Genomic DNA, 1,153,433 nt, shown 5'->3' on the forward strand with positions numbered 1-1,153,433 from the left:
TTAAATTTCAAATAAAAAAATTATGGCGCTGCTGGGCCTGGGTCCTGGAGTTTCAAATTTTCTCATGGGTAGCACCCTCTATCCAAAATCTTTTTCAAAAAATTCAAAAATTGTGGTGTTTTTTGGGGGGGATTGTGAAGCCCTGGTGTGAACTCGTGCATCAGCCAACTCCAGGCTGTGTCATTCAGGCAATATATTGGTTACTGATGCCGCTGTGGGGCCTGGGTCTGGGAATTTCAAATTTTCTAATAGGTAGCACCCGCTATCCAAAATCTTTTTCAAAAATTTCAAAAATTGTGGTGTTTTTTTTGGGGGGATTGTGAAGCCCTGGTGTGTATTCGTGCATCAGCCAACCCCAGGCTGTGTCATTCAGGCAATATATGTGTTACTGATGCCGCTGTGGGGCCTGGGTCTGGTAATTTCAAATTTTCTCATAGGTAGCACCCACTATCCAAAATCTTTTTCAAAAATTTCTAAAATTGTGGTGTTTTTGGGGGGGATTGTGAAGCCCTGGTGTGTACTCGTGCATCAGCCACCTCCAGGCTGCGTCATTCAGGCAATATATGGGTTACTGATGCCGCTGTGGGGCCTGGGTCTGGGAATTTAAAATTTTCTCATAGGTAGCACCCACTATCCAAAATCTTTTTCAAAAATTTCTTAAATTGTGTTTTTTTTTTTTTTTTTGGGGGGGGGGGGGGGGATTGTGAAGCCCTGCTGTGTACTAGTGCATCAGCCAACTCCAGGCTGTGTCATTCAGGCAATACTGTTACGCCGAGCGCTCCGGGTCCCTGCTCCTCCCCGGGGCGCTTGCAGCGTTCCTCTCTCTGCAGCGCCCCGGTTAGACCCGCTGACCGGGAGCGCTGCACTGACACTGCCGGCGGGGATGCGGTTCGCATAGCGGGACGCGCCCGCTCGCGAATCGCATCCCAAGTCCCGGTCCCTGTCCCGGTCCCCGGCTGTCATGTTCTGGCACGCGCGGCTCCGCTCTCTAGGGCGCATGCGCGCCAGCTCTCTAAGATTTAAAGGGCCAGTGCACCAGTGATTGGTGCCTGGCCCAATCAGTCTAATTAGCTTCCACCTGCTCCCTGTCCATATACCTCACTTCCCCTTCCCTTCCTGGCCGGATCTTGTTGCCATTGTGCCAGTGAAAGCGTTCCTTGTGTATCCCAATCCAGTGTTCCAGACTTCTTGCCGTTGCCCCTGACTACGATCCTTGCTGCCTGCCCTGACCTTCTGCTACGTCCGACCTTGCTCTTGCCTAATCCCTTGTACCGAGCCTATCTCAGCAGTCAGAGAGGTTGAGCCGTTGCCGGTGGATACGACCTGGTTGCTACCACTGCTGCAAGACCATCCCGCTTTGCGGCGGGATCTGGTGAAAACCAGTAGCAACTTAGAACCGGTCCGCCGGCACGGTCCACGCCAATCCCTCTCTGACACAGAGGATCCACCTCCAGCCTGCCGAATCCTGACAAATACAAGGATTACTGATGCCGCTGTTGGACCTGGGTCTGGGAATTTCAAATTTTCTCAAAGGTAGCACCCGCTATCCATAATCTTCGGTTTAAATTTCTTAATTCATCTTTTAATCTTAGGGATTGTGAAGGCCTAGTGCCTACTCATGCTGCTGGAAAGTCCGGGCTGTGCCATTCAGCCACTATATGGTCTCCTGATGCTGACAACACCTCCATGCTGTGTCATTCAGCCACTATATGGTGTCCTCATACTGCCAACACCTGCACGCTGTGCCATTCAGCCACTATATGGTCTCCTCATGCTGCCAACACCTCCACGCTGTGTCATTAAGCCACTATATGGTGTCCTCATGCTGCCAACACCTCCATGCTGTGCCATTCAGCCACTATATGGTCTCCTCATGCTGCCAACACTTCCAAGCTGTGTCATTCAGTCACTATATGGTCTCCTGACACTGATGCCACCACCAGGCTCTGTAATTGTGCTGCTGTGCGGCAGTGATTCTAAAAGCGATGCCAGTAATCTGCATGTCATTCTGAATAACAGTATTATTTCACTAACCCAGCACACTCCATATGCATTTTAGAACACAGCAAAGCCTTTTTTAATAGAGATTTGCCGCGAAAAAATTCAGAACAAAACAAACTTTTTAACTTTACATTTATCCACATGCATAACTTTACATTTATCCACATTGAACCTCATTTGCCAAGTGGATGCCCAGACACCTAGTCTATCCAAGTCATCTTGTAACCTATACACATCCTCTATAGACTGTACCGTGCTACAAAGCTTGGTGTCATCTGCAAAGATAGAAACAGAGCTGTTAATGCCATCCTCTATATCATTGATAAATAAATTAAACGACAGCGGTCCCAGTACAGAACCTTGGGGTACACCACTAATTACCAGGGACCAATCAGAGTATGAATCATTGACCACCACTCTCTGGGTACGATCCATGAGCCAGTGTTCAATCCAGTTACAAACTAAAATTTCCAAACCCAAAGACCTTAACTTTCCTGTCAGACGTCTATGAGGGACAGTATCAAACGCTTTAGCAAAATCAAGAAACACTATATCCACAGCCATTCCTCTGTCAAGGCTTCTACTCACCTCTTCATAAAAGCAAATTAGATTGGTTTGACAACTTCTATCCTTAGTAAACCCATGCTGGCTATCACTTATAATACTATTATCCCCTATGTATTCCTGTATGTAATCCTGTATAAATCCTTCAAACAATTTACCCACAATGCACGTTAAACTTACCGGTCTATAGTTTCCTGGGGAAGACCTAGAGCCCTTTTTGAAGATTGGCCCCACATTTGCCTTGCGCCAGTCCCTTGGCACAATACCAGACACCAGTGAATCTCTAAATATCATGAACAGGGGTACAGATATTACTGAACTTACCTCTCTAAGAACTCTTGGGTGCAATCCATCTGGCCCTGGAGATTTGCTTACATTTAAATTACTTAACTTACCTTGTACCATCTCTGCATTAAGCCAGTTCAGTACATTACATGATGTGTTACCAGCACTGACCTGTCCAGTGTCAGCTCCTCCTTCTTCCCTAGAACCCATTCAGTAGCTCCGCTTTCTCTTTATCGCCTGTGATAACCTCCCCATTATCATTATTAAGGGGTCCTACATGCTCTGTCCTTGTTTTTTTTCGCAATTATATATCTAAAAAAATATTTAGGAATAGTTTTGCTTTCTTTGGCCACCTGTCTCTCATTTAGAATTTTTGCTGTTTTTATAACATTTTTACAGATTTTATAAAGCTCTTTGTACTGTTTAAATGTTATAGCTGACCCATCAGATTTGTATTTTTTGAAGGCTTTTTTTGTTGTTTATTGCTCTTTTAACATAATTTGTCAGCCATGTAGGATTTAGTTTTAATCGTTTATATTTGTTCCCCTTTGGTATATATTTAGCTGTATAGTTATTTAGAGTTGATTTAAAGATGTCCCATTTACCTTCTGTATCAGTATTTGACACCTCCCTCCAGTCTATGTCCTGTAGTGCAGCTCTCAGCCCAGGAAAGTTTGCCTTTTTAAAGTTATATGTTTTTGCCTTCCCTGCATGTCTTTGTTTTCTACATTTTAAGCCAAAAGTAACTATATTTTGGTCGCTATTTCCAAGGTTTTCCCTCACAGTTACATTACCAACCAGCTCTGCATTGTTGGAAATGATCAGATCCGACAAGGCATCACTTCTTGTTGGGTCCTCCACAAACTGGCCCATAAAATTATCCTGCAATAAATTTAGGAATTGTCGCCCCTTTGTAGTTTTAGCCAACCCCCGACCCCAATCTATATCTGGATAGTTAAAATCTCCCATTATTACCACTGTACCTGCCCGGGTGGCCCTCTCTATTTGTTTATGCAGCCGACCTTCTATCTCTTCAGTGATAATAGGGGGTCTGTAGATTACACCAAATACAATTTTTTCAGTATTTCCCTCCTTTTGTAATTCTACCCACAGTGATTCCACCTCCTCAGAATCATCACACACTATGGCATCGTTCACACTGACTTTCATACCACTTCTTACATACAGACAGACTCAACCACCTTTTCTGTTCATTCTATCTTTGCGAAACAATGTAAACCCCTGCAGATTGACAGCCCAGTCATGCGAGGAGTCCAGCCATGTCTCAGTGACCCACACTATATCAATATGTTCCTCCAGTGTCAAGGCCTCAAGCTCCCATATTTTATTTGCTAGGCTTCTGGCATTTGTGAACATACACTTTACATTTCCATCCTTTATGTTATTGGGGTTAATGGGATTCAAGGGTGCAAGTTTTATTTTCCTATGAAGCCTATTCCTATTAACTATTCTAACCCCTCCCTCCGCTCCACCCCCAGGTACATTTATAATTCCCACCTCTCTATCTACACTATCTTCCCCCTCTTTGCTGTAGGTTCCCTCCCCCCAAGTCCCTAGTTTAAACACTCCTCCACCCTTCTAGCCATCTTCTCCCCAAGCAAAGCTGCACCCTCCCCATTGAGGTGCAGCCCGTCTCTACGGTAGAGCCGGTCACCGACAGCGAAGTCAGCCCAGTTCTCCATGAACCCAAACCCCTCCTTCCTACACCAGCTTCTGAGCCACTTGTTTACCTCCCTGATCTCCCTCTGCCTCTCTGGTGCGGCTCGTGGTACTGGTAGTATTTCAGAAAATACTACCTTGGAGGTCCTTGCCTTAAGCTTGCGGCCTAAGTCCCTGAAATCATTTTTAAGTACACTCCACCTATCTCTTACTTTGTCATTGGTGCCAAAATGTACCATGACTGCTGGGTCCTCTCCAGCCCCGCCCAGCAACCCGTCAACCCGATCCGCGATGTGCCGAACTCGTGCGCCAGACAGACAACACACTGTTCGGCGATCCCGGTCTTTGTGACAGATCGCCCTTTCTGTCCCCCTAATAATTGAGTCCCCCACCACTAGTACCTGTCTGGCCTGCCCTGTACTCCTCCCTCCCTCCTTACTGGAGCAGACATCCCCCTGGCGGTCCGAGGCAGTATCCTGCTGCAGTTCTGCTAGCTCTGTAATGGCATCCCCCTCATCTGCCAAGCGGGCAAACTTGTTGGGGTGTGCCAGTTCAGGACTAACCTCCCTGACACTTTTCCCCTACCCTGCTTTCTAACTGTAACCCAGCTAACTGCCTGACTGTCCTGCAATTCCGTCCCACTGTCCTCCCCCACCTCTACTCCCGAGAGTGCCTGCTCAGTGAGCAGGAGACTCCTCTCCATGTTGTTAATGCTTCTCATTGTTGCCAGTCGCTCCTCTAGATGCAGGATCTGGGCTTCCAAACGAACAACTAGCACACATCTCGCACAACAATATGCACCCTCAAACTGCTGTTCAAGGATTGCATACATGGAACAGAATGTACATTGGACTGCATTTTCCAACATGGAGGCCATCTAGTTATGGGGATTTCACAAATGTATATACAAAAACAGACAGTCAAAATTACACTTAAAATTTTTGTAGACCGTGTGGGTTCAGAAATTAACACTCACAGCGATCTCATCCTCCTGCTTTCAAACTCCTGTTTTTGAAACTCCTCTTTCATGCACACTCTTACACAGCAACACTCAGAAGAGCAAGCTCTCAATATGAGTCCCAAGCTAAGATTTATACACCTGTGCCCAATCTACATCTCCTCCCCCCAAAATATGAATGTGGACTATAGGCAGTCGCACCCACTCCACAGATTCACTCCGCACAACAGATAATCACAGTTTTTGAAACTCCTCTTTCACACCCCCTTTTACACAGCAACACTCACAAGAGCAAGCATTAATACATACAAGCATTAATACAATAGTACATGCTCTATGTATAGAAAACTAGCATGAATCTACCCGAGTGATATAAAAATATTTAGTGTAGAAATGATACAATCAATATACTTATCAATCCCAGGCTAAGGAGCATAAGATGCTCCCCTCTCGAATGACCACAAGCAAAAAGAGACAGAGGGCCATATGATTTCCTGTGAAATCCCCTAATGCCCCACCCCTTTGGCCTACTCTCCTCACATAACCAGGAAAAACAGGTTCTTTAGCCCCACCCACTGTGGCTGTGGTGAAACTAAGCTAAGACCGTGGGGGCAGGGAAATGTATAATACATGGGAAATAATGGATGTAAAAACACATAATTTCAGTGTCCATAACATCTCCTCTTTCTCTAACTGCAGTTATGCTTCTTTCTCATAATCCACTTTACTCCAAACCACTACTGAACCTCCTTTATCAGCCTCAGAGGTGACAATGTCATCTCTTTTAGCCAGCCAATCTAACGCCTTATATGCCTCTGCAGTTAAATTTGGTGGCTCAGAAGGATAAATTAGATCCCTTACATCTCGCAGAACAGCCTTGTAAAATAGATCTATGGAGCTGCCAGGCTGAATAGGGGGGTTATACACAGAGGGATTCCCTCCCTTAAAAAATGGAGAGGTAACTACATCAGGAATCTGACCCTCAGTAATGCCCCCTGCCAGCTTCACCAAATACCTTAAACAAGTGTCCTCCTGTTCAGGAAAACTTTCTACCACTTTAAATCCCAGGTGACCGATCTTGCATGGAGTCTCCCCTTCTTTTTCACTCTGAGAACACAGATTTTTATTTTCTTTTTTGTCATGCTGCATAATAGAAAAACTTTTTTTTAAAGTTGTTTCCTTATAGATTAAAACATTTATTATACTAGGATTACTATTTCCTAGGTATCCTTCTACCTGCACATTAGTAACTCTGTATGGTCTGCTGGTTATTATTAAGTCCAGTAGGACGCCCCCTCTGGTCGGGCCCTGTACCATTTGGGACAGATAATTGTCTTTAGCTATAGTCAGAAACCTGTTTCCTTTATGAGATTCACAGGTCTCAGTCTCCCAGTGTATATCAGGATAGTTAAAGTCCCCCATTATTATCACATCGTTCTGATTTGCTGCCTTGTTTATTTGCCTCAGTAATTGATCTTCTGGCTCCTCCATTATGTTTGGTGGCTTATAGCAAACCCCTATCAGAATTTTTTTTATTTTTATCGCCATATATTTCTACCCATAATGACTCCACATCATCATTTCCCCCCCCGCAGTGCGGCCTCCAGACTTGAATTTACATATAGACAAACTCCTCCTCCTTTCCGTTTTGTCCGATCCCTCCTGAATTGAATATAACCGTGTATGTTGACCGCCCATTCATAGATATCATCCAACCTCCAAGTCTCTGTTATACCCACTATGTCATAATTCTCCTTAGACATTATCAACTCCAGTTCATCAGTTTTATTGGTCAGACTTCTGGCATTAGTCAACATGCAATTCAATGATTTTTTTTTTTCCTATGAAGCCGATCCCTATTAACTATTCCAACCCCTCCCTATGCCCCCCCCCCGGTACATTAATAAGTCCCCCCTCTCTATCTACACTATCCTCCCCCACTGTTGTAGGTTCCCTCCCCCCAGTCCCTAATTTAACATTTCCCCACCCTTCTAGCCATCTTCTCCACAAGCACGGTTGCACCCTCCCCATTGAAGTGCAGTCCATCCTTACAGTAGAGCCGGTATCCGACAGAGAAGTCGGACCAGTTCTCCATGAACCCAAACCCCTCCTTCCTCGACCAGCTTCTGAGCAACTTGTTTAACTCCCTAATCTCCTGCTGCCTCTCTGGTGTGGCTCTTGGTACAGGTAATATTAAGCTTGTGGCCTAAGTCCCTGAAATCATTTTTAAGGACTCTCCACCTACCTCTTACTGTTGACCTGAAACACGTGTGATTCATAAGGGGTTTTCCTGCCTTTTGAATGGACTTTTAATAATGCTTCAATAAATGGATTGCTTTTACTCAAGTGCTGGCTCCACTTTCCCCTCAGTGGTTTCTGCATTGAATCAGAGGCTGGCCGTGCGGGTGAAAACAGGTGAGCTGAAAACCCTTGTTTATTCTCATGCTTAAATCTGTCAATAGTCGAAAGTTGAACCATATTGTGATATTTTTTAACAGTTGTAAAATAAAAAACATAAACTTTTTTTTTTTTTTATTCATAGGCTTCCAAACTCTTTAAATATTATATATTGAATATGTTTCAGAGGAAAGAGACTGATAACAATTGAAGAAATGAGTTTCATATCACCCTATACCTTATTGAACAGGAAGAACAGATGGAAAACATTCTCTGAGGAACTTACCTTGCCATACTCTTATGCCATGTCAAGTCCTGGCTCCTCTATCATAAATTCTGAGAGGTGTTGTCAGGGGAACATGCACAGCATAGAGTGATGCAGCCCATCCCTTCGATGAGCAGGGAATGCTGGCCAAACAATAGGCTGAGACGCCAGGTCAATAAGAACCGGGCTGGATTCATATGCTTCCCAATAGTGAAGGCTATTCAGGGTGCGTTCACACGCTCTTTGTTTTTGCGGGTTTTCCGCTGCGTATTTGAAAGGGTGCAGGTTCTTCTCGGCTATTCTCAGCAGATTTTCCACGGAGGAATTTACACTGCGAAAAATCCGCTGCAAGCCCTATTGAAGTCAGTAGGGACTGCAGTGGATTTTCCGCAGTGTAAATTCCGCTGCGGAAAATCTGCTATAGACAGCAGAGAAGAGCCCACCTCTTTCAAATACGCAGCGGAAAACCCTCAAAAACAAAGAGCGTGTGAACGCACCCTCAAACAGGCATCTGCTGGCCACATGTGCCCATGATTGGTCACATGCATTGCCATTCTCTAGCGTCTGTAAGAAGCACAATAATGGGTTAACAATGCACCCTGTGAGGACATCCCTTGGTATATAGAAGCCCTCTTCCCCACAGGTCAGTGAAAAATTTTAATCCTGTGAGCAGGAATAGGTTAACCTCCTATTACATCAAATACTTTACAGTGCTGGTAATTCCAAAGGAATTATTTCTTTTTTCTTCCTCCTGCGGCAGCGCGAGTATAGTCTGAATGATATCTGTGTCACGATATATGCACAGCTCTGTGATGTGCTGCAGCCTGCAGAGTACTGACTCTGGGAACGCACGCACCGTCCATCTCCACAACTTACATGCATATCACCCTGATGTCACAGGAAGTATGTCTGTGTTGACTTCTGGCTGGACCTGCGATACATCCTTTGGTAAAGTATACAGCTCAAATCTTTGCTAAGCACTGTTGGTAAGCAGCAGAAGCAGTTCGGTCATCTCAAGTAAAATCAAGACTATAGGCCTAAGTATTCTTAATCCCCAAACCGTCAGGGAAGTTTTGTTGAATAAACAAACTTGAGATACCTAAACCATTATATTGTAGAAAAGTCTTATTACATAGAAATGATCCGATCATTCAGTTATATGGCTTCTCTGGATTTGAAGAGTGTGTACTTTCACATTCAGATCCTTCCAGATCACAGAGAGTTTCTACGGATTGCAGTAAGTATCCAGGGAACATTATGTCACTTTCTTTTCAATGTTACATAGTTCATAAGGTTGAAAAAAGACCAGAGTCCATCAAGTTCAACCTGCAACCATAATGAGTCCCTGCTGAGTTGATCCAGAGGAAGGCAAAAAACCCTCATACTAGAGGTAAAAATTCCTTTCCGACTCCAATATGGCAGTCAGAATAAATCCCTGGATCAACCTTCTGTCCCTATAAATCTAGAATCCATAACCAGCATGGTTATTACTCTACAAAAATGCATCCAGACCCCTTTTGAACTCTTCTACAGAGTTCACCATGACCACCTCCTCTGGCAGAGATTTCCATAGTCTCACTGCTCTTACAGTAAAGAACCCCCGTCTGTGCTAATGTAGAAGCCTTCTATCCTCTAGATGTAGAGGATGCCTCCTTGTTATAGATACAGTCCTGGGTATAAATAGATCATGGGAGAGATCTCTGTACGGTGCCCTGATATATTTACACATAGCTATTAGGTCACCCCTAAGCCTTCTTTTTTCTAAACCAAATAATTCTGATAATCTTTCTGGGTACTGCAGTCCACCCATTCACCTTATTACTCTAGTTGCCTGTCTTTGAACCCTCTCCAGCTCCACTATATCTTTCTTGTACACTGACGCCCAGAAGCTGGTGTAGGAAGGAGGGGTTTGGGTTCATGGAGAACTGGGCCGGCTCTACTGTAAGGATGGGCTGCACCTCAATGTGGAGGGTGCAGCTGTGCTTGGGGAGAAGATGGCTTGAAGAGTGGAGGAGTGTTTAAACTAGGGACTGGGGGAAGGGAACCTACAACGTAGAGGGGGGAAGATAGGATTGGTAGAGAGGAGGGATTTATTTATGTGCCTGGGGTGGAGCGGAGGGAGGGGTTAGAATAGTTAATAGGTGTTACGCCGAGCGCTCTGGGTCCCCGCTCCTCCCCGGAGCGCTCGCTACACTCTCGCTACACTCTCGCTACTGCAGCGCCCCGGTCAGATCCACTGACCCGGTGCGCTGCGATACCGCCTCCAGCCGGGATGCGATTCGCGATGCGGGTGGCGCCCGCTCGCGATGCGCATCCCGGCTCCCGTACCTGACTCGCTCTCCGTCGGTCCTGTCCCGGCGCGCGCGGCCCCGCTCCCTAGGGCGCGCGCGCGCCGGGTCTCTGCGATTTAAAGGGCCACTGCGCCGCTGATTGGCGCAGTGGTTCTAATCAGTGTGTTCACCTGTGCACTCCCTATGTATACCTCACTTCCCCTGCACTCCCTCGCCGGATCTTGTTGCCATTGTGCCAGTGAAAGCGTTTCCTTGTGTGTTCCTAGCCTGTGTTCCAGACCTCCTGCCGTTGCCCCTGACTACGATCCTTGCTGCCTGCCCCGACCTTCTGCTACGTCCGACCTTGCTTCTGTCTACTCCCTTGTACCGCGCCTATCTTCAGCAGTCAGAGAGGTTGAGCCGTTGCTAGTGGATACGACCTGGTCACTACCGCCGCAGCAAGACCATCCCGCTTTGCGGCGGGCTCTGGTGAACACCAGTAGTGACTTAGAACCGGTCCACTAGCACGGTCCACGCCAATCCCTCTCTGGCACAGAGGATTCACCTCCTGCCAGCCGGCATCGTGACAGTAGATCCGGCCATGGATCCCGCTGAAGTTCCTCTGCCAGTTGTCGCCGACCTCACCACGGTGGTCGCCCAGCAGTCACAACAGATAGCGCAACAAGGCCACCAGCTGTCTCAACTGACCGTGATGCTACAGCAGCTACTTCCACAGCTTCAGCAATCATCTCCTCCGCCAGCTCCTGCACCTCCTCCGCAGCGAGTGGCCGCTTCAGGCATACGACTATCCTTGCCGGATAAATTTGATGGGGACTCTAAATTTTGCCGTGGCTTTCTTTCACAATGTTCCCTGCACTTGGAGATGATGTCGGACCAGTTTCCTACTGAAAGGTCTAAGGTGGCTTTCGTAGTCAGCCTTCTGTCTGGAAAAGCTCTGTCATGGGCCACACCGCTCTGGGACCGCAATGACCCCGTCACTGCCTCTGTACACTCCTTCTTCTCGGAAATTCGAAGTGTCTTTGAGGAACCTGCCCGAGCCTCTTCTGCTGAGACTGCCCTGCTGAACCTGGTCCAGGGTAATTCTTCCGTTGGCGAGTACGCCGTACAATTCCGTACTCTTGCTTCAGAACTATCCTGGAATAATGAGGCCCTCTGCGCGACCTTTAAAAAAGGCCTATCCAGCAACATTAAAGATGTTCTGGCCGCACGAGAAATCCCTGCTAACCTACATGAACTCATTCATCTAGCCACTCGCATTGACATGCGTTTTTCCGAAAGGTGTCAGGAGCTCCGCCAGGATATGGACTTTGTTCGCACGAGGCGTTTTTTCTCCTCGGCTCCTCTCTCCTCTGGTCCCCTGCAATCCGTTCCTGTGCCTCCCGCCGTGGAGGCTATGCAAGTTGACCGTTGTCGCCTGACACCTCAAGAGAGGACACGACGCCGCATGGAGAATCTCTGCCTGTACTGTGCCGGTACCGAACACTTCCTGAAGGATTGTCCTATCCGTCCTCCCCGCCTGGAAAGACGTACGCTGACTCCGCACCAAGATGAGACAGTCCTTGATGTCAACTCTGCTTCTCCACGTCTTACTGTGCCTGTGCGGATATCTGCCTCTACCTTCTCCTTCTCTACTATGGCCTTCTTGGATTCCGGATCTGCAGGAAATTTTATTTTGGCCTCTCTCATCAACAGGTTCAACATCCCGGTGACCAGTCTCGCCAGACCCCTCTACATCAATTGTGTTAACAATGAAAGATTGGACTGTACCATACGTCTCCGCACGGAGCCCCTCCTAATGTGCATCGGACCTCATCACGAAAAAATTGAGTTTTTGGTCCTCCCCAATTGCACTTCTGAAATTCTCCTTGGATTACCCTGGCTTCAACACCATTCCCCAACCCTGGATTGGTCCACAGGGGAGATCAAGAGCTGGGGTACCTCTTGTTTCAAGGACTGCCTTAAACCGGTTCCCAGTACTCCCTGCCGTGACCCTGCGGTTCCCCCTGTAACCGGTCTCCCTAAGGCCTATATGGACTTTGCTGATGTGTTTTGCAAAAAACAAGCTGAGACTCTTCCTCCTCACAGGCCTTATGACTGTCCTATTGACCTCCTCCCGGGCACTACTCCACCCCGGGGCAGAATTTATCCTCTGTCCGCCCCAGAGACTCTTGCTATGTCTGAGTACATCCAGGAAAATTTAAAAAAGGGCTTTATCCGCAAATCCTCCTCTCCTGCCGGAGCTGGATTTTTCTTTGTGTCCAAAAAAGATGGCTCCCTACGTCCTTGCATTGACTACCGCGGTCTTAATAAAATCACGGTAAAGAACCGCTACCCTCTACCTCTTATCTCTGAACTCTTTGATCGCCTCCAAGGTGCCCACATCTTTACCAAACTGGACTTAAGAGGTGCTTATAATCTCATCCGCATCAGGGAGGGGGATGAATGGAAAACGGCATTTAACACTAGAGATGGACACTTTGAGTATCTGGTCATGCCCTTTGGCCTGTGCAACGCCCCTGCCGTCTTCCAAGACTTTGTTAATGAAATTTTTCGTGATCTCTTATATTCCTGTGTTGTTGTGTATCTGGACGATATTCTGATTTTTTCTGCCAACCTAGAAGAACACCGCCAGCATGTCCGCATGGTTCTTCAGAGACTTCGTGACAATCAACTATATGCCAAAATGGAGAAATGTCTGTTTGAATGTCAATCTCTTCCTTTCCTAGGATACTTGGTCTCTGGCCAGGGACTACAAATGGATCCAGACAAACTCTCTGCCGTCTTAGATTGGCCACGCCCCTCCGGACTCCGTGCTATCCAACGTTTTTTGGGGTTCGCCAATTATTACAGACAATTTATTCCACATTTTTCCACCATTGTGGCTCCTATCGTGGCTTTAACCAAAAAGAATGCCAATCCTAAGTCTTGGCCTCCTCAAGCGGAAGACGCCTTTAAACGGCTCAAGTCTGCCTTTTCTTCTGCTCCCGTGCTCTCCAGACCTGATCCATCTAAACCCTTCCTATTGGAGGTTGATGCCTCCTCAGTAGGAGCTGGAGCGGTTCTTCTACAAAAAAATTCTTCCGGGCATGCTATTACCTGTGGTTTTTTTTCTAGGACCTTCTCTCCGGCGGAGAGGAACTACTCCATCGGGGATCGAGAGCTACTGGCCATTAAATTAGCACTTGAGGAATGGAGGCATCTGCTGGAGGGATCAAAATTTCCAGTTATCATTTACACCGATCACAAGAATCTCTCCTATCTCCAGTCTGCCCAACGGCTGAATCCTCGCCAGGCCAGGTGGTCTCTGTTCTTTGCCCGGTTTAATTTTGAAATTCACTTTCGCCCTGCCGATAAGAACATTAGGGCCGATGCTCTCTCTCGTTCCTCGGATGCCTCGGAAGTAGAGCTCTCTCCGCAACACATCATTCCTCCTGACTGCCTGATCTCCACTTCTCCAGCCTCCATCAGGCAAACTCCTCCAGGGAAGACCTTCGTCTCTCCACGCCAACGCCTCGGAATCCTCAAATGGGGTCACTCCTCCCATCTCGCAGGCCATGCGGGCATCAAGAAATCCGTGCAACTCATCTCTCGTTTCTATTGGTGGCCGACTCTGGAGACGGATGTTGTTGATTTTGTGCGGGCCTGCACTGTCTGTGCCCGGGATAAGACTCCTCGCCAGAAGCCCGCTGGTCTTCTTCATCCTCTGCCTGTTCCCGAACAGCCTTGGTCTCTGATTGGTATGGACTTTATTACAGACTTACCCCCATCCCGTGGCAACACTGTTGTTTGGGTGGTCGTTGATCGATTTTCCAAGATGGCACATTTTATTCCTCTTCCGGGTCTTCCTTCAGCGCCTCAGTTGGCAAAACAATTTTTTGTACACATTTTTCGTCTTCACGGGTTGCCCACGCAGATCGTCTCGGATAGAGGCGTCCAATTCGTGTCAAAATTCTGGAGGGCTCTCTGTAAACAACTCAAGATTAAATTAAACTTTTCTTCTGCTTATCATCCTCAATCCAATGGGCAAGTAGAAAGAATTAACCAGGTCCTGGGTGATTATTTACGGCATTTTGTTTCCTCCCGCCAGGATGACTGGGCAGATCTTCTACCATGGGCCGAATTCTCGTATAACTTCAGAGTCTCTGAATCTTCTTCCAAATCCCCATTTTTCGTGGTGTACGGCCGTCACCCTCTTCTCCCCCTCCCTACTCCCTTGCCCTCTGGTTTGCCCGCTGTGGATGAAATAACTCGTGATCTTTCCACCATATGGAAAGAGACCCAAAATTCTCTCTTACAGGCTTCATCACGCATGAAGAAGTTTGCTGATAAGAAAAGAAGAGCTCCCCCCATTTTTTCTCCCGGAGACAAGGTATGGCTCTCTGCTAAATATGTCCGCTTCCGTGTTCCCAGCTACAAATTGGGACCACGCTATCTTGGTCCTTTCAAAATTTTGTGCCAGATTAATCCTGTCTCTTACAAACTTCTTCTTCCTCCTTCTCTTTGTATTCCTAATGCCTTTCACGTTTCTCTTCTTAAACCACTCATCATCAACCGTTTCTCTCCCAAACTTGTTTCTCCCACTCCTGTTTCCGGCTCTTCGGACATCTTCTCCGTAAAGGAGATACTGGCCTCCAAGAAGGTCAGAGGGAAAACTTTTTTTTTGGTCGATTGGGAAGGCTGTGGTCCTGAAGAGAGATCCTGGGAACCTGAGGACAATATCCTAGACAAAAGTCTGGTCCTCAGGTTCTCAGGCTCCAAGAAGAGGGGGAGACCCAAGGGGGGGGGTACTGTTACGCCGAGCGCTCCGGGTCCCCGCTCCTCCCCGTAGCGCTCGCTACACTCTCGCTACTGCAGCGCCCCGGTCAGATCCACTGACCCGGTGCGCTGCGATACCGCCTCCAGCCGGGATGCGATTCGCGATGCGGGTGGCGCCCGCTCGCGATGCGCATCCCGGCTCCCGTACCTGACTCGCTCTCCGTCGGTCCTGCTCCCTAGGGCGCGTGCGCGCCGGGTCTCTGCGATTTAAAGGGCCACTGCGCCGCTGATTGGCGCAGTGGTTCTAATCAGTGTGTTCACCTGTGCACTCCCTATGTATACCTCACTTCCCCTGCACTCCCTCGCCGGATCTTGTTGCCATTGTGCCAGTGAAAGCGTTTCCTTGTGTGTTCCTAGCCTGTGTTCCAGACCTCCTGCCGTTGCCCCTGACTACGATCCTTGCTGCCTGCCCCGACCTTCTGCTACGTCCGACCTTGCTTCTGTCTACTCCCTTGTACCGCGCCTATCTTCAGCAGTCAGAGAGGTTGAGCCGTTGCTAGTGGATACGACCTGGTCAGTACCGCCGCAGCAAGACCATCCCGCTTTGCGGCGGGCTCTGGTGAACACCAGTAGTGACTTAGAACCGGTCCACTAGCACGGTCCACGCCAATCCCTCTCTGGCACAGAGGATCCACCTCCTGCCAGCCGGCATCGTGACAATAGGGTTAGGCTTCATAGTAAAAAAAAAAAGACATACACAATTGAATTGCATGTTTACTAATGCCAGAAGTCTATCCAATAAAACTGACAAACTGGAGATAATAATGTCTGAGGAGAATTATGACATAATGGGTATAACAGAGACTTGATTGGACGATAGCTGTGACTGGGCGCTCAACATACAGGGTTATAGTCTATTCAGGAAGGATCAGACAAAACAGAAAGGGGAGAAGTTTTTCTTTATGTAAAGTCCAGTCTGAAGGCTGCACTGCGGGGGGATATACGGGAGGGAAACGATAATGTGAAGTCATTATGGGTAGAAATATATTGAGATAAAATTAATTCTGATAGGGGTTTGCTATAAGCCACCAAACATAATGGAAGAGGCAGAAGATCAATTACTGAGGCAAATAAACAAGGTAGCAAATCAAAATGATGTAGTAATAATGGGGGACTTTAACTATCCTGATATAAACTGGGAGACTGAGTCCTGTGAATCTCATAAAGGAAACAGGTTTCTGACTATAACTAAAGACAATTCTCTGTCCCAAATGGTGCAGGGCCCGACCAGAGTGGGCACCCTACTAAACTTAATATTAACCAACAGACCTGACAGAGTAACTAATGTACAAGTAGAAGGACACCTAGGAAATATTTATCATAACATAATACATTATAACTTGTTCTTCAATAAGGGAATCCCTCGAGGGGCAAAAAAAATTACTTTAGGAAGGCAAAGTTTGATCAACTCAGAGAAGCACTTAACAATATAAAATGGGATAATGTCCTCAAAACATGAATACTGACATGGGACACTTTTTAGAATATTTTAAATTCCCACTGTAATTTATATACCTTCTGGGAATAAAAGAGTCAGAAATAAAAGAAAACCAATATGGATGAATAAAAATTTTAAGGGGGCCATAATTGACAAACATAAAGCATTTTAACTACTAAAACAGGATGGCAATGAAGAAGCATTAAAAAGCTATAGAGAAAAATGTAAAATATGTAAAAAATAAAAAAACAGATATACTAATTGCCAAAGAGAATAAAGCTAACCCCAAAATGTTCTTTAACTATATAAATAGCAAAAAGGTCAAAAATGAAAGTGTAGGCCCTTTAAAAAATGATGAGAAAGAAATACAGGGGAAATACAGCGAGATAAGGTAAACTCCCCAGTACAGGCCACTGTCTAACCCAGGAAGAAGTACAGTGCCACCTAAAAAAAATCTAAATAGACAAATCACCAGGTCCAGATGGCATTCACCCCCGTGTTCTAAAGGAATTAAGTAATGTAATAGACAGACCCCTATTTCTTATTTTCAGGGACTCTATAGTGACAGGGACTGTTCCCCAGGACTGGCGCATGGCAAATGTGGTGTCAATATTTAAAAAGGGGTCAAAAGATGACTCCGGGAATTATATACATGTTAGTTTAACCTCCGTTGTGTTAATTGTTTGAGGGTTTTCTAAGAGATGCTATTTTGGAGTATCTTGATAAAAATAAATGTATGACTCCATATCAGCATGGCTTTATGAGGGATCGATCCTGTCAAACTAACCTAATCAGCTTTTATGAGGAGGTGAGCTCCAGACTGGACCAGGGGGAATCTCTGGACATTATCTATCTGGATTTTTCCAAAGCATTTGATACGGTTCCACATAAAAGGTTGGTGCATAAAATGAAAAGGATTGGGCTGGGGGAGAATGTGTGTAAGTGGGTAACTGGCTCAGTGATAGGAAACAGAGGGTGCTTATTAATGGCACTTATTCTGATTGGGTGACTGTTACTAGTGGGGTACCACAGGGGTCCTATTCTATTTAATATATTCATTAATGACATTGAAGAGGGGTTGAATAGTAATGTAGCAATCTTTGCAGATGGTACTAAACTCTGTAAAGAGGTAAACATTGTAGAGGACAGTGCACTGTTACAAATGGATCTGGATAGGTTGGAGGTTTGGGCTGGGAAGTGGCAGATGAGGTTCAACACTGATAAATGTATGGTAATGCACATGGAGAAGAAAAATCCGGGCTGGCATTATGTATTACATGGGAGAACACTTGGGACGACTAACGTAGAAAAAGACTTAGGAGTCTTAGTTAACAGTAAATTTAGCTATAGTGACCAGTGTTGGGCAGCTGCTGCCAAGGCAAATAAAATCATGGGGTGCATCAATAGGGGCATAGATGACCATGACAAGGAAATAATTCTACAACTGTACAAATCACTTGTCAGACCACACATAGAATACTGTGTACAGTGCAGGGCACCAGTGTACAAGAAAGATATAGTGGAGCTGGAGAGGGTTCAATGATGGGCAACCAGGGTAATACTGGGAATGGGAGGACTACAGTGCCCAGAAAGATTATCAGAATTTGTGTTAGTTTAGGAAAAAGAAGGCTTAGGGGAGACCTAATAGCTATGTATAAATATATCAGGGGGCAGTACATAGATCTCTTCCATGATCTATTTATACTCAGGACTGTATCTATAACAAGGGAGCATCCTCTACGTCTTGAGGAAAGAAGGTTTCTACACCAGCACAGATGGGGGTTCTTTACTGTAAGAGCAGTGAGACTGTGGAATTCTCTGCCTGAAGAGGTGGTCATGGTGAACTCTGTAAAAATGTTCAAAGGGGGCCTGGATGCATTTTTGGAGAATTATAACATCGCTGGTTGTGTATACTAAATTCATAGGGACAGAAGGTTGATCCAGGGATTTTTTCTGACTGCCATATTTGGAGTCGGGAAAGAATTTTTACCTCTAGTATGAGGGTTTTTTGCCTTCCTCTGGATCAACTCAGTAGGGACTCATTATGGTTGTAGGTTGAACTTGATGGACTCTGGTCTGTTTTCAACTTTATGAACTATGTAACATTTCCCCCCCCCCAGCCCAATCCTTCTCATTTTATGCACCAATCTTTTATGGCACAGTTTCAAATGCTTTGAAAAATCCATATATACGACATCCAGCGATTCCCCCTGGTCCAGTCTGGAGCTCACCTCCTCATGAAAGCTGATCTGGTTCGTTTGATAGGACCGATTCCTCATAAATCCATGCTGATATGGGGTCATACATTTATTTTTATCAAGATACTCCAAAATAGCATCTTTTAGAAAACCCTCAAACAATTTACATACAACGGAGGTTAAACTAACAGGCCTGTAATTCCCAGGGTAACCTTTTTACCCCCTTTTAAATATTGGCACCACATTTGCTATGCGCCAGTCCTTGGGAACCGTGTTTGTTGGAATTAGTTTTCCAGCAATTTAATAAAGTTACTATTGTTCTATTGAAATTCCAATCTGCGCATGTGTCAACTCCAAAAACGGATTAGAAAAACCGTGTGCAACCGTATTCTGAAATTCTGTGTACGGTTCTCATAGACGACAATGTTAAAAGAACCGCATACGGTTCGCATACGGTTTTCCAACCGGAGACAAAAACGTGGTCGACAGCGTTTTTGCCTACGGTTGAAAAATCGGCAAAACCGTATCCGAGGCAAAACGGATGCAACCGTACACAACATTTGGAATACAGTTTACAATCCATTCTCTATGCATATGGTTTCGGATACGGTCGTATACGTTTTTTTGCGGAAAACCGTATACGGTTACCGTATATGAAAAACGTGGTGTGAACCCAACCTTAGACAGGTGACCTGTACTGGGGAGTTTACCTTATCGTGCTGTATTTCCCCTGGCATTTTATTATCTTTGGTGAATACAGTGTTATTCCCTTTGGAATAACATTTGCTCTATTTGTTTTCACCAAGGTAATATCATTGGTGGTAGCCATCCTAAGATTGCAAGGGATAAGAGTAATCCCATATATTAACGACTGGCTAATTATAGCCAGTACCTCCCTTTTGTTTAAGGAGTAAATGTCAATAACTCTTTCTCTCTTGGAAGAGTAAGACTTGATAGTCAATCTAGACAAGTGTTTAAGAGAACCTACATAGGAAGTCCTCACAACACTCTCCTGGATCAGGTTGGGATGCTCATTTCATCTCTAAGTAGAAAGACAGAAAGACACTTCTCTTCAAACATCAGAGAGCTAAGGGCACTTTTTTTTACTGTCTAAGACATCTGAAGCTATTCCTTTTTTTTTTTAATGCAGGTTGGATAAAGACAGACAACATGGCTGCAGTCTTTTATATAAACAAACAGTGTCGAACAAGATCTCCAGTCCTGCTTCTAGAAGGCAAGATCCTGTATTTGACAGAGTCTAGGGTAACAAGGTTATCAGCTGTCCAAAGGACTGATGGCCACCAAACTGAATGCAAAGGTACAAACATTTTACAATAACAACAGTTTTCCCGCTGACCGAGAGAGGCACATAGGCTACCCAGCATGTAGTACATATCAACACTGGGAGCTGTAAGTGGACCTGAGGAAGGCATCAGTGGATGCCGAAACGCGTTGTCCCCAATACATCAATAAAGTTTTTACTGTCCTGTTCTACTCGAGTCCCCTTTTATCGACCGTACACTGAGCAGCGCCTCCCAAAACCATTTTTTCCCTATCTTTATTCCCATTTCAATATCAAGATTGATCTCTGACTGCATTAGAATGTCTTACGTATTGCAAGACTTGGATCCACTTGAGATACCAGAGCTCACTCTACCAGAGCCACATCTTGGGCTGAGAGATACTCTTTAGAACATATTTTCCAGAGTGCTTAGTGATTTTCAGGCATTATACATTCAAATCTTTGTTTTTTTGAGAAAATATTTTTTGTTAAATCCGTATTAGATTATATAATCTACATACCCACCCAAGGAAGATACTATTTAAATCTCATTATTGTGCTGCTGACATTTGCTATGGAAGATTAGATTAGTCTTGTCGGCAGTACAAGCTTTCCTCCTGTAATGAATTTTTTGTGTGTTTCTTACTTTTTAATATACTTACTGACCTTTTGGGAGGAGGGCCCTTATTTACCAAGGGGTGTGTGTTTGGTCATTAAAAATTCCAAGCTCACAGGGGGGAATGTTAACCCATTATAGTGCTGCTGACCAGACTGAGGGAAAACATATTAGCTACTTAAATCTCATCTTACCTGATATTCTATCTGCCTGTTCCCTGACGGTGACTTGTCCTGCCGTTTGATCTGGCATTACCCTCCTTGTTTCACATTTGGCAGTTGTTTTTTTATGCCTCCGGTTCTGCTCTGCATAGCTATATTGGTTGTGAGCCTTTAGCTTTAATTAGTAGGTGAGTGACAAATTACCCAATAAACAAAAAAATCACCTCTAAATCTTTTTGAATTGAAAAATGATTAGATGAGTATGGGATAAAAAAAAGAGCACCCCTGTCATTGTCGTGGTCGTATTAGCCTCCAAAAAAATACAACCCCTGGATGAAATAGAATCTGGCTGCTGCATCTGTAGGCTTGGAAAAAAAAAATTCCAGAGGAAGGGCACTGTCAGGTGGTGGTGTTCCAGTCTGGAATTCTGCCATGGTTTTCTACGTTACCAGATGCCAGAAAAATGTGGCACAATGCATTCACTGCAAACAGGTAGTAAACAATGGAAAGGTTCCAAGTATAGGAATTACCTCTATATGTTAGCCCATGGAATGTCATTACAAGGCCACGTGGGACAATCAAGATGCTTCACAATGTAAAGAAAACCTTTCCTCTTCTGCTGCTCCTTCAAACCCCTCTCATCTGTGTAGCAGCCAGGCCTCATCCACAGGCAGTGGAGTCTCTGTCTTGTCCTCATCACTTTCATGTTCTCAGTGGAGTCTCTGTCTTGTCCTCATCACTTTCATGTTCTCAGTGGAGTATCTGTCTTGTCCTCATCACTTTCATGTTCTCCTCCTTTATGCCATTAGTTAACTATTGGGGGAATCTGTGTTATAAAGATATTAGTATTCATCCAATCATCCTATTGTAATGCAGCAATGTTTTACTTTTATGTTTTTATTTGTTTCTCCTTGTCTTCTAATAGCCACATCTCTTTAATTTTTTTCCACCTAGAGACCCATATGAGGGTTTTATTTTGCACCCACCACCAATTTTACATTTTAATGACATCACTCATTTTACTACCAAATCTACATCAAAACAAAAAAGACATTGAAAAGTACACTTTTTGGTTAAATGTTGTGTTATCTTTATTCTGTAAGTCTATGGGGGGGAAGTTGCTGCTCTGTATGCAGCAGGATGTTCCACACTGGATTTCTGCTTTCTACACATCCAGCTTGCCAAGACTTTATAGCAGAAAACACCTGCCAAACAGGGTACACTCTTCACTCCTTCTGCCAGCATTACCTCTGCAAAAGGCAGGAGCAGCAGCAGCATCTTCACGTTGGAGGGCATGATGATGACAAAGTTTTTATATGAGTATTCTAACCTAAAATAAATTACTCTGAAAGGGATATACAACACCACCTGAACTAAGCTGTGCTCTTTCTCTGACAGACACCATAAGCCTAGACTCCATGGACTTCTGGGTCATCAAATTAGACCATTATGAGAACATGCCCAGTATGCCTTGGGTCTTCTGTCTTGTTCTACCTCCGGTTTAGCACCAGATAGAGTGTTCAGCGCGGCAGGAGGCATCACCCCTAAACGAAAAAGATTGTATGCCATGTAACATGAAAAACATTTGTGCTTGATGCCACTGATTAGACAGTACTACCAACTACCACTAGTCAAAAACCACCACCTGCTGTCCACTGGCTGCAACTACCATTAGTCCACCACTGCCTGCTGTCCACTGGCTGCTAAAACTCTCACTAATCCCCCACTGCCTACTGCTTGCTGGCTTCAACTATTACTAGTCCACCACTGTCTGCTGTCCGCATGCTACCACTAACATTAGTCCATTACTGCATGATGTCTGCTAACTATAACAACTATCACTAATCTACCACTGTCTTCTGTCCACTGGTAACAACTACCACTAGTTTACCACCCTTACTTCCACCACTACTATCCAGGCCTACACCTATGCAACCCATTTTTGGGGGATTTTTAATGCAAAATCTATTTCTTCTTCATCTTTTTGGGACACCAATCCTGTTGCAACTAATAAAAGGGAGAATTGTTGGAATGTTTCAAATAAGCCTTCACTTTTCATACCAAAGGACAATAGCAACAAATGAGTAGTGTTGAGCGGCATAGGCCATATTCGAATTCGCGAATATTCGCGAATATATGGACGAATATTCGTCATATATTCGCGAATATTCGCATATTCGTTATAATCGCGGTTTATTTTCGCATATGCGAATATTCGCGTATGCGAAAATTAACATATGTGAATATTAGCATACACAAAATTCACATATGCGAAAATTAGCATATACTAATGTTCGCATATGCGAATTTTTGCGCGCCAGTCTCACACAGTAGTATTACAGCCTTCTTTACACCACACAAGCTGGAAGCAGAGAGGGGTGATCACTGTGATGTGTACTGTGAAAAAAAAAAAAAAAAAAAAAAAAACGAATATTCGTAATTACGAATATATAGCGCTATATTCGCGAAATTCGCGAATTCGCGAATATGCGATATTCGCGAATAATATTCGAATTGTGAATATTCGCGAGCAACACTACAAATGAGTAGCCATATGGAAAATTATTAAAACTTAAAAAAATGGTCTGGCCCAGCAGGCACAAACGAGAAATGTATAAATGCCAGAACAAGACATAGAACGAGAGAGCAGACAAAAAAAAAACAGAACAGGCATTTATATACAGATAAGACTTAAACTGTAACAGCGAAGGAGCAGGAAGGTAAACATATACCGTATTTATCTGCATTTTCACAGGGAAATTTGAGGGGGAAAAATAAATGTAAAATAAATCACTTGGAAGCTCTGAACCTCATCATTTGATTGCCCCTGCTCCTCAGTTTGCCCCCCCCCCCCAGTGCCACATCACTCCTCTCCTTTTATCAGCCCCTGTGCCACATTTAACCCCCCCCCGATCCTGTGTGCCTTCTTTCCCCTGTGATTCCCCTGCCTCATCATTCCCCCCTGCTGATCATTCCCCCTGGACATTATCCCCCCTTGCTCATCATTCCCCCCTGCTCATTACCCCCCCCCCGCTCATTATCAACCCCCCCTTGCTCATCATTCCCCCCCTTGCTCATTATACCCCCCCTGCTGATTATCTCCCCACCTTGCTCATTATTCTCCCACCCTGCTCATTATTCCCCCCACCCCCCTGCATTTTATGTTTTTTATATTCCCTTAACTGGCCGCGCTTCGGCAGGTTCAGGTCAGACGGCAGGTCTTGTGGACTGTGTGGCCAGTAAAGAATCACGAGTGACGTCCCTGCCGGCTCCTCTGCGAGGCATCAGGCACGTCACTTGTCACTCCCTTCAGCCACTGCTGGTCAGTGTGGATGCAGCCCCAGCTCCTTGTTAAAGTTCAGCAGCCCGGCCGTGGTCACTTTAGACCAGTCACTAGCGGTGGCTGCAGGGAATGAAAAGTGACCGTGCAGAGGAGCCGGCAGGGATGTCACTGATTCTTTACTGGCCGCACCGTCCACAAGACCTGCCACCTGACCTCCATCTATATACATAAGTGTAACCTTGCATCTTGTTTCTGTCTTGTTTTATTCTTCTCCTGCTTTAGCCTCTGTCTATGTTCTTATCTTTTTCTCTGGTTTGTTGCATCTTGACTGCCCTCCTGCTGATGACTCTTTGCTTTATTTGACTACGCTTCTACTGCATCTGCTCTGCTGCTGCCAATCCACTTTTTTGGGGTTCACAATTTGGGGATATTTTTGCAATAAATAAAACCCAAAAAAGGATCCCTAGAGGGTCCTAGGGCAAAGCCAATAACAACAAGCCCAAAAGGCTCCAAGGGGACGGATTCCCAAAATACTTAGGGACCCCTCTTATACAAAATACTCTTTATTATTTGCAATTGAAATATCATAATCCGCAAGTGCTCAAATAAATGTGTATTAAAATCAAAAGGTGTGCAATGCATGGATCTCCAACTATTTACAAACTATACTGGTGGATCACTAAGTAAGAGTCTATCAGCGCTTGCCACTAATCAGAAATGTAGTGCTGCAGCACTTATTCGTTATGCTTGATCTCCCATAAAGGCTCATACAATATCGTTGGCCCCACATCTAAGGGGCCATATTCGAATTTGTGATATTTTGCAAATGTATGGACGAATATTCGTCCTATGTTTGCAAAATTCACAATTATTTGCTATGTTCGTTCGCTTTTTTTTCCATGCAAAAATGTGTAATGAAATTTGCATAGTGCGCATGCACAATTATATATTTCACCTAAAAGAAGGGAGGGATCAGTGTCCTCTGACTGGAAGTGCCGATATTTGTGAACATTTTTATATTCACGAACATTGTATTTGCATATATTTGCATATTTGTATATATTTGCATATTCACAAAAAAAAACGAATATTCGTCATTACGAATTCATAGCACTATATTCTAAATATTCGCGAAATCGCAAAGTGCCAATATTCGTGGTAAAAATTAGCATTTTGAATATTCATGTTCAACACTACTAGGGATATGTGACACTGTAACCCAAATGCCATCATGACACTAACTATGTAGCATCAAGCATAAATCCATTCTAATCTGTAAGAAGGCAAACTTGTTATAAACCACCATATACAGTGGGACAAAAAGTATTTAGTCAGCCACCAATTGCGCAAGTTTTCCCACTTAAAAAGAAGAGAGAGGCCTGTAATTTTCATCATTGATATACCTCAACTATGAGAGATATGAGAAAAAAAAAATCCATTAAATTACATTGTCTGATTTTTTAAGAATTTATTTGCAAGTTATGGTGGAACATACAAGCAAGATTTCTGTCTCTCACAGACCTCTAACTTCTTCTTTAAGAGTCTCCTCTGTCCTCCACTCATTACCTGTATTAATGTCACCTGTTTGAACTTGTTATCAGTAAAAAAGACACCTGTCCACAACCTCAAACAGTCAAACTCCAAACTCCGCTATGGCCAAGTTTACAGAGCTGTCGAAGGACACCAGAAACAAAATTATATACATGCACCAACTGTGGGAGCAATTATTAGAAAATGGAAAACATACAAGACCACTGATAATCTCCCTCGATCTGGGGCTCCGAGCAAGATCTCACACCATGGTGTCAAAATGATCACAGGAACAGGGAGCAAAAATCCAAGAACCAAACGGGGGGACCTAATGAACGACCTGCGGAGAGCTGGAACCAAAGTAACAAAGGCTACCATCAGTAACACACTATGCCGCCAGGGACTCAAATTATGCAGTGCCAGACGTGTCCCCCTGCTTAAGCCAGTACATGTCTAGGCCTATCTGAAGTTTGAGATCATTTGGAGGATCCAGAAGAGGGTTAGGAGAATGTCATATGGTCAGAGGAAATCAAAGTAGAACTTTTTGGTAAAAACTCAACTCATCATGTTTGGAAAAGAAAGAATGCTGAGTTGCATCCAAAGAACACCATACCTAGTGTGAAGCATGGGGGTGGAAACATCATGGCTTGGGGCTGTTTTTCTGCTAAGGGACCAGGCTGACTGATCCGTGTAAAGGAAAGAATGAATGGGGCCATGTATTGTGAGATTTTGAGTGAAAACCTTCTTCCATCAGCAAGGGCATTGAAGATGAAACGTGGCTGGGTCTTTCAGCATGACAATGATACCAAACACACTGCCCAGGCAACGAAGGAGTGGCTGAACGGAAGAAATAGTGCATGCACTATTTCTCACGTTACTATCTCCCGTCATAAAATAATGTCCATTATAACAGGCGATAAGGGGTTAAAACGGCTATTAAAAAAATCCTATAGACTATTATGGAATTTTCTAACGTATGTTAGGAATTTTCTAATGGCGGTTTAATCCCGCAATCGCTCGCTATTTTATAACGGGTTTTATATAACGGGTACTTTTCATAGTGTGAAAGCAGCCATACAGAAAATGTTTTGACCTCTGTCATTGCCAACAAAGGGTATGTAACAAAGTATTGAAATGAACTTTTGTTCTTGATCAAATACTTATTTTCCACCATAATTTGAAAATAAATTCTTTAACCTCTTCAGGACCCATGACGTATGCATACGTCATCACACCCTGGGTCTTAAGAACCCATGACGTATGCATACATCATGTCTTTTCCTGGTCTCCGCCGCTCACCCGGCGGAGATCTGAAGCGGATCCCTGCTGAAATCCTTCAGCAGGGATCCAGGGCCAACGCCGAGGGGGGCCTTGTAGGTCTTGCGATCTGCGGCGATACCGGGCTGACTGGGACCCGACCGCCCGGTAATTTCGCATGATCCCGGCTGTCACAGACAGCCAGGACCATGCTAAAGCATAGGAGCGAGGTGGCAAGCCGGCCACCTCCTCCGATCCCCTGTGATTCTTCGGTTAGTTGACCGACCAATCACAGGGAGGGGGGGGCGGTTACTTCCTCCCGTCCTGCCCGGCCCCTGGAAGTCCGGAGAGGACGGGAGGAAGACCGGAGGACGCGGTGGGGGACGGGGGAGTGCTGGGGACCGCCCCCGGTACTTAGCTCGTCCCTGAAGACCCGGATCCCGGCGATGAAGATGGCGGCGGCGACAGGTGAGTAGATCTTCAGCCGCGGTCGGACCCTTTACAGCAATGCACGTCGCCGTAAAGCGACATGCATTGCTGTATTGGGACCCTATATACTACAACTCCCAGCATGCCCAGACAGTCCTTGGCATCTGGGCATGCTGGGAGTTGCAGTTTTGCAACATCTGGAGGTCCACAGTTTGGAGACCACTATGCCCTTCCAGATGTTGCAAAACTACACATTCTCAGCATGCCCTTACTGTCCAGGCATGCTGGGAGTTGTAGTGCTGTAACATCTGGCCCTTCAGATGTTGCAGAACTACAACTCCCAGCATGCCTGGACAGTTTTGGCATACTGGGAGTTGTAGTTTTGCAACATCTGGAAGGGCACAGATTGGGAACCACTGTATTAGTGGTCTGCAAACTGTAGTCCTCCAGATGTTGCAAACTACAACTCCAAGCATGCTGGGAGTTGTAGTTCGGCAACATCTGGCTCTAAAGATGTTGCCGAACTACTACTCCCAGCATGCCTGAGAATGTTTGGGAGTTGTGGTTTTGCAACAACAGGAGGCACACTGTTTCCTAACTCAGTGTTTCCCAACCCATGTGCCTCCAGCTGTTGCAAAACTATAACTACCAGCATGCACTGATAGACTGTGCATGCTGGGAGTTGTAGTTTTGCAACAGCTGGAGGTCCCCCCCTTGTGAATGTACAGGGTACATTCACATGGGCAGGGGGCTTACAGTGAGTATCAGGCTGCAAGTTTGCGATGCAGCAAATTTTGCGCGGCAGCTCAAACTCGTAGCGGGAAAATCGCTGTAACCTCCCCTGCCCGTGCGACTGTACCCTAAAAACACTACACTAAACTAACACAAAATAAAATAAAAAGTAAAAAACACTACATATACACATACCACTACACAGCCCCCCTCCCCTCCCCAATAAAAATGAAAAAAGTCTGGTACGCCACTGTTTTCAAAATGGAGCCTCCAGCTGTTGCAAAACAACAACTCCCAGTATTGCCGGACAGCCGTTGACTGTCCAAGCATGCTGGGAGTTTTGCAACAGCTGGAGGCACCCTGTTTGGGAATCACTGGCGTAGAATACCCCTATGTCCACCCCTATACAAATCCCTAATTCAGGCCTCAAATGTGCATGGCGCTCTCACTTCGGAGCCCTGTCGTATTTCAAGGCAACAGTTTAGGGTCACATATGGGGTATCACCGTACTCGGGAGAAATTGCCTTACAAATTTTGGGGGGCTTTTTCTCCTTTCACCCCTTATGAAAAGGTGAAGTTGGGGTCTACACCAGCATGTTAGTGTAAAAAAAATTAATTTTTTACACTAACATGCTGGTGTTGCCCTATACTTTTCATTTTGACAAGAGGTAAAAGGGAAAAAAGCCCCCCAAAATTTGTAATGCAACTTCTCCCGACTACGGAGATACCCCATATGTGGGCGCAAAGTGCTCTGGGGGCGCACAACAAGGCCCAGAAGGGAGAGTGCACCATGTACATTTGAGGTGATTTGCACAGGGGTGGCTGATTGTTACAGCGGTTTTGACAAACGTAAATGCTCACTGTACCCCTTGTTACGTTCCTCAAGGGGTCTAGTTTACAAAATGGTATGCCATCTGGGGGTTATTTTGCTGTTCTGGCACTATTGGGGCTTCCTAAATGCGACAAACCCGCCGAGCAAAATTTGCTCTCAAAAAGCCAAATATGACTCCTTCTCTTCTGAGCATTGTAGTTCTCCCGTAGTGCACTTCAGGTCAACTTATGGGGTACCTCCATACTCGAAAGGAATGGGGTTACAAATTTTGGGGGGTATTTTCTGCTATTAACCCTTGCAAAAATGTGAAATTTGGGGGGGGAACACATTTTAGTGAAAAACATTTTTTTTTTTTTTACATATGCAAAAGTTGTGAAACCCCTGTGGGGTATTAAGGCTTACTTTATTCCTTGTTACCTTCCTCAAGGGGTCTAGTTTCCAAAATGGTATGGCATGTGGGTATTTTTTGCTGTTCTTGCACCATAGGGGCTTCCTAAATGCGACATGCCCCCGAGCAAAATTTGCTCTCAAAAAGCCAAATATGACTCCTTCTCTTCTAAGCATTGTAGTTCGCCCATAGTGCACTTCATGTCAACTTATGGGGTACCTCCATACTCAGAAGAGATGGGGTTACAAATTTTGGGGGGTATTTTCTGCTACTAACCCTTGCAAAAATGTGAAATTTGGGGGGAAACACACATTTTATTGACATTTTTTTTTAAAATTTTTTACATATGCAAAAGTCGTGAAACACCTGTGGGGTATTAAGGCTCACTTTATTCCTTGTTATGTTCCTCAAGGGGTATAGTTTCCAAAATGGTATGCCATGTGTTTTTTTTTCCTGTTCTGGCACCATAGGGGCTTCCTAAATGTGACATGCCCCCCAAAAACCATTTCAGAAAAACGTACTCTCCAAAATCCCCTTGTCGCTCCTTCGCTTCTGAGCCCTCTACTGTGCTCGCCGAACACTTTACATAGACATATGAGGTATGTGCTTACTCGAGAGAAATTGGTATACAAATATAAGTATACATTTTCTCCTTTTACCCCTTGTAAAAATTCAAAAATTGGGTCTACAAGAACATGCGAGTGAAAAAAATGAAGATTGTGAATTTTCTCCTTCACTTTGCTGCTATTCCTGTGAAACACCTAAAGGGTTAAAATGCTGACTGAATGTCATTTTGAATACTTTGGGGGTGCAGTTTTTATAATGGGTTCATTTGTGGGGTATTTCTAAGATGAAGACCCTTCAAATCCACTTCAAACCTGAACTGGTCCCTGAAAAATTCTGCTGAACTTTGAAGCCCTCTGATGTCTTCCAAAAGTAAAAACTCATAAATTTTATGATGCAAATATAAAGTAGACATATTGTATATGTGAATAAAATAAAATAATATTTGGAATATCCATTTTCATTACAAGCAGAGAGCTTCAAAGTTAGACAAATGCAAAATTTTCCAATTTTTCATAAAATTTTGGGATTTTTCACCAAAATTTTTTACCACTAAGTTAAATTAGAATATGTCACGAAAAAACTATCTCGGAATCAGAATGATAACTAAAAGCATTCCAGAGTTATTAATGTTTAAAGTGACAGTGGTCAGATGTGCAAAAAATGGCCGGGTCCTAAGGTGTAAAATGGCTGGGTCCTTAAGGGGTTAAAAATCAGACAATGTGATTTTAATGGATTTTTTTCACATTATGTCTCTCATAGTCCAGGTATACATATGATGAAAATTACAGGCCTCTCTCATTTTTTTTAAGTGGGAGAACTTGTACAATTTGTGGCTGACTAAATACTTATTTTTCCCTCTGTATGTAAGGAGAACATCTATGAGATCCAGACAAGATCCATATAGCTTGCAGCCTCTTCAGATGAGGAGCATTTTATAAGTTATTATTTATTTGCAAAATTATTTCTCTGTGGTCATTTTATGAAGTTTATTTTCTTGTGTATTTGCACCATACAGGTGGTTTTGGCTGTATTACAGTTATATAACAAGCAAGCAGTTTGGGCACACAGCTTTTCCAGACAAGCAAAAGGGAGGAAGTAGAAAAAGAGCAAATTCCCACTGCTCTAGAAGAAACACCCCCAGGTGTTGGAGCAATCTAAAGGTATTTTACATGTAAAATCATGCATATCATTATGCTTATAGGTCTTAGGGCATATAAGTACATTGACTTGAGCATTTTGGTAAATCTATTGCCAAATGATAGTAACGCTTTAAGGATGACTTCAACCCAAGACTTTATACCCAACTAAGCATAAATGTCACTTAGAGAATCCACATATGAGATCCCTTCTGCTCTGTCTCTTTTTTATTTTGGAAGGTACTCATAATGATATCCTAACATGGTGTTCTGGATAGGAAGTTAGATGTCCATGTACCAAAAAGAAATCTCTTTGTTGTATAAAGCATGTGCCAGGAAATGTGGGCATTGGACTGCATAACATTTCATAACAAAGACAGTGGCCCTGATTTATCAATCAGCCTGGAACCCTAATTGTCTGTTTTTTCCCACAGCAACCAATCACAGCTCAGCTTTCATATCTTAACAAGCTCTGGTAAAGTGAAAGAAGAGCTGTAAATCGTTGCTATGGGTTAGGCTGATTGATAAATATAGGTTAGTGTTTTGGATCACAGTTGTAGTCATTAATAGCGTTGAACACGAATATTCGTAATGCTTATTTTTATCGCGAATATCAGCACGTTGCGATATCGTGAATATTTAGAACATAGTGCTATGTATTCATAATGACGAATATTCATGTTTTGGGGGGATTTTTTTTTACATGCAAATTTTTATGCAGATTTTCCATGCGAATAATGGTCTATCACATGGGTCTATCACGTGGGTCTGTTTTTTTCTTCACATGCAAATTTTTATGTGAATGCAAAAAAAGTTAATAAACTAGTGAAGATTCGAATGTCGTGAACATAGGACGAATAATGGTCAATATATTCGCGAACTATCGCAAATTCGAATATGGCCTCTGCTGCTCATCACTAGTCATTAATAATGTATATGCAAAATGTAACTGGTGACTAGGATATCTCTTTAAGAAGGATGCATTGAAAGCACCTGTTTAGAATGTTTTATGTGCTATGAATATCTGTGCAGCAATTCAGACCTGCTGTCTTCTGTGAATGATACGTTCAAGTTGAGTTAACTTGCTTGCTATTTTCTGTTGACTTGGAAAGAAAACATCTGGAATATGCAAGGGAAATACCCTACCAATCTGTCATAGTGACAGAATGCATCAAAGACATAAAAAATCGGATGAATTTGAATGGAAAAAGCACAAAGCATGGCACAACTGTACCACAAATGCATTACATGTGGATGTGTTGTGAATAATACCATTTATATATTTAATCATGAACGTGTATCTGAAGTCTGTTTTCCATGGTACACGTGTAAATAAAACCGATACTTTTATGACATACTTTATTTATCAATATTTCTCAATCCATTGCATGGAGTAAGCATGAAGGAATAGTGAACCCTTGTTCAGGTGGAGCAGAACTCAATGTTTCAGAGTTGAGATTTATCATTTTTCTGCTTTGATTTCAGATTAACCCTTTCTCTGCTGATTTGGCATTGTTGTATGTTCCTGGCATTTGACCCTTTGGTGTATACTGAATACCCACTGCCTGTTAATTCTGCTGATACGTGAACTTCTGGCTTTTGACCTTTGGACCATGCCTGGTAATCCTGTGTTTGCTGATTCTGATACTACATGACCTCCAGGTACTGACTCAGCTCATCGATTTTGTTAATCCCCTTTTCACAGCATAAGAAGGACTTTGTAGTTAAGGCATCCTTTACTGGGGCACGTGCTTCATGAGACAGGGACAGGGGTTCCAAGACAGACTTAGGCTTGCATTCCCTCTTTCTGTCATTATAATATGATTCCGACTCTGTTGGAAGCCCCCCTTGGCTTATACTCGAGTGAACAAAAAAAATGCTTCTGGCTTAGCTGTTAGAGGATGGGCCAGACCATCCATCTTCGGCCATCTATGCTTCAGGGACCATCCGGCGTGGAGGGTTAGTCATTCCGGGCTGTCCATCTTCACCGGGAGGCCCTCTTTTACGCTCCGGGCAGGCCCCGAACTAGTGACGTTGCATTGACACCACTGCACAGGGACGTTCATGCGCAGGGACGTCACGGACGAGTGTATACTGTATCTTTATATATCTTTTTCTTTATTTTACTACTTAAAAAAAATACAAATTCTGACCCCTATAGCTCTCATAGTTTTCCACATATAGGTCTGTCTAAGTGCTAATTTTTTTTGTTTGATTATTTTTTGTTTATATTACTTTATTAGAAAATAGGGAAAGGGGGGCATTCCATAACTAAAGGCTTCAGAAGCTCCCTGCAGTAATGATGATGAGGGTGATAATGACGAGGGTGATAATGACAGGGTAATGATGACGGGGTGATAATGACGAGGGTGATAATGACAGGGTGATGACGATGAGGGTGTTCATGACGGTGGTCTTGATGATGACAGGGGGGATGATGACATGGGAGGATGATGTATTTCCCACCCTAGGCTTATAGTCGAGTCAATAAACTTTCCTAGGTTTTTGGGGTGAAATTAGGGGCCTCGGCTTATATTTGGAACGGCTAATACTTAAGTATATACGGTAATGTGTTATTTTTACCGAAACCCCCAAATTTTTAAAACAGTGTTTTGGATTTTTTTCTGACCCACTATATATATATATATATATATATATATATATATATATATATATATATATGTATATATATATATATATATATATATATATATATATATATAAACCAAAGACAGGCGCAGCACTCCAAAAAACAATGTGATTTAATATCTCATGTCAGCATTACAATGTTTCAACTCCTCCTGGAGCCATTTTCAAGCCTGCTTGAAAATGGCTCCAGGAGGAGTTGAAACGTTGTAATGCTGACATGAGATATTAAATCACATTGTTTTTTGGAGTGCTGCGCCTGTCTTTGGTTTCTGTCTATGGAGGACTTTGATTGAGTCTTTTTTTGGACGCAGGTACCACCATTGTTTCTGGACTAGATAAGTAGTGCTGCATTATTTTGGGACTATATATATATATATATATATATATATATATATATATATATATATATATATATATATATATATATATATTTATATATATATATATATATATATATATATATATATATATATTATTATTATTATTTTTTTTTTTTTTTTTTTGTGAAAAATTAGTGATGTTTTTACAAAGTACATATGGTAAAAAAAAGAGTTTAAAAGAAAATAATTTGGGTCTATAGGTGGAAAATTTAGAGCATTATGGCTATTAGAAGGTGATGAGGAAAAAAAAAGGGTAAACATATCCAGAATGAGGCCCAACTCTCCCCGATGCATAGAGCGATAGACAGAATGCACTAAACACAAGTTTTTTTTAGGGGGTGGGGGGCTGAATGACCTCTTTAACACCATAGTCGCTTTTATGATCACTGCAGTTTTATGTCTCCCATGCTTTAAATAAACATTTTTGATATTTTGGACTACGTGGAGCTGTTTTTTTTTCTTTCTGGTGTGCTCTGGCCATCCATGCTCTGAGTCGGAATTAAATACAACCAATTGCATGCACGGGGAGCTGGGAAATGTACCTTCTGGACAAAGGACGTAATGGTTCACCCTGAAATGGCCCCTATTCTATGACCCGCACTTAGGGCTTAGCGTGCGTCATAGCAGGATGATCCCAGTTGCTATCAGCCCGTGGCTAATGCTGGACATCACTGGACATTCTTTAGATGCCACAATCAAAGTTGATTGCAGCGTGTAAAATGTAAAAAAACAAATCCAAGCTCAGTCAGGTGGTGCCCAGATCAACCGAGAGAACAGTGAGAGGGCCCTTAGCTGCCTCCTCGCCATCCGATCCGCAGGCTTAATCAATAGAGCACAGATAACAATGATCAATGCTGTTCTGTGGAGCAGTTTTGAGAAGTTTATGCAATCTGACGTTTGCATGTAATTGTCCCTTTAGTCCCTGGGGACTAAAAAATTGTAAAAAAAAAATGTAAAACAAATGTTAATAAATGTGAATTAACCATTAATTTCAATGGGATTCTGGTAAACTCACACAATGTAATTTATGTGGTGGAAGCCTCTGCTGAGGAAATCCAGATTCCTGCATGTAAATTCTTTCTATAAAATCCGGTTGGAAATGTATTTACATCTGTGGATTTTCAAGCGGTCTTAGCATGTTCTGCTGGCGCAGGCTGTCTCTAGAATTTCTCCGAACATTCCGCCATATGAACATACCCTAAATAGGACAATGCTTTAGTACATTGTAACATTGCAACAAATTGCATTGTTTGCACTATGAATGGACTTGCAGTTGAGGTAAACATTAAAGTGTACCTGTCGTCAACAAGATTTTTTGTATATAATGTAGATAATACCATTAGATGTATATTTGTAATATACATTGGTTTAAAAATGTGTATTTTTTTCCCCTGCAGCTATTGCATGTGTGTCTCTATGAGGAGTCCAAATACAGGAAGTGAGGGTGGACAAGCGGGGCTCTTTGCAGTGAGGACAAGCAGGAAAGTGTGCACTGAGGCTTTATAACATGCTCCTGGCTCATACATCAGGATGAGCCAGGAGCACCGGGTTGATCTGCACCGGGCCCTGCTTGTCCTACCCTCACTTCCTGTATTTGGACTCCTCATAGAGACACATAGACAATAGCTGCAGGGACGGCATTTTTTCACCTAAAAATATAGACTATTTTTAACCAATTTAAATTACAAATATACATATAATGGTATTATCTACATTATATAAAACGTTTTTGTTGACGACAGGTACACTTTAAGAAGTGGTGCAGCCTATTCAGATAGCTGAACAGTGAGGGTTCCAGGAATTGATCCCCACTGAGTTAATGTTGATAGCCTATGATAAGAATATTCAATCAATTTTAAAAGCATAGATATGCCATTTAAATTCTTGGCACTGACACAACTGTGGTCCTGACAGGCCACAAAACTAAGCTAACTAGTATACTGTATGGTATAGAAAGCCTGCCCAATAGAGCTCCCTGCCTTCCAGAATCAATCATTTGCTGCTGATAGTAGAAATGAGAAAATCGAATCTGACAAATCCGAATTCGTTACAAATTTCAGAAAAAATTTGATCTGCAACGAATGCGAATATCACGCAAATCGTTTAATTAAGCTTCATTTAGTGTGGTCCAGGCTCTAGGGCATCTAAAATGGCGGATCCACAAGTGAGGACATGGGGCAAGGAATCCTGGGAAAGTGGGAACAAGGGTAGGCGGGATGACCCTGAATCACATGCAGCATGCAGCCAGTCACCCCTGTGATGTCATAGCCCTATATAATCGGCAGCCATATTGCAGCCAGTCACTAAAGCCTTTCACTGCAGAGAGATAGATAGGGACAGACAGCGCTGTGTGCTTCACAGAAAAGCCTAGTCAAGTCAGCGTTCTGTTGCAGAGAGAGGGGGACAGAGAGCAGTGTGTGTTTCACAGAAAAGCATTCTTACTGCAGTGATTCACCTCCCAGTCAATGTCTACAGCGTTCTATTACAGAGAGGGAAAGAGAGCAGTGTGTTGCACATTGTGTTGCACAGAACAGTTGCGATTCAACTCAAGCACAAATCCTGCCTAGAAGCACTGATAGGGAAGGGAGTGAGATTGAGAGAGAAAGTACAATTTTGGGTGTAGTACACAGCAACTGTGTGCTGCAGCACTGGTGTTTAACCCCTTAAGGACCCAGGGCATATGGGTACACCCTGGATTCCTGGTAGTTAAGGGCTGAGGGCATACCTGGGAATTCCGGTCCCCACCGCGCACCGTGCAGGGACCGGGGTGACTGCTGATATCTATCAGCAGGCACCCTGCGCAAATGCCCAGGGGGGGTCATCAGACCCCTCCATGTCGGCAATCATCGCAAATCACCAGTGAATTCACACCGGCGATTTGCTATGGTGACCCGGTGACCCAGAAAATAAGGGGGATCAGGGTTGTCCAAGACATGCATGATCCCCCTGAAGGGATAGGAGTGAGGTGGCAGTGGTGCCAACCCTCCTATCCCTGCTATTGGTCGTATAGACGCGACGATCAATAACAGATAGGGGGGGGGGGTTAACTTTCAGTTTCCCCATTCTGCCCACCCACAATGGGCGGGGCAGAACGGGGAAACCGACAGGGACCAACGCCTAAGTCCACTTACCCATTAGCAGAGGCTGCGGGCGGCAATCGGCATTGGCGATCGGCGGGCGGCAATGTCGTGCGGCTGGCTCCCTGGATCCTACGGAAGCCGGTGAGTTGCCTAGCAACATCTGGAGGGCTACAGTTTGAGACCACTATACAGTGGTCTCTAAACTGTAGCCCTCCAGATGTTGCAAAACTACAACTCCCAGCATGCCCAGACAGCTGTTTGGGCATGCTGGGATTTGCAGTTTTGTCACAGCTGGAGGGTTACAGTTTGGAGATCACTGTGCAGTGATCTCTAAACTGTGGCCCTCTAGATCTTGCAAAACTACAGCTCCTAGCATGCCCACACAGGAGTTTGCTGTCTGGGCATGCTGGGATTTGTAGTTTTGTGCAGTGGACTCTAAACTGTAGCACTGAGTCCCGGACGAAGGCTTGAACATGCCGAAACGCGCATTGGGGTGACGCTGCCTTGGACCCTGTGAGCTGTCTGCTGTCCATATTTTGCACTTGCACACTGCACTTTTTTTTGGGTTTGTATTCTTTTTATGTTTACACCAGCACTTCTTGCATTTATTTTGCACACCACTTCCAGTCCACCTTACAGTGCGACATATGTATATCTTGCCATCTAATTACAGGGGTTAGTGCAACATTAACTATAGTTACCTTCCCTAGTGCAATAATTTCATCACATTTTGCCTTTACTTTAATTCATGTGACAGCACAGGTTCCAGGGCAGTGTTTTGCTTTTTCCCATGTGTTGTTATGTTCCTCCTTTGCACATTATGTGCCTGTTTTTATAAATTTTTGCAATAAAGTTTATAATTAATTTTATATGACTCCAATTTTCTTTTTGGGTGTATAGTTTCAGTGGGAGTCTTAGTACATGCTGCTACACTTTGGGGGTCATTACAGTAATTAAATAGATAGTGTATGAGGGTTTATATGTCACCCCGCTGTTTCTTTCCCCCTATCTATTAAGTGTTTGTTGGTTTATTTAGCCATCACGGAACGTAACAAGGGGTATAGTGAGCCTTAACACCCCACAGGTGTTTAATGAAAATTATTCAAAGTTGGATGGAAAAATGAAAAAAAAAAAAAAAAACATTTTTCACTAAAATGCTGGTGTTACCCAAAATTTTTCATTTTCACAAGGGAAAATAGGAAAAAAAAAGTCCCTCAAATTGGTAACTCCATTTCTTCTGAGTAAGACCATACCCCATATGTGGATGTAAAGTGCTCTCCTGGCAAACTACAATGCTCAGAAGAGAAGGCGGGCCATTGGGCTTTTGAAGAGAAAATTTGTCCAGAATTGAAGTCCACATGTGATCACAAAACCCCATAGTGCCAGAACAATGGACCCCTCCCACATGTTACCCCATTTTTGAAACTACAACCCTCACATAATGTAATAAGGGGTACAGTGAGCATTTATGCCCCACAGGTGTCTGACAGATTTTTGGAACAGTGGTCTGTGAAAATGAAAAATTTAATTTTTCATTTGCACAGCCCACTGTTCCAAAGATCTGTCAAATGCCAGTGGAGTTTAAATACTCACTGCACCCCTTATTAAATTCTGTGAGGGGTGTAGTTTCCAAAATGGGGTCACATGTGGGGGGGGGGGTCCACTGTTCTGGCACCACGGGGGGCTTTGTAAACGCACATGGCCCCTGACATCCATTCCAAACAAATTGTCTTTCCAAAAGTTTAATGCGCTCCTCCTCTTCTGAGCATTGTAGTGTGCCAGCAGAGCACTTGACGTCCACACATGGGGTATTTCCATACTCAGAAGAAATGGGGTCACAAATTTTGGGGGTAATTTTTTCCTATTACCCCTTGTAAAAATGGAAAATTTGTGGAAAAGCAGCATTTTAGTGAATTTTTTTTTTTTCATTTACACATCCAACTTTAACAAAAAGTCGGTGAGGTATTCAGGCTCACTGTGCCCCTTGTTACGTTCCTAGAGGCGTGTAGTTTCCAAAATAGTATGCCATGTGTTTTTGTTTTGCTGTTCTTGCAGCATATGGGCTTCCTAAATGCGACATGTCCCCCAAAAACCATTTCAGCAAAATTTGCTTTCCAAAAGCCAAATGTGACTCCTCCTCTTCTGAGCATTGTAGTGCACCAGCACAGCACTTGACGTCCACACATGGGGTATTTCCATACTCAGAAGAGATGGGGTTACAAATTTTGGGCGGCATTTTCTCCTATTACCCCTAGCATTAAAACTAGCATTTTAGTGAAAAAAAATGTGCACATCCAAATTTAATGAAAAGTCGTCAAATACCTGTGGGGTGTTATGGCTCACTGTACCCCTTCTTACGTTCCTTGAGGGGTGTATTTTCCAAAATAGTATGCTATTTGGTTTTTTATGCTGATCTTGACCATAGGGGCTTCTTAAATGGGATATGCCCCCCAAAAAAACATTTCAGAAAAACTCACTCTCCAAAATCCCATTGTCGCTCCTTCCCTTCTGAGCACTCTAGTGCACATATGAGGTGTTTCCTTACTTGAGAGAAATTGGGTTACACATTTTTTGAAGATTTCTCTCCTTTTACCCCTTGTAAAAATTTAAAAATTGGGTCTACAAGAACATGCCAGTGTAAAAAATGAAGATTTTGAATTTTCTCCTTCAATTTGCTGCTATTCCTGTGAAACACCTAAAGGGTTAACAAACCTTTTCAATGTCACTTTTAATACATTGAGGGGGTGCAGTTTTTATAATGGGGTCATTTATGGGGTATTTCTAATATGAAGGCCCTTCAAATCCACTTCAAAACTGAACTGGTCCCTGAAAAATATAAATGTCAATTATCATTAAACATTCATTCACTGTAAAAAAAAACCTTCTCCTTAGTATTGATCCCATGACTGTCCATTCAAGTCTCCCATACGGTTCCTTACCACACCCAAGCCTGCATAGTTTTACCCTTATGCTTCAGCACATTTCCATAAGCTTTTCCAGGTCAATGCTTCTTAAAGTGCAAACATTTGTATACTTTTACCTCTTGCATACTTTACCTCTTACAATTTCCTCTGCCCGAGGGCCCACAGGCACCCCTGTGCTACATAAATATCAACATATCTCTCTGTTTTTTTAGTTATGTCTTCCTGAGCCCACATGGACAGTCTCCCTCAGTTCTTTGCCCTTTCTCTGGTGACCCTGCTTCGGCTGTATATCTTATATCTGCCTCTGTTAGCACTAGTATCCGAAGCACTAAATGCAGTGAGTGACTTCTTGTTTCTTACTTCTTACTAGATAGAGGTAAGCTTGTTACCTTAAAGGTGTTATCCACCATAACATGATTTTAGTACATACCTGGCAGACAGTAATGGACAAGCTTTAAAAGGATTTGCGCTTGTCTAGGGGCTAAATGGCTATGTTGTGAGATGACCATAATTCTGTGGATAGCTTTTTGTGAATTGCTTTTTCCTGTTTGAGTTTTCTTTTTTTGACTACAAATTGCATAATTCCATTTTCCTCCCTCCCACACATCAGCCACCCCACTCATTGAGATGCATCCATTCAAAAGACCTGTGGTTTTCAATCAGGGTGCCTACAGCTGTTGCATTAGTTGCAGATTGATCTCTCTCCCACCAAGCGATCACTCCACCCATTGAAGCAGACAGGCTCCCTGTCATCAGTTGAGTAGTGAGTCAGGTCTCGGCCACATTGCAATCTGGGAAAAATCTGAGACAGCAGTCATTTTGTATGCTGTTAAAAATAAATATTGAGGATAAATTCACTGAAGAATTGTGGGAAACACACATAGGTATAGACACTATAATATGAACTACACTAACTTTACAGCCACTATAGCATAGTCAAACAAAAAAAAAATCCTGGAATACCCCTTTAAGTATATGGCTTGCAACTCGCTATTTTATTTCAAAAGCTTTCATCCAGAGCACTCGCTATTTTATTTCAAAAGCTTTCATCCAGAGCATGTCAAAACTGCCATACCATCACTTAGGTGGATTAATAGCCAAGAAACAGATTTCATGACTCAACCCATGGGGACACCCCGCAATCTCCGTGCAGCACCCGCACCCGAGATCGAGCAATAACAGGTGTGTTATGGCCTCAGATGTCCTGGGCCGCACTAGCGCTCCACTGAACGGATTAGCGTCTCTCTATCTTTCAAGGACAGGTTCGTGTTGCTGCTATTCCTGTGAAACACCTAAAGGGTTAACAAACCTTTTCAATGTCACTTTTAATACTTTGAGGGGGTGCAGTTTTTATAATGGGGTCATTTATGGGGTATTTCTAATATGAAGGTCCTTTAAATCCACTTCAAAACTCAACTGGTCCCTGAAAAATTTCGATTTTGAAAATTTTGTGAAAAATTGGAAAATTGCTGCTATACTTTGAAGCCCTCTGATGTCTTCCAAAAGTAAAACATGGCAACTTTATCATGCAAACATAAATTAGATAGATTGTATATGTGAATCAATATATAATTTATTTGAAATATTCATTTTCCTTATGAGCAGAGAGATTCAAAGTAAAAAAAATGCAAAATTTTCAATGTTTTCATCAAATTTTGGAATTTTTCTCCAAGAAATTATGCAAGTACCGACAAAATTTTACAACTAGCATAAAGTAGAATATATTAAAAGTAAATGGGGCTCAAAGGTCAAAGATATCTGGTATCTTTAGAATAATTTGTATTTATTAATATAGAATATAAAATGAATTAAATAGGGAATGCACAGGGCCCTTGTACTCCCCTAATTAATTTAATATACAGTAAAATATATATATATATTAATCCCAATATAAAAATAGCAGCTAAAAACTAAAATTCAATACAAACTAAAAATAACTGTAAAAATTATTCTGCGATTTGAGCCTGTGTGATCAATATAGCGATCGGCTAATCCTGTAGAGAAGCACAGTACAAATGTTCATTCCTGTTCACAGATACAATGTAGCAGCTGCAGATAACAATAAGTCAATTAGTATTGTATCTGTCCAGCCAGTGGCAACTAGATTCCACCAATATAATGATACAATGTAGCGCTTTGTGGATAGTCGCTTGAGATCGATCTTTAAGTGTCTCTGTATATACCGCAAATTATCACATCAACCAGTTGGCAATATAATCCAGAAAATGCTCACCGCTCCCGGGATACCATGGATCTCCCTTCGGTGTACTCCTGTGGACCGGCTGTATGGTGTATTTCGCCCGGTGACTGGCCTCAGTCAGGGATCGTGCTGCTGGAGTCTCGGCTTTAAACTTGTAATTAAAGTAGCGGCTGGATGCGGTATACAGAGTGGGTGACCCGGCGGCGTTCCTCGTGCACAGGTCGCGCGCTCGGGAGATAGCACACTGTAACAAATGTCTTGGATCTGTCGGATGATCGCTAGTGCTGTTAGGCAGATGTTCTATATTAGCAGGCTCAATATCGCATATTTAGAATCGCTGGACGCGTTTCAAAACCATCCTCGGTTTTTTCTTCAGCAGCGGAACGTTGACGTTCCGCTGCTGAAGAAAAAAACGAGGATGGTTTTGAAACGCGTCCAGCGATTCTAAATATGCGATATTGAGCCTGCTAATATAGAACATCTGCCTAACAGCACTAGCGATCATCCGACAGATCCAAGACATTTGTTACAGTGTGCTATCTCCCGAGCGCGCGACCTGTGCACGAGGAACGCCGCCGGGTCACCCACTCTGTATACCGCATCCAGCCGCTACTTTAATTACAAGTTTAAAGCCAACCGGGCTATCTACAACAAGGATTCGATGTTTGCTGACCGCCTTTTTTCCCAGTTGGTTTGATCAAGGGACTCCGCTTGACAGCGCTGCAGTCCCCCCAAACGGTGCCCACCACCAAGTGCTGCGTCCTTAGGAGTCGGCCGAGACTCCAGCAGCACGATCCCTGACTGAGGCCAGTCACTGGGCGAAATACACCATACAGCCGGTCCACAGGACTACACCGAAGGGAGATCCATGGTATCCCGGGAGCGGTGAGCATTTTCTGGATTATATTGCCAACTGGTTGATGTGATAATTTGCGGTATATACAGAGACACTTAAAGATCGATCTCAAGCGACTATCCACAAAGCGCTACATTGTATCATTATATTGGTGGAATCTAGTTGCCACTGGCTGGACAGATACAATACTAATTGACTTATTGTTATCTGCAGCTGCTACATTGTATCTGTGAACAGGAATGAACATTTGTACTGTGCTTCTCTACAGGATTAGCCGATCGCTATATTGATCACACAGGCTCAAATCGCAGAATAATTTTTACAGTTATTTTTAGTTTGTATTGAATTTTAGTTTTTAGCTGCTATTTTTATATTGGGATTAATATATATATTTTACTGTATATTAAATTAATTAGGGGAGTACAAGGGCCCTGTGCATTCCCTATTTAATTCATTTTATATTCTATATTAATAAATACAAATTATTCTAAACCAGATATCTTTGACCTTTGAGCCCCATTTACTTTTAATACATTGTCCCTATTTTTTACACCGTGGGTATAGGTGTTTGTTGGGTCGCTCGGGTCTTTAGTGACGGTCAGATAGACAGGAGCCTCTCCATTGTGTTTATATTATAAAGTAGAATATGTCATGAAAAAACATTCTGAAAATTGTCTGGGTTCTTAAGAGGTTATGCGTACTGTAGCACATTTCTCTCCCCTCATAAGTGCATATCACATACGTACATCTAAGTGGTGTACTATTTTGAATCTGTTAAAGTCTATAGAGCCTAGATACGGTGAAAGGCCAGGCAAAAGTACTCACCAATTGATATTGTACACAAATACTTTTTTAAACGTACTGTAGCACACTTTTCTCCCCTCATAAGTACATACCACATACGTACATCTAAGTGGTGTACTATTTTGTACCTTTTAAAGTTTCAAGAGCCTAGACACTGTAAAAGGCCAGGCAAAAGTACTCACCGGATGGTGTTGTACACAAAAACTTTTTTAAGCATACTGTAGCGTATTGTACTCCTCTCATATACGCACTAAGTATGTCAGGCAGAGAAGTGCCAGGACATGCACAGAGCAGTGGCAGAGGCCTAATTCATCAGGCAGAGGTCGCAGAAGACTAGGGACGAGTGGCCGCAGGAGTCGCAACGAGAGGCCTGAGCTCCCGATATCAGCTAGGAGTCGTGTCTAGACCAGCAACCCATCTGCCATCATCGATTGGTTAACACGGTCATCCACTTCATCACAAGTGACATCTGACACCCCCAGTCAACAGTTGTTGGGCTCCTCAGACACAACTGTGAGTTGGCATGGCCTGCGTGGAGTCCCTGTCCTCCCATTGCCTCTGTCCTCTGGTGTTCCCTTTCCCACAGAAGTATCTTATGCTGTGGGTTCAGCTCCACTATTGTGTGAGGACGATCTAATAGAGGAAAGTCAGCAGCTATTGCCCCGCCAAAAAGTGGAGGAGACATCCTCCACTAGACAGGCAAGTAGTGATGAGGGGTGTGGAATGGGAGGTGGTGTTGCGAACATTCAGGCTCCTGAAGCAGACACTGTTGAGGAACCTTAAGAGGACATCAGTGACGTGCAGATACAACTCAACGATTATGATGAAGCCGATCGCACTTGGGAGCTGGGTGCAGAAAGGCCTTCATCATAATCAGGAGAAGAGGGTGGCAGGTTGCCTGTGAGGCAGCAGCTGTGCCAGCAAGGTGGTAGCATGGTTGGCAGTCATTATGGTAGCAGAAGTGGAAAATGTCAGTCAGTGCCGATGCAAGCTCCACTCTGTTCCCCTTTGTGAGAGGAAGGATCTTCGGCCGGAGGAGGAGGCCTGAATATGGGCTGAAAATTTCCAGCTATAAGAAGAGTGTCTAGTGTGTCCAAGAAGGTGCACCTTGGGTGATATATTTTCCTGTACTAAAATTTTTTATACTATGAAAATGGAATTGTGGATTTTAATTATTCTTAATTATTCACTAAAGCAAATTAAGAAAAAGAAGTTGATTATGTGTTGCGTTAATTTCTTTATACATATGTTTATTTGGTGAGTGAAGAGCCCTCACAGAAAACGCTAAACACAGACCAAGGTGTGAATAGGTGCTTTATCTTCATTTTATACTGTTGACTCTGAACCTTTCAGAGAACTCATGGCTTGTGCCGAGCCGATTTGGAGAGTGCCAAGCCGTCATTTCTTAGTGAAGAAGGCAGTACCAGCCCTGCACAATTTTGTGGAACAGAAGGTGGGTTAGTCCTTGAAAATGTTGGTGTGTACTGAAGTACACAGCAGCGTCGACGTGTGGAGCTGTAACTAGCCCACTCCGTGAATGTGGTTCCTGCACAGCAACAACAGCAACTTGGACAGGTCACGCCGCTTCTGCCTCCCACTCTCAGGCCGTTGGTCTTGTGACAGTTTGCGACTCCGCCTCCTCATTCTCCACTGTGTCCTCAGCATCCACTGCACGGACAAGCCTCAGTGCCCCTCCAGCATACCCATGCCATGTGTGCAGGGCACGGCATTGTCCTGCTGTTCTTCACATGGTTTTCCTTGGCGAATGGAGTCAAACAGGGGAGGAACTGCTAAAAGTCATTCATCAAGAAATCGAATCATGGCTTACTCCACGAAAACTGGAAATGGGAACCATGGTGCCCGACAACGGGAAGAACATCTTGTCTGCGCTGCAACAAGAAAGCCTGAGACATGCGCTCTGCATGGCATACGTGTTCAGTCTGGTTGTCAAGTGGTTCCGGAAGTCTTCCCCCCCCCCCCATCTGCAAGACATCCTAACAATGGGAAGGAAACTTTACATGCACTTCAGCCACTCGTACACCGCAAAGACCAACCTCGTTGCGCTGCCGGGTCAGAACGCAACATAGTCTGATTTGAGACGTTTCTACACATTGGAATTCCACCCTCCATATGTTGGACCAACTATATGAACAGATGGAAGCCATCACTGATTTCTTGATGATCCAAACAGATAGGGGGACATTATTTGTCAGTCGCCAGGATTACGGCATAAACAACGTCATTCTACTGCTTCATCTACCACAACACGTGTTGGAAACGATGGCTGGTCAGGGCATTGGAAAGTTGGCGCCTACATCTTATGGCCACATGAGCCCTGTGGGGGCGGAACTGGAGGAGAAGGAGGAGGGGGAGGGGCACAGTGGAGCACAGTTTAGGTTTCGTGAGATGGGCAGTTTTTCTAGTCATTTGACTGGAGAGGAGGAGCAGGAGCAGCTAAAGGAGATAGAGGGTTATGAGGAAGGGGACACACAGGACCCAGACACACTGTGGCAGTATGCAGTGGAGATGGAGGTAGGGAGTCCCTGGGAGGCACAAATGGCATGATGCAGGCTCATTTACTTGCGTAGTGACAGCTGAATTGTCATCATTCTGAAGCGGGATGACTTCTGGTTCTCCACCTTATTGGACCCTCGCTACCGGCACAAAATGGGGGGCCTTTCTCAGTTGGCCGATGCCTATCTGTGCCGTCATCCATCCTCTCGCACGTCTGACTCGGGGTAACTTCTGCGCTCACCTTCCACGGCCATGGCTGTTGGGGAGGGGTGGGGTGGCAGGAGCAGTACCAGCTCCATCAGCAGAAGCTTGAGTCTACATTCATTGATGAGTAGCTTTCTTCACCCGCATAGTGAAGCAACTCATCAGCAGCAGGTAGACCTGGAGCAGGACCTGAACCAGCAGGGGGTGGCATACTTTGATATGACCATGCCAACACACCTTGAAGATCCAATGTACTTCTTGGCAGCCAAACTTGATTTGTGGCCGCAACTAGAGCCTGCCCTGGAAAAGCAGTCCTGCCCGGCCAGTAGTGTGCCATCAAAGCGGGTGTTTAGTGCGGCAGAGAACTCGTCCACGAAAAATGTGGAGAGACTGACCTTTGTGAAGATGAATTAGGCATGGATCAGCCAGGATTTACACCCACCAATGCCTGATGCATCAGAATAGATTGACCATGGTACCACACCAATACTTTACAAATATGGACAGTGCAAAACATGTTTAAGGTGCTGCTCCCCAGTTACAAACTTTTCTCGTCATCATATTGAGGATATGCATTAGCTAAAACTTAACTTTTCTTAGGATAAAATATACGTACATCAAACAAAAGGAAAGGTGTGCAAAAACACCATGTACCACCTATACCACCAAGTATTGATGTGATGCAAAGACCTCTAAAATGTGGAAGGGAACAACGTTTGGTTCATTGTAACCGGTGGGAGTAAAAACTTCCCTTGTAAGGTCCTACTCTCGCATTATTCATTCCCTTCTTTGCAAGTGTTACTCACCCTAAAAAGGGCGGCCCCACACAGAAACCTCTCCCTATTTCTCCCCTACAAACACTGCCATTTCCCATGGTTGTAATAGGAAATAGAGAAAGTTTCCTGTGTGGGGCTGTCCTTTTTTAGGGTAACACTTGCCAAGAAGGGAATTAATAGAGCGAGAGCAGGGCCATACAGGGGAAGTGTTTACCAACACCGGTTACAATGGACCATACGTTGTTCCCTTCCACCTTTTAGAGATCTTTGCATCGCATCAATACTTGGTGGTGTAGATGGCACATGGTGTTTTTTGCACACCTTTCCTTTGGTTTAATTTAAAAGAAAATTTTGGGGCCATATATTTTATTCTAAACATATTATTAAAAGTCATGTTTTACATAATGCATAACCTCAATACTTACTTGTGCACACTAACACTTTTACGAAGAGACCATTTTCTTCTGCCTACCTGCCTCAGCTACTATTCTGATCCTGCCACCCGCCTGATGCCACACATCTGATGGCAAGTTCTCTTTTTTTTCACCCACCATCGTCACTGGGTACTGGTATTGCCACCCACTGCGCTACTCTGTCACCTGGTCACTTCCAGGACTCCTGATGCTGCTTCTGCCAGCTACAAGCTGTCTCATACTGTCACCATATGTTCTCCTCATGCTGCCACCACCTCGAGGCTGTGTTATTCAGCCACTATATGGTCTCCTCATGCTGCCGCCACCTCCACACTGTGTCATTCAGCCACTATATTTCTCCTCACGCTTCTGCCACCTCCAGGCTGTGTCATTGAGCCACTATATGTTCTCCTCATGCTGCCGCCACCTCCAGGCAGTGTCATTCAGCCACTATATGTTTTCCTCATGCTGCCGCCACCTCCACGCTGTGTCATTCAGCCATTAAATGGTCTCCTCATGCTGCCGCAAGCTCCAGGCTTTGTCATTCAGCCACTATATGCTGCCACCAACTCCAGGCTTTGTCATTCAGCCACTATATGTTCTCTTCATGCTGCCGCCACCTCCCTGTTGTGTCATTCAGCCACTATATGGTCTCATCATGCTGCCGCTATTTCCACGCTGTGTCATTCAGCCATTATATGAGGTAAATGAGTGAATGAGGTAAAAATGAAGTAAAAATATAGAAAATTTTAAATTACTGCATGAATTTTTTTGCATAAAAAGCTGGGAACCGCATTCTACACTATTCAATAGTCTGCTAAAATGATAGCATTCATGATACATATATTGAGTAAAAACGCAAACAATGGTAGAAAAACTGCTAGGCTAGTTCACACACGGCATACACTATCACAATAATACTACAGTTTTTCTGGCGTATAAGACGACTTTTTAACCCCGTAAAATGTTCTCAAAAGTCAGGGGTCGTCTTATACCCTGGGAGCTCCAGTCGGCCAGGATGCCCGGGGTATGGATTATCCATACCCCTGGCGTCCTGGCTGAGATTAACTCCCCCCATCACCTTCGGGACATCCTTGTGTCCAGACTTGGGACACAAGGACACAAGGATGTCCAGGTTACCTTTCTACGCCCTGCGTTAACATTAAAAATGCAGGGGCCGACGGTAGGTAGCGCATGCAGGGTTGTCACTGACGTCATGTGCGTGCACCCATAGCAACAGCAGAGCGGAGCAGCAAGGACGCGCAGATTTGGTAAGTTACCAGCACGTCATCTTTGTTGCAACGACCACTTCTCCTCCTGTCCCGAGACCTACTGCTATGGCCTATAGGCCATAGCAGTAGATCATGTCCCCGGATCAGAGGTCAGAGCACTGAAGTGGGACAGTACACAGACATACAGTCTCCAGCCATGCACTGCATATGGTCTAAAGGGGAGAGAAGGGAGAGCGCTTCTTAGTTTGATAAAAGAGAGATAATCAGTAAATTTATCGGAAAAATTACTAATCATGCAGCATTATTAGCAATTTTTCAGATAAATTTACCTCTCATCATACCAAAAATGTTTTTCTCTATTAACCAATAAAATTGCGACACACACAGTTTGCTATCTATCCGTTATCCTGCAGTTGTGGGGCACACTATTCAAACCGTGCCCTCCCGAATGTCTAAACACAGATCTAACATTAAAAACAACTTTATATTACATAGTGTCTCTCAGCACTTTTCCATTATCCATAAAAATGACATATCTTCTTTACGCTTGACTATTCTTGAAACGATACCTGACAATAGACCTAATTGGTTTCAATGTTTAATTAATCGTGAATCTTTTTGGATATTCAAATTATCCACATTAGTACCGCATGGTCTGAATTTGCAGGCCGTTCATATTGATACCGTATAGTCTACATGGTTTGCACAATAGGAATAATTTTACTTTAAAAATAATTTTGATTACATTACCATGCACAATAGGAATAATTTTTGTTAAATTTTACAGATGCATTTACAGTTTCAATATGACCACTGCAATTTATCAATTATTGCTGACATTATCTTTACTTTTCACTTTTGCTAAACTCTACTCCCTACAATCAGATACATTGGATCAAAAATGTACGTATTACTTCTACATTTACACCCTTTATTATCTAATTAATTTTCTTTTATTCTCCTCTCTTTTATTCTTTTTTTCCATTATTTCCACTATTATCTGTTTGGTCTACATATTTTTCTATTTTAATACCTGCTTAATCAGCATGGGGTGTATGTACAATTTGCTTCTTTTCTATTTATGTGTGTAATCTTTATGTATTTTATTCATCCCATTGTATTTAATTTTTCCCACGCTATGGATGCACTTCTTGTGTATGTTATAGTGACTATGGGGGTAATTTATCAAAACCTGTCTACAGGAAAAGTTGCCCAGTTGCCCATAGCAACCAATCAGCTTCCTTCTTTCATTTTTAACAAGGCCTCTGCAAAATGAAAGAAGCGATCTGATTGGTTGCTATGGGCAACTGGGCAAATTTTCCTATACACAGGTTTTGATAAATCTCCCCCTATATCGTTAGAGATTTGCATGCATTTTGCATGCATTTTATTTCTGCACGTGTGCATGCATGTATACATTTCACACTGAGTAAATACAATTCATAACTTTTTGTATTTTTAATACAATTATAATTTTTTTATATTTGTCCATATATGGTTTTGATACATGGTTTTGATATGTTTCTACTGTAATTGTTATATCACATTACTTATTCCAAATGTTCCCTCTCCCTTATTTGTACCGACGTAAAAAAAAAAAAAAAAAAAACTACCACTCCTATAAAATACCCATTCCCTGTCATGCCCGATGAAACTGCTTTCCTGCAGTGAATCGTGTTGCATCTTGGGAAATAAATCACCTTGATTTTTTTCTGATCTCCATTCCTTTTGTATCCTGCGCCACATGGAGTCAGCATTCTCCTTGAAGCCAGACCGATTGAATACACTGTATATGGCTGAAGGCTGTATGTCTGTGGGGTCTATTGCCTACCTTATGTGGGGGGAACTATGCTGCCTACCTATTGTGGGGGAACAATGGTAAAGTACCGTATTGCGGTAGAGGGGCAGACTTATACGACAAGTATATCCCAAACTCTATATTTTAACTGTAAAAGTTGGGGGTTGTCTTATACGCCGGAAAATACAGTAATAGAGTTTAAAGAGAAAACACAATAAACAAACCAGACCAAATATACTGAAAATGAAACAAAATACGAATAACCGATGTATGTGTAAATATTAGTCTCATCAAATTGAAATGCTTTCAATAAAAATACATAACATCAGAGCGTTAATTCATGCTCTGGGGCATTCTGGGGTCTATTTTGAGGATCCAGAGTACTTACAAGTACATTTGCCTATGTCCACAGTGTTCAACATTATCAAGAAGTTTGCAACCCATGGCACTGTAGCTAATCTCCCTGGACGTGAATGGAAGAGAAAAATGTATTAAGGGTGTCAACACAGGATAATCCGGATGGTCACAGGATAGACTGGATGGTGTATAAGTAGCCTCAAACAATTTCCAAATATATTCAAGCTGTAATGCAAGGAGAGCTGAAGGAAAGGGTAGATGAGCACCACCTATCTCACCTTTACAGTTCCTTAAACCACAGATCCAGCACACAAGCACCTGGGCAGCTCCTCTATATAGATCCGATCTGGGGTACCAGCAAAGCACAGAGAGCAATCCAATATATATAAACAGTGGATAGATAAAGCAGCACTCACGGATACTTGCAGGAGGTCTTTAAAGCGAGGAGTAGTGACAGAAGGGCAACGTGAAGCTGGAGCGTTAAAAAGACCAGAGTGACGCAGTGTTTCACCGGCGGCTTCTTCCGGCTCTAAATTCAAGCTGTCCTGCAGGCTCAGGGAGCATCAGTGTCAGTGCGAACTATCCGTCGGCATTTAAATAAAATCGGAGACAGAGACATAAAAAAAGCAAGACAAAATTTTTCCAAAATGAACTTGAGGAAGCCAAAATCCTTCTGGGAAAATGTCTTGTGGACAGATGAGACCAAGATAGAGCTTTTTGGTAAAGCACATCATTCTACTGTTTATCAAAAAACAGAATGAGGCCTACAAAGAAAAGAACACAGTACCTACAGTGAAATATGGTGGAGGTTCAATGATGTTTTGGGGTTGTTTTGCTGCCTCTGGCACTGGGTGCCTTGAATGTGTGCAAGGCATCATGAAATCTGAAGATTACAAATTCTGGATCGCACTGTATAGCCCAGTGTCAGAAAGCTGGGTTTGTGTCCGAGATCTTAAGTCTTCCACCAGGACAATGACCCCAAACATACGTCAAAAAGCACCCAGAAATAGATGGCAACAAAGTGCTGGAGAGTTCTGAAGTGGCCAGCAATGAGTCCAGATCTAAATCCCATTGAACACTTGTGGTGAGATCATAAAATTGCTGTTGGGAAAAGGCACCCTTCCAATAAGAGAGACCTCAAGCAGTTTGCAAAGGAAGAGTGGTCCAACATGCCGGCTGAGAGGTGTAAGAAGCTTATTGATGGTTGTAGGAAGCAACTGATTTCAGTAATTTTTTCCAAAGGGTGTGCAACCAAATATTAAGTTAAAGGTGCCAATAATTTTGCCCTGCCCATTTTTTGGAGTTTGGTGTGTCATTATGTCCAATTTGAATCAAAGAAAATTAGGACGAGATACGGCGCCTTCTTGGAATGGATAGGTGGAAATAAAAGATAAAAACTAGCCCAGGTATATAACAAAAAGGCCACTTTTATTAAAGGTGCAAACATAGATGGTGCCAAATTAAAATATTCCTTCCAGACGACTGCTACCGGGTCAAAGGGTCACGGTCAGCTGGAGATTGCAACTTAAAATTTGCATACAACAATTTAAAACTGGCATAAAATTACAATAATTTGGTAATAAGGAAAAAAGAGCAAAACATTTAAACAGCTAGGAGTATTAAGTTTTGAATGTTTTATGTGCAGTTTTTTGAAGACTACTATTTTTGGATCTCGGGTTCCCTGTGTGATGCTGTTGGGTCGGGTAGGTATCGCAAGCAGTTCCAGGTGTGTATATTTAGAACGTATATTTAGAACGCCGGGTGATCCTACACATTATGCATTTTTATTTTTCACTATATTTATTTAATAAATGTTTATTTTTATTAATTTTTTTACACTTTTTTACATTTTTTTACACTTTTTTTATGCTTTGGAATACTTAGTATTCCAAAGCATTGCATATATATGCTGCCTGCTAGTTTTACATTCATGACGTGCCTCTGACAATAATCGGGGCAGACCTAGGGGTCCTTGTAAAGACATGCAGCACCCTGCGATCATTGTGGGTGGTACAGGAGAGAGACAGAGAGAGACCCCTCCCTCTGTCAAAACTCCTTACAGCTCCCAGTTGCTTCCGACCGCAGCTGTAAAGATTAAACTGCCGGGGCCTGAAGTTTTCTTCGGTCATGGCAGTACAGCAGCCACCCCCCTCTCCCCCGCGCCGGGGATCACACACAGCACCCCGCGATCACGCTACGGAGTTCTGCAGGAGCTCCCTCCTCCCTCTGTCAAAACAGTTACAGACCATGGTCACTTCCGACCACGGCTGTAATGGTTAACTACTGGGACTAAAGTTTACTTCGGTGCTGGCAGTGTGGCAGGGTCCCTGCCGCAATCTCGTTGGTGCACTGGCCAGCACCTACGAGAACCATGGACGTGTATCCTGCCTGGACGTGTATACATGTCCATGGCCGTTAAGGTGTTAAAATCCTCTCATATTTCATGCACTGCTACACATGTAGGAAATTGGATTAAAAAACATCATGCCCGGGAAGTATTCTGGTTCCTCAAAATGGACACCAGAATGCCCCGGGGCAAGAATTACTGCTCTGATGTTATGTATTTTTATTAAAAACTTTACAATTTGGTGAGACTAATATTTACACATACATCGGTTATTCATATTTTGTTTCATTTTCAGTATATTTGGTCTGAGTTGTTTATTGTGTTTTCTCTTTAAAATCTATTAGTATTATTGTGATAGTGTATGCCGTGTGTGAACTAGCCTAGCGGTTTTTCCAACATTGTTTGCTCTTTTCCTCAATATATGTATCATGAATGCTATCATTTTAGTAGACCCTTGAATAGTGTATAATGTGGTTCCCACCTTTGTATGCATAAGAAATAACGTGGTAATCTAAACTTTTCTATATTTTTACTTGTTATAATCATGGTTTCCTTGGAACATCAAGACTCTATGTTATGATATTTTGGTTATTTACTAAAGATATATAAATATATATATATATATATATATATATATATATATATATATATATTTCTATCTTTAACCTGTTTTAGGTGTGTAATTTATTCACGCTCCCGTACACACACAAGCGGTGTTTTCTCTTTGTGTGCAGCATTTGCCTTCTTATGAGGTTTCATGTTACATGTTGGCACGCACAGGGTTAACTTCCATGAATGAGGCAGTATATACAAGTGTTTGCTCCTTCTCATTTGTATTAGGTGGCAGTGCTATTACAGACTAGTGCTATTAATTCATCACCTAAGGTTTACTTACTTCATACCTTGATAAAGGTTATACGAAATGTGTCGGTTGGTTTTATCTGCACTTCCTTTGTGATTTTACCTCTATGGATTAAATTAAGACGTTTATTTAATTTCACACTCCGGAGTGCTGGACTGTTCGTTGGGATCCTCCCTTTTCTCCTCAGCTTACGTCCTCACTACTATTGGTCAAGTGACAGAAAGCCCGCTGGATACTTATAACGGAGATGTGGTGAGCTGTATCTATCTTTATTTTATCTTCTTATCAGCAGGTGCCCTTGCCTCCATGAGACAACCTTTTAATGAATTAAAATGTAGAAACCATAAACTGTAAGGCTATGTTTACACCGCAGAATTTCTGCATGGATTTTGGTTGGTTTAAAGCCTATTGAGTTCAATGGGATCCTGCAGTCCCGTTTACACAGCAGAATTTCCACTGTGCACGCTCAAAAGCTAAAGGTCAGCTCTCCTACAAATATAAAAAAAAAACAACTTAGTACACCACTTGCGGTGAAAAAGGTAGTTTTTATACAATAATTAAAGTGACGTTTCGGTCAATTAAGACCTTTCTCAGAACAGATTGCTGAGGAGGAACTGTGAGTTAAGGAAAGGATGACGGTCAGGTACCGTGGTATGTGGTAGGTGACCGCAGTCGCAAGAGGGGCCTCTTGCGACTGTGGTCGCCTACCACTTACCATGGTACCTGACCGTCATCCTTTCCTTAACTCACAGTTCCTCTGCAGCAATCCAGTCTAAGGAAGGTCTTATATTTTTGCAGACTTCGGCTGTGGAAGCCCAGTGAAGTCAATGTGACTTTTTTTTCCCTCCGCTTCATGTGGATGTGGCATGAATTTTGTGCATAACTGGTGCGAAATGTAACTTGTGTAATGAATACAGGCACTTTTTTTCATACCTGTACTGTATATTCATGCGGAATTCAGGGGAAAAATCCATATGAATTCCACAGAAATTCTGCATATGATTGAAAGATTCAGAAATCCCAGGCGAATTAGTGCAGCCGCTGAATTCATACATCTATACAGAATTTCCACCGTTTGCTCATAGCCTAACCCTTACTTACAATCAGTCATTAGAGTTGCAACAATATCCTAATGTGGCCGGCTGGTCTCACATATATCAGTTGTCTGGCACAGTTTCCCTCCAGCGTGCACAGCAGGGAAACTGATGCTAGAACTGATGCCATTCATTTCAATGGGACAGTTCACAATCATCCAGCATTTCCATTTTGATGCCGGATGGTTGGACACACCGGAGCTTGTTATGTTTCCCTGTCCACTGTACAGAAACAATGAACGCCGGATGCCATACAACTTGTCATCAGTTGTGGCATCAGTTGCGACCAGATCTAGGCTGAGTTTACCTATGTTGGATGCAGGACATATGTATATCCAGCCTAAGTGATCACCTCTTTATGACCACATATTGTTCGTGCAGGCATCCTTAACAGATATAGGCAAATCATTTTTCATATACTTCACTAAGGATACAGAAATATTGTTTTTATTCCAATAACATATCTGAAATTTGATCTCCAATTATTGTGATTATAAAGGGAAAAAGACTGTACAAACAAACTAAGACAGGTGATATATGGAAAAGTACCCAGGAGATTGATTTGTCACAGGAACATTGTTCCATGGAGCTCTTATGATTTCCTTCCGATTGATAATCAAAGTAAAGAACACTGGAAAGAGAAATTACAGCGCTTCATGTGATGTTTATACTGACAATTTACTTTCACATAATAACACAACAAATTGCCACACGATGGTTTGTTGGGCCTCAAGACCACTGTAAAGATTAACCCCTTGATGACCTAGGCAATGTTAATTTTTGGGTTTTCATTTCTTCCTCCTTTCCTTCTAAAAGCCACAATGCATTTATTTTTTGCATCTACAGAGGGATTGTTATTGCAGGACAATCATTGAGCAGTAACATGTACATGTTATCTGTATTATTAAGGTTGGTATGACTATAATTTGTATAGTTTTCCCAATAAATATGTAGATATGGAGAGGCTCTGGTCAGGTTAATCGCCAATGAAGACCCGAGCTACTTAACTGACACCTGTGCACACAGTGTCTAAAAAATGGCTAAATTACAATATAAAATATGGGGCTCAAGGTCACGGATATTTAACCAATGATTTATTTATTGTATAAAACAAATGTTAACATGCATAAATTGATATAAAAATAATATAAACACAGAATGTGACTTTTGACACACAGGGCCCTTGTGGGTCGTCAGGGTCACCACTATAACAGTATATAAAAACATAATAACATAGTAACATAGTTCATAAGGTTGAAAAAAAAACAGAGTCCATCAAGTTCAACCTATAACCCTAATGAGTCCCTACTGAGTTGATGCAGAGGAAGGCAAAAAACCCTCATACTAGAGGTAGAAATTCCTTCCCAACTCCAGATATGGCAGTCAGAATAAATCCCTGAATCAACATTCTGTCCCAACCTATCCAGATCCATTTGTAACAGTGCACTGTCCTCTATTGTGTTTACCGCTTTACAGAGTTTAGTATCATCTGCAAAGATTGCTACTTTACTATTCAACGCCTCTTCAAGGTCATTAATGTATATATTCAATAGGACAGGACCAAAGACGGACCCCTGTGGTACACCATTAGTAACAGTCACCCAATCAGAATAAGTACCATTAATAACCACCCTCTGTTTCCTATCACTGTGCCAGTTACTTACCCACTTACATACATTCTCCCCCAGCCCAATCCTTCTCATTTTATGCACCAACCTTTTATGTGGAACCGTATCAAATGCTTTGGAAAAATCCAGATATACAACATCCAGCGATTCCCCCTGGTCCAGTCTGGAGCTCACCTCCTCATAAAAGCTGATCCGGTTAGTTTAACAGGACTCCAAAATACCATCCCTTAGAAAACCCTTAGAAAACAGGGTGGGCCATTTATATGGATACACCTTAATAAAATGGGAATGGTTGGTGATATTTACTTCCTGTTTGTGGCACATTAGCCGACTATAACATTGCTTACTGTCACGATTCGGCTGGCAGGAGGTGGATCCTCTGTGCCAGAGAGGGATTGGCGTGGACCGGGCTGGTGGACCGGTTCTAAGTTGCTACTGGTATTCACCAGAGCCCGCCGCAAAGCGGGATGGTCTTGCAGCGGCGGTAGCAACCAGGTCGTATCCACCAGCAACGGCTCAACCTCTCTGACTGCTGAAGATAGGCGCGGTACAAGGGAATAGACAAGAGCAAGGTCGGACGTAGCAGAAGGTCAGGGCAGGCAGCAAGGATCGTAGTCAGGGGCAACGGCAGGAGGTCTGGAACACAGGCTAGGAACACACAAGGGAACGCTTTCACTGGCACAATGGCAACAAGATCCGGCGAGGGAGTGCAGGGGAAGTGAGGTATATGTAGGGAGTGCACAGGTGAGAATACTGATTAGGCCTGCTGCGCCAATCAGTGGCGCAGCGGCCCTTTAAATGGCAGAGACCCGGCGCGCGCGCGCCCTAAGGAGCGGGGCCGCGCGAGCCGGGACAACACAGACGGGGAACGGGTCAGGTACGGGAGCCGAGATGCGCATCGGGAGCGGGCGAGTCCCGCATCGCGAATCGCATCCCGGCTGGGAGTAATATCGCAGCGCACCCGGTAAGCAGGAATAACCGGGGCGCTGCGAATGAGAGAATGCTGCGAGCGCTCCGGGGAGGAGCGGGGACCCGGAGCGCTCGGCGTAACACTTACACTGATTTCTTACACTGATCACTGATGTGCAATCGCATAGCATTGATCAGTGTTATTGCCGCTCGACTGCTTTTGCCTGGATCTCAGGCATGGACCAGTCATTTGGCGATCGGACAGCAAGGAGTCCGGTAGGGACCCTCCTCGTGTCCGTACAGCTGATCAGGACAGCGCAGTTTCGTGCTGTTTTGCGCTGCTGGGTTGGCCACACCCCCTTATGACATCACAGCCATGACATCATCACATGATGTCTGTCACGCCCCCTCCCATACCGGTGGAAAACAATTTTTTTTTTAAACAAATGGTGCCAGAAAATTAAGCAGATTTGTAAATTACTTCTATTAAAAAAAATCTTTAGCCTTCCAGTACTTATCAGTTGTTGTATGCTCCAGAGGAAGTTGTGTAGTTCTTTCCTTTTTTTATTTTTATTAAAAGTATTTTATATTTTAAGGTAATTCAAAAATAGTGCAACAGTGTACATTAGTGTGCATTCGTAAACCATACAATAGAAACAATGTTACATAAGCAGATGAGCATAGAACAAAATAGCCCATTTACGGGCACACAAACAATAGAAGTAACAGAAGTCAAAGGAGAAAATAATATAAATGTAAGACATCAGTATTATGGATAAGATAAACTATTATTGTTTGCTATGCCTTTTATCAACAAAGAAGGTGGTTGGTAAAAGGCATAGGTCTCAGTGTAGCAGAAAATTTGAATGAGCTCAGAGACTTCCTTCAGTGGATTAGGTATGTCCGACATGTGGGCAGTGCAGACTAGAGAGCCATACTCCCCAGCATTTCAGTAATTTTTTTGTACTGAGAGTGGACAAAGGCATATTACCTCTCATAACTACAGGAAAGATTCACCAAATTTATGAATTAATAAGGCTATGAGGTTGGGGATATCTAGCGACCTTCATCACCTAGTAATAAGCAATACGAGTGACTGGTGATCAAACATTTACGGCAATTTGTCAAGATTTAAAAGAAGAAGTGCCAAGCTGGGGTGTAGGACAAAATCACTACCCAGGAACCCTCTCAACAGTAATTGAACCCTATTCCACAGTGAATACTATTTTGGACATTCCCAGAGTGTGTGTAAAAGTGTTCCTTCTTGTCCACAATTTTATTTTTCACTTTTTACAGGTTATACTATGAATATATTTGTACTGTAGCACAGTATGACCTGATGAGCTGCACACATTACAGCCTCTGGCTGGATCTCACAGGGTTTCATAGCTGACAGACAGGAGGCCATCAGCTGGCCTCCTGCTGCCATAGCAACCCGCGATCAAATCACGCACTATCGTTGGAGAACAGGGGGAGCACCCTCTCCCTGTCAACACCATAAATGCCATGATCAGGATTGAGATGAGTGATCAGGGTGAGAATGGACACCCCTGACTCGTTCTCTTCGACAGAGGGAACTGGTCAGATAAAGATCCATTGACAAAAAACATTCCTGAAGGGTTGGAATAAAGTGCCTTAATTGCCTCCAGGATAGTGATGAGTGTCATTGGCCATATTCAAATTTGCGATATTTCGTGAATATATAGACAAATATTCGTCCTATATTCACACATTTCGCATATTAGTAATATTCACATATGTGAATATTCGCATATTCGCATATTCGAGGAAGAAAACAGTGAGAGGGTGGGCAACTTTACTATTGGTTGCTAGGGATGTTGTTGATAACCTCTGACAAGTGTAATTGCATCATTCTAATTGGCCCACAAGTGAAAAGAAGGAATATGTGAATATAATAATAATGATTTTATTTATATAGCACCTACAGATTCCGCAGCGCTTACAATTATGGGGTACAAACAAAAACAAGTATCAGACATAAAATAACACAATAACTATTCAAACAAGAGGTGTGGGGATATGTTGAGGATATGTTGAGGCCAATTAAAGAATGTTATAGGCCTGTCTGAAGAGATTTGTTTTCAGGCCATGTTTGAAACTATGGATGTTGTTGTTGAGTCTGAGGGATTGAGGTATAGCATTCCAGAGAACCGGTGCAGCACGAGTGAAGTCTTGGAGACGGGAGTGAGAAGTTCGGATTATAGAAGATGTTAGTGTGAGATCATTAGCAGATCGGAGAGAACGTGTAGGATGGTAGACGGAGATGAGAGAGGAGATGTAGGGAGGTGCAGCATTGTGGAGAGCTTTGTGTGTGAGACTGAGGATTTTGTACTGTATTCTGGACTGAATTGATAACCAGTGTAGTGACTGGCACAGAGAGGAGGCGTCGGTGTAGCGGCTGGAGAGGAAGATGAGTCTGGCTGTGGCATTAAGGATGGACTGAAGAGGAGAGAGTTTGGAGAAAGGAAGGCCTATTAGTAAAGAGTTACAGTAGTTGAGGCAGGAGTGAATCAAAGCAATAATGAGAGTTTTAGCAGTTTCAGTAGTGAGAAACGGGCGGATTCTGGAAATGTTTTTGAGATGCAGGTGACAAGAACGTGAAAGGGACTGAATATGGGGAGTGAAAGACAGATCAGAGTCAAGTATAACTCCAAGACAGCGAGCCTGCTGCCTGGGAGTTATGGTAGTACCACATACCGAGATGGAAATGTCAGGGTTAGGTACAGTATCAGTTGATGGAGAAAAAACAAGAAGTTCTGTTTTCGAAAGATTTAGTTTCAGATATAAAGAGGACATGATGTCTGAGACAGCAGAGATACAGTCACTGGTATTCTGTAGGAGTGCAGGTGTGATGTTGGAGGAAGAGTTATAGAGTTGGGTGTCATCAGCATAGAGGTGGTACTGGAAACCAAATCTACTGATTGTTTTTCCAATGGGGGATGTGTAGAGTAAAAAGAGTAGAGGACCCAGGACCGATCCCTGGGGAACCCCGACAGCAAGGGGAAGAGGAGAAGAAGTAGAGCCAGAAAACAAGACGCTAAAGGAGCGGCCAGAGAGATAGGAGGAAAACCAGGCGAGAGCAGAGTCCTTGAGACCGATGGAGCGGAGACTACTGATGAGGAGTTTGTGATCCACAGTGTCAATAGCCGCAGACAGGTCCAAGAGAATCAGTAAAGAGAAATTGCCATTTGATTTGGCCGTCAGAAGATCGTTAGGGACTTTGGTTAGGGCCGTTTCTGTGGAGTGAAGGGAGCGGAAACTAGACTGTAAGGGGTCAAGGAGAGAGTTCTCGGAGAGATAGCGGATAAGGCGGGAGTAGACCAAGCGTTCCAGGAGTTTGGAGATAAAGGGGAGATTTGACACGGGTCGATAGTTGGCTGCACAGGATGGGTCCAGAGATGGTTTTTTCAATAGTGGGGTTATGATAGAGTGTTTGAAAGAGGAATATTCGCATATGCGAATATGCGCATATGTGGAAAAAAGTGAATATTTGTAATTTCGAATATATAGTGAATATATATGCAATATTCGTGAATTTGCAATATTCGCGATAAAAATTTTAAATGCCAATATTCACGCCCAACACTACTCCAGGATAGCTCCAGAGAAACCAAATGCTTTTATCATTGAAAATGCATACTGCCAGTTCACTCTAACAAAGGCCTTTTTGGCATTAAGTGTTAGGAAGGCTGGAGAGGTATGGAATCGTTCACAATGTTGGAGATGGGAGATAACACGTCTGGTATTATTCGGAGCCTCTCATCCCAGAGTAAATTCTACCTGGTCAGCTCCAATAAGTTGGGGGAGCAACAGCATCAATCTGGATGACAAGATTTTGGCATACATCTTAAAGGGGTATTCCAGGCAAAAACTTTTTTTTTATATATCAACTGGCTCTGGAAAGTTAAACAGATTTGTAAATGACTTCTTTTAAAAAATCTTAATCCTTCCAATAGTTACATAGTTACATAGTTAGTATGGTTGAAAAAAGACATACGTCCATCAAGTCCAACCAGGGGATTGAAGGGAAGGATGTAAGGGGATAAGGGAAAGGGATGTAGTTTTATAATTCTGCATAAGCATTAATGTTATTTTGTTCCAGGAATGTATCTAACCCTGCTTTAAAGCTGTTAATTGTTCCTGCTGTGACCAGTTCCTGAGGTAGACCGTTCCATAAATTCACAGTCCTCACGGTAAAGAAGGCGTGCCGCCCCTTTAGACTAAACCTTTTCTTCTCCAGACGGAGGGAGTGCCCCCTCGTCCTTTGGGGGGGTTTAACCTGGAACAGTTTTTCTCCATATTTTTTGTATGGGCCATTTATATACTTATATACGTTTATCATATCCCCCCTTAAACGTCTCTTCTCAAGACTAAACAGTTGTAACTCCTTTAATCGCTCCTCATAGCTAAGATGTTCCATGCCCCATATTAGTTTAGTCGCGCGTCTCTGCACCCTTTCCAACTCCGTAGTGTCCCTTTTATGAACAGGCGACCAAAACTGAACAGCATATTCCAGGTGAGGCCGTACCAATGCTTTATAAAGGGGGGGTATTATGTCCCTGCCCCTCGAGTCCATGCCTCTTTTTATACATGACAATATCCTGCCGGCTTTGGAAGCAGCAGCCTGACATTGCATGCTATTTTGTAGTCTGTGATCTACAAGTACACCCAGATCCTTCTCTACCAGTGACTCTGCCAGTTTAATCCCCCCTAAGACATACGACGCATGCAGGTTATTAGTACCCAGATGCATAACTTTACATTTATCCACATTGAACCTCATTTGCCAAGTGGATGCCCAGACACTTAGTCTATCCAAGTCATCTTGTAACTTATGCACATCCTCTATAGACTGTACCGTGCTACAAAGCTTGGTGTCATCTGCAAAGATAGAAACAGAGCTGTTAATACCATCCTCTATATCATTGATAAATAAATTAAACAGCAGCGGGCCCAGTACTGAACCTTGGGGTACACCACTAATAACCGGGGACCAATCAGAGTATGAATCATTTACCACCACTCTCTGGGTACGATCCATGAGCCAGTGTTCAATCCAGTTACAAACTAAAGTTTCCAAGCCCAAGGACCTTAACTTACCTGTCAGATGTCTGTGAGGGACAGTATCAAACGCTTTGGCAAAATCCAGAAACACTATATCCACAGCCATTCCTCTGTCAAGGCTTCTACTCACCTCTTCATAAAAGCAAATTAGATTGGTTTGACAACTTCTATCCTTAGTAAACCCATGCTGGCTATCACTTATAATACTATTATCCCCTATGTATTCCTGTATGTAATCCCTTATAAGTCCTTCAAACAATTTACCCACAATGCACGTTAGACTTACCGGTCTATAATTGCCTGACGAAGACCTAGAGCCCTTCTTGAAGATTGGTACCACATTAGCCTTGCGCCAGTCCCTTGGCACAATACCAGACACCAGAGAATCTCTAAATATCATGAACAAGGGTACAGATATTACTGAACTTACCTCTCTAAGAACTCTTGGGTGTAGTCCATCCGGCCCTGGAGATTTGCTTACATTTACTTTACTTAACTTACCTTGTACCATCTCTACATTAAGCCAGTTCAATACATTATATGATGTGTTACCAGCACTGACCTGACCATGTCAGCTCCTTCTTCCATAGTATATACAGAACTAAAGAACCCATTCAGTAGCTCCGCCTTCTCTTGATCGCCCGTGACAACCTCCCCATTATCATTGTTAAGGGGTCCTACATGCTCTGTCCTTGGTTTTTTTGTATTTATATATCTAAAAAAATATTTAGGATTAGTTTTGCTTTCTTCGGCCACCTGTCTCTCATTTAGAATTTTTGCTGTTTTTATTACATTTTTACAGATTTTATTAAGCTCTTTGTACTGTTTAAATGTTATAGCTGACCCATCAGATTTGTATTTTTTGAAGGCTATTTTTTTGTTGTTTATTGCTCTTTTAACCTCATTTGTCAGCCATGTAGGATTTAGTTTTAATCGTTTATATTTGTTCCCCTTTGGTATATATTTAGCTGTATAGTTATTTAGAGTTGATTTAAAGATGTCCCATTTACCTTCTGCATCAGCATTTGAGAACACCTCCCCCCAGTCTATGTCCTGTAGTGCAGCCCTCAACCCAGGGAAATTTGCCTTTTTAAAGTTATATGTTTTTGCTTTCCCCGTCTGTCTTTGTTTTCTACATTTTAAGTCAAAAGTAACTATATTGTGGTCGCTATTACCAAGGTTTTCCCGCACAGTTACATTCCCAACCAGCTCTGCGTTGTTGGAAATGATCAGATCCAACAAGGCATCACTTCTTGTTGGGTCCTCCACAAACTGGCCCATAAAATTATCCTGCAATAAATTTAGGAATTTTCTCCCCTTTGTAGTTTTAGCCAACCCCCGGCCCCAATCTATATCTGGATAGTTAAAATCTCCCATTATTACCACTGTACCTGCCCGGGCGGCCCTCTCTATTTGTTTATACAGCCGACCTTCTATCTCTTCAGTGATATTAGGGGGTCTGTAGATTACACCAAATATTATTTTTTCAGTATTTCCCTCCTTTTGTAATTCTACCCACAGTGATTCCACCTCCTCAGAATCATCACACACTATGGCATTGTTCACATTGACTTTCATACCACTTCTTACATACAGACAGACTCCACCACCTTTTCTGTTCATTCTATCCTTGCGAAACAATGTAAACCCCTGCAGAATAACAGCCCAGTCATGCGAGGAGTCCAGCCATGTCTCAGTGACCCCAACTATATCAATATGTTCCTCCAGTATCAAGGCCTCAAGCTCCCCCATTTTATTTGCTAGGCTTCTGGCATTTGTGAACATACACTTTACATTTCCATTAAGTTTTACACATATAGTCTCACTAATGGGATTTTCAGAGTTATTGGGGTTAATGTCATTTTTTGAGTTATAAGGGCTAATTGTACTATTTAAGTTATTGGGGCTAATGGGATTTTTTGAGTTATTGGGTCTAACGTTATTATTTAAGTTATTGGGGCTAATGGGATTTTTTGCGTTATTGCGTCTAACGTTGTTATTTAAGTTATTGGGGCTAACGGTATTTTTTGAGTTAATGGGGCTTATTGTAGTTATTGAGTTATTGGGGCTAATGGAATTTTTTGAATTATTGGGATTACAATTTTTCGGGCTACATTTATTTTTACAGCTGGTTTGTAACGCAGGAATCTCCTTATCCACTGTTCTTAACCTCCCCCCACAGGACTCCTCTCCACCCGCCATTATGTCCTGACCCCTCTCTAACCTATCCATCCCACTGTCTGCTTTCTTTGCTTTATTATCCTCCCCCCACTCACCTAGTTTAAATACTCAGCCACCCCTTCCAGGATTCTCTCCCCCAGCACAGCAGTTATTAGCTTAGTTTTCTGTCTAACTGCTCAAAGATGATGTCACGTCCCGGGAACTGTGCATGATGGGAAAATATCCCCATAGGAGCTGGACAGCTCCCAGGACGTGAGTCATCAGAAAGCTGTTAGACAGAAAACAGCAACTCAACTTCAGAAGCTAATAACTATTGGAAGGATTAAGATTTTTTAATAGAAGTAATTTACAAATCTGTTTAACTTTCCGGAGCCAGTTGATATATATATAAAAAAGTTTTTGCCTGGAATACCCCTTTAATGTCTCCGTTAAACAAGGAGATTGGTCTGCAGTTAGTAGTTTGGTCAGGAGATTTACCCAGTTTATGTATAGTGGTGATAAGTACAGTAAGCATCTCTCGTTGGAGGGTGCCAGAGGACATTGCTATATTAAATACATTAGGGAAGTGAGGCGCTAAAATGTCCCTGTATCTCTAATAATATTTGTTGGGAAGGCCATCAGGCCCGAGTGCTTTGTGTGCTGGTAGTGTTGCTATTGCAGACAATACTTCCTGTGGAGAGATGGGAGAGTTAAGAGAAAGGAGTGAGGGTTCAGGAAGGCAGGGGAGATAAAGAGAGTGCATGTAATGCTAATTTATTTGTTTTTTCATTTTTCATTTTTAGGCCCTGTTCAGACCTTGTTTTTCATTCATTATCTGTTTCTGTGCTTTTCTTCCAGGCGTGGAACAGTTAAGCCTTTCACCCATGTGCTATGTGGGTGTGTCTATACATCTCCAGCTCAGTCTAGGTTCTGGGCTGATGATTGACATGCTGCTATGAAGTTGTTAGTGCAATATACTGTCTGTTTGTGCTACAATGCTACTATTTCTGCTTGAACATTTACCTTGAATTTATCTTGTAATTGTATTAGTTTTTTTTAGCCATGGTTATATAGCATGCTCCTTGTATTTAATCAGTGTTACATTGGTCGGTTTTAGGATTATGTTTATTTGTTCTGCTTTGTCTGTGTTCACACTGAGTTAGTCTTGCTAGTTTTGTCCGTGCTCTGTATTTTATATTTCCTGTTTGGTGTCCTGGAGTCTATTAAAACTCATCCAGTTCTAGTCTTGTATCTTGAGAAATATCCTGTCTACTTTCCTGACCAGTGTTCCTCTACGTTCTAGAGTTTGGTGTTCTTGCATCCGTTTTTATGAAGTTCTGAGTTTTACATTTCTGTTTCCTACTCAGCATCCTGACCACACGGAAAAGTGTGCCTTCTGGCCAGTAGTCCATTTGGCTTTATTATTAATAGCTACTCCTTTTGTGGAGTGGGGTGTCCAGTTTGTTTGTTCTGTGTCCCAGTATGAATAGTGTCCTATGTTCTTGATCAGTTTGCCTGTTTTTATTCTGCCCTGTTAGTAATTGTATCCCATCTGGTTTATCTGGTTGTCTGGTAGTCTTTCTGTTTATGTATTGGTCATGGAAACGACTATGTATTTATTTGTTTTTACGCCAATGCACTGTAGCGCAGTGAGGGACCGGCTCAAAGTTGTCGATCCATAGTTTAGGATGGATGGGCAAGTAGGCAGGGAGAGTCTTTTTAGGGTCAGTTTAGGGCTCACTCTTGGTCATGACAGTGTCTCTCACTGTCACGGTCATGACAATACAGGAAGGAGTCAATGGATGCCTGTGTTGGCTGAGTCATCTGCGGATCATCCCACAGATTGTATAGGCTATGGTAATAGGTTTGAAATGCATTAACAATTTCCCTAGGGGAAAGAACCACTTTTTGGGTAGAAGGATGTTTCATCGCACCTATGCGACTTTTAGCAAGATATGTTTTCAGTCGTTTTGCCAGTAGGGCACTTGGTTTATTGTCCTGAGTGTAAAAACGAAACCTAGATTTCTGGAGATCTTTTTCATGTTGATAAAGTCAAAGTTGCCTCAAATGCCACGAGTAGCTGAGAGGTAAGATCAGTGGTCGGAGCAGTTTTATGTAAAGCTTCCCACGCAGCAACTCTTCAATGGCCTCCTTTACCTCCATTGTATGTGTTTTCTTAAGGGTGGAGGCCAGACATATGAAATCTCCTCTGACTACAGCCTTATGGGCTAGCCATAACGTAATTAACGCCATGTCAGGATAATTATTTAATTGGATGTACTCCATAAGGGAGCTCTCAATAGATTTGCTATACTCCAAATGAGCAATGAGATGTGTATTGGCATCCAGACAAAGTCACTGAGTTTGGATCCAGATTCAGAAATTGACAATGGGGTGGGTGTGTGATCTGTCCACATTAATTTGTCAATTCCTGTATTCTCAACCCTCTCTAACAAGCCCCTTGATATGAGTATGAAATCAATTGAGTAATATGTGTGGAATCTGGGTGAGAAATAGGTAAAGTCACATTGCGAAGCATGATAGAGATGCCAAGAGTCAAAAAGATCATAAGAAGTGATCAACGCTCTCATATTGAAGGAGCATCGTCTAGCAGCTCCAGAGAGGTCCAGAGAGCGGTCGAGGATTGAATTGAAGTCTCCACAAGTGATAGTTTCCCCTTGTTGCACATTGCTACCAATTTAAACAGTTTCTTCAGAAAGCAACTTTGCCATCTGTTCAGGGCATACAGGTTGACAATGGTGAAAGAGACATTGTTAATGGTACAGACTAAGATATTTACAATTTGATGAGAGATAGAAATCGCTAAATCGTCCCTAAAAGCTATTAATACACCTCTTTTCTTTTTTTTTTCAAAAGAGGAACACACAATCTTGGAGAATCTCCTGTTGTGGATACCAGGTGGATTGGAGGAGGATATATGTGTTTCTTGCAGGCACACTAGCCTCAGAAAACTTCTCTTTTGAGGGTTATTAAGGCTGTTAACATTCAATGAAAGGATATAAAGACCCATGGTAGATACAAGAAATTGCTGGCAAATTAAAAGGTCTAAAGGAGGGGTTAAAAACTCGACTGGACACTTAGTGACTCAGACGAGGATGTCACAGAAGGGGCGCGGGGTAAGGCAGCCTTAGAACTAGTAGGCGTAAAAGAGATGTAGAATTAAAAACTCGACTGGAAATAAAAAGTCGTTGACAAGGATGTCACACTGGGGTCTCTGTCTCTACGTTTGCAAACAAAGTACACTGGGCTGACACTGCAGGAATTAAAAACCTGACTTGGTTCTAAGAACCACAGATGGGGATGTCACATTAACCCCTTAAGGACTAAGCCCATTTTAACATTAAGGACCAGCCCAATTTTATTTTAGCGTTTTGTTTTTTTCCTCCTTGCCTTCTAAAATCCATAACTCTTTTATATTTCCATCTACAGACCCAAATAAGGGCATGTTTTTTGCATGACCAATTGTACTTTGCAATGAAACCTTTCATTTTAAAATGTATGGCGAACCCAAAAAATTATTTTTTTAGGGAGGAAATTTAAATGAAAACCACAATTTTGCAAATTTTGGATTTTTTTTTTCGCACTGAACAATTTATGGTAAAAATGACATGTGTTCTTTATTTCTGGGTCAATACGATTAAAATTATATCCAATGGTTAGATACTTTTATATTTTTGTACCGCTTAAAAAAAAATCTAAAACTTTTTGTACAAAATCAGCAATCTAAAATTGGCCTATTTTGACCACTATAACTTTTTAACTTTTCAGTATATAGGGAGGTATGAGGGCTCATTTTTTGCGCCGTCATCTGTACTTTTTATAGATACCACATTTGCATATATAAAACTTTAGATCATTTTTTATTATTTTTTTTTGTGAATAAGATGTGACTAAAAAGCAGCATTTATGGACTTTTTTTTATTTTACGTTTACGCCGTTCACCATACGGGATCAGTAACATTATATTTTTAAAGTTCAGACATTTACAGGTGAGGGGACCTCCGACCGCCATTACAGATGATCGGATCCCTGCGGCAGCTCTGCGGGGGATCCGATCATCTTTTTTAACATGCGCACTGCCGCAGATGCCGTTATCTGTACTGATCATGGCATCTGAGCGGTTAATGGGCGGACATTCGCGCAATCGCGGATGTCGGCCATTACCTGAGGAACCTGCCGTGTATTATGCAAGCACTGCTCCGATGCTCGCAGTCATACACCGGACGTAAATGTACGTCCTGGTGCGCTAAGCACTGCCACACCAGGACGTACATTTACGTCCGTGGTTGTTGAGGGGTTAAAGCAATCACACAGATAAAAGTATAAACAATATGCCCAGGCTGTAGGAAGAAGTACCTGCTAAAACAAAGAATTACACAAAATAGGAGAAGAACAAGATAAAGCAACAATTAACTAATATTGGTGCAGGTGCACAAAAATTACTGGTGTGAAGATCAAGTTGTTAACACCGAGTCAAAGGGTGTGGGTGAATAAAGTCTCGAACAGGTCAAGGATTTCTCTGAAAGCTTCTACACCGGGGAAAAACAATACAGGATGGAGTGACATCAATCCCGATCTCTTCTATGCGGTGAGCCAGACGTGAAGAAGTGGAACCATCTCCTTCAGGGATCATTCCCCAGTCTCGCAGTACGGACCAACCCTCCTGTGCTGTAAGTAGTGTGTGAATTCTGCCTTGTCTATTAACCAGGTTGCGGAGAGTCTCTGTCAGTGGGCCAAAGCTACGTCTCGCTTGCAATGTAGCTGCTGAAAGGTCCGCATACATTTTAACTTCTTCATACGGCTCAGATAAAACAGAGTGTTTGCTGGAATATTGTAGGAGTAGGTATTTTGCTTGAAAAAACATAAACCTGGCCAGAACATCATGAGGTAGTTCCTCAGGGAGAGAACATACACTGTATTCATATTCCTCAATGTTAGGAAGTAGTGTTTGGTGAGTTGTTTCACATACTGGACTAATTGGGATCCAGAGAAATCCTCCGGGATACCCCAAAACTTCACATTGTTCCGCCTGTTGTGGTCCTCAGAGTTCACCATCTTAGCATGCAGATAATCCACTTTAACCTCTCAAGCATTATGGGCATTTTGCAATTCATTATGTGCCTTGGCGAAGGAAACAAAATTCGTCTCAGTATGGGACAATTTTTGTTCAAGTAAAGACGTAGAGGAGTGTAGGGGCTTTAGCAATCTGATGAAATCTGTCTGCAGGGAAGTACGCAGCATAATCAGCATATATTTAACCCCTTAAGGACTGAGCCCTTTTTCACCTTAAGGACGCAGCCCTTTTTTGCAATTCGGACCACTATCATTTTATGCATTAATAACTCTGGTATTCTTTTACCGATTATTCTGATTCAAGACATATTCTAATTTAACACAGTGGTAAATTTTCGTTGTTGCTTGCATCCTTTCTTGGTGAAAAATCCCAAAATTGCATGAAAATTTAAAAAATTTAGCATTTTTCTAACTTTGAAACTCTCTGCTTGTAAGGAAAATGGGTATTCCAAATAAATTATATATTGATTCACAAACACAATATGTCTACTTTATATTTGCATCATAAAGTTGACATGTTTTTACTTTTGGAAGACTTCAGAGGGCTTCAAAGTTCAGCAGCAATTTTAAAATTTTTCCCAAAATTTTCAAAATCAGATTTTTTCAGGGACCAGTTCAGTTTTGAAGTGGATTTGAGGGGTCTTCATATTAGAAATACCTCATAAATGACCCCATTATAAAAAACTGCACCCCAAAATTATTCAAAATGACATTCAGAAAGTCTCACTATACCCCTTGTTACGTTCCATGAGGAGTGTAGTTTCCAAAATGGGGTCACATCTGGGTATTTACTGTTTTGCATTTATGTCATAACCGCTGCAAAATCAGTCACCCCTGTGCAAATCACCAATTTAGACCTCAAATGTACAAGGCACACTCCTGAGCCCTGTTGTGCATCCAAAGAACATTTTACGCCCACATATGGGGTATTTCCGTATTCAGGAGAAATTGCGTTACAAATTTTGGGGGTCTTTTTTCCTTTTATCGCTTGTGAAAATTAAAAGTATGAGGCAACACCAGAATGTTAGTGTAATTTTTTTTTATTTTTTTTACACTAACAGGCTGGAGTAGCCCCCAACTTTACCTTTCATAAGGGGTAAAAGGAGAAAAAGCCCCCCAAAATTTGTAACACAATTTCTCCCGAGTACGGAGATACCCATATGTTGATACCCATATAGTGAGTTTGAGCTGGGAGTTTGAGCTGCAGACGAAAATTTGCCGCCTCTCAAACTTGCAGCAGAAAACTTGCTGTAAACCCAACCGTGTGAATGTACCCTGTACATTCACATGGGGCATGGGGGGGGGGGGGGGCAAACCTCCAGCTGTTGCAAAACTACAACTCCCAGTTGCACTGACAGACCATACATGCTGGGTGTTGTAGTTATGCAACAGCTGGAGGCACATTGGTTGCGAAACACAGCGTTTGTTACTTAACTCAGTGTTTCGCAACCAGTGTGCCTACAGCTGTTGCAAAACTAAAACTCCCAGCATGTACAGTCTCTCAGTGCATGCTGGGAGTTGTATTTTTGCAACAGCTGGAGGCACACTAGTTGCGAAACACTGAGTTAGGTAACAAACTCAGTTTCACAACCTATGTGTCTCCAGCTGTTGCAAAACTGCAACAATTAGCATGCATTAAAAGTTGAAGGGCATGCTGAGAGTTGTAGTTTTGCAACAGCTGGAGGGACACTGCTATAACTCCCAGCATGCCCTTTGGTAGTCTGTGCATGCTGGGAGTTGTAGTTATGCAACAGATGAATGCACACTTTTTCATTGAAAAAAATGTGCATCCAGCTGTTGCATAACTACAACCCCCAGCATGGACAGACTACCAAAGGGCATGCTGGGAGTTGTAGTTGGAACTCCAGCTGTTGCAAAACTACAAATCCCAGCATGCCCTTTGGCTGTGCATTCTGCGTGTTGTTGCTAAGCAACAGTAGGAGGTGAACAGATTTCACCTCCTGCTGTATCCTGCCACCGCACTGTATCCTGCTGCCCGGAGCGACCATGCTGCTCCTGTCGCCACCACCGCACATGATGGGACCCCCGTCGGACCAGGGCACGGTAGAAAACCTTTGCCGGCGCCGATCTCCGCTCCGATCGCCATCCCCAGCAGGTCCGTGATTGGCCGATCGATCAATCACGTGATCATGAGGCGGCACCGGTGCCACCTCACTCCTGCTGGGTAAGGGTGAATGGGGCTGTATCAGCCCCATTCACCCTTTTTTCCGAGTCACCTGAGACCCGATTGACCCGTAATAGCGGCAAATCGTCCGTCTGAATTAACTGGCGATTTGCCGCGATCGTCGACATGGGGGGGGGGTCTCAGGACCCCCCTGGGCGATATGGCGGGATGGCTGGTGATAGATATCAGCAGTCATCCTTTTCCGATCATCAAGGAAAGCAGCGCTGTAAATGTACGGCGCTGTGCGCTAAGATTTACGGCGCTTGTCCTTAAGGAGTTAAGCATAGTGTCAGACACTGTTTTATCTGTAGTCTGGTATGCAGTGAACAGATCAGTCTCAGAGTAAGTCACTGAGTCAACAGGTTCATCAGCCTCCTTGCCTGGGGCAGCCTAATGGGGCTTCTATTTAAGTAAACTTACCTGAGGTGAGTCTTATGCCATGTCCGCTGTCACATTCTTCGCACTGCAGCACTCTGGTCTCTGTTGCTGCACCATCTCCCACCGCTGTGATGTGACCAGGCTCATCAGTATGCATCAGCGGTGTAGAGGAGCTCCAGTGTGGCAGTACATCAAAGGAGAGAGGCTGGTGCACTCGGGTGGAAGAAAGATTCTGAAAAGGGCTCACCCTGGTATCTGTGTGGTTCTCCTCTCTAGACTGCTTATTCCTATTGCGGACCGTAGGAGTCTGGTTTGCACACGCTGCCATCTTGGAAGGACTTGGGGGCCAAGTCCACAGAATGAAAAAAGTATGTTAGCTGCTGAGAACCACTGTTTTTACAGTTTCTTTTTCTGCCAGAAGTCGCAATGAGGGTTGGTACAGCTCAGGGTTGAGCTTGGAGTAGCTGGCAGATGTTTAGATGCTCTTTTCCCGGCTTTAAAGCAGGAGCTCTTCTTTTTTGCGGCCATTCAGCATGGCGACCAAACCACGCCCCCCATGTAGTTCTTTACTGTCTGACCACAGTGCTCTTTACTGACAACTCTGTCCATGTCAGGAACTGTCCGGAGCAGGAGAGGTTTGAGAGATTTGCTCCTACTCTGGACAGGTCCTGACAGATTTGTCAGCAGAGATTACAGCGGTCAGACAGAAAAGTACTACATACCTTCCTCTGCAGTATACAGTAGCTGATAAGTACTGAAAGGATTAAGATTTTGTAATAGAAGTAATTTACAAATCTATTTAACTTTCTGGAGCCAGTTGATGTGATTTTTTTTTCCCACTGGAGCACCACTTTAATTTCACTTCACATTTTTTTTTATTTAGTTTTTGTACTAAACATTGTTTTTTCTGAACAAAAATTGGTACCACAAAAAAAACAAGCCCTCATATGGGTGTGTATATAAAAAATAAGAGTTATGGCTATTAACCCTTTAAGGACAAGGCCCATTTTGAGGACACATAAAATTTTTATTTTTGCATACTCGTTTTTTTCCTCCTTGTTGTCTAAGAGACAAAACTCTTTTATTTTTTCACCCACAGACCCATATGAGGGCTTGTTATATTGTCTCTTGCCTTGACAGGCTGTATTTTTATTGTCTATGGCATTTGTAGTTGTCAGATTGATACCTTTTGCATATCTGGATGTTAGTAAACACAGATCAATTTTTTGTTAAAGAATACAGACAAACAACGGGGACAGCAATGGGGACACGTTTTGCCCCATATTTCGCCAACCTATATATGGGGGCGTACGAGGAGGAATATATCTACAACACGCATGAATGGAAGGACAACATCATCCTATACAAAAGATATATAGATGATTTGCTATTTATCTGGGAGAGGACTGCAGAATCATTCACCGTCTTTCACCGAATACTTAAATATGAACCCCTGGAATCTGACACTATCAGGAAAGTGCAACGCTGAATCCAATGAATACCTGGATTTGGAACTTACATCCGAAGGGTCCAAGATTATCACCAAGACTTTTTTCAAAAGTGTGGACTGTAATAGTCTATTAGAATATAACAGCTGCCATTTTCATAAATGGAAGAAGAACATTCCGTTTGGCCAGTTCTACAGACTACGCAGGAATTGCACTAAAATAACAGATTTTGGAACACAAAGCAAAATCGTGAAAAAGAGACTCAGGGAAAAAGGATACCCGGAGAAAATAATCCAAGATGCCTACCAGAGAGCATTTACATCAAACAGTGATAATAAAGTAGAAAGAACAGAAAATAAAACTAAGACATCCAACAGAAAAGATAAAGAATGTGAAGAATTCAGGTTTAACTTTATTACAGACTATGCTGACAGATACAAAATTAACAAAATAATGGAAAAACACTGGAAAGTTCTGTTACAGGATCCAATCTTCAAAGAAAATCTACCTAAAAAACAAACTTTACCTACAGAAGAGCAAAGACAATTAAAAAGCTGTTAGCCCCAAACCGCCTAAAAAAAGAAAAACAACCGGGAGCAGAGAAGGGGAACACAAAGAATAAAAATGAAAATGGCTGCTTGTTCGGAGAGAACTTCAAGATTAAGAACAAATTAGACTGCAACTCTTCATTTGTAATATATTTAATCGAATGCGGATGCCACCTGCAATATATAGGACGTACCTCCCAGACCGGCCAGGTTCACACCGGCAGCTGATTTTGGCGCCTACCTTTTACCTATATATAATGCTTTGTAAGGCATGTATGTACAATTGCTGTAGTCATTGATAAAGAGGTAACAAACCTCGAAACGTGTCTGGCAAAGCAAAATAAAGGATTATTTGAACATTTACAAGTCTACTTTGAAGTTTCTCTGACAGTTGGCGCCGATCATATGGAATCATTTTTACAGCTTTTTTTCTCCTAATAATTTACCAATCGAGTGGGGAGGAATTCCCCCTCGAAAATCCGGATGGCTGCACCGCTACCCTAGCATGCCAAAAAGCTACAAAGGTTGTTGTATGCCCAATACAACCCTATAAGGTGAGTGGCATTTGTATACTTTTCACCCCAAACACTCATATGATCAAAACATACCGCGCAATGGAAGCTCTGTCTCTGGCTTTTTCCTGTCTATAGTATTATTTTTTTAAATTACGGCATTCACCACATGGGATCATACACATGATGTTTTAACTCCATAAAGGGGTAGTCCATGTTTTTTATTTGAGTATGCTACAGTGACTGTAAAGTTAGTGTAGTTCATAATCTAGTGTCTGTACCTGTGTGTGACGGTGGTCTTGGAATTCTTCAGTGATTTTCACCCCAATATTTATTTTTAACAGCATACAAAATTACTTCCTTGAGGATGGATGGTTTTTCAGTTTTTGCACTTTCATTTTTTCCTCCTTACCTTTTAAAAATCATAACCCTTTCAATTTTGCACCTAAGAATCCATATGATGGCTTATTTTTTGTGCCACCAATTCAACTTTGTAATGACATCAGTCATTTTACCCAAAAATCTATGGCAAAACAGAAAAAAAATCATTGTGCGACAAAATTGAAGAAAAAACACCCTTTTGTAAATTTTGGGGGCTTCCATTTCTAGAAAGTAAATTTTTCGGTAAAAATTACACCTTATCTTTATTCTGTAGCTCCATACGATTAAAGTGATACTCTACTTATATATGTTTGATTTTGTGGTACTTCTGGAGAAAATCATAACTAAATGCATGAAAATGTATATGCTTAAAATTGTCACATTCTGACCCCTATTACTTTTTTATTTATCTACTTACAGGGTGGTGTGATCGCTAATTTTTTGCACCGTGATCTGAAGTTTTTAGGGTACCATTTTTGTATTGATAGGACTTTTTGATCGCTTTTTATAAATTTTTTCATTATATAAAAAGTGACCAAAAATTCGCTATTTTGGACTTTGGAATTTTTTTGCACGTACGTCATTAACTGTGTGGTTTATTTAATGATATATTTTTATCATTCGGACATTTCCACATGCGGCAATATTAAACTTTTATTAGGGAAGGGGTTAAATGATCTTTATTCACTTTTTTTTTTTTTTGCAGTGTTATAGCTCCCATATAGCTGCACACACTGATCTTTTACCTTGATCAATGGTTTCTCAAAGGAAACCATTGATCAAGGATTCTGTCGCTTTATAAAAAGGGAGTGGGCAGAGGGTGTACAGTTACGCCCTCAGTCCCCAACAGGTTACTCAGGTCATCAAGTACAGTGCATCAAGACATGACATCACTAGTCAGGTGATGACAGAGAGCCTGTCTGCTCAATGGATGGAGCCACCGCTGGGTGGGAGAGAGATAATTTTATAACAGCTGGAGGAACCCTGGTTAGAAAACACTGGTCTTTGGAATGGATGCAACTCATTTGTGTTTCAATAGGTGGGGTGGCTGATGTGTGGGAGGGAGGAAATTGACCCCAAACTTACGAGCAGCATAGTTTGAGAATGAATTCCAACAGGAAATACCCAGTTCACAAAAGGATAGGCAAAGCTTTATGGTAATCTCACAATTTATCCATTTAGCCCTAAGACAAGCACATATCCTTCCTAAGCATGTCCATTACTGTCTGGCAGGTGAGTACTAAAATCACCTTATGGCGGATAACCCCTTTAAGGACATAGCTTATTTTGGCCAATTTTAATTTTTGCGTTATTGTTCTTTCCTCCTTGCCTTCCCATAGGGGCTTTTATATGCAATCATTAGATTGCATCCACTATATAATGCTATGCCTATACCTCATACAGCCTGGCTAAACAAAAGTCCAATAAGCCCACAAAATTCAAAGCCAATCCAGAAGCATGAGGGAATGACTACTCAAACTTTATTTTAAAAGATAGCTCTAATGTTGCAGGATATGTCCGAAAATATCAGAGCCGCTTCTGATCCTATGGATTGCTTGCAGATCTAGAGATGGCTATATCGGAAGTCCCATAAAAGCCTATGCAACTCTTTTACCAGATCTCTATAGTATGCAACCAAGTTGCTGCATCAGAAGTGTCTCCAAAGTTTTTAGACATATCCTGCCACTAGGGGCACCATTAGAGGTACCTCTTCAGTGAGTAGAGTATTATAAAGGAAAAGGGGGAAGTGCCTAAAACTAATTTTTATTGGTATACGTTAAAACAACACCAAAATAGAAATTGTGTCCCAGAGAGAGACAGTAGGTGCACAATAAAAATATTGCATAGAGTCATGTGAATCTATATATACTGTACGGCCAGATGCTATCACAAATAATCATGCAGATTAATCTCATATCATCACATGCCACTGCACATGTTTATCTTGTGCTACAGAACCATATTCTATATATACCCTATGAGGCAAGGTGATATTCACCCAAAGAAATAATTCTATTAGTCCCACCGTACATTTCTGTCCTCCTGTGCTATTATTACCACAGGGGATCACTGTGGTATAAAACCAACCCAAAGGGTATATGCAAAAGGGTATATGCAAAGGTGCTATATACTAACACATAACTTGTCTGAAAAAGAGGCATATATATGTGAATATATATATATATATATATATATATATATATATAGTAGCACAGTCAATACAGATATATAGTAGCACACATAGTAGCACAATCACTACAGATAATTTGGCACATTCCTAAAAGCATTTTCGCATTAGAAAAAATTATGCATGTAATTAGCAAGAAAACCTCCCCATTTCATACTGTTAGCAGCACAGCATAGGAGCGACTCCAACATATATGGGGTGCTCACCAGTGCTCAGTATGTGGGAGGGTTGACGTGTTGCCAGGATCGCAGTGGCAGGTCTCCGAGTTTGTTCACACGTGTGTCAGCCCAGTCTAGCCTCTGAGCTGGTGATTAAGATCATTACATATGGACTTTCTGAGATCCTGACATGCTGCAATGGAGCTCTCGGTGAAACACTCTTTATTTGAGCTTTTAATCTACTATCTCTGTCTTAGCATGCACCTTGTATGGTCTGGTTTTAGCCATGGTTATGTGGCATGCTCTTAGTAGATTTTGAGCTGTGTTTGTTTACTCGCTTTTAGGATTTGTATGTCCTTTCTGTTATATGTCTGTCCACACTGTGTTTGTTTTCTCTTGTATCCATTTTCTTTGTTATTGCTCCCTGCGGACATTCCTGTGTATACTGGATGCTCTGATTTAGATATCCCTGTTACCTGTCCATGAGGACTCTGTGTCTACTGGAGATTTTCTTAGGGATTGTTAATCCTTTCTTGTGTTCAGTGTGAACAGTGTTCTATAATTATATCCTATCTATATACGCCTATGCATCTAGGCATCCCTGTTACCTGTCCATGGGGACTCAGAGGGTTTTGTTATTCCTGTATCTACTGGAGGTGTTCTGAAGGGATTGTGATTATTCCTTTCTTGTATTCAGTGTTAACTGTGTTCTATAATTATATTCTGTTGTATAAGTTTTCTGAGTTGTAACTAGATATCCCTGTTACCTGTCCATGGGGACTCCGTGTCTACTGGAGGTTTTATGAGGGATTGTGGTTATTCCTGTTTAGCAATAGATCCCTGTTACATGGGGACTTTGTATCTACTGGATGTTATGGGGGATTATGCTATATTCCTGTCTTTTCCTGGAGTCTGTTTAGACTCATCCGTTTTCCTGTCTGGTGTTTTGAACTCTATTGGTTTATTAGTTCTTTATTCAGATCTTGTGACTGACTATTTATTAGTATGTGTTTCTAGGCCCCTGCACTTTAACTCAGGGAGGGAACAGTGCCCAGTTTTCGATCCACCGTTTAAGGTGGATGGGCAAGTAGGCAGGGAGAGATGTTTTAGGGTCAGTTTAGGGCTCCCTCTCCCTGTCCCTTGGTCGGTCCATGACAATTAGGTAGTTTCCCTGGGGCACAAGGTTAGGAGTTCCTGATTCTCAACAGTAAGCAGAGATGCTCTATGCATTGTTGTTTTCTGTTCTTGGTTCAAAGAAGTGTAAGCAGCACTTTTATCCACATTCTTGTTCTGTTGATGCAGGGGTCCTGAAAGATGGATGCCAAATAATCATACATTTATTTGAAAATGACAATTTCAAAATGAAATCACAGGAAACCCCAAGTGGTTGCTTAGAAGCCTGCTGACCCCCTAAAGTATGGAAACAATGCTGCTACAACCATTTTTGCTACGCAACAAATTGTTGGGAACACATGGCTCATTGATATTAGCATATACTTTTATTTCTCTGTGATTAAGGTCCAGATGTCTATGTTATTCTCTGAGCTGAAATATACGTTCCTTGTTTATTAATGAATTTCTGAAAACTATGAATTTTTGTTATGTTACAGAATCAAACAATTTAATAAATTAATTTGTAATAACACATTGTGAAGGTTGGATCAAGGCAGGAATTTGGAAACTGTCACTTTTGAAGTGCTTTATAACAAAATGTTCGCACTAAGGGCATTATATGACATCAGCCGAGGTAGTGATTTAATTCTCAGAATGTACTGAAAACAAACCGACAGATAATCCATTTGTTCCCCTTAATAGTCATATGATTATTTTGTGTCGATCATCCAGGTGGCTTTTGTGTGGTTTAATTATTACTTTGCTGTGGATCAAATTTACAATTGACTGTTCTGACCACGACAGGCTGAATGAATAGTGCCGCTACTATTCAATGAATAATTCGAGAACACAGAAGCTGAACTCTGACACATGTCTACAGAAAAGAGTTACAATTTTTAAGACACCGCATACACATAAGGGTGCATTCCCACCTGGCGTATTTTGCTGCGTATTTGCTGCGTATTTGCTGCTGCTTATTTTCCTACCCATTGACTTCAATGGGAAAATAAAATACGCAGCAGCAAATATGCAGCAAATACGCCAGGTGGGAACGTACATTAAAAGTGAAAAAGGCATAAGGCGGATTCATGGAAATAAAGTTTGTGGCGAAGGTTGTCTTCCACATAGATTATTTATATTATATAAGCCAAATGCCATTGTCTCCAGGTTTTATAAAATGAAAAGCTTGAGAATATGTTAAAATTACTGTTAGTATAAGAGATCTGGCTGGATTTAAGTCTGTACAGCTTTATAAGAGGCGACCTAGAAAAAAATGTCATGCTACATAGAGCCCTAAACCGGAAAGAGTTAACACGGTTTCTCTGCAGTAATGATGTGTGGTTATTCAACAGAGACAGAATGACAAATGGACTGGAGCTGTACACGGCGGTGGTACTAAGTCTGGAGGCCTGCTTTAATAGTCTGCTGGGATCAAATGACATCTGTTTACCAAGCTTTTTAATATCAACAGTATAACCTTTTACAACCTCTATATAGTTTAGCATGCAGGGTGGGTATTCAGTTTAAATATCATCGGTGTGTTCCTCCTCATTGATATTAACACAGTATCATGCCCCCATACAGTGACCAAATATGGTGTCTTAATAATAGTTCCATAATATATTCAACCCATTCCTAATGAAATACAGTGAAACTTCTTCTAAAGACCACCTCTTTGAAAAACACCAACTATTATACAGATCAAAATGGTGGATTTTTTTTTTTTTGTCCACCATACACTATGTATAGTGCTATTTTTTTATGTTATTTTTATTTTTTAAAGACCAGAACCAAGAAGACCATTTTTGAGCAGTCTGCAATGTGCACACAACTGTATTTTACACATCCCAGATATCAGTGCCATGCATTGCTCAAATATTACAGTTCATGCCCTTGTTTGATGGGTGGCTGTGGTTTGTGGCTGAGGAGTTATGGCTTTACATGAAGGGGGCATGGTCAGCTCATGTACCAAGCTCAGGCTAGCAGACCAAAATTGGATTGGAAATTGGAAATATACCTGGATTTATAAAAAGGCAGGAATTCCAGCGAACTTCTTTACTAGCAGGGATTTATTTAGATCGATGTGTAAGATGCCAATATTGATAATACTTCCAAAGTGCCTACCAGCAGTACCAATATTATTGAACCAGTCGCAGTCGCAGTGTCACATAATAGTATTTATACCTTCCACTAAAATATATTAGATATGGTGCCAATGAACAGTATTATCCATATAATAATTAGTGATGAGCAGCATAGGCCATATTCGAATTCGCAATATTTTGCAAATATATGGACGAATATTCGTCATATATTCGCGAGATTCGCATATTCGTAATATTCAGGTTTTTTCGCATATGTGAAAATATATTCGCATATTCGCGAATATTGAGCCCTCCCTTCTTTAATGGTATAGGGAATTGTGACTAGTGCATTAACTCTGTAATTTTTTGCCCTTTGAAACCAATAGGCCCATTGTGGTCTATGGGGATCTCATGGCATTTAAAACAGTAAGCTAAGCACAGTGGATGGGAGACCACCACGGGTTTGAGTTTTACAGTGTTGTGGTTTAACTTTACTTTACTGGAAAAGTTGCCCATAGCAACCAATCAGATCGCTTCTTTCATTTTTCACAAAGCCTCTGCAAAATGAAGGAAGCGATCTGATTGGTTGCTATGGGCAACTCAGAAACTTTTCCTTTGGACAGGTTTTGATTAATCTCCCTCTATGGGGGAGATTCATCAAAACCAGTGTAGAGGAAGAGTTGTGCAGTTGTCCATAGTAACCAATCAACTTGCTTCTTTCATTTTTGAAAAGGCCTCTGAAAAATGAAGGAAGCAATCTGGTTGCTATGGGCAACTCAGAAACTTCCAGGAAAAGCTGCTGAATTGCCCATAGCAACCAATCAGATTGCTTCTTTCATTTTGCAGAGGCCTTGTGAAAAATGAAAGAAGCGATCTGATTGGTTGCTAGGGGCAACTCAGCAGCTATTCCAGGAAAGTTAAACCACAACACTGTAAAACTCTGTCCCACCCTGGGACTCGAACCCGTGGTGGTCTCCCATCCACTGTGCTGCTGAGATGGTCCTGCTTAGCTTACAGTTTTACATGCCATGAGATCCCCATAGACCACAATGGGCCTTTTTGTTTCAGTGAGCAAAAAATCACAGAGTTAATGCACTAGTCACAGTTCCCTATACCATTAAATAAGAGAGGACTCAATATTAGCGAATATGCGCATATATGTTCGCATATGCAAACAAAAATAGGAATATTCGTAATTACGAATATATAGTGCTATATTCACAATATTTGCGAATTCGCGAATATGCGATATTCGCAAATAAAATTCGAATTGCGAATATTCGCGAGCAACACTAATAATAATGCCTACAATTTTGCCAATATAAGATTATTTACTGAAATGCCCATAAAATGGGGCCTCAAGCTTCCCTTGTTGGTGCCTAAACAGAATTACAGTGTCATCTTGTAAAATATAGTTAAAGGGGTATTCCCATCTCAAGTTGTTATCTTCTATCTATAGGATAGGGGAGAACAAACTTATCAGTGGAGGTCAAACCACTAGAATCCCCATTGAGGATGGGAACAAAATTTTCCCGGCAATGAATGGTGTACCTTACACCTGTATGGGAAATGTTCTATTTATTCTCTATGAGGCAAAGAACATTTCCACATTCAGCGCATGTTAATGTTTGTTGGGGGTTCTGGCAGTAAGACTCCATCTTGAGATGAGAGTGTCTCTTTAATAGGAAGTATTTATGCTTATTGACTTCCTTTTACTGTTTTCTTTTTTCATTACAGCAAGAGAAATGGAAATCTGACAGTTAATGCTAACAAACTGTCATGCATATTGGAAAATGTATCCTCAGGGCAGGGTCACACGGGGCACATCTGCAGCGTAACTCACGCTGCAGCTGCGCCGACGGCAGTCATAGAGGGACTGCAGAATTAGCTCCCAGATATGGCCGGGTAGCTCTGTGTGTCCGCTTATAATGGCGAATTTCTAAAGCGGGACATTTTCCTCCACGAGTGTACACACACAGCTATTTTGCTGCAGTCGGGAGCTCACACTGCAGTCCCTCTATGACTGTCGTTGGCGCATCTGCATCGTAAAATACACTGCGGATGCGCCCCATGTGATCCTGCCTTTAAGCAGCAGCTAATAACATTTGCAATGCATTCTCTTTGCCCAACACACTGGTATTACTATAACTTGGCAGCATACTCAACTCTCAGTCTTGCTTTGGCATTATACCACTATTCATAACTAACTAGACAAGCCATACTCCAGTTTTCTTTTGTTCAGTGGTAATTATTAATGATTAATGTCCCATTCACTTGAGAAAGAAAATTACACTAAAGAAAATATTGGGCTCCTACCTAAGCATTGGATGATGTGGAGAAGCCATGCAAAATTTCTCAGTACAACATTTATATCTCATTGTCAGAAAACTCTATAAAGATTAAGACACCAATTAAGCTATACTCTTACATTTCATAGTTCAGCTATTTTAATGAAAATCTCTTTAATTTGACTAGAGATGAGCAAATTTTTTGAAAAATTAGATTCAGACAATTTGCCGAATTTCCCCCAAAAATGTGATAGATTTCCGAATTTATTTGCGGAGAATTGCTATTAAAATGGCTATTTCTGGACTACATAGAGCCTCAATAGGGGTGTAGAACAATTTGCCTTGCCGTAACATGCATAGGGAGTGTGCTGGGTCAGTGAAATAATACTGTTATTCAGTATGACATGCATATTACAGGTGTTGCTATTAGAATCACTGATGCAGAGCGTCTTAATGTGGCGGCAGGGTTGGGAGACCATATTAACGAGATTTCTTAATTTTACTTTATTTTATTAAAAAAGATTAAATCCTTTTTGAGGACCCATTCTGGTGGGCATAGAACTGGTGGTCTGCCATGAGGCGAGCTACCACATGTTTCAGCCCCTACCTCTCAGAACCTCGAACCCCCCCGACTGTGAAACTGCAAATGTTTCATTTAATCAGTTATGGTTCATTGTTATCGCTCCAACCTATTTCATTGGATTCTTGTGGTAATTCCAGAGGTAATATATGACGAAGACTAGAGAGGAGTGAATTATTTTTAAATTGGATTTGTCCAATTCGATTCACCCAGCTCTATTGAGGACCCATTGGAGGGCAAGTCTGGTGCCAGCAGTCGCGGTAATTCCAGCTCCAACTGCTATAGAGAGGTTGTGTGTTACTAGAGCTCCAGACTTCCAGGAACTAGACCAAAGCCAGCAGTGTTTCCAACAAGCCTCTTCCCTGGAGTGTGGCAGCCTCCTGGGAAGGGCCTCCTGTATTTTTTCCATGGGAGTGACAGAGATGATGGGTGGAGGGAAATGAGACTGTAAGGCCGCTAGTAGGTTTATAAAAAAAAACTAGAGTCATCATGATTCTGTGAGTCATCTAGTAGAGTCTGATTTGTAGGTGCAGATGGGGTGTAAAAAGTATGATCCGGTGAATGACCAATGATGTCAATGGGGAAATTGCTGGTTTCATGAATGGTGAAAAGAGAATCTTCAGATGGGAGTTCAGTAATGGAGTCAAAACGTCCAGAGGGAAGTGTGGTAGTATTTAGGGATGAGCGAATCAAATCTGACTAATCGGAATTTGTTACAAATTTCAGGAAAAATTTCATTCGCAACAAATGTGAACATCACCGGGATTTGATTGCGCAAATCGCTTCATTAAACTCCATTTAGTGCGGTCCAGGCTCCAGGGCATCTAAAATGGCAGATCCCCATGTGAGGACATGAATTCTGGGAAGGCGGGAAGGTGGGTAGGCAGGATGACCCTTAATCACATGCAGCATGCAGCCTATCAGCAGCCAGCCACCCCTGTGATGTCACAGCCCTATATAATCGGCAGCCATCTTGCAGCCAATCACTTAAAGGGGTATTCCAGGAAAAACTTTTTCTTTTTATATCAACTGGCTCCAGAAAGTTAAACAGATTTGTAAATTGCTTCTATTAAAAAAATCATAATCCTTTCAATAATTATCAGCTGCTGAAGTTGAGTTGTTGTTTTCTGTCTGGCCACAGTGCTCTCTGCTGACATCTTTGCTTGTCTCTGCACAGAGTAAAAGAAGTTTGCTATGGGGATTTGCATCTAAACTGGGCGGTTCCCGAGACACGTGTCATCAGAGAGCACTTAGACAGAAAAGAACAACTCAAATTCAGCAGCTCATAAATACTGAAAGGATTAAGATTTTTTAATAGAAGTAATTTACAAATCTGTTTAACTTTCTGCTTTTATGAGAGGGAGAGAGAGAGAGAGAGAGAGAGAGAGAGAGAGAGAGAGAGAGAGAGACAGAGAGAGAGAGGGACAGAGAGCAGTGTGTTCCACAGAAAAGGTTTTTTACAGCAATGATTCACCTTAAGCCCAAATCCCGCTATAGAAGCACTGATAGGGAAGGGAGTGAGATTGAGAGAGAAAGTGCAATTTTGGATGTAGTACACAGCGACTGTGTGCTGCAGCACTGGTGTGTACAGCAATGAGTGTGTGTAATGAGCAGAGCACTAAAAGCATATTGTCCTCTATTACAGGAAAACTGTCACAAGTTTGCTCCTGCACTAACCACAGGTACTGATGGATAGTGCGGGAGACGCTGATTCCTATGATCCCTACCTTGGCCGGATCTGTCCGGCCATTCACCAGCAATCTTAGTTTTATTATATCTGGAAATGTGGCTGTGACTGGCACGGGTGGGGTTTCTATAGCTTAACTGGCACTGACGTCAGGGCTGCCCATCCGCAGCGCTGCCCGCTTATGACTATTCATCCCCTCTCCCTCCAGCTTTCCCTCTCTTTGCCGCTCCCAACTGGTATTCACTGCACATGTACCGCTTCCTGACATGCGCAGTGAAGTCCAGTTAGGAGCGGTGAAGAGAGGGAGAGCTGGAGAGAGGGGGAAAGAATATTCATAAGAGGGCAGCGCTGCGGATGGGCAGCACTGACGTCTGTGTCAGTTAAGCTACAGAAACCCTGCCCATGCCAGTTACAGCCACATTTCCAGATATAATAAAAATAAGATTGCGGGCGAATGGCCGGATGGATTCGGCCAAGGTAGGGTTCATAGGAATCAGCGTCTACCGCACTATCCATCAGTACCTGTGGTTAGTGCGGGAGCAAACATGTGACAGTTTTCCTTTAAGTGTAACCTGTGTGTTCATCTAAGTGGTGTGCCATTTTGCTCCTGTTAAAGTCTTAAGGGCCTAGATATTGTGAAATGCCAGGCAATAGTACACACCTGCTGGTGTAGTAGACAAATACTGTTTTAGGCGTACTGGAACGCATTGTCCTCCCCTCATAAGTGCATACCACATACCTACATCTCAGTGGTATAACATTTTGTTCCTGTTAAAGTCTTAAGGGCCTAGATACTGTGAAAGGCCAGCCAAAAGTACACACCTGCTGGTGTTGTAGACAAATACTGTTTTAACCGTAGTGGAGAATATTATACTCCCCTCATATACGCACTGAGTATGTCAGGCAGAAAAGTGTCAGGATGTGCACAAAGGAGTGGCAGAGGCATAAATTCATCAGGTAGAGGTCGCAGCAGACTAGGGGCGAGTGGCAGCAGGAGTCGCAGTGAGAGGCCTGTGCTTCCGGTATCAACTAGCGGTCGTGTGTCGACCAGCAACCCATCTGCAGTCATCGATTGGTTAACATGGTCATCCACTTCATCACAAGTGACATTTGACACCCCCAGTCAACAGTTGGTGGGTTCCTCAAACACAACCCTCAGTTGGCATGGCCCGGGAGCAGTCCCTGTCCTCCCATTGCCTCTTTCCTATGCTGTTCCCTCCCCCACAGAATTATCTTATGTTGTGGGTTCAGCTCCACTATTTAGTGTGGGCGATCTACTAGAAGACAGTCAGCAGCTACTGCCCAGCCAAGAAGTGGAGGAGACATCCGCCGCTTCCTCCGCTAGGCGGGCAAGTCATGATGAGGAGAGTAGAGTGGGAGGTGGTGTTGTGCGCACACAGGCTCCTGAAGCAGACCCTTTTGAGGAACCTGAGAAGGACATCAGTGACGTGCAGACAAAACTTGATGATAATGATGATGAAGCCGATCGCACTTGGGAGCCGGGTGCAGAAGGGGCTTCATCATTATAAGGAGAAGACGGTTGCAGGTTGCCCGTGAGGCAGCAGCTGAGCCAGCAAGGCGGTAGCATGGTTGGCAGTCAGCATGGTGGCAGAAGTGGAAAGTCTGGAGCCAAACGTGCCCGGGGTAGACCACCTGCTTTGGGGCAGCCTACCTTCCCAGGAGGTAGTGGAACAGGAGTTCCTGGAGTTGGCGGCAGTATCAGTCGATCAGTGCGGACTGTTGGTGGGAAAATCAGGTAATCGGCGGTGTGGCAGTTTTTCATCAAGTATCCGGAGGATGTTAACATGGCCACATGCAAGATGTATCAACAGAAGGTGAAGCGTGGCCAGGGTCCAATTGTAGGCACCACGGCCCTGCGTCAAAATATACAATGTCACCATAAAGTGGCCTGGGGGAACAGTGGCTCCAATGTGGTGGTCCAGCTTGCTGCATCAACCAGTGGCACGCCGCTCCCTGTTTCAGCCAGCCAAGGCTCCACCTCCTCAGCCGAAGGGAGCTGTGTGTCATACCCATCTTCTGTCGCACCAGATGCTCCTGCTCCTCCTACTTCGAGTCAGTCATTGGAGACACCAGTATGCACCCACTCATCCAACGGCGCAGAATCTGAATGTGCTCCTGTCCAAGTTGCTGGTGCTGCAGTCCCTCCCTTTTCATGTGGTGGACTCTGCACCTTTCAGAGAACTGATGGCTTGTGGCGAGCCAAGGTGGATAGTCCAAAACCATCTTTTCTTTGTGAAGAAGACATTACCAGCCATGCACAATTTTGTGAAACACAAGGTGGGCCAGTCCTTGAGTCTGTCGGTGTGTCCCAAATGTGGGTAAATGTGGTTCCTGCACAGCCACAACAGCAACTTGGACAGGTCACGCCGCATCCGCCTCCACGCTCTCAGGCAGTTGGTCCTGCAACAGTGTGCGACTCCACCTGCTCATCCTCCACCGTGTCCTCAGCCTCCACTGCACGGACAAGTCTCAGCGCCCTTCCAGCATACCATGTGTGCAGGGCCCGGCAGTGTCACTCTGTTCTTCACATGGTTCACCTTGGCATACAGAGTCACACAGTGGAAAAACTGCTAAAAGTCATTCATAAAGAAATCGAATCATGGCTTACTCCATGAAAACTGAAATGGGAACCATGGTGACCGACAACAGCAAAAACATCTTGTCTGTTCTGCAGGTTCCTGAAGTGTTCCCCCCATCTACAAGACATCCTAACAATGGGAAATAAACTTTGCATGCACTTCAGCCACTTGTGCACCGCAAAGGACACCCTCCTTGAGCAGCAGCATCAGAAAGGCATCCCTAACATAGTCTGATTTGCAACGTTTCCACACCTTTGAATTCCACCCTCCATATGTGTGACTGACTATGTCGAACAGTGAAAAACCATCAACGATTTCTTGATGATCCAAGCGGATGGGGGACTCTCCTGTGTAACTTAAATGTCAACCAGTGGCATCTCAAATGTGACACCTGTCAGTCATCAGGATTATGGGCTGAGCAACTTCATTCCACTGATTCATCTACTACAACACATGTTGGAAACAGTGGCTTGTCAGGGCACTGGAGACATGGCACCTACATCTCACGGCCACATGAACCCTGTGGGGGCTGATCTGGAGGAGGAGGAGGAAAGGGAGGGGCACAGTGGAGCACAGTCTATGTTTCGCGAGATGGGCGGTTTTTCTAGTCATCTGATAGGAGAGGAGGAGCAGCTAGAGGAGCGAGAGGATGATGAGGAAGGCGAGACAGAGGACCCAGACACACCATGGCAGTATGCCATGGAGATGGAGGCAGAGAGTCCCTCCGAGTCAATTGCACAAATGGCACTATGCATGCTCACTTGCTTGCATAGTGACCGAAACAACGTTGTTTCGCAACAAGCTTCCTCAGGGAATGACATTCCCTGAGGAAGCTTGTTGCGAAACAACGTTGTTGGGGTGGCGTTCTGCATTAGGGTAAGATGTCCGCTGTATGCTCCTGTGATGTGAGATGGGTGATTGACATTTGAGTCACATTTTCCAGGACCTTGGTGATTGCTGAACATTTGTGTATGGTTCAATCCCGGTTCCTGGGACTCTTTACTCCTTCACCCATTTACCACTCTCATAATTGCATACTTTATCTTGTTTTGTTTTGCGGTCATTCTTTTTCTCTCTGGGCATTGTGCAATACGGGATTAACATCTATATATTTGTCCTGAGTGTATATGTTTACATATGTTGGTATTTAATTGCTAGTATGTTTATGTATAGCCTATACCTTTTTACTTGTATATATACCCGGATGGGGGTCACTTCAGTATCTCCCATTTCTTATTGATGTTCTGTAGCCCAGTTTTGCTTCAGTCCCTCATCCAGACGCCTTAATAGTCTGTCCACTGTCGTTCCTTTTAAAATTCTGTTTTTAAATCCAGTCACTAATAATAAAGACTATATATACTTTTTCACTATTTTATGTCTCTGTGTAATTTTCTTGGTTATTACATTTTTTTTTAATCAATCAAAAGGATAGGTGTGTAAAAAACACCATGTGCCACCTACACCACCAGGTATTGATGTGATGCAAAGACCCCTAAAAGGTGGAAGGGAACAATGTATGGTCCTTTGTAACCGGTGGGGCTAAAAACTTCCCCTGTAAGGCCCTAGTCTCGCATTATTAATTCCCTTCTTAGCAAGTATTACTCGCCCTACAAAGGGTGGACCCACACAGGAACCTCTCCCTATTTCTCCCTACAAACACTGCCATTTCCCAGGGTTTTTATGTGGAAATAGAGAGTTTCTTGTGTGGGGCTTCCCTTTTTAGGGTGAGTAACAATTGGCAAGAAGGTAATTAATACGGCAAGAGCAGGGCCTTACAGGGGAAGTTTTTATCCCCACCTGCTACAATGGACAATACGTTGTTCCCTTCCACCTTTTTCGAGAAAAGTGTTACTCATCTTAAAAAGGACGGCCCCACACAGGAACCAATCCCTATTTCCACCTGAAAACCCTGGGAAATGGCAGTGTTTCTAAGTGGAAAAAAGTAGAGGTTCCTGTGTTGGGCCGCCAATTTTAGGGCGAGTAACATTTGTAAAGCGAGAGTAGGGCCTTACAGGAGAAGTTTTTACCCCCACCGGTTACAATGGACCATACGTTGTTCCCTTCCATCTTCTAGAGGTCTTTGCATCACATCAATACTTGATGTAGGTGGCACATGGTGTTTGTTGCACACCTTTTCTTTTGCTTGATTTAAAAAAAAATTTTGGGTCCATTTATTTTATCCTAAGCATATTATTAAAAGTTAAGTTTTAAGTCATGCATATCATCAATACTTACTTGTGCACACTAACACTTTTTCAAAAGAGACCGTTTTCTTCTGCCTACCTGCCACAGCTACTATTCTTGATGCCAAGTTCTCCTTTTTTCACCCACCTTCGTCACTGGGTACTGGTATTGCCACCTACTGCACCACTCTGTCACCGGGTCACTTTCAGGACTCCTGATGCTGCTGCCACATCTAGGCTGTCTAATTCTGCCACCATATGTTCTCCTCATGCTGATGCCAGCTCCAGGCTGTCTCATTCTGCCACTATATGTTCTTCTCATGCTGCCACCAACTCCAGGCTGCGTCATTCAGCCACTATATGTTCTCCTCATGCTGCTGCCAACTCCAGGCTGTGTCATTAAACCACTATACTGTCTCCTCATGCTGCCACCAACTCCAGGCTGTGTCATTCAGCCACTATATGGTCTCCTCATGCTGCCGTCAACTCCAGGCTGCGTCATTCAGCCACTATATGTTCCTCTCATGCTGCCGCCAACTCCAGGTTGTGTCATTCAACCACTATACGTTCTCCTTATGCTGCTGCCACTCCAGGCTGTGTCATTCAGCCACTATATGGTCTTCTCATGCTTCCGCCACCTCCACGCTGTTTCATTCAGTCACTATATGTTCTCTTCATGCTGCCGCCACCTCCACGCTGTGTCATTCAGCCACTATATGGTCTCCTAATGCTGCCGCCACCTCCAAGATGTGTCATTCAGCCACTATATGTTCTCCTCATGCTGCTGCCAACTCCAGGCTGTGTCATTCAGCCACTTTATGGTCTCCTCATGCTGCCGCCAACTCCATGCTGTGTCATTCAGCCACTATATGAATCCGCCACCTCCATGCTGTGTCATTCAGCCACTATATGGTCTCCTGATGCTTTTGCCACGTCCAGGATTTGTCATTCAGCCACTATATGGTCTCCCCATGCTGCTGCCAACTCCAGGCTGTGTCAATCAGCCACTATAGACTGATGCCACCTCCAGGCTCTTTCATTGTCCCACTCGGTGGCAGTGATTCTAATAGCAACGCCTCTGATCTGCATGTCATCCTGAATATCAGTATTATTTCACTAACCCAGTACATACCCTATGCATGTTACAGCAAAATTTGGCGAATTGGCAGAATCAAATTTTTCAAAAAAATTTGCTCATCTCTAGTTAAATCATACACTCTATTATTTGCCTTGTATTTAAGTATATGCCAGGGTTTCTCCCTTTATTGGGGCATTCACATTTTATTCCTTTCCGTTGTATTTCATCTTGGTTCCCCTTACCCCTGTTTGCTTACTGTACCCCAAATTTAACTGGTTGAATAAAATTTGGAATATGGATTTAAAAAAAAGAAAACATGATATACAGTGGGGATCAAAAGTTTGGGCACCCCAGGTAAACATTTGTATTAATGTGCATAAAGAAGCCAAGGAAAGATGGAAAAATCTCCAAAAGCCATCAAATTACAGATTAGACATTCTTATAATATGTCAACAAAGTTAGATTTTATTTCCATCATTTACACTTTCAAAACAGAAAAAAAAATGGTGTCTGCAAAAGTTTGGCACCCTGCCGAATTTATAGAATGCACTGCCCCCTTGGCAAAGCTGAGACCTGCCAGTGTCATGGATTGTTCTCTATCATCATCTGGGAAGACCAGGTGATGTCAATCTCAAAGGTTTTAAATACCCAGACTCATCTGACCTTGCCCCAACATTCAGCACCATGGGTTCTTCTAAGCAGTTTGTTTAGAAATCTGAAACTGAAAATAGTTGATGTTCACAAAGCTGGAGAAGGCTATAAGAAGATAGCAAAATGTTTTCAGATGTCAATATCCTTTTTTCGGAATGTAATTAAGAAATGGCAGTCATCAGGAACATTGGACGTTAAAGCAAGATCTGGAAGAGCAAGAAAAATATCAGACAGAACAGCTTGCAGGATTGAGAGAAATACAATTCAAAACCCACGTTTGACTGCACAATCCCTCCAGAAAGATCTGGCAGACACTGGAGTTGTGGTACACTATTCCACTATAAAGAGATAATTGTACAAATATGGTCTTCATGGAAGAGTCATCAGAAGAAAACCTCTTCTATGTCCTCACCACAAAAATCAGCGTTTGAACTTTGCAAATGAACCTATAGACAAGCCTGATGCATTTTGGAAACAAGTTCTGTGGATCGATGAGGTTAAAATTGAACTTTTTGGTCGGAATGAGCAAAGGTATGTTTGGAGAAGAAGGGGAACATAATTTAATGAAAATAACCTCTGTCAACTGTTAAGCATGGGGGTGGATCAATCATGCTTTGGGGTTGTATTGCAGCCAGTGGCACAGGGAACATCTCACGAGTAGAAGGAAAAATGGATTCAATAAAATTTCAGCATATTTTGGATGCTATCTTGATGCCATCTGTGAAAAAGCTGAAGTTAAAGAGAGGATGGCTTCTACACATGGATAATGATCCTAAACACACCTCAAAATCCACGGGGGATAATATCAAGAGGCTTAAACTGAAGGTTTTGCCGTGGCCTTCACAATCTCCTGACCTCAACATAATTGAAAATCTATGGATAAACCTTAAAAGATCAGTGCTTGACAGACAGCCCAGAAAACTCAAAGAACTGGAAGACTTTTGTAAGGAAGAATGGGCAAAGATACCTCAAACAAGAATTGAAAGACATTTACAATCTGTGATACTTGCCAAAGGGGGGCAGTACAAGATATTGACTCTGCAGGGTGCCCAAACTTTTGCAGATGCCATTTTTTTTGTTTTCTGCTATTTTGAAAGTGTAAATGATGGAAATAAAATCTAACTTTTGTTGACATATTATAAGAATGTCTAATCTGTCGATTTTTGGAGATTTTGGAGATTATTCCATCTTTCCTTGGCTTCTTTATGCACATTAATACACATTTTTTTACCTGGGGTGCCCAAACTTTTGATCCCCACTGTGAATATATAATCTAGCTAGTAAGTGAGACAATGGCTTGGAGAGTTACGAAATAGGTTCGGGTGCAGCTTCCTTTTTTTTTTTTTATTGGTTTTTGCAAACTCATACAAAAAGAGGAATACATGAAATTTAAAAAAATATATAGCGCTTATATAGCGCTCAACTATTATAATATATAGTACACATCAAATATGCAAAAAGATAAAAATAGAAAGGAAAAGAAGAAAGAAATAACTATAAAAAGAATAGTGATTACTAAGTAATAGCTGTACACGTCCGTCTATTTAGCCATTAAAAAAAAAAAGAATATACAAAAGAAAGAGAAACATGGAGGTACCAGAATATAAATTTTTATCCTAATATGTCCATTTCTGCCATGCATTCTTGAATCCATTGCTTTTACCTTCCCATTTTGCTATTAGACTTTCCATAGTGTAAGAATGGTGTGTTTTAGCAATAATAGTAGAAATAGCCAGAGTGTCCTTAGACCTCCATAATGTTGCTATCTCAATGCGAGCATTGGTTAATACATGGAACGTGATAACCCACCCAAAAACTGGAAATTTAATCAAATCCAAACATAGTAATGTCAAGCCTGGCTACCATAAAAAGTGCTAAGAAAAAGTTGTCTGGAAAAAATCACAGACTCACAGACTTCCATCCAAATTATTTAATAAGGGGACATTCCCACCAAATATGTAGGAGGGTCCCTCTTATAACTCCATATTTAGAACATAATGGCGAGGCATGAGGATCCATAGATGAAATTCGGTGAGGGGTTTGATATCACCTGTACATTCATTTGCGGGAGAATTCCCAATGATTAGCACACCGAGATAGCTGAAACGGTAAAATGTATAGTGATGTCCACTGATCATCTGATATTTTTATTCCTAAGTCGCTCTCCCAGTGCATCTTGAAAGAGCTCTGAGGTTGAGTTCCTAGCTCCATAAGGTGAAAATACAGTATGTTTTTGATACCCCTTTGTTTATCCCTTTGTGTTGATCAAAGTATTGTGTGTATTCTGGGGAAGGGGGTAGAGAGGGCCAATCAAGAGATGTCAAAAGGTGCCTCAATTGTAGGTATTTAAAAAAATCACATGAAAGGGTTGAATGATTATTCCTAATCTCTTTGAAAGATAGGAGCGAATTACCATCGCTTATATCATGTAAACAAATTGCACCCAGCTTTGTCCAAGTTGAAAAAGCAGCTGATGGTATTAGGAATTTTAAAGGGGTACTCCGGTGCTTAGACATCTTATCCCCTATCCAAAGGATAGGGGATAAGATGCTTGATTGCGGGAGTCCAGCCACTGAGGACCCCCGTGATTTTGCACGCGGCACCCTGTTTATAATCAGTTCCAGGAGCGTGTTCACTCCGGGTCTGATTACCAGCGACCACAGGGCCGACGGCGTGTGACACCACGCCTCCACCCCTGTGTGATGCCACGCCTCCGTCCCGTGTGGCCTCACGCTCCGCCCCTCAATGCAAGCAAGCTATCACGCCTCCTCCCATAGGCTTGCATTGAGGGGCGGAGCGTGACGTCACACAGGTGCGGAGGTGTGACGTCACACTCCATCGGCCCTGTGCTCGCCGGTAATCAGACCCGGAGCGAAAACGCTCCGGGAACTGATTATAAATGGGGTGCCGCGTGCAAGATCATGGGGGTCCCCAGCGGCGGGACTCCTGCGATCAGGCATCTTATCCCCTATCCTTTGGATAGAGGATAAGATGACTAAGCACCGGAGTACCCCTTTAAGCTAAGCAAAGGAGTAGATGAATATGAAGCATGATTTAAGAAACCAGATGATAAAGCATGTAACCAGATAGATAAACTAGCTTGAATAGTTGGACAGTAAGTAACTAAAGAACTAAAGAGAATTTAGTCAAAGCCACCACCAGAAGTGCATGAGGTAAGGATGTTACCTTCAATACAGATTTTTCCAATCAAATCCATTGTGGTTCTGAATCTTGAGACCACCACTGTTTCAACTGAACCAAATGTGTAGCCCTATAATATGCCTGATGGTCAGGAAACCCCATTTCCCCTAATTTAACAAGTAGGTATAAGATTTTTGAGGCCACTCTGGGGCATTTTCCTTGCCAAACATATTTCAAGAGTATTGATTGTAGTGAATTAACTGTTGTACGAAACCTAATAGGCAAATTCCTGAATATGTATAGAATCTTAGGTGGGTTAAAATGATTAACCAACTGCCATTCTTCCCAGCCATGATGCTGAGAAGTGAGAAAATTGTTTAATGTTGTTAACAATGTTAGAAATTAAGAGAGGAGTGTTAGATGAAAGTATTTGATTCCATCAGGGGACCAGAAAAAAAAGGATATAATGATACTTAAAGAGAGCATGTACTGTCATCTAATGCAATAGAAACAATTAGAATTTTGACGAGTTTAATTTACAGTAGTTTACTGAAATCTCAGGCCATATCCCTCCCCGTTTTGCTATTTGATTAAACAAAGCTGTAAGGTGTGGGGTCAAGATATGTTGATGGAGTTTATAAAATGTGTTCACCAGTCCATATGGACCTGGGGATTTAGATCCCTTCAAAGATCACACCCATCCCCTAATTTTCAGAAAAAGGAACCATAAGTAAAGAAAGCTGTTCTGGGGTGAGAGTAGGAAGTGATGCAGAGGGTGAAAAAAAAAATCAGAGATCATAATAGGGGTAGGCTCTTTCTCTTCACCTCTGCTTAGCTTATAAAGATTAGAATAATATTGCGTAAAGGTTTCCGCAATGGATCTAGGATCAAACACCTTGGTCCTATCTTTTAGTACAAGATAATCTACACGACTGTAGATTATCTAACTCTTACTTGTTTAGATGTTGTTCTACCAGCTTTGTTTCCATGCCAATATGAGTTTAGTCACAAGCATCTCAATGCCAAGTCATATTGGTGATTTATTTAATGTAGTTCCGAAGTAACCTTCGTGATCTCGGCCAGGGTTTCTGTTGAAAAGGAAATTTTATTTTGCCTGTGTAAATCTGCCAATAAAGTTTGTAGAAAGAGATGTTGAGATGTTTGTGATATAATTATACCTCTAATTGGAGCTTTAAATGCACACCATAATGCAGCCTCGTCGGAGGTCGATCCATTATTACTTATGAAAAAGTCTGAAACCTCCTCTGTTAATTTTGACTTATAATTGGGGTGTTTCAAAACATATGGATTGGCTTTCCAGGTAAAGCATGATGGAGCGTCATGTAGCTCTTGAATTTTCATAGAAATTGGAGCATGGTCTGACCATGTAATTGTATGTATTTTAGTTTGAACTACCATATCTATGAGTATTTTATAAACTAAGAAATAATTGATTCTTGTTTATGTTTGACGTGGGTGTGAAAAAAAAATAATAATCCCTCTCCCCAAGATGGTGGATCCTTAATATATCACAGAGGCCTTTTTGCGTCGCCAGCTTAAACATAGGGTTTGGCTCAGCATTTTTAGATTCTGAAGTAGAATCCATTGAGAGCCATATCGTAGAGTTAAAATCCCCCACCACAATCAACCTACTATATCGTTCCAGACTCTCCACCTTGCTTAACACCTTTCGAATAAACATAGTTTGCTTCTTATTTGGAGCATATATCACAACAATAATATGAGGTTTTGTGTTTAGCTGGCAATGAACAATGAGAGATCTACCCTCTTTATCTGTCTGTACCACCACATCTGTTATGCTCATTGTTTCTCGAACAGCCACTGCCACACCTCCTGAGGATGTGGAAAAAAAAATATGGGGGCCTAATAGAGTCTGCCTCCAAAATATGAGGGTGCAGCTTCCTTTCAAGAGTGCTTGTCAAATAAATGCTTTTTTCTTACATAAAAAGTACAAAATGGTACAACAATTCTATAATTAAAATACTAGATCTAAAAAATGTAATTAATATAGTAATTCTTGTAGTCATGGGATGAGAGATCTGTTGCCATAGCTAAAATAGTAAGTTACTCTTTCCTGTAGGTCTATTTGAAAGTTACCAAATGTTCTCATATTAATGCTTACCTCTTTACTGTTGATGATTGTGTTTCGACATCTGCTATTATAAGATGTGCTTGCAAACAAATTTTTCGGATTATTATTGTGATCCGTGGCATTCTAGACACATTTATAAAATACAAAGTCAGAAGGCATGTATTCTCCTAGGTTTTCCATTGGACAAGTTTAAGGATCTTACCATATGTTCTTAATCATAATCCCTGATGTTGACACAGGAAGTCCAGGTGCAGCATAATGATTTGGACACATGCTGTGATCAAAACTCAAAAGCAAAGCGCCTCACTATGAATGCCAACATCCCTTAAAACATGCCAATGGAGAAGATGAGGGCAGAATAGCATGAAATAATTTGTTTTGTTCAGTTTTGCTTATCATTTTTTCAGGTCCCTGCCAGCCTCTTCATGGGTCAGCCTTCCATGACTTAGAAAAATTGTCTCTGATTGTCTTGAAAAGTTTGATTTGAAGATGTGTTCCCTTTTACTCAGGCAGAAAATGTGTCCATTTCATCCAACACTAAATGCTTTCGAATCATTGCAATAGGGAAAAATACAAAATATATAGGGGAAATAAAAATACAGCACTGGGTTGTTTCATTATTCATTGTATTCTATGTAGCAGATGGGCCTTACAATTACATAGTGTGCACTGAATTACAATTGAATGGTATGTGTTGTGACAGAATCCTACTTGAGGCAACAGTATTCTCGTGGTTCTAGGTTGCCAGAATTATGGCAATTAAGGAAATCTAGTGAACAGATACATTAAAATATTTTTTTTATAGCTCATAAATTATATTGTGCGAAAGAATACTGCATAACACAACATATCTATCCAGTAAATGTATCTCCACAGGTTTACAGATATTGGAAAAGAGTTGGATGATATTTCTATAGAACCTAGAAAATGTTAACCCCTTCCAGCATTTATGTCCACTGCGGGCTCCCGCTGTATGACACATGCTCAACAGCTGAGCGCGCATTATATCCCGTGGGTCCTGGTTGCAACCAGGACCCACGGCTAATGCCGGACATCACCGATCAGGCTGATGTCCGGCATTTACCCTTTAGATGCAGCAATCAAAGTTGATCCTGTTCCCGGCTAGCTCAGTGGGCTATTCGGGACTGCCGTGGCATCCTGATCAGTAGAAAGGGCAGTGAAAGGTCTCTTATCTTCCTCCATGCCGTCTGATTGGTGGTCTAAAGCTCCTGTCAGCCTTGGCAGGCTGAAGCAATAGAGCACCAATAACACTGATCATTGTTCTCCTATTAAGAAGCATTGATCAGTGTATGCAGTCTAAAGATTGCATGTTATAGTCCCCTATGGAAACTTAAACAAGTGTAATAATAATAATATATATATATATATATATATATATATATATATATATATATGTATTAACCCCTTCTCTAATAAAAGTTTAACCTCTTAAGGACCCATGACGTACCGGTAAGTCATGAGTCCGCTCCCGATCTATAACGTGGGGCCACGGCGTCGGGTCCGGCCTCTAACAACGTCCGGGACCCATGGCTAATAGCACGTGGCTTTGATCGTGGTGCAGCACGCTATTAACCCTTTAGACGTGGCGTTCAAAGTTGAACGCCGCATCTAAAGTGAAAGTAAAACCATGCCGGTTAGCTCAGGGGGCTGATCGGGATCGCCACGGCAAAATCGCGGCATCCCGAACAGCTTACATGACAGCCGGAGGATCCCTACCTGCCTCCATACTGTCCGATCGTCGAATGACTGCTCAGTGCATGAGATCCAGGCATGAGCAGTCAAGCGGCAGAATCATCTATCAGTGGTTTCTTATGAGAAACCTCTGATCAATGTAAAAGATCAGTGTGTACAGTGTTATAGCTCCCTATGGGAGCTATAACATTGCAAAAAAAAAAGTGAAAAAAAAAAAGTGAATAAAGATCATTTAACACCTCCCCTAATAAAAGTTTGAATTACATAAACATATGTGGTATCGCCTCGTGTGGAAAGGTCCAAATTATAAAAATATATCATTAATTAATCCCTTAACGACAAAGGACGTATATTTGCGTCCTTGGCCGGCTCCCGCGATATAATGTGGGGTCATGCGGTGACCCCTTGTCATATCGGGTCGATCCTGGCATGTATCTGAAGCCAGGGCGAATAGCGCGTGGCAGCGATCGTGGTGCCGCGTGCTATTAACCCTTTAGACGCGGCGTTCAAAGTTGAACACCGCGTCTAAAACGAAAGTGAAAGCTGCCCGGCTGCTCAGTGGGGCTGATTGGGATCACCGCAGTGAAAATGCGGTGTCCCGATCAGCTGGGACACGAGCGGAGGTCCTCTTACCTGCCTCCGGCGTGTCCCTTCGGCGATTGCTCCAAGCCTGAGATGCAGGATTGAGCAATCGACCGCCGATAACCCTGATCACAGCAAAGCTATGGCTTTGCAGTGAACAGTGCTGGCAATCAGTGTGTGCAGGTCCCTATGGGAGCTATAACACTGCAAAAAAAATGTAAAAAAAAGTTAATAAATGTGATTTAACCCTTTCTTTAACCTCTTCAGGACGCAGGGCGTATGGATACGCCCTGCATTCCGAGTCCATAAGGACGCAGGGCGTATCCATACGCCCGTGATAATTCCGTTCCCCACTACTAGCCGGTTGGGGACCGGAGCCAGATGCCTGCTGAAATCGTTCAGCAGGCATCCCGGCATATCGCCCAGGGGGGTCATTATGCCCCCCCATGTCGGCGATGGCCGCAGATCGCTGGACAATTCAGTCCAGCGATCTGCTGCGATTCCGGGTCAATCGGGTCTCCAGTGACCCGGTAACCCGGAATTACTGGCTGATCGGGCCGTCTCTGACGGCCCCGAAAAGCCAGAGCCTGCAGGGCTGAGGTGGCACTGGTGCCATCTCACGATCGCCCAGATTTGTCGGCCGGTTTACCGGCCGACCAATCAGGACGCCTGCTGCGGGTGTCACTCCGTTAACCTGCTCCGCCCCTCTTCCGGAGGACGTGAGCGGGTGCGGGAAGAAGACCCCGGGTGCTGGGGACCCCGATCCCCGGCATCCCTGTTGGGATCGGGGCCCCAGGAGCGATGGCGAGGGACTGACCTGCAGCAGAGCAGCAGCAGGAGGTGAGTGATAGCCTCCTGCTGTTGCTTAGCAACAGCTCCCAGCATGCAAAAAGGGCATGCTGGGAGCTGTAGTTATGCAACAGCAGGAGGCAGACCACCACAACTCCCAGCATTCCCTTATGGGCATGCTGGGACTTATAGTTTTGCAACAGCTGGAGGCACATTTTTTTAATGGAAAAGTGTACCTTCAGCTGTTGTATAACTACAACTCCCAGCTTGCACAAACAGCTAAAGTGCATGCTGGGAGTTGTAGTGGTGCATCTGCTGGTTGCAAAACTACAACTCCCAGCATGCCCATTGGCTGTCGGTGACTGCTGAGAGTTGTAGTTTTGCAACAGCTGAAGGCACACTGGTTGTGAAACTCAGAGTTTTTTTTTACCTAACTCAGTGTTTCACGACCGGTGTGCCTCCAGCTGTTGCAAACTACAACTCCCAGCATGCACCGTATATGCTGGGAGTTGTAGTTTTGCAACAGCTGGAGGCACACTGGTTGTGAAACACTGAGTAAGGTCACAAACTCAGTGATACATAACCAGTGTGCCTACAGCTGTTGCAAAACTAAAACTCTCAGCATGTACAGTCTGTCAGCGCAGGCTGGGAGTTGTAGTTTTGCAACAGCTGGATGTTCCCCCCCCTCAATGGGAATGTACAGGGTACACTCACATGGGCGGAGGTTTATAGTAAGTATCCGGCTGCAAGTTTGAGCTGCGGCAAATTTTCTGCAGCAGCTCAAACTGCCAGCGAGAAACTACTGTGAACCCCCGCCCGTGTGACTGTACCCTAAAAACACTACACTACACTACACTACCACAAAATAAAATTAAAAGTAAAAAACACTACATATACACATACCCCTACACAGCCCCCCTCCCCTACCCAATAAAAATGACAAACAACTGGTATGCCACTGTTTCCAAAATGGAGCCTCCAGCTGTTGCAAAACAACTACTCCCAGTATTGCCGGACAGCCGTTGACTGTTCAAGCATGCTGGGAGTTTTACAACAGCTGGAGGCACCCTGTTTGGGAATCACTGGCGTAGAATACCCCTATGTCCACCCCTATGCAATCCCTAATTTAGGCCTCAAATGCACATGGCGCTCTCACTTTGGAGCCCTGTCGTATTTCAAGGCAACAGTTTAGGGTCACATATGGGGTATCGCCGTACTCGGGAGAAATTGTGTTACAAATTATGGGGGGTATTTTCTGCTTTTACCCTTTTTAAAAATGTAAAATTTTGGGGAAAACACATTTTAGGTAAAAAAAATATATTTTTTTTACATATGCAAAAGTCGTGAAACACCTGTGGGGTATAAAGGTTCACTTAACCCCACATGGTATGCCAATATGTTTTTTTTTTTTTTGCTGTACTGGCACCATAGGGGCTTCCTAAATGCGACATGCTCCCCAAGCAAAATTTGGTCTCAAAAAACCAAATATGACTCCTTCTCTTCTGAGCAATGTAGTTCGCCCGTAGTGCACTTCAGGCCAACTTATGGGGTACCTCCATACTCAGAAGAGATGGGGTTACAAATTTTGGGGGGTATTTTCTGCTATTAACCCTTGCAAAAATTAGCCCTCATACCGCCCCATACGCAGAAAAATAAAAAAAGTTATAGGGGTCAGAAGATAACAATTTTAAACGCATAAATTTTCCTGCATGTAGTTATGATTTTTTCCAGAAGTATGACAAAATCAAACCTACATAAATAGGGTATCATTTTTATTGTATGGATATGTACTGTGTAGAAACGGAAGCCCCTGAAAAGTTACAAAATGATGGGGTTTTTTTGAATTTTGTCTCACAATGATTTTTTTTCCATTTCGTTGTAGATTTTTGGGCAAAATAACTGATGTCATTACAAAGTAGAAATGGTGGCTTAAAAAATAAGCCATAATATGGATTTTTAGGTGCAAAATTGAAAGAGTTATTGTTACGCTGAGCGCTCCGGGTCCCTGCTCCTCCCCGAAGCGCTCGCGGCGTTTCTCTCCCTGCAGCGCCCCGGTCAGACCCGCTGACCGGGAGCGCTGCACTGACATTGCCGGCGGGGATGCGATTCGCATAGCGGGACGCGCCCGCTCGCGAATCGCATACCAAGTCACTTACCTGTCCCGGTCCCCGGCTGTCATGCTCTGGCGCGCACGACTCCGCTCTCTAGGGCGCGCGCGCGCCAGCTCTCTGAGATTTAAAGGGCCAGTGCACCAATGATGGTGCCTGGCCCAATCTTCCTGATTAGTTTCCACCTGTGCACTCCCTACTTATACCTCACTTCCCCTGCACTCCCTTGCCGGATCTTGTTGCCTTGTGCCTTGAGAAAGCTACTCTGTGTTACCTCTACTGTGTTGACCATCTGCTATCACCATTGACTACGAACCTAGCCGCCTGCCCGACCTTCTGCTACGTCTGACCTTGCTCTTGTCTACTCCCTTGTACCGCGCTTATCTCAGCAGTCAGAGAGGTTGAGCCGTTGCCAGTGGATACGACCTGGTTGCTACCGCCGCTGCAAGACCATCCCGCTTTGCGGCGGGCTCTGGTGAATACCAGTAACAACTTAGAACCGGTCCACTGACACGGTCCACGCCAATCCCTCTCTGGCACAGAGGATCCACCTCCAGCCTGCCGAATCGTGACAGTTATCATTTTTTTAAAGGTAAGGAGGAAAAAACGAAAATGCAAAAATGGAAAAACCCCGGGTCCTTAAGGGGTTAAATCACCCTCATTTTCCAATTTTTTTAAATAAAAAAAATGTAAAAGGAAAAACAAAACATAAAGGTGTAGTATGGCCGCGTGCGCAAATGTCCATACTAATAAAATATAATGGTAATTAAACTGCATGGTCAAAGGCACAACGTACAAAAATAAATTCAAAGTCCAGAAATGCGTATTTTTGGTCACTTCATATACTACAAAAAAATTTATAAATCACAATCAAAAGGTTCCATAAAAAAAAAAAATATTAGAGATGAGCACATTTTTTGAAAAATTAGATTCGGCTGATTTGCTGAATTTTCCAAAAAAATGTGGGTTGGTCCGAATTTATTAGCGGCGGATGCCTATTGAAAACTGTGATTTCTGGCCTACAGAGAGCCTCAATAGGGGTGTAGAACTCTTTGCTTTGTCCTAACACGCATAGGGAGTGTGCTTTGTTAGTGACATACTACTGTTATTTAGTATGACATGCAGATTACAGGCATCATTATTAGAATCACTGCCGCAGAGCGTCTGGATGTGGCAGATTTTGTATGTAATCTTTATTTTATTTTATTTGAATGTATTAAAAATTTTTGATTACCCATTCTGGTGAGCATCATGCTGGCGGTGCGCTGCAAGGCGAGCTACCACTTGTTCCATCCCCTGCCTCTCAGCACACCCCCATTCTCTTAGTATCCTCTTGAAAATGGAGGGACTGCAGTACCAGCAACTTGGACAGGAGCACATTAAGCTTCTGTGCCATTGGATAAGTGGGCGCATAAAGCTAGAAGTGGCTGCAGTGAAAAAGCTTGTACCTGTATCTTAAAATCGATCTGGCATTCCATCACCAGGCAAGAAACCACCTGTTCCAGCCCCTGCCTCTCAGCATCCCCATGGTTGTGAAAGTGCAAATGTTTAATTTCATCACTTATGGTTCATTATCGCTCCAAGCTGTTGTATTGGGCTCTTGTCATAATTCCACAGGTAATATGATTGCGACAACCATAGGGCCTCAGTCTTGAAAAGATTACATCGATTTAAAAAAAATTTAAATTTAAGATTTATATTAGATTTCCAAGTTTAATGTCCTGGTGTTCACTTTGAACTAATACTGTATGACCACAAAACCCAAACTAACAAGAAATCACATGGCACCACAATTACAGAGCCCAGAGGTGGCAGCAGCATGAGGAGACCATAATTTGGCAGAATGACACAGCCTGGAATTGGTGGCAGCAAGAAAAGACCATATAGTGGCTGAATGACACAGGCTTCAGCTCGCGGCAGCATGAGGACAACATTTGGGCCTCACAAACCCTAAGATTTAAAGATGAATTTTAAAATTTAAATTGAAGATTTATGGTAGCTAGTGCTACCATAATTTTTTTAGGTAATGTCCCTTGCCCAGCAGCATCAGTAAACCATATAGTGGCTGAATAGCACAGCTTGGAGTTGGCGGCAGCATGAGTAGAACTTATAGTGGCAGAATGGCACAGCTTGGATTTGGTGGCAGCTTGAGTGGAACATATAGTGGCTGAATGGCACAGCCTGGAGTTGGCGGTAGCATACGTAGAGCATATAGTGGATGAATGGCACAGTCTGGAATTGGGGGCAGATGAGGAGACCATATAGTGACCGAATGACAAAGCCTGGAGTTGGCGGCAGCATAAGTAGAACATATAGTGGCTGCATGCACAGCCTGGAGTTGGCGGCAGCAAGAGTCGAACATATAGTGGCTGAATGGCACAGCCTGGATTTGGCGGCAGATGAGACATTATAGTGGCTGAATGGCATAGCCTGGGGTTGGCGGCAGCATGAGTAGAACATATAGTGGCTGAATGACAAAGCCTGGAGTTGGCAGCAGCATGAGGAGATTATATAGTGGCTGAATGGCTCAGCCTTTAGTTGGTGGCAGCATGAGTAGAACATATAGTGGCTGAATGGGACAGCCTGGAGTTGGCGGCAGTATGAGTAGAACATATAGTCGCTGAATGGCACAGGCTGGAGTTGACGGCAGCATGAGTAGAACATATAGTGGCTGAATGGCACAGCCTGGAGTTGGTGGCAGCATGAGTAGAACATATAGGCGCCGAATGGCACAGCCTGGAGTTGACTCATGCTACCGCCAACTCGAGGCTGTGCCATTCACCACTTATATGTTCTACTTATGCTGCCGCCAAATCCAGGCATGAGGAGACCATATAGTGGCTGAATGGCACAGCCTGGAGTCAGCGGCAGCATGAGTAGAACATATAGTGGCTGAGTGACACAAGCTGTAGTTGGTGGCATATGAGGAGACCACATGGTGGCAGAATGAGACAGCCTGGAGGTGGCAGCAGCAGCAAGAGTCCTGTAAGTAACCCGGTGACAGAGTGGTGCGATGGGTGGCAATGCCAGTTCCCGATGCGGAGGAATATTGGTAACTGGGACGCAGCGCCTTAAATCTGTTTGGCACTATACATATTTGTGAAGTGTTGGTGTGGTACCATGGTCAATGTACTCTGATGCATCCGTCATTGGTGGGTTGAAATCCTGGATGATCCATGCCTGACTCATCTTCACAAAATTTCAGTATCTCCGTATTTTTTCGTAGACAGACGAGTTCTCGTTGTGATGTCTATGGCCCCCGCTGCACTTAAAACCTGCTCTGATGGCACACTACTGGCTGGGCAGGACAGTTTTTCCAGGGCAAACTCTGCTAGTTGCGGCCACAAATCAAGTTTTATAGAGAAAGGTAAGGGGGGTCTCAACCAAACATAAAAATTAATGGGGTACTACTAACAGCGACACTGGAAGTACAATATGGAAAAAGAGAAAGAACTCACTGCATAAAAAGTGCACACCCACTAGAAAAATATCACAATATAAATATCTTTATTGTACAAAATAGAAACCAATACATATACATGGAATTACATGAGACTACAAGGACATTTAAAACCAATTAAAAGCTCACAAAGTGAGCAAACCACAACTGTGAATCCCCTGATGAAGTCACTATGGAGTGACGGAACGCGTGGGGTCCTGGCTGTCCTGTCCCACACCATTATACTTCTATTATTTTGTTTACCTTTTTAACCAGGGTACATTATGTTGTGTTAGTATATATTTCTTGTATTCATTTGTGGGTATCCCTTCAGGAGCTATTATTATTTTGTACTATTGTGCGGGACAGGTGGGGATAGGGAATTCATGGCCCCTTCCCCGGTTGTGGTTTGTTCACTTTGTGAGCTTTTAATTGGTTTTAAATGTCCTTGTAGTCTCATGTAATTCCATGTATATGTATTGGTTTCTATTTTGTACAATAAAGATATTTATATTGTGATATTTTTCTAGTGGGTGTGCACTTTTTATGCAGTGATTTCTTTCTCTTTTTCCGTATTGCACAAATCAAGTTTGGCTGCACAGAAGTCCAGCGGATCTTCAAGGTGTGTTGGCATGGGCATTTCAAGGTATGCCACCCCCTGCTGGTTCAGGTCTACCTGCTGCTGATGAGTTGCGTCACTGCGGGTGAAGAAAGCTACTCATCAGCGACTGTAGACTCAGGCTGCTGCTGATGGAGCTGGTCATGCTCCTGCCACCCCACCCCTCCCCAGCAGCCATGGCAGTGAAAGGTAAGCGCAGAGGGCCCCCCGAGTCAGAAATGTGAGAGGATGGACGATGGCACCGATAAGCATTGGCCAACTGCCTACGTAGGATGTCTCTGTAGTAGGTCAGTTTGTCCTCCCTCTCAGTGGGTGTAAAAAAGGCCCCCATTTTGTGATGGTAGCGAGGGTCCAATAAGGTCGCGAGCCAGAAGCCATCCCGCTGCCGAATGGTGACAATTCTTCGGTCACTGCGCAAGCAAGTGAACATGCATTGTGCCATCTGTGCAAGTGACTCGGAGGGACTCCCTACCTCCATCTCCACTGCATACTGCCACGGTGTGTCTGGGTCCTCTGTCTTACCTTCCTCATAACCCTCTAGCTCCTATGGCTGATCCTGCTTCTCCTCTCCTGTCAGATGACTAGAAAAACTGCCCATTTTGCAAAACGTAAACTGTACTCCACTGTGCACCTCCCCCTCGTCCTCCTCCAGTTCAGCCCCCACAGGGCTCATGTGCCGTGAGATGTAAGCTCCACATCTCCATTGCCCTGACCAGCCATCGTTCTCAACACATGTTATAAGAAATGAAGCAGTGGAATTACGTCGTTCATCCCATAATCTTGGCGACAGGCTGATAATAAGGCTTCCTCAAAGGGCCTGAGCAAACAGCAGGTGTCACGTATGAGCGTCCACTGGTTGACATTGAAGTTACACAGGGGAGTCCCCCTTTCCGCTTGGATCATCAAGAAATCGTTATGGCTTTTCTCTGTTCATATAGTCAGTCCAACATATGGAGGGTGTCATTCTAACGTGTGTCATGTTCACAAATATGACTATGGTGGGGAATACCATTCTGACGCTGCAGCTCAAGGAGGGTGTGCTTTGTGGTGTACGAGTGGCTTAATTGCATGCAAAGTTTTCTTCCCATTGTTAGGATGTCTTGCAAATGGGGGGAAAACTTCAGGAAACGCTTGACAACCAGATTGAACATGTGTGCCATGCAGGGCGCATTCAGCTTCAGCGCTGTTGGATGAGTGGGCACATACTGTTGTCTCTTGGACATGGGTTCGCCGATGGATTGTTGGCCGAATGTCTGACTAACAGTAGAAGGAGCAGAAGCATCTGGAGCGACAGAAGGAGGGTATGGCCCACAGTTTCCTTCGGCTGAGGTGGGGAGCCTTGGCTGGCTGAAAGAGGGAGTGAAGTGCCACTGGGTGATGCAGCAAGCTGGACCACTACATCGGAGCCACGGTCCTCCCAACTGCTTTATGGTGGCACAGCATATGTTGACGCTGGGCCATGGTGCCAACATTGAGACCCTGGCCACACTTCACCTTCTGCCGAAACATCTTGCATGTGGCTATGTGAACCTCCTCCGGATGCTTGACGAAAAACTGCCACACTGCCGAGTAGCTGATTTTCCCACCAACAGTTCGCACTGATTGACAGCTACTGCCGCCGTCTCCAGGAACCTCTGTTCCACTACCTACCGGGAAGGTAGGCTGCCACGAAGCAGGGGGTCTCCCCGGGGCATGTTGGGCTCCATAATTTCAACTTCTGCCACCACGCTGACTGCCAACAATGCTACCACCTTGCTGGCTCAGCTGCTGCCTCATGGGCAACCTGCAACCCTCTTCTCCTGATGATGATGAAGTCCCTTCTGTACCCAGTTCCCAATTGTGATCGGCTTCATCATCATCAACAAGTGTCTGCACGTCACTAATGTCTTCCCCAGATTTCTCGACAGTGTCTGCATCAGGACCCTGAACGCTCTCAACACCGCCTCCCACATCGCTCTCCTAATCACTACTTGCCCGCCTAGCGGAGGAAGCCACGGATGTCTCCTCCACTTCTCCGCTTGGCAGTAGCTGCTGACTGTCCTCTATTAGATTGTCCTCACTAAATAGTGGAGCTGAACCCACAGCATAAGATACTTCTTTAGGGGAAGGAACAGCAGAGGACAGAGACAATGGGAGGTACAGCAGGTACAAAATAGAATGCTACAGTATGCTTAAAAATCATATTTTTAACACCAGCAGTACACAACAGTGCTGCACCACACTGTCGCTGTGTACTAAACCCAAAATGTCATTCTCTCAAAGACTATTAGGAATGGACTGCTGGGTATTATACCATCTTCAGACTAGTACTGTTTTGGAATAAAGACACAGAGTTGCGCAGAAAAATTATTTCTCCATCCTCTGCTGTTTCTCAAGCTGAGCCAGCTTGTTGAAATGTATAAGGCAACACACAGCTCTCTGCCCCTCTCTGTAATACAATGCTGTAGAAAGTGACTGGAAGGTTAATGGCTGCAGTAAAAAATTATTTTCTGTGAAAAATGCACTGCTCTCTGTCCACCAGAACGCTGGTGTGACAATATGGTGAAACACTGCTGTAACACACAGCAATGTCCTATCTCTCTGCAGTGAAAGGATGAAGAGACGAGCCAGAATATAGCTGCCGATTATATAGGGCTATGACATCACAGGGGTGACTGGCTGCTGATAGGCTGCATCCTGCATGTGATTCAGGGTCATCCTGCCTACTCATGTTCCCGCCTTCCCAGGATTCCTTGCCCCATGTCCTCACATGTGGATCTGCCATTTAAGATGCCCTGGAGCCTGGACCGCACTAAATGGAGTTTAATGAAGTGATTTTTCATGAAATTCGAGCCGATTCGCTCATCTCTAGTCCCGATAAAAACTACACATCATCTACATCTAAACTACAGATCATACATCCCTATATGCAGAAAAATAAAAAAGTTATAGGGGTCAGAAGTGGACAATTTTAAGCATACTTATTTTCGTACAAAAAGTTAGAATTTTTTTAAAGTAGTAAAATAAAACAAAACCAAACCTATATAAATTGGGTATCATTTTAACCCCTTAAGGACGCAGGACGTAAATGTACGTCCTGGTGCGATGGTACTTAACGCACCAGGACGTACATTTACGTCCTAAGCATAACCTCGGGCATTGGAGCGATGCCCGTGTCATGCGCGGCTGATCCCGGCTGCTGATCGCAGCCAGGGACCCGCCGGCAATGGCCGACGCCCGCAATCTCGCGGGCGTCCGCCATTAACCCCTCAGGTGCCGGGATCAATACAGATCCCGGCATCTGCGGCAGTGCGCGATTTGAATGAATGATCGGATCGCCCGCAGCGCTGCTGTGGGGATCCGATCATTCATAACGCCGCATGGAGGTCCCCTCTCCTTCCTCCGTGCGGCTCCCGGCGTCTCCTGCTCTGGTCTGTGATCGAGCAGACCAGAGCAGGAGATGAACGATAATACTGATCTGTTCTATGTCCTATACATAGAACAGATCAGTATTAGCAATCATGGTATTGCTATGAATAGTCCCCTATGGGGACTGTTCAAGTGTAAAAAAAAAAAAGTAAAAAAATGTAAAAGTAAAAGTAAAAAAAAAGTGAAAAATCCCCTCCCACAATAAAAAAGTAAAACGTCCATTTTTTCCTATTTTACCCCCAAAAAGCGCAAAATGTTTTTTTATAGACACATTTATTATTGCCACGTGCGTAAATGTCCAAACTATTAAAATAAAATGTTAATGATCCCGTAAAGTTAACGGCGTGAACGAAAAAAAAAAAAGTCCAAAATTCCTACTTTTTTAATACATTTTATTAAAAAAAAATTATAAAAAATGTATTAAAATTTTTTTATATGCAAATGTGGTATTAAAAAAATTACAGATCATGGCGCAAAAAATGAGCCCCCATACCGCCGCTTATACGGAAAAATAAAAAAGTTATAGGTCATCAAAATAAAGGGATTATAAACGTACTAATTTGGTTAAAAAGTTTGTGATTTTTTTTAAGCGCAACAATAATATAAAAGTATGTAATAATGGGTATCATTTTAATAGTATTGACCCTCAGAATAAAGAACACACGTCATTTTTACCATAAATTGTACGGCGTGAAAACGAAACCTTCCAAAATTAGCAAAATTGCGTTTTTCGTTTTAATTTCCCCACAAAAATAGTGTTTTTTGGTTGTGCCATACATTTTATGATATAATGAGTTATGTCATTACAAAGGACAACTGGTCGCGCAAAAAACAAGCCCTCATACTAGTCTGTGGATGAAAATATAAAAGAGTTATGATTTTTAGAAGGCGAGGAGGAAAAAATGAAAACGTAAATATTAAATTGTCTGAGTCCTTAAGGCCAAAATGGGCTGAGTCCTTAAGGGGTTAATCATATGGACCTACAAAGTAATGATAATGGCCCTTATTTACTAGGAGTGGAGTATAGGTTTCTTTGTGGGTTTTAATTCCCTACAATTTTTTTCCACAGAAATTTACTAAGCTTTCCCTACATTTTCCACTTTCCCTAAACTTTTTTTTTTTTTTTTTTTTTTTTCACATGCTCTGATCTGTAGAGTTTTCCTCGACTCAAATCCACCACATTTTCTGTGGAAACATTAGTAAATATGTTGGGTTTTTGTGGAAATATAGGGAACATGTCCCTTTTTCAGAGACCACGTCCCCTTTCCCCCGGAACCACACCGCTTTTTCGGTTTTTCTTAGCAAAATGGAGAGTTAATCAGGGTTTTTTCAATTCTGGTGCAAAATCTGGCGCAGACAGAATTTCTGGCGCAATGCGACAGAATCTGACGCACAACCCAACAAAATATGTTGGGTTTGCAATAGTAAATGAGGGCCATTGTGTTATTTTTAACGAAACGGGCACTAGGTAGAAACGGAAGCCGCCAAAAGTTGCAAAATTGTGTTTTTTTTTTTTTTTCTTGCCCTACAAATAATTTTTTTATTTGTTTCACTGCACATTTGGAGGTAAAATGACTGATTTCATTGCAAAGAACAAATGGTGGCTTTAAAAACAAGCCCTCATACTGGTCTTTAGATGAAAAAATAAAAGAGTTATGTCTATCAGAAGACAAGGAGGAAAAAACTAAATCTCAAAAAAAATAAAGTGTCCCAGTCCTAAAAGGGTTATATTCTAAGGCTATGTTCACATAGCATTTTTTCCTGGCATGTTTTGGCATAAAAAAAAAATCCTGACTTCATGTAAAATTTATTTAGATTTTTTATGACTATTTTTTCCCCTATTCAGCACACAATCTTCTCCTCCGCTCTCCCCATTCCATCTCCCTGCCCCCACATTTACTATTTTCCACACAGTTGGTCCAGCAGCAGGATGTTAATGGTATATTCACAGGTACAGTATTCTGCGCAGATTTGATGCACAGGATTTTCTGCTTCAGATTTCAATGTAAACTGAATGACTGAACACAGCTTGAAATCCTGTGCATCAAATCTGCGCAGAATACTGTACGTGAATAAACCCTAAAAACTCCCTAGCAATCTCCGCAGCCCGAGAGTAACTTGATCAGGAGATGTACTGGAACGTCAACATCATCTTTTTTGACCGATTTCCGGAGTATTTTCGAGCTGCAGAAATTGTAATATTGGGGATTTTCAGGGCATCACATTCCAAAACTTTTCATATGTAGTATATCTTGGCAAAACATTAACCTTTCTAATGTACTTTATAAAAAAATTTCCTTTTTATAAAAATCATGGCTTATAAAATCATGGCTTTGTCCAAGCTGAAACATAGGCATGGACAAAGTCCAATAAGTGAGGATGGGCTAGTACTCCTCTATGCTCACTCCTGTCTGATAGGACAGGAGAGAGCACAGAGGAGTACAATCAGACAGGAGAGAGAACAGATGAGTACTATTATACAGGAGAGGGCACAGAGGAGTGCCATCAGACAGGAGAGAGCACAGAGGAGTACTATCAGTACTATCAGACAGGAGAGAGCACAGAGGAGTCCTATCAAACAAGAGAGAGCAAAGAGGAGTACTATCAGATAGGAGAGAGCACAAGAGCACAGAGGAGTATTATCAGACAGGAGAGGGCACAGAGGAGTCCTATCAGACAGGAGAGAGCACAGATGAGTACTATCAAACAGGAGAGAGCACAGAGGAGTCCTATCAGACAAGAGAGAGAACAGAGAAGTACTATCAGACAAGAGAGAGCACAGAGGAGTCCTATCAGACAGGAGAGGGCACAGAGGAGTACTATGAGACAAGAGAGAACACAGAGGAGTACTATGAGACAGGAGAGAGCACAGATGAGTCCTATCAGACAAGAGAGAGAACAGATGAATGCTATCTGACAGAAGAGGGCACAGAGGAGTATTCTGAGATAGGAGAGAGCACAGAGGAGTACTATAAGGCAGAAGAGAGAAAAGAGGAGTACTATCAGACAGGAGAGAGCACAGAGGAGTAATATTAGACAGGAGAGAGCACAGAGGAGTCCTATCAGACAGGAGAGAGCACAGAGGATTCCTATCAGACAGGAGAGAGAACAGAAGAGTTTTATTGGACAGGAGAGGGCACAGAGGAGTACTATCAGACAGGAGAGAACACAGAGGAGTACTATCAGACAGGAGAGAACACAGAGGAATACTATCAGACAGGAGAGAGAACAGAGGAGTACTGTCAGACAGGAGAGAGAACAGAGGAGTACTGTCAGATAGGAGAAAGCACAGAGGAGTACTATCAGACAGGAGAAAGCACAGATGAGTGCTATCAGACAGGAGAGAGCACAGAGGAGTACTATCAGACAGGAGAGAACACAGAGGAATACTATCAGACAGGAGAGAGAACAGAAGAGTACTATCGGACAGGAGAGGGCACAGAGGAGTACTATCAGACAGGAGGGAACACAGAGAAATACTATCAGACAGGAAAGAGAACAGAGGAGTACTGTCAGATAGGAGAAAGAACAGAGGAGTACTGTCAGATAGGAGAAAGCACAGAGGAGTACTATCAGACAGGAGAAAGCACAGAGGAGTGCTATCAGACAGGATAGAGCACAGAGGAGTGATATCAGACAGGAGAGAGCACAGAGGAGTACTATCAGACAGGAGAGAGCACAGAGGAGTACTATCAGACAGGAGAGAGCACAGAGGAGTATTATGAGACAGGAGAGAGCACATAGGAGTACTATCAGACAGGAGAGAGAACAGAGGAGTATAATCAGACAGGAGAAAGCACAGAAGAGTACTATCAGACAGGAGAGAGCACAGAGGAGTATAATCAGACAGGAGAAAGCACAGAAGAGTACTATCAGACAGGAGAAAGCATAGAGGAGTACTGGCAGACAGGAAAAAAATAGAGGAGTACTAGCAGACAGGAGAGAGCACAGATGAGTGCTATCAGACAGGAGAGAACACAGAGGAGTGCTATCAGACAGGAGAGAGCATAGAGGAGTACTATCAGACAGAAGAGAGCACAGAGGAGTCCTAATCCACCATCACTTACTGGACTTTGTCCATGCCTGTGCTTCAGCTTGGTCAAAGCCATGTTTTTATAAGCCATGCTTTCTATAAAAAGGAAATACATTTTTCTTAAGAAGTATATATGAAGGGCTAATGTTTTGCCAAGATGTACAACATATAAAATGTTTTTGCATCTGACTGTTCCCAACTCTTCTATATTTTTATTTGACATATAAGAAGCATGTGTACCAAGTTTATTATAAATATCTCTAGCTGTTCACAAGTTTTGCTGGAACATACATATACATGTTTATTTATACACATAAATTTAGTGTTATAGTTCTGGACAATTTTTTATTCAATTTTTTTCAGGGGGGTAGAAAACTTTTATGCCGGTGTACCCCTTTAAGGGGTTAAGGGGTGGGCGGGGGGGGGGGGGGGTACAGAGTTTTCTATCCCCCTGGAAAACATTGAAAAAAATTGTCCAGAACTGGCACATAAACAGATTTGTAAATTACTTATATTCAGAAAATCTTACTCCTTCCTGTACTTGTTAGCTGCTAAATACTACAGGGGAAATTATTTTCTTTTTGGAACACAGTGCTCTCTGCTGACATCTCTGTCCATTTTTGGAACTGTCTAGAGCAGCATATGCTCTTAAAACGGACAGAGGTGTCACGTGTCAGCAGAGAGCACTGTGGTCATGATGTCAGCAGAGAGCTCTGTGTTTAAAAAAGAAAAATATCCTCTGTAGTATTCAGCAGCTAATAAGCACTGAAAGGATTAAGATTTTTTAATAGAAGTAATTTACAAATCTTTTAGCTTTCTGGCACCAATTGAAAAAAAAAAAAAAAAAAAAAGTACCGAAGTACCCCTTTAACCCCTCAACCCCTTAAGGACCAGGGATTTTTCCGTTTTTGCACTTTCCCTTTTTCCTCCTTACCTTAAAAAAATCATAACTCTTTCAATGTTGCACCTAACCATCCATATGATGGCTTATTTTTTGCGCCACCAATTCTACTTTGTAATGACATCAGTCATTTTACCCAAGAATCTACGGGGAAATGGGAAAAAATCATTGTGAGACAAAATTGAAAAAAAAAAAAAAAACGCCATTTTGTAACTTTTGGGGGCTTCTGTTTATACGCAGTACTTTTTTCGGTAAAATTGACACATTCTCTTTATTCTGTAAAAATAAATAAATAAAACTTTTATAGGTTTGATTTTGTCGTACTTTTGAAAAAAATCATAACTACATGCAGGAAACTTTATATGTTTAAAATTTTCATCTTCTGACCCCTATAACTTTTTTATTTCTCCGCATATGGGGCGGTATGAGGGCTCATTTTTTGCGCCGTGATCTGAAGTTTTTAACGGTACCATTTTTGTATTGATCGGACTTTTTATTCATTTTTACATGATATAAAAACTGACCTTGTGTCTAACAGCTGTTCGGGATGCCGAGATTTCGTCATGGACATCCCGTACAGCCCCCTGAGCTAACCGGCAGTGATTTACTTTCACTTTAGCCGCGGCGTTCAACTTTAAACGCCACTTCTAAAGGGTTAATAGCGCGCTGCACCGCGATCATTGCTGCGCGCTAATAGCCACGGGTCCCGCCCGTTGTTAGAGGCAGGGCCCCCACATTATAGAACGGGAAAGGACTCAGGACGTACCTGTACGTCCTTGGTCCTTAAGGGGTTAAGGACCCGTACGTCATGAAACCGCTCCCGTTCAATAACGCGGGGCCATGGCGTGGCCCCGCATCATAGCAGGTCGTGCCCAGCCTTTAACAACGGCTGGGACACATGGCTAACAGCGCGCAGAACTGATCGCGGTGCCGCGCGCTATTAACTCTTTAGACGCAGCGTTTAAAGTTGAACGCTGCGTCTAAAGTGAAAGTAAAACCATGCCGGTTAGCTCAGGGAGCTGTTCATAATCGCTGTGGTGAAATTGCGGCATCCCAAACAGCTTACAAGATTGCCGAAGGATCCCTACCTGCCTCCATGCTGTCCGATCGCTGAATGACTGTTCAGTGCCTGAGATCCAGGCATGAGCAGTCAAGCGGCAGAATCATCGATCAGTGGTTTCTTATGAGAAACCAATGATCAATGGAAAAGATCATTGTGTGCAGTGTTATAGGTCCCTATGAGAACTATAACACTGCAAAAAAAGTGAAAAAAAAGTGAATAAAGATCATTTAACCCCTCCCCTAATAAAAGTTTGAATCACCCCCCTTTTCCCATAAAAAAAAACTGTGTAAATAAAAATAAACATATGTGGTATCAACACGTGCGGAAATGTCCAAATTATAAATATATATCCTTAATTAAACCACACAGTCAATGGCGTACGCGCAAAAGAATTCCAAAGTCCAAAATATTGCATTTTTGGTCACTTTTTATATCATGAAAAAATTATCAATAAGTCCTATCAAGGCAAAAATGGTACCGCTAAAAACATCAGATCACGGCGCAAAAAATGAGGCAACATACCGCCCCATGTGTGGAAAAAGAAAAAAGCTATAGGGGTCAGAAGATTTTAAACATATAAATTTTCCTGCATGTAGTTATGATTTTTTCCAGAGGTATGACAAAATCAAACCTACATAAGTAGGGTATCATTTTAATCGTATGGACCTACAGAGTAAAGAGAAGGTGTCATTTTTACCGAAAAAATTACTGTGTAGAAACGGAAGCCCCCAAAAGTTACAAAATGGCGTTTTGTTTTTTTTTCAATTTTGTCTCACAATGACTTTTTTTTTATATTTCTTTTATGGTGATCACTGTGTGGTAAAAGTGATGTTATATTTATTCTGTGGGTTGGTACGATTATGATAACAGTGTATTTTTGGTCACTTTTTATATCATGAAAAAAAGAATAAAAAGCGATCAAAAAGTCCAATCAATACAAAAATGATACAGATAAAAACTTCAGAACACAGCGCAAAAAATTAGCTCTTGTAGTTATGATTTTTTTCGGAAGTACGACAAAATCCAACCTATAAAATTAGGGTATCATTTTAACCGTATGGACCTACAGAATAAAGATAAGGTGTTATTTTTACGAAAAATGCACTTTGTAGAAACGGAAGCCCCCAAAAGTTACAAAATGACATTTTTTCTTCAATTTTGTCGCACAAGTAATTTTTTTTCCGCTTTGCCGTGGATTTTTGGGTAAAATGACTAATGTCACTGCAAATTAGAATTGGTGGCGCTAAAAATAAGCCATCATATGGAATTTTATGTGCAAAATTGAAAGGGTTATGATTTTTAGAAGGTGGTGAGGAAAAAATGAACATGCAAAAACGGAAAAACGATGCGTCCTTAAGGGGTTAAAAATCACCGCCTGCACGCTCGCGGCGCCGTGATCGGGAATGGACGTATGTATACGTCCATTTTCGTTAAGCCACATGACAAATGGACGCATATATATGTCCAATTGCGGCAAGGGGTTAATGTTTTAATCATAGTAATATACCTAGATAACATTTATTTTTCAGCCTAGCTGTAATCCCTTTGTTTTCTCTTAAAATTAGTGGAGATGAATCGGTTTGTTGTATTATCCAATTAATTAATAACATCTAGTTTTTTTTTTTTTCTTTAAACAACTTAATTACATTTCTCCTCCAAGGTCTATTTAATAGCTTTTTGTGGATAATAACAATCTTAGTTATTTACAGTTTCATAATAAAACACCCTTTTTTTTCTCTTTAATGTTTTGTTTATATAACATTAAAAACACCTCCTGCCAAATATTGTGCAGGTCCCCCTCATACTTCCAGAACTACTTTGAACTGTTGAAGCATTGTGTATAGAGATGAGCGAATCGAAGTTGACGAACCCGAATTTGTTGCGAATTTCATGAAAAATTCGATTTGCAACGAATATGAATATTGCCACGATTCTATTGCGCGAATCGCTTCATTAAACTCCATTTTTCAGCGTTCCAGGCTATTGGAGACCTAAGATGGCGGATCCACATGTAAGTACATGGGGCAGGGGATTATGGGAGCGCGGGAAACAGCGGCGGGAATGAAGGTAGGCGGGCTGACACTGAATCACATGTGAGATACAGCCTATCAGTGTTCACTGATCCCTGTGATGTAACAGCCCTATATAATCGGTGGCAATCTTCCCTCTGGTCATTTCTCCTATGCACGAGATAGGAAAAGGAAGTGACTGCACGTCTGTGTGCTGATCGCATACAACGGCGTTATACAGCATGCGACCACTACGAGTAGCGGTGACATCAGCATTAGGGAAAGACACAGGGCACAGTGTTTCTGCTGTTCTGACCAAGACCGATTCTAGCAAAACCTGGTATTCTCCTTACTCAATATAGCAGGCATAGAGGTGCTGCATAGCAGTCACCTGCGTCACAGATCTCACAGCTGTTTTACCTGTATGGAGCATCTAATCTCCTCGTTTTTCAGCCCAATTAAATTTTTTCTGTTGCTCCACAAATCTGATTCTCACAATTGTGTGACAGAGTGCAATTTAGGGTTTAATCCCTGTAAAAAAAAATCTGTGGTGCTGCCCAGTTGGGTCCTGCTGCTGTTCAGAAATAAGTCATATTAATGTGGACTTTAGTGCTTTTTTACCATTTTTCACCTGTTACTCTGTCTCTGAGCTAAATTCAGTGTTATACCACACGTTATACACCTGCCGGTGTATGAAAGAAAAAAAAAGTATTTCCTGCGTACAAATACGCTTAACAGTGCCCTTATCATTGCAAAGGGCCTACATACAAGCAAATAGCGTACCATATACCACCTTTTTTTCTGTCTTTGTGCTAAATTAAGTGTTATACCACACGTTATACGCCTGCCGATTTATTAAAGAAAAAAAAGTTTTTCCTGCGTACAAATACGCTTAACAGTGCCCTTATCATTGCAAAGGGCCTACATACAAGCAAATAGCGTACCATATACCACCTTTTTTTCTGTCTCTGTGCTAAATTCAGTGTTATACCACACGTTATACACCTGCCGGTGTATTAAAGAAAAAAAAAAAAAAGGTTTTCCTGCGTACAAATACGCTTAACAGTGGCCTTATCATTGGCCTCCACTGCACGTCCAAATATCGGTGGCCCTTCATCGTACCACGTGTGTAGGGCACAGCGGTGTCAAGCCGTCCTTCACATGGTTTGCCTTGGCGAACGGAGTCACACAGGGGAGGGACTGCTAAAGTTCATTAAGGAAGAAATCCGAGTGTGGCTTACTCCACGAAATCTGGAAATGGGAACCATGGTGGCCGACAATGGGAAGAACATTGTGGCCGCGCTGTGACAAGGAAGTGTGAACCATTCGCCCTGCTTGGCACACGTGTTGAATCTGGTTGTCAAGAAGTTCATCAAGTCTTCACCACATTTTCAAGACATCCTGACAATGGCAAGGAAACTGTGCATGCACTTCAGCCACTCGTATACCGTCAAGCACACTTTGCTTGAGCTGCAGCGTCAGAACGGTATCCCACAACATAGTCTCATTTGTGACGTTGCCACACGTTAGAATTCCACCCTCCATATGTTGGACAGACTATACGAACAAAGAAAAGCCATCACCGATTTTTTGATGATCCAAACAGATAGGAGTACTCCCCTGTGGAACTTCAATGTGAACGAGTCGCAGCTCATATGTTGACACCTGCCGTTTGCTGAGGCCCTATGAGGAAGCCACATTTTTTGTTCGTCGCTCGAATTACGCCATGAACGACGTAATTCCACTCCTACATTTACTCCCAAAAATTATTGAAAACATGGCTGGTCACGGCAATGGAGGCGTTGCGCCTACATCAGAAGTCTACATGAGTCCTGTGGGGGATGAACTGGAGGAGGATGATGAGGGGCAGAGCGGAGCACAGTTTACGGTGGATGTGATGGCCAGTGTTTCTGGTCATTGGACAGGAGAGGAGGAGCAGGAGCAGCCAGAGGAGCTGAAGGGTTATTACGAGGGAGGCGAGACAGAGGACCCAGACACACCGTGGCAGTATGCAGTGGAGATGGAGGCAGGTAGTCACTGTCACAAATGGCACGATGCATGCTGAGTTGCTTGCGTAGTGACCTCTGAATTGTCAAAATTCGTCAGCGCGATGACTTCTGGATCTCCACCTTATTATACCCTTGCTACCGGCTCAGAATAGTGGCCTTTTTTACACCCACTGAGAGGACAAACTGACCTACTTCAGGGAGCTTCTACGTAGTCGATTGGCCGATGCCTATCGGCCACATGGTCCATCCACTCGCAGGTCTGACTCGGGGGGCCCTCTGCGCTCACCTTCCACTGCCACGGCAGCTGGAGAGGGGAGGGGTGGCAGGAGCAGTACCGGCTCGATCAGCAGCAGCCTGAGTCTACAGTCGCTGATGAGTAGCTTCCTTCATAGTGAAGCTACTCATCAGCAGCAGGTGGACATGGAGCAGGACCTGAACCAGCAGGTGGTGGCTTACCTCGACATGACCCTGCCAACAACCGTTGAAGATCTGCTGGACTTCTGGGCAGCCAAACTCGATTAATGGCCGCAACTAGCGGAGTTTGCCCTGGAAAAGCCGTCCTGCCCGGCCAGTAGTGTGCCCTCAGAGCGGGTGTTTAGTGCGGCTGGGGCCATAGTCACCCCAAGGCGAACGCGTGTGTCCAATAAAAATGTGGAGAGACTGACGTTTGTCAAGATGAATCAGGGATGGATCGTCCTGGATTTCAAGCCACCAATGACAGATGGGTCTGAGTAGATTGACCATGCTCCTACAACAAAATTTTCTCTATTATGGTTGGTTATGAAACCCTCTGGGGCAGACCTGGGCATTGTACGGCCCACTTGCCACATACGGCCCTTTGATTGGCTCTGACCGGCCCGCGCTCATTGGGGGACAACTATGCTGCCTAATCTGGGGGACAACTATGCTCTTAATCTGGGGGACAACTATGCTCCTAATCTGGGGGACATCTATGCTGCCTAATCTGGGTGACATCTATGCTGCCTAATCTGGGTGACATCTATGCTGCCTAATCTGGGTGACATCTATGCTGCCTAATCTGGGGGACATCTATGCTGCCTAATCTGGGGGACAACTAAGATCCTAATCTGGGGGACATCTATGCTGCCTAATCAGGGGGACATCTATGCTACCTAATCTGGGGGACAACTATGCTCCTAATCTGGGGGACAACTAAACTCCTGATCTGGGGGACATGTATGCTGCCTAATCTAGGTGACATCTATGCAGCCTAATCTGGGGAACAACTATGCTCATTATCTGGGGGACAACTATGCTCCTAACCTGGGGGACATCTATGCTGCCTAATCTGGGGGACAACTATGCTCCTAATCTGGGGGACATCTATGCTGCCTATTTTGGGTGACATCTATGCTGCCTAATCTGGAGGACAACTAAACTCCTAATCTGGGGGACATCTATGCTGCCTAATCTGGGGGACATCTATGCTGCCTAATCTGGGGGACAACTAAGCTCCTAATCTGGGGGACATCTATGTTGCCTAATCTGGGGGACATATATGCTGCCTAATCTGGGGGACAACTATGCTCCTAATCTGGGGAACAACTAAGCTTCTAATCTGGGGGACATGTATGCTGCCTAATCTGGGTGACATCTATGCTGCCTAATCTGGGGGACAACTATGCTCCTAATCTGGGGGACATCTATGCTGCCTAATCTGCGTGACATGTATGCTGCCTAATCTGGGGGACAACTATGCTCCTAATATGGGGAAAACTGTTGCTTCTGGCCTTGGGCCTTTAATTTTTTTAAGTTTAGCAGTAGCTAAATACATGCTTAATGCAAATGTCAACATTAAGGACCGTTTTTTTTTTTCCGTTTTTGCATTTTCGTTTTTTGCTCCTTGCCTTTAAAAAATCATAACTCTTTCAATTTTGCACCTAAAAATCCATATGATTGCTTATTTTTTGCACCACCAATTTTACTTTGTAACAACGTCAGTCATTTTGCACAAAAATCTACGGTGAAACGGAAAAAAAAATCATTGTGCGACAAAATTGAAAAAAAAAAACCCCGTTTTGTAACTTTTGGGGGCTTCCGTTTCTATGTAGTACATTTTTCGGTAAAAATGACACCTTATCTTCATTCTGTAGGTCCATACGATTAAAATGATACCCTACTTATATAGGTTTGATTTTGTCGTACTTCTGGAAAAAATTATAACTACATGCAGGAAAATTTATACGTTTAAAATTGTCATCTTCTGACCCCTATAACTTTTTTATTTTTCGTGTATGGGGAAGTATGAGGGCTCATTTTTTGCACCGTGATCTGAAGTTTTTAACGGTACCATTTTTGCATTGATATGACTTATTGATTGCTTTTTATTCATTTTTAAATGATATAAAAAGTGACCAAAAATGCACTATTTTGGACTTTGGAATTTTTTTGCTGTCATTCGGCGATCGGACTGCGAGGAGGCAGGTAGGGGCCCTCCCGCTGTCCTGTAAGCTGTTCGGGATGCCGCGATTTCGCCGCGGCTATCCCGAGCAGCCCACTGAGTTAACCGGCATGGTTTCACTTCCGCTTTCCTTGGTCCTTAAGGGGTTAAATGTAAGGGGTTATGAAACCCTCTTGGGTACTGTGAATGACTGCTCCAGACTCATTCTGTGTCTTTCAGGGTCAACTTACCTCCCTGGAGCCTCAGGCCTTGGGCCTATAATTTTTTGAAGTTTAGCAGTAGCTAAATACATGCTTAATGCAAATGTCAACATTGATCTTTAAATGTAAGGGGTTATGAAACCCTCTTGGGTACTGCGAATGACTGCTCCTTTCTCATTCTGTGTCTTTCAGGGTATACTTGCCTCCCTGATGCCTCAGGCCTTGGGCCTTCATTTTTTGGATGTTTAGCAGTCGCTAAATACATGCCTATTGCTAATTTTAAAAATGATTGTTACATTCTCGGTGCTCTGCAAGGGCCTTCTCCTACCCCTCCGTTGCCGATCCGAGGACCTCACTAAACCGTCCAATCGGTAGTAGCGACGGGCGGTGTGAACGGTGTGACCCGCACTTACTGGGAATTAATCGTTGATGGCAAATAATTGCAATCCAAGATCCCTAAAACTAATTGGTTTCAGTGAGTTACACGCTGTCCTTGAAAAATAGAGACACGCCAATGCGTTCAGTGGAGCGCTAGTGCGGCCAGGACATCTGAGGGCGTAACACTGCTTCAGCATCATTTTTGGTGAAAATTATGTTTTTCTGTTTATTTTATCAAAACTTTTTTTTTTTTAAATGTATATTAAAAATAAATTTAACAATAAAAAAAATCAAAGTACATTCAATAATACACAGAGTCATTACATATTAAAAAGACCAGGTTACAATATGATAACATAGATCCATAGATCCATAGACAGGTCGGCTTTGGGAGTATGCAGGGAAGACCAGCATTATAGAGTCTTGACAAATTTTCGATATGCACTTGTTACACAAGGGCACAAATTCTTTTTTAGCAATTTTGATAAAATTGTTGTTTTCTGGGGGTGATTGTGAAGCCCTGGTGTGTAATCGTGTATCAACCTACTCCAGGCTATGGCTTTCAGGCAATCTATGGGTTACTGATGCAGCAGAGGTGGGGCCTGGGTCTTGTAATTTCAATTTTTTAACAAATTTTCAAACATAGAGTCTTTGGAAATTTTGTTTATTTGTTTGTTCTTACACAAAGGTATTTTGTTAGCCAATTTCAGAAGATTTTGTGGTTTTCTGGGGGGGGGGACTGTGAAGCCCTGGTGTGTACCCGTGCATCAGCCAGGGTGTGTCCCTCAGGCAATATATGGGTTACTGATGCTGCAGAGGTGGGGCCTGGGTCAGGGAATTTCAAATTTTCTCAAAGGTAGCACCCGCTATACAAAATGTTTTTCATACCCCTGACCGCCCATTTCTGGTTTTGTTACCTTTGTTTAAGAACAAATGCATATCGAAAATTCTCGAAAACTCTGTCATTTTTTCAAAATTTCAAATCAAAAAAGCAATAGAATCAGGAGCGACAGAAGGTGGGTTTGACACACAGCTCCATTTGGCTGATATGGTGGAGCCTTGCCTGGATGAAGGAGGGAGCGGATGGCCACTGGGTGATGCAGCAGGCTGGACCACTACATAGGAGCCACGGTTCTCCCAGGCCGCTTTATGGTGGCGAAGCACGTGTAACACAGGGTCGTGGTGCCCACATTGGGACCCTGGACACGCTTCACCTTCTGCCGACATATCTTTCATGTGGCTACGTTTAAGGACAAATGCTGCGTTTTACACTTATCCCCTATCCACAGGATAGGGGATAAGTGTTTGATCGCGGGGGGCCCCAGCGGTAGGCAGCCCCGGAAAGGTAGGCTGCCACGAAGCAGGTGGTCTCCCCCGGGCACGTTTGGCTCCTGAATTTCCCACACCTGTAAGTGAAAGATATACACACGCAAAATGTCTCATATTGTGTTGTTTTTTGGAGTGGATTGTGAAGCCCGGGTGTGTACTCGTGCATCAGTCAACTCCAGTCTGTGTCCATTAGGCAATATATGGGTTACTGATGCAGCTGAGGTGGGACCTGGGTCTAGGAATTTCAATAAAAAAAATTTTGTTGATTTTGGGGCGGATAGTGAAGCCCTGTGTGTACTGGTGCATCAGCCAACTCCAGGCTGTGTCCTTCAGACAATAAATGGGTTACTGATGCCGCTGTGGTGGGGCTGGGTCTGTGAATTTAAATTTTTTTTGTATAGTGGGTGCTACCTATGAGAAATCTTTGTCAAAAACTTCTCATATTGTGTTGTTTTTTTTGGGGAGGGGGGGGATTGTGAAGCCCTGGTGTGTAGTGTACTAGTGCATCAGCCAACTCCACGCTGTGTCATTCAGCCACTAAATGGTCACCTCTTGCTGCCAACATGTCCACGCTGTGTCATTCAGCCACTATATGGTGTCCTCATGCTGCCAACACCTCCACGCTGTGCCATTCAGCCACTATATGGTGTCCTCATGCTGCCAACACCTCCACGCTGTGCCATTCAGCCACAATATGGTGTCCTCATGCTGCCAACACCTCCACGCTGTGCCATTCAGCCACTATATGGTGTCCTCATGCTGCCAACACCTCCACGCTGTGTCATTCATCCTCTATATGGTGTCCTCATGCTGCCAACACCTCCACACTATGTCATTCAGTCACTATATGGTCTCCTGACACTGATGCCACCACCAAGCTCTGTCATTGTGCTGCTGTGCGGCAGTGATTCTAAGAGCGATGCCGTAATCTGCATGCTATTCTGAATAACAGTATTATTTCACTACCCCAGCACACTCCATATGCAATTTAAGACACAGCAAAGTGTTCTATACCCCTATAGTGGCTGTATGTAGGCTAGAAATAGCCTTTTTTTTATATCGATTCACCACGAACAAATTCGGATCGAAACAAACTTTTCGGGAAAATTCGGCGAATCGGCCAAATCGAATTTTTGAAAAGTTCGCTCATGTCTAATTGTGTACTCCAGTAAACAAAAACTTTTTTTTTTCAAATCCACTGATGCCAGAAAGGTAAACAGATTTGTAAATTACTTCTGTTAAAAAGTCTTAATCCTTCCAGTACTTATCAGCTGTTGTATACTACAGTGGCTGTTGTATGGTTCTTTTCTGTCTGATCACAGTGCTCTCTGCTTACACTCTTTTTTATTATAAAAGTACAAAACTTATACAAGAACACAAAACAAGCTCAACCAGCTATAACATAAATAAGAAATACACTAGTACAAAAGCACAAAAACAGAACTCTGCCTAACCGGCAGGCCCAGCTTTACAAAAACCTAAAATATACCAACCCACCTAACCGAACCAAACAACACACTCACACGCATACCAAAAATGAACATAAAAATAGCACATCTTGGCTTATCAAAATATAAAAATAAAATTTAGCACTACCTTGCTACACCTCAAAACCATCCATACTCGGAAAACACAAGAAAACAAAACAGAAAATATAACAAGCACACCAATGAAAAAGCACAACTTGGCTTAGCAAAATATAAACATAAACATAAAATTTAACTTACCTGGCTACAAAAAAAAAAAAAAAAAAAAACACACTAGACCGAATAAACTGAAATAAACCAAATAAACCACATATCAACACAATAACTGGTCTGACTGCCATAACTACTGAAATGCTATATAATATAAAAAACAAAATAAAGATAATATACATACAAAATCACATGAACATAATATATAAATAAAATATAGTATTTAACTAAAAATAGATATATACACTATAGAAAACACCTACAAAATCAATAGAAAACCCTACTAAAATCCCTACACTAAAACTGTCCCCTCACCCACACCACCCCTCCTGCACATGGGTCAGAGTCCATACCGTTCGTACAGTTCACAAAGTCCAGTCCTTCACTGACCCATGTCAGGTCCCCCAAAGATGAAAAACACCACCACCCACAAACACACCCTCCACACCTAGCACTCCTCCCAACCAACTTATACACAAACTTATACACAAACTCATACACACTTAACCACAACGCACTTTAGGCCCAAGTTCGGTCGCCTGTAAGCCCTTCATACCATATCAGCTTAAAAACAAAACAAAAAGCTAGCGTGCACATACATTAGCCCACCACCAGGAAGAAGGATGGCAGACTCGATACATTGGAAATAATTTTACACTCTTTCCCTAACTCCCTCTACAATTCGCCCTAATTCTATCCCTCCATTAAAACTTAACCTGTTCTCATCCTTCCTCTATCCCTATAACACTGTCCCTTTCCAAAATAAATGCACTCTACCCAAAAGGTCTAGTACCTAGGGCACATCAAAAGAAAAGCCTCTCCATAGGAGAGAAGCCCTACTGGTACCTAACCTGCCATACTCAGAAGACCTGATCTTCCCGAGGTCACCGGTGATATTCCTACAGACCGCCACCTCGGAGAGGATTTTTTGTTGGGTCGACACTAAACACCATGCGTTCCACGTGTAGTACCTAACCACTAAGCTAACTAAGAATAAAGTGCCCCGATCTCGGCCACCCAAGTTCCTAAATAAGCCCACTCCGGGTAGATAAGGCCGGCAAGTTGACTCCAGCCAATGGAAGCACCAACCCGGTTGTAAACCCCTATATTAAAGGGACAATGAAGCAGGAAGTGGTCCATGCTTTCCAGCGTGTCCCCGCACTCTTCTCTGGGACATCCCCGGTCATCAGAGTTCCTGTACATCAGGTTGTCCCTTACATATAGCTTCCCCTGAAAGCAGCGCCAGGCATAGTCCCAAAACTTCTGGGGGATCCGTTTCATGTTCAAAAGATACAACCCCACCCTCAGATCCCGAACTGGTCAGTCCCTGAGCGCCAGAGGCTTCTGGAAGTGGGTCAACTCAACCCGTTTGTCAAGGAACTGCCTTGACTAGGTCCTGATCTCCCACACTCCCAGACCCCACCGACTTATCGCCTTCAGAGTCGGGGTAGCGTAAACCGGAAGATATCCATGGGGCGTACGGAGGTCATTCACTTGTCCTCCTGTCTCTCATTCCTGGAAGAAAGGCCAAAACCATTCCCTGCAGGAGAGTACACACGGAGGTGCCCTCTCTGACCAGAGGTTTGAGATGTTGGCTTTCAAGAAGGTGTTCGTTAAGAACACCACCGGGTTTACCATAGATAAAGCCCCTAGTCTCCTCGTGTGGTACGTAACCTCCCTCTTGACTAGGTTCATCCTGTTCCCCCATAACATCTGGAAAAACAGGCTGTAGATCCTAGTGTAGTAAGCCTCTGGCAAGATACATACACTGCCCAGATAGATAAACAAGGGGAGCAGGTACAATTTGATAAGGTGTACCCTTTCCCTGAGGGTCAAAGACCAACCCTTCCACTGGTCCACCCTCTGAGCGGCATCCTGGAGCTTACCATCCCAGTTTTTGGTGGGATAATCATCCTGGCCGAATGTGATGCCTAAGACTTTTGCTGATTCTTGGGGTCCTGGAAGGGTGTCCGGGAGATCAAACGTGGGATCCCCCCTCCCAGCCAGAGACTCTCACACTTATCCCGGTTGATCTTAGAGCCAGATGCCTCCGAGTAGCGGTCCACCTCTGACATCACCACATCGACCTCCTCTCTCGAGGAGATGAAAATAGTGACATCGTCAGCATACGCCACCACTCTCTGGGTGACAGCCGGCTCCCCACGACTCATCCCGACTCCCGCCAATGGTCCGCAACTCACCCTCCTAAGGAAGGGATCGATCTCGAACACATATAGGAGCGGGCTCAAAGGACAACCCTGACGGACTCCGGACCACACCTCAAAAGAGCGGCCAGACCACCCATTTACCAACGGGAAACTCTCTGCCCCTGCATACAAGATCTTAAGCCAATTAACAAAAGTACTCGGTAAGCCATATCTCAGGAGGACAGACCAGAGGTACTTGTGGTTCACCCGATCAAATGCTTCGGCCTGATCCAAGGACAGCAAGTACCCCTTCCAGAGACCTGCATTACTCAGCTCCACTGCCTCCCTGACACAAAGGATAGCACTTGAGGTGCTTTGGCCTGGAACAGTGCAGTGCTGGGCTTCCGAAAGGAGCTAGGGTGCAAACTTCACCAACCGATTAAACAGTATCTTAGCCAGAAGCTTCCTCACCGTATTGAGAAGATCTATGGGCCTCCAATTCTCAATCTGGGATCTTTACCCTTTGAGAGAAAAATCAGGGCTGACCTCCTCATTGACTTCGGCAGAGTGCCCAAGGAGAGACACTCATTGAATACCTCAGTCAAGAGGGGAGCTAAAGACTCTTTAAAGGTCCTGTACCACTTGGATGTTAAGCCATCCGGACCTGGCGACTTCTTAGGGGCAAGCCCCTCAATCACCAGTCTCACTTCCTCTTCCCTGATTTCTTCTGCCAAAACATCAAGAGAGGGGTCTACCCCTGGCTCAGCAAATGCTTTTAGCCAGGAAAGCCGACATCTTGTCTCGATCTAGATCCTTCCTCCCCCTCCCTGACGACCTCCAAGATCCCTGATCTGGACCGATTCAGAGATCCTGTACTATCAATCAGTCCTGAAATGATTTTACTACTCACTGACATCTTACAGTTTCTTTAAGGGTCGGGCGAGCGGTACTTCCCAAAATCCCTCTCAAAAAACAAATATGCGTGCCTATCGTACTGACACCTCATCAGCAAGGATTTCACTCTGGAGATATCCTCTCGGTTACCTCCAGTCGAAACCAGAAGCTTGAGTTTCCTCCTCAGACCCTGATACAAGCGGTAGCTATTCAGGGACCTGAGGCTCGAGAGCTGGCGGAAGAACCCCGCAACCTGCTTCTTGAATATCTCCCACTACTCCAGCTTATTGCTACAAAGATCCAGTAAAGGTACCTGACTCTGAAGAAAATCCTCAAAGGACTGTCTTATCTCCGCTTCCTCCAGAAGGGACAAATTCAGCTTCCAATAACCTTTTCCCATCCGGGGGGTCTCTGAAACATTCAGGGAAAACAAAATCATACAGTGATCGGAGGACTCCACCTCAACCACGGACATTGCGAAGAGACGGCTTCCTCCTTTAATTAAAGCCTTCCTATCCTAGACCTGCGACTACCTTGATGATAGGTGAAACCCGTGTGGCCCGAGGGGCTCCGGATGTGGGCGTCCTCTAGGCGAGCTTCTTAGCTATGCTAGTCAGTGCCACACTATCGCAAGTCAGCAGACCATTGGAGCTTCTCCTATCTTGGGACCTCGTGACATTATTGAAGTCCCCTCCAAAGATCACCTGCTGACTCATAAAAAGAAAGGGCTTAATCCTCATAAAGAGATCTTTACGGCCCCGCTTAGTTTGCGGGGTGTAGATGTTAATGAGCCGGAGCTCTTGTCCCTTCATGAAGACATCTAAGATCCGGCACCTCCCCATTTCTAATTCAATTACCCGTCGGCATTCAACAGGAGCGGTAAAAAGGACCGCCATCCCACTCAGCTGCAAGAGACCAGTGGGAGGGACCGCGCCTCCACTCTCTTCTGGCTTTTTCCAGAGAGGCTAAATCTGACAACCTGGTCTCCTGTAAAAAGAAAATGTCGGCTTCAACGCGGCCGAGAAAATCAAAGGCTGCAAATCTAGCCATATCAGACTTTATGCTGGCACAATTAATAGATGCCAGCGTCAATGGGGTGAGTGCCACCATACAAGGTTATTAAATTAGACGGCCACACCGTTAACCTTTGTTTCCCTTTCTTTTTGGCCCCCTCATCCCCCGAAGAAGATGAGAGGGCAGGACCACACTTAGATCTTTTTTTTGACTCGGACAGATCAATTTTGTCCCCTTCTCCTTCCGGCCCCAGTCTAGCCCTGCCCTCTGATGAAGGTGCCTCAACAGGACAGGGCCCAGTTCCCCCCAGAGGCTCTTTCTCCCTAGGCACCTCGCCCTCACCTTCCCCCTCCAAGGAGGGGGAGGAGATGGTATTGAGGACGAGGTACCGGTTTGACAGGTCAATCAGAGGAGGGGCAGCCAGGCTTCCGCTTTGGACCTGGCCCGTAGTACAAGGAACTTCAGTGGGCTCTGACCTCTTCCTTCTCGCTTTCCTTTTGCCCTTATCTTTCTTTTTGGGCCTCACCCCACTCTCCTCATCCACACTTTCATAATGTGAGGAATCGGAAGGGTCGGCCTTATTGCCATCCTCTCTGTGAAGTCTTCTGATCTCCTCATCCAGCACAAGCTACCTCCGCCACCTGGGCACTCTCCAGCTCCCTACTCCTTCTACGATTTTCCTCCCGCCTTAGTTTGGAAGGGCCCTTTACGGCGAAATCCCGCCAGCCGGGCTTGTTCTTCGCCACTTCGTAGTTTACCAGAAGAGTTCAAGACCCTCTGGCCGAACGAAACAGACATCAAACTCAGACAAACCGTAGGGGTGAATCAGGGCAAAGATGTAACTCGCCCTGAATTCCATCTGAAGTAGGAGCTCAACCACTTTAGCGCGAGGTGGGCACGCATCCTCGCCCCTCCAAATCAGATGGACCACATTCCTACGGTTATTGTAGTGCCCGTGTCGGGAGGGACCAGACCACCTCCCCATTCCGCTCTCGAAAAGCCCCCAAACCGTGCCTCTCTATCCAGAAAGACAAGTCGACCTCACCCCTTCCCTCTACCTGGATCGACCTGTCACCCCTGTGCACCCCTGGAGGCCCCCAGGGCCGGACAGAGACCGGGACCCCCCTGAACCCCCGGCAGTGACATAAGCATAGCTCCTCGGAGCAGTCACTACCGGGGGGGGGGGGCAGCCAGACCAGACCCAGAACCAGACCCAGAACCACTAATAACACCATTCACACCACTGCTCTCATCATCTTTCTTCCCATCCATACCAGACCTCCCATTCATACCACAACTACACCCCCCATCATTCACTCCACTGAAACTCCCACATACACTCCTCTCATCCCCAACACTTCCACACTCGGCATTCTCACATCCTGCACTCTTATCCTGACTAACAGATTCTGGGCTGGCTGGGACTTGTAGTGTTGCAGGTTTTATTGTGCTTTTCTTTGCTGGCTTAGCTGCCGGGGTCGATGCTGATAGTTTCTTCTCCATGGCTGAAGTCACTTCCGGAGTCTGAGGCTGCATCTCTGGGCACACCCCAGCTCCTTCCACAGTGCCAGCACCTGCTTTGCCCGCCCACACGGGCTCTGTGGATGATCCCAGCGCCCGGACACTACCCCCCCTCACAGAGGAGTGCCCCGCAGCACCTACAGAATACACAGTATTTGAAGGACCGCCCTCCCAGCACACAGACCTACCACTCTCCTCCACCGGCACCCGGACACTCCCCCCCCCTCACAAGGGAGTGCCCCCCAGCACCGGTAATGCCCACTTGTGCCCAATACCCACCATGAGCCCATCCTGCCCCTCCCTACCGGCAGGATGGGTGGGCTTCATATCTATTGCGTCCGCAGCCTTTCCTGATGCCATGCTGTATCCCTCATGCTGGCTCAGTTCCACCACAGAAACGGGGTCTGGCAGTCTGGGGGACCCAACAGCCTGAACAAGCTTTGCAGCCTGAACAAGCTTTGCAGCAAATAAAATGGGGGAGCTTGAGGCCTTGATACTGGAGGAACATATTGATATAGTTGGGGTCACTGAGACATGGCTGGACTCCTCGCATGACTGGGCTGTCAATCTGCAGGGGTTTACATTGTTTCGCAAGGATAGAATGAACAGAAAAGGTGGTGGAGTCTGTCTGTATGTAAGAAGTGGTATGAAAGTCAGTGTGAACGATGCCATAGTGTGTGATGATTCTGAGGATGTGGAATCATTGTGGGTAGAATTACAAAAGGAGGGAAATACTGAAAAAATAGTATTTGGTGTAATCTACAGACCCCCTAATATCACTGAAGAGATAGAAGTTCAGCTTCATAAACAAATAGAGAGGGCCGCCCGGGCAGGTACAGTGGTAATAATGGGAGATTTTAACTATCCAGATATAGATTGGGGTCCGGGGTTGGCTAAAACTACAAAGGGGCGACAATTCCTAAATTTATTGCAGGATAATTTTATGGGCCAGTTTGTGGAGGACCCAACAAGAAGTGATGCCTTGTTGGATCTGATCATTTCCAACAACGCAGAGCTGGTTGGTAATGTAACTGTGCGGGAAAACCTTGGGAATAGCGACCACAATATAGTTACTTTTGACTTAAAATGTAGAAAACAAAGACAGGCGGGGAAGGCAAAAACATATAACTTTAAAAAGGCAAATTTCCCTGGGCTGAGATCTGCACTACAGGACATAGACTGGGGGGAGGTGTTGTCAAATACTGATACAGAAGGTAAATGGGACATCTTTAAATCAACTCTAAATAACTATACAGCTAAATATATACCAAAGGGGAACAAATATAAACGATTAAAACTAAATCCTACATGGCTGACACATGATGTTAAAAGAGCAATAAACAACAAAAAAATAGCCTTCAAAAATTACAAATCTGATGGGTCAGCTATAACATTTAAACAGTACAAGGAGCTTAATAAAATCTGTAAAAATGTAATAAAAATAGCAAAAATTCAAAATGAGAGACAGGTGGCCAAAGAAAGCAAAACTAATCCTAAATATTTTTTTAGACATATAAATGCAAAAAAAACAAGGACAGAGCATGTAGGACCCCTTAATAGTGATAATGGGGAGGTTGTCACAGGCGATCAAGAGAAGGCGGAGCTACTGAATGGGTTCTTTAGTTCTGTATACACTATGGAAGAAGGAGTTGACATTGGCCAGGTCAGTGCTGGTAACACATCATGTAATGTACTGAACTGGCTTAATGTAGAGATGGTACAAGGTAAGTTAAGTGATATAAATGTAAGCAAATCCCCAGGACCGGATGGACTACACCCAAGAGTTCTTAGAGAGGTAAGTTCAGTAATATCTGTACCCCTGTTCATGATATTTAGAGATTCTCTGGTGTCTGGTATTGTGCCAAGGGACTGGCGCAAGGCGAATGTGGTGCCAATCTTCAAAAAGGGCTCTAGGTCATCGCCAGGCAATTATAGACCGGTAAGTCTAACGTGCATTGTGGGTAAATTGTTTGAAGGACTTATAAGGGATTACATACAGGAATACATAGGGGATAATTGTATTATAAGTGATAGCCAGCATGGGTTTACTAAGGATAGAAGTTGTCAAACCAATCTAATTTGCTTTTATGAAGAGGTGAGTAGAAGCCTTGACAGAGGAATGGCTGTGGATATAGTGTTTCTGGATTTTGCTAAAGCATTTGATACTGTCCCTCATAGACGTCTGACAGGTAAGTTAAGGTCTTTGGGTTTGGAAATTTTAGTTTGTAACTGGATTGAACACTGGCTCATGGATCGTACCCAGAGAGTGGTGGTCAATGATTCGTACTCTGATTGGTCCCCGGTTATTAGTGGTGTACCCCAAGGTTCTGTACTGGGCCCGCTGTTGTTTAATTTATTTATTAATGATATAGAGGATGGTATTAACAGCTCTGTTTCTATCTTTGCAGATGACACCAAGCTTTGTAGCACAGTACAGTCTATAGAGGATGTGCATAAGTTACAAGATGACTTGGATAGACTAAGTGTCTGGGCATCCACTTGGCAAATGAGGTTCAATGTGGATAAATGTAAAGTTATGCATCTGGGTACTAATAACCTGCATGCATCGTATGTCTTAGGGGGGATTAAACTGGCAGAGTCACTGGTAGAGAAGGATCTGGGTGTACTTGTAGATCACAGACTACAGAATAACATGCAATGTCAGGCTGCTGCTTCCAAAGCCGGCAGGATATTGTCATGTATCAAAAGAGGCATGGACTCAAGGGACAGGGACATAATACTCCCCCTTTATAAATCATTGGTACGGCCTTACCTGGAATATGCTGTTCAGTTTTGGGCACCTGTCCATAAAAGGGACACTGCGGAGTTGGAAAGGGTGCAGAGACGCGCGACTAAACTAATATGGGGAATGGAACATCTTAGCTATGAGGAGCGATTAAAGGAGTTACAATTGTTTAGTCTTGAGAAGAGACGTTTAAGGGGGGATATGATAAACGTATATAAGTATATTAATGGCCCATACAAAAAATATGGAGAAAAACTGTTCCAGGTTAAACCCCCCCAAAGGACGAGGGGGCACTCCCTCCGTCTGGAGAAGAAAAAGTTTAGTCTCAAGGGGCGACACGCCTTCTTTACCATGAGAACTGTGAACTTATGGAACAGTCTACCTCAGGAACTGGTCACAGCAGGAACAATTAACAGCTTTAAAACAGGATTAGATACATTCCTGGAACAAAATAAGATTAATGCTTATGAAGAAATATAAAATCTCATCCCTTCCTCAATATCGCGCCGCACCCCTACCCCTTAATTCCCTGGTTGAACTTGATGGACATATGTCTTTTTTCGACCGTACTAACTATGTAACTATGTAACGTACTGCACTGTTTCCTGGGTCTTTTCTTTCTTTGCTTTACGTTTCACCACCACATCCTCACACTGGTCGTCTCCAAAGGTGAAATTCTGGAAGCGGGCTGTTGACTCGTGCATAACAAGAGCCTCACTCTCCACATCATCCTCCTCACTATCGCTTGATGGTAGTGCCACCTGTGCTATATCTCGATGTAGCTGTCCTGGTTGTCACAGGGAGTAGCTACAGGCACAGCATCCATCTCTACCACTTGTGCATTTTCTTCCACCTTCTCCTCCTCCTCCTTTACACCTTCACCACCATCCTCACTTTCTTCACCGCCACTACTCTCCCCATCATCCACCTCCATCTTACCTTGGGATTTCATGGCGGAAAACCGGCCTCCATTCACCAGCTTCTCCTTAAAGAGACCGCTCCCATTAAGTATCTTTGCTCTCCTCCAGCTTTGCAATCTCACTCTTCAGAGCCGTAATCCTCTTTTTTAGCTCTGGCCTATTCTTTTTGGACGCTGTGTTCGCCAGGTTCTGAGCAACACGAAGATCCTCTCTGGCCATCCTCATCTTCTTGCCGCACTGGTCATATTCCGCAAACCGTGCAGCCATGCGGGAGCAGTATATTGTGCTCGATTCCTTGGGCCCTCTCTCAGCCCACTTTTCCACGCTTTTCCTCTGCTCCTTCCTTCCCCCAGATTTCTGGCTGACACCCGTTGCCGGGGGAGCAGAGCCTGCATTACTGCAGACTCTGCCAGATCTTCTCCACTGGGCCGGAATGGCTGTTGCTGTTTGCTCTCCACCCCCCACCAGCCTTGAAGAACAGGAGGTGGAGGCCAGGGACACCATGCAGGGAGGCTCTTCCAAGGAGGCTGCCACACTCCTGGGGAGGCTGATGAATCACCTGCTCTGGTCTGCTGGAAGTCTCTGAAGCACACAAAGAGACACACCCGAATGAGCTGAATGGGTATGGGGATTTGCTCCGACTCTGGACAGTTCCTGATACAGACAGAGGTGTGAGCAGAGAGCACTGTGGTCAGACTGAAAAGAACTATACAACTTCTTCTGGAACATACAGCAGCTGATAAGTACTAGAAGGATTAAGATTTTTTAATAGAAGTAATTTACAAATCTGTTTAACTTTCTGGAGTACCCATTTAATGAGACCTCTTGAGGGGTCCCATAATATTTGTCACTAAGACATGAATAGAAGTCATGTCACTATGAGGCGCAGCCACCGTGCATCTGAATTTTTATTGATTTACATGCACCTGAGTGATCACATGATGTAAAGAAAATGTGATTCCTCAGATAATGCCACCTTCTGCCATTGCACTGCCATTGGTCTAGTTCTGATGCATATATGCAAACTATAGATGAGTGGTATCAAACTGTGGCCCTCCAGCTGTTGCAAAACTTCAGCTCCCACCCCCTTTTAATTTAAGACTCCAATTTCAAATACTGTATATATTTGAGTATAAGCCGACCCAAATATAACCCGAGGCCCCTAATTTCACCCCAAAATCCCAGGAAAAGTTATTGACTCGAGTATAAGCCTAGGGTGGGAAATACATCATCCCCCTGTCATCATCCAGACCCCCGTCATTAACACCCTCATCATCATCACCCTGTCATCATCCCCCCTTCATCATCACCGCCTGTCATCATCCCCCCCTTCATCATCACCGCCTGTCATCATCCCCTTGTCATCATCCCCACCCCCTTCATCATCCCCTTGTCATCATCCCACCCCCCCTTCATCATCCCCTTGTCATCATCCCACACCCCCCCTTCATCATCATCCCACACACCCCCTTCATCATCCCCTTGTCATCATCCCCACCCCCTTCATCATCCCCTTGTCATCATCCCACACCCCCCCTTCATCATCCCCTTGTCATCATCCCCACCCCCTTCATCATCCCCTTGTCATCATCCCACCCCCCCTTCATCATCCCCCTGTCATCATCCCATACCCCCCTTCGTCATCCCCTTGTCATCATCCCACACCCCCCTTCATCATCCCCTTGTCATCATCACCACATGTCATCAGCCCCCCCCCCCTACATCATGCCGCTTGTCAATGTCTGATACAGTGGTCTTCAACCTGCGGACCTCCAGATGTTTAAAAACTACAACTCCCAGTAAGCCCGGGAAGCCATCGGCTGTCCGGGCTTGCTGGGAGTTGTAGTTTTGAAACCTCTGGAGGTCCGCAGGTTGAAGACCACTGCAGCCTTCACATGCGCCGAAACATTATGTATCTGTAAAAGGAAAGCAAGATATACAGAAACACGTTTGCAACAGTAATATAAGAGTAATATAACCATCAATGAAGAAATAGAAAGAGAAAATGAGATCAATGGTAGTGCTCTGGAATGAAGGAGGAAAAGCAAGCCCCCCCCCGCCTCTCACCCCCTTTAGTTTTGTACTCACCTCCGCTCGGCATGGCGTTAGGGTGCGTTGGTCCGGTGCTGCAGGACTGTCCGGTGGGGAGGTCGTCCGGTGGGATAGGTCGTCCGGAACGGGCTGCCATCTTCACCGCCTCTTCGGGCCCGGAATAGGCGTTGCCTTGACGACGACGCAGAGGGATGTTGGTAATGAACTTCCCTCTGCGTCGTCGGCAAGGCAACGTGACTATTCCGGGGCTGGGCCCAAAGCACGAAGAAGAGGCCCCCCGGTGAAGATGGCAGCCCGGAACCACTATCCCACCGGACGACCTCCCCACCGGACAGTCCTGCAGCACCGGACCAGCGCACCCTAACATCCCGCTGAGCGGAGGTGAGTACAGAACTAAAGGGGGTGAGAGGGGTGAGTAGTCAGGTCACGTGACTGCATGACGTAACGCCGTCAGCTCCGGGTCTCCGGACCGGCCCTTCTCCCGCCGAATGCTGCAAGGGCAAAAAAAAAAACCCCTGCTACCCTGCCCTGGTTCCCCCCCTCACCTTGGTGAAGAGGTGCCGCGGATCGAGCTCCCATGTCGGAGGATGGGACCTGGACTTGCTCGGGCGATGCTGAGCTCGGGCGCGGCTGAGCCAGCCCAGGCCCCTGGAGAGGGGCCTGACAGCTTCGCGATGAGTGGCTGGATGGGATCACGTGATCCAGCAGACATGTGACTCGGCGTTCCCGGAAGACACCGAGGCAGGACGAGAGACACAGGAGCCTGCACCAAGTGCTGGAGGAGTGTGTGGAGATAGACTGAGCCAGCGAAAGACTGTAAGTGGAGCTAAGTTACTCTATATGCTGCTGCACTGATGGTGGGGTTCCGATGCGCTATGTGAATGCTAGCTCTCCTCGGGATGCTTGAGCTCTCTGGCTATATTGTGGTTGGTGGCTCGGCCAGTACTATGGAAAATGCTATGGAAAATGTTTGCCAGGAGAATACCGGGGTATGTCCGTCTTGCTACTATGGGAGGTGTCATGGAAGGACGCACGGAAAAATAATGAGGCATCCCTGGTATCCTTCATGGGGACGCTGGACCTTGTTGTTCTGACAGCCTCGGCACGACCCAAACTAGAGGGGGCTGAATGTGATGACATACCTACCTCACTTGAAGCTCTCATGATCTCTACTAGTACATTTGCTTATTCGCCTATCTTTATTTCTTTTCCCCCAGCAAAGTGAGAGGTGGTGGATTGTACGCATTTCTGGTCTGGGAACTGAATATACTGCAGAACTGTGAGTCTCGTTTGTTTTTTCCTCTTTTTTTTTTCTTTCTTTCTGCTCCACCTCAGGCTATTGGAAGAGGAGCATGGTAAGAGTTAAGAATTTTCTCTGGACACATCTTTTGTTAAAACATCTTCCCGTATTGTGTTTAATTATAGACTTTCGGCTCCAGGTGTTGCCATGCCTCCCAAAGTTAATGTCAGAAAATCTATCGGGGGGGGGGGGAGCGATGCCCCACATAATACAAGAATGGATACATTCCTGAAGTCCCCACTCGATAATATAAAAACCAGGAACCAAAAACAAGTGGGACAAGAACAAGAACATTATAATACTATGAGTGGATCAAGATTTACTATATTACAGTCAGGAGATGACTTGCCAGAGGTGGAACGGGGGAGTCTAGACTCACAGGTTCTGAAATCTATTATGAACGGGGTTGAAAAATGTAATAAGTCATTGGTGGACCTAACATCACAAATGGGCGCATTAAGTGCGGAGGTCTCCTTTATAAGAGAAGACACCAACAAGATTAAAGATAGAGTTAAGCAGATAGAAAAAGCAGTTCCACGTATGGAAAAAGAGCTGGGCGAGATGCAAAAGGAGCGGGAAGTTTTGAAAGAGGATAACAAATATTTTAGAGAAAAACTGGCAGATTTAGAGGACAGATCAAGATGTTATAATGTACGAATTGTGGGGATTCTGGAGGGTGAAGAAGGGGAAAACCCAACATCCTACATTGAAAAATGGTTGAAGGAGGTTGCTGGGGAATCCCTACTCACAAATTTATTTCATGTCGAGAGGGCCCACAGGATCCCCATGAAAAAGCCTGCTCCGGGTCTTGCGCTAAGAACGCTCTTGGTTAAACTACTATGCTCTCAGGATAGAGACTGCCTTCTGAAATTGTCAAGAGAAAAGGGAGCAAGCCCAGTCGGCAACTCTAGGGTGTTCATGTACCCAGATTTCTCAAGGGATACCCAGCGTAGAAGAATGGCCTTTAATCCTGTTAAAAAGAGACTGCATGCGGCCGGCATTAAATTCTCTCTTTTGTTCCACGCCAGACTGAGGATAACATTTGAGGAAAGGGTGTATTTCTTCATTAGTGACGATGAGACCAGTAAATGGTTGGAGGAGAGGGGATTGTAGGAGTGGTAGGGGAAGCAGAAATTATGCAGAAGGTGGTGGAGGGGGGGTCTGGAGGGATGGGGCATAGTGCAGTTTAGAGATTTGTGGGTATCACGAGTCAACAGAGGGGGAGTTGGGGGGGGATGGGAGGTTGGGGGGAGGGTTGGGGAAGAGGGTCGAGGAGGGTTGAGGCACTACCAGCTGGGATGAACCCCATAGTGAGAAATGGAGCCTGTCGGTTCCGGAAAAAAAAAAAGAACAGAAAAATGCTTATGTCTATGAATAACAGTAATAAAATATTAATATGGGACGTGAGAGGGTTAAAAAACAGGAGTAAACGGGTAGCAATATTCGATGGAATAAACAAGCATCTCCCAGCAATTGTATGTCTCCTGGAGACCCATCTGACTAAGGATTCGCTGAATATTTTAAGTAAGGGTTGGGCAAGGGAAGCTTTCCACTCTACTTTTTCAGAATATTCCTCAGGGGTCTCAGTCTTAATCCATAAGGCTGTAAACATGCAAGTGTTAAATTATTTAATCGATCATAGAGGTAGATTTGTATTTATCTATGTTAAATGGGAAGGTAGGTTATCTATCCTAGCGTTTACATACATTCCTCCCTTTTCAACAGAAGTATTTCAAGTCTTAATGGATTTTCAAATGTATAAAGAGTTTACTGACCTTTGGGTAATGGGTGATATGAATGGCATCATGAATAAGGAACTTGACTGGCAGGGCAGAAATTTGGGAAATAATAATACCCTTCTTTATAGCTGGTGTCAGGAGGTGGGATGGGAGGATGCTGGGCGAAAGTTATACCCGTACAAGAAGAAATTTTCTTGCTATAATGTCACTCACAAAACAGCCTCCAGAATTGACCATGTTCTTGTTAATAATGCAGGTCTAATTTTGACTCACAAAATAGTGTATGAGCCCGGGTGTGTGTCAGATCATGCAATGTTAGTTTGTTATATTAAAAAGGAGATGAAGACAAAAGAAGTCTCTAGGAGTATGTATATAAATCCCCATTGGTTAAAAATTGAGGACGTAACAAAGGGGGTAAGCTCCGAAATTAGAGAATTCTGGGAAATAAACAAAAGCACAGCTGATACTCTGATAGTATGGGATACATTAAAAGCTTTCTTGATGGGGGCTTCTCATTAGGAATATCGCTAGGTTTAAAAGGAAATGTAAGGAGAAGGAAAACGCGATAATGGGGAAAATAGTGGTAGTCGAAAGCATATATGGTATTAATCCTAATTTAGAGAATTGGGATCATCTTAAAAAGCTGCAAGACCTGTATAGTAAAATTGCCCTAGAGAAGGCTCAACATGCCATTTTTTTCAGGAAACAGAGACAATATGTTGAAACAGGTAAACCAAACAAAACACTTATGGGAATTATTAACCAGAAAGGGAAAAAAAACAATCATTGGGATAAAAAATAAAGAGGGTAGGGAATGTACTAAACAGGAGGAAATAACAAGTGTGGCAACTCAATTTTACCAGGATTTATATTCGAGGGAAAGCTTTGTGTCAGATGATGAAATTGACATTTTTGTGAAGAAAATAGGGCTCTCTAGTATCAGCGAGGAAGAAAAGGTGAAAATGGGGGAAGGGATTAGTATAGGAGAATTGGAAGCTGCCCTAAAGTCCTTTGTACACAACTCCGCCCCGGGCTCGGATGGTCTGGTCTGAAACTAGGTATTAGGGGTATAGCACCTTGGAGTTAATTGAAGGGGGAAGATGTATGCACAGGGGAAAAATCCCCACTTGTAATATGTTTAATAAAGTATGGAGATTCACGAGACGTTTATTAGGGATTAAGGGTAGTATGCACTACACACTAATGTGGGGTAATGGAAATTTTCCAGAAATGCTGAAACTAAAGGAATATGTTAAATGGGAAAGAAATGGGGTGATTAGAGTTAAAGATTTTATGATAGAAAGCACGTTAAAAGAGTGGAAAACATTTAATAGGGAATTTAGTATTAGTCAGAGCGACTATTTTTCATATTTACAAATTAAGAGCGCTTTTGAGAAGGAGAAGAACAATCCTAGATGGGCAATAAATAGACATGAGTTAATTGACTATATGTTTGGGCTTCGGTCCTCCTCGACAAAGGTATTAGGTAACTTATATAAGGGCCTAGTTAGATTTTCTGTTGAAAAATTTCCTCCAAAGAGTAGGGATAAATGGAAGCAAGTGGTGGGTCAGATCGACGGGGAAGAATGGAGGGAAGTGTTTATAAATATCTCCCAATCATCTCTCAACATGAACCATAAAACTTCTATGATAAAGCTGATACACAGGATCCCATATACACCGGGGTTCTTGCATAAGATAGGAAAAAGACTTGACTCTAAATGTCCAAAATGTAATATGGAAGGTGCGGACTTGTCACACATGGTGTGGAGCGTCCCAAAACTGCTTTCTTTTTGGACAGGGGTATATAAGATGGTAGAAACGAAATTGAGTACTAAGATAAGCTTTGATATTAAAACTGCCATTCTAGGGATAGGACTTAGGGTGCAGTGTAAGAACAGTGTTCTGATAAAGGCTTTCGGATTAGCTAGAATAATTATTCTTTGGAGATGGTTTGCTCCCCAGGGCCCATGTTGGGTTGAGTGGCAAGTTCAACAAATGAGAAGATTTGAAGCTATTTACTATCAGGGAAAAAAGATAGGTCAAAAAGTTGAAAACGAGTGGAAGAAATGGGATGAGGCACCCTAGCTGGTAGTGGGGTGGGGGGGACAGGGGTGTGGGTGGGATTGTTTATATTGTGTAAAGCGACTTTTGAAATGCATTATTGTAATTTTGTAATTTGAAATAAAAAAAAAAAAGCAAAAAAAAAATATTTTAAAAAAAGGGGGTGAGAGGGGGGGGGGGGCGCTGGATGATGTTGAAGGCCGCAGTGGTCTTCAACCTGCGGACCTCCAGAGGTTTCAAAACTACAATCCCCAGCAAGCCCGGACTGCCGATGGCTGCCCGGGCTTGATGGGAGTTGTAGTATTGAAACATATGGAGGTCCGCAGGTTGAAGACCACTGAGGGCGGAGAGTTAACTCGAGTATAAGCCGAGGGGGGTGTTTTCAGCACGAAGAATCGTGCTGAAAAACTCGGCTTATACTCGAGTATATACGGTATATTATTCTAGGAACAACCTTGAGGGGCTGCAATTCACAGAACCATTGAGTGGTCACATATAGACACACCTATTGTACAACCAATTCTAGACTGAGTATGAAAAAATCATTTTATTTATTTATTTTGTTTTTTAAATCTAATTTTTATACATTTTTTTAAATTTATGAAACAAACATATTTGCCGAGTAATTGAATCATACAGTCCAAGATATACAACGTGTGTAAGCGTAAAATTACACAAGGCAGCATGCAGGTCACGGACAAATAGGACAAATATATATATATATATATATATATATATATATATATATCAACAGAAGAATACAGCAGCACACTGCTAGCACAAAGATATAGATAAAACATGAGTATATAGATACAACAGGAAAAGCTACCGTATATACTCGAGTATAAGCCGACCCGAGTATAAGCCGAGACCCCTAATTTCAACCCAAAATCCCAGGAAAAGTTATTGACTCGAGTATAAGCCTAGGGTGGGAAATACATCATCCCCCCCTGTCATCATCCAGACCCCCGTCATTAACATCCTCATCATCATCACAGCCTGTCATCATCCAGACCCTCATCATCATCCTCACCTGTCATCATCCCCTTGTCATTATCCCACACATCCCCCCTTCATCATCCCCTTGTCATCATCCCCACCCCCCTTCATCATCCCCTTGTCATCATCCCCACCCCCCTTCATCATCCCCTTGTAATCATCCCACACCCCCCCCCCTCTTCATCATCCCCTTGTCATCATCCCCACCCCCCTTCATCATCCCACCCCCCCCTTCATCATCCTCTTGTCATCATCCCACCCCCCCCCCCTTCATCATCCTCTTTTCATCATCCGCCCTCAGTGGTCTTTAACCTGCGGACCTCCAGAGGTTTCAAAACTACAACTCCAAGCAAGCCCGGGCAGCCATCGGCTGTCCGGGCTTGCTGGGAGTTGTAGTTTTGAAGCCTCCGGAGGTCCGCAGGTTGAAGACCACTGCGGCCTTCGACATCATCCAGCCCCCCTCTCACCCCCCTTTAGTTCTGTACAGTACTCACCTCCGCTCGGCGCTGGTCCGGTGCTGCAGGACTGTCCGGAGAGGAGGTGGTCCGGTGGGATAGTGGTTCCGGGCTGCTATCTTCACTGGGGGCGCCTCTTCTCCGCGCTTCCGGCCCGGAATAGAGGCGTTGCCTTGACAATGACGCAGAAGTACGTTGGCAATGAACGTACCTCTGCGTCGTTGTCAAGGCAAAGTGACTATTCTGGGGCCGGGCCCGAAGCGCTTAGAAGAGGCCTCCCCGGTGAAGATAGCAGCCCGGAACCACTATCCCACCGGACGACCTCCTCACCGGACAGTCCTGCAGCACCGGAACAGCGCCGAGCGGAGGTGAGTGCTGTACAGAACTAAAGGTGGTGAGAGGGGGCTGGATGATGTCGAAGGCCGCAGTGGTCTTCAACCTGCGGACCTCCGGAGGTTTCAAAACTACAACTCCCAGCAAGCCCGGACAGCCGATGGCTGCCCGGGCTTGCTGGGAGTTGTAGTTTTGAAACCTCTAGAGGTCCGCAGGTTGAAGACCACTGCGGGTGGAGAGTTCACTCGAGTATAAGCCGAGGGGGGTGTTTTCAGCACAAAAAATTGTGCTGAAAAACTCGGCTTATACTCGAGTATATACGGTATACAGCTATGGTGTAATAAATGGAAATATAATTATGAAGTTATGAAATAGTGAGGTACTTAGCTTGCAATTTGGCGGCTAAATAGCTTGGACCGTCCCACCGCGATAAGGTGACCTCATGGGACGGACCCTACACTATGAATATGCCTCTGTGTGATCAGTTCAGCAGGCATTGCAGGATCTGAAACATCCCAGACACCTTATATACACCTGATAGAGGTGGGTGGGGTGCAAGAGCCAACATGGAGGTAGCCACTCCCCCGTATGTACAATACAGACAAAAGGATACGTCAGCCAGCACTATTGATTCCAAACTATTATATGGACCTGGCTTACAGGTGCAAGCTGCTGGGCTAAATATACAGCAACAGAAGAATACAGCAGCACACTGCTAGCACAAAGATATAGATAAAACATGAGTATATAGATACAACATGAAAAGCTATACAGCTATGGTGTAATAAATGGAAATATAATTATGAAGTTATGAAATAGTGAGGTACTTATGAGGTCAATTTATCGCAGTGGGACGGTCCAAGCTATTTGGCCTCCAAATTGCAAGCTAAGTACCTCACTATTTCATAACTTCATAATTATATTTCCATTTATTACACCATAGCTGTATAGCTTTTCATGTTGTATCTATATACTCATGTTTTATCTATATCTTTGTGCTAGCAGTGTGCTGCTGTATTCTTCTGTTGCTGTATATTTAGCCCAGCAGCTTGCACCTGTAAGCCAGGTCCATATAATAGTTTGGAATCAATAGTGCTGGCTGACGTATCCTTTTGTCTATGTATATATATGTATATATATATATATATATATATATATATATATACAGTGACCCCTCGACCTACGATGGCCCCGACATACGATCATTTCAACATACGATGGCCTCTCAGAGGCCATCGCATGTTGAAGGCAGCATCAACATACGATGCTTTTGTATGTCGGGGCCATCGCATAAACGGCTATCCGGCAGCGCAGACTGCTTCAGCGGCCACTGGATAGCCGTTTACAGTGCTCAGTGTGGTCCGCTGACGATCACTTACCTGTCCTCGGGGCTCCGGCGCGTCCTCTTCGGGATCCCCTGCATTGTCGGCGCTCTCCATCGTCATCATCACGTCGCTGCGCACGCCGTCCCATCATCCAATAGGAGCGGCGTGCGTAGTGACGTGATGGCGGCGACGGAGAGCGAGGATGCCGGGGAAGCAGAGGCCTTGCCGGAGCGTCGGGGACACCTCGGGGACGTGGCGACAGCAATGGATGGCGACATCCCGGGCAGCTGAGACGAGCGGTGACGGTCCGGAGCGGCAGGGACAGGTGAGTACAACTTCCTCTAACAGTGGTCTACAACCTGCGGACCTCCAGATGTTGCAAAACTACAACACCCAGCATGCCCGGACAGCCAACGGCTGTCCGGGCATGCTGGGTGTTGTAGTTTGGCAACATCTGAAGGTCCGCAGGTTGTAGACCACTGTCCTATACTTTACAGTGCGCGGATCCTCAACATACGATGGTTTCAACAAACGATGGTCTATTTGGAACGGATTACCATCGTATGTTGAGGGACCACTCTATATGTAGAAGAAATAAAGCAGCACAACCAAAAGAAGGAGCAATGATGGGTGCCAGCAGATCATTGTCCCAGGTTATGGGTCAAGTCCAATAGCCAAACCACGAAAAAATTCTGCAGCACTCCAGATAATGTGCAAAAGTGATGGAATTTATTAGCCTGATGGCATGGCATGCTATATATGCATGTAATTTTTTGTTTTGCATGTATTTTTTTTAATCACTAGTGTAATGTCCGTTTTTGTGTTTTTGTATTTTTCTGTTTTAGTGTCCGTTCAAACACTAGGTTGTGTCTGAGCAGTTTTCTGTGCTCATTGGCTAGAGAACAGTTAATGCTTTTAGCCTATGGGAACTCGTGTGGTGTTATGTAAACCCAAACTCTGTTGGTACTCTCAGCTGGTGATTAGTGCTTCAATCTGACTATGACTTTTTATGATTCACCTTTTCTATGCCTGTCTGTTAATATCTGTGTTTTAACCATAGTTATTCATGTTATGATATAGATTTTAGTCTGCTTGGTTTTAGGACATCTGTCGGTTTTTAGTATTATGTATGTCTGTTCTGCTTTAACCTTCTTAGTCTGTGTTCACACTGTTAGTCTTGTGCTTGTACCCGTGATCAGTATTTAGTATTCCTGTTTAGAGTCCAGACCCCTATTCCTCCATGTTATGGAGTTTGGTTTTGTAACATTCTTGTTTGTTTCCTGTTCTTAGTCCAGTGTGTACAGTGTTCTATATTTCCTGTCCCGTTTAGTGTTCAGTTCAACTGTTCATCCCCTGCATCTCTTTGTTTTGTCTGCTGTATACTTATCCCCATATCTAGTTCATATATTCATATCCACTGTTAATCTTGATTCCGGTTTCTGATCTGTATGTTAGTATGCTATATTCTGCCCTGTTAGTATTTATATCCTGTCTGGTTTATCTGTTTGTTAGTTGTTGTATTCCCATTTTGTTCCTTACCTGTCCTCGACTATTTACAGTATTGTTTGTTTTTGTTGACCTTGACGCCATTGTACTTTAGCGCATGAAGGGAGCGGCGCCCAGTTGTCAATCCATCATTTAGGATGGATGGGCAAGTAGGCAGGAAGAGTGTTTCTAGGGACAGTTTAGGGCTGCACTCTCTTCCTGCCCCACATTCATGACAACTAGACCACAAAATATACAAACAGATTTTATTGCCAGTCTGGTCCTTGGCTCTGATAGAAGCATTCAATGTCTAAAGATATGTCAGTTGTAGGATAGACTTCCCTGTGAAGCAAAATTAGGCCTCAGAAGTCTTGGTGAAAGAAAACAAACAGAGCCACTGACTGTGTCAATAGATGGTAAAAATTATCGAAACAATATAACCAAAATAGAAGAAAAAGGAAAAAAAAAGAAAAGACAGCCACTGCATAAGAACCTAGGATCAGAGTATACTCAGATCCTAGGTTACTCCTAATGGTCAAGGATAATGTTTAACTCCTTCAGGACTAAGCCAATTTTGGCCTTAACGGGGTATTCCAGTAAAAAACATTTTTTTTTTCATATCAACTGGCTCCGGAAAGTTAAACAGATATGTAAATTATTTCTATTAAAAAATCTTAATCCTTCCAGTACTTATCAGCTACTGAAGTTGAGTTGTTCTTTTCAGTCTGACCACAGTGCTCTCTGTCTGTCTCAGGAACTGTCCAGAGCAGGAGAAGTTTGCTATGGGGATTTGCTCCTACACTGGACAGTTCCTGACATGAACAGAGGTGTCAGCAGAGACCACTGTGGTCAGACTGAAATTTAATAATTTACAAATCTGTTTAAAAAAATAGCATTTTTCCGAATTCCATATTCTCTACTTTTAAGAAAATAGAGAATTAGTTATTAATTCACATACACTAGTTATTCATTTGCATTTACAATATGACTACTTTATGTTGGCATCATTTGTTAAATGTTTTTTTTAAACCTTTTTAGGACATTATGTGGCTTAGACGTTTGGCAGCAATTTTCAAAATTAGAGAGAAAATTTAAAAATCAGATCTTTTTAGGGACCAGTACAGTTCTGAAGTAGATTTGAGGGGCCTGTATGTAAGAATTCCCTATAAATCACCCCATAATAAAAACTGCACCCCTTGACATAATCAAAATGACATTTATCAAGTTTACTAACCCTTTAGGTGTTTCACAGAAAGTAAAGCAAAATGGAAGTGGAATTCAAAAATTATATACTTTTTTCTTGTTGCATATATGCCAATTTGCTAAATTTTTTCTGCAACTCTGTGGATGCTGACAGGGATATACAACTCAATATTTATTCCCCCAATTCTGGCATATTTAGAAATATCCCATATGTGGCCCTAGATCACTACATGAATCACACACAGGCCTCAGACATGATGGAGCACCGTGTCGATTTTGTTTAGGATATTTAGGATATTTTGTAAACATCTTATCAAGATGCAGGAGCCTTTGGGTTCCAAAATATTTTTGCGAGACAAATTTATGTTTTCATCGGTACCATTTTGGGGTACATGTGACACTCTAATCACTTTTTATTCCGTTTTTTTTTTTTTTTTTCAAAGTAAAATTTTTTATTTTCAAAAATAGCATACAAGACACTAAAACAACAAGAGCATCTTACAGGAAGAAAGAATGGTATGAGTGACTCTCTTCGATGCATTCGTGGGACGGCCAGTTCAATATCATAGAGGAGTTTCTCACATCATGACAATGGTCATATTCAATATAACAGTGCAATTTAGAGAGAACATGAGAAAAAAAAAAAAACAACAATAACTGGAATTTAAATCTCAATAAGGGCGTAGGCCAGGTGTAGGGAAGGGCCGTCAAGTTATGGAGGGTATAAGCACAGTCACACAGGTCAAGAGAGAAGAGAGGGAAGGGAAAGGGCAGATGGACAAAAGAAGAACAAGAACAAGAAGGTAAGACGAATGTTAGAAGGAGAAGAGGGAATAGGGAAGCAGGCGAGCTAGAGAAGGACGTACCTCATGAGTCTGGCAGGACCGGCCACCTCCAGATCCGCGGCCACCAGGGTAGTACTGAAGAGACTGGCAGCTGAGCACAGGTGTATCACATTACGCCTCCAAGTGAAAGGACTCAAATTCCCCAGATGACATAAAGGCAAGCCAAGGACCCCAGATATGCTGGTATTTGTCAATCTGCTGTTCCGAGACCGCCATCAGTTCCTCCATTCTACAAATATGTGATATTTCTTGGAGCAAGGATGAGAGGGTTGGAGGTCTGGGAGATCTCCATAGCCTGGGGATCACCGATCTGGCAGCCATCAACACGTAGTGTAGAAGGCGGGTCGAATATTTAGGAAGCTTTATTCCGTATTTTATGAAGTGGTACAAAAAAAAAAAAAAAAGGGTTCTGCCATTGTTTTTTATTAAATATTTTACTGTCATTTTTCATGCAGTGTAAATTATATGTTATTTTTAGTCTGCCGTTTGGTACAATTATAGCGATACCTAATTCATATACCATAGTTTTTTTTATGGTTTATCTTTAAAGGGGTATTCCAGGAAAAAACTGGCTCCAGAAAGTTAAACAGATTTTTAAATACTTCTATAAAAAAAAAATCTTAATCCTTTCAATAATTATCAGCTGCTGAAGTTGAGTTGTTGATTTGTCTCTGGCAACAGTGCTCTCTGCTGACATCTCAGCTTGTCTCAGGAACTGCACAGAGTAGAAGAGGTTTTCTATGGGGATTTGATTCTAAACTGGGCGGTTCCCAAGACGTGTCATCAGAGAGCACTTAGACAGAAAAGAACAGCTCAACTTCAGAAGCTCATGAGTACTGAAAGGATTAAGATTTTTAATAGAAGTAATATACAAATCTCAACAAAAAACGTGGTCTCAAATGGCTGGAGGTGCTCTACCCCAAATGCAGTTGTGCATATATACTGGGGGAGCAGATCCTGCCCTTGTAGTCCGTTGCTAGGGGCGATCCCCAGCATAAAAGTGCATACAATGGAGGATGCCTGCAGTGGACTACAAGTGCCACAATAGAATCCTACACCAGATAAACGGTGTGGATGTGTAACAATTAGAATACAATACAGAAATGTAGGTGCACTACTGTGGTAGATGTATACAATGACATTGGCTATCCCTCAACACTGATGTTAAAATTGAGACATTCGCCAGTGTATCCTTATATTAACCCCTTAAGGACCCAGCCATTTTACACCTTAGGACCCGGCCATTTTTTGCACATCTGACCACTGTCACTTTAAACATTAATAACTCTGGAATGCTTTTAGTTATCATTCTGATTCCGAGATTGTTTTTCGTGACATATTCTACTTTAACTTAGTGGTAAAATTTTTTGGTAACTTGCATCCTTTCTTGGTGAAAAATCCCAAAATTTGATGAAAAATTTGAAAATTTTGCATTTTTCTAACTTTGAAGGTCTCTGCTTGTAATGAAAATGGATATTCCAAATATTATTTTATTTTATTCACATATACAATATGTCTACTTTATGTTTGCATCATAAAATTGATGAGTTTTTACTTTTGGAAGACATCAGAGGGCTTCAAAGTTCAGCAGCAATTTTCCAATTTTTCACAAAATTTCCAAAATCACAATTTTTCAGGGACCAGTTCAGGTTTGAAGTGGATATGAAGGGTCTTCATCTTAGAAATACCCCACAAATGACCCCATTATAAAAACTGCACCCCCCAAAATATTCAAAATGACATTCAGTCAGCATTTTAACCCTTTAGGTGTTTCACAGGAATAGCAGCAAAGTGAAGGAGAAAATTCACAATTTCCATTTTTTACACTCACATGTTCTTGTAGACCCAATTTTTGAATTTTTACAATTTGTAGCCCAATTTCTCTCGACTAAGCACATACCTCATATGTCTATGTAAAGTGTTCGGCGGGCGCAGTAGAGGGCTCAGAAGGGAAGGAGCAACAAGGGGATTTTGGAGCGTACATTTTTCTGAAATGGTTTTTGGGGGGCATGTCCCATATAGGAAGCCCCTATGGTGCCAGGACAGCAAAAAATACCCACATGGCATACCATTTTGGAAACTAGACCCCTTGAGGAACGTAACAAGGAATAAAGTGAGCCTTAATACCCCACAGGTGTTTCACGACTTTTGCATATGTAAAAAAAAATGTAAAAAATTTCAATAAAATGTGTGCTTCCCCCCAAATTTCACATTTTTGCAAGGGTTAATAGCAGAAAATAGCCCCCAACATTTGTAACCCCATCTCTTCTGAGTATGGAGGTACCCCATAAGTTGACATGAAGTGCACTATGGGCGAACTACAATGCTCAGAAGAGAAGGAGTCATATTTGGCTTTTTGAGAGCAAATTTTGTTCGTGGGCATGTCGCATTTAGGAAGCCCCTATGGTGCCAGGACAACAAAAAATACCCACATGCCATACCATTTTGGAAACTAGACCCCTTGAGGAACGTAACAAGGGGTACAGTGAGCATTTACCCCCCTAAGGTGTCTGTCAGATCTTTGGAACAGTGGGCTGTACAAAATTTTTAATTTGCGCAGCCCACTGTTCCAAAGATCTGTCAGACACCAGTGGGGTGTAAATTCTCACTGCACCCCTCATTACATTCCGTGAGGGGTGTAGTTTCCGAAATGGGGTCACATGTGTTTTTTTTTTTTTTTGCGTTTGTCAAAACCGCTGTAACAATCAGCCACCCCTGTGCAAATCACCTCAAATGTACATGGTGCACTCTCCCTTCGGAGCCTTGTTGTGCGCCCCCAGAGCACTTTGCGCCCACATATGGGGTATCTCCGTAGTTGGGAGAAGTTGCATTATAAATTGTGGGGGGCTTTTTTCCATTTTACCTCTTGTCAAAATGAAAAGTATAGGGCAACACCAGCATGTTAGTGTAAAAATGTTTTTTTTTTTAGACTAACATGCTGGTGTAGACCCCAATTTCACCTTTTCATAAGGGGTGAAAGGAGAAAAAGCCCCCCAAAATTTGTAAGGCAATTTCTCCCGAGTACGGCGATACCCCGTATGTGACCCTAAACTATTGCCTTGAAATACGACAGGGCTCCGAAGTGAGAGCGCCATGTGCATTTGAGGCCTGAATTAGGGATTTGCATTGGGGTGGACATAGGGGTATTCTACGCCAGTGATTCCCAAACAGGGTGCCTCCAGCTGTTGCAAAACTCCCAGCATGCTTGGACAGTCAACGGCTGTCCGGTAATACTGGGAGTTGTTGTTTTGCAACAGCTGGAGGCTCCATTTTGAAAACAGTGGCGTACCAGACGTTTTTCATTTTTATTGGGGAAGGAGGGGGGCTGTGTAGGGGTATGTGTATATGTAGTGTTTTTTACTTTTTATTTTATTTTGTGTTAGTGTAGTGTAGTGTTTTTAGGGTACAGTCACACGGGCAGGGGGGGTTACAGCGATTTTCCTGCTGCGAGTTTGAGCTGCCGTGCAAAATTTGCTGCATCGCAAACTTGCAGCCTGATACTCACTGTAAGCCCCCTGCCCATGTGAATGTACCCTGTACATTCACAAGGGGGGGACCTCCAGCTGTTGCAAAACTACAACTCCCAGCATGCACAGTCTATCAGTGCATGCTGGTAGTTATAGTTTTGCAACAGCTGGAGGCACACGGGTTGGGAAATACTGAGTTAGGAAACAGACAATGTTTCCTAACCAGTGTGCCTCCTGTTGTTGCAAAACCACAACTCCCAAACATTCTTAGGCATGCTGGGAGTAGTGGTTCGGCAACATCTTTAGAGCCAGATGTTGCCGAACTACAACTCCCAGCATGCTTGGAGTTGTAGTTTGCAACATCTGGAGGACTACAGTTTGCAGACCACTACTACAGTGGTTCCCAATCTGTGCCCTTCCAGATGTTGCAAAACTACAACTCCCAGTATGCCAAAATTGTCCAGGCATGCTGGGAGTTGTAGTTCTGCAACATCTGAAGGGCCAGATGTTACAGAACTACAACTCCCAGCATGCCTGGACAGTAAGGGCATGCTGAGAATGTGTAGTTTTGCAACATCTGGAAGGGCACAGTGGTCTCCAAACTGTAGACCTCCAGATGTTGCAAAACTGCAACTCCCAGCATGCCCAGATGCCAAGGGCTGTCTGGGCATGCTGGGAGTTGTAATATATAGGGTCCCAATACAGCAATGCATGTCGCTTTACGGCGACGTGCATTGCTGTAAAGGGCCCGACCACGGCTGAAGATCTACTCACCTGTCACCGCCGCCGCCATCTTCCCCGCCGGGATCCGGGTCTTCAGGGACGAGCTAAGTACCGGGGCCGGTCCCCAGCACTCCCCCGTCCCCCGCCGCATCCTCCGGTCTTCATCCCGTCCTCTCCGGACTTCAAGGGGCCGGGCAGGACGGGAGGAAGTAACCCCCCCCTCCCCTGCGATTGGTCGGTTAGCTAACCGACAGATCGCAGGGAATAGGAGGAGGTGGCCGGCTTGCCACCTCACTCCTATGCTTTAGCATGGTCCTGGCTGTCTGTGACAGCCGGGATCATGCAAAATTACCGGGTGGTCGGGTCCCAGAGACCCGATCAGCCCGGTATCGCCACAGATCGCAAGGGCGATTTCGGCATACATGGCCCCCCTCGGCGTTTGCCATGGATCCCTGCTGAAGGATTTCAGCAGGGATCCGCTTCCGATCTCCGCCGGGTGAGCGGCGGAGACCAGGAAAAGACATGACGTATGCATACGTCATGGGTCCTTAAGACCCAGGGTGTGATGGTGTATGCATACGCCATGGGTCCTGAAGAGGTTAAGAACACACCAGAGCCCGCACACCAACGCCAAGGTTTCTCAGATGGCACGGGACCTAACGCTAACCAACCTGTGCGTAATGAGCAAAAACCAGGGGCCAGTGGGCAATTACAGCAGCACTAGGTCGACATGTAGCCTGCTCCTAGTTCCCTCCAGCGTGACTAAGCACACATACAATGGAAGGGGGGAGAGAGGCTACAAGCCCCACCCAAGTTGGCTGATATAGGTGCATGGCCTCACAGGTGCAAACCTAATGCTGCCTGGAAAATGTTCAAGGCGCATTAACATATGGAGTTTACACACCTCCACGTATAAATTTACAAACAACAACAAAAAACGTGGTCTCAAATGGCTGGAGGTGCTCTACCCCAAATGCAGTTGTGCATATATACTGGGGGAGCAGATCCTATACCAGCACCTATATCAGCCAACTTGGGTGGGGCTTGTAGCCTCTCTCCCCCCTTCCATTATATATGTGCTTAGTCACACTTGAGGGAACTGGGAGCAGGCTACATGTCGACCTAGTGCTGCTGTAATTGCCCACTGGCCCCTGGTTTTTGCTTATTACGCACAGGTAGGTTAGCGTTAGGTCCCGTGCCATCTGAGAAACCTTGGCGTTGGTGTGCGGGCTCTGGTGTGTCCTTAATATAAGGATACACTGGCGAATGTCTCAATTTTAACATCAGTGTTGAGGGATTAGCCAATGTCATTGTATACATCTACCACAGTAGTGCACCTACATTTCTGTATTGTATTCTAATTGTTACACATCCACACCGTTTATCTGGTGTAGGATTCTATTGTGGCACTTGTAGTCCACTGCAGGCATCCTCCATTGTATGCACTTTTATGCTGGGGATCGCCCCTAGCAACGGACTACAAGGGCAGTATCTGCTCCCCCAGTATATATGCACAACTGCATTTGGGGTAGAGCACCTCCAGCCATTTGAGACCACGTTTTTTGTTGTTGTTTGTAAATTTATACGTGGAGGTGTGTAAACTCCATATGTTAATGCGCCTTGAACATTTTCCAGGCAGCATTAGGTTTGCACCTGTGAGGCCATGCACCTAATATAAGGATACACTGGCGAATGTCTCAATTTTAACATCAGTGTTGAGGGATTAGCCAATGTCATTGTATACATCTACCACAGTAGTGCACCTACATTTCTGTATTGTAATATACAAATCTGTTTAACTTTCTGGAGCCAGTTGATATATAAAATAACGTTTTTTTCCTAGATAACCCCTTTAAAAAAAAAATCTGAGTGTCATCATATTCTGAGAGCTGTAACTTTTTAATTTTTTTTTACCAATGGAACTGTGTGAGGGTCTTTTTTTTTTGCGGGATGAGTAGCGGTTTCTAATAGTACTATTTCGGGGTATGTCTGACATTTTGATCACTTTTTTATAAAAAAAATTTAGTGAGGCAGGATAACCAAAAAGCAGTAATTTTGGCAAGATTATTATTATTTTACGGTGTTCACCATTCAATATCAATGACATAGTAATTTTATTCTGCAGGTCGGTACGATTATGGCGATACCTCATTTATGTACGTTATTTGATGGATTATTACTTTTACACTATAAAAACAATTTTTGATTTAAAAAAAATCTTGTTAGTGCATCACTATTTTCTGAGAGCTGTATTTTTTTTTTAGACCAACAATGTTTTTATTTTAGTTTTACAGAGGCGACATTGATATAAAGCCATAAATTTGGCAAGGTTTTTATAATGTTTTTTATGGTGTTCATCGTACAGGTTGACTAATGTGATAGTTTTATTGCTTTTGTTGTTACAGACGTGGTGATACAAAGTATGTGTATATAATTTTTGGGGGGAGGGAAAGGGAGATTGTGTATGTTTTTTAATTTTTTTTATTAATTTATTTATTATTGATATTTATTGTTTATTTTTATTAATTATTTATTTACTGTTTTTCTTTTTTTTTTTTCTTTTTCTTTTTACTGTCCTTTATTTTTACTGTCACAGATCTGTACTGCAAAGTATTATGCCTATCATTGTAACACTGACAGCTGTTAGTGTTTCATAGTGACTGTTCGGAGGTCTCTGGTTACAATGACTACCAATGAGACCCCGTAATTGCATGCAGGGTCTCACTGGAGAACAGAGAAGGGTCCCTCCCTCTGTCACCGGCAATTGGTGCTGCGGTCACACTGATCGCAGCACTGAAGGGGTTAACTATCAGGATCAGAGCTCCGGTGACCTGGTGACCCAGAAAATAGGGAGGATCACCTGGGATGGATAGGAGTGAGGTGGCAGGTCGGGGGTGGTGAAGTTAAAGTTTGGTTCCCCCGCTCTGCCCACCCACGGTAGTCCAGCTGAGCAGGGGAGCCCTGATGTGAGCGGCGGCAGCGGAGGTCCCTTATCGGGCGGCGGGCAGCTATCCTTCAGCTTGCACGGTGATCCTGCTGACTACGGAAGCTGGTGAGTTGTTGCCTAGCAACATCTGCAGGGCAACAGTGTAGTGGTCTCTAAACTGTAGCCCTCCAGATGTTGCAAAACTACAAATCCCATCATGCCCAGACAGCTGTTTGGGTATGCTGGGATTTGTAGTTTTGCAAGATTTCGAGGGATACAGTTTGGAGATCACTGTGCAGTGGTCTAAAAATTGTGGCCCTCTAGATTATGCAAAAACTACAACTCCCAGCATGCCCACACAGCAGTTTGCTGTCTGGGCATGCTGGGATTTGTAGTTTTGCAACATCTGGAGGGCCACAGTTTGGAGATCACTGTGCGGTGGTCTCTAAACCATGGCCCTCTAAATCTTGCAAAACTACAACTCCCAGCATGCACGAACAGTAAACGGCCGTCTCGGCATGCTGGGAGTTGAAATTGTGTGCCTCCAGCTGTTGCATAACTACAACTCCCAGAATGCCCTTAGGCAATCAGTACGTGCTCGCAGTTGCAGTTTTGCAACAGTTGGAGGCACACTGGTTGGAAAATGCTGAGTTAGGTAACAGAACCTAACTCAAGGTTTACCAACCCGTGTGCCTCCAGCTGTTGCAAAAATACAATTCCCAGCATGCACAGTCATACACAGTGCATGCTGGGAGTTGTAGTTTTGCAACAGCTGGAGGTTTGCCCCCCATGTGAATGTACAGGGTTCATTCACATGGGCAGGTTTACTGTGAGTTTCCTGCTTCAGGTTTGAGCTGCAGCAAATTTTCCGCCACAGCCCAAAATCCTAGCGGGAAACTCACCATAAACCCCCGCCAGTGTGAATGTACCTTAAAAACACTACATTACACTACACTAACATATAATAAAGGGTTAAACACTACATATACACCCCATACACTGTAACCCCCTCCCCCCCCCCCCCACCGATAAAAATGAAAAACTTATTGTACGGCAGTGTTCCCAAAATAGAGCCTCCAGCTGTTGCAAAACAACAACTCCCAGCATTTTCACACAGCCATTGACTGTCCAGGCATGCTGGGAGTTTAGAAACAGCTGTGGGAACTCTGTTTTGCAATCACCGGTGTAGAATACCCCTATGTCCACCACTATGCAATCCCTAATTCAGTCCTCAAATGCGCATGGTGCTCTCTCACTTCGGAGCCCTCTCGTATTTCAAGGAAACAGTTTAGGGCCACATATGGGGTGTTTCCGTACTCGGAAGCAATTGCGTTACAAATTTTTGGGGGCTTTTTCTCTTTTTACCCCTTATGAAAAGGAAAAGTTGGGGTCCACACCAGCCTGTTAGTGTAAAAAAAAAAAAAAAAATTACACTAACATTTTGGTGTTGTCCCATACTTTTCATTTTCACAAGAGGTAAAAAAAAAAAAAAGACCCCCAAAATTTGTAACGCAATTTCTCGTGAGTATGGAAATACCCCATATGTGGACATAAAATGCTCTGCGGATGCACAACAAGGCTCAGGAGTGAGAGCGCACTATTTACATTTGAAGCCTAAATTGGTGATTTGCACAGGGGTGGCTGATTTTTCAGCCGTTCTGACATAAACACAAAAAAATAAATACCCACTTGTGACCCCATTTAGGAAACTATACCCCTCACGGAATGCAACAAGCAGTATAGTGAGCCTTAACACCTCACAGGTGTGTGACAAATTTTAGTTAACCCCTTAACTAAGTTAACCCCTTAACAGGGTTTTTCCGTTTTTGCATTTTCGTTCTTTCCTCCTCACATTTAAAAAAATCATAACTCTTTCAATTTTGCACCTAAACATCCGTATTATGGCTTATTTTTTGTGCCACCATTTATTTTCATTTTGTGCCACTTTGTAATGACATGTTATTTTACCCAAAAATCAACAGCGAAACGGAAAAAGAAATCATTGTGAGACAAAATTGAAAAAAATAAAAACGCCATTTTGTAAATTTGGGGGCTTCCGTTTCTACACAGTACATTTTTCGGTAAAAATGACATCTTCTCTTTATACTGCAGGTTCATGAGATTAAAATGATGCCCTACTTATGTAGGTTTGATTGTGTGATACTACTTCTGGAAAAAATCATAACTATATGCAGGAAAAGTTATACGTTTAAAATTGTCATCTTCTGACCCCTATAACTTCTTTATTTTATTTGTGTATGGGGCCGTAAGAGGGCTAATTTTTTGCATCGTGATCTGAAGTTTTTAGCGGTACCATTTTTGTATTGATGGGACTTATTGATCGCTTTTTCATTAATTTTTTCATGATGGAAAGTGACCAAAAATACACTATTTTGGACTTAATTATATAGTTTTTTTTATAATTTGGACATTTCTGCACGCAGCGATGACACATATGTTTATTTTTATTTACACAGTTTTTTTTATGGGAAAAGGGGGGTTATTCAACCTTTTATTAGGGAAGGGGTTAAATGATCTTTATTCACTTTTTTTCCTCTTTTTTTTGCAATGTTATAGTTCCCATAGGGAGCTATAACAATGCACATACTGATCTTTTACATTGATAAATGGTTTCTTATAGGAAACCATTGATCAATGATTCTGCCGCTTGACTGCTCATGCCTGGATCATTCGGTGATCGGACACCAGGAGACAAGGTAAGGGACCCTCCTGCTGTTCCACAACTTTTTGGGATGCCGCAATTTCGCCGCGGACATCACGAACAGCCCCCTGAGCTAACCGGCAATGATTTACTTTCACTCTGGATGCGGCGTTCAACTTTGAACGCCGCGTCTAAAGTGTTAATAGCGTGCGGCACCACGATCAGGGTTAAAGTTGGATGGGAAAATGAAAAAAAAAAATTTCACAAAAATGCTGGTGTTACCCAAAATGTTTCATCTTCACAAGGGAAAATAGGGTGAAAAAAGCCCCCCAAAATTTGTAGCCCCATTTCATCTGAGTAAGAACATACCCCATATGTGTATGTATGTATGTATGTGGATGTATGTGGAAGTGTTCTGCGGGCGAGCTACAATGCTCAGAAGAAAAAGAGCGCCATTGGGCTTTTGGCGAGAAAATTTGTCCGGAATTGAAGGCCAATGGACCCTCCCCCCATTGACCCCATTTTGGAAACTACACCCCTCACATAATGTAATAAAGGGTACAGTGAGCATTTATGCCCCACAGGTGTCTGTAATTTTTCATTTGCACTGCCCACTGTTCCAAAGATCTGTTAAACACCAGTGGGGTGTAAATGCTCACTGCACCCCTTACTAAATTCTGTGAGGGGTGTAGTTTTCAAAATTGGGTCACATGTGGGGGGGGTCCACTGTTCTGGCACCATGGGGGATTTGTAAATACACATGGCCCCTACTTATATTCCAAACAAATTCTCCCTCCAAAAGCCCAATGGCGCTCTTTCTCCTCTGATCATTGTAGTGTGCCAGCAGAGCACTTGACGTCCACACATGGGGTATTTCCATACTCATAAGAAATGGGGTTACAAATTTTGGGGGGCATTTTCTCCTATTACCCCTTGTAAAATTGTAAAATTTGGGGATTTTTTTTTATTTGCACATCCGACTTTAACATAAAGTCATCAAACAACTGTGGGGTATTAAGGCTCACTGTACCCCTTGTTACGTACCTTGAGGGGTTTAGTTTCCAAAATAGTGTGCCATGTGTTTTTTTTTTTTGTAATCTTTTCTGGCACCATAGGGGCTTCCTTAATGCAACATGGCCCCCAAACATCATTTCAGCAAAATTTGCTTTCCAAAAGCCAAATGTGGCACTTGATTTCCACACATGTGGTATTTCCATACTCAGAAGAAATGGGTTTACAAATTTTGGGGGGCATTTTCTCCTATTACACTTTGTAAAAATGTGAATTTTTGGGAAAAACCATCATTTTAGTGGAAAAATAATTTTTTTCATTTACATCCGACTTTAACGAAAAGTCGACAAACCCCTGTGCGGTGTTAAGGCTCACTATTCCCCTTGTTACGTTCCTTGAGGGGTGTAGTTTCCAAAATAGTATGCCATGTGTTTATTTATTTATTTATTTTTTTTTTTGCTTTCCTGGCACCATAGGGACTTTTTAAATGTGACATGCCCCCCAAAAACCATTTCAGCAAAATTCACTCTCCAAAATCCCAAAATTTTCTGCTATTTCTGTGAAACACCTAAAGGGTTAACAAACTTTCTGAATGTCATTTTGAATACTTTGAGGGTGCAGTTTTTATAATGGGGTAATTTATGGGGTATTTCTAACATGAAAGCCAGTCAAATCCACTTTAAACTGAACTGGTCCCTGAAAAATTCAGATTTTGAAATTTTCGTGAAAAATTGCTGCTGAACATTGAAGCCCTCTGATGTCTTCAAAAAGTTGATGCCAACATAAAGTAGACATATTGTACATGTGAGTCAATATATATAATTTATTTGGAATATCCATTTTCCTTACAAGCAGAGAGTTTCAAAGTTAGAAAAATGCAAAAATTTAAAATTTGAGGTTTTTCCACCAAGAAAGCATACAAGTAACGATGAAAATTTACCACTATGTTAAAGTAGAATGTCACCAAAAAACAATCTCAGTGTACACAATTGAATACAACGTTTTATTTGAAAAAAAAGAATAAGTCAAATAAAATATCTCAGAATTATAATGAAAGGTAAAAGCATCCCAGAGTTATTTATATATAAAGTAAAAGTGGTCAGATTTGCAAAAAAGGGCTGCGTCCTTAAGGTGAAAATAAGCTGCATCCTTAAGTTTAAGGTTAAAGGGGTATTCCGATGGAATTTATATATTTTTTTTATCAACTGGTGCCAGAAAGATAAACAGATCTGTAAATAAATGCAATTTAAAATTCTTAATCCTTCCAGTACATATTAGCGGTTGTATACTACAAAGAAAATTCTTTTCTTTTGGGATTAATTTTCTGTCACGACCACAGTGCTCTCATCTGACACCTCTATGGGGATTTTCTCCTGCTCTGGACAGTTTCTGATATGGACAGAGGTGTCAGCAGAGAGCACTGTGGTCATGACAGAAAAGAAATCCAAAAAAGAAAATAATTTCCTCTGTAGTATACATCCGCTAATAAGTACTGGAAGGATTAAGATTTTTTTTAATAGAAGCAATTTACAAATCTGTTTAACTTTCTGGCATCAGTTGATAAAAAAAAAAAAAGTTTTCCACCATAGTACCTTTAACCCCTTAACGACGCAGGACATATATTTACGTCCTGCGCCGGCTCCCGCGATATGAAGCGGGATCGCACCGCGATCCCGCATCACATCATATTGTCGGTCCCGGCGCTCATCAACGGCCGGGACCCGCGGCTAATACCACACATCGCCGATCGCGGCGATGTGTGGTATTAACCCTTTAGAAGCGGCGGTCAAAGCTGACCGCCGCTTCTAAAGCGAAAGTGAAAGTGACCCGGTGAAATTGCGGCATCCCGAACAGCTGACCGGACACCGGAAGGGCCCTTACCTGCCTCCTCGGTGTCCGATCGGCGAATGACTGCTCCGTGCCTGAGATCCAGGCAGGAGCAGTAAAGCGCCGATAACACTGATCACAGGCGTGTTAATACACGCCTGTGATCTGTGTAAAAGATCAGTGTGTGCAGTGTTATAGGTCCCTATGGGACCTATAACACTGCAAGAAAAATGTAAAAAAAAAAGTGTTAATAAAGGTCATTTAACCCCTTCCCTAATAAAAGTTTGAATCACCCCCCTTTTCCCATAAAAAAAATAAAACAGTGTAAAAAAAAAAATAAATAAATAAACGTATGTGGTATCGCCGCATGCGTAAATGTCCGAACTATAAAAATATATTATTAATTAAACCAGACGGTCAATGGCGTGCGCGCAAAAAATTCCAAAGTCCAAAAAAGCGTATTTTGGTCACTTTTTATACCATTAAAAAATGAATAAAAAGTGATCAAACAGTCCGATCAAAACAAAAATCATACTGATAAAAACTTCAGATCACGGCGCAAAAAATGAGTCCTCATACCGCCCTTTACGTGGAAAAATAAAAAAAGTTATAGGGGTCAGAAGATGACATTTTTAAACGTATAAATTTTCCTGCATGTAGTTGTGATTTTTTCCAGAAGTGCGACAAAATCAAACCTATATAAGTAGGGTATCATTTTAACCGTATGGACCTACAGAATAATGATAAGGTGTAATTTTTACCGAAATATGCACTGCGTAGAAACGGAAGCCCCCAAAAGTTACAAAATGGCGTTTTTTCTTCGATTTTGTCGCACAATGATTTTTTTTTCTGTTTTGCCGTACATTTTTGGGTAAAATGACTAATGTCACTGCAAAGTAGAATTGGCAACGCAAAAAATAAGCCATAATATGGATTTTTAGGTGGAAAATTGAAAGGGTTATGATTTTTAAAAGATAAGGAGGAAAAAACGAAAGTGCAAAAACGGAAAAACCCTGAGTCCTTAAGGGGTTAAGGTCAAAATGGGCTGAGTCCTTAAGGGGTTAAAAGCACCTAAAGAGCAAGAAAGCTCTGCAAGGCCGTACCATTGTGTTCATGCTAATGGAGGGGGAAATTTATCAAAAACTGTCCAGAGGAAACATTGCTGAGTTGCCCATTGCAACCACTCAGATCACTTCTTTCATTTTGCAGAGGCCTTGTTAAAAATGAAAGAAGCGATCTGATTGGTTGCTATGGGCAACTGGGCAAATTGATCAATCTCCCCCATAGGCCCTGATTTACTAAGAGTGGAGTGTAAGTTTCTTTGTGGGTTTTAATGCCCTACAATCTTTTTTCTACGGTATTTACAAAGGTTTCCCAAAATGTTGCAATTCTCTCTACAGTTTGCTTTTTTTACACATGCTCTGATCTGTTGGGTTTTCCTCAACTTAAATCCACTAAATTTTCTGTGGAAACCTTAGTAAATATGTTGGGTTTTGTGAAAATGTTGGTACACGCCCCATTTATGTGGCCACGCCCTCTTTCAGGTTTTCTCAGTAAAATGTAGAGTTAGTCTGGTTTTTCTAAATTCTGGCGCAAATCCTGGAACAGACAGAATTTCTGGTGCACAACCCGACAAAACATGTCGGATTTGCAAAAGTAAATGAGGGCCATTATTGTCGTCAGCTCAATAGGGTCATAGTTATGGGTGAGAAGCAGTTTCCACTTTATGTTGCCATGCGGTCTTTATTGACTAGGACCTCTTTCCTGTCTAGAGTAAATTGTTTTTTTTTTTTTGTTTTTTTTCTCCCTCGCTCTCGCTCTCTCTCTCTCTCTCTCTCTCTCGTTTTTCTCTTCTTTGCTATATTTAAATGGAGGCAGCAATATCAATAGTAAGCTGGAACACTAGAGGAATTCTGGATAATACAAAGCAAGATGCTGTTTTTCAATATTTCGCAAAATCACAAGCTTCTATACTTTGTCTACAGGAAACCCACCTCACCCCAGGTCGTCTGCATACTATACGGATGCCTTCGATACAAGTAGCGTTCCATGCAACCTTTACCAACATGTCAAGGGGGGTGAGCATAATGATACACCAGAGGGTATCTTTTTAGTTGATTAAGAAATATGCAGATGACCAGGGGAGATATGTGGGGATAGTATGTTGGATTGGTTCTATGAAATTATTTATAGTTAATGTTTACATTCCTCCCCCATACTCACCTGGCGTTTTGAAAAAAATCCTGGCTATAACTCTTCTGTATCCAGAGATTCCTCTAGTGTTGGTGGGAGATTTTAATAATGTAATAAATTTGTGTATGGATAGATGCTCTCTGGAGAAAGAGGAGTTAAATTCCAGACTCACCCCATTTGGAGTACTGATTGATGAAATAGGGTGGATAGATCTGGAGATACAGATACCCTGACCAAAGAAAATACTCATGTTGTTCCTCTACATATTCTTCATTGTCAAGGATAGATATGGCTTTAGGGAATGATTTATTTCTTCCTTATGTGGAGGAGATTTTCTATGATGTTAGAACGATTTCAGATCATTCACCATTGCGCCTTAAATTAAAGGCACCGAGAAGAAGTGGAAGGGGAACATTCTGGAAACTAAATCCATTTTGGTTAACTAAAATAGAAAACATACAGGATATTAGAGGGATGCTAAAAGAATATTTTATATTAAATAATAATACGGCATATATGCAGAATATCTGGGAGGCTGGGAAGGCATATATTAGAGGAATTTTTTTGAAGGCTATTGTTAGGGAAAAACGTAGAATGGCGGAGCATAATGACGTATTACATGAGGCAGTTCGGCTGGCAGAAAATAGATTAATTGAGAATCCTTCACTTGGGTTACATCAGGGTTTGGTTAGAGTACAAGCGGAACTAAAACAACATTTATTGGAGGCAGCCAATAATAGGCGTATGATGCAAAATCAAGTGTTATATGCAGAAGGAGAGGTGGCAGGATATATGTTAGCAAAAATAGTTAGAGCGCAAGAGCCACCGACTAATATAATATCTCTACTGGATGAAAACGGGAGTGAGGTTAATAATAATGACGGTATAGTAGAGGTTATGTTAAAATATTACTCAAAGTTATATACGTCTACATTTCAGAAGGGATCTGAGCATATAAAGGCCTTCCTACAGGGTATAAATCTCACTAAATTATCGGTAGAGGATAGGAACATGCTGGAAGCAGAACTTACTCTAGAGGAACTTGAGGCAGTAGTAAAATTGACTCCTAATAACAGGTCTCCTGGAGTGGATGGAATTCCAATAGAGGTATATAAAAAATATGCGGATGTAGTACTACCTGAATTGTTAGACCTGTTTAATCAAGCGTTGGCTGGTCGATCTCTCCCCCTATCAATGCGACAGGCAATTATTGTTGTCATATTGAAGAAGGGGAAAGATCCTCGATTACCTGCATCATATAGACCAATTTCATTGCTGTGCAATGATGTTAAATTACTAGCAAAAATCTTAGCAACCCGTTTGAACAAGGTAATAACTACATTGATATATAAGGATCAAACAGGCTTCATCCCGGGAAGAGCGGCGTCAGAAAATATTAGACGCCTTTTTCTCAGTATACAAATTCCTCCGGACTCTCCCAGAGATAGGGCCATATTCTCACTGGATGCAGAAAAAGCATTTGATTCAGTGGAATGGCCCTGTCTCTGGGTGACTCTGGAGGAAATGGGCTTCGGCCCTAAATTTATATCATGGATTCAACTTTTATATAGTAGCCCAATGGCATGTATTAGAGTAAATGGACAGGTGTCGGAAAATTTTCCTCTGTTTCAGGGAACGAGACAGGGATGTCCCCTGTCTCCATTGCTGTTTGCTATTATAATGGAACCTCTGGCTGAATATATTCGTTTAGCTCCGATGATAGAGGGGTTTCAGTATGGGGCCCATGAAAATAAGATAGCTCTTTATGCAGATGATGCGTTATTGTTTTTGAATGACATGGGCCCCTCACTGAAAAATGCAATAGAGGGAATTTCTCGTTACGGTGAACTCTCGGGGATTGTAATAAATTGGGAAAAATCGTTTCTAATGCCGTTAGATCGAGTAGTTACAAATATCCAAATAAATCAAAGTATAAATATTCTATGTGTAAAACAAATTAAGTATTTGGGAATAGAAATATCGCCAAATATCCAGCAGTATCAGAATAGAAATATATTACCTCTGTTAAGCCAGTTTAAACGTAAAAGTGCAGCATGGCGAAAGTTGAAATTATCCCCTGTAGGGAGGATTAACCTCATTAAAATGATTTTAATGCCCCAATTATTATACTTGTTACATAATGCACCGGTTTGGTTACCATTTAGCCTTTTCCAGAGGATTAATATACAATTTAGGGAATTAAAGCTAGAGTATTTGCAGCGTCCTAAATTGGAGGGAGGGTTAGCTTTATCTAACCCCTGGTGGTATTTTTTGGCAGCTCAGGCCCAATATTTTAGGAACTGGTATAAAGGGGATGAAGGAAATATTGTGGATGGAATGATAAAGAGTATAGGGAGAGGAGAAAATAATTTACTACTCTCTTTAGAAAAAGGCGAATTTAGGAAAAAGAAAATTCAACAACTTCCTATGTTTGATCTAATGCATAGGGTATGGAATACCAAAAAGAAGATTAGAGGAGTGGATCAGGTTAATGAGTACACCCCAATATGGGGGAATGATACACTTAAGGAGCTAAGTAAATTGGAAGGTTTTGCAAAATGGGAGAAAGCAGGAGTCAGGATATTGAAAGACATATATAGAGGGGGAAATATACGCTCCTTTTTGGAGCTACAGGAGGAATTTCATCTACCTCGGTATGCCTTCTTTCAATATTTACAGTTGAGGCATGCGTTCTCTGCCCAACAAAAATATACGGATATTAAACTAAGTAAAGATACCGCATTAGAATTTATAATAAAGGATGATAGGAAGAAAGGATTTATTTCAAAACTATACCAACTTATAGCTATGAAGGCCTGGGAAAAGCAAAACATACCAGCTTTTTATAAATGGAGAGAAGAGCAACAGCTGCCATTGGATCAATTTAATAATATTGTGAGTAGTGTACCCAATCAGGCAATGGGCGAGGGTGCGAGACTATCCCAGCTGTATATATTATATCGGGTGTATCAGACTCCAGCATTCCTGGCTAAAATAGGTTATCTACAAGTGGCAAAATGTCCTCGGTGTATATGCTCTAGTGCTGACCTACTCCATATGTTATGGGAATGCCCGGTTATTAAAAAATATTGGGAAGAAATTAAAGAATATATTGTAGCAATATATGATGTTGATATTGATAGGAAAGTTAAAACATGTATACTGAGTTATGTGGAGGAATTACTGATAGAAGATAACATGAAGCTAGCGGTGGGCAGATTATTATATAATGCACGTAAATTGATAGCCCAGCGCTGGAAAAACCCAAATCCACCAGACAGATTGCACTTTCTTCAAAAGATGGAAAAAATAGTGGCTTGGGAAAAAGCCATATATACTAAAAGAGGGAATGAAAATAAATTTTGGTTGATATGGCGGAGATGGATTGAGAGAGATGGGATGGGGCGAGGAGGGAGGGAGAGAGAACTATAAAAATATTTTTAAGGAGAGAGGAAAACGGGAAAGGGAAGAAAGAAAAAGGAAAAAAAATATTTAATTTGTTCCTTTTTTTTTTTGGGTGTTTTTGTCTGTTTAGGTTTATTTTGTTTTTGTTCCCCCTCACGGAATCCTTCTTCCATTTGGGAAATTAGAAAATGTGGGGAGAATATTGCTGTTTAAATTTTCAAGAAATGTAATATGCCTTTGTAGAATTAATGTTTAAATAAAAAATTTAAATAAAAATGAAAGTATTAAAAAAAAATAAAAAAATAGGGGTTCAAGTGTTTCAATAAATGTGCTATAGTAGGAGACGTTGGAGGCATGTGTGGCAGTGTTCTTGCCTGTGTGGATTACCATTTGAAGGAGACAGGGCAAATGCATATATGAATTAATTTGAGTTGTATCTCCCTCCATTTTTCATTGCGGATAAGTTTATGGAAATCTGATAGACCCATCAATATATGGCTCTGAGCGTCCTCATCTTGTAGCACTTTAGCCCATCACCTACCAACACAGTGTGAGGCTAACAGAATAAACCATTTTGATAGTCTACCACATAGAAAGGCAATAAACCTATCATCTAGGGACGAGCAAATCGAATCTGACGAATCCAAATTCGTTACAAATTTCATTAAAAATTCAATTCGTAACTAATCCGAATATCACAGCGATTCGATAAAACAAATTGTTTCATTAAACTCCATTTAGTACGCTCCAGGCTCCAGGGCATCTAAAATGGCACTCCACATGTGAGGACATGGGACAAGGAACTCAGGAAAGCGGGAAGAAGGGTAGGGGGGATCACCATGAATCACATGCAGCATGCAGCCTATCAGCAGCCAGCTAGCCCTTTGATGTCACAGCCCTATATAATCGGCAGCCATCGCTGCAGCCAACCATCACAGCGTTTCATTGCAGAGAGAGAGTTTTATTGCAGAGAGAGAACAGTGTGTGTGTTGCACAGAAAAACAGCTTAAAAGCAGCGATTCACCACAAGCCCAAATCACTGCAGTAACTTGGAGTACAACAGTGCCCACAAAAAACAATGGCTAAATAATGTACCGTATGGGCAGTACAAAAGGATCAAGAAAAATTGCACAGACAATGAGACATATGAAGCACAGGCAAAGATCCTATACAATAGATTCAAAGAGAAAAAGTACCCCAGATCAATTATCCGGGACGCTTACAATAAAGTAAAGGATCAAACACAATCCGATTGCCTGAAACCCAAGCAAAATAAAGAGACCGGAGAAGTACAAAAACTCAACTTCATCACCACCTTTTGTGATTCTGCTAATAACATCAGAAAAACTCTGGACAGACACTGGCATATTCTGCAGAATGATTCTATTCTGAATAATATCCTTCCAAACAAACCATTGGTTACATACCGCAGGGCTCCCACCCTAAAAAACATTCTCGCACCCAGCGTGATAAAACAACATAAACCAACATCGAAGAAATCTCCTTTACCCGCATGATCGTATAGGTGTAACAGCAAGAGGTGTTTGTGCTGCAGGGAGATCCAGAATAAACGGACAACATTCTCCTCAAATGTCACTGGGGAAGAATTTATAATAAAACACAGATTAACATGTAGTTCCTCCTATGTCATATATTTGCTGGAATGCAGATGTAACCTGCAGTATGTAGGTGGGACTATCCAACCCCTCCGCAACCGGTTCAATAAACACAGGCAAAATGTCAAGAATAAATTCCTTCTCCATTGGGTTTCCAGACATTGTGCCATGGTTCACCCAGGTGAACAGGATACTTATACAGTAACTCCTATTGACCATATTTCAGCCGATACTGCCAATCGTTTTGATACGCTAAAGAAGAAAGAGATCTATTGGATGTACAAGTTGTTAACAATTGCACCAAAGGGGCTTAATGAAACGGTGGAAACGGCACTATGAGCCCACAAGTACACTGCTGTTCCGTATTTATCATTTATCCCCTTTTATAATCTATCACCATTTTTTTAATATATTTCTATAGGGACCTTACATATTTTTGTAATAGGCCTCCTTTGGTTTTTTTCTGAGATCCAATACCCCTTTCAGGAATGACATGTAATTATAACAACACTGCTTTACTGTTCCCTTAAGGACAGGTCCCCAATGTGGGACAATGGTGTGGTCTCTTCTGGATTAGTCCATGTAAGTTGAGTCTGCAACTTTTATGTAGTCAATCTTTCATATTAATGAGAAAAATGTATTATTATTTTTTCCACATTAAGCATGCTCCTTTTTACTATTACTATTATTATATTATAATTTTTAATTGTGTTCCTTGCCTCATGATAATTATGCTGCTTGCCCAGGTCCAATTATGTTGCTGGCCCTGTATCACGGAGCCGCAACACCAAAGCCCCTCATGTATTGTAGTTACACATAATTAAATTCAATTATATTATGTAAGCCAAGAAAATTTCTGTTTTATTGCACCTTATCTTATAGCTCATGACTATATGTTTTAATGAGAATGTTTGTATGTTTCATTATCTTTATTGTTTTTTCTTTATGTTCTTTATTTTATGACATTTTAAATTGGGTTATGCATGACCTTTCACCTGGATGTAGATTTGAACCGGGCTTTTTAACCTTGAACATGTGCAGTGTATTTTATATGCCTGAGGAAGAGCCTGGCATAAGGCTCGAAACTAAGTGTTGCAATAAATTCCTTATATACCTAAGAATCTTCCTGCCTGGACTTACCATTCACTAACCGGAGGAGAAGCGCTTTGGAATCAAATCCCCATTTTCTGTGTCCCGGATTATGGATCACACATTTTGAATCTTAAATCACTGCAGTAAGGCACTGATGGAAGGGAGAGAGAGAGAAAGTACACTTTTGGGTGTTCTACACAGCGACTCTGTACTGCTGCACTGATTTATTTTTTTTTTGCAAAAATGCCGTAAAAAAAACACCAATTTTCCCGCACAGCGTTTTTTCAGCAATAAAATGCTGTGTCCAGATGTTAGCTGCAAGTCAATAGTAAACTGCAAAATGTCAGATTCACTTGGAGTTTTTCAGTTTGGCGTTTTTTTTATACTTTTGGCGCTTTTCAGCAATTTCGGGCTCAGAGGCTGGATTTTCAAAATGCCCGACAAAACCTAGTTTGGCGTTTTTTGCCCTGAAATTGTGGCGTTTTCCACCCATAGAAGTCTATGGGAGAGCAAAAATGCCAAGAAAAACACCATGTTGGTTTAAAATTTTGCGTTTTTGCAGGCGGTTTTTATTCTTTTTTGGACTTTAGCAATCTAAAAAAGTGATGGAGATACCTTTTTTTTAATTAAAATTCCGTAGGGTACCATAAAAAAAAATAATAACAAAAAAGAAACAGTAGTGATGGAAAAAATTGTATCTAACCAAATGTATCTTTTTTATTATAAAATGTTTATAAAATTTTTAAACAGAGATCAATTTATGTGGGCGGGTAAAGCACTAAAAATGTAGCCGACAATAATAAAAATGTAGTTTGTGTGTGTATTTTTCAATAATTTTTAAACATTTCAAACGTTGATGAGCGCCGGGACCGACGCGATATGATGCGGGATCGCGGCGCGATTGGGACAGGTTGGGACAGGCAGTAGCAGGCCTCTCGGCGGACCGCCAGCTTAATTTTAAGATACAAGTACGAGTTTTTTTTACTGCTGCAACTTATAGCAGTATGCACCCACTCATTCAACAGCACAGAAGCAGAATGTGCTCTTGTCCAAGTTACTAGTACTGCAGTCCCTCCCTTTTCAAGTGGATACTCAGTCATGAGCATGGGGAAGTGCTGAGAGGCAGGTGCTGGGACAGGCGGTAGCTGGCCTCGTGGTTAACCACCAGCTTGATTTTAAGATATAGCTAGCTTTTCCATTGTTTACACTTCAGCAATTATACACTATTGGAGCTGGAATTACAGTGGCTGCTGGCACTAAATTTGCCTTTCAATGGGTCCTCAAAAAAGGATTTAAAGTTTGCTCATTCCAATTACCAGGCACTGTCGTTGTGCCGCTGGGCGGCAATGATTCTAATAGCAACACCTGTAATCTTCATGTCATATTGAATAACAGTATTATTTCACTAACACAGCACACTCCTTATGCGTGTTACGACAAGGCAAAGTGTTCTACACCCTATTTTTAATGGCAATTTACCCCGAATCAAATTTTCCAAAAATTCACTCATCTCTACTATCCCCCATCAAGGGAGATTTATCAAGACCAGTGGAGAGGAAAATTTGACCAGTTGCCCATAGCAACCAACCAAATAGCTTCTTACAATTTTCCAGAGGCTTTGTTAAAAATGAAAGAAGCGATCTGATTGGTTGCTATGGGTAACTGGTCAACTTTTCCTCTCCACAGATTTTGATGAATCTCCCCCATAAAGGTTAAAAGTTAGTCAAACTCAGAAGGAGTTATTTCTTAATAAAGATAAATAGTTTGGAAGTACAATAGAATCTGAGTTGGCCATATTGTAGAAAGTGAGATAAGGGGAGGACATATTTGGCTTCCAGGTCAGAAATGGGGCACCAACATTTATCAGTTACATTCATAAAGTCGCCCAGAGTGTTGACTCCCTTTCACCTCCACAATCAAAACAAGTCACTTTAGGTACCCGCTTGAAAATTAGGTACATGTCTGGACGATGGGTGCTTAGAACATGTATATGCTTCCTTTCAGGGCCTTCCAGGTGGCTATTGTATCTTTAAACAGAAGAGATAATTTGATGACTAAAGGCAAAGAAGAAAGGGGCTGAAAACTATGACTCTAGCACTGTTACATAGTTACATAGTTAGTACGGTTGAAAAAAGACATATGTCCATCAAGTTCAACCAGGGAATTGATGGGTAGGCGTGTGGCGCGATATTGGGGAAGGGATGGGATTTTATATTTCTTCATAAGCATTAATGTTATTTTGTTCCAGGAATGTATCTAACCATGTTTTAAAGTTGTTCATTTTTCCTGCTGTGACCAGTTCCTGAGGTAGACTGTTCCATAAGTTCACAGTTCTTATGGTAAAGAAGGCGTGTCACCCCTTGAGACTACACCTTTTCTTCTCCAGATGGAGGGAGTGCCCACTCATCCTTTGGGGGGGTTTGACCTGGAACAGTTTTTCTCCATATTTTTTGTATGGGCCATTAATATTCTTATTTACATTTATCATATCCCCCATTAAATGTCTCTTCTCAAGACTAAACAATTGTAACTCCTTTAATTGCTCTTCATAGCTAAGATGTTCCATGCCCCATATTAGTTTAGTCGCGCGTCTCTGCACCCTTTCCAGCTCCACAGTGCCCAAAACTGAACAGCATATTCCAGGTGAGGCTGTACCAATGCTTTATAAAGGGGGAGTATTATGTCCCTGTCCCTCTAGTCCATGCTTCTTTTTATACATGACAATATCCTGCCGGCCTTGGAAGCAGCAGCCTAACATTGCATGCTATTCTGAAGTCTGTGATCTACAAGTACACCCAGATCCTTCTCTACCAGTGACTCTGCCAGTTTAATCCCCCCTAAGACATACGACGCATGCATGTTATTAGTACCCAGATGCATAACTTTACATTTATCCACATTGAACCTCATTTGCCAAGTGGATGCCCAGACACTTAGTCTATCCAAGTCATCTTGTAACTTATGCACATCCTCTATAGACTACAAAGCTTGGTGTCATCTGCAAAGATAGAAACACAGCTGTTAATGCCATCCTCTATATCATTGATAAATAAATTAAACAGCAGCGGGCCCAGTACTGAACCTTGGGGTACACCACTAATAACCGGGGACCAATCAGAGTACGAATCATTGACCACCACTATCTGGGTACGATCCATGAGCCAGTGTTCAATCCAGTTACAAACTAAAGTTTCCAAACCCAAGGACCTTAACTTACCTGTAAGACGTCTATGAGGGACAGTATCAAACGCTTTAGCAAAATCCAGAAACACTATATCCACAGCCATTCCTCTGTCAAGGCTTCTACTCACCTCTTCATAAAAGCAAATTAGATTGGTTTGACAACTTATATCCTTAGTAAACCCATGCTGGCTATCAATTATAATACAATTATCCCCTATGTATTCCTGTATGTAATCCCTTATAAGTCCTTCAAACAATTTACCCACAATGCACGTTAGACTTACCGGTCTATAGTTTCTTGGGGAAGACCTAGAGCCCTTTTTGAAGATTGGCACCACATTCGCCTTGCGCCAGTCCCTTGGCACAATACCAGACACCAGTGAATCTCCAAATATCATGAACAGGGGTACAGATATTACTGAAATTAGTTCTCTAAGAACTCTTGGGTGCAATCCATCTGGCCCTGGAGATTTGCTTACATTTATATTACTTCACTTACCTTGTACCATTTCTACATTAAGCCAGTTCAGTACATTACATGATGTGTTACCAGCACTGACCTGTCCAATGTCAGCTCCTCCTTCTTCCATAGTATATACAGAACTAATGAACCCATTCAGTAGCTCTGCTTTCTCTATATCGCCTGTGACAATCTCCCCATTATCATTATTAAGGGGTCTTACATGCTCTGTCCTTGTTTTTTTTGCATTTATATATTTAAAAAAAAAAATTAGGATTAGTTTTGCTATCTTTGGCCACCTGTCTCTCATTTAGAATTTTTGCTGTTTTTATTACATTTTTACAGATTTTATTAAGCTCCTTGTACTGTTTAAATGTTATAGCTGACCCATCAGATTTGTATTTTTTGAAGGCTATTTTTTTGTTGTTTATTGCTCTTTTAATATCATTTGCCAGCCATGTAGGATTTAGTTTTAATAATTTATATTTGTTCCCCTTTGGTATATATTTAGCTGTATAGTCATTTAGAGTTGATTTAAAGATGTCCCATTTACCTTCTGTATCCGTATTTGACAACACCTCCCCCCCAGTCTATGTCCTGTAGTGCAGCTCTCAGCCCAGGGAAGTTTGCCTTTTTAAAGTTATATGTTTTTGCCTTCCCCGCCTGTCTTTGTTTTCTACATTTTAAGTCAAAATTAACTATATTGTGGTTGCTATTACCAAGGTTTTCCCGCACAGTTACATTACCAACCAGCTCTGCGTTGTTGGAAATGATCAGATCCAACAAGGCATCACTTCTTGTTGGATCCTCCACAAACTGGCCCATAAAATGATCCTGCAATCAATTTAGGAATTGTCGCCCCTTTGTAGTTTTAGCCAACCCCCAACCCCAATCTATATCTGGATAGTTAAAATCTCCCATTATTACCACTGTACCTGCCCGGGCGGCCCTCTCTATTTGTTTATGCAGCCGACCTTCTATCTCTTCAGTGATATTAGGGGGTTTGTAGATTACACCAAATATTATTTTTTCAGTATTTCCCTCCTTTTGTAATTCTACCCACAGTGATTCCACATCCTCAGAATCATCACACACTATGGCATCGTTCACATTGACTTTCATACCACTTCTTACATACAGACAGACTCCACCACCTTTTCTGTTCATTCTATCTTTGCGAAACAATGTCAACCCTGCAGATTGACAGCCCAGTCATGCGAGGAGTCCAGCCATGTCTCAGTGACCCCAACTATATGAATATGTTCCTCCAGTATTAGAGTACTGTATTAGAGTACTTTTTTTTTTTTAACCAGTCCAAAATGTGACAGGTAAGGAAGGCTATATTATATACTCCAATGTCTGAAAAGCTAGGCCCTTCATCTCTAGTGGGTAAGCAGGGCAATAAACCAATGAAAATATAGTTACAAATATGGACATTTATATAAGATTAAACAGAGCCACTCAGTGTTTCTCTTAAGTAGCATTGCTTCTAAAAAATAAAAATAAAATTCACATTGTCTGTAAGTGTGAAACAGTTTTCTAAGCATTTAACAGAACTTCAGTAGATCCATTGGACAATCGATCCAAGAGCTCAACACAGAAGACTCTTAGAATTCCTTTCCCTTTATCTGACATATATGTCAATTAAAAGACCAAAGATGTCCCAGACCTGGAGGCACCAGAAAAAAAAGTTTTATATAGGTAACCTCGGTTGCAACTGTTCAAAGAAATGTAAAACTTTTTTTTGTTAATCCTTTCTATTAAAGATTGTTAAGGTAAGCTTGTTTTATTTTTAGAGATTTGTAGAATGTGAAAATCTAATGCATCAAGTGACAATGATACTGACAGGTGAGTCAAACTCTAGTCATTCTTACTTAATTTCAAATAAAATATTTGGCCGCTGCTTTTAGTTTTCATTTATTTTTATTTTTTCCAAAAAGAAATAAATGTAAGAGGAAAGCAAACATTTTACATATCAAATAAACTTTTGTTCTTCAAAATTGCAATTGAGAACCTTTTGTTTATACTGATGCATATTATTGAACAGCTTTCATAGTCATTTGACAGGTATGTCATTATTGCTCATCTCAGCTCATTCTTCTCTTTTTATTTTGATACTTTATACTTGAAGTCAAATGATTTGTAAGTGAGGCTTTATGTGACATTAAAAATAAATCAAATGAGTCACATGCCCTATGTTATGGCTGGGTGTGTGTAATAAAAAAATGTTTAACTTCATAAAGTACAACCTCATAAACAAAAAGTGAACTTTATGAAGGTGACCTTAATTTATCTTTATCCTCACATTTAACAGAGAGCGGTCTTGCTGACTCTAGTAACACATTTAAAGTAGGGCCCAATGCCAAAATTCAAGTTATAAAGACTAGGCTACTGTATGTCCCTATTCTGTAACTGTATATATACACACCATATAAAAAAGCATATATATGATGTTTTATCAAATGTTATATTACAGAGACCTTTTTCCCCTTGAATAATGTAATATCCCTAATCAATAGTGCTTCTTTCCATCTATTTATCTAACTGTCATCTATCTATCCATCTGTCTATATCATATCGCATCAGTCTATTTACTTCTGTGTTTCCCAACTGGCTCCTTAATTTAAAATAGCAATCGATTCTTTGACCCTTTGTCATGTTTAAAGGTCAATAGTGAATTAAGGTCAATTCTGAATTCTGCAAGTCCAGCTCAACACTAGCTTGATGCCTGCGCCCGGATCCTGCACCCAGCCAGTGTCGAACTTCTAACAAAGAAAAGAGGACGATCCAGTACTAAATGAAAATGTTAGCTTTATTGTAGTATTGTAGTAAATTTACATTGCCTGTAAGTGTGAAACAGTTTTCTAAGCATGTAACAGAAATTCAGTAGATCCATTGAACAATAGATCCAAGAGCTCAACACAAAATTCTCTTAGAATTCCTTTCCCCATATCTGACATATATGACAATTAAAAGACCAAAGATGTCCCAGACCTGGAGGCAACAGAAATTTGTTTTTATATAGGTAACCTCCATTGCAACTGTTCAGTAAAACTCTTTTTTTCTTGAAATCCTTCCTATTAAAATTTTTTAAATGGGCACTGTCATGAACTTTTTTTTTTCTTTTTGATATGTTGTAGTACTTATGTACTACAACATATTTCTAATATACTTCAATAATTTTTTTGGTGGTTAAAATATTGTATTTTGCTTTTGAAATCCGGCCACTAGGGGTCTCCCTTCTAGTGGCCAGCTGCGCCTGCTGTGATGTCACAGCAGAATTCAGACCGGTCCCGGCCGGTCTGAATTTAGTCAGCCTGCGCTCACTCCCTGCCTGTCAATCAGGCAGGCGGGAGTGAGCACTGCCTCGCATGCCGCCCCTGCCTCCTGGCATATACGCGTGGCAATGCGCACTGAATCTCAGTGCCTGAGGACTTGGGTATGTCTTATCTGCGCTGCTGTGGCTGCCTCAGGTCTTGAGTATGTCTGATCTGCGCTGCTGCCTCATAACTTGAGTATGTCCGATCTTATAGGGAGTTGTTTCGGGGGGCAGGGAGCTGGTTGCGCCGCGGGTTGAGCCGCGGCCGTGGCCGTAACAAAGATAGATTGTTTTCAACACGGGGTGCCTCCAGTTGTTTCACCACTACAACTTCCATCATGCCCTGACAGTCAATAGATGTCAGGGCAAGCTGGGAGTTGTAGCCGTGAAACAGCTGGAGGTAAACTGTTTAGGAATACAATCATGGCCTGTATAGATGAGCTAAGAGTGGAAGTCAGTCCCCAGCAGGCGCAACGTCACTGATGCCTGCTGGGGACCGACTTCTGCCCTTAGCTCATCTTTATAGGCCATGATTGTATTCCTAAACAGTGTACCTCAAGTCTGCCTTGTAAGTGAGCACACTGCCAGGTAGACAAAAAGCCATTTCTAAGATAGTAAAAAAAAATTAAAGGCAGGGAGGGGTTAGGGATAGATGGGCAAATCCAATGCATCGAGTGACAATGATACTGACAGGTGAGTCAAACTCTAGTCATTGTTACTTAATTTCAAATAAAATATTTGGCCACTGCTTTTAGTTTTCATATTTATTAATTCATTTAACAAAAATAAAGAAATGTAAGAGGAAAGCAAACATAAAAAAAATTACAAAACTTTTGTTCTTCAAAATTGCAATTGAGAAGCTTTAACCTTTTTTTTTACACTAATGAATATTATTGAACAGCTTTCATAGTCATTTGACAGGTATCTCATTATTGCTCATCTCAGCTCATTCTTCTCTTTTTATTTTGATACTTGATTTGTAAGTGAGGCTTTATGTGACTTTAAAAATAAATCAAATGAGTTATGTCTAAAGGTCAATAGGGAATTAAGGTCAATAGACGGGCAGATAAGACACACGTCTTAGCACACCTGGGAGACCATCAGACGTTTTTCTAGCACACGCGCTATAAACGCATCTGATGGTCTTCTAGGTGTTCCAACATCTGTGTGTTTTATCTGCCCGTCTAGTACAATAAAGCTGAACTTTACCTTTAGTACTGGATCATTTCTCCTTTCTTTGTTGGAAGTGCTGAACTTATGCCTTTGTAATATAACATCTGATGCCAAACTTATTGGTATCCACCTTGCTGTGATTTTGCCAATGTATTACTGTTCTAAAAATGTCTTATCTGTATTTTACACTACAAGCAGTAGAGTCATCTTTCCAGTTCCAAGGCGCAGTCCAGCATCTTTGGGAGACTGTCTGCCGAATTAGTGAGGTCTAGATGGATTTGCTCATGTCTTGGATTTGTTTCCATTTAACACTACAGCCATGACAACTATAATAAATACCGTACATTATATAACAGATCCAGGGTTCCAGTTATTAACAGTGGGTCTGCCTCCATATTTCTACAGCAAAGAATAGGAATTTGGATTAGATTGTTCTGGCTGTCAGTAAGTTCTATCTACACATTTAAATAATAATTGTTTCCAGTTGGGCTTTTAACTAAGGACATCTTGTTTACGGCAGGCATGCTAAAAATGTAATTAGTTTTCCTTAAAGGGGTTATTCACAATAAGGTGATTTTAGTACGTACTTACCAGGCAGTAATGTACATGAAGGATCTCTGTTTGTCTTGGGGCTAAATGGATTTTTGTTAGATTACAATAAAACTGTGGCAATCTTTTTGTGAACTGAGTATTTTGTGTTGGAGTTTGTTCTCTCAACTACAAATCCCATAGTTTCTTGTTTGTAAGTGTGAGGTCACTTTTCTCCCTCCCACACATCAGCCACCCCAGCCACTAAAACACAAAAGAGCTGCATTCCATTCAAAAGACCCGTGTTTTCTAACCAGGAAGCTTCCAGCTGTTGCAAAAAACAATTAGTTGCAGAATGATCTTTCTTCCATGCAGTGGTTGCTCCACCCATTGGAGCAGGACAGGCTTCCTTTGCACACATGATTAGTGATGTCCTGTCTTGGTCCTACTGCAACCTGGGAAAACATGAGACCTGAGTAATCTTGTATGCTGGTAAAAATAAATATTTGGGCAAAAATCAAAGAATTATTCACATTAAAATCAAAGAATAATTGCGAGACCACCATCACACACAGGTACAGACACTATGTTATGAACTACACTAACTTTACAGCCCCATAAGCACAGTCAAATAAAAAAAAATTCCTGGAATACCCCTTTCAATATGAGACAACTTAAAGCTGATAGACTGATCCGTGGTCTTTCATGGATTCATAATCTGTATTTGTAATATAACTGTTCAATTTCCCGGCCATTAATTTGCTTACTAGGTGAAGATCACTGAAGCCTGGAAGATACATTTTCTTGACAGATCATATGATCAGAGAATTCATACATCAAAGGTGTATTACAGGTCCACAACAACATTAACTGACACCATTACTGCCCATTAATGGGTGCCGTAACCTCAGCTCAGATAGCCAGATTGATGTGGAAGGATTATTTGTCATGTAGAAAAAAAAAATAATAAACTATTACAGTGTATTATAACACTGTTATTTTAGAAATCATTTTCTTTTGGAAGGTTATAAGAACCCCTATGAAATTATATATGTAATACATAAATATATATTTACCACAAAATTAATGTAGCAATAAATTTACAAATCAGAAAAAAGAATATCAAAGACGTAATAGACCACTGAAGCATTACTGTTGGACTTTTGGGTTGCTCCTATTTGCAGATGCTTTGACAACAGGGGTCACCATGCATTCTTTTCTTTTATACCGTAAAAAAGGGAAATGGCAAGTGGGCTCACACTGTTTGATCAAACTGTATACTAAGAACCTTATGACTTACATCCGTAACAGTACAATATGAAGAAAACACAAACAAAAGTACATTGCCACGAATACAAACAAAATAACCATTTTTTATCTCACAATTAGTAGGCTACACATAAAAGCAACTGAAAGCAGAAATGATCAGTGAACCATAGCAATAATAAAGGTCCCACTGGGGTACAAAACCTTTGATGCAGCAAAAGTCGAGGGAAAGAAATAAGTGTATCCACCAAAATACATCAAATAAATAACAGTGAGTGCAGCTAATAGACTGGAAACATGATTATATTGTCAGGAAATCAAATAAAGCATGATTAATTTGGGTAACAAGTGCCAGTTCTATCAATGAATTGCTAGGTAACCGCTCTAATATATAACTAACATTAATTAATCATATGACATTTACAAAAAGTAACAAAACACCAAATGGAAACAAAATCTATACCCAGTGAAACAAAAATGTGAAGAGCAAATAAAGCCAACAAAGATGTGAAGGGGAAATGCAAATATTTTAATCCTCTCTCCACTACTAAAAGGAACTGCCTCCCCATGTGAAATAGAGACATAAGCTCAACCCACATTTGTATCCATAAAGTGCATTATTAAGCAAAACATGAGAGTAATTACCCAGTTATGGTTGTGTGTTTCCTGAGGTGAGCCATATTGTGTCTTTGATGTATTTCTCTGGTTTTAATAACTTTTATGTGTATCCTATTGCATGTGTAATAAAGATTATTTTACTCATGTGGTCTGAGATAGTGTTGAGCGGCATAGGCCATATTCGAATTCGCGAATATTCGCGAATATATGAACGAATATTCGTCATATATTCGCGAATATTCGCATATTCGTTATATTCTCGTTTTATTTTCGCATATGCGAATATTAGCGTATGCGAAAATTAGCATATGTGAATATTAGCAAATACAAAATTAGCATACGCGCAAATTCGTATATGCGAAAATTAGCATATGCTAATTTTCGCATATGCGAATTTTCGCACGCTAGTCTCACAAAGTAGTATTACAGCCTTCTTTACACCACACAAGCTGGAAGCAGAGAGGGGTGATCACTGTGATGTGTACTGTGAAGAAAAAAAAAAAAGAAAAAAAAAAAAAAAACGAATATTCGTAATTACGAATATATAGCGCTATGTTCGCGAAATTCGCGAATTCGCGAATATGCGATATTCGCGAATAATATTCGAATTGCGAATATTCGCGAGCAACACTGGTCTGAGAGTCCAGTTATTTGTATCATGCTAAAAAAAAAAAAATTGTGCTCCTTTCTTTATGCTCAGAACAAAAAAAAAATCACTGTAAGAAAACGGATGTGAAGTCAATGTCATTTTCTACACTTGCAAAATAATCAGATATTCTACCCCTATTATTTTTTGGTGTTTATTTTGCCTTGGTACCACAATCCCACCTATTTGCCCCAGGTGTTTTATTTAGGAGAAGAATATAGATAGAGTATCTACCTATTTGCTCTTATAGTAGAGCCAGTCAGTCAGCAGTAGGGCCACGGGGGACATGAATGGAGGGGGCACTGAGATCGTGGGGGTCAAAGCGGCAGGACCCCTGTGATCAGACCTCATATTCCCTATCCTTTGGATAGGGAATAAGATGTATATGGTCATAATACCCCTTTAATAAAACTAAATATAAAAATTTCTGATAATGCACACGTTGGTCCAAATCGATCAAACTGCCTGAACACAAAACTGTCCGGTTTTGCCCATAACAACCGATCACAGCTCAGGTTTCATATCTTACTAAGCTCTGGTACAATGAAACTTGAGGTGTGTTTGGTTGATATGGATGAAACCAGACAGCTTTAGTTTCAAGCAGATTGATAAATCTGTACCATTATATTATTTAGCAGTCATTATTTTAGAAAAATATGCTTGTTTTTTTAAGCAAAATATCCACATGTGTAACTGGCTATAGAGAGATAAACTCATTTTACATATTTTATAACTATGTATAAAGTGGGGGTACACTTTCCTCAAGTCTGGGCTTGATTATCACCAATAAATGGGTGTTTATAAAATATATGTAAAAAATTATGTAGATCCAGTGAATTAATTTAAAACAATTTATTATTACAATGATGGTGCTTGTGGTGTTCTTTGTACGGCCCTTACATCGAACTCACCACGATAAGCAAGGTAGTGAATGTTTAAAATATTCATACAAGGAAATAAAATATAGACATATAATATTCAGGGTAAAAAGTGCTGGTATCCCCATGTGGCAAATAGTCTGTATCGCTTATAGATGTATGCACAGAGATCGTGCCCTGTATGGTTCATTACAAATAGTCTGAGTAGTGATGTTCTGTATAGTTCGTATCTGGTCAGGATACTGCATGTGGTAGCGTATTGGTAAGGGGTTAAAATCAATTCGCTCTGCAGTGCTGGGGTTTCCTTGTGTCCATCCCACAATACCCTGGTGGCACAGGGATAGAGATTGGTGAGTGGGATATAGATAGTCTCTTAATTGTAATCCTTTGGGTGCATTAGGCTGCGTTCTGCAGCACTGGAGGTCCCTCAAATGTGGACCACTCTACCCCGGCGGCACAGGGAAAGTTTTGAGTGGATTTGGGGATTTGGCACACTGTGCCTCTTACCAGCAATATCCTGGAGCTTGGTTGCCGAAAAAAGGTTTTCGCCAGGAAGATGTCCGCTGGCAGGCAGGATGCGTACAACCCTGGAAGCATTCTCCGGTAAATTTCTTGCAATCTGGGGAATGATGGTAAAGATCGTCGGGTTTGCCAATACTGGAGATCGTCGGGTTTGCCAATACTGAAGGCTGGTTGCCGAAAAAAGGTTTTCGCCAGGGAGATAGATAGAGGCTATCACCTTTACCCCATATTGGCAAACCCGACGATCTTTACCATCATTCACCGGATCCCAAGAAATTTACCGGAGAGCGCTTCCAGTGTTGTACGCATCTCGCATGCCAGCGGACGTCTCCCCAGCGAAAACCTTTTTCCAGCAACCAGGCTCAAGGACATTGCTGGTAAGAGGCACAGTGTCCCAGATCCCCAAATCCACTCAGAACTTTCCCTGTACTGCCGGGGTAGAGTGGTTCACATTTGAGGGGCCTCCAGCGCTGTAGAACGCAGCCTACTGCACCCAAAGGATTACAATTAAGGGACTATCTATATCCCACTCACCAATCTCTATCCCTGTGCCGCCAGGGTAGAGTGGGACACACACAAGGAAACCCCAGCTCCGCAGAGCGCATTGATTTTAACCCCTTACAAACTATACGGAGACATCGCTACTCAGACTATTTGCAATCAACCATACAAGCAAGGCACAATCTCCGTGAATACATCTATAAGCGATACAGACTATTTGCCACACTGGGATACCAGCACTTTTTACCCTGAATATTATATGTCTATTTTATTTTATTTCCTTGTATGAATATTTTAAACATTCACTACCTTGCTTATCGTGGTGAGTCCAATGTAAGGGGCCCTACAAAGAACACCACAAGCACTATCATTGTAATAATAAATTGTTTTAAATTAATTCACTGGATCTACATCATTTTTTACATATATTTTATATACACCTATTTATTGGTGATAATCAAGCCCAGACTTGAGGAAAGTGTACCCCCACTTTATACATTGTTCGCAGGTTGTATGAGATACAAAACCTTTTCCACATTAGTACTCGTCTGGCAGTAATACTAGTGTCCCTATTGTCGGGGTGCAGCTACCTATACACGTTTTTGGCTAAATTTTTTGACTAATCTTCATTATTATCATATGGTAAAACATATGCAAGTTACAGCAGATTGTATGGACTGATGGCTGGGTAAGAAGGCATGCTTGAAAAGTGGACAGGTATAGTTATTAATAATGGTATGTTTTTGGTTTTATTCTATTTTATACTTTTTATTTTGGGTTTTTATACTATTTCTGTAATCATTTTGGTTTTTCTCAATATATATGACTTTCATTTAAATGTTATTAAGGTCACATTTTCTATTTTACGTGCAGACCAAAGCTATTTACTGTAGCAAATGATTGTAGAATAAAAATAAACTCTATCCCGATTATTTGATGGGCAATCATCTTGGAGAAAATTGATTTTTCTGTGCTTAAAATTCCTGAATGTAAATTGATAAATTAGCATACAATTAAAGGAAAACACAATTTTGATATATTTAATTTAGATTATTTAAAGATTATTTGTAAATATTAAAGGACAGAAGGAAGATGAGGAAAGTGGAGGTGTTGCTCATATTTCTGCAGAACCTAAAATGATTACGGCTGGGTTCACACCATGTTTTTGCAATACAGATCCTGTATCAGGTTTTTGATAAAAAACAGATTCCTCCAAACCTGACTAAACTGTATCAAAACATGTGTACACATTTTAATCCATATACAGTTTAAAAACTGATGTCCTGTTGCAACCGTTTTTTAAGAAAAAACGTATACATTTTTTTACTTTTCATTCCATTATGAATAAAGTTTCACTTTGAATGAAATTCCAAGTAAAAACTGTACAAAGTAAAAAACTGTGTGGTGAAAACCGGATGGAACTGTACGCACATACGGTTCTGTAGGGTTCCCATTGACTCCCATTGTTAAAAAAAAAAAATGTATATTGTTTCAATACAGTTTTTCACCCGAACCAAAAACCATGGTAGGCTACAGTTTTGGGTACGGGAAAAAAAAAAACTGGCAAATCTGTACAGGATGCAAAACGGACACAACCTGATGCATCTTTTGGCATACGGTTTTCAATGGAGAGTCAATGCATACAGTTTTCAATACGGTTCCGTACGGTTTTCAAATTGAAAATGTATACAGGAACTGTATTGCAAAAACGTGGTGTGAACCCAGCCTAATAGAATAAAACATTATCATATGAAACATAAGATTATTTTTTTATTATATCTTCCTTCATCAAAATTACTTCTTATATCCAGAACCTAGAAAATAATACTAAAATAGCTATGCTATTCTGGGAAGGAGATAAATGCTTGGTGCTTACATGTATTGATAATTAAAATACCCAAATTGTTTCATAAAGATACAACATTTTTCAAATAGTTATATGCTGTTTTACAATGATTCCCATATGTGAAGTACCCCTTACTGGTCATTATCATAAATATACCATTGCAAAAATAATTGTGTATCTGTGTTGCACTGCTCAAAAAAATAAAGGGAACACAACACAATATAATTCCAATTCGATCACACTTCTGTGAAATCACACTGTCCACTCAGGAAGCAACACTGATTGACAATCAATTTCACATGCTGACGTGCAAATTGAACAGACAACAGGTGGAAATTATAGACAATTAGCAAGACACCCCCCAATAAAGGAGTGGTTCTGCAGGTGGTGACCACAGACCACTTCTCATTTCCTATGCTTCCTGGCTGATGTTTTGGTCACTTTTGAATGCTGGCGGTGCTTTCACTCAAGTGGCATCATTAGACGGAGTCTAGTGGCTCAGGTAGTGCAGCTCATCCAGGATCAATGCGAGCTTTGCCAAGAAGGTTTGCGGTGTCTGTCAGCGTAGTGTCCAGAGCAGGGAGGCGCTACCAGGAGACAGACCAGTACTTCAGGAAATGTGGAGGATGTCGTAGGAGGGCAATAACCCAGCAGCAGGACCGCTACCTCCGCCTTTGTGCAAGGAGGAGCACTGCCAGAGCCCTGCAAAATGACCTCCAGCAGGCAACAAATGTGCATGCGTCCACTCGAACAGTCAGAAACAGACTCCATGAGGGTGGTAAGAGGGCTCGACATCCACAGATGGGGGTTGTGGTTACAGCCCAACAATGTGGAGGACATTTGGCATTTGCCAGAAAACACCAAGATTGGCAAATTTGCCACTGGCACCCTGTGCTCTTCACAGATGAAAACAGGTTCACACTGAGCACATGTGACAGACGGGACAGAGTCTGAAGATGCCGTGGCAAACATTCTGCTGCCTGCAACATCCTCCAGCATGACCGTTTTGGCGGTGGGTCAGTAATGGTGTGGGTTGGCATTTCTTCAGGGGCCACACAGCCCTCCATGTTCTTGCCAGAGGTAACCTGACTGCCATTAGATACAGAGGTGAGATCCTCAGAACCCTTTCGAGACCATATGCTTGTGCAGTTGGCCCTGGGTTCCTCCTAATGCAAGACAATGCTAGACCTCAGGTGGCTGGAGTGTGTCAGCAGTTCCTGCAAGAGGAAGGCATTGATGCTATGGACTGGCCCGCCCATTCCCCAGACCTGAATCAGATAGAGAGCATCTGGGACATCATGTATCGCTCCATTCACGCACGCCACATAGCACCACAGACTGTCCAGGAGTTGGCGGATGCTTTTGTCCAGGTCTAGGAGGACATCCCTCAGGAGACCACCTCATCAGGAGTATGCCCAGGTGTTGTAGGGAGGTCATATGGGCACGTGGGGGCCACACACACTACTGAGCCTCAGTTTGACTTGTTTTAAGAATATTTCATCAAACTTGGATCAGCCTGTAGTGTGGTTTTCCATTTTGATTTTAAGTGTGACTCCATATTCAGACCACCATGGGTAGATAAATTAGATTTTCATTGACAATTTTTGTGCAATTTTGTTGTTAGCCAATTCAACTATGTAAAGATGAAAGTATTTCATACGGTTAGTTCATTAATTCAGGTCTAGGATGTGTTATCTTAGTCCTCCCTTCATTTTTTTGAGCAGTGTATGTCTTTGTGTTTGGAATAAAGTCCAGGACTTCTGGTTCCGGCATGCGGATGTAGGCAGCTTCAGAACAGAGCTCCGTGCATACAGCTCCTAACAGCCTCCCCCGCTCACTTTATCAGACAAGCTACAGGTTTAACCCTGTGTACTCACGTTCCTGACAGTCCCAGGACTTGGATGGAGCGATTTTTGACCCGGGGCGGTGAGGCAGCACTGACACTCTCTTCAACTCCCCCTTTACCTCAGCGTGACAGGAACGGAGATAAGATGGCGGTGGTTCGCGCCACTCAGGAGGAACAGCTACAGGAGACCTCCTCTCCCGTTTTCACAAGAGATATTCTAACTACAAATCTCCCCTGATGAACCACTGATACCGGGATTGCCATTCTCCTGCATAACCCTAGCAGTGGAGGTGGCAAAACTTATACTGCCTGACCTACGGCTCTTACTAGGAGTACAACTAACAGCCTCCCTCACACAGGCGCAGAAAGAGGTGTCACAGCATACTTTACAACTTGCTGACCTAGAGGGCAGACTCAGCGCTGCTGAAGATGAGATAATGAGCAACAGACAGCAGATCCAGAAGTTCAATGGAATCACTAAAGCTCTCCAAGATAAAAATGATAACCTGGAAAACAGATCAAGGAGAAGCAACCTCCGCTTTATTGGACTGCCTGAAAGCATTCCTGCAAGACACTTGTTAACCATTTGTGGAGAGGATATTCCAAAAGCTCTAGGCCTCCCTAACTGCTGTGTAGTGGAAAGAGCTCACAGACTGGGACCACCCAAGACAGGTCCTACTCCGGGTGCCACACAATCCTCCCTGCGTCCAAGGCAGGTAATTGCTAAGTACCTGAACTATGCAGAGAAAGCTGCCATTCTAACAGCATATAACAAGCTAACTATGCCATTAATGATACGCGGCCAAAAGATTTTACTTTTCCAAGACTTTTCCTCAGAAGTGACCAAAAAACGCAAAGCTTTTGCTTCAATCTCTTTTCAACTGTTTGCTATGCAGAAAAAGTTTATGCTTCAATACCCGGCAACCCTGCTAGTTTACCATGCTGATGGAACAGTGGAACTTTTTCGCACATCAGAAGAGGCTGCAGCATCGCTGAACTTGAGGGCTACGGTCCAGGCCAACACTACGGCTGATCAACACAAACGGACAAGACATGTCAGCCCACAGAGTCTTTCTGCCTCCTCATCTACCGCCATGGACTGACTTTCCCTCTGTGTGGGTTGTCTTCTGGAACCTGGATAAATTCCCTGACTCTTCATGAACATTATTACACATACACATGGTCATTATTACATCTGTATCATCCAGTACTATACTTACAATACATGCAGCCATATTCAAATATCCATGATTTTTGTTCTAAATGGGATTAAAAATTGTTTCATGGAATATTAAGGGTCTGAGATCGCCCTCAAAATGATCGTTAGTTCTCAGGCACCTACAGAAACTAAAAGTGGATATTGCACTACTGCAAGAGACGCATGTACAAGTACAAGACTTATTTAGATTGAAGAAGATGTGGGTAGGCGAGGTGTTCTGTTCCCCAGCGCAAGGTAGGAAGGGTGGGGTGATTATTCTAGTTCATAAGAAATGAGTCTCTTTCATTGTAACATCTTGGGACTCAGGCAATGGCATGCTACAGCGAGTGACGTTAACAATAGGTGAACACAAACTTAATATACTTAATGTGTATGGACCACAGACTGGTAAACAGAACTTTTTTGACAGCTTATTGACACCTATTCATAATGACCCAGAACCCTACATTTTAGTAGGGGGAGATATGAACACAGTCCTACAACCACTAGAGGATAGAAAACGAAGTGTTTGTGTCTCAGACCCACCGTCAGAACCCTACTTATCTGATTTTCTCTTGCACACAGGCTTAGTTGATGCTTGGGGATACAAACACCCCCCTGAGAAAACTTACACTTACTACTCCCATGCACATGCCTCTTGGTCAAGGCTAGACTACCTGTTAGTGTCCCCTTCTTTGTTACCTCGCATAGGTGCAGAACAGATACATGCTATTGTAATCTCAAATCATGCACCTGTCAGCTGCAAATTGACCCCAACCCACCCTCCAGGCTCAGATGGGGTTTGGAGATATCCAACTTATCTAGCTAATGACAAACAGTTTACTCAGTTGCTTCAGAGCTGGTGGATGGAGTACTCTACACTTAATGAGGCTCACACGGACAATCCCTTTTTATTTTAGGAAGCTGGTAAAGCTGTCCTTAGAGGAAAAAAGAAAAAAGCAAGAAACAGCTATAATACACTTACCAATGCAGTACGGTTGGCTTATACTAACTACTTGGGCTTCCCCTCCCCTGAAAACAAGGCACAATGGTCTAAGACACAAAGAGACTTTGAGATAGCTAAATCTACTTTAGATAAGTATCACAGAGATAGGTTTCAGGCAGAATTTTACAAACAAGGCAACAAAACTGGGAGAATGTTAGCAAATTTAGCAAGGGGACAAAGACCCATTGAGCCCATTAGACCTGTTAGAGATGTATCGGGTGTACTGCACTCAAACCCCAGATCAGTTACGGCTGCTTTTCAACAGTTTTTTCAAACCCTATATTCGAGGAGCGAGGTGGACACTTCGAAAGCAGCTGAATTTTTAAATTTGATCCCCTTACCCAGAATGTCGGCAGAAGATCTGTCTGCTCTTAATGCACCTATTGAACTGGAGGAGGTGGTATCAGCTATCAAGGCCTTGAAGAATCACAAAGCACCAGGACCTGATGGCTATTCTGGCGAATTCTTTAGGGCCTTGGTAGAACAAGTGAGTCCCGCGTTGCGGTCGGTATTTTCTGAAATTGTCTCATAGGGACGCTTACCGCAGTCTGGGAATCTAGCTCATATTAAGCTGATACATAAGCAGGGCAAAGATCCACCCTAGTTCCTACAGGCCGATCTCATTAATTAATGTGGACCTTAAGCTAATCTCCAAGATCCTTGCAGATAGATTGGCCTTACTCCTACCAAACTTGATAGGTCTGCATCGGGTGGGGTTCATGAGGGGTAGAGCAGCAGTGACTAATATCCGTACAGTTCTGGCAGTCCAGGAGGCAGTTGCGAAAGGCAGGTTTGCCAACCAGATTCCAGCTCTTCTAGCGTTGGATGCCGAAAAGGCCTTTGATAATGTGGAGTGGGCCTGGTTGGACCTAGTGCTGTCAAAGTTAGGCATAGGGGGACAATTCTGCACGTTCCTTGCAGAACTCCACAATAACCCGACATCTAAAATCCACCTTCCTGGTTACCTTTCCAACCAAATCTTTATCCAAAAAGGGACCAGACAAGGCTGCCCACTGTCCCCATTGCTGTTTACTATAGCACTGGAGCGCCTGGCTAGATACCTAATTTCCTCGGCAGTATATGAAGGTGTCAAAGTGGGTACCCAGGAACTGAAACTAAACTGTTTTGCCGATGATACTCTTGTTTATGGGAAATCCAATAGAACACTTACCGCGGGTCCTAGATACACTTAAACGCTTGGGCACCTATTCAGGTTATAAAATTAATATTGACAAGTGCCAATTGCTTTTCATGGGTCCCAAACCCCCATTGCTGGATCATCAGTTACCAGTACAGATTGCAAACAAACTCATTACATATCTTGGGATAAAAATTGGACGTACACCTTCTTCCTTATATGACCTTAACTACCCCCCTCTAATACATAAAATAGAAAGAGAACTCACTAGATGGAATGCACTCCCGTTATCCTTAACGGGGCGTGTTCATTTAAAATGATGTCCTTCCCTAAACTTTTATACCCACTCCAAACTATTCCTTTACTAATTAAACATACAGATGTTAAAAACTACACTCCAATTTTTCTAAGTTTATTTGGGCCTCCAAATGTGCTAGAGTGGCCTATGACATCTTATGCCTAGATAAAACTAATGGAGGTATGAAACTACCTCATGTACGGTATTATAATCTCGCAGCTCTCTTTAGACATGTCAGGGACTGGATATGGGGTACCTCTTGTTTTTCAAATACCAATCTTGAATCGACGTTCAATCCACTGGGCCCACTTAGTACAATCCTCCATCTACCATATAAAGACATCCCAACACCGTTATGTCATCATAGTTTAGTCTCCGACACAATAGCTACGTGGAAAGTATTCAAACTTCCCTGGTCACTCTCAAAATACTTTCCACTTTGGTCGTCACAGTCCTTTGCACACTGTGCCACCCATCCACTCTGCTCTCACTGGGTAGAGAAATCTATTACCACGTTTGGCAGATTTTTAAGTGATACAGGGTCTATGCTCACGTGGGATGCTTTCAAAACAAATATGATCTCTCGCCCTCTCACCAATGGCTGTATCTACAATTCTTTTCTTTTTTTAAAAGTGTAGTTAAAGTCTATGCCAAGGGTGAACCCTCTTCTTCTTTTGACGGCTTAATAGGTGTCACTAATACTCCACACTACCTTTCGCACATCTACGCAACCATCAAGGATGAGGCGTTAAAGGGAGTTGTGTCGAGGTCTCTCACGAGATGGAAAACTAGATTGGGTGACCAAGACTTAGAGGACTGCATTAGAGAAGGTCTAAAATCAGTATTACATTCTACCCCCAGTGAACAACTAAGGGAAACCTATTGGTGAATAGTACAAAAAGCCACGTATGCCTTTCATTGGAGGGGAACCACTCCGCCAGAGCCGTATTTGGATAGCTGCCCTTCTTGCAAATTGTATGGGGCTGATTTGTGGCATTGTTTGTGGGAGTGTCCACCAGTAGCTAGTTTGTGGAATGAAATAAAACTTCTCATTGACACAATTTGGCATGTTTCTACGACCCCATCGCCTGAGCTCTATATCTTTCATTACCAACCTTTACGAGAATCAGACCCCCCTGATAGGGATAAAATACCAAATGTAATTCATCAGTTTCTTTTAATAGTTAAAAAATGCCTTCTCAGACACTGGCTGCTTCCTACAACACCCACTACTACAGAAGTGTTATCTGACTTTCATGGGACGCTACTGAAGGAACTCATCATTACACTTAGAAATACTGACATGTTCACCAAGTCGTTTTAAAAAAAATGGAAGCGATATATCCATTACTTACCAAATGCACTAGAACGTCAACGTATAATGAAACACTTCCGCAATTCCTCCTGGTATTGTATGGAATCTCTCAAGGGTACATTAGGCATTCTAAAACTAGATGACACATAATTCGCACATAGATACTGCAATGTGTGTACTAGATATTGGATATTTATAGACCAATAGTGCTACCATGTCCATTTTTATTCTCGCTCTCTTCTTTTTGCCTATGATCGACTTTTCACAGGTTTCTACATTGTTTATTTAGGTTGGTCAGTTTCTGACCCTTTGGTTCTTATATAATATGTATCTAAAATTGTAACCATACAGGACATCTCAATGGCAATTATATGTGACCATGAAGAATGTTTATGTATATTATGCATTTCATGCCTAAGTACTGTTTCTGTAACATTGTTCATAATGTTATTTCTTCCTGTGAATAAAATGTATTTACAAAAAAAAAAGTCCAAAGATTTAAAGCAACTATTTGCCAAGCTGGATCCTCTGTTTTTCATATTTATTGGTGGCATCGTATATCTTTTCAATCTATTGCTCTCCCATGGTGAGTGAGCTGGAACACTGTCTCCATGTACTATTATTGCAAAAAAAAAGCCACTGATCTTTTAGAATGACCTGGAATACTAATAAAATATGGTCTGGATTTTCCCTAAGTCACAATCTACAGTAAGAAAAGCAATAGCAAACAGTTATGCTGTTCATGTCTTTTCTTGACCACACTGAGTCAACATCCACAGTGCAGGGTGAAAGGGTAAGGAAACAAAGAAAACAAAACTGAATAAATGCACATAAAACCGGGTTACTGACATGTCTATGTGAACAACGCTTAAAGAGTACCTGTCATGATCGTGTTACATTTTATAATCCTTCCAGTTCACTGCACCTATCATGATAAACCACCCCTTTCCTTTATTTTTATTATTTTTTAGTTTTCTATCTTGATATTCTTCTGTATTTTCTGCCCAGTCAGATTCACATACTGGGAAGGGGCGTTCTTCAGCAGGAGTGACATCATCTGAAGCCATGCAGGGGAAAACTCCATCACTCTACTACACATAGCCCAGAGCAGTTCTGTGTGCAGTTTGTGCGGGTTGGTCTCCTTGTGTTCTCAGGACTTTCAGACAGAGAAGCAGGTGTTCCATCAGCCTTTCCCAGAGGGTGGCAGCCTCCTAAGAAGGGCCTTCCTGCACGGAGCCCCAGGAGTCCCAGGCCTCAACCTCCCATTCTTCCAGGCTGGCAGGGGATGGAGAGCAAACAGCAGCAGCCATTATTCCAGCCGAAGGGAGAAGTTCAAGCAGATTCTGCAGCAATGCAGGCTCTGCTTCTCAGGCAACGGTTCCAAGCAAGAGATCCAGCAGTGGAAGAAAGGCGAGGAGAAAAAGCGTGGAGATATGGACTGAAAGAGGGCCCAAAGAGTCCAGCTCCACCTACTCTTCCTGCATGCCCGCATGGTTTGCAGAATACGACCAGTGCGGCAATGAGCTGAGGATGGCCAGGGAGGATCTACGTGTGGGTCAGAATCTGGTGAACACGGGGTCCAAAAAGAACAGGCCAGAGCTAAGAAAGAGGATCATGGTGCTGATAAGTGAGATCGTGAAGCTGGAGCAGAGGAGAGCAGAGATACTGGATGGGAGCGGTCTCTTAAAGGAGAAGCTGGAGAATGATGACCGGTTTGACGCCATGAAATCCCCAGGTAAGGTGAAAGTGGAGGTGGATGATGGGGAGAGTAGTGGCGGTGAAGAAAGTGAGGATGGTGGTGATTGTGTAAAGGAGGAGGAGGAGGAGAAGTTGGAGTCAAAGGTTGGGGAAGATGATGCATTGCATGTCCCTAATCCCTATGACACCTGGACCCAGGACAGTTACATCGAGCAGGCACAGGTGGCGCTACCACTTAGTGAAAGGGAAGAGGAGGATGTGGAGAGTGAGGCTGGGGGATTGCTGAGGGCTATAGTGATGCAGGAGTCCCCAGCCCACCTCCAGCATTTTACTTTTGGAGATGACCTGTGTGAGGATGTGACAGTAAAGTGCAGGTCAAAGAGGCAGAAGATCCAGGAATCTGTACTATATGTGTTTTGTCCTTTCCAGCAGTCTAGGCCAGCTGTGAATCTGGCTCAGGCTGCTGGGCCCCCCAGACTGCCAGACCCCGTTTCTGAGGTGGAACGGAGCCAGCATGGGGGGTACAGCATGGCGTCAGAAATGGCTGCAGACGCAATAAATGTAAAGCCCACCCGTCCTGCTGGTAGGGATGGGCAGGATGGGCTCATGGTGGACAGCCTTTGCAGTACAGGACTGCCCCAGGGTGGCTGGGGGTGTGTCATTACGACCCTATCAGCACTGATCAAAGTATCAGCTGTGTAGAGCATTTAGGGTAAGCAATCGCAAATGAGGGGTTCTGTCACAGAATCCAGCTATTTTCAATTGGTCATGTGTTTTACTCATGTATGTTGCAGGTTAATTGTCATGGTTTTCCTCAGCATTCCATACCTTTCTGGTAGCAGAGGATATCAATACGTCCTGATATATCAAAGTTCATCAGCGTTGTCACACATCTCAGGGTAAGCATGTTGGAGGTTTAGCACTGACATTTCACTCCCCGTCTCGTCTACGGGGCTTATCGAATTACACAATTTAAGACATATCTGTCTCTCATGTTTATCATTTTAGGTTGCAGATTAAGCAGCAGGTTGATTCTGAGCTTTTGTTTTGTGCATCTTCTTAGGACTCATCAGTACGTACTCGTGCTTAAACACTCACCTTTTCGGCACCAGCGGTAAGCATGTAGGTGGGAGTGGGCCAGAATGTGGTACCTGCTGCTGTTGCCAGGCCAAAAGCTGCTGCATCATGGCTGAAAGTTGAGAAAATTGCTGCGCCTGTCGGGCCAACTGCTGCGACTGACATACAACAACGGAGGGAAGATCCACGACTTCAGGCAGGGGTACCTCAGCGGGATCCATGGCCGGATTTCACTGTAACACTCACGTTTCTGAAGACAGGAACTCCAGTGGATGTGAATCCGCTGGACCTGTGTGACAGATGACTCGGACTGTATCAGCGTTGTCACACATATTAGGGTAAGTATGTTGGGGGTTTAGCACTGACATTTCACTCCCCGTCTCGTCTATGGGGCTCATCGTATTAACCAATTTAACACATATCTGGCTCTCATGTTTATCATTTTAGGTTGCAGATTAAGCAGCAGGTTGATTCTGAGCTTTTCTTTTGAACATCTTCTTAGGACTCATCAGTACGTACTCGTGCTTAAACACTCACCTTTTCAGCACCAGCGGTAAGCATGCATATTGGGATCATGTCTCTCATTAGTCCTGTCACGCCTATGGAACTCGATAATTTTCTTTATGATTCAAGTTTGGTTGTGCATGTTAATTGTATTACAGTTCAGTTGCAGCTTGTCCATGTTCACCTCCATACTACATTGAAAGTTATCAGTTACCCATCTGACACTTCTAGTAGGCAGTCGTGATACGAATTTGTCACAGTGGTTCTGTCTCATTTGCAGGTCTTCACAAGGGCTCTGCGCATGATACGCCATATCTCGGGCAGGCTATCTGGTAGATTAGGTCACAAGGGTTGTCTTCAGTGTTACGGTGTAAGCTGGGGATCTACTTATATTTAGTTGTGCACTTCCTTCCATGGTGGAATTCTATCCTTTACTTCTGTAGTTGCAGCCTCATCGTTGTTGCGTTATCGTTTTTCTCAGACTTCATTATGTCTCATGCAACAGACATTGAAGAATCGGCCTCATTAGTTGAAAATATCACTTGTCCGACCATGGGAGCATACCATCCCTTCGAAATTGGACTATCCCCAAATTGACCTCTGAACTCTTGAGGAAAGGCATACCATTCCCGGCTACTGCCAGGAAGGCTGAGCTCTTCAGACTACTGGTGTCTGAAACTGCTGGTACTAGTCAAGATGACATACCTAATCGAACTATACAGATCTCACTCACGCAGCTGCATTTCATTCTAAACAATTTGACTACCTCCATCTCTGACATCCAGGCTAGACTAGAATTGGTAGAACCCAGGAATATTGCTACCAAGTCCCTACAGTTCCAGCTGCTTCACACGATAGCCCCTAAGGTATCACCTCCATCACTCCCAACATCAGCCATGCACACTTCATACCAGCACATGTCAAAAAAGATACACTGAAGGAAAGGACATCAATTTGGCTTCTCTGCTGATAACAACACAGGATATCACCGAGAGCAAAGTGGTAGCCTGTGGAGAATTTTTGGTTGTGTTGCGCAGTCGAGATGTCAGATTGAATAGAAAACTTTATGTTACCGAATTCATGCTTGCATTTAGTCTCTACAGAGACATAGACACAGAGATCTTCTGTCGGCACTTTGCTGGCCTAAAAGCTCCAACTTGTTCCCTCTGCCAGTCAATATCCCATACATCAGAGAGGTGTAATAGTGTCAACACTCCCTCTGAGGCTGGTCCATCCAGACAACTCACACCTTCCACATCCGGTACCAGTAGATTTCAGGGTCCTTAGACAAGCTATGCAGACCAATTAAATACTTAGGTAAGTCACAAATATACAATAATTTTAACTACTCCACACTATGATCAGTGTCACCTACTCCATGTCTGTGTGAATTGTTTCAGCACACCTGAAAATAGCATGTCCCAAAAAATTGGCCAAGTTCGTATGACTAAGCGTGATCAACACTGATTATTTTGCCTTATGCCTACAGCCTCAACCAGCTACCCAGTTTCTTGTCAGGGGCTTCATACAGGGCTTCCATACAGGCCTAGTCACCTTGCCAGATTAGACATTTGAGTGCAGTAACTTGATGTCTACTCAGAATGATCTCAGCATGGTAGATTCCTTAGTTCAAGCATAATTGGACAGGGGGTTTCTGGTCCATTCAGGCTACCTCCGTTTGAATCTTGAAGAATTAGCCCTATCATGGTTGTGTCAGGCGACTTTAGACATACTTACCAAAGGTAGATCCAAGTCTAGTCATGTAACGTCTTTGTTACAACCTCCGCTCCGGCCAGTTCCCCTGGCCGTGAGCGCACTGTCCCCCTCTCCCCTGCTGCCAGCGGGGCTGGGATTCGCAACGCAGAACGCGCCCGCATGCGAATCCCATCTTGTCACTTACCACGCTCCTCTGCTGTTTCTTCCTCTGCCTTTCAGCTCCAGCACATCGTCTCCTAGGGCACGCGCATGACGGAGCTCTGAAATTTAAAGTGCCAGTAAGTCCATAATTATGTGAAACACCTGACACTATTCTATAAGTCCCTGTACCTCCCACTCTTCATTGCCGGATCTTCAGTGCCATTTGCCTGAGATTAAGCATTCCATACTGTCTGTTTGCCTTGCCCGTGTTCTGACCATTCTGCTACGTTATTTAACTACTTACCTTTACACCTAATGAGGGGGGGGGGGGGAGCTATACTGCCCTAATGTGGGGGAATTGTACTGCACCCAATATGGGGAACTATACTGCACCTAATGTGAGGGACCTATACTGCACCTAATGTGAGGGAACTATACTGCACCTAATGTGGGGAACTATACTGCATCTAATGTGGGGGAACAGTACTGCAACTAATGTGGGGAACTATACTGCACCTAATGTGGGGGAACTATACTGCACCTTATATGGGGAACTATACTGCACCTAATGTGGGGCAACTGTACTGCACCTAATGTAGGGGAACTGTACTGCAGCTAATGTGGAGGAACTGTACTGCACCTAATGGGGGAGATATACTGCACCTAATGTGTGGGAACTATACAGCACCTAATATGGGGAACTATTATGTACCTAATGTGAGGGAACTATACTGCACCTAATGTGAGGGAACTATACTGCACTTAATGTGGGGGAACTATACTGCAGCTAATGTGAGGGAACTATACTGCACCTAATGTGGGTAACTATACTGCACCTAATGTGGGTAACTATACTGCACCTAATGTGGGGAACTATTCTGCACCTGATGTGGGGGAACAATACTGCACCTTATATGGGGAACTATACTGCACCTTATATGGGGAACTATACTGCACCTAATGTGGGGAGCTATACTGCACCTAATGTGGGGGAACTGTATTGCACCTAATGTGGGAAACTATACTGCACCTAAGGTGGGGGACCTATACTGCACCCAATGTGGGGAACTGTACTGCACCTAATGTGGGGGAACTATACTGCACCTAATGTGGGGGAGCTATACTGCACCTAATATGGGTAACTATACTGTACCTAATGTGGGGAACTATATTGCACCTAATGTGGGGAGCTATACTGCACCTAATGTGGGGGAACTATACTGCACCTAATGTGGGGCAACTGTACTGCACCTAATGTGGGGGAACTGTACTGCACCTAATGGGGGAGCTATACTGCACCTAATGTGGGGGAACTATACTGCAAATAATATGGGGAACTATACTGCACCTAATGTGAGGGAACTATACTGAACCTAATGTGAGGGAACTATACTGCATCTAATGTGAGGGAACTATACTGCACCTAATGTGGGTAACTATACTGCACCTAATGTGGGTAACTATACTGCACCTAAGGTGGGGGAACAGTACTGCACCTAATGTTGGGAACTATTCTGCACCTAATATGGGTAACTATACTGCACCTAATGTGGGGAACTATACTGCACCTAATGTGGGGGATCTATACTGCACCTTATATGGGGAACTATACTGCACCTAATGTGGGGGAACTATACTGCACCTAATGTGGGGGAACTATACTGCACCTAATGTGGGGCAACTGTACTGCACCTAATGTGGGGGAACTATACTGCACCTATTGTGAGGGAACTGTACTGCACCTAATGTGGGGGAACTGTACTGCACCTAATGTGGGGGAACTATACTGCACCTAATGTGGGGGAACTGTACTGCACCTAATGTGGGGGAACTATACTGCACCTAATGTGGGGATCTATAATGCACCTAATGTGGGGAACTATACTGGACCTAATGTGGGGAACTATACTGCACCTAATGTGGTGAACTATACTGCACCTAATGTGGGGGAACTATACTGCACCTAATGGGGGGCAACTGTACTGCACCTAATGTGGGGGAACTGTACTGCACCTAATGTGGGGGGACTATACTGCACCTAATGTGGGGGAACTGTACTGTACCTAATGTGGGGGAACTGTACTGCACCTAATGTGGGGGAACTATACTGCACCTAATGTGGGGATCTATACTGCACTTAATGTGGGGAACTATACTGGACCTAATGTGGGGAACTATACTGCACCTAATGTGGGGAACTATACTGCACCTAATGTGAGGGAACTAAACTGAACCTAATGTGAGGGAACTATACTGAACCTAATGTGAGGGAACTATACTGCACCTAATGTGATTAACTATACTGCGCCTAATGTGGGTAACTATACTGCAACTAATGTGGGTAACTATACTGCACCTAAGGTGGGGGAACAGTACTGCACCTAATGTGGGGAACTATACTGCACCTAATGTTGGGAACTATTCTGCACCTAATATGGGTAACTATACTGCACCTAATGTGGAGAACTATACTGCACCTAATGTGGGGGATCTGTACTGCACCTTATATGGGGAACTATACTGCACCTTATATGGGGAACTATACTGCACCTAATGTGGGGAGCTATACTGAACCTAATGTGAGGGTACTATGCTGCACCTAATGTGAGGGAACTATACTGCACCTAATGTGGTTAACTATTCTGCACCTAATGTGGTTAACTATTCTGCACCTAATGTGGGTAACTATACTGCACCTAATGTGAGGGAACTATGCTGCACCTATTGTGAGGGAACTGTACTGCACCTAATGTGGGGGAACTGTACTGCACCTAATGTGGAGGAACTATACTGCACCTAATGTGGGGGAACTATACTGCACCTAATGTGGGTGAACTGTACTGCACCTAATGTGGAGGAACTATACTGCACCTAATGTGGGGATCTATACTGCACCTAATATGGGGAACTATACTGCACCTAATGTGGGGATCTATACTGCACTTAATGTGGGGAATTATACTGGACCTAATGTGGGGAACTATACTGCACCTAATGTGAGGGAACTATACTGAATCTAATGTGAGGGAACTATACTGAATCTAATGTGAGGGAACTATACTGCACCTAATGTGATTAACTATACTGCACCTAATGTGGGTAACTATACTGCACCTAATGTGGGTAACTAAACTGCACCTAAGGTGGAGGAACAGTACTGCACCTAATGTGGGGAACTATACTGCACCTAATGTTGGGAACTATTCTGCACCTAATATGGGTAACTATATTGCACCTAATGGGGGGAACTATACTGCACCTAATGTGGGGGATTTATACTGCACCTTATAGGGGGAACTATACTGCACCTTATATGGGGAACAATACTGCACCTAATGTGGGGAGCTATACTGCACCTAATGTGGGGGAACTATACTGCACCTAATGTGTGGGAACTATACTGCACCTAATGGGGGGCAACTGTACTGCATCTAATGTGGGGCAACTGTACTGCACCTAATGTGGGGGAACTATACTGCACCTATTGTGAGGGAACTGTACTGCACCTAATGTGGGGGAACTATACTGTACCTAATGTGGGGATCTATACTGCACCTAATGTGGGGAACTATACTGGACCTAATGTGGGGAACTATACTGCACCTAATGTGGGGAACTATACTGCACCTAATGTGGGGAACTATACTGCACCTAATGTGGGGGAACTATACTGCACCTAATGTGGGGGAACTATACTGCACCTAATGTGGGGGAACTGCACTGCACCTAATGTGGGGGAAGCATTTAATGTGGGGAACTGTACTGCACCTAATGTGGGGGAACTGTACTGCACCTAATGTGGGGAATTGTACTGCACCTAATGTGGGGAACTATACTGCACCTAATGTGGGGAATTGTACCAACATAATGAAGTTCTCCATCTTCCAGGCAGACTTAATCTGGCCCTGGTTATAATAGATTGACTATTATAAACATACAGGCCTATAAGAAGATTACTTGTGCAGAGGAAGAGTGGTGCAGTTGCCCATAGCAACCAATCAGATAGCTTCTTTCATTTCTCAAAAGGCAAGAAGCGATCTGATTGGTTGTTATTGGCAACTGCACAACTATTCCTCTACAGTCTTGCACTGGGCCCACCAATGTAACGGTTCTGATAGGTATTATAGCTAGCTAGCTACCTACCTGCCTATCTACGTACCTGGCTAGCTACCTACATGGTTATCTAGCTAGCTACTTAACCAACTACTTACCACGCAAGCTTAGAACCGACCCAGCTATCCAATCAAGCCAGCCAACAACCCAATTAAATACCTACCTACGTCACACTCTGTGTATCATGCTGTTTGCACATAATGTAAGTAAATGGCATTGCACTAAAACCCACAAATAGCCGCAACACAGCTGTTGTGTTGTGGCAACTTTAGGCCCACCAAAATCTTCAGCACCAGTCTCTTAATCCGGCCCTGACCGCAACCTTCTACATTGACTCCAGCAGTGGAGGCTATGCAGGTGGATTGGTTTCGCCTGACTCTGCAGCAAGTAACTCGTCGATGAGCTGAAAATCTATGTCTCCACTGCGTCAGTGCAGATCATTTCCTCAAAGATTGTCCTGTACGTCCACAGTCACAGGGAAATGCTCACAACCAGGGTTTGTGGGAGAGGCCTCCCTAGGTGTGAACACCACCTCTCCACGCTTGAATTTGTCGGTCCAGCTTTCTCTACCATCCAAAGAGATTAATTCTGTTCTTGCCTTACTGGATTCTGGTTCTGCAGGAAATTTTATTAATGCCTCCATAGTACATAGGCATCATCTGCCGGTGTCTCACCTTTTAAAGCCCTTGTACATTTCTATGGTTAACTGAGAGAATCTGGACTGTACCGTGCTATACCACACAGAACCGAAATCAATGCAGGTCAGAGTCTTGCATAAGGAGAACTTGTGCTTCTATGTACTTCCTTCCTGTACCTCTCATCTCCTGCTTGGCCTTCCTTGGTTGCAACTCCATGCCCTGCAGCTGTATTGGAAAACTGGAGAAGTTCTCCATTGGGGACCTTATTGCAACAGTCACTGCATTCAAACTTGTCCGTCCATGGGTGCCTTCTTCTACTCCTCTGCCTGGTTTTCCTTTGTTTCTTCAGGACTATATTGACGTCTTCAGTGAGAAACAAGCTGAAGTATTGCCACCTCATCGTCCCTATGATTGTTCTATAGACTTATTGCCCGGGACCACTCCTCTCCGGGGAATAATTTACCCTCTGTCTTTTTCTGAAACTCCAGCCATGTCTAAATATATACAAGAAAATCTTCAAAAAGGCTTTATCAGGAAGTCATTTTCCCCTGCCTGAGCCAGATTCTTCTTTGTAGACTATCGTGGACTGAATCAAATCACTGTCAAGAATCGCTACACTCTTCCCTTGATCTCAGAGTTATTTGACCGTCTCCGTGGGGCGAGGATCTTCTCCAAACTAGACCTTCGAGGTGCCTATAACCTGATTCGAAGAGAAGGTGACGAATGGAAGACTGCATTTAATACTCGGGATGGACATTTTGAGAATCTGGTGATGCCATTCGGACTAAAGTATATAATGCTCCAGCAGTCTTCCAGGAGTTCATTAATGATATCTTGTTTGACCTTTTATATGTGTCATGGTCTATTTGTGTCGTAGTCTCGTCTACTCGCCAAATCTTCATCATTCCCACATCCGCCAGGTCTTACAACGTCTTTGAGACAACCATCTTTACGCTAATATACTACACAAAGTACCAAGTTGACTACAATTTGGTTATAAAAAGTAACTTTTATTAAATACCATTTAAAAACATCAGTATCTCATTCAGCTAGTACTGTTAGCCAGATTACAGACATAAAACATACCAGGAATAACACCAGCTACCATAATGTACACCAATGATATAAGAGTCTCATACCAAACGATAACCAAAATAATGAATATTGCACATTGGCTGTGTATAGTAGAAAACACCATGTGGCACAATCCTATTCCCCAATAGGGGTTACTAATAGTGTTGAGCGGCATAGGCCATATTCGAATTTGCGATATTTCGCGAATATATGGACGAATATTCGTCATATATTCGCTAAATTCGCATATTCGTAATATTCGTGTTTTATTTTCGCATATGCGAAAATTTGCGTATGCGAAAATTTGCATATGTGTAAATTAGCATAGACATAAATTAGCATAAGCGAAAATTTGCATATGCAAAAATTAGCATATGCTAATTTTCGCATGTGTGAAAATTTGCACGCCAGTCTAACACAGTAGTATTAGAGCCTTCTTTACATCACACAAGCTGGAAGCAGAGAGGGATGATCACTGTGATGTGTACTGTGAAAAAAATAAATAAAGAAAACGATGTCATTGCGCTGCGCCGTGCAGCTCATTACAACGACGCAGGGGACGCACACGGAAGGCCTGAAGCAGCGCGGACCCCACCCCGGCAACAGGTAATTATGCAACCAGGGATGGGGGGAGGCGCCGGCGCCGGCAATGGGTGCCGCTGCCCCTTCTCTCGCCCTGTCTGTCGGTGCCGCTGCCCCATTGCCGGCGCCTCTTCTCTCCCCCTGGCTATCGGCGCCGGCACCGATAGTCAGGGGGAGAGAACGGGCCGGCAGCAGGGCTCTAAACCCCAGGGCAGGCAGGGGCAGAGAAGCTGGCAGCGCTGGCTGTCTCTGCACCTGCAAAGCCGCTGCAGTTCATTGATTTAAAGCGCCCGCTTTAAATCATTGAACTGCAGCGGCTTATCCGCGTATAACACGCAGGTAGACTTTAGGCTAAAAATTTTTGCCTAAAAAGTGCGTGTTATACGCCGATAAATACAGTACATTTGTAGTGGAGAAAATACAAATAAGTCATCTGTCCCCATCCTTGAGACTACATAAACACACATCTTTTGGGAGTTCTATCTGTTTAAGAGAATTAATCATTGCTGCATTTCTTTAGTGCAGTAAGATAATAAAATATGTGTTACAAGCAGTATCACAAGAGATTTATCAGTTTACGTTGCCTTGTGACCTTGTACAGTTTGCAATCAAATTTCTCAAGCACAGGTACCAGTCCCCTAAAAAACAATTTCTCAAGAAGTCAGCTTTCATATGGCTTTTGGACTGTGAATAGTAACCAAGGCCTTTGGGATGAAGCACCATGCACATGTGAAGAATGAGCAAGTAATGTGCTGATCAGGAAATCAACAAAATGGTTGGAGCTCAACAGAATAGCAATACTTGTTCAATGCTTTCCTAAAGATTGCATGTTTCAGAAAAAAAAAATTACAAATCTAATTTCTAATTTCTAATTAACTCTAAGGCTACCTATGGGTTTTATTTATTGTCTTGGGGCTATAGTGCACCATAACGCTGCTGCTATCTTTTGTGAAATGGCTACTTCCTGTTGCAGTTCCCTCCAAATAAAAGTCTTAGGATCCCTTGTTTGTAGATATGAGGTCACTTTTTTACCTCCCACACATCAGCCCCCCACCCATTGCAGCCCACCTGAGCTGCCTTACATGCTGTACTGTGCTTTAAACTACAATTCCCTTTGGAAAATGATCTCACTCTCACCAAGCGGTTGCTTCCCCTACTGAAACTAAGACAGGCTTCCTCTCATACCTAACTAGTGTTGTAATGTCTAGGACCACACAGCAACTTGGAAAAAGCTGAGACAACATTCATTTTGTATGCTGCTAAAAATGAACATCTGGGCAAAGATCACATACCTGCCATCAAACAGACCTGCCATCAAACACAGGTACAGACAATATATTATGAACTACACTAACTTTAAAGGAGGGGTCTCAAAAGGATCTGAGGGCCACTGGAGGTATGAGCTGGGTGAGGCTCGGCCGCATGTGCCCCTCACATATTATGATCCCATCATGCGCCCCTCACATATAATGCCCCCATCATGCGCCCCTCACATCCACCAGCAACATCCCCCCAGCAATAGCACCCCCATCATCCACCAGCAACACCCCCCCCCAGCAGTAGCACCCCCATCATCTACCAGCAACAACCCCTCATTCACCCTACCCCCCTGTGTTAATAGCATGAGCGGAAGGATGATGGGGGTGCTACTGCTGGGGGGGAGACTCATTAGGTAGGCAGCAGTTTCCCCAAATTAGGAAGGTAGCAGTTTCCCCACATTAGATAGAATAGTTTCCCCACATTAGGTAGCCGTAGCACACTTTCCCCACATTAGGTAGCCATAGCACAGATTCCCATATTAGGTAGCCTTGGCACAGATTCCCCACCTTAGGAAGCCTTAGCATAGATTCCGCACATTAGGTAGCCGTAGCACAGTTTCCCCATATTAGGTAGTGCAGCACAGTTTTCCTACATTAGGTAGCCTTAGCACAGTTTCCCCACATCAGGTAGCCTTAGCACAGGTTCCCCACATTAGGTAGCCATAGCACAGATTCCCCACCTGGACAGCGCTATTTACATCTGCCTGTGATGACTTCCTGGCGGAGATGAGTGCTATAGGTGATGTCATCGCACACACTGTGCAGGATGTTGGCGTCCCTGCGCGGAACTTGCGATGACGTCACTCATCGTGGTCACCTCCACCAGGAAGTCCCCGCAGGCAGATGTAAGTAGAAGCTTAGTAACTGGTTGCCCCGTCATATGTGCACCGGGTCCATGTAGCAGTGTTTGCCGAAGTGTGTGAAGTCTTCAGGCATTTAGCCCTGCTTGCCCGAACCAGGGCTAAATGCCTGAAGAAATCACCTGCCAGGCATCCGGAACGGCATGTCCCGGGCGTTGGGTGATACAAATTCCAGATCCCTGGGGAGGGCGGCCAGCGGGCTGGGAGTTTGAGACCCTGGCTTTATAGCATCTGTAGCATAGTCAAATAAAAAAAATCCTGGCCTATGCCTTCAAAATGAGAGTGGTCAGAGGCAATAGCCTGATTCTGGTGATTTTGTCTTCAAATATGAGTCATGTTTTAGATAATAAAACTCTAAGATCCCATTCACATCTAATTTTTGCCATCCATCTCCAGGACAGTTAGAATTATGGTAAAAAGGTAAGTCAACCTATACCATAGTATTGTTATGGCGGACCCATTGAATTGAGTTAACCAAATGTACTGAATGAACACTTTTTGAGGTACTCAAAGTCATGGTCTATTGCCCTTAATGGGCTTCCTGGAGTACATTACAGTACACATTGGATTACCTTTGTAAACCAGAAAAGGACAGCAAAAATTTTATATGAATGTATATACTCAGAAACTGAAATTAACATCCAGACAATTGGACTGCTCCTTTTAACTGTTACCAATATTTATTATACCTTATTTTGCCAACAATCCAACATCATAATTCCACAAAAGGCCATTTGAACCAATTCATAAAGTCTTAAACAAAATGTTTTATATGAAAACATGCATATTGGCATACATTTTTCGTCTTATACCTCTGCCAGGCATCCAGCTATATATTAAGTAGAGCTGAGCGAACCGAAACTACAGAACCCAGTATTGCCCAGAACTTTGTATCAAATGATATTCGGCAAACATTAGAACTTTGCTATTTTCAGAGGTATAGAGACTAGGGATGAGACAATCGAATATGACGAATCCGAATTTGTTACGAATTTCAGAAAAAATTCTATCCGTAAAGAATGCGAATATCGGCGTGATTCGATTACTTCATAAACAGTCACCACTATGATGTCACAGCCCTATATAATCGGTAGCCATATTGCTGCCAGTCACTTCAGCCTTTCATTGCAGAAAGATAGATAAGGACAGACAGTGCTGTGTGTTGCCCAGAAAAGCTTTTTTCAAGCAGCGATTCACCTCCTAGTCACATCAGCGTTCTGTTCCACAGAGGAACAGAGAGCAGTGTGTGTTGCACAGAAAAGCATTCTTACTGCAGTGATTCACCTCTCAGTCACTACACCGTTCTATTACAGAGAGGGACAGAGAGCAGTGTGTTGCACAGAACAGAAGCGAATCAGCTAAAGCACAAATCCAGCCTAGAAGCACTGATAGGGAAGGGAGTGAGATTGAGAGGGAATTTTGGGTGTAGTACACAGCGACTGTGTGCTGAAGCACTGGTGTGTACTGCTGGTGTTGTACAGAAATACTTTTTTGAGCGTACGGTAGCACATTGTCCTCCACTCATAAGTGCATGGCACATATATACATCTAGAGGTGTACTTTTTTGTTCCTGTTAAAGTCTCAAGGGTCTAGATACTGTGAAAGGCCAAACAAAAGTACTCACCGGCTGGTGTTGTACACAAATACTTTTTTAAGAATACTGTAGTGCATTGTCCTCCCCTCATAAGTGCATATCACATGTGTAAATCTAAGTGGTGTACTATTTTGTTCATATTAAAGTCTCAAGGGCATAGATACTGTATAAGGCCAGGCAAAAGTACTCACCGGCTGGTGTTGTACACAAATACTTTTTTAAGAGTACTGTAGTGCATTGTCCTCCCCTCATAAGTGCATATCACATGCGTAAATCTAAGTGGTGAACTATTTTGTTCCTGTTAAAGTCTCAAGGGCCTAGATACTATGAAAGGCCAGGAAAATTACTCACCGGCTGGTGTTGTACACAAATACTTTTTTAAGCGTACTGGAGCGCATTGTCCTTCCCTCATAAGTACTGCATACCACATACGTGCATCTAAGTGCTGTACTATTTTGTTCCTGTTAAATTCTCAATGGCCTAGATACTGTGAAAGACCAGGCAAAATTACTCACCGGCTGGTGTTGTACACAAACATTTTTTTAAGCGTACTGTAGCACATTGTCCTCCCCTCATAAGTGCATACCACGTACATCTAAGTGGTGTACTATTTTGTTCCTGTTAAAGTCTCAAGGGCCTAGATACTGAGAAAAGGCCAGGCAAAAGTATACACTCGCTGGTGTTGCAGACAAATACTGTTTTAAGCGTATTGAAGCGTATTGTACTCCCCTCATATACGCACTAAGTATGTCAGGCAGAGAAGTGCCAGGATGTGCACAGAGGAGTGGCAGAGGCCTAAATTCATCAGGCAGAGGTTGCAGCAGACTAGGGGCGAGTGGCAGCAGGAGTCGCAGCAAGAGGCTTCAGCTCCCGGTATCAGCTAGTGGTCGTGTCTCGACCAGCAACCCATCTACCGTCATCAATTGGTTAACATGGTCATCCACTTCATCACAAGTGACATCTGACACCCCAGTCAACAGTCAGTGGGTTCCTCAGACACAACCCTCAGTTGGCATGGCTCGAGAGCAGTCCCTGTCTTCCCATTGCCTCTGTCCTATGATGTTCCCTCCCCCACAGAAGTATCTTATTAGTGTTGGGATCGAATATTCGCATTTCAAATTTTTATTGCAAATTCGCAAATATTGCAAATATATTCGCAATATATTTTAAATTAAGAATATTCACTTTTTTCTCATATGCGCATATTCGCATTTGCGAATATTCGCATTTGCGCATATTCGCATATATGATTATTCGCATATTCCTTCTTTTCACTTGTGGGCCAATTAGAATGATGCAAATACACTTGTCAGAGGTTATCAACAACATCCCTAGCAACCAATAGTAAAGTTGCCCACCCCCTCACTGTATTCTTCCTCGAATATGTGAATATTGGAATATGCGAATATAGCGAATATGCGAAATTAGCAAATATAAGATGAATATTCATCTATATATTCGCAAAATATTGTGAATTCGAATATGGGCAATGTCGCTCATCACTATATCTTATGCTATTGGTTCAGTTCCACTATTCAGTGAGGACGATCTAGAGGACAGTCAGCAGCTACTGCCCAGCCAAGAAGTGGAGGAGATATCCGCCACTTCCTCCAATAGGCAGGCAAGTAGTGATGAGGAGAGAGGCATGGGAGGTGGTGTTGCGAGCGTTCAGGCTCCTGAAGCAGAAACTGTTGAGGAACCTGAGGAGGACATCAGTGACGTGCAGACACAACTCGATGACGATTAAGCCGATCGCACTTGGGAGCCAGGTGCAGAAGAGGCTTCATCATCATCAGGAGAAAGGGGTTGCAGGTTGCCCGTGAGGCAGCATCTGAGCAAGCAAGGTGGTAGCATGGTATGCAGTCAGCGTGGTGGCAGAAGTGAAAAGTCTGGAGCCAAACGTGCAGAAGAACAGGAAAAAAGTGCGGTGGCGCTCCCAAGGAAGTAACCCAAAGTCGTGGGTATAGGTAATTAATGTATTTTTTACAGCATAAAGAAATCAAAGAAAATAAAAAACTTAATGCAAGACCCGTTTCAGGAGTAACAGCTCCCTTTCTCAATTGCAGGTGGCGGCTGTATGGCAAGGTAACATGTAGGGGGGTTTAAGTATTTTCGAAAATGGCGCCAAAACCAGGTGAACTGGTGATGTCATGTGGGATGGATGTCGGGGCCAGTTGTGGACGGGGCAATAAAGACATACATTTTCAATAAAGGAGCATGAAAACCATATAGAACATTACATAAATATAGGTAACATAGTCTTTTAGGGGTATTTAAGTGGTTTAAATGAACCGCGTGAAGTGTCCATAGTGGTGACCAATCAGAAGGCTGCCGGTGTCCGTGGGACCAATCAGGAGGCAGAGGAAGGAGGCTGTCATCGCTGTGCAGGGTTGCCGCGGTGGGTATGAATGGAGATGGGCCTCTTGAAGCTGATTGGTAGCTCACTGCTGGATAGTATGGGGGCGACCAATCAGGAACGTGCTGTACATAGCTGTGTACAGTTACGCTGTCAACAGAAAAAGTCAGTGAGGGGATGTCATCCAAACATGGGCATGGGGATGGTAGGCTTAATTCTGATTGGCTGTTCCGGATGTTGAGGGAGCCAATCAGAGAGGGGACGTATGAGTTAGGGTTGCAAGTCTTTGCTGCTGGTGGCGGCAGAATATCGTTCAAAACTGTCAACCAATCGCTGCTGGGCAGGTTCGGGCGGTGACCAATCAGGGTTGAGACGTATATTTCCTCTTTGGGGAATTCCTAGAGGCATTGGCGGCAAATCTTTTTTGAAGAATTCGACCAATCGCTGCTGGGCAGGTCCGGGCGATGACCAATCAGGGTAGAGACGTATGTTTCCTCTTTGTAGAGTTCCCAGAAGCATCGGCGGAAATTCTTTTTTGAAGAATCCGACCAATCGTGTTCCGTCAGGGTGGGGTGGCGACCAATCAGGAAAGAGGAGGTCTGTACGGCTGTCAGGGTGCCGGTATCCGACTTTATCATCATCCGGTCATCATCCGTCATGTCATCCGATCTGGTGGTCATCGGGGTCGGTTATCACGGTCTGGATCACACCTGGAAATAAAACAAGCAATATAAGTGACCATTTTCATAGAGGCGCTATGAATACCTGTAAGGGAAGGAAGAGGTAGAGGGGAGGGAAGAGGCAGGTGGCTTCTGTGGTGGCTCGGGGTGTCATCTTGTCCCGCAGTGAGGAGGCATCTGGTGCGGCTGTCACGATGTCATCGGGACCTCTTAACTTGTCTTTGGCTGGCATCGGTGAGGCAGACGGAGTCATCGGGTAGTGCCGGCGGTGGCGTCGGGCCGGTAGCGGGGTCATCGGGTGGTGCCGGCGGTATCATCGGGGATGTCATCGGGGTGGCAGTAGGCGGCATCGGGATGGCATCTCGTGGAGGCATCAGGGTGGGCAAACTGGCATCAGTGGGTGGACTGGCATTAGGACAGCAGTGGGTGGGGATATGAATTAAGTGACATTTTTGATATAGTCATTCAAACCTGATGGTGTCAAAGTCTTAAGGGAGAAAATCCAGAAGTTTTCCCATTTTCTCAGCATTGCGAAGCGGTGGGCAGTGTCAGTGGAGATGTGTTCAATAGGTGTGATGGTGTGGCACCTGAAGTCGCTGCTGTGCTTTTCCGCTGCATGCCTGGAGACACTGTGGAGTTGGTACCCCTTGGTGACATTGGATCTGTGCTTGTTAATACGCTGATTCAGTGGTTGTATGGTACGCCCGACGTACTGGAGACCACAGGGGCACTCGAGGAGGTAGATCACGTAGGAGGTGCTGCAGTTGATGAAGCTCTTAATGGGGTAGGTGATGTTGGTGACCCTGCAGGTGAATTTGGTGCACTTGTTTGCAATGTTGTTGCAGCATTTGCAAAGGGGTTTGTTGCATCTGTAGGAGCCGGTGACAGGTGGGGTGTACAGCAGGGTGGTCATTTTCTTTGGTGCTTTTAGCTTGCTGGGTGCCAGCATATTTTTGAGGGACCTGTTCTTTCTGAAAGTGATGTAAGGTCTGGGTGGCATAATGTCTTTGAGAAAGGGGTCCAGCAGGAGAGTCTTCCAATGGTCAGTGATGATCTTTTTGATGATTTTGTGGTCATCATTGTAGGTAGTGATGAAATTGAAGGAGTGGGTCTGCTCAGGTGGAGCCAAACGTGGCCGGAGTAGACCACCTGCTTCATGGCAGCCTACCTTCCCGGGAGGTAGTGGAACAGCGGTTCCTGGAATCGGCGGCAGTAGCAGTAAATCAGTGCGGACTGTTGGTGGGAAAATCAGCTACTTGGTGGTGTGGCAGTTTTTCATCAAGCATCTGGAGGAGGTTAACATGGCCACATGCAAGATGTGTCGGCAGAAGGTTAAGGATGGCCACGGTCCCAATGTTGGCACCACGGCCCTGAGTTAACATATGCAGCTTCACCATAAAGTGGCCTGGGAGAACCGTGGCTCCGATGCGATGATCCAGCCTGCTGCATCACCCAGTGGCAAACCGTTCCATGTTTCAGCCAGCCAAGGCTCTTCCACCTCAGCCGAAGGGAGCTGTGTGTCATAACCATTGTCAGATGCTCCAGATTCTCCTGCTCATCCTACTTCGAGTCAGTCATTCCACCAACAATACATCCGCAAAGCCTTGTCCAAGAGACAACAGTATGTACCCATTCATTTAATGGCACAGAAGCTGAATGTGCTCCTGTCCAAGTTGCTGATGCTGCAGTCCCTCCCTTCTCAAGTGGTGGACTCTGTACCTTTCAGAAAACTGATGGCTTGTGCCGAGTCGAGGGGAAAGTCCCAAGCCGTCCTTTCTTTGCGAAGAAGGCAGTACCATCCCTGCACAATTTTGTGGAACAGAAGGTGGGCCAGTCTTTGAGCCTGTCGGTGTGTACCAAAGTGCACGGAAGCACCGACGTGTGGAGCTGTAACTACGGTCAGGGAAAATACATGTCCTCTACGGCCCATTGAGTGAATGTGGTTCCTGCACTGCCACAACAGCAGCTTGGACACTTCCGCCTCCATGCTCTCAGACTGTTGGTCCTGTGACAATGTGCGACTCCGACTCCTTATCCTCCACCATGTCCTCAGACTCCACTGCACAGGCAAGTCTTAGTGCCCCTCCAGCATACCATGCGTGCAGGGCACAGAGGTGTCACGCTGTTCTTCACATGGTTTGTCTTGGCTAATGGAGTCACACAGGGGAGGAACTGCTAAAAGTCATCCATCAAGAAATCGAATCATGGCTTACTCCACGAAAACTAGTGTGGTATCTCGGTACCGGATTGTATCCGTTACCTTGTGGTGAGGTCCCCAAAGTCAGAGTCCCTAGTTACCGATGGGGTCCTCATCTATAGTTAGCCCCTTGTCACCCCTTAAATAGTCAAAATTAGTCAAATTCTAAGTTTATATATGTATATAATGTATACTTACCTTGTTGTAGCGTCGCAGGACCTGCGGTTCACGTGATGCGTTCCAAAATTCTATGGTTTTATGGTTCAAGGACCTGAAGTGATCGCCCACCAGGCATTGTAACGGTGAGTCACAGCTGACTCGGACCAATCCAAAACGGCCCTGCCCATATGAGGGAGTGGCGGCCATTAAGCGTTTTCTCTTTCCTCATGGGCTGCTGATAGAGGAGGATCTGCGCAGCTGTCGTCAGCAGTGACTAGGCCCAAGCCTTGCGGCAACGGCCATCTTACAAAACTGTGAGTTATCTCAATCCCTCTTAAGTCTGCAAGATCACCGGACCTAAACAGACCCCTAAATCAGGACGGATCTCTGCATCACTAATAATTCTAATAACCTCTTGGATAAAGTTTATACAAGTTCAAGTTCATCCCTATTGTGGACCTTCATTCATTTAAGCACGCACCTATCGTTTCTGGGAAGAGTGGCGATAGGCCGAAGATTTACCTCAGCGTATTAACCCTCACCCTGGTGTCATGAGTGACAGGGGTTAAATTAACCCCTCATATACTGAAGCAACACCCCAACTACACTACACACCCAAGGCCCTACCACACTAGAAATGGGAACCATGGTTACCTACAACGGGAAGAAAATCTTGTCTACGCTGCAACAAGGAAGCCTGAGCCATGCGCCCTGCATGGCATACGTGTTCAATCTGGTTGTCAAGCGATTCCTGAAGTGTTCCCCCCATTTGCTAAACATCCTAACAATGGGAAGGAAACTTTACATGCACTTCAGCCACTCATACACTGTAAAGCACACCTTCCTTTAGCTGCAGCATCATAATGACATCCCCCAACATAGTCTGTTTGCAACGTTTTCACTCGTTGGAATTCCACCCTCCATATGTTGTACCGACTATACGAACAGAGAAAAGCCATTACCAATTTTTTTTGATGATCCAAGGACTCCCTTGTGTATGTTCACTTGCTTGCGTAGTGACTGCCAATTGGTCACTATTCGGCAGCGAGATGACTTCTGGATCTCCACCATATTGGCTACGGGCACAAAATGGGGGCCTTTTCTTCACCCGCATAGTGAAGCAACTCATCAGCAGAGGTAGACCTGGAGCAGGACAGGAACCAGCAGGTGATGGGATACCCTCACATGACCATGCCAACACACCATGAAGGTCCGCTTGACTTCTGGGCATCCAAACTTGATATGTGGCCACAACTAGCAGAGTTTGCCCTGGAAAAGCTGTCCTCCCCGGCCAGTAGTGTGCCATCAGAGCGGGTGTATAGTGCAGCGGGGGCCATAGTAACCCAAAGGAGAACTTGCCTGTCCACACAAAATGTGGAGAGACTGACCTTTGTGAAGATGAATCAGGCATGGATCAGCCAGGATTTCCATCCACCAATGCCTGATGCATCAGAGTAGATTGACCATGGTGCCACACCAACCCTTCACAAATATGGAGAGTGCAAATCATGTTTAAAGGGGTACTCCGGTGGTCAATGTGTTTTTCCGTTTTTGACTTACCCTATTTGTTTTGTTTCATTTCTATTCTTGTTGTTTAAGCTACTCTATTTCCGTTCTTTGTTGTCTTTTTATCCCCCACTTTGTTTTCCTATTTTTGCTTCTATTTCCTGTTTCTTGCTGTGCTGAAAACTACAAATCCCAGCATGCCACATGCCTTGCTGGTTTGGGGCAGCTCCTTTTTTTTGTTTGTTCCGCCCTTTACACACCCTACCATTTTCCCGGGTCGGCCCCCTTATACACAGCACACTAATATAATCAGCTCTGGTTGGGATACACTGGCATACACACACAAAAGAGACTTCAACTCCCAGCATGTGTTATTCAGGAGTCTTCAGTCTGTGGTATAACACCAGCATGCTGCCTCTGTAGTCTCCTGGGGGTTGTAGTTCACCACACCTCTGTAGGGCATACACCAGTGTGTTGCAAAATTACAACTCCCAGCATGCCCTGACAGCCTTTGGGCATGCTAGGAGTTGTAGTTTTGCAACAGCTGGAGGCACACTGGTTGGGAAACACTGGTGTAACATCATGTGTATGCTGAATAGGCTAGAACAGTGTTTCCCAACCAGTGTGCCTCCAGCTGTTGCAAATCTACAACTCCCAGCATGCCTAAAGTCTGTCAGGGCATGCTGGGAGTTGTAGTTTTGCAACAGCTGGAGGCACACTGGTTTGTAAACACTAGCATACACCCACTCACACACACAACAGGGACTACAACTCCCAGCATGTGTCATTCAGGAGTCCCTCCCTCCCCCTTCACATATAGAGATCATTCCCAGAATGAGATTTATTCCCCTTCATCCTCCCCTTCAGATAGCACTTATCTTCTCTGGGTTCCTTCTCCTGTGCAGATCTGTGTCCTTAGAATACAGAGCAGGGGGGAGGGGAGTTGAGGTGAAGAGCTGTGTACTCAGCTGGATGAGATGAGGGGGTGTGGCTTATTTCTCTCTGGCAGACAGAGAGAAAAAAAAAAAAGCTGTGACATCTTGCCCACAACAGACTCAGAACTGTGGACAACAGTAAAAGAAAACCCTCTGAACTACAGAACTTCCTGCCCAACAAACAGGTAAGAAAAACACACACATGCTGCCAAAACATATAACACATATAACACATGTATATTGCAAAAAAACAAAACTTACAAAGAAGATGCCATATAGTCATGAAAGTTAACCACCGGAGTACCCCTTTAAGGTGCTGCTGCCCAGTTACAGACATTCCTCACCATCAGACCAAAATTAAGTGTTAAGGATATATAGTAGCAAAAATTTAACTTTTCTTAGGATAAAATATATGTACTCCAAATTTTTTTGTAATAAAAAAAAGCAAAGGTGTGCAAAAAACACCATGTGCCACCTACAGCACCAAGTATGGATGTGATACAAAGGCCTCTAAAAGGTGAAAGTGAACAACCTATGGTCCATTGTAACAGGTGGGGAGAAAAACTTCCCTTGTAAGGCCCTACTCTCGCATTATTAATTCCCTTCTTGGCAAGTGTAACTCACCATAAAAAGGGTGGCCCCACACTGGAGCATCCCCCTATTTCCTCCTACAAACACTGCCATTTCCCAGGGTTTTTTAGGTGGAAATAGAGAGAGTTTCCTGTGTGGGGACGTCCTTTTTAGGGTCAATAACACTTTCCAAGAAGGGAATCTATAGGGTGAGAGTAGGACCTTACAGGGGAAGTTTTTACCTTCACCAGATACAATGCACAATAAGTTTTTCCCTTGCAACTTTTAGAGGTCTTTGCATCACATCAATACTTGGTGGTGTAGGTGGCACATGGTGTTTTTTTGCAAACCTTTCCTTTTGCTTTATTTAAAAAAAAATTTGGGTCCATATATTTTATCCTAATCATATTATTAAAAGTTAAGCTTTTTGTAATGCACATCCTCAATACATACTTGTGCACACTAACACTTTTACAAAAGAGACATTTTCTTCTGCCTCAGCTACTATTCTGATCTTGCCACCCACCTGATGCAACACCCACCTTCATCACCGTGCACTGGTATTGCCACCCACTGCACCACTCTGTCACCGGGTCAATTTCAGGACTCCTGATGCTGCTGCTTCCACCTTCAGGCTGTCTCATTCTGCCACCATATGTCCTCCTCATGCTGATGCCAGCTCCAGGCGGTCTCATTCTGCCACCGTATGTTCTTCTTATGCTACCGCCACCTCCAGGCTGTGTCATTAAGCCACTATATGTTCTCCTCATGCTGCCGCAAACTCCATGCTGTATCATTCAGGCACTATATGGTCTCCTCATGCTGCTGCTACCTCCATGCTGTGTCATTCAGGCACTATATGGTCTCCTCATTCTGCCGTCAACTCCAGGCTGTGTCATTCAGCCACTATATGTTCTCCTCATGCTGCTGCCGACTCGAGTATGTGTCATTCAACAACTATATGGTCTCCTCATGCTTCTGCCACTTCCAGGCTGTGTCATTCAGCTACTATATGTTCTAATCATGCTGCTGTCAACTCTAAGCTGTGTTATTCAGCCACTATATGCTGCCGCCAACTCCACGCTGTGTCATTCAGGCACTATATGGTCTCCTCATGCTGCTACTTCCTCCACGTTGTGTCATTCAGACACTATATGTTCTCCCTTATGCTGCTGGGACATTACCTAAAAAGTTTTATGGTAGCACTAGCTACCATAAATCTTCAATTAAAGTTTGAAAATCTATCCTCTCATCTTTGGAATTGTGAGGCCCTATGGTCTCCTCATGCTGCTGCCACCTCCAGGCTGTGTCATTGTGCAACCATATTGTTTCCTTATGCTGTTGGCACCTTAGAACAAACTTTAAAAAATTTCATGTATCTAAAATCTTCAATATAAATGTAACAAAATATCTTTAATCTTTTCTATTGTGAGGCCCTATGGCAGAGGCCCTATGGGAAGGGTCAGGGTGCTTTTGAGTGGCACGCGGGGCTCACTCCGCTAATGGGGATCTAGGACACTTCAGATGATTGAGCGCCGCTTTAAGCTGTGTGCGCACATGCACACACAGCTTAAAGGAGTAGTCCGGCACGCACTTTTCCCATTTCATCCCGTCCGGGCTGCAAAATAAAAGAAAACAAACTTTCTCTTACCTGCCTACGAGCCCCGGAGCTCCGGTACACTCCGGTACAGGTGTTTGGTACCCGGGCTGTATTCTTCTTACTTCCTGTTAGCCCGGCACGTCACAACGAGCTTCAGCCTATCACCGGCCGCAGCAATGTCTTGCCTTGGCTGGTGATAGGCTGAAGCTCCATGTGACATGCCGGGCTAACAGGAAGTAAGAAGAATACAGCCCGGGGACCAAACACCTGTACCGGAGTGTACCGGAGCTCCGGGTGCTCATTGGCAGGTGAGAGAAAGTTTGTTTTCTTTTATTTTGCAGCCCGGACGGGATAAAATGTTAAAAATGCGTGCCGGACTACTCCTTTAAGCCTCCTCTCAGTGTGAGCCGCATGTCACCCATCGGCGCAAGCACTGTAGCGGGAGAACACAGCCAGCCTGTGCTGCCCAGGAGATCCCTGCGTGGGAAATAGGTGAGTAAAAGTTTGCTTTTTTTTTTAATCATCCTGGCATTAGCAGATCAGGGGAGGCGGGAGGGGGGAATGAAAAGGTTTGTAAAGTAATGATGATGATGATGAGGGGACAGGGGGGGGGTGCAAAGTGATGATGATGAGGGGAGGGGGGTGCAAAGTGATGTTGATTAGGGTGGGTTCAAAGTGATGATGATGAGGGGGGTAAAAAGTGATGATGATGAGGGGAGGGGGTGCACAGTGATGAAGATGAGGGGAGGGGGGTGCAAAGTGAAGATGTTGAGGGGGGTGCAAAGTGATGATGATGGGGGTGCAAAGTGATGGTGAGGGGGGGCAAAAAGATGATGGGGGGTGCAAAGTGATGATGGGGGTGCAAAGTGATGATGACGGGGGGGGGTAAAGTGATGAAGATGAGGGGGGGTTGCAAAGTGATGAAGATGAGGGGGGGTTGCAAAGTGATGAAGATGAGGGGGGTGCAAAGTGATGAAGATGGGGGGGGGTGCCAAGTGATGATGATGAGGGTGGTTGCAAAGTGATGATGAGGGGGGTGCAAGTGATGATGGGTGGTGGAAGTGATGATGGGGGTGCAAGTGAAGGGGGTGGTGCAAATGATGGTGCAAGTGACGGGGAAAGGGGGTGCAGGTGACGGGGAAGGGTTGGATGCAGGTGACGGGAAAGGGGGGTGCAATTGACCGGGAGGGGGACGATGATTGGGACTTGAAGGAGCACTAGCTACTTCCCTAATTCAGTGCAGTTTATTCAATGTTAAACAGTGGGGTCTGTATTATGGTGGGTGGTGATTCTGGGGTCTGTATTATGGTGGGTGGTGATTCTTGGGTCTGTATTATGGTGGAGTCTAATTCTGGGGTCTGTATTATGGTGGGTGGTGATTATGGCGTCTATATTGTGGTGGGGACTAATTCTGGAGTCTGTATTATGGTGGGTGGTGGTTCTGTGGTCTGTATTATGGTGGGTGGTGATTCTGGGGTCTGTATTTTGGTGGGAACTGATTCTGGGGTCTGCATTATAGTGCAGACTGATTCTGGGGTCTGTATTTTGGTGGGGTCTGATTTTGGGGTCTGTATTGTAGTGGAGTCTGATTCTGGGGTCTGTATTATAGTTCCAACTGATTCTGGGGTCTGTATTATGGTGGGGTCTGACCCTGAGGTTTGTATTATAATGGAGTCTGATTCTGAGGTCTGTAGTATGGTGGGTGGTGATTCTGGGGATTGTATTATACAGGTCTGAGTTAAAATGGCTGTTCTCACTCTAAGGACCTTGCAACGAGAATAATATATAGGGACAATTCTGAAAAAAATTCCCACAAACCCCACCCACAGCAAGCCACACCCACAATAAGCCACACCCATATTGCCAAAACACTAAGGCTAGGTTCAGACTACGGAATCTCCGGGCAGAAAATTTCCGCCCGGAGATTCCGAGTTCCGCCTGCGCCGTCTGAATTAGTCGGCGCTAGGACCGCGCGGATTTCCGCCTGAAGAAAGAGCAAACCCTTTCTTCAGGCGGAAATTTTCTAGCAGGTTTTTCATCCGGATTTTCCGCTTAACAAATTCCAAAGTGTGAATTTGTGAACAGAAAACCATTCACTACACTATGCATTATAGTAAGCGGAATGTCTGCCGGAAATTTCAAAGCGAACATTCTGGTGGAAATTCCGTAGTCTGAACCAAGCCTAAGTGACTTAGAAAAAAAGTTGAGTACAGCACTACCAAAAGGTTGAATATCCCTGCCCTATGGTTTCGTCGGGCTGCTGCCACCTCTAGGCTCTGTCATTGTGCGTCATGTGACTCCTTGTTAGATTGGGTTTTGTGGTCATACAGTATTTGTTCAAAGTAAACGACGGGACATTAAACTTGGGAATCTAATATAAATCTTAAAGGGTCACTCTCATTAAAACTCATTTTTGCTATTGCACTCCTTATGGTAAATGAAAAATATTTCTAATATATTTTGTTTAAAAAAAATGAAGTTTTCTATGTTTTATTTGTGCTTAACCCCTTAGCGACGCAGGACGTATATTACTCACCCTTAGCGACGCAGGACGCGCCGCGATCCCGCATCATATCGCATCGGTCCCGGCGCTCATCAACGGCCGGGACCCGCGGCTAATACCACACATCGCCGATTGTGGCGATGTGCGGTATTAACCCTTTAGAAGCGGCGGTCAAAGCTGACCGCCGCTTCTAAAGCGAAAGTGACCCGGCTGCTCAGTCGAGCTGTTCGGGACCACCGCGGTGAAATCGCGGCGTTCCGAACAGCTGACCGGACACCGGGAGGGCCCTTACCTGCCTCCTCGGTGTCCGATCGGCGAATGACTGCTCCGTGCCTGAGATACAGGCAGGAGCAGTCAAGCGCCGATAACACTGATCACAGGCGTGTTAATACACGCCTGTGATCTGTGTAAAAGATCAGTGTGTGCAGTGTTATAGGTCCCTATGGGACCTATAACACTGCAAAAAAAAGTTAAAAAAAGTGTTAATAAAGGTCATTTAACCCCTTCCCTAATAAAAGTTTGAATCACCCCCCTTTTCCCATAAAAAAAAATATAACAGTGTAAAAAAAAAATAAAATAAACATATGTGGTATTGCCGCGTGTGTAAATGTCCGAACTATAAAAATATATCATTAATTAAACCGCACGGTCAATGGCGTACGCGCAAAAAAATTCCAAAGTCCAAAAAAGCGTATTTTGGTCACTTTTTATACCATTAAAAAATGAATAAAAAGTGATCAAAAAGTCAAATCAAAACAAAAATCATACCGATAAAAACTTCAGATCATGGCGCAAAAAATGAGTCCTCATACCGCCCTGTACATGGAATAAATAAAAAAGTTATAGGGGTCAGAAGATGACATTTTTAAACGTATACATTTTCCTGCATGTAGTTATGATTTTTTCCAGAAGTGCGACAAAATCAAACCTATATAAGTAGGGTATCATTTTAACCGTATGGACCTACAGAATAATGATAAGGCGTAATTTTTCCGAAATATGCACTGAGTAGAAACGGAAGCCCCCAAAAGTTACAAAATGGCGTTTTTTCTTCGATTTTGTCGCACAATGATTTTTTTTTCCGTTTCGCTGTGCATTTTTGGGTAAAATTACTAAAGTCACTGCAAAGTAGAAGTGGCGACGCAAAAAATAAGCCATAATATGGATTTTTAGGTGGAAAATTGAAAGGGTCATGCTTTTTAAAAGGTAAGGAGGAAAAAACGAAAGTGCAAAAACGGAAAAGCCCTGAGTCCTTAAGGGGTTAAAAAAGCTCAAGAGCACATTTCCCCCCAACTCATACACAGACTTTGGACCAAAGTCCGAACACAGGAAGTGCCGCCTGGAGTGCGGAGGCGGGGGGGGGGGGTGTCCAGCCTCATCCAATCATAGCTTCTCTAATACATAACTGCCATATGCTGTTGGCTGGATACCCCCCCCCCTCAGCACTCCAGGCTGCACTTCCTGTGTTTGGGCTTCGGTCCTAAGTCTGTGTATAAGATGGGGGGAAATGTGCACTTGAGCTTTTTTGCTTTTTGAAAGCACAAATAAAACATATAAAACTTCTTTTTTTTTAAACAAAGTATATTAGAAATATTTTTCATTCACCATAAGGAGTGCAATAGCAAAAATTAGTTTTAATGAGAGTGCCCATTTAAATTAAAATAAAAAAAAAATCTATGTATTCTTTTCAAGACTGAGGCCTTTAGTCGTCAGTGTCATATATTACCTGTGGAATTACCACAAGAATCCAATGAAACAGCTTAAAGCGATAACAATGAACCATAACTGATTAAATGAAACATTTACATTTTCACAGTCGGGGGGCACTGAGAGGCACGGGCTGGAACAGGTGGTATCTTGCCTGGCGGAGGACTGCAAGCTAGATGCTCGCCAGAATGGGTACTCAAAATTTTTTAAATTAATTTCAATAAAATAAAATAAAAATTACATGAAAAATCTCTTTATTCTTTTCAATTTTGATGCCATATGGTCTCCCTGCTGCCACATCCGGACGCTCTGCAGCAGTGATTCTAATAGCGATGCCTATAATCTGCATGTAATATTGAATAACAGTATTATTTCACTGACACAGCACACTCCCTATGCATGTTAGCCCAAGTCAAAGTGTGTCATTCAGCCACTATATGTTCTCCTCAAGCTGCTGAAAATTCCAGGCTGTGTCATTCAGCCACTATTTGCTGCCGCCAACTCAAGGCTGTGTCATTCAGCCACTATGTGCCGCCCACATGCTGAGGCCCTATGGTCGTCAACGTCATATATTAGACATGTGCAATTCGGTTCGGCAGGAACGTCTAATTGACCGAATGTTACCGTTTTTGGGCATTCGGATCGATCCGAATGCACGAAAACATATTTTGAACATTCCCGAATAGCCACGATAATACGAATAGTAAAATAACGAATGCATTCGTTATTTACCGAATGCAAGCGGTAAATAACGAACGCATTCGTTATCCGTAAACAAACGTACAGAATTCATTCTAATAACAATAAAATAATAAAAAAGATACAGTAGTGATGGAAAGAATTGTATCTATTGAAATGTATATTTTTTTTATTATGAAATGTTTATTCATTTTTAAACAGGGATCAATTTATGTGAGCGGGTAAAGCACTAAAAATGTAGCCGACAATAATAAAAATGTAGTGTGTGCGTGTTTTTCACTTTTTTTTAAAACATTTTTAGGTAGTACTACTACTCCCAGCATGGAACACACTGTAGTTATCTGTATTATTTGACAGATCGCCGTGGTCCATTGCGATCCTCTTGTATAATGTATAGATGGTCCCCTGCACTCACGTATATATACACATATTCATATTTCCCGCAGAACTGTAATTGGCCAGATGGTTCCAGCCTATCACAGCCGTGCAGGGGACCATAGGAGAGCGGCCGCTGCATCCATACATTATACAGGAGCATCACTGTGGGTGTCAAGAGTGAGACATGCGCAGTGATCTTTCCTTTACTACAAGTACTACCTACTACTCCCAACATGGAGTACACTCTGCTCCATGCTGGGGGCTGTAGTACCTGCATTAATAGACAGATTGCAGCGGGTGTCAAAAGTTACACTTGCTGCGATCTGTCTATTAATGCAGGTACTACAGCTCCCAGTATGGATCAGAGTGTGCTCTATGTTGGGAGTATTAGTACCTGCAGTAAGGGACAGATCCCAGAGGATGCCACTCCTCCTGACACCCCCTGCGATCGTCCTTATGTGAATGTCGGGATCAGCTGTTCTCAGGGCTACAGAGACGGGAGAACAGCTGACGCTGAGCCGTAGGTATATATCGTATATCTACTGCCCAGCAAGAACTTACCGTGAGCCGGCAATGTGTATACAGTATACACATTGCTGGCTCACTTAACCCCTTGCTGAGCTGTGCGCTATGCGCAAGCCCAGCAAGGAAAGAGTTAACTTACACTGCTGGACTGTATAGGTTAACCCTTTGGGCGGTATACACTATATACAGCTATCTATAGATAGCTGTATATAGTGTATACAGAAGACGAAGTCCGCTTACTTCCCTCGAGTACTGGGGAGGTCCGTGTAGCTCCACCCCCTAGTGATGACGTCATTAGGGGTGGAGCTACAGAAGGGAACTAGGCTAGTTAATCTGAAGCTCTGTTCACACTGACCGTTTTGTATAATGTGAACAGACCCTTCTGGCATTGTCTACCCAGACAGGGAGACTCCAGCTGTTGCTAAACTACAACTCCCAGCATGCCCAGACAGCCAAAGGCTGTCTGGGCATGCTGGGAGTTGTAGTTTTGCACCAATTGGTGGCTCCCTGTTTGGGTAGACATTGCATCATGGGTGCTCTCCCCAGCGGACAGCGCCAAAAATGTCATAACCAATTTTTTTGTGTTTTTTTCTTCTCGTTTCAGATCCGTGTATGCAGAGGATTACTGCGGATTCGATGGATTACGGCGGATTTTTATTTCTTTTAATAAAATGGTTAAAGAGGGCTGTGGGGGAGTGTTGTTTTTTTTATTGAATTTTCAGGCTTAGTAGTGGAACCCTATATGTTTTTTTATTTAATTTAATTTAAATAAAAAAAAAAACACATAGGGTTCCCCGTATTTTCATTCTCAGCACAATACCAACCAAACAGCAGCAGCCTGACGTTACCAGGGTGGGCAAGGACCATTGTTACTGGCTCTCCCGAGCCTAAATAACACCAGCCTGTTACCGCCTATGCCCAGGAGCGCCAGTTTTGATGCTACGGGCCTGTTGGTACCGGCTCTTCCCGGCACCCCTGTGGCGGTGGGTACCGGGATAATAATTGGGGGTTAGCGCTAGCTGTTTTTGGGGCTAACGCTAACCCCTGGCTTAGTAATGGATTCGGTCAATAAGACCAGCTTCCACTACTAAGCCTGAAAATTCAATAAATAAAAAAAACACAACACATTGGAAAAATTATTTTATTTAAAAAAAACACTCCCCTCGCTAACAGGCCTTGCTAACCATTTTATTAAAAGAAAAAAAATGAATCCGTCGTAATCCATCGAATCCGCAGTAATCCTCTGCATACACAAAAAATTGGTTATGACATTTTTGGCGCTGTCCACTGGGGAGAGCACCCATGATGCAATGTTTACATAAACAGGGAGCCACCAATTGGTGCAAAAGTACAACTCCCAGCATGCCCAGACAGCCTTTGGCTGTCTGGGCATGCTGGGAGTTGTAGTTTAGCAACAGCTGGAGTCTCGCTGTCTGGGTAGACACTGCCAGAAGGGTCTGTTCACATTATACAAAACGGACAATGTGAACAGAACTTCAGATTAACTAGCCTAGTTCCCTTCTGTAACTCTGCCCCCTAATGCGTCATCACTAGGGGTGGAGCTACACGGACCTGCCCAGTACTCGAGGGAAGTAAGCGGACTTGGTCTTCTCTATACACTATATACAGCTATCTATAGATAGCTGTATATAGTGTATACCGCCCAAAGGGTTAACCTACACTGTCCAGCAGTGTAAGTTAACTCTTTCCTTGCTGGGCTTGCGTATAGCGCACAGCTCAGCAAGGGGTTAAGTGAGTCAGCACTGTGTATACTGTATACACATTGCCGGCTCACTGTAAGTTCTTGCTGGGCAGTAGATATACGATATATACCTACTGCTCAGCGTCAGCTGTTCTCCCGCCTCTGTAGCCTTGAGAACAGCTGATCCCGACATTCACATAAGGACGATTGCAGCGGGTGTCAGGAGGAGTGACATCCGCTGGGATCTGTCCCTTATTGCAGGTACTAATACTCCCAACATGGAGCACACTCTGCTCCATGCTGGGAGTTGTACTACCTGCATTAACCCCTTAAGGACGCAGCCCTTTTTCACCTTAAGGACTGAGCCCTTTTTCGCAATTCTGACCACCGTCACTTTACAAATTAATAACGCGAAAACGCTTTTACCGAATATTCTGATTCTGAGATAGTTTTTTCGTGACATATTCTACTTTATTTTGGTGGTAAATTTTCGGCGTTACTTGCATCCTTTTTTGGTGAAAAATCCCAAAATTTCATGAAAATTTTGAAAATTTTGCATTTTTCTAACTTTGTTGCTCTCTAATTGTAAGGAAAATGGATATTCCAAATAAATTTTATTTTTCTTCACAAACACAATATGTCCACTTTATGTTGGCATCATAAAATGGATATACTTTTGCTTTTTGAAAAAATTAGAGGGCTTCAAAGTAGAGCAGCAATTTTCAAAAATGTCATGAAAATTGCTAAATCTGAAGGGACAGATGTTACAGAACTACAACTCCCAGCATGCCTGGGCAGTCGAGGCATGCTGAGAGTTGTAGTTTGGCAACATCTGGAGGGCTACTGTTTGGGCACCACTGTAACAGTGGTCTCCAAACTGTGACCCTCCAGATGTTGCAAAACTACAACTCCCAGCATGCCCAGACAGCCTTTGGCTCTCTGGGCATGCTGGGAGTTGCAGTTTGGCCCCCCTAGTGGTTGCCACAGTAAAGATCGATTTACTTTCACTTTCAATTCCCCCCCCCCCCCCACTGTCGATTCCCTACCTGATCAGGATCCTGCAGGCTCCAGCGAAGATCCCAGGTCCCCAGGCATCTTCTCCTGCAGGTACGGCCTCCATCTTCTTCCCAGAGCCCCTCGACATCCAGGGGCGGGCAGAACGGGGGGTTGCCATGGCAACCCCCTGTCCTGCGCTACCATTGGTCAGAACTCCGTTCTGAGTAATGGCAGGGGATAGGAGTAGATCGCAGCTTTGCGATCTCACTCCAATCCTTTAGGCTGATCGGGGTTGTTGCTGACAACTCCGATCAGCCCTATTTTCCGGGTGATCGGGTCACCAGAGACCCGATCAGCCCGGAATTGGAGAAAATTGCATGTCTGAATTGACATGCAATTTTCTCCGATCGCCGACATGGGGGGGGGTCTCAGGATCCCCCTGGGCGATGTGCCAGGGTGCCTGCAGAATGATTTCAGCAGGCATCCGGCTCCGGTACCCAACCGGCTAGCGGTGGGGACCGGAATTCCCACGGGCGTATGGATATGCCCTGTGTCCTTAAGGACTCGGAATGCAGGGCGTATCCATACGCCCTGCGTCCTTAAGAGGTTAATAGACAGATCGCAGCGAGTGTAACTTCTGACACCCGCTGTGATCTGTCTATTAATGCAGGTACTACAGCTCCCAGCATGGAGCAGAGTGTACTCCATGTTGGGAGTAGTAGTACTTGTAGTAAAGGAAAGATCACTGCGCTTATCACTCCTGACACCTGCTGTGATCCTCCGGTATAATGTATGGATGCAGCCGCCGCTCTCCCATGGTCCCCTGCACGGCCGTATATATACACATATTCCTATTTCTCACAGAGAGCTGTGATAGGCTGGAACCATCTGGCCAATCACAGCTCTGTGGGAAATATGAATATGTGTATATATACGTGAGTGCAGGGGACCATAGAAGAGCGGCCGCCGCATCTATACAATATATAAGAGGATCGCAAGAGACCACGGCGATCTGTCAATTAGTACAGGTAACTACTACTCCCATCATGGAACAGTGTGTTCCATGCTGGAGTAGTAGTACTACCTAAAAATGTAACAAAATAAGTGAAAAACACGCACACAATACATTTTTATTATTGTCGGCTACATTTTTAGTGCTTTACCCGCTCACATAAATTGATCCCTGTTTAAAAATTAATAAACATTTCATAATAAAAAGATACCTTCCGTTAGATACAATTTTTTCCATCACTACTGTATCTTTTTTATTATTATTTTTTTATGGTACCCAACGAAATTTTAATAAAAAATGTATATCCATAATTTCTTAGGATCGCTAAAGTCTAAAAAAGAATAAAAAGATTTACCGAATGTACCCGAATACCGAATGTATCCGAAAAAAAATCGAACCGAACACCCGAATACCGAATGTATCCGAAAAATCAAATCGGAAAATATTGCCGAACCAAAATTTTTTTCCAAAACGAAAAAATGAAACGGAACGTTAATTTTTCTATTGCACGAGTCTATAATATATTACCTGTGGAATTAACACAAAAATCCAGTGAAACAGCTTGGAGCGATAACAAAGAACCTTAACTGATTAAATAAATCATTCACACTTTCACAATCAGGGGGTTGCTGAGAGGCACGGGCTGGAAGAGGTGGTATCTCGCCTAGTGGAGGACTGCCAGCTTGATGCTCGCCAGAATGGGTACTCCAAAAATTTTTATAAATTCAAATAAAATAAAATAAAAATTACATTAAAAAATCTCTTTATTTTCTTCAATGTTGACGCCATATTGTCTCCCTGCTGCCACATCCAGATGTTCTGTGGCAGTGATTCTAATAGCGATGCCTGAAATCTGCATGTCATATTGAATAACAGTATTATTTCACTAACACTGCACACTCCCTATGCGTGTTAGCACAAGGCAAAGTGTTCTACAACCCTATTGAGGCTAAATGGTCTTTTCATGCTTCCGCTACCTCCAGGCTGTGTCATTCAGCTCAGCCACTATATGGTCTCCTCATGCTGCCGCCAACTCCAGGCTGTGTCATTCAGTCACTATGCATTCTCCTCATGCTGTTTCCCTCATGCTGAGGCCATATGGTCGTCAACGTCATATATTACCTGTGGAATCATCACAAGAATCCAATGAAACAGCTTAAAGCGATAACAATGAACCATAACGGATTAAATGAAACATTTGTACTTTCACTGTCAGGGGGTCGCTGAGAGGCATGGGTAGAAACGGGGGGCATCTCGCCTGGCGGAGGACCGTCAGCTTAATGCTCGCCAGAATGGGTACTCTACAAATAAAATAAAATAAAAATGACATAAAAAATCTATTTTCTAAAATGTTGACGCGATATGGTCTACCTGCTGCAACATACAGACATTCTGCGGCAGTGAGTCTAATAATTAGAGATGAGCGAATCGAAGTTGATGAAACCGAATTCATTACGAATTTCATGAAGAATTCGATTCGCAATGAATACGAATATCGCTGCGATTCTATCGCATGAATCGCTTCATTAAATTCCATTTTACAGCGTTCCAGGCTATTGGGGACCTAAGATGGCGGATCCACATGTGAGTACATGGGGCAGGGGATAAAGGGAGGGCGGGAAACAACGGCGGGAATGAAGGTAGGCGGGCTCACCCTGAATCACATGTGAGATGAAGCCTATCAGTGTTCACTGACCCCTGTGATGTCACAGCCCCTATATAATCGGCGGCCATCTTGCCTCTCTTCATTTTATCTATGTACTCAGATGGAGAGGACGGGACTGCGTGTGTGTGAATAGCTCATACCACAGCGTTACACTGCAACTGCTACTCACATCAGCATTAGGGAAAGGCAGGAGTGCAGAGTGCTTTGCTGTTACTCTGAGAAGGATCATTGATAGCTAAACCTCCTATTCACGTTATTGAGCATTGCAGCAGAGAGGGGCAGATAGCTGTCAGCTGCCTCATACAGATCACCAAGCTGCCTGAACTTTCTGAATCATCTTATCTCCTCATTGTTCAGCCCAATTGAGTTTGTTTTTATTTGCTCCACAAATCTTCTGCTGCTCAGAATTGTGTGACAGAGTGCAATTTAGGGTTTAGTTCCTGGATTTTTTTTTGTGGTGCTGCACTGTTGGGTCCTGCTGCTGTTCAGAAATACGTGATTGTTCAGTGGACTGTAGTGCATTTGCACCATTTTGTACCTGTTAATCTGTCAAGGGGCTGGCTACATACTGTGCAAGTCCAAAAAATACTATTCACCGGCTGTTTTTTTTTTTTAAACAGTTTTTTCTGCGTATAGTTACTCATATATAACTGCCCTCATCAGTGCATACCGCATAGGTACATGCAAGTATTGTACCATTTAGTACCTGTTAAGCTGTCAAGGTGCTCCATACAGTCAAAGTCCAAACAATAGTATCCACCGGCTGGTGTTTTACAAAAATACAGAATTTTTTCTGCTAATAGTTAGGCATATTACTGCCCTCATCAGTGCATACTGCATAGGTACATCCAAGTATTGTACCATTTAGTAGCTGTCAAGGTGCTCCAAACTGTCAAAGTCCAAACAATAGTATCCACAAGCTGGTGTATTACAAAAATACAGAATTTCTTCTGCTAATAGGCCCTCATCAGTGCAGACCGCATAGGTTCATCCAAGTATTGTACCATTTAGTACCTGTTAAGCTGTCAAGGTGCTCCATACAGTCAAAGTCCAAACAATAGTATCCACCGGCTGGTGTTTTACAAAAATACAGAATTTTTTCTGCTAATAGTTAGGCATATTACTGCCCTCATCAGTGCATACTGCATAGGTACATCCAAGTATTGTACCATTTAGTAGCTGTCAAGGTGCTCCAAACTGTCAAAGTCCAAACAATAGTATCCACCGGCTGGTGTTTTACAAAAATACAGAATTTTTTCTGCTAATAGTTAGGCATATTACTGCCCTCATCAGTGCATACTGCATAGGTACATCCAAGTATTGTACCATTTAGTAGCTGTCAAGGTGCTCCAAACTGTCAAAGTCCAAACAATAGTATCCACAAGCTGGTGTATTACAAAAATACAGAATTTCTTCTGCTAATAGGCCCTCATCAGTGCATACCGCATAGGTACATCCAAGTATTGTACCATTTAGTACCTGTTAAGCTGTCAAGGTGCTCCATACAGTCAAAGTCCAAACAATAGTATCCACCGGCTGGTGTTTTACAAAAATACAGAATTTTTTCTGCTAATAGTTAGGCATATTACTGCCCTCATCAGTGCATACTGCATAGGTACATCCAAGTATTGTACCATTTAGTAGCTGTCAAGGTGCTCCAAACTGTCAAAGTCAAAACAATAGTATCCACCGGCTGGTGTTTTACAAAAATACAGAGTTTTTTCTGCTAATAGCTAGGCATATTACTGTCCTCATCAGTGCATAGCGCATACGTACATCCAAGTATTGTACCATTTAGTACCTGTTAATCTGTCAAGGTGCTCCAAACTATAAAAGTCCAAACAATAGTATCCACCGGCTGGTGTATTACAAAATACAGAGTTTTTTCTGCTAATAGTTAGGCCCTTAATTCCCTGGTTGAACTTGATGGACATATGTCTTTTTTCGACCGTACTAAATATGTAACTATGTAACTATGTAACTATTACTGCCCTCATGAGTGCATACCGCATAGGTACATCCAAGTATTGTAACATTTAGTACCTGTTAAGCTGTCAAGGTGCTCCAAATCGTCAAAGTCCAAACAATAGTATCCACCGGCTGGTGTTTTACAAAAATACAGAGTTTTTCTGCTAATAAGCATATTACTGCCCTCATCAGTGCATACCTCATACGTACATCGAAGTATTGTACCATCTAGTATCTTTTAATCTGTCAAGGGCCTACATACTGTTCAAGGACAGCCATAAGTAATCACCTGCTGCTGTTCTAGACAAATACTGTTTAAAGAGTAGTGTAGCGTATTGTAATACCCTCATAAACGCACTAAGTATGTCAGGCAGAGAAGTGCCAGGATGTGCACAGAGGAGTGGCAGAGGCCTAAATACTTCAGGCAGAGTTGGCAGCAGACTTAGGGCGAGTGACAGCAGGAGACGCAGCGAGAGGCCTGAGCTCCCGTTATCAGCCAGCAGTCGTGTTTCCACCAGCAACCCATCTGCCATCGTGGATTGGTTAACACGCTCATCCACATCAGCACAAGTGACATCTGACACCCCCAGTCAACAGTCGATGGGTTCCTCAGACACAACCCTCAGTTGGCATGGCCTGGGAGCAGTCCGTGTCCTCCCATTGCCTTTGTCCTATGCTGTTCCCACTCCTAAAGAAGTATTTTATGCTGTGAGTTCAGCTCCACTATTTACTGAGGACGATCCAATAGAGGACAGTCAGCAGCTACGGGACAGCCAAGAAGGGGAGGAGACATGCGCTGCTTGCTCCGCTAGGCGGCCAAGTAATGATGCGGAGAGTGACATGGGAGGCGGTGTTGCAAGTGTTCAGGGTCCTGAAGCAGACACTGTTGGGGAACCTGAGGAGGACAGCAGTGACGTGCACACAACTGTTGATGATGATGAAGCCGATCGCAATTGGGAGCCGGGTGCAGAAGGGGATTCATCATCATCAGGAGAAGAAAGTTTCAGGTTGCCCTTGAGGCAGCAAGGCGGTAGCACGTTTGACAGTCACCGTGGTGGCAATAGTGGAAATTCAGGAGCCAAACGTGCCCGGGGGAGACCACCTGCTTCGCGGCAGCCTACCTTTCCGGGAGGTAGTGGAACAGGGGTTCCTGGAGACGGCTCCAGTAGCAGTCAATTAGTGGGTACGGGTGGGAAAATCAGCTACTCGGCGGTGTGGAAGTTTTTCATAAGGCATCCGGAGGAGGTTCACGTAGCCACATGCAATATATGTCGTCAGAAGATGAAGCGTGGCCAGGGTCCCAATGTCGGCACCACGGCCCTGCGTCAACACATGCATCGCCACCATAAAGTGGCCTGGGAGAACCGTGGCTCCGATGTAGTGGTCCAGCCGGCTGCATCACCCAGTGGCCATCCGCTCCCTCCTTCATCCAGCCAAGGCTCCACCACCTCAGCCGAAGGGATCTGTGTGTCAAACCCTCCTTCTGTCGCTCCTGCTTCTTTTTAGTCAGCCATTCCGCCAACAATCCATCGGCGAAGCCATGTCCAAGAGACAACAGTATGCGCCCACTCATCCAACGGCGCAGAAGTTGAATGTGCTCCTGTCCAAGTTGCTGGTGTTGCAGTCCCTCCCTTTTCAAGTGGTGGACTCTGCACCTTTCAGAGAATTGATGGCTTGTGCCGAGCCGAGGTGGAGAATCCCAAGCCGTTATTTCTTTGCGAAGAAGGCAGTACCAGCCCTGCATAAGTTTGTACAAGAGAAGGTGGGCCAGTCCTTGAGCCTGTTGGTGTGTTCAAAAGTGCACGGCAGCGCCGACGTGTGGAGCTGTAACTACGGGCAGGGACAATACATGTCTTTTACGGCTCACTGGGTAAATGTGGTTCCTGCACAGCCAAAACAGCAACTTGAACAGGTCACACCGCTTCCTCCTCCACGCTTTCGCTCCCAACCAGTTGGTCCTGTTACAGTGTGCGACGCCGCCTCCTCATGCTCCACCGTGTCCTCGGCCTCAACTGCACGTCCAAATCTCGGTGGCCATTCATCATACCATGTGTGTAGGGCACGGCGATGTCAAGCTGTTCTTCCCATGGTTTGCCTTGACGAACGGAGTCACATAGGGGAGGAACTGCTAAAGTTCATTCGTAAAGAAATCCGAGTATGGCTTACTCCACGAAATCTGGAAATAGGAACCATGGTGACAGACAACGGGAAGAACATTGTGTCCGCGCTGCGACAAGGAAGTGTGAAACATGCGCCCTGCATGGCACACGTGTTGAATCTGGTTGTCAAGCACTTCCTCAAGTCTTCACACCATTTGCAAAACATCCTGAAAATGGCAAGGAAACTGTGCATGCACTTCAGCCACTCGTACACCGCCAAGCACACCTTCCTTGAGCTGCAGTGTTAGAACGGTATCCCACAACATAGTCTTATTTGTGACATTGCCACACGTTGGAATTCCACCCTCCATATGTTGGACAGACTATACGAACAAAGAAAAGCCATCACCAATTTCTTGATGATCCAAGCAGATAGGAGAACTCCCCTGTATAACCTCAATGTGAACCAGTGGCAGCTCATACGTGACACCTGCCGTTTGCTGAAGCCCTTTGAGGAAGCCACATTATTTGTGAGTCGCCTGGATTACGCCTTGAATGACGTAATTCCACTCCTACATTTCCTACAACAAATGATTGAAACCATGGCTGGTCACGGCAATGGAGACGTTGCGCCTACTTCTCAAGGCTACATGAGCCCTGTGGGGGCTGAACTGGAGGAGGAGGATGATGAGGGGCAGAGCGGAGCACAGTTTAGGTTTGATGAGATGGCCGGTGTTTCTAGTCTTCGGACAGGAGAGGAGGAGCAGGAGCAGCCAGATGAGTTGGAGGGTTATGAGGAAGTTGAGAGGGAGGACCCAGACACACCGTGGCAGTATGCAGTGGAGATGGAGGAAGGTAGTCCCTCCCAGTCAATGGTGCAAATGGCACGATGCATGCTCAGTTGCTTGCGTAGTGACCCCCGAATTGTCAAAATTCATCAGCGGGATGACTTCTGGATCTCCACCTTATTAGACCCTCGCCACCGTCCCAAAATGTGGGCCGTTTTTACACCCACTGAGAGGGAGGACAAACTGACCTACTACAGAGAGATTCCACGTAGTAATCGGCCACATGGTCCATCCACTCGCAGGTCTGACTCGGGGGGCCCTCTGCGCTCACCTTCCACTGCCATGCCTGCTGGGGAGGGGAGGGGTGGGAGGAGCAGTACCAGCTCAATCAGCAGCAGCCTGAGTCTACAGTTGCTGATGAGTAGCTTTCTTCACCCGCATAGTAAAGCAACTCATCAGCAGCAGGTAGACATGGAGCAGGACCTGAATCAGCAGGTGGTGGCATACCTTGACATGGCCATGCCAACAACCATTGAAGATCCGCTGGACTTCTGGGCAGCCAAACTTGATTCATGGCCACAACTAGCAGAGTTTGCCCTGGAAAAGCTGTCCTGCCCGGCCAGTAGTGTGCCATCAGAGCGGATGTTTAGTGCGGCCAGGGCCATAGTCACCCCAAGGCGAACTAGTCTGTCAACAAAAAATGGGAAGAGACTGACGTTTGTCAAGATGAATCAGGGATGGATCAGCCAGGATTTCCAGCCACCAATGCCAGATGCCTCAGAGTAGATTGACCAAGCTGCTACGCTAACATTTCCCAATTATGGTTGTTTATGAAACCCTCTTGGGTTATCAATTAGGGTTATGGAACCTTCTTTGGTACTGCGATTGCCTGCTCCTGGCTCATCCTGTGTCTTTCAGGAACTACTTGATGCTGATGCTTCTGGCCTTGGGCCTTTAATTTTTGGATGTTTAGCAGTAGCTAAATACATGCTTAATGCAAATTTCAATATTCATCTTTAAATGTAAGGGGTTATGAAACCCTCTTGGGTACTGCGAATGCCTGCTCCATACTCATTCTGTGTCTTTCAGGAACTATTTACCTACCTGCCCTCAGGCCTTGGGCCTTCAATTTTTGGATGTTTAGCCGTAGCTAAATACATGCTTAATGCAAATTTCAACATTGACTTTTAAATGTAAGGGGATGGTTATGAAACCCTCTTGGGTACTGCGAATGACTGCTCCTGACTCATTCTGTGTCTTTTGGGAACTGTCACGATTCGGCTTACGGGTTGTGGATCCGCTGTGTCAGGGATTGGCGTGGACCGTGCTAGTGGACCGGTTCTAAGAGGCTACTGGTTTTCACCAGAGCCCGCCGCAAAGCGGGATGGTCTTGCTGCGGCAGTAGCAACCAGGTCGTATCCACTAGCAACGGCTCAACCTCACTGACTGCTGAGAAGGCGTGGGACAGAAGGACTAGGCAGAGGCAAGGTCAGACGTAGCAGAAGGTCGGGGGCAGGCGGCAAGGTTCGTAGTCAGGATGGATAGCAGAAGTTCAGGTACACAGGCTTTGGACACACTAAACGCTTTCACTGGCACAAGGCAACAAGATCCGGCAAGGGAGTGCAAGGGAGGAGATCAGATATAGTCAGGGAGCAGGTGGAAGCCAATTAAGCTAATTGGACCAGGCACCAATCATTGGTGCACTGGCCCTTTAAGTCTCAGAGAGCTGGCGCGCGCGCGCCCTAGAGAGCGGAGCCGCGCGCACCAGCACATGACAGCAGGGGACCGGGACGGGTAAGTGACCTGGGATGCGATTCGCGAGCGGGCGCGTCCCGCTGTGCGAATCGCATCCCCGACGGCCATGACAGTGCAGCGCTCCCGGTCAGCGGGACTGACCGGGGCGCTGCAGGGAGAAAGACGCCGTGAGCGCTCCGGGGAGGAGCGGGGACCCGGAGCGCTAGGCGTAACAGTACCCCCCCCCCTTAGGTCTCCCCTTTTTTTTGTCCGGTGACTGCCTCCCCTGGGATGAGGACACCGGGAAAGAATGGAGGGTTTCCTCAACGGCAGGCAGTACAGCAGGAGTTGGAATGGGGAGGGAGGGCAGAGGGTGAAGCTTGGCACGGGGCAGGGAGACACAAGGACGGGAGCCATGAGGAGGCACAGAGGCTTGCCTGACGGGACTGGGAGGGGGGGAGAGGCACTTCCTGTGGCAGGCAGAGTCCCAGTTCCTGATCTCCCCGGTGGTCCAATCAAGGGTGGGGGAATGAAGCCGGAGCCATGGCAGACCGAGGAGGACCTCAGAGGTACAGCCGGGGAGAACGAAGAGCTCAATCCTCTCGAGGTGGGGTCCAATAGACATCAGGAGGGGTTCTGTGCGGTAACGCACGGTGCAGTCCAATCTGGCTCCGTTGACCGCGGAAATGTAGAGCGGCTTGACGAGACGGGTCACCGGGATGCTGAATTTATTCACAAAGGACTCCAATATAAAATTTCCAGAGGCACCAGAGTCCAAGCAGGCCACGGCTGAGAGGGAGGAGTTGGCTGTAGGAGAAATCCGCACGGGCACCGTGAGACGTGGAGAAGAAGACTTAGAACCAAGAGATGCCACACCCACGTGAGCTGGGTGCGTGCGTGCGTTTCCCAGACATGGAGGACGGATAGGGCAATCCACCAAGAAATGCTCGGTACTGGCACAGTACAGACAGAGATTTTCTTCTCTACGGCGATTCCTCTCTTCCTGGGTCAGGCGAGACCGATCCACTTGCATGGCCTCCTCGGCGGGAGGCCCAGGCGTAGACTGCAAAGGATGCTGTGGGAGAGGTGCCCAGAGATCTAAGTCTTTTTCCTGGCGGAGCTCTTGGTGTCGCTCAGAAAAACGCATGTCAATGCGGGTAGCCAAATGGATGAGTTCTTGGAGGTTGGCAGGAATCTCTCGTGCGGCCAGCACATCCTTGATGCGACTGGATAGGCCTTTTTTAAAGGTCGCGCAGAGAGCCTCGTTATTCCATGATAACTCGGAAGCAAGAGTATGAAATTGGATGGCGTACTCGCCCACAGAAGAATTACCCTGGACCAGGTTCAACAGGGCAGTCTCGGCAGAAGAAGCTCGGGCTGGCTCCTCGAAGACACTCCGGACTTCAGCGAAGAAGGACTGGACTGTGGCTGTGGCAGGATCATTGCGGTCCCAGAGCGGTGTGGCCCAAGACAAGGCCTTTCCTGAAAGAAGGCTTACTACGAACGCCACCTTAGACCGTTCTGTAGGAAACAAGTCAGACAACATCTCCATATGCAGGGAACACTGAGACAAAAATCCACGGCAGAGTTTAGAGTCCCCATCAAATTTGTCCGGCAGGGACAAGCGTAGGTTAGGAGCGGCCACTCGCTGCGGAGGAGGTGCAGGAGCTGGCGGAGGAGATGGTTGCTGCTGTAGCAGAGGCAGAAGTTGCTGTAACATGGCGGTCAACTGCGACAGCTGCTGTCCTTGTTGGGCAATCTGCTGCGATTGCTGAGCGACCACCGTGGGAAGATCAGCGAGACTTGGCAGCGGCACCTCAGCGGGATCCATAGCCGGATCTACTGTCACGATTCGGCTTACGGGTTGTGGATCCGCTGTGTCAGCGAGGGATTGGCGTGGACCGTGCTAGTGGACCGGTTCTAAGAGGCTACTGGTTTTCACCAGAGCCAGCCGCAAAGCGGGATGGTCTTGCTGCGGCAGTAGCAACCAGGTCGTATCCACTAGCAACGGCTCAACCTCACTGACTGCTGAGAAGGCGTGGGACAGAAGGACTAGGCAGAGGCAAGGTCAGACGTAGCAGAAGGTCGGGGGCAGGCGGCAAGGTTCGTAGTCAGGATGGATAGCAGAAGTTCAGGTACACAGGCTTTGGACACACTAAACGCTTTCACTGGCACAAGGCAACAAAATCCGGCAAGGGAGTGCAAGGGAGGAGATCAGATATAGCCAGGGAGCAGGTGGAAGCCAATTAAGCTAATTAGACCAGGCACCAATCATTGGTGCACTGGCCCTTTAAGTCTCAGAGAGCTGGCGCGCGCGCGCCCTAGAGAGCGGAGCCGCGCGCGCCAGCACATGACAGCAGGGGACCGGGACGGGTAAGTGACCTGGGATGCGATTCGCGAGCGGGCGCGTCCCGCTGTGCGAATCGCATCCCTGACGGCCATGACAGTGCAGCGCTCCCGGTCAGCGGGACTGACCGGGGCGCTGCAGGGAGAAAGACGCCGTGAGCGCTCCGGGGAGGAGCGGGGACCCGGAGCGCTAGGCGTAACAGGAACTACTTGCCTCCCTGATGCCTCAGGCCTTGGGCCTTCAATTTTTGGATGTTTTGTAGTAGCTAAATACATGCTTAATGCAAATTTCAACATTGATCTTTAAATGTAAGGGGTTGGTTATGAATCCCTCTTGGGTACTGCGAATGACTGCTTCTGGCTCATTCTGTGTCTTTCAGGAAATAATTGCCTTCCTGATTCCTCAGGCCTTGGCCTTAAATTTTTGGAAGTTTAGCAGTAGCTAATGCATGCTTAATGCTAATTTCAACAATGATCTTTAAATTCTCGGCGCTCTGCTAGGGCCTTCTCCTACCCCGCCAGGGCCGATCCGAGGACCTCACTAAACCATCCAATCGGTAGTAGAGACAAGTGGTGTGTACAAAGGGCAGGGACTTAATGAACCCGAGCTTATGTCCGGCGCTTAGTTGTGATTCTTCTTTCCTGGCAAATAATTGCAATCCCTGATCCCTAAAGCGAAGGGGGTTCAGCGGGTTAGCCGCACCTGTCGGTGAAAGATTGACACACGCTGGTCCGTTCAGTGTAGCGCGCATGCAGCGCCGGACATCTGAGGGCATAACACACCTGTTATTGCTCGATCTCGCGAGTGATCGTGCAATGTAAGGGGTTATTAACCCCTTAAGGACCAGGCCATTTTACACCTTAGGACCAGAGCGTTTTTTGCACACCTGACCACTGTCACTTTAAACATTAATAACTCTGTAATGCTTTTAGTTATCATTCTGATTCTGAGATTGTTTTTTCGTGACAGATTCTTCTTTAACATAGTGGTAAAATTATGTGGTAACTTGCATCCTTTCTTGGTGAAAAATCCCCATATTTGATGAAAAATTTGAAAATTTAGCATTTTTCTAACTTTGAAGCTTTCTGCTTGTAAGGAAAATGGATATTCCAAATAATTTTTTTTTATTCACATTTCCAATATGTCTACTTTATGTTTGCATCATAAAATTGATGTGTTTTTACTTTTGGAAGGCACCAGAGGGCTTCAAAGTTCAGCAGCTATTTTCCAATTTGTCACAAAATTTTGAAACTCGCTTTTTTTCAGGGACCAGTTCAGGTTTGAAGTGGATTTGAAGGGTCTTCATATTAGAAATACCCCACAAATGACCCCATTATAAAAACTACACCCTGCAAAGTATTCAAAATGACAATCAGTAAGTGTTTTAACCCTTTAGGTGTTTCACAGGAATAGCAGCAAAGGGAAGGAGAAAATTCACAATCTTCATTTTTTACACTCGCATGTTCTTGTAAACTGAATTTTTGAATTTTTATAATGGGTAAAAGAAGAAAATGTATACTTTTATTTGTAGCCCAATTTCTCTCGAGTAAGGACATACCTCATATGTCTATGTAAATTGTTCGGCGGGCGCAGTAGAGGGCTCAGAAGCGAAGGAGCGACAAGGGGATTTTGGAGAGTACGTTTTTCAGAAATGGTTTTTGGGGGCATGTTGCATTTAGGAAGCCCCTATGGTGCTAGAACAGCAAAAAAAAAAAAAAAACACATGGCATCCCATTTTGGAAACTAGACCCCTTGGGGAACGTAACAAGGAATAAAGTGAGCCTTAATACCCCACAGGTGTTTCACGACTTTTGCATATTTAAAAACATTTAGTTTTTCACTAAAATGTGTGTTTCCCCACAAATTTCATATTTTTGCAAGGGTTAATAGCAGAAAATACCCCCCAAAATGTGTAACCCCATCTCTTCTGAGTATGGAGGTACCCCATAAGTTGGCCTGAAGTGCACTACGGGCGAACTACAATGCTCAGAAGAGAAGGAGTGATATTTGTCTTTTTGAGAGCAAATTTTGCTTGGGGGGCATGTCGCATTTAGGAAGCCCCTATGGTGCCAGAACAGCAAAAAAACAAAACATAGCATACCATTTTGGAAACTAGACCCCTTGAGGAACGTAACAAGGAATAAAGTGAGCCTTAATACCCCACAGGGGTTTCACGACTTTTGCATATGTAAAAAAATATATTTTTTTTTCACTAAAATGTGTGTTTCCCCCCAAATTTCACATTTTTTGCAAGTGTTAATAGCAGAAAATACCCCCCAAAATTTGTAACCCCATCTCTTCTGAGTATGGAGGTACCCCATATGTTGACCTGAAGTGCACTACGGGCGAACTACAATGCTCAGAAGAGGAGGAGCACCATTGAGCTTTTGGAAAGAGAATTTGTTTGGAATGGTAGTCAGGGGCCATGTGCATTTACAAAGCCCTCCGTGGTGCCAGAACAGTGGAATCCCCCACATTTGACCCTATTTTGGAAACTACACCCCTCACAGATTTTAATAAGTGGTGCAGTGAGCATTTATACCCCACTGGCGTCTGACAGATCTTTGGAACAGTGGGCTGTGCAAATGGAAAATTAAATTTTTCATTTTCACGGATCACTGTTCCAAAAATCTGTGAGACACCTGTGGGGCGTAAATGCTCACTGTACCCCTTATTACATTACATGAGGGGTTTAGTTTCCAAAATGGGGTCACATATGGGGGGGGTCCATTGTTCTGGTACCATGGGGGTTTTGTAAACACAAGTGGCCTTCAATTCCGGACAATGGCGCTCCTTCTCTTCTGAGCATTGTAGTGCACCCATAGAGCATTTTACATCCACATATGGGGTATGTTCTCACTCAGAAGAAATGGGGTTACAAATTTTGGGGGGCTTTTTTTTATTTTCCCTTGTGAAAATGAAAAATTTAGGGTGACACCAGCATTTTAGTGAAAAGCATTTTTTTTTCATTTTCCTATCCAACTTTAATGAAAATTTGTGGGGTGTTCAGGCTCACTATACCCCTTGTTACGTTCCGTGAGGGGTGTCGTTTCCAAAATGGGGTCACATGTGGGTATTTATTTTTTGGGGTTTATGTCAGAACCGCTGTAAAATCAGCCACCCCTGTGCAAATCACCAATTTAGGCCTCAAATGTACATGGTGCGCTCTCACTCCTGAGCCTTGTTGTGCGTCCGCAGAGCATTTTACGCCCACATATGGGGTATTTCCGTACTCAGGAGAAATTGTGTTACAAATTTTGGGGGTCTTTTTTTTCCCTTTTACCTCCCGTGAAAATAAAAAGTAAAGGACAACACCAGCATGTTAGTGTAAAAGAAATTTTTTTTTTACACTAACAGGCTGGTGTAGACCCCAACTTTTCTTTTTCATAAGGGGTAAAAGGAAAAAAAGCCCCCAAAATTAGTAGTGCAATTTCTCCCGAGTACGGAGATACCCCATATGTGGCACTATACTGTTTCCTTGAAATACGACAGGGCTCTGAAGTGAGAAAGTGCCATGCGCATTTGAGGACGAAATTAGGGATTGCACAGGGGTGGACATAGGGGTATTCTACGCCAGTGATTCCCAAACATGGTGCAGCCAGCTGTTGCTAAACTCCCAGCATGCCTGGACAGTCAGTGGCTCTCCGGAAATGCTGTGATTTGTTGTTGCAACAGCTGGAGGCTCTGTTTTGGAAACACTGCCGTACAATACGTGTTTTTTTTTTATTGGGGGGACAGTGTAAAGGGGTGTATATGTAGTGTTTTGCCCTTTATTATGTGTTAGTGTAGTGTAGTGTAATGTTTTTAGGGTACATTCACACTGGCGGAGGTTTACAGTGAATTTACCCCTAGGAGTTTGCAATGCGGTGAAAAATTTGCCGCAGCTCATACTTGAAGCAGATAACTTACTGTAAACCCGCCAGTGTGAATGTACCCTGTACGTTCACATGGGGGGGCAAACCTCCAGCCATTTCAAAACTACAACTCCCAGCATGTACTGACAGACCGTGCATGCTGGGAGTTGTACTTTTACAACAGCTGGAGGCACACTGGTTGGAAAACCTTCAGTTAGATTCTGTTACCTAAATCAGTATTTTCCAACCAGTGTGCCTCCAGCTGTTGCAAAACTTAAACTCCCAGCATGTACTGATCGCCGAAAGGCATGCTGGGAGATGTAGTTATGCAACAGCTGGAGGTACACAACTACAACTCCCAGCATGCAGAGACAGCTGTTTGCTGTTTAGGCATGCTGGGAGTTGCAGTTTTGCAACATCTGGAGAGCTATAGTTTAGAGAACACTGCACAGTGGTCTCCAAACTGTGGACCTCCAGATGTTGCAAAACTACAACTCCCAGCATGCCCAGACAGCAAACTGCTGTGTGGGCATGCTAGGAGTTGTAGTTTTGCAAGATCTGGAGGTGCACAGTATAGAGATCACTGTGCAGTGGTCTCAAACTGTAGACCTCCAGCTGTTGCAAAACTGCAACTCCCAGCAACTCCCTAAACAGCTCTCTGGGCATGCTGGGAGTTGTAGTTTTGCAACATCTGGAGGGTTACAGTTTAGAGACCACTATAGTGGTCTCAGACTGTAGCCCTCCCGATGTTGCTAAGTAACTCACCGGCTTCCGTCAGATCCAGGGAGCTGCGTCGCGGTCCTCTTCTTCCGCCGATCGTCGCACGCTGCAGCCGCTGATTGTCGCCCGCTGCCATCGCCGATGGGTAAGTGGATCTTCGGTGCCAGTCCCTGTCGGTTTCCCCGTCCTGCCCCACCTATTGTGGGTGGGCAGAACGGGGAAACTGAAAGTAAACCCCTCCGCCCCCAATCTGCTATTGGTGGCCGCATCTAGACCACCAATAGCAGAGATAGGAGGGGTGGCACCTCTGCCACCTCACTTCTATTGCTACAGGGGGATCGTGGGTGTCTAGGACATCCGCGATCCCCTTTATTTTCCGGGTCATCGGGTCACTATAGACCCGTATGACCCAGAATAGCCGCAAATCGCAAGTGTGAATTCACTTGCGATTTGCGGCGATCACCGACATGGGGTGGGGGGGGTCTGATGACCCCCCTGGGCATTTGCGCGGGGTGCCTGCTGATGGATATCAGCAGTCGGCCCGGTCCCTGACCGGCGCGCGGCGGGGACCGAAATTCCCACGGGCGTACAGGTACGCCCTTGGTCCTTAAGTGCCAGGGAGCAAAGGCATACCTGTACGCCCTTGGTCCTTAAGGGGTTAAAGCTTCTTGGGTACTGCTGATGCCTACTCCTGACTGCTCCTGTGTCTTTCAGGAAGTACTTGACTTCCTGATGCTTCTGGGCTTGGGCCTTTAATTTTAGGATTTTTGAAATACATACATACATGCTTAATTAAAATTTCAACATTTATGGTGCAATGTATGGGGTTATTAAACACTCTTGGGTAGTGTTTTTTTTTCAAATTTTCTGATAATTATCACAGCAATAAACTTGAATTTTCCACAATAATAACCATTACTCCATTGAACGTGTAATTTTCAAGTAAAATTTTTTAAAAAAAATACGCAGAGGGATGAACTCTGCTTCTTTATTTCATAAAAAATTATTTTTTAGAAGAATATCTTTTGGTGGTCCACCGTCCTGCATTATAGAGTCTTCTGGATATGCTCTTATTCTTAAACAAAGGTACAAAAACCAAAAATGGCCGGTCAGGGCTATGGAGACGTTGCGCCTACATCATACGGCCATATGAGCCCTGTGGGTGCTTGTGAGATTAGGTCCTTTGTACCCACACGGCGGGGTCCGGGACACAAATTTTGATTTCAATTTCAAATAAAAAAATCACACATTTCAATGGTCTCCTCATGCTGCAGCCAACTCCAGGCTGCGTCATTCTGGTAATATATAGAGGGCACTCGCTGTCCTAATTTTTTGTTAAAATTTTCCTTAAAAAATGTTTGTCTTTTTTATTAGGGATTGTGAAGCTTTGGTGCGTACTCATGCATCAGCCAACTCCCGCCTGTGTCATTCAGGCAATATATGGTTTACTGATGGCACTGCTGGGCCTGGGTCTGGGAATTTCAAATTTTCTCATAGGTAGCACCCGCTATCCATAAGTCTTCTTCATAAATTTCTACAATTGTTGTGTTATTTTTTTTGAGGGATTGTGAAGCCCTAGTGTGTACTCATGCATCAGCCAACTCCAGGGTGTGTCATTCATGCAACATATAGGTAGCATCCGCTGTCCTAAATATTTTTAAAATTATTTTTAAAATGGTTGTTTTTTCTTTGCGATTCTGAAGCCCTGGTGCGTACTCAATGCTGCTTCCTGCTACACTCTGTCAGCCCGTTGGTCCTGCGACAGTGTGCTACTCCTCCTCTGTGTCTTAAGCCTCCACTGCCCAGACAAGTCTCAGTGGCCATTCCATGTGTGCAGGTCACGGCGGTGTCACACTGTTCTTCACATGGTTTGCCTTGGCGAGAAGTCTTGGAAACAATGGCCGGTCAGGGCAATGGAGACGTTTCTCCTAAATCTCACGGCCACATGAGCCCTGTGGGGGCTTGTTGGATTTGGTCCTTCGTATCCACACGCTGGGGTCTGGGACACGCAAAGGTTGTTTTAAATTTCAAATAAAAAATATGATGGCGCTGCTGGGCCTGGGTCTGTTCATTTCAAATTTTCTCATGGGTAGCACCCGCTATACAAAATATTTTTCAAAAATTTCTAAAATTGTGGTGTTTTTTGGGGGGGATTGTGAAGCCCTTGTGTGAACTCGTGCATCAGCCAACTCCAGGCTGTGTCATTCAGGCAATATATGGGTTGCTGATGCCACTGTGGGGCCTGGGTCTGGTAATTTCAAATTTTCTCATAGGTAGCACCCGCTATCCAAAATCTTTTTCAAAAATTTCTAAAATTGTGGTGTTTTTTTGGAGGAATTGTGAAGCCCTGGTGTGTACTCGTGCATCATCCAACTCCAGGCTGTGTAATTCAGGCAATATATGGGTTACTGATGCCGCTGTTGGGCCTGGGTCTGGGAATTTCAAATTTTCTCATAGGTAGCACCCGCTATCCAAAATCTTTGGTTTAAATTTCTTAATTCATCTTATAATCTTAGGGATTGTGAAGGCCTAGTGCCTACTCATGCTGCTGGCAACTCCGGGCTGTGCCAATCATCCACTATATGGTCTCACCATGCTGCCAACACCTTCATGCTGTGTCATTCAGCCACTATATGGTCTCCTCATGCTGCCAACACCTTCATGCTGTGTCATTCAGCCACTATATGGTGTTCTCATGCTTCAGCCTCATACAAGCTGTGTCATTCAGCCACTATATGGTGTCCTCATGCTGACAACATGTCCATGCTGTGTCATTAAGCCACTATATGGTCTCCTCATGCTGACAACACCTCCATGCTGTGTCATTCAGCCACTATATGGTGTCCTCATGCTTCAGCTTCGTCCAAGCTGTGTCATTAAGCCACTATATGGTGTCGTCATGCTGCCAACACCTCCACACTGTGCCATTCAGCCCCTATATGGTGTCCTCATGCTGCCAACACCTCCACACTGTGCCAATCATCCACTATGTGGTCTCCTCATGCTGCCAACACCTCCATGCTGTGTCATTCAGCCACTATATGGTGTTCTCATGCTTCAGCCTCATATAAGCTGTGTCATTCAGCCACTATATGGTGTCCTCATGCTGCCAACATGTCCATGCTGTGTCATTAAGCCACTATATGGTCTCCTCATGCTGCCAACACCTCCATGCTGTGTCATTCAGCCACTATATGGTGTCCTCATGCTTCAGCTTCATCCAAGCTGTGTCATTCAGCCACTATATGGTATCCTCATGCTGCCAACACCTCCACACTGTGCCAATCAGCCACTATATGGTGTCCTTATGCTGCCAACACCTCCATTCTGTGTCATTCAGCCACTATATGGTCTCCTCATGCTTCAGCCTCATCCAAGCTGTGTCATTCAGCCACTATATGTTGTCCTCATGCTGCCAACACCTCCACACTTTGCCATTCAGCCACTATAGGGTGTCCTCATGCTGCCAACACCTCCATTCTGTGTCATTGAGCCCCTATATGGTGTCCTCATGCTTCAGCCTCATCCAAGCTGTGTCATTCATCCACTATATGGTCTCCTCATGCTTCAGCCTCATCCAAGCTGTGTCATTCAGCCACTATATGTTGTCCTCATGCTGCCAACACCTCCACACTGTGCCATTCAGCCACTATAGGGTGTCCTCATGCTGCCAACACCTCCATTCTGTGTCATTGAGCCCCTATATGGTGTCCTCATGCTTCAGCCTCATCCAAGCTGTGTCATTCAGCCACTATATGGTGTCCTCATGCTGCCAACACCTCAACGCTGTGCCATTAAGCCACTAAATGGTCTCCTCATGCTGCAAACACCTCCACGCTGTTATTCAGTCACTATATGGTCTCCTGACACTTATGACCCCACCAGGCTCTGTCATTGTGCTGCTGTGCGGCAGTGATTCTAAAAGCGATGCCGGTAATCTGCATGTTATTCTGAATAACAGTATTATTTCACTAACCCAGCACACTCCATATGCGTTTTAGAACTCAGCAAAGTGTTCTATACCCCTATAGAGGCTGTATAGGCTAGAAATAGACTTTTTTAATATAGATTTGCCGCAAAAAAATTCGAATCGAATCAAACTTTTCCGGAAAGTTCGGTGAATCGGCCAAATCAAATTTTTGAAAAGTTTGCTCATCCCTACTAATAATGATGCCTGTAATCTGCTAGTTATACTGAATAACTATTATTTCACTAACACAGCACACTCCCTATGCGTGTTAGTACAAGGCAAAGTGTTCTACAACCCTATTTAGGATATACGGTCTCCTCATGCTTCCGACAACTCTAGGCTGTGTCATTCAGCCACTATATGGTCTCCTCATGCTGCCGCCAATTCCAGGCTGTGTCATTCAGCCACTATGTGGTCTCCTCATGCTGCTGCCACCCCCTCCACACTGTGTAATTCAGCCACTATATGGTCTTCTCATGTCTCCGCCACCTCCAGGCTGTGTCATTCAGCCACTATGTGGTCTCCTCATGCTGCCACCACTTCCACACTGTAATTCAGCCACTATATGTTCTCCTCATGCTGCCGCCATCTCTACGCTGTGTCATTCAGCCACTACATGTTCTCCTCATGCTGCTGCAAACTCCAGGCTGTGTCAGAATGGGATCTAATTTTTTTTTATGTATTCAAATTAAATTAAATAAAAATTACATAAAAAATCTCTTTAATTTCTTCAATTTTTACGCCATATGGTCTCCCTGTTGCCACATTCAAACGCTCTGCGGCAGTGATTCTAATAGCAATGCCTGTAATATGCATGTCATACTGAATAACAGTATTATTTCACTAACACAGCACACTACCTATGCCTGTTAAGACATAGCAAAGTGTTCTACACCCCTATTGAGGCTATATGGTCTCCTCATGCTTCCGCCACCTCCAGGCTGTGTCATTCAGCTACTGTATGGTCTCCTCATGCTGGCGCAAACTCCAGGCTGTGTCATTCAGGCACTATATGCTACCACCAACTCCATGCTGTGTCATTCAGCCACCATATGGTCTCCTCATGCTGCCGCCACCTCCAAACTGTGTCATTCAGCCACTATGTGTTCTCCTCATGCTGCCTCCACCTCCACGCTGTGTCATTCATCCGCAGTATGTTCTCCTCATGCTGCTGTAAACTCCAGGCTGTGACATTCAGCCACTATATGTTCTCCCAATGCTGCCGCCACCTCCAGGCTGTATCATTCAGCCACACTATGTTCTCCTCATTCTACCTTCACCTTCACGCTGTGTCATTCAGCCACTATATGTTCTCCTCATGCTGCCGCCACCTACACGCTGTGTTATTCAGCCACTATATGTTCTCCTCATGCTGCCGCCACCTCCACTCTGTGTCATTCAGCCACTATATGTTCTCCTCATAATGATTCCACCTCCAGGTTCTGTCATTGTACCTAATGTGATTCTTTTAGCAACACCTCTGATCTGCATGTCATACTGAATAACAGTATTATTTCAATAACCCAGCACAGACCCTATGTGTGCTACATCAAGGCAAAGCGTTCTACACCCCTAATGAGGCTCTCTGTAGGCCAGAAATAGCCATTTTTAATAGAAATTATCCACAAATAAATTTTTTCGGAACATTCGGCGAATCAGCCGAATCAAATTTTTCTAAAATTCGCTCATCTCTAATGAAAACATTAAAATGAAGAAAGGAATAAACAAGAGATTGTTAATGTGCAGTACACTTAGAGGAGATATTGTGAGTATAAAAGGCAGGTGCTTAGACAAACTAATTTTACAAAGAACAGTATTGAAAGGAGAAGTGGAAGAAAGCATGAATCTGAGATAACAAATAAATGACTTTTAGGGATTGAAATGAATCTCCAGAGAAAACAACACCGATTGTGCAAACTTTGTGATACGTTTTTTTTATTGGTTTTTTGAATTAAAACTGTAAGTCTGTAATCTGAAAATAAGAACAGAGGGGAACAAATTAATTCAATAGGAATCAGACTTGTTCCAAATGTGGAATGCAAATTTGATCTAGTTTAAATTCAATTGCGAAATGGACAGGCATATGTTGTATGGCCACTCAGCCCCAAACCTGTGCAGTATAAAAATACTTACCCTCTTCCTATTCCTGTCTGTGTCTGTAGCACTCAAGTGAACACTGATCATGCAGAGAAAGACCTAATACTGGCCTGACCACAGAAAGGAAAAGGGAGCAAGTGAGTATGTATGCACGACTTTGTGAATTGTGAGTGCTGGAGGAAAAAACACGCATATGAAGCTGGCTCAGGCCAGATCACATTTCATAGTTCCAGATCAACTAATTCACATTAGTACATGAGAGAGTGTACAAAAAAAAAACCTGCTGTAAAACCCCCACCATTGCAGATATGATGGTGCCAATCCCATATGCTCAGCACTTCCTGTTCTCGATCCTGACAATCAATGGCTGAGGAGGATCACTACTGTGGCCAGTGATTGGATGATAGGAAATTTTCTATGAGCAGGGACCTGACTTTTGAAATGGCACAGGCAGGTGAATACACATGTTTTTATTTTGACTTTTAGCCTGAACAATTTTAAACACAAAGGGGGAGATTTATCAAAACCTGTCCAGAGGAAAAGTTGCTGAGTTGCCCATAGCAACCAATCAGATTGCTTCTTTGATTTTGCAGAGACCTTTAGTAAAAAGCAAAGAAGAAATCTGATTGGTTACTATGGGCAACTTTTCCTCTGGACAGGTTTTGATAAATCTCTCCCAGAAATATGTCTACAGGCAACCCTTTGAACCCTCTCATAAAAGAAAAAAAAAAATCTTCATAAAAACACAGGGTTCTCAGACCCCAATAGTTAGAATGAGCCACAAGAAGTAACCAGCTAGTTGCTTCACTCTCTGGCTTTTTCATCTCACTGCACAATGCTGATAAATGTATGGAGCTTGTCTTGTGCAGCACACTAGGGAGTGAAGTGCTTTGCTGTGTGTTCTTACTGGCATCTTCTAACAATCGTTGGGGATCTGAACACTCAGTCCCTGAGCAATCAAAAATATTGACACATCTCTGCGACATATCAAAAGTTTTTCCTAATTACAGGGACACTTTAACCCCTTAAGGACCGGGGGTTTTTCCATTTTTGCATTTTCGTTTTTTGCTCCTTGCCTTTAAAAAATCATAACTCTTTCAATTTTGCACCTAAAAATCCATATGATTGCTTATTTTTTGCACCACCAATTCTACTTTGTAATGACGTCATTCATTTTCCCCCAAAAATCTACTGTGAAATGGAAAAAAAATCATTGTGCGACAAAATTGAAAAAAAAAACGCAGTTTTGTAAATTTGGGGGCTTCCGTTTCTACGTAGTACATTTTTTGGTAAAAATGACACCTTATCTTCATTCTGTAGGTCCATATGATTAAAATGATACCCTACTTATATAGGTTTGATTTTGTCGTACTTCTGGAAAAAATCATAACTATATGCAGGAAAATTAATACGTTTAAAATTGTCATCTTCTGACCCCTATAACTTTTTTATTTTTCCGTGTATGGGGCGGTATGAGGGCTCATTTTTTGCGCTGTGATCTGAAGTTTTTAACGGTACCATTTTTGCATTGATAGGTCTTATTGATCTGGAATTTTTTTTGCGCGCACGCCATTGACCGAGCGGTTTAATTAATGATATATTTTTATAATTCGGACATTTCCGCACGCGGTGATACCATATATGTTTATTTTTATTTACACTGTGTTTTTTTCATGGGAAAAGAGGGGTGATTCAAACTTTTAATAGGGGAGGGGTTAAATGATATTCATTCATTTTTTTTTCCACTTTCTTTTGCAATGTTATAGCTCCCATAGGGACCTATAACACTGCACACACTGATCTTTATCATTGATCACTGGTTTCTCATAGAAAACCAGTGATCGATGATTCTGCCGCATGAGTGCTCATGCTGGATCTCAGGCACTGAGCAGTCATTCAGAGATCGGACAGCGAGGAGGCAGGTAGGGACCCTCCAGCTGTCCTGTAAGCTGTTCGGGATGCCGCGATTCCGCCGCGGCTATCCCGAACAGCCCACTGAGTTAACCGGCATGGTTTCACTTTCGCTTTTAGCCACGCGGCTCAGCTCTGAGCGCGCGGCTAAAGGGTTAATAGCGCGCGGCGCCGCGATCGGCGCTGAGCGCTATTAGCGGTGGGTCCTGGCTTCACTATGACGCCGGGCCCGCCGTGATATGATGCGGGGTTACGGTGTTACCCCACGTTATATCACAGGAGCAGGACCAAGGACGTACCGGTACGTCCTTGGTTCTTATGGGGTTAAAGGAGTTGTCTGTGTATATTTTATCTATCTGCTAAGGTAGGGGATGATTAAAAAAATAAAGAATGCGCACTTACCTTCCACACTCTCATGTTGCTGCTGGTATCACAAAACTCTGGACCCTGACTTGGAGGAAGCCTGTATTGTATTTTTTTTAGTCAACGCTCCCTGAACAGATATATATAAGATACATGCTGCCCCAACAATCTCTTTTAATATATATTGTTAACAGTGAACTAGTAATAGCGTGTGAATGCACCTTAAGGCTTCTTTTGATAAATTCTCAATATAAGCATTATTTTGAGTTGTTAAAGGGGTATTCCAGGAAAAAAAAACTTTTTTTCATATATATATATATATATATATATATATATATATATATATATATATATATATATATATCAACTGGCTCCAGAAAGTTAAACAGATTTGTAAATTACTTCTATTAAAAAATCTTACTCCTTTCAATAATTATCAGCTGCTTAAGGTTAGTTATTTTCTGTCTGGCAACAGTGCTCTCTGCTGACCTCTCTGCTTGTCTCAGAACTGCACAGAGTAGAAGAGGTTTGCTATGGGGATTTGCTTCTACTCTGGACAGTTCCAGAGACAGGTGTCGTCAGAGAGCACTTGGACAGAAAAGAACAACTCAACTTCAACAGATCATAAGTACTGAAAGGATCAAGATTTTTTAATAGAAGTTATTTACAAATCTGTTTAACTCTCTGGAGCCAGTTATAACCCTTTAAGAGTTTTTTCTCCTCTATATTATACCTATGTGTTTGGTGATCTCTTTATTATTTCTGTAGAATAAGCCGATCATTCAGTGCACAGCCACTTATAAAGATGGAACAATGCAATAGAAATGGAGTAGCTTTAGTCATCTTTAACCAAATTAGGTCCCCCCCCCCCTTGTTTTACACATTTTTTCTCCTTTTCACAGTAATGCAATAATTAGCAGAATCACTGTTCTTTCTGATATATCGTGTTTATTTATATCTCGGTGAATGATGTCTTGATTTAGAACATTAAGTAACAATGTTGTTTATTAACAACAGAAGGTACTTGCCTAAGTACCCATTTTGTCTGCATTTTATTTCAGTGCATTTTTTTGTTTCCAAGTCTCTTAACGAATCATTTTGAGTCTTGATAATGACACAATGGCCACTGTGTTCTGAGAATCATAACTTTTTAATATTTCTAAGCTCCTTCTAGTGGCAGCATGTATTCTGCAGGTTGCTTTGGGATTGGAGCCTATGCCCTGTCCGCTAGGCCTGACCTGATCAGATCCCTACAGACAGCCCCTTCGCCCATCTCTTACTGCACGACAAGTTGAGAAAGCCACCTGAACAAAAGGGGGGAATGGAGAGGATGATCCTCATATTACGGCTCACGTGTACTACTGCACATGGTACCATACAACAAATAATGGTAAATCATCTACTGTTGAGTCCTGAAAAAAGCTGGGTGACATCTGCTCCCACAGCTCACTGCTCCCTTATAGCCGTGATCCATAAACTTTAAACCTCCCAACCTGTGGACTCTCAGCCTGCCTGGACAGCTGTTGGCTGTCTGGGCATGCTAGGAGTTGTAGTTTTGCGACAGCTGGTGGTCCACAATGTGGAGGCCACTGTATAGTATTGCATAACTAAATACATTTACCAGTCAAGAGTCTGGAAAAGCTGGGTCTTAACTCAGTCATGTCCTCCTTATCTCATCAACTTTCCTAGATTCCTGCTTGATAATTCCCTGAATTATTCTACACATGAACAGTATAGGGGATAACAAACAGATTGGTGGGAGTCTGACCACTGGGACCCCTGCCATTCACAAAAAATGTGGATAAGAATGCCCAGAATTGAATAGTGTGGGCTGCACTTATGCAACTACCACTCTTTTCTTTCTCTATGGGGCCCATTAATAGTGGTCCTTGGAAATATGTGGCAGCCATTTGGAGAATTAATGGAGCCTTGGCCACACACATGCTGCATGCCCTAAGTTAGAATATTTGATTATTAAAGTGCAAGTAATTTTCTGGGACATCCTACATCACGGGTGTCAGTCGCTTCAAGTAGGGAACCTGTTGTTAAAAATGTTAATCCTATCCCTGATACATAGGAAGATTGTGTAATTGCTGGCCAGAAAAGTCTAGTTCTAGTTCTGTAATTGCTGGCCAGAAAAGTCTAGTTCTAATGCATGTTGCGTATACTATACTATGCGTATACTATGTAATGTGTGTAGGAAAATGATGTAAACCTTAATCAAGCTCACTGTAGAATGGGGAAAAAAATTATTTGCAGGGGGGCAGAGTTGACACTATTTTCAACCACCCTGCATGACACCAACCCTAGGTACAACACAGCCACACGGATCAAAATTTCCTTATACCGTGACCATATAGTGATAACTTGGGCTCTACACCGGTTCTGCAGACCATATAAGAGGTTACAGTGAAGTTACAACCGCTGACTCACAGGGGATGTCTTCTTGGAGTCATTCCCTTTCCTTTTCTTATCTGTTTTGCTTGGATTGCCATGAAGACTTTTTCCAACCATAACTCTTCACAGCAGAATCTACCAGAAAAACATTCTTTAGGCTCCACATTTTCCCATTAGGTAGAAGCCATTATTAGGTAGGTAAGTAATTACCCCCCAACTAGGTAGATTCCATTAGCTAATAGGTAATTAGGTAGAGAAACCCCTATTAGGTAGGTACTCTCCCCAGTTAGATGCCCCAAGTAGGTAGTTAGGTGACACCCCCTCCCCCTTTTAATTAGATTTTCACAGTAGGTAGGTAAACATGAAGGAAATTACCACAGTAGGTAGGTAATCCCCCCTGTAGTTATTTAGGTAGGTAGTCCCCTAGTAGATATGCAGATAGGAAGTAATACCTGTGTAGATATATAGAAAGGTAGGTAGGTAGTCCACCTGCTGGTATGTAGATAGGTAATTATCCTGTAGGTATTTAGATACACAGGTAGGAAGATAATCTCCCTTGTAGGCATGTAGATAGGTAATCATCCTGTAGGTATATAGATACACAGGTAGATAGGTAATCCCCCTGTAGGTATGTAGAAAGTATCCCTCCGTATGTAATCCTCCATGTATGTATATATATATATATATATATATATATATATATATATACACACATATACTGTATATAGGTACATGCCCCCAATAAGAGCCATCAAGAAGAAAAAAATTCTACTCACCACCTCTCCGCCGCTATGCTGAGGCCTCTGCATCCTCTTCTTCTTCTGGTCTGCTCTTCAGTGCAGGACTTAGATCAGACATAACCGATTAAATGATAGGAAAAATGAATAAAACATTAGGTTAGAAGCCTCAATAATAAAATGGAGAAACTGGAGCTTTTAATGTTGCAAGAAGACCATTATCTAGTGGAGATAAGAGAGGCGTGGCTGGATGCAAGCTATGACTGGACAGTTAATATACAGGGGTACAGTCTGTTCAGAAATTACTGTACAAGTAAGAAATGGGTAGGGGTTTGCCTATATGTAAAACGTCTTAGGTCTATTCTAAAATGTCTTAGGCCCATTCTGCATCAGTACAAAGGTGAGGAAAATGATCATGTGAAGTCTCTAAGAGTGGGAAAAAATGGGCGGGAGGGGAGGGGGGTTGGGGTTTAAGACTGGGAGCTGTATCCTGCAGAACCAGGTAAAACTGTACTTTTTATTCAATAATAAAGGACACGTACCTTTCTCCCAGCAATTATATAGCAATGCACATCACCAAATAATGCAACATTACACATTTTATTGACTAAACCGAAAAACATATACAGTGGGGCAAAAGAATATTTAGTCAGCCACCAATTGTGCAAGTTCTCCAACTTAAAAAGATGAGAGACCTGTAATTTTCATCATAGGTATACCTCAACTATGAGAGGCATAATGAGAAAAAAATCCATGAAATCGAATTGTCTGATTTTTAAAGAATTTATTTGCTAATTATGGTGTAAAATAAGTATTTGGTCAATAACAAAAGTTAATCTCAATACTTTGTTGCATACCCTTTGTTGGCAATGACAGAGGTCAAACGTTTTCTGTAAGTCTTCACAAGGTTTTCACACACTGTTGCTGGTATTTTGGCCCATTCCTGCATGCAGATCTCCTCTAGAGCAGTGATGTTTCAACTTCCTCCAAAGGTTTTCTATGGGGCAGAGATCTTGAGACTGGCTAGGCCACTCCAGGACCTTGAAATAGTTCTTAGAAAGCCACTCCTTCATTGTCCGGGTGGTATGTTTGAGGTCATTGTCATGCTGGAAGAGGTTTTCGCTCAAAATATCACGATTCATTCTTTTCTTTACATGGATCAGTCATCCTGGTCCCTTAGCAGAAAAACATCCCCAAAGCATGATGTTTCCTCCACCCCCATGCTTCACAGTAGGTATGGTGCTCTTTGGATGCAACTCAGCATCCTTTCTCCTCCAAACACGACGAGTTGAGTTTTTTTTCCAAAAGTTCTACTTTGGTTTCATCTGACCATATGACATCCTCCCAATACTCTTCTGGAGCAGCCAAATGCTCTCTAGCAAACTTCAGATGGGCCCAGAATGTACTGGCTTAAGCAGGGGACAAGTCTGGCACTGCATGATTTGAGTCCCAGCTCTCTGCAGGTAATTCACTACCCCCCCCCCCATGTGGTTCTGGGATTCTTGCTCACCATTCTTGTTTTCATTTTGACACCACAGTGTGAGATCTTGCTTGGAGCCCCAGATCGAGGGAGATTATCTTGTGATCTTGTGTGTTTTCCATTTTCTAATAATTGCTCCCACAGTGGATTTCTTCACACCAAGCTGCTGGCCTATTGCAGATTCAGTCTTTCCAGCCCGCTGCAGGTCTACAATTTTGTTTCTGGTGTCCTTCAGAAGCTCTTTGGTCTTGGCCATAGTGGAGTTTGGAATATGACTGTTTGAGGTTGTGGACAGGTGTATTTTATACTAATAACAAGTTCAAACAGGTGCCTTTAAACCCTTAAGGACCCAGCCCAAATATACCTTAAGGACCCGGCAATTTTTTTTAACATCTGACCACTGTCACTTCAAGCATTAATAACTCTGGGATGCTTTTACCTTTCATTCTGATTCCGTAATTGTTTTTTCGTGACATATTCTACTTTATGTTAGCAGTAAAAAAAAATCGATACTTGTATCATTTCTTGGTGAAAAATTCCAAAATTTGATGAAAAAATTGAAAATGTTGCATTTTTTTAACTTTGAAGCTCTCTGCTTATAAGGAAAATCTATATTCCAAATAAATTATATATTGATTCACATATACAATATGTCTACTTTATGTTTGCATCATAAAGTTGACAAGTTTTTACTTTTGAAAGACATCAGAGGGCTTCAAAGTTCAGCAACAATTTTCCAATTTTTCACAAAATTTTCAAAATTTTATTTTTTCAGGGACCAGTTCTGTTTAGAAGTGGATTTGAGGGGCCTTCTTATTAGAAATACCCCATAAATGACACCATTATAAAAACTGCACCCCTCAAAGTATTCAAAATGACATTGAAAAGGTTTGTTAACCCTTTTGGTGTTTCACAGGAATAGCCGCAAGTTGAAGGAGAAAATTCAAAATCTTCATTTTTTACACTCGCATGTTCTTGTAAACCCAGTTTTTGCATTTTTACAAGGGGTAAAAATAGAGAAATTTTCTTAAAATGTGTAACCCAATTTCTCTCGAGTAAGGAAATACCTCATATGTGTATGTCAAGTGTTCGGCGGGTGCAGTAGAGGGCTCATAAGGGAAGGAGCGACAGTGGCATTTTGGAGAGTGAGTTTTTCTGAAATGGTTTTTGGGGGGCATGTCACATTTAGGAAGCCCCTATGGTGCCAGAACAGTAAAAAAAAACACATGGCATACCATTTTGGAAACTAGACCCCTTGAGGAATGTAATAAGGAATAAAGTGAGCCTTAATACCCCACAGGGGTTTCACGACTTTTGCATATGTAAAAAAAATATATATTTTTTTCACTAAAATGTGTGTTTCCCCCCAAATTTCAAATTTTTTCAAGGGTTAACAGCAGAAAATACCCCCTAAAATTTGTAACCCCATCTCTTATGAGTATAGAGGTACCCCATAAGTTGACCTGAAGTGCACTAAGGGCGAACTACAATGCTCAGAAGAGAAGGAGTCATATTTGGCTTTTTGAGAGAAAATTTTGCTCGGGGAGCATGTCACATTTAGGAACCCTTATGGTGCCAGAACAGCAAAAAAAAAAACACATGGCATACCATTTTGGAAACTAGACCTCTTGTGGAACGTAACAAGGAATAAAGTGAGCCTTAATACCCCACAGGGGTTTCACGACTTTTGCATATGTAAAAAAAATATATATTTTTTCACAAAAATGTGTGTTTCCCCCCAAATTTCACATTTTTGCAAGAGTTAATAGCAGAAAACACCCCCCAAAATTTGCAACCCCATCTCTTATGAGTATGGAAGTACCCCTTAAGTGGACGTCAAATGCACTGCAGGAGCGCTACAATGCTCAGAAGAGAAGGAGTCACATTTGCTAATTTAGCTGAAATGGGGGGGGGGGGGGGACATGTAGCATTTACTGCCAGAAAAGCAAAAAAAATAATTAAATTTGTAAATACATTTCTTTGGAAAAAGGACATACCTCATATCGGGGCGTAAAACGGATCTCCGGGTGCACACTGGTCACGGAGGAACAGGAGGGCAGTCAGGGGCCTTGAGCTTCTGCCTATGGAGCCAGAACAGTGGGACCCCCCCTCAAGGGGCATTATATGGGGTACACTAATAACTAACAAGGGGTACAGTGGGACATAAAAGGATAAAACAGGTTATGTTCCCAGAATGATGACCCAGAGCATAGTCAAAACTTAAAAATATGCCCACCCCAAACCCTATGCTCTGAATCATCATTCTGGGAATATGATGTGTGTGGCCTCAAATGCGCACCCCGCTCAGGTGGAGAGAGAGCGCTGCGCATTTGAGGCAACATAAAAAAGTCCCCGATGATAGTGACTCAGTGACCCATGACCCAGAGAAAAAAATACCCCCAGAGGTCTTATCAGTTTTTTTTTTATGAGAGTTTTTTGGGCAATTTAGTGGTTTTATGGGGTTAAAACTTGGAATGTACTCTGGACTCTGTACATTGGGGTCAAATTATGGAAAATTAAAATGAAAAGGGAAAATGTAGTACTGCATGGAAGTGTGATACTCCCTGAAGCAGTTTTTAATGCAGAGGCCCGGATGATCAGGGCAAGTGTCACATTGATAGGTGGTGTCCTTCTGAATCTCCCTCCTGTTACACACTCTGCATTTTTTCTGGGATCGTCCCTTCTTTCCAATGTGGGGGACCTCACCTGGAAAGTGTTGGCCTGGGACGATTCTGGCACCTATAACTTCAGTTCCTTGGGAAGTCCGGCCTGCTCTTTCCCGGTCAGCAAAGATCAGGACCTTTAGGACTTCTTCTTGGAACTGAAGGTATGTCCCTGTGTTGCCAGCGTTCTGGTACAGTACAAAAGAGTTGCACATGGAAACCTGTACCAAGTAGACCGCAACTTTCTTGTACCATACACGTGTTTTCCGCATGGCGTAATATGGCTTCAGGATTTGATCAGGAAGATCAACTCCCCCCATATACCGATTGTAGTCCAGAATACAATCAGGCTTGAGGACCGTTGTTGTGGTACCTCGCACAGGGACAGGTGAGCTGCCGTTACCATGAATAGTGGTCAGCATAAGGACATCACCCTCACCCTTGGGCATAGGTGTCTGAACAAAATTTAGAGGGAGGCCGCTCTGATTCTTCTGCACGGTCCCACAAGTGGACGTCGATCTGGCGGCAAGGGATGTGAAGAGAGGGATGCTGGTATAAAAGTTGTCCACGTACACGTGGTAACCCTTATCCAGCAATGGGTACATAAGGTCCCAAACGATTTTCCCGCTAACACCCAGAGTGGGGGAACAATCTGGGGGTTCAATACGGGAATCTCGTCCCTCATACACCCTAAAGTTGAGAGTGTACCCGGAGGTACTCTCACAAAGTTTATATAGCTTCACACCATATCGCGCCCGCTTCGAGGGAATATACTGGCGGAAGATGAGTCTCCCCTTAAAACTGATGAGAGACTCATCTACAAATTTGGCCCCAAAGTGATCGATGACCGGCCTCACTTTGTAAAGCCGGTCATAGGTGGGATCACTTCAGGGTGGACATGCCGCATTATCTGCATAATGCAGGCATTTCCGAATGGCCTCGAACCACTTCAATGCCATGGCCATACTGTACAGCGGGGTCTGGTATAGGACGTCCCCGCTCCAGTACTGCCTGACACTTGGCTTTTTGACCAGGCCCATGTGCAGCACGAGGCCCCAAAATGTCCTCATTTCGGCTGCACTGACGGCGTACCATTCATTGGACCTGGCCAAAAAAGAATCAGGGTGGTGGACGATGAACTGCCTGGCGTACAGATTCGTCTGCTCCACCATGTGATTGACCAGGCTGTCACTGAAAAAATAACTGAAAAAGTCAAGTTCAGTGAACCCAGCCGTGTCAATCCGGATTCCGGAGTCGCCAACAAACTCCGGAATCCGTGGCTGATAACCCTCTGGGGGTCTCCAGACAGGTTCACCAGAAGGCAGCTCTGGTAAAATTGCCTGGGGGGTCGGACTCCTAGTACGAGCGGCATCACCACTCGCACTAGTGCCAGCCACTGGGGCACTTTCATGGGGGGTGCGTGGCCTCGCCTGGCGGCATCTCCGCCGCCGTGCAGGGGGCTCATCATCAGTACTAGATGATGAGGAGGACGATGAAGAACACAGGAATGTTGGATATTCATCGTCCTCACTGACAGATTCGGAGTCGGAGGCAAGAAAAGCGTATGCCTCCACTACCGAAAATGCCCGGCGAGCCATCACCTTTTTCTACGGTGGCGGGGGGTGGTGGCGGGGGGGGGAGGGGGTGTGTGTGGGGGGTGGTGGGGATGTATGTAGTGTGTGTGCTTGGTGTATACTATATATAACGGTGTGTGATTAGAAATCACACACCGTTATATGAACAAAAATAAAAAGCTGCGGCCCAAAAAAAATGGGGGGCCAAATGCAGCACCCAGAACCCCTAATAGGGCCCGGGTCAAGCTAAAAAAAATCTCAGGCAGACCCTTGGGGACCTATTAGGGGGTCAGGGGGGGGATTTTTTTTTTAACTTTTATTTTACTGTTTTACACTATTTTTTCCTACCTTTCCCTGGGGGGTTTTCTGTCCCTGCTCTATGGGGGATTGTCGGTCCTGAGGGGGCTCCAATCCTCACAGGGGGGGGGGGGGTCCCTGGCACCTTCGAGCAGCTTTCCCTGCTGACTGAACTCAGCTAACGGGCAGAGCTGCAAGAAGATGCAGTTAACCCCTCCCCCGCCGGCTGCTATTGGCAGCGCTCCTGGGGTGGTGACGAAATCGCCACCTCCCCATAGATACAGTGGGTGATAGGGGGTGTATTGTACACTCCCGATCACCTTGTATCTTCGGGTCAGCGGGTCACACGTGACCCGTATGACCCGAATCGCTGCAGATCGTTAGTGTGAATTCACCAACGATCTGCTGCGATCGCCGACATGTGGGGGTCTAATGACCCCCCCTGGGCATGCCTGCTGAACGATATCAGTATGGATACGCCCTGGGTCCTTAAGTACCAGGACGTCAAGGCGTATCCATACGCCCTAGGTCCTTAAGTGGTTAATACAGGTAACGAGTAGAGGACAATTGAGACTCTTAAGAAGAAGTTACAGGTCTGTGAGAGCAAGAAATCTTGCTTGTTTGTAGGTGACCAAACACTTATTTCCCACCATAATTTGCAAATAAATTCTTTAAAAATCAGACAATGTGATTTCATGGATTTTTTTTTCTCATTATGTCTCTCATAGTTGAGGTATACCTATGATAAAAATTACAGGTCTCTCTCATCTTTTTGCTGACTGAATACTTGTTTGCCCCACTGTATTTAAAATCATTTTAAAGACATACAAGTCCTGGAGGATGCAAGGTAACTTCACATGAAGGCAGGAAAAGTGCAATACTGAATGATGACATATCTCATAATGAACAATAATTATACAAACTAATATATAGCACAAATGAACACAAATGAAAATGAACACTAAGTCAAGGTAAAGTAGGCCATAGTATCCACCATGCAAAACTCCTAGTGAACCACCTTCATAAAAGGAGGTAAAGAGAAAGTAACCAGAAGATATGGGAATCAGGACGCCATCTAACGCTATGTTCACACTTGGGAATGTCTGCACGTAAAATCTCTGTGCGGACATTCTGAAAACTGTGGGTGCCGGGGTTAAGACCGCACAAAAATGTGTCATCTCATAGACGGCTATGTATTTCATGTGGAGTCCGCAGAAAGAATGCTCCGGTTCATTCTTTCTGTGGACACTGCAATCAGAATTTTCGTGTCATGGGAAAAATCTTTGATGGTTTTCTGAGAGATGCTATTCTATAATATCTTAATGAAAAAAACTTCTAACAGAGCACCAACATGGGTTTATGCGGGATCGGTCCTGTCAGACTTCTGCTTCAGCTGATCAGCTTCTATGAGGAGCTCAGTTATACAGTAGATTGGACCGGGGTGAAGTTGTGGATGTTTTATATCTGGATTTTTCTAAGTCATTTGATTCCATGCATCACAAGAGGTTAATACATAAAAGGAGGATGCTGGGACTAGGACAGGATATTGTGTAAATGGGTTAGTAAATGGTGATAGGAAGCAGAAGGAATCAATGGAACTTACTCGGGTTGGGAGATACTATACAGGGTAAAGTGAAACCACTGAAGAGGAAAACATAATATTACAGAGGGATCTGGGGAAGCTGGAGGATTGGGTACAGACATGGCAAATTAAGTTTGATGTGGATAAATGTAAGGTTATACACTTTGGCTGTAAAACCAACATGTACAATGATGTGCTAAATAAAACATTAGGTAAAATTACTACCTTAAAGTGTAGCTCCTATCATCCTTTTTTTTCTGTCCATGCCTATTGCCCATCTATCCCTAACCCCTTTTCTGCCTTTAAAATGTTTTTCTTATTATCTTAGAAATGCCATTTTGTCTGCCTTGTAGTGTGCTCACTACCAGGCAGACTTCCCCAGCAGGGACGACGTCACTGATGCCTGCTGGGGCCAACACTTCTGCCCTTAGTTCACCCATACAGGGTGCCTCCAGCTGTTTCACCACTGCAACTCCCAGCTTGCCCTGACATCTATTGGCTGTCAGGGCATGCTGGGAGTTGTAGTGGTGAAACAGCTGGAGGCACCCTGTGGTGAAAACAGTATCTGAGTTATGGCCGCATAACCCACTCCCCCCGAACCCCACTCCCCCGAACCCCACAACCCGCTCCCCCAAACCCCGCAACCCGCTCCCCACTGCAGTCCACCTACCCCAAAAAGTACAGTAGAGTGCAGGACTTCAGCGGTGGCGCATGTATGCAGGGAGGCGATGCGAGCCAATGCACTCCTCTGTATTCTCAGTGCTCGCTCCCGCCTGTCTGATTGACAGGCAGGGAGCGAGTGCAGCCTGAATGAATTTGGACCGATTGCCCGGCCGGCATCGGTCCAAATTCAGGCGTGACGTCACGCCAGGCTGCAGCCGGCAACTAGGAGGGAGACCCCTAGTGGCCAGTTTTTAACATGCAAAATAAACAATTTTAATAAAAAAATAATAATTAAACTATATTAGAGATATGTTGTAGTACATAAGTACTACAACATATAAAAAAAAAAAGTTTGTGACAGTGCCCATTTAAAGAACTTGGGGGTAATGGGGGACAGTAAGCTCAACTTTAGTGATCAGTGCCAGGCAGTGGCTGCCAAGGATAATAAAGTCATACAATTTATCAAGAGAGGCATAGTGGCTTGTGACAGGAACATAGGGGGAGGTTTATCAAAATCTGTCCAGAAGAAAAGTTGCCCATAGCAACCAATAATTTTTAACAAGGCCTCTGCAAAACGAAGGAGGCAAGCTGATTGATTGCTATGGGCAACTGGGCAACTTTTTCTTTGCGCAGCTTTTGATAAATCTCCCCCATAGTTTTGCCTATGTATAATTCATTAGTCAGACCACAAAGGTGATGACACAAAGATATGTAACAGGGTTGATGTTCCTGGAGGGATACGCCAAATGGAAAAGACTTTAGGAAAACTAGAAGAATGTTCAGAACTCTGGCAACTCAAATTCAATGTGGACAAGTGCAAGATAATGCACCTGGGGTGTAAAAACTCTCAGGAAGAATATGGAATATGAATCCAGAAAGATACAAAGGCGTTCTGCACTCACCGCTTCAATGCTGGCTATACGGCTTCCATCTCGGGCTGTTAATCAGGCACGGTTCCCAGGTCAGCGTGGGGCGCTCAGAGGCGACTGCCGGTGGTTTCACGCATAGGAATGCCATATTGGAGTCAGGAATAATTGTTCCTCTGTTATGGCACAATTTGCCTTCCAATAGATCAACATGCTAGGGTTATGGGTTGAACTTGATGGACCTTTGTGCTTTTTTAACCTTACAAACTAAATAACTATGTACAATAATAGGGACTGTTTGACATCTGCCTAGGTGCACTCAGTCCTGCAATTGTTAATTGAGCAGCAAGGCAGGGAGTTTATGCTTTGCCAATAAGTAAGTGTTTAGAAAGTTCATACAAGAGCAGGAACTGTCATAAAATGGCATGAGTTCCTGCTGTCATACACTCACTGTGATTTAAAAGCTTACACTGTATTCCTCCCTGCTCAATAAACACATGTGGAGCTGGGTGCATCTATGCAGTCTGTTTTTGCATTTTAGTTCCAGAGCCATAACTTTCTTCTTCTTTTTTTCCCATCAATGGAGCCATGAGTTGACTCATTTATTGTGTGTAACCATTTGTAATGGCAGCCTGAGGCTGTTTAAATCCTGTGGTTGTGCTGAATTTCAGCATTTAAAGTGTTAAATCAATGACATAAGCGTAATCTGCCATGTTGTTCATTACTAGTGGTTATCAGCGGCAGATAGCATGAGCAGGCTCGGAGCAGTGGGCCTGTTCTGGTTCAAAGACAGGGTCCATCCTCTACCATGATGTCCACATGGAAATTTTATTGGCAGTGCATTCTAGAGCAGTGTTGCAGTTTGAAAGAATACTTGAACAGAACTATATGTTCACATTCATCTGTTTAACAGTTTCTTTTTTCCTATAAACAGCATCACTTATTCTTTGTCTTAGACCTTTTTGATGGCTACAGCTCCAACAGAAAACATCTTATGCATATATAATGTATCTTTTTTGTGAGGCATAATGTATCTTTTGCCCTGTGAGGCATAAAGCTAATCCTGTTTGTTCACCCATTTGCCATGCATCTTTCATTATACAAATACATAGCTGCCTCCGAAAATCTGTTGGTTGTCCATTCCAATAGTCTATAATTTATATGCAACTCACCATGAAATAGCTCATCTCTCGCTAGCTGTTCGCTATCTTCTACCTGGAAATCCTAAAAATGTGGCTTTGGTTGTAAATGGCAGATTATGGATATTATATAGAAGAGGTAAAGTAAAGGGCTTTCAGAGTAACTCAACATTTTATCAAATTTCTCTTTAAATATAAAGAGACAAGAAGGGAGAAAAACAAGGGTCAAATACAAGCGCTGCTGCTGAATTTGCACAATAAGTTTCCTGTCACCACAGTAGTACAGGACATAAAGGTTTATTCTTTCTTTCTTTCTTCTCTCTCTGTAAATATATGAAACTTATGGATGTTAACAGGTTTAATATCAGTGTTTTTATTTATTTGGGGGGGGGGGGGGTCTTCTTCTAAATATAACTTCCTGAAAACAGGAGGCCATTTTGGAGGCACAGACATTAAAATATGAAACTCAGTAGCACCGGCATAACATCCAAAAATGCAATCCTTAGAATACATAATGTTAATGTAGCTGCTCAATGCATCTCAGACTTTTCCAGAGTACTGCCACACAGGTGCATAAAAAGCAGGGAAAGAGGGAGTTTCCCATATATTTGGATTTAACAGCTCTCTCCCTCACTCACCAGACACCCGAGCACGGACATGGCGGCAGCGCCTCCAACCCGGAAAGTATATAGTGCAAAGAAGAAAATATTCCAGCTTCTTGGGGGCAGTATAAAATGAACTTTTAGGCTAGGTTTCCACTTGTTTTTTTTTGTACACCTAAAAAAACGCCAGCAAAAACGCCAGAAAAACTGCCACAAGTTTTGGCAGTTTTTCTGGCGTTTTTTCTGGCGTTTTCCCTGGTGTGTGGAAACAGCCAAATTTGTCCCCTGTTGCAGTTTTCTTACTGCCTTCAGGGTACCACTCTGTGGGTCGGATGCTGACCGCCCGGTCCACAGAGTGTAAGGAGATGAGGAGTGATGTACAGCATCACTACTCACCTCCCCGGCCGTATAGTATACAGGGGGGCAGAGTGTACCAGTGTATACTATATAGGAGCCGGGAATCCTGTCACCAGACTGACAGGACTCCCTGCTCCTATAGCCCCTTTGGGCGGTATACAGAATATACAGCTATCTATAGATAGCTGTATATAGTGTATACAGAACAGGAGGTCCACTTACCTGCCTCGTTTCTGTCACTGCCACTCCATGTAGCTCCGCCCCCTAGTTATTATGTCATTAGGGGGCGGAGCTACAGACATTCAGGCTAGTCTGAAGCTCTGTTCACATTGTCCGTTTTGGATAATGTGAACAGACCTTTCTGCCAGTGTCTACCCAGACAGGGAGACTCCAGCTGTTGCTAAACTACAACTCCCAGCATGCCCAGACAGCCAAAGGCTGTCTGGGCATGCTAGGAGTTGTAGTTTTGCACCAATTGGAGGCTCACTGTTTAGGTAGACATTGCATTATGGGCACTCTCCCCTGCAGAGAGTGCAAAAAATGTCCTAACCTATTTTTTTTGTGGGTTTTTTTTCTTCTCGTTTCAGATCCGTGTATGCAGAGGATTACAACGGATTCGATGGATTACGACGGATGAACTTTATTTTTTTCATTTTAATAAAATGGTTAACGAGGGCTGTGGGGGAGTGTTTTTTTAAATAAAATATTTTTCCAATGTGTTGTGTCTTTTTTTAATTGAATATTCAGGCTTAGTTATGGAGGCTGTCTAATAGACGGAATCCATGACTAAGCCGGGGCTTAGTGTTAGCCCCAAAAACAGCTGGCGCTAACCCCCAATTATTACCCTGGTACCCACCGCCACAGGCCAACAGGCCCGGAGCGTCAAAAGTGGCGCTCCTGGGCCTAGGCGGTAACAGGCTGGCATTATTTAGGCTGGGGAGGGCCAGTAACAATGGTGCTCGCCCACCCTGGTAACGCCAGGCTGTTGCTGCTTTGTTGGTATCGTGCTGATACTGAATATGCAGGGAACCCTATGCATTTTTTTTTCCCAAAAAAAAAAAAACGCATAGGGTTCCCCCTATTTTTAGTATCAGCCAGATACCAACCAAGCAGCAACAGCCTGACGTTACCAGGGTGGGCGTGCACCATTGTTACTGGCCCTCCCCAGCCTAAATAATGCCAGCCTGTTACCGCCTAGGCCCAGGGGCGCCATTTTTGACGCTCCGGGCCTGTTGGTACCGGCTCTTCCCGGCACCCCTGTAGCGGTGGGTACCGAGGTAATAATTGGGGGTTAGCGCTAGCTGTTTTTGGGGCTAGCGCTAACCCCTGACTTAGTAATGGCTTCTGTCTATTAGACAGCCTCCATAACTAAGCCTGAATATTCAATAAAAAAAGAAAACACAACACATTGGAAAAATTATTTTATTTTAAAAAACACTCCCCCACAGCCCTCGTTAACCATTTTATTAAAATATAAAAAAAATCCTGTTCATCCATCGTAATCCATCGAATCCGTCGTAATCCTCTGCATACACGGATCTGAAACGAGAAGAAAGAAAAAAACACAAAAAAAATAGGTTAGGACATTTTTTGTGCTCTCTGCAGGTGAGAGCGCCCATAATGCAATGTCTACCTAAACAGTGAGCCTCCAATTGGTGCAAAACTACAACTCCCAGGATGCCCAGACAGCCTTTGGCTGTCTGGGCATGCTGGGAGTTGTAGTTTAGCAACAGCTGGAGTCTCCCTGTCTCGGTAGACACTGGCAGAAGGGTCTGTTCCCATTATCCAATACGGACAATGTTAACAGAGCCTTATACCCTTGCCAGCCTGGATCGTGTCATCACTAGGGGGTGGAGCTACGCGGACCCGCGGGGACTGGACGGAGGTAAGGGGACTTCATCTTCTGTACACACTATATACAGCTATCTATAGATAGCTGTATATAGTGTATACCGCCCAAAGGGTTAACTGGGCTGGTGCATAGCGTGCATAGCGCACAGCTCAGCAAGGGGTTAAGTGAGCCAGCAATATGTATACTGTATACACATTGCAGGCTCACTGTAAGTTCTTGCTGGGCAGTAGATATACGATGTATATCTACTGCTGAGGATCAGCTGATCTCCCGGCTCTGTAGCCCTGAGAACAGCTAATCCCGACATTCACATAAGGACGATCGCAGCGGGTGTGAGGAGGAGTGACATCCGCTGTGATCTGTCCCTTACTGCAGGTACCAATACTCCCAACATGGAGCACACTCTGCTCCATGTTGGGAGTTGTAGTACCTGTATTATTAGACAGATCGCAGCGAGTGTCACTCCTCCTGACACCTGTTGCGATCCTCCAGTATAATGTATAGATGCGGCAGCTGCTCTTCTATGGTCCCCTGCACTGACGTATATATACACATATTCCTATTTCCCACAGAGTTGTGATTGGCTGGAACCATCTGACCAATCACAGCTCTCTGCAGGAAATATGAATATGTGTATATATACGTGAGTGCAGGGGACAATAGAAGAGCGGCCACCGCATCTATACATTATACAAGAGGATCGCAAGGGACCCCAGCGATCTTTCAATTAGTACAGATAACTACTATTCCTATCATGGAACAGTGTGTTCCATGCTGGGAATAGTAGTACTACCTAAAAAATGTAAAAAAAAAGTGAAACATACACACACACACTACATTTTTATTATTGTCGACTACATTTTTAGTGCCCTACCCGCGCACATAAATTGATTCCTGTATAAAAATTAATAAAAATGTTGTTATAAAAAAGATATATTTCGTTAAATACAATTTTTTCCATCACTACTGTATCTTTTATATTATTATTTTTTAATGGTAACCTACTAAATTTTAATAAAAAAGGTATCTCCAAAACTTTTTTGGATCGCTTAAGTCCAAAAGAGAATAAAAACAGCCTGAAAAAACGCCAAATTTAAAACCCACATATCGTTTTTCTTGGCGTTTTTTCACTCCCATAGACTTCTATGGGAGAAAAACGCCAATATTTTCCCGAAAAAACGCCAAAGTCTCGACAAGAGGTCGTTTTTTAAAAACTGCCAAGGAGCCCAAAAACACCAAAAGGATTAAAAAAACGCCAAACTGAAAAACGCCAAGTGGATTTGGCATTTTGCAGTTTACTATTGACTTGCAGCTAACATTTTTTTCACACAAAAAACGCCATGCGGCAGAATGGGCGTTTTTATTGGCGTTTTTGTAAAAAAAAAAACAAGTGGAAACCTAGCCTAATTGTTTCATCCAACATGTGATCAAAGGTATAGGAGAAGTAATGCCGACATGTTGCGGGTCTACTGTACTCATAGTCTTTTTCTTACAGTATGGTGCAATATATAGTAATAGAGAATATAGCAATGAACTCTGAAGCAACAGTAAAGTTCTAAGTACAATTCATTTATTTATTCCGCCAAGAACAGGTCAAGGTTCAAAGGGTGTTACCACACGCAGCCATATGACAGAATACACATACAAACAAAATTAAAATAAAAACAAGTCACATAATAAAACTTAATAGGTTGCATAGGTAAAATACATAGCAATAAAAGAACATATTGAGAGTAGAGATGAGCGAATCGAACTTGACGAACCCAAATTCATTACGAATTTCATGAAAAATTCGATTCGCAATGAATATGAATATCGCCGCGATTCTATCGCACGAATCGCTTCATTAAACTCCATTTTACAGCGTTCCAGGCTATTGGTGAGCTAAGATGGCGGATCCACATGTGAGTACATGGGGCAGGGGATTATGGGAGGGCGGGAAACAGTGGCGGGAATGAAGGTAGGCAGGCTGACCCTGAATCACATGTGAGATGCAGCCTATCAGTGTTCACTGACCCCTGTGATGTCACAGCCCCTATATAATCAGCGGCCATCTTGCCTCTCTTCATTTCATCTATGCACTCAGATGGAGAGGACGGGACTGTGTGTGTGTGAATAGCTCATACCACAGCGTTACACTGCAACTGCTAGTCACATCAGCATTGGGGAAAGACAGGAGTGCAGAGTGCTGTGCTGTTACACTGAGAAGGATCATTGATAGCTAAACCTCCTATTCACATTATTGAGCATTGCAGCAGAGAGGGGCAGATAGCTGTCAGCTGCCTCATACAGATCTCCAAGCTGCCTGAACTTTATCAAGCATCTTATCTCCTCAATTTTCAGCTCTATTGAGTTTATTTTCTCCACAAATCTTCTGCTGCTCAGAATTGTGTGACAGAGTGCAATTTAGGGTTTAATCCCTGGATTTTTTTTTTTTTTTTTTTTTGTGGTGCTGCACTGTTGGGTCCTGCTGCTGAAATAAGTCATATTAGTGTGGACTTTAGTGCCTTTTTACCATTTTTCACCTGTTACTCTGTCTCTGTGCTAAATTCAGTGTTATACCACATGTTATACACCTGTCGGTGTATTAAAGATTTTTTTTTTCTGAGTACAAATACGCTTAACAGTGGCCTTATCATTGCAAATCTCCTACATACAAGCAAATAGCGTACCATATACCACCTTTTTTTCTGTCTCTGTGTTAAATTAAGTGTTATACCACACGTTATACACCTGCCGGTGTATTAAAGGAGTACTCCAGTGCACACTTTTTTCATGTTATCCCGTCCGGGCTGCAAAATAAAAGAAAATGCACTTTATCTTACCTGCCAACGAGCCCCCGGAGCTCCGGTAGAGGTGTTCGGTCCCCGGGCTGTATTCTTCTTACTTCCGGTTAGCCCGGCACGTCACACGGAGCTTCAGCCTATCACTGGCCAAGGCGGGACATCGCTTCGGCCAGTGATAGGCTGAAGCTCCGTGTGACGTGCCGGGCTAACCAGAAGTAAGAAGAATACAGCCCGGGGACCGAACACCTGTACCGGAGCTCCGGGGGCTCGTTGGCAGGTAAGATAAAGTGCGTTTTCTTTTATTTTGCAGCCCAGACGGGATAACATGAAAAAAGTGTGCACCGGAGTACTCCTTTAAAGAAAAAAAGTTTTTCCTGAGTACAAATAGGCTTTTTCAGTGGCTTTATCATTGCAAAGGGCCTACATACAAGCAAATAGCGTACCATATACCACCTTTTTTTTCTGTATCTGTGCTAAATTCAGTGTTATACCACATGTTATACACCTGCCGGTGTATTAAAGAAATTTTTTTTTTCCTGAGTAAAAATACGCTTAACAGTGGCCTTATCATTGCAAAGGTCATAAATACAAGCAAATAGCGTACTATATACTACCTTTTTTTCTGTCTCTGTGCTAAATTAAGTGTTATACCACATGTTATATACCTGCCGGTGTATTAAAGAAAAAAAAGGTTTTCCTGTGTAAAAATACGCTTAACAGTGGCCTTATCATTGCAAAGGGCCTACATACAAGCAAATAGCGTACTATTTAGTACCTGTATTTCTGTTTTATACCACACGTTATACACCTGCCGGTGTATTAAAGAAAAAAAAAGGTTTTCCTCTGTAAAAATACGCTTTTTCAGTGGCCTTATCATTGCAAAGGGCCTAAATTCAAGCAAATAGTGTACCATATACCACCTTTTTTTCTGTCTCTGTGCTAAATTAAGTGTTATACCACACGTTATATACCTGCCGGTGTATTAAAGAAAAAAAAAGTTTTTCCTGCGTACAAATACGCTTAACAGTGCGCTCATCATTGCAAAGGGCCTACATACAGCCAAGTAGTGTACTATTTAGAACCTGTATTTCTGTCTCGGTGCTAAATTCAGTGCTATTCCACACATTAGTATACACTGGCTGGTGTATACAACAAAAAAAGAGTTTTTTTTCTGCGTATAAATATGCTTAACAGTGGGCTCATCATTGCAAAGGGCATACATACAACAAAGGAGTGTACTATTTAGTAACTGTTATTCTCTCTAGGGCCTATATACTTTGAAAGGACAGCCGAAAGTAATTGCTTGCTGCTGTTCTATACCCTCATAAACGCACTAAGTATGTCAGGCAGGGAAGTGCACAGAGAAGGGGAAGGGACCTACATACATCAGGCAGAGTTGGCAGCAGACTTGGGGCGAGTGGCAGCAGGAGTTGCAGCAATAGGCCTGAGCTCCCGTTAACACCCAGCGGTCGTGTCGCCGACCCATCTCTCCTCGTTAATTAGTTTGCACACTCATCCCCATCATCACAAGCGACATCTGACAACCCCAGTCAAGAGTCGGTGGGTTCCTCAGACACAACCCTCAGTTGGCATGGCCCGGGAGCAGTCCCTGTAATCCCATTGCCTTTGTCCTATGCTGTTCCCTCTCCCAAAGAAGTATCTCATGCTTTGGGTTCAGCTCCACTATTTAGCGAGGACGATGTAATAGAGGACAGTCAGCATCTAATGGGCAGCCAAGAATGTGAGGAGACATGCGTCCCTTGCTCCGCAAGGCGGCCAAGTAGTGATGCGGAGAGTGACGTGGGAGGCGGTGTTTCAATTGTTCAGGGTCCTGAGGCAGACACTGTTGTGGAACACGAGGAGGACATCGGTGACGTGTACACATCTTTTGATGATGATGAAGCCGATCGCAATTGGGAGCCGGGTGTAGAAGCCGGGGCTTCATCATCATCAGGAGAAGAGATTTGCTCTTTGTCTATGAGGCAGCGAGGCGGTAGCACGGTTGGCAATCAGCGTGGTGGTGGCAGTAGTGGAAATTCAGGAGCCAAACGTGCCCGGGGGAGACCACCTGCTTCGCGGCAGCTTACCTTTCCGGGAGTTAGCGGGTTACCAGCACCGGTCGATTAAAGATAGAGACACGCTAATCCGTTCAGAGGAGCGCGTATGCGGCCCCGGAAATCAGAGGGCATAACACACCTGGTATTGCTTGATCTCGCAATTGATCGTGCAAAGGTAGGGGGTTATTAAAGCCTCTTGGGTACTGCTGAGGCCTACTCTTGACTGCTCCTGGTGCAATGTATGGGGTAATTAAACACTCTTGGGTAGTGTTTTTTTTTTTTTTATTTATTGATAATTTTATCAGTAATAAAATTTAATTTTCCAGAATGCTAATCGTTACACAACGGAACGCATGTTGTGTGTGATTTTTTTAATGAAAATAAAAATAAAAATACGGACAGGGATTAACTCTGCTGCATCATTTTGGGCGAAAAAAGTCCTTTGGTGATCTGATCTTTTGGAGACAGATGCGCTTTCACACATATTGAATTAGTTTTTGTAAAAAAATTTCAAACATTGTATGGTTTATTATTTTTGAGAAGAATGTCTCTGGGTGGTCCACCGTCCTGCTTTATAGAGTCTTGTGAACTGTTGGATATGTGTTTGTTCTTAAACAAAGGTATTTCTTTAAAACATTTCTAAAATGTTGTTGTTTTTTGGAGGGGATTGTGAAGCCCGGGTGTGTACTGGTGCATCAGCCAACTCCAGGCTGTGTCCTTCAGGCAATAAATGGGTTCCTGATGCCGCAGAGATGGGGCCTGGGTCTTGAAATTTCAAATTTTTGGATAGCGGGTGCTACCAATGAGAAATCTTTGACAAAAATTTCTCATTGTGTTGATTTTGGAGGGGGGATTGTGAAGCCCTGGTGTGTACTGGTGCATCAGCCAACTCCAGGCTGTGTCCTACAGGCAATATATGGGTTCCTGATGCCGCAGAGGTGGGGCCTGGGTCTTGAAATTTCAAATTTTTGGATAGCGGGTGCTACCAATGAGAAATCTTTGACAAAAATTTTGTATATTGTGTTGGTTTTTGGGGGGGGATTGTGAAGCCCTGGTGTGTACTCTTGCATCAGCCAACTCCAGGCTGTGTCATGCAGGCAATATATGGGTTACTGATGATGCAGGGGTGGGGCCTGGTTCTGGAAATTTCAAAATTTTGGGATAGCGTGTGCTACCAATGAGAAAACTTTGACCAAAATTTCATATATTGTGTTGTTTTTTTTTTGTTTTTTTTTGGGGGGGAGGGGGGGGATTGTGAAGCCCTGGTGTGTGCTCTTGCATCAGCCAACTCCAGGCTGTGTCATGCAGGCAATATATGGGTTACTGATGCCACAGGGGTGGGGCCTGGTTCTGGAAATTTCAAATTTTTGGATAGCGGGTGCTACCAATGAGAAATCTTTGACAAAAATTTCTCATTGTGTTGATTTTGCAGGGGGGATTGTGAAGCCCTGGTGTGTACTGGTGCATCAGCCAATTCCAGTCTGTGTCCTACAGGCAATATATGGGTTACTGATGCCGCAGAGGTGGGGCCTGGGTTTGGAAATTTCTAACTTTTGGATAGCGGGTGCTACCAATGAGAAATCTTTGTCAAAAATTTCATATATTGTGTTGTTTTTTGGGGGGGGGATTGTGAAGCCCTGGTGTGTAGTGTACTAGTGCATCAGCCAACTCCACGCTGTGCCATTCAGCCACTAAATGGTCTCCTCTTGCCACGCTATGTCCACGCTATGTCATTCAGTCACTATATGGTCTCCTGACACTGATGCCACGACCAGGCTCTGTCATTGTGCTGCTGTGCGGCAGTGATTCTAAGAGCGATGCCGGTAATCTGCATGCTATTCTGAATAACAGCATTATTTCACTACCCCAGCACACTCCATATGCGTTTTACGACACATCAAAGTGTTCTATACCCCTATAGAGGCTGTATGTAGGCTAGAAATAGCCTTTTTTAACATCGATTCGCCGCAAATAAATTCGGATCGAAACTATCTTTTCGGGAAAATTCGGCGAATCGGCCGAATCGAATTTTTGAATAGTTCGCTCATCTCTAATTGAGAGCAACTAAGATACACCTGTTGTAGGTACGTTCTATTGTCGATCAAAAGCAAGGTAAACAGAAATCATACAAGGATAAACTGTGAGAGATCATGATGAAGCAACTAAAGCATAATGGATGCAAAAGATATACTGTGAAAAACATTGCTTTAATAGAACAATAATAACAACATTTATAAATAACATATTTAAACCAGTCAAAATAAGTGCAGACACCAAAATGGGACAAAAGTGAACACATGAGGTCCAGTGAGATAAGCAGAGAATGAGAGAACGAAACATATAAAGTAGCAGTGAGCAATGTAACAGATGATGTTAATAGAAGAGAACTACGCATACAATATTTAAAATTAATTATATTAAACAGTGACCCTGTAACATATCTACAATTCCCTAAGAAGTCAAATATTTTATAAACTATGGGAATATTATTATTATTTTGTTATTGTTAACCTTTTCAGTGTTTTTCCATTTTTGCACTTTCGTTTTTTCCTCCTCACCTTCTAAAAATCATAACGCTTTCAGTTTTCCACGTACAGACCTATATGATGGCTTGTTTTATGCACTACCAATTTCACTTTGTAATGACATTGTTACGCCTAGCGCTCCGGGTCCCCGCTCCTCCCCGGAGCGCTCACGGCGTCTTTCTCCCTGCAGCGCCCCGGTCAGTCCCGCTGACCGGGAGCGCTGCACTGTTCTGGCCGTTGGGGATGCGATTCGCACAGCGGGACGCGCCCGCTCGCGAATCGCATCCCAGGTCACTTACCCGTCCCGGTCCCCTGCTGTCATGTGCTGGCGCGCGCGGCTCCGCTCTCTAGGGCGCGCGCGCGCCAGCTCTCTGAGACTTAAAGGGCCAGTGCACCAATGATTGGTGCCTGGCCCAATTAGCTTAATTGGCTCCCACCTGCTCCCTGCCTTTATCTAGTCTCCTCCCTTGCACTCCCTTGCCGGATCTTGTTGCCTTGTGCCAGTGAAAGCGTTTAGTGTGTCCTAAGCCTGTGTACCTGAACTTCTGCTACCCATCCTGACTACGAACCTTGCCGCCTGCCCCCGACCTTCTGCTACGTCTGACCTTGCTTCTGCCTACTCCCTTGTACCGTGCCTTTCTTCAGCAGCCAGAGAGGTGAGCCGTTGCTAGTGGATACGACCTGGTCACTACCGCCGCAGCAAGACCATCCCGCTTTGCGGCGGGCTCTGGTGAAAACCAGTAGTGGCTTAGAACCGGTCCACTAGCACGGTCCACGCCAATCCCTCTCTGGCACAGAGGATCCACTACCTGGAAGCCGAATCGTGACAGTAGATCCGGCCATGGATCCCGCTGAGGTGCCGCTGCCAAGTCTCGCTGATCTTCCCACGGTGGTCGCTCAGCAATCGCAGCAGATTGCCCAACAAGGACAGCAGCTGTCGCAGTTGACCGCCATGTTACAGCAAATTCTGCCTCTGCTACAGCAGCAACCATCTCCTCCGCCAGCTCCTGCACCTCCTCCGCAGCGAGTGGCCGCTCCTAACCTCCGCTTGTCCCTGCCGGACAAATTTGATGGGGACTCCAGACTCTGCCGTGGATTTTTGTCTCAGTGTTCCCTGCATATGGAGATGTTGTCAGACTTGTTTCCTACAGAACGGTCTAAGGTGGCGTTCGTAGTAAGCCTTCTTTCAGGAAAGGCCTTGTCTTGGGCCACACCGCTCTGGGACCGCAATGATCCTGCCACAGCCACAGTCCAGTCCTTCTTTGCTGAAGTCCGAAGTGTCTTTGAGGAACCTGCCCGAGCCTCTTCTGCTGAGACTGCCTTGCTGAACCTGGTCCAGGGTAATTCTTCCGTTGGCGAGTACGCCATACAATTCCGTACTTTTGCTTCTGAACTATCCTGGAATAATGAGGCTCTCTGCGCGACCTTTAAAAAAGGCCTATCCAGTCGCATCAAGGATGTGCTGGCCGCACGAGAGATTCCTGCCAACCTCCAAGAACTCATCCATTTGGCTACCCGCATTGACATGCGTTTTTCTGAGCGACACCAAGAGCTCCGCCAGGAAAAAGACTTAGATCTCTGGGCACCTCTCCCACAGCATCCTTTGCAGTCTTCGCCTGGGCCTCCCGCCGAGGAGGCCATGCAAGTGGATCGGTCTCGCCTGACCCAGGAAGAGAGGAATCGCCGTAGAGAAGAAAATCTCTGTCTGTACTGTGCCAGTACTGAGCATTTCTTGGTGGATTGCCCTATCCGTCCTCCACGCCTGGGAAACGCACGCACGCACCCAGCTCACGTGGGTGTGGCATCTTTTGCTTCTAAGTCTTCTTCTCCACGTCTCACGGTGCCCGTGCGGATTTCCCCTACAGCCAACTCCTCCATCTCAGCCGTGGCCTGCTTGGACTCTGGTGCCTCCGGGAATTTTATGTTGGAGTCCTTTGTTAATAGATTCAGCATCCCGGTGACCCGTCTCGTCAAACCGCTCTACATTTCCGCGGTCAACGGAGCCAGATTGGACTGCACCGTGCGTTACCGCACAGAACCCCTCCTGATGTCTATCGGACCCCACCACGAAAGGATTGAGTTCTTCATTCTCCCCAACTGTACCTCTGAGGTCCTCCTCGGTCTGCCTTGGCTCCGGCTTCATTCCCCCACCATTGATTGGACCACCGGGGAGATCAGGAACTGGGACTCTGCCTGCCACAGGAAGTGCCTCTCCCCCCCTCCCAGTCCCATCAGGCAAGCCTCTGTGCCTCCCCATGGCCCCCGTCCTGGTGTCACACTGCCCCGTGCCAGGCCTCGCCCTCTGCCCTCCCTCCCCATTCCCACTCCTGCTGTACTGCCTGCCGTTGAGGAAACCCTCCATTCTTTCCCGGTGTCCTCATCCCAGGGGAGGCAGTTACCGGACAAAGAGAAGGGGAGACCTAAGGGGGGGGGTACTGTTACGCCTAGCGCTCCGGGTCCCCGCTCCTCCCCGGAGCGCTCACGGCGTCTTTCTCCCTGCAGCGCCCCGGTCAGTCCCGCTGACCGGGAGCGCTGCACTGTTCTGGCCGTTGGGGATGCGATTCGCACAGCGGGACGCGCCCGCTCGCGAATCGCATCCCAGGTCACTTACCCGTCCCGGTCCCCTGCTGTCATGTGCTGGCGCGCGCGGCTCCGCTCTCTAGGGCGCGCGCGCGCCAGCTCTCTGAGACTTAAAGGGCCAGTGCACCAATGATTGGTGCCTGGCCCAATTAGCTTAATTGGCTCCCACCTGCTCCCTGCCTTTATCTAGTCTCCTCCCTTGCACTCCCTTGCCGGATCTTGTTGCCTTGTGCCAGTGAAAGCGTTTAGTGTGTCCTAAGCCTGTGTACCTGAACTTCTGCTACCCATCCTGACTACGAACCTTGCCGCCTGCCCCCGACCTTCTGCTACGTCTGACCTTGCTTCTGCCTACTCCCTTGTACCGTGCCTTTCTTCAGCAGCCAGAGAGGTGAGCCGTTGCTAGTGGATACGACCTGGTCACTACCGCCGCAGCAAGACCATCCCGCTTTGCGGCGGGCTCTGGTGAAAACCAGTAGTGGCTTAGAACCGGTCCACTAGCACGGTCCACGCCAATCCCTCTCTGGCACAGAGGATCCACTACCTGGAAGCCGAATCGTGACAGACATCAGTCAATTCACCACAAACTCTATGGCGAAACCAAGAAAAAATGATCTGTGGGCCAAAATTTAAAAATACCTGCCATTTTGCAAGATTTTTAGTGTCTTCCATTTCTACGTAGTGCACTTTTCGGTAAAATTGACACCTTATATTTATTCTGTAGCTCCATATGATTACAAGGACACCCAATTTATGTAGGTTTTATTTTATTATACTACTTAAAAAATATATATAACTACATACACCAAAATTAGTATGTTAAACCCCTTAACAACAATGGAAGTAAATGTACGTCATGGTGACGTGGTACTTAGCGCACCATGACGTACATTTACGCGCTACCATGATCGCGAGCACCGGATCGATGCTCGCGTCATGCCCGGCAGGTCCCGGCTGCTATAAGCAGCCAGGGACCCACAGTAATGGCGGACATCCGCGATCGCGCGGATGTCCGCCATTAACCCCTCAGATGCGGCAGTGCCATACTTTGAATGGATGATCGGATCGCCCGCAGCGCTGCCGGGGGGATACAATCATCCAGCATGGCAGCCGGAGGTCCCCTCACCTGGGGCCATCTCCCAGGGTCTTCTGCTCTGGTCTGAGATTGAGCAGACCAGACCAGAAGATTACTGATAATACTGATCAGTGCTGTGTGCTATACATAGCACTGAACAGTATTAGCAATCAACTGATTGCTATGAATAGTCCCCTATGGGGACATAAAAAGTGTAAAAAAAATAAATAAAAGTAAAAAAATTTAAAACTACAGATATTGGCGCAAAAAATTAGCCCTCATATCGCATTTTTGTTACGTATACGCCATTGACCGTGCAGTTTAATTAACATTATATTTTCAAGTTCGGACATTTATGCAAGTGGCGATACGACATGTTTATATTTATTTTTGTTCACATTTTTTATTTATTTATTTTTAATGGGAAAAGGGGGTGATTCAAACTTTTATTAGGGAAGGGGTTAAATCACATTTATTATTATTTTTTTACTTTTTTACCACTATTTTTTAATCCCCTTAGGGGACTACAGTGGTCCCTCAACATACGATGGTAATCCGTTCCAAATTAATCATCGTTTGTTGAAACCATCGTATGTTGAGGGATCCGTGTAATGTAAAGAATAGGAAGTTGTACTCACCTATCCCGTCACTACGCACGCGGCTCCTATTGATGACGACGATGGAGAGTGCCGGCGATGGAGGGGATCCTGAAGAGGACGCCCATCACCAGAGCACACAGGGCACCGTAAACGGCTATCCGGCAGCAGCTGAAGCAGTCACCGCTGCCGGATAGCCATTTATGCAATGGCCCCCACATACAAAAGCATTGTATGTTGATGCTGCCTTCAACATGCCATTGCATGATAATTTATCGTATGTTGGGGCCATCGTAGGTCGGGGGGGCCACTGTATTTCATGCAATCTTCTGATTGCATACACTGTTCAATGCTATGCCATAGAACAGCACTGATCAGTGTTATCAGTGCTCTAATGCTCCAGCCTGAGCAGGCATGGGGCAGCAGATCACCAATCGGACTGAGAGGAGGCAGGTAGGGACCCTCCCCCATCTTCTCAGTTGTTCGGGATGTTGTGATTTCACCGGGGCAGTCCAGAACAGCCCAACTGAGCTGTTCTGGACAATTGGTGATGTCTGGCATTAGACACGGGTCTTGGCGACTGATAGACACCAAGACCACCCGCTATGACGCAGGTTCAGCCTGTCAATTTTACATACTAATTGTTAAAACAAGAGCAGTGAGGGCCCTGCTTGTCAGAGCTTAAAAGCTATGAGGGAACCATAATTTTCTTTTTTTGTTTTTTATTCCAATTAACAACATTGCTCTAGTAAGCATTGTTCAATTGTTTTAATTTTTGTCAAGCAACTTGTTCTGTGACAGCCAGAATTTTTTCTTCTCTATAGATTGCAGTCATTATATCATTTTATATACAGTAGCAAATGTTGACCCCTTTAGGACCAAGCCCATTTTAACCTTAAGGACCAGGCCAATTTTGTTTTTGCGTTTTCGTTTTTTCCTCATTGCCTCCTCTCCTTTTCCCATAACTTATATTTCCATCTACAGACACATATAAGGGCTTGTTTTTTGCATAACCAATTTTACTTTGTAATGAAACCTCTGATTCTACTATAAAATGTACAGCAAACCCCAAAAATATTTTTTTAGGGAGGAAATTTAAATGAAAACAACAATTTTGCACATTTTCGAGGGTTCTATTTTCACACTGTACACTTTACGATAAAAATGACATGTGTTTTTTATTCACTGGGTCAATACGATTAAAATGATCCCCATGGCTAGATACTTTAATATTTTTGTACTGCTTAAAAAAAAAAAAAAAAAAATAGAATACCTTTCGTACAAAATCAGTAATTTAAAATTGCCCTATTTTGACCACCTATAACTTTTTTAGATTTTTCCGTATATAGGGCGGTATGAGGGCTCATTTTTTTGCGCTGTCATATGTACTTTTTATCTATACCACATTTGCACATATAAAACTTTTAGATCCTTTTTTACAAATAATTTTTGGAATGAAATGTGACAAAAAAGCTGAATTTTTTACTTCTTAAATGTGTTACGTTTACGCCGTTCACTGTACAGGATCATTAACATAATATTCTGATAGGTCAGACATTTATGCATGCAGCGATACCAAATATGTTTATTAAAAAAAAATTTACGCTTTTTGGGGGTAAAATGGGAAAAACTGACATTTTAATTTTTCAACTTTTTTTTTGCACTTTTTATGTCCCCATAGGGGACTATCTATAGCAAATATTTGATTGCTTATACTGTTCAGTGCTATGCATTGGGCTGTCGGCCATTACCGCTAGCGGTACTGGAACCTGGATGAACCGGAACCTGCCGTGTATGACGTGAGCACCGCTCCGATGCTTGCAGTCATACACAGGACCTAAATGTATGTCCTGGTGGTTAAGGGATTAAAGTTCAAATTCTTTAATTGCAAACATGGCAAATATTGAATAGTTTGTACTTATGAACATTGCAATCCCTTCTGGGTTATTTTCTCCCAGTTCATACCCAATTCATATCCATTTCATATCCTGATATACTTTTGATCATCTATGTTAAAGGGAATCTGTCACCACCATCACCTACACTAAATTACTGGTACAGTGTAATTGTGTGGGTGACATTGGTGACAGACTCCTTTTAAAGGGGTACTCCAGTGAAAAAAATGTAGTTTTCAAATAAACTGGTGCCAGAAATTGTAAATTACTTCTATTTTAAAAATCTTAATCTGCCAGTGTTTATCAGCTGCTGTATGCTACAGAGGAAGTTCTGTAGTTCTTTCTAGTCTCACCACGGTGCTCTTTGCTGCCATCTCTGCCCGTGTCAAGAACTGTCCAGGGTAGAAGAGGTTTGCTATGGGGATTTGCTCCTAATCTGGACAGTTCCTGACATGGACAGAGGTGTCAGCAGAGAGCACTGTTTTCAGACAGAAAAGAAATACAAAAAGAACTTCCTCTGTAGCATACAGCAGTTCATAAGTACTGGAAGGATCAAGATTTTTAAATAGAAGTAAATTACAAATCTGGAATATAAGACAGAAAGGGGAGGGCACACTGGACGACAACCTAGGCAATCTATATAAATGCCTCCTGCGGGGTGCATATACTAAAGATGAAGTATCAAATATGGCATAGAAAGGGTGTGTACTCACCGCTCAATAAAGGTCATAACGTTCTAGGGTCCATTTACAAATCTGTTTAACTTTCTGCCACCAGTTGAGTTTTAAAAAATAGTTTTCCACTGAAGTACCCCTTTAAAACAATCGGCTTTTGGTTAAATAAACTGTCACAAACTTATTTATTCATATGTTTGTACTTACATACAATAGCTACTGAGAGGCTATTGGGTGCTACTGTAAGTACTGTGAGATACTGGCTATCAGCTGTAATAAACTAGACAAAGAACCATACATAGGTGGAAATATTGTATAGTGTGCCAAGATAAAATATAGAATTGTATCATCCAGCCTACCAAATACTGTTTCAATTTCTTTTTTAGGGCAGGGTCTCATGTGCTGCATTTTGCTGGGTATTTACTGCTGCATATTTTCCTACCTATTGAAGTCAATGAGTTACAAAACACGCAGCTGAATACGCTCACATGTGACCCACAATCCTCAATGCTGATGTGTACAATGTGCATGACAACATTCATTTTACTTTTTTTTAAAGGCCATGAAGCTGCTAAACTCACCTAATCAAAGAACACGGAGCGTTCCCTGTGTGGAATCAATGATGGAACCGCAGTGATAGTGATCTTGTAGGAAACTCGCTCACCTGGTTCTGTTGTGCTGGAGAGGCACAACGCTCAGAAAAGTGTATAGAATCCGATAGACTGCAGCGGCTTCCCACGTCGGACAACGAACTTGAAGACAATGGGAATGAGATGAGGCAGGAGAAGTGGAAGCTGGAACCGCGCTGTCAAGGAAGGAGGTAAGATGGATCCAGGATTGTAGTATCAAATACTTTTATTCTTGTAACATGTGCACCCATAGCATTTCAAAACCAATCAGTTTTTTTCATGATGAAAAAAATGTATTGGTTTTTAAATGTGTTGCGTGCACATGTTACAAGAATAAAAGTATTTGATACTACAATCCTGGATCCATCTTACCTCCTTTCTTGACAGCACATTTCCAGCTTCCACTTCTCCTGCCTCATCTCGTCCCCAAATGGTAGAGAAGACTCTGGGCTCCCGGGGGGTTAAAAGTGAATATTTACCATTCATTCCTCTGACCCCTCCACATCCTTCAACCTCTCCGCATCTTCTAGCACAATTAGAGCGCATGTCCCCACTGCCTTTACTCCAAGCGCAATCAGAGCGCACAGCGGGGACATGTCAGTCCATTCCCCGCAGCTCATCCCATACCCAACGAAGATGAGCTGCAGGAAATAGACTGACATGTCCCCGCTGTGCGCTCTGATTGCGCTAGAAGATGAGGAGCTTGCAGCAGGGATATGTCATGTATCGGCAGCGGGAAATGAACACAATTACAGCGCACAGCAGGGACATGTCAGTCCACTCCCCGACGCTCATCCCTGTCGGGTACGGAGATGAGCAGCTGGGAATGGACTGACATGTCCCCACTGTGTGCTCTAATTGCACTAGAAGATGCGGAGGGGTCGGGGGAATAAATTGTGAATATCCACTGTACAAGTTTAAAAACCCCACTGGGAGCTAGGAAAAATCCCCTTGGTGCCGGCCATTCAGGGCTCCCGGTGGGGTATTTGAAAATGAAAGTAAAACACACTATATACATTGCAGGGGAGCGGAGCATGTCGCCCACTCCCCTGGTTAATAACTTCTGATTGCATTGGGTCTTAGAAGTGAGACCTGATGTGATCAATCCATGAGCCCCTGTACTACTACCCCTAACATGGAACAGACTCTGTTCCATGATAGGAGTAGTAGTAGTACAAGCACTGATGTAACCTCCCGAGCCGCCAGTAGACTCCCGCAGCCGGGGAACTACTACTCCCATTATGTAAACAAGTATGTTCCTAGATGGGAGTAGTAGGAGTCCCGCAGCACTGCAGGAGTCCACTGCTTTCACCTCTTCTGAACATGCTCATTAATAACGGTTCATAAACAAATATAAAAAACTGGGTTCAAACAGATGACATTAAAGGTTCACCTGTTTGCCATAGACTTCAATTTTAAATGTTTCTATTTCATTATTTTTGACGGGAAAAAAAAACTGCAAGCAACTTTTTGCCATCAAAACTAACAGATTAGGAACCAAACAGGTGCAAATGGCTTGCAAAGGACTGTAAAAAAAATCCCATTGACATCAATGGGATTCACATACAGCCGTTTGCAAATGGCAAGAATTGATTTGACAAAGGAAAGCGTAGGCACTTTTTTGGTCAATTTAAGCTTCTGTTGTGATGTCACACAAGCCCAGGACTTTGCTGCTTTTTCCATCTTCATCATATTCTGAACGCAGAGAGTTGAGACACCGCCGGCCGGGCTGTTCTCCTCTCAGTTACAAGTTCATCTTGCTCTGCTGTCTAACAGGAACATACTGACTCTACATAGGATCTCCACTAATACGACATTACTTAATTACAGGTACCACTGCAAATTACAGCATAAGAACTGTTATATACAACATACAGGAGCCTTTTTGGAGGGTTACCCATACCGTGTATTGCTGCTGTTTCTAATATATGAGTACACATTTACTACTTATGGGCCACTAAACATATATGTGGGAGTGATTATTGTAACATTTAACATTTCGGATTTTGAGCGCCATTGTATACATTTACTTTTCACAAAAAAAATGTTGCCATATAATTCAATGTTAAATTTCTAATATCCTTTTCTATTCCGTTTTTGACGGGAAAAAATACTGCATGCAACTTTTTGCCGTCAAAAATAATGGATTAGGAACCAAACGTGTGCATATGGCTTGGAAAGAATTGTAAAAAAAATATCATTGACATCAATGGGATTCATTTACAGCCATTTGCAAATGGCAACAACGGATTTGAGAACAGGCATGAATTAACGGGGATAGACATTAAGGTGAACGAACCCTTACTTGGTGATGTGTGCAGCAGAGCAGGACTCACTTCCTGGCTGTCAATCAAACCCTACTGACTTACACAGACTATAATAGAGTGAATATCCCTTCTGAACACTTTAATAAGTTATAACTCATGATTGCAGGGGACTCAGGACTGAGACCATGTGAGAGTTAAACTTCTGACATGTCTGGACCACTTGTCAAAAGTTTTAAGGGAAAAAAAAAAGAACAATACTAGGGACACCATAAGAAGTTTAAGCCGTTAAAAATACCAATTAAAAATAGCTCTTTCATACAGAGCAAATTAGTATTTATTTACAGGAGAGCCCCATTTAAGTTTCATTGGAATGCTGTTCTTTCAAAGATTGTAGACCAAGGGACCAAGTATCAATAAATGCAAAATGATAGCATTGTACACATTTATTTAGGCTCTTTCTTTACATTATCTGCCCTTGGTTAGACACTGTGTTCGAACATTAGATCAGGCACTAGGGAAAAAGATACTAATGGAAGTATCATATCTTTGCTATTTGTTACTCTAAGGACTTGGAACACTGCCTATTCATGTTATCATTTACTTTCATCATAGATATTTCAGTGGAAAAAGGCGGAAATTGAATCTCACTTTGATAAAGGAAAACAAAAATGTGTTATTGTAACAGAGGGGAAAAAAGAAGTTTGCTAAAGAACGAGGAGAAGGCTAATGGAAATATCAAATTTATTCAGGGAGTTTCAAAGAAATTAAATATCCAGGTCACAAGGAAAAAGTAAGTTACCAAACTGGATTTCATAGTTTAATAATGGGACATCCACATAGTTGTTATCTCTACAAAGTGAACTGTAAAAATATGTATGTAAATGTTTTTTACAGAAAAGGGAAGGAAGGGAGGGAGGGCCTTCTGCTTGAATTTAGTCAAATATGTTTTCTGATCATATTGGCTTTAGTACTCTTTGGGGTATATGATTTATCTTTATACAGTGAAACATACAGTACTGTATCCATGGCCACTCACCTCACAGCCACTGGCCTGCTGTGCTTCAAAGTCACTGCTGGCAAACAAGGTTTTACTCAGAACTTTGGGATAACAGATGCTTGCTCCAGCCTGGCAATGGCGGTAATAATAGCAGAAGACATGTGCTTGGAACACTAATATGACGTTAGGGTAGCCAAGCATACCTTGCAGCTATCAGCAAGATCACATGACCCCAGGTTATTCAATCATTGCTTGCATTATGTGACATACATGGGTTTAAGAAACTGATAAACCCCTATAAACTGCATTACAATATTTTATTGTAACTTTTATTTGTGTCCACTAATTTGTAAATAGCTTGTTGTAGAGCCTGATCTTAGATAACATTCTGTAGTTCTTTCATTGAAATTTTAAACACAACAGTAAATGATAACAGAAACAAACATATCATATCTAACCAGAACATAACAAAATAATGAATAATAATATAAGGTCAATCCGAAAACCCCTGACACCATAGCATGAAATTAAAATACTGGTCCATTCCCATACTCATTCTTCCACACAGACAAAACTATACACAATATTTACAGCATTTTTCTCCTATAATAACCATACCATATTGATAAACTACATGTATATGCAATAATAGTATTTGTAAACTCTCAGGTCCAGTTGCAATATCCACAAAATAAAAGAATCAATTGTGCACAAACCTAATAACAGATTGACTAATACAAAAGCCAAGACAAGTGAAATAACACAATAATTGGCCTTGAGCTGGTCCCACAACTCATGCCTCCAGTACATGTTAACAGATGTCCAGGATTCTCTGTATATTTCAAAGTCCCATAGAACCCCCCCCCCCCCCCTTTTCACTCACAATCCAACCTAACTCTAATCCCCAACCCAAGGTGTCAATCAAACAACACATACAATCTGACCTTGAACTGGTCCCGCATCCAATGCCCATAAAACATGATGACAGACATCTATGAACCTGCCCAGGATTTTCATGATAACACCACAAAAAAACTTTATTCAGCATGTGCAAGCCCTATTTTTCCAGATATTTACAGAACAAAAAAAAAAAGACCAGCAGGATCAGCATCAGCCCGCCACAAGGAAAGAAGGCAACAGGCTAAGGCACATTAAAGGAAAAGCCCCTCCACAGACAAGATGCTCTGTCAGCACCCAACCTCTCATACATCAATGAGCACACCTTTACCAGATCACCGAGTATGCTCCAAACCACTTAATCTACAGGGAGGGTTTTATGCTGGGTCGATGCTAAACATTTTATGTATAGCACCTGACCACTAAAATAACGTGCTCCAGTCTCAACTTCAAAGGGTTCCGATTGCTCTATAGGTCCATTGTGCAGAGAGACTGGCCAGCCTAGGCATATTAATAGAAGTGCCCACCCTGTATTAAAGGGACATTGAAGCAAGAAATGCTCCATGCTTTCCAGCATGCCTCCACACTCCTCTGGTGACATCCCCAGTCCTCAGAGTTCTTGCACTTTAGATTGTCCCTCATACATAGTTTCCCATGGAAGCAGCGCCAAGTCAAGTCCCAAAACTTCAAGGAGATCCTGATAGTATTCAAAAGCCCTAAACCAACCTCCAGATGCCGATTTGGGCAATCCTTGAGTGCCATAGTCCTCTGAAAATGAGTCAACAGAGCCCTGATATGTCCTTGACAGAGTCCTGATCTCTCACATTCTTAAAACACTGCAGCGAAGTTCCTTCATAACCAGGGTAGCATGAGGCAGAAGATGCTCATGTGGTGTGTGAAGATCCTTCACTTGCCCTCCTGTCTTCCATTACTAGAAGAAAGGGATGAAACCATCCCATACAGGAGGATACCCACAAAGGAGCCCTTAAGAATGGTATTCACTAAGAATACCACAGGATTGACCATAAACAACCCCCCTTGTCTCCTTACACAGTAAAAAGACTTCCACTTAAATATATTTTAATCAGGTTTACCCTTTCCCAGAGGGCAAATTACCAACCCTTCCACTGATCAACCTTCTGAGCGGCAACTGTAACCTGTTTTATTCATAGCAAACCCCAAAATATGTAATAGATGACTTAGGGCACTAACAATAAGCACATCTTTTTTATGTCTGTACCTGCTGTAGAAACAGCAAAAAGCAAGTTTATTTATTGTGACCGTACAGTTGGATGGGCAGTGCCAAGGCTTGCAAAGCTACTGCCTGGCACACCTCATCTCTCTCCATCTCCGCTCTATACTGCCTTTACTGGCAGTCAGGGCTCAGCCCCAGAGCACAAGAAGGGGAGGGAGTAGAGGTGTACCAGCCAGCAGAATTTCAACCCTTGGAACTGCTCATCCGACTGTTCGGCCACAATGAATAAACCTGATTATTGCCAGGGTAATAGCTAAATAATACCACCAGATTGTCACTGAATACGGTAAATTACTTTTTCTAAAACCAATGCTACTACCAGATGATTTATGTGGTAGATATCAGCTCTACAAAGCTGCATTGCAGACTGTATAAATATAGTATAGTTACATTCAATGGCTGCAGATGATGTCTTTTCTGACTGAATTTATTAACTTTTTCCTTTGTTCGCCATCCTATCTGGACAATGAAGATTTTTGTGAGACACAAAGATTTGCTTCGCAATTTTTTTTTAAATCAACTGGTGCCAGAAAGATAAACAGATTTGTAAATTACTTCTATTTATAATTCCTTCCAGTTCTTATCAGCTGCTGTATGCTCCACAGGAAGCTCTTTGGTTTTTGAATTTCTTTTCTGTCTGACCACAGTGCTCTCTGCTGACACCTCTGTCCATGTCAGCAACTGTCCAGAGCAGAGCAAATTCCCATAGCAAACCTCTCCTGCTTTGGACAGTTTCTAACATGGACAGAGGCATCAGCAGAAAGCACTGTGGTCAGACACAAACGAAATTCAAAAAGAAAAGTACTTCCTCTGTAGCATACAACAGCTAATAAGTACTGGAAGGATTACAATATTTTAATACAAGTAATTTACAAATCTGTTTATCTTTCTGGCACAGTTGATTTAAAAAAAAAAGTGTTTTCCACCAGAGTACCCCTTTAAACCGTAATAGTGTCCCGTTATGTACCCCACACAGTAATAATGTGTACCAATGGCAGTAGGCAACTTTTTGTGCACTGTCACTCCCAGCACTCACCATGACCAGATCTCTGTCCATCCTACAATTTCTACCTCTGGCCGCAGCCATGCTGCTTCATCCTCCAAGTGGGCAAGCACCTGCTGTATCTGTTTTTTATACTGAGTGTGTGTACCCCAAAAACCTGTCTTTCATGGGTCCTAGCCCAGCATCTCCTATTTAAGGCTGCTCTATCAACTCCCTAATGCCTGGGCATCTTAGTAGTTTATCAATTGCAGGAGTGCTGTGTATTCTGAATTCTGCAATTCCTGAATGATCTTTGCATGCCTTTCCTGACTCTATTCCTGTCTAAAACATTGATACAATACCATCTGTCCTGTTGCCAACCTGGAATTTTGACCTTAACCTGTGCTGCCTGTCCTGATCACTTGCCTGAATTTGGACTATTCCTCTGTCTCATTTCTGTGTACTGTTTAGATTCTCCAGCGTATCACCCGGCTTACTGACTGCATTTACCTGCCTGACCACTCAGTGTCAGACAGTGATTCCATCTGGCTCCCCTGGAACAACAGCTACATGACTGGGATAACTCTTTCACAGCGACCTGGCACCTTATGGCATCTAAGATCAACTTCCACTTCCAGGCGTGGGAATCTTATGCTTAGATGCTTAGATGCCACTTCAAAGTGTGGCCAAAAGCTAAACTGCACAGCCGGTCCCCACACACTAACAATGTCTCCTCTGTGCCCCCACACAGTAAATTCACCCACAGTAATTGTGCTCCACACACTAATAGTTCACCCTTTTGTGCTTTTTACACAGAACCTATGCTCCCCTCTTCCACTGGCTCTTTACCCCACTATAGCATTTCACTGCATGCACGTCTACAATTGGAAAATATGTTTGTCTATGGATCAAGTACGTTTGCTCTAAATTTCTGGTGCTAATGGCATCCAGCAGTGTTGCACCTCTCCCTGCCTACCCTGTCTTGGGTGTAGCATGAAGCCTTGGCCCTTATTTATTCTGTACTGGTTTGGATGCAAAGAGTAACACTTTGGTATAGAGGTTTAGATCTTCACTTTCCAGCCAAAGTTGATAGAGATTAACTTGGCATAATACTAAATATAATAGTGTCCTATTTTCAGATTTATTTTTTATTTCTTATAGAAAAATGCTATGGTTAAGTGCGATCAAAACTTGATTTTAGCAGAATAGTTACAATATGTTATAGTTCTAGGTCCTGGAAAATATTAATATTGTACTATTGTACAAATAAATCAGAGTTTTGACACATGAAGACAGATGTCAAAATATTTGGATCCTTCACTTTCCTACATAATTGGCGTACCTGTCTGTTTTTGAAAATCTGTAGACAAGTAGCAGTGACTTGACAATTACTATTATCTAACATATACCCTGCAATGTTCCAAAGTGTTATACATCATGTCATCTGCCGTTAGATCATTATTGCTGTTTGTGACAAGTGAGGTTTAAAAACAGCATATGCCCTTTTCAGGATTGGGTACTTGCTGTTATTGTTTGGGTATTTTTTATTTTTTTTTGCTTTAAAAAATAAATAAATAAAGAAAAGGGCATGGCTTTAATATGGCACTGTGAGGATGATTACCGTGAGAGCCCCCGGTCTGCACGATATCTTTCAGCACCCTAGGGCGCAGCCACATGGGGAGAACCTCCAAAAACACTAAAAAGAAGCCTTCCTCAGGTCCCACATCTATTAAGAGGGACCTTTAACAGAGAAGCAAGTCTGGACCTCAGGGCAATATGGTGGCCATCATTCTTGCCAAGTCTGCTCCTCCTGTGGTGACTGGCTCGGACCCTCAACTCCCGCCCCTGGCACCTGCAACGGTGGCTTTGGTCACCCTGCTTACCTCTGTTAAGCCCCTGCAAAACACAGGTGTCTCCAGCTGTTCCGAGGCTTCTGCAGAAGGCCCCACTGCTCTGGAGGCCCGGCTTGGTGGTTCACAAGTTGGCGGCTGACTCCTGCAGGATCCCTCTGAGTGTGCGGTTCCGGTCTCCTCTGCTGTACCTCCGTTGCTGCCAGTGCCTCCTCCTCCTGACAGCACAAATATTTAGCCTGCCTCTTCCTCTCCCGGACAGATGGTACACATGCCTGCTCCCCATGCTGGGGCTGAGGTAAGCCTGCAAAGCCACAGGCCCTTATGAGCCTCCTTCTAGAAGGGGATCCCCACTGCTCCATGGCCCACATGCTATCTTCTGGACAGCTAACTCTGGGCCCTGCTCCCATGGGGACCTCACATTATCCCATCTCCCATGGATGGACTTCTGCTCCCCAACAGGGAAAGCCGGCCATTAATATGCCATTCTACACCATTCCTCTGTCCCACCAGGGGGCCCCCTAAATTAATCTCCACAATGGTCCTCTGGTTCCTCCTGGGTGCCTTCACCCCCAGTACCCCAATCACCTCCCCCCCACACCATGGGGGTCTTCTTGATGACTGAGCAGCAACCAGTACTGGGCCTACAGCACCTTCCCCTCTTCTCTCCTCCTCCGGATATACCTACCAGCTTGGCGGAAACCCTGGCGGTTTTCCGGATGCAGTCTCCTGTCATGGTCCCTCTAGCTACTGTCTCCACCCAGTTGCTCCAGCCATCCTCACCCTCCCATGATGAGGCAGCCTCCTCATCATCGCATGAGTGCCATATAGTGACTCTGGCAGATCTGCATGCCCCGGTTATGTCTCTGTCTACCATGGAGGACTTTTCATCTTTAGCTAAGCAAGTAGTTGCCGAAGGCAGACAGGAGTTTGATTCACTTCACACTGATCTCTCAACCCTGTCCATCAGAGTGGATATGATGGAATCTGCACAGGAATCATCCTCCATATCACTCCAAGCACTGCAGAAGGTAGTGCAGCAATGTTCTGACCAGCTCTTTACTCCACATCAGCATCTGGATGACGGGGAGAATCACAACAAGGGAAACAATATCTGCTCCCGCTCTGTTAGCTATCATCAACGATCTTCTGGGCTGCTCTCTGGGTGCTCACATTGAACTGGATAGGGCTCACAGCGCTCTGTGCTCTCCTTTTTCGGATGACCAGGGCCCACATTATGTTATTAGCAGATTTAATTTCTACACTACAAAGGAGGATATCCTGCAGAAGGCACGAGCCCGTCATCAGATCTTGTCCCGGTCCAGCTGTTCCCTGACCTGTCTAGACACACCCTTACTCAAAGAGCCGATCTCAAACCAATTCTGGAGATCCTGCAGGAACATTACGGGACATTCCATATCGCAGGGACTTCCCCTTTACCCTAATGGTGCTGAGGGATGGACATACCATTACCATTTGTTCGTCTGATGACATGCCCGGATTCTTGCAGGATTTGGACATGCCCTCTTTCACTCTTCCGGACTGGCCTTCCCTGTCGTCAGCTGCTCCGAAATGGCCACTCCAGCGATCACCCCAGCAACCCTCCAAAGCAGCCCGTTCAGGTCTCCCTCCGCCGAGTACCCGGTGTCAGAGGCTTGTGATATGCTAGGAGTCGGTGCCTTCTACTCCTGCTGGCTCATACTCTAACATCTGATTTGTTTGCTGTTATCTTTTGCCATATGTTTAATTGTGGAGTGCTGATGTTTATATCATCTAAGCCGGTGCTGACCTAGTCCACCTTGTAGGTCCCTTCCCACCACCCCTATGCCTTAGTGGCGACCCCAGCCTGGCCCTTCCTGAGTTTAATTTTATTCTAAGCTCCTGAGACTGAGGTTTAAGACTCCTCCTTCCCTCCCTCTAGATAATTTGGTATTCTCTCGCTTTCCTTGATTTCTCCCTTACCTCTGCTGATTGCCCCTCTTATGCTCCTTGACCCCAGCCCTTTGATTCTTTCCCCAAGTCATCACGTTGTGCTTCCCAGGAGCTCGTTCCCCAGTTGCCTGTCTCCCACTCACCCCCATAGTTAGGAGCCATCATTAGGGCTCTGTATTGGTGTGCACTTCCTTGTTAGACTTCCATCTCCTTTAGTATCTGCTGTGGCAGTTTTTCTGCTGCTTACTCATTTTTTTTTTGTCCTTGTGTTTTCTGAGTGTTTCTCTTCTTGTTTTGTTGCTTGTCTATCTTTGTTTTTGATTTTGCATTCTTCCCTTTTTGTTTTTCTTCTTTATCTTACTGACCAGGCAGGTCTTTGAGTTCTTCCCGTCTGATTATGGTGACTGCAGTCCCATCATATTCCAACGACCCAATGGCAGATTTTAACATCACTTCATTCAAAGAGGGCTGAATATCCAGTCTAAGTGAGCCAAGACCCTTCACCACACATTGCATGTTTTCAAGAGACGCATTTTAAGGAAGGACACACGCCCGCCCTCAAGAACAAATTCTATCCTGTCTGGTTCTGTGTGAATAATCTTGACTCTCGGTCTAAGGGGGGTGGCTGTGGCTATTCCCAGGTTCCTGGCGCACCAGGTTCTGACCATCACAGTTGATCCGGCTGCTTGGTACCTGGTCCTCTCTATCTCATTAGGTGGGAGGAGATCCATGGTCATCAACTCTTATGCCCCTAATCAGGGTCAGACAGACTTTCTGGTTGAGCTAGTCGACACCCGTCCTCCCTTCGGGCAACTGTGTTGTTTTGTGAGGATTTGAACCTTATTCTTGATCCCACCTTGGACAACTCTTCTGGCCACTTGAGTTTGTCCTATTCTGCTTTTAAGCGGGTGAAACTTTCTCTAGCCCTGCTCCAGTTGTGCGACTCCTGGCACCTTTTACACCCCTCGGACAGAGATTATAGCTTAGTGTTACTCCAGCATGACTCCTATAGTCGGATTAACTATGTCCTAGTCCAGCATAGCTCCGTGCCCTGGCTTTCAGAATTGTCAATTGGGAACATTCTATGGTCCGATCATACTCCGGTATTTTGCTCTTTCACAGTTCCCTCCTTGTCTTGCTTTGCGTGATCTTGGAGGTTGAACGAATCTCTACTTCTGGATACTGTTTGTGTTGCTGAATTTTCCCAGGCTGTTTCAAATTTTTTTAGCGATCATGCTGCAGATACTTCCTTTCTTTCAATCTGCTGGGAGACTCTCAAATATGTCCTTTAGGGGGTGCTGGTAAAGCATGGCTCCCAACACAAACAGCAAAAGGCCCACACTTTGCGATCCACCATTTCAAAAGTCTTTTCCCTTGAACTTGCCCACAGACCACAGATCTCTCTCACTCAGTTGGTTCTTAAAGACCTAGAACTAGTCAGACTGGTGGTGAAACACCTCCTGAAAGCCTCCTGGGGTCGCCTCTTGTAGGTAGGATGTAGCAGATTTTATGAATATGGTAATAAGAGTGGTCGTATGTTGGTCAGGGTGTTGCTATCCAGACTCACCCAATCCCATTCCCATTGTATCAGCCCCCCCCCCCCCCTCAGGCCCGCCAGTTCATACCACCGCTGACATTCTTTCTATTTTTTTGTACTTTATTTTCTGACCTTTATAACCTCCCTCCCACCCCGCTGCACCCTCTTCTCTTTCTTCATTTCCTTATTGCCCTTTCTCGTCCCTCTCTTCAGATACTGTGGAGCTACTGGAGGTTCCTTTCTTAGCCGAGGAACTAGCCCCAGTGATTCAGAATCTTCCAGGGGGCAAGAGCCCAGGTCCAGACAACTATACTGCTAAGTTCTACAAAATCTTGGAGTCTTCTTTACCCCCTCTCTTGCTGTCTGCTTTCAACTCTATTACTCTCTCAACTCCTTTTACGCCTGCCTTTACCCTTGCACATGTTGTAGTCATTCATAAGCCCATATAAGCCCATATGCCTACTAAACGTGGACCTGAAGATTTATTCTAAGTTGTTTGCCAACTGCCTAAATTCCATCCTTCTTTCCCTCCATCCTCTCCTTGTTAGGCCGTTTAGCTTCCTACACAGGTCCTGTTTTATGTCTTTATTGTACCCTACACTTATTTTGGTAGGGGGCCTTTATCTGTACCCAATATAATTTATTAAAGGGGTACTCCACTGAAAAAATTTTTTTTTAAATCAACTGGTGCCAGAAAGTTAAACATATTTGTAAATGATATGAATTTGAGTAGAATACAGACATGGCGCACATCTACAATCTTTTATAATGATCTGATTGCTTCTCAGCACAATATCAAAAACGAACAGGTTGTTAGTATACATTTTTGATCAAAAAGTACAAGCCCACTCGCCACGTCAAGGCCACCTATTCAGAGTGGGTCCCTAACGTCCCTAGCATAAAATGGCGTGGCACCGGGCGGCGACCACCACTGCCGCGACACAGGTGCCCACGGGGGGGGGGGGGAGCGACCCACTGGCAGAGCAGCCCCAATGCCTCTCAAACCAGTCTATGGGCCACACCCGCCCGCAGACACAGCACCACGGCAGCAACGGACGCCGCCCCGCACCACACCAGTGTGAACAAGGTGTAATGGCTTACTTACCTTGCTCTCCCAGTCAGACTGGGAGGCTGCTAGGAGTGAAATGGCCCTAGTGTGGCTAATTACCACCTATATAGGTTTGGACTGAGGGGGTGGGGAAGAGTGCAGCACATGTTAAAAAAAAAAAAAAAAGGGAAGGATAGAAATCACGATATGAATTCGAGTAGAATACAGACATGGCGCACATCTAATTTCTATCTTCCTTTTTTTTTTTTTTTTAACATGTGCTGCACTCTTCCCCACCCCCTCAGCCCAAACCTATATAGGAGGTAATTAGCCACACTAGGGCCATTTCACTCCTAGCAGCCTCCCAGTCTGACTGGGAGAGCAAGGTAAGTGAGCCTTTACAACTTGTTCACACTGGTGTGGTGCGGTGCGGCGTCCGTTGCAGCCGTGGCGCTGTGTCTGCGGGCGGGTGCGGCCCATAGACTGGTTTGAGAGGCATTGGGGCCGCTCTGCCAGTGGGTCGCTCCCCCCCCCACCCCCCCCCCCACCCCCCCCGTGGGCACCTGTGTCGCGGCGGTGGTGGTCGCCGCCCGGTGCTACGCCATTTTAGGCTGGGGATGTTAGGGACCCACTCTGAATAGGTGGCCTTGACGTGGCGAGAGGGCTTGTACTTTTTGATCAAAAATGTATACCAACAACCTGTTAGTTTTTGATATTGTGCTGAGAAGCAATCAGATCATTATACAAGATTGTAGATGTGCGCTATGTCTGTATTCTACTCGAATTCATATTTGTAAATGACTTCTTTTAAAAAATCTTAATCCTTCCAGTACTTATCAGCTGCTATATGCTCCACAGGAAGTTTTTTCGAATTCCCTTTCTATCACAAAGTGCAAGAATATATTTAAGATAAATGCTTAATTGCATTTAATGATGATCGTGTCACACATGTGCAATTAAAAAGCAAGGGTTAAAATAGGTGGAGAAAGCTTACACTCACCGGATGACAGGTGTATACATGTTATTACGCCAGTACAGTATAAGGCTTGTGGAAGTGGGAACTGCGCATGCGCGCATGGTTCAGAGGGGAATACGTGCGGACATGGGATCATGGCCATTGACAGTTCGGCATCCCAGTTCCCATGGCTGCGCGCATAGCATCACCACCGGTGCATGCGCACAGAGCCACGGATCCGGAAGTGCCATCTTTAAAGACGGAATAGAAACGAATCAAAAAGAAAATAAATAGTAAACTGTATATTAATCGGGTCCACAGTTATGGGCCGACCCACGCAGAAGGGTCCCAGTCCCACACTCGGAAACAGGCATTTTGTTCTATTACTAGGGTGTGTGGAGCCTGCGTAACCCCGTCCCTGTAAACCAGAGCCGAGTACCGCATAATGTGCACGCAGGCATGTCCACAGCACAAAAAATGCTTCCACCCCCAAAAAGACCCTCTCTGTTTATATGTCAGCCAGAACCATTCACTCAGGGACATAAAGGGACCCCCCTGTGAAAAGATTTTATAAAATTACAGAAGATATAAAATTACAAAAACATAAGAAAAATAAAAGTAAAAAAAATATATAATAAAAAATAATAGTTAAAAAATAAATAAATGTAAATTAAAATAAAATAAAAATAACCCCATAAGTCATGATCCAGATGTACCTCACATAATTCCTCTGAACACTAATAGAATAAATTTAAAACCAGTTTTTATTCACATAAGTTATAACAACAATAGTAATATAATCATCAGGTGAGTGTTCATTGCTCTCCAAATTCCACCTAAAAGACAAAAGAAAGACAGTTTAAGTAAGCAAGTCTCTTTTAGTGGTAACACTGAAGGTATGAACTCACTGAGTACCAATAGATCCAGTATACATCATATAAGAGGATTATTGTGTGACCACTCTATGTGGAGTTTTGAATTCCACATTCAAGCCATCTGGCTTTAAAGTTCTCAATGTAAAAATCCATTTTAAATCTAATTTCTTCAGCATTGCCTGTCTGTCTCCATTGCGCTTATGCAGAGGCACATGGTCAATGATGAAGAACTTTAAGTCCCTTTCATTGTGAATTAAATTCAGGAATGTTATAGCAATATTGCACTATGTGCCAATGTTTGTTTATTATCCTACCCACTGCATGCAAATCCTCACTTTAGGTAGTGACAAAAGGAACACGTTTATCATCTCTTTTCCCCCTCTCTGATATTCTCTCAATTTCTTTAAACTGTAGTCTGTGTTTATGCACTAATTCTCTAGGGTATCCCCTCTTGACAAAGTTGTTAACCATTTTGTCCAAACCACATCTAATTTCTCGTCTGTGTCTGTTATTCTCCTTGCCCTCAGCATCTGGTTTTAGGGCAAGGAGTTAACCATGGGCCTCGGGTGACAACTCTTGAATTTAAGTAGCATATTGCAATCGATAGGTTTGATGTACAGGTCAGTCGTCAAACCTCCATCTGTCACACTGACCAGGACATCCAAAAAGCTAATGGACTCAAATGAATGCGTAAGTGTGAATTTAATGCTGGAAACGACACTATTAAGAAAATCCTGAAAAGAGAGTAAATCTGACACTCCCCCACTCCAGATGAGGAAGATGTTGTCTATGTACCACCACCACCCCAGGACATTCCTGAAGTGGGGCGATACATAGACGAACATCTCCTCAAATATGACATGTAAATATTAGCGTAGGTAGGCGCTACGTTATTTCCCATCGTGGTCCCTCTTTTTTGTACAAAAAACTGATCAGTAAAGAGGAAATAATTGTTTTAGAGTACCAATCACAGAAGGGAAATAAGAAAATCTATATTCTGTGGAGAAAAAGAGGCAGTTGACAAACAGTCGGTCACTGCCTCTACACCCCCATCATGTTGGATGGAGGTGTAGAGGCTGATCACATCAAAAGAGGCGATGATAGTATCAGTTGGTATCCTGATTTCCCTGATCTTACACAAGAAATCCGTAGTATCCCTAAAATATGATCTCGTATTTACCGCAAAAGTGCGTAACACTTTGTCAAGAAATACCGATATATGTGATGTAATTGAATTAGTCCCTGAGACGATCAGTCTTCCCGGGGGATCCACTAAACTCTTGTGGATCTTCGGTAAAAGATACAATAAGGGGGTTACTGGAAAAAGAACAGTCAGGAATTTATTGCCCGCCTCAAGTGCATTTTTCAAAATAATCTGTATTTTCTTTTCAATATCAAACCTGAGGTCATGTGTCAGTTTCTCATATACCAAAGTGTCACTCAACTGCCTATCAGCTTCTCTAATGTATCGGGTCCTGTCCATGACCACGATCGCACTCCCTTTATCAGCAGGTTTGATGATGCGATCGTGGTCATGGACAAGCTCCAACAAAGAGTCCATTTCACTACGTGTGATGTTTGGATGTCTCAGTCAAGTATTCTTTTGTCTCAAAGCAACAAAATCTTTTTTAACACACTGTTCAAAGGTATTAATAGCATGTGATTCTAGTGAAGGATTAAAGTCACTTACGTTACGCAGGCCCAATGGTTGTAGTTTCAGACACTCTGTGGCACTGGAAATAGAATCAGAATTAGATTGTACATTAGAGGGATCAACATTAGATACATTTTCACTTCTAGTAGAGAACCAGACCCTCAACTTAAGTCGACGCAAAAATAGACTAAAGTCCAGTTCCAATTCAAACCAATCGGTTAATACACTCGGACAAAAGTTTAAACCCTTGTCAAGTAATTTAAGTTGGTCCATGGAGAGTTTTTTTGAGGAGATGTTAATTACAGTCTTCAATTCTTCCTGCGCAACATAAGTGACTTTAATCCTCCACTAGAATCACATGCTATTAATACCTTTGAACAGTGTGTTAAAAAAGATTTTGTTGCTTTGAGACATAAGAGTACTCGACTGAGACATTCAAACATCACACGTAATGAAATTGACTCTTTGTTGGAGTTTGTCCATGACCACGATCGCATAATCAAACTTGCTGATAAAGGGGGTGCAAGAGGACCCAGTACATTAGAGAAGCTGATAGGCTGTTGAGTGACACTTTGGTATATGAGAAACTGACCCCAGGTTTGATATTGAAAAGAAAATACAGATTATTGATGGTGGGCATTATTGATGGTGAGACGAATAAATTCCTGACTGTCCTTTTTCCAGTAACCCCCTTATTGTATCTTTTACCGAAGATCCACAAGAGTTTAGTGTATCCCCCGGGACGACCGATCGTCTCAGGGACTAATTCAATTACATCACATATATCGGTATTTCTTGACAAAGTGTTTCGCACTTTTGCGGTAAATAAAAGAACATATGTTAGGGATACTATGGATTTCTTGTGTAAGATCAGGGATATCAGGATACCAACTGATACTATCATCGCCTCTTTTGATGTGGTCAGCCTCTACACCTCTATCCAACATGATGGGGGTGTAGAGGCAGTGACCGACTGTTTGTCAACTGCCTCTTTTTCTCCACAGAATATTGATTTTATTTCCCTTCTGCGATTGGTACTCGAAAACAATTATTTCCTCTTTAATGATTGCGATGAGGGACCGCGATGGGAAGTAACGTAGCGCCTACATACGCTAATATTTACATGTCATATTTTGAGGAGATGTTCGTCTATGTATCGCTCCACTTCAGGAATGTCCTGGGGTGGTGGCGGTACATAGACAACATCTTCCTCATCTGGAGTGGGGGAGTGTCAAATTTACTCTCTTTTCAGGATTATCTTAATAGTGTCGTTCCCAGCATTAAATTTACACTTACGCATTCATTTGAGTCCATTAGCTTTTTGGATGTCCTGGTCAGTGTGAAAGATGGAGGTTTGACGACTGACCTGTACATCAAACCTACCGATTGCAATATGCTATTTAAATTCGAGAGTTTTTACCCGAGGCCCATGGTTAACTCCTTGACTATAGCAAGATGCTGAGGGCAAGAAGCATAACAGACACAGATGAGAAATTAGATGTGGCTTTGGACAAAATGGTTAACAACTTTGTCAAGAGGGGATACCCTAGAGAATTAGTGCATAAACACAGACTACAGGTTAAAGAAATTGAGAGAATACCAGAGAGGGGGAAAAGAGATGATAAACGTGTTCCTTTTGTCACTACCTATAGTGAGGATTTGCATGCTGTGGGTAGGATAATAAAGAAACACTGGCAATATTGCTATAACATTCCTGAATTTAATTCTTTCCCCCTTATGTCCTACAGAAGCCAACCTCAAGGACAAACTTGTCAAAGCGGATATTTCACAGAATCAGAGAGGCTCTCAGAGATATTTAACCATTGCCAATAAAGGTAGTTATCCTTGCAGACAATGCATTAATTGTAATCTACTGTAAAGGAAAGGGTTTTGTCCATTCCAAAAATTGTGAAGTGTATCCTGCCAAATATTATTTGACATGTAACAGCTCCTATGTAGTGTACGTGCTTTGATGCCCATGTGGTCTCCTATATGTCGGGGAGACCACATGGGACCTGAAGACGCGTATTAACCAACATTGATATACAATACGTAAGAAAAAATTAGATTTACAAGTTTCCAGTCATTTTGTGACTACACACAGAAAGGGACTTAAAGTTCTTCATCATTGACCATGTGCCTCTGCCTAAGCGCGGTGGAGACAGACAGGCAATGCTGAAGAAATTAGAATTAAAATGGATTTTTACATTGGGAACTTTAAAGCCGGATGGCTTGAATGTGGAATTCAAAACTCCACATAGAGTGGTCACACAATAATCCTCTTATATGATGTATACTGGATCTATTGGTACTCAGTGAGTTCATACCTTCAATGTTACCACTAAAAGAGACTTGCTTACTTAAACTGTCTTTCTTTTGTCTTTTAGGTGGAAATTGGAGAACAATGAGCACTCACCTGATGATTTTATTACTATTGTTGTAAGAACTTATGTGAATAAAAACTGGTTTTAAATGTATTCTATTTGTGTTCAGAGGAATTGTGTGAGGTACATCTGGATCATGGCTTATGGGGTTATTTTTATTTTAATTTACATTTATTATTTTTTTTTACTATAATTTTTTATAATATTTTTTACTTTTATTTTTCTTATGTTTTTGTCATTTTATATCTTCTGTAATTTTATAAAAATTTTTCACAGGGGGGGTCCCTTTATGTCCCTAAGTGAATGGTTCTGGCTGATATATAGACAGAGAGGGTCTTTTTGGGGGGGGGGGTGGAAGCATTTTTTGTGCTGTGGACATGCCTTCCCACTATGTGGGGTGGCATGTCCACGTGCACATTATGCGGTACTCGGCTCCGGTTTACCAGGACGGGGTGATGCGGGCTCCACACACCCTAGTAATAGAACGGAATGCCTGTTTCCGAGTGTGGGACTGGGACCCTTCTGTATGGGTCGGCCCATAACTGGGGACCCGATTAATAAACAGTTTACTATTTATTTTCTTTTTGATTAGTTTCTATTCCCTCTTTAAAGATGGCGCTTCCAGATCCATGGCTCTGTGCGCATGCGCGAGTGGTGACGCTATGCGCGCAGCCGTGGGAACCAGAATGCTGAACTGTCATTGGCCATGATCATATGTCTGCACGTATTCCCCTCTGAACTATGCGCACATGCGCAGTTCCCACTTCCGCAAGCCTTATACTGTAATGGCGTAATAACATGTATACACCTGTCATCCGTTGAGTGTAAGCTTTCTCCACCTATTTAACCCTTGCTTTTTAATTGCACATGTGTGACACAATCATCATTAAATGCAATTAAGCATTTATCTTAAATATATTCTTGCACTTTGTGATAGATGTTTTTTATAGTTACATAGTTAGTATGGTTGAGAAAAGACATACGTCCATCAAGTCCAACCAGGGAATTGAAGTGAAGGGTGTAAGGGGATAAGGGGAAGGGATGTAGTTTTATAATTCTGCATAAGCATTAATGTTATTTTGTTCCAGGAATGTATCTAATCCTGTTTTAAAGCTGTTAATTGTTCCTGCTGTTACCAGTTCCTGAGGTAGACCGTTCCATAAATTCACAGTCCTCACGGTAAAGAAGGCGTGTCGCCCCTTTAGACTAAACCTTTTCTTCTCCAGACGGAGGGAGTGCCCCCTCATCCTTTTGGGGGGGTTTAACTTGGAACAGTTTTTCTCCATATTTTTTGTATGGGCCATTTATATATTTATATATGTTTATCATATCCCCCCTTAAACGTCTCTTCTCAAGACTAAACAATTGTAACTCCTTTAATCGCTCCTCATAGCTAAGATGTTCCATGCCCCATATTAGTTTAGTCGCGCGACTCTGCACCCTTTCCAACTCCACAGTGTCCCTTTTATAAACAGGCGACCAAAACTGAACAGCGTATTCCAGGTGAGGCCGTACCAATGCTTTATAAAGGGGGAGTATTATGTCCCTGTCCCTTGAATCCATGCCTCTTTTTATACATGACAATATCCTGCTGGCTTTGGAAGCAGCAGCCTGACATTGCATGCTATTCTGTAGTCTGTGATCTACAAGTACACCCAAATCCTTCTCTACCAGTGACTCTGCCTGTTTAATCCCCCCTAAGACATACGATGCATGCAGGTTATTAGTACCCAGATGCATAACTTTACATTTATCCACATTGAACCTCATTTGCCAAGTGGATGCCCAGACACTTAGTCTATCCAAGTCATCTTGTAACTTATCCACATCCTCTATAGACTGTACTGTGCTACAAAGCTTGGTGTCATCTGCAATATTTATGTAATATTTTTATGATTGTCTTGATTTGCACTTTTGATATGTTGTGATATTACTTTTTTTGTATTATTGGAATGCACTATTTATCACTGATTTGTAATTTATTAGTTTGGTATCTATGTAATTGGTACCCTTATAAAATGTGTGGATAACACTGTTGGTATGCTTCTTGAGAAAGGTCAGGATTGAGCTGACTGAAACGTTGCTGCTGTAATGTCACCCTTTATGGAATAAACTTGCACTTTTTGCACATTTTGTGGTGCTGTGCACAAGATCTTTTTTTTTGCTGCTTATGTGATGACTCTCTAACCAAGGGTCCAGGAGCTGTGTGCACCCCTTCTACATTTGTACGGATTTGGTTGTGCTGTTCTTCTACTTCTACTATATATTTATTATTTTGATTCTTATTTTTATTTATTTTCATTATTTTATTTTATTTTCATACTTATTTTATTTTTATTTTCATACTTATTTTCAATCCCTTTCCATATCTATCTTTGTTATTTTTTTCATTTTACTATTTTTTTTTTACAAATTTTTATCAATTTAATTCTATTGATTGTGACTATTCACAGATAGAATTTTACCAGGTTTTACATTTCACCTAAATCCATTCCACATTTTGTGACATACAGGACATGATCATGTAATAGATGTTTCTATGGTTTACTTCCATGTAAAAAAATGATTGATTTAGGAGGCCCCATCCCCATCTGCCCCTCCCCTCTCTGCTCACTACATCGCTCCCACCATCCCGGCCCCCGCCATCGTGTGAAGACTGAACAAAAGAGACTTGTGAAACAGTTACAGGAAGTTGAGAGACACGAGGACAAGGCACATCTCCCATGATATTTGCTCACTCCCAATATGCTAGAACATCCCCTAGCAGGGGGTGGGAACTTATGTTAATGACAAAGGTGATATAAGCTTGAACGATTTGAAATAAAGCTCAGTGACAGCACACAGAACGCTAAAGCACAATGGCTCTGTCTGATTTATTTCTCTATGCTTCGGTATATGCATTCTGAACAAGAACGATGAATTAATCCAGAATAATCACAGGTGTTAGATTTCAAGACCATATATAACTATCAGGATGTTCACTATTCCATCATACTATCTACCACTGAGGAAGGGGTCAGAACGGCTTATGTTTGGTTATATAGCCCAAAACGCGTTTGTGTGTTTCATTGACTTTGTTTACACTATTAGACCAATAGCATTGTGGTCTAATGACTTTTAAGCTTTGGGGAGACTTACATTCATCCCAAATCCTTTTGGGAATAAAATCTAACCCACAGGAATATTGCTGCCTTTTTAAACCACTGCAGCATTGGCTATACCAGACTATCGGACCCACTAGCCTATCAGGAGCTGCCGGATTACATGGATCTACCTCTGCGGAGGATATTTCATTCACACAAGCACTGAGGCATCTACAATCATTGTAACATCATGGAGCCGGCTGCATCCATCTGACCAGCTGATTGCCAGACACGTGACCATCCACCCGCTACGTCACATGCCGGGAGCTCGCGTTGGCGGCTGCACTTGCTGGTGCTCCTGCCGTTCTTAGCTGGAGCAAGAAACCAATGATATCGGGACCAGCGTGGAGTGGATGAGTGGCACATTAGTGCCTGTGTCTTTTCTTTATAGGAACTTCTACATTGGCACAGCAGGTCCTCACAGCCGGGCTCCCATTACTCCTCCGCACAAAACTTTTTGTTATACATCTGCTATGATCCTGTTTATATGATAGGACTTGTACCACACTGGCACTGATATAACTAAGAGCAATATTCAAGAAGGATATTCCTTGCTACTTTTTTTATTTACAGGTTTAAAAACTACAAGTTCATATTCAGTTACATTGTTACATTATATTTAGTCATATTGTTGCATTATATTCATTCACATTGCTCTATATGACTCCTCAAGGCTTATTTATTGGTGATAGATATTTATGAAAATTGACACATTATTTACTGCACAGCCGTAGGGTTTTTTAGCTTTTTATTTATTACATTTTATATTGTTACTATATTGGTCTGGAAGTCTACTATTTTTCCATCTGAACCATTCACCCATCATACATTCTTTTTGAGTGATATAGCTGAAGACTGAGTAATCCATTATATTTTTTCTCTTTCTAGTAATTCTCTCTGGGGTGTGGGAATATCTCAGTTAACCTCACATATTTTTTCTGTGAGCTACACATATCCATATTTTAATAATTTACAAATCTGTTTAACTTTCTGGCACCAGTTGATTAAAAAAAATGTTTTCCAGTGGGGTACCCCTTTAAATAAGCTCCCTCCTACCACAGGCACCAGCACAGTTGCATTCCCAGCCTCTATATCAAGTATGTAAGTATAACATAAAACATATTTGGGAAACAAACTGTAATTCTTGAATAATATAAGTATTTAATAAATAATGTGCCCTCTAAAACTATTTCTTCAAATTTCTATATGGTATGCTGCAAATCATTTTATTTCCAGCAAAAGAACATTCACTTCAATTCCTCTGCAGTTACCTACTTCAAATTCTCTTTGTCATTAAATTCAAAGATAATCACACTACCCACACAAGCTACTCAAAAGAACCATTAAATCCATTCACAGGGACAATTCAGATGTCACAAGAATGGAACAATCCTGTAACCTAAAATAATCTCAGAATTGCTATTGATGTAGAGCAGAGACTGAGAACGGTAAATGCTCAAAGAAGCAGATATAGATTTTGATTAATGATCCACCTTTTTCTGGTAAAACTTTGAATTCATCTTCCAAACGCTCAATGACGGTGACCTCACAATATCACATCATACAATGTGCCTGAAATATTCTTCAAAATCCATGTTGTAGTGCAGAAGTTATTTCAGATGCTGTTGGAAAATCTGTGTGGTAAAAAAAACAAAAAAACATACGTGAACTGTCACTTATTAGCGTGCTGCCATATGGAAACCGCATCAGGTTGCCAGGATACAGATTAGCCCCAGTGTATGAGGCTAATAGCAACCAATATCAAAGAAAATCCATTGCATTCAGAAGTAATATCCACTTAAGAAATCGAAGGGCATCTGACACAGATAAGGGGTGGCCTCTTTAGTGGGAGAATCAATTATCTGCACAAAGCCTAACTGTTGTTTAGTAATTGTTACTTATTCAATGTACTTTTGTATGCTTTTTTGATCATATAAATGTATTGATTTCATAGACTGTTTACTGATGGGTCATTTCTTACCATTCCTTATAACTCAACATATCCCAAAATGGCTAGCTTAGAAAACAATAAGTCCCCATTATTACTGGTCTTGGAGAGAGCAGAGCACCGTTGGTATTATTAGGCTAGTAACTGCAAAAATAAATGGCTCTTGCCACCCTGGTAATGTCAGACTGCTCCTTGGTTTTTAACCTAGCATTTTTAATTAATTATTTATTTAGCCAGGTAGAAACCAAGCAGTGGCAGTCTGGTACCATAAGGGTGGCAATGGCCATTTATTTTGGCCTTCCTCAGCCTAATACTTCCAGCCTTCTGCAGCCCCAGTCTTGAACTGACATTTTTGTTGGTCAAAGCCTGCTAATACCTGGCTCATTTCAGTATCCCTGCTGCTGGTGTGTACTAAGGTGTTGCGGTTCTAATCCTAATCGATGATAATCCTGTCTGAAGCTCCACTTATTGTGGAAAATCCTACATACTACACCAATTGTGATTTTAGAATTAGAGTAAAACAAATATTCCCCTCCCCCGACCATGTGCTTTCTTTGTTGGAGTCAAAATGGCCATCAACTATATGAAAATGGAAGCAGGAAGTTCAGCCTAAAACTATAGGTCCTAAATATGTTTCTAAAAAGCACCCGGAAACACTGATTAAGTTTTGTAAAACTATGAAATAATTGTACAAGGTATTTTGGCAGAAATGTCTTGTACCAGCAGTGTATATCCACCAAATAACAATCACTTGTAACCAGCAAAGCTGATAACATTTAATAAAAACATTAATTAGCTAAACCAAATAAGACATACATACAAGCATTAATTCAATAGTACATACTCTGTGTTAAGAAAACTAGCAGGAATCTACCCAAGTGATACATGAAATATTTAGTGTAGAAATGATACAATCAATATACTTATCCATCCCAGGCTAAGGAGCATAAGATGCTCCCCTCTCGAAGGACGATCCAAAAGGAAAGAGACAGAGGGCCATCTGATTTCCAGTGAAATCCCCTAATGCCCCACCCATTTGGCCTAGTGTCCGTCTGCTCTCCTCACATAACCTGGAAAAACAGGTTCTTTAGCCCCACCTAGGTGTAACTAAACTTTAGACCATGGGGGCAGGGACATTTATACTACATATATATAATGGATATAATGGATGTGAAAACACATAAGTTCAATATCCATAACATAAGGTAAAAAGGGGGGTTATCATTAACTGTTCTATGGGCTAACACTAAGTCCTGGCTTAGTAACACAAGTTGTCTATCAGGCGGCTTTTGCTGCTAAGACAAAACTAAGTATAACAAAACACACATGTTTAAAAAAATAGCAAAATAAAAACACTCCCCATTAGCCTTTTACTAAGTGAAATGTGTATTTTTATTTTTATTAGTTTTTGTGTCCTGAAGGAGTCCTGGTCTTCTACCTGTAAAATGAAGTAAAATAAAAAATACATAACTAAAATAAAGAGCACCCATGTTTACCTCACCAGCATCTTTTGCAGACAGAAGAAGAAAGCTTTTGGGTGCATAGCCAGAAGAAAAAAAATAGTACTTTCTGCTTCTGGCTGGGAAGCCCCGTAGCTGACAGCAATTGCCAGCAAGCCAAATCTGTGAATAGCAGTGTTGCCTGGATGTGTAAGGCTGGGTTCACACTACGTTTTCCCCCATACGGGAGCGCATACGGCAGGGGGGAGCTAAAAGCTCGCTCTCCCGTATGTCACCGTATGCACTCCCGTATGTCATTCATTTCAATGAGCCGACCGGAGTGAAACGTTCGGTCCGGTCGGCTCATTTTTGCGCCGTATGCGCATTTACAACCGGACCTAAAACTGTGGTCAACCACGGTTTTAGGTCCGGTTGTAAAAGCGCATACGGCGCAAAAATGAGCCGACCGGACCGAACGTTTAACTCCGGTCGGCTCATTGAAATGAATGACATACAGGAGCGCATACGGTGACATACGGGAGCACGAGCTTTTAGCTCCCCCCTGCCGTATGCGCTCCCGTATGGGGGAAAACATAGTGTGAACCCAGCCTTAGTCTGGGAAAAGACTCCATGGGTTGAATGAACTGCCTGGCCTGGGGAATCTAAGAAAAAGTAACTGTATAAGTAGTTGATTTTTTTCACAAGTTCACTAATCTCAAAAACACAGTCACTGTCACACAGAATCACTCAATAAAATGGGCTTGAATTTGGGATTCATAAGCATACCATCAAGTTTCTGACCTATAGACAGTAAGTGAAATGAATACATTTATACATGAACAAAAATCATGCAGAAATACATTGAAATGGTCCTACATTTTGCTAAAATTACAAGTACATGACTTTTGAACATATCTTATTGGGGGAAAATTAGTTATCAGTAAACATGTATTCTAAAGAATTACTAAAAGTCAGTCTTAACCCTTAAGGACGCACGGTTTTTCAGTTTTTGCATTTTTGTTTTTTCCTCCTTACCTTTTAAAATTCATAACCCTTTCAATTTTCCACCTAAAAATCCATATACTGGCTTATTTTTTGCGTCACCAATTCTACTTTGCAGTGACATTAGTAATTTTACCCAAAAATCCACGGCGAAACGGAAAAAAAAAATCATTGTGTGACAAAATCAAATGTTGTATATTTTGGGGGCTTCCATTTCTACGCAGTGCATATTTCGGTAAAAATGACACCTTATCATTATTCTGTAGGTCCATACGGTTAAAATGGGGCCCTACTTATATTGGTTTCATTTTGTCCTACTTCTGGAAAAAATCATAACTACATGCAGGAAAATGTATACGTTTAAAAATGTCCTCTTCCGATCCCTATAACTTTTTTATTTTTCCACCTACAGGGTAGTATGAGGGCTCATTTTTTGCACCGTGATCTGAAGTTTGTATCGGTACCATTTTTGGACTTTGTACAGGTACGTCCTGCATCCTTAAGGGGTTAAAGAGGTCATCAAACAGGAGGATTTTTTTCCTCACTATTGTTAGAAAAACATTTGCTTACCTCCAGTGCTCCTGCAGTGTCACACCTTGGCTGGTTACAAAAATAAGACTTTTGTCGGATAACCTCTTTTAGCATTGAAACAGGAGACCATGGCTGTTGCTTCTCTAAAGGGGTTCTCCAGCCCTAAGACATCTTATCCCCTATACAAAGGATAGAAGATAAGATGTTAGATCATAGGTGTCCCGCCGCTGGGGATCCCCACAATCTCTCATGCAGCACCCACCTGTCTCACGATCCCTCCCATAGACTTGCATCAAGGGGTCGAGACATGATGTCACAAGGGGGCGGAGTCATGATGTCACAACACTCCAGCCCCGTAGTCGTGAGTCTTCAGACACGGAGCTATCGTCGCTCCGTGCAGCTAAGACAGGTTGGTGCTGTGTGAGAGATTGCGGGGTTCCCATGTGGCAGGACCCCCGTGATCAGATATCTTATCTATAAGATGGTACAAAGTAAGTTAAGTAAAGTAAATGTAAGCAAATCTCCAGGGCCGGATGGACTACACCCAAGAGTTCTTAGAGAGGTAAGTTCAGTAATATCTGTACCCTTGTTCATGATATTTAGAGATTCTCTGGTGTCTGGTATTGTGCCAAGGGACTGGCGCAAGGCGAATGTGGTACCAATCTTCAAGAAGGGCTCTAGGTCTTCGCCAGGCAATTATAGACCGGTAAGTCTAACGTGCATTGTGGGTAAATTGTTTGAAGGACTTATAAGGGATTACATACAGGAATACATAGGGGATAATAGTATTATAAGTGATAGCCAGCATGGGTTTACTAAGGATAGAAGTTGTCAAACTAATCTAATTTGCTTTTATGAAGAGGTGAGTAGAAGCCTTGACAGAGGAATGGCTGTGGATATAGTGTTTCTGGATTTTGCCAAAGCGTTTGATACTGTCCCTCACAGACATCTGACAGGTAAGTTAAGGTCCTTGGGCTTGGAAACTTTAGTTTGTAACTGGATTGAACACTGGCTCATGGATCGTACCCAGAGAGTGGTGGTCAATGATTCGTACTCTGATTGGTCCCCGGTTATTAGTGGTGTACCCCATGGTTCAGTACTGGGCCCGCTGCTGTTTAATTTATTTTTCAATGATATAGAGGATGGTATTAACAGCTCTGTTTCTATCTTTGCAGATGACACCAAGCTTTGTAGCACGGTACAGTCTATAGAGGATGTGTATAAGTTACAAGATGACTTGGATAGACTAAGTGTCTGGGCATCCACTTGGCAAATGAGGTTCAATGTGGATAAATGTAAAGTTATGCATCTGGGTACTAGTAACCTGCATGCGTCGTATGTCTTAGGGGGGATTAAACTGGCAGAGTCACTGGTAGAGAAGGATATGGGTGTACTTGTGGATCACAGACTACAGAATAGCATGCAATGTCAGGCTGCTGCTTCCAAAGCCGGCATGATATTGTCATGTATCAAAAGAGGCATGGGCTCAAGGGACAGGGACATAATACTCCCCCTTTAAAAAGCATTGGTACGGCCTCACCTGGAATATACTGTTCAGTTTTGGTCGCCTGTTCATAAAAGGGACACTGCGGAGTTGGAAAGGGTGCAGAGACGCGCAACTAAACTAATATGGGGCATGGAACATCTTAGCTATAAGGAGCAACTAAAGGAGTTACAATTGTTTAGGGGGGATATGATAAACGTATATAAGTATATAAATGGCCCATACAAAAAATATGGAGAAAAACTGTTCCAGGTTAAACCCCCCCAAAGGACGAGGGGGCACTCCCTCCGTCTGGAGAAGAAAAGGTTTAGTCTAAAGGGGCGACACGCCTTCTTTACAGTGAGGACTGTGAATTTATGGAACGGTCTACCTCAGGAACTGGTCACAGCAGGGACAATTAACAGCTTTAAAAAAGGGTTAGATACATTCCTGGAACAAAATAACATTAATGCTTATGCAGAATTATAAAACTACATCCCTTTCCCTTATCCCCTTACACCCTTCCCTTCAATTCCCTGGTTGGACTTGATGGACGTATGTCTTTTTTCAGCCATACTAACTATGTAACTATGTAACTATAGATGAGCGAATCGAATTTCACGAACCCGAATTCATCACGAATTTCATGAAAAATATGAATATGAATATCGCCGCGATTCTATCGCACAAATCGCTTCATTAAACTCCATTTTACAGCGTTCCAGGCTATTGGAGACCTAAGATGGCGGATCCACATGTGAGTACATGGGGCAGGGGATTATGGGGAGGGCGGGAAACAGTGGCGGGAATGAAGGTAGGCAGGCTGACCCTGAACCACATGTGAGATGCAGCCTATCAGTGTTCACTGACCCCTGTGATGTCACAGCCCCTATATAATTGGCGGCCATTTTGCCTCCCTTCATTTCATCTATGCACTCAGATGGAGAGGACGGGACTGTGTGTGTGTGAATAGCTCATACCACAGCGTTACACTGCAACTGCTAGTCACATCAGCATTAGGGAAAGACAGGAGTGCAGAGTGCTTTGCTGTTACACTGAGAAGGATCATTGATAGCTAAACCTCCTATTCACGTTATTGAGCATTGCAGCAGAGAGGGGCAGATAGCTGTCAGCTGCCTCATACAGATCTCCAAGCTGCCTGAACTTTCTGAAGCATCTTATCTCCTCATTTTTCAGCCCAATTGAGTTTTTTTTTTTTGCTCCACAAATCTTCTGCTGCTCAGAATTGTGTGACAGAGTGCAATTTAGGGTTTAATCCCTGGATTTTTTTTTTTTTGTGGGGCTGCACTGTTGGGTCCTGCTGTTGTTCAGAAATAAGTCATATTAGTGTGGACTTTAGTGCCTTTTTACCATTTTTCCCCTGTTACTCTGTCTCTGTGCTAAATTAAGTGTTATACCACATGTTATACACCTGCCGGTGTATTAAAGAAAAAATACGTTTTTCCTGAGTACAAATACCCTTTTTCAGTGGCCTTATCATTGCAAAGGGCTTACATACAAGCAAATAGCGTACCATATACCACCTTTTTTTCTGTCTCTGTGCTAAATTCAGTGTTATACCACACGTTATACAACTGCCGGTGTATTAAAGAAAAAAACGTTTTTCCAGCATACAAATACGTTTAACAGTGGCCTTATCATTGCAAAGGGCTTACATACAAGCAAATAGCGTACCATATACTACCTTTTTTTCTGTCTCTGTGCTAAATTCAGTGTTATACCACACGTTATACACCTGCCGGTGTATTAAAGAAAAAAAAAAAAAGTTTTTCCTGCGTACAAATAGCCTTAACAGTGCGCTCATCATTGCAGTTTTTTTCTGCGTATAAATACGCTTAACAGTGCGCTCATCATTGCAAAGGGCATACATAGAACCAAGTAGTGTACTATTTACTACATGTTATTCTGTCTCTGTGCTAAATTCAGTGCTATTCCACACATTAGTATACAACTGCTGGTGTATTTAAAAAAAAAAAGTTTTTTTTCTGCGTAGAAATACGCATACCAGTGCGCTCATCATTGCAAAGGGCATACATACAACAAAGGAGTGTACTATTTAGTAACTGTTATTCTGTCTATGGCCTATATACTTTGAAAGGACAGCCGTAAGTAATCACCTGCTGCTGTTCTATACCCTCATAAACGCACTAAGTATGTCAGGCAGGGAAGTGCCAGGACGTGCACAGAGAAGGGGCAGAGGCCTACATACATCAGGCAGAGTTGACAGCAGACTTGGGGTGAGTGGCAGCAGGAGTCGTAGCAATAGGCCTGAGCTCCCGTTAACACCCAGAGGTCGTGTCGTAGACCCATCTCTCCTCGTCAATTGGTTTGCACACTCATCCCCATCATCATAAGCGATATCTCACAACCCCAGTCAAGAGTCGGTGGGTTCCTCAGACACAACCCTCAGTTGGCATAGCCCGGGAGCAGTCCCCGTAATCCCATTGCCTTTGTCCTATGCTGTTCCCTCTCCCAAAGAAGTATCTCATGCTTTGGGTTCAGCTCGACTATTTACTGAGGACGATCCAATAGAGGACAGTCAGCAGCTAATGGGCAGCCAAGAATGTGTGGAGACATGCGACGCTTGCTCCGCAAGGCGGGCAAGTAGTGATGCGAAGAGTGACGAGGGAGGCAGTGTTTCAATTGTTCAGGGTCCTGAGGCAGACACTGTTGTGGAACACGAGGAGGACATCATTGACGTGTACACATCTTTTGATGATGATGAAGCCGATCGCAATTGGGAGCCGGGCGCAGAAGCCGGGGCTTCATCATCATCAGGAGAAGAGATTTGCTCTTTGTCTATGAGGCAGCAAGGAGGTAGCACGGTTGGCAATCAGCGTGGTGTTTGCAGTAGTGGAAATTCCGTGAGCCAAACGTGCCAGGGGGAGACCACTAGCTTTGCGGCAAGCTACCATTCAGGGAGGTAGTGGAACAGAGGTTCCTAGAGACGGCACCAATAGCACTGAAATAGTGCGGACTCTGGGTGGGAAAATCAGCTACTCTGCGGTGTGGTTGTTCTTCATAAAGAATCCGGAGGACCTTAGCGTAGTCACATGCAAAATCTGTCGGCAGAAAGTGAAGCGTGGTCAGGGTCCCAATTTCGCCACCACGGCCCTGCATCAACACATGTTTCGCCACCATAAAGCGGCCTGGTGTAACCTTGGCTTCGAGGTAGTGGTCAAGCCTGCCGCATCACCCAGTGACCATCCAATCCCTCCGTTATCCAGCCATGGCTCCACCACCTCAGCCGAAGGGAGCATTGTGTCAAACCCTACTTCTTGCGCTTCTGCTTCTTCCGCTCGTAGTCAGCCATTCCGCCAACAATCGATCGGCGAAGCCATGTCCAAGAGACAACAGTATGCGCCCACTCATCCAACGGCACAGAAGTTGAATGTGCTCCTGTCCAAGTTGCTGGTGTTGCAGTCCCTCCCTTTCCAACTGGTGGACTCTGCAGCTTTCAGGGAATTGATGGCTTGTGCCGAGCCGAGGTGGAGAGTCCCAAGCCGTCATTTCTTTGCGAAGAAGGCAGTACCAGCCCTGCATAAGTTTGTACAAGAGAAGGTGGGCCAGTCCTTGAGCCTGTTGGTGTGTTCGAAAGTGCATGGCAGCGCCGACGTGTGGAGCTGCAACTACGGGCAGGGACAATACATGTCTTTTACGGCCCACTGGGTGAATGTTGTTCCTGCACAGCCACAACAGCAACTTGGACAGGTCACACCGCTTCCTCCTCCACGCTCTGGCTCCCAGGCAGTTGGTCCTTTTACAGTGTGCCCCTCCTGTCCTCGGCCTCCACTGCACGTCCAAATCTCGGTGGCCATTCATTGTACGACGTGTGTAGGGCACATCGGTGTCAAGCCGTCCTTCACATGGTTTGCCTTGGCGAACGGAGTCACACAGGGGAGGAATTGCTAAAGTTCATTAGGGAAGAAATCCGAGTATGGCTTACTCCACGAAATCTGGAAATGGGAACCATGGTAACCGACAATGGGAAGAACATTGGGCTGCGCTGCGACAAGGAAGTGTGAACCATTCGCCCTGCATGGCACACGTGTTGAATCTGGTTGTCAAGAAGTTCATCAAGTCTTCACCCCATTTGCAAGACGTCCTGGCAAAGGCAAGGAAACTGTGCATGCATTTCAGCCACTATTACACCGCAAAGCACACTTTGCTTGAGCTGTAGTGTCAGAACGGTATCCCACAACATAGTCTCATTTGTGACGTTGCCACATGTTGAAATTCCACCCTCCATATGTTGGACAGACTATACGAACAAAGAAAAGCCATCACAGATTTTTTGATGATACAAGCAGATAGGAGTATGCCCCTGTGTAACTTTAATGTGAACGAGTGGCAGCTCATACGTGACACCTGCCGTTTGCTGAGGCCCTTTGAGGAAGCCACATTTTTTGTTAGTCGCTCGAATTACGCCATGAACGACGTAATTCCACTCCTACATTTACTCCCAAAAATGACTGAAAACATGGCTGGTCACGGCAATGGAGATGTTGCGCCTACATCAGAAGGCTTCATGAGTCCTGTGGGGGATGAACTGGAGGAGGATGATGAGGGGCAGAGCGGAGCACAGTTTACGGTGGACGAGATGGCCGGTGTTTCTGGTCATTGGACAGGAGAGGAGGAGCAGGAGCAGCCAGAAGAGCTGGAGGGTTATTACAAGGGAGGCGAGACAGAGGACCCAGACACACCGTGGCAGTATGCAGTGGAGATGGAGGCAGGTAGTCCCAGCGAGTCCCTGTCACAAATGGCACGATGCATGCTGAGTTGCTTGCGTAGTGACCCCCGAATTGTCAAAATTCATCAGTGCGATGACTTCTGGATCTCCACCTTATTAGAACCTCGTTACCGGCCCAGAATTGGGGCCTTTTTTACACCCACTGAGAGGGAGGACAAACTGACCTACTTCAGGGAGCGTCTACGTAGTCGGTTGGACGATGCCTATCGACCACATGGTCCATCCACTCGCAGGTCTGACTCGGGGGGCCCTCTGCGCTCACCTTCCACTGCCACGGCTGCTGGGGAGGGGAGGGGTGGCAGAAGCAGTACCGGCTCAATCAGCAGCAGCCTGAGTCTACAGTCACTTATGAGTAGCTTCCTTCAGACGCATAGTGAAGCTACTCATCAGCAGCAGGTGGACATGGAGCAGGACCTGAACCAGCAGGTGGTGGCTTACCTCGACATGACCCTGCCAACAACCGTTGAAGATCCGCTGGACTTCTGGGCAGCCAAACTCGATTAATGGCCGCAACTAGCGGAGTTTGCCCTGGAAAAGCTGTCCTGCCCGGCCAGTAGTGTGCCATCAGAGCGGGGCCAGGGCCATAGTCACCCCAAGGCGAACTCGTCTGTCCACTAAAAATGTGGAGAGACTGATGTTTGTCAAGATGAATCAGGGATGGATCAGCCAGAATTTCCAGCCACCAATGACAGTTGGGTCTGAGTAGATTGACCATGCTCCTACAACAAAATTTTCTCTATTGTGGTTGGTTATGAAACCCTCTGGGGCAGACCTGGGGATTGTACGGCCCGCTTGACACATACAGCCCTTTGATTGGCTCTGACCAGCCCGCGCTGATTGGGGGACAACTATGCTGCCTAATCTGGGGGACAAGTATGCTCCTAATCTGGGGGACATCTATGCTGCCTACTCTGGGGGACAAGTATGCTCATAATCTGGGGGACATCTATGCTGCCTAATCTGGGTGACATCTATGCTGCCTAATCTGCGGGACAACTATGATCCTAATCTGGGGGACATCTATGCTCCTAATCTGGGGGACATCTATGCTGCCTAATCTGGGTGACAACTATGCTCCTAATCTGGGGGACATCTATGCTGCCTAATCTGGGTGACATCTATGCTGCCTAATCTGGGGGACAACTATGCTCCTAACCTGGGTGACATCTATGCTGCCTAATCTGGGGGACAACTATGGTCCTAATCTGGGGGACATCAATGCTGCCTAATCTGGGGGACAACTATGCTCCTAATATGGGGAAAACTGAAGCTTCTGGCCTTGGGCCTAAAATTTTTTGAAGTTTAGCAGTAGCTAAATACATGCTTAATGCAAATGTCAACATTGATCTTTAAATGTAAGGGGTTATGAAACCCTCTTGGGTACTGCGAATGACTGCTCCAGACTCATTCTGTGTCTTTCACAAACTACATGCCTCCCTGGTGCCTCAGGCCTCGGGCCTATAATTTTTTGAAGTTTAGCAGTAGCTAACTACATGCTTAACCCCTTAAGGACACAGGCCGTATCCATACGCCCCCGTTTCCAAGACCTTAAGGACACAGGGCGTATGGATACGCCTTGCGCACTTCTGGCCCCTGAAATCGTTCAGCAGGCATCACGGCATATCGCCCAGGGGGGTCATTATGTCCCCCCATGTCGGCGATGGCCGCAGATCGCTGGACAATTCAGTCCAGCGATCTTCGGCGGATTCCGGGTCAATCGGGTCTCCAGTGACCCAGTGACCTGGAATTACTGGCTGATCGGGGCCGTCTCTGATGGCCCCGAACAGCCATAGCCAGCAGGGGTGAGGTGGCACTGGTGCCACCTCACGATCGCCCTGATTCGTCGTCCGGCCGACCAATCAGGGTGCCTGCTGCGGGTGTAACTCCCGCAACCCGCTCCGCCCCTCTTCCGGTGGACGTGAGCGGGTGGGGGAAGAAGACCCCGGGAGCTGGGGACCCCGATCCCCGGCGTCCCTGTTGGGATCAGGGCACCTGGAGCGACGGCGGCGGCGATGGACTGACCTGCGCGGCGGCGATCTGCAGTTGGAGGTGAGTGACAGCCTCCTGCTGTTGCTTAGCAACAGCTCCCAGCATGCAAAAAGGGCATGCTGGGAGCTGTAGTTATGCAACAGCAGGAGGCAGACCACCACAACTCCCAGCATTCCCTTATGGGCATGCTGGGACTTATAGTTTTGCAACAGCTGGAGGCACATTTTTTCTATGGAAAAGTGTACCTTCAACTGTTGTATAACTACAACTCCCAGCTTGCACAATCAGCTAAAGTGCATGCTGGGAGTTGTAGTGGTGCATCTGCTGGTTGCATAACAACATGCCCGTTGGCTGTCGGTGACTGCTGAGAGTTGTAGTTTTGCAACAGCTGGAGGTATTTCACCCCCCCCCCCCCCCAATGTGAATGTACAGGATACACTCACATGGGCGGAGGTTTACAGTAAGTATCCGGCTGCAAGTTTGAGCTGCGGCAAATTTTCTGCCGCAGCTCAAATGGCCAGCGAGAAACTACTGTGAACCCCCGCCCGTGTGACTGTACCCTAAAAACATTACACTACACTAACACAAAATATAATAAAAAGTAAAAAACACTACATATACACATACCCCTACACAGCCCCCCTCCCCAATAAAAATGAAAAACGTATGGTACGCCACTGTTTCCAAAACGGAGCCTCCAGCTGTTGCAAAACAGCTACTCCCAGTATTGCCAGATAGCCACTGATTGTCCAGACATGCTGGGAGTTTTGGAACAGCTGGAGGCACCCTGTTTGGGAATCACTGGCGTAGAATACCCCTATGTCCACCCCTATGCAAATCCCTAATTTAGGCCTCAAATGCACATGGCGCTCTCACTTTGGAGCCCTGTCGTATTTCAAGGCAACAGTTTAGGGTCACATATGGGGTATCACCGTACTCGGGAGAAATTGTGTTACAAATTTTGGGGAGTATTTTCTGCTATTACCCTTTTTAAAAATGTTACATTTTTGGGAAACCAAGCATTTTAGGTAAAACATTTTTTTTTTTTTACATATGCAAAAGTCGTGAACCACCTGTGGGGTATTAAGGTTCACGTTACCCCTTGTTACCTTCCCCGAGGGGTCTAGTTTCCAAAATGGTATGCCATGTGGTTTTTGTTTCTGCTGTTCTGGCACCATAAGGGCTTCCTAAATGCGGCATGCCCCAGAGCAAAATTTGCTTTAAAAAAAAAAAAAAAATGTGACTCCTTCTCTTCTGAGACCTGTAGTGCGCCAGCAGAGCACTTTTCACCCCCATATGGGGTGTTTTCTGAATCGGGATAAATTGGGCTTCAAATTTTGGGGGGTATTTTCTGCTTTAACCCTTTGTAAAAATGTAAATTTTTTGGGAAACCAAGCCTTTTAGGTAAATATATATATATATTTTTTACATATGCAGAAGTTGTGAAACCCCTGTGGGGTATTAAGGTTCACTTTACCCCTTGTTACGTTCCCCAAGGGGTCTAGTTTCCAAAATAGTATGCCATGTTTTTTTTTTTTTTTTTTGCTGTCCTGGCACCATAGGGGCTTCCTAAATGCGGCATGCCCCCAGAGCAAAATTTCCTTAAAAAAATGCCAAATTTGACTCCTTCTCTCCTGAGACCTGTAGTGCGCCAGCAGAGCACTTTTCACCCCCAACTATTTCAGAAAATGTTCTCTCCAAAATCCCCTTGTCGCTCCTTCCCTTCTGAGCCCTCTACTGCGCCCGCCGAACACTTTACATAGACATATGAGGTATGTGCTTACTCGAGAGAAATTGGGTTACAAATACAAGTAAAATTTTCTCCTTTTACCCCTTGCAAAAATTTAAAAATTGGGTCTACAAGAACATGCGAGTGTACAAAATGAAGATTTGGAATTTTCTCCTTCACTTTGCTGCTATTCCTATGAAACACCTAAACACTGACTGAATGTCATTTTGAATACTTTGAGGGGTGCAGTTTTTATAATGGGGTCATTTATGGGTATTTCTAATATGAAGACCCTTCAAATCCACTTCAAAACTGAACTGGTCCCTGAAAAATATCGAATTTGAAAATTTTGTGAAAAATTGGAAAATTGCTGCTGAAATTTGAAGCCCTCTGGTGTCTTCCAAAAGTAAAAACACGTCAATTTTTTGATGCAAACATAAAGTAGACATATTGTATATGTGAACCAAAAAGAAATTTAATTTGAATATCCATTTTCCTTTCAAGCAGAGAGCTCCAAAATTAGAAAAATGCGAAATTTTCCATTTTTTCATCAAATTTTGGGATTTTTCACCAAGAAAGGATGCAAGTTGCCACAAAATTTTACCACTATGTTAAAGTAGAATATGTCACGAAAAAACTATCTCGGAATCAGAATGATAAGTAAAAGCATTCCAGAGTTATTCATATTTAAAGTGACAGTGGTCAGATGTTCAAAAAATGCTCTGGTCCTTAAGGTGAAAAAGGGCTCGGTCCTTAAGGGGTTAATGCAAATGTAACCATTGATCTTTAAATGTAAGGGGTTATGAAAACCTCTTGGGTACTGCAAATGCATGCTCCAGATTCATTCTGTGTCTTTCAGGAACCACTAGCCTCCCTGGTGCCTCTGGCCTTGGGCCTTAAATTTTTGGATATTTAGCAGTAGCTAAATACATGCTTAATGCAAATTTCAACATTGATCGTTAAATTCTCGGCGCTCTGCCAGGGCCTTCTCCTACCCCGCCAGGGCTGATCTGAGGACCTCACTAACCAACTCACTAACTAATCCAATCGCTTATAGCGACGGGCGGTGTGTACAAAGGACAGGGACTTAATAAACGCCAGCTTATGACCCTCACTTACTGGTAATTCCTCGTTTTAAGATTAAATAATTGCAATCACAGATCCCTATCACCAACTAGTTTCAGCGGGCAACACGCACCTGTCCTTGAAAGATAGAGAGACGCTAATCCGTTCAGTGGAGCGCTAGTGCGGCCCAGGACATCTGAGACCATAACACACCTGTTATTGCTCGATCTCACAATTGATCGGCAAGGTAAGGGGGTGTTAAAGCCTCTTGGGTACTGCTGAGGCCTACTCCTGACTGAAGCATAAGGGTAAAACTATGCAGGCTTGGGTGTGGTAAGTAAGCGTATGGGAGACTTGAATGGACAGTCATGGGATCAATACTAAGGAGAAGGTTTTTTTTTTACAGTGAATGAATGTTTAATGATAATTGACATTTATATGATAATGAATAATTAATGGGATGTAAGAATAAGTATGTTGATTGGCATTTGTAAGTTTGTTAATCTATATATATATAAAACTCAACGTGTGTGTTTGTATGTATGTGTGTATGTTCCAGCATCACGTCCAATCGGCTAAAGATATTGACATGAAACTTGGCACACGTTACTTATATGTCAACAACAAACATAAGATAGGTGATTTAACCCTTACTCACCCCCATTTGCCAGGAGCAGGGTTTATGTTTAAAGTCCCATATAAGTCTATGGGGAAATATATGTTACTGCATAACTTCCAAATGGCTGGAGATATTTCGATAATACTTGGTCACATGTTACTTATATATCCACTTAAAATATAGGATAGTTAATTTAACCCTTAACTACCCCCATTTGTGAGGGTCAGGGTTTTTGTTTAAAGTCCCATGCAAATCAATGGGAAATGCATGTTCCCACATAACTTCCGTACGGCTGGAGATATTTCAATAACTGGTACACATATTACGGGTCGGGATATGAGGACGGGATGGGAGGACAGGATAGGAGGATCGGGATAGGAGGTCGGGATAGGAGGACTGGATAGGAGGACTGGATAGGAGGTCTGGATAGGAGGTCGAGATAGGAGGTCGAGATAGGAGGTCGGGATAGGAGGTCAGGATAGGAGGACGGGATAGGAGGTCGGGATAGGAGGTCGGGATAGGAGGTCGGGATAGGAGGAAGGGATAGGAGGGCGGGATAGGAGGACGGGATAGGAGGACGGGATAGGAGGACGGGAAAGGAGGACGGGATGGAAGGACGGGATGGGAGGATGGGTCGGGAGGACGGGATAGGAGGTCGGGATAGGAGGAAGGGATAGGAGGGCGGGATAGGAGGACGGGATAGGAGGACGGGAAAGGAGGACGGGATGGAAGGACGGGATGGGAGGATGGGATGGGAGGACGGGATAGGAGGACGGGATAGGAGGACGGGATAGGAGGACGGGAAAGGAGGACAGAAAAGGAGGACGGAAAAGGAGGACGGGAAAGGAGGTCGAGATAGGAGGACGGGAAAGGAGGACGAGAAAGGAGGTCGAGATATGAGGACAGGAAAGAAGGTCTGGATAGGAGGTCGGGATAAGAGGTCGGGATATGATGACGGGATAGGAGGTCGGGAAAGGAGGACGGGAAAGGAGGACAGGAAAGGAGGACAGGATAGGATGACGGGATGGGAGGACAGGATGGGAGGATGGGATGGGAGGACGGGATAAGAGGACGGGATAGGAGGACGGGAAAGGAGGTCAAGATATGAGGACAGGAAAGGAGGTCTGGATAGGAGGTCGGGATAAGAGGTCGGGATAGGAGGTCGGGATATGATGACCGGATAGGAGGTAGGGAAAGGAGGATGGGAAAGGAGGACAGGAAAGGAGGACAGGATAGGATGACGGGATGGGAGGACGGGATGGGAGGATGGGATGGGAGGATGGGAGGATGGGATAGGAGGACGGGAAAGGAGGACAGAAAAGGAGGACAGAAAAGGAGGACGGGAAAGGAGGTCGAGATGGGAGGACGGGAAAGGGGGACGGGAAAGGAGGTCGAGATATGAGGACAGGAAAGGAGGTCTGGAAAGGAGGTCAGGATAGGAGGTATGGATATGATGACGGGATAGGAGGTCGGGATATGACAACAATATATGAGGACTGGATATGAAGTCAAAAGCTTCCTCCTTTGTTTATTTTCCTCCCCAACAAGGATTAGGAAGGAAAAACCGGGCAACGCCGGGTACTCAGCTAGTTGATAGATAAATAGAACATCAATTAAAACTTAAGAATTAAGAAATGAATAGAGCTACTATGTCCTCTCTCATATGGGAGACTTACACCATACAAGAGAGGACCGCAATCGTGCTGTACCTGCACCTGCACTGCTACCTGAACTGAAGGCTAGGCTAATGTTAGAAACATCCTTTTAGATCCACAACTTTGGATTCACTTTGGAAAAATATATCTTAATAATGTGTTTTATTTTTAAACGTATTCCTGTTTTTGTTTAATGATATCCTTGGCACCGTGTAAACTGTATACTGCATATGTGTATTGTGTCTTGTACCCGGTAACTGCGTTTAAGTTTCGCGGGCTTGTTTGGCATAAATTAGTGGCTTCTCACATCTTCCACAGCATTGAATCTGACGAAGAGGGGGTCCCACCCCTCGAAACGCGTTATCTGTGATCTTCCTAAATAAAATCCAGCTATTATTCTTAATCCTGACCGTGTCTGGCTACTTCAATACCGCCACGATCTCAGCGAAGTTAACCCACAGGAGTGAGCGATATAACACATCACTTTAACTACGTGAACCGGAGCCCCGGTGATCTTCACCACTTGCATCTTTCAGACGTCCAGGAATCCCAGGACGCCGCGGTGTGGGCTGCACCCCCTGATCCAACGACTCCCATTGAAATGGGATACAAGTGCTATATGGTGTTGTGCTCAATGCACAACACCAGAAGATGAGCAAGTTTCTTCACCTCTGTTCTATTTTTCATTTGAACTACATTAACAGCACATTGTTGCGCTTTCCTTTTGTGTTTCTATTTTTTTCACATATCGAGTATCCTGATTAAGATTAGGGGTATACACATTTAGAATTGTGAACTTGTGGCCACAATAGATAAGAACAGGATTATGTAGTGGGTCTCTTAATCATAGGTGATGGATAAAACTTGATGAGTGAGAGACATGTTAGATACACCTCAAAACCTACAGTGTGGGCTATTGTCAGAAAACCAGGTAGTGTAGTGATTATGTTTAAGATTGGACTCTTGGTCTACATTAAAATGGGTCACTTGGAAGCAGACCAAATATATTTTTTACTTGAGAAAATGACAATGCACCTGAGCATGCCATTTTAAGGTCTTTGACATTGAAGGTAGCTATCATGAATGTCAGCAATGAAGGAAGAATGAGAAATTGTTGCTGAAAAAGGAAAAGTTTATAAGTAGTGTTAAAAGGGACCCAGTGGTGCAGAGGAGGGTGGGGGAGTAGAAAGACATACAGGAACACACAAAGAAAACACAGAGACAAAGAACACACAATGAAAATGTAAACAAAGCTAAGTAATGGAACAAAATAAGGAAATCTAACTAGGGACCTGGAAAGAATTAATTCCCTCAAAGTTTTCTACGTACTTAGGGGGTAGAGTAAGCTAGGTGGTAACATCAAGAGTGCTCCTGAAACTGTCAGGAAGCCGAATAAATGGACAAAGGGCAAACTGGTGCATTAAACTAGTCCAATATATGGACATGTGGTGTCCCGGTACCGGATTGCAACCGTTACCTTGTGGTGAGGTCCCCAAAGTCAGAGTCCCTAGGTACCGGTGTGGTCCTCATCAATAGTTAGCCCCTTGTCACCCCTTTAATAGTTAAAATTATTCAAATTCAATGTGTAAATATGTAAATAAAGTGTACTTACCTTGCTGTAGTGTCGCAGGACCTGCGGGTCACGTGATGCGTTCCAAAAGTCTATGGTTTTCTGGTTCAAGGACCTTTGGAGGAAGTCAGGTGATCGCCCACCATGCATTGTAACTGTGAGTGACAGCTGACATGGACCAATCCAAAATGGCCCTGTCCATATAAGGGAGCGGCGGCCATTACTCGCTCTCTTTCCTCGTGGGCTGCTGATAGAGGAGGATCTGTGCAGCTGTCATCAGCAATGACTAGGCCCAAGCCTTGCGGCAATGGCCATCTTTCTAAAACTGTGAGTTATCTCAATCCCTGTTAACTCAGCAAGATCACCGGACCTAAATAGACCCCTAAATCTGGACGGATCTCTGCACCAATCCTAATTCTAATAATCTTTGGATAAGTCAATGGTCCTCGGCATCTGTCAATCACTGCTATATAGAGACTGTATTGCTAAGACTGTTGCTGTTAGTTGGATGTACCGCAAGTACTTTAGTAAAGTTTATGCAAGTTCAAGTTCATCTCTATTGTGGACCTTCATTCATTTAAGCACTCACCTATCGTTTCTGGGAAGGGTGGCGATAGGCCGAAGATTTACCTCAGCATATTGACCCTCACCCTGGCGTCATGAGTGACAAGGGTTAAATTAACCCCTCATATACCGAAGCAACACCCCAACTACACTACACCCCAAGGCAGTTACCACAGACATATGAAGAACAACAAGTCTTTTAAGGTAATAAGGAGGAGAGAGAACATGAAGAAAGGAACTGCAGAAGAAGAAGAAAGAAGAAAAAGAAGAGAAGAAATAAAACCTCTATAAACCCATATATTGTCTGTCTAGACAGAGGAGGCAAGACATCTAAATCACACAGGAAAAGCATTCAGGTGGTTGGTAACCAGGTCCCAGGCACATCTTTAGCCAGAAGTGTCAATGTCTTGTCTTTGGCTACAGTTCGACAGGGGCCTCAGTGGAAAGGGCTTCTATGCTTCAAGATAGAGATGAGCGAACGTCTGAAAAATTCGATTTGGTCGATTCGACAAATTTTCCATAAAAATGTGGTTCAGTTCAAAGTTATTTGAGGCAAATCACTATTAAAAATGGGTATTTCTGGCCTACAGAGAGGCTCAATGGCCCACATTTATCATTGTCTTTAGACTGTTTTTTGTGTCTAAAAAAGGGGCAAAAAACGCGCAAGCAGGGTTTTTTGCGCCTTTTTTTGCCACTTTTTGTTTACACATTTCTGCTGATTTTGAGTTGCAATCCACTGATTTTGAGTTGCACTCCACTGATTTTGGCAATAGACATGATATGTAAGAGATTTATCATTGCACCTTTTTGTAAAAAGGTCAGATACCACCTGTTCCAGCCCCTGCCTCTTAGCGCCCCACTGACTGTGAAAGTGCGCATGTTTCATGTAATCAGTTATGGTACATTATTATCGTTCCAAGCTTTTTCATTGGATTCTTGTGATAAGTCCACAGGTAATATGATGTCGACGACTATAGGGCCTCAGTCTTGAAAAGATTACAAGATTTTTTTAATTTACATTTAAGAATTATATTAGATTTCCAAGTTTAATGTCTTGGCGTTTACTTTAAACTAATACTGTATGACCACAAAACCCAATCTAACAAGGAGTCACATGGCGGCACAATGACAGAGCCTAGAGGTGGCAGCAGCATGGGGAGACCATTATCTGGCAGAATGACACAGCCTGGAATTGTCGTCAGCAAGAGAAGACCATATAGTGGCTGATTGACAAAGCCTGGAGTTGGCGGCATCATGAGGAGACCATAGGGCCTCACAAACCCTAAGATTAAAAGATGAATTTTCAAATTTAAATTGAAGATTTATGGTAGCTAGTGCTACCATAATTTTTTTTTTAGGTAATGTCCCATTCCAAGATGCATGAGTAAACCATATAGTGGCTGAATGACACAGACTGGAGGTGGTGGAAGCATGAGGAGACCATATAGTGGCTGAATGGCATAGCCTGGAGTTTGCAGCAGCAAGAGGAGACCATACAGTGGCTGAATGAAACAACCTGGAGGTGGCGGAAGCATGAAGAGACCATATAGTGGCTGAATGACACAGCCTGGAGTTTGTGGCAGCATGAGGAGACCATATAGTGGCTGAATGACACTGCGTGCAGGTGGTGGCAGCATGAGGAGACATCATGGCTTGACAATCGCTAAGATTAAAAGATTAATTTTCAAATTTATATTGAGCTAGTGCTACCATAAAATGTAGGTAATGTCTCAGGTCAAGCAGCATGAGTAAACCATATAATGGCTGAATGATACAGACTGGAGGTTGCGGAAGCATGAGGAGACAGTATAGTGGTTGAATGACACAGGGTGGAGGTGGTGGCAGCAAGAGGAGACCATATAATGGCTGAATGAAACAGCGTGGAAGTGGCAGAAGGAAAAGGAGCTCATATAGTGGCTTAATGGCACAGCCTGGAGATGGCAGAAGCATGAGGAGAGCATATAGTGGCTTAATGACACAGCCTGGAGTTTGCGGCAGCATGAGGAGACCATAGAGTGGCTGAATGACAGCCTAAAGGTGGCGGTAGCATAAGGAGACCATATAGTAGCTGAATGGCACAGCATGGAGTTGGTAGCAGCATAAGTAGAATATATAGTGGCTGAATGACACAGTGTGGAGGTGGTGGCAGCATGAGGAGACCATGTAGTGGCTGAATGGCACAGACTGGAGGTGGCAGAAGCATGAGGAGACCAAATAATGGCTGAATAGCACAGCCTGGAGTTGGCGGCAGAATGAAGAGAACATACAGTGGCTCAATGGCAAAGCCTGGAGTTGGCGGCAGCAGGAGGACAACATATAGTGGCTGACAGACACAGCGTGGAGGTGGTGGCAGCATGAGGAGACTATATAGTGGCTAAATAACACATCCTGGAGGTGGAGGCAGTATTAGGAGAACATATGGTGGCAGAATGAGAAAGCCTGGATGTGGCAGCAGCAGCATCAGTCCTGAAAATGACCCGGTGACAGAGTGGTGCAGTGGGTGGCAATACCAGTACTCGGTGAAGAAGGTGGATTACAAAAGGTCTGATGTGGAGGAATATCTGCAACTGGGGAGCAGCACCTTAAATCTTTTTGTCACTATCCATATTTGTGAAGTGTTGGTGTGGCACCATGGTAAATCTGCTCTGATGCATCAGGCATTGGTGGGTGGAAATCCTGGCTTATCAATGCCTGATTCATCTTCACAAAGGTCAGTCTCTCCAAATTTTTTGAGGACAGACGAGTTCTCCTTGAGGAGACTATGCCCCTGCAGCACTAAACACCTGCTCCCATGGCACACTACTGGCAAGGAAGGACAGCTTTTCCAGGACAAACTCTGCTGGTTGTGGTCACAAATCAAATTTAGCTGCCCAGAAGTCCAGCGGATCTTCAAGTGTGTTGGTATGGGCATGTCAAGGTATGCCACCACCTGCTGGTTCAGATATTGTTCCAGGTCTACCTGCTGCTGATGAGTTGCTTCACTACGATGGTGAAGAAAGGTACTCATCAATGACTGTAGATTCAGGCTGCTGCTGATGGAGCCGGTACTGCTCCTGCCACCCCACCCCTCCCCAGCATCCATGGCAGTGGAAGGTAAACACAGAGGGCCCCCGAGTCAGACCTGGGAGAGGATGGACGATGTCAACTGACTACGTAGGATGTCTCTGTAGTAGGTCAGTTTGTCCTCCCTCTCAGGCCCCCATTTTGTGGAAGTAAGGGTCCAATAAGGTGGAGAGCCAGAAGTCATCCCACTGCCGAATGGTGACAATTCAGCAGTCACTACACAAGCAAGTGAGCATGCATCGTGCAATGTGTGCAAGTGACTCGGAGGGACTCCCTGCCTCCTTCTCCATTCCATACTGCCATGGTGTGTCTGGGTCCTCTGTCTCGCCTTCCTAAAAACCCTCTAGCTCCTCTGGCTGTTCCTGCTCCTCCTCTCCTGACAGAAAACACCCATTTTGCGAAACCTATACTGTGGTCCTCTGTGCCTCTACCCCTCCTCCTCCACCTCCTCCAGTTCAGCCCCCACAGGGCTCATGTGACCATGAGATGTAGGCGCAACATCTCCATTGCCCTGACCAGCCATCTTTTCCAACACGTATTGTAAGGAATGAAGCAGTGGAATAATGTTGGCTTCCTTAAAGGGCCTGAGCTAACGCCAGGTGTCACGTATGAGCTGCCACTGGTTGACATTGAAGTTACACAGGGGAGCACCCCTATCCACTTGAATCATCAAGAAATCGGTGATGGCTTTTCCCTGTTTGTATAGTCGGTCCAACATATGGAAGGTGGAATTCCAACATGTGGCAACATCGCAAATCAGACTATGTTGTGGGATACCATTCTGAAGTAGCAGCTCAAGGAGGGTGTGCTTTGTGGTGTACGAGTGTCGGAACTGCATGCAAAGTTTCCTTCCCATTGTTAGGATGTCTTGCAAATGGGGGGAACACTTCAGGAACCACTTGAAAACCAGATTAAACACGTGTGCCATGCAGGGCACATGGCTCAGCCTTCCTTGACACAGCGCAGACAAGATGTTCTTCCCACTGTCAGTCACCATGGTTACCATTTCCAGTTTTTGTGGAGTAAGCCATGCTCCGATTCATTTATGAATGACTTTTAGTAGTTTCTCCCCTGTGTGACTCCGTTCGCCAAGGCAAACCATGTGAAGAACAGCTTGACACCGCCGTGTCCAAAACACATGGTTTGCTGAAGGGGCACTGAGAATTGTCTGTGCAGTGGAGGCTGAGGGCATGGTGGAGGATGAGGATACAGAGTCGCACACTGTCACAGGACCTGAGAGCATGGAGGAGCAAGCATTGTGACCTGTCCAAGTTGGTGTTATGGCTGTGCAGGTACCACATTCACCCAGTGGGCCGTACAGGAAATGTGTTGTCCATGACTATAGTTACAGCTCCAGACGTCGGTGCTGCTACACACCAACAGGTTCAAGGACTAGTCTACCTTCTGCTCCACAAAATTGTGCAGGGCTGGTACTGCCTTCTTTGCAAAGAAATGAGGTCTTTGGACTCTCCACCTTGGCTCAGCACAAGCCATCAGTTCTCTGAAAGGTGCGGAGTCCACCACTTAAAAAGGGAGGGACTGAAGTACCAGCAACTTGGACAGGAGTACGTTCAGATTATGTGCCGTGGGATGAGTGGGTGCATACTGTTGCCTCTTGGACATGGCTTCGTCAATGGATTGATGGCAGAATGGCTGACTACAAGTAGGAGGAGCATGAGCATCTGGACCGACAAAAAGAGGGTATGACACACAGCTCCCTTCGGCTGAGGTGGTGGAGCCTTGGCTGGCTGAAAGAGGGAGCAGTTTGCCACTGTGTGATGCAGCAGGCTTGACTACCACATATGGTGGAGCAGCATATGTTGATACAGGGCCGTGGTGCCAACATTGGGACCCTGGCCACGTTTCATCTCCTGCCAACACATCTTACATGTGTAGCTGATTTTCCCAACAGTTCGCACTAATTGACTGCTACTGCCACCGTCTCCTGGAACCCCTGTTCAACTACCTCCCGGGAAGGTAGGCTGACGAAAAGCGGGTGGTCTCCCCGGGCACGTTTGGGTCCAAAATTTCCACTTCTGCCACTAAGCTAACTGCAAGCCATGCTAACACCTTGCTGCCTCACGGGCAACCTGCCACCCTCTTCTCCTGATGATGATGAAGCCCCTTCTGCACCAGACTCCCAAGTGCAATCAACTTCATCATTATCAACACGTGTCTGCATGTCACTGATGTCCTCCTCAGGTTCCCCAACAGTGTCTGCTTCAGGACCCTGAACGCTGGCAACACCACCTGCCACGTCACTCTCCTCATCACTACTTGGCCGCCTAGCGGAGGAAGCGGCGGAAGTCTCCTCCACTTCTTGGCTGAGCGGTAGCTGCTGACTGTCCTCTATTAGATCATCCTCACTGAATAGCGGAACTGTACCCACAGCATAATATACTTCTGTAGGGGAGGGAACAGCATAAGACAGAGGCAATGGGAGGACAGGGACTGTTCCCATGCCATGCCAACTGAGTGTTGTGTCTGAGGAACCCACTGACTGTTGACTGGAGGTATCAGATGTCATTTGTGATGAAGTGGATGACCGTGTTAACCTATCGATGAAGGCAGATGGGTTGCTGGTTGAGACACGACCACTAGCTGATACCGGGAGATTAGGACTCTCGCTGTGACTCCTGCTGCCACTCGCCCCTAGTCTGCTGCGACCTCTGCCTGCGCCTGATGAATTTAGACCTCTGCCAATCCTCTGTGCATGTCCTGGCACTTCTCAGCCTGACATACTTAATGCATATATGAGGGGAGTACAATAAGCTTCACTACTCTTAAAACAGTATTTGTCTAGAACAGCAGCAGGTGTGTACTTTTGGCTGGCCTTTCACAGTATCTAGACCCTTAAGACTTTAGCAGTAGAGATGTTGCAAATTGTTCGCCGGCGAACAGTTCCTGCCGAACTTAGCATGTTTGCGTTCGCATCGCCGGGTGAACATATGTGACGTTCGATTCACCCCCTATACTTTAACATTGCGGTAAACTTTGACCCTGTGAGTCAGCAGAAACATTACAGCCAATCAGCAGCAGTCCCTCCCTTCCAGACCCTCCTACCTCCTGCAAGGACGCCATTTTACCTTCATTCGGCATGCTGCAGGCTTAGAAAGTGGAGGGACAGAGAAGCTGCTCCTGCTGTAATAGGGAAAGCAATAGCTAGGTTGCTGCTAGTCAGTGTAATTCAGGGTCCACTTTACTCCTAAAACACTATTCTAACATCTGCTTTAAGGACAGCACCCAAAAAAGCCCTTTTTAGGGCTCAACTATCAGTGTGTGTGTCTTGCAACAGCTGGAGGCACCCTAGTTGGGAGGGAACTGCTGGTTAAAAGGTGTACTCCAGTGCAAAACTTAAGTTCCTTCAAGCAACTAACTACAGTATTAAAAGGGCTATAAGTTCAGTCCGTGTGTCTTGCAACAGCTGGAGGCAATCCAACACATAATCAACATCAATTAGAATAAAAAATAGCTTTTAATTGAGATGTACTAAAATTAATATATAAACACAGTACGCATATAGAGCACAAAACATAAAGAGGGTAGAGGTAACAGGTGAAACCCTAATAAATTCCCTACCTAAATAAATTCCTAACAACTAAGTGAAGGACAAGGGTTAGGGAAATAATTACAATATGTACAATTGGTACAAAAATATATAAAAATATATCAACCTCTCTGACCAACGCGTTTCTCTCCCAGGTTGAGGGGAGTTCATCAGGGATGAGAGGATAATATTCACAATTCACTTAGTGCACAACAAATGCAAAATCATATACAAAAGATGCAAAAACCAATAATGACAATAAGTAAATGATAATACATAGGTCCGGGTCCGTCAGTAATAAGTACCGGTCATATATGTGAGTCTGTTAGTGTCTGGTCAAATATATACACATACATTATCATAGCAGTATTACTATGCAATGTTAGTAAAATAATAATAAATTGACTCCAGTGAGAGAGGATGATGTTCTGTTCAAGATACATGCAGATACACTGTGAACAGAAAAAAGTGGTAACAAGTCTGTCAGTATTGGAGTGGCGCTACATTAAAGGGGTCTTTTATTTATAGAGTATGATACCAACAAAAGACTTACCCCCCATGTAGGATGATGGTATTCAATTAAGACCACCAACAGCACACTCTGTTCCTGATATTAAAGCAGATCTCAATTTAACAGACTCCTATGAAATAAATATAATATAATTATATCATATCATTTATATAATTTACAACTCTATTGTATACTTTATGTATACTTATGCCACCTCTGTTTGATTATCCATTCAGGTCTGGGCTATCTATTATCTATTTCGTCTTTTGAACCTTTTGGACTACCTCTATCTAGTGGTTATCCATCCATACCTGCCCTATGGGGTTTTTGGTCCCAATTGTGACTATTAGTACTTGACCTACCCTGTGGAAGTACATCAGTGCCTGACCACACTAATACCATTACATCCTATACCTAACTGGCATTACCTTTAGGTGAGCGAATTGACAATAACCTTTTTTTCTTTTTTTGATATAACTTTTTACCATATATTTGGTTCTCTTTGAATACCAGAGGGGTTTAGTGAATTATATTATATTTATTTCATAGGAGTCTGTTAAATTGAGATCTGCTTTAATATCAGGAACAGAGTGTGCTGTTGGTGGTCTTAATTGAATACCATCATCCTACATGGGGGGTAAGTCTTTTGTTGGTATCATACTCTATAAATAAAAGACCCCTTTAATGTAGCGCCACTCCAATACTGACAGACTTGTTACCACTTTTTTCTGTTCACAGTGTATCTGCATGTATCTTGAACAGAACATCATCCTCTCTCACTGGAGTCAATTTATTATTATTTTACTAACATTGCATAGTAATACTGCTATGATAATGTATGTGTATATATTTGACCAGACACTAACAGACTCACATATATGACCGGTACTTATTACTGACGGACCCGGACCTATGTATTATCATTTACTTATTGTCATTATTGGTTTTTGCATCTTTTGTATATGATTTTGCATTTGTTGTGCACTAAGTGAATTGTGAATATTATCCTCTCATCCCTGATGAACTCCCCTCAACCTGGGAGAGAAACGCGTTGGTCAGAGAGGTTGATATATTTTTATATATTTTTGTACCAATTGTACATATTGTAATTATTTCCCTAACCCTTGTCCTTCACTTAGTTGTTAGGAATTTATTTAGGTAGGGAATTTATTAGGGTTTCACCTGTTACCTCTACCCTCTTTATGTTTTGTGCTCTATATGCGTACTGTGTTTATATATTAATTTTAGTACATCTCAATTAAAAGCTATTTTTTATTCTAATTGATGTTGATTATGTGTTGGATTCTGAAATTGTGACATCAAGGATTATAAAATTATTTACTATGGTGTACTGGATCACCAGAAATATCTTTCCATTCCAGAAGTAGTGATAAGTTATAAATTTTGTATAGGTCAGAGATACCTTGCACATAATATTTACCAACATATTATTGTTTGATCCAAGTGACATGGCGAGTAATTTTCTAGTATCCTTGAATACTGACAGTTGGTTACAAGAGGCGAGAGATGTTTTTTCAGAAAAGGAGCTGGTGCAAGTGAATAAGGCTATTCCAACAATTAATACTGTGTTTAAGGATCTATATTTTACCTACAAGGAACAAGTAAAATCATTCTGGGAGGTACAGTCCCTTGAAAATTATATTTCAAATAATATCGTACCCAAGGGTTTACGTATCACACTTATACCAGCTGCAAGAACGAGAAACCCGCAACTAATGAGTAGGTGGGAAAAGGAGGCAACCAACTCATCTATCCGGTTCATGAAACTACTTCTAGAGGAGGAAAAAGTTACGTTAGAGAACACTACAAAAAAACTTCAAGAACTAATTAGGGTAGCAAATACACTTAGAAGCGAAACGGAGTTCAACAAAAAAGAAAGTGAATTACAAAACAACATAGAGAAACTGAAATATTTCATTAAAGAACGCAAACATAAGCAATTTAAAAAAGATCTGTTTGAATTCAAGGAGAACAAAGCATATACATTCATTGATCAACAAAATAGTAGAGTGTCGGAAACAGATCTTTCGTCCTCTGAAGCAGAACAATCTGACTCTAGTCACACCAGGAACCAGTGGAACAGGTCCCCATATAAAACTAGGCACGCTGGAAAATGGGTGAACAAATATCGAGAAAAAGGAAAAAATCAGAATCCCAAAAGGAACTGGATAAAAAATATACCGACCCAGACAAATCCGGGAGTCGGCTCAAATACTGGACCAATTTCAAATGGAGTTTCTCAATCTCAATCAGCCTCATCCTCCTCTACTCATTTTTTGGAGAAAGGAATACAGGACCAAGTCCAACGATCCTAAATCCTGATAAACAAATTATTAATCTGTCAACCTACAGCTTAACTAATGATGAAATTACAGTTTTGAAAAAGGGGCTATCTTTCGTTCCAACATGCAAACCCATTGCATTTGATTGGATAAAAGATATACATCTGTTTGGCCGTAAACTAAAATGGAGAAAATTCTTCAAAATAAAGGATTCACGTACTTGCGCAAATCTCGGAATCGATATCTCAGATCTTGAAGGGACACTTGCGCTAAACTCACTGTTAGAAGACAATGAACGAGACCCAAGCGAAGGACCTTTTTCGAACTGCAAGTTAAAAAGCACTAGATTCCCCCCTATAGGTGAGAAAGACTCCATCGATACCTTTATTGAGGTAGTGTGTTCGGAAATTGAAAAAACATTATCGAATTTCCATATCCCTAAGTATAATTTAACATATCATGAATATCAAGCTCTAAAAAACCTTTGTCAAAACAACACAATAGTAATAAAACCTTCTGACAAAGGAGGTAATCTAGTTCTTTTGGATCATGAAAAATATGTCGATATGTGCCTCCAAATCTTACAGGATGTAACCACCTATAGAATTTTGGATTCAAATCCATCACAGAAATATTGGAAAGAGTTGCAAATTATTCTGAACGAAGCCAAAACCAATAAATTAATTGATGAAAAGGAGTTTTTCTTTCTGTTACCACAACAACCTCGATTAGCTACCTTCTATGGACTACCCAAAGTCCACAAAGGCATTTCGCCTCTTAAATGTAGGCCCATTGTGTCAGGTATTGGGAATTTAACCCAAAACATAAGCACCTATTTGGATGAAATTTTACGCCCTTTTGTCTTGGCATTACCATCGTACCTGCGTGACACCACAGACCTCCTACTAAAGTTAGAAGACGTCTGTATTGAAGAAAGTTTTTGGTTGTGTTCAATTGATGTAGAAGCGCTCTACAGCTCGATATTACATACGGCTGGTATTCAAGCAATAAAGTACTATCTTAGCAGTAGGAGCATACAACTGAACCCCCATAACAACTTTATCATTACTTTACTGCAATTTATTCTTACACATAATGTCTTCACTTTCAAGTCCAAAATATACCACCAGCTCAGGGGCACAGCAATGGGGAGCCCTGTGGCCCCCACATATGCTAATTTGCTCCTGGGCTGGTGGGAGGAGACTATTGTGTTCAATGACCATCTCCATCCCCAGTATTTAGACTACATCATCTATTGGGGACGCTATATAGATGACATTGCAATCATCTGGTCAGGTCCCCGTAATTCTTTTGAGGAATTTATAAGGTCACTGAACATCAACAATCTAGGTCTGAAATTTACATATGAAATTAATAAAGAATCTTTAACATTCCTAGATGTAGTATTGGAACGAGGTACTTTAGGGAAAATCGATACCAAGATTTATAGAAAACCAACTGCGGGTAACAATCTTTTACGTTGGGAGAGCCATCATCCCTATGCCCTGAAGAAAGGCATTCCCAAGGGCCAGTACCTTAGGGCTAAAAGAAATTGCTCTACGGATGAAACCTTTAAAACAGAAGCAAAAGATATGCGAGGTAGATTCAAAGAAAGAGGTTACCCTGACAAAATTCAGCGAGAAGCCTACAATTACGCCAAGGAAAAAAACAGAAGACATCTTCTAAAACCAAGGGACCCTGAGAACTTGGAACAAGACTGTCCTCGCATCATTGCTACCTATGATGCAGCAGCAAAAGATCTATCAGACATCATTTCGAATTTTTGGCCAATACTTAAATCTGACCCCATAATTGGATCAATAATAGAAGAAAAGGCGGTTATTACATACAGGAGAGCCAAGAATATAGGCGATATGCTCGTACACAGTCACTATGTACCACCAAAACAACCAGGGACCTGGTTAGACACTAAACTAGTTGGCACATATAAATGTGGTACTTGTAAGGCCTGCAAGTTCATAAATGTCTCAAAAAAATTCAAGAGATATGTGGACAATTATGAATTCACAAATAGAGATTATGCTAATTGCAAGACATGTAATGTCATCTATTTGGCCACATGTCCATGCTTAAAAGGATATGTTGGCAAAACTTTCAGAGAATTGAGAAGACGCATTTTGGAACATGTGGGAGATATAAAAAATAAAAGGGACAAAACACTCGCAAACCACATGCTCCGTTATCATGCAGATTCACCACTGAACATCTCTTTCCAAATGATTGAGGTCCATAAACCAGATTTGAGAGGTGGTGCTTTGGACAAACTTCTATTACAGAAGGAAGCTAGATGGACTTATAGACTTTGCACCACTGCTCCTACAGGTTTAAATGAATCTCTATCTTTTGCTTCTTTTATATAAGTTTATGGTACCAAACTTGAATTAAGCTGTCAACATTACTGTTCGTATATTATGGCCATGTCACTTTAATTATGTTATTACCATTTAAATTTATAGGTCTGGCAAGTCAGTTTTTCTAAGTACCAAGTACTTTTGTATTTTAAAAAAATGTACAATAGTTTTTCTTCTATCATGAATTTATGTCCACTATTATTCAATAGCCACCTAAATTAGTACCACATCTTTTGGTACACTAGGGTGGGATATTGACCCATGTACCATCAGAGTTCACCTATGCCCCTTCCTCTTTCCCTTTTTGAATGGCATTTGCTATCTGTGCCCGCAGGTGGAACGCATGTATGCGCTCCACTTGAATTTTCGCTTGCGCCTATCAGCGAGTGGAGCGCATATTGCGTTCCACTTGTATATCCACTTCCGGCATTTCGTAGGGGTTTTTACTACCTCCCCTGCCGGAAGTTAGGTATCGGAGGTGACACGCGAGTGGAGCGCTTATCGCGTTCCACCCTTATTCACCTATAAAGTTCCCAACCGGAAGCGTTTACCCGGGTGGAACGCATTTTGCGTTCCAATTACCGGAAGTAATCGCATATCCAATATCCGGTGCGGGTAGTATAAAACACCGATGTCTGTCATTATGCAGACACCGGCGTCCAACGTGGTCCAGGCTTTTCATCCACAAATACCAGGTTAGTACTACTCAGGGACCGTCCCTCACTTACAACTCTATTGTATACTTTATGTATACTTATGCCACCTCTGTTTGATTATCCATTCAGGTCTGGGCTATCTATTATCTATTTCGTCTTTTGAACCTTTTGGACTACCTCTATCTAGTGGTTATCCATCCATACCTGCCCTATGGGGTTTTTGGTCCCAATTGTGACTATTAGTACTTGACCTACCCTGTGGAAGTACATCAGTGCCTGACCACACTAATACCATTACATCCTATACCTAACTGGCATTACCTTTAGGTGAGCGAATTGACAATAACCTTTTTTTCTTTTTTTGATATAACTTTTTACCATATATTTGGTTCTCTTTGAATACCAGAGGGGTTTAGTGAATTATATTATATTTATTTCATAGGAGTCTGTTAAATTGAGATCTGCTTTAATATCAGGAACAGAGTGTGCTGTTGGTGGTCTTAATTGAATACCATCATCCTACATGGGGGTAAGTCTTTTGTTGGTATCATACTCTATAAATAAAAGACCCCTTTAATGTAGCGCCACTCCAATACTGACAGACTTGTTACCACTTTTTTCTGTTCACAGTGTATCTGCATGTATCTTGAACAGAACATCATCCTCTCTCACTGGAGTCAATTTATTATTATTTTACTAACATTGCATAGTAATACTGCTATGATAATGTATGTGTATATATTTGACCAGACACTAACAGACTCACATATATGACCGGTACTTATTACTGACGGACCCGGACCTATGTATTATCATTTACTTATTGTCATCATTGGTTTTTGCATCTTTTGTATATGATTTTGCATTTGTTGTGCACTAAGTGAATTGTGAATATTATCCTCTTATCCCTGATGAACTCCCCTCAACCTGGGAGAGAAACGCGTTGGTCAGAGAGGTTGATATATTTTTATATATTTTTGTACCAATTGTACATATTGTAATTATTTCCCTAACCCTTGTCCTTCACTTAGTTGTTAGGAATTTATTTAGGTAGGGAATTTATTAGGGTTTCACCTGTTACCTCTACCCTCTTTATGTTTTGTGCTCTATATGCGTACTGTGTTTATATATTAATTTTAGTACATCTCAATTAAAAGCTATTTTTTATTCTAATTGATGTTGATTATGTGCTGGATTCTGAAATTGTGACATCAAGGATTATAAAATTATTTACTATGGTGTACTGGATCACCAGAAATATCTTTCCATTCCAGAAGTAGTGATAAACAGCTGGAGGCACCCTGGTTGGGAGGGAACCACTGGTTAAAAGGGGTACTCTGGTGTAAAACTTAATTTCCTTCAAGCAACTAACTACAGTATTAAAAGGGCTATAAGTTCAGCCTGTGTGTCTTGCAACTGCTGGAGGCACCCTGGTTGGGGACCTCTGCTTAAAAGGGGAACTCCACTGGCAACCTTTTTTGCTCATTGTCACACTAGTGCAAGTCACATTTGGTGTGTCAATTGTTCAAATAAAATAAAAAAATAAATTTTTTGGCTGTGAAATAAAACCAGTGCTGCCTAAAGGGGGGCTCTAACTATGTGCTGCCTAATATGGGGGAATCTATGTGCTGCCTAATATGGGGGAATCTATGTGCTGCCTAAAGGGGGGCTCTATGTGCTACCTAAAGGGGGGCTCTAACTATGTGCTGCCTAACATGGGGGAATCTATGTGCTATCTAAAGGGGGGATCCAACTATGTGATGTCTAAAGGGGGGATCTAACTATGTGCTGCCTAAAGGGGGCTCTATGTGCTGCCTAAAGGGAGGCTCTACCTATGTGCTGCCTAAAGGGGGGCTCTAACTATGTGCTGCCTAATATGGGGGAATCTATGTGCTGCCTAAAGGGGGGATCTAACTATGTGATGTCTAAAGGGGGGCTCTATGTGCTGCCTAAAGGGGGCTAAAGCACGTTATTCCAAAGAATTTAGGAATAATAGGTGATTTATGCCCTTTATGGATTAAAACCAGACTCTGCATCAACTATGTAATTTTTCATGGGGGTTTTGCATGGATCCCCCTCCAGCACGCCACAGTCCAGGTATTAGTCCCCTTGAACCAACTTTTAAATCACTATTGTGGCCAGAAAGAGTCCCTGTGGGTTTTAAAATTCGCCTGCCCATTGAAGTAAATGGCAGTTCACCCGGTTCGACATCACTATTTATCAGGAACAAAATGGTTCAACACTTAGATGTACGTATGTGGTATGCACTTGTGAGGGCAGAAAAATGCAATACAGTACACTTAAAACTGCTCTTTGTCCTACAGAACGCTGACTTGACCAGGATGTAAATCACTGCCGGAAAAAGCTTTTCTGGGTAACACACAGCGCTGTCTATTCCTATCTATCTCTCTGTAGTGTAAGGATGAAGTGACTGGCCGCAATATGGCTGCCGATTATATAGGGCTGTGACATCACAGGGGTGACTGGCTGCTGATAGGCGGCATCCTGCATGTGATTCAGGGTCATCCCGCGTACCCTTGTTCTGCCCTTCCCAGGATTCCTTGCCCTATGTCCTCTTATGCGGATCTGCCATTTTAGATGCCCTGGAGCCTGGACCGCACTAAATGGAGTTTAATGAAGCAATTTGCGCGATAGAATCATGGCAATATTATTTTTAATTAAGAATGGAATTTTTTATGGAATTTTTAACAAATTCAGATTCTTCATATTCGATTTGCTCATCTCTACTTCTATACCTTGGCAGATCTTTGAGACTGGCATCATGGGGGTAGGAAGAGATGACAGAGTCAGCCAATCAGAAAGGGAAACATCTTAAAAATTTCAGATCATGGGGGAAGATAAGGAGGTCATCTGGTGAACTTAAGGTGTATGTCCGACCATCCTTTTGTACTAAAAGGCAGAAGGGAAATAATGAATATGCTTTTCTCAAAAGAATGTAAGTAAAGGATTGACGGCTTCTTGGTGAGCAAAAGAATATTCAGAGAGGCCAGACTGAGAACCATAGGTTAACTTCTAACAACATCTTGCATTCCTAAGAATATCTTCTTTAAGCAAATAGAAATAGATATGACAGATGTCATTATGAAGGTGGGCATAATGCCCTGTAAGCTCTGTCCATTTCAATATGTGCAACAGGAGGGTGGTCTAAGAGGTCATTAAATATAGCAGGAAAAACCTCTCACAGTTCATAGTTTCCAGGTACAACAGATTCTCTGATACACACAGAGGAGAAAGCTATATAGAACCTCTGTCTCCACAGTCCCAGCATCCAGAGGAAGCAGGGGACCAAAAGAGATGACTGGCAGCCTGTAGGGCACCACAAGAGCCCTGAGCTGCAGTTCAGAAGCCGGAGCAGACAATTCTAATAAGAAGGAGGAGACGGGCCATAATAATAGCAGGCGAGCATGTTGCTCTGTTATGGCACCGTCCTCCATAGCAGGCAGCATGGCCTCAGTCCTGGGGTGCTGAGACTGCATAAAATAAGGCTTTTAGTCCATAAAAAGAGAGAAGGATCTCATATGGGACTTTCCTTCCAATTTCTTAGAAATCTTCCCCATATGGTAGCACCAGGAGGAATGAAAAAGATGGCAGCAGGCAGTAGCTCTGGAGTAGTGTATTCACACCACTATGGCACGACACACCCCTTCGGGTAACTGTATTTTAGCACTTGTAGATGCTTTGATATAGTTATATTCATCTTCGATGTGGATTCAGAAATACCTGCTGTTGATATACATTTTCCCTGTAAGATTTAACAGCTACTGACTGCTCACAGTGGTCACTTGTTACTATCACAGCATTATTATGCTAAATGCATTCTTCTACATACAATAGATTTTATACTATCATGGATTATCCACAATACACCCTCTGTACTGTATGGAACTGTATTCAACCATTTATATATAGCTTTTATATCCATAACTCGTAAAACTTAGAAAAAAAGGTAAAATAAATATTGTATCATTTGTTAATTGTAGCAAACACAAATGTAACCCAGCACATCTCATTTCTTCTGAGCAGGCAATAATTCCCTGCTGGGTTTTACATTGAGCAGGGCTGTTTCTGCCTTGAATTTAACCAGTTTTCTTTGTTTACCGTAGCCTCAAGAGTAATCTGGTCTCCTCTTGTGATTGTATATACAATTGGACATCCCCCTTTACTGATTTTATCCACGGGGCTATACTGTACAGCTACTGAAGGCTGAGAGAGGGCATTGGCTTATAACCTGTGATCTGCTGCTGATGAAGCACAGCAGCAGCAGCAGCAGAGGCAGTAGCTATCTACAGTTTAGTATCACTAAGACTATTACATTTACAGGTTGCTCCTTCAGCATATCATATTTATAAACAAGAACAGGAAGTTTACAACCAACGGAAAATGAAAATTAGAAGTGCAAAAGCATCAGCTCAAAGATACACATGGGGATTGTTGTAATGCAAATGTAAGGAATATAATGGACAAATACTGTTTGCAAAGGTAGGAGTGGATATGCTAAGGAAGGGAAAGCTCAGTTGTATGCATTCATTATTTTAAGCAATTAATTGCATGTTTTTATCCAAATATATTATCAAGAGAACATTAAGAGTAACTAAATGGTAAGTAGAACGATGTGATTAGAAAGGAATGGAAAGGGTGGACAGCAAAAAATACAGGAATGATGTAAAAGGAGGGACTACACAAGGAAATGAATGAGATAAGTGGGGTTTCTAGGATGGGAGATGAACTCCTCCTCCACACCTGAGAGCTCAAGGGAGCTGTCCAGACCTTAGTGCTGAATTTCTATTTCTCTTCTTGTAGCATAAGAGATCCCACCTTATCCAGTGCTGAGTGCTCAGAGGAGCTGTCCACGTCTCAGTGCTGAATGTCTTTTTCCTTGCTGGTAGCATAAGCTATCCCATCTCAACGAATCACTGAAGTGCTTCTTCTCTTCTGATCACTGCGTTTCCTATGCTGCTTCTTTGGAAAATATAAGGCTCTACCTTCAATGTGAAGAAAACATGCCCTTAAGAAATCTCTAAGAGTGATAGATGATTTCTTCAAAACTGTTGGATATCCGTGAGTAAAACCCCTGGTTGATTCTGGGGATCTGTTGACTTAAGGTCTAGATTGACAAAGTCATAACTCCTAGCTTCTGAAATAAAACATTTGAAGGTTTCTGAAAGTTTCTTCGCCCTAATATATTAGGAGAGGCAGTAAGTGTTAGCTCTTGGTGTCCAAGTCCAAATCTGAGGAATCATCCTTCTGAATCGGTGACAAAGTTTCAAGGTTCAGAGCTGACTTAATATTAATATCCCTGTATCCTGACCATTCACAGCTATAAGGACTAACTTAATGGCCCTCCTCATAGACTCTTTATAGACCTCTCTTCTGCGTGTGTTTCATCTCATTGATGATGGAAACTCCCTAGAACTACAAGAACCAGAAAGTGTGGATCTAGCAGTCACTACTTTGTGATGCATCATTCTTGAGTCTTATGGCTTGAAGGTAAGATAATGTTTGTTATAATAATGACTTCGATAGGCAGATATGCATGGAACCTTTTCTAGTAAATAGCACTTAGACTATAATAGCTCATTCTTGCCGGGGCTTTTTAATGCATATAACATCTTTCCTGGGTTCAGAGAATGTACACATTATGAAAGAACATGTTGGAATCTGATGGTGTATACATTATTTACACATACCATGTGGTCAATACATGATTTTGGTGTGTTTGATTGACCCGTAAATATTTGCAGTGTCGATAACCTACCTTAATGCCTTGCCTAATCTTTTTAAAGGCAACTACCAGTCTAATCCTTTAACTATGTTTACACCAGGCTGAGTGGGAAATGTGCGTTCTTTCTTTATTGACAAGGCTTATTAAGCATTGCAATTATTCTTAATGCTTCTTGGACAAAGGTCTTTAACACATGTCCACGTCAATAAATTAATGAATCGGAGCACGCGCCTTATCCCCAGTGGGAACAGTATGCTGCAGGCATGAAGGAGTTAAATAGCAGACCATAAAAAATGCATTCTGCAAGGTTGTGTCGGGGATAGTTTAGCTTCCCCCCCATGCACCATGCAGACCTTTAATAAGAAGCAATAGTTAACTCTTCAGCTCCTAGAAGGCTCTAATAAAAGCAATGCGCTCATGTTACCAACACAAGAGGCTACTGTGATAAAGTCATGTTGTTGTTGTTGTTGTTGTCCTGTTACTAGGTAATTGGTCTATTAGAATTAAATAGGGAATGACATTGATGGATGGTTGTGGGAAATAAAAGGCTACCTTATGTAGGTCAATGGTGTTATTACCTGACAGGAGGGGGGTCAGAGGCTGCCAGTAGGAGAGCTTTGAAATATAAAAGTATACAGGAACAATTGCAATAATATCAAGTGTGGTATATTCATGGCAATTCATAGCTATTACTTGTCCCTGAATTGGTGGCTACTAGGCTTCTTGGAAGTAGTCACTACCACTGGGCAGTTATCCTTAATACTATAATAGTATCCTATAATACTCATTTTACTGTGAGAGCGCATGAACTGCCTGGCATTGAAAAGTTACAGTGAAATGGAAAGCTGTTTACTGCATGGACTTACTGTATAATCTAGTGTTTCCGAATCAGTGTGCCTCCAGCTGTTGCAAAACTACAACTGCCAACATGCTTTCGGCTCTCCGGGCATGCTGGAAGTTGTAGTTTTGCAACAGCTGGAGGCACACTGATTGGAAAACACTGGTCTTATCATACAATGCAAGTTCTATTACATTACAAACATTGAGTCTTTGCTGTAAAAAATGTTTTTTTCTTTTTTTATGTGTATGGTTATTTATTATTTTTTACAACACTGAGCGCCAATGATCAGTGTTCCAAAACTACAAACCCTAGCATGCCTGGACAGCCTTTGGTCTTTGTCAGTCCAGGCATGCTGGATGTTGTTGTTTTGCAACAGCTGGAGGCACGCTGTTTGGAAAAACTGTTTTCAACTCTAGAAATATGAGAATTTCTGTAAAGAAGTCAGTGTTTGTTTAGATGGGTTGTCATTTTGCACAATTGTTGTCGGAAGGAAATCCCAGATGTTCTGCTTCCCTGCTGTTCTGCTTTTAGAACTCTCAATGAGATGCAAGTGCTTCACTTTTCTACAAGACCACCAAATAACTGATGAAGTATTACACTTTCTGAGTTACCCAGACAGCCCCTTAAACATTGTGTGATACCAGACAAAAAAATTTCTTCTTTTGTTATTAGTATATAATAATAATAATAATAATAAATGATAATAAATAAAAGTTGTACATATTTTCATTGTATTAAAGGAGTACTCAAGTGCAGTAACATTTATCCTCTATCTAAAGGGTAGGGAATAAGTTTGAGATGGGGTGGATCCTAAGCTGGGACACAGCCAGCCCCCACCTCCTGCACCACACCCTGGAAGTCCCCAGGAAGGGGGCATGTCGACCGATGTTCGGGTATCTCTGCCTTTCCCATAGAGATAAATGGAGAGGGCATGTCCCCTTTCTGGGGACTTCCAGAATGCTGTTCCCGGGATTGGGGGGGGTCCCAGTGGTCGGACCATCCGCAATCTGAAACTCATCCCCATCCTTTGGATAGGGGATAAGTTTTACTTCCCTGGAGTACTCCTTTAACCTTTTTTTTTCATCAATAGAGATCTACTGTCATGACAGATGTGATTCAACCCCCTGGAGAACTTAAAATTTCATCAGAAATCAGGACCTCCTTGATGTTTTATGAAAATACTCTCCTTGTGATAAGACTTGTTATTATAAGAATACATTAGGAGTTCATTATCATTAGGAGATCAGCATGGGGCTGAGTGATTAGAATCCCTGCCTTGCAGCTTTGGGGTCCTAAGTTTGGCAGTCTTTATTCAGAGCTGGTAATATGTTTACACTATGAACAGCAGACAGCAGAAAATACAATTATGCAAAGCCCTGATAATATTTTAGTGTAGGTTCACTAAGAAAACAACAACACTTTTGTGTTGCATTACACTATACTCATATGATAAAGAAACCTTATCTATCTGCCTTACAAAATACATTCCCAATACAAATACTTTAAAGGAGTACTCTGGGTTAGGTGGGTTGTGTCTGAAGGGGGGTTCCAACTGTTAGGACCACCGGCAATGTCTTGTACAGCACCCCAGCTTTCTGCATGGAAAAAGCCATGTTGACCACAGTACACAGCCAATGTCCCCCCACAATGCATTTCTAGGGGAAAGCCGGAGCGCTGTACTCGGGTATCTCAGGCTATCCCATAGAGATGCATCGCTTTGTGTGGTGGTCGACACGCCTCCATTCATTCAGTGTTGAATATGAGATTTCAGGGGATCCCAGTGATCGGACCTCCCATAATCAGACCCTTATCCCCTATCCTTAGAATAGGCATAAATGTACCCAACCCGGAGTACTCCTTTAATTGTTTAGTTTTCCTGCTTGTAAATATTGCTCCTCACTAACAATACAAGTGAGAACATATACCTCATATTAACAATTATGTTTTATTGTTTCTTTCACACTGAATAGTATTAGAAAATATTTAAGAAAGTCTCTTTGAAAATATAATTGGAAATCACAATGTCACTACAATGATATGTTTGTTTCTGTCACTTTGTACAAAGAGTGACAAACTGATATATGTCTCATCATTGCTGATCACTATATTGCCATGGAGGAAAAAAATCATACACTTTTAATTCAATATTTGAATGTATTATTATTATTTTTTTTATTATTATTATTATTATTATTAATTTTTTTTTGTTATATTATTGCCAATTATTATTATTTCCTCTATAGAAGTTTCTTTTCAAAAGGTATTTTTCATACACATGTATATATTTTGGTATGCTTTAACTAGTGAGTAAAAGGTATATAAGGTTGATGCTTCTACTACCCACCTACCCAAGGCAGGCTAAGCTTTAACTTGGGACAGTTTGCTACCCTAGGTTAATTTTAGTTACTATAGCAGAGGCAAAGTGGCTTGTTGGTGATGCCATTGTTCCGCTATTGTCCCTTTGTAGTTACCTTTATGCCTTTAAAGGGGTGCTCTGGTGGATAAAAAAGTGTTTTAAATCAACTGGTAACAAAAAGTTAAACAGATTTGTAAGTTACTTTTATTTAAAAATCTTAATTCTTCCAGTATTTATTAGCTGCTGTATACTACAGAGTAAGTTCTTTTCTTTTTTAATTTATTTTCTGTCTGACCACAGTGCTCTCTGCTGACACCTCTGTCCATGTCAGGAACTGTCCAGAGCAGGAGAAAATCCCCATAGAAAACATCTGCAGCTCTGGACAGTTCCTGACATGGACAGAGGTGTCAGCAGAGAGCACTGTGGTCAGACAGAAAATAAACTAAAAAAGAAAAGAACTTCCTGTGGAGCATACAGCAGCTGATAAGTACTGGAAGGATTAAGATTTTTAAATAGAAGTAATTTACAAATCTGTTTAACTTTCTGGCACCAGTTGAATAAAAAAAATATTTTCCACTGGAGTACCCCTTGAGTAACCTCTTGAGGATGAAGGGCGTACCTGTACGCCCTGTACCCGCTCCCTTTCTATAACGTGGGACCACAATGTTACCCCTTTAAGTGCCCCTGAATGATAAAGCCAGACTTGTCCATTACACTGCCAGATAGAGAAATGTGATTTGTCCCTCTACAGAACACGTTTCCACTGCTCCAGAATCCAGAGGTGGCATGCTTTACAAGCTCCACCCAACATTTGGCATTTTGCTTGATGGTGTAGAGCTGTCATTGAGTCAGCAGGACATTGGTGGCTTTTATGCACTATGCTTCTCAGCACTTGGCGATCTGCTGTAAAATGTTACATGATCTTCACTTTGTTGTTTAGAGTTTATTGTAGAAGATTAAGCAGGGAAGAACTTCATGATCTGGCTTCTTGTAGTAGTGGTGTCCTATTACATGAATTCGGTGAGCTCTTTAGAATAACCCATTCTTTTACAAATATTTGCAAAGGCAGACTGTTGGTAGGTGCTGGATTTTGATGTATACACTTGTGGCAATGGGACTGAATGAAACACCTGAATGCAATGATTAAAGGGGTACTCCGGTGGAAAACTTTTTTTTTTTTTTTAAATCAACTGGTGCAAGAAAGTTAAACAAATTTTTAAATCCCTTCTTTTAAAAAATCTTAATCCTTCCAGTACTTAATTTCCTCTGCAGTATTCAGCAGCTAATATTTTCTTTTCTTAACACAGAGCTCTCTGCTGAATCACGAGCACAGTGCTCTGCGCTGACATCTCTGTTCATTTTAAGAACTGTCCAGAGTAGGAGAAAATCCCCATAGCAAACATATGCTGCTCTGGACAGTTCCTAGAATGGACAGAGAATTCAGCAGAGAGCACTGTGCTCGTGGTGTCAGCAGAGAGCACTGGGTTCCAAAAAGAAAATAATTTTGTCTGTAGTATTCAGCAGCTAATAAGTACTGGAAGGATTAAGATTTTTTAATAGAAGACATTTACAAATCTGTTTACCTTTCTGGCACCAGTTGATAAAAAAAAAAAAAAAAAAAGTACTCTACCGGAGTACCCCTTTAAGAGCTGGGACAAATAATGGTTTATGCCAGTTCACATGTGTAAGGGTTTCCTCTTCATAAATCTTATTAAACTGTGTATTTTGGAACTGGTGTTATCTGCTTGTATTTTACTGATCATTGACAATCATTGTTTTGATGCATTCTATTTCCTGCATGTCTTTTGTTTTCTAACACAATAGAAATTGTTATATTTACCTTATGTCTAATCCCAGAAGCCGCTTTAAAGGGTTATTCCAGCCTTAGGCATCTTATCCCCTAGACACATACTATAGAGAGTGGTAATAACAGATATTAATAACTGTACACACTGTCAATATTGTTATTGTTTTTTTTTATTTTTTGGCAATGCATGTCTGTAGGAATAGGGCTTTACGAGATATACTGGGCCCACAGCGCTGTATCTGTTTACAATGGCAAAAGCAAATTGACTTATATGTGTTCTGCTCCTTGACCTGCCAGCTTCACTTTAGCTACCTACACTGCACTACCTTCTAATGACAGGTAGTTACGCTACCCAAATAAATATATACACTTGTCTATATACAACCCTTCTGGTATGTATTATATGCAAGACCCAAGATACCTTATCTATCTAAGCAAAAATAGTAACTTTTACATTAATCTCAGGACTGTGGACCTGGCCCTGCTAACTACTGTGTACACCTGGCTTTATTTGTCTAACTATCTATCAATTATCCATTATTTATCTAATAGAAGAATCACTGCAGCACTCACGAATAGTAAAGAACTAGTGTGCAGTTTTATTCTGTAGCTGGGGGCGGCAGAAACATTGCTGGCATGTGATGGAATCTCATATCTATCTATCCCATAAAGAGCAGCCAGTCCAAAAGAAATCTCTCAATAGAGGTCCAAAATCTATCTATTTATCTACAAATCCTCCATCTATCTATTCTCTTTCTACCTGTCTATGAATTTTACATCTATTTATCTATCTATAAACAGGAGAATACAGCAGCACACTGTTAGCACATAGATACAGATAAAACATGAAATGCTATACAGCTATAGTGCAAAAATTGAAAAAGTGAGGTACTTAGCTCACATTTTGGCGGCCAAATAGTTTGGACCATCCCACCTTTGGTGGGATGGTCCAAACTATTTGGCCGCAAAATTGTGAGCTAAGTACCTCACTTTTTCATTTTTTCATTTTTTGCACTATAGCTGTATAGCATTTCATGTTTTATCTGTATCTTTGTGCTAACAGTGTGCTGCTGTATTCCCCTGTTTATGTATATTCAGCCTAGCAGCGTGCACCTGTATGCCAGGTCCATGCAGTAGTTCTGGTATCAGTAGTGATGGCCAACTTATTCCTGTTTATATATCTATCTATCTATCTATCTATCTACCTGTCATATGAGCGGTCATGCAGCTCATGTTTTATTAAAGACTTTTGCAGTGGAAATATACTTGTGAAAGATCTTGAATTTGACACCCTAATGTGTATATGCAAAGGATTTACCAATCATGTTCTAAAATAAGATGTATTGTAGAAGGTATAAACATCTAGGCATTGTATACTGTGAAAGCTTCTATGTTACATTATGCAGTAAATGTTCTAAATGTGTCAACTTTCTGCTTAAATAGATTTGTTATATCAAATACTCTTTAGATTAATTATTACCTGGACCGTGATTTGATATTTTTGTATCTATATTTATTTATTTTTTAAATATTTGCACTAAAATCAGTTTTTTTTCACAGCCATAAACTTCCAATCAATTCTAGAAATCCCTTGTAATTGAGGTCAACTCTGAATACCCAAGGATATGATAGAAACAGAATACTGAGGGGCTATCAATAACAAACAGAAAATTACATAGAAACCAGTAGGTGGCATCTTTGCCCTGTGTAGGAAACATGACTTATACAGTGTTTTAGATTTTACCAGACTATGTTTGACACGTCAAATATTTATCAGTGACCATTTTACTTATCTAGCTTAATTATTTTTTTTAAATAATGCAGGCAATATCTATTTTATAAATGTTTCTATTTTTAAAGCTGTTCATAAAGCCTATAATTCCACTAGTGCTGTAGGAGACAAGAGCAAAGACTAGAACATCCACCAGAACATGACAATTACACCAGGAAATAGTAATTTCAGTTACAATTGTAATTAAAGGGGTATTCCAGGATTCTTTTTTTATTTGTCTATGCTACATGGGCTGTAAAGTTAGTGTAGTTCATATTATAGTGTCTGTACTTGTGTTTGATGGTGGTCTCACAATTCTTATGTGATCTTTGCCACAACATTTATTTTTAGCAGCATAAAAAATGAGTGTCATCTCAGGTTTTTGAAGGTAGCAGTGCTGCCTGAGACATTACATCACTAGTCAGGTGATGACAGGGAGCCTGTCCTGCTTCACTGGGTGGAGTGACCGCTGGGTGGGAATGAGATCATCCTGCAATGAATTTTAGTTTTTTCAACAGCTGGAGGCACCCTGGTTAGAAAACACTTGTCTATTATTTATAGCACAACATGGAAGGCAGCTCACCTGTGCTTCAATGGCTGATGTGTGGGAGGGAGTAAAGTAACCTCACACTCACAAGCAAGGTATTATGGGACTATGACGTAGTTTGACAGAGGGATTTCCAACAGGAAATAGTCATTTCAAAAAAAAGATAGCCCTAATGTTATGGTAGATTCAGAACATAGCCATTTAAGACAAACACAGATCCTTTCTAAGCATGTCCACTGTCTGGCAGGTACATACTAAAATCACCTTATAGAAACATAGAATGTGTCCGCAGATAAAAACCATTCGGCCCATCTAGTCTGCCCAATAATCTGAATCCTATGAATAGTCCCTGGCCCTATCTTATATGAAGGAAAGCCTTATGCTTATCCCATGCATGTTTAAACTCCTTCACTGTATTTGCAGCGACCACTTCTGCAGGAAGGCTATTCCATGCATCCACTACTCTCTCAGTAAAGTAATACTTCCTGATATTACTTTTAAACCTTTGCTTCCTGATATTACTTTTAAACCTTATGATGGATAACCCCTTTCAGAGTCACCAGTGAAGTGTAATACGTTTTCTTGGCATAAACTTCAAAAAGTGGGGATAAAAATCTCTCATCAAATACTTCTAGAATTCTAAACCCTTTAATCATAAGGAACCCCTAAATAAACAATGTTTTTTGGAGACCCCTACTATAGTGCCTATTCAACTCTACATTTTTGTACTTGTGATAAGGAAATGACAGTCCATAGTCTGTGGAGGGGTGTAACTTTAATTGTTTTTTCGTGACATATTCTACTTTAACTTAGTGGTAAAATTTTATGGTAACTTGCATCCTTTCTTGGTGAAAAATCCCCAAATTTGATGAAAAAAATGAAAATTTTGCATTTTTCTAACTTTGAAGCTCTCAAAGTTTTTTTGGGTTAACATATACAATATGTCTACTTTATGTTTGCATCATAAAATTTATGAGTTTTTACTTTTGGAAGACACCAGAGAGCTTCAAAGTTCAGCAGCAATTTTGAAATTTTTCACAAAATTTTCAAACTCACTATTTTTCAAGGGCCAGTTCAGTTTTGAAGTGGATTTGAAGGGTCTTCATATTAGAAATACCCCATAAAAGACCCCATTATAAAAACTACACCCCCCAAAGTATTCAAAATGACATTCAGTAAGTGTATTAACCCTTTAGGTGTTTCACAGGAATAGCAGCAATGTGAAGGAGAAAATTCAAAATCTTCATTTTTTACACTCACATGTTCTTGTAGACCCAATTTTTAAATTTTTTCAAGGGGTAAAAAGGAGAAAATTTTTACTTGTATTTGAAACCAAATTTCTCTTGCGTAAGGACATACCTCATATGTCTATGTTAATTGTTCGGCGGGTGCAGTAGAGGGCTCAGAAGGGAAGGAGCGACAAATGGTTTTTGGGGGGCATGTCACCTTTAGGAAGCCCCTATGGTGCCAGGACAGCAAAAAAAAAAACACATGGCATGCCATTTTGGAAACTAGACCCCTCGGGGAATGTAACAAGGGGTAAAGTGAACCTTAATACCCCACAGGTGATTCACAACTTTTGCATATGTAAAAAAAAGAAAACATTTTTTTTACCTAAATTGCTTGGTTTCCCAAAAATTTTTAAATTTTTAAAAAGGGTAATAACATAAAATACCCCCCAAAATTTGAAGTCCAATTTCTCCCGATTCAGAAAACACCCCATATGGGGGTGAAAAGTGCTCTGCTGGCGCACTACAAGTCTCAGAAGAGAAGGAGTCACATTTGGCTTTTTGAAAGCAAATTTTGCTCTGGGGGCATGCCACATTTAGGAAGCCCCTATGGTGCCAGAACAGCAAAAAAAAAAAAACACATGGCATACCATTTTGGAAACTAGACCCCTCAGGGAACGTAACAAGGTGTAAAGTGAACCTTAATACCCCACAGGTGTTTCACGACTTTTGTATATGTAAAAAAAATATATATTTTTTTTACCTAAAATGCTTGTTTTCCCAAAAATTTGACATTTTTAAAAAGGTTAATAGCAGAAAATACCCCCCAAAATTTGTAACACAATTTCTCCCGAGTACGACGATACCCCATATGTGGCCCTAAACTGTTGCCTTGAAATACGACAGGGCTCCAAAGTGAGAGTGCCATGTGCATTTGAGGCCTAAATTAGGGATTGCATAGGGGTGGGCATAGGGGTATTCTATGCCAGTGATTCCCAAACAGGGTGCCTCCAGCTGTTGTAAAACTCCCAGCATGCCTGGACAGTCAGTGGCTATCTGGCAATACTGGTAGTAGTTGTTTTGCAACAGCTGGAGGCTCCGTTTTGGAAACAGTGGCACACTATTAAGGAGGGGGGCTGTCTAGGGGTATGTGTATGTGTAGTGTTTTTTACTTTTTATTTTATTTTTTGTTAGTGTAGTGTTTTTAGGGTACAGTCACACGGGCGGGGGTTCACAGTAGTTTCTCGCTGGCAGTTTGAGCTGCAGCAGAAAATTTGCCGCAGCTCAAACTTGCAGCCGGATACTTACTGTAAGCCTCTGCCCATGTGAGTGTACCCTGTACGTTCACATTGGGGGGGGGGGGACATCCAGCTGTTGCAAAACTACAACTCCAAGCATGTACGGTCTATCAGTGCATGCTGGGAGTTGTAGTTGTGCAACAGCTGGAGGCACACTGGTTGTGAAACACAGAGTTTGGTAACAAACTCAGTGTTTTGCAACCAGTGGGCCTTCAGCTGTTGCAAAAGCTACAACCCCCAGCATGTACGGACAGCGGAAGGGCATGCTGGGTCTCGTAGTTATGCAACAGCCGGAGGCATACTACTTTGGCTGGGGATGCTGGGGATTGTAGTTATGCAACAGCTGGAGACACACTGGTTTGCTACTTTACTCAGTGTGCCTTCAGCTGTTGCAAAACTACAACTCTCAGAAGTCACCGACAGCCAACGGGCATGCTGGGAGTTGTAGTTATGCAACCACCAGATGAACCACTACAACTCCCAGCATGCACTTTAGCTGATTGTGCAAGCTGGGAGTTGTAGTTATACAACAGCTGAAGGTACACTTTTCCATAGAAAAAATGTGCCTCCAGCTGTTGCAAAACTACAAGTCCCAGCATGCCCATAAAGGAATGCTGGGAGTTGTGGTGGTCTGTCTCCTGCTGTTGCATAACTACAGCTCCCAGCATGCCCTTTTTGCATGCTGGGAGCTGTTGCTAAGCAACAGCAGGAGGCTGTCACTCACCTCCTGCTGCTGCTCCACGCTGCTGCCGCCGTGCAGGTCAGTCCCGCCGCCGTCGCTCCAGGGGCCCCAATCCCAACAGGGACGCCGGGGATCGGGGTCCCCAGCACCCGGGGTCTTCTTCCCGCTCACGTCCTCCGGAAGAGGGGCGGAGCGGGTGCGGGAGTGACACCCGCACCAAGCGCCCTGATTCGTCGGCCGGGAAACCTGCCACCTCACCCCTGCTGGTCTCTGACGGCCCCGATCAGCCAGTAATTCCGGGTCACCGGGTTACTGGAGACACGATTGACCTGGAATCCGCCGCAGATCGCTGGACTGAATTGTCCAGCGATCTGCGGCCATCGCCGACATGGGGGGTCCTCATTTCAGCAGGCATCGGGCACCGGCTCCGCTCCAGATGGCTGCGGGGGGCCGGTAAAACACATGATATTCTCATACGTCATGTGTCCTTAAGGACATGGAGACGTATGAGAAATGAAGACGTATGAGAACGTCATGTGTCCTTAAGGGGTTAAAGCATTAGTGTAATTTGTAAAAACTCCTGAGACCCCTGTGACCATGAGTTTTACTACGCTGCTGTGACCGTGAGGCAGTGTACAACGCTGCTTAGCTGGCCACACCATCCAACTTATTTACTCTACTATAGTCTATGGAGTCCAGGCAGCGAGGCACACACTACCACTCAATTCACTGGGTTATAACTTGTGATCACAGTGGGTCTCAGGACTGAGTTGGGGAGTGAAGCATATGCTACCACTCAATTCACCGGGTTATAACTTGTGATCACAGTGGGTCTCAGGACTGAGTTGGGGAGTGAAGCATATGCTATCCTCATATGCTAGGATAGGTTTGTTATGGGGATTTTCTCCTACTCTGGACTGTTGCTAAAATGGACAGAGGTGTCAACAGAGAGCACTGTGGTCAGACAGAAAGGAAATTCAAAAAGGAACTTCCTGTGGAGCATACAGCATCTGATAAGTACTGGAGAAATTAAGATTTTTAAGTAGAAGTCATTTATAAACCTGTTTAACTTTCTAGCACCAGTTGATTAAAAAAATAAATAAATAAATAAATGTTTTCCAGTGGAGGACCTCTTTTACGTCCTACGCCGACTCCGCGATATGAATCAGGGTCGCGCTGCAACCCCGCATCACATCGCGTCGATCCCGGCGCTCATCAACGGCCGGGACCCGCGGCTAATACCACACATCGCCGATCGCGGCAATGTGCGGTATTAACCCTTTAGAAGCGGCGGTCAAAGCAGACCACCGCTTCTAAAGTGAAAGTGAAATTATCCCGGCTAGTCAGTCGGGCTGTTCGGGACCGCCGCCGCGGTGCCTCCTCCATGTCCGATCGATGAATGACTGCTCCGTGCCTGAGATCCAGGCAGGAGCAGTCAAGCGCCGATAACACTGATCACAGGCGTGTTAATACATGCCAGTGATCAGCATGAGAGATCAGTGTGTGCAGTGTTATAGGTCCCTATGGGACCTATAACATTGCAAAAAAAAAAAAAAAAGTAAAAAAAAAGTGTTAATAAAGGTCATTTAACCCCTTCCCCAATAAAAGTTTGAATCACCCCCCTTTTCCCATAAAAAAAATAAAACAGTGTAAATAAAAAAAAATAAACATATGTGGTATCACCGCATGCGTAAATGTCCAAACTATAAAAATATATCATTAATTAAACCGCACCGTCAATGGCGTACGCGCAAAAAAATTCAAAAGTCCAAAAAAAGCGTATTTTTGGTCCCTTTTTATACCATTAAAAAAAAAAAAGTGATCAAAAAGTCCGATCAAAACAAAAATCATACCGATAAAAACTTCAGATCACAGCGCAAAAAATTAGTCCTAATACCGTCCTGTACTGGGAAAAATAAAAAGTTATAGGGGTCAGAAGATGACATTTTTAAACGTATACATTTTCCTGCATGTAGTTACGATTTTTTCCAGAAGTACGACAAAATCAAACCTATATAAGTAGGGTATCATTTTAACCGTATGGACCTACAGAATAATGATAAGGTGGAATTTTTACCGAAATAGGCACTGCGTAGAAATGGAAGCCCCCAAAAGTTACAAAATGGCGTTTTTTCTTCGATTTTGTCGCACAATGATTTTTATTTCCATTTCGCCGTGAATTTTTGGGTAAAATGACTAATGTCACTGCAAAGTAGAATTGGTGATGCAAAAAATAAGCCATAATATGAATTTTTAGGTGTAAAATTGAAAGGGTTATGATTTTTAAAAGGTAAGGAGGAAAAAACAAAAGTGCAAAAACTGAAAAACCCTGAGTCCTTAAGGGGTTAAAGGGGTTTCCCATAAGGCAATATTAGTGCAATCAGGTGCATTCCAAATACATGTGTACAGGAGTACAAAGGTGCTGTTTTTTTTTTTGTTTTTTTTTTAAGGAATAGAAAAAAAATTATTCTGATCACTTCCTGGTTTTCTCTCTGAACTGTGACCCTGCAGTTGACATGCAACAGAGGACACACTTGTTTGCACATTGACTAATGAACAGTATGAGTTGAACTAAGCATGCTTTACTGTTTAAGTGTATGTCTTAAGACAGTCATGACCAAGGGCAACAGGGAAAAACACAGAAGGCACACGGGGGAGTACGAAGTACATATCTTTCAAACAGTACATCCGTATGTATTGAAAATATGTTTATTTTAACATAATGAATCGGTTTAGACATCTTTGTGGGGAAACCCCTTTAAAAGTCTATGCACACTTACAGTATCCTGCACATATTTGATGCACAGAATTTTAATCTGCAGATTTGAAGCTGCGTTCAGTCATTTTGTTTATAATGAACGCTGCAGCATAAAATCTTCAACTTCAAGTCTTGTGCATCAAATATGTGCAGGTATGGATAGAACATAATAGTAAAAAAATTGAGGATAATGAATGCAAAGCTATTTTAATCCTTAAAAAAGCTAATGTCAAATAAGTTTACACAGGCGTGTGCAGCCTATTGCATTAGGGTGTGCACCCTAAAGCACAAACTCATGCCATGCGTGTGTGTGTGTATATATACATATATATATATATATATATATATATATATATACACACACATGTACACACACACACACACACACACACACACAAATACACTCTTGTTAGCATGCACACATACTTAAACAGACCTGCACAATTTGCTCATGATCTCTATGTGAATTGCACTCAGTAAACCAGCCCAGGTCAGGTGCTCTGTGTGAACAATATGTAGTAACATGCAAGTTTAAAACAATAAATCAGAACAATCTGTGTTTGAATCTAAACTATCAGTAGGTAGCCAATTGCCCTTTTAACCCCTTAAGGACCAGGCCAATTTTCACTGTAGGACCAGAGCGTCTTTTGCACATCTGAACACTTTCACTTTAAGCATTAATAACTCTGGGATACTTTTACCTTTCATTCTGATTCCGAGATTGTTTTTTCGTGACATATTCTACTTTTTATTAGTGGTAACATTTTGTCAATACTTGCATCATTTCTTGGTGAAAAATTCAAAAATTTGAAGAAAAAATTGAAAATGTTGCATTTTTTTTACTTTGAAACTCTCTGCTTATAAGGAAAAGGGATATTCCAAATACATTATATATTGATTCACATATACAATATGTCTAATTTATGTTTGCATCATAAAGTTGACATGTTTTTACTTTTGGAAGACATCAGAGGGCTTCAAAGTTCAGCAGCAATTTTCCAATTTTTCACAAAATTTTCAAAATCAAAATTTTTCAGGTACCAGTTCTGTTTTGAAGTGGATTTGAAGGGCCTTCATATTAGAAATAACCCATAAATTACCACATTATAAAAACTGCACCCCTCAAAGTATTCAAAATGACATTCAAAAGGTTTGTTAACCCTTTAGGTGTTTCACAGGAATAGCAGCAAATTGAAGGAGAAAATTCTAAATCTTCATTTTTTACACAGGCATGTTCTTGTAGATCCAGTTTTTGAATTTTTACAAAGGGGTAAAAACAAAGAAATCTTTCCAAAATGTGTAACCCAATTTCTCTCGAGTAAGGAAATACCTCATATGTGTATGTCAAGTGCTCTGTGGGTGCACTAGAGGGCTCAGAAGGGAAGGAGCGACAGTGGGATTTTGGAGAGTGAGTTTTTCTGAAATGGTTTTTGGGGGGCATGTCGCACTTAAGAAGCCCCTATGGTGCCAGAACAGCAAAAAAAAAAAACACATGGCATACTATTTTGGAAACCAGACCCCTCAAGGAACATAACAAGGGGTACAGTGAGCCTTAACACCCCACAGGTGTTTGACGACTTTTCGTTAAAATTTGGTACATTTAAAAAAAAAAAAAAATATTTCACTAAAATGCTAGTTTTCCCCCAAATTGAAAATGTTTGCAAGTGGTAATAGAAGAAAATGCCCCCCCAAAATTTGTAACCCCATCTCTTCTGAGTATGGAAACACCCCATATGTGGACGTCAAGTGCACTGTGGGCGCACTACAATGCTCAGAAGAGAAGGAGTCACATTTGGCTTTTGCAAAGCAAATTTTGCTGAAATGGTTTTATGGGGTATTCGTATTTAGGAAGCCCCTATGGTGCCAGGACAGCAAATAAAAACCCCACATGGCATACTATTTTGGAAACTACACCCCTCAAGGAACGTAACAAGTGGTATAGTGAGCCTTAACACCTCACAGGTGTTTCACGACTTTTTGTTAAAGTTGGATGTGTAAATGAAAAAAAAAAAAGTTTCACTAAAATGCAGTTTTTTCACCAAATTTTACATTTTTACAAGGGTTAATAGGAGAAAATTACCCCCAAATTTGTAACCCCATTTCTTCTGAGTATGGACATACCCCATGTGTGGATGTCAAGTGCTCTGCTGGCGAAATACAAGGCTTAGAAGAGGAGGAGCGCCATTGGGCTTTTGAAGAGTGAATTAGTTTGGAATGAGAATCAGGGGCCATGTGCGTTTACAAAGCCCCCGTGGTGCCAGGACAGTGGACTCCCCCACATGTGAACCCATTTTGGAAACTAAACCCCTCACAGAATTTAATAAGGGGTGCAGAGAGCATTTACACCCCACTGGCATTTGACAGATCTTTGGAACAGTGGGCTGTGCAAATGAAAAATAAAATTTTTCATTTTCACGGATCACTATTCCAAAAATCTGTCAGACACCTGTGGGGTGTAAATGCTCACCGTACCCCTTATTACACTACATGAGGTTGTAGTTTCCAAAATGGGGTCACATGTGTTCATTGTTCTGGCACTATGGGGGCTTTGTAAACACACGTGGCCTTCAATTCCGGACAAATTTTCTCTTCAAAATCCAAATGGCGCTCCTTCTCTTCTGAGCATTGTAGTGCGCCAGCAGAGCACTTTACATCCATGTGAGGTATGTTCTTACTCAGAAAAAATAGGGTTACAAATTTTGGGGGGATTTTTTCCAATTTTCCCTTGTGAAAATGAAAAATTTAGGGTAACACCAGCATTTAAGTGAAAATTTTTTTTTTTTTCATTTTCCCATCCAAATTTAATGAAAATTCTTCAAACACCTGTGGGGTGTTAAGGCTTGTTAAGTTCCATGAGGGGTGTATGTTCCAAAATGGGGTCACATGTGGGTATTTATTTTTTGTGTTTATGGCAGAACCGCTGTAAAATCACCCACCTCTGTGCAAATCACCAATTTAGGCCTCAAATGTACACAGTGCCCTCTCACTTCTGAGCCTTGTTGTGCGCCCGCAGATCACTTTATGCCCACATATGGGGTATTTCCGTACTCAGGAGAAATTGCATTACAAATTTTGCAGGTCTTTTTTTTCCTTTTACCGCTTGTGAAAATAAAAAGTATGGGGCAACACGCATTCCCAAACAGGATGCCTCCAGCTGTTGCCAAACTCCCAGCATGCCTGGACAGTCATTGGCTGTCCAGAAATGCTGGGAGTTGTTGTTTTGCAACAGCTGGAGGCTCCGTTTTGGAAAGACTGCCGTACAATATGTTTTTCATTTTTTTTGGGTGGGACAGTGTAAGGGGGTGTGTATGTGGTGTTTTACCCTTTATTATGTGTTAGTGTTGTGTATTGTAGTGTTTTTAGGGTACATTCGCACTGGCGGGTTACGGTGAGTTTCCCGGTGGAATCTGTGCTGTGGCGAAACATTTGCCGCAGCTCAAACTTCAAGAAACTTACTGTAAACCTGCCCGTGTGAATGTACCCTGTACATTCATATGGGGGGGGGGGGGGGGCAAACTTCCAGATGTTTCAAAACTACAACTCCCAGAATGTACTGACAGACCGTGCATGCTGGGAGTTGTACTTTTTTCAACAGCTGGAGGCACCCTGGTTGGAAAAGCTTCAGTAAGGTTCTGTTACCTAACTCAGTATTTTCCAACCAGTGTGCCTCCAGCTGTTGCAAAACTACAACTCCCAGCATGTATTGATCGCCGAAGGGCATGATAGGAGATGTAGTTATGCAACAGCTGGAGATACGCAACTAAAACTCCCAGCATGCCAAGACAGCTGTTTGCTGTTTGGGCATACTGGAATTTGCAGTTTTGCAATATATCTGGAGGGCCACAGTTTAGAGACCACTGCACAGTGATCTCCAAACTCTGGACCTCCAGATGTTGCAAAACTACAAATACCAGCATGCAAACAGCTGTGTGGGCATGCTAGGAGTTGTAGTTTTGCAAGATCTGGAGGTCCACAGTTTGGAGATCACTGTGCATAGTGGTCTCAAACTGTAGCCCTCCAGCTGTTGCAAAACTACAAATCCCAGCATGCCCTAACAGTTGTATGAGCAGGCTGGGAGTTGTAGTTTTGCAACATCTGGAGGGCTACAGTGTAGAGACCACTCTATAGTGGTCTCAGACTGTAGCCCTCCAGATGTTGCTAGGCAACTCACCGGCTTCCTTAGGATTCCAGGAGCCGCATCACGTTCCTCTTCTGTCGCTGACTTCCGTCCCCGATCGTCGCTCCGTTGCCTCCGGACGGGTAAGTGAATCTTCGGTGCCCGGTCCCCTTCAGTTTTCCCGTTCTGTCCCGCCTATTGAGGGTGGGCAGGACGGGGAAACCGGAATTGCCCATGACGTAACTATATGTCATGGGTCCTTAAGACCCAGGGTGTTGTGACGTAGCGTTACGTCATGGGTCCTATAGGGGTTAATATGTGACACAGATGGGTCTGACTGAGGCTGAACGAATGAGTAAATGAAATAAAAATGCAACATGAAGGAAGAAGAAATAAACTCTTAGCGTACAAGGAAAAAACTATAAAATCTGAAAAATATATTTAAAATAAATAAACAATAGCTGTTATCATTAAAGCTGTTAAACTAAAACATTAGGGTGACTAACTAACTAGAGAATCCATAGAAAGATGGTAGTGCTAGTGTACACTATCATAATAATTATATAACCAAATTACACAATTTATTACAAATTGATGATTTAAAAATGAAAAAAATCACCTCTAGCAGATATTGGCTGTCGTAAGCCGTTCTGGGAGAGTGGGATACCGAGAGTAATGCCGCTGGTATTGCGCAGTAACCACCTGGCCGTGCCACCCTCACCTTTGCGTTGCCGTGACTCCGCCTCCGCGTGACATCATGGAACGAGCGCAGATGCTACAGGGAGCAGGAGGAGGAGTATGTCGGTCCTAAACTGCTCACATCAGGGCCAGTTTTAGGCTTAGCGTGGCCCTGGGCAAAATCAAAAGTGGGGCACCAAAAGTTGTAATAGTGCACTAATAGTGCACTAACCAGGCACATTTTTGGTCACTTCAAATACCATACAAAAATATGTAAAAAGCAATTGAAAAGTCCCATCAAAACAAAAATGGTACCGATAAAAACTACAAATCACAGTGCAAAAAATGACCCTCATACATCCCCATATACAGAAAAATAAAAGAGTTATAGGGATCAGAACAGTAAAATGTTATATTTTGTATAGTTCCCCCACATTAGGTTGGCAGCAAAGTTCCCCCACATTAGGATGGCAGCATAGTTCCCCCACATTAGGTTGTAGTTCCCCCACATTAGGTTTGCAGTATAGATCCCCCACATTAAGTGCAGTATAGTTCCCCCACATTAGGTAGGCAGTATAGTTCCCCCACATTAGGTGCAGTATAGTTTCCCTCACATTAGGTGCAGTATAGTTCCCCCACATTAGGTGCAGTATAGTTTCCCCCACATTAGGTGCAGTATAGTTTCCCCACATTAGGTGCAGTATAGTTCCCCTACATTAGGTGCAGTATAGTTCCCCCACATTAGGTTGGCAGTATAGTTCCCCCCACATTAGGTGCAGAATAGTTCCCCACATTAGGCGCAGTATAGTTCCCCCACATTAGGTTGGCAGTATAAATCCCCCACATTAGGTGCAGTATAGTTCCCCCACATTAGGTGCAGTATAGTTCCCCCACATTAGGTGCAGTATAGCTCCCCCACAGACATACAACCTTTAGCAATATACAGTGTATGGCTAAAGGCTGTATGCCTGTGTACTTCCCCACTTAAGTGCTCCGACCACTGCTCCTCTGGTCAGGGGTCACAAACTACTGGTAGGTCTCGGGATCGGAGGAGCAGTGGTCGGAGCACTGAAGATTACATGCAGGTAACTTACCATGCACGCACGTCTTCCTCCTCGATGCTCCGGTCCTTCGTTCCAATGGGCGCACGCAAGGGACGTCAGTGACGTGCCTGCTTGCGCTACCTCCTGGCGGCCCCTGGGTTTTTAAAGTTAATGCGGGACCGCAGAAAGGTAAACGGGACATCCTTGTGTCCCGAAAAGATCTTTCGGAACACAGGGATGTCCTGAATGTCCTGCTCAGTGGTGGACCCCCCTGGATCCGCCACTGAGCAGCCTGCAGTGGGCCCCCTGGGGGATGGGGCATGGAGGTGATAGAGCCTCAAGTTTGGGGCTTGATTAGGGTGTGCCCAGGAACACCAGGCACACTCTGTGCACACGCCTATGTAAGTTTAGATTTTCAGTCCATAATAACCCAAGAAGTAAGTTCTATGATTTAGGTTGGTTGAGGAAGGGTACAGTGTTGACAAGTCACTTCTGTAGAAACATAAGCTACTTATTCTTTTAGAGATGCTCAACCGGGATTTCTTTCTGGGATAAAGAGTTATTGAGAGGTCAACTTCCTGCCAAAGTATGACAGAATGGTGCATGAAGATGACAAAGATACATCTCATTATCTCATTTTAGATTGGGGGGCTGCTGCCAGCATTGTTATGGGTACAATGTACAGTAGATGGCATTGTGGCACAGGGGCTTGCAGTGTATTGATTATTCTAAGTACTGGCTAGACTTGGTTACAAATTTTATGGGCTCATTGTGGCTGGAAATATTCTGGGGTCACTTGGGCTTATGCATTTATACAGGAGCTAAAACTGATTTTGTTATGAAGGTCATTGTAGCTAGTTACAGTTTATTAAAGAGACTGTTGCCAGTTCTGTTATAGAGGTCACTATGGCTGAAACATGTATAAGGGCATTGTCCTTGGTCTTTAATAAAGGCACTTTGACTGGCTACTGTATGTGATAGAATTACTGTTGCTGGCTCCGGAATAGTGGTCATATGGGCTTGAACTTGTATAAGGGCACTGTGGCCTGATCTGTGATTGGTGCAGCCCCCCCACACACACACACTCAAAGCAGACATGAAGGCCGCAGCATTAGTTACTAGCAACCTGACTGCAGTATAACAGTATGGCAGGATCAAATCTGACACAGTGGTGACAAAAAATTTGTTTACTGAGAATAGATTGTATGTAGAAGTGTATACAGATGAAAAAGTGGAAAGAAGGCACAGACTAGTGTAGAAAGCTAATCGGACGCACACTTTCCCGGTATTCTTTGGCGGTGCAGCGGCCGAGGCTGTCTATTTATTATACAGACTCTATGGGTGATCCTTATGGTACATGCTATAGAGGCTGGATAAATACAATGCAAACATAGAAAAAGGGAACTAACCTTGGTTGATGTCTTCTGTTAATTAATTCCAAACTTCAGAGTTATGGTATGGCGAGGATAAACGCAGTCAGGGCACTCTGAGTGGCTTGACTTCATCTGTCCTCACCATCCCGCGACTCTGTTTGGAATGAACAAACAGAAGACATCTACTGTGATTAAATACCCTTTTTTCTATGTTTGCATTGTATAGATCCACAAGCCTCTTGTCGTCATTTGTTTTTGTACATTACATACGCCCCTGTTAGAGGCAGATTGCTTGACATTCCACGAGCCTCATGTTGTTTGCGTTCTGTGTTACATACAATTCTGTCCGAGGCAGATTGCACTGTCAGTTCATGTTGTTGCCATCTCTATCTTCCTCTTTTGTTTGTTACTATTTGTCTGATTGTGGTCTTAGTTGTACACGTCTTATTGTTAATTTATTTGATGTGGATATAGCTTCTGGGACTCTTGTTGTATGTTCATGTCTTGTCATGTGTGTACCTGTTGGGAAATTTGCCCTTATCAGTCTTTGTAACCTGCTGTTCCTGTATATTTCCTTTTGCAATAAGCCTCAGGGCGCAGCAGTAATACTCTTCTTTACGCCTGAAATTAATCTTCTTTACACCTTAAACCTCAGGTTAAGTATGTTATATCGTTTTTAGAGATGAGTGAATCAAAGCTCCAGGGAATCTAAAATGGCGGCACATGTCAGTACATGGGGCAAGGAACTCTGGGAAGGCAGGAAGGCAAGGCGGGAAGGGAAGTAGGCGGGATGACCCTGAATCACATGCAGGATGCAGCCTATCATCAGCCAGTCACCCCTGTGATGTCACAGCCCTATATATTTGTCAGCCATTTTACGGCTCCTCATATCATTCATTACACTGCATACAGATAGGACGGATATCGCTGTGTGTGTGTGTTACATAGAACAGCTCATTCCAGCAGCGTTTCACATCCTAGTCACATCAGCGTTCTGGTTGACAGAGAGCAGTGTTTTTTTTCACTTGAAAAGATTTTTACTGTAGCCATTACCCTCCCAATTATTTTCTTCAGCGTTGTATTACCGAGAGGGGCAGAGACCTGTGTGTTGCCTCACACATTTCAACAAACTGTCTCAACTTCATAAACCTTGGCAGAGGAGGCAGGAATAATTTTTCAGTACAATTCTGTATCTTTGTTCCATAACAAATCATATGCTGGCTATACTAGTCTGTAGATGGTATAATACCCAGCAGTATAATACCCTAATAGTCTTTGACAGAGTGAAATTTTGGGTTTCGTACACAGCTTTTTTGTGCAGCAGCACTGTTGTGTTCTGCTGGTATTGTGCAAAAATATATTCTTTTTAAGCATACTGTACCGCATTTTACTCCAATATACGTTTATTAAGCATACAGTAGCACATTTTTTTGCCCTCATAAGTGCATGCCACATACCTACATCTAAGTAGTGCACTATTTTGTACCTGTTAATATGTGTTAATATGTCAAGGGCCTAGATACTGTGAAAATCCAGGCCAAAGTAATCACCCACTGGTGTTCTACTAAAATACGTTTTTAAGCGTACTGTACCTGTTAATCTGTCAAGGGTATATATACTGTAAAGGACAGCCAATAGTACACAACTGCTGCTGTTCTAGACAAATACTGTTTTAAGCGAAGTGAAGTGTATTGTTCTTCCCTCATATACATAATAAGTATGTCAGGCAGAGTAGTGAAATTCCAATTTCAAAATGCTTAATTTCAATTTAAAAATCTTAAATGTCAATTTAAAAATCATAAATTTCAATGGTCTCCTCATGCTTCTGCCAACTCCAGGCTGTGCCATTCAGACACTATATGGCCTCCTCATGCTTCAGCCAACTCCAGGCTGTGTCATTCAGGCAATATATAGTTTAGTGATGCTGCTGGGCCTGGGTCTGTGAATAACATTTTTTGTTATGGTAGCACTGGCTACTCAAAATCTTCAGTTTAAATTTCAGAATTCATCTTTTATTTTTAGGGATTGTGAAGCCCTAGTGTCTACTCATGCTGCCAACACCTCCATGCTGTGTAAGTCAGCCACTTTATGGTCTCCTCATACTGATGCCACCTCCAGGCTCTTTCATTGTGCCGCTTTGCGGCAGTGATTCTAAAAGCGATGCCTGTATTCTGCATGTCATGCTGGATAACAGTATTATTTCACCACCCCAGCACACTCCATATGAGTGTTAGCACACAGAAAAGTGTTTCAAGTGTAGGCCAGAAATAGCCTTTTTTAATATAGATTCACCGCAGATAAATTCAGATCGAACCACTTTTTTTCAAAAAATTTGGCGAATCGGCTGAATCGAATTTTTAAAAAGTTCACTCATCTCTAATCCTCTTATGTTTGGTTGGTTTCTGCGCATCTTTCCATTGTCACTTTATGTATGGCATGGTTCAATATGATTACTTATATGTGTAGCACAGCACCCTTTGCTTATTTTAAACATCTATTCCTTTCTTCTGGCACTACTACATCTAAATACCTACTGACGTCTGTGTTTTGGCCACTTCTCAATCTAACCGACTCATTGTACCTTTTGTCTATCTAGCATTTCTCCAATATTTTCTATCTCGGTCACTTGGGTTACCTTTATCCATGTGCACTTTGGTACTACCATTCTGGTAGGTACTATGGGTTTAGTAGTGCCAAGTGGTACATCCAGAATTCCATCTTGGCTTCGGCTCCCTAACTGTTGAGCCAGCTTCTGGGTAGAGGCTTCTCTTTGTCAGTTATCACTTATATGTTAAGTAAGTTAGGGCACTGTTATCTCGTTGTTCCATTGTCACTTTCCAAACTACAGCTGTTAACTGGAGCATTTTGTCTGTTATCTTGGGTTCATATGACATATCTTATGCTTAACCATTAATTAATTCATTACCTAACTAATGTATTTTAGTCCCTTTCATTAGCATACCCTTCATGGCCGGCCAGGCACACCCCAGGCCTAATAATTCATGCAAGTGGTACACTCTACTCACGGTACATGTAACCCGACCACAAGTATTGGTTAACTTAATTAAGTTAACCTAATTTGTGGGAGGAGTCTGGTCTTTATATACCCATGTGATCCACACAGGTGCTGTCGGCAGCATGCAAGACATCCCCACCCTCCCTTCCCTTTTTTTCTACAGTCACTCTCAGGGTATCCCCCTTTCTTTAGGATACCCTTCATGGCCGACCAACCACACCCCAGTCCTAATTATTCATGCAAGTGGTACACTCTACTCACGGTACAAGTAACCCGACCACAAAAGATTTTATATTGTAAATCTTGCCATTTACAGGCGAAAACAATAGTTTAGTATGTATCATGAACTTGCAAAGGTTACATCTTGGTCGTGCACGTCTGTAATTGCCCAACGTTCTCAACCAACATTCATTACGGTTATCACTTCTGAAATCACTATTTGACAGCCTTCCTTGTAGGGATCTTCCTTTTTTAGCTACAAATCTGACGTCGTCATTTAAAACCTTACAGATGTCATCATTATCATCCAATACAGGTAAATGCTTTAGTATAATATCAAATAGTGATTTCTGAAGTGATAACTGTAATGAATGTTGGGCAATTACAGATGTGCATGACCGAGATGTAACCTTTGCAATGTCATGGTACACACTAAACAACTCTTTTTCACCTGCAAATGGCAAGATTTACAAAATTAAATATTTTATCAACTGTGAGACCACACATGTGGTCTATTCAGCAGTGTGTACGATGTGCAATGTACAACATATTGGCTGCACCTCTGGAAAAAAAAAACGGTTTTATGAACATTTTCATGTACAAGTAGGAAAGAGCACAGGCTCTTGCACTCTTTCAGGTTTAAGTAGGAGATCAACAATATATTCAGGTTACGGGGATAGAACATGTCCCTTGTCTGCAAAGGGGAGGTGATTGGCCCTGTGCGGTATTTAAAAGGGAAGCCTTCTGGATATTAAGATTAGATTTGCATCATCCACAAGGTTTGAACTTCTGTAACGACCTGTCATATTTTTATTAAATCACTGTCAACAACAATAATTGGAAGTCATACTTCTGTATTATATTATTGGATTTATTTATTTTCTTGCTAAAGTTGTTTATTTTAGTTTTGTCTAATCTAGTATGAGATGAAGAGGCATACTATGTTTCTTGGAATTAATAGGTCAACCTACCTGGCCATAGTGGTCCCTCCCAGGAAGTGAGGACAGACTCCGATGTACTGGAGCAAGGATGACACTTGTTGTCTATATCTTGACACCACTGGACATTGCCACATACAATGGTACTGGTCAGCTCTAGGAGCCTGGCATTTCGGACAGCTATCTTTTCTATCTGGATGTTGTGGAGTTCGGGGAAGCGTGAAAGCATAGATTAACAGTATTTTTTTAAACTATTTTTTAAACTAAGATTATAACGCACAGTAAGTTTCAAAACTCTTTCTTGGTTGTAAAGAACTGAAAATTGTCATTTGTTGTGTTTGCAGCATGTTTACTGAAATCAAAAGCTATTTCAATCAAACTTTTAACAACATTTAAATTTTTAAACATTTCAACGTGTCACATTACATTTTAACATTGGACCCTTTATTTGATAGCAGCTTCACAAGTCTTACATTCATTCAACTTATTGGTTTTTGGACAGTTTCTGCTTGAATTTGTTTGCAAGATGTCTGAATAGCCTCCCAGAGCTGCTGTTTGGATGTAAACTGCCTCCCACCCTCATAGATCTTTTGCTTGAGGATGCTCCAAAGGTTCTCAATAAGATTGAGGTGAGGTGAGGGGGGGGGGTGTAGGCCACACCATGACTTTCTCTCCTTTTATCCCCATAGCAGCCATTGATGCAGAGGAATTATTTGCAGCATGAGATGTTGTATTGTCATGCATGAAGATTATTTTATTATGGAAAGCATAGTTCTTCCTTCTGTACCAGGGAAGAAAGTGGTCAGTCAGAAGCTCCACATACTTTGCAGAGGTCATCTTTACACCTTCGGTGACCCTAAAGGGGCCGATCATCTCCCTTCCTATGTTTCTGGCCCAAAACATGACTCCACCACCACTTTGCTGACATTGTAGCTGTTACGCCGAGCGCTCCGGGTCCCTGCTCCTCCCCGGAGCGCTCACGGCGTTCCCCTCTCTGCAGCGCCCCGGTCAGACCCGCTGACCGGGAGCGCTGCATTGACACTGCCGGCGGGGATGCGATTCGCATAGCGGGACGCGCCCGCTCGCGAATCGCATCCCAAGTTACTCACCTGTCCCTATCCCCGGCTGTCACGTCCTGGCGCGCGCGGCTCCGCTCCTTAGGGTGCGCGCATGCCAGCTCTCTAAGATTTAAAGGGCCAGTGCACCAATGATTGGTGCCTGGCCCAATCAGTCTAATTAGCTTCCACCTGCTCCACGTCCATATAACCTCACTTCCCCTTCCCTGCTTTGCCAGATCTTGTTGCCCTTGTGCATAGAGAAAGCGTTTACTGTGTTTGCCTTACCAGTGTTCCAGACCTCTTGCTATCTCCATTGACTACGAACCTTGCCGCCTGCCCTGACCTTCGGCTACGTCTGACCTTGCCTCTGTCTAGTCCTTCTGTCCCACGCCTTCTCAGCAGTCAGCGAGGTGTAGCCGTTGCCGGTGGATACGACCTGGTTGCTACAGCCGCAGCAAGACCATTCCGCTTTGCGGCGGGCTCTGGTGAATACCAGTAGCAACCTAGAATCGGTCCACCGACACGGTCCATGCCAATCCCTCGCTGACACAGAGGATCCACATCCTAACAGTAGCCTTGTTGGAACAGGGTGGTCGTCCACAAGCCATCCACTACTCCATCCATCTGAACCATTGAGGGTTGCACGGCACTCATCAGTGAACAGGACTGTTTGAAAATTAGTCTTCATGTATTCTTCTGCGCAATGCAGCCATTTCTGCTTGTTAACATTGGTTAGTGGTGGTCAAATAGAAGGTTTATGCACAGTTTCAAGACTCTGGAGTACTCTACACCTAGATGTCCATGGGACACCTGAGGCACCAGCAGCTTCAAATATATGTTTGCTGCTATGTATTGGTATTTTAGCAGCTGCTCTCTTGATCCAATGCATGGATTTTGCAGAAATCTTCCTCAATTTGCCTTTGCCTTTATCAGCATGAACCCGTCTGTGCTCTGAATCAGACACAAATCTCTTAATAGTGCAATGATCACACTTACGTTTTTGTGAATTATCTAATGTTTTCATACCTTGCCCAAGGCATTGAACTATTTTACTCTTTTCTGCAGCAGAGAGATCCTTTTTCTTCCCCATATTGCTGGAAAATGTGGAACACCCACATTCAGTAATTTTTCCTTAAGTTGGACTCGTCTGGCAACCTAATTATCACAGTTGTTCAAGATTGTTTTCAGTGATCAAAAGTGCCCTGAGACACAATGCCATCCATGATTTAAACTAAAAAACAAAATGTTTAATCTTTGTGACACTTAAATAGAATTTGCATAATAATTTGGAACAGGGTATTAAAGTATTTTCCAAAACTTATTTTCCCTAGAGTCTTATTACATGGGCTGAACGGGCTGATTTTTGGATTATCAGGTAATTTTGCCCCCCCCCCCCCCCCCCCAGGGGATAAGATGTCTAGAGTGCCCCTTTAATTAATTTTAGCCTGCATATTTTATACTGAATATATGAGTGTTTGTTTACCCAAGATATGCAAGTACAAAGTGTTTAATGAATTGAATATAACAGAAAATATTTTGGTTAATGCTTATTTGTTATTAATGCGCATATTGTACAGTTTTTCCAAGTTCCAGTTATGAATTACTTTCAATATGACAATTAAATACAGTATGTTGTCTCTGAATTCTTGCAAATCCTACTAGGTTTTATCTTTTAATTCCTGTTCTGGATTTTGGCTGCTTAAGCCGAGTGTTTGTTTCTAGCTTCATTAGACACCGACTGCAGCCAAGCCAGCTTAAATAAGTGCGAAACTAGGGAATCCATTCAAAGCAACAATTTCATTCATGGATTTGAGCTTGACTGCTTGCTCTGTAATAAATGCATCATTGTCAGTTTGTGGGAAGAAAATATTTGGAACATTTCAAAGCATAGACCTTTATTCAAGTTGAGTATTCTAGATATTTGACGCTTGTTGTGCTAACTTTAAAGGCAATACACTTTAGATATAGTGTGAATTTGGCCAACCATGCAATTCAGTGCATTTAGACATGTAAGGTGTTAGAGGCTTTTTTTTTTTTAATTGTAACCCTGCGTATGCCGCTCTAATGCTCTTATGCCATAATGCCTTAAGTTTAAAGGGGTACTCATGTGGAAAACTTTTTTTTTTTTTAATCAACTGGTGCCAGAAAGTTGAACAGATTTGTAAATGACTTCTATTAAAATGTTTTAATCCTTCCAGTACTTATTAGCTGCTGAATACTACAGAGGAAATTATTTTATTTTTGGAACACAGAGCTCTCTGCTGACATCACGAGCACAGTGCTCTCTGCTGACATCAATGTCCATTTTTGGAACTGTCCAGAGCAGCATATGTTTGCTATGAAGATTTTCTCCTACCTTATACAGTTCTTAAAATGGACAGAGATGTCAGCAGAGAGCACTGTGCTCGTGATTCTATAGTATTCAGCAGCTAATAAGTACTGGGAGGATTATGATTTTTTAATGGAAGTAATTTACAAATCTGTTTAACTTTCTGGCACCAGTTGATTTAAAAAAAAAGTTTTCCACCAAATAACCCCTTTAAAACTGTAGGGCTGCAGGAAATGCAGGGAGGTCTATTAGATGTCAATGTCAAATCCTCACCTGCTAAACCCCTGTAGAAATAAAACTTTTGCATTCAAGAGTTGGCAATTTAACCACCCTTCCCCCCATGCAGTGTCTTGTAAAGTCAGTTTTAATTTTGTGGAGGAGAGTTAGCATTTTAAGTAACTGGTGCTAAAACTACCATAATGGGTGAGATGGGTGAGGGGAGATTACTACCATAATGGGTATCACAATAAATCTGGATCAAGACTGAAAAATTTTTGCATATGGTAATTGAACACATTTTTTTATCATATTAAAAGTTTATTAAAGTTTTCAATAAAACAGTACATAAGTGTGAAAAAGAAGAAGCCCAGCAATATCATAGCGGTCTCGTCAGCATAAGTAAGTCATCACTATAGGGGATTCCCTTATCTGGGTCCAAATGGAAAGGTGGACACATCTCTACTGTAAGCAACACTAGTAATGTATAACACATCTCGACACCCAGTAAAGGGAATTCCATCTTCCATGGTGGTAAGGGGAGTCATATTATGTTGGTATTATTGACATGTACTGGTTCTGAGCAATGGTATGTGACAACCAACATAAGGGCAGACAATGGGAGAAGTACATCAGTTGGGAGAGAAAGAGAGGAAAAAGAGAAAGAAGTAAAGAAAAGAAGGGGTGGAGGAGGTTAAGGAGAGGATACAGGAGTAGAAGTAGAGAAAGAGGTGCTTACCTTGCGTGTTGGAGCAGCCGCGGACCTCCACAACCCCCGGGCGTGACAAATCAGTAAAATCTAATAAGCCACAACAGGTTCTATGAGGTGTGTGTATGAACAGGGTGAAAAGGTAAGTTGCTGGAGAAAGTAAGAGCAGTCAATTCATAAGGTGTAGACTAAGGTATTCTGGAGAGGAAATGAAAGAGTTCCATGGAGATCATGTCGTGGTATACTTTGTGAGTTGATGGGTAGTGTCAGCGGTTAGTTACATAGTTACATAGTTAGTATGGTTGAAAAAAGACATACGTCCATCAAGTCCAACCATGTAATTGAAGTGAAGGGTGTAAGGGGATAAGGGGAAGGGATGTAGTTTTATAATTCTGCATAAGCATTAATGTTATTTTGTTCCAGGAATGTATCTAACCCTGTTTTAAAGATGTTAATTGTTCCTGCTGTGACCAGTTCCTGAGGTAGACCGTTCCATAAATTCACTGTCCTCACAATAAAAAAGGCATGTCTCCCCTTTAGACTAAACCTTTTTTTCTCCAGACGGAAGGAGTGCCCCCTCGTCCTTTGGGGGGTTTAACCTGGAACAGTTTTTCTCCATATTTTTAGTATGGGCCATTTATATACTTATATACGTTTATCATATCCCCCCCCCCCTTAAACAATTGTAACTCCTTTAATCGCTCCTCATAGCTAAGATGTTCCATGCCCCCTTTCAAACTCCGCAGTGTCCCTTTTATGAACAGGCGACCAAAACTGAACAGCATATTCCAGGTGGGGCCATACCAATGCTTTATAAAGGGGGAGTATTATGTCCCTGTCCCTTGAGTCCATGCCTCTTTTTATACATGACAATATCCTGCTGGCTTTGGAAGCAGCAGCCTGACATTGCATGCTATTCTGTAGTCTGTGATCTATAAGTACACCCAGATCCTTCTCTACCAGTGACTCTGCCAGTTTAATCCCCCCCTAAGACATACGACGCATGCAGGTTATTAGTACCCAGATGCATAACTTTACATTTATCCACATTGAACCTCATTTGCCAAGTGGATGCCCAGACACTTAGTCTATTCAAGTCATCTTGTAACTTATGCACATCCTCTACAGACTATACTGTGCTACAAAGCTTGGTGTCATCTTCAAAGATAAAAACAGAGCTGTTAATGCCATCCTCTATATCATTGATAAATAAATTAAACAACAGTGGGCCCAGTACTGAACCTTGGGGTACACCACTAATAACCGGGGACCAATCAGAGTACGAATCATTGACCACCACTCTCTGGGTACGATCCATGAGCCAGTGTTCAATCCAGTTACAAACTAAAGTTTCCAAGCCCAAAGACCTTAACTTACCTGTCAGACGTCTGTGAGGGACAGTATCAAACGCTTTAGCAAAATCCAGAAACACTATATCTACAGCCATTCCTCTGTCAAGGCTTCTACTCACCTCTTCATAAAAGCAAATTAGATTGGTTTGACAACTTCTATCCTTAGTAAACCCATGCTGGCTATCACTTATAATACTATTATCCCCTGTGTATTCCTGTATGTAATCCTTTATAAGTCCTTCAAACTATTTACCCACAATGCACGTTAGACTTATCGGTCTGGCGAAGACCTAAAGCCCTTCTTGAACATTGGTACCACATTCGCCTTGCGCCAGTCCCTTGGCACAATACCAGACACCAGTGAATCTCTAAATATCATGAACAAGGGTACAGATATTACTGAACTTACCTCTCTAAGAACTCTTGGGTGTAGTCCATCCGGCCCTGGAGATTTGCTTACATTTACTTTACTTAACTTACCTTGTACCATCTCTACATTAAGCCAGTTCAGTACATTACATGATGTGTTACCAGCACTGACCTGGCCAATGTCAGCTCCTTTTTCCATAGTGTATACAGAATTAAAGAACCCATTCAGTAGCTCCGCCTTCTCTTGATCGCCCGTGACAACCTCCCCATTATCATTATTAAGGGGTCTTAAATGCTCTGTCCTTGTTTTTTTTGTATTTATATATCTTAATAAATATTTAGGATTAGTTTTGCTTTCTTTGGCCACCTGTCTCTCATTTAGAATTTTTGCTGTTTTTATAACATTTTTACAGATTTTATTAAGCTCTTTGTACTGTTTAAATGTTATAGCTGACCCATCAGATTTGAATTTTTTGAAGGCTATTTTTTGGTTGTTTATTGCTCTTTTAACATCATTTTTCAGCCATGTAGGATTTAGTTTTAATTGTTTATATTTGTTCCCCTTTGGGATATATTTAGCTGTATAGTTATTTAGAGTTGATTTAAAGATGTCCCATTTATCTTCTGTATCAGTTTTTGAGAACACCTCCCCCCAGTCTATGTCCTGTAGTGCAGCTCTCAGCCCAGGGAAATTTTCCTTTTTAAAGTTATATGTTTTTGCATTCCCCGTCTGTCTTTGTTTTCTACATTCTAAGTCAAAAGTAACTATATAGTGGTCACTATTACCAAGGTTTTCCCGCACAGTTACATTACCAACCAGCTCTGCATTGTTGGAAATTATCAGATCCAACAAGGCATCACTTCTTGTTGGGTCCTCCACAAACTGGCCCATAAAATTATCCTGCAATAAATTTAGAAATTTTCTCCCCTTTGTAGTTTTAGCCAGCCCCCGGCCCCAATCTATATCTGGATAGTTAAAATCTCCCATTATTACCACTGTACCTGCCTGGGCGGCCCTCTCTATTTGTTTATACAGCTGACCTTCTATCTCTTCAGTGATATTAGGGGGTCTGTAGATTACACCAAATACAATTTTTTCAGTATTTCCCTCCTTTTGTAATTCTACCCACAGTGATTCCACATCCTCAGAATCATCACACACTATGGCGTCGTTCACACTGACTTTCATACCACTTCTTACATACAGACAGACTCCACCACCTTTTCTGTTCATTCTATCCTTGCGAAACAATGTAAACCCCTGCAGATTAACGGCCCAGTCATGCGAGGAGTCCAGCCATGTCTCAGTGACCCCAACTATATCAATATGTTCCTCCAGTATCAAGACCTCAAGCTCCCCCATTTTATTTGCTAGGCTTCTGGCATTTGTGAACATACACTTTACATTTCCATTAAGTTTTACACATATAGTCTCGCTAATGGGATTTTCAGAGTTATTGGGGTTAATGTTATTTTTTGAGTTATAAGGGCTAATTGTACTATTTAAGTTATTGGGGCTAATGGGATTTTTTGAGTTATTGGGGCTAATGGGATTTTTTGCATTATTGGGTCTAACGTTGTTATTTAAGTTATTGGGGCTAATGGTATTTTTTGAGTTAATTGAGTTACCATCCTGTGTATTTACGATGCTTCCCTGAGCCAAGCAGAAATAATCAGCTGTGTAGTAGATTTCCAAAGACTGGGGATCACAATCCTAGCCCCCAACAGTAAAAAGGAGATCAAGCGTTAGGTGCCACTAGGTATGGTATTCTGTAATAAGGAAAAGAACGCTATTTCCGGGGAAGGAGAAATATGTATGGAAGTGATGTGGCTATTTGGTGTGGTATCAAAGACATTTTCCCAGAAGTCAGTGAGAGAGGGGCAGGAGAACCAAGTATGTAGCATGGTGCCTTTGTCAGAGTTGCATCGCCAGCATGTATCTGGAACCCCAGGATAACAGGAAGGTGGTAGGTGAGGACGGTTCAACACGTGGTAGGAGGGGGAAAGAGTGGGTTGTCAAACAGAGGCATTAAAGGCCTGTCATGGGGAAAGAGATCTGGTCGGGACATATAGTAGCATTGTGATTGGTGTATAGAGTGTAAAACAGGGGGCAATGATTGGGTGCGAGAAAGGGAGGGAGAGGATTGAGGACACCATAAAAAGGCCATCGGGTTGCTCTCTATCAGGAGGCCTTCCAAAGACTGTTTGTCATTTCAGTGATGGCAGCAGTCTAGCACTCTCGTCAATATAGCAGCTAGATAGTAAGATTTTTAATCTGCAAGGGCTAAGCCGCCATCTGACTTCCTTCTAATTCAGACATGTCTGGCTAGTCTAGAGCGCCCATGATCCCAGGCAGGAGCGGACTGGAGCGTGGTAAGTTCCCTGAAATAAATTCATTTTTAAGTTATTCACTCTTCCCAGCCAAGAGAAATCTTTACGCTCCCATCTGGACAAGTCTGAAGTGAACACATTTTATTGAGTAATGCAGATAACAGATCTTGGTGAAATCCCTAACAGTGTAACACTGAGATTTACTGGGCCCACAAGAGGAAATGTTTCTGAAGGCTTCACAATACTTAATTTAAGTTCACTTTAAAGTAATCATCCATTGTTTAATAAGAAACCTTGTAATTGGTAAGCTCCAAATGAGGTTATCTTCTGGTAGACCTTTGGAGCCCCATATTATTGTTGAAAAGCTTAAGCCCACCAGTTTATGGTCTGAATCTCTTGTGGGTGTCCGGGTAGTCTTCAAGGGGACTTCAATGCAATGTCATAAAGTTTCTAATTAATATACATGAGCTCGGAGAAATGACTTTGACACAGACACCAGCAGGGTTCATAATCAGTTCTATTGAGGGGGAGAAAGACCCCTCCTTATATATCCGTACAAGCAGAAAAACGTAGGGTGATGTTGTGCATATGGTACAATACTTAATTCATACAAGATGTCTTTCCACACGCGATGAGGCCCTCTTCCTGTGGGGCCCCTTGCATTCCTTCCAGAAAAATCTTATCTCAGGTTGCTAACAAATGTATTCAATTATGGCTGAAAATGAACATCATGGCGTCTTAAACCAACTTTTTTCTCTCACATGAGCCAGTCTCACATGGACTTTAATGATGCAGGCATGCATCCTGTCAATGGTATCCGTATAGAAAATAGTGATGTGACATCAAATTTGAACCTTTAGATACATTTTTATGTGCAGAATTTTTGGAGTCAAAGCCAAAGGGGATCCAGCAAGAAGAATCACCATGGAGACCTCTCCAAGCATGTACTCCAAAAAAGTTTTAAAAAATATATAATTTTCATCCTGTAAAATATTCAGATATATTTGGTTACATCAATCTAACAATAAAAAGATTATGGATCAATATTTTTTCTTGAAATGTGTTATATTTGTTCAAAAGTAGCAAGGCAAAACATTGGTGTTTCATTTGGATCAAATGAGAAACACTTTTTGTCCAGGAGAACATCATAAAGACTTATGGAGACTTATTAATGCTCCACTGGGAATTCTGCAATGGCCCAGACTGCCCTATAAAAGAATTAAAACCTGAATAAAATAGATTGACATAGATTACCAGAGATACAATTTTAGTGCAGTGCAAAATCCCATTTATTGTACAAGTCATGCCTTTCGAGTGTTTCCACACCCATTAGTCATAGGGTAAAGATGGCAACACCCAAAACGTGGGACTTGTTCACACTACCTGTGTCATTCAACATTACTTTTAAAGCACATTAATGGGATTTTGCACTGCACTACATGCATTGACCTGTGCCTTCCCAGCCATGGCCGTGAACCACCAGAGATGAGCTGATAGAAAGTATGAAGCACTGGAAACCATCCACGATGAATGTGATCTCCCAAACCACCAGTCCAGATTCAAATACAAAATATATCCAAGATCACAGCACACAAGGAGGCACGGGATAGTATTCAAATAAAAAACACAGCTTGAATACAATCCTAAACCTTTTTGCATGCTGCAATCTTAGATATATTTTCTTGTGGTATGTTATGGGTTGCTTACATAATATAAATCCTTATGGCACCCCTTGAAGTTGGAAGTCATTCTATTATGATATATAATAGTGCTTTATGTCTATTGGGATCTATTTAATTTAGGAACCAACTTAATGCCTTGATACCAGTTCTGTATAATACAACAATTACATTAGCCTTAAACATGATATCATTAAAATGTATGACTTACTAAAGAAGCAATATAAAGTAAAAGCTACATCTTGTATGACAATAATATCTTTGCTTTTGTGCAATTACCTCCCAATGATCGTTCAATTAAAGCTTATTTGGAATGTAACAACTCTATTAAACTACACAATACAGAGTTGCACAAATGAAATTGGGTAATAAGAGCCTCTCAGTATTGAGATAAAAAAAAGTTCCAAGTGCATAAAGTATGAAATATACAGCAATAAAACAAGAATCCTACCCCATGTGCTGTTATTGTGATTTCTATTGAATCCTTTGCTTAACTACTAATTAAAGTAAGACAAAGATATAGGATAATTGGTAGGCAGTGAGAATTTTTGGTTTAGTTCAATGTGTATACTATAACCAAATTTACTGAAAATGTATAAACTTAGATTTGGCTATTATTCTATTCTGCTAGGAGTCCAGGAGGATGGGATATGGGGAGGTCTTTGTAAGGTCTACCAAGTAAAAGAACAGTTTTGTCTGTCTTGGTCCGATGATTATTTCACTTTGTAAAAAAAAAAGAAAAAAGCTTTAGCTCTGGGATTAAAAGTGCTAATCCTAACAGGACAACCTCTTCAGTAATAAAAATTGTGCTAGCAATCAACAGATCACTATAGGTCTGGGTGTTCAAAGCCACGGTAACTGAGATTTCTGGGGAAATTGGCATATAGCGCATGGTTCCGCACTCTGACAGTGTACAAGGCAGAGGCTGTCCATGTAGAAAATAACAAGGGGTATAAGTGCTTTACAAACCACTGAACTGCCTTGAACAATTTATGTTATAGCCAAAGAAACATAAAAATATTATACTATGAAAGGAGTATTCCCACTAAGTTATCCCCTAATCACAGGATAGGGTATGCCAAGCTGATCAGTGGAGGTCTAAGAGGTCGGACAACCACCAATAAGTTCCTTATCTCCTATCCTGTCAACAAGGGTAACTTTGCAATTTGACTACAATCCTTGACTACGGATATATGAATCCATTTGGAACAAATAAAATTTAGGTTTGTTTGTAACCAATTTTTTTGTAATTTACTTCAGACAAATCTACACTGTATGCCTAGCTGCTCAGCCCTAAACCATGTAGTGTAAAAATATTTAACACCTCTCAACTCTTGTCTTTGGCCAGGCCCAGACCAAAGTTTTTATCTACAGCATTGGCGTGACCTCATTGGTGCCTACTGATGCAATCAATAGATGCAAATATTAGCACTGCAGAGGAAAAACCATAGTTTCTGTAAGGCCTTGGTGTAGGGCTCCATTAATACTGTGTAGAGGAACAATGACTCCTGTCACTCTGACAGGAGTCCCTGCTCCTCTAGAGTAAGCATAAATACCCGCACAGCAAATGTAGGCCTGAATTTAAATAGCAACATCATGTCTTAAATTAATTAGGCAAAACTGATTTGAGCAAAACCTTCTACAATGAATCTTTGGAGATTTGCTCATCTTTATCCATGACTAGAAGAACAATTTGCTTTTTTTCTTCCAGGAACAACACAATCATTGTCTATGTTCATTTGGAGTAGGATAAACTCTTGGCAAAAGTCAATTTCGTAGAGAAACGTTCATTTTACAGAGCTGCAACAAGACTATATGGATCCATAATTAAAAAGCAAATTTTTCAATGTTCCTACTTTGTAAAAGAGTTTAATTTATCATAAAACTAAATCAAACCAAGTGACATATCTTCCAGAAAAATATGTGGTAGTTTCTGATGTGGGTTAGAAATCCGTCACTCTAAACACTTTGGGATGTTTATTGTCATAGGACCCCTTTAACAAATAGGGATTGTAGGGAATCTCATCCTTCTACTTTTTATGCACCAATTTTACCTTCTTATTTATCCTTCTAAATTATTTATTTTGTGCATGTAAGTACCATTAAAAGGATATGGTTGAATTTCAGTCACTTTGAACTATTTGTCACTTTAATCTATTTGATATTTGTAATATTAATCTATGCAACATTTGTGAGTATGAATGTATAAGTAGTTTGCGCTCCATAGCATACCTCATAGATCAGACAGCGGATTGCGTGTTCTGTTTACATAATTATAAACTACATTTAGCCTTTCATTTCCCACAGTGAGCAGTAAACATGTCTCACATTTTCTTTTATACTGTATATCTATTAGAAATTAATGTGCTGCTGGCATTTTTCCAGTATTTCCTTCTGGCTTTTAATGGATCTCACATCACTTCCCTATTACTACCCATAAAGGTATGTAAAGTGCTTCTCATGCATTTACATATATGGGCTATTAATTACCCTTTAAATAATATTATGAGAATGCACATTTTCATCTACTTATAGATGATTTACTAAGAGTGAAGTGTAGTTTTCTTTGTGGGTTTTAATTTTTTCCCCATGGTATTTACTAAGGTTTCACTACATTTTGCACTTTCCCTACATTTTGCTTTTTTTCACACATGCTCTGATCTGTCTGGTTTTCCTCAGCTCAAATCCCCCACATTTTCTGTGAAAACCTTATTAAATATGTTGGGTTTTTGTGAAAATCAACATGCCCCCTTTTTCTCCATAAAATGGAGAGCTAGTCAGGCTTTTTTTTTCAATCTGGCGTACAAAGCTACAAAACATGTTTTGACAAAAATGACACTTCAGTGTCAAGTAGCTATCCTAACCCAAAAAAACTATTCACAAAGAATAGCTGGAAAATTCACTTTATTATAAACCGCATGAAAACCATATTACATCAATGTCCAAAAATATAAAAACTACAGGTGATTATATCCTACTGAGTAAACATTGTTTTCCTGATATAGACACCCATTAAGTCCCAACAAGTTTCCCCGTGTATCTGATACAATACATTGGTTCATCAGGGGATCACAGAATAACAGACAGGTGCAGGAAATCCACATACAGTAAGGCATACATGTAATCAATACATAAAAAAGCAGAGATAGGGGGTAGACATAAATTGGATGTACAATTAGCACTTCACAAAAATGCAAATTGAAATGTTGAACAGAATGCTTGTAGTTCCTTAATCCTGTAACAAATAAAGGACAGACAACACATATCACAGAGAAACAAATATCAATAACATGAATATGACAATGCAACTCACTTAAGTAACAGAAAATATTAATAACAAAACATAGCACAATAAGAAACAACAAAACATGTACATGCACTAACATAAGAAAAAAGTACTGGGTGAAGAGGAGAGACAGCACCGGTCCAATCAGCATGTGCAGGTGATCATCCGGGAATGCCAACCCGGAAAGGCATACAGAAATTCAGGGTGGATACAACACCAAATAGCTGAGGACTCAGGCTGGTAGATGGAACAAGACTTTATTTGCCATCCATGTGCAACGTTTCGGCAATAAACTGCCTTTTTCAAGCATATCAAACAAAGTGACAATGTGCCGATATGCGCATATGATATGCGCTGGCCGATTCAATGATGTGTGGTGACCCATGTAGACGCACTACGCATGCGCAGGCAGTTGGCGCTTGCACGTATCATATTGTTTTGATCCCGGGCATCTATGACGCTCCTGTATCAGCTGACCTATAGTGGTCAGCTGATCGGAACTACACGGTGTGGAGCCACGCAGTCGCAGTTTGATTATTTACAAGCGAAGCTGTCACACACAGACGCAAGATTTTTCATGCGATCTATATGATGAAGATGCAATCGGAGACATGGATCAATGTAAGTGAAGTCCCAGTGAACACATCTGAAGCTTATATATGTTTTAGATGGCTGTTTTCTCATATTTTTTAGATTTATATGTTTTGTGTATTTGAATCACTATGACAACACAGTTTAGCCAATAGGATGTGGCCATTGATTGTAATGATATGTATAACACCTGTTATGTAACCAATCACAACATGTTGTGATTCCTATATATATGCACATTGTCACTTTGTTTGATATGCTTGAAAAAGGCAGTTTATTGCCGAAACGTTGCACATGGATGGCAAATAAAGTCTTGTTCCATCTACCAGCCTGAGTCCTCAGCTATTTGGTGCTGTATCCACCCTGAATTTCTATAAGAAAAAAGTACAGTAGACAAATATACATGTGTACATAAGTCACCAGACAGGTATACAAAATACCAGATGAGAGGAATATATATTTATATGGATACCATTATCACCATTATACAGGATAACAAAAATAGTGAAGGATTACCTCATAAGAGCAATAGGATGAATTAAGATATTTAAAGATTATGATAGAGGAGAGACCCCTACAGGTCCCTTACAAATATGAGGTAGTCAGATAATCCTTATTGTATTCTTATTCTGCAATTCAAATCACATGTAGAATACTCAGAGCATTATAGAGATTTCAATACTCCTCAGTTATATATTCCATGCATTAACGAGTGGACCATAGTACCTCTAGAGTAGGTATTATCATTCCACATCAGATAGAGAACACAGTTTGCTTTCACTAATCCGTAAGAAACAGATTCTTCCAGGTTTTTAAATATCACCTAAGAACAACAACATTTGGTGACTGCTAGATTCAAGCATACTTGTGCAAAGAAGCCACCACCATCACAGACGAAGTGCCTTACCTACAACACAGTAACTCCACATGTAGTCAGTCCAAATTCTGCTCATAACAGGTCTTATAGAAACCCCCTTAGCTCCAGTAGTTCCATAGTATAAGTCTAGATAAAAAGTAAATGCTGACAATATACCTCTACCAAACTTATTCAAACACTTGCAAGTTCAAAAGCCTAAACAAAGGATCTTACCCTCAATCTTGAGTATGGATATCGCACACTGCAGCTGCCGATCCAGGCTGCATGTGCCCAATGCTCCTCATTCCCTCTCTTAAATATCCCCTGAATGCTCCGTGATTGCGCTCAGCCTGGATGCCAAATGCGTCACTTCCGGCCAAGACGCATCACATGATCATTATGAAATCATGTGATCACTACTTACTCAGCACTCCACCAGGACGCCAATCGTGTAACCAAGGAAAAGAGCACATCACGTGAGCGCTATAATCTCACGCGATCTCTGAACATTCTCTAACCAAATAACCTTTGCACCCATTTAGGCTAGTTATGTAATCATATACCTGTGCCCATAAAGGATGCAAACCAGGACGTTTCCAATGCAGAGAAAGTTTACACATAGCTAATTATCATAACTCCCAATTTTTTGTGAAAAAAACAGGACAGGGAAAAAAAAAAAGGAAAGAAACTATAAAAGATCACAAGGAAAATATTAAGAAAGTAACTAGTAAGCTTGCCAATCAGGAAAACAAACTATACATCATTTAAATATACAAAAATTCCCAAAAAGAAAAATATAACATGAAGAGAAAATCAATACAAAACAATATAACCAAAAATACATATCTGTTAATATGACATCATAGTTGTCAGGATCCGGACTGGTGTGCTGGGAGGACACAGGAGTGGATCCTCTGTGTCAGTGAGGCGATGGCGTGGGCCGTACCAGGGGAACGGAATCTAAGGGGTTACTGGTTTTCACCAGAGCCCGCCGCAAAGCAGGATGGACTTGCTGCGGCAGGTAACCCCCAGGTCGTTCCACCCGATAGCGACTCAACCTCACTGACAGCTGAGAGAGGCGCGGTACACAAGGACTAGGCAAGGTGAGGTCAGACGTAGCAGAAGGTCCAGGCAGGCGGCAAGGTTGATAGTCAGGGTCAACGGCAAGGGGTCTGGATACACAGGCTTGGGAACACAGAAAGCTTTCTCAGGGCACAAGGCAACAAGATCCGGCGGGGACAGGAAGGGGAAGTGGTATTAAATAGTCTTTGGTGGAATTACATTGATTGGGCAAGGCACCAATTAGTGGTGCACTAGCCCTTTAAATTTCATAGAGCCGGCGCGCGTGCGCCCTAGAGAGCGGGACCGCGCGCACCTGGACAGAGCTGAAGGAGGACGGGGCCGGTAAGTGGATCGGGATGCGACCCGCAGGCGGGCACGTCCCGCCACGCGAATCGAATCCCCACCAGGGACATTAGAGCAGCGCTCCCGGACAGCGGGACTGCCCAGGGCGCTGCAGGCAGAAGGAGGCCACGAGCACCCCGGGGAGGAACGGAGACCCGGAGCGCTCGGCGTTACAATAGTAGTCAAATAACATATATGCATTGCTCATTAGAGACAATATTTGTAAGGTTTTCTCGCCTGTTTTAATAAACATAAGCGTCAAAACTAAATAAAACCACCGACTCCATGATTCAACATATCATAGTGAATGTGGGCTAGCTTGAAATATAAAACATTTTGAATCAGAACAGTAGGAGGCATAATGGAAGGGATGACTATTCAAAAAAGCCATATGTCAAACATTAATTTAAACCTAGTTTAATATCCTTTTGTAGGATATGTCTATCCCACGCACCTCCTCTTGAGGATCTCCAAATAACTTCTATTACACAAAAAGAGATAGATTTGCTGTCTCCTCCATGCATTTCTCATATGTGCTGTGATACAGGGGTGTCTCTTCTGTTCTGTATATCACATATATGTTCGCGGACCCTTTTCTTGAGGGCCCTCTTTGTCTTCCCTACATATTGTAGAGGACAGCTACATGTGCCAACATAGATTACACCTTCTGTATCACAGTTCACAAAATCACGGATCCTATATTCTCTCCGTTACCACACTGCAAAAAGTCTTGGTTTGTTGGATATTATTACATGCCCTACACCTACCGCAGTGAAAACTGTCAACAGGTTTCCTCTCCAGACATATTCCCTCTTTTTTCGGTCCCTGGAAGTGACTGTGCACCAGTCTGTCTCTAATGGATCTACCCCTTCTAAAAGTAATTGCTGGTGCTGGGGGAATAATATCAGTAAGATCCTGGGGTCCCCAAGTAAAATGGCCCAATGTCTTCTCAGAACACTCCTAACCCTCTTAACCTGGTTATCGTAGGTACCAATCAGTCTAATTGTCCCCTCTTCTGTAGATGTTTTTTTAGGGGTTAACAGAGTTCTTTGTTCTGATGAGAGGGCTCTCTTATATGAGGCAGTAAGGGTCTCCAGAGGATATCCCCTTTCAGTAAACCTATGTCTTAGGTCTAAGGCTTGTCTATTAAAGCCCTCAAGCGATGAAAAGTTGCGACTGAAAAATTGACCCGTCGGTATACCCTTTTTAAGGGGATGGGGATGAAAGCTATCCCTTCTTAGTAAACTGTTCATCACTGTGGGCTTTCTGAAAGTGGTGGTTTCCAAAAAACCTACATCCCCTCTTCTGATGAGCACATCCAAAAATGGCAGTTCATGACTGTCAATCTCGAATGTAAATTTCAGACCCAATGGGTTGTTATTAAGGCCATCTACAAATTACTTAAATAGGCCTTCACTTACGGACCACACAACAAACACATTGGGGTTTATTTACTAATGTGGTCCCGACACTTTTTGGTCGAGATTTGCGCCCAAATTGTGTCACACGTCCCTTGCGACAGAAAAAAAAACTCCATTTTACAAGAAAAACAAAAAAAGGGGCGTGACATGTGATATAGTGGGCGTGGTCAAGACAAAAGGGGCGTGGTCCCGGCAATTTTGAAAAATCCCAACATATTTACTATTGCTTCCACAGAAAATGTGGTGGATTTGAGCTGAGGAAAACCCGACAGATCAGAAGAGTTGTAAAAAAAAGCAATACGTAGGGAAAAGTGCAAAATGTAGGGAAACCTTACTAAATACCTTGGAAAAATACCAGTCGGAAATCAAAACCCACAAAGAAACCTACACTCCACTCTTAGTAAATAAACCCCATTGTCTAGATATCTGCCCCCAAAAATAATATGTATGATGCTTACCTGCCTGATGAAGGGGATCCCAAGCCCCGAAACGCGTTGCACCCTGGCTTAATACATATTTATAATTTATTCATTATTATCATTCGATTGAATCTGTGGATTGCGCCGTGCAACCGGGTATTTCTTTCCATATCTACATCCCAAAAATAATATGAGAATTCCAGCTGCTATCCTCCTCCCCCAAAACAATAGTACGCTCCCACCAGCCCAGGGTTAAATTTGCATATAAGGGAGCCAGTGGGCTCCCCATGGCAGTTCCCCTGAGCTGTTGGTAGTACCGGGTGTCAAAAATAAATTAATTATGGGTCTATAAAAAATCAAGCAACTGTACAACGTATTTGGTGTGTCCAGAAGTGAATTCCCCTTGTTTTGAGAAAATATGAAACAGCCCTTAGACCGTCCTCATGTCTAATCAAGTTGTATAAAGCTTCAACATCAATTGATGCTAAAAGCATATCACCCTCCAATTGAATACCATATATCTTTTGTAACAGGTCACTTGTGTCCCGAATATAAGATAGTAAAGAAGACACATATCCGCTCAATACTTGGTATAGATATATGCCAACATTTTGTGTTATAGAGTCAACCCCCGACACAATGGGGAGTCCCTTCAAAGGGGACACCCCTTTGTGAATGTTTGGGAGTGAATAAAAGTTGGTAATCTAAGAATGAACTGGACACAAGAATTTATATTCTTCATGTGAAATTAACCTCTGATCTAGACCCCCCCCCCATTAAAAGTTGTTCTAATTCTTCTTTGAATTGACCAGTGGGGTCCCTGGGGCTAACTTTGTAGGATTCCCGATCTCTAAGTAAAGATAATGTCATCTCCTTGTATTTACATGTGTCCATAATCACCAGATTCCCACTTTTATCAGATGGCTTGATGGTTATTGTGGAGTTTGATTCCAATGTTTTCAATGCTTTCAATTCTACATCTGTCAAGTTGGCTGATATATAATGATTCCAGGGGGAATTCTCTTTAATTCAGTGTTGCAGACCTCTCTACTATTGTGGCACGACAGTCTGCACAGATTGAACAACAAGCGCAGCAGATGTCTCAGCTTTCAGAACTGGTACAGCAACTAGCTACACAACAGCCTCAACCTCTGCCAGCAGAACCCTCCTCAACTCCTGCTCCTGTTGCATCTACTGGTTCCAGGATTCGTCTCTCTCTGCCTACTAAATATGATGAAGATCCAAAGTTGTGCAGGGGCATTATAGTGTTCCATGCACCTTGAACTTTTAACAGACCAGTTTCCTACTGAGTGAGCCAAAGTGGCATTTGTCATCAGCCTCCTTTCAGGGAAAGCCTAGGCCTGGGCTACCCCGCTGTGGGGCCGCAATGACCTGTTGTCCTCTGATCTCTGGACTTTCCAAGCTGAATTCAGCAATGTGTTTGAGGAATCATCTCAGGCTTCTTCAGCGGAGATTACTTTACTGAATCTCTCTCAGGGAAATTATTTGGTGGGAGAGTATGAATTCTGCACTTTGGCCTCTGAACTAGCCTAGAACAATGAGGCTTTGTGCGCTACTTTTGAAAAAGGGTCTCTCAAGTAGGATGAACGACGCATTGACGGCTCAAGATCTTCCTTCCTCCCTGACTGATCTCATCAATTTCGCTACTCATATTGATGTGCAGTTCTCGGAGAGACAAGAGGAGCTTCGCCGAGAAAGGGAGCCACTCCGGTCAATCCGTTATCCCCGTTGGGCTCCCGTATTTCAGCATCCGCAATCTTCTACAACTTCGCCTGCAAAAGAACCCATGCAGGTGGATCACATTAGACTTTCTTTTCAAGAAAAAACCTGTCAATGCAATGAGAACCTATGCCTTTATTTTGCCAGCCCTAAACACTTCCTTAAAGAGTGTACTCTTCGTCCTCAGCGTTCAGGAAATGCTTGCACCTAGGGAACATAGGAGAGGCATCCCTGGGTGTGAATAGTACCTCTCCACGTTTGACCATACCTGTTCAACTTCATACTCCTACAAACTCTTCTTTCGTTGCCTCTGCCTTCCTGGACTCTGGCTCCGCGGGAAACTTTATTGATGCCTCCCTGGTCCAAAAACATTGTTTACCTGTGTCTTGGCTGGAAAAAGCTGTTGTATATTTTTTCTGTTAACGGAGAGCACCTGAGAAGTAAGGTCCTTTTTCGCACTGAACCACTCATCATGCAAATAGGAGTGTTGCACAAGGAGAAGATACAGTTCTTTGTACTTCCACACTGTTCTTCAGAACATCTACTAGGACTTCCTTGGCTACAGCATCATTCCCCTCAATTTGATTGGAATGTTGGAGAAGTTTCTTGTTGGGGAATTTCTTGTCAAGATCACTGTCTGGAGTCCTTTGAGCATAAGACTGTTACTTCGCCTCTTATTAAGTCGAGCATACCTTCTTTTTATCATGACTTTGCTGATGTGTTTTGCGAAAAACAAGCACAGACTCTTCTTCCACATCGTTCCTATGATTGTCCCATTGATCTTCTACCAGGCACTCCTCCTCCTCGGGGAAGAATTTATCTGCTGTCAGTACCTGTGACACAAGCTATAGAAAAATATATTCAAGAAAACCTTCAAAAGGGTTTTATATGGAAATCCACCTCTCCAGCTGGGGCAGGATTTCTCTTTGTAGGGAAAAAGGAGGGTTCTCTTCGTCCATGCATTAACTATCGGGGACATAATAAAGTCACAATTAACCTGTTAAGGACATAGGACGTTCTCTAACGTCCCCACTACCTGGGCTTTAATGCCCAATGACGTTAGAGAACGTCCTGTTGTATTTCCGATCTCTGTCGCTCGCCGGGCAGAGATTGGAACTGGATGCCTGCTGAAATCCTTCAGCAGGCATCCAGGGCAAATGCCGAGGGGGGCCATGTAGGCCCCCCATGTCGGCGATCGCCGCAAATCGCAAGGGAAATCGCCCTTGCGATCTGCGGCGATACCGGGCTGATCGGGTCTCTGGGACCCGACAGCCCGGTAATTTCGCATGATCCCGGCTGTCACAGACAGCCAGGACCATGCTGAAGTATCGGAACGAGGTGGCAAGCCTGCCACCTCCTCCGATCCCCTGCGATCCGTCGGTTAACTAACCGACCAATCGCAGGGGGGGGGGGGGGCGGTTACTTCCTCCCGTCCTGCCCGGCCCCTTGAAGTCCGGAGAGGACGGGAGGAAGACCGAAGGACGCGGCGGGGGACGGGGGAGTGCTGGGGACCAGCCCCGGTACTTACCTCGTCCCTGAAGACCCGGATCCCGGCGAGGAAGATGGCGGCGGCGACAGGTGAGTAGATCTTCAGCCGCGGTCAGGCTCTTTACAGCAATGCACGTCGCCGTAAAGCGGCATGCATTGCTGTAATGGGACCCTGTAAACTACAACTCCCAGCATGCCCAGACAGCCCTTGGCGTCTGGGCATGCTGGGAGTTGCAGTTTTGCAACATCTGGAGGTCCACATTTTGGAGACCACAGTTGCAAAACTACACATTCTCAGCATGCCCTTACTGTCCAGGCATGCTGGGAGTTGTAGTTCTGTAACATCTGGCCCTTCAGATGTTGCAGAACTACAACTCCCAGCATGCCTGGACAGTTTTGGCATACTGGGAGTTGTAGTTTTGCAACATCTGGAAGGGCACAGATTGGGAACCACTGTATTAGTGGTCTGCAAACTGTAGTCCTCCAGATGTTGCAAAACTACAACTCCCAGCATGCTGGGAGTTGTAGTTCGGCAACATCTGGCTCTAAAGATGTTGCCGAACTACTACTCCCAGCATGCCTGAGAATGCTGGGAGTTGTGGTTTTGCAACAACAGGAGGCACACTGGTTGGGAAACATTGTCTGTTTCCTAACTCAGTGTTTCCCAACCGTGTGCCTCCAGCTGTTGCAAAACTATAACTACCAGCATGCACTGATAAACTGTGCATGCTGGGAGTTGTAGTTTTGTAACAGCTGGAGGTCCCCCCCTGTGAATGTACAGGGTACATTCACATGGGCAGGGGGCTTACAGTGAGTATCAGGCTGCAAGTTTGCGATGCAGCAAATTTTGTGCGGCAGCGCAAACTCGCAGCGGTAAACTCGCTGTAATCCCCCGCCCGTGTGACTGTACCCTAAAAACACTACACTAACACAAAATAAAATAAAAAGTAAAAAACACTACATATACACATACCCCTACACAGCCCCCCTCCCAATGAAAATGAAAAACGTCCGGTACGCCACTGTTTCCAAAATGGAGCCTCCAGCTGTTGCAAAACAACAACTCCCAGTATTGCCGGACAGCCGTTGACTGTCCAAGCATGCTGGGAGTTTTGCAACAGCTGGAGGCACCCTGTTTGGGAATCACTGGCGTAGAATACCCCTATGTCCACCCCTATGCAAATCCCTAATACAGGCCTCAAATGCGCATGGCGCTCTTACTTTGGAGCCCTGTCGTATTTCAAGGCAACAGTTTAGGGTCACATATGGGGTATCGCCGTACTCGGGAGAAATTGTGTTACAAATTTTGGGGGGCTTTTTCTCCTTTAACCCCTTATGAAAAGGTGAAGTTGGGGTCTACAACAGCATGTTAGTGTAAAAAAATAAATTTTTTACACTAACACGCTGGTGTTGCCCAATACTTTTCATTTTGACAAGAGGTAAAAGGGAAAAACGCCCCCCAAAATTTGTAATGCAATTTCTCCCGACTACGGAGATACCCCATATGTGGGCGCAAAGTGCTCTGGGGGCGCACAACAAGGCCCAGAAGGGAGAGTGCACCATGTACATTTGAGGTGATTTGCACAGGGGTGGCTGATTGTTACAGCGGTTTTGACAAACGCAAAAAAAAAAAAACACATGTGACCCCATTTCGGAAACTACACCCCTCACGGAATGTAATGAGGGGTGCAGTGAGAATTTACACCCCACTGACGTCTGACAGATCTTTGGAACAGTGGGCTGTTCAAATTAAAAATTTTGTACAGCCCACTGTTCCAAAGTTCTGACAGACACCAGTGGGGGGTAAATGCTCACTGTACCCCTTGTTACGTTCCTCAAGGGGTCTAGTTTCCAAAATGGTATGCCATGTGGGGGTTATTTTGCTGTCCTGGCACCATAGGGGCTTCCTAAATGCGACATGCCCCCCGAGCAAAATTTGCTCTCCAAAAGCCAAATATGACTCCTTCTCTTCTGAGCATTGTAGTTCGCCCATAGTGCGCTTCAGGTCAACTTATGGGGTACCTCCATACTCAGAAGAGATGGGGTTACAAATTTTGGGGGGTATTTTCTGCTATTAACCCTTGCAAAAATGTGAAATTTGGGGGGAAACACACATTTTAGTGAAAATATATATATTTTTTTTTTACATACGCAAAAGTCGTGAAACCCCTGTGGGGTATTAAGGCTCACTTTATTCCTTGTTACGTTCCTCAAGGGGTCTAGTTTCCAAAATGGTATGCCATGTGAGGGTTTTTTGCTGTTGTGGCACCATAGTGGCTTCCTAAATGCAACATGCCCCCCGACCAAAATTTGCTCTCCAAAAGCCAAATATGACTCCTTCTCTTCTGAGCATTGTAGTTCGCCAGTAGTGCACTTCAGGTCCACTTATGGGGTACCTTCATACTCAGAAGAGATGGGGTTTCAAATTTTGGGGGGTATTATCTGCTATTAACCCTTGCAAAAATTTGAAATTTGGGGGGAAACACACATTTTAGTGAAAAAAAATATTTTTTTTTTACATATGCAAAAGTCGTGAAACACCTGTGGGGTATTAAGGTTCACTTTATCCCTTGTTACGTTCCCCAAGGGGTCTAGTTTCCAAAATGGTATGCCATGTGGGGATTTTTTGCTGTTCTGGTACCATAGGGGCTTCCTAAATGCAACATGCCCCCCAAAAACCATTTCAGAAAAACGTACTCTCCAAAATCCCCTTGTCGCTCCTTCCCTTCTGAGCCCTCTACTGCGCCCGCCGAACACTTTTCATGGACATGTGAGGTATGTTCTTACTCGAGAGAAATTGGGCTACAAATATAAGTATACATTTTCTCCTTTTACCCCTTGTAAAAATGCAAAAATTGGGTCTACAAGAACATGCGAGTGTAAAAAATGAAGATGGTGAATTTTCTCCTTCACTTTGCTGCTATTCCTGTGAAACACCTAAAGGGTTAAAACGCTGACTGAATGTCATTTTGAATACTTTGGGGGGTGCAGTTTTTATAATGGGGTCATTTGTGGGGTATTTCTAATATGAAGACCCTTCAAATCCACTTCAAACCTGAACTGGTCCCTGAAAAATAGTGAGTTTGAAAATTTTTTGAAAAATTGGAAAATTGCTGCTGAACTTTGAAGCCCTCTGGTGTCTTCCAAAAGTAAAAACACGTCAATTTTATGATGCAAACATAAAGTAGACATATTGTATATGTGAATATTTTTTTTTTAATTTGTAATATACATTTTCCTTACAAGCAGAGAGCTTCAAAGTTAGAAAAATGCAAAATTTTCAATTTTTTCAGCAAATTTTGGAATTTTTCACTAAGAAACGATGCAAGTATCGACAAAATTTTACCAATAACATAAAGTAGAATATGTCACGAAAAAACAATCTCGGAATTAGAATGATAGGTAAAAGTATTCCAGAGTTATTAATGTTTAAAGTGACAGTGGTCAGATGTTCAAAAAACGCTCCGGTCCTAAGGTGTAAAATGGCCTGGTCCTCAAGGGGTTAACAACCGCTACCCTTTGCCCTTGATCTCAGAACTCTTTGATTGTCCATGTGAAGCCAGAATCTTCACTAAATCGGATCTGTGAGGAGCATAAAACTTAATTTGCATCCGAAAAGTCAATGAATGGAAAAAGGCATTAAACACCCGTGAGGCCATTTTGAGTATCTAGTTATGCCAGTTGGTCTTTGTAATGCTCCTGCAGTGTTTCAAGAATTTGTAAATGACATCTTCCATGACCTCTTGTTTGCCTGCGTGGTAGTTTATCTGGACGATATCCTAATTTTATCACCCAATTTGACACTACATCATATCCATGTCAGCCAAGTCCTGCAGTGTCTCCAGGAGAATAGTCTATTTGCCAACCTGGAGAAATGTCTCTTTGAGAGAGATAGTCTTCCTTTTCTGGGATACATAGTTACCCATCAAGGTCTACAGATGGATCCTGCTAAGCTTTCTGCCGCTTTGGAGTGGCCACGTCTTTCTGTTCTACGGGCTATTCAACAATTTTTGGGTTCTGCCAACTACTGTTGACAATTCATCCCTCATTTTTATTCCCTAGTTGCCCCAATTATAGCATTTACCAAATAATATTAACAGCAAAGCCAAAGAGGCTTTCTTTCTATTAATCGCCTGCGCTTCTGCACCTCTTCCCTCTAGATCTGATCCAGGAAAACCGTTCTTTTTGGAGGTGGACACATCTTCTGTAGGAGCTGGCGCAGTTCTGACTCAAAAGTCCCCTAAAGGCAAAAACATTACTTTTGTTTTTTTTTCTCCAAGACCTTTTCTCCTGCAGAGAGAAACTATTCTATTGGTGATCGGGAACTCCTTGCCATTAAACTTGCCTTAGAAGAATGGCGCCATCTTTTGGAGGGCTCTACACATCCAGTCAGCATTTTTACTGACCACAAGAACCTTCTATATCTTCAATCTGCATAACGCCTGAATCCCCATCAAGCAAGATGGTCAATCTTGTTCTCCAGATTCAACTTTGTCATGCATTTTCGTCCTGCAGAGAAAAATGTTAGAGCAGATGCTCTTTCTCAAACCTCAGATGTTGTTGGTCAGGATATTACTCCTCGCCATATCATTCCTCCTTAATGCCTTATTACTGTGGCTCTAGCTTCATATCCCACCTGGAAAAACATTCGTACCTCCTCATCTCACACGTCATGTCCTCAGTTGGGGACACTCCTCGCTGTTAGCTGCTCACTTTGGAATCAAGAAGTCTTTACTGTTAATATCTCGACACTATTGGTGGCCTCATCTTAAACAGGATGTCGCAGACTTCGTCAGCTCCTGTACCACCTGTGGACCCTTGGACTCATAGTGAATGGATTTCATGACCAATTTTATTGATAATGCCGTCATCTGGGTGGTCATTGATCAGTTTTCCAACATGGCGCACTTTATTCTTTAACTCGGACTTGCCTCGGCTCCTCAATTGGCTAAACATTTCCTCCAACAAATTTTTCATCTACTTGGTCTTCCTTCCCACATTGTCCCAGATTGTGGGGTGCAAATTGTCTCCAAATTCTGGCATGCCCTATGTTCTCGTTTAAAAAATTAATCTGGACTTTTTGTCCGCCTACTAGTGTTGCTCGCGAATATTCGCAATTCGAATATTATTCGCGAATATCGCATATTCGCGAATTCGCGAATTTCGCGAATATAGCGCTATATATTCGTAATTACGAATATTCGTTTTTTTTTTTTTTTTTTTTTTTCACAGTACACATCACAGTGATCACCCCTCTCTGCTTCCAGCTTGTGTGGTGTAAAGAAGGCTGTAATACTACTGTGTGAGACTGGCGTGCTAAAATTCGCACATGCGAAAATTCGCATATGCTAATGTTCGCATATGCGAATTTTCGCGTATGTTAATCGTGCATATGCTAATATTCACATATGTTAATTTTCGCATACGTGAATATTCGCATATGCGAAAATAAAACGAGAAAATAACGAATATGCGAATATTCGCGAATATAAGACGAATATTCGTCCATATATTCGCGAATATTCGCGAATTCGAATATGGCCTATGCCGCTCAACACTACCGCCTACCACCCTCAATCCAATGGACAAGTGGAGAGAATTAATCAGGTCCTGGAAGGCTACTTGCGACATTTTGTTTCTGCTCAGCAAGACAATTGGGTTGATCTTCTGCCTTGGGCTGAGTTTTCTTATAATCATAGAATCTACAAGGTCTTCTCCCTTTTTTGTAGTCTACGGTCTTCATCCTCATCCACCTCTTCCCCTTCCAGTTTCCTCTGGAGTGCCGGCCGTAGATACCCTAGTCAAAAATTTTGAGTCCATCTGGCAGGAGACTCTGCGTTCATTGCTGTCTGTTTCCTCCCAAATAAAGTCTCAAGCGGACAAGAGAAGAAGACCCCCTCCATCTTTTTCTCCTGGTGACTGGGTCTAGCTCTCCTCCAAGTATATACGCTTTAAAATTCTGTTACAAGTTGGATTCTCAATACCTAGGTCCTTTTGTGGTTCTTCAAAAAATCAGTCCTGTTTCTTACAAATTACATCTCCCCTCCTCCCTTCACATTCCTAATTCTTTTCATGTCTCTTTGCTCAAGCCCCTGGTTAATAATCACTTTTCTCAAAAAAAATCATTGCTCCTGCCCCTGTCTCCAGTTCTTTTAGATGCTTTCGAGGTGAAAGAGATTCTCGTAAGGAAATCTGTGAGAGGAAAGCATTATTTTCTTGTTGACTGGAAGGGCTTTGTTCCTGAATAAAGGTCTTGGGAACCAGAGGAGAATATTGTTGATCGCAGCCTGGTTCAAGATTTTCTGAGACCCAAACAGAAGGGGAGACCTGGGGGGTGGGGGGGTACTGTTACAGGCAGCACTCCGGCGGGAATGAATGGCCATAAGCACCCCCTCTCTCCTGTCTCCTTTGGCCCCGGGACTTGCGATGCGGGATGCGCCTGCATGCGTGTCCCAGGTGTTGTCACAGGTAACGCTCTGGCCATTCTGTCTGGCCGTGAGCGTACCCCTGCTGCCTGTGTCAGTGGCTCCGGGACTCACTATGCAAGCCTCGGGCCCTGCACGTCTTCTGCTCTGCTTTGCTGGCGCGCAAGTCCCCTTTCCTTAGGGCGCGCACGCCCTGGTGTTACTAAATTTAAAGGGCCAGTATGCCCATAATTGGTTCCTTGCTGAACAGACCCTATATTAGTCCGGCACCTCCCAATTATGGTGCCGGATCTTTGTGCTTAGTGCCTTTGAGAAAGCATCTTATGGTGTTCCTGACCTCCCGCTTGTGATCTGACCTTGCTACTTTGTTGCTTTCCTCCTGACCTTGTGCCTGTGACCTGACTACGCTACCTTGCCGCCTGCCTCCTGACTACGCTACTTTGCTGGCTGCCTTCTTACCCGTGCTTTGTCTGACTATGCCTATCTTCTGTGCCAAGCAACATCTGGGCAACCTGTGTCGACGGATCGAGCCAGAGGTAGCGACCTGGGTGCTGCCTGCCGCTGCAAGTCCATCCTGCTTTGTGGCGGGCTCTGGTGAAAACCAGCTGCACTTTAGACTCCGCTCCCTGGTACGGTTCAGTCATTGTCCACACAGGACTGCGGAACCACCTTCCAGCCATTGGTAAGACCGTTACACTGGGATAATAGAACAAGACAGCCCTGTTATGGTAATCTGTTATGGTAGTCTGTAGTTACTTTATATCACACAAAGAAAGTTTGAAAACAAGGTGCAAGAAAAAAGGCTAAAGCTGTATTCCCATACAGGCCATAATGTCTCCCATATGCAATAAAACAACACTTACATACATGTTGTCTGAGTTTAACTTCATTTGCTGCATTATGATCCAAAACAAATGGGCGCTATCAAAGAGTCTATAGAACACTGGTGTGTCACTCTTAAACATAAATCTCCAAAAATACACCAGAACAATCAAATATAGTGAAATTCATAATACTTTATTGAGCACAGAATATATAAAAACATTTAAAAAGAGACAGCAACAAGCAGAAAAATACTGACCGCTAAACATGGAGTATGTAAACATAGAAAGAGGGAGTGCAAATATACATAAAGTGACTAATGCTTTCCATAAAGCTGCCAAGGTGCAGCATACATAGATATGAGCAATGTAAATACTTAGGTAATTAAGGCAATCGCCAAATTATATTGCATATATTCCCAAACATAAAGACAATGATATAGGCAATTGTTCCACTCAGCCAAGTAGAAGGACCTACTCATGTGGAGGCGAGGAGACCTCACCATTCACATGTAGATCTGCTAGGGAGCAATACAAAGTACTTACCACAGCATAAGAGAGGAACAATTGCCTAGTTAGTACCACATACCACATACCCATACCATACACAGACCCCAACGCCGTTTCACCATGTGGTACTAACTAGGCAATTGGTTTCTGACCACTTATAAAATGTGTTCAATGTGCTGCCCATTGTGTTGGATTGTCAATGCCACCCTCCTCTCCCACTCTTCACACACTGATAGCAGCACTGCAGGAGAAATGCTAGCACAGGCTTTCAGTATCCGTAGTTTCAGGTGCTGCACATCTCGTATCTTCACAGCATAGACAATTGCCTTCAGATGACCCCAAAGATAAAAGTCTAAGGGGGACAGATCGGGAGACCTTGGATGCCATTCAACTGGCCCATGACGACTAATCCACTTTCCAGGAAACTGTTCATCTAGGAATGCTCGGACCTGACACCCATAATGTAGTGGTGCACCATCTTGTTGGAAAAACTCAGGGAACGTGCCAGCTTCAGTGCATAAAGAGGGAAACACATCATGTAGCAATTTTGCATATCCAGTTGCCTTGAGGTTTTCATTGATGAACAATGGCCCCACTATCTTTGTACCCCATATACCACACCATACCATCAATTTTTGTGTTCCAACAGTCTTGGAGGGATCTATCCAATGTGGGTTAGTGTCAGACCAATAGCGGTGGTTTTGTTTGTTAACTTCACGATTCACATAAAAGTTTGCCTCATCACTGAACAAAATCTCGTGCGTAAACTAAGGGTGCTGTTCCAATTTTAGTTTTGCCCATTCTGCAGCACTTGAAACTATGGATACTGGAAGCCTGTGCTAGCATTTCTCCTGCAGTGTTGCTATCAGTGTGTGAAAAGTGGGAGAAGAGGGTTGCATTGACAATCCAACACAATCGGCAGCACATTGAACACATTTTATAAGTGGTCAGAAACGTGTAAATAACTCATGAAAGAATAAAATTATGTTAAAACCAAGCACATCCTTGTTTTTCTTGTGAAATTCCCAATAAGTTTGATGCGTCACATGATCCTCTTCCTATTGAAAACCCAAAAGTTGGATTTAAAATGGCAGACTTCAAAATGGCCACCATGGTCACCAACCATCTTGAAAAGTTTCTCCCCTCACATAGAAACAGGGAGTTAATATCACCAACCATTCCCATTTTATTAAGGTGTATCCATATAAATGGCCCACCCTGTGCTTCTCGCATATATTGAATGAACTGGGGAGCACCTATGCCTGTTTTTATAGAATAGAGGTGTTCCTGTATTCTAATTCTTAATGGTCTGATGATTTTACCAATGTAAAATTGCAGACAACTGCACTTTAAAAAATAAACAACATAAGTAGTGCGACAAGTGATCAGATCATAAATGGAACAAAACGAATGTCCCAGTTTTATATGGTCAGTGTTAATGTTGTATTTTATTGTGGACAGTTGCCACATTTTTATTACCCTTTGGACTGAATTTCAATGACCAGTTTTCTTTTGTCTTGTCAGTGGATCTGGTACAGTGATTAATCAATTGACCTAAAGTTTTGTTTCTTTGAAAAAAATAGTATTCTTTAACCCCTTAACGACGCAGGACGTATATTTACGTCCTGCGCCGGCTCCCGCGATATGAAGCGGGATCACGCCGCGATCCCGCATCACATCGCGTCGGTCCCGGCGCTCATCAACGGTCGGGACCCGCGGCTAATACCACACATCGCCGATCGCGGCGATGTGCGGTATTAACCCTTTAGAAGCAGCGGTCAAAGCTGACCGCCACTTCTAAAGTGAAAGTGAAAGTGACCCGGCTGCTCAGTCGGGCTGTTCGGGACCGCCGCGGTGAAATTGCGGCCCGAACAGCTGACCGGACACCGGGAGGGCCCTTACCTGCCTCTTCGGTGTCCGATCGGCAAATGACTGCTCCGTGCCTGAGATCCAGGCAGGAGCAGTCAAGCGCCGATAACACTGATCACAGGCGTGTTAATACATAAAAAATGTTTTAAAAAAAGTGTTAATAAAGGTCATTTAACCCCTTCCCTAATAAAAGTTTGAATCACCCCCCTTTTCCCATAAAAAAATAAAACAGTGTAAAAAAAAAAACAATAAACATATGTCGTATCGCCGTGTGCGTAAATGTCCGAACTATAAAAATATATAATTAATTAAACCGTACGGTCAATGGCGTACGCGCAAAAAAATTCAAAAGTCCAAAAAAGCGTATTTTGGTCACTTTTTATACCATTAAAAAATTTATAAAAAGTGATCAAAAAGTCCGATCAAAACAAAAATCATACCGATAAAAACTTCAGATCACGGCGCAAAAAATGAGGCCTCATACCGCCCTGTACGTGGAAAAAAAAAAGTTATAGGGGTCAGAAGATGACATTTTTAAACGTATAAATTTTCCTGCATGTAGTTATGATTTTTTCCAGAAGTGCGACAACATCAAACCTATATAAGTATGGTATCATTTTAACCATATGGACCTACAGAATAATGATAAGGTGTAATGTTTACCGAAATATGCACTGCGTAGAAACGGAAGCCCCCAAAAGTTACAAAATGTCGCTTTTTTTTCCGATTTTGTCGCACAATGATTTTTTTTTCCATTTTGCCGTGCATTTTTGGGTAAAATGACTAATGTCACTGCAAAGTAGAATTGGCGACCCAAAAAATAAGCCTTAATATGGATTTTTAGGTGGAAAATTGAAAGGGTTATGATTTTTAAAAGGTAAGGAGGAAAAAACGAAAGTGCAAAAACGGAAAAACCCTGAGTCCTTAAGGGGTTAAAATCGGTTTCTGATACCCTTTTGTATACAGATCATCCTCTTCGGCATACACCATTAGATCGAAAAACTCTACTTGATGTCCCCCAAATGTACTAGTAAACCACCTATTCATTTTATTGACTTTGTTAAGATGAACAATGAAGGATTCAAAGGTCTCTTTGTCACCCTCCCAGACGATCAGGACATCGTCCACATATCGTAAGAAGGCTTTTATATTTTTCAAAAGGGGTTAGAAGGACTATAAATATATTCCTTCTCAAAATGTGATAAAAAGAGATTAGCATAGGAACAGGAGGTGGGGCTCCCAATTGCTGTCCCTGATAGCTGTTTGAACCAATTTGAATTATATACTAAGGTATTATGATTCAAAATGAAATATAATGCATTACATAAAAAATCAATGTATGTTGTGCTTTTATTAGTGTTATGTAGAATGGACAGAATAGCCTGTCCACCTGCAACGTGTGGGATGCGGGTGTACAGGCTCTTGACGTCCACCATAACCAAGGCGTGGGTGCTGTGCCATTGAAAAGATTATGTAAACTGAATGATGTAATTTGAATCTTTGACATAGGAGGGCATAGAACTGAGAATTGGTCTTAAAGCTCAATCCACGTATTTAGACAGGAATTCAGTAACAGAACCTCTTCCAGCTAGAATGGGGCAACCAGGAGGGGTAGTGATCCCTTTACGTACTTTGGGAAGTAAATACCATCTGGGTTTAGATGGGTGTGAAGGCAAAAGGCATTCAGACGTTTTTGCATCTAGTATATCCCTACTAACATATTATCTTAAAAATGACCTAAGCTGGTCTAGGATCTTGTTTGTGGGGTTACTCTTTAATTCAATATAGACCTGTGCGTCTTTGAGTTGGCGCAGAGCTTCTTCTTCGTATTGATGAGAGGACCATACAACCACTCTGCCCAAGATATTTTTAGATCAGGACGAGTAGACAACCATTTCAAAGCATCACGTTCCTTATGTGGTTAGTTATCCTGCATGGCTGGATAAACCAAAGCTTTAACATCATTGATTACAGCTTGTTGAAAAATCTCAATAGAACTGCCTGCAATGAGCGGGGGATTAAAGGTAGAAGGGTTCCGACTTGAAACTTGGAATGGTTAGTTCCTTGTTCCTCAACTTCAGTTACATCTGCAGCTAGCATAGCTAAGTTCCCAATCCTTTCTTCTTCTGTACTCGACAGATCTTTTGATAGGACAAAAACCCAAAGGGATAATAATGCAGGGAGATCAACTTTCATGTTCTGTATCACTAATTGTAGGGGGAATAGAATTTTTTTTTTCATATTAATCTTTCTAATCCCTTTAAAAACATCAACCTCAAATGACGGGGAATCAAACTGTTCTACTATCCCATAGTTAAGCCCTTTCGATAACAATTGTGTGACATTGTAGGGGAGGGTGACATTGGTAATATTGATAATGACTTCATCTTCAGAGGTTAATCTCTCCACGAGACCCCTTTGCGTTTCTGTGCATATCTGTTTCTTGACATTTCTTTTCCTCTTTCCGCGCCTAATGCGTTTCCTAAAAGGGGTAATTGATCAGACGTATTGCCTCTTCTAGGGGTCGCCTCATTGGATGCACTTGTATCTGTTTCTGTTGTCCAGAAATCCTGACTTGTACGTTTCCTAAATGGTCTTCTTCTGTTAGTTTTATTATTCAGTTGTCTATATCGATTACTAGCATTTTTTTACACTTATCACGTAAAAATTTATCATGTTTTACTTCTTTTATCTCTGCTTACAGAACAGCCATTTTTTTCTCTAGATTTTTTGAAAACGCATTAAACTGTGTTTCAGACATTCTTGTATGTAATTCAGATTTTGCCCGACAAAAATCTTCTGTTATTTTGGTATAATCAAGTTGACTTTGTTGTAACACCAGACCCACTAAAACTAATGCATGAGCTTTGTGAGCTTCAGACCATAGTTGCATGAATTCAGTGTTGTCTGCGAATTGTGATGGTACTTTGAAAATTCCAAGACCTTGTGGTGCTCTCCCACTGTCATGATATGCTTGCAAACAGTTAATTGTCCAGAACAATATATATATATATATATATATATATATATATATATATATATATATATATATATATATATATGTATATTTATGTATATGTTAAATTGCATAATACAATATTATCATAGTTAAATTGATGTGTGTATCTGAAAGAAGTCTGTAAAGGGAAGTAATATCTCAGCTATTAGACAATGTATAAATCAGAAAATATTGTTATTGTAAATATTTACCAGTTTTCACTTGCTTATTACATCCATTACTTTATTGCCAGACCATACGACTCCTGCTCCCTCACCTCCTTAGCAACTATTTAACATGATGACAGCTAACAGCAACATATTACTATAATGTATTATATTTAAGAGCTCATTTCAGTAGCCAAGAATCATGCCTTATGTATATAACTGACGGCAAAGGACATGCTATAGCTCAACTACATATTCCCCAGCACCATTAGTAAAAAGTAGAACAAAAAATTTTACTTGGACTGTTAAAATTTCAGTTGATGCATGTTGTATCCTATTTATTTCAACTGTTTTACTATGAGTTATAGAAATCACTTATATGCGCTTGGCAAGCTAAAATCTCAAGGTATATAGCAATTATATCTATGCCATAAATACAAATACAAGGAAAAGTAGAAGCAAACTGCATGTGCTTAAAAACATCAATCTGAAGCAAAAGTTAAAATAACATTGTAATGGACTAGAAAAACATGGCTTCTTTCTTCCCCAAAAGGTAGCACTTTCTTAAAGGAAAACTGTCAGCATGTTCACCCACACTAAACCCAATACACTGGGTTATAGTGTGGGCGAATAGGAGTATAACAAGGGGACACTTACTTAAATATGTCCAGTAGGTCCTGAGATATGTCCCCCAGAAGATCCTCTGCTAAATTCAGTGAATTGTGCAAAGGGGGTTGGACTCCGCCCACTCAATTTACATATTCATTGTTTGTGACTCCACTTCACTAGGATATAGAGGGAGGGGCTCTGCCCACTCAATTTACATATTCATTCTCTGTGACTCCACTTCACTAGGATGTGGAGTCACAAACAGTGAATATGTAAATTGAGTGGGCGAAGCTCCACCCCTTGTGCGCGATTCACTGAATTCACCAGAGCTTCAGGTACTGAACCCCCTCCCTTCTGTTACCCCTCTACACCCCTTGTCACCCCCTGTACATCCCTCTGTCCCCCCTGTACACCTCTCTACACCCCTTTGTTATCCCTGTCATACCTTTACACCCCTGTTACCCCGATACGCCCCTCTTTCACCCATGTAGACCCTTCTACACATCTGTCATCCATGTACACCCCTCTATCACATGTCTACACCCCTTTGACACCCATGTGCACCCCATCTGTTTCCCCTCTGTCTCCCAAGTACATGCCTCTGTCACCCATAAACACCCCTTTGTCACTCCTGTTCACCTCACTGTCAACCATGTACACCCCTCTGGGACTTCTCTACACCTATTCACCCCTGTACTCCTCTACAGATGTAAAAGGGGTGAAACCAGGGCCAAGCTACCTACCTTACAAGTAGCCAACATATAAAAAAAAATTCGGTAAGGGTGTCCCACTAATTTAATATTTTTTCCATGGGGTGCCCCAAGCCAAAAGTGTGTGTGTGTGTGTGTGGGGGGGGGTGCAATTTTCTGTTCTCGCCTCAGGAGCAAAAAGAGAGCTAGCTACAGCTCTGTTGAGAACATAGCCGATTTCAATGATAATCTTTTTGCTTTTTCATCCCTTGCTTTTAGCGGGCATGTAAACCAATTGGACTTCGACAAATGTGGTGTGGGGTGACGATGGCGTAGTGGGACAGTTATTGTGGCTCTTAAATGTTGTGATCACTATTGCTTACTGTACTTTTAGGGTTAATGATGAGCATTTGCAGGAATGCTGTCACTCATTGCTCCTGTCCTCCCTTCATAGACGGTGCCGGTCAGGACATAAATGTACTTTCTGGTGCATTAGGATCCAGGGCACCAGGATGTATATTTATGTCCAATGTCCTTAAGGGATTAAATGGGCACTCTCAGATACAAAAACTTTTGATATGTTGTAAAGCATGCAAAACCAATAGGTTTTGCAATTGCTTTTATTAGAAATTTTTCAGTATTTCATACTGAAAAAGTCAGTCAAACAACTGCCCCCCCCCCCCTACCTTCTTGGACACATACTAGTCCTGCTGTGTCCATGCTTCATCACCTATGTCATGGACACAGGTCCTTCATTGACAGCTGTGAGCGCAGGGCTCACAGCTGGAGGAAAAATCCTCCCACTGTCATCTTGTGTCCCGCTACTGTCAGTGAGGACAAGCTGGGAGTTGTAGTTTTGCTAATGGTGGGGGAGATGTGAGCAGACAGCATACTGAGGGAGGGGGCGGAGACCTGCACAGTGAGGTCACACCCCCTCCCTTTAAGAAGAATTTAGACTAGTGAGCTAAAATAAAAGTGTAATAAAAAAATAAATAAAGTTGCTAGACACATACAAATTAGATGTACATGGTCAGGATTAGGTACTGAGTGATAGATTATTATTATTTTTTATTTTTTGTTGTTGGATCTGACAGGTACACTTTAAATTACAGGGACACTTGTCACTTATTGTTCCTGTGCTCCCTTCATAGATGCTGCCAATCAGGATGTAAATATACGTCCTGGTGCGTTAGGATCCAGGCACCAGGATGTACATTTATGTCCAATGTCCTTACAGGGTTAATTTACAGGGGCACGTTAACTTACTTCACAATGTAAAACCATGTTGTAATAATTCATTAGGGCATATGCACAGTGTCCTCACTCAGGTCCCTCTCCTTGAGCCAGAATGAATAGCTGCTCTATACATCACCCCTGCTCCGTGACAGTGGTACCCGGCTCTTTTCTTCATTAAATGGTTGGCCATTTAACTGAATAACCAGAGGACTTTGCAATTGTGGGCTTACAATCTCCAATCTATTAGTTTAATTTGTGTTCTTTTGTGTTGTATTTGTATTTTCTTTATGCAAGTTTTATCCTTTTGTTTTACTTAACATTGTAAGCAATCTTTTTTGAATTGTTACATATGTTTTAAATTAAAGCTTACATCTTTAGACACGCCGGTGTTTCACACTGTTTAAACTTCCGGTAGGATTACATTGTTTACATGTGCAAACACCATCTGGTGCTAAAGAAAAAAAAAATGTAATAAAATAAAATAAAAATTAGGAATTTTTACATTACATGGCTCAGGCAGAATAATAGGTCCCCTTTTAATGTCTCTTTCTATTATCATGCCTATCACCTATTCCTATGTGTAGTCACGAGAACATTTTTGTGCATATCTCAAATGTTTTTTTCAAGGACAAACACTAGTTCCAGACATGAATAATACAGTCATTTGTCTGTGTCTATATTATACCTATAAGTCCTTAGCTGACCGCTGGTATAATGACCTAACCTAAAAGCATGATGTTTTTTGCTTTGGTCATTAGACCCCAGATGGGTCAAAACATGTGGTCATAATACAGATTCAGAATTACTCTTAGATTCATACCTTCAGACATTATATTGTGATCAAATATGTTATGTTTGATACCTCTTGGTTGATCAGTTTGTAATAAATGTTTAGAAACGCTGCTTGTCAGTATTACAAGTTAATGTTTATAAACTGTTGGTCAGGTAGCTTTTGCCCATTCCACTGATAAAAACTCAGAATACTCCAACGTGCTTTGAAGAACAGCGATCTTCTTCATCAAGGATAGTTCTGTACAATACACGTTGGCCTTAAAAACTGATGGAGATGCATCTCTTCAAATTCCCAATAGAGAGAGGCCTTTTCACAGCAATTTAAAGACAAAAAGTATAGTACGGGAGCATCCCTGAGGAAGAAGATTGCTATTTCCTCAACCATCTTGGTGGAATTCTGATTCTTACAAGCTCTTGCACTGACATCACTTTCTGACTTGGAAGAAAAAATATGTAAAGCAGCTCTCACGCCAACTTTTCAGGTAGCTTTCCCTTAAAGTTAATGTTTCACTCCAACGAAGAGCCTTAGAACAGACTGGAAACATAGGCCAAGCAAGAAATCTCTCCAAAAGCTTAGAATTCCTATCTGTAGAGAGCTGTTTTAGTGTTCTTGCTTTATACATCCTTTCTTTCCAGAATTTCCAGAAGACCTATAAGCCTCCACAGATCCATATGACACTCTTCTCATCTGAATCCTTCAGATGTTTATTGGCACACTTCAGATGGGCCAGTGCATGTGTTTCCTTGAGCAGGGGGATCTTCCCAGATATTCACTGTGTAGTGTGTTACCAATTGTTTTCTTAATGACTATTGCTCACCATCCTCATGATTACTGAAACTACACAAGATGAGATATTACATGGAAGGAGATTAACAGTTATTTTGTGTTTATTTTATGTTTATGATTAAGTGCACCGACTGTTGTAAACTTCTCACCAAGCTGCTTTGCATTAGTCTTGCAGCCCATCCCAACCTTGTGTAGTTCTTCAATCCTGTCCCTGATTTCCTTGGACGGCTTTTTGGTATTGGCCATGGTGGAGAATTTGGAATCTCATTGATTGATTGCTTCTGTGGACAGATGTATATTATACAGTTACGAAACTGAGATTAGGAGCACTCTCTTTAAGAGACACCTGGAAGACAGAAATCTTACTGATTGATAGGATATCACATACTTATTTCACTGAGTAAAATGTAAATTAATTCATAACTTTTTGTAATATGTTTTTCTGGATTTTCACTGTCTCTCACTGTTCAAAATAAACACTGATCATTTCATTGTAATGGGAGAAAGGTAGAAAATCAGCAAGGAATTTGGTTATTAGTACGAAACCGTCTGAACTGAGCATTTCAGAAACTGCTCATCTATTGGAATTTTCATGCACAACCATCTCTATGAGTTAGAGTATTTTCCAAAAAAGTGAAAATATCAAGGGACAACAATGCTTTATTGATGTCAGAGAAGAATGGGCAGACTGGTTTAAGATGCAGATAGGTAACAATAACTCAAATAAATAGGATAAGAAGAAGGAAATGCAGACTGCAACTTACCTATCTGGCGTGATGTTTTCTTTATTCCGTGGCTTAGATACAGCACCTCATAAAACACACTTGAAATGGACTGAACAGGAGAAGCTGGGAGGGGGAAGGTGACAGCAGGGAGAGCTCACATAGACAACAGCCTGTTTTGCTTCAAAAGAAGCTTCATCTGGTCTCAAATCAAATAATCATTCCTTAAAACTAAGATATGCAGAATACCATCTTTGTATGTGCAACACATAGAACCTTGAAGTAGATGGGTTACAGCAGCAGAAAAACAAACAAGGTTTCACTGCTTTTAGCCGAGAACTTGAAACTGAAACAACAATTTTCGTTGTTCAGATGACAAATCAAAAAGGTGAAAAAACACCTAATATTGTATATATTTGTTTATCCTTATTTATTTTTCCATTATTCATTGCTATTTAAAGAAAAACGGCTAACTTATAAGATAGAAGCTGTTGTAGCAAAGGTGTAGGTACCTGAGGCACTGGGGTCATCCTTTTAGGGTGAGTGCTAAGCTACATGCCAACATCCAGGGTGAGATCCATGGCCACGGAAAGTGCAATGTTTATTACAATAGGGTGATAATAGGCAGAGCAGGTACAATAAGGCACCACTGCAAGTTATCCCAAGCTTATTTTTTCCATTTAACCCCTTAACGACCACGGACATAAATGTATGTCCTGGTTTGGCAGTACTTCGCTCACCAGGACGTACATTTACGTCCTGTGTATGACCACGAGCATCGGAACGGTGCTCGCATCATACACGGCAGGTTCTGGCTGCTTGCAGCAGCCGGGGACCCGTTGGTAATGGCCAAATCCGCAATCGCGCAGCTGTCCGCCATTACATTTTCAGATGCCGTGATCAATACAGATCACGGCATCTGCGGCAGTGCGGTACTTTAAATGGATGATCGGGTCGCCCGCAGCGCTGCCGCGGCAATCCGATCATCCAGCATGGTGGCCGGAGGTCCTCTCACCGGGCTTCAGCCATCTCCCGGGGTCTTCTGCTCTGGTCTGAGATTGAGCAGACCAGAGCAGAATATCACCGATAATACTGATCAGTGCTATGTCCTAAACATAGCACTGAACAGTATTAGCAATCAAATGATTGCTATAGATAGTCCCCTATGGGGACATAAAAAGTGTAAAAAAAAAGTTGAAAATGTAAAAATAAAAAGTAAAAAAAAGTGAAAAATCACCTCCCCCCAATAAAAATGAAAATTGTCAGTTTTTCCCATTTTACCCCCCTCACCACGTGCGTAAATGTCCAAACTATCAAAATATAATGTTAATGATCCCGTACAGTGAATGGCGTAAATGTAGAAAAAAAAAGTCCAAAAATGCCGCCCTATATATGGAAAAATTTAAAAGTTATAGGTGGTCAAAATAGGGCGTTTTTAGATTACTGATTTTGTTTAAAAAGTTTTAGATTTTTTTAAGCGGTACAAAAATATAAAAGTATCTAGCCATGGGTATAATTTTAATACCATGTATTGACCCACAGAATAAAGAACACATGTCATTTTTACCGTAAAGTGTACAGTGTGAAAACAAAACCCTCCAAAATGTGCAAAATTGTGGTTTTTCATTTAAATTTCCTCCCTAAAAAAAATAATGTTTTTGTTTTTGCCGTACATTTTATGTTAAAATGAGAGGTTTCATTGCAAAGTACAATTGGTCACGCAAAAATCAAGCCCTTACATGGGTCTGTAGATGGAAATATAAAAGAGTTATGGATTTTAGAAGGCAAGGAGGAAAAAACGAAAACAAAAAAATAAAATTGGCCTGGTCCTTAAGGGGTAAATATACACTTTATCAGTAAATATAGGATATTTGGATATAGTGAATCTAAGTGCAATTTGGTTGAGCATTTGCTAATCTGTATCTAGGAAAGAGTCTCCTAGGACTGTATCCACCTTTTCCAGCCCACAGGAGCACCTGAAAGCTGAACTAATTTATGCAGGATAAGTCATCAACTGCCGAGCCGAGAAGTTTGTGACAAATCGAATTTACTGTAAATTCGCTCATCTCTAGTGGGGATTTTGTGGTTGAAAGATGATATTTTGTTTTCCATATTATTTGATCTGACCTCATCATTTTAGTTCCAAAAGTCTGTAAAAAATAATAAGCCTCTCCAGGGATGGGTTTTGTAGCTAAAATTCAATCAGCTATATAAATGCTATAAAGAGATATTAAAATTAATACTCATTTTGTAAGTATAGTTGCAAGAAAAAGTAAGAGGAACATTTATCTGAAATTCTACATAGATTACTAATAAAATAATAAGACATTATTAGAAGTATGGGTTTCATTGGTGCTGATAGCATTAGGTGCAGAAATAAAGGCACAAAAAAGTTACAGTCTCATTACTGGGCCTCCTGTGTATCTATCTTGAGTGAAAAAATGTGGCTCTGGGAGGAGACCAAACACAGGAAGTATGGGCAGGACAAGCAGGGCTCTGTGCTCTCTCTTGGTTTGTCAAACATCCTGCTGTGTGAGCTGGGAGTGTGTCTTAGAGTTTCACTGCACAGAGCCCTGCTTGTCCTCAGTGTACAGAGTCCTGCTTGTCCTCAGTGTACAGAGTCCTGCTTGTCCTCAGTGTACAGAACCCTGCTTGTCCTCAGTGCACAGATCCCTGCTTGTCCTCACTGCACAGGGCCCTGCTTGTCCACCCATGCATCCTGTATTTGGTCTCTTATAGAGGCAATAGCTGCAAGTACAAAAATATACACATCCTTTAACCAATGCATATTACAGATATACATATAATGTTATTTTCTACATTATAGAAAGAGTTTTTGCTAATGACAGGTTCATTTTAATTAAAATGTATTATTATTATTATTATTAATGTTGTTATTTTTATTTATATTTTATTATCATTATTATGATCATTATTAATATTATCTCATTAAATTGAATGGATTTCAACATAAATCCATAGTCATATGTTGTGACATATTTCAAGCTGATACAGTGATGTTCTGTGTCAACTTTTAGGATGCTAACACTGCTGCTACATTCCATTACGTAACTGTGACACTAACTTTCACTTAAAAACAGCTCAACAGTACTTACTGTAGATATGCTCCTAGGTGACCAAACAGTATTATACAGAGCTTTTACGGCTCTTGATCAGTGTTATACATATGTTTTAGGGCTATTTGTAAAGTTTGTGTTTGAATGAAACATTTTGCTGTAGCTGGGTGAACCTACTGATACAAATTGTTGAACTGGTTGCTCATCTCTTTTTATGATACATGCATAATACTTGACATATAACGAAATAGGAAAATGTTGCATTTACAACACTTCTGCAGCAGGTTTGTTTGAGTGTGAACCATGGCTTGATACAAACAACTTGACTCCAGGGCCAAAGTTACAACTATGAATTCTCTGAAATGGCACAAACATTTAGAGAGAATCCTTTATCATTATGAAAAAGAAGCCTGTCAATGTGTCATGTTTTCCATGGTTCAAGCAGCATGAAACTAATGACAGGTTCCCTTTATTGAACGAATACAGGGGGCGTAGAACTACTTTCATGTGTTCACACATATTGAGTTAACAAGCATGCTTCTACAATAGAACACATTCTACACATTGTATAAATAATTACATTTGTAATGTTTTCAATGTGATGCAAAACTTTACCATATTTGGTGATTTTAGTTGGCTACATTAGGAAGAGCAGATTTTCTTTACTCATTATGGAACATGATTATATATAACCCAAGATTATATAGTCATAGTTTATAGAAAAAAATACGGGTTAAAAAGATCTCAGATATGCTATCCTTAACACCACAGCACCGTATTTTATTGCCTCTAATTACAGAACCTACAGTAGAACGAGTCATAATACGCTACAAATGGCTAATTATTGTGACCCTATGTTACTCTCTATTTATGACCTTTATTCGTACAGGATCTAATTAACTCACTTATAGCGATAGTTTGTTAATCAGAAACATTAAAGAGGGTCAACGTCAACACATCGTCACATGTTGCTGTGGAAACAAGACCTCTGACCTTTGTTATCCGTAAGCAAGGAAGTATTGCTTCATTCAGATTAATTTTCTACACATAGGAAACTATAAATAAGCATAATAATCACTGAGAAGAAATACAGATTTTAACATACGAATATTGCCAAGTGTGCCCCTGTAATTGTCATTGAATCCTTAGATGTAACAGTCCTCAGTGATGATTATCTTTTTTATCACAAAAAAAGAACATTAAATAAATCAATTATCTATTTGTTATTTTTTTAAATTAGAATTGTCTCCTCATAGATCCATGTGGTTCAATGAAGCTTTAGATTCTGTGGGATAGGTCTAAAACACTACTTAGCCCAGTATTCCTGGCTCTTTAATGAAATTCCATTAAAGTTGTTGGGAAAGAAAACTAATATGTTTGTCTTCCATTAAGTTCCTAGAGGGGCTGCCTTAACCCCTTAACGACGCAGGACGTAAATGTACGTCCTGGTGATGTGGTACTTAACGCACCATGACGTACATTTACGTCCTTAGCATGACCGCGGGCATCGGAGCGATGCCGGTAGCATGCGCGGCAGGTCCCGGCTGTGGATCGCAGCCAGGGAACCGCTGGTAATGGCGGACACCCGCGATCCAGCAGATGTCCGCCATTAACCCCTCAGATGCCATGATCAATACAGATCACGGCATCTGCAGCATCGCGGTAACTTAACAGGATGATCGGATGCAGAAGATGACCAATAATGCTGCATTGCTGTGTCCTATACATAGCACTGAACAGCATTAGCAATCGAATGATTGCTATAAATAGTCCCCTATGGGGACTATAAGAGTGTAAAAATAAAAGTAAAAAAAGTAAAAAAATAAAGTAAAAAAAAGTGAAAAACCCCCTCCCCCAATAAAAACATAAATTGTCCCATTTTCCCTATTTAACCCCCAGAAAGTGTAAAAAAAAATATTTTATATACATATTTGGTATCGCCGCGTGCGTAAATATCCAAACTATTAAAATAAAATGTAAATGATCCGGTACGGTGAACGGCGTGAACGTAAAAAAAAAAAGTCCAAAATAGCTGCTTTTTTTTATCACATTTTATTCCACAAAAAATTATAAAAAATGTACTAAAAGTTTTCTATAAGCAAATATGGTATTAATAAAAAAGTAAAGATCATGGTGCAAAAAATCAGCCCTCATACGACCGCTTATATGGAAAAATGAAAAAGTTATAGGTCTTCAAAATAGGGGGATTTTAAGCGTACTAATTTGGTTAAAAAGTTTGAGGTTTTTTTTAAGCGCAACAGTAATAGAAAGGTGTATAAGCATGGTAATTATTTTAATTCTATTGACGCAGAGAATAAAAAACAAATGTCATTTTTACCATAAATTGTACGTCGTGAAAACAAAACCTTCCAAAATTTGCAAAATTGTGGTTTTCTTTTTAATTTCCCCATACAAATAGTATTTTTTTGGTTGCGCCATACATTTTATGGTAAAGTGAGTGATGGCATTACAACGGACAACTGGTCGCACAAAAAACAAGCCCTCATACTAGTCTGTGGATGAAAATATAAAAGAGTTATGATTTTTTGAAGGGGAGGAGGAAAAAACGAAAACGTAAAAATAAAATTGTCTTTGTCCTTAAGGTCCAAATGGACTGAGTCCTTAAGGGTTTAAAGGGGTTATCTGAGATTAGAAAAAGAGGGCTAATTTCTTTAAAGAAAATCCTGAAGAACCTCTTTATAGGGGCTCTCCACGTTCTATTGTCAGTCAGAGCTGCAGTTACCTGACACGGCTAGAACACAGTAAATTGAGCTGTCTGCTTCCAGCTCCATTGACTATGTAAGTCTGGTTGAGGCAGCTCCACAGTACAGATGGTCCGTGGGGGTGCTGGGTTTCGGCATCCTGCTTATCAGATAATGGTAATACAGTGCGTATTCTCATTCAAAACACAATTATGAGTATTACATATTTTTCACACAAATACTGATGGGGTTTACATGTTAGAATAAGGGTGAAAAATACACTGTGTAAACTCCACTGTGAACCTATCCAGTGTAAATTTTAAAGAGGGTGTCCAGTGGAAAATGTTAATTTACTATTGTCCTCAGGCTGCCTACTAAAATATTATCTAGAAAGTAATAAAGGAAATAGAAACAGTAGCACCTCGTGTTTTACCCCCGGTAATATGGGTCACAATGGTATGTGGGAAACCGACAACTCTTATAGATGACTGCTCACCCCAGTAAAGTGAAAAATGTGCATATCAACCCGGGAGGGGTACTCACTGATGTCCAAACAGCTGCTGTGCCAGAGGTTGCAGGAAACAAGTGTCAATCTGTCCTTGTAAGAATCACAATCACAATCTGATCTGAGGAAGAGGGGGTCCCCCCTCAAAATGCGTCATCTGTCTGTAAACTGTTGAATTTCTTTGGCCTTATTCAATCATCTGACGACCAAGAGCAGCGCCTGGACTATACAGGTCTTTTTTTTATCCTACATATTGGGCCTCATTTACTAAGCTGAAACCGACCAGTTTTTGTCTGGTTATTTTGCCGGAGACATGTCTGAGACATGTCTGCGCCAGTATGCGCCAGTGTGCGATAGTGTGCTCCTGAAATATCCGACAAACCAGAAAAAGGGGCGTGGTCTGTCACAAAAAGGGGAGTGGTCGGTCAAAGGGGGCGTGGTTTCACAACCCGACTGATTTACTATGGAATTCACAGAAAATCCTGTGGGTAAATGGCTGGAAATATCGACCTAGAAAAAGCTGGTCAGAAAATGTTCCCGACTTTTCCCAATAGTAAATAGAGAGGAATCCTGCATGTCTGAAACAACTTTTCCCACTAGTAAAAACCCGACAATCTTAGTAAATGAGGCCCATTGTGTACTAAAATAGGAAACACTTTAACTTACCTTCCATTACTTCTTCTTAGCTCTGGTATTGGGGCATCCCAGTCCATAGCCAGTAACACAGCTTTTCCCTGAACTGTAGAGCATAAGGTCAACAGCCAAAGAAACTGACAATGCCATGCACCAATCACTGTCCAAGGCAGGATACTGCTGTGGCCAGTGATTGGCGGAGGAGCACTGTGACATCACGTCTAAGCTCTGTCTGGCTCTGCTGAAGCAATCTGTCAGCAAAGTCCAACCGGAGATAGGGGCATCCCGATACCAAAGCTACAAGGGAGCAACGATAGTTGAGTTAAAGTGTTCATTATTTTTGTAGGTAGCCTGGGGACAGTTGTAAATTAACATTTTCCACTGGACAACCTCTCCCCTGTCCACCACTGGACATCTTATTCACTATCCAAAGGATAGGGGATAAGATGTCTGATCACTGGACCCCTCTGTGATCTCCGGACCAGCACCCCGGCATTCTGAACATTCATGTTCCCAGCGGCTGGACACGTTCCATGTGACACAATTTGGGCACAAAACCCAAGAAAAATGTGTTGGGATCATGTTAGTAAATAAACCCCTATATTGTTAACAATTTTAATAATGTTGTTTGAAAAGTGCATGTATTGTTAAATTCCTTAGTATATCCATTACACTACTCCAGAGCTTGATTTAGTAATAGACGAAAAGCAATGAATAGGTTCTTAACAATGTAAATATGATGATTATGATGGATCAGTTGAGGGTTTTGGGTCTCTTGAAAGCCTATATATTTAATTTTGTATCATAAAATAAATCATATTATTAAAATCCAAGGTTCATTTTTCTTATAGATAAATATGCTAGAGACCAGTTTCCTGTAGTGTTTCATATACTCAGATCTATAGTACAGTCATAAATCATATCACTCGGCTTTTTTTGTGAATTATTATTCTAAATCACATGGACTATATGTGTCAAACATTTAACAAAAAGCCACAGCGGCAGATATTCACCGTGCTGTTCTTTTGTTTTATTTATTTAAGTTTTTTTTTCTGAATATTAAATAGTAAAATATATTATCAATTTTTAAGGAAATATTTTACAGGATATGCTAATACTGAAAAGAATAAATTCACACAAAGTTTTTAAATTGTAAAAAATAGCTGAAAAAAAGGACAGAATAATGGACCAAAAAACAGAAATTGGAAAAAGAACAAACCAAAAGGCTTTTGGTCAAATTTTTTTCTTCTAGTTTTTAGTTGTTTTTATGGACTTTTTTATGGCTGGAAGAACTACTTAAATAATGTGAGAACATAGAAGCACAGAAAAGAAACTTAGAATGTGTCGGCAGATAAGAAAAATGTTTCCATGTAGTCTGCCCAATATTCTGAATACTATGAATAGCCTCTGACCCTATCTTATATGCTTAAACTTCTTTACTATATTTACAGTTACCACTTCTGGAAGAAGGCTATTCATGCATCCACTACTCTTTTGGTAAAGTAATGCTTTTCTGAACTCTCTCCAAAGTAGCCTTCACATCATTTAACGTGATGAAATGAAAGTTCCGAAACATGTCTGCCTAGGGTATAATTCTAAGGGCCAACAATAGAAAACAAAGAAGTGGGAGCTCAATCCATCATTATATAGTAAACTGGGTGCTACTCAGTGATCAAGGACAACCAACACTCATACATAGAAAGCAACACTGAAATATAGTAGCACACCTAAATATAATCAGTTTATATAATCTTTATTGCGCAATAATCCTATGTACAAACAATAAACATGTGAATAGAGGACATACTAAAAACTATTAAACCAGTGGCCTACAAGAGCCAAAGCACAACTCAGGAGAGGGGCCATGGACCCCCTCCCCTAGAGAATGGCACCTGCTCTAAGAACAAAATTAATATATATATATATATATATATATATATATATATATATATATATATATATATATATATATATATATACATATATAGATAGATATATATATATATACGTGTGTATCTTAAGACTCCAGTCGGTGTGGTAACTAAGTCAAGGGATGTATATAGCAGGTATGAGTATGCAATTCAATCCACAGTTGGGGTAAAATAACAAGTGCTGTCCATATCACAATAACTGCACAAATCCCTGTATGGTAGTAAACATATATAAAAAAAAAAAAAAAAAAAAAAAAAATATATATATATATATATATATATATATATATATATATATATATATGACAATAAAGTCCCCCAATGCATATTACAATAAAAAAAAAAAACACTCAGCCCACAGTAATATTTGCAAATGCTAGATCCTAAACAGATGCAAGCGTCCCAGACTGGAGAGGAGTAAAAAGATGGTTAAGAGACTAAGAACAGGGCCATAGAGGACCCCATGTGTTACATCGCTGACTTGGCAACTTGTAAAAGACCCTCCAAAACATATATACACACATGATCCAGTGACACGCATCACCTGATCAATGATGCGCTCACTTTATTATCCAACCCAATTCTGTTCCTATCATGCGCATGTGCAACTGCCCTTGAGCGTAGCGCACAGACATGCCTAAGGGATTCTTTCAGCCAACACAAGTAAGTATATACTGCGCACGCGTTAGTACTTTGATTCTGGGTAACACGAATGGCGATCGCCCCATATAAACAGCAATGTTCCACTGGAATATGTGCATCCATAAGTAGGATTGGCAGCTATAACAGGCTATACCAAATAGGCTAAAGGCTTAATCAATCAATAATGATCCTCTAATATATCCATAAATAAATTCTTCAAATATGCCCCTCAAAAAATATATAGGTAAAAAATGAGACATGTTACTCAAAAATCAGCAGTGGTCGGCAAATATTGGGGCAGAGTTCAGCATCATCGGTAAATATTGTGGCATATAGACAAAAAATAAAGAATAAAGGCTTACATATACCACATCATACACATGCATGCTGTAAATGCATCTTGGTGTCAGCACATTGGACATTCCAAGCCAACAAACACAGCTCTATGTTATCATATAGAAGTAAACCCAAGGTTAAACCCAAGGTTAATTATACAAAATGTTTGCGTATATATATATATATATATATATATATATATATATATATATATATAGTATTCATGTATATGCATATGTTACTCACAATATCCAAAGTGCTCCACCGTAAACCATCATGACAAATTCTACAATATCACCCACTGTGTAAAATAAATATCACCCACATCTCTCACAGTTCTCTCACAGTTTACAACATAGCGCCCATACACATGTTATTCCGCCATATAAGCTTTACATTTCATAAATCTAAAAAAAAGAGGTAACTGCCTATATTATAGCACTGACCCGCATACCATTCAATTAGGTCCCAAATACAAAGTTGTTCAATATACCTTCCCGTCTGCAAGATTGTCATTCATAAAACACTCATGTATACAGGATGTGCATTACAAAAGTGTATTCGTCATTATGTCACTAAATAAAGCATGAAATACCTCTGAATATATAGATACAACAATACAAAATATAAAGAGGGAGCACTTGTATATCAAAAATATGTATACAGTAAATACATTTTTATATCCTATTCGGGATAGTCCTAGTCAACTATATCAAAGAAATCCAGAGAGGGGGCAAGTAGTTCTCCAATACGAATGCATTTGAGAGAAATATATAAAGGTTTGTTTTCACACTTATGCTGGTCCATCTTCTGCCTATTTATAGAAGACATGTCCCAATAAGGGCTCCAACTCAGGAGTCGAAATTTTGGATAAAAGACAAGTCCATAGGGTACGTACTGGTGCAGAACTCCCATTTTCTCATTTTCTTTTCCTTATGATATCCACAGTAATCTTCATATCAGTCGTGTTGTCACAAAGAAGACGGGAAGATCCAGCTGCTGTTAAGGGAAGGCCCAAGCCAGTGATCCATCAAGAAGAAAACCCATATATTAGAAAACATCATCATTAGTATATGTGCCTATACAAGAGGGAGGATACAAATATCATTATTATGAGTTGTTATATATATATATATATATATATATATATATATATATATATACCTAAATGATCCCCTCCCAAGGATGACCAGACCTGCATCATCACCAGTCACATGTGAATCCACTACCGCATACAAGTCCAAAACACCCCACTGTGTGTGAATATATAAGCTAATGTATACATGATATCCTCTAAGTGACATATAGTAAATATATGTGAGATAAACTGTGTAATAATCTATATGTGTACATATGTGTTGTAATATAATGTGTATAAAGTATGGTGAGAAGTATGATGTGATATGTCTAAATGTGCGTGATAAAGATAATTATACTAAAACCTATGTGTAACCATAACTACGTGTGGATATATGTGATAAATACATGTACTAAAAACCTATGTGTAACCCTAACTATGTGTGACTATATGTAATGGTGTGTGTAGGGACATAATCGTGTATTAACCAAGTGACTATACTTACCGAAGTGCAATTCTCTCCAGTCCTCACTTCTTGGGAACCATATTCGACACATATCCATAGATGGAATAGTTATTCAACCATATTCTCTTGCTAAAGAAATGGGAAAATATGAAGAACAATATCCCCCCATCACATACCACATATCCCTTGTCCTCTTACCACAACACTTATTCACCTAAAAATCCTATGAACAGTAAGTCCTCATTAAGGCCGTAAGGTGAAACAGTTCCTAATTCATAAATCCATGTGGATTCTATTTGTAGAAGATGATTTGTGAAAGGTCCTCCTCTAATTTTGTTATTGACCCGTTCCAGACCCATGACCATCAACCCATTAGAGCGTCCTTGATGATGATTCAAAAAATGTTCAGCAACCGAGGTGAGTGCTTTCCCATAGTTCCTGTCCCATCTGGCCAGTGCAATAGTAGAAACATGCTTTTGTATTTGTTTATGTAGTTTTTGTCCCATCTGGCCCACGTACATCTTTTTGCATGGACAAATAATTGCATAGATCACTTGCACAGTCCAACAGTTTATGTATCTTTTTATCTTGAATTCCTTATGGTCTTTTGGATTCACACATTTCCGAGTAGGAGACATAAATTGAAGTACCCTACAGTTTCCACAAGGGAATGATCCTGCATGATTGAAGCCTGTCCCCTAATGTCTCAAAGGTTTATTAAAGTGACTATTAGTCAATAAATCTCCTAAATTGGTGGCCCGTCATGAGACCAGCGCCAGTCTTTCTGGGACCACCCCTTGTATGCTTGAATCCAATAATATTTCTCACTCAACATATTTCTCACCCAATTACATTGGTTATTGTATGTCGAAACAAAACTGATAGTATCATCCTTTCTTCTCAGGGTAGGTTCCAATAAAGTTTTTTCTGACCGACATCAGGGCTCTCTGAAAGGCCTTGGAAATAGTTATTTTAACATAACCTTGTTCTCTGAATTTTGTTGCCAGTTTTTTTGATTGTTGTCTAAAATCATAATCACTACTGCAGTTCCGTTTTACTCTGAGAAATTGTCCGGTTGGTGTACTTTGTAGCCTATGAAGAGGATGAAAAGAGGACAAATGGAGGAGACTGTTGGTTGCAGTTGTTTTACGATATAACTTAGATTCCAAACGTCCATTATTCACAGGTCCAGGAACTCCACTGTAACATGAGAAATATTAGTTGTCAGGAATATGTTAAGATTGTTGTTATTCAAAAAGGCAATAAGTTCCAAACAATCCTCCCTATAGGCTTGCCACAATTTTTTTTTTTGCCAGAAATCTGAACCAGTGTAAAACCTGTTTAAAATATGTCGATGGATACACGTGCTCCCATCAACCTAAAAACAATTGTGACTAAGAAAAAAAGTCCAAAAGTTTGATCAAAAAAGAGTCAAAGCTCACATCTCTACTCACTTGTTTGAAGTGAGTCACCGCTTGAATTCCATCTTTATAGGCAATGTTTGAGTACAGTAACTCGACGTCACACGTAACAAGTAAGACATCTTCTGGAAATGTCATTTCCTGTTTTGTTTGTATTAGGTGCATTGAATCCCAAATATGTGACTGCAATCAAGTCACCAAGTGCCGCAATGAGAAATCAATGCTTTCTCGCACATACTATCTAGTCCCGAAATAATGGGCCATCCTGGTGGTTCAATTAAACTCTTATGGACCTTTGGTAGCATATAAAAAGCTGCTGTGCGAGGTTCTCTTACCTTCAAGTACTCTTCTTTCTTGCTGATGATTCCAAATTCCTGTGCTGCATCCAAGATGTGAAAATATTTCCTCTGGAAATAGTCTATGGGATTAGAAGGTAACTTTTGATAGTATTTGCAGTTGTTCAATTGCCTCTTGGCTTCTTTCATATATAACTCAGTTGGCCAAAGAATCACATTGCCTCCCTTATATGCCTCTTTTATCAGAAATTCTTCATTTTTCTGTAGGTTGTAAATAGCTCGAGAGTTTAATCTCGGGTAAGATTCTTCCCTGAAATATAATCAGAGGGAAGTCTCTGGATTGCCTCTTTCATGGTATTAAGAAATACCTGGATAGCAGGAAATAATGAAAGTGGAGGTGTAGTTTTGGAGGGTACTCTACAAGGGCAAAGATTGTTCACAGGCATACCTGATTCGTTCTCTTCAAACAAGTCCATGAGGTCCCGAACAACACTTTGGTCCCCTTGGCCTAGGCTTGTCAGCAATGCAGGTTGAGTATGCAGGAGTTTGAGGACTAGTTTCCTACAAAATAAATAGGTATCTTTGGTTAGTTCAAATTTATCCAACCTATTCATCGGGGAGAATGATAAACCTCTTCTAAGTACTAACATCTCCATGTCTGTTGGAATGTAAGTAGATGCAAATCATAAAATGTTGCAGTATCTTGTAATACCTTTTTTATTGGACTAACAGCATTTTGTAGAGACAAGCTTTCGGGGATTCCTCCCTTTATCAAGTCCAAAGCAAATGTAAGTAGAAAGATTTATGATTTGCAGTGGTTTTGTCTGACAATTGGGGAGAGTGTGGGGCAATGCAGAGCGATATGTAGGGGTAGGACCCCGATGTCTGGGTCCTCTTTTTTTTGGGATTTGCGCTTTCCCAGTCTTGTCCTCCATCTGTGTTGCTTGCCTCTGTAGATAAAAAATCACTACTGCTAACATTTGAGCTTGCTTGCTTCATATTAGAATTAGAATTAGGTTTGGGATAATTGTTTCTCCCATATCTGCAGTTGCCATTGTGTCTCTATCTATACACAGTGGCCCTCATTTACAAAGACTGGAGTGTCGGTTAGGTTTTTTTTTTCAGTGTACTCGTCTTTTTTTTCCTTGTGATTTACTAATCTGTCGCATGTGTCGGGTTTTTTGTGTCGCACGATATAAAATTCTGTCGCACGGGAATAAAAAGTGTTGCACTGGAAAAATAACAATTAAACCAAATAAATTAAGTAAAGTTACTCTGCACAGGGATGTAACTTTACATTCCTGATTGTTAATGGGTTAACAACCCAAAAGTTTTTAAAAATATTTATATAAAAAAAAAAAAAAAATATATATATATATATATATATATATATATATATATGTATATATATATAAATGTAAAAAATCTATTACATAATTTAATCATAAAAGCGTTGAAGGGTTAAAAATGCTTTTAAAGTATAAAACAAGTAATTTAATCATGAACCACAATGGTCAGCTGTCCTTTCCTCAAAAACACTAAATTTTTCCATTTTTACTCGACCCCTGGGCTGTCGGTTTTTCAGAGTTGAGAAATCACCCTTTTTTCAGAGTGACTTCACAATTACTCTGAGTGATTTTTCCATATTGTCGGGTTAACGCCCATTTTTGATTAAACCACGCCCATTTTGTGGGTTAAATTAAACTCTCCGAGTGTTTTTGAAAATGTAGGTTGTGCGCCTAAATTTTTGGTGCAGATTTGGTCGCACGCGGGATGCGACCACATTTTGGGCACAATAACCGAGAAAAAACGTTGGTTCTCCTTTAGTAAATGAGGGCCATTGTGTCGCTCATAGTCTGCCCCATAGTCAGTCCCCCATGGCCCCGTCCTTAGTCTCTTAACCAGAGAGAGAGAGAGAGAGAGAGAGAGAGAATACAAAAAAGAAGGTTGCGGCAGCGCTCTTTGTCAAAAAAATTTTGATTCTTAGCGCACTTTTTGATCAAAATGTGTCCCCCATCCACCACGTGGAGGTGGACTCATTTCGGATGGGACCCTAACACTCGTTGCACTCACCTCTGCTGGGCATATGGCCTCTGACTGGGTGACATGCTGGATCCACTATCAATTTAAAAAGACTCCTGTGAAAAAGGGGAGGGGTGCACAGTTAGAGAGGGTGCCACTCCCCCTAAATTACATATATATATATATATATATATATATATATATAGACAAAGAATAAGTCAGCCAGCACTTTAGTTAATACCAAACTATTATATGGACCTGGCCTACAGGTGCACGCTACTAGGCTAGATATACAGCAACAGAAGAATGCAGCAGCACACTGCCAGCACAAGGATATAGGTGCAACATGAATATGCAGTTAAAACATGGAGAGCTATACAGCTATGGTGTAATAGATGCAAATGTGAAACTATGAAATAATGAGGCACTTAGCTCGCAAATTTGTCTCCGCCGGCGGTCAAATAGCTTGGACCGTCCCACCGCGTCCCACCTACCTTATCGCGGTGGGACGGTCCAAGCTATTTGACCGCCGGCGGAGACAAATTTGCGAGCTAAGTGCCTCATTATTTCATAGTTTCACATTTGCATCTATTACACCATAGCTGTATAGCTCTCCATGTTTTAACTGCATATTCATGTTGCACCTATATCCTTGTGCTGGCAGTGTGCTGCTGCATTCTTCTGTTGCTGTATATATATATATATATATATATATATATATATATATATATATATATATATATCTTTTTATATTTAATATCATACAGGGATTTATGCAATTATTGTGACATGGACAGCACTTGTTATTTTACCCCAACTGTGGATTGAATTGCATACTCATACCTACTATTATATACATCCCTTGATTTAGTTACCCTGCCGTCTGAAGTCTTAAGATACACATATATAGATTGTTCTAAGAGCGGGTGCCATTCTCTAGGGGAGGGGGTTCATGGCCCCTCTCCTGAGTTGTGCTTTGGTTCTTGTGGGCCACTCTTTTAATAGTTTTCATTATGTCCTCTATTCACATGTTTATTGTTTGTATATAGGATTATGGTGCAATAAAGATTATATAAACTGATTATATTTTGGTGTGCTACTATATTTCAGTGTTGCTTTCTGTCTATGAGTGTTGGTTGTCCTTGATCACTGAGTAGCACCCAGTTTACTATATTATTTTGGATTGAGCCCCCCACTTCTTTGTTCTCTATTGTTAGCTTCATACACGAGGGTGTCCACTTAATGGACACATTCATCCTGGGCTATCTTGGGGTGGAGCTCTCTGTGTTTGTATTCTTTGTTTAATTTTGGATACATGAATAGGAGCAACTGTGAGGGGTAATTATTTGGAGTGTTTTGAACCATGGAGGCCAGGGAGGCTATGTGGAATAACCAGGTTGGGTCAGTGTTCAATTCTGATGGCAGTATGGTAATGGCTAAGATGTTTTAACAACTCAGTAGAGAAATCATTGCCACGCAAAAACAAATTGCACGCATTTGATGGAACATTAAGAATGAAAAGTATGCTCGAATTGGCCTCTTTCCTAGAGGATTGAGGATTCAAATTTTACCTTCATGGGAAGTGACAACCGAATTTAAAGAGGTTTGGGAGACTGGATTGGCAAAATGTTCTGTGATCTTGATCAAGATGTTAATTACTCATGATAGGGATTTGCTTGTGAGTACAAAAGAAAAATTATACGAGATGGAGACACAATTGCATACTTTCGATAAGGAGAAGTTGGTTTTACCATTCCAGGAGAAACTGAAGGAGATGATGGACAAATATGAGAAAGAGGTTATGAGGGCAAAAAGAACAAGTTCAATAGAGATCAGGGTGACTATGAGAGACACAATGTGTATAGATGGAGACACAATGGCAACCGCAGATATTGGAGAAACAATTATCCCAAACCTAATTCGAATATGGAGCAAGCAAGCTCAAATGTTAGCAGTAGTGATTTTTTATCTACAGAGGCAAGCGACACAGACGGGGGAAGCACAGATTGCAAAAAAAGAGGAACCAGGCATCGGGGTCCTATCCCTACATATCGCAAGAAGCACTAATAATTATGGAAGGGAGTGAAAAGGGGGGTGTTAATTCTGTATTGCCCCCCAGTGCCCTCCCTACTCTCCCCAATTTTTAGACAAATCACTGCAAATCATAAATGTTTCTACTTACATTCCAACGGACATGGAAATGTCAGTACTTAGAAGAGGCTTTTCATTATCCTCGATGAATAGGTTGGATAAATTTGAACTAATCAAAGACACCTATTTATTTTGCATTGCTGACGACCCTGGACAAAGGGGATCAACGTGTTGTTCGGGACCTTATGGACTTGTTGGAAGAGAACAAATCAGGTATGCCTGTGAATAATTGTTGCCCTTGTGGAGTACCCTCCAAAACTGCACCTCCACTTTCATTATTTCCTGCTATCCAGTTTTTTTTTTAATACCATGAAAGAGGCAATCCAGAGACTTTCCTCTGATTATATTTCAGGGAAGAATCTTACCCGAGATGAAACTTGAGCTATTTACAACCTACAGAAAAATGAGGAATTTCGAAGTGCCGATATAAGGGAGGCAATATGATTCTTTGACCAACTGAGTTATATATGAAAGAAGCCAAGAGGCAATTAAACAACTGCAAATACTATCAAAACTTATCTTCTAATCCCACAGACTATTTCCAGAGGAAATATTTTCACATCTTGGATGCAGCACAGGAATTTGGAAACATCAACAAAACAGAACAACAATTCTTTAAGGTAAGAGAACCTCACACAGCAACTTTTTATATGCTACCAAAGGTCCATAAGAGTTTAACTGAACCACATGGATGGCCCATTATTTTGGGAATAGGTAGTATGTGCGAGAAAGCCAGTACATTCATTGATTTCTCATTGCAGCCCTTGGTGACTTCCTTGCCGTCACATATTCTGGATTCAATGCTCCTAATACAAACAACATGGGAAATTATATTACTAGTGATGAGTGTCAGGGGCCATATTTAAATTCACAATATTTTGTGAATATATGGACGAATATTCGCATAAATATTTGCATAAATTTGCATGTTAAAAAATACATATTTGTTATTACAAATATATATCACTATATTCTAAATATATGTGAAATTGCGAAGTGCCGATATTTGCGGTTAAAATTAGCATTTTGAATAATCATGCTCAACACAAGACATTACCAGAATATGTCTTACTTGTTATGTGTGACGTCGAGTCACTGTACTCGAACATTGACCATAAGATGGAATTCAAGCGGTGACTCACTTCCATGATAAACAAATGAGTAGAGATGTGAGCTTTGACTCCTTTTTGAACAAACTTTTGGATTTTGTTCTTAGCCACAATTGACGGACAATATTTTTGACGGACAATATTATTTGCAGATCTCCAGCCATGGGTGCATGTTGCGCCCCCTCTTATGCCAATCTGTTTATGTGTTGGTGGAAGGGGGAGCACGTGTTTCCATTACCATATTTGGAACATGTTTTACGCTGGTTCAAATTTTTTGACAAAATTATTTTTTTTTTTGTGGCAAGGCTCTAGGGAGGATTGTTTGGAATGTATTGCCTTTTTGAAAAACAACAATCTTAAAATTTTTCTGACAACTAATATTTCTCATGTTATAGTGGAGTTCCTGGACCTGCAGCTAAGGGTGAATAATGGACGTTTGGAATCTAAGTTATATCAGAAAACAACTGCAACCAACAGTCTCCTCCATTTCTCCTCTTTTCATCCTCTTCATACGCTACAAGGTATATCATCCAGACAATTTCTCTGAGTAAGACAGAACTGCAGTAGTAATGAGGCCTTTAGACAACAAACAAAAGAACTGACAACAAGATTCAGAGAACAAGGTTATCCTAAAAGAACTATTGGAATTTTTTATTGAAACCTACCCTGAGAAGAAAGGATGATACTATCAGTTTTGTTTCGACATACAATAACCAATGGAATGGGTGAGAAATATGATGGAGCAGAACTGGAGTATCTTATTATTGGATTCACGCATGAGAGCGGTGGTCCCAGAAAGACTGGTCTCAGGATGAGCCCCAAATTTACGAGATTTATTGACTAATAGTCACTTTAAGAAACCTTTGAGACATTTGGGGAAGGGCTTCAATCATGCAGGATCCTTTCCTTGTGGAAACTGTACGGTACGTCAATTTATGTCTCTGCTAGGAAATTTGTGAATCCAAAAGACCATAAGGAATTCAAGATAAAAAGATACATAAACTGTAGGACTGTGCAAGTGATCTATGCAATTATTTGTCCCTGCAAAAATGTGTAGGTGGGCCAGACGGGACAACAACTACATAAACAAATACAAAAGCATGTTTCTACTATTGCACTGGCCAGATGGGACAGGAACTGTGGGAAAGCACTCACCTCAGTTGCTGAACATTTTTTGAATCATCATCAAGGACACTCTAATGGGTTGATGGTCATGGGTATGGAACGGGTCAATAACAACATAAGAGGAGGACCTATCACAAATTGTCTTCTACAAATAGAATCCAGATGTATTTATGAATTAGGAACTGTTTCACCGTATGGCCTTAATGAGGACTTACTGTTCATATGATTTTTAGGTTAATTAATGTTGTGGAAAGAGGACAAGGGATATGTGTTATGTGATGTGGGGATATTTTTCTTCATATTTTCCCCTTTCTTTAAAAAGAGAATACGGTTGGATAACTATTCCATCTATGGATAATCGTCGAAAATGTGCCCAAAAAGTGAGAACTGGAGAGAATTGCACTTCGGTAAGTATAGTCACTTGGTTAATACACGATTATGTCGCTACACACACCATCACATATAGTCACACATAGTTAGGGTTACACATAGGTTTTTAGTGCATGAATTTATCACATATAGCCACACGTAGTTATGGTGACACATAGGTTATAGTATAATTATGTTTATCACACACATTTAGAAATATCGCATCATACTTCTCACCATACTTTATAAACATTATATTACAACACTTATATACATATATAGATTATTACACAGTTTATCTCACATATATCACTATATCTCACATAGAGGATAACATAATGTACACACTACATTAGTTTATATATGCACACACAGTGGGGTGTTTTGGATTTGAATTCAGTAGTGGATTCACATGTGAGTGGTGATGACACAGGTCTGGTCATCCTGTGGATCATTTAGGTATATATATATATAACAACTCATAATGATCTTTGTATCCTCCCTCTTGTATAGGCACACAAACTAATGATGATGTTTTCCAATAAATGGGATTTCTTCTTGATTGATCACTGGCTTGGGTCTTCGCTTAACAGCATCTGGATCTTCCCATCTTCTATGTGACAACACGACTAATATGAAGATTACTGTGGATATCATGAGGAAAAGAAAATGAGAACATTTGATTTCTGGACCAGTACGTACCCTATGGACTTGTCTTTTATCCCAAATTTGGACTTCACAGTTGGAGCCCTTATTGGCACACGTCTTCTATAAATATGCAGGAGATGGACCAGCATAAGTGTGGAGACAAACCCTTGTGCTGACACTGACATGCATTTACAGTATGCATGTATATTATGTGGTATATGTATGCCTTTATATATTCTTTATTTCATGTTTTATCTAGTGACATGATGACAAATACACTTTTGTAATGCACATCCAGTATTCATGAGTGTTGTATGAGCAACAATCTTGCAGACCGGAAGGTATATTGTACAACTTTGTATTTGAGACCTAATTGAATAGTATGCAAGTTAGTGCTATAATATAGGCAGTTACCTCTTTTTATTAGATTTATGAAATGTAAAGCATATACGGCGGAATAACACAGTCTCACATGTGTATGGTTGCTGCATGCCTAATGCAACCAGGCAAAGTGAGTGGTTATTGCATATACCGCTCACTCTAAATATTTACATCTGATCAAACGTACTGCCCTATGAGAGCTCTGTCTTTTTTTTTTTATTCTTATACAGTACAAAATGTTGTAAACTGTGAGAGAACTATGCGCTGCACGGCGCGGCGCATGACGTCCTCCTGCCTTTCCTGGGAGTGTATCGGCGTATAACACACACATAGACTTTAGGCTAAAAATTTTAGCCTAAAAAGTGCGTGTTATACGCCGATAAATACGGTGCATAACCAAAATAAGAAAACACAAATTTTTCAGCAGAGGCCCTTCCAGCCTATGTATGGGAGTCTAGAGGGATAGTAGTTGATAAATACATAGTAGGGGTTGACACTTCACTGTCTCTCCCTCTCCCGTATCACCCTGTCGGCACTACAAGATTGCTACCCTAACAAGAGCACTTCCTTTAAAGGGAATCTGTCAGCAGTATCATGCAAAATAACCTGTTTATACATGGAAATAGTGTGGATGATGCTGGATCTAATGCAGATTACCTTTTTAACCCCTTAAGGACCCGAGCATTTTTTGAACATCTGACCACTGTCACTTTAAGCATTAATAACTCTGGAATGTTTTTACTTTTAATTCTGATTCCGAGAATGTTTTTCATGACATATTCTACTTTATGTTAGTGATAAATTTCCGTCCATGCTTGCATCATTTCTTGGTGAAAAATGCCAAAATTTGAAAAACATTTAAAATGCTTGCATTTTTTTAACTATGAAGCTCTCTGCTTATAAGGAAAATTGACACCCCAAATAAATTATATATTGATTCGCATGTACAATATGTCCACTTTATGTTTGCATCTGCATGTCAAGTGTCTGCATGTGCACTAAAAGGCTCAGAAGGGAAGGAGCGAAAATTTAGGAAGCCTTTATGGTGCCAGAACAGAAAATACCCCAAAAATACCCACATGGCACACTATTTTGGAAACTACACCCCTCAAGGAACGTAACAAGCGGTTCAGTGAGCCTTAACATGCCACAGGTGTTTGACGACTTTTTGTTAAAGACGGATGTGTAAATAATTTTTTCCCAAATTTTACATTTTTCCAAGGGGTAATAAGAGAAAATGCCCATCAAAATTTGTAACCTTATCTCTTCTGAGTATGGAAATACCCCATATGTGGATGTCAAGTTCAAGTTCAATACAAATTTTGGGGGGTCTTTTTTTTCCTTTTATCTCTTGTGAAAATGAAAAGTATGGGAAAACACCAGCATGTTAGTGTAAATTGTTTATTTTTTTTTTTTTTACAAAAACATGCTGGAGTAGACCCCAATATTTGTTAGGCAATTTCTCCGGAGTACTTAAATACCCCATATGTGGCCCTAAACTGTTGCTTTGAAATACGTCAGGGCTCTGAAGTGAGAGAGCGCAATACACATATGAGGCGTAATTTAGGGACTTGCATAGGGATGGACTGGAATGCAAGAATAAGACTTGCCTCCGATACCAAAATTTCCCTACGGCAGTGTTTTCTAAACAGGGTGCCTCCAGCTGTTGCAAAACTCACAGCTTGCATGGACAGTCAATGGCTTTCTGACAATACTGAGAGTGTTTTTTTTTTTTTTTTTTGGAAACAGTGCCGTATCATACGTTTTTCATTTTTATTGGGGTGGGAGGAGGGGGGTTAACTGTGTAGGGGTATATGTATATGTAGTGCTTTACCCTTTATTTTGTGTAGGAGTAGCGTAGTGTTTTTAGGGTACATTCACATGGGCGGGGGTTTACAACGAGTTTCCCGCTGGTAGTTTAAGCTGCAGTAGAAAATTTGCTGCATCTCAAACTTGCAGCGAGAAACTAACTGTAAACCCTGATCATGTGAATGTACCCTGTAAATTCACATGGGGGTGGGGGGCAAACCTCCAGCTGTTGCAAAACTACAACTTCTAGCATGCTCTTTGGCTGTCCGTGCATACTGGGGGTTGTAGTTATGTAACAGCTGGATGCACACTGGTTGCAAAACACTGAGAGTTTGTTACTTAACTAAGTGTTTTGCATCCAGTGTGTCTCCAGCTGTTGCAAGACTACAACTTCCAGCATGTACAGTCTGTCAGTGGATGCCGGGAGTTGTAGTTTGAAACTGCTGTAAGTAGACTGGTTGCGAAACACTAAGTTAAAGTAACAACTCAGTGTTTTGCAACCAGTGTGCCTTCAGCTGTTGCAAAAGCTACAACCCCCAGCATGCACGGACAGCCGAAGGGCATGCTGGGACTTGTAATTATGCAACAGATAGAGGCATACTACTAACACTCCCAGAATACCCTTTGGCTGCCCATGCATGCTGGGGATTGTAGTTATGCAACAGCTGGCGACACACTGGTTGCAAAACACTGAGAGGTCTATCAGTGCATGCTGGGAGTTGTAGTTTGCAACAACTGGAGGCACATCGGTTGCGAAACACTGAGTTAAGTAACAAAGCTGTGTTTGTTACTTAACTCAGTGTTTCGCAACCAGTGTGCCTCCAGCTGTTGCAAAACTACAACTCCCAGCATGTACGGTCCATTAGGGCATGCTAGGACATGTAGTTATGCAACAGCTGGAGGCACACTATTGCAACTTCCAGCATGCCCTTTGGTAGTTTGTGCATGCTGGGGGTTGTAGTTATGCAATTGCTACAGGCACACTTTTCCATAGAAAAAATGTGCCTACAGCTGTTGCATAACTACAACCCCTGGCATGCACAAACTACCAAAGGGCATGCTGGGAGCTGTAGTTGTGCCTTCTTCTGTTTCATAACAACAACTCCCAGCATGCCCTTTTGTGCATGCTGGGAGTTGTTGCTAAGCAACAGCAGGACGCCAGCCTTACCTCCTGTTGCTGCACACGCCGGATCCTGCCTGCCGCCGCTGTCTATCCCTATCCTGCCCTATCCTGCCCTATCCCGCCGCCGATTATGGGGATTGGGGGCCCCCACTTCAGGTACATACTCTCACTCTCCGGAGTAGGGGCGAAGCAGGTGCCATTAGGGACACCCTCACAGCAGACGTCCTGATTCGTCGGCCAGTGTCGCCTCACTCCTGCTGCTGACGGTGACCCGGAAAAAATGAGTGATAGGTGCCGTCCAACACAGCACCTATCTCCCTTTTTTTTCCAGGTCACTGGGTCACCGGGGACCCAATTGACCCATAATCACTGCGAATTGCTGATCTGAATTGATCGTCGATTCGCGGTCTCAGGACCCCCAGGAGTTTGCACGGGTGCTTGCTGAATGATTTCAACAGGCATCCCAGTCCAGTCCCCACCTGGCGTGCAGTGGGGACCGGAATTCCCACGGGCCAAAAGGTACGCCTTGGGTCCTTAAATTCCAGGATGTCAGGACGTACCGGTACACCCTGGGTCCTTAATGGGTTAATTCTGTTGTGCCATTCTCATATAAAATAGATAAATCCAAGTATGTAATTGATGATCTTAGTGCACTGGGGGAATTTACAGCTCCTTGGTGCACCTTTTGACTGCCGACCCTGCAATCCAGCCCCTTCATAAATATTCATCTTCTACTCTTCAGGACAAGGGGGGTAGTGGTGAATGCACACTCATTGTCCGGGAAGCTGTGCTGGAGAGTAAAATATGAATATTTTTAAAAGAGGCTAATTTGAAAATCCAAAAGTATTTTACATAAATCAAATGTTGTTATTGATTCGGGACATTTTCTGGGATCCTTTCCAGTATTATTAAACAAAGAGAGTCCATATTATTTTTATGGACTATAGTAAAATGTCCCGAGATATTCTCTTTGTTTAGTAATACATGAAAGGATCGCTGAAAATGTCTCAAATCAATATCAATATTTACTCAGCAACATTAACTCCACAAGTTTAAATGAAACTAAAGAAAATATATTCTTATTTGTTTTTTGTAAATATTTTCTTGATATATATATATATATCACAAGTGTTTTGTATTGTCAGGATTCGGCAGGCTGGTGGTGGATCCTCTGTGTCAGTGAGGGATTGGCGTGGACCGTACTGGTGGACCGGTTCTAAGTTGCTACTGGTATTCGCAAGAGCCCGCCACAAAGCGGGATGGTCTTGCTGCGGCGGTAGCAACCAGGTCGTGTCCACCGTTAGCGGCTCAACCTCACTGACTGCTGAGACTGGCGTGGTACAGAAGGACAGGGCAAGAGCAAGGTCGGACGTAGCAGAAGGTCAGGGCAGGCAGCAAGGGTTGTAGTCAGGGGCAACAGCAGAAGGTCTGGAACACAGGCTAGGAACATACACAAAAACGCTTTCACTGGCACAAGGCAACAAGATCCGGCCAGGACAGGAAGGGGAAGTGGATTTAAATAAGCCTGGACACAGGTACAGATACTGATTGGGCCAGGTGCCAATCAATGATGCACTGGCCCTTTTAATCTCAGAGAGCCGGCGCACGCGCCCTAGGGAGCGGGGCCGCGCGTGCCGGGACTGAGCGGACGGGGCAGGTGAGGAGACTGGGATGCGAGCCGCGGGTCGCATCCCCGCCGGAGACAGTAGTGCAGCGCTCCCGGTCGGCGGGTCTGACCGGGGCACTGCACGGAGGTGAACGCCGCGAGCGCTCCGGGTCCCTGCTCCTCGACGTAACATGTATTTTTGCATTTGTATTTATGTCCTCCTTTTTGTTAGGATTAAAATATAGGTTTTATGCTAAATGTGTACTTACCTTGGATCTGCTAAGTTTGTATTGATATGGAAGGAGTTAATTTCTTGCAATTTAATGGATATCCCTATCACACCTGTCATGCCTGAGGAAGCTGTGCACGCGTAGTGAAATATGTTGCATGTTTGTGAATAAACCCTTCATATGTTTCTTGCCATGGTGGTCCTTTCTGCTCCATGATTCAGCAGCAGGAGCGCTGCAAAGAGGACCATATCCTGTCCTGATACACTCATTCCATTGTTGTGTATGAGGTTACACAACCACCTGAGGTGAGCGGCACTTGTCCCTATCCGCCTCACTATTTTCCTGGTGTGTTTACACTATGGAGTGCTTGACTTCTCCTTTTTAGGTTTTAGTGATGAGACAGTAATATCAAACCATGTAGGGAGGTTTACAGCACATTTATCACTAACACATAGAAAAGCAAAAAATAGCAAATAAAAAAGTAAAAATCAAGATCACAAAACACAAATAAACAAATAAATAAATGAACTAATCATTAATAGAATTAATCATTTAAAGGTATATGTATTCCATAACCTATAAATCTTAAAATAAAGATTTTGACCATAAAAGTGAACCTTTATTCTAAAGTCCAGAGAGAAGACAACTCATGTAGGGAGCGGTTCATGGCTCAAACTCCAAGCAACAAAGTAGAAAAATGCTTTGTCAGCCAGCACTCCATAAAACCTCATGTTTACTTTTCAGCATCTTAAAGGGGTACTCGGGTGAAATACTTTTTATTTTTAAATTTTTTTTTTTAAATCAACTGGTGCCAGAAAGTTAAACAGATTTGTAAATTACTTCTATTAAAAAATCTTAATCCTCCCTGTACTTATTAGCTGCTGAATACTACAGCGGAAATTATTTTCTTTTTGAAACACAGAGCTGTCTGCAGACATCATGAGCACAGTGCTCTCTGCTGACATCTCTGTCCATTTTAGGAACTGTCCAGAACAGCATATATTTGCTATGGGGATTTCCTTTTACTCTGGACAGTTCCTAAAATGGGCAGAGATGTCAGCAGACAGCTCTGTGTTTCAAACTGAAAATAATTTTCACTGTAGTATTCAGCAGCTAATAAGTACAGGAAGAATTAAGATTTTTTTAATAGAAGAAATTTACAAATCTGTTTAACTTTCTAGCACCAGTTGATTTAAAAAAAAAAAAAAAAGTTTTTCACCGGAGTAACCCTTTAAAATAGTCATAGTCAGCTTACACAGATAAAAATGGAATTGGTGCAGGAAACCTATTGTGGGAGATATATGAAGACCTGCCCAGAGGAAAGGTGGTGCAGGTGCCCAGATAGCTTCTTTCATTTTTAAAGAGTCCTGTGAAAAATTAAAGAAGAAATCTGATTGGTTGCTATGGGCAACTGGTCGGTCATCTTTTACTCTGCACAGGTTTTGAGAAATCTCCCTCATGGATCTTATATGTTTAGGATCACACCATTGCTTATTATCAATCTTTGCTTCTCAGACTGAACAAAATCCTTGTTCTGTTTAACCTGTTATTTCTTAGCAGACTCTATGGCTTCACAGGCAATATAAGTTCATCTCTTGAGAATCAGTGAAAGGTGAATATCTTATTACTTAAAAAAATAATGGACATATAGTCTTAATATAACTGTGGCTTCTCACTTTGAGCATCTTCCATATTTTAGTATGACATTTTAGATATTGAGAAAGTCAGGCCTGAACGAGCCACATACAGTGTAAATCCTATACATTCTTATTTAATAAGATATGTCTGTAAAGGTCTGTCTCAAAAGCAGAATGTTGTGTAGAAATGCTCCAATTTTTTCTCCAGATAGTCTTTACTTATATTTTCTCGGATGTAATTCAGAGTACAATAGAATAGTTGGGTTTTTATTCACCCACAGCAAAGATTTAGCTTTTTTCCCTAGCCCTTTAACTCAAAAACACATTCAAAACAGTTCCCTAGCAAATGTCCCACCGGCTCCTTAAAGGGGTACTCCACTGCTCAGCGTTTGGAACAAACTGTTCTAAATGCTGAATCCGGCGCCGGGAGCTTGCGACGTCATAGCAGCGGGGCTATGACATCACAAGCTCCCGGCGCCAACTCCAGCGTTTAGAACACTTTGTTCAAAACACTGAGCAGCGGAGTACCCCTTTAACTATAGCCTTGGATTGCTTATGTTTTTTTAAGTCATTTACACATACTAGAAGACCTTCATAATTGGGGTTGAAAGAAATAACCAGTTTTCCATAAACACTAGAAGAAATGTATGGGTAAAACCTATTTTCCTTTTTTAAAGAAATGAATAGCTCCCAGACCACTCACAGCCTTCAGATAAGTTGGCTCAGTGTGAGCTGTACCAACTGCTGTACTGAACTTAGTCTTGTGGCTGAAGTATTATATGACTTTCCAGATGGTAAAATGTGTGGTTTTAGGTGCAAAAGGCCTATATAACTGTGTTTTCTATACTACATGTGAGTTTCCTATATTATCCCATCAGAATATGCATCCACTGCATCTTACAGCATGGAGAGGGTTAAAGTTCTTGCATTACATTTGCAAATAGCAAAGAGAGCAGAATCTAGTCACATGTAAGACTCCTAGCCAATATCTGCAGAGCATGTCCCAACCTCTGATCCCAATAAAAAAAAATATATATATATATATATATTTGGTTAAACTGCTCATGAGATTTGACATGAGATCATGACTGGCTATCAGAATATGGAAAATGCTTTATTTATATAACAAGTGTTGGGTTTCCACATATAGATAAATGAAGCAGAGAGACATCTTGTGTCAGAAAATCATGGGATGAAAGCTGGTAATCTCACACCATACATCTCAGAACATGTTGATTCTGCTGATAAAAAAGGACACATCTGTCCATGGAATATTACTATATTGTACTTTATAAAAAATAAATTGATTGCTTGAGAATTAATTACTTGAAGCAGAGCCACATACATTTCCATAACTAACTATCTTTGCTTAAGGGAATTGTGAGCCATAACAAATGTCGTCTGTCCACTATTTTTCCTCATCTTCTGTCCCAGCCAGTTGTGCCATATGGCAAAGTCAGTCGGTGCTGTAGAGACAATATACACTGAGCATCCATAACAGCAAAATCTCTAAAAAGGTCAAGTGAAAAACATTGGTTATGTTGTGACAATTTAACTATCAAGAGGTAGGATACATCAAACAGCAAATATAATATCAGTTATTAATTCATTGGACAAAGTAAAAGTATCTAAATGGCTTAGATTATGGCCACATTCTGATGGATAGGCAAAGATGGATATGGAGATATATAGGCCCAGATTTATTAAAGAATGTCTACAGTAGAGCTATTTTCCCACATTTATTTGTGTGGTGGGTTTGACTAGAGTGCATCTTATTTATCAAGAAGGTGCAGCAGGATGATGAATTTTGTGCAGCACTGTTGTGGTGGGAAAAGCTCTACCACACACACTTTTCCTAGACGCTTGTGAGGGAGGGAAGTAGACACTTTCCCGGGTCCTGAATTTGGAAGGTTAGGTTTTTAACTTTAACCCTCTCCATGCTGTAAGATGCAATGGATGCATATTCTGATGGGATAATATAGGGAACACACATGCAGTATAGAAAACACAGCTATATAGGCCTTTTGCACATAAAACCACACATTTTACTGTCCGGAAAGTCATATAATACTTCAGCCACAAGACTAACCTATTACTTACTTTCACAGAGATGCTGGGACATTTTTAATTGCATTTTAGATGCTACAATCAAATTTGATTGGGATGTCTAAGGGGTTAAAGCCAGGCATCACCATGATCGGTGATTTCAGGCATTAGAGATGGGTCCTGGTGGCAGACAGCCGCCAGGACCACCCAGCTATGACCTGCACTTGGCTCCTGAGCGCGTCATAGAAGGGGAGTGGGACGCTGTCGTCCACAAGAGGTTAAAGGTTGAATTGTGGAAGGTAGAAATTATTCTCACGCCTACTGGCAGGTGGTGTAGCTTTGCACCTAAAAAAGTACCTTTGCACACAAAATAGTGACTTTTGACAAAAGTCGCAAATGATAAATACGTGACCACTGCATGGTCAAAAAAAATAATTCTACGGATAGGCAAAAAGAGTAAAACTGTCTATATCAAAAGACCCATAAAAGTCTCTAAATATGCTGTTTGTGCATGAACTGCGCCAAAACATAGACAAAAAAATGCTCTAAAAGCAATGATAAATCTCCCCCATAATGCATAGAATCTCCAAGAGTTCAATTGTGATGCCCATAAAATCGAGCGAGAAGTGCATGTGCTGCGCAAAGGCTACACGATGATGGCAAAAATTAAAGGGGATAGGGGACAACTTTAGGGGGATAGGAAAGAGAAGGGACAGAAAACTAAGGGTAAACATCCATGCGGATAGGCCTGTCTATTGAGGCATAAAAACCATTGCAGCAAAGGGAGAAAAGCCAAATTTATCTAAAACAGCATCTAGTTAACCCGAATGAACCCAATTGAATGCCTTTTTCTTATCCAGAGAGAGGAGAAGAAAAGGGGTTCAACTCCTCCCATCGATTAACTGGCATTCCTCTCACAAGACCTACCTGGCCTTTATATAATATATTCTTAAAAATATCAAACAATTTAGTAGCCAGGATTTTTGCCTGTATCATGAGATCTGGTTTGTATAGTGATATTCCATAAAAAATTGCAGGCACATTAGGGGTGTTCTTGAGCCTCCGGAGAGTGACAACTATAGCTTTTAGCATTTTTAGGGAAAATATCCTGAGAAATGGTCAGCATGAGTGCAGTTTAACCCCTTAAGCTGATAGGGACATCGCAATTTTGCCGCTGAGCTGCCGGGATAGTTTCAACTTCATTTTAGACGCCACAATCAACTTTGAATGTGCCGTCTAAAGGGTTAATTCCAGGCATTAGCCGTGAGTCCTGGCTGCCCGTAGAAACCAGGACTTCCAGGTTTAACCCATTCTCCGCTGGTGAGAATAGTTTAAACCCCATTAACTGGACAAGGGTGTAAATGTATGTCCTTGGTCCTTAAGTACCAGGGCTCAATAGGTTTGCCCTCGGTCCTGGACAGGTTAAACCCCCATGCAGTGTATGCACACACTTGTATACCTTGAATCTCCAGAGTGTGGGGAGAAGCCACTGGTTAGGCATTCTGCAGGATACATTCATTGAATAAGCATTGAATACTGCACTGATTTGAACTTGAAATCAACTTTAATGAATATCCATTAAGACATGGTTCACGTAGGATAAAAGACATTGACCCATTTTGTACATCATGTCCTTGGTCACAACATAAAAACATACTGTCTTCAATCCTGTGTGTGAACCACATTTTAACATGATGTCTTCATAGATCTTTAATAAAGTTGAATTAAAGTCTACAAGGAGGTGCAGGATTATTTACTTACCCTGGGACATATCACTTTGAAAAAATGATAGGAAGGTTTTGGATAGCGCAAAAAAATGTTGAAGAGATCATGCACATTCAAAAGCCAGCCAATCATTGGGGTGTGTTTAAACAAAAACATTTTCTTTACACAAATAAGAAATGTAATACACCAACCAGCACATCTGCAAACCATGTCCTCTTCAAGATGCTTACTGAAATATTATCACAGTTATCTCTATGGAAACCACAAAGGTCAGCTGATCAATAGAAAGGTCAATTGAATAGGAGGACTCCATGCCAATCTTAATTGGGCTAGAACTTACAAAATACACAAGGTTAATTGATCACTGAACTTGACAATTGGGAACAGTGAGGCTACGTTCACACAAAGTAAGCCTTAGTGGCATATTAAATTATATGTTCACAATGTTGGCTGTTGTTGGTGTAATTGGCAGAAAATAAAATGCACCTCTAAGTTTTACACAGTTTGAACACAGTCTAATACTCAATGGAAGATAATGAATAAGGAATTTTTCCCCAGGAAAAAAAAAAAATATTGTTTCAAGTTTTTATCCCGTTTATCTCCAATTTATTTTATACATTTACATGGTTCTTATTGTTTAACATATCAATCCCATATATCGCTCTGTAATTTCATCCATACCTTCAGGTTGGAGGCTATTCAGCTAGTACAGTGGTCCCTCAGCATACGATGGTAATTTGTTCCAAACGAGCCATCGTTTGTTGAATCCATCGTATGTTGAGGGATTCATGCAATGTAAAAAAGTAAAGTCATACTCACCTGTCCCCGCTGCTCCTGACCGCGTCCCGCCACTCCCGATGGTGTCCCCGCCGCTCCTGATGTTGTCCCCGGGCCTCCGCTGGGCTCTCCTGGTCTTCTCTGGTCCTCTGCTGGGCTCTCCTGGTCTTCTCCGGTCCTCTACTGTCTTCTCCGGTCCTCCGCTGTCTTCCGCAAGGCCTTACTGGGCCTACGTAGCGACGTCATTACAAGAAGACACCGGAGGACCAGCGCTGGACCCGAAGGGCACAAAGGAGCATCGTGGAGGGGTAAGTAATACTCACCGCACCACATGGGGAACATTAAGCTGCTATCCAGCAGCAGCCTAAGCATTTTGCACTGCCGGATAGCACTTAATGCGATGGCCCCGACATAAAAAAGCATCGTATGTCGATGCTGACATCAACATGAGATGGCCTCTGAGAGGCCATCGTATGTTAATTTGATCATATGTCGGGGCCATCGTATGTCGGGGGGTCACTGTATATTAAAAAAAATAATTCTAGGTCAGAGCTGTGAATCTGTCAATTGGATTTATGAAGATTGATTTGTTGCTTTTTATATAAGAATGAAAGCAATGTTTAAATAACCCATATTGTATGAACCATTTTACATATATTTGCCCCAATGACCACTAAGTCTTAAATTAAAGGGCTGGAATGTGTGGCCCACATATTGTAATCCATACAAACATTCTATTACATATAGTATATGATAAAACATAACTAGCAGGTGGGTGCTGCTTGAGGGATTGCATGGGTCCCCAGCGGCGAGACACCTGAGATCAGACATCTTATCCCCTATCCTTTGGATAGAGGATAAGATGTCTTAGGGCCGGAGTACTCCTTTAAGTAATTTTTCCCCCTTATTTAACATATTTTGTTGTAAACACTCATCTCATGTTAGCTTACTTGTTCTTTTGTGTGTGTTACAGATACATTTTTAGGGGAATCCTTTTACTTAAATAAATTTTTTCACGCATCCATTCTTGCTTGTTTTTTAAGGTTGAATTCTTGATAATGTTTTTTCTTATCTGCTGATATTAGCCATACAGAAGGTTAATCATCTATTTTTTTTCTAATGTCCACTCCGGAAGGAGAGATAAGGACAGTTTACAAACCTTATTATGTTACTACTAGATCAGTTGAAGATATCAATTTGTTCAACTGAATATTTGGGTAATAAGAATATTCCTCAGCCGTTGCTATTGATGGATGTTACGCTGTCTGAGATGGCTCCTTCCCATAAAAAGAATGAATTGTTAATATATTTTTCATATAGTTTTACATATTTTCTGTACAGTGGATAATGGGGAATTAAATAAGACTCAAAACATCCTGTGAAAATATTAGAGTATGATTACACAACCCATGTTCCCATTGTTGTCCCCACAATTTGATAAAGGGTGGCACTTTTATTGAAAAAAAATTATATTTGTTAAGATCAGTTCCAAGCTATCCATCAGATATTGTTTCTGTGTTGATAAGCGATACTGGAGGAAAAGGGACCTTGGAGAGGCGCTGCTGGTTCAGAGGAAGAATGTAATAAACCGAAGCCAGATATGTATGTGTGCTAAACACTGGAGTATTTTTTTAGAGTAAATAAAACAAATAACATGGATATTATGCGTTTCGGGGAAGCCATCCCCTTCTTCAGATCAGTATGCATACAGTAGTTACAGACAGGGTTTAAATAGGTACAGAAAAGGCGCCAAGCCCATTGTGGGAGGGGCCAGCCAAGCACACATGGTAACATGGTACAAAGTAGGAGAAGTTTAGAAATAACACTAAAATTAGACATCCGTATTAGGAATCTAAACAATTGTCATTGGAATGAAATAAATGCATTCATTACGTAATAAAAGTCCAATAAACTAATGAAAACATGATCAATATACTGTGTGACAGTGGTGGGAACATCCAGATTAGAGATAAAAACATCCGGATTGCAGATGTGAGTCAGAAGCGGCAGCTTGTAAGCGAGGTCCCGAGCGCAGAGAGTGGTTGCCACGGACATGTCGCTGGGAAGCCGCCGTCACGTGACTTCTAATATCCAATTAGCTGACAGGAATTACGGGCAGGAATTTTGAATGCTGTCAGCAATGACAACGCTGGCTAATAATGTCAGGAACGGCATCTGCGAGGTAAAAAGGCCGTAGCAAAAAATATGTCCATTAAATGTTATGCATTCACAACATGCACACTAACACACACACACACACACATATATATATATATATATATATATATATATATATATACACAGTGACCCCCCCGACCTACCATGGCCCCGACATATGATGAAATCGACATACGATGGCCTCCCAGAGGCCATCGCATGTCAATGTCAGCATCGACATACAATGCTTTTTTTATGTCGGGGCCATCGCATTAAGTGCTATCCGGCAGCACCAAATGCTTAAGCTGCTGCCGGATAGCAGCTTAATGTTCCCCGTGTGGTGCGGTAAGTATTACTTACCCCTCCACGATGCTCCGGGGTGCCCTCCGGGTCCAGCGCTGGTCTTCCGGTGTCTTCTCGGCCCTCTCCGATGACGTCAATACGCTGCTGCGCACGCCATCCAATAGGAATGGCGTGCGCAGCGGCGTAATGACGTCGCTACGCAGGCCCATTAAGGCCTTGCGGAAGACAGAAGAGGATCGGAGAAGACAGAAGAGGACCGGAGAAGACAGAAGAGGACCGGAGAAGACAGCGGAGAGCCCAGCGGAGGCCCGGGATCACCATCGGGAGCGGGGGGACACCATCTCAAGCGGCGGGGACAGGTGAGTACAGCTTCCTATACTTTACATTGCACGGATCCCTCAACATACGATGGATTCGACAAACGATGGCTCGTTTGGAACGAATTACCATCGTATGTTGAGGGACCACTGTATATATATATATATATATATATATATATATATATATATATATATGTACCGTATATACCGAAGGAGGACCGAAGCCGGCCATGGTGTTCTTAGTATGAAATGCAAGGTTAAGTATAACAAGTATAAAAAGCAAACATATATTAATCATTTCCTAATATTTTGGTCTTTCTGGGTGAAGACAACACCAGTAACCTTGGGTGTACATATATTTTTTCTATTCAAGTGAGCTGCACACCTATTCTATACTTTGTGAAGTTAGTTTGCAGATAAGTTAAGTTGCAGACTGGAACAGCTGGCACTCTTTCAAAGTGCAGTGCTGCGACTGATAAGCAGATTAGTAGAAAGTAAGTATATCTGTGGAAGGAGTTGTCCAGCGCTTATTGCTTTATGCAGCATTGTTTATTCACACATCAAATAGTAGCTGTGTTTAGGACACAAAGTGGCTCCTATCTGGAGCCTTTCTTAATTCCAGGTAAGGACCTCTATCTATACTATTTTAAACTTGACATGATGTATTTTGTGTTTATGAACCTGAGAAAGAGAGAGAATGCTTCCCTTGAAATGCAGTGTCAGTTACAAAATATCCTTCCCGCTAGTATTGAGATTAAAGGGGTACTCCCGTGGAAAACTTTTTTTTTTTTTTTTAAATCAACTGGTTCCAGAAAGTTAAACAGATTTGTAAATCACTTCTATTAAAAAATCTTAATCCTTACAGTACTTTTTAGGGGCTGTATGCTAAAGAGAAATCAAAAAAAGAAATGCATTTCCACTGATGTCATGACCACAGTGCTCTCTGCTGACCTCTGCGGTCCATTTTAGGAACTGTCCAGAGCAGGATAAAATCCCCATTGCAAACTTATGCTACTCTGGACAGTTCCTAAAATTGACAGAGAGGTCAGCAGAGAGCACTGTGGTCATGACATGAGAGGAAATTCATATCTTTTTTGGATTTCTCTTTAGTATACAGCCCCTAAAAAGTACTGGAAGGATTAAGATTTTTTAATAGAAGTGATTTACAAATCTGTTTAACTTTCTGGCACCAGTTGATTAAAAAAAAAAAAAAGTTTTCCACGGTAGTACCCCTTTAATACTCTTCTCGGTTCTAGAGTAACTACATTTACACATATCTGGCTGGGGGGCATGAAGAAGAGATTGAATCTCCAAACTTTAACTAAAAATTTTACCTTTATTACAAAATATCAAAAAATCCTATCACATACAAATCTAATAAATACAGTACAAGAATCGATAAGTACAGTTATAGGAATTTCACAAACAGAGATCCTTTAATAGGTCAATCCCAAACATTCCCAACGCATTTCCCCATAATTCAGCTAATGTTACGGTTCATCAGGGGATTTGGCAGTGTATAAGTGGAGATTTTAGGTGTATCAACACATAAGATTATTCCATCTCACAGATATATATTACATAAAGAGGCAACAGACAAGCACAGATTGCTAATAAGCGTCAAATAATTGCTATACAGCATTGTACAGATATTTTCCAGGGGTGTAAAATTCCATCAGTCTTCACAAATAAATGTGGTCACGAAATGTCCGCAGATGCTTCTTAATGATCACCAACACATGAGATGACCAGATATCTTCTCCCGATACATACTCCCCTGTAGGTGAGAAAGCACAAAATATAGCAACTGCATACAGGGCAGACATCTCCGGACTTCACTCCACAATTTTTCAGGACAGATTCCAACAAAGTTAGATAAAAAACTGATTAAGATATCCTTCCGGGACGCAAGTTTCAGATTAATAGCCAGAGCATGTCACCATAACCAAGATGTTACCACTCCACTGTTGTTGAACACTGTCAACAACCACTACATACTCCGATTCGGGTTAGCGGCCGCATGAAGAAGAGATTTGCAAAAAAAGAAAATAAATTAACTTAGCATATGTTTGTGTGGTATGCCAGTATCGCATTCTATACGGTACTTGTTTATTTATGGGTCCCCATAGCCAGAGTCCCTAGGACTTAGGGATCCCTCTTAGCCAGCCAACCAGCCAAGGCAGCCATTTTAGTTCTCTTTGTTCCTGGGTTGCCAAGCGAGCAACATCTCTCTATAGAACCTGCGCTGCTAAAAAACGTGAGTTAGGCCCAAGCCTCGCAGCAACGGCCGATCCTTAGTAAATATAGAGTGTATCAATCCCCAAACACTCTGCGGGACCACCGGACCTAATCTACCCCTAAATCCGGACGGATCCACGCACCAATTACCTTGATTCTATTAACCTGCAAAAGACGCAAGGTCCGCAGCAAATGTCAGTCATTGAAGTCTATAGAAGTGTACTGCAGAGACTGTAACTGTATTCTGAATGTACCGCAAGTTCAAGAGTAAAGTTTACTTCAGTTCAAGTTTAACTCCAGTGTGGACCTTCAGTCATTACCTGCATACGCCTGTCGTTTCTGGGAAGGGCAGCGATAGGCTGAAGCTATACCTCAGTAATACCAGCCCTCACCCTGGTGTCACAAGTGACAGGGTTAATAATAACCCCTTATATACCAATACCATACTACCACTACCATACACCCCCCAAGGGCTACCACATTTGTGTGGAAAAAAAAAATAAGGTGCTAATTATGGAGGTTCAACCGCTGAGATACCCATTAATCATGAGAATGGAGGTGAAGTGTTCCCCCATAATAAACAAAGTGCTCTGCACATGCATGGTCTGCACTCGATTCATTCTCCACAAGCTTTAGAGTCTTGCCAAGTGCTGAGCACTGTATATCCCCAGAGACATTTTACCACCATTCTCATGTTCAATAGGGGTCCCAGCCGTCAAACCTTCAATGATCAGCTAGTTATCTCCTATCCTGTGGATAGAGGATAGCTTTTGTTTGTAAGACAATCCCTTTAATGAAGGTTTGTGTTCTTTAACCCCTTAAGGACTTAGCCCTTTTTCACCTTAAGGACTCGGCCATTTTTTGCAATTCCGACCACTGTCACTTTATACATTAATAACTCTGGAATGCTTTTACTTATCATTCTGATTTTGAGATTGTTTTTTCGTGACATATTCTACTTTAACATAGTGGTAAATTTTTGTGGTAACTTGCATCCTTTCTTGGTGAAAAATCCCAAACTTTGATGAAAAAATTGAAAATATTGGATTTTTCTAACTTTGAAGCTGTTACGCCGAGCACTCCGGGTCCCTGCTCCTCCCCGGAGCGCTCGCGGCGTTCTTCTCTCTACAGCACCCTGGTCAGACCCGCTGACCGGGAGTGCTGCACTGTTACTGCTGGCGGGGATGCGATCTGCGTAGCGGGACGCACCCGCCCACAGGTCGCATCCCAATTGTCCCGTTCCCCGGCTGTGATGTCCCGGCGCGCGTGGCCCCGCTCTCTAGGGCGCACGCGCGCCGACTCTCATAAATTTAAAGGGCCAGTGTACCACTAATTGGTGCCTAGCCCAATCAGTTGTATCCCTCCCATTCCTTATAAAAACCCACTTCCCCTTCCTGTCCTTGTTGGATCTTGTTGCCCTAGTGCCCTGAGAAAGTGTTTTGTGTATCCCAAGCCTGTGTATCCAGACCCTTGCCGTTGCCCCTGACTACGAATCATTGCTGCCTGCCCTGACCTTCTGCTACGTCCGACCTTGCTCTTGCCTTGTCCCTGTGTACCGCGCCTGTCTCAGCTGTCAGTGGGGTTGAGTCGCTATCGGGTGGAACGACCTGGGGGTTACCTGCCGCTGCAAGTCCATCCCGCTTTGCGGCGGCCTCTGGTGAAAACCAGTAACCCCTTAGATTCCGTTCCCCTGGTATGGCCCACGCCATCACCTCACTGACACAGAGGATCCACCTCCAGTGTCCTCTCTGCATACCAGTCCGGATCCTGACAGAAGCTCTCTGCTTGTAAGGAAAATGGATTTTCAAAACAATTTTTCTTTTTGGTTCACATAAACAATATGTCCACTTTATGTTTGCATCATAAAATTGACGTGTTTTTACTTTTGGAAAAATTAAATTTTTACAAAGGGTTAAAGCAGAAAATACCCCCCAAAATTTGAGGCCCAATTTCTCCCGATTCAGAAAACACCCCACATGGGGGTGAAAAGTGCTCTGCTGGCACACTACAGGTCTCAGAAGAGAAGGAATCACATTTTGGCTTTTTGGAAGCAAATTTTGCTCTGGGGGCATGTTGCATTTAGGAAGCCCCTATGGTGCCAGGACAGCAAAAAAAAAAACCCACATGGCAACACATTTTGGAAACTAGACCCCTTGGGGAACATAACAAGGGGTAAAGTGAACTTTAATACCCCACAGGGGTTTCACAACTTTGGCATATGTAAAAAAAAAAAATGAGAGACTCATCCTCCGGACCTCCTCCGGCACACTGCCGGGATGTCTGCTGATTGAAATCAGCAGACATACGGCTCCAATCCCCGCCCGGTCTGAATTGACGAGCGGTGCGCTGCGATCACCGACATGGGGGGGGGTCATCATGACCCCCCTGGTGATATGCCGCGATGCCTGCTGATCAATATCATCAGGTAACCGGCACCGGCTCACCTACGGCTAGCGGCGGGGGGCCGGGAATGGACAGGACGTACTAATACGTCCTTAAGGACTCGGAAACGGGGGCATATGAGTACGTCCTAAGTCCTTAAGGGGTTAAATTTATGAATATGAAGATAGGTAGACCCTTTGCTGTATAGTTCTTGATGAGTCAAATTCAGCAAGCTCTTCAGTGTTAAAGATATTAGTCCTATTTTCAGGCACCTGATCCACATGGTTACCTAACTTGTCATGAAAAAGACTAAGAAGGATGGAATCAATCATATATCATTGTAGATTTCAAACTCCTCTTTCCCAATACGGAAGGGACATATGAAAATCAGTCAAAATTCATTTTTTTCCCCTTTTTTTGTTTTTGTTATCAGACAATTCTATTTGTATCCGAGCCTGCTTTTTCCCCTTTTGGCATTCTCTGTCTTGTTTTTTGCTTTGACTAAAAAACTGACCCTACTATTACTAAGTGAAGCTGATATAGCATGCTGTGTCACAAGTTTTCATTCCTGACTGTCATCTTTATCACTTGATGTGAAATCACTAGGCTCATGATCAAATGAGGAGGAATGGCACCGTAAGGAATGACTGCCCTTTCTAGGTCTTTTCTTATATCTATTTTTATTAGACATCTTTTTTTAAATAGAAGAATTGATTTTGTTTAAACCTTAAATGTGTTTCAGAAAGTTCATGTTTAAAGTGAACCTAAACTTTTAACACATTTCCGACATTTTAGGAGTTGTGATCCCATAAAACAAGCATGGAGAACACCATTCAAGGATGGGTTGAGTTCAGATACTCACTAATATGTTTCATCACAAAATGTGACATGTTTAAACCATAACTAAAAACCAGAAGTGTAAGAGAGAGCTTTAAAGAAACAATATCCAAAAAAATAAGAAACCACATAAGTATACAACAGAACAACACATATACTAAATATTTTAACCATTTCATCAATAATTGGTACTAAAAAGGAAAAAAATGCAGTGGTGTTCCATCTGAGGTAGGATAAAAAAAAAGGGAGAACGTGAAAAGAATGCATGTGAACTTAAGATACTAAGAAGGGATTATGCTGTTACAAAACAGTAAACTTTTTTTTAGCAAATGCTTAAGGAAACAGCAGAAGCAATACGACATTTTCTAAAAGAAAAAAAAAACACCTAAAAAATACACTTGGGCATGTCAATGGTGGATGTCACATAATACATGTACCTTATACTTTGCTCCTATTTCTGCACTCAGTGGATGGTAATTGTTTTTATTTAGGGTCTTAAAAAATTTAACTGTGACCTTGGGATTAGGAGTTAAAATATCTTTTGCATTGCGATGTAAGGTATAATGATGATAACCAGGACCCAAAAAGTTTCCCAACTTAAAGGGAATGTATTATCAGAAAATCAGAAAATCATTCAAGTATTTAGAGATGACACCATTGGATAACTATATATTTCCTAAAGCTGTTAGTGGCCACCAAACTTCCAATCAGTTGGAAATAAGTGGTGGCAGCTACTCAGGTGTCACAGCCTAGTACATCTACTTGCTGGTCTCCTTATCCAAGCCTTTCATTGACTTATGTACAGGGCTATGTATAACAATCAAAGTCGGACTGGTGGGTGAGGGGTTGTGAGGAAGTATGCCAGGCTTGGCCTCACCTCCTTGACACTCGGCTGAGAAATGAAAACACAATTTTATAAGTATGCCAACTCTTAGCTTCAGGGGAAGTACAGTTTTCTTTTTACAGCTATCCAACAGTGTGTAGCTCCTAGTAGAAAAACATCTTTCAGCTTCCCTTTAAACTATGCTTTCATGTTAAAAAATTTAGAAGTTTAAAAAATATTTTGGTGATATTTTTTTTATTATTATTTTCATTATCATTATCTATTTATAAAAATCATTATGAAATCTTGCACTTTTTTACACTGACCTGTACACTGTGCCTCAAAATAATTTTCCAACAGTTGTTTCATTTGTATTACCATTGTTGTGGAATCTGCGCCCATTTTGGCCTTTCATTTTGGCCCATTTTGGCCTTTAATGTTTGTGTTTTAATTTTTTCCTCCTTACCTTTCAAAATCAATAACTTTTATGTTTTTTTCACTTACAGACCCATTTGAGGGCTTGTTTTTTGTGTGATTACGTGTACTTTGCAATGAGATCTTTCATTTTACCATAAAATGTACTGCAAAACCATAAAATATTATTTGCTGGCAGAAATGTATTAGACAACTGCACTATTGCAACTTATGGGGGGGGGTGGATTTTATGTAGTGCCTTTTATGGTAATAAAATTGTAATAATATAACATATTATAATATATATTATTTATAATAATACATTATCTTTATTGCGTAGATCAATGCAATTAAAACAATGCTCAATTTTTATTGTTTTTCATTATTGTACTATTTTAAAAAATGCTAACTTTTTTTTAAACAAAATTGCTATGCATAAAATTGTCCTTTTCTGACCCATATAACTTTTTTTTATTTTTCTGTATGCAGGGATGTATGATGGATCACTTTTTGTGCCATGATCTGTAGTTTGAGTGCCATTTTTGTTTTCATGGGACTTTTTGATCACTTCTCATAAATTTTGGTCTGATATATAATATGATTAAGAATCAGTATTTTTGGTGTATGGTATTTTTTTTTTACGTTAAAACCGTTTACCGTGCATGATCATAAACATAATATTTTAATAGTTTGGACATTTACACACACGACAATACGAAATACATATTTTTTTCCATTTTTTCACTTTTTTTTGTAGAATGAGAAAATCTCAGGTGGTCACTAGTGTTGAGCGGCATAGGCCATATTCGAATTTGCGATATTTCGCGAATATATGGACGAATATTTATCATATATTCGCAAAATTTGTCTATCCGTAATATTCACGTTTTATTTTCGCATATGACACACACACAATAAAATCATTGTCAGTCTAGCCTAGGTTGGTACCAGGAAATAGCGGAGTACAGGAATGCAGAGCAAGAGAAGAGTCAAGGGATAAGCCAAAAATCAATAAACAAGCAGGTATCCAGTAAGCAGGAGGTATCAACTAAGGTATAACCTTTCACAGACAATGAACTGATCCCTACTCCTAGCTTATATGGGCAGGTGATCAGGGATACACCTTCCTGATAGGTAGCAGAGCTGAGAACCATGCCCAGATGTCACAGGTGAGCTCCAAGCAGCTCCAGCCCAACTAGAGTCATTTTACTCAGAGCCAGACAATACAGTGTACAATACATATTTTTTTTTTTTGTGGGTGGGTGGTAATACGTTTAGTTTTTTTCTGAATGAAGGTAGTGACCTATGAAAAGAATAAATGTCCATGTGTATTGCTTTAAAAATAAATAAAATAATAAAGATTAATGGAAAAAATAGAATGCAACACTGGGCACCAATGGAATACATCAAAACTAAAATCTTGCCGTCAATCTGCACTGGTTATTACACACAGGAAAAACCTTTAATCTGCTTTCATAAATTTGCTGCTTTCGTATATAACACAAAAATCCATTTCAGCCTAGCAAAAAGAGCCTAAACTCTTATCTCATTACAGCACAACAACCCTTGCAGACATTAGATGAATAATTTGCTTCTTCGGAGTGCTTCTTTATTATATAGGAAACATAATAAAATCTTATCATATCTTTGAAACTTTATGTTATACTTGCACATTATACTTTCAGCTCATAATCAGTAAGACAAATAGAAATGATAATTCCAAAGACTATGTTATTGATCTTTACTTGTACATTACTTTTTTCCTCTCAATCTTGTCCAAATAGAGTAAATCTCATATGAGTTACAGCGACAGACTCACCCCGGCTCTGTCTTTTTTTTTTCTATCTCATGTGGCTGTACGCAGACTTTGACATGGCAGATCTTTACAGTTACCATGTCTCGTCTAGCCTGGCCGAGCTCTGAACAGCGTCGCCTAATATTGATCCAAATAGTCTTACAACGACAAATTAAAAGTTAAAGGGAAACAAGGTTGAAAGCATGGTTAAGTGGAAAATAGAACAATTGCTACTGCATTTATTACCGCCTTGGTGTATGACTAAAACAGGCCTAGATGTGTATTATCTTTGAAGGAAGATTGGAAATCTTTTATTTTCAAGCAAGAATAGCGGTATTGACAAATTGAGGCAGTCAGGATTAGAGAAAGGATCAAAGGGGTAATGTTTCTTCTTTAGGAGAGTGCCATATAGACATGTGGAGACTTATAGGCCATTCATGCTCCACTGGGAATTCTGGGAAAAAGGATTTACAAAGCAGCTGTCTGATGCCATCTTTTGGAAGTATCTTGCTCGTCAAGTTAGTGTCTGACTTCTTTACAAAGCTATAGAATATGGCCAAGCCGGAAACTCCCTGGAAGGGGAAGTTACCCAACTGTAGACAGCTGTTTTGGGGTTGTTGCCCATCATCAATACAGAGCAGTTTGCTGTTTTTTAAGAGAAGACATAACATGAGGGATTATTGAGCTACTACTTCGAGGATCTGGATAATCCTTCTCCTTCTGTCTTCATGCATTCCCTGAGAATATGGCTCATCAGTTTTTTATCAGGATTTTGTTCTATGGTGGTTATTCTATGTTTTTTTTCTACAAAGAAGTCTATTTTTGTGGAATACTAAGGGGTAATGTTTCTCTTTGGGAGAGCACCATAAAGATGTTTGGCTTGGACTAATAAAGCCCTAGACATATTCTAAGTTTTCTTAAATAGATCAGACACTGACTTGAAGGGAAAGTTATCTTAAGGAGAACCAGTGCAAAATCTGTAACCTATCATATGAGATGTTTAGTACTGTTGTCTTTTTATGTAGTAGATGTGTCTTAAGTACCCATAGTCACTAGTATCTGGAGCAACTGCTATCTCTTTACCCCCTAAGGCTAGGTTTCCACTTTTTTTTACACCTGAAAAAACGCCAGCAAAAACGCCAGAAAAACTGCCACAGGTTTTTCCTGCGTTTTGGCAGTTTTTTCTGGTGTTTTTTTTTCTGCCATTTTGACTTGTGTTTGGAAACAGCAAGTTTTGTCCCCTGTGGCAGTTTTTTCACTGTCTTCAGATACCACTCTGTGGGTCGGATGCTGAGTCCACGTAGTGTAAGGAGATGAGGAGTGATGTACAGCCGTATAGTATACAGGGGTGCATAGTGTACCTGTGTATACTATACAGGAGTGGGAATCTTGTCACCAGACTGACAGGACTTCCTGCTCCTATAGCCACTTTGGGCGGTATACAGTATATACAGCTACCTATAGATAGCTGTTCATAGTGTATGGAGAACACAAGGTCCATTTACCTCCCTCGTTCCTGTCCCTGCCGGGTCCGGTTGCAGCACTCAGTAAAGTGAAAAAAATTGTGGTAGCTTTAATCCATTAAAAACACAATGCAACATTTCAGCTGCCAATGCAGCCTTTCTCAAGCATACAGAGTGACTAAACAAGCTAGTATATATATGGTATTCAATTACAATCAGTATTATACAGTGTTAAAAGCCAATTAATACATAAACAATACATTCAAAACATTTCAAAAGTGCAAGTGCTGTGAGGTGCAATACATAGGGACAATACATAAATTGTCAAAATAATGCAGTGACTAATATTGCAGTGTTATTAAAAGCAATGGTAAAAACCAGAGAAATAGCTTGATTACAAATATAGTAATATTCATAGCACCTGGAAGGCAAGACGTAGCATAGGGTTCCCTGTATATTCAGTATCAGCCAGATACCAACAAAGCAGCAACAGCCTAACGTTACCAGGGTGGCCGAGGACCATTGCTACTGGCCCTCCCCAGCCTAAATAATGCCAGCCTTTTACCACCTAGGCCCAAAAAAGGTATCTCCATCACTTTCTTGGATCGCTAAAGTCCAAAAAAGAATAAAAATTGCCTGCAAAAACGCCAAAGTTAAAACCCACATGGTGTTTTTCTTGGCGCTTTTTCCCTCCCATAGACTTCTATGGGAGGAAAACAATAAGATTTTGCTGAAAAAACGCCAAAGTCTCAACAAGAGGTTGTTTTTGAAAAACTGCCAAGGAGCCCAAAAACCCAAAAAGATTTTAAAAAAATGCCAAACTGAAAAACGCTAGGTGGATATGGCATTTTGCAGTTAACTTCGGACTTGCAGCTAACATCTGGCCGCAGCGTTTTTTCACAAAAAAAAACGCCATGCGGCAGAATGGGCATTTTTATTGGCGTTTTTGCAAAAAAAAAAAAAAACAAGTGGAAACCTAGCCTAAAGCAATCACACTGCTAGGAAGTACTGTATAAAAAGAGCCCTGCTTCCTTTAGTCCATTACCATGAACCTCCATAGGTTTAGGGAAAACTCAATAATAACAGGGAAACAGGAAAAGATAATAACAGGGCTATTCAGTTATTTGGATTTGAATCTTTGGATTATGCAACACCCTGCATTTCTAACCTTATTATTAAAGGGGTATTCCAGGCAAAACCTTATATATCAACTGGCTCCGGAAAGTTAAACAGATTTGTAAATTGCTTCTATTAAAAAATCTTAATCCTTCCAATAGTTATTAGCTTCTGAAGTTTTCTGTCTAACTGCTCAATGATGATGTCACGTCCCGGGAGCTGGAAAATATCCCCATAGGAACTGCACAGCTCCCGGGACGTGATTCATCAGAGAACAGTTAGACAGAAAACAACAACTCAACTTCAGAAGCTAATAATTATTGGAAGGATTAAGATTTTTTTAATAGAAGTAATTTACAAATCTGTTTAACTTTCCCGAGCCAGTTGACATATAAAAAAAAGTTTTGGCCTGGAATACCCCTTTAAGCTGAAAAAATGTATGCACTCATGAGAAGCTCTAATCTTCATAACCACTACAAAAAAACATTTGGAACTTATATTAAAGGGGATAGCCTAATAATACAACTTATCCACAGGTAGGTGAAAACTACAGCAGTTCATTAGCTATCAAATAAAGGTACAGCAGCACACATGCTTGGTTGCTGCTCCATTCAGACTACAAGGAATCCCTGTTTGCCATGATTCTGTGACTAGGTGATGCATTAGAATCTTGGCATAATCCCTTTAAGATTCTGATTTGCTATATGCATCTCTGAGCAAGTTTAATATATCAGTTTGCTATCCCTGTTATAAAAGTGACATGTCTTGCTGCTGTCTCCTATGGAACGACTAACCAGGCTCTAGGGAACCCTGCTTAAGAACACTGTCCGAACGAAGTGTTTGCATTGCTAATATAAAATATGATACTGTATTTAGCTACTGGTCCCGTATACTGTAGCAAGGACAGGCTAGATAGGAGACAAGGTAGGCAGGAAATAAATTCCCTGCTGAGGGTTTCTTTATTAACATGGTTGGCTGTTGTTTGTTGTTTTTTTTTTTTTTGCATGATCATTAATTGCATACCATATTTTTCGCCCTATAGGACACACCGGCATATAAGACGCACCCAATTTTAAAGGCGCAAAATCTAGAAAAAAAGATTCTGCACCCACAGTGATCCCCAACCTGCGGACCTCCAGGTGTTGCAAAACTACAACTCCCAGCATGCCCGGACAGCCGTTGGCTGTCCGGGCATGCTGGGAGTTGTAGTTTTGCAACACCTGGAGGTCCGCAGGTTGAAGACCACTGGTATAGGAGGTAAGACTCACATGTCCCCGCCGCTCCGGACCCGTCACCACTCGTCACCGCTGCCCTGGATGTCGCTCCATCGCTGTCGCCGCATCCCCGGGGTGTCCCCGACGCTACGGACGTTTTCTTCCCCGGGATCCACACTCTCCGTCGCCGTCATCACGTCGCCGTCATCACGTCGCTACGCACGCCGCTCCTATTGGATGACGGGGGGGGGCGTGCGCTATGACGTGATGATGTCGAAGGAGAGCGCTGGCCATGCAGGGGATCCCGGCCCGGAGCAGACACCGAGGAGGCAGGTAAGTTCCCTCCCGGTGTCCTGTAAGCTGTTCGGGACGCCGCGATATCACCGTGGCGGTACCGAACAGCCCGACTGAGCAGCCGGGTTAGTGTCACTTTGGCTTCAGATGCAGTGGTCAGTTTTGATTGCCGTGTCTGAAGGGTTAATACAGGGCATCACCGCGATCGGTGATGTCCTGTATTAGCCGCGGGTCCTGGACGTTGATGGCCGCAGGGACCGACCCGATAGGTATGTATTTGCCATATAAGATGCACCAACTCTTCCCCCCCAGTTTTGGGGAAGAAAAAGTGCGCCTTATACGGTGAAAAATTCGGTATTTACTTCATTATAATAACCAAGTCCTACCATTTCATACACTATGGACAATAGAATTGTTGGGTACAAAAGCCTCAATTTGTATGCAAGCTTCATTTTGCACAAGCAGATGTATTTTTAAATTTTTTGACATTTACACCACTTTTTCAAAAAAGTATGTGAATCTTAGTGGGAGAGGCCAGACTTCCCCCAACCTAAGAGCTGTACTGTTATTTATGACTAGAATTGATGTAAATAGGTCTGAATTCGACATGTTAAATGTTCTGTTCCCCAATTGCTGAAGAACCTAATAATAAAACTCATGGCACTTAAAAAAAACACTAACAAAATATGATTTTGAAGAAAGTCAAAAGCTTTAATCTGTAGAAGTTATTTCAGAAGTATGGATCCCGGCTCCGAACCTTGAAGCTGAAAGTGATCTGTACGTTACTATTATCTGGTATATGGTACCTCAGTACTGCTTCATTTTACAGAGTTCTATTTCTCTAGAAACATTTGTTACTGGAGAATACCTCCATAATACAAGATGTGATGGAGCTTGTCATCTATGTTTTCTGTTGAATTCATGTGAAGTTCAATATCTATAGCACTTAGTGAAAGTAAAATAAAGGAACAGTAGGGCTATGGCATCATATATCCCTGCAGGCACTCTATTATACATTTGCTCACCTCTCTGTGATACAGCTGTAAGCCCTTATGCAGTTCAGTACATCAAAGGACATGATGAAGTGTACAGTAGCCCAGGACTTGGTGCATTAGTACAAAAGGCTGGCTATCACAAAAGAGAAAAAAAACATCTATTTCAATTTTTTTTTTTTTTACTTAGAGAGGGCCTGTTTACAACCTAATTTTACTGTCATTAAAAAGCTTAGGGTCACTTGATCACACACCTTTTTAGAGTTTCTTGATATGCCCTCCTATTCCTGAGATGTGAGGGTTTATAGTTTGTCTGATAATTCAAGGAATCAGTTAGATGGGCGTAAACTTAATTTTAATAATAGGAGTAAATATCAGGTGATAAGTAAATTTTACAGTCAAGGGGGTGTGAATGTTTTACATTGAGGGGCATTAATGTCTAATACACTCCCACTGACTATATAATCCCACTCATCACCTGATATACACTCCATTATTAAAATTAAGTTTACACCTGACTGATTCCCTAAATATAAACAAACTATTATACAACTGTAAAACGGTCAGTGATCAGGATACCCTAAACTATTTAAGGTGTTATCCTAGATAAGATAAACAGACCATTAAAAAATAAAAAATAAACAGTATCACCCCTGGCCTCAGGTTGTATGTGGTATTACAACTTCACTTCAATACCACACACAACCAGAAAACAATCGGGTGTGGTGCTAAGTTGATCGCTGCGTCTAAAGTGAAACCGAAACCTTTCCGATAGCTCAGTGGTGCTGTTTGGGACCGCCACAGGGAAATTGCGGCATCCCGAACAGCTTGCAGGACACAAGGAGGATCCCTACCTTCCTCCTGCACATCCGATTGCCGAATGACTGCTCAGTGCCTGAGATCCAGGCAGGAGCAGTCAAGCCGCGATAACACTGATCAATGCCATGCTATTGCATGGCAGTGATCAGTGTAGGAAATCAGTGTGTGCAATGTTATAGTCTCCTATGGGGGCAATAACACCTAAAAAAAATGAAAATAAAGTGTTAATAAATGTGATTTAACCCCTTCCCTAATAAAAGTCAGAATCACCCCCCTTTTCCTAAAAAAAATAAAATGAATAAAAACTATGTAAATAAAAATAAATATAAACATATGTGGTATTGCCGTATGCGTAAATGTCCGAACTATAAAAATATATTGTTAATTAAATCACACGGTCAATGGCATACACGTAAAAAAAATTCCAAAGTCCAAAATAGCGTATTTTTGGTCACTTTTTATACCATAAAAAATAAATAAAAAGCAATCAAAAAGTCCAATCAAAGCATAAATGATACTGATAAAAACTTCAGATCATGGCGCAAAAAATTAGCCCTCATGTATCCCCGTATGCATAAAAATAAAAAGTTATAGGGTCAGAAGATGACAATTTTAAACTTATAAATTGTCCTGCATGTAGTTATGATTATGATCAAACCTATATAAGTAGGGTATCATTTTAATTGTATGGACCTAAAGAATAAAGATAATGTGTCATTTTTACCGAAAAATTTACTGCATAGAAACTGAAGCCCCCAAAAGTTACAAAATTGCGTTTTTTTTTTTTTTTTTTCAATTTCATCGCACAATGATTTTATTTTTGGTTTCACGTTGATTTTTGGTTAAAATGGCTGATGTTATTACAAAGTAGAATTGTTGGCACAAAAAATAAGCCATCATATGGATTTTTTGGTTGAAAATTGAAAGGGTTAAGATTTTTAAAAACGTTATTAAGTCCTTAAGGGGTTAATAAAACAGTCTTTGAGTGCCATCCATCAGTAATGTATAATGGGCCAAGCTTGACTTCATCATAGAGATGTTACAGCTGGATCTCAGCAAGGCGCTAACAGAATATCATTAGAATAGTATAAAGCAATAATTAGAACTATTGATTATTCTACTTGCCACACTTGCTTAAGTTTAATACTGCCTTTGTATTTTACTTGCTTTTGTATTCCTTCAGGAACATCCCCATCTGATCAAGTTTAATAAATCCTAATGAGACTCTTTTCACTTTAAACCATTTTACATCTTTTTACATTTCTAAAAGAAAAAGAAAAGTATAGTTAAGAGTATAATACATCACATGATAGATTGAAATAATTACTTAGCGCTAGTATTCTTATTCTATGAAGTCATACAGGCTCACTTTTTCTCGATCTATACCCAAGTGTAGCAATTCTTGGTAACAATGAAATCCTATACTTTGCCTAGAGGTTGAAATGATTGGTGCTTTTATTTGCCTGGAACAGAAAACTAAGGACATTGTTAACATTTTACAAGTTACCACAGTTGGTTTCCTTTATGTACTTTATTTCCCTGCAAACACAGGGGAGCATGCTGACAATGATGAATGCCACTGTATCAAAGGTCTGGAAAACAAAAATATATTTCTACTTTTGCTTCTTTTTTTCATCTTATATCTTAAAATGAAAAAGGATGCAATGTTACAAACAGCATTGACTAAAAATACCTGATCATTTTGCATATACAGACTAATCTATATTGACATTTTAGCCCATATTTATAAATTGGCCTGAAACACTAAGGCTATGTTCACATATTGGAATATCTGCATGGAGAATCTCCATGTGGACATTCTACAAACTGCGGGGAGCAAGAATAATATGCCGGCAGTAGGACGGTACAGGAATGAGCCGTCTCAGAGACGGTTATGCATTAAAAAAATAAGAATACATATTTTTTTTTTGTTTTTTTTTTTAGAAAAGCTTCTATAATAAACCATTTGAGGAGATGTTCAGTATGGGATTCCTCTACATGTGTATTTGCTTCTGTGCATGAATGAAGAATTCTTAAGTTCTGCTGATTCTAATGCCCAAGTAATGTTGATACTATGAAAGACTCCTTTAGACCAAGTTTAAACATGAATAATGGTCACTATGCTCATGAGGTTAACATTAGCCGAACTTTTACATTTCCTTGTGGGCTACCATCTATAGAGGTATGAGGGAATCCTGACTTTTCACAGGTGGAAGTTATCAGGAAAAAAGGGTCAAGTGTGTTGGATTTCAATATGCCTGATCCACTTTTCATAAGAAAAGCTACTACCAGAGATGTTTCACCGCCACTTATTTCCTTTTCCTTACAGAAAAGACATGCATGCTTAGCCAAGCCAAGTATGTGTATGGGAAGAGTTGGGGGGAAATAACTTGACCAATACATATGTACTTTTAGTGTAATAAATAAAAAAAAGTTATTCCTAATAGGATTTTTTCACAATCTTTTGTACTACCAGGAAATAAGATGCTGGCATAAGTGTCTGGTAGTGGTTTGTAAAACTATCTGTTCCCACCCGCCCCATTAATGTGTATATTGCATGTAACATATGTACCTTATCTTCTTTTTAGATAGTTCCATAGTTATTATTAGTGATGAGCGAATCGAATTTGATGAATCCGAATTTGTTATGAATTTTGCTTAATTAAACTCCATTTAGTGTGGTCCAGGTTCCAGGGCATCTAAAATGGTGGATCCACATGTGAGGACATGGGGCAAGGAATTCTGGGAAGGCGGGAACAAGGGTAGGCGGGATAACCCTGAATAACATGCAGCATGTAGCCTATCAGCAGCCAGTCAACCCTGTGATGTCACAGCCCTATATAATCGGCAGCCATCTTGCGGCCAGTCACTTCCACCTTTTATTGCAGAGATAGAGAGAGGGACAGACAGTGCTGTGTGTTGCACAAAAAGCATTTTAACAGCAGCGATTCACCTCCCAGACACATCAGTATTCTATTACAGAGAGGGACAGAGAGCAGTGTGTTGCACAGAAAAGCTTTTTTACAGCAATGATTCACCTATAGCCCAAATCAAGCCTAGATGCACTGAGAGGGAAGGGAGTGAGATTGAGAGAGAAAGTGCAATTTTGGGTGTAGTACACAGCGACTTTGAGCTGCAGCACTGGTGTGTACTGCTGGTGTTGTACACAAATACTGTTTTAAGCGTAGTAGAGCGCATTGACCTCCCCTCATAAGGGCATACCACATACGTACATCTAAGTAGTGTACTAATTTGTTCCTGTTAAAGTCTTAACCTCTTAAGGATGCAGGGCATACCTGTATGCCCTGCGCCCGGTCCCGGTATTTAACGCGGGGCACTCTGTGTCACGCGGGGTCATATCCGGTCGGTCCCAGCGGATAATGACAGCCAGGACCCTGGGCTAATAGCGTGCTATTAACTTTTTTTGGTGGGAAAATAAAAAAAGACCCCTGAGGAAGTTGCCACCCTAGAATTTGGGTGACCTCGTCCTCCTCTATCACCTTCTACACCAGCCCTATCCCTGTCTGGGACGCTCGCTTCTGGTCATGACCTATTTCTGATAAGTACCAGGTTACACCCACTAGCTAGAATTGCTTGCTATTGTGATTTACTTTTTACCTTACCTGTTGCACTTTATTTGGTATCTCTCTACTGCTACTTTGCATTATTTTGCACAGGAATTGGTCACTTATTTTATTATTGTATTACCATCTTATATTTCTATAGGTGGTTATTCCTAATAGCACATCATACCCAGACAGTTGTTTGACACTAGGGCTATAAGTGTCAGTATAGGAGAGGGGTTCATGGCCCCTCCCCTAAGTTGTGCGCTGGCATATGGAAGCCAGAATTTTAAGTGCTTTTAACTTGTTTGTGTCATGTCCTAACTGGCCATTTTTTGTGTCTATATTGGTCTTCTTTTGTGTACTTTTCTGAATAAAATTTGCATTAAATTAACCTCGGTGTGCTTCTCTATCAGCGAATTCTTTTTCTTTGTCCATTTATAGTTATGGTTCTTTTGCTAAGTAGCACCCTTTATGATATTGGTTTGAGCCCCCCTAGCTTCTTCTCTACAATACAATACAAAACCTTACTTAAACACCAAAATATATGGAATACTAATCTTAATCATGCAGTACCATTGCAGTGAATTGTAAATTCCTGACTTCAGACTCTTGAAGACACTCGAGGATGTTCAACTGCATAGGTATAATGAAAATGAACGTGATAAATATTTGGTGGAAATCATAGCACATACAATCCAACAATAACTTATGTAAAAGTAGAGAAAATAAACAACAATAAAACATAATGTTTTAGTAGAATTCAAATCATCATCCTTCTAATTAAGTTTGTCTGTTATGTAGTGAATAAATTGTTTACATAAATTGTGTTTTCCTGTGAATATTATATTTTTTTATACAGCCACAAGCTGGTTTTACAATTGTCTTGTTATTCCTTTATTACCATAAATGAATAACGGCTTGGGGTGGCTTGTAAACAACTTGTGGATGTAATTTTGATTAGCGGTCTCCCTTTAGTTTATTGTCAGAGGATGCATATATTTTGCTGACATATGGTAAGAGTCCATGAAACAAAATAACAAGCAGGATCCAGACTACAATTAGCTTCTGAGCATTTTTCTTCCAAGCAATCTTTCTGCATAACTGACCACTGAGTCTAAAGACTAATTATCATTAATTACATTTTGGTCAGTTGCCTAGACATAGGTGTTTATGAATATTCTTGGCATGGCTCACTGTCTAAGACACTTTGGGAAATGGCATAACACATCAAATCTCCATATTACCCAATGACTGTTAAGATTCCACCTCACAGTGTACATTGATATCAATTATATGTGGGATGTAATTATGTATTCTCCATCAAGCTTTAACATTACAAAAGATGAACTATAGGAAGATGTTAAATGCCTCAACTCTGATTTATGAATTGTTCATATTATTCCTTGTGGTTAGTTCCAGTTATTAGACTTATTAAGAAATTGTCTTTAAAGCATAACATGCTTTAAAGTAAGATGTCAAACTAATAAGAATAAAGCTTAGCAAAAAAAAAAAAAGGGTAATTTGCATGAATGCGGTAATCTGAAAATAATGTGTCATGCATACTACTAGTTCACATTATTCTAGTCCAGAAAACTCTTATCACTTCCTCTAAGTATTAGTTAATTTCAATCATTGGTATGAATGGGTCCAAAGAGTCTGTGTCGATGAATTTATTATTGTTCTTTATACTGTTGAATTAATATTTTTTTGATACAGGGCTCCAAATCTGCAGCACATGGGAAAAAACTATTGTGCTCTACAGTGTTGTAGAGTGCTTGTCCCCAGTGGGACTCTCAATCTTGATTCCAACTTAGCCAACATCTGTAGTGTGTTTTTGGAGTGTATGGAAGAAACTCCTGCAAACATTGGGAGAAAATACAAATGCCCTGATGATCTTTTCTTGGTTCAGATTTTTAACCCAGAGCACCAGCAAAAAACAAACCGGTTTATGAATGTTTATTAGTTAAATAGTAGCACCAATAATTTATATATTTTTTTATTATCATCCCCATTCTGTTGTAATATCCAAAATTATCCCCATTCTTACTTTCCTAATCCCACAGTGTCTACTGTGTGGACCAAAAATCATACTTTCCTTTTTCTATGAGAATCCACTAAAGGGATCATTCCAGGGCGAAACACATTGTTCTATAATAAACTTTTGCCTCCATTAAGACATCAGGATGCAGCACTTCCTTCAAATCCAAAATTATTATTATTTTAAATAGTTACCTCTGGTCCACATAGTAGACACTCTGGGATTCAGACAAAGGGGGCTTATGTGCTCTAACAGATGGACCTTGCCAAGGATCATAATTCAAAACCTAATGCTGATAAAAAAAATTGTGTGTGCTACTATTTAAATGGGTGCTGTAATTAGCAAATACATTTTATATAGTGTAGATAATAACAATATGTGTTTATTTGTAATATACTTTGGTTAAAAAAGTTTTTTTGTTGAGTAAAAAAACTGTTCCATACTACTTCCCTCTAGAGGCCCCTGCAGCTGGCAGCTGTGCAGAAACAAAATACAGGAAAAAAGAGTGGCAAGCAGGGTTCTGTGCAGGCTCCTGGCTTTTCAATCATCCTTCTCTATGAGCAAGGAATGGGCCACGGAGCCTCAGTGCACAGAGCAGACAGCTGTAATCTCTGAGGAGTGTGGGAGAAAGTTCCCACATAAGATGTGAAGGCAAGTGTCATGCTGCCCAAGGGAATACCCCTCCTTCTCAGTGAACTGCAAGCTGTGTTAATTAGATGCCATAAGAGGATGAAAGCCATGACTTAAGCACACAGACAGGATCAACACCAGTTAAAGAGTAAACCTGGAACATTCTTTTGACAGGTACATTTTCTTTTATATAGTCTTTAAATTATAGAATTTTGGCTGTCTGATACCAATTGGTTGATCCTAGAGGCCTAATGCTTATTATTGAGTTGAATATAAAACAGTAAGGGCCTTATAACACTGAGTGAAGGGCTATACCAACAATTCTGTGATCGTTCATGAGACATCTCAAACTGTGGTCAAGCCTTGTAATAGGCTCTTTAAACAAGATTGTATCTACTCATCTATAGCAAGCACCAGACCATATTATAGGGCCCTAAGTACATAAATTCCCCTTCTCTCGGAGGTGGCTTAAGACAGCCAAAGCTTGTCATTCACCTGAGCCTGTGTACAGGGAATGTGACATTTAGTATTAGAAAACTGGAATGTTAATTGCAATAAAGATGTATTGAAAACTAATCAGCTGAACTTTTTAGACTCAAAAATGTCATAGTGTTAAATAGTTGACACTGAAAAAATTCATCTTCAGGCAGGCCAATAACACCAGCTAGAGGTCAGACAAAGGTCTTCAGAAATATCTTAAAGATGTCGGCTTCATTAACAAGGAAGAGTGCTGGGACTAGTCAGGTTTGGAGTGTTACGACATTCTGACATGTCTGATTGACATGTGAGAAGATGCTGTTTTTAATGATTAAATTTTCTTTCTAAAAACCTTACATTTTCCATGTTGGTGTTGCGATGAAGCCTCAGGCTAGGTTCCCACTGCCGCTATGCTCCGTCCCGATAAGGGTCCATTGGGCTCTTTTTTTTGTACTTAACAGACCCTGAACGGGTTGAAGCACAGCAGGCTCCAACAGGTCCAATTGACTTTGCATTGGGTGTCCGTTATTGTGGAGAATTTTACCCTATAAAAATACCGGACATACAGTAATTTTTCTTCCGCTAAACTCCCGTCATTTCACAATGGAACTACCGCTGATGGTGTTCAGCGGAAGGGTAATAGAGAATAATGGACACCCGAATGACGCCATGCAAAGTCAATGCCCCTTAGTGCCCGCTGTGCTTCAACCCGTTCAGGGTCCGTTAAGCACAAAAAAAAGCCTAATGGAACCTTAACAAGATGAATCATAATGGCAGTGTAAACCTAGCCTAAGAGAAATATAGAGATTCCTGTGAACAGAAGCACTTGACTCAGCATCTTTCTGTACAGTTTTTCCTCTTCTAGTATATAGGGATGTAAATATGGGAAGACATCTAACTTCATTTTGATATTTGCAAGATCTCATTCCACACATGACCTGCTGTGTGGATTCCATATCTTTAAATGGAGGATCGTTCATTGACATACATTCCAGATTGTCTGCTTACATTGCTTAGAATTGTAGTCCAGACCAGGGCAAGCAGTTAAAAAGATTGTGAAACAAATTTTTAAGAACATTCAATAAAAAAAACTAAAATACCCCTACCCCACAGTTTGGTTACATAATCCCTGTGTACTTTTCCAGTAGAAAAACAAGTGTCCTGGTGCTTGGATAAATATGTTATCTCTTTCTTTTAGTTTGGGTCCAGCAGCTTATATTACATCAACATGCACCGCCATCACAGCTTCACCACTTACTACATTAGCCACCTAATACAATTTACAACAATGTAACCAAGAAAGCCTCATGGGAATCGAACGGGTTCACAATTTACACAGGAATTGTGACTTCTGCAATAGTGATTGATTTTGGTATCTTGTAAGACGGAGCAAGCTGTCTCAAAGCATTTGTTATTTCAAATTACATTCACCATAGCAACATAAGATCTCCATTTTTGTACATAGCTTTATTTAATCTCCTTGCATTGATGTGTGTTTTAGTGTTAAAGTTGAAGCTGTATTAGAATCATGTGAAGTCTATAAGTCATTGCTGACACTGGCATTACAGGCGCGAGACAATAAAAATGAGTCAGAATCACCTTTTCAGTGCAGCAGAAATATTAATTTTCAATGCTTGTTTGACCTTTACATGAAGTCGGCATCGTGTAATGCTTTTCTGCTTTCACTGTGCTTTTATTTATCAACACGATATTAAAATGAAAATTCAGTATTTATGAAAAACATAATTTGTCAATTATATGACAGCAGTATGCACAACTTCGATTTAAGCTGTATCTATTGCCTGAATGCAATAATATGTTTTTAACCATTGTAATGAAACCTTCTGCTTATCTGTTTCATAATTGATTGTATTGTTTGCAAGATTTACGAAAGGATAAAGCAGACCTGTGTCCTGTGTCTCAATATTCTGAGAATTGTACACTAATGTGTACATTTCTATGTTATCTATTCACTCCCAGTTTTCGAGTAAAGGACTGTCAAGGACAGACTAGGAGAAATTTGCAAAAAGAGCTATATGTTGTGAAAAAATTTACAATGTATTAAAGGTTGTAGCTAGGGATGGGGCGAATCGAATCTGATGAATCCGAATTTGTTAGGAAGTTCAGGAAAAATTTGATGTGCAACGAATGTGAATATTGCTGCAATTCGATTGTGCAAATCGCTTCATTAAACTCCATTAAGTGCGGTCCAAGCTTCAGGGCATTTTAAAATGGCGGATCCACATGTGAGGACATGGGGCAAGGAATCCTGGGAAGGCGGGAACAAGGGTAGGCGGGATGACACTGAATCGCATGCAGCCTATCAGCAGCCAGTCATCCCTGTGATGTCACAGCACTATATAATCGTCAGCCATCCGCCAGAACCTACAGGGTTAATAGGTTCTGACAGGTTCTTTGTTTATTTTGTTGCCGGGGTACACCTTGCTGTCTGGCTGGTCAGCTGACTGACTGATTGAGCACCTGTGGCTTACCTATATAACCGAGCAGTTGACTCTCAGTCAGCGCCTGTGAAAGAGTGTATTCAGCTCCAGTAACTAGCTTGTTCCCTGTATCTCCTGTGTACCCAGCATATTTTGACCTCTGGCTTTGTTCTCAACATCTCTCTAATATTAGCCATTTGGTACTTCTGTCTTCTCCGGGTTTTGACGCGGTTAGTTGACACTTGACTTTTGTGTGTGTGTTTAGTTATATTTTGTTAGTCTACTTGTCTCCCACTGTTCCCGGACATTGTCAGTTACTTTGTATTTTATTGTTTTGCCATTTACTCCCCTCACGTATTTAGGAAGGGATTGTCTTCGAGTTTTCAGTCCTGTCGTTTAGGGCAGGGACGTAAGTAGGCCGGAATAGGGGAGCAGGCGAGATTAGAGTGCACTCCTTCCCTGCACACACAGCGGCATCATTTGGCGGCCAGTCACTTCAGTTTTTTATTGCAGAGAGATAGAGAGGGATAGACAGTGCTGTGTGTTGCACAGAAAAGCATTTTTCCAGCAGCGATTCACCTCCCAGTCACATCACCTTTCTGTTGCACAGAGAGAGGGACAGAGAGGAGTGTGCATTGCACACAAAATAATTTTTACAGCAGCTATTCACCTCCCAGTCACTACAGCGTTCTATTACAGAGAGGGACAGTGAGAAGTGGGTTGCACAGTGTGTTGCACAGAGCAGCAGTGATTCACCTCAAGCCTAAATCCGGCCTAGAAGCACTGATAGGAAATTTAGTGAGATTTAGAGAGTGCAATTGTTGATGTAGTACACAGTGACTGTGTGCTGCAGCACTGGTGTGTACTTCTGGTGTTGTACACAAATACTTTTTTTAAGCGTACTGGAGCGCATTGTCCTCCCCTCATGATTGCATACCACATATGTACATATAAGTGGTGTACTATTTTGTTCCTGTTAAAGTCTTAAGGGCCTAGATATTGTAAAAGGCCAACCAAAAGTACAAACCAGCTGGTGTTGTACACAAATATTGTTTTAAGCGTAGTGGAGCGTATTGTACTCCCCTCATATACGCACTAAGTATTTCAGGCAGAGAAGTGCCAGGACATGCACAGAAGATCGGCAGAGGCCTAAATCCTTCAGGCAGAGGTCGCAGTAGACTAGGGGTGAGTAGCAGCAGGAGTCACATCGAGAGGCCTGAGCTCCCCGGTATCAGCTAGTGGTCGTGTCTCGACCAGTAACCGATCTGCCGTCATCGATTGGTTAACACGGTAATCCACTTCACCAAAAGTGACATCTAACACCCCCAGTCTATAGTCAGTGGGTTCCTCAGACACAACCCCCAGTTGGCATGGCCCACGAGCAGTCCCTGTCCTCCTATTGCCTCTGTCCCATGCTGTTCCCTCAATCACAGAAGTATCTTATGCTGTGGTTTCAGCTCCACTATTTAGTGAGGACAATCTGGAGGACAGTCAGCAGCCACTGCCCATTCATGAATTGGAGGAGACATCCGCTGCTTCCTATGCTAGACGGGAGAGTAGTAATGAGGAGAGTGGTGTGGGAGGATGTGTTGCGAGCATTCAGGCCCCTTGAAGCATACACTGTTGAGGAACCTGGGGAGGACATCAGTGACGTGAAGACACATCTCGATGATGATGATGAAGCTGATCGCACTTGGGAGCCGGGTGCAGAAGGGGCTTCATCATCAGGAGAAGAAGGTTGTAAGTTGCCCGTGAGGCAGCAGCTGAGCCAGCAAGGTGGTAGCATGGTTGGCAGTCAGCATGGTGGCAGAGATGGGGAAAGTCTCGAGCCAAACCTGCCCGGGGTAGACCACCTGCTTCGCGGCAGCCTACCTTTCCGGGATGAAACAGGGGTTCCTGAATTAGGCGTCAGTAGCAGTCAATCAGTGCGGACTGTTGGTGGGAAAATAGGCTACTCTGCGGTGTAGCAGTTTTTCATCAAGCATCCGAGGAGATTAATATGTTTACATGAAAGATTTGTCAGCAGTAGGTGAAGCGTGGTCCCATATGCAGCGTCACCATGAAGCGGCCTAGGAGAACCATGGCTCCGATGTGGTGATCCAGGCTGCTGAATTATCCAGCGGCATGCCACTCCCTGTTTCAGCCAGCCAAGGCTCCACCACCTCACCCGAAGGGAGCTGTGTGTTATACCCATCTTCTGTAGCTCAAGATGCTCCTGCTCCTCCTACTTCAAGTCCTACCGCCAGCAATCCAGCGAAGTCATGTCCAAGAGACAACAGTGTGCGCCCACTCAACTAACGGCGCAGAAGCTGAATTTTCTCCCATCCAAGTTGCTGGTGCTGCAGTCCCTCCCTTTTCAAGTGGTGGACTTTGCACCTTTCAGACAACAGAAGGCTTGTTTCAAGCCGAGGAGGAGAGTCCCAAGCCGTCATTTCGTTGTGAAGAATGCAGTACCAGCCCTGCACAATTTTGGTTGGGCCAGTCCTTGAGCCTGTCGGTGTGTACCAAAGTGCACGGCAGAAGAACTCCCCTGTGTAACTTTAATACCAACCAGTTGCAGCTCATAAGTGACACCTGCCGTTTGCTCAGGCCCTTTGAGAAAACCACATTATTAGTCAGTCACCAGGATTAAGGGATTAACAACATCATTCCACTGCTTCATCTACTACAACACGTGTTGGAAAAGATGGCAGGTCGGGGCACTGGAGACGTGGCAACTACATCTCACAGTCACATGAGCCTTGTGGGGGCTGAACTGGAGGAGGAGGGGAGGGGCACAGTGGAGAACAATTTAGGTTCCGTGAGATGGGCATTGTTTTCTAGTCATCTGACAGAAGAGAAGGAGCAGGAGCAGCCAGAGGAGCTAGAGGGTTATGAGCAAGGTGAGACAGAGGACCCAGACACACAGTGGCAGTATGCAGTGGAGATTGCACAATTGGCACGATTCATGCTCACTTGCTTGCGTAGTGACCACCAAATTGTCACCATTTGGCAGCGGGATGACTACTGGCTCTCCAACTTATTGGACCCTCGCTACCGGCACAAAATGGGGGGGGGGGCATTTTTTACACCCACTGAGAGCGAGGACAAACTGACCTACTACAGAGACATCCTACATAGTCAGTTGGCCGATGCCTATCTGCGCCATCATCCATCCTCTCACAGACTCGGGGGGGCCCTCTGCGCTCACTTTCCACTGCCATGGCTGCTGGGGAGGGGTGGGGTGGCAGGAGCATGACCAGCTCCATCAGCAGCAGCCTGAGTCTATAGTCGCTGATAAGTACCTTTCTTCACCTGTATAGTGAAGCAACTCATCAGCAGCAGGTAGACCTGGAGCAGGACCTGAACCAGCAGGTAGTGGCATACCTTGACATGACCATGCCAACACACCTTGAAGATCCGCTGGACTTTTGGGCAGCCAAACTTTATTTGTGGCCACAACTAGCAGAGTTTGCCCTTGAAAAGCTGCCCGGCCAGTAGTGTGCCATCAGAGCGGGTGTTTAGTGCAGCAGGGGCCATAGTAACCCCAAGGAGAACTCGTTTGTGCACGAAAAATGTGGAGAGACTAAACATTGTGAAGATGAATCCTGCATGGATCAGCAGAGATTTCCATCCACCAATGCCTGATGCATCAGAGTAGATTGACCATGGTGCCACACAACACTTCACAAATATGGATAGTGCAAAACCAATTTTAAGGTGCTGAAACCCAGTTACAGACATTCCTCTGCATAAGACCACAAATAAGTATTGAGGATATGCATTACGTAAATCTTAACTTTTAATAATATCCTTAGGATAAAAGATATGGACCCCATTTTTTTTTAAATAAAACAAAAGAAAGGTGTGGAAAAAACACCATGTGCCACCTACACCACCAAGTATTGATGTGATGCAAAGACCTCTAAAAGGTGGAAGGGAATAACCTATGGTCCAATGTAAATGGTGGGGGTAAAAACTATCCGTGTAAAGCACAACTCTCACATTATTAATTCCCTTCTTGGCAAGTGTTCCTCACCCTAAAAAAGGTAGCCCCACACAAGAACCTCTCTCTATTTCCCCGTACAAACAAAGCCATTTCCCAGGATTTTTAGGTGGAAATAGTGAGTTTCCTGTGTGGGGCCACCCTTCTTAGGGTGAGTAACAAGAGAGTAGGGACTTACAGGGGAAGTTTTCCCTTGCTATATTGGACAATACGTTGTTCCCTTCCACCTTTTCGAGGAAAGTGTTACTCGTCTTAAAAAGTGCGGTCCCACACAAGAACCAATCCCAATTTCCACCTAAAAACCCCAGGAAATGGCAGTGTTTGTAGGAGAAAATAGGGAGAGGTTCCTGTGTGGGGCCACCCTTTTTAGGGTGAGTAACACTTGGCAAGAAAGAAATTTAATAATGCAAGAGTAGGGCCTTCAGGGGAAGGTTTTACCCCCACCTGTTACAATGGACCATACGTTGTTCCCTTCCACCTTTTAGAGGTCTTTGCATCACATGAATTCTTGGTGGTGTAGGTGGCACATGGTGTTTTTTGCACACCTTTACTTTTGTTTGATTTAAAAAAAAAAATTGAGTCCATATATTTTATCCTAAGCATATTATTAAAAGTTAAGTTTTACGTAATGCATATCCTCATTACTTACTTTTGCACACTAACACTTTTATAAAAGAGACCATTTTCTTTTTCCTACCTTCGTCACCGACCTTCGTCACCAGGTACTGTTTCTTCTAACCACCGCACCACTCTGTCACCGGGTAACTTTCAGGACTCCTAATGCTGCTGCTGCCATATCCAGGCTGTCTCATTCAGCCACCATATGTTTTTCTCATGCTGATGCCAGCTCCAGGCTGTCTCATTCTGCCACCATATGTTCTCCTCATGCTGATGCCACCTCCAATCTGTCTCATTCTGCCACCATATGTTCTCCTCATGCTGCTGCCATCTCCAGGCTGTGTCAATAAGTCACTATATGGTCTCCTCATGCTGCCGCCACCTCCACACTGTGTCATTCAGGCACTATATGGTCTCCTCATGCTTTCACCACCTCCAGGCTGTGTCATTTAGCCATTATATGTTCTCCTCATGCTCCTGCAAACTCCAGTCTGTGTCATTCAGCCACTATATGTTCTCCTCATGCTCCTGCAAACTCAAGCCTGTGTCATTCAGCCACTATATGCTGTCACCAACTCCAGGCTGTGTCATTCAGCCACTATGTGGTCTCCTCATGATGTTGCCAACTCTAGGCTGTGTCATTCAGCCACTGTTTGGTCTCCACATACTGATGCCACCTCCAGCATCTGTCATTGGGCTGCTCTGCATGTGATTCTAAAAGCGACGCCTCTGATCTGCATGTCATACTAAATAACAGAATTATTTCACTAACCCAGCACATACCCTATATGTTTTACACCAAGGCAAAGTTTTCTACACCCCTATTGAGGCTTTCTGTAGGCCAGATATTGCTGTTTTTAATCGGCCAAATTAAATCTTTAAAAAATTTGCTCATCTTTAGTTGTAGCAATCAAATATAAGGGATCCATATGAGGGATCTAGAGTGTCCTGACATTGCGGTAAAAACTGTACATATGTAAAGGGGACAGAAGATTGTGAGTATGTATTATAAATTGGAACTCTATAAACTAGTGAGGTACTTATCATGTCAACAAAGAAAGGAAAGGGAAAATCCTGCTCTTTTTGTGACACTCTCAGAAGCGGGGGCAGCATTGGGTCACTGGTTCACTCCATCAACTCCTTTCTCCTCCTCTTTGCTTCTACTGACTGTTCTTCTTGTAGTTTGGATTTTACAGTGAATTCTGTGTACATATAGAAGGAGAAGAAGCGGCTCATAAGAGGATAAATATGCATTTTCTTCTCTGATACATATATTACAACATTTCTTATATCTGCATGAATTATTTGTCACAAAACATTGGCTATTAAAGTATTCAGTAAATTTTCTCACTAAGCATTATTTAAAATCAGTGGTATATATTGGGGTTAAGGGGGATGAAAATAAGTGGGAGGTTGGAAGGGAAAGGATCAGACTGTAGGAGTAAGAAGAACAAAAGTGAATTAGTGGAGGATGAGCAGAAGATACATTTGTTGAAATTAAATACTGTGAGTAATACAAGACAGTGATGTGCACATTAAGCACACCATGCTAACAATAACTAAGGCAAAACAATAAACATTGCTTTCACTTTTCGGACCAATTTTGTATAAAAAATATGAAAGCTAGTAAAAAAGACTATTTTATAACTAAAAACTATAAAATTATTCTTAGAAATTAAAACATTTTCTTTTGAAATCCTTATAACTGTCATTTTAGAATATCTTGCAAAAACATATGCTTGTGGGTTAATAAAGTGCTTCTTGAAACTGGGGCTTAAATTATATCTTACATGTTAATATAACCTTTTATAGATCAATAACACTTGAAATTGGAGTTGTAGCTCTCTAGAGATACTTTTTATTAAAGTTGGAATAATGTTACAAAATACACATTGTTAAATATGTGCAAGTAATAGTAAATTAGATTATTGTTTTTTTTTTGTAAGTTTTTCAATTTTTTTTTTTTTTTTTTTTTGTGGGGGGAGGATTTGAGGGGGTTGGGGGTTACTCCCTGCCACCCACCTCAAATTTTCTGGTCATGGCCACCATACAGAATCTGACTTCTCTCTTACACAGGGCTCCTCTTATATACCCCCCCCCCCCCCCATTTCTGATTGTAGCTAGGGCAGGGGAAATCTGTCTTCAGCAGAGGGAGGATAGGTTTTCATTTTCTATGGAGGAGGGGGGGATTGGGAAGGTGAGGAAGTGCAAAGAGAAACACAGTGTCTGCAAGCTTGTATAGCAGAAAGTGCAGGATTCACAACCTGCTCAGTACTGCTTCATTGTATACTCTATCCTGCTGCAAATTTGGCTAAAAGAGGTTGGAAAGCATGATAATTTTTTGTGTGTGTGCAGTGTATGGGAGCTATCACAGAGGATATTATTCATCCACTCTAGAGCTTAGCTTAGGAAAGCTGAAACAGTGATGGAGCCTCCAAGGGGTTAACCGAGAAAAATCTCATATATAAGTTACATAACGAACAGAAGTTGTGCTACTCCTTAGACAAGCTGCACAAACACAGAATGAGGGATCCTGCTCCTTAAAATCTCTATGACATATATATCAGAAGCAACAGCAGCATATGGACTGTATAAAACAGCAATAAGCAGTACAAGCTGTGAATGAGGTGCTGGGTTCAGATAGATCATCTTTTGTAACACCGTTTACAGACTAAGATACAATACCTATTGCTTTTATCACTGGCGGAAAACACTTATATAGGCAAGCTGCACCGCAGAGTGAGGTCCAGACTTCTGAATAGTCTCACTGAGTTTTTAACTACGCCAGGTTTAATGAATGGTAATGGTTACATTTTATAAATTAATTTAATTTGTTAAAGTGTATTTAAGGCTAGGTCCACTTCTCCAATTTTTTTTGTTTATTGCTTATATGCTTCTTTGCATATATTTACTTCTCTATATGGTAACAGACTACAAACAAACCCTATATAATCACATCTTGTAATCATGCTCCCTTTTAACTGTTACCTGCTAAAATATATTTGGAAGAATGATAAACATTAAGGTCAGATAAGTATCAGATTAAATAAACAGTATCTGTGTGGTCTGTTACCATGGAGACACATAGGTCTACATGGGAACTGCAGGCAAAGAAACTGGATTGTTTTGATGCCCCTGAACAAAATGAAAGTGGTTGCAAAAGTATACATTTTTCTGAACACAATCTCTATATCAAAAAAATAATTGAGCAAGCAAATCCCTAAAATAATATATATATTTTTAAAAATAAAAGAGAGCAAAAAAGTTCCTCTTGTTAAAATCCTTTAAAAAAGACAACAGGCTGTATAAGTTAACATGAAGCTGAAAATAAATAAAACTCTATACAAGCCGTCTCAAGCCGTGTCCTTAATGACTTCCTCATTCAATATTCACATAAACTTGTCAGAGACAGGAAGAGAGATTTATTTTGTCACTTTCCTATAATTGTTATAGAGTTTGTATTGGTCATACAGACTAATTTCATGCCATGTCCTATTTTTGTTAGCGGCTCTGTCAGGGAAATTACATATTCCACTTTAATAGGCAATTTGTTCCATCAATTTTCATTACACATGGCCACAACTTGACCTTTTTAGTATTCTCTTCTTTTATTTGCTAATTCCAACAATGCCCAAGTGTTTGAAAAACATTATCAATTAATGCTCTGCATGTGCATGGATTTGTCACTGGTAAACCGGATTAAATGTTATGGGACTGATGATAAATATTAAGGCAGTCACAGCAGAATGCCCTGTTCCATTTTTTGCATACTTTATGCGCATATCTTATTATTATCACTGTATTTTGTGTCACTTTAGCTTTATGGCTCAATGTATTATAGCAGAAAAGTATTGTTTAATAATGCTTACAGTACTTTTGGGAGAGAAGAAATCTGGAAGTTTAAACTATCCATGCTGCAAACAAAAATAAAATCCAAGCAACAATTAAAATTTTTTCAAGGACAGCCATAATGTAATGTGAGCCCACAGCAATGAAAACTATTAAAGGGGTACTCCACTGGAAAAAAAAAAATCTAAATCAACTGGTGGAAAGTAAAAAAAATCCCGTCAGCTCAGCGGAGCTGATCGGGACTATCGCAACAAAATTGCAATGTCCCGATTAGCTTACCTGATGAAGGGAAGGTCCTCACCTGCCTCTCCGTCGTCCGATCGGCGATCTTCTGCTCCATGCCTGCACAGAAGGCTAGAGCAGCAGATCACCGGTTACACTGATCAGTGCTTTGCAATGGCATAACACTGATCAGGGTATGCAATCAGAAGATTGCATGTCTTAGCCCCCTATGGGAGCCGAAAAAAAACGTAAACAATAATTTAATAAAAGTTCACTAACCCCTTCCCTATTAAAATTACAATTAACCCCCCTTTTCCCATTTCTTGCATAAAATAATGTAATAAAGAATTAAAATAATCAAATGTGGTATTGCCGCGTGCGTAAATGTCCGAACTATTAAAATATAAGGTTAGCTAAACCACACAGTCGATGTCGTACACGTAAAAAAAATATACCAAAGTCCAAAATTGTGCATTTTTGGTCACTTCATATACCATAAATATATTAATAAAAAGTGCCATCAAAACAAAAATTGTACTGATAAAAACTACAAATGATAGCACAAAAAATGAGCCCTCATACTGCCCCGTACACGGAAAAAATAGAAAAGTTAAAGGGGATAGAAAATGCCAATTTTAAACATACTAATTTTGGTGCATGTAGTTTTAAGTATTAATATAAAATAAAACATATATAAATTGGGTATCCTTGTGACTGTGTGTACCTACAGCATAAAAATAAGGTGCCATTCTGTCAGTTTTTCATTTTTCAGGTTTCTTTTTTATTTATTTTTATACATGAGGATGTATGAGGGTTCTTTTTTTTTTTTTTTTTTTTTTGCGCTGTGATATGTAGTTTCATTTTTGTTAAATTAAACTTTTTTTTATCAATTTATTTTTCCAGAACTATGAAGTGACCAAAAATAAGCAATTCTGTCATTTTTTTTTTTTTTTTTTTGTATTGTAGGCCATTTACTGTATGGATTTTTTTAACATTATATTTTAATAGTTTGGACATTTATGCATGCGAAGATGCCAAATATGTTTATGTGTGTTTTCATTTTGAAAAGAGGGAATAATATCTAACCCCTGATCAGTGCTATACTGAAGCAGATGGATTAGCAGGGCTTTGATCTGGATGCACGGAGGCAGGTAAGAGATTTTCAACCATCATCTCAGCTAATCCAGACTACGCAATTAGTATCCAGTCCCCCTGAACCAACCTCAACTGTATTTTGGCATTTTTGGATGCTGCAATCGACTTTAATCGTGGGATGTAAAGGGTTAATGCCAGACAGTGTTGTAACTGTAAATGTTCAGCATTAGTGGGGAGTTCTTGCAGCTGATTGCAGCCATTACTCACCAGCTTTGAAACAAGCTCAACTCCTGAGCTCGCTTCAAAGTACCATAGCGGACGCAGGGCATAAATGTATGGCCCTCATTATGAAATGATATGTGACATGAAAAAAATAGACCTTCTCTTGTCTTTTGTCTCAAAGGATATTCTCATTTTTAATACAAATAAAGAACACAGGAAGAAAGCATACATGTAGTAAAAAACTGTTTTCATTTATGGGCTGCAAGCTACATTTGTTCTATGGAAAAAGACCAGACACAGAGTAACACACCTAATCACTGATGTGGCTACTCCGTAAAAATTGCAGGCATGTGGGTTACCTTTGTGCAAAAGTCCAAAAGTTCCTCCGGAGCTCGAAGATGAACCTTTTCCTATGAAAAATCTTTCTTAGTGATGCCTATCCAAAATGTCAGTAATATGTTACTCCATGGATGGTTATTTTTTAATATTCTGTTGACTCATTGCACAATATGTTTTAAATACAGGGTTCCTTAACAGGCAACCCCACAACCCCTGCCCCCCTCCCCCCCACCCCCCGAGAGCTAATTTATTTAAAAAAACAGCTCCATGTCTGTCCTCAGGTTGTGTGTGGTATTACAACTTGGCTCCATTCATTTCAATGGAACTGAGCTACAGAACCACACCCAACCTGAAGACAGATGGGCAACATTTTTTTTTAAAGAAGTTAGCTCTGTTTTTCAATTCAATGATAACCTTTAAGGCCACAATTTCTTTATGGATTAAAATACGCCACTTTTATCAAATCTAAAGCCCATTTTCAACAGTGATTTGAAAAAAAAAAGTGCAAGGAGTTGTCCAGCTCTATAAGGGAATTCTGAGATATTAATGATAGGGTCTCGGTTTAGAATGCTCATCCCTTGATCAGAGCAGAGAATGGTTACAGAGGACGTCTCTCACTCTTGGGGACCAGTCCTGTCCTATTATATAGGCAGTCTCTTGACATGCCAAAATGACTGTGCCAAAACGATTCACCAATGTTGTGCTGGCCTCCATGATTGCCAGACCAGTTACCCTACAACTTCATTCTTTGAGCCGCCCCCCCCCCCCCCCCCAACCTAGTCACAAAATCTGATTTATGAACAAATTTTCAAGCACCACTGTATCCTAACAACAAGCCTTGTCTAGCCATAGAGTTATTTTACTCCAGTTTATTGATGAATGTTCTGCTTTAATATAGATTTGTTTTAAAGGGGTACTCCGCTAAGCATTTTGTTCCGAACTCTGAGCAGCGGAGCACCCCTTTAAGAGTTACTCATCCTCAACTCCCTGATCAAAATCCCTCCCTCACTCAGTCTCCTATCTCCTATGGAAGGGATAGACTCTCTACAGTCTTAGTCCCTTACCACCAGGGATATATTTGCGACCCATTACATAGGCATTTGTCTGCAGACCTAGCTTTATAGTATGTTTCTGCTATAATTGTAGTCCTCTGGCCTAGCTGTCATTCCAGATACCATTGATGGGAATTATGCAGTTTAATCCCTCCCCGGCCCAGTAGAAGCACCCGACAGGCTTCCTCAGCCACAGCTTCTTTTGGAATTGCCAGCTCTGCTACATTAAGTCAGTCTGTAGCAATGACCACTGGAACCATGATAACATTTAACACAAGCCAGAAAAGCAAGCTGCCACTCATTGCACTTCTTGATGTACTCAATGCTGCATGGCCTCCTGCTGGCATTAAAAAAGCCCTATTATGTGAGTATAGAAACCCACTCATGGAATGATTACCTGGCACCGCACACGCTAATCGCAACCTTGTGTTCTATGCTAGCCTTAGCTCTATGTCTCCAAACCACATGGCTCTCTGGGCAGACTGCCATATTGATGCATCGCCAAACCGCAAAGTAACCTTAGTAAACATAATAACACTAGCACAAGGAATGAAGGCAGAATAAAAATTATGTAGCATCCCCTCAAAAGAGAAGCATGACGGTAACACAGCATGAACCATAATATAACACTAGTCAGAATCTTGGCAGTCTTTTAATCAGAGTAATAATAGTAATATTAGGTAAAATAGGTTTGGTACAGTTTAAGGATCATTCTCTTGTTATGCTACCCACCCAGCTACTGAGAAACTCTACATTGCCACCTCTTATGCATTTTAACCCCTTAACGACACAGGACGTAAATATACATCCTGGTGTGCTGGTATGATGTGAGCACCAGAGAGGTGCTCGAATCATGCACGGCAGGTCCCGGCTGCTATCGCACTGATATCTGTCATTAACCCCTCAGGTGCCTTAATCAATACAGATCATGGCATCTGCAGCAGTGCGGGCATTTGAATGGATGATCGGATCGCCCGCGACACTGCTGCGGGGATCCGTTCAGCCAACACAGCAGCCAGAGTTCTCCTTACCTGCTCCAGTCGTCATCCTGGGGTCTTCTTCTCTGGCCTGACATTGAGCAGACCAGAGAAGAAGATCACCGATAATACTGATCAGTGCTATGCCTATGCATAGTACTGTTAAGTTTCTGCAATCTGAGGATTGCTGTAAATAGGGGTTAAGGTCCAGGCCAATAAAAATTTTTGCCCTTTAATTTCCTTCCTTTTCGTTCTTAAATAGCCATAACTCTGATTTTTTTTTATCTTCACACCCATATAAGGGTTTGCTTGTTTTTTGTGGGAACAAATGTACTTTGTAATGCCTTCACTCATTTTTGCATAACAATGATTTTTTTTTTTTTTTTGGGGTGGTTTCTTTTTACAGCATCCAATGTGCAGTCAAACAAACATGTAATCTTGATACTTTAGGTCAGTACAATTACAACAATACCCACTTTGTATTGTTTGCATCATGTTTTACTAATTAAAAAATAATCTAACCAGGCTCTATCAAATATAGAGCCATGGACAGACAGGAAGGAGAGGTAAGCCCTCCAGCTACCTCAGCAGTGGATCCCCCCTGCGATCGCACTGCAGAGGTAGTGGGGTGATCTAACCCATTAGACCATCAGGGACACATTAAATGTCCCTTTTGACCCATTGTTAGCATTGCCAGCCACGATCTAAAGGGTTGATAGCCAGCCACATGTCAGCCATTATCGGCAGCTGGGGGCATCTTGGTATGGCACATGCTCCAGTCAGGAGCCAGTGCCATACACTCTTAACAGCACATTGATGTGTTTACACGTCAATGATTGTTAAGAGATTAAATATATTATCTGTTGCTTTGTCCTGCTGAAGCAACTGGTGGTTACAGATGACAGACAACAGCTTTACTCACTGTCAAGTATGAGAGGGAGCAGTACAGACCTGAATCTCGCCCCAAACTCCTTGGAAGATCCTCCCAAAAAGGTTGTCCCCAACTGAATGATGGTCTCTACACAGAACTAAGTGCTCAGGGGCATAAGGGAAGTCAGACAGGCCTGGTTAGCAACACACATGCAGAATAAATGCAGAAGATTAGGGATTACCAGAAATAAATCAGGTCAAATCCAAGAGGGGAGGGCAGTATACAAAAAGGAAAAAAAAAAAACATTAGGTCAAGCAAGGGTCAAACCAGGAGAGCAGCATACTACAAAATCAGCAAGCAGGAAGGACACCTGAAGTCAAATACAAAGATGCAGAAACAAACAAACTAGTGAGAGACACAGTTATGGGCAATTCAACTAGTGAGTTCATCATTTTAATATCTCTGTCTGGGAAGTGTGAGCACTGGTGTCGCAGTGGATTGTACCAGCTCTCCCATCTCCTGAAAAGCTTGAATGGAGATGTCACACAGTAACGAATGTCCCCATGTGAATAAGGGAACCACCACCTGGTCTGGATAGAGAGGTTGGCGTTGGAGCTGGAACCAAGCCAGCTATGTACAGTAGACTCAAAACAAAAAATGTGTTTACTGCAGCTCACAAGTGTACCTAACTAAGGGAGACCGCGGTTAATCAACTGTAATATATATGCCCTATGAGTCTAGAATTACAAGAAATGGATATATTAAGACATATTAAAGGTGTATTCCAGGAAAAAACTTTTTTTTATATATCAACTGGTTCCAGAAAGTTAAACAGATTTGTAAATTACTTCTATTAAAAAATCTTAATCCTTTCAGTACTTATGAGCTTCTGAAGTTAAGGTTGTTCTTTTCTGTCTAAGTAATCTCTGATGACACGTGTCTCGGGAAATGCCCAGTTTAGAAGCAAATTCCCATAGCAAACCTCTTCTAAACTGGGCGGTTCCCGAGACACGTGTCATCAGAGATTACTTAGACAGAAAAGAACAACCTAAACTTCAGAAGCTCATAAGTACTGAAAGGATTAAGATTTTTTAATAGAAGTAATTTACAAATCTGTTTAACTTTCTGGAGCCAGTTGATATATCTAAAAAAAAAATTTTCCTGGATAACCCCTTTAAAGTAAAGTATTTCCAGAGTTATTTGTTATTGATTCCATTACCATTGTGCTCTTGCACACAATGGAGTAAGGCAGCCAGTTCCCCCAGCTCCCCTGTCTCATTAAAATTCACTCCCCTGCCCAACCCTTCGGTGACATGAGAGCCTGCAGGGGGGCATAAGTGCTTTGCTCTAGGAGGCGCCGCTTCCTGCTACAGTTGGGTGTAGCGAGGAGAACAACATTCCCCACATGCCCCTCCCTTCCTGCAGGCTTTTATGTCATGGAAGGGAGCAGGCCTGGGAATGAATATTGATGAGGCAGGGAAGCTGGTCAAGCTGGTTCCCTGCCCCATCGCACACACAAGGGCAATGGAAACGGAATTAGTAACAGGCATAACTCTGGAAATACTTTACCTGAACATGTAAATAACCCCTCTTTTTACAGCAATTCATCAGCATTATGACCCAGTATATTGGGTTTAGTGTGGGTAAACTAGCTGTCAGTTTTTCTTTAATACATTCATTAGACTTCTATACTTTCTAGGGTCACTTAGAAGGGTGCTTTGTTATTGTATTTTATCAATTTCTTGTAACATTTTATTAAACTCACTGAGTTTTTGAAATTTCTGATTGTTCCTGCCTCTGACCTTTGCTCAGCTCTGGCTACATTTTGACAGAACTCCATAGAAGACAAATGGAGCACCAACTCTTGATTTAATGTATTAAATGTATGAGCCAACTCCAGCATTAATTCACTTTATCAATGAATTCTTACAAGGTGAAATGGCAGAATAACTTTCTGATATGAACTGGCAAAGTAATTCTATCTAATGATGAATTTGATTGCATTCTCATGTGTACATAAATGGCTTTACCAGGTTTTTGTCACTGTCATGTCCCTTAAACTGTAAAGTAACTTTATGTCTGCATTTGATAAGACCTAGCCTTAGACAAAGCTATTTCAAATGCATACTGGTTTATTAAAATTATCTCCATAGATTCAGGTGTCACTTCACTCGCTGTGTGCTTATACATCATCATGTCAGAATGGACTCTATTAGAAGTTAATGTAACTGCTGTGCTGCAATGCCTATGACAGTTACCGTCTTGACACTGTCGCCTTTGGAATGGTAATAGGCTCATACAGTCTTTTGAGACAAGATCTATATAGAGTAAATATTGTCTGTGGATTCCTATTAAGGGTGTCAGAATAAACAGCTTTCACTTAATAGCCCTCAGAGAATAATGCCAAGAATTTACAATATGACTAATGAGTTAATGTTGGGCTTATCCTGTGCTGCAGACACAACCATCTGACTTGTTCCAATGCGGAGAAATAATTTTCTAGGGACACAACAAATTCTCAGAACACTGTAAATGAGACATGATTTAAATATTTTGGCATGCATAATTTATTTTTAATTCAACAATATTACATTTACAATCAATTTTCTTACAGGTGCGAATCTGAATTCTTTACGCCTTTGCTGATCAAAGATTTAACCTAGGATGAAAATAATCACATCAGTTGACTATCTTTTGAGAAATAACAACACCCTGTAAGGATTACCCTTGTCAGGTCATTAAAGATGAGCACATTTTTGAACTATTTGATTGGACCGATTGGACGAATTTTCCCAAAAAATGTGTTTAGTTCCGAATTTTTTTGCGGCGAATCACTATTAAAAATGGCTATTTCTGGCACACAGGGAGCCTCAATAGGGGTGTAGAACACTTTTCCTTGTCCTAACACGCATATGGAATGTGCTGTGTTAGTGAATTAATACGGTTATTCAGTATGACATGCAGATTACAGGCATCGAAGACTGAAGAGAATAAAGATATTTTAATTAAAGATATGTCATTTTTATTTAATTTGAATTTATAAAAATTTTTGGAGTACCCATTCTGGTGACCATCAAGCTGGCGGTCTGCCGCGAGGCGAGCTACCACCTGTTCCAGGCCGTGTCTCTCCGCACACCAGCCCACTGTCTTACTCTTTGTGGAACTGCAAATGTTTCATTTAATCAGTTATGGTTCATTGTTATCGCTCCAACCTGTTTCATTGGATTCTTGTGGGAATTCAACAGCTAATATATGATTTCGACGACCATAGGGCCTCAGTCTTGAAAAGATTGCACTGATTTTGTTTTCTTTTTATTAATTTAAATTTAGAAATGTAATATTACAATCCCAAGTTTAATGTCCCAGGCCCCGGCATTTACTTTGAATAAATATTGTGGTTACAAAATACCAAATATAACAAGTAGTCACATGTCACATGGCGGCACAATGACAGAGCCTGGAGGTGGCATCAGTATGAGGAGACCATACAGTGGCTGAATGACACAACATGGAGGTGGCGGCAGCATGAGGAGAACATATAGTGGCTGATTGACACAACCTTCAGTTGGCAGCAACATGGGGAGACCACATAGTGGCTGAATGATACAACGTGGGGGTGGCGGCAGCATTAGAATACCACATAGTGCCTGAATGACACAGCGTGGAGGTGGCAGCAGTATGAGGAGACCACATAGTGGCTGAATGACACAGCATGGAGGTGGCAGCAGCATGTGGAGAACATATGGTGGAATAATGTGACAGCCTGGAGGTGGCAGCAGCAGCCTCAGGGGTCCTGAAAGTGACCCGGTGACAGAGTGGTGCGGTGGGTGGCAATACCAGTACCCGGTGACGAAGGGCGGTGAAAAAAGGAGATGATCAGATGTCTGGCATCAGGCGGGTGGCAGGATCAGAATATTTGCTGAGGCAGGTAGGCAGAAGAAAACAGTCTCTTTTGTAAAAGTGTTAGTGTGCACAAAGAAGTATTTAGGATATACATTACATAAAACTTAACTTTTAATAATATACTTAGGATAAAATGGCCCCAATTTTTTTTTTATCAAACCAAAGGAAAGGTGTGCAAAAACACCATGTGCCACCTTCACCACCAAGTATTGATGTGATGCAGAGACCTCTAAAAGGTGGTAGGGAACAATGTATGGCCAATTGTAACCGGTGGGGAGTTAAAACTTCCCCTGAAAGTCCCTAATCTTGCATAATTAATTCCCTTCTTGGCAAGTGTTACTCGACCTAAAAAGGGCAGCCCCACACAGGAACCTCTCCCTATTTCCACCTACAAACACTGCCATTTCCCAAGGTTTTTAGGTGAAAAAAAGGATTGGTTCCTGTGTGGGGCCACCCTTTTTAACCCCTTAAGGACCCGGGGTTTTTCCGTTTTTGCATTTTCATTTTTTCCTCCTTACCTTTAAAAAATCATAACTCTTTCAATTTTGCACCTAAAAATCCATATGATGGCTTATTTTTTGCACCACAAATTCTACTTTGTAATGACATAAGTCATTTTACCCAAAAATCGACGGCAAAATGGGAAAAAAATTATTGTGAGACAAAATTGAAAAAAAATGCAATTTTGTAACTTTTGGGGGCTTCCGTTTCTACACAGTACATTTTTCGGTAAAAATGACACCTTCTCTTCATTCTGTAGGTCCATACGATTAAAATGATACCCTAAAACTACATGCAGGAAAATGTATACGTTTAAAATTGTCATCTTCTGATCCCTATAACTTTTTTATTTTTACACCTATGGGGCGGTATGAGGGCTCATTTTTTGCAACGTGATCTGAAGTTTATAGCAGTACCATTTTTGCATTGATAGGACTTATTGATCGGAATTTTTTTGCGCGTACGCCTTTGACCGTGCGGTATAATTAACAATATATTTTTATAATTCGGACATTTCCGCGCCCGGCAATACCACATATGTTTATTTTTATTTTTATTTACAGGTTTTTCTTTTTTAATGGGAAAAGAGGGGTGATTCAAACTTTTATTAGGGAAGGGGTTAAATTATCTTTATTCATTTAACCCCTTCCCTTTATCACTTTTTTTTTGTAATGTTATAGCTCCCATAGGGTGCTATAACACTGCACACATAGGAAACCACTGGTCGATGTTTCTGCCGCTTGACTGCTCAGGCACTACGCTTGACTGGATCTCAGGCACTGAGCAGTTATTCGGGGATCGGACAGCATGGAGGCAGGTAGGGATCCTCCGGCTGTCATGTAAGCTGTTCAGGATGCCGCGATTTCGCAGAGGCGATCCAGAACAGCTCCCTGAGCTAACCGGCATGGTTTTACTTTCACTTTAGACTCGGCTTCAACTTTGAACGCCGCGTCTAAAGGGTTAATAGCGCGTGGCACCGCGATCAGTGCTGCGCGCTATTAGCCACGGGTCCCGACCGTGGCCCCGCGTTATAGAACGGGAGAGGACTCAAGACGTACAGGTACGCCCTGGGTCCTTAACAGGTTAAGACGAGTAACACTTTCCTTGAAAAGGTTGAAGGGAGCAACGTATTGTCCATTGTAGCAGGTGGGGGTAAAAACTTCCCCTGAAAGGCCCTACTCTCGTCTTATTAATTCCTTTCTTGGCAAGTGTTACTCATAGACATGTTTTGCACTATTCCTATTTGTGAAGTGTTGGTGTGGCACCATGGTCAATCTACTCTGATGCATCAGGCATTGGTGCGTGGAAATCCTGGCTGATCACAAACGTCAGCCTCTCCACATTTTTCGTAAACACACAAGTTCTCCTTAGGGTTACTATGGCCCTCGCAGCACTAAACACCCGCTCTGATGGCATACTACTTGTTGGGCAGGACAACTTTTCCACGGCAAACTCTGCTAGTTGCGGCCACAAATCAAATTTGGCTGCCCAGAAGTCCAGCGGATTTTCAAGGTGTGTTGGCATGGTCATGTTAAGGCATGCCATCACCAACTGGTTCAGGTCCTGCTCCAGGTGTACCTGCTGCTGACGAGTTGCTTTACTATGGGGGGGGGGGGGAGCTACTCATCAGAGACTGTAGACTCAGGCTTCTGCTGATGGAGCTGGTACTGCTCATGCCACCCCACCCCTGCAGCCATGGCAGTGGAAGGTGAGCACAGAGGGCCCCCCAAGTCAGATCTGTGAGAAGATGGACGATGGCGCTGATAGGCATTGGCCAACTGACTACGTAGGATGTCTCTGTAGTAGGTCAGTTTGTCCTCCCTCTCATTGGGTGTAAAAAAAGGCCCCCATTTTGTGCCGGTAGCAAGGGTTCAATAAGGTGGAAAGCCAGAAGTCATCCAGCTGCCAAATGGTGACAATTCGGCTGTCACTACGCAAGCAAGTGAGCATGCATCGTGTCATTTGTGCAAGTGACTCGGAGAGACTCCCTGCCTCCATCTCCACTGCATACTGCCACGGTGTGTCTGGGTCCTCTGTCTCGTCTTCCACATCAGCTCCTCTGGCTGCTCCTGATCCTCCTCTCCTGTCAGATGACTATAAAAACCACCAATTTTGCAAAAAGCTAAACTGTGCTCCACTGGCCCCTTCCCCCTATATCTCCTCTTCCAGTTCAGCCCCACAGGGCTCATGTGGCCGTGAGATTTAGGGGCCACATCTACAGTGCCCTGACATCCATCGTTTCCAACACATGTTGTAGGAAATGAAGCAGTGGATTGACGTTGTTCCTCCCGTAATCCTGGTGACTTACTAATAATGTGGCTCCCTCAAAGGGCCTGAGCAAACGGCAGGTGTCACGTATGAACTGCCACTGGCTGACATTAAAGTTTGACAGGGGAGTACCCCTATCCGCTTGAATCATCAAGAAATTGGTGATGGTTTTTCTCCGTTCGTAGAATCGGTCCAACATATGTAGGGTGGAATTCCAACATGTGGAAACGTCACAAATCAGACTATGTTGGGGGTGCTGTTCTGACGCTGCAGCTCAAGGAGGGTGTGCTTTGCGCTGTATGAGTGGCTAAAGTGCATGCAAAGTTTCCTTCCCATTGTTAGGATGTCTTTCAAATGGGGGGAACACTTCAAGAACTGCTTGACAACCAGATTGAACACGGGAGCCGTACAGGGCACATGTCTCAGGCTTTCTTGTCGCAGCGCAGACAAGATGTTCTTCCCGTTGTCTGTCACCATGGTTTCCATTTCCAGTTTTTGTGGAGAATAATGAATAACTTTTAGAAGTTCCTCCCCTGTGTGACTCCATTCACAAAGGCAAACCATGTGAAGAACAGCATGACACTGCTGTGCCCTGCACACATGGTATGCTGGAGAGGCACTGAGACTTGTCCATGCAGTGGAGGATGTGGAGGCTGAGGACACGGTGGAGGATGAGGAGGCGGAGTCTCACACTGTCGCAGGACCAAAGGCCTAAGAGTGTGGAGGCTGAAGCAGCGTGACCTGTCCAAGTTGCTGTTTTTGTGGCTATGCAGGAACCACAACCACCCTGACCATAGTTACTGCTCCACACATCGGTGCTGCCATGCACTTTGGTACACACCGAAAGGCTCAAGGACTGGCACACCTTCAACATGAACAAGAGCATCTCCAGCTTCTGCGCCATTGGATGAGTGGGCGCAAACTATTGTCTCTTGGGCATGGCTTCGCCGATGGATTGCTTGCAGAATGACTCGAATGACTTGAAGTAGGAGCAGCTGGAGTGACACAAGATGGGTATCACACACAGCTCCCTTCGGCTGAGATGGTGGAGCCTTGGCAGGCTGAAACAGGGAGCATGCCACATACGCCACATGCCACTGGATGATGCAGCAGGCTGGATCCCCACTTTGGTGCCACGGTTCTCCCAGGCCACTTAATGGTGACGCTGCATATATTGACACAGGGCCATGGTGCCAACATTGGGACCCTGGCCACGCTTCACCTTCTTGATGAAAAACTGCCACACCGCCGAGTAGCTGATTTTCCCACCAACAGTCCGCACTGATTGACTGCTACTGCCGCTGACTCCAGGAACCCCTGTTTCACTACCTCCCGGAAAGGTAGGCTGCCGTGAAGCAAGTGGTATACCCAGGGCACATTTGGCTCCAGACTTTCCACTTCTGCCACCATGCTGACTGCCAGCCACGCTACCACCTTGCTGGCTCAGCTGCTGCCTCACGGGCAACCTGCAACCCTCTTCTCCTGATGATGATGAAGCCCCTTCTGCACCCAGCTCCCAAGTGCGATCGGCTTTATCATTATCATTGAGTTGTGTCTGCACGTCACTGATGTCCTCCTCAGGTTCCTCAACAGTGTATGCTTCAAGGGGCCTGAATGCTTGCAACACCTCCTCCTACGCCACTCTCCTCATCACTACTTGCCCACCTAGCGTAAGAAGCATCGTGGATGTCTCCTCAAATTCTTGGATGGGCAGTAACTGCTGACTGTCCTCTAGATTGTCCTCACTAAATAGTGGAGCTGAACCCACAGCATAGGATACTTCTGTGGGGGAGGGAACAGCATAGGACAGATGCAATGGGGGGACATGGACTGCTCACGGGCCATGCCAACTGAGGGTTGTGTCTGAAGAACCCACCGACTGTTGACCCCAAGTTAAATGTCACTTGTGATGAAGTGGATGACCTTGTTAACCAATCGATGATGGCAAATGGGTTGCTGGCCGAGACACGACCACTAGCTGTACTGCTACCGGTAGCTCAGGCCTCTTGCTGTGACTCCTGCTGCCACTTGCTTCTAGTCTGCTGCGACCTCTGCCTGATGAATTTAGGCATCTGCCACTCCTCTGTGCACGTCCTGGCACTTTTCTGCCTGACATAGTGCATATATGAGTGAAGTACAATACGCTCCACTAAGCTCAAAAAAGTATTTGTGTACAACACCAGCCAGTGAGTACTTTTGCCTGGCCTTTCACAGTATCTAGGCCCTTGAGACTTTAGTAGGAACAAAATAGTACACCAGTTAGATGTACGTATGTGGCATGCACTTATCAGGGGAGAAAAATGCACTACAGTACGCTTAAAAATATTTCTGTACAACACCAGCCAGTGAGTACTTTTTCCTGGCCTTTCACAGTATCTAGGCCCTTAAGACTTTAACAGGAACAAAATAGTACACCACTTAGATGTATGTATGTGGTATAAACTTATGAGGGGACAGAAATGTGCTACAGTACGTTTAAAAAAGTATTTGTGTACAACACCAGCAGGTGAGTACTTTTGCCTGGCTTTTCACAGTATCTGGCCATTGAGACTTTAACAGGAACAAAATAGTGCACCACTTAGATGTACATATGTGGTATGCACTTATAAGGGGAGAAATATGCGCTACAGTACGCTTAACCCCTTAAGGACTCAGCCTATTTGGGCCTTAAGGAATCATACAATTTAATTCGTTTTTTCCTCCTTGCCTTCTAAAAATCATAACTCTTTTATATTTTCATCCACAGATTAGTAAAAGGGCTTGTTTTGTGCACGACCAGTTGTCCTTTGTAATTACATCACTCATTTAACATAAAATGTATGGTACAATCAAAAAACGACTATTTGTGTGGGGAAATTTATAAGAAAACCGCAATTTAGCAAATTTTGGAAGGTTTCATTTTCATGATGTATATTTTACAGTAAAATAGTCATGTTTTCTTTATTCTGTGGGTCAATACAATTAAAATGATACTCATGATTACATACTTTTCTATTATTATACCGCTTAAAACATTTTTAAAATTTTTTAACCAAATTAGTCCGTTTAAAATCCCTATATTTTGCTGAGCTATAATTTTTTCATTTTCTTTATAAGCGGTGGTATGAAGGCTCATTCTTTGCGCCGTGATCTGTTTTTTTTTATATCACATTTGCATATATAAAACTTTTAATAAATTTTTTATCAATTTTTTGGGAATAAAATGTTAAAAAAAGCAACAATTTTGGACTTTTTTTTACGTTTACGCCATTCACCATATGGGATAATTAACATTATATTTTAATAGTTCAGATATTTATGAACGCGGCAATAGCAAATAAAAAAAAATTACACTTTTTGGGGGTAAAATGGGGAAAAACTGACAATTTACATTTTCATTGGGGGAGGGGATTTTGCAAATTTTTTTTTACTTTTATTTTACACTTTAATAGTCCCCATAGTGGACTATTTATAACAATCATTTGATTGCTATTACTGTTCAGTGCTATACATAGGGCATAGCACTGATCAGTTTTATCGGCTATCCTCTGCTCTGGTCTGCTCGATCTCAGACCAGAGCAGAAGACGCCGGGAGACTGACGGAGGCAAGTGTGGGTGACGCAACGCTGCGGGCGATCGCAGATGTTGGCCATTACCGGCGGGTCCCTGGCTGCGGGGACCTGCGCGCATGTGTATGACCTGCGCTCATGTGATGAAGTACCACCTCACCAGGACATACATTTACGTCCTGCGACGTTAAGGGGTTAAAAAAGTATTTGTGTACAACACCAGCCGTGAGTATTTTTGTCTGGCCTTTCACAGACCCTTAAGACTATAAAAGGTACAAAATAGTACACCACATAGATGTACGTATGTGATACGCTTGAAAAAGTATTTTTGCTCAACCCCAGCAGTACACACCTGTGCTGCAGCACACAGTTGCTGTGTACTACACCCAAAATTGCACTCTCTCTCTTAATCTCACTCCCTTCCCTATCAGTGCTTCTAGGCAGGATTATGCTTGAGCTAAATCCCTGCTGTTCTGAGCAACACACTGCTCTCTGTCCCTCTCTGTAATAGAACACTGTAGACAGTGACTGGGAGGTGAATCGCAGTAGTAAGAATGCTTTTCTGTGCAAAACACACTGCTGTCTGTCCCTTTCTCTGTACAACAGAACGCTGACTTGACTAGGAGGTGAATCGCTGCTGGAAAAAAGCTTTTCTGTGCAACACACAGCACTGTCTGTCCCTATCTATCTCTTTGCAGTGAAAGGTTGAAGTGACAAGCCCCAATATGGGTGATTATTATATAGTGCTGTGACATCACCGTGGTGACTGGCTGCTGAAAGACGGCATCCTGCATGTGATTCAGGGTCATCCCGCCTAGCCTTGTTTCCACCTTCCCAGGATTTCTTGCCCATGTCCTCACATGTGGATCCGCCATTTTAGATGCCCTGGACCCTGGACCGCACTAAATGGAGCTTAAAGGGGTACTCCCGTGGAAAACTTTTTTTTTAAATCAGCTGGTGCCAGAAAGTTAAACAGATTTCTAAATGACTTCTATTAAAACATCTTAATCCCTCCAGTACTTTTTAGGGGCTGTATACTAAAAAGAAATCCAAAAAAGTAATGCATTTCCTCTGATGTCATGACCACAGCGCTCTCTGCTGACCTCTGCTGTCCTTTTTAGGAACTGTCCAGAGCAGCATATGTTTGCTATAGGGATTTTCTTCTGCTCTGGACAGTTCCTAAAATAGACAGCAGAGGTCAGCAGAGAGCACTGTGGTCATGATATCAGAGGAAATGCATTTATTTTTTGGATTTCTCTTTAGTATACAGCCCCTAAAAAGTACTGGAAGGATTAAGATTTTGTTAATAGAAGTGATTTACAAATCTGTTTAACTTTCTAGCACCAGTTGATTTAAAAAAAATAAAGTTTTCCACGGGAGTACCCCTTTAATGAAGCAATTTGCACGATAGAATCGCAGTGATATTCGCATTCATTGCAAATCAAATTTTTCCTGAAGTTCGTAATGAATTTGGATTCGTCAGATTCGATATGCTCATCCCTATAGGCTATGCTTACTTTTAATAACTACCATACATTTATGATATACGTTGGCCTATCGCCAGAATGGTATGCCAACGTATACTGCAATGTTCTGTAACCATGCCAGATCCATTCAGTTCAGTGAAGCAAATGAAATCTACTAGTGAGTACAATACTAGTTCATTTTTAAGCATATGTTCTTATTTTTCACGAATTAAAATCACAGGGGTCCAACAAAAAAGCATTTCAGAAATGTAGTCATTGGTAAACAAGGCATACATTGCCATTACTTTCTGTTGGTATGTAGACATAAACAAGGGAAATAAGGTATCACCAGATGTTTACATAGCCTTATATACAGTACCCGGCATTGCCCGGTCTTCCTACCTAAACCTTGTGGGAGAGCAAAAGCAACAGTGTTATATAAATAACACAATATTAAGGGAATATTGTGTGCCTTGTATTGTGTACTGCTTGCTACACAGCTTTCCAGGTCTCCTGGAATGAAGGGTCAAATTGGTGGGTGTGCCCAAGGTATTGTACATAGGAAAGCACTGTTCATTAAACTTGGTCATGATTAGAGATGAGCGAACTTTTGAAAAATTTGATAAGGCCGATTCGCCGAATTGTTCAAAAAAATTTGGTTTGATCCTAATTTATTTGTGGCGAATCTATATTAAAAATGGCTATTTATGGCCTACATAGAGCCTCAATAGGGGTGTAGAACACTTTGCTGTGTTCTAACATGCATATGAAGTGTGCTGGGGTAGTGAAATAATACTTTTATTCACAATGACATGCAGATTACAGGCATCGCTTTTAGAATCACTGCCGCAGAGTGGTAAAATAACAGAGCCTGGAGGTGGCATCAGTATGAAGAGACCGTATAGTGGCTGAATGACTGACACAGCGTGGAGGTGTTTGCAGCATGAGGAGACCATATGGTGGCTGAATGACACAGTGTGGAGGTCTTGGCAGCATGAACAGACCATACAGTGGCTGAATGAAACTACCTGGAGCTGGCAGCAGCATCAGTAGACACTTAGGAATCACAATCCGCAAGATTAAAAGATTAATTTTGAAATTTTAATTGAAGATTTATGGTAGCTAGTGCTACCATAAAACATTTTTTAGGTCCAGGCCCAGCAGCATCAGTAAACCATATATTGGCTGAATGACACAGCCTGGAGTTGGCTGAAGCATGAGGAGACCATATAGTGGCTAAATTACTTAGCCTGGAGCTGGCAGCAGCATGAGTAGACACTAGGGCTTTACAATCACTGAGATTAAAAGAGGAATTCTGAAATTTAAACAGAAGATTTTGGGTAGCTAGTGCTACCATAACAACATTTTTATTCCCAGACCTAGGCTCAGCAGCATCAGTAAACCATATATTGCCTGAATGGCACAGCCTGGAGTTGGCAGCAGCATGAGTAGATACCAGGGCTTCACAATCCCTAAGGAAAAAAGACAAAGTTTAAAATTTAAACTGAAGATTTGGGATAACTAGTGCTACCATAACAACATTTCTATTCCCAGACCCAGGCCCAGCAGCATCAGTAAACCATATATTGCCTGAATGACAAAGCCTGGAGTTGGCTGAAGCATGAGGAGACACCAGTGCTTCACAATCCCCCCCCCCAAAAAAGACACATTTTGAAATTTAAATGGAAGATTTAGGGTAGCTAGTGCTACCATAAAATATTTTAGGCCCAGACCCAGGCAAAGCAGCATCATTATACCATATATTGGCTGAATGGCACAGCCTGGAGTTGGCTGAAGCATGAGGAGACCATATAGTGTCTGAATGGCACAGCCTGAGGAGACCATTGAAATTTATGATTTTTAAATGTAAGATTTGAGGGTTTTGAAATTGAACTTTTAATTCCCAAGTTTTAGTGTCCCGGGCCCCGGCTTGTGGGTACAAAGGACCAAATCTAACAAGGAGTCACATGGCAGCACAATGACAGAGCCTGGGGGTGGCATCAGTAGGAGGAGATCATATAGTGGCTGAATGGCACAGCCTGGAGTTGGCTGAAGCATGAGAAGAGACCATATAATGGCTGAATGAGACAGCCTGGAGGTGGCATCAATATGAGAAGACCATATAGTGGCTGAATCCCTGCCTGGAGTTAGTGGCAGCATGGGGAGACCATATATGGGCTGAATGGCACAGCCTGGAGTTGTCAGCAGATGAGGAGACAATAGGGCCTTATAATCTCTAAGAAAAAAATGTGAATTTTGAAATTTCCATAGGAGATGTATGGTACCTAGTGCTACCATAAACATATATAGGTAATATCCTAGGCCCAGCAGCATCACTAAACCATGTAGTTGCTGAATGACACAGACTGGAGCTGGCTAAAGCATCGGTAAACCATATATTGGATGAATGGCACAGTCTGGAGGTGGCTGAAGCATGAGGAGACCATATAGTGGCTGAATGACACAGCCTGGAGTTGGCTGAAGCATGAGAAGAGCCTACATAGTGGCTGAATGAGACAGCCTAGAGGCTGCAGCAGCAGCATCAGGAGTCCTGAAAGTGACCCGGTGACAGAGTGGTTCGGTGGGTGGCAATACCAGTACCCGGTGACGTAGGTGGTTAAAAAAATGGTCTGATGTGGAGCAATGTTTGTAACTGGGGAGCAGCGCCTTAAATCTGTTTGGCACTATCCATATTTGTGAAGTGTTGGTGCTGCACCATGGTCAATCTACTCTCATGCATCAGGAATTGGTGGTTGGAAATCCTGTCTGATCCATGCCTGATTAATCTTCACAAAAGGTCAGTCTCTCCATATTTTTCATGGACAGACAAATTATCCTTGGGGTGACTATGGCCCCCGCCGCACTAAACATCCGCACTGATGGCACACTACTGGCAGGACAGCTTTTCCAGGGCAAACTCTGCTAGTTGAGTCCACAAATCAAGTTTGGCTGCCCAGAAGACCAGCGTATCTTCAAGGTGTGTTGGCATGGGCATGTCAAGGTATGACACCACCTGCTGGTTCAGGTCCTGCTCCAGGTCTACCTGCTGCTGATGAGTTGCTTCACTATGCGGGTGAAGAAAGCTACTCATCAGCGACTGTAGAATCAGGCTGCTGCTGATGGAGCTGGTACTGCTCCTGCCACCCCACCCCTTCCCAGCAGCCATGGCAGTGGAAGGTGAGTGCAGGGGGTCCCCGATTCAGACCTGCGAGACGATGGACAATGGCGCAGATAGGCATCGGCCAACTGACTACATAGGATGCCTTTGTAGTAGGTAATTTTGTCCTCCCTCTCAGTGGGTGTAAAAAAGGCTCCTATTTTGTGGCGGTAGTGAGAGTCCAATAAGGTGGAGATTCAGAAGTCATCCCGCTGCCGAATGGTGACAATGTCACTATGCAAGCAGGTGAGCATGCATCGTGCCATTTGTGCAAGTGACTCGGAGGGACTCCCTGCCTCCATCTCCACTGCATACTGCCACAGTGTTTCTGTGTCCTCTGTCTCGCCTTTCTCATAACCCTCTAGCTCCTATGGCTGCTCCTGCTCCTCCTCTCATGTCAGATTACTAGAAAAAACACCCATTTGGTGAAACCTAAACTGTGCTTCACTGTGCCCCTCCCACTCCTCCTCCTCCAGTTCAGCCCCCACAGGGTTCATGTGGCCATGAGATGTAAGCGCCACGTCTCCAGTACCCTGACCAGCCATCGTTTCCAACACATGTTGTAAGAAATGAAGCAGTGGAATGACGTTATTCATCCCATAATCTTGCCGACTTATTAATAATGGGGCTTCCTCAATGGGCTTGAGCAAATGGTACACAACGACAGGCTCAAGGACTGGACCTATTTCTCCTCCACAAAATTGTGCAGGGCTGGTACTGCCTTCTTCGCAAAGAAATTACAGCTTGGCATTTTCCCCCTTGGCTCGGCACAAGCCATCAGTTCTCTAAAAGGTGCATAGTCCACCACTTGAAAAGGGAGGGACTGCAGCACCAGCAACTTGGACAATAGCACATTTAGCTTCTGCACCGTTGGATGAGTGGATGCATACAGTTGTCTCTTGGACATGGCTTCGCAGATGGATTGTTGGCGGAATGGCTGACTAAAAGTAGGAGGAGCAGGAGCATCTGGAGTGACAGAAGGAGGGTATGACACACAGCTCCCTTCGGCTGAGGTGGTGGAGCCTTGGCTGGTTGAAAGAGGGAGCGGCGGTCCACTGGGTGATGGAGCAGGCTGGATCACTACATTGGAGCTACGGTTCTCCCAGGTCGCATTAGGGTGGCGAAGCATATGTTGACGCAGGGCTGTGGTGCCAACATTGGGACCCTGGCCACGCTTCACTTCACCTTCTGCCGACATATGTTGCACTTGGCTATGTGAACCACCTCCGGATGCTTGATGAAAATCTGCCACACCGCCGAGTAGCTGATTTTCCCACCAATAGTCTGCACTAATTGACTGCTACTGCCGCCGTCTCCAGGAACCCCTGTTCCACTACCTCCCGGGAAGGTAGGCTGCCGCTAAAGCAGGTGGTCTCCCTGGGCACATGACGCTCCAGAATTTCCACTTCTGCCACCATGCTGACTGCCAACCATGCTGCCGCCTTGCTGGCTCAGCTGCTGCCTCATGGGCAACCTGCAACTCTGAGGAACCCACTGACTGTTGACTGGGGGTGGATGACCGTGTTAACCAATCAACGACGGTAGAGGGGTTGCTGGTCGAGACACGACCGCTAGCTGATAACAGGAGCTGTTGAGACCTCTGCCTGAAGGATTTAGGCCTCTGTCACTCCTGAACAGCTGTAAGTGTGCACTTTTGGCTGGCCTTTCACCGTATCTAGGCCCTTGACAGATTAATAGGTACAAAATACTACACTACTTAGATGTAGGTATGTAGTATGCACTGATGAGGGCAGAAAAATGCTCTACAGTACACTCACAAAAAGTATCTGAGTACAACACCAGCCGGTGATTACTTTTGTTTGTCCTTTCACAGTATGTAGGCCCTTGACAGATTAACAGGTACAAAATAGTACACTACTTAGATGTACGTATGCGGTATGCACTGATGCACAGTGCTGCAGCCAAAAAAAGCTGTGTACTAAACACAAAATTGCACTCTGTCAAAGACTATTAGGAATGTCCTGCTGGGTATTATACCATCTACAGATTGGTATATCCAACAAATGTTTTTTTGTGGAACAAAGACACTGAATTGTGCTGAAAAATTATTCCTGCCTCCTCTGCAAAGGTTTATGAAGTTGAAATTTCACTTCCTGAAATTCGTAACGAATTTGGATTTGTCAGTTTCGATTCGCTCATCTCTAGTCATGATGTACTGTGTTAATTACTTTTTAGTAGGCAACTGCTGTTTCTCTTTTTTTTTTTTTTTCAGATTATATTGTGTCCGGGGTAATCCTGTCCTGTATGTCACATATAATGGCCCAGACTTACTACTGCAATTTTACCAGAATTCTGGCACATGGCCATGGAGCAGAGGTTATCTAAACAAATACCAAATCTTTATCCATTGTGATACATTTGACTAACTCAAAGATTACTTAGTCTACACTAGGTGTTAGACTGTTTTACTTAATTTTGGCTAATGTGTTTTCCATGTCTTTGCCATTTGTTGAAAAAAATAAATAAATAGTGGTCGTAGTTGGTTTTGTCCTGACAACATAATGCCAGGGAATTGCCACCCTGCTTGTCATGTAGGTGCTCTTCAGGTTATGAAAACCCTGTAGCTTTAAAGCCAGTGAATACTAGATTACACCATTGCACGAAAAAGGGAATGGGTTTTAAAAACAGTTTAAAAAATTAACTGTGCATTAAAGATATTTGAAGGGGGAAAATCAATTTCCAGTAGCCATCATGCAGTGACAGAGGAAGCTCCCTCCCTTTGTCATTCCTTTGACATGGGGCAGTCTCTATTGACTGTAAAGGGTCAAACTTTTGAGAAAGGACTTCTCGCCATTTCTGCCAGTTGTAGCAGGATCCTAGCTGTGAAAACCACCACGATGAGCCCAAGCTATGCTTGACCAGAACTTCTATGGCTTTGGTAATAAGCCCAAGCACATGTAAAGGGGTTAGTCCTTAAAATTATTTTAATCCCAATAGTGGGATTACTATTTCACATCACAGGTGCAATTGGGAGGGTAAAAATTTGCCACAGATTTGTACAGCGGTTTCTGCGGCCAACCCCCTGCCAGTCATTTGTTGCAAACTGTATTTTGAGGAGACTGTGCCTCATTGTAGAACCGCTTAGCATGAATGACTCAGTCTCCTCATAGGCAGGTACCACTTGCCTTCCACACATACAGTATAGTCTACCGTTTCCTACAAGATGCTTAAAAAAAACTTTAAACAGACATCTACATACTTTTTTCTTCTAAACAAATATAACAGGGAGTTTTATTCAAGTTATAACAAAGACTGGATCATTCACTGAGTTTGTTTGAAGACCTTTAAGCAATGAAAGAGTTAAAAGCTACTGCTTTCTAAGGAAGGAGTTTCATCATTATAAAATGTATTTAGCAAAAGTCAATGAAATGTTTCAGTAAAACTTTTTTTCATCTTGTGTGAAATCTATTGTCACTCTGTGTGAACTTTTTGCTTTTTTTTTTACCATTTCTTTTGTTTATCTTTCACCGACACACGCCTTGCTTTGTCTGCCTCTCTTCAGATAATGACAGCATTAAAGCGTTTAATTAGCTATGCTTTTCTATGATTGATGTATTGTCTTTTATCTTAGTGCAGCTCATTCTGAAGCACAAACAAATGTACAAATGGCAATTTCTAAATGTAATTAGTCCCACATTGTAATTGCAGTGTGGATGTTAAAGGGGTACTCCGGTGGTTAAGATTTTTGGCTATATTGCATCTTCTTTTAATGTTCATGTTTTTTGCAATTGACATTTTATATGTCTGTTTAGCATGTGTCTTTTTTTATTACCTGTTTGTGGGCCAGGAAGTTCTGTAGTTCTGTGATAGATCTCTGACTGTTGTCCACAGGTTAGGATTAGGCTGTGGACAAGATGTCATGGTTTCTTTTTTTTCTCTGTTCTTTCAAAACTGCATGACAGAGATAGGCCACGCCCCCTCATCTCGCCCTCCAGGTGGTCACAGGTGTGCATGAGAGCAAGAAGCTCCTACACATCTCCTCATCTCCCCTCCCCCCTGCTTTGTCCTGTGAGGACGCAGGTCTGCACTGAAAGAAGACAGAGAAGATGTATGTGAAGGGGAGGAAGTGTTATGTGAAGGGATGACAAGGTGCACGGGCTGGGGATGTATAGACTGCAGGGGAATAAATCTCGGACTGCGGATGATTTCTGTGTGTGAAGGAGGGAGACTCCTGAATGACACATGCTGGGAGTTGTAGTCCCTCTTATGTGTGTGCATGATAGTGTTTCCAAACCAGTCTGCCTCCAGTTGTATCAAAACTACAACTCCCAGCATGCCTGGACAGACTTTGGGCATGCTGGGAGTTGTAGTTTTGCAACAGCTGAAGGCACACTGCTTGGGAAACACTGTCCTAGCCTATTCAGCATACACATCAATTAACACCAGTGTTTCCAAACCAGTGTGCCTCCAGCTGTTGTAAAGCTACAACTCCCAGCATTCCCTGACAGCCTTTCAGCATGCTGGGAGTTGTAGTTTTGCAACAGCTCGAGGCACACTGATTGGGAAACACTGGCCTAGCCTATTCAGTATATTACAAACAAAGTGCATTGTTTCCCAACAAGGGTGTCTTCAGCTGTATCAAAACTACAAGTCCCAGCATGCCCAGACAGCTTTTGGCTGTCCGGGCATGCTGGTAGTAGTAGTTTTGCAACACCTGGAGGCACCCTGGTTGGGAAACACTGGTGTATGCCCTATAGAGGTGTGGTGAACTACAACCCCCAGGAGACTACCAAGGCAGCATGCTGGTGTTATACCACAGACTGTAGTCCCTTTCGTGTGTGTATCCCAACCAGGGCTGATTATATTAGTGTGCTGTGTATAAGGGTGCCGACCTGGGAAAATAGTAGGGTGGGTAAAAGGCGGAAAAAAAAAAAAAAAAAAGGAGCCGCCCCAAACCAGCAAGGCATGCGACATGCTGGGATTTGTAGTTTTCAGCACAGCAAGAAACAGGAAATGGAAACAAAGATAGGAAAACAAAGTAGGGGCGTGAAACAATTGTCACGGTCCGCTATCCATCGCTCTGGCGTCCCACGCTTGCTGTTTCATGCTGCACCGAAAATAAAGAAAACCGATCCCCATGAACCTGTACGTGAGTACCTCCTCATTTTCTTTTCTTCTATGAACTGTGTTCATGCAATGCTGGGAGGATTGAGCACCGCTTAAGGAGGTAGATTTTTTCGGGTGTCTGAATGTCACACAGCCCTATAGCAGAGGTACACGTCTGACTCACCGACATAGCTATACATACAGCAGCAGTGCCGGTACTGTGTTTATTTAATGGATGAATCAACTTATATAGGTTTGGTTTTGTTTTACTTCTGGTAAAAATCATAGCTACATGCACGAAAATTAATATGTTTAAAAATGTCCTTCTGACCCCTATAACTTTTTAATTTTTCCACAGACAGGGTGGTATGAAGGCAAATTTTTGGCGTCGTGATCTGAAGTTTTTATGGGTACCATTTTTGTTTTGATTGGACTTTTTCATTGCTTTTTATTCATTTTTTTATGGTATAAAACCTATTTTGGACTTTGATTTTTTTTTATGTGTACGCCATTGACCGTGTGGTTTAATTAATTCAATATTTTTATATTTTGGACATTTATGCACACAGTGATAACATATATGTTTATATTTATTTTTATTTACATAGTTTTTTATGGGAGGAGGGGGGCAATTCAAACTTTTATTAGGGAAGGGGTTAAATCACATTTATTAACTCATTTTTTACACTTTTTTTTTTTACACTTGTATAGCCCTCATAGGGGACTATAACATGCAAAACCCTGATTGCATACACTGATCAATGCTATGCCATGGCATAACATAGTGTTATCAGCACTTGATTGCTCCAGCCTGGATCTCAGGCATGGAGCAATCAATCGACAATTGGATAACGAGAAGGAAGGTATGGACCCTCCCTGTGTCCTCTCAGTTGATCGGGACACCACAGTTTTACGAAGGTGATCCCGATCAGCCAGACTGAGCTGCCAGGAAACATTTTTTTTTTTTACATTTTAGAAATGGCAATCAACTTTGATCGCCGTGTCTAAGGGGTAAATACTGGACATCAACGTGATTCATGATGTCCGGTGTTAGCCACAGGTCCCGGCCAATGCTAGGTGCTGGGACCGACCCAATATGACGCGGGGCCAGCGCTTGACCCTGCATTATATCACAGAAGCAGGCACAGAGCGTACAGAGGTTAACAGATGTCAACTTGCAAGATCAATAATAAAATAATTACATTTGTGTGTCGTTAGAGACATGGTGATACCATACATGAATATTTTATTATTATTATTATTATTATTATTATTATAATTATTACATTGTATTTTATGTGCATTTTATTTTAATTTATTTATTTATTTTTTATTTTAATTGTCCTACAAGTGTTCTGACAGCAAGGCAGCAATCAGATCGCTAGTATAATACACTGCAGTGCAGTATATTCAGTCTGTCAGCATAATGCTTTCAGGCAATGTACCTGGCTGTGCTGCACAGCACGGCAGGGTACATCAACAATCATGGCAAGCCTAGAGGCCTTCACAATACCTCTGACTGCCATGGAAAATGGGTCCCAAGATAATCAGGGCTTCTGCAGGTAAGTGGCACACGATCCTCACATGCAGCAGTCATGATTTGACTGCTGCATGTGAAGAGTTAAACTACCCAGTGCAAAGGTTTCTCCACTTCTGGTAGTTACAGCAAATGTGCGGCTATTATATTGACATCCAAGCTCCTGAAATCCCTGCATGGGAGAGACACACAAGCCCAATCTAACACCGCCGTGAAAAAATACCCTTGAAAAGTCCTCATCAATGTGCACTCAATACCCCATAATGACAAAGAGAAAAAAAAAATTACTGAAAAGATTGTGTAAGTATTCAGATCCATTACTGAGTATTTTGATGAAGCCCCTTTGGCAGTCTTTTTGGGGATAATGCCACAAGGTTTGCACACCTGAATTTAGAGATGTTTATATCATTCTTCTCTGCAGATCCTCTAAAGCTCTGTTGGGTTGCATGGGGACCAAGAGGGGAATTATTGCTGCCACCACCATGCTTCACTGTAAAGATTTTATTGGGCAAATGATGAGCAGTGCCTTGTTTCCTGCAGACATGATGCATGGAATTAAAACCAACAAAATGTTGGTTTCTTCAGACCAGACAACCTTATTTCTCACACCTGAGAGTCTTTTAGGTCATTTTCATGCAGCCTCCAGGTGGCTTTCATGTGTGTTTTAATGAGAAGATGCTTCTTTCTGGCCATAAAGCCCAGATTGGCAAAGTGCTGCAGGGATAGTTGACATTTTGGAAGTTTCACCCATCTGCACACTGAGATTGAACCTTGAGACTTTTGTTCATTTATTGTTACCAAGGCCATTTGGTAACAGAAAGCATATTCTTAGGCTTCAAAAAAAGAAAGCAATTGAAAGCCTTTTCTAGGAACGACATCTTTCTTGTACGTACCAATTGATTAACTATCAAGAATTATCCTCAGCAAGCAGATTAGATTTCATCTCTTGCTTGTTACAACCTGCGGTGATATAAACAAGCTGCATGCATTGCTCCTTGTCTGTCTGCATTAAGAATGAGGGTAAAAAAAAAAAAAAAGAGAAAGTGTTTCTTTGTTTAGCATAAAAACCTCCTCCCCCTCTCACAAGCTCAGCTTTGAGTCATTTGCTGCTAACATTTAATTAAATTGTGACACCTTGACAGCTAGCAAGCAAAAACACATAGAATAATCATCAAAACTTCACAGGCCTGTCAGGGTTTCTTTCAATTAGCTGTTATTAGGGCTCATAAGTAATGAATTTCAATGTCCCCTCACAATACAAATGTTCAATGAAGAGAAGGCAGTGAAATAATATAGCATATATGAATTTTTAAATAACATTTCCATCCTATTTTTATATTCCTCTGGACTCGTTGCCTTTTGTAGATACAACCATTTCAAAGGCTTCTTTGTCCCATTGGGAGCAAAGGTTAATTATGGGTAAGCCAAGTTTTTTTTTTATTATTATTTTTAATTCATGGCGTGCTATGACAACCTTTGAAATGCAGTTGGCTTAAATTGTTATGTTGGAGTAAGTATGACTCTTCTATTTGCTTCAAATGACCTATGGTTTAGATCAAGGATTTATATTAAATAGATGTATATTTTTTTTTTACTAATTTGATGACGTTTAATTTACATTTACCTATATAAAAAATGATATTGAAAATACTGAAAATGTGGCACTGATCACTTACAGTAAATATTGCAATCGCTGTTTGGTAAATATCACATATCAGTGTATGTTGTGTACAATAGAAGTAAGGTCAACAGTCATTTCAATAACATCAAAGGGCTGGATTACAATGAAAAATAATACCTCATATATAAGATAATGGAGACATCTCTTGCCTTCCTCACCTTGCATATTGACTTCTGCCCATGTCACAGAGTATACCAACATTGCCCTCTAAAATTAACATTTTCTGCCCTTTTCTGAGGCTGCTGTTGCAGAAACTCAGATAAGATGGCTTTTCTCTTACATAAGAACAAACTAAGGCTAGGTTCACACACTGCTTTTGGAGCTTTATTTTCTGCTTTATTTTCAGTAGTTTTTAAAAGGCTTAATTTAAGGCCAAAAATATAAACATGTATAAAGTACAATCAGAATAGAAAAGGATTTTAGAGAAACATATATTTTTTATGATACATACTATACCTGATTCATGAATAGCAGCCGGGACCCTGGGCTAACAGCATGTGGCATAAATAGTTGTGCCGCGTGCTATTAACCATTCAGATGTGGCGATCAAAGTTGATCGCCGCATCGAAAATGAAAGTAAAAGCTTCCCGGCAGCTCAGTTGGGCTGATCAGCTAAGATGCAAGTGGAGGTCCCCTTACCTTGCTCTGTCGTGTCCGATCGGCGTTTGATTGCTCCAAGCCTGAGCTACAGGATTGAGAAATCAACCCCCTATGACGCTGATCCATGCAAATCGGTGTGTGCAGTGTTATAGCCTCCTATGGGAGCTATAACACTGCAAAAAAAAAAGTGGGAAAAAAAAGTTAATAAAGGTCATTTAACCCCTTCCCTACTAAAAGTTTGAATCACCCCCCTTTTCTCATAAAAAAAAATTAAAAACTGTGTAAATAAAAATAAAAATAAACATATGTGGTATCGCCACGTGCAGAAATGTCCGAACTATAAAAATATATTGTCAATTAAACTGCACGGTCAATGGCGTACGCGAAAAAAAATTCCAAAGTCCAGAATAGCTTATTTTTGGTCACTTTTTATATAATGAAAAAATAAATAAAAATCGATCAAAAAGTCCGATCAATATAAAAATGGTACCGATAAAGACTTCAGATCATGGAGCAAAAAATGACGGCCCATCTGCGGAAAATAAAAAAGTTATAGGGGTAAGAAGATGACAAACGTAAACGTAAAAACCTTTTCTGCATGTAGTTATGATTTTTTTTATTTTTTAGAAGTAATACAAAATCAAACCTAGATAAGTAGGGTATCATTTTAACCGTATGGACCTAAAGAATAAAAATAACGTCATTTTTTACCGAAAAAGCCCCCAAAAAACCCCAAAAGTTAAAAAAAGGCATTTTTTCTTCAATTTTGTCACACAATGAATTTATTTTCCGCTTCACAGTAGATATTTGGGTAAAATGACTAATGTCACTGCAAAGTAGAATTTGTGGGGCAAAAAATAAGCCATGATATGGAATTTTAGGTGCAAAATCAAAAGCATTATGATTTTTCGAAGGTGACGAGGAAAAAATGAAAATGCAAAAATGGAAAAACCCTGCGTCCTTAAGGGGTTAAAGGGGTACTCTGGTTGAAAACATTTATTTTTAAATCAATAGGTGCCAGAAAGTTAAACAGATTTGTAAATTACTTCTATTAAAAAATCTTTACCCTCCCAGTACTTTTAGCAGCTGTATGCTGCAGAGGATATTCTTGTATTTTTGAATTTCTTTTTTGTCTTGTCCACAGTGCTCTCTGCTGACACCTGATGCCCGTATCAGGAACTGTCCAGAGCAGGAGAAAATCCCCATAGCAAACCTCTGCTGCTCTGGACAGTTCCTGACATGGACAGAGGTGTCAGCAGAGAGCACTGTGCACAAGACAAAAAAGAAATTCAAAAAGAAAAGAATATCCTGTGTAGCATACAGCTGCTAAAAGTACTGGGAGGGTAAAGATTTATTAATAGAAGTAATTTATAAATCTGTTTAACTTTCTGGCATCAGTTAAAAAAAAAAAGTTTTCCACCTGAGTGCCCCTTTTTATGACCAAGCCCCAATTTTCAAATCTGACATGTGTCTCTTTGAAAGGTAATAACTTTAAAATTCTTTTACTAAGCGATGCGATACTGAGATTGTTTTGACATATTGGCCCTGATATACTATTGTAAACTCATCAAATGCTGGAAGAAAATAAAATCCCACGGGTTCTCGGCACAAACCGTCTCATGAAATCACAGTTAGTGACATGTAGATAAGTCCATTTATTAGTTAGCCAATACAAACAAACGCATTTCGAGGCCTTTACCAACCTCTTTCTCAATGTTAAAAATGGCATCTAATAAATGGACTTCTTATCTACACGTCACTAACTGTGATTTCATGAGACGGTTTGCACCGAGAACCCGTGGGATTTTATTTTCTTCCTCTATTTGATGTCTCCACATTCGGCTAAGGACCATTGACTGTTGAAACCCGGGTGGCAGCACCGACACTTTAACACTGTTACTGGTGGAAGTGTCTGGCACACAACTACAAAAGGTGAGCGAGATTGCCCCTATGCCTTATTTACATGGATGAGCCTAATTTCCCTATCTAGACTATTATCCCATGAGAAGCTTTGCTTTGTTTCTTCATACACATTCACTCACTATTGTAAACTCAACATGTCTTGTCAGATTGTGCTCAAGATTCTGGTGCATTGCACCAGAAATTCGGTCTGCCCCAGAATCTGAGCCTGAATTGAAAAAACAAACTACTATAAATGGCCAGATAACACATGTAGAGGTATATAACCTAACAACAATGTAACCCCTAGGGGTTAAATAGAACCTCTTTGGTACATGTGTTACAAATAAAACGTAACTTTTATTATGTGTTTAAAAAATAGCAAAATAAAGGTGAGAAACACACATTAAAGTTGTGTCACTCTACAGTTGAGGAAAATGTCATTCCCGGGTCACTCATGGACTAATCCACTGAGGAATGATGGAATCAGAGTTTTATTTCTTCAGCACTATACACCGAAACACCTTGACAATATATTTACTTCTCTGGCACAGTGGATCCAGGTTAAAGGGGATCAATGTCAAACAGACAGCCACCTTATAAGTTGGATATTACTGTTAACAGGATTAAATAACATCAAAGTGGTATTAGTGCATATCTCCTCTCTACTTTAGCACCACTTATAACGTGGGGATCAAAAGTTTGGGCACCCCAGGTAAAAATTTGTATTAAAGTGCATGAAGAAGCCAAGAAAAGATGGAAAAATCTCCAAAAGGCATCACATTACAGATTAGACATTCTTATAATATGTATCAAAAGTTAGATTTTATTTCCATCATTTACACTTTCAAAATAACAGAAAAATCCCTGCAGAATTTATAGCATGCACTGCCCCCTTTGCAAAGCTGAAATCTGTCAGTGTCATGGATTGTTCTCAATCATCATCTGGGAAGACCAGGTGATGCCAATCTCAAATGTTTTAAATGCCCAGACTCATCTGACCTTGCCCCAACAATCAGCACCATGGGTTCTTCTGAGCAGTTGTCTAGAAATCTGTCTAAAAAAGTTGACACTCACGAAGCTGGAGATGGCTATAAGAAGATAGCAAAACGTTTTCAGATGTCAATATCCTCTGTTCGGAATGCAATTAAGAAATGGCAGTCAGCAGGAACAGTGGAAGTTAAAGCAAGATCTGGAAGACCAAGAAAAATATCAGACAGAACAGCTCGCAGGATTGTGAGAAAAACTATTCAAAACCCACGGTTGACTGCACAATCCCTCCAGAAAGATCTGGCAACCACTGGAGTTGTGGTACACTATTCCACTATAAAGAGATACAAATATGGCCTTCATGGAAGAGTCATCAGAAGAAAACCTCTTCTACATCCTCACCACAAAAATCAGCATTTGAACTTTGCAAATGAACATATAGACAATCCTGATGCATTTTGGAAACAAGTTCTGTGGACCGATGAGGTTAAAATTGAACTTTTTGGCCGGAATGAGCAGGTACGTTTGGAAAGAAGGGGAACAGAATTTAATGAAAAGAACCTCTGTCCAACTGTTAAGCATGTGGGTGGATAAATCATGCTTTGGGGTTGTATTGCAGCCAGCGGCACAGGGAACATCTCACGAGTAGAAAGAAAAATGGATTCAATAAAATTTCAGCAAATTTTGGATGCTAACTTGATGCCATCTGTGAAGAAGCTTAAGTTAAAGAGAAGGGTGGCTTCTACAAATGGATAATTATCGTAAACACACCTCGAAATCCACGGGGGATTACATCAAGAGGTGTAAACTGAAGGTTTTTCCATGGCTTTCACAATCTCCTGACCTCAACATAATCTACGGATATACCTTAAAAGAGCAGTGCATGACAGACAGCCCATAAATCTCAAAGAACTGTAAGACTTTTGTAAGGAAGAATGGGCAAAGATACCTCAAACAAGAATTGGCTGGCTACAAAAAGCATTTACAAGCTGTGATACTTGCCAAAAGGGGCAGTACAAGATATTAACCCCTTAACAACGCAGGACGTAAATGTACATCCTGGTGATGTGGTACTTAACGCACCAGGACGTACATTTACGTCCTGAGCATAACCGCGGGCATCGGAGCAATGCCGGAACCATGCGCGGCAGGTCCCGGCTGTGGATCACAGCAAGGGACCCGCCGGTAATGGCGGACACCCGTGATCCCACGGATGTCCGCCATTAACCCCTCAGATGCCGTGATCAATACAGATCACGGCATCTGCAGCATCACGGTCACTTAACAGGATGATCGGATCGCCCACAGCGCTGCCGCGGTGATCCGATCATCCTGCACTGCAGACGGAGGTCCCCTCACCTGGCTCCGCTGACTTTGGGAGACTTCTGCTATGATCTGCCTTCCCGTAGACCAGAGCAGAAGATGACTGATAATGCTGATCAGTGCTGTGTCCTATACATAGCAGTGAACAGAATTAGCAATTGAATGGCTGCTATAAATAGTCCCCTATGGGGACTATAAGAGTGTAAAAATAAAAGTAAAAAAAGTAAAAAAATAAAGTAAAAAAAATTAAATAAAAACGTAAATTGTCCCATTTTCCCTATTTTACCCCAAAAAGGGTAAAAAAATTATTTTATATACATATTTGGTATCGCCGCGTGCGGAAATATCCAAACTATTAAAATAAAATGTAAATGATCCCGTACGGCATGAACGTTTAAAAAAAAGTCCAAAATAGCTGCTTTTTTATAACATTTTATTCCCAAATTTTTTTTATAAAAAATGTAATAAAAGTTTTGTATAAGAAAATATGGTATTAAGAAAAAGTACAGATCACAGCGCAAAAAATGAGCCCTCATACCACCGCTTATACAGAAAAATGAAAAAGTTATGGGTCTTCAAAATAGGGGGATTTTAAACGTACTAATTTGGTTTAAAAGTTTGCGATTTTTTTTAAGCGCAACTGTTATAGAAAAGTGTATAATCATGGGTATCATTTTAATCGTATTGACCCAGAGAATAAAAAACATATGTCATTTTTACCATAAATTGTACGGCGTGAAAACAAAACCTTCCAAAATTAGCAAAATTGCGGTTTTCTTTTTAATTTCCCAACACAAATAGTATTTTTTGGTTAAGCCTTATATTTTATGGTAAAGTGAGTAATGGCATTACAACGGACAACTGGTCGTGCAAAAAACAAGCCCTCATACTAGTCTGTGGATGAAAATATAAAAGAGTTATGATTTTTTGAAGGGGAGGAGGAAAAAACAAAAACGTAAAAATAAAATTGTCTTAGTCCTTAAGGTCCAAATGGGCTGAGTCCTTAAGGGGTTAAAGGGGTATTCCAGGAAAAAAACTATTTTTTTATATCAACTGGCTCCAGAAAGTTAAACAGATTTGTAAATTACTTCTATTAAAAAATCTTAATCCTTTCAATAATTATCAGCTGCTGAAGTTGAGTTGTTTTCTGTCTGGCAGCAGTGCTCTCTGCTGACATCTCTGCTTGTCTCGGAAACTGCAGAGTAGAAGAGGTTTGCTATGGGGATTTGCTTCTAAACTGGGGGGTTCCCGAGACACGTGTCATCAGAGAGCACTTAGTTAGAAAAGAACAACTCAACTTCAGCAGCTCATAAGTACTGAAAGGATTAAGATTTTTTAATAGAAGTAATTTACAAATCTGTTTAACTTTCTGGAGCCAGTGTATATATATATATATATATATATATATATATATATATATATATATATATATATATAAAATGTTTTTTCCTGGATAACTCCTTCAACTCTGCAGGGTGCCCAAACTTTTGTGGACTCCATTTTTTTGTTTTCTGTTATTTTCTGTTATTTTCTGTTAAGTGTAAATGATGCAAATAAAATCTAACTTTTGTTGATGTATTATGAGAATGTCTAATCTATAATTTGATGCCTTTTGGCGATTTTTCCATATTTCCTTGGCTTCTTTATACACATTAATACAAATTTTTACCTGGGGTGCCCAAACTTTTGATCCCAACTGTATATGTGGTAACTACACAGAGGTATTCCTATCAGTTGTAGTGACTCGATTGATAATCCAGATATTAGGATATCAACGTCCAACAACCCTGTGCACCTTGGGCACAAATTATTATATGGCTAGCCTTTCAATCCATGACCTTATATGTGATCATTTTATATACTGGACATAATGGAAATGAGAGTGAATGAGTGTGGTGAGGTCTAAATATCCTGGATGGACACAAAAAAATCTCTATGCTGATTAGCTGATTCATAGATATAATAATGGATTCCATATTAGGTAAATTTAAAATTGCTTACTTTAAATTCAAAGAAGCTCATTTGGAAATACATTATTATTTTCTCTACCAAACTATATACAAATATCATCATAACTCAAAACCTATAATATTATTCAACGTATTCTGACATTACTACCTAAATGAAGGCTGCGTAATTGAATTCTTCATTTAATCCGTGAGGGTTTAAAGTCTTAAGTCGAAAAATCAATTTCTACTCATCTTTTAGCAAGATGTTATCCAAATTCTCACCTCTTGGGCCAAGTTTAATCTGTCTTAGACCACAGAATCACAGATTTCTGGGGTCATTACCATGTACATCTCTAATGTGACGAGCAATAGGTGCATCGGCATCTGTCCGCATGAAGCTCAGATGTTTCTAAATGTGTTGCTGGAATTGAAAAACCCAACCAACTCTTCATTTTACTTAGAAAACCTGAAAAAGGGGAGTGGCTGTTGTGGAAAAGGGAGTGTCCACCGAAAAGGGGCATGTCCCTGACAGTTTTCCACAGAAAATGTGGCGGATTTGAGCTGAGGAAAACCTGACAGATCAGAGCATGTGTTAAAAAAAAAAAATTGTAGGGAAGCCTTAGTAAATAAAGTGTAAAAAAAAATTGTAGGGAATTAAAACCCACAAAGAAAACTACTCACCACTCTTAGTAAATCAGGGCCATTGTACTTTACATTAATGGAATATTTAATATATTCAGCAGTTGTTGTGAAAAACGTGAAAACTTGCAAACATTTTCTTGATTTTTCTAGAGTTTTCTAGATTTAAAATGTTCTGCTTGTTTGAGAAATAGTCATACAACACCAAATTTTATATTAATTCACATCTACAATATGTCTACTTTATGTTCCCATAATTTGTTAAACACCATTTTACTTTTTAAGATGCTAGAAAGTTCTTATGTTTAGCAGAAATTTTTCACATTTTCAATAACATTTCAAAATCTGTGTTCAGTTCTGAGGTGGATGTATATGAGATACTCACATACATCACTCAATGATAAAACTTTACCCCTCAAAGTATTCAGAGTGACATTTAAATAGTTTATTAACCCTTAGGCGTTTCACAGAAATCAAAGCGAAGTTGAGGCAGAATTTAAAAAAATTCATTTTATTTGCATATTTTCCATTTTAATAATTTTTTTCTGTAACACAGAAGATGTTCATAGAGAAATGAAACTCAATATGTATTCCCCTAATTCTGACATATTTAGAAATATCCCATATGTTACCCTAGAGTGCTATATGACTCACACACAGGCCTCAGACACGAAAGAGCACCATGTGGATTTTGAGACCTCTTTTTAGTTAGGATACCATGTCGGCATTCTATCAAGTTTCAGAGGCTTTGGGGTCCCAAAATATTTTTAGGAGACAAGTTGACGTTTTCATTGGTACCATTCTGGGGTAAATGTGATACATTTTTTTTCCTACTTTTTGTGAGAAGGTACAATAAAAAAAAAAAAATTATGTGGTATTTTTTTTTAACCATTCTTTTTCATGCAGCATAAATGACATGTTAACTTTACTCTGCATGTTTGTACAGTTACTGTGATACCAAATGTATGTACTTTTTCTTATGGTTTATTACAATAATACCATAAAAACTATTTTTGTTTAAAAAAAATTAAGTTACTATATTCTGAGAGCTGTAGCTTTTAAATAAAAAAAAAATGTTTTCACTCATGGAGCTGTATGAGGGCTTGACTTTTGCAGGATGAGTTGACATTGTTTAAGGTACCATTTTGGGGTACATATGATATTTTGATAATTTTTTAGTTCATTTTTATAGAGGCTGTATAAACAAAAAAATGTGGAGTTTTAGTTACTTTTTATACAAAAATATTTTTATGGTATACACTGTGTGGAACAAATGACATATCAATTTTACTCTGCAGGTCAATATTATTATGGCTATACCTAATTTATATACTTTTTTAATAATGGTTTATTACATTTACACTTTAAAATATATTTAAAAAAAAATAAAAATGTGCATTGCAGTATTCTGAGAGCCATCATTTTTTTTTAGTTTTTAACTGATGCAACTGACTGTGTGAATTTTTTTTTATTTATTTATTTATTTTATTTTTTTGTGGGATGAGTTGACGTATTGAGGGGGACAATTTTTGGGCATGTGATATGGATATGTCAATTTATATTTTTTTGTTTATTTAGTTTTACATTGAAGGGGTTACCCAGGAAAAAACTTTTTTTTTTATATATCAACTGGCTCCAGAAAGTTAAACAGATTTGTGATTACTTCCATTAAAAAAATCTAAATCCTTTCAATACTTTTGAGCTTCTGAAGTTGAGTTGTTCTTTTCTGTCTAAGTGCTCTCTGATGACACGTGTCTCGGGAACCGCCCAGTTTAGAAGAGGTTTGCTATGGGGATTTTCTTCTAAACTGGGCGGTTCCTGAGACACGTGTCATTAGAGAGCACTTAGACAGAAAAGAACAACTCAACTTCAGAAGCTCATAAGTACTGAAAGGATTAAGATTTTTTAATAGAAGTAATTTACAAATATGTTTAACTTTCTGGAGCCAGTTGATATATATATATATAACAAGTTTTTTCCTGGAATACCCCTTTAATCACAGAAAATATGGATACCAAGATACAAAAATGAGCAATTAGGACTCAATTCACAGAAACTTGAAATATTTGCTCATTTAAAACTTAAAATTTATTTAGTATATAATAAAATAAGTTTCCTCAAATAACCAAAAAATTTGTTGCAAAACAACACCAAGATATTTTTTGTGTTCTTTCTTTTTTCAACCGTGTCCCATGCTTTACCAGAATACCTCTAGCCACGCACTTGTGGGCTTCCCATACTATTCCAGGGGATACCTCTTCAGAAACGTTAATGTCAAAAAATTGTTTAACCTGTTTCTTCAAATCCGCCAATACCACCTCATCTTGCAGCAATAACGGATTCAATTTCCAATCCCACTTTCTACGCCCTATTGGAATATTCAAATACAATTTAATCATAGCATGATCTGAAAAAAAAAAATATTTTCAATTTTTGCCCCCCCTGAAACCACTCCAAATCCCTCTGTTTCATAAAAAAAATCTATCCTAGAAAATGCAGGAATTGAGTGTATTAGAGATAGAACATAAGGGTAAAAAATATGAAGTATTAAAAATAAAGGTAGAAGAAAAAAGGGAAGAAATTAGACAGCTGTTGGGGGTTAATGCAAAAAGATATTTAGCAAACTGTAGGAGTCACCTGTATGAATATAGTAATAAAAGCGGTAAAGCTTTAGCGGCGAAAGCACAGCGGGCTAGCTTATATATTGAAAAGATACAGAAAAAATCTCAGGAGTTGACATATCGCCCTTCGCACATAGCAGAGAGATTTAGAGCTTTTTATGAGGAGCTGTATAATATTGAAATATTGATGCGTCTAACCCTAAGGTACAGGGACGAGAATTCAGATCTAGAGTTAAAAAATACATAATGGAGTCTGGTCTCCCTAAGTTAGGTACAAAGGAGATAGAAGAAAAGGATATAACAGAGGAGGAATTTTATCAGGTTTTGAGAAATACTCCTGAAGGGAAGACACCCGGACCAGATGGGTTCTCATTGGGATATTACAAGACTCTGAGGGAAATTCTATGCCCCCATTTTCTTAAAAATTATAATTCAGTGGCGCTTGGAGGTCAGGTTCCAAAAGATACAACTAGAGCTCATATAGCAGTAATCTTAAAAGAAGGGAAAGATGCAGTGCACTGTGCTAGCTATAGACCGATCTCCCTTTTAAACATTGATGTAAAGCTATTTTCAAAAATTTTCGCTAAAAGATTATCTAGATTTATGGGGGAGATTATAAATTATGATCAAGTAGGGTTTATAGAGAATAGAGAGGCAAGAGATAATACCATTAGAACTCTGAACGGGATCCAGTTCACTCGGTCAAAAAATATTCCCATGATGTTGCTTTCGACCAACACCGAGAAGGCGTTCGACCGAGTGAACTGGACATACATGAAGGAGAAACTGAAGCATTTGGGTTTGGGGAGTAAATGCTTAAATTGGATTATGGGCCTCTATCAGTCTCCCTCTGCCAAAGTTAGAATAAATGGAATATTATCTGAAGAATTTTATATTCGTAACGGAACGCGACAGGGGTGTCCCCTTTCCCCATTGGTGTTTGCATTGATTTTGGAATCTTTTTTATGTAAAATTAGAGGAGTTAAATATATAGCGGGAGTGGAGATACAAGGCTCAGTACACAAAGTGGCAGCATATGCCGATGATTTGACATTTTATATTACTAATCCGCAGGTGTCTTTTCCAATTCTAATGAAAGAATTTGAAATATATTCTAGATGATCCAACTTTAAAATCAACTGGGGAAAATCAGAGGCACTTAATGTCTCATTAACAGAGGAGTAGGTGGCGCAACTGCAAGGGCTTTCTAGGATTAAATGGGCTCAGCAAGCACTTAAGATATTGGGAATTTGGATTCCGAACGACTTGCGGCCTCTGTATAAATTAAACTATGTCCCTTTAATAGCTAAATTACAGAATCAATGTGCAAAGTGGTCTACTAATTTATTCTCCTGGTTTGGTAGATGTGCTTTATTTTAAATGATTATTCTGCCAAGGATTCTGTATGTCTTTCAAAGTATTCCAATAAAATTAGCAAAGTCTTTTTTTAAGTCCTTGACAGACATACAGAACGACTTTATTTGGAAGAGAAGAAAACCCTGATTAAGAAAGGCGACATTGTGTAGACTGAAGGAGAGAGGGGGAGTGGGACTCCCGGATTTAAGAGGATATTATGTTGCAGTTCACTTAGGTCGAGTCATTGATTGGTGTTGCCATAAAAAAACGAAGCATTGGGTACCTATTGAACAATCTTTGACATCAACTCCATTAAACTGTTTACAATGGTTGACAAGTGTAGTAAAGAAAGATCTGAAAAAACACCCAACTATAGGTGCTACATTATCAGTTTGTGATGATTCAATAGAAAGAAAAATAGTATTACCTAATAATTCACGGATGATACCTATAATTGGCAACCCAGCATTTCCTCCGGGAATAGAGGACTCGATTTTCCATCAGTGGAGGGAGAGAGGAAAGTTTAGAGTAGGCCACTTCAGATCAGGGTTAGATTAAAATGAGTGGAAGGTAGATGAAGAAATGGAACAATTGGTCCCGTTGGGTTTTTGGAGAAACTTTCGGTTGAGGAATTTTTTTAGAAGGTTACCTAAGCCAATTTGGTACACAAAGGGATTAACGAAGTTGGAGGAAATGTGTAGTTCTAATGAACCCATAAAAAATGTACTCTCTAAGATATATAGAATATGGTTGAAAGGTAAAGAAGTGAGTCATCCCTCGTTCGTACTGAAATGGGAGAGAGACTTGGATTTACATCTCTCAGCTGAACAGTGGAAAAAGATTTTTTGCTTAGTACATGTATCCTCAGTGAGTGTGCGTATGCAAGAAGCAAACTATAAAATCCTTACAAGATGGTATCAGGTCCCAAGATTATTTAGAGATAGTAGACGAGCAGAGAGTGAGGGTAAATGCTGGCGTTGTGGGGAAGAAGAAGGAACTATCTTGCATATTTTTTGGTCATGCTCGCGATTAAAGAAGTTCTGGGAAAGGGTGCATGCGACTATTCTAAAATTATGGAGAATGACATTCCCTTTTCACCAGAATTTTTCTTACTACAACATAGTGAGATTCCGATAAAACAATACAAAAATTCCTTATTGGGGTTTTTAGTGATGACAGCTAGGAGTTGTATTCCTAGTTTGTGGAAGCAAGCCAGGTCCCCAAATCTAGGTTTGTGGTTCTCTAAGGTTAACGAGGTGATGCTCATGGAAAATTTAAGATTGAGTCGACATAGTACTCATAAAGAATTTTTTTGTACATGGAGAAGTTGGGTACAATTTCAGGAAACAGAGGATTTCGAGGAGCGGAGCCGGGAATAGGGAGGTGGGGGGAGGATGGAGAGATGGAGGTGGGGAGTGAGCGGGGAGGGAACTGGGAGAGGAGGTAAAAGGGCAAGGTATATATGTTCTCCCCGTTTGTGTTCAAATAGAGGTTGATACGAGGACGTTATAGGTTAGAACAAGCTAGATAATTAGGATGCTATTTCATAATTGATTATTTTAAATTAGGTGTTAGAAAATAAGTTAGATTACTATTAGAGATGAGCGAATCGAAGTTGACGAACCCGAATTTGTTACGAATTTCATGAAAAATTCAATTTGCAACGAATGCGAATATCACCGCGATTCTATCGCACAAATCGCTTCATTAAACTCCATTTTACAGCGTTCCAGGCTATTGGGGACCTAAGATGGCGGATCCAAATGTGAGTACATGGGGCAGGGGATTATGGGAGGGTGGGAAACAGCAGCGAGAAAGAAGGTAGGCGGGCTGACCCTGAATCACATGTGAGATGCAGCCTATCAGTGTTCACTGACCCCTGTGATGTCACAGCCCCTATATAATCTGCAGCCAACTTGCTTCTCTTCATTTCATCTATGCACTCAGATGGAGAGGACGGGACTGCGTGTGTGTGAATAGCTCATACCACAGCGTTACACTGCAACTGCTACTCACATCAGCATTAGGGAAAGGCGGGAGTGCAGAGTGCTGTGCTGTTACACTGATAAGGATCATTGATTGCTAAAACTCCTATTCACGGTATTGAGCTTTGCAGCAGAGAGGGGCAGATAGCTGTCAGCTGCCTCATACAGATCTCCAAGCTGCCTGAACTTTCTGAAGCATCTTATCTCCTCATTGTTCAGCCCAATTGAGTTTATTTTTATTTGCTCCACAAAACTTCTGCTGCTCAGAATTGTGTGACAGAGTGCAATTTAGGTTTTAATCCCTGGATTTTTTTTTTGTGGTGCTGCACTGTTGGGTCCTGCTGCTGTTCAGAAATACGTGATTGTTCAGTGGACTGTAGTGCATTTGCACCATTTTGTACCTGTTAATCTGTCAAGGGGCTTGCTACATACTGTGCAAGTCCAAAAAATACTATTCACCGGCTGTTTTTCTTTTTTTAAACAGTTTTTTCTGTGTATATTTACACATGTATAACTGCCCTCATCAGTGCATACCGCATAGGTACATGCAAGTAATGTACTATTTAATACCTGTTAAGCTGTCAAGGTGCTCCATACCATCAAAGTCCAAACAATAGTATCCACCGGGTGGTGTTTTACAAAAATACAGAGTTTTTTCTGCTAATAGGCCCTCATCAGTGCATACCGCATAGGTACATCCAAGTATTGTACCATTTAGCACCTGTTAAGCTGTCAAGGTGCTCCATACCGTCAAAGTCCAAACAATAGTATCCACCGGCTGGTGTATTACAAAAATACAGAGTTTTTTCTGCTAATAGTTCATCAGTGCATGCTGTATAGGTACATCCAAGTATGTGTCAGGATTCGGCAGGCTGGTGGTGGATCCTCTGTGTCAGTGAGGGATTGGCGTGGACCGTACTGGAGGATCAGTTCTAAGTTGATACTGGTTTTCACCAGAGCCCGCCTCAAAGCGGGATGGACTTGCTGCGGTGGTAGCAACCAGGTCGTGTCCTCCGGTAGCGGCTCAACCTCACTAACTGCTGAGACAGGCGTAGTACAAAGGAGAAGGCAGAAGCATGGTCGGACGTAGCAAAGGTCAGGGCAGGCTGCAAGGTTCACAGGCGAGAGGACAATAGCAACGGGTACGGCAACGGGCAAGGCAAAACACAACTGTAGGGAACGCTTTCAAAATGGCACTAGGCACAAAGATCCGGCAAGGGCAGGAAGGGGAAGAGCTCTTAAATAGGCAGGGACACAGTGGGGGAATCAGGAACCAGTGCATCAATTATTGGTGCGCTGGCCCTTTAACCCCTTAAGGACTCAGGGTTTTTCCGTTTTTGCACTTTCATTTTTTCCTCCTTACCTTTTAAAAATCATAACCCTTTCAATTTTCCACCTAAAAATCCATATTATGGCTTATTTTTTGCGTCGCCAATTCTACTTTGCAGTGACATTAGTCATTTTACCCAAAAATGCACGGCGAAACGGAAAAAAAAATCATTGTGCGACAAAATTGAAAAAAAAACGCCATTTTTTAACTTTTGGGGGCTTTCGTTTCTACGCAGTGCATATTTCGGTAAAAATTACACCTTATCATTATTCTGTAGGTCCATACGGTTAAAATGATACCTTACTTATATAGGTTTGATTTTGTCGCACTTCTGGAAAAAATCATAACTTCATGCAGGAAAATTTATATGTTTAAAAATGTCATCTTCTGACTCCTATAACTTTTTTATTTTTCCACGTATGGGGTGGTATGAGGACTCATTTTTTGCGACGTGATCTGAAGTTTTTATCGGTATGATTTTTGTTTTGATCGGACTTTTTGATCACTTTTTATTCATTTTTTTATGATATAAAAAGTGACCAAAATACGCTTTTTTGGACTTTGGAATTTTTTTGCGCGTACGCCATTGACCGTACGGCTTAATTAATGATATATTTTTATAGTTCGGACATTTACGCACGCGGCGATACCACATATGTTTATTTTTTATTTTTTTTACACTGTTTTATTTTTTTTATGGGAAAAGGGGGGTGATTCAAACTTTTATTAGGGAAGGGGTTAAATGACCTTTATTAACACTTTTTTTTTACATTTTTTTTGCAGTGTTATAGGTCCCATAGGGACCTATAACACTGCACACACTGATCTCTAATGCTGATCACTGGCGTGCATTAACACGCCTGTGATCAGCATTATCGGCGCTTGACTGCTCCTGCCTGGATCTCAGGCACGGAGCAGTCATTCGTCGATCGGACACCGGGGAGGCAGGTAAGAACCCTCCCGGTGTCCGATCAGCTGTTCGGGACGCCGCGATTTCACCGCGGCGGTCCCGAACAGCCCGACTGAGCAGCCGGGTCACTTTCACTTTCACTTTAGAAGCGGCGGTCAGCTTTGACCGCCGCTTCTAAAGGGTTAATACCGCACATCGCCGCGATCGGCGATGTGTGGTATTAGCCGCGGGTCCCGGCCGTTGATTAGCGCCGGGACCGACGCGATATGATGCGGGATCGCGGCGCGATCCCGCTTCATATCGCGGGAGCCGGCGCAGGACGTAAATATACGTCCTGCGTCGTTAAGGGGTTAAATTTACCATAGACGGCGCTCGCGCGCCCTGGGGATCGGGGCCGTGCGAGCCGGAATGACGAGGACGGGACCGCAGCATGCTGGAGCGCAGGTGAGAAGGAGGGGGACGCGGCACGTGAGCGGTGGCCAGCCGCCACGCGAGCCGCATCCCCAGGACAATAGGACCCGCGCTCCCGGTCGGCGTCTCTGACCGGGAGACGCCGGGGACTAGGGGCAGTGGAGGTAGGCAACGGCTCCGATCCGGAGGCGGGGATCGGAGCGCTCGCTGTAACAGTACCCCCCCCTTAGGTCTCCCCCTCTTCATGGTACCAAGAAAGTTGAGAACGAGGCTGCGGTCCAAGATGTTACTCTCAGGCTCCCACGACCTTTCCTCAGGACCGCAGCCCTCCCAATCAACCAAAAAAAAAATATTTTCCTCCGGGAGATCTTAGAAGCTAGAATTTCTTTGACCGTGAAGATGTCAGAGGTACCAGCGACAGGGGTGGGAGAAAGAAGTTTGGGAGAGAAGCGGTTAAAAACAGCGGGTTTAAGGAGGGAGACATGAAAAGAGTTATGGATACGAAGGGAGGGAGGAAGATGGAGCTGGTAGGAAACCTGATTAATGCGGCTTTTGACCCTGAAGGGACCCAAGAAACGAGGGCCCAGCTTGTAACTTGGTACCTTGAATCTGACTTACTTAGAAGAAAGCCACACCTTGTCCCCAGGACAGAATTCTGGAGGAGATCTCCGACTCTTATCGGCCTGGATCTTCATACTGGTCGAAGCCTTGAGCAGAGCTGAGTGGGTCTCTTGCCAAATGGAAGAGAAGTCTTGAAGAAGATCTTCGACAGCAGGTACAGAAGAGGAAGTGGTGGTTAGAGGCAGAGGTGGCAGGGGATGACGACCATACACCACAAAAAACGGAGATTTGTTGGAGGCGGTGGATGGCTTGAAATTATAAGAAAACTCCACCCACGGGAGTAGATGCGACCTATCGTCATGACGGGAAGACACAAAATGACGGAGACAGTCTCCCAGGATTTGGTTGATTCGCTCCACTTGACCATTAGACTGTGGATGGTACGAGGAGGAAAAGTCCAATTTGACTCCGAGTTGACCGCAGAGAGCCCTCCAGAATTTGGAAACAAACTGCACTCCACAGTCCAAGACGATGTGTCTGGGAAGACCGTGGAGGCGTAAGATGTGAAGAAAAAACTGTTTGGCTAGTTCAGGCGCGTACGGAAGACCAGGCAGGGGCACAAAGTGAGCCATCTTCGAGAACTGATCCACCACAACCCAGATGACTGTCATACCACGTGAGGAGGGAAGATCAGTAATAAAGTCCATGGCTATGTGAGACCAGGGGGTCTCAGGCACAGGAAGGGGCAGAAGAAGGCCCGCTGGTTTCTGACGGGGAACCTTGTCACGGGCACAGACCATGCAGGATTGAACGAATTCGGTGACGTCTCTCTCCAGAGAGGGCCACCAGTACCTTTGAGAGATTAGGTGAAGAGTCTTCTTGACCCCAGGATGACCAGCAAAAAGGGAAGCATGGCCCCACTTAAGAATCTGTAGCTGTTTACGAGGAGGAATGTAGATCTTGCCAGGAGGCAGTAGGCGCAAGTCCGTGGGAGCCGCAGAGATGAGACATTCAGGTGGGATAATGTGTTGGGGAGAAGGTAGGTCCCCCACAACGTCAGAAGAGCGAGAAAGGGCATCAGCCCTAATGTTCTTGGCAGCAGGACGGAAATTAATCTCAAAGTTGAAGCGGGCGAAAAACAGGGACCAACGGGCTTGACTGGGGTTCAGTCTCTGGGCAGACTGGAGGTAGGCTAAGTTCTTATGGTCTGTGAAAATGTTCACTGGGTGAGGTGCACCCTCAATAAGATGTCTCCACTCCTCTAGGGCCAGCTTAATAGCCAACAGTTCTCTGTCCCCATTGGTTGGCAGTCAGCGTGGTGGCAGGAGTGGAAATTCAGGAGCCAAACGTGCCCGGGGGAGACCACCTGCTTCGCGGCAGCCTACCTTTCTGGGAGGTAGCGGAACAGGGGTTCAATTAGTGCAGACTGCGGGTGGGAAAATCAGCTACTCAGCAGTGTGTAAGTTTTTCATAAGGCATCCGGAGGAGGTTCACGTAGCCACATGCAAGATCTCTCGGCAGAAGGTGAAGCGGGGCCAGGGTCCCAATGTCGGCACCACGGCCCTGCGTCAACACATGCTTCGCCACCATAAAGCGGCCTGGGCGAACCGTGGCTCTGATGTAGTGGTCCAGCCTGCTGCATCACTCAGTGGCCATCCGCTCCCTCCTTCATTCAGCCAAGGCTCCACCACCTCAGCCGAAGGGAGCTGTGTGTCAAACCCTCCTTCTGTCGCTCCTGCTTCTCCCGCTTTTAGTCAGCCATTCCGCCAACAATCCATCGGCGAAGCCATGTCAAAGAGACAACAGTATGCGCCCACTCATCCAACGGTGCAGAAGTTGAATGTGCTCCTGTTCAAGTTGCTGATGTTGCAGTCCCTCCCTTTTCAAGTGGTGGACTTTGCATCTTTCAGAGAATTGATGGCTTGTGGTGAGCCGAGGTGGAGAGTCCCAAGCCGTCATTTCTTTGCGAAAAAGGCAGTACCAGCCCTGCATAAGTTTGTACAAGAGAAGGTGGGCCAGTCCTTGAGCCTGTCGGTGTGTTCAAAAGTGCACGGCAGCGCCGACGTGTGGAGCTATAACTACGGGCAGGAAAAATACTTGTCTTTTACGGCCCACTGGGTAAATGTGGTTCCTGCACAGCCACAACAGCAACTTGGACAGGTCACACTGCTTAATCCTCCACGCTCTCACTCCCAGGCAGTTTAACCTGTTACAGTGTGCGACGCCGCCTCCTCATCCTCCGTGTCCTCGGCCTCCACTGAATGTCCAAATCTCGGTGGCCCTTCATCGTACCATGTGTGTAGGGCACGGCGGTGTCAAGCTGTTCTTCACATGGTTTGCCTTGGCGAACGGAGTCACACAGGGGAGGAACTGCTAAAGTTCATTTGTAAAGAAATCCGAGTATGGCTTACTCCACAAAATCTGGAAATGGGAACCATGGTGACCGACAACGGGAAGAACATCGTGTCCACGCTGCGACAAGGAAGTGTGAAACATGCGCCCTACATGGCACACATGTTGAATATGGTTGTCAAGCACTTCCTCAAGTCTTCACCCCATTTGCAAAACATCCTGAAAATGGCAAGGAAACTGTGCATGCACTTCAGTCACTCGTACACCACCAAGCACACCTTCCTTGAGGTGCAGCGTCAGAACGGTATCCCACAACATAGTCTTATTTGTGACGTTGCCACACGTTGGAATTCCACCCTCCATATGTTAGACAGACTATACGAACAAAGAAAAGCCATCACCGATTTCTTGATGATCCAAGCAGATTGGAGTACTCCCCTGTGTAACTTCAATGTGAACCAGTGGCAGCTCATACGTGACACCTGCCATTTGCTGAGGCCCTTTGAGGAAGCCAAATTATTTGTGAGTCGCCTGGATTACCCCATGAACGACGTAATTCCACTCCAACATTTCCTACAACAAATGATTGAAACCATGGCTGGTCACAGCAATGGAGATGTTGCGCCTACATCTCAAGGCTACATGAGCCCTGTGGGGGCTGAACTGGAGGAGGAGGATGATGAGGGGCAGAGCGGAGCACAGTTTAGGTTGAATGAGATGGCCGGTGTTTCTAGTCTTCGGACAGGAGAGGAGGAGCAGGAGCAGCCAGAGGAGCTGGAGGGTTATGAGGAAGTTGAGACAGAGGACCCAGACACACTGTGGCAGTATGCAGTGGGGATGGAGGCAGGTAGTCCCTCCGAGTCACTGGTGCAAATGGCACGATGCATGCTTAGTTGCTTGCGTAGTGACCTCCGAATTGTCAAAATTCGTCAGCGGGAAGACTTCTGGATCTCCACCTTATTAGACCCTCGCTACCGTCCCAAAATGGGGGCCTTTTTTACACCCACTGAAAGGGAGGACAAACTGACCTACTACAGAGAGATTCTACATAGTCAGTTGGCTGATGCCTATCGGCCACATGTTCCATCCACTCACAGGTCTGACTCGGGGGGCCCTCTGGGCTCACCTTCCACTGCCACGGCTGCTGGGGAGGGGAGGGGTGGGAGGAGCAGTACCAGCTAAATCAGAAGCAGCCTGAGTCTACAGTCGCTGATGAATAGCTTTCTTCACCCGCATAGTGAAGCAACTCATCAGCCTGTAGTCATGGAGCAGGACCTGAACCAGCAGGTGGTGGCATACCTTGACATGGCCATGCCAACAACCATTGAAGATCCGCTGGACTTCTGGGCAGCCAAACTTGATTTATGGCAACAACTAGCAGAGTTTGCCCTGGAAAAGCTGTCCTGCCCGGCCAGTAGTGTGCCATCAAAGCGGATGTTTAGTGCGGCAGGGGCCATAGTCACCCCAAGGCGAACTCGTCTGTCCACCAAAAATGTGGAGAGACTGACGTTTGTCAAGCTGAATCAGGGATGGATCAGCCAGGATTTCCAGCCACCAATGCCAGATGCCTCAGACTAGATTGACCATGCTGCTACACCAACATTTCACAATTATGGTTGGTTATGAAACCCTCTTGGGTTATCAATTAGGGTTATGAAACCCTCTTTGGTACTGCGATTGCCTGCTCCTGGCTCATCCTGTGTCCTTCAGGAACTACTCGCCTCACTGATGTCTCTGGCCTTGGGCCTTTAATTCATGGATGTTTAGCAGTAGCTTAATATATGTTTAATGCAAATGTCAACATTTATCTTTAAATGTAAGGGGTTATGAAACCCTCTTGGGTACTGCGAATGCCTGTTCCATACTCATTCTGTGTCTTTCAGGAACTACTTGCCTCCCTGCCCTCAGGCCTTGGGCCTTCAATTTTTGGATGTTTAGCAGTAGCTAAATACATGCCTAATGCAAATTTCAACATTGATCTTTAAATGTAAGGGGATGGTTATGAAACCCTCTTGGGTACTGCGAATGACGGCTCCTGACTCATTCTGTGTCTTTCAGGAAATAATTGACTCCCTGAGGCCTCAGGCCTTACATTTTTGGAAGTTTAGCAGTAGCTAATACATGCTTAATGCTAATTTCAACAATGATCTTTAAATTCTCGGTGCTCTGCTAGGCCTTCTCCTACCCCGCCGGGGCCGATCCGAGTACCTCACTAAACCATCCAATCGGTAGTAGAGACATGTGGAGTGTACAAAGGGCAGGGACTTAATGAACCCGAGCTTATGACCGGCGCTTAGTTGTGATTCGTCTTTCCTGGCAAATAATTGCAATCCCTGATCCCTATCGCGAAGGGGGTTCAGCGGGTTACCTGCACCTGTCGGTGAAAGATAGACACACGCTGGTCCGTTCAGTGTAGCGCGCGTGCAGCCCCGGACCTCTGAGGGCATAACACACCTATTATTGCTTGATCCCGCGTGCAATGTAAGGGGTTATTAAAGCCTCCTGGGTACTGCTGATGCCTACTCCTGACTGCTCCTATGTCTTTCAGGATCTACTTGACTTCATGATGCTTCTGGGCTTGGGCCTTTAATTTTAGGATTTTTGAAATACATACATACATGCTTAATTTAAATTTAAATATTTATGGTGCAAAGTATGTGGTTATTAAACACTCTTGGGTAGTGTTTTTTTCAAATTTTCTGATAATTATCACAGTAGTAAACTTGAATTTTCCACAATAATAACCATTACACTATCGAACGATTGTTGCTCGTGATTTTTTCAAAAAACAATATGCAGAGGGATGAGCTCTGCTTCTTTATTTCATAGAAAATTATTTTATAGAAGAATGTCTTTTGGTGGTCCACCGTCCTGCATTATAGAGTCTTCTGGACTCTTGGATATGCGCTTGTTCTTAAACAAAGGTACAAAAACAAAAAATGGCCGGTCAGGGCTATGGAGACGTTGCACCTACATCTTACGGCCACATGAGCCCTGTGGGTGCTTGTGAGATTAGGTCCTTTGTACCCACACAGCGGGGTCCGGGACACAAATTTTGATTAAAATTTCAAATAAAAAACACACATTTCAATGGTCTCCTCATGCTGCAGCCAACTCCAGGCTGCGTCATTCAGGTAATATATAGAGAGCACTCGCTGTCCTAAATTTTCGTTGAAATTTTTCATCAAAAATGTTTGTCCTTTTTATTAGGGATTGTGAAGCTTTGGTGCGTACTCATGCATCAGCCAACTCCAGCCTGTGTCATTCAGGCAACATATGGTTTACTGATGGCGCTGCTGGGCCTGGATCTGGGAATTTCAAATGTTCTCATAGGTAGCACCTGCTATTCATAAGTCTTCTTCATAAATTTCTACAATTGTTGTGCTTTTTTGGAGGGATTGTGAAGCCCTAGTGTGTACTCATGCATCAGCCAACTCCAGGCAGTGTCATTCTGGCAACATATAGGTAGCACCCGCTGTCCTAAAGATTCTTAAAATTATTTTAAAAATGTTTGCTTTTTCTTTGGGATTCTGAAGCCCTGGTGTGTACTCAATGCTGCTTCCTGCTACACTCTGTCAGCCCATTGGTCCTGCAACAGTGTGCTACTCCGCCTCCACATCCTCCACTGTGTCTTAAGCCTCCAATGCCCGGACAAGTCTCAGTGGCCCTTCAGCATTCTATGTGTGCAGATCACGGCGGTGTCACGCTGTTCTTCACATGGTTTGCCTTGGCAAGAAGTCTTGGAAACTATGGCCTGTCAGGGCAATGGAGACATTTTGCCTAAATCTCATGGCCACATGAGCCCTGTGGGGGCTTGTTGGATTTGGTCCTTTGTACCCACACACTGGGGTCCGGGACACGCAAAGGTTGTTTTACCCCCTTAAGGACTCAGGGTTTTTCCGTTTTTGCTCTTTCGTTTTTTCCTCCTTACCTTTTATCTTATCATTACCTTATCATAACCCTTTCAATTTTCCACCTAAAAATCCATATTATGGCTTATTTTTTGCGTCGCCAATTCTACTTTGCAGTGACATTAGTCATTTTACCCAAAAATGCACGGCGAAACGGAAAAAAAAATCATTGTGCGGCAAAATCGAAGAAAAAACGCCATTTTGTAACTTTTGGGGGCTTCCGTTTCTACGCAGTGCATATTTCGGTAAAAATTACACCTTATCATTATTCTGTAGGTCCATACGGTTAAAATGATACCCTACTTATATAGGTTTGATTATGTCGCACTTCTGAAAAAAATCATAACTACATGCAGGAAAATGTATTCGTTTAAAAATATCATCTTCTGACCCCTATAACTTTTTTTTATTTTTCCACGTACAGGGCGCGATGAGGACTCATTTTTTGCGCCAGGATCTGAAGTTCTTATCGGTATGATTTTTGTTTTGATTAGAATTTTTGATCACTTTTTATTCATTTTTTAATGGTATAAATAGGCTGGACCAAAATAGGCTTTTTTGGACTTTGGAATTTTTTTGCGCGTACACCATTGACCTTGCGGTTTAATTACATATTTTTATAGTTCGGACATTTACACACGCGGCGATACCACATATGTTTATTTTTATTTTTTTTACACTGTTTTATTTTTTTTATGGGAAAAGGGGGGTGATTCATACTTTTATTAGGGAAGGGGTTAAATGACCTTTATTAACACTTTTTTTTACATTTTTTTGCAGTGTTATAGGTCCCATAGGGACCTATAACACTGCACACACTGATCTCTCATCCTGATCACAGGCGTGTATTAACACGCCTGTGATCAGTGTTATCGGCGCTTGACTGCTCCTGCCTGGATCTCAGGCACGGAGCAGTCATTCGCCGATCGGACACCGACGAGGCAGGTAAGGGCCCTCCCGGTGTCCTGTCAGCTGTTTGGGATGCCGCGATTTCACCGACTGAGCAGCCGGGTCACTTTCACTTTCGCTTTAGAAGCGGCGGTCAGCTTTGACTGCCGCTTCAAAAGGGTTAATACCGCACATCGCCGCGATCGGCGATGTGTGGTATTAGCCGCGGGTCCCGGCCGTTGATGAGCGCCGGAACCGACGCGATCCCGCCTCATATCGCGGGAGCCGGCACAGGATGTAAATATATGTCCTGCGTCGTTAAGGGGTTAAATGTCAAATGAAAAAATGATGGTGCTGCTGGGCCTGGGTCTGGTAATTTCTAATTTTCTCATGGGTAGCACCCGCTATCCAAAATCTTTTTAAAAAATTTCTAAAATTGTGGTGTTTTTTTCTTAGGGATTGTGAAGCCCTGGTGTGAACTTGTGCATCAGCCAACTCCAGGCTGTGTCATTCAGGCAATATATACATTTCTAAAATTGTGGTGTTTTTTGGGGGGCATTGTGAAACCCTGGTGTGTACTCATACATCAGCCAACTACAGGCAATATATGGGTTACTGATACCGCTGTTGGTCCTGGGTATGGGAATTTCAAATTTTCTCATAGGTAGCACCCTCTATCCAAAATCTTCTGTTTAAATTTCTTAATTCATCTTTTAATCTTAGGGATTGTGAAGGCCTAGTGCCTAGCTGCTGCTGGCAACTCTGGGCTGTGCCATTCATCCACTATATGGTCTCCTCATGCTGTCAACATGTCCATGCTGTGTGATTCAGCCACTATATGGTGTCCTCATGCTGCTAACACCTCCATGTTGTGTCATTCAGCCACTATATGGTCTCCTCATGCTGCCAACACCTCCACGCTGTGTCATTCAGCCACTATATGGTGTCCTCATGCTGTCAACACCTCCACACTGTGCCATTCAGCCACTAAATGGTGTCCTCATGCTTCAGCCTCATCCAAGCTGTGTCATTCAGCCACTATATGGTGTCCTCATGCTGCCAACACCTCCACGCTGTGCCATTCAGTTGATGGTTAACAACATTTATTTGCATTAGCTTAACGCTGTTACTAAGACCTGGGAAAATGGTCTTCGGCTGTGAAATCTGGATGGTCTTGGTAATGTTTATGGATGGAGACCATTGAGCCATGGCGGAGTTCATAGTGATGGCCGGCGCACTACTCTTCAGGCTGATATTTTCCCGGGCGTCCATCAATTTTGGAGGTTTTACTGCTAAACCCACCTGCTGCTTTTTAGAATTCAACATCTCTCGGGCATCTTGCACTTTACCCTTTATTCTGAAACGTGCATCTTTGGCCACCAGTTTCTCGCGGGCATCCTTCATGCCTAGCTTCAGATGATCATCTGTCACGCCAAACTTCTGACGGGCATCAAACGTTCTCTGGAAACTGGGTGCAGGGATGCACGTTTCAGAATAAAGGGTAACGTGCAAGATGCCATTGCAAGGCAGCTTGTCCTGGTATGGTATAGTAAGTTTTATCTTCGGAGGATGTCCTACATTTGGGGAAACAGGGTAATAAACTTGACATTTCCAGAATGATAACCATTACACAACGGAACGCTTGTTGCGTGTGATTTCTTAAGTAAATCTTTAATAATAAAAAAAAATACAAAGAGGGATTAATTCTGCTTCTTCATCATTTTTTTTGAAAATTATGATTTTATGTTGTCCACCGTCCACTCGTTAATTTACGCTTGTTTTTAAAAAAAAATTACAAATCTTTGTCAAAAAATTATCATTATGTTGTTCTTGGGGGGGAATTGTGAAGCCTTGGTGTGTACTCTTGCATCAGCCAACTCCAGGCTGTGTCCTTCAGGCAATATATGGGTTACTGATGCGGCAGAGGTGGGAACTGGGTCTGTGAATTTCAAAATTTGGGATAGCGGTGCTACCTAAGAGAAATCTTTGTGAAACATTTCTCAAGGTCTTGTTTTTTGGGGGGATTGTGAAGCCCCGGTGTGTACTGGTGCATCAGCCAATGCACTGATGCCACTGTGGTGGGGCCTGGGTCTTGGTATTTCAATAAAAAAAATAAAAAAAAAATTGGGTGGTTTATTATTTTTGAGAAGAAAGTCTTTGGGTGGTCCACCGTCCTGCATTATAGAGTCTTCTGAACTGTTGGATATGTGCTTGTTCATACACAAATGTATATATATTTTTTTATATGTATACAATTTTGTTGATATTGGAGGGGGGGGGGGGGGGTGATTGTGAAGCCCGGGTGTGTACTCGTGCATCAGCCAACTCCAGGCTGTGTCCTTCAGGCAATATATGGGTTCCTGATGCCGCAGAGGTGGGGCCTGGGTCTGGGAATTTCAAATTTGTCGATAGCGGGTGCTACCTATGAGAAATCTTTGTCAAAAATGTATCTTATTGTGTTGTTTTTTGGGGGGGATTGTGAAGCCCTGGTGTGTAATCGAGCATCAGCCAACTCCAGGCTTATTCATGCAGGCAATATAAGGGTTACTGATGCCGCAAAGGTGGGGCCTGGGTCTGGGAATTTCAAATTTATCGATAGCGGGTGGCACACACCAGGGCTTCACAATCCCCCCCAAAAAACAACACAATATTGGAAAATTAAAGTACCTAAGATTTCTCATAGGTAGCACTCGGCGGGTGTAAGTACACTGTGTACTCGTGCATCAGACAACTCCAGGCTGTGTCATTCAGGCAATATCTAGGTCAGTGTTTCCCAACCAGTGTGCCTCCAGGTGTTGCAAAACTACAACTCCCAGCATGCCTGGACAGCCTTAGGCTGTCCAGGCATGTTGGTAGTTGTAGCTTTGCAACAGCTGGAGGCACACTAGTTGGGAAACACTGATCTAGGTTCACACTGCGGTGAACCACGTTTTTCAGTATACGGTTGCCGTATACGGCTGGGCGGAGGGGGGCGGGGCTTAATCGCGGAGCCCGCACTCAGCCGTACACGGGAACCGCATTCAATGCATGTCTATGGGTCGGCCAACCGCACACCGCCAAAAACTCAGCTGACCGGAGGCTGCGGTTCACTCCGGTCAGACAGAGATGGTCCCAAAGGACCACTCACTCAGACGTCCAGGGTATTTGATGATAATACTGGGGGTATCCAGGATAATGTGTCTCCCTCCTCTCCTGACACTACTTTTTTACATTTTAATTTTTAACATTTATTATATTTATTTTTATGTATTTATTTTTCACTTTTTTAACTCCTTAAGGACTCAGTCCATTTTGGCCTTAAAGGGGTACTCTGCCCCTAGTATCTTATCCCTACCTAAAGGTTAGGGGATAAGATGTCAGATCGTGGGGGTCCCATCGCTGGGGACCCCCGGGATCTCCGCTGCAGCACCTCGCTTTCATTACTGCACAGAGCAAACTCGCTCTGTGCGTAACGACCAGCGTTATAGGGGCCGGAGCATTGTGACGCCACGGCTCCACCCCTTGTGACATCATGGCGTGCCCCCTTCATGCAAGTCTATGTGAGGGGGCGTTATGGCCGCCACGCCCACTCCCATAGACTTGTATTGAGGGGGCGGCCGTGACATCACGAGGGGTGCAGCCGTGATGTCACGATGCTCTGGCCCCTGTACTGCCCTCATTACGCACAGAGCGAGTTTGCTCTGTGCAGTAAATATAGCGGGGTGCTGCAGCAGAGATCCCGGGGGTCCCCAGCGGTAGGACCCCCACGATCTGTAATCTTATCCCCTATCCTTTGAATAGGGGATAAGATGCTAGGGGCGGAGTACCCCTTTAAGGACTCAGACAATTTTATTTTTGCATATTTGTTTTTTCCTCCTCGCCTTCTAAAAATCATAAGTCTTTTATATTTTCATCCACAGACAAGTATGAGGGCTTTTTTTTGTGCAAACAGTTGTCCTTTGTAATGACATCATTACCAAAAAATGTATGGCACAACCAAAAAAATACTATTTGTGTGGCAAAATTGAAAAGAAAACTGCAATTTTGCTAATTTTGGAAGGTTTCATTTTCTCGCTGTACAATTTACATTAAAAATGACATGTTTTTGTATTCTGTAGGTCAATGCAATTAAAACGATATTGAAAGTAAGAGGAGAAATAATTTCCTCAAATCTGGTCTTTTGTATGCTCTGAAAAAATGGTGAGAGAGCGTATATAAAGAATTGTGTGTGTACACAGTTGGTACTGAAGTAGAAACTATATATTATATTCTATAATATAAGGCAGGGGTGTCAAACTCAAATTCATCGGGGGCCGCATCAGCAGTTTGGTCACCCTCAAAGGGCCGGTTGTATCTGTAGGACCCCTCCCCCCCCTCCCCCACATACCGTATATGCCGCATAAGACGACTGGGTTTATAAGACGACCCCCAACTTTTGCAGTTAAAATGTGGAGTTTGGGATTTACTCGCCATATAAGACTACCCCTCCTACCGCAATGTACAGTGCCTTGTAGTTCCCCCCACATTAGGTAGGCAGCATGTTCCCCCATATTAGTAGGCAGCATGTTCCCCCACATTAGGTAGGCAGCATGTTCCCCCACATTAGTTGGCAGCATGTTCCCCCACATTAGTTGGCAGTATAGTTCCCCCCACATTAGGTTGGCAGTATAGTTCCCCCCACATTAGGTAGGCAGTATAGTTCCCCCCCACATTAGGTAGGCCATATAGTTTCCCCCACATTAGGTAGGCAGTATAGTTCCCCCCACATTAGGTAGGCAGCATGTTCCCCCACATTAGTTGGCAGCATGTTCCCCCACATTAGGTTGGCAGTATAGTTCCCCCCACATTAGGTAGGCAGCATATTCCCCCACATTAGTTGCCAGCATGTTCCCCCACATTAGTTGGCAGTATAGTTCCCCCCACATTAGGTTGGCAGCACCCCCCCCCCCCCTCCCCACAGACATACAGTCTCCTGCCATATACAGTGTATGGCTGGAGGCTGTATGTCTGTGTGCTGCCCCCACTGTGATCCGGTCACCGCTCCTCCGGCCCGGGGTCACATCTATATATATGGTTTCCAAAATGGGGTCACATGTGGGGGGTCCATTGTTCTGGCACTATGGGGGCTTTGTAAACACACGTGGGCTTAAATTCCGGACAAATTTCCTCTTCAAAATCCCAATGGCGCTCCTTCTCTTCTGAGCATTGTAGTGCGCCAGCAGAGCACTTTACATCCACTTACGGGTTATATGTAATATGTTATTACTCAGAAGAAATGGGGTTACAAATTTTGGGGGGCTTTTTACCTATTTTCCCTTGTGAAAATAAAAAATGTTGGGTACCACCAGCATTTTATATTATGCAATCAAAAGGATAGGCAGCAATTTCGAGTGCAATATTGCACAATTTGTAATCCAGTGGCTAAAGTTCCGTGTATCTTAGAGAGACTTCAACAATCTTATGTAATGATATTGAACAAAGTTTGGAAGTTGCAGGACAGTGTTGGTTTACCTGTCCTGGCGGGATCCCTACTTACCCACAGCAGCTTCTGAACCGAACACCTAGAGGTCTGCTTGTCGGCATGGTGATGTGAAGTTTTATGCGCTATGCGCATCAGGATGTCTACTTGTCGGCGTGGTGTTATGTAGCTTCATACCCTATGCGCACCAGGAGATCTGTTTAAAACGATACCCATGATTACATACTTCTATCATTACCGTTTTAATAAAATCTCAAACTTTTTAACCAAATTAGTAGTTTAAAATCCATCTATTTAGATGATCTATAACTTTTAAATTTGTTCATATATGCGGCATCCCCGGTTGTATAATTACCTGTTGCCGGAGTCGGGTCCGCGCTGCTTCAGGCATCCAGTGTGCGTCGTGTGCGTCCCATGCGTCGTTGCTATGCACTGCACGGCGCGGTGCAATGACGAGTGACATCATTGCGTCTCGCAGCGCATAGCAATGAAGCAGGAGATGCACATCGGAGGCCTGAAGCAGCGCGGACCCCACCCTGGCAACAGGTAATTATACAACCGGTGATGGGGGAGGAAACGGGGCAGCGGCGCCGGCAATGGGTGCTGCTGCCCCTTCTCTCCCCCTGTCTGTCGGCACCGCTGCCCCATTGCCGGCGCTGCTTCTCTCCCCCTGGCTATCAGCGCCGGCAATGGGGCAGCGGCACTGATAGCCAGGGGGGAGAACGGGCAGCAGCACCGATAGCCAGGGGGAGAGAAGGGCCGGCAGCAGGGCTCTAGACCCCAGGACAGGCAGGGACAGAGAAGCCGGCAGCGGTATCGGTCTCTGCACCTGCAAAGCCGCAGCAGTTCATTGATTTAAAGCACCCGCTTTAAATCATTGAACTGCAGCGGCTTATCGGCGTATAACATGCAGGTACACTTTAGGCTAAAAATGTTTGCCTAAAAAGGGCTGATAAATACGGTATACTTTTTATTGATACCACATTTGTGTATATAAAACTTTTAAAAACTTTTAATACATTTTTTATAAAAATTTTTGGGAATATGATGTGACAAAAAAGCAGCAATTTTGGACTTTTTTTTTTTTGCTTACACCATTCACTGTATGGGATCATTAACATTTTATTTTAATAGTTTGGACATTTACGCAGGCAGTGATACCAAATATATTTATAAAAAATAAAAATTACAATTTTTGGGGGGTAAAACAGGAAAAAGGGACAATTTACATTTTTATTGGGGGAGGGGATTTTTTATTTTTTTTTTATTACTTTTTTAAAACTTTTGTTTACATTTTTTTATGTTCCCATAGGGGACTATTTATAGCAATCATTTTATTGATAATACTGTTCAGTGCTATGCATAGGGCATAGCACGGATTAATATTAATAGCAGTATCTTCTGCTCTGGTCTGCTCGATCTCAGACCAGAGCTAAAGACCCCTGGAGACGGACAGAGGCAGCTGAGGGGCCTCCGTCAGCCATTATGGATGACCGGATCCCCGCGGCAGCGCCTTGGGCTATCCGATCATCCATTTTACCGACCGCACTTCCACAGATGCTGTGATCTGTATAGATCACTGCATCTGAGGGGTTAATGGCAGACAGCAGCATGATCGCTCATGTCCTCCATTACCGGCGGGTCCCTGGCTGCTGATGCGCATGACGCGAGCACCACGTAAATGCACGTCCTGGTGCGTTAAGTACCACCGCACTAGGACATACATTTACGTCCTGTGTCGTTAAGAGGTTAATTTATTTTTTACACTTTTTTTTTTAATGATCACACATAATACAGTGCAGTAAATATTTGTACTTTTTTGCAGTAATATTTGTAGTTTAACACTGACAAGCATAGTACAGCAGAGCAGGTTCTGGCTTCCGTAGCCAAGAAATCGGAGGCCAGGCCTCCATCTGCGCTTTGCAAATGCATTGAGCTCCTTCCCTCTATAACCCTAATAGACCCCGCGGTCACAGTGACTGCAGCGTCTATAGGGTTAACTCTCCTCTCCCCCAATTGCTTTACCGACTAAAGTAATGGAGGGGAGAGGGAGGGAGGAGACCCGACAAAAGTCACTTCTATTGGTTTGTCAGTACTGACAGGCCAATAGGAGTGATCGCCGGCTGTGGACCACTGCGTTTGTTCCCTGGCCGGCTTCAGGGACGCTCGGCTGTGCTTCACAGCCAAGCTCACTAAACTGTCACAGCTCCCGGCAGTGCTGTGACAGTTTAAACTCATCAGGTACATGGTGTTGCGGCAAGTCAGTCTTAATCACCACGTATATGTACCTCATTTTGTGGAAAGGGGTTAAATACATAGAGAAAAAAAGAAATACAGTAAAAACTGTAAACTACAGTGTAGAAAATGCATTAGAAATAACACAATAGCATATGACAAATCAGCCCACATAATAAGTTATTATTCTTCCCACATCTGACACTCTTTATTACAATGTTGTCAGCCAACAAATAAGTATAGAGAGGTTAAAATATGTCTTTTGTAGGCTGCAATGTACATGAAGGAGTATAAGCTACCCATGCACAATTCTAATGTCTTACTACCTTTATGTTGTATGCCACAGTTTTCATATTTTTGAATATCTGTCAACAACGTACATTCTTTTTCTTAAAGAATTGATAAATTTTACAGCATCAATACAGAATTTGCTAAATCTATGGTCTATACTGTCTATTTCATTTATCCATTAGGCTAAGGTTACATGGTGACTTTAGCCCCAATACACATTATTAGCTGACTGTGAAATGTGTTTTGCGGCCAAAGAGGTTGTGTAACTTAGCCTAATGCATATATATATATATATATATATATATATATATATATATATATATATTTATATATTTAATATGTTATTTAGGAATACCTCTGTATAGGACCTTAGAGGTCAAGTGCCTTTAATTAAATTATATTATGGTATAAGGACCTTTAGGTCATGTGATACCCAGAGTTCACTGGGTCAGGAATGAAAGCTTTGCCCCACCCCCCTTAATATATAAGGGGCTGTAGCCACTAAATTCACTCTCTTAGTTCCGGACTATCAAGCAGCACTAATCTCATATCATCAGCATCAATTCAAGCTAGGCCTGAAGCCTAATACCTAGCAGCCACAAAACCGTGAGTTATCCAAGCTCAATCTACTAAATCCTGTGTGACTACTAGAAACTCAAATCTCCTAAAAATAGTAGCACAGTGGCTAACACCAAAGCTCAATGATCCAAGAGTCCCAGCATACCTGTGAGGAATCTGTACCACGGTTCTCTCTCTTGCAAAGACTGTTGTGTTCCATTCCGTTGCATAAAATATACAGTAAAGTTTCTTCAAGTTTACTTCATAAAATCTGCTATGGACATTCCGTTATTTCTCCCTGCCGTTTGTGGGACGGTTGGCAGTAGGATTATTACATTGAGGAAACCTCACCCTGGCATCACGAGAAATAAGGGTTAACACCAATATACCCTACACTATGACCGCAACACCCAAGACCACTATATATATATATATATATATATATATATATATATATATATATATATATCCTATACAAATAACATTTATGGGTCTAGCAATACTAGCAATTGCTGCATGTCGGAACCCATTTCATAGACATGACTGGAGGGGGAGAAACATGACGCTATGACCACGGCCCCGAACCCAGCGTTCTGAATGAAAAGTTCAGAATCCCGGGGTGGTGTGCTGGAGATTATGGTGGTTTCCAGCATCGGGGTCCCGAAATCAGACATCTTATCACCTATACTTTAGATAGGGGATAAGATGTCTAGGGGTTGAGTACCTATTTAAAGAGGTACTCCAACATTAGTGAACTTATCCCTTATTAAAAGAATTGGGGATCAGTGTCAGACCATTGGGATCCCCTGCAATCTCCAGAACGACACTCAAATCTCCTTGTGGACTGTCACCCCCCCCCCCATGCATTTTCAAAACACCGCCAGATATACACAATGGCAGAACTATGTAAAAGGAATACAATTACAAACACTGGAGTACCCCTTTAAGGACATAGACTTCTTTTCATTTTTGTTGCATTATTTATCACATTTGTACTATGTAAACCTTGTACAATACTGTACTTTAAACAATGGCTATAACATAATTTTGCCTTATAATGGCTGTTATCTTGTGCACGGTCATACACTGCAGTTCATCCGGTCATACATTGCATTAAAGCAGAGATACTGAGATTTGGAGTCTACCTAAATTTCCTGCTTATTTTCTTGCTAGAAATTCATGAAAATCAAAAGGAAAAAGGCTCTCAGCATGAAATTACAGTCATAAAAGAAAGCATGCGTGTTCGCTTTCTGGTAATCCAAGACAACCACATAAGCAGTCAGAACTGAAGGGCTTTGTAAACCATTTAACCTTCCCCACTGATTCAACATGTGGAGAAAGAATTCTCATTGACACTTTACTGCTATGAATGTTTTACCAAGAAAATGTGGAATATAAATGTAGGGTGGTGGTTCTTACATGACTGTCAGTCTGAAAATCACGGATTTTGTTGAGGTTATATAGGATGTTTCCAGTCTCAATTAGTGTTGAGCGGCATAGGCCATATTCGAATTCGCGAATATTCGCGAATATATGGACGAATATTCATCATATTCGCGAATATTCGCATATTCGTAATATTCTCGTTTTATTTTCGCATATGCGAATATTAACGTGTGCGAAAATTAACATAAGCGAAAATTCGCAGATGTGAACATTTGCATATGCAACTTTTCGCATATGCGAAAATTCACGCAGCGGACTCACACAGTAGTATTAGAGCCTTCTTTACACCACACAGGCTGGAAGCAGAGAGGGATGATCACTATGATGTGTACTGTGGAAAAAAAAAAATATTCGTAATTACGAATATATAGCGCTATATTCGCGAATATTCGCAAATAAAATTCGAATTACGAATATTCGCGAGCAACACTAGTCTCAATGTCAAATAAAAAAAAACAAAATGGCACTCAAGTAGTAACCAAAGAGTGAGATGTACTCACCCCTTCACTAGGACCGAAGGTGGAACTGAATATCTTTCACAAGAAATCTAGTCTAGATTAGTGTTGCTCACGAATATTCGCAATTCGAATATTATTCGCGAATATTGCATATTCGCGAATTTGCGAATTTCGCGAATATAGTGCTATATATTCGTAATTAGGAATATTCTTTTTTTTTTTTTCACAGTACACATCACAGTGATCACCCCTCTCTGCTTCCAGCTTGTGTGGTGTAAAGAAGGCTGTAATACTACTGTGTGAGACTGGCGCGCGAACATTCGCATATGCGAAAATTAACATATGCGAAATTTCGCATATGCGAAATTTCCCGAATGTTAATTTTGTATATGCTAATATTAACATATGTTAATTTTCGCATACGCGAAAATAAAACAAGAATATTACGAATATGCGAATATTCGCGAATATATGACCAATATTCGTCCATATATTCGCGAATATTCGCGAATTCGAATATGGCCTATGCCGCTCAACACTAGTCTAGATAAGACATTTTTTGGAGATGTTTCACAGTATATAGAAAAGAGGATGAAACCACTCTTGAATTGATGTGTCTTGTTGGCCCTTGTCTCTAAAAATAAAATAAAAATATTAGATAAAATATAATCTCCAAATTCTCCTCTTTTTGAAATTCCTCAAATGTTCAAAAATGTTTATTTCATCTGGGAATATATAATAACATACAGTGATCCCCCAACTTACAATGGCCTCAACATACAATAGTTTCAACATACAATGGTCTTTTCTGGATCATTGTAACTTGAAACCAGACTCAACATACAATGCTATGGAATCTGTGAAACGTGCCAATGGCTGGAAGAACCGACCAATCAGAATGGATATTTCACTGGTAAAACCCCTGTATTACTGAAGCACATGCACTGACTGGTGTCTGGTAGCGCCTCCTACAGTACAGGGAGGTATTACATGTTCTGTACTCTTTACCTGTGCCAGGGTTAGCTGCTCCTTTGGACTCCAGGTGAGGGCGGCTCCATTTTCCTTTTTTTAGGACACTGCGTGTTCTGTACAGGACCCTGAAGAAGCTCCTGTCCTCTACATAGACCAGTGTTTCCCAACCAGGGTGCCTCCAGCTGTTGCAAAACTACAACTCCCAGCATGCCAGGACAGCCTTCGGCTGTCCAGGCATGCTGGGAGTTGTAGTTTTGCAACAACTGGAGGCACCCTGGTTGGGAAACACTGAAATAGACAGTGATTTACAGCTCCCAGCAGATCTTTATTACTTTTATATGTAAGGATTTGCTTTATCTCTATTAGTTATCTACTTATTTATCTTTAAATCTCATGTTTTCCTATTTTTGGATGACATTTTGGTGGCTTCAGAACCAATTACCAGGTTTCCATAGAGTTATGGTCTCAACATACGATGGTTTCAACATACAATAGTCGTCCTGGAACCAATTAATATTGTAACTTGAGGGACCACTGTATATAAGCATATGCCATTACTCAAGAACAGTGGGAATTCAATTTCTGAGCTTAGATCAGAACCTTGTACGAACATGTAGTATTTTTGTCAGTATTTTAGCTAAAGCCAGATGCAGAACTGTCATAGAGAAAAACTGGAAAGGAAATGTTTGCTTTTCTCTGTGTTGTGGACACACTCCTCATTTTTGCTGGAAATACTGACCACTATATTTACAAAGCCAAACATTTAAATGAAGCATAATTCCAAGCAGGTACTCCAACTTCGATCCAATGCCATAGTGAGGGATGAGATGAACTCCTTAATGCATTGCCTGGTTGGGAAACACATTTTTTTATAGAAAAATCTAGAGACAGTATGATCCCCTTTATTTCTTTTGATCCGTTAGGGTTCCAGTGGATTGATCCACTTCAAATGAGTAAGTTATGGCCTATTCTAGCACAATTACATAGAATTCTGTGACAAGGAAGAACTTACTTTTTTTGTTTTTTGTTTTAGTGTCTATTGTTATTTCTTTGCTACTAAGTGATATGTTAGTTAAAAGTTACTATAACACAGGAGTTAAAGCAGACGTGTCAACAGGAAAATTTGGATGTACTCCAGGGTACTGTAAATTGTGTTTTGTTATCTTATGATTCAGGTATATGTAAATGTTCAGCAGTGTTATTGTGCCTTTAAGGGAGTTCATGCAGAGTAAACCATGTGATTCTGATGCCCAAAGGGATGCCCCCCTAGGCTAGTCCATAAATAGTGTAGTGTAGTCAGTTTAGAGCTGAGGTACAGAGTGGAGAAGCGTTAGGAGTCTTTGGTAACCTGAAGGAGAAGGTTAAAAGGGTACACCAGTGAAAAACATCTTATCCCCTATCAAAAGGATAGGGGATAAGATGTTAGATTGCAGAGATCCGTGTTCGTGGGGTGTCACGCCACGCCCCTCCATTCATGTCTATTGGAGGGGGCTTGATGACTAGAACGTAGCCGTCACACCTCTTCCCATAGACCTGAATGGAGGGGGTATGGTGGCTGTAGTCACCAGTCATCAATCTCAGAGCGAAGTTTGATCCGTGCACGGATGACCGGGGTGCAGCGGCGTGATCCTCACGATCTAACATCTTATCCCCTATCCTTTTAATAGAGGATAAGATGTTTTGCATTGGAGTACCCCTTTAAAAGTCTGTATCTCTTCAACTACAAGCACCCTACCGCACGGGTCTATTTTGGAAGTCTCGGATAGTACGAGATAGAAAGCCACAGGCAACTCTTGGTAACATAGTCTACAGTCCAAGCCTAGCGGTACAATCAAGTTCTGGGGGAATTACGAAAGTCAGTCTTAATGGGGTTACCCAGGAATAGAAAAACAGAGATAATTTCTTTTTTTTTTAAACCTGACTGTCTCCAGGTTGGGTGTGGTTTTGAAGCTCAGTTCCATTAAAGGGAATGGAGCTAAGTTGTAATACCACACCCAACCTGGGGACAGATGTGGAAAAAGAAATGAGCTCGGTTTTTCAATTCCTGGATAACCCCATTTAAGTCAGCATGGGTGGACTCAAGTAACAAGTCTAAAGCCTAAAAGCATTAGTCTAAAGTCAAGAGTAACCAAAATCCAGTCCAGTGTAAAGTACTGAAAGTCCCGGCAAGGCAAAAGGGTCTAATGGATTACCTTGCATTTCCCCTGCTTTGATCTGTATTGTAAAGGATTACAACACCTAACCTCACCTCAGTAAAATATAGTTTTCCATAACACTGCATCTGTGGTTGTTATTGTCCCCTGCACTTGGCCCAGGAGAACTGTTTAACCTTCGAGAGTGGTTGTTAACATTATCCTGGCATCACGAATTGTGCATCATGCACCCCCACCCCCCTCCCTAACTCCTGTAAACTCTGCCCAGAGGTGGAGGGGTGTTTATTACTTACACCCCTCACACAAATACAGCCTTAAAAGGCTTAATACTTTAGTAGATTACATTGTTATGTGTTTTTAATGAACATACGTGTAGAAAGAATATATGCAAATAATCTCCAGTATTGTTTGAGGTTGCATGAGAGAATCATTTTGTGTTTTTTCTTTCTTTAGCAGGTACAAAAATTATTATTTTCCTCAAACATTTCTATATAAAAATTCTCAAAACAGATAAGGAAGAAATCCATTAGAAAATCTTTCTGAGGAGAAGCTGTTGTTCTAATAAATTCTAGTAGAACTATAGAAAAGAGGATTATGGTGATATTTAGAGAGGGCTTAAGAAAACAGGTGTTATAGTAGTTTTCTGATATTACCCAAAATGATTTATGCCTGTAGCCATAGCAACTAGATGTGTACCGCCACATCCTTGCATTGGTTAATAATCATTTTGCAGACTTTCAGTAGTGGAAATATTTAATGTTTAGTTAAACAAAATATTGGATAAAATGTTTTGTAAGGTTCATATTTGGATATTAGGCTAACAGAAATGTTCTTATTATGTCAATTGGGAATTAACAAAAAGATAATATAATTCTCTATAAGGAAAAACTGGAACACCGTGGGTAGAATGGTAATAGTAGTGATACCAATGCGAATGGGAGTATAGGTAATAGTATAATACTAGTTCTGGGGATGAACTTACAATGAAGATATAATTCAGAAAGAAGCAGAGGGAGTGCTGAGTATATAGAACAAGAGGGAAAGAGGGAAAATGGTGGAAGGGGAAAGAGAGGTGAAGAGAAATCAGAGGAGTACGAAAAGAGAAATATCTGACCAGTAATCAAGTGCAACAAGTAAATATGTGAATTTATCACTAATAAAATACACAAGGGTATCAAAGGGCCCTTGCGATTCCCACCTAAAATCAGTACAAAAATTTAATAACACAAGGTAAATAAGCAATAAAACAAATAAATTAATGCAATCCCCCTAAATGTGGATGAGGTAATGTCCTACAGATAAAGTGTCCGTATTATCACGGATATTCCTGTGGAAAGATAGTGGCAGGCAGTGCAACAATCTCAGTCCTGTAAGAAAAATACAATCCTGTGGAAAGATGGGTTTCTCTTTGAGTTCAAGAAATGCAGTGCACTCACAGTGATGGCAGTTTATGCGATGCCTCCATTGCCAGGCATCAATTGATGATGATAGCTATGCAGCTTGTGATCCTGTGAGTAGAAAGATTGTGGGACTATGTCCTGCTCACCTGTCCGGCCGGGCACTTGGTTGGTAAGTCCACCCTCGAGCTCGCACTGCTCTCGGCAGTCACTGGTTAGGCAAACAGTCCCGTTTGGCGAGCGCTTGAGAGCAGAAGCGATATCCTGGTATCCAGGCTTGTGAGTAAAATCCTCTTGGGCGATGTTGGGGCTTGCTCACCAAATCCTTGTGTTTGCGCTGGCGGTGTCTGAAAGTGTTTCTGAGTGCGCTCAAAGGGGAAGAAAAAAAAAAGCTGGTTTTGAATTGGCTAAACCAATATTAATAATGTTCTTTTATGCTCTGTAGGGAAGGTCCCCTAGTAAATTATCATGGGGGATGCAATAAACTGAACGGCTAAACACGTTTCAGGAGGCTCCTTCTTTCTTCAGTAGCTGCATTCTGGGGGTAAATATGGTCCTTATATGCCGTGCTATCTATAAGTGGTCTGATCAAAAGAGAAGAAAAAGGAGTCAGTGAATGGGATAGGGGAAGGAGGGAGGGAAAACCCGGAAAAGAGGTCAGTGGTTAAGACAAAAACAGCTGTGGGTTACAATGGGTGTATGGGATAAAATGCAAATGCAAAGGAACAAATGTGTTGTCTGATGTCAATATATATACATATATTTCAAATGAAGGGGTAGAACTAGAATGAAATGCTTCATGATCATTAAAAGTAGAGAATATATAGCAGTGAAACCTATATACGTGGTATGGAAATAAAACTGTCAAACAACTTTCCTGTGACAGTGCCTGCGGTTGTAAAGGCTTCATGGAAGTTGTAGTTCCGCAATAACATGGAATGTAAAATAGACCTAAAATACTGTAGTCTACTGTTGGATAGTGTTGAGCGGCATAGGCCATATTCGAATTCGCGAATATTCGCCAATATATGGACGAATATTCGTCATATATTCGTGAATATTCGCATAATCGTAATATTCTCGTTTTATTTTCGCATATGTGAAAAATTTGCGTATGCGAAAATTTGCATAAGCGAAAATTAGCATATGCGAAAATTAGCATATGCATATTTTCGCATATGCGAAAATTCGCACACCAGTCTCACACAGTATTATTAGAGCCTTCTTTACACCACACAAGCTGGAAGCAGAAAGGGATGATCACTGTGATGTGTACTGTGAAAAAAAAACTAAAAAAAAAACACATATTCGTAATTACGAATATATAGTGCTATATTCGCGAATTCGCGAATATGCGATATTCGCGAAAAAATTGCATTGCGAATATTCGCGAGCAACACTACTGTTGGACTCCTTTAGAATGTCCACATCACTGATAAATGTTCATTGATACAATTTGTGGACCAAATACACTCCCTCAAGTCAAGAGTATTTTCTGAGAATTGCCCTTTCTTTTTTTCCTTATAACTGTATTTGTCTATCACAGCTGCCTTAAATGTCTCAAAACATCATGTTTGAGTTCCCTTAAGCTGGCAAAAAGCATTTATGTTTTATGCCTGCCATCTTATATCTCATATCTACTTATACTACTGTGGGATTTAATTAATCCCACATGATAATATTATTGTTAGGGACAAAAACATTATAAACTCAAATAATGTAGAGCAAGGTCTGATGGGCTCGCCCTTCCATTACTTTATCCAATGGGATGTACGATAAACAGAAGATTTGTTGAAGTGTCCCTATCATGTAAAAATAAAAGTTTGACATCTCGCAGAGACCTATCAAAAGGTTTGATAAGTATGGGTGTCCAGAGCCCCACCGATCATAAGAACAAACCAAAGAAGCATGTTTCTGAGCACTGCTCTCCTGGCTTGCTGCACTCCCTGTCTTGCTACAAGAGGCGAATTCTATAGTAAATGTATGAAGTCCATCTTTTGCAGCGAGCCCGGAAGATAAGTACTTAGTCATGTGCTTCTCCCAGCTTGATCTAATGATTTGTTGGGATCTGAATAGGGATGAGCGAATCAGATCTGACGAATCCGAATTTGTTACAAGTTTCAGGAAAATTTCAGGAACGAATCCGAATATCGCGGTCCAGGCTCCAGGGCATCTAAGATGGCAGCTCCACATGTCAGGACATGGGGCAAGGAATGCTAAGAAGGCAGGAACACAGGTAAACGGGATGACCCTGAATCACATGAAGCATGCAGTCTATCAGCAGATAGCCATCCCTGTGATGTCACAGCCCTATATAATCGGCAGCCATCTTGCGGTTAATCATATCAGCGTTTTATTGCAGGGAGAGAAAGAGGAACAAAGAACAGTGTATGTTGCACTGAACAGCATTTTTACAGCAGTGATGCACTTCAAGCTCAAATCCAGCCTAGAAGCACTGATAGGGAAGGGAGAGAGATTGAGAGAGAAAGTTCCATTTTGGGTGTAGTACACAGCGACTCTGTGCTGCAGCACTGGTGTGTACAACAACTGAAAAGTTAATAGTAGCCAGCCAGTTAGGGTGAGCAGAGCACTAAAAGCCAAAATCACCTACTATTAGTGCCTGCTTAATACAGGTTGCGTAGCGGAGCATATTGTCCTCTATTAAGTGTAACCTGTATGTACATAGGAGGTGTACCATTTTGTTCCTGTTAAAGTCTTAAGGGCCTAGTAACTGAGAAAGGCAGCCAAAAGTATACATCTGCTGATGTTGTAGACAAATACTGTTTTAACCCCTTAAGGACCCAGCCATTTTACACCTTAGGACCCGGCCATTTTTTGCATATCTGACCACTGTCACTTTAAACATTAATAACTCTGGAATGCTTTTAGTTATCATTCTGATTCCGAGATTGTTTTTTCGTGACATATTCTACTTTAACTTAGTGGTAAAAATTTTTGGTAACTTGCATCCTTTCTTGGTGAAAAATCCCAAAATTTGATGAAACATTTGAAAATTTAGCATTTTTCTAACTTTGAAGCTCTCTGCTTGTAATGAAAATGGATATTCCAAATATTATTTTATTTTATTCACATATACAATATGTCTACTTTATATTTGCATCCTAAAATTGACGAGTTTTTACTTTTGGAAGACATCAGAGGGCTTCAAAGTTCAGCAGCAATTTTCCAATTTTTCACAAAATTTCCAAAATCACAATTTTTCAGGGACCAGTTCAGGTTTGAAGTGGATTTGAAGGGTCTTCATCTTAGAAATACCCCACAAATGACCCCATTATAAAAACTGCACCCCCCACAATATTCAAAATGACATTCAGACATCTTTTTAACCCTTTAGGTGTTTCACAGGAATAGCAGCAAAGTGAAGGAGAAAATTCACAATTTCCATTTTTTACACTCGCATGTTCTTGTAGACCCAATTTTTGAATTTTTACAAGGGGTAAAAGGAGAAAATGTATACTTCTATTTGTAGCCCAATTTCTCTCGACTAAGCACATACCTCATATGTCTATGTAAAGTGTTTGGCGGGCGCAGTAGAGGGCTCAGAAGGGAAGGAGCGACAAGGGGATTTTGGAGCGTACGTTTTTCTGAAATGGTTTTTGGGGGGCATGTTGCATTTAGGAAGCCCCTATAGTGCCAGAACAGCAAAAAAAAAAAACACATGGCATACCATTTTGGAAACTAGACCCCTTGAGGAACGTAACAAGGAATAAAGTGAGCCACAGGTGTTTCACGACTTTTGCATATGTAAAAAAAAATTCAATAAAATGTGTGCTTCCCCCCAAATTTCACATTTTTGCAAGGGTTAATAGCAGAAAATAGCCCCCAAAATTTGTAACCCCATCTCTTCTGAGTATGGAGGTACCCCATAAGTTGACATGAAGTGCACTATGGGCGAACTACAATGCTCAGAAGAGAAGGAGTCGTATTTGGCTTTTTGAGAGCAAATTTTGTTCGTGGGCATGTCGCATTTAGGAAGCCCCTATGGTGCCAGGACAACAAAAAATACCCACATGCCATACCATTTTGGAAACTAGACCCCTTGAGGAACGTAACAAGGAATAAAGTGAGCCTTAATACCACACAGGGGTTTCACGACTTTTGCATACGTAAAAAAAAACAAAAAAATTTCACTAAAATGTGTGTTTCCCCCCCAAATTTCACATTTTTGCAAGGGTTAATAGCAGAAAATACCCCCCAAAATTTGTAACCCCATCTCTTCCGAGTATGGAGGTACCCCATAAGTTGACCTGAAGCGCACTACGGGCGAACTACAATGCTCAGAAGAGAAGGAGTCATATTTGGCTTTTTGAGAGCAAATTTTGCTCGGGGGGCATGTCGCATTTAGGAAGCCCCTATGGTGCCAGGACAGCAAAATAACACCCACATGGCATACCATTTTGGAAACTAGACCCCTTGAGGAACGTAACAAGGGGTACAGTGAGCATTTACCCCCCACTGGTGTCTGTCAGATCTTTGGAACAGTGGGCTGTACAAAATTTTTAATTTGCGCAGCCCACTGTTCCAAAGATCTGTCAGACACCAGTGGGGTGTAAATTCTCACTGCACCCCTCATTACATTCCGTGAGGGGTGTAGTTTCCGAAATGGGGTCACATGTGGTTTTTTTTTTTTTTGCTTTTGTCAAAACCGCTGTAACAATCAGCCACCCCTGTGAAAATCACCTCAAATGTACATGGTGCACTCTCCCTTCTGAACCTTGTTGTGCGCCCCCAGAGCACTTTGCGCCCACATATGGGGTATCTCCGTAGTCGGGAGAAGTTGCATTACAAATTTTGGCGGGCTTTTTTCCCTTTTACCTCTTGTCAAAATGAAAAGTATAGGACAACACCAGCATGTTAGTGTAAAAAATTTATTTTTTTACACTAACATGCTGGTGTAGACCACAATTTCACCTTTTCATAAGGGGTGAAAGGAGAAAAAGCCCCCCAAAATTTGTAAGGCAATTTCTCCCGAGTACGGCGATACCCCATATGTGACCCTAAACTGTTGCCTTGAAATACGACAGGGCTCCAAAGTGAGAGCGCCATGCGCATTTGAGGCCTGAATTAGGGATTTGCACTGGGGTGGACATAGGGGTATTCTACGCCAGTGATTCCCAAACAGGGTGCCTCCAGCTGTTGCAAAACTCCCAGCATGCTTGGACAGTCAACGGCTGTCCGGCAATACTGGGAGTTGTTGTTTTGCAACAGCTGGAGGTTCCATTTTGAAAACAGTGGCGTACCAGACGTTTTTCATTTTTATTGGGGAGGGGAGGGGGGCTGTGTAGGGGTATTTGTATATGTAGTGTTTTTTACTTTTTATTTTATTTTGTGTTAGTGTAGTGTTTTTAGGGTACAGTCACACGGGCGGGGGGGGTTACAGCGATTTTCCTGCTGCGAGTTTGAGCTGCCGCGCAAAATTAGCTGCATCGCAAACTGCAGCCTGATACACACTGTAAGTCCCCTGCCCATGTGAATGTACCCTGTACATTCACAAGGGGGGGACCTCCAGCTGTTGCAAAACTACAACTCCCAGCATGCACAATCAGTGCATGCTGGTAGTTATAGTTTTGCAACAGCTGGAGGCACACGGGTTGGGAAACACTGAGTTAGGAAACAGACAATGTTTCCCAACCAGTGTGCCTCCTGTTGTTGCAAAACCACAACTCCCAAACATTCTCAGGCATGCTGGGAGTAGTAGTTCGGCAACATCTTTAGAGCCAGATGTTGCCGAACTACAACTCCCAGCATGCTTGGAGTTGTAGTTTGCAACATCTGGAGGACTACAGTTTGCAGACCACTAATACAGTGGTTCCCAATCTGTGTCCTTCCAGATGTTGCAAAACAACAACTCCCAGTATGCCAAAACTGTCCAGGCATGCTGGGAGTTGTAGTTCTGCAACATCTGAAGGGCCAGATGTTACAGAACTACAACTCCCAGCATGCCTGGACAGTAAGGGCATGCTGAGAATGTGTAGTTTTGCAACATCTGGAAGGGCACAGTGGTCTCCAAACTGTGGACCTCCAGATGTTGCAAAACTGCAACTCCCAGCATGCCCAGACGCCAAGGGCTGTCTGGGCATGCTGGGAGTTGTAGTATATAGGGTCCCAATACAGCAATGCATGTCGCTTTACGGCGACGTGCATTGCTGTAAAGGGCCCGACCGCGGCTGAAGATCTACTCACCTGTCGCCGCCGCCGCCATCTTCCTCGCCGGGATCCGGGTCTTCAGGGACGAGGTAAGTACCGGGGCCGGTCCCCAGCACTCCCCCGTCCCCCGCCGCATCCTCCGGTCTTCCTCCCGTCCTCTCCGGACTTTCATGGGCCGGGCAGGACGTGAAGAAGTAACCGCCCCCCCTCCTGCGATTGGACGGTTAACTAACCGACAGATCGCAGGGTATAGGAGGAGGTGGCAGGCTTGCCACCTCGCTCCTAGGATCCAGCATGGTCCTGGCTGTCTGTGACAGCCGGGATCATGCGAAATTACCGGGCGGTCGGGTCCCAGAGACCCGATCAGCCCGGTATCGCCGCAGATCGCAAGGGCGATTTCCCTTGCGATTTGCGGCGATCGCCGACATGGGGGGCATACATGGCCCCCCTCGGCGTTTGCCCTGGATCCCTGCTGAAGGATTTCAGCAGGGATCCGCTTCCGATCTCCGCCGGGTGAGCGGCGGAGACCAGGAAAAGACATGACGTATGCATACATCATGGGTCCTTAAGACCCAGGGTGTGAAGACGTATGCATACGTCATGGGTCCTGAAGAGGTTAAGCATAGTGGAGTGTATTGTACTCCCCTCAAAAGTGCATATCATGTACGTACATCTACGTGGTGTACCATTTTGTTCCTGTTATAGACCAAAGGGCCTAGATACTGTGAAAGGCCAGCCAAAAATACACACCTGCAGATGTAGACAAATACAGTTTTAAGCATAGTGAAGTGTATTGTACTTCCCTCATAAGTGCATACCACATACATACATCTGTAAAACAAAGAGAAAAACAGGCACTCCCTTGTGAAGAACCAACGGGATCACAGGTGTGTGGGAGGGGAGGGAAAAAGTGAAGGCTCACCCTGCCAGGTTGTGTGCACTCCCACAAAACCAAGATGTGCGTTTGATATAATGATCCCGGTCTGCAGCCTTCCCAGAGATAGGAAGGCCTACCTGATGAAACCGCGCAAGCGCGGTGAAACGCGTCGCATTGGATTAAATCTGTTAGCTACACACCTGGCTCTATTGTCCTCTCCTTGGTCAGCGCCGGTATTCCCATCTCTTCCGAAGTTTGCCTTACATACGTACATCGACATGGTGTAAGTTTTTACTCCTGTTACAGTCCTAAGGGCCTAGTTACTGCGAAAGGCCAGCCAAAAGTACACACTTGCTGGTCGGTGGCAACTGATGGCTTGTGCTGAGCCAATGTGGAGATTCCCAAGCCATCATTTCTTTGTGAAAAAGGCAGTACCAGCCCTGCACTATTTTGTGGAACAGAAGGTGGGCCAGTCCTTGAGCCTGTTGGTGTGTACAAAAGTGCAAGGCAGCGCTGACGTGTGGAGCTTTAACTGCGGTCAGGGAAAATGCATGTCCTTTACAGGCCACTGGGTTCCTGCACAGCCACAACAGCAACTTGGACAGGACACACTGCTTCCGCCTCTACGCTCTCAGGCCGTTGGTCCTGTGAGAGTGTGCAACTCCACCTCCTCATCCTCCATCGTGTCCTCAGCCTCCACTGCACGGACAAGTCTCAGTGCCCCTCCAGCATACCATGTGTGCAGGGCACGGCAGTGTCACGGTGTACTTCACATGGTTTGCCTTGGCGAAAAGAGTCCCACAGGGGAGGAACTGCTAAAAGTCATTCATCAAGAAATCGAATTATGGCTCACTCCATGAAAACTGGAAATAAAAACCATGGTAACCAACAACGGGAAGAACATCTTGTCTGCGCCTTGCGACAAGGAAGCCTGAGCCATGCGCCCTGCATGGCACACATGTTCGATCTGGTTTTCAAGCGGATCCTGAAGTGTTCCCCCCATCTGCAAGACATCCTAACAATGGGAAGGAAACTTGCACTTCAGCCACTTGTACACCGCAAAGCACACCCTCCTTGAGCTGCAGTGTCAGAACAGCATCCCCCAACATATTCTGATTTGCAGTGTTTCCACACATTGAAATTCCACCCTCCATATGTTGGACCGACTATATGAACAGAGAAAAGACATCACAAATTTCTTGATTAGCCAAGTGGATAGGGGGACTCCCCTGTGTAACTTCAATGTCAACCTCCGCATCGGACCACAAGTAAGTATTGAGCATGTGCATTAGCTAAAACTTTTCTTAGGAGAAAATATATGAACCCCTATTTTTTATATCTAAGAAAAGGAAAGGTTTGCAAAAACATCATGTGCCACCTACACCACCAAGTATTGATGTGTTGCAAAGACCTCTAAAAGGTGGAAGGGAACAACATATGGTCCATATTAATCAGTGGGGGTAAAACTTCCCCTGTAAGGCCCTAATCTCACATTATTAATTCCCTTCTTGGAAAGTGTTGATCACCCTAAAAATGGCAGCCCCACACAGGAACATCTCCCTATTTCCACCTACAACCATTTTCCCATTTCCCAGGGTTTTTAAGTGGAAATAGTGAGAGTTTCCTGTGTAGGGCCGCCCTTTTTAGGGTGAGTAACACTTGCCAAGAAGGAAATTAATAGGGCGAGAGTAGGGCCTTACAGGGGAATTTTTTACTCCCTACCTGCTACAATGGACATTGTTCCTTTTCACCTTTTCGAGGAAAGTGTTACTCGTCTTAAAAAAGGTGGCCCCACACTGGAGGCTCTCCCTATTTCCACCTAAAAACCCTGGGAAATGGCAGTGTTTGTAGGTGGAAACAGGGAGAGGTTCCTGTGTGGGGCAGCCCTTTTTAGAGAGAGTTACACTTGCCAAGAAAGGAATTAATAGTGCGAGAGTAAGGCCTTACAGGGGAAGTTTTTACCCCCACCGGTTAAAATGGACCATATGTTGTTCCCTTCCACCTTTTAGAGGTCTTTGCATCACATGAGTACTTGATGGTGTAGGTGGTTTTTTGCACACCTTTCCTTTTGTTAAATAAATAAAAAATTGGGGTACATAGATTTTATCCTAAGAATTTTATTCACAGTTAAGTTTTACATAATGCATATCCTCAATACTTACTTGTGCACACTAACATATTTACAAAATAGGCTGTTTTCTTTTGCCTACCTACCTCAGCTACTATTCTCATCCTGCCGCCCGCCTGATGCCACACATTTGATGCCAAGTCCTTTTTTTCACCCACCTTTGTCACTGGGGACTGGTATTGCCACCCACTGCCCCACTCTGTCACCGGGTCACTTTCATGACTACTGATGCTACTGATGCCACCTCCAGGCTGTCTTATTCTGCCACCATATGTTCTCCTCATGCTGATGCCAGCTCCAGGCTGTCTCATACTGCCACCATATGTTCTCATGCTGATGCCACCTCCAGGTTGTCTCATTTAGCCACCATATGTTCTTTTCACGCTGATGCCAGTTCCAGGCTGTGCCATTCAGCCACTATATGGTGTACTCATGCTCCCGCCACCTCCAGGCTGTGTCATTCATCCACTATATGGTCTCCTTATGCTTCCGACACCTCCAGGCTTTGTCATTCAGCCACTATATGGTCTCTTCATGCTTCTGCCATCTATGGGCTTTGTCATTAAGCCATGATATGGTCTCCTCATGCTGCCACCACCTCAAGGCTGTGTCATTCAGCCACTAAATGGTCTCCTCATGCTGCCACCACCTCCAGGCTGTGCTATTCAGCCACTAAATGGTCTCCTCATGCTGCTGCCACCTCCAGGCTGTGTCATTCAGCAACTATATGGTCTCCTCTTGCTGCCGACCACTCCAGGCTAAGTCATTCAGCCACTATATGGTCTCGTCATGCTTCCGCCACCTCCAGGCTTTGTCATTCAGCCACTATATGGTCTCCTCATGCGGCCACCACCTCCAGACTTTGTCATTCAGCCACAATATGGTCTCCTCGTTCGGCCACCACCTCCAGGCTGGGTCATTCAGCCACTATATGGTCTTCTCATGCTTCTGCCACCTCTAGGCTGTGTCATTCATCCACTAAATGGTCTCCTCTGTCTGCTGCCATCTCTAGGCTGTTTCATTCAGCCACTATATGGTCTCCTCATGCTTGAAAATGTAAAACAACACAATTTTGCAACTGTTTTTGTTTGTACACAGTTTACTTTACGGTTAAAAAGACAAAAAAGAGTGGGGGCATATTCACATTTACTACTAAAATGTTTTAATATTTTTTGCACAATTTTTTACATGAAGTATTTTTTTGGAAACAGTGTCCAATCCTACGTCATAGCATAGCACTGGACAGTATTATCAGCAGTCTGCTTATACAGGCTACCGAGGCTGCTAATCAGACAGCATGGAGGCAGATAGGGACCCTCCAGCTGTCATCTCACCTGCTCGGAACCCTGCAATAGTCCAGCAGATATTCTGATCAGTCGTCCCCCCCCCCCCCCCCCAAACCCACTGGCACCAGTCATTTTAACTTAACCCCTTAATAACCCGGGATTTTTTCATTTTTGCACTTTAGTTTTTTCCTCCTTACCTTTTAAATATCATAAATCTTTAAATTTTGCACCTAAAAATCCATATGATGGCTTATTTTTTGCACTACCAATTCTACTTATCAATGCAATCAGTCATTTTACCCAAAAATCTACGACAAAATGGAAAAAAAATCATTGTACGACAAAATTGAAGAAAAAACGCCATTTTGTAAATTTTGGGGGCTTCCGTTTCTACACAGCACATTTTCCGGTAAAATGACACCTTCTCTTTATTCTTTAGGTCCATACGATTAAAATGATACCCTACTTATATAGGTTTGATTTTGTCATACTTTCACAAAAAATCATAACTACATGCAGGAAAATGTATACGTTAAAAACTGTCATTTTCTGACCCCTATAACTGTCTTATTTTTCCGCATATATGGGGCAGTATGAGGGCTAAATTTTTGGCCTATTTTTGAATTGATTGAACTTTTTGATCACTTTTTATAAATTTTTTCATGATATAAAAAGTGACCAAAAATACGCTATTTTGGACTTTGGAATTTTTTTGCACGTACACTATTGACCGTGCGGTTTAATTAACAATGTATGTTTATAATTCGGACATTTCTTCACACGGTGATACCACATATGTTTATGTTTATTTTTATTTACACTTTTTTTTTTAATGGGAAAAGGGGGTGATTCAAACTTTTATTAGGGGAGGGGTTAAATCATCTTTATTAATTTTTTTTCCCCACTTTTTTTTTGCAATGTTATAGCCCCCATAGGGGGCTATAACACTGCACACAATGATCTTTGCACACAATGATCTTGCTGCAGCGGTCCCGAACAGCCCACTGAGCTAGCCGGGAGTAGTTTACTTTCACATTAGATGAGGCCATCAACTTTGAAAGCCACATCTAAAGGGTTAATAGCACGAGGCACCGTGATCAGTGCAACGCGCTATTGGCCACGGGTCCCGGCAGTTGTTAGAGGTCAGGCCCGACCCACTTTGACCCTGCGTGGCTCAGCGTCATAGAAGGGGAGCAGACTCAGGGCGTACAGGTACACCCTGGGTCCTTAAGAGGTTAAAGATCCTGTGGTCAACTTCGGATCATTAGGTTTGGGTTAGGGTTAATGTCGGACATTGACAAGCTTGAAAAAGAGGACGTTGTCCTTGAAACGTTGCAGAGTTACCTACCAGACCTGCAGTGAATGGAGACGGCCGCATAAAAGATTGCTGGTGCAGCTGCACATGAACAACGAAGAAGCCTGTTATGTCTCCTCTTAACAACTTGCAGACTAAATGACACACGTTGATTGAATATTTATTTGCTTGATTGCTGTATCTTTTGATGAATCATATATAAAGAAAGAAGAATTTTTGCATTCATATACGTGCATGTGCCTATTTCTTTAAGACTGATATGCTTTGAGATTTGGCAATACATCTCTGGCATGGTAACCACAGTGGACTACATAACTTTATTTTAACCTGTGACTAATCCATTTGTTGAAAAAGGGGAATCCTGGATAAACTCCCCTCACGGTATGGATGTCTCTTACTATATCTCATTGTAATGGGTCATATACGTATGATTTTCCTCTGATACTACCCTCTCACCATCGCCTATTTGTTTCCCTCCACTTCTGGAAATATTGACCTTTCTGATTTTGTGCTCCGAACTACTATGTACTGAGAAATTTGACCAGTGTTATTGGATATATTATGGACTACTATCATTCTTGTATGTACCCTCTGCCCCCCCTTCCCTCCCCTTCCTGCCCCCTCCCTCCCTTCCCCCTTTGGATTTTGGTTTACTTTGACCTTTATAGGGCATTGGTCCTTTGCTATTGCACTAGTTATGTTACTCTACAATGCAATACTATATGATGTGCAACATTCTTAAGTTTCAATAAACTTACTCCGCTTGATACTAAAAAGGGAATCCTATTTCAATATGATAGCTGATGGGAAATACCACCTTAGGCACAGGATTGAAAGAGAATTATTTTAGCATCAATATAATGGTTATTATAGAACTATTTGGTGACTCATTGATGGAGCGCTGTGTAGTACAAAATAAAAGCCATGCTGTTGATCTAAATCATTGTGACTGCTGATGTTCCTAACAGCTGCTGCTGGATGCATTCAGGTAAAGGATACAATGTCAGCACTGTACATGAAAAAACATTGCTATCCCCGAAGCCCTAGAGTATACACTTTTGGCATATTGAATGCACAGTCAGAGAAAAATGCACTGGTATTAGAATCCATCCCAGAGGAATTGTAGTACTTTACAGGCTCTTGAACTTCAATCTTGATTAACTGTTTTACTTAAATGTATACTGGGATTTTATGTAGTTTGTAAAGGGAAATCTCCAGAGATGGGTTCACCGAGTTGAACGCTTTATATTCCATTTGTATAGAAAGTTGAAAAGTTTACATTTTAGCTTCTTTCCATGAATGAGGAATTTTCTTTAGTGGGTAATTCAAGGTAAAATGAACGCAGTTTACATGTTTATCATTTGCACTAATTAACCTAATAAACACTGTGGTTTTCTTATACTTGTAGTATAGGGTTTAAATTGTTATGTCTTGTACTTAATTATTGTTGATCATTAATATAATGCAACAGCATTGGTTTATGTCTTTTTACTGGTCAAACGAAATGGCGACTAAACTAGAATCCAAAGAGTTTTTAGTTTTTTTTTACATTTGTGACAAACAAGACAAAAATAACTGACATTGCTATACTATTTAAGAACTTCCCAGTTACAGAGCCATCTAGTGGCACTAGACATACATAACAAATTACTTAACAGAAATAAGTCTTTCAGCTCACCTCCATACTTTGAAACACACAGATCTACACCTAGCCCAGTGCGTATCACAATCAGCAAAAGGAAGACATTTCTGATCCAGTTCTTCTCGTAAAAAAAGGTGCACGCACATTAAACATGTTTATATCAGAAATTTAGTGGCACAGTAAGGTGATGTTTGTGGAGTTTTTAAAGAAATGTAATAGTCATTGTTTTACAAAGAGAGCTAGATCAGAATTTTTTTTTTTGCTGATTAGAAAAATACTGCCCAATGGCACTACTAGATGAGTCATTTATGATTTCCTAGCCAAAATACAAAATCTGCAAACTGGTCCCCTACCTACCATGTATATTTATAAGATGTGTCTTTTGAGGTTTTCTTGGGTCCATTCAGGCACAAGAATTCAGTTACGACTGCTTATATTCCCTTTTTATCCCAGGACCCATAATTATAAACATTGAAGTGTAAAGAGCAGAAGAGCAGTAAAAACGTGAGCAGAAGATTATGGGTGGTCAGAGGTTGGGTTACACAGACTGTACAAGCCCGCACGAAATCAACAACATCAGCCTCCAGGGTAGGCCACCAATAAAATCCAGAGATGAGCTGGATGGATTTTTTGATGCCAGCATGGCCTGCGAGGTGTGAGGAGTGTCCCCAATTGAGAATCCTGAGGCGCTGGCGTGGAGAGACGAAGGTCTTCCCTGGAGGAGTTTGTCTGATGGAAGCTGGAGAAGTGGAGATCAGACAGAGGAATAATGTGTTGTGGGGAAGCTTCCACTTCAGAGGCAGCCGATGAACGAGAGAGGGTGTCAGCCCTAATGTTCTTGTCAGCAGGGCAAAAATGAATTTCAAAGTTAAAACAGGCAAAGAACAACGACCACCTAGCCTGGCGAGGGTTCAGCCGTTGGGCAGACTGAAGATAAGAAAGATTCTTGTGATCAGTGTATATAATAACTGGATATTTGGATCCCTCCAGCAGGTGCCTCCATTCCTCAAGCGACAATTTTATGGCCAGTAGTTCTCGATCACCAATGGAGTAGTTTTTCTCCGCCGGAGAGAAGGTCCTAGAAAAGAAACCACAAGTAACAGCATGTCCGGAATAATTTTTTTGTAGGAGTACTGCTCCAGCTCCCACCGAGGAGGCGTCTACCTCCAGCGAGAAGGGCTTAGATGGATCAGGTCTGGAGAGTACGGGAGCAGAAGAAAAGGCAGTCTTGAGATGATTGAATGCGTCTTCCGCTTGAGGAGGCCAGGACTTAGGGTTGGCATTTTTCTTGGTTAGGGCCACGATAGGAGCCACAATAGTGGAAAAGTGCGGAATAAATTGTCTGCAATAATTGGCAAACCCCAAAAAATGTTGGATAGCATGGAGTCCGGAGGGGCGTGGCCAATCCAATACGGCTGATAGTTTATCTAGGTCAATTTGTAGTCCCTGGCCAGAGACTAAGTATCCTAGGAAGGAAAGAGATTGACATTCAAAGAGACATTTTTCCATTTTGGCACATAATTGATTGTCCCGAAGTCTCTGAGGAACCATGCGGACATGCTGGCAATGTTCTTCTAGGTTAGCAGAAAAAATCAAAATATCGTCTAGGTAAACCACAACACAGGTATATAGAATATCATGAAAAATTTCATTTACAAAGTCTTGGAAGACGGCAGGGGCGTTGCAAAGCCCAAAGGGCATAACCAGATATTCAAAGTGTCCATCTCTGGTGTTAAATGCGGTCTTCCACTCGTCCCCCTCCCTGATGCGGATGAGATTATATGCACCTCTTAAGTCCAGCTTGGTAAAGATGTGGGCGCCTCGTAGGCGATCAAAGAGTTCCGAGATAAGAGGTAGGGGATAGCGTTTTTTACAGTGATTTTATTAAGTCCGCGGTAATCAATGCAAGGGCGTAAGGAGCCGTCTTTTTTTGGAAACGAAAAAAAATCCAGCTCCGGCAGGGGAGGAAGACTTGCGGATAAACCCCTTTTTTAAATTCTGTTGGATGTACTCCGACATGGCTTGTGTTTCCGGAGAAGACAGAGGATAGATTCTGCCCCGGGGTGGAGTAGTACCAGGGAGGAGGTCAATAGGACAGTCATAAGGCCTGTGAGGAGGCAAAGTCTCTGCTTGTTTTTTGCAAAAAACATCAGCATAATCCAGATAGGCCTTGGGGAGACCAGATATCGGAGGAACCACAGGGTCTTGACTGACAGTACAGGGAGCAGGCTTAAGTCCTTGTGGCAAGAAGTACCCCAGTTATTGATTTCCCCGGTGGTCCAATCGAGGGTTGGGGAATGGCGTTGAAGCCACGGTAGTCCAAGAAGAATTTCCGAAGTGCAGTTAGAGAGGACCAGAAATTCAATTTTTTCATGATGGGGTCCGATGCACATTAAGAGGGGCTCCGTGCGGTAATGCACAGTACAGTCCAATCTTTCATTATTAACAGAGGCGATGTAGAGGGGTCTGGCGAGACTGGTCACCGGGATGTTGACAAACCTGTTGATGAAAGAGGCCAAAATAAAATTTCCTGCAGATCCGGAATCCAAGAAGGCCATAGCTGAGAAGGAGAAGGTAGAAGAAGAAATCCGCACCGGCATAGTAAGACGTGGAGAAGCAGAGTTCACATCAAGAGCTGTCTCACCTTTGTGCGGAGTCAGCGTGCGTCTTTCCTGACGTGCTGGTCGGATAGGACAATCCTTCAAGAAATGTTCGGTACTGGCACAGTACAGGCAAAGGTTCTCCATGCGGCGTCGTGTCCTCTCTTGAGATGTCAAGGGAGACCGGTCAACTTGTATAGCCTCCACGGCGGAAGGCACAGGAACGGATTGCAGTGGACCAGAGGAGAGAGGAGCCAGGGAGAGAAACCGCCTCATGCGAACAAAGTCCATATCCTGGCGGAGCTCCTGACGCCTTTTGGAAAAACGCATGTCAATGCGGGTGGCAAGATGAATAAGTTCATGCAGGTTAGCAGGGATTTCTCGTGCGGCCAGCACATCTTTGATGTTACTGGATAGGCCTTTTTTAAAGGTCGCGCAGAGGGCCTCGTTATTCCAGGACAATTCGGAGGCGAGAGTACGGAATTGGATGGCGTACTCGCCAACAGAAGAATTACCCTGGACCAGGTTCAGCAGGGCAGTCTCGGCAGAAGAGGCTCGGGCAGTTTCCTCGAAGACACTTTGAATCTCCGTGAAGAAAGAGTGTACAGAGGCAGTGACAGGATCATTGCGGTCCCAGATCGGTGTGGCCCATGACAGGGCTTTCCCAGACAGAAGGCTGACTACGAAAGCCACCTTTGACCTTTCAGTTGGAAACTGGTCCGACATCATCTCCAAATGCAGGGAACATTGTGAAAGAAAACCACGGCAAAATTTAGAGTCCCCATCAAATTTGTCCGGCAAAGATAAACGGAGGCTGGATGCGGCCACTCGCTGCGGAGGAGGTGCAGGAGCTGGCGAAGGAGATGATTGTTGAAGCTGTGGTAGTAGCTGCTGTAGCATCACGGTCAGTTGAGACAGCTGGTGGCCTTGTTGCGCTATCTGTTGCGACTGCTGGGCGACCACCGTGGTGAGGTCAGCGACAACTGGCAGCAGGACCTCAGCGGGATCCATGGCCGGATCTACTGTCACGATTCGGCTGGCTGGAGGTGGATCCTCTGTGCCAGAGAGGGATTGGCGTGGACCGTGTCGGTGGACCGGTTCTAAGTTGCTACTGGTATTCACCAGAGCCCGCCGCAAAGAGGGATGGTCTTGCAGCGGCGATAGCAAACAGGTCGTATCCACCGGCAACGGCTCAACCTCTCTGACTGCTTAGATAAGCGCGGTACAAGGGAGTAGACAAGAGCAAGGTCGGACGTAGCAGAAGGTCAGGGCAGGCAGCAAGGATCGTAGTCAGGGGCAACGGCAGGAGGTCTGGAACACAAGCTAGGAACACACAAGGAAACGCTTTCACTGGCACAATGGCAACAAAATCCAGCAAGGGAGTGCAGGGGAAGTGAGGTATAAGTAGGGAAGTGCACAGGTGAAGGTACTGATTGAAATATCATGTGCCAATCAGTGGCGCACCGGCCCTTTAAATCGCAAAGACCCGGCGCGCGTGCGCCCTAGGGAGCGGTGCCACGGGCGCCGCGACAGCACAGACGGGGAACGGGTCTGGTAAGCGAGTCGGGATGCGCATCGCGAGCGGGCGCGTCCCGCATCGCGAATCGCATCCCGGCTGGGAACATTATCGCAGCGCACCCGGTCGGCAGGTCTGACCGGGGCGCTGCGAATAGGAGAACGCTGTGAGCGCTCCGGGGAGGAGCGGAGACCGGGAGCGCTCGGCGTAACATGCACCTAGATGCTGGGACCAACCGCGGATGACCCAAGCATCGTTCCGATGCTCGCGGTTATGTATAGGACGTAAATGTATGTCCTGGTGCGTTAAATAACACCTCACCAGGACGTACATTTACGTCATGCATCATTAAGGGGTTAAATGTGACCGTTTTTTTTAAAGTATTTTAATTGGGAAAAAAGAATAATGATTTGCTGTCACTTTTATGCACTTTCTAGGCCAAAAATTCACAGCTCTTAAAAAGCCATTGCTTCTTCATGTTCCAGTCACAAAGTTGGAAAAAGCCATTGCTTCTTCTGATACCTCTGTGTGTATAAAAAAAAACGTCAGGCATCTACCTCTAAAATGGGATACTTTTGGACAGTAATTTTAACCCCTTCATGACCCAGTGTTATCACTATTGATCACAGCATTTAACCATTTAAATGACGGACATCGGAGCCAGCTCTGATGTCCGTCATTACCAACAGATGTCACCTGCTGATCGCAGCCAGGATCTGCAGGTTATGATGTGGGACCGCACCATATTCCCCTCACCCAACCCATGACGTACAAATGTATCATAGGTTGGGTAGGGGTTAAAAAGCATAAACACATATTAGATACCACAGAGTAACATCCATTTACCCCAATCATACATGTTGCCGAAACTTAAAATTAACTTTTCCTTAACTTTACCTTATGTCCACATATACATTTCTAGGTGACCTAACAGTGTTATACAGGACTTGTAAAGGTCTTGGGGCTATTGGTGAAGCACAGGTATGGATAGAACTACACTGCTCAAAAAAATAAAAGGAACACTTAAACAACACAAAGAACTCCATGTCCACTCAGGAAGCAACACTGATTGACAATCATTTTCACATGCTGTTGTGCAAATGGAACAGACAACAAGTGAAAATTATAGGCAATTATAGGCAATTAGCAAGACGCCTGCAATAAAGGAGTTGTCCTGCAGGTGGTGACCACAGACCACTTGTCACTTTTGAATGCTGGCTGTGCTTTCACTCTAGTGGTAGCATGAGACGGAGTCTACAACCCACACAGTTAGTGCAGCTCATCCAGGAGGGCACATCAATGCGAGCTGTGGCATGAAGGTTTGCTGTGTCTGTCAGCATAGTGTCCAGAGCATGGAAGCACGATTAGTAGACAGGCCAGTTCATCAGGAGACGTGAAGAAGGCCGTAGGAGGGCAACAACCCAGCAGCTGGACCGCTACCTCAACCTTTGTGCAAGGAGGAGCACTGCCAGAGCTGTGCAAAATGACTTTCAGCAGGCCACAAATGTCCATGTGTCCACTCAAACAGTCAGAAACAGACTCCATGAGGGTGGTGTGAGGGCCCGACATCCACAGGTAGGGGTTGCGCTTACAGCCCAACACCGTGCAGGACATTTGGCATATGCCAGAGAACACCAAGATTGGCAAATTCGCCACTAATGTCCTCTGCTCTTCCCAGATGAAAGCAGGTTCACCCTGACCACATGTGACAGAGGTGACAGAGTCTGGAGACGCCGTGGAGAACGTTGTGCTGCCTGCAACATCCTCCAACATGGCCGGTTTGGCGGTGGGTCAGTAATAGTGTGGGGTAACATTTCTTTGGGGGGCCTCACAGCTCTCCATGTGCTTGCCAGAGGTAGCCTGACTGCCATTAGGTACCAAGACGAGATACTCAGACCCCTTGTGAGACCATGTGCTGGTGTGTTTGGCCCTGGGCTCCTCCTAATGCAAGACAATGCAAGGTATGCAAAATTATATCTTTCACATAAAAGAAGGGAGGGATCAGTGTCCAGTCTGGAAGTGCTTATATTTACATAAACATTTGCATACATTTGCATAAATTAACTTAAAAAAAATAATAGTCGTTTACGAATATATAACACTATACTCTAAATATTCTCAAAATCACGAAGTGCCGATATTCCCGGTAAAAAATATCATTTTCGAATATTCACGCTCAACACTATTGTTTGGTGGCTACATACACAGAATACTATAGATACTGAAGATCCTGTATAAGGGTTGGAGGAAGTCTTTCCCTTTTAAGTGCTGAATATACCAATTATCTGAGATCCACTGTGATTTTTAAAGTTTAATATAACTGAGACAAGCCTTTTTTGGCCACGGTTTTCAATTATCATCCCAGGAACACTAGATAGAACTTAAAGTGTTTGCCTGTGGGACCCTTCAATTAAAATTGCGCTGGAGCACCATTTTTTAATGCCCATCCTTTCCTTGTTAACAGTCCTCTAAATAAACCTAATAAGGCTTAAACAATACGATAGTCATTTATGTAGAATTTTAATGATACTTCCTAATAGGTTATAGTTATCATTAACAATAACTGTAGAACACACTCAGCCCAAGTCTTCTGTTCACTTAGTTTTCCCATTTTAAAATGATTTAGGGAAAAAAAAGAAATATATATGTTATTACAATTCAGGAATTATGTTGACAACCTTTTCCTATTAGGGTATTTTTTAAAAAATTTTTTTTTTTTATATATTTTAGGCTTAGACTTCTGCTTTTAGTACCACAACCTGATCTTCATTTACATTATGTCATTTAGGGTATAAATGTACAACTTGATCTGTTCCAAAGTATAAGCTCTCCTCATAACCGCTAACCAGCAGATCTTCATTAGCTCAGTCGCAAATGCCTATCTATAGTAACTGTCATTTAAACAAATACGATCCAATATGAACAGTGCCCGGCACTGCTGCTCCATATAGCACAATACTCCGCTAGGCTAACACGGCTGTGAGACCGTCCCAGTGCTATCATAAATAAGTCCAATATATATCCCATATAGAGGTATCAGAGTTAACGACATACCTCCAGACCTGGTGAGTGCATCATTTCTATGTACCTCTATATGGGATATGTCATTTAAACAAACTTTGCATAGATCAATTTTACAAAACAATAGAAAAAAATCTGTAATGCATCCTATTTTACAAATATTCTTCTTTCTCCTGTTATCGAGCTTCTTCCCTTCCCACCGCTAAAGTCTTCCACTCTTAAAAATCAGCTCAGCCTTGTCCTGTGTCTTCAAGACAAGTCTACAGAGGGGTAGGAGGGAAATTAGAGGAAAGGTGCCTGTGAACATACACAGGCTGCAAAAAGACAGAGAGAAACAACTTTATATGAGATCTCCTCCCAGGGCTTTATATGCAGCTGGGATTGCTCATGTTGTTACTGCTGCTTTTTAGACTGCATGCAGAGACATAAAAAGGCAGGCTTTCCTTCTCTGTGTCTACAGAATATGGGAGACATCATAGACATTAGGCTCCACCCACTAGCTCTGGGAGAACTGAAAGTTACAGATGAAGCCTGCAGAGCACAAATCTGCCTAAACATGTTATATAGAATTTATATAAAGGCCAGACATAATGCTACTCCCCATGTACACACACAATTGCTTATTCTGAAAAGTCACCAAAAATAACAGACATGCTTTAGGTGAAGATTAACTATTACTTATTATCTAAATGTATGGCTATCATGAATGTGAGCTATATTTAAAGAAATTATGATATGTATATTAGTGTTAAGTTGACCTTCATTAGCTTTCAGCTGAATATGATTTGGCCATCAACTATTTCTCTTGACTCCCCCCTTCCTTCCATACACATCCAAGCATATATTTATTTTAGCGGGGAGAAAGGAGAAAGCTGCTGCTGGACACCTCAGGTGGGGACTTATTTGCATATAAAACAATATAATCAGTCGTTACAATTAAGCATATCCTACACTTGACCCGCCACTCAATCATTTTGTCTGGAGGCCCTCAGACACATAAGACAGTCAACATCAACTGATACAGTCTTTTTTTATATGGAAAGCTTTTGAACACCAAACATAACCAGGGTATTGTAAAACATAAATTAGTACAACATCCAATCCTTAAGATCTGATCTGTAGTCCCCATACAGGGAAAGCTTCACAGCCCTCTCTATACTCTCCCTACACTCATCTATATGATCATAGGAGGGATTAAACAGGAAGCTGAACTACAATGTGTGTGTGTTTGGGGGTGGGGGGGGAGGGTGAAGTTGCGAGCAGTGTATGTGGAGAGGGGAATAGCTTGTATGGAGCTGGAAACAGCCTGAGAGGGGGAGGGTCAGGGGGGGCATATAAAGAGTAATTTTTGAGAGAGAAGGGCATAAGGAGCAGTCTGTGGACATGGAACTTTCTTGGAGCAATCTCTGGTAGAGAAATAAGGAACATGGGGAGAGGATGGTGACATGCGGAGCAGCCTGTGAGAAAAAAAAATGTTTTTAATAATATGGGACATGGGGAAATAATGGGGATCATGTGAGAGAAGAGAACATTATAGCAGACTGTGTAACACAAATTGTAACACTGTTACTATGATGGAGCACTTTTACTCTATTGTGCACTATTACTTCCTAAAGTACAACAATTGTCTGTGGAGCAATGTTTGATACTATCTGTTGGGCACTGTAACTTTTAGGGGCCCTATCTTTCTGGCAATATTGTTTTCAGGGGTGCTATATTTATTTATTTACTACATTATTAAATCTGATGCTTATTATTGGAGAACACTTTGCCACATAACAGGTACAGTAAATGAGGCACACAGGGCAGCAACAGGCAAAGAAATGGAATAGCTACAGGATGGGGAGTTTGTATAGCTTGGGAAAAGGTATAGAATCTTCTAGAAAAGGGAATTATATTCTTATGCAGAAAATGCACTGCGAGCCAGAACAAAAGGAATGGAGGAAGATAACAGGACAACGGGACTACGGATCGGAAACGGGAATGTTCGTATATCATTAGTGTCACCCGCACTACCAACAAGTTAGTGCAGTGACACTGATGCCTGTTTATTTAATTGATAATATTGGTCTTTATATAGTGGATTTTATCCAGTAACATGGTAATGCTCAGTCACTATTTGTATATATATATATATATATATATATATATATATATATATATATTTTTTTTTTTTTTTTTTTTTTGTATCCAAGGGACATAAGTAATTTGTCTCATGATCTTTTTAGAATCTAGCAATGGCCTCTCGCTACAAATCAGTTCTGAATTGAGCACATGTAACTGGGTTGTTACAATATTTTTTCATCTGGGAGCCCATTTTTAATTTTGTGCAGGGTCACACTTTATCAAATATTTGTCTATTTTGACCTGTCTGGTACAGAAGTGAAAATAAGCCATATATCTAAAATCAGTTCTGGATTTCTGAAATTCAAATTATCATTTGAAAGCTGAAATTAAACTTTTGCAAATTGAAAACATATAACTGTTTAAATGTTGTAATGCCTATTACCATGTCTATTATCATTAAAGGGGTACTCCGGTGAAAACCTTTTTTCTTTTAAATCAACTGGTGGCAGAAAGTTAAACATATTTGCAAATTACTTCTATAAAAAAAATCTTAATCCTTCCCGTACTTATTAGCTTCTGAATACTACAGAGGAAATTATTTTCTTTTTGGAATGCTCTCTGATGACATCACAAGCACAGTTCTCTCTGCTAACATTATTATAATAATAATGCTTTATTTAATGTTGTCCTTAGTGGGATTTGAACCCAAGTCCCCAGCACTGCAAGGCAGCAGTGCTAACCACTAAGCCGCCATGCTGCCCTTAGCATACATCTGCTATGCACTGGTTGATAAAATGGACAGAGATGTCAGCAGAGAGCTCTGTGCTTGTGATGTCATCAGTGTTCCAAAAAGAAAGGAATTTCCTCTGTAGCATCCAGCAGCTAATAAGTACTGGAAGGATTAAGATTTTTTAATAGAAGTAATTTACAAATATGTTTAACTTTCTGCCACCAGTTGATTTAAAAGAAAAAAGTTTTTCACCGGAGTACCCCTTTAAAGTAAACAGCTCCGCTTTTCTGAATTAGAATGAGGCTTTTTTTTTGGCAAAGACCCCAAAAACGCCCAAACTGCCCTGTGGTGTTTTCCTGCGGAGTAAATTTAGATGCCAGGTGTTAGCAGGGAGTCAATAGGGAAACACAAAATGCCAAACCCACTTTGTATTTTTTTGTGTTTGGCATTTTTTCCCTGAACTCTGTGTTTTGCTGCGATTTGGCAGTTTTGCCAAATTGCAGCATGCTGAGACTATGGAGATTCTTTAAGCAAAAACACCATAGTTTTAACATCCTTGGAGGGAAGTAGTGATGCAAAGAGCTTCACTACTTTCCTCCCCAGCCCTACAGTATACAGCAAAGCATAACACAGCACTGTGAAAAATACTATCCCTGCAGAGATCAGGACTGAGCTATACAGCCGCAAGCACAGCTGAAACTGAGTAGTATATATGCCTCTGATATCTCCTATGCAGCAAAAATATGTAGTAAAACAATGATGTGTATACATCGCTGCATTACTGTAATTCCTAGCTTGGCTGTGTGCCATGTGCAGCCTAGCAAGGAAAGAGTAAAGTAATGCTGCTAAGCTATACAACGCTGTATATTCGTGAAGAAGAAATTGGATTGTCCAGCGCAGGGTATAAAGCAATGCAGTTTTTATTCAGCGGTAACAATGAGTGATGACAAGGTGACGCGTTTCAGCCACACTCAGTGGCCTTAGTCATACAAAACCATGTATCAAAAGAGGCATGGACTCAAGGGACAGGGACATAATACTCCCCCTTTATAAAGCATTGGTACGGCCTCACCTGGAATATGCTGTTCAGTTTTGGTCGCCTGTCCATAAAAGGGACACTGCGGAGTTGGAAAGGGTGCAGAGACGCGCGACTAAACTAATATGGGGCATGGAACATCTTAGCTATGAGAAGAGATTAAAGGAGTTACAATTGTTTAGTCTTGAGAAGAGACGTTTAAGGGGGGATATGATAAACGTATATAAGTATATTAATGGCCCATACAAAAAATATGGAGAAAAACTGTTCCAGGTTAAACCCCCCCAAAGGACGAGGGGGCACTCCCTCCGTCTGGAGAAGAAAAAGTTTAGTCTCAAGGGGCGACACGCCTTCTTTACCATGAGGACTGTGAATTTATGGAACGGTCTACCTCAGGAACTGGTCACAGCAGGAACAATTAACAGCTTTAAAACAGGATTAGATAAATTCATGGAACAAAATAACATTAATGCTTATGAAGAAATATAAAATCCCATCCCTTCCCCAATATCGCGCCACACCCCTACCCCTTAATTCCCTGGTTGAACTTGATGGACATATGTCTTTTTTCGACCGTACTAACTATGTAACTATGTAACTATGTAAAACAATAGTGCAAGTGAAATGCTTTTGTGGTAGCCCTTGGGGGGTGTATGGTAGTGGTATATAAGTGGTTAATGTTAACCCCATAAGAGTTTGTGATGCCAGGCTGAGGGTTGGTATGCTGTATCAGTGTTCCGGCCTATCGCCGCCCTTCCCAGTAACGATAGGTGCATAAAATAACTGAAGGTCCACAAGGAGATTTGAACTTGAACTTGAATAACATTTACTGAAGTGCTTGCAATATTCACGTCACAGTCTCATACAAACAGTCCTTTGGTTACTTAGCGACTGGCAGTATTTGCGGACCTTGAGCTAGACAATAAGTCTCTTAATTTAGGAAGAGATTTGCAGATCCGTCCGGATTTAGGGGAGGTATTAGGTCCGGAGATGCTGCAGAGTGTTTGGGAGGTGATACACTCTATAATTATAATTGTTCAGCCGTTGCCGCAAGGCTCGGGCCTATCTCACTGTGATACTGCTGTACAGGTCTTCTCTCATCAAGAGCACAGGAGCAAGAGAGAGATAAGATGGCCGTCGCTCCCTTATATGGGCAGGGGGCGTGGCAAATCTGATTGGTCCGAACGTCTGCCATTCACCATTACATGGTGAGATGGGATTGCTTACGACACAGGATCTATATACATTATCAAACTAAAATGAGGCTAGAGATACCAAAGTGAGGCCTGGAACGCATCCAGAGTGAGGCTTGGAACGCATCACATGACCCGAAGGCCCTGCGACGCCATGGAAACAAGTAATTAACCATTTATTTACATTTATACTATACTATTTATATTATCTATGCATAAATTACTAATTATATATTAAGGTAGAGGCGACTAGGGGTAGACTAGATAATAGGGAACCCTAAGTCCTAGGGACTCAGGCTATGGGGACCCATAAATAAACAAGTACCGTATGAAATGCGGTACTGGGACACCACACTTTTATGGAGGGGAAGATTGGGATCCACCCTCATGGGAACCTTCCCAGAGCTTAACCCTTTATTCGCCTCCACCTAGCATACATAGTAAAAACTCATGTTAAATGTGAACAGTAGTCAAAATATTAAAACACTTTATTCACAAGTGATAATGTAGAAAAAGACATTAGTTCTTACTAAAAATACAAAGGTAAATTACATAATGTCAGATTACATATGTATATGTGTGATCTCGTTACAGTAAAGTGAAATGGCCAACCTATATTTAAATTAATATCATATTATTAGTGTTGCTCGCGAATATTCGCAATTCGAATTTTATTCGCGAATATCGCATATTCGCGAATATTCGTGAATATAGCGCTATATATTCGTAATTACGAATATTCGTTTTTTTTATTTTTTTAAATTTTAATTTTTTTCACAGTACACATCACAGTGATCATCCCTCTCTGCTTCCAGCCTATGTGGTGTAAGAAGGCTCTAATACTACTGTGTAAGACCGGTGTGCGAATTTCCGCATATGCTAATTTTCGCATATGCAAATTTCCGCTTATGCTAATTTTTTGTGTATGCGAATTTTCGCATATGTTAATTTTCTCATATGCGAATATTCACATATGCGAAAATAAAACGGGAATGTTACGAATATGCGAATATTCACGAATATGCGAATATTCGTCCATATATTCGCGAATTCGAATATGGCCTATGCCGCTCAACACTACATATTATACATATCAAAATAGGTTTTAACAACCAATGCGGTTGCATACCCGTTCATGGAACATCAACGGCCGCATCCAATAATCATCCGATAGGATCGCACATAAACATATGGGTACATACGGAACAATATAACTGTCTCAAATATCCCACATATAATATGCATGTTATTCAATATTTATTTATATGTATATATCATCTAATATGTGTAGAGAAAAATGAAACAGAGATGGACTTCCTCCCCCCATCTAACAACCTATGCGAAAACAAAACATTAGAAATGAAAAATTACAACCTATAGGGAAACAATAGATTAATAATGGAGAATGACATCTTGTCTTAAATTTAAACCAAGGGGACATCTAGTTTGAAGTTTGATGATCCAGAAGACTTCTCTGTCCAGTAATTTTTGTTTAATATTACCTCCTCTAATATTTTGGGTGATCCTCTCAATCCCCTGAAGGCTGAGACCAGAAAAATCACCCTCATGGTTTTCGGCAAAATGCTTACTAACCATGGAAAGGTGTCAAGACTGGAAATGTGGAATGTCCAACAGGTGTTTTCTGGTCCCAGCCTTCGGGGGGTTGGAGGTACATCCCACATACTGTAGTTGACAGATATTACATGTCATCAAATACACTACGTGGCTCATATTGCAATTGGTATATTCTGATATACCAAATGTTTCTTTTGTAACTGTGGACATGAAAGTTTTAGAATTCTTCATGATTTTACAACAGATACATTTAAAATGCCCGCATTTAAAGTTACCCTTGGTATTAAGCCAAGTGGGTTTCTTTTCCACTCCGGAACTAAATAAACTGGGGGAGACATATTGGCCGATGGTTTTAGCCCTTCGTAACACAAATTTATACCCATTTTCAAAGATTTTTATATATTGATTGTCGTTGGCTACCATGGGTAAATATTTTTCAACTATTTTACATATTTGTTTGAAATCATGACTGTAATTTGTGGAAAAGACAAGGGGTTTATCCTCCCTGTCTCTCTTGGTAACCTGAGATGATGATTTTGTACCATATATCAAATCAGACCTATTTTTTCTCCTGGCAATATCCTTGGCTCGGTCCAATGACCATGTCCGATATCCCCTCTGTTTTAATCTTACTGATATGTCCTCCGCTTCATTTTCAAATAACTCCAATGTGGAGCTATTCCTCCTAGCTCTAATCATTTCTCCCACCGGGAAGTTTTTAACAACGTGCCGTGGATGGCACGATCCTGCTTGCAGTATCAAATTTGTGGCCAGTTCCTTACGGTAAGTAAAAGTGGTGACCATGGAATTCAATGGATCACCCCTCAATTTCAGATCCAAAAAACTAACCTCAGACTCATCACATTGAAGTGTGAATCTGAGGTTACAAGGATTCTGATTGAGGTACAGGCCAAACTGCTGTATGGTCGGCATAGACGACCCCCCGATAAACAGGAGGTAGTTTATGTACCGACCATACCACAGGATGTGCTCCCCAAAAGGATTGTCACGTGAGAAAAGAAAATTCTTTTCCCACCAGCACATGTAAATGTTTGCCAATGAATGCGAGAATTTAGCACCCATAGATGCTCCGGTGATCTGCAGAAAATAATCACCATCAAACATAAAAAAAATTGTGTGTGAGTAAATATTCTATCACCAAAATAATAAAATTCTGCAGATCAGAGTATGGGGCATAAATGGACAAAAACCACTTTAGGGCAATCAATGCCTCCTTATGTGGAATCACAGAATATAAAGCTGTGACGTCAGCTGTTATCCATCTTATCCCGGGCTCCCACCAGATGTTGTCCATGGCAACCAGGACATCCCTGGTATCTTGGAGGAAACCCGGGATGAGAGGGACCAACGGCCGAAGTCTGGAATCAACCCACTCACAGAGTCTCTCATTGAGTGAGCCAATTCCAGCCACAATGGGACGCATCTGAGGAGGGAATATATTTTTGTGGACTTTAGGGAGCGAGTGAAATATTGCCATAACTGGATTTGCTATTTTAATATAGTCTGCCTCTTTGGACTTTAAATGGCCTTCACTCACTCCCAAGTCCACCAAGCTGTATAATTTCTTTTTGAATTGTGGCGTTGGATTCACTTTTAACATTCTATAAGTTTTTATATCAGATAAAATATCCATATTTAATAGTGTTGCATGCGAATTTTATTCGCGAATATCGCATATTCGCGAATTCGCGAACATTCGCGAATATAGCACTATATATTCGTAATTACAAATATTTTTTTTTCACAGTACACATCACATAGCATATGCTAATTTTCGAATATGCAAATTTTCACTTATGCTAATTTTTGTATATGCTAATTTTTGCATACGCTAATTTTCGCATAAGCACATTTTTGCATACGCGAAAATGAAACGCAAATATTACAAATATGCGAATTTAGCGAATATATGATAAATATTCGTCCATATATTTGCGAAATATCGCAAATTCAAATATGGCCTATGCCGCTCAACACTAATATTTAATTGTCTATATAATTTTGAATCCAATACCACAACTCCCCCGCCCTTGTCCGCTCCACGAATCACTATATCTCTAATTTCACAAAGTTCTTTCAAAGCCATTTTCTCACATTTTGTTAAATTGTATTTCGCTGGTGTAACATTTTGTGATAATTTATATAGATCTCTTTCAACTAAATTTTGGAACTGTTCCAGTATAGGTGTGCGTGACATTATAGGATAATATTCAGGGTTAGGGGTTAGGAAGGAGGGTTCTACCTGTTTTTTAGAAGTTGCTAATTGCTGTAACTCCGAGAGAGTGGAGAGATCCCGAAAAGAGAATGCCTCCACCCTATCGGATGTCCCATAGTCAGGGGTGTGCTGGGATGCTGTGGAAGAAACATCATAACCAACAGTCATGGCAGGTGTAAAATCTGTATTCAAATCAAGAAAATCATCAGAAAAAACATAATCACCCATGCCCAGACCCACACTACCTCCCTCCTCCCTCCCCCCCTCCCCAAGTCCTGTGCAGGTTCTTGAGTAGATCTTTGCTCCTGAATTTTAGCAAAGTGTTTAGGCACCCTATTAGAGCGAACAAAACGATTAACATCCAACATTGTCTTGTAAAAGTGAAAAGAACATGATGGAGAAAAGGACAATCCTTTAGAGAGTACCTTTAGTTGCGGTTTAGACAGGATCCACGCAGAGAGGTTAAAGACCGGGATGCAGGTTAGGTCTGTTTGGCTTGTTGTTCCGGGTTCTCTTTACGGCCGCGATGTTTACGGCCCCGGCGTCGTTTTTTGCAGACTTTGCTTTACGGATCTGTGGAAGAGGAGAGGAAGCTGCTTCTGGAGTTTGTGGAACGGACATCTCTCCCGGCTCCATTCCTGACAGGGAATCCATGTCCGTCTCACTGAAGCTGACCCTTGCTGGTTTGTTGTTTTTATTATAGTTTTTGTTCCTGTGATTTTTTAGAATTGACTTGAGAGTTGATTTTGCTGGTCTATTCTGCGGCCAGTCATAAACATGATTTGACTTATAATCTTGTAAGTCATGAAGGAACTTGTTCTCCTTAGTTTGAGAAATCAAAGTCTCCATTTTAACAATGTACCCACAAATTTTTTGGTTAAGATCCACAAAGGTGGGGTGATGTTCATACTTGGAGATGGAGGTCTGTAGTTCCGATATTTTTGATGTTATCTCAGTTAAGGCAGTCTCCTCATGTTTGATGATCAGCTTAACAAACTTGAGAGATGAGTCAGTTAACAATTCTTCCCATTCTGCCTTAAACTGTTCAGAAAAAATCTTGGTTGGGAACTTTTTTAGTCTAAGTCCCCTCGGAACCATTTCTCGCTCCACATATTTCTTTAAAGTGGAGGAGTCCCACCACAATTTTGTCTCTGAAACCAATGCTCTTTCCAGATCTGACATAAGAATTTTCAAATCAACTGCTTCATCAACGTTCACGTTACCTTTGCTGAAAATTTCTGTAATCCGGCTTGATGGGGCTAGGCGTTCCTCCACAGGTTTGAGGCAAATATCTGCCGAAATTGCAGGCTCCTTCTCTGCCTCTTTGGTTTGTGGACACGCCATTCCCAGGAGAACGTTGCCAGGTCCAAATGATCCAATAGATGCAACAGGTGCGGCGCAGCTCACTCGGTCTCCCCTCCCGCTCAACGGACAGGACCGGACCTCAGTCCATATAATTGTGAAGAAGAAATTGGGATTGTCCAGCGCAGGGTATCAAGCAATGCGGTTTTTATTCAGCGGTAACAATGAGTGATGACAAGGTGACGCGCTTCAGCAGCACTCAGCGGCCTTAGTCATACAAAGCAATAGTGCAAGTGAATTACTTTTATGGAGGGGAAGATTGGGATCCACCCTCATGGGAACCTTCCCAGAGCTGTATATTATACGGCCACCAGAGGTAGGTAGTGATACATACCGTTACTTCTTACCTACTACTTCAGAGGACAAAAGGCAAGCAGCACCAGCAACTTATATCTGAAGCCACCTATGGACCAAGCACAGCTGTGGGGGTCTGAGTTCAACAATCCGCGGCGGTGATAGGACGGAAGGTAAGTTTCAGTAAATAGTATGATCAAAGAAAGAACAAATCCTGCACTCACCGCACAGTACGGGTATCGCGGCCTCGGATTCCGGACCTCCTCGGATGGCGTGGGAGTAGCAGCCGCCGCTGACAGTGCTCAGAAATGGGCAACAGCCGGCGGTTTCACGTTACAATCAACGCTTCTTCCGGCCCAATGAAAACGTCATCGCGCTGGTTTTTTATCAGGTGATTACTGAATCATGTGACCAGGTGACGTGAAAGGTGCAGAATGAAATAAGGAAGGAAAATAACGTAAGTATAACTAATACCTTAAACCAAAACATAATAATCACTTTTACCTATTAATTGTAGCACTTTTTATAAAAAGGGGGACATGTCTAGTCTGTCATTTAATCCAAGCGGACCTTGAGCTTCTAAGCGCAAGATCCACTTGGCCTCAGCTTGCAGCAGAGCCTGCCTCCTATTCATGTTGTTACGACACGATATAACCAGCTCTATTCCTCCAAATCGGATATCGGCACAGTTTCCATTATGTTCGGATCGCATGTGTTCTACAAATCGAGGGGAACCACCTCCTTTTTTTACCGAATACACATGCTCTCGGATCCTTATCCGTAATTGTCTTTCTGTTTTTCCAACATAAAAATTACCACATGTACAGAGCAAAAAATAAACTACAAAACTACTGCGACAGGTAATCAACTCATTCGTCCTAATTGTATGGCCCCCCAGTAGTACTATATTTGAATTAATATTCATGCTGCATTGGGTACATGATCCACATTTCCTATTTCCTTTTGGAAAGGGGGTAGTTAACCAGGTTTCTTGACCTTTCTTCTTCTTAATTTGTTTTGATTTGTTTTTCAGGAATTCTTGAAGTGTACCATTCTTTCTAAAAGTAACAATAGGTCTGTTTAATGCTGTATCTTGTATATCAGGGTCTGCAAGCAGAAGATGCCAATTACTAGATATAGCTGTTCTAATCATGGAATTCAAAGGGCTATTCTTGAAAGCAAATATAAATCTTTTATTAGCTGGGTTGATCTTCTTAGAACAATTTTTACTTTTAATAAGATCAGTCCTATTTTTAGATTCGGCTCTTCTATATGCTTGATTAACAATATTGGCAGGGTAGCCCCTCGCTCTTAACCTTTCTGATAATTCAGCAGCTTGTTTTTGAAAACAATCATCTTCAGAATTATTTCTCCTTAATCTCAGGAATTGACTGTATGGAATCCCGTCTTTGACTTTTTTCGGGTGTGAACTTTCATAATGCAGGATGGCATTTTTTGCCACAGGTTTTCTGTAGCCCTCAGAGATCAATTGGCCATTTTTTCCAATAATCGCAGATCAAGAAACTCGAGAGTATCTCCTCCATACACACTTGTAAAATGCATATTCATTTTGTTCTCCACATTGAGGAAAGACACAAAATCCTCAAACTCGGATTGGGTCCCCTCCCAGACCACTAGCACATCATCCATATATCTCATATACGCCTTCAGATGTCCGATAAATGGGTTTGTGGTACTGTATATATACTGTTTCTCAAAAATTGATAGAAAGAGGTGAGCATATGAACATGAGGTCGGGCTCCCCATGGCAGTCACAGATAAAATTGATGTACTTCGGATTCTTATCTGTCTGGTTAAGTATTGTGCGGACGGCCTGCACACCCGCATCGTGAGGAATGCGGGTGTACACAGCTAAAATCACAGAGGAGTTGTGCAGATCCAGATTGGAGTTACGTTCACGTTTATTGGAAACACAGGCCACAGCATTTTTTAAAAACCTAGATAAAACAATAGCATTACTTCAGATTGAAATTAAAGAGCAGAAAAGAGATAAATTTATTCACGACAAGCGAGATTATGACTCCGATAACGTCTTTTCATGGAACACTTCTAAAAATAAAAAAGGAAGAAGATTTTATAGGAGGAGACCTAGCCAGAAAAAGCGTAGTCAGGATTTTTGGACGACTGAGTCCGATACTAGTGCCTCAGATGAGACAAGTAGGGAAACCAGTATCCCTGAGGAGTATGCTCAGAAGCCCCCTTTAGGAGAAGGACGAGGCGGGGTGGGAGAAAAAGAAATACCCCGCGGCAAATATTACCAGAAGAGGAAAGGGGTGTCCTGGAGGGATTAGAACCGCTTAATTTAGTGGTTAATCTATCGGAGGTGACTATTCCAGAAAATACAATTTCTGCTCTTTCTAAGGGTTTGAATTTTGGTTTAATGGAGAATTTTGATTTTACTGCATTTGAGGTTGATTTATTCAAAGCATTGAGAAAAATTTATTTAGAATTTTTTTTTGCTAAAGTTCCAGAAAAAATATCTAGTTCTAATGCAGATCACAATTCTCCATGCGTATTGGGTCCGTTGGGTTTTGCCCAATATCAGGGATGGCTCCTGAAGAGTTGGAATTTACTAGAATATTAGCTAATTTAGTAGCAGGAGAACCTGATCCACAAGAAAGTGTTCAGACTCAGTAATCACGGTTTACAGGGGGAGTTCCTTCTTCTTTTAATCCTCCTGTTATCCCAGGAAGTCCTATAGACTTGTTTAGTAAAGCAGTCAGAAATGAGATGAAAGCGCTAATATACCCACAAGCCACTTGTAATATCTCCCAAAAAGAAAAAGAAGGTTTAGTCTGGATCGCAGAACGGGAAGATCTTATTGTATCCAGAGCCGACAAGGGAGGAAGTATTGTAGTGTGGTCTCAGGAGCAATATAATAAGGAAGCAGTTCGCCAGTTACAGGATGTTGTCACTTATGAAAAACTAGTTGCGAACCCTACCATCAGAATTAAAGAAAGATTGAGGTCATTTCTTAGGGGGCATGTGGAATCGTGAGCAATAGATACAAGACTGGCTGAACGGTTGATACCTGAAAATCCCAAGGACCCTAAATGGTATCTACTCCCAAAGGTGCACAAATCCCATACCTCCCCCCAGGTAGGCCCATTGTGGCTGGAATAGGCTCAATTACTGAGCATCTTTCAAAATATGTAGACTGGGCATTACGCCCACTACTAATTGAGATGCCAGCCTATTTAAAAGATACAGGGGATGTATTGAGATTTGTGCAGGATTTTTGTTGGCAGAGTTCTTACACTTTAGCATCCATTAATGTGGAGGCTTTGTACACACCGCATTCCTCACGATGCTGGTGTGCAGGCCATCCGCACAATACTTAACCAGACAGATAAGAATCCGAAATACATCAACTTTATCTGTGATGCATTAATGTTTATACTTACCAACAATACCTTTAAATTTGATACACAATGGCACAGACAACGTACAGGGACTGCCATGGGGAGCCCGACCTCATGTTCATATGCTCACCTCTTTCTATCAATTTTTGAGAAACAGTATATATACAGTACCACAAACCCATTTATCGGACATCTGAAGGCGTATATGAGATATATGGATGATGTGCTAGTGGTCTGGGAGGGGACCCAATCCGAGTTTGAGGATTTTGTGTCTTTCCTCAATGTGGAGAACAAAATGAATATGCATTTTACAAGTGTGTATGGAGGAGATACTCTCGAGTTTCTTGATCTGCGATTATTGGTAAAAAAATGGGCAATTGATCTCTGAGGGCTACAGAAAACCTGTGGCAAAAAATGCCATCCTGCATTATGAAAGTTCACACCCGAAAAAAGTCAAAGACGGGATTCCATACAGTCAATTCCTGAGATTAAGGAGAAATAATTCTGAAGATGATTGTTTTCAAAAACAAGCTGCTGAATTATCAGAAAGGTTAAGAGCGAGGGGCTACCCTGCCAATATTGTTAATCAAGCATATAGAAGAGCCGAATCTAAAAATAGGACTGATCTTATTAAAAGTAAAAATTGTTCTAAGAAGATTAACCCAGCTAATAAAAGATTTATATTTGCTTTCAAGAATAGCCCTTTGAATTCCATGATTAGAACAGCTATATCTAGTAATTGGCATCTTCTGCTTGCAGACCCTGATATACAAGATACAGCATTAAACAGACCTATTGTTACTTTTAGAAAGAATGGTACAATTCAAGAATTCCTGAAAAACAAATCAAAACAAATTAAGAAGAAGAAAGGTCAAGAAACCTGGTTAACTACCCCCTTTCCAAAAGGAAATAGGAAATGTGGATCATGTACCCAATGCAGCATGAATATTAATTCAAATATAGTACTACTGGGGGGCCATACAATTAGGACGAAGGAGTTGATTACCTGTCGCAGTAGTTTTGTAGTTTATTTTTTGCTCTGTACATGTGGTCATTTTTATGTTGGAGAAACAGAAAGACAATTACGGATAAGGATCCGAGAGCATGTGTATTCGGTAAAAAAAGGAGGTGGTTCCCCTCGATTTGTAGAACACATGCGATCCGAACATAATGGAAACAGTGCCGATATCCGATTTGGAGGAATAGAGCTGGTTATATCGTGTCGTAACAACATGAATAGGAATCAGGCTCTGCTGCAAGCTGAGGCCAAGTGGATCTTGCGCTTAGAAGCTCAAGGTCCGCTTGGATTAAATGACAGACTAGACATATCCCCCTTTTTATAAAAAGTGCTACAATTAATAGATAATAGTGATTATTATGTTTTGGTTTAAGGTATTAGTTATACTTACGTTATTTTCCTTCCTTATTTGATTCTGCACCTTTCACGTCACCTGGTCACATGATTCAGTAATCGCCTGATAAAAAACCAGCGCAATGACGTTTTCATTGGGCCGGAAGAAGCGTTGATTGTAATGGGAAACCACCGGCTGTTGCCCATTTCTGAGCGCTGTCAGCGGTGGCTGCTACTCCCACGCCATCCGAGGAGGTCCGGAATCCGAGGCCGCGATACCCGTACTATGCGGTGAGTGCAGGATTTGTTCTTTCTTTGATATTACTTCTTACCTCCTTACACTCTTAGTCAAAAAACTGTCACAGGGTGTACAATTTGCAATTTCCACACATCAGAAAAACCACCAAAAAAATGCCAGAAAAACTGCCAAAACGCCAGTATTTCTGACATTTTTGCTGATGAAAAAATATAAAATTTAATTAAAAAAACAAGTAGAAACCTAGCCTTATAGCTATTTAGCCACTCATTTGCTGGTAGGGAGCTAACTTTTATTGTAGAATTACCTCCTTTGATTTAGATCTTCTCCTGGGAAATCAATCGAATTGCAATAATCTGGATTTTATTTAAAGACAGGAGAATCCATTATGCTTAACTCTTTCTTTTTACTCCCAGCAGCAAGCAATGAAAAGGTTTTACAGAAATAGAACAATTACATAACTTATGCAAATAAACATGTAATCAACATCCAATAGCATGACACCCTATGTAATAAAGGGTCTCTGTAATCATGTGACTTCCTTCTTTCTTGCTGCTTCCGCAGTAGATAAGTATTGCTCTCGTTTGTGTGCTACATAGATTGTGATTTAATATTATTTTCTTGTCAGTTATCACCATAACCCTTATTTGTGTTTCCTCATTCATACACTCTTCATTTTTTTGCCCCCAGCTTATCCCATTCGCTGTTCCCCTCCTCCCTTTTGCTGGGCAGATTATTCTACAGTTTATTTATCTTCTTCTCACACTGCTCTTTCCCTTACCTCTGAGTCCTGTCACACTTGTCAGCAGCCGTCATAGCACTGAAGCTGGTATTACAGCTTTGTGCTCTTTCTTCCCTTACATGCTGCTTGGTCAGTCAGCCTGTCTTTCATATGTCTGCAACATTGCGTCTCCTGCCTGACAGACTCGCATAGTCAGAGGTTGCATAGCACCCCCTTGTGAAGCGGTTCATATCTATACCTGTCTACAATATCCTTACACTTAATATTGGCTCTAGCCTGTCTGTATATGCTTTATCCTAATCTTCATTGTATTTGTTATACTTCTATCATTTAATGCATTTGCCTATGAGCTATTTATTCATTAATTGATTGATTATTACCCAATTATAACCTTATTATTATTTCATTTATACCTATACTAAAAAAAAAAACATTATTTACGTAAATTCAGGATGTGATATATCAATTCATTCATTATTAATTAATTAATTAATTAATACTAATATTAATTCATTATTAATTTAAATATATTTATATATTTTATTTATCTATATACGTTATATACAAAGATTTTTTTTTTCCTATATACTATTTACATATATTTATTACAGCATGCCTACTGAGGATAACATGCAAGTTTATGATGCACGTGTCTTTGAGGTGGGTGAAGGTGTACTTCAATCTCTAGTGGATTCTTCTGTGGCTAAATCTGTCCATTCTGAAGTTCGCAGAACCATGGCCTCTATGCAGGATGCTATTGCCAAATCGGTGGCTCTGGCTAAAACCTAGTCACAGCCCTCTCAGTTACTTCAAAAAGGTCCCTCTACCCCATCTGACCTTTTCTGGTCAGCAGAAGATTCCACTTCCCATATGATGGAAGGTGCGAAAGATGGCAAGTCCTCTCAGAAGAAGCGACATATAAATACCAATACCCCGTTGGTCAAGCACCAGAAAAAAAAACACAAAAAAGGGGATCAGGTTAATGTTACCGCTTTTTCAAAAAGCAAATTACCGGCTGCTAAAGCAGCACAACCTTTACCCTCTGCCCCTGAGGAGGTACACAGAAACGGGGCAAATGATGCTTTAAGAGTCAAGCCTAATTCTTATAAATCTTCCTCTAGTTCCTCTGAAGCTGACTCAGATGGATCAGACCTTGAAGCAGACTCTTCATATAAGGATATTTCCGATGGTGAGGAAAATTATTTTGATGGAGGATGGGATAATCCTGTACTCTTAGATGGGTCAGGTACACCATTTTTTGATCCTGTGTTGATCAAACACTCTAGATCTGGTGAGTAAGTTTTTATCTTTATGGCTAAAAAAGCCACTAGACAGAAAAACTAGAAACAAATTCTGTTCAGAGTGCCCTAGACCTACTCTTCTTATAAAAATCTCAGAAACCCCTGACTTAGATCCAACCCTGGTGAAATTCCTCTCTAAATCAGGCAAAAATCACAAAAAGGGACTGGTCCGTTCTTTCAGAACGATCCAAGATAGATATATTAGGACCTTTTACAAAAATTCTGGACCTCCCTGAATCTGCCTCTAACACCGGAGAACCGTGAGATTTAACCATTCTTAAAGGATGGGCCCAGAGAGCAGTTTGCTTGCTCGGAAATGCTAATGCATCAAACTGTACTAAAAGGAAGAGGCCCATTCTTATTCGCCAGGATCCACAATTGATCCCTTTGGCAACCTCTGAGATTCCTCCTCCCACTGACGGCTCTCTCTAAACAAATATGTGGGGCTGTTTTCTACTTTAGAAAATGCTCAAATGTCCTTAAAACCTATTTTCCAAGGACAGATTTTTGGCAGGGCTGAGAAACGGAGGGGCCGATTTCCCAGTCGGCAACCTTCCCAAGACAGCCAATACTACAGACGCCCCCCTCATGCAGATCGCTTCCCACTTCCATATGCATCCTACACAACTCCTTTCTTCCCCACTCGTGGATGCTCGTGGAGGGCTAGAGGACAAAGGACTTTCCCAAAGACCAAACCCACTTCAGGTAACCAATCTTCTTCCTGTTTCTTACCATCTACCTTGGGAGGCTGAATTGCCTATTTCATCCAAGTTTGGGCCCTGATTACCACAGATTCTTGGATTTTAAACATGGTCCAGGGGTATCAAATAGACTTAGTGTGTCATCCAAATCAGTTTCAAAAACCCCATCCTATATTTTTCTCAAAAACAGACAGAGAACTGGTACACTCAGAGATCAAGGAACTAAGTTTTTAAAAGAGCCATAATTCAAATCCCATGGCAATCCCAGGGTTTTCTGAGCAACATTTTTCTTTTGAAAAAGAGAGATGGCGGTCACAGACCGGTCATAAACTTGAGAACTCTCAACAATTTTGTTTCCTATCGCTACTTCAAAATGGAGGGCATTCACCTATTGAGAGATTTATTATTACAACACGATTGGTTGACCTAAAAGATGCCTACCTCATGGAGCCTATGCATCCTCTGTCTCAACCTTACCTCCAATTTGTATGGGATGGTCAAAAGTACCAGTTTACAAGTCTTCCCTTCGGTCTCTCTTCAGCTTCATGCTGCTTTACAAAGCTATTAAAACCAGTGGTAGCTATGCTCAGATCCAGAGGTCTTCATCTCATTATCTATCTAGATGACATCCTCATCATGGCTAAGTCTCGGTCTCAGATTCTACTCCATACTCATTAGACTCTATCTCTCTTTTCCAACCTAGGTTTTCTTATTAATCAATAAAAGTCAACCCTGACGCCAACAAAAGAAATAGAATTTTTGGGTTTTATGATCGATACCAGTTCAGCCATTCTGAGCCTTCCATTCAGGAAGTTGAAACTTATCAAAGAGAAATTTGTTCTCTCCTCAACAAGAATTTAGTATCCTTACGAGCCATTGCTCATATAGTCTGTCTCTTGTCAGCATCAATACTGACCATATTCCCGGCGCCTCTGCACTACAGGACTCTTCAGTGCCTGAAAACTTGTCACTTACAAGACGGGTTATTTTATGCAGATGAGATAGCATTAACCTCGGATACCAAGGAGGAGCTTCTTTGGTGGCTGCAACATATCCAAAATTGAAATGGCAAAGCCATATTCAATTCTATCCCAGACATAATTATTAAGTCAGATGCGAGTCTCCTCGGCTGGGGAGTTCGCTGTGGACCTTTTTCCACAGGAGGGAAGTGGTCCACAGAAGAGTCCTCCCTTCACACCAATTTCCTCAAACTTTTGACTGGTCCCTTTGCCCTCAAAAGCTTTGCAAGAGACAAGTCCCACTGTTGCGTTCTGCTGAGGATGGACAACATCTCAGTGGTGCAATATGTCAATCGCCTTGGAGGTACAAGATCACAATGTCTGGACAATATTGCCAAAGATTTCTGGCATATCTGTTTGGACAAAGACATCATTCTCAAAGCAGAATACCTTCTGGGGCTCTCCAATACTATTGCAGATTGGAATTCCTAAATTTCTGTCAGACAACAGAGAATGGAGATTAGACCCAACTCTCTTCATGGAACTTCAAAATCTTTGGGGTCCTTTTCAGACTTTTTTTCATCTCGTCTGAAATGACAACTTCCCAAGTTCTTCAGCTGGCACCCAGATCCGGAATCCATGGGCACCGATGCCCTCCTGAAAATCTGGCCTTTGGGAATTCTTTATGTGTTTCCCCCATTTGTTCATATCCCTCGTGTTCTTCTGACAAAAATCTAGAAAACAACCTTAGTAGTAATCACACGTTATGGCCAATTCAAAATTGGTTTCCCCAGATACTAGAAATGACAATAGACTACCCATGTGTCCTTCCACTTCATCCTTCCAGTCTCTTGGCTTCCCTAGGGAATCCTCATCCCATGGTACAATCTGGGATCTTGTCCTTTGTAGCTTGGCTAATTTCGTGTCAACAATCCCTAATATCGGACTTTCACAATCTGCTCAGAGTATCCTCTCTGATGCATGGGCTCCGGATACCCGATATTCTTACAGGTCAGCCTAGAGAATTTGGTCTGATTGGTGCTTGCATCGGGATTTGGATCCCGTACTTGCATCTCTAAATGAAGTAATACATTTTCTTTCTGCCTCTTTTGAGGCAGGTAAAGCTTATCGGACGATAAATGTTTATCGTTCCGCTATTTCCTTCTACCATTCTCCCATCCAATCTTTGCCTTTAGGTAAACACCCTCTGGTCTGTAAATTAATGAAAGGGATTTGTTTTGTAGACGTCCCCAGATATCAATCCACATGGGAAGTCAACCTTGTTCTAGATTTATTCAATTTCTGGGATGATAATGATACCTTACCCCTAAAGTTTTTGTCTTTTAAACTTGCTACGCTTTTATGCCTTATCTCTTTTAAGCGAGTTTCAGATGTTCGTGCCTTAGACATTTTCCACAGACAATACTTATCTCAAGCGGTAAGATTTTTTTACAAAAATTAGGTGTTGTCCATTGTTTACAATCTTATGAGGAAAGAACTCTTCCTCCTCGAAATCCATCTTTTTCTTCTCAACTTCGTATCTCTTTTTGCAAACCTTATGCTCCCATATCTTCTGCTACATTAGCCTGTTGGATTTCACAAACAATGTCTTTAGCTGGAATCGATACTTCCATTTTTAGGGCCCACTCTACTAGAGGAGCCAATTTCACAAAAGTCAGACATAATCGAGTCTCCTGTCTTGAAATAAATTTGAAGATTTTTCTAGCCTTCAGTGAAGGAAAATAAAGATTTTATGAAAGACAGGAGACAAACATTATCCCTCCCTAATGAACCACCCATCTTAATTCTCGTATTCTTTTTGTTTTCAGCCTAGAATGTTTCCATTTATGTGTTGGAGTTACCAGTTTGTCTTCATGTTTGAGGGATCAAACTTCAATCAATTTATTCCACTGTTCTGTTCGGTTTTGGATGAGTCTTAAATTCCCAAGAAAGAAGGAAGTCACATGATTACAGAGACTTTTTATTACATAAGATGTCACGCTATTGGCTGTTGATTACATGTTCATTTGCATAAGTTATGTAAATTGTTTATTTCTGTAAAACTTTTTCATTGCTTGCTTCTGAGAATAAAAAGAAAGAGTTAAGCATAATGTTCGTCTCCTGTCTTTCATAAAATCTTCATTTTCTTTCACTGAAGGCTAGAAAAACCTTACATTTTAATATATCCACAACTCAGATCCTGGTTTGCACAGGATGATGGTTAAAGTGTTAAACTGGTAAAGTGCTATAATTTCAGGCCAATAAATGAACTCCTTAGAAAGGTCAATCTGTCAGCCTGCGATCCTTGAATAATATGAATAGTAGGTTTTACAATATATTGCATCACTCATTGTAACTCGCTACATTCTCCATACAGAGGCATGATGACAAGTGATGTGGCATAAATTCTTATGTGCAGAACGCAGCTTAGTTCCTTCCAGGGTCTGAGCATGATCTGTTTGCAGACTTTACGTTGTGTTTTGCAGGAAATAATTAGCACATTGTGACATGCTAAAATGGATGCATTTATTGCAGAGACAAGGAATATTATATAAAGTATTGAAAAATGAAAATATACTAAAACACAAAGCAATGTGGTAGAAACAATGGGACACTCAGCATTATTTAAAGAACAAATCGGAAGGCAATAAAAGACAGTGCACAATTCCTTTAGCTCTCAGCTTGGTCTGTAATCCGCACCTCCTGCTGTTGTTACCTGCTTTGTATGGTCTTATGATGACTGCAAAATAAAAGAAGATTCTTTGCACAGAAGCCCACTGAGTGCTATCGAATGCTTCTTTTTACCTGTTCCCATTGTGCTTGTGCTTTATGAGATTTAGTACCTCCGGGCTGTGCCTGATAACACTACGTTGCTAGACTTGTGGGATATCAAGGAGGTGGTCACATACAGTGCCATAGATATTTTAAAATTAAAATGCCAGAGAGGAAGAGAAACTTATGTCTCTCGCTTAAATGGGCACTGCCAGATCCAAAAGCTTTTTATTTGTTGTTACTGATGAAAATGAAGGACCTTTTGTAATATGGTTGCCTAACATTTTTTGAATATTAAATAAAGAAAACGACCCCTGAAAATCCCATCATTAGGGGTTCCCATATCTACTGGGGCACTAACCAGTCCTGCAGCATCATCAGACTTGTCTATTGTCACAGAGAAGAGATGACTCAGGGACAAGGCTGCATAAGCAGATACACCAATCACCTCCCACCACCACAAGAGAGGGACACGCCTCCTCCCACCACACACCAATCACCACCCACCACCACAAGGAGGGACACGCCCCATTCCCTTGAGAGAATTTCTAACACTGTGAGCTAATGAAAAGAGGCATTTTATAATAAATATAGGTGATAGAGGCATAAAAATTTGATGTACATGGTCAGGATTAGGTACTGAGTAACATATTCATATTTTTTTTTCTTGAGATCTGACAGGTACGCTTTAAAAAATATTCTTTATTTTATTACTAAATTGCTAAACTAAGTACGCATGAACGATTTTTAGAGCTGCGAATAAGATGGAGGCAGGGCCAGAGCTCACCATTGATTTTAGTTTGCCCCTTTCTTCTTTTTGCAGCCGCAAACCCTTCTTTATGAAAGTTCTTCTTTTCTGTATTTTTCTGACTAGAAACTTTAGTCCCAGGTAAGTTGGAATAATACATATGTTATTTGTGAACACACAAGTGACTGTTTGAAAATAAGAACATTGTGCCCGTCTCCACAAACTAACTGTATGTGATTACTAAATATGTTAAATCAGACTAGATAGGAGAAGAAGAATAAAATAAGAATGTTAAAAAGACAGGAGCTGATGACAATAACCTGGTCTAGTGACTGCCATGGCTTGATCCATCATATTAATCAGACCTTTCTGCATAAGGGCATGGTAATTTCCAGATCCTTTAATATAGCAATAACCCAAAAAGTTTTTTTTTTTTTTTTTTTTTACTTTGGTGGACTGCACTTTGTGTTTAGAAATGAAAGCAGAAATAATCTAAGATTGTGGTCAATGAGGGAGATATATCAAAACCAGCTTGCTCATTTATTTTTAACAAGGCCTTTGAAAAATGAAATCTTATTGGTTGCTATGGGCAATTGGGCAACTTTTCCCTTGCACAGGTTTTGATTAATCCCCCCCAAATACCAGATAACATTTCACAATTTAGTGTGATGACTGGCACCTACTTTTACCCAAGGACCACCTTGTGCAAAAACTGGTGCCAGTTTTCCTACCTATAAAGATAGTAGCCTGAGTCATTTTATCAGGTTTAATTTTATAAAGCCATTAGGTTGTGTCATTGTGCTCTTTACTCTGTAAAGTTTTAAATTTAGCTTGTTCCAGCTTTCACATGAGCAGTAGTCTAGATGTGTCAAACGTCTGTGGAGAAAATGACATCAGCTGATAATATCTATAAAAAGCACCTAATAACCTACATGTACTATCTATTGTATAATGGTGATATTGGTCTCTGTATGACGTATAACAGTATGATAGCATTGGTCACTTTAGCAGAGGTAGTCATTGCAGTAGTAATATGTACTCCTGTTGTGGAGGTATTATTGTAATGACTGGTTCTGTCAGCACCCATAGGGTTAATTCTGTATAGCTCTGTTGTTTATGTTAGTTGCTGGGAAAACACACTGAGCTTTTTGTGTGTGGTTGGGGTTTCTTCCCAAGCTGCCTGTACTGTGGTTTCTTCTATCAATCAGGATTCTACTTTCACCCACACTCTCATATATGAGGAAGTCACTTTCACTTGTGCTTTGCTTGTGAAAGTAAATAGTTGACTGAAGCTAGCATTCCCTATATCTCTATTGTCAATTTTGGTATTCTGATCTTTTGGCTTGATTCTTGACTTTTCTTCTGGTATTTGCATTGTTACTTCGCTATCTCCAGTTGGTTATTTATGGGAATGGACCATTGTAAATGTGCAGAATTCTCCTCCACCTGCTTTTTTGGACTTAAAATATCCAGAAGGACTCCCTCAACTTAACTGTGCCTACCTGTTTTCTTTTGCAATCAATATTTCTGTACTTGAGCCATAGCTCACACTGACTAGACTAACCAGCTAGAGACTTGTCCTTCCCCTCCAACTTTGTATCATAGGTCAGAGCTAGGGATGAGCGAATCGAATCTGACAAATCCGAATTCATCATGAATTTAACCCCTTAAGGACCAATGACGTACCGGTACGTCCTTGGTCCTGCTCTTCTGATATAACGCGGGGTTACACAGTAACCCCGCATCATATCACGGCGGGCCTGGCGTCATAGTGAAGCCGGGACCCGCCTCTAATAGCGCACAGCGCCGATCGCGGCGCTGTTAACCCTATAGCCGCGCGCTCAGAGCTGAGCCGCGCGGCTAAAAGTGAAAGTGAAAGTTCCCGGCTAGCTCAGTCGGGCTGTTCGGGATAGACGCGGCTAATCGCGGCATCCCGAATAGCTGACAGGACAGTGGGAGGGCCCCTATCTGCCTCCTCGCTGTCCGATCGCCGAATGACTGCTCAGTGCCTGAGATCCAGGCATGAGCAGTCATGCGGCAGAATCGTTGATCACTGGTTTCTTATGAGAAACCAGTGATCAACATAGAAGATCAGTGTGTGCAGTGTTATAGGTCCCTATGGGACCTATAACACTGCAAAAAAAAAGTGAAAAAAAAAAGTGAATAAAGATCATTTAACTCCTCCCCTATTAAAAGTTTGAATCACCCCCCTTTTCCAATAAAAAAACACAGTGTAAATAAAAATAAACATATATGGTATCACCGCGTGCGGAAATGTCCGAATTATGAAAAATATATCATTAATTAAACCGCTCGGTCAATGGCGTGCACGCAAAAAAATTCCAAAGTCCAAAATAGTGCATTTTTGGTCACTTTTTATATCATTTAAAAATGAATAAAAAGTCTATAAGTCCTATCAATGCAAAAATGGTACCGTTAAAAACTTCAGATCACGGCGCAAAAAATGAACCCTCATACCGCCCCATACACGGAAAAATAAAAAAGTTATAGGGGTCAGAAGATGACAATTTTATACGTATTAATCTTCCTGCATGTAGTTATGATTTTTTCCAGAAGTCCGACAAAATCAAACCTATATAAGTAGGGTATCATTTTAATCGTATGGACCTACAGAATACATATCAGGTGTCATTTTTACCGAAAAATGTACTACGAAGAAACGGAAGAACCCAAAAGTTACAAAACAGCGTTTTTTTTCAATTTTGTCGCACAATGATTTTTTTTCCCGCTTCACCGTAGATTTTTGGGCAAAATGACTGACGTCATTACAAAGTAGAATTGGTGGTGCAAAAAATAAGCCATCATATGGATTTTTAGGTGCAAATTTGAAAGAGTTATGATTTTTTAAAGGCAAGGAGCAAAAAACGAAAATGCAAAAACGGAAAACCCCCCGGTCCTTAAGGGGTTAAGGAAAATTTTGATTTGCAACAAAACCGAATATTGCTGGGATTCGATGAAACAAATCACTTCATTAAACCTTGTTTAGTGCGACCCAGGCTCCAGGGCATCTAAAATGGTGGATCCACATGTGAGGACATGGGGCAAGGAACTCTGGTAGGGCGGGTAGGCAGGATAACCCTTAATCACATGCAGCATGCAGCCTATCAGCAGCCAGCCAGCCCTGTGATGTCACAGCCCTATATAATTGGCAACCAATGTGCGGCCAGCCATTCCAGCGTTTTATGTCAGAGAGAGCATTTTATTGCAGAGACAGATAGAGCAGTGTGTGTGTGTGTGTTGCACAGAAAAACAACTTCATAGCAGTGATTCACCACAAGCCCAAATCACAGCATAAAAGGACTGACAGGGAAGGGAGAGAGAGAAAGTACACTCTTGGGTGTACTGCACTACTACCCTGCAAATAAAGGAGAAAGTGAACATTTACACCCCACTGGTGTCTAACAGATTTTTGGGACGGAAATTTTTTTTCATTTGCACAGCCCACTGTTCAAAAGATCTTTCAAACGCCAGTGGGGTGCAAATGCTCATTGCATGCCTTATTAAAATCTGTGAGGGGTGTAGTTTACAAAATGGGGTCACATGTGGGGGGGGGAGGGGTCCACTGTTCTGGCACCACAGGGGGCTTTTTAAACGCACATGGCCCTCGACTTCTATTCCAACCAAATTCTCTCTCCAAAAGCTCAATGGCGTTCTTACTATTCTTAGCATTGTAGTTCGCCCGCAGAGCACTTACCATCCACATATGGGGTATTTCCTTACTCAGAAGAAATACCAGCATTTTAGAGAAAAAAATAAAAATTTTCATTTTCACGTCCAACTTTGTCATAAATTTGTCATACACCTGTGGGGTATAAAGGCTCACTGTACCCCTTTGTATTGTGCCTTGAGGGGTGTAGTTTCCAAAATAGTATGTCATGTGAATCAATGTATAATTTATTTGGGATGTTCATTTTCCTTATAAGCAGAGAGTTTCAAAGTAAAAAAAATGCAATATTTTCAAATTTTTCATAAAATTTTGGAAATTTTCAATGATGCAAGTATCGACAGAAATTTACCACTAACATAAAGTAGAATATGTTACGAAAAAACAATCTCGGAATCACAAACGTGCACAGGGTAGACCAGCCTACCTTACTGGGAAGTAGTGGAACAGGGGTTCCTGGAGTCAGCGGCATTATCAGTAAATCAGTGCGGACTGTTGAGGGGAAAATCAGCTACTCGTGGTGTGGCAGCTTTTCATTAATCATCCGGAGGATGTTAACCTGGCCAAATGCAAGATGTGTTGACAGAAGGTGAAGCGTGGGCAGGGTCCCAATGTTGGCACCACGGCCCTGCGTAAACATATGCAGCGTCACCATAAAGCGGCCCGGGAGAACCGTGACTCTGATGTGGTGGTCAAGTCTGCTGCATCCCCCAGTGGCATGCCACTCCCTGTTTCAGCCAGCCAAGTTTCCACCAGCTCAGCCAATGGGAGTTGTCTGTCATACTATCTTATGTCACTCCAGATGCTCCTGCTCCTACTTCGAGTCAGTCATTTTGCATGCAATCCATCAGCAAAGCCATGTCCAAGAGACAACAGTATATGCCAACTCATCCAAGAGCACAGAAGCTGGATGTGCTCCTTTCCAAGTTGTTGGTGCTGCAGTCCCTCCCTTTTCAAGTGGTGGACTCTGCACCTTTCAGAGAACTGATGACTTTTGCCGAGCCGAGGTGGAGAGTCTCAAGCCGTCATTTCTTTGTGAAAAAGGCAGTACCAGCCCTGCCTAATTTTGTGGAAGAAAAGGTGGGCCAGTCCTTGAGCCTGCCGGTGTGAACCAAAGTGCATGGCAGTGCTGGTGTGTGGAGCTGTACCTATGGTCAGGGACAATACATGTCCTTTACGGCCCTCTGGGTGAATGTGTTTCCTGCACAGCCACAACAGCAACTTGAACAGGTCACCCAGCTTCCACATCCACGCTCTCAGTCCGTTGGTCCTGTGACAGTGTGCACTCCGACTCAACATCCTTCACCATGTCCTCAGTCTCCACTGCACGGACAAGTCCCAGTGCCCCTCCAGCATACCAAGTGTGCAGGGCACACTGTTCTTCACCTGGATCATACAGGGGAGGAACTGCTAAAAGTCATTCATCAAGAAATTGAATCATGGCTTATTCCACCTAAACTAGAAATGGGGAACCATGGTGACCGACAATGGGAAGAACATCTTCTTTGTGCTGCATCATCGAAGCCTGAGCCATGTGCCCTGCATGGAACACATGTTCAATTTGGTTGTTAAGCAGTTCCTGAAGTGTTCCCCCCATCTGCAAGACATCCTAACAATGGAAAGGAAACTTTGCATACACTTCAGCCACTCGTACACCGCAAAGCACAGCTTCATTGAGCTGCAGCGTCAGAATGACATTCCCCAACATAGTCTGATTTGCGACATTTCCACACGTTGGAATACCACCCTCCATGTGTTGGACGGACTATATGAACAGAGAAAAGCCATCACCGATTTCTTCATGATTCAAGCGGATAGGGGGACTCTCCTTTGTAACTTCAATGTCAACCAGTGGCAGCTCAGAAGTGACACCTGCTGTTTGCTCAGGCCCTTTGAGGAAGCCACATTATTAGTCAATCGCCAAGATCATGGGATGAGCAATGTCATTCCACTGCTTCATTTACTTCAACACCTGTTGGAAGTGATGGCTGGTTAGGACACTGGGGACGTGGCACCTACATCTCATGGCCACATGAGCCATGTGGGGGCTGAACTGGAGGAGGAGGAGGGGGACAGTGGGGCACAGTCAAGGTTTTGTGAAATGGGTGGTTTTTATAGTCAGCTACAGGGTGATGAGGAAGACGAGACAGAGAACCCAGGCACACTGTGGTAGTATGCAGTGTAGATGGAGGCAGGGAGTCCCTCCAAGTCCCTTGCACAAATGACATGTTGCACGGTCACTTGCTTGCGTAGTGACTGCTGAATTGTCACCATTTGGCAGCGGGGTGACTTCTGCCTCTCCACCTTGTTGGACCCTCACTACTGGCACAAAATGGAGGCTTTTTTACACCCACTGAGAGATAGGACAAACTGACCTACTACAGACACATCCTAAGTAGTCAGATGGCCAATGCCTATCTGTGCCATCATCCATCGTCTCGCAGGTTTGACCCGAGGGGCCCTCTGCACTCACCTTCCACTGCCATGGCTGCTGGGGAGGGGTGGGGTGGCAGGAGCAGTTCCAGCTCCATCAGCAGCAGCCTGAGTCTACAGTCACTGATGAGTAGCTTTCTTCACCCACATAGTGAAGCAACTCATCAGCAGCAAGTAGATCTGGAGCAGGACCTGAACCAGCAGGTTGTGGCATACCTTGACATCACCCTGCCAACACACTTTGAAGATCTGCTGGACTTCTGGGCAGCCAAACTTAATTTGTGGCCGCAACTAGCAGAGTTTGCACTGGAAAATCTGTCCTGCCCGGCCAGTAGTGTGCCATCAGAGCGGGTGTTTAGTGAGGCGGGGGCCATAGTAACCCCAAGGAGAACTCGTCTGTCCACCAAAAATGTGGAGAGACTGAGCTTCGTCAAGATGAATCAGGCATGGATCAGCCAGGATTTCCACCCACCAATGCCTGATGCATCAGAGTAGATTCAGCATGGTGCCACAACAACACTTCACAAATCTGGATAGTGCAAAACATATTTAAGGTGATGCTCCCCAGTTACAGAAAATCGTCCTCATCAGACCACAACATAAGTATTGAGGCTATGCAGTAGCTAAAACCTAACTTTTCTTGGGATAAAATGTATGGACCCAAATTTTTTTTAAATCTAAGAGGAAAGGTGGGCAAAAAAACACAATGTGCCACCTACACCAGCAAGTATTAATGTGATGCAAAGACCTCTAAAAGGTGGAAGGGAACAACTTATGGTCCATCATAACCGGTGGGGGGAAAACATCCCCTGTTAGGACCTTATCTCGCAGTATTAATTCCCTTCTGGTGGGAATGGTGGCCCCACACAGGAACCTCTCCCTATTTCTACCTAATAACACTGCATTTCCCAGGGTTATAGGTAATAGAGAGAGATTCCTGTGTGGGGCTGCCCTTATAAGGGCGAGAGTAGGGTGAAGTAATAGGGCGTTTTTCAACCCCACCTGCTACAACGGACAATACGTTGTTCCCTTCCACCTTTTGGAGGGAAGTGTTACTCGTACTAATAAGGATGGCAACACACAGGAACCTCTTAATGTTGCTTGCGAATATTCGCAATGCAAATTTTATTCGTGAATATCGCATATTCGCGAATATTCGCGAATATAGCACTATATATTCGTAATTACGAATATTATTATTATTATTTTTTTTTTTCACAGTACACATAACAGTGGTCAGCCCTCTCTGCTTCCAGCTTGTGTGGTATAAAGAAGGCTCTAATACAACTGTGTGAGACTGGTGTGCGAATTTTTGCATATGCAAAAATTTGCATATGCTTATTTTCGCATATGCGAATTTGCGTATATGTTAATTTTCGCATATGCGATTTCTCGCATATGATAATTTTCGCAATGGGAATATTCCGGATATGCGAATATATGACGAATATTCATCGATATATTCGCGAATTCGAATATGGCCTATGCCGCTCAACACTAGAACCTCTCCCTATTTCCAACTAAAAGCCATGGGAAATGGCTGAATTTTTAGGTGGAAATAGGGAGAGGTTGCTGTGTGGGGCTTGCCAAGAAGGGAATTAATAGTGCAAGAGTAGGGCCTTAAAGGGTACTCCGGTGCTTACAAATCTTATCCCCTATCCAAAGGATAGGGGATAAGATGCCTGATGCCTGAGTTCCGCAGCTGGGGATGCCCGGGATCATGCACGCAGCACCCCGTTTGTAATCAGTGCGTGTTCCCTCCGGGCCTGATTATGCTCAACTGCAGGGCCGGCGGCATGTGACGTCACACGCCGCCGGCCCTGCTGTCGAGCGTAATCAGACCCGGAGCGAACACGCTCCGGGCACTGATTACAAACGGGGAGCCGCGTGCATGATCCCGGGGGTCCCCAGCTGCGGGACTCCCACGATCAGGCATCTAAGATGTGTAGGCACCGGAGTACCCCTTTAAAGGGGAAGTTTTTACCCCCACAGGTTACAGTGGACCCTACGTTGTTCCCTTCCAGTGGTCTTTGCATCACATCAATACTTGGCGTAGGTGGCAATGGTGTTTTTTGCACACCTTTCCTTTGGTTTGATTTAAAAAAAATTTGGTCCATATAGTTTATCCTAAGAATAATATTAAAAGTTACGTTATGCATATTCTCAACACTTTGACAAAAGAGACCGCTTTCTTCTGCCTATCTGTCTCAACTACTATTCTGATCCTGCCACCCGCCTGATGCCTCACATCTGATGCCAAGTTCTCCTTCTTTCACCCACCTTCCTCACCCGTACTGGTATTGCCACCCTCCGCCCCACTGTGTCACTTTCAGGACTCCTAATGCTACTGATGCAACCTCCAGGCTGTGTCTTTCTGCCACTATATGTTCTCCTTATGCTGATGCCACCTCCAGGCTGTCATTCTGCCAACATGTGTTCTGCTCATGCTGCCGCCACCACCAGGCTGTCTCATTCTGCCCCCATATGTTCTCCTCATGCTGATGTCACCATCAGGCTGTCTCATTCTGCCACCATATGTTCTCCCCTTGCTGATGCCAGGCTGTGGAGAAAAAAGACAAAAAGAAAACCACACAAGGCACCTAGTGTGTTATCCCAATATTCCAAAGATTTAAAAAGCTGGTATTGTGCTCACTTTGAGCGCAATATATATATATATATATATATATATATATATATATATATATATATATATATACACTCATATCACCCAAATATGTTGGGTACAGGGGTCCAATGACTTCCTAGGAGTTCTGCTGTGCTGTAGAGATTTGAAGGCAGACTTTAATCCGTCCATGAGTAGAGCAGAAAGAAACAAAATGATCCCTCTCTAGGCACTGCTTCTCCCAATGGATTCACACAGAAAAGGTTGTCAGGTAAAGGTAAAATTCCAAACACGTCATTGGTCAATAAAGAATACCTGGCAACCTTTTCTGTGTGAATTCTGTGTGGGAGAAGCAACGCCTAGAGAGGGATCATTTTGTTTCTTTAACCTCCAGACTGTGTCATTCTGCCACCATATATTCTCTTCATGCTGATGCCACCTCTAGGCTGTCTCATTCTGCCACCATATGTTCTCCTCATGCTGATGCAACCTTCAGGCTCTCTCATTCTGCCACCATATGTTCTGTAAGGAGGAGGCTGCAAGTCGGCCTAATGCTGCTGTAATTGCCCACTGGCCCCTGTTTTTTGCTTATCACGCACAGGTAGCTTAGTGTTAGGTCCTGTGCCACTTGATAAACCTTGGCGTTGGTGTGCGTGCTCTGGTATTTAAGGATATACTGGCGAATGTCTCAATTTTAACATCAGTGTTGAGGGATAGCCAATGACATTGTATACATCTACCACAGTAGTGCACCTAAATTCCTGTATTGTAGTGCACCATATGTTCTCCTCATGCTTATGCCACCTCCAGGTTTGTCATTCAGCCACTATATGTCTCCTCATGTTGCCACCACCTTCAGGCTGTGTAATTCAGCCATTATATGGTCTCCTCAGGCTTCTGCCACCTCCATGATGTGTCATTCAGCCACTATATGTCTCCTCATGCTGCCGCCACCTTCAGGCTGTATAATTTAGCCACTATATGGTCTCTTCATGCTGCCGCCACCTCCATGATGTGTCATTCAGGCACTATATGGTCTCCTTATGCTGCTGCCACCTCCAGGCTCTGTCATTCAACCACTATCTGGTCTCATCATGCTTCTGCCACCTCCAGGCTTTGTTATTCAGCCACTATGTGGTCTCCTCATGCTTCCACCACTCCATGCTCTTTCTTTCAGCCACTAAATGGGCTCCTCAAAAATTTGCTAAATTGGGGTCTTCTTTTCACTTTCCACACACATATAGTATTTTTTTGCTTGTGCCATACATTTTATGGTAAAATGAGTGATGTCATAACAAAGGACAACTGGTTGAGCAAAAAACAAGCCATCATACTCATCTGTGGGTGAAAAGATAATAGAGTTATGATTTCCTTAGGCAAAAATGTGCTGAATCCTTAAGGGGTTAAAGACATTTTTGTTTTATAATTGATGAAAAGTGACTTGAATTTAGATAAATAATTTTGATACATAAAAGCCATATAAGAAGTACTAAATGAAAGGCAACTCTTGTTACTACTTTCTCTTGGCATGAAGGACATTTCCAAAACTATCTGCATGTCATACTGAATTACAGTATTATTTCAATAACACAGCACACTCCCTATGCATGTTACGACAATGCAAATTGTTCTACACCCCTATTGAGGCTCTCTGTAGCCCAGAAATAGCAATTTTTAATAGCGATTTGCCAAAAATAAATTCGGACCGAACCAAATTTTTTCAGGGAAATTCGGTGAATTTGCTCATCTCTAGTCAGAGCCAAACAACTATTGGACAGCAAAAGCAAATGTTGACCCCTTACACTCTGTAGCGGGCCTAGGGAATTTATGATCTAACACAGAATATATAATTTCAATGTAAGAAAACATAACACACTAAACATATCTTTGACTGTCTAGTAAACCCTATGAGACTTCAGACACCTGAGCTTAGTTCAGCATAGCATCTGGTATAGCTGTGCTGGGCCAAAAACACAGTACCCTAGACTATCTGATTAATATCCAAAATCCATAGTTTTAAGTGTACCCTTATATGTAAGGTAGGTCTATCATATTCTGACACTTCTTCTTACCTCAGGCTTCACTGAGAACTCTACTACTTATAATAGTAGAAATGCTCAATAGTGGCATAGCACTATAGATCTAAATGCAATGGGTGCCTATAACAACACTGGGTCCATGACAAAGTAAAAGCATAATTCAATGGCTTATAATCATGCATAATTCTGTCATTGGTGCAGAATCAAAGTAAAGCTTTTAGCTGGGGCCCAGTAACTTTAAGAAATGCCTCATCCTAAAATAATATGTCATATAGAGCGATATACACTTTGTACTATTTCTGTTAATATATTGTTATACAGTCCCATCACCCCTTTTCTTTATCATCACCATATTTCACATACCCTATATTCATCACTTATTGCAGTCACATCATAATGAGAAATCCTCACATTATTTATACCTCTTTTACGTGCGCTGAACTCCACCTTCTTCTAACCTCCAAAATATGAAAATCAAATCTCACCTCTCTTTTAACTTATTCCCCAAAAAAATATATATTGGTAGAACCAAGCCATTTTTCTTACTTCTTCACATCAGGAATAGCTTGGATTTCTTCCTTTCAATTATTCTTTCTAAAGGTCATTTCTTCTTAACTTTGGAATGTTAGCTTAACTTCCTAAGAACCAGAACGGTTGCTTTGCTGTAGTTAATGGGAGATTCTTATGAGAGTCACACCTACAGATGTTAGAAAATATAAACTAGGACTAGGTAAGTCTTTATCTCACAATCCTGTATTCCCGTAGCATTAGCATGTTTTATTGATGTTTGTAACTATGTTGGTGTCACAGAGAGGGTGTTTGTTCTGCCTTTTCATTCTGTTCATTCTTCTTAGAGATGAGACCTTTTCGTTCTGTTGTTTCAGTAATGACTGAAATTCCAATTATTGTTTTCCTCTATTAAGACAAGAGGATAAAATTCACCTCTTATATGAGATAAACATAGCAGTAGAAAAGGTAGTAGGTGATAATTGCTGATTGTTTAGATGGTAAACAGACCCCAATCTGCAAATTAGCTCATTCCTGCTTTTGATGTGAATGCCCTGTGTGAGTGTCTGTCCGTCATCCAAAGAGTGAAGAATTATTTGACTTAGTATAACTTTTAGAAGGTATATCAGTTTCAGTTCAAAGGAAGGCAAGTAGATTCTAAGCATGTTTAAAGGTGGGCAAACAAGGAAATGTGTGGACTACCCTACCAAGTAAAGAATACAAAAATTATGATAATTTTGTTTAGAAAATAAGTGGCTGAGGGTAAATCTAATAATTATATAGAGATCTCTCTTATGATCTTTTTATAATCAAGATTGAATCTATTAAAAAAATGGGGCATCCTCTATATGTAGACAAAAGAATATTTCTACACTGAAAGTGCATATATTTAAAGAGTTCTAACTCACGTTATGGTTACTAGAGTTAGGGAAAATGGTTGTTGACTTAAGAATTTCTTTCAATTGTCATATCCTGAATTGGGAAGGAATATATTTCGTAAAATAAGGAGAACTGGCTTTTGGGAGGTTTCCTTTCTTCTTGGTCAACATTGCAACACATTAGGCTGAACTACATTGCCTCCATTTTTTTTTAGCCTTATAAACTATGTCACGGTGTTAAAGTATAAATGTGCTTCATTGTGTTTCAATTCAGTCACTGACTGCTGACTTGGGGACCACTGTTATTGAATGTTAACACATTACATTTATATGGAAGTGTCTATACAGGCAATTTAATAGATAGGAAATGTATGCACAGCTAAAGTCATTTGGCTGAATTCCTCAAACTTTTTCAAGTTTTCTGAATGATGTATAACTACATATTTTGCTGTTACCTTTCTCTTTAACCCCTTAATGACCACGGACGTAAATGTACATCCTGGTTTGGCGGTACTTTGCGCACCAGGACGTACATTTGCATCCTGCGTATGACTGTGAGCATCAAAGCGGTGCTCACGTCATGCATGGCAGGCTGCTAGCAGCCGGGGACCCGCTGGTAATGGCCGACATCCAGGATTGCGCTGATGTCCGCCATTAACCCCTCAGATGCATGATCAGTACAGATCCCAGCATCTGCGGCAATGCACATGTTAAAATAGATGATCAGATCGCCCGCAGCGCTGCTGCGGGGATCCAATCATCTGTAATGGCGGACAGAGGTCCCCTCACCTGTCTCCCAGTTTCTCCAGCTCTGGTCTGAGATCGAGTAGACCAGAGCAGAAGATGACCGATAATACTGATCAGTGCTATGTCCTATGCATAGCACTGAACAGTATTAGCAATCAAATTATTGCTGTTGAAAGTCCCCTATGGGGACATAAAAAGTGTAAAAAAAATCCCCAATAAAAATGAAAATTGTCCGTTTTTCCCATTTTACCCCCAAAAGGCTTAAACAAGTTTTTTTCTAAGCATATTTGGTATTGCCATGTGAATGTAAATGTCCAAACTATCAAAATATAATGTTAATGATCCTGTACGGTGAACAGCATAAACGTAAAAAATAAGAAAAAGTCCAAAAATGCAGCTTTTTGGTCACATTTTAATGCCAAAAAAATTTACAAAAATGATCTAAAAGTTGTATATGGCAAATGTGGTATTGATAAAAAGTACAGATGGAAAAATGAAAAAGTTATAGGTGGTCAAAATAGGGCAATTTTATATTACTGATTTTGTGCAAAGTATCTAGCCATGGGTATCATTTTAACCCCTTAAGGATTGAGCGATTTCACGTTTTTGCATTTTCATTTTTTCCTCCTTGCCTTTAAAAAAGCATAACCCTTTAAATTTTACACCTAAAAATCTGTATTATGGCTTATTTTTTGCGCCACCAATTCTACTTTACAGTGACATTAGTCATTTACCGAAAAATCCACGGCAAAACAGAAAAAAAATTCATTATGCGACAAACTTGAAGAAAAAATGCCATTTTGTAAATTTTGGGGGCTTCCGTTTCTACGCAGTAAATTTTTCGGTAAAAATGACACCTGAAATTTATTATGTAGGTCCATACGGTTAAAATGATACCCTACTTATATAGGTTTGATTGTGCATTACTTCAGAAAAAAATCATAAATACATGCAGGAAAATGTATAGGTTTAAAATTGTCTTTTTTTGAGCCCTGTAACTTTTTTATTTTTCTGCGTTCAGAGGGCTAATTTTTTGCACCGTGATCTGAAGTTTTTAGCGGTAGCATTTTTTTTTGCACGTACGCCATTGAACATGCGGTTTAAAAAGCAGTATATTTTTATAATTCAGACATTTCCACACGCGGTGATACCACATATATGTATTTTTATTTACACTGTTTTATTTTGTTACTAGGAAATGCCGGGTGATTTAAACTATTAATTCAGAAGGGAATACCTGAAAGGGTTAACTTTTTTTAACACTTTTTTTTTTGCAAGCTGATAGGTGCCATAGAGACCTATCAGCTTGCAATGGCTGATTTCATTCACAGACTGCTGCTTTGCCGTTGCATGGCAACAATCAGTGAAATCGGTGATTGATTGCTCCAGCCTGTAACTCAGGCATGGAGTAATCAATCGGAGCTCGGATGATGCCGGAGAAGGTAAGAGACCTTCTTCTCTCCGGGTAGCTGATCGGGGCCTCGCGATTTTATCGCAATGACCCCGATCAGCCCGACAGAGCAGCCGGGAAGCATTTAGTTTCACTTTCGATGCGGCGCTCAGCTTTGAGCGCCGCATCGGAAGGGTTAATAGCGTGTGGCCGATCGATCGCGGCCGCACGCTATTAGCCGCGGGTCCCGGCTGTGAATAAGCTCCGGGATCATCCCGCTATGACGCACTTAGGACCGTACTTAGGACGTTTATGAACGTCCATTTGCGATAAGGGGTTAATCATATTGACCCACAGAATAAAGAACACATGTAATTTTTACCATAAAGTGTACAGTGTGAAAATGAAACCCTCAAAAATGTGTATAGTTGTGGTTTTCATATACATTTCCTCCCTAAAAAAATATTTTTTGGGTTTGCAGTACATTTTGTGGTAAAATGAGAGGTTTCAGTACAAAGTACAGTTGGTCATGCAAAAACAAGCCCTTATATAAGTCTGTAGATGGAATTATAAAAGAGTTATGGATTTTAGAAGGCGAGGAGGAAAAAAACGAAAAAGCAAAAAGAAAATTGGCCTGGTCCTTAAGGTTAAAATGGGCTTGATCCTTAAAGGGTTAAAGGGGTTATCCAGTCAAAACTGATTTTTAACCTATGTGTCCAGGCTTGGAAATAAAATTTAAAAAATCTTATATGTATCCCCCATGCTCCCAACCATAATCTGGTATCATATGGTCTCATCTGCGGCCGCTGACACTCTCACAGCTGCAGGTTGGAGCATCTGCAGCTGATGTAGCAAACAATCTTTCTTAAATTAGTGACTGGTGTGTTGTATACTATGTCAGCTGCAGGCTCTATGATTTGCCACTATGAGAAGTCAAGTGTCAGCGACCGCAGACGGGATCCAGTGATATTGGAACAAGGGAGGGATAATTGAAATGAGGGAGGTATATAGGTTAAACAACAATTTTGACCAGATAGTCCCTTTAGCACAGTGGCTGAGGGATTACAGAAAACTGATGTTGAATAGTGCATAAATGGGGCTGTTGGTAGCAATGTAGCGTAAGAATTATTTCTAATGTAACCCACTTATAGAAGAGACATAATGCACAGTTGCTGTGGATTATGTATCTTCTAAAAATGGGATACATTTTCTGTTCCTTTTCAACGAGCACCATGAGTGGTGGTGCAGTATGAATCCCTAGTTGGTGAAGCTTTTTGCAAGTAGTGCCAACCAAACCTTTCTCTTGCCCAATTGTTTCAAAGGTGTTGCCATAATTGTGAAATAGTGCAATAGTGCTTTTGAGCCCACCAATGTCTCGATGGCAAACAAAGGAAGTAGGGATGTGGAGCCAATGGCTGATTGCAGCAGGATTGCAGATCTTTCTTGTGGCCCTTTTTCTTTTTTAGTGGTCAGAATGAAAATGGCAAGATTTTAAAATATAGATAGGAAAATGAAAAATTACATAAAATAATCAACAAAAATGTTTTGATTATTTTAAAATGTGTTTAACATAAAAAACTTGACTTAAAGGGGTACTGGCTCCTGACCACGGGGATGGAAGATTGTGAAGTCATGACTCTGCCCCCGTGTGACATCACGCCCCACCCCCTCAATGCAAGTCTATGGGAGGGGGTGTGAGTATCACGCCCCCTCCCATAGACTTGCATTGAGGGGCGGGGCCAGACATCACGCAGGGGCGGAGTTGTGACGAGACGATCTTCCATCCCCGTGGCCGGGAGCCAGAACCTCCAGCACTTCCGGAAGCAGATATGGTGGGTGCTGCATGCTATATTGCGGGGGTACCCCCGTGATCAGACATCTTATCCCCCATCCTTTGGATAGGGGATAAGATGTCTAGGGGTGGAGTACCCCTTTAAACAATACATAATTTTCAGATGAAATTCAATTTAAAGGGTTATTCCTATTTAACCGCTACCACCCCCACAGATCATAAGAATGGAGGAAAATTGTCCGCCAAAGGAACAAAGCCAGTGCCATTGCTCCATTCATCCTCTATAGAGCTTCTGAATATTTTGATTGCCGAGCTTGGCAGTGTTTGGTAGCCCCATGGAGAATACATAGAGTGCTGTCTGTTTACATGTGTTGTGTGCTTCATTTATTATGGGAACAATTCTCTTTTATACTGGGGTCCCAGTGGCCAACAACCTCCGATTAGCTTGTGTGAAAAGGTGAAGGGTATGGTGGTGGATGGGTATGGATGCTATGTGCCACCAAGGCTCCTGGCTTTGGTGAAGTAAGAGCAGGAATTATTCAGTGTCTGCACTAATGCAGTCTGACACTAAAACTGCAGTATAGCTGGAAGGCCACTCCGGGACGGCTCTTACTAGGATTGACCAAGTGCAGGGTGGGGTCATTCCCCACAATGAAGGCCGGATTTTGTTGGCCTTAAAGCAAGGCTGCCTCACCAGCTGAGTGGGATTTGCTAGTTGCAGCTCACAGTGTCAGAGAAAGCTGTGTGTGAAGTTTATCCCTCTGGTTGCTCCAAGAGTGGAAGCTGCTGGACAGCCTAGCCGGAGGCTTGGAAAAGTCTTGCTTAGTGGCGCATAGAAGGATCTCAGGTGTGAACAAACACCAAGGAAATACAGATGGACTTTTGTTATGTTTTCCTTTGTTCTGCGTTTAAAGACTGTTTTTCTGTATGCTGAGTGTGAATAAAACACTGGACTTTGATTTAAAAATGCCGTCTCCCTACTTCTATACTTCAAACTGCACCATCGGCAAGAGCAAGTCATCACATTTGGTGGAGGATGCGGGCAACGCAGTGAGGTCAGCATTTGAAGTTGCAGCACGCTGTTGGCTAAGAACCAAGACTGGTAGAGCTGCTGGAGATTGTTGCTAGGGGCTATGAACCGCCGACCAGTGACTGTACAGCGTTTGCAGAGTGGCCAAAATAGAGGCCATGGTGAATGGTGAAAGCGCTCATGGAGGCTAACTTGCAGCAGCGGGAGACCAACAGGCCAACCAGCTACTACTGCAGCAGGTGATGGCACTTCAGGATGCAGCAATGACGCGGACCAACCCTGACACCTGGAAAGCTGTATAGATGGCAGATGGCTGTGCAGATTACGTCGAGACTTACCTGGCAGTACCTGATGACCAAGCGTCTAACTATGATACAATCAAGGGTGAGATATTGGCAAGAATGGGGGTCAATGTGTGGGTCCGGGCCCAGCGGGTGAGGGGGTGGGGCTATAAGTCGGCTGAACCTGCCCACCACAGTATTATGACTTGTTGCAGCGGCTGCAGAAGTGGCTCCTGACTATCACTGCCATGCTGGACAAACTCCTGGCCGATATATTATGGAGGGCTCTGCCATACAACCTCCAGAGCTGGGTGGGTAAGGTATCCCCTAGCAATGCCCTGGGTATGGTACACCTTGTGGAGAGGTACGAGGCCACAACCAGACTGCGGGAGGGAGCGGTTAAACCCAGGAGGTCCCCACCATTGCCCAAGAGGTTGGTTAACCCTAAGGTTCCTCGGGAGGTATTCCCTAAAGACCCCGCCCCATTGCTGTGTTGGGGGTGTCAGGAGCCGGGACATGTCAGGGCCAATTGCCCCCACCTGGGAGAACCCATGGACATTAACTTTACCCACTGCCCCTCCATGTAAGCCCAGAGACTATGTGCCGTGGGTATCCCTAGGGCAGGAGACTCGGGTTACCTCCGCCAGGTGGAGCTGGGAGGCCAAGACGTAGAGGCTTTGTTAGACTCGGGGAGTATGGTGACCCTGGTGAGGTCCGAATTGGTGCCACACATATACTACACGGGACTACAGGCGGGGGGTGTTGTACATCCATGGAGACTTAAGAGACTACTCCACCTCCCTGGTGACTGTGTCAACCCCAACCGGCCAATGGACACATAGGATGGCCGTGGCTACAAAACTTCCCCACATACTGATCATTGGGAAAGACTTTCTGTGATTTGTGTCCTTGTGGCCTCAGTTAAGAGTTCCCCAGACCTGTGAGGCAGGTCCCAATAGGTAAAAAGGTTTAATCAAATGTTAAAAAATATGTTAAAGCAGGTGGTGGCTAGAGATGGGAAGAATTGGATCGGGTTCTGTTTCTGGTACCAACGGTCGATAGTAAGTACCTGGCTAGGTGGCAGGGTCCCTACAAAGTGATCAAAAAGGTAGGTGAAGTGACTTACAGGGTACACCAGCCCGGGTGAAGGAAGCCAGAGCAAGTGTACCATGTAAATCTGCTGAAACCGTGGAAAGAAAGGGAGACTGGTGTGGATGACAGCCCCGGCCAGATTTGTTATGGGTAGAGTTTCCCGTCCCTCAGTCTGGTGCGAGGGAAACGGTTTCCACAGTAAAGATTGCTGACAGCCTTTCCTGTGCACAGACTTACGAGGCCAGGGAGTTCGTCATTAGGAACACTGATGTGTTCTCAGACCTTCCTGGATGTACTTCTGTCATCCGCCATGACATTGTCTCTTAACCCCAGGTAAAAATATGGTTGAATCCGTACTGGGTACCTGAGTCAAGGCGACAAGCCATTTCAGAAGTAGTGCAACAAATGTTAAAATTAGATGTCATCGAAGAAACCAAAAGTGAGTGGGCTAGTCCGATAGTGTTATTACCCAAACCAGACGGAACGTTACGGTTCTGTAACGATTTCCGGAAACGTAATGAAGTTTCCAAGGTCGATGCTTATCCCATGTCCCGAGTTGATGAGCTTATTGAGAAGCTGGGACAAGCCCGGTACTTTTCTGTTTTGGACCTCACAAAAGGGTACTGGCAGGTGCCCTTAAAGGAGGCTGCCAAAGAGAAAACCACATTTGTCACACCTGAAGGTCTGTTTCAAGGTGTTACCCTTTGGTCTACATGGCGCTCCCGCTACGTTCCAAAGGCTAATGGACATTGTGCTCCGGCCACATCGTCGGTATGCTGCAGCCTACCTAGACGATATCGTCATTCACAGTACAGACTGGGAAAGTCATCTACCAAAAGTGCAGGCCATTGTAGACTCCCTCAAGAAAGCTGGGTTAACTGCTAACCCCAAAAAATGTGCAATTGGGTTGGAAGAGACCAAATACCTGGGGTATATCATTGGGCATGGAGTTGTCAAACCCCAGATAAACAAAGCAGAGGCCATTCAGAACTGGCCACGAACTGTCACTACCTGACCACTGAAGTCGTTTCTGGGGATGGTCAGTTATTATGTGAGGTTCATCCCCAACTTCACCACAGTAGCTGCACCATTAACAGACCTCCTGAAGGGACGCAAGTCGGTAATGGTGCATTGGAATGAACAGGCAATGCAGACTTTCTCTGCTTTGAAGTCGGCCCTATGCTGGTCTCCGGTTATGGTGACACCCGACTTTAAAAAGGAGTTCGTAGTACAGCCGGATGCTTCTGAAGTAGGCCTCGTGCTGTACTCTCACAGGAAGTCAATGGGGAGGACCATCCCGTTGTCTTTCTCAGCCGCAAACTTACCCCGACTGAGACCAGGTATAGTATAGTGAAAAGAGAGTGCCTAGCTATTAAGTGGGCACTCAAGTCTGTCCGCTATTATTTGTTGGGGAGAAAGTTTTGTCTTGTGACGGATCATTCTCCTCTCAAGTGGATGTGCCAGGCTAAGGACAAAAATGCCAGGATCACCTGGTGGTTTTTGTCCTTACAAAACTTTAAGTTCACGGTTGAACACAGGGCTGGTCAGTTGCTAGGCAATGCTGATGCCCTGTCACAGGTTCATTGTTGTACAAGTGTTCACCCCCTTGGGCTTGAACAAAGTGGGGGGGGGTATGTGAGAAGGTGAAGGGTATGGTGGTGGATGGACGTTATGTGTCACCAAGGCTCCTGGTAAAGTAAGAGCCAGAATTATTCAGTGTCTGTACTGCGATGCAGTCTGACACTAGGACTGTAGTATGGCTGGAAGGCCAATCCAGGATGGCTCTTACTGGGAATTACCAAGTACAGGGTGGGGGTCATTCCTCACAATCCAGGCCAGCTTTTGTTGGCCTTAAAGCTAGGCTGCCTCACCAGCTGAGGGGGATTTGCTAGTTTCAGCTCACAGTGGCAGAGAAAGATGTGTGTTCTTTCCTGTGGTAGCTCCAAGAGTGGAGGCTGCTGGACAGCTACCTGGAGGCTTGGAAAAGTTTTGCTTAGTGCCGCATGGCAGGATCTCAGGTGTGAACAAACACCAAGGAAATACAGATGGACTTTTGTTAGGTTTTCCTTTGTTCTGCGTTTAAAGAAAGATTTGAGTGTGAATAAAACACTGCAAACCGCACCTATCGGCAAGAGCGAGTAATCACATTTGTTATCCAATTTCCTGTGGATAGGGGATAGTTTGTGAGTTGGGAATGACCCTTTTAATGTTGTACATACGATAATGCAGTAAACTAAAATTAAAACTTAACAGTTTAAAGTGTCCCTTTCCTAAGATAAAAAAAATGCTCCAGGTTTACTCTTTAACTGGTGCTAATCCTGTCTGTGTGCTTAAATCCTGGCTTACATCCTTTTTATCAACACTGCATACATTTTATTGAGGAATAGAGTTAGTTACCTTGCTTGCCCTCAAATTGTATGTAGGAACATCCTCCCTCAAAGCTCAGAACTCTGTGCACTGAGGCTCTGCGTCAACAACATTATCCCCCACCACCACCTCCATCATCCCCCACACACACTCAGATGGCACACAGGCAATAGCTGCAGGGACAAGGCAGTGTTCTGAACAGTAGAGGGACCCATAGTGGTAAGGAGTATAGAAAAATGTTTTCCCCAAAAGATATACACATTTTTGAACCAATGTATATTACCAATCTACATAAAATGTTATTATCTACTATATATAAAAAGTTTTTTATCAATTATAGTGTATTATAGAATATTTACATCTCGCTGAAGCTGTCAATTTAACGTTTTTCTACATCTGTATGCAAACATTGGGATCTTTTTTATCTCAATTTTTGCATTTTTTCCTCATACCTATCCTCAATCACTTAGTTGTTTATGCTTTTACGCTTTCCTTTTCTTTAAAAAAAAAAAAAAACATCTGATTTTGATTGTTCTGTTTATAACATTTGCTATCTTTCCCCTGAAGACATTATTTATTGATTTTATTTCAAACCTTTAAAAAAGCCTATTGTTTAGCATGACACTTCACAGGTCTTACATTCTATTAGTATTACACTCTTAGTGGTGTTCCATAAATCGTTTTTTAGAAATTTTGGCTTACCTATGCACGGTGCAAATATACAGTAAGTATTGATGCAGAAGTCAGGAACTGGTTAAGGCAACATAACTGTTAGATTAAGTCTTCACTAAGGCTGTACAGGATACGCTGCCCTGCTTAATGCAAACAGCTAAAGTCCCGTTATCTATAGGGTTCTAGGAATTGGTATTTATATATGGTAAGATAAGATGTATGTGTTAAATCTCTGGGTTTGTGGACATAATGGTGGAAGACATTAGGGATTTTAGTTTATAGGCAAGCAGAAATCTGCCATGAAAAATCAAAGTGACAGGTTTAACCTATTTTAAATAGCAGAACAGCTTTTGCTGTCACTTGATCTTTAATAATTTTGACCCTTAAGAAAGTGTAAAATCTGTCATGTTATTTACCATCTAACAGGGATAGATTCTAAAAAATGAAGTAACTTTGCAAATTGTCCTGATAATAAATACTCTACTCTTTTAAGTACATTGAATATTGATCCCAATGTATCCATGGTAACAGACTACAAACCACCTCTATGTAGCTTTATACTTAAATCCTACCCCCTTTCATCTTTCTAAGAATTCTCGCTAACATAGACCACAGTAGGGGTCCAAAGGAATGATGCATGACTGAATGATCAGACTACCAAAGGTTTGAATATAGATGGTAAATATGGACACATAGAGCTTCATAGGCCCTAGGCATAAAATGAAAGAAATGCTCTGGAGGAACCAGTATATCTTTATAGTAAAGAGTATGTTGATTGATCTCAATAGAAAATATGCAATCCTTAATTTATCTTGTGGTGGCAACGCAGAGGATTTTAGTATCTGTAACAAGTAAATGGTGTGGGTCCACAGTGCCCACACCATTTTTTTTTACCCTTAAACACCTTTCTGTGTGGATATGGTCTTTATTACATTGCGCCCTTGGGAAGTGATTCCGGGGTGGGTGGAAATTGGCCCTGTGGGCCAAGAGACACCAATATGAAGCACCAAGGAGTTGGATAGAGAAATGTCCAGGTATGGGCTGAGATCTGTCACAGGCAGCATACAGGCATAATCAAAGACAAGCAGACAGGTTAGGGTGGGCAGCACAGTTCCATAGTCAACAGAGCTGGTTATACAGTAGAGAAGAAACATGTTAAAGTGCAGAAGGCAGGGGAAAAGTCAGGAAACAGGGCATACACAAGAAATCTGCATTCAAAATCCACCTTCACAGAAATGCCAAGGGACTTTTTTGCTCAGTGCATGTGGAAGAAGCTGACAGATATAGGTGGTGCTATCAGACAATTGGTCAGGGACTGGTTTTTAATGTTCCTGCTGGTGTTTTAAAATACTTAGACAGTACATGTGGGCAGCCTATTGACAGACCTGAGCACAGCAAGGAAGCGAAAGAGGGAAAAAAAAGCATAGAAGGAGGAGGTACAGACTGTGGCATAAACAGTTGAGGTAACAAGGTGACTATGGGCAGAAGTGAATTGCTGGTGTTATAATGCAAGTTAAAAATTACAATATCAAGGGACTGTTCAAAGTGTAAAACCTCTTTAAAAGCCAATTTACAGATTAATAGTCTTATAAAAAAAAATTAAAAAATATTGGGCTCATTTACTAAGCTGAAACCGACCACTTTTTGTCTGGTTATTTTGTCTGAGACATGTCTACGCCAGTGTGCGACAGTGTGCCCCTGAAAAATCTGACGAACCCGAAAAAGGGGCATGATCTGTCTCAAAAGGGGGCGTGCCCGATCAAAAAGGGGTGTGGTTTCACAACCTGACCGATTTACTATGGAATTCACAGAAAATCCTGTGGGTAAATGGCGGGAAATATCGACCTAGAAAAAGCTGGTCAGAAAATGTTCCCGACTTTTCCCAATAGTGAATAGAGAGGAATCCTGCAAGTCTGAAACAACTTTTCCCACTAATAAAAACCCGAAACTCTTAGTAAATGAGGCCCATTGTCTTAAATGAAAAATCACTAAACATTGAGGAGCAATAGGAAACTGAAATGACCATTTATGTCTTTCATGGAAATGTTATCTTGGGTGGGTCATTCAGAAAACACTACATTCTTTTTTACTTAGAACATCTCAGTACTTTTTGAATCATTGTATTAATCAGATGTTTGCCATGCAAAATGGGATTTTTCTGTTATCTTCTTATTTCATGAAAAACTTTAATGAACTATAATTATAATTCTTAATAAAAAATGTTTAGACCTTTTTTTTTTTAACTGGCAGGCCTGTAGAGCCCATGTTATTTCTCTGGCTTTTGACATAATCCAATTTATTTCCCTCCAAGCATCATATGATATTTTCTACAGCAGCCCCCTTACTGTTCTTCAGTTCTCATCCAGAATAGTGAACATACTTCAAAGTTTTTTTTTTAGAACAATTTGCTTCTTTGCTGAATATGAAGGGCAAAACCTGCACAGAAAGAATAAATTCCTCAGCAAAGTAGATTTGTGCACTAAATCTTCACATCTTAGGGGTTCTGAGCTGAGAAATGGGTGTAAATTATTAAAAGAAATGCTGCCAGTGTATTAAATACATAATCTGATGTGTAACATGATGCATTATTTCAAAACTACAGTGCAATGAAATAGAATGACTGACTTTTCGTAGAAACTTGTGGAGAGAAGTATCATTCATACAGTTCAAGAAAAATTGTTGACTTATTGTTTGTGAGATCCATTTGTTGAGTAGCCATCAAATACAGAATAATTATACAGTATAATACTTCCAAAACCATAAACTATGGAAATCACATAGTAATTCATTATTTATTATATTTATTTATTTACTTATTTATTTGTTTATTTATGTACCATTGGCCACTAGGTCCATACAAAAAGAAGGCAGTAAATGAGGATATTGCCAGTAAAAAAGACATAGCCATACAGAGGAAACAGTGTAACTAAAACCATTACATAAGGTCCTTGCATAAGTCAAAGCAATATTTAACCCCTTCACAACCCAGCAAAATTTGATTTGTGGCTACATTTTTCTTCCTCCTTACCTTCTAAGACCCATAACTTTTTATTTTTCCACTGACATAGTTGTATTAGGGCTTATTTCTTGTGGGGCAAGTTTTGATTTTAGTGTCATATTTTATTTTTCCATAAAAATCCAGAAAACAATTATGTTAAGGAAAAAGTTAAAATGAATATGGAATTTTGAAATTTTGTGGTACAATCATTTTTTCTGCGTTCACAATATGGTAAAATTGACATGATTAAGCGATACAAATGTGTGTCATTGACACCTACTGTATTATATGCTATCATTAGATAGCTTATATCAGTCAATGTAATGCTATTGTATTAAATTGATTGATGTAATTGATGCTTTTTTGCTAAGGGCTGTCTATGGCAGTCTTCAACAATTGCAGATCCATGGAAGCCCAAGGAGCACAGGAAAGGCTCCTGGCTTACCCAAAAACCCACCAAAGTACATTGCGTTAGTGCCGATGAGCCCCCTAAATACCAGGGATTACTGGCCTTTAATGTTTAAATGCTGTGATCGCTATTGATAATGGCTTTTAATCATTTAAATGACAGACATGGGAGTGATGTGCTTATATCAGTGGGCACCTGCCGGTTAAGATGCGGGCCTAAGTCATGTTCCCCTCAACCAACCCATGACACCCATTCCAATGGTATCAGTATTTGGAGAATCTTTGTAGTAGATAATGTTAAAGGGGTACTCCGCCCCTAGACATCTTATCCCCTATCCAAATGATCGGGGATAAGATGTCAGATCGCATTGATCCTGCTGCTGGGGAGCCCCGGGAACGCCACTGTGGCACCGCGCTATCATTACTGCACAGAGCGAGTTCGCTCTGCACCTAATGACGGGGCAATACAGAGGCCGGAGCATTGTTACGTCACGGCTCCGCCCCTCGTGATGTTCACGGCCCACCCCCCCTCAATATAAGTCTATGGGAGGGGGCCTGGTGGTCATCATGCCACCTGCCATAGACTTGCATTAAGGGGATGGGCCGTGATGTCACGAGGGGCGGAGCCATGATGTCACGTTGCTCTGTCCCCTGTATCGCCGGTCATTACGCACAGAGCAAACTCGCTCTGTGCAGCAATGATAGCGCAGTGCCGCAAAGGCGAACCTGGGGCTCCCCAGCAGCGGGACCGCGGTGATCTGACATCTTATCCTCTATCCTTTGGTCTTACAACAATTGATCTTACAACAATATCAGAATATGTGAGATGAACCATACGAACCATACTGTCTTCAACAGAAGACAAAAGAAGTTGAGTAGCTACTGTAGATTCTAATCTTTTAGGGGTACAGTGCCAGCATAATAAAGGTTTTTTGTACGCTTCCCAGTGGTTCACACAAGCAGAGTGTTTTTTATGACTGGTGTCATAACCATAACCCGACTGGTGTCATAACCATAACAATCTATGGTGCTTTCTAGTGAAGCTGAAGTAGATCACTACAAGTCAGGGAGTGAAGCACCTTACAAAATGTTTTCCCCCACTTTTTATAATCTGCAGTGGTTTCAGCACTGACACCGTGACTGATCAAAACGTTTAACATGCTTCTGTGACGTGTCAAAAGTTTAGGTGGATTTTTAGGTGCAAAATTGAAAGGGTTATGATTTTTAAAAGGTAAGGAGGAAAAAACCAAAGTGCAAAAACGGAAAAAAATTCTACTTCCTTAAAGGGGTACATCGGTGGAAAACTTTTTTTAAAAATCAACTGGTGCCAGAAAGTTAAACAGATTTGTAAATTACTCGCTGAATACTACACAGGAATGTATTTTCTTTTTGGAACACAGTGCTCTCTGCTGACATCACGAGCACAGAGTTCTCTGCTGACATCTCTGTCCATTTTAGGAACTGTCCAGAGAAGCATATGTTTGCTATGGGGATTTTCTCCTACTTAAAATGGACAGAGATTTCAGCAGTGAGCACTGTGCTCGTGATTCAGCAGAGATCTCTGTGTTCCAAAAAGAAAATCATTTCCTCAGTATTATTCAACAGCTGATAAGTACTGGAAGGATTAAGATTTTTTTAATAGATGTAATTTACAAATCTTAAGTACCAAGTGAGAAAGAGGTTTCCGGCACTGCTAGCTGGTAGCTAGTGAGATCAATAGGTCAGCGTGCACCGTACTCGTGTCCTGCGAGGCTATAATGGCTGCACTGTATGGGGGTGCTGGTGGAAGTGCACAAATCGCTGGCTCGAATATAGATGTATGAGAAAAAACTGCACTCACCCATACTTCTTCGTGCAGGATACAAGTTTATTCCAAAGGGGTGACACAAATGTCCATGGAACACAGTAACCACAGGTCGGCTAGGACTATCAGGAGCATTCCATCAGGTGTGACAGCTGTTTCACGGGTCTCTGCCCGCTTCGTCAGACCACCTGGCGGTCTGGCGAAGCGGGCTGAGACCCGTGAAACAGCTGTCACACCTGATGGAGCGCTCCTGATAGTCCTAGCCGACCTGCGGTCACTATGTTCCATGGACATTTGTGTCACCCCTTTGGAATAAACTTGTATCCTGCACGAAGAAGTACGGGTGAGTGCGTTTTTTTTCTCATATATCTATAATTTACAAATCTGTTTAACTTTCTGGTACCAGTTGATTTAAAAAAAACAAAAAACATTTTCCACCGGAGTACCCCTTTAAGATGTTAAAGCGCACTATTATAATTGCAGGGTTTTCTTGCCCCTCATTTTTTTTTTTTTTTTTTTTTGCTTTTTTATAGGTTTTGTGGTTAAATGGGGGATGGCCTTACAAATGAATGTAAGAAGAGATTGCTAATTCTCATAAATGTATGAACTTTTCATTCAAGTTTTTTTTGTTTCTTAGGAGAAGCACAGGGTTTAATTTTCAAAAATATTTTTCACCTATTGCTGTGCTGGATAATTGGTTTCATTTAAGCATTTACAAATTTGGTAAACACATTTAGTTTATGCTTTTTCTTTAATTCATATGTCAGTAAGAAGGCATAACTGGGCCTAGTTTCTCCTCACATCTAGTAATTACACATTTTTGAGTGGGAAGAGGCTTTTTCCATGGTAGAAGTGGTATTTAAATTCTAGTACTTTGTGGTTTGCAAAAAATAAAAAATCCAGAAAGCAACAAATATAAAAATGTTGTAATAATTTTTGCAGTCTGGGAGAAAATTGCAATTTCTATAGCAAAATTCAGAAGTGAGACAAAAACATGGATACTACAAGACTTTACTCATAAGTAAGGGCTAGTGCAGCCTGAAACATGTTGATCTGTTCTTGTTAGGGTATGTTCACACGGCAGAATGTCCAAGTCGAATTCCGCAGGAATATTCCACACGGACATTCAATGGGATTCTGCGGCACTGTTCACACAGTGAAATTTCCGTTGAAGATGTTTCTGAAGCAGAAATTCCAATTCCGGCGTCCACAAAAAGAATAGACTTCTTTTGGCGGGTTTCGCTTGGAAATGCATTGCTCTTTATATTCAAATGTGGAATATTAAAATGTGCCAAATGTCTGCACATGTTTAACCAAAGTGGCAGAACTTTTTCCTGAGTGTTATAAGTATTTTTTTTTTCTACACGCATGATACCCTTTATTAATCTGTCTTAAAACATTAGGCATTTAATGTATGTTCAGATTAACCCCTCAGAAATAAGTATTGCATGCAAAACCAATGGAATCTGTTTAATTGCCTAATTAAATCTGCTAAGCTCAATAGGTTGCATCTTTCACCCCCAGCGTGTATCTTGGTAAAAACCATGTCATCGTGAATCTTTATAAAACTCCCAATTACCTATCAACTTTATAAATGAGATAAAAACCCAGAGATAACATCAATGAAAATCAAAAACACCTACTTGGGAAAAACCCTCAACAGGATTGCATAAAAAAGATAACTACCTATGAACACTCAAATTGTCAGAGTGATAAAAAAACACACTAGTGAATCAGATGCCCCTTAACCTTGGAAACTGGAGGATATAATAAGAATATAATAACATCTATTCAAGGTCTTCAGCTACAACCAATAGATAATATAATTATAATAGCAAATATAATTATCTGTTCACAATATAAAGCCAAAGTTATTGTAGAATGACATGGAGCATAGTGAAGCCATGTACTACAGGTCTTTCTTTTTTCTTTATTTATGAGATTCCCCTAGAGAATGTTTCATATTGGGGTAAGCCAGGGTACTAAAGCGTACCTGTCAGATCCCAAAAAAAAAAAAAAAAAAAAATGTATATGTTACTCATTACCTAATCCCGACCATGTACATCTGATTTTGATACCTCTATCACCTATATTTATAAAAAATAAACTCTTTTCATTTGCTCATAGGGTCCCTCCATTGTGTTGGACGGAAGGTGATTTGTGTGTCTGCTCATGCAGCCTTGTCCATGTGTGATCTCTTGTCCATGACTCATGGACAAGCCTGATCCTGCTGCAGACCAGGTTAGTGTCCAAGTGGGGACCCCTAGTGGTGTGATTTTCAGGGTCTGTTTTCTTTATTAAATAGTCAAAACATTTTAAACAACCATATTACAAAAAGTCTTTAATTTTCATCAGTAACAATATATAAAAAGTTTTTGGATCTGACAGTGCCTATTTAAGTCAAAGCTAACAGTGGTATAAATGGGGCATATCCACTGTAAGGGCACTTAATAGGAAGAACTATTGGAACAGCAGTGACCCACCTCAGCAAGTAGTGGGCATAGTATGCAGTGTTGTGTGTCAATTAGAGGACCAGAAATTTAAGATCAGAAAGGATCTGAGTACCACCAAATAAAGAGCAATGGGGGGATTGGTGAGGGGATTTCTACCCCTTTTTTATTTGTTTAGTCTCAAAAAAATGTATTTGTCAGAAATTAGTACAAGTGAAGAAATGTAAGTGGAAAAACAAGTCAATATAAACAAAGTTGACATTTGTAGTTACAAAACATAAGTGAGACTGAAAAAAACGTCAGAAAGCAGAATTGTACTAACACAGTTACTTATACCAGACTATGTATATCGGGAAGCCATAGTTGAGGAATCTTCTTCTTTCCAATGGCTGAAACATGGCCATGAGAAGACAGCAATGTTCAAAAACTGCATAATATTATATAACTTATCTAACAATTTCTCAGGAAGTTTGCATGCTGAAAATAAGCAAAGGCATATGCTTCCTCAAATTCACAGGTTAGGTTTACAAGGAAAAAGACTTTGCCTAATAGTGGAGGGAGCCATATTTCCATCCCCTAGTAATAAGGAGTATAGTGGCCATAAATAAGTGGGCTATTGGTATACAAACATTAACCAGATATGCATCTAACTCTACCAGTGTCAATCCAGTTTTAGCTGGTAAGTCCCTCTGGGCACCCCCCAAAAAATTGATTAAACCTTGCCACTAAGGACTAAAAATGGAAAACTGAACATTAGTTATAACACTGTGCCAATGTGACCACAATTTCGCCAACACAAATTGGAGCAGTTTGAGTCTACATAATGAAGTCGTGAGGGGGTATAATACCATGTATAAATAGATTTAGTGATAGCCTGATGGTTGGTACAAGAAGTTGATCTGTCGGTTTACCAGGCTTTGCAATGGTAGTGAAAAGGGTGGTTAGCATCTCTTGTGGAAGTTCTCCTGATTCCATTGTCACTTTGAAGACCAGTGCAATACATGGGAGTAGTACTGAAATATATTTCTGACCCTTGGGCTTTGTGAGATGGTAAGGAGATAACTGCATCCCTCAATTCTTTTTATCTAATCATGAAGTTGAGGAAACTAAAAGGCTTGGGTTCAAGGAGGGAGATAAAGGGAAAAAAGAAACCCATCAATGTTAGTTTGAGTCAATTGAGGGGTAATGACATCCCCTGGCCTCCTCGCCCGGCCCCCTGGCAATAAGCCTGCAAGTCACCGGGCACATGCACAGTGTACTCAGACATCATACCTCCATAAAAAATGGCCAAAGTAACATAATCACCAAAAAAAAGAACCAATAATGTAAAAGTTTAAATTTTATTAAACATAAATAAAAAAATGACATACATTTAAAATCACAGCATGGAGAGAAAAATAAAGGCACTATAGTGACAGGTAAAGAAGAGAAGATATGTTATAGGTGGCAACAGTGCATAGATAGAAGGCAAGAGAAATGAAAGTATAACGTAGATTATGTCCCACAAGAGATATATTTAATGACCAAGGGTCCTGCACCAGAAAAGTATAAGGGACAGACGGGTAAGTATATCACATAACCACTACGAGAACAATGCACCACAGATAAAAGTCAAGGGTCAGAGAAAACAGATGAACATCCTGCCATGTATGTTGCCCAATACCTTACCACCTCAAACCACAATGTTTCGCTTGTGCTTTGTCAAGGGGCTTTCGCTCGTCAAAAGCCCCCTGACGAAGCACGAGCGAAACGTTGGGGTTTGAGGTGGTAAGGTATTGGGCAACATAAATGGCAGGATTAATAAAAGAGCTTAGCAGTGTACTAGCAAGCCCATTAACAGATTTATTTAACCAATCACTGGTAATAGGAGTTGTCACGGAAGATTGGAAATTAGCGAATGTTGTGCCCATTCACAAGAAAGGTAGTAGGGAGGAATCAAGCATCTATAGGCCAGTAAGTCTGACATCAATAGTGGGGAAATTAATGGAAACCATACTAAGGAAAGGATTGTGGAACATCTAAAATCCCATGGATTGCAAGATGTAAAACAACATGGGTTTACTACAGGGAGATGATGTCAAACATTTCTCATATCTAGCTTTTAGTAAGGCTTTTGACACTGTCCCACATAGAAGACTTATCAATAAACTACAGTCATTGAGCTTGGGATCCCATATTGTTGACTGAATTAGGCAGTGGTGACACTTCTATTTCCTGTTTCTTGCTGTTATGAAAACTACAAATCCCAGCATGCCACATGCCTTGCTGGTTTGGGGTGGCTCCAATCTGCCTTGGTTGGGATACACTGTCAGACACACACAAAAGGGACTACAACTCCCAGCATGTGTCATTCAGAAGTCTTCAGTTTGTGGTATAACACCAGCATGCTGCCTCTGTAGTCTCCTGGGGGTTGTAGTTCACCACACCTCTGTAGGGCATATACCAGTGTTTCCCAACCAGGTTGCCTCCAGGTGTTGCAAAACTACAACTCCCAGCATGCCCTGACAGCCTTTGGGCATGCTAGAATTTGTAGTTTTGCAACAGCTGGAGGCACACTGGTTGGGAAACACTGGTGTAACATGATGTGTATGCTGAATAGGCTAGAACAGTGTTTCCCAACCAGTGTACCTCCAGCTGTTGCAAATCTACAACTCTAAGCATGCCCAAAGTCTGTCAGGGCATGCTGGGAGTTGTATTTTGCAACAGCTGGAGGCACACTGGTTTGCAAAACTAGCATACACACACACACAACAGGGACTACAACTCCCAGCATGTGTCATTCAGGAGTCCCCCCCCCTCCCCCTTCACATATAGGGGGAGATTTATCAAAACCTGTGCAGAGGAAAACTTGCCCAGTTGCCCATAGCAACCAATCAGCTTGCTACTTTCATTTTTATGAAGGATTGTGAAAAATGAAAGAAGCAATCTAATTAGTTGCTATGGGCAACTGGGCAAGTTTTCCTCTGCACAGGTTTTGATAAATCTCCCCCATAGAGATCGATCCCAGTATGAGATGTATTCCCCTGCAGTCCATACATCCCCAGCCCATGCACCTTCTCATCCTCCCCTTCAGATAACACTTATCTTTTCTGTGAGGTCCTTCTCCTGTGCAGACCTGCATCCTTAGAATACAGAGCAGGGGGGAGGGGAGGTGAGGAGCTGTGTACTCAGCTGGATGAGATGAGGGGGCGTGGCTTATTCCTCTCATGCAGACAGAGAGAAAAAAAAAGCTGTGACATCTTGTCCACAACAGACTCAGAACTGTGGACAACAGTAAAAGAAAACGCACTGAACTACAGAACTTCCTGCCCAACAAACAGGTAAGAAATACACACACATGCTGCCAAAACACATAACACATGTATATTGCAAAAAAAATGAAACTTACAAAAAAGATGCCATATAGTCAAAAAAATTAACCACCGGAGTTCCCCTTTAAAGGTAGGAAGACAATGTAATAGAGCAGCAGGAAACACTAGCAGAATGCTTGGGTGTAGAGGTATAAGATGTAGAAAAAGAGAAGTGCTCATGCCGCTGTACAGAACACTGGTGAGACCTCACTTGGAGTATTGTGCGCAGTACTGGAGGCCGTATCTCTAAAAGGATATAGATGCTCTAGAGAGAGTTCATAGAAGAGCTACTTAACTAGTACATGGATTGCAGGATAAAACTTACCAGGAAAGGTTAAAGGACCTTAACATGTATAGCTTGGAAGAAAGAAGAGACAGAGGGGATATGATAGAGACTTTTAAATACATAAAGGGAATCAACACGGTAAAGGAGGAGAGCATATTTAAAAGAAAAACTACCACAAGAGGACATTAAATTAGAGGGGCAAAGGTTTCTACAGTAATATCAGAAAGTATTACTTTACTGAGAGAGTAGTGGATGCATGAAATATCCTTCCTGCTGAAGTAGTCGTTGCAAATGGGATAAGCATAAGGCTATCCTTCATATAAGATAGGGCCAGGGACTATTGATAGGATTCAGATTATTGGGCAGACTAGATGGGCCAAATGGTTCTTGTCTGCCGACACATTCTATGTTTCTAGGATGTTCATCCGTGTTCTCTGACCCTTGACTTTTATCTGTGGTGCGTTGTTCTTGTAGTGGTTATGTGATATACTTACCCTTATACTTTTCTGGTGCAGGACTGTGGGTCACTACCTATATTTCTTGTGGGACATAATCTACGTTATACTTGTATTCCACTGCCCTGCAATCTATGCATTGTTGCCACCTATATAATCTATTCTCTTCTTTACCTGTCACTTTAGTGCCTTTATTTTATTTCTTTCTGCCGTGATTTTAAATGTATGTCATTTTTTTAAATTTCTGTTCAATAAAATTTATACTTTTATGTGATTGGCTCATTTTGTTGGTGATTATGTGCTCAGACATCACGACTGCTCCTATGAGCGCACTCGGCGACTCGCAAGCCCCTGTTTTGCTGCTTGGAGCGGCGGATTGTCGCTGCGAGCAGGCCAGGGGGCAGGGTGAGGCGGGCCAGAGGGGGAAAATGGGTGGAAACAGCTGGAGGCACACTATGATTCGGTTCACCGGTGGATCCACAGCGTAAAATACGCAGATCTGTTATGTGAGAACCTATCCTAAGAGTATGTTCACACGTACAGGATCTGCTGCATATTTTTGTACAGCTGATTTTGCTACCCATTAACTTCAATGGGATGCAAAATCAGCTGCAGAAAATATGCAGATCCTGTACATGTGAATGTACCCTAAAGGTGTTTGTGATACCTCTTGAAGTTAGAAAAGGAGCCTAGGAAGTGGGATGTTTTATGAAGGGGAATATGTTGTTTGCGATCAATCGGGTTAAACTTTTTAGCAAGTAGAACAGTATAAAACTGGAGTGTAGATTTTTGAACATCCCTTTCATACTGGTATAAAAAGAGTTTCTAGAGATGCAGTCTCTCTTGAATGAGATGTATATTTGTGGGGCATGTCAAGGAGGCTTTTTGAAATGCCTCAAGTGTTGCTATTTTATTGAGGGATTCACTGATAGTGAGAGTGCTGCGCGTCTTCAGTGTAGCCCAAAATTTAATGAATGTACCCCTGATTATGGCTTTGTGGACCAGTCACAAGATAGTAAAACATACATCTGGAGTGTCATGCAAGGTAAAATCTTCAATGAGGGAGATTCATCAAGACCTGTGCAGAGGAAAAGTTGACCATCTGCCCATAGCAACCAATCAGATTGTTTATTTTATTTTTCAGAGCCCTTTTCAAAAATGAAAAAAAGAGCTCTGATTGGTTGCTATGGGCAACTGGTCGACTTTTCCTCTGCAAAGTTTTGATGAATCTCCCTTTTAATGTGTTTAGAATGTTCCTAATGGACAAAAACGTGGGTGTTAGCCTGCGTAACAAAGTCAATGGGGGAGATTCATCAAAACCTGTGTAGAGAAAGAGTGGTGCAGTTTCCCATGGCAACCAATCAGATTGCTTCTCTCATTTTTAAAGAAACACGTGAAAAATGAAAGAACCAATCTTATTGGTGGCCATGGCAACCTCAATACTCTCTCTACACAGCTTTTGATAATTCTCCCCCAATATGGTTAGGGGTTTGAGGTGTAAGCAATAACATAACTGAAGCATGATCGGTCTAGGTCAGTTTACCAATGCTAGAATGAAAAGTCCATCCAACCTGACTTGTTAGTATTACTTTCAATAGTTTTTGTTATTGTTTTATGTGAATATACTTATAACAAATATTAACAAAGAGCAATTAGCCTTGTTTACAGTCGCTGCTGTGAGACTATGTCAAGCCATCAAGTAAATGAAAGACATGGAATAAGCCTACTAGTAGAAGGACATAGCCTTGTTGAATACAAATAAAAAGAACTAAAAGAATAACATTAATCTTTGTGATGAATCCAGTTATACCTTATGTTGTGTTTTATGGAAATAAAGTATAATAACCAGTGTGCTTTGCCTGGTTTAAGGATGGACTCACTAGGCAGCAGTGGTGACATAAGGTGGTATCATAGATGAAAGAAAGCACTATAGAGGATCCCATGAGGCACGAAACCTGGTGTATTTGTATAGCTGGTTATGTTGAGCAGCTCTAAGACATTAGTAAGTTAATGCTATGGGGGAGGCAGACCATGTTAACCATGTGTTGTTAAAGGGGTACTACCGTGCTGACAATTTATCCCCTATCTAAAGGATAGGGGGTACATTGCCTGATCGCGCGGGGTCCCGCACGCAGCACCCCGCTCTCATCAGGCCCCGGAGCGAACATCCGCTCTGGGTCTGATGACGGGGCCGGTGATCGTGACATCATAGCTCCGCCCCTGTGTCACATCACGCTCCGCCCCCTCAATGCAAGTCTATGGCAGGGGCGAGACAGCTGTCTCGCCCCCTGCCAAAGACTTACATTGAGGGAGCGGAGCATGACATCATATGGGGCGGAGCCGTGACATCACGATACTCCGGCCCCGTGATCGGCAGTCATCAGACCCGGAGCGATGTTTGCTCCAGGGCCTGATGAGAGTGGGGTGCTGCGTGCGAGATTGCGTGGGTCCCCAGCGGCGGGACCCCGCGTAATCAGGCAACTTATCCCCTATCCTTTAGATAGGGGATAAGTTGTCAGCACAGTAGTACCACTTTAAAGAGTGAACCCGTACCTCTAGCTAGGATATGTTCAAAGGCGTATGTTAGATTAAGTCTGTCTATAACCGTGTCTCTTGTCGGTATTGTGGCAGTTTTCCAGAATCGAGCAATAGCCAACTTGATGACAATGCATATTAGAGATAAGCAAATTTTTATTAAAATTTGATTTCGCCGATTCGCCGAATTTTCCTAAAAAATGTGTTTTGGTCCAAATTTATTTGCGGTGAATCGCTATTAAAAACAGCTATTTCTGGCCTACAGAGAACCTCCACAGGGGTGTAGAAGACTTTGCCTTGCTGTAAAATGCATAGGGTGTGTGCTCGGTTAGTGAAATAATACTGTTATTCAGTATGACATGCAGATCAGAGGTGTCGCTATTAGAATCACTGTCACAGAGCGGCACAATGACAGAGCCTGGAGGTGGCATCAGTATGAGCAGACCATATAGTGGCTGAATGACACAGCGTGGAGTTGGTGGCAGCATGAGGAGACCATATAGTGGCTGAATGACACAGCCTGGAGTTGGCGGCAGCATGAGGAGACCATATAGTGACTGAATGACACAGCGTGGAGATGGCGACAGCATGAGGAGACCATATAGTGGCTGAATGACACAGCCTGGAGTTGGTGGCAGCATGAGGAGACCATATAGTTGCATAATGACACAGCCTGGAGTAGGCAGCAGCATGAGGAGAAAATATAGTGGCTGAATGACACAGCCTAGAGGTGGCGGAAGCATGAAGAGACCATATAGTGGCTGAATGACACAGCATGGGGTGGCGGCAGTATGAGGAAATCATATAGTGCCTGAATGACACAGCCTGGAGTTGGTGGCAGCATTAAGGAGACCATATAGTGGCTTAATGACACAGCCTGGAGTTAAGGGCAGCAGGAGGAGAACATATAGTGGCTTAATGATACAACCTGCATTTGACAGCAGCTTGAAGAGACCATATAGTTGCTTAATGGCACATCCTGGAGTTGGCAGCAACATGAGGAGACCATATAGTGGCTTAATGACACAGCCTGGAGGTGGCAGCAGAAAGAGGAGAACATATGGTAGCAGTATGAGACAGCTTGGAGCTGGCATCAGCATGAGGAGAACATATGGTGGCAGAATGAGACAGCCTGGGGCTGTCATCAGCATGAGGAGAACATATGGTGGCAGAATGAGACAGCCTGGAGGTGGCAGCAGCAGAATCAGGAGTCCTGAAAGTGACCCGGTGACAGATTGTTGCAGTGAGTGGCAGTACCAGTACCCGGTGACGAAGGTGGGTGAAAAAATGGGAACTTAGCATCAGGTGTGGGGCATCAGGTGGGTGGCAGGATCAGAATAGTAGCTGAGGCTGGTAGGCAGAAGAAAATGGTTTCTTTTGTAAAAGTGTTAGTGTGCACAAGTATGTATTGAGGATATGCATTACGTGAAACATATCTTTTAATAATATGCTTAAAAATATGGACCCCGTTTTTTTTTTTTTTTATCAAACAAAAGGAAAGGTGTGCAAAAAACATCATGTGCTACCTACACCACCAAGTATTGATGTGATGCAAAGACCTTGAAAAGGTGGAAGGGAATAACATATGGCCTACTGTAACCGGTAGAGGTAAAACATTTTGCCTGTAAAGCCCTACTCTCGCATTATTAATTCCCTTCTTGGCAAGTTTTACTCGCTCTAAAAAGGGTGGCCCCACACAGGAACCTCTCCCTATTTCCACCTATAAACACTGCCATTTCCCAGGATTTTCAGGTGGAAATAGGGATTGGTTCCTTTGTGGGGCTGCACTTTTTAAGACGAGTAACACTTTACTCAAAAAAGTGGGAACAATGTATAGTCCATTGTAGCAGGTGGGGGTAAAAACTTCTCCTGTAAGGCCCTACTCTTGTCCTATTAATTCCCTACTTGGCAATTGTTACTAGTCCTAAAAGGGAGTCCCCACACAGGAAACTCTCTATTTCCATCTATAACCCTGGGAAATGGCAGTGTTTGTACGGGGAAATAGGGAGAGGTTCCTGTGTTGGGCCGCCCTTTTTAAGGTGATTAACACTTGCCAAGAAGGGAATTAATAATGCTAGAGTAGGGCCTTACAGGGGAAGTTTTTTCCCCCACCGGTTACAGTGGACCATACGTTGTTCCCTTCCACCTTTTAGAGGTCTTTGCATCACATCAATACTTGGTGGTGTAGGTGGCACATGGTGTTTTTTGCACACCTTTCCTGTTGTTTGATTTAAAAAAAATTGGGTTCATATATTTTATCCTAAGCATATTATTAAAAGTTAAGTTTAACGTAATGCATATCCTCAATACTTACTTGTGATCTGATGCGTGGGAATATCTGTAACTGAGAGCAGCGCCTTAAATATGTTTTGCACTATCCCTATTTGTGAAGTGTTGGTGTGGCACCATGGTCAATCCATTCTGATGCATCAGGCATTGGTGGGTGGAAATCCTGGCTGATCCATGCCTGATTCATCTTCGCAAAGTTCAGTCTCTCCACATTTTTCATTGACAAACTAGTTCTCCTTGGGGTTACTATAGCCCCCGCAGCACTAAACATCCGCTATGATGGCACACTATTGGCCGGGCAGGCCAGCTTTTCCAGGGCAAACTCTGTAGTTGCGGCCACAAGTTTGGCTACCCAAAAGTCCAGATCTTCAAGGTGTGTTGGCAGGGTCATATCAAGGTATGAATGTAAAGAAGCAGCATCTGGCACTACTGTCTGTGAACAAGCAGTAAGTGGAAGAGTATAGGCGTAGCTGCCGGCCGTCACAGGTGCAGAATCAGGTGGTGCTTCGAGTATAGAGGTACATTCAATGTGATACAGGAGCAAAAGAGACTCGGCAACTCCCCATTTCTGCAGAAATCAAGTTCCTTTATTCCAGGAGGTAAGATGGTCTGACCTCCTGGAATAAAGGAACTTGATTTCTGCAGAAATGGTGAGTTGACGAGTCTCTTTTGCTCCTGTATCTCATATCAAGGTATGCCACAACCTGCTGGTTAAGGGTCCTGCTCCAGGTCTGCCTGCTGCTTATGAGTTGCTTCACTATGCGGGTGAAGAAAGCTACTCATTAGTGACTGTAGACTCAGGCTGCTGATGATGGAGCTGGTACTGCTCCGGCCACCCATCCCCAGCAGCCATGGCAGTGGAAGATAAGCGCAGAGGGCCCCCAGAGTTAGACCTGTGAGAGGATGGTCGATGGCACAGATAGGCATCGGCCAACTGACTATGTAGGATGTATCTGTAGTAGGTCAGTTTGTCCACCCTCTCAGTGAGTGTAAAAAAGGCCCCAATTTTGTGCCGGTAGCGAGGGTCCAATAAGGTGGAGAGTTAGAAGTCATCCTGCTGCTGAATGGTTACAATTCATCATTATGCATTTGCCATTTGTGCAAGTGACTCGTAGGGACTCCCTTCCTCCATCTCCACTGCATACTGCCATGGTGTGTCTAGGTCCTCTGTCTCGCCTTCTTTATAACCCTCTAGCTAATCTAGCTTTTCCTGCTCCTCCTCTCCTGTCAGATGACTAGAAAAACCACCCATCTCACAAAACCTAAACTGTGCTCCACTGTGCCCCTCCCCCTACGCCTCCTCCTCAAGTTCAGCCTCCTCAGGGCTCATGTGGCCGTGGGATGTAGGCGCAATGTCTCCAGTGCCCTGACCAGCCATCGTTTCCAATACGTGTTTTAGTAGATGAAGCAGTGAAATGACGTTGTTCATCCCGTAATCCTAGCAACTGACTAATAATGTGGCTTCCTCAAAGGGCCTGAGCAAACGGTAGGTGTCACGTATGAGCTGCAACTGGTTGACATTGAAGTTACACAGGGGAGTCCCCCCATCCGTTTTCGATCATCATCGAAATCGGTGATGGCTTTTCTCTGTTCGTATAGTCGGTCCAACATATGGAGGGTGGAATTCCAACATGTGGAAATGTCGCAAATCAGACAATGTTGGGGGATACCGTTCTGACTCTTCAGCTCAAGGAGGGTGTGCTTTGTGGTGTACGAGTTGCTGAAGTGCATGCAAAGTTTCCTTCCCATTGTTAGGATGTCTTGCAAATGGGGGGAACATTTCAGGAATCGCTTGACAACCAGATTAAACGTGTGCCATGCAGGGTGCATGTCTCAGGCTTCCTTGTCGCAGCGCAGACAAGATGTTCTTCCCGTTGTCGGTCACCATGGTTCCAATTTGCAGTTTTCATGAAGTAAGTCATGATTCCATTTCTTCATAAATTACTTTTAGCAGTTCCTCCCCTGTGTGGCTCTGTTTTCCAAAGCAAACCATGTGAAGAACAGCATGACACCACTGTGCCCTGCACATATGGTATGCTGGAGGGGCACTGAGACTTGTCCATGCAGTAGAGGCTGAGGACACGGTGGAGGATGAGGAGGCAGAGTCGCACGCTGTCACAGGACCAATGGCCTGAGAGCATGGAGGCGGTAGAGGCGTGACCTATCCAAGTTGCTGTTGTGACTGTGCAGGAACCACATTCACCCAGTGGGCCATAAAGGACATGTATTGTCCCTCACTGTAGCTTCAGCTCCGCACATCGGTGCTGCTGTGCGCACTGACACGCTAAAGGATTGGCCCACCTTCTGTTCCACAAAATTGTGCAAGGATGGTACTGCCTTCTTCACAAAGAAATGATGGCTTGGGACTCTCCACCTCGGCTCGGCACAAGCCATCAGTACTCTGAAATGTGCAGAGTCCACCACTTGAAAAGGGAGGGACTGCAACACCAGCAACTTGGACAGGAGCACATTCAGCTTCTGCACCGTTGGATGAGTGGGCACATACTTTTGTCTTTTGGACATGGCTTCGCCGATGGATTGCTGGCAGAATGACTGACTCGAAGTAGAAGGAGCGGGAGCATCTGGAGCAAAAGAAGATGAGTATGACAGACAGCTCCCTTTGGCTGAGGTGGGGGAGCCTTGGCTGGCTGAAACAGGGAGCGGCATTCCACTGGGTGATGCAGCAGGCTGGACCACCACATCGGAGCCACTGTTCTTCCAGGCCGCTTTATGGTGACGCTGTGTATGTTGATGCAGGGCCGTGGTGCCAACATTGAGACTCTGGCCACGCTTCACCTTCTGCCGACCCACCTTGCATGTGGCCATGTTAACCTTCCCTGGATGATTGATGAAAAACTGCCACACCGAGGAGCTGATTTTCCCACCAACAGTCTGCACTGATTGACTGCTACTACTGATGACTCCAGGAACCCCTGTTTCACTACAGGAAGGTAGGCTGCCGAGAAGCAGGTGGTCTGCCCCGGGCACATTTGGCTCCAGACTTTCCCCTTCTGCCACCATGCTGACTGACAACCATGCTACCAGCTTGCTGGCTCCGCTGCTGCCTCATAGGCAACCTGCAAACCTCTTCTCCTGATGATGATGAAGCTCCTTCTTCACCCGGCTCCCAAGTGCAATCGGCTTCATCATCATCGAGTTGAACCTACTTAGGTTCCTCAACAGTGTCTGCTTCAGGAGCCTGAACGCTTGCAACACAACCTCCCACGCCACTCTCCTCATCACTACTTGCTTGCCAAGCGGCGGAAGCGGCGGATGTCTCCTCCACTTCTTGGCTGGACAGTAGCTGCTGACTGTCCTCTAGGCCATCCTCACTAAATACTGGAACTAAACCAATAGCATAAAATTCTTCTTTGGGGAGGGAACAGCCTTGGACAGAGGCAGTGGGAGGACAGGAACTGCTCCCGTGCCATGCCAACTGAGGTTTGTGTCTGAGGAACCCACCTACTGTTGACTGGGGGGTGTCAGATGTCACTTGTGATCAAGTGGATGACCGTGTTAAGCAATCAATAAAGGCAGATGGGTTTCTGGTTGAGACACGTCCGCTAGCTTATACTGGAAGCTCAGGCCTCTCGCTGCGACTCCTGCTGCCAATCACCCCTAGTCTGCTGCGACATCTGCCTGATAAATGTAGGCCTTTGCCACTCCTCTGTGCACATCCTGGCACTTCTCTGCCTGACATACAGTACTCAGTGCGTGTATGAGGGAGTACAATACCCTCCACTACGCTTAAAACATTATATGTGTGTAACACCAGCCAGTGTGTACTTTTGGCTGGCTTTTCACAGTATCTAGGCCCTTAAGACTTTAACAGGAACAAAATATTACACCTCTTAAATGTAAGTATATGGTATGCACTTATGAGGGGAGGCAATGCACTCCAGCAGGCTTAAAACAGTATTTGTGTACAACACCAGTAGTACACACCAGTACTGCAGCACACAGTCGCTGTGTATTAAACCCAAAATTGCACTTTCTCTCTCAATCTCACCCCCTTCCCTATTAGTGCTTCTAGGCAGGATTTGGTCTTGAGGTGAATCACTGCTGTTCTGTGCAACACACTGCTCTCTGTCCCTCTCTGTAATAGAACGCTGTAATGACTGGGAGGTGAATCACTGCTGTAAAAATGCTTTTCTGTGGAGCACACACTGCTCTCTGCCCCTCTCTCTGTGCAACAGAATGCTGATTTGACTGGCAGGGGAATCGCTGCTGGAAAAAATGCTTTTCTGTGCAACACACAGCACTGTCTGTCCCTGTCTCTCTCTGCAATAAAAGGCTGATGTTACTGGCCGCAAGATGGCTGCTGATTATATAGGGCTGTGACAACACAGGTTTGGCTGGCTGCTGATAGGCTGCATGAAGCATATGATTCAGGGTCATCCCGCCTTCCCAGGATTCCTTGCCCCATGTCCTCATATGTGGATCCACCATTTTAGATGCCCTGAAGCCTGGACTGCACTAAAGGGAGTTTAATTAAGCAATTTGCGCAATTGAATCATGGTGATATTCACATTCATTGCAAATAAAAAATTTCCTGAAATACGTAACGAATTTGGATTCATCAGATTCGATTCGCTCAGCCCTAATGCATATAATATAAAATATGTCTCTAAGGGGAGGTGGAATCTTATGAATACCTACAAACAGAATTATTAGCTGGGGAGACCATCTAATTTTTAATCTTAGAAGATCACCAATGAAGACCCTACAATCCTCCCAAAAGGGTTGTAATAAGGGGCAACTCCAGAATACATGCAAAATTGTTCCTTTCAGTCCACCGCCAACATGTATTTGTTGAGCCAGGATATGCCAGTGCTATTTTGTCGGGTGTGAAATACCATCTAAGTATAGTTTTATAGGCTGATTCGATATGCGATGAGCACGGAAAAGCTCTATGAATACATTTAAATGTATTTTGCCACTGATTTATAGAGATAGAGATATAGTTATTATGTAACCACAGAACAAAAAGAGTTATCCGCACTCACCGCAAAGCTTCTGACTCTGTGTTCCTAGTTATGGGTGGGACATCCACATTCCAAACCGGCATATACAGAACATCATGAAGAGAAAAGGGAGCAACCAACAGGCTTTCAATAGAGAGCCAGGGAGGGGGGGGGGGGGGGGGCGGAAAGACCATCAATGCTTCAGAGAATGTAAATTAGCGGGGAAAGAGGGTACCTCTGTCTCGAGCTGTTCGTGATTGCAAACTCCCTAGAGAGTGATCCATTGGAAAGCACCATTATAAAAAATATTTAGGAGCCTGTGGGTGTTATCTGACGTTTGTCTTCCTGCAATGAAGCATGATTGGTAAGTGTTAATTAATGAAGGTAGGATTGAAGCTAGTCTGGTTGCTAAAACCTTGGAAAATATCTTTAAATCTTGGCTCAGTAAAGATATGGGTCGGAAATTTGGGGAAAGATCTGTAGATTTGCTAGGCTTTGGCAAGATGGTTGTAAGGGCTTGTAAATACTGGAAAACCCATCAGGGCCAGGAGACTTGCTGGACAGAACAGCGTGAATCACATTTCACACTTCCTGGAGAGTGATATCTATATTAAAGGGGTACTCTGGTAGGGAAACTGGTGCCAGAAAGTTAAACAGATTGGTAAATGACTTCTATTAAAAAATCTTTACCCTTCCAGTACTTTTTAGCATCTGTATGCTACAGAGGAAATAATTTTTTAATTTATTTTTTGTCTTGTCCACAGTGCTCTCTGCTGACACCTCTGTCCGTGTCAGGAACTGTCCAGAGCAGCATAGGTTGCAATGGGGATTTTCTCCTGCTCTGGATAGTTCCTGATACGGGCATCAGGTGTCAGCAGAGAGCACTGTGGACAAGACAAAAAAAAATTTCCTCTGTAGCATACAGCTGCTAAAAAGTACTGGAAGGGTAAAGATTTTTTAATAGAAGTCATTTACAAATCTGTTAAACTTTCTGGCACCAATTGATTAAAAATGAATGTTTTCCACCAGAGTACCCCTTTAAGCAATGCTGCTTGATCTGAAGAAAGGGATGGGAGGTGACGTTTGTCTAGATAGTGGGAATAGGGATATGATCACTTACATTATATAAATGGGAATAAAAGGAGCTAAATCCATCGGCTATATCAGCCGGGGAGTAATGCTTGGCCTGCGACTGGAGATGTACTAGAACAGGGATGCATTCTTTAGCCTGATGCTTTTTAAGGCGCTGGGCTAAGAGCTTACCTGCCTTGTTGTCCTGGGCATAGTGGAGAGCTTGTAACTTTTGGTGAGCTTTCTCATAGGAGGAGAGCAGAGCACAGCGGAGTTCCTGTTGAAGAGAGAGCAAGGAAAAGGCGGTTAAAGAAGGAGAAGAAATGTTAGCTTATTCTGCCGTCCGCAGTTGGGAGAGTATATCTTTCAACTTACTGTCTCTTAGTTTTTTGAGGACAGAGCTATATTAAATGTACATTCCTCTTATCACAGCTTTATGGCAGTTCCAAAGAGAAAAATTAAGTTATATCATCGCCTAGCTGTCTAGAGTACTCATAATGTGACTAATTTTCTACATAAATGCTGAAGGGGAGGATATGGTATCTGTCAATTCCAGTGTGATAGCAGCATGATCTGACCATTGGATCAACTCTACAGAAGTGCTAGCCACTGAAGCTAAGAGTGCTCTATCTACTAGAAACATATCTAGCCCTGAATAGGAATTATGAGCGGCTGAATGAAATGTATGGTAAATGTTCTCTCTGTTCCATGTTCTATTTGCCAGATGTCATATAACTCCCTATCCCATTACTACATATAGAGTGTAGATGAGGCTGCTCTAGCATGCGGGGAGACAGGAGCGTGCGATAGGCAGGCCAAGATGGATGGGCCAGCATCGTCTCCACCTTGTTGTAAGTCCTCTCAGCTGTGGGGGGATAGCACATGAATGCTTCTCAAGTCTTCCTTGTGCGGGTAAGTGACAGGGAGCTGTGAAGTGCAGAGTCTGAGGTGGATCTATGAGGTCGAGCCATTGGCTGGAAACAGTGGCTACTAGCAGAGGGAGACTGTGAGGCTGGAGCTGCTACATGTTCTGTGTAGCCGGCACCATCTTGCTTTCCTGGCGCGTCCTGGGTAAAACTGAATTTTGCCAGTGTACCCTGCTGGGGGACTCTTTTGCGGCATCTCGCCATGATGGGTGAGTGTTCTCAGATAGGATGGATGAGAAAGATAGCGGTAATAGCTGGTAGCAGTAGCTAGTTTGGGCTAAAGGAACGGAGCTCCTCGGCTATGCGGCCTTTCACCCATGCAGCCAGACCACGCCCCGACTTGTTAGTACTATGTCCAAACTAGACTATGAAAATTAGGAGAACAGTATAGGTAAAGGTAAATGTAACCTTGAGGAAGAAGAGAGATCCATAGCAGGGTCAGAGACACAATTAAAGCCTCCACAAATTAAGACATCTTTCCTGACCAAGGAGTGTTATATGAAAACTTTCCCCAGAAAGCAACTCTGACATCTGTTAAGAGCATACATGTTTACAGTGGTATTCTCCACATTATCTATATTAAAAACTAAAATAATGTACATATTTTATCAATGATTGTATGATTATTATGACTCTTTCCTTAAGAGGATACAAAAAGTAATAATGTCACCAAATAAACTTTTCTAAACTAACGCAGGTTATGTTTCCTGACTGCTCCTAACACTCCTCCCACACTTAAAAAAACCAATTTGAGCTTTAGAAAGCACCGTATCACTGTATTCTTGCTTAAATAGTACAGTCTCTCAAAAGGAGAAAGTTGGCGTTTCCCAGCAGGCATGACATTACTGTAGCCTGCTGGGGGACCCCATCCGCCCTCACATGGTTGCAGTGCTGTGATGAATAGAAGATCTCAGGCTCTGTGCAGCTTTCGGTGAGGCTCTATGCATGTTTCAGTGAGGCTCTTAGCAGGTTTCAATGAGGCTCTTTTTGGAACACAGAGCTCTCTGCTGACATCACGAGCACAGTGCTCTCTGCTGACATCCATTTAAGGAACTGTCCAGCGCAGCATATGTTTGCCATGGGAATTTCGTCCTACTCTGGACAGTTCCTAAAATGGACAGAGATGTCAACAGAGAGCACTGTGATCTTGAGGTCAGCAGAGAGCTCTGTGTTCCAAAAAGAAAAGAATTTCCTTTGTAGTATTCAACAGCTAATAAGAACGGGAAGGATTAAGATTTTTTAATAGAAGCAATTTACAAATCTGTTTAACTTTCTGACACCAGTTGATTTAAAATAAAAAGTTTTCTACCAAAGTACCCCTTTAAGGTGAGTGGCGTACACGTAAATAAAAAGTCCCAAATTGCTGCTTTTTTGTCATATGATATAAAAAAATGTTTTTATAAAAAATTTATAGTTTTATGTATGCATGGTATCAATGAAAAGTACAGATCACGACGCAAAAAAATGAGCCCTCATACTGCCACTTTTAAGGAAAAATTAAAAAGTTATAGGTCGTCAAATTAGAGGGATTTTAAATGTACTAATTTAGTTAAAAAGTTTAAGATTTTTTAAAGCATTACAATAATAGAAAAGTATGTAATCATTGGTATCATTTTAATTGGATTGACCCACAGAATAAATAAAACATCATTTTGACTGTAAATTGTACAGTGTTAAAACTAAACCTTCCAAAATGTCCATTATTGAGGTTTTCTTTTCAATTTCCCCACACAAATAGTATTTTTTTTGTTGCCCCATATATTTTATGGTAAAATGAGTAATGTCATTACAAAAGACAACTAGTCGCGCTAAAAGAAAGCCCTCATACTCGTCTGTGGATAAAAATATAAGAGAGTTAGGATTTTTAGAAGGCAAGGAGGTAAAGACGAAAATGAGTCCTTAAGGCCCAAATGTTGTCTTTAAGGGGTTAAGTATTACTGAATATTTTTTTGTGGCAAAGAGTTGGTGGGTTTTGGTGGGTACATAAATTTTGTCTCTTACACACAGGCTTATCTGCTTTACTCCTTAGGGTTTCTTGAAATTTTAAACTTACCAACATGCCTTTAGGCAGGTTTATGGGTAAGTTGCATGGTTAGACACCTGATGTGCCCAATAAACACTTTATTCATAGTCTTATAATTCAGGCAGTAGAAGTTGGTTAAGCTGCTTTACATACTAATTAGGAACAGTTTTAGGTATGCCATAGAAGTTTATATTGTTTTAGCGGTTTCTTCAGAATCCATCATTTTTGCCTACAAAGTGTCTATTTTGTCATCTAGCCATCAAAACCCATCATTGATTTAGTGTGAGACATTTTATTCTCAAGTAATTGCACTTATTTTTTAAGCAGCAGCCTAAGCTGATAGAGTTCTTTTTTCAATGAGTTTCAAGACATCAGGAGCATATCTTTGAGCATTGTATCAGACATCATTTTATCGGTAGTTTAGTAAATAATGAAGGTGTCAGCTTCACTTAGTGCCCATTTAGAGAAAAATAGCTCAGAGTCTCCTTCATTAGAAGACAGCTGAAAACAAAGCCTCAGCTTCAGAGGACTAGTAACATAGTAACATAGTTCATAAGGTTGAAAAAAAGACCAGATTCTATCAAGTTCAATGTATAACCCTAATAAGTCCCTATTGAGTTGATCCAGAGGAAGGCAAAAATTCCTCATACTAGAGGTAAAAATTCCTTCCCGACTCCAAATATGGTATCAGAATAAATCCCTGGATCAACGTTCTGTCCTTATAAATCTAGTATACATAACCAGTAGAGATGTCGCGAATTGTTCGCCGGCGAACAGTTCCCGGCGAATTTCGCATGTCCGCGTTCGCATCGCCGGGCGAACATATGTGAAGTTCGATCCGCCCCCTATACTTTAACATTGCAGTAAACTTTGACCCTGTGAGTCAGAGTCAGCAGACACATTACAGCCAATCAGCAGCAGTCCCTCCCTTCCAGACCCTCCTACCTCTTGCACGGATGCCATTTTAGCCTCAGTCAGCATGCTGCAGGCTTAGGGGGGACATGTATCAAAGATTTTACCCCTGTTTTGTGTGTATTTTTTTGCGCAAAATTTTGCGCAAGCCCTTTTTTTGCGCATTTTTTTGCGCACGTTTTGGTAGAGCATGTCCTCCAGATATGGCCGAATCAGGGTACCTTGGAGTGACGTCTATAGTACGCATGGATTTATTAACTGCGTACTTTTCCTTTACACCAAAAATGTTGCCGCAAGAGCTGTTTTTTTTGCGCACATATAAGCCATCTTGGACTTAACGTAGCAAGATGCTCTAAATCATTGATTCTATTTTCCAAAGAGTGGATTTAGGAGATCACTATATTTACCCGCAATTTATGAAGCTCATTGCGCTTGATTGATAAATTTAGCGCTTCTGCGCATAATTTAGAATTCGGGAAAAGGGGTAAACTGCTTCTACCATACACAAATCATGATACATGTCCCCCAGGAAGTGGAGGGTTAGAGAAGCTGCTACTGCTGTATAGGGAAAGCGATAGCTAGGTTGCTGCTAGGTGGTGTATTCAGGGTCCAGTTTACTCCTAAAGCACTAGTGTAACATCTGCTTTAAGGACAGCACCCAAAAAAGCCCTTTTTAGGGCTGAAAGATATCAGTCCTGGTTGGGAGGGAACCGCTGGTTAAAAGGGGTACTCCAGAATCAAACTTAAATTACTTCAAGCAACTAACTACTACGGTATTCAAAGGGCTGAAAGATATCAGTCCGTGTGTTTTGCAACAGCTGTAGGCACTCTGGTTGGGGACCACTGCTTAAAAGGGGAACTCCGCTGGCAAGCTTATTTTCTTTAAAGCAACTAACTACTACAGTATTCAAAGGGCTGAAATATATCAGTCCGTGTGTTTTGCAACAGCTGGGGGCACCATGGTTGGGGACCACTGCATAAAAGGGGAACTCCGCTGGCAAGCTTTTTTTTCTTTAACCCCTTAAGGACCAATACAAATAAACCTGTACGCCCCTGAAATACCAGGCCTGTTTTTTTCAAATCGGGGATGTCTGTCTTCATTAGAGAATAACTCTGGTAACGTTTTGCCAATTACGATAATTCTGACATTGTTTTTTTGTCACAAGTTGTCCTTCATGTACATAGTAAAAGTAAGCCGATATCATTTGTAGTTTTTTTTTTACAATGCAAAAAATCATGAAATTTTTACAAAAAATTATGATTTTTTGCTATTTTAACACTAATAGGTTGCATATATTTATACTTACTGACCAAATAGTTTATGAAACTTATACTTTCAGATGTCTACTTTATTTTGACGTCATTTTTTTGTTTTTATTTAACATTTTAAATTAGTTAGAAGCCTAACAATTTAACTTGAAATTTCGAAAATTTGGAAAATTTGAAAAGTACATCTTTTTTTATGTGCTATGCAAGGTTTGCAGAAATTAAAAGGTAGTAGAACATAGGAACACCCCCCCCCCAAATGTCCCCATTTTAAAAACTAGACCCCTCAAGATATTCGCTAGGGGGTACAGTGAGTATTTTAACACCACAGTTTTTTGGCAGGAATTATTACAAAGACAGTGTTAAAAATTAGACATTTGCAATTTTTCACAAATGCATCATTTGGGGGGGCATATTTTTTGTACATCACTTCTGATATTGAAAGAAATGCACCCTATATTTTATTTAGCTGCTTGTCCCATGTTCGGAAATATCCCCGCTTAGGCCATATATGGTTCCTTGGCCGCGTGGTAGGACTCAGAAGGAGAGGAGCGCCATTTGGCTTTCAGGGCAGAACAGTACCCCCACCCCCACAAGTGACAACATTTATATACCGCACCCCTACAAGTTATTGGCTGGACCAGGGACCTCTCTGATTGGTCCTTGGTCGGCTGGCAGTATAACGCGTCTGTCTGTGACAGTTAAGGCTCCTGATGGATATATCCGCCATGCTGTGGGAATAAGCACCCGCTCATGGCGAATATATCCATCACTGCTGCGGCTAGGTAGCTCAGTGTGTCCGCTCATGACTGCTGGCAGGAAATCCGCCGCTATGAGTGGACACACAAAGCTACCCAGCTGCAGTAGGGAGCTCATTACCATGACTGCTGCATAATGTATAGGATCACATGGTGGACATTCGCAGCATATTACATGCTGCGGATGTCCGCCAATGCGATCCTACACATTATGCATTTTTTAAATTAGATTAATTTAATAAATGTATTTTTTTTTACACTTTTATTCTATTTATTTATTTTTACACTTTTTAATGCTTTGGAATACTTAGTATTCCAAAGCATTGCAGTTATATGCTGCCTGCCAGTTTTCACTAGCAGGCAGCATATTAGGACGTGCCTCTGGCATGTCCTTTCAGGCAATACCCAGGGCAGACCTGGGGGTCTTTGTAGGACCCCCGGCTGCCCAGGTATGCAGCAGCATCCTCCCGCGATGCTCTGGGGTGCTGCAGGAGAGACAGAGGGAGCCCCCTCCCTCTGTCTGAACTCCTTACAGCGCGCGGTCACTTCTGACCGCGGCTGTAAGGATTAAACTGTCAAGAGTGAAGTGAACTTCACTCCCGGCAGTGCGGCAGGCCCCGGCCAGCCACGGCCACACACAGCACCCTGCGATTGCGATGCGGGGTGCTGCAGAGGAGACAGAGGGAGCCCCCTCCCTCTGTCATAACACTTACAGCCCGCGGTCACTTCCGACCGCGGCTGTAAGGGTTAAAACTGCCGGGACCAAAGTTTACTTCGGTTCTGGCAGTGCAGCAGGGTCCCTGCTGTGTGATTCAGCCGAGTCCCTGCCGCGATCTCATGGGTGCACTGGGCAGCACCCACGAGAATAATGGACGAGTATAGACGTCCAGGTGCCGGAACGCCCGCCAACCTGGACGTCTATACTCGTCCATGGTCGTTATCGGGTTAAAGCAACTAACTACTACAGTATTTAAAGGGCTGAAATATATCAGTCCGTGTGTTTTGCAACAGCTGGAGGCACCCTGGTTGGGGACCACTGCATTAAAGGGGAACTCCGCTAGCAAGTTTTCTTGCTCATTGTCCAACTAGTGCAAATCACATTAGGTGTGATAGTTGTGCAAATTTAAAAAAAATACCTTTTTGGCTGTTAAATAAAATCAGCCGTCACTGTCAGTTCACGTCACAGTTGCCATTTTTTTGCCTGCAGGGAAAATTGTGTCACTCTAGTGCAAATCACGTTAGGTGTGACAGTTGTGCAAATAAATTTTTTTTTAAAAAAAACCTTTTTTGGCTGTTAAATAAAATCAGTCGTCACTGTTAGTTCACTTCACAGTTGCCATTTTTTCTGCCTGCAGGGCAAATTGTGTCACCCTAGTGCAAATCACATTAGGTGTGACAGTTGTGCAAATTAACAAAAAATACCTTTTTTGGCTGTTAAATAAAATCAGTCGTCACTGTCATTTCACGTCACAGTTGCCATTTTTTTTGCCTGCAGGGCAAATTGTGTCACCCTAGTGCAAATCCCATTAGGTGTGACAGTTGTGCAAATTAAAAAAAAAAAATTTGGGCTGTTAAATAAAATAAGTCGTCACTGTTAGTTCACGTCACAGTTGCCATTTTTCCTGCCTGCAGGGCAAATTGTGTCACCCTAGTGCAAATCATATTAGGTGTGACAGTTGTGCAAATAAAAAACCTTTTTTGGCTGTTAAATAAAATCAATCGTCACTGTTAGTTCACGTCACAGTTGCCATTTTTCTTGCCTGCAGGGCAAATTGTGTCACCCTAGTGCAAATCACATTAGGACATTAGGTGTGACAGTTGTGCAAATTTAACAAAAAAAATGACAGGCAGAGGAAGGCCACCCCGCAGGGGCCGTCGTGGTGCTGGGATTCCCTTTGGCCATAGAATGGCCAGTGTTCAGAGGCCACGTACCCTGAACCCCCAAAGTTCTGAGGACTTAGTTGACTGGCAATCACAAGACACCCAATCTACTACTAAAGCTTCCGCTCGGAACCTTGACGCACCATTCTTCTCCTCCTCTAGCTAAGCTTCGGGCAGGTCTCATGCTACCACTTGCCCTCCTGCTGCCACCACCAACACTAGCACCACAGCAGCTTTACTTGATCCGTCAGAGGAGTTATTTACACATCAGTTTGAAGACATGAGTGATGCGCAACCATTATTGCCAGAGGATGTAGTTAACTGGGATATGTCTCAGTCAGGCAGCATTACACACATGGACGTACGGTGTGATGATGATGTTGTACCCGCTGCTGCTTCCTTTCTTGAGGTGTCAGATAGCGGTGAAGGTGTTGATGATGACAATGTGTCCGTGGATGCCACGTGGGTGCCCGCTAGAAGAGAAGAAGAGGAAGAAAGTTCAGATGGGGAGACAGAGGAGGAGGAGACGAGTTGGAAGCAGGGGGAGGTCGTCGCAAGGAGCTAGTGGCACAGTCAGAAAGTAGGCATCGGCACCAGGGGTCAGCCAGATGGGACGCCAATCAATGCATGCTGTTGCCACCACCAGAATGCCGTCATCGCAGAGCTAAGCAGTGTGGCATTTTTTTTGTGTGTCTGCCTCTGACAGCAGCGAAGCCATTTGCAACCTGTGCCAGAAGAAACTGAGTCGTGAGAAGTCCAACACCCACCTAGGCACAACTGCTTTGCGAAGGCACATGATGTCACATCACAAACGCCTATGGAATCAACACGTCAGTACAAGCAGCACACAAAGTCAAAGCCGCCATCCTCCTTCTGGTCCAGCATCTTCAGCCAGGTCAACCACTGCTGCCCTCCTTGCCCCCTCTCAACCATCCGCCTCTCCATCTCTCACCTTGAGCAGTTCCTGCTCATCTGCCCACAGTCAGGTGTCTGTCAAGGAGATGTTTGAGCGCAAGAAGACAATTTCTCAGGCGTCTGACAGCTGGCTTGTCAGAACTGCTAGCCCGTCAGCTTTTCCCATACAAGCTGGTGGAGCCTTTAAAAAAAATTGTAGCCATTGGGACACCGCAGTGGAAGGTACCAGGCCGAAATTTTTTTGCACAAAAGGCAATCCCCAACCTTTACTCCATTGTGCAAAAGGAAATTATGGCATGTCTGGCATGGTCCATCTGACCAGGGGGGCAAGGATCCTTCTGACCACTGATACCTGGTCTGCAAAGCATGGTCAGGGCAGGTATATCACCTACTCTGCGCATTGGGTAAACCTGGTGACGGCTGCCAAGCATGGAATGCGTGGCTCTGCAGAGGAGTTGGTGACACCGCCACGACTTGCAGGCCTGCTGCTACCTCCTCTACTCCTCCTTCTCCATCCTCTTCCATAACCTTCTCGGCCGAGTCCTCTTCCACTGCTGCGTCTTGCTCCACATCACCGGCACCCCCCTCCCCAGCTCCCCAGGTGCTATTCCACATCCCGGATACGGCAGTGTCACGCCATCTTGGGGTTGACTTGCCTCAAAGCGGAAAGTAACACCGCACCACCGTCCTGCATTATAGAGTCTTCTGGACTTTATGATAATTTAAACTTGAATTTTCAAGAGTACTAACCATTAGTGTTGAGCGGCATAGGCCATATTCGAATTCGCGAATATTCGCAAATATATGAACGAATATTCGTCATGTATTCGCGAATATTCGCATATTCGTAATATTCTCGTTTTATTTTCGCAAATGTGAAATATTCGCGTATGCGAAAATTTACATATACAAAAATTAGCATATACAAAAATAGCATAAGCGAAAATTCGCATATGCGAAAATTAACATATGCAAATGTTCGCATATGCGAAAATTCTCACGCCAGTCTCACACAGTAGTATTAGAGCCTTCTTTACACCACACAAGCTGGAAGCAGAGAGGGATGATCACTGTGATGTGTACTGTGGAAAAAAAAACGAATATTCGTAACTACGAATATATAGCGCTATATTTGCGAAATTCGCGAATTCGTGAATATGCGATATTCGCGAATAATTTTCGAATTGCGAATATTCGCGAGCAACACTACTAACCATTACACTAAGGAACGCTTGTTGCATGTCATTTTTTCACCTAAATTTTCAAAAGAAAAATACAGAGAGGGATGAAAAATTTTATTTAGAAAAGAATTTCTTTGTCTGTTTCTCCATCCTGCATTATAGAGTCTTCTGGACTCTTGGATATGCGCTTGTTCTTATATTTCAGCCATGTGTACATGCCTAATTTTTCTGGCCTCTGGTGCTGCACTTTTTCTGCTGCTGCCATTTTTCTGGCCGCTGCTTTCATCTTGATTTGATGAAAAATTTTATTTTGAAAAGGATTTCTATGTGATTTTCACCGTCCTGCATCATAGAGTCTTTTGGACTTTCTGATAATTTAAACTTGAATTTTCCAGAGTATTAACCATTACACCAAGGAACACTTGTTGCGTGTGATTGTTTAACTTAAATTTTCAAAAATAAAATACAGAGAGGGATTAACTCTGTTTCTTTATTTGATGAAACATTTTATTTAGAAAATAATTTCTTTGTCTGTTTCTCCGTCCTGCATTATAGAGTCTTCTGGACTCTTGGATATGCGCTTGTTCTTATTTTTCAGCCATGTGTACATGCCTAATTTTTCTGCCCTCTGGTGCTGCACTTTTTATGCTCCCGCAATTTTTCTGGGCGCTGCTACAGCTGCGGCTGCAACAATACCAAAATTTTGAGCCATGTGTACATGCCTAATTTTTCTGGTACTCTCTGCTGACATCTCTGTCCATTTTAGCAACCGTGCATATTAGATGTATGGTAAGGATAGCATGGTGGCTCAGAGGTTAGCACTGCTGACTTGCAGCGATGGGGCCTTGGGTTCAAATCCCACTATCTGCTGCCTAAAGGGGGGCTCTAACTATGTGCTGCCTAATATGGGGGAATCTATGTGCTGTCTAACTATGTGATGCCTAAATGGGGCTAAAGCACGTTATTCCAAAGAAGTTAGGAATAATAGGTGATTTATGCCCTTTATGGATTAAAACCAGACTCTGCATCAACTATGTAATTTTCCATGGGAGTTTTGCCATGGATCCCACTCCGGGACGCCACAGTCCAGGTGTTAGTCCCATTGAAACAACTTTTAAATCACTATTGTGGCCAGAAAGAGTCCCTATGGATTTTAAAATTTGCCTGCCCATTGAAGTCAATGGCGGTTTGCCCGGTTCGCGAAATTTTGCGGAAGTTCGCGTTCGTGGTTCGCGAACCGAATACCAGCAATGTTATTACTCTCCAAAAATGCATCCAGACCCCTTTTGAACTCTTTCACAGAGTTCCCCATGACCACCTCCTCCGGGAGAGAATTCCACAGTCTAACTGCTCTTACAGTAAAGAACCCTGTCTGTGCTGGTTTAGAAACCTTCTTTCCTCTAAACGTAGAGGGTGATCCTCCCATTCCCCGTATTACCTTCGTTGCCCGTCTTTGAACCCTCTCCTGCTCCACTATATCTTTCTTGTACACTGGTGCCCTGTACTGTACACATATTCTACGTATGGTCTGACTAGTGATTTGTACAGCTGTAGAATTATTTCCTTGTCATGGGCATCTATGCCCCTATTGATGCACCTCATGATTTTATTTTCCTTGGCAGCAGCTGCCCAACACTGGTCACTACAGCTAAACTTACTGTTAACTAAGACTCCCAAATCCTTTTCCATGTCAGTCGTCCCAAGTGTTCTCCCATTTAACACATAATCTCAGCCAGGATTTCCCCCCACCATGTGCATTACCTTATATTTATCAATGTTGAACTTCATCTGCCACTTCTTAGCCCAAACCTCCAACCTATCCACATCCATTTGTAACAGTGCACTGTCTTCTATAGTGTTAACCACTTTACAGAGTTTATTATCATCTGAAAAGATTTCTACTTTACTATTCAACCCCTGTACAAGGTCATTATTTAATATATTAAATAGGACAAGAACGAAGACTGTTCCCTGTGGTGCCCCTCTAGTAGCAGTCACCTAATCAGAATAAGTACCATTAATAACTACCCTCTGTTTCCTATCACTGAGACAGTTACTTATCCACTTACACACATTCTCCAGTTACTTACCCACTTAGACACTGAGGAGTTTACCTTATCTTGCTGTATTTCTTCTGACATTTCATTTTTCCCGGTGAATACAGTGGAGAAGAATTTGTTTAATATATTTGCTTTTTCCTGATCCCCGTCTATAATTTCTTCCTCATCATTTTTTAAATGGACAACACTTTAATTTTTTTACCTTTTTGTGATTTATATAGTTAAAGAACATTTTGTGGTTAGTTTTAGTCTCTTTGGCAATGAGTCTTTCTGTCTCTGTTTTTGTGGCTTTTATCTGTTTTTTACATAATTTAAATTTTTTTCTATAGCTTTTAATGCTTCTTCCTTGTCCTCCTGTTTTAGTATTTTAAATGCTTTATTTTTGTCATTTATTGCCCCTTAACATTTTTATTCATCCACATTGGTTTTCTTATATTCCTGACCCTTTTATTCCCATAAGGTATATACATTTTACTGTGTGAATTTAAAATATTCCTAAAAGTCTCCCACTTAGTGCCAGTATTCTTGTTTTTGAGGACTTTATCCCATTTTATATTGTTAAGGGCTTCTCTGAGTTGATCAAACTTTGCCTTTCTAAATTTCATTGTTTTTGTGGCCCTTCCCAATATTCCCTTTTTGCCGAACAAGTTACAATGTATTTTATTATGATCACTATTCCCTAGGTATCCTTCTACCTGCACATTAGTTACTCTGACAGGCCTGTTGGTTAACCCCTTAAAGGGGTAGTCCAGGAAAAAACATTTTTTGTTTTTTTAGATCAACTGGCTCCAGAAAGTTAAACAGATTTGTAAATAACTTCTATTAAAAAAATCTTAATCCTTCCAACAATTATCAGCTGCTGAAGTTGAGTTGTTCTTATCTGTCTGGATACAGTGCTCTCTGCTGACATCTCTGCTTGTCTCTGGAACTGCACAGAGCAGATTAGGTTTGCTATGGGAATTTGGTTCTACTCTGGACAGCTCCCGGGTCATGTGTCATCAGAGAGCACTTAGACAGAAAAGAACAACTCAACTTCAGAAGCTCATAAGTACTGAAAGGATTAATATTTTTTATAGAAGTAATTTACAAATCTGTTTAACTTTCTGGAGCCAGTTGATATATATATAAAAAAAAAGTTTTTGCCTAGATAACCCCTTTAACCACTTAACCCCTTAAGGACCAGGCCATTTTACACCTTAGGACCAGAGCGTTTTTTGAACATCTGACCACTGTCACTTTAAACATGAATAACTCTGGGATGCTTTTAGTTATCATTCTGATTCTGAGATTGTTTTTTCTTGACATATTCTACTTTATTTTGGTGGTAAATTTTCGGCGTTACTTGCATCCTTTTTTGGTGAAAAATCACAATATTTCATGAAAATTTTGAAAATTTAGAATTTTTCTAACTTTGAAGCTCTCTACTTGTAAGGAAAATGGATATTCAAAATAAATTTTATTTTTATTCACAAATACAATATGTCCACTTTATGTTGGCATCATAAAATGGACATATTTTTGCTTTTTGAAAAAATTAGAGGGCTTCAAAGTAAAGCATACATTTTCAAAAATTTCATGAAAATTGCTAAATCTGAAGGGACAGATGTTACAGAACTACAACTCCCAGCATGCCTGGGCAGTCTAGGCATGCTGAGAGTTGTAGTTTGGCAACATCTGGAGGGCTACCGTTTGGGCACCACTGTAACAATGGTCTCCAAACTGTGACCCTCCAGATGTTGCAAAACTACAACTCCCAGCATGCCCAGACAGCCTTTGGCTTTCTGGGCATGCTGGGAGTTGCAATTTGGCCTTCCTAGTGGTTGCCACAGTAAAGATCACTTTACTTTCACTTTCAATTCCCCCTCCCCCACAGTAGTTTCCCTACCTGACCCAGGATCCAGCAGTCTCCAGCAACGATCGGGGTCTCCAGGCATCTTCTCCTGCAGGTACCGACCTCCATCTTCTTCCCACGATCCCTCGACAATCAGGGGTGGCCAGAACGGGGGGTTGCCATGGCAACCTACTGTCCTGCTCTGCCATTGGTCAGAATCAAATCAAGGAGGAAATTGCAGCATTGCGACTTCACTCCTACCCTTCAGGATGATCTGGGCTGTCACTGACAGGTCAGATCATAACAATTTTCCGGGTGATCAGGTCACCAGAGACCCGATCAGCCTGGAATAGGAGAAAATTGAATTGAACTGAATTGACATGCGATTTTCTGCAATAGCCGACATGGGGGGGGGGGGTCCCGGGAAGCCCCTCGACATTTGCACGGCATGCCTGCTGAAGGATTTCAGCAGGAATGCCGTTCCGATCTCGGCCCGGCGCGCGGCAGAGACCGGAGAAACACCAGGACGTTCTGGAACGTCCTTGGTCCTTAAAGCCCAGGGTGCAGGGACGTTCCAGAACGTCCTTGGTCCTTAACTGGTTAAGGACCAAGGACGCATCAGAACATCCTGAGTCCTTTCACTTTCTATAACACGGGGCCATGACGTGGCCCCGCGTCATAGTGGGTCGGGCCTAGCTAATGGGTCAGGCGTGGCTAATGGGTCGGGCGTGGCTAATAGCGCGGGCCAATGATCGCTGTGCCGCGTGCTATTAACCCTTTAGACGCGGCGTTCAAAGTTGAACGCTGTGTCTAAGTGAAAGTAAATCACTGCCGGTTAGCTCAAGGGGCTGTTCGGGATGTCCGCGGCGAAATCGCGGCATCCCGAACAGCTCTGGGACACGAGGAGGGTCTCCTACCTTGCCTCCTGGCGTCCGATCGCCGAATGACTGCTCAGTGCCTGAGATCCAGTCATGAGCAGTCAAGCGGCAGAATCATTGATCACTGGTTTCCTATGAGAAACCAGTGATCAATGTAAAAGATCAGTGTGTGCAGTGTTATAGCCCCATATGGGAGCTATAACATTGCAAAAAAAAGTGAAAAAAAGTGAATAAAGATCATTTAACCCCTCCCCTAATAAAAGTTTGAATCACCCCCCTTTTCCCAATAAAAAAAAAAAACTGTGTAAATAAAAATAAAAATAAACAAATGTGGTATTGCAGTGTGCGGAAATGTCCGAACTATAAAAATATATAGTTAATTAAACCGCACAGTCAATGGCGTACACGTATAAAAAAATTCAAAAGTCCAAAATAGTGTATCTTTGGCCACTCTTTGCATCTTGAAAAAATGAATAGAAAGCGATCAGCAAGTCCGATCAATACAAAAATGGTACAGCTAAAAACTTCAGATCGTGGCGCAAAAAATTAGCCTTCATATGCGGAAAAATAAAGAAGTTATAGGGGTCAGAAGATGACAATTTTAAGCGTATAAATTTTCCTGCATGTAGGTATGATTTTTTACAGAAGTACGACAAAATCAGACCCATATAGGTAGGGTTTCATTTTAATCATATGGACCTACAGAATAAAGAGAATGTGTCATTTTACGGAAAAATGTACGGCATAGAAACAGAAGCCCCCAATAGTTACAAAATGGCGTTTTTTTCCCCAATTTTGTCTCACAATGATTTTTATTCCGTTTTGCCGTAGATTTTTGGGTAAAATGATTGATGTCATTACAAAGTAGAATTGGTGGCACAAAAAGTAAGCCATCATATGGATTTTTAGGTGAAAAATTGACAGAGTTATGATTTTTTAAAGGTAAGGAGGAAAAAATGAAAGTGCAAAAACGGAAAAACCCCTGGTCCATAAGGGGTTAAGGACGCAGGGTTTTTCCATTTTTGTATTTTCATATTTTCCTCATCATCTTCTAAAAATCTTATTGCTTTCAATTTTACACCTAAAATAACATATTGTGGCTTATTTTTTGAACCACCAATTATTCTTTGCAGTGACATTAGTCATTTTACCCAAAAATCCATGGTGAAAAAATTACCCAAAAATGAAAAAATTCATTGTGCGACAAAATTGAAGAAAAAATGCAATTTTGTAACTTTTGGAGGCTTCTGTTTCTACGCAGTGCATTTTTAGGTAAAAATTACATGTTATCTTTATTCTATAGGTTCAAATGGTTATAATGATACCCTACTTATATATGTTTGATTTTGTCGTACTTCTGAAAAAAATCATAACTACATGCAGGAAGATTAACAAGTTTAAATTGTCATATTCTGACCCCTATAACTTTATTATTTTTCTGCACATGGGCCGGTATGAGGGCTCATTTTTAGTGCCGTGATCTGAAGGTTTTATCGGTACCAGGGGCGTACCTAGAGCATTTGGCACCCGGGACGGACCCTTTGTTTGGCACCCCCCCACACACACACACACACACACACGCACCCCCCTTTAATTATACCCCCTCCCTCCCCTCCCGACAGGAGCGGCCTGACAACACTCGGGGCCCCCGGACCAAAAAAAAGGCAGGGTCCCCTGCTAGACTCTGAAGCTCGTCAATCTTCTGCCATGCTCCTATTCCACCCAAATCCCACACACAATAAACTAAAATGTATATATGTAAGAAACACTTTAACGTAGGTAAATTTCTATGACCAATAATACTGGTATACAAGGAGTAAATATATACCACCACACAATAACTGGATAATACCGCCAAACTGTACTGAATAAAACCACTATATACAGACCAGTATACTATAAAGAATCTGTATACAATGTAAGTGATTATATACATGACCATATGGCGGTAGATATCAGCTGCACACAGGATGTGTATACCATATAAGTGATTACAGTTACATTTTGGGACTCACAATTACGTATTTTCTGATCAGCGGCATCCTCTTTCCTTTTCTTCTCCGTCCATATAAGACCGTCATGTGGATCTCTTAACATCTGCAGGAAAAACATGTCAGACTCTGCATATATTCAGTGCCCTCCTCTACACAATCTTTCCATCTATAGGCCCACAAACTGTAATAATGCCCTCCTTGGTGTCCTGCACAGTAAAAGGGCAGGCAGGTAGGTAGCCAGGTAACCCCCTCTTTCCCATAGGTATATGAAGATTTACACCCCCCCCTCTCTTTCCCATAGGTATATGCAGAGCTACGCTACACTTCCCTCTTTCCCATAGGTAAATGCAGAGTTACACCCCCCCTCTTTCCCACAGGTATATGCAGAGCTAAACCCCCCACCCCCTCTTCCACATAGGTATATGCAGAGCTACACACCCTCCTCTTTCCCATAGGTATATGCAGAGCTACACCTCCCTCTTTCCCATAGGTATATCTAGGGCTGGGCGGTATACCGGTTCATACCGAATACCAAATATTTTGGGCTGCACAATATGAATTTCCCCCCATACCGCAATACCGGTTGGGCCCCTTCCCCTCGGGAATGTATTATCAGCCTAGCACAGCGCTGTCCCCACATCGGGGAACTAATCCTCTGTTACCCACCAGCACTGTTCTGCTCCCCCCAATTAATGATCAGCCCAGCTGGGTACTACTCACATATGTCAAGCACTGCCCTCCTCCTCTTTCTTGGGTGCCACCAGGCGCTGGAACTCTATACTGTACGCCAGTGGTCTCCAACCTGCAGACCTCCAGATGTTGCAAAACTACAACTCCCAGCATGCCCGGACAGCCGGCGATGGAACTCTCTGTACGCCAGTGGTCTCCAACCTGCAGACCTCCAGTTGTTGCAAAACTACAACTCCCAGCATGCCCGGACAACCAACGGGTGTCCGGGCATGCTGGGAGTTGTAGTTTTACAACAGCTGGAGGTCCGCAGGTTTTATACCACCTCTGTATGCTGTATACCTATGCCCGGGCTGCAAAAGATACAGAAAATAAACTTAACTCACCCACGTCGGCCGCACGCACGGGACTGGAACGCCGGACAGCCGTCATCCTATCACCGGCCAGAGCGATGCCCCGCCCTGACCAGTGATAGGCTGAGCCCACTGTCATGTATGAATCACTGGCAGGGGCGGGGCATCGCTCTGGCCGGTGATAGGCTGACGGCTGTCCGGTGTTCCCGTCCCCAGCGTGCGGCCGACGTGGGTGAGTTAAGAGTTTATTTTCTGTATCTTTTGCACCCCAGGCATAGGTATACAGCGTACAGCAGTGGTCTCCAACCTGCGGACCTCCAGCTGTTGCAAAACTACAACTCCCAGCATGCTGGGAGTTGTAGTTTTGCAACAACTGGATGTCCGCAGGTTGGAGACCACTGGCGTACATTGACTTCCATCGCCGGCGGCCCCCAACAAAGAGGAGGAGGGCAGTGCTTGACATACGTGAGTAGTACCCCGCTGGGCTGATCATTAATTGGGGGGAGCAGAACAGTGCTGGCGGGTCACATGATTTTGGGGGGGGGGGGCATAGGTAAATGCAGAGCATCCCCCTCCCTCTCCCCCCCTTCCCTATAGGTAAATGCAGAGCTCCCTCTGCATGCTGGGAGTTGTAGTTTTGCAACAACTGGAGGTCCGCAGGTTGGAGACCACTGGCGTACATTGACTTCCATCGCCGGTGCCCCCAACAAAGAGGAGGAGGGCAGTGCTTGACATACGTGAGTAGTACCCCGCTGGGCTGATCATTAATTGGGGGGAGCAGAACAGTGCTGGCGGGTCACATGATTTTGGGGGGGGGGAGCCGAACACCGTGCGCAGGTCACATGATAGGGGCGGGGGGGGGGGGGGGGGCAGAACAGCGCTTGTGTGTCACATGATTTTGGGAGGGGGGGAATATCGTTATATACCGTGGGACCGCCGTAAGTAAAAAAAAATACTGTGATACACATATATGGTCATACCGCCCAGCCCTAGGTATATGCAGAGCACCCCCCTCTCCCCCCCTTCCCTATAGGTATATGCAGAGCACCCCTCCTCCCCCCTTCCCTATAGATAAATGCAGAGCACCCACCTCTCCCCTATAGGTAAATGCAGAGCACCCCCCTCTTCCCCCTTCCCTATAGGTATATGCAGAGCACCCTCCTTCCCTATTGGTATATGCAGACCACCCCCTCTCCTCCCCTTCCCTATAGGTAAATGCAGAGCACCCCCCTCCCCCCTTCCCTATAGATATATGCAGAGCACCCCCCTCCCCCTTCCCTATAGGTAAATGCAGAGCACCCCCCTCTCCCCTATAGGTAAATGCAGAGCACCCCCCCTCTCCTCCCTTTCCCTATAGGTAAATGCAGAGCACCCCCCCTCTCCTCCCTTTCCCTATAGTAAATGCAGAGCACCCCCCTCTCCTCCCCCTTCCCTATAGGTAAATGCAGAGCACCCCCCCTCTCCTTCCCTTCCCTATAGGTAAATGCAGAGCACCCCCCTCTCCCCCCTTCCCTATAGGTAAATGCAGAGCACCCCCCCTCCCTCTCCCCCCCTTCCCTATAGGTAAATGCAGAGCTCCCTCTCTCCCCCTTCCCTGTAGATATATGCAGAGCAAAAAAAAAAAAAAGGATGCTCACCTGATCTGCTCAGCTGCAGGGCCCGCGTCTTCTCCCCTCCACAGTACAGGCACCGGATGAGTGACGTCACCGGCACCTGTACAGCGTGCTGCGTGGGGGCGGAGGTCACGTCTCCTCTGTGTAGCTGCAGATGAGGCTCACACAGAGGGGACGCCTTCTCCTGTATGTGCGTGTATCGCGCATACAGGAGAATGTAGCGCTTACTGCTGGGGATCTGGGACGAGTGTCCCGGACCTAAACAGTGGCGGCAGCGGGTCAGTCCGCCCCTGACACCCCCCTTGAGAGTGCTTTCCCCCCCCTTGGTACACCACTGATCGGTACCATATTTGTATTGTTGAGACTTTTTGATCGCTTTTTATAAATTTTTTCATGATATAAAAAGTGACCATAAATATGCTATTTTGGACTTTGGAATTTTTTAGCGCATACGCCATTGACCGTGCAGTTTTATTAACAATATATTTTCATAGTTCGGACATTTCTGCACGTGGCTATACCACATATGTTTTTTTTATATACACAGTATTTTTTTAAATGGGAAAAGGGGGGTGATTCAAACTTTTAATAGGGAAGGGGTTAAATGATCTTTATTCACTTTTTTTTACACTTTTTTTTAAATGCACTGCACAAACCGATCTCATACACAGATAATTGCCGTGCATCACGGCAAAGATCAGTGTTATCGGCGGTCGATTGCTCAAGCCTGAATTTCAGGCTTGGAGTAATCAATCGCCGATCGGACGCGATGGAGGCAGGTCAGAGACCCTCCAGCTGCGTCCTAGCTGATCGGGACATCGCAATTTCACCGTAATGGTCCCGATCAGCCCAACTGAGCTGCTGGGAAGCTTTTACATTCATTTTAGACGCGATGATCAAATTTGAATGGCGCGTCTAAAGGGTTAATAGCAAGTGGCATAATGATCGGTGCCACACGCTATTAGCCCAGGGTCCCAGCTTTCATTAGCCACCGGAACCGACCCGAACCGACCCACCGGAACCGACCCGAACCGACCCACCGGAACCGACCCTGCATCCTTAAGAGGTTAATATTAAGTCTAGTAGGGCGCCCCCTCTGGTCAGGCCCTGCACTTTTTGGGACAGATAATTTTCTTTAGCTGTAGTCAGAAACCTGTTTCCTTTATGAGATTCACAGGTCTCAGTCTCCCAGTTTATATAAGAATAGTTAAAGTCCCCCATTATTATCACATCATTCTGATTTGCTGCCTTGTTTCTTTGCCTCAGTAATTAATCTTCTGACTCTTCCATTATGTTTGGTGGCTTAAAGCAAACCCCTATCAGAATTATTATTATTTTTTTTTATATATATATATCTTTAGCCATTTCAACATGATGCTGGAACATACACACTGAGATAGATAGATATGCAAATCAGCTAATTACATCACCTTTTCAGGCAATGTTTCCTTGTATCATCTTAGCTCCAGTTACAGAATATAAAAAGCTAATCGGGATTAATGCCAATCCAGAACTCTCTCTCCAGAAGGAAAGAGCACCCATCTGCTGCCAGCTGTTTCAGGGTACTTGCCCCTCATCAGTACAGAGCAGGGTAATCTGGCTTGGCTGAGATGAGGGGCCTTAGACCAACTAAACGGGATGAGTATTTCACTCAGGGAGAGTTCACCACTCCTGGTGTGACGGAGCTTTCAAGGGCCACTAAGCACTCCGCAGGCATTCTGGGTAGGGGAATATGCAAATCAGCTCATTACATCACCTTTTCAGGCGATGTTCCCTGGTATCAGCTTAGCTCCAGTTACGGAATATAAAAAGCTAATCGGGATTAATGCCAAGCCAGATTACCCAGCTCTGTACTGACGAGGGGAAAGTACCCCGAAACAGCTGTATGCAGATGGGTGTTCTTTCCTTCTGGAGAGAGAGTTCTGGCTTGGCATTAATCCCGATTAGCTTTTTATATTATGTAACTGGAGCTAAGCTGATACCAGGGAACATCGCCTGAAAAGGTGATGTAATGAGCTGATTTGCATATTCCCCTACCCAGAATGCCTGCGGAGTGCTTAGTGGCCCTTGAAAGCTCCGTCACACCAGGAGTGGTGAACTCTCCGTGAGTTAAATACTCATCCCGTTTAGTATATATATATATATATATATATATAGAAAAATTAAATAAACAGTGGCACACCAGGTGTCAGCAAAAAATAAAATGTGATTTATTCCAGAGACGTGTAGGCAACGTTTCAGCTGGCTCACCCAGCCATTTTCAAGCTTGAAAATGGCTGGGTGAGCCAGCTGAAACGTTGCCTACACGTCTCTGGAATAAATCACATTTTATTTTTTGCTGACACCTGGTGTGCCACTGTTTATTTAATTTTTCTGTGTTTGGAGGGGTCCCCAACCTAAACCCGACACAGTAGGCACCCGAACACTTTTTCTTACCCTGGAGTGCTGCTTTCCTGCTCTATCTATATATATATATATATATATATATATATATATATATATATATATATATATATATTTTATTAAATTTTTTTTTTTTTTTCATACTTTTGGAAAAAATCATAACTAAATGCACAAAAAAAATTAAACATTTAAAATTGTCCTCTTCTGAGCCCTGTAATTTTTTTTTCTGCGTATGGAATGGTATTAGGGCTCATTTTTTGTGCTGTGATCTGAAGTTTTAATTGTTACCATTTTTGTTTTGTTAGCTTTTTATTCCTTTTTTTGCGTGTACGCCATTGACTGTGCGGTTTAATCAACAATATATTTTTATAGATCGGATATTTACGCATGGCGATACCACATATGTTTATTTTTATTATGCTTATATATTTTTTATATGGAATTTGGGAAAAGGGGGGTGAGTTATCTTTTAATAAAGAAGTGTGTGTGTTTTTAAACTTTTTTAGCCACCTTATGGGACTTTTAGGAGGAGTCATTTGATTCCTCATATGGATCAATGTGGTTCTATAGAACCACATTGATCTGTGTGCTCTGCGCTGGATTGATAAAGCCTGGTCCTGCCAGGCTTTATCATTCTGAGCGCCGTAGCCGGCACTATGGAGGTAGCCCTCTAGCTACCTCCACAGTGGAATGTCCCCCCACGATCACAATGCATTTTCTAACTGTAACCCAGCTAGCTACATGACTATACTCCCCCACCTCTACCCCAGAGAGTACTTGCTCAGTGAGTTGGCAATGCATCTCAGTGTTGTCAGTTGCTCCTCTAGATCCAGGATCTGGGCTTCCAAATTAACAACTCCCACACATCTTGCACAACAATATGCACCCTCAAACTTCTGTTCAAGGATTGCATACATCGTGCAAGATGTATACCTGACTGCCTTTTCCAACATGGAGGCCATCTAGTTATGGGGATTTCACAGATTAACAGCCAAAAACAGACAGTAAATATTACAATTCAATTCTCAGTAGACCTTGTGAGTTTAAAGTCCCTACAGTGTAAGGAAAGTAACACTCATAGCGATCTCAAACTCCTGCTTTCAAACTCCTGTTTTACAACTCTCTTTCAGCTGCCTCTCTTCCCAGAGTAAGATTAAAGCATCTGTGACCAATCTACCTCTCTCCCTAGAAGGCAGAGTAGAGAAAGAAAAAGTGAAAAGGCTGTCTAAAATTCTATCAGTGATCATTTTATGTGAAAATGTAAGTACTCACACAAGTCACTCAAGCTCCACAGATTCACTCCACACATCAGATATCTCCTGTTTTACAACTCTCTTTCAGCTGCCTCTCTTCCAAAGCAACACTCAGACAGAGCAAGCTCAGATCTGAGTACCAGACTAAGATTTAAGCACCCCCTCCCCCTAGAGGCAGAATAGAAAAATAAATGTGAAAAGGCTGCGGGAAACTCTGGGTGTGTGTTTGGGATAGGGCAAGGGTAAAAAGCTGTGCAGCTATTTAGTGCTCCTGGAGCTGCTTTGTACATTTTGGCAGCATGGCATTCGCCATCTTGTCTGCAGACTTCCATTTCCCGTTGAGAAGCCCGGAAGCTCCAATGTGCCAGCATGTGTGAGAACAGTGTCTGCTTGAACCCACTGGTACTGTTGTGCATTAAAAAAAAAGTTCTCAATGTCAGAACATTCAAGGAGGGATTCCTAGTCGCCTGTTGGGCTGTATGAGAGACAGAGGTGGTGAGTGAGAGCACATCGACACCATCTTGGAAAGGCCTTCAGACAGGTCTATCCAAGGGAAAGAAATGCTGTAACAGCTTGGGAACCCCGGCCGGTTTTCATCAACCTTTTTCTGCCAATAGTAGTCATGCACGTTGCTAATGTCCACTTACATAGAAAGTCATTGGCAGGGGTTTAAGAAGGTTTTATTGGTGCTACATTTGGAGCAGTTCTTTCATGCGGCCATGCTGACCAGCGACCAGACCACACCTCCCCTTCTTCTGCCCGTTTTTTACTCCTTTAACAAATGTCTTAGACTAACATTTCTAAAAGTATTGTTTTTTCACGTCTGTCTAAATAAAGTGGCACTGTGCATGTTTGGAGAAAAACTACATTGTCTGTTATATCTATAGTGAAGCACATACTGGGTTTGTGCTGTTCTATATCAAAGTTAGATTTTGTTATGCTCTACTCTTTTGTACATTGTTTTACTTGTTATTCAAAACAATACAAGCTATTTATTATACAGTATATTACTATATAATAGTTCAGGCCATGTATCATACTTATTAGCTGTCAGGAGCTGTAATTAAAATGGATGCACTGGTTTACATGCTTCATCTGGTCTCATCCTCATTATTATACTTTTTTATTGAGTTGACAATCTGACTATGTATTGGTAATTATCTGTTTTAGCAAAAACTAATGTGAGATTGAACGTCAAGAAGGTATCACTACCTTTTATGTGTTCATGTACCAAAAACAGAAGCTTTAATGGATGCCCCTCTAGCCCCACCTAGAGGCATTGTGACACACTGCTTCTTAAATTTCAACAACAACTATCAAGTCAGATCCAGAACCTCATAATGGCCCCATCTGACTGATGTCTTCCAGCCCTTCAGGATGACATCCACGCACACCATTCCTGGTGTAACAAACTATCATAGGAATAGTAACAATATTAAAACAATTGGTCTTCAGCTTCTACTTTACAGTGTCTCCCATATGTGAGTCTACCCTTCACATCTTTGTAAATATTTGATTATACCTTTTCATGCGACAACGCTGAAGAAATGAGTCCACAGCAGTGTTTAATGTTGTGTCCCCTCAAAAATAATCAACAAACAGACACTAATGTCTAAACTTTGGAAACAAAAGTGAGTACACCCCTCAGTGGAAATACCCAAATTTGGGACAAAGTGTCAATATTCTGTGTGGCCACTGTTATTTTCATACACTGCCTTAAGCCTCTTGGACATGAAGTTCACCAAAGCTTCAAAGGTTACCACCGGGATCCTCTTCCACTCCTCCATGTCAACATCCCTGAGCTGGTGGATGTTAGAGACCTTGTGCTCTCCCACCTTCCTTTTGAGGAGGCCACACAGATGCTAAATAGGGTTTAGGCCTGAATACATTCTTGGCCAGTCCATCACCTTTATCCTCAGCTTCTTTAGCAAGGCATTGGTAGTCTTGGAATTGTGCTTGGGGTTGTAATCATGTTGGAATACTGCCCTGCAGTCCATTCTCCATAGAGAGGGGATCAATTTCGGGTTTAGTATGTCACAGCTCCAAACCATGACACTCCCAACACCATGCTTGACTGTAGGAAAGACACACTTGATTCTGTTAACATCAAATTAAGATATCTGCTCCCCAGTCACACCTGAACCCTTGTAACACTAACAAGTTACATGACACTGGGGAGGGAAAATGTCTCAATTTGGGAATTTCTTTTAAGGGGCATACTCACTTTTGTTGCCAAAAGTATTCTTGAGGGGACACAACATTAAACACTGTTATACAGGCCGCACACTCACTACTTTGCATTTTAGCAGAGTGTCCTTTCTTCAGTGTTGTCACATAAAGATATAATAAAATATTTAGAAAAATATGAGAGGTATAATGTATATGCTAAGGGAGGGGACATAACATAGCATAACAATAGTGTTGTAAATCAGAAGTTTAGTATTCCATACATATACATGCTGCCTTGTTCAAACAATGCATATCAGTCATGAAATGTTTATATATTTTATATACTATGTGCAAAATGTAAAAGTGAAAAATAAACTGTAAGTTATCTTATTTGTCCTTTCTTCTTCTTTTCAGGGCTAATTTGGAGAGGGACCTTCTCATCTTCATGGATCTTAAGAATCTATCCATGTACAATGATGAATACAATAATGGCACTAATGGCACAGCCATTGATGAGAAGACTCACTACAACTATTATGCCATGCTGCTTACGTTGCTCATATTTGTCATTGTCTTTGGCAATGTCTTGGTGTGTATTGCAGTGTCTAGGGAAAAGGCTCTACAAACCACCACCAATTACCTGATTGTCAGCTTGGCTGTAGCTGATCTTCTGGTGGCAACATTGGTGATGCCCTGGGTGGTTTACCTCGAGGTACGTTTACTATATTAAAAGTTGTCTGACATTATTATGTATCAAAACTTTACATGTTGTGTCTTTCATTTTGCTAGTTTGGATATATAATGCAAGTGTACATTTATATACAAATGACTCACTGTCACGATGCCGGCTGGCAGGAGGTGGATCCTCTGTGCCAGAGAGGGATTGGCGTGGACCGTGCTAGTGGACCGGTTCTAAGTCACTACTGGTGTTCACCAGAGCCCGCCGCAAAGCGGGATGGTCTTGCTGCGGCGGTAGTGACCAGGTCGTATCCACTAGCAACGGCTCAACCTCTCTGACTGCTGAAGATAGGCACGGTACAAGGGAGTAGACAGAAGCAAGGTCGGACGTAGCAGAAGGTCGGGGCAGGCAGCAAGGATCGTAGTCAATAAGGTAATAGCAGGAGGTCAAGTACACAGTATGGACAAACACAGTAACGCTTTCACTAGGCTCTAAGGCAACAAGATCCGGCAGGGGAGTGCAGGGGCAGAGATTAGATATAGTCTGGGAGCAGGTGGAAGCCAATTAAGCTAATTGGGCCAGGCACCAATCATTGGTGCACTGGCCCTTTAAGTCTCAGGGAGCTGGCGCGCGCGCGCCCTAGAGAGCGGAGCCGCGCGCGCCAGCACATGACAGCAGGTGACGGGAACGGGTAAGTGACCTGGGATGCGATTCGCGAGCGGGCGCGTCCCGCTGTGCGAATCGCATCCCCGACGGCCATGACAGTGCAGCGCTCCCGGTCAGCGGGACCGACCGGGGCGCTGCGGAGAGAGAGACGCCGTAAGCGCTCCGGGGAGGAGCGGGGACCCGGAGCGCTAGGCGTAACAGTACCCCCCCCCCTTAGGTCTCCCCTTCTCTTTGTCCGGTAACTGCCTCCCCTGGGATGAGGACACCGGGAAAGAATGGAGGGATTCCTCAACGGCAGGCAGTACAGCAGGAGTGGGAATGGGGAGGGAGGGCAGAGGGCGAGGCCTGGCACGGGGCAGTGTGACACCAGGACGGGGGCCATGAGGAGGCACCGAGGCTTGCCTGACTGGACTGGGAGGGGGGGAGAGGCACTTCTTATGGCAGGCAGAGTCCATAAAGACCTTAGGGAGACCGGATACAGGGGGAACCACAGGGTCACGGCAGGGAGTACTGGGAACCGGTTTAAGGCAGTCCTTGAAACAAGAGGTACCCCAGCTCTTGATCTCCCCTGTGGACCAATCCAGGGTTGGGGAATGGTGTTGAAGCCAGGGTAGTCCAAGGAGAATTTCGGAAGTGCAATTGGAGAGGACCAAAAACTCAATTTTTTCGTGATGAGGTCCGATGCACATTAGGAGGGGCTCCGTGCGGTAACGCACGGTGCAATCCAACCTGACTCCGTTAACCGCGGAAATGTAGAGTGGCTTGACGAGACGGGTCACCGGGATGCGGAATTTATTCACCAAGGACTCCCGAATAAAATTCTCAGAGGCACCAGAGTCCAGGCAGGCCATGGCTGAGAGGGAGGAGTTGGCTGAAGGAGAAATCCGCACGGGCACCGTGAGACGTGGAGAAGCCGACTTTGAATCAAGAGACGCCACACCCACGAGAGCTGGGTGCGAGCGTGCGTTTCCCAGACGTGGAGGACGGATAGGGCAATCCACCAAGAAATGTTCGGTACTGGCACAGTACAGACAAAGATTTTCTTCCCTACGGCGATTCCTCTCCTCCTGGGTCAGGCGAGACCGATCCACTTGCATGGCCTCCTCGGCGGGAGGCCTAGGCGTAGATTGCAACGGAGACTGTGGGAGAGGTGCCCAGAGATCTAAGTCTTTTTCCTGGCGGAGCTCTTGATGTCTCTCAGAAAAACGCATGTCAATGCGAGTGGCTAGATGAATGAGTTCATGCAGGTTAGCAGGAATTTCTCGTGCGGCCAGAACATCTTTAATGTTGCTGGATAGGCCTTTTTTAAAGGTCGCGCAGAGGGCCTCATTATTCCAGGATAGTTCAGAAGCAAGAGTACGGAATTGTATGGCGTACTCGCCAACGGAAGAATTACCCTGGACCAGGTTCAGCAGGGCAGTCTCAGCAGAAGAGGCTCGGGCAGGTTCCTCAAAGACACTTCGAATTTCCGAGAAGAAGGAGTGTACAGAGACAGTGACAGGGTCATCGCGGTCCCAGAGCGGTGTGGCCCATTACAGGGCTTTTCCAGACAGAAGGCTGACTACGAAAGCCACCTTAGACCTTTCAGTAGGAAACTGGTCCGACATCATCTCCAAGTGCAGGGAACATTGCGAAAGAAAGCCACGGCAAAACTTAGAGTCCCCATCAAATTTGTCCGGCAAGGACAAGCGGAGGCTAGGAGTGGCCACTCGCTGCGGAAGGGGTGCAGGAGCTGGCGGAGGAGATGGTTGCTGCTGTAGCAGAGGCAGAAGTTGCGACTGAAGTTGCTGCACCATGGTGGACACTTCCGACAGCTGGTGGGTTAGATGGGCGATCTGTCGGGATTGCTGGGCGACCACCGTGGTGAGATCAGAGATAGAAGGCAGGGGAACCTCAGCGGGATCCATGGCCGGATCTACTGACACGATGCCGGCTGGCAGGAGGTGGATCCTCTGTGCCAGAGAGGGATTGGCGTGGACCGTGCTAGTGGACCGGTTCTAAGTCACTACTGGTGTTCACCAGAGCCCGCCGCAAAGCGGGATGGTCTTGCTGCGGTGGTAGTGACCAGGTCGTATCCACTAGCAACGGCTCAACCTCTCTGACTGCTGAAGATAGGCACGGTACAAGGGAGTAGACAGAAGCAAGGTCGGACGTAGCAGAAGGTCGGGGCAGGCAGCAAGGATCGTAGTCAATAAGGTAATAGCAGGAGGTCAAGTACACAGTATGGACAAACACAGTAACGCTTTCACTAGGCTCTAAGGCAACAAGATCCGGCAGGGGAGTGCAGGGGCAGAGATCAGATATAGTCTGGGAGCAGGTGGAAGCCAATTAAGCTAATTGGGCCAGGCACCAATCATTGGTGCACTGGCCCTTTAAGTCTCAGGGAGCTGGCGCGCGCGCGCCCTAGAGAGCGGAGCCGCACGCGCCAGCACATGACAGCAGGGGACGGGAACGGGTAAGTGACCTGGGATGCGATTCGCGAGCGGGCGCGTCCCGCTGTGCGAATCGCATCCCTGACGGCCATGACAGTGCAGCGCTCCCGGTCAGCGGGACCGACTGGGGAGCTGCGGAGAGAGAGACGCCGTAAGCGCTCCGGGGAGGAGCGGGGACCCGGAGCGCTAGGCGTAACACTCACATGGTTAATATCTCAAAAATGCATAAAATAATAATTGAAAAAAATTTACTATGAAATGAGTCTTACAATATAAATATTCAAAAGCTTAAACCCATTTTGTGTTATGAATAACAAAAAATACGCCGCAAAAGAGTTGCATTTTTTTCAGCCGTGTTGTGTATAGAGCAATACCTTGTAAGATTCAATTGCAAATGTAACATGGAGAAAAGGCTTATAATCAATCAAAAACCATAGAACTTTTATGCAGCTGACAGCCCTCTTTCTTCCCCCTGTATACATGTATGCTTAGCTCAGGCAAATGTACATGTGTTTTCAATGGGGTGGGGGGGGGGGAGGGGGCATAAGCCATTGACAGATACCACTGGTGGTGGCTTTTCTCACCTTAAACGATAAGGTTCTGGTACATTAAAATCCAACTGCCTCAAAATCATCTTAATTGAAGATTCGAGAGACCACAAATTGAATTGAAGATTCGGGCGGACCACAAAATTGGTCTGTTCACCCAACAATACTCTAATGTGTGTGGACAGATTTAATAATGTGGTGTGTACACTGCAATATAAAAAAAATCCAAGGGATGTCTATATTAAATAAATAATAGTATGGTGACACTGGTGACTAGGTCATTGTAAACATAAGAAAACTAACAGGAAGGGGAAAAACTGGAAATTCAGTCTAATGACAATATCCAATGGAGAGGCCCTAATACAATGCATTGACATAGCCATACCGTTTGTGTGTCATTTATACTACTGGCATCTTCTTAATGGCAGATGAGCCTACAGGCCTCCTCAGACACAAAAGATTGAATGTACCTTTTACCTCTGCACCTCCAATACCAGGAGATGAGCGAACTTTTCAAAAATTCGATTCGGCCGATTCGCCGAATTTTCCGAAAAAGTTTTGTTTTGATCCAAATTTGTTCGTGGCGAATCATTATTTAAAAAGGCTATTTCTAGCCTACATACAGCCTCTATAGGGGTATAGAACACTTTGCTGTGTCTTAAAACGCATATGGAGTGTGCTGGGGTAGTGAAATAATATTGTTATTCAGAATAGAATGCAGATTACCGGCATCGCTCTTAGAATCACTGCCGCACAGCAGCACAATGACAGAGCCTGGTGGTGGCATCAGTGTCAGGAGACCATATAGTGACTGAATGACATAGCGTGGAGGTGTTGGCAGCATGAGGACACCATATAGTGGCTGAATGGCACAGCGTGGAGGTGTTGGCAGCATAAGGACACCATATAGTGGCAGAATGACACAGCGTGGAGGTGTTTGCAGCATGAGGACACCATATAGTTGGGGAATGGCACAGCATGGAGGTGTTGGCAGCATGAGGACACCATATAGTGGCTGAATGGCACAGTGTGGAGGTGTTGGCAGCATGAGGACACCATATAGTGGGTGAATGGCACAGCATGGAGGTTTTGGCAGCATGAGGACACCATATAGTGGGTGAATGGCACAGCGTGGAGGTGTTGGCAGCATGAGGACACCATATAGTGGGTGAATGGCACAGCGTGGAGGTGTTGGCAGCATGAGGACACCATATAGTGGCTGAATGGCACAGCGTGGAGGTGTTGGCAGCATGAGGACACCATATAGTGACTTAATGGCACAGCATGGAGGTGTTGGCAGCATGAGGACACCATGTAGTTGCTGAATGGCACAGCGTGGAGTTGGCTGTTGCACGAGTACACTACACACCAGGGCTTCACAATCCCCTTAAAAAAAACAACACAATATGAGAAATGTTTGCCAAAGATTTCTCATAGGTAGCACCCGCTATCCAAAAATTTTAAATTCCCAGACCCAGGCCCCACCTCTGCGGCATCAGGAACCCATTTTTTTCCTGAAGGACACAGCCTGGAGTTGGCTGATGAACCAGTACACACAGGGCTTCACAATCAGCCCCAAAATCAACAAAATTGTATAATTAAAAAAAATGTATACCTTTGTGTAAGAACAAGCGCATATCCAACATTTCAGAAGACCACCCAAAGACTTTCTTCTCAAAAATAATGAACCACACAATTTTTTATTTTTTATTTTTTATTTAAATTCCTAGACCCAGGCCCCACCTCTGCTGCATCAGTAACCCATAGATTGCCTGAAAGACACAGCCTGGAGTTGGCTGATGCCCAAGCTTCACAATCCACCCCAAAAAACAGCAACATTTTTTGAAATTGTCTGACGAAATACCTTTGTGTAAAAACAAGCGCATATACAACAGTTCAGAACACCCTATAATGCAGGACGGTGGACCACTCAAAGACGTTCTTCTCAAAAATAATAAACCACTCAATTTGTGAAATTTTTTTTAAAAATTTAAATTCGAAGACCGAGGCCCCACCTCTGCTGCTTCAGTAACCCATACATTGCCTAACGGACACAGACTGGAGTTGACTGATGCAGGAGTACACACACATCACACGGGCTTCACAATCCACCCCAAAAAACAGCAACATTTTTTTTAATTGTCTGACGAAATACCTTTGTGTAAAAACAAGCGCATATACAACAGTTCAGAAGACTCTATTATGCAGGACGGTGGACCACCCAAAGACATTCTTCTCAAAAATAATAAACCACACAATTTGTGAAATTGAAAAAAAAATTGAAATTCAAAGACCAAGGCCCCACCTCTGCTGCTTCAGTAACCCACATATTGCCTAATGGACACAGACTGGAGTTGACTGATGCACGAGTACACACCCGTCACCCGGGCTTCACAATTCACCCCAAAAAACAGCAAAATTTTTTTGAAATTGTCTGACGAAATACCTTTGTGTAAAAACAAGCGCTTATATAACAGTTCAGAAGACTCTATAATGCAGGACGGTGGACCACCCAAAGACTTTCTTCTCAAAAATAATAAACCACACAATGTTTGAAATTTGGTTAAAAAATTTATTACATACGTGTGTAAGCGCATCTGTTCCAAAAAGATCAGATCACCAAAGGATGTTTTTCGCCAAAAATGATTAAGCAGAGTTAATCCCTCTCCGTAATTTATTTTTTTTTTTTCATTAAAAAAATCACACGCACCAAGCGTTCTGTTGTGTAACGGTTAGCATTCTGCAAAATTCAATTTTATTACTGATAAAATTATCAGTAAATTTAACAATAACACTACCCAAGAGTGTTTAATTACCCCATACATTGCACTAGCGCTCCACTGAACGGATTAGCGTGTCACTTTTTTTCAAGGACAGGTGCGTGTTACATGCTGAAACCAGTTCGGGATAGGGATCTGGGATTGCAATTATTTACCCTTAAAACAAGGAATTACCAGTAAATGAGGGTCATAAGCTCGCGTTGATTAAGTCCCTGCCCTTTGTACACACCGCCCGTCGCTACAACCGATTGGATTGGATAGTGAGGTCCTCGGATCGGCCCAGGCGGGGTAGGAGAAGGCCCTGGCAGAGCACCGAGAATTTAACGATCATTGTTGAAATTTGCATCAAGCATGTATTTAGCTACTGCTAAACATCCAAAAATATAAGGCCCAAGGCCAGAGGCATCAGTGAGGAAAGTAGTTTGTGAAAAACACAGAATGAGACTGGAGCAGTCATTCTCAGTACCTAAGAGGGTTTCATAACCCCTTACATTTAAAGATCAATCTTTAAATTTGCATTAAGCATGTATTTAGCTACTGCTAAACTTCAAAAAATTATAGTCCCAAGGCCTGAAGCATCAGTTTCCCCTATATTAGGAGCATAGTTGTCCCCCAGATTAGGCAGCATAGATGTCCCCCAGATTAGGAGCATAATTGTCCGTGAGATTAGGCAGCATAGATGTCCCCCAGATTAGGAGCATAGTTGTCCCCCAGATTAGGAGCATAGATATCCCCAAGATTAGGCAGCATAGATGTCCCCCAGATTAGGAGCATAATTGTCCCCCAGATTAGGCAGCATAGAGGTCCCCCAGATTAGGAGCATAATTGTCCCCCAGATTAGGCAGCATAGATGTCCCCCAGATTAGGAGCATAGGTGTCCCCCAGATTAGGCAACATAGATGTCCCCCAGATTAGGCAGCATAGATGTCCCCCAGATTAGGAGCATAATTGTCCCCCAGACTAGGCAGCATAGATGTCCCCCAGATTAGGCAGCATAGATGTCCCCCAGATTAGGCAGCATTGATGTCCCCCAGATTAGGAGCATAATTGTCCCCCAGATTAGTCATCATAGATGTCCCCCAGATTAGGAGCATATTTGTGCCCCAGATTAGGCATCATAGATGTCCCCCAGATTAAGCAGCATAGATGTCCCCCAGATTAGGCAGCATATATGTCCCCCAGATTAGGAGCATACTTGTCCCCCAGATAAGCAGCATAGATGTCCCCCAGATTAGGCAGCATAGATGTCCCCCAGATTAGGCAGCATAGATGTCCCCCATATTAGGAGCATAATCGTCCCCCAGATTAGGCAGCATAGATGTCCCCCAGATTAGGAGCATAGTTGTCCCCCAGATTAGGCAGCATAGATGTCCCCCAGATTAGGCAGCATAGATGTCCCCCAGATTAGGCAGCATAGATGTCCCCCAGATTAGGCAGCATAGATAGATGTCCCCCAGATTAGGCAGCATAGATGTCCCCCAGATTAGGCAGCATAGATGTCCCCCAGATTAGGAGCATACTTGTCCCCCAGATTAGGCAGCACAGATGTCCCCAGATTAGGAGCATAGTTGTCCCCCAGATTAGGAGCATAGTTGTCCCCCAGATTAGGCAGCATAGTTGTCCCCCAGTCAGAGCGGGCCGGTCAGAGCCAATCAAAGGGCCGTATGTGGCAAGCGGGCCGTACAATGCCCAGGTCTGCCCCAGAGGGTTTCATAACCAACCACAGTAGAGAAAATTTTGTTGTAGGAGCATGGTCAATCTACTCAGACCCATCTGTCATTGGTGGCTGGAAATCCTGGCTGATCCATCCCTGATTCATCTTGACAAACGTCAGTGTCTCCACATTTTTAGTGGACAGACGAGTTTGCCTTGGGGTGACTATGGCCCCGGCCGCACTAAACACCCGCTCTGATGGCACACTACTGGCCGGGCAGGACAGCTTTTCCAGGGCAAACTCCGCTAGTTGCAGCCATAAATCGAGTTTGGCTGACCAGAAGTCCAGCGGATCTTCAACGGTTGTTGGCAGGGTCATGTCGAGGTAAACCATCACCTGCTGGTTAAGGTCCTGCTCCATGTCCACCTGCTGCTGATGAGTAAATTCACTATGCAGCTGAAGGAAGCTACTCATCAGCGACTGTAGACTCAGGCTGCTGCTGATTGAGCCGGTACTGCTCCTGCCACCCCTCCCCTCCCCAGCAGCCGTGGCAGTGGAAGGTGAGCACAGAGGGCCCCCGAGTCAGACCTGCGAGTGGATGGACCATGTGGCTGATTGGCCAACCGACTACGTAGAAGCTCCCTGAAGTAGGTCAGTTTGTCCTCCCTCTCAGTGGGTGTAAAAAATGCCCCCATTCTGGGCCGGTAGTGAGGGTCTAATAAGGTGGAGATCCAGAAGTCATCGCGCTGACGAATTTTGACAATTCGGGGGTCACTACGAAAGCTACTCAGCATGCATCGTGCCATTTGTGACAGTGACTCGCTGGGACTACCTGCCTCCATCTCTACTGCATACTGCCATGGTGTGTCTGGGTCCTCTGTCTCGCCTCCCTCGTAATTACCTTCCAGCTGCTCCTCCTCTCCTGTCCAATGACCAGAAACACCGACCATCTCATCCAAGGTAAACTGTGCTCCGCTCTGCCCCTCATCATCCTCCACCAGTTCATCCCCCACAGGACTCATGTAGCCTTCTGATGTAGGCGCAATGTCTCCATTGCCGTGACCAGCCATGTTTTCAATAATTTTTGGGAGTAAATGTAGGAGTGGAAATACGTCGTTCATGGCGTAATTCAAGCGACTAACAAAGAATGTGGCTACCTCAAAGGGCCTCAGCAAATGGCAGGTGTCACGTATGAGCTGCCACTCGTTCACATTGAAGTTACACAGGGGAGTACTCCTATCTGCTTGTATCATCAAAAAATCTGTGATGGCTTTTCTTTGTTCGTATAGTCTGTCCAACATATGGAGGATGGAATTCCAACGTGTGGCAACGTCACAAATGAGACTATGTTGTGGGATACTGTTCTGACGCTGCAGCTCAAGCAAAGTGTGCTTGGCGGTGTACGAGTGGCTGAAGTGCATGCCCAGTTTCCTTGCCATTGTTAGGACGTCTTGCAAATGGAGTGAAGACTTGATGAACTTCTTGACAACCAGATTCAACACGTGTGCCATGCAGGGCGAATGGTTCACACTTCCTTGTCGCAGCGCGGCCACAATGTTCTTCCCATTGTCGGTCACCATGGTTCCCATTTCCAGATTTCGTGGAGTAAGCCATACTCAGATTTCTTCCCTAATGAACTTTAACAGTTCCTCCCCTGTGTGACTCCGTTCGCCAAGGCAAACCATGTGAAGGACGGCTTGACACCGCTGTGCCCTACACACGTGGTACGATGAAGGGCCACCGAGAATTGGACGTGCAGTGGAGGCCGAGGACATGGGGGAGGAGGAGGCGCACACTGTAAAAGGACCAACTGCCTGGGAGCGAGAGCGTGTAGGAGGAAGCAGTGTGACCTGTCCAAGTTGCTGTTGTGGCTGTGCAGGAACAACATTCACCCAGTGGGCCGTAAAAGACATGTATTGTCCCTGCCCGTAGTTACAGCTCCACACGTCGGCGCTGCCGTGCACTTTTGAACACAGCGACAGGCTCAAGGACTGGCCCACCTTCTCTTGTACAAACTTATGCAGGGCTGTACTACCTTCTTTGCAAAGAAATGACGGCTTGGGACTCTCCACCTCGGCTCGGCACAAGCCATCAATTCCCTGAAAGCTGCAGAGTCCACCAGTTGGATAGGGAGGGACTGCAACACCAGCAACTTGGACAGGAGCACATTCAACTTCTGCGCCGTTGGCTGAGTGGGCGCATACTGTTGTCTCTTGCACATGGCTTCGCCAATCGATTGTTGACGGAATGGCTGATAAAAAGCGGAAGAAGCAGGAGCGCCAGAAGGAGGGTTTGACACAATGCACCCTTCGGCTGAGGTGGTGGAGCCTTGGCTGGATGATGGAGGGAGCGGATGGCCACTGGGTGATGCGGCAGGCTGGACCACTACATCGGAGCCACGGTTATCCCAGGCCGCTTTATGGTGGCGAATCATGTGTTGACGCAGGGCCGTGGTGCCGAGATTGGGACCCTGGCCACGCTTCACTTTCTGCCGACAGATTTTGCATGTGACTACACTAAGGTCCTCCGGATTCTTTATACCGCAGAGTAACTGATTTTCCCACCCGCAGTCCGCACTATTTCACTGCTATTGGCGCCGTCTCCAGGAACCCCTGTTCCACTACCTCCCTGAATGGTAGCTTGCCGCGAAGCAGGTGGTCACCCCCTGGCACGTTTGGCTCCTGAATTTCCACTACTGCCACCACCACGCTGATTGCCAACCGTGCTACCGCCTTGCTGCCTCATAGACAAAGAGCAAATCTCTTCTCCTGATGATGATGAAGACACGGCTTCTGCACCCGGCTCCCAATTGCGATCGACTTCATCATCATCAAAAGATGTGTGCATGTCACTGATGTCCTCCTCGTGTTCCACAACAGTGTCTGCCTCAGGACCCTGAACAATTGAAACACCGCCTCCCACGTCACTCTCTGCATCACTACTTGCCCGCCTTGCGGAGCAAGGGACGCATGTCTCCTCAAATTCTTGGCTGCCCATTAGATGCTGACTGTCCTCTATTACATCGTCCTCGCTAAATAGTGGAGCTGAACCAAAGCATGAGATACTTCTTTGGGAGAGGGAACAGCATAGTACAAAGGCAATGGGATTGCGGGGACTGCTCCCGGGCCATGCCAACTGAGGGTTGTGTCTGAGGAACCGATCGACTCTTGACTGGGGTCGTGAGATTTCGCTTGTGATGATGGGGATGAGTGTGCAAACCAATTAACGAGGAGAGATGGGTCGACGACACGACCGTTAGGTGTTAACGGGAGCTCAGGCCTATTGCTGCGACTCCTGCTTCCACTCGTCCCAAGTCTTCTGCCAACTCTGCCTGACGTATGTAGGCCTCTGCCCCTTCTCTGTGCATGTCCTGGCACTTCCCTGCCTGACATACTCAGTAGGTTTCTAAGGGTGTAGAACAGCAGCAGGCGATTACTTACGGCTGTCCTTTCAAAGTATATAGGCCCTAAACAGAATAACAGTAACTAAATAGTACACTACTTTGTTGTATGTATGCCCTTTGCAATGATAAGCGCACTGGTATGCGTATTTCTACGCAGAAAAAAACTCTCTTTTTTTTGTTGTATACACAAGCCGGTGTATACTAATGTGTGGAATAGCACTGAATTTAGCACAGAGACAGAAATACAGGTACTAAATAGTACACTACTTGGTTGTGTGTATGCGATTTGCAATGATGAGCGTACAGTTAAGCGTATTTGTACGCAGAAAAAAAAAATGTCTTTAATACACCGGCAGGTGTGTAACGTGTGGTATAACACTGAATTTAGCACAGAGATAGAAAAAAAAGGTAGTATATGGAACGCTATTTGCTTGTATGTAGGCCCTTTGCAATGATAAGGCCACTGAAAAAGCTTATTTGTACGCAGGAAAACCTTTTTTTTTTTCTTTAATACACCGGCAGGCGTATAACGTGTGGTATAACATTGAATTTAGCACAGAGACAGAAAAAAGGGAGTATATGGTACGCTATTTGCTTGTATTTAGGCCCTTTGCAATGATAAGGCCACTGAAAAAGCGTATTTGTGTGCAGGAAAAACTTTTTTTTTCTTTAATACACCGGCAGGTGTAGAACGTGTGGTATAACACTGAATTTAGCACAGAGACAAAAAAATAAGGTAGTATATGGTACGCTACTTGCTTGTATTTAGGCCTTTGCAATGATAAGGCCACTGTTAAGCGTATTTGTACGCAGGAAAAACTTTTTTCTTCTTTCATACACCAGCAGGTGTATAATGTGTGGTATAACACTGAATTTATCACAGAGACAGAAAAAAAGGGAGTATATGGTACGCTATTTGCTTGTACTTAGGCCCTTTGCAATGATAAGGACACTGTTAAGCGTATTTGTACGCAGGAAAAACTTTTTTCTTCTTTCATACACTGGCAGGTGTATAACATGTGGTATAACACTTAATTTAGCACAGAGACAGAAAATAAGGTAGTATATGGTACGCTATATATTTGTATGTAGGCCCTTTGCAATGATAAGGCCACTGTTAAGCGTATTTGTACGCAGGAAAAACTTTTTTTTTCTTTCATTCCCCGGCAGGTGTATAACGTGTGGTATAACACTTAATTTAGCACATAGACAGAAAAAAAGGTGGTATATGGTACGCTATTTGCTTGTGTGTAGGCCCTTTGCAATGATAAGGCCACTGAAAAAGCGTATTTGTTAGCAGGAAAACCTTTTTTTTTTTTCTTTAATACACCGGCAGGTGTATAACGTGTGGTATAACACTGAATTTAGCACAGAGACAGAAAATAAGGTGGTATATGGCACGCTATTTGCTTGTGTGTAGGCCCTTTGCAATGATAAGGCCTTTGTTAAGCGTATTTGTACGCAGGAAAAACTTTTTCTTTCCTTTCATACACCGGCAGGTGTATAACGTGTGGCATAACACTGAATTTAGCACAGAGACAGAGTAACAGGTGAAAAATGGTAAAAAGGCACTAAAGTCCACACTAATATGACTTATTTCTGAACAGCAACAGGACCCAACTGGGCAGCACCACAGAATGTTTTTTTACAGGGATTAAATCCTAAATTGCACTCTGTCACACAATTGTGAGAATCAGATTTGTGGAGCAACAGAAAAAACTCAATTGGGCTGAAAAAAGAGGAGATTAGATGCTCCGTACAGGTAAAACAGCTGTGAGATCTATGACGCATGTGACTGCTATGCAGCACCTCTATGCCTGCTATATTGAGTAACGAGAATACGAGGTTTTGCTAGAATCGTTCTCGGTCAGAACTGCAGCAACACTGTGCCCTGTGTCTTTCCCTAATGCTGATGTCACCGCTGCATATATGCTGTATAACGCCGTTGTATGCGATCAGCACACAGACGTGCAGTCACTTCCTTTCCCTATCTGAGTGCATAGGAGAAATGACCAGAGGGAAGATGGCCGCCGATTATATAGGGCTGTGACATCACAGGGGTAAGTGAACACTGATAGGCTGCATCTCACATGTGATTCAGGGTCAGCCCGCCTACCTTCATTCCCGCCGCTGTTTCCCACCCTCCCATAATCCCCTGCCCCATATACTCACATGTGGATCCGCCATCTTAGGTCTCCAATAGCCTGGAAAGCTGTAAAATGGAGTTTAATGAAGCGATTTGCGCGATAGGATCGCGGCGGTATTCGTATTCATTGCAAATCAAATTTTTCATGAAATTCGTAACGAATTCGGGTTCGTCAACTTTGATTCGCTCATCTCTATTATCTATATATTTAAATGATCATCATTTCCTATTTCATGCTCATACAGCAGATATATGACTGCAGCAGTTTTCCATAAAGTTAACAGCTGATTTAAGAAGCGACACCAACTATACAACTTTTTATCTTTAAAGAAGTTAGTTCTCTAGTTGAGACAAATTAAATATTCTATTTTTGTTCTTACTCATGTTTTTTTCTTTTTACCTTGCTTTATGCTTTACTTTATTTTGAACATTTTGCCATAAACATTACATTGTTTAAAAATAATGTATTAAAATTCTTTGCTTTTCAGACTCGAATACAATACCAACCATCAATGATGGTTGATATTTTCTAATAATACTCTAAAAAGTATAGTCACTTTTGAATATTTTCTTTCATTTGCCTTTTTGAAGTCAATGTTAAGGAGAAAACCTTATATGAAAGATGGTCATTGAGAACAGTAGGGAACAAGCAATCATCAATACAGCATGAATGGTGATTGCGGCAGAATTATCCTTAACAATAATTATGCCTTGCATACTTTAGGAAAATTATTTTGTAGACAACGGTTTATATTCATTTTAAAGCTAAACTATAAGAACTACTGAAAGCAAAGGTTATTAGAAGTGCCATTTCATCAAGACGAATTAATAACATGGTAAGTATAGTACTTTGACTTACCTTGGCCCAAATCAGTGAAACAAAATAACGAGTGGATCATTCTAGAAAGTTTCAAGAATGAGTGAACTTTCTGAACTTTCTAGAATGATCAAGAGTTGGCTAGGGGCATAGAGACAGAACACTGTTTTTAAGCAATTGTTAAGTAATTGTGAAAGTAACATAACAATTTTTATGTTGGTATTATTGGTTCACATCAGACAATCTCTACTTTTTTGAATAGTCCCTGCTTTCCCTAAGTAAACAGTTATAAACTTGGGGGTTTGGAACGACCTTTGAGATAATGTTTGATGCAGCTCCACCACTGGGGAGATTAAGCATTACACAATCCCTATGTAAATCAAATGGTTGTCTGTTTAATATAATACAAGAAAGGTGGTTCAGAGAGAGATTTGCTCTTTGTAATTGCTTTCTACTCTGCTCGAGAGATGAGAATCCTGAACATAAGATTTTCCTCTATTAACTAATAGCCCTCTACTATATTCAGCTATGGGGTATATAAAGTGGGCTTTCACAGCTTATTGATTGAGAATCTTCAACCATTGGTTGAGCTTGACATGAGACTATTTAAAATGCATCTTCAGGAGCAGGATAAGTTCATCTCCTTCACTTGTGCAATGCATTTAAATAGCCTTTGTTCTCCATAACAATATACAGGATTTTTACAGAACTTTTACTTGCCTTCAAACAAACTCGGGAGAACAGTTCACCTCGTCCGATCATATGCACCCGCTTACGGCTTCAAATCAGGAAATTCGAAGAAAACAAGATTTTCAGCGCCATGGTGTAAGATCTTCATTGCCAAAGCTTTATTAGTGAGACATAATAGTTCCAACAGCAGACAGACATGGATATACAAACCTCTAACAAATTTCATGCTCAATGCGCATTGAACGTCAAATGCGTTAGAGGTTTGTGTTTCCATGTCTGTCTGCTGTTGGGACTATTATGTCTCACTAATAAAGCTTCAGCATTGAAGATCTCACACCATGGCACTGGACAGTGGCACTTGTTTTCTTCTAACAACTAGCCTTAGGTGGCTCCAACATATCCTTGGTCTCCAGCAAGTTAATCTTTTTGCAGCATCCTGGTGATGTGCCTATGTTGGTCATCATGAGCAGTCTAGCTAGCTCTGGTGAATCACCAAGCAAAAATGTTTAGAAGAATTCCATCATCCATTAGATTCCAGTAAAATGTTTTTCATCTTGTAGTGCCTAAGTCTCTAAACTGTGAACTGGGAGTTGTAGTTTTGCAGCATCTGGAGTTCCACAGGTTGGGAATGACTATTGTAGTCAATGTGCACCGGATTGAATTTGGTACTAAATGAAGTAGCATAAGTGGCCTATTGGCCACTCTACGTAAAACCTATGATTGATAACTTGTCTGCTAATAGCCTAGTACATTTTCTTAAAGTAAATTAAAAAGAAGTATAATCATAAGTAATAAATTAATAGATCAAAATAAGTGGATCAGTGGAGGTCTGGAGCCCCCCTTTGAACACTAAAACAAATGGAGAGAGGTACTTAGCTGAAAACTGTTTCTCTCTGCTCTCTTCCCACTGCAGGAGTCTATGAACTTGTCTTCTGCAGAGAGGAAAGAGCGATGAGAAAAAGTACTCTGGAATCTTCTCTCTTTTATTACATACCTATTGAAAGTAAAAAAATAAAAATAAAACAATGGCGGCACGGCCGCATCTACAGCAAAGGGAGAAAAAAAGAGTACTAGAAGAACAGGGATTAGACTGTTTACATATTTTTAAGATATTTATCATCATATGTATTCAATGAAATATAAAGCAATGTTGAAAGAGAAGTCTTTCTTTTTGTCCGACTAAAAAAGCTAAACGTTTTTATTTATCAATTAATTTAAATTAATTAATTAGGAAGTTCACTGGTTAGAGATTTTATACCATAAAAGGAGCTGATGTCACTGACAATTGACCGACAGATGATGATCACCAGTTGGGTTTGTGTCTGAAACCTAAATCTGTTCCTTTGACACCTTCTCTACCATGGTGGCCCATGACTTTGAAAACTTCATTGAGACTAAGCACCCTAACAACCTCTCTAAGGCAGAGACATGTTTTCATGCTTTTTATTAAAAAAAAAATCTCGCTGGCAACTGCAATGTAGATGCATTCAGCAGCGTACATTTTGGTGATGATTTTGCAGAAGCCAACAGATTGCTCACTCATACAAAGTACTGCAGGCCCATTACATATAATGGCATATATTACCACTGTCTTTAAGACAACATCTTAAAGACTCAACCAATTTTATCAAGGTTATCTTGGAGGTTAAATGGAAGGAGCACTACTTACTTTTTGCATTTGACATAACATAATTTTAACATGAACTTGGGATCAATGCTGGTGCCCATTTTATTATGTAATGACCCAAATAAACACAACAAGGGTTTGTTTTAGTTTCAAACCAAGCAATATTATTGAGCAATTATAAAAATACATAAAGGTGCATAAATATTTCCCTCAATAAAGGGCAACAATATCAGGAACAACAATAGTATAAAATACAAAAGGCAGAATAAGTAAAAAATGAGACAACAATAATATATGTGGGTTATAGAGTGGCTAGTCCCAGAGGTAGAAGAGGACTTCACTCCTAGATCACAATAAGAGAGAAAAAATATATATACAAAATGAGGGAAGATACAACCACAACTGTAGGTACAACAAGAGTTTATTTTAACATATAATTACTTAAATGACTTAAATTTCAAAAACAAATTGATACCCAGTTCTCCAGCACCACTGTAGGGTCGAGGTTCGCATAAAGTTTTAAAGTTATTTGTGTGCGGGACTGAAATACCCACATTCTTTGTTTGACTTCTGTGTGTACTATGAGGTTTATTGAGGACATATTTATTTTTATCTTGAGGATATATTGCCAATTAATTAAATGAGTGTTAATCCTTTCTTAATGGTGGCTCTGTAACATCCCATATAGTCAATTCAAGCAGTACAGGCATAACTGCACAACCCTTGAAGATTTAAATGAACAGAGTAAAATTTTAAAGGCATGTTTTAGGCCTAACTGTTACGGAGCTGGATGTGGATTCACTAACCTGTTTGGCTGATGACTCGGACCGTATTGGGGAGCGAAATCTAAGATGCTGCTGCTCTTTTCCAGAGCCCGACGCAAGGCAGGATGGGCTTGCTGCGGCATGCGACATCCAGGTCGCTACCTCCAACATGACTCGACTACACAGCTAGCTGGGCTAGGTGAGGTACCGAGGGATAAGGAGACGGAGACGCGCATTCCGGGGCCACAGAGGAGGAGGAGGAGGCGGCAGCAGAGTATGGTGAGCGACAGGCGGCCAGCAGTTGGGGATTAAGGGACCATGCGCTCGTGGCCAGTGCTTGCGGCCAGAGCACAGTGTGACACTTCCCCCCCCCCCCTTGGTATTGTGGATAATTTCATGGTCTAGAATGTTGTCCTGCGGCTCCCAAGACCTTTCTTCTGGGTTAAATCCTTCCCAATCCACAAGGAAAAAATGTTTTCTTCTTACAGACTTGGAATCCAGAATTTATTTGACGACATAGACATCAGAGGTACCAGAGATGGGAGTAGGAGTGATGTCTTTTTTTGAAAAACAGTTATGAATAACAGGTTTTAAAAGAGATACATGAAAATAATTCTGGATCTGGAGAGAGGAAGACAGATGGAGAGAATAAGCCACAGGGTTTAAATGTTTTTTTAGCCCAGGGTAGCAGATCAGCCCAGTCATCTTGGTGAGCAGAAACAAAATGGCAGAGATAGTCTCCCAAGACCTGGTCCACTCTTTCGACCTGTCCTTTTGATTGAGGGTGGTAACCCGAAGAAAAATTGAATCTAACTTGAAGGCATGAACAGAGAGCCCTCCAAAACTTAGAGACAAACTGGACTCATTGGTGGGAGACAATATGGGATGGAAATCCATGCAGGCAGAAGATATGGCAGAGGAACAGCTTGGCAAGCTGTGGTGCAGATGGTAAACCCGGTAGAGGCACAAAATAAGTCATTTTAGACAATTGGTCCACAACCACCCAAATGTCCGTATTTCTGCCAGAAGAGGGAAGGTCAGTAATAAAGGCCATTGCAATAATGGTCCAGAGATGCTCTGGAACTGGTAAAGGATGTAGTAGACCAACAGGCTTGTCCCAGGCACAAACTGAACAAGATCAGACAAAATCAACGACATCCTGTTTTAGAGTGGACCACCAATATTGTCGGGCTATATGGATTTACGAATTCCAGCATGATCGGCCAGTAGAGGGGAATGACCCCATTTCACGACTTGGAGTCTTAAACGGGGAGGTACATAAGTCTTCCCTGGTGGCAAGTGCTGAAGACACGCTGGTGCTGCTGAAATGAGAAGATCAGGGGAAATAATATGTTGAGAATGGGATTCCAGGCCTTGAACATTCGAAGATCTGGAGAGAGCGTCAGCACGAAAATTCTTCTCTGCAGGACGGAAGTGGATCAAGAAGTTAAACTTGGAGAAGAACAGAGACCAACGAGCCTGTCGGGGGTTGAGACGATGGGCAGACTGGAGATAGAGCAAGTTCTTGTGGTCGGAATAGAGAGTAAGCGGATGTACAGAGCCTTCCAAGAGGTGACGCCATTCTGCTAAAGTCAACTTAATGGCCAATAGCTTGTATAATTTCTCTCCGCAGGGGAGAAGGTTTTAGAGAAAAATCCGCAGGTAAAATTTCTTCCCTTAGAAGACTTTTGCGTTCAACCTGCTTCAACTGACGAAGCATCCACTTCCAAGATGAATGGCTTTGCTAGGGTCAGGTCTAGATAGAACAGGAGCCGAAGCGAAGGTGGACTTTAACTGTATGAAAGTTTCTTCAGCCTCAGGAGTCCAAACTCTTAGGTTAGCAGTAGCGTTGAGCAGAATAGGCCATATTCGAATTTGCGATATTTCGCGAATATATGGACGAATATTCGTCATATATTCGCTAAATTCGCATATTTGTAATATTCGAGTGTTATTTTCACATATGCTAAAATTTACATATGCGGAAATTAGCATATGCAAAAATTTGTATATGCGAACATTTGCATATGCGAAAATTTGCATATGCATACATTTGCATATGCAAATTTTTGCATGTGTGAAGATTCGCACGCCAGTCTCACATAGTAGTATTAGTATTAGAGCCTTCTTTACACCACGCAAGCTGGAAGCAGAGAGGGATGATCACTGTGATGTTTACTGTGAAAAAAAAAATGAATATTCGTAATTGCGAATATATAGTGCTATATTCGTGAATATTCGCGAATTCGCGAATATGCAATACTCACGAATAAAATTTGCATTGCGAATATTCGCGAGCAACACTAGTTAGCAGTCTTCTTGGTAAGCGAAATGATGGGGGCTACCAGAGTGGAGTAATGAGGAATAAATTGCTGATAGTAATTGGCAAAGCCGATGAAGCGCTGAATTGCTTTCAAGCCAGAAGGTTGAGGCCAGTCCAGGGCTGCAGACAGCTTGTTGGGATCCATTTGCAGACCTTGACTGGTAATAATATACCCCAGAAATGGAAGGCTGTTTTTTTCAAAAGTACATTTCTCTAGTTTAGTGTAGAGAGGATTTTCACAGAGACGCTGTAACACTTGGCGGAGGTGAGAGCGATGAGACTGGATATTGGGCAAGTAGATGAGTATGTCATCCAAATAAACAACAACACAGGAGTATAAGAGTTCACGAAAAATATCATTGACAAACTCCTGGTAGACTGCTGGAGCATTGCAGTGTCTGGCATCACTAGATACTCGAAATGTCAGTCACAAATATTAAATGCGGTCTTCCATTCGTCCCCTTCTCATCTACGAATCAAATTATAGGCCCCACGAAGATTAACCCCTTAAGGACTCAGGGTTTTTCCGGTTTTGCACTTTCGTTTTTTCCTCCTTACCTTTTTAAAAATCATAACCCTTTCAATTTTCCACCTAAAAATCCATATTATGGCTTATTTTTTGCGTTGCCAATTCTACTTTGCAGTGACATTAGTCATTTTACCCAAAAATGCACGGCCAAACGGAAAAAAAAAATCATTGTGCGACAAAATCGAAAAAAAAACGCCATTTTGTAACTTTTGGGGGCTTCCGTTTCTACGCAGTGCATATTTCGGTAAAAATTACACCTTATCATTATTCTGTTGGTCCATACGGTTAAAATGATACCCTACTTATATAAAAAATCATAACTACATGCAGGAAAATTTATACGTTTAAAAATGTAATCTTCTGACCCCTATAACTTTTTTATTTTTCCACGTACGGGGCGGTATGAGGACTCATTTTAAGTGCCGTGATCTGAAGTTTTAATTTGATTTGAAGGTATAATTTTTGATTTGATCGGACTTTTTGATAACTTTTTATTCATTTTTTAATGGTATAAAAAGTGACCAAAATACGCTTTTTTGGACTTTGGAATTTTTTTGCGCGTACGCCATTGACCGTATGGCTTAATTAATGATATATTTTTATAGTTCGGACATTTATGCACACGACGATACCACATATGTTTATTTTTTATTTTTTTTACACTGTTTTATTTTTTTTATGGGAAAAGGGGGGTGATTCAAACTTTTATTAGGGAAGGGGTTAAATGACCTTTATTAACACTTTTTTTTACATTTTTTTTGCAGTGTTATAGGTCCCATAGGGACCTATAAAACTGCACACACTGATCTTCTACACAGATCACAGGCGTGTATTAACACGCCTGTGATCAGTGTTATCGGCGCTTGACTGCTCCTGCCTGGATCTCAGGCACGGAGCAGTCATTCGCCGATCGGACACCGGGGAGGCAGGTAAGGGCCCTCCCGATGTCCGGTCAGCTGTTCGGGACGCCACGATTTCACTGCGGCGGTCCCGAACAGCCCGACTGAGCAGCCGGGTCACTTTCAGTTTCACTTTAGAAGCGGCGGTCAGCTTTGACCGCCGCTTCTAAAGGGTTAATACTGCACATCGCCGCGATCGGCGATGTGTGGTATTAGCCGCGGGTCCCGGCCGTTGATTAGCGCCGGGACCGACACGATATGATGCGGGATCACGGTGCGATCCCGCTTCATATCGCGGGAGCCGGCGCAGGACGTAAATATACGTCCTGCGTCGTTAAGGGGTTAAATTTATAGAAGATTTTGAACCCTCGCAGACAAACAAACTCTGAGATTAAAGGAAGTGGGTAAAGGTTATTTACTGTAATTTTATTCAGGCCTCGGTAGTCGATGCAAAGACCCCTCTTTTTTTTTTCCACGAAGAAGAAGCTGGCTCCGGCAGGGGAAGAGGACTTCCCGATAAATCCCTTCTGAAGTTTCAGGAACAGATATAGGGTAGATTCTACCCCTGGGAGGTGTGGTCAATGGGACAATCGTAGGGACAATGCGGTGGTAACACTTTGGCTTGCTTTTCACTGAAGACATCAGCATGGTCCTGAAGAAACAAAGGCAAACCAGGCAGCGGGCAAGATGATGGTTCCAATTTAAGTATACATATGTGAATACAGTGGTTGTTGCAATGCAGACGCCAGCGTGCCCAAATAGACGGTGACGCGCACGCTGGCGATGAGACACAGAGGAGGAGGCGGCAGCGGAGTATGGTGAGTGACGGGCTGGGATTCGTATGCGGGCGCGTCTCGCGATGCGAATCCCTGCCCTGCCGGCAGTCAGGGATTCAGGGACCATGTAATCACGGCCAGTGCTTGCAGCCAGAGCACAGTGTGTGACACAAACAATACCTAAAGACTTTGAATAAATCCTGCTTTAATAGGTCTTTTGTCCTAATATAGTCAGAGTGCCTTGTTGAAGGTACAGGAAAAAAAAAATCTCTAATTAGAGATGAGCGAACTTTTCAAAAATTCGATTCAGCCAATTCGCTGAATTTTCTGAAAAAGTTTGTTTCGATCCGAATTTGTTTGCGGCGAATTGATATTAAATAAGGCTATTTCTAGCCTAAATACAGCCTCTATAGGGGTATGGAACACTTTGCTGTGTCCTAAAACACATATGGAGTGTGCTGGGGTAGTGAAATAACATTGTTATTCAGAATAGCATGCAGATTACCGGCATCGCTCTTAGAATCACTGCCGCACAGCAGCACAATGACAGAGCCTGGTGGTGGCATCAGTGTCAGGAGACCATATAGTGACTGAATGACATAGCGTGGAGGTGTTGGCAGCATGAGGACACCATATTGTGGCAGAATGACACAGCGTAAAGGTGTTGGCAGCATGAGGAGACCATATAGTGGCTGAATGGCACAGCGTGGAGGTGTTGGCAGCATGAGGACACCATATAGTTGCTGAATGGCACAGCGTGGAGGTGTTGGTAGCATGAGGACACCATATAGTGGCTGAATGGCACAGTGTGGAGTTGGCTGATGCACGAGTACACTATACACCAGGGCTTCACAATCCCCCCAAAAAAACAACACAGAATGAGAAATGTTTGACAAAGATTTCTAATAGGTAGCACCCGCTATCCAAAAATTTTAAATTCCCAGAACCAGGCCCCACCTCTGCAGCATCAGGAACCCATATATTGCCTAAAGGACACAGCCTGGAGTTGGCTGATGCACCAGTACACACAGGGCTTCACAATCCACCCCAAAATCAACAAAATTGCATACATTAAAAAAAATTAAATGTATACCTTTGTGTAAGAACAAGCGCATATCCAACATTTCAGAAGACTCTATAATGCAGGACGGTGGACCACCCAAAGACTTTTTTCTCAAAAATAATAAACCACACAATGTTTGAAATTATTTTAAAAAAATTGTTACATATGTGTGTAAGCGCATCTGTCTCCAAAAGATCAGATCACCAAAGGATTTTTTTCGCCAAAAATGATTAAGCAGAGTAGTTTTTTTTTCATAAAAAAAATCACATGCAACAAGCGTTCCGTTGTGTAACGGTTAGCATTCTGCAAATTTCAATTTTATTACTGATAAAATTATCAGTAAATTTAACAATAACACTACCCAAGTGTGTTTAATTACCCCATACATTGCACCAGGAGCAGCCAGGAGTAGGCCTCAGCCGTACCCAAGAGGCTTTAATAACCCCTTACCTTGCCCGATCAATTGCGAGATCGAGCAATAACAGGTGTGTTATGGCCTCAGATGTCCTGGGCCGCACTAGCGCTCCACTGAACGGATTAGCGTGTCTCTACCTTTCAAGGACAGGTGCGTGTTACACGCTGAAACCAGTTCATGATAGGGATCTGGGATTGCAATTATTTACCCTTAACCCCTTCAGGACGGATCCCATTTTGGCCTTAAGGACCGGAGCGTTTTTTGCACATCTGACCACTGTCACTTTAAACATTAATAACTCTGGGATGCTTTTAGTTATCATTCTGATTCCGAGATTGTTTTTTCGTGACATATTCTACTTTAACATAGTGGTAAATTTTTGTCGATTCTTGCATCCTTTCTTGGTGAAAAATCCGTAAATTTGATGAAAAATTTGAAAATTTTGCATTTTCCTAACTTTGAAGCTCTCTGCTTGTAAGGAAAATGGATATTACGAATACATTTTTTTTGTTCACATATACAATATGTCTACTTTATGTTTGCATCATAAAATTGATGAGTTTTTACTTTTGGAAGACACCAGACGGCTTCAACGGTCAGCAGCAATTTTCCGATTTTTCACAAAATTTTCAAACTCAGTATTTTTCAGGGACCAGTTCAGGTTTGAAGTGGATTTGAAGGGTCTTCATATTAGAAATACCCCATAAATGACCCCATTATAAAAACTACACCCCCCAAAGTATTCAAAATGACATTCAGTAAGTGTTTTAACCCTTTAGGTGTTTCACACGAATAGCAGCAAAGTGAAGGAGAAAATTCACAATCTTCATTTTTTATACTTACATGTTCTTGTAGACCCAATTTTTTTATTTTTACAAGGGGTAAAAGGACAACATTTTTACTTGTATTTGTAGCCCAATTTCTCTCGAGTAAGCACATACCTCATATGTCTATGTAAAGTGTTCGGCGGGCGCAGTAGAGGGCTCAGAAGGGAAGGAGCGACAAGGGGATTTTGGAGAGTACGTTTTTCTGAAATGGTTTTTGGGGGGCATGTCACCTTTAGGAAGCCCTTATGGTGCCAGAACAGCAAAAAAAAAACACATGGCATACCATTTTGGAAACTAGACCCCTCGGGGAATGTAACATGGGATAAAGTGAACCTTAATACCCCACAGGTGTTTCACGACTTTTGCAAATGTAAAAAAATAAAATAATTTTACCTAAAATGCTTGTTTTCCCAAAAATGTTTAATTTTTAAAAAGGGTAATAGCAGAAAATACCACTAAAAATTTGAAGCCCAATTTCTCCTGATTCAGAAAACACCCCATATGGGGGTGAAAAGTGCTCTGCTGGCGCACTACAGGTCTCGGAAGAGAAGGAGTCACATTTGGCTTTTTGAAAGCAAATTTTGCTCTGGGGGCATGCCGCATTTAGGAAGCCCCTATGGTGCCAGGACAGCAAAAAAAAACCCACATGGCATATCATTTTGGAAACTAGACCCCTCGGGGAACGAAACAAGGGGTTAAGTGAACCTTTATACCCCACAGGTGTTTCACGACTTTTGCATATGTAAAAAAAAAATTTTTTTTTTTACCTAAAATGCTTGTTTTCCCAAAAATGTTACATTTTTAAAAAGGGTAAAAGCAGGAAATACCCCCCAGAATTTGTTAGGCAATTTCTCCCGAGTACGGCAATACCCCATATGTGGCCCTAAACTGTTGCCTTGAAATACGACAGGGCTCCAAAGTGAGAGCGCCATGCGCATTTGAGGCCTGAATTAGGGACTTGCATAGGGGTGGACATAGGGGATTTCTATGCCAGTGATTCCCAAACAGTGTGCCTCCAGCTGTTGCAAAACTCCCAGCATGCTTGGACAGTCAACGGCTGTCCGGCAATACTGGGAGTTGTTGTTTTGCAACAGCTGGAGGCTCCATTTTGGAAACAGTGGCGTACCAGACGTTTTTCATTTTTATTGGGGAGGGGGGCTGTGTAGGGGTATGTGTATATGTAGTGTTTTTTACTTTTTATTTTATTTTGTGTTAGTGCAGTGTAGTGTTTTTAGGGTACAGTCACACGGGCGGGGGATTACAGCGAGTTTCCCGCTGCGAGTTTGAGCTGCCGCACAAAATTTGCTGCATCGCAAACTTGCAGCCTGATACTCAAGCCTGATATATGTAAGCCCCCTGCCCATGTGAATGTACCCTGTACATTCACAGGGGGGGGGGGTTGGGGAAACCTCCAGCTGTTGCAAAACTACAACTCCCAGCATGCACAGTCTATCAGTGCATGCTGGCAGTTATAGTTTTGCAACAGCTGGAGGCACACGGGTTGGGAAACAATGAGTTAGGAAACAGACAATGTTTCCCAACCAGTGTGCCTCCAGTTGTTGCAATACCACAACTCCCAGCATGCCCAGGCAGCCGAAGGGCATATTGGGAGTAGTGGTTACGTAACAGCTGGAGGAGAACAGTTTGGGGACCACTGTGTAGTGGTGTCCCAGCCGCAGCCCTCCAGATGTTGCAAAACTTCAACTCCCAGTATGCCAAAACTGTCCAGGCATGCTGGGAGTTGTAGTTCTGCAACATCTGAAGGGCCAGATGTTGAGGAACTACAACTCCCAGCATGCCTGGACAGTAAGGACATGCTGAGGATGTGTAGTTTTGCAACATCTGGAAGGGCACAGTGGTCTCCAAACTGTGGACCTCCAGATGTTGCAAAACTGCAACTCCCAGCATGCCCAGACGCCAAGGGCTGTCTGGGCATGCTGGGAGTTGTAGTTTACAGGGTCCCATTACAGCAATGCAAGTCGCTTTACGGCTACGTGCATTGTTGTAAAGGGCCCGACCGTGGCTGAAGATCTACTCACCTGCCGCCGCCGCCGTCTTCATCGTCTGGATCCGGGTCTTCAGGGACGAGGTTAGTACCGGGGCCGGGCCCCAGCACTCCCCCGTCCCCCGCCGCGTCCTCCGGTTTTCCTCCCGTCCTCTCCGGACTTCCAGGGGCCGGGCAGGGCGGGAGGAAGTAACCGCCCCCCTCCTGCGATTGGTCGGTTAACTAACCGACGGATCGCAGGGGATAGGAGGAGGTGGCAGGCTTGCCACCTCGCTCCTATACTCCAGCATGGTCCTGGCTGTCTGTGACAGCCGGGATCATGCGAAATTACCGGGCGGTCGGGTCCCAGAGACCCGATCAGCCCGGTATCGACGGAGATTGCAAGGGAGATTTCCCTTGCGATTTGCGGCGATCGCCGACATGGGGGGCCTACATGGCCCCCCTCGGCGTTTGCCCTGGATGCCTGCTGAAGGATTCCAGCAGGCATCCGCTTCCGATCTGTGCCCGGGGCGCGGCAGAGACCGGAGAAACACCAGGACGTACTAGTACGTCCTGGGTCCTTAAAGCCCAGGGTACCAGGACGTTCTAGTACGTCCTGGGTCCTTAAGGGGTTAAAAAGAGGACTTAACAGTAAGTGAGGGTCATAAGCTCGCATTGATTAAGTCCCTGCCCTTTGTACACACCGCCCTTCGCTACAACCGATTGGATTGGTTAGTGAGGTCCTCGGATCGGCCCAGGCGGGGTAGGAGAAGGCCCTGGCAGAGCACCGAGAATTTAACGATCATTGTTGAAATTTGCATTAAGCATGTATTTAGCTACTGCTAAACATCCAAAAATGTAAGGCCCAAGGCCAGAGGCACCAGGGAGGCAAGTAGTTTGTGAGTTTGTGAAAGACACAGAATGAGTCTGGAGCAGTCATTCTCAGTACCCAAGAGGGTTTCATAACCCCTTACATTTAAAGATCAATGTTTACACTTGCATTAAGCATGTATTTAGCTACTGCTAAACTTCAAAAAATTATAGGCCCAAGGCCTGAGGCACCAGTGAGGCAAGTAGTTTGTGAAAGACACAGAATGAGTCTGGATCAGTCGTTTGCAGTACCCAAGAACGTTTCATAACCCCTTACATTATAAGATCAATGTTTACATTTGCATTAAGCATGTATTTAGCTACTGCTAAACTTCAAAAAATTACAGGCCCAAGGTCAGAAGCATCAGCTTCCCCCATATTGGGAGCATAGTTGTCCCCCAGATTAGGAGCATAGATGTCCCCCAGATTAGGCAGCATAGATGTCCCCCAGATTAGGAGCATAGATGTCCCCCAGATTAGGCAGCATAGATGTCCCCCAGATTAGGAGCATAATTGTCCCCCAGATTAGGCAGCATAGATGTCCCCCAGATTAGGAGCATAATTGTCCCCCAGATTAGGCAGCATAGATGTCCCCCAGATTAGGCAGCATAGATGTCCCCAGATTAGGAGCATAGTTGTCCCCCAGATTAGGAGCATAATTGTACCCCAGATTAGGAGCATAGTTGTTCCCCAGATTCGGCAGCATAGTTGTCCCCCAGTAAGCGCGGGCCGGTCAGAGCCAATCAAAGAGCCGTATGTGGCAAGCGGGCCTTACAATGCCCGGGTCTGCCCCAGAGGGTTTAATAACCAACCATAATAGAGAACATTTCGTTGTAGGAGCATGGTCAATCTACTCAGACCCATCTGTCATTGGTGGCTGGAAATCCTGGCTGATCCATTCCTGATTCATCTTGACAAACATCAGTCTCTCCACATTTTTAGTGGACAGACGAGTTCACCTTGGGGTGACTATGGCCCTGACTGCACTAAACACCCGCTCTGATGGCACACTACAGGCCGGGCAGGACAGCTTTTCCAGGGCAAACTCTGCTAGTTGTGGCCATAAATCAAGTTTGGCTGCCCAGAAGTCCAGCGGATCTTCAATGGTTGTTGGCATGGCCATGTCAAGGTATGCCACCACCTGCCGGTTCAGGTCCTGCTCCATGTCTACCTGCTGCTGATGAGTTGCTTCACTATGCGGGTGAAGAAAGCTACTCATCAGCAACTGTAGACTCAGGCTGCTGCTGATTGAGCTGGTACTGCTCCTTCCACCCCTCTCCTCCCCAGCAGCCATGGCATTGGAAGGAGAGCGCAGAGGGCCCCCCGAGTCAGACCTGCGAGTGGATGGACCATGTGGCCGATAGGCATCAGCCAACTGACTACGTAGAATCTCTCTGTAGTAAGTCAGTTTTTCCTCCCTCTCAGTGGGTGTAAAAAAGGCCCCCATTTTGGGACGGTAGTGAGTGTCTAATAAGGTGGAGATCCAGAAGTCATCCCGCTGACGAATTTTGACAATTCGGGGGTCACTACGCAAGCAACTGAGCATGCATCGTGCCATTTGCGCCAGTGACTCGCTGGGACTACCTGCCTCCATCTCCACTGCATACTGCCACGCTGTGTCTGGGTCCTCTGTCTCAACTTCCTTATAACCCTCCAGGTCCTCTGGCTGCTCTTGCTCCTTCTCTCCTGTCCGAAGACTAGAAACACCGGCCATCTCATCCAACCTAAACTGTGCTCCGCTCTGCCCCTCATCATCCTTCTCCTCCAGTTCAGCCCCCACAGGGCTCATGTAGCCTTGAGATGTAGGCACAACGTCTCCATTGCTGTGACCAGCCATGGTTTCAATCATTTGTTGTAGGTTTCAATCATTGTTCATGGCGTAATCCAGGCGACTCACAAATAATGTGGCTTCAACAAAGGGCCTCAGCAAATGGCAGGTGTCACGTATGAGCTGCCACTGGTTCACATTGAAGTTACACAGGGGAGTACTCCTATCTGCTTGGATCATCAAGAAATCGGTGATGGCTTTTTTTGTTCGTATAGTCTGTCCAACTTATGGAGGGTGGAATTCCAATGTGTGGCAACTTCACAAATAAGACTATGTTGTGGGATACCGTTCTGACGCTGCAGCTCAAGAAAGGTGTGCTTGGCGGTGTACGAGTAGCTGAAGTGCATGCACAGTTTCCTTGCCATTTTCAGGATGTTTTGCAAATGGGGTGAAGACTTGAGGAAGTGCGTTTATGAGGGTATTACAATATGCTACACTACTCTTTAAACAGTATTTGTCTAGAACAGCAGCAGGTGATTACTTACGGCTGTCCTTGAACAGTATGTAGGCCCTTGACAGATTAACAGATACTAGATGGTACAATACTTGGATGTACCTATGCGGTATGCACTGATGAGGGCAGTAATATCCCTAACTATTAGCAGAAAAAACTCTTTATTTTTGTAAAAACCCAGCCGGTGGATACTGTTGTTTGGACTTTGACGGTTTGGAGCACCTTGACAGACTAACAAGTACTAAATTGTACAATACTTGGACGTACGTATGCGGTATGCACTGATGAGGGCAGTAATATGCCTAACTATTAGCAGAAAAAACTCTGTACTTTTGTAATACACCAGCCAGTGGATACTATTGTTTGGACTTTGACGTTTTGGAGCACCTTGACAGATTAACAGGTACTAAATGGTACAATACTTGGATGTACTTATGCGGTATGCACTGATGAGGGCAGTAATATGCCTAACTATTAGCAGAAAAACTCTGTATTTTTGTAAAACACCAGCGGGTGGATACTATTGTTTGGACTTTGACGGTTTGGAGCACCTTGACAGCTACTAAATGGTACAATACTTGGATGTACCTATGCGGTATGCACTGATGAGGGCAGTAATATGCCTAACTATTAGCAGAAAAAACTCTGTATTTTTGTAAAACACCAGCCGGTGGATACGATTGTTTGGACTTTGACGGTATGGAGCACCTTGACAGCTTAACAGGTACTAAATGGTACAATACTTGGATGTACCTATGCGGTATGCACTGATGAGGGCAGTAATATGCCTAACTATTAGCAGAAAAAACTCTGTATTTTTGTAAAACACCAGCAGGTGGATACTATTGTTTGGACTTTGTCGGTTTGGAGCACCTTGACAGCTACTAAATGGTACAATACCTGGATGTACGTATGCGGTATACATTCATGAGGGCAGTAATATGCCTATTAGCAGAAAAAACTCTGTATTTTTGTAAAACACCAGCCGGTGAATACTATTGTTTGGACTTTGACGGTATGGAGCACCTTGACAGCTTAACAGATACGAAATGGTACAATAATTGCATGTACCTATGCGGTATGCACTGATGAGGGCAGTTATATATGCGTAACTATACGCAGAAAAAAATGTTTGAAAAAAAAACAAAAAACAGCGGGTGAATAGTATTGTTTGGACTTGCACAGTATGTAGCCCCTTGACAGATTAACAGGTACAAAATGGTGCAAATGCACTACAGTCCACTGAACAATCAAGTATTTCTGAACAGCAGCAGGACCCAACAGTGCAGCACCACAAAAAAAAAAATCCAGGGATTAAACCCTAAATTGCACTCTGTCACACAATTCTGAGCAGCAGAAATTTTGTGGAGCAAATAAAGATAAACTCAATTGGGCTGAGAAATGAGGAGATAAGATGCTTCAGAAAGTTCAGGCAGCTTGGTGATCTGTATGAGGCAGCTGACAGCTATCTGCCCCTCTCTGCTGCAATGCTCAATAACGTCAATAGGAGGTTTAGCAATCAATGATCCTTTTCAGTTTAACAGCAAAGCACTCTGCACTCCTGCCTTTCCCTAATGCTGATGTGACTAGCAGTTGCAGTGTAACGCTGTGGTATCAGCTATTCACACACACACAGTACCGTCCTCTCCATCTGAGTGCATAGATTAAATGAAGAGAGGCAAGATGGCTGCCGATTATATAGGGGCAGTCACATCACAGGGGTCAGTGAACACTGATAGGATGCATCTCACATGTGATTCAGGGTCAGCCCGCCTACCTTCATTCCCGCCGCTGTTTCCCACCCTCCCATAATCCGCTGCCCCATGTACTCACATGTGGATCTGCCATCTTAGGTCCCCAATAGCCTGGAACGTTGTAAAATGGAGTTTAATGAAGTGATTCGCGAAATAGAATCACGGCGATATTCGTTGCTAATCGAATCTTTCATGAAATTCGTAACAAATTTGGGTTCGTCAACTTCGATTCGCTCATCTCTACCTCTAATAGGTCATCAAATTATATTATTAGTTACTCTAGAGATAATAGCCAGATTAAACATATTTTATCCAGACATTGTTCTATTCTTTTAAAGTTTCCCTAGACAAGGCATTACTTGGCATAAGTAGGACACTGAGAAACATAGTAGCCCCAAGGCTTAAGCCCAGAATGACTGCATACATGATACAGTATATTTCCAAGCATTGTTCCTTCATACAAAATGCTGCTAGCACTTCATTTCCAATGTGGTATAGAGACAGCCCAATTCACCCTGACTCAGCTGGAGTGAGTTTTGCAGCAACTGGAGACACCCTGTTTGGGAATCACTGCCGTAGGGTATTTTTGTGGCGGATTCAAATCCCCAATTTAGGCCTCAAATGTGTCGTATTTCAGGGAAACAGTTTAGGGCCACATATGGGGTATCTCTGTACTCGGGAGAAATTGTGTTACAAATTTTGGGGGACTTTTTTCCATTTACCCCCTATGAAAAGGTAAAGTTGTGGTCTAGACCAGCATGTTAGTGTAAAAAAATAAACATTTTTACACTAACATGCTGGTGTTGCCCCATACTTTAAATTTTCACAAGCGGTAAAAGGAAATAAAGACCCCCAAAATTTGTAACGCACTTTCTCCTGAGTACAGAAATACCCCATATGGGGGCGTAAAATGCTCTGAGTGGCACACAACATGGCTCAGAAGTGAGAGCATACTATGTACATTTTAGGTCTAAATTGGTGATTTGCACAGGAGTGGCTGATTTTACAGCGGTTCTGACATAAACACAAAACAATAAATACCCACATGTGACCCCATTTTGGAAACTATACCCCTCTCAGAATGTAACAAGAGGTATAGTGAGCCTTAACACCCCACAGGTGTTAAAGTTGGATGTGAAAATGAAAAAAATTAAAAATGTTTTAACTAAAATGCTGGTGTTACCCTACATTTTTCATTTTCACAAGGGAGAATAGAAAAAAAGCCCCCCAAATTTTGTAAACCCATTTCTTCTGAGTGAGAACATATGTTGATGTGAATTGCTCTGCAGGCGAACTACAATGCTTAGAAGAGAAGGAGCAACATTGGCTTTTTGGCAAGAGAAGGTGTCTGAAATTGAAGGCCATGTGTGTTTACAAAGCCCTCATAGTGCCAGAACAGTGGACCCCCCACATGTGACTCCATTTCTGAAACGACACCCCTTACGTAATTTTAATAAGGGGTACAGTGAGCATTTACGCTCCACAGGTGTCCGACAGATTTTTGGAACAGTGGTCCATGACAATGAAAACATTTATTTTCATTTGCACAGCCCACTCTGTTCCAAAGATCTGTCAAATGCCAGTGGGGTGTAAATGTTCACTGCACACCTTATTAAATTCTGTGAGGGGTGTAGTTTCCAAAATGGGGTCACATGTGGGGGGGGGTCCACTGTTCTGGCACCACGGGGTGCTTTGTAAACACACATGGCCTCCCACTTCTATTCCAACCAAATTCTCTCACCAAAAGCCCAATGGCGCTCCTCCTCTTCTGAGCATTGTAGTTCACCCACAGAGCACTTTACATCCACATATGGGGTATTTCCATTTCCACACATATGGGGTAACAATTTTGTGAGGCTTTTTCTCCTATTATACCTTCTGAAAATGAAAAATTTGGGGTAACACAAGCATTTTAGTGAAAAAAATCTAATTTTTCATTTTCACTCACTGTATGCCTTGTTACGTTCCTTGTAGGGTGTAGTTTCCAAAATAGTATGCCAGGTGTTTATTTTTTATTTTATTTTTTTGGCTGTTCTGGTACCATAGGGGCTTCCTAAATGCGACATGCCCCCCAAAAACTATTTCAGCAAAATTTGCTTTCCAAAACTCAAATGTGACTTCTTCTCTTCTGAGCATTGTAGTGTACCAGCAGAGCACTTGACATCCACACATGGGGTATTTCCATACTCAGAAGAGATGAGGTTACAAATTTTGTGGGACATTTTCTCCTACAACCCCTTGTAAAATGTAAAATTTGGGGGAAAACCAGCATTTTAGTGAAAAAATAAATAAATTCATTTACACATCCAACTTTAATGAAAAGTCAGTCCTCAAAAGCAGAGGGGAGAGAAAAAGGAAAAGACTAGTGGAGATGGGTTCCAAGAAATGGTCTTTATTATATAAAAAGGATATATATGACCAATCGCCTAGCAGGGCCCTTGCTAAAGGCGAATGGAATATACTGGTTAAAAAATAGATATAATAAAAAAATACAGAATATAGTAGGATTAAAATGAAATAAATATGATGGGTAAGTAGCACCAAAGAAAATGCATTAATTAAATATCTGCTGCATATATCAGGAGAAAACGTTCTCAGTCCATATAATTCCTAGGGATATTTCAATGAAAAATATTAAATATCTGCTGCATATATCAGGAGAAAATGTTCTCAGTCCATATAATTCATAGGGATATTTCAATGAAAAATCCACAAGAAATGTCCAGAATGAAAAGTCACAATTAGTTTGGGTGTGTCCGGAGTAACGGTATATGGTAGTGAGTGTAGCGACAATAGCTACAATAGGAAATTCATGGACAGGTAATGCAGACAATGTGGCAAACACTGTCAGCGATGAAGATGTCAAGTCTCGGTGCACAGCACCACTCACCCTCCTTTGGAATCCTCAGGTCCGGGCTGGCACGGCTGAGTCCGGCACTCTGGATATCAATGCCCGTCTGGGTGGTATGCTGGGTGAATGGCTGAATCTCCGGGGATCCGAGTGTCCTGGGCTGGCACGGGAGGCGTCCGGCCTTGGGGAGGATGATGTCCAGGAGTAACTCTGCCGACCGGGGCTGTGAGAGGATGCAGGTAACAGGTGGTGCGGATTGTACGTATGAATAAGGTGCTAACAGCGCGCGTGCAGCAGTGGTCCCGGAATCGCGGGCATCCAGCTGTTGCAATTGGAATATGGCAGATACAGTCTATTTGAAGTGATATACACTTATGGATAAGTTTAGCCCGTTATCTGCACCTTATCCATAAGTGCTCTCTGATGACACCTCTGTCCATATCAGGAACTGTCCAGAGCAGGAGAAGTTTGCTATGGGGATTTGCTTCTACTCTGGACAGTTCCTAAAATAGACAGAGGTGTCAGCAGAGAGCACGGTATTCAGACAGAAAGGAAATTCAAAAAGATAAGAACTTCCTGCGGAGAAAACAGCAGCTGATAAGTGCTGGAAGGATTAAGATTTTTTAAATAGAAGTAATTTACAAATCTGTTTAACTTTCTGGCACCAGTTGATTTAGAAAAAAAAATGTTTTCCAGTGGAGTATCCCTTTAAGGGGTTAATGCACAGTCTTTCTCACCACATAATTCTTTGTCACAACTCGAACTTCTTTTGTATTTCTTTAGTTTCTATTGAAACAGTTGCTCAAGACAATTTGCAACGATTCAGTACTTTTAAAAACAGAAAGGAAATTATTGCATCCATAAATTACAGACTCTGGGTCCCTTTGGATTAAATGAGATAATTGAATGTTCTTTGTCATCCCACAACACGCATTCATCTAATTTTTTCACGCTGTCCCCAATATTTATTTCATTCCATTGTTGATAGGAAATCTTTAAAGTCAATGTACTTTTTGTAATCTTTTCTGCATTTATTTAATTATGTATTTATTTGTCTATATTTTGTAATACTTTTCTTTTTATGTATTCTCTAGCAGTAACATACTTTTTCATATATGTATTTATCAAGTTACTGTTTACATTCACTATTGCTTATTTGCACAATATGATTGTGTTTACTTTGTACTATGACAAGGCATATACTTTTTTTTTTTTTTTTTTTTTACTGATTATTACTATTACATTTGTAGTATGTACTTACACCTGGAACTGTTACCTTTTCAGTCTAATTTTATACTTAGTCTGTGTGAGGGTATTTGGCTTAACTAGCCCTGTGGAAGTTCCATCCATTCTTTGTTATTACTTCCTACTATACCCAGTTTTATGCATCTGTGCCAATTATCTTATTTTATTTGTTCACTATTGGCCTCTATTGTTCCTATTCTCATAATGTAATGTCCATCTCGACACTCTCCTGCCATTGTCTGCCCTACCTCTTCTGTTATATTGCTATTCTTTGTTACCAAGTCCCTGCTATGCTCATCACTACTATGCTATTATTTGTTACCAGGTCTCCGCTATGTTCACTGTAACACAGTATTTGCTCTTTCTTGCCGTTCTCTGGCTACTTACCCTTCCACTCCTATTGGTGGAAGCTATTGACATGGCTCCTCACCCTATCAAACGTGTATCTATCTAACTACCTACGCTCGCCTCATTCACAGCTTGGGGATCGCAGATGTTTATTTCGTATCTTTTGTTTACTCTATTGTGCCAAGCCTCGTCTTCCAGTCTTGCTCCTATTTGCTAGGGTCACTGGATGTATCCCCTGCAATTTTATGATTATTGTTCTTGTTTCTTTTTGAATTTATTTTATTATTGCACTAATGATGGTATGTATACATGTATTTGTGTGCAATTTTTCCTTTTGTATTCTACTTTTCAGGCATACTGGGAAAGATTGTATTGACATCTGGCTCAACCCCAGATGCCTTGGAGCCAACTTTTGTTACTATATGTTCTACGCTCGGTCTTTGTATCATATCCACTATATATATATATATATATATATATATATATATATACAGAAGCATACTATATACCGGGTTGTGACATAGCAGTGCAATTAAAAACATGTGCATCCAACAAGTATTAGGCTTGTAGAGCCACTTAACGTGTAACCTCCTGCCGTGCGCTGGATACTATTATCCTCATCCTCCTGCTTTACGCTGGGTACTACGAAACCTCATCCTCCTGTTGTTCTCTGGATACCACAAGTCTCCTAAACCGCCATCACCCTTGATGCTGCTACTTTCAGCCAGGCCTGTAAAAAAATTTTAAATAGCCAGCCAGGCCTGCAAAAAAATTTCTTATTTAAAAGAAAAAGCTATGCAGATTTATTTTAGTGTTTAGTGTTTTAAACGTGTTTAGGGGCTTATTTCATTGCCAGTTCATGTCGAACCAAACTGAACTGAACCGACAATTTTGGAAAAGTACAGTGAGCCTGGCAAAAAAGTATAGTTCAGTGAGTACAGCAATCGCTCATCTCTACAAATAAAGCATCAAGTCCCTGAAACCATTAATCACCACAGAGGTTTCAACACCAGCTTTTAAGTGTCTTTTTCATTTTACTTTTCTGCTCTTTTTATTTTAGCAGCATCCCCCCACCAATCAAAACATTTCACTTACCTCTTTTAAATAACAGTGAAACTTTAAACTGCAAAACGTACTCACTAAAATACATTAATAATTGGGGGAAATACTCTTGGTTAAGGTGGAGCAGGCTGGAGACTATTAGTTGCATCTAGAGCTGGCATAAGGGGAGAAAGAGAGGGCAGCTGTAAATAAGAAAAGGGAGTCAGATAAGAGGGTCTGACATATTATTGGGGCCAGCTTGGGGTAAAATAGACATTCATGTGTGTATTTTTCTTACCTGTTTTAGCTGATAAGGCATGTGTGAGTTTGTAGCCATACTTATTAATATTGCATACCTGAAATGATTTCCATAGCTCCCAGGAATCCTTTGGATTTTCAGAGAGAGGGTGTGGAATTGCATCAATGCACCTGTTCATCTAATTAGGCTACTAGTGCTGGAGTTCAGACAGGTGAAGTTATTAGACTCATAAGTAGGATGAGGTCAATTCAAATTATACAGCTTTGTATTTGTATTTTTGGCCCATATCTCCTGGAACTAAGCACTATTTATGATATCATAATCACCATGGGTGAAACTGGTGATGACAGGACCCAGTTACAGTAATGAAACACATGTATGCAGATATCTGTGAGTACAAAATATAGTGCTGTACCCCTAGTGATGGTGATGAATGTAAAAAAAAAGTCCATATATATATATATATATATATATATATATATATATATATATATATATATATTTAAATCAACTGGTGCCAAAAATGTAAACGGATTTGTAAATTACTTCTATTTAAAAATCTTAATCCTTCCAGTACTTATCAACTGCTGTATGCTTCACAGGACGTTCTTTTCTTTTGGGATTTATTTTCTGTATGACCACAGTGCTCTCTGTTGACACCTCTGTCCATGTCAGGAACTGTCCAGAGCCAGAGCAAATCCCCATAGCAAGCCTCTCCTGCTCTGGACAATTCCTGACATGAACAGAGGTGTCACTAGAGAGCACTGTGTTCAGACAGAAAATAAATTAAAAAAGAAAAGAACTTCCTCTGGAGCATACAGCAGCTGATAAGTACTGGAAGGATTAAGTAATTTACAAATCTGTTTAAATTTCTGGCACAAGTTGATTTAAAAAATATATATTTTCTCACCGGAGTACCCCTTTAATGATGTGGGCTGGACCTTTTTTTTACATTCATCACCATCACTAGTGGTACAGCACTATCTTTTATAATCACACATATCTGCATACATGTGTTTCATTACTGTAACTGGGTACTGTCATCACCAGTCTTACCCATGGTGATTATGGTATCATAAATAGTGCTTAGTTCCCAGGGATGCGTGACAGAAACAAACATACAAAGCTGTATAATTTGAATTGACCTCACCCTCCTACATATGAGTCTAATTTCTTCACCTGTCTGAACTCCAGCACTAGTAGCCTAATTAGATGAACAGTGGCATTGATGCAATTCCACACCCTCTCTCTGAAAATCCAAAGGATTCCTGGGAGCTAGCTATGGAAAACATTTCAGGTATGTATTAGCAATAAGTATGGCTGCAAACTCACACATGCCATATCAGCTTAAACAGTTAAGAACAAGATGCACAAGAATGTCTACATTACATTAGAAATAATTTACAAATCTGTATAACTTTCTGACATCAGTTGATATTAAAAACATTGTTTTACACTGGAGTTTGAACTTCAACTAATCCTGATGAAGAAGAGAGAACAAAGCTTTACCAGACCCTTTAAAGTCTTTCCATACAAGTGAATGGGGCTGTCTGAAGTTCTTTGTTCAGCTCTGTGGCCTGAAACGCTGTGCTACAGGATAAAACAGTAAAGGGACTAAAGTACAGAATCTGCACATTTAGGATTGTAAAAGTGCTAGGTCAGACAAACAAAAAGTGATTGGGAAACCTAATGATACCCCTTCACTTTATGACCTGGGAATAGTCCTTTATGAATTAAAAATAATCCTTAAATTGAGTTTTACACTTACACACTTCCACTTCAATTCATTGTGTAAAGGATGAGCACTCTAAATACAATCTACAAGATCTTTTTCTATAGTTTTTATGCAGTGTACTTTAGAAGAAAAATTATGTCGGTAAATGGAATTAAAACATCACCAATTTATATCATTTTTCTATTGTTGTATAACCTTTTTTTTTTTTTTTTTTAACAAAATTGATATCCATTATCCTATCTTTTTTCATTTTCCGTATACAGGGATGTATGATGGCTTTTTTTTTTGCATCTTTTTTTATCAGTACCATTTTGGATAGGACCTTGTGATCATTTTTTTTATTAATGTTTCTCTGATATATGATGTGATAAAAAATCTGTATTTTTGATGTTTACTATTTTTATTTTTTAGGTTTACACCTTTCCAAACATTATATTTTAATAGTTTGCACAATTACACACATGGCGATACCAAATATGTTAATTTAAAAAAAATGTTTTGTGTAAAATATAATTTTTTTTTAGGGTGCAGGTTTCATATAATTTTAGAGCCTTTTTTATTTTACTCTTTTTAAATCCCCATAGGGAATCATTAAATTGATTTGACTGTTTAATGCTATGCCTATGGTATAATATTACACAGTGAGATCGGTGATCCAATAATACAGCCTGGCTGCATCAGTGACTCGGCAATCGGCAACAGGAGGCAGGTAGGGGAAACCTGCTCTGCCATTTTAGCTTAACATACCTCTGCGATAACATTTAGTTTAGAGGCCATGACTAGAGACGAGCAAACTTTTCAAAAATTCGGTTTGGCCGATTCGCTGAATTTTCCGAAAAAGTTTGTTTCGATTGGAATTTATTTGTGGCAAATCTATATTAAAAAAGGCAACTTCTAGCCTACAGAGAGCCTCAATAGGGGTATAGAACACTTTGCTGTGTTCTAACACGCATATGGATTGTGCTGGGGTAGTGAAATAATACTGTTATTCAGAATAACATGCAGATTAACGGCATCACTTTTAGAATCACTTCCGCAGAGCGGCACAATGACAGAGCCTGGAGGTGGCATCAGTGTGAGGAGACCATATAGTGGGTGAATGACACAGCATGGAGGTTTTGGCAGCATGAGGAGACCATGTAGTGGCTGAATGACACAGCATGGAGGTGTTGGCAGAACGAGGAGACCATATAGTGGCTGAATGACACAGTTTGGATGAGGCTGAAGCATGAGGACACCATGTAGTGGCTGAATGACACAGCGTTGAGGTGTTGGCAGCATGAGGAGGCCATATCGTGGCTGAATGACACAGCATGGAGTTGTTGGCAGCATGAGGAGACCATATAGTGGCTGAATGACATAGCATGGAGGTGGTGGCAGCATGAGGAGACCATATAGTGGCTGAATGACACAGCATGGAGTGGTTGGCAACATGAGGAGACCATATCGTGGCTGAATGACACAGCATGGAGGTGGTGGCAGCATGAAGAGACCATATAGTGGCTGAATGACACAGCTTGGATGAGGCTGAAGCATGAGGACACCATATAGTGGCTGAATGACACAGCATGGAGGTGTTGGCAGCATGAGGAGACCATATAGTGGCTGAATGACACAGTGTGGAGGTGTTGGCAGCATGAGGACACCATATAGTAGCTGAATGGCACAGCCAGGAGTTACCAGCAGCATGAGTAGGCACTAGGCCTTCACAATCCCTAAGATTAAAAGATGAATTTAGAAATTTAAACTGAAGATTTTGGATAGCTGGTGCTACCTACCATAACAACATTTTTATTCCCAGACCCAGGCACAGCAGCGGCATCAGTAAACCATATATTGCCTGAATGACACAGTCTGGAGTTGGCTGAAGCATGAGTACACACCAGGGCTTCACAATCCCCAAGTAAAAACACAAGAATTTTTGAAATTTAAAATTAAGATTTTGGATAGCTGGTACTACCTATCATAAAATTGGAATTCCCAGACCCAGGCCCAGCTGCGGCATCAGTAACCCATATATTGCCTGAATGACACAGCCTGGAGTTGGCTGAAGCATGAGGAGAACATTGAAATGTCAGATTTTTTTATTTGAAATTTAAATCAAAGTTTGAGTGTCCCAGATGTGTGGGTACAAAGGACCTAATCTAACAAGCCCCCACAGGGCCCATGTGGCCTTGAGATGTAGGCGCAATGTCTCCATTGCCCTGACCCGCCACTGTTTCCAAGACTTTTCGCCAAGGCAAACCATGTGAAGAACAGTGTGACACCGCCGTGCCCTGCACACATGGTATGCTGAAGGGCCATTGAGACTTTTCCGGGCAGTGGAGGCTTAGGATACAGTGGAGGATGTGGAGGCGGAGTTGCACACTGTCACAGGACCAATGGGCTGACAGAGTGGAGCAGGAAGCAGTATGAGTACACAAGAGGGGTTCACAACCCCTAAAATTATACGGTGAACGTTGAAATCTCTATTGAAGATGCATGTTAGGTAGCGCTACCATGCAAAAATTTAAGGCCCAAGCCCAGAAGCATCAGTAAGTCAAGTAATTTCTGAAAGACACAGGAGCAGGCATCAATAGTACACCCGAGGGTTTCATAACCCTTTTACATTGCAAGATCAATGTTGAAATTTCAATTAAGCTAGTGCTAAATATCCCAAAATTTGAGGGCCAAGGCCAGAAGCAGCATTGAGTAAATTAGTTCCTAAAAAAAAATTGTCATGAAAAGGCATATGCCGTACACTGATTTGAAAATAGATTGTCAGAACCCGTAGGGTTAATTGGTTCTGATGTTTCTTTTGTTTGTTTTGGTTGCTGGGCTATGCCTAGTTGTCTGACTGGTCAGCTGACCTTGATGATAGCACCTTGATGATAGTGGTCGCAGGTGTGCATGAGAGAAGAAGCCAGAGCAGAGGGAGAGAGAGGAGGTACACAGCTCCTCCCCTCCCCCTGCTTTGTCTTCTGAGGATGCAGGTCTGAACTGAAAGAAGACAGAGAAGATAAGAGTGTGATCAGAAGGGGAGGATAACAAGGTGCACGGGCTGGGGATGTATAGACTGCAGAGGAATAAATCTCCGACTGGGGATGATTTCTATGTGTGAAGGGGAGGGTGGACTCCTGAATGACACATTCTGGGAGTTGTAGTCCCTGTTATGTGTGTATGCTAATGTTTACAAACCAGTGTGCCTCCAGCTGTTGCAAAACTACAACTCCCAGCATGTCTGGACAGACTTTAGGCATGCTGGGAGTTGTAGTTTTGGAACAGCTGGAGGCACACTAGTTGGGAAACACTGTCCTAGCCTATTCAGCATACACATCATGTTACACCAGTGTTTTCAAACCAGTGTGCCTCCAGCTGTTGTAAAACTACAACTCCCAGCATGACCTGACAGCCTTTGGGCATGCTGGGAGTTGTAGTTTAGCAACAGCTGGAGGCACACTGATTGGGAAACACTGGCCTAGTCTATTCAGTATATAACAAACAAAGTGTGCTATTTCCCAACCAGGGTGTCTTCAGCTGTATCAAAACTACAACTCCCAGCATGCCTGAACATCTTTTGGCTGTCCGGGCATGCTGGTAGTATTAGTTTTGCAACACCTAGAGGCACCCTGGTTGGGAAACACTGGTGTATGCCCTAGAGAGGTGTGGTGAACTACAACCCCCAGGAGACTACAGAGGCAGCATGCTGGTGTTATACCACAGACTGAAGACTCCTGAATGACACATGCTGGGAGTTGTAGTCCCTTTTGTGTGTGTATGCCAGTCTATCCCAACCAGGGCTGATTATATTAGTGTGCTGTGTATAAGGGGGCCAACCTGGGAAAATAGTAGGATGGGTAAAGGGCGGAACAAAAACAAAAAAAAAGGAGCCACCCCAAAACAGCAAGGCATGTAGCATGCTGGGATTTGTAGTTTTCAGCACAGCAAGAAACAGGAAAGAAATAGAAGCAAAGATAGGAAAACAAAGTGGGGGATAAAAAGACAACAAATAATGGAAATAGAGTAGGCTAAACAACAAGAATAGAAAAGAAACATAACTAATAGGGTAAGTCAAAAACGGAAAAACACATTGACCACCAGTTTACCCCTTTAAGCACTATATTACATCTTGTAATAGAGGGATATGATCATATATATATATATATATATATATATATATATATATATATATACACACATATCTCAAACTAATAATTGATTATTATCATAAGATGCAAGCAACTACACGGCCACCTGTATGTAGTGGATACCTAATGTCCCTAATATAAAATGGCTTGGCACTGAACAGTGACCACCACCGCTGCAACACCAGTGCTTATAGAGGCAATGGCCCAGTGGTAGAGCAGCATTAATGCTGCATGACCTAGCCCCCAGCTCTGGGCTGCACCACCCAACAAACACGGTGCCACGGCTGCCGCACAGCACCACAACAGTGTGAACAGATGGCAAAGCTCACTCACCACATGCTCTCAGTCAGTATTCGCATTATTATTATTGTAATTTGAAAATCTGGGCCTACACGCAGGGCAGGATTAACATAGGGAATGATGGAGCTGCAGCCCCTTTATGAAAATTGGCCCATCTGGGCCAGAAGAAAAAAAAAAATAAAGAGGCTGAACGATTGGGGTGTTGCTTGAGAAAGGGGTGGTTACGTGAAAGGGGCGTGACCTGTGGGTACTCATATGGAGTTTCTAGCATCGCTGGACACCATGCTAAGGTTAGTTAAGTAATAGTAAAAACATGATGGGAGTTGTAACTTGGGGTAAGCTATAGAGCCATAGACTGTATCAGGGCATGCTGGAAGTTGTAGGAAGCAACTAACAACAACTGCCAACACGCCCTGATAAAACTATGGCTCTGAAGATGGCCCACAACTACAGCGCACAGCATGCTGCACAATAACCTATCATAATCTACTATATAGTGTGACATGCTGGGAGTTGTAGTTTTGGGTCATCTGCAGAGCCTTAGGCTGTATCAGGGCATGCTGGGAGTTGCAGTTACTTACTACAACTCCCAGCATGCCCTGACACAGCCTATGGCCCTGCAGCTGTCCCGAACCAAAACTAAAACTCCCAGCATGTTGCACTTTAACTTTATACTATACTACTAAACAGTGCAACATGCTAAGAATTGTAGTTTTGGTTTGGGGCAGCTGCAAAGCCATAGGCTGTATCAGAGCATGCTGGGAGTTGTAGTTTTGAGTCATCTGCAGAGCCATAGGCTGTATAAGGGCATGCTGGGAGCTGCAGTTACTTACTACAACTCCCAGCATGCCTTGATACAGCCTATGGCTCTGCAGCCGTCCTAAACCAGAACTACAACTTCCAGTATAACCTGTACTATACTATAGTGTTGCTCGCGAATATTCGCAATTCGAATATTATTCGCGAATATCGCATATTCGCGAATTCGCGAATTTCGCGAATATAGCGCTATATATTCGTAATTACGAATATTCGTTATTTTTTTTTTTTTTTTCTTCACAGTACACATCACAGTGATCACCCCTCTCTGCTTCCAGCTTGTGTGGTGTAAAGAAGGCTGTAATACTACTGTGTGAGACTGGTGTGCTAAAATTCGCATATACGAAAATTCGCATATGCTAATTTTCGCATATGCGAAGTTTCACGTATGTTAATCTTGCATATGCTAATATCCACATATGTTAATTTTCGCATACGCGAATATTCGCATATGCGAAAATAACACGAGAATATAGCGAATATGCGAATATTCGCGAATATAAGACGAATATTCGTCCATATATTCGCGAATATTCGCGAATTCGAATATGGCCTATGCCGCTCAACACTACTATACTACTATATACTGCAACATGCTGGGAGTTGTAGTTTTTGTTTGGGTCAGCTGCAGAGCCACAGGCGGTATCAGAGCATGCTGGGAGTTGCAGTTATTAACTAATGTTGCACTATAACCTGTCCTATACTACTATATAGTGCAAAATGCAGTGAGTTGTAGTTTGGGGTCAGCTACAGAGCCATAGACTGTATCAGAGCATACTGAGAGTTCTAGGAAGTAACAAACTGTAACTCCCAGCATGCCCTGATACAGCCTATGGCTCTGCAGGTGTCCAAAGCCAAAACTAAAACTCCCAGCATGTTGCACTATAACTTCTACTATACTACTATATAGTGCAACATGATGGGAGTTATAATTTTGATTTGGGCAGCTGCAGAGCCATAGGCTGTATCAGTGCATGCTGGAAGTTGTAGTTAGTTACTAACTGCAACTAATCACATACCCTGACACAGCCTATGGCTCTGCAGCTGCCCAAACTAGTACTACATTTCTTAGATGGGCAGGCCAAATCAATTACGGTTTTGGTTTTGCCCTCTATTAAGCTAGCTACCTAACTACATACCCAGCTACTGAACAACCTACATAGCTACCTACCTGGTGACCTACCAAGCTACATGCCTACCTGGCTGATTACCTATCAACCTAGCTACCTACCTGGTTGTCTACCTATCTGACTACCTTATAACCTACCTACCTTGCTACCTACCTGGCTACCAATTTGTATGTATACCTACCAAGCTACCTACCTACCTGGCTAACAACCAACCTGCCTGGCTATCTATCTATCTACCTGACTACCTACCTAGCTAAGGAGCTACCTAGCTACCTGCCTGGCCAACAACCTCTCTACCTGGCTAACAACTTACCTACCTGGATATCTTTCTACCTACCTATATAAGGAACAAACTAGAGAAATAGGAACTAATTATTGTGCCACATACCTACCGTATATACTCGAGTATAAGCCGACCCGAGTATAAGCCGAGACCCCTAATTTCAACCCAAAATCCCAGGAAAAGTTATTGACTCGAGTATAAGCCTAGGGTGGGAAATACATCATCCCCCCTGTCATCATCCAGACCCCCGTCATTAACATCCTCATCATCATCACCGCCTGTCATCATCCAGACCCTCATCATCATCACCTGTCATCATCCCACACATCCCCCCTTCATCATCCCCTTGTCATCATCCCCACCCCCCTTCATCACCTCCTTGTCATCATCCCCACCCCCCTTCATCATCCCCTTGTAATCATCCCACACACCCCCTTCATCATCCCCTTGTAATCATCCCACCCCCCCTTCATCATCCCCTTGTAATCATCCCCACCCCCCCTTCATCATCCCACACCCCCCCTTCATCATCCTCTTGTCATCATCCCACACCCCCCCCCCTTCATCATCCTCTTCTCATCATCCACCCGCAGTGGTCTTCAACCTGCGGACCTCCAGAGGTTTCAAAACTAAAACTCCCAGCAAGCCCGGGCAGCCATCAGCTGTCCGGGCTTGCTGGGAGTTGCAGTTTTGAAACCTCCGGAGGTCCGCAGGTTGAAGACCACTGCGGCCTTCGACATCATCCAGCCCCCTCTCACCCCCCTTTAGTTCTGTACAGTACTCACCTCCGCTCGGCGCTGGTCCGGTGCTGCAGGACTGTCCAGAGAGGAGGTCGTCCGGTGGGATAGTGGTTCCGGGCTGCCATCTTCACCGGGGGAGCCTCTTCTCCGCGCTTCTGGCCCGGAATAGAGGCGTTGCCTTGACAATGACGCAGAAGTACGTTGGCAATGAACGTACCTCTGCGTCGTTGTCAAGGCAACGTGACTATTGTGTAAAAAAAAAAAATGCCCCTTTCCCAATAAAAGCCCTGTATTATCATCATAAAAGATCAAAAACACAAATCATATACATAATTGGTATTGATATGGTATAATGTAAATTATCCCGCACGGTGAAAAAAAACAAGAAAAAGCGGAAAATTTGCCAATTTTGGTACAAATAGCGGAATAAAAAAGATCAAAACGTAGCACGTAGCACAAAAATGATACCAATAAAAAGTACAGCTCATCCTGCAAAAAATTAAGCACATAGAAAGCTATATAAAATGGGTATCGCCATAATCGTGCTGACCCACAGAATAAATATAACATCACTTTTACCACACAGTGTACACCATAAAAAAAAATTTCACAATGTTTTGAAGTTTTTCACAAAAAATGCTTCATGTGTCAACAGAAATGCACCAGTTATATAAAGTACAATATGTCACGAAAAAATCTCAGAATCGCTCTGCTCAGAAAAAGCATTCTAAAGTTATTACCATTTAAAGAGATACATGTCAAATTAAAAAAAAAGAGGTAAAAAATGGGTCGGTCCTTAAGGGGTTAAGTTTCTATGTTGCTGGGAGCAGTTGCTGGGATGATGACAACATGTAATGACAGCAGGGGCGGATCCAGAGCCTAGTCTCGGGAGGGGCAGTATTAGAGAATTTTGTGTTGGCGGACAGAAAATAAGGTGTTGCTTAAGGAACTTACAATATTATTAAATGTATCCAGTATAATAATCAAATATACCAATTACCGCAGAATGGGAAAGTGCTAAAGAAGTTTTTACCATTTAAAACTACAACTCCCAGTATGACCTAAGTAGTGGTGAGGGGATGCTGGGAGTTGTTGTTTCACCCATCATTACTGCAAAACTTACCAGTGATGGGACAGTCAGCACAATACACAATGATATCAGTGACTACAGGTGACGTTTTCTCTATAGTCTTTCCTTATCTAATTCAGATGGTACATACCGCCAGGTCCAGCTAAATGTTCTCACTGCAGAACTTGACGCCCAGACGTCTCCTCACTATATCAGCGCATTCTGAACCTCTATATGAAAAAAGTATTATTAGAAACCTTCCAAACACTGTATCCTTTGAATATAATACTGGCACACACCCTCTGAATATAATTCTGACACACTGTACCCACTGAATATAATACTGCCACACACTGTACCCCTGAATATAATACTGCCACACACTGTACCCCTGAATATAATACTGCCACACACTGTACCCCTGAATATAATACTGCCACACACTGTACCCCTGAATATAATACTGCCACACACTGTACCCCTGAATATAATACTGCCACACACTGTACCCCTGAATATATTACTGCCACACACTGTACCCACTGAATATAATACTGCCACACACAGTACCCCTGAATATATTACTGCCACACACTGTACCCACTAAATATAATACTGCCACACACTGTACCCCTGAATATATTACTGCCACACACTGTACCCACTGAATATAATACTGCCACACACTGTACCCCTGAATATATTACTGCCACACACTGTACCCACTGAATATAATACTGCCACACACAGTACCCCTGAATATATTACTGCCACACACTGTACCTACTAAATATAATACTGCCACACACTGTACCCTGAATATATTACTGCCACACACTGTACCCACTAAATATAATACTGCCACACACTGTACCCCTGAATATAATACTGCCACACACTGTACCCCTGAATATAATACTACCTCACACTGTACCCCCTGAATATAATACTGCCACACACTGTAACCTCTGAATATATTACTAAAACACACTGTACCCCTGAATATAATGCTGCCACACACTGTACCCCCTGAATATAATACTGCCTCACACTGTACCCCCTGAATATAATACTGCCACACATTGTAACCTCTGAATTTTACTACAACACACTGTACGCGCTAAATATCCCTCTGAATACAATACTGTGATGTATTGTGGCTAATGAAAACCATACTACCCCAGAAATTCCTTATACTCTCTGCCCCTCATATATAGTAATAATGCCCCATCCTGTGCCCCCACATATAACTATGACCCACCCTGTTCTCCCTCATAATAATAATGCCATCTGTCCTGTGCCCCTACCATATAATGTCCCCTGTGCTGTGCCCCTCACATATAATGCCCCTGTAATGTTCCCCTCACATATAATGCCCCTGTAATGTTATAATGCCCCCTGTCCTGCACCTTCAGGGGGCATTTTAAGTAAGGGGCACAAGACAGGGGGGGCATTATAAGTGAGTGGCACATGACAGGGGGGCATTAAATGAGTATGCTTTAAAGTGTCCTCTTCTCACCCCTATAACCCTTTTATTTTTCTGCATACAGGACTATATGAGGGCTTATTTTTTGTGATGTGATCTGAAGTTTTTGTCAGGACCATTTTTATTTAGATTTTATTTTTTTCTTGGTTATTGAAGTGACCAAAAATACGCACTTCTGGACTTTGATATTTTTTCATGCTTTCACCTTTCAGTGTGCAACTTAACTATTATATTTTATTAGTTCACACATTTGTGCATGTGGTGCTACCACATATGTTAAGGGTTTATGTATAGGGGTTTCCTTACATTATTTCATTTAAAAAATGAGAACAAAGGGCAATTCAAATTTTTATTAGGCAAGGGGTAAATCACATTTATTACTTTTTTTAATGTATTTTTATTTATTTTTTTATACTTTTTTGGTCCCCATGTATAGGCCGGTATAGGCCAGTGAGAAAAGGGACATAATATTGCGGGACTATATACATCAGCTGTGCTATACCCACTGCCCTGGCTACTATATATATATATATATATATATATATATATATATATATATATATATATATATATATATATATATATATATATATGTTTATGTGCATAAATATAGCTGCCAGGGCAGTGGGTACAGCACAGATAAGATGATGTATATAGTCCTGCAGTATTATGTCCCTATATACGTGCTTTGTGTCCTCTGAACTGGCCCATACTATATATATTATATACGTAATATGGGCCAGGCAGGGCAGAGAACACAGTACAGACATTGGTATATAGTGACATAACACTGAGGGGCTATATACATTAATTGTAGCCTTGACTACTATATACATGCATATATTTATAGCAGCCAGGGCAGTGGTACAGCACAGCTGAGGTATATAGCCCCACAGTGTTTCCCACTAGGGTGCCTCCATCTGTTGCAAAACTACAACTCTGGTTGGCTGTCTGGGCATGCTGGTAGTTGTAGTTTTGCAACAGCTGGAGGCACCCTGTTTGAGAAACACATCACTGTATATCAATGACTGGCCCATACTGCATATACTATATGTAGTAGGCCAGAGAGGGCATAGCAGTCACTGGTATACAGGTAGTGACTGACATGCCTGACCACTGGGACTTCACTACAGAGCTCCTCACCTCTGATGGCCGCCCTGCAGATCAGAGACTGTCAGACTGGACGGAGCTCCGCTGGTATGGAGGATACAGGCCGCAGAGGCTGTACAGCTGGCAGGCAGTGTCTTCTCTTCAGCTCTGAGGTGAGCAGCCGGGGGAGGGGTCGGACGAGCAGGGACTAAGTTTGCAGCGTCAGCTCCCTATCTTAAAGGGGCCGCAGGAGCTGGAGCAGCGTGTGAAAGGTGAGGGGACAGTGGAGCCGGGGACAGCTCTTGCTCCTCAGTAATTGGGGCAGCAATCTCGGCCTCGTTGCCCCCCCCCCCCCCTGGATCCGCCACTGAATGACAGTGTGTCTGTGTATATCCTGTAAAGTAGGAAACACCCCTGAGTTTAATTCCGAAAACTTCCGCAAGTGACTTCTTCCACTGGGTTTGAGCGGCGCTTCCTAAATGCCATCAGTAACATGGCCTCATGCAGGCATTTTATCTTTAGCATAATCCTTAAAAAACAAATTACATACAGATAGACTCTTGTGCTCTGCAGTGGGGTCCGGCTGCTATAAAGTAAACACATAAATAACAATCTAAAGAAGCATTGCCGGAGCATCTAAAACTTTTCAAGTTCTGCTTTCCTTGTCTTTCATTTTTCCCCTTTACAGTATAGGTCATGCAGCTAATCTCCTATGCAAATAATAATTGTTCAAGACGGCTTTCTGCACAAAAACAGTTAGATTATTCTCTTCAAGGACTGTAGATAGCCTGACACTCCAGGAATGACAAGAGCCTGTGGCACCTTCTCATTTCCTTCATTTTAATATTTTCTTAATCCCCAACATAATAAGATATTTCCAATTGATTTAACATAATGAATATTTCCCACGACTTTTCATCAAAGAAGAACTTGCTGGCATTTTTGTACATAACAGAAAACGGAACGCAATGTAAAACTTCAATTTATGACTTTTATTTGAAGAATACTAATAATATTTTTATAATTTGCCTAAGGTTAGCAATAGAGAAAATGACAGGTTCCGTCTCTAACATTTTGATGTGCTTTTGTGGAAAAAAAGAGAGGAGTCTACTATGATCTTCATTGCATCTCTTTTTTGTGCGTTGTAAAGTGTGCCTGTATCAAGGATTTTCTGGATTTGAAAAGCTTAAAATTGTCCTTTAAAGATTTAAGAGGATTATATTAGTGTAACATATGAAATAGTCTATGTCATAGTCATCAGATGATACACATCAATGCAAAAAACCTATATAGTTAATTCTAAATCTCTCAAAAAAATCACCAATAAATGTTTTTCTTTAACTTCTAATCTTCCTTTGATTATACTTTCTTAGTTATTATAGTTTCTGAGAACAGATCGACAAGGGGGCACAGACTAGTTTGGCTACATTTTGCATTTAATATGTGATAAGAAGTTAGAGGGGTATTTCAGCCTATAACACTATAGCACATTGTTAAAGGAGTTACAATTGTTTAGTCTTGAGAAGAGACGTTTAAGGGGGGATATGATAAACGTATATAAGTATATTAATGGCCTATACAAAAAATATGGAGAAAAACTGTTCCAGGTTAAACCCCCCCAAAGGACGAGGGGGCACTCCCTCCGTCTGGAGAAGAAAAGGTTTAGTCTAAAGGGGCGGCACGCATTCTTTACCTTGAGGACTGTGAATTTATGGAACGGTCTACCTCAGGAACTGGTCACAGCAGGAACAATTAACAGCTTTAAAACAGGGTTAGATACATTCCTGGAACAAAATAACATTAAAGCTTATGCAGAATTATAAAACTACATCCCTTTCCCTTATCCCCTTACATCCTTCCCTTCAATCCCCTGGTTGGACTTGATGGACGTATGTCTTTTTTCAACCATACTAACTATGTAACTATGTAACTATGTAACTTATCCCCTATCCAGAGGTTAGGTAATAAATGTCTGATCATATAGGGCCTGAACCCTGGGATCTTCAATGATTTTCCATATGGGGGTATAGCTGAGTACAGCACCTGGCAATCTCCAGTAGCTCTTACTTACTTACTTACCACCAGTTCTGAAGATTGTGAGGTCCCAAGAGTCCCGTGATGTCATGCCACGCCCCCTCCAAGTATGTCTATTGGAAGGGGCATAACAGCCCTTACGCCCCCTCCCATAGACATGAATAGAGGAGGCATGGTGTGACATTGCTAGGGGGCGTGGTGTGACACCATGACCAGGGCCTCCCAAACCCAGCCCTCTGAACATAATGTTCAGAACGGCAGGTGTCTGCACGGAGATTGCATGGGGTCCTAGCGGCTGGACCCCCACAGTCAGACATCTTATCCCCTATGCTTTGGATAGGGGATAAGATGTCTAGCAATGGAGTACCCCTTTAACAGGCTTCCCCTCCCCACAGGTCCTGTAAACAAGGGAATGAGTTCATTGATCATAAAAAGGTTAAAAAAATGACACCCTATCCTTTCTTGAAGGGCTCATCTCTCACATACAATAAGATTTGGAAGGCACAATTTCCTCATTGTAAAGGAAAAATGTAATTGTCACCAACCATATAGCATATATTGACTGCACTGCCTTGCTGTAGACATTAATAATTTGAAAATACAGTGTATATATGTAATGCAGCCATACTGTACTTGTAAATAATGTCATCGTACAATACACAAGATATCACTATCATATAATACAAATAAATAGTGTTTTTACACAAAGCAAAATGAATATACAAATATAATGACATCCAGGGTGCTCTTGAAGAAAGGGTCATCAAAGTCAAGAGAGTGTTCTAATATACAGTGGAAGATAAATGGCTCTTGTAAAGAGTGATAACTTCAGAGTGCCCCCATTGAAATGACCCTTATAAGCATTATTAGTTGAGTGTTAAGCATAGTTATCGATTTCAGCTCTCCTAGGACACTATCACCACTTGCTGCCAATTGTCTGAAGGTAGATTAGTTGATTACAATAAAAGCTATAGAGAATAGATTAGAATAATTTAACATTTATTTTAATATATCTATTAAAGCAATTAAAACAATAGGTCAATATGGTAAAGTGCTGTGGAATCTGTCGGCGCTATATAAATAAAATTATTATTATTATTATTATTATTATTATTAGTTATAAAATAATTAAATACCCCAGCTAAAATATCAATAACCCAATAAAATAAAATAAGTAATTTGACTAAATAAATAGTTTGTCAAAATAATTAATAAAAATATTTTGTGATCATAATAATAATAATAATAAAAATAATAAGGCTGTACACTACTTTTTATGTTCAATTTAAAGGGGTTGTCCAGGAAAAAACTTTTTTTTATCTATATCAACTGGCTCCAGAAAGTTAAACAGATTTGTAAATGACTTTTATTAAAAAATCTTAGTACTTAATCTTCAGTACTTATGAGCTTCTGAAGTCAATGTTGTTCTTTTCTGTCTAAGTGCTCTCTGATGACACATGTTTTGGGGAGCCCAGTTTGGAAGCAAATCTCCAAAGCTCTTCTAAACTGGGCAGTTCCCGAGACAAGTGTCATCAGAGAGCACTTAGACAGAAAAAGACAACCTGAACCTCAGAAGCTCATAAGTACTGAAAGGATTAAGATTTTTTAGTAGAAGTAATTTACAAATCTGTTTAACTTTTTGGAGCCAGTTGATATATATATATATATATATATATATATATATATATATATATATATATATATATATATATATAGTTTTTTCCTGGATAACCCCTTTAAAAAAAAAAGCACAACAATGTTGCACTGGTGTGACACTGTGCCCTGGCAGGCCTTGAAACGCACACGTGTGAAGAAAACTGACTGCTATTATTTCACAGTCAAATTTCTATTTTTTTTTTTAATGTACACTACTGGAGACATGTGAAGATCAGCTCACCCGATCACAGTCCCATCCACAGTGCGGCAGGTGTGCGGCAACATTAACAGATATGAAGAAGAGAAAGTAGCCAGCGTGGAAAATGCAGAAGATCCCTTTATTGCATAAAATCCAAAGCACAGGACAGGGTAACCATGAATGTACACTGCTGTTACACCAGACATGAGTTGCACTGGTGTGACACTGTGCCCTGGCAGGCCCTGAAACACACACATGTGAAGGAAACTGACTGCTATTATTTCACAGTCAAAAAAGTGTTTTTTTCTTTTTAAGTGTACACTACTGTTACACCAGATATGAGTTTCACTGGTGTGAGACTGTGCCCTGGCAGGCCCTGAAACGCACACGTGTGAAGGAAACTGACTGCTATTATATTACAGTCAAAAAAAATATATATTCTTTTTTTATTGCAAGCTATTGTGAGACCAGATATGAGTGGTGGCACTGGGCAAGTGGGCACAGTATATGCTGTGAGCCTGACACACACGCTGGCAGGCAGGCAACTGCAATTAGATTGCACAGGGAAAAAAAAGTAGACTGATGTTCTAGCCCTAAAAAGGGGTGCTATCCTTACAGCAGAGATCAGATGAGACTTAGTGGAAACTGAATACACTAGCCTAGCTATGGATTTCCCTATTAAATAAGCAGCAGCTACACTGTCCCTCCTCTCATTAAGAATGCAGCTTCCGAATGAATCTAAAATGGTTGCTGCTCAGGAGGTGGGAGGGTCTGGGAGGGAGGGTCTGCTGCTGATTGGCTGGAATGTGTCTGCTGACTGTGAGGTACAGGGTCAAAGTTTACTCAATGATGACGAATAGGGGGCGGACCGAACATCGCATATGTTCGCCCGCCGCTGCGAACGAGAACAAGCTATGTTCGCCGGGAATTATTTGCCAGCGAACTATGCGGGGCATCACTACTAGTGTTGCTCGCGAATATTCGCAATTCGAATATTATTTGCGAATATCGCATATTCGCGAATTCGCGAATTTCGCAAATATAGCGCTATATATTCGTAATTACGAATATTCGCTTTATTTTTTTTTTTCTTCACAGTACACATCACAGTGATCATCCCTCTCTGCTTCCAGCTTGTGTGGTGTAAAGAAGGCTGTAATACTACTGTGTGAGACTGGCGTGCGAGAATTCGCATATGCGAAAATTAGCATATGCTAATTTTCGCATATGCGAATTTTCACATATGTTGCTTTTCGCATACGCGAATGTTCGCATATGCGAAAATAAAACGAGAATATAACGGATATGCGAATATTCGCGAATATATGACGAATATTCGTCCATATATTCGCGAATATTCGTGAATTCGAATATGGCCTATGCCGCTCAACACTAATCACTACACAACATATATCTGACAAAGATAACCCATGAAACATTGGGGCACACTTACTATTATAGAGGCACCAGAATTCAGATGTTATTTGCACTCAAAAATGACTTATGTGACTCAAGCCACATTTGTTGTGGATTTTAACCCTTTAACGCATATGGACATTTATGAACATCCATAAGCATCTCCTGAGGTATGATGCGCTCTCAGCAGGTGAGCACCACATCATACCCGGTGGGTCCCGGTTGCTATAAACAACCAGGACCCGTGGCTAATGCCGGACATCGCCGATCGGGCTCATGTCCGGCATTAACTCTTTAGACGCGGTGATCAAAGTTGATCGCCGCGTCTAAAGTCAAAGTAAAAGCTTCCCGGCAGCTCAGTAAAATTGCGATATCCCGATCAGCTAGGATGTAGCAGAAGGGTCCCTTACCTGCCTCCTGCATGTCCAATCGCCAATCCAGGCTTGAGCAATCAACCACCGATAACATTGATTCCTGCCATTGAATGCAATGGCAGTGATCAGTGTATTGAATCAATGTACTGCATGTTATAGTCTCCTATGGGGGCTATAACCTTGCAAAAAAAAGTGAAAAAAAAGTTAATAAAGATCATTTAACCCCATCCCTAATAAACGTTTGACTCACCCCCCTTTTCTCAATAAAAAAAATAAACTGTGTAAATAAAAATAAAAATAAACATATGTGGTATTGCCGTGTGCGGAAATGTCCGAACTATAAAAATAAATTGTTAATTAAACTGCACGGTCAATGGCGTACGCGCAAAAAAATTCCAAAGTCCAAAATAGAGTATTTTTGGTCACATTTTTTACCATAAAAAAATGAATAAAAAGCAATCAAAAAGTCAGATCAATGCAAAATTGGTACCGATAAAAACTTCAGATCATGGCGCAAAATATGAGCCCGTACGGCCCCGTACATGGAGAAATAAAAAAGTTATAGCGGTCAGAATTGCACAATTTTAAATGTATGCATTTTTCTGCATGTAATTAGAATTTTTTTCAGAAGTAATACAAAATCAAACCTATATAAGTAGGGTATCATTTTAACAGTAGGGACATACAGAATAAAGATAATGTGTCATTTTTACCGAAAAATTTACTACGTAGAAACAGAAGCCCCCAAAAATTACAAAATCGCGTTTTTTCTTCCATTTTGTCGCACAATGATTTGTTTTTCCGTTCCACCGTAGATTTTGGGGTAAAATGACTGATGTCATTACAAAGTAGAATTGGTGATGCAAACAATAAGCCATCATATGGATTTTTAGGTGCAAAATTGAAGGTGTTAGTATTTTTAGAAGTTGATGAGGAAAAAACAAAAATGCAAAAACTGAAAAATCCTCTGTCCTTAAGGGGTTAAACTCTTTTCTGTGCATTTTAAACCAAAAATAGCTGGTCTATACTTAGCCTAGACAGTCTAAGAATTTATGAAACAGTCTGATACAAATTAGTGTTCATAAGTAAATCTGGGCCAATGTGTTTTACCTTTAGCGTCACACTACTGAGATTAAAGGGGTACTCCGGCGCTAAGACATCTTATCCCCTATCCAAAGGATAGGGGATAAGATGCCTGATCGCGGGAGTCCCGCCGATGGGGAACCCTGTGATCTTCCACCCCACACCCCGGTAGAATCAGCTTAGGAGCGTGCTCGTGCTCTGGGTCTGCCGGGTCTGATTACTGGCGATCACGGGGATGGAGCATAGTGACGTCACGCTCTGCCCCTTCAATGCAAGCCTATGGGAGGGGGCGTAACAGCTGTCACGCTCCCTCCTTACATTGAGGGGGCGGAGCGTGATGTCACACAGGGCGGAGCCGTGACATTACTATGCTCCGTCCCCGTGATTGCCAGTAATCAGACCCGGTAGACCCGGATCGAGCACGCTCCGGGGGCTGATTCTACCGGGATGCGGCATGGAAGATCACGGGGTTCCCCAACGGCGGGACCCCCGCGATCAGGCATCTTATCCCCTATCCAAAGGATAGGGGATAAGATGTCTAAGCGCCGGAGTACCCCTTTAAAACAAAGGGTAATTATATTGGCTGTTCCTCCATTTGTGATTTTACAATAATACTATTTCTTATTATTGGCATTCCTGCTCATTTTTGTTTTGGCTTCCATAGTGCATTTTAATTTTAAACACTAAAAAAAAAATTCTTGTAATAGTTGATTCTTGTAATAGTTGGACCAAAGGTTTTGAAAAATATATACACACAATAAAGACATAACAGGTGGCTGCTTTGGGATCAGCAGGGTAACCACAGTCTTGAGGGCAATGAGGAAACTTTGGACCAAAAACCCTCTCATACCATCACTCTGTTACTAAATAAAAATTATTACATGCAGACTGATGTTTCCCCAATATGACATCCTTATAGTGGTAGATCTCAGTTGTACACAGGTGCTGTGCAGACTGTATAAGTGAATTCTGCTGTGCTCTTTTCTTCTTCATCCAGCCCAGACTTCTATGATTACTTCATTCAGCTTCAAGAATTGCCAAACATCTTAGATATCTCAATGCCAAATTCCTCTGTACCTCAATATAAACTCTATCAACATACATTGTTCTCTAAACAGTAATACTCCCTCCTCCAAAATTAATAGTGTTCCCAAACAGTAATGAGCATTTCTTTGTACTCCTACATTGTAGGTAACCCACTTTGGTGGCCAACATTGTGGTCAGCCCCTGTTGTGCTTTACTTTGTATATCCCCCCCCCCCCCCACCTGCCCTGTGTCTGACATTGTATTTAGCCACCCCCTCTTGTGCCACCATATTGTTTTTAAGACACCTTGTGTCCCCACATTCAATTTAGCCTCCTATAGTTCTAAAATTGTATTTAGGTCCCTATGTGTCTGATATTGTATCTAGCCTCCTTGTGTCTCCATATTGTTTTTAAGTCCCCTTGTGCCCCAACATATTAGACTCATATATTAGTATTTAGACTTTATGTCCCCACACTTTATTACGTCTCCTATGCGCAGGACATTGGAGAAGATTTATAAAAACTTGTACAGAGGAAACGTTACTGAGTTGCCCATAGCAACCAATCCGATCACGTCTTTCTTTTTCAGAAAAGGCCTCTGATTGGTTGCTTTAGGCAACTCAGCAACATGTGCCCCCCTTGTGCCGACCCCTGAAAAAAAGAGAAAAATCAACCAGGTCCTCTTCCCTGGAGGGAAGCCATAATAGGGCCTCATTTTTAGTGTCCTATCTTTTCTATGAAAGAGATGCTTTAATGACTAAATTATAACTTTTATTAATTATAATGTTTAATGTGAACACGAACACAGTTTTCCTCAGACCTTAAACATATTAGAATTGTTGTAATTGCCGGCTGTTATTTAGGAGAAGAGGACTAGCAGCAGTCATTTATTTCAAGTGGATCTTTTTGAGAATTCAAAAGGGAACCAGTTATTCTTAATAATCTCTTAGAAATGCCATAAAAGCAATCAAACAAAATGATAGCAGTAACATTTTACTTTAGGTCCTCTGGATACATTAAAGACAGACCTATGAAATGTGATTCATCACAGTATGGTTTTCGTGTTAATCCTTGGCCCTGATTAAATTTCTTACTGTGTGATATTGAATACAATGTTAACATTTAAAAGTGAATGGAAGTGAATACTTCAGAAGAAATTACCAGATTTTGAAGCACTCTTAGGAAGTTAATTAATTTCATCTTAACGCCAGACATCTTTTTTACATAAATAATGTCAGCACTCACTAAATATTCACAGCCAACCACCAGATTAATCTTAAATTTAAGTGTTAATGGTCGGCATCAGCGTGATAACAGCCGGGACCCGAAGTCTATGAAGCGAGTGCAGCTTCTGCGCTAGCTTCATCCCCAGGGCAAGATTCAGGACATACCTATTCGTTTTGGTGCACCTAGTACCAGGCAGCCAGGGGTTATAGGTATGCCCTGCATCATCTAGGAGTTTAAAGGGGTACTCCGGTGCTTACACATCTTATCCCCTATCCAAAAGATAGGGGATAAGATGCCTGATCGCGGGAGTCCCACCGCTGGGAACCCCTGGGATCTTGCACGCGGAACCCCGTTTGTAATCAATCCCCAAAGCGTGTTCGCTCCGGGTCTGATTACCGACGACCACAAGGCCTGCGGCATGTGACGTCACTCCTCCACCTCCGTGTGACGTCATGCTCCGCCCCTCAATGCAAGCCTACAGGAGGGGGCATGATAGCTGTCACGCCCCTCCCGTAGGCTTGCATTGAGGGATGAAGCGTGACATCACACGGGGGTGTGACGTCACACGCCACCCGCCCTTTGGTCGCCGGTAATCAGTCCCGGAGCAAACGCGCTCTGGAGACTGATTACAAACGGGGTGCCGCATGCAAGAACCCGGGGGTCCCCAGTGGCGGGACTCCCGCGATCAGGCATCTTATACCCTATCCTTTAGATAGGGGATAAGATGTCTAAGCACTGGAGAACTTAAGCCATTTAAGCCATATTTAACAAAACTTTTGATATGTCACAGAAATGTCCTAGTTCTTAGACCCCTACTGATTTGTAGAATGAGCAAGGAGAAGAGCACAGTTAAATGCTTCATGCCCCAGCTCGCTGCAAGCTCCATCTAGTTGTAGGGGACATACTCCATTCTAAGTCTATGGAGACTGCCTCCGGCAACTGTAAACAAATGTCTTGGCCCACCTTTTCTTACAATCGGCGGGGAGGGGAAGATTTTGAACATTCAGACCCTGACAGATTAACATTTTTGATCTGTCTCTGTGACATGTCAAAAGTTTTGTTAAATGATAAGCCGGGGCATTTTAAAGTGGTTATCCCGGAATGGATGCTCCCGTCTATCTCCAGGTTGGGTGTGGTTCTGCAGCTCAGTTCTGGAGACAGTCATGGAGCTGTTTTTGAGAGAATTTAGCTGTGTTATTCTATTCCTGTGTCCCAGTGTGGCCCTTAATGTGTAGCTTTTTTTTTTTTTTTACATTTTGTAAATGTAAACCTCCTACCCTCTATTTTTGTTTAGCTATATATTGAAAAAAATCAGGCCAAATATTTACTCCATAGGTAAATATTTACTGGTAGCTCAATATCTAGTTCAATAGTTTTTATTAGGAATTATTTTAATCCCTGTAACTTTTTGGTGTGAAATTTTCATGCATTTCTTTTTTTTTTTTTTGGGGGGGGGGGGGGGGGGGGCTGTAGTTTTTATTGGTGGCATATTAGCATAGATGGGACTTTTTGATCACCGAAAAAAGCTATTTCTGGCATTTACCACTTTTATATGCATTACATTACATCGTATAAAATATGAGAGCACAGATATGGCAGGATGGAGACCTACAGAATGCCCATGCCTCCATGACAACTAATTGGCATCTGACCTGTGTTCTGACCCCCGCGATCAGCTAACCATCCCCTTTAAGGATGCAGGGATTTTTTACTTTTTTACTTTCATTTTTTTTCTCTCTCATTCTAATAGTCATAACGCTTTCATTTTACACCTACAAACCCATGTAGGTGCCATCAATCATACTTTGTAATTATATCAGTAATTTTACCACCAAATCTACAGCAAAACAAAAAAAATAAAAAATAAATTCTTTGTGGGGAGAAATTGAAAAAAAAAAAAACCAGCTACTTTGTAAATTTTGGGGGCCTTAGTTTCTACACAGTGCACTTTTCACTAAAATTAACACTTTGGCCCTTATTTACTAAGAGTGTAGTGTAGGTCTCTTTATGGGTTTTAATTCCCTACAATTTATTTTCCACTGTATTTTTTAAGGTTTCTCTACATTTTCCACTTTCCCTACACTTTTCTTTTTTTACACCTGCTCTGATCTGTCGGGTTTTCCTCAGCTCAAATCCACCACATTTTCTGTGGAAACATTAGTAAATATGTTTTTTTTTTTTGTGTGAAAATGTCGGGAACACGCCCCTTTTTGGAGATCACACCCCTTTTCCTGGCGACCACGCCCCCTTTCTGGTTTTATTAGCAAAATGGAGAGTTAGTCGGGTTTTTTCAATTCTGACGCAAATTCTGGTGCAAAATATGGCGCAGACAGATTTTCTGGTGCAATGCGACAGAATTTGCTGCACAACCTGACGAAACATGTCACATTTGCAACAGTAAATGAGGGCCTTTATCTTTTTTCTGTAAGTCCATAAGATTATGGAGATACCCAATTTATATAGGTTTTATTTTGTTTTTCTTCTTTTAAAAAATATAACTTTTTGTACAAAAACAAGTATGCTTTAAATTGTCCTCTTCTGACCACTATAACTCTCTTATTTTTCCATATACAGGGCTGTATAAATGCAAAAAAAATTATGTTGTGATCTGTTGTTTTCATTAGTATATTTTTTTTTTTGATTAAACTTTTTAATCACTTTTTATTCATTTTTTTTTATGATACATGAAGTGACCAAAAATGCAATGCATGCAATTCTTGACTTTGATAATTTTTTACATATAAGTCATTGACCATGCTGATTAATTAGCATTATATTTTAATAGTTTTCAGATTCATGCCTGCAGTGATTATAGAGTCTAACGAGTTAATGTCAGCCATCACCATGATCGGTGATGTCCGGCAATAGATACAGGTCCAGGCTGCGTATAGCAGCTGTGATCATTCTGCTATGATGCACGGGACATACATTTACGCCCTGCATCCTTAAAGTGTACCCGTCAGATCTAACAAAAAAAAAAAACACTTTTTAAATATGTCACTTAGTACCTAATCCTGACCATGTACATTTAATTTTTATGTCTAGCACCTTTTTTTATTACACTTTTAGTTTAGCTCACTAGTCTGAATTCCTCTCAAAGGGAGGGTGTGTGGCCTCACTGTTCAGGTCTCCGCCCCCGCCCTCACTATGCTGTCTGCTCACATCTCCCCTAGCATTAGCAAAACTACAACGCCCAGCTTGTCCTCACTGACAGTAGCGGGACACAGGATGACAGATGACACAAGGAAGTGGGTCCATGACTCTTGGACACAGCAGGACGAGTATGTGTCCAAGCAGGCAGGGGGGCAGTTGTTTGACTGGCTTTTTCAGTATGAAATACTGAAAATTTTCCAATGGAAGCAATTGCAAAACCTATTGGTTTTGCATGCTTTACAACATATCAAAAGTTTTTGGATCTGACAGTGCCCATTAAAGAGTTACTAAGACCCCATCCTGTTATAAGAGAGATAACGAACCCAGCAGAAGTGCTCATCTAAACTACAGAATGGCCTTGAGGAGAGAAAAAAAACTTCTCTCCTTTATTTCTACTGATTGGTCCCAGCACCCAGAGCCCAACCAATCAAAGGTTTTGACACGTCTCTCTCTGACATGTCAACAGTTTCAAAATATAAAGTGGGGGTACACTTTCCTCAAGTCTGGGCTTGATTTTCACCAATAAATGGATGTATATAATATTAAGGGTAAAAAAGAGCTGGTATCCCAGTGTGGCAAATAGTCTGTATTGCTTATAAATGTATGCACGGAGATCGTGCCTTGTATGGTTCATTACAAATAGTCTGAGTAGCAATGTCTCTATATAGCTCGTATCTGGTCAGGATACTGCATGCGGTAGAATGTTGGTAAGGGGTTAAAATCAATGCGCTCTGCAGCGCTGGGGTTTCCTTGTGTGTATCCCACTCTACCCTGGTGGAACAGCGATAGAGATTGGTGAGTGGGATATAGATTGCAATCTCTAGTCTCTTAATTGTAATCCTTTGGGTGGATGAGGCTGTGTTCTGCAGCACTGGAGGCCCCTCAAATGTTGACCACTCTACTCCGGCGGCACAGGGAAAGTTTTGAGTGGATTTACCAGCAATGTCCTGGAGCCTGGTTGACGTAAAAAGGTTTTCGCTGGGGAGATGTCTGCTGGCAGGTGGGATGCGTGCAACCGTGGAAGTGTGCTCTGGTAAATTTCTTGCAATCCGGTGAATGATGGTAAAGATCGTCGGGTTTGCCAACATTGGGGTACAGGTGATAGAGTCAAAATAATGACAGTGATACTTTAACCCCTTAAGGACCGGAGGTTTTTCCGTTTTTGCATTTTCGTTTTTTGCTCCTTGCCTTTAAAAAATCATAACTCTTTCAAATTTACACCTAAAAATCCATATGATGGCTTATTTTTTGCGCCACCAATTCTACTTTGTAATGACGTCAGTCATTTTGCCCAAAAATCTATGGTGAAGCGGGAAAAAAAATCATTGTGCGACAAAATTGAAAAAAAAAACGCTGTTTTGTAACTTTTGGGGGCTTTCGTTTTCGGTAAAAATGACACCTGATATGTATTCTGTAGGTCCATACGATTAAAATGATACCCTACTTATATAGGTTTGATTTTGTCGGACTTCTGGAAAAAATCATAACTACATGCAGGAAAATTAATACGTTTAAAATTGTCATCTTCTGACCCCTATAACTTTTTTATTTTTCCGTTTATGGGGCGGTATGAGGGCTCATTTTTTGTGCCGTGATCTGAAGTTTTTAACGGTACCATTTTTGCATTGATAGGACTTATTGATCACTTTTTATTCATTTTTAAATGATATAAAAAGTGACCAAAAATGCACTATTTTGGACTTTGGAATTTTTTTGCGCGCACGCCATTGACCGAGCGGTTTAATTAATGATATATTTTTATAATTCGGACATTTCCGCACGCGGTGATACCACATATGTTTATTTTTATTTTTATTTACACTGTGTTTTTTTTTTTATTGGAAAAGGGGGGTGATTCAAACTTTTAATAGGGGAGGAGTTAAATGATCTTTATTCACTTTTTTTTTTCACTTTTTTTTTGCAGTGTTATAGGTCCCATAGGGACCTATAACACTGCACACACTGATCTTCTATGTTGATCACTGGTTTCTCATAAGAAACCAGTGATCAACGATTCTGCCGGATGACTGCTCATGCCTGGATCTCAGGCACTGAGCAGTCATTCGGCGATCGGACAGCGAGGAGGCAGGAAGGGGCCCTCCCGCTGTCCTGTCAGCTGTTCGGGATGCCGCGATTAGCCGCGGCTATCCCGAACAGCCCGACTGAGCTAGCCGGCATGCTTTCGGTTTCACTTTAGACGCGGCGTTCAACTTTGAACGCCGCGTCTAAAGGGTTAATAGCGCGCGGCACAGCGATCAATGCCGCGCGCTATTAGCCACGGGTCCCGGCCGTTGTTAGAGGCCGGGCCCGACCCGCTATGACGCGGGGCCACGCCGTGGCCCCGCGTTATAGATCGGGAGTGGACACATGACGTTCCAGTACGTCATGTGTCCTTAAGGGGTTAAGAAAATAATTTTGGCAACTGTGCACCAGTGATGCACCAGGTATGTCTAAAATTCAAAGCCTAAATCTAAGAATACTTAAATATTGCATTTCAGAATTATATATATATAGATATAGATATCTATATATATATATATATATATATATATATATATATATATATATATATAAATGCAGGAAGAGCAGCACACCATATAGTGCAATATAGTGGGTGCAGGCAGCAGGCAGAAGTAGGGGCCCCAGTCCTGGTTCCATCAATGTGGATAGAAAAAATAATTCAGCTGCAGAACTCCAGCATATCAAAAAGGGTGTAGCTTTATTCCAAAAATACAAGAACTACATTTCTGGGGTCTCACACCACCATTGTCAAGTCAGAGTACAACAGATCCAATGAGGTTCAAATACAGGTGATCATGTGACATACATATTTGCATATATAAATACATCAAAAGATAAAAACAAAAGAAATTATACAAAATTGTGCATAAAAAAGTGCATAAGGGATACTGAATACATGTCTCCATCTCATATAAAGTGCATACATAAAAGTGCATACATTATAAGGGGTATACAGGAGATAAAAACATAGAATATATCAAATGGGGGCGTAACCACAGCATATAGCAAACGACATAAGTAGCCAATATGTGTCCATGTAGGAAATAGGAGGCGGCAACATTTGATACGCTGGAGTGCTGCAGCTGAATTATGTTAAATATATGTAACCACTGCAGAGATATGACGGTGCCGGCACTGCTGTATCACAGAAGGATACTGTACACACGGCAATAATTGCACGTATTCCCGGTTCTTGAAAAAGTGAGTGGTGCTCTACATTAAAGTGCCAGTATATATTGCACAAACATAGAAAATAAAGCAAGAATGGAGCATATATATATATATATATATATATATATATATATATATATAACATTTATACGTTTATGGTTTTTCTGCCTTCACATAATAGTTTAAGTGTGAGTTCACACATACTGGATCCAGCGCAGATTTGATGCGCAGGATTTGTAATTGCCAACTAGAAGCTGTGCTCAGTCATTTCGTTTACATTGAAATCTGCAGCAGAAAATTCTGCACATCAAATCTACGTACATGTGAACGTAACCTAAATGTATTTTTGCACAAGTCTCTTGGTTGCTTTAATATTTGCGATCAATAGGTTATGCATATGCTCTTTACATATTAATGTATTTTAGCAATTTATAAAATATGACTCTCAAAGACCAGGTTTCTATACAGATTTTTTTCTGCCATTTTTTTTTTAACTGCCACTGCAGTTATTGAGCCAATGCCAGAAGTGTATTCAAAGGAATAGGAAATATAAAATAATGATTTATACTCTATGCTGCAACATTTTTCTGAATAAGTGGGTAAAATGTAAAAAATAAATGCTGCTAAAACATAATATTTTTTTTTCAGGCAAACCAACCTAATAGGGGTTGTAGTATTAGGGTGCCATACCATCACATTGCATCTGCTGGATCCACTTCTTGCTTTGGCTCAAAAACTACAGTGGCAGTATTCCAAAAGATGCCAGAAAACAACCTGTGTGGAAACCTAATCTAAAAAAAAGTTGACAACCTAGAGCAGACTTGTTATGCACCCTTTCTAGTTTACATGCAAATATGTAGTTGTAACAAATTTATTAAAAGAAACATGTGATAATTTGAAACATTTTTGCACATAGGCAAGAGGAAAACCGTCATGTAAAATATGCAAATGAGAACATAAATGTTGTAAATTAAAACATTTTATTTGCCACTCAAGTTATAAAATCTAGTCTGAGATGACCATTTTACATTAGAAACATTGTAATGCGGGACCATATCCAAGATTATAAGTGGATCTGAAGGTAAAAAAAAGTGAACAAAAATGCCACAAAATGTTCACTTTGCTATAATCTCTTAGTATTCCCCTGATAAGAATGTTTCATGTGTTTCATATAATTCTGAACACTTATCTACTGAATACAATGAACTGGATGATGATAACTTGGGTACTTTATTTTGATAACATACACTTTTTGTCTTGTCTAAATGCAAGAAAACAAGCATAAAAAAGAAGGGGGAAATGACAGTACGGCGTGATTGATGTACTGTGTACTCACTTGTACTTTTCGAGCTTCAATTAAATATTACACTTATAATTCACTGGGATATTGACAGTTCCGGCATCTTGTGTCTTTCACCTTATACAAATTGATCTGCTCCTATTTTCCAAATGATTCTTCTGTTTTAGTTGCCTGTTATTTCTACTGCATTTACAAGAGTTATTTTTAAATAGTTTAGTTCATTGCTGTCAATGGAGAATTAACAGAATGTTATGTCAGAGAGGGTTGTATTAGAAGACAGGACAGTCGGTAGTCATCATAACATTACTGTTAGAGCTATCATCCATCTGGTTTTTGTTGACAAGATTATGAATAATATATCAAGTTCATCATGGAAAGACATCATGGAGGCTTTGCAGTTGGCCATGTTATTCTGCAGCACTGGTGTCCTGGGTTTCAACCTGACCAAGTTTAGTTTTTGTGGGTTTCCTCCTGGTACTTCATGTTCCGTTAAGACTTCAAAAACATATCCAAAGGTTGACTCAAAGGGGTACTCCGGTGAAACCCTTTTTTCTTTTAAATCAACTGGTGGCAGAAAGTTAAACATATTTGTAAATTAGTTCTATTAAAAAATCTTAATCCTTCCAGTACTTATTAGCTGCTGAATGCTACAGAGGAAATTCCTTTCTTTTTGGAACACTGATGACGTCACAAGCACAGTGCTATCTGCTGACATCTCTGTCCATTTTAGCAACCATGCATAGCAGATGTATGCTAAGGGCAGCATGGTGGCTCAGTGGTTAGCACTGTTGCCTTGCAGTGCTGGGGACTTGGGTTCAAATCTCACTAAGGACAACAATAAATAAAGCATTATTATTATTATAATAACGTCAGCAGAGAGAACTGTGCTCGTGATGTCATCAGAGAGCATTCCAAAAAGAAAATAATTTCCTCTGTAGTATTCAGCAGCTAATAAGTACAGGAAGGATTAAGATTTTTTAATAGAAGTAATTTACAAATATGTTTAACTTTCTGCCACCAGTTGATTTAAAAGAAAAAAGGTTTTCACCGGTGTACCCCTTTAATATAAGTTTAGCCTTATTAATTGTCTGAGCTAGCAAAATGTCATTACTAGCCCCATTGGAGACAAGGACTGCAATGAATGGTGACATTACAGCTGTCCGGAACCTGTCTTCTTCTGCAATGTCCAGCACTCAATTCAGTCTGTGCAATAGTGTCAACAGACAAACTCTGCCTGGGGTTATTAAACCAATCAATGATTTGGGTATGTCATTCAGGGCCATGGGGGGGGGGGTATTTAGAGGTTAATCCTTTGTATTTTGGTGAGGATGCTATAAAAAATGCATACTTATCTTACGCCCTGCAGCTCCCAGCATGACATCATTCAGTTCCCCGCTCATAACTCTTTCCCTTCTCCAGGACGGACATTTCTCAGTAGGAACTGCCCATTCATGATTCAATTGCCTATCATGAAGAGCTGTAGGTGACTGAGGTAGGTGACTATAAAGCAAAATATAAAAAATACATTTTCACAGATAACCTCTATGGTCATTACTTTCACTCAGTTTTATGGCTAATAATTTTACATGCAGTCCTCCTCCTGCATGTACTTTGGTGTATTCCTTAGTAACTTTGCTCCACTGTGTGGATTATCCCTTCATATCCGGACTGTGACTTGTTTTCCTGCTTAACCTCTCGTCTCCCAATTTGGCTTATCTGCATCATCCTGGTTTTGGCTTATTTGACAACTTTTTCTTAATTTATCACCGATATCCGGGTTGTTATGCTTCTAAATAAACTCATGCCTTTATCAAGCAGCCACAACTTTGGACCCTAGCAACCAAATCAATCCTACCGGTAAAAACCTAGGGGGAACCTTAGTTTCTGCCAACCGGAGTGTTTTTTTTTATTTTTTTTACATTTGGAGACAGTTTTTAGTTGTTTGCTGGATAACTGACCAATCCATCCTGCTCTATTACAACAGCTCTGTGGAATATGTAGGTGCTATGCTATGTGAGCATCAGAAAAAAAATATGAAAATAAAATCAATTTATAGAGGTGATGCATATTATAAAAGTAAATGCTCTCAGTTATGTAATAGCAAATTGAGTTTCAGATTTTCTTATATGTAAAAAAAAAAAAAGTTCCACATTTTTTATGCAACGTACATTTGCACAAACATTTGCGTCTTTTTAGCTGGTTTACACCTCCCTCTCTGGTTTTTAAAAATGTGAGCGGGGCTTGATGTAAAATAGATGCCAGGCCTGCACAGACCATGTCACTTGATAGACGCGGCACATCATATACCGGGGAAATTTTATGCAAGGCTGATGTATGAAATATTGCTCTTAGGAAATCCCCCTCCCTAACTCATGATAACAGGAATGCAAAGTATTTTTGAAGTTGTCTCCCTTTACATAGTAAAGTGGGGTTGTTACTCAACAGCACTGCCATATATGCACTTAGTATACAGGAATTAGTATACAGGATTAGTATACAGTGTGGTGATCTATCAAAATAGTCACAAAAAATAGACACTTGTCGAATCATGATAAATCATAATGGATCATATCAAGAAACTTCTGAAGAACATGTAAAGAATGACTTAATTTTTGGAGAAGGGGAAACTAACAGAATGCTAGCCTTAGGTGAATGAAAGCTCTAAAGACACTTTTCTTTTATATGTTTATTGTACATAATAAATGAAAAAGAAAAAAAAACACGTTTTTTCATAAGCATTTCATGCATTAACAAATAATACATGTCTAGAGAGATAAGAAAACATTTATTAAATCTGGTGCTTGCTCAATTTCTTAGTGTGTCAATGCACCAGTGTTCATCAATGACCCTAGTCAAGCATCTCATGTGTTCACACATGGATTTTCTGCTATGATCAATAGATAAATGTATAATGTAATCAAATATATTGTAAAAATGAGTTAAGATAAGCCATCTGTCAGAAATATGTGCAACCATAGATCACCCAAACATATTACACCCTTGGCAAATCCAACAACGCTAATAAATTAAAACTAACAAATCCAGATTATTGTGATATAATGAAAAGGCTTCACATGACTTCATGCAAAAGATAAGATTTTTTATCACATATTAATTTAAATAATTTTATAAATTTGTCTTTCCCAAAGGAAAGGAAAGGGAAAAAAGATATGACAACGCGATCAGAAAACGCCAGGTTTCTCTGTAGTCTTTAACCATGGAGAAACATATTGTGTGTCCTTTCTTAACTTTTCTCTAAACTCAGCTTATTACATGAAATACGGTAACTCACATAAGTGAGTCCTCCCTCACATTTTTGTAAATATTTTATTATATATTTTTATGTGACAACACTGAAGAAATGACCATCTGCTACAATGTAAAGTAGTGAGTGTACAGCCTGTATAACAGTGTATGATGCTGTGTCCCCTCAAAATAATGAAAATGTCTAAATCTTTTCAACAAAAGTAAGTACACCCCTAAGTGGAAATGTCCAAATCTGGCCCAAATTTTCAATATTTTGTGTGGCCTCCATTGTTTTCCAGCACAATATTAAGCCTCTTGAGTGTGGAGTTCACCAGAACTTCACAGGTTGCTACTGGAATCCTATTCCACAATGACATCATGGAGCTGGTGGATGTTAGAGACCTTGCACACCCCCACCTTCCATTTGAGGATGCCCCACAGATACTCAATGGGATTTGGTCTGGAGACATACTTGACCAGTGTGTCATCTTTACTCAGCTTTTTTTTTATCAAGGCAGTGGTTGTCTTGGAGGTGTATTACAGGTTGTTATCATGTCAGAATACTGCCCTACAGCTCAGTCTCTGAAGGGAGGGGATCGTGCTGTTGGCATTCATGGCCCCCTCAATGAACTGTAGCTCCCCTGTCCCAGCACTCATGTAGACGCAAACCATGACACTAAAACCACCATGTTTTCTTTTAGGCACTTGTCACACACTTGTCTTTGTACTCCTCACCTTGCTGTCGCCACACACACTTGACACCATGTGAACCAAACACGTTTATCTTAGTCTTATTGAACAGGGCACGATTCCAGAATGCCATGTCCTTAGCCGGCTTGTCTTCAGCAAACAGTTTGCAGGCTTTCTTCTTCATCTTTAGAAGAACTTGATGCAGTGTGCAGCATATGGTCTTAGTACTGACAAGCTGACCCCCCACATCTTTAACCTTTGCAGCAATGCTATATATCTATTTCCTAAAGACAATTTCTGGATATGACGCTGAGCAAGTGCACTTAACTTCTGTGGTTGACCACGACTAGTTCTGAGTAGAACCTGTCCTCGCTGGATGGTCTTGCTCACTGTGCCACAGATCAGGTAATCTTCTTATAGCCTAGGCTAACATTATATAGAGCAACAATTATATTTTCAGATCCTCAGACAAATCTTTGCCATGAGGTGCCATGTTGAACTTCCAGTGATCAGTATTTTAGAGTGTAAGAGTGATAGCAACAAGTTTAAGACATCTGCTCCCCATTTACACCTGAGACCTTGCAACAACTAACAAGTCATGTGACACTATGGAGGGAAAATTGCTAAATGGGCCAATTTTGACTTTTCCACTTTTGTTGCCAAGGTTTAGACAATTATGGTTGTGTTTTATGTTATTTTAAGGGGACACAACATTAAAGACTGTTATACAGACTGTGCACTCACTACTTTACCTTGTAGCTGAGTGTCATTTCTTCAATGTTGTCACATGAAAATATATTATAAATTGTTTACAAAAATGTTAGGGATGAACTCAATTATGTGAAATACTGTATACAGTATGAGATTACTAGTTCAGTGTATGGACACTCTATCAAGATGTATCTGGTTTGTTTATGTGGGGACTCCCAGTATTTGTAATATAAAAAAGCCTATTGAGTGTTAAGATAGCATGTTGTTATATTGTGTTGAATTAGGTTAATAAAAGCTTGCATTTGTTAAAGGGGTTGTCAAGCCAATAAAAAAATGTATCCCCTAGTCACAGTACAGTGGACAAGCATCTGATCACTGGGAGGTCTGACCATTAGGATAAATGGAGGGTGGCCGGAACATCACCGGGGGTCTTAACTCCTTTAATTAAACTAAAGGAAAGGATATGGACAACACATCTGTAGTTCTGCATGGTAGCTTTATACATCAGCCATAAGATATTTATTCAATACTATACACAAAGTTGCTTTTCCTTAAAGGTGTAATGAGGACATAACATGTGTACAAATCATTTGAATAGAATAAAACTTCAATATCGCTCTCGATAGTGCTGATATTTAGTACAAGATGAATTCACCTCTTCTTGTTTATGCTCCTAAGTACAGGACAACATGTTGATTTATAAAAATAACAATTTTCAAATCTTTTTTAATCTTTTATAATATTGAACCTTTTATATTTTGTCCTATTTGGAAAGTGATGTTTGTTACTTTTTATTATAAAGCTGCATGTTATTTTATTTATTTATTTTTTATCTAAAGAATGTTATTTCCATTATACTGTAGTATGAAAAAAACCTATACTATTTATGTGTTACGCCTAGCGCTCCGGGTCCCCGCTCCTCCCCGGAGCGCTCACGGCGCCTTTCTCCCTGCAGCTCCCCGGTCAGCGCTGACCGGGAGCGCTGCCCTGTCATGGCCGTTGGGGATGCGATTCGCACAGCGGGACGCGCCCGCTCGCGAATCGCATCCCAGGTCACTTACCCGTTCCCGTCTCCTGCGGTCATGTGCTGGCGCGCGCGGCTCCGCTCTCTAGGGCGCGCGCGCGCCAGCTCCCTGAGACTTAAAGGGCCAGTGCACCAATGATTGGTGCCTGGCCCAATTAGCTTAATTGGTTCCCATCTGTTTCCTGGCTATATCTAGTCTCCTCCCTTGCACTTCCTTGCCGGATCTTGTTGCCCTAGAGCCTAGTGAAAGCGTTTTTGTGTGTTTATACCCTGTGTACCAGAACTTTGCTATCTCCCCTGACTACGAACCTTGCCGCCTGCCCCCGACCTTCTGCTACGTCCGACTTTGCTTCTGCCTACTCCCTTGTACCTCGCCTATCTTCAGCAGCCAGAGAGGTGAGCCGTTGCTAGTGGATACGACCTGGTCACTACCGCCGCAGCAAGACCATCCCGCTTTGCGGCGGGCTCTGGTGAAAACCTGTAGTGTCTTAGAACCGGTCCACTAGCACGGTCCTCGCTATCCCTCTCTGGCACAGAGGATCCACCTCCTGCCAGCCGGCATCGTGACAGTAGATCCGGCCATGGATCCCGCTGAAGTTCCTCTGCCTGTTGTCGCCGACCTCCCCACACTGGTCGCCCAGCAAGCCCGACAGATTGCCCAACAAGATCACCAGCTGTCGTACTTGACCACCATGACTCAGCAACTCCAGTCGCAGCTACAGCAGATTCAGTCTCAGCTACAGCAGCAGCAACCATCTCCTCCGCCAGCTCCTGCACCTCTTCCGCAGCGAGTGGCCACTCCTAGCCTCCGCCTGTCTTTGCCGGACAAATTTAATGGGGACTCTAAGTTTTGCCGTGGCTTTCTTTCCCAATGTTCCCTGCATCTGGAGATGATGTCGGATCAGTTTCCTACTGAAAGGTCTAAGGTGGCTTTCGTAGTCAGCCTTCTGTCTGGAAAAGCCCTGTCATGGGCCACACCGCTCTGGGACCGTGATGACCCCGTCACTGCCTCTGTACACTCCTTCTTCTCGGAAATTCGAAGTGTCTTTGAGGAACCTGCCCGAGCCTCTTCTGCTGAGACTGCCCTGCTGAACCTGGTCCAGGGTAATTCCTCCGTTGGCGAGTACGCCATACAATTCCGTACTCTTGCTTCTGAACTTTCCTGGAATAATGAGGCTCTCTGCGCGACCTTTAAAAAAGGCCTATCCAGCAACATTAAAGATGTTCTGGCCGCACGAGAGACTCCTGCTAGCCTGCATGAACTCATTCATCTAGCCACTCGCATTGACATGCGTTTTTCTGAGAGGCATCAAGAGCTCCGCCAGGAAAAAGACTTAGATCTCTGGCCACCTCTCCCACAGTCTCCACTGCAATCTGCGCCTAGGCCTCCCGCCGAGGAGGCCATGCAAGTGGATCGGTCTCGCCTGACCCTGGAAGAGAGGAATCGCCGTAAGGAAGAGAATCTTTGTTTGTACTGTGCCAGTACTGAACATTTTCTGGTGGATTGCCCAATCCGTCCTCCACGTCTGGGAAACGCACGCTCGCACTCAGCTCTCGTGGGTGTGGCGTCTCTTGATGCCAAGTCGGCTTCTCCACGTCTCACGGTACCTGTTCGGATTTCCACTTCAGCCAGCTCTCCCCTCTCAGCCGTGGCCTGTCTGGACTCTGGAGCTTCTGGGAATTTTATTCGGGAGTCCTTTGTGAATAAATTCCATATTCCGGTGACCCGTCTTGTCAAGCCACTCCGCATCTCCGCGGTCAACGGAGCCAGGTTGGACTGTACCATACGTTTCCGCACGGAGCCCCTTCTTATGAGCATCGGATCTCATCACGAGAGGATTGAACTTTTGGTCCTCCCCAATTGCACCTCGGAAATTCTCCTTGGACTTCCCTGGCTTCAACTTCATTCCCCAACCCTGGATTGGTCCACTGGGGAGATCAAGAGTTGGGGGTCCTCTTGTGCCAAGAACTGTCTAAAACCGGTTCCCAGTAACCCTTGCCGTAACTCTGTGGTTCCTCCTGTATCCGGTCCCCCTAAGGTCATTAAGGACTCTGCCTGCCACAGGAAATGCCCCTCCCCCCCTCCCAGGCAAGCTTCTGTGTCCCCTCATGGCCCTCGTCCTGGTGTCACACTGCCCCGTGCCAGGTCTCGCCCTCTGCCCTCTCTCCCCATTCCTACTCCTGCGGTTCTGCCTGCCGTTGAGGAATCCCTCCTTCCTTTCCCGGTGTCCTCATCCCAGGGGAGGCAGTTACCCGATAAAGAGAAGGGGAGACCTAAGGGGGGGGGTACTGTTACGCCTAGCGCTCCGGGTCCCCGCTCCTCCCCGGAGCGCTCACGGCGCCTTTCTCCCTGCAGCTCCCCGGTCAGCGCTGACCGGGAGCGCTGCCCTGTCATGGCCGTTGGGGATGCGATTCGCACAGCGGGACGCGCCCGCTCGCGAATCGCATCCCAGGTCACTTACCCGTTCCCGTCTCCTGCGGTCATGTGCTGGCGCGCGCGGCTCCGCTCTCTAGGGCGCGCGCGCGCCAGCTCCCTGAGACTTAAAGGGCCAGTGCACCAATGATTGGTGCCTGGCCCAATTAGCTTAATTGGTTCCCATCTGTTTCCTGGCTATATCTAGTCTCCTCCCTTGCACTTCCTTGCCGGATCTTGTTGCCCTAGAGCCTAGTGAAAGCGTTTTTGTGTGTTTATACCCTGTGTACCAGAACTTTGCTATCTCCCCTGACTACGAACCTTGCCGCCTGCCCCCGACCTTCTGCTACGTCCGACTTTGCTTCTGCCTACTCCCTTGTACCTCGCCTATCTTCAGCAGCCAGAGAGGTGAGCCGTTGCTAGTGGATACGACCTGGTCACTACCGCCGCAGCAAGACCATCCCGCTTTGCGGCGGGCTCTGGTGAAAACCTGTAGTGTCTTAGAACCGGTCCACTAGCACGGTCCTCGCTATCCCTCTCTGGCACAGAGGATCCACCTCCTGCCAGCCGGCATCGTGACATTATGTTTCTATAAGGATTGGAAATGTTTTGTTGACTAGTGGAAAAATATGTAGAATAATGTGTAGAACAAAACTAAAACGTTTCTTTGAATTTAAAGTACTTCAGAGAACTTAAAGTTTTGATTTAGGGCAGAATGTTCATTGCAAAAGTTATTTATCATCCATAAGTAACTCTTTATTATATAAACTAGTGATGAGTCAATCAAAATCATGAGAGTATAAATGCTGGAATGTACCTACTCTTTATCATGTTCCTTGGAAAAGCTCTCAACATACATACATGCATTCACGTTTCAGTAGACAGAAACAACGGTGGTAGTGGATCCACTGGACCTTTGTGGCAGAAGACACAGACTGTACAAGGGAGCATAGTCTAAGATGCCACTGATTTTCACCAGAGCCCGCCGCAATGCGAGATGGACTGGCACAGCTTGACCACACAGGCGGCTGAGGAAATTTGAGGCACAAGGCAACTCATAGTCAGGATAGCAGGAAATCAGGGCAGGCGGCAAAGGAGCAAGGTCAGGTCACAAAACAAAGGGTAATATACACAGCAAGGTGATACTCAGGAACGCTTTCTCTCAGGCATTAGGGCAACAAAGATCCAGCATTGAAGTGAGGGAGGTGGAGTAATTTATTAACTGGCCACAGGTGTTAATTAATTGGTGCACTGGCCCTTTAAATGTCAGAATTCCGGCTTGCGAGCGCCCTAGGGGACGGGGACACGTGTGCCAGAGCATAGAGACTGTATCACAGGAATGGCCAAAATGAGAAACATCACATTCAAGATGGGGTCACCAGTAGTGCCGAGGGATTAAAAGTAGAGTCTTATATATTCCAGGATGACCTGCAGTCAAGGAAGAATGACCCCATTTCAGTACCTTGCGTCTCAGTCTGGCGGGCACAAAGGATTTTTCCCAGAGGAACTTGCTGAATTTCAGCAAGAGCGGCAGGAGGAATAATATGCCTAGGCGTGGAATCCAAACCTATGACATCAGAGGACCTGGATGCCTTGAAGTTTTTGTCGGCTGGACGGAAGTGAATGAAGAAGTTGAACCTAGAAAAAACAGTGACCACCTTGCTTAGCGAGGTTCCAACGCTGAGCAGACTGAAGGTATTGAAGATTCTTATGGTCGGAGTAGATGCTGAGTAGATGAGGAGATCATTCCAATAAATGTCGCCATTCCTCCAAAGCAAGCTTGATCGCGAGAAGATCACAATCTCCAATGGAGTAATTTCTCTCAGCAGGAGAGAAGGTCTTGGAGAAGAACCCACAAGTTACAGTCTTACCCTTGGTGTTTTTCTGAGTAATAACGGCACCGACACCAGTTGATGAGGCATCGACTTCCAAAGCAAAGGGCTTCTCAGTATCAGCACGGGAGCCAAGGCAAATGCAGACTTTAAATGGGAGAAGGCCAAGTAGGCCTCATGAGGCCAAGACTTAGAAGGTTAGAAGCCTTTTTCGTAAGAGCCACAATTGGAGAAACCAAAAAAGAAAAATGTGGGATAAATTGACGATAATAGTAAGCAAATCCCAGAAAGCGCTGTATAGCACGTAGGCCAGAAGGACAAGGACAATCCAATACTGCAGACACTTTATCTGGATCCATCTGCAGGCCCTGATGAGAGACAATGTAGCCGAGAAATGGAAGACTAGATTTCTCGAAAAAGCATTTCTTCAGTTTGGCGTAGAGATGATTCTTGCACAGATGCTGAAGAGCCAGATGAACATGAGTTCGATGCTCCTCTAAGTAGGAAGAGAAGATCAGAATGCCATCTAGGTATACGACTACACAGGTGTAGAGTAGATCACGGAAGATATCATTGACAAACTCTTGAAAAACGTCTGGAGTATAGCAGAGGCCGAAAGACATTACAAGATACTCAAAATGTCCATCACAAGTATTGAAGGCAGTTTTCCATTCATCTCCCTTGCAAATACGAATGAGCTTATATTCTCCTCGTAAGTCCAACTTGGAGAAGACCTTGGCAACACAGAGATGGTCAAAAAGTTCTGAAATAAGAGGTAGTGGGTAACGATTCTTGACTGTGATTTTGTTAAGTCTCCTGTAGTCAATGCATGGATGGAGTGAGCCATCCTTCTTTCCTACAAAGAAGAAACCTGCTCCAGCAGGAGAAGAGGACTTAGGGATAAACCCTTTTTGAAGATTCTCCTGGATATACTCAGCCATGGCTTTGGTCTCAAGAACCAATAAAGGATAAATCCTTCCATGAGGAGGAGTGGTACAAGGCAGAAGATCTATAGGGCAGTCGTAAGGACAATGTGGAGGCAGAGATTCAGCCTGCTTATTGCAGAGAACGTCAGAAAAATCTTGGTAAGGTAGCGGAATGCCAGGTAAAGGAGGAGGACGAGAAACAACTTTAGGCCGAACTGGTTGGAGACAATGATTTTGTGGATTTTGTGGAGAATGACGTTGAAGCCAGGGAAGGCCAAGAAGAAACTCAGAAGTATAGTGTGGCAGTACGTAGAATGCCATATTTTCTTTATGCAACACAATTCGGTACAGTAGTGTACCATACAGTCCAGATTTTGTCCGTTAACTGAGGAGATGAACAAAGGTAGTGGATATGCTGGACCTGTGTGGCAGATGACACAGACTGTATCAGGGAGCGGAGTCTAAGATGCCACTGCTTTTCACCAGAGCCCACCGCAAAGCAGAATGGACTTGCTGAGGAAGGCAACACCCAGGTCGCTACACCTGGCATGGCTTGACCACACAGGCGGCTGAGGAAATTCGAGGCACAGGTGGGATAAGGCAACTCGTAGTCAGAATAGCAGGAGGTCAGGGCAGGCAGCAAATTAATGTAGTCAGACACGTAGCAAGTGGTCAGTAGGCAGGCGGCAAAGGAGCAAGGTCAGGTCACAAAACAAAAGGTACGATACAGAGCAACGCAATAATTAGGAACGCTTTCTCTTAGGCACAAGGGCAACAAAGATCCGGCAGGGAAGTGAGGGAGGTGGGGAAATATATTAACTGGCACAGGTGTTACTTAATTATTGGGCGCACGGACCCTTTAATTCCCGGAGCTTTGGCGCGCACGGACCCTAGGGGACAAGGACACACATGCCAGAGTATAGAGACTGAGGAGGAGGCAGGAGGAACAGTCAGTGAGTGACGGCCTGGGATTTTCATGTGGGCGCAGAGGAAAATGGGGCCATGCGCTCACGGCCAGCATGTGCAGCTGGAGCTCATATCATAACTATATGTCTATAGGTAGCCCGTTGTCAGATGGAAGTCCATAGTGTCCTATTGGCCACTATGTTGTCACCATATTTCAGTAAATCACACACAAAAATAAGCATAAAGAAAAAGATCAGGCTATTCCACTTGGAAAAAAAAATAATAGAGCCTAACCACAAATTGAGAGGAAAGATGGAAAGTAAGGATGTCCTGCATGGAATGTGAATGGAACCATACTTGTACTGACCCCTTTCAATGAGTGGTGAAATACCTTCAACGTTTATGAACAAGTTTCATTTAAATGGGCACTGTCAGATACAAAAACTTTTAATGTGTTGTAAAGCATGCAAAACTAATAGGTTTTGCGATTTCTTTCATAAAAAAAATTTCATTATTTTATACTCACGCCCCCTCCCTTTGAGAGGAATTCAGACTAGTGAGCTAAATTAAAAGTGTAATAAAAAATAAATAAATAAAGGGGCTAGAAACATAAAAATTAGATGTACATGGTCAGGATTAGGCACTGAGTGATATATTTAAAAAAAATGTTTTTATTGGATCTGATGGGTAAGCTTTAATGTAAATTTTTTTTTTCCAAAATAAATAAATGCCATATAGAAGTCATATGTAAGTCATGTAGGGCTGACCTTCACAGAGGAACCCTCTCTATAACAAAAAAGGGAATATAAAAAAAAAGCTGTCTAATTCTTTTGCAGCATCAACTTAGACTATGCATTTTTTTCACAGTTGCTGAAAATCTCGTGCATCTGTCTGGTCTGTATGCACCTTCTATTACTTGGCTTCCTTAATGCCAAAAATTTGTGCCAAAAAGTGGCGCATTTCTGACATATTTAAGCCACACATCCTGTTGATGAAAATGCTGACTTCCAGATAAACTATGCACCTTTGTGTCCCAAAAGTGTCGAAAACATATTAAAAATATGGTGCAAGTCATAAAAAAACCCTCCCCTTCCCTTTTTTTTCCGGGGGGGGGGGGGGGGGAGGTTTTTCATGCAGGCAATTTTAGTTATTTCCCCAAAAATAGATCTCTCTGGACATAGGCTTCATATTTAATATGTCCAGACAGTTAAAAGATTTCTTTTTAAAGACAGCTAAATATTCCTTAGTTTAAAATGTCTTGGATTCAAGTTTGTCTCAAGATTTCAGGAAAACGTGCAACCTCAACCCTTTCACCCTCCTTTTTATTGCCATTTTGATGTCACATAATAAAAGTCCTTTTATAGCGACCTACTGTATCTTCTTTGTTATCTTCACACACATCTGTTGCTGGTAAGAATGTACTACATAAGCCTCTTACAGTTTTTTTTTTGTTTTCAGCCACTCAAAACCTTAATTCTCTTTCATCAGATAAACATCTGCACTATTGATTTTCTGTTCTCGCATCTCTTTCTGCTTCCTAGGTGGTTGGCGAGTGGAGGTTTAGTCGTATCCACTGTGATATCTTTGTCACCCTTGATGTTATGATGTGTACAGCAAGTATCCTTAATCTCTGTGCCATCAGCATTGACAGGTAAGATACATTGGGGGACATTGCTCTTCTGTTATGAGAATAGTGACTATATGATGAAGATATTCTATAAAAAGGAACACTTATTCTGACCATAGTGACATATTCAAGATACAGATAAAGGACAATTCAGGCTTTTTATCATTTTAGAAATATTTTGAGTAAAAAAGGCCTTGATTCACAGAAAAGTTGTGACTATGTTTAGTTTTTTGAAGCTAATGAAATGTTGGGAAACATACGTTGACTATGTGCCAAACCTAGGTTTATTTCTCAGGTTAAAGGGTCACTTCACTGGCCAGTGTTCCGGCTGCATTCGGAACATTAAGTTCCATAGCTGTGTACGTGCTGCGGGGGTTAGCCACGCCCTATCGTGATGTCAGGCCACCACGCCCCCTCCCATAGACTTGCATTGAGGGGGCATAACCTGACATCACGAGGGGGGCATGGCCGACCCCCGCAGCGCTCGCACAGCATTCGGAACTAAATTTTCCGTAAGCAGACGGAACACTGGCCAGTGGAGTACCCATTTAATATACCTGTGAATAAAAATTCACTTTTTAAGTTTATAGACTTTATCTTTATTACTTTGCATTAATGTTTGCTGACTCTAAATGTAATTAGCTTGGCTTGTAAGAAACAGATTAAGGTTGGAGTGTAGTGTACCCCCACCTCGCTGACACCAGAATCCCATCTTCTGTATTACTGACATATATTGGAGATAAAAACAATGGTAGATCCATGGCCTGGCCAGGTGGACTTTTAATAGAGACAGTTTCTTACAATCAGCCAAACTGAGGGCTGAATAAAGCATGCTGCATTACAAAACGCTGGGGGTGCCCTGTGAGGATTCTGACTGCTGCCACAATATAGATAAAAAATGTTTTTCAAAATTAAGCTATACAGTATTACTAAATAATATACAGTAATTTTATTAAAGCTATGTATTAAAACAAAAGTCACGGAACACTTTAAATGGTCACTCTGGTTACAAACAACTACCCTCCGTTTGATGGGATCCCTAACATATTTGTAAATCATTACATTAACCAAGAAAAATGACTCAATACCATAGAAAAAAGCACTAGGTGACTCACTTATCTGCTCTCTGCTGTCCCTTACTTTTTGCCAAGGGAATTATGTGTCTAGTAACAGAGACAAGACAAAACACAGGAAGTAGGAGGCATGGCTTTATGACTGCTAAGTGCAAGACAGGGGGAGAGCAACTCTGGGCTGTATACCTACTTTCTGTTAGCCTTTTTCCATCTTTCAGACAGTAATGTGTTTTGGAGTGTTTAGAGTGCCCTTTTCTCAGACATATTGACATCTGATAAGTAACAGGGTTAAAAAATTTGTGATATGTCCTTAAGTCTGTGAAATGGGCACCTTGAATGTCACAAAACATGTTACTGTTTGGATCAATACAAAACTTAGCTGTGTCTGCTGAGTTAGAAACATTCTTTTTACCAATAAGGTATTTGTTCCAGGAATATATTCCATGTTTTGCTGCACACTCTCTATGGTAGTTGTTGTGCAAGTATATAATTCATCTGGAATAAAACAAGTGCTAAAGTTGTTGTGTGTTTAAACAACCTAACCAGGTGAGTATCTGTCTACCTGAGTGGAGCATTGTGATGACCTGTGTGGCAATACAGCTACTTTTTTCAATACAGTGTTTTTTTTCCTCCTATTTTTGTATCCATCCTACAGAGATTCTATACTGTCCCTGAAAGTAGCCACAGCAAGAATTCAGTGCTTAGTGTAACCACTTCCTTGAGGAGTTGTTGCTCTTTTAATGCAATGCTCATAAAGCACTGTGAAAAGCCAGTGCATCAGTAAACAATTCCCCTTTCACATGCCATTTAAAGCAGTGTATAATGCCAGCATGTTAAGTTTAGTGCACTTTGTTAGCAAACCAGGGAATGCTGTGCTGTAATTGTCCAAACAACTAAGAGAAATAAAGTAACTATGTGTACCACAAACAGCCCAGCTCTGTTCTTGACCCCACATAATAAGAAAATAAGAAATAGCTGTGCATCTGGGTTAGGACAGGATCAGGGGCTGCAACAGTAGAGGTCAATGTAACTAAACAAAGTTTAAAAAAATCTTCTGGAACAACAAAAGGACAAAATGTTCACACGCAAGTAAGAAACAACAGAGAGTGCTCAGAAAATGTTAAGAAACTGCCAGGTAAATGCCAGTATTCATTCTATTTTGCCACTGCTTGACAATGAAGTATATTGATATATTGTAATAGATAAGTAGAAGGATAATAAAAAAATACACTATTTTTAGCAGCCACAATTGGACCTGGAGATGCAAACCACACTTGCAGTTTTGCATTTTACAGAAATCTTTTTCTGACTATTGGTAAATGTAATTCCACCGCAGTCAAATCAGGGCTCATGCTGTAAGCATCCAACTCCCTCAATGTAAATCCATGTAAAACATAGTCAAGATATAACAAGTAACCAAGGAATTAGAATATAGCACAGGTATTAAATTCCTACGTATAAAGGGTTCTGCTGACATAATCAGGTCTATCGGTTTATCCAGAAGATTGACTTAGATATAAAGAAATATAGATACAGTATATAGAAAGTAAATTGTAAATCACCTGGGCACCAAAGTTAGTCTACGAGTTAAAGAGAGAAAAAAAATTGTCCATTTAACATATTACTCTTTATTGTACTTCATAGCTTTTCATTGAGATTACCATTCAAAGTATTCAAATCGTATGGCACTTAATGATAACAGTTCAGAAAAAGTGGCTTACATGCAAGGGATTAAAACAAAGCCTTTTATCTAAAAGGTAGGGAAATTTAATTAGGGTCTATAGGATGTGCTTCTAGTACTTACTTCTTATTTCTTAATCCTCAGTTTTAGGTATTATAGGGAGACTTGTCAGTAGCTTTACACAAGTTAGCCCATTGCTATATAGGGCTTTCCATCTAGATATTGGGCAAACCTTTTTTTATTTTGTTATTATATTTTTTTTTTTAATCTCCATAATCTGTTTCAATGCCAAGATATAAGCATTTTTGTTTCTATGTAAATTGAACTCAATGGCCAAGAGGGCATTCCTCAGAGCAGCAAGAGCACAGGGACAGACAGCCCAATTCCTCCTTTGTTCCCATCTAAGTAGGCCTACTCTATCCAGGGAATAAAAGAAGACGGATTAGCTAATCCTCAAATCTACCTGTGCTGTGCACTTCCTGGACACTTGAACCTTGTTTGAATTTTAACAAAAAAGGCACTAAGATGGTGCTGAAAAAACTATGGAGATAAAAAATAGTATGCCAGAATTCTGATGGGCTTGTTTTCACTGCTGTTTTCTGGGGACAAAGAGATATAAAATAAAGCTTATTATTTATCCTATAGTAAGTGGAGTAAAAGGGATCATGTTCAATGACCACTTACCTGGGGAAAATGACTTCTATTTTCATGATCGGAGCAGCTATCACTGGTCAAACCACCATTAATTAGCTTATTATACTTATTCTGTCTAAAAGTAATTAATTGTATTCTTGTGATAACCCCTTTAAGGAAGAATATGTGACATGACTGGAGATATTTTGCTTTATATATAAATTGTTTAACCACATAGGGACAGAGGGCGTACAGGCACGCCTTCGTTCCCTGGTACTTAAGGACCCAGGGTGTACTTGTGCGCACGTGGGAATTTGGGTCCCCGCTGCGTGCCGGGCAGGGTCCGGACCGGGGTGACTGCTGATATCTATCAGCAGGCACCCCGCGCAAATGCCCAGGGTGGTCATCAGACCCCCGCCATGTCGGCGATTGCCACAAATTGTCGGTGAATAAACACCGGCGATTTGCGACAATTCTGGATCATACTGGTCTATGGTGACCCGTTGACCCAGAATATAAGGGGGATCGCGGTTGTCCAAGACACCCACAATCCCCCTGAAGGGATAGGAGTGAGGTGGCACGGGTGCTACCCCTCCTATCCCTGCTATTGGTGGTCTAGACGTGACGACCAATAGCAGATCGCGGGTGGGGGGGTTAACTTTCGGTTTCCCATTCTGCCCACCCACAATAGGCGGGGCAGAACCGGGTATCCATCAGGGTTCATCACCAAAGTCAATTGGTGGCGGGGATCGGCATCAGAAGAGGACGGCGATGTGGCTCCCTGGATCCTACAGAAGCCGGTGAGTTGCCTAGCAACATCTGGAGGGCCACAGTCTGAGACCACTATACAGTGATCTCAAAACTGTAGCCCTCCAGATGTTGCAAAACTACAACTCCCAGCATGCCCAGACAGCTGTTTGATGTGTGGGAAGGCTGAGATTTGCAGTTTTGCAACAGCTGGAGGGCTGCAGCTTAGAGACCTCTGCACAGTGATCTCCAAACTGTGGCCCTCTAGATCTTGCAAAACTACTACTCCTAGCATGCCCACACAGCAGTTTGCTGTCAGGGCATGCTGGGATTTGTATTTTTGCAACATCTGGAGGGCCACAGTTTGGAGATCACTGTTCAGAGGTCTCTAAGCTGTAGCCCTCCAGATGTTGCAAAAGTACAACTCCCAGCATGCGCGGTCTGTCATTACATGCTGGGAGTTGTAGTTTTTAAACAGCTGGAGGTTTCCCCCCCCATGTGAATGTACAGGGTACATTCACACGGGCGGGTTTACAGTGAGTTTTCTGCTTCTAGTTTGGGCTGCGACAAATTTTTCCGACGCAGCGCAAACTCCTAGCGGGAAACTCACCGTAAGTGTGAATGTACCCTAAAAACACTACAGTACACTAATACACTACACTAACACATAGTAAAGGGTAAAACACTACATATACACCCCTTTACACTGTCCCCCCCAATAAAAATGAAAAACATATTGTACGGCAGTGTTTCCAAAATGGAGCCTCCAGCTGTTGCAAGCCAACAACTCCCATCATTTCCGGACAGCCACTAACTGTCCAGGCATGCTGGTAGTTTAGCAACAGCTGGAAGAACCCTGTTTGGGAATCACTGGCGAAGAATACCCCTATGTCCACTCCAATGCTATCCCTAATGTAGTCTTCAAATGGGCATGGCGCTCTCTCACTTCGGAGCCCTGTCGTATTTCAAGGAAACGGTTTAGGGCCACATATGGGGGATTTCCAAACTCGGGAGAAATTGCACTAAGAATTTTGGGGGGCTTTTTCTCCTTTTACTCTTTATGAAAAGGAAAAGTTGGGGGTTACACCAGCGTTTTAGTGTAAAAAAATGAAAATTTTTACACTAACATGCTGGTGTTGTCCCATATTTTCACAAGGGGTAAAAGCAAAAAAAAGACCCCCAAATTTGTAACGCAATTTCTCCTGAGTACGGAAATACCCCATGTGTGGCCGTAAAATGCTCTGCGGACGCACAACAAGGCTCAGGAGTGAGAGCGCACCATACAGGCCTAAATTGGTGAGTTGCACAGGGGTGGCTGATTTTACAGCGGTTTGGACATAAACGCAAAAAAATAAATACCCCCATGTGACCCAATTTTGGAAACTACACCCCTCACGGTACGTAATAAGGGGTATAGTGAGCCTTAACACCCCACAGGTGTTTGAAGAATTTTCATTAAAGTTGAATGGGAAAATGAAATGTTACCCTAAATTTTTCATTATCACAAGGGAAAATAGTAAAAAAAAGCCCCCAAAATTTGTAACCCCATTTCCTCTGAGTAAGAAAATACCACATATGTGGATGTAAATTTCTCTGTGGGTGCACTACAATGCTCAGAAGAGAAGGAGCGCCAATGGACTTTTGAAGAGAACATTTGTCGGAATTGAAGGCCACGTGTGTTAACAAAGCCCCCATAGTGCCCCCCATATGTGACCCTATTTTGGAAACTACACCCCTCATGTAATATAATAAGGGGTACAGTGAGCATGTAATTTTTCATGTGCACAGCCCACTGTTCCAAAGATCTGTCAAATGCCGGTGGGGTGTAAATACTCACTGCATCCCTATTAAATTCTGTAAGGGGTTTAGTTTCCAAAATGGGGTCACATGTGTGGGGGGAGGGGTCCACTGTTCCTGTACCACGAGGGGCTTTTTAAATGCACATGGCCTCTTACTTCTATTCCAAACAAATTCTCTTTCCAAAAGCTCAATGGCGCTGTTCCTCTTCTGAGCATTGTAGTGCGCCCTCAGAGCACTTGACATTAACACATGGGGTATTTCCATACTCAGAAGAAATGGGGTTAAAAATTTTGGGGGTCATTTTCTCCTTATAATATAAAATTTAGGGGAAAAACTGCATTTTAGTGAATTTTTTTTTCATTTTCACATCCAACTTTAACAAAAAGTTGTCAAACACATGTGACGTGTTAAGGCTCACTGTACCCCTTGTTACGTTCCTTAAGGAGGTTTCCAAAATAGCATGCCATGTGTTTTTTTTTTGTTTGTTTTTTTGCTGTTCTGGCACCACAGGGGCTTCCTAAATGTGACATGCCCACCAAAAACTATTTCAGCAAAATTTGCTTTCCAAAAGCCAAATGTGACTCCTTCTCTTCTGAGCATTGTAGTTCGCCCGCAGAGCATTTTACGTCCTAACATGGGGTATTTCCATATTCAGAAGAGATGGGGTTACAAATTTTGGGGGGCATTTTCTCCCATTACCCTTTGTAAAAATGGTAAATTTGGGGGAAAACTGCACTTTAGTGAAAAAAATATTTTTTTCATTTACACATCCGACTTTAACGAAAAGTCGTCAAACACCTGTGGGGTGTTAAGGCTCACTGGACACCTTTTTATGTGCCTTTAGGGGTTTAGTTTCCAAAATGGTATGCCATGTGGGGGTTTTCTGCTGTTCTGGGACCATAGGGGATTCCTCAATGTGACATGCCCCCCAAAAACCATTTCAGCAAAATTCAGTCTCCAAAATCCCCTTGGTGCTCCTTCACTTCTGAGCCCTCAACTGCGCCCAACGGACACTTGACATACACTTATGAGGTATTTCCTTACTCAAGAGAAATTGGGTTACACATTTTGGGGGGCTTTTTCTTCTATTACCCCTTGTAAAAGTGGGTCTACAGGAACATGCAAGTGTAAAAAAATGAAGATTTTGAATTTTTGCCTTCGCTTTGCTGCTATCCCTGTGAAACACCTAAAGAGTTAACACACTTACTGAATGTCATTGTGAATACTTTGAGGGGTGCAGTTTTTATAATGGGGTCATGTGTGGGGTATTTCTAATATGAAGGCCCTTCAAATCCACTTCAAAACTGTACTGGTCCCTGAAAAATTCTGATTTTGAAAATTTTGTGAAAAATTTGAAAATTGCTGCTGAAGCCCAAAAGTAAAAACATGTCAACTTTATGATAAAAATATAAAGTAGACATATTGTATTTGTGAATCAATATATAATTTATTTGGAATGTCCGTTTTCCTTACAAGCAGAGAACTTCTAAAGTTAGAAAAATGCTAAATTTTCTATTTTTTCATCACATTTTTGAATTTTTCACCAAGAAATGAAGACAAAAATCGACAAAAATTTACCACTAACATGAAGTAGAATATGTCATGAAAATCTCGGAATCAGAATGAAAAGTAAAAGCATCCCAGAGTTATTAATGCTTAAAGTGACAGTGGTCAGATGTGCAAAACATTTCTGGGTCCTTAAGGTGAAAATGGGCTGGGTCCTTAAGGGGTTAAAGGGGTACTCTACTGGAAAAAAAAAATTCTTTCAAATCAACTGATGCCAGAAAGTTAAATAGATTTGTAAATTACTTCTATGTTAAAATCTTAATCCTTCCAATACTTAGCTGCTGTATGCTCAAGAGGAAGTTCTTTTCTTTTTGAGTTTCCTGTCTGACCACAGTGCTCTCTGCTGACTCATCTGTCCATTTTAGGAACTGTACAGAGCAGGATAGGTTTGCAATGGGGATTTGCTCCTACTCTGGACAGTTCTTAAAATGGACAGAGGCGTCAGCAGAAAACACTGTGGTCAGACAGAAAGGAATATAAAAAAGAAAATAACTCCCTGTGGAGCATACAGCAGCTGATAAGTACTAGAAGGATTAAGATTTTTAAATAGAAGAACATTTAAAAATCTGTTTATCTTTCTGGCACCAGTTGATAAAAAAAAAAATGATTTCCAGTGGAGCACTCCTTTAAAGGGATCATCTTGGCACAATTATCTTCCTGAAACTAGGTGCAAAACAAAAACAATGACTTGTCAGTGTATCTGACCATGTGTCAATGACTGTCATCTTATATAAATATTTGTAGAAAACAAACCATTAAACTTGTGTGCACAGTATGTAGTTACATCTAGTCACCACCAGCAAACTATTTACTGTTGCAATCTCACCTATTGATGATAAGTAAGACTGCATCCTATATAATTTCTATACTCCTGAAATCTTCTGCACGCTCAGAAGTAGAGATGAGTGAACATTTCAAAAATTCAGTTCTGCTAGTTTGCTGAACTCTGGCAAAAAAATCTGCTTCTGATCAATCTAGTTCTGTCCAAAACCTGTACTTCATCTAGCCTAAAAATTTGTACACAAAAAAAATAAATAAAACACTGTCTAGGAGCCTAACAGCCCAGTATAACATAGTTAGGTCACCAAGTAGTGTATCTATAGATTTCTGAGCTATACTCACACGGGTTATACAGAGAAGCAATGGCTTTTTTTTACGTGGTCCAAAAATCCCTTTTTGGGTACATACTGGCCGTGAGCTATTGTTCAGTTTTCTACTCTCTAAAACCAACCCTGACACAAAGAAATAATAAAATGTTTTATTTAGAATCGTTGTACAGTAATCACACTATGCATGTATTGCTTCTCTGCGGCTTTGTCTTAATTGGAAGTCAAGCTCGACTGCTGAAAATTCGGCTTTCTTATTTTTGAGAATTTATGTGCTTTATAGAATTTCAGAGCTGCTGGCTAATATGATATGATATATGTACGAAAATATATAGGAGTGACTGTTGGAAGAACTGTAAAGAGGATTGTATCTCCAGTGGTTTTGTATATCTGGTGCTTAAGCTCCCTGCTGCTAAATAAAAACAATTTTTTCATTTTTTATTTTAAGAGGGAGAACAAATACAATAATGTGCAACAGCTCTGAATTGCTAGATATGGACATATCTCCATATGGAGAGAAAAGCAAAGAAAATTTGCAATGGCATAAAGTATAATTAGTACAGACAGTCAAGGAAATCCACAAGTTAAAGGGGTATTCCAGTGAAAAACTATTTTTATCATATCAACTGGCTCCAGAAAGGTAAACAGATTTGTAAATGACTTCTATTAAAAAATCTGAATCCTACCGGTACTTATCAGCTGCTGAAGTTGAGTTGTTTTTTTCTGTCTGACAACATTGCTCTCTGCTGACACCTCTGTCTGTCTCAGGAACTGTCCAGAGTCGGAGCAAATCCCTATAGCAAACCTATTCTTCCCCCATTCCCTTTCTTTTAAAAGTATAAATCACCCCCCTTTTCCCAAATTCCATTTAAATAATATATAAAAACATAATAAAAATAAACATATGTGGTATTGCCGAATGCGTAAATGGCCAAACTATAAAAATATATCGTTAATTAAACCGCACGGTCAATGGCGTATGCGCAAAAGAATTCCAAAGTCCAAAATAGCTTTTTTTTGGTCACTTTTTATTACATAAAAAAAGTCAGATCAAAACAAAAATGGTACCGATTAAAACTTCAGATCACGGCGCAAAAAAAGAGCTCCCATACTGACCTGTATGTGGAAAAATAAAAAAGTTATAGAGGTCAGAAGAGGACAATTTTAAATGTATTAATTTCTGTGCATGTAGTTATAATTTTTTCCAAAAGTACGACAAAATAAAACCTATATAAGTAGGGTATCATTTTAATTGTATGGACCTACAGAATAAAGATAAAGTTTAATTTTTACTGAAAAATGTACTGCGTAAAAACGGAAGCCCCCGAAATTTACAAAAGGGTGTTTTTTCTTAAATTTTGTTGCACAATGATTTTTTTTCCCATTTTGCCGTTGATTTTGGGGTAAAATTACTGATGTCATTACAAAGTAGAATTGACGGTGCAAAATATAAGCCCTCATATGGATTTTTAGGTGCAAAATTAAAAGGGTTATGATTTTTTAAAGGTGAGGAGGAACAGACGAAAGTGCAAAAACAGAAAAATGCTTGGTCCTTAAAGGGGTACTCTGCTGCCCTGTGTCGGACGCTCCGCTCCCCAGCGTCCGGAAATTTATTGCTCCGAACGCTCTGTGCGGGCTTCCGTGTTCAGGGCTGCCCCTCGTGATGTCACGCCCGCCCCCTTCGTGACGTCACGCCCGCCCCCTCAGTGAAAGTCTATGGGAAGGGGGCATGATGGCCGTCACGCCCCCTTCCCATAGACTTTCGTTGAGGGGGCGGGCATGACGTCACGAAGAGGGCGGCCGTGACGTCACGAGGGGTGGCCCTGAACACGGAAGCCCGCACACAGCGTCCGGAACAATAAACTTCCAGACGCTGGGGAGCGGAGCTTCCAACACAGGGCAGCGGAGTACTGCTTTAAGGGGTTAAGGACACTATTTTGCAATTCTGACCACAGTCATTTTATGCATTTAATGGGCACTGTCACCAACTTTATTTTTTGATATGTTGTAGTACTTATGTACTAAAACATATCTCTAATATACTTTTATTATTTTTTTTTCATTAAAAAGGTTTAATTTTCCTTTAAAAACCGGCCACTGAAAAAGGACTGATTTTGGAGTGGCAATCAGTCCTTTTTCAGTTAGGCTGCACTCGCTCCCTGCCTGTCAATCAGACAGGCGGGAGCGAGCGCATTGGCTCCTTGGCCACTGGCTGGGAGGCCACTCCTCCCGCACATCGCCGCCGCCGCCTCGTTGCCGCCGCTGTCCCTGCATGCCCGCTGCCGGACTCTGCAGTAACTGCAAGTGTAATGAGGGAACGGGTATGCGGGGCGGGGGGGAGGTGGAGGGAGGAGGGAACGGGCTAGTGCCGTAGCAGGGGCAGGGGGGGGAACAGGTAGCAAAAAAAAAAAATAGGATGGTGGGAGCTACCCTTTAATAACTCTAAGATGCTTTTACCTTTTATTTTGATTCCGAGATAGTTTTTTCGTGAACTATTCTAATTTAACATAGTGGTACATTTTCATCATTACTTGCATCCTTTCTTGGTGAAAAACCCCAAAATTTCATGAAAATTTTTAACATTTTGCACATTTCCAACTTTGAAACTTTCTGCTTGTAAGGAAAAAGGACATTCCAAATAACTTATATATTGATTCACAAATATAATATGTCTACTTTATGTTGGCATCATAAAGTTGACATGTTTTTACTTTTTGAAGATATTAGAGGGCTTTAAAGTATAGCAGCAATTTTTCAAATTTTCACGAAAAATTCAAAATCAGAATTTTTCAGAAACTGCACCCCTCAAAGTATTCAAGTTGACATTCAGAAAGTTTGTTAACCTTTAGATGTTTCACAAGAATAGTAGCAAAGTGAAGGAGAAAAATCAAAATCTTCATTTTTTACACTCACATGTTCTTGTAGAGGCATTTTTTTAATTTTTACAAGGGGCAAAAGGAGAGAAATACCCCAAAATTTGTAACCCAATTTCTCTCGAGTAAGGACATACCTCATATGTGGATGTAAAGTGTTCTGCGGGCGCAGTAAAAGTCTCTAAATGGAAGGAGCAACAGGATTTTACATTTTTACAAGGGGTAATAGGAGAAAATGCTCCCCAATATTTTAACTTAACATTTCTACTGAGTATGGAAATATCCCATGTGTGGACGTCAAGTGCTCTACGGGCGCACTACAATGCTCAGAGGAGAAGGAGTCACATTTGGCTTTTGGAAAGCAAATTTTGCTGAAATGGTTTTGGGGGGGGGGGGGGGGGGGCATGTCACATTTAGGAAGCCCCTATGGTGCCAGAACAGCAAAAAGAAAATAACATTTTTCATTTTCACGGACCACTGTTCCAAAAATCTGTCAGACACCTGTGGGGCATAAATGCTCACTCCACCCCTTATTACATTCCATGAGGGGTGTAGTTTACAGAATGGGGTCACATGTGGGGGGGGTTCCATTGTTCTGGCCCCATGAGGGTTTTGTAAACACACGTGGCCTTCAATTACAGACAAATTTTCTCTTCAAAAGCCCAATGGCGCTTATTCTCTTCTAAGCATTGTAGTTCGCCAGCAGGGCCCTTTACATACACATATGGGGTATGTTCTTACTCAGAAGAAATGGGGTTAAAAATTTTGCGGGGCTTTTATTCCTATTTTCCTTTGTGAAAACAAAATCATTTAGGGTAACACCAGCATTTTTGTGGGAAAATAATTTTTTTTCATTTTCCCTTCCAACTTTAACGAAAATTTGTCAAACACCTGTGGGATGTTAAGGCTCACTATACCCCTTGTTACGTTCTGTGAGGGGTGTCGTTTCCAAAATGGGGTCGCATGTGGGTATTAATTATTTTGTGTTTATGTCAGAACCGCTGTAAAATCAGCCACCCCTGTGCAAATCACCAATTTAGGCCTCAAATGTACATAGTGCGCTCTCACTCCTGAGCCATGTTGTGCACCCGCAGAGCATTTTATGTCCATATATGGGGTATTTCCGTACTCAGGAGAAATTGTGTTACAAATTTTAGGGGTCTTTTTTCCTTTTACCTCTTGTGAAAATGAAAAGTGTAGGGCAACACCAGTGTGTTAATGTAAATTATAAAAAAAAATTTACACTAACAAGCTGGTGTAGACCCCAACTTTTCCTTTTCATAAGGGGTAAAAGGAGAAAAAGCCCCCCAAAATTTGTAACACAATTGCTCCCGAGCATGGAAATACCCCATATGTGGCCCTAAACTGTTTCCTTGAAATACAACAGGGCTCCAAAATGAGAGAGAGCCATGCGCATTTGAGGCCTAAATTAGGGATTTGCATAGGGGCAGACCCGGATGCAAGCATTTGGCCCTATTCACACAGCAGAATTTCCTCAAGCAGAATTCCGCTAGAGGAATTCCTCCTCAAATGAAAGCTAAATACACTTCTATGGGAGTTCACTCTCCCATTAAAGCTTCTTCAGAATTTCCGTTTGGATTTCACACCAATTCAGCACCAATTGAGCACAAAATCCTCAAAAGCGGAAGCAGAATTGGGGCCGATGAGCGGAAATTCTGCCAGTGATTCCCAAACAGGGTGCCTCTAGCTGTTGCTAAACTCTAAGCATGCCTGGGCAGTCAGTAGCTGTCAGGCAATGCTGGGAGTTGTTGTTTTGGAACAGCTGGATGCTCCATTTTGGAAACACTGCCATACAAGACGTTTTTCATATTTATTCGGTTTGGGAGGGAGGGACAGTGTGGATATATAGTGTTTTACCCCTTATGTTGTGTAAGTGTAGTGCAGTGTAGTGTTTTTAGGGTACATACGCATTGGGTTTACAGTGAGTTTCCAGCTGGGAGTATGAGCTGCGGCGTAAAATTTGCTGCACCTCAAACTTGAAGGAGGAAACTCACTGTAAACATCTGCCCATGTGAGTGTACCCTGTACATTCACATGGGCAGGGGGGGGGGGGAACCTCCAGCTGTTGCAAAATTACAACTCCCAGCATGCACTGACAGACCGTGTGTGATGTCCCAGTGTAGGACATGGTCCTGCACTACACTTAGGCCCTGTCAGGTTGAGTCCCTCAGTGACCTGGGGCTCTCCTGCAGTGTCTCCCCTGCTGTTACTATACTGTCATTTCTTGTCATAGAATTGTAGTCAGTGTATTAATGTACTGTATAATTAGTATAAAGGACCTGTGAGAGGTCATCTAAAGGACCTGTGATATGTCACATGTTATGTTTATGTTATCACATGTTACCCAGAGGGCACCAGTTTAACACATGACCCGCAGCTTGACCAATGGACTTTGGTTCAGGCCCCCTCTATATAAGGGGGCGGCCATTACAATTCTCTCTCCCATCACTTTACTGAGACCAGCAAACACCAAAGATCTCAGTGCTAGTGTCCAGCACCTGGAAGGCCTCAAAACTACAGTAATTCCAGTAAGTCAAGTCTATGTCTGCTGCCACTACTATCTACAGTCTAGTCAAGCCTCAAGTCAATTATTTAAAGTCTATTACAAGTATAATTGGTCCCAGTAGGCTGCCAGATCTTTCTGTGTTCCTGGCCACCTCTATGGGATTCTGGCCTAGCTGTGAAGATAATAACACCTGTCTTAACTCAGTAAAGCCTCTGTTAAACCATAACTTGGTTGTGGACTCTCCTTTCACTGCTTAGCCATTGGAATAATGGAGATACTGTTCATGTGGTTCCAGTACCCAAAAACTACTCTGGCGTCACGAACATAAGGGATTAACAACACCTTGCCTCTGGGGTTAATACCATCTCTCCCCCTACACCGCTACAGCCCGTGTTCCCGCCATCACCGTGGGTCACCACAATCTTGGCGTCACGAACAGGATTCAAACCCGTGCTGGGAAACCCCATTGGATTTCAAATCTAATGACCCACGGTGATGGCACGACCACGTGGTGTAGCGGTATAGGTGGAGGGGGCAAGATGGTATTAACCCCAGGGGCAAGGTGTTGTTAACTCCTAATGTTTGTGATGCCAGAGCATCAGTACCGGAACCATGCAAACGGTATCTCCGCTATTTCAATGGCTAGGCAGTAAAAGGAAAGTCCACAACCAAGTTTTGGTTTAATGGAGGCTTTACTGAGTTAAGACAGGTGTTATTATCTTCACAGCTAGGCCAGCTAGGCCAGAATCCCAGAGAGGTGGCCAGGAACACAGAAGAACCTGGCAGCTTGCTGGGACCAATTATACTTGTAAAATACTTTAGATAATTGACTTGAGGCTTGACTAGACTGTAGATAGTAGTGGCAGCAGACATAGACTTGACTTACTGGAATTACTGTACTAGTGAGGTCTTCCAGGTGCTGGACACTAGCACCGAGATCTCTGGTGTTTGCTGGTCTCAGTAAAGTGATGAAAGAGAGAGAATTGTAATGGCCGTCCCTTATATAGAGGGGGGCTGAGCCAAAGCCCAATGGTCAAGCTGTGGGTCATGTGTTAAACTGGTGCCCTCTGAGTAACATGTGATAACATAAACATAACATGGGACATCTCACAGGTCCTTTATACTAACTATACATTAATACACTGACTACAATTCTGTGACAATAAATGACAGTATAGTAACAGCAAGGGAGACAATGCAGGAGAGCCCCAGGTCACTGAGGGACTCAACCTGACAGGGCCTAAGTGTAGTGTCCTGTACTGGGACATCACACGTGCATGCTGGGAGTTGTACTTTTGCAACAGTTGGAGGCACACTAGTTGGAAAACCTTGAGTTACTGTAGGTTCTGTTACGTAACTCAATATTTTCCAACCAGTGTGCTTCCAACTGTTGCAAAACTACAACTCCCAGCATGTACTGATCGCCAAAGGGCATGCTGGGATTTGTAGTTATGCAACAGCTGGAGGCATACAACTACAACTCCCAGCATGCCGAGACAGCCGTTTGCTGTTTGTGCATGCTGGGAGTTGTAATTTTGCAAGATTTAGAGGGCCACGGTTTAGAGACCACTGCACAGTGATCTCAAAACTCTGGCACTCTGGATGTTGCAAAACTACATATCCCAGCATGCCCAGACAGTAAACTGCTGTGCGGGCATGCTGGGAATTGTAGTTTTGCAAGATCTAGAGGGCCACAGTTTAGAGACCACTGCACAGTGATCTCCAAACTGTAGCCCTCCAGCTGTTGCAAACCTACAAATACCAGCATGACCAAACAGCAAACTGCTGTCTGGGCATGCTGGGAATTGTAGTTTTGCAACATCTGGAGGACTACAGTTTAGAGACCACTGCATAGGTGTCTCCAAACTGGCCCTCCAGATGTTGCTGGCAACTGTGGTAAGCCACGGGGTGTGAATGTGAGGTGTATGGGGCAGATGTTGTAGCCCAGGGGCAGGTGTTATTAACCACTAAATGTTCCTGACACCAGGGCGTGGTTTTCCGGTAAACACCTAAACAGTAGCACCGCTATCCCAAGGTTAGGCAGGGCAATAATAGTCCAAGACCAGGTTAGGGTTAGCGGTGGCTTTACTGAGGTAGACAGATGGAAATAGTCTTCACAGCTAGGCCAGGATCCCAGATAGGTGGCCAGTAACACATAAGGACCTTGCAGCCTGCTGGGACTTGGAGTGACTTTGACAGACTTTAGGACAACCACACTGACTATAATAGACTTGACTATAGACTTGACTTGACTGTAGGTAGTGACTTACTGGCCTGTGGCTGTAGGTAGGCTTAAGGCCTCCAAATGTGCTGGACACTAGCTCTGAGATGTCTGGTCTTTATTGTGCCTCAGTAGGAATTGTGGTAGAAGAGTGTGATTGCAATGGCTCCCCCTCTTATAAAGGGGGGCTGAGCCAGAAGCCCATAGGTCAAGCTGCAGGTCAACTGGTTGGTTGGTGCTTTCTGGGTAACAAACACATCAAGTGAACACATTATCATGTGACTAACTCAAGGGTCCTTAAAGGTCCTTTATTCATAATATACATAACACCATACATAATATATATTACTATGGGGGGGAGACACTGCAGGAGAGCCCCTAGGACACAGAGGGACTCAACCTGACAGGGCCTAAGTACTGTACGGGACTATATCCCATACTGGGAAATCACAAGTGTATGAGTGCATTATAGTTTATTTTGTGTACCCTGTAAAAGATAATGATTAATTATTTTTGCCAATTAGCAAGATAATAAGCTATTAAGCTCCCTCTCCTACCCTTCCTACACCCCCTCCCTGGAAGAGGAGCAGGGCATTGGGCAAGAGTTCTAAGAGTAGGCCATAGAGTAAAGAAACAATCTTGGTCGGAGGTGATAATTTAGTACAGAGCTCTTCAAAGGGTGTGAGGTCACACATAAGGCAAAAAAATAAAGTTCTTACGATGAAAATACTCCCAAAGCCTACCCAAACTCCTTTCATTTTTACAAACGCCTCTGATAAATGAAAGCAATGTGATTAGTTGTTATGAGCAACAGGTTAACTTTTCCTCTGCACAGGTATTGATAAATCTCCCCATATATGTCTACAATTCATCATCCTTGAAGAAGTGTCCAAACAGACCCAAGCCATGCATCCTTTCCAGGGAGGAGGAAGACAGATGAGCTGGAGGGAAGTCAGAGTGCCCCAAAATCTGGATTCTGTGAATAATTTTGAGAAGAATCTGAAAGTCTATGAATACTGCCTACAAACATAGGCTTAAGCCTTGGACACCAGAACCAAAGCATTTAGGTGGACACAGTATCCCCAATGGAAATGGGAAAGAACCTACTCAAGTCCAACTCACAATTTGATGTCTGCTGGATGCCCAACACCCTTGAAATTTTAGTGAATTAAAACACTTTACAAGAAGTAGGCATACAGATTTATAATTTAAACCTATAATTTATTGTATCCCGTGTATAGATTTAGGGGATTTTTCAAAAGTTTGGTTTGGCGGGCTTGCAAAATATTTGAAAAACAGCTCTAAAGCCTTATATAACTTTGGTAGGGTGATCTAGGACTGTATTCAAGTACAGTGATCCCTCAACTTACAATGGCCTCAACATACAATATTTGTATCATGCAATGGTCTTTTCTAGACCCTTGTAACTTGAAACCAGACAACGGCAACACAGAATACCAATGCACACCAATACTACTACAGTACCAATCTTTTCGGCTACTTCGGCTCCTTCTCCCCCCTTTTTTTAGGGTCACAACCAATGATGACACAACCAACACCCAATCTACCAAAGGGACAGGGGACAATAAACAATTAGGAGAAAATGCCCTGGTGCAAAATAATGAGGTAAGAGTAGAATTTGGGATTGAAAGTAGATCCAATATAGCAATATACATTTTTTCATCACATATACAAACAGAGGCATAAATATCTTTCCCTTTAAAGGTGTTGTCATTTACCCCAACACCAAAATTCAACCCCTTTGAATGGGCAAGAGATATTAATCTATTTGCCCGTAAGCTGTTCCTACATAAGACACATGTTATCCAAGAAAGGGAGGGACAAACATCTAGTAGACAAGATTGTACTACTCTGGAAACTCTCTGTAGTCTATTGGATGAAAATTATGGGAGTGAAGAAGCAATCAGGGGATCATTTACGGATCTTAAACCGAGATCGAAGACAACTCCATAATTTTCACAGTTTTCTAATATAGAAACTTTTGTCAATGTAGTAACACAAGATCTTAGAGGGCTACGACCAAAGCCAACCACTATATATTCAAACTTATCAACAGATGAACAGATGGTCCTTCGGAATCTACAGGAATACAACACCATAGTAATAAAGCCCTCGGATAAGGGCAGGAATATAGTGTTGTTGCATACTGAGGAGTATATGAAGATGAATATCAGCAGAAATTACAAAATATTCTGAGCGGAGCTAGAAAGTAAAATCTAATCTCAGAGGAGGAACAGAAATACATATTTAATGCTCACCCAACCATAGCCATCCTTCCAAAGACACACAAGAGTGCAAACCTGTTAAAAGGCCGCCCCATCGTCTCTGGGAACAACAACCTGACAGAAGGTGTTAGTAATAACATAGATAGAGTTTTATCACCATTTGTATCTATCCTTCCAACTCACCTAAAAGACACAAAAGACACTGTTCAAAAAATCAACAATCTAACTGTTAATAAAGAAACACAGCTTATTTATTTTTAGGGTGGTAGGAGAACTCAATTGTTTTTGGTAATGAGTTTTGGCACTTCACTCAGTGCATTCTTTATTGGGGTAGATACATAGATGATATTTGAATTTTTTTGGGATGGGGAACACGTAATTTCAAGAGTTTGTTGAGGTACTGAACAAAAAAACCATTGGAATGAGGTGTACAGCAGAGATGGGTGGAAGAGCATTGAATTTTTTAAATCTAACCATATACATTGACAATGATAATCACATACAGACGGACATCTATAGAAAACCGACAGTGACAAAACAGTTTCCTACATTGGAAGAGCTGGCACCCAACACCTTTGAAACGCAGCATTCCAATAGGACAATATCTGAGGGCCAGGAGGAACTGTTCGGAAAAGAGTAGTTTCATTAAAGAGAGTACCGTATATACTCGAGTATAAGCCGAGTTTTTCAGCACGATTTTTCGTGCTGAAAACACCCCCCTCGGCTTATACTCGAGTGAACTCCCCCACCCGCAGTGGTCTTCAACCTGCGGACCTCCAGAGGTTTCAAAACTACAACTCCCAGCAAGCCCGGGCAGCCATCGGCTGTCCGGGCTTGCTGGGAGTTGTAGTTTTGAAACCTCCGGAGGTCCGCAGGTTGAAGACCACTGCGGCCTTCAACATCATCCAGCCCCCTCTCACCCCCTTTAGTTCTGAGTACTCACCTCCGCTCGGCGCTGGTCCGGTCCTGCAGGACTGTCCGGTGAGGAGGTGGTCCGGTGGGATAGTGGTTCCGGGCTGCTATCTTCACCGGGGAGGCCTCTTCTAAGCGCTTCGGGCCCGGCCTCAGAATAGTCACGTTGCCGTGACAACGACGCAAAGGTGCGTCATTTGCGTCATTGTCAAGGCAACGCATCTATTCCGGGCCGGAAGCGCGGAGAAGAGGCGCCCTCGGTGAAGATAGCAGCCCGGACCACCTCCTCACCGGACCACCTCCTCACCGGACAGCCCTGCAGGACCAGACCAGCGCCGAGCGGAGGTGAGTACTCAGAACTAAAGGGGATGAGAGGGGGCTGGATGATGTTGAAGGCCGCAGTGGTCTTCAACCTGCGGACCTCCGGAGGTTTCAAAACTACAACTCCCAGCAAGCCCGGACAGCCGATGGCTGCCCGGGCTTGCTGGGAGTTGTAGTTTTGAAACCTCTGGAGGTCCGCAGGTTGAAGACCACTGAGGGCGAATGATGAGAAGAGGATGATGAAGAGGGGGTGTGGGGATGATGAAGGGGGGTGGGGATGATTACAAGGGGATGATGAAGGGGGGATGTGTGGGATGATAAGGGGATGATGAAGGGGGGATGTGCGGGATGATAAGGGGATGATGAAGGGGGGATGTGTGGGATGATAAGGGGATGATGAAGGGGGGATGTGCGGGATGATAAGGGGATGATGAAGGGGGGATGTGTGGGATGATGACAAGGGGATGATGAAGGGGGATGTGTGGGATGATAAGGGGATGATGAAGGGGGGATGTGTGGGATGATGACAAGGGGATGATGATGAGGATGTTAATGACGGGTCTGGATGATGACAGGGAGGGATGAGGTATTTCCCACCCTAGGCTTATACTCGAGTCAATAACTTTTCCTGGGATTTTGGGTTGAAATTAGGGGTCTCGGCTTATACTCGGGTCGGCTTATACTCGAGTATATACGGTAATAATCTTATGAGGCAGTTTCACCAAAGAGGCTACCCAAAAAAATGAATGAAGAAAGCGTTCCTCAGAGCAAAATATAGTGAACAAGCCACCTTATTGGACAATACCAGGGGATCACAGTTGGAATCGAGCAAAATGATAAGATGCATAGGCACGTATGATGCTTATACATGACAGATGACTAAAATTCTGAATTCCCATTGGCATCTACTGAGATTAGATCCAGATTTGAGAGAAGTTCTGGAAGAGAGACCCAATATAACGTATAGACGAGGACCAAATCTAAGGGATATCTTAGTACACAGCTATCAGAAAATGGATAAAGAAGGAGGATGTAAGACTTGGTTACCTAAGCCTCCACCTGGATCTTTCTCATGTGGACATTGTTCCACATGTAAAGTGATGGCAAAAACAAAAAACTTTCAAAACCCTATGGACAGAAGAAATTACACAATCAGGCAATTTATTAATTGCAGTAGGCGCAACGTGATCTATATAGCACAATGCCCATGCCCAAAGATCTACTTGGGCAAAACAACACAGGAGCTAAAGAAAAGGGTGAATAAACATCTGAGTACAGTCCGGACAAAAGCCTACACACCATTAGCTAGTCATGTAAAGAATTTTCACAACAGCAAACTAGATTACCTATTACAAGAAGAAGCAAAATGGATATTTAGGCTCAATAGCAAACAACTGTTTGGCCAAAATGAAGGTTTTTCATATACTGCATTCCTGACATAAGATAAGATATTGATAAAAGGTCAAAAGAACAGAAGGATAGGGTGAAGTAAAAAGAAACGGGAAACACAATGGGACGCAGAAACGCTAAGATTGACTGATACTTACCGGTGGAGGGATGGGGCATTGGGAACCAATGGGGATGTCAGTTTGGGGGAGAATCAGTGGTTGTCCCCTATAAAATAAGATAAGCATGTGAACATAGAATGATAATCCCACATTCATAGCAGCTCCATTATAACAAATAGAGGATGAAGACTAAAAATGAAAATAACAATTAAGGATGATTTGATCATAAAAATAAAAGAAATACAGTGGTGTAGTATATCTCTACCACTCCCGGATGTTTATAAGTCTTCTGATAAAGTAATAATTTAACAAAGCATAAAAAGAAGAGCAGGGATGCTTATCTTATGTGTGGTTATAACACTATCCAACTCTATTTAGTGTCTGAAGGAAATAATGTCATACACACTATAACAATAATGAAAAGACTTCACAATCTATACAATAGGAGTAAGTACAGATTAGGAATTCCATATATGATAAATCCTTTGACCCCTTAAGGACCAAGCCCATTTTAACCTTAAGGACCAGGCCAATTTTATTTTTGCGTTTTAGTTTTTTCCTCTTCACCTTCTAAAATACATAACTCTTTTATATTTCCATCTACAGACCCACATAAGGGCTTGTTTTTTGTGTAACCAATTGTAATTTGTAATGAAACCTCTCATTTTACCATAAAATGTACGGCAAACCCCCCCAAAAAATTTTTAGGGAGGAAATTTTAATTAAAACCACAATTTTGCACATGAAAATGACGTGTTCTTTATTCTGTGGGTCATTATGATTAAAATTATACCCATTGCTAGATACTTTTATATTTTTGTACTGCTTAAAAAAAATCTAAAACCTTTTTGTACAAAATCAGTAATCTAAATTCGCCCTATTTTGACCACCTATTACTTTTTTCATTTTTCCATATATAGGGCGGTATGAGGGCTACTTTTTTTGCACCATCATCTGCACTTTTTATTAATACCACATTTGCATATATAAAACTTTGAGATCATTTTTTATAAATTATTTTGGAATAAAATGTGACAAAAAAGCATCATTTTTGGACTTTTTTTATGTTTACGCCATTCACTGTATGGGATCATTGACATTATATTTTGATAGTTCAGACATTTACGCACGTGGCGATACCAAGTATGTTTATATAAAAAAAAGCTTTTTTGCGCTTTTTGGGGGTACAATGGGAAAAACATACAATTTTCATTTTAATTTGGGGGGAGGGGATTTTTTTTCTTTTTCTTTTTGCATTTTGCAACTTTTTTTTTTTTTTTTTTTACACTTTTTATGTTCCCATAGGGGACTATCTATAGCAATAATTTGATTGCTAATACTGTTCAGTGCTATGCATAGGACATAGCACTGATCAGTATTATCAGTGATCTTCTGCTCTGGTCTGCTCGTTCTCAGACCAGAGCAGGAGACGGTGGGAGATGGACGGAGGCAGGTGAGGGGACCTCCATCCGCCATTTCAGATGATCGGATCCCCGTGGCAACGATGCGGGCGATCCGATCATCTATTTTAACATGCGCTTTCTCGCATATGCCGTGATCTGTACTGATCACGGCATCTGAGGGGTTAATGGCAGACATCCACGCAATTGCGGATGTTGGCCATTACCGGCGGGTAATGCTGTATAACGCGAGCACCACTCTGATGCTCGCGGTCATGCACAGGTCTTAAATGTATGTCCTGGTGTGCGAAGTACCGCCAAACCAGGACGTACATATACGTCCATGGTCGTTAAGGGGTTAAAGAGCACTGGGCTGTAAAGGCTAGATGCATTATTGGATCTATGCATGAAAAACTATAATGAGCATATGTATATACTGTATATGCATATCGCATTATATTGTGAACAGTAAAATCATATACTTATATATCTATATCTATCTATATATATATATATATATATATATATATATATATATATATATATATATATATATATGAAGAGTAAATATGGCGACCTAAGATGTAATGCACCCGATCAGCTGGCTTACACAAAGTGATGGTTACAATATAGATTACAATAGAAGATCGATGTACAGTGATGTTTATAGCACAGTCAACAACAGAGGACAGTTCACATAGAAGAGAAAGAAGAAGCTGCTCCAGAGTCTAAGTCTAAAGACATGCACAGATGAGAACTCCTTGAGAAATAAAGTCTAAGTCAGAAGTAATGCGTGGAACGGAGAAGACGCGCGTTGTCGCAAGAGTGGAGATATCACAAGACCGCGCGCAATCCGAAGGATGATGCGCATGACGGAGCTGATCACGCGAGGATGTGAATGAGTCATGTGATGATCACATAACATCGGGAAATCACATAACATCGGGAGAACAGTCTATTGGGGAATGACATGCAGGAATAGTAAACGGAGTTCCCATTGGACCATGTCAGAGAATTCCAAGACTGGAAGTTACATCAGACTAAAAGCTAATAAATAGCCTAACGAGCGTCTGAGCGGCCATAAGCCTCAATAACTCTTGACAAAGCCAGGTTATGGCAAAACATTGGGGAGACTGTAGTTAGGATTTTAGCCAGTGCTGCCACTTTGCCACATAATAAAAATAGAGCAAATAAGAAGCGCAATAGCTACTTTACAGAGGGACGGCAAGTGAGAGACCTCCCAGAATTGGATAGCATTGTTATCAGTGAGGTATCAAGAGATAAGTATACAATGGGATCCAGTGGATGGTAACCCAGTGTAAGTGCATTAACCTGTTCAGGACGCTGGGCGTATGCATACGCCCTGCATCCTGAATCCTTAAGTACGTGGGGAGTATGCATACGCCCATGGGAATTCCGGTCCCCGCCGCTAGCCGGTTGGGGACCGGACCGGAATGCCTGCTGAAATCATTCAGCAGGCACCCCGGCACGGCGCCCAGGGGGGTCCTGAGACCCCCCATGTCGGCGATCGCAAAAAATCGCATGTCAACTCAGACATGCAATTTTCTACTATTCCAGACTGAGCGTGTCTCTGGTGACCCGGTCACCTGGAAAATAGCGATGATTGGAGCTGTCACAGAAAGCCCCGATCATCTAGAGGGCTAGGAGTGAGGTCGCAGAGCTGCGATCTCCTCCTATCCCCTGCCATTGGTCAGAACTGATTCTGACCAATGGCAGAGCAGGACAGTGGGTTGCTATGGCAACCCCCCATTCTGCCCACCCCTGGATGTCGAGGGGATCGTGGGAAGAAGATGGAGGCCGGTACCTGCAGGAGAAGATGCCTGGAGATCCCTGATCGTCGCTGGAGACTGCTGGATCCTGGGTCAGGTAGGGAAACTACAGTGGGGGGAGGGGGGGATTGAAAGTGAAAGTAAAGTGATCTTTACTGTGGAAACCACTAGGAAGGCCAAACTGCAACTCCCAGCATGCCCAGACAGCCAAAGGCTGTCTGGGCATGCTGGGAGTTGTAGTTTTGCAACATCTGGAGGGTCACAGTTTGGAGACCACTGTTACAGTGGTGCCCAAACGGTAGCCCTCCAGATGTTGCCAAACTACAACTCTCAGCATGCTTGGACTGCCCAGGCATGCTGGGAGTTGTAGTTCTGTAACATATATCCCTTCAGATTTAGCAATTTTCATGAATTTTCTGAAAATTGCTGCTCTACTTTGAAGCCCTCTAATTTTTTCAAAAAGCAAAATATGTCCATTTTATGATGCCAAAATAAAGTGGACATATTGTATTTGTGAATAAAAATAAAATTTATTGTGAATATTCATTTTCCTTACAAGTAGAGAGCTTCAAATTTAGAAAAATGAAACATTTTCAAAATTTTCATGACATTTTGGGATTTTTCACCAAAAAAGGATGCAAGTAACGTCGAAAATTTACGACCAAAATAAAGTAGAATATGTCATGAAAAAACAATCTCAGAATCAGAATATTCTGTGAAAGCATTTTCGCTTTATTAATTCGTAAAGCAACGGTGGTCAGAATTGCGAAAAATGGCTCAGTCCTTAAGGTGAAAAAGGGCTGCGTCCTTAAGGGATTAAGCACAGAATTATCAGGAAGGTGTGAGAGGCTTCCCACACTGGGGTACTACCTATCCAAATGAAAAACCCATATACATTATTGGTAGAAAGTGAGCAGCACTGAGAATTTTTACTTCACGTGTGGTTTTCTAGGATTTAATATTATTATTTAATAAAAGATTTTTAAAAGGTTTTAGTGAGTCCATAATTAGAGGGCTTATTCCAGAGAGGGTTTCCCCAAAGGACAATGTTAACAGAGCATGTAACAGACGCCTGGATTTTAGACGCTATTCAGATCCATTTTGTGTTGGATGCTTTAAGACATTTTCATAATCAGTAAGGAGGCAGTCTATCTCCTCTGAGGGTTACACCCATTGAACAGGTCAGGAGACTGTTACAAGGTGGTTACTGAAGAAGAAAGCTTGATACCTGCATATCAAAAGGTATCACTCAGACATAATGCTGTTTAATTGATAGGGTATTTGTCTTCTATTGGTCTTAGCTATATATGGTAGATCCTTATGCTGTGGTATACTGACACTTCCTTTTTCATACATGCATTGTGTTGTTACATTGGAATAGTTTTTGAGTTAAACTATGAGCTTCTAGTACCAGGCAAGTTGTGTGACATTTTGGAGTAAGTGTGTCAACCTTGTTTTTTCACACACTATTTATTTGGAGCCTTGCTCTTAGCATGTCTACATTGAAAAAGATTTTCCAAACCGAAACACGTCTGTGATTTTTTCTTATGTATGTAGTCCATCTCTCTTTCTCTCTTTTTTATGCTATTATCAATAAATACATTTTATACTATTATACATAATTCTTCTGTTGCATTACTTCTTGGATAACCAATTAACTAGAATAAGGTTTCTGTTAGTCAAGAGCACCCAGGAGAGTTTATTTTTCTACACAGTACTTGCATGTGGAGCTTTTGTGTATATTCCTGAATGTTAACTTCATGAACTGTGTCCCGGCCCGCCGTGCAGCCGAGACACAGATTGCTGTGATACAGAGACATATTAACATCTGCTATATACGAGGACTTCTAGTGGCTGATAATATACATTATTATTGTCCATATGTCTAACTTATTTCTTTATATTTAATTAATAATGCATATTACAAATATGCACAACTTTTGGTTCTCTACCATATACTAGCATTTTAACATTGGATTTGCCCATCTATCCCTAACCCCTCCCTGCCTTTAATTTTTTTTTCCTATCTTAGAAATGGCTTTTTGTCTACCTGGCAGTGTGCTCACTTACAAGGCAGACTTCCCTAGCAGGTGCGTCGTCACTGATGCCTGCTGTGGACCAACTTCCGCCCTTAGCTCATCTATTCAGGCCATGATTGTATTCCTAAACAGTGTACCTCCAGCTGTTTCACCACTACAACTCCCAGCTTGCCCTGACATCTATTTGCTGTCAGTGCATGCTGGGAGTCGTAGTGGTGAAAAAACTGGAGGTACCCTGTGTTGAAAACAATCTATCTTTGTTACGGCCATGGCCGCTGCTCAACCAGCCCCCCCCCCCCCCCCGAAACAACTCCCTACAAGATCAGACATACCCAAGTCCTGAGGCAGCAGCATCAGCGCAGATCAGACATACCCAAGACCTGAGGCAGCAGCATCAGCGCAGATCAGACATACCCAAGACCTGAGGCAGCAGCATCAGCGCAGATCAGACATACCCAAGTCCTGAGGCAGCAGCAGCTCATCACTGAGATTCAGTGCACGATGCCATATGTATATGCCAGGAGGCGGGGCCGGCATGAACTTAAGGGTTTGCATGGATTTTTTTCTGAATGCATTTTGGAACAATAATTATAACCTCACAGCATAACCTCACCAGAATGAAAATTATGGAGTGCAGAGTTTTGCTTATATAAGAAGTCCAAGGCTACTATCAGAATTTTTTGCCTTGAATTTCATGGCATACTTTTTTTTTTGCTATTTGAAAAATCCACTATGTGCATATACCCGACACAAGTATTTATATGTTTTACCGGAGGCTATTAAACCTGCCTCAGTAAGGACACATAAATGTACCTGTTATATAACCATGTGAAACTGGCTTTAGTGCAATAAAGAAAGTCAAGAAAACATAGTACAGACAGCAAAAGCTTCAAGGACTTACTTTTTATTTTATTTCATTTTATTTCTGTTTGTCTGTAGCATCACAAACTCAAGTTTGCCAGGGGGCAGCACTGATACCCTTTGGTTAGATAATTGCACGATACACTTACAAGCTTCAAAGAATGTATACGTGAATATTTTTGCACCAGTCCTTTCTGCAAATTTGACATCATTATTTCAGCCATGGAACAAAGTCTCAAAACTTCAGAGGGTACTTCAGGGGAAGCTTTGGATGTCAGCTGTTGCATTCTGACAGCAGGTCCATGTTTTCCTGATTTCTTAGTCAGAAAAATGTAAGAATGTTACTTTTTTTTTTATAGATATAGGACAGTGGTCCTTCTACATACAATATTAATTGGTTCCAGGACGACTATTGTATTCCATAACTCTACTGAAAACTGGTAATTGGTTCGGAGGATCCCTAAATGTCAACCAAAAATAAGAAAACATGAAGAATGAAGAAAGATAAGCACAAAAATAGTATATCATTGCTTTTATTAGGCGCAATTGGAAAATGGTTAATCACGTTCTAAAAGGATGGGGATATGGGTGGGCAGTGTCACATGACTGATCACTTACATCATTGTCTTCAGTACATTGCCCATTGACAGAGGGCGATGTGCAGACCATTATTTTAATGCCTACATAAAAGATGTGATCAGCTGACAAAAGAGCATTTTTTCATTCACTGGTTGATCTCTGTTGATCTCTTTTGGCCACAACTGTTCAGTTGTGGCCAACATTTTCATGACTGACACAATTTTTGGTTTTCACAAAGTTTGCTGCTTCAGTGCTTTTTAGATCTTTCAGTCAGATGTTTCCATGACATACTGAAGCATACTAAGCATTTCATATGTTTTAAACCTTTTATTCACAGATACGTCAAGTTTATGTAAATCATATGGCATGTTAGTTATCAGCTTCAGTGTCAAATCCTGACTGTTTACAGTCCATTCTTTCCTAATCGGTGCTTCCAGTTTACGACAATTTCTGTGTGTTTGTTTTATACACACTTTTCCAAGATTAACCACAGGCTCTCAATGGGATAGATTTTTTGTAAGTTCCCTTGTGACGTGCCACAAGGTGCTCCATGGTGCACCATCATGCTGGAAAAAGCATAGTTCATAACTAAATAGCTCCTGGATGATTGGAGATACAGCTGCAATTTAAATGGTTAGTGCTGTGTGTCACTGTGAATGAAGAGGTGTAGCCAAGAAGGGAGAAGACAAGCCCAAGCTTCTGTGCCAGAAAGGCTGGAAAATGTATGGAGGCACAGTGAGTAACTGTCACTTACTGTGTCTGTGTTAAATAATGGCACCATAATGGCACCATAATGGCACCTGACATATGGCAAAGAAGTGTTGTATTTAACTTACGATGACCTCTGAGTGATAATAGTAAGTTGAATCAAATTTATGTTGGGGCTATCGTATATAAATGTTCATAATCCTTACAATACAATCGTAAAATATTTATTTCTACTGCGTGATCCTTTCAGAAAATATTTCATGATAAAAACAACTACCTCAAAAAACATGTCTAATTTGATATGGTGTTTAAAATACAGGTAATCTACATGATAACTAATGTATTTTTTTATTATTTATTTTTACCTACATAGGTCTGAATATCTGTGCTAATTGAGTTAGTATTAAATATTTATAAGCGTTAGTTAACACGGGCAAAAGCTACTTCGGAACAAAAAAATTAACACAAAATCGACAGGAACATGTTTATTTTGGTGGTTTTTCATGGAATTATTATCATTTTATTTATTTATTTTTTAAACCACCGACTGATTTTAATGTGAGCTACCGAGTAGAACTGCTCTAGAAACATGTCACTACATTTCTTTTTAGTGCTGATTTCGCAGCACTGATTTTTGAAAACCACGTGATTTTTTTTAACTTTCAACAATGACACAATGGAAAGGGAGCCACAATGCATTTTTAATCTTTTTTTTTTTTTTTTTGGGGGGGGGGGGTCCTGTGTGAACATAAATTAGAACATTTACAAATAGCTTCTAATCCAGTTTTTTTTAGCACAGAAACTGCAACATTTTTTGGGTCACCTTTGAAAACTCTATTGACTTCAGTGGGAGACGTGGGAGCGCATTGAGGTTTCCATGTTTTCCCCTGTAAAAGATAGATTTTCGTTCCTCACAGCGTTTTGTTTGTTTTCTATGTATTATATTAGCAGAAGGTATAAATTGACAGACATTTGTTAGCACACATAGAAGAATGGTAGACAGTACAAAGGAATGTACAGGAGAACCTCCAACTAACCCCCAGATGGTTTCTCTCTGTTGCATAAGACTGTAATCAGCTTTAATTTGTTAGACATTTCTTGTATTATTTCTGTTATAGATGGCAGTGTAGATTTAAGCCAGTGTTTTAACAAACATGTTAGAACAACTAAAAATAAAAGATGAGTCTCCTTATGGCTTTTATCTCTAGCAGGAGGGTTTTTTGTTCTTCAACCGAAATGTAAGGAAATAAGTAGGGATTGGATTAATAGTAGAGCTGAGTGAGCGGAGTCCTCCCCCCCCCCCCCCCCTTGAAACTCGATTTGATCACTCACTCAACTCCAATTTAAAGCAGTAAAACATCACCATACAACCATGATAGAATCCTTAATTTGTGTCCATAATAGAGACAAAGAGGGACATTACCAGAGGTAATCTCATAAATCTGCCTTTGGGAGATGACATTTCTGCAGGCAGTATAATATGTAGTCATTGCATTTTTTTTAACCCAAATTAACTGCGTATGTAGCTTTATGCAATATGTGGGAGTATGCTTCTCTTAAAGAGTACTGCAGCCGTAGAACACTTATCCCCTATTCACAGGATAGAGAATAAGTGTCTGACTGCATTTAACCCAGTACAGAGTTTATCAGCTAAATTTGGATCATGTGTAGTGACCGAGGGGTTTTCTGCTGGGACTAGTAGTGATCCTACTATTGTCAATGGTGCTGCGCGTGGTGTGGCAGCCCCCAGTGTAACCCAGCCCTAGGTGCACACAACTTTTGTCAACTAAGAACAGGTGAAAACACTCAAAACAAAAAACACTCAAACTCCGATAGTACATATATGCTTATCATTTAAAATATTACTGGCTTCCAAATGGAAATCAAGAGAGGCTCCCCATATCAATGAGTTGATACATACATTATTAACCCATTATAACTACGAGCTAATACTTTTTGGACAAAGGGGAAAAAGAGAAGAGTTTATCTCCTTATGGGAATCTTGGATTAAACATTATAAACCCCCATAGATTTCTGGTGTATAAACCAATTATTGTATACAACATGTTTTTACCACACATTAAAGAGAGGTCCCCAATCCCATAAGACGGCTTGCCCTCGAGACCGTAGACTCCTAGTCTTAATAATCACCATACATCTGCCTAACTTGTACTTTAATTGAATCCTGTATGAAGCATGGAGACATATTATATTATTATTATTATTATTATTATTTTAAATATTTTATTGTCTATTGATTTAATTTTCTTACTGTTGCTACTATTTTGTTCTCAAATATATACATGAAGTCCTTTTGGACCCATTTGTTTCTTTAATGAATATGCATAATGCTGTCCGGTTGAATGAACATGCATCTCCGATTCAAGGACAGTACTCATATTCTTATGTAAAACCTGACACGTTTGCTGTCTTGATATGTTATATGTTATTTCTTTTACGTCTAAAATTCAATAAAAAACATTGTTAAACTAAGAACAGGTGAGCAGGTCCTTATACAAACTTTCCTGCCCTTTACCTTCCATGTGATGTAGGCTCTTTACCCCTTCCCGACCCATGCCATACATGTACGTTATGGGTCTTTGCTCCGATGTCTGTAATTTAACCCGTTCAATACTGTGATCTATACAGATCACAGCATTTAAACATTAAATGCTGCTGTTCCCTGGTGTCTAGTGGTCCCATAGCCCCCTTTGGCAGCCCTTAGCAATCGAGAATAAAGATAATTGCTCTGATTTACTAAGAATGGACTGTAGTTTTCCTTGTAGGTTTTAATTCCCTTTTTTTCTATGGTGCTTACCTACATTTTGCACTTTTCCCTACATTTTTCTATTTTTACACATGCTCAGATCTGTCCATCATTTTCATTTTCTGTAGAAACCTCAGTAAATATGTTGGGTTTTTGTGAAAATGTCTGGTAACGCTGCCTTTTCCAGACAGTAATGCCCCTTTTTCAGGTTTTTTAACTGAAATGGAGAGTTTGTCTGTTTTCCTTTTCAATTCTGGCAAAAATTCTGGCACAGACGGAATTTCTGGCGCACAACCCGACAAAACATGTAGGGATCACATTAGTAAATTAGGGTCAGTATGTCAGATTTACCGTATTTTGAACTCTGAAAAAAGAACTGCCCTACAAAATTGCACAATTCCATATATTTTTTTTCAATTGTGCCCTGCATATAATTTTTTTCGGGCTTTCTAATGCATTTTATGATAAAAAAAAATGTATCAGTGAAAAGAACAACTTTTCAAACAGAAAATAAGCACTAATACAATTTTGTCAGTGAAAATATAAAGAAGTTAAGGGTTTTAGAAGGTGAGGAGGAAAGAAAAACTTGAGCCAGAAAGGGGTTAACTCCTTAAGGACCAAGCATTTTTCTGTTTTTGCATTTCAATTTTCCTCCTCACCTTTTAAAAATCATAACCCTTTCAATATTGCACCTAAAAAAAACATGAGGGCTTTTTTTTGCGCCACCAATTCTACTTTGTAATGACGTCCGTCATTTTACCCAAAAATCTACGGTGAAACAGAAAAAACTAATCATAGTACGAAAAGTACAACAAAATTGAAGAAAAAACACCATTTTGTAAATTCTTGGGGCTTCAGTTTCTACACAGTACATTTTTCGGTAAAAATGACACTTTATCTTTAGTCTGTATTCTCTACAGAATAAAGATAAAGTGTCATTTTTACCTAAAAATGTACTGTGTAGAAACTGAAGCCCCTAAAATTTACAAAATGGTGTTAAATTAATACAATTAAATTGATATCCTACTTATATAGGTTTGATTTTGTCGTACTTCTGGAAAAGATCATAACTACATGCACAAAAAGAAAAACTTTTTTATTTTTAGCGTATGGGGCGTTATGAGGGATCATTTTTTGCACTGTGATCTGAAGTTTTTATTGATACCATATTTGTTTTGCTCTGACTTTTTGATCGCATTTTATATATTTTTTATGGTATAAAAAGTGACCAAAAATAAGCTATTTTGGAATTATTTTGTGACTATGCCATTGACCGTGTGGTTTAATTAACAATATGTTTTTATAGTTCAAAAATTTACACATGCGGCGATACCACACATGTTTATTTTTATTGTGTTTATATATGTTTTATATGGAATTTGGGAAAAGGGGGGTGATTTCAACTTTTAATAAGGAAGGGGTTAATGTGTGTGTTTTTAAACTTTTTTTAACACTTTTATTCCACTTAGGGTACTTTTAGGAGGAATCATTTAATGCTTCTTACAGATCAATGTGTTTCCATAGAACCATTGGACCACTTTAAACCCCGCTGTCAACTGTCAGCGGTGATCTAAATGGTTAATAGCCGGCCCCGGCTATTGCCACATGTCGGCTATTAACGTCATCCCCCAGCTACAGGAATCAGCTGGGGGCCAGCCGGTATGACGCAGGCTCGAGTCGGGAGCCCGCGTCGAACCCCATTAAATGCACATGCATGAGTATAGACGTCCATGGTCGTTAATGGGTTAAAAGAGACCTAACTCGGAAGTGGCCTCTGTGACACCAGAATGTGTGGTGTGGTTAACAATTACAGTAGAACCTTGCAGCAACTGGGTTAGGCTGGGTTCACACCATGTTTTGTTAACTACGGATCCCGTATATGGCTGGGAGGAGGGGGTGGGGCTTAATCGCGGCGCCCGCACTCAGCCGTATTTGGGAACCATATTTAATGCATGTCTATGAGCGGACCAGAGTGAACCCAGCCTTACAGAGAAAAATATAATAAGGCAGATAATAAAGACGTAAGCATTCATTCACCACCCAGAACTAAATTGTGGGACAATACACAAACATGTAAGTGTGGGCTCCATCTTTCGAGTATCCAATCGGATGTCAGATACTGAAAGTTTTTATATGATTTTGACAAGGAGACATTTAGGCCGGGTTCACACTGCGTAATCTCTGGACAGAATTTCTGCCGTGGGTGGTGCAAGGACTTTGTTGACTCACATTTTTGAGCGGATGTGTCAAAAGATCTGCTGAGCAATGCATTGCCATCCATGTGGATGGCAATGCAGTCTGCGTGGTCCACGCTTCACCCAAGGGATCTCTGGCACAAATTTGGTCCAGAGATTCTGCAGTGTGAACCTGGGTACAGATGAGTGAATTTTTGAAAAATTGGATTCAGCCGATTCGCAGAATTCTTCAAAAAAATGTTGTTTGGTCCCAAATTGCTATTGAAAACGACTATTTCAGGGCTACAGAGAGCATTAATAGGGGTGTAGAACACTTAACCTTGTCGTAACACTCAAAGGGAGTGTGCTGTGATAGTGAAATAATACTGTTATTCAATATGACATGCAGATTACAGGTGCTGCTATTAGAATCACTGTTGCAGAGCAGCACAATGACACAGCCTGGAGGTGGTGGCAGCATGAGGAGATCATATAGTGGCTGAATGACCCAGCCTGGAGGTTGTAGCAGCATGAGGAGACGATATTGTACGTGAAGGACACAGCATGGAGGTGGAGGCGGAAAGAGGAGATCATATAGTAGCTGAATGACCCAGCCTGGAGGTGGCAACAGCCTGATGAGACCAGAGGGCCTAACAATTGAAAAGATTAAAGATATTTTATAACATTTACTTTGAAGATTTCAAATAGATGAACCTAAAAAGTTTTATTTAAAGTGCCAGCAGCATGAGGAGACCACATGGTGGCACAGTGACACAGCCTGGAGTTGGCAGCAGCAAGAGGAGACCATATAGCGTATGAATGACACATCGTGGAGGTGGGGGCAACATGAGGAGACCATATAGTGGTTAAATGACACAGCTTGAAGGTGGTGGATGCATGAGGAGACCATATAGAAGCTGAATGACACAGCTCTGAGTTGGCAGCAGCAAGAGGAGACCATATAAGGGCTGGAGGAAACAGCCTATAGGTTGCGGATGCATCAGGAGACCATATAGTGGCTTAATGACACAGCCTGGTGGTGGCGGCAGCATGAGGAGACCATATTGAGGCGAAATGACATAGTCCTGAGTTGGCGGCAGCAAGAGGAGACAATATAGTTCCTGAATGACACAGTGTGGTGGTGGTGTCAGCATGAGGAGACCATATAGTGGCTGAATTACACAGCCAGGAGTTGGCGGCAGCAAGAGGAGACCATATGGTGGCAGAATGAGACAGCCTGGAGCTGGCATCAGCATGAGGAGAACATATGGTTGCAGAATGAGACATCCTGGAGTTGGCGGCAGCATGAGGAGACCATATAGTGGCTGATTGACACAGTGTGGAGTTGGTGGCAGTAAGAGGAGATCATATAGTGCCTGAATGACACAGCCTGGAGTTGGCGTCAGCAAGAGGAGACCATATGGTGGATGAATGACACAGTGCGGAGATGGCGGCAGCATGAGGAGACCATATAGTGCCTTAATGACCCAGCCTGCTGGTGGCAACAGCCTGACGAGACCATAGGGCCTCACAATTGAAAAGATTAAATATATTTTTTTACATTTAAATTAAATATTTCAAATAAATGAACCTAAATAGTTTTATTTATTGTGCCAGCAGCATGAGAAGACCACATGGCGGCACAGTGACGCAGCTTGGAGGTGGCTTCATCATGAGGAGACCGTAATTTTGCAGAATGACACAGCCTGGAGTTGGCTGCAGCAAGAGGAGACCAAATAGTGGCTGAATGACACAGCTTTTAGTTGGCAACAGCGTGACGAGACTATTGGGCCTCACAATTGAAAACACTAAAGATTTTTTTTTACATTTAAATTGAAGATTTCAAATAGATTAACCTAAACAATTTTATTGTGTCAGCAGCACGAGGAGACCACATGGCGGCCTAGACAAAGCCTAGAGGTGGCAGCAGCATGAGGAGACCATAATATGGCAGAATGACACAGCCTGGAGTTGGCGGCAGCAAGAGGAGACCATATAGTGGCTGAATGACACAGCCTGGAGTTGGCGTCAGCAAGAGGAGACCATATAGTGCCTGAATGACACAGCCTGGAGTTGGCATCAGCAAGAGGTGACCATTTAGTGGCTGAATGACACAGCGTGGAGGTGGTGTCAGCATGAGGAGACCATATAGTGGCTGAATGAGACAGCCTGGAGGTTGGGGAAGCACGAGGAGACCATATGGTGGCAGAATGAGATAGCCTGGAGCTGGCATCAGCATGAGGAGAACATATAGTGGCATAATGAGACAACCTGGAGCTGGCATCAGCATGAGGAGAACATGTAGTAGCATAATGAGACAGCCTGGAGCTGGTATCAGCTTGAGAAGAACATAAGGTGGCTGAATTACACAGCCTGGAGTTGGTGGCAGCATGAGGAGACAATATAGTGGCTGAATTACACAGCATGGAGTTGGCGGCAGCAATAGGAGACCGTAAGGTGGCAAAATGAGAAAGCCTGGAGCTAGCATCAGCTTGAGGAGAACATAAAATGGCTGAATGACACAGCCTGAAGTTGGTAGCCACATGAGGAGACCATATAGTGGCTGAATTACACAGCCTGGAGTTGACGGCAGCAGGGGGAGACCGTATGGTGGCAGAATGAGATAGACTGGAGCTGGCATCAGAATGAGGATAATATATGGTGGCAGAATGAGACAGCCTGGAGCTGGCATCAGTATGAGGATACCATATAGTGGCTAAATGACACAGCCTGGAGTTAGCGACAGCATGAGGAGAACATATAGTAGCTGAATTACACAGCCTGGAGTTGGTGGCAGCAAGAGGAGACCGTATGGTGGCCGAATGGGACAGCCTGGAGCTGGCATCAGCATGAGGAGAACATATGGTGGCAGAATGAGACAGCATGGAGGTGGCATCAGCTTGAGGAGAACATTTGGTGGCAGAATGAGACAGCCTTGATCTGGCATCAGCTTGAAAAGAACAAATGGTGGTAGAATGAGAAGGCCTGGAGTCCAGAAAGTGGCACGGTGACACAGTGGGGCAGTGGGTGGCAATACCAGTAGCCAGTGACGAAGGTGGGTGAAAGAAGGAAAACTTGACATCAGATGTGTGGCATCAGAGGGTGGCAGGATCAGAATAGTAGCTGAGATAAGTGGGCAGAAGAAAATGGTCTCTTTTGTAAAAGTGTTAGTGTGCACAAGTAAGTATTAAGTATATGCATTAAGTAAAATGTAACTTTTAATGGTCGATTGTAACCGGTGGGGGGTAAAAACTTCCCCTGTAAGGTCCTACTCTCACACTATTAATTCCCCACACAGCAAACTTTCCCTATTTCTGCCTACAAACACTGCCATTTCCCAGGGATTTTAGTTGGAAATAGGGTGAGGTTCAAGTGTGGGGCCGCCTTTTTTTAGGACGAGTAACACTTGCCTCCAAAAGGTGAAAGGGAACAACGTATTGTCCATTGTAGCAGGTGGGGGTAAAAATTTCCCCTCTAAGGACCTACTCTCGCCCTCTTAATTCCCTTCTTGGCAAGTGTTACTCACCCTAAAACAGGAACCTCTACTTATTTCCAACTAAAAACCCTGGGAAAAGGCAATTTTTTAGTTGGAAATAGAGAGAGGTTCCTGTGCGAGGCTGCCGTTTTAGGGTGAGTAACACTTGCCAAGAAGGGAATTAATAGTAGGGCCTTAAAGAAGCAGTTTTTACCCCCACCTGTTACAATGGACCATAAGTTGTTCCCTTCCACCTTTTAGAGGTCTTTGCATCACATTTATACTTGGCAGTGTAGGTGGCACATGGTGTTTTTTGTTAACCTTTCCTTTTCTTAGATAAAAAAAAAAAATTGGGGTCCATATATTTTATCCTAATAAAAGTTAATTTTTAGGTAATGCATATCCTCAATACTTTCTTGTCTGATGCGAAGACATTTCTGTAACTGGGGAGCAGCACCTTAAATATGTTCTGCACTCTCCTTATTTGTGATGTGTTGGTGTGTCACCATGGTCAATCTAAATTGATGCATCAGGCATTGGTGTGTGGAAATCCTTCCCATTGTTAGGATGTCTTGTAGATGACGGGAACACTACAGGAACTGCTTGACAAACCAGATTGAACACATGTGCCATGCAGGGGGCGCATGGCTCAGGATTCCTTGTTGCAGCGCAGACAAGATGTTCTTCCCGTTGTCGGTCACCATGGTTCCCATTTCCAGTTTTCGTGGAGTAAGCCATGATTTGATTTCTTGATGAATGACTCTTAGCAGTTCCTCCCCTGTGAGACTCCTTTCGCCAAGGCAAACCGTGTGAAGAGCAGATTGACACCGCTGTCCCCTGAACACATGGCATGCTGTAGGGACACTGAGACTTGTCCATGCAGTGAGAACACGGTGGAGGATTAGGAGGCGGAGTTGCACACTTTCACAGGACAAACGGCCTGAAAGTGTGGAGGCGGAAGCGGCGTGACCTTTCCAAGTTGCTTTTGTGGCTGTGCAGGAACCATATTTACCCAGTAGGCCTTGAAGGACATTTTCCCTGACCGTATTTACAGCTCCACACGTCGGCATGGCCAGCAACTTGGACATGAGCACATCAGCTTCTGTGCCAATGGATGAGAGGGCGCATACTGTTGTCTCTTGGACATGGCTTTGCTGATGGATTTCTGGCGGAATGACTGACTCGAAGTGGGAGGAGCAGAAGCATCTGGTGCGACAGAAGATGGGTGTGACAGACAGCTCCCTTCGGCTGAGGTGGTGGAGCCTTTGCTGGGTGAAACAGGGAGCGGCGTGCAACTGGGTGATGCAGCAGGCTGGACCATAGCATCTGAGCCACGGTTCTCCCAGGCCACTTTATGGTGACACTGCATATGTTGACTCAGGGCCGTGGTGCTTGCATGTGGCCAGGTTAATATCCTCCAAAACTGCCACACCGCCGAGTAGCTGATTTTTCTCCGAACAGTCCGCACTGATTGACTGCTAATGCCGCTGACTCCTGGAACCCCTGTTCCACTACCTCCCGGGAAGGTAGGCTGCCACAAAGCAGGTGGTCTACCCCGGACACGTTTGGCTCCAGACTTTTCACTTCTGCCACCATGCTGACTGCCAACCATGCTACCACCTTGCTTGCTCATCTGCTGCCTCACGGGCAACCTGCAACCCTCTTCTCTTGATGATAATGAAGCCCCTTCTGCACCCATCTCCCAAGTTTGATCGGCTTCATCATCATCGAGTTTTGTCTGCATGTCACTGATGTCCTCCTTAGGTTCCTCAACAGTGTCTGCTTCAAGAGCCTGAATGCTCGCAACACCACCTCCCACGCCACTCTCCTCATCACTACTTGTCCGCCTAGAGGAGGAAGCGGCAGATGTCTCCTCCACTTCTTGGCTGGGCAGTAGCTGCTGACTGTCCTCTAGTAGATCGTCCTAACTAAATAGTGGAGCTGAACCCACAGCATATGATACTTCTTTGGGGGATGGATCAGCATAGGACAGAGGCAATTAGAGGATATGGACTGCTCCCGGGCCATGCCAACTAAAGGTTGTGTCTGAGGAACCCACTGTTGACTGGGGGTGTCAGATGTCCCTTGTGATGAAGGGGATGACAGAGTTAACCAAACGATGACGGCAGATGGGTTGCTGGTCGAGACACGGTCTCTAGCTGATACCTGGAGCCCAGGCCTCTAGCTGCGACTCCTGCTGCCACGCACCCCTAGTCTGCTGCGACCTCTGATGAATTTATGCCTCTGGCACTCTTCTGTGCACGTCCTGGCACTTCTCTGCTGGACATACTTACACACATGCTGACTGCATATATGTTACACTTATGAAAGGAGGACAATACACTCCACTACCCTTTTAACTGTATCAGACTACAGAAACAAGCGTGTAGCACCACGTAGGTGTACGTACAGTTTACACTTATGAGAGGTGGACAATATGCTCCACTACAAACTGTATAAGGCTACATAAACAAGAGTGTATCTTTGGCTTGCCTTTCACAGTAACTAGTCCCTAATTAGTTTAACTTCTTAACCTCTTGGGGACTCAGGACGCACCTGTACATCCTAAGTCCGGCTCCCGCGATATAACCAGCGTCATATCGGGTCAGTCCTGGTGTCTAATGATAGCCGGGAACCGGGGCTAATAGCGCGCGTCACTGATTGTGGTGACGTGCAATATTAACCCTTTAGATGCGGTGTTCAAAGTTGATTGCCATGTCTAAACTGTATAAAAAAAAAACACATTTTCAGCAGCTCAGTTGGGCTGATCGGGCACATCGCAGTGAAAATGCGTTGTCCCAATCAGCTAAGAAATGAGTGGAGGGTCTGTTACCTGCCTCCGGCGCATCCGATCAGCTATTGATTGCTCCAAGCCTGAGATCCAGGCTTGAGCAATCGACCGCCGATAACACTGATCAATGCATTGCTATGGCTTTGCATTGAACAGTGCTGGCAATCAATGTACTGCATGTTATAGCCCCCTATATTGCAAAAAAAAGTGTAAAAAAAGAGTTAATAAATGTGATTTAACTCCTTCCCTAATAAAAGTTCGTTTTTCAGGAAAAAAATAAAATGTACACCACGTAGGTGTACCTACAGTTTACACTTATGAGAGCTTGACAATATGCTCTGCTTAAAATTGTATAAGGCTAAACAAGGGTGTACCACCACTAACTAGGAGAGACAGAGGGCCGGCCGTTGTAGCTGGGGACGAAAGCAAAGATCCATATAAGGTATTGGCGCCATTGCCATCAGCTTCGGTTCTACTCCTTTTGTGGCTGTGGTGATTAAAACATCAGTTGAAACAATTTAAATGCCATTTTTAGCCATGTTTCTACAATAATGTTTCTTTTTCCTTTTGGAGGGAGGGGTATAATGTTTTTTTCCAAGTTATTTAGGCTTTTATTTTATTTTTTAAGATTTAGACATTTACATTTGATTGTTGATGGGTCCTGCTAACTTTAGTGGGCCCTATTCACATTAATCTGATCTGTTTGGGCAGCTTTACATAATACTGATTATCACAGCTTTTGCTTAAAGGGATATACTAGAGATTGTTTGTCTTTTTGGTTTGCACTACTGCCTTGCACAGTTAGGGTCCTATGTTTAAATCTAAGATTCAACAACATCTGCATTGAGTATTTCCTCCCACAATCTAAAACATATTGATAGGAAAATCTGCTCCTTAAGAATCTGTCCCTAGTGTTTGCATAAGACAGGAAATAAGATTATAACCCCCATTGGGGACAGCAACTGATGTGAATGATGACAATCCCCATCATGAGTGCCACAGAATATGTTGGTGCTCTATAAGCAATGGGATAAAAATGACAGTGTTATTGATGAAGTACTTAAGTATTGATCTGCCCTAAGCAGCATGATGAGAGGAGGAAATTGAGGAAGCAAGAAGAATATCCAGAGTCAATGAGAGTTCCATTAAAATCGATCCTTTATTGCAGCATATTAAAAGCCAGCAAAACAGAGGCTTATATGGACTGGTACTGTGGGAGAGAGTGTCCTGTTCTTTTGGAAGAATGGGCATATGAAAACACGGATTTAGCCAAAAATGAACTGTATAGCAACTAGAATCTGTAGCATACTTTCTCCTATTTTAAACAATACAGGTAGAACTGTGGTAAACTTGGGGAATAAAGCCTTGTGGGGGTGTAGGGTAGTTGGGGTGTTGCTGTTCAGTATTATAAAAGGCGCTGTTAACTCTTGTCACTCGTGACGCCAGGGTGATGGTTAAAACTCTGTATTGATGCTGGGCCTATCACCACCCTTCCCAAGAGCGATAGGTGAGTGTGAAATAAATAGATTGTCCACAGCAGTGCTGAACTTAAAACTTCCGGAATCTTTATTGAAGATTTTCTGTATTTGCAATAACGGCAACAGTCCAGCTAACAGAGTCTATTTAAACAGCACAGCAATGATTGACAGATGCTTAGGCCCGCAAAGTTCTCTTTAGCTTTAGAGTATTGTATTTGCATAGATCCGCCGGATTTAGGGGTTTGATTAGGTCCGGAGATCTTGCGGAGATAGAGGGGAATTGTATGAACTATCCGTCTCTAGCGCAGGCTTAGGCCTAGTAATTTGTCTTGTAAGCTGCAGAGCTCCTACCTCGTCTAGAATCAGCAACCCAAGAGCAATGATGCTGCTTGCTTGGCAGTGCAGGAACAAGAGAGAGATTAATGGCTGCAGCTCCCTTATATGGGCAGGGGCTGAGCCGTTTTGGATTGGTCCAATCAGCTGTCACTCACCTTTACAATGGATTGTGGGTGATCACCTGACTAGAACCACCAAAGGTCCTTTAGCAAAAACCATAGAGCTCTGCACCTTGGTCACACAACCCGCAGGTCCCGCGACACCAACAAGGTAAGAATATTAAATATACATCTTTACATTTATATTTACATTAATTATAGCTAACTGAGGGGTGACGAGGGGTTAACTAAGGAAGAGGACCCCCACTGTTCCTAGGGACTCTGACTTTGTTGACCTCACCACAAGGTAACGTATGTAATACGGTACCGGGACACCACAGAACCTTTAGGTGAAGGTGTTTATACAGCTATACCAGTTACACGTGAACTCTTCAAGAAGTGGTTTTCAAATTACGAAGACTAGTGACTAAACTTTATTGCCTAAAAAGTTGTCAAGGGCCATTCTTGGGTAAAGAAAATAATGTTTTGGCAACATACACATTGTAAATGTACAACTATGTGTGTGAGTGTTGAGATACATTTCCTGAGAAAGGTAGTAGCCCACAAGTTGCAAGGACTCTTGGGCCAGATTAGCAACATGTGTTACACAAGTGGCTGTTGCGATCCCATGAATATCACCTAGGCAAGAGCCTTCAACAAGAGCAAAGAGTGTTCAGAAAAGATTAATCAGCTATCGTAGTCGCAACTTTACTTCCTGGAGGATTTGTCCTCCGGGTTCCAGGGAGAGATTGCTAAAAAGTTCTGCTGCTCAAAAGACAATGCGTGTAACTATTAAGCTTGAAGTGTCTATCGAAATACAAAAAATTCATGTTGTACTGTACCAACTGTCTCTGACATTTTCCCAGCAATGTAGTACCGACCAACGCTGATGTTATGTGCAGCATTAGTTGATGCTCTTTGAAAATCATCGATTTTCTGCTTGCAGGTGCTCAGATGTGATTTCCCTAGTGAAGCTACTAATACTTTGGAAATGTCACACATAACGGATTGTGCCTGCTGCTTTATGAATTATCATAAATAAGTTAAATATAACTTGTGTTATCTTCTATAAAGGAGTAGTAAATGGAGGAACCTTTAAATACTGGACATGTTCCAAATGAAAAGTCAAATAAACTATATAGTTTCTTTGTGCATATGAACTTTCTTGGGCTGGAAAGTTCACCCCTATATAGCATGTTTACATAGTATTATAAAAATAGGCAGGAACCTTTAGATATGACTTAGCTTTAGCCTCTATGCGGGGAGAAACAATTTGTATGTGTAGGTTCTGTAACAAGGACATTTGTAATGCTGTAGAGCAGTTGGTAAGTGTTAGTGCTATTGCAATATTTTCTTTATATTGAATATGAATCCATCATGCAGACCACTCATATTCATACCATATCTGTCAATTCCTTGTGAAGTCTTCCCTGCTTCACTGCAACAGATACAGTTGTATAAAGCCATTACCAGCTCAATGAATATCTTGCATGACTGGTTTCTTACATTTCCAGGCAAAGAAAATATATTCCAAGCCTCACACATATATTAGCTTCAGCAGCGGAAGAATAGGTTATAAAGTCAGATTTGGTTTTATATTGAAGGAAGGGGGAGGGGGCTGATTAAATCGTAGACAGAATTGCATAAAAAGTATGCCAAATACCAACCCAACGCAAAGGAGATACAGCTCATATGGATATATATCGAAGACAAGCTTGGTACAGAGAATGTGTTGGGGCTTTAGAAGCAACAAGCAATAACAAGTGAATAATGTAGCAAAGCTTGGTTTTGGGGAGTGTTGAGCACGAATATTCACAATGTGAATTTTTTACTGCGAACATCGGCACTTTGCGATTTCGTGGATATTTAGAATCTAGTGATATGTATTCGTAATGATAAATATTCGTTTTTTTATGCGAACTTATGCACATTTATGTGAATATTTATGTGAATATCGGTACTTCCAGATTGGACACTGATCCCTCTCTTCTTTAGGTGAAAGATATAATTGTGCGTGTGCACTAAGCGAATTTCATTATGAATTTTTGCCTGAAAAAAAAAAAGTGAATGAACATAGCGAATATGCTAATTTTGCGAACATAGGACGAATATTCGTCCATATATTCGCAAAATAGCTCACTAGAAAGCGCCTGCACAAAAGAAAGTTCAATAATAAATTTGATTCTGCTAAAATATGTCTCTACTTTAGCAAAAAGTTTTACACTATAAAGCCCATGAGAACAGGAGGCTTGGCTTGCTCCCCTGTGACTGCACAGATAAAATCCACAAATACTACATTAATATGGAACAACAACCAGTAAGTCAGACCATCCTATTCCTACAGGGTATGTCAAAAAGCTTGTGGCTCTATTTTCATAAAATAGTGATAGATACACCTTTCAAGATCTCAAACATGTGCAGCAAAAATGTAATACCACACACCACCTGAGGAGAGGTGTGGTGCTGTTTTAGGAAGGTTTATGAAGTTCTTTGCAGCTTAGAGCATCTGACACCATTGGATAGAATATAAATACAAACTGCAATTTCATGTAGCTGATGGTGGTTGTCAAATTTATAAAATACCCCTATTTTCCTCAGCCTAGTGTCAAGGAGGTGGTGCTAAGCTTCTTAAGTGCCACAGCCTGGCACACCTCATCACCCTCTCCACTGAACACCTCCTTATTTGACATTCAGAGCCCTCTACATCAGTAAAGCAGATGCTTGGAGGAAATGGTGACCAAGAAGGGGTGGGATGTTGTGGAACTCCAAGCACACCTACTGATGAGCTGTTTGATAAATGGGGCAACACTTCAGTCTCTTGAACCACTAATACAAATAGTAATGCAAGGATGAGCTCAAGTAAACACTGAAAAGCCTGCAGCCCCTTTAAACAGCTGGTTGGCGGTGTGTGTGTGTGTGTGTGTGGAGGGGGGGGGGGTTGGATAGCTGCCAATTTAATATTGATGGCCAATTTTTGTAGGCTAGATAACTACTTTAATCTGTCTACTAGTTACAATAGTATAAATATAAGCATAAGAAGACCCATAGAGCTATATCTAAACATTAAAACTACAGTGGGGATCAAAAGTTTGGGCACCCCAGGTAAAAATTTGTATTAATGTGCATAAATTTGCCAAGGAAAGATGGAAAAGTCTCCATAAGGCATCCAATTACAGATTAGACATTCAGATAGTATGTCAACAAAAGTTAGATTTTCTTTCCATCATTTACACTTTCCAAATAACAGAGAACAAAAAATGGCATGTGCAAAAATTTGGGCACCCTGCAGAGTTAATATCTTGTACTGCCCCCTTTGGCATGTATCACAGCTTGTAAACGCTTTTTGTAGCCAGCCAAGAGTCTTTCAATTCTTGTTTGAGGTATCTTTGCCCATTCTTCCTTACAAAAGTCTTCCAGTTCTTTGAGATTTCTGGGCTGTCTGTCACGCACTGCTCTTTTAAGATCTATCCATAGATTTTCAAATATGTTGAGGTCAGGAAATTGTGAAGGCCATGGCAAAACCTTCAGTTTACGCATCTTGATGTAATCCCCCGTGGATTTCGAGGTGTGTTTTGGATCCATATCCATTTGTAGAAGCCATCCTCTCTTTAACTTCAACTTTTTCATAGATGGCATTAAGTAACCATTCAAAATTTGTTGAAATTTTATTGAATCCATTTCCCTTCTACTTGTGAGATGTTCCCTTTGCCACTGGCTGTAATACAACCCCAAAGCATGATTGATCCACCCCCATGCTTAACAGTTGGACAGAGGTTATTTTCATTAAATTATGCTCCCCTTCTTCTCCAAACCTACCTTTGCTCATTCCGGCCAAAAAGTTCAACTTAAACTCATCGGTCCACAGAACTTGTTTCCAAAATGCATCTGGCTTGTCTATATGTTCATTTGCAAAGTTCAAATGCTGATTTTTGTGGTGAGGACGTAGAAGAGGTTTTCTTCTGATGATTCTTTTATGAAGACCATATTTGTACAAGTATCTCTTTATAGTGGAATAGTGCACCACAACTCCAGTGTCTGCCAGATCTTTCTGGAGGCATTGTGCAGTCAAACGTGGGTTTTGAATTGTTTTTCTCTCAATCCTGCGACCTGTTCTTTCTGATATGTTTCTTGGTCTTCCAGATCTTGCTTTAACTTCCACCGTTCCTGATGACTGCCATTTCTTAATTACATTCTGAACAGAGAATAATGACATCTGAAAAAGTCTGGGTCTTCCCAGATGATGATTGAGAACAATCCATGACACCTGCAGGTCTCAGCTCATGCTATAAATTCTGCAGGGTGCCCAAACTTTTGCAGACTCCATTTTTTTGATTTCTGTTATTTTGAAAGTGTAAATGATGGAAGTAAAATCAAACTTTTTTTGACATATTATAAGAATGTCTAATCTATAATTTGATCCCTTTTGGAGATGTTTCCATCTTTCTTTGGCTTCTTTATGCACATTAATACAAATTATTAATACAAATTTTTACCTGGGGTGCCCAAACTTTTGATCCCCACTGTACTTGTCTGCAAGCATATAAATCAGAAAATGCATAAAAAAGTAATACAACATGCAAAAGTTTGCTAGAATATGGTGGGTGTTTTTTTTTATATGTATTATCCATAGAACTTGCATGACAGTGCCTTGAAAATATGTGATTACTGTATCTGGACTGTATATATGTATATAATGTGTTCTTGTTTTAGGTATACAGCAGTGGCAATGCCGATGCTCTACAACACACGCTACAGCTCCAAGCGCAGAGTGACTGTCATGATCACAGTAGTTTGGGTCTTATCCTTTGCAATCTCTTGTCCACTTCTCTTTGGACTAAATAACACTGGTAAGTATAGAAAATAAAAAATAAATAAAATGCCTGTTTATTACAGAGGAAATTAATGAGCTCTGGAGAAAACATGTATCCCCAACAGAATGGATTGGCAATAAATGCTAAATAAGTAGTGATCTCCCACTGATCACAAGGGCTTGACTGTTGAAATGGAGTGGTAGAGTAGAAAGGTGGTAATTTATTGGGCTAGAATCCTCTTATAGAGGGGTTGCTGCATCAAGACTATCCGTATACATACCAGCATTCATATGCCCTCCCTGTTTCAAAGCAAAGATTAAAATAATTGCTTGTAATATATAGTTTTCTTCCAAACAAGAAATAAACAAGCTCGTATTGGAGATACTAGTTGTAAACATTGTCATCACTGATATCTGTACAAACAATACCCTCAGAAAAAGATTATGAGAATGTCACTCTTGTCTGCCATTTACACTATTTCAAGCCTTCCAAACAGTTGATCGATTTATACTAATCCTAGTGTCCAAATGTTCTCATCTGTAGAAGCCCTGCAATGATCTATAAATAACAAGGTGTGTAAATATCAATCTAGAGACTGTGACGTGTTACTGCGGTACTGTGCAGAACTTAAGCATAAACCTTCCAGGTAGATATTATAGCATTAGGAAAGAGTACCTTACTAGAATATGAAATATGTTTAACCCTTTAAGTCATTTTTCCCAAAAATCTTTGGCAAAACAAAAAAAAAAAGAAAAAAAAATCATTGTGGGACAAAATTGAAGAAAAAACATCATTTTGTAACTATTAGGGGCTTCCGTTTCTACGCAGCACATTTTTTCGGTAAAAATGACACCTTCTCTTTATTCTGTAGGTCCATACGATTAAAATGATACCCTACTTATATAGGTTTGATTTTGAAGTACTTCTGGAAAAAAATCATAACTACATGCACAAAAATGAATACATTTAAAATTGTCATTTCTGACCCCTATAACTTTTTTATTTTTCCCCATACAGGGTGGTATGAGGGCTTATTTTTTGTGCCATGATCTGATGTTTTTTGTGGTACCATTTTTGTATTGATCAGACTTTTTGATCGCTTTTTATTCATTTCTTCATGATTTTAAAAGTGACAAAAAATACACAATTTTTGACTTCAGAATTTTATGACCTAGTGATTTAAATGGGCACTCTCATTAAAAAATGTTTTGTTATTGCACTCCTTATGGTAAATAAAAAATAAATTCTAATATACTTTGTTTAAAAAAATGAATTTTTCTATGTTTTATTTGTGCTTAAAAAAGCTCAAGAGCACATTCCCCCCCCCCCCCCCCACCATCTTATACACAGACTTAGGACAAAAGCCCAAACACAGGAAGTGCAGCCTGGAGTGCTGTGGGGGTGGGGGGGGGGGGTCCAACCAACAGCATATGGCAGTTAAGTGTGAGAGGAGCTATGATTGGATGAGGCAGGACACCCCCCCCCCCCCCTCAGCACTCCAGGCTGCACTTCCTGTGTTTGGGCTTTGGTCCAAAGTCTGTGTATGAGATGGGGGAAAATGTGGTCTTGAGCTTTTTTTAAGCACAAATAAAACATAGAAAACTTCATTTTTTTTTAAACAAAGTATATTAGAAATATTTTTTATTTACCATAAGGAGTGCGATAGCAAAACTTTGTTTTAATGAGAGTTACCCTTTAACCCCTTAAGGACATAGGGCGTATCCATACTCCCCCGTTTCCAAGTCCTTAAGGACCGAGGGCGTATGGATACGCCCTGAGCATTTCCGGCCCCCGCCGCTAGCCGGAGGGGAGCCGGGGCCAGATGCCTGCTGAAATCGTTCAGCAGGCATCCCGGCATATCGCCCAGGGGGGTCATTATGTCCCCCCATGTCGGCGATTGCCGCAAATCGCTGGACAATTCAGTCCAGCGATCTGCGGCGGATTCCGGGTCAATCGGGTCTCCAGTGACCCGATGACCCGGAATTACTGGCTGATCGGGGCCGTCAGAGACGGCCCCGAACAGCCAGAGCCAGCAGGGGTGAGGTGGCACTGGTGCCACCTCACGATCGCTCTGATTCGTCGGCCGGATTCCCGGCCGAACAATCAGGGCGCCTGCTGCGGATGTCACTCCCGCAACCCACTTCACCCCTCTTCCGGAGGACATGAGCGGGTGCGGGCAGAATACCGCGGGTGCTGGGGACCCCGATCCCTGGCGTCCCTGTTGGGATCGGGGCCCCAGGAGCGACGGCGGCGGCGGGACTGACCTGTTCCCTGAGCAGCAGGAGGAGGTGAGTGACAGCCTCCTGCTGTTGCTTAGCAACAGCTCCCAGCATGCAAAAAGGGCATGCTGGGAGCTGTAGTTATGCAACAGCAGGAGGCAGACCACCACAACTCCTAGCATGCCCTTATGGGCATGCTGGGACTTGTAGTTTTGCAACAGCTGGAGGCACATTCTTTCTATGGAAAAGTGTACCTTCAGCTGTTGTATAACTACAACTCCCAGCTTGCACAATCAGCTAAAGTGCATGCTGGGAGTTGTAGTGGTGCATCTGGTGGTTGCATAACTACAACTCCCAGCATGCCCGTTGGCTGTCGGTGACTGCTGAGAGTTGTAGTTTTGCAACAGCTGAAGGCACACTGAGTTAAGTAGCAAACCAGTGTGTCTCCAGCTGTTGCATAACTACAATCCCCAGCATCCCCAGCCAATGTAGTATTCCTCCGGCTGTTGCATAACTACAAGACCCAGCATGCCCTTCCGCTCTCCGTACATGCTGGGGGTTGTAGCTTTTGCAACAGCTGAAGGTACACTGGTTGCAAAACACTGAGTTTGTTACCAAACTCGGTGTTTCACAACCTGTGTGTCTCCAGCTGTTGCAAAACTACAACTCCCAACATACACTGATAGACCGTACATTCTGGGAGTTGTAGTTTTGCAACAGCTAGATGTTTCTCCCCCCCCCCCCAATGTGAACGTACAGGGTACACTCACATGGGCGGAGGATTACAGTAAGTATCTGGCTGCAAGTTTGAGCTGCGGCAAATTTTCTGCCGCTGCTCAAACTGCCAGTGAGAAACTACTGTGAACCCCCGCCCGTGTGACTGTACCCTAAAAACACTACACTACACTAACACGAAAAATAAAATAAAAAGTAAAAAACACTACACATACACATACCCCTACACAGCCCCCCTCCCCAATAAAAATGAAAAACGTCTGGTACGTCACTGTTTCCAAAACGGAGCCTCCAGCAGTTGCAAAACTACAACTCCCAGCATGCACTGATAGACCGTACATGCTGGGAGTTGTAGTTTTGCAACAGCTGGATGTCCCCCCCCCCCCCCCAATGTGAACGTACAGGGTACACTCACATGGGCGGAGGATAACAGTAAGTATCCGTCTGCAAGTTTGAGCTGCGGCAAATTTTCTGCTGCAGCTCAAGCTGCCAGCGACAAACTACTGTGAACCCCCGCCCGTGCGACTGTACCCTAAAAACACTACACTACCACACAATAAAATAAAAAGTAAAAAACACTACATATACACAAAACCCTACACAGCCCCCCTCCCCAATAAAAAGGACAAACGTCTGGTACGCCACTGTTTCCAGAACGGAGCCTCCAGCTGTTGCAAAACAACTACTCCCAGTATTGCCAGATAGCCACTGACTGTCTAGGCATGCTGGGAGTTTTACAACAGCTGGAGGCCCCCTGTTTGGGAATCACTGGCGTAGAATACCCCTATGTTCACCCCTATGCAAGTACCTAATTTAGGCCTCAAATGCGCATGGCGCTCTCACTTTGGAGCCCTGTCGTATTTCAAGGCAACAGTTTAGGGCCACATATGGGATATCGCCGTACTCGGGAGAAATTGGGCTTCAAATTTTGGGGGGTATTTTCTGCTATTACCCTTTTTAAAAATGTAAAATTTTTTGGAAAACAAGCATTTTAGGTCAAAAAAAAAATTTCACATATGCAAAAGTCGTGAAACACCTGTAGGGTATTTAGGTTCACATTACCCCTTGTTACGGTATTTAGGTTCACATTACCCCTTGTTACGTTCCCCGAGGGGTCTAGTTTCCAAAATGGTATGCCATGTTTGTTTTTTTTTTTGCTGTCCTGGCACCATAGGGGCTTCCTAAATGCGGCATGCCCCCAGAGCAAAATTTGCTTTCAAAAAGCCAAATGTGACTCCTTCTCTTCTGAGACCTGTAGTGCTCCAGCAGAGAACTTTTCACCCCCATATGGGGTGTTTTCTGAATCGGGAGAAATTGGGCTTCAGATTTTGGGGGGTATTTTATGTTATTACCCTTTTTAAAAATGTAAAAATTTTGGGAAACCAAGCATATTAGGTAAAAAAAAAAATTTTTTTTTTACATATGCAAAAGTCGTGAAACACCTGTAGGGTATTAAGGTTCACATTACCCCTTGTTACGTTCCCCGAGGGGTCTAGTTTCCAAAATGGTATGACATGTGTTTTTTTTTTGCTGTTCTGGCACCATAGGGGCTTCCTAAATGCGGCATGCCCCCAGAGCAAAATTTGCTTTCAAAAAGCCAAATGTGACTCCTTCTCTTCTGAGACCTGTAGTGCGCCAGCAGAGCAATTTTCACCCCCATATGGGGTGTTTTCTGAATCGGGAGAAATTGGGTTTAAAATTTTGGGGGGTATTTTCTGCTATTACCCTTTTTAAAAATGTTAAATTTTTGGGAAACCAAGCATTTTAGGTAAAAAAAATATTTTTTTTTACATATGCAAAAGTCGTGAAACACCTGTAGGGTATTAAGGTTCACTTTATCCCTTGTTACGTTCCCTGAGGGGTCTAGTTTCCAAAATGGTATGCCATGTTTTTTTTTTGCTGTTCTGGCACCATAGGGGCTTCCTAAAGCTGACATGCCCCCCAAAAACCATTTGTCACTCCTTCCCTTCTGAGCCCTCTACTGCGCCCGCCGAACAATTAACATAGACATATGAGGTATGTGCTTACTCGAGAGAAATTGGGTTTCAAATACAAGTAAAAATTTTCTCCTTTTTACCCCTTGCAAAAATTCAAAAATTGGGTCTACAAGAACATGCGAATGTAAAAAATGAAGATTTTGAATTTTCTCCTTCACTTTGCTGCTATTTCTGTGAAACACCTAAAGGGTTAATACACTTACTGAATGTCATTTGGAATACTTTGGGGGGTGTAGTTTTTATAATGGGGTCTTTTATGGGGTATTTCTAATATGAAGACCCTTCAAATCCACTTCAAACCTGAACTGGTCCATGAAAAATAGCGAGTTTGAAAATTTTGTGAAAAATTTCAAAATTGCTGCTGAACTTTGAAGCCCTCTGGTGTCTTCCAAAAGTAAAAACTCATAAATTTTATGATGCAAACATAAAGTAGACATATTGTATATGTGAACCAAAAGTTTATTTTGAATATCCATTTTCCTTACAAGCAGAGAGCTTCAAAGTTAGAAAAATGCAAAATTTTCATTTTTTTTCATCAAATTTGGGGATTTTTCACCAAGAAAGGATGCAAGTTACCATAAAATTTTAACACTAAGTTAAAGTAGAATATGTCACGAAAAAACAATCTCGGAATCAGATTGATAACTAAAAGCATTCCAGAGTTATTAATGTTTAAAGTGACAGTGGTCAGAATTGCAAAAAATGCTCTGGTCCTAAAGGTGAAAAAGGGCTCGGTCCTTAAGGGGTTAATTATTGATACATTTTCATAGGTCAGACATTTACGCATGCGGCAATAGCACATATGTTTATTTTTATTATGGTTACAAATTTTATATGGAATTTGGGAAAAGGGGGGTGATATAAACTTTTAATAAGGAAGGGGTTAATGGGTGTTTTTTAAAACTTTTTTTTTTTTTAACTTTATTTAGGATTTTCAAGATAATACAGACAAGCCTCCAAAAGGAGGCCAACAAAAAAGATAAACAAAACAAAGTAAATTAGTCCCAGAGCATGCTAAAAAGTAGTACATGATACGGGAACAACATTTAAAGACATCAGTCGTAAACCCTAACACACGACACCACCAAACAGACGGAGTGGGAGTTAAATGGCAGCAGAAAGCGGAGACCCAGCCCTTATCTCTAATGGCAGGTAATCAATCGCTGCCAACCAGCGTTGTACTAGTTCCAGGCGATTCCTACCCCCATTTCTCTTAGCTATCATACATTCTAGGGTGAAATTATGATGGACCACAGCCAGCGTGGCAGGGAGACTCGGCACCCCAGTAGATTTCCAATTGCGGGCAATAGCTGTTCGGAACACTATCAGTACATGGAACAATATAAATATCGAGCCCATAGGCAGGTGGTCAAGAGTCAAGAATAGCAACGCCACCTCCGGACCCCAAGGGAATGGGCAATCAAGCAATCCATCTAATAACTTTTTGAGGTCAGTCCAGAGGGGACACATTTTTTCCAGATATGTAGGAGGGTGCCAGGTTCCCTCAGGCACCTCCAGCACACCGGAGAAGCCGAGGGATATATTCTAGATAGGCGCACAGGGGTGTAGTACCACCTGTAGAGTAGTTTTCTGGAAGCCTTAAGATGATTAGCACACCTCGAGTGTCTCCTAGGCAAGTCGAACACAAAGTTCTACTGCTCGTCAGTGTAGGTAAGTGCCAAGTCTCCCTCCCAGCGATCCTGAAATAGATAACGCCTCTGAGCGGGGAGGCCCAATAGCGCAGAGTAGGATATAGAAATACCTCTAGTTGTATTTCCCTCAGATAAAAAGTAAGTTTCATAAGAGGTGCGGGGTACAGCAACAGGCCATGAAAGAGAGTGTAGGAAGTGCCTGAGGCGCAAGTACTTATAGAAGTCCTTGCTAGAAATGTGGAAGGAGGACACAATGTCTCCAAAGGGTTGAAGACCCTCTATGTCCCCCACCCTTAGTATACCAGCCGAAATCCAGGATCGGAAATCAATGTCCATCAAATGTTCGCTAACAGCCCCCATCGGGATATCAGTTTTTTAAAACTTTACATTCAACTTTAGGGGGCTTTTAGGAGGAATCATTAGATTCCTCATACAGATCAATGTGGTTTCATAGAACCACATTGATCTGTGAGCTCTGCGCTCGATTGGTAAGGCCTGGTCCTGCCAGGTGTTATCATTCTCAGTGCAGCCGCCAGCACAGGAGGAGAGATAAGCCCTCTGGCTACCTCAGCAGTGGATTGCCCCCCACAATCTCACTGTGGGGGGGGTGATCCACCCCACTGGACCACCAGGGATGGTTTAAATGTCCCATTAGACGCCACTGTCAAAGTTAATAACCGGCCGCGGCAATCACCGCATGTCGGCTATTAATGCCGGCCCCCAGCTACAGGAATCAGCTAGGGGCCAGCCGGTATGACGCTGGCTCGATTGGGAGCCAGCTCCATACAACAGTTGCCGTCGTCCTTAGAAGGCAACCGGTTAAAGTGTCCCTGTCATTTAAAAGTTATGATCAATTGTGGTCTTAGTACTGAGTCCCCCATTGATCATTATAATGAGTGAAGAGAAGCAGGTGATAGCACACTTCGCTCCCAGGCTTGCAGCAATCTATGTCCAGCTTAACTAGGTGACCAATTCTAAGTCTATGGGACAGTCCAGGAAAGACTGATGCTCCTGACTACTTGGATTCCAGGTGGCATGTCCCCTTTTAATGAAAGACATATTGTCATTTTGGCTCTTAGAATACTGTGCAGATTCTTAAAGGCATATGGCAGGTAAAGAGTAAAAATCCATTTAACCCCTTAACCCCTTTAAGGACGCAGGACGTAAATGTACGTCCTGGTGAGGTGGTACTTAACGCACCAGGACGTACATTTACGTCCTAAGCATAACCGCGGGCATCGGAGCGATGCCCGTGTCATGCGCGGCTGATCCCGGCTGCTGATCGCAGCCAGGGACCCGCCGGCAATGGCCGACGCCCGCGATCTCGCGGGCGTCCGCCATTAACCCCTCAGGTGCCGGGATCAATACAGATCCCGGCATCTGCGGCAGTTCGCGATTAAAATGAACGATCGGATCGCCCGCAGCGCTGCTGCGGGGATCCGATCATTCATAACGCCGCATGGAGGTCCCCTCTCCTTCCTCCGTGCGGCTCCCGGCGTCTCCTGCTCTGGTCTGTGATCGAGCAGACCAGAGCAGGAGATGACCGATAATACTGATCTGTTCTATGTCCTATACATAGAACAGATCAGTATTAGCAATCATGGTATTGCTATGAATAGTCCCCTATGGGGACTATTCAAGTGTAAAAAAAAATGTAAAAAAATGTAAAAGTAAAAGTAAAAAAAAAGTGAAAAATCCCCTCCCCCAATAAAAAAGTAAAACGTCCGTTTTTTCCTATTTTACCCCCAAAAAGCGTAAAAAACATTTTTTATAGACATATTTGGTATCGCTGCGTGCGTAAATGTCCAAACTATTAAAATAAAATGTTAATGATCCCGTACGGTGAACGGCGTGAACGAAAAAAAATTTAAAAAGTCCAAAATTCCTACTTTTTTAATACATTTTATTAAAAAAAATTATAAAAAATGTATTAAAAGTTTTTTATATACAAATGTGGTATCAAAAAAAAGTACAGATCATGGCGCAAAAAATGAGCCCCCATACCGCCGCTTATACGGAAAAATAAAAAAGTTATAGGTCATCAAAATAAAGGGATTATAAACGTACTAATTTGGTTAAAAAGTTTGTGATTTTTTTTAAGCGCAACAATAATAGAAAAGTATGTAATAATGGGTATCATTTTAATCGTATTGACCCTCAGAATAAAGAACACATGTCATTTTTACCAGAAATTGTACGGCGTGAAAACAAAACCTTCCAAAATTAGCAAAATTGCCTTTTTCGTTTTAATTTCCCCACAAAAATTGTGTTTTTTGGTTGCGCCATACATTTTATGATATAATGAGTGATGTCATTACAAAGGACAACTGGTCGCACAAAAAACAAGCCCTCATACTAGTCTGTGGATGAAAATATAAAAGAGTTATGATTTTTAGAAGGCGAGGAGGAAAAAATGAAAACGTCAAAATTAAATTGTCTGAGTCCTTAAGGCCAAAATGGGCTGAGTCCTTAAGGGGTTAAAGGGGTATTCCAGGAATAAAAAAACTTTTTTTTATATATCAACTGGCTGCAGAAAATTAAACAGATTTGTAAATTACTTCTATTAAAAAACCTTTCTCCTTCCGGTAGTTATCAGCTTCTGAAGTTGAGTTGTTATTTTCATTCTGACAACAGTGCTCTCTGCTGACACCTCTGCTTGTCTCAGGAACTAATAAGACCTAAAGGTGTGCAGAAACGCACACCTGAATAAAATATGTGATAACCCCAAATGTAAATAGGTAAAAAATTAGATAAAAATGCAGGTATAATACACTAAAAAGTCATGGTTAAAAATATTCTTTATTGCACATAAGATATAATATACACAGAATTAATTCATGTGGGCATAAAAAAGGATAACTATCGTGAGATTATTTTAAAAAATGTACAAAAAAAGGGGGGGGGTACAGGGATATAGAGTCCTGTATAGTAAAATATATAATAATACCACATACAATGTAAACGCATAGAGCCTAAGATGCTGGTGCAAGGAAAAGGAGATAATAATGCTAAGAATTCATATCACTGGTACAGGGGAAAAAACCCTGTAATAAAGTGCAAAATTATGGCAAAACTGCATAGTGGGTGCAAAATAGGCAAAAGAGGATGACAAAATATAAAAATAAAAGTACAGCACAAAATGTAATAAACGATTGATGTGTGCAAAAATACACAAAGTGAAGCTGTGAGTCACAAGTGAATAAAACATGCATATAGCAACAAACAAGAGAAAAGGGGAGGGTGGAGGTTAACCAGTGCAATAGCAGCAATGATGATAAGGAATATCTAAAAAAAACAGCGGAAAAAATAGGCTCAATATGGCGCATACAGGACTCACCCACGCCCCACCACCACTACACCGACGCGTTTCGCCTAGAGCAGCTTTGTCCAGGAGTGGAGGGGACTAGGATGGCCATGGTATATATCAGGGAGCTGTGCCAATAGGGAAACAGGAGACGCACCTGATAGAGATAAAGTCCATTTGAGTGTGGGCATCACTCGCGTCGCCCGCGATCCCGAAAACTGGATATCGCGAGAGACGCGAGTGAGAGGTCACAATGCGGCCAATGGGAAAGGGGTGTAAAGTAGCTACAGGAAGATGGTCAACAGTGAAGTATGGTCGACAGTGAAGTCGACCATCTTCCTGTAACCGCTTTACACCCCTTTCCCATTGGCCGCATTGTGACCTCTCACTCGCGTTTCTCGCGATATCCCGTCGACGCGAGTGATGCATCACATGCGCCCACACTCACCTGGACTTCATCTCTCTCAGGTGCGTCTCCTGTTTCCCTATTGGCACAGCTCCCTGATATATACCATGGCCATCCTAGTCCCCTCCACTCCTAGACAAAGCCGCTCTAGGCGAAACGCGTCGGAGTAGTAGTGGTGGGGCGTGGGTGAGTCCTGTATGCGCCATATTGAGACTATTTTTTCTGCTGCTTTTAGATATTCCTTATCATCGTTGCTGCTATTGCACAGGTTAACCTCCACCCTCCCCCTTTCTTTTGTTTGTTGCTATATGCATGTTTTATTCACTTGTGACTCACAGCTTCACTTTGTGTATTTTTGCACACATCAATCGTTTATTACATTTTGTGCTGTACTTTTATTTTTATATTTTGTCATCCTCTTTTGCCTATTTTGCCCCCGCTATGCAGTTTTGCACATAATTTTGCACATTATTACGATTTTTTCCCCCCTGTACCAGTGATATGAATTCTTAGCATTATTATCTCCTTTTCCTTGCACCAGCATCTTAGGCTCTATGTGTTTACATTGTATGTGGTATTATTATATATTTTACTATACAGGACTCTATATCCCAGTAACCCCCCCCCCCTTTTTTTTGTACTTTTTTTTTTAATAATCTCAGGATAGTTATCCTTTTTTATGTCCACATGAATTAATTCTGTGTATATTATATCTTATGTGTAATAAAGAATATTTTTAACCATGACTTTTTAGTGTATTATACCTGCATTCTTATCTCATTTTTTACCTATTTACATTTGGGGTTACCACATATTTTAGTCAGGTGTGCGTTTCTGCACACCCTTAGGTCTTATTGCATTTTCGGTTCTTGTGAACCCCTCCTACCATTCTCTAAGTGAGCCAGGGATTAGGAAAGGTTTTTTCGGTGTGTGTTGTCTCAGGACCTGTCAGAATCATTAGAGGTTTGCTATGGGGATCTGTTCCTATTCTGGACAGTTCCTGAGACAAGCAGAGGTGTCAGCAGAGAGCCATGATGTGGTGACATCCACGGCTGCCTATTAATCCTTTAGATCACCGCTTTCCCAACTGGGGAAGGTGATCCTCTGTTGAGGTAGCCTGAGGGCTTCCCTCTCCACATGTGCTGGCTGTGGCTCTTCAATTAATAGTGCCTGTATTCAGCAGGCTCTATGACTTGAGCTCAGAACACACAGATCAATGCAGTTTAATGGAACTACAGGGTGGGCCATTTATATGGATGCACCTTAATAAAATGGGAATGGTTGGTGATATTAACTTCCTGTTTGTGGCACATTAGAACATGTGAGGGGGGAAACTTTTCAAGATGGGTGGTGACCATGGCGGCCATTGTGAAGTCGGCTATTTTGAATCCAAATAGGAAGAGGGACATGTGACACATTAAACTTATTGGGAATTTCACAAGAAAAACAATGTTGTGCTTGGTTTTAACGTAACTTTATTCTTTCATGAGCTATTTACAAGTTTTTGACCACTTAGAAAATGTGTTCAATGTGCTGCCCATTGTGTTGGATTGTCAATGCAACCCTCTTCTCACACTCTTCACACACTGATAGCAACACCGCAGGAGAAATGCTAGCACAGGCTCCCAGTATCCGTAGTTTCGGGTGCTGCAGAATGGGCAAAACAAAAATTGGAACAGGACCCTCGGTTTACTCAGAAGATTTTGTTCAGTGATGAGGCAAACTTATGTGAATGGTGAAGTTTACAAACAAAACCACCACTATTGGTCTGATACTAACCCACATTGGATAGATCCCTCCAAGACTGTTGGAACACAAAAATATATGGTATGGTGTGGTATATGGGGTACAAAGATAGTGGGGCCATTCTTCATCAATGGAAACCGCAAGGCCACTAGATATGCGAAATTGCTACATGATGATGTGTTTCCCTCTTTATGCACTGAAGCTGGCACGTTCCCTGAGTTTTTCCAGCAACATGGTGAAACACCACATTATGGGTGTCAGGTCCGAGCATTCCTAGATGAACAGTTTCTTGGAAAGTGAATTGGTCCTCGTGGGCCAATTGAATGGCCTCCAAGGTCTCCCGATCTGACCCCCTTAGACTTTTATCTTTGGGGTCATCTGAAGGCAATTGTCTATGCTGTGAAGATTACGAGATGTGCAGCACCTGAAACTATGGATACTGGAAGCCTGTGCTAGCATTTCTCCTGCGGTGTTGCTATCAGTGTGTGAAGAGTGGGAGAAGAGGGTTCCATTGACAATCCAACACAATGGGCAGCACATTGAACACATTTTATAAGTTGTCAGAAACTTGTAAATAACTCATGAAAGAATAAAGTTACGTTAAAACCAAGCACATCATTGTTTTTCTTGTGAAATTCCCAATAAGTTTAATGTGTCACATGACCCTCTTCCTATTGAAAAAACAAAAGTTGGATTCAAAATGTCCGCCATGGTCACCACCCTTCTTGAAAAGTTACCCCCCTCACATATACTAATGTGCTACAAACCGGAAGTTAATATCACCAACCATTCACATTTTATTAAGGTGTATCCATAAAAATGACCCACCCTGTACATTGATCTGCATGAAGAATCTTATAATTCCTCCTAAAAGTCCCTAAGTAGACCAATAAAGTGATATATATATCAAGTTTAACAAACATACATTAACTCCTTCCATATTAAAAGTTTAAATCACTCACCTTTTCCCATTTTCTATACAAAAATATGTAATCATAAAAAAAACATAACCATATAATTGGCATAGTCGCGGGCATAATTGTTTGATTTATTTTAATATATCATTATTTATCCCGTCTGGTGAATGGCATAAACAATAAAATAAATGTTTTTTTTTTCTTTTATTACAACATATCCTAGAAAAAATTAAGTAAAAAACGATGATCAATATTAACCCCTTAAGGACGGCGGGCGTATCCATAGTCCTTAAGGACTGAGGGCGTATGGGTACTCCCTTGGGAATTCCGGTCCCCACCGCTAGCCAGTCGGGGACTGGACCGGGATGCCTGCTGAAATCATTCAGCAGGCATCCCGGCACATCACCCAGGGGGGGGCCTGAGATGTTGGCAAATCGCAAGTCAATTCAGATCTGCGATCTGCGGTGATTCTGGGTCATACGAGTCTCCGGTGACCAGTGACCCAGACACCCACGATCCCCCTGAAGGGATAGGAGTGAGGTGGCAGGGGTGCCACCCCTCCTATCCCTGCTATTGGTTGGTCAGAAGCAACCGACCAATAGCAGATCGGGGGCAGGGGGGGTTAAAGTTTGGTTCCCCCACTCTGCCCACCGACTGATGTTTGCCCCCCCCCCATGTGAATGTACAGGGTACATTCACACGGGTGGGTTTAAAGTGAGTTTCCTGCTTCAAGTTTGAGCTGCGGCAAATTTACCTATGCAGCTCAAACTCCTTTTACACCTTATGGAAAGGAAAAGTTGGGGTCTACACCAGCCTGTTACTATAAAAAAAAAAAAAAATTTACACTAACATGCTGGTGTTGCCCCATACTTTTTATTTAAAGGAAAAAAAGCCCCTCCCCATAAACAATTTGCGGACGCACAACAAGGCTCAGGAGGTAGAGCACACTATGTACATTTGAGGCCTAAATTAGTGATTTGCACAGGGGTGGCTGATTTTACAGAGGTTCTGACATAAACTCAAAAAATAAATACGTGTGACCCCATTTTGGAAATTACACCCCACACAGAACATAACAAGGGGTATAGTGAGCCTTAACACCCCACAGGTGTTTGACGAATTTTCGTTAAAGTTTGATGGGAAAATTAACTAATTTTAACTAAAATGCTGGTTTTACCCTAAATTTTTCATTCTCACAAAGGAAAATAGGGGAAAAAAAGCCCACACAATTTGTAACCCCATTTCTTCTCAGTAAGAGCTTTTGGAGAGAGAATGTGTCTGGAATTGAATGTCATGTGCATTTACAAAGCCCCCATGGTGCCAGAATGGACCCTCCACATGTGACCCCATTTTGGAAATAACACCCCTCACGGAATGTAATAAGGGGTACAGTGAGCATTTACACCCCACAGGTGTCTGACAGATTTTTCATTTACACAGCCCACTGTTCCAAAGATCTGTCAAACGCTAGTGGGGTGTAAATGCTCACTGTACCCCTTATTAAATTCTGTGAGGGGTGTAGTTTCCAAAATGTGGTCACATGTTGGGGGGGGGGGGGGGGTCAACTGGTCTGGCACCATGATGGGCTTTGTAAATGCACATGGCCCCTGACTTCCATTCAAAACAAATTCTCTCTCAAAAAGCCCAATGGCGCTCCTTCTCTTCTGAGCATTGTAGTGCAGTAGCAAAGCACTTGACATGCTAAATGCAACATGCCCCCCAAAAACCATTTCAGCAAAATTCCCTCTCCAAAATCCCATTGTCGCTCCTTCCCTTCTGAGCCCTCTAGTGCACCCAAGGAGAACTTTACATCCACATATGAGATATTTCCTTACTCGAGAGAAATGGGGTTATAAATTTTGGGAGGATTTCTCTCCTTTTACCCCTTGTAAAAATTGTGAGTGTAAAAACTGAAGATTTTGAATTTTCTCCTTCACTGTGCTGCTATTACTGTGAAACACCTTAAGGGTTAACAAACTTTCTGAATGTCATTTTGAATAATTTGAGGGGTGCAGTTTTTATAATGGGTCACTTATGGGGTATTTCTAATATGAAGGCCTTTTAAATCCACTTTAAAACTGAGCTGGTCCCTGAAAAATTCCGATTTTGAAATTTTCGTGGAAAATTGCTGCTGAACTTTGAAGCCCTCTAATGTCTTCCAAAAGTAAAAACATGTCAACTTCATGAGGCCAACATAAAGTAGATGTATTGTATTTGTGAATTAATATATAATTTATTTGAAATATCCATTTTCCTTTTAAGCAGAGAGCTTCAAATTTAGAAATATGCAAAATTTTCGAAATTTTCATGAAATTTGGGGATTTTTCACCAAGAAAGGATGCAAGTATCGACCAAAATTTACCACTTTGTTAAAGTAGACTATGTCACGAAAAAACATTCTCGGAATCAGAATAAACGGTAAAAGCATCCCAGAGTTATTAATGCATAAAGTGACAGTGGTCAGAACTGCAAAAAAGGGCTCAGTCCTTAAGGTGAAAATGGGCTCAATCCTTAAGGGGTTAAAATGGTACGGATGAAAATTATGGTACACAAACTGATCCCTCAAACAGCCCAGAATGTGAAGAAATAAACAGTTTGACCATATGGTGAAGGGGGCTTATTTAGAGATGAGCGAACTTACAGTAAATTCGATTTGTCACAAACTTCTCGGCTCGGCAGTTGATGCCTTATCCTGCATAAATTAGTTCAGCTTTCAGGTGCTCCGGTGGGCTGGAAAAGGTGGATATAGTCCTAGGAAAGAGTCTCCTAGGACTGTATCCACCTTTTCCAGCCCACGGGAGCACCTGAAAGCTGAACTCATTTATGCAGGACAAGTCATCAACTGCCGAGCCGAGAAGTTCGTGACAAATTGAATTTACTGTAAGTTCGCTCATCTCTAGGCTTATTAAAAAAAAATATATACCGTATTTATCGGGGTATACCACGCACCGGCCTATAACACGCACCCTCATTTTACCAAGGATATTTGGGTAAAAAAAGTTTTTTACCCAAATATCCATGGTAAAATGAGGGTGCGTGTGTGCGCGTGTATACCCCGATATACCCCCAGGAAAGGCAGGGGGAGAGAGGCCGTCGCTGCCCGCTTCTCTCCCCCTGCCTTTCCTGGGGTCTAGAGCGCTGCTGTCGGCCCTTCTCACCCCCTGGCTATCGGCGCCGCTGCCCGTTCTGTCCCCCTGACTATCGGTGCCGGCGCCGATAGCCAGGGGGAGAGAAGCGGTGCCGACAGCCAGGGGGAGAGAAGGGGCAGCGGCACCCATTGCCGGCGCCGCTGCCCCGTTGCCTCCCCCCATCCCCGGTGGCATAATTACCTGAGTCGGGTCCGCGCTGCTGCAGGCCTCCGGCGTGCGTCCCCGGCGTCGTTGCTATGCACTGAACGGCGCGGCGCATGACGTCAGTGCGCCGCGCCGTGCATAGCAACGACGCAGGGGATGCACGCCGGAGGCCTGCAGCAGTGCGGACCCGACTCAGGTAATTATGCCACCGGGGATGGGGGGAGGCAACGGGGCAGCGGCGCCGGCAATGGGTGCCGCTGCCCCTTCTCTCCCCCTGGCTGTCGGCGCCGCTTCTCTTCTCTTTTTCCATCTGGAACATATAAGCCTTTTTGTCAATATCTGATATCCGTTAAGGTAAAACTGAAAACCAGTTTACCAGCACTAAACAGAATACACAAGGGTAAAGTGAAAAAACGTATCTGCAGGATAGGGGATAAGTTTTAGATTGCGGGGGGTCCGAGCGCTGGGGCCCCGGTGATCTCCTGTACGGAGCCCCTCCATATATCTCTATGGGAGAGCTGAAGATAGACGAAAGGCTTTCCCATAGAGATATATGGAGGGGACGTGGCGGTCCCTGCTTGGGGGGGGGGGGGGGGGGGAGTAGAGGGCCTGTACAGGAGATTGCAGGGGGCCCCAGTGCCAGGACCCCATGCAATCTGAAAGTTATCCCCTATCCTGTGGATAGGCAACAAGTTTTTGTACATGATACATCACCTTTAAAGAGGCTATAATGAAGACATGGGTGGGACTTAACTGGGCTCTTGCCATGCTAGAGATCACCCACTGGGCACTTAGTCCTCATTTGCTTAACAGCAAAATGACATATTTCCTGGCTCAAAAGGACTATGGAGATTAAAAAGATTAAAAGGTATGCCTAGTGTCATGACAATGACTAGTTTTATCTATGGGCTTATTCACACCCCAGTTTTCCTGCTGACAGGTTCACTTTTGGAAGGCATACACATAAGAAGGTTATTGGTCTAATCCTCCCATAGCTCTCCATGAACAGGCATTCTATGGCTATATCTAACTGTGCATAATTATTTTAGTGTAGAGAGGAGAATAAGCTGCTGGGAACAAAAAAAATCCTTTTGGCAAAGACTTTTTACATAATAAATTAGTCATGTAATTTATTGATTTTTTTAAATGTTCTTTTCTTTCTGGGTTGACATTGAAATCCAAAAAAAAAATGAAAAGTATTCCTTTCTCAATAAGGTTGGGTCAGTAAAAATCTCTCCAAGCTTACAACCAACAGTGCTAAATTTGATCTTCTATTGAACTTTGCTCTGTGGTGTAGGATAAAAGTGGAAAAACTTGACAGAATGTCGAGAAACCTAGCAGCATGAGACATTATGAATAGATGACATTCTTTTAAAAAAAAAATAATAATAATCAACTTTTATTATTAAATATGTGGATGCCATAGACTTGCCGGTTAACTCAGCTGGCTATTCGGGATCACCGCGGTGAAATTGCGGCATCCTGAGCCACTGAGAGGACAGCGGGAGGCTCCTTACCTGCCTCCTCGCTGTCTGATCGGTGTTCTAGTGCGCTAAGCCTGCCATGCAGGCTGGAGCAGCAGAGTACCAATAACACTGATCAATGCTATGCTATGGCATAGCATTGATCAGTGTAAGCAATCTAATGATTGCATGTAATAGTCCCCTATGGGATCTAAACAATAGTGTAAAAAAAGTTAATAAATGTGATGTAACCGCTTCAGAAAAAAAAATGTAATCACCCCCCTTTTCCCATAAAAAAAAAAATATGCTAACAAAAATGCGCGTGTAAATGTCTGAACTATAAAAATATAATGTTAATTAAACAGCACAGTCAATGGTGTACACGTAAAAAGAATTCCAAATCCAAAATTGCGTACTTTTGGTTACTTTGTATACCCTAAAAAAAATATATAAAAAGCTCCCATCAAAACGTCCCATCAAGACAAAAATGGTATCGATAAAATTTCAAATTACGGCATGAAAAATTAGCCCTCATACATCCCTATCTACGGAAAAATTAAATTATAGGGGTCAGAAGATGACTATTTAAAACACTAATTTTGGTGCATGCAGTTATAGTTTTTTTAAAGTAGTGAAATAAAATAAAACCTATATAGATTATGTATCCTTTTAAACATATGGACCTACAAAATAAAGATATGGTGTCACTTTAACCGAAAAAGTGCACTGCGTAGAATCGGAAGCCCAAAAAAATTACAAAATAATTTTTTTTTTTTTCATTTTTGACCCACAAACATTTTTTGTCTGGTTTCACCTTAGATTTTGTGGTGAAATGATTGATGTAATTACAAAGTACAATTGGTGGCGCAAGAAGCCCTCATATGGGTCTGTAGGTGCAAAATTTTAAGCGTTCTGATTTTTAGAAGGTGAGGTGGAAAATACGTAGTCCTTAAGGGGTTAAATAACCCTTTAAGGGGTTAAATAACCCTTTAATAGAATTTAATAGAAAGTTTGCATTCTGTTTTAAAGGCGTTATACAATGCCTCCAAATAACAGCACATTATTTTTATTGCAAAAAATCAGGACATTTACTGAATGTGTGTTGCACTACTTTTTCAAACAATCTAGCACAGTTTTTTTTTTTTTAAACTAAATTAGACAAAGTCCGTCTGAAAATTCCCCCCTCCCCCAATGTGTTCATAATCTGAATAAATACTGGAAAATTCTTCATTATATATTCAGAAAAAAAGTACCTCAGCATTCAACATCATGGCCCTCATTTACTAAGCTAAAACCCACTAGTTTTTGTCAGGTTTTTCCAAGTTATTTTGGCGTATAGTGGGGTTTATGTACTAACGTGATCCCTTTTTCTCCGGTTTTGCACCCAAATTGTGTTGAACATTACATTTAAGTTGCAAAAAAAAAAAAAATAATAACTCTCCTTTTTACAAGAAAACCCTAAAAGGGGACATGGCCAAGGGGGGGGGGGGGGGGGGGGGCGTGGTGCTGACAAAAGGGGTATGTCCCCGACAGTTTTGGGAAAATAACAACATATTTACTAAGGTTTCCACAGAAAATGTGGTGAATTTGAGCTGAGGAAAAAACAACAGTTCAGAACAGTTGTAAAAAAAAAAAAAAAAAGCAAAATGTAGGGAAAAGTGCAAAATGTAGGAAAACATTAATAAATAACTTGGGAAAATACCTGTCGAGAATCAAAACCCACAAAGAAAATTCCACTCCACTCTTAGTAAATAAACCCCAGTGTCTGAGACATGTCTGGGAGTGCCTGAGACACCAGGAAAATCCGACTAACTCGACATTGCATTGTGAAAAGCCGAAAAAGGGGCATGGACAGCCGCAAAGGGGCATGGCTGGCCCCAATAGGGGCGTGGTTTAACAAATCCGACCCATTTACTATTGAATTCACAGAAAATCCTGTGAATAAATTGCAGGAAATTTCCACCTAGAAAAAGCTGGTCAGAAAACGTTCCAGGCTTGTAAATCTGAATCCTCATAGTAAATAGGGAGGAATCCTACAAATTTGAAACAACAATTAACACTAGTAAAAACACAACAGTCTAAGTAAATGAGGCCCAATATATCCATTCAGAAAAAAGTACCCCCCAAACATGTGTAAATCATTGATCTAATTACAGAAGAGAGACATTTCAACAATGTGTACAAACTAAAACACAATGGGGAAGATTTATTAACACCTGTACAGAGGAAAAGTTGCTGAGTTGAGGCTCTATGCATCTTTCAATGAGGCTCTATGCATCTTTCATTGAGGCTCTTTGCAGCCTTTAATGAGGCTCTTTGCAGCTTTCAGTGAGGCTCTGTGCAGATGTCAATGAAGCTCAGTGCAGCCAGAAGCACTTCCTGTGTTTGGTCTACTGCCAGGCCAGGAGGAGACCAAACTCCCTAGGGCGCGCACGCCGGTTCTTTGCGATTTAAAGGGCCGGTTCGCCACTGATTGGTGCATGGTTTTTAATTAGTGTGTTCACCTGTGTACTTCCCTATATTACCTCACTTCCCCTGCACTTCCTTGCCGGATCTTGTTGCCATTGTGCCAGTGAAAGTGTTCCTTGTGTATCCCTAGCCAGTGTTGCAGACCTCTTGCCGTTGCCCCTGACTACGATCCTTGCTACCTGCCCTGACCTTCTGCTACGTCCGACCCTGCTCTTGTCTAATCCCTTACCGCGCCTATCTCAGCAGTTAGAGAGGTTGAGCCGTTGCCGGTGGATACGACTTGGTTGCTACCGCCGCTGCAAGACCATCCCGCTTTGCGGCGGGCTCTGGTGAAAATCAGTAGCAACTTAGAACCAGTCCACCGACACGGTCCACGCCAATCCCTCTCTGACACAGAGGATCCACCTCCAGCCTGCCGAATCCTGACAGTAGATCCGGCCATGGATCCCGCTGAGGTCCCGCTGCCAGTTGTCGCTGACCTTACCACGGTGGTCGCCCAGCAGTCACAACAGATAGCGCAACAAGGCCATCAGCTGTCTTAACTGACTGTGATGCTACAGCAGCTTCTACCACAGCTTCAGCAACCATCTCCTCCGCCAGCTCCTGCACCTCCTCCGCAGCGAGTGGCCGCATCCAGCCTCCGTTTATCATTGCCGGACAAGTTTGATGGGGACTCTAAACTTTGCTGTGGTTTTCTCTCGCAATGTTCCCTGCATTTGGAGATGATGTCGGACCAATTTCCAACTGAAAGGTCAAAGGTGGCTTTCGTGGTCAGTTTTCTGTCTGGGAAAGCCCTGTCATGGGCCACACCGCTCTGGGACCGCAATGATCCTGTCACTGCCTCTGTACACTCTTTCTTCTTGGAGATTCGAAGTGTCTTTGAGGAACCAGTCCGAGCCTCTTCTGCCGAGACTGCCCTGCTGAACCTGGTCCAGGGTAATTCTTCAGTAGGCGAGTACGCCATTCAATTCCGTACTCTCGCCTCCGAATTGTCCTGGAATAACGAGGCCCTCTGCGCGACCTTCAAAAAAGGCCTATCCGGTAACATCAAGATGTGCTGGCCGCACGAGAAATCCCTGCTAACCTGCATGAACTTATTCATCTTGCCACCCGCATTGACATGCGTTTTTCCGAAAGACGTCAGGAGCTCTGCCAGGATATGGACTTTGTGCGCACAAGGCGGTTTCTCTCCCCGGCTCCTCTCTTCTCTGGTCCGCTGCAATCTGTTCCTGTGCCTTCCGCCCTGGATCCTATGCAAGTAGACCGATCTCGCCTGACACCTCAAGAGAGGACACGCCGCTGCAATGAGAACCTATGCCTGTACTGTGCCAGTACCGAACACTTCTTGAAGGATTGTCCTATTCGACCTCCACGTCAGGAAAGACGCACTCCGATTCCGCACAAAGGTGAGACAGCTCTAGGTGTGAACTCTGCTTCTCCACGTCTTACTGTGCCTGTGCGGATTTCTTCTTCTAACTTCTCCTTCTCAGCTGTGGCCTTCTTGGATTCCGGATCTGCAGGAAATTTTATTTTGGCCTCTTTCGTTAACAGGTTCAACATCCCAGTGACCAGTCTCGCCAGACCCCTCTACATCGCCTCTGTTAATGGTGAAAGATTGGACTGTATTGTGCGTTATCGCACAGAACCCCTCTTAATGTGCATTGGACCCCATCACGAAAAGATTGAATTTCTGGTACTTTCTAACTGCCCCTCTGAAATTCTTCTTGGACTACCTTGGCTGCAATGCCATTCCCCTACCCTTGACTGGACCACCAGGGAAATCAAGAACTGGGGTACTTCTTGCCACAAAAAATTTCTTATGTCTGCTCCCAGTCCTGCCAGTCAAAACCCTATGGCTCCTCCGATACCAGGTCTCCCCAAGCCTATCTGGACTATGCTGATGTTTTTTGCAAAAAAAACAAGCAGAGACTTTGCCTCCTCACAGGCCTTATGACTGTCCTAGTGATCTCCTCCCTGGTACTACTCCACCCCGGGGCAGAATCTATCCTCTGTCTGCTCCGGAAACACAAGCCATGACGGAGTACATCCAAGAAAATTTAAAAAGGGGATTTATCCGCAAGTCTTCCTCCCCTGCCGGAGCAGGGTTCTTCTTTGTCTCCAAAAAAGACGGTTCCTTACGACCATGCATTGATTACTGTGGTCTTAATAAAATCACTATAAAAAAATGCTATCCCCTGCCTCTTATCTCGGAACATCTTTACCAAACTGGATTTAAGAGGTGCATATAATCTCATCCGCATCAGGGAAGGGAACGAGTGGAAGACCGTGTTTAACACCAGAGACGGACACTTTGAATATCTGGTTATGCCCTTTGGGCTTTGCAACGCCCCTGCTGTCTTCCAGGACTTTGTAAATGAAATTTTTCGTGATTTATTATATACCTGTGTTGTGGTCCACCTGGACGATATTTTGATTTTTTCTTCTAACCTAGAAGAACACCGTCGGCATGTCCGCATGGTTCTTCAGAGACTCCGGGACAATCAGTTATATGCCAAGATGGAGAAATGTCTCTTTGAATGCCAATCTCTTCCCTTCCTAGGATATTTAGTCTCTGGCCAGGGACTCCAAATGGACCCGAACAAACTATCAGCCGTGTTGGATTGGCCACGCCCCTCCGAACTCCGAGCTATCCAACGTTTCTTGGGGTTTGCCAATTACTACAGACAATTTATTCCACATTTTTCCACCATTGTGGCCCCTATTGTGGCCCTAACCAAGAAAAACGCCAACCCTAAGTCCTGGCCTCTTTAAGCAGAAGAGGCGTTCAACCGTCTCAAAACTGCCTTTTCTTCTGCTCCCGTACTCTCCAGACCTGATCCATCTAAACCCTTCTCACTGGAGGTAGACGCCTCCTCGGTGGGAGCTGGAGCTGTACTCCTACAGAAAAATTCTTCCGGATATGGTGTTACTTGTGGTTTCTTTTCTAGGACCTTCTCTCCGGCGGAGAAAAACTACTCCATTGGTGATCGAGAACTACTGGCCATAAAACTGGCCCTCGCGGAATGGAGGCACCTGCTGGATTGGTTCAAATACCCAGTTATTATATACACTGATCACAAGAATCTCTCTTATCTTCAGTCTGCCCAACGGCTGAACCCTCGCCAGGCTAGGTGGTCGTTGTTCTTTGCCCGTTTTAACTTTGAGATTCATTTTCGCCCCGCTGACAAGAACATTAGGGCTGACACCCTCTCTCGTTCCTCGGATGCCTCTGAAATGGAAGCCTCCCTGCAACACATTATTCCTCCTGACTGTCTGATCTCTGCTTCCCCAGCTTCCATCAGACAAACTCCTCCTGGAAAGACCTTCGTCCCTCCACGCCAGCGCCTCAGGATTCTCAGGTGGGGACACTCCTCACATCTCGCCGGCCATGCTGGCGTCAAAAAATCCGTCCAGCTCATCTCTCGTTTTTATTGGTGGCTTACACTGGAAGCAGATGTTGCTGATTTTGTTCGGGCTTGTACAGTCTGTGCCCGGGACAAGACTCCTCGCCAGAAGCCTGCTGGTCTCCTTCATCCTCTGTCTGTTCCTGAGCTACCATGGTCTCAAATTGCTATGGACTTTATTACAGACTTACCTTTATCCCATGGCAACACAGTTATTTGGGTGGTCGTTGATCGTTTCTCCAAGATGGCACATTTTATTCCTCTTCCAGGTCTTCCTTCTGCGCCACAGTTGGCGAAACAATTTTTTGTGCACATTTTTCGCCTTCATGGGCTTCCTACGCATATCGTCTCGGATAGAGGCGTTCAATTTGTGTCGAAATTCTGGAGGGCCCTCTGTAATCAGCTTAAAATCAAATTAAACTTCTCGTCTTCCTATCATCCCCAATCCAATGGGCAAGTGGAGAGAGTTAATCAGGTTCTTGGTGACTATTTGCGACATTTTGTTTCCTCCCGCCAGGATGACTGGGCCGATCTCCTATCATGGGCCGAATTCTCGTACAATTTCAAAGTCTCTGAGTCCTCCGCTAAATCCCCATTCTTTGTGATGTATGGCCGTCACCCTCTTCCCCCCCTCCCTACTCCCGCGCCTTCTGGTTTGCCCGCTGTTGATGAGGTGACTCGGGACTTCTCCACCATCTGGAAAGAGACTCAAAAATCTCTCATACAGGCCTCATCCCGGATGAAGAAACATGCCGACAAAAAAAGAAGAACTCCTCCTGTCTTTTCTCCTGGAGACAAAGTGTGGCTCTCCGCCAAGTATATCCGCTTCCGTGTCCCCAGTTATAAACTGGGACCACGTTATCTTGGACCTTTTAAAATCAAATGCCAAATCAACCCTGTCTCCTACAAACTCCTTCTTCCTCCTTCTCTCCGTATTCCCAATGCTTTTCATGTCTCTCTCCTTAATCCACTTATCCTTAACTGCTTCTCTCCTAAGGTTGTTGCTCCTACTCCTGTCTCCGGGTCCTCTGACATCTTCTCGGTTAAAGAAATTCTGGCATCCAAGACGGTCAGACGTTTTTTTCTTGTAGATTGGGAGAATTGCGGCCCGGAGGAGAGGTCATGGGAACCCGAGGACAACATCCTTGACAAGGACCTTATCTACAAATTTTCAGGTTCTAAAAAGAGGGGGAGACCCAAGGGGGGGGGGGTACTGTTACGCCGAGCGCTCCGGGTCCCCGCTCCTCCCCGGAGCACTCACAGCGTTCTCCTGTTCGCAGCGCCCCGGTCAGACCCGCTGACCGGGTGCACTGCGATAATGTTGCGATAATGTTGCAATAATTTTGCTTTTGTACTTTGAGAACCGGTAGATCCACCTCTCCATGCATTACAATTTAAGTGATACAGAATGCTGTCTAGTTTCTTTCCAAACCATTTGACTGGGGGCTGTCTCCCCTACTCCTCTGTAACATCATGTTATTGATTACATGACTTCAAAAGTCTAAAACAGAGTAAGAGTGCCAGCCCCACAATCGGAAGCGAGAGGCAATGAGAGGGTTTCAATGGACTGCCTTAGACACTAGTACTTTGTCTTATAATTAATCCAGGGTCATAGATAATATAAGAGTTTAGCGAGTTAACACAGAAAGTCCATTTATATGAACAAAATTATTTATTTTACTTTTTGGATAGCTCCTTTAAAGGGGTACTCCACCGAAAAACATCTTATCCCCTATCCAAAGGATAGGGGATAAGATGTCTGACCGTGAGGGGGAAGCAGTTAAGGAAAAGTGGTTTAAGGAGAGAGACATGAAAAGCATTGGAAATACGGAGAGAAGGAGGAAGAAGGAGTTTGTAGGAGACAGGGTTGATTTGGCATTTGATTTTAAAAGGTCCAAGATAACGTGGTCCCAGTTTATAACTGGGGACACGGAAGCGGATATACTTGGAGCTTCCGCGTTCGTGACATCACACCAACCCCCCCTCCATTCATGTCTATGGGAGGGGGCGTGATGCCTAGTATGTTGCCGCCACGCCTCCTTCCATAGACATGAATGGAGGGGGCGTTATGGCTGTAGTCTACAGTCATCCGGCGGCAGAGTTCTCTCCATGCACGGATGACTGAGGTGCCTATATAGGATGTTTTTCATCAAAGTACCCCCTTTAAGAAATCCATTATCAAATTGTTTGCTGGCGGTGTGATAATTTATACAGTAATTATGAGTCCTCAGCGTTGTATCATCTATTCTTACAAAATGATAGACTTTGTTCTACAAACAAAATGTCAAGGCGAATTTATTGATAGAGCAATTTAGACAAAATATTGAGGACAATCTAAATAGAAAGTAAATGGTAGACTAAGAAATGTTGCTTGATAAGAAACTAAAGTAATGACATTTGGAGAGCCTGCACGTATTGCAGGGGCATACCATGAAATAGCAAGCAGATAAATCTGGCACTGCATATTATTTCTCCAGTTTTCCATTCACAGCAGTACTGCTGTCTACCCACTGTGTAACAAAAATTCAACACAGCTCCATATTTTTTCAGGCTGACAAAGTGCTGCTGTGCAGGATAAAATCTTAAAGGGATACTTGGCCCTTTTCCTTTAGTTTTTCCCATTTACAATGGTCTTGTGGGTACTTTAATGTCATGTTCTGCAGTGTAGGTCAGAGGTATATGCTGAGAGGATGCTGGGACAAATACCTCCAATAGACATCTCTCTAAATGCCACTGTAAAAGCATATAGTGGCACTCTTCACCTGTGGCCTCCATGTTTAAATAAATGTTTAAAGCGTACCTGTCAGACCTCACAAAAAAAATATAATGAATATGTTACTCAGTATCTAATCCTGACCATGTGCAAATAATGTGTATACCTCTATCACCCATATTTATAATAAAAATCTCTTTTTATTAGCTCACAGTGTTAATAAATCCTCTCAAGGGAAGTGTCCCTCCCTTGTGGTGGTGGAAGGTGCTTGGTATGTCTGCTCATGCAGCCTTGTCCATGAGTCATCTCTTGTCCATGACTCATGGACAAGTTTGATGCTGCTGCAGGACTGGTTAGTGTCCCAGTAGGTATGGGAATCCCTAGTGGTTGGATTTTCAGGAGCCGTTTTATTTATTAAATATTCAACTTTTTTTTACACAACCATATTACACTAGGTCTTTAATTTTCATCAGTAACAACATTTAAAAAGTTTTTGGATCTGACAGGACCCATTTAAATGATAGCACTTTATACTTGGTGCACTAAATTTACCCACCTAGATGAATGTCCATATCTGTATATAGCAAGTGAAATATGTATTGAACATGTCATAATTTTTCTTCAAGACAACAGTATCTGCTAATTTCAGGTCTTCTTGATGCTCTTGGACAACTCTTCTGACTATTCTCACTCCTTTGTCAGATATCTTGGTAGGAACACCTGGTCAAGGCAAATTTTTGGTGAAATGATTGTCTTTCCACTTCTGTTTTATGGCTCCAACAGTACTCACTTGAACATTCAGAAGCTTAGATATTCACCTGTAACCAACACCATTGTTATGTTTTGCTACAATTAGGTTGCCAAGGTCTTAAAACAGCTCTTTGCTTTTACCCATAATGAGAAGTGTCTTGTGTGACACATTGGCAAGAGACCTTTTTGTAGCCATTAGTTGGGACTGAAACAGCTAATACTAATTCTTCATGCACTTAATATTTTTTTCCCTGTGTTATTTTGACATTATTACACACAACTACATTTCTGAACATATTTGTCTTGGTTTCTCCTTCTTTCTGTATGGATGGATTAATTGGGTTGTTCACAACATCTGATAAAAGCACCTTTGAAAATATATTTAGTAAGAAAAACGGGGACATGTTCAATACTTTCTTTCACCGCTGTATGTTTGGTGCAATTAAAATTACATAAAATACTAATACTAAAAATAATGCACTTCTGATGCATTAGAACCATATCAGAAATGTTCTAACATATTCAAAAGGGATCATATACATAGAACAAAAAAATGCCTAGAATACTTTTAGTAGGGATATCTTAAACAAGTAATTATTAACATCGTTCAGACAAGGTTATTGATTTATGGTCCAATTTCTGGAAGCTGTTTATTCACACCTGCACTGTCAAAGAGAACATTTCATAAGGTACTCTCCAGTCTTCCGTGGAGCACCATAGGCATTTGCTCTCATATATCTCCTAAACGTCAGACATTGGGGAAGATTTAGCAAAACCTGGGCAGAGGAAGAGTTGCCCATAGCAACCAATCAAATTGCTTCTTTTATTTTTTACAGGCCTCTTTAAAAATTAAAGAGCTCTTATTGGTTGCTCTGGGCAACTGCACCCCTCTTCGTCTAAACAGGTTTTGATAAATCTCACCCATTGTGCTCACTCTCTTTCCCGTGTCTCCTTTTCTCCAGTGTGTGCATCCTTTGTCCTATAGAATTGGAGGTCTTTCTCACTGTGCCCTCTGCTGTTCGTTGCTCCAACTCAAATCCCCAGGCATCTAATTATATGTGGGTTAAAAAAGACCCAAAGATCTTGGGCGCAATCAAGGGCATTAACTAAGTGTGGCATTTTATATACCATGTACACATATATAGCTCTGCCCATTTTCACTTAGATAAAAGATAAAGAGGGTCCATGGCAGCCGATTGCGCCTGGTGGAGAAATCGATATCAACTAAGAGCTGGTGTAGATTTCTGTGACTGCTGAGGCCACAAATCTGGCCTAAAGTTGCATTTGAGGAGGACTCCTCCCTTTGTGCCCACTTCCAACCCTCTTCCTGCATCCTTTTCTCATCCTTTGTGCATGTGTTGTATTTGTTCCAAAATTGCTAATTTTTTGCGCAAAATGTGATATTTTATAGCAAATGTGGCGCTAGCACAGCTTTATAAATGTCTCTGTATATTTTTAAAGCATGATTAATCCCTTAATGACATCGTACATGTAAATGACCGCAAGCACCCGACCGGTGTTCGCATCATGCACAGCATTATTACAAGTGGTAAAAGATATTACATGGCCGGAAAATGCTATCTGGCTATCTGCTGACATTGTAGCATTATATACATGTATCCCACACAACCTTGCAGTACAAACTATAGCATATCACTTGTATAAATACAGTAACTATAGCACAGAAATTAAACATTAGATATTGGATGTCTTGTCCTTCTTACTTGCACATAAGTTTTTTTTTCGTTTCCATTGACAATATTATTTACAGACAACTGGATGCCCTATGGGAGCAAAATTCTCCCCATCGCTGGCAAACCTATATACAGTATTGCCCACTGGGAGGAGGTCATCCTATATAATTATTCTAATCCATTTTTCCACCTAATTGGATGGTATGGAAGATACTTGGATGACCTCCTCCTGGTGGGGCTTGGTACAAAATAACAAGCAGTTAAATTTGATGAGTTTCTCAACCATAACCAATACAACTTACGATTTACCACTCAATGTGATAACTTTAATATCAACTTTTTGGATGTTACACTAATGAGTAAACCACAATCGAAAAAAATTGAAACTAAACTGTATTGAAAACAAACCGCAGGCAACAGTTTGCTACATGCAGAAAGCTGCCACCCACGGCATGTTATAAGGAATCTTCCTATACGGGAGTTCGTGTGAGCAAGAAGGACATGTTCAGAAAATCATGAATATTTGAAAACTTGTACAGATATATCTAACCAGCTAATATTGAGAGGATATACACAAACCGACATCCAACGGGCTATAAATATTGTTAACTCCAAACCACAAGGACATATATATTCTTTTCAATGTCCCCACATAATTTTTTTTTTGTGCCGTACATGTCATTACAAAGTGAAATTGGTGATGCAAAAAAAATAAAAATAATAAGCCTTCATATGGGTCTGTGGATGAAAATATAAAAGAGTTATGATTTTTAGAAGGTGAGGAGGAAAAAACAAAAATGCAAAAATAAAATTGGGCTGGTCCTTAAGACCAAAATGGGCTTGGTCCTTAAGCCCTAAAGGACCCGGGGTTTTTTTGTTTTTGAATTTTCATTTTTTCCTCCTTACCTTTAAAAAATCATAACTCTTTCAATTTTGCACCTAAAAATCCATATGATGGCGAAACGGAAAAAAATAATTGTGAGACAAAATGGAAAAAATATGCCATTTTGTAACTTTTGGGGGCTTCCGTTTCTATGCAGTACATTTTTCAGTAAACATGACACCTTCTCTTTATTCTGTAGGTCCATACGGTTAAAATGATACCCTACTTATGTAGGTTTGATTTTGTCGTACTTCTAAAAAAAAAATCATAACTACATGCTGGAAAATTAATATGTTTAAAATTGTCATCTTCTGACCCCTATAACTTTTTTATTATTCCGCGTATGGGGCGGTATGAGGGCTCTTTTTTTTGAGTCATGATCTGAAGTTTTTAGCGGTACCATTTTTGCATTGATAGGACTTATTGATAATTTTTTCATGATTAAAAAAGTGACCAAAAATGCAATATTTTGGACTCTGGAAAAAATAAATTTGCGCATACGTCATTGACCGTGCGGTTTAATTAATGATATATTTTTTATAATTCGGACATTTCCGCATGTGGCGATACCACATATGTTTATTTTTATTTACACAGTTTTTTTTTTTTAAATGGGAAAAGGGGGGTGATTCAAACTTTTATTAGGGAAGATGTTAAATGATCTTTATTCACTTTTTTTTCCCACTTTTTTTTGCAGTGTTATAGCTCCCATAGGGGGCTATAACACTGCACACACTGATCTTTTACATTGATCACTGGTTTCTCATAGGAAACCAGTGATAGATGATTCTGCCGCTTGACTGCTCATGCCTGGATCTCAGGCACTGAGCAGTCATTCGGCGATCGGACAGCATGGAGGCAGGTAGGGACCCTCCGGCTGTCATGTAAGCTGTTTGGGATGCCGGGATTTCACCGCGGCGATCCCGAACAGCTCCCTGAGCTAAGCCGCATTGTTTTACTTTCACTTTAGACACGGCATTCAACTTTGAACGCCACGTCTAAAGGGTTAATAGTGCACTGCACCGCGATCAGTGCTGCGCGCTATTAGCCACGGGTCCCTGCCGTTGTTAGAGGCCGGGCCCGACCCGCTTTTATAGAACGGTAGCGGACTCATGACGTACCGGTACGTCATGGGTCCTTAAGGGGTTAAATAGTGAGTCTTTTTTTAACTCACATCTTTCCACCTTTTATTCAGACACATATTTTGATGTCTTTCATTACTCCATGCTAACCATCAGGGATACCTTAAAATGTTTATCTTCTATTTATTTTCATTACTAGATGCCTTTATGCCTTTTATCATTGCAGACCTCAGCTAAAAAAAAAAAATATAATAGAAAAAGTGCCACTTTCTCCAGAGATATGTTATATATTCACGTGTTATATTGATTTATGAAAAAAAAAAGATCATGACAAATATTTTTAAGTGTAACAATGAAACAAACAAAGCTTTCATAGTAATTATTACTTTGTTCAAAGGGAATCAGTCAATTGATTCATGCTGTTAAAATATCTCTACTTACTATACTGAAATAGAAATAGAGAGAGATCTGTCTATTAGGGCCAGTGGATTCCCTTGATTACTCGGAGCCCTGTTCCCAGTTGAAGTAACAACTATGAATTTTCTAAATTGAGCTAAGGGAGTCTGTCAGCATTTTATATTACCTATGGTACAGGCAGCATGAAACAAGTGCAAGGTTCTCTTCAAGCCTCTATGCAATGAATAGGGCTTGTATGGGATCAGCTGTAAATAATTATTCTGTTCCAATCTTTTTCATTCCAGCTTCTAATGAGTGCCTCATTGAAAACCCTGCATTTGTCATCTACTCCTCTATTGTATCCTTCTATGTTCCCTTTATTGTCACACTCCTCGTGTATGTCCAAATTTATATAGTTCTAAGAAAAAGGAGGAAAAGGGTGAACACTAAGCGCAACAGTCGAGGTGTGGATGCAGGGACCCACAAAGTAAGTGTGATTTTAACTTTGAATCCTTGATCAGCTATCACAACAACCTATTTAAAGGGGTACTCTGCCCCCCCAGACATCTTATTCCCTATCGAAAGGATAGGGAATAAGATGTCTGATCGTGGGGATCCCCCACGATCTCTGTGAAGCACCCGGCATTCATTTAGAATGCTGGGTACAGGCGGCGGGGGTCCCAGCTGTGACACGCTCCTTGTAACTTCACTCCCAGCCCCCTCAATGCAAGTCTATGGGAGGGGGCATGGCGGCCTCCACGCCCCCTCCCATAGCCTTGCATTGAGGGGGTGTGACATTATGTCACGAGGAGTGTGGCAGTGACATCATGACCCCCGCAGACCACTCCAAGCATTCAGAACAAAATGTTCTGAACGCTGGGGCAGTGGAGTACCTCTTTAATGCATGTTTTTTCGTGTCAATGGAGTAGGATGGTCTAGAGTCAAGACAGAAGTCCATATGTCAAAACTAAAGGTAAAGTAGAATCATTAGGTCAGAATAGGCCTCTGATTGGAAAAACAACTGCATTAGAGCTTTTAATTTACCAGGAAAGCCCCGCAACCCTAACGAGAGGACATGGTTGAGACCAACTCATTACATTATAAGTTTTTGGTTATTGAACCCAGATTGCAGAAATATCTATATTATCTGCCTCTCTGTCTTCACTCCTTACATAGGGAGTACTTCTTTTTATGTCTTTTCTTGTTACACAGTGTCAAAACTAATAGGAAACCGATTCGTTTTTTAGGGGGCTGCATAGTTACACACTGAACATTTTTATTTTAAACCTAAAGGGTTTATTGAGCTTTACAAAGTTGATGGTCTTTCCTAAACATAGGGTATCTATTCCGTTAAGATGAATAATTTCTGTAGTTTACATTATATTCAAGGTTCCATATGATCAGTAAGGTGTTAGGTTTTCTAAATGTTGTTGCTTCTCTACCTGCACCATTACCTTGACATAATAAGCAATTCCCAGGAATGACCTGCAAACTCATATGTACTAGTAAATTATGCTTTCTTCCCTTACACCTAATTCCACTTATGTCTATGCCAGAAAACCCTTCTAACATTGTCTCAACATGTATGACGCACTCCAGATTTCTAACGTTAAATAACAAAGTCGGGACAGCTATGGCTTCTAAAAAGATCTCAATCTTTTTAAACATATAGATGGTTCTATCTTGTATTTAATGGGATTCTCATTAATAGACTGGGAAATGTGTTCTGTGTGATCTCAATTTGATTTCCAGCCACAAAGTTTTTCCTTTTTTTTAATAGTAAGTACCAGTAGGCAATACAAAATAGAAATCAACTTTATATCAGATTTATAACTTGGAATGGTAAATACTTTTTGCTTCTTATGATTTCATCATGGAAAAATATTATATTGAAAAATTAACATATTATCCCCACATTATTATTAATGAGACAGTTTGAAAGTAATATCAACTTGGCCTGGGCCATAATATAGTCATGTACTCACTAACAGCACTCTACTAACAGCACTCTACAAGGGCCAAATAGTCTCTCTGCACCATGTTTTCTCTGATCCGAGTCATTCCTTTTTTTAAAAACTTTTCCTCTTTACCCGACTGAAACTGCCATGATGACTTTTCCCAAATGCGACTTGCCTCTGCAGAGTATACTCCATTAGTGCACCCTAATAATATAACTACTAATTGCCTAACTAATAATACTCTGTGCCCCCACTCACTAATGATGCCCTCTGCCCCCGCCCAGTAATAATGCCTCCAGAGCCTTATGTAATGGCTTCACAGTGTCATATACAGTAATAATGCCTTGTGCCTTCATACAGTAATAATGTTCCCCCAATATAAATTAATAATGCCCCCTATGATATATTAATAATGACCCTGATATTAATAGTGCCCCCTGATATAAATATATCAGGAGGACATCATAAATACATCAGAGGGCACAATTAATATCAGGAGGGCATTATACAAATATCATGGGGTATATTATGAAGGACATTATTAATATCATATGAGCATTATTAATATATCAGGAGGATCATAAATACATCAGGAGGCACTATTAATATTAAGGGGCATTTTAAATATATCAGTGGTATGAATTATAAAAATATTGCCTCTCTGATATAATTAGCACCCCATGATATATTTAAAATGCCCCTGATATATTTATAATTCACCTCTGATATTAATAATGCCCCCCTGATATTTATATTGCCCCTGATATATTAATAATGTGATAAATTTCCCATGACATGAATATGGCCCCCATGATATTAATGATAGCCCTCAATATATTAATGATATTAATATTGCCCACCCCTGATAATAATAATAGCTCCCCCCCCCCGAATATTAATAATAGCCCCCATTGTGGCCATACAGAAAAACAGTAAAACTCAGCTAGTCCAATCTTCCACGATGTATGGAGTAGGTCCTCTTTTCTCTTCAGTTCTGCAGCCTACGAGACGCCGGGCCGGCGCAATGACGTAAAATTATTGTGCTGTTCTACCAGGGATGCGTCACAGTGGCTTATAGACTGCTCACAGTTCATGCGGCTCCACCTTTCTCCTACATTATTTCTGTGCCAAGGGGGATACAGATGCAATGATGCAAAGGTGGCTGGGATGACATCATCAGGGGATGATAACTTACGTTAGGACTCAACTGGTAGGTGTCACTGGTGGAGTCCACACACCCCTAGCAATGCCACTGTCGATATTTTGTTACAGCATGCTATCATATATCTCAACAAGCTGCAATTCACATCATAGTCACTGGATGGCCACACATAGAAGAATGTAGCATAAACTTCTTGTCCCAGAAAGGCATGAAATCATGATTTTATTCTAAGCTAGTCGTCTTTCAGTAAACATTACGATTACTTCCATAGACTTCTGGGAAAATAAATGCATGCATGCTTGGCCTTGTAATTTATATGTGGCTACTATATTATGTTATGGTGCTTTTAAGCATTCAGAAAACAATATTAATCCTCTGTAAGTAGGTTCAGTATACATTCTTCAATATACTCTAAACCCTAGGAGTTTATAATCTTTAGATGAATAACAGTCATTTGGTTGATGAAATGTTCTTGAAGAAACACACTGTCAAGATATATGGGTGTTGTTCTTTTCTTGCTAAGCACTTGTGTTTTGTTCCGTAGGACAAATGTACTCATCCAGAAGATGTGAAGCTGTGTGCTATTTTTGTTAAATCTAACGGGAGCTTCCCAGCTAATAAAAAGAAAGTGGTAAGTATTATAATAGCAACCTATGTTTAGCACAAAGTCTTTGCAAAGCTGCTATTACCATCTCGCAACTAAGAATCCAACAACAGCTATGTGGAGGAAAACGTAGCACTACTTTATATAGGGGAAAAGAGTATAAGTTATATAGGAAACAGAAGAAATTACTAAAGTCAAAAGCAGTAAGTAAGCATAAAATGGTCATGTTTATTTGGAGAATTCTGTTGTAACACAATGATAGATGTGAAATATGATATTATTATAGAAAATGGAAATGTTACAGGCAATTAGTGAAGGTAATTTATGTGAAAAGCTGACAGTGAAGGTTATACAGTTTTATCATGAGAAATGGTGGATATCATTTGACAATTACATTGTGACACTATCAATATATACATATATATATATATATATATATATATATATATATATATGTATATGTATATGTATATATATATATATATATATATATATATATATATATATATATATATATATATAAAGTCCAGAAATCACTGCACAAGCAGGTCTTGGGTCAATAAAAGCTGGTGTTTTTTATTTCCAAATACAGTGACCCCCCAACCTACGATGGCCCCGACATATGATCAAATCGACATACGATGGCCTCTCAGAGGCCATCGCATGTCGATGTCAGCATCGACATACGATGCTTTTTTATGTCGGGGCCATCGCAAGTGCTATCCGGCAGCGCAAAATGCTTAAGCTGCTGCCGGATAGCAGCTTAAGGTTCCCCGTGTGGTGCGGTAAGTATTACCTCCACGATGCTCCGGGGTGCCCTCCGGGTCCAGCGCTGGTCTTCCGTTGTCTTCTCAGCCCTCTCCGATGCCGTCAATATGCTGCTGCACACGTCATCCAATAGGAATGGCGTACGCAGTGGCGTAATGACGTCGCTACGCAGGCCCAGTAAGGCCTTGCGGAAGACAGCAGAGGACCGGAGAAGACAGCAGAGGACCGGAGAAGACAGCAGAGGACCGGAGAAGACCAGGAGAGCCCAGCGGAGGCCCAAGGTCACCATTGTGAGCGGCTGGGACACCATCGTGAGCGGCGGGGACAGGTGAGTACAGCTTCCTATACTTTACATTGCACGAATCCCTCAAAATACTATGGATTCGACAAACGATGGCTCGTTTGGAACGAATTGCCATCGTATGTTGAGGGACCACTGTAAGGTGCAACGTTTCGGCAACAATAGCCTTTATCAAGCATGCTCACTCAAGTTTAGCTTTAGCTCCTCCACAGCATAACCACAGGTCCTTCAGCCATGATCTCTCCTATCCTGCACAGCTAAGCTCCACCCCCAACATGCTACTGGTCACTCGATGGTGACATCATAGGTTCTACACCTCCAGCATCAAGCAGGTTGGGTCAGGGGTGAGGGGGAAGAAGGAGGGCAGGTAAGAATAATTCTAGGGTCAGTCCAGCAGGACTACTGTAACAGGAACTGCTTTCATGCTCTATCAAAAAGTTCCCATTCTTCCTGCAGGACTTAAACACAGAACCCTGCGCTTGGTAATGTAAAGCTTGCGTGCAGATGATGGCTCATGGAAATCCATGCCAGGAATCTACTAGCTTTATATATATATATATATATATATATATATATATATATATATCAACTGGCTCCAGAAAGTTAAACAGATTTGTAAATTAAAAAGCACAGAGAGAGTTCAGCTCACCTGATTCAGCACGTGCACGGCCAGCCTCTGAGTACAAAGCAGGGAACAAAGAAGGGTGAAGCCAGCACGTAATAAATACTTCTTTATTGTAATCCAAGTTAAAATTCCATGGAAGGCAGGAAGAAAACAAGCACAAGGACAAAAGTGCAAAGGTGCATAGTTGGAACTCCTCAAACTCCAACGCGTTTCAGGCCATTAGGCCCTTATTAAGGCCTAATGGCCTGAAACGCATCAGCGTTTGAGGAGTTCCAACTATGCACCTTTGCACTTTTGTCCTTGTGCTCATTTTTTTCCTGCCTTCCATAGAATTTTAACTTGGATTACAATTAAGAAGTATTAATTACTCAGTGCTGGCTCCACCCTTCCTTGTTCCCAGATTTGTAATTTACTTCTATTAAAAAATCTTAATCCTTTCAGTACTTATGAGCTGCTGAAGTTGAGTTGTTCTTTTCTGTCTAAGTGCTCTCTGATGAAACCTGTCTCGGGAACTGTCCAGAGCAAATCCCCATAGAAAACCTCTTCTACTCTGGACAGTTCCCAAGACAGACAGAGGTGTCAGCACTGTTGTCAGACAGAAAAAAAACAACTCAACTTCAGCAGCTGATAAGTACTGGAGGTCTTAAGGTTTTTTAATAGAAGTAATTTACAAATCTGTTTAACTTTCTGGAGCCAGTATATATATATATATATATATATATATATATATATATATATATATATATATATATATATATTCCTGGAATACCCCTTCAATACCAGATAAGGTCTGGTCTCTGCAATTATTGAGTCAGCAGAGCAGTGTTGACTCTTATGCAAATTTTCCAATTATTTCATCTTACAATCTATCATCACTGTAAAATTGAAAAGAAACATTTATCCATTTACATGATTACACAAATTCACAAATTTCCATACATTTATAGCAGAGATGTAAAACCTAGATTTAAATTAGACTTTGGTATTTTTTTTTACGTATACATCATTGAACGTGTGGTTTCATTAACATTATATTTTAATAGTTCGGGCAATTACGGATGCAGCAATGCCACATATGTTATGTTTATTCTTGTTTACATACTTTTATTAGGGAAAGTGCTTATTCACAATTAATTACATTTGTTTTTTTTCACAATTTTTTTCACAATTTTTTTCACAATTTTTTTCACAATTTTTTAACCCTTTCCCACTATAAGACGTGCGTACGTCCTGGAAAGGGGTGTCTGGCATTGGAGCGGGATGGGCATCCTTCACCGTACCATGCAGCCCCCAGCTCGTCAACAAAGGGCCTTAGCTAGATGTCTGCAGTGGCAATTGTCGCTACTAGGCTATTAATCCTTTAGATCCCAATATCAAATGTATAATGTATAATCTTATCCACCATAAGATGATTTTAATACTTAGCTGCCAGAACTGGATATTTCCTGTTGGATTTTGTTCTCTAAACTACACATCCCACAGTTCCATGCTTGAAAGTTTGAGGTCACTTTCCTTCCTCCCACACATCAACCACCCCACCCATTGAAACACAGTGTTTTCTAATCAGTGGGCCTACAGCTGTTGCTAAATTGAAGCAGGATAGGCTCATTCTGATCACCTGCCTAGTGATGTCAAGTTTAAACGCACTGCACCCTGGGAAATCCCGAGACATGAATCATGTTGCATGCTGTTAAAAATAAATATTGGGGCGATAATCACAGAAGAATTGTGAGAAAACCGTCGAACACAGGTACAGACACTATATTATGAACTACACAAACTTCAAAGTCCCTGTAGCATAGTCAAATAAAAAAAATCCTAAAATACCCCTTTAACAAGTAAATAAAATAATACCCATACAACTTTGTCATTGTTGTAATTACAGTTTATGAACTTACAGAATAAAGATAACTTCATAATTTTATCATAAAGTGCACTACGTAGAAACTAAACCCCTAAAAGTTACATATTGGCATTTTCTTTTTCAATTACGTGCACATATATATAGTGAAGCATGGTGGTGGTAGTGTCATGGCATGGGCATGTATGGCTGCCAATGGAGCTGCTTCTCTTGTATTTATTGATGATGTGACTGCTGACAAAAGCAGCAGGATGAATTCTGAAGTGTTTTGGGCAATATTATCTGCTCATATTCAGCAAGATGCATCTGAACTCATTGGACAACGCTTCACAGTGCAGATGGACAATGACCCAAAGCATTCTGCAAAAGCAACCAAAGAGTTTTTTGAGGGAAAGAAATTGAATGTTATGCAATCGCCAAGTCAGTCTCCTGATCTGAATCCGATTGAGCATGCATTTCACTTTCTGAAGACAAAACTGAAGGGAAAATGCCCCAAGAACAAGCAGAAACTGAAGACAGTTGCAGTAGAAGCGGCAGAGCATCGCCAGGGATGTCTGGTGATGTTTATGCGTTCCAGACTTCAGGCTGTAATTGAATGCAACGGATTTGCAAAAAAATACAGTGGTCCCTTAAGTTACAATAATGATTGGTTCCAGGACAACCATTGTATGTGGAAACCATTGTATGTTGAGACTATAACTCTATGGAATCCTGGTAATTGGTTCTAAGGCCCCTAAAATCTCATCTAAAAATAGGAAAAAATGAGGGATAAACATAAATAAGTAGATAACTAATATAGATAAAGCAAGTCTTTACATATAAAAGTAAGAAAGATCTGCTGGAAGCTGTAAATCACTGTCTATATAGAGGACACTGTCTATGTAGTGTCCCAAAAAAAGTAACATGGAGCCACCCTCACCTGGAGAAGCTATCCCTGGCACAGGTAAAGAGTAGAACAGAACATGTAATACCTCCTTGTTCTATAGGGAGCGCTACCAGACAGCCAGTCAGTGCATGCACTTCAGGAATATAGGGGTCTTACCAGTGAAATGTCCATTCTGATTGGTCAGTTCTTCCAGCCATTGACATGTTTCACAGATCTGGACTGTCCGTAGCATTGTATGTTGAGTCTGGTTTCAAATTGCAATGGTCCAGAAAAGACCATTGTATGTTGAAACAATTGTATATTGAGGCCATTGTAACTTGAGGGATCACTGTATTAAAATTTGAAAATTTATATATATATAATCATATATACTGTAGATGTAAGTAGATGTAAACTTTTACATTAGATCACACACACATATATATATATATATATATATATATATATACCGTATTTATCGGCGTATAACACGCACTTTTTAGGCTAAAATTTTTAGCCTAAAGTCTGTGTGCGTGTTATACGCCGATACACCCCCAGGAAAGGCAGGGGGAGAGAGGCCGTCGCTGCCCGCTTCTCTCCCCCTGCCTTTCCTGGGGTCTAGAGCGCTGCTGTCGGCCCTTTTCACCCCCTGGTTATCGGCGCCGCTGCCCGTTCTGTCCCCCTGACTATCGGTGCCGGCGCCGATAGCCAGGGAGAGAGAAGCGGCGCCGACAGCCAGAGGGAGAGAAGGAGCAGCGGCACCCATTGCCGGCGCCGCTGCCCCGTTGCCTCCCCCCATCCCCGGTGGCATAATTACCTGAGTCGGGTCCGCGCTGCTCCAGGCCTCCGTCGTGCGTCCCCGGCGTCATTGCAATGCGCTGAACGGCGCGGCGCATGACGTCAGAGCGCCGCGCCGTGCATAGCAACGACGCTGGGGACGCACAACGGAGGCCTGGAGCAGCGCGGATCCGACTCAGGTAGTTATGCCACCGGGGATGGGGGGAGGCAACGGGGCAGCGGCCCCGGCAATGGGTGCACCTGCCCCTTCTCTCCCCCTGGCGCCGATAACCAGGGGGTGAAAAGGCCCGACAGCAGAGCTTTAGACCCCAGGAAAGGCAGGGGGAGAGAAGCGGGCAGCGACGGCCTCTCTCCCCCTGCCTTTCCTGGGGGTATATCGGGGTATACATAGTTACATAGTTACATAGTTACATAGTTAGTACGGTCGAAAAAAGACATATGTCCATCACGCGCACACACGCACCCTCATTTTATCATGGATATTTGGGTAAAAAACTTTTTTTACCCAAATATCCTTGGTAAAATGAGGGTGCGTGTTATAGGCCGGTGCGTGGTATACCCCGATAAATACGGTATATATATTTATACATGTCCAGATAGCAAGGAGGAGCAGCACACCAGGGATGCAAAGGTGTAGCAGGTGCAAGCGGGCCCAATCGCAGCCCGGGTCACTGGCAGCAGCAGTGATGTGTAATAGAATAAAGCGTCCCGCAGCACTCCAATAGTGATCAAATAAGGTTTATTTCCTCCTGGTAAGATACAACATTTCGACCGTCACCACGGTCTTTTTCAAGCATAGGCAAGTGACACACTCCTCCCATATTTATATGGGGTACAATATAAAAAAGTGATTGTGCTCAATAAAGAAAATACATGCAATACAATGGATGCTGTAACAGTTGCGTGAAAAATGAACATAATGATACTTCGAAAAAATGCATGTTTTTTGCAAAGCAGTGCAATCAGTGCTGTACAGTATATACAATCTGACATATATCGCATCATGTGTAAGTGACAATTAGTGTGCAGGTGTGTAAACATTAAAAGCAATCAGAGGAACATGCCACGAGGTCAAACACTCACCCATCTGTTGTAATGGCGGCCATTCCCTGACGCCGTGTGTGCACACGGCTCTAGGGAATTCCACAGGCCAGCCGGAGTGCAGCCAATCACAAGGTGGCGTCGCGCGCTGCTAGGCAACGACACTGTGACTCGCGGTCCGCGCACACTCACTGTGCTTCCGGATGCCACGAGCGCCATGACACTTCAGGGAAAGTAGTGTCCTATTTGGCACATGCGTACAGGTATGTTATGTTGTCATTGAGGCCATGTATAGTGCGGGCAAAGCTCCCGTACTCAGTATGTTGAATAGAATATAGCGTAGCATTACAGTGTGGGTGGATGTATACAGGTGACTGTGGAAGATGAGAGATGTGTATTAATGTGGTAGAAACAGGGGTGTGTGTTGAAAAAAATTAATGTATTGTGTAACTTAGCAAGTGAATTGCGGGGAATGGATGTGCATGAGTTGATGAGTCCTTAGTGTATAAGGATACTAGGGATAGAGCAAGAATATGTGTTGAGGGGATATAAAAAATATATATAAAGAGTATGACAGGGGGGGACAATGGGTATACGTATACAAATGTGTGGGTGATGGCGAAGTGTGACTGTGAAGGGTAAGCAATGTGAGGCGCCTGGACAGTATATACATAAGCACATGCATGTGTGCATGTACACATGTATACACGTGCATCTATGTGTGTAACTAAGTCATTGTGGGCTTGTCAGTTAATCTGACTCACATAGAGATGTATAAAGAAGAGCAAAATAGACATGGATGAAAGCAATTTCTGTCTTGGTTGGCTGCACTCGGGTGGTAAGGGTTGGAACTAGTAAAATGGTCAGATTGATGATGGTCAGTGGTGTTTGATCGACGTGTCCCCTGATCATCTGCATAAAAATAAAAGCAAGAATTATGAACATGTTGAAAGAAAAACACAGTATAGAATTAACCATGATATTCATATACAGTGAATAATTAAATGAATTAATACAATGCTCAGTATGTGTGTCACAATTTATATACATTCGAGTTCAACTGGCAGGTCAGATCATCTGGATAATTTGTAAATACCTGTGGTTACAGTGAAATCCACGTTAAGTCCATGGGGGCGTAATGTGCCCAGCTCATGGATCCAATGTAGTTCGCACCTTTTGAGCATGCTAACTCGGTCACCGCCTTTCTTTGAGATAGGAACATGATCTAACAGAGTAAATCTGAGGTCATTTTCATGAAGTCCGGCTTCCGTAAAATGTTTAGCTACGGGTAGGTCCAGACGTTTCTTATGAATTGAGTACCTGTGCTGGTTGAATCTTGTTCGGAACTCCAATGTAGTTTCACCTACATATAGCAGCTGGCAAGGGCATGTAAGAACATACACCACAGATTCTGATGTACAGGTCAGGTACCATCTTATCCTGTACTGTCTATTTGTCATTGGATGTTTAAAGTGTGGGCCCTTGTCCATGCGGATGCAATTAATGCAGTTCCGACATGGATAGCTGCCTTTGTTTTGTACGATGAGAAATCTTTGTTGGCCCCCTAAATTTGTAGAGACATCTGTTTTCACGAGTTTGTCTCTCAAGTTCAGGGGGTGCCGGTAGGCCATAATGGGAATGTTTTGGAATTCCTCCACTTGTGGAAAACTGTCTCGAAGGATGTGCCAGTGTCGATTGATAATTCTGGCAATTGTTGTGGGTCTGTCACTGTATGTTGACACAAAGCTAATGCGTTTGTTGGATTGGACTTTTTTTGTCTGGTGTAGTAGTGAATGTCGTCTGAGAGTAAGTGTCTCCTGTTTACTTCTTTCAACCAGTGATTTGGGGTATCCCCTGTGTATGAAGTTCTTGGCCATTTTGTCAAGTGCAGGTTCTACCCTTTCTTCAAGACTCACTATCCGTCATGCTCTGAGCATCTGGCTTCTGGGTAGAGATTTAACCATGGGGCGTGGATGATGACTGTTGTAACGTAACATGGAGTTGCTGTCAGTGGGCTTGGTATAGAGATCTGTATGTAGTCTGCCGTCTTGTGAGATGACTAATGTGTCTAAGAATTGGACTGCTTCTGTAGAGTGAGTAAGGGTGAATTTTATGTGATCGTTGATATTGTTGAGAAATGTCAGAAATTCATGTAGTTGGATGACCGTGCCTGTCCAAACGAGGAAGATGTCATCTATGTATCGCCACCATGCCAGTACATGACTGGCATAGTGGGATACATAGATAGACCCTTCCTCGATCTCTGCCATGACCAAATTGGCATAGCTGGGCGCCACGTATGTCCCCATAGCGGTCCCAGCTGTTTGTAGGTAGAATTTGTCATTGAATAAGAAGTAGTTACATTGTAGAACTAGTTCAAGAAGTTGAATGATGAATGAGGTATGCATGGGAGAAAAATATGTAGAAATTGTTCTGCGAATGGTCTGGATGCCTAGCTCGTGTGGAATTGAGGTATATAGACTAGTGACGTCTAGGGATACCAATATGCTATTTTTAGGAAGTGTGATTGGTTCGATTTTTTTAAGGAAATCCGAGGTGTCCTGGATGTAGGATCTGGCCCTGTGTACATATGGACGTAGTATTTGATCCAGAAATATGGATATATGGCTAGTGAGTGAATCCCTCCCGGAGACAATTGGCCTCCCGGGAGGGTTCACCAGATATTTATGTACCTTAGGAAGGAAGTATATCATAGGTGTTGAAGGACACAGGACAGTTAAAAAGAGGGCGGTCAATGGTCTCTGTAGTCAGGGCATCTACCAAGACTAAATTGATTTTATTTTGTATGTCAAATTTAGGATCTTTGTTCAGTAATGTATATGTAGAGGCATCTCCCAATTGTCTCATTGCCTCGGCAATGAATTTTGAGCGGTCCATGCCATTGCCAGCTGCTATATGTAGGTGAAACTACATTGGAGTTCCGAACAAGATTCAACCAGCACAGGTACTCAATTCGTAAGAAACGTCTGGACCTACCCGTAGCTAAACATTTTACGGAAGCCGGACATCATGAAAATGACCTCGGATTTACTCTGTTAGATCATGTTCCTATATCAAAGAAAGGCAGTGACCGAGTTAGCATGCTCAAAAGGTGCGAACTACGTTGGATCCATGAGCTGGGCACATTACGCCCCCATGGACTTAACGTGGATTTCACTGTAACCACAGGTATTTACAAATTATCCAGATGATCTGACCTGCCGGTTGAACTCGAATGTATATAAATTGTGACACAGATATTGAGCATTGTATTAATTCATTTAATTATTCACTGTATATGAATATCATGGTTAATTCTATACTGTGTTTTTCTTTCAACATGTTGATAATTCTTGCTTTTGTTTTTATGCAGATGATCAGGGGACACGTCGATCAAACACCACTGACCATCATCAATCTGACCATTTTACTAGTTCCAACCCTTACCACCCGAGTGCAGCCAACCAAGACAGAAATTGCTTTCATCCATGTCTATTTTGCTCTTCTTTATACATCTCTATGTGAGTCAGATTAACTGACAAGCCCACAATGACTTAGTTACACACATAGATGCACGTGTATACATGTGCACATGCACACATGCATATGCTTATGTATATACTGTCCAGGCGCCTCACATTGCTTACCCTTCACAGTCACACTTCGCCACCACCCTCACATTTGTATACGTATACCCGTTGTCCCCCCCTGTCATACTCTTTATATATATTTCTATATCCCCTCAACACATATTCTTGCTCCATCCCTAGTATCCTTATACACTAAGGACTCATCAACTCATGCACATCCATTCCCTGCAATTCACTTGCTAAGTTACACAATACATCCCCGTCATTAATTTTTTTTCAACATGCACCCCTGTTTCTACCACATTAATACACATCTCTCATCTTCCACAGTCACCTGTATACATCCACCCACACTGTAATGCTACTCTTTATTCTATTCAACATACTAAGTACGGTAGCTTTGCCCGCACTATACATGGCCTCAATGACAACATAACATACCTGTACGCATGTGCCAAATAGGACACTACTTTCCCTGAAGTGTCATGGCGCTCGTGGCATCCGGAAGCACAGTGAGTGTGCGCGGACCGCGAGTCACAGTGTCGTTGCCTAGCAGCGCGCGACGCCACCTTGTGATTGGCTGCACTCCAGCTGGCCTGCGGAATTCCCTAGAGCCGTGTGCACACACAGCGTCAGGGAATGGCCGCCATTACAACAGATGGGTGAGTGTTTGACCTCGTGGCATGTTCCCCTGATTGCTTTTAATGTTTACACACCTGCACACTAATTGTCACTTACACATGATGCGATATATGTCAGATTGTATATACTGTACAGCACTGATTGCACTGCTTTGCAAAAAACATGCATTTTTTTCTGAGTATAATTATGTTCATGTTTCATGCAACTGTCACAGCATCCATTGTATTGCATGTATTTTCTTTAATGAGCACAATCACTTTTTTATATTGTACCCCATATAAATATGGGAGGAGTGTGTCACTTGCCTATGCTTGAAAAAGACCGTGGTGACGGTCGAAACGTTGTATCTTACCATGAGGAAATAAACCTTGTTTGATCACTATTGGAGTGCTGCGGGATGCTTCATTCTACTATATATGTATATATGTATTTGTCATCTAAACAAAAAGCGGTTGCAGCACTCAATAAAGTGAAAAAATATGTTAGCTTTAATCCATTAAAAAATACACAGATGCTATCTGTGTATTTTTTAATGGATTAAAGATGCAACATTTTTTTTCACTTTATTGAATGCTGCAATGGCTTTTTGTTTATCTACATTGCGGACCAGTGACCAAGGTCCATTTGGCTGCTTGCCCCAAAATCCTTTTTTATGGTGTGCTGCCCTCCGCTATTCTCTTCTATATATATAGCTATCCACATATCTATATGTCTCTCTGAATGAACTAATAGAATGAAATACTTTCGTCTTTACATAGTTGAATGTGCTGACAACAAAATCCCACAAAAATTATCAATGGAAATCAAATTTATCAACTCATGGAGTTCTGGATATGGGACATGGAGTCACAGTCAAAATCAAAGTGGAAAACCACACTACAGGCTGATCCAACTTTGATGTAATGTCCTTAAAACAAGTCAAAATGAGGCTCAGTAGTGTGTGAGGCCTCCACATGCTCGTATGACCTCCCTACAACACCTGGGCATGCTCCTGATGAAGTGGCGGATTGTCTCCTGTGGGATGTCCTCCCAGACCTGGACTAAAGCATCCACCAACTCCTGGACAGTCTATGGTGCAGCGTGGCGTTGGTGGATGGAGCGAGACATGATGTCCCAGATGTGCTCAATCTGATTCAGGTCTGAGGAACAGGTGGGCCAGTCCATAGCATCAATGCCTTCCTTTTGCAGGAACTGCTGACACACTCCAGCCGCATGAGGTCTAGCATTGCCTTGCATTAGGAGCAACACAGGGCCAGCCTCATCAGCATATGGTCTCACAAGGGGTCTGAGGATCTCTTCTCGGTACCTAATGGCAATCAGGCTACCTCTGGCAAGCACATGGAGGGCTGTGCGGCCCCCCAAAGAAATGCCACCCCACACCATTACTGACCCACAGCCAAACCAGTCATGCTGAAGGATGTTGCAGGCAGCAGAACTTTCTCCAGGGCATCTCCCGACTCTGTCACGTCACTCTGTCACATGTGCTCAGTGTGAACCTGCTTTCAACTGTGAAGAGCAGAGGGTGCCAGTGTCGAATTTGCCAATCTTGGTGTTCTCTGGTAAATGCTAAACATCTTGCATGGTGTTAGGCTGTAAGCACAACCCCCACCTGTGGACGTTGGGCCCTCATACCACCCTCATGGAGTCTGTTTCTGACCGTTTGAGTGGACACATGCACATTTGTGACTTGCTGGAGGTCATTTTGCAGGGCTCTGGCAGTGCTCCTCCTACTCCTCCTTGCACAAAAGCGGAGGTAGCGGTCTTGCTGCTGGGTTGTTGCCCTCCTACGGCCTCCTCCACGTCTCCTGATGTACTGGCCTGTCTCCTGGTAGCGCCTCCATGCTCTGGACACTATGCTGACAGACACAGCAAACCTTCTTGTCAAAGCTCGCATTGATGTGCCATCCTGGATGAGCTGCACTACCTGAGCCACTTGTGTGGGTTGTAGACTCCGTCTCATGCAACCACTAGAGTGAAAGCACCGCTAGCATTCAAAAGTGACCAAAACATCAGCCAGGAAGCATAGGAACTGAGAAGTGGTCTGTGGTCACCACCTGCAGAACTACTTCTTTATTGGGGTTGTTTTGCTAATTGCCTATAATTTCCACCGTTTGTCTGTTCCATTTGCACAACAACATGTGAAATTGATTGTCAATCAGTGTAGCTTCCTGAGTGGACAGTTTGATTGACTTGGAGTTACATTGTGTTGTTTAAGTGTTCCCTTAATGTTTTTGAGCAGTATATATATATATATATACAGTGGTCCCTCAAGATACAATATTAATTGGTTCCAGGATGATCATTGTATGTTGAAACCATTGTATGTTGAGACTCTATGGAAACCTGGTAAAATGTCATCTAAAAACAGGAAAAAGTGAGGGATAAACAAAAATAAGTAGATAACTAATATAGATAAAGCAAGTCTTTACATATAAAAGTAAGAAAGATCTGCTGGGAGCTGTAAATCACTGTCTAAGTAGAGGACACTGTCTATGTAGTGTCCCAAAAAAGTAACATGGAGCCACCCTCACCTGGAGAAGCTATCCCTGGCACAGGTAAAGAGTAGAACAGAACATGCAATACCTCCCTGTTCTGTAGCGGGTGCTACCAGACAGCCAGTCAGTGCATGCACTTCAGGAATATAGGGTTTTCACCAGTGAAATGTCCATTCTGATTGGTCAGTTCTTCTAGCCATTGACATGTTTCACAGATCTGGACTGTCCGTAGCATTGTATGTTGAGTCTGGTTTCAAGTTACAATGGTCCAGAAAAGACCATTGTATGTTGAAACTATTGTATGTTGAGGCCATTGTAAGTTGAGGGATCACTGTATATATATATATATATATATATATATATATATATATATATATATATATATACATGTTTATATAAATCCATGTATATATATACATGCTTATATAAATATATATATATATATATATATATATATATATATATATATATATGTGTGTGTGTGTATTATTATAATTTTTTTCACTCACACAGCAGACGGATGAATGAAGAACAGGAAATAGGAGGGAAAGACCTTAATTAATTAATGAAACCAGAGCAAATTAAGGTCAAACCATGTGACCTACATTCCTTTGATGTTCTATTACCCATTTGACCATAATTGGCTGTGATTTCATTATTCAATTAACCTTAATTTGCTTCAATTAGAGCAGCTACTGTATGTTTCAAAACTTTCTTTCTTCCATTCATATGGTCCCAGTGACTCTCTGCCGATCCCTGCTGCAACCACTGTGATTGCAAGCGTGGACAACTGTAATTCAAGATTTACAACTCCCATCATCCCCTACATAAAAAATAAAATATTTTTCACATATAAAAAAAAGGTAATCCCACATCTCACATCCATGGTTACATATTCCCTACAGTTTACAGCAACAAAAAAGTCCTTTCCATCCTATTGGAATTACAAGAAAAGTTTTGCAGTAATTAGTCATTTAAAACCAGCTCATACTGTATAATTATAATTACATTGTCCTTCACAATTACATTAAATACATACATTCATTATTGTCCTGGCCATCTGCCTCCACAAATTACAATTTGAAGTATCTTTGATTTCTGATAGAGGAACTCTGTAAATCTATGGATTTTTGGTAAATTAGGGAAACTCAGCCTTTTTTTTTGCCTACTGTATAATACCTTATTACTCATGTACCTGTAAATATATATATATATATATATATATATATATATATATATATATATATGATTTAGAACTCCTCATTTACATTTAATATTGAGCGCAGAATTTTCTGGTCCCAATAATTGAAAGACAAAAAAAAAAAAAAAGTTAATTAATGTTAATTTTTAAACAGGGATCAATTTATGTGGGTGGGCCGGGACCTAAAAAAGTGGCCGAAAATAATAAAAATTTAGAAAGGGGCAATTAAAATGTAAAAATAATGTATTTTTTATAATTATTTTTTTTATTTTTTATTAGTAATGCATTTTAATATTGTATTTAATAAAGTGTGTGTTTCCCTTTTTTCTCTATTTTTTATTTTTTTTAGGTAGTACTACTACTCCCAGCATGGAACAGGCCTGTTCCATGATGGGAGCTGTAGTACCTGTACTAATAGACAGATTGCCCTTGGTGTCACTCCTGATACCGATGCGATTATTCTATCTATTGCAAAGATGGAACGGCTTTCTCATGCGCTCACATCATGCACTATACTCCGGCTGTCCAGTGATGGGAATAGAATTCACATCACTTATTCATATTTCCCGCAGAGAGCTGTGATTGGGCAGATAGTTCCAGCCACTCAAAGCTCTCTGCGGGAAATATGAATAATAGGTATATATACGGCATATACTTATACTGCAGTGGGTCTAGAGAAGAGCGGCTGCCCGCCCGCATCTATTCATTAAACAGGATGATCACAGCGGGTGTAAGGAGTGACAAACGTTGTGATCTTTCCTTACCTGCAGGTACTACTGCTCCCAACATGGAGCACACTCTGCTCCATTCTGGAAGCTGTAGTACCTGCATTAATAGACAATTTGCAACAAGTGACACTCACTGCAATCTTTCTATTAATGCAGGTAGAACAGCTCCCAGCATGGAGCAGAGAGTGCTCCATGTTGGGAGCAGTAGTACCTGCAGTTAAGGAAAGATCACAGTGGGTGTCACTCCTGACAGTATCCAAAAAAAAAAAGGTTGCAGCAGCACTCTTGGTCAAAAAATGGGACCCTAACACGCTTATTCTAATCACCTTTGCTTGGCATATAGCCTCTAACTGGATGACAGGGCTCAATTAATGTCTACAGGTTCCTGTTGTATCTCCTAAAAAGAGAATCACCAGTCCGCCACCTTCTGCTGTAAGCTGACAATTATCAGTACCACCAGTCTGCCACTTTCTACTGTGCACTGGCCATTACCTGTCCCCCTTGTCTGCCACCTTTTGCTGTACACTGGCTAATACCAGTCCCACCAGTCTGTCACCTTCTGCTGAATGGTAACTACTACAAGTACAACCAGTCCGCCACCTTCTGCTGTATGCTGGTTACTATTCTATGCAACCTCCTGCTGTAAGCTGGAACCTATATATCTGCCACCATCTGCAGTACACTGGATAATACAGATCTGCCACTATCTGCTGTACAATGTCTAACTACCAGTCCCACCAGTCTACTAACTTCTGTACACTGGCTATTACCAGACTGACACCTTCTGCTGTAACTGGCTACTACTACAAGTCCCACCAGTCTGCCACCTTCTGCTGTATTCTGGTACTACAATCCCACCAGTCTGCAACCATCTGATGTACTTTGACATTTTCCAGTCCCACCAGTCCGCCACCTTCTGCTGTATGCTGGCTACTACATATTTCTTCAGTCCACCACTTTCTCATGTACTCTGGATACTATTAAGTCCCACAGTCAGCCACCTTCTGCTATATGTTGGATACTATGTATGTATACAAGGGCTACTGATTGTAATGCCTACAGTAGCTAAGGGATATGGGTGGATACCCTGATACCACACCAAAAAATTTGTATGAAACTAATAAAGAATTATATATACCCAGTATTCCAGCGCTAATTGTAGGACTTAAACAACAGTTGCATTGCAAGTAAAGTAGAATATAAATGTATACTTACATATCTATTGAGATAGTTGTTAGTGGAGTGATCTGTGAATAATGTGCTGTACTGTGTCCGTTGCTAAATAGATGGTTAATGTAACATTGTCATGCATCAATCGCTTTTATTATAATTTTTTCTAACTAAGTATATACAATATAGTTGTGGTACACCCACATTGCACAAACAGATATCTCTTTCCAAGATGTAAAATACAGTCGCCGCTACGTCTATATGGCTGGTTTCATGGATCCTAGTTCGGCTTCCCAGACGAAGGAAGCCGCAAAGCTTTCGAAACACGTCAGAACTCTTTTTGTCCTTTTTGGTTTCCAGTAGTGACATCACTAGTTTCTTCAAACCACATCCATATATTCCAGGCAGCATACTGAGTTATCGGAAGTAAAAACTATAGGATCCATAAAACTGGCCCTATAGACGTAGCGGGACTGTATTTTACATCTTGGAAAGAGATATCTGTTTGTGCAATGTGAGTGTACCGCAACTATATTGTATATACTTAGTTAGAAAAAAATAATAATAAAGGGATAGATGCATGTCAATGTTACATTATCCATCTTTTACTTATAGCACCACACCCAGTATGGCACATTATTCACAGATCACTCCATTAAGAACTATCTCAATAGATATGTAAGTGTGTATTTATATACTACTTTACTTGGAATACAACTGTTGTTTAAGTCCTACAATTAGGAGGTGGCGGCCCAGTAGTATCCAACATTATATATATATATATATATATATATATATATATATATATATATATATAGTTGGATACTACTGGGCTGCCACCTCCTGCTGTATGCTGGTTACTACTGGATCACCACCACCTGCTGTACACATGTTACTACAAGTTGCCACCTCCTGCTGTACGCTGATACTACTAGACTGCCTCCTCCTGCTGGTACTACAATACGCCACATTCTTCTGTACACTGGATACTACAAGTCCGCCACCTTCTGCTGTACTCTGATTATTATGAGACGGCTACCTCCTGCTTGAAGCTGGATACTACCTGTCTGCCACCTCCTGCTGTATGCTAGGTACTAAAGCCCCACCAGTCTGCCGTTACCCTTGCTGCTGCTACCTTCAGCCAGGCCTACACATACACGGCCCATGATCCCCAAAAAAGGGATTTTTTTTCTGCTTTTCATACAAAATCTATATCTTCTTCACTATTTTGGGACACCTATTCTGTTGCTACTTCCAAAAAGGGATTGAGTCTTCCAATGCCTATGTGTGCATTTCAACACTCAAAGATATCTGCCAATGACCAGAGATAATTTATGCAGCTTTATTTTAGTGTTAATAAGTATAAAAAATTTGCTAGCACATTAAACAAGCTGTTAATTACCATGGGTTACTGCATGTCACCCTTTTCTCTTTCAGGCCCCCATTTGAACTTTTGTCTGTAACCACAGCTGTAAGGTTCGTTAGACAGGAGGCACTTTTGGGTAAGAAGGAGACGTTATGCAGGAAAATGACTAATATCATGTTACATTAGGCTTCAATTTTAATTTAATTTTAGTTTTAGCACCAGGATGGATATCTGGTTGGGGCTTCCAGTAGCAGGCATAACCAATCAGAAAATGAGAGCATCAGTTACCACACCAAAGGTCATGCCTCTCAGCAGCAGTATATTTAAATATGCTCCCTAGCTATGATGGCACTGATTGTGGTTTCTACCAATCCTCAGCATTCCTGTTTCCCTGTGCCTGTTTCGTATATTCCTGATCTGACCTCCTGGTTTTAGTCTTGCTTGTTCACCCTGATTCTGTTTTTGTGTACTGCACTGACCTCTGGGTTTTGACTTTCTGGCTTTTTCCTGGTTAACCTCTTGCATGCTGACTTGGTACCTATTTTGCCTGTGTGTTTCTGACCTGGCCTGTATGACCTCCCTTGATGCATCATGCAATACGTGCAGGCAACATTGCCCAGTTAGGGTCACCAGATCATCCAAGCAGGTAGCGACAGTGGTTGGAGCGAGCTCAGGTCTGCACTGCTCCCAACCTGACATGGAAGAACCTGTATAGAAGTAGCAAGAGAGACTAGAGGATGGCACCTCATGTATTAATCCAGTAGTGAGGAGACCCCTACAGAAGGGGTGTAGTCACTTCTATCAATTTTCCGCTCACCTTGAGCACATAGATTGTGCACATATCACCCCAATCAGGGGTACAGAAGAGAGTGATATCCTGTGCAGGCCCAGAAGGTCCAGGGAAATGTTGAAAGGATGTCCTGTAGAGGCACTTGGTAATGGAAGAAAAAATGACCTTTAAACAGGAGCTCAGGAGTACCAGAAAGCATCACCGCCAAAGCAGGATGTGGAATCAAGTCATCTTTATTTGATAAAAATACAGGCAATAACGCATTTCGGGGGTATCACACCCCTTCTTCAAATTGAAAATGTGCATTCTTAATCTCAAGAAGGGGTGTGATACCCCGAAACGCGTTATTGTCTGTATCTTTTATCCATTAAAGATGATTACTTGATTCCCCATCCTGCATTGGCGGTAATATTTTCTGGTACTCCTGAGCACCTGTTTAAAGGTCATTTTCACTTCCATTACCCTACCTGACATGACATGGTGGCTACCAGATGCTTTTAGAAGTTGAGGGCCAACAAGAATAGCCGGCATCTGCATTGCATGCTATTTTAACTGTTTAAATTTAGAAGCGTGCATTGTTTGTTTTTTAGGGGTCAGATCAGCTCCCAATGTTGTGATCACAGGGAGATGATTCATTGTCACAGTAGCCTGAGACCTTTACTTGGCCTCTGTGGTTGCAATTACTGATTCACTGTTCATTGATCCACTCATAGTGTTCCACTGTTCCACTACTATTGACAGCCTCAGTGGTGTATTTAGATTGTGTTCTTTCCTAGGCCTGACTAATCTCACACACCCAATAATGTAAATTTGTTCACTCCTTCTTATCAAGAGCACAACCTTTTTCTACCTACCTATTCCTCTGTAAACTCATCTTCATCATCTTTTGTACTTACCTTGTTTGTGGCAGCTTCTGAAGATTATATAAAAAAAGAAAATTGAATCCCGTCCCCAGCTGCTGTGCCCTTGTCTGGGCCTTGTTGGCCTAGTTAAAATGGCACTATCAGATACAATTTCTGTTTATATGTGGTAAATCTTGGCAAAATGTTAACCTTTCTAATATACTTCATATGAAAATGTTATGTCCGTTTATAGAAATCATGGCTTATAAAATCATGACTTTGTTCAAGCTGAAGCACAAGCATGGACAAAGCCCAGTAAGTGAGTGTAGGCTAGCACTCCTTTGTGCTCTCTCCTGTCTGATAGTACTCCTCTGTTCGCTCTCCTGTATGACAGTACTCCTGTGTGCTCTCTCCTGTCTGATAGCACTCCTTTGTGCTCTCTCCTGTCTGATAGTACTCCTCTGTGCTCTCTCGTGTCTGATAGTACTCCTCTGTTCGTTCTCCTGTCTGACAGTACTCCTCTGTGCTCTCTCCTGTCTGATAGTACTCCTCTGTGCTTACTCCTGTCACTCCTCTCTCTCCTGTCAACTTGTCATTATCAGGCAGGAGAGAGCACAGAGGAGTGCTAGCGCTCCCTCACTTACTGGACTTTGTCCATGCCTATGCTTCAACTTGGACAAATGCATGATTTTATAAGCCATGATTTCTATAAAAAAGAAAAAAAAAACTTTTCTTACGAAATATATTAGAAATGTTAATGTTTTGCCAAGATGAAAAACATATATAAGGTTTTTGAATCTGACAGTGTCCATTTAAAGGGGTACTCCGCCCCTAGACATCTTATCCCCTATCCAAAGGATAGAGGATAAGATGTCAGATCGCCGGGGTCCCGCTGCTGGGGACCCCGGGGATCGCTGCTGCAGCACCCCGCTATCATTACTGAGCAGAGCGAGATCGCCCTGCACGTAATGACGGGCAATACAGAGGCCGGAGCATCATTACGTCATGGCTCTGCCCCTCGTAACGTCACGGCCCGCCCCCGTCAATATAAGTCTATGGGAAGGGGGTGTGGCGGTCATCACGCGCCCTGCCATAGACTTGCATTAAGGGGACAGGCCGTGATGTCATGAGGGGCGGAGCCATGACATCACGCTGCTCAGGCCCCTGTATCGCCCGTCATTACGCACAGAGCGAACTCGCTCAGTGCAGTAACGATGGCGGGGTGCCGCAGCGGTGATCCCTGGTGTCCCCAGCAGCGGGACCGTGGCGATCTAACATCTTATCCCCTATCCTTTGGATAGGGGATAAGATGCCAGGGGAGGAGTACCCCTTTAAAGATACAGTGCTGGGCAGCAGGTACTAGCTGATCACTGATTTAATGGATCAAAGCATTACAATGTTATTGCATTGATCTGTATGAGCAGACACGAGTCAAGTGTAAAATAAAGTGCCAAAAACATATAAAACTAATCTCATCATACTATGAATTAAAATCACTCCCTTTCCCCATTTTTCAAATAATAACCAAAACAAAACAAACATTATCAAAACTGCTCAGTGAACTGCAGATTTTTAGTGACATCATAAAGAAAATAAACTATGGGGAAAAAAAAGGGAGCAAAAAAAATGATTAGGTTTTTATTATTTTTAGTTTCATAGCACATTGGATTGGAAACAATTGGTCTTGGAGTACAAGGTTTCCTATATTTACATGTACAGTCGATTTATGCATAGTTCATTGAAATGTTAAGTTATAGAACTTGCCAAACTAGAATATTTATGTTAAACAGTTCAAGAGCATTTGGGGGAATATATGATGATCAGCAGGAAAAGAGTATATTGAATTACTGCTTTGATCTCTATCCACTAGACAAAGTATTTTCCTAATCTGACATATATTTCTCAGGTTGTCATTTTTATATTTATAACACCAATTTTTTCATCTAGTACTTTTTCAACTGGGGAAGGGTGACTAATTTCCATGCTGAATGTTTAAAATAAATGTTTCCCTTCTTGGACATATCTTATTTCATGTAATTTGTTTAGTGAGACCCCTTCATTTCATTTCATTACATTTTTTCTCCATTTTTTTAAATATTTGAAGTCAACAATGAATAATTCTGCCTCTGGGAAAATATTTGAAGACATAATAAAAACTTTGACATTTTACTTCAAAAATTTTGAATAAGTGATCAGAATTTCCTTTTCGGTGAACAAAGTCGCATTCACAGAATGCTAAATGAGGATTCAAAATAATTGAATATTGATGCATTCTCGTTGAGTCTTCAGGAAGCAAAACAGCTCAATTTGCCACAGCTTTATAATGTGGAAAATTAATTCTCCATAGATGAGAAAACATATTCTCTTCTCCATTGATTTTCTGAAAAGCAAGCGAAGTCCAATTCTGTATTATACATTCCACTTTTTATTTTTACTTTAGATTTGCCTTCCTGGCACTATAATGCGACAACTAGGTTGATGAATTCGGTGTATGTAGGTAAAAGTTCTGAAATCACTCCTCTTAGGCTTTTCTGCAACTTTTTACGTTGCGCAAAAAAGTGTGACTTAAAAAAAAAATTTAAATTAAAAAATAAACTCTCCAGAAACAGATTTATAAGCCAGGTCTGGTCTGGTGTATATCTGCAGTGTATATGAGGGGTGCACAACTTTTATGCGAAAGTCACATTCAATAAATGTGTTAACACTGGAAAGTGAAATTCCTAAATCACACCACATAGAGCATTTACACAAACTTACTTAAAGGGGTACTCTGCCCATAGATATCTTATCCCCTATCCATCTAATCGAATGCCGGGTGCTGCAGAGAGATTGCGGGGTGTCTCAGCGGCCGAACCCCTGCAATCAGACATCTTATCCCTTATCCTTTGGATAGGGGATAAAATGTCTAGGGGTGGAGTACCCCTTTAACCTCTGGACCTCATATCTTTGCTTAGGTGCACCTGTGATAAGTAATGCAAAAAATGCTCCACCTCCAATGATAAATGTTCCTCAAAGTTTTTAAATGTAGAATGTTTGGATAGCATGTCAGAAAATAGTGTTAAATTGGTTTATTAAGAAATTGGAGTCTTTAACTAAATTTGAGCTTGAATAAATGTGGGTATCTCTGTTTCAATTGTTTTTATTAACATTTTTGTCAATACAAAAGAAACATATGTCCCTAGCAGGGGACAAAACATGTTGTCAAACAAGTGTATAAAAAAGAAAAGAAAAGGTAACAAAGTAAAAGAAATAGAACAGTGGTGGAGCTGTGTATTCACCATGACCAAAAGTAAAATTGTGTCCATGAACTACTAGATCCAGAGGAGCCTTAGAATAACAGTTCATGTTGTCCAAAAGCGGAAGGTGGCAAGTCATTCGCCAGAGTTCAGTGAGCAACAATTAAGTAGTCCACAGCCTAGAAGAAAAGTCGAACTCTAGTTGCACAATAAATATTTTGTTGGAGAAAGGAGGGGGGGGGGGGAGAAAAAAAAAGGGGGTAAGAATTTGGTTGGTCAGTTAAGCAACTTTGTAGCATATATGGAAGAGGACCATAAACACCATCTGTTGAGAAATTTAGAGTAAGACCCAGAACCACATGCAATTGTTCGTTCATATACAGTGGTCTCTCAACATACGATGGTAATTCGTTCCAAATGAACCATCGTTTGCTGAAACCATCATTTGTTGAGGGATCCGTGCAATGTTAAATATAGGAAGGTATACTCACCTGTCCCCGCCGCTCCGGACCTACAACGCTGCCCTGGATGTCGCCGTCCATTGCTGTCGCCGAGTCCCCGTGGTGTCCCCGCCGCTCCAAATCGTCTCCGTTGCCCGGGAACCTCGTTCCTTATCTCCGTCATCACGTCGCCACGCACGCCCATACACACACTCATAGGGAGCACAGCAATCTTCAGTGCGCGATCAAGCGCAAGGTATGGCCAGGCGGAGGGCGGAGCCCCGTCCCCATCTAGCGAACCTGTACCTCCTATTCTCCAGAGCACCAGTATCCCTGATGAGCCGGGTTTCGGGGGCGCTATTTGGCACCATGTGAAGAAGTGCAGCCTCTTTTCTTCTGTGTTCTTCGGGTGGCTTTCATATGCATTGATGGTTGGGTAATTAGATGTGAATGCAGTTCTTGCTGTAGAGGCGTGTGCTGTTATTAAATAAAAAGTGTATAAATATTTGTGAGTGTATCCCATCTCCAGTGTCCAGTGATCTGAAATAAAAGTGGAGAAAAGAATAAATAAAAACAAAATATATAGTCAAAAATACAGAGAGGTAGCAAGCAGAAGTAGGTCCAATATGGTTATGCATTGTAAATTTCCTGTGTTACATGAAAATCTACATTAAGGCCAGAGGGTTTTAAAGTATTAAGTTCATAAATCCATTGTAATTCCTTACGTTTAAGTATAGCCACTCTGTTCCCGCCCCACTTAGGTACCGGTACATGATCTATAAGCATAAATTTTAGATCTTTTTCACTATGTCCAAATTCTACAAAGTGGCTGGGGACTGGCAAATCAGTTCTCTTTTTGCGGATAGAATAACGGTGTTGATTCAATCTAGTCTTAGCATCTAATGTAGTCTCACCTACATATATGAGGTTACAAGGACATTGTAGAATATATATTACATAGTTGGAGTTACAGGTAAGGTAATAACGGTTATTATACTTCTTACCAGTTCGTGAGTGTGTAAACTCTTTTCCCTTCATCATATATGTACAATTCACACAAGTGCAGCATGGGTAAGAGCCCTTACTCGCTACTGCCAAGTATCATTGTTTTGGTTTATTAAGGGAGACATCAGACTTGACTAGTCTGTCTTTTAAATTAGTCGCTCTACGGTAAGATAGAAGTGGAGGATTAGTCATTTCTGGTATATGTGGCAATCCAGTGCTCAAAATCTGCCAGTGTTTCCTCACAATACATGCAATTTTCTGGGATGCGTCAGAATAGGTAGTTACAAAGGCAATTCTATTTTCTTGTTTCTTGTTTGTGTTAGTCTGTAATAGTTTGTGTCTGTCTAGATTTCGTACTTTATTTTTACAAGTAGTTAACAAAGATCGTGGTTAACCTCTATTTTTAAAGTTAGTACACATGCGATCTAATGCATCATCAATGTTGTCCTCATTACTCACAATTCTTTTAACTCGCATCATCTGACTCGTCGGGAGTGATCGTAACATACTACGTGAGTGTTGACTGTCGTAACGTAATATAGAATTCACATCTGTCGGTTTTGTGTAGATATCAGTAGTGAGCGTCCTATTATTTATACTGATGGTAGTATCCAAAAATTGTAACTGAGTCATGGAAAGAGTCAGAGTGAATTCAATGCTAGTGACCAAGGAATTCAGAAAATTGTGAAATGTGTGCAGTTGGTCAATTGTGCCAGTCCAAATCAGTAGGATGTCATCTATGTATCTCCACCACTTCAGCACATGGCTGAAGTGGGGAGATACATAGATCATGGTTTCTTCCATGTGGGCCACGAACAAATTGGCGTAAGTGGGCGCCACGTTCGTGCCCATAGCAGTGCCATTTACTTGAATGTAAAATGCGTCGTTAAATACAAAATAATTTTTGGTTAACACCGTTTCAAATAATCCCAAAATTAGGGAACATTGGTCAGGACCCAAGTCATCCCGGATAAAAGACCTTACAGCCTGTACACCCCCATCATGCGGGATGGAGGTGTACAGGCTCACAATGTCAAAAGATGCCAATATAGTGCCTTCAGGAATGGTAAGTGTGTCAATTTTTGTCAATAAATCCCCAGTGTCTCGAATGTAGGATTTGGCAGTATACAGATACGGTCTGAGTATTTTATCTAGAAAAATCGATATATGGCTTGTTAAAGACCCCCGGCCAGACACAATTGGTCTGCCCGGCGGATCACAGAGGGTCTTGTGTATTTTTGGCAGTAAGTATAGTTGTGGAGTGATCGGGTGTTTAACAATCAGGTACTCTAAAAGAGATTTATCAATGAATCCCCTCTCAAACGCTAGGTGTACTATCTGTTCTATTTCACGGCCCAGTTGCCATTTGGGGTCTGAGTTGAGAGGTTGGTAAATATTCGTATCACTTAATTGTCTGTTAGCCTCCTGAATGTACTTGGATCGATCCATGACCACAACCCCACCCCCTTTGTCAGCGGGTTTGACGATGAGGTTGTGGTCATGGATCAGTCCATTGAGTGCCACCAATTCACTATGTGTCATGTTGGGATGTGCCAAAGATAACACCTCATGTTTAAGTTTCTCTATATCTTTCCTGACCAGTGTATGAAAAGCATCAATCAAGGGAGAATTTACATTAGTTACAAAATCACTCGGGGATTTAATCCCTAGGTCTGAAAATTGAAATGCATTAGTGGCTTGGGATTCGGTTAAATCACAAACATTGCTTACAGGTTGATTGGAAAACCATAGTTTCAGCTTCAACTTTCTGACCAGTTGTAATAGGTCTAGCTCAAGCTGGAACCATTCAGGCATTTGTGCAGGGCAAAAATTGAGTCCGTTGGCCAATAATTTCAATTGATCATCAGTGAGAGTAGTGGAAGAAATATTTACCACTAATTTTTTGTTATTTTCCTTGATGGATTCTGTTTGGACGGCATAGTTTTGTTGTTGGTTGCAGTTCGCTGTCCCCTGGTACGGATTAATCCGTTTGTGCCTCCGCCCTCCTCTTCTGGTACGTTTGTGGCGAATGAGTCTCTGGTGCCTAAAAAATTAGTATGGTCTGTAGAGGAAACAGTATAAATATCAGCATTTATATCCACATTCTTATCAGTCTGTCTATTGCCATCACGCATCCTTCTATTGACCGGTCTTTTATTCAGTACTATGGGTGTGCCCCATCGATACACTTTGCCATTGTCATAATCGCCAGAGTCACGTGCCCATTTAAGTCTCTTTGAATCCTCTTGTTCACTCCTAAATTTTGTTAGAAAGGTATCTTGTTTGCACACCAGTTTTTCATAATCAACAGTTAATAAATGTTCCTTTAGTGCACAGTCCAAGTCTAATAATTTTTTCTTGGAGACCCCCACATCACGTTGCAGAAATTCAAGTTGTAATAATATAAGATCCAGTGAATACTTATTTGAGATCTGTTCATATCTGGCACGGAAATCTACATCATGTGAAAGTATGGAGATACCAAAAAGTTTTCAATATGTACCCAAGGAGTATTAAGGTCTCCTTTATGCCAGCCCTGTAGCATACCTACTAAGGTGGCTATGAAGTAGCACCACAAATCCGGAGCACCAAGACCACCCAAATCTCTAGATTTGGTTAATATGGACGCTTCCAATCTGGGTTTGTTGCCGGACCACACAAAATTGGAAAGGAGAGATTGGGCCTTAGAAAAGAAGGATTTATAAATGTAAATGGAAAGAGTCCAAAAGAGGTAAAGAAAGTGAGGTAGGAGGAGCATTTTAAAAGCGGCCACTGCCATTATATGGCAATAGTATTTAGTCTGTCTGCTTCTATACTAATGGTTCGTAGAAAGGGTTCGTAATTATCAGAGTAGAGTAGTTTGTGAGGGTAGGTTACATTTATTCCTAGATATTTAACCCCTTAACGATGCAGGCCGGCTCCCGAAATATGAAGCGGGAACGCGTTGCGACCCCGCATCACATCGCGTCGGTCCTGGCGCTCCTCAACGGCCGGCACCCGCGGCTAATACGACACATTGCCGATCGCGGCAATGTGCGGTATTAACCCTTTAGAAGCGGTGGTCAAAACTGACCGCCGCTTCTAAAGTGAAAGTATCCTGGCTGCTCAGTCGGGCTGTTCGGGACCGCCGCTGTGAAATCGCGGCATCCCGAACAGCTTACAGGACACTGGCAGGGCCCTTACCTGCCTCCTCGCTGTCCGATCGACGAATGACTGCTCCGTGCCTGAGATACAGGCAGGAGCAGTCAAGCGCCGATAACACTGATCACAGGCGTGTTAATACACGCCTGTGATCTGTGTAAAAGATCAGTGTGTGCAGTGTTATAGGTCCCTATGGGAGCTATAACACTGCAAAAAAAAGTAAAAAAAAAAGTGTTAATAAAGGTCATTTAACCCCTTCCCTAATAAAAGTTTGAATCACCCCCCTTTTCTCATTAAAAAAATAAAACAGTGTAAATACAAAAAAATAAACATATGTGGTTTCGCCGTGTGCGTAAATGTCCGAACTACAAAAATATATCATTAATTAAACCGGTCAATGGCGTACGAGCAAAAAAATTCCAAAGTCCAAAAAAGCGTATTTTTGGTCACTTTTTAAACCATTAAAAAATGAATAAAAAGTGATCAAAAAGTCTGATCAAAACAAAAATTGTACCGATAAAATACCGCCCCCTGTACGTGGAAAAATAAAAAAGTTATAGGGGTCAGAAGATGACATTTTTAAACGTATAAATTTTCCTGCATGTAGTTATGATTTTTTCCAGAACTACGACAAAATCAAACCTATATAAGTAGGGTATTATTTTAACCGTATGGACCTACAGAATATTGATAAGGTGTCATTTTTACCGAAATATTCACTGCGTAGAAATGGAAGCCCCCAAAATTTACAAAATGGCGTTTTTTCTTCGATTTTGTCGCACAATGATTTTTTTTCCATTTTGCCATGAATTTTTGGGTAAAATTACTAATGTCACTGCAAAGTAGAATTGGTGACGCAAAAAATAATCCCTAATATGGATTTTAAGGTGGAAAATTGAAAGAGTTATGATTTTGAAAAGGTAAGGAGTAAAAAACGAAAGTGCAAAAACTGAAAAACCCTGAGTCCTTAAGGGGTTAAGGCTGGAGGTTTGCCAATCAAAGGAGTGTATAGATTTAAGATTAGCAATGAGAATCAGGCTAAGGTTCAAGGGAAGGCCTTGTGACGTTGAGATGATAATTTGAGAGGGATCCAAAGTGGCAAATGGTATTCATGGCAGCAGGCGCCGAAACAGAAGGGTCAATGAGCGACAAAATAATATAATCTGCGTACAGAGATATGAGATGTTTTGTCCCTGCAATAGAGCCTCCCGAGATATGATCCTCTAGTCTCAGAGCCTGCGCCAATGGTTCTAGACATAAAATAAAAATAAGAGGAGACAAAGGGCACCCCTGCCTGGTACCATTGCTTATATCAAAATCTTCTGAGAGGGTGCCATTAGCAAAGACCTTAGCAGAAGGCTAGGAGTAGAGTGAGGTAATTGCTCTAAAAATAGTTCCTTCAAAGCCTAGATGTCTGAGGACCGAGAAGGCGCATGACCAGCGGAGTCTATCGAACGCCTTCTCGGCATTGAGAGCCAGGACCAAGGTAGGGGTGTTATGGACTTCAATGTGATGAAGGACATGCAGGAGGCGTCGGCTGTTGTCCGAGGTTTGACCGCCGGGGACAAAACCGCCTGGTCGGAATGGATTAGGTACGGAAGTATTGTAGAAATCCTATTAGCTATTAGTTTAGCAAAAATCTTCAGGTCCTGATTGAGTAATGAGATTGGTCTATAGTTCTGAGGGACCGTTGGAGATTTGCCCGGCTTAGGCAGGGTAATGATCAAGGCCATAAGATTTTCTTTAGGAAAGGTTTCCTTGAGGACAGCCGAATTATAAAAGTTCTGTAGGTGGGGTATTAGTATATCCATATAAGACTTATAGTAGAGGTTGATAAACCCATCAGGGCCAGGGGCTTTCTGAGAAGGTATAGACTGGATCACTTTCTTTATTTCATCAGGGGTATTGTTAATTTAATGTTACAAGTTAAAATTGCACCTTAACACGCCTGAGATTTTTTCATAGGTAAAGAGCATTAAATCGCAAAGTTCTTGTCGGACAGATACCAGTTGTGTAGATGTGGCACGGGAGGGGGTAGTTCTATTAAGTGATTCTAGAGTTTTGAGTTTAGCCATAGCCTCAGTGAGTTATTTGTCTATCTGTTTTTTTACAGATAGCTCTGTTTTTGATTAAAAAAAAAATCCCCTCGTATATGCCTTATGGCAGTTCCATATGATGGCCGGATCCATGTCCGGGGAAATATTGAGAGGGGTCCACACGGAGAGAATGGGCATATTTCGGGTGGACATCAACAAAGGACTAGCCCTCCATATATGAGTAGGAGTTGGGGGAAAATTCTCCCGTAAGGAGAAAGTGATGACCGCATGGTCCGACCATTTAATCGTTTCTATAGTGGATTTAGCTAAGACATCTAGATAGGCCCGATCAACCAAAAACATGTCCAATCTCAAGTATGTGTTATGAGTGATAGAGTGGTGTGTGTGGTCCCTTTCAGTAGAATGCATTATACGCCAGGCATCATATAGTTCAGCAGACCACATCAGATTGGTAAGGGACGTGGAGGGGATGTGCTGTGAAGCAGTGGTATCTTGAGTTGGGTCAGATACTAAGTTATAGTCCCCACATACAATCACAGGACCTATTTTGTGCTGGGAGGTTATTTTAAGGGCACAGTGCAAAGAGCGCATCTGTCCTTTGTTTGGTGCGTATAGTGATAAGATTATATAGGGCGTATGATTGATAGAACACATGAGGAGTACAAAGTGACCCCTGGGGTTGGAGATCCACTTACTGACTGAAAAGGCAATTGTGTTCCTTATTGCTATCAAGACCCCCCTCGACTTACTGGACTGGAAAATGTGGGGATAAGTTTGGTGTTTGAGCCTGTGTGCATCAGTGTTGAGTAGGTGCGTTTCCTGAGCGCAAAACAATGTTGCCTCCCAGGGACAGTGCCTCTCTCCAGGAAAAGGCTCTTTTGTTTTGGCTGTTAAGACCATTTACATTTAAGCTAATTCATTTGAGAACCATAAAAACAGTTCTAAGGATGATACTAAGTAGCTAGATATCAGGAAATATGAGGACCCAATGCGCCTCACAGCCAGCGCGCATGGGTTACAATAATGTGGGCAACACATGAGAGACATAAATGTATATCCACCAGTAATATCAGAGAACATTACAAAAATTATAAAACAAACAGTTAGTAATAAAAGAAAAATAAAAAAGAGTAGAAACCATGGCAGAAGCCAAAAGGCACTGGTAGGGCGAATGTTCATGCCGAAGCCCAAAACCGGTAGAGCGCATCAGCTCAGCTGGGAACAGAGGTATAAAAAGCAAAAGAGTCACCTTACAGTAGCCCAATCATCTCGAAGTTTGCAGGCTGAAACTTGCGGAGAGTTCCGAGCATGTTTTAGTGGGATATTCCAGCGATGTAGAAGGTCTTGACCTTCTTCCAGGGATCTAACAACCAAAACCTGATTATCCCTGCGGATGAGAAGACAAACCGGGAAGCCCATCTGTATTGTATTTTCTCTGTACGAAGAGCACTAGTGATTGGCTGAAGATTTTTGCGCAATCGCAGTGTGGTCGCAGAAAGGTCCGCATACAAGGACAAATGATGGTATGGAGCAGGTAAGCCATTATTTTCGCGTGACAACTCCATGAGACATTCTTTAGTTGAGAAGAAATTAATCTGTGCCAAAACATCTAGGGGCACCAAATCATCTAGATGACGGGGTTTGGGAACAGTCTCCAAAAGTGTGCGTACATAGAACATTATGTTGGCTGGTGGGACCAGGGGGAGGGATTCCCCTGATCTTTACATTATTTCTGCAAATGCAGTCCTCTAGGTCTGCAACTTTGGCTTTAAGGGCTGCAATGTGTTTCTCAGCTGTAGTCTGCAGATCGATTAAGGTATTGTGGGAGTTCGCAAATTCACCAAATTTAATTTCAACGTGCTGAACTCTGTCCCCCAACTCATCCACGGCAGTGGAAATAGGAGAGATCATGGTGTAAACATCCTTTCTGAAGGACCGCTGAAGGACCAATAACATATCTCTCATAGCAGTGTCTGTGAGGGATTTGTCACATACAGGCATTGACCCCAGGCCCTCAATATCTTCCAGTGGAAGGGTAGCATCTAATCCCCACTTTGGAGTTGCGGAGCTGGTAGCAAGAGAGGAGTATCAGGGCCTTTGTTTCTGTGGGCTGCCAGACTGTGATGGCGGCAGGCTAGAGGAGATGGAACAACAGGGGGCTTCTGCTCAGCTTCTGGTGAGGTCGGTGCTGCTGTGAACTGGCATCGCGCAGCGCCGGATCTGAGGAGGAGCGTCTCCTTAGCTAGACAGAGTCCATTGCAGCTGGGAGAGAGAGTGCAGGGTCTTAGCCGCTGGTGCCGTCGGCAACCTCTTGGCAGGCTGACGGCGCTCGGGAAAAGTAGACTTTGGTGAGTGTTCCCTGGTTTACTTGCTTCTTTTTTCCTCCTCATATACTCCAGGAGATCCCACGTCTGTGGGTGCAAAGCAGGTGTCTGTGCTTGTTATGTAGCCGCTATAAAGAGCTGGATTAAGCAGTAGCTTGACTAACGTGCGACCATTCAGTTAGGCAGCCAGCCTACGCCCCCTGTATCTTTGCATCTTATAGGCAAGATACTAGCATATGAAATAAGCAGGAAAGTCCAGATGACTTTAGAAACATAATTATTGCAGCTTACAGTTCTTCTAAGCCTAATAAATTTCCATGGTACTATAAATAAATGTATATATTTACACTTCTATCTTATTCTGTATAGTACTTCCATTAGAGTACATATTCTTGACATTGCTAGGGTATAGATTGGCAAACACGTTTACCATGTGTTAAAGGAGTTATCCAGCAAATTGTCCATCTGATTTGACTTTGTGCCTCAAGGTGCCTTATGACCACAAAAAGTCATAGTTCAGATCAATATTGCAAGTTGATTAACTCTCTGCTATCGCCTCAATGCCAAATGGAATATAATATAAATTATTAACAAGCTTTGGAGATAATATTAGAGTAGAAGAGCGTTGAATTAATATTAGTAAGCATTTTTCACATTTTAATTGTTCTATTGATAGTTCTCTCCAAAAAGGTTGCAGATCACATTAATAAAGCAGGTCATATTCTACTGAACTGAAATTTTCTTGCCGAGAGCAAAGCAGTGCGGCTAAATCTATATTCATTCCAGTCAGTTGACTATATCATTCATGAACCTCATTATGGGAGAATTTGTCACTTATCCAGAATTGCTTCATATTAATAATGTAGGTTTAGATTCGCTGTATCTATACATGGCTCTTGACAACATTAGCTTATTGCCATGATATATTTATGGTGTAGTCCACACTTTCTGAATTAAAATCCTCAAATTATACTTCCTGAAAAAATGCTATGAAAATACATTATTTGTTTGGTTATTTGTATGCATGACATATATCTCAATATTACACATTATGATCTCTTCATTGCTCATATTTTAGAGAATATCCTCTATGCAAATTATATGTTGATTAACCCCTTAAGGACTTAGCCCTTTTTCACCTTAAGGACTCGGACGTTTTTTGCAATTCTGACCACTGTCACTTTAAACATTAACAACTCTGGAATGCTTTTAGTTATCATTCTGATTCCGAGATAGTTTTTTCGTGACATATTCTACTTTAACATAGTGGTAAATTTTTGTGATAACTTGCATCCTTTCTAACTTTGAAGCTCTCTGCTTGTAAGGAAAATGGATATTCCAAATATTTTTTTATTCACATTTCCAATATGTCTACTTTATGTTTGCATCATAAAATTGACGTGTTTTTACTTTTGGAAGACACCAAAGGGCTTCAAAGTTCAGCAGCAATTTTCCAATTTTTCACAAAATTTTGAAACTCGCTTTTTTTTAAGGACCAGTTCAGGTTTGAAGTGGATTTGAAGGGTCTTCATATTAGAAATACCCCACAAATTACCCCATTATAAAAACTACACCCCCCAAAGTATTCAAAATGACATTCAGTCAGCGTTTTAACCCTTTAGGTGTTTCACAGGAATAGTAGCAAAGTGAAGGAGAAAATTCACAATCTTCATTTTTGTCATTCACATGTTCTTGTAGACCCAATTTTTGAATTTTTACAAGGGGTAAAAGGAGAAAATGTATACTTATATTTGTAGCCCAATTTCTCTCGAGTAAGGACATACCTCATATGTCTATGTAAAGTGTTCGGCGGGCGCAGTAGAGGGTTAAGAAGCGAAGGAACGACAAGGGGATTTTGGAGAGTACGTTTTCCTGAAATGGTTTTTGGGGGGCATGTTGCATTTAGGAAGCCCCTATGGTGCCAAAACAGCAATAAAAAACACATGGCATACCATTTTGGAAACTAGACCCCTTGAGGAACGTAACAAGGAATAAAGTTAGCCTTAATACCCCACAGGTGTTTCACGACTTTTGCATACATAAAAAAATAAATGAAAAAATTTCACAAAAATGTGTTTCCCCCCAAATTTCACATTTTTGCAAGGGTTAATAGATGAAAATACCCCCCCAAAATTTGTAACCCCATCTCTTCTGAGTATGGAGGTACCCCATAAGTTGGCCTGAAGTGCACTATGGGCTAACTACAATGCTCAGAAGAGAAGGAGTCATATTTGGCTTTTTGAGAGCAAATTTTGCTCGGGGGGCATGTCGCATTTAGGAAGCCCCTATGGTGCCAGGACAGCAAAAAAAAAAAACACATGGCATACCATTTTGGAAACTAGACCCCTTGGTGAACGTAACAAGGGGTTAAGTGAACCTTTATACCCCACAGGTGTTTCACAACTTTTGCATAGGTAAAAAAAAATTTTTTTTTACCTAAAATGCTTGTTTTCCCAAAAATGTTACATTTTTAAAAAGGGTAAAAGCAGAAAATACCCCCCAAAATTTGTAACACAATTTCTCCCGAGTACGGCGATACCCCATATGTGACCCTAAACTGTTGCCTTGAAATACGACAGGGCTCCAAAGTGAGAGCGCCATTGAGGCCTAAATTAGGGATTGCATAGGGGTGGGCATAGGGGTATACTACACCAGTGATTCCCAAACAGGGTGCCTCCAGCTGTTGTAAAACTCCCAGCATGCTTGGACAGTCAACGGCTGTCCGGCAATACTGGGAGTAGTTGTTTTGCAACAGCTGGAGGCTCCATTTTGGAAACAGTGGCGTACCAGACGTTTTTCATTTTTATTGGGGAGGGGAGGGGGGCTGTGTAGGGGTATGTGTATATGTGGTGTTTTTTACTTTTTATTTTATTTTGTGGTAGTGTAGTGTAGTGTTTTTAGGGTACAGTCGCATGGGCGGGGGTTCACAGTAGTTTCTCGCTGGCAGCTTGAGCTGCGGCAGAAAATTTGCCGCAGCTCAAACTTGCAGCCGGATACTTACTGTAAACCTCCGCCCATGTGAGTGTACCCTGTACATTCACATTGAGGGGGGGGGGGGAGGGGACATCCAGCTGTTGCAAAACTACAACTCCCAGCATGCGCTGACAGATTGTACATGCTGAGAGCTTTAGTTTTGCAACAGCTGTAGGCACACTGGTTATGTATCACTGAGTTTGTGACCTTACTCAGTGTTTCACAACCAGTGTGCCTCCAGCTGTTGCAAAACTACAACTCCCAGCATATACGGTGCATGCTGGGAGTTGTATTTTGCAACAGCTGGAGGCACACCGGTCGTGAAACAGTGAGTTAGGTAAAAAAAAACTCTGAGTTTCACAACCAGTGTGTCTTCAGCTGTTGCAAAACTACAACTCTCAGCAGTCACCGACAGCCAATGGGCATGCTGGAAGTTGTAGTTATGCAACCAGCAGATGCCCCACTACAACTCCCAGCATACACTTTAGCTGTTTGTGCAAGCTGGGAGTTGTAGTTATACAACAGCTGAAGGTACACTTTTCCATAGAAAAAATGTGCCTCCAGCTGTTGCAAAACTATAAGTCCCAGCATGCCCATAAGGGAATGCTGGGAGTTGTGGTGGTCTGCCTCCTGCTGTTGCATAACTACAGCTCCCAGCATGCCCTTTTTGCATGCTGGGAGCTGTTGCTAAGCAACAGCAGGAGGCTGTCACTCACCTCCTGCTGCTGCTCCGCTGCAGGTCAGTCCCTCGCCACCGCCGTCGCTCCTGGGGCCCCGATCCCAACAGGGACGCCGGGGATCAGGGTCCCCAGCACCCGGGGTCTTCTTCCCGCACCCGCTCACGTCCTCCGGAAGAGGGGCGTAGCGGGTTGCGGGAGTGACACCCGCAGCAGGTGCCCTGATTGGTCGGCCGGTAAACCGGCCGACGAATCAGGGCGTTCGTGGGGTGGCACCAGTGCCACCTCACCGCTGCAGGCTATGGCTGTTCGGGGCCGTCAGAGACGGCCCCGATCAGCCAGTAATTCCGGGTCACCGGGTCACTGGAGACCCGATTGACCCGGAATCACCGCAGATCGCTGGACTGAATTGTCCAGCGACCTGCGACCATCATCGACTTGGGGGGGCATAATGACCCCCCTAGGCGATATGCCGGGATGCCTGCTGAAAGATTTCAGCAGGCATCCAGCTCCGGTCCCCAACCGGCTAGCGGTGGGGACCGGAATTCCCACGGGCGTATGGATACGCCCTGCGTCCTTAAGGACTCGGAATGCAGGGCGTATCCATACGCCCTGCGTCCTGAAGAGGTTAACTTTACCCAGCCTCAACATATGTCCTTATATATATGTAAGATTTAAGTATTTAATCTTGTTTTCTGACAGCAGCACAATTATGGGGGTATCTCTGTCCCTATGAGCTTGCAGGACTTTAGGATAGTTTTAAAACAACCTGAGTAACTAGAGCCCCTCCCACCCACAAGGGGATATAAGGTTCCCTGTAACCACTCCCCTTGAGTGATTATAACATGTAGCAAAAATACAAAATTAAGAGGGAGGGAAGCTTGTGCTGCTGTCAGACTAAGGGAAACAAGATTAACTATTTCAATCTTACACTTCCCTGTCGTCTGCCAGCAGCACAACGATGGGGATTTACATAGCATAACCCCAGGGTGGGAATATAATATAACAGCATCTATTGCAGTCTTTGGAAAGTGAGATTTTCAGAATATAAATCCTCAATTCTGTAATGCTTGAAATAAACTTCAAAGGGGCTGAAACTCATTTAGCCCAAGAGGCAGTGACCATTCAGGTAGAGCCTCATTTGTAGATACAGGTGATCCATGTCAGCCATTAGTCAGAAGAGATTCAATCACAACCATCTGGATATTGTGGGTTTAGAAACTTTCTTACCACGCTTTGTGCCCTGGTATACCACAACTCTTTTGGCAGAAGTGACCGCTTGTGAAAAGACAACCTTAAGAGATTCTTCAGGCTCCTGGAAGAAGCTTGATTCTCAAGAGGCTCAAACATAGAGGAGCACACAGTTGCTTTACCGCACAGATAAACCCAGGGGCCTCCGGCCTTCTAAACTGTAGTCCCGTTATGGCCTTTAAAAAATTCTTTATTTCTGGGATTTGGAAAAGCTACCAGCAAAGAATGCAGATCTTACAGCCGGCTGTACTTTATTGTACTTGGAGAAAGATCCTTATCAGCCATATTGTAGAAACTCCAGTATTTAAGGAGCAGAAGGTGAAGATAAATCAATCTTCCTGTCAGAACATCAGAAGGGAACAATTCTTATTACTCTGTATATGTCTTATTGATGGCCTCACTCCCAGAGTGGGAAAGCATATTCCATATTCGGTCCGAAAAACTCTTGGTTTAAATCTGGACCTATCAATCTCCAAGCTGTCAGATTGAGAGACATTGTGGGTTCTGCTGTACAGGAAGCCTCCAATACATCCCTCGGCTCATCAACATGAGCTGAGAGAACTATAACCCCTTGGGCCAAAATGGAATCACCACAATGACTGAGGCTAGATCTTGCTGAATCTTTATTAACACTCTCAGTATTATTGAAGTTAGTGAAGAAATATATGCTAGTTGGAATGTCTTAGGTATGGGTATTGCGTATACTACAAAAGGGTAATCCACTAAATAAAGGGAGCAGAAGTTCTTTAGTTTGTTATTTAAGTGAGTGGCCATAAGATCTATTTCCAATACTTCCCAGTGGAGTTTGATCTGGCTAAAGATATGGACAGGAGATAACCTCCTTATCCTGGATACTACCCAACCAAAGATCTTCCCCACCTCCAGGAGGAGGACTTAAGATCTGGTGCCTCCTTGTTTGTTTTATGTAAGACATGGAGGCCGTATCGTCTGATCTTACCTGTATTGTTCTCCCTAGAAGGAGAGGGGAGAATGGCTTCAGAGCTTAAAGGTTGCTCTGAGTTCTTTGTGGTTGGAGGAAAGAAAAAGTTCTTCTGAATTCCAGACTCCAGAGACTGTTCTGTCTTGTAGGTGAGCTCTTCATCCTGAGCCTGAAGCATCCATTGTTAGAATCATCTATAGTGGTTCTTCTAAAGACCATCCTGTAAGTCCACCACCAACTTACTGGTCTTCTTGTATTTGTGGACAGCACATGAAGGGTCTATATCAGGCAATCTTGTGTTCCATCTGTGAAGGATCTCCGACAAAAGCAGGCAAGGATGCAAACGGCAAAAGAGAAAAAGCCTAGAAACCTCGGAGTTCTGAGGAACACTGCGCAAGGGAATCAAAGAAACCAATACCACTTTAATGTCCTTCCTGGCTTGTGAGAGATGAAGAGTCATAGACTGAGAGTCTATTCTGAATCTTAGAGATTGCTGGATGTATTCAGGGTTAAATCTGATTTGTCCAGATTTATAATCCAGCCTAGATCTGAAAGGAGGTAATTCTGACAACTGTAGATAGCTGGCAAAGATCTGCCAGAGGTCAGGTATAGGATAACTCTTATTTCCAGCCACCTGACAATCACCACCATAGCAGTAATGATCAGTCAGTGGTTAGGTATGGGATAACTCTTATCTCCAGTCACCTGACAATCACCACCATAATAACAATAACTTTGGCAAATGGGATTGATGTTATGCCAAAGTCCTCTGAATTGAAGGTGAAGCAGAATTCCTTGAATTCTAACAGCAATCTGAAGAAAGCTTCTGTGCACTGGCTTTTTCCCACATAAAAGCCCTAGGCCCATAGAAATGGATGGTACCTCCCACAAACAGCAGTCTGACCCTTGGTCTGCACTAGCTGAATTAATTTTAAGCCCCCTTGGACAACTTAACAATTTCCATATCGACTTTAGAAGACCACCAGAGCCTCTTCAGGCATTTTTAACTCAGCCTTATTAGACTGGTGAGGCCTCCTACCTAAATAAAGGCCCTAGGCCCATAGAAGGGGATGGGGCCTCCCACAACAGCAGTCTGACCCTTAGTCTGCACTAGCTGAATTTATTTTAAGCCCCCGTGGACAACTTAGTAATTGCCATATCGACTTTAGGAGACCACCAGACATTTTTCAGGCTTTTTTTTAACTTAGCCTTATAAGACTGGTGAAGTCTTCTACCCACATAAAGGTCCTAGGCCCATAGAAGTGGATGGGGCCTCCCACAACAGCCGTCTGACCCTTAGTCTGCACAAGCTGAATTAATTTTAAGCCCCCCTGGACAACTTAAAAATTGTCATATCGACTTTAGGAGACCACCAGACCTTTTTCAGGCTTTTTAAACTCAGCCTTATAAGACTGGTGAGGCCTGATACCCACATAAAGGCCCTAGGCCCATAGAAGTGAATGGGGCCTCCCACAAACAGCACTCTGACCCTCGGTCTGCACTAGCTGAATTCATTTTTCAAGTCTTTCCAGAAGGAAATATTATCTTTCTTAACTGTGAGGAATCATAGTCGTTAGAGGGGATGAGTCAGAAATTGAGTATATGTCCCAAATATACATGTCCCTAATAGTTGTCACTTCAGAGGTCGGAGGGATAGGTCGGTATGACAGACAAGTTGTGTAGTCGCTTTATCTCTGCAAATCCACAGAGGAAAAAATAGATTCTGAATTTACAAAAAAATCCTGAAGAAAAATAAATGGTAAGATGGAGGATAAAGCCACATTGTACAGCAACAAACACAGTCAAACAAAATAGTGCAGCACAGAAACAGACCAGCAGTGCCAGTAACAATCAGCTCCAGGAGACTGAGATCAATCCAGCCTCCTTTTATAGAGGCCAGGAGGAACAGACATAACGCTCTCCCGAGAGAGACTAATTAATAATAATGATAATAATGAAATATACATATAATATACATGTCATATCTATAGTCTGAATGCCTCCTTATATAGAGGTGATGAGGAAGCTAATATAAGCCTCTCCTGACAGAGGATAATAATAATAATAATAATAATAATAACAACAATAATAATAATAATAATGATAATAGTAATTAAAATGCAATATACATATAATATGCATGACATATCTATAGGCTGAACCAGCCTCCTTATATAAAGGCCAGGAGGCAGACTGACATAAGCCCCTCCTGACAGAGGCTTAAAATAATAATAGTAATAATAATAATCATAAAAATGTAATATACATATAAAATACATAAAATATACATGACATATCTATAGTCTGATCTATTTACAAAAAGGATATAGCAGGAGCAACGACCACAGAGCTACAGCTCATCATTATCCAGCAGAGAGCCGGCAGTCAGCTGATCAGTCAGCAGATCCTCAGTCAGCTGATCCACTACATGAAGTCACTCCAGATAACAGCAGGTATATGCCCCATTGCATGCTTATATACAAGCAGGGGACCAAGTAAAAACTATCATGACTGCAGCGAGCAGTAATACAGGAGAATTCCCTGTGCAGAAGTGGCACACATTCTGCCCAAGCCGGAGACAGATAAAAGGCTTATATATACACAAGTATTTAGGTATATATATATATATATATATATATATATATATATATATATACACACACACACCTGAATACTTGTTTACACTATTTATTGGAATCTCCCCATTGCTATCCCATTTTTAAATGTTAAATTATGGGTCACCTTTTAAACTATTTTTCATAATTCATTATCAGAATTAGGAATTATTTATTTATTAATGAATTATTAATGCCTGATTACATTACATTATTATAGAAAATCCTGGATAGTAAATTTAGATCTAGAATCCCTTCTGTAAAGAAAACTGCCCTGATGGTTAGATGGTCATTGGACAAGGCTTATGAAACCCTAGCGATAAGCTGATAATGCTGAAGGACATTACAACTAGTCTCATATTGTCTGCTATGGCGACTATAGCCAAAGCTTGTGAGCATTCAAAAAAGTGAGCCACCACATAACTTATGCTTGTACTTATGCACTTATGAGTCCACCATAGGAAGAACAATTCTTTACTTTACTCACAACAATTGCTAATATAAGGGGTACTTTATTGGTCACTAAACTCTAAACAAACTTTTCTTGATAGGTCGTTGTTTGTGTACATGAGTAATAATATTATTTTTGGCCACTGTATAACTATTTTATATGATATTGTTCAATAGTTTTTCCCTCTACAGGTTCCATTTTTAATGTTCAGTTGACCTTGGGTTGGGCTATGATGTCTCCCATAAAATGAAATTAAAAAGCACAAGGAATTCTAGTCCCCTATATCTATATACCACACCCTCAAGAGTACAATGGAGAAAATTATACATCAGGACTGAGCAGTAGCTTGTGATGTAGCATTGTGTTGACATAGAAGACTAAATCTTTTGAGCAGCTTCTCTGGGGGACATTTATCATTAGGTGACTATTGTAGACACAGATCTACTCCTTTACACTGCTTGTCTAGTTTACACTCTTGCTCAAATATTACAAAAGTTGCACACGTCCTTTGATAAATTTTGCGCAAATATAGAAAGGCCCTCCCTCGCTCTACATGCACTCCTTCTCTACCGCAAACTTCACAGAGCTGTGGCATTTTCCCACGGTACACTGCTCACATATCTAGAGGTGCCGAAGCAGCAGTGCGTGCCGAACAAAATTCTGCACAATAGTAAAATCATAAATCTTTATAAAGTACACAGAATGTCTGGGTTTAAAAAATATGTAATTTTGCTAAACAACCTGTCCCCTTACCTCTATATCAGTGTTTTCCAACGAGAAAGCCTCCAAATGTTGCAAAACTTGGCATGCTGGGAGTTGCAGTTTTGCAACAGCTGGAGGCACCCTGGTTGGTAAACACTGTGCACATGTGCCAGAGCTGAGTGTGTGATCATGTACATGTAGCAGAAATTAGTGTGCAGCATGTGTATGGAGCAGAGCTGAATGTGTGATTATGTGTATGCATAACCATGCACACACTCAGCTCTGCTGCATACACACACAATCACACACTCAGCTATGCTGAATACTCATGATCACTCAGCTCTTCTGCATACACACAATCACACACTCAGCTCTGCTACATACACACAATCCCAAACTCAGCTCTCCTGCATACACAGTCACACACTCAGCTCACACATATACATAGACCTAACAGCCGTACCTCCTTCTCCTTCCCTGCACATACATTGGTATATTCTTAGCTGTACGGTCACCATGGTTACCCTACACAGGTTCAATCTCCTGCACTCATCAAGAACAGCTAGAGTTAGAATTTTACGCAGTTCTACAGATCTACAGTCTGTACAGATTGGAGTCTAATCTAAATATGTATTACATATTGCTGAACTTGCTGGACTTATTCTTATAACATTTTAAGTGTCCTCCTTGATGGTTTATATTTGTGCAAAAAACACAGAACTTGCGCCAAATTTTTGCGTGTAAAGAGAAAAGACGCAGTTGATAAATCCACGTCCACCACATAATCAGCTCTACCTTACGCCATGATTTAGAATTCCACTTGTACTTGTACAAAAAAACACATGCAAAAAACGGAATTGCACAAAAAAGATTGTGTGATATAGACAGTGAAAATGGTGTATATTTTATTATTAAGCCCCCCCCCCCCCCCCCCCCTGCCATGTGTGTATTTCTCTGCCTCTTTTTCATTCTTTGGCTTCCCTCTTCTAACTCTCCTCTTCATAGACTTTTATGGGCATGATATAAGATGACCCCGCAGTAATATGATTTCTAGCAGTAGAGTAAATAATAGACTTAGATGGCAGAGGGGCTTATAAATAAAGGTTTCTCTTAGGCTATGTTCACACAGAGTATTTTAATCAGTCTTTTTAGTAAACCCAAAAGTCCAAAACACAGAGGTGCAGATCTTTCCATTGTTTCTTCTCTGTGTCCATTTCTGTCTGTCATGTCCTTTTGGACAAAAATATTAATCAAAATGCAGACCAAAATACTTTGCGTGAGCATAGCCTAACATGATATAATACAATGTTTTTTTTATAGTCACTTATAGTATGATGTGTGCAAAGTTTTTTTTAAAGTTAGAGACCATTTAAAAACTGATGGAAGACAGTGTCCATAGTGAGTAAGAGAATTACCACATCAAGCAGATATATTTTACAGGTTTACAATAAAGCATTCCGATAAGTAGGTAAAGTATAGAACATCACTCACCTCTCCTCTGTTCTTTATTTGTCCATATTAACTACTACCATATATATACAAAAATATTTAACCTACTTATCATTATATCCACTATGAAGATGAACAGAGCACCACAGGTTTGACTTAGCTGGGGTCTATAGGGTGAAAAAACACTGCTATTCCAAGTACACGGGGGGGGGGGGGGGGGGGGTGAGCAGCAGTGCCGGCTGCGCTTCTCTACATATGCACTTTACAATAAAGTATTGCTCTTTCCAAAATTAGAAATGGCCTTGAAATACATTGCTGGATACTTAAACAACACCATGCCATCTAAAAACCACATGACACCAAGGATATATGGATTGTCAGTGACAAATGCTTCAAACTAAAAGCAGTACACAAGGCTGTGCTTATTTTTAGGACCTTTAAATGTATGTATCGCAGTCACACGGTATGCATGAAGACGTGCACTCTTTACAGCTCTTTGGCATGTGCTCTCTGATGTCTCCATCTGTTGAGCCAATTTGCATGAAGACTTTCATAAAGAAGCCAACAGTCTATCTTTAATGTCCTAAATAATTTCCTTTAACATTTCCAACCTGCCACTGTGCAAGTCCAACAATGTTCATGTCGTTTCCAATTTCCTTGCCAATTCGTGTTGGGTTTCTCACTTTCACTTTCTTCACAAATTCAATTTGACAGGACTTAATGGATCATGTACTCCAATAGTATAGTAAGACATGGGAAGCACAGGCTCCTATTGACTACATGATTAATACAAAGCTGGTCCACAGCCTGCTGAGGACTTATTCCATCAGGGACTGTCCGGATGTCGAGGAGTGAAAGAACAACAGGATGCGCTCCGTAGTGTGATATCGTAGGGTACAGTGATAACGCAACGTGTAAATTTGCGCTTGCCAGAGGTAGTTGTACTCTGTCCAAGTACAACCATGGATAAGGGTGTGATATAGTGAGGTCTCTGCAGCCACTCCACCTCATGCAAATGTAGAACTCCTCCAAACCCAGCAGAGTCAAACAGGTGCTTGAGACCAGAATAAAAGCAAATTTTTCTTTATTCCCACAATGCAACGCGTTTTGCGGAAGTTCTGCTTCATCAGGCATGAAGGGTAAGACAAGGTGTGAGCATTTTATAGGCAAAATCCTTAACCCCTTCAGGGGAAAAGGATTAACCCTTTACAAGAGAAAATCGCAATAAAATTGTAATTACTATACAAACTAGCATGACTGTGGACATACCAATTGCATGTACAGAATACAATATAAATATACATCTGCAAAATGCTGTATATATATATATATATATATATATATATATATACACAAAACAAATGAAGACAAAAAAAAATCCTTTCTTTTCGGTATAAAAATTTCTTATTCATTTTTATTTATAAAATAGTATTAAACGGAACAATTCATATTTTAGCGGACATTTTCTAAGGTTTCATTGAGGCCATCGGGAACCAAGGTTGAAAGGGTAAATATCCAAAAAGCTTTCCTGTTATTTAATTCAAAGATTAAATAACAGAGAATCTTTTTGGATATTTAAAGGGGTTAAGCAAAAAAAAACTTTTTTTTTTATATATCAACTGGCTCCAGAAAGTTAAACAGATTTGTAAATTACTTCTATTAAAAAATCTTAATCCTTTCAGTGCTTATGAGCTTCTGAAGTTAAGGTTGTTCGTTTCTGTCAAATCCCCATAGCAAACCTCTTCTAAACCGGGTGTTTCCCGAGACACGTGTCATCAGAGAGCACTTAGAAAGAAAAGAACAACCTTAACTTCAGAAGCTCATAAGCACTGAAAGGATTAAGATTTTTTAACAGAAGTAATTTACAAATCAGATTAACTTTCTGGAGCCAGTTGATATATAAAAAAAAGTTTTACCCTGGATAACCCCTTTAACCTTTCAATAAAGCTTTGAGCCTGTGATCTCACCTCTCTATCCCCTGATTTCTCAACCCCCTTACCCAATCGCATTCCCCTTTGCTTTGTTGTTGGATATTGTACATACTGTTGTTTTAAAAAAAAAAACGTTTTTAAAATGTATGTAGGAGTGTTAGTGTAGCATGTGGTATGATGTATAGCGTAGGGAACCTGCGCTGTATATTATGCTGTCGTGCTATGTACCGTGAATGTATTATTTTATTGTATAAGAGATTGATGATTGATTGCAAATAAAGTTATTTTGACCAGTGGCTCAATGCAAATCTGTATTTTAAACCTGCAATTTAAGCTATAAGGATGTAAAACAGTACAAAGAAAACAAATTGGCAAATATACAGTATATACTCGAGTATAAGCCGACCCGAGTATAAGCCGAGACCCCTAATTTCAACCCAAAATCCCAGGAAAAGTTATTGACTCGAGTATAAGCCTAGGGTGGGAAATACCTCATCCCCCCCTGTCATCATCCAGACCCGTCATTAACATCCTCATCATCATCCCCTTGTTATCATCCCACACATCCCCCCTTCATCATCCCCTTATCATCCCACACATCCCCCCTTCATCATCCCCTTATCATCCCACACATCCCCCCTTCATCATCCCCTTGTCATCATCCCACACATCCCCCCTTCATCATCCCCTTATCATCCCGCACATCCCCCCTTCATCATCCCCTTGTCATCATCCCACACATCCCCCCTTCATCATCCCCTTATCATCCCGCACATCCCCCCTTCATCATCCCCTTATCATCCCACACATCCCCCCTTCATCATCCCCTTGTCATCATCCCACACATCCCCCCTTCATCATCCCCTTATCATCCCGCACATCCCCCCTTCATCATCCCCTTATCATCCCACACCCCCCCCCTTCATCATCCCCACCCCCCTTCATCATCCCCACACCCCCCCTTCATCATCCTCTTCTCATCATTCGCCCTCAGTGGTCTTCAACCTGCGGACCTCCAGAGGTTTCAAAACTACAACTCCCAGCAAGCCCGGGCAGCCATCGGCTGTCCGGGCTTGCTGGGAGTTGTAGTTTTGAAACCTCCGGAGGTCCGCAGGTTGAAGACCACTGCGGCCTTCAACATCATCCAGCCCCCCTCTCACCCCCTTTAGTTCTGAGTACTCACCTCCGCTCGGCGCTGGTCCGGTCCTGCAGGGCTGTCCGGTGAGGAGGTGGTCCGGGCTGCTATCTTCACCGGGGGCGCCTCTTCTCCGCGCTTCCGGCCCGGAATAGAGGCGTTGCCTTGACAATGACGCAGAAGTACATTGGCAATGAACGCACCTCTGCGTCGTATTCTGAGGCCGGGCCCGAAGCGCTTAGAAGAGGCCTCCCCGGTGAAGATAGCAGCCCGGAACCAGTATCCCACCGGACCACCTCCTCACCGGACAGTCCTGCAGGACCGGACCAGCGCCGAGCGGAGGTGAGTACTCAGAACTAAAGGGGGTGAGAGGGGGCTGGATGATGTTGAAGGCCGCAGTGGTCTTCAACCTGCGGACCTCCGGAGGTTTCAAAACTACAACTCCCAGCAAGCCCGGACAGCCGATGGCTGCCCGGGCTTGCTGGGAGTTGTAGTTTTGAAACCTCTGGAGGTCCGCAGGTTGAAGACCACTGCGGGTGGGGGAGTTCACTCGAGTATAAGCCGAGGGGGGTGTTTTCAGCACGAAAAATCGTGCTGAAAAACTCGGCCTATACTCGAGTATATACGGTAATCAGTTTAATGTACTGTAGAAAACTTTGCTGTTCCCATGAACTGTGACATTGAAAATGATTAATTTTACAGTTTTCATTCAAAGGAGAGGTTATGCTGGCATGGAAGAAATCCAATAATAAACATTTAGAAAAACATTTACTTGAAAGATAAAAAGAAATCTAGTCCACATCAAACAGTAGACAATTACTTGCTCTATTTTTACAACCCTACAGACATAGTTATAGGGTTTACTATCGCACAATGAACAAGTGTTATTTTCTATAAATGTTTTTCATATGTACTGTACCAGACAATAGAGACGCAGATATTTATATCATGCAGTGAACTGCATGTTGTGAGGATCAGTCTCAATACTGTGCACACTGGGAAATGTTGTGTTTCTGAAGTAATGTGTTGCATATTTGTTCTTCAGAAGGTGATATTTAACTTTTCTTTTTTACCATTTTAAGATCTGGCATAATGTTAAGAAATTCCATTACCTTTTGAACGATGAGGTTCCATTTGTTAGAATCTCACAGTCCTTAGAACTTTATACAATCCCTATGATTTTTCCTTGCAAAGTGGTGCACCTGTTGCTCTGCTATACAGGGAACAGCAATGCAGTGGTATGATGGTATGGTTTATCTTAGCAATTTGCAATAACATTCTAAAAGACTGGTACCCCTTTAAACAAAGGCAATCTCGGTAAACATTTAAATAGTCTGAAATAATAAATAGAGATGAGCGAACTTTTCAAAAATTCGATTCGCCCGATTCGATTTTCCCGAAAAGTTTGTTTCGATCCGAATTTGTTCACAGCGAATCAATATTAAAAAAGGCTATTTCTAGCCTACATACAGCCTCTATAGGGGTATAGAACACTTTGCTGTGTCCTAAAACGCATATGGAGTGTGCTGGGGTAGTGAAATAATAGTGTTATTCAGAATAGCATGCAGATTACCGGCATCGCTCTTAGAATCACTGCCATACAGCAGCACAATGACAGAGCCTGGTGGTGGCATCAGTGTGAGGAGACCATATAGTGGCTGAATGACATAGCGTGGAGGTGTTGGCAGCATGAGGACACCATATAGGGGCTGAATGGCACAGCGTGGAGGTGTTGGCAGCAATGAGGACACCATATAGTTGCTGAATGACACAGCGTGGAGGTGTTGGCAGCATGAGGACACAATATAGTGGCTGAATGGCCCAGCGTGGAGGTGTTGGCAGCATTAGGACACCATATAGTGGCTGAATGGCACAGCGTGGAGGTGTTGGCAGCATGAGGACACCATATAGTGGCTGAATGAACCAGCATGGACATGTTGGCAGCAAGAGGAGACCATTTAGTGGCTGAATGGCACAGCGTGGAGTTGGCTGATGCACTAGTATACTACACACCAGAGCTTCATAATCCCCCCCAAAAAACAACACAATATATGACATTTTTGACAAAGATTTCTCATAGGTAGCACCCGCTATCCAAAAATTAGAAATTTCCAGACCCAGGCCCCACCTCTGCGGCCCCACCCATATATTGCCTGAAGGACACAGCCTGGAGTTGGCTGATGCATCAGTACACACCCGGGCTTCACAATCCCCTCCAAAAAACAACAACATTTTAGAATTTTTTTTTAAGAAATACCTTTGTGTAAGAACAAGCGCATATCAAACAGTTCACAAGACTCTATAATGCAGAACGGTGGACCATCTAAAGACATTCTTCTCAAAAATAATAAACCACACAATGTTTAAAATTTTTTTACAAAAACTAATTCAATATGTGTGTAAGCGCATCTGTCTCCAAAAGATCAGATCACCAAAGGACTTTTTTCGCCCAAAATGATGAAGCAGAGTTAATCCCTGTCCGTATTTTATTATTTTTTTTCATTAAAAAATCACACGCAACAAGCGCTGCGTTGTATAACGATTAGCATTCTGGAAAATTCTATTTTATTACCGATAAAATTATCAGTAAATAAAAAAAAACACTTCCCAAGAGTGTTTAATTACCCTATACATTACACCAGGAGCAGTCAGGAGTAGGCCTCTGCAGTACCCAAGAGGCTTTAATAACCCCTACCTTTGCACGATCAATTGCGAGATCGAGCAATACCAAGTGTGTTATGCCCTCAGATTTCCGAGGCCGCAGGCACGCGCCACTGAACGGATTAGCGTGTCTCTATCTTTCATCGACCGGTGCTGGTAACCCGCTAACTCCCGGAAAGGTAAGCTGCTGCGAAGCAGGTGGTCTCCCCCGGGCAAGTTTGGCTCCAGAATTTCCACTACTGCCACACCACGCTGACTGCCAACCGTGCTACCGCCTTGCTGACTCAAGGGTAACCTGCAACTCTCTTCTCCCGATTATGAACCCCCCTTCTCCTGAGATCGAGCAATAACAGGTATGTTATGCCCTCAGATGTCCGGGGCCGCAGGCGGGCTCCACTGAACGGATTAGGGTGTGTCCATCTTTTTTGGAAGCACCCGCAATCCAAAAATTTTAAATTCCCAGACCCAGGCCCCACCTCTGCGGCATCAGGAACCCATAGATTGCCTGAAAGACACAGCCTGGAATTGGCTGATGCACGAGTACACACCCGGGCTTCTCAATCCACCCTAAAAAAACGCAAAATTTTATTGAAATTGTCTGACAAAATACCTGTTTTTTTTTTTTTAAAACAAGCGCATATACAGTAGTTCAGAAGACTCTATAATGCAGGATGGTGGACCACCAAAAGACATTCTTCTCAAAAATAGTAAACCACACAATGTTTGAAATTTGGTTAAAAAATATTATTACATGTGTGTAAGCGCATCTGTCTCCAAAAGATCAGACCACAAAAGGATTCTAATTGCGAAAAATGATTAAGCAGAGTTAATCCCTCTCCATATATATATATTTTTCTCATTAAAAAATTACATGCAACAAGCGTTCCGTTGTGTAACATTCCGTTGGTTAGCATTCTGCAAAATTAAATTTTATTACTGATAAAATTATCAGTAAATTTAACAATAACACTACCCAAGAGTGTTTAATTACCCCATACATTGCACCAGGAGCAGTCAGGAGTAGGCCTCAGCAGTACCCAAGAGGCTTTAATAACCCCTTACCTTGCCCGATCAATTGCGAGATCGAGCAATAACAGGTGTGTTATGGCCTCAGATGTCCTGGGCCGCACTAGCGCTCCACTGAACGGATTAGCATGTCTCTATCTTTCAAGGACAGGTGCGTGTTGCACGCTGAAACCAGTTTGTGATAGGGATCTGTGATTGCAATTATTTCATCTTAAAATGAGGAATTACCAGTAAGTGAGGGTCATAAGCTGGCGTTTATTAAGTCCCTGCCCTTCGTACACACCGCCCGTTGCTATAAGCGATTGGATTAGTTAGTGAGTTGGTTAGTGAGGTCCTCGGATCGGCCCAGGCGGGGTAGGAGAAGGCCCTGGCAGAGCGCCGAGAATTTAACGATCATTGTTGAAATTTGCATTAAGCATGTATTTAGCTAGTGCTAAACATACAAAAATGTAAGGCCAAAGGCCAGAGGCACCAGGGAGGCAAGTAGTTCCTGAAAGACACAGAATGAGTCTAGGGCATGCATTTGCAGTACCCAAGAGGTTATCATAACCCCTTACATTTAAAGATCAATGTTTACATTTGCATTAAGCTTGAATTTAGCTACTGCTAAACTTCAAAAAATTATAGGCCCAAGGCCTGAGGCACCAGGGAGGCAAGTAGTTTGTGAAAGACACAGAATGAGTCTGGAGCAGTCATTCGCAGTACCCAAGAGTGTTTCATAACCCCTTACATTTAAAGATCAATGTTGACATTTGCATTAAGCATGTATTTAGCTACTGCTAAACTTCAAAAAATGATAGGTCCAAGGCCAGATGCATCAGTTTTCCCCATATTAGGAGCATAGTTGTCCCCCAGATTAGGCAGCATAGATGTCACCCAGATTAGGCAGCATACAAGTCCCCCAGATTAGGAGCATAGTTGTCCCCCAGATAAGGAGCATAGTTGTCCCCCAGAGTAGGCAGTATAGATGTCCCCCGGATTAGGAGCATACTTGTCCCCCAGATTAGGCAGCATAGATGTCCACCAGATTAGGAGCTTAGTTGTCCCCAGATTAGGAGCATAGTTGTCCCGCAGATAAGGAGCATAGTTGTCCCCCAGATTAGGCAGCATAGATGTCACCCAGATTAGGCAGCATAGATGTCCCCCAGATTAGGCAGCATAGATGTCAACCAGATTAGGAGCATAGTTGTCCCCCAGATTAGGAAGCATAGTTGTCCCCCAATCAGCACGGGCCGGTCAGAACCAATCAAAGGGCTGTATGTGGCAAGCGGGCCGCACAATGCCCAGGTCTGCTCCAGAGGGTTTCATAACCAACCACAATAGAGAAAATGTTGTTGTAGGAGCATGGTCAATCTACTCAGACCCATCTGTCATTGGTGGCTGGAAATCCTGGCTGATCCATCCCTGATTCATCTTGACAAACGTCAGTCTCTCCACATTTTTAGTGGACAGACCAGTTCACCTTGGGATGACTATGGCCCCGGCCACACTAAACACCCGCTCTGATGGCACACTACTGGCTGGGCAGGGCAGCTTTTCCAGGGCAAACTCCGCTAGTTGCGGATATAAATCGAGTTTGGCTGCCCAGAAGTCCAGCGGATCTTCAACGGTTGTTGGCAGGGTCATGTCGAGGTAAGCCACCACCTGCTGGTTCAGGTCCTGCTCCATGTCCACCTGCTGCTGATGAGTAGCTTCACTATGCAGCTGAAGGAAGCTACTCATCAGCTACTGTAGACTCAGGCTGCTGCTGATTGAGCTCCTGCTCTGATTGAGTACTGCTCCTGCCACCCCTCCCCTCCCCAGCAGCCGTGGCAGTGGAAGGTGAGCACAGAGGGCCCCCCAAGTCAGACCTGCGAGTGGATGGACCATGTGGCAGATAGGCATCGGCCAACCAACTACGTAGAAGCTCCCTAAAGTAGGTCAGTTTGTCCTCCCTTTCAGTGGGTGTAAAAAAGGCCCCCATTCTGGGCCAGTAGCAAGGGTCTAATAAGGTGGAGATCCAGAAGTCATCGTGCTGATGAATTTTGACAATTCGAGGGTCACTACACAAGCAACTCAGCATGCATCGTGCCATTTGTGACAGTGACTCGCTGGGACTACCTGCCTCCATCTCCACTGCATACTGCCACGGTGTGTCTGGGTCCTCTGTCTCTCCTCCCTCGTAATAACCCTCCTGCTCCTCTGGCTGCTCCTGATCCTTCTCTCCTGTCCAATGACCAGAAACACCGGCCATCTCATCCACCGTAAACTGTGCTCCGCTCTGCCCCTCATCATCCTGCTCCAGTTCATCCCCCACAGGACTCATGTAGCCTTCTGATGTAGGCACAACATCTCCATTGCCGTGACCAGCCATGTTTTCAATAATTTTTTGGAGTAAGTGTAGGAGTGGAATTACGTTGTTCATGGCGTAATTCGAGCAACTAACAAAAAATGTGGCTTCCTCAAAGGGCCTCAGCAAACGGCAGGTGTCACGTATGAGCTGCTACTCGTTCACGTTGAAGTTACACAGGGGAGTACTCCTATCTGCTTGTATCATCAAAAAATTCCAACGTGTGGCAACGTCACAAATGAGACTATGTTGTGTGATGCTGTTCTGACGCTGCAGCTCAAGCAAAGTGTGCTTGGCGGTTTACGAGTGGTTGAAGTGCATGCACAGTTTCCTTGCCATTGTCAGGACATCTTGCAAATGGGGTGAAGACTTGATGAACTTCTTGACAATCAGATTCAACACGTGTGCCATGCAGGGCGCATGTTTCACACTTCCTTGTCGCAGCGCAGCTACAATGTTCTTCCCATTGTCGATCACCATGGTTCCCATTTCCAGATTTTGTGGAGTAAGCCATACTCGGATTTCTTCCCTAATGAACTTTAACAGTTCCTCCCCTGTGTGACTCCGTTCGCCAAGGCAAACCATGTGAAGGACAGCTTGACACTGCTGTGCCCTACACACGTGGTGCGATGAAGGGCCACCGAGATTTGGACATGCAGTGGAGCCCGAGGACATGGGGGAGGAGGAGGCGCACACTATAAAAGGACCAACTGCCTGGGAGCGAGAGCATGGAGGAGGAAGCGGTGTGACCTGTCCAAGTTGCTGTTGTGGCTGTGCAGGAACAACATTTACCCAGTGGGCCGTAAAAGACATGTATTGTCCCTGCCCGTAGTTACAGCTCCACACGTCGGCGCTGCCGTGCACTTTTGAACACACCGACAGGCTCAAGGACTGGCCCACCTTCTCTTGTACAAACTTATGCAGGGCTGGTACTGCCTTCTTCGCAAAGAAATGACGGCTTGGGACTCTCCATCTCGGCTCGGCACAAGCCATCAATTCCCTGAAACCTGCAGAGTCCACCAGTTGGAAAGGGAGGGACTGCAACACCAGCAACTTGGACAGGAGCACATTCAACTTCTGCGCCGTTGGATGAGTGGGCGCATACTGTTGTCTCTTGGACATGGCTTCGCCGATCGATTGTTGGCGGAATGGCTGACTACGAGCGGAAGAAGCAGGAGCTCAAGAAGGAGGGTTTGACACACTGCTCCCTTCGGCTGAGGTGGTGGAGCCTTGGCTGGATGACGGAGGGAGCGGATGGCCACTGGGTGATGCGGCAGGCTTGACCACTACATCGAAGCCACGGTTATCCCAGGCCGCTTTATGGTGGCAAATCATGAGATTGGGACCCTTGCCCCGCTTCTTTTTCTGCCGACAGATTTTGCATGTGACTACGCTAAGGTGCTCTGGATTCTTTATGAAGAACAACCACACCGCAGAGTAGCTGATTTTCCCACCCGCAGTCCACACTATTTCACTGCTATTGGCGCCATCTCCAGGAACCCCTGTTCCACTACCTCCCTGAATCGTAGCTTGCCGCGAAGCAGGTGGTCTCCCCCTGGCACGTTTGGCTCCTAAATTTCCACTACTGTCAATACCACGCTGATTGCCAACCGTGCTACAGCCTTGCTGCCTCATAGACAAAGAGCAAATCTCTTCTCCTGATGATGATGAAGCCCCGGCTTCTGCACCCAGCTCCCAATTGCGATCGGCTTCATCATCATCATCAAAAGATGTGTGCACGTCACTGATGTCCTCCTCGTGTTCCACAACAGTGTCTGCCTCAGGACCCTGAACAATTGAAACATCGCCTCCCACGTCGCTCTCCTCACATTCTTGGCTGCCCATTAGCTGCTGACTGTCCTCTATTACATCATCCTCACTAAATAGTGGAGCTGAACCCAAAGCATGAGATACTTCTTTGGGAGAGGGAACAGCATAGGACAAAGGCAATGGGATTATGGGGACTGCTCCCGGGCCATGCCAACTGAGGGTTGTGTCTGAGGAACCCATCGACTCTTGACTGGGCTTGTCAGATGTCGCTTGTGATGATGGGGATGAGTGTGCAAACCAATTGACGAGGAGAGATGGGTCGACAACACGACCTCTGGGTGTTAACGGGAGCTCAGGCCTATTGCTGTGACTCCTGCTGCCACTCTCCCCAAGTCTGCTGCCAACTCTGCCTGACGTATGTAGGCCTCTGCCCCTTCTCTGTGCATGTCCTGGCACTTCCCTGCCTGACATACTTAGTGCGTTTATGAGGGTATAGAAAAGCAGCAGGCGATTACTTACGGCTGTCCTTTCAAAGTATATAGGCCCTAGACAGAATTACAGTTACTAAATAGTACACTCCTTTGTTGTATGTATGCCCTTGCAATGATGAGCGCACTGGTATGCGTATTTCTACGCAGAAAAAAACACTTTTTTTTTTTAAATACACCAGCAGGTGTATACTAATGTGTGGAATAGCACTGAATTTAGCACAGAGACAGAATAACAGGTAGTAAATAGTACACTACTTGGTTCTATGTATGCCCTTTGCAATGATGAGCGCACTGTTAAACGAATTTATACGCAGAAAAAAACTCTTTTTTTTTGTTGTATACACCAGCCGGTGTATACTAATGTGTGGAATAGCACTGAATTTAGCACAGAGACAGAAATACAGGTACTAAATAGTACACTACTTGGTTGTATGTATGCCCTTTGCAATGATGAGCGTATTTGTACACAGGAAAAACTTTTTTTTCTTTAATACACCGGCAGGTGTATAACGTGTGTTATAAAACTGAATTTAGCACAGAGACATAAAAAAAGGTGGTATATGATATGCTATTTGCTTGTATGTAGGCCCTTTGCAATGATAAGGCCACTGAAAAAGCGTATTTGTACTCTGGAAAACCTTTTTTTTTTCTTTTATACACCAGCAGGTGTATAACGTGTGGTATAACACTGAATTTAGCACAGAGACAGAAAAAAAGTAGTATATGATACGCTATTTGCTTGTATGTAGGCCCTTTGCAATGATAAGGCCACTGAAAAAGCGTATTTGTACGCAGGAAAAACTTTTTTTTTCTTTCATACACCGGCAGGTGTATAACGTGTGGTATAACACTGAATTTAGCACAGAGACAGAAAAAAAGGTGGTATATGATACGCTATTTGCTTGTATGTAGGCCCTTTGCAATGATGAGGCCACTGAAAAAGCGTATTTGTAAGCAGGGAAACCTTTTTTTTCTTTAATACACCGGCAGGCGTATAACGTGTGGTATAACACTGACTTTAGCACAGAGACAGAGTAACAGGTGAAAAATGGTAAAAAGGCACTAAAGTCTACACTAATATGACTTATTTCTGAACAGCAGCAGGACCCAACTGGGCAGCACCACAGAAACATTTTTTTTACAGGGAATAAACCCTAAATTGCACTCTGTCACACAATTGTGAGAATCAGATTTGTGGAGCAACAGAAAAAACTCAATTGGGCTGAAAAAAAGAGGAGATTAGATGCTCCATACAGGTAAAACAGCTGTGAGATCTATGACGCAGGTGACTGCTATGCAGCACCTCTATGCCTGCTATATGGAGTAAGGAGAATACAAGGTTTTGCTAGAATCGTTCTTGGTCAGAACAGCAGAAACACTGTGCCCTGTGTCTTTCCCTAATGCTGATGTCACCGCTACTCGTAGCGGTCGGATGCTGTATAACGCCGTTGTATGCGATCAGCACACAGACGTGCAGTCACTTCCTTTCCCTATTTCGTGTGGAGAAGATATGACCAAAGGGAAGATGGCCGCCGATTATATAGGGCTGTAACATCACAGGCGTCAATGAAAACTGATAGGCTGCATCTGACATGTGATTCAGGGTCAGCCCGCCTACCTTGATTCCCGCGCCAGCTTCCCGCCCTTCCATGGTGCCTTGCCCCATGTACTGACATGTGGAGCCGCCATCTTAGGTCTAAAACAGCCTAGAACGCAGGAAAATGGAGTTTAATAAAGCGATTTGTGCGATCGAATCGCAACGAAGTTCGTATTCAATCAGAATCAAATTTTTCCTGAAATTCGTAACAAATTCGGGTTTGTCAGATTCGATTCGCTCATCTCTAATAATAAACAATAATAACTATTATTTTTTTATTTTTTTTATTAATAATAATTTATTTATTGATTTATTCTTTTTTTTTATTTTTTGTTATTAGCATATACCACCAAAGCAATAACTGAATACATGACTTAGAAAGAAAAGAACATGAAGAAAATTTGAACATCAAAAGTAGTGGTATGGTAAAGAATAACAAAACAGCAAAATACCTACAAATAAATGTGCTGTGCGGAGTCTAGTGTGCTGCTCACAAAAAAATAAAGTGCATAAAAAGTTCCTGCAATTAATCCTAATAGGGGAATATAAAATGTTACCCACTTCTAATGTTTATTTTGATAATTTATGAAAGGATTACTTTACTTTGGAAATTAAGATTTTTGAAATAGAGACATTGTATAGTCCTTATTTTATGCCAGGGAAACTTAAAGGAGTACTGCAGTCTCAGGCACTTATCCCCTATCTGCAGGATCGGCAGGGGGGGGGGGTGGGGGGGGTTTCATCGCTGGGACAATCTCCAATTTCCTGTACGGGGACCCGGAATTGCTGCGGCTCTGAGCAGCTTATGCCCGTGTTGTTGACCTCACTGAGGTTGATGACACGCCTCCTCCATACAGCTCTACGGGAGTGGGGGGGAATGCATGAATGCTGCATTTCCGCTTTTCCCATAGAGATACATGGAGGGGGCGTGCTGAGGGCGAGAAGCCTCCTGCAAGGGAGAGCCGCGGCAGAGTTGGGCCCCATACAGGAGTTTGTGGGGGTCCCAGTGTCCGGACCCCCTGCAATCAGACACTTACCCCCTATACTGTGGATAGGGGATAAGTGTCTAGGGCTGCAGATCTCCTTTAAAGGGGTACACCACTCCCCAGCATTCGGAACATTTAGTTCCGAATGCTGGTGTGGGATTCAGGGGTCACCACGCCCCCTTGTGATGTCACGCTCTGCCCCTTGTGCCATCACACCCCGTGACGTCAAGAGGGGCGGAGCGTGACATCACGAGGGGGCGTGGCGACCCCCAAAGCCTGCACTAGCATTCGGAACTAAATGCTCCAAACGCTGGAGAGTAAAGTACCCCTTTAATACTGAATATACTCTCATAATGATTATGTATTTATTTATTTTTCTTTGCTGTTGTGTATATTTTTTAGGAGTCTGAGAACCATCAAGAAGAAATGGAGATGGAGATGATGTCAAGTACATCGCCCCCAGAGAAAACAAAGCACAAGTCAGCCTCCCCGAACCACCAACAGCTGGCTGTGCCGGCAGCATCAAACCAGTTCAATACTTCTGTCCCTTCTCCAGCAAATAGTCCATGCAAAGCCGAAAAGAATGGTCATCCAAAAGACAGTGCCAAGCCAGGAATGGCTTTTGAAATACAGTCAATGCCCAATGGAAAAACAAGGACCTCTCTTAAAACTCTGAGCAAAAGGAAGCTTTCACAACAAAAGGAGAAAAAAGCAACACAGATGTTAGCCATTGTACTTGGTGAGCATTAAACACATCCACAGTTCCTAAAAAGAGATCTTAAAGGGGTAGTTTGCCACTAGACATCTTATCCCCTATCCAAAGTATAAGGGCTTAGTTGTCTGAATGCAGGGGTCCTGCCGCTGGGAACCCCTATAATCTCTCCTGCAGCACCCCGTTTTATCTGCTGCAGGAAGCGAACTTCCCTCTATACCTGATGACAGGCGATACAGGGGCCAGAGTATCGTGATGTCATGATCCAGCCCCCTTGTGACATCACTACCCGCCAACTCAATGCAAGTCTATGGGAGAGTGCATGGTGGCTGTCACACCCACTCCCATAGACTTGTATTGAGGGGTGGGGCGTGACATCACAAGGGGGCAGGGTCAGGATGTCACAATACTCTGGCCCCTGTATCACACATTTTCAGGCACGGAACAATGTTCGCTCTGTGCAGCAGATAACAGGGGGTGCTGCAGGAGAGATCATGATACGTCAATTTTTTTCTAAATGACAGGTACAGGGGTTTTTCTCTTTTGCAAAATTATCCTTTTTACACAGGAGAGGGTATAACTGTCTGATCACAGGTATCCAACTGCTAGGGCCCCCTACCATATCGAGAAAGGAGATCTGAGTCTCCAGTTGGAAGGAAGTGGTGTGTCACACATGTGCACTGCTGCTCAGGTCATCTAAGGAAGCTACCTGAGATCAGCGATTGGCTGTCCTTATGGCTCCCATCAAGAATGAATGGAGCGGTAGTGGGCATATGAGACTCAATGCTCCATTCTAATAGGATACTCATTCTCATTCACAGAGGAGGGCCCTAGCTGTCAGACCCCCCCCCCCCCCCGCCCTCCCCATAATCAGATAGTTGATCCCTATCCTGTGACTGAAAAAAAATAACCTTTGAAGGGTGATTTTTCATACAATATTAGTATAGTAGTGTTGTGGAAAATTATTTGTTTATAATATAGTCAAATGAATCTTTTATTGTAATTTCTATTAATATGGTATCTTGTATTTACACAGGAGTCTTCATTGTCTGTTGGTTTCCTTTCTTCATAACTCACATCCTAAATATGCATTGCAATTTTTGCAAAATTCCACCAGCCTTGTACAGTGCATTCACATGGCTTGGATATGTCAACAGTGCAGTCAACCCTATTATTTATACCACATTTAATGTGGAATTCAGAAAGGCCTTTATAAAAATCCTTCACTGCTAGAAGACACGTTGGACATTTTCTCCTAGGAAACAATTACAGAAGTGGGAACTCAGAGGAAACCTTTCTTCATACATTTATGAGAGTCAATTCCTCACTCATGTGCTCCTGTCTTATATACATAATGTCTATACTTGGTGAATGGGAGCCTGGAAAAAGCAAGTTTTCAACAACGGTGATTAAAAATGGATTGTACCTTTATTGAACTATGTTTATCACCAAGGCAGCCTTGGAAGTGGTAAGATGAGCCTTAAGCGTACTAGACATTGCCTTCTTAACTGCAGTCAAGATAAAGAAGACAAGTTGGATTCAGCAATGAAGGATAATGGAATCTAATTATCAGGACATATACAGATGTTGTTGCAGTCTCACCAAAGACACTCTCATTCTGTTAAATCTGATCTTTGAAATAGAAGAAAGCTACTATTTCATAAGAGTACACTTGGATTTGGAGAACTGGGGCTGTTCCCTTAACAAATTTAAGGAATATACATAGAATTGTAGTTCTATGGACTGTCTCTTGTGATGGCCATCTCCAGCTTTCTGGATAACATGGTAATCAGTGGAACATGGCGAGCAATTCTAGCATAGCCTTGTAGTAACAAACTGTAAATAAAGAATGATTTGAAAGAAGCCCAAGCCAAAAAAATAACAATATAAATATAACATTTGTCTTGCATGGTGTGTCACATTTAGAGTATATCATTATAAAACACCATGACAAAACAAAAGGAAACAAGGAACTGCACATGAATCAGTTGTATGTGGCCCCTTCGATGCTTCTGGAGGTCCAGTTTGTTATACGACAAAATTCATTCAAACTCACATAGTAATAAAAAATACAACAACATGTACAACATTGTGACTATATAAGATATCAGTGCAGATTATTATGCCTATGGCTTTTGCTTGCTGCCAGTAGAACTGGTTAAAATGTCTTGATGTGCACCAGCTGACTACTAACTTAATACATTGTGAGGCTACATCACTTCATCCAGATAAATTGACAATTGCTTTTCTATTGACTTGTAAATGAAATTAATTTAATAGGAGAATCATATCAAGCATGGTGCATTCACTTGGGAACAAATTTAAAGAAAAAGTAAACTTTATATAATATGTTACCTCATATACAACTGTTCCCTAATGTGCTACAGTATTTCTGAATGTTCCTCTTTACAAACCAATGAAATATAAAGAGAATGCAAAAAGCAAAGAAGGGACGAGGCGCAATGCTGTGACTTATAGTCCGTTAAAGGGGTACTCCGCCCCTAGACATCTTATCCCCTATCCAAAGGATAGGGGATAAGATGTCAGATCGCGGGGGTCCCGCCTCTGGGGACCCCCGGGATCTCCACTACAGCACCAACCTGTTGCGGCTTCCAGCAGCGCTGGAGGCTCTCATCCTAACGCCTCACGACCACGGTGACGGGAGATCGGGACGTCACGACTCCGCCCCGTGTGACATCATGTCCCGCCCTCTCAATGCCCCTCCCATAGACTTGCATTGAGGGGCAGGGCATGACATCACACGGGGGCGGAGTCGTGACGTCACGATCTCACATCACCGTGGTCGGGAGCCGAAGCCTCCAGTGTTTCCGGAAGCCGCAACAGGTGGGTGCTGCAGCCGAGATCCCGGGGGTCCCCGGCGGCGGGACCCCCGCGATCTGACATCTTATCCCCTCCTTTGGATAGGGGATAAGATGTCTAGGGGTGGAGTACCCCTTTAATAGTGGGTGCACAGATTTAAAGGACTCCACTCCAGGTCCATATTAATCCAAAAAAACATAAATGGGAAGCTTCAACAATGAAAAGGTCCCTAAAGTGAAAGAGATGTTTCAACCTCACAATGAGGTCTTTAGCAAGTCTCTTTTTTAAATTTTGGGCCTTTGGAGTGCTGCTTCCTATTTGCATATTTTTGGATAAGGGTATGCTCACATTATGATTTGCTTCTTCCTTGCATGGATTCATTGTCCTTAAAGGGGTACTCCAGTGGAAAACTTTTTTTTTTTTTTTTTAAATCAACTGGTGCCAGAAAGTTAAACAGATTTGTAAATTACTTCTATTAAAAAATCTTACTCCTTTCAGCACTTATTAGCTGCTGAATACTACAGAGGACATCATTTTCTTTTTGGAACACAGAGCTCTCTGCTGAATCACGAGCACAGTGCTCTCTGCTGACATATTGGTCCATTTTAAGAACTGTCCAGAGTAGGAGAAAATCCCCATAGCAAACATATGCTGCTCTGGACAGTTCCTAAAATGGGCAGAGATGTCAGCAGAGAGCACTGTGTTCAAAAAGGAAATAATTTGCACTGTAGCATTCAGCAGCTAATAAGTACTGGAAGGATTAATATTTTTTTAATAGAAGTAATTTACAAATCTTAACAATCCAAATAGAAACACTATCCGACACTGCTGTACAGGGAGTGAACATAAGTCCGCAAATAAAGTGCAAGTGTGGATATTGTCCTAAGGGTGGTGCTCAATCTTATTGAAAAAAGAAGAATTCTTACAACACGGCAATGTAGAAGAAGTGATGGCACTCACCCGATGAATGGACTTGCAAGGATGACTTTTATTACGTGCTTGTCAACCAAAGTGCATGTGCATGGCAGCGTTCAGCGTTCAGGCAGGTAAGAGCGGGCAAGGACACCGGGAGACCCAGCGTGCAGGTAGTCACCACCTGCATGCTGGGTCTCCCGGCATCCTTGCCCGCTCTTACCTGTGTGAACGCTGCACTCTGCCATGCACATGCACTTTGGTTGACAAGCACGTAATAAAAGTCATCCTTGCAAGTCCATTCATCGGGTGAGTGCCATCACTTCTTCTACATTACCATTATCTGTACAAATCTGTTTAACTTTCTGGCACCTGTTGTTCTAAAAAAAAAAAAAAAAAAAAATATATATATATATATATATATATATATATATATATATATATATAGTTTTCCACTGGAATACCTCTTTAACCTTGATAGCACTAATACAGTCAGCTAGTGACCATGTTCCGGTTGTTTTCTAAATGTCTGTGTTTAAAATCACAGAAAAAGGGCCATATTCACTACTCACAGGTTCATGGGCAGGTTAAAAAATCCCACCATGGCGAAGACCAGACAAAATGATATATGGGGGAGGTCGCACAGGTGCAGAATACTGATGAACAACTCACAGCCTACTTTTCATGAGGGTGAGGCAACTTTATATGATATTTGCATATAGAAAAGGCAAACAAAGGATGCTACTTATATAATAGTATGTAGTACACCATGATGGCTTACAGCCAATAAATAACACCCATACTGTTCGATCAGGTGGTCTGCCTAGAATCTTATACGTGCACCCCACCAAAGCAGAGACACCCTGGGCTCTTCCCAACATCACAAGGCCAGACACATCCTGACAAAAAAAAACATTTCTAGACATGATAAACATGAGACATTAGTAGAAATGTTGGCCAAAATATGCAAGCTGGCAAAATAACAATGAACAACTACTCACATGCCTACTATTCATGAGGGGTAGTTTTTTAGTATTATATTTGCACATAAATAAGACATTCAAGGTTCATACTCCAGCCCTAACAAAAAAAACAAAAAAACAAAAACACTTTTGGATTTGAGACACCACTCGTATACACTTGGAAAATGGCTTGAATGTGGTCACTATCTGACAATGTTTGAGTCGTTAAAGTCATGGCACAAATATGTAGTGTTCTCTCCATTGTGATCCACAAAATACAGGTGCCATATATTGAGTGCCATCAATAGAATTAATTCTTCTGATTATATAGAACCATGAGCAATACCTGCATTCTATTGACAGCACCAAGGATGGCAACCATAGGGAATTCCATTTATTTCTCTGGGTGGTATCTATTTCATCTCTACAAGTGGCTGCTATTCAGCTAGTAGAACTTCAAAGAGGCTATATAAGCTCAAATAAACAGAAATATCACCACTCTCATACATTGGCTGTACGTGAAATTGCAGTTCAGGCCTAGATAGGTGAATGTGGCCGAGCTAATATGCAAAGATAAAAAAAGAACAGATCGGCACTCTGTCATTACCCTGTATTAAATAATGTAAAGAAGGTGGGATGCCCTCACCTGGCAGTCTTATGCTACAAGTTCAATGCCTCCAATTGAATGTAGAATTGCTCATGTAGGGTACCGATGAGCCTCTCAGGAGGTGCTGATATTCTCCCGTCCCACAATACCAACATGAAAATAAATGAAAATAAGTCCACGAGAAAAAGTCTGAGCCGAGCTCCAAGAATTGGCGGAGGAAACTGGATACCTGTCAGGGCGCCAGTCGGCGGTATATCTAGTGTATAGATAGCAATTCCAGAGTATAAACCAGATTTTTGTTTTATTACGAATAAAGACATCAAATTTCAAGGGGCATCTCCCCTCTTCAACAGATCATGACCTGATGAAATGGGAAGAAGCCTCTCGAAAAACACTTTGACCTGCTGAAGAGTGGAGGTGCTCCTCAGAACGGATGGTCTTTGTTATTAATATAATAACATTCCAGTTCATGTCCTGGGACTGTTCTTTATACAATGGAAATACCACGGACTGGTGCCCTGACGAGTATTCAGTTTCCTCCGCTAATTCCTGGAGCTCGGCTCAAATTTATTCTCTTGGACTGAATGTGGCTGAGCTGCAATTTCAGACACAGCCAATGGAAGGGAGTAGCATGATTTTAGGAAAAGGTCCGAACATTTCTCCAACTGATACAATTCCTTTGAGGAACTGCTTAGAAACATGCCTGGTGGACATTTGCTTTGAAATTCTTAAGGGAGTACTCCGGTGGAAAACTTTTTTTTTTTTTTTAATCAACTGGTGCAAGAAAGTTAAACAGATTTGAAAATTACTTCTATTAAAAAATCTTAATCCTTCCAGTACTTATTAGCTGCTGGATACTACAGGGGAAATTATTTTCTTTTTGGAACACAGAGCTCTCTGCTGACATCATGACCACAGTGCTCTCTGCTGACATCTCTGTCCATTTTAGGAACTGTCCAGAGCAGCTTATGTTTTCTGTGGGGATTTTCTCCTACTCTGGACAGTTCTTAAAATGGACAGAGGTGTCAGCAGAGAGCACTGTGGTCATGATGTCAGCAGAGAGCTCTGTGTTCCAAAAAGAAAATAATTTCCTCTGTAGTATTCAGCGGTTAATAAGTACTGGAAGGATTAAGATTTTTTTATAGAAGTAATTTACAATTTACAAATCTGTTTAACTTTCTGGCACCAGTTGATAAAAAAAAAAAAAAAAAGTTTTCCCACCGGAGTACCCCTTTAACATCAGGCTACACAGCTACAACCATGTCAGAATGAATTAATGTGCAGTCCTGTAGATAATTGATTGTATTTGAAATTAAACAGACATATTAAGAAGCCAGCTGGTTATTTTTATATTATAAGGTGGAACTCCAGTCACAATGGATGAAGCTAAAACCATTCTCAATTAAAAGGATGAATGTTATTTTTTTTAATACATCTTTTGTATTTAATCTGAGATTGGAGCTCAATGATTATTGTTGTTGTTTTGTTTTAGTTTTTTTAATCATGTATGATGTTTATCCATACACTTATTATCAAACTTTGTAATGCACGAAGATCTATAGTAACGTTTCCAAACTGTGCCTCCAGCTGTTGCAAAACTGCAACTCCCAGCGTGCCTGGACAGACTTTGGCTGTTGGTAGTTTTGCAACAGCTGGGGACACACTGTTTTGAAAAAAGCATAAAATATACAGTGCAATTAAATGGGGTACTTCAAATCAACTTGTGCTAGGAAGTTAAACAGATTTATCAATAATTGTAATCCTTCCAGTACTTATCAGCTGCTGTATACTACAGAAGAAGTTGTGTAGTTTTTTCCAGTCTGACCACAGTGCTCTCTGCTGCCACCTCTGTCCTTGTTAGAAACTTTCCAGAGCAGGAGAGGTTTTATAATAGGGATTTACTACTCAGTTCATGACACAGACAGAGGTGGCACCATGGTCAACCTGGAAAGAACTCAGTATCAGGGTACATGCACATATACACACTTACATATATATATATATATATATATATATATATATATATATATATATATATGCTGCAGCTGCTGTATTTTGTGGATTTTATGTTGCAGATTTCATGCTGAAGACATTGGAGAAGATTTATCAAAACCTGTGTAACGGAAGAGTGGTGCAGTAGCCCTTAGCAACCAATGAGATTGCTTCTTTTATTTTTCAGAGGCGTGTTTAAAAAATGTCATTGGTCGCCATGGACAACTGCATCACTTACACATCATAAAATCCACAGCATAATTATTTTTTTTCAACAAGAATGCAGCATTTCAGTCCTACATGTTTTTTTATTCTAGAATGTGATGTGACCGAAAATACATCAATTAGAATTTTTATTTGTTTACACCATTCACCATGCAGGATCAATAATGTTATATTTTAATAGTTTGGACAATTACAGATGAAGCACGAAATATGTTTATTTTTCTCACTTTTTTTTAAGAAATGGGAAAGGTAAGGTGTTTAAGAATTATTATTTTTCTAATCAGTTTTTTTTAAAGACTTTTTTTTTTTTTTACATTTTTTTTGTCCCTCTAGGGGCTTATGGGAACATTTGATTTATTCCTATAGAACTATACTGATCAATTCTATCAGTGATCTACTGGTTCAACCTGCCTATGCCAGACCGTACCAGTAGCTCAGTCATAGCAGCTAGGGAGTATAAAAGAGCAAAAGGTGAGAGACTATCCGATGGCGCCTTCCTGAATAATTCGAAATTGCCGTGGGTTTAAACAAGGCAATTTTATTGGAAATAGTGCAACATAAAAGTTTCGAATCCGGACCGGATTCTTCGTCAGGCAGAATCCGCAGAATCATTCTGCCTGACGAAGAATCCGGTCCGGATTCGAAACTTTTATGTTGCACTATTTCCAATAAAATTGCCTTGTTTAAACCCACGGCAATTTCGAATTATTCAGGAAGGCGCCATCGGATAGTCTCTCACCTTTTGCTCTTTTATACTTTCTATACCGGACTGAGAAGTTACGGGAATCGGATACCGAGGCTGCCACCTGTCACCGAGTCTATATGCCATCTCAGGTGTTGTACTCTCAGTACAACACCACACGGTAAGGTGCAATTTATCCATACACCTTTCTTGTTCATCCCGCAGTATTACACCAGGAGCGCACCTCTTTTCTTTTTATAATTGTTCTATAGCAGCTAGGGAGGCCTAGCAACTGCAACAATGCCCCAGATTTACTATACCCATCAAATTACAAAACTTTACAACCCGAACAACCCCAAAAATTTTAGTTTTAGTCCCTTAAAGTGGACACATGCACCAGTTATTATTAAAACCTATACAAAAAAAAAATACAGTTTTTAAAAATAAATAAATTATAGTGGTCAGAAAAATTCAACCGAATTGTCTAGGTAGGGAAAATTACTGTGCGTGTTTTTTTTTTGTACCATTCTGTTTTGTGTTTTGTGTAGAGTGCAATGTGCCTACAGCAATAGTAAATCTGGGCCAATAGGTCAGGCTAGAGTTTTCATACAATCACCACCACCACCCTTCCCCTCTCCCCAAGGTAAGTTGAACCAATGGTGTCCTACAGATATTTATATTCCATGATATATTTAAAAGAAAAAACTTTTTTTCAGTGTTTCACTGTTCATTCATGGATTGTTAGGAGGAATAACACATGCAGTTTTTGTGAACATCTTTTTATACAAAGCTCTGAGAGAAACAGTTGTTGTTGAGCCACTCGCAAATATATTTTTTTCTAAAGCTATACAATTCTACCAGCTAAATGGCTCACTAATTATTTCATGTGAATTTATTTTTGTTTATATATATATATATATATATATATATATATATATATATAATTATTATTATTATTATTATTAATAATAATCAAATCCTTTTTACCGTATCTGTCTTTAAGATTTCAGTTGCCAATTTTAGGCAAATCAACATGGCGACAGCAACTCTCATTTAACCACTTAGGGACCACAGGCGTACAGGTATGCCCAGGCGCCCTGATACTTAAGGACCAAGGGCATACCTGTACGCCTGTGAGAATTTAGGTCCCCGCTGCGCACCTGGCAGGAACCAGACTGGGGTGAAATCATTCAGCAGGCATCCTGTGACAATGCCCAGGGGGGTCTTGAATTCACACCGGCGATTTGCGGTGATTCCGAGTCATACAGGTCACTGGTGACCCGGAAAATAAGGGGATCGGGGTTGTCCAAGACACCCACGATCCCCCTGAAGGGATAGGAGGGAGGTGGCAGGGGTTCCACCCCTCCTATCCCTGCTATTGGTCGGTCAGAAGCGACTGACTAATAGCAAATCGGGGGTGGGGGGGTTAAAGTTTGGTTCCCCCGCTCTGCCCACCCACTGTAGTCCAGGCAGAGCAGGGGAACTGGCGGTGACCGGCGCCGGAGGTCCACTTACCATGAGTTGTTGCCTAGCCGGTGAGTTGTTGCCTAGCAACATCTGGAGGGCTACAGTTTGGAGACCACTATTCAGTGGTCTCTAAACTGTACCCTCCAGATGTTGCAAAACTACAACTCCCAGCATGCCCAGACAGCTGTTTGCTGTTTGGGCATGCTGGGATTTGTAGTTTTGCAACAGCTGGAGGTTCACAGTTTGGAGATCACTGTGCAGTGGCCTCTAAACTGTGGCCCTTCAGATCTTGCAAAACTATAACTCCCAGCATGCCTAAACAGCAAACAGCAGTCCCGGCATCCTGGGAGTTGTAGTTGCGTACCTCCAGCTGTTGCATAACTACATCTCCCAGTATGCCCCTCGGCAATCAGTACATGCTGGGAGTTGTGGTTTTGCAACAGCTGGAGGCACACTGGTTGGAAAATACTGAGTTAGGTAACAGTACCCAACTGAAGGTTTTCCAACTTGTGTGCCTCTAGCTGTTGCAAAAGTACAACTCCCAGCATGTACAGTCTGTCAGTGCATGCTGTGAGTTGTAGTTTAGAAACAGCTAGGGGTCTGCCCCCTCCCATGTGAATGTACAGGGTACATTCACACTGGCGGGTTTACAGTGAGTCTCCTGCTTCAAGTTTGAGCTGCGGCAAATTTTCCGCCGCATCGCAAACTCCTAGCGGGAAACTCACCGTAAACCCCTACCCATGTGATTGTACCCTGAAAACACTACACTACACTAACACATAATAAAGGGTAAAACACTACAAAGAAAGATGAAAAATGTACTGTACGGCAGTGGTTCCAAAATGGAGCCTCCAGCTGTTGCAAAACAACAACTCCCAGCATTTACAGACAGCCACTGACTGTCCAGGAATGCTGGGAGGTAAGCAACAGCTGGAGACACCCTGTTTGGGATTCACTAGCGTAGAATACCCCTATGTCCACCCCTATGCAATCCCTAACTTAGTCCTCAAATGCGCACTGAACTCTCTCACTTCGGAGCCCTGTCTTATTTCAAGGAAACAGTTAAGGGTCACATATGGCATATTTCCGTACTCGGGAGAAATTGCGTTACAAATTTGTGGGGCTTTTTCTCCTTTTACCTCTTATGAAAAGGAAAAGTTGGAGTCTTCACCAGCCTGATAGTGTAAAAAAAATAAAAATGTTTACACTAACATGCTGGTGTTGCCCCACACTCTTTATTTTCACAAGAGGTAAAAAGAAAAAAAGACCCCCAAAATTTGTAACACAATTTCTCCAGAGTATGGTAATACTCCATATGTGGGCGTAAAATGCTCTGTGGATGCACAACAAGGCTCAGGAATGAGAGCGCCATGTACATTTGAGGCCTAATTTGGTGATTTGAAAAAAAAAATTCACTGAAATTGTAGAAGATAGATGATAATGAATAGAGCTAATAGGACAATAGTTCACAGAAGTAGAATAGTTAGCTCAATTATAACCTAACCTTTAATAGTATTTAGGGATAAGATAAGTAGTCCTCAAGAAACAAATACAAGTTTACATAAAGTATAGGTCCGATGGATGGAGAGCCAATACAAATCAATGAGGTTCCAATACCATCACCTATCACAACAGTGTTATCCTACACAATGCAACCTGTGCAATTAAACACTAGGAAGAAGTCAAATGTATAAAAAACAATAAGGGCAAAATGGGACTTTAGAATGAGATATGATATTTAGAATGATTTGGTATTTACCTGAGATGGTTAGTCAATCAGGCGAAGATGTGTAGAGTGCAGAATATGATGAAGAAATATTTCAAATGCTAAAATAATATAACAGTAAGTGGACAATGTAATATAAATATAAATAAAACTGTATAGATTAAAAACAAGTGCCTACCTGCTATTTAAGGTACGTACATAAGTGCAGGACAGCAGTAAAGTGCATATGGGGATATGTAACAGGGAGGAGGATCTAGTTGAGAAGGAAAAGCAACAAACTGGTTAAACAATAAAATGGTGGTTAAAATAATGTAAATATGTGATATAGTGCACTTGCCTATCTATTATGATGGTAAAATAGACCTCCAGATGTAAAAGGTGTCACCAGCATTCAAGTAGGGGGATGCTGCGAGGGGAGAGAGCAAGTGAGGTTTTTGTCCAAGGATAGTGATATACAGTCCGGGATAGTGTGGGCTGTTTGCACCTGTGAAAATTTTGAACCAAAGAGCAGGCTATACAAATAGGTATCTGAACTGTTACGAGCGATATCAATGCGGTTAAGTGTTTTTGTGCATGGTACCTTATATTCGATGCAGCGTCTCTAGCTGGGTATTTTCTGAGGTCCGAATAAGTCCTTGATGTTAGCGGTAGTTGCGGAGATTCACAGGATCACGGGAGTACGCCCCGGCTGGTGGCGTCTCAACTGTAAGATCTCCGGCTATAGAGTAAGCCTGATGGTTCCGGCAGGTGCAGTGACGTCACTACAAAGTTCAGCGAGGGCCAAAAAACACTCCAACGCATTTCAGAGACTTTACGCCGGTGGCCACATCCCCGACGAAGGAGACTGGTGTAAAGTCTCCGAAATGCGTTGGAGTGTTTTTTGACCCTTGCTGAACTTTGTAGTGACGTCACTGCACCTGCCGGAACCATCAGGCTTGCTCTATAGACGCCACCAGACGGGGCGTACTCCCGTGATCCTGTGAATCTCTGCAACTACCGCTAACATCAAGGACTTATTCGGACCTCAGCAAATACCCAGCTAGAGATGCTGCATCGAATACAAGGTATTATACACAAAAATACTTAAAGGGGTACTCCTGTGAAAAACTTTTTTCTTTTAAATCAACTGGTGGCAGAAAGTTAAACATATTTGTAAAATACTTCTATTAAAAAATCTTAATCCTCCCAGTACTTATTAGCTGCTGAATGCTACAGAGGAAATTCCTTTCTTTTTGGAACACTGATGACATCACGAGCACAGTGATCTCTGCTGACATCTCTGTCCATTTTAGTAACCATGCATAGCAGATGTATGCTAAGGGTAGCATGGTGGCTCAGTGGTTAGCACTGCTGCCTAGCAGTGCTGGGGACTTGGGTTCAAATCCCACTAAGGACAACAACAAATAAAGCATTATTATTATAATAACGTCAGCAGAGAGAACTGTGCTCGTGATGTCATCAGAGAGCATTCCAAAAAGAAAATAATTTCCTCTGTTGTATTCAGCAGCTAATAAGTACAGGAAGGATTAAGAATTTTTAATAGAAGTAATTTACAAATCTGTTTTACTTTCTGCCACCAGTTGATTTAAAAGAAAAAGGTTTTCACTGGAGTACCCCTTTAACTGCATTGATACCACTCATAACAGTTCCGATACCTATTTGTATAGCCTGCTCTTTGGTTCGAAATTTTCACAGATGCAAACAGCCCACACTATCCCGGACTATATATCACTATCCTTGGACAAAAACCTCACTTGCTCTCTCCCCTCGCAGCATCCCCCTACTTGAATGCTGGTGACACCTTTTACATCTGGAGGTCTATTTTACCATAATAATAGATAGGCAAGTGAACTATATCACATATTTACATTATTTTAACCACCATTTTATTGTTTAACCAGTTTGTTGCTTTGCCTTCTCAACTAGATCCTCCTCCGTTACATATCCCCATATGCACTTTACTGCTGTCCTGCACTTATGTACGCACCTTAAATAGCAGGTAGGCACTTATTTTTAATCTATACAGTTTTATTTATATTACATTGTCCACTTACTGTTATTATATTATTTTAGCATTTGAAATATATCTTCATCATCTTCTGCACTCTACACATATTCGCCTGATTGACTATCCATCTCAGGTAAATACCAAAAATCTAATTCTAAAGTCCCATATTAGGCTTATTGTTTTTTATACATTCGATATACCCCCATTTGTATGAGATATAGGGACTCATACGTACAAATATAGCAGCATAGCAGCTCTGAGGGCAAAATACAATGCTTAGAAGAGAAGGAGTACCATTGGGCTTTTAGAAAATGTTATTGGAATGGAAGTCAGGGGTCATGTGCGTTTACAAAGCCCCCCGTAGTGCTAAAATAGTGGACCCCCCACACATGTGACCCCATTTTGGAAACTACACACCTCACAGAATTTATTATGGGGTACAGTGAGCATTTACACTCCACTGGCGTTTGACAGATCTTTGGAACAGTGAGCTGTGCACATAAAAAAATTTTAAGTTTCATTTTCACGGACCACTGTTCCAAAAATCTGTCAGACACCTGTGGCGCGTAAATGCTCTCTGCACCCCTTATTAAATTCTGTGAGGGGTGTAGTTTCCAAAATGGGGTCACATGTTGGGGGGTTCACTGTTCTGGCACTATGGGGGCTGTGTAAACGCACATGGCCCCTGACTTCCATTCCAAACAAATTCTCTTTCCAAAAGCTCAATGGTGCTCCTCCTCTTCTGAGCACTGTAGTGCACCAGCAGAGCACTTGACGTCCACACATGGGGTATTTCCATACTCAGAAGAAATGGGGGTAAAACATTTGTGGGGCATTTTCTCCTATTACCTCTTGTAAAAAAATTTAATTTTGGGAAAAAACAGCATTTTAGTGAAAAAAAAATATTTTCACTTACGCATCTTACTGTAACAAAAAGTTGTCAGACACCTGTGGGGTGTTAGGGCTCACTGGACCCCTTCCATAGTATGCCATGTTTTTTTTTTTTTTTGCTGTTATGGCACAATAGGGGCTTCCTAAGTGCGACATGTCCCCAAAAAAATCATTTCAGCAAAATTCACTCTCCAAAATCCCATTGTCGCTCTTTCCCTTCTGAGCCCTCTACTGCGCCCGCCGAACACTTCACATACACATATGAGTTATTTCCTTTCTTGAGAGAAATTGAATTTTGTGGGGCTTTTTCTTCTATTATCCCTTGTAAAAATAAAAAAACTGGGTCTACAAGAACACACGATTGTAAAAAATTAAGATTTTTTATTTTCTCCTTCACTTTGCTGCTATTCCCATGAAACACCTAAAGGGTTAACAAACTTTCTGAATGTCATTTTGAATACTTTGAGGGGTGTAGTTTCTATAATGGGGTCATTTATGGGGTATTTCTAACATGAAGGCCCTTCAAATCCACTTCAAAACTGAACTGGTCCCTGAAAAATTCAGATTTTGAAAATTTTGTGAAAAATTGTTGCAGAACATTGAAGCCCCCTGATATCTTCCAAAAGTAAAAATATGTCAACTTTATGATTCCAACATAAAGTAGTCATATGGAGGGACATTTATCAATGTTCGCTTATGTATTCTTTTTTTTAGTAATTTTTTCCTTACTTTTTTTTTGCTTATGTGTGACGTATTTATCAACTGGTTTCAGCCTGTTGATAATTTTCTTTCACGTAAGCAATTTTTCCTTTTTTACTTTGGTAGTAGCTTTTTCTGCTCCATGTTTGAGCTGGAGTAAATTTAGTCAATTTTTAACGCTGTTGCGACTTTTTTTTTGCGCAGTTGCGACTGTCGCAGTTAATAAATACCTGACTACCCGTAGTCCATTTTAAAATTATTACTACATAGTAAATTTTAGGAAAACTTGCTTTTCTCGCTTTCCAATCAAAATGTCACACAAAAAATCGCGTAGTCGCAGTTGCGACAATTTTGCGACAATTATAGTAAAGAAAACCTGACTAAACCCGTTGATAAATGTCCATAATTGTGTATGTGAATCAATATAAAATTTATTTGGAATGTCTATTTTCCTTACAAGCAGAGAGCTTCAAAGTTAGAAAAATGCAAACTTTTCAAATTTTTCATGACATTTTTGAATTTTTCACCAAGAAATGATGCAAGTATCAACAAAAATTTACCACTTTGTTAAAGTAGAATATGTAACAAAAAACTATCTCAGAATCAAATTCATAAGTAAAAACATCCCAGAGTTACTAATGCTTAAATGGGTACTCCAGTGTCACGCCCCCTCCATAGGCTTGCATTGAGGGGGCGGAGCCGTGATGTCACACGGGGCAGAGCCGTAACATCACTATGCTCCGTCCCTGTGATCGCTAGTAATCAGACCCGGAGCGAGCACGCTCCGGGGGCTGATGCTAACGGGGTGCGGCGTGGAAGATCACGGGGGTCCCCAGCGGCGGGACCCCCGCAGTCAGGCATCTTATCCCCTATCCTTTGGATAGGGGATAAGATATCTTAGCGCCGGAGTACCCCTTTAAAGTGACAGTGGTCAGATGTACAGAAAATGCTCTGGTCCTTAAAGGGGTACTCCGGTTAAAACCTTTTTTCTTTTAAATCAACTGGTGGCAGAAAGTTAAACCTATTTGTAAATTACTTCTTTTAAAAAATCTCAATCCTTCCAGTACTTATTAGCTGCTGAATGCTACAGAGGAAATTCCTTTCTTTTTTGAACACTGATGACATCACGAGCACAGTGCTCTCTGCTGACATCTCTGTCCATTTTAGCAACCATGCATAGGAGATGAATAGGAGATGAATAGGAGATGAATAGGAGATGAATAGCAGATGTATGCTAAGGGCAGCATGGTGGCTCAGTGGTTAGCACTGCTGCCTTGCAGTGCTGGGGACTTGGGTTCAAATCTCACTAAGGACAACAATAAATAAAGCTTTATTATTAGTATAATATTGACAGCAGAGAGAACTGTGCTTGTGATGTCATCAGAGAGCATTCCAAAAAGAAAATAATTTCCTCTGTAGTATTCAGCAGCTAATAAGTACAGGAAGGATTAAGATTTTTGAATAGAAGTAATTTACAAGTATGTTTAACTTTCTGCCACCAGTTGATTTAAAAGAAAAAAGGTTTTCATCAGAGTACCCCTTTAAGTTGAAAATGGGCTTGGTCCTTAAGGGGCTAAGTTGCAAAGCTGCCTTGTCTGTGACTTGCTGTTATTGCATGTTGCAATGCAGTCCATTCACCAACAGTACATGCAAGTACATCACAGTGTAATACTGTGCCCTTTGTGTCCCAAAACCAAAGTCATCCTATAGACAACATACATTTCTTTTTTCTGTTGCTAATTGGCTAGTCTCACAAATTGATTTTAAAATAAGGTCAAATGTAATGGAAATGTGTTCTAATTGATAGGGTCCATTTCCGCTACTCATATTTTGAGTGGAATTTTGCTCTGGAATTTTGCTTAGATGATAGGGTGCAACAGCCTCCCATTGTTTGATTCTACTGTACCACTCACACAACAGAATTTCCATGGAGGGCATTTGGCTGTGGAAATTCTGGACCATAGACAACTGAAAGAATGAGCATGTGCATTATTTTGGTAGAATCCTTTATAAAACACAATGCCGTCTATTAAAATGGCACATCTAGCGATGGCCTGTTTTGCCCGTGCCAACTATAGATGGGAATATCTTTGTGAGGAGAATCCGGAGAGTGAATGAAGCCTAGGCTCCCACTGTTTGGTACAGCAGTTTTACGAGCTGCCATTTAAGATTATTTAACAGTTTAGATGCTATATCCTTTAAGTAAACTAAAAAATTTATGTTATGTTAGGACACAATACTACAAAGGATATCTTGCAAGATTCAATCAGCAAGATATACAGTACTAATAGTGACCAGCTGCTTATTTGTTTGAGGTCTGGATATTACACTATTACACAATGTGTGCTCTGTCTTATTCCTCCTAAAGTAACATAGAGTGTGACCAATGTTTTCTACAATGTATTGTGTTTCAGTGCCATGTTTTTTTAGATAGCAACCGCTATACATACTGTCTAAAATGTCTAAACCTTCAGTACAGCTGGTCTTGTATAAAGAGAGTTGGTATTCCAAGTAAAAAATTGGAAAAAGACTTGAGTGATTGGAAAACAGAAGCTGATGCAGAACATTGCGGTGAGTAGTATTATTTGGAGATTGGCAGCTCGGCATCATGGAGGGGAACGTGACTGACAGCTCGTGTCTTCACCAAGTTTCATTAAATCCTTTGAAAACTAGCTTCTCATGGTTTAGTGATAATGTAGAAAAATCAGTAGCAACAATTGACTTGAAGATATATATATATATATATATATATATATATATATATATATATATATTAGTAGAAGTCCGCAGCACACAATCCAAGTAAATGAAAAAAGTGAAGTTTTATTCCATAAACAGGTGAAAGTTACAGGGACGTTTCAACCATTTTAAGGACCCACTTTATGGGCCATGCAATTACAAACTCAATTTAGTGAAGAAATACAAAATCAATACATAGTGTAAAAAATTCAAACAATACATCACATGAACAAGTGGTGACCTCAAACTATGGCTACCACTGGATACCGCGCTCCAGCGGATCGGAGTGGGGACACTTCATTGTGCCTGCTACTCGGATCTGCAGCCACACGTCTCAATACATATGTGGGATCTGTATGAATACTTTAAAAAACTAGACCATCCCAATTTTGATTATTTGAGTTTTTTTATTTTGTTTATTTTTTATTTAATTTTCTTTATTCAGCTTATACCAATATGTTTACTTACCATTCTATCACATGACACATTGCCATAGTGACCGGGACGCTAGACGGGCTGATAGGTGTGAGAACGAGGCCTGGAACACTGCGCGCGTGCGCAATGGGACACGTAGGCTCTTAGTATGAGAGCGAGGCTTGGAACGCCATGAGGATGCGCAGTAGGGCCGATGCTCTCCATCCATACACGGTCACCATGACTACATGATATACATCCTCTGACTTCCGCTACAGGATTTGGGCGCACATGCGCAGTTACATTTTACCCACGCTTACATTCTCCATCATGGCGGTGAGTGATCCCCCATATCCGTTACTGCAAATATCGGTTTTTAATGATTTTATTGATTTTGCACATCTGTTCTGAATAGGTGATCAGAACCTTATTAGGGATTTTACATGATTTTGGGATTCACGTTTATATTCATGTACTGTATTGTATACGGATATATGTGACACATATTTTTACACTTGTTCATGTGATGTATTGTTTGAATTTTTTACACTATGTATTGATTTTGTATTTCTTCACTAAATTGAGTTTGTAATTGCATGGCCCATAAAATGGGTCCTTTTGTTCACTTGTGTTATGCTTGAGAAAGACCAGGAGAGCTGGTTGAAACGTCGCTGTAACTTTCACCTGTTTATGGAATAAAACTTCACTTTTTTCATTTACTTGGATTGTGTACTGCGGACTTCTACTAATTTGTATTACATATAGGACCATTGACCAGGGTCCGGTTCTGCGTGCACCGCTATTTTTTCAATTTTTTTGGGGTGCTGTTTCCCTTGGATTACTGCCCTTGGATTATATATATAGATAGAAGAGAGGAGCAGCACTCCAGCAGTGTCAGGATGATGTGGGTGCAGGCGGGCCCAATCGCAGCCCAGGTCACAGGCAGCAGTAGCAGTAACCAAAATAAAGCGTCCCACAGCACTCCAGTTAGATGAAATTCAAAGGTGATTTATTTTCTCATATGTGGCAAGCAACATTTCGACTGTCTGCACAGTCTTTAAAGACTGTGCAGACAGTCAAAACGTTGCTTGCCACATATGAGAAAATAAATCACCTTTGAATTTCATCTAACTGGAGTGCTGTGGGACGCTTTATTTTGGTTATGTGTGTGTATAACTATAAAATATTTTTAGAAAAAAGCATGGCATTTCCTGCCCGTGTTAAAATATTGACTGATATTTTAAAAATATATTACAATTTTTAATAAAATATGTTACCATAGAATGTACCTATTTTTAAGGAACATGTCACCTTTTTTTTTTTACTGATTAGTGTCAGATACTGAAATGTTTTTTTTTTTTTTTTTTAAACTACAACATTATAGGGGCAGACATCTGGTGGGACATATGCTTTACAGCAAATCCCATGGACAACATAGGACCTATTGACTTCTTTAGGATAGTTTTCTAGGCATGCTTTGTGACCATTGAAAAGGTGAGCTTTAAGCATCACATACTTTGAATAGCCTTGGGAACGAATGAAAATGGGATGTTGTCATTAACGTCATGAGAATAGTGTGAACAGAGCCTTATTAGATCACCATTTATGCTTTATTAGATGGCAATAAAAGAGATCTCTGTATAGAACCTAGGTGATGCATACAGCAGATGATAAGGGGTATAGTCACTGGACATCTGTCTTTCTATGTTAGCTGCAATCAAATTCTCAAGGAAAACTTTTGCCAGACCATTGGCTTGTACCCACCTGGTCACTTCACCACATCGTTGTGATATCTAACATATTTGCCATTATTGCAAGAAACTCTAACATCGTGTGCATCACTGCTTTCATTGGACACAATAAACATGTTTAAGTAATTGTCTACTGAACCTACACTCTTTTCTAGTCCATAGAAATATATTATGTATCATTGGATGCTAAATTCAGAAACATAAAAAACAAGACTATCTTACAATCCTGATCTCATAGGATGCCATTGAATGTTGTGCTTTATTACATTATAAAATATGGCACAAATTCTACTTAACTGAATGATCAATGTTTTTGTGCTTGTCTCAATCAATTTCCAGTATGTATAAATATAAAATGTGAACCTAGTATTCATTTACATTTAGATCTTACTGTATATTATGTTAAAATTAAAAGTACAAACAAATCATTTCTCTTCAACTGTGGCTCTCCAGATGTCGCAAACTTGCTATACTACCCAGCATGATGTCTGGGCATCATGAAGTTGGTCTCAGTGCTGTTATTAACCCCTAAGAATCCCCTCCATGGTGCACAGCTATTTATCATTTATGGGGGCAGAACCAGAGCTAGATTGTTTGCCTCTAGTATGCACACAGTTACTTTTTCCCTTAGTTGGTTGTCCAATCACAGCATAGCACTCATTCCTCATTGTGAAGCATGACATAGGGCTGGTAAAAGAGTACTGGACTGAATAGGCTGGCACCGTGCTGGAATGATGATTTCCATAGCACACTACTATATATGACATGTGGGGGGGGGGGATGGCTTACTTATGCACTGGTTTTCCTAGGTGGCATGTAAGCAGACATGAAAGAAACAGCAGCAACACAGCAAGGAATGAGTTACACTAAGCACTGAACTGCTGTTCAAGACAAACCTGCAGACTAAAGGGAGGGAAGAGGGGGAGAATAGATACAGGAGGCAGCACTGCCTACATGCAGCAGCTGCACCGAAAGGAATAAAGTGGACTAAGCACTGAAACTAGTGTTGCTGCTGATATGAGAGGGATTTTTTGACTTACCTTGCATGGGTAGTGGAGATCCCATAGAGAATAGACACAACTTTCCTATACATAACCTCTCTCTATCCCTCTCTCCTGTATGTGCTAAGCCCCACCTCCACTCTTTTGTCTTACCTTGTCTGTTACTAGAGACAAAAATTCCTTAATAACTGTGTACAGCAAATTGAAGGGAAGGGAGACACCTTGTGGCCAAGAATTGAGAGCTGTTTTTCTGGTAAATAAAGTGATTAATACAAATGCTACAAAACTTTAAGACTATTAAATGGAGGGAAGTTGTTTAACCTGTTAAGGATGCAGGACATACCTGTACCCGCTGCACCTGCTCCCCCTCTATGACGGGGGGGGGGGTCACGAGCTGACCCCGCATCATAGCGGGTCGGTCCCAGCAACTATCAACGGCCGGGACCCATGGCTAATACCGGACATCACCTATCGTGGTGATGTCCGGTATTAACCCTTCAGATGCATCTAAAATAAAAGAAAATGCTTCCCGGCAGCTCAGTCGGGCTGTTCGGGATCACTGCGGTAAAACCGCCATGCCCCGATCAGCTCAGAGGATGCGAGGATGGTCCCTACCTTCCTCCTTGCTGTCCGATCGGCGATCTATTGCTCCATGCCTGAGATCCGAGCTGTAGCAGCAGAGCACCAATAAAACTGATCAATGCTGTGCTAAGGCATAGCATTCATCAGTGTATGCAATCCGAAGATTGCATGTTATAGTCCCCTAGGGGGGCTATAAATGTGTGGAAAAAAAAGTTAAAAAAAAAAGTTAATACATTAAACTTAACCCTTTGCCTAATAAAAGTTTGATTCACCCCCCTTTAACCATTTAAAAATATATATATACATGTTAAAAAAATATATATAAACATATGTGGTATTACCACGTATGTAAATGTCCAAACTATAAAAATATAACGTTAATTAAACTGCACAGTCAATGTCGTACACGTAAAATTGCATATTTTTGTTCAAAAATCCAAAATTGCATATTTTTGTTCACTTTGTATACCCTAAAAAAATGTATAAAAAGAGATCAAAAAGTCCCATCAAAACAAAAATGGTATTGATAAAAACTTCAGATCACAGTGCAAAAAAATTAGCCCTCATACTGCCCTGTATGCATAAAAAAAAAAAGTTATAGGGGCCAGAAAAGGACATTTTTAAACATAGTAATTTTTATGCAAAAAGTTCTAATTTTTTAACAGTATTAAAACAAGATCAAACCTATATAAGTTGGTATAATTTTAATCGTTTGGACCTACAGAATAAATATAAGGTGTCATTTTTACCAAAAGGCGCACTGCGTAGAAAGGGAAGTCCCCAAAATTTACATAATGGCGTCTGTTTTTTTCAATTTTGTCCCACAAATAATTTTTTTGGGGTTTTGCAGTAGATTTTTTGATAAAATGACTGATTTCATTACAAAGTAAAATTGTCAGCACATAAAACAAGCCCTAATATGGATCTGTAGGTGGAAAACTGAAAGCGCTATGATTTTTAAAAGTCCTTAAGGGATTTAAAGGATAGTGACCATGACCAGGATCTCCCTGCTGCACCTGACATTCGCTTAGAGCATCAGGTGCTGCGCAGGAGGCTCCTGATGTCACGGCCGCACCCCGCTTGTGACCTCACAGCCATGCCGTCACGGCCCTTCCCTTAGACTTGCATTGAGGGGGCATGGCCGTGACATCACGAGCAGAGCACGGCCATGATGTCATGAGCCTTCTGCGCTGCACCTGATGCTCTAAGCGAATGTCTGGTGCAGCAGGGAGAACGCGGGGATCAGATATCTTATCCTCTATCCTTTGGATAGGGGATAAGATGTCTAGGGGTAGAGTACCCCTTTAATGGATCAAAGTTGTGATACCACACACAACCCAACAACCAATGCGGTGCTGTTTTTGTAAATAGTTAACTTTGTTTTTTTCTTTTATTCCTGATAACCCCACACACATACATTGAGGACAAGAATGGTGTTGTTTCTCAATGAAATCTTTATTTTTTATTTTTTTATCCTGGATAATGCATTTAACAAGGTGTATGCCCAATTAATAAGGTTTGTCATGAGAGCAAGATAACAGAGCAGCTGCCAAATTTGGATTTTCCATCTAAAAATATATTTTTACATTCTTATAAGCAACTCAACTGTTAAGAAGGTAAGAAGCACATAGAGAAAAGCTATTTTTTTAAGTTGGCATAGCATTTTAGCATTTCAGTCTTGTTGTTCTTCTTCCCATGAAATGCATGAAATGACTTGAATTTAGAAAGAACAATGGCTGAAAGGGTAACATAATCTATTAGTATCTAGTTCTAAATTGTTACATGTGACAAGCTATGCCTCATTTGTCTTATTATTATTTGCCCTTCCACTTTTTGTAGATCAGAAGGCAAAGCAATGGCACTAAACCCTTATCGCTAGTTTGTACAAATGTAAATAGTATTGTGGTGTTTATGGGTGAGATTGTGATGTAGTGCACAGTTTGGTATGCCAGGGCAAAGTTAATCTTCATGTTCCAGGGTTGAGATAACTCACCTGGGCCAAGTGTGGGGACAATGATGACAACGATGCTAGGTTACAGAAAACTATCTTTACTGAGGCAGGGATGTTGTTACAACCTACACAGTACAGACCTGTGCAAATGCAGAGTGAGCCCAGGAAGCCTGTCACCTTCCTGGGACTTGTAGTTGTTGAAACTGCAGACTTGAGATTAATGACAGCTCAAACTGAATTAGGGACTATAGACTTACTGACTGACTGAAGATTATTTTTCCTCCGGAGGGTTGTGCTTACTGCCAGGCTTAAACTTCACCTGAGCAACAGGATTTTTCTGAGATTTGCGTGACTGCAGATTTTGATTTTCTCCTCCTTACTATTCCTCAGCTCTCAAACTCCTAAACTCGACTCTAGACTGAACTGTACTGCACTGCACAGCTCCTCCTCCTCAGGGTCACCTGGGTGACTCTGCAATACTTCCTTAAGGGTACAGTACCATAATTGATTATAATATAGCAGAAAAATACATCACATTACAATGAGACAAAAACACCTTAGAGTAGTGGGCCCCGAACAGTGACATCATAGGCAACATTTAGCCAACAGGACAACATTCTGTACTGGGACACAACAGCATCAGGGACAGCAAGGACTGGCCCTACAATGGGTCCCATTGGGTCCATTAGACCCAGCCGGCACCTTTACAGGGGAGGTAATTTGTCGTTCCGAGAATATTTTTGACCCCTTCGCGACCCATGACGGACCAAGTCCATCATGGTACCGCTCAGGGTGTATGGAGCAGGCTCCTGAATTAAGCCCGCTCAATACCCGATGACCTCCAACTGTTTTCAGTAGTTGGGGGTCGCCACCAATAGCCAACATGCAGAAATAGCTGCAGTTGGTTGTTAACCCTTTATATTTTCATTGCTAGGGGAGCTTTAAACCATTCCTGGTGGGCTAGTGGGGTGGATCACCCCACTGGGGACGATATCCACTGTGAAGCTAGCCAGAGGGCTTACCTCTCTTCCTCTGCTCTCCATGGCTCCTAAGTTCATAGAGCTTGATGGCACCAGGCTTTGCCAAATGATCGCAGAGTACACAGATCAATGAAGTTCTATGGAACTTTATTGATCTGTATGAGGAATCTACTGATTTCTCCTAAAAGTCCCCTAAAGGACCAATAAAGCTTAAAAAAAAAAAGTTTAAAAAAGGTTCCATATTAAAAGTTCAAATCACCCCCCTTTTCCCATTTTCCATATAAAGAACATGTAAACATATTAAAAAGAAACATATTAGGTATCACCACGTGAGTAATTGTCCAAACTATTGTCCAAACATAACATTATTAATCCCATACAGTAAATGGTGTAAAAATAAAAATTCAAAACCCCAGAATTGCATATTTTAAATTATGTCCTCCTGATATGCAATGGCATAGTACTTTTTTATGTATTTATTTTTATTTTTTTGAGGAGGGGGGGGGGGGGATGGGCACCAATTCACTCCTGGACCCAGGCAGCAAGTATATTTATACAGCTTATAATTCTATATATTGTTATAATTTATATCAGAAAAACAAGGAAAATGCATACACTGAAAAAGTAGACAAAGACTAGACTATATACCTTAACTTAAAGATTGTTATTGGATTATTTTATTAGGGCATAGTTTTAAAGGGGTTCTCCGGTGCTTACACATCTTTTCCCCTATCCAAAGGATAGGGGATACGATGCCTGATCGCGGGAGTCCCGCCGCTGGGGACCCCCGGGATCATGCATGCGGCACCCCGTTTGTAATCAATCCCCGGAGCTTGTTCACTCCGGGACTGATTACAGGTGACCACCGGGCCGGCGGCGTGTGACGTCATGCCTCCGCCCCCGTGTGACGTCCTGCTCCGCCCCTCAATGCAAGCCTACGGGAGGGGGCGTGACAGCTATGGGTGCTGGAAATCTTTCATGATTTCGGAAAAGTTTCTAACTTTAAAATAAATTTCAGCAAGTCTGAAATTTTAAATGTTACCATGTCGGAGGCTGCTGCACTTTCCCTCAAAGCTCTAGCTCCATTTCGCTGGCCTAGTAACCACATTAAGTACCTGGGAATAAACTTACCTAAATCCCCCCACTCCATCTACTCCGAAAATGAACTTCCCCTAGTAAGAGGTATTAAAAATAAACTCTTAGACTTCAAACTACCCATGGTTTTCTGGCTTGGAAGAAAAAATTACCTAAAAACGTATATACTTTCACAAATCCTTTACGTTATGCAAACAATACCCATTTCTATCCCCAACACTTTCTTTGCATCTTTACGCAAGGCATTTACTGCCTTTCTTTGGTCTGGTAAAACACCCTGACTATTCCCTTAGGCTTCTTACTTTGAAACCTCACCGTGGAGGAACGGGACTACCAGACCTCTACAAATATTATCAGGCCATACATTTGGCAAGATGGTCGCAACAAACCCACCCTCCCCCCAGGAAGTGGAAAAGTTTCGTATGGATGATAACCAGCGAGGAGCCCTCTGGTCCTCTCTCACTAAACACCGCATACCCAGATTCCTTAACCCCTTGACAAGTGGAACCATTGGAGAGTTTCATAAATTTATACATGCAACCAGCGGATCATCGCAGATATCCCCACTTGCACCATTGGATGATCTCTTCCTGTACCTCGGTTCCTCTAAGATGCATACGGAGATTTGGAAACATTTCCATTATTTTACTTTGAGAGATTTGTACACAAGGGGGATGGATGACACAACATCATTACTTTCTAAGACCTCAAGCGCTAAACTGAATTTTTTATCTCACTTTCACTTAAGACAAACAGTTGGAAACCTCAAAAGACTGCTCCCATCTCCACCCCTCTATATTTGCTCGATAAATGTTATATGCTCCCGCAATTCCCAGGTGCTATTATTTCATGCTTGTATGACGAGCTGCTCACTGACTCCTCACCTGCGACACCTAGTTACTTGCTTGCCTGGAGTACGGAACTAAACATTAAATTTACGAAAGCAGAGATTAAGCACATACTGTCACACTCTCATGGATTTTCTAGATGTGTCAGAATACAAGAAAACTCCTACAAGCTCCTGACTAGGTGGTACTGCACTCCAGAGTTACTTTTTCGCCTCCACATTACGAGTAACAACTTCTGCTGGCGATGCGGTGCTGGGATGGGTTCGTTGTCTCATATTTGGCTGTTTTGCCCTAAAATCAAGCCTTTTTGGGAAGAAGTTTTACAAACCATTTCACTGATTACTACAGTGAAAATCCCATTCTCAGATCCACTTCTCCTGCTTTGGACCCCTAATCCTGTATTTACCCCGAAGAAATAGAATCTACCCACCTTGCTTCTGACTGAAGCCAGACTATTAATACCTGCACACTGGCGTCAAACAACTCTTCCCTCAATACACTCATGGTTTGTGAAAGTTGATTACATATGTAGGATGGAGGAGTTGGTGAGTTGGGAGATGAGGAGACACGCTTTGTTCCTGAAAACTTGGGCGCCTTGGTGACTATACCGCTCCTCGCTTCAGAACCCCACCTCCTCTAACCCGGGAGACAATTGATCTCCTTACTAACTAGCCCCCCTAGTAGAATTATTCAAATAATCCTTGTATTCCCCCTGACTCTTATACATTGCTGAAGTAAAGAGGAACTGCAAGGTATTCTATACCATAATTCTCTCTGTTGCATTACATTGCATATTTATATTTCTGCACATTGCTAAAACATGGTTAACTTTTCTCACATTGCCTGGACTGTATATAGTTGGGTTTAACCCATCTACCTCACTCCCTCTCTCCCTTCCCCCCCTCTCCTCCCCTTGTATACCACCTATGTCCATTTGAGATTGATCTTTTTTGGTGTATCTCTGCATTCATGGTTAAGTGCTTAGAGTACTATCTGTGCCTCTAAGTTTGTAATAATTAATTAGCATGCGAGCCTCTTGAGTACTCATGGAATTGTGCTGTTATTATTGTGCTATGATGTATGTCTTGTTATCTTGTTTCTGTTTTCATGTTGGGAAATAAAAAATAATGAAAACTCAATAAAAATGAGATTTGAAAAATAAATAAATAAATAAAAATGTATCCTACAAAAAAACAAACCAATAACTTGAAATGCAGCAATACATATGGGCATTTACATATAAAAAATATATAAATATATAAAACCTTTACATATATATGTGGTATTGTTGCATTCACACCAACAGACAGAATAAAGATAAAAAAATACTGCATGTTAAAAAGATTGGAAAAATTAATAATTAAAAAAAATATATAATTTTTTATTTTTGTTGAATTTCCCCCCACAAAAACTATTCAATATAATAAATGTCCTCCAAAATGGTGGTCCCCAAAACAATTGGTGACGTACAGCCTCACATAACAAAAAATGAAATGTTATGAGCTGGAATAATATTTTTACCTATCCTTAAAGGTAAAATTAGTTTTATGCACCAAAAACATTCACTTTACTTTTAACATTTAAAGTGTACCTGCAGCTAACACATTTTTTTTTATATAATGTGGATAATACCATTATATGAATATTTGTAATATACATTGATTAAAAAATGTGTATATTTTTGTCCTTACATCTATGGTCTGTGTGTCTCTGTGAGGAGTCCAACTACAGGAAGTATGGGTGGAAAAGCAGGGCTTTGTACAGTGAGGACAAGCAGGGATCTGTGCAGTGAGGACAAGCAGGGCTCAGTGCAGTGAGGACAAGCAGGGCTCTGTGCAGCGAGGACAAGCAGGGATCGGTACACTGAGAACAAACAGGGCTCTGTGAACTGAGGACAAGTAGGGCTCTGTACACTGAGGAAAGGAGGCCTCTGTGCACTGAGGACAAGCAGGGCCCTGTACACTGAGGACAAGCAGGGCTCTGAACACTGAAGACAAGCAGGGCTCTGCACACTGAGGACAAGCAGGGCCCTGTGCACTGAGGTCAAGCAGGGCACTGTGCAGTGAGGACAAGCAGGGCTCTGTACACTGAGGACAAGCAGGGCTCTGTACACTGAGGACAAGCAGGGCTCTGTACCCTGAGAACAAGCAGGGATCTCTGCACTGAGGACAATCGGGGCTCTGAACACTGAGGACAAGCAGGGCTCTGTACACTGAGGACAATCAGAGCTCTGTTCACTGAGTACCGGCAGGGCTCTGTACACTGAGAACAAGCAGGGCTCTCTGCACTGAGGACAACCAGGGCTCTGTACACTGAGGACATGCAGGGCTCTGTACACCTAAGACAAGCAAGGCTCTGTACACTGAGGACAAGCAGGGCTCTGTACATTGAGGACAAGCAGGGCTCTGTGCACTGAGGACAAGCAGGGTTCAGTACAGTGAGGAAAAACAGGGCTCTGTACACTAAGGACAAGCAGGGCGCTATGCAGTGAGGACAAGCAGTGCTCTGTACATTGAGGACAAGCAGGGGTCTGTGCAGTGAGGACAAGCAGGGCCCTGTGCACTGAGGACAAGCAGGGATCTGTGCACTGAGGACAAGCAGGGCTCTGTATATTGAGGTCAAGCAGGGCTCTATGCAGTGAGGACAAGCAGGGCCCTGTGCACTGAGGACAAGCAGGGATCTGTGCACTGAGGACAAGCAGGGCTCTGTATAGTGAGTACAAGCAGGGTTCTGTACACTGAGGACAAGCAGGGCTCTGTACAGTGAGGACAAGGAGGGTTCTGTGCACTGAGGACAAGCAGGGCTCTGTACACTGAGGACAATCAGAGCTATGTTCACTGAGGACCGGCAGGGCTCTGTACACTGAGAACAAGCAGGGCTCTCTGCACTGAGGACAACCAGGGCTCTGTACACTGAGGACATGCAGGGCTCTGTACACTTAAGACAAGCAAGGATCTGTACTGAGGACAAGCAGGGCTCTGTACATTGAGGACAAGCAGGGCTCTGTGCACTGAGGACAAGCAGTGTTCAGTACAGTGAGGACAAACAGGGCTCTGTACACTAAGGACAAGCAGGGCTCTATGCAGTGAGGATAAGCAGTGCTCCGTACATTGAGGACAAGCAGGGGTCTGTGCAGTGAGGACAAGCAGGGATCTGTGCACTGAGGACAAGCATGGCTCTGTATAGTGAGTACAAGCAGGGTTCTGTACACTGAGGACAAGCAGGGCTCTGTACAGTGAGGACAAGGAGGGTTCTGTGCACTGAGGACAAGCAGGGCTCTGTACACTGAGGACAAGCAGGGCTCTGTACACTGAGGACAAGCAGGGTTCTGTGCACTGAGGACAAGCAGAGTAATGTGCGCTGAGGACAAGCAGGGCTCTGTACACTGAGGACAAGGAGGGTTCTGTGCGATGAGGACAAGCAGGGCTCTGTACACTGAGGACAAGCAGGGTTCGGTGCACTAAGGACAAGCAGGGCTCTATGCAGTGAGGACAAGCAGTGCTCTGTACATTGAGGACAAGCAGGGCTCTGTACACTGAGGCTCTATGACACACTCCCGGCTCACACAGCAGGATAATTGAAAAGCCAAGAGCCTGCACAGAGCCCTATTTGTCCCGCCCACACTTCCTGTATTTGGACTCCTCATAGAGGCAATAGCTGCAGGGAAATTTTGTCACTGTACTGTATAGATTTAATCAATGTATATTACAAATATACATATAATAATATTATCCACATTTTATTAAAAGTTTTTGTTAACGACAGGTACACTTAATTAGGAGGGTTATTTCAATTTCAATTTCAATGCGACTGTTAGTGTATCATAACACTACAGTTTATCTGTGGAATTCTGATCAGGAATTCTGCTTGGAAATTTGCTGTACTAATCTAGCATTGCTGTGAATGGTTTATCTGTTGACCAACTAACACTGCAGAATTTCAGCAACATAAAAATTCCGCTGTGGAAATGTGTGCGCTGAAAGAATGAACATGTTAATTCTTTTGGCGGAATAACGTGTGGACTGCATTGCCGTCAATGGTGATGATGCAGGTCCCCGCAGTCTTATCGCTTAAGAATTTTGGTAGCAGCCACTCAGACCGAACCTCCAACCCGGACTATCTCTGACTGAGGTTTTGCAGTGTGAACCTACCCACATTAACCTACTACACATTAAGGGGTAAATGTGACCAGGGCTGTAGCTCCCATGAGACGAGTGAGGCGATCGCCTCAGGTGCGCTGTTGCAAGGGGGCACCGCGGCCAGGGCTGCTTTGGTCCTGGCCGCTGCACCTGCTTGCACAGGGAGTCCAGCACACTGAGGCATTGATTCCCAACCGGGGTGCCAAGACACTCTGGTGGGAAATATGGCGCAACATTTTTTTAAATTTTCCTGTGAGCCACAGGCGTGCAGGCCAGGCGGGAGGGAAGTCTGTGTGCAGTGTCGGGACGGCTGCAGCTCCAATCCTCATGTATCTCTGGACTCTGGGTTCTCCCTGGTACCTCAGCAAAATGACGGGGATGGAGGGAAGGAGCAGGGGCAGGGGCAGTGCTAACAGTGGCCTACTCAGTTTCAGGTACTGAACCCCCCTCCCTTCTGTCACCCCTCTACACCTCTTGTCACCCCTGTACATCCCTCTGTCACCCCTGTACACCTCTCCACACCCCTTTATACCCCTGTTACCCCAGTACACACCTCTATCAACAATGTACACCCCTCTGTCACATCTCTACATCCCTCTGACACTCCTGTACACCCATGTGCACCCCATCTGTTTCCCCTCTGTCTCCCAAGTACACCCCTCTGTCACACATGTACACCCCTCTGTCACCCATATACACCACTCTGTCACTCCTGTTCACCTCACTGTCACCCATGGGCATCCCTCTGTCACCCCTGTACACCTCTCCACACCCCTTTATACCCCTGTTACCCCAGTACACACCTCTATCAACCATGTACACCCCTCTGTCACATCTCTACATCCCTCTGACACTCCTGTACACCCCTATGACACCCATGTGCACCCCATCTGTTTCCCCTCTGTCTCCCAAGTACACCCCTCTATCACCCCTCTGTCACACATGTACACCCCTCTGTCACCCATATACACCCCTCTGTCACTCCTGTTCACCTCACTGTCACCCATGTACACCCCTCTGTCATTTTTCAATACCTGTTCCCGTACTCCTCCACACCTGTAAAAGGGGTGAAACTGGGGCCAAGCTACCTACCTACAGGAGGTCTTACATATAGCCAACATACAAAAAATTATTAGCTAATAATTTTTTTTTCCCCAAGGGGTGCCCCAAGCCAAAAAGGGGGGGGGGGGGGTACAGTTTTCTGTTCTCGCTTCAGGAGCAAAAAACGCTAGTTACAGCTCTGAATGTGACTCAGGGAAAACAGATGTGAATTAAAATGACTGTAATTTGAGGCCATCGTCACATGAGGAACCACTGTATTCCCTATGGAAGCCGTGTCATGCTTTCAGTTTCTAGAAGGTGATGATGTACTCTATCTGGATTTCTCTGCATACCCACGAGGCAGCCTGTATCTTATAAACTACTGCCTAGTTCACTGTATAATCTGTCTTACATAGGAAGGACTCATGATTTTTTCATTAGACTATTTCTTACATAGGTAATGAACAGAGAATGTCACAGACCTCCTTGGAGAGACCTACCCTAGGTTAATTTAATAGCTCTGAACCAAAATCTTTCACAACACTTCCCTTATTTATAATAGGAAACACAAGCTTGACAGGCAAAATGATGTTATGAGAGCAAACTTTCCCTATGGCTACGTGAGAAAGCGAGATAGACTATAGTTCACTGTCTAATCTGTTTGCTTCACAGTCTTGCTAAGAAATTGTCACCGTTCATCATATTTCTCAGTCTCCTGCATTTCCTCTATCAATCCTCTCCTCTCAATATTCCCTACGGCTTGTATCTGTCGCTTTCAACTCATCACATGACTACTTATTTCATCATCTTTTATTGTATCATGTGTTTACAGTAAGCTGGCCCTGTACACTATTATTGCAAAATACAAAATGCAAACAAGGTACATGTTGGGACTTTACACATTGACAGCCATTCTGTCTATCTGTGTATGGTTTTAGTAACATTGTTCTCTGCAATTTCACCAGACAGCTATAACTGGTGATTAAAAAATGTTTTGTCGGCATTTATAACCAAGAGAGTGTATTACACATTTCTTAGGCACAAATTTAAAGACACACACAATTTATCCTTTGCTTTGCTGAACCTAGTCCAAGGAAGTTCTTCCGTAGGCGAATACGCCATCCAGTTTCGTACCCTCGCCTCAGAGCTAGCCTGGAACAATGAGGCCCTCTGCACGAGCTTCAAGAAAGGCTTATCCAGCAACATCAAAGATGTACTGGCCGCACGAGAAATTCCTGCTAACCTGTCTGAACTTATCCATTTGGCCACCCGCATCGACATGCATTTTTCTGAAAGACACCAGGAGCTCCGCGAGGAAAAGGACCTTGATCTCTGGGCACCTCTCTCCCAGTATCCTTTGCAATCTACCCCTGTGCCTCCCGCCGAGAAGGCTATGCAAGTGGATCGGTCTCGTCACAGAGATAAAAATGTATGCCTGTACTGCGCTAGTACCGAACATTTCCTAGTGGACTGCCCTATTCGTGCCCCGCGTCTGGGAAACGCACGCACGCACCCTGTTCACGTGGGAGTGGCGTCCCTTGGTGTGAATTCTGCTTCTCCACGTCTCACTGTGCCTGTGCGGATTTCTCCTTCTGCCAACTCCTCCTTCTCAGCTGTGGCCTTCTTGGACTCTGGTTCTGCAGGAAATTTTATTTTGGCCTCTTTTGTTAATAGGTTCAGCATCCCAGCAACCCGTCTCGTCAAGCCGCTCTACATTTCTTCTGTCAACGGAGAAAAATTGGACTGCACTGTGCGTTACCGCACAGAACCCCTGCTTATGAGCATTGGACTACATCACGAAAAAATAGAATTTTTTGTTCTGCCCAACTGCACCTCTGAAGTCCTCCTCGGTCTGCCATGGCTCCAACGTCATTCTCCCACCCTTGACTAGGCCACCGGGGAGATAAAAAATTGGGGTCCTTCTTGTCACAAACGATGCCTCACATCTGCTCCCCTTTGTCTAACTCCTGAGGTTCCACCCTTACCGGTCCCTCCCAAGGCTTACCAGGATTTTTCTGATTTTTTCAGCAAAAAGCTAGCAGAGATCTTGCCTCCTCATAGCCCCCTTCTTGGTAACACTCTGCCCTGTGGCAAGCTTCACCCTCTGCCCCCCCTCCCCATTCCCAGAGTTCCTGCCCTAGATGAAGTAACCCAGGACTTCTCGGTTATCTGGAAGGAGACTCAAGAGTCGCTCCCAATGGCCTCGTCTCGTATGAAGGGACAAGCAGATAAAAAGAGGGGGATGACCTAAGGGGGGGGGGGGTAGTGTTACGCCGAGCGCTCCGGGTCCCTGCTCCTCTCGCAGCGTTCTCCTCTCTGCAGCGCCCCGGTCAGACCGGGAGCGCTGCACTGACACTGCTGGCAGGGATGCGATCCGCATAGCGGGACTTGCCCGCTCGCGGGTCGCATCCCAATCTACTCACATGTCCCGTTCCCCGGCTGTCACGTCCTGGCGCACGCGGCTCCGCTTTCTAGGGTGCACGTGCGCCAGCTCTCTAAGATTTAAAGGGCCAGTGCACCACTAATTGGTGCCTGCCCAATCAGTGTAATTAGCTCCCATCTGCTCCATGCCTATAAGACCTCACTTCCCCTTCCCAGCATTGCCGGATCTTGTTGCCTTGTGCCAGTGAAAGCGTTTCGTGTAAGTCCCAAGCCTGTGTTCCAGACCTCCTGCTGTTGCCCCTGACTACGACCCTTGCTGCCTGCCCTGACCTTCTGCTACGTCCGACCTTGCTCTTGCCTTGTCCTTCTTTACCACGCCAGTCTCAGCAGTCAGTGAGGTTGAGCCGCTACCGGTGGACACAACCTGGTTGCTACCGCCACAGCAAGACCATCCCGCTTTGCGGCGGGCTCTGGTGAATACCAGTAGCAACTTAGAACCGGTCCACTGGTACGGTCCACGTCAATCCCTCACTGACACAGAGGATCCACCCCCAGCCTGCCGAATCCTGACAGTGAGCTTAGCGAGCACTCCTTCCCTGCCCATACGTGACATTTTCACAGGCCCAAAATACTACCTGCATCTGCTATGATGGAAGCAATGACTGCTTTAGTAGAGCAAATGCAGGGATTAACCCAGTTAGAGCATTCTCTTGCTGAGAGGGTTCAGGCTCAGGAGACAGCTAATGGTCAGTCAGTGGTCTGCCCTCAAGCTGTTTCAAGTGACCCTAAAATTAATCTTCCTGACCGTTTTTCAGGTGACCGAAATAGATTTGTTGTCTTCAGAGAAAGTTGTAAGCTATAAATTCACATGAGACCACAGTCTACAGGCACAGAGGATCAGAGAGTAGGACTTATATTGTCTTTGTTGCAAGGAGACCCTCAAGAGTGGACTTTCTCCGTACCTTCTTCAGCTCCTGAATTAAGTTTAGTGGATGCTTTTTTCTCTTGTTTGGGCCTTCTTTATGATGAGCCAGACCGTGCAGCCTTTGCAGAATCACAGCTAGTCAATCTTAAGCAGGGAAAGAGTACAGCAGAGGAGTACTGTGCGAATTTTCGGAAGTGGTGCAAGGCTTCGGGTTGGAATGATCCAGCCCTTAGGTGTCAGTCCAGACTAGGATAATCTGACGCTATTAAGGATGTTTTAGTAAGTTATTCATCACCTGACTCATTAGAACAAGCCATGACATTAGCTATAGGACTTGACAGACGTATGAAAGAAAGAGATTGAGAGCGGACGTTTAATTCTGTTCCTCACTCTCCTTCCTCCATGTTTTCTTCTTTTCCTGTCCCTCATGTCTCTGCCGAGGAACCTATGTAGATAGGGAAATTTTCCCCTCAGCAGAGAAAATTAATTCGGAAGAAAAGCACATGTTTCTTTTGTGGAGACGAAGGACAATTCCAGAATTGCGTCAAACGCCAGCGCCTAAATGACAATCAGGGAGGTCATTTAGGCACACAGGTACCTCCGAATTTATCTTCAAAAATTTTTGTTACCAGTGCAAATATGTTTTCAAAAGAGAAAAATATTTGGCATAGCTTTTGTTGATTCTGGTTCTGCTGCTAATTTTGTGGATCTAAAATTTATTAAGTCTTTAAATTTACCTTTGAGACGGTTGGAGGACCCAATTCCCATTTCTGGAGTGGATTATACACCCTTGTCAGGGGGTTGTGTCAGTTTTTCTACTCCTGAAGTGGGATTATTGGTCGGTTCTATGCATTTTGAAAAAATCACCTTCTTGTTCTTAAAAATTTGTCTGTAGATGGGATTCTGGGTTTTGCCCTGGTTAAGAAATCATAACCCTGTTTTTGATTGGACCTCAGGGGAACTTATCAAGTGGGGATCTGAGTGTTCTAACAAATGCATTACCGACTCTCTTGCTACTCTCGGTGTGGGTAAAAGTATTCAACCCGAATTTATTTCAGATTTTGGTGACGTTTTTTCTGAGGAGGCCTCCCTTGCTTTGCCCCCACAACGAGATTATGTCTGTGCTATTGAACTTTTACCTGATGCCTTGTCTCGAAGTTTCAGCGCTTCTCAGCCTATGGACTCTAATCCTGAGACTATTCTTCCAGAAGGTTTGGTTATCTCTGCAGTATCTGCCAGGAAATTTTGAGAAATCAAGGTTTGGTTCCTCCAGAGATTCCTAGAGGCAAAATCTTCGACAAGAGAAGTACTTGCGGCATAAAATTAAAAGTTGGTGATAAAGTGTGGTTATCTACGAAAAATCTTTGTCTCATGGTTCCGTCTAAGAAACTGGCATCTAGGTTCATTGGACCTCATGAGGTAATTGAAGTTATTAATCCTGTGAGTTACAGATTAAAATTACCACCTTCTTTTAAGATTCATAATGTGTTCCATTGCTCCTTGTTAAAACGTTCTGTTCCTACTCAGTCTCCAGTCCCGAGTCTGCCTCCTCCGGTTGAGGTTGACGGAGAGCTTGAGAATGAGGTCGCTAGAATACTGGATAGCAGAAGGGTACAGAATTCTGTCCAGTACTTAGTTCATTGGAAAGGTTATGGTCCGGAGGAGAGATGGTGGGTTCTGGCCTCTTTTGTCCATGCGGCCACTTTAATTAAGAAATTCCCCGATTCTCACCCAGACAAACCTAGACCAGTTTTAAGGGTCCAGTGGCCCCTCTTAAAAGGGGGGGTACTGTCAGCACCAGCAGGGTTAACAGGTGCTGACAAGGTGTTGTTGCAAGGTTGCCGGGTTACGCCCTGCTGTCTGAGTGGCTAGCTACTGATTGACCACATGTGCATCTCCCTATATTACCAGACATCAGACACTGGGAAGATGTCTGTGAAACTGGTCATTACCTGAGTAGCTAGCATTTCCTTATTCCCTTGTATACCCGGCAACTTGACTTCGGGCTTCCTGTCTGACTTCTCTTTTGTTATAGCAATTCGGCACCTCTTCCCACTCCTGGCTTGACTCGGTTTGACTGACATTGACTTTATGTGTGTACGTTTAGTTTGTCTTTGTTAGTTGCTTGTTTCCCTGTTGCTCCAGACAACTGATAGGATTGTATTTTATTGTGCTGACATTTGACTCCTCTCACTTATTTAGGAAGGGATTTTCGACCAGTTGCCGGCCTATCATTTAGGAAAGGCGGACAAGGAGGCAGGTACAGGGGCGCTGGTGAGCTTAGCGAGCACTCCTTCCCTGCCCATACGTGACATATAAACTGTGAAAAGGCCCCTTAACCAATTATCGTAGGAACGTTTGTTCCCGATGATGTTAAAGGGATGTTCCAGGAAAAAACTTTTTTGTTTCTATTAGCTGGCTCCAGAAAGTTAAACAGATTTGTAAATTACTTCTATTAAAAAAATCTTTATCCTTTCAATAATTATCAGCTGCTGAAGTTGAGTTGTTCTTTTCTGTCTGGCAACAGTGCTCTCTGCTGACATCTCTGCTTGTCTCGGGAACTGCACAGAGTAGAAGAGGCTTGCTATGGGGATTTGCTTCTAAACTGGGCGGTTCCCGAGACACGTGTCATCAGAGAGCACTTAAAAAGAAAAGAACACCTCAACTTCATCAGCTCATAAGTACTGAAAGGATTAAGATTTTTTAACAGAAGTAATATACAAATCTGTTTAACTTTCTGAAGCCAGTTGATATATAAAAAAAAGTTTTTTTTTCCTGGATAACCCCTTTAAAGGTCCGTTGATCAGCTGACAAATGAGAAAACGCTTGTTTGTCAGCTGAATGGCCTATTTTGTGCTACCATTAAAATAATTGTTATCAGCCACATATCGGGGGAGATTTACTAAAAACTGTGCAAAGGAAAAATTGCCCAGTTGCCTATAGCAACCAATCGGTTTAAAACGAAAAAACAAAAGAAGCAATCTGATTGGTTACTATGAGCAACTGGGCAACTTTTCTCTGCACAGGTTTTGATAAATCTCCCCCATCGTCCTGAGTAGACAGGAGATGTACAGCTGACAGGACCATCATCATGGCAGAAATGACAATACTGCTGTAAGGGGGTCAAACAACCTTTTTTTGTTTTTTTAAAGTAAAGGGGCATGCTGGAACTTCTGCTTAGGCATTCACCACTTTATTCTTAACTACTTTGTTAAAAAGGACAGGCTCCATTGGCTCCTTCCCTCACCTACAGCAAACTTACACGTCATGCTGCTAGTGGCCCCTCCCCTTCTACTTCTCTCTCCTCCAATATATACGGTAACCTGTGTGTAAGAAAGGGAGAAAATTAGCATTTTATGCAGTAGCAGCCAGCTGGAGAGATCATGCTGTTTATGGCCTGCCAGGACAAGAGTGTGAGAACTATATTACAATTAATCACTCAAGGTGATCACTAGTACCCTATATTTCCCATCCACTAAAAATTGAGTGCTCAAATTAAACATAACTTTTAATTATTGCCTATTATTAAAATATTCAATCTGGTAGGTCCCTTTCATAGTTTTGGGATAATTTTGGGAATTATGCCAGCCCCAGTTTTTCTTCCCCCCTTACCTACTTGCAGAACTTAATTCAAGATTCAAGTTGTTTTTTTCTCCCTGTACCCCATTATTGTATCCCACTTGAGTTCCCACAGTGCCATTGCCTGATGTGCATCCTCCTCAGACTTCTTCTTCCATTATTCGTCCAAGCAATCTGTCTCCTCCATATCATTGTAGTCACTAGTAGACTACTCTTGGCCAATTGAAATGAATGACCACAGCTCAAATACGCAGCAGTCTAAATTGGCACATCACTCTACTGGTATACCCATGGAAAAATACATAAATGTGAACATAGCCTTTTGTATATGCACATAACTCATACTACAATAATGAGTACCTGTTAAATTTGTTAAATTTTATAACTCTCCCAGTTCACTGCCCCCATCATGATAAACAACCCCCTGTCTTTATTTTTTTTTAATTATTTGTTAGTTTTCTACCTTGATATTGCTTTGTATTTTCTGCTCAGTCAGATTCACAGACTGGGAAGGGCCATTACCCAGCAGGCGTGACATCATCTGATGCCGAACAGGGGAGAACTTACTCCCTCACTCTGCTTCACACAGCCCAGAGCAGGTCAGTGTGTGAGGTGAGCTATGATTGGCTAAGGCTGCCCCCCCCCCTCAGCATTTCCTGTTTTTGGACTTCTGCCAGGCCAGCAGCCCAAAGTCTGTGCAAAAGATGGGGAAAATGTGCTCTGGACAAGTAGGGAGACACATAGTGGCAGCTTTTTTTTTTTAACACAAATAAAACATAGAAAAAAAATACATTAGAAAGATTTTTTGTTTATCATAAGGAGTGCAACAGCCAAAATTTGTTTTAATGAGAGTGCCCATTTAAGCTTCCTCCCACACTGTTCCACCTAGCACTGGCCACTGTTCCTCCCCTTCCTCGAAAATTAAAGGTTGTACTACAGAGCCCAACTGGCGCCCGATATGACTGCTCATATTTTTAGATCAGCACTTTACGTGGTTCAATATCAGCAGCCAAGGGTAAAGGAACAATCGACAGATCATTCATGTGACCACTTACTTCTTGTCACGATGCCGGCTGGCAGGTGGTGGATCCTCTGTGCCAGAGAGGGATTGGCGTGGACCGTGCTAGAGGATCGGTTCTAAGTCACTACTGGTTTTCACCAGAGCCCGCCGCAAAGCGGGATGGTCTTGCTGCGGCGGTAGTGACCAGGTCGTATCCCCTAGCAACGGCTCAACCTCTCTGGCTGCTGAAGATAGGCGCGGTACAAGGGAGTAGACAGAAGCAAGGTCGGACGTAGCAGAAGGTCGGGGCAGGCAGCAAGGATCGTAGTCAGGGGCAACGGCAGAAGGTCTGGAATCACAGGCAAGGAACACACAAGGAACGCTTTCACTGGCACTAGGGCAACAAGATCCGGCGAGGGAGTGAAGGGGAAGTGAGGTGATATAGGGAAGTGCACAGGTGTAAACACTAATTGGAACCACTGCACCAATCAGCGGTGCAGTGGCCCTTTAAATCGCAAAGACCCGGCGCGCGCGCGCCCTAGGGAGCGGGGCCGCGCGCGCCGGGACAGAACTGACGGGGAGCGAGTCAGGTACGGGAGCCGGGGTGCGCATCGCGAGCGGGCGCTACCCGCATCGCGAATCGCATCCCGGCCGGAGGTGGTAACGCAGCGCCCCGGGTCCGTGGAACCGACCGGGGCGCTGCAGTGAGGGAAGTGTAGCGAGCGCTCCGGGGAGGAGCGGGGACCCGGAGCGCTCGGCGTAACAGTACCCCCCCCCTTGGGTCTCCCCCTCTTCTTGGTGCCTGAGAACCTGAGGATCAGACTTTTGTCCAGGATATTGTCCTCAGGTTCCCAGGACCTCTCTTCTGGACCACAACCCTCCCAATCCACTAAAAAAAAAGTTCTTCCCCTGACCTTTTTGGAGGCCAAGATCTCTTTGACAGAGAAGATGTCCGAGGAGCCGGAAACAGGAGTGGGAGGAACAGATTTAGGAGAAAAACGGTTGAGGATGAGAGGTTTAAGAAGAGAGACGTGAAAGGCATTAGGGATACGAAGAGAAGGAGGAAGAAGAAGTTTGTAAGAGACAGGATTAATTTGACACAAAACTTTAAAAGGACCAAGATAGCGTGGTCCCAACTTATAGCTCGGGACACGGAAACGGACATATTTAGCGGAGAGCCATACCTTGTCTCCAGGGGAAAAAATGGGAGGAGCTCTTCTTTTCTTATCTGCGAATCTCTTCATGCGAGAAGAAGCCTGTAAGAGAGAATTTTGGGTCTCTTTCCATATGGTGGAAAGATCACGAGAAATTTCATCCACAGCGGGCAGACCAGAGGGCAAGGGGGTAGGGAGGGGGGGAAGAGGGTGACGGCCGTACACCACGAAAAACGGAGATTTGGAGGAAGATTCAGAGATTCTGAAATTATACGAGAATTCGGCCCAAGGTAGAAGATCTGCCCAGTCATCCTGGCGGGAGGAAACAAAATGTCGTAAATAGTCACCCAAGATCTGGTTAATTCTCTCTACTTGTCCATTGGATTGAGGATGGTATGCAGAAGAAAAATTTAATTTAATCTTGAGTTGTTTACAGAGAGCCCTCCAGAATTTAGACACAAATTGGACGCCTCTATCCGAGACGATCTGTGTAGGCAACCCGTGAAGACGAAAAATGTGTACAAAAAATTGTTTAGCCAACTGAGGCGCTGAAGGAAGACCAGGAAGAGGGATGAAATGTGCCATTTTGGAGAATCGATCAACGACCACCCAAATAACAGTGTTGCCATGGGATGGGGGTAAGTCAGTAATAAAATCCATACCAATCAGAGACCAAGGTTGTTCGGGGACAGGAAGAGGATGAAGAAAACCAGCGGGCTTCTGGCGAGGAGTCTTATCCCGGGCACAGATAGTGCAGGCTCGCACAAAGTCCACCACATCAGTCTCAAGAGTCGGCCACCAATAGAAGCGAGAGATGAGTTGCACAGATTTCTTAATGCCCGCATGACCTGCGAGATGGGAGGAGTGACCCCATTTGAGGATCCCAAGGCGTTGGCGTGGAGAAACAAAGGTCTTTCCTGGAGGAGTTTGCCTGATGGAGGCTGGAGAAGTGGAAATCAGGCAGTCAGGAGGAATGATGTGTTGAGGAGAGAGTTCAATTTCAGAGGCATCTGAGGAACGAGAGAGAGCATCGGCCCTAATGTTCTTATCAGCAGGCCGAAAGTGAATTTCAAAATTAAATCGGGCAAAGAACAGAGACCACCTGGCCTGACGAGGATTCAGCCGTTGGGCAGACTGGAGGTAGGAGAGGTTCTTGTGATCGGTGTAAATAATAACTGGAAATCTTGATCCCTCCAGCAGATGCCTCCATTCCTCAAGTGCTAATTTAATGGCTAGAAGCTCTCGATCCCCGATGGAGTAGTTCCTCTCCGCCGGAGAGAAGGTCCTGGAAAAGAAACCACAAGTAACAGCATGCCCGGAAGAGTTTTTTTGTAGAAGGACAGCTCCAGCTCCCACTGAGGAGGCATCAACCTCCAATAGGAAGGGTTTAGATGGGTCAGGTCTGGAGAGCACGGGAGCCGAAGAAAAGGCAGACTTGAGTCGTTTAAAGGCGTCTTCCGCTTGAGGAGGCCAAGACTTGGGATCGGCATTTTTTTTTGTTAAAGCCACAATAGGAGCCACAATAGTAGAAAAATGTGGAATAAATTGCCTGTAATAATTGGCGAACCCCAAAAAACGTTGGATGGCACGGAGTCCGGAGGGGCGTGGCCAATCTAAGACGGCAGAGAGTTTATCTGGGTCCATTTGTAGTCCCTGGCCAGAGACCAAGTATCCTAGAAAAGGAAGAGATTGGCATTCAAACAGACATTTCTCTATTTTGGCATAGAGTTGATTATCACGAAGTCTCTGAAGAACCATACGGACATGCTGGCGGTGTTCTTCAAGATTGGCAGAAAAAATCAGGATATCGTCCAGATATACAACAACACAGGAGTATAGGAGATCACGAAAAATTTCATTAACAAAGTCTTGGAAGACGGCAGGGGCGTTGCATAGACCAAAGGGCATGACCAGATACTCAAAGTGTCCATCTCTGGTGTTAAATGCCGTTTTCCATTCATCCCCCTCTCTGATGCGGATGAGATTATAAGCACCTCTTAAGTCCAGTTTGGTAAAAATATGGGCACCTTGGAGACGATCAAAGAGTTCAGAGATAAGGGGTAGGGGGTAGCGGTTCTTAACCGTGATTTTATTAAGACCTCGGTAGTCAATGCAAGGACGTAGAGAGCCATCTTTTTTGGACACAAAGAAAAATCCGGCTCCGGCAGGAGAGGAGGATTTACGGATAAAGCCCTTTTTTAAATTTTCTTGGACGTATTCAGACATGGCAAGAGTCTCTGGGACGGACAGAGGATAGATTCTGCCCCGGGGTGGAGTAGTGCCCGGGAGGAGGTCAATGGGACAATCATAAGGCCTGTGAGGAGGTAGAGTCTCAGCTTGTTTTTTGCAAAAAACGTCCGCAAAGTCCATATAGGCCTTAGGGAGACCGGTTACATGAGGAAGCACAGGGACACGGCAAGGTTTACTGGGAACCGGTTTTAAGCAGTCCTTGGAACAAGAGGGCCCCCAACTCTTGATCTCCCCAGTGGACCAATCCAGGATTGGGGAATGGAGTTGAAGCCAGGGAAGTCCAAGAAGGATTTCAGAAGTGCAATTGGGGAGGACCAACAGTTCAATCCTCTCGTGATGAGATCCGATGCACATTAGAAGGGGCTCCGTGCGGAAACGTATAGTACAGTCCAATCTTTCATTGTTTACACAATTGATGTAGAGGGGTCTGGCGAGACTGGTCACCGGGATGTTGAACCTGTTGACGAGAGAGGCCAGGATAAAATTTCCTGCAGATCCAGAGTCCAAGAAGGCCACAGCAGAGAAGGAGAAGGCAGAGGCAGACAACCGCACAGGCACAGTAAGACGTGGAGAAGCAGAGTAGACATCAAGGACTGTCTCACCTTTGTGCGGAGTCAGCGGACGTCTTTCCAGGCGGGGAGGACGGATAGGACAATCCTTCAGGAAGTGTTCGGTACTAGCACAGTACAGGCAGAGATTCTCCATGCGGCGTCGTGTCCTCTCTTGGGGTGTCAGGCGAGACCGGTCGACCTGCATAGCCTCCACGGCGGGAGGCACAGGAACAGGTTGCAGGGGACCAGAGGAGAGAGGAGCCGGGGAGAAGAAACGCCTCGTGCGAACAGAGTCCATATCCTGGCGGAGCTCCTGACGCCGTTCGGAAAAACGCATGTCAATGCGAGTGGCAAGATGGATGAGTTCATGTAGGTTAGCAGGGATTTCTCGTGCGGCCAGAACATCTTTAATGTTGCTGGATAGGCCTTTTTTAAAGGTCGCGCAGAGTGCCTCATTATTCCAGGATAATTCTGAAGCAAGGGTACGGAACTGTACGGCATACTCGCCAACGGAAGAATTACCCTGGACCAGGTTCAACAGGGCAGTCTCAGCAGAAGAGGCTCGGGCAGGTTCCTCAAAGACACTTCGAATTTCCGAGAAGAAGGAGTGTACAGAGGCAGTGACGGGGTCATTGCGGTCCCAGAGCGGTGTGGCCCAAGCCAGGGCTTTTCCAGACAGCAGGCTGACTACGAAAGCCACCTTAGACCTTTCAGTGGGGAACTGGTCCGACATCATCTCCAAGTGTAATGAACATTGGGAAAGAAAGCCACGGCAAAACTTAGAGTCCCCATCAAATTTATCCGGCAAGGATAGTCGTATTCCAGAAGCGGCCACTCGCTGCGGAGGAGGTACAGGAGCTGGCGGAGGAGATGATTGCTGGAGCTGTGGTAGTAACTGTTGTAGCATAACAGTCAGTTGAGACAGCTGTTGGCCTTGTTGCGCAATCTGTTGTGACTGCTGGGCGACCACCGTGGTGAGGTCAGCGACAACTGGCAGAGGAACTTCAGCGGGATCCATGGCCGGATCTACTGTCACGATGCCGGCTGGCAGGTGGTGGATCCTCTGTGCCAGAGAGGGATTGGCGTGGACCGTGCTAGAGGATCGGTTCTAAGTCACTACTGGTTTTCACCAGAGCCCGCCGCAAAGCGGGATGGTCTTGCTGCGGCGGTAGTGACCAGGTCGTATCCCCTAGCAACGGCTCAACCTCTCTGGCTGCTGAAGATAGGCGCGGTACAAGGGAGTAGACAGAAGCAAGGTCGGACGTAGCAGAAGGTCGGGGCAGGCAGCAAGGATCGTAGTCAGGGGCAACGGCAGAAGGTCTGGAATCACAGGCAAGGAACACACAAGGAACGCTTTCACTGGCACTAGGGCAACAAGATCCGGCGAGGGAGTGAAGGGGAAGTGAGGTGATATAGGGAAGTGCACAGGTGTAAACACTAATTGGAACCACTGCACCAATCAGCGGTGCAGTGGCCCTTTAAATCGCAAAGACCCGGCGCGCGCGCGCCCTAGGGAGCGGGGCCGCGCGCGCCGGGACAGAACTGACGGGGAGCGAGTCAGGTACGGGAGCCGGGGTGCGCATCGCGAGCGGGCGCTACCCGCATCGCGAATCGCATCCCGGCCGGAGGTGGTAACGCAGCGCCCCGGGTCCGTGGAACCGACCGGGGCGCTGCAGTGAGGGAAGTGTAGCGAGCGCTCCGGGGAGGAGCGGGGACCCGGAGCGCTCGGCGTAACACTTCTCACATTCGTTGGTTGCACATGCTCTATTGCTCCAATACATGAGAAGACATGCAGCCAAAGATCAACAATTTTTAAACCTTTGCTTGTTTGTCAGCAATTCCTATCCTAAAACATTTATCCTTGGCCTGGCATGATGGGTTTCCATGGCATTCAGGGACCCCCTAGATCTGCTGTCTTTATACTTCTGTTAGACTTTGCCAGTTTTACACATAATACTGTGTTGTAGTGTATTTTATTAGCGGTCAAGTAATAATAAAAGCTGTAGTGGTAAAAGAAAAAACAATAAAATGTTATAAAAATTGTAAAAAAAATTAAAATGAAAAACGCACAAAATTTCCCATAATACTTATGGGTACTTTCAGTAAATTAAGTAAATAAATATAAATAAGTACTATATACAGTGAAACCTTTTTGAGAAGATACCAAAACTAAATGATCACATTGCAAAATGTGCGGTGGACTGAAATCTATCTCACAAAATCTAAACTGGGTAATGGGGTGTTTTAATAAAATAAAAAAATAAAAGAGTTCTCTGCTGGAGGTCCTTCTGTATACATGGTATCATTTAAACAGCAAATAAACCAACATAATCCTTCAACACAGTAAACTATGTTAACAAAATAGTCAAATGATCGACAAAAATGTGATCTAAATATTGTGCCCCAAAATAGGGCCAAAAATTGTCTCATCCATCAAAAAACGAAATATGGTGCCTGATAAGAATTGGGCAACAGTTGATAAGGCTGTACAAGGACACTGGAATTCCTGATGGTGGCCCTGACAGCCGGCCTATGAATGAGAAACCATTTTTTCTTCCTGGAAGAAGATGTGGCTGAGCAACCCATAAGAAGTCTTTGCTGATCGATTTAATGTATCCTTTTAAGACTGTACTCTAGACATGAAGACAATTGGTAATGTCTGGTCCAGTGGCATAACTTGTAGCTTCTTGTCCCCAATGCAAAATCTGCAACAGTGCCCCATGTGCCAGTTATAACACTGGTCTCTTATAAGGCAGATATGTTTTGAGGCCCCCTTAGGCATCAGGGCCCCAGTGCGACTGCTACCTCTGCACCCCCTACAGTTACGCCCCTGCCAAGGGCAGGTGTCCCAGATGTCCATTGCTAGCAATGCCCCTGTATTCATTTCAGCGGCTGAAAAACTGACGCCACCGGAATTTTAAAAGTGGCTCATCTGAAGCATCTCGTGAAAAATATGCACTGAAATCATTTCATCATTTATGGCTAATGTAACTAATTTTTCATATTTATTTGTTGTTTATACGGTAACCTTCAACATTTTATTATTGTGTTGTATTTTCCATGGCAAGGGAGTGAGTTTTAGAGATGAAAATGACATTGCAGTTGTAATAAAGCACAACCCTCTGTTCTATATAACTTTTAAATGACTTTCATTAGTAGAAGAGCACAGAGTCCATTAGACTGTAATAAATCTCGATCAATTTGGCTTTTTCTTTTATTAAACCAGATCAATAATGTCATACGTGTTAATCACTAGAAACAATATGAACTGAGCATTATAATGTCATTTTTTTTGCCCACATAATATTTTTAGAGATTAGCGAACTTTTCAAAAATTTGATTCGGCCGATTCGCTGAATTTTGTGAAAAAGTTTGTTTCAATCCGAATTTGTTCGTGGCAAATCAATATTAAATAAGGCTATTTCTAGCCTACATACAGCATCTATAGGGGTATAGAACACTTTGCTATGTCCTAAAACGCATATGGAGTGTGCTGGGGTAGTGAAATAATATTGTTATTCAGAATAGCATGCAGATTACCGGCATCGCTCTTAGAATCACTGCCGCACAACAGCACAATGACAGAGCCTGGTGGTGGCATCAGTGTCAGGAGACCATATAGTGGCAGAATGACATAGCGTGGAGGTGTTGGCAGCATGAGGAGACCATATAGTGTCTTAATGGCACAGTGTGGAGGTGTTGGCAGCATGAGGACACCATATAGTGGCTGAATGGCACAGCGAGGAGGTGATGGCAGCATGAGGACACGATATAGTGTCAGAATGACACAGCGTGGACATGTTGGCAGCATGAGGACACCATATAGTGGCTGAATGGCACAGCGTGGACATGTTGGCAGCAAGAGTATACCATTTAGTGGCTGAATGGCACAGCTTGGAGTTGGCTGATGCACTAGTACATGACACACCAGTGCTTCACAATTCCCCCCCAAAAAACAACACAATATGAGAAGTTTTTGACAAAGATTTCTCATAGGTAGCACATGCTATCCAAAAATTAGAAATTCCCAGACCCAGGCCCCACCTCTGCGGCATCAGGAACCCATATATTGCCTGAAGGACACAGCCTGGAGTTTGCTGATGCACCAGTACACACAGCGCTTCACAATCCGCCCCAAAATCAACAAAATTGTATAAATGTAAAAAAAAAAGATGTATACCTTTGTGTAAGAACAAGCGCATATCCAGAATTTCAGAAGACTCTATAATTCAGGATGGTGGACCACCCAAAGACACACAATGCTTGAAATAATTTTAAAAAAATTATTACATATGTGTGTAAACGCATCTGTCTCCAAAAGATCAGATCACCAAAGGATTTTTTTCGCCAAAAATGATTAAGCAGAGTTAATCCCTCTACGGATCTTTTTTTTTTTTTTTCATTAAAAAAACACACGCAACAAGCGTTCCGTTGTGTAACGGTTAGCATTCTGCAAATTTCAATTTTATTACTGATAAAATTATCAGTAAATTTAACAATAACACTACCCTAGAGTGTTTAATTACCCCATACATTGCACCAGGAACAGTCAGGAGTAGGCCTCAGCAGTACCCAAGAGGCTTTAATAACCCCTTACCTTGCCCGATCAATTGCGAGATCGAGCAATAACAGGTGTGCTATGGCCTCAGATGTCCTGAACCACACTAACGCTCCACTGAACAGATTAGCGTGTCTCTATCTTTCAAGGACAGGTGCGTGTTACACGCTGAAACCAGTTCGTGATAGGGATTGCAATTATTTACCCTTAAAACGAGGAATTACCAGTAAGTGAGGGTCATAAGCTCGTGTTGATTAAGTCCCTGCCCTTTGTACACACCGCCCGTCGCTACAACCGATTGGATTGGTTAGTGAGGTCCTCGGAGCGCCGAGAATTTAACGATCATTGTTGAAATTTGCATTAAGCATTTATTTAGCTACTGCTAAACATCCCAAAAAATTAAGGCCTAAGGCCAGAGGCACCAGGGAGGCAAGATGTTTGTGAAAGACACAGAATGAGTCTGTAGCAGTAATTCGCAGTACCCAAGAGCGTTTCATAACCCCTTACATTTAAAGATCAATGTTTACATTTGCGTTAAGCATGTATTTAGCTACTGCTAAACATCCACAAATTTAAGGCCTAAGGCCAGAGGCACCAGGGAGGCAAGATGTTTGTGAAAGACACAGAATGAGTCTGTAGCAGTAATTCGCAGTACCCAAGAGTGTTTCATAACCCCTTACATTTAAAGATCAATGTTTACATTTGCATTAAGCATGTATTTAGCTGCTGCTAAACTTCAAAAAATTACAGGCCCAAGGTTAGAAGCATCAGTTTCCCCCATATTAGGAGCATAGTTGTCCTCCAGATTAGGAGCATAGATGTCCCCCAGATTAGGCAGCATAGATGTCCCCCAGATTAGGAGCATAATTGTCCCCCAAATTAGGCAGCATAGATGTCCCCCAGATTAGGAGCATAGTTATCCCCCAGATTAGGAGCATAGTGGTCCCCCAGATTAGGAGCCTAGTTGTCCCCCAGATTAGGAGCATAGTTGTCCCCCAGATTAGGCAGCATAGTTGTCCCCCAGTCAGCGCGGGCAGGTCAGAGCCAATCAAAGGGCTGTATGTGGCAAGTGGGCTGTACAATCCCCAGGTCTGCCCCAGAGGGTTCCATTACCAACCATAATAGAGAAAATTTTGTTGTAGGAGCATGGTCAATCTACTCAGACCCATCTGTCATTGCTGGCTGGAAATTCTGGCTGATCCATCCCTGATTCATCTTGACAAACGTCAGTCTCTCCACATTTTTAGTGGACAGACGAGTTCGCCTTGGGGTGACTATGGCCCCGGCCGCACTAAACACCCGCTCTGATGGCGCACTACTGGCTGGGCAGGACAGCTTTTCCAGGGCAAACTCTGCTAGTTGTGGCCATAAATCAAGTTTGGCTGCCCAGAAGTCCAGCGGATCTTCAATGGTTGTTGGCATGACCATGTCAAGGTATGCCACCACCTGCTGGTTCAGGTCCTGCTCCATTTCTACCTGCTGCTGAGGAGTTGCTTCACTATGGGGGTGAAGAAAGCTACTCATCAGTGACTGTAGACTCAGGCTGCTGTTGATTGAGCTGGTACTGCTCCTGCCACCCCTCCCCTCCCCAGCAGCCATGGCAGTGGAACGTGAGCGCAGAGGGCCCCCCGAGTCAGACCTGCAAGTGGATGGACCATGTGGCCGATAGGCATCAGCCAACTGAGTATGTAGAATCTCTCTGTAGTAGGTCAGTTTGTCCTACCTCTCAGTGGGTGTAAAAAATGCCCCCATTTTGGGACGGTAGCGAGGGTCTAATAAGGTGGTCATCCCGCTGACGAATATTGACAATTTGGGGGTCACTACGCAAGCAACACGGCATGCATTGTGCCATTTGCGCCAGTGACTCGGAGGGACTACCTTCCTCATTCTCCACTGCATACTGCCACGGTGTGTCTGGGTCCTCTGTCTCAACATGCTCATAATCCTGAAGCTCCTCTGGCTGCTCCTGTTCCTCCTCTCCTGTCCGAAGACTAGAAACACCGGCCATCTCATCCATCCTAAACTGTGATCCGCTCTGCCCCTCATCATCCTCCTCCTCCAGTTCAGCCCCCACAGGGCTCATGTAGCCTTGAGATGTAGGCGCAACGTCTCCATTGACGTGACTAGCCATGGTTTCAATCATTTGTTGTAGGAAATGTAGGAGTGGAATTACGTCATTCATGGTGTAATCCAGGCGACTCACAAATAATGTGGCTTCCTCAAAGGGCCTCAGCCACTGGTTCACATTGAAGTTACACAGGGGAGTACTCCTATCTGCTTGGATCATCAAGAAATCGGTGATGGCTTTTCTTTGTTCGTATAGTCTGTCCAACATATGGAGGGTGGAATTCCAACGTGTGGCAACGTCACAAATAAGATTATGTTGTGGGATACCGTTCTGACGCTGCAGCTCAAGGAAGGTGTGCTTGGCGGTGTATGAGTGGCTGAAGTGCATGCACAGTTTCCTTGCCATTTTCAGGATGTTTTGCAAATGGGGTGAAGACTTGAGGAAGTGCTTGACAACCAGATTAAACACGTGTGCCATGCAGGGCGCATGTTTCACACTTCCTTGTCGGACACAATGTTCTTCCCGTTGTCTGTCACCATGGTCCCCATTTCCAGATTTCGTGGAGTAAGCCATACTCGGATTTCTTTACGAATGAACTTTAGCAGTTCCTCCCCTGTGTGACTCCGTTCGCCAAGGCAAACCATGTGAAGAACAGCTTCACACCGCCGTGCCCTACACACATGGTACGATGAATGGCCACCGAGATTTGGACGTGCAGTGGAGGCCGAGGAGACGGTGGAGCATGAGGAGGTGGCGTCGCACACTGTAACAGGACCAACTGCCTGGGAGCGAGAGCATGGAGGAGGAAGCGGTGTGACCTGTCCAAGTTGCTGTTGTGGCTATGCAGGAACCACATTTACCCAGTGAGCCGTAAAAGACAAGTATTGTCCCTGACCGTAGTTAAAGCTCCACACGTCGGCGTTGCCGTGCACTTTTGAACACACTGACAGGCTCGAGGACTGGCCCACCTTCTCTTGTACAAATTTATGCAGGGCTGGTACTGCCTTCTTCGCAAAGAAATGATGTGGCACAAGCCATCAATTGTCTGAAAGGTGCAGAGTCCACCACTTGAAAAGGAAGGGACTGCAACACCAGCAACTTGGACAGGAGCACATTCAACTTCTGCGCCGTTGGATGAGTGGTCGAATACTGTTGTCTCTTGGACATGGCTTCGCCGATGGGTTGTTGGCGGAATGGCTGACTAAAAGCGGGAGAAGCTTTAGTGACAGAAGGAGGGTTTGACACACAGCTCCCTTCAGCTGAGGTGGTGGAGCCTTGGCTGGATGAAGGAGGGAGCAGATGGCCACTGGGCGATGCAGCAGGCTGGACCACTACATCGGAGCCACGGTTCTTCCAGGATGCTTTATGGTGGCGAAGCATGTGTTGACTCAGGGCTGTGGTGCCAACATTGGGACCCTGGCCACGCTTCACCTTCTGCCGACAGATCTTGCATGTGGCTACGTGAACCTCCTCCGGATGCCTTATAAAAAACTTCCAGGAAAAAGCAATGTGGGGGGCTCACCGCAATATAATATATAAAAGTGGGTGCAACTCAGTGCAATACATCATACTACCAAAAAACAGCTGCCACTGAAAACAAGATGCACTCCACTAAATTTACAACAATACCTTTATTGGTACAAAACAACAGATCAAGTTTACAAAAATATTAAAACCATTAAAAAGGCTCCTAAAGAGCCACAACACAGCCTCAGAGCAGGGCCATGACCCCCTGCTTCAAGTGAATGACCCCGTCCTACTGAAGATGTGATACTAATAAATGGTGTCTGCTCTATGTGGCTACATAGGACAAAATAAGGGCACAATAAACATCACAATAATGTAACATAAAAAAATGAAAAATTATTCTATCTAGGATGCAATGATAGCCTGTGATACTGCCCTATTGCCAGTATACAATACCACACGTGAGATGTAATCCACACGGGCCAACGACACAGATGCTGTGACAGAGGATGGGGTCACTGAACCCCACGCGTTCCGTCGCAAAGCGACTTCCTCAGGGGTGTTGTCTTGTGTAGCCACATAGAGCTGACACCATTTATTAGTATCACATCTTCAGTAGGACGGGGTCATTAACCTGGAGCAGGGGGTCATGGCCCTGCTATGAGGCTGTGTTGTGGCTCTTTAGGAGCCTTTTTAATGGTTTTAATATTTTTGTAAACTTGATCTGTTGTTTTGTACCAATAAAGATATTGTTGTAAATTCAATGGAGTGCATCTTGATTTCAGTGGCAGCTGTTTTTTGGTAGTATTATGGAAAACTTCCACACCGCCGAGTAGCTGATTTTCCCACCCGCAGTCCGCACTAATTGACTTCTACTGGCGCTGTCTCCAGGAACCCCTGTTCCACTTCCTCCCAGAAAGGTAGGCTGCCGTGAAGCAGGTGGTCTCCCCCGGGCACATTTGGCTCCTGAATTTCCACTACTGCCACCACGCTGACTGCCAACCATGCTACCGCCTTGCTGCCTCAAGGACAACCTGCAACTCTCTTCTCCTGATGATGATGAAGCCCGTTCTGCACCCGGCTCCCAATTGCGATCGGCTTCATTATCATCAACAGTTGTGTGCACGTCACTGGTGTCCTCCTCAGGTTCCCCAACAGTGTCTGCTTCAGGACCCTGAACACTTGCAACACCGCCTCCCAAGTCACTCTCCGCATCACTACTTGGCCGCCTAGCAGAGCAAGCAGCGCATGTCTCCTCCCCTTCTTGGCTGTCCAGTAGCTGCTGACTGTCCTCTATTGGATCGTCCTCAGTAAATAGTGGAGCTGAACCCACAGCATAAGATACTTCTTTAGGACAGGGAACAGCATAGGACAAAGGCAATGGGAGGACAGGGACTGCTCCCGGGCCATGCCAACTGAGGGTTGTGTCTGAGGAACCCACCGACTGTTGACTGGGGGTGTCAGATGTCACTTGTGATGATGTGGATGAGCGTGTTAACCAATCGACGACAGCAGATGGGTTGCTGGTGGAGACATGACCGCTGACTGATAACGGAAGCTCAGGCCTCTCGCTGCGACTCCTGCTGCCACTCGCCCCAAGTCTGCTGCCAACTCTGCCTGAAGAATTTAAGCCTCTGCCACTCCTCTGTGCACGTCCTGGCACTTCTCTGCCTGACATACTTAGTGCGTTTATGAGGGTATTACAGTACGCTACACTACTCTTTAAACAGTATTTGTCTAGAACAGCAGCAGGTGATTACTTACGGCTGTCCTTGAACAGTATGTAGGCCCTTGACAGACTAACAGGTAATAAATGGTACAATACTTGGATGTACCTATGCAGTATGCACTGATGAGGGCAGTAATATGCCTAACTATTAGCAGAAAAAGCTCTGTATTTTTGTAATACACCAGCCGGTGGATACTATTGTTTGGACTTTGACGGTTTGGAGCACCTTGAAAGATTAACAGGTACTAAATGTTACAATACTTGGATGAACATATGCGGTATGCACTGATGAGGGCAGTAATATGCCTAACTATTAGCAGAAAAAACTTTGTATTTTTGTAAAACACCAGCCAGTGGATACTATTGTTTGGACTTTGACGGTTTGCAGCACCTTGACAGCTACTAAATGGTACAATACTTGGATGTACCTATGCGGTATGCACTGATGAGGTAAGTAATATGCCTAACTATTAGCAGAAAAAACTCTGTATTTTTATAAAACACCAGCCGGTGGATATTATTGTTTGGACTTTGACGGTATGGAGCACCTTGACAGCTTAACAGGTACCAAATGGTACAATACTTGGATGTACGTATGCGGTATACACTGATGAGGGCAGTAATATGCCTATTAGCAGAAAATACTCTGTATTTTTGTAAAACACCAGCCGGTGGATACTATTGTTTGCACTTTGACGGTTTGGAGCACCTTGACAGCTTATCAGGTACTATATGGTACAATACTTGGATGTACGTCTGCGGTATGCCCTGATGAGGGCCTATTAGCAGAAAAAATTCTGTATTTTTGTAAAACACCAGCCGGTGGATACTATTGTTTGGACTATGACGGTTTGGAGCACCTTGACAGGTACTAAATGGTACAATACTTGGATGTATGTATGTGGTATGCACTGATGAGGGCAGTAATATGCCTAACTATTAGCAGAAAAAACTCTGTATTTTTGTAAAACAACAGCCGATTGATACTATTGTTTGGACTTTGACGGTATGGAGCACCTTGACAGCTTAACAGGTACTAAATGGTACAATACTTGGATGTACGTATGCGGTATGCACTGATGAGGGCAGTAATATTCCCAACTATTAGCAGAAAAAACTCTGTATTTTTGTAAAACACCAGCCGGTGGATACTATTGTTTGGACTTTGACGGTATGAAGCACCTTGACAGCTTAACAGGTACTAAATGGTACAATACTTGGATGTACGTATGTGGTATACACTGATGAGGGCAGTAATATGCCTATTAGCAGAAAAAACTCTGTATTTTTGTAAAACACCAGCCAGTGAATACTATTGTTTGGACTTGCACAGTATGTAGCCAGCCCCTTGACAGATTAACAGGTACAACATGGTGCAAATGCACTACAGTCCACTAAACAATCACGTATTTCTGAACAGCAGCAGGACCAAACAGTGCAGCACCACCAAAAAAAAATCCAGGGATTAAACCCTAAATTGCACTGTGTCACACAATTCTGAGAAGCAGAAGTTTTGTGGAGCAAATAAAAATTAACTCAATTGGGCTGAACAATGAGGAGATAAGATGCTTCAGAAAGTTCAGGCAGCTTGGAGATCTGTATGAGGCAGCTGACAGCTATCTGCCCCTCTCTGCTGCAATGCTCAATAACGTGAATAGGAGGTTTAGCTATCAATGATCCTTCTCAGTGTAACAGCGCAGCACTCTGCACTCCTGCCTTTCCCTAATGCTGATGTGAGTAGCAGTTGCAGTGTAACGCTGTGGTATGAGCTATTCAGGGTCAACCCGCCTACCTTCATTCCCGCCGCTGTTTACCGCCCTCCCATAATCCCCTGCCCCGTGTACTCACATGTGGGATCCGCCATCTTAGGTCCCCAATAGCCTGGAACGCTGTAAAATGGAGTTTAATGAAGCGATTCGTGCGATAGAATCGCGGCGATATTCGTATTCGTTGTGAATCAACAGCAGTCTGTTTAAACAGTGGTCTCCTGCTTCTGTACGTCCATTGGCCACATTATTTGTCCCCCTCTGATCCCCCTGTGCCCCTTTATTTCCCTTTTATTTCCCTCTGTGCAAATTAATTGCCCCCTCTTTACCACTCCATATGCCAATTCTTTCCCCCCTTTATCCCACCTGTACCATTTCATCCCCCATGCCATTTTATTTCCCCTTTATCCCCCTGTGACACTTTATGCTCTCTGTGTCAAATCACCCCGCCCCCCCCCCTTTACCCCTTATGCCACATCACTTTTCCCCTTCCCTCATTCCCCTGTTGTTCTTCTTACCTGGATAGTGGCACAGGGGGATAAAGCGGGAATTAAATGGCACAGGGGTTCAAGGGGGAGGAATGAATTGGCATTGGAGGGTTCAAGAGGGAGAAAAAAAAAGAAGGGAGATGAAATGGTACAGAGGGGTGATGAAGGGTGATTAAACGGCACTAGGACATTCTACTGTAATATTTATTTTAATCATGTTTTATAGGTAATTACTCTCTGGAGGGATTACAGTTCAGAGTTTGGTCATTTAGAAAGATTTTTGAGCCTTTTTGTCTGCTTTTGTTGCTATTGGGAGATTCTACTGTATATCAGTTTGTTTCCTCTAGTGCCCTTACTACAATAGTATTTTTATTTTAATTCCACAACATTCCCATATAAAGGAATGTTGGCTGTTAATCTGCACGTCGCCCATTTGAAAACATTTGGGAGAAATGTGTAGGCAATAACTTTTTTTCAGAAGGGGTATCAATATTGAGCTCAGGAGATGTAAATTTCATAAGATTTATGCTTCACTGATCCTAACATTTGCACCTCCTGAGGGTCATGTTACAGCATTGCTGCCTTAAAAAATATACATTTTCCTAACATACTTTATTTAAAATTGTATACAAAAGATGTGAAAAACTTGTTTAAAAAAATGGCTACTAGGGGTCTCTGTTTCTTTAATTTTGCCACCAGACCCTGGTCTCCTAGTCTGATCCATCCTAACAACAGCAAGTATTCATGGATTTGCTAAAGGGAGAACAGGTTTATCTCCCTGCTCTGCTCACTCCCTTACCCAGTGCCATGTTAACTCCCTGCTCCGATCTCTCCCTACGTGAATGCAGTGTTATCTCCGTACTCTGCTAACTCCCTGTCTCAGTGTTGTGTTATATCCCTGCTCTGATCATTCCCTGCCAAAGTGCTGCTTTATCTCCCTCCTCTTCTCTCTCCCTGCCTAAGTACAGTGTTATCTCCTTGCTCTGCTCATTCCCTGCCTCAGTGCCGTGTTAGATCCTTACTCTCTTTACTCCCTGCCTAAGTGCCGTGTTATTCATTTACTCTGCTCACATCCTTCCTCAGTGCAGTGTTCTCTCCCTGCCCTGCTCTCTCCCTGGCTGAGTGCATTGTTATCTCCATGCTCTGCTCTCTCCCTGGCTGAGTGCATTGTCATCTCCATGCTCTGCTCACTCCCTGCCTCAGTGCTTTGTTCCAGCCAACTTTCATCTGTGTGAGCTGATCCCCTGTAAGAGCTAGACAAGAGCACACTTACAAGCAATATAAGATAATACATATAGGTGGTCATGGCTGAATTTGAGTTATATCAAGCAGTACTTTGGGCACAACACTTGCAAATATAAATATGTTTGTTTATGGGCACAAGAAGTTTTTCTTGTGTAGATGGAGGAGAAGAGAAAGGAGCAAGTTTGTCATGCTTCCAAATGAGCACCCCTAGCAACCAGGAAAACTGCAGCGCAAGTAAGCACAGGGAAACAGTGAAAACAAGATATTTTGCAAATAAAAACATGCGTATTGTTGTGCATACATTTTTGGGGCACATTACTATACCCATATTTTAGAAAATGTTTAACCCCTTAAGGACGCAGCCCATTTCGGCCTTAAAGGGGTACTCCGGTGCTTACACATCTTTTCCCGTATCCAAAGGATAGGGGATAAGATGCCTGATCGCGGGAGCCCCGCCGCTGGGGACCCCCGGGATCTTGCACGCGGCAACCCGTTTGTAATCAGTCCCCGGAGCATGTTTGCTTCGGGTCTGATTACAGGCGACCACCGGGCCGGCGGCGTGTGACGTCACGCCTCCGCCCTGTGTGACGTCATTCTCCGCCCCCCAAAATGCAAGCCTACGGGAGGGGGCGTGATAGCTGTCATGCCCCCTCCCGTAGGGTTTCATTGAGGGGCGGAGCGTGACGTCACATGGGGGCAAAGGCGTGACGTCACACGCCGCCGGCCTGGTGGTCGCCCGTAATCAGACCCGGAGCGAACATGCTCCGGGGATTGATTACAAACGGGGTGCCACATGCAAGATCCTGCGCCGAGACTCCCACGATCAGGCATCTTATCCCCTATCCTTTGGATAGGGGATAAGGGGGGAGATTTATCAAAGGATTTAGACTGTTTTTTCCTGTCTAAATTTGTCTCACAGAAAGTCGCAGTCTAAATATGTGCGACTTTTCTGCGACTTTTGCTCTAGAGGATTTTTAGAACATGATGCATGCAAGTCTATTTTAGACGGAAATGCATTGGAAAATGCATTGGTGCAGAATTTATCAAGTGCGACTTTTGTGCGACAAGTCGCATCTGCCCAAAATACGCTGAAATGTCAGACCATGTTGGAGCAGGTCTAAATGCAGTTTAAGCTGTAGACCCTGAAGTCTGAGCACAGAATTTATCAAGGGCTGTGAGACCTTTGATAAATTAGGAGCACAATAGACAGAAGACTACCACATACGCTGGTCTATAAGCATACCCAGAATAGACTAGATTAGTAAATGTCCCCCAAGATGTGTAAGCACCGGTGAACCCCTTTAAGGAAGCAGACAATTTAATTTTTACATTTTTGTTTTTTTCTCCTCACCTTCAAAAAATAATAACTCTTTTATATTTTCATTCATAGACTAGTATGAGGGCTTGTTTTTTGCGTGACCAGTTGTTCGTTGTAATACCATCACTCACTTTACCATTAAATGTATGGCACAACCAAAAAAATACTATTTGTGTGGTGAAATAAAAAAAAAAACCACAATTTTACTAATTTTGGAAGGTTTTGTTTTCACACCGTACAATTTACGGTATAAATGACATGTGTTCTTTATTCTTTGGATCAAAACAATTAAAATTATACCCATGATAACATACTTTTCTATTACTGTTGCGCTTAAAAAAATCACAAACTTTTTAAGCAAATTAGTATGTTTAAAATCCCCCTATTTTGAAGACCTATAACATTTTCATTTTTCCGTATAAGCGGCAGTATGAGGGCTAATTTTTTGTGCCGTGATCTGTACTTTTTATTGATATTTGCTTATATAGAACTTTCAATCAATTTTTTTGCTTATATAGAATTTTTAATCAATGTTATAAAAAAGCATCTATTTTGGACTTTTTATGGTATCATTAACATTTTATTTTAATATTTCAGATATTTACGCACTCGGCGATACCAAATATGTATATAAAATGGGAAAATAGGAATTTTTTTTTACTTTTTTTACTTTTATTTTTACACTTTAACAGTCCCCATAGGGGACTATTTATAGCAATCACTCGATTGCTAATCCTGTTCAGTGCTATGTGTAGGACATAGCACTGATCAGGGTTATCGGTCATCCTCTGCTCTGGCTGTGGGAAGGCAGATCAGAGCAGAAGACGCTGGGAAGGCAGCAGAAGCAGGTGAGGGGATCTCCGTCTGCCGTGCTGGATGATCGGATCGCCGCAGCAGTGCTGCGGGCGATCCGTTTATCCATTTTAGTGACCGCGATGCTGCAGATGCCGTTATCTGTATTGATCACGGCATCTGAGGGGTTAATGGCGGACATCCGCGGGATCATGGGTGTCCGCCATTACGGGTGGGTTCCTGGCTGCGATTAGCAGGGGGGACCTGCCGCGCATGATCCGGGCATCACTCCGATGCTCGCGGTTATGCTTTGGACATAAATGTACATCCTGGTGCGTTAAGTACCACCTCACCAGGACGTAAATTTACGGCACTCGTCATTAAGGGGTTAATGACTAAGAACAGTAACATTTTAAAGTTTTCTTTAGCTGTTGTCTGACAGCTCTCTCCTGTTTTCTACATACACATGGACATTGTTGACTCATCGAAACAATCATGGGGAGATTTATCATTGTTGTCTTTTGGTAATAATCATACTATCGCAGGGGAGATGATTAATCTGGCCCACATAAGCAAAAAACTATAAACTACTACAGAACACAATTGTGTACGATTCCTTCTCTCCTCTACAACTTTTTGCAAAAAAAAGTTTCAGCTGTGACTTTTTGCAAGACTTTTTTAAAGAGCTCTCCAAAGGTAAATTTGTAAGCCAGGTCTGACCTGGCTTAGGTTTGCAACTTTTTGGAGGGATTTGCTACTTTTTTTATGCCTACGTGTGACATTTTCACTTCATAAAACTGCAAAGTGAAAACTGAAAGTTGCTTACGTTAGGGGGCCTTCACATGTCGTTTTTGCAATTTTGTATTTGAAAACCGTATACAACCGTAATGCTTGCCGTACCCATTGACTTTCCATACAAACACTTACACATACAGATGTATCTGTCTGTATACGTTTTTGTACGATAGTATATTTTTCCACATTTTTTTTTACATTTTTAAAACCGTGTTCAACCATGGCTTTGTTATGTTTTTGTCTTGTTTTTTTAGGTCTAAAATCGTTTATGAAAACCATATATCACCCGCATACGGTTTTTATAACATTGTGAAAGTAGCCTAAGGCGGTTTGTTACTTTATATCTGTTCACACACACACACTCATGATGCACTTTTTCACTGACTATCCATTAGAAGCAAAAATGTAAGAACCAGAAGGAAAAGCATTGCCAAATCAGAACCAGAGACCAAGTTATACAAGGAGAGGTAAAACAAAGAGTCAGAGTCAGGTCTAAAAACAGCATGATAAAGGCAGAGTAAAAAAAAAAAACAACAGGCATTAGTCAGGGTCCAGGTAGGGAGATACTTATAGAAACCCTAGTGAAACGTCTGTTGCAAGCAGACACCTGTTTACATTGAGCTCTGGGATTCCCGTGCCTTGTCTGACTGGCCACACATCCCCGCAATCTCATTTGGAGGCCTGTCAGATTTCTATTCTGACGGCCCAGGCTTGGCACAGCTGGTTACCAGGGAAACCCAGGTACAATCCCGATACCACCACCAAGGACCTGGAAATGAGGAAAGGTAAGTTCATGACATTATCACTTCACACAACTCTGTGGAAAGTATGGAAAAGGCCATAAGTCCCCATGGTTACAGATGTGAACCCCTGTGTAATGTGATCCTGTACTAACACTTCTTATTGGATAATGGCTTTCTGGGATCAGTAGTTTATGTGCCCTGTTCTCTCTCAGCTTACTCTCCAAATATGCACTTGAAAAAAAAATGTTAATCATACTTAATTTAATACTAGTATTACACCATCCAATTCACCACTGTTTCATTGATAGAATGTATTTGTAATAATGTATTGCGCGTATATGCTCATAACTCAGGATATAAAATGGGGTAGTGCACCCTTTGTAACCATAGTGGCTTCCAACTTTGTTCCACATCAAATCATCTGCTGGTTATACTAGTATGTAGATGATATAATACCCAGCAGTCCATTCCTAATAGCCTTAAGGGCCTAATCTGTTAAGGGCCTAGATACTGTGAAAGTCCAGACAAAGGTAGTCACCAGTAGTGTTGAGCGGCATAGGCCATATTCGAATTCGCGAATATTCGCGAATATATGGACGAATATTCGTCATATATTCGCGAATATTCGCATATTCGTTATATTCTCGTTTTATTTTCGCGTATGCGAAAATACGCGCATGCGAAAATTAGCATATGCGGAAATTTGCATATACGAAAATTAGCATATGCTAATGTTCGTATATGCAAATTTTCGCACGCCAGTCTCACACAGTAGTATTAGAGCCTTCTTTACACCACACAAGCTGGAAGCGGAGAGGGATGATCACTGTGATGTGTACTGTGAAAAAAAAAAAAAAAAAAAAACGAATATTCGTAATTACGAATATATAGCGCTATATTCGCGAAATTCGCGAATTCGCGAATATGCGATATTCGCGAATAATATTCGAATTGCGAATATTCGCGAGCAACACTAGTCACCAGCTGCTATTTTACTCCAATATTTTTTTAAGCTTACTGTAGCGTTTTTTTCTGCCCTCATAAGTGCATACCACATACATAAATGTAAGTAGTGTACTATTTTGTACCTGTTAATCTGTCAAGGGTCGAGATACTCTGAAAGGACAGCCAAAAGTAATCACCGGCTGGTGTTTTACTCCAATAGATTTTTTTAAGCGTACTGTAGCGCATGTTTCTGCCCTCATAAGTGCATACCACATACGTACATCTAAGTAGAGTAATATTTTGTACCTGTTAATCTGTCAAGGGCCTACATACTGTGAAAGTACAGCCAAAAGTAACCACCAGCTGGAGTTTTACTCCAATACGTTTATTTAAGCATACTGTAGCGCATTTTTTTGCCCTCATAAGTGCATACCACATACGTATATCTAAGTGGTGTACAATTTTGTACCTGATAATCTGTTAAGGGCCTAGATACTGAGTCCAGACAAAGGTAATCACCAGCTGCTATTTTATTCCAATATTTTTTTTTATGCGTATTGTAGCATATTTTTCTGCCCTCATAAGTGCATACCACATATATAAATGTAAGTAGTTTACTATTTTGTACCTGTTAATCTGTCAAGGGCCTAGATACTCTGAAAGGACAGCCAAAAGTAATCACCTGCTGGGGTTTTACTCCAATACATTTTTTAAGCGCACTGTAGCCTATTTTTCTGCTCTCATAAGTGCATACCACATACGTACATCTAATAAGTATACTATTTTGTACCTGTTAATCTGTCAAGGGCCTAGATACTGTGAAAGGACAGCCAAAAGTACACACCTGCTGCTTTTCTAGACAAATACTGTTTTAAGCGCAGTGAAGCGTATTGTACTCCCCTCAAATGTGCACTAAGTATGCCAGTTAAAGAAGTGCCAAGAAGTTCACAGACTAGTGGCAGAGGCTTAAATTCATCATGCGCAGGCAGAGGTTGCAGCAGACTAGGGGCGAGTGGCAGCAGGAGTTGCAGCGAGAGGCCTGAGCTCCCGTTATCAGCTAGCGGTCGTGTCTTCACCAGCAACCCATCTGCCATCATTGATTGGTTAACACGGTCATTCACTTCATCACAAGTGACATCTGATACCCCCAGTCAACAGTCAGTGGGTTCCTCAGCCACAACCCACAGTTGGCATGGCCCGGGAGCAGTCTCTGTTGTCCCATTGCCTCTGTCCTATGCTGTTTCCTCCCCTACAGAAGTATCTTATGCTGTGGGTTCAGCTCCACTATTCACTAAGGATGATTTAATAGAGGAGAGTCAGCAGCTACTGCCCAGCCAAGAAGTGGAGGAGACATCCGCCACTACCTCCGCTAGGTGTGCATGTAGTGATGAGGAGAGTGATGTGGGAGGTGGTGTTTCCAGCATTCAGGGTCCTGAAGCAGACACTGTTGAGGAACCTGAGCAGGACATTAGTGCAGACACTTGTTGATGATGATGAAGCCGATCGCAATTGGGAGCCGAGTGCAGAAGGGGCTTCATCATCATTAGGAAAAGAGGGTTGCAGGTTGCCCGTGAGGCTGCAGCTAAGCCAGCAGGGTGGTAGCATGGTTGGCAGTCAGCATGGTGGCAGAAGTGGAAATTCTGGAGCCAAATGTGCCCGGGGGAGACCACCTTCTTCGCGGCAACCTACCTTCCCGCTAGGTAATGGAACAGGAGTTCCTGGAGACAGTGGCAGTAGCAGTCAATTAGTGCGGACTGTTGGTGGGAAAATCAGCTACTCGGTGGTGTGGCAGTTTTTAATCAAGCATCCGGAGGAGGTTAACATAGCCACATGCAAGATGTGTCGGCAGAAGGTATAGCGTGGCCAGGGTCCCAATGTTGGCATCATAGCCCTGCGTCAACATATGCTGCACCACCATAAGGCAGCCTGGCTCCAATGTAGTGGTCCAGCCTGCTGCATCACTCAGTGGAACACCGCTCCAATGTAGTGGTCCAGCCTGCTGCATCACCCAGTGGAACACCGCTCCCTCTTTCAGCCAGCCAAGGCTCCACCATCTCAGCTGAAGGGAGCTGTGTGTCAAACCATCCTTCTGTCGCTCCAGATGCTCCTGCTACTTTTAATAAGTTATTCTGCCAAAAATCCATCGGCAAAGCCATGTCAAAGAGACAACAATTTGCGCCCACTCATCCAACGACGCAGAAGCTGAATGTGCTCTTATCCAAGTTGCTGGTGCTGCAGTCCCTCACTTTTCAAAAGGTGGACTCTGCCCCTTTCAAAGAACTGATGGCTTGTGCCGAGCCGAGGTGGAGAGTGCAAAGCCGTCATTTCTTTGCAAACAAGGCAGTACCAGCCCTGCACAATTTTGTGGAAGAGAAGGTGGGTCTTTCTGTGTGTACCAAAGTGCACGGCAGCGCCGACGTCTGGAGCTGTAACTATGGTCAGGGACAATACATGTCCTTTGTTGCTCACTGGGTGAATGTGGTTCCTGCACAGCCACAACACCAACTTGGACAGGTCACGCTGCTTCCTCCTCCACGCTCTCAGGCCATTGATCCTATGACAGTGTGCAACTCCACCTCCTCATCCTCCACCGTGTCTTCAGCCTCCAATGCCCAGACAAGTCTCAGTGCCCCTTCAGCATACCATGTGTGCAAGGCACGGCGGTGTCACGCTATTCTTCACATGGTTTGCATGGCGAACTGAGTTATACAGGGGAGGAACTGCTAAAAGTCATTCGTAAAGAAATTGGAGCATAGCTTACTCCATGAAAACTGGAAATGGGAACCATGGTGACCGACAACGGGAAGAACTTCTTGTCTGCTCTGCGACTGGGAAGGCTGAGCCATGCGCCCTGCATTGTACACATGTTCAATCTTGTTGTCAAGCGGTTCCTGAAGTGTTCCCCCCATTTGCAAGACATTCTGTCAATGGGAAGGAAACTTTGCATGCACTTCAGCATGAAACTTTGCATGAGCTGCAGCATTAGAATGTATCCCCCAACATAGTCTGATTTGCGACGTTGCCACACGTTTGAATGCCACCCACCATATGTTGGACCAACTGTACAAACAGAGAAAAGCCAACTCCGATTTTTTGATGATCCAAGCGGATAGGGGTACTCCCCTGTGTAACTTCAATGTGAACCAGTGGCAGCTGATACGTGACACCTGCCATTTGCTCAGTCCCTTTGAGGAAGCCACATTATGAGTAAGTCACCAGGATTACAGAATGAACTACGTCATTCCACTGCTTTATTTCTTACAACACGTGGCACCTACATCTCACAGCCACCTGAGCCCTGTGGGGGCTGAACTGGAGGAGGAGGGGCACAGCGGAGCACAGTTTAGGTTTCGCAACATAGGTGGTTTTTCTAGTATTCTGACAGGAGGGGAGGAGCAGGAGCAGCCAGAGGAGCTGGAGGGTTATGAGGAAGGCTAGACAGTGGACACAGACACACAGTGGAAGTATGCAGTGGAGATGGAGGCAGGGAGTCCCTCCGAGTAACTTGCACAAATGGCGCAATGCACGCTCACTTGCTTGCATAGGGACCGCCAAATTGTCACCATTCGGCAGCAGGATGACTCCTGGCTCTCCACCTTATTGGACCCTCGTTACCGCCACAAAATATGGGCCTTTTTTACACCCAGTGAAAGGGAGGACAAACTGACCTATTACATAGGAATCCTATGTAGTCAGTTGGCCGATGCCTATCAGCACAGTGGAGCACAGTTTAGTTCTCGCCAAATGTTTTTTTTTTCTAGAAATCTGACAGGAGAGGATGAGCAGGGGCAGCCAGAGGAGCTATGGGGTTATGAGGAAGGCGAGACAGAGGACCCAGACACACCATGGCCATATGCAGTGAAGATGGAGGCAGGCATCCTATGTAGTCAGTTTGGGGAAAAAAACAAAAACAGGTGACGACAGCGCCTCGTGTATTACCCAGGGTACCGATGCCCCAAAAGGGACAGGACATGTTCGGCTCTTCAAGATGGCCTCTCACCTGGTCAAGAAGATAATGCATAGAGCGTCTAAAAATAAACTGCGGAAGGAAAATTCTCCCATATAGGATGTAAAGTGTATAATGAAGAAAAAAAGACCTTTTCTGTGGGTGCTGTTCTTGATTCCAGAAATATCAGACTGGATGCTGAAGTATGGTTGTAGTGCCATATAACACTATGTTTATTCAAAGTACATAAAACTAATGACGTGTTTCGGAGGGACAGTCCTCCTTCCTCAGATTAACATGAGGATCCAAGGAAGGAGGACTGTCCCTCTGAAACACAACATTGGTTTTATGTACTTTGAATAAAAATAGTGCTATATAACACTTCAACCATACTTCAGAATCCCGTCTGATATTTCTGGAATCAAGAACAGCGCTTGCATGAAAGGTCTTTTTTCTTCATTATACTCTTCACGTTTCTATGTAGTCAGTTGGCCGATGCCTATTGGTGCCATCGTCCATCCTCTCACAGGTCTGAATCGGGGGGCCCCCTGCACTCACTTTCCATTGCCATGGCTGCTGGGGAGGGGTGGGGTGTACCAGCTCCATCAGCAGCAGCCTGAGTATACAGTTGCTGAAGAGTACCTTTCATCTCCCGCATAGTGAAGCAACTCATCAGCAGTTGGTAGACCTGGAGAAGGACCTGAACCAGCAGGTGGTGGCATAGCTTGACATGCCCATGCCAACACACCCTGAAGATTAGCTGGACTTCTGGGAAGCCAAACTTGATTTGTGGCCGTAACTATTAGAGTCTGCCCTGGAAAAGCTGTCCTGCACGGCCAGTAGTGTGCCATCAGTGTTTAGTGCGGCAGGGGCCATAGTCACCCCAAGGAGAACTCGTCTGTCCACGAAAAATGTGGAGAGACTGACCTTTGTGAAGATAAATCAGGCATGGATCCACCAGGATTTCCACTGACCAATGCCTGAGGCATCAGAGTAGATTGACTATGGTGCCACACTAACACTTCACAAATATGGATAGTGCCAAACAGATTTCAGGCGCTGCTCCCCAGGATGTGCCATTTAGACACTATATGGTCTCCTCAAGCTGACACAAACACCAGGCTGTGTCATTCAGCCACTATATGGTCTTCTCGTGCTTCTCCACCTCCAGGCTGTGCCAATCAGTCACTATATGGTCTTCTCATGCTTCTCCACCTCCAGGATGTGCCATTCAGTGGCTATATGGTATCCTCATGCTTCACCAACTCCATTATGTGCCATTAAGACACTATATGGTCTCCTTATGCTTCACCAACTCCATTATGTGCCATTAAGACACTATATGGTCTCCTTATGCTTCAGCCAACTCCAGGCTGTGCCATCCAGACTCTATATGGTTTCCTCAGGCTTCAGCCAACTCCAAGCTGTGCCATTCAGACACTATAGGGTTTCCTCATGCTTCAGCCAACTCCAGGCTGTGCCATTCAGACACTATATGGTTTCCTCAGGCTTCAGCCAATTCCAGGCTGTGCCATTCAGACACTATATGGTTTCATCATGCTTCAGCCAACTCCAGGCTGTCCCATTCAGACACTATATAGTTTCCTCATGCTGCTGCCAACTCCAGGCTGTGCCATTCAGCCACTATATGGTCTCCTGATGCTTCAGCCATCTCCAGGATGTGCCATTCAGCCACTATAATATCTCCTCATGCTTCAGCCAACTCCAGGCTGTGCCATTTAGCCACTATATGGTCTCCTCATGCTTCAGCCAACTCCAGGCTCTGCCATTCAGACACTATGTGGTCTCCTCATGCTTCAGCCAACTCCAGGCTGTGCCATTCAGCCACTATATGGTCTCCTCATGCTTCAGCCAACTCCAGGCTGTGCCATTCAGACACTATATGGTCTCCTCATGCTTCAGCCAACTTCAGGCAATGCAATTCAGACACTATACGGTCTCCTCATGCCTCAGCCACCTCCAGGCTGTGCAATTCAGCCACTATAATGTCTCCTTATGCTTCAGCCAACTCCAGGCTGTGCCATGTGACATGTGAATCCTGGTTAGATTTGGTCCTTTGTAACCACATGCCAGGGCCCGGGAACATTAAAACTTGGGAGCGTAATCTTAAATTACAATTTCAAAATCTACAATTTTAAAATTCATCTTTTAATCTTAGGGATTGTGAAGCCCTACTGTCTACTTATGCTGCCTCCAGCTCCCGGCTGTGCCATTCAGCCACTATATGGTTTACTGATGCTGCTGGGCCTAGGAAATTACCTAAAAATATTTTATGGTAGCACTAGCTACCATAAATCTTCAATTTCAATTTTAAAATTCATCTTTTAATTTAAGGGATTGTGAAGCCCTATCGTCTACTTATGCTGCCGCCACATCCAGGCTTTGTCATTGTGCCGCCATGTGACATGTGATCAGGACTCCTGATGCTGCTGCTGCCACCCCCAGGCTGTGCCATTCAGACACTATATGGTCTACTCATGCTTCACCACCTCCAGGCTATGCCATTCAGCCACTATATGGTCTCCTCATGCTTCAGCCAACTCCAGACTGTGCCATTTAGTCACTATATTGTCTCCTCATGCTTCAGCCACCTCCAGGCTGTGCCATTCAGACACTATATGTTCTACACATGCTTCTGCCAACTCCAGGCTGTGCCATTCATCCACTTTATGGTCTCCTCATGCTTCCACAAACTCCAGGCTGTGCCAATCAGCCCTTATATGTTCTACACATGCTTCTGCCAACTCCAGGCTGTGCCATGCATCCACTTTATGGTCTCCTCATGCTGCCACAAACTCCAGGCGGTCATTAAGCCACTATATGGTCTCCTCATACTGATGCCACCTCCAGGCTCTGTCACTGTGCTGCCATGTGACATGTGAATCCTGGTTAGATTTGGTCCTTTGTAACCTCATGCCTGAGCCCGGAACATTAAAACTTGGGAGTGTAATCTTAAATTATAATTTCAAAATCTTCAATTTTAATTTTAAAATTCATATTTTATTCTTAGGGATTGTGAAGCCCTACTGTCTACTTATGCTGTCTCCAGCTCCAGGCTGTGCCATTCAGCCACTATATGGTTTACTGATGCTGCTCGGCCTGGGACATTACCTACAAATATTTTATGGTAGCACTAGCTACCATAAATCTTCAATTTCAATTTTAAAAATCATCTTTAAATTTTAGGGATTGTGAAGCCCTATTGTCTGCCGCCACATCCAGGCTCTGTCATTGTGCCGCCATGTGACATGTGACTCCTTGTTAGATTTGGACCTTTGCAACCACACGCCGGGGCCTGGGACATTTCGTTCTGCCACTATATGGTCTCCTCGTGCTGCCACCAATTCCAGGCTGTGTCATTCTGCCAGATTATGGTCTCCTCATGTTTTTGCCACCTCTAGGCTCTGTCATTGTGCCTCTATGTGACACCTTGTTAGATTGGGTTTTGTGCTCATACAGTATTAGTTCAAAGTAAACACTGGGACATTAAACTTGGAAATCTAATGCCAATCTTATGCTAATCTGGTAATGGGCCTGTTCGAGAAAACAATTATTTTAACAAAACCACCAACGAAACATTCAATATCAATTTCTCCCTCAATGGCAAATCAAGCTATGTTATTTACCTGATCACCTGCATCTGCAACCAACAATACATTGGAAGAAAAACCCACGAATTACATCTCCAACACAGAAATAACATCAAATGAAAATTCGTCCTCCACAGCTTCTCCAGACACTGCTCAGAAAAACGTCCGGACATAAGTAATCCCATCACCATATGCCCAATCGACCACATCCCAACATAAAAAATGACAGATTCTCAGCCCTAAAAAAACGAGAACTGGATGTACTGGATTTACCGCCTAGGAACACTTCAACCGCACGGTTTGAATGATGCCACAGAGCTCATAATATAGCAATCTTATTCCCACTGCCAACTAACCAACTAGCCATCACCACCTCTCATAACCACCTCAATAAATAATACACATTCCATGAAACAGACAAATCCAACACACCCTTCCCGTCTGAATAAAGCCTATGACCCTACCAATTAAAGGGGTACACCAGTGGAAAACTTTTTTTTTTAAATTGAACTGGTGCCAGAAAGTTAAACAGATTTGTAAATTACTTCTATTAAAAAATCTTAACCCTTTCAGTACTTTTTAGCAGCTGTTTGCTGCAGAGAAAAATCTTTATTTTTTTAATTTCTTTTTTGTCTTGTCCGCAGTTCTCTCTGATGATACCTGATGCCTGTATCAGGAACTGTCCAGAGCAGGATAAAATCCACATAGCAAACCTATGCTGCTCTGGACAGTTCCTGACACGGACAGAGGCATCAGCAGAGAGCACTGTGGACAACACAAAAAAGAAATTCAAAAAGCAACAAATTTCCTCTGTAGCATACAGCTGCTAAAAAGTACCAAAAGTATTAAGATTTTTTAATAGAAGTAATTTACAAATATGTTTAACTTTGTGGCAAGAGTTCATTAAAAACCTCTCAGAATCATCCCAAGAACAATAATAAGAAAAGGAAAATATTACACAAGCCAAGAAACAAACAACCCACCTCCCATATCCTTCTCATTATAACACAAATCTATTAAACACCCCATTTAACCAGTGCAACAGCGGCCCCCCACTGGCCAAATGCAATCACTACAACTCTATCACGCCTAAACCTGCCTGTATTGCTTTAATCCACTGTTACCACAAGTTTATGAATAACTTCCCCATCGGTCAATCACAATTAACTGAATGTTCTAATGTGACCACAAGCGTTCTAATGCAACCACAGAGTATATCATTTACCTCAATCTTAACCATTATCCAGTTAACCTTTGCTGTCACTCAGAGTTAAATATTCAATCGCAACTCCATTCAAACACAGTGCTCTTCTGGTCTCCCATGAAAACATCAGCTAGACTCAAAGCTGCTCAGCTCTAACGTGAAGCCAAGCGGCTCTACCATAGACCTAAATAGGTCTATTGGTTTCAATGGAGAAAATTTCTCAATGTTATTGATAAACCCTGCTGAAGCCCTTAACAGTTCTAGCTGAGGTCACAGGGACTGAAAACATAGCCCTGCCCCCAGTGACCTCAGCTACCCACTAAAATTTGAAAAGTTTGAAACCCCCACACTGTATAAATACACTGAATAAAATAAATATTTAACCCCTTAAGGACCAGCACAAGTAAACCTGTACGCCCCTGAAAGACCAGGCCTGTTTTTTCAAATCGGGGATGTCTGTCTTTATTAGAGAATAACTTTGGTAATGTTTTGCCAATCACAAAAATTCTGACATTGTTTTTTTTGTCACAAGTTGTCCTTCATGTACATAGTAAAAGAAAGCCGATATCATTTGTATTTTATTTTTACAATGCAAAAAATTATGAAATTTAAAAAAAAATAAAAATTTTTTGCTATTTTAACACTAATAGGTTGCATATTTTAATACTTACTGACCAAATAGTTTATGAAATTTATACTTTCAGATGTCTACTTTATTTTGAAAGCATTTTTTTTGTTTTTAATTTACATTTTACATTAATTAGAAGCCTAACAATTTAACTTGAAATTTTGAAAAGTACATCTTTTTTTTATGTGCTATGCAAGGTTTGCAGAAATTTGAAGGTGGTAGAACATACACCCCCCAAATGACCCCAGTTAAAAAACTAGACCCTTCAAGGTATTCGCTAGGGGGTACAGTGAGTATTTTAACATCATAGTTTTTTGGCAGGAATTATTACAATGTTTGTTAAAAATTCAAAATTTGCATTTTTTCACAAATGCATTATTTGTGGGACATATTTTTTGTACATCACTTCTGATATTGCAAGAAATGTACCCTATATTTTATTAAGCTGCTCGGCCTGTGTTTGGGAATACCCCCGCATAGGCCATATTTGGTTCCTTGGCCACGTGGTAGGACCCAGAAGGAGAGGAGCGCCATTTGGCTTTCAGGGCATCATTTTAGGCCAAATGGAATATAGGCAGCACTTCATGCCTGCAAAGGGTTTTAGCTGCCAGAACCATACAGAACCTCACAAGTGACCCCCATTTTGGAAACTACACCCCCTAAAGTATTCATCTAGACCAAAAGTGAGTACTTTGAGTCCTTTCTGTGTGGCTGGAATGAATACAAAATCAGTGGAAACATTTAAAATTAATTTTTTTTCACAAATGCATCATTTGTGGGACATATTTTTTGTACATTGCATCTGAAAAGTAGAAAATGCGCCCCATATTTTATTACACTGTTTGTCCCGTGTTCGGTAATACCCCTGCTTAGACCATATTTGGTTGCATGGCCACATGGTGGGAACCAAAAGGAGATGAGCCCCATTTGGCTTTCAGGATATCATTATACAAATTATGGACCGCACTTCAACTTGCAAAGCATTCTAGCTGTCAGAACAATACCGCACCCCCAGAAGTGACCCCATTTTCGAAACTACACCCCCTGAAATATTCACCTAGGGCAAAAGTGAGCACATTGAGCCCTTATTGTGTGGCTAGAATTATTTCAAAGTCAGTGAAAAAAAATAGACATTAGCTTTTTTCCCCACAAATTCTTTATTTGTGGAACATCATTTTGGTACGTCACTTTTGAAATGGAGGAAATGCGCCCATATTTTATCATGCTGTCCTGGGCTGGGCAGTACCCCTACTTAGGCCATATCTTGTTGCCTGACCGCCTGGTAGGACCAAGAAAGAGAGGAGCCCCTTTGGCTTTCAGGGCATCATTATATGAATAGTCCCCATTCATACTGCATTTCTGCAGTATCGGTGTCCGTTGTCATGTCAAAAAAGGGATGCCAATGTATACTGTACCCGTCTCATTCAGAAATAAATGGAGATGCTACAGTATACGTCAGCATCACTCTTTTTGACGTGATGCTGACAGATACCTCTAACACTGCAGAAACGCAGTATGAATGGGACGCAGTGTAGGGGCACAGAGCACATCTGCGGCTTATTGCACACCGCGGATGCCCCCCTGCAGTCACAAGGGGCGAGATCACTGCTGTGGCTGGGTAGCTCGGTGTGTCCGCTCATGAATGCCGGCGGTAAATCCACCGCTATGAGTGGACACACAAAGCTACCAAGCCGCAGCAGGGAGCTCATTATTGTGACTGTTAGCGGGCATCCGCAGCACGTAATATGCTGCGGATGTGCGCCGTGTGATCCTACACATTATGCATTTTTATTTTTGATTATATTTATTTAATAAATGTATTTTTATAATTTTTTACACTTTTTTTTACATTTTTTTTACACTTTATTTACACTTTTTACATTTATTGTCTTTACACTTTCTTTTTTACACTTTTATTTATTTCATATTTTTTTACACTTTTTTTTAATGCTTTGGAATACTTAGAATTCCAAAGCATTGCAGCTATATGCTGTCTGCCAATTTTACACTAGCAGGCAGCATATCAGGACGTGCCTCAGGCACGTCCTGTCAGGCAATAGCCGGGGAAGACCTGGGGGTCCTAGTAAAGACCCCTGGCTGCCCAGGTAAGCAGCAGCACCCCGCAATAGTTGCGGGGTGCTACAGGAGAGAGACAGAGGGAGCCCCCTCCCTCTCTCAAAACTCCTTACAACTCGCGGTCGCTTCCGACCGCGGCTGTAAGGGTTAAACTGCCGGGACCGAAGTTTTCTTCTGTCCCGGCAGTAACGCAAGTCCCCGCCCGCTGGGGATCACACACAGCACCCCGCGATCGTGCTGCAGGGTGCCGCAGGGGTGACAGAGGGAGCTCCCTCCCTCTGTCATAACACTTACAGCCCGCTGTCACTTCCGACTGCGGCTGTAAGGGTTAAAATGCTGGGACTGAAGTTTACTCATGACGGTAAGCTCTGATGTTTTCTTCTGAACATTCCATTTTCCTCACCCAGGCCCAGAATGTCCCGAATGCTCCATTTACTGCTGAGGAGGAGACTGATACTATTTTGGGACTGAAACTGGGAGAGTTCCCTGGTCCTGATGGTCACTCAATTGCATACTATAAGAAATTTGCTTATATCTCAGCCTCTCATTTGATCTACAGATGCTTCTTTCTGAATGTTTAGATTCTCTCACCACTGTTCATCTTATTAATGCTCATGCCAAAATCTTCCCCTCCATTTTGGCACATCGTCTTAATGCCTCCTGCCCCAGCTGGTTTTTATACCAAATAGGCAGGCTCCGGACAATGTCCAGAAGGTCCTGAATCTTGTTGCTTAACGGAATGCCTCCTTGATCCTGCTTACGAGAGTAGCCTTGGACATCAAGAGGGCATTTGATTGTGTATCATGACCCTACCTTTTTGCTGTATTGGAGTGAATGGGGTTCTCTGACACCTTTATATGGATTCTGAAGCAGTTGGACTCTTACCCAGCAGCCTTTCTTGTCAGTATCCAATTAACATATTTTGGGGTACTCGTCATGGGTGTCCTTTGTCTCCAATACCTTTTGCTTTGGTCATAGAGCCCCTGTCAACCCTTCTTAGACTTGATTTGAATGTAAGAGGCATTGTTTTGGGTTCTACTGAGTACAAGCTTAGCCTTTTTGCTGATGAATTACTGCTCACTTTAACAAACCCACTTACTTCACTTCCTAACCTATTTCGGATACTGTTGACATTGTCGGAGTCCTCTGGGTTCAGGGCCAAAAGCTCTACATCTGAGGTGCTCCATTATGGCATGCATTATGTCCCCCAAAAATTGATTAAATTCATTTTTGGCTTTCAGAAGCCTTCAGCTAGCCTTCCCTATCTGGGGGTTCGTATTACTCATAATAAATCTGACCTTTATTCCTCTAATTATCCCCATCTATGTAAGGCTATAGTTGACCTTAAGGCCTGTGATTTCCCCTATATGTCAAGCTTAGTTTTTTTGCTGATGAATGATCGGGGGTTTTTGCCTTGTTTGCTATAGCTTTTTTGTACTCTTCCGATCCCTGTGATTAGGGGTGATTTAAGGGATCTTCAAGCGGGCCTGTCTCACTTTATGTGGAGTGGGATGTGTCCCTGTATTTCCCACAAGATTTAGCACTACCATAAACACCTGGGTGGCTTGTCTGTCCTAAATTAACTAAAATACTATTAGGCAGATAGGATTGCACAACTCACTCTTGTAAATGCTTTGTGTGGGGCTCCCTTGTGGGTATAATTGGAATGGACTAACACCTGCCTGTCTTGTCAGACTTCTTGGTAAACAAGAGGCTTATGTCTATGGAAACCTTTGACCATTACCATCATCCAAGCTCTTTCTTTTTTACCAAGTATTTTTTTCCCTGCATTCTTTAGCTCCGGGCTCCGGGGCTGTCTCTTCCACGGTGATGGAATCTACTACACGTACTCCCCTCTCTTTAAAGAGTGAATGTCTCTTCTGTATATGCACCTGAACTCCCCTACAAAAGGTCGGAAACTAAAATGTATGTCACCGTGGGAGGAGGACTTCTGGTTCACTATGTCCTTACCTTGCTGGAAGGCATGTTGTGAAGTTTTAAGCAAAGGAAGCTGGAAGATCTCTCTTATGAAGACTTCTTTGAAAATTTTGCACTGTGCTCACTATTTTCCCTTCCTCCTCCCCCTTTTGTTTTCAAAGCTGTTCTCAAACTGGTCATATGTATCGTACTTGGGTGAGTTGTCCCGTTGTTCATAGTTTTTGGTGTAAGGTCATTGACCTTTTTCGGGAACCTACAAGTTTTTTCTGCCCTTTTATCCCTTCTTGAGTGATAATCCCTCCCGTTTGCCATTTAGATTGTTCTGGCTCTCCAACTTTTTGACGTTGGCTGTTATGATGCATGGCAAAAAGTATTCATTATACAGTGGTCCCTCAAGTTACAATGTTAATTGGTTACAGGAGGACCATTGTATGTTGAAACCATTGCATTAGTATTTGTTGAGACTATAACTCTATGGAAACCTGGTAATTGGTTCTGAAGCCACCAAAATGTCATCCAAAAATAGAAAAAAGTGAGGATTAAAGAAGAATAAGTAGATAACACCGCTACCCTTCATTTCCCTGGTTGAACTTGATGGACATATGTCTTTTTTCGACCGTACTAACTATGTAACTATGTAACTAATACAGATAAAGCAAGTCCTTACATATGAAAGTATGAAAGAGCTGCTGTAAGCTGTAAATCAATGCTTATGTAGAGGACTGGAGCTTCTTTAGGGTCCTGTACAGTACACGCAATGTTCTAAAAAAGTTAAGTGGAGCTGCCCTAAGGGTGCTTTCACACCACATTTTCAGGCTACTGCTGACTGATCCGACTTTAATGAGCCGACTGGAGTCACTATTTGACTCCGGTCGGCTCATTTTCGACCCGTATCCGGTTTTCTGACCGGACCTAAAACCGTAGTATACTACGGTTTTAAGTCCGCTCACAAAAACGGATACGGGGCAGAAATGAGCAGACTGGAGTCAAATGGTGACTCCGGTCAGCAGCCGGATCCAGCAGCCGTATACTGAAAATGTGGTGTGAAAGCACGCTTTCCTGGTGTCCAAAGGAGCAACAAACTGTGGCACAGGTAAAGAATAGTACAAAATATGTAGTACCACCCTGTACTGTAGGGGGCGCTAACAAACAGCCAGTCAGTGCATGCACTTCAGTAATAGGTGTTTTACCAGTAAAATGCCCATTCTAATTGGTCAGTTCTTCCAGCCATTGACACGTTTCACAGATCTGTACAGCATTGTATGTTGAGTCTGGTTTCAAGTTACAATGGTCCAGAAACTATTGTTTGTTGAGGCCATTATAAGTTGAGAGATCCTTGTATTTAGGAATTCCTCTAAAGAAATTAGCAACCAACTCAACCAAGGTTAGTCTCCGGTAAATGAGTTAAGTTTTAACACTGAGAACACTTCAATAGATGAAGCTTTCTTTGTCATATTAGTCAAATTATAATTTTCTACTTCTTATTGCATCAAATTTATTTATATATTGAAAGTGATGCATGATTTCATTCAGTATATTATACTCATCATCATGAATAATGTCTTAGCCTTCCTGTTTTATCTACTGTATTGGGAAAGGCACAGCCATCAACATGACAACCAAAGCTTGGGAAATATTTTTTTTTCTGGATGTCAAGCGGCAGATATAATCTATCTAGCCCCTGCAATGAATTATCCTAATTAGATGCTTGTCAAGGAATAACACAATGTATGGCAGATACTTATTTACAGCTGACAGAATCCAATCACATGGAAGGATACGAGAACAGATTGATGAAGTCTTGTTCTTATGAAAATTTCCCACTTCTTCAATTGGAGAAGGACTCTTGGAAATTAACTAGGTAATGTCAAGATGCAACAAAATTCATCTATCATCAATGGGGAGATATCTCAACATTTTAAAAAATGAATAAAAAAAAAACAATGTTTCACGATATTTAAAACCACAAATATTGAGTAACAAGCATTCCCATCATATCATATATTTAGAAGCATTTACTTCAAAAATTTAGGGGGCTTTAAACTGCTCTATGGATTACTCTGGAATACCCAAAAGAATATTTATTTGGTCACAGTGGGCCTAGTTACACATAAAGTAAAGGGGTTATATTTCATTGTAATCCGGTTCACCCACACTATAATCCTGTGTATTGGGTGTAGTATGGTAAACCCGCTGTAAGTTGAGCTTTAAGTTTGCTATGAAATACTGAACATATCTTTACATACATTAACTTTTCAAATTTTCTTACCTTATGACCTATCGGTAAGTAACAAAATACCAATACTAGATTACAAGTGACTGCACAGTATATAATATTGACCCAGTACAGTACATCATCAATGCTTCCTGTAAACATAGACTGATCGGAGACCATGGGAACATCATTGCTAAAGTAGGGCTAAATTTGTGGAAAATTTGGGGAGAAAAGCTGCAAATTTTAGTGCAAATACAGTATGGCTCAAATCTACTTTCGCTACAAAAGTCGCAGAAATCAATGGATAAGTTCTTCAATGTGTTTAAAGCTATGTTCACACAGTAAAAAATTAGAGCAAAAAAACTGCTGTGAAATAGGAATAAAATAGATCTTAACTATGCCATCTCAGAGGTGTTGTAGACTGATCACACTGTGTTAGATGCGCCAGATTTTCAAGCAGACTATGTCACTGTTTAGAATCTGGCGCAATCTTAGACTGTATTGTCCAAGTAAAACGAAGCAAGTTTTCCCATTATGTCCTCCAAAAAAAAAAAAAAACAGACATAATTCTGAGGTTCTGCTGTAGTGGGCATCTGACTGATACAGCTTTCCAGGCAAAATAAGCTATGTAAAGGGATTTTATATGCCATATAGTGATTAACCCTACTAGTTACTAATTATCAGTCATTACACATTTATGGCCAAAGTAATCAATTGTTTATCACTAACCTATTTATTATTGTTAGTATTTGTCAATTTTATTGAGGAAGAAAATCATCATGGGTACTCAATATCAAGGTAGGTATGGGACCAAAATCTGAAGGACATTTATGACATATACTAAGGGTGTGCCTTCATTTTCCAACAGTCTGAGTCACTGTAATAAATCTGGAGCACTTTTAGACTGTCTGAGGTAAGTTTACACTGCCTTAGAATTAGATTGTTATGTATCTGCCTTAATGTGTTTGAGATCGATATGTATCTTATGGAGTAATATGTGAATAGCTAAGGACCTGCTTTGGAATTGAAAGTCCCCAAGGCACCCTTTTCTGCTATGTTCTACTTGCATAGCATTGTATTGTTTGGCAGATTTCCAATATTCAGCTAGAAATATACATTAACTGCTGATTTTGCACAGTATTGAAGACTATAATTTGTTCTTTGCAACCTACAAAGGCTGGGGGAGCCATTTTACTCCTGCTTTCTCATCAGATAATCCACATTGGTTCACCAGACAATCTTTCAAAGTATTACAATACACAGCTTTGACTATTCGATTAGTATTTTCCCTAAATAGGCACCAATGAATACACTTGGTTCTTTAATTATTCAGCTGCCTGGCCTTATTGTTCCTATAATAAGCCATAAATGATAAGATAGACAGCTAGATAGAAAGGAAGGATCTTTTTAAGCACAGCCTGAGGAATTAATTCAACTTTTATATGGGCCTATAAGGTATATTGTACTTAAAATAACATAACATACTGAAGAAAATTCAAGAGGAGTCAAGTTCACCCAAATCTTTTCAAATGCTTTTTTTTTTTCTACAGTGTAACCTTATCGGCTTTATCGACTAATCTTGTGCCCATCAAGAGCTCCTCTTTTTATACAGTTATCTTTCTTTGCAATTATTTACCTGCCTTGAAGGGACACTCTGGAAAACACATCTACTTGATGTAACATTTGGGCCTTATGATGGCCTCTGTGCCGGCCAATTGGCAATTTGTTACTTAAGTCTGCCTTAGGGTACGTTCACACGTACAGGATCTGCTGCATATTTTTGCTGCATGTTTTCTGCAGCTGATCTTGTTACCCATTGAAGTCAATTGGTAGCAAAATCAGCTGCACAAAATATGTAGCAAAAATCTGCAGCAGATCCTTTACGTGTGAACGTACCCTTAGACTACATTTCCACCCGGCAGTTTTCTAGGAAACTGTCATTGTAGTTTTTGATTCAAAGCCAGAAGTGTATTCAAAAGGAATGGGAAATATAAAGGAAGGACTTATACTTCTTCCTACTGGATCCATTTCTGGCTTTGGCTCAAAAACTGCAGTGACATTTTTCCCAAAAATTGCCAAAAAGTGCCAAATGCTGCCTCAGGCAGACTCTATGAGCAGAGCATTGATGTAAGTTAGCAATGCTTGTTTAGTATACAGTAAGTGATCTAATGATTACGTATGAAAGTCGTCTAGAGGGACTTAAAAAGTGTAGGAAAGAAAATAAATCATGTTTTTTATTTGTTGTTCTTTTCTAAGCCCCGACCAAAATTAAATTTGCAACACCCCTCACCTTTTTTCCTCTTTACAAAAGAAGCCAAACATATCTGGTATTACCACATATGGAATTGTCTTATCTATTAAATATGACATTGAACTATTAAATATGCGCTGCATGGTTAGCAGTGCATGGCACATAACTCCTGAGCTTCGCTTTCCTAAGAGCCAAAACGCGGCTTTTACAGTAAAATCCCCTCCATGTTTGTACCGGTATTGAGGTGCCTACTGACTACATTGCCTACCTCACCAACATGGTCAGGAAACAAGGAAAGAAGAGCCATTTACTAATTTCTTCCTGGCAGCGGAGGCTTCATAAGAATGCACAGTTGGCTCTCCATCTACCGTTCCTGAGTGTCTTCCCGCTCCACGAGGCTCTGCATCCCAGGCAGCTGGCAGCGCATCGGCAGCTTCCTCTTTCTCCAAGGAAGCTTTTGCAGCATCAGCGTCTCCTGAGCTGCCCCCTTCAACATCTTAAGGTACATTTCTCTCAGAACTCTCTTCAGATATCTGGCAGTGCTACCCCAGCCTTTTAAAGGGGTACTCCGTTGGTCAACGTGTTTTTCCGTTTTTTGCTTACCCTATTTGTTTTGTTTCATTTCTATTCTTGTTGTTTAGGCAACTCTATTTCCGTTCTTTGTTGTCTTTTTATCCCCCACTTTGTTTTCCTATCTTTGCTTCTATTTCCTGTTTCTTGCTTTACTGAAAACTACAAATTTGATACGGATGATTCGCCAAATTTTTGCCTTGCCGTAACACACATAGGGAGTGTGCTGGGTTAGTGAAAGAATACTGTTATTCAGTATGACATGCAGATTCTTTGGGTAATGTCCTTCATGCCATGAGAATGTAGTGACAAGAGTTACCTTCTTGCCTGGCTTTTATGTATAGCAATTATTTATTTAACTTATATTAAATACTAGCTGAGTACCCGGCGTTTCTCGGTTTTTCCTTCCTAATCCTTGTTGGGGAGGAAAATCAACAAAGGTGGAAGCTTTTGACTTCATATCCCATCCTCATATATTGTTGTCATAGTCCATCCCTATATACCATCCTCATATCTCAACCTCCTATCCCATCCTCATATCCCGACCTCATAACCCATCCTCATTTCCCATCATCATATCTCGACCTCCTATCTCGACCTCATATCCTGTCCTCATATCCTGTCCTCATATCCCGACCTCATATCTCGACCTCATATCTCTACCTCATATCCTGTCCTCTTATCCTGTCCTCATATCCCGTCCTCATATGCCATCCTCATATCTGACCTCCTATCCCGTCCTCATATCCCGACCTCCTATCCCGTCCTCCTAACTCGACCTCTTATTCTGTCCTCCTATCCCAACCTTCTGACCTTCTATCCCGACCTCCTATCCCAACCTCTTATCCTGACCTCCTATCCCGTCCTCCTTTCTTGACCTCATATCCCATCCTCATATCCCGACCTCCTATCTCGACCTCATATCCCATCCTCATATCCTGTCCTCCTATCTTGACCTTATATCCCGACCTCATATACTGACCTCAAATCCCATCCTCATATCTCGTCCTCATATCCTGTCCTCACATCCCGACCTCATATCCCGACCTCATATGCCGTCCTCATAGCCAGACCCCATATCCCGTCCCCATATGCCGACCCCATATCCCGTCCTGTCTTTGTGAGATGGGGTGTGGCTTGTAAGCCGGACCGACACATTCATCAGGAGATGCGGAGCTGGTAGAGTAAGGTACTGGAAGTCTCATATACTTGCAGGGGACTTAAAACAAAAACCCATCTTTTATATAAGGTGTAGGTAAGGGTTCATTTAACTATCTCAAGACCAACCAAAAAAGCTAAAATTTAACAACTTTTATTAAATCCAGTTAAAACCTATAGTTACTATAAAATGGATACAGAGTCATCGGTCTATAATACAAAAAGACTCAAAACAGGGTAGATCCCCTCTAGGGTCGATCCCCTATTTAACACCCTTATCAAACCCGACGCGTTTCCCCGTGGGTTAAATATATCCACGGTTCATCAGGGGCTATAATTAAACCCCGGACACACAGTGGAGGAGTATATCTTATAACTTATTCCATTCAATGTATAACAGGCAGGAAGAAAACATAAAACACAAAGCAAGCAGGGTTAATAAATGTACGATATAGTTTCTGTGGGATTCTTCTTTATGGATAATCTCCAATAGTGTCTTGATAGCCAATAGACCCAAGGTCCTTGATATGACCTCCAGGTTTAGTGCCACCTCCTGAATGTCAGAGTACATCAAAGAACGCCCATATGATATAAAATAGGCTAATAAGTACAATTATTTTCTTCCTCAGCAATGGCCCCCATTAGCTCCGTGTGTATATACTGATGATAACCAAGGTACTGTTATAGCTCCCACAGAATCCACACTTTAAAGATAGGTTTCCTTTATGTGAGGGATTATGTAACCAATAATAATTCCCATACTTCCTATACTTCACAGCAGAGAGGCTCAATATATCCCTGACTGCCACAAATCCACACAGGTAAATCTCCCCTGGATCGGAGTCTGGTATGGTCATTATCCGTACCCGGATCATGGTGGAGGCAGGATAGACATTAAGCAAGCAGGGGAGATTTACCTGTGTGGATTTGTGGCAGACAGGGATATATTGAGCCTCTCTGCTGTGAAGTATAGGAAGTATGGGAATTATTATTGGTTACATAATCCCTCACATAAAGGAAACCTATCTTTAAAGTGTGGATTCTGTGGGAGCTATAACAGTACCTTGGTTATCATCAGTATATACACACGGAGCTAATAGGGGTCATTGCTGAGGAAGAAAACAATTGTACTTATTAGCCTATTTTATATCATATGGGCATTCTTTGATGTACTCTGACATTCAGGTGGTGGCACTAAACCTGGAGTTCATATCAAGGACCTTGGGTCTATTGACACTATCAAGACACTATTGGAGATTATCCATAAAGAAGAATCCCACAGAAACTATATCGTACATTTATTAACCCTGCTTGCTTTGTGTTTTATGTTTTCTTCCTGCCTGTTATACATTGAATGGAATTAGTTATAAGATATACTCCTCCACTGTGTGTCCGGGGTTTAATTATAGCCCCTGATGAACCGTGGATATATTTAACCCACGGGGAAACGCGTCGGGTTTGATAAGGGTGTTAAATAGGGGATCGACCCTAGAGGGGATCTACCCTGTTTTGAGTCTTTTTGTATTATAGACCGATGACTCTGTATCCATTTTATAGTAACTATAGGTTTTAACTGGATTTAATAAAAGTTGTTAAATTTTAGCTTTTTTGGTTGGTCTTGAGTTAGTAATGAGCTAAATTGGATTTATGTTCCATATATCAGTGATTTGTTTATTTAACTATCATGTCTTTTTATTTGGCATCTATGTAATATGTGACCAGGTATTATTGAAATATCTCCAGCCGTATGGAAATTATGTGGGAACATACATTTCCCATTGATTTGCATTGGACTTTAAACAAAAAACCCGACCATCACCAATGGGGTAGTTAAGGGTTAAATTAACTATCCTATATTTTAAGTGGACATATAAGTAACATGTGACTAAGTATTATTGAAACATCTCCAGCCATTTGGAAGTTATGCAGTAACATACATTTCCTATAGACTTGTATGGGACTTTAACCCCTTAAGGACACAGGGCATACCCATCCGCCCCCGTTTCTGAGTCCTTAAGGACTCAGGGCATACAGGTACACCCTGCGTTCTTCCAGCCCCTGATGTTCGCCGGGCGGGGACCGGACTGGGATGCCTGCTGCTATCGTTCAGCAGGCATCCTGGCATATCCAGTTCTCCTATCCAGTCCATCTATCCCGTCCTCCTATCCCGTCCTCCTATCCCATCCTCCTATCCCGTCCTCCTATCATGACCTCCTATCCCATCCTCCTATCACGACCTCCTATCCCGTCCTCCTATCCCGACCTCCTATCTCGACCTCCTATCCCGGTCCTCCTATCCCGACCTCCTATCCCGGTCCTCCTATCCCGGTCCTCCTATCCCATCCTCCAATCCCAACCTCCTATGTCGACCTCCTATCCCGACCCGTAATATATGTAGCAGTTATTGAAATATCTCCAGCCTTACGGAAGTTATGTGGGAACATACATTTCCCATTGATTTGTATGGGACTTTAAACAAAAACCCTGACCCTCACAAATGGGGGTAGTTAAGATTTAAATTAACTATCCTATATTTTAAGTCGATATATAAGTAACATGTGATAAAGTATTATAGAAATATCTCCAGCCGTTTGGAAGTTATGCAGTAACATATTTCCCATTGACTTGTATGGGACTTTAAACATAAGCCCCGCCCCTGGCAAATGGGGGTGAGTAAGGGTTAAATCACTTATCCTATGTTTGTTGTTGACATATAAGTAACATGTGTGCCAAGTTTCATGTTAATATCTTTAGCCATTTGGACGTGATGCTGGAACATACACACATACATACACATACACGTTGAATTTTATATATATAGACTAGCTGAGTACACGGCGTTGCCTGGATTTTCCTTCCTAATCCTTCTTGGGCAGGAAAATAGACAAAGCAGGAAGCTTTTGACTTCATATCCCGTCCTCATATATTGTTGTCCTATCCCAACCCCATATCCCATCCTCATATCTCAACCTCCTATCTCGACCACCTATCCCGTCCTCCTATCCCATCCTCCTATCCTGTCCTCTTATCCCATCCTCATATCCCGACCTCCTATCCCGACCTCCTACCCCGACCTCCAATTCCGACCTCCTATCCCGACCTCCTATCTTGTCCTCCTATCCAGTCCATCTATCCTGTCCACCTATCTTGACCTCCTATCCCGTCCCCCTATCCCTTCCTCCTATCCCGTCCTCCTATCCCGTCATCCTATCCCATCCTCCTATCTCGAACTCCTATCTCGACCTCCTATCTCGACCTCCTACCTCAACCTCCTATCCCGACCTCCTATCCCGACCTCCTATCCCGTCCTCCTTTCCCGTCCTCCTATCCCGTCCTCCTATCCCGACCTCCTATCCCGACCTCCTATCCCGACCTCCTATCTCGACCTCCTATCTCGACCTCCTATCCCGACCTCCTATCCCGACCTCCTACCCAGACCTCCTATCCCGACCTCCTATCCCATCCTCCTATCCAGTCCATCTATCCCGTCCTCATATCCCGACCCGTAATATGTGTACAAGGTATTGAAATATCTCCAGCCGTATGGAAGTTATGTGGGAACATACATTTCCCATTGATTTGCATGGGACTTTAAACAAAAACCCCGACCCTCACAAATGTGGGTAGTTAAGGGTTAAATTAACTATCCTATATTTTAAGTGGACATATAAATAACATGTGACCAAGTATTATCGAAATATCTCCAGCCGTTTGGAAGTTATGCAGTAACATATATTTCCCATTGACTTGTATGGGACTTTACACATAAACCCCGCCCCTGGCAAATGGGGGTGAGAAAGGGTTAAATCACCTATCCTATGTTTGTTGTTGATATATAAGTAACATGTGTGCCAAGTTTCATGTTTATATCTTTAGCCGTTTGGACGTGATGCTGGAACATACACACATACACACATACACATGTTGAGTTTTATAAATATAGATGTGATTTTGACTTTTTTTTGTCGGGTTTTGCACCCAAATTGTGTTGCACGTTCCATGTGACCCAATTTGCGACCAAAAAAAACAAAGCCTGCCATTTTACAAGAAATATCCGAAAAGGAGGCATGGTCACGTGTGAAAGTGGGCGTGGCCACGACACAAGGGGCGTGCCCCTGACAGTTTTTAAAAATCGCAACATATTTACTAAGGTTTCCTCTCCTACGCAATGCTACACAATCATCCTGACATTACTGGTATAACTGTTGGTGCTACAGAACACCTTATCTCGCTATATGCTGATGACATTATGATCACATTGTCTAACCCTACACAGTCATCTCCCCCTACAATAGAACTTCTGTCACCTTTCGGGGCCTTATCTTATTATAAGCTTAACATGTCCAAGTCGCAGGTACTACCCCTTAATATAGCTACAAATGATCATCAGAGGCTGGCTGGTAACTATAAATTGGATTGGCAACAGGACGCTATTATTTACCTGGGGATAAAACTTACTCGCTCCTTTAATCTGCTTTATAAATTTAATTATCTCGCCTTCCTCCACTCCCTGCAAATGGAACTCACTAAACTGGGCCGCTTTGATGTCTCCCGGTTGGGGAGAATTGCGGCTTTTAAGATGTTGGTCCTCCCAAAGTTACTCTTCCTGTACACTCCCGATGACCGTACCGGCTAGTTTCTTTTAAAAGGCCCAATCTGTCCTATCCTGTTTTGTGTGGGCATCTAGGAACCCCTGGATTGCTCGACATTTGATGTCTAAAGATAGAAGGGAGGAAGGTCTGGATTAGGGCTGGGCGGTATACCTGCTCATACCGAATACCAACATTTTTGGGGTGCTCGATATGAATTTTTCCCATACCGCAATACCGGTTGGGCCCCTCCCCCTTGGGAATGAATTATCAGCCCAGTGCTGTTCTGCTTCCCCCCCCCCCCCTCAAATCATGTTACCTTCCAGCGCTGTTCTGCTCCCCCCCAACTAATTATCAGTACAGCGGGGTACTACTCACATATGTCACCCGCAAGCACTGCCCTCCTCGTCTTTGTTGAGGGCCGACACTAACGCTGGAACTCTACACTGTATGCCAGTGGTCTCCAACCTGCGGACCTCCAGATGATTCTTTATCTTTTGCAGCCCAGGCATAGGGATACAGTGTACAGCAGTGGTCTCAAACCTGCGGACCTCCAGCTGTTGCAAAACTACAACTCCAAGCATGCTCGGAGTTGTAGTTTTGCAAGATCTGGAGTTCCGGAGGTTGGAGACCACTGGCATCCACTGGTTCCAGCTTGCCGGTGACATATGTGAGTAGTCCCCCACTGGGCTGATAATTAATGGGGGGGGGGGAGCAGAACAGCGCTGGCGGGTAACATGATTTGGTGGGGGGAACAGAACAGAGCTTGCGGGTCACATGATTTGGGGGGGTGGGGGAAAAAGATACCGTTATATACCGTGGAACCGCCATAATTTACAAAAATACCGTGATACACATTTTTGGTCATACTGCCCAGCTCCAGTCTGGATCTTCCAGATCTCCGTAGATATTATGAAGCCACGTTAGTCTCCCAATTGCGCTCTTTTTGGTCTGATGATATTATTTTGCCATGGATTTAAATCGAATTTCCACTCCCAAATCACTACTATTCTTCTCTAGTTGGAATATACAGCCCCCTCTTACCACCTCCCCTCTGACTAAAGCTGGCTTGTTCTGTTGGTCCTCATCTCACAATCTCACTACAACTACTCACTCGAGTTTCCACCATGGAACTCCGCTAGAGATACTATCATTAGGCATACCGGGTTTGTCTTTGCGGGGCTGGTGGGATAGAGGTATTCACCGGGATTCGCAATTGTTTGACGGAGTCCAGATGTTACAATTATCCACCCGGTGTTTAAATTATGGTATATTGCAGAAGGACTTCTATAAATATTTACAAATACGCCACTTCTTGGTTTCTTCTGAACACAAGGACTGGCACTATTTGAAGGGCCTCTTTTGCATGTTTAGTATCAATGTAATGGGTCTCAAAGCTATTTACCAATTACTCGACAACAACCCCTTGCCTTACTCTAAAGACCCTTATACTAGATGGTCCAGAGAATTAGATACACAGATTACTGATAAGGATTGGGAATTTGCATATAGCTCATTATGTAGCGTTTACCATATTGAAGCGACAATTAAAACCAGATTCTGCTGGTACTATCCACCCGCTAGGCTTCATAGAATATTCCCATCCTCATCTCCTCTATGCTGGAGGGATTGCTCACTCAGAGGTTCATTGTCCCACATCCTATGGTTTTGCCCTAAACTGTCACAGTATTGACTAGGAATGGAACAAATATTATGCTCTTTATACCCCCTGATGCCAGCTCTCTCTCCTAAATTGGCCCTCCTTTTGGTGGGCATACAAGAATTCCCAGCTGATTTTCATCAGATTAAATTAGCTCATCCCTATTGGCAATGATAGAGGTCAAATGTTTTTTGTAAGTCTTCACAAGGTTTCCACACACTGTTGCTGGTATTTTGGCCCTTTCCTCCATGCAGATCTCCTCTAGATCTCCTCTAGAGCAGATATTTTGGGTCTGTCGCTGGGCAACACAGACTTTCAACTCCCTCGAAAGGTTTTCTATGGGGTTCAGCTCTGGAGACTAACTAAGTCACTCCAGGACCTTGAAAAGCTTCTTACGAAGCCACTTCTTTGTTGCCTGAGCAGTGTGTTTGGGATCAATGTCATGCTGAAAGACCCAGCCACGTTTCATCCTCAATGCCCTTGCTAATGGAAGGAGGTTTTCACTCAAAATCTCATTATACATGGCCCCATTTATTCTTTCCTTTACACTGATCAGTCGTCCTGGTCCCTTTGCTGAAAAACAGCCGCAAAGCATGATGTTTCCACCCCCATGCTTCACAGTAGTTCTTTGGTAACAAAAAAGGGATGGCACTAATAACAACCTAGGCCATATAATAACACTCTCACAAAAATAGAGGCCATACAGGTAAAGTATGCAAACAGGTATATCATCTTTATTAAACACTAAATTCAAAAATATTCCATAAAATCACAGAAGAAATAAGATGGTGATCAGAAAAAAACACACACATTGAAAAGCAGGGTGAGCTTGTTCCAAATAGTGATGGACTGAGGAAGTTACAATCATTGATTCTTGTTCCAGACTATGGCCCTCTTAAATGTAGTGAATAACCGGCTATACAGCACTGGTATATAGAATATAATAAGACTGGGGGCACACAAGGAAGCAAGTGATATGAAAGGGTTACAATAAAGGAAACAGGGTAGACTGAAAAAGAATCACAGCATTTAAAACAACAGCTAAACCAGTCATGCACCCTATGTAGGAACGCCTCACCTACCCCGAACGTGTTTTCGCTATTTGCTTTCTCTACCAAAAAGTTTTTCTTTGGTTTCATCTGACCATATGACATTCTCCCAATCCTCTTCTGGATCATCCAAATGCTCTCCAGCAAACTTCAGATGGGCCCAGACATGTACTGGCTTAAGCCGGGGGACTCGTTTGTCAATTTATGATTTGAATCCCTGGCGATGTAGTGTGTTACTTATGGTAGCCTTTGTTACTTTGGTCCCAGCTCTCTGCAGTTCCTTCATTTGGTCTCCCCGTGTGGCTCTGGGATTTTTGCTCCCCATTACTGTGATCATTTTGACACCACAGGTGAGATCATGTGTGGAGTCCCAGATCAAGGGAGATTATCAGTGGTCTTGTATGTCTTCCATTTTCTAATAATTGCTCCCACAGTTGATTTCTTCACACCAAACTGCTTGCCTATTGCAGATTCAGTCTTCCCAGCCTGGTGCCAGTCTACAAAGGAGTTTGGAGTGTGACTATTTGAGGTTGTGGAAAGGTGTCTTTTATATTGATAACAAGTTCAAACAGTTGCCATTAATACAGGTAACAAGTGGAGGACAGAGGAGACTCTTAAGAAGTTACAGGTCTGTGAGAGCCAGAAATCTTGCTTGTTTGTAGGTGACCAAATACTTATTTTCCACCATAATTTGCAAATAATTTCTTTAAAAATCAGACAATGTGATATTATGGATTTTTTTCCTCATTATGTCTCTCATAATTGAGGAATACCTATAATGAAAATTTTAGGAGTAGGAGAACTTGCACAATTGGTGGCTGACTACATTCTTTTTTGGCCCACTGTACTGTAGAACTATTTCTCTACAATTTAATTAGTTGCCGTTTGCAGTTGAGAAAGGCACCTTTTGAAAGTCTAAATATTACTAAATATTTATGGTAAAACAATTCTACATAATGTTTATTGTGCTCATCAGGCATCTTATGGAGCCTATTCTGCGCTCACCAGATAGAACATTATTATGTAAGTGCTCACTGAGTCTAATTTCTGCCTGAGCGAACTGCAGATGGCTACATGTTTGTGCCCATGGGATGTAAAAACATAAAAAATAAGTAAAAACTAATTCCTCTGTGTAAAATGCTTCCAGTAATTAATGTGTTTCCCAATTACTCGCACAAGTTTGGATTGTATATTAACTCGCTTGCTGGTAGCATGACCCGTAGTCTGGCAGTTTGGAATACTGTGTTTTATGAAGTGTAAATTCGGAAAAGGAGATATTATCTCAAGACTTTATAATGTCTTGCAGTCAACTAGAACACACCAAAGGCTGTGTAAATATTGGTGCCATGACTTCCATTTATCACATTCTAGTTTTCTTGTCATCATTATGCTATGTGTTTTAAATATTGATAAAACATTGGTAGCATATCCAAAAGATATCATACAGTTCTGTAAAAATTATAAAATTCTGCAGCTTTTTTTTCTTTTTCTGCAGTATTTGATCTACAGTAGTTGTAAATGCTGGTTTACATATAACATTTGTTTAAAAAAAATACTAAACCAATGTATTTGGGCAGTTTTTCATTGGTTTTATGTTGATCATCCATTTTCAGTTGTTGTTATTAGTATTATTCATTTTAACCCCTAAATGTCAAATAGCGTTTCTGCACGTCCTTGCTGTCTGGAGTACCTGTATGCCCTGGATCAGTGAGTTGAGGAGCAGAGCTCACTTCATAGACAGTGAGTGTCAGCTTCTATCAGCTAGACACTCTCGCCTAATGATGGGGAGCAGTGATCCCACCACTGCCCATCATTAACCCTTTAGGTGCAGCGAACAATGTCAATCATGTCTTCTAAGGGAATTAGTCACAAATGCTGTTAACTCATTGGGGCTCACCACACTATAACGGGGGGCTGATGAGCAAAATGGCAGTAAATGAACCCCTAACCAGCCTCTGGATGCTGGATTGATGCTTCAGTGATGCAGCTTGACTTTATCAGGCTGTATCAGAAGAGTGCAGATCACACTGTACAATGTTATGCACTAGGCACAGCAATATACAGTGAATACAATCTAATAATTTAATATAAAAGTCCCCTATAGGGACTTAAAAATAAAAAAATACATTTATAAAATTATAAAAAAGCTTCTTCTCTAACAAATAATTAAATCATCCTTTTTCCATTTTATAAAAAATTAAAATACTACTACTACTATTATTACTACTAACAATAATAATAATAATAATAATAATAATAATAAAACATATTTGATATCACTGCGGCAGAATTGTCCAAACTAACAAAACATAATGCTTATGACCTTGCATGGCTAACAGTGTAAATGTAAGGATTTTTGTCTACACAGGCAAAGGTGCATTTTAGTGAAACATCCCCCCAACCCCCAATCACTGCTGTAACATGGGTTGGAAGCACACAATGTCCACAACCATTACCACCAAATAGTGACTGGATAATTCTACCATACTGATTTGGAATAAAAACCACTGTACACATACTGATATCCCCCATACAGTGACCATTTAGTGGTAACCCAGCTTTACACCTGCTCTGCTGACCATGTAACAGTGCAGTTACATCTAGTGACTTACAGGAGGTGTCTTCCTCTTTGGGAAGTCATTCTCTTTCTTTTTTTCTTTGTTTTGTTCAGACCGCTATGACAATGTCCAACCAGAATCTGCCAGAAAAACATTTTAAGCTTTGCCCATTTCTAGCACATTTCTCAACATTTCCCTACCCTAGTGTCTGAAAGTGCCTCTATTGGTGCCCTGAGTAGTATGAATGAGTAAGTAAGCCCATTAAGGGGAGGGGGACCGGGTGGTGGTGGGTAGGTAATTTGTCCCCACAGTAGTTAATTAGTTAGTTATTTAGGTAGATAGGTAACTCCCCCGTTCCCCAATTAGGTAGATGCCCCCAGTAGATAGGTAGTGAATCTCAATGGGATATATCAGGTAATACCATCTGGTGGGTAAGTATTGCCCCTACAGTAGGTAGGTAATAGCCCTATTAGATAGGTAATGGCCACTGGTTGGTAGGTAGGTAGATAGATAATGCTGGTAGGTAGATAATATAGGTAGCTAGGTAGATAATACAGATAGGTAAGTAGTTAGTTTCCTCCTGGAGCGGCACAGGACTTCTACACAGCGTTTGCGCCCGCTTTCTGTAGCTGCTCCCTGTTTTGCCTGTCTTATGCGCTGAAGATGAAGATTAAAGTCATGTAATTCTGCTATATGGTGATTGGCATCTTTACTCTACCATCTACTGTACCATTGTGTCTATTTTCTAAGACTAAGCACCACCCAGAGCAGACAATAGGTGGAGATTGGGTACAGTTTCGACCCGCTCAGTGTGTTTTGGGATTTATCACACAGTGCCGTATGTATTGCCTCTTTTGTGTGAATTGACAGAAAAAACTGTTTTAGGCAACAATCATTACAATTTCATTTAACAAAAATTTTTACTGCCTTCTGAACAGGGCAGCACTCATCTTCCCAATAATGGCCATCATCTTCCCAATAATGGCCGTCAATGTCAATGAGAATAACTTTTACCTTTTTTCTCAAGGGGGTTTGGAAGGAAGGTACTATTCATTATCATATTTCTCTTATTTTGATTAAATAATTCCCTATAGAATTCTGCATTAGGATAATACTAGAAATGATTCCTAAATGTTCCATTGCAGACGCTCAATCTGCACCTGCCATTCTTTCCTGCATTAGACACAGGCACTTGTGAATAAAAGTCTTATTGTGAAGCTTACCATTTCTCAGAAATACATATACCATGTTGTGAATTCAGGATCTGATTTGTAAAGATTATAATGTTGAACGTGCCAATACTTAAGTAATGGTGTCTTAAATAGATTGAAGAATATATTGTTAGGTTAACATATGCTAGAAAGTGTGGGAAAGACATCACATATGCACACTGCAAGAATAATCTATCCAAGCTGAAAGCAGATTTTTTATTAGGACATAAGTCCTTGTCAAAGGAGAGCCCAGCACGCCATCACTTGTTTAGTACGCTTATTTATAAAGAATTGCCGCTGCTGCAGGACTTAATATCTCATGTGGATTTGGAGCAATACAATCCCCCCCAATGTGCAAATTGAGAGAGTATAAGCTTGTCATATACCATAGAGAAGTGGTCTTCAACCTGCGGACCTCCAGATGTTGCAAAACTACAACTCCCAGCATGCCCGGACAGCCATCGGCTGTCCGGGCATGCTGGGAGTTGTAGTTTTGAAACATCTGGAGGTCCGCAGGTTGAAGACCACTGCCATAGAGTATGTATTTTACTTTTGGATTAACCTACCCTGAGAAGTGGCAATGTAAACCTTTTGGTTTGGGTAAATCTTCTGGGTATATTATAACAACAATTTTTGAATATGATTGTGAGAACAGAAGCAGGACATTGATGTCTTAAAATTGGTCTTAGAGTGAGAAAAGTTGGGAGGATTGTCCAATACCTTTATTTTTATGAATTCCATAAAGAAGTTGCTGTAGATTTCTTCTCATTGCCCATAGTACCATCATACCCAGCTTTGCTACCCAGTTTGCTGTAGATTAAGGCAGCAAGAATAAACCCAAGCCCATGCTGAGAAGTGGGGCACCAGAGTGCTTAGAAACCTGTTGAGTGTGCCCTGTGTATAGCAAGTGTTAAATAAGTCAGAAGGCTGGTGGCAGAGGCAAAGAAATGTGTAGAGTCTAGAAAGCGTTCCAGAGTAAAATCATAATATAACCACTATAAGCTGCACAGATGGGCTAGAGACAGAGACTGAGAGAACCTGAGCCTGAATGGTGCTGTGCAGCAGGGTCAATAGCTCGATTGGTGTGGGCTGTGAGTTTTCTAGCCCTAAGTTGGAGTCACAAATAAACTTTGAGAAACTGTCGTCTCCTGAGGGACCTGTTCAATTTTAGTTCATAATATGGACGTGCCTAAAAACAAAATGTGTCTTAAAAATAAATTTAAAGGTTAATTTCGGGATTATTTTATTTGATTGTGCTACAGGGGCTTTAAAGTTAGTGTAGTTCCCAATACAATGCTCAAAAAAAAAAAAAAAAAAAAAGGGAACGCTTAACCCCTTAAGGACCAAGCCCATTTTCACCTTAAAGGGGTACTCCGGTGAAAAACTTTTTTTTTTTTTTTTTAAATCAACTGGTGCCAGAAAGTTAAACAGATTTGTAAATTACTTCTATTAAAAAAATCGTAATCCTTCCTGTACTTATTAGCTGCTGAATACTACAGCGGAAATTCTTTTCTTTTAGAAACACAGAGCTGTCTGCTGACATCATGACCACAGTGCTCTCTGCTGACATCTCTGTCCATTTTAGGAACTGTCCAGAACAGCATATGTTTGCTATGGGGATTTCCTTTTACTCTGAACAGTTCTTAAAATGGATAGAGATGTCAGCAGAGAGCACTGTGGTCATGATGTCAGCAGACAGCTCTGTGTTTCAAACGGAAAATAATTTCCACTGTAGTATTCAGCAGCTAATAAGTACAGAAAGGATTAAGATTTTTTTAATAGAAGTAATTTACAAACTGTTTAACTTTCTGGCACCAGTTGATTAAAAAAAAAAAAAAAGTTTTTCACCGGAGTACCCCTTTAAGGACCAGGCCAATTTTATTTTTGCATTTTCGTTTTTTCCTTTTTGCCTTCTAAAATCCATAACTCTTTTATATTTCCATCTACAGACCCATATAAGGGCTTGTTTTTTGCGGGACCAATTGTACTTTGTAATGAAACCTCTCATTTTACCATAAAATGTACGGCAAACCCCCCAAAAACATTGTTAGGGAGGAAATTTAAATGAAAACCACAATTTTTCACATTTTGGAGGGTATTTTTCTCACACTGTACACTTTATAGTAAAAATGACGTGTGTTCTTTATTCTGTGGGTCAATATGATTAAAATGATACCCATGGCTAGATACTTTTATATTTTTGTACCACTTAAAAAAAAATCTAAAACTTTTTGTACAAAATCAGTAATCTAAAATTGCCCTATTTTGACCACCTATAACTTTTTCATTTTTCCGTATTTATGGCGGTATTAGGGCTCATTTTTTGTGCCATTATCTGTACTTTTTATAAATACCACATTCGCATATATAAAACTTTTAGACAATTTTTTATTAATTTTTTTGGAATAAAATGTGAGAAAAAAGCTCCATATTTGGATTATTAAATTTTTTTACGTTTATGCCATTCAGCGTACGGGATCATTAACATTGTATTTTGAAATTTCAGACATTTATGCACTCGGCGATACTAAATATGTTTATTAAAAATGTACACTTTTTGGCGGTAAAATGGGAAAAACTGACAATTTTTATTTTTAATCGGGAAGGGGATTTTTTCACTTTTTTTTACTTTTTATTTTTACATTTTTCAACTTTTTTTACACTTTTTATATCGCCATAGGAGACTATCTATAGCAATCATTTGATTGCTAATACTGTTCAGTGCTACGCATAGGACATAGCACTGATCAGTATTATCGGTGATCTTCTGCTCTGGTCTGCTCAATTTCAGACCATAGCAGAAGACCCCGGGAGATGGCTGGAGCCAGGTGAGGGGACCTCTGACCGCCATGTTGGATGATCGGATTGCCACGAGAGCGCTGCGCATGATCCGATCATCCATTCAAAGTACCGCACTGGCGCAGATGCCGTGATCTGTATTGATCACGGCAACTGAGGGGTTAATGTCGTACATCTGCACGATCATGGATGTCGGCCATTACTGGCGAGTCCCCGGCAGTGTATGATGTGAGCACCGTTCCAATGCTCGCGGTCATACACAGGACGTAAATGTACATCCAGGTGCGCAAAGTGTTGTGGTTTCATTAATTAACTAAGGTCTTTCCCTCCTATTTCCTGTTCTTCATCTCATCTGTCTGCTGTGTGAGTGAAAAAAAAATAAATAAAAAAAAAAAAATATATATATATATATATATATATATATATATATATATATATAAAATAGATGGATAGATAGATAGATAGATATACACTGCTTGAAAAAATAATGGGAACACTTAAAGGGGTATTCCAGGAACATTTTTTTTTTATTTGACTATGCTACAGGGGCTGTAAAGTTAGTGTAGTCCATAATATAGTGTCTTTACCTGTGTGTGACGGTTTTATCACAATTCTTATGTGATTTTCACTCCAATATTTATTTTTAACAGCATACAAAATGACTGCTGTCTCTGGTTTTTCCCAGCTTGCAATGCGGTCGAAACCTGACTCACTAGTCAGCTGATGACAGGGAGCCTGTCTGCTTCAATGGGTGGAGAGAGCAATCTGCAAGTAATGCAACAGCTGGAGGCCCCCTGATTGAAAACCATAGGTCTGCAGCTCATTTATGTTTCAATGGGTGGGGTGGCTGATGTATGGGAAGGAGGAAAATGGAATCATGGGATTTGTAGGCAAACAAGAAAACTGAAAACAGGAAATACAAGTTCACAAAAAGCTAGCCACATTGTTATGGTAATCTCACAGCATAGCCATTTAGCCCAAGACAAGTGCAGATCCTTCCTAAGCATGTCCATTACTGTCTGCCACCTTATGCTGGATAACCCCTTTAAACAACACAATGTAACTCCCAATCACACTGTCCACTCAGGAAGCAACACTGATTGGCAATCAATTTCACATGCTATTAAGCAAATGGAACAGATAACAGGTGGAAATTATAGGCAATTAGCAAGACACCCCCAATAAAGGAGTGGTTCTGCAGGTGGCGGCCACAGACCACTTCTCGGTTCATATGCTTCCTGGCTGATGTTTTCATCACTTTTGAATGCTAGCGGTGCTTTTACTCTAGTGGTAGCATGAGACGGAGTCTACAACCCACACAAGTGGCTCAGGTAGTGCAGCTCATCCAGGATGGCACATTAATGCAAGCTGTGGCAAGAAGGTTTGCTGTGTCTGTCAACATAGTGTCCACAGCATGGAGGCACTACCAGGAGACAGGCCAGTACATCAGAAGATGTGGAGGAGGCCATAGGAGGGCAAGAACCCCGCAGCAGGACAGCTACCTCCTCCTTTGTGCAAGGATGAGCCGGAGGAGCACTGCCAGAGCCCTGCAAAATGACCTCCACCATGCCACAAATGTGCATGTGTCCACCTAAACGGTCAGAAACAGACTCCTTGATGGTAGTATGAGGGCCTAACGTCCACAGGTGGGGGTTGTGCTTAAGCCCAACACCGTGCAGGACATTTGGCTTTTGCCAGAGAACATCAAGATTGGCAAATTCGCCACTGGTGCCCTGTGCTCCTCACAGTTGAAAGCAGGTTCACACTGAGCACATGTGACAGATGTGACAGAGTCTGGAGACACTGTAAAGAATATTCTGCTGCCTGCAACATCCTCCAGCAATGACCGGTTGGCGGTGGGTCAGTAATGGTGTGTGATGGCATTTCTTTTGGGGGGCCGCACAGCCCTCTATGGGCTTGCCAGAGGGTAGCCTGACTGCCATTAGGTACCGAGATGAGATCCTCAGACCCCTTGTGAGACCATGTGCTGGTGCGTTTGGCCCTGGGTTCCACCTATCGCAAGACAATGCTAGACCTCATGTGGCTGGAGTGTGTCAGCAGTTCCTGCAAGAGGAAGGCATTGATGCTATGGACTGGCCCGCCCGTTCCCCAGACTTGAATCCGATTGAGCACATCTGGGACATCATGTCTCGCTCCATCCACCACAGACTGTCCAGGAGTTGGCGGATGCTTTAGTCCAGGTCTGGAAGGACGTCCCTCAGGAGAACCTCCGTCACCTCCTCCGGAGCATGCGCAGGCATTGAAGGAAGGTTATTCGGGCACATGGAGGCCACATACACTACTGAGCCTCATTTTGACTTGTTTTAAGGACAATACATCGAAGTTGGATCAGCCTGTAGTGGGGTTTTCCAATTTGATTTTGAGTGTGACTCCATATCTAGACCTCCATGGGTTGATACATTTGATTTCCATTGATCATTTTTGTGTGATTTTGTTGTCAGCACATTCAACTATGTAAAGACGAAAGTATTTCATATGATTAGTTCATTCATTCAGATCTAGGATATTATCTTAGTGTTCCCTTTATTCTTTTGAGCAGTGTACAATGTCTGTACCTGTTTCTAATGGCTGGTCTCGCAATTCTTATGTGATCTTTCTCCCGAAGTTTATTTTTATCAGCATACAAAAGAAGCTCCAACAGAAAATAGCAAAGTTACTAAAAGAAAGCAGCAGATGGATTCACAACACAGCCATTTAGTCCAAAAACTAGCATGGATCCTTCCTAAGTATGTCCATTACTGTCTGGCAGGTAAGTACTAAAGTCACCTTATGGTGGATAACCCTTTTTAAGATGACAGTTCTAGCTGCCAAGCAGCATGAGCTAGAGCCATTTGTTGCTAGGATATATCTAATACCTACTTACTACAGACTATTAAAATACTTCCTTAACAGAACATATGAAATGTGTTCTTGACATGGAAAGGGTTAAACATTTAGGAATAACATAATGTTTCCCTTCATTTTGACAGATTCTAAAGTTATTGGACTGTCCACGAATAAATGTTTTCATGAGTTGGTGCAGTCTGTTATTTTTTGACATATTAAGTTGATAAGAGGTCTAGAGATTATTCTAAGTTGTAAAATTAGGATTTAGTAGCTATTTGTTATCTCCTTAAGGACGTATGAGTACGTCCTTGGTCCCGTTCCCGTGATATAATGCGGGGTCCCACGGTGACCTCGCATCATTTCACGGCGGGCCCGGTGTCATAGGGAAGCCGGGACCCGCAGCTAATAGCGCGCGGCACTGATCGCGGTGCCGCGCGCTATTAACCCTTTAGCCGCACGCTCAAAGCTGGGCCACGCGGCTAAAAGTTAAAGTAAAAAGTGCTGGTTAGCTCAGGGAGCTGTTCGGGATCACTGCAGGGAAATCGCGGCATCCCGAACAGTTGTACTACAGGAGGAAGGTCTCTTACCTTCCTTCCTGCAGTCCGATTGAATGCTTCAAGCCTGAGATCCAGGCTTGAGCAATCAATCGTCGAAAACACTGATCATTGCATCCCTCTGGAGATGCACTAAACACTGTTAAAGATCAGTAAATGCAATGTTATAGCCCCCTATGGGGGCTATAATATTGCAAAAGAAAAGTGTAAAAAAATCATTAACCCATTGAATTATCCCTTCCACTAATAAAAGTTTGAATCACCCTGCATTTCCAATAATAAAAAAACAACGTAAATAAAAACAAAGTTTAAACATTTAAAAAAAAATACCGCTAGTTAAACCGCACGGTCAATGGCGTACGCGCAAAAAATTCCAAAGTCCAAAATAGCGTATTTTTGGTCACTTTTTATATCATGAAAAGATGAATAAAAAGCGATAAAAAAGTCAGATCAATGCAAAAATTGTACAGACAAAAACTTCAGATCACGGCGCAAAAAATGAAGCCTCATAGCGCCCTGAACACAGAAAATTAAAAAAAGTTATAGGGGTCAGAAGATGACAATTTTAAACGTATAAATTTTCCTGCATGTAGTTATGATTTTTTTCTGAAGTAATACAAAATCAAACCTATATAAGTAGGGTATAATTTTAACCGTATGGACCTAGAGAATAAAGATAAGGTGTCATTTTTACCGAAAAATGTACTACGTAGAAGCGGAAGCCCCCAAAATTAACAAAATGGCTGTATTTTTTCAATTTTGTTTCACAATGATTTTTTTTCTTGTTTCGCCGTAGATTTTGGGGTAAAATGACTAATATCAATACAAAGTAGAATTGGTGGTGCAAAAAATAAGCCATAATACAGATTTTTAGGTGCAAAATTTAAAGAGTTATGATTTTTTAAAGGTAAGGAGGAAAAAACGAAAGAGCAAAAACCGAAAAACGCCCGGTCCTCAAGGGGTTATGCAATAAAGACGTGTTAGTGCATGTAAAGGAAGTCTTCAATAGGCTCAAAAAAACAATTCAGATCTATCAGAGATATGGCAGATTTGTTTGAATCTGTCCTCCTCCATTCCTCTTTTAACTGGCATTAAGTTTGTTATTTCATACCTAAGGCACGTGCTTCTTTGAATTGATATTCTTACTGTCATCTGTTCACTATGTAATACTTGGATTTGCATATAACTAATTTCCTGCTCTTTCAGGTCTATTGTCATGAATGCCACGTCTTCTACTTTCTTTCTCCTTTGTTATGACACATATGGTATTAATGTGTTTGGTTTCTTTTTCTATTACCTGACTTTAGTTTGAAGTGACAGGTAATGTTCCCTGGTATCAGCTTAGCTCCTGTTAAGGAATATAAAAAGCTGATTGGGATTTTATGCCAAGCCAGGCTACTCCCCAAAAGGGAAGTTTCTACCCATCTGCAGACAGCTGTTTCGTGGTTTTTGCCACTCGTCAGTACAGTACAGGGTGATCTGGCTTGGCTAGGGTAAGAGGCCTGAGAGCAGCTAAAGGGGATGAGTATTTGCCTCTGGACGAGGCCACCACTCCCGGTGTAACGGAGCTTCAGAAGGCCATTAAGCACTCCGCGGGCATTCTGGGTTGGGGAAATATGCAAAGCAGCTAATTACATCACCTTTTCAGGTAATGTTCCCTGGTATCAGCTTAAGTCCTGTTAAGGAATATAAAAAGCTGATCAGGATTTTATGCCAAGCCATACTACTCCCCAAAAGGGAAGTTTCTACCCATCTGCAGACAGCTGTTTCGTGGTTTTAGCCACTTGTCAGTACAGAGCAGGGTGATCTGGCTTGGCTGGGGTAAGAGGCCCCAGCTTTTATTTATTCATTTTTTCTCTTCTTTCAGCTCTTCTTTTGTCCATGGGTTTTGTCTAGTTTTGCAGGTTAACCCTACTTAACAACATAGGACATAAATGTATGTCCTGGTACTTAACGCACCAGGATGTACATTTACGTCCTATACCTGAAGCGTGTGCATGAGCTGTGCTTGATCCACGCATAGGGACTCACCGATAATGGCATGATGTCCACCGTTAACCCCTCAGATGCCGTGATTAAATCTGCCGCAATGTGACATTTGTAATCGCCGTAGAGATCCAATCATAAAAAAATGGGGGGCGGTGGTCCCCTCACCTGCCTCTGCCACTTTCCTGTGGTCTTCTTCTATGGTCTGCTTTCCAGCAGACCAGAGAACAAGATCACCAAAATACTAGTCAGTGCTAATCATATGCATAGCACTGATGTCACGATGACGGCTGGCAGGTAGTGGATCCTCTGTGCCAGAGAGGGATTGGCGTGGACCGTGCTAGTGGACCGGTTCTAAGCCACTACTGGTTTTCACCAGAGCCCGCCGCAAAGCGGGATGGTCTTGCTGCGGCGGTAGTGACCAGGTCGTATCCACTAGCAACGGCTCACCTCTCTGGCTGCTGAAGATAGGCGCGGTACAAGGGAGTAGGCAAAAGCAAGGTCGGACGTAGCAGAAGGTCGGGGCAGGCAGCAAGGATCGTAGTCAGGGGCAACGGCAGAAGGTCTGGAATCACAGGCAAGGAACACACAAGGAACGCTTTCACTGGCACTAAGGCAACAAGATCCGGCAAGGGAGTGCAGGGGAAGTGAGGTGATATAGGGAAGTGCACAGGTGAACACACTAATTGGAACCACTGCGCCAATCAGCGGCGCAGTGGCCCTTTAAATCGCAGAGACCCGGCGCGCGCGCGCCCTAGGGAGCGGGGCCGCGCGCGCCGGGACAGAACAGACGGAGAGCGAGTCAGGTAGGGGAGCCGGGGTGCGCATCGCGAGCGGGCGCTACCCGCATCGCGAATCGCATCCCGGCTGGCAGCGGAATCGCAGCGCCCCGGGTCAGAGGACGTGACCGGAGCGCTGCCGCGGGGAGAGTGAAGCGAGCGCTCCGGGGAGGAGCGGGGACCCGGAGCGCTCGGCGTAACAACTGAGCAGTATTAGCAATCTAACGACTGCTATAAATAGTCTCCTATGAGGAAATAAAAAGCATAAAAAAATGGTAAAAGAAAAGTAAAAAATAATAAAAATTACAAATCCCCTCCCCAATAGAAAATAAAAATGACCCCTTTTACCATTTTATCCCCAAAAAGCATAAAGAAATCATAAACATATTTGGTATTGGCAAAGCTTGGACCTCTGCGATCAGACATCTTATCCCCTTTCCTTTTGATGGGTGGCGTGCCAAAATTAGCTGAGTCCATAAGGGGTTAAGTAAATAGTTTTATTCTACAGTATCAGACATACCCAACAATAATATCTTAGGGTACTTCACACATGCATATTTTCTGCTACAGATCAGCTGTAGATTTGCTGTAGCAGATTTTGCTATCCATTGAAGTCAATAGGCAACAAAATCTGCTGAAGCTAATTTGCAGCAGATCTTCAGCAAAAAATACACAAGTGTAAACATACCCTAAAACAGTTACAAGATGCTGCCCTATCTGAGGGCAGCAAAAGCCTGGTGACAGGGTTTATTTTACTTTTTTCTTTAGGTGCCTTAGATCTCATACAATCACTGTTAAAGGGGCACTGTCAAATAAAAAAAAATTATGTGTTGTACATCTTGGCAAACCATTCATAAAAGAACATTTTATCTCCTTTATCTTCACTAAGGGTCTCCATACCATCCAGAGCACGGTCCTGTCCAGCTGCAGCATCATCTTTGTCCCAGCTAAACCACAAGCATGGAAGTCCAATAAGTGACAGCAAAACAAGCACTCCTCTGTGCTCACTCCTGACCTGTCTATCAAACATCCTGTCTAAAAGCAGAGAGGAAGGGGTTACAGAGCAGCATGCAGTGATTGGTTGAAGAGACCCAGGGCTCAGTGCTTGCCTGGGACACACCCCTTTCTGAGCAGTGGATGTCAAATTGAGTGAGCAGCAGAACAGAGGGATTTGTGAGCCAAATACAGAAGCTAGACACAAAAAAAGATATGTAACGCATCTGCATGACCTAGTGAGTAATAAATATAAGCATTATTGTATATTTGGAGAAATGCTCATGAATATTCCTAAATGTGCCCATGCTCTTAAATATCTTAAATATAAGTTTATTGAAATAAGATGCACACAGTGTACACATATATTTGCTACATCTGGATAAAGTGCACATTTTCCAATAAACATTTTATTTATTACGCTGGAGAAGCACTTCCTAGATCTAAGTCCAATTTTCTTTGCTTGGAGTTTCACTTTGGTATCCATAAAGGGGATAAGAATTCTGATCACGGGGGATCCCGCCACTGGGGACCTCCGCGATCTCCGGCGCGGAAGCCCAGTCATCGTTGCACAGAGCAAACTCCGCTCTGTGCCAAATGACTGGCGATTACAGACGCCAAGCCCCCCTCCATTCATGTTTATGGGAGGAGGTGTGACAACTAGTATGTCTTGCCTCCTCTCATATACATGAATGGAGGAGGCGTGGTGTGACATCACAAACACGAAAGCTCCAAGCTTTCATGTTCCGGATGCCGCCGCTGCCGACCCGGAGAATGCGGGGGTCCCCATCAGCGGGACCCCCATGATCAGAAATCTTATCCACTATCCTTTGGATAGATGATAAGATGTTTTTCAGTAGAGTACCCCTTTAGGGAAGCTCTGCCCACTCTTGTACTATACAAAAGGAACACACTTCTACATAAATGCTGGTATATATCAGACAGGTTGTGTGCCTTGACTGAAATTTATGCCAGTTTGAGGCTAAGTTTCTACTTGTTTTTTTTGTGCATTTTCCCCCACCCCAAAAAAATGCCAAAACGGCGAGATTTTAGCTGTAAATCAATGAGAAATTGCAAAATTATTTTTCCATTTTGCGTTTTTAATTTTGGTGTTTTTTAAATTCTTTTGGCATTTTTAGCCTATGGTGTTTTTTCCCCTGAAATCATGGTGTTTTTCTCACATAAAAGTCTATGGGAATAAAAAAACACAAGAAAAATGACATGTGGGTTTTAACTTTGGCGTTTTTGCAGGCAGTTTTTATTCTATTTTGGACTTTAGCGATCCAAAAAGTGATGGAGATACCTTTTCTTTTTTCTTTTTTTTTCAGACAATTTACTTTTATTGAATAAAAATCAAGTAACAAACATACAAGGCATAAACATTATAAGCCAAACAGCATAGCCTTAGAAATGTCAGGAACAGGGTTGAAGCGCTTACCTTCTTTTTAAGTTAAACAGGTGTTTTAGGGCTTCAAGTAAGTGAGTAATAGTAGGGGGGGGGGGGGGGGTGAGAGCTATTCATGTAGTAAGTGAAGCTTGGCAAGGATAATAAATGTGTTATATAAGAATAACATTCCCTAGACCCAGATACTCCTATATGGAAGAGTGCCTCATAAGGACTTAGATTAGATGTATGCGGACTCTGTGAGCTAAGTAATTGTGATACCAGCCCCCAGTAGGTTTGGGTGCAGTGGCATAGCCATGCACAATGATATAGGTCAGCGTTAGGTATATTACATTTCGGACAGTGATTAAGTCTAGACGGGTTACTTATGGACGGTGGAATAGTGAATGCATATATAGCCAAGTGCATCAACTTGAGTTAAGCCTCTCTCCATCTTTCATTATGAACATGCATTCTAAAATCTAAATTGAAGATTTTCCCTCCCAGCTGGGAAGTCCGGCGTATGCCAGGGGGAGAGATGCTTGGAGCATGTATATGACAGCCCCATGCGTCTCAATTCCTTCCACGTGGCTATATTATCCTTAAAAAGTAAAGAGCGTTTGATGACTGGAGGCAGAGATGAAATCGGGCAGTGGAGCAATGCTAGTAGATGCCACTTAGTAGCAAATGCAGATTAAAAATGAATGTTAGAATAAAAGGAGGAGTTATGGTATCAATCCACGATATGTCTTAAAATACATGCTAGGTTGTAACTTCTGACATCAGGAAAATTCAACCCCCCCTACGGGAACAGGGAGCATTAATGTCTGCAAAGCTATTCGGGGCTTCTTTACGGCCGATATAAAGGTAGTAAACGTGGATGGTAGAATTTTAATATCTGTATGTTTCAGTAGTAATGGCATGAATTGAAGAGGGTGGAGTAGCCTAGCAAAGCTGTGCATCCTAAATAAGTTGCAACGGCCTAAGAGCGATAAGGGTAATCTATGCCATTTATGCAATTCCATTTGGATTTTGTCTATTAATGGTGGGTAGTTTAGGGCATATAAAGATCAGGGTAGTTTACCTATTTTTATGCCTAGCTACATGATATCTTGAGAAGCAATTGTGATCCCCAAAGAGCGGGTAAGCAGGGAATAGTCAGGGGATGGTCTTTTTAAGAGTAAAAGGGAGGATTTATGAGCAGTAACCCTATAACCAGAATAGTGTTTGGCGCGAATATTCACATTTCAATTTTTTATCGCGAATATCGCAAATTTGCAAATTTGCGAATATTGCATATATGCTTGCTATATATTCGAAATTACAAACATTCACTTTCTTCCGCATATGCGCATATTTGCAAAGGGGAATATTCGTATATGCGCATATTCGCATACGTGAATTTTCGCATACTACTTCTTTTCACTTGTGGGCCAACTAAAATGATGCAAATACACTTATCAGAGGTTATCAACAACATCCCAGCAGAATAGTCAGCAAATAAGACAACTTTGAAGCCCCTGATCAGCAGTGGCGCTTTGCGGGCTCTGAAGGTGCGCAGAATTTCTTCCTTGTTGTTATAATCCAAGTATTGCATAATTACTTGTCATGGATGAGGGTCTTTTTGTGAGTGACTGTCCCTAGACGGTTGCACAGGTGGACCAACCCTGTGAGCTCTTTCCACTCTTCTCCGCTGTGTGAGACAAGCCTACTGCAGTTCTGTCTCACAGAGTTGATGCAGCTGTTGAGGCTTCACTAGCTCAGGTAGGCCGACTAGCCGCAGGTTATTACATCTGGATCTGTTTTCTAAGTCCTCTATATGATGTTTTAGGTAAGCAGTGCCCTGTATAAAATATTTGATCGCAGGTACTGAAGCAGCAGCAGAGTCCTCCAGTTTCTTCACCCTCTCCTCTATATCGGTCACTCTCTGTGCAGTCTGAGAAAGATCCTTTTGAATGCTATGAAGTGTAGCAGAAAGGGTCTCTATCATGGCAGCCCACAATTCTGGGAATAGGCGCTCCACCACCACCGCAGCGTGCAACTTAAAGTCTACGCCTTTAAAGGTTCGCCCCGTTTCACCTCCAGTACCTGAGGGTGGAATATCTGGCTCCTGTTCCGGTGACAGCAGGTAGATGTCTGGGGTAAATGGTATAGCGGTGTCCATGTCCGACAGTTGCGCCTCCACAGTCGCGCTGGCATGAGGAGAGGAGTCATGGGCAGAGCTGGCTGTCTTCTCTGCAGCCATCGTGCCCATTTTAGGCCCATAGTTGCCTGGGGCTAAGGGAGAGCTGCCGGAGTTACACTGGCTGCTAGGTGTTTTCGTGAGGAAACGGTCCATATGTCAGCGTGCAGGACCTTCCTTGCAACCTTACCCCAGTCTGGCAGGTAATAAATGCAGGTAGAATGGGTTGGCAGGGTGTGTGGTAATCGCACAGGCAGGAGCTGTTGAAAGTGTGTCCTCACATCCTCGCACCGGAACCGAAAGTCCTGGAGATACCTTTTGGCCAGATGGTTCCAGCCAATCACAACTCTGTGGGAAATATGAATAGGTGTCTATATACGGCAGTGCAGGGGTGTTAGAAGAGCAGCCGGCTGCATCTATACATTATACAGGAGGATGACAGCGAGTGTCAGGAGTGACATCCGCTGGGATCTTTCCTTAACTGCAGGTGCTACTGCTCCCAACATGGAGCACACTCTGGTCAATGCTGGGAGCTGTAGTGCCTGCATTAATAGAAAGAACGCAACAGGTGTCAGAAGTTACACTCGCTGCAATCTGTCTAATAATGCAGGTACTACAGCTCCCAGCATGGAGCAGAGTGTGCTGCTCACATCACTGGCCGGCTGGAGTATAGAGCAGAGATGTGAGCGCTGTATAGAGCCGCTCCGCATCTCTGCTATATTATGGACGATCGCATCGAGTGTCAGGAGTGACAACCAGGGCAATATGTCTATTAGTACAGGTACTACTACTCCCATAATGGAACAGTCTGTTCCTTGCTTGGAGTAGTAGTAGTACCTAAAAAACTACCTTAAAATTTTCATTATAAACAAAATAAATTTCATTAAATGCATTTTTGTCCATCACTCCTTTTTTTCTTTTTTTTTTTTCTGGTACTCAACAAATTTAGAAAAGAACGTCAAAGGGGCCACAAATACAATCCTTTATTTCCAGATATGATGGACTTGAGCTCTATTTCTTTTTTTAATTAAGAGACCTACAACAATGTTTATTTAGCTTCTTGCTATGCCATAGATCTTCACACACTGAATGACCATGATAAGGCAAATGTCCATAACTTTGAAAAGTAGAAAAAATATCGTATACACCCAAAAAAAAAAAAAATATATATTTGATCTCTTCAGAGGTTACTGCAGGCTTTGATGAACTGGAAATCTTAATATATATATATATATATATATATATATATATATATATATATATATGTGGTAGCCCTTGGGGGGTGTATGGTAGTGGTGGTATGGTATGGTATCGGTATATGAGGGGTTAATATTAACCCTGTCACTCGTGACGCCAGGGTGTGGGCTGGTATTACTGAGGTATAGCTTCAGCCTATCGCTGCCCTTCCCAGAAACGACAGGCGTATGCAGGTAATGACTGAAGGTCCACACTGGAGTTAAACTTGAACTGAAGTAAACTTTACTCTTGAACTTGCGGTACATTCAGAATACAGTTACAGTCTCTACAATACACTTCTATAGACTTCAATGACTGACAGTTGCTGTGGACCTTGAGTCTTTTGCAGGTTAATAGAATCAAGGTTATTGGTGCGTGGATCCGTCCGGATTTAGGGGTAGATTAGGTCCGGTGGTCCCGCAGAGTGTTTGGGGATTGATACACTCTATATTTGCTAAGGATCGGTCGTTGCTGCGAGGCTTGGGCCTAACTCACGGTTTTTAGCAGCGCAGGTTCTATAGAGAGATGTTGCTCACTTGGCAAACCAGGAACAAAGAGAACTAAAATGGCTGCAGCGTCCCTTATATGGACAGGGGACGGAGCCTAATTTGATAGGTCAAAGGTCAGCTGTCACTCACCGTCACACAGGCTTCTGGGTGATCATCTGACTTCCTATACAGATCATATACACATAATAAAACCAAAACGAGGCTAGAAATACCAAAGTGAGGCCTGGAACGCATCCAGAGTGAGGCTTGGAACGCATCACATGACCTGAAGGCCCTGCGATACCATGGAAACAAGTAATTAACCATTTATTTGCAGAAATAATACTATATACATTATTCTATGGATAAATTAGGAATATATACACTATAATAGAGGCGACTAGGGGCGGACTGACTAGCAGATATTACTAAGTCCTAGGAACTCTGGCTACGGGGACCCATAGATAAATAAGTACCGAATGAAATGCGGTACTGGGACACCACATATATATATATATATATATATATATATATATATATATATACATACAGCAACAAGAGAATACAGCAGAACACTGCTAGCACAAAGATATAGATAAAACATGAGTATATAGATAAAACATGAGTATATAGATAGAACATGAAAAGCTATACAGCTGTAGTGCAATAAATGAAAATATGAAACTATGAAATTATGAGGTACTTAGCTTGCGAATATGGCGGACAAATGGCATGGACCGTCCCACCACGGTAAGGTGACCTCATTCTAGGACGGACCCTACACTATGAATATGCCTCTGTGTGAACAGTTCAACAGGCATTGCAAGGTCTGAAACATCCAAGGCACCTTATACATACCTAATAGAGGTGGGTGGGGTGCAGGAGCCAACATGGAGGTAGCCACTCCCCCGTATGTGTAATACAACCAAAGAATAAGTTGGCCAGCACTATTTGATTCCAAACTATTGTATAGACCTGGCTCACAGGTGCAAGCTGGCAGAAGCAGAGGCATATTCATAGTGTAGGGTCCGTCCCAGAATGAGGTCACCTTACCGGGGTGGGACGGTCCACGCTATTTGGCCGCCAAATTCGCAAGCTAAGTACCTCATAATTTCATAGTTTCATATTTTCATTTATTGCACTACAGCTGTATAGCTTTTCATGTTCTATCTACATACTCATGTTTTATCTATATACTCATGTTTTATCTATATCTTTGTGCTAGCAGTGTGCTGCTGTATTCTCTTGTTGCTTTATATTTAGCCCAGCAGCTTGCACCTGTGAGCCAGGTCTATACAATAGTTTGGAATCAAATAGTGGTGGCCGACTTATTCTTTGGTTTTATATATATATATATATATATATATATATATATATATATATATACATAGCAGCAAATAGGCAGCAGCAAGTCCATTAAAGTGCAAAAAGTGGATTTTTATTCACACAACGTGAGGTGAAGCCTCACAGAGCGAACTTGCTCTGTGCAGTAATGATATCAGGATGCCGCAGCGGCAATCCCGGGGGTCCTCAGCAGCGGGAACGTGGCAATCTGACATCTTATCCCCTATCCTTTGGATAGGGGATAAGATGTCTAGGGGCGGAGTACCCCTTTAACCTCTTAAGGACCCAGGGCGTATCCATTTGCCCTGGCGGTTTCCGGTCCCTGCCCCGCGCCATGCAGGCCCCCCATGTCGGCGATTGCCGAAAATCGCAAGGGAAATTGCCCTTGCGATCTGCGGCGATACCGGGCTGATCGGGTCTCTGGGACCCGACCGCCCGGTAATTTTGCATGATCCCGGCTGTCATAGACAGCCAGGACCATACTAAAGTATAGGAGCGAGGTGGCAAGCCTGCCACCTCCTCCTATACACTGCTATTCCTCGGTTAGTTAACCGAACAATCGCAGGGGGGGCGGTTATTTCGACGGGAGGAAGACCGGAGGACGTGGCAGGGGACGGGGAAGTGCTGGGGCCCGGCCCCGGTACTTACCGCGTCCCTGAAGACCCGGATACCGGCGATGAAGACAGCGGCGGCGGCGACAGGTGAGTGGATCTTCAGCCGCGGTCGGGCCCTTTACAGCAATGCACGTTGCTGTAAAGCGACATGCATTGCTGTAATGGGACCATGTATACTACAACTCTCAGCATGCCCAGACAGCCCTTGGCATCTGGGCATGCTGGGAGTTGCAGTTTTGCAACATCTGGAGGTCCACAGTTTGGAGACCACTGTGCTCTTCCAGATGTTGCAAAACTACAAATCCTCAGCATGCCCTTACTGTCCAGGCATGCTGGGAGTTGTAGTTCTGTAACATATGGCCCTTCAGATGTTGCAGAACTACAACTCCCAGCATTCCTGGACAGTTTTGGCATACTGGGAGTTGTAGTTTTGCAACATCTGGAAGGGCACAGATTGGGAACCACTGTATTAATGGTCTGCAAACTGTAGTCCTCCAGGTGTTGCAAAACTACAACTCCAAGCATGCTGGGAGTTGTAGTTCGGCAACATCTGGCTCTAAAGATGTTGCCGAACTACTTATTTCCAGCAGAGTAGTGGTTTTGCAACAACTGGAGGCACACTGGTTGGGAAACATTGTCTGTTTCCTAACTCAGTGCTTCCCAACCCGTGTGACTCCAGCTGTTGCAAAACTATAACTACCAGCATGCACTGATAGACTGTGCATGCTGGGAGCTGTAGTTTTGCAACAGCTGGAGGTTCTCCCCCCCGTGAATGTACAGGATACATTCACATGGGCAGGGGCTTACAGTGAATATCAGGCTGCAAGTTTGCGATGCAGCAGAGATCGCAGCGGGAAACTCGCTGTAACCCCCTGCCCATGTGACTGTACCCTAAAAACACTACACTACACTAACACAAAATAAAATAAAAAGTAAAAAACACTACATATACACATACCCCTACACAGCCCCCCTCCCCTCCCCAATAAAAATGAAAAACGTCTGGTACGCCACTGTTTCCAAAATGGAGCCTCCAGCTGTTGCAAAACAACAACTTCCAGTATTGCTGGACAGCCATTGACTGTCCAAGCATGCTGGGAGTTTTGCAACAGCTGGAGGCACCCTGTTTGGGAATCACTAGCGTAGAATACCCCTATGTCCACCCCTATGCAAATCCCTAATTCAGGCTTCAAATGTGCATGGAGTCCTTTGGAGCCCTATTGTATTTCAAGGCAACAGTTTAGGGCCACATATGGGGTATCGCCGTACTCGGGAGAAATTGCCTAACAAATTTTGAGGGGATTTTTCTCCTTTCACCCCTTATGAAAAGGTGAAGTTGGGGTCTACACCAGCATGTTAGTGTAAAAAAATTATTTTTTTACACTAACATGCTGGTGTTGCCCTATACTGTTCATTTTGACAAGAGGTAAAGGGGAAAAAAGCCCCCCAAAATTTGTAATGCAATTTCTCCCGACTACGGAGATACTCCATATGTGGGCGCAAAGTGCTCTGGGGGCGCACAACAAGGCCCAGAAGGGAGAGTGCGCCATGTACATTTGAGGTGATTTGCACAGGGGTGGCTGATTGTTACAGCGGTTTTGACAAACGCTGTGAACATTTACACCCCACTGGTGTCTGACAGATCTTTGGAACAGTGGGCTGTGCAAATTAAAAATTTTGTACAGCCCACTGTTCCAAAGATCTGACAGACACCAGTGGGGGTAAATGCTCACTGTACCCCTTGTTATGTTCCTCAAGGGGTCTAGTTTCCAAAATGGTATGCCATGTGGGGGTTATTTTGCTGTCCTGGCACCATAGGGGCTTCCTAAATGCGACATGCCCCCGAGCAAAATTTGCTCTCAAAAAGCCAAATATGACTCCTTCTCTTCTGAGCATTGTAGTTCGCCCGTAGTGCACTTCAGGTGAACTTATGGGGTACCTCCATACTCAGAAGAGATGGGGTTACAAATTTTGGGGGGTATTTCCTGCTATTAACCCTTGCAAAAATGTGAAATTTGGGGGGAAACACACATTTTAGTGAAATTTTTTTTTTTTTTTTTTACATAAGTCGTGAAGTTTGCAAAAGTCGTGAAACACATGTGGGGTATTAAGGCTCACTTAATTCCTTGTTACGTTCCTCAAGGGGTCTTGTTTCCAAAATGGTATGGCATGTGTTTTTTTTTTTTGCTGTTCTGGCACCATAGGGGCTTCCTAAATGTAACATGCCCCCAAAAACCATTTCAGAAAAACGTACTCTCCAAAATCCCCTTGTCGCTCCTTCGCTTCTGAGCCCTCTACTGCGCTCGCCGAACACTTTCCATAGACATATGAGGTATGTGCTTACTCGGGAGAAGTTGGGCTACAAACATAAGTATACATTTTCTCCTTTTACCCCTTGTAAAAATTAAAAAATTGGGTCTACATGAACATGCGAGTGTAAAAAATGAACATTGTGAAACACCTAAAGGGTTAAAAGGCTAACCGAATATGATTTTGAATACTTTGGGGGGTACAGTTTTTATAATGGGGTCATTTGTGGGGTATTTCTAATATGAAGACACTTCAAATCCACTTCATACCTGAACTGGTCCCTGAAAAATAGTGAGTTTGGAAATTTAGTGAAAAATTGGAAAATTGCTGCTGAACTTTGAAGCCCTCTGGTGTCTTCCAAAAGTAAAAACTCATCAATTTTATGATGCAAACATAAAGTAGACATATTCTATATGTGAATAAAAAAAATATTTTGAATATCCATTTTCCTTACAAGCAGAGAGCTTCAAAGTTAGAAAAATGCAAAATTTTCAAATTTTTCATAAAATTTTGGGATTTTTCACCAAGAAAGGAAGCAAGTTACCAAAAAATGTTACCACTATGTTAAAGTAGAATATGTCACGAAAAAACTATCTCGGAATCAGAATGATAACTAAAAGCATTCCAGAGTTATTAATGTTTAAAGTGACAGTGGTCAGATGTTCAAAAAATGGCTGGGTCCTAAGGTGTAAAACGGCTGGGTCCTTAAGAGGTTAAAGCCCTGTTTAACACTACTAGGGTCACATAGGAATGTATTCATGCAGTTCGAAAGTGGTTCTAAGACTAAGTTAATGTCAAAGTTACGGCGATAGATAGGAGGAATTTGTAGTAGCCAGTGTACAGTGCAATGCCCCAACCGCTGTGCCACTTACCGGGTTGGCTTTAGACTAAATTTGGGAGCAGAGTCTAAGTGTTCCCCTGGTTTTTACCCTTTATCTTCTCCAGGATGCGAAAGATGGTCTTAGCTGTAGGAAATTACTAGTGGAAAGATTTATCAAAGCCTGTGCAGAGGAAAAGTTGCCCAGTTGCCCATAGCAACCAATCAGCTCTCTTCTTTCATTTTTAACAAAGCATCTGCAAAATGAAAGAAGCAATCTGATTGGTTGCTATGGGCAAATGGGCAACTTTTCCTTTGCACAGGTTTTGATAAATCTCCCCCCAGGTCGGTAGCTACCACAAGAGTGGTCCCAGTTAAGTGGCAGGGATACAAGCAGGGCCATTTGAAAGCAATTTGGGGGCCCCAAGCAAAATAGACATGGAGCCCCCCCCCCCCCCCACGCAAGGCCTACAGGAACCACAGCATAGCCATACAGTTTAAGTTTACCCACAATTTATATAAATAAAAAAGGAGGTTTACATTGCAATTTTCATGCACTGTGCAAATACTGCTGTTGCACTTAATGTGCATGAAATTTGAATATTTTCAACAAGTGAACATTTGCAAAAAACACCACTGTACCATACAAGTTGTGTTTTTTTTTGCAAATGTCTAATGTATATTGGATGCAATGTAGTACCCCCAGATTACCCCCCCCCCAGTAGGCAGGTAGTACCCCTAGATAAACCCCCTCCCCCCAGCAGGCAGGTAGTACCCCCAGATTAACCCCCCCACCAGTAGGCAGGTAGTATCCCTAGATTAACCCCTCCACCCAGCTGGCAGGTAGTACCCCTAGATTAACCCCCTCCCCCAGTAGGCAGTTAGTACCCCCAGATTAACCCCCTCCCCCCAGTAGGCAGGTAGTACCCCTAGATTAACCCCCTCCCCCCAGAAGGCAGGTAGTACCCCCAGATTAACCCCCTCCCCCAGTAGGCAGGTAGTACCCCTAGATTAACCCACTGCCCCAGTAGTCATGTAGCCCCCCCACATTAACCCCCTCCCCCCAGCAGGCATGTAGTACCCCCAGATTAACCCCCTCCCCCCAGTAGGTAGGTAGTACCCCCAGATTAACCTCCTCCCCCAGTAGGCAGATAGTACCCTCCATACCCCAGGAGGTGGTTCATCTGGGGGTGCTACCTTCCTACTGGGGGAGGGGGTTAATCTGGGGGTACTACCTGACTACTGGGGGGGGGCTAGTAGGCAGCCTCTGCTCTGCTGTATACACACGATCACACACTCGACTCTGCTGTATACACAGGATCACACACTTGGCTCTGCTGTATACACACGATCACACACTCGTCTCTGCTGTATACACACGATCACACACTCGGCTCTGCTATATACACAGGATCACACACTCGGCTCTGCTGTATACATATGATCACACACTCGGCTCTGCTGTATACATATGATCACACACTCGGCTCTGCTGTATACATATGATCACACACTTGGCTCTACTGTATACATATGATCACACCTTCGGCGCTGCTGTATACACTCGATCACACACTCGGCTCTGCTGTATACACTCAATCACACATTCGGCTCTGCTGTATACACTCAATCACACACTCGGCTCTGCTGTATACATATTACCACACACTCGGCTCGGCTGTATACACTCGATCACACACTCGGCTCTGCTGTATACATATGATCACACACTCGGCTCTGCTGTATACACTCGATCACACACTCGGCTCTGTTGTATACACTCAATGACGCAAGTAGTCTCCTGGGAGTTGTAGTTCATCAACTCCTCTATTGAATCAGTAGTCTCTTGGGAGTTGTAGTCATACACCAGTGTTTCCCAACCAGGGTGCCTCCAGATGTTGCAAAACTACTGCTACCAGCATTCCCTGGTTAGGAAACACTGGCATACACACACATAACAGGTACTACAACTCCCAGCATCCCCAGTATGATATTTATTCCCTGCAGTCTATACATCCCCATCCCGTGTAATATGTCTCCTCACACATAGAAATCATCCCCATCCCGTGTAATATGTCTCCTCCCACATAGAAATCATACCCATCTTTTGCAGTGCAGCATGTGTCCTTCACACACAGGTCCTCTCCCCTCCCCCTGCTCTGTGTTTCCCCCATGAAAACTTGAAACCTCCCAGTGATAAATTAGGTCCTGTGTAGAAAGAGCTGGGGGAGGGGAGGAGCTGTGTACGTCCTCATTCTCCCCCCTGCATTCTTGCATTATGCAGAGCTGCACTCTCGCGCTCTCCATCTTCCGGGAGGGGGGGATGAGGGGGCGTGGCTTAATTATCTCCTGCAGACGTGCGGTGAAAAAAAAACAAATCCATGGCTCTGCCCTCGCTCCTCCCCGCTCTAGCTTCGGCAAACTTCGGAGAGCGGAGGCGAGGAGCGGTCCGAATTTTTCATGGGTTTGATTTTTTTCACCTCAAACCGGATGCAGCGACTTCAGTCTCTGCCTTCGGCTCCAGGCAGGTTCTCTGCAGGCAAACTGCCTGCCGAACAGGATAGCGAAAGAGGGCAGGCAAACACTGGCTCTGCTTCGGGGCCCCGAGCCAGCTCGGGGCCCCAAGCAATTGCTTGGTTTGCCTGTCCTGGATACAAGCAGATGGAATAAGTGCAGCAGCATTGTCTCTACTAACTAGGTGTTTTAGCGGAGCTGGTGCTGTGGAACAGCAATGCTATGTAGCACAGATGCAGCTAGATGTATTGAGCTTGCTAGAAAGCAAATATGTGGTCAGCAATCCAAGTCTTTTCCAGGAGAGGCAGGCACATCCAGAGGGATGAGGCTAGAGTCATTGTCAGGAAGCAGGCTATGGTCTGACAGGAATACAGCAGACACAGACACAAGCAGCGGCAGGCAAGGAAAGCAGGGTGGATAAATAGGTGATGCCAGTCAGAGATTAGAAGGGGAGCAGAATCAGAGGCACGCACGGACCCTTAAACAGACAGACCTTATGCAGCCCCTACTGGATACACCTGTAATATCCGCCTATCTGTAGTTTGCATTTTCTGTTTTGGGTCCTGTTCAGACATTATGTTTATGTCTGAACAGTTTCTGTGTTTATTCTTCCTGGTTTGGGAAGAGTTAACCATCCAGCACTGGAAGTGTTTATAAGGCCTTTTCAGGTGCTACTCTGGGCTGGTAATTACACCTGTTACTCTGACCATTTTTGCATTATGTTCACTATGTCTGTCTGAGCACGTTTGCTGATTTTTAACCATGGTTAAATGTCCTGTCTGATATCTATATCTTAGCCTGGTTTGTTTTAGTACCTTTTTCCGGTTTAAGTATTCTTATATTCTGCTGTGTGTTTCCTGTGTCCGTATTCACACTGCGTTTTGTCAGTCCTGTTTTTATCCTTGTTTGATCCTGGATCTCCTAGGATAGAATCCTGTTCTGAGCCTTGTGCTAATCTGTTTATCTAGGAGTGAGTTAGTCTTGTGTCTGTACCCATGTTTGCTTGTATTTAGGATTTTTGTTTACCCTAGGCTAGTATCCTGTTCACACTGGAGTGTGCCAGCTAGCTAGTAGCCCATATGGCTTTAGTATTGATGTCCCTCCATGATTGGAGTGGGGTGTCCAGGGTGTTCCTTGTTTGCAGTCCAGTGTGAAAAGTGCTTTTGGTTTCCTGACCCGTCTAGTGTTATGTAACCTGTTCTTGCCTTGCATCTCCTGGTTTTGTCTGCTGTTTACTTATCTAGTCTTGTTCATATTATCATATCTGCTATTATTCTTGATCCTAGTTCTTGAACTGTTTGTTAGTATGTGATATCTTGCTAGTGCTGAGCAAGAATATTCCTAATGCAAATTTTAATCACGAATATCGGCACTTCACAATTATGCGAATATTTAGAATATAGTGGTATATATTCGTAATGACAAATATGTTTCCCGACATGTTCAGTTTGTTTTGTTTTGTTTGACTCTTTGGCCCATGCACTTTAGCGCAGTATAGCGTCCGTCCTCTTGGTTGTTGATCCATCGTTTAGGGCCGATAGACAATAGGAAGGGACAGTGGTTGTAGGGACAGTTAGGGCTCACTACTCCCTGCTCTCTGCCCCCATTTCATGACGGCACCATACACTGTCGCCGCTTAAGCAGAGGGAACAGTCCGGAGCTTGCAGTGAGAAGGATGAGCTGTGCATGCAGTTTGGCCATGGTAGGCAGTGGATGCGATACTAGGTGGTAGTTGTAATAGCCAGCAAACAGGGAAACAGTCAGTGATGGACTGGTGGGATTTGTATTAGCCAGTGGAAAGGACAGTAGGCAGTGGTGGACAGGTAGGAGTTGTAGTATCCAGCATACAGCAGGGGTGGTGGTATTACTGTCTAATGTATAGCATCTGGCACTGGAGGTTTAAATTCCTCACTTACCATGAGTTTTTTGCCACATTGCTAGCAAACAGTCTTGCTCACTTAGGGGTGACAATGACACCTGCAGTGTTTAACATTCTCTCTGATACTAAACTGGAGGATGGACAAGAAAGAACACCCCTGACAAACTGGGCAATTCTGGCCAATGGTCTAATCTGGTGTCAGAGAAAGGACATGGCTAAGGTATGCCTCAACCTTGTTGTTTAGGTGGCGGTGGCCATCTCTTTAGTGATAATTTATGTTGGATGTAAAAACTTTGTCATCATGTACTCCAACGTGAAAATGCCACTGCTGCTGCCTTTTGCAGGGATAACCCTAGCAGGAGTGGATGGTTTATTCAGCAGGGAGCAGAGAGTGGACCTCCATTGAGCAGGTGCTTGGTGCTGAAAAGCCATGGCAAGCTGCCTGCATATCTTCTGATTTTAAAAATTCAATATAACCTTCTTCTTGAAAGGTGAAAAACTCCCCCATTCTGGCTTCATACCTAGTGTCTAAGAGTCTGGCTATCCAATTCTCATCTCTTTCCTTCATGAGCGTAATATGCCTTTTACAGTGCAAGCAAACAATCATATATTGTTTGTATCATATTGTATCATACTCACCATCCTTGCCAGTTTTTCTACCTCTGTCCCATACTGCTAAAGTTGGTCATCATGGTCCTTATCGTCATCATCATTACTGTTACCTTGTGTAGGTTCCTCGTCCCCTATACCTTTGAAGGTTCCATCTCCAAATTCTCCTCAGGTCCCACTTTCTCATCCTCCTCTTTCAACTCCTCCTCAAGAAGAACCTCCATACTTCTCCCAGCCAGATATGAACCTTCCTCCATGTCTCCCTTCTCAATCATAACATTAATAATTTCACTGTTTTCCTTGATGACAAATCTTGTTGCATCTTTAAAAGTCACACTGGCTCCAAAAACCGTGTCTGCTGCATTATAGCATCTGTCAACATTTTGCGCTGCTGGTACAGGAGGTCCATTATGTGTAATGTTGAGTTCCACTGTGTTGGAACATCAAAAATGAGGTGGTGTTGAGTAAGACCATAGTAGCTGTGAAGGTCAACATGGTCATAATCATAAGAGCCGCTAAACCAAACACAAACTTTCTAGCACATCACTGAGACCACTGTAATTTCTTACAAAACATTTGATGACAACATTTAGCACATATGCCATGCAGAGAGAGTATGTCATGCCAGCCCTTTTATGATGTTTGAGCAGTTTTCGTGACCACATTTACCAATGTTAAATTATAGGTGGAGAGCTTCCTGTTGCAGACATGGCAGCAACTTTTATACTGTGTGGCTTTTCTCATCCAGACTTAGCTGATGTAATAGAAGATGGCAGGGATTGACTTTGCAACAATGAAAGGAGGGGGAAGAGGGTCAACTATTCTCTTTCCTGTGGGGTGATGCAAGATGTTCATGGAGGGGGACCTGAATGAGGAGAAGGATAGGCAACCGGTGTCGGAAGTTGAACCAGATCAGCGCAACCATGGAGATGTCACTACTATTTATTGACCTTGTTGTAGTGGAGCCCTGATCTGCAGGATATTGATGCAGTGAGCCATAATACATGTATTGGTCCTGACCATAGCTACTACTCCAAGCTGCAAAGCAGTTTGGCTTTTTTGGCAAAATATTGATATGTAGTAAACAAGACGGCACAGAAGCGCCTGCACCACTAACAGCTTAAACAGGTGAAAATTAAGGTGCACCACAACAGAGTAACTGGGTGAATACGGCCTGTATGAGTTATATTTCCCAAAATATAATGGATGGGATAGAGGAGGACATGATACTGATGAGGAAAAGACAGAAAATATGCTGCCTGTGGACGAGGCCTGGTTGCCAGACAACTGAGAGAAATCTGGAGCAGCAGCAGCAGGTGTAAGGTTTTTCTTACATTGTGAGGTGTCTCAACTGATCCACGCAACCATGTTATGCAGTTCCATTTGCCTACATAGATATATAGTTCATATACTCGTACCCTGGCCACGGCTTACTTGTTTGCTCTGTTTGTAGAGACGGCACAGAGTCACGTTTTCTGCATCTGGTAAGGTAAAAAAAGATTTTTACATGGCAGAATACCAGAGAGGTACACAATAAAAGTATGCTTTGGCAGGCTAGAGCAGCAGAGAACAGATAACACCGATCAATGCTGTGCAAAAGCACAACATTGAAAAAAGTGTTAGCAATTCAATGATTGCATGTTATAGTCCCCTATGGCGACTAAGAAAAGGGTGAAAAATATATAAAATATCTATATTTATAAAACTCAATGTGTGTGTGTGTGTGTGTGTGTGTGTATGTGTATGTGTGTGTATGCTCCAGCATCTCTTCCAAATGGCTAAAGAAATTAACATGAAACTTGGTGCACATGTTACTTACAGTATATATCAACAACAAACATAGTATAGGTAATTTAACCCAACCTACCTCACTTGCGAGGGTCGGGTTTTTTGTTTAAAGTCCAACGCAAATCTATGGGAAATGGATGTTCCAGCATAACTTCCGTACGGCTGGAGATATTGCGATAATACTTGGTCACATGTTACTTATATGTCAAACAAAAATATAGAATAGTTAAATTAACCCCTAACTTACCCCCATATGTGAAGGATGGGGATTTTGTTTTAAGTCCCATGCAAGTATACAGGACTTTTGGTGCCTTACTCCACAAGCTCCGCTCTGCATCTTCTGGTGAACGTGTCAGTCCGGCCACACCTGCCCCGCATTCCATGCCCCATATTGCAAAGACATGCGCACCCTTTAAGCCACACCCCTTTTATTTTCAGCTTACAATATCTTTACCACAATGCATCCCTTTCTGAGGACGGGATATGAGGATTACTGTAGAAATGAGGATTAGATATGGGGATGAGATATGAGGATAGGATATGAGGACGGGATCTGAGGTCAGGATATGAGGTCAGGATATGGGGTCGGAATATGAGGATCGGATATGAAGACGACATATGAGGACAGGATATAGGGTCGGGATATGAGGACGGGATATGAGGACGGGATCTGAAGACAGGGTATGAGGTCGGAATATGAGGAAAGGATTTTGGGTCTGGATATCAAGAGGGGATATGGGGTCAGGATTTAAGGACGGGATATGAGGAAAAAAGCTTCCTCCTTTGTTACTTTTCCTCCCCCACAAGGACATGGTAGGAAAAAACGGGCAGCGCCGGGTACTCAGGTAGTATATTATAAATGTGAATAAGCCCTTCCCCTAATAAGAATTTGAATAACCCCCCGTTTTCCGTTTTTCAAATAAACATATGTGGTATTTCCGCATGCAGAACTATCCAAAATATTAAAATATTATGTTAATTAAACAGTTTGGTGAATATAGACGTAAAGAAAATACCAAAGCCAAGAATTGTAGATTTTTGGTCACTTAATATACAGAAAATAGTTTTTTTTTTTTTATAAAAAAAAGTGATCAAAAGGTCCCATCAAAACAAAAATGGTACAAATAAAAATTTACAGATCACTGCACAGAAAAAAACTAGCCCTCATCCTGCCCCATATATTAACCCCTTAAGGACTCAGCCTATTTGGGCCTTAAGGACTCTTAAGGACAATTTTACGTTTTCGTTTTTTCCTCCTCGCCTTCTAAAAATCATAACTCTTTTATATTTTCATCCATAGACTAGTATGGGGGCTTGTTTTTTTCACAATCAGTTGTCCGTTGTAATGCCATCACTCACTTTACCATAAAATGTATGGTGCAACAATAAAATACTAATTATGTGGGGAAATTTAAAAGAAAACTGCAAATTTAGAAAGGTTTCATTTTCACGCCGTACAATTTACGGTAAAAATAACATGTGTTCTTTATTCTTTGGGTCAATATGATTAAAATGATACCCATGATAACATACTTTTCTATTACTACTGTGCTTAAAAATAATCACAAACTGTTTAACCAAAATAGTACGTTTAAAATCCCCCTATTTTGAAGACCTATAACTTTTTCATTTTTACGCATAAGCGGCGGTATGAAGGCTCATTTTTTGTGGCATGATCTGTACTTTTTATTGATACAATATTTGCTTATATAATCCTTTTAATAAATTATTTATTATTTTTTTTATAAAATGTTATAAAAAAAAAAGCAGCTATTTTTGACTTTTTTTTTTTTTACGTTCACACCATTCACCGTAAGGGATCATTGGCATTTTATTTTAATAGTTAGGATATTTACACACATGGCGATACCAAATATGCATATAAAATATATTTTTTACACTTTTTGGGGGTGAAATAGGGAAAATGGGGCAATAAAAATTTTTATTAGGGGTTTTTCAAACTTTTTAAACTTTTTTAAACTTTTATTTTTACACTTTAATAGTCCCCATAGGGGACTATTGATAGCAATTATTCGATTGCTAATACTGTTCAGTGCTATGCATAGGGCATAGCACTGATCAGTATTATTGGTCATCTTCTGCTCTGGTTTGTTCGATCGCAGACCAGAGCAGAAGACCTGTAGAAGGCAGCGGAGGCCGGTGAGGGGGACCTCCGTCTGCTGTTCTGAATGATCAGATCGCCACAGCAGCGCTGCGGGTGATTCTATCATCCATTTTAGTGACCGTAATGCTGCAGATGCCATGATCTGTATTTATCATGGCATCTGAGGGGTTAATGGCGGACATCCGCTCGATCGCTATCAGCAGCCGGGACCTGCCGCACATCACCCGAGCATCGCTCCAATGCTCGTGGTTATGTATAGGATGTAAATGTGCGTCCTGGGGCATTAAGTACCAGCTCACCAGGACATACATTTAGGTAAGGCGTCGTTAAGGGGTTAAAAAAATAAAACAGTTATACTGGTCCTTTTGATACATCTTTAAAGCTGCCATGTTGTAATAGTACTTCATGGTTATATATTAAAGAGTTAACACAGATTTGCACAGGCCAAACTACTATAGGTTTTCTGCACTTGAAGAAAAGTTTTAAAAACCTGCATTATTTGGTTACATCAACCCTTTGTAGTGGTGACAATGTGATTTAGGCGCTCTGACTGCTGTTATTAAACCCTTGAGAGCCCATTCCATGGTATACAGCTTCCCTTTACTATACCCAACTAACCAATTATCTATTCTAAGGCCTTGTTCTGCAGAAGCAAATTCCCATTAATATCAATGGGATTCTGTTGCGCTATGCACATTTCTGCTGGGGAAATCCCAATTCCGAAGTCTGCAGAAAGAATAGACATGTCTTTTCTTTCCACGGAGTCTGCATGAAAATGCATTGCTGTCTTTGAGACTGCACATTTCCAAGCGGTTCTAGCGCTGGCATGTTCTGCAGGTGCTCCGCTGTCAGGCAATGTTCACACATAAACTTACCGTGCTGTGCAGTACCAAGGTCTTCAATTTAATTGATGTTACTAAGTATCCTAACATTTATTGTATACAGTGTGGCAAAAAAGTATTTAGTCAGCCACCAATTGTGCAAGTTCTCCCACTTAAAAAGATGAGAGAGAGACGTGTAATTTTCATCATAGGTATACCTCAACTGTGAGAGACAGAATGAGAAAAAAATCCATAAAATCCCATTGTCTGATTTTTAAAGAATTTGCTAATTATGGTGGAAAATAAGTATTTGGTCACCTACAAACAAACAAGATTTCTGGCTCTAACAGACCTGTAACTTCTTCTTTAAGAGTCTCCTCTGTCCTCAACTCGTTACCTGTATTAATGATACCTGTTTGACATTGTTATCAGTATAAAAGACACCTGTCCACAACCTCAAACAGTCACACTCCAAACTCCACTATGGCCAAGACCAAAGAGCTGTCGAAGGACACCAGAAACAAAATTGTAGACCTGGACCAGGCTGGTAAGACTGAATCTGCAATAGGCAAGCGGCTTGGTGTGAAGGAATCAACTGTAGAAGAACTTGAACAATTGGCGGCTGACTAAATAATAATGAATATGATGACAAGTGGAACTACTTATGTATTTGGCAAGCACAGTGAAAATTTCCCACATTCTATTAAATTGAAATGGCTTTCTCTCAAAAGAAAAGTCATTTAGATACTAATTAAGCTAAGCTTTGATTCTTTGTTGCATGTTTTTTTTTTCAATTTTCTACAGTGTCAAAATAGCATTACCTCAGCTGAACTTCTATTGTCTAGCCCATATGAAAAAAAACAATACTTTTTTCCTACTCAATGTCAGGTCTAGCTAATCACAATAAATGGACAAGAGGGATATACCTAACTACTATATGTCTTCTACAAAGTTCTTTCCTGTACTTTAATAGAGTTCTAAAAACCTGCATGGAATGGTTACATTAACCATTCACAACTGTAGCAAGGTAATCTAAAGGGGTACTCCGGTGGGGGAAAAAATTAGGTCTTTTTAAGTGTACTGGCTTCAGAAACTTAAACACATTTGTAAATTACTTCTATAAAAAAATGTATCCTTTCAGTACTCATTAGCAGCTGTATACTACAGAGGAAATTCTTTCTTTTGGGATTTTTTTCTGTCTGTCCATAGTGCTCTCTGCTGACACTCTTTTTATTAGAAAAATACAAAACTTATCAAATACAAAACACAAAGCAAGCTTAACCAGCTATAACATAAATAAGAAATACTCTAGAACCAAAAACAAAACCTCAAAAACAAAACCCTGCCTAACCGGCCAGCCCAGCTTTACTGAGATACTAAAATACTAAGATATTAAAGTATGCCCAAAATATCTAATCAAACACTCACACACTTACCGAAAATGAACATAAGAAAAATAAATAAATAAATAAAATAGCACAACTTGGCTTGTCAAAATATAAACATAAAAGTTATCATTATCCGACTATAACTCAAAACCATCCATACTTGGGAACACGCAACAAGAAAACTAAACAGAAACGTAGCAAGCACACCTCAAAAAAAAAAAAAAAAAAAAAAAAAATATATATTTTTTTTACTTTTTTTTTTATATTTTTTCTTTTTTTTACATTTTTTATATTTTTTTAATCTTTATACATATACATATATATACACATACATACACACACACATATATATATATATATATATATATACATATACATACAAACAAAATCTATAATAGTAATAATAATAATAATAATCATCAAAATAATCACATCACACATACATTCACTTACAAAACGTCCAAATTAACTGGATCCTCTATCCGGGACTAATGAAAATACCAAAGAAAACATAAAACAGACCAAATAACTGAAATAAACTAAATAAACCACATATCAACACAGCAACTGGTCCTGCTACCATAACGCTGAAACAATATGAAACAATATAGATATAACACAATATAGGTAGAAAATTACTAAATATACTATATAATAATAATAATAAATAAAATATAATATAAACAAAATATATGCACTACAGAAAACCCCTACAAAATCAATAGAAAACCCTAGGAAAAACCCTACACTAAAACTGTACCCTCACCCACACCACCCCTCCTGTACATGGGTCAGAGTCCATACCGTTCTTACAGTTCACAAAGTCCAGTCCTTAACTGACCCATGTCAGGTCCCCCAAAGATGAACACCACCACCCACAAATACACCCTCCCCACCTAGCACTCCTCCCAACCAACTTATACACAAACTTATACACACTGAACCACAACCCACTTTAGGCCCAAGTTTGGTCGCCTGTAAGCCCTTCATACCATATCAGCTTAAAAACAAAACAAAAAAACTAGCGTGCACATGCATCAGCCCACCACCAGGGAGAAGGATGGCAGACTTGATACATTCAAAACAATTTTACACTCTTTCCCTAACTCCCCCTACAATTCTCCCTAATCCTATCCCTTCATTCAAACTAACCCTGTTCTCATCCTATCTCTGTCCCTCTGACACTGTCCCTAACCAAAATAAAGGTACTCTACCTAAAAGGTCTAGTACCTAGGGCACATCAAAGGAAAACCCTCTCCATAGGAGAGAAGCCCTACTGGTACCAAGACTGCCATGCTCCAAAGACCTGATCTTCCCAAGGTCACCGGTGATGTTCCTACAGACCTCCACCTCGGAGAGGATTTTCTGTTGGGTCGACACTAAACACCGTGCATTCCACGTGTAGTACCTAACCACTAAACTGACTAAGAAAAAAGTGCCCCGATCTCGGCCACCCAGGTTCCTGAATGCCCCATAAGCCCACTCCTGATAGGTAAGGCCGGCAAGTTGACTCCAGCCGATGGAAGCGCCCACCCTGTTGTAAACTCCTATATTAAAGGGACAATGAAGCAGGAAATGGTCCATGCTTTCCAGCGTGTCCCCACACTCTTCTCGGGGACATCCCCGGTCATCAGAGTTCCTACACTTCAAATTGTCCCTCACATATAGCTTCCCCTGAAAGCAGCGCCAGGCCAAGTCCCAAAACTTCTGGGGGATCCTTTTCATGTTTAAAAGGTACAACCCCACCCTCAGATCCCGACCTGGGCAGTCCCTGAGCGCCAGAGGCTTCTGGAAGTGGGTCAACAGAACCCGTTTGTCAAGGAACTGCCTTGACTGGGTCCTGATCTCCCACACTCCCAGACCCCACCGACGTATCGCCTTCAGAGTCGGGGTAGCGTAAGCCGGAAGATATCCATGGGGTGTACGGAGGTCCTTCACTTGCCCTCCTGTCTCCCATTCCTGGAAGAAAGGCCGAAACCACTCCCTACAGGAGAGTACCCACGGAAAAGCCCTCTCTGACCAGAGGTTTGAGATGTTAGCTTTCAAGAAGGTGTTGGTTAAGAACACCACAGGGTTTACCATAGATAAACCCCCTAGTCTCCTCGTGCGGTACGTAACCTCCCTCTTGACTAGGTTCATCCTGTTCCCCCATAACAGTTGGAAAAACAGGCTGTAGACCCTAGTGTAGTAAGCCTCTGGCAGGATACATACGCTGCCCAGATAGATAAACAAGGGGAGCAGGTACGATTTGATCAGGTGTACCCTTTCCCTGAGGGTCATAGACCAACCCTTCCACTGGTCCACCTTCTGAGTGGCATCCTGGAGCTTACCATCCCAGTTTTTGGTGGGATAATCATCCTGGCCGAATATGATGCCCAACACTTTTGCTGACTCTTGGGGCCCTGGAAGGGTGTCCGGGAGATCAAACGTGGGATCTCCCCCTCCCAGCCAGAGACTCTCACACTTATCCCGGTTGATCTTAGACCCGGATGCCTCCGAGTAGCGGTCCACTTCCGACATCACCACATCGACCTCCTCTCGCGAGGACACGAAAATGGTGACATCGTCAGCGTACGCCACCACTCTCTGGGCGACATCCAGCTCTGCCAGGTTCATCCCGACTCCCGCCAACGGCCCACAATCTACCCTCCGGACGAAGGGATCGATTGCGAACACGTATAACAGCGGGCTCAAAGGACAACCCTGACGGACTCCGGACCCCACCTCAAAAGAGCGGCCAGACCAACCGTTCACCAGTGGGAAACTCTCTGCCCCTGCATACAAGATCTTAAGCCAATTCACAAAAGTACTCGGTAAGCCATATCTCAGGAGGACGGACCAGAGGTACTCGTGGTTCACCCGATCAAACGCTTTGGCCTGATCCAGGGACAGCAAGTACCCCTTCCAGAAACCCGCACTACTCCTCTCCACTGCCTCCCTGACACTAAGGACCGCACTTAAGGTGCTTCGGCCTGGAACAGAGCAGTGCTGAGCTCCTGAAAGGAGCCGGGGTGCAAACTTCACCAGCCGATTAAACAGTATCTTGGCCAGAAGCTTCCTGTCCGTATTGAGAAGAGCTATGGGCCTCCAATTCTCAATACGGCTGGGATCTTTACCCTTTGATAGAAGAATCAGGGCTGACCTCCTCATTGACTTCGGCAGAGTGCCCGAGGAGAGACACTCATTGAATACCTCAGTCAAGAGGGGAGCTAAAGACTCCTTAAAGGTCCTGTACCACTCGGATGTTAAGCCATCCGGACCTGGCGACTTCTTAGGAGCGAGCCCCTCGATCGCCAGTCTCACTTCCTCTTCCCTGATTCCTTCTGCCAAAACATCAAGAGAGGGGTCTACCCCTGGCTCAGGAATGGTTTCAGCCAGGAAAGCCGACATCCTGTCTCGATCTAGATCCTTCCTCCCCAAGAGGTGCGAGTAGAAGGATCTGACGACCTCCAAGATCCCTGATCTGGACCGATTCAGAGATCCTGTACTATCAATCAGTCCTGAAATGACTTTACTACTCACTGACATCTTACAATTTCTGTAAGGGTCGGGCGAGCGGTACTTCCCGAAATCCCTCTCAAAAACCAAAGATGCGTGCCTATCGTACTGACACCTCATCAGCAAGGATTTCACTCTGGAGATATCCTCTCGGCTACCTCCAGTCGAGACAAGAAGCTCGAGTTTCCTCCTCAGACCCTGATACAGGCGATACCTGTTCAGGGACCTGAGGCTCGAGAGCTGGCGGAAGAACCCCGCAACCCGCTTCTTGAATATCTCCCACCACTCTGACTTACTACTACATAGGCCCAGTAAAGGTACCTGACTCTGAAGAAAATCCTCAAAGGACTGTCTTATCTCCGCTTCCTCCAGGAGGGACGAATTCAGCTTCCAATAACCTTTTCCCATCCGGGGGGTCTCTGAAACATTCAGGGAAAACAAAATCATACAGTGGTCGGAGAACTCCACCTCAACCACGGACACTGCGGAAGAGACGGCTTCCTCCTTTAAATAAAACCTATCTATCCTAGACCTGCGACTACCTTGATGATAGGTGAAAAAGTGTGGCCTGAGGGGCTCCGGATGTGGGCGTCCTCTAGGCGAGCTTCTCTAGCTATGCTAATCAGTGCCACACTATCGCAAGTCAGCGGACCATTGGAGCCTCTCCTATCTTGGGACCTCGTGACATTATTGAAGTCCCCTCCAAAGATCACTTGCCGACTCGTAAAAAGAAAGGGCTTAATCCTCATAAAGAGATCTTTACGGCCCCGCTTAGTTTGCGGGGCATAGATGTTAATGAGCCGGAGCTCTTGTCCCTTCATGAAGACATCTAAGATCAGGCACCTCCCCATTTCTAACTCAATAACCCGTCCGCATTCAACAGGAGCGGTAAAAAGGACCGCCACCCCACTATACGGCTCAGCCGCAAGAGACCAGTGGGAGGGACCGCGCCTCCACTCTCTTCTGGCTTTTACCAGGGAGGCTAGATCTGACAACCTGGTCTCTTGCAGATACAAAATGTCGGCTTCAACACGGCCGAGAAAATCAAAGGCTGCGAATCTAGCCGTATCAGACTTTATGCTGGCACAGTTAATAGATGCCAGTGTCAGTGGGGTGAGTGCCGCCATCCTGGGTGATTGAGTTAGATGGCCTCACCCTTTAAACCTTCTTCCTCTCCTTCCCTCCACCCCCATCTGAATCGGAGGAAGACCCTTTGCCTCTTTTTAAACTCAGGGATATATCCATCCCAGGATCTTTACCTCCAGCATCTGGTGTTACCTCTCCCCCTGAGGAGACTGCCCCAGAGGAAGGAGGCTCGGCACCTCCTGGAGGCCGCACTGCCTCCAGACCCTCGAGAAGAGGAGGGGAGATGGTATCCCCAAGGGCCTCATATCGATTTGAAAGGACGATCAGAGGGTCAGAGACTGAGTTGTTCCTTCTATGGTCTGAGGCTACAACTGAAGAGGAGGACGGCGCTGCCTTACTCTTACCCTTCTTCCTCCTCTTCTTCTTTTCCTGGCCACCATTTACTGTCTGCCCCTCCTTCTCCTCCTCATCCACAGTTTCGGATTCAGAGGCATGACTGGAGGAAGGAGCATCTTGACCTTCTTCCCTACGCAGTCTCCCTATCTCCTCATCCAGTTCGGCCCCACCCAAAGCCTCAGAGTTATTCTGACCTCCTTCTGAGCCAGTGTCTGGAGTGGGACCCCGAGCTACCCCTGGCACCTGGGCATTCTCAAGGGCCCTCTCCAACCTGCGCTTCTCCTCTCGCCTCCGCATAGAGGGGGTCTTATGTTTTTCCTTCACTGGCTTTGGTGCCCCCTCTCCTCCACTAGTCCCCTCCCCCGCTGGGGCAACCGTTAGGCTCTCCCCAGCTGGGGCGGTCACAGTGTTGGAGAACGAGCGTGGACACCGGCTGAACGGGTGACCTAAGTCACCACACAAGTTACACCGAATCTGCCCACAGGTGGCCGCCAGATGACCCACCCCACAGCAGAGGGCGCATATCTGCTGAGTGCAGTTGGCACTAAAGTGGTTTGGGTCACCACACCTGTGACACAGCCTCGGCTGCCCCGGTAGAAGATCTGAATCCTGTCGCGTCCCAGAAAGGCGGCCGAAGGGATGTGGGTGACCGTGTTCCCTGAACGCCTGAGACGAACGGAAAACGTCCAGGCCCCAGACCATATATTGTGCTCGTCAAAGTTCTTCCGGGGGACGTCCGTCACCTCCCCGTACCTGCCCAGCCAGGTCATAATGTCATAACAAGAAAGTGACTCGTTACGGGTCAAAACGGTCACTTTCTTTACCATACTCTGGCGAGATACCGCTTTTACAGCGAAATCTCGCCATCCGGGCTCGTTTTTCATCAGCTCATAATTAGACCAAAAGAGATCTAGTCCTTCCGGCCTAACAAAGCTGACGTCAAACTCGGAGGAGCCGAAGGGGTGAATCAGGGCAAAGATGTCCCCAGCCCTGAAACCCATCTGGAAAAGAAGCTCCACCACCTTGCCCCTTTGGGGGCACGCATCTTCGCCTTTCCAGACCAAACGGGCCACATTCCTGCGACCTACCTCCTGCCCGTGTGTCTGGAGGGACCATACGGTCTCCCCATTCCTCTCTCGAAACGCTCCCAGACCATGTCTCTCCACCCAAAAAGACAGGTCCATCTCCTTTCCCTCTACCTGGAGCGTCCTTTCTCCTCTCTTTAGTGCCTCCAGGAGACGCCGTTGCAACTGACCTTCACCAGATGCAGGAGGTAAAGATCCTACTGAACCCCCAGCCGCCACACTTGCATAACTCCTGACGACCGGGGGGGCAGCCAGACCAGACACCGTCCCTACATCCCCGCCTAGGCCACCTGTACTGCCACAAAAGCCACTCTTATTCCTACCATCCACACCACTACTACTACTACTACTCTCATTCACACCACTACTCCTCCCATCTGCATCACTACCACTCCTCTCATTTACACCACTACCACCCCTCCTATTCACTCCACTATCACCACTCTTAATCACTTCACTGCCACTCCTCCCGATCACTCCACTACCACTCCTCCCATCTGCACCACTACCACTCCTCTCATTCACTCCACTATCACCACTCTCATTCACACCACTACCACTCCTCCCATCTGCACCACTACCACTCCTCCCATCTGCACTACTACCACTGCCACATACACCCCTCTCATCCACAGCACTACCACTCCTCCCATCTGCACCACTACCACTCCTCCCATCTGCACCACTACCACTGCCACATACACCCCTCTCATCCACAGCACTACCACTCCTCCCATCTGCACCACTACCACTCCTCCCATCTGCACCACTACCACTGTCACATACACCCCTCTCATCCACAGCACTACCACTCCTCCCATCTGCACCACTACCACTGCCACATACACCCCTCTCATCCACAGCACTACCACTCCCATCTTTCACACACCTTGTATTAACATTGCTTTTATTGACAGTATTTTTGGGATCAGCAGCTGCTTCACCCACTACCTCTGGGCTGGCCTGGACATGCTTTAGCTTGGCCTTTTTGTACATTCTCAGGTCACCGGCGGCTGCCATTGTCGGCGACGCTGACTCCTCCTCCATTCGAGATGTCACCGCCGACATCACCTCCCGAAGCTGAGGCTGCCCCTCTGGGCACACCTTCACCCCTCCTCCTACCACTGATGTGCAGGGACTCCCCTCTCTCACAGGGGAGATCCCTGCAGTGCCTGCGCCACACACTGTGCCCAACCGCACAGGCTCAGCATAAGGTTCTGACACCTGGACGCTCCCCCCCCTCTCAGGGGAGTGCCTCGCAGCACCGACACTACTAGCAGCGCCCAGGGGACCGCCCCCCAAGCAGAAGATCTCACCACACACCTCAGGCACCTGGACACTCCCCCCCCCCTCTCAGGGAAGTGCCCCGCAGGGCTAGTAACATTGCCCACAATACTCGGGGAACCGCTCCCCTTGCAAACTGCCGCATAACTATTGCCCACTATTAGCCTGTCCTGCTCTTCCCTACCAGCAGGACGCGTGACTGTAGCACCCGCGGCCATGTTGGATGCAGCACTGTACCCCCTGTGCTGGTCCCGTTCCACAGCAGAAGCGGGATCTGGCAGGGTGGGGGGCCCAGCAGCCTGAACCAACTTTTCAGGTGGCCCAGACTGCTGGATAGGAGAGAAAACAAACTTTATCTGCTCCTCAGCCTTTTTCTTCTTCTTTTTCTTCTTCCTCTTCCTCTCCTCAGGGCCCAGGTCCTGGCCAAAACTGAAATTTTCCAGACGGGTGGGTGACTCCTGCATCACTATGGCCCGCAGGAGCCCCCCACAGACCAGTCCACTGTCACCGCCATCATTACTGTCACTTTCCTCAGAGGTGGCTGGTAGGGCGACTTGGGCAGGGTTGATGTAATCCGCACTCGGGGTGACAGAGGTCTTAGGGGTACACGGGGTATCACACACATCCCCCTCACTCTCATCACCCTCACTGCCGCCATCTCCCTCACCACCTTCCTCCATCTTCTCCTCCGTGACACACAAGCACTCTTCCTCCCCCTGACTATCCTCTTCCTCCTTCACAGGGGTCCGCATGGTTTTATAGCGGTCTTCATTCTTTAATTTTTCTTTAAACATGCCTGCTCCCTCTACAATCAGCATTCGGGCTCTCACCACCTCCTGCTCCTCTGCCTTCAGCTCACACACCCTGGCAGCAAACTTAGCCCTCATAGCCTTGGCAGAGTTATCTGTTTGGTAGCGAGCAAACCTCAGGTCTTCCCTTATGATTTTCAGCTTTTTCCCCAGCTGCTCATATTCTACTAGATTTGCCTGCATGCGGGAACCGAAAGTAGCTAGCGACTCCCTGGGACCCTTCACCCCCCATTGCTGGGGTTCCATAGTATCAGACACAGTCCCCGAAGACACAACCATAAGCTTCTTACCGGACGCCTTGCGGTTTCCAGCGAAGGACGGGGGAGTGGGCTCCACATTACTGCGGAGCCTGCTGGATCTTCTCACCCTGTCCTGGGAATCGGCCGTAGCTCTCTCACTCCCACCCCCCTCCGGCCTAGTTCGAGGGGTGGAAGTCTGGGGCTCCATAGCAGGAGGCTCTCCCAAGGAAGCTGCCACCCTCCTGGGGAAAAGGCTGTAGGAAACACTGCTTCAATCCTCTCTCTCTGGAAGTCAGACACACCCAACAGCTGCTGTGTTCCACAGGAAGTGCTCTCTGCTGACACCTCTGTCCATGTCAGGAACTGTCCAGAGCAGGAGAAAATACCTACAGAAAACCTATCCTGCTCTGGACAGTTCCTGAAACGGACAGAGGTGTCGGCAGAGAGCACAGTGGACAGACAGAAAATAAATTTTAAAATGTCCTCTGTAGTATACAGATGCTAATAAGTACTGGAAGGATTAAGATTTTTTAATAGAAGTAATTTACAAATCTGCTTAACTTTCTGACACCAGTTTGTTTAAAAAAAAATGTTTTGCACCAGAGTATCCCTTTAAGTGCTCTCACTGCTGTTAATAAACCCTTGAGAGCCCCCTTCATGGTGCACAACTATTTCTCATTCTCTCCATTTTAGGGGGTGAGACCAACAATACGAATACATGGACTTCCTTTCCCTTACTTTTCTGAGCTATCATATGACATGGTGCTGGAAAAAGGGCACTGGACCCAGCAGGCTGTCATTGTGCAGGGGAATGATTTGCACAGTACATTACTTTAGATGGCATGTGGAGGGAGTAGAATGGAAAGTAACAGCAGCAGGGTCACGGCAAGAAAGGGATTACATTTGGACTGAACTGTTGCTGATAATATTGATAATGATTAGCCTGCAGACTAAAGGGTTGGGGAAGAGGGGATTACATTTAGTAGACAACAATGTGAACACTGTGTGAAATAAACCTAATGATTTTGCACTGAGTTCATGTTGTTCTTTTGTGAGAATGAAGCGGTAAGAGTTGCGCTTATCAGAAGACATTTCACTTATAACATATCATCTATTCATGCTTGAAGTATAAGTAAAGGGTCAGCTGCCTTAGATCCACCCAAACTCACAGCAGGGATGGTTAATATGTAGGAGTGTTGAATTTTATGTTGCTAAAACAAAAAAATACACAAAAACAGTGCTTGCACTGTATGATTTGTCTTAGGTCCGTTTTTAGGAGGTATGCACCTGCACATGAGAAAGGGCCCATAATGGACCTGAAATGTGACATACAGTGCCAGCACAATTTTTTACTGTATCTATTGTTTTATCAATACAAAAACCACATTTGTCAGTAGTGCCTGGTTGAGAGGCATTTTTCAGAAATTCAACATTACTAAATACAGCAGTAGGAACACAAGTCCTGTATTTGCACAAGAGAAAGCTTCAAATATGGAAGCCTTGATTTACCTTTCAATCACAATGTGGACCCACTGGAGGAGCCATATTGGGGGGAAAAATCTCACGTCACTACTTTGAAATTGTTAAATGAATGTATTATCCCTGTATTTATTATACAGAATGTCCATTACTTTTTACCGTGGCAGAAATGTACATGTATTATTCATAGAGGTTTGAATTCCTTATGTTTTATGTGGTTTTGTGATTGAGGATTAAGCCTTTCCTGTTGCTTTATAATTGCAGGGCACATCAAGAATGTTCACAACTCTCTCGTAAGAATCTCTCTCCCACAGTCTTGCCTGTAAATGTGACATATTTAGTTCAGCTAATGGACCAAAGGTCATTCAGATTCTCAAATAGTTATTCTGGAGAGACTTTGAATGCAAATTGTGAAAATTTTCCAGTCATGTTCACAATTTTCAGACATGGCTTTGACGGATGCTTCTGCGGTTATGTTGTGAAGATATTGCTGCATTTTGTGTTTTGTGAAGCTTGTTTGCAAATAATTTAGGATGTCCAACAGCCATAGAGAATCCTCAGTCAATAGTGTAGTGATCTTTTCAGATATCCTTAAGGCATATTGTAACAACAGGATCACTGATTGTGATTCTATTGATAATAGTTGCTGGAGGCTACAGATTTTGCTAAAGCTATAAAACAGCTTAAAAAGAGGAGCTCCGGGAATTTAGCTCAAAACTATGATGCTGCCTGCAGTAGGATTCTTGGGGAATTTATAGCCTCAGAATGGGTGAAATGCTAAAATGATTCCTAAACCTAGTATGTCTCCAATATTATTGTTATTTGTTCACTAATGTAAAGAAGAAATCCAGTGGTAGACAACTTATCCCCTATCTTGAGGATAGGTGTCTGATCATGGGGGGTCGTGCGGTCTCCCGTACGGGGCCCTGGATCACTTCACTAGGTTGACAGTCGCACCGAGGACTGATGTAGGCGGAAAAACGCCCTTCCATTTCTGTGGGAGAGGCGAAGATACAGCGTTTGTGTGTCTTTTTGTCTCCCATAGAAATGAATGGAAGGGTTTGTTTTGACAAGTGTCAGTGCTGGGTGCAAAACATTATTTCAATAAGCAGAGCCAGGGCTGAGCTAGGGTCCCATACGGGAGATGATTGTGGGGGTCGTAGCGGTTGGACCCCCTGCAATCAGACACTAATCCCCTATCCGCAGGATGGGGGATAAGTTGTCTACCACTGGATTTCTTCTTTAATGTACTGTATATTGCAGTACACAGCTATAGTCCAATCTGTATGGAAGAGGGCGGCACCAGGATCAGGTGCGCCGGGCACGTGAATCATATAGATCCAATGATAGAAAGAAGAGATTCCGGCACCAGCGACTTGGATGCAAAAAGGGTTTTAATGATAATACAGCATGTTTTATACACACGTTGCAAAGACGTGTTTCGGCAGTAATAGCCTTTCTCAATCGTGTACAAACTAGTGTAAACTGTGTGTTTTTATACGTAATATCTGGCGGTTACGGGCTGCAGCTGGCTTGATTGATGATTGACAGGTCCCGCTAACGTCAGGTAAGTGTTTCATTAGTGGGTGGATGGGAGCGCCGCACATCAGCATCACATATTCACATCACGTTGAGAAGGCAAGTAAAAACCAAAACACAAACAAATACACGTGGGGCCACATGAGGGAAAGAGGGGAAAGAGAAGGGGAAAGAAACTAGATAATGAGCATAATACATAGACTATGTTCTGAAGTATTTATATTCCGTGGACTCCTGTGTTAGGCTAAATTTCCAACAGTGTCACGTACATTTATCTAAAAAAAATAAAAAAGTGATTAAGTGATAAATATCAAAGTCATTCGAAAAACAGCTGAGAAAGTTTCATTAATGCGATCTGGTTACAATAGGAAACTTGACAATTTGTAATCTCTATTAAGACCTTTCGGTTCGATTGTATTCAATTTATGGATCCAAAATGCTTCTCTCTGTCTAAGTAGCCTTTTGATACTTCCCTTCTGCGGGTTAATGTGACTTCTTCTAAGACTTGAAACTTTAATTGTGCCATCTTGAAATGATAGGGGACTGGGAAAATGGTATTTTCGCACCTGAAGGAAGATTTGTGGTGATTGATGCGATCGCCAACACTTTGGGTTGTTACACCGATATATTACAAACCACAGGGGCATTTAATGCTGTAAATAACATTTTTACTTTTGCAGGTAAAAAAAAACATTGATTGTGATTGGTTTACCTGTATGGGGGTGATATAGCGTGTCCCCCTTAATGATGTGACTGCACTGTGCGCATTTTAGGCATGGATATGTTCCCTGTTTTTTGCTTTTAAGAAATTGTTGCTTCAGAATTTTTTTAAATTGTGCCTATATCAGCTCTTATAAGTTTATCTTTTAATTTTGTAAGTCTCATGTTACAAATTAACGGTGAAATTCCTGGATTTGTGGGAAGCTTTTATGTAGTATCGGCCAATGTTCTTTTATGATGCAATCTAGAGAGTGCTCTTAGTGTTTGTCTGTAATTTTGTTTGTCTAGGGATTTTAGAGTCAACAAGAATTTGTGTAGGGTAATCCCTCTCTTCAAACTTACGGTCAAGTTCCTGTAGTCTTTCCTGTCGAACGACAGGGTCACTGACTATGCGTTCTAGTCTCTTGTTTTGAGAACAAGGGATAGCACGTTTCACTGCAGGGGGGTGTGAACTTGAGTATAACAATAATTTGTTTATGTCCGTATCCTTTCTGTAGAGATCTGCAGTGAGACCACCTATGTCGTTTTTAATCACTAGGGTATCCAAAAAACTCACTTGTGCCTGACTTTTTGTGATGGTGAATTTCAGTTCAGGGCGAATTTCATTAAGGATATTGAAGAAAGAGTCAAGTTTGGATTCCGGGCCCTCCCATACGCAAAATACATCGTCAATGAAGCGTTTCCACATTTTGGAATGGGTTTTAAATAAATCATTGTTCTAGACGTATTGTTCCTCAAAATGCGACATATATGCGTTTGCGTATGGGGGGCCACGTTAGTGCCCATCGCCGAGCCCATGCGTTGTAAAAAGAAGGTGTCTGCATACAGAAAGTCATTTTCATGTAGTACAAGGTGAAGAAGATCAAAAAAGAAGGTTTTTTTGGTCACTCATATATGGGCTGTCCCTAAGAAGCCATTTTACTGCCTCTATGCCTTTCAAATGTTCAATAGATGTGTAAAGGCTTGTAACGTCTATAGTAACCAGCCATGTTTCTTGTGTAACATTTCTAATGTCGGATATAGTTTTCAGGAAGTCAGATGTGTCAAGGAGAAATGCTTTTGTTTGTTTAGTTAGTGGAGTTAGGGTTTTTCTCTAACAGAATAGATAGGGGGGAAATAACGGAATTGGTAGAAGCTACAATTGGGCAGCCTGGAGGATTGTACATATTTTTATGTACTTTTGGTAATATGTAAAAGACCGGTGTAATGGGTTCAGTGTTCGTAAAGTAAGCCTGCATTTTGTCATCTATTATACCCCTTGTGTGATAATCTTCCAACAAAGCATTAATTCTTTCCTGAAAGCGTGGCAGAGGATCCTTAGATAGAGGCTCATGCGTGATAATGTCGGACAATTGTCTATTAATTTCATTTTTGTATTTTTCCGTGTCCATCACACCTCCTTTATCCGCTGGATTGATGGTAATCGTTTGGTCCAACATTAAATCACGTAGAGCCTCCCTCTCAACATTAGATACATTATTAAACAGTTTAGATTGTTGTTCAGGAAAACATTGTAACAGGTTATATACATCATTTTTAACAAGAGATACATAAGTCTCAACAGCATGCTGAGTCTTAAGTGGCAAACATGTGCTCTTATTCCTTAAACCAGTTGAATGTAAACAAAGCATAGTATTTGGCTGGGAAATTACTGGTGTATCCTGTTTATCAGCAAAAAAAACGTTTCAAACGAATACTCCTAAAAAAATGTTCTAAAGCAATGTCCAGATCAAAAGAGTTAAAGGGAATGGAAGGACTAAAGGAGAGACCTTTCTGTAAAACATCAGTCTGTTGCAGGGTTAGGCATTCGGAGGATATATTAATAGTTATTGAGGGTGCCGTACCTGTGAGCGGGTCAGGATGCTCCTCGATGCGTCTCCGATGACTGCGCCCCCCGCGTCGTGTCTTCCTTTTTGCTGGGGGCATCTGCGAGAAAAAGCAGGGCCCCGGAATCCTCTGTGCGATGTGGAGAAGGAGGAGAAATATTCGCAGCCAGAACTCGAAAAAGCAAAGTCCCCATCCTGGTAAGGACGGTAGTCTCGTCTCGTCTGGAGCTGGGTTCTCGCCATCTGTAGACTCTATTTTACTTGCCTTCTCCACGTGCTGCGAATATGTGATGTTGACGTGCGGCGCTCCCATCCACCCACTAATGAAACACCTACCTGACGTCAGCGGGACCTGTCAATCATCAATCAAGCCAGCTGCAGCCCGTAACCGCCGGATATTTCGTATAAAAGCACACAGTTTACACTAGTTTGTACACGATTGAGAAAGGCTATTACTGCCGAAACACGTCTTTGCAACGTGTGTATAATACGTGCTGTATTATCATTAAAACCCTTTTTGCATCCAAGTCGCTGGTGCCGGAATCTCTTCTTTCTATCACAGCTATAGTCCCGCTGTCTAATCTGAACCATATCATGTTTACTACCTCATTCAAAACATGTCAACTTTTTTATGCTAGATGTCCAGACTTGTTCTAATATTCAGCTCCAGGAAGAATTTATTTGTACAGGCTCACAAAAAAGGAGGGTTTTCATAGCTAATCTAATGGATACAGTAATAAGCCACTCCCATAGTTACAGTCAACAGTAATAAGTTACAATGTAATAATTCAACCTAAAAATACATAGCACATGTCCGTGTGTTACTGACCATTCATATATCTGCAGGGATGGCAACAGCCAGCAATGAGAGACCTTGGTATATTGCACAATATAAAGCCCATTAAAGGACATATGTACTTCATGAATTTTACATATTCCTCTGCCTGGGCTGTAAAAAATAAACAAAATAAACTTTAACTCGCCTTCCTACTTTAACCCGTTGCTCCGATATCGGCCTCCCGGTCCTCCACTGCGGTCCTCTTGCTGCTTCCTGGCGACAGGAACGTCACAGAGCCGTCAGCGTATCACCGGCTGCAGCAATGTCCCACCTCTGCCAGTGATAGGCTGAGCACACTGAGTCATGTAAGGAGCCGGCCAAAGCTCCTTACATGTCAGCGCTCTCAGCCTATCACATTATATCTACATATAATGTAGATAATAACATTATATGTATATTTAATATAAAATGTATACCTAAGAAATGTGTATATTTTTGGTTAAAAAAAAGGCTGTCCCAGAAGCTATTGCCTGTGTTTCTGTGAGGAGAGCAAAAACAGGAAGAGTGGGTGGACAAGCAGGGCTATATGCACCAGAGCTAGTGCAAATATTTGTGCCACCCTAGTTTTGTTGCCCCTTGACCGTGCCCATTGGCTCCACCCTTTTACATGCCTCACCTTACTACTGGGGTGACACACTGTAGCAAACCTGCTCCTCATGGGGCGGATGTATGGAGGGGTGGGCAAAGTCAGGACCTGCCTGTCTGGCCTCGGAGGTGGCACTGCACTCCTCTAGCAGGCTGAAGAATGCAGATTATTATGGTGCCTGGGAGGAGTTGCAACGGTGGTGCTGGCTGGGTGGGTGCTTCAGATGAGCAGCGGGTGCTTGGGATGCTGGCTTTCTATTAACTTTCTTGCAGAAGGCAGAGTGGTGCCCCCATCAAGAGGGCTCTCTAGGGGGCTGCCTATTTTGCCCTTAGGCAGAACCAGCCCTGCTATGCACTGAGGACAAGCAGGGCTCTCTGCAGGCTTCTGGATTGTCAATCAGTCTGCTATGTGAGCCGAGGGCATGTAACAGAGCCTCACTGCACAGAGCCCTGCTTGTTCTCAGTGCACAGAGCCCTGCTTGTCCTCAGTGTATAGAGCCCTGCTTGTCCTCAGTGTACAGAGCCCTGCTTGTCCTCAGTGTATAGAGCCCTGCTTGTCCTCAGTGTACAGAGCCCTGCTTGTCCTCAGTGCACAGAGCCCTGCTTGTCCTCAGTTTACAGAGCCCTGCTTGTCCTCACTGCACAGAGCCCTGCTTATCCTCATTGTACAGAGCCCTGCTTGTCCTCAGTGTACAGAGCCCTGCTTGTCTTCAGTGTACAGAGCCCTGCTTGTCCTCACTGCACAGAGCCCTGCTTATCCTCATTGTACAGAGCCCTGCTTGTCCTCAGTGTACAGAGCCCTGCTTGTCTTCAGTGTACAGAGCCCTGCTTGTCCTCAGTGTACAGAGCCCTGCTTGTCCTCAGTGCACAGGGCGCTGCTTGTCCTCAGTGTACAGAGCCCTGCTTGTCTTCAGTGTACAGAGCCCTGCTTGTCCTCAGTGTACAGAGCCCTGCTTGTCCTCAGTGTATAGAGCCCTGCTTGTCCTCAGTGTACAGAGCCCTGCTTGTCCTCAGTGCACAGAGCCCTGCTTGTCCTCAGTTTACAGAGCCCTGCTTGTCCTCACTGCACAGAGCCCTGCTTATCCTCATTGTACAGAGCCCTGCTTGTCCTCAGTGTACAGAGCCCTGCTTGTCTTCAGTGTACAGAGCCCTGCTTGTCCTCACTGCACAGAGCCCTGCTTATCCTCATTGTACAGAGCCCTGCTTGTCCTCAGTGTACAGAGCCCTGCTTGTCTTCAGTGTACAGAGCCCTGCTTGTCCTCAGTGTACAGAGCCCTGCTTGTCCTCAGTGCACAGGGCGCTGCTTGTCCTCAGTGTACAGAGCCCTGCTTGTCTTCAGTGTACAGAGCCCTGCTTGTCCTCAGTGTACAGAGCCCTGCTTGTCCTCAGTGCACAGGGCGCTGCTTGTCCAAACAATCAGTCATTTAAATACTGATTAAACTAAACTTTCATTCTTTGTTTCTCTCTTTTTCTACAGTTTCATGAAAGTGTTACCACGGCTGAACTTCTATTGTCTAGCCCATCTCGGAAAACAATACTTATTTCCTTTTCAGTGGCAGCTAATCATAAAAAATAGGCAGCAGGGATAACAAAAATCATATAAATGCAAGTGGTGTCTGCTGATTATATTCTGAGAAACCACTTAGCAGTAGTAGTGTCATGATGAATTCCGTTCTTTAAAAAAAAACATTAATAAGACAAAACTTTGACATTGAAGATTTGGTGGTAAAAATCACAGTTAATAATAACATTAATGTTTGTGGATTTCAAAATCCAATAAATCTATATCTCTCTCTTATATTCTGTGGCTATCCACAACTATGTAACCTCTAATGTCATAGCCATTTTCAGTTCTAAATATATAATCATATAATCAGTAAAAGGTTTGTCGGAAAGTTTTCGCAATTTAAATTACTGCAAGTAAAGTTAAAAAACAAAAATAAAAACATCAGTAACCTGTTAAATGCTCTGCTCCTCCAATTCTCAAGTTTTGGTTTATTGTTCTTGAGTGATGGCGTGCTGTACACCCACGTGACCACTGCAGCAAACCACTTTATCAGTGAAGCGTGCATGGCACATATCAGGTTAATATTTGGTTGCACTTAGAGTTGAGTGAGCTGAGCCACCTGAACCTTTATTTTTTCCGAACTTTGGTGGGGTTCGGGGCTCGCAAAACTTTTGAACATGGCAATGTTGGATCTTAGCTGTGCCCGCAGCTAGACAGCTGCGAGTATAACTCAGACTTTAACCCCTTGTTGTGCTGAGCGCCATGTTATGGAGTTAGGGATACTAAAATTATAAACAACTTTTGACATGTCAATTAGACATGTCAAAAGTTGTTGATCGTGGCGGGTGTCACTCATGAGACCCGCTGCAATCCTTAAATAGTGGATCGCAGTGGCTCTCAGTAGTGACACCCGCTGCGATCAAAACAACTTTTGACATGTCTGATTGACATGCCAAAAGTTGTTTCTTGCTAGGCTGAGCCCTATGCAACAGTTCAGCAATTAAAGGGATAATACGCGCTACTGAGTGCTAATTAACCCTTTAGGGAATTTCATACAGTATACAGCCGTTGCTTTGCTTCTCGGTCCCCAGTCTTCTTTTGCAGCCCCTCCTCTAATGATGGTGTCATTAGAGATGGAGCTACAGAAGGGCCCTGGACCAAGAAAAAGACAGGAATGGAGTCTGTTCACACATTTTTAGCATGACTTTTTGTTTTAAAAAGGCATGTTAAAAATGTATGATGTGAACAGACCCTTTCTGCCAGTGTGTTCCCAAACAGGGAGCCTCCAGCTGTTGCTTAACTACAATTCCCATGATGGGACTTGTAGTTAACCACTTAGGGACCCAGGGCATACAGGTGCTTAAGGAACCAGGGCATACCTTTAAGCCTGTGGGAATTTAGGTCCTGAGCCCCCCTCCCCCCCATGTCAATTCAGACCGGTGATCTGTGGCGATTCCGGGTCATACCGGTCTTCAGTGACCCGGTGACCCGGAAAATAAGGCAGGGGTGCCCCCCCTCCGATCCCTGCTATTGGTCGGTCAGAAGCGACCGACCAATAGCAGATCGGGGGCGGGGGTTAAAGTTTGGTTCCCTCATTCTGCCCACCTATTGTAGTCCGGGCAGAAAAGGGAAACTGTCCTGTGACCAGCGCTGGAGGTCACTTACCATTGACGGTGGCGGTGATGGTGATCAGCGGAGCGGGCAGCGATGAGGTGCGGCTGGCTCCCTGGTGCAGACTATGGAAGCCGGTGAGTTGCCTAGCAACATCTGAAGGGCTACAGTTTGGCGACACTACAGTGGTCTCTAAACTGTAGCCCTCCAGATGTTGAAAAACTACAACTCCCAGCATGCCCAGACAGCTGTTTGCTGTTTGGGCATGCTGAGATTTTTATATTTGCAACAGCTGGAGGGCTACAGTTTGGAGATCACTGTGCAGTGGTCTCTACATCTTGCAAAACTACAACTCCCAGCATGCCCACACAGCAGTTTGCTGTCTGGGCATGTTGGGATTTGTAGTTTTGCAACATCTGGGGGGCGATAGTTTGGAGATCACTGTGCGGTGGTTTCTAAACCGCGGCCCTCTAAATCTTGCAAATCTACAACTCCCAGCATGCATTAACAGCAAACGGCTGTCTTGCCATGCTGGGAGTTGTAGTTGCGTACCTCCAGCTGTTGCATAACTACATCTCCCAGCACGTCCTTCGGCGATCAGTACATGGTGGGAGCTGCAGTTTTGCAACAGCTGTTTAGAAAATACTTAATTAGATAACAGAACTTAACTGAAGGTTTCCCAACCAGTGTGCCTCCAGCTGTTTCAAAAGTACAACGCCCAGCATGTATGGTCTGTCAGTGCATGTTGAGAGTTGTAGTTTTGCAACATCTGGAGGTTTGCCCCCCATGTGAATGTACAGGGTACTTTCACACGGGTGCGTTTACAGGAGTTTCCTGCTTCAAGTTTGAGCTGTGGCAAATTTTCCGCCGCAGCGCAAACTCCTAGTGGGAAACTCACCGTAACCATCCGCCCGTGTGAATGTATCCTAAAAACACTACACTACACTGACACATAATAAAGAGTAAAACACTACATATACACCCCCTTACACTGTCCCCTCCAATAAAAAAAAAAAATGCATCGTACGGCAGTGTTTCCAAAACAGAGCATCCAGCCAGGGCTGCCATCAGAAATTTCGGGGCTCCTCACACAACTCAATGCCTGCACCCCCCCCCCCCATGGCCTGCCCCCAATATTATTTCATTTTCTAATTAGATTAGAACAGAGTGTGGTGTTGTATAACACTGTGCTATTAAAGGAGTTGTCTGGTAAATAATAACTTATCCCCTATCCTTAGGGGATAAGCTATAGATCGTGGGGGTCCGAGCATTGGGCCCCCTGCTATCTCCTGCACGGCTGGAAGAGGGTCATGCCGTACACCGCACGGAGCGCCGGCCAACACGCCCCTCCATGTACCCCATAGAGATACATGGAGGGGGGGTGCCGGCCGCGGCTTCCTGCAGGGTACAGATGTCAGCTTCCAGCAAACTGCCAGGGCCCCGCAAGGGGGGTCCCAGCACTTGCACCCCCCTGCGATCGATAACTTATCCCATATCCTTGGATAGGGGATAAATTATTTTTTTACCAGACTACTCCTTTAAAAGAGGGGCGTACCCAAAACTATATGGAAGCAACTATTAACAGAGGTGCCTACCTAAACTATATTGAAGCATCAATTAACTGAGGGGCCTACCCAAAATATATAGGGGGCTCCATAAAGTTTGGGTAGGCCCCTCTGTTAATAGTTACCCCCATAGGTGTAGCTAGAAACCACAGGGCCCCGATGCAAAAAATTACCTCGAGGCTCCCTACCCATCCATCTACCTACCCAGCCATTTTTTTGGTGGGGGTCCAACTGCTGAGACCTCTCACCGATCATCTCAGTTGAAGTGGTTCTCCAGGTGTTGGAAAGCTAAAACTCCCATCATGTCTGGAGAGCTTCTGGCAATGGGAGTTGTAGTTTTGTAACAGCTGGAGAGACACAGATTGGACACAGTTTAACCGATCATCACTGCAGAACCTACAGACTACAGCTCTGATGGGACAGTCAGGAGAATACACAATGATGTCAGTGACCTGAGTGATATCTTCTATGTTATCTTTTCTTCTTCATCTGATCCAGAGACCAGGTCTTCCTCCAGCTCCATCTTCTCTGCAGAGTCTGACATCCAGACATTGTTGGCTCCTTACTGTCAGCAGATCCTCATCTTTTGCATGAAGACAGTAATCATTATAACCTTGCCAGAAAGTGTACCATAAATAAAATACTGCCCCACACTGTACCCTGAATACTGCTATACACTGTACCCACTAAATATAATCCTGCAACACACTGTACCATGAATATAATACTGCCATACACTGTATCCACTGAATATAATACTGCCACACAATGTATCCACTGAATATAATGCTGCCACACACTGTTTCCACTAAATAGAATACTACCACACACTGTACCCACTAAATGTAATTCTGCCACACACTGTACCCTGAATATAATGCTGCCCCACACTGTTCCCACTTAATATAATACTACCCCACACTGTATCCACTGAATATAATACTGTTATACACTGTACCCACTAAATATAATCCTGCCACACACTGTACCCTGAATCTAATGCTGCTCCACACTGTATCCACTGAATATAATACTGCCACACATGCATACACATCATATATACATATACACCCCCTCTTATCCTGTGTCCTCATCACTCCTCATCACCCCCATAACCCCCCGCCAAACCTCTCCTCATCACTACTATAACCAGGGGGGTTATGGGGGGGTGATGAGGAGAGGTGCGGGGGGCACCTCTCATCATCACCCTCCATAACCCCCCCTGCACCTCTCAACACCCCCATAACCCCCTGCACCTCTCATCACCCCCCTGCACCTTTCCTCATTACCCCCACAACCCCCCTGCACATCTCCTCATCACCCCCCATAACCCCTCTGCACCTCTCCTCATCACCCCTATAACCCCCCGCACCTCTTATCAACCCCCCATGAACCCATGCACCTCTTATTACCCCCCAACCCCCCCACGGCACCTCTCATCACCCCCCCAGCACATCTCATCATCCCCATAACCCCCCTGCACCTCTCCTCATCACCCCCATAACCCCCCGCACCTCTTATCACCCCCATAACCCCTCTGCAGCTCTTATCAACCCCCCCACGGCACCTCTCATCACCCCCCAGCACCTCTCATCATCCCCATAACACCCCTCCACCTCTTATCACCCCCATAACACCACCCTGCACCTCTTATGGCCACCATAACACCCCCCTGTACCTCTTATCACCCCATAACCCCCCTGCACCTCTTATGACCCCCATAACACCCTCCTGCACCTCTTATCACCCCCATAACCCCCCTCCACCTCTTATCACCCCCATAACACCCCCCCACCTCTTATCACTCCCATAACACCCCCCTGCACCTCTTATCACCCACATAACCCCTCTGCACCTCTTATCACCCCTATAACACCCCTCTGCACCTCTTATCACCCTTGCACCTCTTATGACCTCATAACACCCCTGCACCTCTTATGACCCCCATAACACCCCTCCCCTGCACCTCTCATCACACCCATAACATCCCCCCATCACCATTGTAGTCCCCTAACCACCATATGCCCCCCTCCCCGCCGCCGGGCCCCCCGTGCCAGTTTACTTACCATGCCGGGGATCGATGCAACGGCGTGAGGCTGCTGCTCCTAGTCCTGTCACTGGATGCTGGAGGTCACGTGGGGACGTAGGCAGGGACAGGTCAGGTGATTGGAGTAGACGTGTGTGCCTGCGCGGGGCACGTGACGTCTCTACTCCAATCAGCCCCTGACCTGTCCGGCCCTGCTTTGTTTCTTAAGGATAGCTTTGAAGAGGAACACCGGTCTCAATGTGGCGCTGGACACAGATGGTATACACGAGTGGATAAAAGCAAGATAGTTTATTCTCCCATCATGCAACACGTTTCACTGCAACAGCAGCTTCATCATGCCATCATTACCAGTAAAAAGCCAGTAAAAAAAAAGAAAAAGGACATCCGGGCTACCTGAAGCTCCGGGCCCCATACATGTGTATGGGTTGTACCCCCCTGATGGCGGCCCTGTCTCCAGCTGTTGCAAAACAACAACTCCCAGCATTTCCAGACAGCCACTGGCTGTCCAGCCATGCTGGGAATTTAGCAACAGCTGGAGGCACCCTGTTTGGGAATCATAGGCGTAGAATACCCCTATGTCCACCCCTATGCAATCCCTAATTCATCCTCAAATGTGCATGGCGCTCTCTCACTTCGGAGCCCTGTCGTGTTTCAAGGAAACAGTTTAGGGCCACATATGGTGTATTTCCGTACTCGGGAGCATTTGCGTTTTCTTCTTTTACCCCTTATGAAAAGGAAAAGCTGGGATGTACACCAGCCTGTTAGTGTAAAAAAAATAAAAAAAATTACACTAACATGCAGGTGTTGCCCCATACTTTTTATTTTCACAAGAGGTAAAAGGAAAAAAGACGCAATTTCTCCTGAGTGCAGAAATACCCCATATGTGAGCGTAAAATGTTCTGTGGGCACACAACATGGCTCAAGAGTGAGAGCGCACTATGTACATTTGAGGCCTAAATTGGTCATTTGCACAGGGGTGGCTGATTTTACAGTGGTTCTGACATAAACGCAAAAAAAAAATACCCACATGTGACCCCATTTTGGAAACACCCTTCATGGAACATAACAAGGGGTATAGTAAGCCTTAACACCCCACAGGTGTTTGACGGATTTTCGTAAAAGTTGCATGGAAAAAAGGAAAAAAAAACAATAGGAAAAAAAGCCCCCGGAAATTTGTAACCCCATTTTTTCTGAGTAAGAACATACCCCATATGTGGATGAACAGTGCTCTGCAGGGCGAACTACAATGCTCAGAAGAGAGGGAGCAATGAAAAGACGTCATGTAGGGTGTTAAGGCTCACTGTACCCCTTGTTACATTCCTTGAGTTTCCAAAATAGTATGCCATTTGGGGGGGAGGGTTGCTGTTCTGGCACTATAGGGGCTTCCTAAATGTGACATGCCCCCCAAAAACCATTTCAGCAAAATTTGCTTTCCAAAAGCCAAATGTGACTCCTTCTCTTCTGAGCATTGTAGTACGGCCGTAGTGCACTTGATGTCCACACATGGGGTATTTCCAAACTCAGAAGAGATGGGGTTACAAATGATGTGGGACATTTCCTCCTATTACCCCTTGAAAAAAAATTAAATTTGGGGAAAAAATCTGCATTTTAGTGAAAACAAAATTAATTTACACATCCAAATTTAATGAAATGTCGTTGAACACCTGTGGGGTGTTAAGGCTCACTGGACCCCTTGTTACCTTCCCTGAGGGGTGTAGTTTCCAAAATAGTATGCCATGTGGGGTTATATTTGCTGTTCTGGCAACATAGGGCCTCCTAAATGGGTCATGCCCCCCAAAAACCATTTCAGGAAAACTCACTATCCAAAATCCCATTGTCGCTCCTTCCCTTCTGAGCCCTCTACTGCACCCGCCGAACACTTTACATACACATATAAGATATTTCTATATTTCTAGATATAGGATATTTATAAGAGAAATTGACTTACAAATTTTAGTGATTTCTCTTTTTTTACCTCTTGTAAAAGTTCAAAAACTAGGTCTACAAGAACATGCGAGCGTAAAAAAAATGAAGATTTAGAATTTTCTCCTTCACTTTGCTGTTATTCCTGTGAAACACCTAAAGGGTTAACACACTTAATGAATGTCATTTTGAATAGTTTAAGGGATTCAGTTTTTATAATGGGGTAATTTATGGGGTATTTCTAATATGAAGGCCCCTCAAATCCACTTCATAAATGAACTGGTCCCTAAAAAAATTCTGATTTTGAACATTTTGTGAAAAATTGGAAAATTGCTGCTGAACTTTGAAGCCCTCTGATGTCTTCCAAAAGTAAAAACATGTCAACTATGATACCACTAACATAAAGTAGAATATGTCACGAAAATAAGAATGAAAGTAAAATGCTTAAAGTGAAAGTGGTTAGATGTGCAAAAAATGCCCGGGTCCTTAACCTGTTCAGGACGAGGGGCATATGCATACGCCCTGCATCCCGAGCCCTTAAGGACATAGGGAGTATGCATACGCCCCTGGGAATTCCGGTCCCAGTTGGGGACCGGACCGGGATGCCTGCTGGAATCATTCAGCAGGCATGCCGGCACATCGCTGAGGGGGATCCTGAGACCCCCCCCCCCTCCTCATGTCGGCGATCGCAGAAAATCGCATGTCAATTCAGACATGCAATTTTCTGCTTTTCCGGGCTGATCGGGTCTCTGATGACCTGATCACCCGGAAAATAGGGATGATCGGAGCTGTCAGTGACAGCCCCAATCATCCTGAGGGATAGGAGCGAGGTCGCAATGCTGCGATCTCCTCCTATCCCCTGCCACTGGTCAAAATGAATTCTGACCAATGGCAGCACAGGACAGTGGGTTGCCATGGCAACCTCCCATTCTGCCCACCCCTGGATGTCAGGCAGAACGGCGGGAGAAGATGGAGGCCGGTACCTGACCAGAAGATGCGTGGGGACCGCCGATCGTCGCTGGAGACAGCGGAGATCACGGCGCAGGTAGGGAAACGAAGTGGGGGGGGGGGGTAGGGGGCAGTAAGCAATATTTACTGCTGCCCTTCCTAGTGGGTGCCAAACTGCAACTCCCAGCATGTTCAGATGGCCAAAAGCTGTCTGGGCATGCTGGGAGTTGTAATTTTGCAACATCTAGAGGGTCACAGTTTGGAGACCACTTTTACAGTGGTGCCCAAACGGTAGCCCTCCAGATGTTGCCAAACTACAACTCTCAGCATGTCTATACTGCCCAGGCATGCTGGTAGTTGTAGTTCTGTAACATCTGTCCCTTCAGGTTTTGCAATTGTCATGACATTTTTGAAAATTGCTGCTCTACTTTGAAGCCCTTTAATTTTTTCAAAAAGTAAAAATATGTCCATTTTATGATGCCAACATAAAGTGGACATATTGTATTTGTGAATAAAAATAAAATTTATTTGGAATATCCATTTTCCTTACAAGCAGAGAGCTTCAAAGTTAGAAAAATGCTAAATTTTCAAAATTTTCATGAAATTTTGGAATTTCCCCCCAAAAAAGGATGCAAGTAACAACGAAAATTTACCACTAAAATAAAGTAGAATATGTCACGAAAAAACAATCTCAGAATCAGAATATTCGGTAAAAGCGTTTTAGAGTTATTAATGCGTAAAGTGACGGTGGTCAGAATTGCGAAAAAGGGCTAAGTCCTAAAGGTGAAAAAGGGCTGCATCCTTAAGGGGTTAAAGGACAACTGCAGCGGTATGACACTTATCCCCTATCCACAGGATAGGGGATAAGTGTTTGATTGCGGAGGGTCCAACCGCTGGGACCCCCCACCATCTCCCTAACGGGGCGCCATCATTAGCGCTCATGGTGATGGCTAAGAAAAGTTTTTAAAGCTTGTGTTTTTTTTTTAATTGATTTTACAGGCTTACTAGAGGAAGCCATCTTATAGACAGAATCCATTACTAAGCTTTGGCTTAGCATTAGTCCAAAAAACAGTTGGGCTAACCCCCACATATATATATATATATATATATATATATATATATATATATATATATATCTATATATATATATATATATATATATACAAACAACAAAAAAACGTGGTCTCAAATGGCTGGAGGTGCTCAACCACAAATGCGGTTGTGCATTTATACTGGGGGAGCAGATCCTGCCCTTGTAGTCCGTTTCACTTTACAGACATTTGGTAACTATTTTTGTTTATTACTAGTGTTGAGCGGCATAGGCCATATTCGAATTCGCGAATATTCGCGAATATATGGACGAATATTCGTCATATATTCGCGAATATTCGCATATTCGTTATATTCTCGTTTTATTTTCGCGTATGCGAAAATTAACATGTGTGAAAATTAACACATACAAAATTAGCATACACGAAAATTCGCATATGCGAAAAGTGCATATGCGAATTTTCGCACGCCAGTCTCACACAGTAGTATTACAGCCTTCTTTACACCACACAAGCTGGAAGCAGAGAGGGGTGATCACTGTGATGTGTACTGTGAAGAAAAAAAAACAAAAAAAAAAACAATATTCGTAATTACGAATATATAGCGCTATATTCGCGAAATTCGTGAATTCGCGAATATGCGATATTCGCGAATAATATTCGAATTGCGAATATTCGCGAGCAACTCTATTTATTACACAATATTTAATTTTCTGTTACTGCTTTCCTTCTCAAGGGCTATTTCAAATGAAGTTTTACTCCACTTATACTTCTTACTCTATTGTTCTGCTGAACTTGTCTATCATAACTCCAATATCCTATATTGAGAATACTTGTTGACCCTGTGACATTTATATTCATCTTGATTATTACCATATACTCACTGTAATGATTATGGAATATACACTGTTTAATGTACTTATTACTGTTCTGTGTTATTCAGAAAAAAATTATAATAATAATAATAATAATATATATATATATATATATATATATATATATATATATACACAATACAGGAATATGGGTGCACTACTGTGGTAGATGTAAACAATACATTGGCTATCCCTCAACACTGATGTTAAAATTGAGACATTCGCCAGTGTATCCTTATATGAAGGACACACCAGAGCCCGCACACCAACGCCAAGGTTTCTCAAATTGGTGCGAGACCTAACGCTAATCCTACCTGTGCTTGACAAGCAAAACAGGGGCCAGTGGGCAATTACGGCAGCATTCGGTGGACTCACAACTTCCTCCCAGATACCCTCCAGCGTGACTGAGCACACATGCAATGGGAGGAGGGAGGCAAGCTGCAAGCCCCACCTGAGTTGGCTAATATGGGTGCCTGGCCTCACAGGTGCTACCTTAATGCTGCCTTGTAGATATTCAAGGCGCATTAATTTTGGAGTATACATACCTCCAAATATAAAATTTAAACAAACAACAAAAAAACGTGGTCTCAAATGGCTGGAGGTGCTCAACCCCAAATGCGGTTGTGCATTTATACTGGGGGAGCAGATCCTGCCCTTGTAGTCCATTGCTAAGGGCGATCCCCAGCATAAAAATGCATACAATGGAGGATGCCTGCAGCGGACTACAAGTGCCACAATAGAATCCTACACCAGATAAACGGTGTGGATGTGTAACAATTAGAATACAATACAGGAATATGGGTGCACTACTGTGGTAGATGTAAACAATACATAGGCTATCCCTCAACACTGATGTTAAAATTGAGACATTCGCCAGTGTATCCTTATATGAAGGACACACCAGAGCCCGCACACCAACGCCAAGGTTTCTCAAATTGGTGCGAGACCTAACGCTAATCCTACCTGTGCTTGACAAGCAAAACAGGGGCCAGTGGGCAATTACGGCAGCATTCGGTTGACTCACAACTTCCTCCCAGATACCCTCTAGCGTGACTGAGCACACATGCAATGGGAGGAGGGAGGCAAGCTGCAAGCCCCACCTGAGTTGGCTAATATGGGTGCCTGGCCTCACAGGTGCTACCTTAATGCTGCCTTGTAGATATTCAAGGCGCATTAATTTTGGAGTATACACACCTCCAAATATAAAATTTAAACAAACAACAAAAAAACATTTGGGGTTGAGCACCTCCAGCCATTTGAGACGACGTCGTGGACCAATCACAGTGATCTGGGGTGAAAGTTCAGATCCCCCGCACTGCCCGCCCCTGGAAGTCGGGTAGAACGGGGGACGATGGCTGCGGGGGCTCGCGGGGACCTGCGGCATAGGGGGGGAACACGTGGGGACCGGCGGCCTTACCTGAAGCAGCGGTGGGACCGAGGAGCAGCGGCAGGACCGGCCACGTGGACGAGCAGCGACGGGTAAGTATGTGGTCCTCAGAGGCAGCAGTGAAGATCTTCACTGCTGCTTCTAGAAGTCTGAAAACTACAACTCCCAGCATGCCTAGACAGCCTTTGGCTGTCTGGGCATGCTGGGAGTTGTAGTTTTGCAACATCTGGAGGGCCCCAGTTTGGAGACCAGTGTATAATGGTCTCCAATCTGTGCTCTTCCAGCTGTTGCAAAACTACAAATCCCAGCATGCACTGACTGTCCAGGCATGCTGGGAGTTTTAGTTCAGCAACATCTGGCCCTTCAGATGTTGCCGAACTACAACTCCCAGCATGCCCTTCAGCTGTCTGGGCATGCTGGGAGTTGTAGTTTTGCAACAACTGGAGACACACTGGTTGGGAAACATTGTCTGTTTCTAACTCAGTGTTTCCTAACCTGTGTGCCTCCAGCTGTTGCAAAACTATAACTCCCAGCATGCACTAACAGACCATGCATGCTGGGAGTTGTGGTTTTGCAACAGCTGGTGCACCCCCCCCCCCCCCCCCCCCCTGTGAATGTACAGGGTACATTCACATGTGCGAGGCTTTTACAGTGGGTTTCTCGCATCTTGAGATGCAGCAAATTTTGCGCTGGGAAACTCGCTGTAATCCCCCGCCCATGTGACCTAAAAACACTACACTACACCAACACAAAATAAAATAAAAAGTTAAAAACACTACATATACACATACCCCTACACAGCCCCCCTCCCCCAATAAGAACGTCTGGTACACCACTGTTTCCAAACCAGAGCCTCCAGCTGTTGAAAAACAACAACTCCCAGTATTGCTGGACAGCCGTTGACTGTCCACGCATGCTGGGAGTTTTGCAACAGCTGGAGGCACCCTGTTTGGGAATCACTGGCGTAGAATACCCCTATGTCCACCCCTATGCAAATCCCTAATTTAGGCCTCAAATGCACATGGCGCTCTCACTTTGGAGCCATGTCGTATTTCAAGGCAACAATTTAGAGCCACATATGGGGTATCGCCGTACTCGGGAGAAATTGCGTTACAAGGTTTGGGGGGCTTTTTCTTCTTTAACCCTTCATGAAAAGGAAATGTTGGGGTCTACACCAGAATGTTAGTGTAAAAAATTTTAATTTTTTACACTAACATGCTGATGTTGCCCTATACTTTACATTTTCACAAGAGGTAAAAGGGAAAAAAGCCCCCCAAAAATTGTAACGCAATTTCTCCCGACTACGGAGATACTCCATATGTGGGCGCAAAGTGCTCTGGGGGCGCACAACAAGGCCCAGAAGGGAGAGCGCACCATGTACATTTGAGGTGATTTGCACAGGGGTGGCTGATTGTTACAGAGGTTTTGACAAACGGAAAAAAAAAAAAAAACACATGTGACCCCCATTTCGGAAACGACACCCCTCACGGAATGTAATGAGGGGTGCAGTGAGAATTTACCCCCCACAGGTGTCTGACGGATCTTTGGAACAGTGGTCCCTGAAAATGAAAACTTGTACAGCCCACTGTTCCAAAGATCTGTCAGACACCAGTGGGGGGCAAATGCTCACTGTACCCCTTGTTACGTACCTCAAGGGGTCTAGTTTCCAAAATGGTATCCCATGTGTTTTTTTTTTGCTGTTCTGGCACCTTAGGGGCTTCCTAAATGCGACATGCTCCCCGAGCAAAATTTGCTCTCAAAAAGCCAAATATGACTCCTTCTCGTCTGAGCATTGTAGTTCGCCCATAGTGCACTTCAGGTCAACTTATGGGGTACCTCCATACTCAGAAGAGATGGGGTTAAAAATTTTGGGGGGTATTTTCTGCTATTAACCCTTGCAAAAACGTGAAATTTGGGGGGAAACACACATTTTTGTGGAATTTTTTTTTTACATATGCAAAAGTTGTGAAACACCTGTGGGGTAATAAGGCTCACTTTATTCCTTATTACATTCCTCAAGGGGTCTAGTTTCCAAAATGGTATGCCATGTGTTTGTTTTTTGCTGTTCTGGCACCATAGGGGCTTCCTAAAAATGTGACATGCCCCCCGAGCAAAATTTGCTCTCAAAAAGCCAAATATGACTCCCTCTCTTCTGAGCATTGTAGTTCGCCCATAGTGCATTTCAGGTCAACTTATGGGGTACCTCCATACTCAGAAGAGAAGGGGTTACAAATTTTGGGGGGTATTTCCTGCTATTAACCCTTGGAAAAATGGGAAATTTGGGGGGAAACACACATTTTTGTGAAAATTTTTTTTTTTTTTTTTACATATGCAAAAGTCGTGAAACACCTGTGGGGTATTAAGGCTCACTTTATTCCTTGTTATGTTCCTCAAGGGGTCTAGTTTCCAAAATGGTATGCCATGTTAAGGTTTTTTGCTGTTCTGGCACCATAGGGGCTTCCTAAATGCAACATGCCCCCCAAAAACCATTTCAGAAAAATGTACTCTCCAAAAACCCCTTATCACTCTTTCCCTTCTGAGCCCTCTACTGCTCCCGCCGAACACTTTACATAGACATATGAGGTATGTGCTTACTCAAGAGAAATTGGGCTACAAATATAAGTATACATTTTCTCCTTTTACCCCTTGTAAAAATAAAAAAATTGGGTCTACAAGAACATGCGAGTGTAAAAAATGAAGATTGTGAATTTTCTCCTTCACTTTGCTTCTATTCCTGTGAAACACCTAAAGGGTTAAAATGATGACTGAATGTCATTTTGAATACTTTGGGGGGTGCAGTTTTTATAATGGGGTCTTTTGTGGGGTATTTCTAAAATGAAGACCCTTCAAATCCACTTCAAACATAAAGTAGACATATTGTATATGTGAATAAAAATTATTTTTATTTGTAATATACATTTTCCTTACAAGCAGAGAGCTTCAAAGTTAGAAAAATGCTAAATTTTCTAATTTTTCATCAAATTTTAGGATTTTTCACAAGGAAAGGATGCAAGTTACCACAAATATTTACCACCATGTTAAAGTAGAATATGTCACGAAAAAACAATCTCAGAATCAGAATGATCACTAAAAGCATTCCAGAGTTATTAATGTTTAAAGTGACAGTGGTCAGATGTGCAAAAAACGCTCTGGTCCTTAAGGCCAAAATGGGCTTGGTCCTGAAGGGGTTAAGGGACTGTGTTCTGTCACTCAGTAGATTATGGAAGAAGGTAATACCTCCAGACTATTTCAAGTCCCTATTGAGGTAGAGAAGACTTGCTGCAGGTATCTGTACAGCTTGTTTATATTCTCTAGCTAATAGGCTCCTAATCTGTAAGTGTTTGTCTCCATGTGGGAGTTCATAGAAGGCCCTGTTCTTTGGTGAATAAGATGGTAATGGTGCAATTGAGGATTAGTGACAGGGGAAGATCAGGGTTCCACTGATCCCTGTGCTGTATGGTAATAGAGTTTAAAGGGAGATTATTTAAGTTTTCATCTGGCGAATTCCATCAATTAAAACACTGACCCTAGTACATTACCAATTACTCAATGTATATGTGTGTGTGGATGTATGTTTCAGCATAACAAGTATGTTATGCATGTTCCAACATGTACTTGGTACAGTTGAATTTAGTTAAAGCAACATTAACTCACCCCCTTATTCAAGTGTGTTTTTTTTTTTTTTTTTTGTCTGAAGTCTCATGCAAGCCTATGGGACTTCTAGTATGTCTCCCAATTGCATTACTCTCGGGTTTCAGATATTTCCCTGCCCTTTTAAATAAACATCCTGCTGACTTTCTGGCAGGCTGGGGGATGCAATATTAGGACAGGATATGAGGACGGGATGTGAGGGTGGATATAAGGTCGGGATATGAGTAGAGGCTATGAGATTGGGATATAAGGACAAAAGCATCATTATAACTTTTCCTCTTTCACATGGTTTAGGTAGGGGCTCATTGCAACTGTTGTCCATAAGCCTTACAAGAGCACATGGAGGTCATAGTGAAGGTTACCTTCTGAAGACGTACCTATAATAATAAAAGTCTGTCAACAAGCTGTAATTTTGGTTAACCGAATATATATCCAGATACAGATGTCCCTAGACAAAATTTTGTCTAAAATGAAGTTGCCTTTTTTAAGTTAATTCCCATCTTATTCTAGATGAGACTTATATATAACTATAAATAGTTTGTCTCCAATAATAAAAAGTATATGACTTGTAGCAGATATCATCAATATGTATAATATTCATATATAAAGGCTATACCAGTATGCCTTTACAAGTGTTACAAGCTATTCAGGATATTTAAGAAAAAAGCTTGTTATTTCTACACAATGGCTGAAATGGGTCATTGGTTATTGATCTGTATCCCCTTTTTCTTCCACTTTTGAGATTCCATAATGAGTCCCAATGTGCCACTCTATGTGTAAATAGAAATGTACCATTTACTGGCTTCAAGCTACTATAGTGTAAAATGTGGTTAAGGTTGACTTTTAAGAACACACTATGACTTCCTGAGAAGACACAAATTGATAAAATAGGATAATCCTTCCCTAAAGGGCTTTGGTACAAGTCTCATTAAAAAATGTTCCACAAGCAGTGAGAAGGTTCCACTGGGACGACAATATTGAATGTTGTAGGAACATAGCCTCTGACATTGCTCTGTCCTTAAATGTTGCTAAAGAATTGTATTATCAAGGTAACCTTAACCCTGTTTTGGCCTCTCCTGCACAAGAGTCAGAAAGCCCAGAATTAATACAATCTAGACTCCTCCTGCACATGTTGACAGCAGCTAAATACGTAATAGCATGCTGGGTGAAAAATACTTCACCTCCAAAACTCAGTGCTCTAATAGATAGAATAAGGGAGAATGAATGGAATATCTCTCCGACACAATTAAAAACACCTTACCTAAATTTCATAAAATTTGGCAGAGATGGGAAGCATATGACATATAATGAGCCTATCGACTTACTATTGTAGCTGTAGAGAGGACCATGCAATTTATGTCTTTTCTTCTTTCTTTTTTTTTAATTGCTTATTTCTAAAAAAATAAATCTCTATATTCTTCCACCCCCCTTTTTTTTTCTCCTTCTTGTTTATCACCTTTCTAAGATAAGACATACATAACTTGACCAAGTAATATCTTTTACCCTATGAATCTGCATATTTGCCATGAACATAATGGTAAATACTAAATGTTAGATACTGGTAAGAATTTATATTATCAGTGTTCAGATTTGTCATCCTAATTATGGTCACATTTACTTATTGTTCTCTCGTGTCATAATGCAGAAAATTATTCTTTTTGTATGCACATATTTTCGATATGTCTTTTTGTTCTATTTGTTCTAGTTTCCTTTTCATGGACAAAATGTTTAAAATCTATAAATAAACAGTTATAAAAAAAAAGCCCAGAATTAAGCCTCTCATATATGTTCTAATGTTTAAATTCTGTCAGCGTATACTATTAACAAAGTATTTTTTAGGAACCATGGAAATTCTTCTTTATCCATATCCGCTATCTCTTGTACTGCATCACAATTTCAAATACCTTTCTATCTAGATGAATTTTCAGCCCCCTTTGTACTTATTTCTCTGTAGTGAATATATTGCTAGTAAATATAGACTATTACATGGTAGGAGAATAGAGGAAGGAATGTTGCAAATTTTACATAATAATATAAATTTACATGGCAAGCGGCATGCTTTAGGAGAATCCCTTGGAGTGTACCATGTAGTTATTGTTGCCTTAAAACAAGAATCTGCTGGTTATGTAGAAGAAAATAATTAGATTGTTGTATAGAAAAGAAGTACAGGATTTATTAATATCCTTTTAACTGGTACTTTAATTGTAATGCAGGTCATTAACAATGAAAATACTTAAAAATTTTACTTAAAGGGGTACTCCAGTGGAAAACAAATGTTTTTAAATCATCTGGTGTCAGGAAGTTAAACAGATTTGTAAATTACTTCTTTTTAAAAATCTTAAACCTTCCAGTACTTATCAGCTGCTATATGCACCACAGGAAGTTCTTTTCTTTTTTGAATTTCCTTTTTGTCTGACCACAGTGCTTTTTGCTAACCCTTTTTTCCATTTTAGGAACTGTCCAGAGCAGGAGAGGTTTGCTATAGGGAATTGCTCCTTCTGGCCAGTTCCTGACATGGAAAGAGGTGTCAGCAGAGAGGAAGTTCTTTTCTTTTTTAATGTCTTTTCACCACAGACAGAAAAGAAATTCAAAAAGAAAAGAACTTCCTCTGTAGTATACAGCAGCTGATAAGTACTGGAAGGATTAAGATTTTTTTAATAGAAGTAATTTACAAATCTGTTTAACTTTCTGGCACCAGTTGATAAAAAAAAAAAAAAAAATATATATATATATATATATATATATATATATATATATCTGTTTTCCAGCGGAGTACCCCTTTAAAAATCTTAATCCTTACAGTATTTATCAGCTGCTGTATAAAAGGTGTCAGCAGAAAGCACTATGGTCAGACAAAAATTAATTATACCACTTCCTCTGTAGTATACAGCAGCTGATACGTACTGGGAGGATTAAGGATTTTTAAATTGAAATATTTTACAAATCTGTATAACTTTCTGGCACCAGTTGATTTGAAAACATTTGTTTTCAACTGGAGTACCCCTTTAAACCATACTGAAGAGAAAAAACATTGCAGCACTCATTGATCTGTTAAATACTTCTCTTTCGTTATTGAAGTTCCTGGGAATACGGGGCAGGGAAGAGAGTGAAAACAGCAGGCGTGCAAGAACAGCTGTTGTTTTCTGTTAAAGTGTACCTGCTGTTTGCACTACCTCTCCTGTCCTGTATTCCCAGGGTCTTCAATGAAGAAAAAGTTGTTTAGTTAAGATTAGTTAGTGATGTTTTTTTTTTATAGCTTTTTTCTTTCAGAGGTGGTTAATGTTACTGCACAGTTCAACAATCGTTGAGCCCCCCAATGTATCTGGAGTGTTTATATTCCTTTATGGCCCTTACATACCCAGTACCCCTCAGTGAGTAATGCTGGTCTCTTTTTCTCTGGGTAAGAAAATAAATACATATCTGCATAAAAAAGCTATATGGAGAAATATATAATAATTTGTGCAGATTGCTTGTCTAAGGAGGGTGGGCCTCTCTAAAAAGGGTGTTTGTTTTGTTTGATTTAGCTGTGGATGTGTTAGAACCCACAGGGATAATCGGTTCTGAGGTTTGCTTTATTTGTTTGATTGCTGGGCGATGCCTTGCTGTCTGGGATGGTCAGCTGACTTTTGATGAGAACACCTGTCTGGATGGCTATATAAGCCCGCAGTGTGCTCTCATACCTCGCCTGCGAAAGAGGTTTCTCCAGTAGTTAGCGTATTTACCATGTTTTTCTTGTTTACCCGGTATTTGTGACCTTTTGGCTTTGCTTCCTGACTTCTCTCTTACTTTGACATTTCCTGGTACTGATTTGGTGAGTGGACTTTGACTAATTGTGTGTGTTTGTTAGTATTATTTCTGTTAGTTGTGTGCTTCCTGACTTTATCTCGACATGTGTCTGTTTATGTAGTTTATTTTGCTGACAGTGACTCCCAATCATGTATCTAGGAAGGACCGGCACAGTGGTTATCGATCTGCTGTTTAGGGCGGATAGGCAAGTAGGCAGGGTATGAGGGAGTGGGTGAGATCAGGGCTGCACTCCTTCCCTGCCCATATGTGACATTTTTGTAGGCTCACATACCTGCATTTGTTATAATGGAGGCTATGACGTCTCTTGTGGAGCAAATGCCGTCTCTCACACATTTGGTACAGTCTCTTGCCAAACGGGTTCAAGCTCAGGAATCAGCTATAGGATAAAATTGATCAATGATTCTGCTGCTTGACTGCTCATGCCTGGATCTCAGGCACTGAGCAGTCATTCGGTGATAGCACATGCAGGAGGAAAGTAGGTGCCCTCATTGTGTCCTTCAGCTGTTCGGGACACCGTTATTTTGCCGCGGCAGTCCCAAACAGCCCACTGAGCTAGTCGAGAGTAGTTTACTTTCACTTTAAAAGTGGCGATCAACTTTGAACGCCGCATCCAAAGGATTAATAGCGCACGGCACCGCGATCAGTGCCGCGCGCTACTAGCCACGGCTCCCGGACGTTGTTAGAGGCCAGGCCCATGGGCAAATCTGGTCAACTGATTTACGGAGGCGGAGGCAGCTTGTAAACATCTCAAAGGATGTTTTATCTCAGCTCTGATATTAGTCCAACCAGATTAAACCAAGCCCTTTATTGTAGAAGTTGATGCCTCAGAGGTTGGTAATGGAGCAATATTGTCTCAGAGAACTGCTTCTCTGACTAATTTATGTCCTTCGTAGGAAGCAGAAAATACCCTTTGGAGAAGGTGCTGCTGTGGTCCAGTGGAGAAGTCGTCCAATGTAGGTGCAGAAATGATCAAGCAAGAGGATGAGTTTACAAACCAAGCTGGATCAATTTATTTAGCAAAGTGAGAGTTACAAACAGGATAACATGCTTCAGGGGACAGCGCTCCCTTCTTCTAAAATGGTAGAATATGCTGCCGGTTAGCTCAGCGGAGCTGTTCGGGACCGCTGGTGAAATCACTGCATCACAAACAGCTGAGAGGACAGAGGGAGGCTCCCTACCGGGCTTTAAGCTGTCCAATCGGCATTTGATTGCTCCTTGCCTGAGATCCAGGCTTGAAGAATCAAGTGCAGATAACACTGATCAATGCAATGCAATGAACAGTGCCTGCAATCAGTGTAACGCATGCTGTAGCCCTCTATGGGAGCTATAACATTACAAAAAAAGTGTAAAAAAAAGAAGAGTTAATAAATTTGATTTAACCCCTCCCCTAATAAAAGTTTGAAACAACCCCCTTTTCCCATAAAAAACTATGTAAAAAAAACCAAAATAAATAAACATATATGGTATCGCCGTGAGTGTAAATGTCTGAACTATAAAAATATATTGTTAATTGAACCGCACAGTGAATGGCATATGTGCAAAAAAAATTCAGAAGTCCAAAAATAGCATTTTTTTCATCACTTTTCATACTGTGGTAGACCACAGGTGTATGGCAGAATTGTAGGTGGGGGGGGGGGGCAGATGGTATTAACCCCTGGGGCAATATGTTGTTAACCCCTAGTGTTCATGATGCCAGGATGTGGTTGCATGGAGTAGGGCACCGCCGACAATCAACCCAAAACGGCATATATTAAATGAGACTACAATGCAGGGTTTTGAAGCAACTGGAACTTTACTGAAGAAGGCAGTATAACAGTTCTTACAGATGTAAGATGTACATCTGTCATGCCCCCTCCCATAGGCTTGCATTAAGGGTGCGGAGCGTGACATCACACAGGGGTGGAGCCGTGATGTCACTATGCTTCATCCCTGTGATCGCCAGTAATCAGACCCAGAGCGAGCACGGCTGATTCTAATGGGGTGTGGCATGGAAGATCATGGTGGACCCCAGTGGCGGGACCCCCGCGATCAGGCATCTTATCCCCTATCCTTTGGATAGGGGATAAGATGTCATAGCGCCGGAGTACCCCTTTAAGTCTAATGCTTTTAACTCACTTGTTTTATTTGGTTCTCTTTATCTACTTTTGGGTTCTCTGTGAATATCTGATGTAATTTTAGATCAAATTTATGCAGAATTATGGGAAAATCTGAAATTGACCTGAAAATACATACAGCATGTTGTTAATAAAATGATTTCCTTTAATTCACTTGAGGTTTGTTTCATAAAACCGGAATGTTCAGCTATTAAAAAAAAAAAAACATTGAGGGGAATTTATCAAGGGATTTTTGTTGTACAAAAGTCGCAAAAAAGTCACACATACGACTTTTAGTGGTACGTAGCCTGCGCAAATTCTTAAAATCCAGCTGTTTTACTCAAGATCAGTTTTTTTACTTAGCTGAAGGTAGGGATTTACATAGTGGGCCATTTATATGGATACACCTTAATAAAATGGGAATGGTTGGTGATATTAACTTCCTGTTTGTGTCACATTAGTATATGTGAGGGGGGAAACTTTTCAAGATGGGTGGTGACCATGGTGAACATTTTGAAGTCGGCCATTTTGAATCCAACTTTTGTTTTTTTAATAGGAAGAGGGTCATGTGACACATCAAACTTATTGGGAATTTCACAAGAAAAACAATGATGTGTTTGGTTTTAACGTAACTTTATTCAAAGTTTTATACAAGTTTCTGACCACTTATAAAATGTGTTCAATGTGCTGCCCATTGTGTTGGATTGTCAATGCAACCCTCTTCTCCCACTCTTCACACACTGATAGCAACACCGCAGGAGAAATGCTACCACAGGCTTCCAGTATCCGTAGATTCAGGTGCTGCAGAATGGGCAAAACAAAAATTGGAACAGGACCCTCAGTTTACGCAGAAGATTTTGTTCAGTGATGAGGCTTTTATGTGAATGGTGAAGTTAACAAACCAAACCACCGCTATTGGTCTGACACTATCCCACATTGGATAGATCCCTCCAAGACAGTTGGAACACAAAAATTGATGGTATTGTGGTGTCCAGGCACCGTATTTCATACTTTGCCTTGGTAAGGGGGGTCCCCAAAGTCAGTATCCCTAACACTGTCGGGGTCCGCTTTCATAGTTAGCCCCTAGTCACCCCTTAGTAAGTTAATATTTATAGATATTATCATTGTAAATATGTATATTGTGTTACTCACTTGTTTAGCGTCGCAGGACCTGCGGGTCATGTGACTTGGTTCAGAACTCTATGGTATGTTGAAGGACCTTAGGTGGCTCTTGTGTCATATGTTCACCCATAATGCCGTGTAACGGTGAGTGACAGTTGTTATGGACCAATCCAAAACGGCCAACCCCTGCCCATATAAGGGAGCTGCAGCTATTGTTCGCTCTCTTGGGTTGCTGTCACTGAATGAGGTAGGACCTCCGCAACTTTCAAGTACATTTACTAGGCCAAAGCCTTGCGGCCTCGGCCTATATTACAGCGGATATATATATATATATATATATATATATATATATATATATTATAATTCCCCGCTACTTTCCGCAAGATAACTCGACCTAAACGCACCCCTAAATCCAGCGGATCTATGCAACAGAATCTTCCTAAAGCTAAACTGAGCTTATCTGATCCCAACCAACTGTCAATCGCTGCTCAAATACAAATAGACTTTGTTATCTGGACTGTTATTGATATTGCCTGCTACCGAAAATCTTCAGTAAAAGTTCCTGCAAGTTTTCAGTTAAACAGTGGTTGTGGACAATCCATGTATTACGCACTCACCTATCGTTCTTGGGAAGGGTGGCGATAGGCCCTAGCAACATTACAGTATTTAACCCTCACCCTGGCATCACGAGTGACAAGGGTTAACAGCACCCTTTATTATCCAGAACAGCAATACCCCAACTATCCTACATGCCCTTGAGGCGTACCACAGTATGGTGTGGTAAATGGGGTACAAAAATAGTGGGACCATTCTTCATCAATGGAAACCTCAAGGCTGCTGGATATGCAAAATTGCTACATGATGATGTGTTTCCCTCTTTATGAACTGAAGCTGCCACGTTCCCTGAGTTTTTCCAGCAAGATGGTGCACCACCACATTATGGGTGTCAGGTCCGATCATTCCTAGATGAACAGTTTCCTGGAAAGTGGATTGGTCGTTGTGGGCCAGTTGAATGGCCCCCAAGGTCTCCCGATCTGACGCCCTTAGACTTTTATCTTTGGGGTCATCTGAAGGCAATTGTCTATGCTGTGAAGATACGAGATGTGCAGCACCTGAAACTACGGATACTGGAAGCCTGTGCTAGCTTTTCTCCTGCGGTGTTGCTATCAGTGTGTGAAGAGTGGGAGAAGAGGGTTGCATTGACAATCCAACACAATGGGCAGCACATTTTATAAGTGGTCAGAAACTTGTAAATAACTCATGAAAGAATAAAGTTACGTTAAAACCAAGCACATCATTGTTTTTCTTGTGAAATTCCCAATATGCTTGATGTGTCACATGACCCTCTTCCTATTGAAAAAACAAAAGTTGGATTCAAAATGGCCGACTTCAAAATGACCGCCATGGTCAACACCCATCTTGAAAAGTTTCCGCCCTCACATATACTAATGTGCCACAAACAGGAAGTTAATATCACCAACCATTCCCATTTTATTAACCCCTTAAGGACCGAGGGTTTTTCCGTTTATGCATTTTCGTTTTTCCTCCATGCCTTTAAAAAATCATAACTCTTTCAATATGGCACCTAAACATCCATATAATGGCTTATTTTTTGCGCCACCAATTCTACTTTGTAATGACGTCAGTCATTTGGCCCAAAAATCTACGGCAAAATGGGAAAAAAAAATCCTTGTGAGACAAAATTGAAAAAAAAAAACAAAACGCTGTTTTGTAAATTTTGGGGGCTTACGTTTATACATAGTACATTTTGAGGTAAAAATGACACCTCATCTTTATTCTGTAGGTCCATACAATTAAAATGATACCCTACTTATATAGGTTTGATTTTGTCGTACTTCTGGAAAAAATCATAACTACATGCAGGAAAATTAATACGTTTAAAATTGTCATCTTCTGACCCCTATAACTTTTTTATTTTTCCGCGTATGGGGCAGTATGAGGGCTCATTTTTTGCGCCATGATCTGAAGTTTTTAGCGGTTCCATTTTTGCATTGATAGAACTTATTGATCGTTTTTTCATGATATAAAAAGTGACCAAAAATGTACTATTATGGACTTTGGAATTTTTTTGCACGTACGCCATTGACCGTGCGGTTTAATTAATGATATATTTTTATAATTCGGACATTTCCGCACGCAGCGATACCATATATGATTATTTTTATTTACACTGTGTTTTTTTATGGGAAAAGGGGGGTGATTCAAACTTTTAATAGGGAAGGGGTTAAATGATCTTTATTCCCTTTTTTTCCCACTTTTTTTGCAGTGTTATAGCTCCCATAGGGACCTATAACACTGCACACACTGATCTAATACATTGATCACTGGTTTCTCATAGGAAACCAGTGATCGATGATTCTGCCGCTTGACTGCTCATGCCTGGATCTCATGCTCTCATGCTTTCACTTTCACTTTAGACGCGGTGTTCAACTTTGAACGCCGCGTCTAAAGGGTTAAAAGCGCGTGGCACCATGATCAATACCGCGCGCTATTAGCCACGGTCCCGGCCGTTGTTAGAGGCCGGGCCCGACCGCTGTGACGCGGGGCCATGCTGTGGCCCCGTGTTATAGATCGGGAGTGGACACATGACTTACCGGTACGTCATGTGTCCTTAAGGAGTTAAGGTATATCCATATAAATGGCCTACCCTGTAATAACTGCGATTTTTGATAAAAAGTCACAAAAAAGGTCGCAAACAGCCTAAAATGTCACAAATCTACACCAAAAAGTTGGCTTAGAAAAAGTAGCATAAAGTCCCACCGCATCGAACACCTGCTGGCCGCCCGCATCTAACACCTGCCGCCCGCATCTATCACTGGCTGCCTGCATATACCACCCGCCACCAGCTGTTGTAAGACTACAACTCCCAGCATGCCCTTAAAGTGAGGACATGCTGAGAGTTGCAGTCTTGCAGTAGCTAGCTGGTTGGTATTGTGCTGAGAATGAAAATACGGGGAACCCTATGCGTTTTTTAATCATTTATGCAAAAAAGTGTGTGGACCCCCGTATTTTCATTCTCAGCACGATACCAACCAAGCAGTAACAGCCTGACGTTACCAGGGTGGGCGAGAACCACTGTTACTGGCCCTCCCCAGCCTAAATAATGCCAGCCTGTTACTGCCTAGGCCCAAGAGCACCATTTTTGACGGTCCAGACCTGTTGGTACCGGCTCTTCCCAGCACCCCTGGGAGGTGGGCATCGGGGTAATAATTGGGGGTTAGCGCTAGCTGTTTTGGGAGCTAACGCTAAGCCCAGCTTAGTTATTGTTACGCCAAGCGCTCCGGGTCCCTGCTCCTCCCCGGAGCGCTCGCGGCATTCTCCTCTCTGCAGCGCCCCGGTCAGACCTGCTGACCGGGAGCGCTGCACTGACACTGCCGACGGGGATGCGATTCGCATAGCGGGACGTGCCCGCTCGCAGATCGCATCCCAATCCACTTAGCTGTCCCGGTCCCCGGCTGTCAGTCACGTCCTGGTGCGCGCGGCTCCGCCCTCTAGGGCGCGTGCGCCAGCTCTCTAAGATTTAAAGGGCCAGTGCACCACTAATTGGTACCTGGCCCAATCTGTGTAATTAGCTCCCACCTGCTCCACGCCTTTATAACCTCACTTCCCCTTCCCAGCATTGCCGGATCTTGTTGCCATTGTGCCAGTGAAAGCGTTCCTTGTATGTTCCTAGCCAGTGTTCCAGACCTCCTGCCGTTGCCCCTGACTATGATCCTTGCTGCCTGCCCTGACCTTCTGCTACGTCCGACCTTGCTCTTGCCTAATCCCTTGTACCGTGCCTATCTCAGCAGTCAGTCTGGGTTGAGTCGCTATCGGGTGGAACGACCTGGGGGTTACCTGCCGCAGCAAGTCCATCCCGCTTTGTGGCGTGCTCTGGTGAATACCAGTAACCCCTTAGACTCTGTTCCCCTGGTACGGCCCACGTCATCACCCCACTGACACAGAGGATCCACCACCAGTATCCTCTCAGTACCCGGCTCCTGACAGTAGATCCGGCCATAGATCCCGCTGAGGTCCCGCTGCCAGTTGTCGCTGACCTTACCACGGTGGTCGCCCAGCAATCTCAACAGATAGCGCAACAAGGACAACAGATTGCCCAACAAGGACAGCAGCTGTCGCAGTTGACCGCCATGCTACAGCAACTTCTGCCACAGCTACAGCAACAATCTCCTCCGCCAGCTCCTGTACCTCCTCCGCAGCGAGTGGCCACTCCTAGCCTCCACTTGTCTCTGCCGGACAAATTTGATGGGGACTCTAAACTCTGCCATGGTATCCTGTCTCAATGTTCCCTACACTTGAAGATGTTGTTGGACCAATTCCCTACAGAACGGTCTAAGGTGGCTTTCATAGTTAGTCTTCTGTCTGGAAAGGCCTTGTCCTGGGCCACACCGCTCTGGGACAGCAATGATCCTGCCACAGCCACTGTCCAGTCCTTCTTCGCTGAAGTCCGTAGTGTCTTCGAGGAGCCAGCCTGGGCCTCCTCTGCCGAGTCTGCTTTGCTGAACCTAGTCCAAGGAAGTTCTTCTGTAGGCGAATACGCCATCCAGTTTCGTACCCTCGCCTCTGAGCTAGCCTGGAACAACGAGGCCCTCTGCGCGACCTTCAAGAAAGGCTTATCCAGCAACATCAAAGATATACTGGCTGCACGAGAAATTCCTGCTAACCTGTCTGAACTTATCCATTTGGCCACCCGCATCGACAAGCGTTTTTCTGAAAGACACCAGGAGCTCCGCCAGGAAAAGGACCCTGATCTCTGCGCACCTCTCTTCCGGAATCCTTTGCAATCTACCCCTGTGCCTCCCGCAGAGGAGGCTATGCAAGTGGATCGGTCTCGCCTGACCCATGAAGAGAGGTCTCGTCGCAGAGATAAAAATTTATGCCTGTACTGCGCTAGTACCGAACATTTCCTAGTGGACTGCCCTATTCATCCTCGGCGTCTGGGAAACGCACGCACGCACCCAGCTCACGTGGGAGTGGTGTCTCTTGGTGTGAAGTCTGCTTCTCCACGTCTCACTGAGCCCGTGCGGATTTCTCCTTCTGCCAACCCCTCCTTCTCAGCTGTGGCCTTCTTGGACTCTGGTTCTGCAGGAAATTTTATTTTGGCCTATTTTGTTAATAGGTTCAGCATCCCAGTGACCCGCCTCGTCAAGCCGCTCTACATTTCTTCTGTCAACGGAGTAAAATTGGACTGCACTGTGCGTCACCGCACAGAACCCCTGCTTATGAGCATTGAACTGCATCACGAAAAAATTGAATTTTTTGTTCTGCCCAACTGCACCTCTGAAGTACTCCTCTGTCTGCCATGGCTCCAATGTCATTCTCCTACCCTTGACTGGACCACCTGGGAGATCAAGAATTGGGGTCCTTCTTGCCACAAACGATGCCTCACATCTGCTCCCACTTGTCTAACTCCTGAGGTTCCACCCATACCGTCTCCTCCCAAGGCGTACCAGGATATTTTCGGCAAAAACCATGCTGAGATTTTGCCTCCTCATAGCCTCCTTCCTGGTAACACTCTGCCCCATGGTAAGCTTCTCTCTCTGCCCCCCCTCCCCATTCCCACTTCTTCTGGATTGCCTGCCGTTGATGAAGTTACACAGGACTTCTCTGTCATCCGGAAGGAAACTCAAGAATCGCTCCCAATGGCCTTGTCTCGTATGAAGGGACAAGCAAACAAAAAGAGGGGGAGACCTAAGGGGGGGTACTGTTACGCCGAGCGCTCCGGGTCCCTGCTCCTCCCCGGAGCGCTCGCGGCTTTCTCCTCTCTGCAGTGCCCTGGTCAGACCCGCTGACAGGGCGCGCTGCACTGACACTGCCGACGGGGATGCGATTCGCATAGCGGGACGCGCCCGCTCGCGGATCGCATCCCAATCCACTTACCTGTCCCGGTCCCCGGCTGTCACATCCTGGCGCGCGCGGCTTCGCTCTCTAGGGCGCGCACGCCAGCTCTCAAAGGTTTAAAGGGCCAGTGCACCACTAATTGGTGACTGGCCCAATCTGTGTAATTAGCTCCCACCTGCTCCACGCCTTTATAACCTCACTTCCCCTTCCCAGCATTGTTGGATCTTGTTGCCATTGTGCCAGTGAAAGCGTTCCTTGTATGTCCCTAGCCAGTGTTCCAGACCTCCTGCCATTGCCCCTGACTACGATCCTTGCTGCCTGCCCTGACCTTCTGCTACGTCCGACCTTGCTCTTGCCTAATCCCTTGTACCGCGCCTATCTCAGCAGTCAGTCGGGGTTGAGTTGCTATCGGGTGGAACGACCTGGGGGTTACCTGCCGCAGCAAGTCCATCCCGCTTTGCGGCGGGCTCTGGTGAATACCAGAAACCTCTTAGACTCCGTTCCCCTGGTACGGCCCACGTCATCACCCCACTGACACAGAGGATCCACCACCAGTATCCTCTCAGTACCCGGATCCTGACAGTTATGGATTCCGTCTATTAGATAGCCTCCACTACTAAGCCTGTTAAGAAAACTAAAAAAAAAAAAAAAAACAACACACACCAAACAAAAAATAATGCAGGTCACCATAGTCCGAATTAGTCCTTTGCATACACAGAACTGAAATGAGAGAGAAAAAAAACATACAGAAAAATGGGTTAGTACATTGGGTTAGGGGGAAAAAAAGTGGTAAAAAAATTTAATAAATACATATATATTGCACATTTTTGTCACAAATGCGGTTTTAGAGCAGAAAAGTCACAAAGGAGAAGAGGTGGTGTTGCAAAGTGGTGTTCTGAAGTCATTTCTTGGTTTTTGCTTATGTATGCTAAGGAAGTGTTTTTGCCTATGTATGCCAAATTTATTAACCCTCCGTGATAGTATGATAAATGTGTCACACATAAGAAACACTTACACCATGGAAAACAGTGTATGTAAGTCGTGTACATAAGCACTGCTTGATGAATTACCCCCATTGTGTTTGTCATATCTGTGATTTGCGCATTTGCAAATTCCTTCAATACTGCATACTATCAGTGCCATTCTTGTTTCTATTTAATAAACCTTAGGTGGTTAAACAAAACGAGAGAGAGAGAGAGAGAGAGAGAGAGAGAGAGAGAGAGAGAGAGAGAGAGAGAGAGAGAGAGAGAGAGAGAGAGAGAGAGAGAGAGAGAGAGAGAGAGAGAGAGAGAGTACTTTTAAGATAAGCTTTTGTACTTTTCAAAGGGGTATTTTACATTTCAGGCATATATGGTAAATTCATTGGATATTCCATTAATGTCTTATAGATGTGGGTCCCACCTCTGAAATGAGGGCCCCCACACTTCCCAGCCCCAGGGTGGTCAACATTCCAAAAACAGCCCAGTTTACATGACTCTCATAGATGTTAATGAAATGAGTTGCTGACACAATGTAGCACAGCTAACTACACAGTCTCTGTAAACCCTCACTTATGGAAACAGTACTACATTGTTTATGAAAGATCCATGTCAGAGAGCTACTTAAACTGTGTAAACTAACTAACCTATCTCGCCTGTTTTAGGAATTCCAGCCACCTTCACCCACCATAACCAGGCCAGTAGGAGGAGATAGATGCAGGTCCTGGAGATGGGGTCTGCATCTATCAGACATTTTTGGCATATTTTGTGTAAATGCCTATAATGTTTGAGATGTGAATACCTCTTTAAACACCTCTAGAGGTGTCTTCCTGGTACATTTTTAAAGTAGTTTGTCTAACATGCATATTTACCAGATTACCATAACTCCAAGAGCAATGTTCTAGTATTTAGAAAACCAAGGAGTTCACGCCCTAATTGAGGACCTACTGTCATTCCATGTTGATCGCCACTATATTGTGTGAGGTAGCACAGCCTAACAAAGCGATTGGAGAATGATGTCATTCTTTTAAAGCTCCATGATACCTAAAAGATAGTGCAAGACCCTCATCTCCCATATATCTAAATGATTTAAGGTACGTTTACATACTTAATCCTCTAAGGATTTTGGACTTGTATTTATATTGATTGAGTTCAAAGCATAAAATTTGTAGCAAGAAATTAAGTACCTTTAAACATACCCTTGGAGATTTTAGTCATTGCAACTAATAAGTTATTTGGAAGATTATAGATGGATAGGTTTCCCTTTTTTTCCGTTCATTACTCAAGTGTTTCACATGTACTTACAGGTGTAGGTAGAAATGCAGGATGGCACTATCACAAATAAAGATAGCCTCACTATCTGATCGCTATGCATGGTCTGACACCAGGGTCCTTTGGCGTCTCTAACTAGGAGCATCGAGTCGCGGGCCATGTGGTGAGTGCGGAGATTCTTTGTACTCTGGCATTACCACTTATTGTTACACAGGTACTTGCCCAGCTCCAGCATCACATCTATCCCCCTCTTGGTACACCCAGCAGCCTTTGACAACAACCCACATTGCAGGGCAATTTTCCAGTAAGTAATGTGCAGGCCTGCCTATCAGGAGGTGAAAGCACCAGACCAAATGTTACACCTTATGGAGGCGGGGGATGCAAACCTCTAATTGCAAACCTGACCAGTGTACCTGACCGCTGCTTGTGACCTGGTTACTCTTTACTTGCTGTTTTGTACTACACTGTTACCTAGGTATGATCCATTGCCTGTTTTGACTTTGCTCTCGGTTGTTATTTTATACTACACTGTCCTTTAGGTTCCTGACCTCTTGCTTGCCTTTGATTTGCTCTTTGTTTATCGTTATTGTCCCACATCTGCCCCTGTTTTGCAGACACACAGACAGCATAACTGACTATTTGTATAGCCTCTGCACTTAGTGCAATGTAGGGACTGTCCATAGTGTAAATAGTGTGGAGAATACTGAAGATATTCAAAATTTTTTTTAAATCTGTACAGAGAACAAGGAAAACTTGCAATATAGTATACCTAAGCCTTCTTAAGCTACACAGCCAATTTGATCATTCATTTACTTGTTGCCAAAGATAAAATATAGTTTTCTCATTCCATGTTGATGTCGCTTCTTTTGAAATACAGTACATTGTTCATGTAGGATATAATCCACCTATTTACTGGATCCATCTATTTATCCTTTGGTGTGTGTTTGGTACATATTCATGCAAAGGATACTACCCGCTGTTTCAACAAATGTTTTCAATAGACTTTACCCCGCTGACAAAATAATTATATTTCATAGTGCATTCCCTTGTCATCAGTTAATGGTTGGACATACTGATATTCCAGTATGGTCATTATAATAATATAGAATAGAATAAGAATATAGATAATATAGAATAAGATAGAAATGGAGACAATAGCCTCACTGTGTGAATGTGACTATGTTTCTATGGCTTGTATAAGCATCAATTGCAAATTCAACCATACAAAGAATTATATAGTTATATAGCTCTAATGTCCACCTTTTATTTTTTCTATGTTCAGTCATCTACAGTATACATTTAGAAAGTTGAGCTTTGACCAAAATACATACTATATAATCCAAAAAGTACAAGGCAATGTAAGATACTAAATGACACACTGGTGTTTCAGAGACCAACTAATCATACCCAAAAACACATCAGGACAAAGGAAATATAATGAAGAATATTTGATACTTTTTTGAACATACATAGATAAAAACAGTTAAAATGAGACAGCAACAAAGCAGAAAAGAAAATACACTGACTGCTACATGGACCTGGTATATACATTGGGAAGGGATGTGCATATATATTGATTAAAGTGACTGGTGCTATCTATGCGGCTACTAAAGTGCAGCATGCATTAGATGTAAACAGTATAGACACTTCAATAAGGAGGCAATGGCCAAAAAACCATATATATTGCACATATCCCAGATGACATAGGAATGATACAGAAAAAACAGAATAGGTAAGTGTTCCACCTGTAAATCGGGCAAGTAAGAGGACCCAAGGTGAGAGGCACTGGTAGCCAAAGATTCACCAGAGTTCAGCTAAAGAAGCAAAAGACAGGAATTTTGTCCGGGCAAGAGGGGGAACAGTCACCACGTCACTTCAAACATACCCAATGCCGCACGTCAGACCCCAACGCTGTTTTGCCATGAAGGCTTCCTCAGGGAGTTTTTTCTGTATCATTCCTATGTCATCTGGGATATGTGCAATATATATATGGTTTTTTGGCCATTGCCTCAAAGTATCAAATATTCTTCATTATAGTTCCTTTGTCCTGGTGTGTTTTTGATATGACAAAATATATAGCAGTCCATTTTATCTGTAGAATTATCCCAATATATCTGGTCCCATTATTTACCCTTTCGTAAGCAGAATGCCAATAATATGAATCATCTTAGATAAACTATATATGGAAACCTATAGATTTCTATAAACCCGTACACTGCACTACAAGCTTCTGGTCACTAGTTTCGGCAGACGGAGTTCCATCATCTGACATGTCAGAAGTCTTTCAAAATAAGTACCCTTTAAATACATCCTGAAATTGCACCTACTATTATGAATATTATAACCGGTAAAGCCATTGTTAGAGATGGAACAACCTGAGTAGAATTTGACAACTAGTCTTTCTTCTGACCACTTTATTTAGCCAAGTACAAGAGAACCAACCTAGTCCCTGATTGGCTGGTAAGGCTCATCTGCTTACTTGTTTCTAGATAACTTGCTACAGATGCCACTTGATCCTGTTACCAGTCACCCCATCTTGAAGAAGTCACAGGAATATGGGCAGATAAGTTTATTACACCAAAGAATGATTTTGCTGGCAACACTGTTTTAAGTGAAAAGTATGAAGTGTGTAAAGGAAAGAGGGAAAGCATAGAAATTGTACATTTTCTGTTTTGTAATAGGTAAATACAAATGCTTGCAAACATTAAATGGAATGGAATTCCCACATTTTCTGGATGTTCTTGCAGCTTTTTCACTTTGTAACAAATAACATATGACATGACACATATGTATAGGCTTTCAGTGGAGCTTCCATGTCCTCCTCCTACTAAGACCAGCTTGATTGACAGCCTAAGCTCAGAGAGAACTTGTACAAGAAAATTACCATAGCAAACCTCTCATGCTCTGGAAAGTTCCTGAGACAGACGGAGGTGTCAGCAGAGAGCACTGTGGTCAGACAGAAAATAACAACTCAACTTTAGCAGCTGATAGGTCCTGGAAGGATTACTTTTTTAATAGAAATGATTTACAAATCTGTTTAACTTTCTGGAGCCAGTTGATATGAAAAAAAATATGTATTTTACTGGAATACCCCTTTAACATTTAAGTATATGTTATTTGCTTTATATGTACAAAGAATATGGTTTAAGCTTGTTAGAATTCAGATTTTATATGTTCCAAATATCTGTGCATCACTACAAAACTAACAGCCCAAAATGACCTAATTCATGTTGACATGCTATCGCCTTTAGAATGTTATCTTAATAAATATTGTATATGAAGCTGTCATCACACAAGGAGAGACTGACTTAAAATTACACACTGTTTGCTGAGTAAATAGTTAAAGTGAACCAAATATTCAAAGTAAATGTATGCCCATGCATGGTGTTCATTACCCAAGGTGTGATGTGAAGAGACATCTTAATACTTCTACACTCCAGAATGTGTTTTACATGGTTTTTACCTGCAACTTGAAAATAGCTTTAATGTCTAATGTCAGTTTGCTGTTGATATCATGCATTTTTTTTTCCACAGGAAGCGATGTGGTCCACAGGCATTAAATATATCAGTGAACATCGATATTGTCAATTGACAATCAAAAACTTTTTATATGTTGTACATCCTGGCAAAACATTAACCTTTCTAATATACTTCATAAAAAATCTTATTACCTTTTTATAGAAATCATGGTCTATAAAAAAAATACACCACTAGAGGTCACCATACCATCTAGAACATAGTGGTGTCTGGCTGCATCATCATCTTTGTCCCAGCTTAAGTACAGGCAGGGACAAAGTCCTCTGTGATCACTCCTGTCCTGTCCATCAGACTCCTGTCTAAAAACAGAGAGGAGGGGGGTTAAAGAGCAGCTTGTAGTCATTGGAGGAAGAGTACACTCCCTAGGCAGACTACCTAGGCTTGGTAGACTATATGAATGCCCTTCCCCTGTAATCATTCAGATTGTATGCCAAGCCAGGGAATTAAGTGTGCTGCCACATGCTTAAGTTGGCTACTGTATATGTAACAATCTGAGGGGGTCTCAACTGACTGTTCTTAGATTTTACCCTGTCACCATATTTTACCCTGTCACATATTTTATAACTGTTGGCAACACGTTATATAGGGTAATTTTTTTTTTTTTTTTTTTTTACCAGGTTATGTTATACTCCTGAATGTCATCTAAAGTCCAGAAGATGAAGGTTGAAAATGTCAGGCGCAATATGGTAATCAGCCACTAGTAGTAGGACAGCTGCATTTTCCTGTAGTCAAGTTTTCTGCAATACAGGTCCTCAATAGTCTTGCTAGCGAATATTCGCAATGCAAATTTAATTGAATATTCGCGAATATAGCACTATATATTCGTAATTACGAATATTTTTTTTTAGTTTTTTTTTCACAGTACACATCACAGTGATCACCCCTCTCTGCTTCCAGCTTGTGTTGTGTTGTAAAGAAGGCTCTAATACTACTGTGTGAGACTGGCATGCGAATTTTCACATATGCAAAAATTTGCATATGCTAATTTTCGCATATGCAAATTTTTGCTTATGCTAATTTATGTATATGCTGATTTTGCAAATGCTAATTTTCGCATACGCATATGCGAAAATAAAATGCGAATATTACGAATATGCGAATTTTGCGAATATATGACGAATATTCGTCCATATATTTGCGAAATATTGCAAATTCGAATATGGCCTATGCCACTCAACACTAGTCCTCAACCCAGAGAGGTGAGCATCAAGGCTACAGAGGAGAGTTTCTGGGTAAGTGTAGCAGATTTGTATCAGTTTAAGGGCTACAACAGTCATATTTAAGGGATCTGCATTCAGGGGGTTAGCTATGGGTCTGAGTTTGTTTGCTTTTGCAATAGAGGCTGGGAAGAGCTGCCCAATAGAGAGCCAAAGATTTCTTAGCAGGAGACATTGTCACTAGAGATGAGCGAACTTTTGAAAAAATTGATTAGGCCGATTTGCCGAATTTGTTTTGATCCAAAATGTTTTCGCGGTGAATCTATATTAAAAAAGGCTATTTCTAGCCTACATACAGCCTCTATAGGGGTATAGAACACTTTGCTATGTTCTAAAACGCAAATGGAGTGTGCTGGGGTAGTGAAATAATACTGTTATTTAGAATAACATGCAGATTACCGGCATTGCTATTAGAATCACTGCCGCATAGCAGCATAATGACAGAGCCTGGTGGTGGCATCAGTGTCAGGAGAACATATAGTGACTGAATGACACAGCTTTGATTAGGCTGAAGCATAAGGACACCATATAGTGGCTGAATGACACAGCGTGGAGGTGTTGGCAGCATGAGGAGACCATATAGTGGATGAATGGCACAGCCCGGAGTTGCCAACAGCATGAGTAGGCACTAGGCCTTCACAATCCCTAAGATTAAAAGATGAATTAAGAAATTGAAACCGAAGATTTTGATTAGCGTGTGCTACCTATGAGAAAATTTGAAATTCCCAGACCCAGGCCCCACAGCAGCATCAGTAAACCATATATTGCCTGAATGACACAGCCTGGAGTTGACTGATGCACGAGTACACACCAGGGCTTTACAATCCCCCCCAAAAAAACACAACAATTTTAGAAATTTATGAAGAAGATTTTGGATAGCAGTTGCTATCTAAGAGAAAATTTTAAATTCCCAGACCCAGGCCCAGCAGCGGCATCAGTAAACCTTATATTGCCTGTACGACACAGCCTGGAGTTGGCTGATGCACGAGTATACACCAGGGCTTCACAATCCCCCCCAAAAACACAACATTTTAAGAAATTTATGAAGAAGATTTTGGATAGCGGGTGCTACCTATGAGAAAATTGGAAATTCCCAGACCCAGGCCCCATAGCGGCATCAGTAAACCATATATTGCCTGAATGACACAGCCTGGAGTGGGCTGATGCATGAGGAGACCATTGAAATGTCTGATTTGTTAATTTGAAATTTAAATCAAACTTTGAGTGTCCCGGACCCCAGCGTGTGGATACGAAGGACCAAATCCAACAAGCCCCCACAGGGCTCATGTGGCCGTGAGATGTAGGCGCAACGTCTCCATTGCCCTGACCGGCCCCTATTTTTTATTTTTGTACCTTTGTTTAAGAACAAGCGCATATACAAGAGTCCAAAAGACTCTATAATGTAGGACGGTGGACCACAAAAAGACATTCTTCTCTAAAGTAATGTTTTCTGAAATAAAGAAGCAGAGTTCATCCATCTCCGTATTATTTTTGACAATTTTAATAAAAAAAATCACACACAACAAGCGTTCAACTGTGTAATGGTTATTATTCTGGAAAATTAAAGTTTATTAATGGGAAAATCCAAAATTTTTTAAAAAACAGTACCCAATAGGGTTTAATAACCATATACATTGCACCATAAATGTTGAAATTTTAATTAAGCATGTATGTATCTATTTCACAAATCGTAAAATTAAAGGCCTAAGCCCAGAAGCATCATGAAGGCAAGTAGTTCCTGAAAGACACAGGAGCAGTCAGGAGTAGGCATCAGCAGTACCCAAGAGGCTTTCATAACCCCTTACATAGCACGATCAATCGCGAGATCGAGCATTAACAGGTATGGGATTCCCTCAGATGTCTGGGGCTGCACGTGTGCTACACTGAACGGACCAGCGTGTGTCTATCCTTCACCGACAAGTGCGGGTAACCCGCTCAACCCCGTTCATGATAAGGATCGGGGAATTCAATTATTTGCCATGAAAGAAGAATCCCAACTAAGTGCGGGTCATAAGCTTGGGCTCATTAAGTCACTGGCCTTTGTACACATCACCTGTCTCTACTACCGATTGGATGTTTTAGTGAGGTGCTCTGATCGGCCCCAGCAGAGTAGGCGACGGCCCTGGCAGAGCGCTGAGAATTTAAAGATCGTTGTTGAAATTAGCATTAAGCATGTATTAGCTACTGCTAAACTTCCAGAAATTAAAGACCCAAGGCCAGGAGCATCTGTGAGGCAAGAAGTTCCTGAAAGACACAGGATGAGCCAGGAGCAGGCATTCGCAGTACTCAAGAGGGTTTCATAACCCCTTACATGTAAAGATCAATGTTGAAATTTGCATTAAGCATGTATTTAGCTACTGCTAAACATCCAAAAATTAAAGGGCCAAGGCCTGAAGCATCTGTGAGGCAAGTAGTTCCTGAAAGACACAGGATGAGCCAGGAGCAGGCATTCGCAGTACCCAAGAGGGTTTCATAACCCTAATTGATAAACCAAGAGGGTTTCATAACCATAATTGGGAAGTGTTGGTGTAGCAGCATGGTCAATCTACTTTGAGGCATCTGGCATTGGTGGCTGGAAATCCTGGCTGATCCATCCCTGATTCATCTTGACAAACGTCAGTCTCTCCACATTTTTAGTGGACAGACGAGTTCGCCTTGGGGTGACTATGGTCCCGGCCGCAATAAACACCTGCTCTAATTGCACACTACTGGCCGGGCAAATCAAGCTTGGCTACCCAGAAGTCCAGAGGATCTTCAATGGTTGTTGGCATGGCCATGTCAAGGTATGCCACCACCTGCAGGTTCAGGTCCTGCTCCATGTCTACCTGCTGCTGAGGAGTTGCTTTACTATGCGGGTGAAGAAAGCTACTCATCAGCGACTGTAGACTCAGACTGCTGCTGATTGAGCTGGTACTGCTCCTGCCACCCTTCCCCTCCCCAGCAGCCATGGCAGTGGAAGGGGAGCACAGAGGGCCCCCCGAGTCAGACCTGCGAGTGGATGGATCATGTGGCCGATAGGCATCGGCCAACTGACTACGTAGGATCTCTCTGTAGTAGGTTCGTTTGTCCTCCCTCTCAGTGGGTGTAAAAAAGCGAGGGTCCAATAAGGTGGAGATCCAGAAGTCTTCCCGCTGACGAATTTTGACAATTCGGGGGTCACTACGCAAGCAACTGAGCATGTATCATGCCATTTGCGCCAGTGACTCGGAGGGACTACCTGCCCCCATCTCCACTGCATACTGTCACGGTGTGTCTGGGTCCTATGTCTCGCCTTCCTCATGACCCTCTAGCTCCTCTGGCTGCTCCTCCTCTCCTGTCTGAGGACAAGAAACACCGGCCATCTCATCCAACCTAAACTGTGCTCCGCCCTGCCCCTCATCCTCCTCCTCCAGTTCAGCCCCCACAGAGCTTATGTAGTCTTGACATGTAGGCGCAACCTCTCCATTGTCGTGACCAGCCATGATTTCAATAATTTGTTGTAGGAAATGTAGGAGTGCAATTACGTCGTTCATGGCATAATCCAGGCGACTTATAAATAACGTGGCTTCCTCAAAGGGTCTCAGCAAAAGGCAGATGTCAAGAAAGGTGTGCTTGGCAGTGTACGAGTGACTGAAGTGCATGCACAGTTTCCTTGCCATTTTCAGGATGTTTTACAAATGGGGTGAAGACTTGAGGAAGTGCTTGACAACCAGATTCAACACGTGTGCAATGCAGGGCGCATGTTTCACACTTCCTTGTCGCAGCGCGGACGCAATGTTCTTCCCGTTGTCGATCACCATGTTTCCCATTTCCAGATTTTGTGGAGTAAGCCATACTCGGATTTCTTTACGAATGAATTTTAGCAGTTCCTCCCCTGTGTGACTCCATTTGACAAGGCAAACCATGTGAAGAACAGCTTGACACTGTCGTGCCCTACACATATGGTACGATGAAGGGCCACTAAGATTTGGACATGCAGTGGAGGCCAAGGACACAGTGGAGGATGAGGAGGCGGCGTCGCACACTGTAACAGGACCAACTGCCTGAGAGCGAGAGCGTGGAGGAGAAAGCGGTGGACTTGGCTCTGTGCATGAATTGTTGTGCATTTATTTCAGGTTCCACTCTTAGGAGGTTTGGACGCTGTCAGATCTGTAGACAGTTCTCCTTACTGCAGCAGGAAATAGCATTTTTGAAATCTGAGATCTTTAAATTAACTTTTAATCAAACTAGAAATGGCAGATGGGTTACTGTTGGTTTGGGAATACTTAGAGTTGTGGATAGAAGACATGTCCCACAGTCTGTGGGTCTCCGTAATTCATTTGCAGCACTTTCAGAATGTAAGGGCAACATGGATATTGGCTCAAGCTCAGAAGATGTGGAACCATCGACTCCTATGTCTAATGTATACAAGACTGCAGCCAAGGACAAAAAAGATAAAGTAAAATCTAAACGGAAGCATCTGTTGCTGGGTGATGCAATCATAAGAAGTGTGGAGCTTAAGGAAAATGGTTTTGTGAGATATCTCCCGGGAGCTACTGCTAGAAGAGATAGAAGATGTATTCTTAACCCCTTAAGGACCAAGGGCGTACAGGTACGCCCTTGGACCTTCTCTCCTGATATAACACGGGGTTACACAGTAACCCCGCGTCATATCACGGCGGGCCCGGCATCATAGTGAAGCCGGGACCCACCTCTAATAGCGCGCAGTGCCGATCGCGGCACCGCGCGCTATTAACCCTTTAGCCGCGCGCTCAGAGCTGAGCCGCGCGGCTAAAAGTGAAACCGAAAGTGGCCGGCTAGCTCAGTCGGGCTGTTCGGGATAGCCGCGGCTAATCACGGCATCCCGAACAGCTTAAAGGACAGCGGGAGGGCCCCTACCTGCCTCCTCGCTGTCCGATCGCCGAATGACTGCTCAGTGCCTGAGATCATGCGGCAGAATCATTGATCACTGTTTCTTATGAGAAACCAGTGATCAATAATGAAGATCAGTGTGTGCAGTGTTATAGGTCCCTATGGGACCTATAACACTGCAAAAAAAAAGTGAACAAAAAAGTGAATAAAGATCATTTAACTCCTCCCCTATTAAAAGTTTGAATCACCCCCCTTTTCCAATAAAAAAAAAACACAGTGTAAATAAAAAGAAAAATGAACATATATGGTATCACCGCGTGCGGAAATGTCCGAATTATAAAAATATATCATTAATTAAACCACTCGGTCAATGGCGTGCGCGCAAAAAAATTCCAAAGTCCAAAATAGTGCATTTTTGGTCACTTTTTATATCATTTAAAAATGAATAAAAAGCGATCAATAAGTCCTATCAATGTAAAAATTGTACCGTTAAAAACTTCAGATCACGGCGCAAAAAATGAGCCCTCATACCGCCCCATACACGGAAAAATAAAAAAGTTATAGGGGTCAGAAGATGACAATTTTAAACGTATTAATTTTCCTGCATGTAGTTATGATTTTTTCCAGAAGTCCGAAAAAATCAAATATATATAAGTAGGGGATCATTTTAATCGTATTGACCTACAGAATAAAGATAAGGTGTCATTTTTACCGAAAAATTTACTACGTAGAAACGGAAGCCCCCAAAAGTTACAAAACTGCGTTTTTTTTTCAATTTTGTCGCACAATGATTTTTTTTCCGTTCCACTGTAGATTTTTGGGCAAAATGACTGACGTCATTACAAATTAGAATTGGTGGCGCAAAAAATAAGCCATCATATGGATTTTTAGGTGCAAAATTGAAAGAGTTATGATTTTTTAAAGGCAAGGAGCAAAAAACGAAAATGCAAAAACGGAAAAAACCCCGGTCCTTAAGGGGTTAATATTGTTAAGCAAGCAAAGTAGGAAGGGGAAGTTGATGTTCTTGCCCATCTAGGGACAAATGACCTGGCTTGCAATGAAGTTTCAAAGGTGAAGGAATCTTTTATCACACTTGGTAATGATGTACATGATTTTGCATCCACTGTTTCATTTTCTGAAGTTCTGCCTATGCATAATGTTCAGCATGATAGGCAGAGGCATATTAAATAGTTAAACTGATGGCTTAGTAAATGGTGTCAAGAGCAAGGATTTGGCTTTGTGTCTCATGATAGCTCTACTTGGAATTGAAAGGAACTGTACAAAAAAGATGGTTTGCATCTTTCTCTCAAAGGAACAAATGTACTCAGTGTACAATTCCAAGAATTTGCTAAGGAGTATTTAAACCAGGAAGGGGGGGGCATGAGTCCAATTGCCCCCCGAAACAATGCCAGTACATATCAGTAGCCCAGAGGTTAAGAAATGACAAGCTCAGAGTCCTGTCTACAAATGCCCGGAGTCTAGGTAATAAAATCAATGAACTTGGGTCAATAATGGCATCTGAGGATGTAGATTTAGTGTCTGTTGCTGAGACATGGTTTAATGAAAGTAATGACTGGGACATATCCATACCAGGGTACTCTTTATACAGAAGAGACAGAGAAGGCAAGAAAGGAGGAGGAGTGGCCCTATATGTGAAAGACAGCATAAAATCTAACCTAATACATGTTAGTGAGGCAACCACAGAGTCAGTTTGGGTTACGTTGCAGTTTGGTAATCATGCAGTAACTCGTGTAGTTGTGATATACAGACCACCTGGCCAAGTTAAAGAAGTAGATGATCTACCAGTTGAAGAAATATCTAAAATGAGAATGAAGGGATAAGTTATCATTATGGGAGACTTCATTCTTCCGGATATAAACTGGAAAACCAAAATAGCAAGTTCTGCCAGGAGTACAGATATTCTAAATTCCCTACTGGGATTATCTGTACAACAAGTGGTTGAGGAGCCAACGCGGAAGGAGGCCATTTTGGATTTGGTATTCACAAATGGGGATTTGGTATATGATGTTATTGTAGGCGAAAGCTTGGGATCTAGTGATCACCAGTCAGTGCGGTTTAATATAAGTATAAATATAACAGTGAAGGAGTCACACCACACAAAAACAAAAGTTTAAGATTCTAGAAAAACAGACTTTTCAAAAATGAGATTAGTCATAAATGAGTCCCTATCAGACTGGAACAAATTACATGGAGTTCAGGAGAAATGGGACTACTTAAAAGACGCTTTATTGAAGGCAACAGAAAATTGCACTAGACTTGTCAGTAAAAGCAGAAAAAGGAAGAGACCACTCTGGTACTCAGCAGAAGTGTCCAAAATCATAAAAAACTAGCATTTAGTAATTATAAAACAACCCAGAGCAATGAAGATAGGGAAATCTACAAGACTAGGCAGAAAGAGGCCAAGCAAGTTATAAGAACTTCTAAAGCACAGGTAGAAGAAAACCTAGCTCAGTCTGTGAAAAAAGGGGATAAGACAATCTTCAGATATATAAATGAAAAAAGGAAGTCAAAACAAAGAATAACTAAATTAAAAACAAATGAAGGAAGGTATGTAGAAGAGAATAAGGGGCTAGCCGACTGCCTTAATAAATACTTCTGTCCAGTTTTTATAGAAGAAAAAGAAGGAAAAGGACCTCCATTAGAGAGGAAAAATAAGGATTCATTTGATGCATGTGTCTTTACAGAGGAAGAGGTTCTATGTTTGCTTTCTAAAGAGAAGACAAATAAATCACAGGGGCATGATGGGATACACCCAAAATTATTAAAAGAGTTTAGTGGTGAGCTAGCAAAACCGTTAACAGATTTATTTAACCAATCAATGATAACAGGAGCCGTCCGGAAGATTAGAAATTAGCAAATGTTGTGCTCATTCACAAGAAAGGTAGTAAGGAAGAATCAAGCAACTATAGGCCAGTAAGTCTGACATCAATAGTGGGGAAATTAATGGAAACCCTACTAAAGTAAAGGATTGTGGAACATCTAAAATCCCATGGATTGCAAGATGAAAAACAACATGGGTTTACTTCAGGGAGATCATGTCAAACAAATCTTATTGATTTTTTGACTGGGTGACTAAAATAATAGATGGCGGAAGGGCAGTAGACATCGCATATCTAGATTTTAGTAAGGCTTTTGACACTGTCCCACATAGAATACTTATCAATAAACTACAGTCAATGAGCTTGGACTCCAATATTGTTGAGTGGATTAGGCAGTGGCTGAGTAACAGACAACAGAGGGTTGTAGTCAATGGAGAATATTCAGAGCAAGGTCTTGTCACCAGTGGGATACCTCAGGGATCTGTACTGGGACCAATATTGTTTAATATCTTCATTAGCGATATTACAGAAGGTCTCGATGGTAAGGTATGTCTTTTTGCTGATGACACAAAGATATGTAACAGGGTTGATGTTCCTGGAGGGATCCGCCAAATGGAAAAGGATTTAGGCAAACTAGAAGAATGGTCAGAACTCTGGCAACTGAAATTTAATGTGGATAAGTGCAAGATAATGCACCTGGGGCGTAAAAACCCTCAGGCAGAATATAGATTATTTGACACAGCCCTGACCTCAGTATCTGAGGAGAGGGATTTATGAGTAATTATTTCAGAAGACTTAAAGGTAGGAAGACAATGTAATAGAGCAGCAGGAAACACTAGCAGAATGCTTGGATGTATAGGGAGAGGTATAAGCAGTAGAAAGAGAGAAGTGCTCATGCCGCTGTACAGAACACTGGTGAGACCTCAATTGGAGTAGTGTGCGCAGTACTGGTGGCCGTATCTCCAGAAGGATATAGATACTCTAGAGAGAGTTCAAAAAAGAGCTACTAAACTAGTGCATGGATTGCAGGATAAAACTTACCAGGAAAGGTTAAAGCACCTTAACATGTATAGCTTGGAAGAAAGAAGAGACAGAGGGGATATGATAGAGACATTTAAATACATAAAGGGAATCAACATGGTAAAGGAGGAGAGCATATTTAAAAGAAGAAAAACTACCACAAGAGGACATAGTTTTAAATTAGAGGTGCAAAGGTTTAAAAGTAATATCAGGAAGTATTACTTTACTGAGAGAGTATTGGATGCATGGAATAGCATTAATGCAGAAGTGGTCGCTGCAAATACAGTGAAGGAGTTTAAACATGCATGGGATAAGCATAAGGCTATCCTTCATATAAGATAGGGCCAGGGACTATTCATAGTATTCAGATTATTGGGCAGACTAGATAGGCCAAATGGTTCTTATCTGCCGACACATTCTATGTTTCTATGACTGTCCAAGTTGCTATTGTGGCTGTGCAGGAACCACATTTACCCAGTGGGCTGCAAAAGACAAGTATTGTCCCTGCCCGTAGTTACAGCTCCACACGTCGGCACTGCCGTGCACTTTTGAACACACTGACAGGCTCAAGGACTGGCCCACCTTCTCTTGTACAAACTTATGCAGGGCTGGTACTGCCTTCTTCGCAAAGAAATGACGGCTTGGGACTCTCCACCTCGGCTTGGCACAAGCCATCAATTTTCTGAAAGTTGCGAAGTCCACCACTTGAAAAGGGATTGTTGGCGGAATGGCTGACTAAAAGTGGGAGAAGCAGGAGCATCTGGAGCGAAAGAAGGAGGGTTTGACACAGCTCCCTTCGACTGAGGTGGTGGAGCCTTGGCTGGATTAAGGAGGGAGCGGATGGCCACTGGGTGATGCAGCAGGCTGGACCACTACATCGGAGCCATGGTTCTCCCAGGCCACTTTATGGTGTTGAAGCATGTGTTGACGCAGGGCCGTGGTGCCGACCCTGGCCACGCTTTACCTTCTGCCGACAGATCCTGCATGTGGCTACGTGAACCTCCTCCGGATGCCTGATGAAAAACTTCCAGACAGCCGAGTAGCTGATTTTCCCACCTACAGTACGCACTAATTGACTGCTACTGGCGCCGTATCCAGGAACCCCTGCTCCACTACCTCCCCGGAAAGGTAGGCTGCCGCGAAGCAGTTGGTCTCCCCCCGGGCACATTTGGCTCCTGAATTTCCACTCCTGCCACCACGCTGACTGCCAACCGTGCTACCGCCTTGCTGCCTCAAGGGCAACCTGCAACTCTCTTCTCCTGATGATGATGAAGCCCCTTCTGCACCCGGCTCCCAATTGCGATTGGCTTCATTATCATCAACAGGTGTGTGCACGTCACTGATGTCCTCTTCAGTTTCCCCAACAGTGTCTTCTTCAGGACCCTGAACCCTTGCAACATCGCCTCCCACGTCACTCTCCGCATCACTACTTGGCCCCCTAGCGGAGCAAGCGGCACATTGCTCCTCCCCTTCTTGATTGGGCAGTAGCTGCTGACTGTCCTCTATTAGATCGTCCTCAGTAAATAGTGGAGCTGAACCCACAGCATTAGATACTTCTGTAGGAGAGGGGAAAGCATAGGACAAAGGCAATGGGAGGACAGGGACTGCTCCCGGGCCATGCCAACTGAGGGTTGTGTCTGAGGAACCCACCGACTGTTGACTGGGGGTGTCAGATGTCACTTGTAATGATGTGTATGAGCGTGTTAACCAATCGACGATGGCAGATGGTTTGCTGGTCAAGACACGACCGCTGGCTGATAATGGGAGCTCAGGCCTCTCACTGCGACTCCTGCTACCACTCACCCCTAGTTTGCTGCCAACTCTGCCTGAAGTATTTAGGCCTCTGTCACTCCTCTGTGCACATCCTGGCACTTCTCTGCATATACTTCCTGGCACTTCTCTGCATATACTCAGTGCATATATGAGGGTAATACAATACGCTACACTATTCTTTAAACGGTATTTGTCTAGAACAGCAGCAGGTGATTACTTATGGCTGTCCTTTCACAGTATGTAGGACCTTGACAGATTAACAGGTACAAAATGTTACACTACTTGGATGTACGTATGCGGTATGCACTGATGAGGGCAGTAATATGCGCAACTATACGCAAAAAAAACTCAGTATTTTTGAAAAACACCAGCCGGTGAATACTATTGTTTGGACTTTGACAGTATGTTGCCCCTTGACAAATTAACAGGTACAAAATGGTACAATACTTGCATGTACCTATGCGGTATACACTTATGAGGGCAGTAATATGTGCAACTATACGCAGAAAAATCTCTGTATTTTTTAAAAACACCAGCCGGTGAATACTATTGTTTGGACTTTGACAGTATGTAGCACCTTGACAGATTAACAGGTAAAAAATGGTACAATACTTTGATGTACCTATGCGGTATGCACTGATGAGGGCAGTAATATGCGCAACTATATGCAAAAAAACCTCAGTATTTTTGTAAAACACCAGCCGGTGAATACTATTGTTTGGACTTTGACAGTATGTAGCACCTTGACAGATTAACAGGTAAAAAATGGTACAATACTTTGATGTACCTATGCGGTATGCACTGATGAGGGCAGTAATATGCGCAACTATATGCAGAAAAAACTCTGTATTTTTGTAAAACACCAGCCGGTGAATACTATTGTTCGGACTTTGACAGTATATAGCCCCTTGACAGATTAACAGGTACAAAATGGTACAATACTTGGATGTTCCTATGCGGTGTGCACTGATGAGGGCAATAATATGCGCGACTATACGCAGAAAAAATAAGTATTTTTTTAAAACACCAGCAGGTGATTACTTTTGCCAGGAGTCAGGACTTTCCCTGTATCTAGACTTGTTACAGATACAGAATAGTAGACTGCTTTGATGTAGGCATGTGTTATGCACGTATGAGGGCAGACAAATGCACTACAGTCCGCTGAAAAATAACGTATTTGTGAACAGCAGCAGGACCCAACAGTTCAGCACCACAATAAAAAAAATACAGGGATTAAACCCTAAATTGCACTCTGTCACACAATTCCGAGCAGCAGATGATTTGTGAAGAAAAAAAATACTGAATTGCGATGAAAAATGAAGTGGTAAGATGGTTGATAAAGTTCAGGTAGCTTGTTGATCTGTATGAGGCAGCTGACAGCTATCTGCCCCTCTCTGCTGCAATGCTCAATAACGTGAATAGGAGGTTTAGCTATCAATGATCCTTCTCAGTGTAACAGCGAAGCACTCTGTACTCCTGTCTTTCCCCAATGCTGATGTGACTAGCAGTTGCAGTGTAACGCTGTGGTATAAGCTAGTCAGACACACGCAGTCCCGTTCTCTCTATCTCTAAGTGCATAGACGAAATGAAGTGAGGCAAGATGGCTGCTGATTATATAGGGGCTGTGACATCACAGGGGTCAATGAATGCTCATAGGCTGCATCTCACATGTGATTTAGGGTCATCCCGCCTACCTTCATTCCCGCTGCTGTTTCCCGCCCTCCCATAATCCCCTGCCCCATGTACTCATACGTTGATCCGCCATTTTAGGTCTCAAATAGCCTGGAAGGCTGTAAAATGAAGTTTAATGAAGCAATTTGCGAGATCGAAACGCGGCGATATTCGCATTCATTGCAAATCCAATATTTTGTGAAATTCGTAACGAATTCGGGTTCGTCAGCTTCGATTCGCTCATCTCTAATTGTCACCTCTCCTGACATTTCTGTTAGAGTAAATCCTCACATTACACAAAAAACATACTCAGTGGAGAAAATAACAAAGAATCAAATGATGCACAATAAAACTAGACAGCTAAAGATGCACCAGCCTGAGCCAATGTTAAAAATCTGAAGCATGCTAAAACTGTCTAATCTAAGTTTACACCTTCTAAGAATTATACAGCTCTTTATGTCTCTGTGTAGCTCACGCCAGTTGTGTTAGCACAAAAGGGTTATATAATGAATATAGACAGGGTGTGACAGGTGGCAAGGGTTGGGAGAACCGAGTTAGGGAAACAGCCCAGAGCATGTGACCTACATAATCCACCCTTGCAAAGCTACAGATGTGGCAAATACCTACATACACACAGCTCAAGCATCTGTGCTGCAATTTGGCTTGAAAGTATATTTAGTAGATAAATCCATCCAATCCATCAAGTTCAACCTATAACCCTAATGAGTCCCTACTGAGTTGATATAGATCTAGAATTCATAACCTGTAATGTTATTATTCTCCAAAAATGCATCCAGACCCCTTTTAAATTCTTTTTCAGAGTTCACCATGACCACCTCCTCCAGGAGAGAATTCCATAGTCTCACTGCTTTTACAGTAAAGAACCTCCGTCTGTGTTGGTGTTGAAACCTTCTCTCCTCTAGACTTAGAGGATGCCCCCTTGTTATAGATACAGTCCTGGGTATAAATAGATCATTGGAAAAATCTCTTTAAGGTCTCCTGATATATTTATACATAGTTATTAGGTCGCTCCTAAGCCTTCTTTTTTCTAAACTAAATAACCCAAATTCTGATAATCTTTCTGGGTACTGTAGTCCTCCCATTCCCCGTATTACTCTGGTTGCCCGTCTTTGAACCCTCTCCAGCTCCACTATATCTTTCTTGTACACTGGTGCCCAGTACTGTACACAATATTCTATGTGTGGTCTGACTAGGGATTTGTAGAATTATTTCCTTGTCGTGGGCATCTATGCCCCTATTGCTTTTCCACATGATTTTATTTGCCTTGGCAGCAGCTGCCCGACACTGGTCACTACAGCTAAATTTACTATTAACTAAGACCCCTAAATCCTTTTCCATGTCAGTTGTCCCAAGTGTGCTCCTATTTAATACATTATCCCAGCCTGTATTTTTCTTTCCCATGTGCATGACCTTACATTTATCAGTGTTGAACCTCATCTGCCACTTCCCAGCTCAAACTTCCAACCTATCCAGATCCATTTGTAATAGTGCACTGTCCTCTATTGCGTTCACCGCTATACAGAGTTTAGTGTAATCTGCAAAGATTGCTACTTTACTATTCAACCCCTCTACAATGTCATTAATGAATATATTAAATAGAACAGGAACCAAGACTGACCCCTGTGGTACCCCACTAGTAAAAGTCACCCAATCAGAATAAGTACCATTAATAACCACCCTCTGTTTCCTATCACTTAGCCAGTTACTTATCCACTTACACACATTGAGGGAGATTTATCAAAACCTGTGCAGAGGAAAAGTTGCTGAGTTGCCCATAGCAACCAATCAAATTTCTTCCTTCATTTTGTAGAAGCCTTGTTAAAAATGAAAGAAGCAATCTGATTGGTAGCAATGGGAAGTTCAGCAACTTTTCCTCTGGACAGGTTTTGATAAATCTCCCCCATTCTCCCCCAGCCCAATCCTTCTCCTTTTATGCACCATTTTTTTATGTTGCACCATATCAAATGCTTTGGAAAAATTAAGATATACGACATCCAGCGATTCCCCCTGGTCCAGTCTGGAGCTCACCTACTCATAAAAGCTGATCAGATTAGTTTGACAGGACCAATCCCTCATAAAGCCATGTTGATATGGAGTGATACATTTATTTTTATCAAGATACTGCAAAATAGCATCTCTTAGAAAACCCTCAAACAATTTACATGCAACAAAGGTTACACTAACAGGTCTATAATTCCCGGGGTCACCTTTTGACCCCTTTTTAAATATTGGCACCACATTTGCTATGTGTCAGTCCTGGGGAACAGTCCCTGTTACTATAGAGTCCCTGAATATTAAAAATAGGGGTCTGTCTATTACACTACTTAATGCCTTTAGAACACGGGGGTGAATGCCATCTGGGCCTGGTGATATGTTTATTTTGATTTTTTTTTTGTAGGCAACACTGTACTTCTTCCTGGGTGAGATAGGTGATCTGTACTGGGGAGTTTACCTTATCTCACTGTATTTCACCTGACATTTCATTTTCCTCTGTGAATACAGTGGAGAAGAATTTGTTTAATATATTAGCTTTTACCTTATCCAAGACTATAATTTATTCCTCATAATTTTTAAAGGGGCAACACTTTCATTTTTGACCTTTTTGCTATTTATATAGTTAAACATTTTGGGGTTAGTTTTACTCTCTTTTGTGTCTTTTATCAGTTTTTTACATATTTTACATTTTTCTCTATAGCTTTTAAATGACATGCTGTTTTAGTAGTTTACATGCTTCATTTTTGTCATTTATTGCCCCCTTAACATTTTTATTCATCCATATTGGTTTTCTTTTATCTCTGACCCTTTTATTACCCATAAGGTATATACTTACAGTGAGAATTTAAGATATTTTTAAAAGTCTCCCATTTAGTGTCAGTATCCTTGTTTTTGTCTACAAACCTGAAGAAGAAAGGGATACCCTTTTGAAACGCGTTGTCCAATCCTGTTTGCTTTATGCTTTATATTTTTTTATTTTATATTTTTTACTTTTTGTGTTCTTTATTTCTGTAAACCCAACCGTCAATAAATCCCCCCCTTCTTATCCATAAAGTTTCCAGCAACCTTATTTTTTGCTACGGAGAAGCGCTTTCACACGCCGAGGTTTTTTCTGGGATAAATCCCCGTGTGGGATCTCCCGCAACCTGCTCCTGTACTATTGCCACCGCCTGCCAGCAGTCTCGACAGAAAGCTGCTCCCGATCACCAACCTAAGGCTCTTTTCCTCGCCACATCATCGGGACTTAAAGGATAGTGGCACCCGACTGCTCACCCCGATCTCCACCGCGCACTGGCCGCAAGGTACCAGCACACATCGAGGGGATCATCCAGCTGACCGCATCTGCCGACTCTGCCAAGCGGATCACATCTGAACATCTGGAGTACACCAGCGGACCTTGTCTACTCCACAAAAGCAGCGCTCCACATCACCGGCACCAGGTGACACCCCGCAGCACCAGAGACAAGCAAAAACATCAGACAGCAGATCCAGCAGTTAGCGGCCCCGGAACCTTGCCGCATACCAGCCTATACGCATCGCAGAGTTGTGCCTGTTATGCAGCACAACTCTGAAAGGTGAGCAGAAAATCTCCCTATCCTTCCCCGCTAAATCCCCCCCCCCCCCCCTTACCTCCTATAACTAGAAAGGTAAAGGCACCATCAAGGCGCCACTTCTGTGTTTTTTCTCTCCACGTATTTTACTTATCCTTGTTTTTGAGGACATTATCCCAATTTATATTGTTAAAGGGTACCTCTCATCAAATACATTTTTGATATATTTTAGATTAATGAATGTTGAATAACTTTCCAATAGCATGTTAATGAAAACTATGCTTCTTTCCATTGTATTTTCCCCGATCAGTCCTATCAGCAAGCATTTCTGACTCATGCTGGAGTCCTAAACACTCAGAGCTGCCAGCCTACTTTGTTCACAGCCAAACAGGCTGTGAACAAAGCAGGCTGGCAGCTCTGAGTGTTCTCCTTTGTGAACAAAGCAGACTGGCAGCTCATAGTGTTTAGGACTCCAGCATGAGTCTGAAATGCTTGCTGCCAGGACTGGTAGGGAGACCCCTAGTGGTCATTTCTTCAAAGTGGAAAATTAAATAGAAAGAAGCATATTTTTTAATAACATGCAATTGTAAAGTTATTCTGCATACATTAATCTATTATATATCAAAAGTTTTTTTGATGAGAGGTACCCTTTAAGGGCTTCTCTGAGTTGATCAAACTTTGCCTTCCTAAAATTCATTGTTCTTGTGGCCCCTCGAGAGATTCCCTTATTGAAGAGCAATTTATAATATACTGTATTATATTATGATCACTATTTCCTAGGAGTCCTTCTACTTTCACATTAGTTACTCTGTCAGGTCTGTTGGTTAATATTAAATCTAGTAGGGCACCCCCTCTGGTCGGGCCCTGCACCATTTGGGACAGATAATTATATTTAGCTATAGTCAGAAACCCTTTCCGTTTTGTCCGATCCTTCCTGAATAGACTATAACCCTGTATGTTTACCGCCCCGTCACAGCTATCGTCCAACCAAGTCTCTGTTATACCCACTGTGTCATAATTCTCCTCAGTCATCAACCACTCCAGTTCCTGTTTTATTGGACAGATTTCTGGCACTAGTCAACATGAAATTTAAAAGTGTATGTTTTTTCTTCCTATGAAGCCTATCCCTATTAACTATTCTAACCCCTCACTCTGCTCCACCCCCAGGTATATTAAGAAATCCCCCTTCCCTATCTACACTTTCTTCCCCCTCTACGTTGTAGGTTTCCTCCCCCCCCCAGTCAATAGTTTAAACACTCCTCCACCCTTCAAGCCATTTCTTCCCAAAGCACAGCTGCACCCTCCCCATTGAGATGCAGCCCGTCCCTACGCTAGAGCTGGTATCCGACAGCGAAGTCGGCCCAGTTCTCCATGAACCCAAACCCCTCCTTCCTACACCAGCTTCTGAGCCACTTGTTTACCTCCCTAATCTCCCGCTGCCTCTCTGGTGTGGCTCGTGGTACAGGTAATATTTCAGAAGATATTACCTTGGAGATCTTTACTTTAAGCTTGCGGTCTAAGTCCCTGAAATCATTTTTAAGGACACTCCACATACCTCTCACTTTGTCATTGGTGCCAATATGTACCATGACTGCTGGGTCCTCTCCAGTCTCACCCAGCAACCTGTCAACCTGATCCGCGATGTGCCGAACTCGAGCGCCATGAAGACAACACACTGTTGGTGCTCCCGGTCTTTGTGACAGATCTGTCCCCCTAATAATTGAGTCCCTTACTACCAGTACCTGTCTTGCCTGCCCTGCACTCCTCCTTCCCTCCTTACTGGAGCAGACACCCCCCTGGCAGTCAGAGGCAGAGTCCTGCAGCAGTATTGCTAGCTCTGAAATGGTATCCCCCTCATCTGCCAACCAGGCAAACTTGTTGGAGTGTTTCAGTTCAGGACTAGCCTCCCTGACACTTTTCCCTCTACCCCATTTTCTAACTGTAACCCAGCTAGCTGCCTGACTGTCCTGCACCTCCGTCCCACTATCCTCCCCCACCTATACCCCAGAGAGTACTTGCTCAGGGAGCAGGAGACTCCTCTCCAAGTTGTCAATGCATTTCACTGTTGCCAGTTGCTCCTCTAGATCCAGGATCTGGGTCTCCAAATGAACAACTCGCACACATCTAACACAACAATATGCACCTTCAAACTGCTGTTCAAGGACTGCATACATTGTGCAAGATGCACACTTGACTGCCTTTTCCAACATGGAGGCCATACTGGATTTGGAGAAACTGAAAACAGCATATCCAGTCCTCAGCATATCTGAAACTTTCAACTTATGACCCACAGCCGATTAGGATCTCCCGTGGGACTTGTCAGGGGTGTCCATTGTTCTCGGCCCTGTTTTCCTGGCGGTGGAGCCCCTGGTGACCCTCATCCGGGACTGACCTGATGTGACAGGGGTTCAAATAGGTCAGTCGGTCTATAAAGTTAACATTTAACAATTTGCTTTTAACTCTTACCAAGCCTCTTATCTGTCTTCGAACCTATTCCACATTCTTTCAGGGTTTTCTCATATGTCTGGTCTGAGCGTCAATAGCTGTAAATATGAGACCCTGTATTGTGGTGTCTGTCCTATACCCAGAAACTGATTAAATAGAATTTTGGTTCTTCCTGATTCCATGCCTAAATTATCATGTCTCAGAACTACTTTCATCCCCTCCCTGTCCTCTCGCTATGCTGCTAATTACCCAAAACTCTTTCAATCTTTATGCGCGGACTTGGCGTGCGGATTTGACTTGTGTGGGTAGGGTTCATGCTTAGAGTTGAGCATGAATATTTGTAATGCAAATTTTTATCATGAACTAGCTGAGTACCCGGCCTTGCCCGGTTTTTCCTTCCTAATCCTTGTTGGGGAGGAAAATAAACAAAGGAGGAAGCTTTTGACTTCATATCCCGTCCTCATATATTGTTGTCATATTGTTGTCCTGACCTCCCATCCCGTCATCATATCCCGACCTCCTAACCCGACCTCCTATCCTGTCCTCCTATCCTGTCCTCCTTTCCGGTCCTCATATCTCAACCTCCTTTCCCATCCTCCTTTCCCGTCCTTCTTTCCCGTCTTCCTATCTCAACCTCATTTCCCGTCCTCCTATCTCGACCTCCTTTCCCGTCCTCCTATCCCGTCTTCCTATCCTGTCCATCTATCCTGTCCATCTATCCTGTCCTCCTATCCCGTCCTCCTATCCCGTCCTCCTTTCCCGTCCTCCTATCCAGTCCTCCTATCCTGTCCTCCTTTCCTGTCCTCCTTTCCCGTCCTCATATCTCGACCTCCTTTCCCGTCCTCCTATCCGATCCTCCTATCCAGTCCATCTATCCCGTCATCCTGACCTCCTATCCCGACCTCCTATCCCGACCTCCTATCCCGACCTCCTATCCCGACCTCCTATCCTGACCTCCTATCCCGTCCTCCTATCCCGTCCTCCTATCACGACCTCCTATCCCGTCCTCCTATCACGACCTTCTATCCCGTCCTCATATCTCGACCTCCTATCCCGTACTCCTATCCTGTCCTCCTATCCCGTCCTACTATCCCGTCCTCCCATACCGTCCTCCTATCTCAACCTCCTATCCCCACCTCCTATCTCAACCTCCTATCCCAACCTCCTATCTCGACCTCCTATCCCGACCTCCTATCCAGTCATCCTATCCTGTCCTCCTATCTCGACCTCCTATCCCGACCTCCTATCCCGATCTCCAATCCCGGTCCTCCTATCCCGGTCCTCCTATCCCGGTCCTCCTATCGCGTCCTCCTATCCCGTCATCCTGTCTTCTTCACATGCAAATTTTTATGCAAATTTTCCAATGCAAATTTTTGCATGGAAAAAAAGTGAACGAAAATAGCAAATATGCGAATTTCGCGACCATTGGATGAATAATTGTCAATTTATTTGCGAAATATCGCGAATTCGAATATGGCCCCCACTGCGCATCACTATTCATGTTGTGAAGATCATTCTCATGTTGTGGAGGTCATTCTCCTCCCCCCTTTCCGTTCCAAATTTTCTTAAATACTATTACTCTGCTAGTTTGGCTCAACTGACCCTTTTCCAGGTGCCCTCTGACGCCTCCTTGTGGTTGCAATTGGAATCTATGTTCCCTACACTCCTTCAGCCTTGTTTTGGTCTCGCCCTGTTTCCCATCTGGTCCCTTCCTTTTCTCTTCTTACCCTTCGCTCTGTGTGTATGACTGTGGGGGCATTTAAACTATGATGCACACCTCCTGCCTCTGAACATTTGAGAATCTGTCAGGTTTTTTCTTTTCTTTTATCTCTCTCCCCTGCTACCAAAGAAACTTTGCTTTCCTCTTTTGAATCTGTAGTTCTGTATTCCCTTCCTGTGAGGGTCTCCTGTCACTTCTTTATGGTGCCAAGTTACCATTTATGTGGCTGTGGGAGAAGGATGTCCACATCACCCTATCTCCCAAACAGTGACATGATTGTTGTGAATTGCCGAGTAAAGGCAGTTTGCAGGTCTCCTTGATGGAGACTATATTAAAGGTCTTACACGGAGCCTACTATGTCACGACACGTCTTCATGCAATCTTCCCTTCTTCGTCTCCTTTGTTTTCGGGGGTTGTAATAGCCTTGGCTCCATGTACCACACATTATGGAGCTACCCCGTAGGCGATTCTTTCTGGGTGGCTGTTGTTGCCATCCTAAAGAATGTTACTGTCTTCCGCGTCCCCTGAAACCTTCTTTTTGCCTACTTAATGCCTGTCCCTCCAAAATGCCAAATAGATTGTTTCGTTTGAACCAATTCATCCTACTGGCTGCAAGGATCCATGTAGCTACCAACTGGAAGCGACCTGGCCTATCCCTTGATGGACTAGTTGATACAATTAACCTTATCATGTTATCAGAAAAGCTAAATGGCATGAGGGATGATGTTGTAGACCATTTTGACAGGGTGTGGGCTCCCTGGCTGTCTTCCTCCCACTGTCCTAACCTTAGATATTTACTGTCCCTGTGCTGACGTACCATACATTTTGATATATGCTAGTCTCACCCACTTTTGCCCATTGTTTCTTGACAAGCATTGTGCATTTTGTTTTCGGTTTATGTATTATTCTCTGTGCATTTCTTCTTCTTGTGCTGAGTTGCATCCCAGCCTTTTTGCCATTTTTGTAGCTATGTTATATTTCAATGTTAAATAAAAAAAACAATGTTATAAAGTTTATGTTACATTAAAGAGTATTCCGCCCTTAGATATCATTTCCCTAATCCAAAGGATAGGGATAAGATGTCTGATTGCGGGGGGGGGGGGCGGCCGCTGGGACCCCTGTGAACTCTGGCATGGCACCCTAGTCATCCGGTGCATGGAGCGAACTCCGCTCCATGCCGGATGATGGATGACCACAGCCGTCATGCTGCCTCCATTCATATCTATGAGAGAAGGCATGATGGCTATGTACTAGTTTTCACCCCCCCCCCCCCCATAGACATGAATGGAGGGGCGTGATGTCACCAACATAAAAGCTCCAAGTTCTGTGTTCAGGATGCTGCAGTGCTGGCCCAGAGATCGCAGGGGGTCCCAGTGGCTGGACCTTTCACGATCTGAAGGCAGGATATAACGTCGAGAGAGAAACATAAGCCTGTATGCTACATTTAGGTTGGACTGGAGAGGGGAGAATTTAGAGAAGAAAGATAAGTAAAGAGTTACAATAGTCAAGGCAAGAATGAATCAGAGAAAAATAAGACTTTTAGTTGTTACAGTAAGAAGAGGTGGATTCTAGAGATGTTTTTGAGGTAAAGGTGACAAGATTATGAAAGTGACTAAACACAGATCTGTGTCTAGCATAATTCTGCCTAGGAGTTATGGTAGTGCCAAACACTGAGATGGAAATGTAAGGTTTAGATAAGTTAGTAGATGGAAGAAATACAAAAAGTTATTTTTAAAATGATATAGTTTGAAATATACCATAGGAAGGACATGATGTTTGAGAAGCAAAAAGACAGTCACAGATTTTTTGTAGAAGTTTACCTGGGTCTGACTGCATTTTGCCAATATAGAGTTAGTGGCACTACAGGACATCTCTCAATTTTGAACATTACCTGTTTCTGTGTGCTTCTTCAACCCAGCTTGAACAGTGCCTCTTCAAAACCCAATTTTGCTTTGATCACATCCCCATTTCTGTGCAAAAATGTGCAACCTCAAACGACCGGGGAGTGGTGGTTTGTGAGTAGGAGGCCTCAAGGTTCCTGGAAGGGCACTCGGCCTTGCATGGAGGGGGAGGTTGTCAGGGTGAGGGGAGGATTTTGTGGCCTCCTCACATGGGACTTTAGGGCCAACTTGCGCAACTAAGACTTGTGGAAATATAAATCCTTGCAGTAGGTATTTGTGTATTATCCACAACAATAGCCACGGAGCCAATTAATTTATTAAGAAACATGTACCTTTTAGTAACTCCAGCAATCCAAAAGTGGACTTAAAGAGTGACACACCAAAACGCCAGAAATGATACATGTCCCTGTTGTTGTGAATTTATATTGTCGATAGCTGTTTATATCAGAGATACAGTGAATCTACAATTTAAACTGTACAATGTTAAACATAATGATGATCTAAACACTAAAATAAAAAAAGAATGCAAATATATTTTTACTTCCAACAGAGCAAACAAAAGCAGCAATATTATTTTCCATAGTGACAGCAGGTTTGCTTTAATAACAATTCACTTCTGTTGAGTCAGATATGGACCAAAGTTCACGGTTCACATGAGAACTCTATGCATACATATGGAATAAATTTTGCATATAAATCAAGCAATGTTTGGGGTAATAACTATTTTTCTCTGGAATAAATGCATTCTTTAGCCACAACCAGTTTAGAAAGTGCCCTTATGCAAAAAGTACCAAACATTCTGTGTATGCAAATCAAACTTCCAATCATGCATAACATTCCCTTTGGCAGCCATCCCCAAGGATTGGGAATTTGCCAACTTAATTTTGACATTTTAAAAGTGGCGGAAATCACAACCAATTAAGTACAGAACTGTTATTCCCAGCGGAATCTTGTATCTGCTATTAGAGATAATTATGACAGCAATATTGCTAGATCAGAATGTCTTATGTATGCAAAACGAAAACTGTTCCGGTATTGGGTCAAGCTGTATACCCATATCAAACAGATGTACAAAGTGTACAGTTACTTTGTACATATAAAGTGGTTTTATCCTTTGTCTACTAGATGGTTCAGTTCTGTACTATATTCGCTTTATTAACTATAACTTTTGCTTTTATTAACTATAACATTGCACTTTTTCCTGTGCAGTTTCTCCTATGGAATGTCTTTTTTCCCAGTTAACAGATAGGGCCAATTAACTTTCGACCTGTAATTCTCAGGGGAGTCTTGTACCTGCTATTAGACACAATTATAACAACAATATCACTAGAGCTGGAAAGTCTTATGCATGCAACATTAGAACTATTCCGGCACTGGGTCAAGCAGTACATCCATATCAACTAGATGCAGAGTGTGGGGTTACTTTGTATATTTCTAGAGGCTTTATCTTTTCTAAGTCTTCTAAGCCTTTTTCTACTAGATTGTTTGTTCAGTTCTTTACCATACTCATTTCATTAAATGGGCACTGTCATGAAAACAAAAAAATGATATGTTGTAGTACTTAAGTACTACAACATATCTCTAATATAGTTTAATTTAAAAAAAAAAAAGTGATTTTTAACCTCCCTGGCGGTATGATTCTTTTTGGAAATTTGTACCAAAAGCGGTACAATTTTTTGCACTGAATCTCACATCTCCCCCATCACATTCCCCCTCCCTTGTCACATTCCCCCCGTCACATTCTCCCCCCTCCTTGTCACATTCTTCCCCCCTTGTCACATTCTTCCCCCCTTGTCACATTCCCCCCTTGTCACATTCCCCCCTGTCACATTCCCCCCCTTGTCACATTCCCCCCCCTTGTCACATTCTCCCCCTTCATGTTACATTCCCCTCCCCCTGTCAAATCCCCCCTTGTCACATCCCCCCCTTCATGTCACATTCCCCCTCCCCTGTCACATTCCCCCCTCTTGTCACATTCCCCCCCCTGTCACATTCCCCCTGTCACATTTCCCCCCTCCTTCATGTCACATCCCCCCCCCTTGTCACATCCCCCCCTCTGTCACATTCCCCCCTTTGTCACATTCATCCAGCCCCCCCCCCTTGTCACCTTGTCCTGCAGCAGCATACACTGGGTTTGCCGAGCAGATTTCAAACCCAGTGTATTTGCTGCAGAACAAGTCCTTTCCCCTTCAGCCAATCACAGGCTTTACACCACTGCGGCCTGTGATTGGCTGAAAAGTGAAAGGTCCTGTAAGATGAATAGAGCAGGGACCAGAGCGCACGGAGGGGAACGACATCTTCAGGGACCGGGATTAGGTGAGCAAAAGTTTTTTTTATTTTACTACTTTTTCCTTTTACATTTAGCTCAGTGTTTTTCTGACAGGGTACCTCCAGCTGTTGTGAAACTACTAATCCCAGCATGCCCGGACAGCCCTTGGCTGTTCGGGCATGCTGAGAGTTGTAGTTCTGCAACAGCTGGAGGCCTCCTGGTAGGGAAACACTGACTTTTAGTATTTTTCTTTACCTGCTCTGGCAGGCCCCCGCAACGGGAGCCGACCAGAGCAGATAATCGCAGGTTTTCCCGGGGGGCCGCATCGCTATATCGCATTGCTTTTGCGATATATCGTGCAGCCCGGCCGGGAACTCTGTAATTCTACCCCGAGCGTGACTCGGGGTTACCGATCCTGGCAGGGAAAATTAACCCCGAGTCACGCTCAGGAGGTTAAAACAGTTTAAAATCACTTTTAAATTAGGCCACTAGGGGTCGCCCTCCTAGTGACCGAATGCATTCAGCAGTGACGTAACTAATGAATTCCGACTCATTGAAGCCTGGCAACGAATCGAAATTCAATCACTGCTGTGCTCGCTCCCGCCTGTCAATCAGACAGGCGGGAGCGAGCGCTTTGAAGGAAGAGGACGCGCGCAGGGGACAAGGTAAAGTATTATGTTCACTGTATTATGTATACATGTATTATGTATATGTTCAAGTATTATGTATACTGTTCACCTATACAGTATGCCTCCAGTTTCCCCACTACAACTCCCAGCATGCCCTGGGAGTTGTAGTGGGGAAGCCTGGAGGGACACTGAATAGGTGAACTGAGGGGGAGTGGGTTGAGCGGAGCGGCGGGGCCAGGGGGGGGGAGTTGCGGGCTGCACGGCGGGGAGCGGTATGTGCTCCGGTGTTCACCTATACAGGGTGCCTCCAGTTGTTTCCCTACTACAACTCCCAGCATGCCCTGACAGCCAATAGATGTCAGGGCAAGCTGGGAGTTGCAGTGGGGAAACAGCTGGAGGCACCCTGTATAGATGAACTACGGGCGGAAGTTTCGGCCCCAGCAGGCATCAGTGATGTGGTGCCTGCTGGGGAAGTCTGCCTGGTAGTGAGCACACTGCCAGGCAGACAAAAAAGCATTTTAATATGTAAAAAAAAGAATTAAAGGCAGGGAGGGGGTCAGGGATAGATGGGTAATAGGCAGGGAGAGAGAAAAAAAGTGATGGTGGGAGCTACCCTCTAAATAGAAATCTTGTTCATTTGTATTTTTTTCTTTCATGCTCCTCTCATATATTTCAGTAGAGAGATAAAGCTTCCAAAAGTTAAAGCGTGCTTCTAGAAATGGCAGTATAACATAGAGAAATGCAGCTCACACGGTCTCACACGATCAGGTTGCCGAGGCTACCATACTATGGCCAGCGAGTTCTGTGCATGAGTACTATTTATTGAAATAGGAATTATGCACTGAACTCGCTGGACTTCATATGGTTGCTTCAGAAACCCAACCACCCAGAGCGAGCTGTGTGTCTGCCTGCTGAATTGTGCAGAGCACTTTGGACCACATTTCTGGAGGTACACTTTAATAATTTTTTTTCAGTGAAATTTTTGCCCAAAAGTAAAAGGTGTTGTTCAGAAAGAAAAACAAGTTCTGGGGCCTGAGTGGTTTAAAAACAATATCATACTATATTCAGCTTCTCCTCACTCTTTGGTCTTCATTTGTTTTCCCGACACCCTATTAAAGATGCCCATACTATCTGATCAGGAATGCTGCCCAACATATTATATGTGCACCCGACAAAGGAACAACACCCTGGGTTTCTCCAGCACCATAATGCCAGACCACATCATGAAAAATATATACTTGACATGATAAACAATAGGTTGTAAGTCAGCATGATGCACTAAATGCTATAATGTAACTGGCACCTTTTGTATGCCTTATCTAATCCCCTCATGAATAGTAGGCATCAGTGGTTGGTCATCAGTATTTTGCCCCTATGCAACCTCCCCTTATCATGCATCATGGTGGGAATAGGTGTCTAATCTGCCTTCGTACCAGTAACTAGTAAGGATGGTCTCTTTTCTGTGTATTTTTTTGTAATTTTTTGTCCCATTTTTTATAATTTTGCCCCAGGCAACACTTAGTCTTATACTAGCCCCGAGCCTATGTAAGGAACTTTGTTACAAGAGAGAGAGGAAGAGAGAGAGAGAGACTCCTTCAGCTTGTAGTGAGTGTTATTTCATGCCCCAATGCTTGATTCACAGCTTATTCTGCTCAACACTACTCTATAATATCCTTCCTGTTGCTGCTGTTTCTGAGGGTGTGCTATAAAGACATAGTGTGCTGTACCCCTTAAGGACACAGGGCATACCAGTACACCCTGAACCCACTTCCCCTCTATGGCGTGGGATCAGGAGTTTACCCCACATCATAGCGGGGTGGTCCTGGTGGCTATCGGCCGCCATGACCCATGTCTAATGCCGGACATCCCCGATCACGGTGATGCCCATCATTAACCCCTTAGACGCCGCAATCAAAGTTGATTGCAGTGTCAAATTTTTTTTTTAAACACAGTCCTGGCAACTGAGCGGAGCTGATCGGAACAAAGCGGTAAAACCCGATCAGCTGAGAGGATGGCGGCAGAGCCCTTACCTGCCTCCTCACCTTCCCATCGGTGCTCTGAAGCTCCAGTCAGCCATGGCAGGCTGGAGCAATAGAGCACCAATAACACTGATCAACGCTATGCTAAGGCATAGCATTGAACAGTGTGTACAATCCTAGGAGTGCATGTAATAGTCCCCTATGTGGACTAAAAAACGGTTTAAAAAAGAGTAAAAAGTTTATAAATATGAATTAGCCCATTCAATAATAAAAGTTTGAATCACCCCCCTTTTCCCTGGTATTGCATAAATGTCGGAATTATAAAAATATAATGTTAATTAAACTGCATGGTCAATGGAGTATACGTAAAAAATTCCAAAGTAAAAAAATTACATATTTTTGGTAAGTTTGTATACCCTAAAAATGTATAAAAAGCATTGAAAAAGTCCCATCAAAACAAAAATGGTACCAATAAAAACTACAGATCACAGTGCAAAATATGAGCCCTCACACATCCCCGTATATGAAAAAATAAAAAAGGTGTAGGGGTCAGAAGGGGACAATTTGAAACATACTAATTTTCGTGCAAAAAGTTATGTTTTTAACAGAAGTAAAACAAAATCAAACCTATATAAACTCGGTATAATTGTAATCGTATGGACCTACCGAATAAAGATAAGGTGTCATTTTTACCAAAAAGTGCACTGTGTAGAAACGGAAGCCCCCAACAATTATAAAATGGTGTTTTTTTTTTCAATTTTGCCCCACAAATAATTTTCTTTTGGTTTTGCTGTAGATTTTGTGGTGAACTGATTGATGTCATTAGAAATTAAAATTGGTAGCACATAAAACAAGTCCTCCTACAGGTATGTAGGTGAAAAACTGAAAATGTTATGATTTTTAGAAGGTGAGGAGGAAAAAATTTAAGTGCAAAAATGAAAAAACCCTGAGTCCTTTACCTCTTAACGACAATTGACGTAAATGTATGTCATGGTGCCGTGGTACTTAATGCACCAAGGCGTACATTTACGCTCCGCACTGCTATCAGCAGCCAGGGACCCGCTGGTAATGGCGGACATCTGCCATCGCGCAAATGTCCCCCATTAACCCCTCAGATGCCGTGATCAATACAGATCACGGCATCTATAGCAGTGCAGTACTTTAAATGGATGATCGGATCACCCACAGCGCTGCCGTGGCGATCCGATCATCCAGCATGGCTGCCGGACGTCCCCTAATACTGCTTCTTATACGGAAAAGTTGTAGGTTGTCAAAATAAAACAAAAAAAATCGGAAAATTTTTTACCCAAATTAGTATGTTTAAAATCCTTCTAAGCGCAACAATAATAGAAAAGTATATAATCATGAGTATCATTTTAATCATATTGACCCACAGAATAAAGAACACATAATTTTTACCGTAAATTTTATGACGTGAAAACGAAACCTTCCAAAATTTGCTAACGTGGTTTTCTTTTAAATTTCCATACACAAATAGTATTTTTTTGGGTTGTGCCAAACATTGTATGGTAAAATGAGTGATTTCATAACGCAGGACAACTGGTCATGCAAAAAACAAGCCCTCATACTAGTCTGTGGATGAAAATATAAAAGAGTTATGAGTTTTAGAAGACGAGGAGGAAAAAACAAAAAAGCAAAAATAAAATTGGCCTGGTCCTAAAGGTCAAAATAGGCTTGGTCCTTAAGTGGTTAAGAGGTTAATGGGGTACTCCACTTTTTTTTATCAACTGATGCCAGAAAGTTAAACAGATTTGTAAATTACTTCTATTTAAAAATCTTAACCCTTCCAGTACTTATAAACTGCTGTATGTTACAGAGTAAGTTATTTTGTTTTTGAATTTCCTCCTACTTTAGACAGTTCCTAAAATGGACAGATGTGTCAGCAGAGAGCATTTTGGTCAGACAATAAGGAAATTCAAAAAGAAAATAACTTCCTGTGGAGCATACAGTTGATAAGTATTGGAAGGAATAACATTTTTAAATAGAAGTCATTTACAAATTTGTTTAACTTTCTGGCACAAGTTGATAAAAAAAAACATCCAGTGGAGTACCCCTTTAAGCAGGATCCCCTCTTCTGTATGTTTCATTTATGGGAGAAATCATAGAAACTAGTCTATACCCACTAGTTCGGACAACTAAAAGTTATGAATTAAGCTTGTAAAGCAGACCAGGACCAGGCTGAATGTAGTAGCACCAGCAAGGGTGATGGCGAACTTGTGGGACTGGCAGTAGCCAGCATACAGCAGGCAGACTGGTAAGAGTGTAGTTGCCTGTGGACAGCAGGAGGTTTAGAAATTGATTTGATAACAATTTTGCCAGCCAAGTGGCTCAGACTTTGCTAGAAGTTAAATTCTGTACAACATGGATTGTGCTGCACACTAACAACTGCACTGAGTGGCTAACTGGGCCAGCGGACAGAAGGCAGTGGTGAGGTAGTGTTAGCTGTAGCCACCAGGCAGCAGGCAGTGGTGGAATAGGTATACTTCTTGCCAGGCTTTGTGATGCCTCTCCATGTGCTGCCGTAAAGGCCTAATTCCTAAAGTCAGACTCTGGCTGTACCTCACTTTCTCTGCAGATAGAGCACTGTGCCTGGTTTTCTGCATCTGGTAAGATAGTAAAGAAATTCCACATGGCAGGATACCCTGAAGAGCTAGGTACATCACCACCGACTGTGCCCCTGTTCTAGAATGTTTTGTTCTCAAGCTTGCAGATCCAGCACCAGCATCACCATCACCTGCTCCTGAGTTGCCCTGACCAACAGGTCTGCTGACACAGTCCACTTAAACTCCTCTTCATCATCCTCACCACTCCTCCAAGTAAGAGCTTCTAATGTGTCATCATGGCCACCTTGTTTCCCCTCAGTACATCCACTATGATGCTTTACAGTATCTCCACCAAGCCCAACACAGCTATTCCCACTAGTGCTATTCTCGGCCACGGCATCCCCCTGCACCACCTCACGCTCCAAAGGATGACCGTGATACAACTCCTCCTCGTGGCTCTTGTTAGCCTAGGGCCAATGAATAAACGTATGTGGAAAAATAACACAGCAGAACTTCTCATGGGATAGAAGTCCTGATGATGTCAGTATGCCCTTCAATGTTAAATGAAGAATAGGGTCAATCTCTCTCTCACCTTTTGTGGTTGTGTGCCAGAGGTTTCGGTAGTCAGAAGTCCTCAGCCGAATATAGAGACATCAAAGGAAGGAACAAAATTTCACGGTTCTCAGCACAAACCATCTTGATGAACTCACATTCCGTGATGTGTAGGAAAATAGCCCATTTATTGAAGTGCCAATACAAACAAACGTGTTTCGAAGCCTTTACTAGCCTCTTTATCAATGTTAAAATGGCATATACAGACAGTAAAAGCAATGTTCTTATAAAGCTAAAAGGGAGCTAAGAGTCAAATGATTGACAGGTACTTGACTTCATAATTCCTGCCAAAAAAAATGCAGGAGAGTGACGTACAGTGTAAACAGTGTTCTAAATTAAGGTATTTAAGGCAAATTAGGGTATTGCACAGAAAAATGAATATATGAGATAGTATTGCAGCATGTTCCGTGCCTAAATGGCACCCAGCGCCATGCAAGGAAATGCCCATCTGTTATAGGGAATTGTTCCGTGACTCGCACAGAGTTTTCTGTAATCAGCCGCTGTAAGCAGAGGTTTGGGCGAACAGCATGCATGTGCGTACATAAAGCCAGTGGTGAACATAATGGTTCACTTGCAAAGGGATGTTGCTAACTTGCGCCGGCTTGCAATGTGAATAAATAGATTTCCGTGGACATGCAAAGATGACCTAGGAGTATTTTCTACATGTTAGTGCACATAAATTATTTAGGTATATATAGCAACATCAGTTAGTCTGGTGTCCAAAAGAGGTGGGAGTAGTGATGCAATCCTAACAGGTAAGTATAGCATATGCAATATATGTGCATTTGACTAAAGTGTCATAACACGATGAATGGACAAATGGAGAGTGTGGAAGACCCTTGGAATGACAGATTCATTTTTGTCAGTACCAGATGCACTTGTGTTTGTCAATAGTTATCATGCTGGCACAAGGGGTAGTATCTATGGTGCTTGGCATGATGGAAGGCATAGATCTAATATTATATAGTGGGTGCATGTTGAGATTTTTAAGGGTATATGATAATGCATTTAGGTCAGAAGAGCACACTAGATGTTTTCAATTCTTCATTCGAACCAAATGGATGCAGCATGTTCATTTTAAATATCCAATAGGATTTGTGCCTCTACAGACTTTCAAAGTGGTCCAGTGCATTTACTGTAATCTGTTCAAGAGCTGTCACTTTAAATGCTGTAAAGTTATTGCCATGAAACCTGGTAGCATGGCTCGATACGCTGTGTTTAATGAATCCATGGAGTACTTTATGGTGATGGTTATTCATTCTGGTTTTAAGCTGTTGCATCGTCCTACCGATGTACTGTAGCTTACAGTCACATTCGATCAGATAGATGACATATGTGGATGAACAGCACAATCTAATCCTGATGTTAAAGCTTTCTCCTGTGCTGGTACTTGTAAACATGGTTTCTCCATGTTTATGTTCATGCATTACTTGCATGTTTTTAGTCCACATCTCTAGCATCCAGGTTTTTCTTCTCCACAATAACCAACATTTCTAGAAGCATTTTTTGTTACTGTTTTTTCTTTCAATCAACTCGGAGCAATGATACGTTTTATGGTCCTAGCGCATCTATAGATGAACTTCGGTTTTTCAGGTATTGATTTATTTAAAATGGGATCCAATCTTAGAATGTCCCAATGTTTTTCCATTGTTTTTTTTTTTCAGATTTTCAGATGCCCAGCTGAATAGTTGTTGATAAAATTGTATCAAAATTCTTTATAATCCTGTTCCTGATCTTCCTTTTTGTCCATCTCCTTCTTCCTAATCCCGGGTGGGTTCTTTAAAGCCCTCTTAAAGCCTACTTCAATGATAGTGTTTGGGTAGCCTTTTTCTGCCAATCTTCATTTGATGGTACCTCTCTGTAGAATATAATTGGTTGTTTTAGAGCAATTCCGCCTAATCCGGATGAATTGGCCAAACAGTATATTCTGTTTCCATTTGTTAAAATGGCATCTGATAAAATTAAGGAGGCTGTTACAGTCTACGTTTTTGAAATGGGTCCTTGTAATGATCTTCCTGTCCTCGGTAATCAATTCCAAGTCCAAATATTCAATTACTTTTTCTGTGCATTTCCCAGAGAACTATAAATTCCAATTGTTGGTGTTGAGGTATTCCTTAAATCTTCCAAATTCTTCCTATGTCCCACTCCAAACGAAAATGAGGTAATCTATGTACCTTTTATAAAATTTGTCTTTCCAAGGGTGTTTGGTATAGACATATTCATCCTCGCAAACCGCCCATATATAGGTTGGCAAACAATGGGCCACATTTTGTCCCTATCGCTGTGCCTGTTACCTGTAGGAGCATCTTTGAAAACAGAAATAGTTGTGGCTAAGGATAAATGCAATACTTTCTACCACAAACCTTTTTTGTTCAACTGCCATTGACGGATCTTGGTCTAAAATTCTTGATATTGTGCTGATTCCTTTACAACATCCCACATGAAAATGGAATCAACACTATATGAACAATTTCAGACCGAGATCCGTCAATGCCAGTTGAACAAAAAAAAGTTTGTGGTAGACAGTATTGCATTTATCCTTAGCCACAACTTTTTGTGTTTTCAAACAAATATGTTCCTACAGGTAACGGGCACAGCGATGGGTACAAGATTTGCCCCATCGTTTACCAACCTATATATGGGCGGTTACGAGGATGAATATGTCTATACCGAACACCCTTGGAAAGACTACATCAAATTTTATAAAAGGTACATATATTACCTAATTTTCGTTAGGAGTGGGACAGAGGAAGAATTTGTAAGGTTTACGGAATACCTCAACACCAACAATTGGAATTTTTTGTTCTCTGGGAAATGCGCAGAAAAAGTAATTGAATATTTGGACTTGGAATTGATTATCGAGGACAGAAAGATCATTACAAGGACCCATTTCAAAAACGTAGACTGTAACAGCCTCCTTGATTTTATCAGCTGCCATTTAAAAAAAAATGGAAACATAATATACTGTATGGCCAATTCCACCGGATTAGGCGGAATTGCACTAAAACAACCGATTATATTCTACAAAGAGGTACCATCAAAAGAAGATTGGCATAAATATGCTACCCAAAGACCATCATTGAAGCAGCCTTTAAGAGGGCTTTAACTCCTTGGAGACGAAGGGCGTATGCATACGCCCTCACGTCCCGTCACTTAAAGACGGAGGGCGGATCCATACGCCCTCGGTATTTCCAATCACCGCAGCTCGCCGGGCGGTGATCGGACCGGGATGACTGCTGATATCTATCAGCAGGCATCCCATGGCAATGCCTAGGAGGAGTGTGGCCAGAAAGTGCGGTGTGCAGAAGGCTGCAGTGAAGATCGCGAAAAGGGATCTTCTCTGTGGCCTTCTAAAAGCTGCAAAACTACAACTCCAAGCATGCCCACACAGCCAAAAGCTGTCTGGGCATGCTGGGAGTTGTAGTTTTGCAACATCTGGAGGGTAACAGTTTGGAGACCACTGTTTAGTGGTCTCTAAACTGTGGTCCTCCAAATATTGCAAAACTACAACTTTCAGCTTGCACTGACTGTCTGGGCATGCTGGAAGTTGGAGCTTTGCAACATCTGAAGTGGCACAGTTTGGAGACCACTATGAGTGACCACTATAGGTGATCTCCAAACTGTAGCCCTCCAGATGTTGCAAAAGTACATTTCCCAGCATGGCCAGATGGTTAGGGATGCTGGGCATGTAGTTCTGCAATATCTGGCCCTTCAGATGTTGCAGAACTACAACTCCCAACATGCCTAGACAGTCTGGGCATGCTTGGAGTTGTAGTTTTGCAACATCTGGAGGGCTACAGTTTGGAGACCATTACTTAGCGGTCTCCAAACTGTTCTTCCCCAGTTGTTGCATAACTACAACTCCTAGCATGCCCAGACTGTCCAAGCATGCTGGGAGTTGTAGTTCTGCAACATCTGAAGGGCCAGATATTGCAGAACTACACGCCCAGCATCCCTGACTGTCTGACCATGCTGGGAATTGTAGTTTTGCAACAGCTGTAGGCACACTGGTTGGGAAACACTGAGCTAGAGTCTGTTTCTTAACTCAGTGTTTCCAACCCGTGTGCCTCCAGCTGTTGCAAAACTACAACTTCCAGAATGCACTGACAGACCATGCATGCTGGGAGTTGTAGTTTTGCAACAGCTGGAGGCACACGGGTTGGAATCACTGAGCTAGAGTCTGTTTTCTAACTCAGTGGTTCCCCACCAGTGTGCCTACAGCTGTTGTATAACTACAACTCCCAGCATGTACAGTCTATCAGTGCATTCTGGGAGTTGTCATTTTGCCACAGCTGAAGGTTTGGGGTGCCCCAACATGTGAATGTACAGGGTACATTCACACGGGCGGGTTTACAGTGGTTTTCCTTCTACAAGTTTGAGCTGCGGCAAATTTTGCACCGCAGCTCAAACTCCCAGCGGAAAACTTACAGTGAACCCCTGCCTTTTTGAATGTACCCTAAAAACACTACACTAACAAATAATAAAAAGTAAAACAATACATATAGACCCCCTTACACTGCCCCCCCCCCCAATGAATATGAAAATTGTCTCATGTGGCAGTGTTTCCTAAACGGCACCTCCAGCTGTTGCAAAGCCACAACTCCCAGTGTTGCCGGACAGCCATAGACTGTCCTGGCAGGCTGGGAGTCTTGCAACAGCTGGAGGCAACCTGTTTGGGAAACACTGCTGTAGGTTTTTGGTGGAGACAAGCCCCATCTTTGTAACCGGCTCCACCCCTATTGCAAATTCCTTATTATTACACTAACATGCTGGTGTTGCTCCATACTTTTCATTTTCACAAGAGGTAAAAGGAGAAAAAGACCCCCAAAATTTCTAATGCAAGAGTACGGAAATACCCCATATGTGTATGTAAAATGCTCTGCGGACGAACTACATGGCTCTGGAATGAGAGAGTGCCATGTACATTTGAGGCCTAAAGTGGTGATTTGCACAGGGGTGGCTGATCGTTACAACGGTTCTGACATGAACGCAAAAAAAAACACCCACATGTGACCCCATTTTGGAAACTACACCCCTCATGGAATGTAACAAGGAGTATAGTGAGCCTTAAAAACCCAAAGTTAGAAAAATGCAACATTTTCAATTTTTTCATCAAATTTTGGAATTTTTCACCAAGAAACTATGTATCGGCAAAAATGTACAATACATAAAGTAGAATATGTCACAAACAAACGTTCTTGGAATCATAATGAAAAGTAAAAGCATCCCAGAGTTATTAATGCTTAAAGTGACAGTGGTCAGAATTGCAAAAAATGCTTAGGGTTATAATGGGCTCCATCCCAAAGTGGTTAAAGAACCCACCCGGGATTAGGAAGAAGGAGTTGGACAAAAAAGAAGATCAGGAACAACAGAAGAATAAAGAATTTAGATACAATTTTTCTTAAAATCAGAGAAGCAATAGAAAAACATTGGGACATCCTATGATTGGATCCCATTTTAAATAAATTAATACCTGAAAAACTGGAGTTCACCTATAGCCATGCTAGGACTGTAAAAAGTATCTGTCACGATGCCGGCTGGCAGGTAGTGGATCCTCTGTGCCAGAGAGGGATTGGCGTGGACCGTGCTAGTGGACCGGTTCTAAGCCACTACTGGTTTTCACCAGAGCCCGCCGCAAAGCGGGATGGTCTTGCTGCGGCGGTAGTGACCAGGTCGTATCCACTAGCAACGGCTCACCTCTCTGGCTGCTGAAGATAGGCGCGGTACAAGGGAGTAGGCAAAAGCAAGGTCGGACGTAGCAGAAGGTCGGGGCAGGCAGCAAGGATCGTAGTCAGGGGCAACGGCAGAAGGTCTGGAAACACAGGCAAGGAACACACAAGGAACGCTTTCACTGGCACTAAGGCAACAAGATCCGGCAAGGGAGTGCAGGGGAAGTGAGGTGAAATAGGGAAGTGCACAGGTGAACACACTGATTGGAACCACTGCGCCAATCAGCGGCGCAGTGGCCCTTTAAATCGCAGAGACCCGGCGCGCGCGCGCCCTAGGGAGCGGGGCCGCGCGCGCCGGGACAGAACAGACGGAGAGCGAGTCAGGTAGGGGAGCCGGGGTGCGCATCGCGAGCGGGCGCTACCCGCATCGCGAATCGCATCCCGGCTGGCAGCGGAATCGCAGCGCCCCGGGTCAGAGGACGTGACCGGAGCGCTGCCGCGGGGAGAGTGAAGCGAGCGCTCCGGGGAGGAGCGGGGACCCGGAGCGCTCGGCGTAACAGTACCCCCCCCCTTGGGTCTCCCCCTCTTCTTAGAGCCTGAGAACCTGAGGAGCAGACTTTTGTCTAGGATGTTGTCCTCAGGTTCCCAGGATCTCTCTTCAGGACCACAACCCTCCCAGTCCACTAAAAAAAAATTTTTTCCTCTGACCTTTTTGGCAGCTAAAATTTCTTTGACCGAGAAGATGTCCGAGGAGCCGGAAACAGGAGTGGGAGGAACAGATTTGGGAGAAAAACGGTTGAGGATGAGTGGTTTGAGAAGAGAGACGTGAAAGGCATTAGGGATACGAAGAGAGGGAGGAAGAAGAAGTTTATAAGAGACAGGATTAATTTGACACAAAATTTTGAAAGGACCAAGATAGCGTGGTCCCAACTTGTAGCTAGGGACACGGAAGCGGACATATTTAGCGGAGAGCCATACCTTGTCTCCAGGGGAAAAAACGGGGGGAGCTCTTCTTTTCTTATCCGCGAACTTCTTCATGCGTGATGAAGCCTGTAAGAGAGAATTTTGGGTCTCTCTCCATATGATGGAAAGGTCACGAGAAATTTCATCCACAGCGGGCAGACCAGAGGGCAATCATAAGGCCTGTGAGGAGGTAGAGTCTCAGCTTGTTTTTTGCAGAAAACATCCGCGAAGTCCATATAGGCCTTAGGGAGACCGGTTACTGGAGGAACCACAGAGTTACGGCAAGGGTTACTGGGAACCGGTTTTAGACAGTTCTTGGAACAAGAGGACCCCCAACTCTTGATCTCCCCAGTGGACCAATCCAGGGTAGGGGAATGAAGTTGAAGCCAGGGAAGTCCAAGGAGAATTTCCGAGGTGCAATTGGGGAGGACCAAAAGTTCAATCCTCTCATGATGAGATCCGATGCTCATAAGAAGGGGCTCCGTGCGGAAACGTATGGTACAGTCCAATCTTTCATTATTTACACAATTGATGTAGAGGGGTCTGGCGAGACTGGTCACCGGGATGTTGAACCTGTTGACGAGAGAGGCCAAAATAAAATTTCCTGCAGATCCAGAGTCCAAGAAGGCCACTGTAGAGAAGGAGAAGGCAGAGGCAGACATCCGCACAGGCACAGTAAGACGTGGAGAAGCAGAGTAGACATCAAGGACTGTCTCATCTTTGTGCGGAGTCAGCTTACGTCTTTCCAGGTGGGGAGGACGGATAGGACAATCTCTCAGGAAGTGTTCGGTACTAGCACAGTACAGGCAGAGGTTCTCCATACGGCGTCGTGTCCTCTCTTGAGGTGTCAGGCGAGACCGGTCGACCTGCATAGCCTCCACAGCGGGAGGCACAGGAACAGATTGCAGGGGACCAGAGGAGAGAGGAGCCGAGGAGAAGAAACGCCTCGTGCGAACAGAGTCCATATCTTGGCGGAGTTCCTGACGCCTTTCGGAAAAACGCATGTCAATGCGAGTGGCTAGGTGAATAAGTTCATGTAGATTAGCAGGAATTTCTCGTGCGGCCAGAACATCTTTAATGTTGCTGGATAGGCCTTTTTTGAAGGTCGCGCAGAGGGCCTCATTATTCCAGGACAATTCTGAAGCAAGAGTACGGAATTGTACGGCATACTCGCCAACGGAAGAATTACCCTGGACCAGGTTCAACAGGGCAGTCTCAGCAGAAGAGGCTCGGGCAGGTTCCTCAAAGACACTTCGGATTTCCGAGAAGAAGGAGTGTACAGAGGCAGTGACGGGGTCATTGCGGTCCCAGAGCGGTGTGGCCCATGACAGGGCTTTTCCGGACAGAAGGCTGACTACGAAAGCCACCTTAGACCTTTCAGTGGGAAACAGGTCCGACATCATCTCCAGATGCAGGGAACATTGGGAAAGAAAGCCACGGCAAAACTTAGAGTCCCCATCAAATTTATCCGGCAAGGATAAGCGTATCCCAGGAGCGGCCACTCGCTGCGGAGGAGGTGCAGGAGCTGGCGGAGGAGATGACTGCTGAAGCTGTGGTAGTAACTGTTGTAGCATAACGGTCAGTTGAGACAGCTGTTGGCCTTGTTGCGCTATCTGTTGTGACTGCTGGGCGACCACCGTGGTGAGGTCAGCGACAACTGGCAGAGGAACTTCAGCGGGATCCATGGCCGGATCTACTGTCACGATGTCGGCTGGCAGGTAGTGGATCCTCTGTGCCAGAGAGGGATTGGCGTGGACCGTGCTAGTGGACCGGTTCTAAGCCACTACTGGTTTTCACCAGAGCCCGCCGCAAAGCGGGATGGTCTTGCTGCGGCGGTAGTGACCAGGTCGTATCCACTAGCAACGGCTCACCTCTCTGGCTGCTGAAGATAGGCGCGGTACAAGGGAGTAAGCAAAAGCAAGGTCGGACGTAGCAGAAGGTCGGGGCAGGCAGCAAGGATCGTAGTCAGGGGCAACGGCAGAAGGTCTGGAAACACAGGCAAGGAACACACAAGGAACGCTTTCACTGGCACTAAGGCAACAAGATCCGGCAAGGGAGTGCAGGGGAAGTGAGGTGAAATAGGGAAGTGCACAGGTGAACACACTGATTGGAACCACTGCGCCAATCAGCGGCGCAGTGGCCCTTTAAATCGCAGAGACCCGGCGCGCGCGCGCCCTAGGGAGCGGGGCCGCGCGCGCCGGGACAGAACAGACGGAGAGCGAGTCAGGTAGGGGAGCCGGGGTGCGCATCGCGAGCGGGCGCTACCCGCATCGCGAATCGCATCCCGGCTGGCAGCGGAATCGCAGCGCCCCGGGTCAGAGGACGTGACCGGAGCGCTGCCGCGGGGAGAGTGAAGCGAGCGCTCCGGGGAGGAGCGGGGACCCGGAGCGCTCGGCGTAACAGTATCATTGCTCCGAGTCGATTGAAAGAAAAAACAATAACAAAGTATACTTCTGGAAATTTTGATTATTGTTGAGAAGAAAGACCTGGATGCTATAGATATTGACTAAAAGCATGCAAGTTATGCATGAACATAAACCATGGAGCAACCATATATACAATTAACAGCAAAGGAGAAAGCTTTAGCATCAGGGCTAGATTGTGCTGTTCATCCACATATGTTATCTATCTGATTGAATGTGACTGTAAGCTACAGTACATCAGTAGGACGATGCAACAGCTAAAAACCAGAATTAATGACCATCGCCATATTGTACTCCATGGATTCATTAAAAACAGCGTATTGCACCATGCCACCGAGTTTCATAACAATAACTTTACAGTATTTAAAGTGAAAGCTCTTGAACAGATATCCATAAATGCATAGGACTGCTTTGAAAGTCTGAAGAGGCGCGAATCGTATTGGATCTTTAAAATGAACACGCTGCATCCATTTGGTTTCAATGAAGAATTTGAAAACATCTAGTGTGCCCTTCTGACCCATATGCATTTATCATATACCCTTAAAAATCTCAATATGCACCCACTATATAATATAAGGAATTCCGCTGTGTGAACTTAACATTAGTGTGAATGGGTCCCCGCGAGACCCATTCACACTGCGGAATTTCAGCGGTGGACAATTCCGCAGCTGAAACTGTTCCGCGCAGAGAAAGAACATGTTCATTCTTTGCGCTGATTCCGCGAGCACTGTATAGCCGTCAATGGTGACGGCTCAGTGCCCCGCGGCCCCAGCGCCAAAGTATTTTCGGTGGCGGCCGCCAGACAGAATCTCCAATCACTGAATTCAGCGAGTGGAGATTCCACAGTGTGAACGCACCCTTAGGTCTATGCCTTCCACCTTGCCAAGCACCATAGATACTACCCCTTGTGCCAGCATGATAACTATTGACAAACACACGTGCATGTGGTACTGACAAAAATGAACCTGTCATTCCCAGGGTCTTCCACACTCTCCATTTGTCCATTCATCTTGTTTTGACGTTATAGTCAAATGCATATATATTGCATATCCTATACTTACCTTATTAGGATTGTATCACTACTGCCACCTCCTTTGGACACCAGACTAACTGATGTTGCTATATATACCTAAATAATTTATGTGCACTGCATGTGCACGGAAAGCCATTTATTCACATTGCACGCATGCACGAGTTACTGCGACCCTAGCACCATCCCTTTTCAAGTGAACCATTACGTTCATAGCTGGCTTTATGTACGCGCATCCGCGCTGTTGGCCCAGCCTTCGCTCACAGAGGCTGATGACAGCGAACTCCGTGCGAGTCACGGAACAATTCCCTATAACAGATGGGCATTTCCTTGCACGGTGCTGGGAACATGCTGCAATACTCTCTCGCATATTAATTTATCTGTGCAATACCCTAATTTGTGACCGGAGCATTTAGAACACTGTTTATACTCTATGTCACTCTCCTTCGTTTCCGGCAGAAGTGATGACGTCACGTACCTGTTAATGATTTGACTCTTAGCTCCCATTTAGCTTTATAAGCACACTGCTTTTACTGTCTGTATATGCCATTTTAACATTAATAAAGAGGCTAGTAAAGGCCACGAAACATGTTTTTTTTGTATTGGCACTTCAAAAAATGCACTATTTTCCTATGCAGCACGGAATGTGAGTTTATCAAGATGGTTTGCGCCTAGAACCCATGGAATTTTGTTCCTGCCTTCCTTTGATATCCTAGGACCAACAATTCCTTTACCAGAGATATTTTTGGGGTATTGTAAAAGATTTGAGGTAAATTTGATCTTTTTGGAGTAATTTTTTTCTCACCTAACAGTCAACTTTAACTCTCAATGCTTTGAACTGTGTTGTTATCTTACAACTAGATAAGATTAAGGCAAGTTTCGTCAGCCCAAAAATTTAAATGTCATATGCACACGCTTTTTACTTCGCCGCTATTACAAAACTAGGAAGACATAATGCGTGTTTCATGAAACCAGTAATATTCATGAACACTGTGTTAACAGGGCAGATTTGTGTCACTTGCAAACACTTTTTACTTTGCTGCTATCACAAAACTAAGAAGATATAATGCGTATTTAAGGAAATTAATAATATTCACAACCATTGAATTTACAAGACAGATGCATGTCACTAGCGCGCACTTTTTAGTTCACTGCTATTCAACAGCTAGGAAGATATATTGCGTGTTTCATCGACCCAGGAAAATAAATGTTCATTATCTTTATAAGGATGATGCGTTTTAATTGCCTTTAAAGAGGCACTGTCATTGTTAAAAACTTTTCATATATTTCAGGACTCATTATAATATGACATTTCACAAAATACACCTGTTAAAAATTTTTTCATTATCACCTCAAATTCAAGCTCAAAATAGCCACCACTAGGGGTCGCCTGTCTTTTAGCCAGACAGACTAGTCTAGATTTTACAGCATACTGGATCCGGCCGTAAAGCATACCGGTATCCAGTATAGGAGATTTCTATTGTGTATGCAAAACTACAGATAAAGAATCTGTGGACATGCTGGGAGCTGTAGTTTTAAAGAAGCTGGAGGCAACACTGGTCTAACACAGTTATTTACAAACATTGCAGCTTCAGTTGTTACTGTGGTGTCCCGGTACCGTATCCTATCCTGTACCTGCGTGTGTGGGTCCCCTTAGCCAGAGTCCCTAGGATGTCAGGGTCCCCATTGTCTAGTTCACCCCTGGTCACCTCTCATCCAGATAGTTATTGCGCTAATAGTTTATTTAGGAAGCATGTAAATATGATATCAATGTCTATAAATAGTTAATTACCTGTCTATAGCATAGCAGGACCTGCGGGTCAAGTGGTTAGGTGAACTCTATGGTATTTCTTCTTAAGGACCTTTGGAGGTCCCTAGTCAATCCCATCACACTGTGTAACAGGGAAAAACGGATGTTCGGACCAATCAGATTCACTCCGCCCATATAAGGGAGCGGTGGCCATTGTTCTCTCTCTTGTTCCCGGGCTGTCAAACGAGCAGGATCTGCGCAGCTGTATATCTCAGTGAGTTAGGCCTGAGCCTTGCGGCAACAGCTGATATATTCAGGATCGCGAGTGTATCAATCTCTAAGCGCTCTGCAGGATCACCGGACCTTATCTATCCCCTAAATCCGGACGGATCTGCAATAATTACCCTAAATTCAGAGACTTTAATTTAATTCAAGGTCCGCAACAATTGTCAGTCATTGAGATATATAGAGTCTGTTTGCCTGAGACTGTTATTGTTCATTGGATGTACCGCAAGTAAAGTTCTTCAAGTTAAAGTTCAACTACTTTGTGGATCTTCAGTCATTTCCTTACATGCACCTATCGTTACTGGGAAGGGCGGCGATAGGCCGGAGAATTACCTCTGCATACTAGCCCTCAGCCTGGCGTCACGAACTATAGGGTTAACATTAACCCCTCATTTACCGAAACAATACCCCCACTACCAACACCCCCCAAGGGCTACCACATTGCTAAGCTACAACTCCCAGCATGCTGAAATAGTCAAAGCTTTCTTGGACTCCTGAATGACAAGGAACTTGATCAAACATTCAGGAGTCTGTGAAAGATGAATGACACACATAGTGACAGCTATGCTGATTAGCATCCAGCTTTACTAGGAGAAGATAAAACAGATAGAACATGTATTCATAAAAATGCTGTACTTTTATCTAAAAAAAATCCTTGTACTAATTTTATAAAGATCTATTCTTATATTTATACATTTTATCCTGTTATGAATTCACCATTATGTCTTCTGATTACTGCAGGCAAGCTCCAGGTATCTTCCTCTGACACATAACACAGCATAAAACCAGAGAGGAAATGGTTACAGAGTAGAGAGTACTGATTGGCTGACTGCACAGGCTTGCTTCTGTGAGGGAGACAGACTGACACGCCCCCTCTAGCCTGCACAATGAAAAAGTAACTCACCAGCAGATAAATGCTTATATATCTGAATATATAGGTCCGAGACACATAAATATTATATGCACACGATCAGGATTGGGTCCTGAGTAACACATCACTTTTTTTCTTTTTTTTTGCACTATGACAGGTACGCTTTAAGTGGAGGTTAGCTGAAAGTTAACCTAATTTGTGGGAGGAGTCTGGTCTTTATATACCCACCTGATCCACACAGGTGCTGTCGCCAGCATGCAAGATGTCTTTGCACCGGATGCTGTGGTTTTGGCGGGAGGTTTGATTGCATACGTCGCAGAGAGGCACTGTTTGTTAGCCTAACTATGATGCAAGGAATACGCTGTCACGTTATATACGCTTGGTTGTTTTACCTCTTAGTGCCATACGTTCAGTGTGGTTGAAGGCTGATTGCTATCGTCAATCCGTAAAGCATCATCTTTATAGTTTAGTTTCTGGTCATTATACACGCCTTGTTATAGCCAGGTTGACCTCACCGTTCCAGGTAAGCTTCAAGTCGTCACTTTACATGCCTTTTGTACGTCACAGGCTCCCGTGAGAGAGAAGCCTCATATCATTGTCATTCCTTTGTATATTATAAATGTTCTCATTTGGGGCAGATTGTATCGTCAATCCACGAGCCTCTTGTTGTCCTTTGTCCGTACGTTACACACGCCCCTGTTAGAGGCAGATAGCTCATGTTATACGGTGCTCACGTTACTTCAAGGGATATACCATGCGTCAACGTTAACGGTTCCCTATAGTGGTACATATATATGGTTCCCTACAGGGTAATACATACATACATACAGTTTCTTACAGTGTATGACTCCTAGTTTATTGTCCCCTTCTGTTGTTTCAGCTCTTTTGTTTCATCTTACTTTATGTACGTTGGGTTGCTTTAAGTCTTAGCGCTATGTGTTCGATGTGGTAGGAGGCTAAATGCTGTTGTGAATCCGTAAAGCTTCATTTTTATAGTTTCCTTTTTGGTCATTACATACACCTTGTTACAGCCAGTTTGACCTCGCCATTCCAGGTAAGCTTTAAGTCGTCACTTTACATGCCTTTCATACGTCACACGCTCCCGTGAGAGAGAGACTGCCCGACAATCCTCGAGCCTCATATCGTTGTCATTCCTTTGTACATTAGAAATGTTCTCATTGGGGGCAGATTGTATCATCAATCCACGAGCCTCTTTTGTTTTGTATGTTACATATGCCCTGTTAGAGGCAGATAGCTTATGTTATACGGTGCTTATGTTACTTCAAGTGATATACCATGTTTCAACGTTAACGGTTCCCTACTCTAGGTTGTTTTACCGCTTAGTGCTATGCATTTGGTGTGGTTGGAGGCTGATTGCTGTCGTCAATCCGTAAAGCTTCATCTTTATAGTTTCCTTTTTGGTCATTACATACGCCTTGTTACAGTCAGTTCGACCTTGCCATTCCAGGTAAGTGTTAAGCTGTCTCTTTGCATGCATTTCGTACTTCACATGTCCCTGGGAGAGAGAGACTGCCTGACAATCCTCGAGCCTTCGTATTGTTGTCATTCCTTTGTACATTACAAACGTTCTTGTTTGGGGCAGATTGTATCATCAATCCACGAGCCTCTTGTCATTTGTTTTTGTACGTTACTTACGCCCCTGTTAGAGGCAGATTGCTTGACAATCAACGAGCCTCATGTTGTTTCCGTTTCTATGTTTCATGCGATTTTGTCCGAGGCAGATTGCACTGTCAGTCCACGAGCCTCATGTTGTTTCCGTATCTGCATTTCATACGATTCTGTCTGAGGCAGTTTCAGTCCACGAGCCTCCTGTTGTTGCCATCTCTATCTTGCTCTTATGTTTGTTACTATGTGTCTGATTGTGGTCTTAGTTGTACATGTCTTAGTGTTAAGTTCTTTGATGTGGGTTCAGCTTGTTCATGTCCTGTGTACCTGTTGGGAAATTTGCCCTTATCGGTCTTTGTAACCTGCTGGCCATGTATATTTTCTTTTGCAATAAGCCTCAGGGCGTAGCAGTAATAATCTTCTTTACACCTGCAAGTATGTGGAGACTACCTTACTGGTACACGAAACCTCAGGTTAAGTATGTTATATACTTTTATGTTTTTTCTATGTGGGTCTGTAGTTGTCACTTTGTGTATGGCATGGTTCAATAGGATTACTTATATGTGTAGCTTGGGACACTTTTCAAATCTTCCTCTTCCGGCACTACCTATCTAAATACCTACTGACGTTTGTGTTTTGGCCACTTTTCTAACCGACTCAGTGTACCTTCTGTCTATCTATCACTTCAACATTTTCTATATTTGACACTTGGGTTACCTCTATCCATGCGCACCCTGGTAGTACCATCCTGGTAGGTGCTATGGGTCTAGTAGTGCCAAGTGGCATATCTAGAAATGTATCTTGGCTTCGGCTTCATAACAGCTGCGCCAGCTTCTGGGTAGGGGCTTCTTTGTCAGTTATCACTTAGATGTTAAGTAAGTTAAGGGCACTGTTATCGCTCTGTTCCATTGACACGTTCCAACCTCCGGCTGTTAACTATAGTATTTTGTCTGTTATCTTGGGTTCATATGACGTAGGTTATGCTTAACCATTAATTCATGTATTACCTAACTGAGGTATTTTTGCCCCCTTCTCTAGGATACCCTTCACGGCCACCCAGGCACACCCCAGGCCTAATTATTCATGCAAGTGGTACCCTACTTACGGTACATATAAGAATCCGACCACAAGTGGAGGTTAGCTGAAAGTTAACCTAATTTGTGGGAGGAGTCTGGTCTTTATATACCCACCTGATCCACACAGGTGCTGTCGCCAGCATGCAAGATGTCCCCACCCTCCCTTCCCCTTTTTTTCTACAGTCACTCTCAGGGTATCCCCCTTCTCTAGGATACCCTTCACGGCCACCCAGGCACACCCCAGGCCTAATTATTCATGCAAGTGGTACCCTACTTACGGTACATATAAGAATCCGACCACAATTAAGTCTGCTGCTATATTACAACCTGTAGGTTAATCTTTGTAGATGTGAGTAAAGGAACTATTCTGCATTAATGACTCTTTCCTTAGGTATCGCTATCATAAAGGTCAGCCACATCACAACCTTGCTCAGTTCAATACTTGTTCTGTTTTTTATTTTTATTTTGTATGAGCCTTAATAAAGGTATGCTGGTGTTTGTGGTACACAATGAGGCTTGTGTTAGATGGGACAGCCCACACACAGAGCTTGGGAATGAGCACTTCTTTGCTGTGGATTCTTGTATAGGATTTGTGCACTGCGGAAGTTACAGTTATGACAAGGATTCTGGCTCCTGTTCACACATACACACACACAAACACTGCCTGTTTCTCTTTGTTTCCGATGTCTGTCCTATCTCTCACTCTGATTGACACTTAAACCAGTAAATCATAGTATAACCTGGGCTATGATATGCTGGTCATCCTGACATCAGGTCACTGCCCCCTGCTCCTCCTGCTTGTTCTGGATATCGAAACACCAAGCTTTTCATGTTATTTTGCACTTTTACTGACTGCTTCAGGCGACCAAACCGGTAAAAATTATAAAGTTTGAGCAAAACTTTAAATTCAAGTTGAGCCCGGGTTTGCCAGGCTCAGCACACTCAACATTAGTCTTTCTGCTGATATTAACACAAGAAGGTGCCACACAGAACTGATACAAAGACAGCATCAGGGGAACGTAGAGGGTAAGTATAGGGTTGTTCTTCTATTTAACTGTGAGATAGCAAAAGTAATATCTGGAATACCCCCTTTAAAGGGGTACTCCGCTCCCCAGTGTCTGGAACATTTAGTTCTGAACACTGGGTATGGGCTTCCGTGGTCGCCCTGCCCCCTTGACATGTCACACCCCACACCCTCAATGCAAGTCTATGGGAAGGGGGCGTAACGGTTGGGGGCAGGGCGTGACGTCACGAGGTGGCAAGGCGACAATAGAAGCCCACATCCAGTGTTCAGAACTAAATGTTCTGAATGCTGGGGAGCAGCATTTAAACCCTTTTTTAAACAAAGTTCTAATAATTCATGAAAATGATATGCAGAGTGTTATCTTGGGAATGAACACGCATTGCAACAAAACACGATTAAAACAAGGGTACCTAAGGTTACAAAATGACAACAACAAAAAACCATACTGACCACAGGTCTGAAAAAAAAAATATGTCTCATGCCTTTAGATTAGTAAGGCAGTAATGTTCCTTTGTATTAATTCCTGCACAACACTATTAAATATAGAAGAAAGTCAGTGTATTACTTTATTCTATAGCTTTTTAAGATATATACGTGCACTGTAGATGCCCTTTGATGACTAAGACGCCTTGTCTATCAGTTCTGCCTCAATGAAATATCACAAGTTCTCATGTTTCGTGCCAATCTGGCAACTTTTCTTTGATTGGTCATTGGTCTTTGAAACAAGGACCAGTTCATGATCTTTGACATCCTCCCCCCCCCCCCCCCAAGTGGATACTTCTGCTCTGTTACATTTCTGGACATGACTTGTTTTGATCAATCATGACAACATATCATGAGTCATGTCAGAAGATTCCAGCTTCAATAAAGTTAACTTTGCGTTGTTTCAATGGTGGCATTCAGAGTTAACTGTTATATTTGCATATTCATGTGTATAATAGGTCGGATATGTTCTGTAGTAACTACACAGAAAGTTGAATTTTACAAAATATAATTTTGGCATAATATCTTCATGCTTCAGAAGGCAAAATGAAGGAATTATGAAACTAAAAGGTTATAGAGTAAATTTTATGTGTAAAATACAGAAGGAAAAAGTGAGGAGGCACTCACGGTTAAAGATGCAGCAGGTTTCTGTATTTTTGGTGCAAACTGAAGCAACATTGCATCAGCGGGACGACATTGCAGGTACACAGGTGCAGTGACAATTGTTTCACACCCCCTCTGGGCGTTTCATCATACTCAGAAGGGGCGTGAAACGATTGTCACTGCACCTGTGTACCTGCAATGTCGTCCTGCTGATGCTATGCTGCTTCAGTTTGCACCGAAAATACAGAAACTTGCTGCATCTTTAACCGTGAGTGCCTCCTCACTTTTTCCTACTGTATTGCGGATTATGCATGCTTTGCTCCGGATTGAGCACCTCGTTTTGTTACAGATAGGAACCTGCTTCTTTGTAGCGCTGTGTCGTATGGCGGATAGCCAGAGCCTGCTAGAGACTGTTTGATATAAAAGACATCAGTGCCGGTCTTTGCCTTCTTACCTGTTTATTTTACGTGTGTTTTTGAATAGTTTCAGTCTACTGTGGATGTTCCTGGTTTTGCTAATTTTCTTCATTCATATAAATGTAATTAGGTTGTAATTCCAGGCACAGCTCATTCATAAAATTTGTATGATGGCAAAAATGCAGACCACTCCCTTTTTGTTTTAACCCCTTCGCGCATTCCGCCGTATATATACGGCATTCATTAACTCCTTAAGGATGCAGGGTTTTTCAGTGTTTGCACTTTCGTTTTTTCCACCTTTTAAAAATCATAACCCTTTTCAATTTTCCACCTAAAAATCCATGTTATGGCTTATTTTTTGCATCACCAATTCTCCTTTGCAGTGACAATAGTCATTTTACCCAAAAATTCACGGCAAAATGGGGAAAAAAATAATTGTGCGACAAAATCAAAGAAAAAACGCCATTTGTAACTTTTGGGGGCTTCCGTTTCTACGCAGTGCATATTTCTGGTAAAAATGACACGTTATTATTCTGTAGGTCAATATGGTTCAAATGATACTCTACTTATTTAGGTTGGATATTGTCGTACTTCGGAAAAAAATCATAACTACATGCAGGAAAAAATATACGTTTAAAAATGTCCTCTTTTGACCCCTATAACTTTTTTATTTTTCCACGTACAGGGCGGTATGAGGACTCATTTTTTTGTGCCATGATCGGAAGTTTTTATTGGTACCATTATTGTTTTGATCAGACTTTTTGATCACTTTTTATTCATTTTTTAATGGTATAAAAAGTGACCAAAATGTTGAATTTTTTTACGTGTACGCATTGACCGTGCGGTTAATTAACAATATATTTTTATAGTTTGGACATTTACGCACACGGCAATACCACATATGTTTATTTTTATTTTTATTTAACACTGTTTTATTTTTTTTCATGGGAAAAGGGGGATGATTCAAACTTTTATTAGGGAAGGGGTTAAATGACCTTTATTAACACTTTTCTTTAACTTTTTTTTTCTGCAGTGTTATAGCTCCCATAGGGACCTATAACACTGCACACACTGATCTCTCATGCTGATCACTGGCGTGTATTAACATGCCTGTGATCAGTGTTATCGGCGCTTGACTGCTCCTGCCTGGATCTCAGGCACGGAGCAGTCATTCGTTGATTGGACACCGAGGAGGCAGGTAAGGGCCCTCCCGTTGTCCTGTAAGCTGTTTGGGATGCCGCGATTTCCCCACGGTGGTCCCGAACAGCCCGACTGAGCAGCCGGGTTAGTTTCACTTTACTTTCAAACGCGGCGGTCAGCTTTGATCGCCACATCTGAAGGGTTTATACAGGGCATCACCGCGATCGGTGATGTCCTGTATTAGCCATGTATTGATAGCCGCCGGGACCGACCCGATATGACGCGGGGACACCCCGTGACTCTGCGGCATATAGCGGGAGCCGGCAGAGGACGTACATATACATCCTTTGTCGCTAAGGTGTTAAAAATATACTCCCACGGAGCTGCATGGGTTAATCAGCTGGACTCCCGGTGTGTCCGACGGGAGACTACATCCGCCTGACACCCTGGGACCCCATCTGATTAACCCACGCAGCGATCAGGCATGCGGGATCGGGCATGCGGCATGTTCAGTGGGCAGGCATCAGGATTGGCGGTGCACGGAGAAAGTCCTCGCCCTGTAGTAGTTGCAAAACTACAACTCCTAGCATACTAGAAATGAAGAAGGAGTCCAGCACTGCAGTGAAGGCAGCTTTATTGTGCTCCTCACACAATAAAGCTGCCTTCACTGCAGTGCTGGACTCCTTCTTCATTTCTAGTATCCGGGGCGCCTGGCCGGGCACCGGTCCGTGCATAGCACGACACGGGAGGTGAGCTGGACTCTCTTCATTCCTTAACTCCTAGCATACCCTGATGGTCTGGATATGCTGGGAGTTGTAGTTTTGCAACATCTGGAGGACCACAGTTTGGAGACTACTGTGTAGTGGTCTCTAAACTGTGGCCATTCATATGTTGGGAAACTACAACTCCCAGCATGCCCAGACTGTCTGGGTATGCTGGGAGTTGTAGTTTTGCAACGTCTGGAAGACCACAGTTTGGAGACCACTATGAAGTGGTCGCTAAACTGTGGCCCTCCATATGTTGAAAAACTACAACTTCCAACATATCCAGGCAGCCAATAGCAGCTTGCTACAAAAAAATTAGACTTTGAGTTTTCTCTTCCACTTTGCAGCTATTCCTGTGAAACACCTAAAGGGTTAACAAACTTTCTCAATGTCAGTTTGAATACCTTGAGGGGTTTAGTTTCTATAATGGGGTAATTTTGGGGGGATTTCTCACAGAAAGGCCCCTCAAATCCACTTCAAACTGAACTGGCCCCTAAAAAATGCAGATTTTGAATTTTTCAAGAAAATTAGGAAAATTGCTGCTATACTTTGAACCCCTTTAATGTCTTCAAAAAGTAACAACATGTCAACTTTATGAAGTCAACATAAAGTAGACATATTGTATATGTGAATCAATATGTAATTTATTTAAAATATCCATTTTCCTTACAAACAGAGAGTTTCAAAGTTAGAAAAGTGCAAGATTTTCCAAATGTTCATGAATTCTTCAATTTTTCATCAAGAAAGGATGCAAAAATTTGCACTATGTTAAAGTAGAATATGTGACAAAAGAACTATCTCAGAATCAAATTCATGAGTAAAAGCCTCTCTGAGTTATTAATGCATAAAGTGACAGTGGCTTTGTCCTGGCTGTGTCCTTAAGGTCAAAATGGGCTTCGTCCTTAAGGGGTTAAATTCCCATTATATCTTATCTATTTTAGAATTTTGTAATGACTGTTGATTCTCTGTTCACCATATGCAATAGAGGTTACATTTCATTGAATTTCCATGTGTACATTCTTGATTGTTTATACAGGTAAAGCAGTATTCCACTTCATACATCTTATCACCTATCCAAAGGACAGGGGATAAGATGTATGATCGCAGGGGTCCCGCCGCTGGGGACCCCTGTGATCTTGGTGCAGTCCCCGGCTGCCTCCGAGAAGGGGATGTGAAATCATGACCACATCCCCTAGTGATGTCATGCCATGCTCCCTCCATTCATGTCTATGGGAGGGGCGTGACAGAATTCCGGGGGCTGCACCGGGATCGTGCGGGTCCCAAGTGGCAGGACCCCTGCAATCATACATCTTATCCCCTGTCTTTTGGAAAGGGGAAAAGATGTATGAAGCGGAATACCCCTTTAAGTGTAAAAATGTAAAAATATTTGAAGAAAAAAAAAGTGACAATTTTCTACAAGCCACAAGCTACAACCGCACCTCACAGAGTAGGTGTCCCACTGGCACCCCCACCACCTGCCATGAGTTACAGATGAAAATAAAATTTTAGAAAAAAAAAAATTCCCCCATACTGTACTTCCGTAGTACCTTGAGTCTGGATGATATCACTGGAGAGTGCAGGTAAGTGCTCATAAGTAAAGATAATAGAATTGGACAAATACGAATTTGTTATGAATTTCCTGAAAAATTTGATTTGTAACGAATCTGAATATCGCCGTAATTCGATAAATTAATCGCTTCTTTAAACTCCATTTAATGAGGTCCAGGGGATCTAAAATGGCATCTACACGTATGAAGACATAAGGCAAGGAACTCTGGGAAAGCGGGATCACCCAAATTACAAATTTTTACAAGGGATAATAGGACAAAATGGCAACAAAAATTTGTAACCCCATCTCTTCTGAGTATAGAAATATCCCATGTGTGGACGTCAAGTGCTCTGCTAGTGCACTACAATGCTCAGAATAGAAGGAGCGCCATTGAGCTTTTGGAAAAAAAAATTGTTTGGAATGGAAGTCAGGGGCCATGTGCGTTTACAATGTCCCCCGTGCTGCCAGAACAGTGGACCCCCTCCCACATGTGACCCTATTTTGGAAACTACACCCCTCACATAATTTAATAAGGGGTGCAGTGAATATTTACACCTCACTGGTATTTGACAGATCTTTTGAACAATGGGCTGTGTAAATGAAAAATTACATTTTTCATTTTCACGGACCACTGTTCCAAAAATTCTGTCAGACACCTGTGGGGTGTAAATGCTCACTGTACCCATTTATACATTAAGTGAGGGGTGAAGTTTCCAAAATGGGGTCACATGTGGGGAGGAGGGGTCTATTGTTCTGGCACTATGGGGGCTTTGTAAACCCACGTGGCGTTCATTTCCGGACAAATTTTCTCTTCAAAAGCCCAATGGCGCTCCTTCTCTTCTGAGCATTGTAGATTGCCCGCAGAGCACTTTACATCCACTCATGGGGTTACACATTTTGGGGGGCTTTTTTTTCCCTATTTTCCCTTGTGAAAATGAAAAATTTAGGGTAACACCAGCATTTTAGTCAAAAATGTTTTTTTTTTCCATCCAACTTTGAAGAATTTTCATTAACCCCTTAAGGACCAGTCACATATGAGTACATCCCTGCGCCCTGGGTCTTAAGGACCAGGCACGTACTCATACGTCCGTGGAAATTTCGCATCCCGCCACGCGCCAGGCGGGTTGCGAAACCGGATGCCTGCTGAAATCGTTCAGCAGGCGTCCGAGGCAAACGCCGAGGTGGGTTCTGAGACCCCCCCATGTCGGCGATCGCAGCAAATTGCATGTCAATTCAGACATGCAATTTTCTGCTATTTCGGGCTGATCGGGTCTCTGGTGACCCGATCACCCGGAAAATAGTGATGATCTGACCTTTCAGTGACAGCCCAGATCATCTTGCAGGGTAGGAGTGAGGTCGCAGTGATGCGATCTCCTCTTATCCCCTGCCATTGGTCAGAACTGATTCTGACCAATGGCAGAGAAGGACAGTGGGTTGCCATGGCAACCCCCCGTTCTGCCCACCCCTGGATGTCGCGGGGAACATGGGGAGAAGATGGAGGTCGGTACCTGCAGGAGAAGATGCCTGGGAACAGCTGATCGTTGCTGCATACTGCTGGATCCTGGCTCAGGTAGGGAAGCAACGTGGGGGGGGGGGGGGAATGAAAGTGAAAGTGAAGTGATCTTTACTGTGGCAACCACTAGGAAGTCCAAACTGCAACTCCCAGCATGCCCAGACAGCCAAAGGCTGTCTGGGCATGCTGGGAGTTGTAGTTTTGCAACATCTGGAGGGTCACAGTTTGGGGACCACTGTTACAGTGGGGCCCAAACTGTAGCCCTCCAGATGTTGCCAAACTACAACTCTCAGCATGCCTGGACTGTCCAGGCATGCTGGGAGTTGTAGTTCTGTAACATCTGTCCCATCAGATTTTGCAATTTTCATGACATTTTTGAAAATTGCTGCTCTACTTTGAAGCCCTTTAATTTTTTCAAAAAGTAAAGATATGTCAATTTTATGATGACAACATAAAATAGACATATTGTACTTGTGACTAAAAATAAAATTTATTTGGAATATCCATTTTCCTTACAAGCAAAGAGCTTCAAAGTTAGAAAAATGCTAAATTTTCAAAATTTTCATGAAATTTTGGGATTCTTCACCAAAAAAGGATGCAAGTAACGACAAAAATTTACCACCAAAATAAAGTAGAATATGTCACGAAAAAACAATCTCAGAATCAGAATATTCGGTAAAAGCGTTTTAGAGATATTAATTCTTAAAGTGACAGTGGTCAGATGTGAAAAAACGCTCTGGTCCTATAGTGAAAATTGGCCTGGTCCTTAAGGGGTTAAACACCTGTAGGGAGTTAAGGCGCACTATACCCCATGTTACGTTCCGTGAGGGGTTTAGTTTCCAAAATGGGGTCACATGTGGGTATTTTTTTGCGTTTATGTCAGAACCGCTGTAAAATCAACCACCCCTGTGCAAATCACCAATTTAGGCCTCAAATGTACATAGTGTGCTCTCACTCCTGAGCCTTGTTGTGCGCCCGCGGAGCATTTTACTCCAACATATGGAGTATTTCCGTACTCTGGAGAAATTATGTTACAAATTTTGGGGGTCTTTTTTACCTTTTAACACGTGAAAATAAAAAATATGGGGCAACACCAGCATGTTAGTGTAAAATGTTTTATTTTTTTACACTAACAAGCTGGTGTAGCCCCCAACTTTTCCTTTTCATAAGGGGTAAAAGGAGAAAAAGACCCCCAAAATGTGTAGTGCAATTTCTCCCGAGTATGGAAATACCCCATATGTGGCCCTAAACTGTTTCCTTGAAATACGACAGGGCTCTGAAGAGAGAGAGCGCCGTGCACATTTGAGGACTAAGTTAGGGATTGCATAGGGGTGGACATAGGGGTATTCTACGCCAGTGATTCCCAAACAGGGTGCCTCCAGCTGTTGCTAAATGCCCAGCATGCCTGGACAGTCAGTAGCTGTCCGGAAATGCTGGGAGTTGTTGTTTTGCAACAGCTGGAGGCTCAGTTTTGGAAACACTGCCATACAATACATTTTTCATTTTTATTGGAGGGGACAGTGTAAGGGGGTGTATATGTTGTGTTTTACCCTTTATTATGTGATAGTGTAGTGTAGTGTTTTTAGAGTACATTTGCACTGGCGGGTTACGGTGAGTTTTCCGCTAGGAGTTTGCGCTGCGTCGAAAAATTTGCCGCAGCTCAAACTTCAAGCAGGAAACTTACTGTAAACCTGCCCGTGTGAATGTAAACTGTACGTTCACATGGGGGGGGGGACCTCCAGCTGTTTCAAAACTACAACTCCCAGCATGTACTGACAGACCGTGCATGCTGGGAGTTGTACTTTTGCAACAGCTGGAGGCTCACTGGTTGGAAAACCTTCAGTTAGGTTCTGTTACCTAACTCAGTTTTCCAACCAGTGTGTCTCCAGCTATTGCAAAACTACAACTCCCAGCATGTTCTGATCGCCGAAGGGCATGCTGTGAGATGTAGTTATGCAACAGCTGGAGGTGCACAACTACAACTCCCAGCATGCCGAGACAGCTGCTTGCTATTTGGGCATGCTGGGATTTGCAGTTTTGCAACATCTGGAGGGCTACAAAACTCCAAACTGTGGCCCTCCAGATGTTGCAAAACTACAAATCCCAGCATGCACAGACAGCAAACTGCTGTGTGGGCATGCTAGGAGTTGTAGTTTTGCAAGATCTAGAGGGCTACAATTTGGAGATCACTGTGCAGTGGTCTCTAAATTGTGAACCTCCAGCTGTTGCAAAACTTCAACTCCCAGCATGCCCAAACAGCTGTCTGGGCATGCTGGTAGTTGTAGTGTTGCAACTTCTGGAGGGCTATAGCTTAGAGACCCCTGTATAGTGGTCTCAAACTGTAGCCCTCCAGATGTTGCTAGGCAACTCACCAGCTTCCGTAGGATCCAGGGAGCCCGCAGCCTCCGCAGATCGGTAAGTGACCTTCGGCACCAGTCACTGTCGTTTTCCCCATCCTGCCCCACCTATTGTGGGTGGACAGAACGGGGAAACCAAAAGGCCGTGCCACCTCACTCCTATCCCTTCAGGGGGATCGTCGGTGTCTTGGACAATCTTGGACAATATAAGGGATCCCCCTTATATTCCGGGTCACCGGGTAGCCATAGAGCCATAATGACCCGGAATCGCGCAAATCGCAAGTGTGAATTCACTTGCCATTTGCTGCGATCACCGACATGGGGGTGGTCTGATGACCCCCCTTGGCATTTGCATGGGATGCCTGCTGAATGATTTCAGCAGGTATCCAGGTCCGATCCCCGCCCAGCATGTGGTAGGGACCGGAATTCTCCATGACATACGCATACTTTATGGGTCCTTAAGTACCAGGGTGTCATGACGTACGCGTACCTCAACGGTCCTTAAGGGGTACTCCGGTGGAAAAAAAATTTTTAATCAACTGGTGCCAGAAAGTTAAACAGATTTGTAAATTACTTCTATTAAAAAATCTTAATCCTTCCAGTACTAATCAGCTGCTGTATACTAAAGAGGAAATTCTTTTATTTTTGGATTTTTTTTCTGTCTGTCCACAGTGTTCTCTGCTGACACCTTTGTCCATGTCAGGAACTGTCCACAGCAGGAGAAAATCCCCATAGCAAACCTATGTTGCTCTGGACACTTCCTGACATGGACGGACAGAGGTGTCAGCAGAGAGCACTGTGGACAGACAGAAAAGATATTCAAAAAGAAAAGAATTTCCTCTGTAGTATACAGCTGCTAATCAGTACTGGAAGGATTAAAGGGGTACTAAACAGGAAAACATATTCTTTCAAATCAACTGGTGCCAGAAAGTTAAACAGATTTGTAAATTACCTCTATTAAAAAAAAATCACAATCCTTCCAGTACATATCAGCTGCTGTATGCTCCACAGGAAGTTCTTTTTTTTTGAATTTCCTTTCTTCCTGACCACAAGTGCTCTCTGCTGACACCTCTGTCTATGTCAGGAACTGTCCAGAGCAAGAGAGGTTTGCTATGGGGATTTGCTCCGCCTCTGGACAGTTCCTAAAATTGACGGAGGTGGCAGCAAAGAGCACATTTGGCCAAGCTGAAAGGAAATTTAAAAAGAAAAGAACTTGCTGTGTATTATTCACTGGAGTACTGGAGTACTTCCTTTATATAATAGTACTGGAAGAATTGGGATGTTTTAATAGAAGTCATTTACAAATCTGTTTCACTTTCTGGCACTAGTTCATTTAAAAAATATATGTTTTCAACCGGAGTACCCCTTCAATCTCTTCAAAATCTTCAAATTACATCTCAAAAATCTCTTTAAAGGGGTACTCCTGTGGAAAACATTTTTTTTAAATCAACTGGTGCCAGATAGTTAAACAGATTTGTAAATGACTTCTATAAAAAACATCGGAAGTACCCCTTTAATCTCTTCAATTGTGATGCCATATGGTCTCCCGACCCTGCTGCCACCTCAAGACTCTGTCATTGTGCCACCCTATGGTCTTGTCATGCTGCTTGCTCCTCCAGGCTCTGTCATTGTGCCACTCTGCGACCTACATAGGCTGCCGCCACCTCCTAAAAAATCTCTTTAAACTTTTCAATTGTGAGGCCCTATGGTCTCGTCAGGCTGCGGCCACCTCCAGACTGTGTCATTGTGCCGCAATGTGATCTCCTCATGCTGCTGGCACATTAATTTAAAATTGTTAATCAATTCAAAATCTTCAATTTAAATTTTAAAAAATCTCTTTACTCTTTTCAATTGTGAGGCCCTATGGTCTTGTCAGGCTGCTGCCACCTCTAGTCTGTGTCATTGTGCCACCGTGTGGTCTCTTCATGCTGCTGGCACATTAATTTAAACTTATTAATCTATTCAAAATCTTCAATTTAAATAAATCTCTGCTATCTTTTCAATTGTGAGGTCCTATGGTCTCATCAGGCTGCTGCCACCTCCAGGCTCTGTCATTCTGCTGCCATTTGATCTCCTAGTTATATTGATCTTGTAGTTTAACAATAAATGTTTTGGGCACCCGGGACACTCATGACCATGAGGGGGGAGGCAATGAGAGGCAGGGGCGGTTTGCTGGCCTCATGGCGGACAGCCAGGTCGATTTTAAGCTACAAGTATGGGCTTCTTCACTGCAGCAACTTATACACAGCAGCAATTATACACTATTCAATCTGAAATTACCGCGGCTGCTGGCACCAGACTTGCCCTCCAATGGGTCCTCAAAAAAGGATTTAAAGTTTGCTCATTCCAATTACCAGGCTCTATCATTGTGGGGCCATTTGATCTCCTCATGCTTCTGGCACATTAAACTTGTTAATCTATTCAAAATCTTCAATTAAAATTTTAAAGAATCTCTTTAATCTTTTCAATTGTGAGGCCCTATGGTTGTCATCATATATTAGCTCTGGAATTACCACAAGAATCAAAGGAAACAGGTTGGAGCATTTAAAAAAAAAAAAACTGAGTAAATGACACATTCGCAGTTTCATATGCAGTTTCACAGTACCAGCCGTGTTTACTTACACGTGCATGACTTAATAGACTTAACAGACAATGCTCACCAGACTTGCCCTCCAATGGGTCCTCAAAAAAGGATTTAAAAAAATGTTAATAAATTAAAACTAAATTAAATTAAATAAAAATGTAATTAAAAAATCTCTTTAATCTCTTAATTTGTGATGCCATATGGTCTCCCAACCCTGCTGCCACATCCAGACACTCTGCGGCAATGATTCTAATAGTGACGCCTGTAATCTGTATGTCATACTGGATAACAGTATTATATCCCTACCCCAGCACACTCCCTATGCATGTTACGGCAAGGCAAAGTGTTCTACAGCCCCAGTACAAGCTCTCTGTAGCCCGGAAATAGCCGTTTTTAATAGCGATTTGATGCAAATAAATTTGGAGTTAACCAAACTTTTTGGGAAAATTTGTCAAATCGGAAGAATCTAATTTTTCAAAAATTCATTCATCTCTAGTCATCTCTGGAATTATCACAAGAATCCAAGGAAACAGGTTGGAGCGATACAATTAAACAAATGACACATTCACAGTTCCATTCGCAGTTTTGCAGTACCAGCCCTGTTTACTTATACGTGTATGGCTTAATATTTTAGACAAGCATATGATACTGGCAGGATCTACCCAGTAGCCCTCCAGGGTCAGGCCTGCACCACTGAGAGGGAGGACAAACTGACACACTACTCTGTCATTGTGCCGCTCTGTGGCCTACATAGGCTGCTGCCACCTCAGACTGTGTCATTGTGCCGTCATATGGTCTCATCATACTGTTGCCACCTCCAAGCTCTGTCATTGTGCCGCCATGTAATCTCCTTGTTATATTTCTTTGGTTGTCATACAGTAAATGCTAAGGGCACCCGGGATACTCAATCATGAGCATTGGGTGGGGGTGGGGGGCGCTGAGAGGCAGGGGTTGGAAGAGGTGGTAGCTGGCCTCACGGCAAACCGCCAGCTCGATTTTAAGATACAAGTATGATCTTTTCACTGCAGCAACTTATACACTGCAGCAGTTATATACTATTGGAACTGGATTACCGCGTTTGCTGGCACCAGACTTGCCCTCCAATGGGTCCTCAAAAAAGGATTTCAAGTTTGCTCATTCCAATTACAAGGCTCTGTCATTGTGTTGCCATGTGATCTCATGCTGCTGGCACATTAAACTTGTTAATCTATTTAAAATCTTCAATTTAAATTTTAAAGATTTTTTAATTGTAAGGCCCTTTGGTCGTTGTCATATATTAGCTCTGGAATTACCACAAGAATCAAAGGAAACAGGTTGGTGCGATAAAAAAATACCCATAACTAATTAAATGGCACATTCGCAGTTTCATATGCAGTTTCACAGTATAGCCGTGTTTCCTTACACATGCATGGCTTAATAGACTTAATAGACTATGCTCACCAGACTTGCCCTCCAATGGGTCTTCAAAAAAGGATTTTAAAAAATTAAAATAAATTAAAATTATACTAACTAAAAATGTAACAAAAAATCTCTTTAATCTCTTAAATTGTGATGCCATATGGTTTCCCAACCCTGCTGCCACATCCAGACGCTCTGCAAAAAAATTGCTCATCTGTACTAATAAGTGATACTTGACCGTTCCTCCTGTCTTACCTCTTCTCCAAAAGAGAGGGATCCCTAAGTGAATATAGTCTTAGGCCCACTGATCCTCCTTTTTCTCCTCTTGGCGGTAGACTCCTGCAGCAACCAAAGAGGAGTTCAACACAACAATGTTTAAGGGGCAGCAAGATGTCTCATCTCATGCTGTACCATGACTATACATTGACCCCATCTCGGAACCAGCATCCTACTGGCTGTCAATGGGATCAATGTGATCCAATGCAAAAGAAGGGCACAGGGTTGGATTTATGGGTTTGTAAGGGCAACAGATATGGAAAATGTTGTTGCTAGTCTATGGAGGAAAGCTGTAGCAAATTCTTAAAAAGTCCTTATATTGGTATAATTCTGTCGACTTTCTAGTTACTCGCCTGCCATTCACTGTTTGTGTGGGTGGGTAGACAGGGAGTAAGCAAGACTCATAGGCGTTCTCTATAAGACCTGAAAGCACTAAACAACTGTAGATATACTGAGGAAAGAACCATGGCTTTATTTACATATATTTTCTCATATTTTTGTTTTACACTTGTCTTTGGATGTGAGAAGTTACCCTAGTTCAGTTTATTATATATTTAGGTCCTTTCATAAGTTTTAGTTATAAAGCAGAAATGATAAATGCCAGTGTGACTACATCCATACTGATCCAGAAAAGTAAATGCATAGTACCATATTTTTCTCAGGTCTTAGAGGAGGAGAACAAGAAAAAAAATATTCTGAACCAAACGGGTACTAAAATATTTAATAAACTATAACAGAATAATTATTCAACCCCTGACATGTGCTCCTGACCTATAATATACCCTGACATGTGCTCCTGACCTATAATGCCCCCCTGACATGTGCTCCTGACCTATAATGCCCCCCTGACATGTGCTCATGACCTATAATGCCCCCCTGACATGTGCTACCCACATATAATGCCCCCCTGACATGTGCTACCCACATATATGTGCTACCCACATATAATGCCCCCCTGACATGTGCTACCCACATATAATGCCCCCCTGACATGTGCTACCCACATGTAATGTTCCCTGACATGTTCTCCTGACATATTCCCACCCCCCGTTATGTGCCCTTCCCAGTATGGTATTGCGCCCAAGCAGCTTCTTCTTACTTGCTTTAACCTTTATCAGATGCTGCTCTATTCTTCCAGAGTGTGCGCCGCGGGAACGAGATCTCTGGGCACCGGCGCGATGATGTGACATCATCGCGCCGGCCTGCCGTGGATGATGTCCTGCAGCGCACACTCTGCAAGACTGGAACAGCATCTGATAAAGGTAAGGGAATGCCGGATGGTGCAGCGGGAGCTAACAGCTCAATCAGCTATAGTAAGGGAGGGGCAGCAATCTCCATAAGACGCACAGTCATTCGCTCCATAAGACGCACAGACATTTCCTTCCCACAGTTGGTGGAGAAAAAGGGCGTCTTATGGAGCGAAAAATACGGTAGTTCTTTTTTTTTTCCGCTCTAGTACATTGGGTGGTCTTGTATTAGAGCTCAGTCTCATTCACTTGTAATAACTAGGTAGAGCCTGTGGACAATTGTGATACTGTTTCTGGGGAGGGGGGGGGGAGCAGACCTTTTATCTAATCTGATACAATTCTTTTAAATCACATAATTCCTTTATTTTATTTTATTTTTTTACAGCTGTGCAGTACAAACAAATTCTACTTTTTACAGTAATACCATGCACCGTGCGGAAGCACTCTCTTTTTGTAAAGTTATTATATTTTATTATAATGCACAGCTGTAATGATACAGTTTAGCAGAATACATTATCTGGTGTTCAAAGGTAAATTTCTTGTTTTTGGTCAAGTACAATGAGACAAAAGAAGATTCTTTCAAAGGTCTTTTGAGTCTCCAGGGCAAATAAGTCACGTGATATTTTGTAATACAACATAATTCTATAGTAAAAGGTTCTGGTTTATATTGTGAGTAATTCTACTCTTTGAACTATAAGAATACTTATGAACATTACTGGATAAAGGGATCTTTTAATATAACTGCAAAATGTATTATTATAGTTCTATAACTTACATCAGTAACTGAAACCACTTGTAGTAATTGGCGACAGCATGGAAATGGAATTCAAATGTGGTGTCAATATTCAAACAAGGGGTCACAATATGCCTGCTTAACCTCTATTGTGGGCAAATTGTTTGAAGGTTTTCTAAGAAATGTTATATGAAACAAAAAAAAAACATATTATTCCATGTTTGCAAAGCATTATAAGGGATTGGTTATGTCAAACTGTGCAGTTAGAAAAGGCTAGGCTCCAAAGCAAATGTGATATAGTTTTTGTTATAGGTAAACTTGATATACCATTTGAAAGATGGAAAAAAGCCAACATTTTGATATATTTTACTATAGCTGATTATTTTTCAGATTTTTTTTTTAGTCCCACTAGGGTTCTTCACTTTCTTCACAGTGCAACACTTAAATGATGCTGTCTCTGGCCCTTTTCCTCATTCTAACCACCTAATCACCAAAGTGCCGCTGTCATTATTGACTGTGGCATCTAGGGGGTTAAAGTAGCAGGGTCATTATATATATAGTATGTATATATAGTGCAGGCTACAACCTCTGTGGAGGGAAGCGCATGCATAAATGTATTGCCGCCATACTAGTGCATACTTAACCATGCATTCCATAGGTGGTGTCATATAGGGCAACAGGCTATAGCCTGTGACTTATATATGTGGAGAACTGCAGATTTGGGGTGAGTGTGGATTCAACTTGCATTGTGGATTTCTGGTGATCACTATTAAAGAGTACCTGTCATGATCTTGTTAAATGTTATAATCTTCCCAGTTCACTGCCTTCATCATGATAAACCACCCCCTGCCTTAATTTTAATTATTTGTTAGTTTTCTATCTTGATATTGCTCTGTATTTTGTGCTCAGTCTCAGTCAGATTCGCAGACTGGGAAGGGGCATTACCCAGCAGGCATGACATCATCTGAAGCCATACAGGGGAGAACTTTCTCCCTCACTCTGCTACACACAGCCCAGAGCAGTTCAGTGTGTGAGATGAGCTCTGATTGGATAAGGCTGCACACCCCCCCCCTCAGCATTTCCTGATTTTGGACTTCTGCCAGGCCAGCAGGAGTCCAAAGTCTGTGCAAAAGATGGGGGAAACTGTGCTCTGGACAAGTAGGGAGACAGCTAGTGGCAGCTTTTTTAAACACAAATAAAACACAGAAAACTTCATTTTTTTTAAACAAAGAACATTAGAAAGAGTGCAATATTAAAAATAGTTTTAATGCAAGTGCCCATTTAAGTGTCTAATAGAAAGGGACACCATGATTCTACTAGTGCTATCTGCCCTGAAGAGAAAAAACATCACCCCTAGTCCTTGATGTGTGCTGCTGGAATATGCCCTAAGTGCTTTGAGGGGTCCTGTTGCCACCTGATTGAGCAAACTAATCTTACCCCATAAGTGCTGTGCAGTGGTAGGACACAGTTTATGGATGCTGACAAGCTCTACAGGCACCAAAAAACAAGTGAGCCACATTGGTAGTGTCTGTATTTAGCCTCTAGTGTTAGTCAGAATTCAGGACTTCATGTTGACATTGGCTACAGAGTTATTGCCAGGTCCAACACATCAGAATCAGTGGGAAATAACCTTTTAGTGCTGGGCTTTCCTGATGTGGTGGACCCAGTGGGAACTCCAAAGCCATTGTCAGGATATTTCATTTAACAGGGCAATTGCTGGACTGGCCAGCCATGCACACTTATTCTGTGGCTGCTATAGTGGTAGTTTTGCCTTACACTAGTAATGGCCCCTACCTGGTTTAATATATTTCTCATTGACCTAATGGATGGATTGTCCACTCAAATATCAATGATTACTAAACAGTTATTAACATAAAATAGGACTGTATACTGGATGAGTTATAGGCTTGGGCAGAGAACAGCAATACAAGTAAACACTAATAAATGTAAGGCTATGCACATGAAAAGGGAAAATTCATGTCAAGATTGCCTACTAAGGGGGCAAAACTTACCTAGAAAATAACTTAACCCCTTTAATGGGCACTGTCAGTTTAAAAAAAAATTATATGTTGTACATCTTGACAAAATATTAATCTTTCTAATATACTTCATAAGAAATTTTTATCTCCTTTTTATAGAAGTCATGGATAATAAAATCATGGCTTTGTCCAAGCTGAAGCACAGGCAGTGACAAAGTCCAGTAAGTTAGGGTGGGTTAGTACTCTCCTCTGTGCCCTCTCCTGTCTGGTAGGACAGGAGAGAGCACAGAGGAGTGCTATCAGACAGGAGAGAGCACAGATAAGTACGATGAGACAGGAGAGAGAGCACAGAGGAGTACTTTCAGACAGGAGAGAGCACAGAGGAGTCTGATCAGACAGGAGAGAACACAGAGGAGTACTATCAGACAAGAGAGAGCACAGAGGAGTGATATCAGACAGGAGAGAACAGAAGAGTACTATCAGACAGGAGAGAACAGAAGAGTACTATCAGACAGGAGAGAGCACAGAGGAGTGCTATGAGACAGGAGAGAGCACAGAGGAGTCCGATCAGACAGGAGAGAGCACAGAGGAGTGCTATCAGACAGGAGAAAGCACAGAGGAGTGCTATCAGACAGGAGAGAGCACAGAGCAATACTATCAGACAGGAGAGAGAACAGAAGAGTACTATCAGACAGGAGAGAGCACAGAGGAGTACTATCAGACAAGAGAGAGGACAGAGGAGTACTATCAGATAGGGGAGAGCACAGAGGAGTACTATCAGACAGGAGAGAGTACATAGGAGTACCATCAGAGAGGAGAGAGTACTATCAGACAGGAGAGAGCACAGGGGACTACTATCAGACAGGAGAGAGCACAAAGGAGTGCTATGAGACAGGAGAGAGCACAGATGAGTGCTATAAGACAAAAGAGAGCACAGAGGAGTCCTATCAGACAATACAGAGCACAGAGGAGTCCTATCAGACAGGAGAGAGCACAGAGGAGTACTATGAGACAGGAGAGAACACAAAGGAGTGCTACCACACCCTCACTTACAGGACCTTGTCCATGCCATTGTCCATATTTGGTATTTGCACATGTGTAAATTTCCAAACTATCCAAATATAATGTTAATTAAACGGTTTAAACGTAAAAAGAAGGTCAGAAATTGCTGCTTTTTGGACACATTACATCCCATCCCAAAAAAATAAAATGAAAAGGAATCAAAAGGTCACATATACACAAAAGTGGTACCAATAAAAACTAAAGATCATGGTGCAAAAAATGAGCCTTCATACAGCCCCGTATATAGAATAATAAAAGAGTTAGAGGGATCAGAATAGGGTGGATTAAAACCTACTAATTTTGTTTAACCCCTAAAGGACCGGGGTTTTTTCTGTTTTTGCATTTTCGTTTTTTGCTCCTTGCCTTTAAAAAATTATAACTCGTTCAATTGTGCACCTAAAAGTCCATATGATTGCTTATTTTTTGCGCCACCAATTCTACTTTGTAATGATGTCAGTCATTTTGCCCAAAAATCTACGGTGAAACGGGAAAAAAATAATTGTGAGACAAAATTGAAAAAAAACCCGCAGTTTTGTAACTTTTGGGGGCTTCCGTTTCTACGTAGTACATTTTTCGGTAAAAATTATACCTTATTTTTATTCTGTAGGTTCATACGATTAAAATGATACCCTACTTATATAGGTTTGATAACTACATGAAGGAAAATTAATACGTTTAAAATTGTCATCTTCTGACCCCTATAACTTTTTTATTTTCCGCGTATGGGGCGGTATGAGGGCTCATTTTTTGCACCATGATCTGAAGTTTTTAATGGTACCATTTTTGCATTGATAGGACTTATTGAAAGGACTTATTGATAGGACTTATTGAAAATGCAATATTTTGGACTTTGGAATTTTTTTGCGCGTACGCCATTGACCGTGTGGTTTATTGAACAATATATTTTTATAATTCGGACATTTCCGCACGCGGCGATACCATATATGTTTATTTTTATGTTTATTTACACTGTGTTTTTTTTATGGGAAAAGGGGGGTGATTCCAACTTTTAATAGGGGAGGGGTTAAATGATCTTTATTCACTATTCTTTTTTTCACTTTTTTTTTGCAGTGTTATAGCTCCCATAGGGACCTATAACACTGCACACACTGATCTTTTATATTGATCACTGGTTTCTCATAGGAAACCAGTGATCAATGATTCAGCCGCTTGACTGCTCATGCCTGGATCTCAGGCACTGAGCAGTCATTTGGTGATTGGACAGCGAGGAGGCAGGTAGGGACCCTCCTGCTGTCCTGTAAGCTGTTCGGGATGCCGCAATTTCGCCGCGGCTATCCCGAACAGCCCACTGAGCTAACCAGCATACTTTCACTTTCACTTTAGACGTGGCGTTCAACTTTGAACGCCGCGTCTAAAGGGTTAATAGCGCGCGGCACCGCGATCAATGCCGCGCGCTGTTAGCCACAGGTCTCGGCCGTTGTTAGAGGCCGGGCCCGACCCACTATGATGTGGGGCCACGCCGTGGCCCCGCATTATAGATTGGGAGCGGACACATGACGTTCCAGTACGTCAAGTGTCCTTAAGGAGTTAAAAAGTTAGATTTTTTTTTAAGTAGTACAATAATAGAAAAGCATGTAAACATGGGTATCATTTCAATTGAATTTACCCTAAAAAAAATAAAACATGTTACTTTTACCTCCAAAAATTGCAAAATTGTGTTTTTCTTTTCTATTTCCCCATAAAATAAAATTTTCTTTGTTGTGCCATACATTTTATAGTAAAATAAAAGGTGTCATTACAAAGTACAATTTGTGATGGAAAAACTAGCCCTCATGAGTCTATGGATGAAAAAATAATGTCCTTGAGGCTAAAATGAGCTGTGTCTTTAGGGAGTTAAATGGGTTTTCCAGGGGATTTTTCACAACTTTGACACGTAACAGTGCATAAAAAAAAAAAAAAAAAAACCTTTTACTTACCTCCAGCACACCCCAGCTGCCCCTCAACCAATTACTGGCTGAGACAGGACATCGTCCTGATGGGCAGTGTGACACTTCGGGCCCAGGTGTCATGATTTCTTGTCAGATAGCACATGAAATATTGTGTACAGTTCTCAGCATCAGTGCACAAGATGTGGTAAGGGCTCATTGACATTGTCATTGAGCTATGTTATACAGAGGTAAGTCCATCAGAATTATGGGAGTTCAGCGGGGAAAAAATAGTACATGCACAATTTTGCACAATAAACTCTGGTAAATTACTGGATCTCCAAAGGACCTCCTTCAAGTCAATGGGATCCTTTGGGACCTAGTGAAGCCTGTTGTGCTCTGACCCGTTTTCAGGGCTGTCCGGGCAAAAAAAGAGCCGAACGGGCCCTTGCCGGGACGGAGCACAATGACAATGTCAATTGTTGTAATAAAATGTTTAAATGTTGGCAACCATAGATAACCTACTAAATATTATTATTTTTATATGTTCTTGCTTTTGCAAACATACACGGTCACACATGTTTTATTATGTCATTTTCTCTAGTTATTGTACATACGTTGACCATAAGTTCTTCAGTAAAGCTGGAAGTAAAGTTAAATGTCTTTACAGAACTATGCCGGAGTCATTTGAATGACACACATATACTTCATTTCCAAAATTGGAACAGCCTCTTACACAATTTTTCAATATGTGCAAAAATGAAGTAATTTTTTTGTGAATTAAATGCTTTTCAAGATATTCCCTTGTCTTTGGTCCTCAACCTGACATACAGTAGGCAGCCTGAAAGCAACGCACAAGACTTTTATTCTCAGCAACTTCTTGTCCTTTAGTAATATTTATTAGAAATCAATTTTAATCCAATCTGCCTTAGAAGGTGTCAACAATTGCAGTATTGGAAGTCCTAAAAAGGCCTTATTTATGGTAAGTGTATGTATAAATCTTGGAAAGGTTTCATTTCTTTGTGACTGCAGATATATTTAATGCAGCATATAACATGCACAAGATGCAAAGCAGGTTCACACAGGAACCATTTTCCACGAAATTCTCAAAAAATAAATAAATCCCATATGCTAGATGTCAGTAATGCATCTAAATCTAAATGTATTCACTGAATTGTTTAAACTTAAACCAATGCTTTTCTCTTAATTCTACTGTGAGTTAATTATTTGGCACTAAATATTACCATTTGTTTTAGCAAATAAATCAAGCAAACAGAAATCAAGCAGACATTTTAATAGGAATGTTTGTGATTGGCCCTGTGGCTAAATGTTTTATTCTAAATTATTAAAATTAGAATTACAGTTACAATTAGAATATTAGAGATCTCCACATGTAGTTAACAAAGTGTTCGGCACTTAGGACTTAAAAAAATTATGCATGTTTATCTTCTAATCTCCTTAGTGTCTAAAAGAGGTCACTACTTGAAGGGATTCAAATACATTTCATTATGTTTGTTTGATGTTTATTCTATTTGTATAAAGTGGTACAAACATCAGCAAACACTTTAAATCCTCTTGGAACTTGTTCTCCAGTATAAAAACTAGAAGAACAACAAAATAAATCACTAAAACCATAAACCCATATAACAAAAGTGGCACTATTATATATCAGTGAATAAATATCTACCAATTTCTTAATACACTGCTCAAAAAAATAGAGGAAACACTAAGACTAGAGATGAGCGAACTTTTAAAAAATTTGATTTGGCCGATTCGCCGAATTTTCCGATAAAGTTCGATTATTTTAGAAATTTTGGAAAAAGATTTTGGATAGTGGGTGCAACCTATGAGAAAATTTGAAATTACCAGACCCAGGCCCCACAGCGGCATCAGTAACCCATATATTGCCTTAATGACACAGCCTGGAGTTGGCTGATGCACAAGTTCACACCAGGGCTTCACAATCCCCCCCAAAAAACACCACAATCTTAGAATTAAAAAAAAAGGTTTTGGATAGCGGGTGCTACCCATGAGAAAATTTGAAATTTCCAGACCCAGGCCCAGCAGCGCCATAATTTTTTTATTTTAAATTTAAAACAACCTTTGCATGTCCTGGACCCTAGTGTGTGGGTACGAAGGACCAAATCCAACAAGCCCCCACAGGGCTCATGTGGCCGTGAGATTTAGGCGCAACGTCTCCATTGCCCTGACCGGCCATTGTTTCCAAGACTTCTCGCCAAGGCAAACCATGTGAAGAACAACGTGACACCGCCGTGACCTGCACACATGGTATGCTGAAGGGCCACTGAGACTTGTCCGGGCAGTGGAGGCTTAAGACACAGTGGAGGATCTGAAGGCGGAGTAGCACACTGTCGCAGGACCAATGGGCTGACAGAGAGTAGCAGGAAGCAGCATTGAGTACACAAAAGAAAAAACAAACATTTTTAAAATAATTTTAAGAAAATTTAGGACAGAGGGTGCTATCTATATATTGCCTGAATGACACACCCTGGAGTTGGCTGATGCTGAGTACACACTAGGGCTTCACAATCCCTCCAAAAAAATACAACAATTGTAGAAATTTATGAAGACTTTTGGATAGACTTTTGAAATTCCCAGACCCAGCAGCGCCATCAGTAAACCATATATTGCCTGAATGACACAGGCTGGAGTTGGCTGATGCATGAGTACGCACCAAAGCTTCACAATCCCTAATAAAAAAGACAAACATTTTTGACGAAAAATGTTTACGAAAATTTAGGACAGCGAGTGCTCTCTACATATTACCAGAATGACGCAGCCTGGAATTGGCTGCAGCATGAGGAGACCATTGAAATGTGTGATTTATTTATTTGAAATTTAAATCAAAATTTGTGTCCCGGACCCCGCCGTGTGGGTACAAAGGACCTAAACTCACAAGCATCCACAGGGCTCATGTGGCCGTAAGATGTAGGCGCAAGTCTCCATAGCCCTGACCGGCCATTTTTTTTGTACCTTTGTTTAACCTCCTGAGCGGTTAGCCCGAGCGTGACTCAGGGTTAATTTTCCCTGCCAGGATCGGTAACCCCGAGTCACGCTAGAGTACCCGGCCGGGCTGCACGATACATCGCAAAAGCAATGCGATATAGCGATGCGGCCCCCGGGAAAACATGCGATTATCTGCTCTGGTCGCCTCCTGTTGCGGGGGCCAGCCAGAGCAGGTAAAGAAAAATACTAAAAGTCAGTGTTTCCCAACAAGGGGGCCTCCAGCTGTTGCAAAACTACAACTCTAAGCATGCCCGAACAGCCAAAGGCTGTCCAAGCATGCTGGGAGTAGTAGTTTCACAACAGCTGGAGGCACCCTGTTAGAAAAACACTGAGCTAAGTGTAAAAGGAAAAAAAACTTTTGCTTACCTAGTCCCTGCAGATGTCGTTCCCCTCCGTGCGCTCCGGTCCCTGTTCTCTTCACTATTCATCTTACAGGACCTTTCCCTTTTCAGCCAATCACAGGCCGCAGTGGTGTAAAGCCTGTGATTGGCTGAAGGGAAAAGGGCTTGTTCTGCAGCAAATACACTAGGTTTGAAATCTGCCCAGCAAACCTAGTGTATTCTGCTGCAGGACAAGGTGAGAAGGGGGGGGGGGATGAATGTGACGGGGGGGGGGAGGGGAAAGAATGTGACAAAGGGGGGGAATGTGACGGGGGAGAATGTGACAGGGGGGAATGTGACAGGGGGGAATGTGACAGGGGGGGATGTGACAGGGGGGAATGTGACAGGGGGATGTGACAGAGGGAGGAATGTGACAGGGGGAATGTGACAGGGGGGGGGGGGATGTGACAGAGGGGGGGAATGTGACAGAGGGGGGGATGTGACAGGGGGGGAATGTGACAGGGGGGGATGTGACAGGGGGGAGGGGAATGTGACATGAAGGGGGGGATGTGACAAGGGGGGATGTGACAGGGGGAGGGGAATGTAACATGAAGGGGGAGAATGTGACAAGGGGGGGAATGTGACAAGGGGGGAAGAATGTGACAAGGAGGGGGGAGAATGTGACAAGGAGGGGGGAGAATGTGACGGGGGTATGTGACAAGGGAGAGGGGGAATGTGACAAGGGAGGGGGAATGTGACGGGGGAGATGTGAAATGGGCGGGGGGAGATGTGAAATTCAGTGAAAAAAATTGTACTGCTTTTGGTACAAATTTCCAGACAGAATCATACCGCCAGGGAGGTTAAGAACAAGCGCATATCCAAGAGTCCAGAAGACTCTGTAATGCAGGACGGTGGACCACCAAAAGACATTCTTCTTTAAAATAATTTTTTTATGAAATAAAGAAGCAGAGTTCATACCTCTGCATATTTTTTTTTTTAAATGTTACTTAAAAAATCACACGCAACAATTGTTCAATGGTGTAATGGTTATTATTGTGGAAAATTCAAGTTTATTACTGTGATAATTATCAGAAAATTTGAAAAAAACACTACCCAAGAGTGTTTAACCCCTTAAGGACCGGAGGTTTTTCCGTTTTTGCATTTTCGTTTTTTGCTCCTTGCCTTTAAAAAATCATAACTCTTTCAAATTTACACCTAAAAATCCATATGATGGCTTATTTTTTGCGCCACCAATTCTACTTTGTAATGACGTCAGTCATTTTGCCCAAAAATCTATGGTCAAGCGGGAAAAAAAATCATTGTGCGACAAAATTTAAAAAAAAACGCTGTTTTGTAACTTTTGGGGGCTTCCGTTTCTACGTAGTACATTTTTCGGTAAAAATGACACCTGATATGTATTCTGTAGGTCCATACGATTAAAATGATACCCTACTTATATAGGTTTGATTTTGTCGGACTTCTGGAAAAAATCATAACTACATGCAGGAAAATTAATACGTTTAAAATTGTCATCTTCTGACCCCTATAACTTTTTTATTTTTCCGTGTATGGGGCGGTATGAGGGCTCATTTTTTGCGCCGTGATCTGAAGTTTTTAACGGTACCATTTTTGCATTGATAGGACTTATTGATCGCTTTTTATTCATTTTTTCATGATATAAAAAGTGACCAAAAATGCACTATTTTGGACTTTGGAATTTTTTTGCGCGCACGCCATTGACCGTGCGGTTTAATTAACGATATATTTTTATAATTCGGACATTTCCGCACGCGGCGATACCATTTATGTTTATTTTTATTTTTATTTACACTGTGTTTTTTCTTTTATGGGAAAAGGGGGGTGATTCAAACTTTTAATAGGGAAGGGGTTAAATGATGTTTATTCACTTTTTTTTTGCACTTTTTTTTTGCAGTGTTATAGGTCCCATAGGGACCTATAACACTGCACACACTGATCTTTTACATTGATCACTGGTTTCTCATAAGAAACCAGTGATCGATGATTCTGCCGCATGACTGCTCATGCCTGGATCTCAGGCACTGAGCTGTCATTCGGCGATCGGACAGCGAGGAGGCAGGTAGGGGCCCTCCCGCTGTCCTGTCAGCTGTTCGGGATGCCGCGATTTCACCGCGGCTATCCCGAACAGCCCACTGAGCTAGCCGGCATGCTTTCGGTTTCACTTTAGACGCGGCGTTCAACTTTGAACGCCGCGTCTAAAGGGTTAATAGCGCGCGGCACAGCGATCAATGCCGCGCGCTATTATCCACGGGTCCCGGCCGTTGTTAGAGGCCAGGCCCGAACCGCTATGACGCGGGGCCACGCCGTGGCCCCGCGTTATAGATCGGGAGTGGACACATGACGTTCCAGTACGTCATGTGTCCTTAAGGGGTTAATAACCCCATACATTGCACCATAAATGTTGAAATTTAAATTAAGCATGTATGTATGTATTTCAAAAATCCTAAAATTAAAGGCCCAAGCCCAGAAGCATCATGAAGTCAAGTAGTTCCTGAAAGACACAGGAGCAGTCAGGAGTAGGCATCAGCAGTACCCAAGACGCTTTAATAACCCCTTACATTGCACAATCACTCGCGAGATCGAGCAATAACAGGTGTGTTATGCCCTCAGATGTCCGGGGCTGCACGCCCGCTACACTGAACGGACCAGCGTGTGTCTATCTTTCACCGACAGGTGCGGGTAACCCGCTGAACCCTGTTCGCGATAGGGATCAGGGGTGCGATGCACGCACATACAGGAGAAGGCGTTCCCTCTGTGTGAGCCGCATCTGAAGCTACACAGAGGAGACGTGACCTGCGCCCCCACGCAACACGCAGTACAGGCGCCGGTGACGTCACACATCCGGCGCCTGTACTGTGGAGGGGAGAAGACGCGGGCCCTGCAGCTGAGGAGATCGCTGCGTGGGACATCAGGTGAGCATCCTTTTTTATTTTATTTCTCAACTCTGCATACACCTATGGGGAAGGGGAGGGGGGGTTACTCTACATATACCTAAGGGGAGGGGGGTTACTCTACATATACCTATGGGGAAGGGGAGGGGGGTTACTCTACATATACCTATGGGGAAGGGGAGGGGGGTTACTCTACATATACCTATGGGGAAGGGGAGGGGGTTACTCTACATATACCTATGGGGAAGGGGAGGGGGGTTACTCTACATATACCTATGGGGAAGGGGAGGGGTTACTCTACATATACCTATGGAGAAGGGGAGGGGGGGGTTACTCTACATATACCTATGGGGAAGGGGAGGGTTTACTCTACATATGCCTATGGGGAAGAGGGAGGGGTGTAGCTGCATATACATGTGGGAAAGAGGGGAGGGGTGTGTGACTGCATATAACTATGGGAAAGGGAGGGGTGTAACTGCATATACATATGGGAAAGAGAGGGGGGTGTAACTGCATATACCTATGGGAATGAGGGGGGGTGTAACTGCATATACCTATGGGAAAGAGGGGGGGTGTAGTACTGCTTATACCTATGGGAAAGATGGGAGGGGAAGGTAACTCTGCCTATACCAATGGGGAAGAGGGGGGGGGGAATCTGCCTATACCTATGGGAAACGGGGGGAGGTTTTTTTTAACTCTGCCTATACCTACTGGGAAAGGGGGTGAGGCAACTCTGCTGCCTATACCTACAGGGACGGGGGGCTACCTAACTTTATACCTGGATGCCTAACTACTTACCTACATACCCAGCTACCTAACTATGTACATACCTGGCCTTCATACATGGCTGCCTAACTACCTAGCTAGCCCACTACCTACCTAACTTGTCACCTACCTACATATCTGCCTTCCTGATCTACCTACCTAGTTACCTATTTACCTGGCTACCTATCTACCTGCCCATTTACTGTGCAGAACACCAAGGAGGGCATTATTACAGTTTGTGGGCCTGTAGATGGAAAGATTGTATAGAGGAGGGGAGGGCACTGGAAAAATGCAGAGTCTGACATGTTTTTCCGGCAGATGTTAAGAGATCCACATGGCGGTCTTATCCGGATGGAGAAGAAAAGGAAAGAGGACGCCGTTGATCAGAAAATACGTAATTGTGAGTCCCAAAATGTAACTGTAATCACTTATATGGTATATACTTCCTGTGTACAGCTGTTATCTACCTCCATATGGTCCTGTACAAAATCACTTATACAGATCCTTTATAGTATAGTGATCTGTGTATAGTGGTTTTATTCAGTACAGTATGGTGGTATTATCCAGTTATTGTGTAATGGTATATATTTACTCCTTGTATACCAGTATTATTAGTCATGGAAATTTACCTATGTTAAAGTGTTTCTTATATATATAAATTTTAGTTTATTGTGTGTGGGATTTAGGTGGAATAGGGGCGTGGCAGAAGATTGACGAGCTGCAGAGCCTAGTAGGGGCCCTTGCTTTTTTTGGTCCGTGGGCCCCGAGTGTTGTCAATCCGTTCCTGGGAGGCGGTGTAATTAAGGGGGGGGGAGGAGGGGGGTAGATAAAGGGGAGGGGGAGAAGGGAGGGGGGGTGTAATTAAGGGGGGATTCGGGTGTGGGGTGGGGGGGTGCCAAACAAAGGGTCCGCCCCGGGTGCCAAATGCTCTAGGTATGCCCCTGCAGGGAGGAAATTATTTCCTGAAAGACACAGAATGAGTCAGGAGCAGTCAGGAGCAGTACCCAAGAGGGTTTCATAACCAACCCCTTACATTTAAAGATGAATGTTGAAATTTGCATTAAGCATGTATTTAACTACTGCAAAACATCCAAAAATTGAAGGCCCAAGGCCTGAGGCATCGGGGAGGCAAGTAGTTCCCAAAAGAAACAGAATGAGTCAGGAGCAGTCAGAAGCAGTACCCAAGAGGGTTTCATAACCATCCCCTTACATTTAAAGATGAATGTTGAAATTTGCATTAAGCATGTATTTAGCTACTGCTAAACATCCAAAAATTGAAGGCCCAAGGCCTGAGGGCAGGGAGGCAAGTAGTTTCTGAAGTACACAGAATGAGTATGTAGAAGGCATTTGCAGTACCCAAGAGGGTTTCATAACCCCTTAGATTTAAAGATCAATGTTGACATTTGCATTAAGCATATATTTAGCTACTGCTAAACATCCCAAAATTTTAGGCCCAAGGCCAAAAACATCAGTGAGGCAATTAGTTCCTGAAAGACACAGGATGAGCCAGGAGCAGGCAATCGCTGCACCAAAGAGGGTTTCATAACCCTAATTGATAACCCAAGAGGGTTTCATAACCAACCATAATTGGGAAATGTTGGTGTAGCAGCATGGTCAATCTACTCTGAGGCATCTGGCATTGGTGGCTGGAAATCTTGGCTGATCCATCCCTGATTCATCTTGACAAACGTCAGTCTCTCCACATTTTTAGTGGACAGACGAGTTCGCCTTGGGGTGATTATGGCCCCGGCCACACTAAACACTCGCTCTGATGGCACACTACTGGCCGGGCAGGACAGATTTTCCAGCGCAAACTCTGCTAGTTGTGGCCATAAATCAAGTTTGGCTGCCCAGAAGTCCAGCGGATCTTCAATGGTTGTTGGCATGGCCATGTCAAGGTATGCCACCACCTGCTGGTTCAGGTCCTGCTCCATGTCTACCTGCTGCTGATGAGTTGCTTCACTATGCGGGTGAAGAAAGTTACTCATCAGCGACTGTAGACTAAGGCTGCTGCTGATTGAGCTGGTACTGCTCCTGCCACCCCTCCCCTCCCCAGCAGCCATGGCAGTGGAAGGTGAGTGCAGAGGGCCCCTCGAGTCAAACCTGCGAGTGGATGGACCATGTGGCCGATAGGCATCAGCCAACTGACTACTTAGAATCTCTCTGTAGTAGGTCAGTATGTCCTCCCTCTCAGTGAGTGTAAAAAAGGCCCCCATTTTGGGACGGTAGCGAGGGTCTAATAAGGTGGAGATCCAGAAGTCATCGCACTGACAAATTTTGACAATTCGGGGGTCACTACGCAAGCAACTGAGCGTGCATCGTGCCATTTGTGCCAGTGACTCGGAGGGACTACCTGCCTCCATCTCCACTGCATATTGCCACCGTGTGTCTTGGTCCTCTGTCTCAACTTCCTCATAACCCTCCAGCTCCTCTGGCTGCTCCTACTCCTCCTCTCCTGTCCGAAGACTAGAAACACCGGCCATCTCATCCAACCTAAACTGTGCTCCGCTCTGCCCCTCATCATCCTCCTTCTCCAGTTCAGCCCCCACAGAGCTCATGTAGCCTTGAGATGTAGGCGCAATGTCTCCATTGCCGTGACCAGCCATGGTTTCAATCATTTGTTGTAGGAAATGTAGGATTAGAATTACGTCATTCATGGCGTAATCCAGGCAACTCACAAATAATGTGGCTTCCTCAAAGGGCCTCAGCAAACGGCAGGTGTCACATATGAGCTGCCACTGGTTCACATTGAAGTTACACAGGGGAGTACTCCTATCTGCTTGGATCATCAAGAAATCGGGTATGGCTTTTCTTTGTTCTTATAGTCTGTCCAACATATGGAGGGTGGAATTCCAACGTGTGGCAACGTCACAAATAAGACTATGTTGTGGGATACCGTTCTGACGCTGCAGCTCAAGGAAGGTGTGCTAGGCGGTATACGAGTGGCTAAAGTGCATGCACAGTTTCCTTGCCATTTTCAGGATGTTTTGCAAATAGGGTGAAGACTTGAGGAAGTGCTTGACAACCAGATTCAACACGTGTGCCATGCAGGCCGCATGTTTCACACTTCCTTGTCGCAGCGTGGACACAATGTTCTTCCCGTTGCCGGTCACCATGCTTCCCATTTCCAGATTTCGTGGAGTAAGCCATACTCGGATTTCTTTACGAATGAACTTTAGCAGTTCCTCCCCTGTGTGACTCCGTTTGCCAAGGCAAACCATGTGAAGAACAGCTTGACACCGCCGTGCCCTACACACATGGTACGATGAAGGGCCACCGAGATTTGGACATGCAGTGGAGGCCGAGGACATGGCGGAGGATGAGGAGGCGGTGTCGCATGCTGTAACATGACCAACTGCCTGGGAGCAAGAGCTTGGAGGAGGAAGCAGTGTGACCTGTCCAAGTTGCTGTTGTGGCTGTGCAGGAACCACATTTACCCAGTGGGCCTTAAAAGACAAGTATTGTCCCTGCCCGTAGTTACAGCTCCACACGTTGGCGCTGTTGTGTACTTTTGAACACAATGACAGGCTTAAGGACTGGCCCACCTTCTCTTGCACAAACTTATGAAGGGCTGGTACTACCTTCTTTGCAAAGAAATGACGGCTTGGGACTCGGCCTCGGCTCGGCACAAGCCATCAATTCTCTGAAAGGTGCAGAGTCCACCACTTGAAAAGGGAGGGACTAAAACACCAGCAACTTGGACAGGAGCACATTCAACTTCTGCGCCGTTGGTTGAGTGGGCGCATACTGTTGTCTCTTGGACATGGCTTTGCCGATAGATTGTTGGCGGAATGGCTGACTAAAAGCGGGAGAAGCAGGAGCGACAAAAGGAGGGTTTGACACACAGCTTCCTTCGGCTGAGGTGGTGGAGCCTTGGCTGAATGAAGGGGGGAGCGGATGGCCACTAGGTGATGCAGCAGGCTGGACCACTACATCGGAGCCACGGTTCTCCCAGGCGGCTTTATGGTGGCGAAGCATGTGTTGACGCAGGGCCGTGGTGCCGACATTGGGACCCTGGCCACGCTTCACCTTCTGCCGACAGATCTTACATGTGGCTACGTGAACCTCCTCCGGATGCCTTATGAAAAACTTCCACAATGCCGAGTAGCTGATTTTCCCACCCGCAGTCCGCACCAATGGAATGCTACTGGCGCCGTCTCCAGGAACCCCTATTCCACTACCTCCCGGAAAGGTAGGCTGCCGCGAAGCAGGTGGTCTCCCCCGGGCACGTTTGGCTCCTGAATTTACACTACTACCACCACGCTGACTGCCAACCGTGCTACCGCCTTCCTACCTCAAGGGAAACCTGCAACTCTCTTCTCCTGATGATGATGAAGCCCCTTCTGCACCCGGCTCCCAATTGCGATCGGCTTCATCATCATCAACAGTTGTGTGCACGTCACTGATGTCCTCCTCAGGTTCCCCAACAGTGTCTGCTTCAGGACCCTGAACACTTGCAACACCGTCTCCCACGTCACTCTCCGCATCACTACTTGGCCGCCTAGCGAAGCAAGCAGTGCATGTCTCCCGCCCTTCTTGGCTTTCCAGTAGCTGCTGACTGTTCTCTATTAGATCGTCCTCAGTAAATAGTGGAGCTGAACGCACAGCATAAGATACTTCTCTAGGAGAGGGAACAGCATAGGACAAAGGCAATGGGAGGACAAGGACTGCTCCCGGGCCATACCAACTGATGGTTGTGTCTGAGGAACCCACCGACTGTTGACTGGGGGTGTCAGATGTCACTTGTGATGATGTGGATGAGCGTGTTAACTAATCGACGACGGCGGATGGGTTGCTGGTGGAGACACGACCGCTGGCTGATAACGGGAGCTCAGGCCTCTCGCTGCGACTCCTGCTGCCACTCGCCCCAAGTCTGCTGCCAATTCTGCCTGAAGTATTTAGGCCTCTGCCACTCCTCTGTGCAGTTCCTGGCACTTCTCTGCCTGACATACTTAGTGCGATTACAATATGCTACACTACTCTTTAAACAGTATTTGTCTAGAACAGCAGCAGGTGATTACTTACGGCTGTCCTTTCACAGTATGTAGGCCCTTGACAGATTAACAGGTATTAGATGGTGCAATGCTTGGATGTACCTATGCGGTCTGCACTGATGAGGGCAGTAATAAGCGTAACAATACGCAGAAAAAACTCTGTATTTTTGTAAAACACCAGCTGGGGAATGCTATTGTTTGGACTTTGACGGTTTGGAGCACCTTGACAGCTTAACAGGTACTAAATGGTACAATACTTGGATGTACCTATGCGGTATGCACTGATGAGGGCAGTAATAAGCGTAACTATAAGCAGAAAAAACTCTGTATTTTTGTAAAACACCAGCCGGTGGATACTATTGTTTGGACTTTGACGGTATGGAGTACCTTGACAGCTTAACAGGTACTAAATGGTACAGTACTTGGATGTACCTATGCGGTATGCACTGATGAGGGCAGTAATATACCTAACTATACGCAGAAAAAACTCTGTATTTTTGTAAAACACCAGCCGATGAATGCTATTGTTTGGACTTTGACGGTATGGAGCACCTTGACAGCTTAAAAGATACTAAATGGTACAATACTTGGATGTACCTATGCGGTATGCACTGATGAGGGCAGTTATATATGCGTAACTATACGCAGAAAAAACTATTTAAAAAAAAAAATCAGCCGGTGAATACTATTGTTTGGACTTGTACAGTATGTAGCCCCTTGACAGATTAAAAGGTACAAAATGGTATAAATGCCCTACAGTCCACTGAAAAGTCACGTGTTTCTGAACAGCAGCAGGATCCAACAGTGCAGCACCACAAAAAAAAATGTATCCAGGGATTAAACCCTAAATTGCACTCTGTCACCCAATTCTGAGCAGCAGAAGATTTGTGGAGCAAAAAAAATAAACTCAATTGGGCTGAAAAATGAGGAGATAAGATGCTTCAGAAAGTTCAGGCAGCTTGGAGATCTGTATGAGGCAGCTGACAGCTATCTGCCCCTCTCTGCTGCAATGCTCAATAACGTGAATAGGAGGTTTAGCTATCAATGATCCTTCTCAGTGTAACAGCAAAGCACTCTGCACTCCTGTCTTTCCCTGATGCTGATGTGACTAGCAGTTGCAGTGTAACGCTGTGGTATGAACTATTCACACACACACAGTCCCATCCTCTCCATCTGAGTGCATAGATGAAATGAAGAGAGGCAAGATGGCCGCCGATTATATAGGGGCTGTGACATCACAGGGGTCAGTGAACACTGATAGGCTGCATCTCACATGTGATTCAGGTTCAGCCCGCCTAACTTCATTCCTGCCGCTGTTTCCTGTCCTCCCATAATCCCCTGCCCCATGTACTCACATGTGGATCCGCCATCTTAGGTCTCCAATAGCCTGGAATGCCTGAAAATGGAGTTTAATGAAGCGATTCACACGATCGAATCCGGGCGATATTCGCATTCATTGCGAATCAAATTTTTCATGAAATTCGTAACAAATTCGGGTTCGTCAACTTCGATTCGCTCATCTCTAACTAAGACACTAAAATCTGAATTAATGAACTAAACCTATGAAATACTTTCGTCTTTACATAGTTGAATGTGCTGTCAACAAAAACACACAAAAATGATCATTGGAAATCAAATTTATCAATCCATGGAGGTCTGGATATGGAGTCAGACTCAAAATCAACGTGGAAAACCACACTACAGGCTGATACAACTTTGAAGTACTGTCCTTAAAACAAGTCAAAATGAGGCTCAGTAGTGTGTGTGGCCCCCACGTGCCTGTATGACCTCCCTACAATGCCTGGGCATGCTCCTGATGAGGTGGCGGATGGTCTCCTGAGGGATGTCTTCCCAGACCTGGACTAAAGCATCCTCCAACTCCTGGACAGTCTGTGGTGCAACGTGGCGTTGGTGGATGGAGCGTGACATGATGTCCCAGATGGGCTCAATCGAATTGAAGTCTGGGGAACGGGCGGGCCAGTCCATAGCATCAATACCTAATGGCAGTCAGGCTACCTCTGGCAAGCACATGGAGAGCTGTGCGGCCCCCCCAAAATTCCACCCCACACCATTACTGACCAACCGCCAAACGGGTCATGCTGGAGGATGTTGCAGGCAGCAGAACGTTCTCCACGGCATCTCCAGACTCTGTCACATCTGCCACATGTTCTCAGTGTGAACCTGCTTTCATCTGTGAAGAGCACACGGCGTCAGACTTGGTGTTCTCTGGCAAATGCCAAACATTCTGCACAGTGTTGGGCTGTAAGCCCAACCCCAACCTGTGGACATCGGGCACTCATACCACCCTGATTAAGTCTATTTCTGACTGTTTGAGTGGACACATGCCCATTTCTGGCCTGCTGGAGGTAATTTTGCAGGGCTCTGGCAGTGCTCCTCCTACTCCTCCTTGCACAAAGGTTGAGATAGCGGTCCTGCTGCTGGATTGTTGCCCTTCAATGGCCTCCTCCATGTCTCCTGATGTACTGGCCTATCTCCTGGTAATGCCTCCATGCTCTGGACACTACGCTGATAGACACAGCAAACCTTCTTGCCACAGCTTTCATTGATGTGCCATCCTGAATGAGCTGCACTACCTGAGCCACTTATGTGGGTTGTAGAATCCGTCTCATGCTACCACTAGAGTAAAAGCACCACCAGCATTCAAAAGTGACCAAAACATCAGCCAGAAAGCATAGGAACTGAGAAGTGGGCTTTGGTAACCACCTGCAGAACCACTCCTTTATTGGGGGTGTCTTGCTAATTGCCTATAATTTTCATCTGTTGTTTGTTCCATTTGCACTACAGCATGTAAAATTGATTGTCAATCAGTGTTGCTTCCTGAGTGGACAGTGTGATTTCACAGAAGTGTGATTGACTTGGAGTTACATTGTGTTGTTTAAGTGCTCCCTTTATTTTTTTTGAATAGGTTTTATGTAATAAATGAACAATCATACAATGTTATTATGCCATATAGGGTGAGGTTTCTCACTGTCTTTAGAGCTTTTTTTTTTTTTTTCCTACACTGGGCGCTTGAAATGTTGCATGTGCGCTTAACCAAATTTTTCCACGACTTTTTGCAAAAAGCAAAAAACTGTGAACAACATTTCAAAAGTCTATTTCAGTTTTAACTTTGCAGTGGTCACAAACTTATCAAGTGCGATTGCCGCCCAAAAAGTCGCAAACCTCATCCAAAACACCACAAATCTACACCAGCCTAGACCTGGCTTACAAAACTGCCTATGGAAAACACTTCCAAAAAGTAGCAAATGTTCTCATTTTCACAGCAGCATAAGTGACCTTTGAAAATGTGAGGAGAAAAAAATTGTGAACAATATTGGCCCAACTGCGACTTTTTGTGCAAAATGGTAAAAAATGGTGTTCTGAAGTTATTTATAGTTTTTTGCTTACATGCGCCAAATTTAGCAACTCCTCTGCGATAGTTTGATAAATAGGTCACATGTAAGCAAAACCAAAGCAAAAATAAATTACTTTAAATCACACTTTCTAAAGACAACAATGATAAATCTCCCCCCTAATGATTAATATATCTTCTTATCTAAGGTGTAGCTAGTGGTTTAGCCTGGGGGAGCAGAGGGTTTGAACCACCTGTGAGACCCAGAAAGTTAAAATCCTCAATAGATCCTCTGTGTTGAGAATTTTGCTAAATAAACCCAGTGGATCTGAAGCAAAATGTGACTTATTTAACCTTTTCAGGACTCAGGGCGTACAGATACACCCTGAATCCCAAGTCCTTAATAACGCTGATCCCGCTAACTGGGTTTAAACCGCTATCACCAGCAAAGGTTAAACCCCATGGGTCCCAGTTGCTACTGTTAGCCAGGACCAACGGTTAATGCCGGGCACCATCGATTGGGCGCCCGACATTAACCCCTTAGATGCCACGATCAAAGTTGATTGTGGCTTCTAAAACTAAGCTAAAACTGTCCCTGCAGCTCAGTGGAGCTGATCAGGACTATTGCGACAAAATCGCAATGTTCCGATCAGCTTATCGGACAATGAGATGGTCCTCTCCTGCCTCTGCGTTGTCCGATCGGTGATCTACTGCTCCATGCCTGCTCAGCAGGCAGGAGCAGCAGAGTCTTGAGAACACCGATCAATGCTATGCTATGGCATAACATTGATCAGTATATGCAATCAGAAGATTTTTTTAGGGGCTAAAAAAAAAGTGTAAAATAAAGTTAATGAAAGTTAATTAACCCATTCCCTATTAAAAGTTTAAATCACCCCCCCATTTCCCATTTTTTTAAATAAAAATTGTAATAAAGAATAAAAATTATCATATGTGGTATCACCGCGTGTGTAATTGTCTGAATTATTAAAATATAAGGTTAGCTAGACCGCAAAAAAATTTTTTCAGAACATGACAATTTTAAACATGCTAATTTTGATGCATGTAGTTTATAATTTTTTGAAGTATTAAAAGAAAACCAATATAAATTGGTTAACCTTGTAACCGTATGGATCTACAGAATAAAGATAATGTGTCATTTTTTACCGAAAAGAGTACTGCATAGAAACGGGAGCCCCCAAAAGTTACAAAATGGGGTTTTTTTTATTTCACCCCACAAAATATATTTTTTTGTTTAGTCGCAGATTATATTATAAAATAAGTGATATCCTCACAAAGGACAATTGGTGAGGCAAAAAACAAGACCTTATATGGGTCTGTAGGTGCAAAATTAAAAGCGCTATGAGGACAAAACAAAAATGCAAAAACTAAAATTTGCTGCGTCCTTAAGGTGAAAATGGGTTGAGTCCTTAAGGGGTTAAACACATTGATTTTTTTTTTTATTAGTTTTCAAATAAATCAACTTCGTTTATTTCATCAATAAGATTATATATTACATAAATGTCTGAATCTTGCCTTCTTTCTTGACCTTAAAAGCTTCAATCCCAATGTATTGCTGATATACCAATAATATTATTGAAAACCATATATAATACATCATTAATTCAGAAGAATACATATGCAAATATTTATCTCAAATTCATCTTATTTGAAGGACTCTACAGAAGCCTTGAGGAGACTATGGGTACTACTCTGGAAAAAAGAAACACTGGTCTGTACAGATGATTTGTCCGCTTTATATACAATAATGTCCATTTGGTGAAAAACAATATGCTGAAAAATTGTGGAATTAAAGAAGAATTACTGGGGACAAAAACTTATCCCCTATCTATTGCCTAAAAACCAACGTCCTGTCTGGAAAGAACTTTTCTCTGCATATAGTGGAACTTGCCTGCCTACATTAGTATTGGTCTTGTATAGTATAGATAAAGGGTACCAATGAAGATTATTGCCATTTATTAACTTGTCTGAATTGGTAATCCTACAAATTGTGTAGGAATTTATTTTTCTATTTAGTTTCAATAGTCTTAGGGAAATCCTCTAGATTGCTAGTCTAATCCTTTATTGTGGACTATGCCTTCCCACATAGAAAGGCCAAAAGTTAGAATTCCATATAGAGAGTTCAATAGAAGCAATTTTATCATTAGTTTTCTTAATGGATAGTCAATAGTTTGGACCATTAAATCAAAAGAGCATTTTCTAAAAACAGCATGTGGTAAATGAGACCATAAACCTTGAAGTATAAGGATAGCCTAAAAGTATCCTGCCAGAATAGTGCTATGCAGCTCAAAACATGCTCAAACTGTTAAACAGGTTCACCATTTTCTCTTCAGTTCCACACACTTTTTTTAATTAGATGTCACCAATGTAATGTAATTTTAAATACATGTCAAAAAATGACATATAACTCAAAATAGATGTCATTAGTCTTTACATTTTCTGTAAATCTTTTTGCTAGTGATAGTCATTAGGCAAGGAATATTAGCATTTGTTTCAGCAGATTCATCATTAGCAAACGTTTCAATAGGAATTTTAGAAATTAGCTGTGCCCGACATACTAGGACATTCCACTCATTAGAGATGAGCGAACTTACAGTAAATTCGATTCGTCACGAACTTCTCGGCTCGGCGGTTGCTGACTTTTCCTGCATAAATTAGTTCAGCTTTCAGGTGCTCCCGTGGGCTGGAAAAGGTAGATACAGTCCTAGGAGACTCTTTCTAGGACTGTATCCACCTTTTCCAGCCCACCGGAGCACCAGAAAGCTGAACTAATTTATGCAGGAAAAGTCAGCAACCACCAAGCTGAGAAGTTCGTGACGAATCGAATTTACTGTAAGTTCGCTCATCTCTACTACTCATATGTGACTGAATTATGGTAAGAGTCTTTTTGAGCAAACAATTGGAACTGAAATATGATGACTCTTCAAGTGTATAAATTGAATGTTTCCATTCACGCCCTTATATTATCTAAGGAACACTAAAAAGAGAAAAGTCACCAAATAGTTTCTATTCTGTTGATCCAATATTGTCTCATGATGGAAATAAAACTAAGTAATTTAAAAGCAAATATTCTCTATGTGGGAGATTTATCAAAACCTGTGCAAAGGAAAAGTTGCCCAATTGCCCATAACAACCAATCAGATCGCTTCTTTCATTTTGCAGAGGCCTTGTTAAAAATTAAAGAAGCGAGCTGATTGGTTGCTATGGGCAACTGGGCAATTTTTCCTCTTGACAGGTTTTGACGAATCTACCCCATGTGTCTCAAGAGATTCACATGGTAGAAATTCCGCATAGATTAATGAATTCGGCTGCTGCATTAATTTGGCCAGAATTCTGCATCTTTTAATCATTTGCGGAATTTCTGCAGAATTCATGCCAAATCCTCATTGCACATTAAAAAAGTGCCTTTTTTTATTTCAAAAGTAAAATTGCATTTATCGGAGACAAGAATCTGCATTTAGCGGGGGGGAGGAACCCATTCACTTCAATAGGCTTCCACAGCGGAGTTGCACATAAATATAAGACTTGACTTGTCTTTTTGCAGATTGCGGAATTTTAGCTGCGGAACGTTCACAGCAAAAATTCAGCTGTGTGAATGGGACTGTGGAATCCCATTGAAGGGAATAGGCTTTAAACACATGTAGACTTTTTCATGTGGATTTAAATGTGGAAATTCATGCAGAAATTCGGCCGTGTGAACATAGCATAACATAACATTAACATTACAATCCTTTGTCTGTGAGATGATTGACTAAGAATCTTTTTCCTTAGGCCTGGTCTGAAGTAGGACACAAATTTGTGTTAACGGGGACCTCCGCCTCTAGACATCTTATCCCCTATCCAAAGGATAGGGGAAAAGATGTCTGATCGTGGGGGTCCTGCTGCTGGAAACTTCCGCGACCTTGAGTGTGGCACCCCAGACATCCGGTGCACAGAGCGAACTTCGCTCCATGCAATACGACTGGCGATGAAGGGTGAAGGCTCATTATGTCACGGTCATGCCCCGCTCCTGAAGTCACTGCCATGCCCCCCTCAATGCAAGTCTATGGGAGGGGGCGTGACAGTCATCACGCCCCCTCCCATAGCCTTGCATTGAGGGGGTGTGGCCATGACATCACAAGCGGGGCGCAGCCGTGATGTCATGAGCCTCAGGCCCTGCACCCAACTGAATGCCGGGTGCAGCAGGGAGATCGGCAGGAGCAGCGGTGAAACCCCCGCGATCAGACATCATATCCCATATTCTGTGGATAGGGAATAAGATGTCTAGGGGTGGAGTACCCCTTTAAGTCTTTACACTTTACCATGCTATACCCATTCACCATTACCCATTCACTCCTCTGCAGGAGTTTGATGACACTGTTTGTTTCAAGAACATGAAGAAAATCCTGCAGATTGACAATATGTGTTAACAAAGTCATCTCCTGATGACTTTCATCAATCATTTCTAGGTTTAGAATCCCTTAAATAATCAAACACATTTTACATGTTTCTGTGTCTTAAAGGGGTACTCCAGTGGAAAAAAAGTGGAAAGTACTTATTAGCCGCTGCATGCTCCAGAGGACATTGTGTAGTTCTTTCCAGACTGACCACAGTGCTCTCTGCTGACACCTCAGTCCATGTCTGGAACTGTCCAGAGCAGGAGAAAATGCCCATAGAAAACCTCTCCTGCTCTGGACAGTTCCTGACACAGACATAGGTGGCAGTAGAGAGCACTGTGGTCAGATTGGAAAGAACTACAAATCTTTCTCTGAAGTATACAGCAACAGAAGGATAGAAGGATAAAGATTTTTACTGTCCCACAAAATAATGCAATTATTATAATTTTTTTTCAAATTTGTCTTACATGTATATTATTTTCATGGCCCCGTAATACATTATATGATCAAATAAAGTGCACCAATGAAAAGCTAACTTGTTCCACAAAAAAACAAACCCTAACACAAGTATGTTAATTGAGCAAAAAATAAATAAATAAATAAATGAAATAAAATCTGGGTCATGAAGGGGTTCAAAAAATCAAACATTGAAACATAATTAGTGAAGAGTTAATGGAATTTTTACATTGATAATCAAGCAGTCACTAAAGTACAAAAAATAAAAAAAATGTTATTTACATTTATTACATAAAGTCAGCTTGTTAAATTACTATCAATGTCCTAAAAGGTTACTTCTAACAGCGCAATCTTTGACATCTCCGATTACTAAGTAATAGATCAGTCTACAAAAATGGTGACAATTATCTAATTACATGTTTATTGATATTTATGTCTTCAGGGTGATTGCTGTATAAATGCACATTTAGTGGGTCATTACTGTCGTAAAATGCTTCAATTACTTATGCCTGTTTATTTTAGATGAGAAATCTGACTTCCATGTTTTTGCTGCATCTAGGAAAGAAGCAAACCTTTATGTTGACAAAAAAAAAACTTGTCAAGCAAGTTATATAGAATAGTATGGTTAAGTACTGCAGAGTAGACTGTGATCAAGCAATAGAAGTTCCTAGTCCCCAAGTTAGACTGTCATAAGTAGTTAGATAAAGTATAAAAATATTTAAAAAATGTATAAATGTAATAAAAAAAAAATACCCCATTAAAAATGATCTACTATGAAAGAAAAAAAAATTGTCAACATTCAATGGGACAAAAAACTATTTAGTCAGCCACCAATTGTGCAAGTTCTCTCACTTAAGAAGATAAGAAAGGCCTGTAATTTGCATCATAGTTATACCTCAACTATGAGAGACTGAATGAGAAAAAAAAATACAGAAAATCCCATTGTCTGATTTTTAAAGAATTTATTTGCAAATTATGGTGGAAAATAAGTATTTGGTCATTAACAAAAGTTAATCTCAGTACTTTGTTATATACCCTTTGTTGGCAATGACAGAGGTCAAACGTTTTCTATAAATCTTCACAAGGTTTTCACACACTGTTGCTGGTATTTTGGCCCATTCCTCCCTGCAGATCTCCTCTAGAGCAGTGAAGTTTTGGGGCTGTCGCTGGGCAACACGAACTTTCAACTCCCTCCAAAGGTTTTCTATTGGGTTGAGATCGGGAGACTGGCTAGGCCACTCCAGGACCTTAAAATGCTTTTAACGAAGACACTCCTTTTTTGACCTGGTGGTGTGTTTGGGATCATTGTCATGCTGAAAGACCCAGCCACGCTTCATCTTCAATGCCCTTGCTGTTGGAAGGAGGTTTTCACTCAAAATCTCATGAAACATGGCCCCATTCATTCTTTCCTTTACACGGATCAGTCATCCTGGTCCCTTAGCAGAAAATCAGCCCCAAAGCATGATGTTTCCACCCCCATGCTTCACAGTAGGTATGGTGTTCTTTGGATGCAACTCAGCATTCTTTCTCCTCCAAACACGACGAGTTGAGTTTTTACCAAAAAGTTCTACTTTGGTTTCTTCTGACCATATGACATTTTCCCAATACTCTTCTGGATCATCCAAATGCTCTCTAGCCAACTTCAGATGGACCCAGACATGTACTTAAACACGGGGACACATCTGGCTCTGCATGATTTGAGTCCCTGGTGGCATAGTATGTTACTGATTGCAGCCTTTGTTACTTTGGTCCCAGCTCTCTGCAGGTCATTCACTGGTTCCCCCTGTGTGGTTCTTATGATGAGGTGTAATTTTGTTCTTTGTTTGTTCTTATGATCATTTTGACACCATGGGGTGAGATCTTGTGTGGAGCCCCAGATCAAGGAAGATAATCAGTGGTCTTGTATGTCTTCCATTTTCTAATAATTGCTCACACAATTTCTTCACACCAAGCTGCTTGCCTATTGCAGATTCAGTCTTCCAAGCCTGGGGCAGGTCTACAATTTTGTTTCTGGTGTCCTTCGACAGCTCTTTGGTCTTGGCCATAGTGAAGTTTGGAGTGTGACTGTTTGAGGTTGTGGACAGGTGTTTTTTTATACTGAGAACAAGTTCAAACAGGTGCAATTAATACAGGTAATGAGTGGAGCACAGAGGAGACTCTTAAAGAAGAAGTTACAGGTCTGTGAGAGCCAGAAATCTTGCTTCTTTTTAGGTGACCAAATACTTATTTTCCACCATAATTTTTAAATAATTTCTTTAAAAATCAGACAATATGGAGGGATCAATCTGCAACTAATGCAACAGCTGTAGGCACCCTGATTGAGAACCACAGTTCTTTTGTTTCAATGGGTGTGGTGGCTGATGTGTGGGAGAGAGGAAAATGGCATTGTGGGATTTGTAGTAAAAAAACATAAGTCAAACAGGAAGCTAGCCACAGTGTTATGGTAATCTCATTACATAGCCAATTAGCCCCAAGACAAGCGCAGATCGTAAGCATGTCCATTACTGTCTGCCAGGTACGTACTAAAATCATATTATGGTGGACAAGCCCTTTAATATCTTTAGCCATTTGGACGTTATGCTAAAACATGCACATATACATATACACACACACACACATTGAGTTTGATATATATAGATTAGCAAATCAAATAAAGGCTCAGTAAAACATCTAATACAGGCTCTAAAAAAGAGCGATAGCACTGATTATTATAAGTAATATTATTGAAAACCTAGGGGAGAAATTATTTGAATATAGCTCTAAAAACAAAGCTCCTATATTAGACCAGTATGCTTTGGGTTTAAAGGGAACATGTTTGGTTCCTGATGCCTTACCCACTAGCACCTGAAACTGACAGGTCAGGAGAACAGCACTCCAATACCGTTTTACATATCTCTCTGTTTTGCCTCTTGGAACTGCCTTGACTAGTAATACAGTTAAAGGCTTGATTGACATGGCTTCTCCCTGCACTCAGGTTGTCAATCACGACTGTCTGGGTAGGAGAGGAAACACAAGAGAAAAGAAGATACTATGGAACAAAAGCTGAAGTAAAAGTAAAAGAGGAAGATTGGGATAGACCCCCCCCCCCCCCAACACATGCACACACATGAAAAAGTATACCAATATTCATTGAATTATCTGTAAATATTATGTCTGCTTGTATATTACCTACAAGCCAATAATATCAAATATTTATTGTCTAAAGGATTACATTTTGTCCCACTTGAAGATTTAGATTTTTATCAAACCAAATAGGACATCAACAGATTTATACTGTCACTTACATTATGCAGACATTTAGAATTCATATGTCCATATATATACATATTTCCTAGAGCTTTTTTATAGGAGGTACTAGGCCATGATGGATTTGAAATCTTTACAAAAGGAGGATGACGGCAACACAAACTTTATTACTTCAACTGCATCTCCAGGTGAATGTGTTGGTCAGGCTTGCAAGTTACGCTCCCTCCCACAAGCCATGCCCCCTCAAAGTCATGTTCCCTTCTATTTTTGGCCTACAATATCTTCATCACAGCTCTGCTCCACCTGAGGAAGGGATATGAGGATTGGATATGAGGTCGGGATATGAGGATGGAACATGAGGACACGATACGAGGAGAGATATAAGGTTTGGATGTGAGATCAGGATATTAGGATGGAATACGAGGAGGGATGTGACGAGATATAAGGAGGAGATGTGATGTCAGAATATAAGGTCAAGATATGAAGTTGGGAGATGAGGATGGGATATGAGGTTGGGATATAAGGACTGGATAGGAGGACAAGAGTGTCATTGTTGCTTTACCTCTCCCCCAAGGTTTAGGTAGGGAGACCAGGCAACACTGTGTAATGTGCTAGTAATAATATTTTATTATTCTTATTACTAATAATAACAATATTTATTTATATAGTGCCCAAAGATTCCGCAGCACTTTACAATTTTGGTGTTACAAATAAAGACATGTATCAGACATTGAATAATACACACTTAAAATTAAAACAGGAGGAGTGAGGTCCCTGCTTGTGAGAGTTTACAGATTATAAGGAAAAGTTGAGAAAAAAGGTAGAAGGTGCTTTATTGATGCAATGGTTTTATAAATAGAGTGAGTTACATAAACAGAATAGTTTTCAATAAAAAAAGAACTGTGAGTACAATAAAAGATTGGTAAGTGCTGCTTTCTTTTCCTTATCTCTCTGTATCAAATGTCTAGTATATCTATTTAAAGGCGTACTCCACCCCTAGACATCTTATCCCTTATCCAAAGGATAGGGGATAAGATGTCTGATCGCGGGGGTCCTGCCGCTGGGGACCCCCACAATATAGCATGCGGCACCCACCTGTTTCTGCTCCGGAAGCGCTGGAGGGTCTGGGTCCCGACCACGGGAATGGAAGATCATGACTTCACGACTCCGCCCCGTGTGATGTCACGCCCCGCCCCCTCAATGCAAATTGTCTCGTTCCCAAAAAGAACTGCTGAATCTGCACCCTCTCCACCTGGTACCTGGCTAATTCTTCTTGTACATATTTCCTTTCTTCTCGTTTCAGATCCATCCATCGGGGTGGTCTGAAAAGCCAAAAGCAACCAAAGTGGGGAAGCTATGCAATTTGCATAACTTCCATTAACTATAATAGGAGTTATGCAAATTGTGTAGCTCCGCTAGTTATGCTGTTTACCTAACCCCTTAAAGTCGCAGCCCATTTTGGCTTTGAGGACACAGGCAATTTTCATTTTTGTGTGTTTTGTTTTTTCCTCCTCGCCTTTTAAGATAGCCCGAACTCTTTTTTTGTCCATCCTCAGAAACATATGAGGTCTTGTTTATTGCATGACCAATTTTACTTTGTAATGACACCTTTCATTTTACCATAAAATATATTGCATGACATTGTTAACGTTCAGGTCATTACGAATGTGAATTTGCCAAATAACTGTATGTTTTTATATTTTATAAGCATATATAAAAAAAGGGGTGATTTTTTTTTAAATTAAACTTTATTTTATTTATTTTTATATGTTGTTTACTAACCCCACAAGGGGACTGACTGCTGTAATACACTGCATTAGTTCTCTAGTTTCCTCTCTAAACCGACCTTCTCCTGCAACACAAAGCCAATGGGTGGAAAGCCAATGTGCGAACAGTGTGATGACAATCCTCATATGCACGAGTCATGTTTTGATCATGACATGTAAAGAGTTAAACTTCCCAGCAGCTACAGTGTGAGCCTGGCTGTAATACTGACCGCCGAACTCGAAAATCTCTGCATGGGCGAGTGTTGCTGCCTTATTTTAGCCCTACCGCGAAAACATGGTGGACTAGAATAAGGACCCTTAGTGACCAACATAAAAAGGTGCATCAGCAATTATCAAGAGCTTAACTTAATCCGTTTGTAACCTTAATTCAACAGTATCTGTAACATGAAGAAGCCACCATAAATGCTGTATACTCTAAACAGTGATCTTTTCCTTTTTCCTATGAAGGCTATTTGCAAGTAGATATAATAAAAAAGAATTTACAGTAATGAACATATCCCTTAATCTAGTACTATGTCAAACATAGGATTATTTGATCAGATATCATTGGCATCATGGGAAACATCAGTTTCCTGTTTGATTGATGCTTTTAGGTCTATATCATGTCCTCAACTCATTTTTTCAGCTAATTCTCCTTATACGCTGTAGAGAAAAATCAATCATATTTTTTCACATTTGGTCTTAAGCACAAGCTCTTAAATGTTTAACTGGCTGAAAGTCAGAGGACAAAGATCAACAGATTCAAGATTATTTCAAGAAGATCCGGGCCACCAAAAGATCCTATCTTATTTCATCTGTCTGGCTGCTTCCTCTTACTTAGACATATAGAAACTGCACAAGGAACCTTGGACTGAAATTGCATAAGGAACCTTGGAATGCATTGTATATTCTCCTTTCGTCAGTCAAATTGTGTTTAATATTTATAAAGCCAATGGGCTGTCACCATAGTACCATCAGTCTTGAGAACCCTGTGTATTATTATCACATTCCTTTTGTTCATCAGGCCACCAGAGTGAATATTTATTAGATATGGAATGATTTATGACAGCCATATATACCTGGCAAATGTAATTCACTTATTCTCTATTCCATTCAGAGATGTGAGAACTAAAGTCTTTAACTTAATCCCATAGGTTTTGGTGCTGATGCTACTGCAGTATGTGAACTTATGTCAAGGCACAGACAGTTCCAAGCTAAATAACTGCTCTGTCTTTCTTTGTCATATGTCTTCGTCAATGGCTTAATCGCCTCAATGGTGCAGTCAATGAATAACAACCAGAAGTGCAGAACCATATATTATGCTCAGCAGTCAGTCAGAAATATCTAGATGACATTTCAAGTACATTTAAATCTAGAAAAAAGGCAAAGAAACACCTTCCAGTGCAATATTGCTAGACCAAAAGAAACCCCATTTCACAATGTACAAACCTGGTTGAGTTGTGCTATAGGCACGACACTAGCCAGAGCCTTAGGTCAGCAGCAGGGATTCAGCAGCAGCAGAGTCCCATTGATATTAATGGTATTCTGCTGCACTGTTCACACGGCGGAATTTCCACAGCAGATGTTTTTGCTGCAAAAATCCTGATACCTGAGTCTACAGAAAGAATATACATGTCTATTCTTTCTGCAGAGTCTGTATGGAAATGCATTAACATCTATGAGTCGGCGCATTTCTGAGTGGTACTAATGCCGGCATGTTCTGCAGGAGCTCCGCTGTCTGGGCAATGTCCACGTGAAACATTGGCTTGTGAACATAGCCTTAAAAATCATGGTGCTGCAGACTATCACATCACCCTGCAGGTCCCCTCATTCCAAGCATGGATTTAAGAGAAATTCTAGTTTTTAAATTCTAGAAACTCTAGTAATTGTGCCTCCCTATTGTCTCTGAGTTACGTTATTCTGCCCACACACAGTATTAGGGGCCCCTCACAATGCTGAATCCATTTGCTTAGGTTCTGTCAGCAGAGGGCACCACTGAAATCATCTGTGATAGGAATGCAGGGATGTGAAATGTCTCTATAGGCTGCAGTACAGTCCGTTGAAATTGTGACCAAAAAATGAATATGTAATTTGTTTTGTAGGGTCCTGAATCTTAAATTACTACTGCATACATTTCTGCTGCAAGAATTCCGCTGTGTGAATGGTTTTTGTAAATTTTGGGGGCTTCCGTTTCTACACAGTACTTTTTTCGGTAAAAAAGACACCTTCACTTTATTCTGTAGGTCCATATGATTAAAATGATATCCTACTTATATAGGTTTGATTTTGTCGCACTTCTGGAAAAAATCATAACTACATGCAGGAAAATGTATACGTTTAAAATTGTCATCTTCTGACCCCCTATAACGTTTTTATTTTTCCGCCTATGGGGCGGTATGAAGGCTCATTTTTGGCATCGTGATCTGAAGTTTGTGGCGGTACCACAATATTCATTGGACTTATTGATCACTTTTTATAAATTTTTTCATGATATAAAAAGTGACCAAAAGTACGCTATTTTGGACTTTGGAATTTTTTTGCGCGTACGCCATTTACTTGCGCAGTTAAATTAATTATATATTTTTATAAATCGTACATATCTGCATGTGGTGATACCACTTATGTTTAATTTAATTTTTACTTACACAGTTTTTTTTATGGGAAAAGGGGGGTGATTCAAAATTTTATTAGGGAAGGGGTTAAATGATGTTTATTAACTTTTTTTTTCACTTTTTTTTTTTTTTAATGTTATTGCTCCCAAAGGGGTTTATAACACTGCACACACTGATCTTTTACATTGATCAATGGTTTCTCATAGGAAACAATTGATCGATGATTCTGATTCTTGACTGCTCAAGCCTGGATCTCAGGCACTGAGCAGTCATTCGGCGATCGGACACCAGGAGGCAAGGTAAGGGACCCTCCTGCTGTCCTACAGCTGTTCGGGATGCCACGATTTTGCAGTGGCTATCCCGAACAGCCCCCTGAGCTAACCGGCACCGTTTTACTTTCACTTTAGACATCGTGTTCAACTTTGAACGCCGTGTCTAAAGGGTTATAATAGCGTGCGGCACCGCGATCAGTGCCGTGGGTTATTAGCCATGGGTTAGAGGCCGGGCCCGACCCGTTAGAGGCCGTAGCCCTGCGTTATAGAACGGGAGCGGACTCATGAAGTACCGGTACGTCATGGGTCCTTAAGAGGTTAAAATCTGTCGGCCGAACACTCATTCATTTATTCAGCATACAGCTACAGTATCTTTCGCCATACGCATGAACATTTGGCAATGCAGAATGTTTATATGTTCTCAATAGAAAAAGGATAAGTCTCTGTTTTAAAGCTTTGGTGGTGGCTCATCTCTCTGAGAACGGGTCTATCTTTTCTCTTCCTAGGACATCATATCAGCACAAATTGCTCCGAAGAAAAGCAGGTAAGTACACCAACTAGTTCAGGTTTATTTCCCTCATGCATTCATCTGGCAAGTGATTCAATACAGTGAAACTCGTTGCATGATGGGAAATAAATTACACAAAAGAGGTCACAGAGGGCAGGTTAGACACCTATTACCCATTATGATGCAGATCAACCACAATACTATATACGGGAGGGGGTCGCACATGTGCAAAATACTGATGAATAACTCCTCACGACTACTATTCATGATGGAGGTAGCGGTTATAGTTGCACACAGATAAAGCATACACGGTGCCAGTTACATGATAGCGTGTAGTGTACCATGCTGGCTTACAACCTATTAGTGATGCCCATACTATTCAATCAGGCAGGCTGTCCAGATTCTTATATGTGCACCCCACAAACGCACTGACACCCTGAGCTCCCTCAGCATCACAAGGCCAGATCACATCACAAAAAAATATGTACTCCATATGAAAAACATGAGTTGCGAGCTTGCCAAAATAGGCAAGCTTGCAACTGATGTCAAGGGTCCTTAGTCTCCTGCGAGTCCCTAGACTAACATTACAGACAAAAAAATCTTAGAAAAAAGCGAAAAAAATTACTCAAAAATATCACATAAAAGAGGTTACATTTACTGGTTACTGGCACCTTTGGAAATAAACCTGAATTTGTGTGTGAAGGTCCTTACAGCCCATACACTTACCTGCTTTTTTAATTTATTTTTATTTTTGAAGAATTTGTGTTGTGCGGTTTTGGAACAATAAAGGCTGTAGGAGGACATTGATTGCTTGACTGAAAAGATACCCACTGTTGTACTGTTGTGGAGTAAGGATGAGCGAATCGAATCTAACTGATCCAAATTCATTCCGAATTTCAGGAAAAATTCAATTTACAAGGAATGCGAATATCACAGCAATTCTATCTCTTCATTAAACTCCATTTAGTGCGGTCCAGGCTCCAGGGCATCTAACATGGCGGATCCACGTGTGAGGACATGGGGGCAAGGAATCCTGGGAAGGCGAAAACAAGGGAAGATGGCATGACTCTGAATCACCTGCAGCATGCAGCCTATCAGCAGCCAGTCACCCCTGTGATATCACAACCCTATTTAATCGGCAGCCATATTGTGGCCAGTCACTTCAGCCTTTCACTGCAGAGAGATAGAGAGGGACAGACAACGCTGTGTATTGCACTGAAAAGTTTTTTCCAGTAGTGATTCCCCTCTTAGTCAAGTCAGCATTCTGTTGCACATAGAGAGGGACAGAGAGCAGTTTGTGTTTCACAGAAAAGCATTTTTACTGCAGCGATTCACCTCCCAGTCACTGTCTACTGTGTTCTATTACAGAAAGCAGTGTGTTGCACAGAAGAACAGCAGCGATTCAGCTCAAGAACAAATCCCACCTTGAAGCACTGATAGGGAAGGGAGTGAGATTGAGAGATAATTCTCTTTTGGGTGTAGTGTACACAGCGACTGTGTGCCACAGCACTGGTGTGTACTGCTGGTGTTGTGCACAAATATATTTTTAAGCGTACTGTACCACATTTTTCTCCCCTCATAAGTGCATACCCCATATATACATCTAAGTGGGGCATTTAAGTGGTGTACTATTTTGTTCCTGTTAAAGTCTCAGGGGCCTAGCTACTGTGAAAGGCCAGGCAAAAGTACTAACCAGCTGGTATTGTACATAAATACTTTTTTAAGCGTACTGTAGCGCATTTTTCTCCCCTCATAAGTGCATAGCACATACCTACATCTAAGTGGTGTACTATTTTGTTCCTGTTAAAGTCTTAAGGGCCTAGATACTGTGAAAGGACAGCTAAAAGTACATACCTGCTGCTGTTATAGACAAATACTGTTAAGCGTGGTGGAGGGCATTCTACTGCCCTCATAAGTGCATACCACATACGTACATCTAAGTGTTGTACCATTTTGTTCCTGATAAAATCTTAAGGGCCTAATTTCTGTAAAAGGCCACACCTGCTGCTGTTCTAGACAAATACTGTTTTAAGTGTAGTGAAGCGTATTGTACTCCCCTCATATACTCACAAAGTTTGTCAGGTAGAGAAGTGCCAGGACGTGCAGAGGAGTGGCAGAGGCCTACATTCATCAGGTGCAGGCAGAGGTCACAGCAGACTAGGGGCGAGTGGCAGCAGGAGTCGCAGTGAGAGGCCTGATCTCCTGGTATCAGCTAGCGGTCATGTCTTGACCAGCAACCCATCTGCCGTCATCAATTGGTTAACACGGTCATCCACTTCATCATAAGTGATGTCTGAACCCTTCAGTCAACAGTCGGTGGGTTCCTCAGACGCAACCCTCAGTTGGCATGGCTCGGGAGCAATCCCTGTCCTCCCATTGCCTCTGCCCTATGCTGTTCCCTTCTCTACAGAAGTATCTTATGCTGTGGGTCCAGCTCCACTATTCAGTGAGGACGATCTAACAGAGGACAGTAAGTAGCTACTGCCCAGCCAAGAAGTGGAGGAGACATCCGCTGCTTCGTCCGCTAAGTGGGCAAGTAGTGATGAGGAGAGTGACGTGGGAGGTGGTGTTGCCAGCGTTCATGGTCCTGAAGCAGACACTGTTGAGGAACCTTAGGAGGACATCAGTGACGTGCAGACACCTGTTGATGATGTTGAAGATGATCGCAATTGGGAGCTGTTTGCAGAAGGGTCTTCATCATCATCAGGAGAAGAGGGTTGCAGGTTGCCTGTGAGGCAGCAGCTGAGGCAGCAAGGTGGTAGCATGTTTGGCATTCAGTGTGGTGGCAGAAGTGGAAATTCTGGAGCCAAACTTGCCCAGGGGAAACTATGTGCTTTGCGGAAGCGTACCTTCCTGAGAGGTAGTGGAACAGGGGTTCCTAGAGATGGCTGCAGTAGCAGTCAATTAGTGCGGACTGTTGGTGGGAAAATCAGCTACTAGGCAGTGTGGCAGTTTTTCATCAGGCATAGCCACATGCAAGATGTGTTGGCAGAAAGTGAAGCATGGCCAGGATCCCTATGTTGGCACCACGGCCACCTCATCCAAAGGCACAGAAGCTGAATGTGCTCCTGTGCAAGCTGCTGGCGCTGCAGTCCCTCCCTTTTCAAGGGGATGGACTATTCACCTTTAAGAGAACTGATGGCTTGTGCAGAGCCGAGGTGGAAAGTCCCAAGCCATCATTTCTTTGCGAAGAAGGCAGTACAATTTTGTGGAAGAGAAGGTGGACCAGTCCTTGAGCCTATCGGTGTGTACCAAAGTGCACAGCAGCACCGATGTCTGGAGCTGTAACTATGGTCAGGGACTATACAGTAAATGTCCTTTATGGCCCACTGGGTGAATGTGGTTCCTGCACAGCCACAACAGAAACTTGGAAGGTCACGCCGCTTCCTCCTCCACTCTCTCAGGCCGTTGGTCTTGTGACAGTGTGCGTCTCCGCCTCCTCATCCTCCAGCAAGTCCTCAGCCTCCACTGACAAGTCACAGTGCCTTTTCAGCATACCATTTATGCAGGGCATGGCGGTGTCACGCTGTTCTTCACATGGTTTGCTTTGGACAAAGGAGTCACACAGGGGAGAAACTGCTAATAGTCATTCATAAAATCGGAGCATGGCTTACTCCACAAAAACTGCAAATGGGAACCATGGTGACTGACAACAGGAAAAAATGGGTCCCTTTTTCAAACTCACTGGGAGGGAGGACAAACTGATCTACTACAGAGACATCCTATGTAGTCAGTTAGCCAGGTGGTGGAATACCTTGACATGCCCATGCCAACACACCTTTAAAATTTGCTGGACTTCTGGGCAGCCAAACTTGATTTGTGGCCGCTACTAGCAGAGTTTGCCTTGGAAAAGCTGTCCTGTCCGGCCAAGAGTGTGCAATCAGCGCCAATGTTTAGTGCACCGGGGGTCCTATTCACCCCAAGGAGATTTTGTCTGTCCACGAAAAATATGGAGAGACTGACCTTTGTGAAGATGAATCAGGCATGGATCAGCCAGGATTTACACTCACCAATGCCTGATGCATCAGAGTAAATTGACCATGGTGCCACACCAACACTTCCCAAATATGGATAGTGCAAAACAGATTTAAGTTGCTGCTCCCCAATTACAAACATTCCTCCGCATCAGACCTTTTTTCACCCACCATCGTCACTGGGTACTGGTATTGCCACCCACCACACTGTTACGCCGAGCGCTCCGGGTCCCCGTTCCTCCCCGGAGCGCTCGCCTCATCTTCGTTGTTGCAGCGCCCCGGTCAGATCCACTGACCGGGTGCGCTGCGGTCCCGCCTTCAGCCGGGATGCGATTCGCGATGCGGATAGCGCCCGCTCGCGATGCGCACCCCGGCCCCCGTACCTGACTCGCTCTCCCTCGGTCCTGTCCCGGCGCGCGCGGCCCCGCTCCCTAGGGCGCGCGCGCGCCGGGTCTCTGCGATTTAAAGGGCCAGTGCACCAATGATGGTGCCTGGCCCAATCTTCCCAATTAGCTTAATTGGCTCCTACCTGTGCACTTCCCTATATCACCTCACTTCCCCTGCACTCCCTTGCCGGATCTTGTTGCACTTGTGCCTAGTGAAAGCGTTCCCTTGTCTGTTCCTAGCCCGTGTTCCTGACCTCCTGCCGTTGCCCCTGACTACGATCCTTGCTGCCTGCCTCGACCTTCTGCTACGTCCGACCTTGCTTCTGCCTACTCCCTTGTACCTCGCCTATCTTCAGCATCTTCAGCAGTCAGAGAGGTGAGCCGTTGCTGGTGGATACGACCTGGTCACTACCGCCGCAGCAAGACCATCCCGCTTTGCGGCGGGCTCTGGTGAAAACCTGTAGTGGCTTAGAACCGGTCCACTAGCGCGGTCCTCGCTATCCCTCTCTGGCACAGAGGATCCACTACCTGCCAGCCGGCATCGTGACAGTAGATCCGGCCATGGATCCCGCTGAAGTTCCTCTGCCAGTTGTCGCTGACCTCACCACGGTGGCCGCCCAGCAAGCCCGACAGATCGCCCTTCTAACCCGTCAGCTGTCGGAAATGTCCACCATTTCGCACCAACTTCAGTCGCAACTTCTCCAGCAATCTTCTCCTCCGCCAGCTCCTGCACCTCCTCCGCAGCGAGTGGCCACTCCTAGCCTCCGCCTGTCCTTGCCGGACAAATTTAATGGGGACTCTAAGTATTGCCGTGGCTTTCTTTCGCAATGTTCCCAGCACTTGGAGATGATGTCGGACCAGTTTCCTACTGAAAGGTCTAAGGTGGCTTTCGTGTTCTGCCTTCTGTCTGGAAAAGCCCTGTCATGGGCCGCACCGCTCTGGGACCGCAATGATTCCGTCACTGCCTCTGTACACTCCTTCTTCTCGGAAATTCGAAGTGTCTTTGAGGAACCTGCCCGAGCTTCTTCAGCCGAGATTGCCCTGCTGAACCTGGCCCAGGGTGTTTCTTCCGTTGGCGAGTACGCCATTCAGTTCCGTGCTCTTGCTTACGAGTTGTCCTGGAATAGTGAGGTTCTCTGCGCGACCTTTAAAAAAGGCCTATCCAGCAACATTAAAGATGTTCTGGCCGCACGAGAGACTCCTGCTGACCTACATGAACTCATTCATCTAGCCACTCGCATTGACATGCGTTCTTCCGGATGGCGTCTGGAGCTCCGCCTGGATATGGACTTTGTTCGCACGAAGCGTTTTTTCTCTCCGGCTCCTCTCTCCTCTGGTCCTCTGCAATCTGTTCCTGTGCTTCCCGCCGCGGAGGCTATGCAAGTTGACCGGTCTTGCTTGACACCTCAAGAGAGGACACGACGCCGCATGGAGAATCTTTGCCTGTACTATGCCGGTACCGAACACTTCCTGAAGGATTCTCCTATCCGTCCTCCCCGCCTGGAAAGACGGACGCTGACTCCGCACAAAGGTGACACAGCTCTTGATGTCAACTCTGCTTCTCCATGCCTTACTGTGCCTGTGCGGATATCTGCCTCTACCTTCTCCTTCTCTACTATGCTCTTCTTGGATTCCAGATCTGCAGGAAAATTTTTTTTGGCCTCTCTCATCAACAGGTTCTACGTTCCTGTGACCAGTCTCGCCAGACCCCTCTACATCTATTGTTTTTACAATAAAAGATTGGACTGTCTCGTACGTTTCCACACAGAACCCCTCCTAATTTGCATCGGACCTCATCACGAAAAAATTGAGTTTTTTTTCCTCAGGTTCTTTGGCCCCAAGAAGAGGGGGAGACCCAAGGGGGGGGGTACTGTTACGCCGAGCGCTCCGGGTCCCCGTTCCTCCCCGGAGCGCTCGCCTCATCTTCGTTGTTGCAGCGCCCCGGTCAGATCCACTGACCGGGTGCGCTGCGGTCCCGCCTTCAGCCGGGATGCGATTCGCGATGCGGATAGCGCCCGCTCGCGATGCGCACCCCGGCCCCCGTACCTGACTCGCTCTCCCTCGGTCCTGTCCCGGCGCGCGCGGCCCCGCTCCCTAGGGCGCGCGCGCGCCGGGTCTCTGCGATTTAAAGGGCCAGTGCACCAATGATGGTGCCTGGCCCAATCTTCCCAATTAGCTTAATTGGCTCCTACCTGTGCACTTCCCTATATCACCTCACTTCCCCTGCACTCCCTTGCCGGATCTTGTTGCACTTGTGCCTAGTGAAAGCGTTCCCTTGTCTGTTCCTAGCCCGTGTTCCTGACCTCCTGCCGTTGCCCCTGACTACGATCCTTGCTGCCTGCCTCGACCTTCTGCTACGTCCGACCTTGCTTCTGCCTACTCCCTTGTACCTCGCCTATCTTCAGCATCTTCAGCAGTCAGAGAGGTGAGCCGTTGCTGGTGGATACGACCTGGTCACTACCGCCGCAGCAAGACCATCCCGCTTTGCGGCGGGCTCTGGTGAAAACCTGTAGTGGCTTAGAACCGGTCCACTAGCGCGGTCCTCGCTATCCCTCTCTGGCACAGAGGATCCACTACCTGCCAGCCGGCATCGTGACACACACATTCTGTCTCTGGGTCACCTCCATCCATCTCCAGGCTGCCTCATTGTGCCACCATATGTTCTCCTCATGCTAATGCCCCTCCAGGCTGTGTTATTCAGCCACCATATAATCTCCTAATGCTCCAGTAAACTCCAGGCTGTGTCATTCAGCCACCATTTGGTCTCCTCATGCAGCCGCAAACTCCAGGCTGTGTCATTCAGCCACTATATGGTCTCCTCATGCTGCTGGGACATTACCTAAACATTTTTATGGTAGCACTAGCTACCATTAGTGTTGCTCGCGAATATTCGCAATTCGAATATTATTCGCGAATATCGCATATTCGCGAATTCGCGAATTTCGCGAATATAGCGCTATATATTCGTAATTACGAATATTCGTTTTTTTTTTTTTTTTTTTTTTTTTTCTTCACAGTACACATCACAGTGATCATCCCTCTCTGCTTCCAGCTTGTGTGGTGTAAAGAAGGCTGTAATACTACTGTGTGAGACTGGCGTGCGAAAATTCGCATATACGAAAATTAGCATATGCTAATTTTCGCATATGCGAATTTCCACATATGCTAATTTTCGCATGCGCGTATTTTTGCATACGCGAAAATAAAACGAGGATATAACGAATATGCGAATATTCGCGAATATATGACGAATATTCGTCCATATATTCGCGAATATTCGCGAATTCGAATATGGCCTATGCCGCTCAACACTAGCTACCATGAATCTTCATTTTAACCCCTTAAGGACCCAGCCATTTTACACCTTAGGACCCGGCCATTTTTTGAACATCTGACCACTGTCACTTTAAACATTAATAACTCTGGAATGCTTTTAGTTATCATTCTGATTCTGAGACTGTTTTTTCGTGACATATTCTACTTTAACATAGTGGTAAAATTTTGTGGTAACTTGCATAATTTCTTGGTGAAAAATCCCAAAATTTGATGAAAAATTTGAAAATTTTGCATTTTTCTAACTTTGAAGCTCTCTGCTTGTAAGGAAAATGGATATTCCAAATATTTTTTTTTATTTTATTCACATATACAATATGTGTACTTTATGTTTTCATCATAAAATTGACGTGTTTTTACTTTTGGAAGTTCAGCAGCAATTTTCCAATTTTTCACAAAATTTTCAAACTCACTATTTTTCAGGGATCAGTTCAGGTTTGAAGTGGATTTGAAGGGTCTTCATATTAGAAATACCCCACAAAAGACCCCATTATAAAAACTTCAGCCCCCAAAGTATTCAAAATGGCATTCAGTCAGCATTTTAACCCTTTCGGTGTTTCACAGGAATAGCAGCAAAGTGAAGGAGAAAATTCACAATCTTAATTTTTTACACTCGCATTTTCTTGTAGACCCAATTTTTTAATTTTTACAAGGGTAAAAGGAGAAAATGTATACTTATATTTGTAGCCCAATTTCTCGCGAGTAAGCACATACCTCATATGTCTATGTAAAGTGTTCGGCGGGCGCAGTAGAGGGCTCAGATTCGAAGGAGCGACAGGGGGATTTTGGAGAGTTTTTCAGAAATGGTTTTTGGGGGGCATGTTGCATTTAGGAAGCCCCTATGGTGCCAGAACAGCAAAAAAAAAACACATGGCATACCATTTTGAAAACTAGACCCCTTGAGGAACGTAACAAGGAAGTGAGCCTTAATACTCCATAGGTGTTTCATGACTTTTTCATAAGTAAAAAAAAAATAAAAAATTTCACTAAAATGTGTTTCCCCCCAAATTTCACATTTTTGCAAGGGTTAATAGCAGAAAATACCCCCCAAAATTTGTAACCCCATCTCTTCTGAGTATGGCGGTACCCCATAAGTTGACCTGAAGTGCACTACGGGCGAACTACAATGCTCAGAAGAGAAGGAGTCATATTTGGCTTTTTGAGAGCAAATTTTGCTCGGGGGGCATGTCGCATTTAGGAAGCCCCTATGGTGCCCAAACAGCAAAATAACCTCCACATGGCATACCATTTTAAAAACTAGTCCCCTTGAGGAACTTAACAAGGGGTACAGTGAGCATTTACCCCCACTGGTGTCTGTCAGATCTTTGGAACAGTGGGCTGTATAACATTTTTTATTTGCACAGCCCATTGTTCCAAAGATCTGTCAGACACCAGTGGGGTGTAAATTTTCACTGCACCCCTCATTACATTCCGTGAGGGGTGTAGTTTCCGAAATGGGGTCACATGTGTTTTTTTTTTTTTTTTTGCGTTTGTCAAAACCGCTGTAACAATCAGCCACCCCTGTGCAAATCACTTCAAATGTACATGGTGCACTCTCCCTTCTGGGCCTTGTTGTGCGCCCCCAGAGCACTTTATGCCCACATATGGGGTATCTCCATAGTCGGGAGAAACTGCATTACAAATTTTGGGGGGCTTTTTTCCCTTTAACCTTTTGTCAAAATGAAAAGTATAGGGCAACACCAGCATAATAGTGTAAACATTTTTTTTTACACTAACATGCTGGTGTAGACCCCAACTTCCCCTTTTCATAAGGGGTGAAAGGAGAAAAAGACCCCCAAAATTTGTTAGGCAATTTCTCCCGAGTACGGTGATACCCCATATGTGGCCCTAAACTTTTGCCTTGAAATACGACAGCGCTCCGAAGTGAGAGCGCCATGCGCATTTGAGGCCTGAATTAGGGATTTGCATAGGGGTGGACATAGGGGTATTGTACGCCAGTGATTCCCAAACAGGGTGCCTCCAGCTGTTGCAAAACTCCCAGCATGCTTGGACAGTCAACTGCTGTCCGGCAATACTGGGAGTTGTTGTTTTGCAACAGCTGGAGGCTCCATTTTGGAAACAGTGGCGTACCAGACGTTTTTCATTTTTATTGGGTAGGGGGGCTGTGTAGGGGTATGTGTATATGTAGTGTTTTTTACTTATTTTATTTTGTGTTAGTGTAGTGTAGTGTTTTTAGGGTACAGTCACACGGGCGGGGGATTACAGCGAGTTTCCCGCTGCGAGTTTGAGCTGCCGCGCAAAATTTGCTGCATCGCAAACTTGCAGCCTGATACTCACTGTAAGCCCCCTGCCCATGTGAATGTACCCTGTACATTCACAGGGGGGGGGGGGGGTTGGGGAAACCTCCGGCTGTTGCAAAACTACAACTCCCATCATGCACAGTCTATCAGTGCATGCTGGTAGTTATAGTTTTGCAACAGCTGGAAGCACACGGGTTGGGAAACACTAAGTTAGGAAACAGACAATGTTTCCCAACCAGTGTGCCTCCAGCTGTTGCAAAACCACAACTCCCAGCATGCCCAGGCAGCCGAAGGGCATATTGGGAGTAGTGGTTACGCAACATCTGGAGGAGAACAGTTTGGGGACCACTGTGTAGTGGTGTCCAAGCTGTAGCCCTCCAGATGTTGCAAAACTACAACTCCCAGTATGCCAAAACTGTCCAGGCATGCTGGGAGTTGTAGTTCTGCAACATCTGAAGGGCCAGATGTTACAGAACTACAACTCCCAGCATGCCTGGACAGTAAGGGCATGCTGAGGATGTTTAGTTTTGCAACATCTGGAAGGGCACAGTGGTCTCAAAACTGTGGACCTCTAGATGTTGCAAAACTGCAACTCCCAGCATGCCCAGACGCCAAGGGCTGTCTGGGCATGCTGGGAGTTGTAGTTTACAGGGTCCCATTACAGCAATGCATGTCGCTTTACGGCGACGTGCATTGCTGTAAAGGGCCCGACCGCGGCTGAAGATCCACTCACCTGTTGCCGCAGCCGCCGTCTTCATCGCTGGGATCCGGGTCTTCAGGGACGAGGTAAGTACCGGGGCCGGGCACCAGCACTTCCCGTCCCCCGTCTTCCTCCTGTCCTCTCCAGACTTCAAAGGGCCGTGCAGGGCAGGAGGAAGTAACCCCCCCCCCCCTGCGATTGGTCGGTTAACTAACCGACGGATCGCAGGGGATCGGAGGAGGTGGCAGGCTTGCCACCTCGCTCCTATACGTTAGCATGGTCCTGGCTGTCTGTGACAGCCGGGATATATAGTTACATAGTTAGTACGGTCGAAAAAAGACATATGTCCATCAAGTTCAACCAGGGAATTAAGGGGTAGGGGTGTGGCGCGATATTGGGGAAGGGATGAGATTTTATATTTCTTCATAAGCATTAATCTTATTTTGTTCCAGGAATGTATCTAATCCTGTTTTAAAGCTGTTAATTGTTCCTGCTGTGACCAGTTCCTGAGGTAGACTGTTCCATAAGTTCACAGTTCTCATGGTAAAGAAGGCGTGTCGCCCCTTGAGACTAAACTTTTTCTTCTCCAGACGGAGGGAGTGCCCCCTCGTCCTTTGGGGGGGTTTAACCTGGAACAGTTTTTCTCCATATTTTTTGTATGGGCCATTAATATACTTATATACGTTTATCATATCCCCCCTTAAACGTCTCTTCTCAACACTAAACAATTGTAACTCCTTTAATCGCTCCTCATAGCTAAGATGTTCCATTCCCCATATTAGTCTAGTCGCGCGTCTCTGCACCCTTTCCAACTCCGCAGTGTCCCTTTTATGGACAGGTGCCCAAAACTGAACAGCATATTCCAGGTAAGGCCGTACCAATGATTTATAAAGGGGGAGTATTATGTCCCTGTCCCTTGAGTCCATGCCTCTTTTGATACATGACAATATCCTGCCGGCTTTGGAAGCAGCAGCCTGACATTGCATGCTATTCTGTAGTCTGTGATCTACAAGTACACCCAGATCCTTCTCTACCAGTGACTCTGCCAGTTTAATCCCCCCTAAGACATACGATGCATGCAGGTTATTAGTACCCAGATGCATAACTTTACATTTATCCACATTGAACCTCATTTGCCAAGTGGATGCCCAGACACTTAGTCTATCCAAGTCATCTTGTAACTTATGCACATCCTCTATAGACTGTACTGTGCTACAAAGCTTGGTGTCATCTGCAAAGATAGAAACAGAGCTGTTAATACCATCCTCTATATCATTAATAAATAAATTAAACAACAGCGGGCCCAGTACAGAACCTTGGGGTACACCACTAATAACCGGGGACCAATCAGAGTACGAATCATTGACCACCACTCTCTGGGTACGATCCATGAGCCAGTGTTCAATCCAGTTACAAACTAAAGTTTCCAAACCCAAAGACCTTAACTTACCTGTCAGACGTCTATGAGGGACAGTATCAAATGCTTTAGCAAAATCCAGAAACACTATATCCACAGCCATTCCTCTGTCAAGGCTTCTACTCACCTCTTCATAAAAGCAAATTAGATTGGTTTGACAACTTCTATCCTTAGTAAACCCATGCTGGCTATCACTTATAATACTATTATCCCCTATGTATTCCTGTATGTAATCCCTTATAAGTCCTTCAAACAATTTACCCACAATGCACGTTAAACTTACCGGTCTATAGTTTCCTGGGGAAGACCTAGAGATCTTTTTGAAGATTGGCACCACATTCGCCTTGCGCCAGTCCCTTGGCACAATACCAGACACCAGAGAATCTCTAAATATCATGAACAGGGGTACAGATATTACTGAACTTACCTCTCTAAGAACTCTTGGGTGTAGTCCATCCGGTCCTGGGGATTTGCTTACATTTATATCACTTAACTTACCTTGTACCATCTCTACATTAAGCCAGTTCAGTACATTACATGATGTGTTACCAGCACTGACCTGGCCAATGTCAGCTCCTTCTTCCATAGTGTATACAGAACTAAAGAACCCATTCAGTAGCTCCGCCTTCTCTTGATCGCCTGTGACAACCTCCCCATTATCATTATTAAGGGGTCCTACATGCTCTGTCCTTGGTTTTTTTGCATTTATATGTCTAAAAAAATATTTAGGATTAGTTTTGCTTTCTTTGGCCACCTGTCTCTCATTTTGAATTTTTGCTGTTTTTATTACATTTTTACAGATTTTATTAAGCTCCTTGTACTGTTTAAATGTTATAGCTGACCCATCAGATTTGTATTTTTTGAAGGCTATTTTTTTGTTGTTTATTGCTCTTTTAACATCATGTGTCAGCCATGTAGGATTTAGTTTTAATCGTTTATAT

The 1,153,433-nt window shown here is 42.7% G+C and overlaps 1 protein-coding gene and 1 long non-coding RNA gene across 2 annotated transcripts; one reads left to right on the forward strand and one right to left on the reverse strand.

Moving 5' to 3' along the window:
• The first annotated feature begins 340,690 nt into the window (after positions 1-340,690).
• DRD2 (dopamine receptor D2) lies at positions 340,691-872,503 on the forward strand. The gene is made up of 8 exons (XM_056542337.1): positions 340,691-341,673; positions 651,592-651,889; positions 731,576-731,685; positions 778,082-778,218; positions 809,611-809,792; positions 812,970-813,056; positions 869,702-870,038; positions 871,048-872,503. The coding sequence occupies exons 2-8, from the start codon at positions 651,623-651,625 to the stop codon at positions 871,242-871,244; spliced, it is 1,317 nt and encodes a 438-aa protein (XP_056398312.1). The 5' UTR covers positions 340,691-341,673; positions 651,592-651,622; the 3' UTR covers positions 871,245-872,503.
• LOC130293530 (uncharacterized) lies at positions 537,945-699,286 on the reverse strand. The gene is made up of 4 exons (XR_008848239.1): positions 699,204-699,286; positions 626,267-626,351; positions 625,239-625,348; positions 537,945-539,253 (listed from the first exon to the last, which is right to left on the reverse strand). It is a non-coding gene; the product is annotated as an uncharacterized LOC130293530 (long non-coding RNA).
• Positions 872,504-1,153,433: the final 280,930 nt, after the last annotated feature.

This window comes from Hyla sarda, chromosome 10, assembly GCF_029499605.1.
Source record: "Hyla sarda isolate aHylSar1 chromosome 10, aHylSar1.hap1, whole genome shotgun sequence".
NCBI lineage: Eukaryota > Metazoa > Chordata > Amphibia > Anura > Hylidae > Hyla > Hyla sarda.

What these genes read in the sequence shown, in the direction of transcription:
- DRD2 (XM_056542337.1), top strand. Translation starts at nt 651,623, where the DNA reads ATGGATCTTAAGAATCTATCCATGTACAATGATGAATACAATAATGGC. An exon ending in TGTGCCATCAGCATTGACAG is followed by an intron (nt 731,686 to 778,081) that starts GTAAGATACATT and finishes TTCTTGTTTTAG; the next exon opens with GTATACAGCAGTGGCAATGC. An exon ending in CAGCTAATAAAAAGAAAGTG is followed by an intron (nt 813,057 to 869,701) that starts GTAAGTATTATA and finishes TATATTTTTTAG; the next exon opens with GAGTCTGAGAACCATCAAGA.